The sequence below is a fragment of the Rhinatrema bivittatum genome, chromosome 3 (genome assembly GCF_901001135.1).
Source record: "Rhinatrema bivittatum chromosome 3, aRhiBiv1.1, whole genome shotgun sequence".
In the NCBI taxonomy this organism is placed as follows: Eukaryota; Metazoa; Chordata; class Amphibia; order Gymnophiona; family Rhinatrematidae; genus Rhinatrema; species Rhinatrema bivittatum.
This window is the reverse complement of record NC_042617.1, coordinates 195,395,102-196,399,486: the sequence shown is the minus strand read 5'-3', so window position 1 is coordinate 196,399,486 and position 1,004,385 is coordinate 195,395,102. Positions and strand designations below refer to the sequence as shown.

General features: G+C 43.7%; 1 protein-coding gene and 3 long non-coding RNA genes across 4 annotated transcripts; 2 read left to right on the top strand and 2 right to left on the bottom strand.

Moving 5' to 3' along the window:
* Window positions 1–81,239: 81,239 nt before the first annotated feature.
* Window positions 81,240–83,743, bottom strand: LOC115087195. Its single transcript, XR_003855457.1, has 2 exons — window positions 83,209–83,743; window positions 81,240–83,050 (listed from the first exon to the last, which is right to left on the bottom strand). It is a non-coding gene; the product is annotated as an uncharacterized LOC115087195 (long non-coding RNA).
* A 186,790-nt stretch (window positions 83,744–270,533) lies between these two features.
* Window positions 270,534–271,450, top strand: LOC115088720. Its single transcript, XR_003855836.1, has 3 exons — window positions 270,534–270,578; window positions 270,762–270,863; window positions 271,393–271,450. It is a non-coding gene; the product is annotated as an uncharacterized LOC115088720 (long non-coding RNA).
* A 117,383-nt stretch (window positions 271,451–388,833) lies between these two features.
* Window positions 388,834–1,004,170, bottom strand: UST (uronyl 2-sulfotransferase). Its single transcript, XM_029594058.1, has 8 exons — window positions 1,003,671–1,004,170; window positions 760,641–760,684; window positions 637,718–637,873; window positions 616,983–617,062; window positions 572,679–572,832; window positions 447,885–447,982; window positions 427,405–427,562; window positions 388,834–390,664 (listed from the first exon to the last, which is right to left on the bottom strand). The coding sequence occupies exons 1-8, from the start codon at window positions 1,003,864–1,003,866 to the stop codon at window positions 390,381–390,383; spliced, it is 1,170 nt and encodes a 389-aa protein (XP_029449918.1). The 5' UTR covers window positions 1,003,867–1,004,170; the 3' UTR covers window positions 388,834–390,380.
* On the top strand, window positions 565,040–566,932 carry LOC115087194. Its single transcript, XR_003855456.1, has 3 exons — window positions 565,040–565,120; window positions 565,404–565,481; window positions 566,186–566,932. It is a non-coding gene; the product is annotated as an uncharacterized LOC115087194 (long non-coding RNA).
* Window positions 1,004,171–1,004,385: the final 215 nt, after the last annotated feature.

The following is a 1,004,385-nucleotide window of genomic DNA, read 5'->3' as shown; positions in this document are numbered from 1 at the left end:
GGTCTAACATCATCTTCAGTTTAATTTAGTTTACCAACCTCTCTAGGTAGCCTCCTTCTTGCAGAGGAAAGAAGAAAGGTAAATATATGGCTTGCTTGCCTTAATATACATTCTCTTCACTAATATATGACTATATATAAATAAGTACGTATCACTATGTAAAAACCCCTACACCAAAAAAACCAAACACATTTTGGGGGGGCATGAGCAGCGGGTAAGAGGTTACTGAGCCTGCTTCAAGACATTGCATTTCCAAAGGTTCTGTCTTCCTCTTATTCCATTAGAACCTTCTATAGACTCTAAGATTTTTATTTTTATAACAAGCTACTGAAACTTCTAAAAACCAGAACCTGGCTAGGAGGTGGAGTAAGAAAGGGCACTGGAACTTGGATCCCACAACCAGGTTCCAGGATGATAATCTGCAGCTCTGCATCTGAATCTAGGCCAGGGGGTTACTAGAGTTCCAGAGAGGTAATATGCCAACCGCAGTCAGCTGCAAGCTTCCTCATTAGCACTTCTGCAACTCCTAAGGGGCCTTGCCCGACTATTGGTAAACCCTCTCAAAGGAATTTCTCACAGCTGAGAACTTGTTACTCCAAGTACTGAGCATAGTTATCTTTACCTGAAGGTGGCTAAATGAGTACAACAGCCTAGGTAAAACATAACATTCACTGATTCAAGCAGGCATTTCCTGCTTGAATCAGTCTTACCTCAGTCTTACCTCAGGTGTCTCTTTTTTTTATTCCTGCTCATACCAGGGACAAATCAGGCCCTATGCCTGCTGTCCCCTGAGCTCAATCAACAAGGGAAATCAGGCCCTATATGCCTGCCGTCCTGGGAATCAGTGATTTCCAAGACATTCAGGCCCTTTGCCAGTTACCTGGGAACGCACTTCCACCAGGACCCTTTTCCTGGGCTTCTGCTTCTAGCAGGATATATGGAAACCTTCGCCAGTATTCAGGGCTCTTTAACTGTTTTCCTGGGCTTTTTGCTTCTAACAGGACATTTCAGGGCTCTTGCCTGTTTACTTTGAAGCCCAAATTGCAGCTCCTGTTACTGAAAGCACCACAGGAACAAGTTACTAAGAATTCATCTATCTGTTACAACACCAGTCTAAATGTCTGCATACCTGCTGAGGTAGAGACATACAGAGGAGCTGAGACAGCACCAAGCCTTTTATAGGGAATGAAGTAAGCTATTGAATTTTTGTCTCTGCCTCCATCTCCTGGCCGGAGGGTGCATCCTACCTGTATAGAATAGTCTGCAGGAATAAAAGGAATTGACAATTTCGGGGAAAAAACATGTATGATTCAAGCAGTGCACCTCTGTCAGACATTTCTAATCACCCAGATAAAAATGATTATGTTTGACATTTTAAGTACCTCTCTATTAAAAAGCATGCGTCACATAGATAGGATTTTAGACATTGCTGGGGAGGAGCCAGCTGTCGTGGTACATGTGGGCCCCTACAACACAGGAAAATGTGGATGGGAGCTTCTAGAAGCCAAATTTAGTCTTAGGTAAAAAACTGAAATCCAGAACCTCCAGGGTAGCATTCTTTGAAATGCTTCTTGTTCCACATGCAGGTCCCCAGAGGCAGGCAGAACTCTGGAGTCTCGATGCGTGGATGAGACAATGGTGCAAGGAAAAGGGATTCAGTTGTGTAATAAACTAGGGAACCTTCTGGGGAAGGGGGAGTCTTTACTGAATGGATGGGCTCCACCTTAACCAGGGTGGAAACAGGCTGCTGGTGCTAACCTTTAAAAAAGATATAGAGCAGCTTTTAAACTAAATCAAAAGGGAAAGCTTAAAGTCATTCAGCAACGCATGGTTCGGAGGGAGGTATCTTCGAAGGATACTAATGAAGCATTTGAGTTAGGGCAGAGAGGTTCTAATAAGAAAAGTAGTCCATGTGCCTATAATTAAAAACTCACGTGAGCTAAAAGATTCCAATTTATCCCTGTCAACCGAAAAGCAGAACGTTAATACAAACAAAAACCACATTTTAAAATGTTTGTATGCTAATGCCAGAAGTCTAAGAAGAAAGATGGGAGCGTTAGCATATATAGCAGTGAATGTTAACAGACTTAACTGGCATCTCAGAGACATGGTGGAAAGAGGATAACCAATGGGATAGTGCTATACTGGGGTACAAATTATAACGCAATGATAGAGAGGAGCAACTTGGTGGCGGTGTGGTACTTTATGTCCGGGATGGCATTGAGTCCAACAGGATAAAGATCCTGAGAGACTAAATGCACAAAAGAATCTTTATGGGTAGAAATCCCTGTGTTCTGGGGAAGAGTATAGCAACTGCAACATCCTACTGTCCATCTGGCCAAAATGTTGAGATAGACATTGAAATGCTAAGAGAAATTAGGGAAGCTAATCAAATTGGTAGTGTAATGGGATATTTCAATTACCCCAATATGGATTGTGTAAGTAACATCAGGACATGCTAGAGAGATAATGTTCCTAGATAGAATAAATAGTTTTATGGCGCAATTGGTTCGGAAGTCAAAACGAAAGGGAGCAATCACCCTTAATATAAAACCCATAGTGAGTCAATTTCTTTTGGAAAAAAGATGTCCTCTGGTTTGATGCCTCCATTTTATCAAACACTAAAAATTGAATGAGGTTTTATGAAAATTATGTAAGTAGTTGTTTCTCTTCAATGTGATGATTCTATTTAGAGAATAAGGTTTTCTCCTGCTTTGTGGTAGCAGTCTGACTCGTGCCAGTGTAAAGCCAAGCTTGCAAAAGGATTCGTAACAGTTTTAGAAGAATTATTTTGCTTGAATTTCAATATGTGAATGAACTCTGAAAAACATCTGGAACTGGCTACTTGCCAGACTCTTGGACTGTCTTTAAGGGTCTGCAAGACTACTAAAGAGTTTATGCTTGGAGGATCCTATTTGCTTTGTTTTCATTTTGAATTCTTGCCCGGCACTGGGTATATGGAATGCTCCAACATAAACTATGAATTATAACTATTTGCCAATCTCATTCTGAAATAGGAACTTTTGAGAGCTGTGTTGAACTAAAGAGCTAGAGACCCAAGTAGATGTCCAGTTTATTCCTGGAAGAGCTAATCTATGAATTATTATCATCCTGCAGTTGACTTAGACATCGTCTTTTGGCAACATATATTATGCTTTGCCTTCAAAATCATGGTATCCATTTGTCTACCTGCACTATTCCGGCTCTGACCATAAAATGGTGCTCTTGACTGTAGAATGCATAAACTCTGCAGAAAAGGGCAAATACTGTGCAAAGTCACGGGTTTAGGAGGTAGCGGCAGGACAGGGGGTCAGGAAAAAGGAGATGCCAGCAGCTGGATAGATAGGAGAATGAAAAGCGGAGGCATGCTGGCCATATATCCTCAACTGAATTTTCAACAGAATGCATCTAACAGATATATCAATACATAATATCTACACAGACACACACACACACACAGGCTATAAAAATTGGAAGTCTACAACTCCTTGAATATTTTTGTCATTTTACTGCAATTAAGTCTGATGCACTGACATTGATTTATTTAAAAGTGTTTATATACCGCTTTTATCACATTCGTTGGTCAAAATGGTTTACAGGCGAAAATAACATACATAATTAAAATAAAAATGTTAAGAGCTTGAGGACTTATAAATAACAAAACAGCAGTAATAAAATTACATATAATCACTGTGCTTTTAGGTCTGAGGATTATTTCAGCGGATAAGAGTGGTGCTTTTTAAGCGCTAAGGGAATGCATAGATCATGATATTATGAAGTAGTGAGTGATTTAAAGGTTACAGAAAATAGGTACGTTTTAAGGGTTTTTTTTTTAATTCCTTGTGAGAAGAAAACTGCCTTAAGTCACCAGGGATGGAATTCCAAATAGTTGGGCCAGCGACTGAGAATGCATGCCTTCCAGTAACATCAAGCCTGGCCAAGTGAACAGTCGGGATTTGCAGTAGGTTTTTGTGGAGAGATCGCAAGTTCCTGCTACGTTGGTAAATACGAAATTGAGTGCATAACCATGTGGATGAGTCGTTACATATTAAACTATGTATAATGGAGAGAGTTTTGATTCGAATTCTGTAATGAATTAGGAGCCAATGTAAGGAGCATAAAATTGGGGAAATATGTTCTTTTCGAGAGGCTCTGGTTAAAATACAAGCTGCAGAGTTCTGAATTAACTGTAGGGGTGAAGAGCGTTGTCATGTAGACTGACTAAGAGCGCATTACAATAGTCAAGCCTGATAAAATTTAGGGATTGTAATATAGTCTGAAAATCATTTGGAAAAAGTAACTGACTAAGGCGTTTCAGCATGTGAAGTTTATAAAAGGAATTTTTTTCTATTGTGGAAATGTGCTAAGAAATGGATAGACTAGAGTCTAGTATTACTCCAAGGTTGTGAGCTTTAGACACTATCGGGATCAAAGGTTGAGATGTGTTGGCAGACTGCAAGCAGACTGTGGAAAGATGGAGAATTTCAGTTTTAGATGTGTTAAGTTTAAGGCGATTATGGAATAGCCAGGTGTCGATGGTTTTAATATATTGGCATACAGTGGACCATAATGAGAAGTAGGGTATAAAAAATTGGATATCAACCGCGTAGATCTTAAATTGAATGCCTAAACTATTAAGCAAGTGGCACAGGGGTATCAGGTAAATATTAAAAAGAGTAGCTGAAAAGGAAGATCCTTGGGGTATGCCCGAGGAAACTGTTTACCATTTAGAGGAGTGAAGTCCAATATTTATTTGAAAGGAACGGTTGGTTAGAAAAGAGTGAAACCAGTTTAAGACCGTATCTGTTAAGCCTATAGACTGAAGTCATCAGAGAAGAATTTGATGGACTAATGTGTCAAAAGCAGCTGAGATGTCTAATAATACTAACATGTAGTCAGTATTAGCATCAAAACTTCTAATTATAGTGTCAAAGGAAAACAGAAGGTTCAGTGCTATTGTCTTTACGAAATCCATGTTGATTGGAACAGAGGAGATTGTTGTCATTTAAGTAATTTGTGAGTTGACATAGGACCACTGATTCCGTTAATTTTCCTAGTGTCATTAAAGAAGCTATTGGACGTAAGTTGTTAAAGTTTGCAATGTCTTTGTTTTCTTTCTTCGGGATTGGTAAGAGATGTTTGTTTAAAGAGTTCGGGACAAATCCTGGAAGTGAGTGATTGGTTTACAAGTTGTGAAAGAAAGCCACTGATATGATCAGTTGAAGCTCTTAAATAATGAGCAGGACAAGGGTTAAATGGTGATGAGGACAATTTGATTTTATGTAAAACATGGGTGATAGTAGCTGCATCAACTTGTGAAAAAGCAGATTAATTGCAATCCACTAAAAGGGAGTGGGTTCGGCATGGGGTAAATTTGGGAAACTGTTAGAGATATTATGGATTTTATCCTGAAAATGTGTTGCAATGTGATTACACAAGGTGTTATCAACTTTGAAATTTGAAGTTCCACGGATTGTTGTTAGAGTTCTTACAATACTAAATAAAACAGAGGGGTTTCCATTTCTGGCATTGATTTTATCTGAGAAAAACCTTTTTTTCGCATTGGCAATGATGATTTTTTTTCACCACTCAATATACCATATGCTAAATCTTTCCGGGCCAAATATGTTTTAATAGGAAATAAAACATATACGTATCCAAAAACAAACTGAAATCTAACAATTGGATACATCTCCACCCCCCCCGAGTCAATACTTGGTGGAAGGAACTTTGGCAACAATTACATCTGTGAGTCTGTGGGGCTAGGCCTCTACCAATTTTGCACACTTAGATTTGACAATATTAGACCACTTATTCTTTATAAAACTGTTTAACCTCTGTCAAATTCCATGGGGAGCATTGATGGACAAGTCATGTCACAGATTTTCGATTGTTCTATGGTCAGAGCTGTGACTAGGCCACTCTAGGACCTTTACCTTTTTGTTCCTTAGCCACTCCATTGTAGCTTTGGCTGCATGCTTCAGGTTATTGTTACACAACAAGTTTTGGCAGCTTCCTAAGTTTTCTACAAATTTGTCTACTCTTGCTGTCCCAATGTTAAAGGATTATGAACTATACATACTAAGCAGTTTTCATGTAGATGCAGAATGGGAAAAACCCTTTAGTACATTTGGCCCAATGGTTGAAGAAAAAAAACCCCCCAAATCTTAAATTCAGTTGCAATAATATATAGACTTCTTCTTAATAGTAATTTAAACAGGGTTTCCAACCTGAGCTCTGGAAGACCTCTAGGTGGCTTCTGACATGAAGTCCCAGGACTGATAGCTCAACTAGAAATATCAGATTTAAAAACCAGGCACACAATAAAGCAGTATGAAAAGAATTTTAAACACATGGAATAACATCTACAGCTGTGCAAATACTGCATTCTGATTTTGGTGTCATTTTATTTTGTGGCAACTCCTGTGTTTTGTTACAGCTGCAAAGAGAGTCGCTGATGGAAAATATCTGGAAACCACAGATTAAAAGAAATGTAAGAAAAGCTACAATAAAATAATTTTGCATATGTGTAGTCTTGTGTTTTGTAATGATGTTGCTTTTACCAATGGCTGCAGTGAGCTGAGCTGTATTGCAAGTACTCTGTGTGAACTTTTCTATTTAGTCATTGTTGGGATGCTGTGAAGCAAAAAAAGGGAGGGGATTCTTTTTTTTTTTTAAATATTAGAGTCTGCTTTAAGAAAAGGCAGGAAATTCAGAAACAAATATATCAAAACTAAAAATAGCATGTTAAAGAAGGTGAATTATGAACATGTTCCTGGTACCTCATTATTATGTAAAAAATATATTTTCTTTTCACTAATTAAATGAAATTAATGTAAAGCCAATACAGTATTCTAAGCCCTGAGCGAGTAGCTCAATTTTTCCTTGGAGCATCCAAAACTGAAAAATTAAACAGCCACATCAAAAGACCAAACCCCCACCTCCATTTTTTTCTCTTTTGAGAGCTGACCTAATTGAATCATGTTTGGGCTTTGACAGCTTAAGCCCTACATGCTGGAAGTTCAGCCCAGTCTTCTGTCTTCCTCATTTGAGAGTATTTGTTCCTGTTCTTGCTGCTAAAGTCCCAGCATCCACAGCACTATATTAAAAATGCCAGTACAATCTGTTCCCTTATTTCTCTAATTTCAGACAATGTGAAAGTGTTTCATTGCACATTAGGTGAATAAAGAATAACCAGTTAGAACAAAAGACTTGCCATACTGGATTAGACCAAAAGCTCAGTATCCTGTTTCCAACAGTGGCCAAGCCAGGTCACAAGTACCTGGCAGGATCCCAAGGGGTAGATAGATTCCAAGCTGCTTATCCTAAGAATAAGCAGTGGATTTCTGCAACTCTAACTTAATAATGGTTAATGGACTTTTCCTCCAGAAACTTGTCCAAATGCTTTTGGCAAATGCTTATTTACTGTATGAACTGCAATGCAATTAAATCAAAAGTTGCTTCCCTGTAATAGGTATTCTTAGAGAACAGCAAGATAACTAGTCACAAACAACATGGATGCATCATCTGATTGTACAAACACGGAGCATCTCTCAGTGCTTTGTGGGTAAGTCTGTAAAGGCTTTTCTGGAAATGTAGGGTAAATTCTTGTACATGTTCGTAAGACCATTCCCTAAGTGCAGTCAAAGGTGAGAGAGAGTGAGGACGTGCCCTAGATGGTGACTTTATTATTCCTTGTCCCTGTGTTCCTGGGCAGGCCCTGAAATGGTCTAGCAGGACGCGAGGAAAGAAAATTGTTAGGTAAGAACACATTTCTCCTTCCTTTTCTTCCTGCTAGTCCAGTCCTTACATATGGGAGTTACCTAAGCTAGGGAGGGAGGAAGACGGGGCTGTTTTAAGAATCCCAACCACAAAGGCAGTGTCTGCCTTGGCTTGTATATCCAGTCTATAATATTTTGCATAAGAGTAAGAACAACTAAGTGGCTGCCTTCGGATTTTCTCCAAGAAGAGTGAAAATGCCTCTGCCCATGATGATGCTTACATTCTTGTGGAGTGATCACGAAAGACAGTCAGTGCCTGCTTGCCTGAAAGTAAGCCGAGGTCATTGCCGTCCCTGATCCATCTAGCTATGGTAGCTTTGGAGGCTACCTCCCGTTTTCAGGGTCTGCCAAACAATACAAACAACTTGTCTTTCTTCCTAAAGGTTTTTGTCATTTTTAGATACCTCAGACATATTCAATGTACATCCAACACATGTAGACATCTTTTCCCTGATACTTACTGCTACTGAATGTTTTGGAAGTGATACTGATTGATTTACATGAAATAAAGATATCACTTGGGTAAGAAGGGACAGCACCAGTCAAAAGGTCACTGCATCTGGGGGTAAAAAACAAATAAGGGACCCTACATGACAGGGCCTTTAGTTCTGAGATGCACCTAGTGGATTAGATCTTTAATAAAAAGGTAGTTTTCAGGGATAGATCCTTTAATGATGCTTGCTTCACTGGCTCAAAGGAGGACTTCACCAAGGCCCTTAAGATCGAATCAGATCCTACTGTGGGAATATTGGTCTGAAGAGTGGCCGAATATGCTTTACCCTCTTAGGAATCATATTTTATCCAGGTGAGCTGCTACTTGGGCCCCCTTAATTCAGCCCTATCACCTATACCTTCAGGGAAGTGAGAGCTAATCTCTTGTCCAGGCCCTCTGCAGAAAGCTCAAAAATCTATGGTATGTCAGATCTCTAAGAGGTGACTTTGTGGACATGGCAGAACCCTCTGAAAACATGCTAGATCCTGATATATGCTAATGATGTAGAGGCCTTATGTGCTTTTAGTATGGTTGATATTATTGCTAGGGATATTGCTTTTGTGCTTTTTAGTAATACTTATAGCTGAACACAAGATTATGATTATGCAAATTATATTTATAAAATAAATGATTATAACTAACTTGTAATATGAAAATTATTGATTTTGCTGAGCTAAGCTCCTTTAAGGAAGGGGTACCGTCCGAGAGAAAACAAGAGAAGACATCATTGTAAGTATTTTCTGTGTGTATGAGTGTCTGTCTTTTCATTTTGTAAATAAATTGTTTATAGGGGATTTGTACTACATCTAAAAGTGTATATATACAAAGTAAATTGGTAAGTAGTGCACATAGGGGAAGTTATAGCAGAATGACAATACCTTTAAAAATAATATGTGATAAGAATCTGCTGCTGTGGGAGGAGGTGATTCAGTTTTCTGAAAAATGGTATAAGATGGGTAAAAAGAATCCTTTCCTTACGTGGCCACAGGAAGGAAGTTGTTACCACGGTGAATCAGGCTTACTCTGCAAAACACTGGAGCAGCACGAAGCAGCAGTGACATCATGGTCGCATGGCACTGGCCGACCCATGCAGCACCTTGGCTCCGTCCCCACGGGAAACGGGCTATTTAAGTCCAGCTTCCAGACACAAACTTTGCCTCGGCTACAGGCTTGCTTGTACTGGTGCTGTCCCTCTGCTGGAGTTACCTATGCCTACGACCTGGATTGCCTTGGATTCCTCTTGCCTGCTGCCTGCCTTTGACTTGGACAGGACTTTGGATCTCTCTTGCTTGCCACCTGCCTACTACCTGGTTTGTCTGGGAGTCTCTTGTTTGCTGCTTGCCCACGACCCGGGCTGGATCGGCATCTTTACCCTTCTCTTCAGCATCTGACCTTGGCTGGGGCTCAGGTAAAGCTGTCTTTCTATCATTGGGTTCACAGAAACATAATAAAAGTCTTATATCTTCTGATTTGTTTAATTTGTTGAAAATTTTGCAGGAAAATAAGAAAGGGGATAAACTTACTAAACAACAGATGCTCGAACAGGGACTTGAAAACAGGAGACAGATGAGTTACCTAAGTAGCAGCCAATTCCCCATTTAGTAAAACAGAGAAAAGCAGCTGATGTAGTACATACAAGAGGAGCACCCTCTTCCATGCAGGAGAGCCCTTTTATGGGCCAAGCCGTAATTGAGAATGGAGATGGGTCTCTCTTTGGGACTGGCCCTTGCCACAACAGGCCGCGCTTCCAGGGTAAGAACAGCAGAGCTCCATTCAGCAACCTTATTAGGTCTGTGTATCAAGGACTCCTTGGCTAGTCCAGATCCACCAGGATGACCATGAAAAGATGGACCTCGATCTTCTTTCTCGGACTGCCTACGAGGGGTCATAGTAGGAAGATATGCAGCAGGATGCGTCTCGGTCATGGATACAAAAGGACATTATCCTGCTGGAGGCCTCTGCCCAATGGCTGAAGAACATGCCAGATTTTGTGTTTGTATACATTGCCATAAAGTCTGTGCCCTGGACACCGCACCGATACTTTATTCTCTAGAAGTCTTCCCAGCTCAGTTCCCATTCCCCTGGATGTAGTCTGTTTCTGCTGAGGAAGTCAGCCTGGAAATTCTCCTTCCCTATTATGTAGGATGCTGAAAGAAGGAGCAGATTTTCTTCTACCCATTCGCATAACTGGCCTGTTTTCATGTGCCAGTGTAGGGCTGCAAGTACTTTTTGTTTGTTTACATATGCCACTGACGTAGTGTGTCTGACAAGACCCTGACTGCTTTCCCTTTTATCAGATGGAGAAAATAGTACAGGGCAAGTCTGATGGTCTTTGCCTCTAGCCTGTTTACTGACCATGCTTCTTTCCTTCTCCAGTGCCCTGGATTAAAATGTTCCTTGCATTGGGCTCTCCATCCCCATAAGTTTGCAACCATAGTGACTATAATACAGCTAGGAGCTTATAAGTTTACTCCCTTCTGTAGTTTGGAAGGTTTTAGCCACTAAGTCAATCTGCCTTATCATGGAGGGTATCTCGAGCCAGAGCTGGCAGTCCTGCAAGCGAGAGACCAGCATGAAAATAAGGACCATTGCAAAGGGTGCATGTGTGCTCTAGCCCATGGGACCAGGTCCAGTGATGCTGATATGAGCCCCAGTAGTTGGGGGCAGTCCCATATTTTGAGAGTGGAAAGATAATACCTGATCAGTCAGTTTGGAGACAGGCTAACTCACCCTTCTATTGTATCGAACAGGGTGACTAGAAACTCCAGAGTCTGGGAAGATTCTAGTTGCTCTTTACATATTTTATTATCCAGCCTAGCAGCTGCAGGAGGTGGACCACGGCCTCTGAGGCCTGATGGTTCTCCTGAACTGATTTTGCCCTTATGAGCCAATCATCCATATAAGGGTGAACCATTATGCCCCTCCTGCGAAGGGTCACCACAACTACTACTACTACTACTACTACTACTATGACCTTGGTAAAGATCCTGGCAGTTCTCGCCAGCCTGAAGGGTAATTGCCTGGAAGTGAAAATGTTGGCCTAGCACAAAGAAACACAATAGGTTCTGATGGGATACACAAATGGGAATATGGAAATATGTCTCTATTAGGTTCAGTGAGGTAAGGTACTCTTCTTTTCTTAGTGCTGCCATGACTGAGCATAGTATTTCCATTCGGAAGTGGGGTTCATGAAGGCATTTGTTGATACCTTTTAAATACAAGACAGGATAGAAGGAATCGTCCCTTCTTTGGTTCTACAAAACAGACTGAATAGGTACCTTGCCTTTTTTTCTATGGAGGCACTGTAATTATAACCTGGAGCCGCTGTAACTTCAACAGAGCTTATCTTACCACTTCTCTCTTGAACTAGGACGTGCAAAGGCCTTTGAGACTGGCCTTGCCCATTCTTGGGCATATCTCCTTTGTGCGATGTCCAGAGCCCATAGTCAGTCATGATCTGGATCTACTTTAAGCAGTACTGTTAAGAGGTGGCCACCTATTGGTGCTATTGTTAGAGGGACCTGCTGCTTAACATTGAGCAAAGCTGCTACCTTTAGCTGCTGCAAGGAGTTCCACCTTAGCCTTTCTGGCCACTCGAAAAGAAGGGGGCCTTACCTCGAGCCGTACCAAGAGGAGATTGCCTGGCTGGCTTTTATGTATGAATATTCTGTAGCCGTTAGAGCCTGGGTCCTCGCGGCCCCAGACAGGTCCTATTTTCTGGAAGTCTTTGGGATTTTGATTCCCCAAAGGCTACCAGTTTCTCCAGCTGCTCTCCACACAGTAAACCCCCTTTAAAGAGTAAATTACTCAAGCAAGCTTTGCATGCTGAGTCTGCCACCCAATTGCAGAACCAAAGGAATCTTCTGGTTGCCACTCCAATGAGGACATCTTTCCAAAGCTGTACATAACATCTGCCAGGAATTCTATGCCAAACTCTAGCTGGGCTGTTTCTGTGCTCTCTAGGAGCTGCTGGATCCCGCATAAGGCTGCTTGGGCTGCATATCCCAATGAAGGCATAAAACACCATCATATTTACACAGAAGGTCTGTTTTAAAATGGATTTTGTGTTACTGTCCTGAGCATACTTTAATGTTGTTCCTCCCTTTACAGGGATTGTTTTCTTATATATTACTGCCGACATCAAGGCATCTACTTGGGGTATTCTGAGAAGACTGTTTCTCTATTCCAGGGGTAGAGGGAATATTTTACTCATAGCCCTATCCTCTTTAAGCTTCTTTTGTGGGTCATTCCATTCGATAATCACCATTTGCCTTAAGAAGCTGTATAATGGGAATGCCTTTAGAGGTCTCCTTATTCCTTGTAGAATGGGGTCCCCTTCTGCCAAGTCTTTTGGGCTGGATTCCAATATCTTTAGAGCAGATAAGATGCTAGAAATAAAGGTTAGGAGCTCCTCCTTTTGGAATGACCGTACTATTGTTGTTGAAAACTCTTATTCCTGTTTTATGTTTCATTTTTATGAATGGGTTATTTGTAAGCCTCTGTGGACTATAGATCTACAGGGGGGTCTAAAAGTTATCATCCCAGGAGCACAGGGGTCCACCAGGCCAGGTACTAACCTAAGCTCTGGGACCTTGTACGAGAGTCCTTCCTTATCCATATTTACTGGAGACAGAGACTACTGGCAACTGCCTAGGGGGGCCATACCTCCCTTAGAGCCCAGAAAGATGTCATAAAGATAGGTGTCCTGTCTCCATCAGCTGATAAAAGGAGAAATCCAATGTGTAAGGACTAGTCTAGTGTTGGGGGGGGGGGGGGTGTGGAGAGAATAAGGTCTGTGCAGCAAGAGGTACTGGAGGATAAATACACAGAAGACCTATTCCCAAATGAAGGAAAAAGGTATCTGATGCTAATCTGCCTTCTGATTTTCTCTTGGAAAATATCAGGGGTTTTCTGCCACTGAGCTGCCATGCTGATCCAAGAAATAATTTTTAGAATAATTTGTTCAAGTCATCCAAATCCCTTTTTGTTACTCTAATTTAATTTCTGAGGCAGAACTAGTATTAAAAGTTTTTAAAATACCCTACTTAGGATGGTTTTCTGCTGATCCTTAACACAGCTATATGCATTCACCATACTGATACATTTAAAGCATCAATATTGCACAAACAACTTTGGTACCCCAAAAAGGTGGAGGGAGTGCTTACAGTTCAGTTGGATTCACAACTGTCAATGTAAAGCCAGATATCTGCGATTGTCTGCAGTACATTTCTTCAAGAACAAAGACTTGGCTTTGATCATTCACTTGTTGGTTACAAATCAAACAGATTATTTTAACTCACTTTATCAGTGCCTTCCACTTTTTGTAATTTAAATGTTTACAACTCCTTCAGAATAAAGCAGCCAGGCTTTTGACAGGGGCCAAGAGTGGCTATCAAATTACCCATATTCTGAGGGAGCTACATTGGTTGCCAGTGGAATTTTGGTAAAAAGTTAAGGTTATTTCAATTATCTTTAAATGCTTGTGTATTGTGATTTCAACATATCTGGCAGACTTAGTCATATTATCTTCCTGGGAGGAGCCACAGGTCTTCTTACTCTGGCACTGGCAAAACTGACTGACATGATGGTATGCATTTACTTGTTTTGCCCTATGTTTGTGGAAGTATCCACTGGGAATTGAAGTAAAAAATAAATTGTTGTTTTGGGAAAAACTAAAGGACTTCCTATATGGCGAGACATTTGGCCAGTAATTTCCAAGGGGCTGGAATCACAACTGTAATGTACAGGTTAAATAACTTGTGGTTTGTTTTTTTTTTATTTGTGTATGGTGTTTTATGTCTTATGTACAACTGAACATTTTTAATATGCAGCAGATTTTAATGTTTTTTACTTTAACATACTGTCATACACTTGGACAAGGCAAGACATTAAATCAAGAAAAGAGATAAAACAAAACAGTATGTGATTACAATAAATCACACACACTTTCATTCCAAACTAAATGTGAAAATGTGCAAAAGCAAGTAAAACCTAGGAATACAATAAAAAAGTTAAGAAACAAAGAACAGAAACAGGCAAATTAATATTTGGAAGAATTGAGCTGATGCTGCTGCTTTAATAAGTCATCTCTTTTTCAAAAGGGTCAATGGTTGGGGGATACTAACTTTTAAAAACATTTCAATCTCTGACGTTTTACTAAGAAAAATATCTACCACCAGAAATCAATGTACCTTCCTAGATGATCATAAATAGAATACTGTGCATTGCTTTCTCTTTAGAACAAATACATTTAGAAAAGAAAGATGCTCCAAAAAATCTAGTCTTAAACAAGAAAACTGATCCCTCTATCCTGATTTACAAAACACCTGTATCCTCTATACTGGACTAGTTGGACAAGGTAAAATTGTTCTTACCTGAGTCCTGCTAGACTAGTCCTTACATTTGGGATTTCCCTACTCCCCAGCTGCCAGAGACAGAGGTCACACCCCCTTCATGACTTCATTCTCAGACATATAGGGGAAGTGGCCATAGGCCCTTGCCAGTAGCATACTGTCAAAGCAACAGGTCAAGGATCCCTTTCTTCCTTCAATATATATATTTTTTCATCTCTCAAGGTTATTCCCCCTTTTTGGGGAGGGCTAAGAGGAGAGAGAAAAGAGTGAAAGAGCCAAATTACCTTGGGCATCTCAGCCTGTGGCTCCAGTGTTCCCAGGTGGGGCCTGGAATGGTCTAGTTGGACTGAAGGAAAGAAAATGATCAGATAAAAACACTGGAAAAGGCTGAGGAGATAATACAACCAGGAAAGCTAGCTATGGTAGAAGAGCCAGAGAACCTACTGGAAGGGGTCCAGGCCAAGCAGAGAGGTGAATGGCTACGGCTGGTGGCTGAGATACAAGAGATTGCAGCAGAAATGGCTAAAGTGGAGAGTGAGGTGATGGAACTCGCCAGAGAGGTCACCACACTAAAGAAATTACAAGAATCACTAGTACATTTCTTAAATGAGAAAGAAAAGGAAGGTGCTGATGCTGATGTAAGCAACTTTGAACCGAAGTATCCAATGGGCGGAGAAGGAGCCTCAGCCAGGAGAAGAGATGAACCCCAAACACAAGGGAGTAAGTGACTAGTCGAGAAAGAAGAAAATGTGTACCCTGAGGATCCAGAAGGCCCAGAGAAGTGGGCATGGGATCCAGACCTACAGGAATTTGGTCAGGAAGCACAATGGCAATTCCCCACCATGGCTAACCAGCTAAGAGCGGGACAATTGACAGAATTCAAAGAAGTCTCCCCGGGTAAAGGTCCAGAAGCTATGCACCTGGGAGAAAATGAGTTAGCCCTCGAGAAAAGCAGTCAGCTATACAGAAAATTGGATTGGAACTCAGAACCTCTGTGGGAGTTATGTGAAACAGCATTAGACAGGCTGTTATGTTGCTGAACACTAGGAACAAAGTTCAATGTTTAAATAAAATGATGCATGCCAGATTGTCTGATGGCACAGAACAAATGGTACAATGGGCATTCTAGGAACCCTTTACTGTTTCCCTAGAAAAAGTGGGAGAGAGTAAACCTGGAGAAATTAAGAGAGAAGGATTTGGCAGTAGATCCCTAAGGTTCTGTTGAAAACATATAAAGATAAAATACTTTCTGGCTCAGGGGCTCTTGTCTCGTCCCTGCCCATCATTGGGAGAATATTGTCTGCCCCAGGGCAGGGTGAGAAAATAAAATGGAAACGTGATTCACGTAATTTACTTCTTCGGGAGGGTATCAAACTGAGGGGGAGGTTATGTGAAGGAGTGCAGACTAGGCCGTTCTTAACAGAGCAGGACCAGGGATTCCTTCTGGTCCACCTTAGGAGAGCTCAGAAGGGAAGTGAGATCTTCTCAGGCAGGTCCTTTGAGAACAAGGTTAAAATTGTGCATCCAGGGGGGAACAGGAAGGCCTCAGGAATTCCAGAGGCAGCTCCTCTAACATAGCTATCCTACCATGAGTATAAGGGAAAGGCAGTTCCTTTAAAATAACTGTCCTACTTCTGTGTAATGAAGAATGCTGTCAATAAACACACTTATTTTATTTATCAGGTTTTATATACCGTCGTTTAGAAAACATTCCATCACAACGGTTTACAATGTACTTAAAATAATAAAATAATAGTAATAAAAAGAGTAAAATAATCACATATTATTGGTAACAATCATTCATAAAAGTCATAAAAATAATAGAAGCTTCTAATATAAAAAATGAAAAATCATAAAATAGTCAAAACTACAATAAGGAACTTAATAAAATGAATAAAACAGAAACAAATTAAAGTTAGTTGGATGCCTGGCTAAGTGTTCTGGTCTCACTGATTTTGTTCATGCTCATTATATGCCCTGTGAAAGAGCCATGTTTTGAGGTCCCTTTTAAATTCTTTCATATTTTGTTGAAGTCTTAGCTGTTCTGGTAGCTCGTTCCAAATTTTAGGTTCAGCTATAGAAATTGCTCTTTTTCTCACTTGCGTTAAGTGTGCTATTTGCACTGTTGGAATGGTAAGCAAGCCCTTGTTACTTGATCACAAATGTCTTTGTGGTGTATGAAGTCTAATAGTGGCATTAAGCCATTCTGTTGCTTCTCTGGATAAAATTTTATGAATGATGCAAAGAGTTTTATACTCTATGCGTTGGTGTATAGGTAACCAGTGTAACGTATTTAAAATGGGTGTAATATGATCGTATTCTTTTGTGTTTGAAAGGACCCTTGCTGCCACATTTTGGAAGACTTGCAGGGGGCGAATAGTGGTTTGAGGAAGACCTAAGAGTAAAGATTTGCAATAATCGATATTAGAAAAAAATAACAATTGGAGTACCATTCTGAAATTATATTCGTCCAGCTGAGGTTTTAATCGCTTTAGCGTGTGCAATTTGTTGTATCCATCTTTCAGTTTATTAGCAATATGATTCTTTAATGTCAGCTCAGAGTCAATGATAACTCCTAAATTCCACACAATATTATTTACTTAAAAGCTGCAGACTGCTCATACTCTCTTACAGCCATGTCATCCTTAACCTGTACGTCCAGCCTATAGTTTTAGAAAACAAGTGTAGTGATGACCAGGTAGTGGCTCTTCAATTTTCGCCTGGGGAGAATAACACTGGTCTACATCAATTTTGCTGGCTACAAGATAACATGTGATCTCTATGTATTTTAGTGTGTGCTGAATCCAAAAATCACATCAGTTTCCTCCAGTCACGTCCGGTTTTCTGCAAAATGCTGTCTACTCAAACTCTTATAGCAATAACGTAACATTATTTTTTTAGATATGTTGAATACGCAAAAAGACAATGTGCAGAAAGACATGCTGAATTTCCAAATTTCCTGCTCTTTCACATGAGAAGTTGAAAGCTGGAATATTTGTTGGCCCACAAATTAGGCTTCTAATCAAAGACAGAGAATTCCTCAATACCATGAAAACCGTAGAAAATGTTTGGTCTGCTTTTTCTGACGTGATTACAGACTTTCTTGGCAACTTCAGGGCCAAAAACGATAACCTTTTAGTTCAAAATTTGTTGATTGCTTTTCAAAGTCCAGGAGCAAACATGAGTGTCAAATTGCATTTCCTTGATAGCCACCTGAACTACTTCCCCTCAAATCTTGGAGCTATGAGTGAAGAACAAGGTGAACGCTTCCACCAAGACATCAAGCCCATAGAACATAGATCTCAAGGCAGATGGAACACAAACATGATGGCAGACTACTGCTGTTTACAGCGTGACAACCCTGATCATAACTATTCCAGAGCATCCAAAAAGAGAAAATTTCTCCCTAACAATTAAAATTTACACAACATTTGCTCTCTTATGATAGACTCGTTTTTTGCGTGGAACAAATATATTATGTGCTATCGCATCTTCAGAATGTATTACCCTTGATATTCGACTTTATAATCTTTAATCAAACATTTCTCATTTGTAAAAAATATTGACGTATTGCATATTTTTTTACTTCATATTTGGAATCGGCACCTTTCATTTGGGTAAAATCAGCAAAAATAATTAAGTGAGCAGAAAACCTTTTTTCAAATGTAGACCAGTGTAATGCTTCTGCCCAGGATGAACACTGTACCCTCATAAAATGTGCATGGTACACTACTGGCGCTTGCTTCCCATTGAGTATTGAGGTGAGGTGATTGTTTCTTTGATTCATCTAGCTAATGTGTCCTTGGAGGTTGCCTCTCCCTTTCATGATCCACCAAACAGAATAAATAACCCGTCCGCTTTTCTAAAGGGATTTGTTACCTTTAGGTACCTTAACAGAACACAACACATCCAGAAGGTGCAGTCTTTTGTCCTTACCCCTATATTCCTTTTTTCTAAAGGCTGACAGAGGCACCATCTGATTCAGATGGAAGGGAGACATCACATTTGGCAGGAATGAGGGCACCAGTCAGAAGGTGACTGAATGCGGAGAAATTAATAAGTAGAGTTCTCTAGATGACAGTGCCTGTAATTCTGACATGCATCTGGTACCAAAAAGTGAGCTTTTAATGACAGATCCTTAATGGAAGCTTGCTTCAGGGGTTCAAAGGGTGCTCGTACTAGTGCTCGAAACAAGTTAAGATCCCCCTGAGGAAATATTGGTCTGAAGGGTAATTGTATAGTCTTTACCACTTTTAAAAAATGCACATCTGGGTGTGTGGCTACCTGGGTACCTTTGATACAGCTCCCCTCCTCTCTCCCCCCCCCCCCCCCCCCCCCCCATTTTATTTTTTTTTTGATAGGGTTAGGTACTCTTGAATCCCCTAATACCTAGGGTCCCCACTAGAAGAGATCCTCAGTTCCATAGGGAAGCAGGGTTACACCTCCTAAGATACCTTCTACCAGGCTCTTTCCTGGGAAGCAGCTCCACTTGCGAGAGACAGCGACTACTGGCAAGGACCTACAGCCTCTCCCCCTTTATGGCTGAGAAGCTGAGTCCGGAAGCTGAGAAGCAGAGAAATCCCAAATGTAAGGACTGGTCTAGCAGGAGGAAAAGGAAACAGTAATATAATGTATAGGGTCCTTCAATTTCATCCTAATTTTAGGATGATAAAAAAGCTGCTCCAGACTTGAAGATACAGCATTTCAAGGCCTCTAGCCACTGCTGGAAGCCGTGTGGGCCAAAGCATATGCCATGTTTCAAGTCCTACCTCCTCATGTCCTAAACAGCCAAAGTGCCTGCTATCTGGTGCCATGAATGCATTTCAAGCAGGCCCTGTCCACCAGAAGCATTTCCCAGTAAGCTCCCTGGCCTTGCATAAAAACAGAAGTGTAGTGCTGCAGAGTGCAGGAACCTCAGTAAGAATGCTGCTGAAGAAGAGAGGAAAAGTCTAGAGTCACTACCAGGAAGGATAAATGCTGTTGCAGTGTCTGTGGGAGGGAGAAACGAGTTGGGGAAAGAGAGAGATTCTTGGTGCGGTGGGAGAAGAGAGAGAGAGAGGCATGCTAGACAGGGAATAAAGATAGGGATTTTGTTGAGTGGGTGGGTGGGAGAATCTGTTATGATTGTTTCATTGCTCTGTCTTCTGTCCACCAAAATAAACTCCAATATTAACCTGGAAAAATAATGTGCCATTTTTTTTCAAATGATTTTTGCTCTTGTCATAATAAACCTTGATAAATTCCCAGGAAAAATAAAGAACAATAAAAAACGAAAATGAAGGTCCCTAATAATGTATAAACATTATACTGCTACTTTTTTTTTTTTTTTTTTACAATTTCTGACTTCTCCAAGGACAATCAGGTCAGTAACAGTGGAAAACCTATTGGTCTACTATCTAAAGCCTTATCCTTAAATCCAATAAGGAAAAGAAAGTCTGTTTAAAAGTAAGTTTGTATAAATGTTCTATTAGTCATTCAGCTTCAAAATAGTATCAAATGTTAGTATCTCTATAATCCACATAAGAGGAAAAAATTCCAGAAAAGCAGATCACATTTCAGAAGCAGTGCAAACTTTCTAAATTTATCATGTGATCCCTACCTGATTAATCACAATATTCAACTTTCCTTGACATTAAAAAATTTAAATACCCAGTAGGGATAAGAAAGAGGAATTATGTCTGGAAAATACAGGAGGAAAAACAGAGGTAATAGAAACATTGTATTTACTTATTAAATAACTTTAAGGAACTTTTTTTTTTTTTTTACAAGTATCCATATAAAAATGGTGACAATTTCAGTTCCTTCTAGATATTTCTTAATTTACAAACAATTATGGCTATAGGAGGATTCAATTAGAATCTGCCCATTTTCTCCCCTACTAGCATGCAAAGTACGTCAAAGGATCATCCAGCAATGGAAATTATTCAAGCATGTCTCCTGTACAGACTGCTACACATAATTATTAGCAGAGTCACTGGAAAAATATCACAACCTGGAGACCACTGCAATCTACTACTAAAGCAACATATGAAACAAAAATTCTATGTGTCACTTTCCACAACAAAGATAAACTGTTACATCTAAAAATATGTTTTTTTAGCACTTTAAAATATGCTACAGTAGAAATAACTACTTTGATCAAGCAATTGATGTATAACAATACCATTCTAAATAACTGTAAATGACATATCCAATCCTCCTGTCTTAAACAGAACATATAGTCTTAAGTATGACATTATTTGGTATATCTTATACTAGACAACTACTGCTTTGGTTATGCAAGATTTTAACCATATCGCCTTTAAAAACAGCTCCTTGATACCACACTGCTGGCTGGACAGTTTTCCATGCTGCTCTGTGATGGTTCACAAAAGCTGACCACAAATCCTTCTTTCCTACAACATCTCCAAAATATGAAGGATTTTTTTGGCAACATAGATAGAATCACTGAGAAAACTGTATGCTAATTAAGAAAATGTGCTTTAAAAACCCTGCTATTTTCAGAAACTTGAATTTTATAGAAAAACTGAAGTATAAAAGACTTGTTGAATAAAGTCATATGTTAACAGGTATCTTTTTCTTAAAGCATACTAGAGCGTAGCCGAAAGAGGAGATTCATGAAACTGAAAATTGGTAAGAGATTTAGTTCAACGTGGTATAGTGAAATTGAAAGGTGAAAAGGATCAATGTGTAGACAGTGACGAAGAAATGGCAGAAATATTAAACAAATACTTCAGTTCGGTGTTCACTAAAGAGGACCCAGGATAAGGACCGTCACTAGTTAGCAAGAAACTGGAGGGGACTGGAGTAGATGTAACTCAGTTTACAGTGGAGAATGTGTGGGAAGAGCTGGGGAAACTGAAAGTGGACAAAGCCATGGGGCCCGATGAGGTTCATCCCAGGATACTGAGGGAGCTCAGAGATGTGCTGACGGGTCCGCTGTGTGACCTGTTCAATAGATCCCTAGAAACAGGAGTGGTGCCGAGTGATTGGAGAAGAGCGGTGGTGGTCCCGCTTCACAAGAGTGGGAGCAGAGAGGAGGCTGGTAACTATAGGTCGGTTAGCTTCACCTCAGTGGTGGGAAAAGTGATGGGAGATGCTGCTGAAAGAAAGAATAGTGAACTATTTACAGTGGGGAGAATTGCTGGACCAGAGGCAGCATGGATTCACCAGGGGAAGATCCTGTCAGACAAATCTGATTGACTTTTTTGACTTGGTGACTAGGGAGTAGGATCAAAGACGAGCACTCGACGTCATCTACTTGGATTTCAGCAAGGCTTTTGATACGGTCCCGCACAGGAGGCTGGTGAATAAAATGAGAAGCTTAGAGTGAGTGCCAAGGTGGTGGCCTGGATTGCAAACTGGTTGACGGACAGAAGACAATGTGTGATAAATGGAACTTACTCTGAAGAGAAAGCGGTGTTAAGCGGAGTGCCACAAGGATCGGTGTTGGGACCGGTCCTGTTCAATATCTATGTGAGCGACATAGAGGACGGGATAGAAGGTAAGGTTTGTCTGTTTGCGGGTGACACTAAGATCTGCAACAGAGTGGACATGCCGGAAGGAGTGGAGAGAATGAGACAAGATTTAAAGAAGCTGGAAGAGTGGTCGATGATATGTTAGCTGAGATTCAATGCCAAGAAGTGCAGAGTCATGCATATGGGGTCTGGAAATCCGAAAGAACTGTATTAGATGGGGGTGAAGGGCTGATGTGCACGGAGCAGGAGAGAGATCTTGGGGTGATAGTGTCTAACAATCTGAAGTCGGCTAAACAATGTGACAAGGCGATAGCTAAAGCCAGAAGAATGCTGGGCTGCATAAAGAGAGGAATATCGAGTAAGAAAAGTGAAATGATGATCCCCTTGTCAGGTCCTTGGTTAGGCCTCACCTGGAGTACTGCGCTCAGTTCTGGAGACTATATCTCCGAAGAGACAGAGACAGTATGGAGACGGTCCAGAGAAGGGCAACCAAAATGGTGGATGGTCTTCATCGAATGACTTATGAGAGATTGAAGAATCTAAATATGTACACCCTGGAGGAAAGGAGGAGCAGAGGTGATATGATACAGACTTTCAGATACTTGAAAGGTTTTAATGATCCAAAGATAACGACAAACCTTTTCCGTTGGAAAAAAATCAGCAGAACCAGGGGGTCACGATTTAAAACTCCAGGGAGGAAGACTCAGAACCAAAGTCAGGAAGTATTTCTTCACGGAGAGGGTGGTGGATGGCTGGAATGACCTTCCGGAGGAAGTGGTAAAGACCAAAACTGTAAAGGACTTCAAAGGGGTGTGGGATAAACACTGTGGATCCATAAAGTCTAGAGGATGTGAATGGAGTGGGTGGCTCACAGGAATGACTGCTACTACCTGGTGATAATACCCTTATTCAATAAACATACACATGGTTAATGTGACTCCAACATTGCTCTAAGCTTCAGCGGCAATGAGGAAATGTGGAAAAAGGATTTGCATTCACAAAAAAGTGGGCAGTAGCTTGCTTGTTACTGCGGTTACTACCCCAAACCAAATAAACCTGATACTTCACTTTCAATGCAAAGCCAGCATAGCTCTCTGCTTCATCGGCAGGGGAGCAAGACTGATACTTCACTTTCAATGCATAGCCAGCATGGCTTTCTGCTTCAACGGCAGGGGGGAATGAAGAAACGTGGATCTATAGTCAGGCAACAACCAACAAGGACTGAATTACATAGTCTGGATAAACAGATAAGCATGGGTGTAGCTTGTTTATTGCGGTGGTTAATACCCCTAACTAATTAAGCTATTTCACTTAGATGCAGTTCCAACACTGCTCTCTACATTAATGGTGGAGGTGGAAGGGAAATAGAATAAAAAAGGTTACTAAGAGCCAAGAGTAACAGATAAGTATGAGAGAAAAAAAAAGTGTGAAAGCTTGCTAGGCAGACTGGATGGGCCGTTTGGTCTTCTTCTGCCATCATTTCTAGGTTTCTATGTAGACAAAGAACGCAAAGTTATAGCTTTTATCAAAAATAAATACTAATGCTAACCTTTTATTTCCAAAGCAAGAGTATTATTTTCAATTCCACACAATCCTTAATTATACCCACTGTTGTGGGTATAATTAAAGACCACATTTTGACCAGTTTTGGTCTGAAATCACATTGTGCCTGAATCATATGCATCATAAACTAGAACACTGACGCTGGTTGCCGCATCTCAAAAAATACAGTAAAACTAGAAAAGGTATAGAGAAGGGCAACAAAAATGATAAATGGGATGGATTAGTTCACTTATGAAGAAAGTCTATTTAATTACATTTTTATTTATATTCTGCCTTTCATGATTAAGGCTAAACGCTGGGCTAATCGCAAAAGTCCCAAGACCAGCCACACTCCGCACTCATCCCCAGATTGCCACAGGATTCTGTCACAACTAGGACACCGCCATCATTATCATCGTGGTGTTGCCTCCTCAGGCAACACACTGTTCACCTCATTAAGTAGCCCAATGGCAGGAACTCGGCATGTGGCATGCTGGGATGATGTCAGCATGGCAGGGTATTTAAACCTGTATCATACCCCCAGCTGACACCTCAGCAACAGGTGCTCCTGTCATGCTTGTTGCTCGCAGTTCATGTTGCTTTCCTTCTCTGGGTTCTTCCTTGTTCCTGTCCCTGCTCCTGTTTCTCATACTGTCTTGTTTTCTGTCCAGCTTCTAGTCTTTCTTGCTCTGCTCCTAATCTCATCCCAGCTTGTATTTCCTGTTCGTTTCCTTGTTGCTCTGTCTTATTTCAATGTTTGATTCTTGGTTCTGACCTTGGCCGGGATTCTGACGCTGCTTGACCATCGCCTAAGTCCTACTGGCCCCCAGAATCCAAGGGCTCAACCTGCGGGGAGGGTAGGTACAGGTGAAGCCCAGTCCTTGTCTCCACTTGAGCATGTCCACCTGCTATCTGTGTGGGCCTAGCCAGTTCTTCTGTTGGGCTGCGTCAACCACACCAAAGTCAAAGGGCTCACTTCCTGTGACATTCAGTTTGGAGATGTCAGAAGGTATATGAAAAAGGTTTATTAAATATTTAGTGCTATAATATATGTTAATAGGGAACTAGTCTTTCAAATGGTATTAGGACTACGGGACACAGAATGAAACTAGTAAGATTTCAAATACAAATTTTAAGGTTTGTTTTCCCCAGTCAAAACACAAATTATGGAATTTGTTACCAGACAATACGGTCAAGTCTAATAGTATAGTGATCAAAAAATGGTTTGGGCAAGTTTCTGGAGGGTAGATTCACTTGTGGATCACGATAGGGAATTCATCACACCATCTGAATCTACTGGGTGCTTCCAAGAGACCTGAATTAGATACTGCCAGAGACAAGATATTCAACTTGATGGGTCACTGGTCTGACTTAGCACAGCTCCTCTTACACAATTCAAAAACTGAAAGAAGGATCCATCTAAAGAAAATAGGAAAAAGCGTAAGCATGGTCAAGTTAAGTGTAAAACATTGATAAGACAGGCTAAGAAAGAATCTGAAATAAAGTTGGCCGTAAAGGCAAAAACTCATAATAAAAACTTTTAAAAATATATCCGAATCAAGAAACCTGTGAGGGAGTCGGTTGGGTTGTTAGATGACCAAGGGGTTAAAAGGGCTCTTAGGAAAGATAAGGCCATTGCAGAAAGACTAAATGAATTCTTTGCTTCTTTGTTTACTAAAGAGGATGTTAGGGAGATACTGATTCCGGCGATGATTTTCAAGGTTGATGAGTCAGATGAACTGAACCAAATCACTGTGACGTAGTAGGCCAGACTGACAAACTAAAGAGTAGCAAATCACCTGGACAAGATGGTATGCATCCCAGGGTTCTGAAGTAACTCAAAAATTAATTTCAGATCTATTAGTTAAAATTTGTAATCTATCACTAAAATCATCCATTGTACCTGAAGGCTGGAAGGTGGCCAATGTAACCCCAATATTTAAAAAGGGCTCCAGGGGCGATCCGGGAAACTATAGACCAGTGAGCCTGACTTCAGTGCCAGAAAAAATAGCAGAAACTATTCTAAAGATCAAAATTACAGAGCATATAGAAAGACATGGTTTAATGATTAACAGTCAACATGGATTTTCCCAAGAGAAGTCTTGCCTCACAAATCTTCTTTTTTTTTTTTTTTTTTTTTTTTTTAAGGGGTTAATAAATATTTTGATATAGTGTATTTGGATTTTCAGAAGGCATTTGACAAAGTCCCTCATGAGAGGCCTCTAAGAAAACTAAAAAGTCATAAGATAGGAGGCAATGTCCTTTCCTGGATTACAAACTGGTTAAAAAACAGGAAACAGAGAGTAGGATTAAATGGTCAATTTACTCAGTGGAAAAGGGTAAACAGGAGTGCCTCATGGATCTGTACTTGGACCAGTGATTTTTAATATATTTATAAATGATCCAGCTTCTCACCCTTTGGGGAATGCATCAGTAGATAAAGTCACTTGATGTGGTGGGGTCTAGAATAATTTCATATCTCCAAATTTGATCACCTCACTCATTGCTCCCGTTTCCAAAAGGAAATGCATTTGACTGAGGTCCACAGATATAAAAGGACTGAGGCAGCCCTGCGTGGAAGTAGCAAAGTCCTACCAAGCCAAGAAAATCTTTCTAGATTTTTCTATTGTTCCTCAAATTAATGCTCCACATCAGAGCTGTTACAGGAGGTTGCCCCTTTTGTAACTAATTCTTCGCATCTATGGCGAAACACCAACATTTGCACTGAAAGTCAAAACAAACTATATAAACATTAAGTACAGTGTACTATCAAAACAAAGCTCTGAATATCAAGTTCTTATGCATGAAGCTGGGAAAATCCTGGGTTTCAGGCAACTAAGCACTTAAAATTCAGTACTCGCTTCCAAGCCCAGAGTGGAAGAGACATCACTGTAACCAGACCTGGACACAGAATGGAGCAACCATCAACAGGGCTGCCTGTACCACAAGGCCACAGAAGAGGAGAGGCCAGAGGGGGATGGAAGGAGGAAGAGAAGCTGAGGAGAGGAAACAAGCAGAGGGACAGGGAAAAGAAAGGCTGGAGGTGACTGAAAGAGGTTAGGAAGGAGGGAACAAAGATAAAACAAGAAGCAAAGTCACACAAATTAACAAAACAAAAAACAAAAAAATAAAAATTTTTGTGTCCACTAGTACCATAAATATTTTGGCTGGCACTGTTTTCTAAAATTTGCCACTCCTACTCACAGAAAGTAAAAGACCTATTTAAAAAATAAATGAAAGCTTGAGGCAGGTCAAAAGGATAAGTAACAAATACATTTGTAATTTTTTTTTAAATACCATCCAAGAAAGATTATGACCTTGTTCTAGACCCATAAGATCTACATCTGACCAACTTTTGGAAAAGTATGCAGGTAATCTTATGCAAATAAAGTGGAAAAATATTTATAGCTACTGCTTTAACCAAATATTGTACTTTTTAATGTACATTCTGCCTTTTGTGGCTAGTCAGCCACTTCAAAGTGAATTACATTCAGGTACTGGAGTTATTTTCCTATCCCCAGAGGGCTTACAATCTAAGCTACACATGGAATGTGGCTGCATCTAGAGATGATTGAAAAGTGAGGTGTACAAGAGTGTATTTCTAGGTTGAAGATAAATTGGCGACCGACACATATGTGATAAAGAAAGACAAAAAAGAATTAAGTAGAGAAGATGGAAAAGACAAAAGAATAAGACAAACAAAGGAAAGAGGGAGAATAGGCTGTAGGATTAGTCAAAAGCAATATTTGAAAAGTTATATTGCTGCTTTTGATCTCATGTTCTTAGGTTCTGTGTACTGTATTATTCTTGGTCTGTTAGCTGTATAAGTATTGGATTAGTGGCCATGTAGAATTTTGTCCCCTTTTTTTTCCTTTTAAGATTTTCTTTGCTGGCTGCATTTTTAAATTGGCTCTGGGCGTAACTGACAATTTAAAACTTTGCAGGGAAAGCATTAGAGAACTGAAACAGGTCAGAGTTTGAATTGGACTCTGTTATTAGTCTCTTACTCCAACAAGCAGTAAAAAAAAAAAATAGTCTTACTGCTACCTTATTCCCAGAGATAAATAATCTTTCCTCCCACCTTAATCAAGCAATCTCTCTGCAGCACTTTCCCCCCCCTCAAATCACTATCAAAAGCAATTCATCTCTGCTTTATGCATCTCCCCACACATTCGGTTAGAGCTGGGAGATTGTGATGGCTGCCCCATTGGTGAGAAAGGAAATGTTTCCTTCCACATGGCCTGGCAGGGACAATTTTTCTGGGCTCTATTTGGGTAAAGAAGTGACTTCTCTCCTGAGCCTACTCTGCACGCTTCAGTATTTCTGAGCCTCAGGCTAGAAAGGAGATGCCTTAGTACGCAATCCGCAGAACAAATGCACATTTCCTGGGTCTCCAACCTACCCAATATTGCAGGACCAGAAAGAAATCCAAGCACAAGGCTGCCTAAAATTTGGCATCCAGTGCATGCCACTAGGCCTTGTGCGAAAGGAAGGATTTGGGCTAGGGCCTGGGCACAGGGACCTAGGTTAAGGAGTTGCCACTAGGCTGCAAAAGAAAGGCTGCAGATGAAAAGAGGGGAGTGGGGAGGAGAGGAAAGAGAAAAAACTGGAGAGGGGAAAGGATGGGAAGAAAAGGGGAGAACAAAAATGTAAAAAGAAAAATAAGCCAAAAAATTTAGAAAAACAAAAATAAGGGGGAGGGGGGAAAAAAAGTAACACATTTTTTCCTCCTAAAAATTTTAGAAGGTGCCTAGGCATTAACATTGAAATTCCCAGGAAAAATAAAATCTAATCTGAAAACAAAGATCTATATATTTATGGAAATCTTGAAGTAAGACATTTTACAATCAATTACGAATTTCACATCCAACAAGGGCCCAGATTTGGATGGTCTTACAGCTGAATTTTATAAAACTATTCCTATAGTTTTCATTCCTTTACTTCTCATCTCTCTATCTGCCTTTGTTCTCCTCTCTTCCCCATCCCCACATTGTTAATTGTTATTGCCAGTTATTTATTTACTATCATTATTATAAATATTGTTTTATCGTTACAATGTATTTTCCACCTGAGTTCATTGTAAACCGGCATGATGTGCTGCACGAATGTCGGTAAATAAAAGTTAATAAATAAATAAATAAATAAATAAACATATGCTGGTATTTTAGCATGACCTGTAGCTAAATTAGCCAATAAGGAGAGTGACGTGGAGGATTTTCCACTACCTATGTTATAGAAGCCTGGATCACGGTAATCCCTAAAGAGGGAAAATAAGATACTCAAAGTAGCTCCTACAATTTTATTTGAATTCTAAATATTGACAATAAGAGTTCTGGGAAAAGTATTTGCCATCAGACTGTCATAGATGTTACTCAACTTAATGCACAATTATCAAGACAGGCTTATAGAAAAAGCCAAGAGGTCTCCAACAATATTTGAAAAGTAGTTAACTTGACATATACTGCCAGGAAACAATATACCCCAGTCAAACTTCAGACAAAGGATAGGCTGCATTGGGTTATCTATAGCACTTGCTGTAGGGCTTTACAAAATATTTAGAAACTGGATGATAAATTATGTAAAAAAAAAAATGCAAATATGAAAATTAATAGAGATTTCCCTTCTTTTACTGATATCTGCAAGAGGAACACGCTAGAGGTGTCATTTCTCACCACTATTTTTTATGCTAGTCATGGAATTCCTGGTGCAAAACAAATAAAATCCAAATATTCAGAAGTATATCAGTGGACAAAAATCTCTATTTGCAGATTACATTTTGTTGTCTCTCACTAGTACACACACTACTTTTCATCATCTATTACATGAAAAAAAAAAAGATAGATAGATATTAAGGATGTGCATTCATGTTTCATTCGTTTCGCATTACATACCTATCTCTTGAACAAGAACATGCACGTGTACTAGAGACAGGTGCGAAACACGAAACGAATGACCAACGAATGCACATCCCTAATATTTATTCAGCAGCTGAAAATATAACTCTTGGTTGTACACATATTGTAGGGCACGTTGTAGTATAAGTTTACCTTTATTTTGTCTTAATTCTTTAATCTAGTTGCAAATGGTGAGCATGTTCTAGAACAGTGATTCCCAACCTGGAATCTGTGGATTTCCAGGGTTCGTGAGACTATCCCAGGGGGCCTTCCAGAAGGGATGCAAGAAACTTTATCTAGGGAGAAAATTAGCAGGCTGTTGCTACCTGTGATTACTTAGTTGAGTTGCTGCCACAGGCCAGGACAGTGAGAATGGAGCCTATGATGGTCCTGAAAACTTTACCCCTCACTGCTACAAACCAGGAGGAGAAGGGACAAAGAGGCTGTTTGCACCCATTAGAAGCCTCAAACATGTTTAACAGAGGTGGGGAAGACAGGGTTCGCGGCCCTTAAGAATCATAAACCCCAATGCTGCATGGGGAAGAGAGGGTCCGTATGCAGCTGTCAAAGTTTGCAGTTTCTACTGCACACCAAAGAAAGCAGAGGAAAGTTGGTTATCACAGCGGTGAGAAATATTTCCCACTACTGCCATTGCTCTACCACTGGCCTGACAGAGAGAAAGGAGAGGAGAGCTAACCCAAAAGGTGAGTAGAATGGCTCAAAGGAAGATTGACAGTATGAGGGGAAATACAGAGGGGTGAAGAAATGAGACAGGAATTAAAGAAGAACTGGAAGCTATAAAGGGAGACAGGAATCCATGACTGACCTGGTTAAGGGGAATGAGAGTCACTGGCAGACTAACAGGTGAGAGAAGGAGAGGACCCCCAAGATTCATGAGGTACAGAGGGAGGGATAGAGGACCATCATGGTCCAAAAGGGAAGAAGGGAAAGATGACCACCAAGGATCAAGGAAGAAGGAGGACAAGACAACAGCCAGGTGTGAATTTATTAAACACAAAAGTTATTTAGGGGGACACACACACAGACATGAAGATCTCATTAGCCTGCTTCCCACTGAAAAGCAAATGTTGCTTACCTGTAACAGGTGTTCTCACAGGACAGCAGGATTTTAGTCCTCACATATGGGTGACATCACAAGATGGAGCCCAATCACGGAACACTTCTGTCAAAGTTTCCAGAACTTTGACTGGCCCCTACTGGGCATGCCCAGCATAGCACTAACCCTGCAGCCAGCAGGGGTCCCCCTTCAGTCTTGTTAAAAAGCTATAGGTAGTGCCGAAAAATAAAATAAGAAAATGTTACGAACCCAACACCGCGGTGCGGCGGGCGGGTTTTGTGAGGACTAACATCCTGCTGTCCTGTGAGAACACCTGTTACAGGTAAGCAACATTTGCTTTCTCACAGGACAAGCAGGATGGTAGTCCTCAGATATGGATGAGTACCGAGCTGAGGATGTCCAAGCATGCACCAAATGTATGCAGGTGTGCAAGGCACTAGGCCTGGGATGAAATTTGGCCGAGGGCATCCTGAACCCTACAAGGCAGGCGGAAGGGTGTTGGTACGTCACGTTGTAAATAGGTTGCACAAGACAGACTAGCCAAAGATGGAATCCTGTCTTCCGGCTTTGTCTAAGCAATAATGGGCTGTAAAGGTATGGAGAGAACTCCAGGTGGCAGCCCTGCAAATGTCAGGAAGCGGCACAGAGCGTTGGTGCGCTACTGAAGTCGCCATGGCCCTCACAGTGTGCGCTTTAACACGGTCTTGAAGTGGAATGCCCACTTGCTGATAGCAAAAGGATATGAGGTCCGCCAACCAGGAAGAGAGAGTCTGCTAACCACAGGCTGCCCCAATTTGATGGAATGGAAAGAGACAAACGAGTGCTTTTCCTGTGGGCTGCTGTATGGTCTAGGTAGATTGCTAGAGCCCATATGCAGTCAAGGGTATGCAGAGCCTGCTCTCCTGGATTGTAATGGGGCCTGGGAGAAAAGTAGTATAATGGATTGATTGAGATGAAACTCTGATACTACCTTAGGTAAGAACTTAGGGTGAATGCGGAGTACTGCCTGATCCTGCAGAAGTTTAGTGTACGGCGGGTAGGTAACTAGAGCCTGTAACTCACTAACTCTGCGAGACGAAGTGATTGCCAAAAGGAAAATCACTTTCCATGTGAGATAGCGAAGGTCACAGGATTGAAGAGGCTCGAATGGTGGTTTCATGAGCTGACCCAAAACTAGGTTGAGGTCCCAAGAAGGGGCCGGAGGACGAAGAGGAGGCTTGAGGTGAAGCAAGCCCTTCAAAAAACGTGTTACAAGGGGTTGTACTGATATGGGAACATCCCCGACACCTTTATGGAAGGTGGCTACCGCACTGACATGCATTCTGGACTATCTCTGACAAATGCCAGAGATAGTCCAGAAACTTGGTGATTGGACAGGTAAAGGGGTCAAATGATTGAGAAGAGCACCATGACATGAACCTGGTCCATTTGTAAGAATATGATTTCCTCGGGGAAGGCTTCCGTAAAGCAATCAGGACACGGGAAACTGGCTGAGAAAGGTTAAGTGGTTGACGGATTAACCTTTCAACATCCATGCCATCAGGGACAAGGCCTGAAGATTGGGGTGGCGTAGGCACCCGTCGTCTTGAGTGATTAGAAGCAGGTCCTTTCCCAAGGGAATGTGCCTGCGAATGGAGAGATCCTGAAGTATTGGAAACCACACTTGGCGTGGCTATCAGGATCATGGTTCCCTTGTCCTAACATAACTTCACGAGAGTCTTCGAGAGAAGTGGAAGTGGAGGGAATGCATATAGGAGACCAGTTGCACATGATAGGGAGAATGCATCTCTTGGCTGATAGTGTTGGCTGCGAGTGAGAGAGCAGAAGTTGTCTACTTTGCGATTTTGAGGTGATGCAAAAAGGTCTATTTGAGGATAACCCCATTGATGGAAGATCGAGTTCGCTACTGAGGGGTTGAGAGACAACTCGTGCGGTTGAAAGGTGCGACTTGGCTTGTCTGCCAACACATTGTCCACTCCCGGCAAGTAGGTGGCCCTGAGGTACACTGAGTGGGCGAGGACTTCCGGACACAGAAGGTAGGAGCCCGTCCCTCCCTGTTTGTTGATGTACCACATGGCCACCTGGTTGTCCATCTGGATTAGGATGACTTGGTTAGAGAGGCGAGCCTGAAATACCCTGAGAGCATATCTGATTGCTCGAAGCTCCAGGAAATTTATTTGGTGTTTGGCTTCCTCTGGAGACCAAGATCCTTGTGTCTGCAGATTGGCCACGTGGGCTCCCCAGCCGAGGTTGGAAGCATCAGTGGTGAGAGTTATTTGAGGGTCTGGAGCCTGGAAGGGCAAGCCCTGGAGGAGATTGACCTGAATTCTCCACCAGTCGAGGGACTAAGTGAGTCGGTTACGTGGACAATGGTTGACAGGGGCTGAATGGATTGAGTCCATTGTGACCTTAGAGTCCACTGCATGACTCTCATGGCCAAGCGGGCCATTGGGGTGACCTGAACTGAGGACGCCATGTGTCCCAGGAGGATGAGAAAGTGGTGTGCAGTCGTGGAGTGCTGAGACTGCAGCTGGTGTGCAAGAGACACGAGCGTGAGAGCTCGCTGTCTAGGCAGAAAAGCCTTTGCCTGCAAGGTGTCCAAGTCTGCCCCAATGAACGATAAGGTTTGAGATGGAACTAAGTAGGATTTGTCATAGTTGACGAAAAATCTGAGCAAAATTAGAGTGTGTAAGGTAAGATGTAGGGACGACAGAGCAGCTTGCTAAGTGGGAGCGCTGATTAACAAATCATCTACATAGGGGTAGACGTGGACACCTTGAGTCCTGAGGAAGGCTGCAACTATGACGAGGCATTTTGTGAAAGCTCGTGGTGCAGACGCGAGGCCGAATGGAAGCACTTGGTATTGGTAGTGCGTGGGACCTACTAGAAACCTCAGGTATTTGTGATGAGATGGAATTATCATGATATGAGTGTATGCATCCTGGAGGTCTAGAGAGCAGAGCCAGTCTCCTCTTTGTAGAAGAGGAAGAAGAGACCCCAAGTTTACCATTTTGAACTTCTCTCGCTCGAGGTACTTGTTGAGGGCACGTAGATCCAGAATTGGACGAATGCCTCCCGATTTTTTGGGGGATTAGAAAGTACCGGGAATAGAACCCTAGGCCTTGTTGAGAGTATGGCACTGGTTCTATTGTTCTGGATTGGAGGAGGAGGGAGACCTCCTGCTCCAGGAGTAGCAAGTGGTCGGATGTTCTCCACGTCGATAGAGGTGGGTAGCCGGTGGAATGGAGAGAAAGTTCAGACGATAACCTTGAGCAATTATCGCTAGGACCCACTGGTCTGAGGTGATTGCGTGCCACCTGTTGTTGAAATGGCACAATCGACCTCCCACTGGTATGTCAGGCAATGGAAGCTGGCTGCTGCTCTCTATGCAGGAGTCAAAAACCGGAAACAGGGCACAGCTGAGGAGCTGCTTGAGGTTTTTGTTTTCGTGTCTGACAAGACTGAGCTTTTTGAAACGGTCTCGTAGATCGGGTTCTGGATGGTGGCGGGTAGGACTTCTTCGGGCAGAAGAATGACTTCTTAGAGTCCTTCCGAAAAGGCTGTTTTGAAGAGTACTCAGAAGGCATCAGAGAGAGCTGTCTCAGGGTCTCATGATGGTCCTTGAGATCCGCCACCGTCCGTTGAATCTGCTCACCAAACAGATTGTCTCCTACACAGGGCAGGTCGGACAATCTGTCCTGAACTTCAGGGCGAAGGTCAGAAGACTTGAGCCAGGCCCATCATCTTGCTGAAATAGCAGCTGCAGATATCCTGGTAGCAGTGTCAAAGATATCATAAGATGATCTGATCTCATGCTTGCCTGCCTCAAACCCCAGCGGTGCCAACGCTGCTGGAATCGGGTCAATGGTCGGTTCCACAATCGGTACCGATGTCGGAGGAACCTGAAGTCGATGCTTCGCCTTGGCCTCCTGAACCATCTGGTCCAGTTCTTCTCGGAGACCTGGAGCAAGCAGCCCCGGCTCCTGAACAGAAGAAGGAGGCAGAAGTATAACCCGAGGGACCACTGTTAAAGGCGGAGTCGCGGCTCCTGATACCCTGTCGGGTGAGGGCTGCCTCGGTGACCCAGTCGCCGAAAAGGTCAGTGCCTTTTCGGGATGGTGTTTATTCGACGGCGGCTCGGACGGCGGCGAGGTCGATGATTTCGCTCTCTCGATGGTCCGAGACTTTCGATGCCGGTGGCGATGTTTATCTATTCAATCCTCTCGGTCCTGAGGGGGAGTAGAGGGTGACAAAGGCCGAGAAGTCGTCGATGCCAGACGGTCACCGGCTGGAGGTCAATGCTGGCGCGAAGTTGATGGTGCCGGTTCTGATGATATCGATGCAATGGACAACGTCGGGGTTTGAGCGCAGAAGAGAAGTTCCATCTTCTCCATTCTAGCCATGCGACCTTTTGGTGTCATAAGGGCACATTTGGTGCAGGTTAGGACATCGTGCTCACTTCCGAGACACATTACACAGACTTTGTGAGGGTCTGTTGTGGACATGGTGCGATTACAGTCCGGGCACCGGAGGAACCCCGACGCCATGGCCATGAAAAAATTGAGCCGTGGTATGGTCGACAGCCAGTAGGCTGCGAGGGCCAAACTCGACGGTAATAGACGGAAAACGGGTAAAAAACTTACTGGAGTACCGCGGCTTGAAAAAGTTGAAGGAGAGACCCCTGTGGGGTAAATTAAATTTTAGTAATTCCGTGAGGAAAATTCCTGTCAGGAATCTCTGCAGAGTTCCTTATCCGCGTGGCTACTGCTGTGCGGAAAAAAGAAGACTGAAGGGGAACCCCTGCTGGCTGCAGGGTTAGTGCCATGTTGGGCATGCCCAGTAGGGGCCAGTCAAAGTTCTGGAAACTTTGACAGAAGTGTTCCGTGATTGGGCTCCATCCTGTGATGTCACCCATAGGTGAGGACTACCATCCTGCTTGTCCTGTGAGAAAGCAGGCTATTGTTTTGTTCTCTCTAAATTTTCTGTATGTGTTTGTAAGAATCATAAAAGAAAATAATAAAGTATAAAAGTAATGCAGACTAAAGGGAGGGTACATTTCAAAACTTTTTATATGGATGAATGCTTGTTTACCCTTGTAAAAGGCCCTTTTGAAAATTACTATTCCCCACTACTGAGAGTAAAAGTACCTAATGCTGTGAATAGCATACCTAATTTTACCTGTGGGGAAAAAGAGCAGGGCTTAGCTGGAAGAGGGAAAGTACATGCAAAGCCTTAATTTTGAAAAACTCATGCATACTTTCACATATTTATTTTGTACCTGCTTCAAAAGCAGATGAAAAGTACTAGCTTTCCCCCCCACCGGCCCAAGTTTTCAAAAGGAAAATCCGTGGGCAGTTTCCTTTTCCAGATTAGACTGCAAGTCTGCCGGTATCAGTGCTGATTTTCTGCCTGGTTTACCAAGTTGCCAACCTGGAACCTTTTTGAACTTGCTTCTTTTTCCCCATTGCAGATGGACTGGAAGGTGGAACGGCCTCAGCCTTCAATTATGAGGGCAATTTTTAAGTAGTTTTGGAAATTGCCCTCTCTCCGTATTCAGTTAAGATTAAAGTTTTCTATGAATGATTCACGAATGCATATCAATTTTTTTGTTATAACAATCAAAAATTAATGTGTGGGTGTGGGTGAAACTGTTTGAAGCTGAAAAGGGGTACTGAAAGGTTGGGAATCCCTGTCCTATAATATAATCTGAATCTTAGGTTTTGATTAAGCATTACTTTGAAATAATACTTTACCCCTTTTTTTTATCAATGTAAAAAAACTAAGTTACATTTTGAATAGATCTAGATTTCAAATTTCCTGGACACTTTTTCTGTTTCCCTAGAAATTCATAGGACACACTGTATCTAAGTGATGCTTAATGATATAAACAGAGCCAACTGGCCAGAATTAACCTTGTAAAAAAAAAAAGACCAGCACATCAATCCAGACTGTAGCTTCTACATTCCACAGTCACCGACAAATTCTACAATCCAGTGTATGCTTCTACACTGAAGAATCACTGAAAACAATGCAGAACTTTTCTTTTTCCCATCTGTCAGGCCGATACTGTAAAATACACTCAGCTCAGTGCACCATTTAACACGCGGTTGGACATACATGTTTGACGTGCATCCACTACCCCTTATACTGTAAGGGGTTTAGCGCGTCGAAAACGGGCGTCCAACCCCCCCCCCCCCCCAAAAAAAAAACAAAACAAAAAACTAATAGCGCTCATCACATGCTAATGCATGTTGATGAGGCTATTAGTTATGTACCTGGGATACTGAAAATAAATGATGGCCAAGCTGCACATTTGGGCAGGTGTTAATTTCTGAACAGCCTGAAAAGTGTACAGAAAAGCAGAACATGCTGCTTTTCTGTACACCCTGCTACTTAAAATCCTAGCAATATTAAGTTGGAGGAACCAAAAATGTTTAAAAAAATTTTTTTTTAAATGTTTTAAAAAGTGCCAGCCAGGTTAGGCTAACGGATGCTCAATTTTACAGGCGTCCATTTTCCTAACTCAAGGCTGTCAGCGGGTTCGGAAAACCCATGCTCGTAAAATTGAGCGTCGCTTTCCTGAACCCGCTACTAGCCACTTCTCCTGGGTTTCCGCTAATAAGGAAGCTCTAGGGACCTGCTATTGTCCCTAGCACCTTCTTTTTAGTGCAATCCCTCATTTAAATACAGGTTTGCGTGCCCAGGAGAGGTGGCTGGGCACACGATGGGAGAGCGGGCTGAGCGCCCATTTTCCCCACACTCTTATTATATCGACCTGAATGAGTTTGAAAACTTCTTGCCACTACAAATGAGTGCCTAAAGGCTCAACTTGACTCTTCATATTGAAAAAGTTACAATAGTTTACATTTGGGAATCCTAAGGAAAATAGAAAAGAATGCCTGTTTGTTTTTCTTTGACACATTTGTGCTTTTCTTATCTTCTATATAAATAAAAATGTTAAATAGTTTGTACCAAATCACTAATCTCAGCAACCACTTAACCGATTGTGTTCAAATTTGGACACAAGTTTCACCTGACATACGGCAAGGATCTTCTACACTTACGTTACATATATGTCACACCGGGGGCTGGTAAAAAAGTTTTAAAATTTGGTTCCACAAAACAGCGACATCTGGTGGATGTAAGCGGAAGCTCTTACACCTTGCACAAACGCTCACACCCCACACACACGTGACCAATGTTTGCGATTCACACACCCTCCGAGCAGACACAAATCCACCCTCCTCACACCCGCCAATTGTACTTATTTCACACACCCTCAAAAAACCCACTAAATACCAGCATGCTACACCGGTAGGCCACTCACATGCCACATTTTTGCAATTCCCACACCCTACGAACTCAAACAAACACCCTCCTCACCTCCATCACGCACATGACTTTTCTACTTACTGCCCTCAACCTCCGAACGCACGGAAAACTGCAGAATAGTTCGGGCTGCTCCAGCGGGGGGGGGGGCAACACCGCTCCGGGACACATCGCATACACTACGGCTGTCGGCTGCCAGCAATCAAAATGGCGCCGAAGGCTCTTTCCCTTACTAGGACACTCGGGAACGCCAATAGCGGCAGTAGCCCATGTGACATAGTAAGGGCGAGGGCCCGTTGACGCCATTTTCTGAACTGGCAACCGGCGCACCTTCGCCCTTACTATCTGAGCGAGACGACCGCTCCCATTGCTCCACCTCGAGGGCCCGGCGCCAATACTTCCATGCCGGAACGAACTACCATTTTTGAAAGGTATCGTCGGGCCTGCAGGGGGGGGGCATGGGGATGTTCTTGTGTCCATGTTCGATGGGGGGGGGGGCGGGGGCAGTTCCGAGATTCTGCAACTCTTGTGGGTTAGTCTATTTCGCCGGCCTGGGGAAGGGAAGGGAGGCTTATATAAACACAACGTTTCTGTGGGGATTACTTTGGGGTGCAAAGGGGGAGGGCACACACAAACACATACACAAAATCTCCGAAAGGTTACAAAACAGCCCTCACCAGGTGGGGAGTCACTGAGGTGACAGTGAGGGGAGGGAGAATGAGGAGGGAGGTAACTGTCAGGGGAGGAAGAATGAGAGGAGAGGGGAGTGTGAGGGGACAGAGTTGGAGTGGGGACAGGGGAGGGAAGGGGGGGGAGTGACCAAGGGGGAAGAGGATGAGTGACTGAGCTAAGTGAGCAAGGGGAAGAGGCAGGGAGGGCAAAGAATCTGACTCAGCCACTGCAACGCGTGGCAGGGGTCCGCTAGTTGATTATAAAGACAATAGCTGCAATGACAATTTAAAAAAAGGTGAATACAGAGGGGACAAAAAAGCACATTAGTTTAAAAAATGTCCCCGAGTCTTAAACATTTTTGGTTAGAAGCTAAGTTTATATATTTGTACATATTTATCACCATTTTATAGAAGGGAACCTAATTTCTGTCCAACCTTTAGTTGTCAGGTTTATATGGGCCTGGCTTGAATGTAAGCCTATTATTCATAAAAGCATCCCAATCAACTATATTTGTAAAATCCTTTCATGCATATGTCTATAATTTCACAAGCGTATGGCAAAATATTATAAGGCCGTTAATGAGACCCTCATAACACCTGTGCACTGATCAATATTACTTCAACCAATAATGCTTTACGGGCCATTTATACATCAGTCTCAAACAGTTGCACATAGCTAAACATGCATAATCATTTCTTCCAATATTCTTTTTTTTTTTTATCTTGCATTTAAACTAGAAATGAAGTCTCATAGCAAAAACTGACAAATCACTTCCCTTAACAGGGTTCAGATGAGTTCCTTGATTCATCTGAACCCTGTTAAGGGAAGTGATTTGCAGCACCGCTGCATCAGGATCAATCTCTTATTCTATGCCCCTCAGGCTGATCCCCCTCTCTCATTTCCTTTTCAATGTCCCTCTCCCCACCAGTTTCCCTTTTAAATTTCACCCTCTCTATGCAACAATCAGAGCAATCAGGAGGAGGAAAGGGGGGGGGGGGGGGTACTTTGAGCCATCTCCTCCTCCCTGGCATCTAGCATTGATGGTAACTGCAGCCATGAGGAATACAGCAGGACCCCCATATTTGTGAGCCAGGCTGGTGGCAGTGGTGATCATGGTTGCAGGGGAGACAGCAGGATGCAGCATTGCTTGCCTGGGCTAGAGGCAGCAGTGATCACAGTGGCGGCAAAGGATGTGCAGACGGTGATCTCTTCTGGGGGTAGGGGAGTGGGAGACAGCAGAACCACAACATTTATAGCTTGGGCTAGCAGTGGCAGTGATTGCTGGGGCGAGACCAAAACAGGAACATGGAACTGAGATTGGCACTTCAAGTAACTGGCTCCCTGCTCTGCACTCTTTCATCAGGCATATGTGGCTATTATAGAAAGCTCAGGCTTACTGTCTATTTCAACATTTGATGACACTTCCCAGTTCCCGATGACACACTGCCTGAGAACCAGTTATCTAAACTAACAGTCAGTGCTTCTGCTTTATTGAAGTTCACTTTAAACCCTGATACTTTGCTGTAAAACCTATACAGCACATACATACATAACGTTACATTTGTAACTGGGCTTTTCAAAAACTGCCTACCCTCTATATGGGTAAAATGATGTGTTTTACACTGCGCATACTTTTAGCCATTTATGACAGAGACACTTCTGAGAGTGGCAATAAGTTGGGGGAAGACAACAATCCGTGTAATTTTGACCAGAAAAAATACCTGTCAAAAAAAAAAACAACAGGTGTAAACCTCTGCAAGTGCTTTTTCCAGGGGTATAATCAAAACAGAACTACGCCAGTAATTTTTGATTACTGGTGCCAATCCCACAGGTGAAAACTACCTGCAGAGTTTGTACCAATGTAGACAGTTTATTACCCCTAAATATGAACTGATTAACCAATTACTCAATAGGCTGTTTTAAGTTTTGGTCTTAGCTGTATAAAATATGGGGTTCTGCAGAAATGTCTTTAAAAATTGCCCTCTTTGCAGACAAAAGATAACATCAAACTTCCTGAATCATAAAGCAGACTGCTATTGGAGGAAAAGTACTAGCCACCTGAGAAGGAAGAGATCTCCAGATACAATATTAGCCTCAGATAAATATTCCAATTTTGGTTACTACACCAATCTTTTTCATTACTGAACTCATTGACAGCACATATAACATTCACTTATGTATACACAATTATAAATGCATATTGCACATACACACACTTTACACATTTGTAGTGGACACCAAGAACAACATAGAAACATAGAAACATAGAAATGACGGCAGAAGAAGACCAAACGGCCCATCCAGTCTGCCCAGCAAGCTTCACACATTTTTTCTCTCATACTTATCTGTTTCTTTTAGCTCTTGGTTCTATTTCCCTTCCTCCCCCACCATTAATGTAGAGAGCAGTGATGGAGCTGCATCCAAGTGAAATATCTAGCTTGATTAGTTAGGGGGTAGTAGGGGTAGTAACCGCCGCAATAAGCAAGCTACACCCATGCTTATTTGTTTTAACCCAGACTATGTTATACAGCCCTTATTGGTTGTTTTTCTTCTCCCCTGCCGTTGAAGCAGAGAGCTATGCTGGATATGCATCTAAAGTGAAGTATCAGGCACATTTGGTTTGGGGTAGTAACTGCCGTAACAAGCCAGCTACTCCCCGCTTTGTGAGTGTGAATCCTTTTATCTTCTCCCCTGTCGTTGAAGCTATGCTGGGTATGCGTGAAGTATCAGTTTTTCTTCTCCCCTGCCGTTGGAGCAGAGAGCTATGCTGGATGTGCATCGAAAGTGAAGTATCAGGCACATTGGTTTGGGGTAGTAACCGCCGTAACAAGCCAGCTACTCCCGGCTTTGTGAGTGCAAATCCTTTTTTCCACATTTCCTCTTGCTGTTGAAGCTTAGAGTGATGTTGGAGTCACAGTAACCATGTGTATGTTTATTGAATAAGGGTATTGTGTCCAGGCAGTAGCCATCATTCTGGCGAGTCACCCACTCTTCATTGGCGGCCTCTTGACTTTATGGATCCACAGTGTTTATCCCACGCCCCTTTGAAGTCCTTCACAGTTCTGGTCTTCACCACTTCCTCCGGAAGGGCATTCCAGGCATCCACCACCCTCTCCGTGAAGAAATACTTCCTGACATTGGTTCTGAATCTTCCTCCCTGGAGCTTCAAATCGTGACCCCTGGTTCTGCTGATTTTTTTCTTATGGTAAAGGTTTGTCGTTGCCTTTGGATCATTAAAACCTTTCAAGTATCTGAAAGTCTGTATCATATCTCCTCTGCTCCTCCTTTCCTCCAGGGTGTACATATTTAGATTCTTCAATCTCTCCTCGTACGTCATCCGATGAAGATCCTCCACCTTCCTGGTCGCCCTTCTCTGTACTGCTTCCATCTTGTCTTTGTCTTTTTGTAGATACGGTCTCCAGAACTGAACACAGTACTCCAGGTGAGGCCTCACCAAGGACCTGTACAAGGGAATAATCACTTCCCTTTTCTTACTTGATATTCCTCTCTCTATGCAGCCCAGCATTCTTCTGGCTTTTGCTATCGCCTTGTCGCATTGTTTCGCAGACTTCATATCATTAGACACTATCACCCCAAGGTCCCTCTCCTGCTCCGTGCACATCAGCCTTTCCCCCCCCATCGAATACAGTTCATTCGGATTTCCACTCCCCATATGCATGACTTTGCACTTCTTGGCATTGAATCTCAGCTGCCATATCTTCGACCACTCTTCCAGTTTCCTTAGATCCCGTCTCATTCTCTCCACTCCTTCCGGCGTGTCCACTCTGTTGCAGATCTTAGTGTCATCCGCAAAAAGACAAACCTTACCTTCTATCCCGTCCGCAACTTATACCTAAGTTTAACAAGTTTAGACTGTAGTCATAGGAAAGGAGATTGATTTATTTTTTACATTTAAAAATTACCCCTCCAACCAGGGCTCTGGGCAAATACAAAATAAACAATAGCAAATACAATAAAAGAAAAACACACTATAATCAAATAATATGAGCTAAAATAAAAACAAAGCATTGCATTAAACTAAAATAAAATACTTTAAAAAGCAACAGTATGAAAACAAAGAAAAACAGATAACCCACTCTTCTTAAGGCATTCAACTAAATGCACTAGCAAATACCAAGTAACTGGTCTTCCTGTCCTTACAGTGCATGGGTGGAAGAAAGCTGAGATGAACTGCCTGTCAAGTCTTTGACTTGATGGAACTGACCAATCACCCCCTTAAAATGTTGCTGCATATTCATAAATAATTCCTGCTCTTACAGATCAGGACACTGCAGGATAACTTGAGGAGTAGGCACTGACGACCCTGCATCCTGGACAGTAAAATGATGTAAAGGGGGTTGACTGGTAGAGCCAACCCTGCAGCAGCATAATCCTTCAGTGTTTGTGAACCGAAATTCAGCAAGTGAGGGTATGGTCACCCTATTGGTATTTGAGAAATTAGCTGGCATATTTGTTTAAATTTAGTGATTGAATTGGTGTATGTAATTGACCTATGCTGCGGCCATTTACATTTATTAAATATTTTCTCTCTCAAATAGTGCTGTGATATAGAGCTCTTCTGCAGGTCTAGCTGGAAAAAAAAGGGCACCGGGGTGGGCAATGGCTGGGGGAGGATGCAGCAAATTGCATCTGTCATGGCTGAACATCGCTTTAAACTAAATGTGAAAATAAAATTATTTAAAAAGTAACATAGCAGTACGAAAAAAAAAAAAAAAAGGAAAACAGATCACCCACTTTTCTTAAGGCATTCAACTAAAATACACTAGCACAGTAGTTCCCAAATCTGTGTCCTGGAGGACCCCAAGCCAGTCAGGTTTTCAGGATATCCACAATGAATATGCATGATATATATTTGCATACCATGGAGACTCAGTATATCCAAGGCGTGGATTTTCACCACACTGCACTCGGCTATATCAGAAAGGAATCAGGTTTTCTCTTCAATTTCCAGCTCACCTAAACTGCTTTTATCAGTTCAAGAAGCCAAGGATTACCTGGACCAGCTCCCGGCTTAACATGATCCACTCATGCTTTTCCTCTGGACACTTGTATCATAAATTTTAGCAAGGCAAAGAGCGTTATCACATCTTTGCGCCGTCTCCACCATAGCCATTGGGCTGCATGACACTGGGACAGTTTCCTTTTTTCTTTTTTATGTTATCTCTGATTCATTGATTCTCTACTCTGGACACTCGGATCCTGAATTTTAGCATGGCCAACGATGTTGTCACATCTATGCGCCATTTTCAATCCAGCCGTTGGGCTGCATGTCATTGGGTCCGCTTGTTTTTGTATTGTTGTCACTTTTTTTTTTCCTTCTCTTATCAGTTTTCTCCAGGTACCCAGTGCATTGTTGGGATGTGGTGGTAGGGGACCTTGTCAGGCCCAGGAGACCTCTGCCAGGTGTGAGTGTCCCCTGCCGGTAAAGGAGGAAGTGATCACTCCATCAGCATAGTAGGGGAGTGCCCCCACCTGGATTGGAGTTCGAGAGTTTTTCATGTTAGGGTCTCATTGGTATGGTAAGTGTTTGTGTATGAATGAGTGTATTTGGGTAAGTATAAATGTGGACCTAGTCGAGTACAGCACCATTGTTCTTCATAAGTGCCTACGCTGAAAGGAGGGAGGCGTGGATCTAGGCTGGGATATCCCTCCTTCCAGGTTCTATCATCTATTGTCTTGGTTGTATGTCATTGCTGATTTCTCTGTCTAACCTTATATTTCTTCCATTAATATTGCTGGGCTTAACTCTCCGATCAAAAGGAAAAAGCTCCTTACTGATCTTCCCAAGAGTGGAACACATGTGGCATTTCTTCAGGACACACATCTAGATGATGTAAAACACAAGAAATTACAGCGTGAGTGGGTCGGACATTGTTTTTTCTCCTCCTTCTCATCATGACAGAGAGGTGTGGCGATTCTAATCCACAAATCATAAGAGCATAAGAAATTGCCATGCTGGGTCAGACCAAGGATCCATCAACCCAGCATCCTGTTTCCAACAGAGGCCAATCCAGGCCACAAGAACCTGGTAATTACCCAAACACTAAGAAGATCCCATGCTACTGATGCAATCAATAGCAGTGGCTATTCCCTAAGTAAACTTGATTAATAGCCATTAATGGACTTCTCCTCCAAGAACTTATCCAAATCTTTTTTGAACCCAGCTACACTAACTGTACTAACCACATACTCTGGCAACAAATTCCAGAGCTTTATTGTGTATTGAGTGAAAAAGAATTTTCTCTGATTAGTCTTAAATGTGCTATTTGCTAACTTCATGGAATGCCCCCTAGTCCTTCTAATATTCAAAAGTGTAAATAACCAATTCACATCTACTCGTTCAAGACCTCTCATGATCTTAAAGACCTCTATCATATCCCCCCCTCAGCCGTCTCTTCTCCAAGCTGAATAGCCCTAACCTCTTCAGCCGTTCCTCATAGGGGAGCTTTTCCATCCCCTTTATCATTTTGGTTGCCCTTCTCTGTACCTTCTCCATCGCAACTATATCTTTTTTGAGAAGCAGCGACCAGAATTGTACACAGTATTCAAGGTGCGGTCTCACCATGGAGTGATAAAGAGGCATTATGATATTTTCCGTTTTATTAACCATTCCCTTTCTAATAATTCCTAACATTCTGCTTGCTTTTTTTGACTGCTGCAGCACACTGAGCCAACGATTTTAAAATATTATCCACTATGATGTCTAGATCTTTTTCCTGGGTGGTAGTTCCTAATATGGAACCTAACATCGTGCAACTACTGCAAGGGTTATTTTTCCCTATGTGCAACACCTTGCACTTGTCCACATTAAATTTCATCTGCCATTTGGATGCCCAATCTTCCAGTCTTGCAAGATCCTCCTGTAATGCATCACAATCCGCTTGTGATTTAACTACTACTAATCTATTTCCTTCCAGAAAGAAAAATGCTTTTCTGGCCCCCAATGGTCGTTTTGTTATTATGGTGGGGGTACTTCAAGGGATCAAAATAGTTTTGGTAAATCTTTATGCTCCTTAATGTATACTCTCATAGTTTTTTTTCCTAATCTTCTAGCTAAACTCACGGCCTGGGATGGTTATCACCTGACAGTGAGCTGGGATTTTAATGTTATTGATAAACCAGCTAAAACCCCCAAGAAAAATCAAACAGATTTGGGGGTGGGCTTCCTATCCCAGGAACTGTGTCTCATTGATACGTGGCACATGTTACACCTAGAGGATCGGGAGTACACCTTTTATTCTCATGTACATAATGTGTATTCTCGCTTGGATTATATTCTCATCTCTGAAATTATTTTTAAGTTAGTAGCTAGTGAGATTCACGATGTTCCCTTTTCAGATCATGCTATGGTCCTTGTCATGTTTGAATTGGCCTCCACTTCCCCTGCCCCAATGCGTTGGTCTATGCCCCCTTATCTCTACCAGGATAAGCACTTTGCTGTTTATCTGCAGGACAAATGGAAGGAATATGAAGGATTTAACAACCCCTGGAATCAATCCCATCCTTTTTTGGAATGTGGCTAAAGCAGTCATGAGGTGCATATCATAGCATATCATACACACCTCAAGCGCAATAGGAATTGTTATTTTAACTCTGATGAAAAAAATTGTGGCACTGCACCAGGCTCACACGAAAGATCTTGATCATGTGAGTAAGGCTCAATTGGAAGAAGCCCGGAGAGAACTTAACTCTCTTCTAGACTCTAAAGCCCACCAGAATATACAATTCTCTTAAGTACAAGTTATACCAATGGGGCAGCAAATCTTGGAAATTGCTAGCTAAATTGGTGACATCCACTGGTCACCCCAAAAGGCTTATTTCCCATATACAGACTGAATCTCTGAATCTCATTTCTACCTCAGCTTTATCAGATGTTTTTGTTCGCTTCTACAAATCACTTTACACGGCCGAGACTGTGAATGAGCAAGCGAACCCAGTTTGGTCCTATACTACAATTTGCTGAATGACAGAATTATCAAAGGAAGGCTTTCCAATTCTAATATTTTAAAATCCCTGTTGGCAGCCCTTTTTCCTAACACTGCAGATAGTAATTCCTTTTCAGTCTAGACAATGAAAGGCTTTTGATCATGTGGAATGGCCCTATCTGTGTCAGATTTTAGAGGGTTTTAATTTCGGGGCTTCTTTTTTTTTTTATCTTGGGTTAAACTGTTGTATAACCAGCCACAAGTGCAGCTCTTAATTATTGGGACCCTTTCAGAGATCTTTGTCCTAGGTCGGGGTATGTGACAGGGGTGCCCTCTGTCTCCTTTGTTATTTGTCCTCACCCTAGAGCCTCTGGCCCTTAAATTGCAAGCTCTCCATTCTTTTTTCCAGCATCAAGTTTAACAGAAAATGGGTTAAATTGAGTCTGGACGATATGCTGCTATATTTAGGAAACCCTGAAGGGTACTTAGCGGATATTATCGCCACCAATCAGTTTGGGTCCTTTTCTGGTCTCTCGATCAATTACGAGAAGACAGTGGCATTCCCTATATCCCCCCTCCTTGCCAGACAATTAGATTGGTCCCTTTCCGCTAGTCTGGGCTGGCTCCTGTTTTCGTTACATGGGGATTCAAGTTGCGCGATAAGCTGAGGAATTCTATGTTTTAAATATCGATTCTGCCTTGAATAATATAAAGGCTTTATTACAAACGTGGAAAGCTCTCCCTCTCTCTGTTTTAGGTCGCTATGCTTTAGTCAAAATGGTCATTCTTCCCAAATTTTTATACTCACCACAAATGTTGCTGCTCTGGCTCAAACCCTCAACTATATACGCTTTTAGATCTATGATGGGGTCCTTTATATGGCGCAACGTGAACTACGATATTCTCCTGTTGACAGGACAGTGAAGTGGGGTTGCCCTCCCTGACTTATGGGTTTATAATGTAGCGTGCCTGCTCTGCTATATACAACAGTGAGTATCGCATCAACCAAAGTTCGATCCGGAGAACCTAATGGCTGATTGGACTGTACCCTATTCTCTGATCAATTTGGTTCATCTCAGCTCCGGCAGAATGTGCTCCCTTAGGGTTTCTGGGTTCTGACTCACTGCAATGTGTAAAGCTTGGAGGTGGTGGAGGGGGCTGATGGGCCAGAGTGTAGCTGTCTCACCCTTTTTGCATCTTGGGGTAATTCAGATTTTTTACCTGGTTTGAATTCCTCTGTATTCCTGTTTGGCTAATTTGACTGACCCGGAATCTATCTGCCTTTATTCCTTCGAACAATTACGGGAGGAATGGGAGATTCCAAGGTACCATTTCTTTGCTTACCTCCAGGCTCACCACTATTGTCTTGCTGTTAACCAAAATGACATCTCCCTTGTCACTCCCACAGATTCTGAGGACGATTTTTTGGATATCTCACCCAAGTTTAATAAAATCGCTGACTGGGGTAGACAGCTCCTTTCTGATCTGCCTGCTCCACACTTGCCCCACCTCGCTGCTAAATGGAGTACGGATCTGGCCACTGAGATCTCACCGCAATTACTGTTGTGTGCTTTTAAATGTATATAATCAGCACTATCTTGCAGCTTCCATGTGGGAAATTCAGTTTAAATTATTACATAGAACCTGTATCACCAGGGTTCAAAGCGTCCTAATGAAACTGTGAAATTCAGATACCTGTTTAAAATGTAAAATAGCTCCAGGGGATCTTTGTCATGTGTTTACTGGTTGTTCTAAACTACAACCCTTTTGGCGCCATATTATGTTACCACTTATATGGACAGATTGCTTGGTTGTCACATCACTTGGTCGGAGAAGTCCTTTTTCTTATGTTTGTGGGATAAGTAGGACCTCATTATGTAGGGGGGTAGAAAATTTCTTGCAGTAGCTATCTTTTTGGCAAGAAAGGATATCTTAGCTAACTGGAAGGCGGATGAGGCACCCTCTTTCGCACAATGGAAAGTACTGATGTCCCATACCACTCGCTTGGAATCTTTTCGGAGAAGGAAGCTGGCATCTTATAAGGCATTTAGAACCTTGAAAGGCTATTTTCTCTGTTGGCACAAAGTGCTTCAGGATCCTATATAATTTCCTAATTGCCTTTTTTTTCCTTTTTACTCTGTCTAGTTTGGCTGCTGCTGTCTGCTGTCCTCCATGGGTGTGTGAATATGTGGGAATGAAGGCGTGAATGAGATGTGAACATCTGTGTTTCCATAGGTTGATGCCTATGTTTTGGGAGGGTTATTTTGAAAAATTTGGGTCACTGTATTTTTACTTTAACCAATGTTCTGGCATTTTTCTTGCATTCACCTCATAGATGTTACAAATTCACTCTCATATCTGTTTTGTTTCTTTGACCCAATAAAGATGAATAGAAAAACAAAAAACAAAACTTTGAATTGTACTCTATAGACAAATAGTAATCAGTGAAGTGAATGTAGAGTAGATGACATGATCAAAGCACTTAAGTTTACATAATATTCTTTCAGCCATATTTTGAATGAGTTGTAAGTAATGTACAGAGGAACTTCAAGTACAGTATAGAGCAAATTACAATTACCAAGATCAGTCGGCATTAACTCATGGATAACCATACTCAGATTTTCTCTTGTGAGATAAGCATACAACTCACAAATAATTCTAAGATGACTAAAGCAAGATTTTGAAAAGTATAAGAATTTTGATCTCAGTCTGTAGGGAGGGCAAAACACTCCAACAAGTCTTTTCTAGGTAATATGGTTCCCTCAGTAATGAAATGTGGTACAGTAAGGGAAACTGAAGGCTTCATAAACCACAATACCTCAATTTTTAGTGGGTTAAACTGTCTTTACCAAGGTCTCTGGAATGCAGCATGCTCCAAGGGTCAGTATTATCAGCAATTTTATTCAGCATCTTTACCAACCCCTGGGAAAGCTTATTAGATCTTTTGCATTAAAATTCTTGTCATATGCTGATGATTTGCAACTCTTCTGTGAGTTAGGGTGCAGCAAGATCACATGCAATTGATCAAATTTATTCATGCTTGAAAAAGACATTTGATTGGCTTACAACTAACAAATTGAAAATTATCTCCCATTTCCGCCCATATAGGACGATCTGGTAAGAGAGTGGAAAACCAAGACAGCATTTTACCAAAGATACTGAGGTGCGAAGGTTACAAATCTCACATATCACCTAGCTAGAATTTTAGAGAGTGCTGGGGAGAAGCCGGCTGTCGTGATCCATGTATAAATGACATAGGAAGATGCAGGAAGGAGGTTCTGGAGGTAAAATGTAGGCTTCTAGATAGTAAACTAAAATACAGAACTTCCAGGGTTGCATTCTTTGAAATGCAACCAGTTCCATATGCAGGACCCATGGCAGGCAGAGCTCTGGAGTTGCAATGTGTGGATGAGACAATGGTGCAGTGAAGAGGGATTTAAATTGATTAGGAATTGGGGAACTGTTTAAAAAAGCAAGAGCCTGTTCCAGCAGGATGCACTTCACTTAACCAAAGTGGAACCTGGCTGCCAGCACTAACAATTAAAAAGAAAAAAAGAAGAAAAACAAGCACCCACAAGCATGGTTAAATGGTGCTGTAAAAGAAGCCAAAGACAAAAGAAAATCATTTAAAAAATAGAAAGACAAACATAAGAACATAAGAAAATGCCATACTGGGTCAGACCAAGGGTCCATCAAGCCCAGCATCCTGTTTCCAACAGTGGCCAATCCAGGCCATAAGAACCTGGCAAGTACCCAAAAACTAAGTCTATTCCATGTTACCATTGCTAATGGCAGTGGCTATTCTCTAAGTGAACTTATTAGCAGGTAATGGACTTCTCCAAGAACTTATCCAATCCTTTTTTTAAACACAGCTATACTAACTGCACTAACCACATCCTCTGGCAACAAATTCCAGAGTTTAATTGTGCGTTGAGTAAAAAAGAACTTTCTCCGATTAGTTTTAAATGTGGCCCATGCTAACTTCATGGAGTGCCCCCTAGTCTTTCTACTATCCGAAAGAGTAAATAACCGATTCACATCTACCCGTTCTAGACCTCTCATGATTTTAAACACCTCTATCATATCCCCCCTCAGTCGTCTCTTCTCCAAGCTGAAAAGTCCTAACCTCTTTAGTCTTTCCTCATAGAGGAGTTGTTCCATTCCCCTTATCATTTTGGTAGCCCTTCTCTGTACCTTCTCCATCGCAATTATATCTTTTTTGAGATGCGGCGACCAGAATTGTACACAGTATTCAAGGTGCGGTCTCACCATGGAGCGATACAGAGGCATTATGACATTTTCCGTTTTATTCACCATTCCCTTTCTAATAATTCCCAACATTCTGTTTGCTTTCTTGACTGCCGCAGCACACTGTACAGACGATTTCAATGTGTTATCCACTATGACACCTAGATCTTGGGTTGTAGTACCTAATATGGAACCCAACATTGTGTAATTATAGCATGGGTTATTTTTCCCTATATGCATCACCTTGCACTTATCCAACCCTAATAAAGCAGATCAAGAGAGAATTTGAGGCAAGACTTTCCAAACAGGAAAAAAAAACTAATAAAAACAACCTTTTTATTTATTTATTCATTCATTTTTATATACCTTCATTCGGTTCAGCCATCATAACGGTTTACAAAGTCAAACAAAAAACAGATAAATTATACATAGTTACAAAAAAGTAACAATGGGGGGGGGGGGTGTGGAATGGAAGGAAGGGGAAGATGGTGGGGTGAAAAAGGGAGGAAAAGGGAAAAAAGGGAAGTAACAGTAATAGTATTAATTTATCATAAAGGAGGGATTCTATCATTACTTCTTATAAGTTCCGAATTGTAATGAATATGGTTGATGCTAGTTGTAGATACTTTTTCTTTCGTGCCTGGGTTTGGTTGGATGAGTTGATTGTAGATGGATTGTTGATATAGATGATCATTAATGTAGACTGTATGAAAAAGGAAAGTTTTTAGATCTTTCTTGAACTTTTTGATATTGGTTTGAGTTCTCAAATAAAGTGGTATAGAGGTCCATTTTTTTGGACAAACAATGGAGAAAGCTCTATTTCTAGTGGATGATAGTCGAGCATCTTTGATGGGAGGAATATTTAGACAAGAAGTGTTATTAGATTGAAGATTTTTTTTGGTAATTTGTGGAGTGACTTTTAAACCAGTATGTTTATGGTGATCAGCATTCACTAATTTGTGAATGATGGTCAGGATCTTATAATCAATTCGAGATTTAATTGGAAGCCAGTGAAGCGACACTAGTATTGGGGTGATGTGATCATATTTTTTTGTTCCAGCTAAAATTCTAGCTGCTGCATTCTGAAGAATCTGCAGAGGTTTGATGCTTATGAATGGAAGACCAATCAGAAGGGAATTACAATAGTCTATTGTTGAGAAAATTAAGAGTTGTAAGACAGTTCTGAAATCCAGTGAATTTAGGAAAGGTTTTAAACGTCTGAGAACTAGGAGCTTGTGATATCCTTCTTTGATCTTAGTAGTAATGTGCATATTGTAGGAAAGGTTTTTATCCAAGATATCTCCAAGGTTTCTGGTGTGATTGACAGGGGATATAAAATGGATTGGATTGTTAGCAATGAATTGAGGTGGTGGAATTAAGTTGGATTTTTTGTTCATGATAATTATTTCTGTTTTATCAATATTGATTATTAGTTTTAAATTTGATAGTTGTTTTATTAAGAAGTTTTAAGTACATTAGAAACAAAAAAGCCTGTGAGGAAATCAGTTGGGCCATTAGATGACAGGGGATAAATTGAGTGCTTAGGGAGGATAAGGACACAGTAGAAAAATTAAATTAATTCTTCACTTCAGTCTTTACAGAGGAGGATGGGGAGATGCCCATACCTAAATTATTTTTTCTAGGTGATGACTCAAAGGAATTGGCTCAAATCAGTATGAATCTGGAAGAAGTGCTAGAGCAAACTGGCAAATTAAATATTAGCAAATTACCAGGACTGTTGGTATTCACCACAGAGTTCTAAACGAAATGTTAATGGTAATTTATTTTTGTTATACTAAATTTTAAATTACAAAATTTTCAAAATGGTTTACAGTGATAATAAGCACACGGTCAAATTACAATCTTACAATTAATAAAAATAAAACATTAAAATATAAAATCAAAATCTTACAATTAAGATAAAATGAAATACAATTAATAGAAATCAATAATATAAAATAAAACATATATATATATATATATAGATATATATAGATAGATACTGAGAGAGAACCTAACTATTGGCACAGCTCTGCTTATGACCCCTGGTCTGATCTAGCAGGAATCAAGGAAAGAAGTTATCAAGTAAGAAAAATTTAGCCTTTTTTGCCTGTTAGACCTGTCCATTACTCTTGGAAGATACAAAAGCTAACCGCCAGGTAGGGCAGCAGGAAGATAGGGTTTTCCTAAGTACCCCAGGCCCCAAAGGCCATCTTCTTCTTCGCCTGAAAGTACAGCCTATAGTACTTGTAAAATGGCCCTGCAGATTTCCCCTGGGGACACTGATGAAGCTTCTGTCCAGGAAGATATCTGTGTTCTTGTAGTGTGTACATGCAATGACATTGGAATCTGCACCTGCCTTGAATACATATGCCAAGGAAATGGCTTATTTGATCCATTTTGCTATTATGGATATAGAGACTTGACTCTCCCTTTCTTGTTCCACTGAACAATAAGAACAGCCAGGTTTTTTTGTTTGTTTGTTTTTTAAGGGATTTGTCAAAAGACTTCAGACATGTGTAATCTTCTCCAAATATTTATTACCATACATCTAACTGGTCGCGCAACTTCAAAATCCGGTAATAAATATTCGCAGAAGATTACACATGTCTGAAGTCTTTTGATGACATTTATTTGAAAGCAAGCATTCATGGTGTTGAAACATTTGTTATGGATGTATAGACTCGGTAGAAGTTCTCCCTGAGGAAGCCCGCTAGACGGGTGAAACGAAGATCTTCATTGGGGAACAGCCGTGAGTGTGGCGGGGGACAGCCGTGTGAACGGCTGAAAAGGATTTGAATGAACGACATTGTGGCAGCAGTTAACAGCCGTGTATACAACGAAAAATTTGGAAGAATGTTAGTTTGACAGTGTCCTGCTCGAACATCTTTTAATTGATAAAAAGTAGGATGAGCAGCATATATTTGGTGATCTGTAAACATTTGATTTAAACTTGTTTGAAAAGTGTATTCTTTGGAAAACGTTTGTGTTTAACTGCCTACATGATGTTCATTGATTGATGTTTTTAATGAATGAATGGGATTGAATGATGAATGGTTAGTTAGTATTGTGTGTCTAGTTAGGATGTATTATTCTTAACATTTTTTATGTTTATATATAAGTTTGTTTGATGTGATGACATTTTGGTTCTCATTGTTTGTGGGGTTAATATTATTGGATATTAGAGAACCTATTTATATCATTGCCCTCTGTGTTTGTATTGCCTATATGGGAAAGTGGCAAGAAGTCACTGATGAAGAAAAACCTAATGATGTGCTGCACAGCATTTACAAAGAAACATTTAAGGGACACTGCACACATGCAGGGGAGTGTTTTTATGGTGTGATGAGACAGAAGTGGAACTGTTTGGTCTCAATGTGTGTGGCACAAAACAAATACAGCACATCAGCCTGCTAACACCACCCCTACAATAAAGCATAGTGATGGCAGCAATTTGTGTAGGGATGCTTTGTAGCAGTGGGGACAATGAGGCTTGGGAAAGACGAATGGTGCAAAGCACAGTTAAATCTTGGAGGAAAACTTGTTCCAGTCTTTTATAGACCTGGGACTGGGGAGAAGATTCACCTTTCAAGCACGACAATAATCTGAAGCACAAAGCAAAAGCATCAATGGAGTGATTCAGCAAGAAGAAAATGAATGTCCTCACTTGACCCAGTCAAAGGTCAAATCTGAATTCAATAGAAAATCTGTGGCAAGACTTGAAGAAACTCCTCCACAATCTCCAGACAACCTGAAATAGCTTGAGCTAGTCTGCCAAGAATGGGCAAAAGCTGCAGCATCCTGCTGTGCAAAGTTGGTAGACACTTATCTTAAAGTGCTCATGGATGTTACTGCTGCAAAAAGGACTTCCAGCAAGTATTGATTCAAAGGGTAAAGACTTATGTAATCAAGACTTTTTGGTTTTCTATTCTTAAGTACTTGTGAAATACAGTTATAACTGGGGGAATTCTGCACTACTGCAAAATTCTGCGCAGAAAAGAGCAGAGACCCCGGATTGTCGTGAACGGAGCACGTCCTGCATGTGCTGCAGGACGCGCTCCGTTCGCGACGAAAATGAAGGCCCCCATGTGCTGCGAACAGAGTGTGCTCTGCTCACGGCGAAGATGGAAGGCCCCGGTGAGAGAGAATGTGTGTCTGTGTGAGAGAGGAGAGGGGGAGGGGAGGGTGAGAGTGAGAAGGGTGTGAGAGAGAGCATGGGAGGTAAGAGAGCGGGGAGGGGGGATGCTTGAGTGTGGGTTTCAGAGAGAGGGAGCTTTTATATGAGGAGATTGTGAAGGAGTGTGTATGTGTGTGAGAGATTGGGAGCTTTTGTGTATGAAAAAGGGATCGTGTGTATGTATATACAGAGGGTACTAGCCTGTGTGACGAGAATGTGTATGTGTGAGACAGAGCCTGTCTCACACATACTACATTCTCACACAGGCTACAGAGGTAGCCTGTGTGAGAATGTGTGTGAGAGAGAGAAAGGGAGCTTGTGTGGGTGTGTATGCAAGAGAGAGGGGAAGCCTGTATGAGCGTATGTGTATTAGCGAGAGGGATCATGTGTGTGAGAGTGGGAGGGACACAGGGAGCCTGTGTGAGGGGCAGTACTGAGAACGGGGTCAAACTCTGGGACTGGCAATAGAGTGGAAGGAGTTGAGCCTAGAGGTGGAGGGGAGAACACTGGCAGGTGAAGGAGTTGAGACCGGAGAGGGCAAAGTGGCCAGGGGAGTAGGGAGAGCAAGTAGAAGGGACACTCTTACAGTGAATTTCTAGGGAAATTCTGCTCAAAATATTTAAAATTCTGCATCTTTAAGTAATAACTTTTTTCTGTATTAATTTAAAATGTAATTACTTAAAGACTTTCATGTAAATTGTATTATTTTGACCAATATAAAGTTTGCAGAATTTTAAAGTTTTTGTGTGCAGAATTCCCCCAGGAGTAAATGCAATAGTGATCCAACTGTTTCTCTACGATTATCCACTGGGATAAGGTGGACTATCCATGGTGGATTCTCTTCCCAACTCCTCTAAGTATGGCATATCTTGATTTCTGTTTTTTAGGGGTGAACTGGGCTGGGTCTACACACACTATTATTGATGCCTTTCACATGTACAACTATAATGCGAGTCTTAACTCTAGATTTATTGTTTTTAATTATATTTGATTGTATTTTGATCCATGTTAGTTTTTGCTTAGACTATTTTTTTTTTTTAGTCAGGCAAGTGATACACGCAACAAAGAGGAAAATACATTTTGAGTGAGAATACAGATATAGAAAAATGAGAATTTTGATACACATGTCTAAAATTATTTGTGCTTAAATATCAAAATGCACAAACTATATTGTGCGATAGGTTCACCTCACAGAAACAGCTTTAAGCATGAGCAACATAAGGATTTCCATGAGATCAATATTTGAAGCGCATTCAGTGCTGTTTACCTGCATAAGTGTAACTTATGTGGCTAAGTGGTGGACCGCTGACTATGCGCTTACATTCAGTGGCGCCACTTAAGCTGCATAAGTCATTTATAAGGCTAACTTTTTAACTGCATAAGTTGTGGAAATGCCGTGGGCAGATCAGGTGGAGCTACTTAGCAATATAATTTATGCAGCTAGCTAGCAATATTCAGCCTCAGCCACATAAGTTAACCCGCTAAGTTAGACTTGCCATAAAGCAGGTCTAATTTAGTTGGTTTTAACTTATGTGGCCAAGCGCAAATATATATATGCATCTATTCAACAACTTGCTATGCCGCTGAATATCGTATCTAAGTTAGCCTGATAGACATGTGGCTAACTTTTGAATATCTACCCCCATGTATTTAACAATTACAACTATATATTGTCATAGCTTATGAACCACTTTACATAAGTATATTTTATTACATATTCATTTTTGTAATATATTAATATTGTATAACCCTATTAACAGTACTAAAAAGATCTGCTAACAATTCTAGATATTACTCTATCTTTAACTTTTAGTTTATTTATTTATTTATTTTTCTATACCGGTGTTCGATTTTACATATCACATCAGTTTACATTCAACCAAAAATTGCAGGAAATCGGGCGTTTTCTTTGTCTAATACATTGAACTGTAACATGGAAGTGGTTAACAAGGGATATGAAAGGAACATGGAAATGGTTAACGAGAGAGAGGAACATTAATGGAGGTCAAAGTGAAAGGAACTCCTATCATATTGTAGTCAGGCGTAGGATTTACATCTTACAGTTAGGACAAGGTGGAAGAGCTTCTATTTTACAGTGGTCAGCCCAGAAATAATATCTTACATTGGAGTCTCAGTGGTTGGTGAGAGGTTAATAGAATAGTAAGGGTGTTTGGTTTCACTAAGCAAGTTTCATTTTTTAAGTAAGTTTCATTAAGTAAGTAAGCTTGGTTTCATTAAGTAAGTTTGGTTTCATTAAGTAAGTTTGGTTTCATTAAGTAAGTTTGGTTTCATTAAGTAAGTTTGGTTTCATTAAGGTTACAATTTGTTAATTATAAATAACATGCCATTTAAAAAATTCTAGTAAACACCCTGTCTTTTGGGAGAAAAAAAATGTAGAGGAATGTAGATCAGCTGTACACAGCTGAGTTAGCAAAGTCTATCACAGTGTAAAAAATGGTCAGGTATATGCATATTTGGTAATAGTACTGTATCATTTTCAGAACGAGAATCACCTTTCTGTGGTAATTTATTGAGCATGTCTGATCTTTGTGATTTCACAGAATATTTTATTAGTTTTATAATTCAGGTGTTAGCAGCATTTTCTAATTGTCCCCAACATTATTTTTAATAAACAGAGTCAAAATAATTTGATGGATCAATGAAAAGGCTTAGATCAGTCATTGCTGCATTTTGAGAAAAATGTTATGCACAATTTCTTATAACACAGAAAATTTGTAGCTCTTCTATTTTGATCACAGCTTGGAATCAAATTTTACTTGTTTTAAGGATGAGCACTTTCATACTTGCTTGAGAGCCTGGAGGCATTGGGCAGAATTTAATCTCTTACTGTGTAAGTGCAATGGAAAGTAGTTTTAGTACAACAATAACATTTGTTCTTTAATTGCTAAGTTTATAAATGCCTTCATTTCAAGATCAAGGAACAACTGACAGTACTATAAAATCTATGTGAGAAAAATATTTAACTCATTTATCAACAGATGGCAAGTGAGTTTTAAATTGCAATCACTTCACTTCACAATATTCTGAATTACAGATGTACACAATGGATTTGTAAACTATATTCTAAGAATTGTTTCCACACTTTATACGTCATGATGATACAAAAAATGGAAACAAAAATGCAGAAAATGTCATACAATGGGATAACAAGTTTAAAGATCCAAGCTTCAATCGTAACTTTAGAAACTTTTTTTCTACAAGAAATTTTGAATCTTTGGAAATGTTCTGCTATTGTATTTCTTTTCTTTTTTTATAATTTTCTTTTTGTTGAATTTTCAAATATAAACAAAGGGCCTCATTTTCCACCCGGATCGCACGTGATACCAAAATGGGGGCGGAGTCGGCCCCGGAAGAGGAGGAGTCGGGGCATCACCAGGGCCGACTCCGCAAAGACGCCGCGGACGACAAAAAGGTAAGGCCCTTTCCGAGTTCGTGCCCAATAGCTACACCTTCTATGGTGGCGCTATTGGGTGTGAAACTGGCAGCGATCGCACCGCGACGGTGCGATCGCTGCTGGCTAGTGCAGGCCCGCCCCCCGTTTCAGCCCCCCGCCCCTCATTCCCTAAAGTATTGCAGGCCTGCGATACTTTAGAAAATGAGGCCCAAAATCTTGTTCAGAAAAGTTAGATACATTATAGCAAGCATAAAATTAAATCCCAAAATAAATTACTTCCAAAAGTAAACCGTATCTCAATTATTAAGTATTATTTAGTACAATCAGAAGCTTTATGACTGAACAAAATGGAGATTTTAGAGAACGCAATGAGAAGACCTAATTTAAGAGTTCTGAATTTTCCTATCTTGAAACTGGTGCAATCAAGAGACTTATTTAAGAATTACCTGCCGAAAATCTTAAAATTTCCAGACGAAGCAATACCAGCTATTACTAGGATATACTATCTTCCTGCATCTAAAGAAGTGAAGTCAGCTTTACAATCTCAAGAGCAAATACATACTACTTTGAATATTTCAGAGGTTTTGGAATTAACACAAGAAACGGATATTCAAACAAGAGGTACACTCTTGGTTACTTTCGCATTCACTTCAGAAAGGGATTTCGTACTGAGATTATATTTTTGAAACCAGTCTCAACACTTCTATGGTCAGAAAATATGGATATTTCTGGATATTACAAGAAATATCCAGGAACAAAGAAGGAAATTCCTAACGATGAAGGATGAAGCAACCTCGCAGGGGGCTAGGTTTAATTTGCGTTACCCGTGTTAATGCTTGTTAATATATCAGAATACTAAATATTTGTTCTCGGAACCAACTCAGCACCGAACTTATTTGGATTCGCACTCCTAAAGTTATGTACATGGGGGGCACAGCAACTGAATATGTATGGGATTTCTAGGCAGTAAATATGGGTTTAACTTTTCTTGTTGTGATCGCTCTAATGTAACTTGCTCTCCCTTCTATTGTATTTTTTGTTAAAGCAAAAGACAGTAACAGCATACAGCAAGTTATTGCAATAACAATGGTCAGTATGACCAATTTGTAAATTCTAAATTTTATTTATCCTCATCAGTATATATATTTTGATGCTATACATGAAAATAATAAATTATATAAAAACACAATTTTTATAGGTTTAAATTAAAATCTCAATGTAACAGAACTGTAAACAAATTATTCACTTTTTTCTTTAATTCAGAAGCAATCCTACATTTTTTTTTGAAGGGATGTATAAACCTGTGGACAAAGGTGAACCAGTAGATGTGGTGTATTTGGATTTTCAGAAGGCGTTCGACAGAGGCTTCTAAAAAACCTAAAAAGTCATGAGATAGGAAGTGATGTCCTTTTGTAGATTGCAAGCTAGTTAAAAGAAAGGTAACAGAGTAGGATTAAATGGTCAGTTTTCACAGTGGAAAAAGGTAAACAGTGGAGTGCCTCAGGGATCTGTACTTGGACCGGTGCTTTTTAATATATTTATAAATGATCTAGATATTTATAAATGATCTGGAAAGGGGTACAATGAGTGTGAGGTGATCAAATTTGCAGATGACACAAAATTATGCAGAGTAGTTAAATCTCAAGCGAATTGTGTTGAATTTCAGGAGGACCTTGCGAGACTGGAAGATAGGGCTTCCAAATGGCAGATGAATTTAACGTGGACAAGTGCAAAGTGATGCGTATAGGGAAAAATAACCCTTGCTGTAGTTACACAATGCATGGGGATTACTACCCTCAACCAATGATCTTTGATACTTTTTATGAAAGTGCTCTCTGCTCTGATGGCATGGGGGAAAAGGGGAATTGGATTCAGAGGACAACCAACACGTGCCCCGAATTTTAGTCTTGGGGTACTGATATGCAGACATAAGGGAAAAAAACAGGACAACTACTATAGCCAAGTTCAAAAGCAAAGCACATCAAGCAGCATTCTCTCAATTTTCAAGACAGCTCCTCACCCAGTAAAATTGTTACTTTGTTAATATATAAGGCTTGGGAGTAAACTACACACATCAGCAGTTAGTATCCTTAACAGAAACATGGGGTTAACTTGCATGGAGTGGCAGTTGTTACCATAGGAAACTTGCTGGGCAGACTGGATGGACCATTTGGTCTTTTTCTTCCATCAATACTATGTTACTATGGATTTCCTTACATATTCTCTTGCACTATCTTGTTTGCTATAAATGTTGTAATTTTGGTTACTTTTTATGTATTTTCAACTCTATATCTCCATCTTATAAAAATAAAATGTTGTCTGAAAAAGTTGGAGGTGAAAGAGGAGAGAGAAGAATTGTTGATGGAAGAGAGGGACAAAATCAGAGGAAGGAATTCCAATTTAGGAACAAGAAAAAAAGTAAAATGATAGAAAATAGTAAAATGACAAGGTCAAGAGTTGAAGAGAATGAAAGGACAACAAAATTCATAGATAAAGAGATTTGGGAATAAAGACAGAAAAAAATGCCAGCCATTGAAAGGTTAGAAAAATTATTCAGTCATTCTCTTGCTTGTAAACTTTGCTACACAATTTTGAATTCATTGCTACACAAAATTCTTCTTGTGTTTGCCATAAGATAGTCCTTGTCTACATATAAACAAGGCATTTCTTCCCCTGCCTGCAGTGCAGCTGCAACAGATCAGAGCATGATCAAGAAAAGGGAAGCCAGCAGCCTTTAAAAACCTGTCTGACAGGAATATAGGCAGGAGGTTTTGCAGTAAAAGTGTTTGGTTTGTTGGTAAAGCATAGTTGGTCTGTGCCGAGGCCTGTCAGAGGGGACATTTTGTGGCTAACTGACCCAGATTAATGTTAAATTGATGAGAATCCAACTGGAGTTAGGATTTTCTTTTTTTTTTCCTGGTTTTCTATGTTTAAACAACTTTTTTAACTTTGTATACTACCGTATATAAAAATGGCTGCTGCACCACTTTGTAAATAGTAGGATTAAAACTGAACTCTTGTTTGAGAACCCAAATTTTGTGTATGGAGTTTTTTCCTTGGTCATCTCAGACTGCCTCCAATAAACCAAAAAAGTGAGAGATGCAGATTATGGGAAGGTGCCCTGTCACAATATGTATCTGAGAAAAGCTCCAAGTTTTATTACCACACCAAGCCCACCATAGCTTAAAAATGATCCTACCTCTAAATACCAACATACATTCACATACACAATGATACATTCACCACACACATGTCCCAATCATCAACACACACACACAAACAGGCAAATTCAATCACTTCTAAAACTGAGAAACCCAGTAACCAGCATACAGAATTATGCTCACAATAGTTATCAATATATACAAACACACAGTCACCAGCACATATCAACTACTCATTATCAGTTAACAATGCATACACATATAAACAGTCATCAGTGCACATAAACTCACTCAACCCTGGTCACTAACACACATGTACTCACTAATAACCCCGGCTAGCTGGTAATGACAGTTGAAAAAAAAAAAAAAAAAAGATGCTCAAGTGTGATTCCCCAATCTTCAACCAATATGTCAAAAATGGACCTTGCGGGAGATGAGCCCCCCTGGCCCACCAAACCCTTGCACTTTAAAAAAATATATCTGGTAGTGGTCCACTGGGTGACACCCCCCCCCCCTTCCCTGCCCTTTCCTCAGTTCAGCAAATTGTGCAAGTAATTCCTCCCTCCTCCTACCTCAATCCTAAACGCCTCACCCACCCGATACCTTCAGATACTCCTTTCTTCTCCTGGGATTGCGGTACACTCATAGTATGATCCTGGTGGGCTTTCAGTGATGCTGTAACAAGTTTTCTGATACACCACCATCTTCAGCAGTCGTCCTACACCCGTGCTCTCATAGACACTCTCACTCTCACGTCCTCTCACTCTTGCCCACACACTTTCTCATATACTTAATGATCACTGCTGTCACATTCACTTCTCTCATTCTTGGCCATGCTCATTCTCATACACACACATATTCTAACAGACTAAAAGGAAGAGAAGCAAGAGGGAGCAGGGACAAAGAAGAGAAGAAGCAAGAGGGTCAGGGATGTGAAGGCAGGGGAGAGAGAAAGAGAGAGAGAGAGAGAGAGAGACCAGTGAGGGCAAGGGGACAGGGGGAGGGGGGTAGAGCTTGGATGGCTTGGCTTCCCAATCAAAAAAGGTGATCCACTGACCTGGGAATGCACTGCTGGAGACTCTGGCAATATGTGAATGAGAGGAGAGCTCAGTCTCCAAATAAAGACCCAAATTCCTGTTTCCAGTTTGTGAGGAGGCTTAAAGATATGGAAATCAGCCCTTGATGCATGTCCCCGGTGTAGCTTTGGCAAGTGGTTTCACTCTGCAAGGAGTTTACTTCCTTCCTTTAAACATTAGCCATGTCCGATCCTCTCTACCACAGTTAAATCGCAAGTGCCCAGACCAAGTCCTGTTCCTATTCCCAATAATACCTGCAGTAGTTTAGCAATAGTGGCAGGGTTTTGCAACAATTGAAAGTTCTCCTGTAACCAGCATCCAAGGTTGGGCAGCTCTCTCCTCCACAACAGAGTTCAAATAAACCAATGTTTTTATTAGCAGTGCTTTCTCTCACTCCTGGCCCGGTGCTACCAGGTGTGAAAACTGTGCAATTGTACAGAGCAGCACACCTGGGAGGGCGGCGGATGGCCCATCAAAGGGAGCAGCGAGAAGCCCGTGCTGCCACTGGTGGATCCCATCCCACTAGCGGTGGAAAAAGAGAAAGGCCCTTGCTGCCGCCAGTGGACCCCATCCCACCAACGGCAGAAGAAGAGAGAGCCGCACTCTGGCTGAAGAAGAGGAAGCTCAGTTTGCAGCTCCTCCTTGTGTGGCAGCCAGCCCCACAGTAAACACTTGCGGTGCTAGCATTTCCTGTATGCTCACCTCACGCATCGCGAGATGAGCATATAGGAAGTGCTACCACCATGAGAGTGAAGTACTGTGGGGCCGGCCGGCACACAAGGAGGAGTGGAAACATGCCTTGGGGGTGAGATGTCAAAAAAGTTTATGCCACCCCCACCAATCCTTGACAAGCTCAGGATGACTGGAAATCAAAAGTTTTTAGGTATGAGAAGCGTGGGATTTTTCCCTTCTTGTTTTAATTATTGGGTGTTTGATGTGTGTTCTATATTGAAATATTTTATTGCTGTTTGAAAATTTGTACAACTTTTTATACGAGTTCTTAATTAGTAGATGTTATTCTATTTGTCTTCCGTTTGGCAATATTCTTATTAGTATGGTTTTTTATGATTTTGTTTGATTTTAGAGGACTAGTGTGTGCGTATTTGTTTTTCCATTGCTTCATTGCAAGCAGATTCTGGCTTTGTTGCAGATTGCAGTTCAGTTTTTATCTACTCATTTCTATTTATACTTTATGGTCTCTTTATTCTGTATTTGGTGAGGGTCTGTCAAGTTCTTCAAAGGCAAGGGAGGTGAGGTATTCTGCATCAGGTATTTTTTCTCTGTAGGAATTTAGAGCTACAGACCACTCACAATGCCACAGTCCTAAATTAAGTGCCTAACAGGCCGATATAGTACAGTGCGCTCCAACAGACGGAGCGCACTGTTAGCCTGCACTTGGATGCGTGTTTTCCCTTACCTCTTATTCAGTAAGGGGAGGAAAACGCGCGTCCAACCCGTGGCACCTAATAGCGCCCTCAACATACAAATGCATGTTAATGGCCCTATTAGGTAGGCGCTAATTTCTTCCGGCACCGGGAAAGTGCACAGAAAAGCAGTAAAAACTACTTTTCTGTGCACCCTCTGACTTAATATCATGGCGATATTAAGTCGGAGGTCCCGAAGAGTAAAAAAGTTAAAAAAAATAAATAAATAAATTTGAATTCGGCCTGCGGCTGTCAGGCCAAAAACCGGACGCTCAATTTTGCCGGCGTCCGGTTTCCGAGCCCATGGCAGTCAGCAGGCTCGAGGACCAATGCCAGCACAATTGAGTGTCGGCTGTCAAACCCGCCGACAGCTGCCGCTCCAGGCTAAAAGGAGGCGCTACGAATGCACTAGTGTCCCTAGCGCCTCCTTTTGCCCGATTCTACCGCACCACCTCATTTGCATACTGTATCTCGCGCCGAGTGGCCGGTGCGCGCGCCGGGAGAGCGGGCGTTCGTTCGCTCTTCCGCATTTTTACTGAATCGACCTGTAAGTTAGGAACCTACATTCAGACAAACTTAGGTGACTAAGATTTCAGCTGAAAGTTCACATAAATTTAGTAGCCTAAAAGTTAGGCCCGCTGTTCATTTGCCTAGATTTAGACTCCTGTATTAGTGCCTAGTTCTGAAAATCAGTGCTAAGCTCCTAATTTTGTGTCTCCATCCCCATAGCCATCCACATTTTAGGATCCTAAATTTAGGAACTCAGCCCTAGTAAATTTTCAAGAGAGAATTGTGAAATCTAACTCCAAAAGTTAGGAACCTAAACTCTTTGAAAATTACCCTCCTAAGAGCCTAATTAGGAGGCTTAGGAAATGCCTGCCCAAATAACCAGGTTTTTACCATTTTCCCGCATCTCAAATACTGTGGTTCTAGCGGGATATCTAATAGGACTATATTTCAAATTTCTAGGTCTACTTAAGCAAATGCTTTTCTGTGAGTAGTTTTTTACTTGTGTAGGTGCAGGAACTACCAGCATAGCTTGTTGCAAGGAGCATAATGATTATGGGAAGTGTATGATAAGTTAGCAGCTCTTGAAGGTAGTGTGGCCCCATTTGGTGAAAGCACTTTTTAAATTCTATTTTATTTATTTAACATAATTTATTGTTCGTTCTATCCATAGTTCTAGGCAGATAACAAAATAACGCTCATAAAATCAACATAAAGACATAGAAATCCAAAGGACATGTTGATTATTAACATTTCAATTGTCACACAATGAAAAAAACAATAAATGAGAATTAAAAAACATGTAAAGATGTTCAAATATCTAAAATAAAATAATCTGAAAAATCAGTCTGAAGAATTTTAAATTTAATCCAGCAGATAGTAGGCAACTAGTGCATCTCTTCCAGAACTGACATAACATGGTCTCTTGCCTTATACCAACCAATATTCTCACTGCCATATTTTGGAGAAACTGCAAATGATTTACCACTCCTAATGATAATTCCTGTTAGAGGGAGTTACAGTAGTCCAATCTGCATCTCTCCAGTGCGTAGACCACTGCAGTCAACTCTTTCTTTTTTTTTTAAGTAAAGTATGATTGTAACTGTCTAATTTTTTGTAAACACCCATATATATTGACCTTATCACAGACCAAATCTGCATACCTGGGAACTCACAGGATTTCACCCTGAGACTCAGAAAACAACACGGAAGCCAATCCAATGTAGCAGCAATGCAACCAGAACAAAATTAGCTCAGGGTCAGGAAATACTATAATTAAAGGTAAAAACCAATGCTCAACACTTCCAGTATGCTGAGACACCAGCTTGTGCATTTGTGCTGTTTTGTACTGTAAAATTAAAGCTAATGACTATAGCTATACTACTAGTTACTGTGAAGGAATTATTTGAATGGTCATCTTCTTTTTCACGATGCTCTTATAGATATAGCCCCTGAAGCAGCCCACATTGTATGGGTGAAACTCGGCCCGAGTCAGGCATTGGTTTTTACATTTAATTAAAGTATTTCCTGACACTGATCTAATTTTGTTCTGGTTGCAACCTGAGACTCAGGGGAACCCAGGTTGCAAACTGGGGTCTCAGGGGAACCCTAGAAATCTCAGAGCCTCTCTGTTCACAGCCCAGCCACTCCCCTTCCTTAGTAAGCTTGCAGAGAACAGGAGAAGTGGAGCGAGCCTGGAGTAGACACTGCAAGCAGCATGTGGGGAGAAATTGGAGAGGGGCTGCAACACACACAAACCTCAGTCTGCAGCTGTGATTCCAGGACTTGGGACTCACTCAGCTAAGGGTAGAATGAGGATGCATAAGACATGGAACGGTAACTGATAGGGGGTGAGAACAAAGAGTGCTGGAAGAGGAAGGGAAAGTACTGTGGGATTGTCTCTGGAGGGGGACAGGTAATGGTTGTGGGTGGAAGAAAGAGAGAGAAACTGCAGGGGTGGGGATGTGGAAGAGAGAGAACTGGGGTGGGGAGAGAGGAAGAGAGATAGCTAATCAACAGCAATCTCAGGGTGACCACAACTCAGGAGTCCCCAGGTATGCACATCTGATGCTCCAGAGTCAACTGTGTATTCATTAGCCCTCCCAGGTTATATAATCACATCTTTTGGTTTTCACTCCGCACCCTCAGTAGTTGGAAAAACTGTCAATGTTCTATCTTGCTCGCTGATCCAAAATAATTCTGTCTTTGTCAAATTTAAACCATATTGCCACTTCTGATAGGCAAGCAGTCATTCCATACTCCCATAGGATTGAACGTCATATGCATAACAATGGCAGAAGATCTTGTAACACCCACTAATAGTGTCATATAAATATTAAATAGAAGGGGGTAATATAAAACCCTGTAGCATATGCAAAGCAGATGTAAACCCCCCCTCCCCACATTCATTTTATAGACTGAATAAAGAGAACAGACAGTTTCCAGGGCTAGCTCTTTAAAGTCCCAGACCTCTAATTCTTTCTGCCATTTCACAAGTGTAGCCACTAGAATGCTGGGGGTCTCCTGGCAGGGAGGAGCTATAAACCTCTGGGGCCCTTAGTGCAATGGGGGGATTCAAAACTTAATTGATCACTCTCAAACATCCTTTAAATCTCAGTTCAGAGGGAACGCAGATAGGGACGATTTCTTAATGCGTTGAATCACTCGAAGAACCACAGCCAGTGGTCCAATGAGGGTGTTCAACAAAAATAGGTTTACTTCAACTTAAAGAACAGAATTCAGGCCAAAATGGAATAAATCATTAACAATAAAAGCAGAATCACAAAAATCCCACCTGTCCACAAAAACTCTCCAATTGGTGAGCCATGAAGCCTACCAGGAACTCCACCTCCAAAGAAACACCTTTCTCAGCTCCACACACTAACTCTTTCACCAAGATCTCTCCACATTCAGGCCAAAATGGAAAAAATCATTAACAATAAAAGCAGAATGACGACTCCTAAGGCCTCAGTTTTTTAGTCCATAGTGCTTCTCCTCTGATCTGACTCAATGCTCTCCCCTTGAAGGGTGTGAAAATTAAAAATCATAAGCAAGAGGTTAAAAAAAACAAACAAAAAAACTTCCAAACTTCAAAACTGGATACCAAAACTTCTTCTAAGCCAGTAGTCTCACTGTTAAAAGGTCGCAGGGGTGAGAGGTAACTGGAAATCCAGTCCTTTCAGCAAGGGTGCATTGACCCTTCTTGTTGGTAACTGGTCAGAATCACAAAAATCCCATCTGTCCACAAAAATTCTCTTATTGGTGAGCCATGAAGCCTACCAGGAACTCCACCGCCAAAGAAACACCTTTCTCAGCTCCACACACTCCAACTCTTTCACCAAGATCACCCCTACTAAGCACCCAGTATATAAAGGACAAGATACATCCAAAAAGGGGATAGTCCAAAGATAGGGAGGATCCCAAAAATGCAAAAATCCCCAAAACAGTTGTAGCAAGAGAAAGGTTTAATGAGGGTTACAATGTTACTGTCATACAGAGTTAATACCACTCCAACATATATAACTTGTAGGGATGCACAGGTCCAAAATTTGTGTTTGTTCATTTGGTTTTTTAAAAATAAATATTTTGGTTTGTTTAATTTTTTTTTTGTTTAGTTCATTTCCTGAACTGAAAAAAAACAAACCCAAAAAAATACCTCTCCCCAAAAAAACAAAAAACAAATTAGGCCTCCCTGAGGCCATCCAACCCACCTCCCACCCTGCAAAACCAAGCTTAGTTTCTGAGCCTATCCAGCAGGGCTGAGCCAGGCCCAAGTGGGGCCTTCCTGGGCACCTCCGACCTCCACTTTTGCTCTGTACAAAATATCCAGGGTAGAAGTGGGTGGGCAGTGGCCATTTTTTTTTACTTTTACTACTACTTCTACACTACTTTAGTGCTATTGGATGTACACAGCACTGCACAAAACCATATAAGACAGTCCTCTGTAAAGCTTACAGTCTAATCAAGACAAACATACAGGGCAAAAGAGACTTTGGTAGTTTGTTTTAATAAAATTATGAGTCTGTAAGCGGGACAATCAGGGGTTAAGCTTTAAAAGCAGCCTCAAAAAGGTGGGTTTTTAGATGGGATTTAAATAAGTCAAGAGAAGGAGCATGATGCGCTCAGGAAGTTTATTCTCTGCTTATGGTGCAGCCAGGTGGAATGTTCGGAGTTGGGAATTGGCGATAGAGGAGAAGGATAAAAATAGGAGTGACTTGTCTGATGAGCGAAGTGCATGAGGAGGGGTGTAGGGAGACATAAGAGAGGAGAGGTACTGAGGAGCTGCAGAGGGAAGGCTCTTGTACATAAGTAAGAGAAGCCTGAACTCTATGAGGGGATGGATAGGGAGCCAATATTGTGACTTGAGATACATAGAAACATGGAAAAGAACCAAATGGTCCATCCAGTCTGCCCAGTAAGCTTATGGTAGTATCTGCCGCGCTGTGCAGGATACCCCCATGCTTATCAGTTTCCAAAGCGGTCAAAGTTAGGGCCCTTGTTGGTTACTGTCTGAATCCAATTCCTTGTTACCCCTTGCTGTTGAAGCAGAGAGCAGTGATAGAGTTGCGTTAACAGTATGTAGGTTTATTGGTTAAGGGTAGTAACCGCTGCACCAGCAAGCTACCTCCAAGTTTATGTTTCCCCAGACCATAAAAGTCCCTCATTGGTTGCTGTCTGAATCCCATTGCCCTTTTCCCCTGCCGTTGAAGCAGAGAGAACTGATGGAGATGCATTAACAGTATGTAGGCTTGTTGGTTAAGGGTAGTAACTGCCGCAACAGCAAGTTATCCCCATGCACTCTTTTCTTCATTTCCATCCTCTAGTTTTTTTTTTTAGGTAGCCACAGGGTTTATCCCATGCTTTTTTCAATTTCTTCATAGTTTTCATCTGTACTACCTCCTCTGGAAGGGCACTCCAGGCATCCACCATCCTCTCCATGAAGAAATATTTCCTGACATTGGTTCTGAGGCATCCTCCCTGAAGTTTCATTTTGTGACCTCTAGATCTATTGATTTCTTGTGCATCCTTAAAACCTTTCAGGTATCTGAAGGTCTGTATCATATCTCCCCCTGCACCTCCTCTCTTCCAGGGTATACATATTCAGATCCTTCAGCCTCTCCTCATAGGTCTTCTGATACAAGATCCCACATCATTTTGGTCGCTTTTCTCTGGACTGCCTCCAACCTCTCTTTATTCCTCTTCAAATACAGACTCTAGAACTGAACACAGTACTCCAAATGAGGCCTCACCAAGGACCTGTACAAGGGCATTATCACCTCCTTTTTCTTACTGGTTATTCCTCTCTCTATGCAGCCCAGTATTCTTCTGGCTTCAGCTATCGCCTTGTCATATTGTTTCACTGTCTTCAGATCTCCAGACACTATTACTGCAAGATCTCTCTCCTGGTCTGTGCACATTAGTCTTTCACCTCCCATCACATACAGCTGTTTTGGATTGCTGCAGCCCAGATACATGACTCTATAATTCTTGGCACTGAATCCCAGCTGCCAAATCTTTGACCACTCTTCCAGCTTTCTTAAATCACTTTTCATTCTCTCTAATTCTTCAGGCATGCCTACTCTATTGCAGATATTAGTATCATCTGCAAACAGGCAAATTTTACCTTCTATCCTTCCACAATGTCACTCACAAAGATATTGAACAGAACGGGTCCCGACACCGATCCCTCTGGCACTCCACTTAAGCACAGTTCTCTCTTCAGAGTAGGTTCCATTTACTATCACACTCTGTCCTCTCCATCACCTTGGCACTCGCTCCCAAACTTCTCATTTTATTTACAAGCCTCCTATACAGGACCGTATCAAAAGCTTTGCTGAAATTCAAGTAGATCACATCTAGCACTCTTCCTTGATCCAATTCTCTAGTCACCCAAAGAAATTTTTATTTTATTTTTATTTAAAAACTCTTCTACACCATCGTTGAGTTAGATAACCATCACAACAGTTTACAAAAAGGCATGTTAACGAAAAATATGAGTGGTATAGATTACAAATTAACTATGAGCCATCATAGAACGGTAACAATTTAGTGTCAACAACTGTGTGTGTAAGTTAATCAATCAGATTTGTCTGACAAGACCTTCCTCTGGTGAATCCATGCTACCTAGGGTCCAGCAACCCACCCAATTGTAGGTAGTTCACTATCCTTTCCTTCAGCAGTCTCCCCATTAATTTTCTCACCACATAGGTGAGGCTAACTGGCCTATAGTTTCTGGCTTCCTTTCTGCTACCACTCTTGTGAAGCGGGACCACCACCGCTCTTTTCTAATCCCGCGGCACCATTCCCGTTTCCAGGGATCTATTCAACAGATCATTTAACAGACTCGCCAGCACATCTCTGAGTTCTCTCAGTATCCTGGGATGTATTCTCATCTGGCCCCATGGTCTTGTCCACTTTCAGCTTGCCTAGCTTCTCACATACATTATCTTCTGAAAACAGAGTTTCATCTACTCCATCCCCATCTACAGTCTTGTTATTCAGCAAAGGGCCTTTTCCAGGGTCTTCTTTAGTGAATACTGAACTGAAGTATTTGTTTAATATTTCTTCCATTTCTTCGTTCTTCTCCAAACATTGGTCCTTGTCACTTTTCAATTTCACTATACCACTTCTGGCCTCCCTTCTTTTACTGATATATCTAAAAATATTTTGTCTCCTCACTATCTCTTTGGCCATCCTTTCTTCCATTTGACCTTTTGTTTTCTTTAATTTTTTTGTCTCCCTCAGTTTTAACAGATATTGTTCTCTGTATTCCTTTTTTTTGGGATCCTTTATGCTTCCCGAATGCTGTTCATTTTGCCTTTACTTTTTCAGCCACTTCCTTAGAGAACCAGATCGGTTTCTTATTCCTCTTATTCTTGTTTACTTTTCTAACATATATGAACATAAGAACGTAAGAATTGCCATACTGGGTCAGACCAAGGATTCATCAAGCCCAGTATCCTGTTTCCAACAGTGGCCAATCCAAGTCACAAGTACCTGGCAAGTACCCAAACATTACATAGATCGCTATTGCTTAATAATTACCATCACAGCAGTTTATGGATTTATGCTCTAGGAACTTGTCCAAACCTTTTTTAAACCCAGCTCCACTAACTGCTGTAACCACATTCTCTGGCAATGTATTCCAGAGCTTAACTATGCACTGAGTGAAAAAGAATGTTCTTCAATTGTTTTAAATGAGCTACTTTCTAACTTCATGGAATGCCTTTGTAATAGTTCCTTTTAACTTGGCCCATTGTTTATTCCACCTCACCCAATTTCTCTTTCTAGTTCTTCCTCTAAATAAGATATCATACATAAAACTCTACACAACCAAAACATGCACTGGTTAAATGATTCTATATAGTTCCACTCTTCTAACAGACCAACCAGATCATCCCATAAAGGCACTCTTTACATCCCTTCACCTAAGCTCTCCCACCTCAATACCACAAAAGAATGTGCCCTTTCCACTGCAGGTCCCTCTTTCTGGAATGCCATGCCTCCTGATATCCGTCTAGAACAATGCACCCAGAAATTTAAAAAAAAGCTCAAAACCTGGCTGTTCAAACAAGCCTACCCTTAACCCTTACAACCTCACCCTCAATCCCCCCTCAGGTCCACTCCTGTATTTACACTCGTATTTATTTCTCTCTTCCCATTATTCTTAGCCTGATCCACTTTTCTGCAACATAGCTTTGGAATTACTCTCTCGATATCCTCCCTTGGTATATTAATGCATTTACCATAGTTTCGTTAAAGTCTCTAAGTTACTCATTTCTCTTGTTACCATTATTATAGTTTCATATAATCTTTCGTACTGTTAATATTATTCTATGTAAACCAGCATGATGTATCTACAAATGTCAGTAAATAAAAAAATGTAAATAAATAATAAATATGCCCCCATTTCAATTGCCCTAACCACATCCTCTGGAAATTCAAAACTTGGGTCTTCATGTGTCTTCTCTGTTTCTTATTAGGAAAATCGAACCATACCGTCTGATAATAACTGATGCTCAAGTAAGCTCCTACCTGAACATTAGAAACATTATCACTATTAGCAAGTACTAGATCAACTGTCACACCCTCTCTCTCGTGGGTTCCATTACCATTTGTTTGAGCAGAATCCCTTGAAGGGCATCCACTATCTCTCTACTTCTCATAGATTTTGCAGAAGGGATACTCCAATCCACATCCAGCAGATTAAAATCTCCAATGAGCAGCACTTCGCACTTCTTTCCCACCTTTTGGATGTCTTCTAGGAGTTCTCTGTCCAGTTCTTCCGTTTAAGTTGGTGGCCTGTACATCACACCAGTAAAAATGGAAGTACCATCATCTTTTTTTTTAAGACACCAACAAAGCTTCTTCTCTACCCCATGTCCCTTGCAATTCAGTTGCTTGGATATTGTTTTTTTATAAAGAGCTCCTCCTCCTCCTCTGTCCTTTCTTAGCAAGGATGGCCATATCCCAATCATGAGAATCAGTGAACCATGTCTCAGTAACTGCAACAATGTCCAAGCCTGCCTCCACCATTAGGGCCTGCAGGTTTGGGATTTTGTTACCCAGACTAGTAGCATTTGTGGTCATAACTTTACAGCTGCTTTTCGTAGCAACTTTTCTGCATTTTTGAACTGACTGATTTTGTTACTTTCTCTTCCCTCTTCCTATTTTGCATGGAGTGCATTGCCAAGTTCCCTGGCCACTTCCTGTTATCCCCGTTCCTTAGTTTAAATGCCTGATAATGTATAATCTGAATTTTTCACTTAGTATCCTCTTTCCTGCCATTGACAAATGCAGGCCATCATCAATCTTTCATACATGGTCCCAGTCACCAATGTATCCAAATCCATTTTCCTTACACCATGAACTGGTAGTACTACTGAAAAGTCTTTGCCTGTGCCTAATCTTCTCCCCTAGATTTTGGAAATCTTCCTGTACCTTGTGGACAATGTTTATAGTGAGGTCATTGGTTCCCAGATGGATTATAACATAGATAACAGATTTCTTACTTTCTTCTATAATTGCGTTGAGCACCTGATTTGCATTTCTGTTAGCTGAGGATACAGGAAGGCATTTAACTATTATGTTTCCATCATAATGAGTTCCCAAGTTGATTCCTTTGATGACTGAATCTCCCAGCAGGAACAGAACAGGAGAATTCAGCAATGTATATTGGAAAACAATAATCCTGCCCACCACAAGAACAGGTACACTGTGCTAGAATATTACGTGTAACTGGCCTTAGAAGTGCTTAGCTTGATTAACACTTGCTAAGCAGCTGATTATACCACACCTAGAAAGTCTGGTGGGTAAGAACATAAGAAATTGCCATGCTGGGTCACCAAGGGTCCATCAAGCCCAGCATCCTGTTTCCAACAGAGGCCAAACCAGGCCACAAGAACCTGGCAATTACCCAAACACTAAGAAAATCCCATGCTACTGATGCAATTAATAGCAGTGGCTATTCCCTAAGTCAGCTTGATTAATAGCAGTTAATGGACTTCTCCTCCAAGAACTTATCCAAACCTTTTTTGAACCCAGCTACACTAATTGCACTAACCACATCCTCTGGCAACAAATTCCAGAGCTTTATTGTGCATTGCGTGAAAAAGAATTTTCTCCAATTAGTCTTATATGTGCTACTTGCTAACTTCATGGAATGCCCCCTAGTCCTTCTATTATTCGAAAGTGTAAATAATCGAGTCACATCTACTCATTCAAGACCTCTCATGATCTTAAAGACCTCTATCATATCCCCCCTCAGCCGTCTCTTCTCCAAGCTGAACAGCCCTAATTCTCTTCAGCCTTTCCTCATAGGGGAGCTGTTCCATCCCCTTTATCATTTTGGTTGCCCTTCTCTGTACCTTCTCCATAGCAACTATATCTTTTTTTTTAGATGTGGTGACCAGAATTGTACACAGTATTCAAGGTGCGGTCTCACCATGGAGCGATATAGAGACATTATGGCATTTTCTGTTTTATTAACTATTCCCTTCCTAATAATTCCTAACATTCTGTTTGCTTTTTTTGACTGCTGCAGCACACTGAGCCGACGATTTTAAAGTATTATCCACTATGATGCCCAGATCGTTTTCCTGGGTGGTAGCTCCTAATATGGAACCCAACATCGTGTAACTACAGCAAGGGTTATTTTTCCCTATATGCAACACCTTGCACTTGTCCACATTAAATTTCATCTGCCATTTGGATGCCCAATCTTCCAGTCTTGCAAGGTCCTCCTGTAATGTATCACAGTCTGCTTGTGATTTAACTACTCTGAATAATTTTGTATCATCCGCAAATTTGATAACCTCACTCATCGTATTCTTTCCAGATCATTTATATATATATTGAAAAGCACCGGTCCAAGTACAGATCCCTGAAGCACTCCACTGTTTACCCTTTTCCACTGAGAAAATTGACCATTTAATCCTACTCTCTGTTTCCTATCTTTTAACCAGTTTGTAATCCACGAAAGGACATCACCTCCTATCCCATGACTTTTTAGTTGTCTTAGAAGCCTCTCATGAGGGACTTTGTCAAACGCCTTCTGAAAATCCAAATACACTACATCTACCTGTTCACCTTTATCCACATGTTTATTAACCCCTTCAAAAAAATGAAGCAGATTTGTTAGGCAAGACTTCCCTTGAGTAAATCCATGCTGACTGTGTTCCATTTTGATCTTGAGAATAGTTTCCACTATTTTTCCCGGCACTGAAGTCAGTCTCACTGGTCTATAGTTACCCGGATCGCCCTGGAACTAGTTACTCTGAGAAGAGGGGTTATATGGGTGTAAGTGACTTAGGTGACAAATTGCGCAGCTGAATTTTGGTTAGATGTAGTGGGGGGAGATTATATCACTTTGGCACCATCCTGAGAGCCGCCAGCACTATTTTAAAGTACAGAGCTTGAAGGCAGGAATGAGTAGGCATCACTCCTGCCCTTTGGACATTGCGGACACTATGGATAGGGTAAGTGGGGTCCAGAGAGGTCCCCGGCCCTGGCTGGGCCCAGCTCAGCTTGGCTAGGTAGGCCTGGGCTTGTTGCTTGATTTTATGGGACAGGAAGGAGTCAGAGGGGCCCTTGGAGGCCCCAACTGGATCCAGCTCAGCCCAGCTTGGTAGCCCTGGGTCTCAGGCACCAGGCTCGATTTTACAGGATGGAGAGTTATTGGAGGGCCTCAGGAAGTCCCCTTTTTTTTTTAACTACAAAACTAAAATACCCAAAAATGTTGGGTATTTTCATGAAGGCCATTTTTGGGTTTGTTCAATTTTACACATTTGTTTGAAATGAATGTACTTCCCTAACAACTTTTCCTATCAGTAAGAGAAGACTTAAATGAGTGCAAAATGGTTCCCACTATTCCAATGCTTTTCGGCTCATGATTAACATGGAACGCTGCTGAACGATCTAAAATGACAAAAAGAGTATCTCTGCCTGTATTACACTGCATCTGAACATCCTTGACCAGTGATAGCATTACTGATTTGATCCTGTGACCTTGCCAAAGCCCAGATTGGCGTGGCTGAAGCACTGGTCTGTCAACCAGGAAGCGCCTCATTTGCCAAAACAAAGCAATTTCCACTACCTTGCTCAAAAAGACAAATATGACACTGTTTGGTAACTCTCCAGTAAGCTTGCATCAAGACTGTGCTTCTTAACACTTGGTCAGATTAATGATTGATTAAATAAAAGGTGAAGTCACCCTTCCTGAAAATATGTGTTCAGTATAGTCGCCAGCCAAGACTCTTTCTTCCATCACTAATTTCAATGCCACTGAAAGACATGATGAAAAAACCTTTTGCTACTTTCATTCCTGTAGTTCTCCTAATAACTGACAGGGTACAGAATCAAGCTCTCCTCTGATACTCATTCCCCACAATCGGAATGCCAATAATTTGGTCTCTTCATAATTTTGATGCCGTGCCTGATCAGAAAGAGCTTGCTGTAATTTCTGGCCCCTTTCATGTGAATACTGCAGCAATTGCTGCTGTAACTGCTGGTCGCTATTAAGTAAATCAGATAGGAATTCATTATGAATTTCCACAATCTTTTGTATAAAAAATGTTGAAAAGTCACAACTGGACAAGCTTCTTTGAGAGCCCTGTGATTTCTCTGTTTGAGTATCCACTAAGGTGTTCACACTAGAACAATAATTTCTTTCAATGATTCTGAGCCAAAGCAAGTTGTTCACAAAAGAGATTTTTTTTTTTTTTTTTTTGCATGCTTCACCTCATTTCTATGCCTCATATGCTTTACAGCTTGTATCTAGAAGTTTATTATGTCTCTGGACTTGCAGTTCAGCAAAATTCAGCTACAGTCAGGCGTGTAGATGATTTTTTCCCTGAAATCTTTTGGATATTAGTGCTTTACTGGATATTTCTTGTGAAGATATTTCAACATTGTGACTTTTCCTTTAGAGCTCAAAGACCTTGTTTTGTAAACCTTTTCAAGTATAAAAGTCCTTGTTTTTTTGTCAAGAGTTTCTGGATTTCTCTAGGAATGCCCAGGTCAGGAGCAACAGCTTTCCAACATTTTGTCAACAGTTTTTAGTGACTGGTCCTAATTGTTCCTTAAATAACCATGTAAGTGTATTATAAAGAATTCAAGTATTTATATCTTCCAGGAACAAGAACACTTTGCTCTATTTATGAATGATAAAGCTCAAGTCACCTCTTTTGTAATACCAGGGGAGCAGATTACTGTTAGGAAATGAGATGGTGATGAATCTTTATAAGTGACTGAATGGCAGTTCTGAAAGGAAAAAGATATAAAAGAATTTAGATGGCAGGTTAAGGCCACATTATTCAGAGAAGCATATGGCAGCACTGATGAGTGATTTTTAATTACTGTTTTACTATTTAATGTATTTTATTGATTTTATGTTTTAACTGTTATGCTTTTAAAAATTATGCATGTAAAACTGGTAATCTGCACTGAACAGAGTAATTTTGAAGAAGCAGAATAAGAGACTTAAAAATAAATAAATAAATGGCAGTCGCACTAGTGCGAATCAGGGCTCTTGTTTTTTTCAATATTTCCTTATTTGCTTTAGGAACTCGGCTTCCCCCTTTAACTGACTTGTTATGCAGATTTGCAATATCTTTTCTGTCTTCTGGGAATATGTTTAATTTTGACTGTTTCCTTACTTTGTAATATTTTTCTTTTCAAATTAGTTAAACAACTTTAAAATATAAATTAAAAAATAGCATCAAGGTGCTGAAGAAAATAGGAAAAAGCATTAGCATTGTCAAGTTAAGTGTAAAACATTGATAAGGCAGGCTAAGAGGGAATCTGAAATGAAATTGGCCGTAGAGGCAAAAACTCATAATAAAAACTTTTTAAAATATATCCGAAGCAAGAAACCTGTGAGGGAGTCGGTTGAACTGTTAGATGACTGAGGGGTTAAAAGGGCTCTTAGGGAAGATAAGGCCATTGCAGAAAGACTAAATTAATTCTTTGCTTCTATGTTTACTAATGAGGATGTAGGTGAGATACCGGTTCCGGAGATGGTTTTCAGGGGTGATGAGTCAGATGAACTGAACCAAATCACTGTGAACCTGGAAGAGGTAGTAGGCCAGACTGACAAACTAAAGAGTAGCACATCACCTGGACCAGATGGTATGCACCCCAAGGTTCTGAAGGAACTCAAAAATGAAATGTCAGATCTTTTAGTTAAAATTTGTATACTATCATTAAAATCATCCATTGTACCTGAAGACTGATGAGTGGCCAATGTAACCCCAATATTTAAAAAAGGCTCCAGGGGCGATCTGGGAAACTATAGACCAGTGAACCTGACTTCAGTGCTGGGAAAATAGTGGAAACTATTCTAAAGATCAAAATCACAGAGCATATAGAAAGACATGGTTTAATGGAACACAGTCAACATGGATTACCCAAGGGAAGTCTTGTCTCACAAATCTGCTTCATTTTTTTTCAAGGGGTTAACAAACGCGTGTATAAAAAAAAATAGATGTAGTTGGAATTTCAGAAGGTGTTTGATAAAGTCCCTCATAAGAAGTTTCTAAGAATACTAAAAAGTCATGGGATAGGAGGCAATATCCTTTCATGGATTACAAACTGGTTAAAAGACAGGGAACAGAGTAGCATTAAATGGTCAATGTTCTCAGTGAAAAAGGGTAAACAGTGGAGTGCCTCAGGGATCAGTACTTGGACTGGTGTTTTTCAATATATTTATAAATGATTTGGAAAAGAATATGACAAGTGAGAATCAAATTTGCAGATGATACAAAATTATTCAGAGTAGTTAAATCTCAAGCAGATTGTGATAAATTGCAGGAGGACCTTGTGAGACTGGAAGATTGGGCAATCAAATGACAGATGAAATTTAATGTGGACAAATGCAAGGTGATCCATATAGGGAAAAATAATCTATGCTTTGGTTACACAATGTTAGGTTCCATATTAGGAGCTACCACCCAGGAAAAATATCTAGGCATCATAGTGGATAATACATTGAACTTGTCGGCTCAGTGTGCAAACAGAATGTTGGGAATTATTAGGATAGGAATGGTGAATAAAACGGAAAATGTCAATGCCTCTGTATTGCTCCATGGTGAGACCACACCTTGAGTATTGTGTTCAATTCTGGTCGCCGCAACTCAAAAAAAGATATAGTTGCACTGGAGAAGGGCGACCAAAATGATAAAGGGGCTGGAACAGCTCCCCTATGAGGAAAGGCTAAAGAGATTAGGGCTGTTCAGCTTGGAGAAGAGATGGCTGAGGGGGGATATGACAGAGGTCTTTTAAAATCATGAGAGGTCTAGAACGCATAAATGTGAATCTGTTATTTACTCTTTCAGATAATAGAAGGATTAAGGGGCACTCCATGAAGTTAGCAAGTAGCACATTTAAAACTAATCTGAGAAAATTCGTTTTCACTCAATGCACAATTAAACTCTGGAATTTGTTGCCAGAGGATGTAGTTAGTACAGTTAGTGTAGCTGAGTTTAAAAAAGGTGTGGATAAGTTCTTGGGGGAGATGTCCATTAACTGCTATTAATCAAGTTGACTTAGGGACTAGACTCTGCTATTACTGGCATCAGTAGCATGGGATCTACTTAGTGTTTGGGTACTTGCCAGGTACTTGGGTACTTTGTCAAAGTTTCCCTTTTGAAAGTTTAGCGCTAGAGCCGTGGATTTACATACTTTCCGTTTTCTAGTCATTAATTCAAATTTGATCATATTATGATCACTATTGCCATGCGGCCCCACCACCGTTACCTCTATCACCAAATCCTGCGCTTCACTGAGAATTAGATCTAAAATTGCTCCCTCTCGTCGGCTCCTGAACCAATTGCTTCATAAAACTGTCTTTTCATTCCATCCAGGAACTTTACCACTCTAGTATGCCCTGATATTTCACTTACCAAGTCATTAATGGGATAATTGAAATCTCCCATTATTACTGCACTACCAGTTTGGTTAGCTTCCCCAATTTCTCTTAGTATTTCACTGTCCGTATCCCCATTTTGGCCAGGTGGACGGTAGTATTCTCCTATCACTATTCTCTTCCCCAACACACAATGGCTAGCATATTTCATTGGGGTTGCACACCACCATATACAGCTGGGCCCTGCTACACCTAATTAAGCAAACTATCAACTCTCATGTACAGATGGTAAGATCATCCTTAACTAATAGGTATGTACAGATCTACAACCCAGGCCAGTACAGGGGTGGGAGCCAGTCTGTTGAAGTCTGCCTGGTCCCAAGCAACAACAGGCTTCATCACTGTCTGCTCTTGGGCAGTGAGGAATCTCTATCCTACACAATTCCCCGACTCCTCCTTAGTGGTCACACAGCAGCTGACATTTTATTAGAGAAGGCTGCAATTAGCTGACTTATTAGTTGAAGTGTCAGACCTTATAAAAGCTTAGGTTCTGAATGCTTTTTAAGTGGAGTGAGGACACAAGTTAAGGGCTCAAAGTAAAATCTTGTGGGGTGATTAGTGTCACTTCACCTAACGCCACACAAGATTTACATACACTATGTACTCTCTGGGTCTGAAACCTGCAGCTGCACATTTTGGCTCCCTAGAGATGAACAACAACTAGGGTTCTTCCTACTTTTCAAGTAGGCTTCTGACTCAAGACTTATGTGATGACAGCATTTGGTGCTAGACCAGAGAGAAGGCCCATTACTTGGTCAGAGGTGATATATCTTCACCAAGGAAGAGGCCAATGATTGTTATAGCTGCACTATGACATTCAAATAGCTATATGACCTATTGGTTAACAGAGTGAAGACATAGCAACAGCATCTCTAGCCAAGCATTTCTACAGCTATTCTATCAGACAGCATACTAAGGTGAACACTAGCTATATAGTGGCCATCTCACATACATGCTCATGTACCCAAGATTTAACTAAGAGTATGTGGTCTGGAGAAGGCTACAGGATCAACTTGGGAAGCTCCACATTAATGAGTTTCCTGTTTAGCTCTTGCTGTCTTCCTTGGGAGCATACACTGAGTTTTCAGTTTCATGACTTAGGCCATATGGTCTTGTATGTGAGAAGTGTACCTAGTTAGAATGGACAATGGCACCCTAGCATGCAAGGTCATGTTGGACCCAAACCTTTTACCTAATGATCCCTTAAGACAAAAACCACACAAGGAAAAGATACAACTAGAGAATGAAGTTTCAAATCATGTGACCACTTTATTAAACAATTGTAGTCAACAGCATCAAAGAAAGTCAACATCTTTGGTAATCACAAGAGATCAAATAGCACATGACATTGTAACTGAAATGACCTGCACATTTAGTGTAGACCTGTATATACATACTTACACTATATGTCATGTTTCCATTTGTATTAGGATCTTATCCTTTAGAAAAATCATGATTATAGCAAAGAATATAGAAAGTGGAAGTGGCAACCCAATAGCCACAGTACAGCTGTAATGTTAGAGCTGATATCAGCACATCTATGTGATGGCAAGAGAAGGCCCAGTCAGTCCATGTTGAAATAGTGCACTCAGGGCCAAGACAGCAAAGTTCAAGTAGCAGTCAGAAGGACCAGGACTGGAGAGCGCAGCTTGAAGGTAGCAGGACCAGGACTGGAGAGCGCAGCATGGAGGAGGCAGCCCCAGGAGATGAGCCAGCAGCACCTGGAGATAAGAGTGCAGCATAGAGGTAGCAGCAGGATGAGATGAGACACCAGCAGCAGGACCAGGAGATGAAACATGTGAAGAGACAGCAGCAGGACCATGACTGGAGATCACATCAAGGAGGTAGTACTACAGGCAGAGCAGCAGGGTGACACAGGCAGATAGTTACCATCCCCATCAGCAAGTCAGCACAAGAACTCTGTAGTCAGGATGGGCCCAACAGTCTTCTTACATCTAGACAGTACAAGAACACTATAGTCAGGATGGGCCCAGGAGTCTTCTTCCATCTGGATGTCAAAGGAACTCTGGAGTGAGTCTCAGCCTGGCTTGTTTGGACAACTCAACTTTGAGTTAAATTGGTTACCCTTGAAACCATTTAGTAATTGGGGGCGCACCTCATGGCCCTTTTCCTCGCCTGAGCTTTTGGCTGGTTGGGGGTGGAATTGTTTTGGAGGGCCCACCCCTGGGCTGTCCTGATAGCTAGGTAATGCCTCATGGAGTTGACTCATGGGAGGATGGGAATGGCACATGTGGAGGCTCAGGCAGTCTTTGAATTAGTCGCGTGATGGCAGATGTCAGGTTGTTGATTGTGGTGGAAATAGTGGTGAGGCTCTCGTAAGACAGCTGAGTGCGCCTGCACAGCATTGGTGTTCCTGATGTACACCCTCCTCAACCACGTCAACTCTGCCCGTATATTGTGCAGTTGGAGGTCATGCTTCCCCTTGATGTTGTCAATAGTTTCATGGACATGATGCTGGTGCTGCAGGTGGAGGCACTGTCTGTGAAACCAAAACTGGCAAGTCAGGGCTGATAGGCTGATCAGGCTGGGAGTCTATGGTCTCCTGCTGGTGACATGGAATGCTGGAGACAGGTGGGGATGGCTAAGCTTGCAGCCATGGCAGAGATGACTCCTCCATGAAGCTGGAGATATTTAGGCTCATGTTGAATGGTGTAGCTGGGTTTAAGAAAAGTTTGGATAAGTTCTTGGAGGAGAAGTCCATTACCTATTAATCAAGTTGATCCTATTACTAGCATCAGTATCATGGGATATACTTAGTTTTTGGGTTCTTGCCAGGTACTTGTAGCCTGGATTGGCCACTGTTGGAAACAGGATGCTGGGCTTGATGGACCCTTGGTCTGACCCAGTATGGCAATTTCTTATGTTCTTATGTGCCAGTTTCTGGAGCTGTTGGTCTTCATACTCTTCCTCACTCCACTATGTTCATCCATTTGGAAAGTAGCTGGCATCAGTGGAGCTGAGCTGCTGGTCCCTGGGGCTGAGCTGCTGCTTCCTGGTGCTTCACAGCTGGGACCGGCAATTTCCTAGTTGAGAGCTGTGGAAACAAAGAACAACACTTAAGTATGAATGCTAAGAAGTACATGTACTGTTTGGTATAAGATGCACACTTTGCTGGAATCAATGTGAGCATATTATGCCAAAATCTGTGGACATCTGTAGCACACTTCTCATATACAGATGAGGTGAACTTACCAGCCCTGGCTGGGGTTGGTGTCCAGGCCTTTGTTCATCCCCTTCAACACGTTCAATCCCAGCTGATGAATGATGCTATCCTCCATGGGAGTCATCACGATGGAGCAAAGGCTTCTCTTCTAGTCTGGCGCAGATATTTATTCTGGTTAGCCACCTTGTTCTTCAGTTAGGCCTTTATGTCCTGGTAGCAGTGAGCCACTTGCTCTGCAGTCCTTCGTATTCCACTGTGCTGGGATATGGCCTGGGCAATAGTGTGCCATATCTGTCCCTTGACTGCCCTGGATATCTTCACCGCACAGTTCTCAAAGAACAGACTGTAGTTCTTGAGGACCCTGGCGATTGTCATGTCATTGTCCTCCATGCTGAACTTTAAGGCCTGACGATGAGTCCGTTCTGCTGCCTGGCTGAAAAATGAATGAGGTGTCACTTCCACTTCCGGAGAGGTGTCACTATCCTCGCTCTTGCTCTCAATCCCTGTTCTCCTCCCTCACTCCCTCCTGCACTTGCTCTGCTAAATCCCTGCCCCTGCCCTCTCTGTCTATCCCTAGACAGTCGTCATCCTCCTGTCATACTCACCTGCCTATCCCCTCCCCCTTTCTTCTCCCCATCCCTTCCATCCTCCCTATCTCTACTCCTATCCCTACTCCTACCACTCATGCCCTTTTTCCTCCTCTCTCTCCATGTGTCTTTCATGCTGCAACCTCTCCAGCTCACCCACGACCATTCCTCCACCACCACTTCTCACATCCATCGCCACTCCAGCACCACCGCCACTCCTCCAGCAGCACACAAACAGATAAGACAAACTTGAAAAACTAACAAAAACGTTCACACACAAAAAACAAACAAGCTACCAAGGTAAAGGGAAACATGACAACAGAAGACAAGACAACTCACTCAGATTTCACTATAGATCTCCTCTAAACTCATACGAAAAAACTTATCTCCTTTCTCTCCTTTTGCTTTATAAAGAAAGAAAATAATGCGTGATGTGTAAAATGACACGCAACCGCTAATGTATCATGCATTGTGTAACATATCTACGTGATGCGGTACATCTGAAATTTCCTAAACATGCCATATATCTGCTTTATTTATAGAGTTTGATGAATCTAGGCCTAAGTTTTATACTTGAGGCAATGATAAAAAAAATGTAGAGCCTCCATGATAATTTTTTTATAGTGTGATCTTTAGTGACTTAGCTAGTATATGTGGCATACAAAAAAATTACATAAACAATAAGTCAACCAACCCAGCACAAAAATACAAAGCATAAGAAGTTGCACAAGTTCTAAAATGCATATACAATGATATACTGTATATTAAAGGGTCCTTTTTCATGTTGAAAATTTGATCATTCCCTTGGGAGCTTTTCTTTATGTATATCCTCTCTTCATATATCTGTCATTGCCCTTGCTTGGCTATTTCCTGCCATCCCTTTCTCTATCCTTCACAATACAAACCCTCTTCTATATTTCTCTGCCCCACAATTCTTTTCTCTATCATCCCTCCCCAAACTTTTCCTCACATTATTTTCCCAACATTCTCATTCAGTCTCTGCATCATGCTCATTGCCACACCCTCTGTAGAATTCTCTCATCCCGTTCACTTCTCACTCCACAGGTCTTTCCCTCTCCATCCACCTGTTTCTCTATAACCTTCTCTTTTCCTCTTCAACCTCCATCTCTCCCTCCTGCTGCCTCTCCATATCTTTCTTTCATTCTGTTCACCCCTGTCTCTATAATCTCTCCTCTCCTTGTCTACTTCTTCCTCCACCTGCAGATTTCTTTCTTGCTAGTCAGCCTTCCTTTCCACCTCCCCCCACAACCTTTTCTCTTCCAATCCACCTCTCTCTTCAAAACAGTTTCCCCATCTGCCCCCTTCCCTTCCTAGGCTTCTCTCCATGTCCACCTATCCCTTCTTCCTGAGCTCTTTCCTCTCATTCTTCCCCTTCCTCTGATCCTTTTCATCCTTTTCATCCTTTCCATACTTTTTCTCTCCCCATCCCCCACTGGAACTAGGAGACACAGGACAGGTTTTCAGAATATCCTTAATGAATATGCATGAGATAGACCAGTGTGCAGTCCTCGAGGACTGGGACTGAATACCATTGCTTTAAACAATACCAGAATACTAAGTGTTGCATGTAACATCTTTGTATGTTTTAACCATTGACATAAAATAATAAAACCAAAATTTTGTTTCAAGGAAACATGTAATACAAGATACACTCTGAACTCTGGACCAAAGAATTGGTTCACTATCAGGCCAATGCAATACCCTGCGCTCAGGCTTATGCACAGGTTAACCCATGGATGGATGTGCATTTTGGATGCGCATCCATAATCCCTTATGCAATAAGGGGGTTAGCACATCTAAAACACACATCCAAACCAGTGTGTAGCTAATAGCACTCATCACGTGTAAATGCCATGTTGATGAGGCTATTAGCTATTCTTCCCTTATGTAAAAAATATATGTGCGCCCGATACGCATATTAAGTATGAGGAAATGAAAAAAAAGGAGTAACAAAAAAAGAATTTAAAAAAAAGTCTTGTTGGCAGTCAGGTTAGGAAAACGGGTGCTCAACTAACGAGCATTCATTTTCCTAACCCATGGTTGTGCACAAGTTAGGAAAATGGTCGCTTGTAAAATTGAGTGTCCGCTTTCCTAACCCATGTACAGTACTTCTCCTGAACACCCAATGCCGAGGAGGTGCTAGGTACACACAACTTCCTCTAGCACCTTCTTTTTAACGCAATGGCTCATTTGAACATAAGAACATGCCATACTAGGTCAGACCAAGGGTCCATCAAGTCCAGCATCCTGTTTCCAACAGTGGCCAATCCAAGCTATAAGTACCTGGCAAATACCCAAAAACTAAGTCTATCCCATGCTACTGACGCTAGTAATAGCAGTGGCTATTACTAGCTAAGTTAACTTGATTAATAGTAGGTAATAGACTTCTCCAAGAACTTATCCAAACCTTTTTTAAACCCAGCTACACTAACTGCACTAACCACATCACCTGGCAACAAATTCCAGAGTTTACTTCTGTGTTGAGTGAAAAAGAACTTTCTTCGATTAGTTTTAAATGTGCCACATGCTAATTTCATGGAGTGCCCCCTAGTCCTTCTATTATCCAAAAGAGCAAGTAACCGATTCACATTTACCCATTTTAGACCTCTCATGATTTTAAACACCCCTATGATATCCCCCCTCAATCGTCTCTTCTCCAAGCTGAACAGCCCTAACCTCTTTAGTCTTTCCTCATAGGGGAGCTGTTCCATTCCCTTTATCATTTTGGTAGCCCTTCTCTGTACCTTCTCCATCCAACTATATCTTTTTTGAGATGTGGCAACCAGAATTGTACACAGTATTCAAGGTGTGGTCTCACCATGGAGCAATACAGAGGGCATTATGATATTTTCCGTTTTATTCACCATTCCCTTCCTGATAATTCCTAACATTCTGTTTGCTTTTTTGACTGCCGCAGCACACTGAGCTGACGATTTCAATGTATTATCCACTATGACGCCTAGATCTCTTCCTTGGGTTGTAGCTCCTAATATGGAACCTAACATTGAGTAAATATAGCATGGGTTATTTTTCCCTACATGCATCACTTTGCAGTTATCAACATTAAATTCATCTGCCATTTGGATGCCCAACTTTCCAGTCTCATAAGGTCCTCCTGCAATTTATCACAATCCACTTGTGATTTAACTACTCTGAAAAATTTTGTATCTGCAAATTTGATTACCTCATTCGTCATATTCCTTTCCAGATCATTTATAAATATACTAGCCGTTAAGCCCGTTAAAACGGGCAAGATTCCATCGGTCAGACCGGCACAGTTAGAGCCACTCTGTTCTCCACAACTTCCCTTTTCCTTCCATCCCCTCTCATCTTTCCTTTCCTTCCCCTCTCACCTCATCTACAACCCCTTTCCCTCTCCCAGCCCTCCTCCACTCTTTTTTCTCTTCTCCAGAACTTCTTACCCTTCCCACTTGTTCAGTCATATCCTCTTCCCTTTTCCTTCCCCTTCTCCCCTCTCCCTCAGCTCTCCTCCACTCCCTCTTTTTCTCTACTCCACTTTACCCTTCCCACTTACATCCTCTTCCTTCCATCCCTTCTCATTTTCCCTTTCCTTCCCCTCCCACCTCCTCAACCCCGTCCCTCTCCCTCAGCCCTCCTCCACTCCCTTTTTCTGTACTCTACAACTTTACCCTCCCCACTTACATCCTCTTCCTTCCCCTCCCACCTCCCCCTCAACCCCTTCCCTCTCCCTCAGCCCTCCTCTTATCCAGAACGCGCGCCTGACGCTTAGATACTGCCGCTGCTCCATGGGAGGTCTCCAGGGGTCTCTCTCTTGCGCGTGCCTCTCCACCGGGCTCGTTGCTGGCCCGCCTGACGCTCAGTGATGAGGCGCGCACGTGCGAGAGAGACCCCTGGAGACCTCCCATTTCTATGTCTGTGCCGCAGCTTCTCCCCGCGCGAGAGACACAGACCCCCCCCCCCAGTGACCTTCTCCGCCGCCGTTGCTCCTCCCCAATGCTTTATTCCTTCTGGCCGCTTCATTACTTCCCAGCACCATGTTGCTGCCCTCTGACCGAAGTGCTCTTGCGAATGCGCAGTAGAGCTGCTCTCTACTGCGCATTTGTGGCATGTCGGTCCAAGCCCATTTATATGGTAGATTGAAAAGCACAGGTCCCAGTACATATCCCTGAGGCACTCTACTGCCACCCCCCTCCACTGAGAAAATTATCCATTTAATCCTACTGTTTCCTGTCTTTTAACCAGTTTGTAATCCACAAAAGGGCATTGCACCTATCCCATGACTTTTTACTTTTCCTAGAATCCTCTCATGAGGAACTTTGTCAATTGCCTTCTGAAAATCCAAATACACTACATCTACCGGTTCACCTTTATCTACATGTTTATTAACCCCTTCAAAAAAGTGAAGCAGATTTGTGAGGCAAGACTTGTCTTGGATAAAGCCATGCTGACTTTAATGGAACAAACATGCCTTTCTATATTGTTCTATAATTTTGATCTTTAGAACACTTTTCATTATTTTTCCTGGCACTGAAGTCAAGCTAACTGGTCTGTAGTTTCCCAGATCGCACCTGGAACCCTTTTTAAATATTGGGGGTTACATTAACCACCCTCCAGTCTTCAGGTACAATGGATGATTTTAATGATAGGTTACAAATTTTTTACTAATAGATCTGAAATTTATTTTTTAGTTCCTTCAGGACCCTGGGGTGTATACCATCTGGTCCAGGTGACTTACTACTCTTCAGTTTGTCAGTCAGGCCTACCACATCTTCTAGATTTACCGTGATTTGATTCAGTCCATCTGAATCATTACCCATGAAAACCTCCTCCAGAACGGGTACCTCCCCAACATCCTCTTCAGTAAACACCGAAGCAAAGAAATAGTTTAATCTTCTGTGATGGCCTTATCTTCTCTAAGTTCCCTTTTAACCCCTCGACCATCTAACGGTCCAACTTACTCCCTCGCAGGCTTTCTGCTTCAGATATATTTTTAAAGTTTTTACTGTGAGTTTTTGCCTCTAAGGCCAACTTCTTTTCAAATTCTCTCTTAGCCCAGTAGAGGAGGATAGGTGTGCATTAGAAAAGCGGACGCTCAAAAATGAACACCAATTTTTCACACACCAACATTGCATTGCCTGTCTTGGTTAAATAGACTTAACGTTCAACAAACAAGTTGTAGATGACACCTTTGTATTGGACTAATACAATACAACTGAAGAGATTTTCATCAGGTCAGTGAAAAAACAGCACAATAACACTGGGTTTAAATAGAGAGTCAGCTAGGCCTTAGGCTGCTTGCATGTGTCATTATAGCTCAGTAAAGGGAAGGGGGAGGAGAAGAATGTCAGATGTGATATGACAGTTAAACTTTGCAGCTGAAAGGGCTTGTATCTGATAATGGATGAGAAAATCAATGTCCTTATTTAGTCCTTTTATGTTTGCTTCAAAGTATTTAGTTATCTTAATTTTAAATGTTTTCCATTCTTGTGTACACCTAAAGTTCCTTTTAAGTATACTGCTTATGAGTTGTTAAGGTGATGATCTTCCTTTGAGAAGTGCTCACCTACAGAGCCGTCATTCTATGTTTCTTTGTAATGTTTTAGGTCTATGAAGATTGAGTCTTTTCCTTAATTTTTGGCTTGTTTCACCAATTTAGCGTTCTTTACATTTTTTTGTATTGGATTGACTGATTCTGCAGGCCATGGGATAACCAGATTGATACAAGCAGGATAAAAGTAGCCTCATTAGTATTGGTAGTTTGGATTTCAGAGTTTGGTTGTCAGACATGGAGGGGGGGGGGGGGGGGGACACGACTGTATGTTGGATTAAATATGGGATTTTATATGCTCATCTATCCAGGATAGTAAAGGACAAAGGAAGAAGACAACAAAAACTGACTTGGACAAGGAGTGATATTCTACAAGCATTAAAGATTTTATGTCTGGCAGCTGGAATATATCCTTACAGTCTAGACAAGAATAACTAGTTTTTTAGATAGGTGGGCTCTGCATTTATAAATAAATACATAAAAACAAATAAACTTGGCAAAGTGGATGGGCCAAGTGGTCTTTTTCAGCTGCCACCTACTATATTTTTAAATAATTTACATGTTATTCTTCAGTTTAGAAATTTAGGCCAGATCATCGCATCTACAATACTAATAACATTGATAATATCATTATTCTTTTGATATGCAATTCATATATCCTCTGGCTATAAGTAAATTACTTGGGTTAACGCCTTTGCAGAAGTCAAAATAAAAAAAATGCGTTAAAGCAGATCCCATTTTGATTACTTTTGATTCAGAAAAGGCCTTTGATAGGGTCGAGTGGGAATCTTTTCACCTTGTTAGGAAAAATGGGTTTCTCAGGATTTTTTCTTCAAGCAGTCCAGCTTCTCAGTCAAAGACCACAAGCCCATATTAGTATAAATAACTCAAAATCAGATTTTTTTAGGCTTTACCGGGGTACGAGGCAATGCTGCTCTTTGACCCCACTATTGTACATTTTATCCTTAGAGCCACAGATTCAAAAACTGAATCAAGACGAAGACATTAGGGGGATTTCTATAGGAACTCAAGTTTTAAATTTGATGCTATTTGCTGATGATATGTTATTGGTGATAACATATGCTAAACAATCCCTTCCTAAAGTACTAACACATATGGCCACTTCAGCAGTTTCTCGGGATTAAAAATAAACTTACAACTGGTCTCAATTCCCATTAAGTTTGGCTAAAGACACTATTAAATATTTAGGTGTTCAAATTCACAACCACCCAAACCAATGGCACTCTGTCAATATCGTAACTAATACATTCTATAAAAAGTAAGCTGTCCAGCTGGTCATCCTTTCCTTTATCTCTACTAGGCAGAATAGCCCTAACTAAGATGATTAGTAAAATGACCCCTCTGCGGCTTACCACTAAGGATATAAAAATTTACACAAGATGTTTGCGTCCTTTTTTTTGGAATGGCCATAAACTGAGGCAAAGATTTACAACTCATCTAATCCCCAGAGAGGAGGGTGGTTTAGGATTCGCAGACCTAAGGAAATATAATGTGGCATATTTATTACTGATTCTAAAAGACTGGCTAGGTCCGATGTTACCTGGCTCTATGGTATACCTAGAGAATGCACACGTGCACCCTCTTAATTTCCTGTATCCACTTCACACACCTCAAGGACATCTGACTCCAGCGCTGCTAAATTCTTTGTTATGCCAGTCCATGAGACGCGCAAGGAAAGTGTTGCATAGCCAACTGAGTTTGAGATGGCAAATTTCACCATGTATGCCTTTAGTGGGGAACTTGAAATTTTCACCTGGATGGGAGGGAGGTCTAGCGTCTCGAGGGCTAACCATAATATTGCCATTGGTGGATATCCAGCTGAAAGCCATACATTCACTCTCATATTGCTTGGACAAATTTCAGTTTAATCAGAAAAATGTTCTGTTTTATTTGCAAATACGTAGCTATATCAATCAGTTGCTGCACACTAACTGGAGCAAGATTGTTAATGGTCCCTTTCAATGCTTCATGGGCTTAAGTTTCGGCTCCAAGAGTTTTATTATCCTCGTTATATAGATATTTACACTCCATTACCACTCACCAAGTTTTTTAAATACTGGCTGCAAAATGGAGAATCGATTTAGGAGTTACCATTACTGCAAAATTACTGGCAGTTCATACTGCACGTGTTCGTAAATAGTGTTAAATTTTGGGAAATTTATTTTAAAATAGTACACAGATTAATATTTTGGCCTAACAAAGCATATCTTGCAAATATAACTACGTCTAACAGATGTATGAAGTGCAATTGTCCCTCAGCCTTTTTAATACATTGTTTATGGGATTGCCCAGTCATTCAAGGTTTTTGGATTTCCATATACCAATTTTTTACTGTGTTAAATGTATCAAAGCAATATTGGTCTCCAATTTTCTGCGTTCTAGGAATTTTTACTTTCAGTAAAGAAATGCCAATAGACAGTTTATTGTTACTAACTAAAGGGTGTTTGATTGCTCTTTGCTCAGTCCTTCAACATTGGTTGCTGTCCTCGGCCCTTCAATAGACTCCTGGAAACTCGCTTTACTAGATCTATATTTGCTGGAGGAAAGATCTGCTACAATAAACTCGACGAAACATCTAGCTCGTTTTACTTGCATATGGAAACTGATTACTCCTCTTCTTAAGCCCGTGGACTAATATATGATGGTTGGGCTGCTAATTGGACGCTAAATATCATTTGAAGACGAGGTCAAATTCCGGAGTGACCGTAGGAGGAGGGAAGGGGTTGGAGAGGAGGGAATCGTTACCTTGTATATCTAATGGATGTTCATCACTGTTGGCATATATTTCATTTGTGAAATGTTGTAACTTTAAGAATGCTCAATAAACAAATTTCAAACAAAAAAAATGCATTAAACTGGAAAATACTAGTTGTATCACATTTTAGTACTGTAATACCTGAAACAGGTCCAGATACTATGGACTTAACTTTACTCAACCAAGTCATCCAAATTAATATTCTGGGAAAATATTTACACTGGAAGGAAATGTCTGAACAATGCCAAAATATTTCAATGAGACATTTGAAATAATGCTTTGGTAAGTAGTTTAAAAAGTCAGAATGGCTGTGTATTGTATTATTCTATAGCATGAATAACTCAGTGAAAGTGAATCAGTGGAAATTAGATTAGAAATCATTGATTCAACAGAAAGAAAACAGAGTATACAGATTGTCATGGTGTTTGTGATGCTCTGTGTTAGGCACAATGGGATATATACAGATTATTTTGATGTGAATATGTTATTTTGTTTAAATTAGTGGGAAAAGGATTTCAGAGACAAGAGTTTTCCATTTAAGCAGCACAAGATTTAGTAAAGCAGCTTGCTACCAAGATCTGATGGCTTGAAAAAGACACATGGTAATGGAGGAAAAAATAGAAGATTTAGAAAAACAAAGTAACCAAGATAATTTACATACTAGATAGAAATATAAAAGATAGGAACACGATGGCAGAAAAAGACCACATGTCCCATCCATTCTGCCCATCCGTCCAATTAATTTAGCATTATAATCCTCATCACTTCTTTAGAGATCCCTTGTGTTATGGCCGGTCGCTGCCACTCTCTCTTCTCCAGGAGAACTTGTGGCTATGGCTAGCCACTCCTGACGCATCTCACCCTGTTCCCAGAGAACCTCATGGCGGCCGGACGCCAACTTCCATGCCTCTCCCAGGCCTTCCTAGGCGCGCGCATGCCACTCCACCCTCCTTTAAAGACACTAAGGCGGGAACCTCTGGGGCGTCTCTCCTTGATGACATCACTAAGCCTGAACTCTTAAGCACCACCCGGATCCTGCACTAATCGACTTGACAACGAGTTCCTTCACTGCTGGTTCCTGCTGCAGTCTCCTCGGACCGTGGTTCCTGTGTGCTGTACTTCCTGGCGTGGACGCTCTCACGAGTACCCGCTCCTCAGGGGCTCATTTGTGTCCTGGCTACCCCGCTCCTCTGGGAGACTTGCGCCCTCTGAAGCCCTGCCTGCCGGCTTCCCCACTCCGTGGGGTAGCTGCTGGAACTACTCTACTACTTGAGAGACTTAGCCTTTGTGTACCTCGCTTCGCAGGCCATTACCATTCTACTTCAGTGACTGAGTTTACACTTCCCTGCTCCTGGGGTTAGTGTCTTGCGCTGTGTCAGAGAATCCATCGGGCTTCCCTGCTCCTCGGGTAAGCCTATAGTCATAGCCTTGATATACCCCGCTCCACGGGCCATTGCCATTCTACTTCAGTGACTGTGCCGCGCTTCCCTGCTCCTCGGGGCTGCACCTTATTCTACTTCAGTGCCTGTGTTTACACTTCCCCTCGGGGTAGTGTCTTGCGCTTTGCCAGAGTTTCCTTCGGGCTTCCACACTCCTCTGGTAAGCCTACTTAATTTCTTCAATGTGTGCCGCGTCATGCGTGGGGAGACCCGCCGAGGAACCGGAGAGTCCGCTGAGGACCCGGGCATGGCAGAGAAAGCTCGGGTGTGCAGGCGGCTGCCTACTGCCGCGAGGGAGGTCAAACTGGGAGCAGGAGCTGGAAGCCGAGGGTAAGTGGAACCAAACGTGGGCCTGCCACAGGCGGCACACGCAACATCTAGAAGATACTGCAGTTGAAATGTCCCAATCAATATCTGAAAGATTGAAATCCCTTAGCAGCAGCATCTCCCCTTTCATAGTAATCCTGTGAATATGTTCCATTAAATCTCTATCCATCTCCTTCTGTGAAAGGGGAGGTGCTGCTAGGGGATTTCAATCTTCCAGATGCTGATTGGGACATTCCGACTGCAGTATCTTCTAGAAGCAGGGAGATCCTGGATTCTGTGCAAGGAGAACTGTTGTCAACTGGTAATGGAACCCATAAGGGAGGGGACAATACTGAACCTGGTGCTTACCAACAAGTAAGCTGTCCTTTTGAACTACTAAATCCAAAGACAGATAAAAAAAAAAGACACTAGAGCAAGACAACCCCTTCCCTTCTACTCTTTCTTACTAAAGCTAAGTAGAAAAAAAAATGTCTAAGAAACAACAAAAGCAATGCAAAGAATCACTTTTTCAAAAAATAAAAGAATAAAAATTAATAAAAATATCCCCCTTCAAAGTAAGGTCTCCGCAATTGAATTCAGCCAGAAAATTTACCTGTTGTTGTTCACCTCCTCCAATAAAGATACAATACTGGAACATAAACTGGTGGGGGTATTTGAACTTTGACTTGCTAAAACTTTGGATCTTGGAGGCGAAGAAGAAAATATGTACTTTGAGCATGTGCATAGACCGGACTAAAAATCACCTTACCTGCCTCTAGTCAATTATGATTTCAATCCCCAAAGTATCTCAAGAAAGGAAAGAGATGTTTTGGAGTGTTCTGCTCTTTTCAAGAAAAAATGTAAAAGTCACACTACAGTACCCTATATTGCATAAGAACTATGCATTATGAAATGGACTGGGAAGACTTTTGGAGGAAAGAGGTTTATTTTCTCTTGACTGTTTCATTTTTTGGAATTTGTCTTGAACCTGCTTTTGGTAACTGCTGGATATGACTATTTTTGCTGGCGACTGTACTGCACTCTGATTAATTTTTTCTCTGTTTGAAGTACAATATTGGTGTGGACATTGCTTTATTTTTTTTTTAGATAATCTCTGCCTAGTTTGGCTTTGCAGGTGACACTGTCCCCATTCCATGGGACCCAGAGAATTTATTCCCCCACCCCAGGTGAGTGATCCAATCCTCCCTGGGGCTGGGAAGATGAATCCCCCCAGCTGAAAGGGGGGGGGGGGGTTATACCAATTTTGCATTTAAAGATCTTTTTCTCTGTATCAGCTGATGCTGGTACTGATTATCAATTGTGAAACCTAATTCCTCTTGGATATCACTTGGATCTGAAGATCTATACATTTGTACTTTTAATCATTTGATACTGCAGAAACTGCAGATGTTGGAACAAAGACATTAGAAGTAATGGCATGTCCAATTCTGAAATTTGGTCTATTCAGCAATTAACTCTGGATTCACAATATGTTGTAAAACCTGCTAACAAAGGCGGTGTGAGTGTGCTGATGATTAGACAACAATGTCAGCAACATATTTAGACAACTGTCTAACATGTTTTGCAGAAATTTGCTAATCTTACTTCATTCAAGCAGAGATTGGGAAGCTTATGGACAAAGATAGGGATAAGGACTGTTTGAGGTATAGAACCAACTCTCCCACCTAAGGCCTGTTGTTTGGTTCAGGCCGTCTCCCCTCTGTTACCAAAAACACTGGTGTTGTGCCCGTTGGCACCTGGTTGGGTATCTCTTGGTCCCCTTTTGAGTTATGGAGCAGCCTGTAGCTAGGGATTCACCAATGTGTGAGGACTACCATCCTGCTTGTCCTCTGAGAAAGCACAGTTGCTTACCTGTAACAGGTGTTCTCCAAGGCAACAGAATGTTAGTCCTCATGAAACCTGCCCGCCACTCCGCGGAATGGTTTTCTCTTATTTTAATTATAATTATATGTTAGAAGTCTGGAGAGGGACCCTGCATGGATGCGTGATATAGGGCATGCTGGGCCTGCACAGTGTGCCAGCCAAAGTTCTAGAAACTTTGACATGTTTTCTGCATCAGGGCTCCATCTGATGGTATCACCCATGTATGAGGACTAACATCCCACTGCCCTCAGAGAACACCTGTTACAGGTAAGCAACTCTGCTTTCTTCCTTGAGCTGGAACAGGGAAACCAACCCTTCGAGTCTCCACTCTGTAAACCCTTCCCCTCTCCATCTCTATGATGGATATTGGAAGTCAATAAGAGCCACACCAAGCTATCTTAAAACAATTAAACTTTTTTATCCAGCATACACAAAATATTTATAAGATAGTAGATGATGGTAAAAATTACTGAGCTAATCAGAGTTCACAGGCTTTCACAGATAAGATGAAACAGTTGTCAACCAGTTGTACAAAATTCAAGAGAATTATTCCAATCTCTCAAGAACCACTACAGAACTCTTCATTCTTATTAATGTAGAAATATGTTGCTCATATTTCTTTAGTACTTCACTATGGCACATCCCCACCATAAGTTACGGTAACTCTGCATCCTCACAATCTCCAACATTAGCTTCAGGTACATGAGGTACTCATTCAAGGACAACAGGGTGCCACCTCTCCTTAGGTGCAGTAACTCTATATCCCCCAGCAGTGTTCAAGGACTTACCAGAATTCTCATTACACTTTTTTTTTCCCCAAGTACCTCTTCTTCCCTTGGTTCTCCACTGACTGTGAGGTCAAATTATTCTTCATTTCCTCCTCTTTAGACCCAGGTCAAGTCCCCTGGTTGTTTCTTCATGAAAGGAAGCACCTCTTAAGCCTTGAGTCTTTCCCCTTGAAGGGGGGGGGGGGGAACCTTGCATAGCCTAGTTTCCTAAACAAGGGGTCTCTGGGCTCACCAGCCTTGCTGGCAACTACCTCTAGTCTCCTAATCCATTTTGTAGTCTTCTCCTGCCAAACTTTGAACCAACATTATATATCTTATAAACACTCCACCTAGAGGACCTTCTTCCCAACCCTCTTAAAGGAACCACATCATTATAAACCCCAAGAGTAACTTTATCTAGAAGCTTCTCTATTAAACATAAAAAAGATTGAAATTCTCTTTTCAGTATGTGGCAGTGGTCAAAAAGGCAAATAGAATGTTAGGAATGATCTTAAAAAGAATAGAGAATATAATGGAAAATATTTTGCCTTTGTATGGAGCCATAGTACGATACCTTGAGTGTTGTGTGCAGTTCTGGTCGACCCATCTCAAGAAAGACATAGCAGAATTAGAAAAAGTGCAGAGGAGGGCAATAAAATGATAAAGGAAATGGAATATTTCTCCAATAATGAGAGGCTATGTAGGTTAGGGGTCTTCAGATTGGAAAAGAGATAGCTGAGAGGGGACATAATAGAATTTTATAAAATCATAAGTGGGGTGGAATGAGTACATAAAGAATGATTATTTATGCTTTCAAATAATACTAAAAGAAGACATGTCATGAAACTAACCAGCAGATTCAAAACAAATCATAGAAAATACGTTTTCACTCACGCACTATCAAGCTGTGGGATCTCTTGCCAGAGAAAGAGATCAAGGCGACTAGCATAGCGGAGTTTAAAAGAGATTTGGACAAGTTCCTAGAGAAAGGTCCAAATTACATTAAGCAGGCAGACTAAAGAAAGCTATAGTTATCCCTGGAAGTGAGTGATAGGAATTAGATCTACTTTATGGGATCTGCCAAGTACTTGTGACCTGGATTGGCCACTGTTGGAGAAAGGATGCTGGGTTCCATGGCCCTTGGTCTGACCCAGCAATCCTTATATTCTTAATTTTAATCATTTCTTCCCAATGAACAAAATCCCCAAAACACTATCAAAAAACACTGGCACCAACAATTTTTATTTATATTATTAATTTTTTATCCTAGCAAGCATGATCAATAGTACTGCAAAAACCCTCTTCAACCTAAAACACAAAACATTTTGACTGAAATAAAGCAAAAATCGAAAGGGAAAACTTGTGATAGCTCTCGCCTACCAGGATCAATTTTAGAGCTATATTATTGCCATCATAGGGAAAACACTCTTTTCATATATAGCAATTGCTTAATAAATGCTTTAGTAATTCTGTACACAAAAGGACTCATACTTTACTTATCAAGAGCACCAAAATGAATTTCAGTACTTATTTCAAACCATTTCCTATTCCATCTAGTAGTGCTTTGCTGGTACTGTACATACTGGATTTTTTTATCTTCAAAATTACCCCCCCCCCCCAAAAGGTCCTGGGGGTTCCCCCCTTCCCATGCCATATTCCAAGATGGTAGACCCAATTTAGGGACCCCCTTGCATCACATTTTATAAATGGTAGTCCTCCATGATTGATGGAAGATGGTCATGTGATTGAAAGACTGACACTATTTGAATCTGTGTCCTGCTGCAATCTGGGAATTATTCTGTAAAGAAACTGATAGCAGCATATGATGAGCTGAGCCACCAAAGCAGGCATAACTGATGCCGAAATGCAGCTGTGTTGAGTGATGTGATGAAATATCTCTCTTTTTTGGATTTTGGACTGCACTGTATGAACAGATAAATGTAATTTTCTTGTTTTTCCAGTTTTTTTTTGCATTATATTCATAAGGGAAATGTTTCAAAAAAGGAAATTATTTCATTTGAAGTTGATTATTTTCTTGAATTTATGGGCAATTAATATATATTTTTAATAGATTTGGATATTTAGGGACACATTGTTCTGATGTTTTGTGAGCACTTATATTATCAATCCCCATTTAGAAGCCACAGTGTATTATTGACCCATGGTGTATAGAATAATGATTCACTGCCTATAAACACTTACATTACTAGAGAATCCATATAATGATGTAGCAGCACCTCATGTATTTAGCTCCATAACAAAGCAGATGGAGCTTTTCAAAGCTTCAAGCCAACTCTGAGGAATTCAGTGAAGTTTAGACAGCAAAACAGGAAAATATTAAGCAGGTGAAATGCATCTAGCACCTTAAGGAATTTGGCAAATAATGATTTGACAGTTAAAATTTGAATCAGTACAAGAGAAGTATCACTACTTGAGACATGTACTTCTGAAATATTACATAGTTTACAGAGAGTGCAGCTTTCATTGACTCGCACATGTGAGGTTAACATGGAAAATTAATAAACATGAATGCGTTTCTTTCTTTGATATACTGCTGTTAGTATTGGCTCTCTGAAGCTGATTTTGGCAGCTGCTGCACTACAATAGCACGTTTTCCCAATGGGCAGATTACTGCACTGCTGTCAAAGCCTATCTAAATAATCCTTCTTTTGTCCACTGTTACTGTAAGAACCAATCCATTTAATATAAAATCCAGTAACGACAGTATAAGTAGCAACACCTCAGCTTTGGAATGAAGGCCTCCACTTAATCCAAACCACTTTTGGAACTTTGAATGCTCATTTAGTAGCCAAAATAACAGATTACATAGATAGTGGCTGCATGTGAGGACAATAGCAGCCTGCTCTATTGCCCTTGGATATTACAAAGCTACCATTGCTGCAATCAGAATCCAAAGAACCAAAGGCAAGGGCACCTCTTCCGAAGGTAGGTGACCTTTGAACTTCTAAGCTGAACGTGTGTACCCACTGTGTTCTCGGGAAGCAGCAGCAGTCAGTTTATCTTTGCCTTTTTGAAACCCTGCTCCAATTTTTCCTACATAGCATGCAGTGTGATCACGCCAACATAATTAACCATCATTCCCAACCATTTTAGTAGGTACAATTTAGCAATATAATACTGACTGACAAAAAGCTTGTCATTAATGGCATGTGGAGATTTCCATATCATCTTTTCTAACTTGATTTTAACCAGTCATTTATGAAACTATTCCTGTTATATATATATAACAGGAATAGTTATATATAACAGGAATAGTCTCCTCCCCTTCCCATCCACAAGCTACTTCACAGCAACGTAAACTGCCCTATAATTCCTTAATGCCTAACTGCATAGCAATTCTGTATTTATATTTATATATTATTTATGTTATATTGATTGTTATATTGATTACTATCACCTATCTTACATATGTTTAAATCCTAAGGTTTCCTTATGCCTAACTACATAACATCTCTCTATTTATATTTATATATCATTTATGTTATATTATTTACTATCACCTCCTTTCTTACAAATGTTTAAATCCTATTAATGTTAAAATAGATACCCTTCACATTGGTTTTTTTTTTGACTAGTTACCATGTTACAATGTAAAAATAGGGCGGACCTCGCCCTATTCTCTCAGTTATCTGTAAACCGATATATCTCGATCGAATGTTGGTATATAAAAGAAAATAAATAAATAAATAAATATAGTACACTAGTACAGTGCCTTTTATCTGAAGATCCATTATCTGAAAACTCCTATTATCCAGAAAACATCATGGTCCCTAGGCTGTATTCCCATATCCATTATTTGGCACCTGATTTTGCCTTCATGCTTCTAAGCTCCTTAGTGTTCCCTGGCCTCAGCTTATCTCTTTCTCCTCCTTCCCCCTCTATGGCCCAACTTGACTGCCCCTCCACTGACCCCCTTGCCCCTGCATCCCTAACAGCACTCTTCCCCCCAGTCGCTTCTCAAACCCACTTCTCCAGTGCCTCTCTCTTCTGTTTGAACCAGCAGTGCATCATAGATCATAGTAACATAGTAGGTGATAGCAGAAAAGACCATCTGAACATCCAGTCTAACCAATTTATCTGTCCACATATTCCAGCTGTCTGCTACAGTATGTGACCACCTGTAATATTTCACCTTATCCATGTCTATCTTTTTTTATCTTCCTCCTTTGTACACCATCTTAGATAGCAGAACATACAAGAACCTCGGTATCCATCTTTCCCTTGCCTAACAGCAAAGCCCTATAATAATCTAAGCAGCCAGCAATAACAGTGTGCCATTGCCTGAACATCAGGTCTCCTAGCTCCCCTGGTTAGCCTGCCAAACAGACCCGGCTACATGAATGCCTGCATTTCCTCTAGGACTTCTAGTTCTTACAGAATTTGCAGTCTGACAAACAGACTGCAAAGAGCCACCAATTTGATCCTATCATCACAACCAGATTTAACAGCCACTGTTATTAATGAGCCTCCTAGGTCCATTGCGTAGCCTGCCAGACAGTCCTGGCTATATGAGTGACTGAATTTCTGCTAGGACATATAGCAGAACTTGAAGTTTATCAGACAGACCCAGCTGTTAGATGATTCTACCATCTTAGCCTGCCAGACAAACCAAGCCAGGCAGTTGCCTGTGTTTCTGCTAGGACCTCTAGTATTTCATATTAACAATATTGCCATTTGCTCTGGCAGCTCCAACGCTCATCTTTGAATCAGGCAAATACAATGCTATGAATACTCGCACGTGTGTCTCCAGGTCATGCTATTTGGGTTCTCTCCACTTTTATCAACTAAGGATCTTCTGTATTTATCCAATGCCCTCTCAAATTATATTACTCTTTTATCCACTACAAACCATCCCACCATCCTTTCCGTGAAAAAAAAAATATTTCTTGACATTTCTCCTCAGTCTACCTCCATGGAGTCTCATATCATGACCTCCCTTGTTCTAGAGCTTCTTTTTTCCTTGAAACAAATTTGCTTCTTGTGCACTATTAATACCTTTTATGGATTTGAATGACTCCATCCTATATCCCCTATCTGACCTCTCCTCTAGGGTGTACCTGTTTACATTTCTAAGTCATCTAATAGGGCTTATGATGCAGACCTCACACCATTTTGTAGGCCATCATCATTATTGTTTGTTTATATTTCAATTTTCCAACCAGATAGATCAAGGCATGTTACAATAAATTTGGTTTACAAAAGTTAACAGTAAGTTTGGATTAAAGAGAAGGCATCTACAAAGTTAGGCTGCAGTTTGGTTTACAAATTTCAGCAGGATTTTGTTACAATGCATGTATTGTAAGGTAAGAGGCCTAATGAGGTTCTGAGTTCAGGACCGGTTGTTTGAGCCTTGTGATGCTAGGTGTTGCTATTGCTATAACTGCTATAAGCACATGGGTGGACGGAGGATCTTGCCTCACTCATGATTTGTCTTCAGCAGTTGGTGGGAGGAAATCCTACAAATGTAGCCTATGGCCCTCCTCTCAAGAACACTTTTTATCCAGGATGGCTGGGGCCAAGGCCATTCCGGATGATAGATTTTTCCAGATAATGAGAGTTCTACCCTGTGGCTCAACCAGAACCTCTGCATCCTAAACTGACCTTCTCCTTCAGCCTGATCATTTCCTTCTTTCCTCCCTTCACCCCCCCCCCCCCAATGGGCTGATGCAATATCATGTGTTGAGCCTAGGGCACAGGTTAATGGGCACTTGGATTCATGTTTTGGTCGTGCGTCCATAACCCCCAATGCAATAAGGGGATCATCGCGTCCGAAACACACATCCAAACTCACATGTAGCTAACAGTGCTCATCAAATGTAAATTCCATGTAGATGAGGCTATTAGCTATTACTCCGCAACGCAAAAAATCCTGATGCGCCCGAGGTGCACTTTTTAACCCATCAAAGTTTAGCGTAAAGTCTTCCTGTGCATCAAGGGCTCAACTTAAAAACAAAAAACTGCTTTTCTGTGGTTCCTCCTACTTAATATCATTGTGATACTAAATAGGAAGAACCAAAGAAAATAGCACCATGCAAAAAAATGTCTTGACATTACAAAAAAAAAATTTGGGGGTGCACGATATACACCCACAATTTACATGCTCCAGGCCGAATATACTGTATGTGCATATTGTGCCAGTAAATTGATAAAATGGATGCTCATAAATTGAGCATTTATTTTGGTAACCTGCACACACAGGGCACTTTTTTCACTGCTTCACTTACTGCTGATTGATCCATTCACTGTCACATGACAGTGAAAGGACCAATCACCTTTCAGAAGGCTGTCCTGAAAGGGGAATCGGTCCTTTTCACTAACACTTGTCAGTGAAAAGCACTAATTGGGAACAGCCCTGCCGGGGATGGGAAGGGAGCTCTGGCCAGGCTGTTGTGGATGCACAGACACTTCTCCCGGGTGCTAGAAATGCACAGATTATCCATTGCGCATCCTTTTTAGCGCGGCAGTTCATTTGTGTGTTGCATCAAGTGCCCAGGAGAGGTGGATGTGCGCCCCTTCATTGGCCCCCATGGTGTGCATCCTTAATCCCCTTGACTGCTCTGTTTCCTTAACACATCTTTTTTTAAGCAGGAAACACAGATCGGAAAGAGGGTAAAGAAAAGGAGCAGTCATGGGGAAAGATGGTCTCTCTAGGCTTTTGCTTTGTTCCCAAGTGACCATCTAGCTTCCTGCTGTTTTGAATACGTGAGTACTTTCTCTGAAAATTAGTTGCAAGATGTGGCATATCCCACCCTTACTGACTACTGATGTCTGTGTGATTCAGGGTTCAGTCTCTTTAGATGAGGTAATTGGTAAGAACATAAGAAAATGCCATACTGGGTCAGACCAAGGGTCCATCAAGCCCAGCATCCTGTTTCCAACAGTGGCCAATCCAGGCCATAAGAACCTGGCAAGTACCCAAAAACTAAGTCTATTCCATGTGGTAAATTCATTAACTCTTAATTCACTAAAAGGAAATTTCCCTTCTATTTGCTCTGCCAATTAGCAAGTAACAATTATTTCATTTACTTACAGCATATGCTCATGTAACCCCTTATTATGATTTCCCTACACATATATTATTAAAAGATCTCAGTTCTCTTTAAGAATTCAATAAAGTTTGCAATAGCTTCTAAAAAAAATTAGTCAGTTGGAGCTAAGAGACTAGAGATGTTGCAGCATATCATCAAGCTGAGGAGCAGAGACACTGATCTTATTTGTATTAGTTGAAAAAGAGACTGCAGCAGTGAGCTTGGAAATATGGGGGGGGGAAGATCTGCAAGAAGTAGCTACCCCTCCCCAACCCCCATCCAGAGCTTCAGTGGCTGTAGAAAATCTTCACAAAGAATGCACAGTATGATCTACCACTGGTAAAGCTGTTTGCATCAGGCCCATCATGACAGGGTGTGCATACTGTGTATTTGCATGGGGCAGCACACCCGGGGAGGGCAGCAGTAGGAGAGGCTGCCAGCAGAGCCTAACCCACTGGCAGCCGAAGGAAAGAGGCCACCAGCTGAAAATGAGAGGCCCGGTGTAACACTGGTGGTGTTCCCTTTTATTTATGTGTACACCTGTGCACATTTCCTGCTAGCGTACATGGCTTCTGCTCACGTCTCCCAAGCAGGAAGACCAGTGGACTGTGGTCGGGCTCCTCCCACCACAGCCCAAAGACAACAGGAGGCTTGAGAGGGCTGGATTGGCCTAGCGGGGCTTCGGGCTTGCCCCAGTGGGCCGATCTGACCAATCATATGATTGGTCTTGGTTGCAACAACCCCCATGCCTGCGGAGCTGCTGCAACATTGTTTCCCCAAGGATCTCCTTGATTGCACACGGCAGCAGTAAGGAGACTCTATAGGCCTGCTCTCTTTCTGTCCTCCCAAGGCTCTGCTTGCTTTCTAGGCATCACGCAGCAACAGCAGTGGTAATGTGGTTCCAAGGGTCTCCATTCGCTACTCCTTCCTACCTTCACCACATCCATGGTAACAACCTTGGATGTGGTGAAGGACGGACTGGACTCTCCTCTTTTGCTGGTGTCAGGAACAGAGCACTTCCCGCTGCCCTCAGGCACAACTGTCCTCATGTTGGCCCGCTACAGAGATAAAAATTATCTGCTGCCCACCCCTACCCAGCAGCCGGGCCTTCTGAGGATCACTACATGCTGGAACAGCAACAGTGAGCCTTATTCATACCCTATTATTTTGGAACTCTTCCTGAATACTCTTAATGTGAGTACTTTTTAAATTTTTCTTACTCTGAGACAGAGGGGGGAAAAGATTGGGCGTGAGTCACTGAGTATGTATGAGAGCGTGAGCCTGTGTGAATCTAAGGATGTGTGAGAGTGTGTGTGCCAGTGAATATAAATGAGTGTATGTATGTGTTTCAGTAACCATGTATGTCAGAGCATGTGTCAGTGAGCATGTTTGTGAGGGTACATATGAGAATAAATATGTATATAAGAGAGAAAAGAGTCTGTGTGCGCACGTCTACTCCTGACTGATCCACGACAATCTGTGTGATAGGAATCAAAAGTTCCCAGGTATAAAGAGCATGGGATTTTTTTATCCTTATTAGTTTAAACTATTAGGTGTTATTAGATGTGTCTGCTGTTTTAAAATATTTTCTTCATATATTGGAAATTTTTACAAATTGTTTTTAATTATTGGATGTTCCATTTATCAGCTGTGTAATATTCATTCTTTTTATTAGTATGGTTTTACTGTTATGATTGAAATTTTTTTTTTATTTCATATTTTGTGAGGAATGATTATGATTCTGTTTTCCATTGTTGCTCTGCATATAGAGGCTGGCTTGCTGAGGATTCCAGTTCAGCATATTTCTGTTCATACTTTCTGCTCTTTATATATTTGGTCAGTGTTCTGCATATGTGACTGAGGTGAGGTATTTTGCTGTCATGTAATTCCTGTATAGGGATCCATAGCAGCCTGGTTTCCTAATAAGAGTTTTATTAGTGTTCTAGGACCTGATGTAATATATGCAGTACTGCCTTTTCATAGATAAGATTCTTAGGGTTGCTTTGGAATGGGATATTTACTATATTATAATGGTAATTCTGTTTATTCATGGCTTTCTGAGGGGCAAGCTCACACCCAACACACATTATAAAACATTTAATTCCATAGGAGCTGGAAGTGTCTTTTCTTTGCAGAGTTTTCTGGTTGGCATCACAGCAGTGCATGTAAATATAATATGCATATTGTAAGTGATATTTTGCTTCAGAAGACTGTACGTTTGAATGTTCTTTTTCATGTAAAATTTGTTATAAATGCATAATTTAATTGTGTGTATCTGTAAAGGGTGTGGGAGTGTGTGTGTGGGGGAGAGGGGGGCATGTATGCAAGGCTGTAAGGTTTGCCTAGGGTACCTCATACCCTTCCCTATCCATGAGTTCGGGGGGGGGGGGGGGGGGGGGTGTCAGTTTAAAAAAATATAGATTGCTGGAGGGAGTTGGGCTTTATTTGATGGTCCCGGGACAGAGGCTGAATGAATGGGGGGGGGACGGAAAGTACAGTAATTGTTCGCACAAGGCAGCATAAAAGCTAGCACCGTCCCTGGTTTGCATTAAACTGCACTGACTGAAACATGATGCTGATGGACATTAGAAGGTTGAGAAATTTTTTGGCATTATTTTCAGCTCAATCACTCAGTTAAGTGAATTGTATATAACTGCTTTGATTATTACTAGAAAGGCGGTAAATTAAAATATTACAAACAACTTCAAGTTTAGTTTATGTATGAGTTTTTTTCCTGCTGGTTTGTGGAAATTAAATTTGTCTGTGCATCTAAATTGTTCATACAGGAGCAACAGAATTCAAGGCATGTTTGAAGTCTGAACTTAACCAAACAAACCCTTTTGAATATAGACCTCATTGTGATGCAGCTATATTTAAGCAAGTATTATCCTTGACACACTTTTGTCCTGATTGTTTTCTTTCCTCTAACCCCACTTCTTGTAAAACCTGTAAGATTGGGGGCACACAATATTAGGGCTTAGTCGCAACTGAGTCTTTCAAACCCCAAATCCTGATGTGGATTCTTCAACAGGTCAAAGATTTCTTTTAGGGCCCAAGGTGTTTAGAAGGTAGAGCACCAAGGAGACAGTGCACACAAGATTTTGGTGATCCAAAATAAAAAAGTCTTTAATAAACAGTTATGATTTGAAAATTTAAATGTGTACAGTCTTTAAGCAGGCAAAATCCTCCAACGAATACTGAGATTTCACAAGGGGGTTTCTATCCTTGCTGTCACAGCTTCCTGGGATCCTTCACTCTTTTACATGGGGTTTAAGGCACTATTTGATTAATGTTGTGCTCCCTGACTCCCAAGGACCCCTTTTGGTACCTGATTCTCCACTGCTTGAATTTTTCTCCTGCACACCTTCCTCCTTACATATTTATTTAAAAAATGTATAGGCTGCTAATCCCAGGTTCTTAACTGTTTCCAATTTAAAAACATGCATAAAAAGCATAAAAAGACAAGAAATAAACATAATACACATAGAAGCAACCATAATTTCCATCATAATCAAGAAATAGGCCATGATAATTGATTAGGTCAAATAAAATGTCTTATTTATGTATTTATTTATTAGAATTTATATGCCACTGATACAGAAGCCTGTAGCAGCTCACAAAGTTACTCTTAATTACTGTGGAGATATTGAGAGCTGCGGCAACTGATCAGTAATTTTCTTAACTTGAAAGTATCTGCGCAAGAGTTAGAAAAATGTTTTTGTGAGCCGTGAATGTTTGTGAATCCCATACTGCAGGACAGCTATTGCAGTTGAATGCTACTACACAATTAATATTTTTAGGAATTGAAATTAAGGCTATGAAGTTAGCCTGGAGAGTTTCTTAACAAGTGGCTGCCAGCTCTGCTTTTAAAGTTTTTAAAGATAGCAGGGTGGCTGGTGGACATGAGGACCACCTGGTAACTTGCCTGCCTGGTGCGAAGGTGGCAGACCTCACGCATCACCTAGATAGGATTAAAGACAGTGCTGGGGAGGAGCCAGCTGTCGTGGAGCATGTGGGCACCAACGACATAGGAAAATGTGGAAGGGAGGTTCTGGAAGCCAAATTTGGGATTTTAGTTAGAAAGCTGAAATCCAGAACCTCCAGGGTAGCATTCTCTGAAATGCTCCCTGTTCCACGTGCAGGTCCCCAGAGGCAGGCAGAGCTCCAGAGTCTCAATGCGAGGATGAGACGATGGTGCAAGGGAGAGGGATTCAGCTTTGTAAGGAACTGGGAAAACTTTTGGGGAAGGGGGAGACTTTTCCAAAAGGCTGGGCTCCAACGTAACCAGAATGGAACCAAGCTGCTGGCACTAACTTTCAAAAAGAAAGAGCAGCTTTCAAACTAGAACAAGGGGGAAAGCTGACAGTCACTCAGCAGTGCATGGTTCGGAGAAATGTATCTTTGAAGGATACAATGAAATAGGAGAGTTAGGGCATCCCAACAGAGAGGTTCCATTAAAAGCAAACGTAGTCCACGTGCCTATATGTAAAAAATCACCAAAGCTAATGATTTCCAAATTATCCCTAACAACTGAAAAGCAGGTTGTTAATACAAACAAAAAACACATTTTGAAATGTCTGTATGCCAATGCCAGAAATCTAAGAAGTAAGATGGGAGAGTTAGAGTGTATAGCAGTAAATGATGAGATTGACATAAATGGCATCACAGACGTGATGGAAGGAGGATAACCAATTGGACAGTGCTATATTAGGGTACAAATTATATCGCAATGATAGGGAGGATAAATTTGGTGGGGGTGTGGCACTTTGTCCCGGAGGGTAGAGTCCAACAGAATAAAGATCATACAAGAGACTAAATGCTCAGTAGAACCTATATGGGTAGAAATCCCATGTGTGTTGGATAATAATGATAGGAATATACTACCGTCCACCTGGACAAAACGGTCAGATGATGAAATGCTAAGAGAAATCAGGGAAGCTAACCAATTTGGCAGGGCAATAATAATGGAAGATTTCAATTACCCCAATATTGACTGGGTAAATGTAACATCAGGACTTGCTACAGACAAAGTTCCTGGATGTCATAAATGACTGCTTCTTGGAGCAATTGGTTAAGGAACCAACAAGCGAGGGAGCTATTTTAGATTTAATTCTTAGTGGAATGCAGGATTTGGTGAGAGAGGTAACGGTGGAGAGGCCACTTGGCAATAGTGATCATAACATGATCAAATTTAAACTAAGGGGGGCAGTAAGCCAATCTACAGCTCTAACACTAAACTTTCAAAAGGGAAACTTTGATAAAATGAGGATAAAAGAAAAAAACTGAAAGGTGCAGCTGCAAAGGTTAAAAGTGTTCAAAAGCCATGGACATTGTTTAAAAATACAATCCTGTAGGCACAGTCCAGATTATTCCATGCATTAAGAAAGGTGGAAGGAAGGCAAAGCGATTAACATCATGGTTAAAAGGTGAGGTAAAAGAGGCTATTTTAGCCAAAACAAATCCTTCAAAAATTGAAAGAAGGATCCATCTGAAGAAAATAGGATAAAGCAAGCATTGTCACGTTAAGTTAAAACACTGATAAGACAGGCAAAGAGAGAATTTGAAATGAAGTTGGCCATAGAGGAAAAACTCATAAAAATTTTTTTAAAACATATCCGAAGCAAGAAACCTGTGAGGGAATCGGTTGGACCATTAGATGACGGAAGGGGTTAAAGGGGCTCTTAGGGAAGATAAGGCCATTGCAGAAAGACTAAATGAATTCTTTGCTTCCATGTTTACTAATGAGGATGTTGGGGAGATACCAGTTCCGGAGATGGTTTAAAGGGTGATGAGTCAGAAGAAATGAATCAAATCACTGTGAACCTGGAAGATGTAGTAGGCCAGATTGACAAATGAAAGAGTAGGAAATCACCTGGACCAGATGGTATGCATCCTAAGGTACTGAAGGGACTCAAAAATGAAATTTCTGATCTATTAGTTAAAATTTGTAACCAATCATTTGGATTTTCAGAAGGCATTTGACAAAGTCCCTTAAGAGAGGCTTCTAAGAAAACTAAAAAGTCATGGGATGGGAGGACATGTCCTTTCGTGGATTACAAACTGGTTAAAAGACAGGAAACAGAGTAGGATTAAATAGTCAATTTCTCAGTGGAAAAGGGTAAACAATGGAGTGCCTCAGGGATCTGTACTTGGATCGGTGCTTTTCAATATATTTTTAAATGATCTGGAAAGGAATACAACGAGTAAGGTTATCATATTTGCGGATGATACGAAATTATTCAGAGTAGTTAAATCACAAGCGGATTGTGATACATTACAGGAGGACCTTGCGAGACTGGAAGATTGGGCATCCAAATGGCAGATGAAATTTAATGTGGACAAGTGCAAGGTGTTGCATATAGGGAAAAATAACCCTTGCTGTTGTTACACAATGTTAGGTTCCATATTAGGACCTACCACCCAGGAAAAAGGTCTAGGCATCATACTGGATAATACTTTAAAATTGTCAGCTCAGTGTACTGCAGCAGTCAAAAAAGCAAACAATGTTAGGAATTATTAGGAAGGGAATGGTTAATAAAACTGAAAATGTCATAATGCCTCTGTATCGCTCCATGGTGAGACCGCACTTTGAATACTGTGTACAATTCTGGTCGCCGCATCTAAAAAAAGATATAGTTGCGATGGAGAAGGTACAGAGAAGGGCAATCAAAATGATAAACAGCTTCCCTATGAGGAAAGGCTGAAGAGGTTAGGGCTGTTCAGTTTGGAGAAGAGATGGCTGAGGGGGGATATGATAGAGTTCTTGAAATATTAAATGTGAATTGGTTATTTACACTTTCGGATAATAAAAGGACTAGGGGGCATTCCATGAAGTTAGCAAGTAGCACATTTAAGACTAATCAGAGAAAATTATTTCACTCCACGCATAATTAAGCTCTGGAATTTGTTGCCAGAGGATGTGGTTAGTGCAGTTAGTGTAGTTGGGTTCAAAAAAGGTTTGGATAAGTTCTTGGAGGAGAAGTCCATTAAATGCTATTAATCAAGTTTACTTAGGGAACAGCCACTGCTTTAATTGCATCAGTAGCATGGGATCTTCTTGGGGTTTGGATAATTGCCAGGTTCTTGTGGCCTGGTTTGGCCTCTGTTGGAAACAGGATGCTGGGCTTGATGGACCCTTGGTCTGACCCAGCATGGCAATTTCTTATGTTCTTATGAAGCAGATCTTCAACTCATCAAATAACACTTATGGTTTTCTAAGTGATCTTTTTGGAAAGTGTCACAGAATTGGGTTATTTTTAATTTTTTTTAATTTCTCCCCCATAAAAGCATGCTTCAGTTAATCTTTGCAATTCATCTCATTGCAGCTGCTTGTATATTGTCAGGCTCTAATTTTAGAGACCACAATAGCCCAGTTCTGAAAAATTTACACTGGCTTCTAATTGGTTTTCATGCCCAATTTAAGATGTTTTCTTTAGTTTTTAAAGCAGTACATAATTTGATCCTTTTGCATATTTAAAAGTCCTGATTATTCTGCTCACAGCCTTATTGATTTTAACCATTTTCTTTTGTAGTAAATGAAACTCCCAATGTATCTTTTGCCTTGTATGTCTGTCTTGATTAGATTATAAGCTCTACAGAGAAGGGACTCTCTCATGTGCTTTTTTACAGTGCAGTGTAGATCAAGTAGCACTACAAAAGAAATATTAGTTGTAATTCTATTTGTTGGTTGTGTTATCTACATCTATGATACATACTTGCAATCTATATCATATCTTTAGGTCAGAGAACATTCAATCTTCCTTAAGTTATAGAGGTTATACTATGAGGCTAACAAGTATTGCAGGATGCTATTTTATTAAGGCTATAGAGGACATACTATTAGGCTAATAAGTAATGTAGTAATTCCACACTCCCCCTGCTTCAGCGGCAGGGGGAGTGTGGAAGGGAGGATCAGGGTGTGGACGGCAACCAACAGGGTCTGGATCGTATAGTCTGGGTGGACAGGGGCGGGGGTGTGGCCTGCTTGTTGCGGAGATTGCTACCCCTAATTGAGCTGGATGTTCACATGGATGCAGATCCGGCGATGCTCTCTGCATTGGTGGTGGGGTGGAGGGGAAATAGGGCTGGAGGGTACTGGAAGCCAAGAGCAACAGGTGTGAGAGAGAAAAAGTGCGTAGCTTGCTGGGCAGACTGGATGGGCCGTTTGGTCTTCTTCTGCCGTCATTTCTATGTAGGATTTTTTTTTGTTACTGCTTGGTATGTGTTATTTTGGTCTGGTACATTGAGTCCATGTTGATTTTCTTTTACTTGTTTTAATCTTGTGTATTATTTATTTTATGTTTTTATGAATTATGTATGTAATATGTAAGCCGCTTCAATTGATAATACTGCATATAAATGTTATAAATAAGTAAATAAAATATGTATAGTTGCATCACCTACATGCTCATGTTCTTATTTTTTTAATGTAATCCACCCTATAACTAACATTTTTTACAATTCCTATGTGCTCATGCTTCTATCTTAAATGTAATCAACCATATCAAATGCTTATAAATAAATACATAAAACAGCTAATAGTTCAGTACACTCACTACTCTGACAACCTCAATATGTCCTCTAATGGGAAAAGCATAGTCTTTAGTGAAAGAACTCTCCCCCAATTAACTGGAAAAATTTGGAAAGTTACAAATTTGACACATTATACATTAATCAATTTGTAAATAGGTAGGTGCCATTTGGTGTGTAAATGTACATCATTTTGCATTCTACTACTGAGATAGTTCACTCTCATTGGTGTATGTGTCCAGTATAAAAGACAACATGCATCTTACAGTAAAATCACAATCATAATACACATTTATGCAGCATTTCAGACATTAATGAATTATCATGTCATATCTCCCTAGGTAAAAGAAATGGACAGAAATTACTTCACAGCAAAATTTAAAAAAAAAAAGATAGGAATCCTGATCATCAGGAGCCACTTCCTGGACATTTATAATTATCCATTCCATTTCAGAAGACAGTTTTGGGTTAGACAAGCACAAATGACACAACTTGCAAGCACATCTGTGTGATGAGAGATGTAAAAAAAACTATTCCAGAGATCTTCACACGGTGTCATGAGCTCAAAAGACAAACCCACACTGCAAAACATAGAAATGAGCCTATGGATAGTAGGGATGTAAATCATTTTTCTGATGATTGAAAATATCGAAAGATATTTTCACTCGTCAAAATTCGGGAGGCCCCCGAACCAGATAGGAAAACCCCATGAAATTTTTCGTGTGGTTCTCTTATTGTTTGGGCGGGAAGAAAGGGCACTTAAAAATAAACCCCAAACCCACCCCGACCCTTTAAATTTAATCCTTTAGCATCCCCCACCATCCCGGCCCGCGCCATCCTGTGCTCCTACCATGTGACAGGAGCCGGCCAATGGCACGGATACCCGGTCACATACTAAGGGCAAAGGGCCATCGGCGCCATTTTGATTAGTGGCAGCTGACAGCCCGAGCACGGGAGATCGCTCCCGGGACCCCTGCTGGACCACCAGGTACTTTAAAAATTGGGGGGGGGTTCTTTTTTTCAGCACGACACAGCCGATTAAAACAGGTAAGAATCACAGGAATGAAGATTTCCCGCGGTGTTTACCCGAAATCGATACCGGAAACGAGTCCGGTACTGATTCACATCCCTAATGGATAGTAACCTCACTGACTGCAGAGCTTCTCTCTCTCAGACCAGCATGTCATTCAGATGGAAAAATACACCCAAAATACACCACTACATCAGTGGCGCGTGGTCAGCGCCTTTAAGGGATTCAGTAAATCTCCAGCCAATAGGTGACAAGTGCCACCCCAATTAAATACATCATATCGAGCAAGGATAAACCAAACCTCTGCCCGATCTGATCAGTGGCATCACACATACCCTGGCCTACACTACTCCCCCACGGACAGCAGGAGTCGCATTTATCCAAACGTCATCTCTTGCAGCTGCAGGGCCAATCTTGCAGCTCTTACCACAAGATCAGTCCCACAGCAACAATTAGCTGGAAGGTGTTGGTCACTATTTGGAGAGACCACAACCTAAATATAAAAGTAATTAGCTTTATATTAAAAGTAAAACCAAGGAACACACTTACAGGTAAATTTTAAAAGGAGCGGGTGTGCACCCATAAATGTGTATATTGGGCATGCAAACAAAAATCCGCTTAATTTTATAGCATGCGTGTAATTACATGCGTATCATTTAAAAAACACCCTACTGCACATATGTGTGGAGCCTTTACACGCGTACTCACGAGAGAGAGAGAGAGACAGACAGACAATCTGATACTCTATATATCTCCTACTGATTGAGGGGCACTTTTAACTTTATTTTTTTTGGGAGGGGGCAGTGTTACAAGGGTCTACAGACCCTTGTGACCAATGTAACACCGCCCCTCCAAAACCAACCCTGAACTGAAAGTGCCCCTCTTACAGAGGGAGATATATAGAGTGTCAGATAGTCTCTCTCTCTCTCTATGGAAATATTCTCTATTTGTCTAAACTCCTGCACCAACAAATTGATTGCAGGGGTCACTTTTCAGGATGTCACTCTCTCTGGCTTGCCAATATACAGCAGTGACCCAGTCTTCTGCTTCTCTAATCCACGCTGAGATGATCCTTTGGGTGATACAGTACTCCTAGCTGATCACTCCTTACCAGAATAGCATCTTCCCCTTTCTCAAGAGAGTTTAAAGAGCCTTAGATCTCACACCAACAGACAACCCTCACATAGTCTGTCTCCTGTGGGGTATTTTTGTCAACACTGGGACTGATTCAGGGTCAGCTGGAGCAGGCATCTCAAGTAACTCACTCTTCAGTGGGAATGCACTGATCCTTACTTCCTGCTTTAATGGCAATACTATGACTATTCTCAAATGATCCTTCTAGAGATGAGGTGCCAATTGCTTCACTTATACCCTCAGGTCTCCAAGGCACTGGACAAGCAGGGTCCCAGTGAAGAAAAAGCAGTTAGTGGCCCCATCAGGTAAAGTGCTAGGACATCTGGTTTCTGCTACAGCCATTATAAAGCTCAGCAATGAATACATTTGGTGGCTCTGGTAATTCGTTCCCAGCCAGGTACAAATAAACCTTACCCCATAAATGATGAACATGTTGAAGCTCTCTGGGTCCCATAGCATCTCTGGTTCCCTGCATTAGGAACATGCTTCCAGTGGTAACTGCACCCATTACTGAAAAGGGGGGCTGAGGCCTGGCAGCCCTCGGGGTACAATGTTGGACTGTCATCTCCCACTCCAGACTGGACAGATTTGGACAATTTTGCCTATAGGTGAATGTCTGCTCTGGATATGGAAACTAGTGCTTGCCTCCTTAGTGACTTCCTCAGCTGGCTGTTTCAGTTGTATTCTCCATGAAAACAAAGATAGGCTTTGACACACGCAACCTAGCAGCAGACAGCATGGGCACATTGCAGATCCAGCATCTTGCAGACCCAAACGTAATCACTGTTCTCTGTATTTCAAGGTTAATGATTTATAGTACTCTCTTGACGTGACAACTGATGTCACAAACATGTGCAGAACACCCATCTTCACCAAGTTTTCATGTGATTTCTCCATCTTCCCTACCTAACAGTGAAAAGGTAGCCAATTTAATGGTATATTTTACATTTTTTCTTCAATTTTTAACAATTTCTGGGAGTTCTAAATATGGTAGTTAAACACCCCATTTCAGGCCTTCTATGCTCTCAGGCCCTATGTTGGGTGCCAAAGATGTATAATCTCTGTTCTACGTCCTCAGAACTCCTTACTATAAATTTAATCTGATTTGATACAAAAGGTATTAAATTCAAAACAAGAGTCTATAAAGTGGGTAAGTAAATAGCTATACATAGATTAATTGTAGAGTTTCGAGGGTTACTGATAGACAAATATAAAATAAATCAATAGACTAAAAGTACTTTAGATTAGCTTTACATCTCTACTCTCTTACGGTAGAAATTTTAACTCAATAACAAATCAACAAAATAACGATACAGATAGTAGTCCAGCAGTGGGAGGGAGGCTATCACGTCTTTTGCACTGACTAACACGCGTATGAATATCTCCTGGTTGGTCAAAGGTTGTATGTGTGCACTAGGTACAAAATGCTCCTAGCCCTCAGAGAATGAGTCCAATCTCTGGAGTCTAGAGTGGAAGACCTGGAGGAGCTAAGGGAGACAGAGAGATATATATATATAGATGAGACCTTCAGGGACATAGTAGAGCAGTCCCACCTCCAATCTAGCAACGCCTGTGCTGCCTTAAAGGAGAAAATTCACCAGGAAGGACAGCATCATCTTGGTGAAGCAGGAAGCAATCCTCAAGTTGATGTAGTATTATCTCGCACTGAGGATATGTCTCCAGAATGAAGGTTTAGGACAGCTACTGTAGTTGGTGATTCAGTTATTAGGAATGTAGATAGCTGGATGGCTAGTGGATGAAAGGATCACTTAGCAACTTGTCTGGCAGATGTGAAGGTCCTTGTGCATCATACAGATAGGATTTTGGATACTGCTGTGGAGGACCTGGCTATTTTGGTACTTGTGGGTACCAATGACTTAGGAAAGTGCAGCAGGGAGGTTCTGAAAGCTAAGTTTAGGATTTTAAGTAGAAAGTTCAAATACAGAAATGCTCCCCATTCCACATGCAGGATCCCAGAGGCAGACAGAAATCCAATGTGTGGATGAGATGATGGTGCAGGGAAGAGGGTTTTAAGTTTACTAGGAACTGAGCATCATTTTGGGGAAGTGGGGGAGGCTTTTATGAAAGGATGGGCACCATCTTAACCAGAGTGGAACCAGGCTGCTGGCACTAACCTTTAAAGATAGCACAGCTTTAAAACTAGATGATAGGGGAAAGCCAGCAATCATTTAGAAACTCATGGTTTAGAATGATGTATCTTTGAAGGATATTAACAGAACAGGGAAGTTAGAACATCCCCGAAGAGAGGTTGCAGTAAATGGTGAAGTGGTCCAGGTGCCTTTAAATAAAGAGCAAACAGAGCAGAAAAATTCCAAATTAGCCTTGTCAACTGATAAGCAGGTTGTTAATACAAACAAAGAACATATTTTGAAATGGCTGAATACAAATTCTAGAAATCTAAAAAAATAAGATGGGAGAGTTAGCGTGTATAGCACTGGATGAAGAAATAGATATAACTGGCATCTCAGAGACTTGGTGAAAAGAGGATAACCAATGGTACACTGTGATATAGGGTATAAATTATAACAAAATGATAGATTGGATCAAATTGGTGGAGGATTGGCACTAAATATTAAAGAGGGCATTGAGTTAAACAGTATAAAAGTTCTACAGGAAACAAAATCAATACTGAATCTTTAGGGATAGAAATTCCAGGTGAAAAGGGGACTAAAATAGCAGTGGGGGTATTTACCATTCACCTGGCCAGAATGAACAAACAGACAATAAAATATTGGAAGAAATTAGGGAAGATAACAAAATAAGCAACACACTAACAATGGGTGATTTCAATTATCCCAGTATTGACTGGGTGAATGTTACATCAGGGCATTCCAGAGAAGTAAAGTTCCTAGATGAAATAAATGTCTGCTTCAAGGAGCAGCTTGTAGATAAATTAACAAGAGGAGAAACTATTTTAAACCTAGTCTTTAGTGTAACACAGGATTTGGTGTGAGTGGTAACAGTCTTGTAGCCACTTGGCAATAGTGATCATAATATAATCAAATTTGACTTAATAACTGGAAGGAGGACACTAAAGAAATCTACTGCAACAGCATTTAACTTTCAAAAGGCAAATGATGATAAAATGAGGAAAATGGGTAGGAAAAAACTTAAAGGAATAGTTTCAAAGTTTAAGAGTTTAGATCAGGCATGGACGTTGTTTAAAAATACCATTGTGGAAGCCCAAACCAGATGAATTCCACACAATAGTAAAGGTAGATGGAAGACTAAATGATTACCGGCATGGTTAAAAGGTGAGGTAAGACAGGCTATAATATCTAAAAGAACATCTTTCAAGAAATGGAAAGGAGAAGGTTTTCATGGGTGATGATTCAGATCAACTGAACCAAATCATGGTGAACCTGGAAGATGTGGTAGGCCTGATTGACAAACTGAAGAGTAGTAAATCACCTGGACTGAATGGTCTAGACCCCAGGGTTCTGCAAGAACTAAAAAATGAAATTTCAGACCTATTAGTAAAAATTTGTAACCTATCATTAAAATCATCCAATGTACCTGAAGATTAGAAGATGGCCAGTGTAACCCCTATATTTAAAAAGGGATCCAGAGTAATCTGGGAAACTATAGACCAATGAGCCTGACTTCAGTGCTGGGAAAAATCATGGAAACTGTTATAAAGAATAAAATCACAAAACATTTAGATAGACATGGTTTGATGGGACACAGCCAGCATGGATTTACCCAAGGGAAGTCTTGCCTCACAAATCTACATTATTGAAGAGGTGAATAAACATGTGGATAAAGGTGAACCAGTAGATGAGGTATATTTAGATTTTCAGAAGGCATTTGACAAAGTCCCACATGAGAGGCTTCTAAGAAAACTAAAAACTCATGGGATAGGAGGTGATGTCCTATTGTGGACTGCAAGTTGGTTAAAAAGGCAGGAAACAGAGAGTAGGATTACATGGTCAGTTTTCACAGTGGAAAAGGGTAAACAGGGATCTGTACTTGGACTGGTGCTTTTTAATATATTTATAAATTATCTGGAAAGGGATACGAGTGAGGTGATCAAATCTGTAGATGACACAAAATTATGCAGAATAGTTAAACCTCAAGTGGATTGTGAGGAATTGCAGGAGGATCTTGCGAGACTGGAAGATTGGGCTTCCAAATGGCAGATGAAATTTAATGTGGACAAGTGCAAAGTGATGAATATAGGGAAAAATAATCATTTCTGTAGTTACACAATGTTAGACCATCTTAGGAGTTACCATCCCGGAAAGAGATCCTAGTGGATAATACATTGAAATCGTCGCCCAGTGTGCTGTGGCAATCAAAAAAGCAAACTGAATGCTAGAAATTATTAAGAAGGAAATGGAAAATAAAATAGAGGATGTCATAATGCCTCTGTATCGCTCCATGGTGAGACCACACCTCGAACTGGTCACCACATCTCACAAAGGACGTAGCTGCACTGGAGAAAGTGCAGAGAAGGGTGACCAAAATAAGGGGCATGGAACGGCTGCCCTATGAGGAAAGGCTAAAGAAGTTAGGGCTGTTCAGTTTGGAGAAGAGATGACTGAGGAGGATATGACAGAAGTCTTTAAAATCATGAAAGGACTTTAACAAGTTAGCATGTAGCACATTTAAAACTAATCAGAAAAAGTTCTTTTTCACTCAACGCACAATTAAACTCTGGAATTTGTTGCCAGGAGGTATGGTTAGTGCAGTTAGTGTAGCTGGGTTTAAAAAAGGTTTGGATAAGTTCTTAGAGGATACATCCATAAACTGCTGTGACAGTAATTAATAAGCAATAGTAACTTGTGATCTTATCTAGTCTTTGGGTACTTGCCAGATACTTGTGATTTGGAATGGCCACTGTTGGAAAAAGGAAACTGAGCTTAATGGACCCTTGGTCTGACCCAGTATGGCATATCTTATGTTCTTATGGGAATCCAAATGAAGAAAACAGGAACAGCGTAAGCACTTGCAAGTTAGATATAAAATATTGATAAGGAAGGCAAATAGAAAATTTGAAAAGAATCTTGCCATGGCAACAAAAACTCATAATTAAACATTTTCAGGTACATTTGACGTAAACAGCCTGTGAGAGAGAGTCAGTTGGACCATTAGATGATAATCAAGGAGTAAAAGGGGCACTTAGAGATGACAAGGCCATAGCAAAGAGACTAAACAAATTCCTTGCATCAGGCTTCACTGAGGAAAATGTAAGAGATATACCCATGTACTGAAACTCTATTAATCTCTCAATTTAGGCTGCCAAATCCCACCGTACAATCATACAACCAATAACCAACATAGACTAGGAACTTCAAAATTATTTATATTATAACAATGTTTCTTTTTATAATAACAAGAGAATTAGTCTCTACCATTTCCACTGGGAAGCTATTCCACCCATACACTAGCCTCTCCATAAAGAAATATTTCTTAAGATTTTTCCTGAGTCTATCCTCTTTTCAACCTCATCTCATGACCTCTCACCTTCTGTGTATGGCACACTGAGATATTTGAGTGTCTATATCATATTTCCCCTATCTCGCCTTTCCTCTAGGGTATACATGTTTAGATCTTTAAGTCTATCCCCATATGTTTTAGAATAAAGATCACTGACCATTTTAGTAGCCAGTCCACCCTCTGAATTGACTCTATCTGATTTATATCCTTTTGAAGGTGTGATCTCCAGAATTGTACACAGTATTCCAAGTGAGGTCTCACTAGGGAGCTATAGAGGGGCAATATCACCTCCCTTTTTTTGCTATTCCTCTTCCTATGCAACCAAGCATCTTTCTGGCTTTTACTGTCACTTTATTCACATGTATGGCCACCTTAAGATCATCAGAAACAACTACCCCCAGATTCTGCTCTTCCTTTGTGCTTAGAAAAATGTAATCTCCAATACTGTACTTTTCCCTTGTGTTTTGCAACCTAAATGCATTACTCTATATTTTTTTAGCATTATATCTTAGCTGCCAGACCTTCGACCATTGAGCTTTGCTAGATCACTCCTCATGTTTTCCACTCTTTCCTGGCTGCCCACCCTGATACAGATTTTGGTGTCATCAGCAAAAAAAGACAGCCCTTTCCTGACAAACCTTCTGTTATGATTGTCATAAAAATGTTGATAAGAACCGGACCAAGGACTGATCCCTGAGCAACCCCCTCCCTCAGACAAAACTTGGTTTACCACTACCCTTTGTTCCCTCCCTCTCAGCCAGTTTCTAACCCAGTCAGTCACTCTAGCATCCATACCAAGGGCGTACAATTTATTTATAAGTCTTCTGTGTGGAACCATGTAAAAGGCTTTACTGAAATCCACTACTTCTAGCACTCTCCCTTGATCCAACTCTCTGGTCACCCAATCAAAGAAATTGATCACATTTGTCTGATAAGATTTACCTCTGGTAAAACCATGCTGCCTCAGATCTTGCAATCCAATGGATTCCAACAATTGCACTATCCTCTGATTTTAGCAGCAATTACATTTGTTTGCTCACCACAGAGGTCAGATTAACTGATCTGTAGTTCCCAGTCTCCTCCTTACTTCCACTTTTATGAAGAGGAACATATGCATCCTTTTTCCAGTCCTCTGGAACTACTCCAGACTTGAAAAGGTCAGCCAGCGGAGCTGTCAGGACTCTAGGATGTATCCCATCCGGCCCTATTACCTTATCTACTTTAGGTTTAGTTAGCTCCTCACGAACACATTATTCTGATAATCGATTGATGTTTACCTTACTTCCAATCATATTTGTGTTTGTTTTATGTGGTCCTGCTCCAGGCCACATACAATGAACAGAAATATTTGTTAAGCAATTTTGCTTTTTCCTCATCAGCCTCTACATATTTCTTCCCTTTACCTTAAGTCTCAAAATGCCACTTTTGTACTTCATTCTGTCACTATATCTAGAAAAGTCTTGTCCCCCAGTTTTATCATATTTGCTATTTTTTCTTCCATTTGAATTTTCACATTGCTGACTACTTTCCCAGCTTCCCTTAATTTTTCCAGATATTGTCGCCTATTTTCCTCTTTCTGCGATCACTTGTAGTTTATGAATGCTAACCTTTTCTCCCTTACCTTTTCAGGTTTTAGAAAACCATAACGGTCTCTTTTTCCTCTTCCTTTTATTTCTTTCCTAACAAAAAGATTAGTTGCCCTTATGATATCTCCTTTCGCCCACTGCCTATTTCCCCTAGATTTTCCCATCCAGCTAATGACTCCTTGAGGTACTCCCCCATTTCAAGAAAGTTAGTTTTCCTCACTTTAGAATGAATCTTCTTCCCTTGCATATTGATGTTGAACCACACCATCGGGTGGTCACTGGTTCCCAGATCCACTACAACATCAGAAATGCTGTACCTGCTGGTAAGCACCAGGTTCAGTCTCATTCCCTCCCTTTGTGAGTTGACAGAATAGTTCTCCTTGCAGAAAATCCAAAATATCCCTGCTTCTAGAAGATTCTGCAGCTAGATGTCCCAAACAATATCTGGAAGATTAAAATCCCCTAGCAACATCACCTCCCCTTTCTTGGCAATCCTGTGAATATCCTCTATTAAATCTCTATCCATTTCCTCTGTCTGTGAAGGAGATTTGTATATTATATCACTATAAATAGATGTTCCATTTCCTCTTTCCATATTAACCCACAGTGCCTCCCTCCTTACCTCGTAAACCCAGGAGTGCTTTTGCTTTAATACTGTTCTTTAAATATAATGCCATGCCTCCTCTTTTCCTTCTTACCTGGTCCTTCCTGAATAGATTGTTGTCGGATATAACTAAATGCCAGTCATGGTTTTCCATGTACCAGGTCTTTGTAACAGTTACTATACCTAAATCTTTATCTAGAACTATTGTGGATTGGGAACAGGTTAAAAGATAGAAAACAAAGAGTAGAGCTAAATGGTAAATGTTCTCAATGGAGAAATGTGAGTCCCAAGGATCTTTCTGGGACTATTGCGTTTTAACATATTTATAAATGACCTAGAAATGGGAACAATGAATGAGGTGAGCAAGTCTGCAAATGATGCAAACATTCACAAGAGGATTAAATCATAAAAGAATTATGAGTAATTGCAAGAGGACCTTGCAAAACTGGGAGACTGGGCATGCAAATGGCAAATGAAATTTAATGTGGACAAGTGCAAAGTGATGCACTTAGAGAACAGTAACCCAAATTATAGATACACAATGCAAGGTTCCACATTAGGAGTCACCATTCAGAAAAAGGATCTAGGCATCATTGTTGATAATACATTGAAACTTTCTGCTCAGTATACAGCAACAGCCAAGAAAGCAAATATAATGCTAGAAATATTTAGGAAAGGAATGGAGAATAAAACAGAGAATATCATAATGCTTCTATATGGCTCTATGGTGCGACCTCATCTTGAGTATTTTGTGTAGTTCTGGTCACCGCATCTCAGAAAAGATATAGCAGAATTTAAAAAGTTACAGAGAAGGGTGACCAAAATGTTAAAGGAATGGAACAAGTCCCCTATTAGGAGAGGCAAAAGAGGTTAGGACTCTTCAGCTTGGAAAAGAGATGGCTGAGGGGAGATATGATATAGGTCTATAAAATAATGAGTGGAGTGGAAGGAATAAATGTGAATTCGTTGTTTACTCTTTCTAAAAGTACAAAGACTAGGGGACACAAAGAAATTACTAAGTTGCATATTTAAAACTAATAAGAGAATATATTTTTTTATTCAATGCATAATTAAGCTCTGGAATTCGTTGCCAGAGAATGTAATGAAAGTTGTTAGTGTATCTAGGCTTAAAAAAAGGTTTGGACAAGTTCCTGGAGGAAAAGCCCATAAAATGCTAAGTTGTACCCAGTTCCAATATACAGATATCTGAATTACTATATTACTCAGAATTATTAATTTTCAGATTTGCATTGGACTGTCATAGACCAAGTGGTATTGTCAATATAGGGTAGAGATATTGAGTCCATTTTACACCATTGGGAACAACAATGGATTTATAGATTAGGGTTAATGACTCCAGATGGTTTAAACTAGGAGATTGATTGGCCATTGTTATTATTATAACGTCACTTGTTATTGGCTGAAGATCTTCTGTGCTCTTTTAAATAGACCTGCATGCAGAAATAATGTTGGACGCTAAGATGAAAAATGGCTTATGTCCGTGTTGGAAAGGATATCTCATGGTGATACAACTTTCCCCTGATGCAGATATTTAGACTAACATTGAAACACAGTTTGTATTGGGTACAACTTAGCACTGATTTGTTGGGGCACAACATTGGAACACAGTGGTGAAGATATCTATATACTGGAATTTAAATCGCACTGAATATGTGATACATTTATAAGATAAGTATGATGTTAACATTGATTTTAAATGTATAGTAAAAAGTTTAAATTAAAAAAATAGAGACTAAAAAGGAATGATTAAAAAAAAGCAAGCATATTATGGATTGACCAATGATCTTAATATTGTGTGATAATCTTGACAATTCCAGTGTCATCACACAGTTCTGAAATCAAATATAATTTAAAAAATGTGTACACAGTTAAGGTGGACTTAGTATTTTTTTCATCAAAAGTAATATCACCTTTTTTGAAATTGTATTACTTTAGATTTATCGGAAAAGTCCATAAACCATAATTAAGATGGAATTCAGAAATCCACTGCATATCCCTTGGATAGACAGCATGGAATCTATTTACCCTTTCGATTCCTGCCAGATACCTGTGCCCTGGATTGGCCTCTGTTAGAAACAGGAAACTGGGCTTGATGGACCTTTGGTCTGACCCAATATGGCAAATATTATGTCTTAAGTTAAAGGAGCACATTTGGGGTGCTGCTGGGCAGAACTGTAGCCGAGCAATTTGGCACCTATGGCCAAGTGAGGAGAAAATGTGCCCTCACTCTATACACAACACCACAAACTGGGAGACCTCTGTTAAATGTTGGTGTGTATGTGTTCATTTAAAATACAATGCTATTATTATTTATAACCTTTAAGTAGACACAAGTATGACACTGGACCTTAACTATGACCCTTAGGTTACATTCTCTTTTTTTTTATCTGATGTTTTTTAGTTCCATACTTAGAGGTAGATCTTCAAAAGTACGCTGGATTTTATAAGATACGCGCGTAGCCGCGCGTATCTTATAAAATCCGGGGTCGGCGCACGCAAGGCTGCGCAAAATCGGCAGCCTGCGCGCGCCGAGCCGCGCAGCCTGCCTCCGTTCCCTCTGAGACCTCTCCGATTTCAGAGCAGCCTCGGAGGGAACTTTCCTTCGCCCTCCCCCCACCTTCCCCTACCTAACCCCCCCCCCCCCCCGGCCCTATCTAAACCCCCCCTTACCTTTGTCGGCAAAGTTACGCCCCCGGGCCCGCCCCCGAAACGCCACGGCGTTTCGGGAACACCCCGGACACGCCCCCTCCTGCCCCTTTTCGAAAGCCCCGGGACTTACGCGCGTCGGCCTTTTAAAATCCGCCCCTTAATGTTTTTGAACTGTTTTACTGTATTATATGTCCTCAATAGTATTTGATGACAATTTGGTTCAATGTAAACCGAAGTGATATTTTGAATTGAATGTCAGTATAAAAAAACAAATAAATAACTGATTGGTAATCTCTACTTTCTTAAACAGTAGGAGTTAAATAGGGAATATGTGCCTTTACGCATGATAATATCAAACTTTTTTGCTTCTATTGAATTATATAATTTATTTTCTTATATTAACATAGTAATAATGGCAGATAAAGACAAAATGGTCCATTCAGTCTGCCAAGCAAGCTGCTTATGGTTATAATTGCCACTCTGTGTAGGTTACTCCCAAGTTTTGTGTTACAGGTAGCAACTGCAGCTCCATGCAGGTTACCCCCTGCTTTCAGTTAAGGGCAGTAATTGCCGCTCTGTTTGGGTTGCCCCCATACCTTCAGTTAAGGGCAGTAACCCCCATGTCTGCTGTTAAGGGTAGTAACTGCCACTCCGTGCAGGTTATTCCCATGGTTCTTGATCTTATTAAGAGCAGAGTATAAGAACATAAGAAACACCATGCTGGATTAGACCAAGGTCCATTGTCAGTAACCATTCTGGGTCGCAAGCAATCAGTAGGTCCCATGACGTAGATCTATTCCCTGTTATTCACTCCCAGGAATAGAAATAGCTTTCTTTGGTTTACCCCAGTTATAATGTGTTATGGACTTTTCCTACAGGAACTTGCTCAAATTTATTTTAAACCCTGCTATGCTAGTTGCCTTGCCCATGTCCTCTGGCAATAGATGCCTCAGCTTGATTATGTGCTGAGTGATAGTGTTTCTACGATTTGTTTTAAATTTGATGGTTATTAGTTTCATAGAGTGTCCCCTTGTTATAGTATTATTTGACAGGGCAATTAACTGTCCTTTTATCTATCTGTTCCACCTCACTCTTGATTTTATAAACTTCTATCATGCTTATTCATTTCAAAAACTTATATCCCACCAATCAAAACTCCTAGAAGGCTTACAATAAAACTTTTAACCATCTCTTTTCCAAGCTGAAAAGCCCTAACCTGTTCAGCCTCGCATTGCATTGGATAAAGTAGAATGAAGAGATGTAACTGTATCCCATAAAAAAGTTAGCAATGTCTTCACAATCAATTTTTGGGGAGATATTTCAGAAACATAGAAATGACAACAGAAAAGGTCCAATGGTCCATCCAGTCTTCCCAGCAAGCTTCCCGTGGCAATATCTGCCGCTCCGTGCAGGTTACCCCTATGTATCAGTCAGTTTTGCTTGATGTGCTTTGCTTATGGGCTTGGTCATAGAAGTGGTCCTGTGTTTTATCCTTAATGTCTGAGCAACAGTGTCCTAGACTGTAAAAACGTCATGGCTTATTTGGTTGTCCCTGAATCCAAATTTCTCTTTCCTTTCAGCCCCCATCTCCCTCCTTCAAAGCAGAAAGCAATGTTGCAGCTGCATCCAAAGCATCAAAGCTTATTGGTTAAGGGTAATAATCCCATACTTCTATTAAGGGTAGTAACCACTGTACTGTGCTGGTTACTCCCCCCGCCCCCATGCTCATCAGTTCCGCAGATCATAAAAAGTCAGGGTCCTCCACAGTTGCTGTCTAAATCCAATTCCCCTTTTCTCTTGCCATTGAAGCAGAGAGCAGCGTTTGAGTTGCATCAAAAGTATCAAGGTTTATTTGGTTATGGGTAGTAACCGCTCCACCAGCAAGTTACCCCCAGGCAAAATTTGTTTCCTTTAGAACTTGGCCATAGAAGCAGTTTTGTGCTTTTTCCCTTATGGCCATGTAACAGTATCCCAAACCATGAAAGTCAGGGCCCTCGGTTGTCTGAATCAAATTCTTCTTATCCCCCTGCCATTCAAGCAGGTAGCAATGTTGCAATTGCATTAAAAGCATGAAAGCATATTGGTTAAAGGTAGTAATCTACATGCCTTCTTCTAAGTGTAGTAACTGCCATACCAGCAAGTTACCCCCTGCACACTTCTCATTTCCATCCTCTATCCTTGAGAGATCCACAGTGCTCATCCCATGCCCCTTTGAATTGTTTTCTTCTTCACCACCTCCTATGGAAAGGCATTCCAGGCCTCCACCACCCTCTCCGTGAATAAACATTTCCTTATATTGGTTCTGAGTCGCTCCTCCTCGAGTTATATTTTGTCATCCCTTGTTCTATTGTTTTCTTTCCAATGGAAATGCTTCAAAGTCCATACATCATTGAAACCTTTTAGGTATCTGAAGGTCTGTATCAAATCTCCCCTGCACCTCCTCTCTTCCAGGGTATACATATATTCAGATCCTTCAGCCTTTCCTCATAGGTCTTCCAATACAGACCCCACACCATTTTTTTCGCCCTTCTCTGGACTGCCTCCATCCTGTCTGTATCCTTTTTGAGATATGGACTCCAGAGCTGGACACAATACTCCAGGTAAGGCCTCACCAAGGACAGCATCACCTTTTTCTTTTTGTTTATTCCTCTCTCTATGCAGCCCTAATATTGCCTTGTCACATTGCTTCACCATCTTCAGATTCCCAGACACTATCACCCCACGATCCCTCTCTTGGTCAGTGCACAGCAGTCTTTCACCCATCACATACAGCTTTTAGATTACTGCATCCCAGATGCATGACTCTGCACTTCTTAGCATTGAATCCCAACTGCCAAATCTTCAACCACTCTTCTATCTTTCTTAAATCACTTTTCATTCTCTCTACTCCTTCAGGTGTGTCCACACTATTGCAGATCTTAGTATCACCTGCAAATTGATATACTTTACCTTCCATCCCTTCCACAATGTCACTCAAAGATATTGAACAGAACTGGTCCCAACACCGATCCCTGTGGCACTCCACTTATTACGGCTCTCTCTTCAGAGTAGGTTCCATTTACATTACATGCTGTCTCCTATTGGTCAACCAGTTTGTAATCCATGCAACCACCCTGGCGCTCACTCCCAAGCTTCTCATTTTATTCACAAGTCTCCTATGTGGGACTGAATCAAAAGCTTTGCTGAAATCCAAGTAGATCACATCAAGCACTCTTCCTCGATCCAATTCTCTAGTCACCCAATCAAAAAATCAGATATGTCTGACAGGACCTTCCACTGGTGAATCCATGCTGCCTCAGGTCCAGCAACCCACCAGATTGTAGATAGTTCATTATCCTTTCCTTCAGTAGCATCTCCATTAATCTTCCCACCACCCATGTGAGTCTAACCAGCCTGCAGTTTCCAGGCTCTCTCTGCTACCATTCTTGTGAAGCGGAACCACCACCTCTGTTCTCCAATCCCACAGCACCACTCCCATTTCCAGAGATCTATTGAACAGGTCTTTCGGCAGACCTCCACCACATCTCTGAGCTCCCCGAGTATCCTGGGATGTACCTCACCCGGTCCCATGACCTTGTTCACTTTCAGTTTGCCTAGCTCTTCCCATACATTCTGTTCCATAAACGAAGTTTCATCTACCCCACAACCATCTACAATCTTGTCTACGTGTAACGGTCCTTCTCCAGGGTCTTCTTTAGTGAACACTGAAGTATTTAATATTTCTGCCATTTCTTTTGTCTCTCGCCACACATTGTTCCTTGTCGCCTTTCAATTTCACTATACCACTATGAGCTTCCTTTTCCTCTGATATACCTGAAAAATGTTTTGTCACCTCGCTTTACCTCCCGAACAGCCTCTTATAACAGGCCCTTGGTAAACTGGAACAACTCCAGATCTATTGCTGCAGCTGCTTCCTACCTCCTGGGTCCTGATCTGCCACTTCAGTCCCCACCATATCCTTCTCCCTCCCTCCCTCCCATGTCCTGATTTATTGCTGTAGAGACTTTTTGAGAATGTTATGTGTTTAAATATATTGATCAGATGTGAACAACAAAAGCCAACAATCATCCAACATCATATGTATCATGCCCATATATATTGTCTTCTAAAAAGCATGCATCCCCTTTCTAAGCTGAAATTTTCTTGTATTTTCCTATGATAAAAGTATGGTTTCACAAAAGAAGAGATATTTCATAGTCTTCTCCCAAAATCTCACAGTACTGCAGAAAAGAGATGACCTCTGCAGGAGTATTCTTCGCATAATTCACCATTTTGATTATTTTTTGCAAAACATTATTGAATTCCACATGCCTTACTTTGGTTTTCAGAGCTTCTTTATGAACTACTCAGTGTATCCAAACACAATTCAGCGCAACAATTTTTGTAATTACATAAATATCTCTATTTTATCCTGATATGACTGAGGCTCCATCTATGCAGGGACCAGTAGAATTAAAGGGCAAAGATAGTGCATGTGGTTTAAATTTGGGGATACTGCTTTGTGGCATGGTGTTTAGTACCAGTCAAAAAATTCCTGCATGCATTTTACTAATTTATCTGTAGTTTGAATAATGATTACTGAAATCACATGGATGTTCCTATGAATACTGTATCATATACAGTATTCATAGGAACCCTACCATAGTAATAGGTCAGTCGATTTTTTGATAAATGTAATGACATTTTCTTATGTTATACTTTCAAGTTTCAAATCCTTTTATAGCTATAACTTTGGTGCCATAAGTGAGATATTCAACTGTACCTAAAGAGGTGGCAGGAGGAAGTGGCGCTAGCAGAAATGGATATCTCATTTCCATGAGTAGGACCTGATTTTACCACATTTCTTTTTTGACACTTTCTGCAAAGGAAAAGGGCTTTTAAATAAAAACAAAAAAAAACAAAACACTTTTCATTTTACTTTTTGTAGCTTAAAAGTATATGAAAATTTCTCCCCATCCCAAATCTGACGCTACAACCACCACTTCCTGCTCCTTCCCTCCTAACCCTCAATCTACTCCTGCAATTGCTTCCTACTACCTGGACCCCAATCTGCCATTACAACCCCACCACATTTTCTGCCTCCCTCCTCAATCCTGATTTATTGCCGTCACCCTTTTTTTTCCTCCCCCTCAACCCAATATGCCAATACAGCCTCTTTCTTCTCCTCCCTCCCTCCCTGGCCCCAGTCTGCAGCAGCAGTAGCAAAGAATGTTACATTCTCTTGGCAGATGCTGGCAGTTTTGCATATATTCTTGATTTATTGAGCTTGTGATAAAATCGTGTCTATACCCATGGGTGAGAGGCAGGCAGAATTGGGTTTGTATGTGTTCCGAGGGAATCTGGCTAATAATTGTTATGGAAATTCATACCTCTTTAAAACCCCATTATGCTAGATACGTTAACCACATCATCTGGCAACAAACTCCACAACTTAATTGTGAGGTGAATGAAAAAGCACTTTCTATGATTTGTTTTAAGTTTGCTGATCGCTAGTTTTATGGAATGTCCCCATGTTTTAGTATTTTTTGAAAAGGTAAATAGCCATCCTTTATTTAACCGTTCCATTCCACTCATGATTTTATAATCTTCTATCATGTCCCCTCTCAGCTGTCTCTTTTCCAAGCTTAAGAGCTCTAGCCTGCCTTGACTTTCATCATAGGGGAGATGTTCCATCCCCTTTATCATTTTTTTTCGCCTTCCTCTGCACTTTTTCTAGTTCTGCTATGCCTTTTTTGAGATGGAGCGACCAGAACTGCACAAAATACTCAAGGTGTGATCGCACCATGGCTTGATACAAAGGCAATATGATATCTGGGTTTTTTTTGTCCATTCCTTTTCGGATCATTCTTAACATTCTATTTGCTTTTTTGACCACCACAACTACACACTGAGCTAAGGATTTCAACATATTGTCCACAAGGACTGCAAGGTCCTTTTACTGGGTGTTGACTCCCAGTACAAAACCCTGCATTATATGTACCAGTATTTGGGATTATTTTTCCTTATGTGCATCACTTTGCATGTTTCCATATTACATTTCTGCTGCCATTCAGTTGCCCAGTCTTCTAGTCTCACATGGTTCCTCTGCAGTACCTCACAGTCTGCTGTTTTAACAATTTTGAATAATTTTGTGTCATTTGATGACTTCCCTTGTACGGAAGTTAGATGATTTTGTGTGCATTGAGAGGTGACAGTCTTTGTCTGTGCACATTGGGGAAGAAAGGCAGAGGGTTTTGTTTGTATGTTTGTTGGGGGAAAATAAGCCTGAATAGGTTGGGAGATGGGGTGGTTTGTGTTTGTGCTGGGGGGGCGGTGGTGAGAAGTAGGTGGCTATGCATGCAAGGGAGGGTTAGGAACGACATGCTGTGGATTGGAGATTATAGATGGTAAAATGGAGACTGGGGTACTGTATATAGGGGATTAGGAATTGTGTTTCAACCAAATGGTGACAGTAAGGCCCCTTTTTTTTCTGATGCATGTAAATATTTATTTAGGTATTTATTTCTAACTTTTATATACCATACACTCAGCACAAAGCTGACCGGAATGGTGCATAACACAATCAAATAAACAATAATAAAAATACAATAAAAACATCACTTTATTAAAATGTAATAAAAATTAAATGGTCACCTTAGTAAAGTGTATGTTGTTCCATAACACATTTTTTCCCATGCTGCTGTTCTAGCTGGTGAGTAATGTTTTGTTTGTTGACTGTTTCTTGGATGATATTTTTAAGATTTTCTTATGTTCTTGACCAAAGCTGTGGCCTTTATTTCCAAAACTAACTAATAAAATCTGCTCTCAATATTAAGAAAAGTAGGAGAAAGGGTGATGGGCTCTGAAGACATCATAAAAAGGAGTTAAGGTGGTAGGGCAATCCCAGGTTATGAAGCCAAAAAACAAGGAAGTCCATATTTTCAGGAGTCTAGCTAGCGCTGCTGCATTAAAAAGATTTGGCAAGAGAAAAAGGAGATGGCTTAACCTTTTTACAGTATGCATTTGATTCAAGGAAGATTTGGAATGGACACAGTGGAAAAATAGTAACAGCTTTAGCCAAAAAAAGGGAGTCTCCCTCCTGAAGGAGGACGATTGGCAGTTCTGCATGTTGGTTCAACACAGCTGTGCTAGTCACAGATCAGCCTCAGGATGGGCAAACAAAATCACTCACCCTATCTCTAGCTTTACATATGCTAGAAACTGTGCAAGCTGTGATAGTGTTTGGTGGATCAACATAAAAATTATCCCAAAATGTTGTACGTGAGCTTTCAAAACCAGAGTACTCATCTTCAGAAATGAACAAGTCGGAAAGGCTCATCTGTTGTTTATGTTCCTGTGCAGAGCACTGCAGCAACCAGCAATGACAGAGACTGGAAACTGCAGGCATATCTTGAACTACTAGGACCCACAGGCATAGTATGAGAAGTAGACATGTTGATTAAGAAAACACAAGCAACTATTGCTAGCATAAATATTATAATTCATTATCATAAAATATATTATGTGACTTTTTGGAACATGAAGAGCCCTATGAATGTATGTTCTTTTTAACATATATATATGCTTTTAAGTTTCCAGAATACTGACCCAGATTATCTCTTCCTCCCTTTCAGATTCCCAGTTTCCTTAGAATGATTTGAATGGCAGACTGCTTCCTTATGACATCTCTGTGTGTCTGACTTCTGCTCCATGCTCTGTGACAGGATCTTGCCAACAACTAGTTAGGTCAGATCAATAGCTACGGACCAATAAATATACTATAACTGTCATCAAGAGGTCAACAGCTGAGCAGCCTGTCTGGGAGTGCCGGGATCTGATTCATGCTCTGGATTATAACAGTGATCATTTTAGACTGGAAACTACTGTACACCAGCTGGATTAGTTTAACATCACTGTCTACTTGTCTAGCGGTGTGCAGGGGCTCCACTACTGCAGTAGTCAGACATGCATACGTTATAATTCTTACATGCATCTCATAGCTATAATTATCTGCAATTTTGTGCATTCACAATGTTATTAATATATGTCTTGGTATTTGGTTGTTTTCCATCTTACAATTGACTTTTTTTTTCTTTTCCGGTTTTGTTGTTAGAAGAGTTGTAATTTGTTTTTCTGCCTAATGGAAATCCTAGGAAAATGTACTATGGAAAAAAGACATGATCGCACCCAGAAGTCTTAGAAAGAAAATGCATATTTGAGTTGGTTGCAGGACCAGCTACTGTATATTTGTCCTTTTATTTCTTTTCTCAGTTCACAAGCAATATGATTCTAACATGACATATTGTATATATAACAAAATTTATGGGGAGAGGATACATAGGATGAAAAGGAAGAAAGAGGAGGTGAGCCTATAGTGAGACAGTGGGGTAAGAAAATTGAGAGAAAAGAAGCAGCAAGATGCTAGAGAGAAGAAAGCAATAATTAAAAAAAATATATATATATCATGCAGACACAAGAAAAGGTAGGACAACTTTTATTTTTTAGAGCGCAAATCTCAAACCCACTGCATAGCAGTATAATCTGCGTGCAAATGCAAATTCAGTTGGAAGATCCTTGAGTAATTGGGCGAAGATTGATCTGAAACTCCAGGGGGGAAGACTCAGAACCAAATATCAGGAAATAACACTAAAGGTTAAAGAAGGGTTTGCTAAACTCATGATACTCAGAAAACTTAAGCCATTACTCTCGCTACCAAACTTTCGCACAGTGCTCCAATCACTGATATTTGCAAGCACAGATTACTGTAATGCTTTACTACTTGGTTTACCCTATACTACGATAAGACCACTGCAAATATTACAAAACTCCGCAGCTAGAATTCTCACTGGAAAAAGTAGAAAAGATCACATCACAGATACACTAGCCGAACTACATTGGCTACCCATAGAACAAAGAGTGAAGTTCAAAGCTCTTTGCACAATACATAAACTAATCCATGATGAAAAAGCAGAATGGCTGAACACAGCACTTTGAGTATACGTTCCACATAGAAATTTAAGATCGGCAAAAAAAGCCCTATTAACCATTCCTTCTGTGAAAAAAGCAAGACTAACCCAGGTTAGGGAACGCGCACTGTCCCTGGCAGGTCCCATATTATGGAACACAATGCCCCTTGATCTAAGACTTCAGAGATATCATAAACTTTTCAAAACACTTCAAAACCTGGCTTTTCACACAAGCCTTCAAGAAAGAGAATGATGCAAGCAAATAAATAAGGATAAGCGGACTTATAGCACACAGCCCACAACTTCCAGATTCTGCCTGGAAATTATTTTATCCCTCATATAACTGTAGTCAAACCGATAAGGTTAAATAACAATAAAACTTACAATCCCCCATGGGAATTTCATCAATGAAAATTCCACATCATAAACCATACTTTACTTAATGTCGTATTGTTACCGAATAATAATGGCACCCTATATTTAAAATATGATCTATATTTTCCTTGATATATGTGCCCTACTGTAAACCGTTATGATGGTAAATAACTTAATGACGGTATATAAAAACTTTTACATAAATAAAAATATTTCTTCACAGAGAGAGTGGTGGACGCCTGAAATGCCCTTCCAAAGGAGGTTGTGAATACAAAGACAGTCAAAGATTTCAAAAGGGCATGAGATAAACATTGTAGATCCCTAAAGGCTGAAGGACGAAAATAAAGAAAAGAGTGCACGGGGGTAACCTGCTTGGTGGTGGTTACTACCCTTAAACAACATGCATGGGGATTACTACCCTTAACCAATAAGCCTTTTGATGCAACTGCTCTCTACTTTGACATCAGTCTCTGCTTTGACAGTGAGGGGAAAAGGGGAATTGGATTCAGAGGGCAACCAACATGGGCCCTGACTTTTACAGCCTGGGGTACTGATACCCAGACATAAGAGGAAAAGAACAGGCCAAGTCCCAAAGCAAAGCACGTCAAGCAGCATTGTCTGAATTTTCAAGAACACTCCTTATCCAGAAAAAAGTTGCTTTGTTAATATATAAGGCTTTGGGTTAACCTGCACGGAGCAGCAGTTACTAGCCGTAACAGAAATATAGGGGTAACCTGTACGGAGTGGCAGTTGCTACCACAGGAAACTTGCTGGGCTGACTAGATGGACAATTTGGTCTTTTTCTGCCATCAGTACTATCAGGCCGATTCAGTACTGTGCGCGCAAGGCTGAGAGTACCGTTAGCCCCCGTTTGGACATGTGTTTTTGACGCGCTATTATTACCCCTTAGAGTGTAAGGGGTAATAGCACGTGGAAAACGCGCGTCCAACCCCCCCAAAACTAATAGCGCCCTCAACATGCAAAGCTTATTAGTTAGTCCTGTACGATACAGAAAGTAAAATGTGCAGCCAAGCCGCACATTTTACTCTCAGAAATTAACGCCTGCCCAAAAGGTAGGCATTAATTTCAGCCAGCACCGGAAAAGTGTACAGAAAAGCAGAAAAAAATGCTTTTCTGTACACCCTCCGATTTAATATCGTAACGATATTAAGTTGGAGGCCCCAAAAATAAAAAAATCTGCCCACGGCCCATGGGTTGGAAAACGGACGCTCAATTTTGCCGGCATCCGTTTTCTGAACCCATGGCCGTCAGCGGGTTCGACGACCAACGTCAGTAAAATTGAGCATTGGCTGTCAAACCTGCTGACACCCACCGCTTCTGCTAATAAGGAGGCGCTAGGGAATTGCACGCCCAGGAGAGTAGCCTGGGCGCGCGTTGGGAGAACAGGTGCTTGCCTCGGAGCGCCGGCTCTCCCGCACATTTTACTGAATCGGCCAGTATGTTACTATGAGTGCACACAGTCACTTGCATAAATTTACATCTCTTCAGAGGGCGTAACTTGTGTGTGTACACATACATGCTTTAAATAAAAACATGTGAGCACAAGTGCCAATTCCGCCCCAGCTCCATACCCAGAATGCCTCTCAGGGGGTGAATCTGGGTTGTGTGCATACTTTTATAGGCACTCAGCCCCAGGTATTTTTAATTATTTATTCTTGGCTTCCCTCGAGATTATAGCTCCTTCTCTACTTTTCCCCTTATGGTTCTTCCCTCTTATAAACAAATTCCCAATAGGAGTCAAATTGTTTTGTGTGTGCTAGAAGAATCCTCTAGTTACCCACGGTTCCAGTGTCCTCAACAGACTGAACATCTTTGCAGGGGAACTCATCTTCCAGGGAGTTTACAGCTTCACCGGGAACATGGCATTCTTCCTTCAGACATGCCTTCCGCAAACCATCTGTCTCTCATTTCCTCTCAATGCCACTACTTACATATGCAATTTCAGTCTGACCCACTCCCTTCTAGACTAGGGCATGCTCATGTTACTTCTCTGAGACATTACTGCTAGGGAACCAAATAACAGGGTTCACACTTTTCTGAGGCATTCCATGTGACACTGATTCTGCAGCAGTATTCTCAGGAGCATGATTAAGACAGGGGAAAAATTTAGCTGGTACGAACTTGTATCTTTAACGCTACTTAGCTAAGTTTATCTTGCTATGCCTGAGCAAGAGGCATAATTTTAGAACTGGCTAAGTTTAGGTTGTGCCTGAAAATTTGTTTAAATCTAAGTCAGGTTGTTGAAAATTCACCCCTTAGTGAATCAGGTCCTAAATGTATGAAAATATCCCATGGACATTTCTTGTGGATATTTGAAACCAGACCCATATGGAGGCCACAAAAGATAGGTGTTAAGAATTTCTACTTAATGGAGGCAATTTATTTTCAAAACCATTTACATATATAAAGCCCTATTTAATGCCCATAAATGGTTGTTTGTACTTTTCAATGAGAGGATAATCTGTGAAGCATAAGAAAATCACATGGCTCTCTCAGTAGCAGTAGTGAAGCCTAAGTCCCAGTGTTCTTGGATAGCTGTGCTGAACACTGAACTGTGTACACTCAAATGTGCCCACATAGTAGAGTGTAAATTGTTTACTCTGAATGCTTTCACCCGTAGTCCACTACACCAACTGATTGACCACAAGTTTAAAGATCCCCAAGACCGTTCAGGACTCTCCCCCTGAAGTCTGGCTACACCTACTTTTAAAGCAACTAAATATAGCCGACTAGAACTAACAGGCAGCTATCTTTCAGCCTCTTTGTGGGGGGAAGTTTTCAGCCAGTTGGGTCAAGCCACTTAATTCCATAGTTAAATGGCTAGATCCTTTTGAAACCTGACCCCGAAGGTTTACGCCAGGATAGATTATATATTATTGTCAGATATATTCTTTGACCAGCTTTAATTTAGTGATATGGTGGACATGGCATTTACAGATTATGCAATGGTAATTATTCACCTTTCATTGGGAGGGGAAGACCACTAAATACGTCCTGTTGAATGTCACCATAGTTGTATGTTGACAATTTGAATTTCAAGGAGACAGCTATAAGTACAGATTCTTGGGGAGAGCTAAGGAAAAAGCTTAAATTAGCTAGCCAAATCTGGGGGAGGATCTGTTCAAAATCAGTAGCAGATAGTGTCCAGTGAACAGCCCTGGCCAAGTGTTAATTGTTTAACTCCCTCCCATCCTGACCCTCTACCCACACCCCTAGGTTTGTTTTTCTGATATAGTCTGCCTAAATACATAATTGGCAACAAGATAAATTGTAAATTTGGTAATTCCTTAGATGTTTATCCATCAAATAAATTTACCAAAATGAGGACTATCCAATGTAACTATTGTGGAGCCTTTATTCTGAGGGAAATCATCTGGAAACTTAGGGATTGCCCCATTTGTTCAGAAATCTCTTCCTTGAAAAAGGAGCTGGCTAAATTTAAAGCTGAATTATCTGCAATAAAGAAAGTTTCACCCACTTTACAGTATTCAGCAGTTAATTCCCCATTACCACAGAAAAACCTAAAGTCAAGGGAAAAGGTGTTTACAGTGGGCTCAGGTAGGATAAGACCTGTGACCCACAGACACCCGTTCTTCACAACTGTGCAGCAGCCCACAAGTCTACCCCCCCCCCCCCCCCCCACACACACACACACTCACTCACACAGGGCGTTAAGGAACCCAAAAAACAATGGGATTACAGTGTACTCTGGTAGAATTAGACCTGTGATGCGGAGACACACGCTGTTTCAAGTGACAAGTACAAAACACCTTCTCTGTATTAGGTAATGAAGAAGCTCTTGTGAAAGAGACTGAAGTGTTATCTGAAAAGAAAGAAGAAACCCAATGCATACAGAAATTCCATAATACAATCAGTAACCAAAGGAAAAAGCTCATTGTGCTGGGTGACTGCCATCAGAGGTACTAATCTTGGAACTCTTATCGAGGGAAACACTACAGTTAAAAGCCTCCCAGGATCATCTGCCAGCAGAAATACTATTCAAATAGTCAAAGTGTTCAAAGAAGAAAGCAAAGACTCTAAAGTTGATATCATCATCCATCTGGGAACCAACGACTTTGCTAGAAACAGCATCCAAGCGGTACAGAGATATCCAGTCTCTAGCAAAGCAGATTAGTCACATGGCGACAACTATTGCCTTTTCAGAAGTGTTACCTGTTCATGGAAAGGGGAAGGAGAGGCTAAGCCATATTAATAACTTCAATGTATGGCTCAAATCCAGGTGTAAGGAACAAAGTTTTGGATATATTGGGGGCTGGGGCTGTGTATGGAACAGTAAAAAGCTCTTTATCAAACATGGCTTACATCTGTCTGTGGCATGAAAAAGGATCTTAAGAAATAAATTCAAATCCTATGTCATAAGGCATTTGAACTAGATGCCGGGGGTGGCAGAAGGAAATTAGATTGTCACCCCCCATATACAAATGCAATAGAAAAGGGTGAAGTGGATAACAAAACAACTAAATAAGTCACAAAAGGAGTCCAAGAAAAGCAGTAACCTGAATGAAAAAGCTGGAAAGCTATGAGCAGAAATGCTCATAGTTTGGGCAATAAAATCCCAGATCTGCAAGCCCTAACAGTGGAGGCGGACTTGGACATTGTTGCTGTCATTGAGACGTGGTTCACAGAATCTCATGATTGGGATACAGCCATACCGGGCTATAGCTTGTTAAGGAAGGACAGAGAGGACAGAAAAGGGGAGGAGTGGCTCTTATGTCAGAAACAATATCCAAGCATCTGAGCTGCAAGGAAGATGGGGCAAAGAAGAAGCACTATGGGCCGACCTAAAAAAAAAAAAAAAAGATGATGGGGCATCCATTTTTATTGGAGTGGTTTACAGGCCTCCAAATCAAATGGAAGAACTTGACAGAGAACTGGCTGAAGTCATCCAAAAGATGGGAAAGAAGGGAGAAGTGGTGATTGTTGGAAATTTGAATCTGCCAAATGTAGACTGAAGAATCCCTTCTGCAGAATCTAACAGTAGTAGAGAGATAGTGGATGCCCTGCAAGGGGCTCTGTTCAAACAAATGGTAATGGAACCCACAAGGGAGGGAGCTATAATCAATTTAGTGCTCACTAATGGAGATAGTGTCTCTAATGTCCAGGTGGATGCCCACCTTAGCACCAGTGATCATCAAATAGTATGGTTTCATATCACAAATAGAATATGGAGAAGTAGCACAAAGACCTGAGTTTTGCAGTTCAAAAACACGGACTTTGATGAAATGGGGAAGTACCTGGAGGAAGAACTAGAAGGCTGGGAGAACAAGAGAAATGTGGAACAACAGTGGACCTAATTAAAAGGAGCAATTACCAAGGCAGCTAATGTATATTTTAGAAAAGTAAAGAAAAGCAAGAGAAAAATGAAACCTATCTGGTTCTCAAAGGAAGTGGCTGATAAAAGCTAAAAAACAGCATTTAAGAAATATAAAGGATCCCAAAGGAAGGAATACAAGGAAGAATATCTGGTGGAACTGAGGGAGACGAAGAAAGTAATCAAGACAGCAAAAAGTCAAGCGGAAAAAAGGATTGCCAAAGAAGTAAAGCGAGGTGACAAAACATTTTTCAGATACATCAGAGAAAGGAGAAAAGTCCAAAGTGGTATAGTGAAATTGAAAGGTGAAAAGATCAGTGTGGAGAGAGATGAAGAAATGGCAGAAATATGAAATGAATACTTCAGTTCGGTGTTCACTAAAGAGGACCCTGGAGAAGGAACGTCGCTAGTTAACAAGAAACTGGAGGGGAGTGGAGTAGATGTAACTCCATTTACAAAAGAGAATGTATGGGAAGAGCTAGGAAAGTGGACAAAGCCATGAGGCCTGATGAGGTTCATCCCAGGATACTGAGGGAGCTCAGAGATGTGCTGGCGAGTCTGCTGCGTGACCTGTTCAATAGATCCCTAGAAACGGGAGTGGTGCCGAGTGACTGGAGAAGAGCGATGGTGGTCCCGCTTCACAAGAGTAGGAGCAGAGAGGAGGCTGGAAACTACAGGCCGGTTAGCCTCACCTCGGTGGTGGGAAAAGTAATGGAGTCGCTGTGAAAGAAAGAATTATGAACTATCTACAGACAGAAGAATTGCTGGACCAGAGGCAGCATGGATTCACCAGGGGAAGGTCCTGTCAGACAAATCTGATTGACTTTTTTTATTGGGTGTCTAGGGAATTGGATGTCATCTACTTGTAATTCAGCAAAGCTTTTGATACCGTCAGGCACAGGAGGCTTGTGAATAACTAGAGAAGCTTAGGAGTGAGTGCTGAAGTGGTGGCCTGGATTGCAAACTAGTTGACGGACAGAAGACAATGTGTGATGGTAAATGGAACTTACTCTGAAGAGAGAGCAATGTTAAGTGCAGTGCCACAAGGATCGGTGATGGGATCGGTCCTGTTCAATATCTTTGTGAGCGACATTGCGGACGGGATAGAAGGTAAGGTTTGTCTTTTCGCGGATGATACTAAGATCTGCAACAGAGTGGACATGCTGGAAGGAGTGGAGAAAATGAGATGGGATTTAAGGAAGCTGGAAGAGTGGTCGAAGATATGGCAGCTGAGATTCAATGCCAAGAAGTGCAGAGTCATGCATATGGGGTGTGAAAATCCGAAAGAACTGTATTTGATGGGGGTGAAGGGCTGATGTGCACGGAGCAGGAGAGAGATCTTGGGGTGATAGTGTCTAACAATCTGAAGTCGGCGAAACAATGTGACAAGGCGATAGCTAAAGCCAGAAGAATGCTGGGCTGCATAGAGAGAGGCATATCTAGTAAGAGAAAGGAAATGATGATCCCCTTGTACAGGGCCTTGGTGAGGCCTCACCTGGAGTACCGTGTTCAGTTCTGGAGACCGTATCTCCAAACGGATGGAGACGGTTCAGAGAAGGGCGACCAAAAAGGTGGATTGTCTTCATAAAATGACTTACCATATTTTGCGCTCCATAGGACACCCCTGACCATAAGACGCACCTAGGATTTAGAGGAGGAAAATAAGAAAAAAAAAAAGATTCTGTCCCCATGACGGGCTCTGTATGGAGTTCCCCCTGCAGCTAATGTAGCTTCTTCCCCTCTCGTGCGCCGTTCCCCTCCTCCTCCTCCCAACTCAGCCCAATCAGTATAGTGGCGCAGGTCAAATGCATGAAACATCTAATATATTTATTTATTTTATTTAACTCTTTTCTATACCGACCTTCATGGTGAAAACCATATCAGATCGGTTTACACAGAACGGAGGGTAAACTTTAACAATAAACAATCATTTAACAAAAGGAGCACAGTTACAAGCAACAAGGTGGATAAACTTGGAAGCTTAAGTATATCTAAACAAATGAAAAGGAAATGGCCTGTACTAAATCTGATGCCATGTATTGTATTCTGCTGGAAGAGCTTCAGCTCCCTGCCGGTCTGCCGTTCCCGGGGTGCATCTTACTACGAAGCTCGGCATGGCACAGGTCAAACACCAGCTGTTTAAACCGCGTGTGCTACGGAGGACCCTCCAGTTCAAGCAGCTCCCTGCCAGTCAGCTTTCCCGGGGTGCCGTGGGGTGCATCTTATGGCAAAGGTTGGCGGCACCCCAGGAACAGCAGACCGGCAGGGAGGTGTTTGAACTGGAGGGGCCTCCATAGCGCACGTGATTCAAACAGCTGATGTTTGACCTGCGCCATACTGATTGGGCTGAGTTGGGAGGAGGAGAAGGGGGACGGCGCGTGAGAGGGAGAGACACTACATTCGCTCCATAAGATGCATAAGAGCGAAAAATACGGTATGAGGAAAGATTGAATAATCTAAATACGTATAGCCTGGAGGAGGAGGAGGAGCAGGGGTGATATGATACAGACTTTCAGATACTTGAAATATTTTAATGAGCCATGGTCAACAACAAACATTTTCCATTGGAAAAAAAAAAAACCAGTAAAACTAGGGGCCATGATTTGAAACTCCAGGGAGGAAGCCTCAGAACCAATGTCAGAAAGTATTTCTTCAAAGAGAGGGTGGTGGATGCCTGGAATGACCTTCTGGAGGAAGTGGTGAAGACTAAAACTGTGAAGGATTTCAAAGAGGCATGGGATAAACACTGTGGATCCATAAAGGCTAGAGGATGGGAATGAAGAGAAGAGCAATGGGGGTAGCTTGCTGGAATGGAGGCTACTACCTGGTGATTACTACCCTTATTCAATAAGCCTTCACACGGTTAATGCAACTCCAACATTGCTCTCTGCTTCGACAGCAAGGGGAAATGTGGAAAAGAGGATTTGCATTCAGACAACAACCAACAAGGACTGAACTACACAGTCTGGGTAAACAAATAAGCATGGGGGTAGCTTGCTTATTGCAGCAGTTACTACCCTAAACCAATTAAGCCTGATACATCACTTTGAATACATACAGTGCTGCTCTCTGCTTCAACGGCAGGGAGAAATGTGGAAAAGAGGATTTACATTCAGACAACATCCAACAAGGCGTTGATCTGTGCAGTCTGGGTAAACAAGCATCGTGGTAACTTGCTTGATGCGGCGGTTACTACCCTTAATCATTAAGTCTTATGCTCACCTTTGATGCAACTCCAACAATACTCTCTGCATCAATGGCAGAGGGTGGCAGGAAATTTGAATCAAACAGTTACCAACAAGGGCCCTGAACTTGGTGGTCGGTGAAACAGCTAATTATGGGAAATAAATGTGGGAGCTTGCTGGGCAGACTGGATGGGCCGATTGGTCTTTTTCTGCTGTCATTTCTATGTTTCTATGTTCAGTTTTTTAAAAGAACGATGTAGTTTTATAGATAAAAAAACTCTGTGGGGAAATAAATTGGAGAAATTGTTGGCTAGTTTGGTTGGGAATGTAAAGGTAAACTTAATTTATGAAACATATTAACAATATTTATCTTGATTACTCTGAAAATTGTATTGTTTGGGGACCATGAGGATTGGATTAGAGAAGCAATGATTAAGGAAGGTAATTTTATAACTGTGTGTGGTGAAACAAAGTCTGCACATACCTTTTAAATGCAGGCTTTATCGTAAATTTGTGAACTTATGTGTATAAGTTCACTTTGAAAATGAATGTGTAAATATGCGAGTCCATGCAGAAACCTACCTACAAAAGGTTATACTTTCTGTACTGAGGGCGTAATTTATAGGATTTAACTTATAGGCATACTTTTTAAAAATAAAACAATATAAGGAGAATTTTAAAAGTGGTACATATGGCAAAACCAGGAGATGCACTCGCATGTATTTTTGAAGTGCGTCTGGTCGATTTTACAAAGCTGCCACATATATGCACAAGTACTGATGCGTATCAGTGAAAAAAAAGGGATGGAATGTGGGTGTAGCATGGGCATTCATTCTGGGGTGTGGTCAAGAGATATGCATGTATGTAGCTATTTGCCTGGGTGTGCGTCTAGGTCCATTTCACTACAAAGTTACTTCTGCTATTGATGAGTTGCAAATCTGAATAAAACAATTTCTAGCCCTATATGAACTGCCTTAGGGGTCTGGTTCATCTGGGAGGATTGCAGGCTAAATAATGGCAGGGGAAAAGGGGAATGGGATTCAGACAGCAACCAACAAGGGCCCTGACCTTTATGGTCTAGGGCAGAGCTTTCCAAACTGTGTGTCGGGACACGTTAGTGTGTCGCCTGCAGTGTGCAGGTGTGTCGCGCAAGCCCGGTCAACTCTGATGCGAGTTTGGGCTTTTTTTTTTTCTAGAGATTCACTTTTTTTTTTTCAGTTTATGGGTTGCTTATTATTGGGTGATTTTTGCTGTCAATCGCGTTTTTTTTGGGGGGCTTGGTGGGTGGAACGAGCCCAGCCATCCTTGCATTGGCTGCTGCTGCTGCCGATGAGGCCTGGCCATGAGGAGTACTGACTGCAAGCAGCAGTGTCTGGTGATCATGGAAGGGAGTGAAGCACTTAACTGGCACCAATCAAAAAGACGAGGTACATGAGTGTGGGGGCCAGACATGTGCTGGGGGGAGAAAGATGAGTGAGTGGGGGGCAAACGTGCTGGGGGGACACACATGTGCTTGAGGGGGAGAGATATGAGTGTGTGGGGGCCAGACATGTGCTGGGGGGAGGAGAGAGATGAGTGTGTGGGGGACAGACAATTTGTTTTATTATTGTTTCTCATAAACATGAATCTTGGAATATATATTTTTAATATAAATTTAAGGTTTTCATGAGATAGGTTGTGTCGTGAAACATTTTATTTATGTATAAATTTAAGGAAACATACATAAATTGTCGAAATATGTTTCGTTCGTTTAACCTTTAACCTCTGGTTTACTAGTAGACTGAATTACCGTGTCGTGAAATTATGTTTGTCTAAAAAGTGTGTCACCAACATGAAAAGTTTGGAAAGCTCTGGTCTAGGGAAACAAATAAACATGGGGGTAACTTGCTGGTGCGGTGGTTACTACCCTTAACCAATAAGCCTAAATACTGTCAATGCAGCTCCATCACTGCTCTCTGCTTCAACAGCAAGGAGTTGCAGGGAATTGGATTCAGACAGTAACCAGCGAAGGCCCTCACTTTTACGGTTTGGGGAAACTGGGGGTAACCTGCACGGCATGGCAGATACCACCATAAGCTTGCTGGGCAGACTAGTTGGACCATTTGGTCCTTTTCTGCTATCACTTCTATGTTTCTATGGGTCTTAAAGACACAGATATAGACTAGGCGAACTGGTTAAACTGGTCATTTTCTGGATGTGTGCATGTTAAAAAAATTCCCTCCCTTGTGTGTCTCAGTGCTGACATTTCCCTGTTGTGCACGCATGTACACACTTAAAATTATGAGCACGTGTACACATGCCATGCCTATAACATGAGCGCGTACGTGCACACGGGATATAAAATTTCAGTGCATCTTGCCACATATCTATACACGTATTTATGGGCTCCTGCACACTTGTTTTAAAGTTACTGTCCCTGCATTTAAGTCTGAATTCCACCCAGATTCCTCTCCATGGAACACCTCTTGCCAGTTTGCATAAAAGTATGGTAAAATCGGATAATATGCATACATTTATGCAAACTGAGCCCTGGGCTATTTTAGTACTGCCATTTCTACCCATGAAACTCAACTTTATGAGCATAAATGGTTTTGAAAATTTAACTATTCCTCTGTAAACCCAAAGGAGACAATTCACAAATTTTGTGCCTGTAAAGGAGACTGAGGTAAACAGCTATTTGGACAGGGTGATTAATAAAAATATTTGGCTCTTTAAAGCTAGAGCAGAGGCTGCATGGGAGGGCAAATAGAACAAAAATGTATATTGCATGGAACATTTCGGGTCTGCCCTGCTTCAATTCATGGAATGCATTAGTTGCTTGATTTTCCTATCATATCCGTTATAGGACATGCAAGGCATTCAGGTGACTTTGGACCTCTATGGAAAAAAAGGCTGTGGTGACAGCAAAATCCAAAGGCAAGGAATCTAAAATATCTGTCCATATGATTTGTGTATTCTCTGAAACAATTACTTCCCTAGCTCCATAGGAATCAATGGGGAAATCCCACATGTGCAAAAAAGATATGAGAAAACAAACCTCCAATGCCTTAGCAAAATACAGGACATGAAGAACTGCTGGCATGCAAGGGAAGTGTATCCAAATGAAAATAAAATGACACATTCCTATCTTTATGCTGCATCTTTTACTCATAGCCATTCTCGTCATAAAGGAACAACATTGACAGAACACTAGCTACTTTTCTTTACACATAATATGCAATCTTTGACCCTTGCATTGTTATCATAGCCCCACAATTTTATAATCCCCTTCCACACAAATCAACCAGGCTAGGGGCAAAGGCCACTGAAGTCTAATCTGTCACACGCAAGAGCTCCATCACTGCATCACCTACCCTGCATTCCTGGAACTCATATCACAATAGAAGGAGTTCTTCCATCAATCATCCCACTTCTGCAAGCAACCTGCCACCTTCTACAAAACAATCATCATATATATCGAATGATTTATTGCCTTCCAGGCTAGATTGCCCTGCACACCTCCTTCTCTTGCTGCTCTTTTTTTTATTATTATTATTTGAACCACACAGCCAACACAACAACAGTGTAAGGTAAAATCCAACCAAGCTTTAGCAAGAAAATACTGCTTATATACTCTATGAGTTTTCTTTTATACAAACATGTTTTCCTCGGCCATGCATACTCCCATTCATACCTCCTTCATCCATTCGCCACTGTGCCATGTAAAGTATCTTTCACCAACTCAAACACAAAGAAAAGGAATTCAATAGTAGCACATTATCTTCACTCAACTTTAAAAATAGCAGTTATAATGAATTATATACTCAAAGCCATAATTGATAATAACCCCTTATCTTGCTGCTTTTTGTGGGCTGGCTATCTCTTTTTTTCCGTTGTAGTTCATACAAAGCAGTTTGTTGCATCAACCCCATCCAGGAATTAAATTGAGGAATATCAGGGCGGGGTGTGCATACATTTTTTTCGTTGGGGGTTTCGTTTTCGGGTCCGGGGTGGGCCATTTCGGTCCACTCCCTGGACCGGAAAACTTTTTTCGTCCAATTTCGGAAACACAAAAAAAAACCCCACCCCAACCCTTCAAATGTAATTAAGTACAATCCCCAACCCTCCCGACCCCCCCAAAACTTGCCGAAAGTCCCTGGTGGTCCAGCGGGGGTCCCGGGAGCGAACTCCCGCTCTCGGGCCGTCGGCTACCAGTAATCAAAATGGCGCCGGTGGCCCTTTGCCCTTACCATGTGACAGAGGCTATCGGTGCCATTGGTCGGCCCCTGTCACATGATAAGAACAGTGGATGGCCCGCGCCATTTTTTAAGATGGCGCCGGCCGTCCATTGTTCCTACCATGTGACCGACGCCGGCCAATGGCTCCGATAGCCCCTGTCACATGGTAAGGGCAAAGGGCTACCGGCGCCATTTTGATTACTGGCAGCCGACGGCCCGGAGCGGGAGATTGTTCCCAGGACCCCCGCTGGACCACCAGGGACTTTCGGCAAGGTTTTTTTTGGGAGGGGGCGAGAGCGGTTTGTAGTTAATTAAACTTGAAGGGTTAGAGTGGGCTTGGGGTTTTTTTTTCTTAATAAATGTGCCCTTTCTCTCCCCCCCCCCAAAAAAAAAAAAACCAATCGTGGGTTTCCTATCGTTTTGTTAGCTTCCTGAAATGCAGCGAAATAGGAAATATAGTCTTTATTTCCTATTTCGTTGCAAGCCAATGCACACTACATTATCAGCCCCTTCCAACACAGCAGAATAGTTTTCTTAGCTAACAAAACTTTGCCCCTCCACTTTGCAATCTCGCATTTTTATCATATAAATGTAGATATAAAATTGTACCCAACCACGCCGAAGTTCAATCCAGTATCTTTTCTAGAAATGCACAAACTGGTCTCCAAAACTCCTGCAGCTTATGGCAGCCAGTGAACATATGACAAAATGTACCACTGTGAGTATCTCATTTCAAGCAGGTATCTACGCTCCAAAGTGTCATTTTTACCCCACCTCTCTAGTCCTATAACTCCTACGTATGAATCAGCTTATATTGAATTTCTTGTAATTTAGCCTCCAGCAAATGTCTGTAAATTTGGGAAAATGTTTGAGAAATATCCACATCCTCTATCTGCACACCCAGATCAGCACTCTATGTAGCAGCCAGCATAGTCAAATTAGTGTGTCTTTAGACATTTTTTAATATCACAGACCCATATTTTGTTACAATATTGCAATTTTGTTATATCTAGGGACAGTATCAAAAAAAGTTGCCTCCTCTTCAGAAAACATCAGATGTTCGAACCTTTCTCTACCCAAACTCAGACAATAATGCTGAGCCTGTAATCAAAACAGAGATGGTTTGGGATAGACCACTCCTCTTGCATACTTTCTGAAGACAATATTGATTTAGTATCTACCTCAAATAATTGACCAACACTATATAATCCTCTACCCGACCAAACAAAAAAAAAATAGAACTGGGACCCACAGGAAAATCACTGTTACCCATGAAAAAAAAAAAAGGTGATCTAGGTAGTGTCTTGCTCTTCACTCACATCACCACTGCCAGGCCCTTTTAATTGCCCCATGCCAAAGTGGAATTCTAAACTTGCTGGCTGCAACACTTTTAGACATATGCGATGCATTAATAGGACTATATGGCAAAAAGGTCTCCTTCAACAAATCCTCCACGTCATGTTTGTTACAAAGGGACAGCCAGTCCTGAATATATCAAAGGAGAGATGCCACATTGTATATTCTTAAATCTGGTAATGCCAGTCTCCCCTTTTTCTAAGCATAATTTTTCAAAACTAATTCTCGCTCTTTTACCATTCCATATAAAAGATGTAATGATGGATTAAAACTTGCAAATATCTTTTTGTTTAATCCATATGGACTTATCTATCCCTCCCCCTTTCTCTTCCTTTCCTCCTCTGCTATATCCCTATTTTTGCTTTATAACCCTTACGAGCCCAAATGCCCTCAAAGTGTACAGTCCGTGAAGTTTCTGTTTCTGTATCTTTGTGAAATTTGTTATTGTATTTAAGGAACTTGTTTTTCTGTGAATCATTGTATTTTGTGATTGTGCCAGCATAGTATATTGGGAATTTGGTTATATAATCCTCCTCTTATGATCTCCAGTTGTCCTCAGAGTGTATTTTCAGTGAAGGTTTTATGTCTTATCATTGTTAAATTGCTATTATTGTACTTATAATGCGGCCCTTTTTGTTTACTTAGTTATCCCCTACTGTTCCCTTCCCCTTCTTTCACCCCAAGTACATCCTATATTGTTGTTATTGTACTCCTGTTAAGCTCTGCTATTGATTATATAATAAGATCATTACCTGTACCTCCTCTGAGGTACTTGTTCCTATCTCGTTTCTTCCCACTGTTCTACTTTCTCTGCTGTTGCTTCTCTCCTGCTCCCCTTCCCCCTCCCTGTTTTTTTTTGTATTTTCCATTCTGTCAGTTATTATGTAAACCGGCGTGATGTTCTCACAAATGTCGGTATAAATAAAAATAAATAAATAACATCTGTATATAATAGACATGTGGTTCGTTTATCACCAGAATTTGAAAATCACAACGAAATTTCCTATTTCGTTGTGGTTTCGGAGACCCCGAAACCTGAAAAGAATTTTCCCCGAATTTCGGGGAAATTTCGTTTTTCGGATTTGCATGGGGAGAGGGACACTTTTTTTTTTTTTTTAAATTAAAAACCACCCCAAACCACCCCAAACATTTAAATAAGCTATAATACAACACCCCCCCCCCCGATCCCGATCCCTCCCCAAGACTTACTAAGTACATCCCTGGTGGTCCAGCGCGGTCCCCGGGTTCCATTTGCCGTGCCGTGCCCGTGATAATTCAAGCCGTGCTCTGTAAAATGGTGCCGAATAGCCTCTGAACTACCATGTCACAGGGGCTACCGGCGCCATTGGTCAGCCCCTGTCACATGGCCATCGGCGCCATCTTGTGCTCCTGTCATGTGACTGGAGCTGACCAATGGCGCCGAAAGCCTCTGTGACATAGTATGGGCAAAGGCTATCGGCGCCATTTTGATTACTGGCAGCCGACAGCGAATCGCTTTTGGACCCCTGCTGGACCCCCAGGGATTATTGGCAAGCCTTGGGGGGGTCAGGAGGGGGCTCTTGACCCCCCCCAAGGCTTGCCAATAATCCCTGTCAGTTCGATCCCTGTGCTAAGTTCGATCCCTGTGCTAAGAGGTTATGCGTGACCTAATGCTGTCATGGTTCTGGGACATATGTACTCTGCAGTAAGTTCTATGTAGCTTACCTTTCAAAAACACATGTGTAACAAGGCAGGCCAGCAACATGCATAGTTGAATGATAGTGGTACAAGGGTCTGATGAGGATCATAAACCTCTGGATCTTAGTTACTGTTATGACCGGTCGCAGACGGCTGCAACCGCGTCTACTCACATCATGCACTGTTCTGCTTCCCTCTCCGGGCTTGCTCACAGCACTGGCTAGTCTGCAGCCGCATTCACCATGGCTCCTCTTGGCGGTCGAGATGCCATCGCCATCCACACCGTCTTTGGGCCTACCTAGGTGCGTGCGCGTGCCACTGGGCCTTCCTTTGAAGCCTCTTCGGCGGGAACCTCAGGGGCGTCCATGATTGATGATGTCATGAGATCAGGGTTCTTAAGCTCCACCTTTGCCCTCAGCTAGCCGACTTGGCAACGAGGCCAATGGTCAAGCAGAACGGACCAATCGGACTCTGAAAACATACTTGAGGGCCTACATCAATGAGCACCAAAATGACTGGGTGGCTCTTTTCCCATGTGCCGTTTTACCATGTACCGTTATCTGTGCCCTCACCAGCAGCCCAATTAACTGTGCAAAAACTCCAGAATCTCTGGATTCACACCGAGGCAATGCTAAAAAGAAACCTGCACAAAGGGCAAAGAAAGCAGCCGACACACATCCAATGACCAGCACCTCAATTCAAAACCTTGGGACAAGGTATTTATTATTTATTTTATTTATTTAGAGTCTTTTTTTTTTTTTTTTAAATTTATAATTTATTGAAAATACAGTACATGTACAAAATGTAACCAAATGACAATACCATGGAAAAAAACAAACAAGAGTATAACATGTACAGAACAATACGTTCCAAACATTTGGTGACGTATACTCATGTGCAAGCCGAGAACAAATCAAAGGCCAACATATGTACCGTCAAAGCCATATCCCAATCCCCTTTCCCCCCCCCCTCCCCCAATCCAGGTTACCACGTGAAACACATTGCTCTAAAAGATGTCTGTCTTGGTACCAATAAACCTTGCTAATATACAATCGATCCCTGTGTCCGTGTGTTATCTATGAACCCTTACACCACCTGTCCGAATCATAGAGAGGCATGCGTGTGTATGTGTGTATGTGCCCAAGAAGCTAATTAGCTAAGTATGCATCCCCTATGGAATTGGGTTATGAGCCTTTAGCCATTGCTTCAGCGGCCTCCAGATTATCTGAAAGGATTTCATCTTGTCATGTTTGACAGCGGTAAGATGGGATAGGTGGTACTGTCTGTGTAACCTATGAAGCACAACTGCCCTGGTCGGTGTGTCTGGTAGTTTCCATGCAGCGGCCAATTCAGTCCTGGCAGCTATGTATACTTGACTAAGAAATGTGTTGGTATATTTCGGGTATTCGTCAGAGGGAACATGCAACAATACGTTTAAAACGCTCGGGACTCTGAAGCCCGGTACTACTGACTCTAGCCACGCAAAAAGCTCGTGCCAAAAGGAGGTAACCTTCGGGCAGTGCCACCACACATGAATATAGGTAGCAATGTGTCCACATCCTCGCCAACACAAATTAGAGATGATAGTTATCATTCTATGCAGTTTATCGGGGGTCAAATGCCATCTATACAGCACCTTATAGCAATGCTCTTGTATGGAGGCCGCAATAGACACCTTGGACAATTGTAGAAAAATGAGATCCCAATCATCTTTAGAGAGGACTTCCCCGAGGTCCCTATGCCAGGCTTGAATGTGGGTCGCCTTGTAAGGAGACTGATTATTCAATAGTTTGTATATTTTTTATAGAATGCCCTTCATTTATCGGAATGCTCACAAAACGACTCAAAGAGCGTTTTAGATGGATGAATCTGGTTGGTCGAGATCAGTGAGCGTATAAAATGGCGAACCTGCGCATATGCTAGTACTTGCCCGGAGTCAATGGGCCCTGGGAGAGATAGGGCTGATATAGTGCGCAAGGTACCTCCCATCAAAACCTGCCCAAAGGTAGTGAGCCCATGCTGTTCCCAGTCAGCTAGGCGAGTATTATTCCTGCTGTCTTGGAAAAGATTATTATGGAAGAGGCGTGAGGATTGGAAGTATGCCTTATTGCCCACAAGCTTAGATTTCCAGGCCGTCCAAACCCTTAAAGTAGTATGTAATGCTGGGGGCACATGGGTTAAGGGAAGCCAAGTGGATCTAGGTTGCCAGGCTAACGCCTGAATTGGCATAGACCCGACCTGTCTCTGTTCCAGTTGGACCCATTGTTTGACATCCACTATATTGTAAAAATCTACCAAAAATCGAAGCTGTGCTGCAGCATAATACCAAAGGAGATTCGGAGCCCCCAATCCCCCTGCTCGTTTGGGTAAGAATAAAACTGAGCGAGCCACCCAAGGCGGTCGTTTCCGCCAGATGAAGCCATAAATTTTGGCCTGCCACTTCTTTAATAGAAGTGAGGGTATAAAAATAGGGATAGTGGAGAAAAAATAGAGCAGGCGTGGAAGGATAACCATTTTAACTATAGCCAACCTACCCAGCCATGAATGGGAATCCCTGTACCAAGTCAGCATATCCCTATCAATCTTTTTCCAGAGAGAAGTATAATTGAGAGAGTGTAATTGGGACGTATAGGGGCCAATCTGAACTCCCAAGTATTTAAGGGAGACGCTTGCCCATCTGAAGGGGAATTGTTTTTGATATCCACTACTTCCTGTTGGGATAAAGTGAGATTCAACAGTTCTGATTTCTCTAGGTTTACCGTGAAGCCCGACACCCTATGGAACTGTTCCAGAGCGTCCGAAACCCCCTTCAAAGAAATTGCAGGGTTAGTTAAGGTAAAGAGGATGTCGTCCGCAAAAAGGGACAGCTTGAAATGTAAATCATCCATTTGGACTCCCATAATCAAGGCGGACTTCTGTACTGTCAAAGCAAAGGTTCCAAAAAAAGAGCAAAAAGCATAGGTGACAGTGGGCATCCCTGCCTAGTCCCTCTCTGTATATCAAGGACCGGGCCATAACCCCCATTAACTTTAAACCCTTGCTTGAGGCTTCTCATACAATTTCTTTATCCACAGTTGGAAATACGCGCCAAAATGCATGGTGTCCAAAACCCGAAAGAGAAGGGCCAATGAACTAAGTCAAAGGCTTTTTCTGCATCGATAGCCAATAAAGCAGCCGGTAACTTATGATGGTGTACCCAATCTATTAAATCTATGACCTTTTCGAATATTATCACTTGCCATACGAGAGGGAACAAATCCTACTTGGTCATTATGTACGAGGGAGGGAAGAATGCCCTTAAGCCGTTCTGCTAGTATCCGGGCTAAAATTTTTAAATCTAAGTTTATCAGTGAGATTGGGCGATACGACCCACAATGGATAGGATCCCTTCCCGGCTTGGCCAGAACCGTAATACCGGCGACATTAGCATTAGTCGCTATCGATGCAGTAGTGCGCAAAGAATTAAACATCTCCAAAAGGGGTTCCGCCACTACAGAAGAAAGTTTTTTATAATAACTGCCCGTCAGCCCGTCTAGACCCGGGGCCTTTCCCGGCTTTAGGGCTTTAATCGCCCGTTGAACTTCCTCAAGTAATATGGGTGCATCTAGATATTCCTGTTGTGAGTCCGTGAGAGTGGGTAAAGACAAATCCTGTAAGTACGTATCTATGTCCGAATCTACTATGGACTTATCTGCGCTATAGAGTTGACCATAGAAATCAGTAAAGCATTTTCGGATTCCTTCCGAGGACGTAATGAAGGGACCCCCCCCCCTTATCCTTTATTTTAATGATGTTATTTTGGAGGAAGACTGCCTTTAATCGGCGGGCTAAAAGACGTCCCGCCTTGTTGCCCCTCTCAAAATATTGCTGCTTAACCACATCCAATTGAAAAGCAAGTTTATCTGCATCAAGCGCCTTAATGGCATCACGAATGCCAGTCATTTTTTTAAGAGTCAGCGGGCACTGCGTTTGCATATGTCGCTGAGATAAATGAGCTAACTCAGCAGACAGGATTTGTCTTTGTTTCTCCTTCTCTTTTTTGCAAAAGGACGCACGGGAGACAAGGAGACCCCGCACCACCGCCTTGGAACAGTCCCATATCGTTGGCGTGGGTGTACTATCAGCCTGATGTTGAAAAAATGCAGTAAGCTGCTCACCTAGATGGGTCACAAAGGTGGGACCCTTAAGAAGACCTTCATTTAATCGCCAGAATTTCAACCCCGGGTCTCTATTATGGAGGTGGAGCCGTATCCAAACCGGAGCGTGGTCAGACCACACAATGGGCTCAAGGCCAGCATCGGTCACCCAATTTTGCGTTTGCCTATCCACCAGGAAATAATCCAGTCTGGAGTAAAGGTGGTGAGCTGGTGAGAAATAACTATAACACCTAGAATGGGGATTTCTCTGCCGCCAGGCGTCACCCAGTTGCCAATGGGATATCAAAGAGGATAATTGTGTCCGCACCTTTTTGGGAACTGTGGAGGTGCGTGTGGAGTTATCTAAAGAAGGGCTGTGAGTCACATTGAAATCCCCCCCCCCCAGGATTATTGCCCCTTCCGCATATTTAGTCAGCACCTCATCTATTTCCTTGAAAAAAAGATCCTGTCCCATATTAGGGGCGTAAATGCTAAGTAAGGTGATCACCTGCTGGCCCACTCGTAGTTTAAGCAGCACGTAGCATCCCCCAGGATCCCTAGCAACCTGTAAAACTTCATGAACAAGATCCCGAGCAATTAGGATACCCACTCCCTTATATTTAGAACCTTTTGTGCTAGCTGCAAGGTATTGATGAGGATAAAAGGAAGATGACAATACTCTTTAATGTCGTTTTTTCAAATGGGTCTCCTGGATTAGTGCAATAGAAACATGATGGGTACGTAAATCCTGATACAATAAAAACCTTTTGCGATAATGATTAAGGCCTTTTACGTTAAGGGACATAACACACTCTCCCAGATCCATTCCCCTAGATGATGTAGCCATAAGGGACAGGATAGTAGGTACGCTTCAACACAACAGGAATCAAGCCACACCAGACAATGCGAACTCTTGAGTCCCCTGTATAAAAGAAACCCCCAGCCCCCCCGAACCACAACATCACCCACTGTTTCCCGTGAGTGAAAAAACACCACTCCGGGGAGTCACTCTCCACCAGCATGGCCCGCAATCTCCTGCCCCCCTCCCTTTACTGAAAAAAACACAACAAAGAACCCCGTACATCACCCCTCTCAAAAATGTACCAAAAAAACAGTCTCACAGCATGATGAAGTCCCAGTAGGCTCCCGCGGACCACAGATAGAGCCCACGGTGTACTTCTGCAGTAGAGAAGCATTGGAATATAGAAGAAGAAAGTAGCGCTTGTGCATTTGGTCCCCTGCTCCTGTCGACGATCCCGCCGCTCATTACAGGAAAATCAGCCTTGGTCAGATAACGCAGCACGTGAATCCTCAGAATGGCGGCGCAGTCTACTTCCTCCTTTCCCGACTCTGCGCCATTTTGGATGATCATCCAGTTTCGTATGTCGAGTAGGCTTCTTCGGTGCCTCAATACTAGGTTGGTAGCCAGCCTTATTAAGTGCCCCCAGGGCATCCGCAGGTGTTTTAACCCGAGATGTCACACCGTTGAGCGTAAATTGGAGCCCAAACGGGAAGGTCCACCGGTATCGAATGTTCTCAGCCCGTAAATACGTGGTAATTTCCTTCAGTTCAAATCATTTGCGCAAAGTCGAGGGTGCCAGATCTTGAAAGAGTGACAGAGAGTGGCCTTCCCAAGACCATGAATTCCGCTTGCTCGCAATCTCTATGATTTTAGATTTTAGCAAAAAGCTATGACAGCAGATAACAATATCTCTCGGCCTGGTGTCTGTGCGGGGGCCAAGAGCCCTATGCGCTATCTCTAACCTGACAGGTTCGGTTAGAAGTCCCTCCGGCTGACCTTCAGAATCCAGGCGGTGGGTAAGAATATAAGCGCAGATAGCGCTGGCTGTTTTCATAGGATCCCCATACTCAGGCGCTTCTGGGACCCCCCGAATTCTAATATTGCAGCGCCTGGAGCGATTTTCTAAGTCCTCCAATTTTTCCTGAATGGAGCCAATATCAGCTTCCATAGCATTCTGCTGTGTAATGATTGTATTCATGGAGGTCCCGTGGGCATCCACGCGGGTCTCGAGCTCATCTACTCTAATGCCCAGGCCTGCTATATCCTCGCGGATGTCCGCCATGGAGGCCATAAGCTCTTGTTTATGAGTCTTTAAGTCGGCCCTAAATTCAATAAACCACCCTCTGATATCATTTTTAAGTTGGGCTGTCGTCTCGTCGGGGAGTTGGGTACCTGCGTCAGTACTGTGCTCGCGATGTCCGCAGCCTGCGCCGGCCCTGCCTCGTGGTCATCGCCGAGATCCGGGGGGAGCTTGCTAAACTGAAAATGCTTGAGATCTACAGCTTTTTTCTTCGCTGCCATAGCTGCCTGCGTCGGGAGACTTTCAGCTGCCGTATCGCACTCATTTGAGGGGTGTAGCGTGAGGTAAGCAGGGGTTCGCCGCTAAGCTTGCCACATCGGGAGTGGAGCAAGGTCGTTACGCGGCCATCTTGTTCACCGGCGGAAGAGCGCCCCCCCTATTTAGAGTCTTTTTTATACCGAAGTATAGCTGAGTGCCTTCACCCAAGTTTACAGAGAAAAAACAACATCATACATGAAACATATTGTAATGCAAGTACAACTAAGTGGTAGTTAACATCTTGGCAAAGGCAGAGTATAACATATTTGCAGAAAAGAATTTACAAGTCATTTTAGTTGATTCTTAGTAAGGAAGGTATGGCTGAGCACCCAGCACATTCAACTCCGTATGCCCTCCATGAGACTTGCACCTCACTATATTTGACTGTTTCCGGTTACATGACAGGTAGGACCAGTGACCTACCAGCTACGCCTACCCACCTCCCTGGGCATCCATGACATTTTCCACGTATCCCTCCTCAAACCATAAGTCCTCACGTGGCCATCTTGAAGGGTGCCTAAACCTCCATACATCTCAGCTAAAGATCAAGTGAACAAGGTACTGGATATGTGACGGAGGAACAAAAGATGGGAATACCTGCTTTCCTGGGAGGGGTTTGGCCTAGAAGAGAACACATGGGAACCCACCTCAAATATCCTAGACAAAAATCTCCTACGAGCATTCCATGCATTGCACCCAAAGATGCCTAAGATGGTACTGTTGCGTTTGGCCAGCCACGGTCTCACCCCATGGCTGGCCACCCTTACCTTGCCTCCCGGGTCACGGTAGCATTCCGGCAAGGAAGAACATGGTCGGACGCCTCGAAGGCCTACCGCGCCAGGGCCGTCGCTCTGCTGAGTGCCCCTAGGCGCACACGCACGTGTGACTGGGGTTCTCTTAAAGGACCCACAGTGGAAAATTGCCCATGGTGCCCTGTCATGACATCCCAGGTCTGTTCCTATTTAAGCCCTGCTTCCCTTATTGCTGATGTCTTGGCAATAGGTCCTGGCTCATGAGCTACTGTTTGCCTCAATGTGCTGTTTTACTGTCCTGCCTGTGTAGCTGTGCTTGTTCTGCTTCCTTGGGGTTCCTGTGGTTGCCTGGTGGTTTCCTATCTTCCTTCTCCAGTTGTTCTTCCAGCCTTCCTTCCTCGGGATTGACTCTCTGGTGCTGAACCTTAACTCGCCTCCTGATTTTGTGTTCGTGTTGATTTCTGGCTGATCTCAGACCTCTTCTTGACCTTGCTGATTGCCGCCTGCCCTGACCTTCGACCTCCTCCTCACCTTTGCTGATTGCCACCTGCCATGACCTTGGACTTCCTCTTTGACTTTGCTGATTGTTGCCTGCCCCGACCTTGGCCAGTCTTTGTCTCTGCTGTCTGTCGCCAGCCCAACTCAGGTCTGTACAGATTGTCTTCTCCTGGCTAGTCTCCCTTCTCTGACCTGTTCAGTAGATCCCTAGAAATGGGAGTGGTGCCAACTGGTTGGAGAAGAAGCGGGTGGTGGTCCCACTTCACAAGAGTGGGAGCAGAGAGGAGGTTGGAAACTACAGACCGGTTAGCCTCACCTCGGTGGTGGGAAAAGTGATGGAGTTGCTGCTGAAAGAAAGAATAGTGAACTATCTACAGTCAGAAGACTTGCTGGACCAGAGGCAGCAGGGATTCACCAGGGGAAGGTCCTGTCAGACAAATCTTTTTTGACTGGGTGACTAGGGAATTGGATAGAGGAAGAGCGCTCAATGTCATTCACTTGGATTTCAGCAGAGCTTTTGATTCGGTACCGCACAGGAGGCTTGTGAATAAAATGAGCTTAGGAGTGAGTGCCAAGGTGATGGCCTGGATTGCAAACTGGTTGACGGACAGAAGACAATGTGTGATGGTAAATGCAACTTACTCTGAAGAGAGAGCGGTGTTAAGCGGAGTGCCGCAAGGATTGGTGTTGCGACCAGTCCTGTTCAATATCTTTGTGAGCAACATTGCGGACGGGATAGAAGGTAAGGTTTGTCTTTTTTGCGGATGACGCTAAGATCTGCAACAGAGTGGACACGCTGGAAGGAGTGGAGAGAATGAGATGGGATTTAAGGAAGCTGGAAAAGTGGTCGAAGATATGGCAGCTGAGATTCAATGTCAAGAAGTGCAGAGTCATGCATATGGGGTGTGGAAATCTGAAAGAACTGTATTCAATGGGGTGGTGAAGGGCTGATGTGCACAGAGCAGGAGAGAGATCTTGGGGTGATAGTGTCTAACGATCTGAAGTCGGCGAAACAATGTGACGAGGCAATAGCTAAAGCCAGAAGAATGCTGGGCTGCATAGAGAGAGGAATATCAAGTAAGAAAAGGGAAGTGATTATCCCCCTTGGTGAGGCTTCACCTGGATTACTGTGCTCAGTTCTGGAGACCGTATCTCCGAAGGGACAGAGACAGGATGGAGGCGGTCCAGAGAAGAGTGACAAAAAAGGTGGATGGTCTTCATCGAATGACTTATGAGGAGAGATTGAAGAATCTAAATATGTACACCCTGGAGGAAAGGAGGAGCAGGGGTGATATGATACAGACTTTCAGATACTTGAAAAGTTTTAATGATCCAAAGTCAACGACAAACCTTTTCCATTGGAAAAAAATCAGCAGAACCAGGGTTCATGATTTAAAACTCCAGGGAGGAAGACTTAGAACCAATGTCAGGAAGTATTTCTTCATGGAGAGGATGGTGGATGCCTGGAACGCCCTTCCGGAGGAAGTGGTGAAGACCAAAACTGTGAAGGATTTCAAAGGGGCATGGGATAAATACTGTGGATCCATAAAGTCTAGAGGATGTGAATGAAGAGAAGAGCTATGGTGGTGGCTTGCGGGAATGACAGCTACTACTTGGTGATTCATACCCTTATTCAATAAACATACACACGGTTAATGCGATTCCAACATTGCTCTATGCTTCAATGGCAAGAGGAAATGTGGAAAACAGGATTTGCATACACAAAAAAGCGGGGGAGTAGCTTGCTTGTTGCGGCGATTACTACCCCAAACCAAATAAGCCTGATACTTCACTTTCAATGCATATCCAGCGTAGCTCTCTGCTTCAACGGAAGGGGGTAATGAAGAAAAGAGGATTTATATTCAGACAACAACCAACTAGGGCTGAATTGCACAGGCTGGGTAAACAAATAAGCATGGGAATAGCTTGCTTATTACGGCAGTTACAACCCCTAACCAATTAAGCTTGATACTTCACTTAGATGCAGCTCCAGCACTGCTTTCTACATCAATAGCGGGGGGTGGAAGGTAACTAGAACTAAAAAGTTACTAATAAGGTCCAAGAGTAATAGATAAATATGAGAAAAAAATAAGTGTGAAAGCTTGCTGGGCAGACTGGATGGGCCGTCTGGTCTTCTTCTGCTGTCATTTCTATGTTTCATTTCTATGTTTCTCTACGTCGGATTCTTCATCACCCAGAGCCCGCCAGCCCCAGCACCCAAGGGCTCAACCTGCGGGGAACATGGGCTGGTAGTGGTGAAACTCCAGTTGGACTTTTGCACCGAGCAGCTCCGCCTGCTGACGGTGAGGACCTGTGGGGCTCCTCCCTTTGGGTAGTGCTAACCTCACCTCGGCACAAGAATCCACAAATTGCAACAAGCATAAAGACGGGGAGGGGATGGCACATCACCGTTTTACTTATTTATTAATTAAAAAAAAAAAATATATATATATACCACTTATCTAAAATTCTAAGTGGTTTACAAACATCAGGGGTAATTTGGAATCTTTTAATTTGGGTGTTTCTTTGCTTATAGGCACAGTTTGTGATTTTATTGTTGTGGTCGTGGATCCCTGGGCCGAGGGGGAATTGGCACCACCTATGGGGAGGAGCCCCACAGGTTCCCACTGTAGGCTGGCAAGGCTGGAGAGTGACTGAGACCCCGAGAGAGCTTCACCACTACCAGCCCTTGGGATCCGGGGCCGGCTGGACTTGTGTGTGGTCTCCGGTACATGGTCCTAGAGTAGCGAGGATCGTGCCAGGCAGCGTATCTCATGGTCCAGTCATGCAGGAGTCAGGGCCGGTGGCATATCTCGAAGTCCAAGGCCAGGCAAGGGTCAGGGCAGACGACGTATCTCGTGGTCCGAAGTCATGCAAGGGTCAGGGCAGGCGGCATATCTCGTGGTCTGAATTCAGGCAAGGGTCAAAGCTAGGTCCAGGAAATCAGGAACGGAGGACGAAGGTCCAGAATCTCCAATACAGGAACAAGAGCCAGAGGAAGCCAAGGCAAGGTCTGGAGGCAGGCCTTGCCTTGAAATAGGCCAGGACCAGACGTGAAGAGCTGGGGCATCACCCGTCGCTGTCCCTTTAAATCAGGAGGAGGGATGAGTACGTGTGCCTAGGGCAGCCGGGAGAAGGAAGAATTGGCCGACTAAGTCAGAAGGGCCGCGCCGGCGGCGGCTGGATGGTGCAGATACCACACGAGGGAGCACGTCCAGCGTGGCTCCCCACCGCCAAGAGGATCCCTGGGGCAGAGAGGATGCTGGTGTATTGATGGTAGGAGGAGGGGGCCGGCTGCGGGCCTCTGCGGCTGGTGCCTGTAACATTGCCCCCTTCTTGAGGGTTGAGGTTTGTTGGGATGGTCTGCAAGAAATTGTGCAATCAGGCCCTTGTCGAGGATATTGGCCAAGGGCTCCTAGGAGTTTTCCTTCAGACCGAATCTTTCCCATTTTCGGCCTCTTCTTCTCACGTTAAGAATCTCTCGGACTTGATAAATAGTCTCCCCTTCCGCAGAGACCAAGGGAGTCTTGTGGGGTCTCCGAGAGCGCCAGGAGAGTACCAGTGGCTTTAATAGTGAAGCATGGAAGGAGTTGTGTATTTTCAAAGAGGTGGGCAGGCAGAGCTGGTAGGTTACCGGTCCTAGCCACCGGAGGATGGGAAAAGGCCAGATGAAGCGTGGAGCTAGTCTCATGGACGGGACCCTCAGGCAAAGATGGCGAGTGCTGAGCCATCCCTTCTCTCTTGGGTGGAATTATGGTGTGGGTAAATTTCTTGGCTGAGTGGGCCGTCTCTTGAATCATCTGTTGTGAGGGGCCCCAAAGTTCCTTCAACTTATCAGCTGTCATTTGGGCGGCCGGTGAGGGAACGGCTAGAGTAATGGACAGAGGCAGAAGAGGTTGTTTCCCGTAAACTATTTGGAAGGGCGAAGCCCCGGTTGCGGGACAGGGGTGCAGGTTGTGGGAAAATTCGGCCCATAGGAATAGTAAAGCCCAATCATCTTGGTGGGTGTTGACGTACATTCTCAGGAACTGTTTTAGGGCCCGATTAGTGCGCTCTGCTTTGCCGTTCGCCTGAGGATGGTAGGCGGTGGTGTAGTCTAGAGTGACGTGGAACTTTTTGCAGAAATTCTGCCAATATTTCTCGGTGAACTGCTATTAATTGCATCAGTAGCATGGGATCTTCTTGGTGTTTGGGTAATTGGCAGGTTCTTGTGGCTTGGTTTGGCCTCTGTTGGAAACAGGATGCTGGGCTTAATGGACCCTTGGTCTGACCCAGCATGGCAATTTATGTTCTTATGTGTAAAAAACAGGGCCCTGCTGGCCTGACATGGGTTGTGTCGCTGGGCTTGATGTAGGTGCTCAAGATTCTTATGGTCTGTGTATACTGTGATCCGATGCTGTGTACTCTCCAGCCACTGGTGTCATTCCTCAAAGGCTAATTTTATCGCTAGGAGCTCCTTATCTCTGAGGGCGTAGTTGTTTTGAGCTTGATTACATTTCCAAGAGAAAAAGGAGCAGGGGTACAGGGTTCCAGATGGGTCATGTTGGCTGAGTACTGCTCCTACTCCTTCGGAGGAGGCGTCCACCTCGACGATGAACGGGACTCTGAGGTCCAGATGTCAGAAGCAGGGCTCGTGTAAAAAGGCCTTTTTAAGTGCCCAGAAGGCCTCCTGTGCCTTGACTGCCCAGACATTGACTCCCTTACAAGTTAGGGCTGTGAGGGGCATGGCCAACTGTGAGTAGTTCTTAATGAAGCTGCAATAGTAGTTTGCGAAGCCCAAGAAGTGCTGAAGGACTCGCAAGCTGCTGGGACGTGGCCATTCCTGGATACTCCTGAGTTTGGCCAGGACCATCTGGAAACCCCGGCTGGATACTATGTATCCTAGAAAGGGAAGGGAGTCCTTCTCAAACAGGCATTTCTCTGGCTTAACATAGAGGTGGTTCTCTCTGAGTCGCTATAGAACCCGAGTCATGTCCCGGCGGTGAGCGTCTAAAGTCTTGGAGTAGATCAGAATGTCGTCTAGGTATACGACGACACAGTGGTAGTGGAGGTTGCGGAAGATATCATTCATAAAATTTTGGAAGACAGCAAGCGCATTACTGAGGCCAAATGGCATCACCAGGTATTCGTAATGGCCATCTCGAGTGTTGAACACTGCCTTCCATTCATCTCCCTCTTTAATCCAGACTAGATTGTAGGCCCCCCGGAGGTCCAATTTGGAGAAAATCTTAGCTCCTTGGAGTCGATCGAAGAGTTCTGATATCAGCAGGAGTGGGCATCGATCTTTCACTGTGATGGCATTCAGACCGGAGATTGCCATCCTTTTTGCTCACAAAGAAGAAGCCGGCCCTGGCCGGAGACTTGGAGGGACGGATGAACCCTTTCTGCAGATTCTCTCGGATATATTCCGACATGGTGCGGGTCTCTGGCAGGGACAGGGGATTCACTCTTCCCCGAGGTGGCTTTGAACCAGGCAGTAGGTTGATGGCGCAGTCTAACTCCCAGTGAGGAGGCAAGGTTTCTGCAGCTTTCAGAGAGAAGACGTCGGCAAAGCAAGCAAAGTGAGAAGGCACTCCTTTAGGGAGCGAGAAGGTAGTGCAGCAGACGGAATCTGTGGGCTGGATCATGCAGGTTCGGAGACAAGAGGGGCCCCACCGGTCGAGCCTTAACGAGGTCCAGTTAAATTGAGGGTTGTGGAGTTGCAACCATGGCCATGCCAAGGACCACAGAATGAATGGCCCTTTGAATCACATAGAATGAGAGACACTTGTGGTGATCAGGCTCGACACGGCATAGCAAGGGCATGGTTACCCCCGGGAGGGGGTAGCCATGAATGGAGGAGAGCGTGAGTGGAACGAGGCAGGATTGCGAAGAGATCAATAGCTGGTCAACTATCTCTTGTAAGAGGAAGTTTCCACCTGCCCCGGAATCCAGAAGGGCAAGAGTAGGGAAATCATGACCTCCTATGGAGAAAGTTACTGCTAGGGTTAGAGGGTAATCTGGTGCAGTCAAGGGTCACTCCCCCAGGGAGACCTAGGCCCAGGGGTTTACCGCCAGACTGAGCATTGGGCGATGAGTTGTCCTGTGACCCCGCAGTAGAGATGGGGGCCGCCCCACCAACATCTTTGGCTCTCCTCCGGAGACAGAGGCCCATGACCCACTTGCATGGGCTCATTGGAGGGGCCCTCCGTATGAGGGGGCAGTTGTAAACTAGGCAAGACCTGCTGGGGGCGTCCAGGTGTAGCCGTGTGTCACTTGGAGATGGAGAACTCCAGTGCTTTCTCCTGGAGGCGGCGGTCGATCCAGCCTGCTAGGTCGATTAGTGCGTCCAGAGATGGAGGAAGGTCACAGGCGGCCAGCTTGTCCTTAATCCTAGGGGAGAGTCCATCCAGGAAGATGGCTGTCAGGCAGGGCTCTTCCCGATGATGTTTGGTCACCAGGGTCCAGAACCTGATGGTATAGTCCAGCAAGGGGCGTCCACCTTGACGGACTTGCAGGAGTTTGGTGCTGGCCGTGGCCCATTATCCAGGGTCCTCGAATACGGAGCGGAACAGGTGCAGGAAGCCGGGGAGGTCCAGCAGGATGGGATCCAACCGCTCCCACAGGGGAGAGGCCCAGGCAAGAGCCTTACTCTTGAGCAGGAACAAGATGTAGGTTGTCTTGGTGAGGTTGTCCGGAAATAGTGCCGCCTGAAGACAAAAGTGCATGTTGCACTGGTTGAGGAACCCGCGACACTACTGGGGGTCACCTGCATATCGAGGAGGAGCCGGCAGGGAAATGACTGGACGGGGTGGTGAGGCCATCCCCAAGGCACTTGGGGCGGGTGAAGGTATGGAACCTGCAGATGTAGGTGAGTCCAGGCGGGCATTAAGGCGCTCCATGGATGCGGCAAGTGACTCTAGGACCTTCTGCTGTTCTAGTATTTTTTGCGCCAGTCCAAGTATGGCCTGCAGAGCTGAAGCTTCCGCCGAATCCATGGCCTTGTCTTGCTGTTGCGGTTGTGGATCCTTGGGCCAAGGGGTAATTGGTGCCACCTATGGGGAGGACCCCCACAGGTTCCCACTGTTGGCTTGCGAGGCTGGAGACCGACTGAGTCCCCGAGGGAGCTTCACCATCATCAGCCCTTGTTCCTCGCAGGTTGAGCCCTTGGGTTCTGGGGCCGGCTGGACTTACATTGGATCTCAGATACGGGAAGTCTCGTGGTCCTAGAGTAGCGAGTGTTGTGGCAGGCAGCATATCTTGTGGTCCAGTCAGGCAGGAGTCAGGGCCGGTGGCGTATCTCGAAGTCCAAGGCCAGGCAAGGGTCAGAGCAGGCGACATATCTCGTGGTCCAAAATCAGGCAAGGGTCAGGGCAGGCGGCGTATCTCTTGGTCCAAAGTCAGGCAAGGGTCAAAGCTAGGTCCAGGAAGTCAGGAATGCAGGTCGAAGGTCCAGAATCTCCAATACAGGAACAAGAGCCAGAGGAAGCCAAGGCAAGGTCTGGAGGAAGGCCTTGCCTTGATATAGGCTGGGACTGGAAGTGAGGAGCTGAGGCATTGCCCTTCGCCGTCCGTTTAAATCAGGAGGAAGGACATGTGCACGTGCCTAGGGCAGCCAGGAGAAGGAGGAATCGGATGGACGGTCGCGGCTGACGGGCTGCGGCGGCTGGATGGCGCTAGACGCCGCACGAGGGAGTGTGTCTAGCGCGGCTCCCCGCCGCCACAAGGATCCCTTGGGCAGAGAGGACCCTGGTGTGTTGCCAGTAGGTGGAGGGGGCCAGCCGCGGGCCTCCACTGGTGCCCGTAACAGTACTCCCTCCTCTAGGCCTCCTTCTTGAGGGTCGACATTTATAAGCACACAAGACCAAAAGGCAACTTTCTTGAAAATATGGCTGCTCCCAGGGCCTCAGGAAAAATTACAGAAAGGGAGTTAAAATAATTTTAGTTTTTCAGTTTTTATTTATTTAGATTTATATTCCACTTTTTGCACTTTTTTCAGCACTTCAAAGTGGGTTACATTCAGGTACTGTAGGTATTTCCCTATCCCCAGAGGCCTTACAATCTAAGTTTGTACCTGAAAACATTTGGCCTTAATACTAATATTTTGAATTGATACATCGACCATGACTTTTTTTTAAATTAATGTTTAATTAATTGATTTTATATTTTGCTTTTCAGATACTTCAAGGCAGATTGCATTCAGATATTGTAGGTACTTGTTATGTATACTTCTTAAATACCAGAAAGTGCAAAAAAGGTATGATGTTCTTTAAAGGTTTATCATAACAGAAAAATATTCTCTTTAATAAAGTTGTGATATACTATCTTGCATCATGTCTGAAGATTTTATAAAAAATATATAGATATTTTTCTGAGGTGATCGCTCAAAACTGAATAGTTTAAGGGCTCTCAATTTCACTCCTCAAACATCACAAATAGTTCTGGTTTTCAGAGTAATGGAAATATGGAGAATACACGGTATTTGAACTGAGCAGATGCAAATTTATCTGCTGAATATTGATTGTGGTCATCCAGAAAAGCAGGTATGATGGTGGCTCTTGAAGAAGAAAGTTGAAATCCTTGCTTCAGAGCAGATAATTCCAGGTCCAGAAGGGCAGTCTCAGCTAGTTCTGCATACAGATGTCCTTCTGCTTTCCCTCAGGCAATGGGATAAAAGCAGGGGTATGTAATTACATATTTTTATTTTATTTTTTTTTCCTTTTCATTATTTTTCATTTTGTTTGTGGTTTATTTCATTTTGTGTATTTCAAATAAGCCAAACAAAACGGAAAACAGAAAGCAAAAAGCAAGGCCGGAGCCCCTCTTCCCTTGACAAAAACAAACAAACCAGTGTTGATACCCTGAAATAAAAAACTTGAAGCCACCCCTGGGCCTTCCCTCCTTACCCTGGAGCCCCTTTGTCATCTGAGGGTCTGTGGAAATCCCAATAGGACAGGAGCGCGATTCCCAAGCACTCCTGTTCCACTGAATCCCTTCTTAAAAATGGCACTAGCTTCAGAGAGCTACAGCAAACTGGTGCCAGCCCAGGGCTGGCCAGTGTCATTATTAAGAAGAGACCTGGCAGGACAGGCGCACCTGAGGATCACTCCTACTCCATCTGGATTTTTACAGACTCATGGACTGGATAAGGGAGTTCTGGGGAGGTAGGGGAAGAAGGCAAGGTTCAGCAGGAGGAAGGGGCAAGGGACTTCAAATTTGTTAGTTTTGCAACATTGGCAATGATGAGAGGGGATGGGGATAGGACTATGACTTCTTGAAAACAAAACAATGAATCTGGAAATTTCATTAACATTTCCTGTTTCATTTCAACAAACGCTACAGTTGTCAGTTCACCCCAGGTGGACTGAACAGGCTGATCCAGGACTGGGTTTGCCCCACTGCATGCATGGAGTGATCATTCTGATTGTCCCATTGATGTCCCTTATTTATTTATTTATAAAATTTACAGCCACCAATCCCCAGATCTCTGTGGGTTACAATAAACATACATATTATTAAAAGAAACATAACTCAATATGATACTGAGATGTTACATTTAAATAGACAGATTAAAAACATACATACTAGGTATGGTGGCTTATTCTCAACCATATCTATCACAGTGGCCAAGCATGGAAGTGACCAAAAGGGTAAATTAGATTAGAAATGCAGAAGAAAACAGATGAGATTTCAGAAGTTTTCTTTTTAATTGATATCTTTTATTGGCATATAACAGAAGTACAAATTCGCAATTAACTCAATAAAAGTAATACTGAACTTGAACAGAGATTGCAGTTGCTCAACATAATTGAGAGCCATTATGTAGAGATATATACCCCCTGTAATCCCCCCTCCCCCCTAGAGGTAGCATAAAAAAGAAACTGGTAGTGTACCTGGTAAGTAACGTTCAAGATATGAGATAACTAATAACAGAGAAACATGCCTGCCATATGTGCCCAAGTGATTACAGGGCCCTCAAAGTTTTCTGAAGTGCAATAGGTCATTTTCTGCCTTAAGAACATATGTGGGAGTTTTTCCATAGTTGATAGCCTGCAACACTAAACCTACAGTCATGACACTGGGCTAATTGGATCTGTTTTAAAATCAGGAACAACCAGCAGACCTTTAATGTAGGGCAGTAATTGACAGGTTTGGGGAAAACCACTAGGTGCAAGGCCTATAATAAATTTAATGTCAGGATTTTAAATCTAATGCACCAGCTTATGAGCAACTAGTGAAGCTCTGCTGGAGTCAGAGAGATGTGTGCATATCAAGGAGTCCCAGAGACCAAATGGGCTGCAGAGTTCTGGATGGCCTGCAGTGTAGACTGAGGTAATCCTAGGTAGAGAGAATTGCAGTAACTAGAGATGATAAAATTAAAACCGATTTGACAAGAAATAAATAAGAGGTGTTTAAGAAAGCTGTAATAGTATGAAGCATTTGGAGTTTAAAGAAACAGCTACGAACCAGTGACTGTATTTGTTGGTGCAGAGAGAGAGTAGAATCTAGGAGGACACCTAAATCTTGAGCTTCAGATTTGATTTTAATGTTAACATCTTTAAAGACCAGTGGGTGGGGATGGAATCGATCTCAATCCATGAAAGAAAAAATATCTCAGTTTTACTAAGATTTAATACAAGGCTGTTACAATATAACCAATCACTGATCTGTGAAAAATAAAGCAAATGTTTGTCAAATGGAGCAGAAAATGTAGAAGTGATAGGGAAAAATATTGTATGTCATGGGCATACAGTTTGAAGGAGATATCAAGTTGATAGAGAATTCGGCAAATAGGGAGCAAGTAAATATTGACTAGTATAGGAGAAAGTGAGGAGCCTTGAGGGACTTCTGTGATAAGAGGTACAGCAGAGGAGGATGGAGATGCCTGTAAAACACTCGGTAAGACCAGTCTGTTAGAAAAGATGAAAACCTGTGAAGGACTTTAGAAACAATACCCAGTGATTCAAGATGGCCCAAAAGAATATGGTGATTTATGGTATCAAAGGCTGCAGATAGATCAATAAGTATCAAGAAATATTTAAAACCCTTGTCAAATCCCTCCCTGATCATACAAAATTATAGAGAAGCTGTTGCAAGCGCGGAGACGCGGTCATTTACTCAAGGGAGATGTGAGCCCTTGGGCCATGGCGCAGCTCAGGGAGGAGCCCCAAGGCACACACCGTGGGAGGTGAGAGCGTTCAAGCACGGGATGGAGCAGGAACAAGGCTGGATCGGATCAAGATGGAGAGCATCAGGAACTGGAACAAGGCAGGCTCAGCCCTCCACTGGACCTGCATGCATCAGTGAGACCCAGCAACACAATGCTAGTCTCAAGAGTAGTCCTCTGGCCACTCGGTAGCCCTTCCAGACCCACCGCTTGGGAACGACGAGTGCATGAGGCCAGACGGAGGCTGAGGGCAGGAACAAGATGAGACATGGAACTCAGGACTTGGAAGACTCAGACGAGGAATCAAGGGACTTGGAAGACTCACACAAGGTTTCAGGATACTTGGAAGACTCAGACAAAGACTCTTGGAACTTGGGAGACTCAGACAAGGTTTCAGGATACTTGGAAGACTCGGACAAGGTTTCAGGATTCAGGCACTAGTACAGTTTGAGTACTGCACCGCAGCGCGCCCTACATAGCCGCCCATGGCTGGTCGCGGACCTCGTCGAAAGCGAAGTAGACTCCAGGCGAGACAGTGGAAACTTGGAACTGGAAACATGTTGAAGATTCAGGATAGGCCTGCACCAAGGCGCGCCCTACACAGCCACCCGTGGCTGGTCGTGGACCACGCTGAAGCGGAGCAGGTTCTGGCTTGAGTCTTGGGCATGAACGGAAGCAGGCACAAGGTACACTGAAGACCGGGAACAGGATTCAAGCCTTGGAACTCGGCATTAAAAACAGGGGCCTTCTGGAGGCTTGCGCTGCAGACGTGAAGACAGGCCTTGTGCCACGAAGTGCCCTACACAGCACCCTATGGGCTGGACACAGCCCACAACGGTGGCACGCCAGGAAAGGTGGACAAGCAGAGAACCTGGAAGCAGAAAGCCTGGAGTCAGACTAGTTTATGCTGCCAGGCCTGTGGGAATCTCCACTTGTTCCCACACTACCTTGCAAACGCTTTGGTGAAGAGAACTGTTTTTTAAAGTTTTTCTGAAATATTTCAAGTCTGGGGTGAGATTGCAAAGAAAGGGACAGGAGCAATGCCTATTCATTCCTGCCTCCAATGAATCCTTTTAAAAATGGTGCTGGTCACCTGGAGGATGGCACTGAAGTTTCTGCTAATGAAGTACAATTGAATACAGCATCGTAAGCCTTTGAAATTTCAGAGGTTGTTGGATTGTTTTATGGCTCACATGGGAAATATGCAAATAAGGACTTTTGCTTTACTTAAAAGATGCTAGTTAAACTTTTTAGTTTATAAAATACACACTAGCTGAGTAAACTATGGATGCAGTTTTTCAATTGTGTTGTATAATTGTGTTTGTTGTATATTTTAACTTTATGATAATCACTTTTTGTGATCTCTATAAAGTTTAGTAAAGAGCTACAGTCCCCAGATGTGATGACATGCTCACTTTTTGTGATCTCTATAAAGTTCAGTGAAGAGCTGCAGTCCCCGGATGTGATGACATGCTGAGACAGTGAAGCTTTATTAGATCATGAACAGCACATAGAACATGTGCGAAATAGGTTTAAAAAAAAAAGGGGGGGTAGAGCTTGGTTTAAATAACATTATAATATAGTGAAATTTAATTGGTTAAAGGGATGTTTATAATATGTTCAATACGTATGTAATATGCAAATGAGGGACGATTCCCCGGGTCGAAAGACACTAGTAAAATTTGTGAATGTTTGAGAAAATCCATCTGTTGAAGAAATTCGTGGGAGTGAGCCATGTTGAAGCTCTGTAAGTGAGATCTTGATAATCACAGTAAGTTTTGGAGTGTGTGGTTATTCATTTCTATCTGAGAATGTTAGATTAGTGAGAGCTTTGTAGCATGAATAATGGAGAATTATTTATTCGCAGATGGTTGAAATGTATTGAACACAACATGTGATATTTTTGTGACTACAGTTTCAAAATACGCCAGTAAAGATTGGGAAAATTGCACAAAGTTATTTGCCATTAAACCGGTCAGAGACAGTGTTAGATGCAGCAAGTGTTGGAAAGTGAGTGTTTTCAGTGCAAATTTCTTCTTTAGAAAGCAATACGTTTGTAATATACCTTGTGCCTTGTTGTGTCACTGGAGGTGCTGCATAAAAATAATTATATTTAGTAAAAGATATTAATATAGTGCAACATGGTTAAGTTAAAGCAAGGATGTGGATTAAAATGATAATAGGATGATTAAATTTGATATATTTGGTTATTCTTACACTGTGTGGAATTACATTAATTGTAATTGTATTTTTGAACAATTAACAAAGTTGTAAAAACAGAGATTTAAATTATTCAGAATAGCTATGATTATATTGTCTATTATATTTTAGATATGCGAAATGATACACAAGTTATGCAGTGGACCAAGTTTATAGGAACACAGGTACTAGACCTTGTGAGCTAAGCTACAAATGAGAAACCTTTAATCTATGATGTCCCTGAAGAAGCCCTAGATTTAAGGTGAAATGAGGTTCTCATTGGATGAATACTTTTGGAACAAAATGGACAATACATCAGGCTTTCAGCAGTATAAATGGTTGGAGGAAAGGAAGAGCAGAGGTGATATGATACAGACTTTCAGATACTTGAAAGGTTTTAATGATCCAAAGACAATGACAAACCTTTTCCTTTGCAAAAAAATCAGCAGAACCAGGGGTCACGATTTAAAACTCCAGGGAGGAAGACTTAGAACCAATGTCAAGAAGTATTTCTTCACGGAGAGGGTGGTGGATGCCTGGAACGCCCTTCCGGAGGAAGTGGTGAAGGATTTGAAAGGGGCGTGGGATAAATACTGTGGATCAATAAAGTCTAGAGGATGTGAATGAAGAGAAGAGGCATGGGAGTGGCTTGCGGGAATGACGGCTACTTCCTGGAGATGAATATCCTTATTCAAAAAACATACACACGGTTAATGCGTCTCCAACATTGCTCTATGCTTCAATGGCAAGAGGAAATGTGGAAAAAAGGATTTGCATCCACATAAAAGCAGGGGAGTAGCTTGCTTGTTATGGCGGTTACTACCCCTAACCAAAATGCCTGATACTTCACTTTCAATGCATATCCAGCATAGCTGTCTGCTTCAACGGCAGGGGGAATGAAGAAAATATGTTTTATATTCAGACATCTACCAACAAGGACTGAATTACATAGTCTGGGTAAAACAAATAAGCATGGGTGTAGCTTGCTTGTTACGGCGGTTACTACCCTAAATCAAGCCTGATACTTCACTTAGGATACATATCCAGCACTGCTCACTGCTTCAACGGCAGGGGGAATGAAAGGAGGATTTATATTCAAACAACCAACCAAGACTGAATTCACAGGCTGGATAAACAAGCGTGGGAGTAACTGGCTTATTACAGCAGTTACTACCCCAAACCAATTAGCTGGATACTTCACTCAGATGCAGCTCCAGCACTGCTATCTAAGATGGTGGGGGTGGAAGGGAAATAGAACCAAAAAAGTTATTTAAAGGGACAAGAGTAACAGAAATGTATGAAAAAAAAAAGTGTGAAAGCTTGCTGGGCAGACTGGATGGACCATTTGGTCTTCTTCTGCCATCATTTCTATGTTTCTATGAGAATCCGGGCAGCGCAGGAACAGGATCCAGCCGGAACGGGGCTCCAATGACCGGGAACAGGAACCGGGTCAATACAGATTTACCCTTAGGAATCAGGCAGGTGAGGCTAGACAGGGATACCCAGAGCCAGGAACTGGAGAAACCAGGACATGACACAGGAACTGGAGTACTTGAACATCGGGAATAAGGAACACCAGGAACTTCAAGTATGCGGAACATCAGGAACAGATGATGAGGGAGCTCCGATGAAGAACAGGACCAGGAACATCAGAAGAAGGAGATCAGGAACATGGAACGAAGAGCCATCTAGACAAGCGAAGACAACGGAGGAACTTGACCGGACGGAGAAGCATGGACGACCAAGAGGATCCAGTTCGAAGGCCCTGAGGAGTGAATGCTGAGCCCTTTTATAGGGCTGGGCTAGGGCAAGGACTGATGACATCATCATTGGCGGCTGTGGGGCTTTTCCTGCCGCTGGCCCTTTAAACATTGAGCAGAGGCGCGCGCGCGCAGCAGGGCCTTGGGGACAGGAGGCAGTCGGGAGGCCACGTTGGCGTTCCTGCTGGAAAGATGGAGCAAGGCCTCGGAGTTGGCAGCATCCCAGGCCGTGGGGAGCAGCAATGGTGGCGACACCAGGGCTGCAAGAGACATCCTGGCAGTAGCTCCTGCTGTAAGGAAGAGGAGTGGTAGCGGTCTGGGTGGCCTAGGCCGCGAGGAGAGGACATCCTGCAGCATCGGGCCAGAGTAAGTGAGAGGCTGCTCACTGGATGGACTCCGCGAGCAGCATCATAACAGAAGCAAGATCTCCGTATTATGACGCGGAAGGAATCCGAACTGAAATATGTTATTGTCAGTTAGGAAGTCCTTGTAGCTGATTGAAAACTACTTTTTCAACAATTTTGGATAACAGGGAAAGAGGAACTTGGCCTGTAGTTCACTAATTCAAGAGAATTGGCATTTGTTTTCTTCAGGATAGGGCAAACTGTTGTCTCTTTTAAATTGGTAGGCATTTTTCTCACAGGACAAGCAGGATAGTAGTCCTCACATATGGGTGACATCATCAGGATGGAGCCCAATCACGGAACACTTTTGTCAAAGTTTTTAGAAATTTGACTGGCACCTACTGGGCATGCCCAGCATAGCACCTTCCCCGCATCCAGCAGGGGTCCCCCTTCAGTCTTCTTTTTTCCGTGCAGCAGTAGCCATGCGGCTTCAGATTCCTGACAGGAATTTTCCTCATAGAACTTCTCTCAAATTTTTCAAAAAATTTTACCCCATAGGGGTCCCCCTATCGATATCTATACTCCACGGTCGAAAGGTAAGGCCTTACCCTAGTTGCGGTCGATTCCCGTCGAGTTATTCCTTCGGGGCCTATCGGCCATCGACCGCACCGCGGCTAAATTTTTGTCGAAGCCATGGCGTCGGGTTTTCGTCGGTGCCCCAACTGTTCTCGGACAATGTCCCTGACTGACCCGCATAGGGTCTGTGTTTTGTGTTTGGGGTCCGACCATGATGTCCAAACTTGCATCAAATGTGCCCAAATGACACTGAAGGGCCGCAAGGCTCATTTAGAGAAAATGGACTTTCTCTTTCAGTCAAAAAACCTGGCTCCATCAATAGCTTCGACCTTTTCTGAGCCGATTCCATCGACCTCTCGTCAGCACCAGGACACCGCTGCTGCCCGACCGGCGTTGACGATTCCAAGGGTGTCAATTGCCTCCTTGCCTCCTCAAGAAAAGGACAGAGGAGATCATCATGAAAAGCGTCGACACCGTCATCGTAAGGCTCAGTCTGCCGATGCAGGCAAGCCCTCATTATTGACGTTGACAGAGCCACCAACAAAGAAGCCCCATCCAGAAAAGGCCCCATCCTCTTCTGTGACCGGGTCACCGATGCGTTCCCCACCTTCAGTGGTGCAGGGATCCGCGATTCCACCTTCATCGGTAGACCCTCCCAGCTACGCCAGTGCTGCCTCCTACTCAGGAACCGGGGTTACTTGCCCCAGGTCTCCAAGAGGAATTGGATTGGATGATCCAAGAGGCCATTAGAAAAACACTTCAGGGCTTCCAACCTCCATCGACGCCAGTGCCGGCTCCCGAGCCGGTCACCGATCCGATTCCCATAGCGCTTTCACCGCTACTGGGTAGACTGGATGCATTGATTGGAGCCCTTCCACCGCTGGAACTGAGAGCACCGGTGGATCCAGTACCTTCAACTCCGATTCCATTATCATTGGATGAAGAGGAAACACCGATACCCATTCCACCGTCTGGGATCTTACCACCAACTCGTCCATCGATGTCACTGGTTCCTTCCGTGCCTCCATCGATGCCATCGATTACTCCATCGATGCCGGTGCCCCCATCGATGCCCTTGGTTCCACTTCCGATGCCATCGATGCCTAGGCCTGGTCCTTCGGGATTATCATCATTCCTCCCTTCTGGAGATCCTATGGGAGATGGTGACCAGCCTTATGATCCTTGGATTGATGATACTTCCCAGGATACCGATGATCTGCCTTCAGAGCCCTCTCCTCCAGATGAATGATGACGTTCTCCACCAGAAGATCTTTCTTTCATTAATTTCATCAAGGAAATGTCTGAAACCATTCCATTTCAACTTCAGACAGAAGAGGACTCTAGGCACAAGATGCTGGAAGTCCTCCAGTTTCTTGATGCTCCTAAGGAGATAATGTCTATACCTATTCATGAAATCCTGTTTGACCTCCTCAAGAGAAACTGGGAACATCCAGGTTCAGTCCCACCTGTCAACCGTAAGACAGATGCAACTTACCTCGTACAGTCAGCTCCAGGATTTCAAAAGTCACAGCTGGATCATCACTCTGTTGTTGTTGAATCAGCCCAGAAAAAGGCACGATGTTCAAAACCTCATACCTCCAGGGAAGGAACAAAAATCCCTGGATGCTTTTGGTAGACGTGTCTTCCATGGCTCAATGCTCATATCTCGCATTGCCTCTTACCAGTTATACATGACTTAGTATAACAGAGACCTTTTTAAGAGGATCCAGGATTTTTCTGAATCTTTACCAAAGTCAGCTTTATGTCCTGGCTCAAAAAGGTCTGGATGCTGGAAAACACGAGGTACGCACCGCATATGATATTTTTGACACTGCCTCTAGAGTGTCTGCAACGGGTATTAGTGCAAGAAGATGGCCCTGGCTCAAATCCTCAGACTTAAGACCAGAAGTGCAAGACAGGTTAGCTGATCTACCCTGTTTAGGCGATAATCTCTTCGGTGAAAAAATCCGAGAGGCTGTGGCGCAGCTGAAGGACCATCATGAAACGCTGTGCCAGCTTTCTTCTGTGCCGTCTGAGTTTCCATCCACCCCAAAGAGAACTTTCAGACGTGACTCTAAAAGGCCAGCCTACAAGCCAAGAAAATTCTATCCTCCGGCTTCTAGAGGTCGTCCTTCCAGACCTTACCAAAAAGGTCAATCCAGACAGTCTAGGCCTCAAAAGTCTCAGCCAGCCTCTCAGCTTGGGCCAGCGTCAGGGTTTTGACTCCTTCCTAAAAAGTGTAAGCCAAATTCTTCTTCCATCCATCCATACCGGTCGGTGGTCAGCTCTGCCGCTTCAACAACATTTGGCATACAGTCACCACAGACCACTGGGTGCTTGCGCTAGTCACTCAGGGTTACCATCTAAATTTCCTGACTGTTCCACCGGACTCCCCACCTCGGCTGACGTGGGGGACTTCCGACCACTCTCTCTTGCTCCAACAGGAGGTCTCAATCCTCCTCAGAATCTGAGCAATAGAGCCAGTGCCCCTCTCCCAACAGGGGCAAGGGTTCTACTCCCGGTATTTTCTGATACAAAAAAAGTCAGGTGGTGTACGTCTGATACTGGACCTACGCGACCTAAACAAATTTTTACAGAAAGAAAATTCAAAATGGTAACCTTGGGCTCTCTACTTCCTCTTCTACAAAGAGGAGATTGGCTATGCTCTCTAGATCTCCAAGACGCTTACACTCACATTTCCATAACTCCTTCTCATCGCAAATTCCTGCGATTCCTGGTCGGCCCTCGTCACTTCCAGAACTGTGTACTACCACTCGGCCTAGCGTCCGCTCCACAAGTATTCACCGAGTGCCTGGTGGTGGTTGCAGCCTTTCTCAGGAATCAGGGAGTGCATGTCTAACCTTATCTCGATGATTAGTTGATAAGGGCTCCAACTCAGCAGGATGCATTAGCCTCCCTGCGACTCACTATCCATACCCTGATCTCCTTAGGGTTTCTAATCAACTATCCCAAATCCAAGATAGTTCCATCCCAAACCCTTTCCTTTATAGGGGCCGACCTAAACATACTACAGGCGAAAGCCTTCCTCCCCCAGGATCGCGCTTTCATCATAACCTCTCTTGCGCATCACATGCAAACTCGAGCATCTTCAACTGCTCGTCATTTCCTCATACTGCTGGGTCGTATGGCGTCCTTGGTGCATGTCACTCCAGTGGCTCGCCTTGCCATGAGGGTCATGCAGTGGACCCTAAAATCCCAGTGGATTCAAGCTTGTCAGCCAATGTCCAGCATTGTCCAGGTTACCAAACAGCTCCATCTGTCTCTAGCTTGGTGGATGCACCACTCCAATCTCATTCAAGGCCTTCCATTTCCGGCTCCAGATCCTCAAATTGTCTTAACAACAGACGCATCCAACCTAGGGTGGGGTGCACATGTGGACAACCTGCAGACTCAAGGAACCTGGTCTCCAGAGGAAGCCAGATAAATTTCCTGGAGCTATAGGCAATCAGATATGCCCTCAAGGCCTTTCAGGACTGCCTTTCAAACAAAGCCATCCTGATTCAAACCGACAATCAGATTGTGATGTGGTACATCAACAAACAAGGGGGAACGGGCTCCTACCTCCTGTGTCAGGAAGCTGCACAGATATGGGCATGGGCCCTTTCCCACTCGATGTGCCTCAAAGCAACCTACTTGCCGGGAGTGGACAATCTCTTGGCGGACAAGCTGAATCACACTTTCCATCCACACGAGTGGTCTCTCAATCCCACGGTAGCGGACTTGATATTCCAATGTTGGGGCTACCCTCGTATAGACCTCTTTGCGTCGGTCCACAACCACAAAGTAGACAACTTCTGGTCTCTCATTCGCAGTCACCCCTCACAACCAAGAGATGCCTTTGCCCTCTCCTGGGCCAGCGGTTTCCTTTATGCGTACCCTCCACTTCCTCTCATTTCAAAGACTCTCATGAAGCTCCGGCAGGACATGGGCTTAATGATTCTGATAGCTCCCCACTGGCCACGCCAGGTGTGGCTTCCAGTCCTCCAGGACCTATCAATACACTGGCACATTCCCCTGGGGAAGGATCCCCTTCTGATAACTCAGAATGATGGATACCTGCGCCACCCTAACCTCCAGGCTCTGTCTCTGATGGCCTGGATGTTGAAATGTTAATACTCCAACCTCTTAACCTTTCAGAGTCGGTATCCCGAGTCCTGGTGGCTTCACGAAAGCCTTCAGAATTTCACATTAATCAATCCATTATCCTACCTACCTTTTTTCCCAGGCCCCATTCCAATCCAGGAGAACAGGCTCTGCATTCCTTAGACTGCAAGCGTGCTCTAGCCTTTTATCTGGACCGCACTTCAGCCCACAGAAAATCCACTCAATTGTTTGTTTCATTTGATACAATCAAACTTGGAAATCCTGTGGAAAGCAGACCCTCTTCTCCTGGCTGGTGGACTGTATCTCTTTTTGCTACCAGCAAGCAGGCATTCCACTCCAAGACGTATGAAAACACACTCTATAAGGGCCATGGCGACATCAGTAGCGCACCTTCGTTCGGTGCCGCTTCCTGACATATGCAAGGCTGCTACCTGGAGTTCTCTCCATACATTCGCAGCCCATTATTGCTTAGATAAGGCTGGCAGACAAGATTCCATCTTTAGCCAGTCTGTTCTACACAACTTATTTTCAGTTTACTTATCAACATCCTTCCACTGACCCGTTAGGTTTCAGGATGCCCTCTTAACCAAATTCCATCCCTGTTGTTGTGCCTGTTGCACGTCTTTGGGTGCATTTGGTGCATTGCTTGGGCATCCTCGGCTCGGTACTCACCCATATGTGAGGACTACCATCCTGCTTGTCCTGTGAGAAAGCAGAGTTGCTTACCTGTAACAGGTGTTTTCACAGGACAGCAGGATGTTAGTCCTCACGAAACCCACCTGTCACCCCACGGAGTTGGGTTCATTACGTTTTCTTATTTTATTTTTGCACGTACTTTTGCTATATTACGAGACTGAAGGAGGACCCCTGCTAGATGCAGTGTTGGTGCTATGCTGGGCATGCCCAGTAGGTGCCAGTCAAAGTTCTAGAAACTTTGACAAAAGTGTTCTGTGATTGGGCTCCATCCTGATGATGTCACCCATATGTGAGGACTAACATCCTGCTGTCCTTTGAGAACACCTGTTACAGGTAAGCAACTCTGCTTTCCCTGCGCAAGGGAGGTGTGAACAATAGCCTTGACAAAATTGCACAGATGTAACCTTGATTAATGCACTGGAGCACGAGTTAAATGGACATACCTATCCTTAAATGAAGCTAGTATTGAACAGATTTCAACTGTTAAAGGAAGATCGAAGGCAGACCAAGAAACAGGAGAAGAGGAGGAGATGAGGGGGGAGGAGGGATGCTGTTTGTAGAACCTGCCAAATCCTTCGTGAGCTTGATAATTTTCCTGTTAAAGACAGTGAAGGTGGAATGGAGGGCCCATTTTGAGGTGTTTTTCTCAGAGTAGCTATGTAAAATAATTCCCTGAGATAGTCAGACCTACAACTCCATACATGCAATGGGGCAAAACCAGGCCTGGAGCAGCATGTTTGGTCCACCTGGGATGAGCTGACAACACTAACAAAAGCATAGCCCGCGATAAGACCAGGACTAGATCAGTATGTCCCCTCCAGACATGAAGTTATATCATCCCCCTAACTTTAGATTATCTTCATAGACTTAAATGTCAATTAGCACAGTTATAATCCTTTTTTTTTTTTTTTAATGCCCTACAATTATTCTTGTCAAAATTCTTTTACAGTAATACCATTTTTTAAATTGGCAACAGCAGTCATGTGACACCATGGTTGATAGAAAAAACAAATATTTTCATCCTGGCCATGTGACAGCTAACCCCATCTTACACTCTATGTGCTGTGTACATTAAGAGAGTGGCAGAAGGTGCTAAGCATATTTGATGCTCACAACATTAGAGCACATCCATTATGCAACACTGGCTAAATTTATGACATTACTTCCCAATATCATGAGATGTGCCCATACAGTATTATGTAACCCCATCTCCTTTCATTGCTCAAGGTCCCTTATAAATTCTCTGTCTTCATTAAAGGTCAGATGGTACTAGCCCAGAAAGCAATGAGTTATATTTAATCCCGGGGATCATGTCAACATCTTTCTTTGAAAGACAGCCATATTGTTTTTCCTGCTTTCTGGTTCTGAGAAGGCTAGGGTTTAGCCACGGGTTACTTGTCATGTTTGGCTGCAAATAGGCTTCTAGGAGGCCAAGCAGCACAGTATCTTGCCTAACTTCAGCAATCACCTAAGTGAAATTATTTATAATGCTGTTCTTGTTCATTTTATGTTTTTCTTTTTCTTGTAAGTGGATACTGCTAAATAGGATGAATGCTATTATAACAATTTTAGTAGAACAATTAACGCTATCCAGCTAAGACACTGTTCTAAGTGTCCTATGAATGTGATGCTCAGAAATGAGGAAATGTGTCACTTTTAACTGCAAAAAATACATGTCTCTGAGTGTGAGCTGTCTCAGGGTTTCAGATCAATCTGCTGAATCAGATTGATCTGCTGTTTTTCTAACAACTTAGCAACCCGGATCAGGCATCCATTCACCATCATATTCAGGGGCCTTGATTTACTGCAGTTTTAGCTGGAACAACTCCTTTTCCTCAGCATGCAGTTCTTAATTTGAATTGAAACTTATTTTCTTTGGGATGCTGGGGGTGGGGAAGGAGGAACTTGCATGAGTCCTAGAGCAAGGGCCAGCTGAAAGGTACTGAAAACCAGCAGTTCTAACGTCTTATGAAGAGGTAACTCATTCTGAAATGTACTTTTTGAAATGTTTACAAGATCTGGCTGCCCTGGATAGCACGAATATATAATCTGGAATCTAGGGTACGGGAAAATGCAAGCCAAGAGAAGTACTTAATTTCATATATACTACAACTGCCAACGAAAACTTCAGCAAGAAAAAAAAAAACCCAGGAGCTTAGCCAGTGTTCCAATCGGCACATTAGAGAAAGCAAGCTACCTTGTTCCTCCCTTCTGCTCCCGAAAGCTGCTGTGTAAGAGAAAGCCACATTCTTTCCATTATTTATAAGGACGGCCATTCTGGTTTATTACACTCATGTTGCTGTGTTTTATGCCAAGTCTGAGGTGCTCATTCTATGAGAGAATTTTAACATAAACCAAATAATTAAATAAATACAAGCCTGGCCACATTAGGTGAGGAAATGAAACCTTGGTGATTGCAGGGAATTCCTGCAAAGTGTGTGTGTGAAGGGGTGGGGGATTCTTCTTTGGAGCAATTGCTCTGGCACAGAAGATATAACGACAAAGGCAGGGAGTTTAATCTCTGCATGACCTCTAACTAGTGACCTGAGAAGGAAATCACCAGATCACTGCTATCTTCGGTAATGCCGAGACTCCTGAAAACCGAACGAAAGTCATTTCGAACCATAAACTGTGCATTTGGGAGTGAAGGAGGCTAAGATATTTAACAAGTAATGCTTAAAACACTTAGTTATCCCAATTAAGCAGGAACGGAGTGGCAGCATGTGTGTTGCCATCCTAGCTGCAAGGGTGACATAATACGCAGGGACTTGGGTTCCCGAAGGATTTTGAGCTTGTCACGGACTTGGTGTGCTGCATTCCCTGGAGGAAGACATTGTTGGCTAATGGCTACCTTTCTTGCTTCTGTGCCTCTGCCAATCAAAGCTAGGATAATCGCCAAGGCAGGGAGCATGCATGAATGAGAGACAGAGGAAAGAAACAATGGGGAGAAAACAAGATTTCACTGACAAAATGAAAATAAACATATTGGGGAAAAAATTGCAGTCTACAAGATTAGCAGTAGACTGTTTATTTCATTTTGCATTAATGACAAGAGCCTTTTTCCCTCCGAAGAACGCACTTATTGCTACATGCTTTCTTCACTATGAATTGCTCAACCTTTTCCTGTTTTTCAGACTATTAAACACATAGTCACAGCAGTATAACTAGGGCTTTTGAACTAAGGAGTTTATAAATTTCAAATTTAGGAGTTCATTTTTCAGGTAATTAGGTGTGTTTGGCGGGTACTAGAAATAAGCATTTATCATAGTTTTCATGGTGCAAATCAAAATGTGTTTGGTGCATTTTTAGATGGATTCAATTTAATAAATCAATTTATCTTCAGATTTTTACAAGCTGTGCCATCAACTATGCAACAGCTCATTCCATTATGGTAGCTCTGTAGCTTTATATTGTTTAACTAACAAATTGAGCTACAGGGCTATTATAATGGAATAAGTTGTTGCATGGTTGATGGCACCCAACTTTGTTTTTCTGCATATTCTTTCATTTGCTCAACCAATTATGGTATCAGCTATGCAACAGTTTCCTGGAGTTAGCTGGTACAATATATAAAATTACAATATTATTTTAAAATTATATAGGAGGCCTGTATCAAAAAATGTATTTTGAGAAAAAGAAAACGAGTTATCCTTCAGTGTATACAACATGGGTATATTAAATGTGGTCAATTATCGGATAAAGAGTTCCTATATGAGTAAGAGGTCCTGAAAATGTCCCTTACTAGTGAGGATTATGTCAGGCCAGACACAGAGCCATGGTGTCAGAGAGGAGGTGTAGTGCATTTTTTGACTCTGCACATTGAGAGATGTCTGAGGCTGAGGAGGATCAATATAGTGATGGAGCCCAGATGATTCTGGGTTCTTTTTCCTTAAACTGGAGTCCCTGGAACTACTGGAGAGAGAGGCAAGTGCTTGGAGCAGCTGCGAGCAGGAATCTTGCTAAGATTCCATCTGAGGAGAAACTTATCCCAGGGTTCTTGTTTTCAGGAATCTTCCAGAGTTGTGGTTTTTGTGGAAAGCTGGTATGTGTTCTGCAGTAGAAGAGGTTCTGCACCCTGAAGAGAAGTGGCAGGATATTCTTTTTGAGACTATGTGAAGAAGAGGAGAGACACCTGAATAAGGGAGGATTTCAATCAATTATTTTTTATTTTTTTTTATTTATTAACTTTTATTTACCGACATTCGTGGAACATATCATGCCGGTTTACAAAAAACTCAAAGGAGGAAAATTACAATATAACAATAAAACAGTAAAACAGATAAATAAATAAAACAAAGAACAATAGAGCAATAATACAGGGGAGGGAAGTGGGGAGGGGGGTTACAGGAAGGGTGGGAGAGGGGGGGCTAAGGGGATGGGCAAAGGCTGGACTGATAGGAGTGAAAGAACACAAAATCCACAGAGCCTGGGGATTTTGCCAGTACAGAACGTCCTCGACTGAAGACATTTCAATAATAAAGTCCTTGATTTAAGAAATTTCAATGATAAAATGATTCAGATTTATGGTTCTAAATTGACACCTATTATCCAACTTACAACACTTGTTTCAACTTTTAAGACACCCAAGTGTTTCCCAACAGGCACACATTGGTGTGCTGATTACCATGAGATTTAGTGAGGCGATGTCAGTAAGAAGTGTACCAGGAACTTGCCCTCTTCAAAACAATGTCAGTGCAATGTCTATAGCAGAGGTGCTCAAACTGGTCCTCAAGCCCCTCCCCCCAGGCAGATGGGTTTTCAGGATATCCCTAATGAATATACATGAGATATATTTGCATACATACAAATAAATATCATGCATATTCATTAGGGATATCCTGAAAGCCTGACTGGCTGGGGGTGGGACGATCAATTTTGATTTACTTTTCAATTTAAGACACAGTTTTCAGGAACCAAATGTGTCTTTAGTCTGATAATTTCATATAATTAATGAAGAGGGACTCCTTTGCCCAGTTTTTTGATAAGGTGAGGCAGATTGAATGGACTTTTCTGTGCGGTCTGCCACTCTTTGTAAGAGATGTCCTGCAATATGATCTCTTGGGCAATTATCATCAAGATATTGTGATTCAATCGGTTCCTGGATCAGCAAGGACTGACAGAGGATGAGATAAATACAGAAACTGTATCATGTGACTCCATGAGTGACTTTACTAAGTGTACAATGATTTCTCAAGTTTATTTAAGTAAACTTTTGATGTTGGTGAATCCAACTTTGAGCCAGCTAGACTCATTACCATCCAGGTTGATTAAAAAGGATGGAGTGCCTCAGTTGGGTTTGATTTGTGAATGCCAATTTGCAGAACGGAAGTTTACTTAAGTTGCTCAAGTTGGTAGCTGTCCACCTGGTTTAAAAAAAAAGACACAAGGCCTAGACCGAAAGAGGTTTCTCATGATCAACTAGTATCTGCCATAATTTTTCTAAAGTTATTGGGGTAGAGGTGATTTCACAGCTCTAGGCTTATCTGTATAGGCTTTTCATCTGTGACACGGCATGTTTCAGAAGGGTCATGAGATAGAGCAACCTTACTAAGTATTGTGTATGGGATATAGTTACCAGCTGATAAGGTATTTGATTCCTTTGTCATCATGTTGGATATAAAAGTTGCCTTTGATACTGTTATTCATGATAACCCTTGCTCCAGAGCTGGGGGGGGGGGGGATTAAAAAAAGAAAAAAAACAAAAAGGCATGAAAATGTAATAATCTTAACATTTTTTAACTGATATTAATGGATATGCCTTGCCCCTCCATAGATGTGCACACTATAAAAGCTCCACAGTGGAGCTCATGGGCGATGTTACCAGCTTCACTGCTTAAAGCCCATCTGCATTGTTCCCCCTTACCTCAGCAACAGGTCTTCCTGTGTCCAGCAGTGCATGGTGCTCCAGCATTCCTGATCCTGCATTGTTCCAGCGGGACTGATTTTGCCTTGTTCCAACATTTCTGATCCTGCCTTGCCTCATCCAGCCTTTCTTGCCATGTCTAGCCTGCCTTACCTCGTCCAGTCTATGCCTTCAGCCTTCCATCCTCCCAGCTTCTTGCTATGGACCCAGACTACTCTCTTGTCTGCCGCTTGCCACTGATCTCTGCTAAGGACCTCATATATGCTTTGCTTGCCACCTGCTATTATGACTCACAGACGGCTGCGACCATCCTTACTTTCATCATGTGCGGTCTCTCTCTCCTCGTTGGGTGAACTCGCGGTTGTGGCTAGCCGCTCCCAACACATGTCGCCCTGTTCCCACAACATGGCAGTAGGGATGCCGCCAACCTCCATTCCTCCTTCGGGCCTTCTTAGGTGTGCGCGCACGCTACTCGGCCCACCTATAAGGACACTAAAGTGCGAACCTCGAGGGCGTCTCCCTCTGATGACATCACCAGCCCTGGACTCTTAAGCACCACCCAGGCCGTCTCTAACCGACTTGGCAAGGGGTTCCCTCATTGCCAATTCCTGCTGCTGTCTCTTTGGACCATGGTTCCCGTGTGCTGTACTTCCTGGCATAAGACTCTTCCAGGTACCTGCTCCTCAGGGGCTCGCTCCTGTTTCTGGCTACCCCGCTCCTCGGGAAGGTCCTGTGCCTCTGTGGTCCTGCCTGCCGGTGTCCTTGCTCCTTGGGGTTGCCTTTGGAACCATTCAGCTAATTGGGAGACTCAGCGTTGCTGTACCCCACTCCCTGGGCCATTGCTTTCTACCTTTGTGACTGTGCCATGCTTCCCCGCTCCTCAGGGCAGCACCTTGATTCCATCAGTGACTGTGCCGTGCCTCCCCTCTCCTCGGGGCAGCGCCCTGATTTACTGTTGTGACTGTACTCGCACTTCCCCGCTCCTCGGGGTAGTGTCAGAGTGCATTGCCAGAGACTCCATCTGGCTTCGCCGCTCCTCGGGTGAGTCTACGTCATTCCCCTGTGCTGACTCACCACGAGGCTCCGCTCCTCGGGGTCGTTCCCACGGTACTCCTCTTGAACTCTGTCTCGCACTCCCCGGGGTCTGCTCTACTATAGTAAGTTCCTGCCCTGGCACTTGCACCTTCGTCCCAGCCTATCTCTCTTTGTACTCTCTCTTGGCTATGTCATCTGCTGCTACAGACCTCGCCTCCCGACGGTGAGACCCCATGGGGCTCCTTCCCATGGGCAGTACCATCTCTCACCTCGGTCCACGGGTCCACTAACCCACGGATCCTAACACCTGCCCTGACCTTGACCCAACCCTGGACTCTTTTATCCTGTACACCCCATGGGACTCTTGTCTATGTCATGCCAGCCCCTGGAGCCCAAGGGCTCAACCTGCAGAGCTGGTATAGGTGAAGGTCCAGCCTTGTCCCAGCTCAGGGTGCGTTAACCAGCTGTCAGTATGGACCTAGTAGGTTTGCCTACTATGCTGTGTCAACCATGCCACAGCACAAGGGTCCATTATCCTTACAATATGCCTAATACCATATAGATTCCAAGTGTCTTTTTTGCAGGGTTTAATGTATAATCTTTTATAAATGCACAACTTGTAATTGTGTGGGCACAAGACTGTAAAGTTCACCTAGGTTACCTAATATCCTTGCACCGACCTGAAGAGAGTCTGCCACACAGAGATCCCCCCATCATTCACCCATCTCCCATTTCTCCATGGGACAAATGGTGGGAAAACATGGGAGGCAGGTCATAGAGCTCCTGGGAGTGTGGCAGGGTTGCCAGCTTCCTAGAAATATTATCTCTGACATACTGTCTGCCTCTCCCATGGGAACTCTGACTCCTGCTTTCCTTCTTCTTCAGCATTTCAGATCATGAAAGGATCAGACTCCAAGACCACTACCAGCACACCCTTGGCCCTGTTGATTTCACCTATGCCATGCTGGGGGAGGGGGGAGAAAGAACCATTTCATCGCTCGCCTCAGGCAGTATGTTGCCTTGAGCCGCCCCTGGCTATGGCATAATGAATAGGTCTGGGAAAGTGAAATCTTTTAAACAATTAACTGGCACAGAAACTACATTTGTATGACATTAATTGCATAGTGAAACAACTAAAACATTACTAAATAAAGATTTGTTTCCATGTTTTGGACCATCGTTAAACTGCTTTTTTCTACTATCCTCCTGTTCTTTGCATACTCAAGGATAGGTAGCAGTTTATCAAAATGATTTTCTCAAAATTTGCATAACCCAGTCTTGTTCTAAGCTCAGTGATTAGGTATCTACTGTAGAAAAGAATCTCACTTTCTACAGATGTTGCTGGCACAAAAAAGAAACAATGAGACAGTTGTGCCAGTAAACGCAGTGAAACTTTGCATGTTGCAGGACTCAATAGACTCCCTCTTTCTTTGCAGCATCCACATTTTTCAGCTTGTTGTGCAAAGGAGACGAGAACCCTTCTGTACTGTCATCTTCAGGGCTGCTATCAGAGAGGACATAGATACTTGTAGATGTCCATGCTGTTGTGGAGCGCTAGGAGAGCGATCCCACTCCTGGGAGATGTGTGTGCCCTTGGGCCGCGGCTCGACGCCAGAGAGGTCTGAAGAGGCGCCGCGGGAGGCGTGGCATGCCCGAGCATGGGCTGGACGGAAGCAAGCTGGAGTGAAGACTGGCTGACAGGCCCTCCTCCGGACTTGCATGCTTCGGAAGACCCAACAACGCAATGTTGGTCTTGTGAACAGTCCTCCGACCGTTCCCAGCCCTTTCGGACCTGCCGCAGGGTACGGCACGAAGCAGCAGGCCAGATGGAGGCCAGGGCAGCGAAGACTGGAACATGGATTCAGACGAGACTCAGGAACGACGTAGACTCAGGCATAGACGTGGACTCAGGAATGAAGTGCAGGATGCATAGACGTGGACTCAGGCAAAGACGTGGACTCGGGAATGAGGTGCAGGATGCGTAGACGTGGACTCAGGCAAAGACGTGGACTCAGGACGAGGTACTGGATGCACAGAGGTGGAGTCAGGAATGAGGGCTGAAGGAAGACATGGGTACTGTTCCTCAGGGCGCCCTACTCAGACCACCCGCGGGACTGAGTCACGGACCACCCTGCCTCATGCGCGCCCTACTCAGCCCTGGAAGGCTGGTCGCGGACCACGCTGAGAGCGGGAGAGCACAGGAAAGAGGAAGCAGGTTGCTGCACTCCTGGCAGCTCAAGGCAAGGATACGCTGCACTCCTGGCAGCTCAAGGCAGGTTAAAGCATCAGGATCAGGAACAAGGATAAGACAGACCTCAGGGCTGGAACAAGGACATCTGGAACAGCAGGAACATCAGGACTGGAACAGGAGACACACCTCAGGGCTGGAACATGGACATCTGGAACAGCAGGAACATCAGGACTGGAACACAAGTACTGGACGAAGAGACAGACCTTGGGACTGGAACGGCAGGCAGGCAGGCAGACATCAGGACTGGACGAGGAGCTCCGACAGGTAACAAGAAACACAGGACCTTGCAGAAGTGCTGGAACACGGCCGACTTCCTGGAGCGAAGGATCTCAGGAGTGACCAACTCCTTGCGAAGGCAAAGACAAACTGAACGCTGAGCCCTTTAGTAGAGCTGAGGTGGACAACGCCCAGGGAGGGGTCAGCAGGGGGCCACACCTGGCTGGCCCTTGAAGAGGAGCAGAGAGGAGCGCGCCCGCGCCCTAGGGAGCTGGAGAGAAGAGCTGGAAGCTGGTGGCATCCTCAGCCACGTGGAGGACCCAAGGAAGCAGTGGAGCAGCCCTGGGCTGGAGCTGGGTGAAGGCAGGCCAGTGGAGCAGCTCCCAGCTGCAAGGACAGAAGCAGGAAGAAGCAGAGAGAGGTAAGGCTGGCTGCAGACACTGGCAGAGAAAACAGAGAGCTGCAAGGACTGAAGCAGGAGAAGGGCTGACTGCAGGAACGGCTCCATGCCGTGAAGACAGCCCCAGGAGGAGAGGTAAGACTGCAGGCAGAGTAGAGAGCTGTAGCAGGCTGCAGGCACTGGTAGGGACAGCTTCCCAGCCAGGCAAGGACCCGGGCTGTAGCAGGCACCAGCAGAGACGGCCTGCTGACTGAAGGGCCCGGGATTGCAGCAGCACGTCGGGGAAAGGCAGGAACAGAGGAGCCGACTGCATGGCAACAGCTGTGGGGACAGCCCCAGCCGATTCAGGGAGAAAGAAGCAGCAGCGTCAGCAGCCCGACTGGCTGTGAGAAGGTAAGAGCCTGCCCACGCTCCTTGCGGGCAGGATCACAACACATGCTGTCTTGGCTGGAACTGGCATTTTCACCAGGTGCCCCAAGAGCAACAGACAAACCTTATATCACAGCTTTCTTATGCTCTGTGTCAAAAAGACTATGTTTAAAATGCGGATCTAGAAAGACATATTTTACAATCCATATCAAAAACTTGATAACCTTGTTGAGATTTGACTCAAAAGGCAGTCTTTCATTTTAGGCTAGATTTAGATTTAGTGCCATGTTTTCCATGAGCTTTGCAAATTCCTTCTACTCTAAGGACAAAGAGAAATGCAGTTGGATACTTTGCACCAGGTGACATTTCACATCTTATTAGTCATGGGTTTTTTTTTTTATTCTTTATTTATAAAGTTTTTACAAACAAACATAACATTAATTTGTATAGAAATTCGTGGAAGATCACAATTATTACAAATATGTAAATTAGATTTAAATAAAATAGCAAATAGCAATTCCACTTACTAAACAGAAATACAATAGATGGGGGAGAAAAAAGGAAAATAAAGGGAGCTAGAAAGGCACAATTATAAACTAAGGTTTAATGGCTTAACATAGACTTCCAGCATTACTAATTTTAATTATGAAGGCATTGGGGACGAAGTAAGACGTTTCCAGGACTCTACAAACAGTTTTAACTGTTCGGTGTAAAAAAAACCCAAACACTTCTTTTTTTATAATATATTTGCATGGGAAACACAATAAAAAGGAAAATCCTAGCGCAACAGCTTCTTGACGAATAGCTAGAAATCCTTTTCGCCGAATTTGAGTTATCGAAGCTAAATCAGGAAATATTTTTACAGATGAAGCATAAAAAGTAATTGGGTATTTCCTGAAATAATTTTTCATTACAGCATTTACATCCAAAGAGGAAATAAAAGAAACTAACAATGTTCCTCTATCAATGACCTCAATAGAGGAATTTTCAAGGAAATTAATTAAATCATTCTGAAATGGCATATCAGCTGCTGTTCTAGGAGTTTTAGACTTTGGTAAAAAGAGGCAAGTGTTTATTGATGGTAAAGAGTCCAATGAAAAACCCAAGACCTCTTGAAAAATTTTTTTCAAAGTAGTAAATGGGATCGCTCCAGCTGGCGCAGGTTAAGGTGCCTGATGTTATTTTCCAGGTATTCTATCTGTCTGGCCAAGACCTCTTGATCTTTCACAGTTGCTGCGTTGAAATCTTGAACTTTCTTAATATTTACTTCTGATTCAGATATTCTGGAAAACATCAAATTAACCTGACTTTCTGTATCTTGAAAGTTTTTTTGAAATTTAGTAGTGTAATGATCTATTTTGATATTCAAGGCCTTTAGGTTAGTCCTGAATCCAGCCATGAGGTCCCACAGGGCCTCCAAAGTTACCACCTCAGGCTGAGAAGGGATTTTAAATAACTCACCCGCTGCCACTGTTATCAGCTTGGATAGTAATTCCTCCTATGGCACCGTCCAAACCAATCTCCCCGACATCCAAAAGCAGGCCGTCAGTGTTGGGTTTGTGGCATATTGTGGACTCTTGGTCGAAGTGGCGATTTTTATTTTTTTTTATTTTATTTTTATATACCGGCAACCGTTTGCACATCGTGCCGGTTTACAAGTAACTTATAACAAGGAATATATAGGCGAGGCCTTTACAAAGAACAATATGTAACACAGTAACAAAGCAGATAACTAAATAACTTGGGGAAGGAGGGATAGATACAACAAGGGGGGTGGGGGAGGGAGAGAACAGATACATAAGGATAAGATATATACATGGATTTGAGGAGCAGATGGTATGTACACTGGTTATATATGGAATTATATAAGTGCAGATAAAAACAGACACATTATTTTAAAGTAAGGGTTGAATGAAGTGTTTGAAGTTCTTAGAGGGAAAGGGGGTTAAGTGTAGGGTGTGGATCCTGGAGGGGATTAAAGGATTTTAGGGGGGTATTGGTGAGAGATGAAGGTTGGGTGAGAGTGTTAGTAGGTGGTGAAAAGGATTGGGGGTATGCTTGGAGGAAGAGCCAGGTTTTGAGATTCTTTTTGAAAGTGGGAGTGGAGGTTTCTGTGCGTAGGTGAAGAGGCATTGAATTCCAAAGGGAGGGGCCTGCAAGGGAAAGGGCTCTATTGGTGGTGGAAATGAGTCTTGTGGATTTTATGGAAGGAGGAATAAGGGTTGCTTGGAGTGATGAACGGGTAGGTCTAGTGGAGGTACGAGGAAGGAAAGGTGGGTTTAGCCAGTTGTAATGCTCGTTGGTGATACTTTTGTGGATGAGGGTAAGCGTCTTGTAAATAATTCGTGAGTGAATGGGAAGCCAGTGGAGATCAATGAGGGTGGGGGTAATGTGGTCTTTTTTTTTTACATTAGTGAGGATACGAGCGGTAGCGTTTTGAAGGAGTTGGAGAGGTTTGATGTGGGTGGCAGGGAGTCCAAGAAGGAGAGAGTTACAGTAGTCAATTTTAGAGAAAATTAAGGATTGGAGTACAGTACGGAAGTCAGAGAAGTAGAGAAGGGGTTTGAGTTTTTTGAGGGTTTGAAGTTTGAAATAGCAACTGCTAAGGATGGATTTGATGTATGGTTTGAAGGTAAGTTGGTTATCGAGTATGATACCAAGGTTTCTTGTGTTAGAAAGCAAATTGGGGGAATGGAGAGTGGAGGGAATGGGTATGGATGCATGTTTAGAGGAGATGAGGAGGAGTTCGGTTTTTTGTGGGTTGAGGGCTAGGTGCATGTCAGTGAGGAGCTGGTTTATGGAGGTGAGAATAGTGTTCCATTTTTGGATTGCGATGAGTACAGAGTTTGTGAAGGGGATGAGGATTTGCACATCATCCGCGTAGATGAAGTGTGTAATACCAAGGTTGGAGAGGAGGTTTGTAAGGGGGAGCATGTAAATGTTAAATAAGGTGGAGGAAAGGGAGGAACCTTGAGGAACGCCACAGTCGAGATTGACAGGGGGGGATGACTCCTCCCATGGGGAGGGGCCCCGTGGGGAACCACAGCGATAGGCTAGACTCTAGTAAGCAGACACTGAGGGAAAAAATATTTATTGTACTGCTGATGTAAGTTGAATCTTGCTTCAAGGAAAGGATAGTACTGTAGGCCAGCGATATCATAGTAAGCTCAGACAGTCTCTATAGATGATGGTCTCACCCGGATGTAGCAAGGTTGGGTAGTGTTCTGCAGCGCAGGATAAGCCGAACCTGAAGGGTGGAATAAGGAGAGCTGGAGCATAGTGATACAGAGTGGCAGTGCTGGTAACTTCCTTGGTAGAAGAATGGAGAGAGGGACCCGAGGTGCAGGATACGCTAAGCAGGCTAGGCCCTCGAGGAGCGAGTACCTAGGAGCGCCGAAGGATCCTGGAAGAAAGTAGATAGAACCCCCGAGGAGCGGGTGTCATAGGTTAGGTAGTTGAAACCCGAAGGGCAGATAGAAGCAAGAGGCCCCCGAGGAGCGGGTACCCAGAGCTTCCATAGGAGTGAGTTACCCCGGAGGGTAGAGAGGAATCCAAGAGGGCAGCTTAGAAGCGGTCAGAGTAGCAAAACCAAAGTCTTTGCTAACTTGTTGGCTATAGCAGAGCGGAGGTTTAAATACCCGGAGATACTGACATCATGCGGTGGGGACGCCCCAGAGGTTTCCGCATTGACGTATTCAAAAGCGTAGGTGGCGTGCGAGTGCGCGCCTAGAGGCCTCAGGAAGAAGCATGGTGGACGGGGACGTCCATGCTGTGTCGGAGACGCTGAGGGTTTTGGCAGTCAGCACCGGAGGCAGCCATCCTTCCCAGGGAGGAGGAAAAGGGTAGAAGAGAAGTGAGGCAGAGTGGTCGCAGCCGTCTACAACCGACGGACGCAACAATCAGAGCCTGTTCCGCTCTCACCAACTCGAGGAGATGCCAACAAAGTGCACAATTCCAGCAGCGAGGTCAGAGGAGCAGCTCCCTCTACTTCAGACCGGAAGTGACATCATCCCCCAGAGCCCCAGAGGGGTTCTCGTCGTCTCTTCTCTGCACCAGTGGTTGTCTAAGGTCCGGACTCAGGGATGCCTCCTCTGCCGGCACAGGTGACACTCCCAAGTCGCCCCGTACTCCAGGCTCCTCAGCCCCTGGACAAAATGCTAGTGAGGACATAAAGCAGGTAATCTCTAGTTGTTGTATAGGAGAGGGGAAAGCAACCGAGGGGTAAACGTGGATCTTCCCCTTTCATTTCGGAGGCATATTGTTAAGGAAATATAGATTTTAGCAAACAAAATCAGACAGCTCCTCTGCTCATCCTCGCTATGCTGCCATCTTGACTCCTCCCCTTCCTCAACATATCTTCAGTAGTCATGATTAGTGCTGGTGTCTTTAATTTCATAGCTGCCATTTTCAGTTATGTATATTGGCAAGCTTAAATTCCATTTTGTAACACAGTCTCTTTGAATTTTATTTGGTTCAGATTCAGTTTTAGCTTGGTATACTTTATACCCTTCTTAAAAAGGGTAGCTATTGGCTTGGCATTTTCTCATCGCCACAGATATTACTTTCACAAAAGGACCCTGCTTTCCTTGTGCAGAAAAAACTATTTGCTGTTGGTAGAAGTGTAAGCTAAGTGCCAAATAAGGGTGCCTTTTCACATTCAAGATACTGCAGGCACATACACATTGGCTCCACTGTTAGTGACTGCACAGACCACTTTTTTATGCTGATGGAGTCCAGTACATTTTGCACAGAAGTTGCAATGTTCTTTCCAGTATGGGACTCATCAGCAGGCATGCAATCAATGTTCTTTACATTCAGCTTCCATTCATGATCAATAAAATTGCATGTCAGCATGGAAAAACTGCTTTTGATTGTTTGTACAGGTCCGTAGAACAAAAGTAAAGTAAAAATGGGATACAGACATTAGTTCTTCTTTCAAAATCCCCAGGAGTCCTGAGTTTGCTTTGCTCAGTAGTGTTTCTTAAACTGTTTTTCTTGATGGTACTTGGTGTGCTGGACAAAGTATGGGCAGGACTTTTCTGAAAGAATACATTTTTTTTTTAACAATATCAGTCAAGATTCAAAGCTAAACTTGGAAATTTGCTCATCTTTTGACTCTTAATTTATTGAAATGTTAATAGATATAGAAATATACTGAAATATTTATTTATTTAAACATTTTTATATACCGACATCCATTTGCACATCGTATCAGTTTACAGATAACTTGAAACTTGGACAGAGGAACTGTCAACTAGTCATAGCCTTTACAAAGAACCAGGGTAAATAGGAGATACATGATAGATGTTAAAGAAGATAGTTGGATAAATAGGTTAACTGAGAGGTATATTTATAACCAATAATCAATGTACAATATATACAGTGGGATTGGAAGAACATTGGAAAGATAGGTTAACTGAAATGTTGCATCATATACAATTACAAAATAAAATATAGTATAATTCAAGTCCCAATGGAGAGGAAACAATGATACTTAACTAGAACTTAGCAGATACATGAAAAAAAAAATACAATAGGCTATTCTACACAGCTAGTTTATCAATATGAAATCTTTTTAACTGAAATATTTCACAAATAGTAAACATATTCTATTTTTAAAAAATATATTAAGGTGAATTTTAAGACCTGCACATGGGAGCGCATTTATGCGTGTTTGCCAGCTCATGCACATGGGTACGGTGATTTTATAACATTGTTGCGACCGTTGCTGCCTGACATCTCCACTCTGCCCACCTTACCGCATTGGCGACTCCCTCCGGGATTGATGGAAGGCTGGCTGCCGCGGCGTCTTTCGGCCGTCCTCATCCGGCATTCCCGGACCAGCCCACCGCTGCAATCCGCCATGTTGACCTGATGCCTAGGGGCGCGCGGCACGGCCCCGCCTCAAGTACCAGAAGTGGCGCGAACCTCAGGGGCGTCCCCCTGAAATGACGTCATCCGCTTCAGATATTTAAAGGTCTCTGAATTGCTAACAACTCGAGTTAGCAAGGATAAGGATTTGTTTTATCTATGCTACTCTGCCTCCTCGGACTAACCAGGGGTATCCGCTCCTCAGGGGCCTCGTTCTCTGTTACTTTGTAGGTTGCAGTCTGGAACCGGTACTCGCTCCTCGAGGGCCCTCGTTCCCGGCCTTTTTCAGAATTCACTTCTGCCTGGAAGTCATCGCTGCCTACAACATCTGTGAGTTACCATCGCTCTCTCAGAGCTTTCCCTGGAACCAGGTACCTGCTCCTGGAGGGCCTACTTCATTCCAGCTCCTGGGCTTCTATGAGACATTATGTGAGTGTTACCATCAGGTTCTGTCCATGAACTCTGCATACCCTGCCTACTCACTATATTTCAGTTTTTCTACAGCTCAGCCTCCAGGGATCGCTGTTCCAGTATCTGAGGGACTACAGTCCAGCCGGGCATTCCAGCTCACTACTCCCACCTCTGGTGGTTCAGTATACTGTCTAATAAAAGAACTAGAGTGTGTCTGTCTCCTAACTCTGAGCCTGACCGGTGGTCCCTCTCGGGATCTTCCCCTGGGCATGTGGTCATCTGCCACCGGCCCAAGGATCCACCCACAACTCTCCTAAATAATAACAAACATATGCGCATGGTATAAAATCAGCTATATGTGCATACATGTGCGCATAATTTTACATTGATATGCATAACTGCATGCAAATGCCCCCTTAATTGCTTAAGTGGGGGGATTTTAGTAGATATGCGTGCTGATGCAATTACCTGTTTTTCCAGTTTGTTCCCAGTTCACCCCAGTAAAAGAGAGGACTTTGTAAATCCCCTGGCTAACTTGCCTCCCTTTTACTCTATTATCTCCGACCCTTAAAATCCCACTGACTAACGTAGTTTTTTTGTTTCATGACTTGCACGGCATCCATAGCAGAAGTAAAGTTATGTTTTAGAGGTATGCATAAATATTTATTTTTTTTTACTGGTTTCATTTATTTTTCCTGGGATGCCCATTCCCTGCCCCTTTTATGAACATTTTTTTTACTAGAGTACCTAAGATATACACATACCCGGGCACCTCTTAAAATCAGTGTGGCACGTGCTGAGCTGATATGTGCGCATATCTCCTGATTTTGGTGCGCATAGGGCTTTTAAAATTCACCTGATTTATTTTAGTAAATTCAACATGCACAAGCAAAACATAATGCTGTGATCTTCAATTCACATTAAGATCAGTATTAGCAGATGGCCATTTACACATCACATGACAAGACATCCATGGCCACTGCACACATCCTTCCACATTAGGCACTAGTTACAATTCCCTCCCTCATATTAGCCCAGATTTGCATCTGATAGGTACAAAATCACAAAACATGTCCCATGCATCTACATAATGATTAAAAAATGGTTTCTTAACAATTTTTGCATTTAATATTTTAGTAACATCCAATCAAGCATCTGTACATGCCACAGTTGAAAAGTGTCATGGTTGTGAGCCCTTGGGCTGTGGCGTGCTTGATGCAGCCTAGCAGGTGAACCTACTAGTCCCAAACCAACAGCTGGTGGATCTGCTTTTAATAAGACCTGTGCTGGGGCTTTACCTGTAACATCCCTGTTCCCCACAGATTGAGCCCTTGGGTTCCAGGGGCTGGCAGTGCTTAGGCTAGAGTCCTGTAAAGAGTAATCAGAGGAGGTCAAGTAGTAGACAGAGGTCAGGGCAGGCAGTGAGCAAATGGTGATGAGGTTTAGGCCAAGGACACGTCATGCAGTATCGAGGTCCAGGCTGAGGCTGGGGTAAGCGGTGGTCAGGCAGTATCGAGGTCCAGGCTAAGGTCAGGGCAGGTGGCAATCCAGAATAGCCAGGGTTCGAGGCCAGGGTCAAAACCAGGAATTAGAGACAGACAGTCAAGACAAGGACAAGACACTGGGGGGACCAAGGCACTGCAGGGACCAGCAGAGCAAGACAGGTTAATGTAACAGCAAGGCAAAACAGCAAGGAGGCAAGATAAGACAAAAGACAAGTAGCAACACACACTGCAATGCAGGAGGACCGCTGCGTGACATCATCAACTGGAGCCAGCAGGCCAGTTTCCCGCCATGGAGCCCTCAAGAGCTGGCATGCCGCGCACACCCATATGGGGAACTAAGAGAGAGGCAATATGGTGGTGTTCTGGAGTGAAGGCAGCCGGTCAGGAACATCCCATGGCCAGTCAAAACATTACAGTACCCTCCCTGCTAAGCGCCCTCCCCAATGTTCTAGGCTTAGGCTTGCATGGGAAGCAGTGGTGGAGTTTTTGATTAAGATGAGGGGTTTGGATATCAGATGCTGGTACCCAAGAATACTCTTCAGGCCCATATCCCTACCAAGCGATGAGGTACTGGAGTTTGTTCTGGATGTGCTTGGAGTCAAGGATTTCCTGAATCTCTTACTCCGTGTCATCCTCTGAGGTCATCTCTGGTTTAGGAGTGAGTCATGAGGGCAAAGATAGATGTAGAGTCTTGAGTAGAGGCAAATGGAACACATTATGGACCTTGAGGGTAGGTGTTAGCTTCAATTGATATGCCACTGATCCAATCTGTCAGATGATGGGAAATGGGTCAAAATAACGGGGTGAAAATTTGGTAGATGGACTGCAGGTACTAAGCCACACCAAATCTCTGGGTCTGAGAGAAAGTGCTGGCTAGTTTTTTTGTCAGCTTATTTTTGGCTCAGAACATCGGCTGCAGGACAAAGGACTGTAACAGGTATAGGAAGTAATACCCATGGGTGTCTGCTATGTAGAATCTGGAATAGGGATGCCCCTGTGGAGTCTCCATTGTGATTGTTATGGCAGAATTCCACCCAGGGAAGGAGAGATGCTCAAGCATCCTGCTGCTTGTTTACACAGGCCCTTAGGAATCCCTTGATGGCTTGGTTAGTTCTTTCTGTCTGACCATTACTTTGTGGATGGAAATACAGCAAAATTCCAAACTTCTTGCACAGAATCTTGTTCTAAATGGTACTATATCAGAAAATATGTTCAGGCAACTCATGGAGGCAAAAGTTATGCTGGAAAAAGAGACAAGCCAATTCTGGAGCTGAAGGAAGTCTGGAGAGTGGTATAAAGTGAGCCATTTTTGAGTACCAGTCAACCACGACCCCAGATGGAACTACAGCCATTAGAGGAGGGAAGGTCGGTGACAGTCCATGGGCCATGAGGATCCAGGGCTTTTTGGGGGCTGGCAATGACTGTAACAGCCCCCAAGGGCAAGCTTGAGAGCTCTTATTAACTGCACAATTGGGACAGGACTTTATGTAGCACCACACATCATGCTTTACTTGAGGCCACCAATAGTGGCGAAGGAGAAGTACAATTGTTTTGGTGATGCTATTATGCCCATCGGTCACAGGCAGCTGTGACCGCATGTACTTACTTCCTGCACCTCTCTCCTGCCCTCCTCAGGCCTGCTCACAACACAGGCCAGTCTCGACCGCCAAGTTCACTGGGACTCCTCATGACGGCCTGGACGCCGCCGCTACACATGTCTAGTTTGGGCCTTCCTAAGCGCGCGCACTGCTGGCCCTTCCTTTGAAGCCGCTTCGGCGGGAACCTCGGGGGCATACCTGTTTGATAATGTCATCAGACCTGTGTATTTAAGCTCCTCTTTCGCCCTCGACTAGCCGACTTGGCAACAAGTTCCGTACGTCTCTACAACTCCTGCCTGGTGTTCCCGAGGCTTCTCTGTTGGACTTTGGATCTGGACCCTGTCTGGTATCCGCTCCACGGGGGCCAGTGTGTGCTTCGTAGGGGACTTGCTCCTCGGGCTAGCCTTGTGCCTCCTGGGTCCTGCTCTGCCAAGGCTCCCGCTCCTCGGGACTCCCCCTGGAACATCTCTGCAACAGTAAGTTCTACCTCAGGCTTCCCCACTCCTTGGGGTTGGGCCTGTGTTCACTTCAAAGCTGTCTTGCGCATCACTTGCTCCTTGGGGCTGCGCCTCCGTGTACTAAAGGGACTGTTAGAGCATCCCCGCTCCTCGGGGCAGTGCTTGTATAATTCATTGCTACTGTCAGCACCTCCCCACTCCTCGGGGTTGCGTCAGCGTCCTAGACTGAGACTGCCAGCACTTCCCTGCTCCTCGGGCCTGTGCACATGTCACTCGTAGAGACCTGGCTCGGGCTTTCCTGCTCTGCGGGTTGGCCTATGTCATTACTGCAACACCCTCTACGCTGCGAAGCTCCGCCCCCCCGGGGCTGCCAGGCCCAGGTATTGTTTCCAGCCTGCTTCTCTACTGGGGTACTCTCCTGGTTCCTCGGGGTCTCTCCATAGCTTCGCCCAGAGCTCCCTGCTGTGCCTGCCTCGCCTCTTGACGGTGCGGATTTGTGGGCCTCCTCCCCACAGGTAGTGAGAACTCGCATCTTGAGCCAAGGGTCCACATACCCACAAATCACAACAGATTGCCAAGTCCATGACTCTGCAGAGGTCTCGGCCCCCCAAGCCATTCCTGGCCTGGCACAAAGGATCAGTGAACAACAGAAATTCTTGGAGTCTCTGGCCGTTGCCATAGACAACCTGAGCTCTTGTCTAGACACTACAGTGACTGCCACTACCACGTCTATCAAACTCAATACCTCTACCTCTACACTAGCTCCTCGGCTGACTTTGCCTTGCCGGTGCTTCCACGCTTCTCAGGGAACCCTCTCTTGTGCAGAGGTTTCCTGAATCAGTGCAATATGCACTTCTGCTTGCAACCCGCTTACTTCCCAGACATGATCACCAAGACCATATACATCCTGGCCCTTCTGGAAGGCAAGGCCTTGATGTGGGCATCACCTCTCTGGGAGTGAGCAGACACGGTCTTCCGAGACCTTCCAGGGTTCCTGGCCCTGTCGGTCCGTGTTTGAAGACCCTGGTCGACGAGTCATTTCTGGGTCATTTCTTCTTCATCTCCTGCAAGGCTCTTGCCCTTTAACGGACTACGTCATAGAATTCAGAACTCTCGCTTTGGAATTACATTAGGACTCAGACTGTCTACGTTCCATCTTCCTTGAAGGGTTGAGTCCTCGTGAATTGCCCTCCTCTTTGGATTCTTTGATTGACCTTACTGGGCGTATCGACCGTCGACTATAAGAACACACTCTTGAGTCCCGAGCATCCCGGAAGCCTATACCAGGGCCAACCCGAGCTCGATGTTCATCATCTCCTAGACTGAACCCACCTTTGCACCCAACAGAGGAGGAACCCATGCAAATGGGTAGAAGTAGACTCTCTCCCAAAGAAAGTCGGCCTCTGCTTGTATTGCGGCCAGCCCGAGCATGCAATAGTCTTGTGTCCAGTCTGTCTGGGAAACTCTTGAGCCTAGGTTCAGCTGGAGGACTACTCCTAGGCCTGACTTCACCAGCTCCTCCACTGAAGGTTCCTGTATCCATCAAAATGGATAATCAGGAGTTCCACCCCTTGGCTTTGGTAGACTCCGGGCTGGTGAGAACTTCATTTTGAAGTAGCTCACAGAACATCTGTGGATTCCCACCATTCACTCTCCAGTTCCCTTGTTATTCTCATCAATTCATGGGGAACCTCTTTCTGATGAGGTTATCCACACAACAGCTCCCATCCAGCTATGCACCGGAACCTTGCATCTTGCATTCTACGTTTTAGACAAGGCCATCCATCCGGTAGTTTTGGGACTACCCTGGCTTCAGCAGCACACTCCACAGTTCGACTGGACCACTCTACAGCTCTCTCGTTGGGGCCCTGTGTGTTATAAGTTCTGTCTGGAACCTGTCTCGCCATCGCCTTGTATGACTACAGTGCCCTCTCTTCCTGGCCTTCCGCCGCAATATGCATCCTTCTTCAATGTGTTCTCTAAGAAGGCCGCAGATACCTTACCTCTTCATCGCTCCTACGACTGTGCGATAAATCTACTGCCCCCATGGGGTAAGAACATAAGAACATAAGAAAATGCCATACTGGGTCAGACCAAGGGTCCATCAAGCCCAGCATCCTGTTTCCAACAGTGGCCAATCCAGGCCATAAGAACCTGGCAAGTACCCAAAAACTAAGTCTATTCCATGTAACCATTGCTAATGGCAGTGGCTATTCTCTAAGTGAACTTAATAGCAGGTAATGGACTTCTCCTCCAAGAACTTATCCAATCCTTTTTTAAACACAGCTATACTAACTGCACGAACCACATTCTCTGGCAACAAATTCCAGAGTTTAATTGTGCGTTGAGTAAAAAAGAACTTTCTCCGATTAGTTTTAAATGTGCCCCATGCTAACTTCATGGAGTGTCCCCTAGTCTTTCTACTATCCGAAAGAGTAAATAACCGATTCACATCTACCCGTTCTAGACCTCTCATGATTTTAAACACCTCTATCATATCCCCCCTCAGTCGTCTCTTCTCCAAGCTGAAAAGTCCTAACCTCTTTAGTCTTTCCTCATAGGGGAGTTGTTCCATTCCCCTTATCATTTTGGTAGCCCTTCTCTGTACCTTCTCCATCGCAATTATATCTTTTTTGAGATGCGGCGACCAGAATTGTACACAGTATTCAAGGTGCGGTCTCACCATGGAGCGATACAGAGGCATTATGACATTTTCCGTTTTATTCATCATTCCTTTTCTAATAATTCCCAACATTCTGTTTGCTTTTTTGACTGCCGCAGCACACTGAACTGACGATTTCAATGTGTTATCCACTATGACACCTAGATCTCTTTCTTGGGTTATAGCACCTAATATGGAACCCAACATCGTGTAATTATAGCATGGGTTATTTTTCCCTATATGCATCACCTTGCACTTATCCACATTAAATTTCATCTGCCATTTGGATGCCCAATTTTCCAGTCTCACAAGGTCTTCCTGCAATTTATCACAATCTGCTTGTGATTTAACTACTCTGAACAATTTTGTGTCATCTGCAAATTTGATTATCTCACTCGTCGTATTTCTTTCCAGATCATTTATAAATATATTGAACAGTAAGGGTCCCAATACAGATCCCTGAGGCACTCCACTGTCCACTCCCTTCCACTGAGAAAATTGCCCATTTAATCCTACTCTCTGTTTCCTGTCTTTTAGCCAGTTTGCAATCCACGAAAGGACATCGCCACCTATCCCATGACTTTTTACTTTTCCTACAAGCCTCTCATGAGGAACTTTGTCAAACGCCTTCTGAAAATCCAAGTATACTATATCTACCGGTTCACCTTTATCCACATGTTTATTAACTCCTTCAAAAAAGTGAAGCAGATTTGTGATTTATCCTCTCTTGCAGATGGAGTAAAACCTGGCCAAAAGGTTCCTCCAGCCCTCCAAGTCTCCAGCAGGAGCAGGGTTCTTCTTCGTAGGGAAAAAAGATGGCTCCTTGCGCCCCTACATTGACTACCGAGGTCTAAACAAAATTACCCTCAAGGATCGTTACCCACTGCCACTCATTTCTGAGCTTTTCGACAGGCTCCAAGGAGCTAAGATTTTTTCAAAGTTAGGCCTCTGCGGAGCCTATAATCTGGTCCAGATCCGCGAAGGCGATGATTGGAAAACCGCCTTTAATCCCCGCAACGGCCACTTTGAATACCTCATAATGCCGTTCGGTTTGTGCAACGCACTCGCGGTATTTCAAAACCTGACGAACGAGGTTTTCAGAGATATGCTGTACCAATGCGTAGTCTTATATCTTGATGATATTTCCTAGCATGTAGCCAGATGGACTCAGGACCAGTGGGTTATGTGCTCTTCTGCTAGCAGATGGGAGACGGAATCAGATTTCAAAGCTGACGTCACCCTGCAGTAACCTCAGCTCGTCAGTATCTCTCCATCTCCTAGCAGATGCGGACACTATCCCACACACTAGAATAGTGTTAACAAATACAGCAAAGAAGAAAGAAAAAGAAAATTTACCTTAAAGTAGATCGAACCTCACTCTCCTGCGGTGAAACCTAAGGGTCCCTCCCCAGTTGAGAATTCCTGAGGTGTTTTCTAATATCCCTCAGAGCTGTGCCTTGGTTTGGGAGCAGGTTCCTGGCATGTACTTAGCCCCCAGAGTGGCTGAAAGGCAGCAGGTGCAAAAGCGAGTGCGATGGTGAAGGTAAAGACCTCTCCCCCCACAGCTGGAGACTGTCCCGGCACTTGATCGGTAAGCGCCGAGACCAAGTAAGCAGAAAATAAGTCAGGTCTCCGATCTCCGAGGCTCGGATTGCCGTACCAATTTGAATTACTTCCCGGTGAAGTAAAAGGGAGCACCGATCAGGTTGAGCAGCCCTGGTTGGGCTAGGCCCCGATCTGGTGTAGGGGTCCACATGGAGACCCTCGCGGGCACCATCATACGCGCGGGGGGCATCGGCGCCATCTTCCCTTCTCGACCGGCAGTATGCGCAGGGCAGGCCGGGCAGCCGATGCGCTTAACTTGCACGCGACCAGTGCAGACGCATGCACAGTGACACGCATAACTGGGGCGCGCACACAACCGAGCGCATACCAAGTGCATAACTGAGTGCATCCCACGCGCACAACTACATGCACAGCCACGTTTACAGCTACACACGTGCATTGAAGCTAGAGGCAATGGCACCAACACCCAAGAAGGCCAGAAGGCACTTTCTTGCACAGCCTGCCACATAAGAGCCACACAGCCTGAACTGGAGTCCTGCCTGTGCTAGCTGTGAGGAAGCCCAAGGGGAACCAAGGCCTGGTCCCTCACTGTCAGGGGGTGGGTCCGGAACTACTACAGATGATAGTTCCCCGGATCTATGCATCTCTGAGATGGCCTCTCCACAAGAGGCTCCTAAGCCGACTCCCCCTGGGATTAACATGGATCCAGGGACCTTCTCCTGGTTAGAATTTTTCCAAAGGCTGCAAGCCTTCATTCAGGTGCAATCAGCCCTGGCTGCGCCCCGGGCTCAACCCTTGCCGGAAGCACAAGATCCTCCCGGCCCTACTCGGATGCCACGAGACATGCCTCGCCTAACCAAGAACCTCCCGGACAGGGACCCAGACACCTCAGATGATTATGGCGACTCCCTGGAAGAAGGAGAAATTCCTCCAGGCCTGGAACCATACCGAACCATGCTTCACTTCTTCCACAAGGATGAACTACCAGCCCTTGTTTCCCAGACTCTGAACACTCTGGGTATTCCAGGCACGGACCTGATGGCGGAACCAAAGAAGAGCCCCATCCTGGTGTCCCTTCGTAAAGCCTTATGCTACTTTCCAATGATGGAAGCCATCCAGAAACTGATTGACCTGGAGTGGGATGCCCCGGAGGCCAGTTTCAAATGGGGTTGGGCCTTGGAAGCCCTATACCCCCTAGAACCAGTGACCAAGGAACACTTGCGTTTCCCAAAAGTGAACGCCATGGTCTGTGCCGTCTCAAAGCGAACAACCATTCCCATTGAGGGAGGGGCTGCATTGAAGGATACTCAGGATGGACGACTGGAATCCATCCTTAAGCAGGCCTTCGACGCAACAGCAATGACACTGCAGATTGCTTCCTGCTGCGCACTGGTGGCACGTTCCTGCTTGCTCCTCTCAAGAGAGGCAAATAACTCCAGAACGTATACCGGTGAGATGATGGAACCCGCAGCAGCCTTCCTGATGGATGCAAGCTCAGACCTGGTGCGTACCTCAGCCAGAGGCGTAGCCTTGGTAGTGACAGCCAGAAGACAACTATGGCTACGGAATTGGTCTGCAGACGTGACATCTAAAGTGAATCTCACAAGAATTCCCTTTAAAGGATATCTCTTGTTTGGAAGCGAATTGGAGAAGTTAGCCAGTAAATGGGGTGAATCCCCAGTGCCTCGGCTACTGGAAGATAAGAGTAAAAGATCTCAGCATCTCTCCCCCAGAAGAACCAAGGGCAGAGGCTCGCAGCACTTTAGACCCTACAGGAACTCACAGTTCCAGGCAGCTCGTCCCTCCGGAAGATCCCAGCCCTTTTGGAACCGACAGACCAAGAGAGGAGCAGGCCCGGGGGCAGGCTCCAGCTATGCTCCACAATGAGAATGGGCCGACCCATCCACAGGAAGAGGAGATAGGGGGTCGACTTGCCCTCTTCTACCAAAGATGGGTCGAGATAACGTCGGACAAATGGGTACTAAACATCATTCGAGGAGTTCTGCAGCATCCCTCGAGACAAATTTATGATGTCACCCTGCCACTCCCACACCAAGAGACTGGCAGTTGAAACCACTCTAACAAGACTACTCAGTCTGAAGGCAATAATTCCGGTTCCCACATCCAACAAAATATGGGGCGCTATTCCATCTATTTTATCATTCCAAGAAGGAAGGATCATTCCAGCCCATCTTGGATCTCAAGAACGTCAACCGGCTTCTGTGGATACTACACTTCCGCATGGAAACTCTTCGATCCGTCATAATGGCAGTACAACCAGGAGAGTTTCTAACCTTCCTGGACCTCTCCAAAGCCTACCTTCACATTCCATTCCATCAGGACCACCAGTGTTTTCTATGCTTTGCGATACTGGGTCACCATTACCAGTTCTGAGCGCTTCCTTTCAGCCTAGCAACCGCCCTCAGAACATTCTCCAAAATTATGGTGGTCCTGGCGGCAACACTGAGGAAGGAAGGGATCTTGGTACACCCTTATCTGGACTGATCAGGGCAGTGTCTTCAGAAGAGAGCCGTCAGGTGACCAGCAGAGTCAAGAGCCTACTGCAGGAACTTGGTTGGGTCGTGAACACAGGCAAGAGCAGCCTGCAGCCCTCTCAATCTCTAGAGTACCTGGGGGCCCGTTTTGACACCAGACAGAACAAAGTCTTCCTCCCTCCCCTGAGGAGAAGGAAACTGATGGAACAATTATGACGATTGATGACCAATGCACGCCCTAAGTTATGGGACTATCTTCAAGTCCTCAGCCTCATGGCATCAACTCTGGAGGTCGTCCCGTGGACAAGGACCTATAATCGCAAAACTAATTGAAAAAACTATACAAAAGCAACTAGCGAAACACTTAGATAATAATAACATCTTGTATCCATCACAGCATGGCTTTAGAAAACACTATAGCACTGAAACACTCCTGCTAGCACTAACAGACAACATCATGAGAGGATTCGACAACGGCAATCAAGGCAGCCTACATAGAGGCAGGAAAGCCCTTACCACTACAAGTTAAGGCTCATTCTATGAGGGCCCAGGCAGTCTCTTGGGCAGAAACCAAGCTGCTGTCGCCCACCGAGATCTGTCGAGTGGTGACGTGGTCCTCCATGCACACCTTCTCCAGGTTCTACCGCCTGGATGTTCAGGACCGAGAAGATGCAGCCTTCGCAAGGGCAGTATTAAGTGGGCCACGGGCAGCCTCCCGCCCTGTCTGGGAGTAGCTTTTGTACATCCCACTGGTCCTGAGTCCATCTGGCAATACGCTAGGAAATGGAGAAATTACTTACCTGATAATTTTGTTTTCTTTAGTGTAGGCAAAGGGACTCAGCATCCCGCCCATGGCTGCTCCCAGAGAAGGAGAATCTCGGAAAGCGAACCTCGGAAAGCAAACCTCAAGAATAAGCAAATACGGGTAAGCTGCTGCCTACCTTTAGTTCAAGACACCCATAGTTTGTCCGATGTCGGCGTTAATCGGTTGAGTGCATTGGTGGTCTCCAGTTTTGAAATCAGTTGAATCATTTCAATCCAGTTCAATCAAGTTTAATCAAGTTAATTAAGCAAAGATATATCCACATTGGCTTTTCAAAGAGAATACTGAAGAACTGAGGTTACTGCAGGGGTATATCTAGAGTGAGTCAGCTTTGAAATCTGACTCAGTCTCCCATCTGCTAGCAGAAGAGCACATAACCCACTGGTCCTGAGTCCATCTGTCTACACTAAGGAAAATGAAATCATTAGGTAAGTAATTTCTCCATTCTTGTTTTCTTGCAAGATCTCAAGAGCCATCGCCGCGACGTCTCTCGAGTTCTTCAGCGGCTGCGAGATAATCAACTTTTCGCCAAGCTCGAGAAGTGCTCTTTCGAACAAGAGACCAACCCTTTCCTGGGCTATGTGGTATCTAGCCAAGGGTTTAGGATAGACCCTCAGATATTGAAGAGCATCTGTGATTGGCCTCAACCCACGGGCCTCAAGGCTCTCCAAAGATTTCTCAGCTTCGCCAATTACTACTGCTCTTTTATTCACCATTATTCTATGCTGACTGCACCACTCACAGCCATGACTCACAAGGGCGCCAACCCCTCTCAGTGGTCACCTGAAGCCATGACTGCCTTTCAGGATCTCAGGTCGGCCTTTCTTAAGGAACCATGTCTCTGTCATCTGGATCCTACATGCCTGTTTGTGGTAGAGGTTGACACCTCGGACGTCGGAGTTGGGGCAGTACTGAGTCAATTCTCTACTATGCATATGCTCCACCCCTGCTCATTCTTTTCCCGACGTTTTTCACCTGCGGAATACAATTACGGTATTGGGGACAAAGAACTGTTGGCCATCAAGTTGGCTTTTGAAGAATGGCGACCCTGGCTCGAAGGGGCACAACACCTTTCCTGATAAGCAGCTCTTATGCCCTATAAGTCTCTGCAAATCTCAGCACTGTTCCCAAAAGAAGTATAGAGTCTCTATTGATCTTCTGCACAGTGCTCACAACTCAGAAGCTGTTCCACAAGAATCTTCCCCTTGGACAGATGCTCCAGGTCTCAGTTTTCTCTTCCTTTCTAGTAACACTCCCAAGGACTGGAGAGGCAGGCCAGTAACCCTTTTACTTCCTTTATCCCAGCAACTTACACCTCACACAGCTTCTATCTCTTGCATGCAATACTCATCCTTACTGTGTGGGAGGCAGTTTTATATTCCCAGAAAATGTCCCAAGGAACCACCCTGTCACTTCACTACACCACAGACTCCTTGAACTCACTCTGAACATCCTGGTACTAGAAAATTCCCAATAGTACACCTAGAAACACTCCAGAACACTGTTCGGCTCTCTCAGAACCTTTCTTTGTTAAAACATAGACACACTCTAGTACGCCACTAGTGGCAAAGCAGGGGCCACAGTAATATTTCTTATAAAAAGCTATATTTCAATTTCTATCATTTTACCTGTGGTCATAGTTGATAGAGACATTAAAATAAATGTAAGAAATAAATGCAGAGGAGGTAGGCCTCTTTCAGCAGAATGGAGGTTCTGCAGCGAGGGGGTCATGGGATGTGGGTGAAAGGTAGCAGGTTCTGGAGTAATCTAAGGAAATGCTTCTTTGCAGAAAGGGTAGTGAACACGTGGAACAGCCTCCCTGTGGAGGTGATGGAGACCAGAATAGTATCAAAGTTCAAGAAAGCATGGGACAAGCACAGAGGATTTTGAGGGAAAAGAAGGGACTATAAAGCTAAATGTGTTGTGAGCCTGCCCGCAACAGGCATGGGCAGTCCCCCTAGCTTCCTTCTGGCCTTGAACGTGGCGGGCCGCCATCGATGCCATCCTCCACGGCCCAGAGGCCACGGCTGCCTCCTGCTCTGTGCGGCAGGATTGAGCCGTCCGACTCTTCCTCCTCATTGCTGGAGCCGCTGCCGGGGTCCTTGAGCGGCAGGAAAGCCGTATCTTCCAGTGACTGCCTCTTCCTCTGTCTTCGCGGCAGGGAGCCGCTTCTCCTCAGGCTCTCCACGCGGCAGAGACACCGCCGACCTGTCTGCCACTTCCTCCTTCATTTTAGGTGCGAACGCGCGCCTCCCTTCGAAATTTAAAGGGCCAGTGGCGAGAAAATCCCCGCGGCCCTTTGGAGTGATGTCATCAATCTGTTCCACTTCAGCCCTATAAAAGGGCCTTGCTGCCATTCCTCAGTGCCTTCGGATCGGGTTTGCACAGTGTCTTTGATCCTCCTTCTGATCCAGGTCTTCCGTGGTCTCCTTTGCCTTGATGGATCTTCGTTCCATGTTCTTCGTGTTCCTGAACTTCGTCTCCTTGATGTTCCTGGTCTTGTCCCTCGTCAGAGCTCCCTCGTCGCCTGTCTTCTGTTCCTGATGTCCCAGATGTTCCGTGTCCAGATGTCCTGATGTCCCAAGTCCTGAGATGCCATGTTCCATGTTCCCGAGGTCCGATGTTCCTGTCTTGACTCCGTCCGTCTCATCTTCAGCTCTTCGTCCAGTTCCCAGGTCCCTCGTCAGCCCACCTCTTTTGGCATGCCATGTTGTAGTCCAGCGCTCAGCCTCCGTCTGGCCTCACGCACTCGTCATTCCCTAGCTACTCTCGAGACCAGCATTGCGCTACTGGGTCTCATTGGTGTGTGTAGTTCCAGTGGAGGTCTGAGCCTGCCTTGTTCCTGTCCCGAATAATCGTCGCCTTGTCTTCAGTCTAGCCTTGCTCCTGCTCCACCCGTGCTCGTAATAGCTCACCTCTCACAGTGTGTTTTGGGGCTCCTCCCTGAGCCATGCCCTGAACCCAAGGGCTCACATTCTACCTTAGATGGGACTGCGCCTCCGCGCTCCTAACCAGGCCTGAGGGTGCGCCCCGCAACAAATGGGAGATGTGGATGGGCAGATAGGATGGGCTGTATGGTCTTTATCTGACATTATGTTCTAAGTTTCTCTGTTTCTATATTTACTTACCATGTTACAAAGCATACAAGATTCTTAAAGGAAGCTGCCATGACAGTCTCACTGCAATGGTGGGCTGTCTTTCTCATAAGAACTTAAGAAATTGCCATACTGGGTCAAACCAAGGGTTCATCAAGCTCAGCATCCTGTTTCCAACAGTGGCCAATCCAGGCTACAAGAACCTGGCAAGTACCCAAACACTAAGAAGATCCCATGATACTGATGCCAGTAATAAGCAGAGGCCATTCCCTAAGTCAACTTGATTAATAGCAGTTAATGGACTTCTCCTCCAAGAACTTATCCAAACCTTTTTTAAACCCAGATACACTAACTGCACTATTTATTTATTTATTTATTTAAGGGTTTTTTATATACCGGGGCACGTTAAAAACATCACCTCGGTTCACAATGTAACATAACATAGCAACGGGCTTTACAATAATTTATAGTAGGAGGAAACATTGAGGCAACTAATTCAACTTGAAAGGTGGTTACATGTTCACATATTTTAAGTATATTCACATTAACTATATTCACAATAACTATATTTACATTTTAATTATTCACATGGTGCCAGGGAATATATGCGGTTAGATCAGGTGGTAGGATGGTGGGGAGGGTGAGGGTGGAGGGTTGGATGGTGAGAGGGGAGGAGGATGAGGGAGGGTTGGAGGAATGGGAATGGGGGTTGGAGGAATGGGAATGGGAATGGATGAGGATCATGGTTGTTAAGTTCAATAGGGCGTGTCAGTCAGGGGGGGGGCGTGAGGGTGGGGTGTGTATCTATGGGAGTAGACGGTTAGTCAGGGTATGCTAGTTTGAAGAGCCAGGTTTTAAGATTCTGTTTGAATTTTTTATGGCAGGGTTCCTGGCGTAGGTGGGGTGGCATATTGTTCCAATGGGAAGTGCCTGCTATAATGAATGATCTATCTCTGATCGTGGCATGTTTGATGACTTTGGGGGAAGGAGTCAGGAGTTTGGCTTGGTGCTGTTTTCTAGTTGGTCTGGTTGTGTTGTGGAGATGGAGATGTTCAGGGAACCAGTGCATGTCTTGGTTGTGAATGGCTTTGTGTATGAGGGTGAGGGATTTATAGATTATCCTGGAGGTTACTGGGAGCCAGTGCAGGGATTGAAGAACTGGGGTGATGTGGTCATGACGGTGAGTGTTTGTGAGAATGCGGGCGGCAGCATTCTGTAGGAGCTGCAACGGTTGAAGGGTATTTTTTGGGAGGCCTAGGAGGATAGCGTTGCAGTAGTCCAGTTTGGATAGGATCATGGCCTGCAGTACTGTTCGGAAGTCAGAAGTGTGTAGTAGTGGTTTAATTCTCTTCAAGGTGTGGAGCTTGAAGAATCCGCTCTTAATAGTGTTAGAAATGAATTTTTTGAGGTTAAAATGGTTGTCTATCCATATGCCAAGGCTGCGGACAAATTGGGTGGGTGGGCAGCCTGGTGGTGAGAGGGAAGAAAGGCTTAGTGTGGGAATGTTGGGGGGAGAGAGGATGAGTAGTTCGGTTTTGTTGGTGTTGAGTGCCAGAAAGTTGTCACTGAGTAATTTGTTTATAACTAACTACCCTTCACATAAAATCAACTTTTCTTTCCTAATTTTGTATCACTTGCTGAGACCTGTGTTTGGGTAATGCCCCTCTGTTTTTACTCACTGGCATGTTCATGGGCAAACTTTTACCTCATATGCCAGTTTAGATCTCTTGAAGTCTGAAGCAGAGATATGGACTAGAACATGCTAATTGCAATTTACAGGGGAAGGGGCAGGGAGTGTTTAACAGTTAATAATTGAAAAACAGTGCAGTTCTGGAACATGGAGAAAAAGTAAAGTTCACTAACTCTGTTCTTTAAATTTAAAAAATGAATTTTAAGGTTTAGCTCCTCTTTAACAATATTGACACTCAGGAATCTGCTTCCACATGAATGGATTAAGGTACATTGGGGTGGTCTCTTTGGTGAAAAACATTTCTTGCAATGAACATTGCAACATAATGCAGCACTAGCCTACTTAATTGCATAAATATTAAAAGTATTGTCTAGTCTATGGACATAAATGTAGAAGCGTAACAATAGTCTACTTCACAACATTTCAAATGGCCAAAAAGGACACTTAAGATTACTGTTAATGAGGGCATCCAGGACATCACTCACTCGCATCCGTCCTTTCACATTTCAAAATAATACAACAGACAACAGGTTTTGGGTTAACAGGGCCGCAACTTTAATAACAACCTGGAGGCCCTCGCCCCTCAATTAACATTACAATTTCAATCAACAAACCTCCCTAACCATCCGCCGCTTCTCCAGCAAGACAGTCAGCACCAGCCACACGGCTCGTCCTTCAGCCTCCACACAGAGTTCAGACCCCTACCACCTGCCAGCAAGGAACCAACCTGGTGGACCCCCGCCGCCAACCAGCAAGAAGCCAGGCCAGGTGACCCCCGCTGCCTGCCAGCAAGGAGCCCACAACTGACAACTACCCCAGTTGTCAACCATTCTCAAATTGCCACAGAAATCCATCTTAACAGATAACCAATGTATAAGCTGTAACGGCTCGGGCCATCCACTATAGACAAGGGCATAACATGCCCAGTGACCCCCAAAGATGCGGCCCTAACTACAGAGGAAACAGTTCCTCCAAGGCCTCCTGAATCGAATTGAGGAACAGATCCATCCCAATGAATGAGAGGTGAATCCCGTCCTTATCAAAAAGCCCCGTGACGTTCCCCCACGACCACTCATATCGAATGTGCCGGCCCCCAAGAGAACCAACCATGAGCCGAACTGCTGGTTGGCCTTGGCCCTACTTCTGCGCCAGATCACCTTCTCCGATTCAGCAGGCCTTACTATTATATCCGACCAACACAAAACAGTAGTCGGCAACAGCATGGATGCCATCATCAGGTCCTTCCGTACCATGCTGATGAACTGCCGGCCGGACAATTTTCCCCAATCATTGCCCCCCAAATGGATCACCAACACCCGCAGAGAACCAAGTCCCTCGTGTCCCTGTCGCACGCAAGGAATCAATTCGTCCCACACCATTCCCCAACACCCCAGCCAATGCACCCGAACCCCCCTTTTCTGTAAGTCCAGGTGGGGCCCATAAGGTCGTCCGCAGGCATACCTGTGAGCCCAGTAGGTGTAAGAGTGCCCAATAATCCAAACGGGCTTTCTGGAAGGTGCCGCACCTAAAAAGAAACAAGCATTAGACACCGCTCAAAATTGCCCCAGACCGGGACAAACATATCCCTTGAACGCGTTGGACTGCCACCGACCTATCCTACGGATCACTCCCCCTGGTAACCTGGCAAATGCCGCCGCAGTCGTTGCCCCGATCTGAAAGGAATGGGTCCCGAAACAGCGAATGTCCAAGCCCTCGGATGACAGGGCCAACCGCAGAACCATCTCAAATTGGTACTTCGTCAATGGACGAAGGTCCCCGTGAACCAGGAACTGAGCCGGCCCTGGCACTTGACACTGACAATACTGCACCGCGTTACCCACTGGGCAAGAACGCAGGCCCGGCACAGCTTGTAGCACGACAGACAGTCCCTTACTCTGCTGGTCATTCTTAGACCGGGGAAAACATATGACTACCGACCGGCTGGTAACCACCACATCCCATGCCAGAAGCCCCGGAAAATCCATGCTTGAAGCGGACCGAGCTACCAGTTCGCTAACCCTGAAGGCCCCGAAGAAGGCGAAGACGAACGCCACCCGAAAAAGAACTGTTTCATACGGTGAGGAGCAAATACCCGGCAGAATGTCCCACAGCCGCAACAAAATATCATGTGTGATTGGAAGACGCCTGCCCAGGCTCCGCCCCACCTCCCTGGCCCAGCCTACCAACACCCGCCGAACGATGAACCGACCCGACGGGAAACCCCACCCATGAGCCCGCATGAAGAAAGAGAACCCGGCCAGCTGCCTACCCACCACCGCCTTCGAGCGACCTTCTACCCTGGCATGCTCAAGAAAACGCAAAAGAGAGACATCCGAGATGGGACCCCCGACCATCCCTCCGAAGACAGAAACGCCACCACTTTACGGGCACCACTAACGTAACTTGACTACGTGGAAGGGGCTAATGAAGCCCGCAGCAGGTTCCAGGCTTCAGGGAACCAAATCTCCAAAGGGAAGACGGCACCAAAGCTCCGCAGGGATCCGCCTCTGGGACAAGCTCTCGAAACAACTCCCACTTGAAACGAGAGAGAGAGTCAGCCACACCATTAGCAACGCCCGGCACATGACGGGCCCATATAGTCACATTCAGCGACATACAGCGCAATATCAGTTCCCGCAACAGTTCAGAGACCAAGAGGCACTTAGCTGCCCTCTTATTGATGATCTCCACCACGCCCATATTGTCACACCAGAACACGACCCTCCTGCACCGCAAACGCGGGCCCCAAATGTGAAGTGCCACCACTATCGGAAACAATTCCAGGAACGTGATATTTTTTGTGATGCCAGATGCCACCCACTCCTCCGGTCAACCCGCCACGCACCAGGATCCCTGAAAATAAGCTCCAAAGCCGGCTGACCCAGCCGCGTCCGTAAATAAGTCCAAATCATGATTGGAGAGGGGATGCGATTGCCAAAACGCTGACCCATTGAAGGCAACTAAAAATTGCTCCCAGATGCGCAAATCCTCCCGCAGCAGGGCAGTAACGCGCACCCGATGATGACGCTTCCGAACCCCGGCCATAGCACTCACCAACCGCCGCAAAAATACCCTACCCATAGGAATCGCCCGGCATGCAAAATTGAGATTGCCCACCAAGGATTGCAACTCAAGGAGGGACAACTTGGTCCGATACAATGCCATTCGCACCAAGCCACGCAACCATTCGACCTTGTCCAACGGTAAACGCGACACCATCGCAACAGAATCAACCTCGATTCCCAGAAAGACCAGCTTTGTACTCGGGCCTTCCGTCTTGCCAGCCGCCAGAGGGATCCCGAACTCGCCAGAGACCTCCTGAAAACAACGCAACAGGGTCATGCAATCACAGGAACCCGCCTTACCGACAAACAAAAAATCATCCAGGTAATGGACAATGTTCCGCGACCCAGACCGCCTCCCCACCACCCAGTGAAGGAAGGAACTGAATGCCTCAAAATAGGCGCATGCTATGGAGCAACCCATCGGCATGCATTTATCAAAATAAAAGGCCTGCTGTAAACGAAAACCCAACAAGTGAAAGCTCCCCGGGTGCACTGGCAGCAGCCGGAAGGCGGCCTCAATATCAGCCTTAGCCATCAAGGCACCCGGGCTGCATTTCATAACCGTTCGCACTGCTGAGTCAAATGAGGCATACTGAACCATACACAACTCCCTGGAAATGCAGTCATTCATGGAGCCCCCTTCCGGGAACGAAAAGTTATGTATCAACCGGTACTTCCCCGGTTCCCTTTTTGGTACCACAGCCAACGGGGACAGTACCAAATCCGAAAACGTAGGATTCGCAAAAGGACCGGCAATCCGACCTAAAGCAATCTCAACCCTCAGCTTGTCCCTCACCACCGGAATCAAACGTTTAACCGATGGACAATTCACCCCACCCCCCACCGGGCCCCGCTTTGCGCACGGAATCCGGAAACCATCAGTAAAGCCCTGGGTCAATAGCGCTGCCACCCCTCCCATCGGGTAATGCTGCAACCACGGAAGCATCGCTGCTATCCAGATAGGAGTGGCCGCCCTACCAAACAACTCACATACCTGGACCCTTGGCACCAGGAGCAGGAGCGAGTCCGTCTCCCTGTCGCTTGACACACCGAGATGTGGGGTGACCCGCTCCACAAGTAAATTCCGGCAGCGCAAGCGTGCCGGAATTTACATTCAGGGAACATGCACCTGGAACAGTTAAAACCGCCAACAGACATCACTAATACCTGATCCTGACTTGCCCGCGCTACCCGCGGGGAACCCCTGCCGAAAGGGCCGATTGGAACCGGCACCCAAAGACGCTCCAGACCCCTAACTCCCCGCGGAGGCCTTGGAGGCCATCTGCGTCAGCCACAATCCCACGTTCTGGGTGTCCCAGGACATAGATTTGTTTCCCTCTATGCGGTCCCGAAAACGCTCATCATAGTTCAACCACGACCACCCTTCGTATGTCTTGCTCGCTGCCAAGATTGCATCCGCGTACGACAACAAGGGGCCATATTGCGTCGGGTCCCGATGTCCGATCACACTTGCTAACCGCAGAAAGGACCACATCCAATTATGAATGTTCCGCGCCACCTTCACCTGGGCACCAGGAAATCGCTCACTTTTCCCCGCTTCCTTCTTCCCTTCCGCTTCCCACGACGCCCCTCCAACAGTTGAAAAATGTTAATGAATTTTCGGCGTCAAATCTTCTTCCAAACTGATCTTGGCACTTCCTCCCATAGCTCAGTAAGGGCAACCAACACCGGGGTGCCCCTTGCCGCCTCCCCCACCTTGGAGCCAATTCTCACCGACACCACGGAGTCTGACGAGGTGGAGGAAGAGGATGATGACGATAAGGACGAAGACCCAGAAGAACTAGACCGCGCCCTCCTTTTCCTGGACTTGGATTTTTTAGCTGCCGTCAGTCTAGTCTTGCCCCCTGCCACCCCCGTGTCGCCCCCCCTCCCCGAGCCCCTGCTTATGCCCCTCCCTGTTTCAGCACCTCCCTGGTCAAGAAGCAAACCGATCGCCCCCGACTCCTCCCCGGCACCTTCCCTAGGAAAAAGGACCAACTCATCCTGCGGGGACCTCTCCATAGCAGCCAAGCCTGGAGCAACTGCGCGCTCCACCTGTGCCCTCCGCTCCGCCGTGGCAGCCGCATTTCTCCAATCCTCATGTTTCGAAGAGCTCGGCTCCTCCCAACCCTCTCCTGGCACAACAACCTGCGGAGAAACAAAGGCAGGCGCAGGAGAAGGAACCACCGCAGACACGAAGCCCCGCTCCCTCTCCATCCCCGTATTAGGGACTGTAGCCGAATCACCAGCCCAACCGTCCTCCTCAGGCCCACACCAAACCCCCACCACCGATCCCCCGCTCTCAGGGCCACTAAGTCCCCTAGCGAACGCACCCAGAGGAAGGCCCCTATTCGCAGACAGAGACCCTACAGACAGCGTGAGGGCCAGACCATCCCTAGCAGCCCGTGAAGGCTGCGATGCCTCCTGCCACCCACGCCCCCCCCAGATGACCCCCCACGCCCCGAAGCAAAGGCCTCGCGTGTCGCGGCTTGCCTCTCTTCCCGCCAAGCTGACTGTGACCAGCTTGGCGCGCCTGACCATTCAATCCACTGCCCCCCATCACCGGACCACCCCAGATCTCCGGGGCCCCACATCGGAACCTCCCCAGGCCACCCCGGCTGGAGAACCTGACTAGTAGGCCCCCGCGGCGAAACCCCATGGCAAGACAACTCTGACACCGGTCGCACCCCAGCGCCCGCTTCAGCAAAACTAGGAAGCCCTACCGGACCCCCCCGGGGATCACTGCAGCGCTCCCTACTCTCCACCTGTCCACCTCAGCCCCATGCGCAATAGCCCCACGCCCTGCTTCCCTGCCTGGACACTGCTCCGCTCCAGTTAACACAGCCCCCCTTCCTCCCCCCCCACCATGAGCATGCGAGCGGGAAGCCCGCAAGACCCTCCCCCTACCGGCACCGTGGACCGGCACAGCAGGACCCGGTGCATTCAACACTTCAGGCCTCCCACCCTCTCCCCCACACCTGTCCGCCCCCACACCTGCCGCGGACCGCCCACTACCCACACCGTTACCAACCTCCAGGCTGCTCAACCGCTCCATCTCTGACGCGATTCTACCCCGCTCCAGATCCAGCAACGCTCCGACCTCCTCTGGATCTCCGGGCACGAAGGCAGCCTCCTCCGATTCCATCATGAGCAGACCCCCAGCTCCGATGATCTGCCGACAGCTGGCCCATCTCCCCCCCCTCCCCCGCCGCAGCCGCGACCCACACTTCGAGATCCCACAGAGCAACGTCAGCCAGCACAGCCACCCAGGCCAAAAACCTCCCACCGCCCTTTTCTCCTCCTTTTATTTTTATTTTTTTTTTTTTTGTAACCGAGAAAGCGGCCGGCTGGCTCCCGGGGCAGATGCGACGAAGTGCAAAGCCAACGTCACGCTGCCCCGAAACTCCTTCCACTAGGTGCAGTCAAATGCTGGCCGACCTATCCTGGCCGGCCAGCATGGCTGCAGCTTCCCTATCTCCCCCAATCACAGTCCACCTCGTGCAGAGTCTATGCTCCTCCTGAACCGCGCCCCCTCCCCTTCTCCTGACCCTTACCTGAGCTGGCTACCCTCTAACTCACCCCCTCTCCCTCATGGCACTGCCACAGACCTGGGTAAGCTCTCAGAGCATGCCTGGGCCCACATTACCTTGGCCAACCGGATACTAAGTCCGGTCGACCTCCCAAAACAGTTGCACTTTTGTCTACAGTCCAACTATATACATATGTTGTGAGCGGGACAGGCCCTCATGAGTGTAAGCCCCTGTGCCGCAATGCAACCAACACAACCCTGGAGCTGGCCTTGGTCCATGCTGCTGGGCAGGCAAGTGCATCTGGGCATGGGCTGGCTGAAACAGGAACATTCGTGACTGGGAACAGGAACACTTGGACGTTCAACACAAACCAGAAACTGAGAACCAGCAACCCATGCTGGTCTCTGGAGTAGTCCTCTGGCCACTCCGAAAGTCCTTTGGGACTGCTGCTTGGAAGCCATTTGCATGAGAACAGATGGAGGCAGAGGACTCTGAAGGTGACTCTGAAGACATGGATAAGATACTGGAGACTTGGATGTAATGCTGAAGACTTGGATGTGATGAAAGCTGAAGCAGAGCTTGAATAATGAAGCATGGCTTGAAACAGGAATGAGGGCTCAGGGCTTGGAACAGACTAAAGACTCTGAAGATATATGACAAGACAAAGGCTCTGGACTTGGAACAATATGAAAGGGCTTGGAACAGGCGGATGGCTGGAACAAGAACTCAGGAGACCAGGGACATTACCCAGGAACTTGGACTCAGACTCAGGAACTCGGAAGTCAGACTCAGGAACTGAGAAGAGACTCCGAAGACTTGAACCAGTGGCAAAGACTTGGACAGGACTCTGAAGACTTGGACTAAAGACTTGGATGTGTGGGAAATATGCGCTTGCCAGCAAGCCATGTCAGGGTTTTACACTATCTTCCCTTCTCCCTGGCCTTGCACTGAATAAAAGCATCACCTGTGCTTAAGCCTCTCTGCCTAGGAAAGGATACCTGACTGTCATGTATTTCTCTAGCTTATAATTAATCCTGATTGCCTGAAAGAAGGGCTGGGTGTTCCCTAGTCAGAGGCAGGACAAAGACAGGAGGTATAGGATTCAGCAGCCAATGAAATGATCCGTACACACCCCCCTGAGCCAAGCCAATAGTGTGGTGATACGTCTGTTGCTATGTGGAAAGGAACCAATCATGTGATGACACATCATCTGCCTTTGTATGAATGTACAATAAAAAGAGGACCCTTGGGACTGCTCAGTCCTTTTTTTGCCTCCTCTTCCTGCCTGCCATGAAAGCTGTCTGATGCGTCTTCATTGCCTCTATATTCTACATCTGGTGATCCCGCGACGTGATAAATTCCATGCTTATTTCGGCTGGTCATAGCTTAGGTGCGCACCGTACAGCAGATTTGCAATCGTAAGTATTTTTAAAGTACTTTTTAGTATTTTTTAAGTATTTGTCAGCAAGTTTGTTCCCCACATTCGTGAGCATGGGAAGTGATTTGTCTGTACAGCAAAGGCTACATGCTAGAGAGCTGCAGAAAATCATCAAGAATCATTATTTCATCACCAGAAGGAAAAAAGCACAAGTCAGCCTGGGGGACTTAGAAAAATTAATAAGTGAAATAGCTTGCCGTTGCCCCTGGTTTTCAGAGGCAGGAACTCTGAATATCCAGGACTGGATTTTAATAGGCAATAGTCTTCATATGGCCCCCAGGGCTCCCATAAAGCAATTATTAATTTGGCAAAAATGTACAGAGGCCATAGAACACATAGGAAAAAAATGTTTCAAGGCAGCATTTTCAAACCATGTGCTCTTAGAAGCAGACAGCATCAGTACACTCAATCAACATACCCTTCCCCCATCTTATCCTCAAACTCCCTCAGAGACAGCAAATTCTTTGTGTCTCTCCATACCCACACCCAAGCCCATTCACACTTCTCCGCCTTCTATAGAAAAACAATCCTTGAGCACAATTAAGCCACAACTTGGCCTGTGCACAGAATTTCAGCAGAAACAGCAAAAAGAAAACCTTACAGAAAAAGATTTATTAGAAAGACTTCAAGCCTTTCCCATCACAGAAAAGACCCATGAACTAGGGGGGACAGAATATGAAATAGAGCATCTGGGGACACACACTCACAAGGCACCGTCCCCTACCATGGCTCCTGTGGCTTCCTCTGCGTCTACCTCAGAGAGAAGGCCCCTGGAGACTGGGGACGCTGAAATCAGAGAAGCTAGCCTCCCTCCATCTTGCCTGCAAGCCCTTCCCCCACCAACCACCAACTCCCTGTACCCCCATTTGTCATTGCCTGAGACAGTCATTGACTCTGCATCACCAATTTGTCCAGGTAAATTACCATCTCAAACCACTGCTCCCGGTAACAATTTATGTGCCGCGGTCAGCATGGGATTTCACCTAGAACATGGAAATCTCACAAAGGAGGAATTATTGGAAGGGATTCAAGCCTCTCCCATTATAAAAGGGATTAAAGAACTAGGTGTGGCAGCAATAGAGTTGAGTGCAGCCCGGAGTGCCATGGGCAGTGGCTATGCCCCCAGGTCTTCAAAGAAATCAGCGTATAAGACCTTGGGTCAGGCAGCTGCACTCCTGCGTTACAAGCAAAGAAAATATCAATATGAAAGAAATGATTTAATGAGACAGTACAATGACCTGTTACAAACCAGACTACACCTAGTGCTGGAGCAGACAGGGCAGACTAAGGAGTGGTTTCTCTTAGTCTTTGATATTCAGTTACAAAAAATCTGCATACTTTGAGAGTATTTCCCCCACAGAAAGTGTATGCAGAGCCTTATGTTATAACTGTACTGAAATTTGAACAATATACTGTGTAAATTTCATGTGAAAATTTCTCTTTGGCAAAATTAATTTGGCTCACATTTAAAATGACTCCATTTCTCTGAGATTTAAGTTTATAGCTTGAATTGCCAGTGCACAGAACTTGTATTCTTATTGTAATTTTCCCTATAGGAGAAAAATAGTATCTGTCTGCAAGAAATCAGCAAGTCCACAAGAAATTAGCAAGTCCTTGCCAGTCATTGTTTCTGATTGATTGTTATCTATTGTTAAACAATGCTGTTTTTCAGTTCCTATTGACTGAAGGATTAATTCGTTGGGTGGAGTTCTCTGCTCTGTTTCTTTTCTTTTGAGAAACACTACTCCTCCCCCTCTTACTAACTCTTGATTGCCACTCATGGAGGGGGGTTGGGGGAGAACTTTTGAAAAGGAAAAACTGGACTTAGTACTGCAGTTTCTCTCACTAGTTTATAACTTTGATACATTTCTTTAAAACTGTGCTTGCAGCTTTCAAAGGGGGGCACGAGACAGATCAGATCTCCTGCTGATCCAAATCTTTTCCCTCAACCTTCAATGCATTACTACCCTAGCCCTTCCTCTCACTCTGTTGTTAATCTTTTTAATACTTTCAAACTTTTTTAATACTGAACTGAGATTACTGAACAGCGTGTTTAATTTCCTATTCTAATAATTATATGAAGAAATTGTATTCTGATATTCCACATTGAAAGTAAGCTCAGAGTATTATTGATTGCAACCTGGAACAATAATTGCAATCTATAAAGTAATGATGGTGTCTCCACTAGGAGGCGCTATGCTATTCTACCAGTTATATTATATTATTGTTTTAATAATTCTGTTGTATACTAGTTTTTATTTTTCAGGCCTACAGTCCTCCTAACTTAAGGAAACTTCAGTTTTATTTTCTTTTTCACAAATTTTTACAGAATTCTGAACTTTAAAATTTTTACTGACAGAGGTTGCTACATCAAAAGCAATCCCTCCCAAGCCTTTTCTTGCATATCCAAATTGATTTTATTAAATTGAATGATGGAATTGATTTATCCAAGGTTAAAAAAGTAAAAACTTCACTTTAATCTTTACCTTAGTAAATTTTTTGCTGTATGCCAGTTTTTAATTAATATTTTCCAGATTGACAGCCTTCCTGCCATGAGAGATGTGAAGATGAACACTTTGCAGTTTATTTTAACATTTTTCAAACATTTTTCTAACACCTTTTGACTTTTGATCCTTGATCTAATTTTGTTTTTGATACCTTTTTGATAAGATTTTTATCTCAAATTATGTGTTATCTGTTGTCTGTCTTGATGCCAAGAAAACTATGAATGAACATTTGCAGGATGAATGAAAATGAATGTGTCAGTCTTGTGTAACATATGTTTAATGTATTATCTAATATACTTGTCATTTGTGATTCAGCTTACTGCAAATGACTTTTCCTTTAAATGATTAATTTACATGTATGCTATTTTACTGAATGAAAATTGATTACTGCATAAAAACTTTCTTGATAATGGGACTACCCTCTGTTCTGAATAATGGCTCTACTTACTGCAGCCGTTCCTTTGCATGAATTTTGTCAATAATTGAACATTAAATACGTATTTGGCATCCCCTACAACACCACAGGGCAAGCCATTGTGGAGAGAGCCAATCATACCCTTAAGAGCTCTTGACAAAACAAAAACAAAAAGGAGGGAATGCCCCTGGACTTCCCCCTAAACAGGACTGGCTGAACAAAGTATTGTTTACTTTAAATCATCTAAACATATCAAAAATAAGACCACAGCCATGGATAATCATTATGGGACTAGGGTTAGTCACCCACAGCCATCAGTTTTGTATAGAATATTTAATGTCTGGTATGGTCCCGTTCCCTTAAAATGGGGAACGAGGATATGTTTCTCTGCTTGCTCCCACAGATCCACTTTGGGTTTCAAGCCATTATATCAAGCTGTGGAAAGATGGAAAGGTGTCTAGGTCTACAGGACCCGATCCCAAACTTCTCCCTGAGCCTCCACAGCCCTCAGAAGGACAGAGACCAGACTCCTCGCAAAAAGCAGCACCACATGACCTGGGGACAGATCAAGGCCCTATCCAACCAATCTGCACAACTCTTAGAACAGCAAGGCCTTGAGAAAACTCCAGAGAACTTATTAGCCGCCTTTTCTTGCCTGAATGCCAACTCATTAACAATTGTGTTCTGCATCCTCCTCCTTTGCCTTATTTCTCCAGCTATGGCGATTTCAGAACAAGGACTCTGACAGGACAACATGTACATCCTCGATGCACAGAACTTTTCACACCTGTTGAATCGAACAGACAGTTGGATCTGCACACACATGCCAACCCATGCCTGCGGAGAACTACTGATGCATGCTGTACCATTTAACCTTACAGTATGGACTAATTATCCTTTACAGAGAGGTGTTTTAATTAACTCTCCAGTTAATAATACCATACTACCCATCAGTAGCCGTATTCAAGAGACTGCCGCTCTTTGTTGGGACTATGATACAGGGGATGGAAAGGGACTTCAGGTGGGAAATATCCATATTGTAACCGAACCTTCGTATTAATCACTGAACACTTACATAAGTATACCACAAATATATGTGCAATTGGCAGATTTCAGGATGTGCAGTGGGAGACCCAAGCAGGTGCAGAGAGTATAGAGGGGACGAGGGATTTACCCTTTGTAGTTATATAACCCAAATGATATGAATTACAGAGACTTACACATCCTAGCTAACTGGACTGCCCTATTTAATCAGACAGTCCATGCATTAAAACTACTCACAACAGAAGTCTCTCAGATTTGAGAAGTAGCATTACAGAACAGCTATACCTTAGACACTATTTTAGCCTTAAAGGGTGGTGTTTGTGCATTAATTGGATCTCATTGCTGTGTGTACATATCAGTTTATAAAGCAAACCTCACACATACCATAGAGCAGATAGAAACCATGGTTGCTAATGCACCACTTTCAGGCAGAATACCAACTTCTCCATGGGATTGGCTATGGTCTTGGCTCCCTGATATTTCTGGTCTCAAAAGGGTGATTTCTATTATAATTACTGTAATTGTCTTAATTATTTGCCTGTGCTGCTGTATTCAGTGCATACCCAACCTCATATCCATATTGAAACCTTGCTCTCAGCCCGGATACAAAGATGTCTTGTATGCTGCTTAATAGGGAATCCTGAGCCCTGCAGCGGTTGGCACACCACGCTGCACCAGCTCTGGGTGATGTGGAGATTCAGGAGCTCAGAGGCTGCTGGCACACCACGCTGACTCAGCTTTTTTCTCTCCATATCCCCCTTTCCCTATTTCCAGCCCATACCTAGACATAACAGATTTCTGTAGGGGTCTAAAGCTTTATTGAGCTGCCTAAATAAAAACAGAAAGGGTGAGATGTGGGAAATATGCGCTTGCCAGCAAGCCATGTCAGGGTTTTACACTATCTTCCCTTCTCCCTGGCCTTGCACTGAATAAAAGCATCACCTGTGCTTAAGCCTCTCTGCCTAGGAAAGGATACCTGACTGTCATGTATTTCTCTAGCTTATAATTAATCCTGATTGCCTGAAAGAAGGGCTGGGTGTTCCCTAGTCAGAGGCAGGACAAAGACAGGAGGTATAGGATTCAGCAGCCAATGAAATGATCCGTACACACCCCCCTGAGCCAAGCCAATAGTGTGGTGATACGTCTGTTGCTATGTGGAAAGGAACCAATCATGTGATGACACATCATCTGCCTTTGTATGAATGTACAATAAAAAGAGGACCCTTGGGACTGCTCAGTCCTTTTTTTGCCGCCTCTTCCTGCCTGCCATGAAAGCTGTCTGATGCGTCTTCATTGCCTCTATATTCTACAGGATGCAAGAACGAAGACGGACTGAAATCTTGGACGCAAGGAACGAAGATTTGGACTGGAGACTTGGAAACAGACCAGGAACAGGAACCAAATGAAAGAGGAGACCTTGAAGGACTGGCAACCTTGCGAAGGCCAAACTGAGCAGACTGAAGAGCTCTTATATAAGGCTGGTTGGAGATGATATCATTGGGAGATGCTGTGGCATTTCCTGCCGTGAGCTATTTAAATTCTGTGCTATGGCACACGCACGCCTAAGGAGAACACCTGCCTGGGAGGAGCAGGGATGAAGTCGGTGGCACTCAGACAGCAAAGACCAGGACAGAGTCGGGTGGCATCAGTGGCGGCTCACCGCCACAAAGAAGATCACAGGTCGCAGTGGCGATGTTCAAGAAAGCAGCCGCAGCATTTGATCCATCAGGAGCGTCTCTCCCTGCCGCAGCTCACAGCAACGGTGTTGAAGGTAAGCAGCGAGAAAGGCAGAGGTGACGTCTGCTGGCATTGAGAATCGGTGGTGTCAAAGCCGCAAGGGAACCAGAGGGGGCAATCGGGGTGTGGCGAGTGAGGCCACTCCTGAGGCCTTCCCGCAAGCGGTATCGCAACAACATAGCCACACACACACCTTAGCAGACTTCCAGACACAAATTCACTTAAAACATAGTTTACTATACAAAGCCTCAAAGTATTAAACTCACACTAATACACAGGATGTATGCCATTATGTTGAATTTAGGAACCAGACAGAGGATTTTGGGAGCCTTTGAAAAAGTGTATCCATCAAGATCTATGTAAGAGACCTAGAAGAGGGGACAGTAGGAAAGAAAAGGACAGGGGGATTTGGATCCAAAAAGGGATTGTCCCTCTCAAACAGAAGTAGTTGAGAGCTATTCAATAGCGTAGACTGAGCAATTGATCTTTCTGTAGAGTAAATAGAAAAAATTTAAAACTACTAATTGAGACATGTCACATAATAATGTATTTTATTTATATCCTACCTTTCAAATGCTTCAAACTGCTTTAAACATTCAGATGCTGTAAGCATTCTCCTATCCCCAGAGGGCTGACAATCTAAGTGATGCATCAAGCCACGATAGTACTCTAAAGCGTGTTAAACAGCGTATATTGCTCTATAGAGCACTATGGTGGCAATATCACGTGATATATGTGATATCAACTTGTTGTTAAGATTTTATGTGGCCAACTGTGAAAGTGGTCAGCAACAATAAGAAGCCTAGTGTGACAGTAGGAGCAGCTGGGGAGATGTTGGAGAGGCCTCAGAGTAAAATTCTGCCTGTCACCCTTTTGGAATCTGGTCATCCCAGGAAGAGGTTATTACTCTAGGAAGAGGGACACTACTCATATGGTGGTGAGTAGTGTCCCTGAAATGAAAAGCATATTGTGGGGCTTACACCCAAGAAGGATGAAACATAGCTAAGTAGAGGTGAAAGAACATCTTAAAGCCCATCATCTTTGAATGGTGAATATCTATATCCCTGAATCATGATTTTGTCCTAGACCCAGCCAGACTACCCTATATGTGATAGAGTCTTCTTCGCTATCCATCATAGGAGAAGGGAGGACCTCACTGGAAGAGCCATTGGGGGTGGTCCCAGTGATTAGGGAACTGGAGAGATTGGCAAGGCCTAGAGAGCCAAAGGACAGTTTTTATCTGTTCAGTTTCTGTTTATCAACAGTGAACAGGACAGTGGGAAGACTTCCCTGAAGAGGACTCTATAAATGCAAATAATCACAGCGATGGAAGATAAGAACAGGGCATTAAAGCTGGGTTCTGTAAAGAGTTCCTTCCTGACATATGGGATGAGATTCAATAGATTATGTCTGAACAATTAACCAGTGGCAAGCTCATTACTAAGATCAGTAAGGCAGAAAGAATAGTCAGAAAAAGGGTCAGACCAGAATGGAATGAGAAATACCCATGTGTCACAACTTGGTTAATGAAAATAGTGGAAAGAGACCATGATGACTTGATCAAAGAGGAGGCCTTGAAAATTTTGAAGAAGGACATTAGGTATTTTGATCTGGCACCAGAAGATCCTGTTTTGCACCATTTCATTGAAGGAATCTCAGGATGCATTTTATAGCATACAATCATCCCCCTAGAGGAAGAAAAACCTAATCTGTGACATGCAGATATGTAGCATTGGATGATTTGGCTCAGAAACCAGATCCAGATCATTATGATTGAGTATTCAGCAAAAAAAAAAAAAAAAGTCATCTGTATTTGTCAAGTTAAGTCAACCTGCCTGAAATCTAGTATGGTATAATTTTTAGAGATGTGAATCGTGTCCTCGATCGTCTTAACGATCGATTTCGGCTGGGAGGGGGAGGGAATCGTATTGTTGCCGTTTGGGTGTGTAAACTATCGTGAAAAATCGTTAAAATCGTGAGCCGGCACACTAAACCCCCCTAAAACCCACCCCGACCCTTTAAATTAAATCCCCCACCCTCCCGAACCCCCCCCCAATGCTTTAAATTACCTGGGGATCCGGCGGTGGTCCAGAACGGCGGCGGTCCGGAACGGTCCCTTCAATAGAATCGTGTTGTCTTCAGCCGGCGCCATTTTTCAAAATGGCCGCCGCAAAATGGCGGTGGCCATAGACAAAACCGATTCGACGGAGGAGGTCGTTCCGGACCCCCGCTGGACTTTTGGCAAGTCTTGTGGGGGTCAGGAGGCCCCCCCAAGCTGGCCAAAAGTTTCCTGGGAGTCCAGCGGGGTTCCGGGAGCGATTTCTTGCCGCAAATCGTTTTCGTACGGAAAATGGCGCCGGCAGGAGATGGACTGCAGGAGGTCGTACAGCGGGGGTTCCGGACCGCCGCTGAACGACCTCCTGCACTCTATCTCCTGCCGGCGCCATTTTCCGTACGAAAACGATTCGCGGCAAGAAATCGCTCCCGGAACCCCGCTGGACTCCCAGGAAACTTTTGGCCAGCTTGGGGGGGCCTCCTGACCCCCACAAGACTTGCCAAAAGTCCAGCGGGGGTCCGGAACGACCTCCTCCGTCGAATCGTTTTTGTCTATGGCCGCCGCCATTTTGCGGCGGCCATTTTGAAAAATGGCGCCGGCTGAAGACAACACGATTCTATTGAGGGGGCTGTTCCGGACCGCCGCCGTTCTGGACCACCGCCGGATCCCCAGGTAATTTAAAGCATTGGGGGGGGGGGATTCGGGAGGGTGGGGGATTTAATTTAAAGGGTCGGGGGTGGGTTTTAGGGGGTTTTAGTGTGCCGGTTTTCCTGCCCTCCCCCTTCCCCCGATTTACGATTTTTTAACGATAAATCGGGGGAATTGGTATTGTATCGTGGCCCTAACGATTTTTTGACGATTTAAAATATATCGGACGATATTTTAAATCGTCAAAAAACGATTCACATCCCTAATAATTTTTTGCTCCTGTTGGAGACCCTAAGCACTATCTGTCTGATGCAATATCGGCTCGTATAAAAAGGGTACTCATGATTGAGCACCCACTCTCCTAACGCACACCCAGCCACCTCTCCTGGACACACGATGCATTATTTAAATGAGGGGGTCATGCTAAAAAAGACATGCTAGGGACAAATTGTGCATCCTTAGTGTGCCCAGGAGAAGTAGCTGGGCTCCAGTTGGGAAAACGGTCACTCAATTAATGAGTGTCTGTTTTCCTAATCCACTCACAGCCATAAGTTAGGAAAACAGATGCTCAATTAATGGGCGTCCGTTTCCCTAACCTGAATACCGGCAAGATTCTTTTTTCCACGCTGCTTCCTGTGGTTCCTCCTGCTTAGTATCAAGATATTAAGCAGGAGGAACCACAGAAAAGCAGTATTTTGGGCTTTTTTTGTGGCTTTGTGGGAGGGTTTTCAGATGGCTCGGAGTGCGTAAAAGTTTAGGGCTGGCATTGTTTTCCATGTTAAAATTGTGCATCGGGTACACGGTGATTTTTTTGCATCAGGGTAATAGTTAATAACCCCATCTACATGCAATTACATGTGATGAGCGCTGTTAGCTGTTGGACACACTAATCCCCTGATTGCATCAGGTGTTAACCTAGCACGTCCAAAACATGTGACTGAGAACTCGTTAGCCTATTCACTAGGCTCAATGCACAATATAGCATTGGTCTGTGAGTGTTTCGTGGTACCTGATGGATTTTATTTGAGTGATTCCAGGCATATCAGCTGGGTTCTGTTGCTTCCGTGAGACTCAGACGGCTTCGTCCTACTTGCCTCACCTCAATAGTCGCTTTCTCCACCAGCCTCGGAAAAATGGCGACCGCCCTAAAGGAGGGGGTACTGTAGCACTCACCGCCCGCAAAACCCCCATGCCGGCTCCTTCTACCCGGCTATGCCTCTGGGCCCTGCCTTTCTGATTCCTTTTAGGTCACACATGCTTACGCTGGGGCCTCCTCCGCCTCGCTAGTGCTTGAGATGCCACCAGCTTCCAGCCCCGCTCGGGGTTCCCCTTAGGTGCGCGCACGGCACCGGCAGCTATTTAAAGAGCTTTTGGTGGGAAACCTAGGACCGCCCCGGAGGATGACGCCATCAGCATGGGACTATATAAGGCTCCCTTGGGCCGTACCCAGACACCTTGACAACGAGTCTCCTGCGTTGCTTCTCTCGGGATCCTGTGCTTCACCTTGAAGGACTTCTGTTCCAGTACCTGATTCCTGTTCCAGTACCTGACTCCAGCTCCAGAACCAGGCTTTGCGCCCTTCTTCCTGGAGTTCCTTCGGATGGATCTACTGGCTCTGAACCTTGGACTAGACCTCACTTTGCTCATCTGCCGCATGCCTCTGAACCTTGGACTGGACCTAACTCTGCTCGACTGTCGCCTATCTCTGAACCTTGAACTGGATCTCACTCTGCTCGTCTGCCACCTGCTTCTGAACCTTGGATTAGATCTCACTCTGCTCATCTACCCTCCGGCAGAAGCATAGCCCCTGGCCATCCCTGGTCAGCCTGCCATCAGCCTTCCGACTCTAGGCAGGTGCCTGCCTCATTCTCCTGCTGCTGGCATCTGAACTGTGCCTGTCTAGCCTTACCTGCCAGCCATCTGACTCCTATCTCGTTCCTGCTTCAGCTCTGGACCCAACACCAATAGTATGCCTCAGGGGTCCACCTAAGTCCAGCCGGTCCCAAGGGCTCAACCCATGGGGAACGTGGACTGGTATTGGCGAAGTTCCAGCTGGCCCCTATCTTCATCCAGCCTCGTCTCCTGGCGTTGGGGACCTGTGGGGGTTTACCCTCTCAGGTAGCATCAACCCCAACTCAGGCTAGGGGTCTACACTGTGACACTTGCAGACTCGTGGGATACAAACTATTTTTCTACCTATTGGCTTGCAAGCCAATTTTCAAAGTGAAAAAACTCTCCATGGAATTTCCCTTTGAAAATCCCATGGTGGACTGGTGCCACAGGGATTTTTTTGCAGGTGTTAAGTAGATGAACTTAAACAACACAACGGATTTCAAATTGAAATCCCAATGGGTTATTGATCCGCCCGGCCCTAATGCCACCCCTAGTGCTACTCCCTTTTCTCCCGCATGCTGGAGGAGGAGAAAATTTTCAAAGTATTTTTTTTCCACAGGTAAACACCCATTTACCATTGTGATTAGAGAAACAGGCTGTGGCCCAGAGAAACCAGGGTTCAAATGCCGCTGATTTACTAAGTTGTTTTCCCATAGACACAGAATGGGAGAAAAGCCAGGGAGGAAACCTTTTAAACAACTGCATGTAGCAGAATATACACATGTATATGTCTGCATGTAGATTTACGATAGGGTCATTCCGTAAAGTTGACTAGGGGTCAACACTCAACCTCCTCCAAATCGAACACAATTTTGCACAGATGTTCTCTAGGTTCTCAAACAAAACCAGACTAAATTTTTCACCTAGATCTCCATTGTTTGGAGAGCTAGAGGCAGTTGAACGGAGGCCACCTCTGCGAGCCATACTCTGCGCAACCTAAAATGGCCATTTTCTCCAGGTGCTGCAGCCTGACAACCCCTCTCAGGGGCCGGAAATTTCGTAGATTAGTAAAATCCTTGGTGGTAAGTCCCAGTGCAAAGTTTGGAACATAAAGTGAGCTTGCCTTCCTTATAATGGGCCAGCAAAGCATAGGAAAAATTTTACAAAAAAGAAATATAAGGCCTATTTTGACTCCTCATTGCTCCTGACCTATATTTTGATTCAGGTCATGACTGGACTAGTAGTCATGGCCCTTGGCAATTACATATAAGATTTGCACTAAGAGGCTTTACAGGTAACTGGAAGCAAAGATATAATTACCTAAAGACATCACTTTTTAATGCAAATTTTGCCAAATTTCAGGTGCAAATATCTCTACTGTGTAGTCTTTAAATCTTTTCTTTATGTGATTTCAAAGAGCATCTTTTTTTCTACAAAAGTCACCATGTTTCATTTTGGACCTGATCTTGCTTTGATCGGAATTAAGGCCCCAATGATATGCATCATTTGCATGCATGGGTGCTATGTAAAAAAAGGCATCTTTGGCGCCCTGCTGCATAACAAGCAAATAAGCAAATAGAGATGTAAAATTTTACAGTGCGGTGAAGCTTGTTGTGCTTACCATGCTTGTAGCTTATGACACATCTTGCTTCGACATACTTTTATAAATGATCCCTCAAAATGGTCATTTTATTGTGCTGTGTTATTTACTGCATTCAAGCCTGAACATGCAAAAGTATCACCTTCTGGAAGAACTATGGTAATATCATGTTAGCGGTGTGTTGTGGCAGAGATTTTGGGAACAAGCCCTGGCCTGTGACAACATTGTGCTCTTTATGGTATCACATTTTCCTTTGTCCCAAAGGAGGACATTGAAGCAATCAGACCTGTTCAGGATGAGAGCTTTAACAAAGGCCATACAGTTGCTGCCACAAGGGAAAATCATCAATTCAAGCCCATTGATGCAACTAAAATTTGCATTAGCAAAATTTCAAATGATGTCACCTCATTCACTGCAAGTGTTCTAGAACATATACGTGAATATTTTCATGCCCTTTAAGTATCCAGCTTCCAATCTGTTCAGAATTTAGCTTGCATCTATGATAAATCCTTGTGGAATGGCCATATATGCTGTCTCAACTGAGGAATGTAATGTCTTGGTCAATTTCTTGCACCCCCCAAGGTCCTGCCAGGTCATTTTACTGGCCGCACCATAGAGACACCTGTTGGGTTCCAGAAGAGCACATTATTGCTACCCTTGATGCAGCCATAACAACTTCATCAGGCAGGCAGTACATTTATTCACAAGCCACTTTGTCACGCGTTGATGGGACATTCAAAAGCAGGTACAAAGCAGGAAAAAAGACTAAGGGATCAATTTTAAAAGCAGCGAGCGGGTGTCCAATTGCATGCGTTTCCTGGCACACGCATATGTGTGCCCGATTATATATCGGGTCGCACATGTGCGCACGGATGCTGACTTGCCGCGCAAGGGGGGAGATTTTTTAATAAATGTGCGCCGAGGCAACCAGGCCTTTCCCTAACCTCCTAGCTTCCCTACCTCCTTTTTCCCCTCTCTGACCCAACCCCTAAACCCACCCTAACTAACCTAAATTTTTTTTTTTTTTTTTTAACTTTCCTGCTATTCTGGGACAGCGCCTAATAGCATTGTCTCAGCTGGTCCCTGCCCTGCACATATATTTTACATGGAAAAAGAGAGTACGATTTATGCACGTAAATCGGTATATTTTAAAACATGCGTGCATAATTGTCATTACCAGTTTTACCAATTACTCTGCCAGTTCACCCAGACCTTCTCCAGGTCATCACAAAATAAACATATTTAATATCACTTATTTATATATTTACATTAATGTTTGTACCAACCATTTCCAGAACCTGTTCTGGGCGGTTTATGGCATATTGACAATAAACATCCTAAACATAACATGGTAAACAATAAAAACAATTTCTACACTTCACACAAGATAATTAACAGGGATAAAATTATGCAAATAAGTTGACAAATCGGTGTGCGTCAGTGTCTTTCAAACTAGCAACATACACATGAATGTTGGCCCTGCCTCAGAATGCACCTAGACTGCCCCTCCTATATTTGATGTTTATAAAATAGCATGTACTTGAGTAGATGCTCTTTACACAGATATATGCTAATTTTTATGAGCGTAACCCTTAATAAACAGATCCCTTAGGAAGTAATTTTCAAAGGAGTTACGTGTGTAAATGTAATATACTATCATAGCAATTTTCAAAAGCCCACTTAAACGGGTAATGTGCATTTACACATGTAAAACCCAGTTTTAAGCGTGCATATCCTTTTGTAAATTACCCCCACAGATTGTAAGCCCTCAGGGGATAATGAAATACCTACAGTACCTGAATATAATTCACTTTGAAGTATCACAAAAGGTGGCACATCAATGAAAAATTATTATTATAATAACATGTCCTAGATAATTGTCCTATAACAATTTCCATAAAAATGAAGACTGAAAAAAAAAAAATTCTTAAAATAACCGGCGTGATGAGTTGCCAGATTCTCAGTTCGTTCTTCTTGTATTATAAAGCAAACATTTTTGTGGTACGATGTGTATAGTTATTGTGCTCCAGGAAAAATACATACAGCAGTATAGAATTACACAGATCTGTCCTAAAATAACCATTTCAAAAGGGGTAAAAAACATTCCACATGCTTTCAGTACCAATGTTGAAACTAATTTTCAGTGAGGAAGGGGCAATGAGGTTAGAAATGGAAATATGTCTTTTGAAAATGTAACATTATTTATGAATAGTGGAATTATACCCTGTGCTGGGCTGCCCCTCAAAAAAACTCCATTAGTAAGGTGACATCATGCACCATCATGTATCATTTTTGGATTGGCAAGTTCAGGGATGGAATAAGTAGCTGCAAAGTGTGAAGTTTCACATATTATAAAAATAACAATGGCGGGAATTAAGAGAAGGCAGAAAGCTGTGCATAATGCTGGACCTTGGGCATGCTCTCTCACTTTGACTTGCAACAACCAGCATTTCCTGTGTCGTTCCCCCCCTATATTTGTCTCTGGAAATAGTTGCAGGCCACTCTGTGCTCATTGTCTTTCCTCAGGACTACTTGGGTTTTTGTGGCTCAATGCTGTGTGACGGGCAATGGATAAGAGTCCCTGCTCCCAACTTGAGCTTGGGAGCTCCAGGCAGATTAGAAACTATACAAATTCTGGTTGCTTATGGCTCAAGTGGACTATTTTGTTTTTGTTACATGAGCTGCAGGGATAGGGCATCATTCCAGTCAACAGTGAATGGTCAGGAGACAGCATTGGTAGAACCTCCCAGTGCAGAAATTTGACTCCAGAATACAGGAGCAAGCACTGACAGAACATTCTTTAGCATAACCTCTTTTTGGATACTCAATTACATTTCCAGAAAGTCCTCAAAACGAGTTTGTAAGTACAAGGCAGAAATCAAAGTTATTAAATCTCTTCAATAAACTTCAATTAAGGATTTATCATATAAAAACAGAAAGATATCTAGGCGTCATAGTGGATAATACATTGAAATCATTGCCCCAGTGTCCTGCGGTGATCAAAAAAGCAAACAGAATGTTAGGAATTATTAGGAAGGGAATGGAAAACAAAACAGAGGATGTCATAATGCCTCTGTATCGCTCCATGGTGAAACCGCACCTTGAATACTGTGTGCAATTCTGGTCACCGCATCTCAAAAAGGATATAGTTGCACTGGAGAAAGTGTATAGAAGGGCAACCAAATTGATATGGGGTATGAAGCGGCTGCCGTATGAGGAAAGACTAAAGAAGTTAGGGCTGTTCAGTTTGGAGAAGAGATGACTAAGGTGGGATATGATAGAAGTCTATAAAATCGTGAAAGGACTTGAACAAGTTAATGTTAATCAGTTATTTATTCTCTCAGATAATAGAAGGTCCAGGGGGCACTCCATGAAGTTAGCAACATTTTTTTTTTCACTCAGCGCATAGTTTAACTCTGGAATTCATTGCCAGGGGATGTGCTTTCAGCAGTTAGTGTTACTGTGTTTAAAAAAGGTTTGAATAAGTTGCTAGAGGTTAAATCCAGAAACTGCTATTACGGTGTTAGGGTTTGTGAGTATGTGGGCCCTGGGCTGAGGTGAGAGATGGTACCAGCCACGGTGTCCCTCACCGTTGGGAAGCGAGGTCTCAGCTAGGGTGTGCACAGAGCAACAGGTGCTGGAGAGAGAGTGAAGAGGAGAAGGCAGAAGAGCTAGAGATGGTGACCCCAGGGGGTGGAGCCACGGAGCGTTAGCATGGGAAGCTGACGTCAGTTCTAGCTAGAATGTCTTTGAGTCTTTATTAAAGAAGCAGAGTGACACTGCCCACGGAGCGGGGAGTGAAACAGAAAGTCACACACTGAGGTGCCACAGGTCTGTGCAGTGGGGTATACCCACAAAAGAGTCCTCTGTAGAGATGAACGGCAATGGTCCACAGAGAGGGATACACTCAATGAGGGGTCCTCAGTAGCATGTACACTGAAAGATGTGATGCTTTTGTCCCAGTTTGTTTGATTTCATTTTGCTTTTTCTAGCAGCAGAAGAGTGTGGCATGAGTATTTCATGGAAATTGTGAAGCTTCAGTCCAAAGAACTGAACCAGGAAAATCTGGTGGTTTGGTCAACTAAGGATTTAGGACAAGGTTGTTAAAAATATAAGAAGTGTCCTGCTGGTTTAGACCAAGGTCCATCAAGCCCAGCATTCTGTCTCCAACAGTAGCCAGTCTGGGTCACAAGTACCCATTGGATTCCCAATAGTCAATCTATTTCTTGTATCTCACTCCCAAGGATAAGTGCTAGCTTTTCCAAGTCTACCTGGCTAATAACAGTTTATGGATTTTTTTTTTTCAGGAACTTGTCCAAAGTTCTTTTGAACCTCACTATGTTAGTTGCTTTGATCCCATCTTTTGGCAATAGATTCCATAGATTCATTGTGTGCTGAGTGAAAAAATACTTCCTACAATTTTGTTTTAAATCTACTCATTGCTAGTTTCATGGCTCATCCCCTAATCCTAATGTTTGAAATGATAAATACACGTATACTACTCAGTGAAGCTTGTGTATCACCTATTGGAACCTAGGTCCCGCTGCAAACACCGTCAATCATAAAGGGACTCTCGTTCCTATTTCCCCCACCATTATTTGACGTAACATCATTTAGACCGTCATAATAGGCATCATGGTATGGTATAATTATACCAATGTTACTCAGCCTTATGTTTAATCATTGGTCTGTGCGTACATTATATTTTTTTCTTTTTTCTTATGCGTGATCAATTGTGAAAATATTAAAAATGTCCAAGTGATATACTTTCATAATAAAGTTAAAGATGAACTTATCTATGTATCGCTGTTACGATGACTCTTATTTTCTTTAGTCAATCTCGCAAGCTCAGATGCCCTTAAATTTGTCAGCAGTATGTTCGTTCTGGATACTGCTGAATTTTGCTGAAAGCAGACGTAAATTTGCGCGTGCCAGCGGGCTGCTGGCGTGCCATCACCTGACCCGGGGGCTGGTCCGGTGGCCTCGACCACGCCCCCGGGCCGGTGCCACGCCCCCAGGCCCGCCCCAAAACGCCGCATCACGCCCCCGAAACACCGCGTCATTTTCGGAACGCCCCTGACATGCCCCTTTTACGAAGCCCCGGGACTTACGCGCGTCCCGGGGCTCTGTGCGCGCCGGCGGCCTATGCAAAATAGGTGCGCCGGCGCGCAGGGCATTTAAAATCCGGCCCTATATCAACTGGCTCACCTTTGTCCACATGCTTATTTATGCCCTCAAAGAAATTGAGTAAATTGTTAAGATAAGACTTCCCTTTGCAAAAACTATGTTGACTTCCCCCATTAAACCATATCTGTTTATGTGGTCAGTAATTTTGTTTTTAAGTATATCTTTGACCATTTTGACAACCACAGATAGGCTCACTGGCCTAAAGTTTTCCAGATCACCCTTGGAGCTCTTTTTAAAAACTGTCTCATTGTCCACCATCTAGTCTTCTGGTACCATGGCTATTTTAAATGACAGGTTGCAAATCACAAGAAACAAGTCTGAAATTTCATTTTTTAATTCCTATAGAACTCTGGGCTGAATACCATCTGGTCCCGGTGATTTGTCATTCTTCATCAATCTGAGTTATTGCATCCTCTAGGTTCATAGTGATTCCATCTAGTCACTCAGTCATCACTATCAAAAAATGTTTCTAGTGTGGGTATGACCTTGACATTCTCCTCAGTAAAGACAGAATCAAAGAATTAATTTAGTTTTTCTGCTATTCGTCTTTCCTGACCACTCCTTTAACCCCTCAGTTATCCAGTGGCCCAACTGTTTCCCTCACAGGCTTTTTGCTTTGAATATATTTGAAAAAGTTTTTATTACTTATTTTTGTCTTTATGGCAACCTTCTTTCCAAATTCACTCTTAGCTTGCTTAATTACTTATTTTACATCTAATTTGCCAGTGCTTCTACTCTAACCTATTTTTCTCACTTGGATCTGCTTTCCATTTTTGAGTGTAGCCCTTATGGCTTTAATTGCCTTTTTCACCTCAATATTTAACCATGCTGGCAGTTGTTTGGTTTTCCTTCAACCTTTTCTATTGCATGGAATACATTTTGTCTGGGCCTCAAGGATAAAAATTTTAAACCATATCCATGCCTCTTGCAAGTTTTTAACCTTGTGGATTGCTCGTTTCTGTTTTTTCTACCAAATTTCCTCATTTTATCATAGTCTCCCTTTTCATAGATAAATGCCACTGCAGTAGTTTTCATTAGTATTTGCCCTCTAGTGATTATTTCAAATTTAATTACATTATGATCATTGTGAAGCAGATCCATCACCTTTATTTCTTGTATCAGGTCCTGAGTTCCACTGACAACTAAATCTAATAAAGTTCCCCTTCCCATTGGTTCCACGTCCATCTGCCATATGAAGCAGTCCTGATGACATAGGAACTTTACCTCTCTTGCATATCTTGATGTGAAATTTTATCCAATCAATATTCAAGTAATGGAATTCCCCATTAGTATTGTGTTGCCCATTTTACTAGCCAATCTAATCTCTATTAGCATTTTGCAGTTTCCTTCCTCGTCCTGGCCAAGTGGGTGGTACTATATCCCCATTACTATACACTTCCCTTTTACCCTTGGAATTTTTATCCATAAGAATTCCAGAGTGCAGTTTGTTTTCCTGCAAAACATTTATCCTGCTTGACTCTATACTATTCTTAACATAGTGCCACCCCTCCACCAATTTTATTTGCCCTCTTCCTCCCTGTTCCCACTAGCCTCTCCCCCCTACCCCCTTACCTGCTTCCCTGCCCCTAGCCCTTAGCCCCCTCTCCCTTCTCCATGCCACCCCTTTCCCTTCCCCATGCCACCCCTCCCCCTACCTCCCTTACCCCTCTACCTCGCTATCTGTATCTGTAAATATGTTTATAATTACTACCTCACTCCCTACAACTGTACATATGTTTCAATGTTTCCCCCCACTTGTACACCATTATTTATGTCGACCCTATATTCCATGTTTAAATGTAAAGCCTGTTGTTGCATTACGTTCTCTGTAAACCGATAAGATGTTCAAAACGATTGTCGGTATATAAAAAAAATGTTAAATAAATAAATAAATAATTTGGTATCTTCTTCCATCAGATCTCCAAGATGCCTATTATATCTATATCTTCCTTTAGTGCCATACATTATGACTCCAGTCTTATTTTTCAGACTTCTGGCATGTGCATATAAACATTTTACATAGTAATGACAGCAGAAAAAGACCAAATGGTCCACCCAGGCTGCCCAGCAAGTTTCCTGCCAAGGCCTAGACATTGAGATCTGGACTCCGGGCCTGGCATGCCATTTTCAAACCATAAACAATGAGGGCCTGTCACTTACAGCTACAACATGCCATGTTCCATCCATTACCACTGAGGCCTGTCATTTACAGGTACAGTATGCCATTTTCAAACCTTAATTACTGAGGCCTGACACTTCCAAATACAACATCCCAAGTTTCCCCATATCCAGTCAGGTCTGATGTATCCTACATAAGCCTATCTTGTTGCAGGCATAACCTTATGGCCTGATACTTCCAGTTGCAGATGCAGAATTCCATGCTCCACCATATCCACTCAAGCCTGAAGTATCCTGCATGAGCCTGTCTTGCTTCAGCCATCACCTCCATGGTTTGACACTTCCAGCTGCTGAATCCCATGATCAACTCAGGCCTGACGTATCCTGTATAAACCTGTCTTGCTCCAAACATGAGCACCGTGGTCTGACACTTCCAGCTTCAGCATCCAATGCTCCATCATATCCATTCAGTCATAACATATCCTACTTAAGCTGTTTTTCCTCTAACCACAAACCCTGGGAGCTGACAGTTCCAGCTTCAGCATGTTATCATCCAACCATATCAAAAGTATTAGCAAAGCTCAGGATCCTTAATAATTTCCATTAAACTTTGCAGTCCCTAGGAATGCTACATTTTCTACCTAAAATGTATGTATCAAATGCTACATGGACCTAAAACTGACAACACAGCGTTGGGGCTGTTACCTCTGCACTCCTTGCTGTGTTGCTCTGCTACTACCATTCCAATTTTTTACAATTGTTAACCAATACCATTTCTGCTACCACTGCTCCAAGCCATTCTGCTGCTCTGTGCACGCAGAAGAACTGGCAAATGCCTTTGGGGGTATTATACGGATAAACTTCTCACTGCATTGCTCTGCCATTACATTCAGATTCTTAAGATATATCAGCACCACTGCTGCCGCTGACATTCCAAGCCAGTCTTGGTAACCGAGGGTGTTTCCTTCCTACTATTCCAGCTGTGTTCAAGGTTCTTGCCAAATCCCCTTCCCCTACAGTACCTTCCAACTTATCATGATGCCCTAGCTATACATTGCTTTGCAAACTTACTGAAACACTCCTCAAGATTTTAATACCATTCTTAATCTATGATACTTACCTTCTTGCCATCTGTTGCTCTTCCCATGGCTATCCATTCTTTTCCACACTTCATAAGTCATAACTGATTTCATGGCCCCCTAGCAATTCCACTGAACTGCACACTTGGGCACCCTTTCTACTACCTACCTATGATGTGCATGGCTTACTCCATGGCACAGACATATCCTACTGGACTGGTGGATCAGCCAGATGCAGCTATACTTTGACAGGAAGAGGCATCCCCTTCTATGGTTGTCTGTATGCTCCAACAGAATGACTGGTATCTCCCATGCCACTTGCCTTTATGCTATGCCCCTCATCCTATACCTTTATCTGCTGCTCAGCCTTGCTGTCATGTGCAGATTTTACTAGGGATGTGAATCGTTTTAGGACGATTAAAATTATCGTCCGATAATTTTAATATCGTCTTAAACCGTTATGGAACACAATACAATAGAGATTCTAACGATTTATCGTTATAAATCGTTAGAATCGTGAGCCGGCACACTAAAACCCCCTAAAACCCACCCCCGACCCTTTAAATTAAATCCCCCACCCTCCCGAACCCCCCCCAAATGACTTAAATAACCTGCGGGTCCAGCGGCAGTCCGGAACGGCAGCGGTCCGGAACGGGCTCCTGCTCCTGAATCTTGTTGTCTTCAGCCGGCGCCATTTTCCAAAATGGCGCCGAAAAATGGCGGCGGCCATAGACGAACACGATTGGACGGCAGGAGGTCCTTCCGGACCCCCGCTGGACTTTTGGCAAGTCTCGTGGGGGTCAGGAGGCCCCCCACAAGCTGGCCAAAAGTTCCTGGAGGTCCAGCGGGGGTCAGGGAGCGATTTCCCGCCGCGAATCGTTTTCGTACGGAAAATGGCGCCGGCAGGAGATCGACTGCAGGAGGTTGTTCAGCGAGGCGCCGGAACCCTCGCTGAACGACCTCCTGCAGTCGATCTCCTGCCGGCGCCATTTTCCGTACGAAAACGATTCGCGGCGGGAAATCGCTCCCTGACCCCCGCTGGACCTCCAGGAACTTTTGGCCAGCTTGTGGGGGGCCTCCTGACCCCCACGAGACTTGCCAAAAGTCCAGCGGGGGTCCGGAAGGACCTCCTGCCATCCAATCGTGTTCGTCTATGGCCGCCGCCATTTTTCGGCGCCATTTTGGAAAATGGCGCCGGCTGAAGACAACAAGATTCAGGAGCAGGAGCCCGTTCCGGACCGCTGCCGTTCCGGACCGCCGCTGGACCCGCAGGTTATTTAAGTCTTTTGGGGGGGGGGAGGGGTTCGGGAGGGTGGGGGATTTAATTTAAAGGGTCGGGGGTGGGTTTTAGGGGGTTTTAATGTGCCGGTTTTGCGATTTTTCGATTTTTCGATTTTTCACGATTTTTCACGATTTTTCACGATTTTTCACGATATTTTACCCCCCCAAACGGCAACAATACGATTCCCTCCCCCTCCCAGCCGAAATCGATCGTTAAGACGATCGAGGACACGATTCACATCCCTAGATTTTACACCCTGATGTTCTTAACTTCTTTCTGTCACTGTACCTTCCTGGCATACTCCAGCTCTTACACTTTGAGGTCTTCTTGCCAATATGGGGTGCTGCTGTGCACCTCTCCCATGCTTTTAAAATCTTGATACCATGCTTTCTGATTCTTGGTCCTTTTATCTGTACCTTGGGATTTTTTTCTGCCACATTTTGTGTTTCCTTCCTCCTTCATGGTGCCTTAGGGTCCTGATGCCACTTTTGGTGTCACTTTGCCTCTTGTGATGCCATTAACTGTTCATGACACTATTGCTGGGCTGCCATCCTCTTTCTAAACCTTGAGGTGTTCTCCCTCCTCTTACTGCTTCTTTGTTTCACTTATGTTGCATTAGAGAACTCCTGCCAATCCCATAAGCCTGGTACCCCTTTGCGGAGCCTTAGGTTACTTTATACTACTATTTTGATGCCACTTTGCCAAATTCAAAAGTACCATGTGGCTCTTTCTCCCTTATCATATGGTAGGAGCACAAGATGGCGCCAGCCATGCATTGCTCCTACCATGTGACAGGGGCTGACCAATGGCACCGGTAGCCCCTGTGACATAGAAGGTCAAAGGCTATCGGCTCCATTTTGAAACTGGCAGCCGAGGGTGTGAGTGCAGGAGATGGCTCCCGGACCTCTCACTGGACCACCAGGGAGTTTTGGTAAGTCTTGGGGGGGTCAGGAGGGGGGGGGGGTTTGTAGTTAATTTAATTTTAGCCGGGACGAGTAAGAATTAACATATAAACGTATCGGGGGCCCCCCTTGCCGAATGCAATGTATCTGCTCCCCGAAGAATACGAATCCCGAATGCAACGTATGGCATCCCTCTGCACATCCCTATTAGTTAGGGATATAATCTCTAACCACAACCCATAAATATTTAGCACCATTTCCTTGGATCACCCTAAATATCATTATCATAAGCTTAAACTAACTACTTTTCTTTATTGGTAGTCAATGCAGACGGATAAACAAAGGACTTGCACTTACACTATGAGGATAAGACAAAAATCTACCTCACCAATATTCTGTAGAACCTTTAATCATTGTAAACTCTTTCCAGCTAAAACCACCAAACCAGGATTACAGTAATCAAATATGGGAGAAACTAATGACTAAACCACAGTTTGAAATACAGGGAGGTTCAATAAACCCCTTACCTTCCCTATCTGGCGTCTGTATTGACTTTTCACCATGAATTACCTTAATCGTGCTGCAACAATCCAGAGTTTTGCTATGGAATTATTTATTCTTAGAGTTAAAACTAATAGAGTTTCGTCATAATTGTTTAGGCCATGATGTGTATCTTAAATTGGTACAATTTGATATTGCTGTTACTCAAAGCTGTTTTCACCTTTGTAATGTGAAGCTACAAATGATTTCTTTGTAAGGAAAATTTGCAATATATTGTAACCTACTTTGAATGAATCTCGTATTCAAAAAGACGGGATATAAATCCAACTAACAAATAAACAAGATTTGCAAACTGTGTGAAACCAAACTTGAGTGGATTATGTTTGAGCCTGGTTATTTGGGAATACATTAGAAAGTGGCATGCAGTAGTGTAGAACATGTCATTTTCAAATTCAGGATGAAGAAGGAATGTAGGGATCCATGACCATTCTTTTCTGGGCAACAAAGAACTGCAGCTAGAATTCATGGAGAACACTTTGGCCTAGTGCAGAAGGGAGGTAGAGTCCTCTAGCTAAGCAGTAGAGGGGTGAGATAGAGCCAACAGATAATTTATTTATTTTATTTAAACAGTTTTATATACCGACAACCGTTTGCACCTCGTGTCGGTTTACAGATAACTTAAAACCAGGGTATATATAGGCATTGCCTTTACAGGGAACAAAGAACAGATAAAAACTAGATAAATAGGAAGAGGGATTCAAATGGGGGAAACATAAGTTGGGAGAGGGGTATGAACAACAATATAATGGAGGGTATGAACAACAATATAATGGAAAGGGATATGTACAGGGGTTCAACGGTACGTACGTTGATGTTTCAGTTTCTTGTTCGGGGGAAAGAAGCGGGGAAACAAAGGGGGCAGGTAAAAGGCATAGGTTAGAGGTGGTTCACAGAGGGAGAGGGGTTAGCGAGCGAGGGTGAAGAGGGGTAAGCTTGAAGGAAAAGCCATGTTTTGAGTTTCTTTTTGAATTTGGGTGTGGAGGTTTCAGTGCGTAGGTCAAAAGGCATAGAGTTCCAGAGGGAGGGGCTGGCAAGAGAAAGGGCTCTGTTTGTGGTGGAGATAAGTCTAGTTGATTTTAGAGAGGGAGCACATAGGGTTCCAAGTAGGGAGGTCCGGGTAGGTCTTGAGGAGGTACGAGGGAGGAATGGAGGATTTAGCCAGTTGAAATGTTCATTGGTGTTGCTTTTGTGAATGAGGGTAAGAGTTTTGTATATGATGCGTGATTGTATCAGGAGCCAGTGGAGATCAATGAGGGTGGGAGTGATGTGGTCTTTCTTGCTGATATTTGAGAGATAATAGCTCTGCTCAACACTTGATAAGTCACTTCCCTATCAGAAATAATACTAATGGCAATAACTTGGACTAGATGAGGTCATAGAGCTGATTATTAAGATACAAAGGATTTTATTCTGCTGAAATTCTTCTTTAGCACTGTCTTTCTCATTTGGCCTGATGTCATCCTGTGCAGAGTTTGGTAGGAGGTACATAACCACAAAGCCATGGATCAAAACAGAAGGCAAGTAAACAGGGAAATTAACTAATTTTTTAGCAGATATCATGGCGTGGCAGTATGGTATGATCTCATCACATAGCACTATGGTGAGCTCTATTCGTTGGTCCTCTGCTTGAATATTCTATTGAGCACATTCCAGTATGCTCTAGAAGTGGGTGTGGTGCATTTGGTAGCCAGAGAGTTAGTAGGTATGAATGAGAACAAATGATGTTTTGTTATCCTTGATTCTGATACAGAAAAATTTGTGACCTCCTGGTAGTCTTGGTAACAAAGAAAGAGCTTCAGTCTGAATTGAATCAGTCAAAAGTGCTCTTACCTCCTGGAGCAGTACCATGAGTGATGATTAAAGGCATGGCTAAATTCATGCAGCAAGTCACCATCTTCTCAAGAAGCTTTGCAGACTGCAAAGATTTTACTTTCAATAGTACAGTGCAGTCCCGTTTATTTTGAGGAGATGAAAGGAAATGGAGAGACAGATTAGGGAAGTGATAGATTAGCTAGATGGGCTGTAAGTACCCATGTAATGCATATTCATTGTAGATATCTCAAAACTAGATCTATCTATAGCCTTCACTGTCCTAGGCTAGGGTTATGTGACCATTCTTTTTTTTTTTCCCAAAACATTTTTATTGATTTTTGAAACAATGAGTCATATTACATTCTGTAGCATTAAATAACAAGCATGAATCAGAGTATCCACCAAATAGAGATACAGCAAAGTAAAATAAAACCATACAAAACAACTCATAGCTTCCTCTTATCCCCCCATCCCACCTTTGCCCCTTGAGAGAATTTTCCCATACCTAGTTTCGGCTTGGATCTCCTGTCCATTCCTAAACCTTATCCATTAACATCAGTATACATCAATGTAGTCCCTCTAAAGCACCACCCCACCCTTTTTCTCTTAGTCACTCTTCTCTTCTTGCTCAATTCTTCTTGGTAATCTTATAGAATCTTACACGTTCAGTATCATATTTCTCACTGTCCGGGAGAGCACAGATAAGTAGACTTACCATATCTGTTGCGGTCTCTACCGCTTCCCCCTTGCTAGCCGTGTGCAGGACTCACCTCCGGGGCCGGGAACGCTGCCTCCGCGGCTCTGCTGAGCAGTCAGGGCGTCCGCCATTGCTGGGCCGTCTCGCTGCCGCCCCGCGTGCACGCGGGGACGCGCGTTATGGACGTACGCTCACCAGAAGCCTGACCCCGCCTGAGCTGACCACGCCACGCCCCAAGCCCGATATAACCGGCGTCTCTCCGTTCTCTCATTGCCTTGCAACGAGGGTCGCTACAGTGTGTAGTTCTTAGTTGCACTTCCATTGTTCTGCTTCAGCTACCGACCTCTGCTTGTTCCTGACTCTGCTTCTGCCTGCCGCCAGCCACCGACCTCTGCTCGTTCCTGACTCTGCTTCTGTCTGCCGCCAGCCACCGACCTCTGCTCGTTCCTGACTCTGCTTCTGCCTGCCGCCAGCCACCGACCTCTGCTCATTCCTGATTCTGCTTCTGCCTGCCGCCAGCCACCGACCTCTGCTCGTTCCTGACTCGACCGCTGCCTGCCACCTGCCTCAAGCCCACGGCTTCTCTGCCGCAGCTGCTACAGTCCTGTCCTCCGGGCATTGCCTCCTGCAGGCCTGGGCTGGAACCACTACCAGACTGTCTTGGGTCCCGAGACCTTCTACTTCCTGCCAGGCTCTGGCCTACTCGCTGCTGGCTCCCAGCTTGCACCCTGCAAGTTCCAGTCAAGACATTACTGACTCTGATCCTGCTTCCGCTTGCTCTGTGCTCCCTGGCCTATTGTCTCTTGCTACTGGACTCTGTGCTTACTCATTGCCCGGGCTTCCTAGAGAGACTACACTGTGCAGAAGTCCCAAGGGACTAGGACCCTAGGGGCTCCTCCTGGGGGGTCCTGGTTCCCGGGTGAAGAGCTTAGCTGCACTCCCAAGTCCCAGGGTTCTGGGACCCTACGGGCTCCTCCTGGGGGGTTCCCAGTTCCCGGGTGAAGACCCCTACGTGTGTCTCCTACGTCCCAAGGCTCCAGGACCCTACGGGCTCCTCCTGGGGGGTTCCTGGTTCCCGGGTGAAGACCTGTGCCTGTGGCTCCGCCTCCCGAGCTACTCTACCCAGGGTGGTTCGGCTCAAGGGTCCACTCTCGAACCGCGGCTCCCAGGCCGCAACAATATCTGAATCATACTATCAAAACATTTCTCTGAAAGCATATTGGTAGTTAAATATTCAAATATTAAAAGTTTAGTAATCCTTGATATCCATTGAGTAATAGATGGACTTTCATTCCCTACCCACGTGAATTTAATAACTTTCTTTGCTACCAATGAGGCTTTGTCTAGAAATAATTATTTATTTAGCTCCAAATTCTGTGCATTATCTTTGTATCTACCAAAAAGCCAAAATGTGGATTCTAGTGATAAATGTGTCTTAAGGAAAGATTCTGTGTATACTTGTAGCTCCTTCCAAAAGCTCTGAATCTTCGGGCAGCTTCAGAGCTCATGTATATAATCACCAACTGCAGTGGAACATTTCTGGCTGATGGCAGACTTGCAAATTTTAACTTGGTACACTTTTTCTTGCGATAAGTAGACCTGGCAAAGAAACTTAAATTGCGTTTCCCTTAAGAGTACATTTTCTATAGTTCTGTCAATGTTCTTAAAACATTGTTTAAATTCCTGCAGCGTCAAAGTAAAGTTCGATCATTTATTCCATTTGTCAAAAGACCTTATAAGGGCATCTCCCACTTGAATAGTTAATAAAACTGCGGTATATTAAATTTAGCACAGGAAGTCTTTTCCCTTTCTGTTTCCTACCATCACCTCTTTCAAAATTCCATGTTAACCTATCCCTTGATTATTTTTTGATTAGGTGGGTGCATAGTTCCTTACTTGTAAAAATGCATAAAAATCCTTATGTGGCAAATGAAATTTATCTTGCAGTTCCTGAAAACTATGTAGTCACAAGAATCCCAAATAAAAAGCTGATGAATCTGCATGAGTTCTTTTGTACTCCATACCTTAAATACTGGATTATCTAGGTCAGGATCAAATGGTGGATTTCCCTGAATGAAAATAAAAGAGGAAACTCCGCCTGGTTGTTGCAATAATTTGCATAATAACGCCCATGCTTTCCGACATGAAGTAACTATTAAATGCTCCTTTAGTTCTCCTGGAATATCCTTCACTGCTACCCGAACTAAAGAATTCAGTCGAAAAGGGCTCAGTCAACTCTCTAACAATTGATATGGTGAATATCTAGAAGTTGCAAATAACCAATCTATGTGTCACAACATGCATGCCAGATTGTACATCTGCATATTTGGGCATTTTAAACATCCTCTTTCCTTAGGTCTCATTAATAACTCCAGTGGAACTCTTGGTTTCTTCCTTTTCCATAAGAAAAATCTGATATTTCAATTTATTTCTCTGTGGTCTTTCCTGCTTATCCATATAGGGAGTATTTACATAACATATAACCATTTAGGAATCTCCATTATTTTAATTAAGTGAATCCTGCCTATCAGAGAAAGTGATATCTCCCTCCATTTTAATAGAGTTTGCCATAATTTTCAATAAAGGTTTCATATTAATCTCATACATGCTACTAATATCAGTTGGGATTTTTATCCCTATATATCTCATTTCTTTTCTTACTCAGCATAGTGGAAAATCTCCATCTCACGCTCCTTTCAGCTTTCCTTGAACATCTAGAACTTCTTACTTGGCCTGATTAATTTTTAACACAGCAAATTCCCCGAACTTACTCTGATAATTTAAAACTTTCATGATATCCCTCTTAGGCTCCATGAGAAAAGCTAGGACATCATCTGCAAAGTCTGCTACCTTAAAAGATTGATCTCCCTTCTTGAATCCCTGAATTGCCCAGTCATTATCAATTTTTCTTAATAAAGGATCTATTGACAAAATGTATAACAGGAAGGATAGCAGACAGTCTTTGCTCACTCCCCTTGTATATAAAAATCCTTGTACTTATGACCATTAGCAATAATATTTGAAATTGGTGATCTTTATAGAAATGATATATATACTTTAGGATGTCTCCAGCAAATACATACTTCCCCAGAACTAAAAGGCCAGGAAACCCTATCAAAGGCCTTTTCAGAGGCAAAGCTACTGCATGTTTATTTTTGGCTTTACAAATGGACATTGCGGTTACTAATTTCACTATATGTGAGCATGCTGCTCTCCTTTTAACAAACCTAACCTGGTTGTTGGGGGAAAAAAGGGCTGGCATTATCAAGCTCAACCTGTCAAGTAGACTTTTGGTGAAGATCTTTTAAATCGCAGTTTAACAAAGATATAGGCCTGTATGAAGCCGGAGAGCGGGTCTTTCCCTGATTTAGCTAAAACTGTTATGTATACCTTATTAAAGCCCAGAGGGAAAGCCTCTTTTTGGACAGCCTCCAGGAATAAGTTACTCATAGGGCCCACAACTTGCTGGCTTAGAATCTTATAGTAATCATAAGAAAATCCATCAGGATCAGGGGTCTTGCTAGATTTAATAACCCAAAGAATCTCATAGGATTGCAAAAGTCCATTTAAAAATTCAAATTGTTCGAGGAAGTTGTTCATCTTGAAAAAAATTATCCTCTTACAATTGCACCCTCCCCCCCCCCCGATCTAGCATCATAAAACTTCCTCAAAATTTCACAAATACCTTTACTTTTGGAGGCCAAGCACCCTTGTTTATTTTTAAGCTGTTTGATAAAAGTTTTCCATCTCCATACCTTTACTGAATTGGCTAGAAATTTTCCGGCCTTATTTTCAAAATGGAAGAAATTATGCTCTGAACACTGCAACATTTTCTGTGCTCTTTGATGAAGGGTCGCTTTTAAGTTCTCTAAAATATTTTTATATTCTTCATGGGTTCTGGTCCCTTTCAACAATAAATGTTCCTTTGCTATTTTCAATTTCTCCTCTAGTTGGAAGATTGAATAAGTCAATCTAATACTCTACCTACCAGATATGAGATTAATTCTCCCCAAAAAAAGATGCAGGGTCTCTTTTTGTTGATAGTTATTAACGTCAAACTCCTTCCATTTCCTGCAAAGAAATGATTGAAAATCCACATCCAAAGTCAATCCTTTATTCCCTCTTCCAGTAATTTGAAATCTACTCAAATTAGGGAATGATCCAAAATGACTGGAAGACCCTTCTCAGCTTTGATAATATTTGAGAAGAGATTGTGAGAGGTTAGGATGTAATTAATCCTGGATAGGGAATTGTGACCCTCGAGACATGTATAAAATCTTTAACTTCAGGATTCAGTACTCGCCAAGCATCTATTAGTTGTAATTCTTTGCATAAGTATGAAATCCCCTTCCCTTTTGTTGTTTTACCGCTCTTAGTACCCAGTGATCTATCAATCGTGGGAGCACTAACACAAAGTCTCCTACTAGGAAAAGGGATCGCTTCATTTTCACTATAAGTAGGTTTACCAAGTTAGTTAAAAAAAAGTGATTATATTCATTGAGGGCATATATATTGCAAATCATAATGTCCTTCCCATTAATTTTCCCAATGAGAACTATGAATCTCCCTTCTGGATCTTGGATTACTTTTTCTTCTCAAATTTGACCACTCTTATTCATGTTTGCAGTACTTTTTTCCTCTTAATCGGAGTCCCCATCCGATTAACATTCCAAGAGATAAGCCTCAGGGTTTCATTCATTTTGAAGGTGTATCTTCAAATAGAATGATATTACCTGCAATAGTAAGTTCAGGGCACCCATCCTTGCCACTCCCCTTTGAGAAATCAATAAGGTAATTAATACCTGATCATTTATAGAACATACCTTAGCCGATACTAATTTACTAAAGAATTTCTTGAGAATTGCCCCACTGAGGACTCTTCCCCCCTCCCCCCCAATTTTACAAATTTCTCCTGTCACTTCTCCCTCTTTCTTTTCCTCCCCCCCCCCATCCTCTCTCCTCCCTCTTTACTCATTCCCTTTTACACCCTTCCATGTCGAATTGCTCCCTTTAGCAAGCATGAGATATATCTGTCAGTGAATGGATGCCATCCCCCATTTATTTATTTTATTTATTTATTTATACAACTTTATATACCGACTTTCAAATATATGTCAAGCCGGTTAACAATCATTGAATTTGCAGTACCAAATTCAAAAAAACATTCTTCATAAAAACTAATCTAAGTTTACATACTTTTCTTAAAAAATGCATAAGTAAGAACAATAAAAACACTAATTTAAAACTAGCACATTTAAAAAAATAAATGAAAAATACATAAACCATCAACCCATTTGCCTGGAAAACATAAAAAACACAGTCCAGTAATATCCCTCCCACCCACCTATCATTCCTGAAGCTGTTAAATTTATAAACCATATAACACAATGCCGGTGATATGTTCCCCCATCACATGTCTCTTAATGGAAAACATTTAGTAATAGGCAAAAATTGAGCTTAACATATGCTTTGCCCCTGTTGCGAATCTGCCAAGATTTGGAGAATGTGGACTCTTGGGCCGAAGTGGGGTTGATACTACCAGAGGGGTTGAGCCCCATGGTCCCTACCGTCGGCAGGCAGAGCCAGGTGAAACAAAGATCGAAGGCAGGCGGCTGGCAATGGTGTGGTCAGGCGAAGCAAAAGTCGAAGGCAGGCGGCTGGCAATGGCATGGTCAGGCGAAGCAGGCAGTCAGGAACAATTAACACCCCAGGTAGGAGAGCAGTTGCCAAGACGAGTCCTGCCAGTCAGGGCTCATCTTATATATTGCTGCAACGGTGACGCCAGAAGGAGGGTCCAAGAGGCATAGCGTGCTGCGGGCCCTTTAAGAAGGGCAGAGAGGCGCACACGCGTATCTAGGAGGCAAGAAGAGGAAAGCTGACAGCAGCGGCATCCCCCCCCCCCCCGCGTACAGAGACCTCCCAGCAGCCGACCAGGCCACGCCAACGGGGACGATGCCAGACGTGCTCTCCCTGTCCTGCTGTGACGGGGAAGAGGGTAAGGCAGGCTGGTCGCGGGGGCCACAGCTGGTGGACGTAACAGTACCCCCTCCTCAAGGTCCCCCCTCCGAGGGTCTGAGAGGACAGGACACCGGTTTGTCGCTGGCTCTTGTGGACTCGTAAATTGAGGGTCCTGGGAACTCTGGGGAAGACCTCTTCCAGGTTTATCTGGAGGAACCGGTAAGAACCTTGATGGTGTCAAGGCATCCACAGGGGAGTGCCCTTTTCTTTTCTCAAACTGCAAAAGGTCGTGCAGAGTCCGGATTTCATCCTCCTTGTAAGTCAGAAGGGACATAAAACCTTTTATGGCTCGAGTGTGCCTATTTGCAAGGGCTTCAGTCTCAGCTGTTTTTTGCGGCAGCTGTTCTTTCAACTTGGTAAAATCCGCTCCTAGGATGTTCCTTCTAAGGAAGCAAGGCCTGGTCTGTGTTTCCTGGGACTTCTTGCACGGAGGGACGGAATTAGGAAGGGTGACAGCCATGGTTAGGGAGCAGAGAGGTTCCATCGATTCCAGACAAGACTCTGAGCACCGCGGACCCCACTTTATCAAGTCAGTGGTGACCCAGTCAAAGTGTGGCTGGTGCTTTTGTAGCTAAGGCAGGCCCAAAATTACCGGACTCACGGTGGTGGGAAGGATGTAAAACGAGAAGTTCAGGGTGATCCAGACCAATCTTCAAGGTAAGAGGTGATGTAGCCTTTGTCATGATCCTGGGGAGGAAGTTCCCATGAACCGATGAAAGAGTCACTGGAGGAGTCACAGAACACGTGGGAATTCGATATTGATCCATGAGATCCTGTTGGATAAAGTTCCCTCCCGCACCAGAGTCCACTAGTGCCTGAGTGGAGAGGCAAGTGGAAGTGAATTTCAAAGCGGCAGGTAATAGGAACAGTGGTGAGGTGGTCATGAGGCCAAGGGTCATGGTCTCCGATGTCTCCTGATATGGGGTTTGATCCCTCCTTTCTGGACAGTGGGACATCAAGTGTGTGGAATTTCCGCAATATAAGCAGAGCCCAAGTTGACGGCGGCGAGACTTCTCAGCAACATGAGGTGGCTACGGCCAAGTTGCATTGGTTCTTCAGGAGGCAACCCAGGGTCTTCGTCAAGAAGGAGTGGTTCCTTGAGGCGAGACTGTTGAGTGGAATGATTCTCCCAGGACCGCTCCTGGAGTTGTCGATCGATCTTTCCTTTAATATCAATAAGTCCTTCAAGGGAATTAGGGAGTACTCGAACTGTGAGTTCATCCTTAATTCGAGGTGCGAGTCCATCTAGAAATGTGACGTGCAGGCTGGCCCCCTGCCAATTTAGCTCCATGGCCAGGGTACGGAATTCAATAGCGTAGTCACTTAAAGAACATGAATCTTGTCGTAGGTGCAGGAGATCGGTACCCAGGGCAGGAAGTCTCCCTGGATCTTCAAAGATCTGTTTGAAAGTGGAAACAAACTGGGGGAGGTTTGTAAGCAAGGGAGAGGCCCATGCCAATGCCTTGCCATCCAACAAGGATAGAATGTAGGTCGTCTTGACCAAATCATTCGGAAAGAGTCCGAACTGGAGGGTGAAGTGCATGTGGCAGAGGTTCAAGAACCCCCTACACAACTTAGTGTCCCCCGAGTACTGAGGCGGAGCTGGCAAAGCAATGGTCATCCGACTGGAGCTCGGCACTTCGGCACATATCGGGAGATTCGTGTGTGGCTGGGCACACAACCTGGCCATGCGCATATCCCCCAGTTTTTACGCTCACCGGGCTTTGAAAATTCTTTAGCTTCCTTCAGCTTATCAAACAGATGTGTCGATTCCACATGCAAAATGTGAAATCATGCTAGGAACTGCAGTGCGAAGTTAACTTGTTATTGCAGTAACACCGCACATAATGGATTAAATTATTTTCGCTGCATGGATACATTTAACGAGTAATCCTGAAAGATGCAGATTGGTTTTTCTTGGCACTTATGGTAAGATTGCATGATCTGTTGCTTATGGTGCCAATTAAGAATTTTTGCAATTATGATGCAGAGTCAAACTTCACCATTGTGCTTATTGCCCAATCTGTGCGCTCTTTCAATTTATAGCTCCCCCAGAAAGTCCGAAAAATTTAGGGCCTCAGGCAACCAATTTGCAAAAAAACCTGCCAGATTCCAATCTTCTGTTCCTTCCATTATCTCCACCAATCTGATGTTACTCCTTTGAGACTGATTTTCAACTGAATTTTGACTTTCTTTTCTAATGCCGCCACCTTACTAGTAAGGGCATTTGAATCGTCTTCCAGGAGGCAAACTCTCCCTTCAACTGTATCCATTCTCGCGGCTTTGATTTCTGTAAATTGTTCTGAAATAGTATTACATTGGCTGTCCAAAGCAGCTACCACCACTGCAGTAAGATCGGCAATTGCTTCACTATTTAAAGAGGGCTCACTATTTTTCTCTGTTTCAGCTACCGTTTTTTCGCCAAGCACTCATGGTTTTTCCTGATCTTTTTTTCCCCCTTTCAAGGGCATGCTAGTTGAGGATTTCTGCATATATTTGTCTTTAGACATAAGCAAATCTCATCAAGCTTGAAAACAGCCATCTGAGTCACCGGATGCAGCAGATTTCACACAATTTCTGTGGGTTGGCACCTGGAGCCCAAACAAACTCATCTGCCTAGGCTCACCACATCTCTTGATGCCCCCATTCTTGGTTTTACTCCCCTAACAGTGTTTTGAAATAGAGTATATTTGAAAATGCTTAAATGATAATAAACTATTGCAGGGGTGGCCAACTCCAGTTCTCAAGAGCCACAAACAGGCCATATTTTCAGGATATCTACAATAAATATGCATGAGATAGATCTGCATGCACTGTTTCCTTTGTATGCAAATCTGTCTCATGCATATTCATTTTGGATATCCTGAAAACCTGGCCTGTTTGTGGCTTTCAAGGACCAGAGTTGGCCACCCCTGAAGTAGTGCATAAAGAAAAAAATTAAGGTCCTTTAAATTATTGAAGCCTTTGTTCAGGCAAGAACAATCTCTCTCTCTCCTTGAGGGATACTAACATGGCTTGTTTTCAAGGTAACCAAGATATGCAAATTTATCTGGTCTTTGAAAATATTTATGCTAAATTGTAATCTGCTTAGAATGACAATGGTTGAGATAGAAGGAATATAAGACATTTATATAAATGCAGATATGTTTAATGAATATTCATTATAGATATCCTGAAAACTAGACCAGTTTTCAGTCCACCCTGTGACCCCCGGCACTAAATTTATCTCTGTTAGCTTTGATCTCACACACTGCATTAACCAATCAGACACAAGCATATGCAATATAATTTGACACACTCACCAATATAACTGTTCTCAGTTAAAAAATAAAGGGGATCATCTAAACTAACAAGATACTGTAAAAATAAGATTTTGAACAGAGGTTGGGTCTTTTGAAACCCTACAGAGGGATGATAGCTAGTTGTTGGGTTTTTTTTTAGTTAGAAGCATGATCATTTGTGCAGTAATATGCTACTAGTCTCTTATCAAGGGGATTTTGCTAGCTCTGCTGCAAGCAATAATACACTGTTTTCAAAAAATAAATTTAAGGTCAAGATGTTGGAGAGCTGGAAACATGCCTAGCAGCAGAAGCTCTGTGACAGACCCAAAACCAACAAAAATAATTTATACTTAAGTGGAAAAACAAAACAAGGGAAAAGGCAATTTTTGAAGGAACATTAGACAGGATAAACATTTTTTTCTTAAATGGTGAACTTGACAGACAGCCACTCTTTAGTCAAAGAGAGTTTATTGTAGAGTTTGTCATTTCTACATGCTGTTTGTACCCAAAATTGCTAAAAGGATAACCGAGAAATCTTTTAGGGTCAGATTGATTTTTTCCCATGTTGACACCACTTATCAGCTGATCCTTCTCTCCCTATCCACATGCAACTTCAGCTCTCTTGTTGCGTTTGGCGGGTCGCAGGTCTGTCCCACAACTGGCCTCTCTTACCTCCGGTCCCACGGCTGGTGAAGACATGGCCGAAACACCACGCAGGCCGACGCGATGCACTAGGGATGCCACTCAGCTGAATGGAAGTTCCTAGGCCTATGTCGCGTGGTTTGAGCTCCTTTTAGAGGGCCTGCAATGGGAAAACCACCGCGGTGCCTCTGGATGACATCACAGGCCTTCTGCTATTTAAGGCCTGCTCTGCCCTGCCTCAGATGCCTCGGCATCGGCAATAGGTTGAACTCGTCGGTGTAGCTGGTTGCCACGCTGTTCCTGTTCCTAACTTTGTTCTGGTGCCTTGTCTTCATGTTCCTGCTGCCTCTCCATGTCTTCAGAGTTCCTGTGTTCTTGTCCTGTGGTCTTCGTTTGTCTTCTGTGTCTTCCTGCTGTTCTGTCTTACCTCCTGTTCCTGGATTGACTCCTTGGCTTGACCTCGGCTCAGACCCTCAACTCGTCTTCATTTGGATTCCTGGCTTGACCTTGGTTTGCTTCTTGACCACGTTGTTTGTTGCCTGCCCTGATCTCATCCAGCTTTCATCTCTGCTGCCTGCCCTGACTTCTGCGTGGACTGGCTTTTTCTTCTTCCTGCTGGACTTCAACCTCTTCAGCGATGGATTCTTCTCTCCACAGAGGCCCGTGCCCAAGTCCAGCCAGCCTCGGCACCCAAGGGCTCAACATAAGGGGAATGAGGGCTGGTATTGGTGATGTTCCTGTTGGGCCTCTGCTCCTGCCAGCTCCGCCTATCGATGGTGAGGACCTGCAGGACTACACCTTGTGGGTAGTGCCAACCTCACCTAGGTCCAAGGGTCCACTTCCATACCAGATTGCTAAGGCCATGGATCTATCGGACCTCTCAGGCCTCCAGGCCATTCCTGGCATGGCACACAAGATCCAGTAGCAGCAACATTTCCTCGAGCTCTTGACGGGCTCCATGGAGCTGTCTTAGCACCCACCTCAACGCCACTGCAGCCTCCACAGTCTCTCTGCTTCCTGAAGTACTGGCAGCAACCATGGCTGCACCCATAGTACATCTTCCTGGTTCCTCCTTGGTATGCAGGAGACCCGAAGCAGTGCCACAGATTTTTTTTTTTTTGTAATATTTATTTATTGGCTGTTTAACAATGGAAATATAGAACGTTTGGTAACAATCATAATACACAAAACCATGCCAAATTGTCCAAACAATAGAAACAACAGAATGTCTTATACATACTTAGTGAACTGAGTTTGTAACGCACTCTCGTGTCTTGACGGGAAACCATGTCGGGTTTTAATTTAGGTGCGTAGACAAGCAATCCTATGACTGTATATACAAATATAACAGGAAATAATATTGTCCATCGTATTAATGTCCTAGAGTACGTTTCATTTTCTTCCCCTTTACCCCCTTCCCCCCCCCCCCCCCTGCATCCCTTCCCCCTCCCACCCTCCCCTAAGGCTGGATTACATGCTGGAAGCTATTCCGTTCTTTGGTCATTTAGGCTGGTATACAGTGCAACTAAACCAAGACATAAAATACCTAAAGATTTAAGAGCGTGAGGACATAGCAGTATAAGGGCACGAGGACAGGCATGTGTCAATTACAGATCAGGCATATAAACAAGTAGAAATGCAGTTGTATCCGTGACCTGCCTGAGATCTTGAACAACGGTTTAGGTAGACTTGTGCATGTGTTACATATACCACCCCAAGAAGGATGTGTGCAAAAGCCCGCACCTGTATTGTATGCGTTCTATAGGTATGACACTGAAATTTGCAGTTTCTAAGACATACTTCTAGTGAGTGGTAGGCGATAGGTGGTCCATTAATGGTTGCCAGGTTCTATATATCAATTCTCTTCTTTTCCTTGAAGCATCCTGACAAATGATATACTCCATTGTGAATAATTTTACTAGTAATTTGAACCATTGTTCAAAACATGGACCTTCATCAGATACCCAACAAGCTAATATCGATTTTTTCCCCGTCATGCTTATCTTGTGTATAAATTTGAGATCGTGAGTGTCAAGCCCACCCATGGTCTGTCCAGCAATCCCAAACAACCACAACATGGGATCCGTAGGTAAGTTGGCCGAGAGCAATTGTCTGCACAAAAATATTATTTTGTCCAAAAGCTCTGAATGACCCCACAGGACCAAAAGGTATGTATATAGGATCCCACATCTCTCTTACATTTCTGGCACATTGGGGTAAGAGTTATGCCAGCCTTGTGCGCCCAATCTGGTGTCATATAGAACCGTCTTAGAAATTTAAATTGCAGTTCCCTAAATAAAACGTTATCAGACCACTCTCGGATTTCCACAAAGCATTGTCTAAATACCTTGTCCTCCATCTGAAAATCCGGCCACTGCTGCCACTTCAAGTAAACATTAGCTATAACATCTTTTGCAAGATAGCTGCGCAAAGCCTTGCTGTAAGCAGCAATACTCGGCCTGTTCCTGTGTGCAGGCAGCACGATGCCATGTAATGTCCAAAAATGTGGGCTTAGGGATAGTGAGTGTCTCTGCTTTTGTAGAAAATGCTGTAATTGGATGTATGCAAAGTAGTCAGTAAGTGGGAGAGAATATTTCGTCTGTAAATCAGAAAAGGTATAAGCTCTCCCTGTTAGGGATGTGAATCGTGTCCTCGATCGTCTTAACGATCGATTTCGGCTGGGAGGGGGAGGGAATCGTATTGTTGCCGTTTGGGGGGGTAAAATATCGTGAAAAATCGTGAAAAATCGTGAAAAATCTAAAAATCTAAAAATCGCAAAACCGGCACATTAAAACCCCCTAAAACCCACCCCCGACCCTTTAAATTAAATCCCCCACCCTCCCGAACCCCCCCCAAATGAGTTAAATAACCTGCGGGTCCGGAACGGCAGCGGTCCGGAACGGGCTCCTGCACCTGAATCTTGTTGTCTTCAGCCGGCGCCATTTCCAAAATGGCGCCGAAAAATGGCGGCGGCCATAGACGAACACGATTGGACGGCAGGAGGTCCTTCCGGACCCCCGCTGGACTTTTGGCAAGTCTCGTGGGGGTCAGGAGGCCCCCCACAAGCTGGCCAAAAGTTCCTGGAGGTCCAGCGGGGGTCAGGGAGCGATTTCCCGCCGCGAATCGTTTTCGTACGGAAAATGGCGCCGGCAGGAGATCGACTACAGGAGGTCGTTCAGCGAGGGTTCCGGCGCCTCACTGAACGACCTCCTGCAGTCGATCTCCTGCCGGCGCCATTTTCCGTACGAAAACGATTCGCGGTGGGAAATCGCTCCCTGACCCCCGCTGGACCTCCAGGAACTTTTGGCCAGCTTGTGGGGGGCCTCCTGACCCCCACGAGACTTGCCAAAAGTCCAGCGGGGGTCCGGAAGGACCTCCTGCCGTCCAATCGTGTTCGTCTATGGCCGCCGCCATTTTTCGGCGCCATTTTGGAAAATGGCGCCGGCTGAAGACAACAAGATTCAGGAGCAGGAGCCCGTTCCGGACCGCTGCCGTTCCGGACCGCCGCTGGACCCGCAGGTTATTTAACTCATTTGGGGGGGGTTCGGGAGGGTGGGGGATTTAATTTAAAGGGTCGGGGGTGGGTTTTAGGGGGTTTTAGTGTGCCGGCTCACGATTCTAATGATTTATAACGATAAATCGTTAGAATCTCTATTGTATTGTGTTCCATAACGGTTTAAGACGATATTAAAATTATCGGACGATAATTTTAATCGTCCTAAAACGATTCACATCCCTACTCCCTGTGTCCTTCGAGAAACATTGAAATATCCATATCAATCCCTTAGCCTTCCATCTGTGAAACACTGACATGGTAGCAGCTGGGGGGAATAGAGCATGGTCACAGATAGTGAGAAGCGGTGTAGTCTGAGTTGGAATCTGCACCTGAGAACAAAGAAAGGCCCACGCCTTCCTACAAGCTTGGATGAGGGGGTGTGCTCCCATTGTTACCGGAAGCATAGTTCTAGGAACCTGTAGCAAAGGATTCATAGAGTTCAGACCCCACCACGCTTTTAAATACCTCTGTGGAGTGTAATAAGACGCATCTCTAAGTATATCTGTAATATGGCGCAATAAACAAGCCAAATTATACCATCTAATGTTGGGACAACCTAGACCCCCTTTTTCCGTTGGTTGCATCAGCACCTGTAGAGAAATACGGGCCCGACGTCCCTTCCAGAGAAATTTCCTAAACAAGGAATGTGCAGCCCTGCAGTCTCGTCTCGTAACCCATAACGAGGACATTTGCATAATATATAGCCATCTTGGCAATATCAGCATCTTCAGTATCTGTATGCGTCCTGTTACCGAGAGGGGTAAACCCTGCCATTTCTGAAGCTTATACGCTGTATCCTGCAACAGAGGGTCTATATTTATTCTGTAAAAGTCAGCAATGTCAGGATGAATTTTTACACCCAAATATTTCATTGCTGTGTTGACCCACTTTAGAGGAAACGCACCTTGCCACGTTGGTTTAACTCTTCCTCCTACATTTAGAGCTTCCGATTTATCTTTGTTTATGCGCAGACCCGCAAAGGCCCCATATTCCTCTTGAAGAGCTAAGAGAGGGCCTAGAGATTGCTGGGGATTTGTCAGATAAATTAAGATGTCATCTGCGAACGCTGCAATTTTGAAGGTATGAGGTTCTTCCCCCTGTCCTTTGATAACACTAGAACTGGCTATTTTCCTCAGAAGGGGCTCTATCGCTAATATATATAGCAGGGGGGAGAGGGGACAGCCTTGTCTCACTCCCCTGTTGATAAGAAAACCTTCTGACTTAAAGCCATTTGCGACAATATGGGAGGTAGGGAGCTTATTAAGCATGTGTATGAAACTCAAGAAGCTCCCCCCAACCCATAATGCTTTAATACTGAGAAGAGGTAGGGCCAGGAAACCCTATCGAACGCCTTCTCAGAGTCAAATCCGATCGCCAAGGCACTCGTTTTCCCCAATGATGATATTGACATAGCAGAGAGATGCTTTATAATATTGGCACATGCCGGTCTGTTTCTGACAAACCCCACCTGATGCTCAGAGATGAGTTGTGGCAGCAAAGTGCTAAGGCGGTCTGCTAAGATTTTTGCTAGGATTTTCAAATCACAGTTTAGTAATGAAATAGGTCGGTAAGAAGCCGGAAGTAAAGGGTCTTTTCCGGGTTTGGGAAGTACTGTAATGTACGCTGAGTTAAAGTGGGCTGGAAGTGTCTGCTTCTGGACCGCTTCATTAAAGAAAATAGTTAGGGTAGGGGCTACTTGATGTTGCAGAATTTTATAGAAGTCAAATGAAAACCCATCGGGGCCAGGGGCCTTCCCCTCTTGCTAGTAGAGATAGCTGCCAGTACCTCCAACAGGATTATAGGTCTATTCAAAAAGGAGAGTTGAGTGGTGGAAAGGGTTGTTGAAGAAAGGGTTGTTGAAGAAAGCTTCCTCCTCTTCCTCTCCACCTGTAACATCATCCGTATACAATGTCTCATAAAAGAGATGAAATACCTCACTTATGTCCCTTCGCGTAGTGACTATTTGCCCCTTTCCGTTTCTCATTGATGAAATATAGGTCTTCCCTTTTTGGACACGTACTAGGTTAGCCATGTGTTTCCCCGCTTTACTCCCAAATTTAAAGAAGTTCCTCTCGGCTACCTGAAATGCTTTCTGGGCTCTCTGGTGTAAAACACAGGTAAGATCCTTTAAGGTCCTAAAATACTCCTTTTGAATTTGTGGAGTAGGGTGCTTAGCCAACTCTTTTTTAAGCTTTCCAAGTGCATCTTCTTTAAGTAATATCTGTGAATTTAGCCGCTTCTTTCAGGCGGCTACGTAAGATATAACTTCGCCTCTTAACACTGCCTTAGCTGCCTCCCAATAAAGCTGTGAATCTGAAATGTGCTGGGCGTTGTTTTGATCATATTCCTCCCATTTTTTGACAAGATGAGTTTGAAACTCTCTGTCCATGCTAAGGAAATTTGGGAACCGCCAAAACCTTTCTTCCGGTTCCCATTTCTGAAACTGCAGCTCCACCCAGATAACTGCATGGTCAGAAATGCTTTGAGAGCCGATCACAGCCTTTGTGAGCATGTGAAACCCATCTTTTGGAATTAGAATGTAGTCTATCCTAGATAGAGAGACATGTGCCCTTGACACGTGTGTAAAATCTTTTTCTGTAGGGTGCAAAGTGCGCCAGGAATCAAGCAATGAAAATTCAGAGCAAAGAAATGGGACACCCTTCCCCTCCCATTTGCTAGCGTAGGGACCAGGAGGGGCCTTGTCCACACTAGGATCTGCCGGTAAATTGAAGTCTCCTGCTACTAATACAAAACCTTTAGCATGAGCCACCAATTGAGACAGAATGTATGTATAGAATACATGCGAATAAGCGTTAGGTCCATAAAGACAGCATATAGTGATTTCCCTGTCATTAAGTGTACCTACTACCATCACCATTCTGCCATCCTGATCATGTAAGAGATTAGTTAAAGAAAAAGAGGCGCTCCTGTGTACCAATATGGCCACCCCCCCCTTTTTTCCCCTTTGCCGGTGTATAGTGGCAGGCTCCCACCCAGTCGCGCTTCAGTTTTTGGCTTTCGAGCGCTGTGAGGTGTGTCTCCTGAAGGCACGCAATCGTGGGGTGACATGACCTAAGGTGTTTTAGAACTTGATAGCGCTTTACTGGGGACCCCAAACCATTTACGTTCCACGAGGTGATTCTAATATTTCCCGCCATCTATAGGCACCAAAACTCATCCCCCAGATGCCTGTGAAAAAAATAATGCATGCCCCTTGAAATGTTGTACCAACTCTCCCATATCTCACCTACCACCTCCTCCGTCTCTAGAGATTCAGTGTTTACCATGGCTTTAATCCAGTCCTCCCCCCCAAGCCTTTGTGTCCCTTGTATAGTGCCTTTGTTAGAATACCCCAGATACCTGTGTAGAGAGACCCTTGTCACCCGTACCCAGCCTATCCTCGTGTCCCCTGATACTTCCCGTCCCCATATACTCTTCTTTTCGATATCCCTCTGGTGTTCCCTTCCCCCCTCCCCCAAATCCCCTTCCCCTCCCTCCCTCCTCCCGTTATCCCGAGAGGATTACTAACCACCATCATTCTCATTACCCCGTTTAGGGGTAGAGAGCACGTTATGATGTGATCGGGTGCTTCGCTCCCCTTTATTTTACATAGATTCAAAATAAACATCTAACTCTTGTCGATTTGACCGCTCTCCTCCAAACAAAAAAATATGCTGTAACATCCAGAGATTAAAAAAAAAACAAAAAATCGCAAACCCCATTGTTCTCAATACAGTAGACAGGCAGTGGAAGAATAAACAGAAAAAAAAACGTTCACCAAATAATGGCTCAGAGTACCAGTGTCCCTGCCGCTAGTCACAGCCACGCCGCCTGGATCGAATGAGCCGTTGTTCCGCACCAGCCGGGCCTCTGCCTTCAGGTTCCCTTCTTAATCGAGTACTGCTAGTCAAATAGTACAGCAAAAACCTTACCGACCAAGGCAACATTGAAGAATTAAAAGCCGGGATGTCTACAGCTGGGTGGTCTGGGTTGTCTCTGTTCTCTTGCCTCTTACTCCATAGATGAAATTTTGCTGCAATCTACTGCGTCAAACAGTCGCTCTGTAGACAAAATGGCCGCCAGCCAGCTTTCATTTTACCCCAGCTTCGTGTCTACGAATTTTCGCGCCTCTTCTGGCTCTTCAAAGGTAGAAACTTGATTATCGTGCCATATTTTTAGCTTCGCTGGAAATTGGAGGGTGAAGCGCACCTGTTTTTCATAAAGCCTAGAGCAAATGGGGGAAAAACTGCGCCTTAAGCCAGAAACTTTCACTGAATAATCCTGAAAGATTTTGATTTTTTTCCCCTCATATGCAAGATCCGGAATTTTCCTGTAGGCTTGCATCAGCATTTGTTTGTGAGCAAAGTTTAGTAGCTTCGCAATTACCAGCCGTGGCCGGCTTTCTCCCTCCTTATGCTGCCCTAAACGATGAGCCCTCTCCACTTTGAAACTAGGGGCTATATCGGGCACATGAAGCGCATCTGGCAGCCAGCTTTCAAGGAAGTTCCCCAGATTGCTTTCTAGCAGTGTCTCAGGTAACCCCATCAAACGTATATTTGACCTTCTCGCTCTATTTTCCAAGTCATCAATTTTGGTAGACTGGGATTCTACCTGCTTTTCAAGCGCTAACATTTTGCTTGTGAGGGAGAGGTTATCGTCTTCCAGGAGGCCAACTCTCCCCTCCAGTCGCTCGAATCATGGATTTATCTCGTCTAGCACCATGCGAACTTCGGAAATTTGCGTCGAGATGGTGGTTAGTTTTAAGTCGAGCGCTTCCATTAATATGGCTTTGATGTTTTCTGCCGCCATTGGTGTTAAAGCCAACTGTTCAGCCGGTGTCTCAGGCGATGCCATTTTGGGGTCAGCCGTTTTTGATTTCTCTCTTTCTTTCTTTCCCGTTCGTATGGGCATTCCGGGTGAGGAGCGATTCATATAGTAGGTGATGGACATGTACCTTTGCTTCCCCGAATTTGCCGAGGGTATTGTTGCCGGTAAAATATCGGGGTTCAGGCGAGGTTAGAGCGAAGCACCCGGAGGTCTCCTAAACACAACCACCCTCGCTCATCACATCACGTGATCCCCCGCCACAGATTTTTTAATCAATGTTTTATGCCTTTTTCACTTCAGCCAGCACAATTTCCCAGCGACTCTGTCAAGGCTACCTTCATACTCTCCCTTCTGGATGGGAAGGTCTTTCTTCTGTAGGAGTGTGGGGATGCATTGCTACATGATTTGCAGCAATTCATCAAAGCCTTCAACCTAGTGTTTGACAAACCCAGCCAGTGGGATACTGTGAGTTTGGACCTTCTTCATTTCTGGCAGGAAATCATCCCTTAATGGACTATGCCATCGAGTTCTGGACCATGGCCACCGAGCTGAACTGGAGGGAGGACAGTCTCTGGAGTATCATTTTGGAAGGGTGTTGTCCCAGGTGAAGGACAAGCTAGCCACCGGGAACTGCCCGAGTCCCTGGATACGCTCATTGACCTAGCTGGCAGAATTGACTGCCATTTCCAGCAGCAGACCAGGGAGCTGCGGCCTCCTTGTATGCAAATGATGCTGGCCCCATTCTTTTTTCGCCCTCTGTCTGCAGTGCTGGTGATGGCTCCTACCACCTCCTGGGCCAAAGAACCCATGCAGCTTGACCAGGGACATCTCTCTCTGGAGAAGAAGCTCCACCGCTGCAACCTGGGGCTTTGCTACTAATGTGCTGGGTCCGGGCATCAGCTGGCACACTGCCCCCAGAAGCCGAGAAACTAGCAAGCCTAGGAGCTAGTGAGGAGATAATCCTAGGCTTTACCACTCCTGGTCCCCAACTCACCCTCCCAGTGTCTTTCTACGGACAGTCATGAGTTTTCCACTTTAGCGCTGGTTGACTTGGGCACCAAGGGAAACTTTATAATGAAGACTCTCATGTACCATTTAAAGCTTCTGGTGGTTCCTTGGAAGATGCCACTAGTCATATCTTCCATACACAGAGAGCCACTTCCTGGATGGATCACCACCTCTTCAGCCCCCTTGTGTCTCTGCACTGGCATCCTGCATGTGGAGAGTATCATCTTCCACATCATTGACAAGGCGGTACATCCCATTGTATTGGGACTACCTTGGCTGCAACTTCACTCTCCTCACTTTGACTGGGGCTCGCTTCAGTTGGAGAGCTGGGGGGCCTAATGCCACAATTCCTGCCTTCAACGAATTGAACCTCCACCGATGCTGCCCCTGGCCATGACCTTGTCGGGATTGCCTCCCCAGTACACTGAATATGCTGATGTGTACTCCAAGAGAAAGGCAGAGATGCTGCCTTCACACCGTACATTCAACTGTGCCATTAATTTACTTGCACTGATCCACCATCCATAAGCCAATGGCCAGTCAGAACTAATCGGACCTTGAAGGGCTTCCTGGGGGCTTATGCAAATGAATCCCAAGACAATTTGGTCACTCTTCTCCAATGGGCAGATTTCTCCCATAACTTCCATATTAAATCTGCCATGGGAGCATCGCCATTCCAGATTGTGTATGAAAAGACAGCCTTCTCCTCCATTACTGGTTCCATTGACCGTACTATCCCCAGCAGCTCAGCTAACTGCTCAAAAGCTCCAGGAACTCTGTGTTTTCACTGAGGAGATGCTTCAGAAAGCAACTTGAAGAGCCAAGAAGGCAAAGGATCCTCATCTGTGGCCAACCCTGCAGTTTAAGCCAGGGGACAAGGTCTGGCTGAGTACCCGTCATATCTGGCTCAGGATGCCCTCCATGAGGTTCGCCCCCCATTACATCAGGCTCTTCCCTGTTTCCTGTCAGGAAGGGCCCATTACTTATCAACTACCTGCCTCCTTGGGAATACATAATGTCTTCCATGTCTCCCTCCTCAAGCCCTTAGTCCTCACCTGGCTGTCCTGGAAAGTTCCAAGACCCCAGGAGGTGTCCACCATAGAGAAGCAAGTCTACCAAGTAAAGATCTTGGACATTTGGTCATCTGAACAAGAGGTGAGAGTACCTAATCTCCTGGGAGGGATATGGTCCAAGGGAGAATACACAGGAGCCTGCTTCAAACATCCTGGACCAAAGTCTCCTGAGAGCATTTCATGCTTTGCACTCCAAGAAGCCTAAGCCCTTGGGGAGGGGGGTTTAGAGGAGGGGGTACTGTTATGTTTGGCCGGTTGCGGGTCCATCCCGGGCTCAGGTTCTTTTAAAGGGCCTCTGGATGACATCACAAGCCTTCTGCTATTTAAGGCCTGCTTTCCCCTGCCTCAGATGCCTCAGCAATTAGTTAAACTCTATGGAGTAGCTGGTTGTTATGCTGTTCCTGGTTCTAGTGGCTTGTCTTTAGGGATGTGAATCGTGTCCTCGATCGTCTTAACGATCGATTTCGGCTGGGAGGGGGAGGGAATCGTATTGTTGCCGTTTGGGGGGGTAAAATATCGTGAAAAATCGTTAAAAATCGAAAAATCGAAAAATCGAAAAACCGGCACATTAAAACCCCCTAAAACCCACCCCCGACCCTTTAAATTAAATCCCCCACCCTCCCGAACCCCATCCCTCGCCGGAACATCGTTAAAAATCGAAAAATCGAAAAATCGAAAAACCGGCACACTAAAACCCCCTAAAACCCACCCCCGACCCTTTAAATTAAATCCCCCACCCTCCCGAACCCCCCCCCAAATAACTTAAATAACCTGCGGGTCCAGCGGCGGTCCGGAACGGGCTCCTGCTCCTCAATCTTGTCGTCTTCAGCCGGCGCCATTTTCCAAAATGGCGCCGAAAAATGGCGGCGGCCATAGACGAAAAAGATTGGACGGCAGGAGGTCCTTCCGGACCCCCGCTGGACTTTTGGCAAGTCTCGTGGGGGTCAGGAGGCCCCCCACAAGCTGGCCAAAAGTTCCTGGAGGTCCAGCGGGGGTCAGGGAGCGATTTCCCGCCGCGAATCGTTTTCGTACGGAAAATGGCGCCGGCAGGAGATCGACTGCAGGAGGTCGTTCAGCGAGGCGCCGGAACCCTCGGTGAACGACCTCCTGCAGTCGATCTCCTGCCGGCGCCATTTTCCGTACGAAAACGATTCGCGGCGGGAAATCGCTCCCTGACCCCCGCTGGACCTCCAGGAACTTTTGGCCAGCTTGTGGGGGGGCCTCCTGACCCCCACGAGACTTGCCAAAAGTCCAGCGGGGGTCCGGAAGGACCTCCTGCCGTCCAATCTTTTTCGTCTATGGCCGCCGCCATTTTTCGGCGCCATTTTGGAAAATGGCGCCGGCTGAAGACGACAAGATTCAGGAGCAGGAGCCCGTTCCGGACCGCTGCCGTTCCGGACCGCCGCTGGACCCGCAGGTTATTTAAGTTATTTGGGGGGGGGGTTCGGGAGGGTGGGGGATTTAATTTAAAGGGTCGGGGGTGGGTTTTAGGGGGTTTTAGTGTGCCGGCTCACGATTCTAACGATTTATAACGATAAATCGTTAGAATCTGTATTGTATTGTGTTCCATAACGGTTTAAGACGATATTAAAATTATCGGACGATAATTTTAATCGTCCTAAAACGATTCACATCCCTACTTGTCTTTGTCTTCCTGCTGCCTCCCCATATCTTCGTAGTTCCTGTGTTCTTGTCCTGTGATTTTCGTTTGTTTTCTATGTCTTCCTGATGCCTTACCTCCTGTTCTTGGATTGACTCCTCGGCTTGACATTGACTTGGACCAAAAGTTCCTGGGGGTCCAGCGGGGGTCCGGGAGCGATCTCCTGCGCCGGCGCTACCTTTGCCCTGTCACATGATAAGGGCAAAGGGCCACCGGCGCCATTTCTCTTAACGCAGCCGTGGCCAGAGAGCGGGAGATCGCGCCGGGACACCCCCCCCCCCACTGGACCCCAGGTAATTTAAAACATTTTGGGGGGGTTCGGGAGGGTGGGGGATTTGTTTTAAAGGGTCGGGGTGGGTTTTAGGGTTGTTTTGGTGTGCCGGTTTTCCCGCCCTCCCCCCTCCCCCGATTTACGATTTTTTGATGATAAATCAGGGGAATTGTTATTGTATCGCGGCTCTAACGATTTTTGACGATTTAAAATATATCTGACGATTGTTTTAAATCGTCAAAAAACGATTCACATCCCTAGAAAATATACCTCCTGTACACTATAATTAGGGACCGTCGTTTTCAGTTGTATGCTGATTTCTGCATTTCCCGCTCACCCCACCCCCCCCTTTATTTTTAAGAACAAAAGAGAAAACTCCAGCGGAGAGAGAGTAACTAGGGTGCCGGCGCAGGAGTCTGTCTTCTCTCCGACAACCTAAATTTCAAGGCTTTTCTAACCTTGTTTTTAAACTTTTTTATATCCATAGGTTTTTTTTTTGTCTGCATGCATAATTAAAAAATGTTTTTGCAATTCTTTAGTTTTGGGCTAGATTTTGTCATTTATTGTGCTATAAAAATTTTTGGCATCTGGCAACACTGGGGATTAGTACTGTTTTAGAAAGTATTGTACCTTCACAAGTAAAAGTGAAGCAGAGGAGAAAACACCTTGGTTTAATAAAGAGTTATTAGAGATGAAAGAAGAGATGAATTGAAAGATGGAAGAAATCAGGAGAGCCAGTATTCAAAGGTTTATGGTATGCTATGGGCAGAACTTATGTATACTAGTAAAGCAACTCCTTTAGAGAACTATATCATGTGATTAATGGGTTAGTGAATACCCCACAACGTCTTTTAGGATATTGTGAACTGGCACTTAATTATGAAGAGATCAGGGTTTATTTTGAGGAAAAAATAAAGACTATCCAATGGGATTTGAGAAAGCATATTATAAAATCTGAGAAGAAGGATGGGGGTAAGATGAATGGCAAGATATAATAGATTCCTTAGAATTAATATCATTAATGGAGTTACAAATTTATCTAAATAAATTTAGGCCAGCATTTTGTCACTTAGATCCCTGTCATATGAGTCTGGTTAAATGGATATAATTTGTGATTGCTTATTGAATTTTTAAGAAATATTATTGTCTTGTTTTACTGTAATCTGAAATATTGTCGTAAACTTGCCTTGATCATTGTTGTAATGAAAGGGCTGTTTTAAATAAAAGCTGCTGCTGTTGATGATGATGATGATGATGTAAAGATTCTCCTTTGAGGAGGATTTCTAGGTGTACATATCTTAGAATACATTATTAATTTGTATTCGCGATATAAATACAATGACAATAAACAATAGTATATGATATTTTGTAAACCTTGAGAGAACACATTTGTGGTTTATACATAAATATTAACATGTAAAAAAAGGGGTGGTTTAAGGGTGTTCTGGGGAAGGATTCGCAAATACGCACACAAGTCTCCATTTTGTAAGTGGTATTCATGCATACATTACCTAATTTGTCTGTACATTTTTACACCTGCTAACGACTCACCTAATTGAAATTGCACTTGTCTTTTGTCTGTCCTTTTTGGGTGGGAGGTCTAAGTGAACTGGAAGGGGGATAAAGGTAAAGTGCTGGAGAGTCAAGAACTGGTGGAGGGTATTGGCAAACTGGTGAGTCTCAAGCATGAGCCCAAATATATTCCTGAGCAGAGTACTTGCATATTTTATAAAATGCCTGCCTCTGCGTTTAATTCTGGGTTATTATGTGGACATAAAATATATGTAAAATGGCTAGAAAATGTGTTCATTTTCCTGAGTTGATAATCTATTAGAGATGTGCTTCGGTTTTAGATATCGGGTCGGGCTTCAGTCGGCTGCTTCGTGCAAAAATTTAGTCTTTTCACGGGTCGGTTTTTTTTTTTCGACGAACAGAGTTAGTGCGCACTAACAGGTGTACTGCGCACTATCTCGGCGTTAGTGCGCACTAACAAAAAGTGCAACTTAAAAGTTAAAATGTATCAATTTATGAGGAGTTCGTTAGCTAGAGCTATGGTTCTGGGTTCCCACTGGTTCGCTCCACCTTGAAGACAGCCAATGGGAATGTAGAACCATTACTTTAACTCATCCGGAGGTAGTGCGCACTAACGCCGGTTAGTGCACACAAAGGTAGACTGTGTGCGCACTAACTAAAGTTAGTGCGCACTAGTTTTGAGCATGCTCTGTGGGGTCCCCAGGGGCCATTTTGCTTCTAATACATGCACTAACAATTTAACAAATCTACAGACAGCAGAAGCGCAGTGCATGCATAGTGCAAGGCAGCAGACTCAGACTGACTGTCTTGAATTTGATCTTGACTCATTTTTCTACCACTGTAAGTACTAAGTAGTAGTACTAGTATATAAGGTTTTGTTTTAGTTTTTCTACAGTATTATATATAGTTATACTTTACTAGTTACTTAGTTTAGTTATATAGTAGTTATAGTTATTTTAATTCATGCACTTTTCTTTCGGTAAAGTAGCATAAAATAAAAATAATATAAAAATAATATTAAATGAAGTTACATTAGGGGAAATTAAAAGTTTAACCCACAAAGTACTTCATTTTATTTTATGCTAGTTTAGTGAAAAAAAAAAAAAGTTTAACACTGTGTCACCAGTGCGGGGGGGGGGGGGGGGGGAGATGGTGAAGGGTGAGACAGCTCCCTCCCTGCATTACTAGTACTGAGAGGCTGGCTTCACAGATGGGGGGGGGGGGGGGGGGGGAGCTGCCTGACCCTCACTCCTCCCCTCCCCATGTCCCAGCCAGTGAATGGTGTGTGGGTGAGGGGGGGAGGATGGTGAAGGGTGAGACAGTGCCCTCCCTGCATTACTAGTGAAAGGCTGGCTTCACAGATGGGGGGAGCTGCCTGACCCTCACTCCTCCCCTCCCCCATGTCCCAGCCAGTGAATGGTGTGTGGGTGAGGGGGGGAGGATGGTGAAGGGTAAGACAGCTCCCTCCCTGCATTACTAGTGAGAGGCTGGCTTCACAGATGGGGGGAGCTGCCTGACCCTAACTCCTCCACTCCCTCATGTCCCAGCCAGTGAATGGTGTGTGGGTGAGGGGGGGGGGGAGGATGGTGAAGGGTGAGACAGCTCCCTCCCTGCATTACTAGTAGTGATACTGAGAGGCTGGCTTCACAGATGGGGGGGGGGGATCTGCCTAGCCCCTCCCTGCATTAGTGTGTGAGCTTCTGAACAAACAGCTGTCCTATAGCACATACTTTTTTTCATCTTCTTTTTTATTTTCTCATGGTAGGATGGACCGTGAAAGGGAGTCTGGCGAGGACAGGGAGAGGGAGTCTGACTCCTCCCCACCGTCCTCCTCCAAGGTGGCAGCTGCCAAAAAAGACAGATCCAGGAATCCCCGCTTTATCCGGGCTGACGTGGACATCCTGGCTCGGCTCATCCTCCTGGATGAGAGGAACCTCTACACCCCCCCAGGCAGCAGGCCTAACCTGGAAAGGGAGACTGCTGCCTGGGCCTCTCTCCAGGAGGAGTTTTACCGGTGGGCCTCCTACCCTCGTGAGGTTGAAGACCTCAAGGAGAAAGGTGAGAAATAATAATGTTGGTCATATTATTTAATTATAATTATGTATATTATTTTGTTATTGAAAATTGAATAGAGTATGATAGCAATACTAGCTACAGTAGCTAGTAGCATAGAGTGAGTTATATAATTATAAAGTAATAACTACTAAAAGTAATAACAGTTATAATTTTAAGTAATTATATTTTAAAAGAACAGAAATACTAGTAGCTAGCTAGCTACTAGTGTACCACCCTTACCCTATACTATACTATTATTAATACTTAATAACTAGACTACAAAGGAAATAAAATTATCTGTGGTATATTATTGATATTTATATTTATCGTTTTGAAATGGTGGTATTTGGGATTTTGAATGCCACATTGAAATATAAATTAAATAGTATGTTGTTATTACTAACTTTTCTATGTTGCATAAAAAATAATCTAGTAGATCAAGGCAAAACATGGGCATGTTGTAATAATTAATCAATGTTATTCTTTTTCCTGTATATTCCTCTAATTCTCAGGTCGCCATTTGTGACTGCACGAGGGTAGGTGGCTCGAGGAGATCCGCAGAACCTTGACCTGTCCCTTGCCTGGTAGGTTGTTTTCAGAATACTACACAAGAACACATTACACAAATATTATTCAATTAATTGTAATGGAATTTGTGTTTAATTATGTTTGTTTACTATAACAGTGAATGAATCCTTGTGTCTGATCTCATTCTTGTTTTTAAAATTTTAACTGTTGTTCTCTGAATTTTGATCTGTCTTGTACAGAACCACACCCAGGCAGGGATGAGGAGGGGCTTCCTGGGCCTAGCAGGAGGCAGAGCTGCCACCAGAGGAGGACGGAGGTACCAGCGAGGGCTAATGGTCTAGGTAATAATATATCTTGGCCAGTACAGTAGTATATTATCTGAGGCTGAAAAACAAAATCATTTTTTTTATATCAGTCAGTTATAGTGGCTGGGGAATGTGGGGATGTGTGTATTTATTTACTTATTTGTATATATTAAATGACACTGAGTGGCTATGAGAGTAAACTAAGGAATGGAAGGAGAAAGAAAAGAAGAGATTTGTTTGTAGTGTACCTCCTACCATCATATTCTGTCTAACCTGAGAGTGACTCCATTATTTCTCCTTCCAATCCTTCAAATTATGTATTATCTCTAATCTATGTAGATTGATTTGATATCCCTCCACTCTCCCCCTCCCTCCTTCTCCCTTGCGATGGACTCCTCATTTTTCTATAACCCTCAAGGTTAATAAACTAAGTAAGGGGTAGATTATTTTATAAACTTGCTCGCACGCATCCAGTATTTGCTTATTTATTTGCCATATATGACTATGTATGTAATGTATTGTTCTGTGTCTCATGTTGAATTTTTTTTTTTACATTTCTTTACAGGACAAAAGGAACATCTGGCAGCAGCAGCCAAGCACCAGCACCAGCACCAGTACTGCCGTACTTCCTCTAGGATCTCCTCCTAGCTGTAAATGCTGTGCACAGTTTTCAAAGCTGGAGGAGATCCTGCAGGAAGTACAGCAGTTCAAGGCGAAATATGATGCCGACTTCATGATGTTGCAGCAGAAGGTCACAGAAGTGCAGGAGAGTGTCAGCAATGTGGAGAGGCAGTTGTCAGCCCTGGAGGAGGCCCCTCAGGAGCAGAAGGAGATGGCTTCTCCTCCTCACGAGATGCCTCTTGAGGAGGAGATGCCAGTTCCCTCTGCTCCAGAGCAGGCTCCTCCGGGGTCGGCACCCTCCTCGCCACATGAGTCTGACCCTGCTGCAACATCATGAAGTCAAGGCATCATATTTCGCCTTGGCCTGGGCTCCTCCACTCATTTTTTTTTTTTATAGAAAATAAAAAAATATATATATTTTTAATTTTAGTTAAATTTGTTAAAATAAATTATATACTTTATTGAAAATGTTTGTTTGTTCTTTTATACATATTATTTCTGAGTTATTTATTTATTTATTTACTATTTTTCTATACCGGCTTTCAAGACAGGAGTCACATCAAACCGGTTTACATTTAACAGGGTGTGCAATATACAGAGAACTCAAGCAACTATAACTGGTGCATGATTAAAGGAATTGCAGTTACAATAAAACAGGGAAGTACACAACTGGGAGCAGAAGAAGAAGAAGAAAAGAAAGATTAACTGACAGCAAATTATTTACAGCGATTATTTACAGAGATGCAAAATTAATTCCAATGTGGTAGAAATGAAATCGTGAATAAGGTTGATGACAGAGTGTTGGTGTTGGTGAATGGTTACTATTTAAACCCATTGATAACAATGTGTTTGTGATGACGGTAGCAGGGATCAGTATGTCTGGATTGGCTTTTTTAAAAAGCCAGGTTTTCAGCCTTTTCCTGAAAGTCAGTAGGCACGGTTCCTGACGCAGTTCAGCTGGGATAGAGTTCCATAAAAGTGGTCCTGCTGTTGAGAGTGCTCTGTCTTTGAGGGATTTGTGTTGAAAGGTTTTTGCGTGTGGAACATGTAGTGATTCTTTATAACACTCCCTAATGGGTCTGGCGGAGGTGTGTTTTTTGAAAGGAATTTGTAAGTTTAGCGGGGCGTGTTGATGGATGACTTTGTAAATGGTGGTGATGGACTTGTACATAATTCTGTAGTGGATAGGTAACCAATGAAGTGGTTCTGTAGTGGATAGGTAACCAATTTAACTAATAATAATTAATTATTCCAAAATTAAATAGTATGGCACTACTAAAGTACAGAGAGCAGACATGTACGGATGTACGTCTATTATAATCCAACAAATTTCAGTGTTTTTGTACTAGTAACTAAGTATGGCACTCAGTCAGTCATACACTTCCATAAAACATTCAGTCTGGTTGAATTAGCACAAGTTGTATACTTGTGAGCAATAGCGCCAACGTCAAGGCTTCAACCATGGCTACTGACCATTCACGCATCTTTCAACCTGGCCAATGCAATATTGTGCAGTGTGCAGCACTCAAGCTACTGCAATGACTTGACTCACACGTCGATGCCAAAAATTGCTGCATGACCAAGACAGCCATTTGAAGCAGAAAATGTAATGCTTGTGATACTAAAGTAGGAGTAAGAAGCAGTGGCGTAGCCAGAATTGATTTTTTGGGTGGGCACAAGGTTAACATGGGTGGGCTGTAGGCATGCAGGTCTACTAGTTGTTTTTTTACTGATAAATAATGCCAAATTATGCAGCATAGCATTCACATCTACGCCTAAGTATGAGGTTTACTTAATGATACAAACATAATTCACGGTGATTTGTGGTACTTTAGCCTTCTTATTATTACGATTTTATACACGGCTCCTACCTGTCCATAAATTTTGAGAGAGCGGTTGTGTTGCTTATATTTAAATTGCTAACATCTCAAAATATAGATATATATATTTTTACCTTTGTTGTCTGATCTTTGTATTTTTCTAATCAGTTGGTCCTGGTCTCTTTTTCCCATTTTTTCCCTTATAGCTCATTTCCTAATTCCTTTTCAGTGTCTTTCTTCTATTACTGTCTTCTTCCCTTCCACACACACACACACACACATACACGCTTTCTCTCACAGACTCCCTCTCACACACTCAAGCTGTCACTCTCATATGCTCTCCCCCCCCCCCCCCCCCACAAGCTCACATTCAAGTTCTCACTTTCTCACCCCTCCCCAGGCTTATATTCTTATGCACACACAGACGCACATCCAGGCACCCATTCTCACCCACACACATAAACCCAGACTCCCATTCTCACCCACAAACCCATGCTCCCAGTCTCACCCACACATATTCAAGCTCCCATTCTCATCCATACATATACACATTTAAGGTACTATTCTCACCCACACATACACACATTCAAGCACCCATTCTTATCCACATATTCAAGCTTCCATTCTCACCCACCCACACAAACCCAGGCTCTCATTCTCACCCATATATACACACATTCAAGCTCCCATTCTCACCCACCCACAAACCCAGGCTCCCATTCTCAACCACACATACACACATTCGAGCTCCCATTCACCCACATATTCAAGCTTCCATTCTCACCCACATACACACCCAGGCTCCAGTTTTCACCCACACACACTCCCATTCTCATCCACACATACACATTCAAGCACGTGCACAGCTTCCGCTTTCTCCCCCAGAGCAGGAAGATCAGCTGCCTCTCCTGCTGCCACCGGCCTCCTGCTATCTTCGGGTGTCGGGCCGTACTGCCCGCCGAACTTCCTGTCGGGGGGGGGAGCGGAAGCGCAGCGCACAACGTCCGCTTCCTCCCTCCCCCCCCCCCCAAGCAGGAAGATCGGCGGACCATACGGCCCGACGCCCGAAGAAGATAGCAGGAGGCCGGTGGCAGCAGGAGAGGCAGCTGATCTTCCTGCTCTGGGGGAGAAAGCGGAAGCTGTGCGCAGCGCTTCCGCTCCCCCAAACAGGAAGTTCGGCGGGCCGTTTGACCCGAAGATAGCAGGAGAACGGGTGGCAGCAGGAGAGGCAGCTGATCTTCCTGCATTGGGGGGGAGGAAGCGGAAGCTGCGTGCGGCGCTTCCACTCCCCCCCCCCCGAACAGGAAGACCGGTTGGCCATACGGCCGCAGCAGCGCTTCCCCACGTGTGCCGTGATGGCGCGCGAGGCGTGGGTTCTCTTGTTCGCTGTCGCGGGGATGGGATCCCGCGACAGCCTTGCAGTTCCGGTGCTAGTTGGGTGGGCCTGGGTCTAAGTTGGGTGGGCACCTGCCCACCCAGGCCCACCCGTGGCTACGCCACTGGTAAGAAGAAAGCAGAATCATGAAAAAAAAAATCCTTCAGAAATGTACAACTGCTGGGTGCTCAGTTTTCTCTTTTTATTAGGATTTCTTAAGGTCTTTTGTTTGTTCCACATGATTCTGATTTCTTAGTACTAGTAGTAGTTAGTTAGTTACTATAATCTGATAGTACTTTACTATTACTTAGTATTGCTATGAACAACAATACTGGGACTGGCAGAATTACAGGCATTAAAATACATTCTCTGCTTTAAATTGGTTCCTAGGACATATGGAAAATTTTGGTATCAAAGTGTATCTATTCTATTCTGCAATCTCTGCATACATTACCAGTACACAGCTACACACACATTCAAGGGTGTTTGTATATATTTTTTTAATCAATGTATTGTTACAGTAGTGGGATATAACAGTAACAGGTATAGCTAGCTACTACTAGTAGTAGCTATTAATAATAATATCAAATTAGTAGCCAGCCACTAGCTACTTAGCTAGCAACCTCTCTGTGCACTGTAAGTGCAATTTAATATTGCATTGGCCTGAAATTCTTTCATACTTCATTCACACAATCATGCCATTGGAGATGGACGCTGAGGCAGAGGAACCCAGCGAGGACTTACCTGCCTCAGAGGTGGACACTGGGGGGAAAGGAGCCTGGGAGTGAGAAGCCTGTGTCGGGGATGCAGCAGGATGGAGTGTTCATGTCTTGTGACTCCTGGACTGGCTTCTCCTGGGGGCCACAAGAGGCAGCAGTGGCAGTGTAGTGGAGGCGGCACTGCCGGGTGCCCCAGTGAGTGATGCAGGGAGAACAGCTGCATAGAGCCAAGCCTCTCTTCCAGCCCTTGACCTTGGATCTCGGGCCTTGACAAGAGGCTCACTCCTCCCAGTCATAGGGAAAGTCCGGATAGCCAAGCAGTAGAAAGTTCGTTTTGATGAAAACCAATTGATCTACTAAGTCTGGAGACAAATGTGCATGGTGTGGACTCACTATGTTCCCTGTCATTGAAAATACTCTTTCACTTTGCACACTGGTTGGCGGGAAGGAAAGAAAGTGCGGTACTAGTATTGCAAGATCAGGCCACATTGAAGCTTTCTGTGCCCAATATCTCAAGGGATCTGAGTCCATGCTCTGAATTGGCTCAGACAGAAAACTCTTAACATGCACTTCTGAAACATTCTCCTGCAGGTTGGACTCAGTAGTCACTCTTCTGCCAACAGCTGATGCGATTGCTTGTGACATGGCAGCCAGTTCATTAAACTTGGAATGACTAATAATTTGATGTCAAAATAAGCTATGATCCCAAATAATTCACAAAATTAATAGTGTAAGTACACAACAGTGATTGAAGGCAGACCTCATACCAGGGCATACATATTCACTGCTGCTTAGCAACTAGTATACCGGCAGTATAATCATAGGTCTCATGTTAAATTTTACTTTTTTGATTTTTTGCTTTTTAGTACCTACGGTATCATAGAAACATAGAAATGACGGCAGAAGAAGACCAAATGGCCCATCCAGTCTGCCCAGCAAGCTTCACACATTTTTTCTCTCATACTTATCTTTTTCTCTTAGCTCTTGGTTCTATTTCCCTTCCACCCCCACCTTTAATGTAGAGAGCAGTGATGGAGCTGCATCAAAGTGAAATATCTAGCTTGATTAGTTAGGGGTAGTAGCCGCCGCAATAAGCAAGCTACACCCATGCTTATTTGTTTTACCCAGACTGTGTTATACAGCCCTTATTGGTTGTTTTTCTTCTCCCCTGCCGTTGAAGCAGGGAGCTATGCTGGATATGCGTGAAGTATCAGTCTTCTCCCATGCTGTTGAAGCAGAGAGCCATGCTGGATGTGCATCGAAAGTGAAGTATCAGGCACATTTGGTTTGGGGTAGTAACCGCCGTAACAAGCCAGCTACTCCCCGCTTTGTGAGTGCGAACCCTCTTTTCTTCTCCCCTGCCATTGAAGCAGAGAGCTCTGCTGGATGTGTGAAGTATCAGTTTTTCTTCTCCCCTGCCGTTGAATCAGAGAACTATGCTGTATATGCATTGAAAGTGAAGTATCAGGCTTATTTGATTTGGGGTAGTAACCGCCGTAACAAGCCAGCTACTCCCCTCTTTGTGAGTGTGAATCCTTTTTTCCACATTTCCTCTTGCTGTTGAAGCTTAGAGCGATGTTGGAGTCACAGTAAGCATGTGTATGTTTATTTAATAAGGGTATTGACTCCAGGCAGTAGCCATCATTCTGGCGAGTCACCCACTCTTCATTGGCAGCCTCTTGATTTTATGGATCCACAGTGTTTATCCCACGCCCCTTTGAAGTCCTTCACAGTTCTGGTCTTCACCACATCCTCCGGAAGGGCATTCCAGGCATCCACCACCCTCTCCGTGAAGAAATACTTCCTGACATTGGTTCTGAATCTAATGATTGCGGTATCTAATGATTGCGGTATCTAATAATGCGGTATCGTTATATATGCAATGACTACTTCTGATAATTTGTTACTAATCAACTTTTTGAATTCATGGATACTATTAGCCCTTGATGAAGGCTGCTGATGCCAAAACGCGGTCCGGGTCGGGCTTGCCTCTTTACAAGATCTCACGACCATGTCTCTGGCGGTTCTCAAAAAATGTTAAGTGCAACTTTAAAAAAAATTTTCTCACGAATGGACTATGCACTATATCTTCACTTGAGCAAAAAAGCAAAAAATCAAAAAAGTCAAATTTAACGAGACCTATGATTATACTGCCGATATACTAGTTGCTAAGCAGCAGTGAATATGTATGCCCTGGTATGAGGTCTGCCTTCAATCACTATTGTGCACTTACACTATTAATTTTGTGAATTATTTGGGATCATAGCTTATTTTGACTTTGGCTACTCATTGCTATTCCCTGCTTGTTATTATGTGCCAAAGGATACACGATTTCATAATAATTTGATGTGTCATGGAAGGGGTAGGGGAGCAGCTGATCATACTAGTACTTGAGCAGGATAGAGTTGGAGACTGAGAGGATGATCCTAATTCTTTTTCATCATTACCAGTGGCACAGACCCTTTTTGACATTATGTTTTCAACCATTGTAATCAACTTTTTTTTCCAATGTATAAGAGCATTATTCTTGAGAGCAATACTGCCTTTCACACGTGGGTCACACATCGTGGCTAACATATAGCAATCCCTTTGCATGTGAGGTTTCAATCTTTTTTCAACTTGCTCTTTTAAGCATTTAACAAGCAGTAACACTTCCTTAGAGAAATCTGACTGATGCAGAAACTCCTCTAATACCTCCTCCAGATAGTTTATTACAGGGATGACACCACCCAAAGTGTCCGTAGGTGAACTCAATGCATCAGTATATACTTTGAAAGGCTTGAGGACAATGTTTGTCCAGGCCTGACATCCAAGAGGATTTTCCAATCCAATTTCAGTTGCCATTGCCAAATCATGAAGAGGTGTCTGCTGTTCAGACAACCTCTCCAACATAAGATAGGTGGAATTCCATCTGGTAGGCACATGCTGAAGAAGGTTGTGCAAAGGTGCGCCAACTGCTATTTGCCTCTTTCTGAGTTGCTTCCCACTTTTCACACTGCGGTTGAAATGCCCAGCTATTTTGCGACACTTTTCAATCAACTGCTTCAGGAGTTGACTACTACAACTAGTACCACCTTCCTTGCCACTAAGCCCCAAAGCATCCCTCACTATCAGATGCAGGGTATGTGCAAAGCATCGGATGCCCTTGAATCCACCATCAGCCAGAGCCTTAATAATATTGGAACCATTGTCAGTAATGAAATATCCATTTAAGCATTCCATATCACTGCTTCTAAGGAGCCCATTCCATCTTTCCATCATCCCCTGAATTGCGTGAAAGATATTTTCTGAAGTGTGGCTCTTGTCTAGCACTTGAGCATGCAGTAAAGCCCAATGGTATCCTGGCAAAACCTTTTTGGAGCTGCTGGTGCTACTGCTGCCACTGCCAATGCTGCTTACAGGTATTAATGCCTCATCCAGCTGCCACCAATGTGCTGTTAGAGACAAATATGCATGCATTGCATTCATACTAGTCCAAACATCAGTGGTGAGATGGATGCTCCTCCCCTTTGCCCTTGCCATCATAATCTGCATTTCAGCACGACATTTTCTGTATAGGGAAGGAAGCACCTGACGGCTAAACGTACTTCTTGAAGGAAGTTTGTAGTAAGGGGCGAAATAATGGAGCATCCGCTTAAATCCCTCATTTTCTACAATCTGCAGTGGCTGATCATCCAAAGCAATCATTAGAGCAATATGTCGTGTACCCACTTTAGACATTGCCTGCTTCCTGCTCTGTGTCATTGCAGAAGAACACCACCCCATCTGCTCAATGGTAGCTTGCTGCTGCTGCTGGGGATGAGGAGGAGGAGGCTGCTGCTTCTGCAGATGCACACAATCTGTATCTTCTTTAGTATTACTTTCCCTCTGTGGCTGTTTCCCTGTTGCTTTACTTGAAGCCTGGGCAAGCATGGTGGGACCAGCTTCTTCTGCAAGCAACAGTGCTCTATGTTCTCTTTCAAGGTGATATTTCATGTTGCTGTTAGTAAGATGTCCAATAATTCTTCCACGGCTCACCATCTTTTTACAATGGAGACATTGTCCAAATCTCTGGTCAGCCACAACATGATAATGATTCCAAATTTTTGATGTCCTTGTACTGTACCTTACTCTAGGCTGGATACTTGTTGTCATTTTCATACTAGTAGTAGAAATAGTAGTAGTAGTAGTAGAAGTTTTAGTCATGTGTGGATGTTCAAATGGTGTAGGGGACAGGATACCATCAATACTGCTGGCACTGGCAGTAGTTGTTTGTTTTGCAATCTGATTAGTAGCAGTACTAGTCATTCTCATTGGTGTTTTTGCAATCTGACTAACATTGTCATTGCTAGTGTTCTCCTCCTCCTTCTCAGAATGTTTACTAGCCAAGAACTCCTGATCCTCCTCCTCCTCCTCCTCAATATCTGATTCATCACTATCATCCAAGACTTTCTGTAGCACCATTCTTTCATCTAAGATTTTCACCTTTTCCTCAAATTTTGCTCGTTCCTTCCCTTGCAACAAGTTTCCTTGCACTTCTACATCCTCTTTCTTCTCAAAAAAATCACAGTTTTTTCCTAGGGACTGGCAGACAGCTCTTTCCGGTAGCACTGGTACTAGCACTACTTTTTTTTCCAGAGGGTACTGGTAGTGGCATGATGATCCTGTGGTTAAAGAAGGATATAATAAATCTAGTAGATTAAACAAGTTAATAAATTAGTTTGGTATTTATTTTTAAAACTTTATTGAGCTAATAGCATTAGCTATTGCTAATTTGCTATAGGCTACCCCCAGACCACAGGACAAAGAAGGATATAGTGATTATTTATTAATAGTGAGTGACACTGACAATTGATGATTTGATATAGTATATATATAATATTGCAATTGCAGTATTATATTATTTATACCATGCATTGGCCAGAGCATCAAACTGCAGCAGACTGAAACTAGGCTGCAGTAACTCACTCATTACATTAACCTCCTGGCAGTGGCTAGGCTACTGGCTTTTCTGTTAATGCTACATGCAAGCCAAGCATTGAGGTTATAGCAGTTGTGGCACTGCAATCCTATTCCTATTTTTTCCTATCCTTTTCAGGCCTATTCTGTTCTTTGGACTAAAATAACTTCTCCCTCCCACTTCAAGTCTTACCCCCAAATCTCACACACAGGAGCAGAAGCCTCAAGCCAAGCACAAGCATCAAAGGGATGGTTGGTATCCAGGGAAAGTCTGCAACTTCCAGCCTCATATTTCTTTAAGAACTTACATTACATGAATCCCTGAAAAAAGCAAGAGTCCCTGAAGACTTGTCTTCTGCAATAGTGGGAAAAATTACTGAACTGGGACATGCCACCCCCAGGAATGGAAACCGGATGATACACCTGAGAGCATTCAGAGCAGAGACATGAGCTGGAATCAGACTCACAGGACAGGAAGGATACTAACATATATATATATAAAAAAAGAGCCAGCTCCTAGAACATGACAAGATGAAAGTATTTTTAGATATATAGCCCAAGACCACAGAGCAGATACATAATATAGGATATTGGATAGACTATTGGCCAATTATAGGTTTAGTAGTAGAATTGATATACTATACTAGTAGTGGCTCACTGGCTTTAATAGCTAGCCACTAGCCAGTGACACTAGGCTAATAGCCAAGCTAGCTATAATAAATCTAGTAGATTAAACAAATTAATACATCTATATAATATTAATAAATATAATATTATATAATATGATATAATATAAATCTACTAAAACTCTACTGCTGCAATGCACAGAAAGCACCTACCTTGACCTTTATAAGTACTGCTGCTGGAGTCTGGTGCCTAGGCTAGGAATGCTGCGAACGAAGAGCTCACTCAATTAGAAACAGAAAAAAGTAGCACTAGGTAGGCAGTACTAGCTAGCAAGCTCACTGGTAGTGGCTATGGCTACTTTGGCTAGTGGCCACTGGCTACTACTGGTACTGGCTGCTAGCTATATAGGCTACTGTGGCTAATGGCTGGCTAGTATCAGCTAGCTAAGCTAGCTAAGCCAGCTACCCCTTAACAATAAAGACTGTATAATATTAACTATCAATCAACAGCTGCAGCTAATGACTGACTGAATAAAGAGCTGATGTTTTCTCCTCAAACCCACAAAACAAAAGCAACACACAAGCAGAGCACCCCTTATTATATAGCTATTATAGCTAGTAACTAAAAGAAGGAGGGAAAATAAACCTATTAATTTAATTGGCCAATTAAAAAATGATGCATATGAATATTATGCATAAATAATGCAACAACAACCCCCTTTCTAAACTGCAGCACAGGGATTGGCAAATTCAAAACATTTCATCTGCCAGTGCCTGATAACAGAAGAATAAACAAACAAATTCTAGTCACATGACTGATGACATAATCACAATAATCACAGACACGCTACAGTAGGATTAGAACTTTTGTCAAGCAAATAGCTCTATCCCCCATTCCCCATCCCCCCATATAAAACAATCTGTAAAAAACAGCACCTCGTCTGTTGGTAACCTTGGTAACGAATAAATAACAAGAAGACAACCAATAGGAATACATATTCATCCCTAAATAGACAAAAAAGTGTCAATTTAGTATCAATTTATATTACCACGCACTAACATATATCAATGCGCACTGTCATACACGTAGTGCGCACTGATACAGAGTTACTGCGCAGTATGGTGTGGCGGCATTTACTGCACCCTAAGTCCAGGGACTGTGCACTAACGGATATTCCATGCGCACTAACATCCGTTAGTGCGCAGTAATTCAAAAACTGACTTTAACCTGAAAATTCGTGGAATTTTGATTCTTTTTTTGTGATTGCTGAACAATGACGAATGCACATATCTATAATCTATGTATGCACTAAAACTACGCTTGTAATTCTGGGGCACAAATATGAGGTATCTGATGAACTGTGTGGCTCCCACCACTCAATTTCATAAATAAAATACTAGCAGAAATCTTCAAGGGCCCACTTACACATGAATCTGTTGTCTCTCACCGCCTTTTGAAAGTCGGGCTCAAAAATAAAATAAAAGGGCCTGATTTTCAAAAGCATTTGCACACTTAACATTGTTTTTTTACATATGTAAATGCACTTTACCCGTGTAAGTGGGCTTTTGAAAATTGCTACAATATATGCCATTGAATTGTCCATAGGATTTGCCTGTGTAAGTGTACATTATGTGGGTAAATGGCTTTTGAAAATTACTATGATAGGATATTGCATTTATGTGCTTAACTCCTTTGAAAATTCACCTATACATACATACATACATACATACATACATATATATATATATATATATATATATATATATGTGTGTGTGTGTGTGTGTGTGTGTATGTGTGTTTTACTGTCTGGGTGCTTTTAGTACAACAATTTTGAAGCATGCATGCCATGTGCAGCATATTTGTAAGGCATGGGCCTATACCACATTAAGAGCATTTTTCCTGTATTTCAAATGAAAAAAGTTGCCAGCTGATATGCTGTGGCTTTTTCCTTGATCTTGAGTCACTTGAAGTTTGCCCAGAAAATGTGGAGGAAGGTGGTATTGATCATAAACTCAGCTAGATGTATGCAGAGTTGTATGAGATATGGTGAGCCGGACTGCTTTAACTACTTATGAGGTCCTCGGCAAACTTGGTGTTTTTCCCAGATTCATCCCACCCCCATGTAAGGAATAGAGAAACATTATACTGTTACACAATTTATTTTAAAGCAATGCTTCACATGCATGAATGATTACTTACAAAAGATTATTAATGCATAACTTGCTGCATTTTGTGATTTTTCTGCTGTCAAACTGAGCACTTCCAGTCTATGCAAGACATGAAATACAGGGTGGACATATCCCTCAAACCTTATGTCCCCACTTTCTCCTCAGTTCAGTTCCCACTATGCACATCCAATAACGGGTGCAAAGCAGAACCAGGATATTTCTCCTTACAACTCACCATCCATTCAAATTATGCTTTCACCTCCACTGCTAGACACTAAGGGCCCGATTTTAAAAGCCTGGCGCATGCAAATCTCGGGAGGTACGTGCGTGGCTGGGCCGTCCATGTGCTGAGCACATTTTAAAAACGACAGAAGTGCTGAGCTTTGTCAAAGAGGCGGGCTGGAGGTGGGGTCTGGGGAGAGCAGAGGTGGGACGGGGAGGGAGCTGACTGGGACAGTGTCCATTAGGCCTTGTCCCAGGAAAGCATGCGCTGGCAGCTGGCTGGCACATGGAACTTACTACTGCTCCGAAGGAGCAGGTAAGTTCTGTAACAAAAAAGAATGAGGGTAGTTAGGTAGGGATTAGGGGTCAGGGAGGAGAGGGGAAAAGGGAGGAAGGTCAGGTAGGTGGTGTTATGGTTTCAAGGTGTTGGAGTGGATTCTTGGGTAATGCAGAGATGGCCACTCCCATGGGGAGGAGCCCCATGAGGAACCGCAGTACTAGGCTAGACTCTATACACGTAGACACAGAGAATTCGTGTTTATTATACAGTTTGGTGGTACTGCCCAGGGGTGGCAGCAATGAGGTAACCCAGTAGAGTAGTCCATGGGTCCTCGGCAGAGGAGAACCGTCCCACACTCCAATGATGGTAGGCTGTGCTGGGTAGAAGAGAGAGTCCCGGGTGTAGACTCGCAGCAATGAAGCTGGAGGTGAGACGAGCTGACAAGGTTAGTTTACTCACTGAATAGATAGCTGTACTAGTTGAAGATCCTGGCAGGCAGAAGTAGTTGGTTTGCAGGCACCAAGGCAGGGAGAGCAGGCCCTCGAGGAGCGAATACCCGGTATCCCAGATAGGCACCTGAAAGAAAGCATAGGGCCCCCAAGGAGCAGGTACCCAATTTAGAGAGGAAAGACCCTGGAGGGTAGAGAGAACTTCCAGCGGCAGAGTAGCTTAGACTGGAGGCATTCCAATCCTTGCTAACTCAGGCCTGGATTTATCAAAATGCAATAAGTATCACATGTGATAGCAAAAGAGGTGTGGTTTATGCTAATAGACAGTTTTTTGCAATAATTACCTATGCAAGGAGCTAAGTTAGCACAAATTGTGATAAGTAGCAGACCTATATACAATCACTGGGAGGGAGGGGGAGGGAGACTAACCATAATGGCTTCTCCCTAGATAGGTATTTGTATCCCTATGGGAGGCCCACCTAGTAACTCGAGGTGAGGTTTAGGTATTAGTGTAGGGGGTTAGGGGCCACTTTGACATTCAATGTGAGACGTATGAACAGAACAGTGGTCTCTTGTGAAGATTTGATGACCTATGGAGAGAGGAAACTCACCCAAAGATGAGATTTGTGCAATGTTCTCTCCACCTAGCTTGATGTTACCCAGGTAAAGTGTCCATCAAGCTAGGTGGAGAGAACCTTGCACAAATCTCATCTTGGAGTGAGTTTCCTCTCTCTGTTGGTCATCAAATCTTCACAAGAGACCACTATTCTGTTCGTATGCTCACATTGAATGTCAAAGTGGTCCCTAACCCCCTACACTAATACCTAAACCTCACCTCGAGTTACTAGATGGGCCTCTCATAGGGATACAAATACCTATGTAGGGAGAAGACATTATGGCTAGTCTCAGTCTCTCTCTCAAGCTATCACACTACTGAAAAAGGTATAGTTAAGTCTGTACAATAGCACTTCACAGGCTGGCAAACCCAGCCCACCCCTCCTCTTTTTCAGATTTGCATCGCACCATATGATATGGTGCTATCGCATGAGATAGGCCCTTAACGCCTTAGCGCATTTTGATAAATGACCCCCTTCAGTTTGTTAGCAAACGAAGGGCAGGCTAAATACCTGGATGGCTTGACAACACTCTGAGGGGCCGCCCCCGAGGTTCCCACCATGACGTGGGTGGCGTGCGCACGCACACCCTAGGAGGCCCTCAGGAGAAACATGGCAAATGCCGTAGCCATTCCAGGGATGTCAGAGAGAGAGCGGCACGATGACGCAGCAGCAGCCATCTTCCCAAGGTTTGTGGGGAGAGAAGGAAGAAAGGTGAGGCACAGAGGTCGAAGCAGTCTGAGACCGATGGACGCAACAGGTGGTTAGGGAAGTTCCCTCCCGGTCTGCTCCTTTATTTATGTCCACACATGCACTGGATTTTATAACATGTGCGCAGGCACTCTGTCATATACATAGTCACACAAGAAGGCAGTCATTCTCGCACACACACACACACACACACACACACACACACACACACACACACCCAAGCAGGTACTCTCTCTCTCTCTCACACACACACACACACACATGCATATGTACAGGAACTCTCTCACGTACCCTAACATACTGGCACTCTCTCACTCACACACAGGCAGACTCTTACACATACATTCTGGATCTCTCCCTCTTCTGTGGCCGCTGGCTGCAGGGGAAATGCCAGTAGCCTGGCAATGCCTCTTCTGCCGCAGGTCTTCCTATTGCTAGCAGGAAGTGGAAACCCTACCAGCACGTCCTCCTGCGACATCGTGGGTTTTCCTGCCAGCTACCTATGGGCACCTTGTTATGCTGGGCCCAGGGCAACTGTCCCTTTTGCTCCTAGGTAAAACTGGCTCTGATGGTGGGGCCCAGGGAAGAAACTAAGGAATGGAGCCCAGCCAGTGCTAGGTAAACTGAAGCTCAGTGTTTCAGTGACACTGTCCAGCTTTACTAAAAGGACCGCTGGTGGTGCTTGGGCCCCAGGCAGTTGCCCTGCTTGCCCTTCCCTAAAACTGGCCGTGGGCATGTGCCAGCTGTTGTGTGAGGGGTGAATGGAGAGTTTCTGTGGTCTGAGGCGGCATCGCTCACACACACACACACACACACACACACACACACACACACACACACACACACAGAGCTTTCAGAGTTTAACATACCAACCTGATATCTGATCTAATAAACAGTTTAAAAAGGTCACTGCTCAGCAGTGTGAAGTGCTGTGAGTGATTAAATAAAAAGAGGACTTTGAACTGATTATGCTATGTAGGCTATTCTGATCTAACTGCTGGTAATTAAAGACATGCATAGCTCCACCATCAGACATTGATTGTGATGGACTGAGCTTTATTTCAGTGGAAGCAGACAATTGCATTCCAGGCTCAGTGCCACCAATGTGTTTTGTTGTGAAGCCCCTGGATCACACACAAACAGCTCCATTGTGAGTGGGCTCAGTGTACAATACTCCATGGTCCCCTTGCCAGGAGCAGAGGGGATTGGCTTGCTGACCAAGAGGAACACTTTCAGCAAGTCACTTGGAACTCTCTGCGGTGGCAGAGCAATCGAAAAGGAGCTGGTTTGAATTTCATTTAATGGCAAGTTAGCAACTTTTAGGTCAAGGGTGCCAATTGGAATAATGCAAACCATTTCACATGCAGCAAAAACAGGACTGCAGAACAAATGAGAAATGCAGCTTGCTGTTACAATAAGGTTGGACAAGCCCGGTCATGCTCAAAGAGAAATAAGGCAAAGAATCTGTTCCGTATAGGTGACTGCCGTGATCTTCCCAGGAACTAGTGTGAGCGTGGCCTGAATGATCTGCCACCCCTTCAACTCCTGACGGTTTGCAGCTTCCAGCTGATTTGACGGTAACACTGAGGGTGGCAGAACAGCCTCAACAGGGCTACGGTCAACTTATCTATTTATTTATTTATTTAACTTCTGCTGGGACATTGTTGTTCACTTCCAAACATTTCAACACATACGAGGGCAGAATCAACCAAAGTAAAGAAACTTGCTAGTACATATTCAAAAGGCTCCAAAGGTTAGCAGCTTAAACCCTTTTAAAATTCACCCCAGAATGTTTTATGAAATACCCAGGATTATTTAAGAAATCCAAACTGCTCTATATGGTGATCATTTTCAAAGGGCCTGCTGCATGTAAAACAATGTTATATGCACAGAAGTAACCTTTTTATAAAATTGCCTATCCAATATGTGGGTAAACTTATGCACCTAGGTCATGTTCGTTCATAAATTCAACCAGACTGAGCAAAGGAATCCCTGAGGATGGAGTTGGAGTGAGGTTTGAATTTATTTGGATACCTTGTAAAATTTGACCGTATGTATATAAATGTTCATGCACATTTTGTGTGCACCAAATAGCTTATGTAACCTTTTAGGATTAATTTGGTGGCCTAGATTTCAGTACAGACTTATGTACATAAATCCACTTGGAAAATTGGTGTACCTTGTGTGCATATTTACAACATAAGTTAACATGTATGTGAGATGTTTGAACATTACTTCATAATATCTCTGAGTTCACCTATCCCTAATTCCATGCTTTCATATTCTGAGTATCTATAAACAATTAGATAAAGAATCTACTATTTATAAGCAGTGTGTGAGAGCCAATGATTTGGGTTCTTAAGAGAAGGATTTAGGAGAACAGAGTGTAAGTTCTGATGCAAAAACAGTGTCAACGCCATTCAATTGAAGTGCCACTGTGTTGTTAATATGGGAACATCTTCATTATTCATGTCACCACTGTCTCATACTGAACCGTCCTACTAGCCTAATAATAGTGATGCCTCAGAGGAGATTAAAGTTCAGTCCCCAGGTATGAACTCATGCTCATCAGACTTACAGAGTCCACAGACCCCAGAGAAAAAGGGTGCCTGGCAGTTTCTCTACAGGGACATCTACTGGCTTACAAGCCAGTGGATGTTACTGTTCTGCAGGGGGCCATGATCTAGGCCTAACGGGTGCTCTTGCCCTGGTCAGGCAAGAGGAGGGGAAAAGAGTGGATTAAATTAGAGGGTGAAGGACCTGTGACCGAAGGCTCATGGTGCCCGAGAGGGCTGTCAGAGCTGGATGCCCATATTGAGAAGGAGGAAAGTGCTGGGCAATAAACAGAATGTATGAAATTTATTTTGGGCTGTAGGACTTCAGTTGTTTAGAAGCGAACGTTTGCTTCCTACCAGTACTTCTACTACTTTAAATTATTAATTTCTCTGCTTCCTGACTATTCCTCCCCCTCCCCCCTCTCTCTCTTGCTCTCATTCCTATGTCTTTTCATTTGAAATAGTATTTAGCACTTATATTTAGATGTTTTAAAGAATTTAAAGGCATTCCATTTCTATTATGAGCACTCTCTCCCCACATTGTCTCAAATCTCTTCCCCTTAGGTCATTTCTCAGCTATTTATGCTGTATTAATACTTTAGATCAGGGGTCAGGAACCTTTTTGGCTGAGAGAGCCATAAACGCCACATATTTTAAAATGTAATTCCATGAGAGCCATACAATATGTTTAAAACTAAATACAAGTAAATGTGTGCATTTTATGTAAGATCACACTTTTAAAGTACAATAAGTCTCTGAAAATATTACACCAGGCCTTAAGACACCAATACATCTCCTATTAGGAAAACGGACCAAGTCAGGCTGCTATAGAGTCCTACACAGAAAATACACGCCAGCAGAATCACCTGAATCACGTGCTGACCCTCACCTAACATAGAATAAAGAGACCAAAACGCATAACTAAAGAATGCAGAAAAAACTGAATTGGAAACTGCAACAAGCCAGAGTCTCTGTATGCAGTGTAACAAAGGAAAAAAGAAACATCACCCATCCTTATAAAAAAAATCAAGAAATATAAAATCACCAGCAGTAAAACTGTACTAACAAAAAGAACATATTTCGAAACAGCTGATGAGTGAAATATCCAATAATTAAAAACTCATATAAAACATTTCCAGATACCAACAAAATATTTCAAAATAGCAGACACAAAGACCCAGTAATGAAAAATAATAAGGATACAAAAATTTTTTTGCTCTGCATACCTGGGAACATTTGATATCCAGTTGTCCTGAGATTGTTCTGAATTAGCAGGAGGAGGGGTGGTTTGCTTGGAACTTTCTCCTCTCGCAGTTACATACCAGCGCTCTCTCTCACACTGGCTCTCAATGACACACCTATACACACATGCTCTCAGTACTCACATATACACATGTTTTTTCTCTCTCACTTATATAGGCTCTTAATTACACATTTACACACATGCTGTCTATCTTTTCACGCTTACACACACACACAGGCTTTCAATCACATAAATACATGCTGTCTTTTTCTCTCACACACAGACTCTCATTCACATGCTTACAAACATGTCCTCTCTTTCTCTCATTTACACACAGGCTCTCAATCACATACTCACATGCTCCCTCACCTAAATCAGCTCTCAATCACACACAGACACACATGATCTCTCTCTTACTTATACACACAGGCTCTTAATCATACATACACATGATTTCTCTCACACACAAAGGATCTCAATCATACACACATACTCTTTCACACAAACAGGTTTTCAATCACAAATTTACACATACAGGTTCCCAATGGTAAACTTACATTCATGCTCTCTCTCTCACAGGCAGGCTCTCAATCACAGACATACTCTCTTTCACATATACAGGCTCTCAATCACAGACATACATGCAATCTCTCACTCACACACAGGATCTCAAACACAAATGCTTGCTCGCTCATTCACTCTCTCTCTCCCCCACCCCCACCCCGGGAACTCGCAGCAGCAGCAGCAGCCTCTTCCCAACGCTAACCTCCTTCATTTTCAGCCCTCGCGGAGGCGGAGTCCCATCGGCCGCGGTTGAAGCTCTTCATTTTCCTCCGAGCCGTACTGCAGTCTTCTTTTCGTCGGACACTAGAGTGGCCTCTTCTTGCCGCACACGCACCCGATGCTCTCCACTTCCTCTTCTGGGCCGCAAGGGGGGGGGCGGGAAGAAGAGACCACACTAGCGTGGTCTCTTCTTCCCGCGCACGCACCCGATGCTCACCACTTCCTCTTCCAGGCCGCGGGAGGGGGGGGGAGCGGGAAGAAGAGAGCACGCCGGTGCCGCTGACTCCAGCTGTCCTTTCGCATTCCGCCCGGGCTGACAGCATTTTAAGCCCGGGCGGAGGAGGACCGGGGAGCAGCTGGGTCAGCGGGGGACTGGAAAGTGTGGCGACACTTGTCTGCGAGCCAGATGCAGCCCTCAAAAGAGCCATATCTGGCTCGCGAGCCATGGGTTCCCGTCCCCTGGCCTAGAGTCTGGCAGTTAGGAGTTAATGCCAAAAAATGTAGAGTAATGCATTGGGCTGCAAAAACCCAAAGGAGCGATACATCATTGGGAATGGAATCTGGAGGTGATCACATCTGATGATCTCAAGGTAGACAAGCAAGTGGTTAAAGCAATAGCAAAAGCCAGAAGGATGCTTGGGTGGAGGGAGAAAAATGGTCAGTATAAAAAAGGAGGCAATGTTGCCCTTGTATAAGTCCTCGGTGAGACTTCATTTGGAATGCTGTGTAGAATTCTGGAGACTGCACCTTCAAGAAGATTTAAACAGTATATAGCCAGTCCAGAGGATAGCTACTAAAAGAGTCAGTAGTCTTCATCATAAAGCAAATGGGGACAGATTTAAATATCTAATCATGGATATTCTAGAGGAAAAGTAGAATATGGGAGATAGGATAGATAGTTCAAATACCTTCAAGCTATTAATGCACAGGAGGCTTCTCTTCCAACAGAAAAGAGACTTTGGAATGAGAGTTCATGGAATGAATATTTTGCATTGGCTTCCGGTGGTGGAAAGAGCTAAATTTAAATTACTTATATTCACATTTTACTGCTTATGAATGAATGATCCTCGGAATTTGACAGCGAAGTTAGTGGCATAATCCCAATCAATCTATTCATTCTTCTCAGATTGCTCAATTATAGTTATCCCATGGGTTCAGTTTTAGATCTAAGTGGGCATTTATATTTATTGCTTCACAAATGTAGAACAGTTTTCCTGTACTGATTCAAAATGAGACTAATTATTTAAAATTTCAGAAGATTGTAAAAACTCATTTGGTTCCTTCTATAGAGAGTTATGTCTAGAGGGTAAGATAAGGGGGAGAGATGGAGCTGGGAGTAGCAGGTGAATTTTAATGGGGATGGAGAAACAGGTACTGTTTTGTATTTTTAAGTATTGTTTTTATGATTGGAATAGATGTTTCTGTTTTATTTTTATGTTTTATTATTTATTAATTTATATTGTGATATGTTGTTTTTATGTAATTATGTACATAATTTACTGTAACCCACTTTTATTGTCTTAACAGATTATGCAGTATACAAGTTGTTTAAATAAATAAATGAGGAGGTAGACTCAGGAGTAATCTAAGAAAGTACTTCTTTACAAAGAGAATGGTGGATGCGTGGAACAGCCTTCCGCTGGAGGTGGTGGAGACATGGGCAGTATCTGAATTCAAGAAATAATGAGATAAGCTCAGGGGTTTTCTGAGGGAGCAGTAGGGATTGTAGACCTGAGCAGTTATATGTCTGGGCAAACAAGATAGGTCTTTTACTGCTGTCATGTTTCTAGGCTTCTAATCCCCACCCCTTTCTGCAATGGCCAAACATGTGCATTGTCCTCAACATGAACTGCTTGTAAATATGTGAAAAAGCCCTATTTTTATTTTTGTACTCTTGAAAGTCCTGCAATTTAAAGTTTTTGAAAAGACCACAAATTATTTAAGACCTTTGGATGTCCAAGACCGAAATCTCTCTAAGCCTTGACTTCATGAAAACATAAGGGTGTTCTTTTTATCTTCAACCATCTGATTGTGGTGGTGAAGTACCAACAGGCAGTGATATTCTGAGTTCAGCAGACAGGCCAGCAGGAAGGTTTTGTGATCCTACCTGCTGGGGAAGAAAGAGGAGAGACCTCTGGAATAGTCCAATTGGATCTACGGACTGGTAATTCTGATTTCTCTAAGGGAACAAAAAAAGGATTATGTATCCGTGGATGCTATGGGATAAAAGCAAACCTGAATCAGCCTGTTGGGAAAGAATGGAGTAAGCTGGCAACCTTATGCAAAGAAAATTGCATGAAGAAGAACCGTTGACATTGCTATTAAACAGCACGGCTCTCTGCACCAGTTGGATTGGCAGCAAAATTATGAAAAAGACAATAATTTCAATGTGACTGAACAGTTGCATTGTTCTCTTGGCTTACACTACTAGTTGCAAGCAAAGTCAGTTCTCCTTAAACACGTCTCACTATCAGTCTTGAAATCAAATAAACAGGTCATGTTAAATAGGCTATAAATAGCCAGCCATTGATTATGCATGCATCTTAGATTCATCTACAATCTTTTAATGATTTGCTGTATTTTATTCATTTTATTATGGATTATTGTGATCATCCATTTTCAAGAAATAAACTGCAGCAGAATGAGAACACATGGGAGATTCCTTTTCTTCTAAAAATGCACATTTGACTGTGAGGGATATGGAACTGATTAATTTGCTTTTGTGAAGTTCTATCTTGAATGGTGTTGAAAGGGACACCTGTTAGTATTTGGTTGCTGAGGAAACTTTGATTTTCTGCCAGTGGGTTGTGACACTGACTCACACGGGAAAGGAAAATATCCGTCCAGGCTAGTGACCAAGGAAGCAAAAGGAATTCTTGCCTCATCCACTGCACTCTCAACCCTGCCATCTCTAGGGATGCAGGTTACTACCATATGCTATGTAACTACATTTCATATGAATTTTTGAATATAAATATTAGCTCATGCTGCTTTATCACACGGCAAAAGCGGTTTTATAACCGTGCGTGACTGGATAAAATCTGCCCCTGCCTTTTACATGCAGACTTTATTCCCCAATTTTCAAAGGGAATTTGTGTGCATTAATTTATTTGCTTTGAAAATTTGCAGGTTAATTGTAAATTTTAATTGTAAATTAAATTGTAAATTGTTAATTTAATTGTAAATTAAATTGTAAATTGTGTGCCTTCCCACATTTAGGAAAAGACTCAAAACGTGGCTATTCATGAAAGCCTTTCCAGAACTAAACTGAACCTTTTCCATTATTAACTAATCGCTCAGACTTTGCCTTAATCTTGGTAATTAACTTCTCTACCACATAAGGGCAATTCATTAATGCTACAATTACATAGACTGGCATATATGTTCTCTCTATTAAAACCCCAGCTTCTTTTCTCTGCTCCAAGTGGTATTACTCCCTTGTTTTAATGTAACTGCAATCCTTAGCCTGCACTTGTTTAATCTTTACTACCATTATTACTATTATTATTATTAGGATCAATGTTATTTATTGCCTTTTTTGTTCCCTATCCACTTGTTAATTGTAAACCGACATGATGCGATATTTATTGCGAATGCCGGTATAGAAAAACTTAAAATAAATAAAAAATAAAAAAAATAATTGGCCTGGCACACCCACAGATTAATTTGCACAAAGTTACGCCCGCTCTTCAGAGGACGTAACTTGTGCAGGCTAACTTGCGTGCATGCATTTTTAAAATGAAAAAGGGTGTGTGTAACTTCCAGCTCGGCCCCCAAGTCTGACCCTGCAACACCTATACCTAGTTTACATAAAAGTACACATGTAACTGTGCATGTACTTTTACATGCTCCGAGCCTTGATATATTTTCTAGCAGTCATTTACATGCATAAAACAATGTTTTATGTACAGGGGCAGATTGGCCTATTGGGGCTTCGGGCATGCCCCCGTGGACCGGCCATCCCAGCCACGTGATTGGTGTTGATCACAGAGGTCCCATGCCTGCAGAGCTGCTGCCTAACACCAACCCGCAGCAGCCCTTCTCCTCTCAAGCCTGCCTTTCAATGTGCAGTGTGGTGCCTTGTGGATCATGGGGCATACTCTCCCTCTCTCTTTAAGCAACACGGTGGTAGCATGGGCCTCACCCCTGCTCCCCACTCTCCTCACGTGCCCCTCCCCTATGAGGCACCGTGACGGTGGGAAACACGCAGGCTGCCTCCCCTCGCATTCTGTCTCTTTCCCCTGCCGGTGGGGCTGAAGAAAATAGATGAGGGCTGCCAGAAGAGCTGAAAAAAAAATGGAGCTGCTTAGCTGCAGGCTGCCAGCGAAGCCAAAAAAAGGAGTGGCTCAGCTGTGGGCTGCTGCAGAGAGACCAGCAGGGCTGAAGACAGGAGCAACAGGCTGCTGCTGGAGCCCGGACCGACAGGGCCAAGGAAAATACCTGTGGGCTGCCGGCAGAGCCAAAAATAAGGAGCTGCTCCAGCTGCGGGCTGCTGCTGGAGCCAAGGACAGGAGCTGCAGGCTGCTGTGGGAGCCCAGGCCGGCAGGCTGCATGGTGAAGAAAAAGAGGCTTAATTGTAAGAGGAAATTATTTCTGTCTGTGTTTGTGTGTGAAAGAGAGAGGGTATAAGCTTTTGCTGCTGTTTATGTGTGTATGAGAGAGAGGGTGCATGCTTCTGTGTGTGTGTATGTGAAAGAGAGAGGGTGCATTCTTCTGCTGTCTATGTGTGTATGAGAGAGAGAGTGCATGCTTCTGTGTGTATGTGAGAGAGAGAGGTAGCATTCTTCTGCTGTCTGTGTGTGTATGAGAGAGAGGGAGCCTACTTCGGTGTGTGTGTGTGTATGTGTGAGAGAGAGGATGTGCGCTTCTGCTACTGTCTGTGTATATATGAGATCGAGGGAGAGTGCTTCTGCTGCTGTCTGTGTGTGAGAGAAAGGAAGGTGCTTTTGTGTGTCCATGTGAAGGAGGGAGAGTGCTTCTTCCTGCATGTGAGAGAAAAGGAGGAGCTTCTGTGTGTCTGTGTGTGAGGGAGGGAGTATGCTTCTGTCTGTATGTGAGAGAAAGGGAGGTGCTTCTGTCTGTGTGTGCATAAGAGAGAGAAGGAGAAGAATGTTTGTGTATCCACCTCTCTTCTGCTAATCCACAATAATTTTTGGTTGATTGGATATCCAGGATCTTGTGAGACTGGAAGACTGGGCATCCATATGGCAGATGAAATATAATGTGAACAAGTGCAAGGTGATGCATAAAGGGAAAAATAAACCATGCTGTAGTTACACAATGTTAGGTTCCATATTAGGAGCTACCACCCAGGAAAAAGATCTGGGCATCTTAGTTGATATTACATTGAAATCATCGGCTCAGTGTGCTATGGTGGTCAAAAAAGCAAACAGAATATAGGAATTATTAGGAAGGGATATCATAATGCTTCTGTATCATTCCATGTTAGAATACACCTTGAATGCTGTGTGCAATTCTGGTCACCGCATCTCAAAAAAGATATAGTTGCACTGGGAGAAAATACAGAGAAAGGTCATCAAAATGATAAAGGGGATGGAACAGCTCCCCTATGAGGACAGGCTAAAGAGGTTAGGGCTGTTCAGCTTGGAGAACAGTGTCGTGCCTTGTGGATCATGGGGCATACTCTCCCTCTCTCCTCATGCAACACGGTGGTAGCATGGGCCTCACCCCTGCTCCCCACTCTCCTCACATTCCCCTCCTCTATGCAGCACTGCGATGGTGGGAAACACCATCACGGTGCTGAGGGGGATATGATAGTCTACAAAATCATGAAAAGACTTGAATGGGTAAATGTGAAACTGTTATTTATTGTTTCGGATAATACAAGGACTAGGGGCAGTCCATGAAGTTAGCAAGCAACACATTTAAAACGAATCAGAGAAAATTCTTTTTCACTCAATGCAAAATTAAGCTCTGGAATTCGTTGTCAGAGGATTTGGTTAAGATAGTGTAGCCAGATTTTAAAAAGGTTTGGATAATTTCCTGGAGGAGAAGTCCATAAACTGCTATTAATCAATAGGGAATAACCACTGCTTGTTGCCAGCATTAATAGCATGGGATCTATTTAATGTCTGGGTACTTGCCAGGTACTTGTGCCTTGGATTGGCCACTGTTGGAGAGAGGATACTGGGCTTGATGGAACCATGGTCTGACCCAGTATGGCATTTCTTATGTTCTTATGAATGTACTGAGGAATGGAGTGTTGCAGTTCTGGCCGCAAGCACTGCGGCCAGGCCCTTACCGCCTGGCTCCCGGACCTGCTCCCGCTTCCAGAGGCCTGGTTTGCGGCCTGTTTGGCAGCGTCCCCGCTGGGGCTGCGCCGCTGTGAGGTCTCTCACAGATGCCTGGCTCCTAGGCGCGCGTGCCACTTGGGCACTTTTCTATGCCGTTTCCCACCAGTGGTGATTCCGCCCAACTCCTGACATCAGACGCCGCGGCCTTGATAAGCCGGCCGCGGACATCCAGTCTTTGTCTTGCAATGGGTTAGCCTCCCTGTTTCCTGTTGCGCTGTGCCCTGGAGTGACTTGCTTTGCTTCGTCGCTCTGTTCCTGCTACAGTACCTGCCTGGTTCCTGCTTGCCCACTATAGTTCCTGCTTGGTTCCAGCCTTCCTGCTCAGTACGTTCCTGCTTGCCTGCTATAGTACCTGCTTGGTTCCAGCCTGCCTGCTACAGTTCCTGCCTGGTTCCAGTACCCGGATCCTGCCACAGTTCTTGCCTGGTTCCAGTACCCGAGTCTTGCTACAGTTCCTGCCTGGTTCCAGAACCCGAGCCCACTTACAGTATCACTACTGTCCTAGTCTGGTTCCAGTTACCTGTCCTGATCCACAACCTGCCTAAGTCCCAGCGGCCGGGCCCCTACGGGCTCCTCCCAGGGGGGCTTCGGCTTCCAAAGGTGACGCCACCTAAGTCCCAGCGGTTGGGCTCCTATGGGCTCCTCCCGGGGGAGTACCAGCTTCCAGGGTGAAGAGCATCTACGTCCTGCCTGTACATCTGCCTCCCGGCCTGCAGCGTACCAGAGACATTGACCACCTTTCCCAGTCTCCAGCAGGTCGGCCCAAGGGTCCACTAAACAGAGACTCCCATAACATAGAGAGCATGAGATTTCTTTTATCCTTATTTTTAATTCTTAGGTGGTATTTGATAAATCTCCCAATCATCAAAAATTTATTTCAAAACAGTAAATTAAAAAAAAAGTTTTAAAAAATTGGATGTTCATATTAGTCAACTGTTTTGAAATATGTTTTCATTTTTTAAATATGGCTTTACTATTATATATTATACAAGCCGTTAAGCCCGTTAAAACGGGCTACATCCCTCTGTCTCTCACCTCCCCCTCTTTCTCTCTCCCCTCACTCTTCACCACCCCCTCCCTCACCCACTCCTCACCACCCTCCCTCTCCTATCACTCAGTCCCTCCCTCCCACTCAGTCTCACTCACTCCCTCCCCCCTCCCTCTCACTCAGTCCCACTCACTCTCACTCAGTCCCCACTCCCTCCGTCCTCTCCCTCAGTCCCACTCCCTCCCTCAGTCCCTCCCCTCACTCAATCCCTCCCTCCCACTCAGTCACTCCCTCCCCCCTCCCTCTCACTCACTCAGTCCCACTCACTCTCCCTCAGTCCCACTCCCTCCCTCTCTCTCCCAGTCCCACTCCCTCCCTCAGTCCCCCCTCTCCCTCTCACTCTCACTCAGTCCCACTCCCTCCCTCTCACTCAGTCCCTCCCCCTCACTCAATCCCTCCCCCTCACTCAATCCCTCCCTCTCACTCAGTCACTCCCTCCCACTCTCTCTCTCCGTCCCTCCCTCCCACTCAGTCCGTCCCTCCCTCTCTCTCTCTTCTCCCTCCCTCGCTACCGCCCGCTACCGCCGTCGCTGCCCGCTACCGCCGTCGCCACCGCCGCCGCTCGCTACCGCTACCGCCGTCGCCGCCCGCTGCCGGTACCGCCGCTGCTGCCACTGGACGCCGCCATTTTTTTTTCTTTCTGAAGCTGCCTCAGAGCGACGTGCTCGCCCGCACATGCGCGGTAGAGCTGGTCTCTACCGCGCATTTGCGGGCCGTCGGTCACAGGCCATTTATAAGGTAGATTTCTTGGTTTCTTTATTTGATATTTTGAGAGGAATGGTAATGTTTCTGTTTTTCATATACAGTGTCTAAATTGTTGCAGTTTCCTGTTCAGTTTTTGTCTGCACATTTCTATTTATATTTTATGGTGACTAGAATCAGAAGTTCCCAGGTGTTGAAAAATGTTATCCTTATTAGTTATTTGATGTGTCTTCTGTTTTCAAATATTTTATTGGTATTTGAGAAATATTTTAAAAATGAGCTTTTTTTATTGGCTGTTCTATTCATCAGCTGTCATGAAATATTTGTTCATTTGTTTTGAAAAAAATCTCCTACGCTGATATTTTCCTGCAGTCTGCCCCTTTTAGGCATGTAAATGACTTTGAAAATTCAGCCTGAAAGAACCCAAAACACTTCAAAGCAGAATACATGTATATACATGAAAAGATCAGGATCTGAAGAAAAGAAGAGAATTACACATTAAACTCTGTACTGCACAGCAAGTATAGAAACAATATGCTGTCGCTTACGATGAACCATGCATTGCACTCCACTTCATGAATGAAGGATAAATATGAGTTATGACAATTGACCTTGTCATGTAGCTTCAATTCCCTAGGGATATAGGCTGATGGACTGTAAACCCGCTGGGGGGGTGGGGGTGGTGGTGAGCATGGGGAAATGTGTAAGCGCACATGCCGCTGTAGGTCCCTCTCACTGCTTGGCTCACGGTGGCACAGTGGAGTTTCTGGTGGAATGTTCTGTGGACTCTGTTACCTTTCCCACAGACCCTGCAATTCCACTTCTTTACCATCTCTATTTAATGACAGATAAACCCACACCATCTGTAGTGCTCCCAGAAGCTTGAAGAAGAAGCTGTGACATAAGGAAATATGCTGCTGCAGGTAGGTTGGAGAATATATGATGGAACCAGACTGTTCTCTAAAAAAAACCAGACAGTTTAAAAAAATGTTATTTGACTCTTCTGCTGAACGGTACAAGATGTTCAATGCAGGAAATTGACTCTCACGCAGGCAAATAGGTAAATCAAGACAAATTATAGCATATATTCCAACATTAACATAGAAACAAATGCTAACACTTTTCGTCGTCTCTTTTTCTTTATACAGGTTTACCTTCTTGAACAGAAAAAAATGTTTCTTTACAGAAAAGTTTTTCTCTGTAATCCTTTCACTTTTTTCAAGTCTGGGTTAGTTGTATGCGCTCTAACTTATTGTATTTCTTTCATAGAGGTTCAAACACTTACAGCTAAATCACTCAATCTCATGCAAGTATAATTCAATGTGTTTCTCCAACTTATCTGGAATGTTAAAAAGCAGTAAATCAAGTTTAATGAATTTAAACTAAACCAATGTAAAGTCTTTCTTAATTAAAATGAACAGATCAGAATAATTCTGTAATCTTGTATGTTTTGCAAATGTGCGTGAACACGTGAGCTCATGATTACTGTCCACTGGGGGTCCTTCAGCAGGATGGTCTTCTGGTCCTCTGCAGACTGGTCCCACTGTTTAGGCTTTCTCAGTCCCTTTTGACCCTGTCACTCAGGTTTATGCTGGGCACACCTGTGCTCCCTCTGCTTAAAAAAAGAACAACCTTAAAAAGAGAAACTCTCTCCCATGCACTGTTTAATCTGCCGCAGTCTGGTAGGTGCGTTTTTGTCATTTGTCAGGATACCTATATGACTGACAATCTTTCTATTTGAAAATAAAATAAAATCACGTGTCCCTCCCTTGTGCTGATTTCTTACTGCAGCGGGCCTCACTGTAAAGCGCTGTATTCTCTCTACCACACTCTCTGCACTTTGAAATTTCTTATCATATGCACAATACTTTTTCATATTTCCAATCTTAGATAAATCTGGTTTCTCCTTACAGCAGCCAATCCTTTATTTGAAATAGTCAGATAACCACAGTACAATTGCTCTTAGGAGTTTCAAACAAAGGCTTTATGTTCTTTTGCGCTGCTTAGGAGCAATATTTCCCACAGCATTGAATTCTTTTGGGTCTAAGGTTTTATGCCTCACAGACCTCCTTTCATCTCCTTTGTCTCAGGAAATTGTATTATTGGAAGTATTCAGGAAATGTTATTCTTCGAAACACTCTTCTCTCAAGATCTTTCTGTTTTAAAACTGCTTATCCCTGTGATTTCCCTCTTCAAGAGCCAGTCTCACACACTTTCACAGGCTTGGCAGTATCAACTTTAATTCTGCACTATCATAGCCTGTTTACCATGGTTTATGCTTGCAGACCTCTTTATTTTTTATAGATCTCATTCAGGGCACATGTTACTGTTGTGCCCGTCGGTCGCAGATGGCTGCGACCTCTCATGCTCGCCTCTTTTTTTTCGCTGCACCATCAAATCTGGGACGAGTGGCAGCCTCCGCCAGTCACCGCCGACCTCCCTGGCGTTCCCGGGACGGCATAGACGCTGCTGACCGCCGTCTTGCTTCTGGTGTCACATAGGCACGCGCACGGGCCAGCTATGTACACATCATGGCGAGAACCTTGGGGGCATCCCCTTCGGATGACGTAGTCTCGCTACCTGTACTTAAGCAGACCGGCCCTATGCATTGACAAGTTAGCAAGGAGTTTCCTCGTTGCTGAATCCATTTCTCTTGGACTACCGGTTCCAGTTCCAGGCTTGCTGTGTGAACGCTCTGAGTACCCGCTCCTCGGGGGCTCTTCCGCATTCCTAGGCTATCCGCTCCTCGGAGGGCCTTCCTGCCTTTGAACTCGTGTTTGTTCTACTTCTTAGGTCTTCCCTTGGAACCACGTCTCGTGAGTACTTTCTTCGTACTTCAGCTCTACCAAGCCTTGCTGGAATTCCCTGCGGTGTACCCCGTGCCACGGGCCACTACCGCGTCCTCCTCAGCAGGATTCACTTCACCTTACCCTGTGCTGCAGATTGCTGCCTTAACCTCTTCAGGAACCTTCTGAGCTTCTGTACCTCTGACTACCTCAGTATCACCATCATTGTACAGTCATCCTCGGCAAACTCCGTCCTGCGGGCCTCTACCGGATCTGTACACCTGCTTCACCACTGAGAAGGCTGTCTGGCATACCCCGCGCTGTGGGCCACTACCGGACCTGCACACCTGAGGTAATTGCTTCACTACTGAGAAGGCTGCCTGGCATACCCTGCTCCACGGGTCACTACCATAGATTCACATCTGAGGTACCACCCTGGGCATACCCTTTGCTCGAGAACTGGAAACGCTCCATGGATTCTGCTCAAGAACTAACTGCAGTTCCCTGCTCCACGGGTTCTGCTCTTTCTCCTCTATAATAAAGTCTCTCTGTGTCCTAAAGCCTCTGAGACCACACCTACTGATGGTGAGGCCCACAGGTCTCCTCCCTGTGGGCGGAGTCATCTTTCACCTCGGCCCAGGGTTCACATCCATACCATCTAGACCTCTCTCATGCATTAACTTGATTCTTTGTCTCCTGCACATAAACATTCTCAGCATTTCTCTGTATTTCTCAGATTTCTTTTTACAACTGGACTAAAACTCTCATATGAGCTGTTGCTACTACTGTCTTATGTCTCCTGACCCCAGACTCTCTGCACACCTCAAAATGCCACATGTTTTTTCTTTTTTTGGCTGATCATGTCTCTGTTTTTTTCCACAAGAAGCATTTGAATATGCTTCCTGTGGAAATTCTATATTGCTGCTCTCCTCAGAACCCCATGTGTTATGCAAAGTAAAATTTAGTTTCAGTTCCCCATAAGGACCAATTTTTCTGTGAATTTAGTTGGCAGTTGCTGACACCTCTCTGCAGCCTTCTTGAAAAAAAAAAAGCTACACTTGCTGAATCACTGCTTGCTATTGCTATTTCTTTCAGTGTTTTTCTTAAAGTGACAGTACACACTCTTCCATATAAGGGTACAAACAGAAATGTTTTTTTTCTCTTTTTAAATTATAGCAGTTTAACCACCTGATTACAATATTGATTACCTAATTGCCCATATTCTTTGTTATTCTAATTTGACTATTATCAGAAAAAAAAAGGCAGTCTTCACTCAAAGCCTTGTAGACATGGATGTTAAGGAATTTTTATGCTTGGTCATTAAGAGCAGAATTTTCAATATATTGATCAGCATAAATCTAGCCAGCTATCTCATTCTCCTCCCACCCAACCTCTTAATTGTCATTCACAACTAATCCAAGTATATCCCTTTCTTTCATATCTTCTACCTGGTACTCCCATCAACTGTTACAATGCTATCATAGAATTTAATTCTGCCAGCAGGCTGTTCCAGGCATCAATCATCTTCTCAGTAAAGAAATATATTCTCATGTTTTCTCTACATCTTCTTCCTGCAACCTCACATAATGAACTCCTTAATCCCTTCAATTTTCTCTTCTATGGAAGATTTTACCCAGAATACTTTCAAGCCTGTCAGATATGTTGTGTCCATTGGTGGCAGACAGATGCAACCACTCTGCCTTACCTCTTTTCTTGCCTTTTCTCCCTCCTTGGGCAAGATGGCTGCCTCTGGTGCCGAGGGTCTCGGCGTCTCCAACCTAGCATGGGCATTTCAGTCCGCCATGCTTACTCCTGTGGCCTCCTAGGGCGCGCGCGCGCACATCTCCTATGCTCAAATACACGTCATGGCAGGAACCTTGGGAGCGTCCCCACCTCATGACGTCAATATCTCCGTATATTTCAAGCTTCCACTTTGCTACTACCTTTGAGTTAGTAAGGACTTCAGTTTAGCTACTCTGACCGCTCTAAGCTGCAAGCTTAGACACCGCTATCACTCCAAGGGCCTCGCTCCTCTAAGAAGCTCTAGACACCCGCTCCTCGGGGGTCTCTCGCTTCCAACTACCTTCGGGCCTCTACTAACTAAGACAATGCTCCTCGGGTGTCTTTCTCTCTCTTCTTCATTTCAGGTACTCACTCCTCGAGGGCCTACCGGTCTATGTATCCTGTACCACGGATCTTCAGTCCCACCATCTCATTATCAGGAAGATGCCTATACTCTTGTGAGTACCTCTATTATCTGGTGCTCCAACTCCACCCACCAGGAACGGCATTGCCTGCATCGCGGGTTCCCACCTATCTTGAACATCTGGGTGAGATTCTACATCCGAGCCTGTTGAACGTATTGGCACCTCGCGGATTTCAGTGCCTTACTTCCTGCCTTACAACATCTATCTACAGCAGTACAATAAAGCCTACCAACAGTTCTGTTTCTACTATCTGAGTTCAGCCTATCGCTGTGGTTCCCCACGGGGCCCCTCCCCGTGGGCGGCGTCATCTCCACAGCGACCAAGGGTCCACAATACCACAAACACAACAGATTGCTAACTCCATGGACTCGGCTCAGCTCTCGGCCCTGCAGGCCATACCTGGCCTAGCCCAGTGGATCATAGAACAAGTCTTTGGAGAGCCTAGCTACTGCTTTTAATCAGTTGCTTGCCCAACTGAATTCTTCAGCCACTCCTGTGAAGGAACCGCTGACTCCAGTGGTAAACCTTAAGACCACTGTACCTTTATCTACACCTACTCGCTTTACGGGTGAAGCCAAGATGTGCAGAGGGTTTGTTAATCAATGCAGCATACATTTTTCATTACAGTCTACCCTCTTTCCCACTGAAGCTTCAAACACTACCTACATCCTATCGTTCCTAGAAGGACGAGCCCTAGCCTGGGCTTCACCGTTATGGGAACATGAAGATCCTATCCTGAATGACCTATCAGGATTTCTAAAACTCTTTAAGTCTGTGTTTGATGACCCGGCTTGCCTGACTGTCGCTGGATCTGCTTTGCTCAATCTTCAGCAAGGTAACAAGCCGCTTACAGACTTTGCTATTGAATTTAAGGCTCTAGCATTCGAACTACATTGGGACACTGGATGCTTACGTGCCATATTCATGGAGGGCCTCAACTCTTGCTTAAATGACGAATTAGTGGCATGTGAATTGCCTGATACCCTTGAGTCCCTGATGGAACTGGCTGGGAGAATTGACCGCCGTATCCGCGACCGAACTCAGGAGGCTAAGAGTCCACGAAAGTCTATGGTGGGGGCTAACCATCCTAAACCTGTGCCTTTTGCTTCCAGCCTGCCATCAGCACCCTTGGAGGAGGAAGAGCCTATGCAACTGGGCCGAAGCCATTTAACTTCCAAGGAGAGGAGCTTTCGCAAACGCATGGGATTATGCATGTATTGTGGCCAATTGGGCCACGCAGTCCAGACCTGTCTGGGAAACTGATGGGCCTACGATCTGTAGGAGGACTTCTCCTGGACCTCACCTCTCCTACTCCTCCATTATCCTTACCAGTATCTCTGCTCTGCGGAGATCTTGAATTTCAGACTCTCGCTCTCATTGACTCTGGTGCCTGAGGTAATTTTATTCTGAAGTGCTTAATTGAACATCTACAGATTCCTACCACACCAATAGCTAAGCCTCTGCTATTGTCCTCTATCCATGGAGAACCACTTCCTGGAGAAGTTTCATTGATCACCCAGGCCATTGGCCTGCGCACTGGAGCTCTACATTCAGAATCCATTTCATTTCTAGTATTGGAAAAAGCCATGCATCCGGTGGTATTGGGGCTGCCTTGGCTTCAAGACTATATGCCACAATTCAATTGGGCCACTTTGGAACTGTCCCGGTGGGAGCCAGACTGTCATGGTCGGTGTCTTGCGGAAGTTTCACCCCCCATTTCCATGCCCATTACCCCATCATTACCTGGCTTCCCTCCACAATATGCCTCCTTCCAGGATGTTTTCTCAAAGCAAGCAGCTGATGTTCTTCCGCCACATAGAGTGTTTGACTGTGCCATAAATCTGAAGCCTAATTCTGAACCTCCCAAAGGAAGAGTTTACCCTCTTTCAGTAGCTGAGACTAAAGCTATGTCTACCTACATACAAGAAAATCTACAAAAGGGATTCATCAGACCTTCCAAATCTCCTGCTGGTGCAGGCTTCTTTTTCGTAGGAAAGAAGGATGGCACCTTATGCCCCTGCATCGACTACAGGGGTCTGAATGAGATTAACATCAAGGATAGATACCCCCTGCCCTTAATTTCTGAACTGTTCAATAGGCTGCAAGGAGCCAAAATATTCTCCAAATTAGACCTTAAGGGAGCTTACAACTTGGTGCGTATTCGAGAAGGAGACAAATGGAAGACTGCTTTTAACACCCGTGATGGACACTTTGAATATCTCGTCATGCCCTTCGGTTTAAGTAACGCACCTGCAGTCTTTCAAAATATGATGAACGACATCTTACGGGACTTACTCTATCAATGCGTAGTAGTATATCTCGATGATATATTGATCTTTTCCCAAGATCTACAAACTCATCAGGAGGATGTTAAGAAATTCCTAAGACACCTGCATGAGTACCACCTATACACAAAGCTTGAAAAGTGCGAAGCTGTACCCTTCCTGGGATACATTATTTCTAAGAACGGTTTTCAAATGGACCCCAAGAAACTTGAGAGTATCCAGGACTGGCCTCAACCCACAAGCCTGAAGGCACTGCGTCGCTTCTTGGGCTTCACCAATTGCTACCGATCCTTTATTAAAAACTACTCATCATTGACAGTCCCTCTAACTGCTATAACCAAGAAGGGAGCCAACCCTGCCAATTGGTCTCCAGAAGCCATCTCAGCCTTTCTGAAGCTCAAACAGACTTTTCAAAAGAAGCCGTGTCTCCGCCACCCTGACCCACACCGTCCTTTCATCGTGGAGGTCGCATCAGACATTGGTGTGGGGGGCGGTTCTTAGTCAGTATAGCGAATCCAATGTGCTCCATCCTTGCTCCTTCTTCTCAAGGCAATTCTCGCCTGCCGAGAAAAATTATGGGATTGGAGACAAGGAGCTACTCGCAATCAAGCTGGCTTTTGAAGAGTGGCATCCTTGGCTAGAAGGCGCACAGCATCAAATAGTAGTGTACACCAATCACAAAAATCTGGAGTACCTTTGACATGCTCAATGACACAACCACCATCAAGCAAGATAGTCTCTGTTTTTCAACAGATTTGACTTCCTTCTGAAGTATCGTCTGGGAGAGAAGAACCCTCCGGACAATGCCCTATCATGATTCTTCTCTCCTTAGGATGTGCCAGATGAACCCCGTCATATCATTGATCCCGAAAGAGTGGTTCTTGCAGCCACTCTCACGGTACCCACCGGGAAGACGGTGGTGGCCAGAAACTTAAGGAAGAAGCTGTTGAAGTGGGCACACGATTCCCATCTGGCAAGCCATCCAGGACAGAGTCATACCCTAGCTAATTTACAGAGATACTATTGGTGGCCAACCATGAAGAAGGACGTACATGCTTATGTGAGATCCTGCGCTGTCTGTGCGAAATAAAAACCACCACCGGGGGATCCTTGGGGCCTATTACAGCCTCTACCATCGCCGGATGAACCATGGACACATATAGCTACTGGGTCACGGTTGACCGTTTCTCCAAAATGGCACATTTTGTAGTGCTGCCAGGATTACCCTCTGCTACAGAGTTAGCAAAACTCTTTATTAAACACATCTTTCTTCTTCATGGGATGCCTAAGCATATCCTATCTGACATGGGAGTGCAATTTACTGCAAAGTTTTGGAGAGCATTATGTCAAAAATTTGACATCGCCTTGGACTTAACCTCTGCCTACCATCCTCAGTCTAACGGTCAGACTGAGAGGATGAATAGAACGCTGAAACAATTTCTGTGATCCTATGTGAACTCTAGACAGAATGACTGGGCTGAATTACTGCCTTGGGCAAAGTTTGCCATTAATTCGCATCATGCTACCTCGACGGGGTCTTCCCCCTTCCAGCTTGTCTACGGAAGACAACCATTACCTCCTCTGCCAATTCCATTGTCAGTGGCCTCTCCTGCTGCCCAGGCTACTGAAGCAGACTTATCCCAACTATGGAGACAGATGAAGGAGCTTCTCCTCAAAGCAGGACAAAAGGCAAAAAGAACCTCTGATGCTCATCATCAAAAGGCACCACAGTTTCAGCTTGGAGACAAGGTCTGATTAAGCACCAAGTACCTTCAACTTAAGTTTCCTTCAGCAAGATTTGTACCTCGCTATGTGGGACCCTTTGCCATCCTTCTGCGATTAGGAAACCTGACGTACAGTCTAAAACTGCCTCCATCAATGAAGATGCACACTGCATTTCACGTATCTTTATTGAAGCCAGTGATGCTCTCCGAATTCTCCAGGAAAGACCCAGAACCTACTAGTCTGGACACTGAAGATGACATCGAATATGCCGTGGACGACATCCTTGATGTACGTAAAAGAGGCAAGACATGGGAATATTTCATCTCATGGGAGAACTATGGCCCAGAAGAGAACGCCTGGGAAACACTGGCCAACATTACAGATAAAGAGATGGTACATTGATTCCAGCTGGCACACCCTCGCAAGCCCAGACCACCTGGAAGAAGTCTTGGAGGGGGCCCTTTGAAGGGGGGTACTGTTGTGTCCATTGGTTGCAGATGGCTGCGACCGCTCTGCCTTACCTCTTTTCTTCCCTTTTCTTCCTCCTTGGGCAAGATGGCTGCCTCCGGTGCTGAGTGCCGAGGGTCTTGGCGTCTCCATCCTAGCATGGGCATTCCAGTCCGCTATGGTTACTCCCGTGGCCTCCTAGGGTGCACGCACATCTCCTATGCTCAAATACACGTCATGGTGGGAACCTCAGGGGCGTCCCCACCGCATGGCATCAATACCTCCGGGTATTTCAAGCATCCACTTTGCTACCACGTTTGAGTTAGCAAGGACTTTGGTTTAGCTACTCTGACTGCTCTAAGCTGCATGCTTAGATGTCGCTATCACTCCAAGGGCCTCGCTCCTCTATGAAGCTCTAGACATCCGCTCCTCTGGGGTCTCTCGCTTCCAACTATCTTCGGGCCTCTACTAACCAAGACAACCGCTCCTCGGGTGTTTTTCTCTCTCTTCTTCATTTCAGGATCTCTGAACCACCAGGTACTCGCTCCTCGAGGGCCTACCAGTCCTTGTATCCTGTACCACGGACCTTTGGTCCCACCATCTCATTACCAGGAAGACGCCTACACTCTTGTGATTACCTCTACGATCCGGTGCTCCAACTCCACCCACCAGGCACAGCGTTGCTCGCATCGCGGGTTCCCACCTATCTTGAACATCTGGGTTAGATTCTATATCCGAGCCTGTTGAATGTATTGGCACCTCGTGGATTTCAGTGCCTTACCTTCCTGCCTTTACATTATCTACAGCAGTACAATAAAGTCTTCCATCAGTTCTGTGTCTGCTATCTGAGTTCAGCCTATCGCTGTGGTTCCCCACGGGGCCCCTCCCTGTGGGTGGAGTCATCGCCACAGCGACCAAGGGTCCACAATACCACAAACACAACAAAATACCTTGTCCTCCCAAAATACCTTGTCCTCCCATCCCTTCTTATCTCCAGTAAGTACATTTTAAGTGTCTTAAGCTTTTCTTTGTAGCATTTGTGTTACAGAATTGGTATCATTTTAGTAGGAACTTTCTGATCTGCCTCCATCCTCTCAATTTCCCCAAGAAGGTATGGCCTTGAAAATGGAACACAGTAATCAAGATGTCTGACAAATGACCTATAGAGGCAAAATTACCTTCTTTTATGCTAATACCTCTAATTATGCAAAAAAGCATACTGTTACATAACCTCAAATTAATCTGTGAATGTTATAAAGCAACTGGGTATGCTGAGAAGATTATTTCTAGAACTTTCCAGTTTGACAATTTCCAGTTAAGAACATAATATATGCCATACTGGGTCAGGCCAAAGGTCCATCAAGCCCAGTATCCTGTTTTCAACAGTGGCCAATCCAAGCAGTGGCCTGGCAAGTACCCACACATTAAATAGATCTCAACCTACTATCCCTTATTGATTAATAGCAGTTTATGGATTTTTCCTCTAGGAACTTATCCAAACCTTTTCTAAACCCAGTTATACTAACTGCTATAACCACATCCTCTGGCAATGAATTCCAGCGCTTAACTATGCATTGAGTGAAAAAATAATTTTCTTTGATTTGTTTTAAATGAGCTACTTGCTAACTTTATGGAATTCCCCCTAGTCCTTCTATTATCTGAGAGAGTAAATAACCGATTTACATTAACCTGTTCAAGTCCTTTGATGATTTTGTAGACCTCTATCATATATTAGAGATGTGAATCGTGTCCTCGATCGTCTTAACGATCGATTTCGGCTGGGAGGGGGAGGGAATCGTATTGTTGCCGTTTGGGTTTTAAAAATATCGTGAAAAATCATTAAAATTGTGAGCCAACCCCCTAAAACCCACCCCGACCCTTTAAATTAAATCCCCCACCCTCCTGAACCCCCCCCCAATGCTTTAAATTACCTGGTGGTCCAGAACGGCGGCGGTCCGGAACGGCCCCCTCAATTGAATCCTTTTGTCTTCAGCCGGCGCCATTTTGCAAAATGGCCGCCGCAAAATGGCGGCGGCCATAGACAAAAACGATTCGACGCAGGAGGTCGTTCCGGACCCCCGCTGGACTTTTGGCAAGTCTTGTGGGGGTCAGGAGGCCCCCCCAAGCTGGCCAAAAGTTTCCGGAACCCCCGCTGAACGACCTCCTGCAGTCGATCTCCTGCCGGCGCCATTTTCCGTATGGAAAACGATTCGCGGCAAGAAATCGCTTCCTGAACCCCGCTGGACTCCCAGAAACTTTTGGCCAGCTTGGGGGGGCCTCCTGACCCCCACAAGACTTGCCAAAAGTCCAGCGGGGGTCCGGAACGACCTCCTGCGTTGAATCGTTTTTGTCTATGGCCGCCGCCATTTTGCGGCGGCCATTTTGCAAAATGGCGCCGGCTGAAGACAAAAGGATTCAATTGAGGGGGCCGTTCCGGACCGCCGCCGTTCTGGACCACCGCTGGATCCCCAGGTAATTTAAAGCATTTGGGGGGGGGGTTCAGGAGGGTGGGGGATTTAATTTAAAGGGTCGGGGGTGGGTTTTAGGAGGTTTTAGTGTGCCGGTTTTCCTGCCCTCCCCCTTCCCCCGATTTACGATTTTTTAACGATAAATCGGGGGAATTGGTATTGTATCGTGGCCCTAACGATTTTTGACGATTTAAAATATATCGGACAATATTTTAAATCGTCAAAAAACGATTCACATCCCTATCATATATCCCCCTCAGACACCTCTTCTCCAAACTGAACAGCCCTAACCTCTTTCCTCATATGACAACCTGATTTTGGTTGTCCTCCTCTGAACTTTCTCCAGTGCAACTATATCTTTTTTGAGATGTGGCAACCAGAATTGCACACAGTATTCAAGGTGCGGTCTCATTATGGAGTGATACAGAGGCATTATGACATCCACAGTTTTATTTGCATTCCCTTCCTAATAATTCTTAGCCTTCTGTTTGCTTTTTTGAGTGCCATAACACACTAAGGGGCGGATTTTCAGAGCCCTGCTCGCGTAAATCCGCCCAAAACCGGGCGGATTTACGCGAGCAGGGCCCTGCGCGCCGGGAAGCCTATTTTACATAGGCCTCCCGGCGCGCGCAGAGCCCCGGGACTCGCGTAAGTCCCGGGGTTCTCGGAGGGGGGGCGTGTCGGGGGCGTGTCGGGGGGCGGGCCCGGTCGTCGCGGCGTTCCGGGGGCGTGTCGGCAGCGTTTGGGGGGCGGGTACGGGGCGTGGCTACGGCCCGGGGGCGTGGCCGCGCCCTCCGTACCCGCCCCCAGGTCGCGGCCCGGCACGCAGCAGGCCCGCTGGCGCGCGGGGATTTACGTCTCCCTCCGGGAGGCGTAAATCCCCCGACAAAGGTAAGGGGGGGGTGTAGACAGGGCCGGGTGGGTGGGTTAGGTAGGGGAAGGGAGGGTAAGGTGAGGGGAGGGCAAAGGAAAGTTCCCTCCGAGGCCGCTCCGATTTCGGAGCGGCCTTGGAGGGAACGGGGGGAGGCAGCGCGGCTCGGCGCGCGCAGGCTATACAAAATCGATAGCCTTGCGCGCGCCGATCCAGGATTTTAGCCGATACGCGCGACTACGCGCGTATCTACTAAAATCCAGCGTACTTTTGTTTGCGCCTGGAGCGCAAACAAAAGTAGGCTGTTCGCGCTTGTCTGAAAATCTACCCCTAAGCCAATAATTTCAATGTATTATCCATTATGATGCCTAGATCTCTTTCGTGGCTGGTATAACTCCTAAAATAGACCTTATATAATGTAACTACAGCAAGGATTATTTTTCCCTATATGCTTCACCTTGCACTTGTCCACATTAAATTTCATCTACCATTTGGAAGCCCAATCTTCCAGTTTCACAAAGACCTCCTGCAATTTATCACAATCTGCTTGAGATCATTTATAAATACATTAAAAAGCACCAGTCAAAGTACAGATCCCTGAGGCAGTCCACCGTTTACTTTTTTCCACTGTGAAAACAGACCACTTAATCCTATTCTGTTTCCGAACTATCTAATGAAACAGAAATTATTTAGAGGAGACTGGTCTTAGTGATATTGCATTTATGTCAGAGTGTAATAATGTCCTAAAAATGTTCTTCCATAATAGGCAACTTTTGTTTTATGGTCAAAAGATCTGGGTTTACCCAGACCTGACCAGACCTACACAGATAAAATGAAAAAGCTTCCTTGGGTTAAGATCTGATGTATTAAAATTAGGAGCGAAATTCGTTCTACGATATCCATGCAAGTGTGCTGTATATTACAATAATGTTAACTATGTTTTCTTTGAAATAAATCAGTTGAGAGCATTTCTGGAAGCCCATACCCAGAGATAGTACACATGTGAGTCCGTAAATATAGTTGGTTATGTCAATTACCTGGTGACCTGAGTTAAGCTAAAACATATGTTTCCTTAATTTCGCTCCTATATTACCAGTCCTCCCTATATTTCCTTTATTTTATAGTACAAAGAGTAAATTGTATAGTTTATTTCTTATTTTTGGATTTACATTTAAAATTGTACTGTATTTCCATAGCAAGTTTATGCTTGTTATATCATGTTAAAAATTTGGAAAATTAAACATTAAAAAAAAAAAAAAATCCTATTCTGTTTCCTGTCTTTTAACCAGTTTGCAATCCACAAAAGGATATCGCCTTTTTAGTTTTTTGTTTGTTTTTTTTAGTTCTTAACCTTCTAATTGATATATTTTTGCATCCAAAATGCATAATTTCACACTTTTTCACACTGTAGTTAATTTGCCAAACCCTGGACCATTCTCCCAGTTTTTTCATGTCCCCTTTCATTTTTGTGTCTCTTCTGGTTTGCCCATTTTGATGTAGAATTTAGTATCAATTGCAGACATGCATATCTTCCCCTCGAGTTCCCCTGCAACTCACTAATAAAGTTATTGAAAAGAAGTGGTCCTAATACCGAGTTCTGGGGAACCCCACTGTACAATTTGCCTTTAGAAAAGTGGACTGCATTAGCTACCAAATTCTGAGCCCTGCTGATCAACCAGTTCCTCATCAAATTTCAATCCATTGGTCTATTCCTATGCCATCCAGCTTGCTAATGCGTATTTTATTCAGAATTATGATAAAAGCCTTACAGAAGTCCAGATAGGCTACACCTATTGCACCTTTCTGATCCACAACTTTTGTCACTTCATTAAATAACTCAAATTTGACAAAATGTTCCTCTTAGGAAACCATGTTTTTTGTGTGTCCTGCATTCTACTCATTTCAAGATGCTGTACTATAGTTTTCTGTAATAGTGTTTCTATAGTTTTGCCCACTAGACTAACTGATCTGTAGTTGCCAATCACCTCCTTGTTCCCTATGGGGTGGATTTTAAAAGGCCTGCGCACGTAAATCCTTCCGGATTTACGCGCGCAGGGCCCTCGCGCGCCGGCGCACCTATTTTGCATAGGCCGCCGGCACGTGTAAAGCCCCGGGACACGCATAAGTCCCGGGGCTTTCGAAAAGGGGTGGGAGGGGGCATGTCCGGGGCGTTCCCGAAACGACGCGGCGTTTCGGGGGCGGGTCCGGGGGCATGGCGCCGGCCCGGGGGCGTGGTCGAGGCCTCCAGACCAGCCCCTGGGACCGGAGGACGGAGCGGGGCTGCCGGCCGACGCACGCAAAGTTACGCCTGCTTTCAGCAGGCGTAACTTTGCCGACAAAGGTAAGGGGGGGGGTTTAGATAGGGCCCCGGGGGGGGGGGGGGGGGTGGGTTAGGTAGGGGAAGGTGGGGGAGGGCGAAGGAAAGTTCCCTCCGAGGCCGCTCCAATTTCGGAGCGGCCTCGGAGGGAACGGAGGCAGGCATGATTGAAAAATTCAAATATTTAACAGGATTCAATTAATGTATGGGAAGGTGAAATTTTCAATAAAATGGGAAATTCAAAAACAAGGAATCATGATATGAAGATGCAGGGAGGACAATTAAAAAAAAAAGAGAAAATATTTCTTTACTGAGTGGTGTCACGGCTCACCGTCCTTGGGGCCTCAGGTATCGCCCTTCCACCTTCCGTCCCAGCGAACGAGGCCTCGAGAGTTGGACGACTCACGCAAATCCCTGGATCCGTGCTTCTGCTGGCCCTGGTTTGGCGGGGCTCCGAGGCTCCCTTCAAGCAGGGTTGGGGGTAGGTGAACCCCTTCCCCAATCCCCAAAGACAACACAGAGAGCTCGCTAGTTCCTTTCAAGCACTTTATAACATAACACAAACCTGTACATGAGGCTTCCTCCCATCCCCTTCCAGCCTTCCGGTTTTCTTACCAGCAGGCCTCTTAGGGAGTAACCATTTGTTTCTTATGCCCGGCGCTTATTACCAGATCTAACATAACAGGCCCCTCTAGAGCCCTCCTCCCTGGCCTTCCCTTTAGCCTCCGGAGTGTACTTCCCCTCCCCCAACTTACTCAGTATCCATATACGAACTGGAGGACTCTTCTCCCCCTGAACCTACCTCCATCTCTTCCTCCTCTGACTCCCAAGAGTTGGGCTTTTGTGGCCATTCCCACCAAGTGGGCACACCCTCTTCCTCCACTTCCATGAACTCATCAGTGTCTAGCTCATCATGGTCTATGTCTAACACCTGTTCACCTTCAGGCTCTCCTCCCAAGTCAGGTGGTGTTTCAGGAAACCTGGGATTCGTAGTTCTTCTCATCTTTCCCTGCGCCCCCTGCTGTCTGGGTTTGGTACTCGCGTTGCTTTTAAGGTGGCTTGGCAGCTCCTGCCTGCGGCCGGGCTGCACCACATCACAGTGGGTATAGATGACTGAAATAACCTACAGGCAGAGGTAGTGACAACCAAAACCATGACAGAAATTAAACATGTATAGGACAGATACAGACTGCAGTAGTAAGAGCGAGTTGGGGGGGGGGGGGGGGGGAGGCACTAATAGGTAGAAGGAGGGGACTTTAGTTTTTGCGTTTTTCATATGAAACTGTAGAACACCAAAGAGGAAAAAATACAAGCCAATAAGCAGAGGGTGATGATATGACTTCTGGGCATACTGAGGTACAGCAGTATTGGCCTTCTAAGAAGACAGAAGAAACATGTCTTGAGTGACCATGGTTAAAATCCAAACAATGAGTATGAGGAGAGTAAATATTTCGGACAAATACCTCAGATTTTGATCACTGTGTGAATTGATGCAGGATGTGGTAATACGATATGGAGGAAGCCCTTGGCATTGGATTTTGTGTTGGTCTTGTGGAAATCAAAGAGGAAGATGGCAAGGCCTGGGATGGCTTACTGCAAGATCTAGTGATGGTACGAATAGTGTCAGGTTATGGATATACTTGGGATAGAAGTTGGGACTGATGGTGGTGTTGGGAGGATTGAGTGGATATTGTGTGCAAAAATTATATTTGGGTATAAGAATCTGTGTGCTTGTCTTCTGAGGATGCTAGAGAACCAGAGACAAAGAATATCATTTGGCCAGAAAGGCTAGGCTAAGTGCAAGGTGATGCATTTACTCTCAATAACTGTTGGGACTAGATTGTAAACCCATAGGGTTTACAATCTAGTCCCAACAGTTATACATCACATGTATATTTTTTTACCCACCGTGAGAAGTTGAACATGTGCATCTGATGTAAAGAGCTCCTGTCTCTCAGAGAACGAGTCCAATCTCTCTTGAGGCTAGAGTGGCAGACCTGGAGGAGCTGAGGCAGACAGAGAAGTACATAGATGAGACCTTCAGGGACATAGTAGCCAAGTCCCAACTCCAGTCTGGCAGCCCTGGTGCTGCCTTGGAGAAAGAAGGTCTCATGATCAGATAGCATCAACCTGGTGCAGCAGGAAAGGATCCTGTAGCAAGGACCTGCTCTCCAGGTAGTGCATATTCCTCTCACACAGAGGATGTGTCTCCCAGGGCTACTGCCCAGGAGGGAAGGGTTAGGTCGGCCGTCATATTGATGATTCAATTATTAGGAATGTAGACAGCTGGGTGGCTGGGGGGTGTGAGGATCGCCTGATAACATGCCTACCTGGTGCGAAAGTGGTGGCCCTCATGTGTCATCTAGATAGGATTTTAGACAGTGCTGGGGAGGAGCTGGCTGTTGTGGTATATATGGGCACCTATGACATAGGAAAATGTGGGAGGGAGGTTCTGGAAGCCAAATTTAGGGTCTTAGGTAGAAAGTTGAAATCCAGAACCTCCAGGGTAGCATCCGCTGAAATGTTCTCTGTTCCATGCGCAGGTCCCCAGAGGCAGGCAGAGCTCCGGATTCTCAATGCGTGGATGAGACGATGGTGCAAGGAAGAGAGATTCAGTTTTGTAAGGAACTGGGGAACCTTTTGGGGAAGGGGAGTCTTTTCCGAAGGGATGGGCTCCACCTTAACCAAGGTGAAACCAGACTGCTGGCGTTAACCTTTAAAAAAGAGATTGTTCTAGTTTAAAAGCTGCTCTAAGGGGAAAGCCGATAGTCGCTCAGTAGTGCATGGTTCAGAAGGAGGTATCTTCAAAAGATACTAATGATGCATTAGAATTAGTGCATCCCGACAATGAAGTTCCAATAATAAGAAAAGTAGTCCAAGTGCCTGTAATTAAAAATTCACCTGAGGTAAAAGATTCCAATTTATCCCTATCAATTAAAAACAGAATGAAAATACAAACAAAAAACACACTTTGAAATGTTTGTATGCTAAGCCAGAAGTCTAAGTAAGATGGGAGAATTAGAATGTATAGCAGTTAATGATGACATAGACTTAATTGGCATCTCAGAGACATGGTGGAAGGAGGATACCCAATAGGACAGTGCTATACCAGGGTACAAATTATATCGCAATGACAGAGAAGAGCATCTGGGAGGCGGAGTGGCGCTTTGTTTGGGATGGCATAGAGTCCAACACGATAAAGATCCTGCATGAGACTAAATGCACAATCGAATCTTTATGGGTAGAAATCCCTTATGTGTTGAGGACAAGTATAGTGATAGGAGTATCCACCTGACCTGATAGGAGTGTCCACCTGACCAAGTTGGTGAGACAGACAATGAAATGCTAAGAGAAATTAGGGAAGCTAACCAAATTGGTAGTGCAGTAATAATGGGAGATTTCAATTACCCCCAATACTGACTGGGTAAATGTATCATTGGAACATGCTAGAGAGATAAAGTTCCTGGATGGAATAAATGATGGTTTATGGAGCAATTGGTTCAGGAACTGACGAGAGTGGAAGTAATTTTAGATCTAATTCTCAGTGGAGCACAAGATTTGGTAAGAATGGTAATGGTGGTAGGGCCGCTTGGCAATAGTGATCATAATATGATCAAATTTGAATTAATGACTGGAAGGGGGACAGTAAACAAATCCACAGCTCTAGTCATAAACATTCGAAAGGTAAACTTTGATAAAATGAGAAAGTTAGAAAAAAGCTGAAAGGAGCAGCTACAAACGTAAAAAGTGTGCAAGAGGCATTGACATTGTTAAAAAAAAACAAAAAACCCATCCTAGAAGCACTGTCTAGATGTATTCCACAAATTAAGAAAGGTGGAGGGAAGGCAAAACGATTACCGGCATGGTTAAAAGGTGAGGTGAAAGAAGCTATTTTAGCCAAAAGATCTTCATTCAAAAATTGGACGAAGGATCCAACAGAAGAAAATAAGATAAGCATAAGCATTGGCAAGTTAAATGGAAGACATTGATAAGACAGACTAAAAGAGTATTTGAAAAGAAGTTGGCTGTAGAGGCAAAAACTCACAGTAAACACTTTAAAAAATATATCCAAAGTAGAAAGCCTGTGAGAGAGTCATTTGAACTGTTAGATGATCGAGGGGTTAGAGGAGCACTTAGAGAAGATAAGGCCATCGCGGAAAGATTAAACAATTTCTTTGCTTCAGTGTTTACTGAAGAGGATGTTGGGGAGATACTCGCTCTGAAGAAGGTTTTCATAGGTAATGATTCAGATGGACTGAACCAAATCACGGTAAACCTAGAAGATGTGGTAGGCCTGATTGACAAAATGAAGAGTAGTAAATCGACTGGACCAGATGGTATACATCCCAGGGTTCTGAAGGAACTCAAAAATGAAAATTTCAGATCTATTAGTTAAAATGTGTAAACTATCATTAAAATCATCTATTGTACCTGAAGACTGGAGGGTGGCTAATGTAACCCCAATATTTATAAAGGGCTCCAGAGGCGATCCTGGAAACTACAGACCAGTTAGCCTGACTTCAGTGCCAGGAAAAATAGTGGAAAGTGTTCTAAAGATCAAAATCACAGAATATATAGAAAGACATGGTTTAATGGAACAAAGTTAGATGGCTATACCCAAGGCAAGTCTTGCCTCACAAATCTGCTTCACTTTTTTGAAGGGGTTAATACAACATGTAGATATAGTATATTTGGATTTTTAGAAGGCATTTGACAAAGCTCCTCATGAGTGGCTTCTAAGAAAAGTAAAAAGTCATGGGATAGGTGGAGATATCCGTTTCATGGATTACAAACTTTTTAGAAGACAGGAAACAGAGAGTAGGATTAAATAGACAATTTTCTCAGTGGAGTGGGGTGGGCAGTGGAGTGCCTCAAAGATCTGTACTGGGACCCGTGCTTTTCAATATATTTATAAATGATCTGTAAAAGGAATACGATGAGAGAGGTAATCAAATTTTTAGATGATACAAAATTATTCTGAGTAGTTAAATCACAACCAGATTGTGATAAATTGCAGGAGGCCCTTGTGAGACTGGAAAATTGGGCATCCAAATGACAGATGAAATTTAATGTGTGCAAGGTGATGCATTTACTCTCAATTAACAGGAGTACCTCAAGGCTCCTCATTGTCACCAATATTATTCAATATATATCTTCTACCGCTGTATCATATTCTATCTTCTTTAAATGTGCAATACAAAATTTATGCAGATGATATCCAGCTTTTTATACCTTATAAATCATCTTGGTCAGAAACTTTCTCTATGATTCAGTTATATATCAATACCATTGAACACTGGATGGCCCATAATCGATTAAAACTTAACAAAAAACCCCAGAAATTCTATTTCTTAGCTTTATATCAAACTCTGGTAATGCTCCTCCTGTCAACATTATGCTGGGAAAAGATACAATTCAAATCTCAAAAATTGTTCAGAACTGTTGTGTTCCGCGGCCGTGGCGCCCCACGACCACGGTCCCCTACCTTGGCCACGGTGTCCCTTCGCCGCAGGAGCCCCAGGGGAGGGCTCCAATTCGGGCCGTCGCTCTCGCGCGGCCTCCGGTGCTGCTCGCTGCAGCGGGAGCCGTCCTGCTCCCCCCTCGCGGCGTCCAGCGGCATCTTTCCTCCGCGGGACAAAATCCAAGATGGCCGCTGCCATCCTTAGGCACCAGGCCACGCCTCCTCTACAAATTTAAAGTGACCTAATCTCTTTAAATGGCTTCACCTGTTCTCTATCAGCTAGAGCAGGGGAAGTATAAAAGGCGGCTTCCTCTGCTCATCCAGTGACTTGACAATGTTCTCCAGCGCTATCTAGTCTGCTTGCTTCGGTGAGTTCTTTGAGGTTTAGATCTTGTTCCTGTTTCGTCTTGATGTTCCCGGTTCCTGACTTTGGATTGGCCTACGACGATTCTCTGGTGTACGACTTCGGATTGGCAATCGGTGATTCTCTGGTACGTGACTTCGGACTGGCAAGTGGTGATCCTTCGGTGTGTGACCTCGGACTGGTGAGCGACGACCCTCTGGCACTCGACCTAGGACTCCTTCTAGACTACCGTCTCCAAGGGCCCGCCTAAGTCCCAGAGGCCCGGGTCCCTACAGGCTTCTCCCGGGGGGACCACGGGCTTCCAGGGCAAAGCTCCAGTCAGCCCTTGCACCGACACCCTGACCTCTCAAAGGTCCGCCTAAGTCCCAGCGGTCTGGGTCCCTATGGGCTCCTCCTGGGGGGACCTCAGACTTCCAGTGGTGAAGACGCAGCTCCTCTTCTCGTCTCTCCATCTGCCTCCGCAGTCGCCTCAGTCTCCAGTGCCCAGGGTCAGCCGGTCCCGTCTTCTGCTCTGCCTCGCCACCTGACGAGAGAACCTACGGACCCTCCGAAAGGTATACCATCCTCCCGTTGGCCAAGGGTTCACAAGCCTGAGCATAACAGGAACTTAGGAATTTGGATTGATTCCAATCTATCCTTATCGCAGCACATCGCTAAAGTAGTAAAAAATTCATTCTTTAAACTTCATCTGTTAAAGCGACTATGGCCTTTATTATTTTCCCACAATTATAGATCAGTTTTGCAAGCTTTGATCTTCTCAGGAATAGATTATTGCAATGGATTATACTTAGGTCTACCTGAATCGACCATTCCCTGTTAAACAATACCGATTCTATTTGGCTATGTTCTACACTGAGAATTTACAAACCCACAAGAGATCTCAGATCAGCTGGAAAAAACTTATTAGAAGTTCCCACAGTGAAAATGGCTGCTTTAAATGTAACAAGACAGAGAGCCTTTTCAGTTGCTGGACCTATCTTGTGGAATGCTTTACCGGACCCCCTGAGACAAATACATAATAGAAAGAAATTCAAAAAAGCTTTAAAAACTCATCTTTTTAAGGAAGCATTTGGGAATCTAGAATTAGCTCAACAGTAGGTTATTTCAGGGAAATTGGGATAGCTATATGCAGCATTTATGATTAGGGTTCTTAATAATCTTACTTTTGTGTGTTTTTTCTTCCTTTTGTTTTTTATAATATAACAGTTTCTCACTCATAGTATTTTCAGTTTTATTGATCATAATGTTGATTGTATTTTTATTCTATCTTTATGTTATTTTATTTATTGTTATTGGTATTTTATAGTTTTTATTTTACATTTATTGTAAACCACTTTGTTCAATTTTGTAATTGGTAAAACGGTATATAAATATATTAAATAAATAAATAAAAATAACTCATGCTGTAGTTACATGATATTAAGTTCCATATTAGGACCACCCAGGAAAGTGATCTAGGCATCATAGTGGATAATACATTGAAATCATTGGCTCAGTGTGCTGCAGCAGTCAAAAAAGCAAACAGAATGTTAGGAATTATTAGAAAGGGAATGGTGAATAAAATGGAAAATGTCAAAATGCCTCTGTATCACTCCATGGTGAGACCGCACCTTCAATACTGTGTACAATTCTAGTTGCTGCATGTCAAAAAAGATATAGTTGCAATGGAGAAGGTACAGAGAAGGGTGACCAACATGATAAAGGGGATGGAACAGCTCCCCTATGAGGAAAGACTAAAGAGGTTAGGGCTGTTCAGCTTGGAGAAGAGACAGCTGAGGGGGGATATGATAGAGGTGTTTAAAATCATGAGAGATCTTGAGCAGGTAAATGTGAATCGGTTATTTGCTCTTTCGGATAATAGAAGGACTAGGGGGCACTCCATGAAGTTAGCCTGTAGCACATTTAAAACTAATCGGAGAAAATTCTTTTTCACTCAAAGAAAAATTAAACTCTGGAATTTATTACCAGGGGATGTGGTTAGTGCAGTTAGTGTAGCTGGGTTTAAAAAAGGATTGGATAAGTTATTGGAGGAGAAGTCCATTACCTGCTATTAATCAAGTTGACTTAGAAAATAGCCACTGCTATTACTGGCATCAGTAGCATGGGATATACTTTTGGGTACTTGCTAGGTACTTGTAGCCTGGATTGGCCACTGTTGGAAACAGGATGCTGTGCTTGATGGATCCTTGGTCTGACCCAGTATGGCAATTTCTTATATTCTTTTTTTTTTTTGAAACATATTTTATTGAGGGTTGCGAAAAACATAACTGTACAGGTAATATACGCAGCCAAGATACAATCCTCAAAGTAGTTTTTTTTTGTGATTTTACCCGCCTTATAACAGCAAAACATGCTAGAACAATATGTATAAAAGGTAGAAACAAACAACTATATCAGAACATAATATTTACTCCCTCTACCACCCCCCACCCCACCTACAGAGAGTCTCAGTATAGAAAAAAAAAAAAAAGAATAAAACAATAACAAATAAAAAAGAAAAAAGAAAATACACCATATTTCTGGTAATAGTCACTAGTCTTTGAACGTATATCCAATAGGAGCCTATCGAATAGAAACATAGAAACATAGAAACATAGAAATGACGGCAGAAGAAGACCAAACGGCCCATCCAGTCTGCCCAGCAAGCTTCACACATTTTTTCTCTCATACTTATCTGTTTCTTTTAGCTCTTGGTTCTATTTCCCTTCCTCCCCCACCATTAATGTAGAGAGCAGTGATGGAGCTGCATCCAAGTGAAATATCTAGCTTGATTAGTTAGGGGGTAGTAGGGGTAGTAACCGCCGCAATAAGCAAGCTACACCCATGCTTATTTGTTTTAACCCAGACTATGTTATACAGCCCTTATTGGTTGTTTTTCTTCTCCCCTGCCGTTGAAGCAGAGAGCTATGCTGGATATGCATCTAAAGTGAAGTATCAGGCACATTTGGTTTGGGGTAGTAACCGCCGTAACAAGCCAGCTACTCCCCGCTTTGTGAGTGTGAATCCTTTTTTCTTCTCCCCTGCCGTTGAAGCTATGCTGGGTATGCGTGAAGTATCAGTTTTTCTTCTCCCCTGCCGTTGGAGCAGAGAGCTATGCTGGATGTGCATCGAAAGTGAAGTATCAGGCACATTTGGTTTGGGGTAGTAACCGCCGTAACAAGCCAGCTACTCCCGGCTTTGTGAGTGCAAATCCTTTTTTCCACATTTCCTCTTGCTGTTGAAGCTTAGAGTGATGTTGGAGTCACAGTAACCATGTGTATGTTTATTGAATAAGGGTATTGTGTCCAGGCAGTAGCCATCATTCTGGCGAGTCACCCACTCTTCATTGGCGGCCTCTTGACTTTATGGATCCACAGTGTTTATCCCACGCCCCTTTGAAGTCCTTCACAGTTCTGGTCTTCACCACTTCCTCCGGAAGGGCATTCCAGGCATCCACCACCCTCTCCGTGAAGAAATACTTCCTGACATTGGTTCTGAATCTTCCTCCCTGGAGCTTCAAATCGTGACCCCTGGTTCTGCTGATTTTTTTCTTATGGTAAAGGTTTGTCGTTGCCTTTGGATCATTAAAACCTTTCAAGTATCTGAAAGTCTGTATCATATCTCCTCTGCTCCTCCTTTCCTCCAGGGTGTACATATTTAGATTCTTCAATCTCTCCTCGTACGTCATCCGATGAAGATCCTCCACCTTCCTGGTCGCCCTTCTCTGTACCGCTTCCATCTTGTCTTTGTCTTTTTGTAGATACGGTCTCCAGAACTGAACACAGTACTCCAGGTGAGGCCTCACCAAGGACCTGTACAAGGGAATAATCACTTCCCTTTTCTTACTCGATATTCCTCTCTCTATGCAGCCCAGCATTCTTCTGGCTTTTGCTATCGCCTTGTCGCATTGTTTCGCAGACTTCATATCATTAGACACTATCACCCCAAGGTCCCTCTCCTGCTCCGTGCACATCAGCCTTTCCCCCCCCATCGAATACAGTTCATTCGGATTTCCACTCCCCATATGCATGACTTTGCACTTCTTGGCATTGAATCTCAGCTGCCATATCTTCGACCACTCTTCCAGTTTCCTTAGATCCCGTCTCATTCTCTCCACTCCTTCCGGCGTGTCCACTCTGTTGCAGATCTTAGTGTCATCCGCAAAAAGACAAACCTTACCTTCTATCCCGTCCGCAATGTCGCTCACAAAGATATTGAACAGGACCGGTCCCAACACCGATCCTTGCGGTACACCACTTAAAACCGCTCTCTCTTCAGAGAAGGTTCCATTTACCATCACAGATTGTCTTCTGTCCGTCAACCAATTTGCAATCCAGGTCACCACCTCGGCACTCACTCCCAAGCTTCTCGTTTTATTGACCAGTCTCCTGTGCGGAACCGTATCAAAAGCTTTGCTGAAATCCAAGTATATGATATCGAGTGCTCTTCCTCGATCCAATTCCTTGGTTACCCAGTCAAAAAAGTCAATCAGATTTGTTTGACAGGATCTTCCCCTGGTGAATCCATGTTGCCTCTGGTCCATCAATTCTCCAGACTGTAGATAGTTCACTATTCTCTCTTTCAGCAGTGACTCCATTACTTTTCCCACCACCGAAGTGAGGCTAACCGGTCTGTAGTTGCCAGCCTCCTCCCTGTTCCTACTCTTGTGAAGCGGGACCACCACCGCTCTTCTCCAATCACTCGGCACCACTCCCGTTTCAAGGGATCTATTGAACAGGTCACACAGCGGACCCGCCAGAACATCTCTGAGCTCCCTCAATATCCTTGGATGAATCCCATCAGGCCCCATGGCTTTGTCCACTTTCAGGTTCTTTAGCTCTTCCCACACATTTTCTACTGTAAAAGGATTTTCATCTATTCCATTTCCTTCCAGTTTCTTGTTGTGTAGAGATGGTCCTTCTCCAGGGTCTTCTTTAGTGAACACAGAGCTGAAGTATTCGTTTAATATTTCTGCCATTTCTTCGTCTCTCTCCACACATTGATCATTATCACCTTTCAATTTCACTATACCACTTTGGACCTTTCTCTTTTCGCTGATGTATCTGAAAATGTTTTGTCACCATTTTTTATCTCCTTGGCAATCCAACTTCATACGGCCATTTAGGATAAGTCTTTGGAAAACTTAGGTGTTGAATAATGGTGATATCTCTTGGATAGCTTTTGGCAATGATTTATAGTACTGTCCCCAAATAACTTGAAAGTAGCGTTTCTTCTTTGGACTGAAGCGCTGAAACATCGAGCCATATTCCAGTTGAAAAAGATCAGTCATTAAATTGCTCCATTGCGATTTAGTTGGAGGGTTGGGGTCTATCCAATGTAAAAGAATACACTTTTTTGCAATAAGACAGGCCTTAGATACAAATAAAACATTGTCAACATTAATACTTGAGTCTCCATTGTCGAGGTTTAAGAGACAGAAAGAACAAGACCAGTGAATTGCAGTGCTTTCCACAGTAGAGACGGACACTCGGATACTCTCCCAGAAATCTTGAATCACTGAGCACTCCCACAAACAATGGATCAGACTAGCAGGTGAAAAGGAGCATTTAAGACACGCATCAGATGTTATCAGGCCTAGTTTTTTTGCTCTAGCCGGTGAGATAATGGTTCTGTGGAATACACGTTGTTGCAGCTCCCGGAGAGAAACATTGCACGTCACTCTGAAGATAAAGGAATGGGCGTGCTGAAGCATCCGGACATCCAACGCCTCGAGACAGTCATGGGACCATTTTGGGAGTAAGGAGGGAAATACATTAAAAGAATGAACTTGATTAAGAAAACCATACATATTAGAAAGACTTCCCATCTTAGCCTTGAAACAAGTAAATAGTTTTTTACACAACTCGGAGTCAATAGGACCATTGGAGCCCCGGGAGAGTGCTAAATATTTCTCTCTAAGATACCCATACAGGAGAAAATGTTTGGGCTGCATCCCTAACAATTCCTGACATTGAGTGAAAGTATAGAAAATGTTGGAGTCAGCATTAAGCATCTCCCCAAGTGGCCAATTTGGGGATATTGTCAGTGAATGCCGATAGGGTAAGTGTGAATAATCCGTGGGGTTACCCCGCATAGGATAATGGGGTGAAATATGTATGGGTAGCCGCATCATGCGTCTTATGTATGTCCATACCTTCCGAACTGTTCGTACCATCCCAAATTTTAACGGTGACCCCAGCAGGTCCCAGTATTAGAATGAAGCACATATGCAGGTGCATAAGGAGCACTTAAATTCTGAATTAGTTGGTTATCAGTTTGAGTTGAGGTACCCAAGACCCAATCCCCCAGAAAACGGAGATTGGCCGCTCTAGAGTAGCGCTGGAAGTCCGGGAGCCCAAACCCACCCTGTTGACGGGGAGTACACAAGGTAGCGTATGCCAAACGGGGCTTTTTACCCCTCCACAGAAACTGCCGAATATGTTTCCGTATCAGGCGGTTGTCTATGGCTAACAATAAGCACGGGAGCATGGACAGCAGGTAAAGAAGCTTTGGAGCTATCACCATCTTCACCACGGCCACCCTCCCCTGGAGCGACAGTGATAACATTTGCCAGCTTTGCAGTGTTTTTGAAATCTGGGTAATAAGTGGTGGAATATTCAGAGTATACCATTTCTTTGGATCTGTATGGATCTTAACACCCAAATATTTAATTGTAGAGCCAGCCCATTTTACTGGAAAAGAGTCCCAATCATTGTGTAGCCTGCCCGTTAAATCCAAGGCCTCGGTCTTATCGAGGTTTAATTTAAATCCTGAAAGACCTTGGTAAATGGCAAAGATGTGTAAAGCAGCTGAAAGGGCAGTACGGGCATGTGATAGGAGGAGCAGAATATCATCTGCAAATAATAGAGTTGTGTATGTAGAAGACCCCCACCTGGATGCCCGTTACCCCTCCACACGCATGTAAGTGGGAAATGACAGGCTCCACTGTCATTATGAATAATAAGGGTGACAACGGACAACCTTGTCTAGTACCTCTTCCCAGATGAAATTCCGCGGAAAGCAAGCCATTGACCAGAACTCTGGCTGTCGGGTTGGAGTACAATAAAGTAATGTAGTCATAAATCCGGCCTAAGAATCCCATACGCTGAAGCGTCATTTTCAAAAAGGGCCATGCCACTCTGTCAAAGGCCTTTTCCGCATCGCAGGTGACCAACAAGGGATCTTTTAGAGAAAGGAGAGCCGCGTTTTCCAGAGCAGCCTGAACCTTATGCAAATTTACCGTGGACCGTCTGCCAGCCATAAAACCCACCTGGTCAGGAGATATCAACAAGGGCATTATGGGCTGCAGACGCATGGCTATGATCTTTGCATATAATTTGATATCTAAATTAAGCAAAGATATGGGTCGGTATGATGATGGATGAAGAGGGTCCCTACCCGGTTTTGGCAGGACAACAATAGTCGCTGAACGCAGAGTAGTTGGCATCTCACCTTTAGTAACCATAGATTCAAACAAGGACTGCATGGTTGGGGCCACTTCCTGTTCAAGGGATTTATAAAAAAGCGCTGTCATACCATCCGGGCCCGGGGCTTTGCCATCATGTAAAGAGCGGATGGCTACTAATATTTCAGTAAGTTCTATAGGGCGATTTAAGCGTGATCTATGTTGATCTGATATAGTAGGTAGGTGTATTGATTGTAAAAAAGACTCTATAGCTACCTCATCCACCGGCTCAGCTGAATAGAGTCTGTGATAGTACTCAGAAAAAATTTGTGCTATATCCTGTGAGGAGGTCCTAATTTCTCCCCCGGGCGATTGTATATTTGCAATAAATTTTGAGGGGTCCTGAGATTTCAATAGCCGGGCTAACACTCGTCCTGCCTTGTTGCCATATTGAAAAAAGGTATATTGACGGTGTTTTAATACCCGAGTAGCCCGAGTGTGGAGAAGATCATTAACGGCCCTCTGCAATATTCTGTACTGAGGGAGAAGCGCCTCCTCACCCAACACATTAATTTTCCGCCTAACATCCCTCATTTGTTTTTCCAACCGTAGTATTTCGGCATCCAGTTTCTTTTTTTTGTGACAAACATAACTGATAATATCTCCTCTGAGAACTGATTTTGCCGTTTCCCAAAGGAGAATAGGATCAATCTCAGGGCTAGCATTGAACTGTAAAAATTCCTTCCATTTTTTTTGCAGATATAGGGGAAAGGCAGGATCGGTTTGTAAGTGATGAGGGAGTCTCCATTGAGACGTCTGCGGGAGAGAGGTGAGGCTAAATAATCCTGCCACTGGGCAATGGTCGGAAATCACTAAGTTTTCTATAGTGGAAGTTTGGAATCTAGAAAAAAGGGACTCAGAGACCAAAAGGTAGTCAATACGGGATCTGAACGGGTGTGCTCGAGCGATATGAGTAAATGCAACTTCCCCCGGGTGTAGAGATCGCTATAGATCCACTAATTGTAAATGATTACACAAAAAATGTGTGCCCTTCTTAGTGCTAGTGCGGCTTCCATTCCCCGGGGGTTGCCTATCTAGAAGGGGATCGGCCACAAAGTTTAAATCTCCTCTGATAATTATAGGACAATCACCCATTTTAGAAAAGAGGGCAGTGAGTTTAGTATAAAATGAGGGGTCATAAGCATTGGGGGCATACAGAGAAGCTAGCAGGATAGGAACTCCCATTAAAAGCCCTTTTACAAGGATATATCTTCCTTCAGGGTCCCTAACCGTCTCCTGAGCCGTAAAGGAGATTGACTTATGGATAAGAATTGCCACGCCCCTGCTGTGGGTGGTACCGGTTGCAAAAAAGACCTGGGAGACCCATTTTTTCCTTAGTTTGAGACTCTCGGATTCCAATAAATGTTTCTCTTGAATGAAACCCACTTTAGTCTGGAGTTTGTTTAGATGGGCCAATACCTTTTCACGCTTCACAGGAGTTCCCATCCCAGCCACATTCCACGTAACAATGTTTAATGCCATGAGAACTCTAGGAAAGGTTTACATTGCCGGCCCAGTACCCTTAACTCAAAGTACAAACAATATTTCGTCTCCCCATCAAAACCATAAGTGAAAATAGGATATACACAATTCAGACATAAAATTATAACATACTTTTTTTGAGACTCTCTGTAGACAACCCCCACCCTCCCATACCCAAGATTCCTCTTACCCTTAGAATACAGGGAAAAGGAAAATCCCCCAACAACCATTATATTGGTATAATATCCCTTAATCAGGGATGGAGATCACTCGACAAGAAATTAGAGATGTATTCAGCCACCGTCAGCTCCATCACCCCCGCCCATCAATATTGCAGAGTCCTCCATATAAAAAAAACTGAAACAACAAGACATGCCCCTTGACCAAAATATTTCAATACAAAAATTGTCGCTATAACAAAAATCTTCATATGGTAAAGAGGAAATGAGAGGCAGACTCATGCCCCGCGGACATAATCCTGGAGAGATCCGGACAATTCCTGGTTCTCGCAAAAAATCTTAGGAAACAGTAATGCCCTTCAACAAGAATAACATAGCTAGGTAGTTAGATGCCAGGCCCTTGCATCTCATGTAGAGCTTGGAATGGAGAGGACAAATGATCGCGCCTCCGCCGCTGAGGTAAAAGTTTTTGTAGATCCATTGTAAGAAACCCGAAGCTGCGCCGGGTAGGCAAGCGTGAATCTAACTTTTTTGGTGACCAACTCGGAACAAACACTTGTGAATTCCTTGCGTTTCGCTGACACTCGAGGAGAGAAATCCTGAAAGATTAGGATTTTCGTATTTTCGTGCAGACACTCTGTTTGCTTCCGATATTGTTGCATGACCAGAGTTTTATGTGCAAAATGAAGGAAGCGGGCTATAACCACACGCGGGCGGTGATTCGCTTCCCCATCCATTTTTCTGCCCACCCGATGAGCATGTTCTAATAAACCACCTGGTGGGGCTATGAGTGAAGGGACTAGGCCCAGCAGCCAGGTCTCTAGATGGCGAGGAAGGTCTGCATCAACGATAGATTCAGAAAAACCGACAAACCTCAAATTATTCCGTCTGGAACGGTTTTCTAAGTCGTCCAGTTTCTCCTCGCTGTTTTTCGCCGCTTGCTCCAGAGCAGAGACCTTCCTCTCCAGGGCGGTGGTGTCGTCCTCCACCAAGGCCACGCGACCCTCAACCCATTCGATGCGGGAGTCAAATTCGCTGATAGACGAACGGACCTCAGCAATTTGCTCAGATATTTGGTGGAGTCTCATATCCAGCGCTGTGATCACCGCATGTGAGATTTTATCTTCTAGCGATTCTTCCTCCATTTGTTCGTCTTCGGGAGGCGCGTCGGCCATCTTGGCTCTCGCGGTTTTCACTTTTTCTCTCTCTTTCCGCGTTGCACGGGTCGCCATAAAAAGCAGAATCGCCCAGGTGGCAGAGGCTAAAGTGGTCTTATATTCGGGCAGTACAGAAAAAACGAAGCCCGCTGGTCCGAAAGCACAAAGACGGAGGCCCTGGGGCTGATGGTGGCCGGAGCTATGTCTCGTGCGTGCGACCAAGTTCACCACATCACGTGATCCCAAATTTCTTATGTTCTTATTCCTGAATGTAATCTGTTTTGAGGTGCTGAAAGGTGGAATATAAATAAAATAAGTAAAGAAATAGCCATTGTGAGGTAGATATTCAACACCTAGCCAGCTAGGAATTTAGCTAGATAAACTCATCCAGTTAACTTAGCCAGGATATTCAGTGGCACAGCTATGCTGCTAAATATGCCCAGATAACTTGTGAGTTAACCAGATAAATTTATCTGGCTAACATTAGCCCAGCTCAATAACAGGTCTAACTTATCCAGTTAACTTAGCTGGATAAGTCTAAATATCACTACTTCTCTGACTAATGTGGTCATTTTCTAACGGGATCGCACGTGAAAAGGGACTTTTCGCATGCGATAGCTTACTAGGGGTGGAGTCCGCACCGTAAGAGGAGGAGTCGGGGCAGCGTTGGGGTGGACTCCGTGACTACTTCGCTGACGGCGATAAGGTAGGCCACGTTATCACCGCTGGTGGCGCTATTGGGTGCGAAAGCTGGCAGCGATAACACCGCGGTGGTGCGATCGCTGCCGGCTTTTGCAGGACCTCCCCCCGCTTCGCCCCCCCCCCCCGCCCCCCGTTACCGCCGGATTCTCTAAGGTCTGTGACCTTAGAAAATCCCGGCCTAAGTTAGCCAGATAAGTAGCTCCTGCCAGTTACGACTCCATCCCACCCACCACTTCGCCAGCTAAACACTTACCGTAGCTAAATAAGTAGTTATCCAGCTAAGTGACAGCAGCTGAATGTAGCCGGATATTCAAACACCACCATTTAGCAGATAAGTCAAAACTTATCTGGCTAAGTGGCGCTGAATATCGACCTCTGTTTATTGAATACATTCACTTAATATCTTAATGGGTTTTTCCAATCTTTTGGGGTTTCTTAAATTGATATGATGTATCTGAACTATAGGAGACTGCCTGATACTGCAGTGTAACTCCAGTTTTATAAGACATAAGATCCTATGCTTAGGCTTTTTCTTGTCTTTATTTTTTCTGCTCTAAAGCAGTGCACCTCTTTTTAGTTGACATGTTTTAGGTTAACATGCTTTTTAAAAGATGTTTCCACTGGAAGCACATCAGACACAGCCTCATGCCCTGATCTCCTAATGGTGTAATCTCATAACACACATTTCCTTGGCTCTAATTTCTCAAGCATTCTGTACTTCCTTTTGGCAGGCTTGTTGAAACCCAGATGTCTCACCCTTGCAAGAGTTGCCAAGATATATCTAGTTATAGGAGTGAGCAGGTTCATCATTGGCTCTGCGCTTCAGAATATTTGATTTATGATTGATTCCTTGACAGATAAATTACTAAAGGATTTTTATCTTTCACAGTCAGGTCCCTTGGCCTTGGCTCAGACTTTTCCTGCAGAAATGCCAAGCGATAAGACACTAATTCTTACTAATATTCTGAAGTTCTCTTTTAGGGATATAGTACATTTGTAAACTAGCTACTCTCTAAATATTCTCTAAGTTGGAACATTTTTTAAGAAAAAACATAAGAGGACATGAACTCTGAAGGAAGCTATTATACTGCAAAGAACACAATCCTGGCTGTAGGTGTCCCATCAAAGTTCAATAGCTGGTAATTCCTGCCTTGTCTGCTGCCATTTCTCTCGACCTATAGTCCTGCCTCCCCACCTACTACCATGTATGCATTTATGAGAGAGACCACAAAACTGTGATCTATGATTGCTAGTGTAAAGAAAGGGCTTGATAGGATTCCTCTGATTAAGCAAAGCTCTCTGTCCTGTGGGATTATATAAAGAACTTGGGATAACTTTATTTTTAAGAAGGAGGATCAAGCCCCAGTTGTTGAGGAAGGGAAGCAGAGGCCCAACTGGAGCTTCACCAGTACCAGACCATGTTCCCCTTAGGTTGAGCTCTTGGGTGCGGGGCTGGCTGGACTTAGGCATAGGCCTTGTAGTGGTGAGGATCCATCAAAGATGGAGATGCAGGCCAGAGTCTAGTGCAGGAGGAAAGTAGGCGGAGTTCACACAAAGTCTGGATTCAGACAGTGGTCAGTGGCAGGCAGAGTTCAAGCAAAGTCAAGGTCAAAACCAGAGAGATCCATATGAGGGCAGGCAGGCAGGGGGGCAAGGCGAGGCAAGAGGGCAGGACGGAAGACAGGAGAACAGAGACCTGAACACAAGGAAGGCAGGAACTGAAGACTGACCATGGAGAAGACAAGAACTGCAGAGAAGACCTGGAACACTGGAATAAGGAGCTGGAACACAGGAATGCAAAGGTAATGCACACTTCAGTGAAGACAACCTATTGCCGAGGCATTGGTTGCAGAGAGCTAGGCACTTTTAAGGGCTGCTGGCAGTGACATCAGATTCAGGCGCCACAGGGGATTTCCCGCCACGGGTCCTTTAAATCGTAGTCAGACATGCACGTGTGCGTCTAGGGGAGGCACAGGATGGAGTCAGTGATATCCTGTTGCAGAGGTCTGTAGGTACACGATGGTCAGCTGCATCACGGCTTGGACGGCCTTTCTTGGGAATGGGGCTGGAGGTAAGCGCAGCGGTCTGCGGCCCCGTTCCACAGACTGCTGAGCGCAACAGTAACCTCCCTCTTAAATCCCCTTCCTGAGGGTCTTGACGTCTTGGGGTGTGCAGCATAAAACTCCTTTTAGAGATTCACATCCAGAATATTGGAGGAGGGCTCCAACGTATTCTCCTCAAGACTGTACCCCTTCCAAGAGATGAGGTTCTCCCATTTTTTGCCCTGACATCTGGAATCCAGGATTTCATTTACTTCTAATAATGTGCTATCCTCCATGATTACTTCTTGAGGCTCAGGTGGTCGTCTTGAGGGCAGGGAGGACTAAGGTTTTCAACGGTGACACGTGAAACACATTATGAATGGCCAATGTAGGAGGTAGCCACAGTTGGTAGGTTACGGACCCGAGCTGACGTGTGACAGTGAATGGTCCAATGTACTGAGGGGCAAGTCACAAAGAAGGCATTTGCAGTAGGATGTGACATGTACTTAACCAAACCTTCTCACCTGGTGTGAACTGTGGCACTGGTCTACAATGGATGTTCATGGATCTTTAGGCCTTTTCAGCTGCTTTAAGGAGCATCTCATTGGTACAGGTGCAGAGGTCCTGGAGTTCCTGGGTGGACAGCTGAGCCACAGGCAACCACTAAAGGAAATGGCAGAAGAGGCAAGGGTTGCTTCCTGGGACTATCTAGAAAAGCAAGGAGCACATGGCTGTACAGACTTGGAAGTTGTGCAAGAACTCTGCCCAAGGCAGAAGAGAGGCCCAGTTGTCCTGGTGTTCATGAGTGTAGGCTCTGAGGAAGGACTTGAGGGTGCAATTAGTCCATTCAGATTGGTCTTTTCCTTGCGAATGTATGCTGTCATGAAATCCAGAGTACTGCCAAATTTCTTACACAATGAACACGAGTACCTGGCTGTGAATTGGGCACAATGGTCTGATACACTGTGGTTAGGTAGCTCATACAGCCAGAATATGGGGTAGATTTTATAAAAGTACGCCGGATTTTAATAGATATGCGCATAGCTGCGTGTATCTTTTAAAATCTGGGGTCGGTGCGCGCAAGGCTGCGCAAAATCGGCAGCCTGCATGGGCCAAGCTGCGCAGCCTGCCTCTGTTCCCTCCACCCCCCCTGCACCTTCCCCTAACTAACCTGCCCCCCAGCCCTAACTAATTCCCCCCTACCTTTATCACGAAAGTTACGCCTGCCCGATGCAGGCGTAACTTGCGCGCGCTGGGCCGGCTGCCGGTGCGCCATGGTCTAGTCCAGAGGCCGTGGCCACGCCCCTGGAACACCCCTGATGATGCGCCAGCCGCGACACGCTCCCGACACGCCCCCGGGAAAGCCCCGGGACTTACGCGCGTTCCGGGGCTTTGCGCGCACCAGCAGCCTATGCAACATAGGCTCGGCGCGCGCAGGGGGAGCTTGGGGCAGGTTTTCAGGGGGTACGCGCGTACCCCTTTGAAAATCTGCCCCTATGTGTTATGTGAAGAGATGAGCCAACTCTGGAGCTGAAGGAAGGCTAGGGATTGGAACAAAATGAGCCATTTTAGAGAAATGGTCAACTACAACCCAAATGATAGTGAAGCCATTAGAGAGAGGGAGATCCACTATAAAGTCAGTGGACAAATGTGTCCATGGTTCCCTGGGGGCAGGCAATGTCTGTAACAGCCCCCAAGGTCATCCCGACAGAGGGTTCTGCTGTTCACAGGTGGGGCACGAGTCTATGTAAGCCCAGACATCTCATTGCATCTGTAGCCATCAATAATACTGTTGAAGTAGGGCGAGAGTCCGAGCTCGACCAGGGTGACCTGCAACACGGGAATCATGGGACCATTTCATTACCTTTTCTTTGAGTTTGCATGGAATGTCAGTCTTCCCTGGAGGGACAGTCATGGTGGGGGTTAGGAGGATAATAGCCGGATCAATGATGTGCCTGGGGGTTCCAGAATGTCCTCTGCCTGAAAGGAGCGTGAGAGTGCATCTGCCTGGGTATTTTTGAATACTGGTCAATATCTGAACTCAAAATCAAAACATGCAAAAAAATATGGACCAGCAGGCCTGCCGGGCATTTAAGCACTGAGCATGATGGAGGTGCTCAAGATTTTTGTGATCAGTAAAAATGGTTATGCGGAGATTCTAGCTAGTGGTGCCACTCCTTCAGAGCTAACTTGATCGCCAAGAGCTCTCTATCGCCGATCCCATAGTTACGTTCAGCCGGGGAGAATTTCCTTGAAAAAAAGGAGCATGGGTGCAGAAAGCTGAAGGAGGAGTGCTAGCTTAAGATAGCCCCTACTCCCATGGAGGAGGCATGTACTTCAATGATGAAAAAGCATATCTCCAAAGGGAAAGAGACAGGATGGAGGTGGTCCAGAGAAGGGAGACCAAAAAAGTGGATGGTCTTCATTGAATGACTTATGAGGAGAGATTGAAGAATCTAAATATGTATACCCTGGAGGAAAGGAGGAGCAGGGGTGATATGATACAGACATTCAGATACTTGAAAGGTTTTAATGATCCAAAGTCAACAACAAACCTTTTCCATTGGAAAAAAATCAGAAGAACCAGGGGTCACGATTTAAAACTCCAGGGAGGAAGACTCAGAACCAATGTCAGGAAGTATTTCTTCACGGAGAGTGTGGTGGATGCCTGGAACGCCCTTCCAGAGGAAGTGGTGAAGACCAAAACTGTGAAGGATTTCAAAGGGGAGTGGGATAAACAATGTGGATCCATATAGCCTAGAGGATCATAAAGCCTAGAGGATGGGAATGAAGAGAAGAGGCATGGGGGTGGCTTGCGGGAATGATGGCTACAACCTGGTGATTAATACCCTTATTCAATAAACGTTCACATGGTTAATGCGACTCCAACATTGCTTTATGCTTCAACGGCAAGAAGAAATGTGGAAAAGAGGACTTGCATGTAGGCAACAACAAACAAGGCTGCACAGTCTGGGTAAACAAATAAGCATGGGTGTAGCTTGCTTATTTCGGCGGTTACTACCCCTATCAATTAAGCCTGATACTTCACTTTGAATGCATATCAGAGCAGCTCACTGTTTCCATGGCAGGGCGGAATGAAGAAATAGGATTTACATTCAGACAACAACCAACACAGACTGAATTGCACAGTCTGGTTAAACAAATAAACGTGGGAGTAGCATGCTGTTGCAGCAGTTACTACCCCAAACCAATTAAGCCAGATGCTTCAATTTGAATGCATATCCAGGGTAGCTCACTGCTTCAATGGCAGGGGGAAATGAAGAAAGGAGGATTTATATTCAGACAACAACCAACAAGGACTGAATTGCACAGTCTGGGTAAACAAATAAGTGGGAGTAGCTTGCTTATTGCAGCGGTTACTACCCCTATCAATTAAACCAGATATTTCACTTTGAATGCATATCCAGCGCAGCTCACTGTTTCAACTGCAGGGGGAAATGAAGAAATAGGATTTACATTCAGACAACAACCAACACAGACTGAATTGCACAGTCTGGTTAAACAAATAAACGTGGGAGTAGCTTGCTTGTTGAGGTGGTTACTATCCTAAACCAATCAAGCCTGATACTTCACCTTGAATGCATATCCAGCATGGCTCTCTGCTTCAGCGGCAGGAGGGGAATGAGGAAAAGAGGATTTATATCCAGACAACATCTAACAAGGCATTGATCTGAGCAGTATGAGTATACCTCTTGTTACGAAGGTAACTACCCTCAAACATTAAACCTTATACTTCACTTTGATGCAGCTCCAACACTGCTCTCTGCATCAATGGCGGGGGTGGAAGGAAATTGGAATAAAAAAGTTACCAATAAGGGCCCTGAACTCAGCGGTCGGGGTAACAGAAAGGTATGGGAAAATAAGTATGAGAGCTTGCTGGGCAGACTGGATGGGCCTGTTGGTCTTCTTCTGCCATCATTTCTATATTTCTATGTAGGGTCTGGGTGATGAAGACATGCTTTTCTCAGAAAGGCATCTTTCAGTTCTTGGAAGGCAACCACGGCTTTGGGTGGCCACACTTTAGTATTAGCCCTTTTTCATGTGAGGGCAGTGAGAGGAGCGGCGATCTTGGAGTCGTTAGCGATGAAGTGCCTATAATAGTTGATGAAGCCCAAGAACCTTTGTAACCTGCTAAGCTGGGGCCAATCCTGGATTCTTTTAAGTTTGTCCAGATTCTTGCTGAACCCTTTACTGGTGACTATATACCCTAGGAAGGGAAGGTTCTCTTTTTCAAACAGACATTTCTCAAGTTTTTCATACAACTGATTGTCACAGAGACACTGAAGTACCTGGCAAACATTCTCGATGTGAGTCGAGATCTTTGGAAAAGATGAGAATGTCATCAAGGCAGGAAGGCCCAGCAGACATATAGGAGGTCCCCGAAGATCTTGTACATCATCTTTTGGAACTCAGCTGGGGCATTACACAGCCCAAAGGGCATTACTAGATACTTGTATTGCCCATGCTACATATTGAACGCTGTCTTCCATTCCATTCCACTCACCGGAGTGGATTCAGATTAAATTGTAGGCTCCCCGGAAAGTCAAGCTTTCTAAAGATCCTCATCCCTTGCAGGCAATCAAATAGCAATGAGATCAAGGGCAGTGGGTAGCGGTCCTCTTTGGTAATCGTGTTTAACTCCTGAGAGTCGATGCAGGGGCAGAGAGAACCATCCTTCTTAGAAATTAAGAAGAAACCAGCATCAGCTGAAGACGTGGAGTGGCAGATGAATCCCCTGTCAAGTTTCTCGTGGATGTATTCAGACATTGCCTCCATCTCCAGAATCGATAATCGGTATACCCTGTCCTGAGGAAGTTTGGAGCCAGGTAGCAGCTAGATCCCTGCTGTGTCCGTTGCTGTCCGATGTCTCTGCTCCGTCCACCTTACCTCGTTGGCGACTCCCTTCGGGGTTGATGGAAGGCTAGCTGCTGTGGCGTCTCCATACCATCTTCCTCCGGCATTCCCAGACCGGCTCGACGCTGCAAGTCGCTATGTTGACCAGATGCCTAAGGGTGCGCGCTTGCGAGTGGCCCGACTGATGTACCAGCATTGGCGCGAACCTCAGGGGCGTTCCCCCTGAGATGACGTCACCAGCTCCAGATATTTAAGGTCTCAGTTTTCACTAACAAGACGAATTAGCAAGGGTTCACTTCCTCCTGGTCACTGCGGATGGGATTCACTCTCCACAAACCCAGCTACTCTGCCTCCTCGGACTTCACTAGAGGTACCCGCTCCTCGGGGGCCTCGCTCTCTCTTTTTCTTTGCAGGTCGCAGTCCAGAACCGGTACTCGCTCCTCAAGGGCCCACGACCCGGACTTGCGCCTGAATACCACTTCTGCTAAGAAGTGAGTTTCCATCTATTTCTCAGAGCTTTCCCTGGGATCAGGTACTCATTCCTTGAGGGCCTAATGCATACCATCTCCTGGACTGCCTTAAGAGACTATTGTGTGAGTGTTACCATCAAGGACTTGCTCCAGGACTCTGCATATACTGCCTACTCACTTTCTTAGTTTCTCTACAGCTCAGCCACCCTGGGATCGCTGTTCCAGTACCTGAGGGACTACAGCCCAGCCAGGTGCTTCCAGCTCACTACTGCCACCTCTGGTGGTTTACTATATTGTCTAATAAAAGAACTAGTGTGTGTCTGTCTCCTTCACTAAGCATGACCAGTGGTCCCTCCTGGGATTTTCCCCAAGGGCGTGGTCACCTGTCACTGGTCCAAGGATCCACCCACAACTATTTTAAATAACTACAGATTGCTAAATACCAGCTTTAACAACAGAGCTTTCTGACAATCCCTCAGTTGTACTCCCTGTGAGGAGGTAGAGATTTGGCTTTTTTCTTAGAGAACACATCAGAGAAATCGCTGTACTGCAGAAGAATTCCTGTCAAGATAAATGCCAAGGGGAGGCAGTGTGGAACCTCCACTTTTTCTAAGAATGAAACATGGAAGCTGGGGCCCCACTTGGATAGCTGCAATGAAGTCCAGTCAAACTGAGGTGAGTGCTGTTGAAGTCAGGGTAGCCCCAGTACCATGGGATGGATAGCTTTGTCAATGACATATAAAGTGATGCATTCCACATGAAGGTTACCAGTTTGTAATGACATTGGTACTGTGGTGAAGATGATCACCATGGATAGATGAAATGATTAAGAGACCTCTCCTGGGGCCAGTCAATATTTGAAGGTGATCCACCAAGGCCTTCATTAGGAAGTTCTCTCCAGCTCTAGAGTCCATCAGAGCCAAGGTGGAGAAGTTCTGATCACCTATGGAAATTGCCACAGGCAGGGTCAGTTGGGGAACTGGAGTTGTGAAGCTTAAGACCAGCTCCCCGCTGGACTCTAGGCTCTGAAATTTCCAAATCTGGGCTCTGGGCTATATGGTGCCTTGAACCAGTGTAGAACAGGCATAGTCCAGACTGGTGCTGCCTTAGGCATTCCTCAGGAGAAAGATGTCCCAGCCCAAGTTGCATGGGTTCCTCGGTTCATGCCACTGGAGAGGAGTGTGAGACAGCGATGATAGCGGATGCTGAAAGCTGGGAGCCAGAGAAATGGCCCGGAGCTGCATGTGGAGTTCCTTGGCCCATTGTTGAAGGCCACGATCAGTGCAACCTGTAAGGATGAGTCCCTCCTGGGAAGCTTGTGGGCTGAGAGCTCATCTTTTTATCCTGGAGGATAAAACCTCCAACAATAAGGTACAAAGGCAATCTTCTCTCTAATTGAGTTCGGAGACCAGGGTCCGTAATTCTATGGCATTGTCCATTAGGGTCCAGGTGCCCTGGTGCAAATGGAGGAAATTTGAACCAGAGGTTGCCAGTTGTCCAGGCTCATCAAAGGCTGTTTTGAAGGCTGTGATGAGCTGCTGCAGGTCCTGGAGTAGCAGATCAGAGCAGTCCCATAGCGAGGAGGCCCAGGCGAGGGCCTTGCCATCAAGGAGAGAGAGGATGAAACTCATTTTGACTGAATCCTCAGTGAACAATGCTGGTTGCAGGGAGAAATGCATATAGCACTGATTGATGAACCCATGTCACTGCTTCGGATCTCCGGTGTATTGGGGTGGAGCTAGCAGATGCAGCATGGGATGGCTCGAAGGCATCGGCGCTGGGAAGGCAGTCGCCGGGGGAGTCAGAGCAGCTGGGGCTGCAGAGTGTCCAAGCAGGTGTTAAGGGATTCCATGGAGGCTGCCAGGACTTCAAGGAATCGCTGTTGCTCCTGGAGCTTGTGGGCTAGATCTGGGATAGCCTGAAGAACAATATCATCTGCCGAGTCCATGACCTCGGCAATCTGTTGCGGAAGTGTACCTTTGGACTGAGGTGGAGTTGGTGCAATCTGCAGGGAGGAGCTCTGTAGGTCCCCACCATCAGCTGGCAGAAGCAGAGGCCCAAATGGAGCTTCACCAATACCAGCCCACATTCCCCCTTAGGTTGAGCCCTTGGGTTTCAGGGCCAGCTGGAATTAGGTGTGGGCCTCTGTGGCGGTGAGGATCCATCGAAGATGGAAATGCAGGCCAGGGTCTAGCACAGGAGGAAATCAGGTGAAGTTCAAACAAAGTCGGTATTCAGGTGGTGGTCAGTGGCAGGTGGAGTTCAAGCAGTGTCTAGGCAGTGGTCAGTGGCAGGCAGAGTCAGAATCAGGCCAAGGTCAAAACCAGAGAGATCTGTCCGAGGGTAGGCTGACAGGGAGGCAAGGGAGACAGGTAGGAAGGATGGAACACAGGAAAACAGAGACCTGGACATGAGGAAGACAGGAACTGAAGACTGACCATGTAGGAGAAAAAAGGAACTGAAGACAAGACCAGGAACTCAGGAACAAGGACTGGAACACCAGAATGAGGCGCTGGAACACAGGAACGTGGAGGCAATGCACACTTCAGCTAAGTTGACCTATTGCTGAGGCATTGGTTGTAGGGAGATAGTCTCTTTTAAGGACTGCAGGTAGTGACATCACATTTGGGTGCCGTGGGGTATTTCCCGCCACAAGTCCTTTAAATCGCAGCCAGACTCGCGCGTACGCCTAGGGGAGGTGCAGGATGGAGTCGATAGCATCCTGTTGCGGGCCATGTCAGGCCTAAAGGCACACGATGGTCTATCGCAGCTTGGGTGGCCTTCCTCAGGAGTGGGGCTGAACTAAGGTAAGACTGGTGGTCTGTGGCCCCACGCCATGGACCCCCGAGCGTGACACCAGTTTTGTCAAAGGCTAGAGTGACAACATTTCCACATGATCTTTGTTCTTCTACACTGGTAAAGCAAGGAAAAGCAGTTTTACTGGATATGCTTAAATCTCTTGTGAACATGTTTGCTGATAACACACTATTTGCAGAAACAAAAAAACAAAAAGGTTTCAGGCTCTTTGGAAGCACTAGGTATTTGTTTAGATTGAAATGAACTGAACCAAAAATGGGCTTTTTCAGTTTGGATTGCACATTCATTTGACATGAATGCGGAGCCCTATTCCATACTGTTGTTTATGCCAGCAAGGTCCTCTTGCCAACTAGAAAGAACGCACAGAGTGAAAGAGAAGCATTTGCTGTAACTTGGAGGCATTTTCATTTATACCTATATAGATGTCTTTTTATAAGTTTAACAGATCAGTCTCTGAAACCCATGTTTAACAATCCTTCTTTTCATCTATAAGCTTACACTGAGCGTTGGATACTTAAACTGCAAGGCTATGACCAGTGCTTTTTGTACACGAAAATGCGCCAGTACCGAGATGCAGGGCCTTTGCGGTGGGAGGGAGAAATATGGCAAGTTTTGATAACCCCACCCTTTGCAACTGCCTACAGAACCTTTGACAGGGCAGCACTCCAAATTAGACTGTAGAATATTTCCTACTTGAAAATCAAAATAAGCTAGACTGTTATGGATCTCTACACAGAAACTACACACTAGCAGAATTCCTCTTCTGGGTCACACACAGAGATTTACAGTGTAGAGGGCGTAGTCTGATCTCCAGATGGTGTCCTGAATAAATCTGCTAATGTTATAGGATCTTAGGTTTTCTCAAAACACTGCAAAACCCGGCTTGAGGATTGCGGCTTATAGTCACCTTCGTAAAATTTCTAATACTGATAAGCAAATTCTGCAGGAACCTGTCTCTGCTTGATGAAGCTTCATGAACTGTAACATATAACACTGGGTAACAATGAAAGTGTTACTGACCTAAAAAGGTCCTACTCTGTAGTATCTTGATGTGCTGAACACGAATATGACCATGAAAAGTTTTTATTGGCTCTCGTTTTGAAGATATTTAATATAGTTCACTTTCTATGTTTAGTCATGTAAATTTATCCAGTAGGACTGTAAATAAGCCTAGAATGATGTAATATTGCATCATATTGCATAATACCATCATGCACACATCATCCAGAGTTTATTACATCATTTTCTGATGCAATGCAGTTCTACTGCCATGCTGCTGCTGAGTAAGCTGACGTCAGCAGTGTACTATATGAAGCCCAGTCAGAAAGGCTGAGCATTTGAAATATTCATGCTGGCTGACTACTGCTGGACACTCCGCAGAGATGCTCCCGAACAGGTGTACAAGAGACAAGCAAAGAAATCTAAGACGTAGTCTATGACTTCGTTTTTCAAACGGTATTAACCGTAGGTCTCCTACTATTGGCACACAATTCAAGATGTAATTATATTATTGCATAGTACAAAAAAACTAGAGCCAATTTTGCATTTTCACAGTCACATTCGTGTTTAGCACATGGAAATGTATAAGAATTGACTAATTTCATTTCCATAACGACTTTTGTGAAAATTTGTTGCCCAGTGAAATTTAAACAAAATAAGGCATCAGGGTCTATAGCTTCAGTATTTTACTGTATCCTTGTAGTTCTTCTTCTACCACTATTCCTCTGTTGGTTGGTGTGCCCCAAGACCCTTGGGGCCATCCATAAATGTCACGCTCCGACGGGGGGGGTTACCACTTTTGTGAAGAAGGGGAATTCTAAGTTGAAAGGGGGTTTGGGGATTTGTGACTAAGTGTGACGAAAGGGGTGGGGGTTGATTTCATGCTAAAATAGTGTGATGTCATTCATGGATGGCCCCCTGTCCTGTGTCCTCTTCTCTTTTCTATCTATACCTCTTCCCTCAGTGCTCCTCCCATGGCTTTCAGTATCACTTTTATGCTGATTATTCCCAGAGCTACCTCTCTACACCAGAAATATCACCACAAATCCAGTCCCAAATTTCAGCCTGCTTGTCTAACATTGCCATCTGGATGTCCTGCCGACATCTTAAATAAAAATTCTTGTTTTCCTCCCAAAACCCCATCTTCTCTCATTTTCTGATTCTATAGATGGCACTCTCATTCTCCCTGTTTCTCATCCATAAACTTGATGTCATCTTCAATGACTCTTTTTCTCTATACACAACCAAAGCACTGCTAAAGTGTCAGTTTTTCATCTGTAACATGACTAAACTCTATTCTTTCCTTTTGAGCTTACAACCAAAACACTCAGCCACTCTTATCACCTCCCGCTTAGATCATTGTAACTGGCTCTTGCTGGACCTCTCACTGAAATGTCTTTCTCTACTACAATCTTTTCAATATTCAACTGCATGGCTTATCTTCAAGATCACTATCACTATGTATTCCAGCAAGTAGCTACATTGGCTCCCTGTTCACATCAGCATACAGTTAAAGTTCAAGCATGGGATAAACACAGAGGATCCCTAGTGACTAGAGGTCAGAAATGAAGAACAAAGGTAACCAATGGTAATGTTTGGTGTAACATTTCTGCATGGGGGGGGGGGGGGGTAACCTGCACAGAGTGGCAGGTACGACCTTAAACATAACATTAAAAATGCCATTCTGGGTCAGACCACAGGCATAATTCTGCCTGCTAGGCAGCTTCCTTTCCAGCAGAGGTCCTCATTGATCCACGCTGTCACACGCTCTAACCACTTTCTTGTTGATCCCATGACTCAGCAAGACCAGCCCAATTTAGCCCAGCCTCTCTCTGCACTCTCTTCTTTTTGAATCACCTTGGCTCCTTGCATTGACCCACCTTACTTTCCTTGCCACTGCATGGCCCCTGTGGCCTTCTTGTTCCTGCCCTGTCCCGCGGCCGCCTCAGTCACCCTGCCCTGTCCTTGCTTTGCCTTGTGGCCTGCTTTGGACTCCTTGTCTGTTCTTCTATCTTGTTTTTGTCTTAGGATATTTGCTGTACCTTAGTTCCCTATTACATGTGTTTATATTCCTTGCTCAGTTTCCATGTTCCAAACCTAGTCTTGTCCAGTCCTTGTTGCCCAGGCCTTATCTCCAGTAATAGCCCCGTTTTCAGTCCTAGACCTGCCTTGCCTCCATTCCAGTGGAGCCTGCCTGCCATCAGTACTCACTGTTTCCTGCTCCAGGCTTTGCCTCCAGTTCCAGCCCTTGTATCCAGTTCCTGCCTGTCTTCAGCCCTGCCTGTCTCCAGTATTTGCTGTGCCTCCAGCTTCAGGCTGTGCCTCCAATATCATCTGTATTTCCAGTTCCAGTCCTAGTCTCCTGTTCCAGTTAAGTCCTGCTGGCCACCAGAACCTGAGGGTTCAACCTCAGGGGGGAGGTAGCTGGCCAGGTGAAGATCCAGTCTGGCCTTGCCCCAGAGACTGGCCCTGCTCCTGCTGGGGGAATTCCCAGACTCAGCCTGCCTGACCTTGATACCACAGGTCCATCTTTGACAGTGGCCAATCCAGGTTAAATGTATCTGGCAAGATTTGAAAGAATAGATCCAATCTTTCTTACTCATAACCAGGGGGAAGCATTGGCGTTCCCAAGTCTACATAGCTAAAAATGGTTTATGGACTCTTCCTCCAGGAACTTGTCCTAACCCTGCTATACTAACTACTTTCACCACATCTTCTGTCAACAAATTCCACAGTTTAATTGTGTGCGGAGTGAAAAAAAAAACTTTCTCCAATTTGTTTTAAATGTGCTACCTATTAGCACATGGGTTGGGCAGAATAAATGAACCATTTTGGTCTTTATCTGCCTTCATTTACCATGTTACTTAGTACTCACTCAAATTCATTGACTCTGTGGCTCATTACATATCTTTTCTTCTCTTTCCTTACACCCTTCCTCACGAATTTCATTAGTTGGACAAGTTGCTCTTTTGAACATTAGAAGATAAGAAGTGCTATGCTGGGATAGACTCGGGTCCATTGAGCTCCACATCCTGTCTCCAACAGTGCTAAGTCCAGTTCACAATTACCCGTCAGATCCCCAATAGTTGATCTATTGCTTGTATAACAATACCAAGGATAAGTGTTGGCTTTCCCAAGTCTATCTAGTTAATAACTGTTTATGGACTTTCCTTCAGGAACTCAACCAACCCTCTTTTGAACTGCAATATCTTAGTTGCCTTCACCCAGGGCCGGTGCTGGGTTTTTTCTGCCCCTCATCGTTTATTCAATCTGATCTCTGTCCCAGGCCCACCAAAAAAAAAAAAAGCCCAACTCCTTTCTGTGATACAAACTGTTAAAACTGCCACCCCCTCCCCTTCCTAACCCATGGCTGGTGCAAAGGCAAACCTTATACCCTAGCACAATGCGCCCCCCCCCCCACACCCCATTCCACACACACAGTTAAGAGTTATGCATTTATATTTTACATGAAAAATAGCAAAGTACAGTGGGCCTGATTTTAAAAAGTATTTACTCACTTAAAACTGGATTTTACTCGAGTAAATGCACTTTACTCGTGTAAGTGGGTTTTTGAAAATTGCTACAATATATGCCATGAATTGTCCATAGGATTTGCTCGCGTAAGTGTCCTTTACTCAAGTAAATGGCTTTTGAAAATTGCTACAATAGCAGTTACATTTACACGTGTAAATCCTTATGAAAATTACCCCCAGTATTTTGAGGTAAAAATTTCACTTGCATTATATTTTACATGTTAATTTTGACTAGGTTTTTAACTTTATTGTCTTTTAAATCTATAGTTTTACAATCTGATTACTAGGTAGCAATGTTAGTGAATGACCAACAACAGAATGAAAATTATTCAGTCAATAAAATCAGGGTTAATTGAATGTTATTCTAAATCCCTAATTGACCCTTATTTTGAAGATGTTCCTCCTATTTATTTTTATTTATTTGTTTATTTAACGTTTTGTATACTGTCTTTCGGTTTGGCCATCATAACAGTTCACAATAGTTACATTAGTTAAACAAACGTTGATTCGCCATCATAACGGTTCAGAATAATTACATTAGATAAACAAACGTTGAGTTGTCTTAGAGAACATTGTTACATCATATTTTTAATGATAGAATTTACATCATGATTATTATATAGTTTAGGTAGTTATGCTAGCATATTGGATGTGGCTATGTGGAGTGTCTTGTAAATTCTTGGGTTGTCTTAGATGCTTTATGTTTCTCTGAGGCTGTGGAATTTTCTTGGTATTTTCTTAGTGGTTTCTTGCATTGTCTTAGAAGTTTTTTATGTTTCTTTGAGGGTGTGGACTTTTCTTGGTGTAGGTTTGTGTGGAGTTCATGTTGTGTTGATAGATGAGATCATTTGCGTAGGCTCTTGTGAACATCCAGGTTTTCAAATCTTTTTTAAAAGTTTTGATATCAGGTTGTGTTCTTAATTCACTTGGTAATGCGTTCCAAAGGGCGGGGCTGGCGAGGGAAATAGCTATCTCACGAGTTGTCTTCAGATGAATGGATCTTACATGAGGTATTTTGAGGAGGCCTTTGTTCGTTGATCGAAGGTTCCTTTTTAGTGCATGGGGTATGATGTGTTTGTTCAGCCATAGATTTTGTTGTCCTGTGATTATTTTGTGAAGGATTGTTAGAACCTTGTATTCTATTCTGTATTTTATTGGGAGCCAGTGAAGAGAGATATGGGTTGATGTGATATGCTCGTGTTTCTTTGTTCCTGTAAGAATTCTGGCTGCTGTGTTCTGTAGTATTTGGAGCGGACGGATGGTAGTAAGAGGTAGGCCGAGAAGTAAGGCATTGCAGTAGTCGAGGTTGGAGAATATAAGTAGTTGTAGTACTGTTCTGAAGTCTTCTTGTGTGAGAAAAGGTTTAAGGAGTCTGAGTGTGAGCAATTTGTGGTATCCTTCTTTGATTTTATTTGTTATGTGGGTTTTGTAAGATAGATCTTTGTCTATGGTTATTCCTAGGTTTCGAGCGTAGCTGACAGGAGAGATCAGTGTTTTATGGTCATCCATTTTGAGCGCTGCATTGGAGCTTCACTGACTTTTTGTCTAGGATTATTAATTCAGTTTTTTCAATGTTCATTATGAGTTTTGTGGAGGATAGGCACTGTTTGATTTCTGCGCGATAGCTGGTTATTCTCTTATAAGTTTCTTCAATTGTATTCTGAATTGGGATCAAAATTTGGATGTCATCAGCATAAAGGAAATGGGTTAGGCCTAGGTGATCCAGTGTGTGGCAGATCGGTAGCAGATAGGGTTGAAAAGTGTTGCAGACAGGGCAGATCCTTGTGGGACTCCTGTACTTAGCTTTACCTTGTTTGATAGTTTATTGTTGAAGATTACTTGGAAACTTCTGTTTGACAAATAGGAGGTGAACCATTTTAGTGTGGTTCCCGTTGCTCCGATTTCAGATAGTCTATTAAGATAGAGTGGTTAACTGTGTCAAATGCAGCAGATAGTTCCAGGAGGATTAATATGTAACTTTTTCCTTTATTGAATCCTCTTACTGTGTCATTTAATGACAAAAGTAGTGATTCGGTGCTTAAATTTTTTCTAAATCCAAATTGCGAGGGGTGAAATATGTTATTCATTTCTATGTGGTCAGATAGCTGTGAGTGAATGATTTTTTCGATGATTTTTGCAAAGATGGGTAGGTTTGATATGGGTCTATAGTTTTGAATATTCTCTGGGTCTAGGTTGTTCTTTTTTAGTAAAGGTTTGATGATTGCTGATTTTAGGCAATCAGGGTATATCCCTTCTGTGAGTGATAGGTTAACTATTTCGGTTATTGTTTTATTGAGTTTTAGATCAATTTGATGGTTTGTGTGGGGATGTTGTCAATGGGATGGCTTGCTGGATTCATTTTTTTTTATAATTTTTTGGATTTCCAGTGTGGATGCGTAGTCAAAGTTATGCCAATTTGCAGTTCTTTTCAGAGAAGAAGATGGGGTTTGAGTGTTAGTGATGGAGTTATTGCTAGAGTTGTTTATTAGTTTTTTGATTTTGTCAGTGAAATATTCTGCAAAGTTTTTGCTTTTGTTTGTGCTTGAACGTGAAGGTGTTCTCATTTCGTTTGGGGATTTGGTGAGGTTTTGTACGATGGTAAACAGCATTCTGGGATTCTGTTGGTATATATTTATTTTTGTAGTGTAGAAGTTTTTCTTTGCATTGTGGATGAGTTTTATATAATTTGCTAATTGGGCTCGGAAAGAATTGAGTAGAGTGTCTGTTTTATTTTTGCGCCAGAGTCTCTCTGTCTTTCTGAGTTCCCTTTTGGCTGCTCTTATATTTTCATTATACCATTGATTGCGGTGTTTAGGATTTTTAATGGATTTTAAAATGATTGGGTTTATTTTGTCAGCTACGGCTTTGGTGATGTTAAGCCAAGAGGTTGTGGCTGTTTCTGTGTTTGTGGATAATAAGCCATATATCAAATGTAACTGAGGGGGGTGGGCAGGTGGTTCCTGGTTACTTGCCCTGGAATCAGTAATCCAACCTTCTCAGGTCAATTAAGTGACTTTTGCAAACTCAGAGTTCTAACACTGGCAAATACTGACCTTTATTAAGTCACAGAATTAATCAAAGTCTATTTTCCAAGAACAATTCTAACACTGGTAACCAAATACTAACCTTAAAACTATCACACAATATAAACAGCTAGTAACAGTTTAACCCTCCAAGGATGTTTTTTTCTCAGGTTTTAAGTAGTCTTTCCTAGCAAATCCAACTTGCCACCAGCAAATGCAGCATTCCTTCTAGAGTTCCCATCTCCTCCACTGCCAGCTCCCAACCCTACACTTTCCACCTTGCTATGAGGTATGCCTGGAATAGATTTCCTGAGTTAGTGTATTATGCTCCCTCTTGGTCCATATTCAAATCCAGTCTAAAAACTCATCTTTTGAAAACTGCTTCCTAAGTACTTATCTACAATAAATACACTTCCTATAGACTGGCTTGTCTTGTGTGTTTGCTTTATGAAATACCCCAAGTCTCTTGTCCTGTATGCTTGTCTTGACTAGTTTGCAAGCTCCATGGAACAAGTTCTGTCTCTTATTACTACCACTTAACATTTTTATAGTGCTCTGACACATGCAGCATTGTACAAACATAAAAAAAAGACAGTCCCTACTCAGAGCTTGCAATCTAATAAGACAAACATATAGGACAAGATACTTAGGGTATTTCATAAAGCAAGATAACAGTTAAAAAAAAAAGTTAGTTAATGAGGCTAAAAGCAGACAATCAGGCCTAAGATTTAAAAGAAGCTTCAAAAAGGTGGATCTTTAGATGGGATTTAAACTCAACAAGAGGGAGCGTGATGTACTAGTTCAGGAAGACTATTCTAAGCACATGGTGCAGCCAGGTGAGAAGCACGGAGCTGGGAATTGGTGGTAGAGGAGAAAGACATAGATAGGAGTGACTGACAAGTAGAGTGCACAAGGAGGGGTGTAGAGACTGAGAGATAGAGAGGAGAGATAGTGAGGTGCTGTAGAGTGAAGGCATTTGTAGGTGAGAACGAGGAGCTTGAACTGTATGTGGGAGTGGATAGGGAACCAATGCAGTGACTTCAGAAGAGGGGTTTTGTGTGCATAGTGACTGGTGAAAGATGAGTTGCGCAGCTGAATTTAGGACATTGCAGTGGAGAGATTGCTTGCTGGAAGACCTGTGAGGAGCAGGTTGCAATAGTCTAAGTGGGCTGTATATGTCTAGTAGCTCTTTAAAAATGATTAATAACTGTAGTGGTAATATTCATTTTTAAAGACACCTTGTCCACATTCCTTGGAAGAACTGCAGCAAGGATGTTTTATTTTTACCTCTTTAACAGAATGCATGTAATATGCTGTTACAGTTCTGATCCATATTCACCTCTTTCATAGGCTCATTTCTCTCCTAAATTCAGACATACCCATTTTTACTAAAACAGTAGTAGCTAGCCTGGAGTCATTTGTAACCTGATGCATAGAAATCAAGTGTCTCTCTGTCAGGGGGACATTGTGACAGTCTGAACAGAGTTCTGAAGATAGTTACTTTCAGTTTAGGATGCGAGACGGTCTATCAAATCCAACCTTCTTCTGAAACTTAGAGACAATAGAGTGGTTTGTTTTATTGTTTATTTGCTTTATTTATTTAATATAGCACCTATATTCAATCAGTCGAACAGAGCTCTTGGCAGAGAACAACATATAAAAATAGAATACAAAATATGACAATAAAATATTAAATAACAGTAATACAAGAAAAGAAACGTCTCTTCACAAAAACTTGTTCAAACAATGAGGTTTTGAATTTTAGCATTGGTTCTGAAGTGTTAACTATTTTATTCTAGTAATGAGATAATTGTCTGACTTTTTTGATGAGCACTGTTCTGGATCAATACCATTTTGGGTTCCAAAAGCATTTTAGTACTGAAACCTTTTTACTAAGACATATGCAGACATGGTTTTGATTCAGGCACAGACTATATATTGATTTTGTTAGCTATCTTTGCTGCACTGGATATGTTGAACCATGAAATCTTACTCTCTTGCTTAGTTGAAATTGGAATGGCTGGTTAGAGATGTGAATCGTGTCCTCGATCGTCTTAACGATCGATTTCGGCTGGGAGGGGGAGGGAATCGTATTGTTGCCGTTTGGGGGGGTAAAATATCGTGAAAAATCGTGAAAAATCGTTAAAAAATCGAAAAAAACGTAAAATCGCAAAACCGGCACATTAAAACCCCCTAAAACCCACCCCCGACCCTTTAAATTAAATCCCCCACCCTCCCGAACCCCCCCCAAATGACTTAAATAACCTGCGGGTCCAGCGGCGGTCCGGAACGGCAGCGGTCCGGAACGGGCTCCTGCTACTGAATCTTGTTGTCTTCGGCCGGCGCCATTTTCCAAAATGGCGCCGAAAAATGGCGGCGGCCATAGACGAACACGATTGGACGGCAGGAGGTCCTTCCGGACCCCCGCTGGACTTTTGGCAAGTCTTGTGGGGGTCAGGAGGCCCCCCCCAAGCTGGCCAAAAGTTCCTGGAGGTCCAGCGGGGGTCAGGGAGCGATTTCCCGCCGCGAATCGTTTTCGTACGGAAAATGGCGCCGGCAGGAGATCGACTGCAGGAGGTTGTTCAGCGAGGGTTCCGGCGCCTCGCTGAACGACCTCCTGCAGTCGATCTCCTGCCGGCACCATTTTCCGTACGAAAACGATTCGCGGCGGGAAATCGCTCCCTGACCCCCGCTGGACCTCCAGGAACTTTTGGCCAGCTTGTGGGGGGCCTCCTGACCCCCACAAGACTTGCCAAAAGTCCAGCGGGGGTCCGGAAGGACCTCCTGCCGTCCAATCGTGTTCGTCTATGGCCGCCGCCATTTTTCGGCGCCATTTTTGAAAATGGCGCCGGCCGAAGACAACAAGATTCAGTAGCAGGAGCCCGTTCCGGACCGCTGCCGTTCCGGACCGCCGCTGGACCCGCAGGTTATTTAAGTCATTTGGGGGGGGGGTTCGGGAGGGTGGGGGATTTAATTTAAAGGGTCGGGGGTGGGTTTTAGGGGGTTTTAGTGTGCCGGCTCACGATTCTAACGATTTATAACGATAAATCGTTAGAATCTCTATTGTATTGTGTTCCATAACGGTTTAAGACGATATTAAAATTATCGGACGATAATTTTAATCGTCCTAAAACGATTCACATCCCTATGGCTGGTACAATATTTTCTTGGTTTAAATCCTGCCTTTATAATCATACCCAACAGATTAGAATAGCTGCAGAGACTTCCTCTTGGCATTCAGTTTCAACAGATGTTCCTCAGGGCTCTACCTTGTCAACAACTTTGTTTAATTTCTACCTCACCTTGTTATGGAAACTGCTAGATGGGCTTGGCATAAATTACAAATGCTATGCTGATGACATTCAGATTTTCCTTACTACAATGTCATCTTGATCTACTACATTTCAGTTCGCATCAGTTTGGCAGCAATTAAGCATTGGTTACATCATAACAAACTTTCTCTTAACATCGATAAAACAGAGATAATTATATTAAGCCAGGTTCCATCTCATGACATCCCGCCTGTCTTTGTCTTTGAAAGATATAATATTCACATCTAGCAGAAAGATCACAATTTAGGAGTAATTTTGGATCCTAAACCATCAATGATCCTCACATAAAATGAGTGATGCAAAAACATCATTTGCCAAGCTGCATCTTTTGCATGATCTTAAGCCTCTATTAGAAGCCAATGATTTTCAAACAGCTTTACCATCTTTAGTACTCACAGATTTGGATTACTGTAAGCATTATATTCCAGCCTTCCAACCAACTCATTGAAATCACTTCAAAATGTACAGAATGCGGCGGCCTATGTTTTGACAGGAGTTAGTATCTGGGATCACTTCATACCAGTCCTTCATTCCCTCCACTGGCTTCCCATACAATGGCAGGTACAGTACAAAATGACAGTAATTGATCAAATAACACCATTTTGCCATGGGCGAATTTGGTTCTTTGAATTTGTCCACCTAGTCGAGTTCACTGATCGTCTAGCTAGGGCCTTTTGGATGTTCCCTCCTGGCAGGTTGCCCATCTAGCAGAGACAAGGGAGCAGGCATTCTCAATTCCCAGTCCCATTCTCTAGAACTCTTTGCCCATTAGATTGCATAATATCATAGATACTCAGGAATTCAAAAAAAACATTAAAACCTTATTATTTAGAAAAGCATTTGAACCATCTGATTGAAATTTTAGCACTAAATCTTCCCCCAAGGTGCTAAATTATCTTTGTTGAATAATTGGAGGTCTTGTTTGTTTTTTATTTGCATCTCATTTATTGATGTCATGTTTCAATGTCTGTATTTTTATCTTGTTTTGTTATCTGATTATTTATATATAAATTTTATGTATGTACACTTTGTATCCTGCCCCAAACTTTATGTTGAACTCTGGTGGTTTAGTGTGCCCATGGGCCTCAGCCCGACACAGACCTTCCAGACCGAGCCAAGGGTTGACGGTGGCCCCGCATGACTGATGGTCTACTCTCCGCCAGGCCGGCAAGCTCCCATGGCCAAACATCCGAAGATGTTGGAAGGTGAATGGTCCTCCGACCATTCCGGGCCCTTTCGGACCTGCTGCGAGCAGCATGGAGCAGCAGGCCTGGCCTGAGGTTGAGGGCAGATGGGCCTTGACATGAAGACATGACTGTGGATTGATGCAACAGAATCCAGACGAAGACACATGACTGATGCAACGGCATCCAGGGACGAAGACACATGACTGATGCGACGGCATCACGAGGCATGAAGACTAGGGGTTGATGCAACAGCATCCATGGCGAGGACACAAGGCTGATGCAACGGCATCCATGACGTAGACACTTAGGATCGATGCGGACGGCATCCAGACGAGACTCTTGACATCCACAAAGGCAACACGAGGCATGGACATTGGTACTGTCTCTCAGGGCGCCCTACTCAGGCCACCCACGGGACTGAGTCGTGGACCACCCTGTCAGTTAAGCTCCCTACACAGCCCTTGCAGACTGGTCACGGACCACGATGGGAGCGGGACAGCACAGGAACACACATCAGGACTAGATGGCTCAGGAGCACAGGACAACCATCCACCGGCAGGCAGTCCACCCAGGAGTACTGCATCTGAGGGACCCCCGGCCTAACGGTACCAGAAGACTCGAGAGCGAAGACGAGGTGAGGCGTAGGAAGGAACATCAAGGAAGGCAGGAACACCAGAACGTAGAGGATGAAGACACCTGGACGAGGACCTCAGGCACGAAGACATGACATGGAAGAACAAGAAGACATCATGATGAGGAGCTCCACGAGAAGAAGACCTTACAAGGACTCTGGCAGGCAGGAGCCTCCAGAGTGAAGAGACGACGATGACGACGATGCAAGGCACTGGAGAACTGACGGAGCAGCCCTTTATAGGGCTGATACAGGAAATAGTCCCAAGGTGGGGCCCAGACACTTCCTGTGTCTGGCCCTTTAAATGCAGAAAGAAGACGCGGCCGCGCGCCTAGGGAAAGAGCAGAAGCTGTGCAGGACCGCAGACAGCGGCCTGCACTGACGTAGTCGCGTAGGAGTGTGAATAGAGGCAGAGCTGAGCTTGGGCGCAGGCTCCAACGTTGGCAGCGGCTCCAGCCGCTGCAGGAGGCCCCAGGGGCGGCTCCTGCCGCTATTCGAGCCCGGGGCTGCGGCCTGAACGCCGCGAAGAGGCAGATGACGTCGGGGGCACTCCCAGCTCCGAAGAAGGCCGCGGCTCCGACCGCGGAGCGGAGGAGAAATGCAGGCGGCCTCCGGGCCGCGTGGGCAGGTCGACGGCGGATCGTGCTGCGTCGGCGAAAACAGCTGCGGTGAGTCAGTGAGCCTGCTCGTGGGGGACACCCGTGGGCAGCATTCATTCATAACAGTACCCCTCCTCAAAGCCCCCCTTCCTCAAGCCTCCTGTCAGCAGCTCAAGGATAAGGGTAACAGTTCATACTGGATGGAGGTATTCGAGGGTCCAAAAAATGGAAGCTGGTAACTCCGGGGACAGCATGAACAAAACAAGGCAAAGCAGCAGAAACATAGAAGACATTCCACAGAAAACCAGACAAAAACAAGACAAAACAGAACACACCACACAGACACAAGAGACACGACGAGAGACCAAGGACACGAGACAGAGAGGCAGACGAGACCGCGGGAACATGGGACGAAGCGAACACGGGACCGAGGGAGCAGCGTCCGAGCGAATGGAGACCGCGCGAGCAGCATCCGAGCGAACGGAGACCGCGCGAGCAGCGACCGAGCGAACGGTGACCGCGCGACCGACAACACAAAACACAAAAGAGGGAGCAAGGGAACGGAGAGCGAGGGAGCGGAGAGCAAGGGAACAGAGAGCGAGGGAGCAGTGAGCAAGGGAACAGATACCGAGGGAGCAGAGAGCGAAGGAGCAGAGAGCAAAGGAGCAGAGAGCGAAGGAGTAGAGAGCAAGGGAGCGGAGAGCGAAGGAGTAGAGAGCAAGGAAGCGGAGAGCGAAGGAGCAGAGAGCAAGGGAGCAGAGAGCGAAGGAGCTCAGGAGCGAAAGAGCCAAGAGCGAGAGAGCGGAAAGCAAAGGAGCGAAGGGCGAAAGAGCGAAAAGCGAGGAGGGGAAACGAGGGAACGGGAACGCGGGAAGCGAGGACGGGGAACACACAAGCGGAACCCAACAAGCAGGAAAGAATCCAAGAGGAAAAGAAACAAACAAACAAGCAACCAACCACACAGCATGGACAATACAAAACAGACGAACGAGCAACAAACAAGACCCAGACAAGAAGCACCAAGAGACACCAAGAAGACCTGGGGGAGGGAACCCAGGGCGGGCAAAAGAAAACCAGCATAACCAGTAGGGGTGCAGGCGCCTCCTGCAGGTTGTAAAACCCCAACCTGGCAACAAGATGACAAAAAAAAGTCTGGAGCAGGCGCCTCCTGCAGGTCGTTAAAAAAGAATCCAGACAGCTGGCGCCTCCAGCAGGTCGTGACTATGGCAAAACTGGCGCCTCCAGTAGGTCGTACACATAAGGTAGAATATAAATAAAATAAAAATAAAAACAGAGCCCCAAAGTGGGATGGGTTTAAGATTATAGAATGCTAACATTTGCCGACATTGGAGATATATGATCTAAAAAAGCAGATCAGATCCTGAGCATATTGGCTCTTTTCTTAGGAGAACTAGTTCAGGCAGAAAGATATTCATGTGAGCATAGATTTATCATGTTTCTAAACCAATGCTCATTATCAGGCCCTTGAGGCCCCACCCAACCTGCAAGGATCACTTTCTTACCCACCAATCCGACTTTCATAATAAATGCCAGAATCTCAACTCCCAAGCCAATGTTCGCTGAGATCGAAGAGCCAAAGGCTAGGCTCATATGGTAAGTTTTTTTCTTTAAGACAATTGTGCACTGTCGGCTAATGCCTTCCCAAAATCTATTTATTTATTTATTTATTTATTATTTTTATATACCGACATTCGATCTCAATCGAGATATCACACCGGTTTACATTCAGGTACTGTAGGTATTTCTCTATCCCCAGAGGGCTTACAATCTAAGTTTTTGTATCTGAGGCCAAAATGCTGAAATTACTGGGCAGTCCCAAAAGCAGTGATAGTATGTACCTACAGCTCCTCGGCATTTTGAACACAACATAGTCGTGCTCATCTTAGCTTGAAATGCTCTCAAGGGGGGTGATATATCTCTGCCACAAAAATTTATATCAGGTTTCTCACAAGAACACATTATCCGCAATATCATTTATGCTAATAAAAGCATTCTTGAAATCAGAGAAAGACGAAATGCAGGCCAATCCGTCCATTTCCCGTATGGACTTGAAAGAGAATCTGCCCCTTCCACAGATATCAAATCTTAGAAAAAAGGGCTACTGAGCGATGTTACTTTTTCCCTAGTTATATCAAGTCCCGAATCTTTTTGGAAGAAGTGGTCTCTCGGAAGCCCCTAGGGAAATGCCCACCCTGGCTCACCACATCGCGTGACTCCCCATGGGACAGCTCTTGACCAGAAGGATAGACATCATGCAGGGAGTGGTGGGAGTTCCCTTATAGCCACAGGGCCCTAGGCAGTTGCCATGTTTGCCTTTCCCCTACACTGGCAGCGCTGATGAGAGGATACAGGGAAAGGTGGAGCCAAGCCTGCATGTTTACATATGGAAATGGGAGGCAATCTGAGCAGGCAACTGTCGGAGAAAGTGCTGCTATTAAGTATTGGCATGTACTGCCAGAAAAAAAAAAAAGACCTAGCTATGATTACAAAACTGTCTATCAACTAGGTAAACATAATACAGCCGACTAGTTTTCCAGGCATTCCTTTTTTGATTCTGCTACTGATCACAGACTCATCGGAAAGGCAAAGCTGCACATGAGTTACCCTCCAGCGCAAGCTGTTCCCAAGGCACATTCTTTGCAGCATATCAACACTAAAAGGTTCTGACTCCTGCATCTAGATGATCACCAATATGGCCAACAGTAACAGCTTTTGAATGATTTGAACCATCTTACCCTTAAAGGGCAAGATATGTTTTCAGTCATTTGCGCACATAAAGTGGAGGTCTTTGTCCCGGGGTACGATCACCTTCTCTGTGACACAAGACTTGTCATTTTATATTCTCTATAGAATCATACCATAGATCTGACTAATGAATGTCACCAGACTAATGAATATCATCAAAAACAATTCCTTGCTTAGGGAAAAAGTTCCCTTGGGCTGACCAGTTCACAGAACTGCTCAAAAGCATGTAAAACAATACAAATATGCATAGCATTAAAATATACAATAAAAATGGCAATACATATTAAATTACATAAATATACAAATTCTACACCTCCAAAAAAAAAAAAAAATCCAACCGCATAAACAGACAGCCATCCAGTCCACTCGATGACATTCTAGGACCCTGCTATACTGTAAAAGGTATCAACCCTTAAGAACATAAGAACATAAGAAATTGCCATGCTGGGTCAGACCAAGGGTCCATCAAGCCCAGCATCCTGTTTCCATCAGAGGCCAAACCAGGCCACAAGAACCTGGCAATTACCCAAACACCTAGAAGATCCCATGCTACTGATGCAATTAATAGCAGTGGCTATTCCCTAAGTAAACTTGATTAATAGCAGTTAATGGACTTCTCTTCCAAGAACTTATCCAAACCTTTTTTGAACCCAGCTACACTAACTGCACCAACCACATCCTCTGGCAACAAATTCCAGAGCTTTATTGTGCGTTGAGTGAAAAAGAATTTTCTCCGATTAGTCTTAAATGTGCTACTTGCTAACTTCATGGAATGCCCCCTAGTCCTTCTATTATTCGAAAGTGTAAATAACCGAGTCACATCTACTCGTTCAAGACCTCTCATGATCTTAAAGACCTCTATCATATCCCCCCTCAGCTGTCTCTTCTCCAAGCTGAAAAGCCCTAACCTCTTCAGCCTTTCCTCATAGGGGAGCTGTTCCATCCCCTTTATCATTTTGGTTGCCCTTCTCTGTACCTTCTCCATTGCAACTATATCTTTTTTGAGATACGGCGACTAGAATTGTACACAGTATTCCAGGTGCGGTCTCACCATGGAGCGAGACAGAGACATTATGACATTTTCCGTTTTATTAACCATTCCCTTCCTAATAATTCCCAACATTCTATTTGCTTTTTTGACTGCTGCAGCACACTGAGCCGACGATTTCAATGTATTATCTACTATGACACCTAGATCTCTCCAGAACCCACTCCAATAACAATAAACCTTACCAAAAATGAACACAGATTAAAAACAAAACAAAAACCCAGCCCTTCCCAAGACTATCTAAATCTAAGCATCAAAGCCAGCCCACCTAGAGACTGCCAAAAAATTTTTTTTTTAAGAAATAAATGCGTTTACTTTCTTTTTGAAAGCCAGATAATTCAACTCTGATAGGATGTGCAGAAAGAAAAAAAATTGTTTTGTTTTTGTTCATTTGATTTCTTTGGGATCCATATTCGTTTCATTGATTTCAATACAAAAAATATTTTGATTCATTAGAGTTATTTGTGTGCTATTAAACCTATGGGGGAAGTATTAGTCTATTCTGGGCTCTAGAATTAATTTTTTTTATCAATTCCAATGAAACATGTGAGAAGAAATCATAAGAAGGGGGAAAGAACTGCAAGGTATTTAGTGTGGCAAAGTGGCATCAAAAGCACAGGACAGCACACCCAGTGGGGTGGCTTTGGGAACAGGAAGAAGCCTGTGTTGCCACTGGTGAACCCAATCCCACCGGCGGTGGAAGAAGAAGAGGCCCTTGGTGCTGCCGGTGGATGATCCCACTGGCGGCAGAAGAAGAGGCCTGTGGTGCTACCGGTGGACTCATCCCCACCAGCGGCAGAAGGCCATAGAGGAGGAAACTCGTTTAAGAAGCCTCCTCCAGTGCTGGCCCCACGGTATTCGATATTCGCTGTGCTAGAACTTCCAGTATTCTCGCGAGATGAGAATACAGGAAGAAGAGCTGCAGAACGGCTGCTCTCCACATAGAATGAACAGGTTGGCAGCAGCAGCGGAGGAGGAATAACCCATGGATCCTGACTTCCTGGTCTGCATGTGTGTGTGAGTGAATGGGAGGCTGCCTGGAATGAGTGGGTGTGTGAATGGGAGACTGCCTGTGATGGGTGTGTGTGTGTGTGTGTGTGTGTGTGTGTATGGGAGGCTGCCTGGGATGGGTGTGTGTGTGTGTGTGTATGGGAGGCTGCCTGGGATGGGTGTGTGTGTGAGAATGGGAGCCTGCCTGGGGTGTGTGGGTATAAATGGGAGCTTGTCTGGAGCGTGCATGTGGGTGTGTGAGAGAGAGAGAGGGAATGGACTGCAGGTGGATCTCAACCTGCCAGCAACTGAAATGACGATGAGGGCCTGGGGCTGCTGGTAGATCCCAACCAAAGAAGAGCTGAAGATGCCTGCAGGTTTGTCTGAGAGAGAGTACGTGTGTATGTGTGTGTGTTTGTTTGTGTGTGAGAATATAAGAAAGAGAGAAGAAAGTTTGTGCATCCCACTCCCACTACTCCACAACAATCCCAGGATAACCGTAAATTAAAAGTTCCCAGGTATGGAGAGCTTGAATTTTTAAAATCCTCTTTAGTTTTATTTTACAGGTGTTATTTGCTGTGTCTGCTGTTTTGAAATATTTTATTGGTGTTTGGGACATTTATAAAAACTTGTGAATTTTTAATTATTTGATCTTTTATTCATCAGCTTTTTAAAATAATATTAGTGTTTTTAGTTTTATGATTATGTACTTATTTTATTTCTTGATTTTATTGTTTGATGTTTGAGGAATGGTGATGGTTCTGTTTTTTTCATTGTTGCACTACATAGGGTGCCTGGCTTATTGTGGTTTCCAGTTCAGTTTTTGTTGGCACGTTTGTATTTCTACTTTATGGTGACTGAGGTGAGGCATTTTCCTAATAGGAAGTGTATTAATGTATTCAGGCTTTCAGAGGGTCAAGCCCACACCCGACACACATCATAATAGGCCTAATTCCTTATGGGTTCCAAATGTCTCTTTGCAGGGATTTCTGGTTGGCATCACAGCAGTGCATGTAAATATAATGCAAGTAATATTTTTATCTCAAAATACTGTACTTTGATATTTTTCATGTAAAATATAAATGCATAACTCTTAACTGTGTGTGTGGAATGGGGTGGTGGGGGGGGGGGGTGCATTGTGCAAGGTTGTAAGGTTCACCCTTGCACCAGTCATGGTTTCGGGGGGGGGGGAGGGGTTGTCAGTTTTTAAAGTTTATATCACTGAAGGGCGCTGGGCTTTTTTTGGGTGGGCCCAGGACCTAGCACTGGCCCTGATCAAAAGTGGCTTAAATAGTAGTCTAAGGATACATCACACATCAGGCCTGAGTGGATATCCTTATGTTTCTTAGAACATGGGATGCTGCAGCTGGAAGCATCAGGCTGAGGTGCTAAAGGCTGGAGCAAGACAGGCTTAGGCAGGATAGTGTCAGGCCTGATTGGATATGGTAGAGCATGGGATGCTGCGGCTGGAAGTGTCAAGCCATGGTGCTCATGGTTGGAGCAAGACAAACTTATGCAGGATACGTCAGGCCTCCCTCATGGTGTTTGGAGCAAAGGAGGCAGAGGATCTCAGTGGAGTCATGACCAGTAGTGGTGATTGTGGCAAAGGAGGCAGAAGAAGTCAGTGGAGACATTACCCAGTGGTTGTGTTTGTGAAATGCCACCTCTGAGGCATGACTCCACAGACTTCCTCTTCCTGCTTTGCCAGAAAAATTGACTCCACTGCTGAGGCATGACTCCACCGAATTCCCTTGTCAGCTTCGCCCCAAACAGTTGTTGAGAAAAAGCAGGCAGGAGAAATCAGTAGATTCATGCCTGAGTGGTGGTATTTGGGAAATGCCACCACAGAGGCCTGACTCCACCAACGTTTCCCTGCTTGCCTCACCTCAGCAAATAAGAAAATAAGAACATAAGAACATGCCATACTGGGTCAGACCAAGGGTCCATCAAGCCCAGCATCCTGTTTCCAACAGTGGCCAATCCAGGCCATAAGAACCTGGCAAGTACCCAAAAACTAAGTCTAGTCCATGTTACCGTTGCTAGTAATAGCGGTGGTTATTATGTGTCAACTTAATTAATAGCAGGTAATGGACTTCTCCTCCAAGAAGTTATCCAATCCTTTTTTAAACACAGCTATACTAACTGCACTAACCACATCCTCTGGCAACAAATTCCAGAGTTTAATTGTGCGTTGAGTAAAAAAGAACTTTCTCCGATTAGTTTTAAATGTGCCCCATGCTAACTTCATGGAGTGCCCCCTAGTCTTTCTACTATCCGAAAGAGTAAATAACAGATTCACATCTACCCGTTCTAGACCTCTCATGATTTTAAACACCTCTATCATACCCCCCCTCAGTCGTCTCTTCTCCAAGCTGAAAAGTCCTAACCTCTTTAGTCTTTCCTCACAGGGGAGTTGTTCCATTCCCCTTATCATTTTGGTAGCCCTTCTCTGTACCTTCTCCATCGCAATTATATCTTTTTTGAGATGCGGCGACCAGAATTGTACACAGTATTCAAGGTGCGGTCTCACCATGGAGCGATACAGAGGCATTATGACAATTTCCGTTTTATTCACCATTCCCTTTCTAATAATTCCCAACATTCTGTTTGCTTTTTTGACTGCTGCAGCACACTGTACCGACGATTTCAATGTGTTATCCACTATGACACCTAGATCTCTTTCTTGGGTTGTAGCACCTAATATGGAACCCAACATTGTGTAATTATAGCATGGGTTATTTTTCCCTAATGCATCACCTTGCACTTATCCACATTAAATTTCATCTGCCATTTGGATGCCCAATTTTCCAGTCTCACAAGGTCTTCCTGCAATTTATCACAATCTGCTTGTGATTTAACTACTCTGAACAATTTTGTGTCATCTGCAAATTTGATTATCTCACTCGTATTTCTTTCCAGATCATTTATAAATATATTGAAAAGTAAGGGTCCCAATACAGATCCAGGACCTTTTATACTCATTTGTCATGGTATATCTGGACGATATACTAATATTCTCCAAAGACCTGAACTCCCATCATTCCCATGTTCGAACAGTCTTCCAATGCCTCAGGGACAATCACCTCTATGCAAAATTAGAAAAATGTATTTTTGAACAACCCCATCATCCATTCCTGGGTTACATCATTCCCAATCATGGCTTCACCATGGACCCCCACAAACTCCAATGTATTTGAGATTGGCCCCAACCAGTAGGCTTCCGCCCTTTACAAAGATTCCTTGGATTTACAAACTATTATAGAAACTTCATCGCTAATTACTCCACACTAGTTGCTCCACTTACTGCCATGACTAGGAAGGGAAGTGACCTTCGAGTTTGGAGTCCCAAGTACCAAACTGCATTCCACGCCTTTAAAAAGGCCTTCTTGTTGCGTTCATCGCTGCTCGACGCCCTCACTCCGCCCTCTTTACCTCTGTGGCGATTCCCTCCGGGTCTGATGGACGGTTAGCAGCCACGGCGTCTTCTTGCCGTCTCCCTCCGGCGTCCCTGGACCATCTCGACGCTACGGATCCGCCATGTTCCTGATGACGTAGGGCGCGTGCGCGCGCTCCGATTGATGTACCAGCAAGGGCGGGAACCTTGGGGGCGTCCCCCTGAGATGACATCATCCACTTCCAATATATAAGGTCTCAGTATTCGCTAACGAATCGAGTTAGCAAGGATTCGCTAAGGACTCGCTTTGGCTATCCAAACTACTCTGCCTCCTTGGACTTACCAGGGGTACCCACTCCTCGGGGACCTCGCTCTCTTTTCTTTATTTCAGATTGCTGATAGGAACCGGTATTCGCTCCTCGAGGGCCCATGTTCCTGAATACTCTGAAGATTCTCTACTGCCTGGAAGCTAACACAGATACAGACATTTGTGAGTTACCATTGCTCTCTCAGAGCTTTCCCTGGAACCAGGTACTCGCTCCTCGAGGGCCTAACCTTTTCCAGCTACTGAGCTTCCTAAAGACCTTATGTGAGTGTCGTCATCTAGTTCTGGCTATGAACACAGCATACCCTGTCTACTCACTATCTATAGTTTCTCTACAGCTCAGCAACCCTGGGATTGCTGTTCCAGAACCTGAGGGACTTCAGCCCTGCCGGGCATATCAGCTCACTACTGCCACCTCTGGTGGTTCTACTAATGTGTCTAATAAAAGATTTATCTGTGTCTGTCTCCGTACTCAAGCCTAGCCAGTGGTCCCTCTCAGAATATCCTCCTGGGGGTGCAGTCATCTGCCATCGGCCCAAGGATCCACCTATCTACATTCCTCTACAGCCGAGTGCCCTCTCCAAGCACTCCGCTGGTAACAGATTGCTACTCCCTCTCCATCAGGAGTCTTCAGCAACAGATTCATTACAGATTGCTACTCCGCAATCTAAACCCTAACAGATTGTTTACTACTCCCTCTACAGGAGCTGAGCATATCGGATTGCTACTCCTCCTTCCACAGGAGCAGATTCATTACAGATTTCTAACTCCTCCCTTCTTGAGGAGTAGATCATACAGTTTGCTAACTCCTCCCTCCACAGGAGTCGAAGCACAACAAGATTGCTAACTCCTCCTCCCTCAGGAGTCGAAGCATAATAAGATTGCTAACTCCTCCTCCCTCAAGAGTCGAAGCACAACACTTCTACACCGATCCATGCTTATGTCATCCAGATCCTAATCGTCCCTTCATCATCGAAGTCGACGCATCCACCATTGGAGCAGGGGCAGTTTTGAGCCAATATTCTCCCAAAGGAACCTTAGTACCATGCTCCTTCTACTCACACAAATTCTCTGTCATGGAGCAAAACTATACCATTGGGGACCCTGAACTCTTAGCAGTGAAATTAGCCCTTCAAGAATGGCGCCCCTGGCTAGAAGAGGCACAGCATAAGTTTACAATATTTACTGACCACAAGAATCTCGAACACTTAAAAGAGACCCAACTACTCAATCCCAGACAGGCCCGCTGGGCGCCGTTCTTTGAATGCTTCAACTTCGAACTCCGGCAGCAAAAAATCTCCCTGCTGATGTGCTCTCTCGCTCCGTCTAGTCAGAAGATACACCCGAGATTCCTAGACACATCATCGATCCAGCTTGCATTTCGATTGCAGTTACCAACACGGTACCAGCTGGGAAGACGGTGGTCCCCTGTCTCCTTGAGCGCATGCTCCGTTTGGCTCACGACTCTAAGTTGGCCGGCCAACCCAGTCAGGCCCGGACTCTCGAGATGCTTAGAAGACACTATTGGTGGCCTAGGATGATAAAAGACTCCCGTGAATATGTGGACTCCTGTCCTGTTTGCGTGCAGCAAAAACCCCTGACTGGCTGCCCATGGGGGCTCCTCCAACCTCTTCCGGCACCCACTGAACCCTGGTCAAGCATCTCCACTGATTTTATTGTTAATCTACCTCCCTTGAAGGGAAACACAGTAATCTGGGTCATCATTGACCCCTTCTCAAAAATGGCCCATTTTGTTCCATTACCAAGTCTTCCCTTGGCTCCAGAATTAGCAAATGTATTCCAGTTGCATGGATTACCAAGAGAGATCGTCTCTTGGTAATCCAATTTACTGCGAGATATTGGAGATCTCTTTGTAAAAAGTTTGATATTTCACTAAATCTGACTTCGGCCTATCATCCACAAGCAAATGGCCAAGCCGAGAGGACAAATCACTCCTTGAAAACATTCCTACAGTCTTACGTCAATGACCAACAGGACAACTGGGCTGATCTCCTGCCATGGGCAGAATTGTCCCACAATACCCACATCGCCTCTGCCATTGATGTCTCGCCCTTTTCAGTAGTCTTTGGCTGCCAGCCACGCCTGCCTCTACTGGTTCCTCTCTTCGTACCCTCGCCTGCAGCCCAGTCTACAGCACAAATGATATGCAGGCTCTGGAACCAAGTCAAGGAAAGACTAAGCCAGGCAGCTGAGCAGGCCCAACGTTTCACTGACGTTCATTGTTGGGCTGCACCCCTCTTCCAGCCTGCGCTGTTCCGCTCTCCTCGTGGTCCGTGACCAGCCTGCAAGGGCTGTGTAGGGCACGCAGTGGGACAGGGCGGTCCACAACTCAGTCCCGCGGGTGGCCTGAGTAGGGCGCCATGAGAGACAGTGCCAATGTCCATGCCTTATGTGTGCTTGTTTGGATGTCAAGTTCCTCGTCCATGATGCCGATGCATCAACCCTGCTGTTGTCAAGTTCCTCATCCGTGATGCCGTTGTATCAACCCTGCTGTTGTCAAGTTCCTCATCCGTGATGCCGTTGCATCAACCCTGCTGTTGTCAAGTGTCTTGTCTGCGATGCCGCCGCATCGACTATAGTCCTGTCTTTGTGTCAAGGCCTCCGTCTGCCCTCGACCTCAGGCCAGGCCTGCTGCTCCATGCTGTTCGCAGCAGGTCCGAAAGGGCTCGGAATGGTCGGAGGACCATTCAACTTCCAACATCCTTGGATGTTGGCCTTGGGAGCTTGCAGGCCTGGCAGAGGGTAAGACTGTGTTCAGCCATGCAGAGCCACCGTCAACCCTCGGCTCAGCCCTGAAGGTCTGGGTCCGGGCTGAGGCCCAAGGGAACACTAAACACCCCCATTCTTAACAGTACCTGAAATGTATGTGCATAAAACTGTTTATGCACAAATCAAGTTTTCTTAACATACTGCATGCTTTCTGCACAGAGAAAATGCTTTGTGTACCAGCTTGTGAATGCACATAAATTGTGTGTTGTGCACATAAATCATGCTTTATGAAAAGAGGAAACTGTGTACACAAAATATTTTCTGCATAGAAAACATGGTTTATGTACATAAATCATTTTTTGCATGCTGAGCATGTTTATTTGCGCACAATTTTACGTTAGCGTGTTTTAACTCCTGGGCATTAACATACCTTTAGCTTACTGCACTGTGAGTTAATTTTTTTTTTGTGCATGCATTAAGAAATTGTGTGTTGAATTTCAGTGTACCATTTGAACGCTTGGCTTAATATATCAGCCTCTGGGTGAGGGGAGGTACAAAATTCCTTCACTATCATGCTCAACCAATATGCAAAGTTTCCTTTATTTACAAATGCCAAAAAACAGCACGCTTCCTTTATCATGACCAGCAATGAAATATTGCAGGTCTCATTTATTCTCATAATGTGAATAAATGTCTAATGCTCACTGACTAGAGGACTTTATTACATCCTAGATGTCCTTTATTAGTACACAAACAGACCGATGCAATAAACTCTGCATTGAAGCATTGCACTGAATAATGCACAGGTTAAAAAAAAATTAACTCCTGATGCAGTAAACTAATGCTATGTTAAAGCAGTGAGAGTTAAAATGTGTGAATACCCAGCTAAACGGAGAATTAAGCACAAGATGAACGCACATTTTAACTTGGAGGAGGAAGGGGAAGGCTACAAACAGACTTTCATACAGCTCCAGTGAAAGTTTGCAGCTCCCACGGTCCGGGCTCTGTGAGTTCTCCTGAACTTATCTCCTGCCAGGGGGGGACTGGAGCATTGGAAGGGAATAGCTAATACCCTCATTCACACAGGATTTCCATGCAAGGGTGCTAAGACAAACGCACTGTTTTACTTGCACATTTTATGCATATAAAACCCCTTGCTGCATCAGCAGTAAGGTTTACACTCAGAAAATGTGCTTTGAAATGCACGTAAAACTGTGTTTTTGACTGAATTCACCTTTCTGCATTAGCCTGAAAGACTGGTCTCCTTTGTTCACCAAAAGGAGAAAAAAAAAATCTCTTGTTTTCACATAGGCTCATACCGAGCAGCAGGAAGAGTGGGGCTCCTTTCTTCTCTCCTTACGTCTCATGCAAAACAGAACAGATCTCCTTTGTTCTCAGACTCTGAAACTGAGCTGCTCTGACATTAACCAATGGGTGATGCAGATCTCACACAAACTAAACATTGGTCAGCAGAAGAGGCAGGTCTCCTTCATTCATACACACAAATAAAATAAGTAAAAAAAAAAAAGCCTGCCACTCAGTCTCCATAGGGAACCCCCTCCGGGGCAAAAATAAAAAATCCAGCACTACTCCCCTTATGGGTAGGGAAAAGAAACAAAAATCAAACCACTCTTTCAACTAGTTACACTGCCTTAAATCAAAGTCTGTCATGTTAAATAGTACGAGCAATCTTCAAAAAGTATTTCTTTCTATTCTGTACCTATGGAAAACAAACTGTTATTGGAAAAGACCCAATGACCCTGAAGGGCTTGAATGAAGTTTATAGAAATCTGGTGCAGATTAGATGAATGTGCAGTTCGATAAGCGACTTCTTCCTCTTGGAATGCCACATTCCAGCTTCCTAATCAGCCTTGTACAAGGCATTCCGCTCTACTTTTGTTCTTTGGAACATTCTCTCTGCAGAGGCTGCTGTAATGTTCCTCCGTCCCGGGATTTGCTCCCGTTTGTTCTTCCACCACAACTTAGCAAAATGCTGGATGTTCGCATGTCGTCCCAACGAAGCCGTTCTAGCAAAAGCAAACTTTATTTTGGAGAAATTAGTTTGTAGATGCTAGGAACAAAAAAAACAAACCCACAAAAACCATTAAGAGCCTCCCTGTTTTACTTCATTCCCAAGGCGATATTGGTATTTCACATTTTTCAAAGCTCTTCTTACTTAGTCACTTCCTCCAGTAAATTGTGGTGCTGATGTGCTGATTCTTATCGAAACCCCATACAGATACCACGTGGATAACATATCAAGCCCAAACACTGCACAAAAACAGCTGATGTAAGGTCCCAAGAAAGCAGATTTTCTAAAAATCTGGGTGGTCATAATAAAAAGATTTATTCAGCTTTATTCCCCACAAGAATAAGAAATAGATAGAAATACAATCTCTTAAGAATGAAAAAGAGGCGACCTAGAAACAAACAGTTCTGAGGCATCTTGCTAGCATTGCTGCTATTGTGTAGTCTCTTCTCTTTTCTTTCATTGCTTACATAACTCTTGGTTTTCATGTTAATGTTGTTTCTATTGTAATAGTCACTGAAACTACGCATGCCCTTGCTCCTTTGCATATTCCACGTAAAGGCATGAAGTCCACACTTGTGACATCATGATTACGGTCACAGGGGCTGCGATGTCATGGTCAGAGGATGTTCACCAACAAATAATGCGCCTTTTTTTTTGGAAAAGCTATTAGGAAAATATGAAGAGGGAAAAAGAAATACCAAAAACCCCAACCCCATATTTTATAAAGCATCATCTAGAGACAAGAGAAGGGAGATAAGATACACAAAGTATATATAATCATACAAGTGTAACCCCCACCCCTTTGCAGGAGGCCACATTTGGGCACTGCAGAAGTGGGAAAAACACCAGACTGAAGCCCCAGGATCAGGATTCAACAAGTGGGGAATAGAAAAAGCTATAAGGCTCAAAAGGAGTTGCACACTAAAAAATGAAAAAACAGTCCACACCAAGGTTGTATTCCAAATCAAGGAACAAGAATTTATTTAGAGTCCATGAATAAGAGTCCAATAATGATAGAAAAAAATAAGCAAACAGTCCAACATGTACAAAGAGAGTAGTTATAGCTTCGTAATCAGTTCACCTGAATTCTCTCATGCAGCTTGCGCCACCTGTTAGCAAACTTTTCCAAGAATTCGCCTCAGGACCTCAAGCCTTCCTCTGGCCTCAGAAAGACAGTGAATCCTCTTCCTCTTTTCCAATCCTGTCACAGACCTCTCCAGAACAGGGGATGACGTCCCAGGACTCAGACAATTCTCTCCAAATGATCTGCGCACTGTGCCAGAGAGAGTTGAAACAGTAGGTTTCTCTAGCAGATCGGTCAAACTCTAGGGACAAGCAACACATTCAGGATGCCCTTTCTGAGCTCCACCAAGACATTTTTACACTCATACAAATCTTCACAAACATCCAAAACTCCTCCCCAGTGGAAGCTCAGTAAATACCTTCTCTCAAAATCCATCCACTCTGGGGGAAAGAACTCCCATCGCTCATAATACAAGCTGGCACTCCTTGAACCTCCATTGCCGGAAAATTTTCATTTTAGTGACCTCACATGGGTCACAAAACAAACAATAAAATTTGCATGTATCCATTTAGAGTTGTACCTTGCTTAACATTTTCCCTGCAAAACAAAGGTACTTTTTTCTATTAGCGCAATCTCATAAAGATGTTTTTTTTTTTTCACTGTGACCTACATTAGGGCACTGTGTCCAGTCTATGTCTATAGTAAATCAGGCTGCAAATAGCATATGAGTTATTAATGTTTTCTTATTGCAGGAGCAATCACATTATCCCACCCATCCAAGAGACTCATCTCAGGTGCAAGGCAAAAAAAAACAAAACACCATAAAGATAATGAAATCTCCCTTTCAAGGAGAACCCCTGGACTTTACAGCAGATACGTTACATGCGAATATGGGCATCAATATGTCCACAATCGCAGTCACACCAATATAGCAAAATGGAAGAAGAAAATATCTTTGCAATATCTTTACGATATCTATATATATACTGTAACAATTGTTTTACTAATTCAAGTCTTTTACAACCAAATGGAATTTTGGTCATTTGCTCTTGGGCCGATAAAGTAAAAAATCACGGGAGAGCGGGCACAGGACACTCTACTGTGCGCGCGATACAGTAAAATTATTTAAATTAGGGTCCGCGGCAAAAAGAGGCACTAGGCACACTAGGGTGTGCCTAGCGCCTCTTTTTGGACAGGAGCGGCGGCTGTCAGCGGGTTTGACAGCCAACGCTCAATTTTTCCGGCGTCGGTTCTCGAGCCCGCTGACAGCCACGGGTTCGGAAACCGGACGCAGGCAAAATTGAGCGTCTGGTTTTCAACCCGCGGGCTGCGGGCCCATTTAAAATTTTTATTTTTTTTATTTTTTACTTTTTTTAACTTTTGGGGCCTCTGACTTAATATCGCCATGATATTAAGTCGGAGGGTGCACAGAAAAGCAGTTTTACTGCTTTTCTGTGCACTTCCCCGATGCCGGCAGAAATTAACGCCTACCTTTGGGTAGGCGCTAATTTCTTAAAGTAAAATGTGCGGCTTGGCTGCACATTTTACTTACTGTATCGCGCGGGAATACCTAATAGGGCTATCAACATGCATTTGCATGTTGCGGGCGCTATTAGGTTCGGGGGGGGGGGGTTGGACGCGCATTTTTGACGCACTATTACCCCTTACTGAATAAGGGGTAAAGCTAGCGCGTCAAAAACGCGCGTCCAATCGCGGGTTAACAGTGCGCTCCGGCCTGAAAATGAGAAACCACTCATCTAAATTCAGCTGCAAGTGCAATTCCTCATGTCATTTTTGTATCACAAGGGGTGGTATCTTGTAACTGAATTTCACTCCCATGATTCCCAGGTAACAAAGCTGTAATTTTACAGCTAAGACCCCCTTTGGTTTCCAATACATTAGGTCTCCTGAGGGTCCTTCTCCTGTCTTTATTGCCCTTTCAAGTCAATTGTTTGTGTAAATGAGACCAGGTTCCTTAGGAAACACTAAAAGCCCAAGAGATTCTTTTATGTATTGTAATTACATAGGCATAGTTTTGAAAACAAAATCACACCCTCAGTGCCTCAGTTGTCCATAGTTCCAGGAACATTGAGTAGATAAGTTACAATGCCCAGTGATAGCTAACATATAGGGGAGCGCATAGAACAAGTATGAAATGAGAAAAGACATAGCAGTCTTCCTTAGACAATAAACAGCAAGCAAGCCAAACTAGATTCTAGTTAATTCTCTGTACTTTGGTACTGAGGGAGGCTCACTGTCCAAACACAGATTTGCCCTCTAGCTGCTCAGTTTCTTTGCCCTGTTTGCGACTGGGGTTTCAGGCAGGATGGAGTCATCTAGCAGAGATACATGCATTAAAGCACTCTTGTTACAGCTATTTGCGAGTAGTGTGTAGTCAAAAGAAATAAGGGAGGCGAAAGCCTCAAATTTTTCTTGTCTTTTTAATCTAAAATGCACTGCAACATTTTTACCAGAACAGCATTTCAAAAATCTTAAAAACTGCTGCTGTTTTTCTCTTTGAAAAGGTATACGGTATTCTGCGATTTAAACATATATATTAATATCTTTGGACCAAAGATCCATATATTCTCTATAACACCCCCTGAAAACACATGAACAGGTGCAGCTGTCAAAGCCTTTACTGATGCCCCTCATGCCGTAGGAAAACTCATGAACTGATTAGTGTGGGCAGAGCTCCCTCTAGTGGAAGTCTCTGCAAACTGCTCTTTCCCTCCCAAAGGATTGGATACCTGCTTCAGAGCAGCTTGAAACCAAGCCGTAAAGAAAGAGAGAACCTTCAAAATAACTTTTTTTCCTCTTCCTGAAACCCATTACCTTGTCCTTTGTTTCTTTTCTTAGCTTTGGTTGTTTAAGCACTCAGAAGTAATTTTCAAACTGTCTGCATTGGTCCAAAGTCTGACTTTGCCCCATTTCAAAGCAAAAGTACAATTGTGCTTTTCCTTTGAAACTTGCCTCAGGTGCAAGGCACACATGGGCAGTTGCACATGCTTTTCCTCTGCACAGAGTTTTGCTGGGGAAAGTACATGCTAAAATTTGAAAATGGCTTCGCCTCTCAATGTGGCTAAACTTACAGCATGCGGACAATTAGCCACATTGAGGAAGCACAGAATTATTAATGTAGCTATGAATGTGAATATATATATATATATATATATATATATACATAATATTTTGAGAGTCCTACTAGGTTTTTGTTAAAATGAATATACGAGGATACCCCACATTAAATGTTCTATTCTCCAGCAATGTCTGGACAGTGGCAGTCTCAAGGTACCAATCGGTACTTATGTTATTTGTTGGCCAGTTTAGTAGGTATCAGAGGTTAGTTAATACAAGACTTTATTTCCTTGGTTGATTTTAGAAGAGTCCCAGTTCTAAGCTCTGGTAGGATACTCATTAGAATGCCCTACACTTATGTTATGAGTTATGAGGGCAAATCCAATCATTTCCCATACTCTTAGGGTCTGGCATTTAGTCACTAAACTGTTATGACGGGAAACTTCTCTACTCACTCCTTTATCTCTGACAAGTAATCCACCTTTGAAAAGTGCGATTATATCATTAGATGCAAAGGTTTGGAGGGCCAAGGAGTTAAAATATCTGGGTCAGATACATTAAATGTTAAACTCTTTTGAGGATATTAGACAAAAGTTTGATATCCCAGTGCATACTCATTTTCTTTACTTACAACTACCTCAGAATATCTTTTGATTAAGGGAACAGAATGATTTACTAAGAGACACGGACAGATCTGAAAAGATTTTATTACAGCCTTCTTTTAAAAAATGTATTCCATAATGTACAACTATATAGCTGACATGACAATTTCTGATGAAACGAGGAATTCCCCGATTGCTGCAGAGAATACAGACCTCTCTTTACAATTAACCACTGAAGGCTGGCGGGATATATGGTAACTTTCCATCTGTAATAAATATCGCAAATTAATGTATAAAAATGTTACGTCACACATATTGATATTCCATTTCTCACAGGACAAGCAGGATGGTAGTCTTCACATATGGGTGACATCACAGGATGGAGCCCAATCACGGAACACTTTTGTCAAAGTTTCTAGAACTTTGACTAGTACCTACTGGGCATGCCCAGCATGGCACTAAACCTGCAGCCAGCAGGGGTCCCCCTTCAGTCTTCTTTTTTCCGCGCAGCAGTAGCCACACGGGTTAAGGAGCTCTTAGATATTCCTGACAGGAATTTTCCTCACAGAATTACTGCAAACTTTCATACCCCACAGTCCAGGTGATTTACTACTCTTCAGTTTGTCAATCAGGCCTATGTAATTCAGTCCTTGTTGGTTGTCTGTATATAGATCCACTTTTCTTCATTCCCCCTGCCATTGAAGCAGAGAGCTATGCTGGATATGCATGAAGTATCAGTCTTTCTCCCCTGCCATTGAAGCAGACAGCTATGCTGGATATGCATTGAAAGTGAAGTATCAGGCTTATTTGGTTTGGGGTAGTAACTGCCGTAAAAAGCAAGCTACTCCCTGCTTTTTTGTGAATGTAAATCTTTTTTCCACATTCAATCACGTCCTCTAGACTTTATGGATCCACAGTGTTTATCCCACGCCCCTTTGAAATCTTTCACACTTCTGGTCTTCACCACTTCCTCCGGAAGGGCATTCCAGGCATCTACCACCCTCTCCGTGAAGAAATACTTCCTGACGTTGGTTCTGAGTCTTCCTCCCTGGAGCTTCAAATCGTGACCCTTGGTTCTGCTGAGTTTTTTCCGAAGGAAAAGGTTTGTCGTTGTCTTTGGATCATTAAAACCTTTCAAGTATCTGAAAGTCTGTATCATATCACCTCTGCTCCTCCTTTCCTCCAGGGTGTACATATTTAGATTCTTCAATCTCTCCTCATAAGTCATTCGATGAAGACCTTCCACCTTTTTGGTTGCCCTTCTCTGGACTGCCTTCATCTTGTCTCTGTCTCTTCGGAGATACGGTCTCCAGAACTGAACACAGTACTCCAGGTGAAGCCTCACCAAGGACCTGTACAAGGGGATAATCACTTCCCTTTTCTTACTCGATATTCCTCTCTCTATGCCGCCCAGCATTCTTCTGGCTTTAGCTATCACCTTGTTACATTGTTTCACCGACTTCAGATCATTAGACACTATCACCCCAAGGTCTCTCTCCTGCTCCGTGCACATCAGCCCTTCTCCCCCCATCAAATACAGTTCATTCGGATTTCCACTCCCCATATGCATGACTCTGCACTTCTTGGCATTGAATCTCAGCTGCCATATCTTCGACCACTCTTCCAGCTTCCTTAAATCCCGTCTCATTCTCTCCACTCCTTCCGGCGTGTCTACTCTGTTGCAGATCTTAGTGTGATCCGCAAAAAGACAAACCTTACCTTCTATCCTGTCCGCAATGTCGCTCACAAAGATATTGAACAGGACCGGTCCCAACACCGATCCTTGCGGTACACCGCTTAAAACCGCTCTCTCTTCAGAAAGAGTTCCATTTACCATCACACATTGTCTTCTGTCCGTCAACCAGTTTGCAATCCAGGCCACCACCTCAGCACTCACTCCTAAGCTTCTCATTTTATTCACCAGTCTCCTGTGCGGGACCATATCAAAAGCTTTGCTGAAATCCAAGTAGATGACATCGAGTGCTCTTCCTTGATCCAATTCCTTGGTTACCCAGTCAAAAAAGTCAATCAGATTTGTCTGACAGGATCTTCCCCTGGTGAATCCATGCTGCCTCTGGTCCATCAATTCTCCCGACTGTAGATACATAAGAACATAAGAAATTGCCGTACTGGGTCAGACCAAGGGTCCATCAAGCCCAGCATCCTGTTTCCATCAGTGGCCAATCCAGGCTACAAGTACCTGGCAAGTATCCAAACACAAAGTCTATCCCATGCTACTGAAGCAATTAATAGCAGTGGCTATTCCCTAAGTAAATGTGATTAATAGCAGTTAATGGATTTCTCCTCCATGAACTTATCCAAATCTTTTTTAATGATCCAATGACAACGACAAACCTTTTCCGTCGGAAAAAAATCAGCAGAACCAAGGGTCACGATTTGAAGCTCCAGGGAGGAAGACTCAGAACCAACGTCAGGAAGTATTTCTTCACGGAGAGGGTGGTGGATGCCTGGAATACCCTTCCGGAGGAAGTGGTGAAGACCAGAAGTGTGAAAGATTTCAAAGGGGCGTGGGATAAACACTGTGGATCCATAAAGTCTAGAGGACGTGATTGAATGTGGAAAAAAGATTTACATTCACAAAAAAGCAGGGAGTAGCTTGCTTTTTACGGCAGTTACTACCCCAAACCAAATAAGCCTGATACTTCACTTTCAATGCATATCCAGCATAGCTGTCTGCTTCAACGGCAGGGGAGAAAGACTGATACTTCATGCATATCCAGCATAGCTGTCTGCTTCAACGGCAGGGGAGAAAGACTGATACTTCATGCATATCCAGCATAGCTCTCTGCTTCAATGGCAGGGGAGAAAGACTGATAGTTCACTATTCTCTCTTTCAACAGTGACTCCATTACTTTTCCCACCACCGAAGTGAGGCTAACCGGTCTGTAGTTACCAGCCTCTTCTCTGTTCCCACTCTTGTGAAGCGCGACCACCACCGCTCTTCTCCAATCACTTGGCACCACTCCCGTTTCTAGGGATATATCGAACAGGTCACACAGCGGACCCGCCAGCACATCTCTGAGCTCCCTCAGTATCCTGGGTTGAACCTCATCAGGCCTCATGGCTTTGTTCACTTTCCTAGCTCTTCCCATACATTCTCTTTTGTAAATGGAGTTACATCTACTCCACTCCCCTCCAGTTTCTTGTTAACTAGGGACGGTCCTTCTCCAGGGTCCTCCTTAGTGAACACAGAACAGAAGTATTCATTTAATATTTCTGCCATTTCTTCATCTCTCTCCACACATTGATCCTTTCCACCTTTCAATTTCACTATACCACTTTGAACTTTTCTCTTTATCTGTTTATTAGTGCATCTACTATGCCTTTACCCATGGGCTAGATTTTACTTAAATGGGTCTCATTCTCCACTTTAATTTAATGTAATTTGAGAATTTATTTAGAGAACAATTTAATGTTACAGTAATTCATTAGGCATATGCACCCCCCCAAAACTGATGTTTCTTTTTGTTTTTTGGAGAGGAGTGTTCCGTATTTCGTTTTTTTCAATAGTTATTTCAGTTGGTTCTTTTGCTAAACTGAAATAAACATAACTGTGCCCCCCCCCCCACACAAAAAAAAAACAGGGCCTCCCCATTTCCCTTCTACCCCCCTCTTGCCTCCCACTGAAATGTTGCCAGGACTGGGGACTTCCCCTGCCCCATATACTCCTTTCTGTGGAGGTCCTAGATCATAAAAGGGGCAGGAGAGACGACCCTTCACCTCCTGCCCCTCTGGTATTGTAGGAGAATGGTGGCAGCTGGCTCCAAGACCAGCACCATGGTGATGTCAAAATGGCACTGGTCTCAGAGCCACCCGGCACTGTTTTGTTGTATGGCTTTAAAAACATAGTCCTGCAACAAAATGGTGCCAGCTGGCCCTGAGACTGACACCATTTCGACATGACTATGATGCTGGTCTCAGGGCCAGTCAGCACCATTTTTAGAGATGCTGAAGGGGGCAGGATACAAGTGAGTATTCCTCCTGCCCCCTTTAGAATCCAGGACCCATATGGAAAGGGGAAGGTAGGGACTAAGAAGGACTCTGGCCCCGGCAAATTTTTTGGGATGGGGATCAGAGGGCCTGGGGGTTGGGAGGAGTTGGAGGGGCTTCTGCAATGTTTTTGTGGGGGAAGGATGAGGAGGGGCAGAGAATCCCAGCAACTATTTTGTTGGGAGGACCCAGACCAGCAATAATTGAACAAGTTCTACTAGTATAACCAAGTTTGCACCCTGAGATCATAGAGTGATGTTGCTCATGGTTCCTCCCTATCAAAGGTCTAGATTGGTCGAATAATATTCCCAAGGATATTAGTCTTGCAAAGGAGCTTCTTTCCTTTTGAAAGATGCTAAAATATTGGTCAGGGATTTCCAGTTTCAGAAGTGCAGAGAGTGCATTGAAGGAAAACACTAGTGACTTCCTGGGCTCAATCTAGAGCAATCTCTCCAGAGGATATTTACAAGATAGCCACTAGATTATCCTTGCATTTCTTTGCTAAACACTACTGCTTGGACATCTGGGCTAGGAAGGCTTTGGCTTTTGGGGCAGGGGTCTTGAAATGAGTCTAGACCTTCTCCCACCCAGTATGAGGGAAGCTTGGGTACATCCCATTCATCTGGATTGGTATGGAGGGATAATAAAGATAAATGTAATCTTACTTGATAATACCTTTCCTTAAATTCTGCCTTATCACTCCAGAACCTCCCAGGTTAGTCTAGCCTGACAAACGTACAGAAATTACAGCAGTTTATTTATTGGGAGAATAGAAGGAAGCAGGATATGTTAGTCTCTTCCCTTCTTTAAGCCATCCTTTCTCAAAGGGGAGGAGGATAACAGAAAAAGCCTTGGAGTAATCCATATGTCTAAAAAGTATTATTTGCTATTCTGATGATCATTGTTGATTAGCTTGGACAAAGATAGATTGATAAGGTTTACTGCTACACTAGTTCCTGCATTGTAAGTGATGTCACGGAAAACATTTAGCTCTCTGGCAGGGAGGCATAACCCACTTGACTGGACTGGTATGGCAAGATGACAATGGCGTTTACAATGCATAACTTCTTAAAAGGAATGGAAATGACTAGGGCTTTCGGAATGTTCTAAAAAAAACAAACAGCTGAAACCAAAACAAACCAAAATAATTTTGGCTACTTACCCCTACTATTAGAGGGAGATGCTGGCTGATTCTTCTGCCAGAGTTCACCTTTGCAGAGGATAGCTCTATCAAATTATTTTCCCTCACATGAAAAATGAGAGAAAAATAAAATAAAATCTGCTTTCACAGGAGGTCAGTTACACTTTAAACTTAGAAGTTGAAAACTTCCATGTATCTATTTTTGAAAGTTAAAATAATGTGGACCCCCAAAGTTTTTAGAGGCCATATAAGTCCATCTTTTAATTTTTACAACATTTCTTTAACCAATGTTTGGATATTTCCAGAAGAATGTGTACTGAAACCCTGCCAGTATCTCTGTGTAACCACAATTCATTGGATGGGCTGAATCTTGCTGGGGGCCATAAAATCTTGGGGCTGTGTCCTAATGCTACAGTCACTAGTTCTTTCACCCCAGGATGTGGGTTCTTAATCTCTTGGGAGGAAGTTATCCTTCAAGGCCCAGGCTCTTTGGGGATAAAATAGGCTGGACTCACTGGATGGGTGTTCAAAATAGATTGCAAAAGAATTAAATTGAATAAATAAGAAGTATCCAGTCACACCCAGATTCTTCAGCCATATGGGAGTACAGATTTAAAGTGGCTCTACCTCAATGGAGGTGGACCTTAGTACAGGGGCCTGGGGCTTGCTTATATTCCAAGGGGTGGAAAGATAATTGTCCTAGGTTGGCTGGAATATCCTAGATCTGGATGAATCCCTTCCCCACAGTTCCTGAGGTCCACGGATATCCCCAGTTTCCAGCCTGCAGTATCCTGCACACCCCCCCCCCCCCCATGGAGACTCTTTGGGGGTCTCTCCAGATGTCCATCTCCTCTTCTTTCCCTTGAATTCCTCTTCAAATCATATTTATTTATTTATTTATTTGTGGTTTTTATATACCGACATTCGTTTAGTAACATCACATCGGTTCACATTAAACAATAATTCACAACAGCGCTATATAAATATAGATATTAGCAGCAGTGTTTTACATAAAACATTTAAACTTAATAAAACAATGACAAATCCATATAAATGCAAGGGGAAAACAATGCGGAAGGTAACTTTATACAAGAAAGCTATATACAAGAAATCTGCCAACCAAAAGGCAGTGATGTATTAACCAGCGTAAAAATTCTTATGAGATTGCATTAATGGACTAATATCTCTAGGTACATCTCTAGGGGAATTGATAATTGTACATCAAGAGGGCATAAGACAAGGACTGCGGTACTCAGAACTTGAAAACCTGTTATCTGCGAATTGAGGAGAGGGGTACCTCAGGAAGAGTGGAATAATTAAACTAATATGTATAATTGCTTGCAAGAATATATCCCTGTCTAAGGGGTGAAATTCATGGGACGAGCCTATAGGAAGAAAAAAATTCATGGGAAGAGCCTATCATATGGATGCAGACCTTCCTGGAGGGAAGGCCTCTACTGGAAAGTAGTGCTTAAAGCTTTCCAGCTCTGGGGTAAAGAAGGGTGGAAGAAAAAAATAAGACTTCCTTCCCTCTCAAATGCATAAAACACTGGCTTAGGCAAAAACCCTTCTCTCTTCACCTTGATGGTTGCTGCAACCCCCTCTTGGACAGGGTGAAGAGGTATAAAAGCTCCCTCATGGGCAGGGGATACAATCTCCCAGAAAGGCACAGGTCTTAAGGAAAAAGACTCAAAAAAAAAACAAAAACCCCAGAAAAAAAGGGTAAAAACTCTTTCTCCCTCATCTTCCTTGCCAGGCCCGTACAAGGATTTTACAAGTCAGTGCCTCTCCCTTTCCTGCTCTAGGGTGGGGCCTAAAATTGGGAGAGCACAGAAAACTCTCCTTACTCTCTCAAAAATAACTCCTCTGTTCTAGCCCCCCCCCCCCCCCCGGTGAGCCAGGGTCTATCCACCTCAGCAGTCCTCTGGGGGAGGTGCTGTTGGGAATGGTGTACTCTACCACTGACTAAAGCAGGAGCTGGGAGCTAGGGTCATCTTCTGAAGACCTTGGGGTCTCTACACTCTCCCTTCCCCTCAAAAAATATGGGGACAGGAGACATCCATAGAAATTTTTCAGAGACATAATATATACAGCAATAACAATTGATGTTATCTCTATCTGGTCTAACCACCTTTGGGTACACTAACCCAAGGGTGCTTACAACTGGTGTAGACTTTAGACAAATTTACACAATATAATCACAATCATAAGACAACATTTCAGAATACATTTACCACATACCACCTTGCTGGTTCCCCTTGAGGAAGAACCAAAGACCTTTTGGATGGCAGGGACCATCCATTAACAGTTGAATAGCACTGTATGGCAGCAGGGACTACCAAAAATTCTCAAAAACATACTTTATATCAAAATATCTCAACCTGGTCTCCTTGGAGAAGACCTCACCAAAAAACAGACACCTTTGACCTCTTCCACCCAAAGAAGTGGAGAACAGTGGGCTTATATGCTCCTTTCACTGACTAAATAAAGGGAGCACTAAGGATTAAGGAGAGCTCAGACCCACACTTGGTAACACCCAATACCAATCAGCAGGGAACAATTACATTCTCATTCCTCCCTAGGCACCAGCCTAGGGAGGAATGGCAAAAAAAACCCATCACAACTCCTCAGAACCTTAAACAACCTATACCAATATACACTCCTCTAGACTAAAGATCTCCCCTCCTCCATGTTCTCTGATCGTCTATATAGCCTGTGAAAGGAAAAGTTAATTCTAAGAATAGACACAGGATAGGAGCACAGGTGGCTCCAGAAACCTAGAAAGAAAAATAAATTAGCAGCACTGGTCAGGATTCCCATTAAGAAGCCTTTCACCTGAATGGAAAAATAAATAATTAATTGATTGGCAAAAGGAATCAAAGACCACCACTTTCTTTTTTTTCATTTTATATTTTTTCTAGAAGGGATTTTTTTTCTTGACATAAAGCCATTTTATCATTTCAACACTATATAACACCCTCCTCGTAAGGGAAATAACCAAAGTCCATCAGATTCTGTTCTTCTGATCTTCGAAGCTTCTTTATTGCTTGATCATCTTGTTGAAAAATTTCTCTTGGAACAGTCATTCCTTCCAAGAAGGGACATCTAATAGTTCTTTTAAACCTTAGATCTCATTGGCCTCCCAGGCCCAACTGGAAAATTTAATCTATAAAACAAGAAAAATAAGAAAATACAGCACGCAGCACAACTCCAGCTGCTGGATCACAGGAACTCTTTTTAAAAATTGGCTTAGTCACTCTTGTGCCTGTTCTCCCTCCTCCTCAGCGATGGGAGCTTGATGCAGGGGCTCATGTTTCCATCAACATTTTACACAGTTCTCGGTGGATCTTAGGCTCTCTCACCAGTAGGTTCACCAATGGGTCACCATGGAGAACTGCTTCTGGGGCTCCTTGGGGCTCAGGGCTATTCCACATTCTCACTCTGGCTGGTCATCACCTTCCCCAACCTCCCTGAGGATCAGCAACTGCTGTACCATTCATCTGACGAATGGCACCTTCTCACGGTCTTCCTTTCATCCTCTGTGGATGTTTGCTCCATAGACCAACACCACTGGTTGGCATGAGGCCAAGCCACCTTCAGAGGCCTATGCAGCAGGGTCCCATTCTTTTTCCAGACTTCTTACCCCATTGCATGCATCATTGGACCCCATGATCTCTAAATACATGTGCCTCCATTGATGGGTGCCATTTTATGTAGCCCCAATTCAATGGATGGCTGAATCTTATTGGGAATAATAACCAACATTCATACAACGCAACTTGCAGGGTGAAGTTTGACCATCATATTAGGCATCATCGTATAGTAGGGATGTGAATCGGGCTTCTGATGATTGAAAATATTGTACGATATTTTCAAAATCATCAGAAATCGGGGGCTTCCTGAAACCGATAGGAAAACCCCACGAAATTGTTCGTGGGGGTTCTCATCGTTTTGGGGGAGGGCGGGAAAAACGACACACAAAAATAACCCCTAAACCCACCCCGACCCTTTAAAACTAATCCCTTAGCTTCCCCCACCCTCCCAACCCCCCCCCAAAAAAACTTTTTACATGTACCTGGTGGTCCAGTGGGGGTCCCGGGAGTGATCTCCTGCTCCCAGGCCCTCGGCTGCCACTAATCAAAATGGCGCTGATGGCCCTTTGCCCTTACCATGTGACAGGGTATCAGTGCCATTGGCCGGCCCCTGTCACATGGTAGGAACACTGGATGGCCCGTGCCATTTTTAAAGATGGTATATTTTGTACTAGACTGGCAAACAGAAAAAAAAAAAAAAAAGATCAGTTCTACCTGTCAGAGATTTCACTTACGATTTACAGCTGTACCTGGAGATGATAGTTCTAATATCTTCCGGCAGTGACATTATAAAAGGTGTCCATGTTTTGGAGAATCATCGTAAGTATGCTGTCTTCATCTGTAGAGATTGTGATTCTAAACATAATAATTCAACTAACATTTTGTGCTATAGGTTATCTGTGGGAGAGACCGGTTTCAGCCATTGAAAAGAATACACTGCTTCCCCACTAGGCAACATTTATAAAGGAACATATTTCCTTCCTTACTCAACTTCACATTGTCAGACTCCATACCCAACAGGCAAATTTCAGCCAAACGTTTTAACGAGGTTCTCCATCATTGACTAACATTGAAAAATACCTTCCCAAAACAGATGAATTTGGTGCACTCCCATAACCTGTGACTCAAGGTAGCATCTTTGAGTTCTCACGTAAGACAATTACCATGATCTGCTATGCCAGCTTTAAAAGCACAAAAAGATGAATAAATTATTGTATGCAAAATTCTAAATTGTAATTGTATAAGCATTACACAGTCAAATTTCCTACATATTTTACTGAACCAGGCTAGAACAATTCAAAAAATCTTGAAATATAAGCACTTTTTGGTTCTTATACTGTAAATTATTTTTTTGATAGAATGCATGCAGGATCATACCTTTGTAAGCATAGTGGGAGAATTTTGCGATCACAATCCTGGGTCTTGTTCTCCCTGCCATCTTGGGCCCTAAGTGGTATACCCACTCACAAATCAGTTTACATCACAGATCTTGTAGGCCAAGGCCTAATAGTAGCAATCCTCCAGATTAATATCCGGTTCTTCCTCCACAATGCCAGCGAAATGTAAATTGTCCTCTGTGCACTGTTTTCCAGGTTGTCAATCTTGTCATCTTTTTCTGCCATCACCTTTTCAAGTGCATACACATGCTTTTATAGTTGCAGCACATCGTCTTCAATTCTTGAAATCCGTCCTTCTGCATGGTCAAGACGAGGTCCTATTTCTGTGAGGGATGATTTTAATTCCTCAGTTTGTGCAGAAATGTGGGAAAACTTGTTGTCCAAGGCCGTCACTACTTCATCAGTTAGTTTTGCTATGAGGGCTGCATCAAAATCCTCCACTGTAGCAGATCCCGCCGGTCGGCCATTTTGGGAGATGCTGATTTGGCCTTGTCTTTATCCCTTTTCATAGTTCATACCGGCATTTCCGCACCAGTGAGCTCTGAAAACAATTCTTTTAGTGTCTCTACATTAAATTACAGCAGGATCAGGTAGCCGATAAAAATACCTCGGGATATTTCTTTAAAACATTAAAAAATGGAGGAGGCGGCACCCGGAGCTCTGCGCTGAGTGTTCTATCAAGCCCATCGCAACACGTGACCCCCTTAGCTCTTTTTTTCCTGCTGGTTATGCCTCTCTCTAAGCAGCCAAACATTTCTCCTTGTCACATTGCTTCACTACTTTCATATCACCAGATGCTATCACCCCAAAGTCTCTCTCCCAGTCTGTGCACATTACTCTTTTGCCCCCCCCCCCCCCCGATTATGTACAGCTCCTTTGGATTATTGCACCCCAAATTCATGGCAGTGTGTGTGTGTGTGTGTGTGTGTGTGTGGGGGGGGGGCAAAAAGGTGTGCGCACATTTGAAAATCAAATGAACCTACTTCCGGGAACGCTTTGTTTTAAACCAACTGAAAGGACATGTACTTCCAGACATGGTAAATGTTTATAGCCAGGCACAGGAGGCCAATGTTCAGTCAACCAATTTACCGGGATAAAATGTGACCAATTTTGGCAATCAGTGCATCTGATGCTGCTACTGTGAGTGGTTTTCTCTTTATTCAGGAATTTTACTTTTAACTTGTTGCTGTCAATTATAATAACTTTTCATTGATGCAAGATTTAAAGGCCATAAATGACAATGAAATGACAAAATGCATAATTGAAATATCTCCCTACTAAATTATATAATATGGAAATATTAACCTATTAACCACAATATTAACTGCAATAGCAGCAAACTATTACTTTTCCTCAGGCTGCATTATAGTATTCACAGGAAGTTTCTAGCCTTGGGACAGGACTTGATTTGAATCTGGTCTGATTTGTTTTGTTAGCTCTTAAAATTTTGGGTTTAAGGAACCTTGCTGCGCCGTCATTCTCCTTGAATTCTGCCTCACTCCCACCAATAGTCTTACATTCGGTCTCCTTCCTGATCTTGACACTGACCCTTTTCTCCCTGGTCATCCTATATGCGTTTCTGTTTGTCTGCCAGAGCCCGGGTTTATCTTCCATAGGTTTTTCGCTGCCTGATCATCTTCTTAACTTTTCGACTAGTTCCCTATTATCCACAGCTGCACTAGGCAGATTGGCAGTAAGAGCAGGGAGTAAACGAAACCTGCATAGTGATGCTGGAACTGGTACATTTCTCTCGTTCCATCTGCTGTTATTGGCTTGCCCCATTTAAAGGGGAAAAATAGCAAGTACTGTCTTAGGTTATGAAAAATACATCTGAAGCTTTTTCACAAAAATTCCCAAAGCTTTATTGTAATAAAAATATGTGAAATATACAGCATGTGGTACAATTGGCATAAAGAGTAAACTATTAGCTCAGACAGGGCACACCACACTGTTACCTGGGCTGCAGGGTTTTAGAAATTTTATTCTTTATACAAAAACTGACCATGACACCAACATAAAATCATTTTAATGAAGTTTAAACAAAGCAACACAAAACTTGAAATGTGCTGTAAAGGCATAATAAATAAGGCAGTCACAGATTACCCAATTTGACATGTATGTATATATATATATATATATATATAATTATATATCTTTTTAATTAAAATCCAAAAATGTACAATATATTTCATGATACAGCCAGAGTATTAGATGGCCAGTACAAGCTTATGTGCCAAATAAGTGTGTAAAGTACCTTCCAGAAAGTAGGCATAACACTGACTGCTCAATGAAAACCATCAAGGCCTAGAAAGGAAAATCCTTTGAGCAACTTTTTTTTGAATGTCGCAAGGAACTCACTACAGTAGGGCTTTCCCAAACATACTGGGGATACTCGTTCCCTCCATTTTTTGGTGGGCTGTGCACGGGAGAAAGCTCTCATGTGCAACATAGTGTACAAATGTGAGCGCAGTGTTCATTGAAACACCATTCTATTTTTGTTTCTTGCACGTTCTACGTTTCCTTGTGTGCACGCACACGGGGGGGGACATGACAACTTCACAGCCAATGGTGTTTCCATGATATCCATAATAAATATGCACAAGATAAATTTGCATATATGGAGTCTTGCACGCATGCAAATTTATCTCGTGCATTTTCACTGTGGATATCTGGAACACCAGACCAGCTGTGGGGTCCCCTGCACTAAAGTAAGTTTAAAAAAATGCAGATGGTGGGGAGAGGGTAATGAAAATGCTAAAGGCCCATTTTGAGAAAGCCTGCATACTTTGCAATGTACATGGGCATTTTCTTCGTGTGTGCATTGCGGCTATTGTTCAAAGGGAAACCATTCCACATTGTTTGCATTTGAACATCAACAGCCACAAAGTATAAATGCTAAAATTGCCTACGTCCTTTGCACCCTCCCATTTGTGAGGGTGGCCAAGTGGTGGTGGTGGTTGAGGTGCGACATAATAGTGTGGGCGCTTTTGAAAATCAAATGCACATGTGCTGTTTTACTCCTCGCCTCAGCTAAACCTGTGCCCTGGGTACGCTTTGTTTTAAGCCACTTTGAGAGCAAATGCGCACTTCTGACTGGGCACAGGAAGATAATGTTGAGCCAAAGCAATTTACCGGGATAAATGACTTTGGAAACCAACCTCCCCCTAACTAAATATGCTGCAAAGGACAGTGCTAAAAGGGATTTTAAACAATTGGACGAGTGGCAAGTGTTCTAATTTATGTATAAAAAGTAGTACCAAAAAATACGTATTTTTAAAAAAAATGGCAAATCACAAATTTTAAATCAACAAAGCTAAATAGGAAAATAAAAATATAAAGCAGCTCTAAAAAAAAAAATAAATTTCAAATATTTGGCTGCACACTAAGTACATTTCCGTGCACTAGAACAATATAATCATACCAGCCATCCAAGCCCTACCTCAGCCATGTTTCAGCATGTAGATTCTAGCCTCGGGAAATAAAAATACTCGTCACTATGGATGAGATAAGAAAGCACAATTCCTGCTCAGTGTTTTTCTCCACTTGTACGATTGTTGTACCAGACCAGTGTGTTCCTTTTAACATTTTTTCCTGGCAAGATTTAAAGTTTTTAAGATAAGCATTTGGAGCATATTGCTATCCACCAAGGCAGGCATAGACATGCCGAAACATGTCAGAGGCCAAGATCTGGAGACTAATAAATGAGTTTTTGTTTTTCAGAGGGTAATTGTCATACTGCCAGCGGTGGTTGCAGCCCCCGTGGGCACAACGTATGGACACGGTGATTTACAGAAGGAAATGTCCTGCTGGCAGGGGAATGCAAATACTTTTGTGTCTGCTGTACATTGCACCTGCTTTGGATTTTAAAATGAAATCCCTGTATGTGCTTTCCCTCCCATGACCTTAATTCACTCACTTATTACTGCAGCTAGAAGCACATGCAGACCATGAAACAGTGCACATGTGGGGTGGGGTGGCAATATTCAAACCAAATGTTTACATAGTTAAAAAAAAAAAACTTTTGAAGATTGAATCTTATAGGGTTGTTTGCTGTGTATACAAATATGTTTATTTTGAGAGGGCTTGATGATGGGCAATTTTGGGGAGCCCATGTTAATTACAAAGCAGTGGGGTCCTTTTTCTGTGAGTGTGTGTGCGCATTTTGTAGCAGATTTTCAAAGCAAAATTTTGCAAGTGCAGGCTTCTCTGAAAATGAGGTAGTATAAGGTGTGCACTGCAGCTGCTCTTTGTGTCAGCAGCGGCAGGGACAGCAGAGGGTGGGGGTACTGTAGCGAGTGCACATTTGGAAATACCATGAGTTGTTTTACTCCTTCCCCCAAACACCTAAATAAGCATACCTGGGAACTCTCAGGATGTTACCCTGAGGATTTGCATCAATTGCAGGGTCTCAGGGGAAACAATGGAAATCTCAGGGCCTCTCTGTATACAATTCAGCCACTCCCCTTCCTCAATAACACCCTGTAGAGAACAGAAGTTGGGTGAGCCTGGAGTAGACACTGCAAATAGCATGTGGGAAGTCATTGAAGAGGGGCTATAATATACAAAAAACTCTTCAGCTGTGATTCCAGGACTTGGGACTCATTCAGCTAAGGGTAGAGTGAGGATGCATAAGTCATGGAGCTGTGACTTATAGGGGGTGGGAGCAAAGAGAGTGCTGGGGTCAGGGAGAGACTTAAGTACGCTGGGTCATCTCGGGAGGGGAAACAGATGATGGTGATAGGTTGCAGAAAAAGAATGTGGATCAGTTGAGTTGGGGGGGGGGGGGGAGTGTGTGACCACAACTCAAAAGTTCCCAGGTATGTAAAGAAGCCCAAAGGAAGGCTTCTTTTTAATGTGGCTAAAAGTACAGGCATTGTAAATCCCTCAGGCACTTTTGAGCTCCTCCAAGGACAATTTTCAGACAGGCCAATTTACTAGAGGAAATGGCTAGGAAAATTGACTTCCACATGTGCACTAGTAGTGCACTGAAATGCACTTTAGTGTGCAACCGAATATACTGAATGATATCTTTTATTTTTGAGCTACATCATATACAGTTTTCTATATGGTTTTATTAATGTATAGTCTGTCATTTGCTGTTTTTTATATATATATCTATCTATGGATATAGATATAGATATATATATATATATATATCTTTTTGATATTCTGCTACTATCTTATATATTTACTGCTTGATGTGGTTTTTTTTTTTTATTTCTTTTTTAGGTAACCCTTAGATTTCTAGCAATGAAGGAAATATTTTTTCTTTTACCACAGTACAATTCCGCACTATCTGAAAGTAATTGTGCTATATTTTCATAATTTGTATAATGCATAATTTCCTTTGATGCAATGTAACTCAGTTTCTAGGTGGGAGGTTCTGAGGGACACTTTTTAATTTTTATTTCCGTGCTTTACGATATTTTAGGTCCTGTGTCTTCCATTTGCAGTCAGCCCTGCAGTTGCCAGGGCTGCTCAAAACTCTCCCCTCCAACTTTTCGATCCCACCCCATTCCCTGAACTTCATAAACACCACGGCTAGGGTGCAAGGCATTGAATTTGTAATTCCAGATTAATTATATTTAACAGTGTTTCAACTTAACCCCAGGCTTTTAGGCACCTTTTTGGCCAGACCTGTGTTTCTCTTTGAAAGCATTCTGGGATTTGTGGTGCTGCTTATGTCAATTCAGAAATACAGACCTATAAACTCCAGCATGCTTACAGAGGGGAATTAACAAAAGAAGACTAGTTCAAAGTTTTTCTTATAGAAACACAGATAATGAGAAAAGATAAAGGCCGCATAGCTCATCTGGTCTATCTATTTTCCCTTCTCGTTGCAATGCTGTAGTCCAGGGGTACCCTGGTTTTGTCTGATTTTAAGGATATTCACAATGAATATGCATGAGATAAATATCTACATATGATGGAGGCAGTGCATGCAACTATGACAGGGATCAATCTGTGGAGAGAGACAAAGAAAAGGTCAAAATATTACATAATTGCTTCAGTTATCTGTTCAATACCCTGGAGAGGTACCGTCACTACTTAACATTGGAGGGGAGTGGAGTAGACGAAACTCCGTTTTCAGAAGAGAATGTATGGGGACAGCTAGGAAATCTGAAAGTGGGCAAAGCCATGGGGGCCTGATGAGATTTATCCCAGGATACTGAGGAAGTTCAAAGATGTGCTAGCGAGTCCGCTGCAAGACCTGTTCAATAGATCCCTGGAAATGGGAATGGTGCCGCAAGATTGCAGAAGAGCGGTGGTCATCCCACTTCACAAGAGTGGGAGAAGAGAGGAGGCTGGAAACTACAGGCCGGTTAGCCTCATCTCAGTGGTGGGAAAATTAATGGAGACTCTGCTGAAGGAAAGGATAGTGAACTATCTACAATCCAGTGGGTTGCTCAACCCGAGGCAGCATGGATTCACCAGGGAAAGATCCTGGCAGACAAATCTGATTGATTTTTTTGATTGGGTGACTAAAGAATTAGATCAAGGAAGAGCACTTTATGTGATCTATTTGGATATCAACAAAGCTTTTGATACAGTCCCGCACAGGAGGCTTGTGAATAAAATGAGAAGCTTGGGAGTAAGCGCAAAGGTGTTGGAGTGGATTAAAAACTGGTTGACGGATAGAAGGCAGCATGTGATGGTAAATGGAACCTACTCTGAAGACAGAATGGTGTCAAGTGGAGTGCCACAAGGATCGATGTTGGGACTGGTTCTGTTCAATATCTTTGTGAGTAACATTGCGGAAGGGATAGAAGGTAAAGTTTGTCTATTTGCAGATGATACTAAGATCTGCAACAGAGTGGACACACCGGAAAGAATAGAGAGAATGAGAAGTGATTTAAGGAAGCTGGAACAGTGGTCAAAGACATTGCCCTGGGATTCAATGCCAAGAAGTGCAGAGTTATGCATCTGGGGTGTGGTAATCCAAATGAATTATATGTGATGGTGGATGAAGGGCTGTTGTGCAAGGAGCAAGAGAGGGACCTTGGAGCGAAAGTGTCTAATGATCTGAAGATGGCAAAGAAATGTAACAAGGTGATAGCTAAAGCGAGAAGAATGCTGGGCTGCATAGAGAGAGAGGATTAACCAGTAAGAAAAAGGAGATGATATTGCCCTTGTACAAGTCATTGGTGAGGCCTCACCTGGAGTATTGTGTTCAATTTGAAGACCATATCTCAAAAGGGACAGAGACAGGATGGAGTGTTCCAGAGAAGGGCAACAAAAATTGTGGGGTGTCTCCATCAAATGACTTATGAGGAGAGGCTGAAGGACCTAAATATGTATACCCTGGAGGAGAGGAGGTACAGAGGAGATATGATACAGACCTTCAGATACCTGAAAGGTCTAAATGATGCACACTCAACAAACCTTCTCCACTGGAAAGAAATTAGTTGAACTAGGTGTCACAAAATGAACCTCCCGGGAGGGAGACTCAGAACCAACATCAGGAAATATTTCTTCATAGAGAGGGTGGTGGATGCCTGGAATGCCCTTCCAGAAGAGGTGGTGAAGACAAAAACAGTGAAAGATTTCAAAAGGGCATGGGATAAACACTGTGTATTCCTAGGGACTAAAGAATGGAAATGAAGAGGGAAGTACATGGGGGTCACTTGCTGTGAAGTGGTTGCTACCCTTGGCCGGTAGGCCTTCATGCTGTTGGTGCAGCTCTAATATTGCTGTTAGATTTAACAGTAGGGGAAAAATAGGGGGTAGGGGGAATCAGACTCAGAAAGCAGCCAACTAGGACACTGGATTTTTGGGTCTGGGAAACAAATAGGAGTTGGGGTAACTTGTTGATGTGGCTGTTGATGCCTTTGACCAATAAGCCTGATACTTTTGATGTTACCACGAGCTTGCTGGGCATACTGAATGGACTGTTTGGTCCTTTTCTGCCATCATTTCTATGTTTTTATGCATATTCATAGTGGATGTCCTGATAATAAGACCTGTTTGTGGCATTTCAGGACCAGAGTTGCCTACCCATGCTGTAATCCTTATTGATCTCGGCCTTTATTGTCATTTCTTCACAAGTTGGCAGCTCTTTAGGAAGTTTTACTTATTCTGATCAAAGTCAACTGCAATGGGTCAAGCAAGTCTTGGCTTTGCTCCATTATACAGATAATATCTTCACAAAACAGTACTACAAATCCATAGATACAATTGACAAAACCAGGACTGGATCAGCTTGTCAAGGGTTGACCCTGGATTACTATATTTATGCTACTGCTTCCTCTTTGTAATATCATCATATTAGTGCACTTGTATCAAACAAAGGAATGTCAACATAGCTAAGGATGCTCATGAGATATATTTCCTGTAGTGTTTTAGAATACATAAACATTTTTGTTTGCTCTCACATTGTTGTGAGTGTTCTGTAATTAGAATCTAAAAATGTCTTCAGCATTCAGTACAGGATCAGGACAGGATTATGCATGACATTACGTTGTGTCTTGTCCACTCAATCAGTTCAGGCTTGATTTTGCGAGCTGCATATTTGCTTCTGTACAGATATGTGTATGTAGAAAATATTCCATCCTAGGACAAATGTAAGAATCCTAAATACAGCATGCTTTCTTTTCTCTCTGAACTGTCCCACTGAAGTCTGTCCAATTCTAGAAAGGCTAAATTCAGAGCCATACAAAAAGTCAAATAAAACCCGCAAAACCGGGTATTTCCCAATCACCCCAACATGTGGGAACATTTCTTAATGCTACGCTGCATTAACAAGTCACTTAAGGACTTTTTTTTAATTAGAGGAAAAAAAAAGTACTTAAGAAAAAAGGGAGAAAAGCTTATCAGAATGTAGTGCCCGCAATCACCTTTTATAGATATCCTCTAGCCACTTTTCATCATTTTGCTCTTTGCTGTCCTCAATTGGTTCTTCTGTTTCTAAGGGAGTAGGGATCAAGAACTCTGGCCTTGGAAGTGGCTTGACACTGGACTTTAACCCGAACTTGCGCTTCAGCAGGTGGAATTGCTCCTTGATGTAATAGTAGAACTCATATTCGTATTTCATACGCTGGTAGAGCACCTGGATGGCATCTGGGGACGGGACTGCCTTCTTCACTGTCGCAGTCAAGTTTCCAAGCTTCCTGTGTTCTGAAACCAACAAATAATTGTCAAAGCCCCTTACTTTCAACAGCGAGCAAAATGAACACTAAAGCAACTGGCTGAGCCCGTGCAAATGTCCAGGCCCTCAATATGCCATTCGGTAAGTTAGGGAAATTTCTAAATTCAAAACAAGCATGAATGAAAAGATAGACTCAACAAAACAGCACAAAAGTATTTTCAAAGGGCCTTGTGTGGGTAAAACAGTGTTTCATGTGCAGAAAAGGCCTTTTACTAAATTGTCCGTACATCACATTCCCATGTAAGTTTACCAGGGGGGCAGTGCTGGAGAGGGATTTGGACTTATGCACATACTTCGGGTTTTAAATGAACGCGTGTAAATGTTCCTGAAAAATTCTGCACATTTTTTTAGCAGGTGTAAGTGCATACAGGTAGATTTGGAAGGATAATTTTCAAAGCGGATTTATAGGGGTTACATGCTTGGCCGGGCCTTGCGCGCGCCGCGCACATTTTAGAACGAGCCTTGCCACGCGTGTAACCCTCACTACGCGCAGAAATGCTAAGCCCTGTAAAAGGGGTGGGTTGGGGGCAGGGTGGGGACAGCGCCATTAGCCGCTGTCCTGCATGCGGAGATTACTTCTGATCCCGAGGAGCAGTAAGTAATCGAACAAAAATCCATGAGTAGCTAGGAAGGGCATAGGGGTCGGGAAGGCGAGGGGAAAGGGTAGGAAGGTTAGATAGGAGTATAGGGAAGTTCCCTTCCAGTCCGCTCCTTAATGCATGTATGTTATAAAGTATCTGCGTCCATATACACGCGTGCGGGTCTTACAATCGACCCCATATTTGTCAGCTAATTTATACACGATTTTATAAAATGATCCCCCTAAATGCGCAAATGGCTAGGATAAATGCATGAATCATCAACTATTTCAGTATTCTCTATTCTGAAATGAGTCCTGCATCTGATCAATTTTTTGCAATTCATATGTTTGATCAATCAAAAGATTTATAGACACGCTTTGACAGTCAAAGGCGTTATTTCAAAATAGCAGGCAATACAATTAAGAACAAATCTAAACAACCAAAATTCCTTAGATTTGAAAATTAGACCACCATCATGACGGAGGAGTTATAAAGGAAGCAAAATAATGAGAAACAAATTTAAGAAAATTTTAGTAATTGTGATATCTACCTTATTAGAGGTCTTAATGGCTATTACAAGATTGTTCCTTATATTAGGGAAATATGATTAGGAGGTGTACCTACAACAATCTTCCCAGACAAGAAATCAGACTGTTGAGATGGATCAAAGAAAACATAGCACCTGGAAATCTAATAAAACATTTAAATGGATATTACAGTACAAAAGTAGCACCCATCTGTAACAGCTTAGGCCTAAATATCAGAAACTGCCTCTTCTTTGTCATGGGGTATGAGCCCCTTAAGCTGTAGAATGGTTGACGCAGCCTCACAGGCAAACCTGTTAGGCCCTAACTGACAGTAGAAGAACATACATAGGCAAGGACAAGGATGAGCCTCACCTATACCAACCCTGTTCTCCGCAGCTTGAGCCCTTGGGTTTGAGGGCTGGCAGGACATAGGCGAAATCAAGAGGCAGGCAAAGGTCAGGGCAGGTTGCAGGCAGGCACGATCGATCAAGAACCAGCCTATGGTCAGGGCTGGCAGGAGGCAGGAACAGTCAAAGTCCAGGCTATGGTCAGGGCACGGAGATCAGTCCAGGGCAGAATGGAGCAAAGAGAAGCAGGAGCACGGCAAGGACAGGGCAGAAGCGAGGCAAGGATGGAAGAACGAGACTGAGCAAGCTGGACAAGGCACAGCAAGCAAGACAAATAGCAGCAAACACTGCATGGCAAGGCAGAAAACCTGTTGTTGCTGAGGTGCCAGAGAAGTGCTGAGCCAGGATTTAAATATCAGGTGCCTGTGATGTCATCTGGAGGCGCCACACTGGCTTTCCCACCGTGGGGCCTTTAAGAGGCCACGGGATGCATGCGCATGTGCCTGGGGAGGCTGGGGCAGCATAGCGGTGTTGGTGGTGTTCTGGAGCAAATGTTGGTGGCATCCCAGGATGAGTGCAGGCGGGCTGTGGCGTAGCGTCTGCAGTCAGCACAACATTACACTCTTTTTTTGTGTTCAATGAGCAACATCAGGAAGCATCCAAATCTTACACCCTCTAAACAAAACATCATGATTCTTAAAGAAATTCTCCATCTGAGTCCAGTGCCAACTGAACTAACAAAGTTGCAGTTGCAGATGGCTCAGAATCTGAAGTTTCCAAAATCTGAGAAATTCTGAGCACCTTTTAAACTAAGTAACTCAAAAGAAAACAAATTTGTTGTGTATTCTGTCAGTGTGTGCCCAGGGTATATTTTTCATTTCATTTTGTAGGTGCAGGGGCAGAGGAAGTTTATTTCAGCTATTTTTTCTGTTTAATTTTGTTTTCAGTGCTTGCTATTTTACAATAGTATGCACTAAACTATTTTAGCATGCATTATTTGCCACTAAAACCAACACCTACATTACCTGACAAAGAAAGACTCCCTGTATTTTCTCTCTAACCTCCCCCCCCTCCCAATCTCCTCCCCCCCCTCCTCTCACAGCTTATTGGCAAAGTCTGTGATCCAAAGAGAGACAGAAGCAATCCCCAGTGCCGCTGTCATACTTCAAAATGGCTCCAGCCTCGGCTCATTTTTTAATGAGGAAGATTGTAATTTTTAAAATGGTGGCACATTTCATTCGCTCGAGGGGGAGGGAGTGATAAAGAAACAAGATCAAAAATATTTGGTTTATTTTTTTCATTTCTAAAACAAAACAAAGTAGGAAATGTCATGGACATATATTCTGTATCAAACAAAAAGCACATCCTGTTGCGCGTCCCGTCCGCGCTAGGCCTGCGCCCGGGCCTGCTCACCTTGCTCCTGCACTAGCGGGTCCCGGGCCGTCCGCTCCCACTGCCAGCACCGCCCGTCCACGAAGTTCTGCGATGGCGTCTCCTAGACCCTCCACATCGGACCTAGTTCCACGCCGGGGTGCGGCATCCTCTCCAGTGCTGGCCCCACCCCTAGGCGCACGTGCGCGCAAACCACCCGGCCCTTTAAAGGGCCAAGGGCGGGAACCAGCTCTGTGGTGCAGCCCGATGACGTCACCTAACTTTAGTATAAAAGCGAGGCCCTGTCCCTCAGGATCTCGCCTTGGCAATTGGGTTGACATCTTGGTGTGTTAGTTTGCCTACTCCGTGTTCCGGTGTTTCTTTGTTCCAGGGTCTCCTTGTTCCAGCGTCTCTGTGTGTTCTTTCCTGTATCCTTACTCAGGTAGTACCTTCTTGGACTGATCTCTGGTACTGACCTCTGCCTGCCTGCTAATGTAACCCCAAAATTTAAAAAGGGCTCCAGGGGTGATCCGGGAAACTACAGACCAGCTAGCCTGACTTCAGTGCCAGGAAAAATAGTGGAAAGTGTTCTAAGCATCAAAATCACAGAATATATAGAAAGACATGGTTTAATGGAACAAAGTCAGCTTGGCTTTACCCAAGGCAAGTCTTGCCTCACAAATCTGCTTCACTTTTTTGAAGGAGTTAATAAACATGTGGATAAAGGTGAACTGGTAGATGTAGTGTACTTGGATTTTCAGAAGGCGTTTGATAAAGTTCCTCATGAGAGGCTTCTAGGAAAAGTAAAAAGTCATGGGATAGGAGGCGATGTCCTTTCATGGATTGCAAACTGGCTAAAAGACAGGAAACAGAGAGTAGGATTAAATGGACAATTTTCTCAGTGGAAGGGAGTGGGCAGTGGAGGGCCTCAGGGATCTGTATTGGGACTTGTACTTTTCAATATATTTATAAATGATCTGAAAAGAAATACAACGAGTGAGGTAATCAGATTTGCAGATGATACAAAATTGTTCAGAGTAGTTAAATCACAAGCAGATTTATTTATTTATTTAGAGAATTTTTTTTTTATATACTGCGGCACGTTAAGAACTTCACCTTGGATAAATTGAGATAAATTGCAGGAAGACCTTGTGAGACTGGAAAATTGGGCATTGAAATGGCAGATAAAATTTAATATGGATCAGGGCAAGGTGATGCATATAGGGAAAAATAACCCATACTATAGTTACACAATGTTAGGTTCCATATTTGATGCTACCACCCAAGAAAGAGATCTAGGCATCATACTGGATAACACATTGAAATCGTTGGTTCAGTGTGCTGCAGCAGTCAAAAAAGTAAACAGAATGTTGGGAATTATTAGGAAGGGAATGGTGAATAAAACGGAAAATGTCATAATGCCTCTTTATCGCTCCATGGTGAGACCCCACCTTGAATACTATGTACAATTCTGGTCGCCGCATCTAAAAAAAGATATAATTGCGATGGAGAAGGTACAGAGAAGGGCAACCAAAATGATAAGGGGAATGGAACAGCTCCCCTATGAGGAAAGACTAAAGAGGTTAGGACTTTTCAGCTTGGAGAAGAGATGGATGAGGGGGGGATATGATAGAGGTGTTTAAAATCATGAGAGGTCTAGAACGGGTAGATGTGAATCGGTTATTTAGTCTTTCAGATAATAGAAAGACTAGGGGGCACTCCATGAAGTTAACATGTGGCACATTTAAAACTAATTGGAGAAAGTTCTTTTTCACTCAACGCACAATTAAACTCTGGAATTTGTTGCCAGAAGATGTGGTTAGTGCAGTTAGTATAGCTGTGTTTAAAAAAGGACTGGATGAGTTCTTGGAGAAGTCCATTACCTGATATTAATTAAGTTGACTTAGAAAATAGCCACTGCTATTACTAGCAACGGTAACATGAAATAGACTTAGTTTTTGGGTACTTGCCAGATTCTTATGGCCTGCATTGGCCACTGTTCTTGGAGGAGAAGTCCATTACCTGCTATTAAGTTCACTTAGAGAACAGCCACTGTCATTAGCAACGGTAACATGGAATAGATTTAGTTTTTGGGTACTTGCCAGGTTCTTATGGCCTGGATTGGCCACTGTTGGAGATAGGATGCTGGGCTTGATGGACCCTTGGTCTGACCAGTATGGCATGTTCTTATGTTCTGTTGAAAACAGGATGCTGGGCTTGATGGACCCTTAGTCTGACCCAGTATGGCATGCTCTTATGTACTCTCTTCGTCTTTTGCGTGGAACTGACCTCTGCCTGCCTGACTACTCTTTTCGTCTGCTGCCTGCGCTGCTTCCCAAATCATTGCCTTCAAGGTGGATGATAAGGAGATTTGACAGTGCAGGTCCTGCTGCTCCTGACTGCAACAGGGGCCAAAGTTGATGCCAACACATGCCTCCTTGACCCAACCACTTGATGGTCCAGCCTTTTCCTGATAACCCGAGATCATGCCCAAATATCCTACTCGTGGCTCTTTTAAGGGCATGAGTGATGAATGAGTGGTTGATAGACGGCAGTTGCAAGTGAGAGAAAACAAGTTTTGGTAAGTACCCTACCTGGCGCCAGCGCAGGGGAATCATCATCATGCCTAATGTATGATGCAAAAGCTTTGGACCTCCATTGTCCCATCTGCTGTATGATAGCCTGTGGGAGGCTGGCAGTGATAGCACAGGAAGCGGCTCTGATGCGCAATGAGTGCCAAACATTCACTCTGCAGCCTGGCTTTCACCAAAGTCTTCTTGAAGACTGCCGAAAATTGGTACCTGCTTAATGGGGATTTATCCCAATGAAGCAAGAACAAACAGATCCCTTATGGACATAAGGTTAAGTATAGAGTCACGGACATGACCGGACATGTCACTAACCGCTGTCGATGTGATAACCTGACCACATGCCCCCTGATCAGTCTTAGACTGTCATTCAAGATGCTGATGTCCTCCTGCAATGTCCCGTAGTTGCGATGTGTTCCACGTTGGTGCCATAAATTTGCTAACGCATAAGGCTCCAAAGAATGCTAGTGTGAAGGCCATCTGGAAAAATGTGGTCTCGAACTTGTCAGCTGCTACTAAGGGCAGAACGCGCTAAAGCAGCAACAGAAGGTCATTGGTCAGTGGTCTCAGAGTGTCATGTCATGGCACAGTCTCCCTGGCCCAGCCCAGCATTTTTTACAGTGAAATACTGTTCTGCGCGGCCTATTTCCAGCTTCATGAAGACTGCTAGGGCTGCTAGGTGTGAATGAACCATGTTCCTGGACAATCCCTGCTGTTTAGCATGTACTACATAGCTAATCAAGAGATCCTCTGGCACCCAGTGCCCAGACCAGCTGTTCGCAACAAGGAACGCCTTCACTTTGTTGTAGTTGCAGATATAGGCATTCCATGTGGATGGAGCGAGTGATCTTCGCAGCATCTCATACTCTGTCCAGTTCTGAAGCACCAAGGCTGTTCTGGGATCTCTCTGGTGACCAATTCTGCTTGCGGTGGCAGGTTCCTAAACAGGGACCACTTGCATGGAGAGAGAGAATCCGCTATCTCATTGCACATACCAGCAACATGCTTCGCCCACCCCAAAATGTTCATACGCAAGCAGCATAAAACAAACTCCCTCAGCAACTCTGACACCAGGAGGCACTTAGAAGTCTGCTTATTTATTGATTGGATTACTGCTGCGTTGTCACACCATAGTACCACCTGCTGACAACTGAGCGCCTCGCCCCAGATGTGCACGACAACAACAAAGGGAAAAAGCTTGAGAAATATGATGTTCTTAGTTAGGCCGTCCACTGAGCACCAAGATACCCCAGAATAGACTCCTGAAATGTCAGAGTATAGCTGGAGGTCGTCGCTGCTGACCGGCCTGGGAAGCCACGCTGAGACACCATTAGTCTTTGAGAAACTTCAACCACAATGCTAACTCTTCTCTAAGTGGCCTGCTTATGTGCAAGTAGTGATGATCCAAATCAAACTGACAGTGGACCAAATTAAACGGTGCAAGAATTTCCTGCCCATAAGAATAACTCACACAGCAAAGGCCAGGCTACCTTCGAAGGATCTTGTGTTTCAGCGTGACTTTTCTGCTGCACATGGTGATTGATACCAAATTGGTCAGTTTCGCTAGCTTGTCGGTTAGAAGTCTGGATTCCATTTGCATGGAATCAAGCTCGATCCCCAAGAAAGTAAGAATGGTTGTCGGACCTTGAGACTTGTCCTCTGTCAAAGGGATGCCAAACTTGTGTGTCAACTCGTGAAAAGCATCAAACAACTTAACGCATTCAGATGTACTCCCCCTTCCTATGAACAGGAAATCATCTAAATAATGAACTAGTGATCCTAATCCAGATGCCTCCTCTGTTGTCCAATGTAGGAAGGTACTAAATGTTTCAAAGTAGGTGCACAAAATAGTCTATCTCAATGGCAGACATTTGTCATAATACAAAGCCTCCTCAGAATGAAATCCAAGAAGTGGAAAATTGCCCAGATGGTGAAAAATGGACTCTGTCCTCTTTTGCCATGAGAGCACCATGGCCACAGCACTATCGAAGAACACATACTTGTATCAAGCAGTATTCAGAGGGAATATGGTCATTAATGGAAGATCCAATTGGGTGAGAAAGGTTATGTATGAGCCTTTATTTTCCAGGCTCCTTTTTTGGGACGACTGCTAGTGGGTTCAAAACGAGATGCTCCAGTAGGGGCTCAGCAAAAGGGCCTGCAATCCACCCCAGCTGAGCCTCCTTTTTGAGTTTTTCCCTGACGATGTTGGCCAGCTTGCGTAACGAAGGGGTATTGACCAATGGATTGCAGCTGACCCGAGTGCGGGATAACAAACCATCTTCGAAATCACTCAGTACATTTTTCACCCCCTCCCCATCAGGGTAACACTCTAATCAGGGAAACTTCGCCTGCCAATTTACCGGGGGTGGGGTGTTAACCTGGCCACACCCCTTACTTATCCTTTCGTGAACATTTGTTACCTGGGTGAGGTGCTGCATACAGATTACAGACATGCTTATATCTGCAATTGGCAGCTGAGCACGCTCCTCGGTTGTATCTCCAGCAAACATTGCTTGGGACATGTGTGCCTTGGGCCCTCCATGCACCTGTTCATTGCGAAAGAACCATGAGTTTGCTTTGGAATCAAATGCCTGCGAGGTCATTTTTGTGAGCCAAAGGGTGACATCCTACCTTCCCCAAGACATAGCAGATTTACTGGCCATCCTCTCGCAAAAGGCCTCCTCATAATTAAGCCATGCAACCCCACTATGTTCTTTATAAGCACCCAAGATAGTGTCCATGTACGTAAACAAGGGCTAAACGGAAACAGTCTTTGCTCCAACAATAACAGAGGCCATTCGTGTGAATGCGCGCACCCAGTTAATAATCTCTCTCTGTGTAGGCTTAGATGCAACCAATCCCCTCTTTCTTTCCCATTTAGTCTGGCCCCACTTCCTATGCCCCTCTAGCAACCGGAATAAATCAATATAATGCCTGTATCTGATGCAATGTCTGAGGGCCTTGGTCACTGATTCCCATGGTTCATGCAGCGCTCCAGACAGCTCTGAGGGCGGTCTAATCTGCTTGCCAAAGAGGAGGCACACAAACTTTTGGAAGAGGAGGAAGAAGACCCAGATGACCAGCTGCGTGAGGAAGACAAAGACTGCCTGTGGCTTGCAAGCTTGCACTTACCTTTTCCTTCACTCCCTTATCAACACTCTGAGAAGGAGACTTACCGGTACTGGTATGGGAGTCCCTATTCTTGGTGCCAGTGCTTGGGGTCTGTTGCCAGCGTCATTGAGATGGGGCTTGACTGAGCACGCAGATGATGTATACCAATGCCGATTGTGTGTTTATTCCCACACGGCTCGATGTGGGTTACTTGGTGCTGCTGAAAAGGCATCCCCGTGGCCACTGTGCCTGCACTTCAGGTACTATGGAGAGTAGTAACTGCTCTCTCCAAAGTCCCTACCACTATTGAGATACGGTGAGTACTCCCAGTAGTGGTGACGAGGAGATTTGAATACTGATGGGGAATAATGAGGCATTTTTTCCCACGTGGACCGGGAATCAAAGTTGGAAGCACTAGCCTTCCAGTAATGCCTAAAACCATACGCATCTCTTGAGGAATAACCGCTGTCATTTGGCTTCTGGTAGAGTCTATACAGTGAGCTAGGACTTCCATGAGAACGTTCAGAACATGAACAGAAAGCCGGCCAAAATGGGGATCTGAACCACAGTTCTTCTCTTGGGCTGCATGTACTCTTAACGCTAGGCTCGCAAGAAGGTGCCAGGACATGTTCCTCGCAGCTGGCAGAGGTTTGTGCACCTTTTTATGCACCTGGGGTAGGATTGAATAGCGGAACAATTTCGGGCAGGAGCACCACTTCATCCTTGGTCATGTCAGCTGGGAGCTGTGGCATCTCGGTATTAAGCACACCAGAATTGCCGTTGCATCTCCCTCACGCTTTTCCTCCTTGGCCCCCTCACTCAGTTGAATCAGCCGAATTCTGTTTCTCTTTTGGAAGTTTACTGCCCACTTCCCTACCTTTTTCCAGACCTTTTTGCATCAGCTTTTGCTCCACGAGGTGACCCAGATGCCCTACCTCCTCCCCATCGGCTTCCAGCTCCCCTCTGATCAGAAACGCCAGCGGGAGGATCAGAACCAAAAGGTTCTGGCCCAATGGGCACCTCATTGACGGAGGAATCTAAAACCTCTGTAGCGGATTAAGCTGGGGCCTGCTGAGCCACAGCCAAGGAGTTGGACCTCAGGGACATCTGTTTCAAATGTTGGCAGCACCTCCATTTAGAATAGGCGTTAACCTGTTTTGAAATGGCCAAATTGTAGTAATGGTGGGGAAATCACTTCCCACCCTTTTCTTTTTCTTTTTTGAGCATAGAAAAGAGAAGGCTAGGGAGATCTGGGAAATCCTGGGGAAGGCCTTAGGCAAACAGGGCGAATTCAAAACTGGGCAAAGGCTTGGTCCTCAGCAGTGGGCAGCAGAATTAAATTGGGTTGGCTGGCCAGCAATCAAAGCCAGGGGCTGGCGAGCTGAGTAAAATTACAGAGAAGAGAAAAAAATCATTTTTTTTTTAAATTTAGAGCAGGTAAAGTTGTTACTCTCTGGCAAGACTCACCATTTCAATGAAATAATCCAAGCAGTGCTCGAACATGTGATGCGATCACGTGGATTAAGTTCCCTGAACAGCGCTGAATCGCACTGCATCGGGCCCAGGAGGAAGAGGCCGGACAACGAAGCCGGAGGGTTTTAAATTCCCCATCAGCCTGCCCACCCAGCAACGTCATTGCTGCACTCCTCTGGTCCAATCAAGTGGTTCGGTGTCGGGGTATGTTATGATGTTACTGCGCCCAATGCCGGTCCAACCAGGAGGAGCGGTGTCAATGAGCAGTACAGCCCCATCGAAGAAGGCACCCCCCCCCTCCGGAGCGCACGATCGCACGATGCCAGTGCCATCATGGGGGGCGGACGGGGCCCGTGCCCTGACCACCCAAATGGGTGCATCGGGCACCCGGTTATTAGTGGCATCCGCCTATCCGTGCTTGGGGGGGGACGGGGGACGCTCATTAGCATGAGAACTGTGAGTAAATACATTTTGGAAAGCACTCACAATAACATTGTAGCTATGCTCCTGTGAGGGCATTAAACCTCTCTTGTAAAAGAGGAGGCCTACTTCTAAACAATTCTGGCGTCCAACTAATGTGGTTGAAAATATGTGAATTCTTTTGTCACAAACAGGGAACCCCCTCCCTGTTGGTCTTGATGCAGATTGCAACTCAGTGAAAAATACTCCAGTGAACAGTATGCCCTGAAAAATAGAGGAGTAAAAAAATATTGTTTGAGGCAAATGATTTTGAATTTATATAGACTCTGTTCTGTTGCCATTTGCTACAAAATAGTGAAAATGACTACAATTCATGTGGAGTGAGATTTCTGGTAGTGGTAATGATATTACACTGTTTGTGTGAGCATGGTAGACCTTGAATGCACCTGAAGAAACCTGGCTACAATCGGTTTTAATTCAGGCTTTCACAAGGCACCTTCAAAATATGAGTGCCTCTTCTTTTGCATTAAAACCTTCACTGCAGAGAAACCTTTCTTATTGATTATATGGCAGTAGAGTATGTTAGGCTGTTGGCTCTTGTGGTTAAACTTCTATACTTTGGAAACTTGCTAAGAACTGCCTCATGAGCCCAAGCACTTGTGGGGTGCATGATTTGCTCACACAAAGCTCCAGCAATAAAGTTTTGCTTGCTCTAGAATCATGCCTATTGTGGCTGTGCCATTTTAATGCTATGACTGCAACTGGAAAATGCTGATGTTAAACTGATTCTTTTACAGATTCATTTCTCTTTGCAAGAATGTCTTCATTTAAAAATCTTTTGGTACCATAAAATGTTGCTGTATGGCCGCACCTTGAGTACTGTGTACATCTCAAAAAAGATATAGTTCCGATGGAGAAGGTACAGAGAAGGGCGACCAAAATGATAAATGGGATGGAACAGCTCCCCTGTGAGGAAAGACTAAAGAGGTTAGGGCTGTTCAGCTTGGAGAAGAGACGGCTGAGGGGGGATATGATAGAGGGGTTTAAAATCATGAGAGGTCTAGAACGGGTAAATGTAAATCGGTTATTTATTCTTTCGGATAATAGAAGGACTAGGGGACACTCCATGAACTTAGCAAATAGCACATTTAAAACTAATCAGAGAAAATTCTTTTTCACTCAACGCACAATAAAGCTCTGAAATATGTTGCCAGAGGATGTGGTTAGTGCAATTAGTGTAGCTGGGTTTAAAAAAGGTTTGGATAAGTTCAGGGAGGAGAAGTCCATTAACAGCTATTAATCAAGCTGTCTTAGAGAATAGCCACTGCTATTACTAGCATCAGTAGCATGGGATCTATTCAGTGTTTGGGTAATTGCCAGGCACTTGTAGCCTGGATTGGCCACTATTGGAAATAGGATGCTGGGCTTGATGGACCCTTGGTCTGACCCAATATGGAAATATCTTATGTTCTTATGGCTTATGAGAGTCATGTTTTCAGTACAGTGCTTTCTGTTAAGTTTGGAGGAATATGTCTATTTTTGTAGCTAATGCCTCTCAGACACTAAAATGCACCTAGCTGAACTCTATAAGAGAAAAAGTAGGAAAGCTTACTATATTGTGTAACACAGAGACACATACTTTTTCTGCCCCTGCCACTTTTTCCTTAATAAGGAAACGATGGGTACACCTGTATATAGCCACTAAAAGGTAAACATGAAGCTCTTCACAAGATACATATAGCACAGAAACACATTGGGGTAGATTTTAAAAAATACGCACGGGGTGCACATGTTCGCGCACAATGCGGTACGCGCAAGGGGGTGCACAAATGTGCACCCGGTGCGCGCCGACGCTCGTGGGCTTCCGCCGTTCCCTTCCCCCTAAACTAACCTTCTCACCCCTTCCCCTAACCTTTCCCCCCCCATTCCCTACTCTAACCCCCCCAAATTTTTATTATACCTTTTGCGCCTGCCTCCAGGCACCTGCTGGCACGTGATCCTCCAGCACAGCGGCAAATGGCTGCTGTGCTGGAGGCCTTTGGCCCCGCCCTTTATAAATCCCACCCCTTTTATAAAGCCCCACCCCTTTTATAAAGCAGGACTTAGACGTGTCCCGGGGCTTTACGCGCATCACTGGGCCTTTATAAAATAGGCCCGAAGCGCGTAATTCACTCTACGTGCGTAAAACTTTTAAAATCCGGCCCATTTCTTCTATATGACAGCATAATTTTGAACATGTAATTCATGCAGAAATATTCTTTATCACACAGCGGTGTCTGTGCTTTAGAATGGTGGACGCTGTTCCCCAATTAAACCATTCCTCAGCCAAGCACTACTGTGGCTCCTTAAGATGCCTTTTTCCTGCATAGACCTTGGACCCCCAAGTTTATGAAGCTTTCTCCAGCTTTTTATAGTAATGACAGTTAGCCAGAATTATGCTGCATTTGCTTTTGCAATCATGATTGCAGTGTAGGAGTCTGAGAGAAGGTGAGACAGGCGGCCTTGTCGTTTTTGCTTCTTTTCTGTCTTGGACATTTTGCAGAAATCAACTTCACTTGTTTTGTTCTTTTTCATTTCCAGTGTGCCTAGGCAAATTTATGATCCAAAGCTGTATTAAAATAGTACTTGTATGTACTGTAAATAAGGAAGAAAGCACAAAACTCAAAAGCCATGCTTACCACTTCTCGTCATCTGTAAAACAGGCAGAATGGAAAAATGAGGTAGATTTGGGACCACGCCAGTGTAAAGAATGTGGAAAGGCTATGTCAACCCAGCTGTTCCACAGCAAGACTACTTCTTTTTATTTCTCCACTTTAAGATAGTTAAGGAACACCGATAAGATTTGTAAGCAGAAGCCTCTAGATGATTACCATTGCTTCTGTTCCATTCTTACATAGGAACAGAGCAGTTACCTTGGCTCCTGCATGTTAAGATCCTGCTTAATCTGTGTGATCCCTTATCCTTCACACGTCTTTCTATGTTTTCCCCAAGCAAGCTTGAATCTTTCACTTCTTTTGGTCCTTCTGCTGCTGCGAACAGCTACAACCTTCTCACTAAAGTTATTTCCTCTGAGGAGTTTCCCTCCTTCCAAATTCATATCATGATCCCTTGTCCCTTTTTTTCCTCTGAAATATGCTACCTTCAGTACCTAATTGAAGTCTGCAAGGTATTTGCATATATGTCTGTCATATCTTCCCTTCATTTTTTTTTATGCTTTCAAATGTATGGAATGTTGGAAAGAGTTATATAAAAGCAGTCAAGCGTGTGTCTGTCTAGGGACAAAATATCTTTCCAAGGAAGGAATGCAGTCTCCAAGTTTGCTGCCCGATTCACTAAGGGCTGGGTTTTCAAACATGGACGTGACGATTTTCTAACATGTGCGTGTTGGCGCGCGCATGTTAGAAAATCTGTGGGCTGTGTGCACATGTGCGCATGTATGTGCGAGCAGCGTGCACGGGGGGGATGGGGGGGGGGGACTTTTGTAATTTCCACGCGCCGACACATTCGGGCCTTCCCCAGTTCCCTTCCCCCTACCTAAATTCCCTCCCTCTTCCCCTCTCCTCCCCACCCCCTAAACCCTACTTTTTGGCGGGTTTTTTTCTTTGTTTTACAATTTACTTCAGCTCCTGAGCTGAGGTAAGTTGCACACCAGCTGGCTGCCAGCATGCGAGTCTTCAGGATACCGATCAATGGCGCTGCCCCGGCCCGCCCCTTCGAAGAGGCCCGGCACTTATGCGCGTACTGGGGTTTACGCACGTGGCCGGGCCTCTTCGAAAATTCGCTCGGCGCACGCAAGACCCATACGGCCTTTTAAAATCTATCCCTATGGCTTTTATCCCATTCTCTGTCTATGAGAAAATATCTTGATGAAAATATCTTGGCCTGCTGGGAAAAAAACCCTGTTCTATTATAGAACAGTTCAAAAACCAGAAACATCGGATCAGTATTTTCGGAGAATGAACCCTCCTACAAAATATTTCCTATTACTTTAGAATGGCAGGCAGTTAAGAAAGTGTTGACAAAACTGCTGGAGGGGCAATACGGAAGCAGCTGGCAACGAAAGGAATTTTTTATGCCACTTCACTGTCCAAACCCCCTCCTACACATACCACTTCCCTCCCATCCACACATAAACGCACCCCATCCCCATATGGATTCAATAGCTACATATTGTGGGCAATATTCAGCCCCACCTAGCCAAAAAATTTAGATTTATCCAGTTAAGTGGCAGTGGCTGAATATTCAGCCACACTGAGTAGCCAGCACTTAACTGGATACCTACTTATCTGGCTAAGTAGTTTATCCCGTTAAATGGTAGGAGAGGAACGGTTGTAATAGGGAGGAGTTGAGTTAGCTGGATAAGTTATCCAGCTTATTCTGGGTGGCTCGTAAACATTGTCCTAAAGTTAGCTGGATAAACTTATGCAGCTAGCATTATGATAGCTGGCTATATTCAGCAGTGCGGCTGTGCCACTGAATATACAGGCAAATTTAGCTGAGCTGCCCAGTGGTTGAATACGGACCTTCACAATTTTATCTAGGTACATGCCCCAACAAATCTCTTTTTGTATTGGCCTTCCTTCTGAATGATGTACCTTCAGATTCAAAGGTTCTTGTTGTCCATCTTTTAATTAATTGGAGAGATTGGAGAGATTGAAGAATCTCAATATGTGCTCCCTGGAGGAAAGGAGGAGCAGGGGTGATATGATTCAGACTTTCAGATACTTGAAAAACTTTAATGATCCAAAGACAACGACAAACCTTTTCTGTCAGAAAAAAATCAGCAGAACCAGAGGTCACGAGCTGAGGCTCCAGGGAGGAAGACTAAGAACCAATGTCAGGAAGTATTTCTTCACGGAAAGGGTGGTGGATGCTTGGAATGCCCTTCCGGAGGAAGTGGTGAAGTCTAAAACTGTGAAGGACTTCAAAGGGGTGTGGGATAAACACTGTGGATCCATCAAGTCTAGAGGGCGTGAATAAAGAGGAGGCAGCAAAACACTGCACGGAGCGGCAGTAGCCACAGAGGCATTCACGGAGCGGGATGCCAGTGGTTGGTGTTCCACCTTCACGGAGCGGAAGGATGGAGGGCTGCCATCTCCAAAAAAACAAAAACAAAAAAACCAAACAAACAAAAATAAAAAAAACAGGGGTGGGTAAGAGTATGGGGCAGGGGTGTGGCCTGCTTGTTACAGCGGTTGCTACCCCTAATTGAGCAGGATGTTCACTTGGATGCAGATACGGCGCTGCTCTCTACATTGGTGGTGGGGTGGAGGGGAATTAGGGCTGGAGGGTACTGGAAGCCAATAGTAACAGGTGGGAGAGAGAAAAAGGGGAAAAAAATGGATAAAGTGCGTAGCTTGCTGGGCAGACTGGATGGGCCGTTTAGTCTTCTTCTGCCGTCATTTCTATGTTTCTATGTTAATTGAAGCAACCTTGATTATCTCAGAACCATCCAAAAAGAATGTCACCATCTTCATTTCTCTTGTGGAACACATTCAAACAGGAAATTGGCTATAATGGCAGATGCTGCTTTGCCAAAGCAAGTGTTGAATAGCAGCAAAAGTTCAATGTTATCAAGACGACAATTTTTAGCATCAGCTAGCAGTGGATTTTTGAAGGGAATCTCCCCCCTGGAGTCTCTGTTTAAAAGTTTTCCAGCCCAATGGTGCCATGGAAAGGTTTTTCCCCGCATATTTTGTAGGCATGAAAAAAGGTATGCAGGGAAAACAGAACGAAACAGGCACGAGGATTTCAAAATGAAATGCCTATGTATACTTCTGCTGGCCTGCCCTGTTCCCGCTCCAAAGTGCCACCCATTCTCCCCACTGAGTTATCCGGAAGGCAGCTCACCCTTGCTAGCAGTAACTTTGAGTTTGACAGTTGTTTCGTTTTGATTTTTAATATTACTACCCTTAACATAATGCTTGGGGGTAACCTGCATGGAGCGGCAATTACTACCATGAGAAACTTGCTGGGCAGATTGGATTGACCATTTGGTCTTTTTCTGCTGTCATTATTATATCACTATGATCTTGGAGTCCTTGTGGACAATACGTTGAAATCCTCTGCTCAGTGCATGGCGGCAGTCAAAAAACTAACTAGAAGGTTAGGAATGATCTGTAAAGTAATGTAGAATAAAATGGAAAATATCATACTGCTCTGTACTGAACAATGGTGAAACCGAATCTTGAGTATTGTGTGCAGTTCTGATCACCTCATTTCAAGAAAGACATAGCAGAATTAGAAAAAGTGCAGAGGAGGGCAATACAATGATAAAGGGGATGGAACATCTCTCCTATGAGAAGCTGCACAGGCTAGGGCTCTTCAGCTTGGAAAAGAGATGGCTGAGAGGGGGCATGATAGAAATTTACAAAATCATGAATGAGGTGGAATGGGTAAATAAAGGGCAGTTATTTACCCTTTGAAATAATACTAAAAGACTATCAAGCTGCTGAATCTATCGCCAGAGGACATGATCAAGGCAACTTGCATAGTGGAGTTTAAAGGAGGTTGAACAATTTGACAGAGGGAAAAGTCCATAACACATTTTTAGCCAAGCAGACTAGAGAAAGCTATTGCTATCCCTCAGCGCATAGCATGAATTAGATCTGCTGAACGCTCAGCACCCACTTTCAGCGCAACTTTTTTGCATCGGCCCCTTACTGTCTCCATTTCCTCTGTTAATCGTCCACTGCACTGCCCTTCTCTGACATCAACCCAGCCAGCTTACATAGAAACCTAACTAGCAGGGCAGAGAGCTTTTCCTGACTTCTAGCAGCACAGCAGCAAAAAAAAAAAAAAAAATTATTGATGATAAAAAAAAAAAATAGCCCCCATCTTGTCTTCTGTTCTTCTGCTTCTGTAAGCCTGTCATAAGGTGATAAAGTTGCAGCTGCTTTTTTTTTTTTTTTTTGCTGGCTGTGATTTGTTCTCCTTCCAGCAGAGAGAGCTTGTCTTGATAACATCTAGTTTATCTAGGGTGAGGACTGGAGACTGAAGGGTGGGGTGGGGGAAGAGACTGAACCAGCAGTGCCTGTTTTGAGGAGGGAGGGAGCAAGACCAGCAAGCATGGCACTCTAGTCAGACATCTCACTCTCTTGCACTTTCCTGCAGCACTCTAGCCCGGGGTCCCACTCTTGTATTCTCCTGCAGCACTCTAGTCAGAGGTCTCACTCTCTTGCACTCTCCAGCAGCACTCTAGCCAAAGAAGATTGCATTGTCCTTCAGCACTCTAGCCAGCAGAGTTCTTATTCTCTTGCATGTTTTAGTTTCCAGATATGCTAGGTAAGTAGGGAGTCAGATGGAAATTTAGAAGGGAGCGGTTGTTGGCCAATGACAGCTTGAATTTTGGGGAGACCATGGCCCCTTTGGCCCTGCCCTCCCCTTTCACTACCTATGATGTTACTTGGCACTGAAGTCATGCTCACCAGTCTATGGTTTCTCGGATCACCCCTGGAGCCCTTTTTAAAAATCAGTATTACATTGGCTACCTTCCAGCATTCAGGAATCATTGGTATTTTAAATGAAAGTTACCAGTAACAGGTTAGCAATTTCATGTTTTAGTACTTTTACAGCTTTGGGGTGGATGTCATTCAATAAAACTACTACAGTAGCATATAACTTGAAAAAAGAGACTATGATAGAATGATGAAATTAAAAAAAAACTAAAAGGAGTGGTTGCAAAGGTTAAAATATGCATGAGGCGTGGACATTGTTTAAAAATACCATTTTGGAAGCCCAGATAAAATGTATTCCATGTATTAAAAAAAATCAAAGGAAGATCAAACGACTGCCAACATAGTTTAATTGTAAGGTAAAAGAGGCATTGTTCAAAAAATGGAAAGCAAACTCAAATGCTGAAAGTAGACAATAGCAAAAGCACTCATAAGTTAGATGTAAAACAGTAGTTAGGCCAAGAGATAATTTGATAAAAAGTTTGCCAGTATGGCAAAAATTAATAATAAAAACATTTTCAAGTACATTTGAAGTAAAAAGCCTGTGAGAGAATCAGCTGGGCAACTAGATGATTGAGGGGCAAAAGGGGTAATCAGAGAGTAGCACCCCTTTTGCCCCTCAATAGTAGTAAAACTGAATTAAATCTTTGCCTTGGTCTTTACTGAGGAGGATGTTGGGAACATACACATATCTGAACTATTATTTAATGGTGGAGATTCTGAGCAACTAAAACAAGTATCTGTGGCAATGGAGGATGTAATAGATCTAATTAGGTACTATCAACCTAGGGCAAGAGTACATTGTAGAAATCTCATCTTTGCATACCTTTCCTCATTCTATATCACATCAAATGTTCATTGATGATGTACTGTGCTGTTCGTACTTCTCACCTTGAATGTAAAACTGGCCTCAAAACCCTACACCACCAAAACCTCACCTCAAGTTACTAGTTGACCCTCCTACAGTGGTATAAATAGTAGACTATTATGTGTGCTCTCTCTCTCTTCCTCTCTCCCTTTCTCTCACATAAACCCTGCCCAAACTCCCCCTTTGACTACAATTTTAAAATTTGCATACTCAATAAAGAACACCTGTGTTATGGCAATAATCCCCACACACATGTTGATGAATGACCCTGTAATTTTGTACCTGAGGGTAAAGTGAGTTGCCCAAGATCATAAGGAGCAACAGTGAGATTTGAATGCTGGTTTCCCTGGTTATAGCCCACTGCTCTAACTACTAGGCTACTCCTCCACTCCATGTGGTAGAGGTATGCAAGTGGGCCTTTTCTATAACGCACAATTAAACTCTGGAATTTGTTGCCAGAGGATGTGATTAGTGCAGTTAGTATAGCTGTGTTTAAAAAAGGATTGGATAAGTTTTTGGAGGAGAAGTCCATTACCTGCTATTATCGGTAATTAAGTTGACTTAGAAATTAGCCACTGCTATTACTAGCAACGGTAACATGGAATAGACTTAGTTTTTGGGTACTTGCCAGGTTCTTATGGCCTGGATTGGCCACTGTTGGAAACAAGATGCTGGGCTTGATGGACCCTTGGTCTGACCCAGTATGGCATATTCTTACGTTCTTATGGAATGCTCTCTCAGAAACACTGCATCTCTCCTCTGACACATCTGTTTGCAAAGATGTTAAAACCTCATTTTGTTCTGTGAAGTATTTGATTCCAGGGGCTAAGACATTTTTGGTTTACAGAGACTTCAAGTCATTCATGTAATTCTTTAAATGTCTGTTAGCCGTTTCTGTGATTGTATTTTATGCATGTTTTTAGTGTAATTCGCTTTGGTCTGTTTTTAAAGATAGTGAAGAATAAATTAATAAACTAAAAAATCTGAAACTATGGCTGAAGTCACAAAATGCACTTGGATTTCAGCTCTTAGCACTATGTTATAGAATTAGGGCTCTCTATCTTTATTTTATTTTTTTTTATCTATATTAAATTATCTTTGATTTAAGAGATGATTTAGTAGTCTGGCATAGTCACGTGTTCATTTTTCACTGAAATTATTCCATTTGTGTTTCTCTTTACATTTCTTGTTTTTCTATTTTTGGCCACTACTCACATCATTCTTTTGCCTGCATAGAATATTGGCAAACAAACTGGCCAGTGTGGAAGCCGAACTTAAAGTGGTGATAGGTGGAGTCCAACCTGATGAAGGTAAAATGATTAGTGAAGTGCCTCAAGGCTCAGTGCTGGGGCAAGTACTTTCAACATATTCATTACTAACCTTGGAAAAAGATTTAAGGAAAAATATTCCTATTTGCAGATGACACAAAAATCTGCAAAACAGCAGACACACCAGGAGGGATGGGGGAAAAAAATGAAAGATGACTTGTATGGCCAAGAGTTTGGAAGCTGTGACTCAGAGCAAAAATTGTAAAATCATACAATTGGCACTTTGCCCGTTTCCTAGGTATTCTGATTTTCAGACTTTTTTTTTTCTACACTCCTTTTTTGACATTAGCTGGAAAATATTTGGTTCCAGTTTGGATTATGCATTAACACCTCCCTCCCCAGAAACACCCTATTTTCCCCATATATGCAAATTGGCTGTGGTACACATTCAGACCTCTACTGGGGACAAGAAATGTGCTGGATGGCAGGGAATCACACCCTGCACTCTGCATTAGGAAGTACGGGGTGTGCTAGGCTTAAACCTGTTCCTAAAGCCTTATCAGTGTTTTTTAACCCTTGCAACTACAATCTCACAGGTTCACAGAATCAGAAATTGGCTGTGAGCTTGGACAATCCCAGTGAGCTGTAACCTCTTTTATAATTACCAATTGCCTGTTAAAAACCCAGGGTTCAATATTTAGCTGCTGAGTGACTACGTAAGTTAGATGGATACACTGATCCGGGATATTCAGCAGTGCGACACTTCCGCTGAATATACCCAGCTATCTTAAAAGTTAGCTGCATAAGTATATCTGGCTATATTTAAACCAGCCCCATGGCATGGCCAGAGTTAGCCGGATAGATTAACCAGCTAACTCTGCTTCTCCCTGGAATGCCTTTTACCAAACCCCTGGTATGCTCCCAATTTATCCGGCTATGTTTAATATTGTGGTTTGGCCTCTTACGCAGATAAAATTTCAGTTACCCGTCTAAATGGCTTTTGAATATCGCCCCCCCCCCCCCCCCCCCATTCCTCCAAGGATTTGTACCATGTCTGGGTATCCAGAAGGCTACTTGACATGGGCAATGGTGGGTGCCCGAACTTAAGAACATAAGAACTTGCCATGCTGGGTCAGACCAAGAGTCCATCAAGCCCAGCATCCTGTTTCCAACAGAGGCCAAACCAGGCCACAAGAACCTGGCAACTACCCAAATACCAAGAAGATCCTATGCTACTGATGCAATTAATAGCATTGGCTATTCCCTAAGTAAACTTCATTAATAGCCGTTAATGGACTTCTCCTCCAAGAACTCATCCAAACCTTTTTTGAACCCAGCTACACTAACTGCACTAACCACATCCTCTGGCAACAAAATTCCATAGCTTTATTGTGCGCTGAGTGAAAAAGAATTTTCTCCAATTAGTCTTAAATGTGCTACTTGCTAACTTCATGGAATGCCCCCTAGTCCTTCTATTATTCAAAAGTGTAAATAAATGTTTCACATTCAAAACCACTGATGATCTTAAAGACCTCTATCATATCCCCCCTCAGCCATCTCTTCTCCAAGCTAAACAGCCCTAACCTCTTCAGCCTTTCCTCATAGGGGAGCTGTTCCATCCCCTTTATCATTTTGGTTGCCCTTCTCCGTACCTTCTCCATCGCAACTATATCTTTTTTGAGATGCGGCGACCAGAATTGTACACAGTATTCAAGGTGTGGTCTCACCATGGAGCGCTATAGAGGCATTATGACATTTTCCGTTTTATTAACCATTCCCTTCCTAATAATTCCTAACATTCTGTTTGCTTTTTTGACTGCCGACGATTTTAAAGTATTATCCACTATGATGCCTAGATCTTTTTCCTGGGTGGTAGCTCCTAATATGGAACCTAACATCATGTAACTACAGCAAGGGTTATTTTTCCCTATATGCAACACCTTGCTCTTGTCCACATTAAATTTCATCTGCCATTTGGATGCCCAATCTTCCAGTCTTGCAAGGTCCTCCTGTAATGTATCACAATCCGCTTGTGATTTAACTACTCTGAATAATTTTGTATCATCCGCAAATATGATAACCTCACTCGTCGTATTCCTTTCCAGATCATTTATATATATATATATTGAAAAGCACCGGTCCAAGTACAGATCCCTGAGGCACTCCACTGTTTACCCTTTTCCACTGAGAAAATTGACCATTTAATCCTACTCTCTGGTTCCTGTCTTTTAACCAGTTTGTAATCCAGGAAAGACATCGCCTCCTATCCCATGACTTTTTAGTTTTCTTAGAAGCCTCTCATGAGGGACTATGTCAAATGCTTCTGAAAATCCAAATACAGTACATCTACCGGTTCACCTTTATCCACATGTTTATTAACCCCTTCAAAAAAATGAAGCAGATTTGTTAGGCAAGACTTCCCTTGGGTAAATCCATGTTGACTGTGTTCCATTAAACCATGTCTATCTATATGCTCTACGATTTTGATCCTGAGAATACTTTCCACTATTTTTCCCGTCACTGAAGTCAGGCTCACTGGTCTATAATTACCCGGTTCACCCCCGGAGCCTTTTTTAAATATTGGGGTTACATTGGCCACCCTCCAGTCTTCAGGTACAATGGATGATTTTAATGATAGGTTACAAATTTTAACTAATAGATCAGAAATTTCATTTTTTAGTTCCTTCAGTACCCTAGGATGCATACCATCCAGTCCAGGTGATTTGCTACTCTTTAGTTTGTCAATCTGGCCTACTACATCTTCCAGATTCACAGAGATTTTGTTCAGTTCATCTGACTCATCACCCCTGAAAACCGTTTCCGGAACTGGTATCTCCCCAACATCCTCATTAGTAAACATGGAAGCAAAGAATTCATTTAGTCTGTCTGCATAGGCCTTATCATCCCTAAGAGCCCCTTTAACCCCTTGGTCATCTAATGGTCTAACCGACTTCCTCACAGGTTTCTTGCTTCAGATATATTTTTAAAAGTTTTTATTATGAGTTTTTGCCTCTATGGCCTACTTGCTAGAGATATAAAGTTCCTGGATGTAATAAATGATTGTTTCATGGAGCAATTGGTTCAGAAACCAACAAGAGAGGGAGCTATTTTAGATTTAATTCTTAGTGGAACACAGGATTTGGTGAGAGAGGTAACGGTGGTGGGGCCACTTGGCAACAATGATCATAACATGATCAAATTTAAACTAATAACTGGTAGGGGGACAATAAGTAAATCTGCAGCTCTAACACTAAACTTTCAAAAGGGAAACTTTGATAAAATGAGGAAAATAGTCAGAAAAAAACTGAAAGGTGCAGCTGCAAAGGTTAAAAGTGTTCAACAGGCTTGGACATTGTTTAAAAATACAATCCTAGAGGCGCAGTCCATATGTATTCCACGCATTAAGAAAGGTGGAAGGAAGGCAAAACGATTACCGTCATGGTTAAAAGGTGAGGTGAAAGAGGCTATTTTAGCCAAAAAATCATCCTTCAAAAATTGGAAGAAAGATCCATCTGAAGAAAATAGGATAAAACATAAGCATTGTCAAGTTAAGTGTAAAACATTGATAAAACAAGCGAAGAGAGAATTTGAAATGAAGTTGGCCATAGAGGCAAAAACTCATAATAAAAACTTTTTTAAATATATCCAAAGCAAGAAACCTGTGAGGGAGTCGGTTGGACCATTAGATGACCGAGGGGTTAAAGGGGCTCTTAGGGAAGATAAGGCCATTGCAGAAAGACTAAATGAATTCTTTGCTTCCGTGTTTACTAGTGAGGATGTTGGGGAGATACCAGTTCCGGAGTTGGTTTTCAGGGGTGATGAGTCAGACGAACTGAACGAAATCACTGTCAACCTGGAAGATGTAGTAGGCCAGATTGACAAACTAAAGAGTAGCAAGTCACCTGGACCGGATGGTATGCATCCCAGAGTACTAAAGGAACTCAAAAATGAAATTTCTGACCTATTAGTTAAAATTTGTAACCTATCATTAAAATCATCCATTGTACCTGAAGACTGGAGGGTGGCCAATGTAACCCCAATATTTAAAAAAGGCTCCAGGGGTGATCCGGGTAACTATAGACCAGTGAGCCTAACTTCAGTGCCGGGAAAAATAGTGGAAACTATCCTCAAGATCAAAATTGTAGAGCATATAGAAAGACATGATTTAATGGGACACAGTCAACATGGATTTACCCAAGGGAAGTCTTGCCTAACAAACCTGCTTCATTTTTTTGAAGGGGTTAATAAACATGTGGATAAAGGTGAACCGGTAGATGTAGTGTATTTGGATTTTCAGAAGGCGTTTGACAAAGTCCCTCATGAGAGGCTTCTACGAAAACTAAAAAGTCATGGGATAGGAGGCGATGTCCTTTCGTGGATTACAAACTGGTTAAAAGACAGGAAACAGAGAGTAGGACTAAGTGGTCAATTTTCTCAGTGGAAAAGGGTAAACAGTGGAGTGCCTCAGGGATCTGTACTTGGACCGGTGCTTTTCAATATATATATCAATGATCTGGAAAGGAATACGATGAGTGACGTTATCAAATTTGCGGATGATACAAAATTATTCAGAGTAGTTAAATCACAAGCAGACTGTGATACATTACAGGAGGACCTTGCAAGACTGGAAGATTGGGCATCCAAATGGCAGATGAAATTTAATGTGGACAAGTGCAAGGTGTTGCATATAGGGAAAAATAACCCTAGCTGTAGTTACACGATGTTAGGTTCCATATTAGGAGCTACCACCCAAGAAAGAGATCTAGGCGTCATAGTAGATAATACATTGAAATCGTCAGCTCAGTGTGCTGCAGCAGTCAAAAAAGCAAATAAAATGTTAGGAATTATTAGGAAGGGAATGGTTAATAAAACGGAAAATGTCATAATGCCTCTATATCGCTCCATGGTGAGACCACACCTTGATTACTGTGTACAATTCTGGTCGCCGTATCTCAAAAAAGATATAGTTGCAATGGAGAAGGTACAGAGAAGGGCAACCAAAATGATAAAGGGGATGGAACAGCTCCCCTATGAGGAAAGGCTGAAGAGGTTAGGGCTGTTCAGCTTGGAGAAGAGACGGCTGAGGGGGGATATCATAGAGGTCTTTAAGATCATGAGAGGTCTTGAACGAGTAGATGTGACTCGGTTATTTACACTTTCGAATAATAGAAGGACTAGGGGGCATTCCATGAAGTTAGCAAGTAGCACATTTAAGACTAATCGGAGAAAATTCTTTTTCACTCAACGCACAATAAATCTCTGGAATTTGTTGCCAGAGGATGTGGTTAGTGCAGTTAGTGTAGCTGGGTTCAAAAAAGGTTTGGATAAGTTCTTGGAAGAGAAGTCCATTAACTGCTATTAATCAAGTTTACTTAGGGAATAGTCACTGCTATTAATTGCATCAGTAGCATGGGATCTTCTAGGTGTTTGGGTAATTGCCAGGTTCTTGTGGCCTGGTTTGGCCTCTGTTGGAAACAGGATGCTGGGCTTGATGGACCCTTGGTCTGACCCAGCATGGCAATTTCTTATGTTCTTATGTTCTTATGTTCATTTCAAATTCTCTCTTCGCCTGTCTTATCAATGTTTTACTCTTAACATGACAATGCTTATGTTTTATCCTATTTTCTTCAGATGGATCCTTCTTCCAATTTTTGAAGAATGTTTTCTTGGCTAAAATAGCCTCTTCACCTCACCTTTTAACCATGACGGTAATCGTTTTGCTTTCCTTCCACCTTTCTTAATGTGTGGAATACATATGGATGCGCCTCTAGGATTGTATTTTTAAACAGTCCATGCCTATTGAACACTTTTAACCTTTGCAGCTGCACTTTTCAGTTTTTTTCTAACAATTTTCCTCATTTCATCAAAGTTTCCCTTTTGAAAGTTTAGTGTTAGAGCTGCAGATTTACTTATTGTCCCCCTTCCAGGAACTAAGAAAAAAACAATCTGATGAATATTTGAACTTTCATTTTGTCTGGGAGATTTCAAACTTGTGATTGCCCTTGTACAAGATAGCAGAATAAATATTTGAATTGTTTTGTCCTTTTACATGGGAGCTGTTCCTGAGGCAAGGTCGCTCTGACAAATTATTTGGCTTTCATTGTATGTCACGACATCTGTGGACCATGTTACAGGGATAACGGCTAATTGTTTTGAAAACCGTGCTCCCAGTATTTTGAGGTCATGCTGCTTTAGTAACTATACCCTCAACTTTATGATATTCAGAGGTCTGCAAATATTATGCACAGAGCTAAATATAAAAAAATGGAGATCTACAGCATGCTAAAAACATTTGGGGTTAATGGTGCATTCCAAAGAAACCAAAGTGCATGCAACAATTAGTACTCTACATAAAACAATGTTGTGGAGGATATTTTCATTGTAAAACATATAAAAAAGTTTACTCAGACTAGAATATGAAGGCAGCCCCAATGGGTTTTGCTTCTCCCATTCAAGTCTATAAATGATACTTTAAATTAGGTCTTTCTAAAAAAAATTTTTTTTAAATTGAATATTCTCCACAGTATTATTTTGAGGGCAGTTCGTCTTACTGTTTTATAGAGCTAAATATCCATCCTCAAGTGTCCCAAAAATCATTTGCAGCATGATAAGCATTCCTGCAGGTGGAATATTTTCAGATATTCAGCAATTTTGCAGAGTAGAGGTTTGTGAGAAGGAGGAAACTTACATAGAAATATAAAATGTGACCACCAATATGGACAGCAATCCATCAAATCTGCCCAGTTAACCATAGACTTCAGTTGATCTCTGACTTTTCTTTCAGTTCTCTGCAACTAAGAATCATCTGTGCTTATCCTAGGTTTCCCTGAATTCTGTTTCTGTTTGTGTCTCTACCACCCTTTCTGTAAAAACAAATATTCTAATATTACTCCCCAGTCTATCCCTTTGAGCAAGCCTCTCAGACTGCTTTTCCACTGACAAATGTTTGTTTCTGACAAATGCTATCTAGGGACATGCTTTTCCTTGAAATGACATTGTCTGTATTGATTGGTTTCATGTAATTTTTTTTAAACGAATAAAAAAAACCTATGAAATTTAGGGGTTTTTTTCGATCTTAGTGTGCAGTAATTCAAATTAGTATGTACTATTTGAATTAATGCGCACTACAAAACAAAACAATTTTAAAAATGAAATACGAATATACACTAAAAACGAAATGAAAATTAAACAATGTTTGCCATGCACACCTCTAATGTGTGCATGGCAAATTATCTATACGATAATTCCTATAATAATCGTATAGATAATTATTATAAATAATTATCTATAAGATAATTCCAATTCATGCCCCCTCTCCAGTAATATGACTCAAGCCTCCACCCTTGTCATGTCTGAATAACCGTTCTCATTCATAATAACTGTTTCTTTCGTTAACCTGATGTTTTTTGGAATGTAAACTTTTGTTACAGTTATCTTTGGATTTTAATGTATACTGTTATTATAGCTGTCTCCTATTTTGAATGTACATTGTTGTTACAAATGTAAACCGGCGTGAAGGCCAACACCAATACTTCGGTATATAAAAACTCACAAATAAATAAATAAATAAAATAAAATAATGGTCTCAGCTATTGGCATAAAGAACAAGACTAGAATAGCATGGTAACTTAAAAGGCCCTGCATGTGTATGTTATTTGTTTCATGTGTGTGTGTGTATATCAGTTCTTGCATTTCGTGTGTATCTTGCAGTTGCTCTGGAGGGGGGAGGGTCTAAGTGTGTGTGGGATTGTTGTGAAGGTGTGTGGGGGTGTATGTGGGAAGTATTTCAGGATGGGGGGGGAGGGAAATGGGAGTGTGTGTTTGGTATGGCTGAAACTGAGAGGGAGGGAGAGGGTGAGGATGATGGAGTAGTGGAGGCTCTGCCAGCGGCAGCTCCTCCTCCTCATCTTCAGCTAGCTGGGCCCAGAAACCCTGCAAGCCTTGCTGCTTCCACAGCCTGGCAGGTCCTTCTCATCTTCAACTGCCAGGGCCCTAGGAAATCCTACCAATTCCACTGCTTTGGTCCGTAGACCATCCTAGCAAAAGTGTGTATTACTGAGACCTCACGCTGCTAGACTTTCACTGCTAGACCTCACGCTGCTAGACTTTCCCCATCACTCACGCTGCTAGACTTTCCCCATCACTCATATTTTTGGTTCATCCACCTGCCAAACAATACTCCCCACCTGGGATATCGGTGTCATAAAAGATTGAACAAACTGAAAACATAAATACTTTGTATTTCACAAAAGGCTAAAAATGATTTCTGATGAACCAATAAAAAGCTTTTGCGTGGAGCAAGAGAAAGTAGACAAAACCTGTGCAGCTCCAATAAGAGCACAGTCTTTGGGGGGGTGCAGGGGAGGAATAATACCATGCCATCATCTCACCCATTTGACCAGATCCCTCCCAAACTACTGCTGCTAATACCAGATACCATCTCCAAAACCCTAACTGACATTATCAATTGTTCCTTAGCCCAAGGAATTTATTCAGACGACCTGAAAGTTGCTTCTATCAAACCCCTATTAAAAAAACCGAACCTTAATCCTAAAGATCCATCCAACTTCCGCCCAATATCCAACCTTCCTTTTATAGCCAAGGTTACAGAAAAATTAGTCAACACCAGATTATCAGAATACCTCGAAGACAACAACATATTATTCCCCACTCAATACGGCTTCCGAAAATCTTTAAGTACAGAATCACTTCTCATATCTCTGACAGATTACCTCATCATGGGCCTCGATAAAGGTCACGCCTACTTGCTGATACTCCTCGACCTATCGGCGGCCTTTGACACCGTGAATCACTCCCTTCTCCTAAATCAACTAGCGAACATCGGAATTACAGGCTCTGCTCTTGCCTGGTTCAAATCATTCTTGGGAAACAGAGGATATAAAGTCAAAATACATAACAAAGAATCACAGTTTTACCCTTCTTCGCTAGGTGTTCCACAGGGCTCCTCTCTCTCCCCCACGCTCTTTAACATTTACCTCCTACCCCTATGTCAACTATTAACCAATCTTAACCTCAAATACTTTCTATACGCAGATGACATCCAGATTGTCATCCCTATCAAAGAATCCCTTACAAAAACTATCAAAATCTGGGAAAACTGTCTTCAAAATATTGACAACCTCCTCTCCAGCCTAAATCTAATCTTAAATTCCGCTAAAACCGAAGTCCTCATAATTTCCCCTGAAAACAGTAACCTCACCTCAAATCCTCCAACCGGCTTTCAAACTTCACATGTAAGAGACCTAGGAGCCATTATCGACAATCGGCTAAATCTAAAATCTTTTATTAATCAAACCACGAAGGACTGCTTTTATAAATTACACGTCTTAAAAAGAATCAAACCACTTTTCCATTTCCACGATTACAGAACAGTTTTGCAATCAATAATCTTCTCTAAGTTAGATTATTGCAATTCTATTCTATTAGGTCTCCCGTCTTCTCATACTAAACCTCTTCAGATGGTTCAGAACACGGCGGCCAGAATTTTGACAAACACAAGAAGAAGAGACCACATATCTCCGATTCTCAAAGACTTACATTGGCTGCCAGTGCACTATAGAATCTTATATAAATCCATTACTACCATCTACAAAGCATTCCATCAACTCTCTCCGCTTAACCTCCAAATCCCATTTAAAAAACATACCTCCATCAGACCTATCAGAGAGTCCTACAGAGACTCATTACAGGTGCCTCCTGCAAAAACCTTTAACCATAGGACTCTCAGAGACAGGGCTTTCTCTACAGCAGGACCTACCTTGTGGAATTCTATCCCACCAGAACTGAGACAGGAACCTTGCCTCCCCACTTTCAGAAAAAGACTTAAAACCTGGCTATTCTTGAAAGCCTTTCCAGACACCAACTGAACCCACTCTCAACTCAAGCAACTAAGAACTCCCGTCAGGGTAATCAACAACCTTTGACAACTCAATAATGTTCTCTCTTTTTTTTTTTTTAATGAGGCAGGTTTATTTACCTTGGTTTTATTTACCTTGGTCATTCTTTTGTTATCTCAGTGTTAATCTCTCTTTTGCCTTCTCTTCATTCCAAGTTGCATTTTATCCCTGTTTTATTGTAACTGCTACCTTATTCTTCTATCACATGTTAATGTTTTTAAGTTATTAAGTATTTATTCTGTTGTCACACCTTGTTATTTGTAAACCGGCATGATGCGACTCCCATCGCGAATGCCGGTATATAAGAAATTTAAATAAATAAATAAATAAATGCCAAATTATTTGGAAGAATCAACACTGATATGGAGAATAAGCGGTTGTTATCTGCATGCTACTGTCAAAGAGGAAAGAAACCTCAGGAAATGCAGGTGGATTGTCTAGGCAGGTTACACAGCAGTGGAGCTCTGTCTGGAGTACAGAAGAACGAAACTGAAAGAATCGGCAGCGCTCCATTTCTACTTCCAGCAGACCAGTCCTTTATGTGCCCTGTACGAAGCAGCTGTGTGCTTCAATGAGGGGGGGAAACCAGCATCTTTTCATCTGCTGCTCTCATTTACGTTAGCCAAGACACTGCATGAGGCCCTTGGAGAGGGGCCAGTGAGTGCTGGGAAAATAAGGGTTGCACAAAAAGACCATTGTTGGACAATATACTTAAATCTTCATAAGAAACGACGTAAACCTGGGTCTTAGGACACATGCAGTGCTGGGATTCCCTCCAGAAGCTGGTAAGCAATGGTGATACCTTAACAACAGTTACGTCTTGCCAGAGTACTATACATGTGCATAAAATGCAAGGTGGTTTACTGTCCCACTAAGGAAAGAGGCCCGTCTGGCTAGACAACAAGGTTTGTCCCTAAGCTGGTACTGAAAAAGCACTAAATATAAGGTTGTAGTGAATCCCCATTACATGCCAGCAGCAGCAGCACAGCTGCTAGTGTTGTAAAACTGTCTCTTATTTACCCAGAACGGGGTAGGACATACCACTGATTTGCTGCTGGCATTCCCAGAAACAGAAGGAAGCTCTCTTCACGCTGAGTTACCGCGACTGACAAGCCTCGGTCTAAAACTCAGGGGTAGATTTTCAAAGAAGCGTGCGCACGCATCCATGTGCGTTTGCTACCCGGCACACACACATGGACGCCCGATTTTATAACGTGTGCGCATATGTTATAAAATTGGGGGTCGGCGCGCGCAAGGGGGTGCACATTAGTGCAACTTGTGCGTGCCGACGCCCATGGTCTTCCCCGGTTCTCTTCCAGTCCGCTCCAATTTAGGAGCGGCCTGGGAGGGAACTTCCCTACCCCCTAGTCTGATCTTACTACCCCTTCCCCTAACCTTCCTGCCCCCTAGCCCTATCCTAACCCCCTCCAAACCCTTGTCCTACCTTTTGTGCCTGCCTCGGGGCAGGCGCAAGTAGCGCATGCCGGCACACAATCCCCCGGCACAGCGGCAAATGGCCCCTTTTCTTCAGCCCCGGGACTTATGTACGTGACCGGGCCTTTGAAAATTGGCCCGGCGCGCATAAGGCCCAGTCACGCGTGTAAACCTTTTAAAATCCGGGCCTTATTGTTCAAGCGGACTGCTATATTCTCTTGACTACAACTTAAACCAGTTTGAATTCCAAGTGAAAGAAAACTCCTCTGAAATCAGCATGCTGACTTTGGCTCCATTCCAGAACTCATACTCATAGGTTAATATAGCTCTATATAGTGAGCTACCAGATTATATTGCATCAAAAGTTGATGCTGAAGTGAATTGAAGGCATAGTGAATGTGTAAGAATAAATGGTTTAGGGCAGGGGTGCACAAACGGGGGGCAGCAGGAACGCGAAAACTTCCTGGGGGCCACCAGCAGCTGGGACGAAAAGACTCGGGCCTAGTGGAGTGTCGTACCGTGGAGGAAGGGGCATGCGGTTGCCGGTAGACCCGATCCCACCGGCAGCCGAAAAACAGAGAGAGAGAGGCCATGCAGCCGCCAATGGACCTCACTCCACCCACCAGCGGTTGAAGAGAGAAGGACCCCCTTCCCGCATGTGCAAATGGGGGGTGGGGATGTCCCTCATCTGCACACCTGCCCTGAACCATTTATTCTTTCACATTCATTATGCCTTCAACTCAATTTAGCATCAGCTTTTGATGCAATATAATATTAGAACTTGCGAAAGTAGCACTTTCTCCATGCTGATCTCATCATGCACGAGGAAATGCTAGTTCCGCCAATTTTTAATATCATGGGATCTTCACAGAGGAGGCAGCAGAACGGGCTTCAGTGCCAGAAGAAGTAATGAGCGATCAGCTCCTCAACAGCCACGTGTCGGTGGTGACTGCGGCAGCAGGAATGAGAGAGGCTCCGAGGCTGCTGGCAAAACAAAGAGAGGGGGCCTGTTTTCAGTGTGTGTATGAATGGGAGCTTGTGTGTGTGTGTGTTTGTGTATGTGTGAGAGAACGGGAATCTGTCTGGGGTCTGTCTCTGTGTGTGAAAGAATGTGTGCTTGCCTGGGTGACTATGTGTGTGAGCCTGAGTGCCTGCCTGGGAGTCTGTGTGTGTGTGTGTGTGAGAGAGAGAGAGAGAATGGGTGCCTGCTTGGGGGTTTGTGTGTGTGCATGTGTGTGAGAGAGAAAAAGAGAATTAGTGCCTGCCTGAGGGTCTGTCTCAGTGTTTGGGAGAGAATGAATGCCTGCCTGGTGGTTGGTCTGTGTGTATGAGAGAACAGGTGCCTGCCTGGGTGTTGCTCACATACATATATATACATATATATATATATAGAGAGAGAGAGAGAGAGAGAGAGAGAGAGAGAAAGAGAGAGAATGAATGCCTGGGGGTTGATCTATGTGTGTGCGTGTGAGAGAGAATGGGTGCCTGCCCGGGGGTTGGTCTGTGTGTGTGCGTGTGAGAGAGAATGAATGGGTGCCTGCCTGGGGGTTTGTGTGGATGAGAGCCTGTGTGTGTATAAGGGAATCTGGGAGAATAAGATCTTTTGTGTGCATGGTAGGGGGAAGAGCCTGTGTATGAGAATGTGTAAGTATGAGACAGAATGTGTAAGTATGTGACAGAATTGTGTGTGTGAATAAGTTTGGGTGTCCCCCTAGCCCCTTAATCCTCAACAATCTCAGGGTGACTGGAAATCAAGCTCCCAGGTATAGATAGTAGGGGATTTTTTTTATCCTCAGTTTTAATTTTTGGATGTTATTTGATATGTATGTTGTTTTGAAATATTTTTTTGGTGCTTGGGAAATTTTTTAAAAAATGTATATGACTTAGAGCATCTATTAATTTGTCAGCAGTTTTGAAATATTCTTTTACGAGTATGATTCTACTAATAAAATTGATGCTTTATGTTTCTTGATTTTATTGCTTTATAAGGATTGGTGGTTCTGTTTTTCCATTGATACACTGTAGACAGAGTCTGGCTTCTTAGAGTTTCCATTTCAGTTTTTGTCTGCATATTGCTGGTTCTAATTTGAGATCTATATTTGGTGAGGATCTGTCTCTGCTCTGTGCGTGTGATCAAGGTGAGAGATTTTGCTAGTGTGTAGTGTCTGTGTAGGGATCTATAGAAATCAGGTTTGTTTTGTTTCCTCAGTAGGTGCTGTATTGGTATTCTGGGACTCAGTGTAATATTTACCTGTGCTGCTTTGTCACAGGTAGGGTTCTTGTTTGAGTTCTTGGTGTTACTCCTGTTACGTAATAAGTCTGCAGTATAGATTTTGAGTGTCTTTTTTGTAGGGTATTGTGGAATGAGTTTGTGCTGCTGTTACTGTGGATGTGGTGTGGTATCTGCCTCCCTTTCTGTGTATGTGTATATGTAATTGCTCCTATCAGCAACCTGAAGAGAATCAAAACTGGAATGCTGAGCTTCTAGCTGGCAGCGGGATTGCCTGCTATTTGGCAAACGGTTCAACAACTAATTGGTTGGTGAGAAACTTTGACACACTCATAAATATATTCTATATACGATGTAACCCAACTTTGATGGGTGCGGGGCCCAGTAAATTGTATGGATGGAAGGAGGGGCCAAGGCTCAAAATGTTTGCTCGCTCCTGGTACCTCTGCACTGTGCCACATCTCCAAATAACATACGCCAATGCATTTTGCTTTTTCAAAACAACTGCTTTTAATTCATTTTTAAATTACTTAAGCTGCATCCGTAATCCTCTAAACTTTCAGAGGTATTTATGCTAGTTTCATAAACTACCTCCTATTCACTGGATTCATTATGGTCATATTGGCTAGGACCAATGACATCAAAGTATCATATGGACCGATCAGAACCATTTACATTTCATTATCTCCCATTTCCCCCCCCCCCCCCCATGTTTTACACCCCCCCCAACTCAGATAGCAAGCCTAGGTAACACGCGTTTGCCTTTCCTAGCCAGAAAGGTTGGCGGGAACGTTCCGAGGTTCATCCCTCGGTGCTACTCATTTGACTGGAAGGGGTCACCTCAATATAGACAGCAGTCTTCCTTCCTTCTCTGGGCTAAACATCTCACTTCCATGGCACAGTTGATTCCAGCTGGCCCTGTCAAACAGGAGATTTGAACTGTGCTTCTGCACACAAGAATCCTTTTCATTTGGGGTAATGTGTGATGCTGCTTGGAGAGCGGATCTTTAAAAATGGTGCCGGCCGCATGGAGCGTGGTACCGAACTGACGTCACTTTTGTCTCCAGTGCCATTATGTTGTATGACCCGGGGAGACCCAGGCCTCAGGCTCCACTTGCTTTCAGCAGGGGGAGTTGGGGGTCAGTGGGGCCCGGAGAATATGAAAATACCCAAACCATTTTCACAGGATTTCATTTTTGGTTTGTTCCTTTCAGAACAAACAAAGAAATGGCATAATTTGTTGCATTTTCCAAATTTATTTTTAATGAATGAACATCCCTAGTGACTGTTCTGGGTCAAACTTAAATGGGGCAGGATTTCAAAAGGCTAGAATTTAAGAAAGGCCCTTTTCTTCTCTACTCCTGGGGGAATTCTGTGCAAAAAAACTTAAAATTCTGCAAACTTTATATTGGTCAAAATAACACAATTTAAATGACAGTCTTTAAGTAATTACATTTTAAATGAATACAGAAAAAGTTATTACTTAAAGACGCACAATTTTAAATATTTTTAGCAGAATTTCCCTAGAAATTCACTGTAAGAGTGTCCCTTCCACTCGCTCTCCCTACTCCCCTGGCCACTTTGACCTCTTAGACCCCCAACTCCTCCACCTGCCAGTATCTCTCATCTCCATCTCTAGGCTCAACCCCTTCCACTCTATCGCTACTCCCAGAGTTTGACCTTGTTCTCAGTACTGCCCCTCACACAGGTTCCCTCTGTCCCTCCCTCTCTCACACACATGCTCCCTCTCTCTAGGACACATACACACCCCCTCATACAGGGTCCCTCTCTCTTGCATACACTCTCTCACAAGCTCCCTTACTCTCTCACGCATATACCCTCACACAGGCTCCCTATGACTCTCTCTCACGCACCCCTTCACACAGGCTCCCTTTCACACATACACAATTCCTTCACATAGGCTAGCACCCTCACATATATGTGATCCCTTTTTCATACATACCAGCTCCCAATCTCTCACACACATACACACTCCTTCACAATCTCCTCATATAGGCTCCCTCTCTCTGGCACCCACACTCAAGAACCCCCCTCTCTCTCACCTCCCCTGTTCTCTCTCACACCCTCTGCCTGCTGTCTCTCTCTCACACCCCCTCCCCTTCCTCACACACACACACACACACACACACACATAACCCTCTCTACACATATTCACTCTCACTGGGGCCTTCATCTTTGCCGCAAGTGGAGCGGGTCCCAAGGCATGCGGGGGCCTCATCTTCAGCGCGAATGGCGCGCGCCGTTCGTGGCATGCCGGGGTCTCCTGTGACATTTTCTGCGCAGAATTTGGCAAATTGTGCGCTCCACAGTAGCGCAGAATTCCCCCAGGACTACTTCTCATCCCAAGTGTTTACATGAAACTATAAAATGCTGTTCTTAGCCCATGACTCCTCATATGACCAGTTGATTAATTTCAGTAGCGATGCTATCATCTTTATACAAACAGCAGAAAATCACAATGTAAACCTAAGATAAAACCCTTAATGGGTACAGGCAATGGAGAGAGTGAGAAAGAGAAAATGCAATTGCTTTTCTTTGCCGTACACTAAAAACTGCCGGAAAAAAATTATGCATTTCAGCAAAAAGTGAGCACAAATATTTTAGCCTCAAAATAATGATACAACACCCCATCAGCTGTCCTTTTGGGAAAGCAGACAGGTCCATCCTCCTTCCTACTCTACGGTTACCGAATGCAAAACAAAGGCAATGGTTAATTTTTTTCTTTTTCAGAAATTGTTACTATAAATATTGCAAACAGATGCAGTTATCATAACTAATGATTTTTTTCCCTGTGCCCCAGCAGAGCCATATTTATCAGAACAGTTGACACTAGGCAGGAAGCATCAGCTAGAACTCTGTGTTTTCTCATCTCCAGCCTGGTCAAAGGCATCAATCCCCCTAGCATTGGATGCTGCCAAGAACAGAAGAACATCCTTTTCCTCCGAACAAGCTGGTGGCCAAACGGATAAAAATAAAAGGCAGAGATCTCTTCCACCGGCGCAATCAAACAACAAAACACATAAGACCGAACAGGCTCTGGGCTTTCATGAGCAGTCTTCTTACCGAAAATGCTTTAAAAATCCAATGAAAAGATACCTGGGTTTTTGTAGATACTGAGCACATCCTTAAAATAGTGAGGTAAAAACCTTTCCAGTAACAGCAGCACGTCCTCCAGCTCTTCCAGGATGCCGACAAGCAGGAAATTCTCATTCACGTTCTGCTTGGCTCTTTCAAGAGCCCATTCACCAGGATCCCTGTGCATAGATACAGAGGATGCATATGATACAAACGCAGCCATTTCTGGAAACAGATGCAGTACAGTTTGTCTGGAAAAATCATATTTTTTTTCAAAACAACATATTTTCCTCTAAATCATCAGAACGGCCCTCTATTCTATTTATAGTTAGATTTCAAATTTTACCAGTGCTCATTTTATTTAGTAATTTTCTGGTAACAATGTTTTTTCTTTTACTATTGTGACTTTATAATAATGCTTTATTCAACTTTCCACACACAGGAATTTCTCCAATTTCTCTTCAACTTTCTTCAGGCAAAGGACTGAAAACTGGACAGGGCACGCCAACAGATCATGTCAGTGTGAACTGGCAAATTACTACAGTTATCTTTCAGGCAATTCTTAGCCGAGAAGATTATAAATCCTGTGCTGGAAATGAAGCCATGTTAGAGGGATTAGCATCCCCCTTCTTGTGAAAGGCAAAACACATGAGCTTTAGCACACCCATAGATTAGATAATACCTTGGCTTAATGACTCATTCAAAAGACAGCATTCTTAGCAGCATAATTGCCCTGTCATAGTCCTGGAGCATTGCCTTAGAGGGCAGTGTCCCTTACCAAGTCTATAACTCCACTTCCTGCTGCATGCACCCAGTGCTCTGGAGTTCTCCCTTGCAAGTATTGGCCAGAGACTCTGCTTTTGCTTGGGAAGTTTCGACATCCAGGGTAGGGTGACTCTTGTTGTTGTTTTCCTGAATGTTTACTTTTCATTTTCTAGGTGGTCTGCTGCAGAATGGTTGTGGCAGATCACGTAGGAAGTGTAAGCAGAAACAAATATACTCATGTTGGTAAAATGCATTTTGAGTGATGTGGAAGTGTAGTCAATGTTTCAAAAGTTCCTGCAAATGAATTTAGTCATGGACCTGTGAAAGCACATTCAGTTTTATAATTTGATTCTGGCTAAAGTCTGTTTTTTAATGGGCCATCACCAGCAATGGAGGAACAGATATACACTATTTTGTGTAAAAAATAGTGTTAGCGACAAACTACGTGGTTATAAATGACATGGTTTTTATAATATTGTGATTATGGGCTTCTACTTCCAATTTCTCCACAGAAGACAAATGGTTCCATCACAGCCTCATCAAATGGTGATTACTTGGATGGTGGTAAGAATGTGAAAGTGTAGGGGCGTAAGGCTACAGATAAACAAACATGGGTTTGGGAAAGATGGCTCCTAATCTCTCCCGTACACACACTATTATGAAGCACACGTCCATCCTATTTCGGTCAAACAGTTAAGATGTCACCTCACACAACCTTTCATTCATATAATGCTAGTTGATTTTCAAATCCCATATCCCAGGGATAGGCAACTCCGGTCCTAGAGTGCCACAAATCGGTCTGGTTTTCAGGATACCCACCATGAATATCCATTAGGTATATTTGCATGCACTGCCTAGGATTGCCAAATGACTCTGGGTCATTGGAACTGGTTGATCCAGTTCTGGTTTTGCCCCATTGCATGAAGTGATAGTTCTGATTGCCCCCTTGATTTCTCTATGAAAATCAGAACTCAATTATATGCATGCAATGGGGCAAAACCAGGACTGGATCAACCTGTTTGATCGACCTGGGATCAGTTGGCACCCCTAGACAGTACATGCAAATATGCCTCATACATTATCATTGTCAGTATCCTGGAAAACCAGACCTGTTTGTGGCACTCTAGGACCAGAGTTGCCTACCCCTGACATATCCCATCATGTTGCTCCTATGGTAACATCAGCAGATCTCATGCCTTGCAACTTATATGATTTCAGCACTGCCTGACTGAAATGCAAAATAGAAGCAGCAGGAGCACACAAGGACGTAGCTGGCTGAATGTATAGCCAGCTACGTTTTGGAGCCCTGTGGTTGACCGGAGCAGCACTTAATAGTGCATCAACTTCCTCTGCTGTAATCTCATGGCTCATACCGTGAGACTGGCCTAACGTGGCAGAGGAAGCTGACCGCTGATGTACTATAACGTGGTGCTCCTCTTGCCAGATGCATGCCAGACCCAGTCCACCAGCCTGGATATCTACGATTACCACTACTGCCTTTGCCACAGGCTGACCAACCGAATAGGTGATGTAGGCAGTACCTGAGGTACCCCTGATTTCACGGCACCCCAAATGATCACCCAGCTTGCCCTATCCAAAGGCTGGCCCTGTTTGGGAAATGAATAAAAGATATTAGTCCTGGGGGAATTCTGTGCTACTGCGGAACGCAGAATTTGCACAGAATTCCCCCCTGCGCAGAATTGCCAAATTCTCTGCAGAAAATGGCAGAGGAGACCCTGGCATGCCGCGAACAGAGTGCGTGAAGATGAAGGCCCCGGTGCACCATTCGCGGCGAAGATGAAGGCCCCCGTGTGCCATGGGACATGCTCCACTCATGGCGAAGATGAAGGCCCGCGTGTGCTGCAGGACACGCTCCGCTCATGGCGAAGATGAAGGCCCCTGTGTGCCATTGGACACGCTCCGCTCGTGGTGAAGATCAAGGCCCTGGTGAGGGTGAATGTGTGTGTGTGTGTGAGAGGAGAGGGAGAGGGTGTGAGAGAGGGGAGGGGAGGATGAGAGAGCAGGGGGAGGGGTGTGAGGGAGAGGATGGGGGAGGGGGAGGGGGGAGGGGAATGAGAGAGCAGAGGGGAGGGTGTGAGAGAGAGAGAGAGAGAGAGAGAGCAGGGGGGTGAGCAGGAGGGTGTAAGAGAGAGCATGGGAGGTAAGAGAGCAGGGGGGTGCTTGAGTGTGGGTGCCAGAGAGAGGGAGCCTATACGAGGAGATTGTGAAGGAGTGTGTATGTGTGAGAGAGATTGAAAGCTCGTGTGTATGAAAAAGGGATCGTATGTATGTGAGGGTACTAGCCTGTGTGAAGTGATTATGTATGTGGGGAAACAAAGCCTATGTGAAGGGGTGCATGAGAGAAAGTCATAGGTAGCCTATGTGTGAGGGTGTATGCATGAGAGAGAAAGGGAGCTTGTGTGGGTGTATATGTAAGAGAAAGGGACCCTGTATGAGGGGATGTGTATGTGTACTAGAGGGAGCATGTGTGTGAGACAAGGTCAGAGGGAGCCTGTGTGAGGGGCAGTACTGAGAACGGGGTCAAACTCTGGGACTGGTGATAGAGTGGAAGGGGTTGAGCCTAGAGGTGGAGGAGTTGGGGCCTGAGAGGGCAAAGTGGCCAGGGGAGTAGGGAGAACGAGTGGACGGGACACTCTTACACTAAATTTCTAGGGAAATTCTGCTCAAAATATTTAAAAATTCTGCATCTCTAAGTAATAACCTTTTTCTGTATTAATTTAAAATGTAATTACTAAAGACTGTCATGCAAATTGTGTTATTTTGACCAATTTAAAGTTTGCAGAATTTTAAGTTTTTGTGCGCGGAATTTTAAATTTTTTTGCGTAGAATTCCCCCAGGAGCAAGATATGTAGGTATGGATGAATAAGCTTTTGTGGCCAGTCCATGGACAGAGCATTAGATGTTAATTAATTAATTTCTGATGGCTCCACCTCCTGGGCACACACAAGATCATTCTTAGAGCTGTATAGGATATCTCTTAGAGCACCACAAATGTGTTCCGAATATCCCCTTTAATGACCATTACTATACAGCAAAACCCAAACGGCCTGAGGTATTTGCTCATGATGGTCAAGAATTTTCATCTTGTACTGTGGTTCAATAAAATTTCAAACATTTCAAAAAGGCACTTTAACTATATGTTTGGGGAAATTTTGCAGTTTTCATGTTCATATACATAGGGAGGGTAATTTTCAAACACCCTACATAGTGGTAAAGCCTACATGTACATGGTACACATAGAATTTACCAAGTATTTTCAAAGCAAACTTGTGTGCATAATTTCAACCTCTAGCGCAACAAAGTCATACCCTAACTCATACATTAACAGCAAACAAAGCCGCCACCTACTTCTGAGAACAAAATCAAGAATCTCTGAATTCAAAACAATTCCCATAGGGAGACAAAGATAAGCTCAATGTCTGCAAATACATTAAGGGGTAGGATTTTGAAACCAGCGCGCGTGGGGTACGTTTGTGCGCGCTACCCGGCGCGCACAAATGTACACCCGATTTTATAACATGTGCTCGCTGCCGCGCGCGTGTTATAAAATCCGGGGTCGGCGCGCGCAAGGGGGTGCACACTTGTGCACCCCCTTGCGCGCGCCGAGCCCTAGGGGAGCCCCGATTGCTTTCCCCTTTCCCTCCAAGGCCGCTCCAAAATTGGGAACTTTTCTTCCGCTCCCCCCCCCCCCACCTTCCCCTCCCTTCTCCTATCTAACCCACCCCTCAGCCCTACCTAAATCCCTCCTACCTTATTTCAAGTATTTATGCCTGCCTCTGGCAGGCGTATCTTGCGCGCGGCTGCCGGCGCGCCATCCCCTGGCACAGCTGCTGTGCTGGAGGTCTCGGTCCTGCCCCCGGACCTCCCCCGGACCTGCGCCACGCCCATGCCCCTTCCCGCCCCTTTTTCAAAGCTCCGGGATATACGCGCATCTTGGGGCATGCGCGCGCCGCCGAGCCTATGCAAAATAGGCTCGGCGGCGCGCAGGAGGGTTTTTATAGGGTTACGTGCGTATATTACGCGCGTAACCCTTTGAAAATCTACCCCTAAATGTTTGGGACTCATTCATCCCAAACACTGAAGAAGGCCTCGCGATGATTCAAGTTGCCCTATCTCCAACAACCTACACCCATGATCCATGTCCATTCAAGTGAGTAGTAAAGCATCCAAAATTATAAACTCCTCCCTCCTTCCTATAAAGCTAAAAAAAAAGCTGTGGTGCAGACACTAACGAAAAAGACAAACCTGGATTCAGACAAACCTGAAAACTATCACCCAGTATCAAATATCCCCTTCCAAGAGAAACACATGTAGCGTCAGGTAATTCAGAGAAAGCCTGCTGCCAAGTGTGCTGTAACAGAAGACCCACTTGCACCTGTAGGAGAGGAGCAAGATGGGGATGTGGGCCCTTTGACTGGCACTGGGAGGGAGTCAAATGGCCCCTAAATCCACAGCCCTCCCGTATCACACACCTTTCCTAGGGACAAGGTGCAGCAATCAGAATCACCACGTAAGGGGATAACACTGCATAATGTTTACTGGCAATGCATAAATAAACAGTAAATTCAACTGGATAACAGAGGTTGAAAACAGTAGTAGGCATTTGATAATGGAAGAGACACAATAAGATGGAGAAAAGGCTGGCAGATTCTACATTAACTGAGCATTGCATGGAAACCAATGAAAACCGAACTGACTGGCACTGCAGCTAGCTTCTAGCAGCATTTACGTGGGTTACACAGTGCCAAAGAACACACAGACAAACCCAGGAAAAACTTTGCATCTGAGTACATTCCTGAAATCCCCCTAAGTCCTGGCTAGGGTGTGTACACAACGATGGGGCCCAACTGATGTGAATGAAGAAAGAAGGTAAACATTCCCAGGCCCGATGCTGAAGTTTAACTATGTTTAACTTCCTGGGTGGGGTAAACCAATCCCAAGCCTTGGTGCTTTTTGTCCAGTGTTAAGGGACAGGGACAGCTCAAACTTCCTTCAGCTGAAAGCTGGTCACAGAGGCTACGCCATGCCACCGAAAGAAGTGGTCCCGTCTGCTGTCCGCTCAGGCCAGAGTTTATGTTCGGTATGAAGAGGGCAGACCCAACAGTAAAAGAGAAAGAGACACGTATCTTTCCCTCTAAATAGCTCTTTGAAATTGTGGTTTACTTAGCTCTGTCTCTCTGCAGCAACAGTCTCTGGGATCCAGGGCTAGGAGATCCCTGGTGATTTGTCTTCCAGAGGCATCCCCGTCTCTCTGTTCTGCAGCTGGTGGATCTCAGCAACCGCCTTGATCCTACCCAGATTCAGCCTTGGTTCTCTCTTCTCCTGTCTCCAGTTCATTCCAGTGCTGTCTCTCCAGCTGCTGCTTGTCACAGCCCTGTTCTTCCAGCTTCTCCTGGTCTCTTACAACAGGCCAGCTTCTTTCTCCTCAGTCAGATCTCTCTGGCTGGCTCTCAGCCACTCTCTCTTACACCCAGCCAGGGAGAGATACAAATCGCACCTTTTTTTGTTTCTTATTTAGTGTAGTTCCCCATCAGCCATTGTGCTTCCTGATATTAAGGAGCTCCTCATAGACTGTTGAAAGTTAGGCAACCTCCTATGTCAGTTCAGCTAGGTCATCATGAGGGGGGAGGTTTCTCTCCCCTCCTGGTTAACCCTGCAGTTGCTGGTTTATGCAGCAGCAGAAATCCCCGGCTGGGTTTTATAACGAAACAGCATTCTTCTGACAAATCTCTACTCATGGCGGGGAAAGGAAATATCACCCAGAGGATCCCCTGCTGGCATCTGGAGTGCAGTTGTTACCAGTCCAGCTTTTATCCAATATCCCCAGGTTAACTATATAGTCCCAGCATAAAGGTAAATTCATTTGGGCAGGGACCCAAGTTAGGGAATCTGGCACATATAGAACAATCAGTGAGAGCTCAGCAAAACAAATGGCTATGGGAGAAAAATAACTGGCTGGGTCCATATCAATCTGGATTCAGAAAAGGCCATGCAATACAGACAGTCCTCATCACCCTATTGGATGGTCCTCCTGCAGAGGCTCTAGTGTTACTGGACTTCTCAGCAGCTTTTGATACTGTAGATCTTAATGTCACGACTAGCAGAGGCTGACCTAAGCGGCGAGGCTTTAAACATGGTTCAGTTCCTTTCTGTCATACAGGTAACAATCAGTAAGTTTTACTGACACAATGTCAGCATCCTGGATCTCAAATCTTGAGATCCCTCAAGGCTCTATACTTTCAGCAGTACTCTTCAAGATATACCTCAAACCACTGATATGAACGTTTGATATAAAGATCTACATCTATGTGGATGTAGTTCAATTCATACTACCAATAGATGCAGATTCATGAACAACAATAATTAAACTAAGCACAGGTCTGAGGGGGGATATGATAGAGGTCTTTAAGATCATGAGAGGTCTTGAACGAGTAGATGTGAATCGGTTATTTACACTTTCGAATAATAGAAGGACTAGGGGGCATTCCATGAAGTTAGCAAGTAGCACATTTAAGACTAATCAGAGAAAATTCTTTTTCAGTCAACGCACAATAAAGCTATGAAATTTGTTGCCAGACGATGTGGTTAGTGCAGTTAGTGTAGCTGGGTTCAAAAAAGGTTTGGATAAATTCTTGGAGGAGAAGCCCATTAATCAAGTTTACTTAGGGAATAGCCACTGCTATTAATTGCATCAGTAGCATGGGATCTTCTTAGTATTTGGGTAATTGCCAGGTTCTTGTGGCCTGGTTTGGCCTCTGTTGGAAACAGGATGCTGGGCTTGATGGACCCTTGGTCTGACTCAGCATGGCAATTTCTTATGTTCTTATGTTATGTTCTTAATGCAGAGGTCTGGGTCTGGAGAGAGGCAACGGAGTAGTTAGGCAATGCAGAGGTCCAGGTCTGGAGAGAGAGAAAACAGCATGGTCAGGCAAAGCAGAGGTCTGGGTGGAGAAAGTCAACAACGTGGTCAGGCAAAGCAGAGTCAAAGTCCGTGTAGCAATCCAAGGAAGAGTTGAAGAGCAGGAAGGCAGGAACGAGACAAATCTCTCAGGAGGCAACGAGTACTCGACCAGCGAGACGACCTGTTGTAAAGGCAAAGCTAGGGAGCAGAGCCTGGGCTTAAATACCAGTGTTCCTCTGATGTCATCATCCGGGGCCACGGCTCGGTTCCCGCCGCGTGCCCTACTTAAGGTTCAGTGATGTGCGCGCACCTAGGGAGCAGCGTCTCTCCATGGGCCATGCGGAGAGGTCCGACATGGAGCCGTAGAAGTGGTAGCTGGACTGAAGACTCCAGGGTCTGTAGCTGAGCCGGAGGCACCAGGGGTGGCTCGAGGACGGAGCTGGTAGCCTATCGTCGCCAGAGATGAGGGACAAGGCGTTGGAGTTACTGAAGAGAGGTGATGGGCCCGTGCCGTGGGTCTGCCGTGGATGGCATGCGTAACATATATAAGGCCATTAATTGATAGTATTCTACATAACTATCATCCCAAACCCCCTACATGGGCAGAATTCTATATACCAAGTTTGAATGAGAGCTTATTTTGCAAAGTACTAGTTTGCTCCTATTATGTAAATTTTCTTCTTACCTCCTAATTGGGCAATTAGTATGAATTTGAGATAGGGGTGTGTGGGAAGTTGGGGTGGGGTAGGTGGGAAAAAGCAAAGTCAAAACACAGATCTGTAACACCCTTGACCAGAAAGAATGCATTTCAAGAATGCATTTCAAAACATAATCAATAACCTAACTTCCAAGCAGAAAGAAATAAACTACAAGAAGAAGGAAATAAGCTACAAAAAGCACAATCAGGTAAGTTTCTCTAGCAGAGAGAATTATACTTCAAAAGATAGAAATCAATCAGGCAAACAAAAGTACACATTTCAAAAGGCCCAAAACAAGTAACCTTCCCGGCAGAAAGAAATATTTAAGCCTAGCAAGCCGCATAGACATCAGCCAACTAGCCAGTGCCTGATCCCAGGCTCTTCAGCCCCTGCTTCAACACCCAACACCCCCACCCCAACCAAAGTGTGATCTGTTCTCAACAAAGCCTTTGAAATGAAGTATTTCCGTCCTGATCTTCTTAAGACAGTCCTAGACGTTTACCAAAACCACCTCCTGTTATAGTGACAGTGCTCCTGATGCTCTTTTCCACACTGAGGATTTTCCCCTCCATAGGTTTGTTGGAGTTCCTGGAACTCTTCCCAGAAAGTTGCTCGTGTATTTTTTTTAGTAGCTAGGAAGCTGACTGTGGGAGTGGTGCTATAAACATAAATATGTAGGGAGAATCATACATTGCTTCTGATCCTGCTGCAGTTAGCCAAGTTTTAGAAAAAGATGGTGATTGTTGCAGGATAAGTGTCGGTGTATGACTCTTTCTATATATATTTTTATTTTAGCACCCCTCCTCAAGTCAGATTATACTAAAAAAATGTGCTTTTCCCCAATCCCCCATATCACAGACTATTGACATTCCTTGCACGTGTCTATTTCTTATTGCTAATGAAATTTAAAAACCCACAGCTAGCATTTCATTACCTCTTTTACCAGTCCCGGCATAAGATGAATGGCATTATTTCTATTTCTTTAAGCTAATTGAATTATGCGTGTACAGTAGCTAAGGCTGAAGCCTTGATGATTGGCCCGGCTGCTCACATAAGGTTTCATATCTTTTTCTTCACATATGTAATGCCTCTTCTCCTCAAGACTCATAAAAAGGTTTCAAAAGAGAATTTTCAGTATTTAAATATAGCAGCGGCTGTCACTCTTATAAATCTCCAGCTTTCCTCTGCAGAAGAGTGTCAAAGTACAGTTTTGAAGGATTGAAAACTGAATAGAAACATATTTTTTTTGCAACCACCCTGAACTCTGTCTGATAGATCCACATTCCAATACAGTCACCCTACTAACAAAGCTAAGTTTTATATTTAGCAGAGATGTGTTTTCTTCATAGGATTAAATCACCATTTGGCTTGTTTTTTTAACATATGTCACATCCTGACTACAGGGCCTCACGGCTGAAATGCATAACTTCTAGTATGAAGAATTGCCCTCTAAAACATTCAGCGTGCGTTGGAGGCATTTGTTAATAGCCTGCCTTGCTGTAAGGTGCATACATACCTTCTGACTAATCTTCAGCTGGGAGGCTGCCTGGGTAGTTGTGCTTGAAAAATGGACAAGATGGCATTATAATACAAAGTTGAGGATTTTGAAAAACATAACAATGAGAACGAATTTACACTTTGTGAGTTTTCCAAGATCTACGATTATTGCTTCACTCGATTTGGAGGAAAAAAAATGCTTGCTAGAAAATTTTCAATTTCAGCCCTCTCTCTTCCCCACCTCTGAGGCAATGCCAGCTGCCACCAGGGTATTATATGCTCCCCTTGAAGCAGAAGGCCGTTAGGTTTTTGAATTTGACTTGGTGGCAGTTGGCCACCGGGTGCCAGTTGGCTCCCGGCGCACCAAGACTACAGGGAGTGGGCGGGGTTTAAGCTGCGAGATGCCAGGCTATTATAATTTGGCTGGCATCTCTGCTGCTGCCACGGTCGCTTCCCTCCCACCCACCCTTATTTTGGTTTCCTTGTTATGGGGGGTTTGTTCTGTCACAGCTGGGGGTGTTTTAAGGCAGGTGGCCCGAGCCGATTGGGTTCAGATTTACTTAATGTGCTGCTAAGTTTGGCTCCTGTTATAACTCGACTTATGAGGACAACTGGGTGCAGTTGTCTATTATAGGCTCCTTGCAGGGTGGTGGCAGGGGTCACAATACTGAGAAAGGCTCTCGCTGATCATCTTGCTGGGTGGTGGCAGATGGTTACTGGAAGTTAACTAATGTAGTGTACCTGGGCTCGGGCACCTACTGTGTTATGTATTTTCCTCCCTCTGTTATGTATTTTCCTCCCTCTGTACTCCTGGAACATTAATAGATCCCTCTCCCTCCCCTTATCACTTTCTCCTCCTAGTCTTCCTCTACCCCCCCCCCCCCCCACCACCTGTTTTTCACCTCTTGTCCCTGACCCACTTGTATATATTGTACATAGAAGTTTGGTTATAATTTTATAGTTAATCCACTCTCCCCAGACAATACTCTCGCACCTCCCTGTTATCCTACCCCTGTATTTATTTATTTATTTATTTATAGATTCTTATATACCGCGGTACGTATAATCATACATCACCTCGGTTCACAGTGAAACAATAAATTAGCAATTAAAGTCCTGTATTAAAGTCCTGTTTCCCTATATTTTAACTTGGTTCCTTGTAAAGGCAATGCCTAACTGACAGTTCCCTGTTCAGAGTTCAAGTTTTGTGTAAACCGATACGATGTGCAAACGGTTGTCGGTATATTAAAAAAAAAAAGCAAAGCAAAATAAATAAATGTAATAAAGCTGCGGCCCTGTTGATTCTAACTTGTTGTCTGGATGCGATTGTGTGTATGTCCTGGCTACCTATATTATTCACCTACTGTTTCTTCTGGTGGCCGATTCCGTAGTAAGGGGTGGGGGGACAGCAAAACAGCACCTGGATTGCGTCTTTCTCACCAGGCTAAAACCATGCACATTGTGACAGCCGTATAGACTTTTAGCTGCTCTGAGGGGGAGACACCTTAGAAAATTGTTCTTATCGGGGGTAATTTTCAAAAGCCATTACTATGCGTAAAATTGGGTTTTCTATAGGTAAATGGCTGCGTTATTTATGTATTTATTTATTTTAAAATTTAGATACCGCACCATAAGCAAAACTATCAGAGAGGTTTACAATAAAAACATCCATAAAAATAAAAAAACAATCACCCTCTTCACTGCTAAACCCTTTACCCTTGCAACCCTTCCCACTCAAGCCTTAGGGAACAGGAAAGCCTTAACTTGTTTCCAGTATTTGTGATAGATCTGTTCCGACTTCATTGAGCATATTCCATAGTTCTGGAGCTTTGCTCATAAAAGCTATTTTATGAAAATGCTGCAACCGAAATCCATATGCCACTGAAGTTGACAATTGGAAACCCTGCGAAGACCTCAAGGCCCGGGGCTGAGCGATTATACAAGTAAATGCAGAACCTGGATTTGCATGTAATTGCGATGGAGAAGGTATAGAGAAGGGCTACCAAAATGATAAGGGAATGGAACAGCTCCCCTGTGAGGAAAGACTAAAGAGGTTAGGACTTTTCAGCTTGGAGAAGAGACGGCTGAGGGGGGATATGATAAAGGTCTTTAAGATCATGAGAGGTCTTGAATGAGTAGATGTGAATCGGTTATTTACTCTTTCGGATAGTAGAAAGACTAGGGGGCATTCCATGAAGTTAGCATGTGTCATGTTTAAAACTAATCAGAGAAAGTTCTTTTTTATTCAACGCACAATTAAACTCTGGAATTTGTTGCCAGAGGATGTGGTTAGTGCAGTTAGTATAGCTGTGTTTAAAAAAGGATTGGATAAGTTCTTGGAGGAGAAGTCCATTACGTGCTATTAAGTTCACTTAGAGAATAGCCACTGCCATTAGCAATGGTAACATGGAATAGACTTATTTGGGTACTTGCCAGGTTCTTATGGCCTGGATTGGCCACTGTTGGAAACAGGATGCTGGGCTTGATGGACCCTTGGTCTGACCCAGTATGGCATTTTCTTATGTTCTTACAAGCCATTAAGCCCGTTAAAACGGGCTACATTAACATTTTTTTGGGATCATTTCCTTCCCCCTCATTCTCCCTCCCACCTCCCCCCACTCTCTCCTCTCTCCCTCAGTCACTCCTCTCTCTCCACCCCTCCCTCCTCCCCTCAGTCACTCCTCCCTCCCCCCTCCCCTCAGTCACTTCCCCCTCCTCCACTCAGTCACTCCTCTCTCCCCCTCCCTCCTCCCCTGAGTCACTCTCTCTCCCCCCTCCCCTGAGTCACTCCTCCCCCCCCCCTCCCTCCTCCCCTCAGTCGATCTCCGGGGTGTTCCTTCCATCCGTCCTTCCCTCGCGCGCATGCCGCCGCTGTTCCTGCTCTTTGGGCCGCCGCCGCCGCTCCTGCCGCCTCTCTTCGGGCCGCCGCCGCCGCTCCTGCTGCTCCGGGTCTTCGGGCCGGTGCCGCCGCCGTTCCGGGTCTTTGGGCCGGTGTCGCCGCCGCTCCTGCTCTTCGGGCCACCGCCGCCGCTCCCGCCGCTCCGGGTCTTCGGGCCGCCGCCGCCGCCGCCGCTCCGGGTCTTCGGGCCGCCGCTCTGGGTCTTCGGGCCGCCGCTCCTGCCGCTCCGGGTCTTCGGGCCGCCGCTCCTGGTCTGCCGCCGCTCCAGCTCTTCGGGCCGGTGCCACCGCCGCTCCTACAGCGCCATTTTTATTTTTAAGAGGCACACTGTGACCGACGTGCTCGCATGCGCGGTAGAGCTGCTCTCTACTGCGCATTTGCGGCACGTCGGTCAACCTTCATTTATTAGGTTGATGTTCTTATGTTTTCCATGGACTGAGAAGAGGCATTGTGAGGGGATGGAGTTAGCACATGCTTGTACACTTTTCAATTTTAAAAAGCCTGCACTTAAGTTTACCAGCATAAGTTCACCATCCAAAGGGTGAATGTGTGCGCATACCACTGCCTATCACAAATCCTTAGTGGGTAACAGTACATACATAAAATTAAATTAAATACAACATAAAAACAACCAAAACCAAACAAATGACATATACCATAAAATAAGATATCATAAAATAAACAATATAAAACAGACAGTAGTACAAATTGTTGCAGCCAGTCCTTATAGTCAGTGGGTACCCTACATAAATCTTACCCAGTCTTTGAACTAGAACCAAAATCACAGGTTTCACCAAATATTATAGAAAATATCCATACTGCTGGAGCTTTCCAATTATCCGAGTATTTGCAAAGCAAATATTTTTTTATTACTTGTATTTATACCCTGCCATTTTGAATGCAAGATTCACTGGAAACAGGTTATAGCATAATAGAAATTTAGCTTGCAAACAGATCGTTTGTAGCTTTATAATACAAAGGTGTAAACACTTGTGAGTAATGGTAATATCACAATATAATTTGACAGTCTTAAGGTGTGCTTCACGGCCTAACTAAATAGATTAATAATCCTAAAATCTAACAGCTTTAATTCTAAGAATACATAGTACCATAGCAAAACCCTCGATTGAAGCAGCATGTTTAAAGCAGTATGAGGTGAAGTGCCATACAGTTTCCCCATAGTCAATATAGCAGTTTTAGGCTCCCCGTTTTGCATTAAAGGCTTGATAGAAAAACCAGGCTTTTATTTGCTTCCTGAAATAAGATTAGTCACGGTATTTGTCTGAGTTCTTCTGGGAGGGAGTTTCAAAGGGCAGGTGCTAATCCTGTTCTGGGATAGGCAGACATCCGAGTCTGCCATCCAGGCATCTAAACTTTCTTTCCAATCAGTCCTCAAGACAAAGATTCTTTAAGTTTGAAATTATTTATTGTACAGGTAAATTCTACTTACAATTGTTGTATCTCAAATGTAAGCCCCAAGGCAAAGATCTTTGGTAACTGGCGACAGGGTAGCAGGAGGGAGAAGAAGGTCTCTTATGTTGCAGGAGTTGGTTTATGGTAGAGGTAGGAAGCTTGAGGGATATGAGGCTGATTTAGTCTTCAGAAGAAGGCAGTAAGAAAGAAGGTAAAAAACCTGATCGTTTCAGGGAGTTTTACAGAGCGCTGCTGGCTCAGAAGCAAGGATGGGCAAGACTGAGCTCTCGTCGAGAGCTGCTAAAGGAAATGCCTCCACAAGCTGGGTGGGGGAGGGCAAGGTCCAATGGCAGCGAGCCTAAGAACCATGTAACACAGGGGGAGCATGAAGGGCAGTTCCTTGAGCCTATAAGGCACCTAGGAAGACTCAAGTTAGATTGAGGGGCATTCAAGCTCTTCCGATAGTGAGAGAAGGTGGAGGGGAGAGGGAGCTTCTCTTAAGGGCAAAGGCTCCTCTTAAAGGCAAAGGCTCACAGATTTTTATCATGGGTTACAAAAAGTGTTTCAGTATCAAGAATCCTCAGAAGGGAGGACTGCATTAAACACAGTTAAACTACAATATGTACAGAGCAAACATGTACCCACTGCTGGGGACAGAACACTCCCCATCTGGTATTGCAAGATACCACTATATCAGTTCTTATATCATTATGCAACAGTGCAAAGTTCATTATAACTGGATCTTTCGACGTTCAGGGAGGTTCACGATCATCTCGGTCTCTCAGTGCAGGCGATGTCTTCTTCAGAGGGTTTCACCAAGCTGAAACAAGAGACAGACAACACAAAGAGAGAAAAGAGTCTCTGGGGTGGACAACGGTCCACGGAGTTCAAGTCTCTTCATGTGGCATGAGGAGCACCACCTTACTGATGGGCCTGTAGAAGATCTTGGCTGTCCCTTGGTTCACAGTCTTTACTTCAGTCTTGTGAACACGTCTGTCGTTTCCAGGATAAGTCTTGACGACGAGTCCCAGAGGCCAGCTGTTGCGTTGGGCTTGGCTGTTTCTGAGAAGGATGAGGTCACCTTCTCGGATGTTGGGCTTGTTGGATTGCCACTTGCTTCGATACTGGAGAGTCTGCAAGTACTCTTTCTTCCAATGACTCCAAAAGGAGTTGGCAAGCTGTTGGACTTGTTTCCATTGACGCTTGTAGAGCTCTTTGCCATCAGGCACAGGAATGTTAATAGTCTTTTGTGTTAAAAGCATGGCTGGAGTTAGGATCAGTGGCGACTCAGGGTCAGATGACACTGGAACTAGTGGTCTTGCGTTTATGATGGCTACCACTTCTGCCAGAAAGGTGGTTAAGACTTCATGGGTGAGTCAAGTTGGTTTGGTTTCTGTTAGCATGGCGTCAAGAATTCGGCATGCCATGCCGATCATGCTCTCCCATGATCCTCCCATGTGTGAAGAATGGGGTGGATTGAATATCCACATGCATTTCTAATCATGAAGGTACCTTTTAACAGTAAGATAGTCAATCTTGACAGATGCAATGTTCAACTCTTTGCAGGTTCCTACGAAGTTGCTTCCACAGTCGGAGCGGGTCTGAGTGACTGAACCCCAGAGTTGAGCATATACATGGAACCTTCTTGTCTGGTTGTAGATGTAGCCCAGTACTACTTTGCTGTCCATGTAAAGATGGATAGCATCAATTTGCATGTCCATTTCGGCTGTTATTGACTCCACTATTTCTACTGCTAGCACCGCTCCACATAATTCTATGTGGTATGGTGTGGTTAGGACGTGGTGCTAACTTGGCTTCGCCGAAGATGAAACCCACATGCACTATTCCTTCTGCGTCTGTCAGTCTCAAAAGGGCTATCGCAGCTGTGGCCTTCACAGATGCGTCAGAGAAAATGCAGATCTCTTTGCGGCTCGCTGTATTAAGTGGTATTGGCACATAAGTGCGTGGTATGTGGAACTGTTCAAGCACTTTTAGGGAGCTCTTCCATTTTTCCCATTCTGGCTTCATTGCTTGAGGTAGTGGGGTGTCCCACTTGGTAGTACTTGATGAGAGTTATACAATTAGAAACCTCTTATGGTCAATCTATCTAATCCACTACCCCTATTTGAGGCCACTTTCCCCCCACCCCCCACCCCTTGCACCAAAGGGAAATCTTGCAGTCCATTAGTTCATCAAAATATATGTTTATATAAAAACACCATGAAATCGAAATATCAAACATCAATTCGATTAAGAAAAAGACTTTGCGAGTCATGTGGCAAAGTTTGTATGAATGGAAGCCAGATTGCATTTATAGCTCTCCTGGTTCGGATTGGCAGATGATTACTGGCTAATGTTTCCAAAGTAAGTAGATCAATAATAGACGAAAGCCAGTATTCAAGGGAAGGACTTTCTGATTTCCTCCAGGCAACCAGTATAGCCTTATAAGCTAGCAAGTAAACTTTAGTAATCCAGAGTGCTTGACTTTTTTTCCCCTTGAAGGTCCTTGGGAAAATACCAAAAAGAGCCACCAGTGGTGAAAATGGGATTTTAAAGCCCACAACATCACTAGTAGATCGGAAATTTTTTTTCCAGAAAACGTGAATTACAGGACAGCATCAGAGGGCATGACCTAAATGCGCCTCAACCTTATTGCATTTAACACACAGATCGGACACAGAAAACCCAGCTCTGAACGCTTGATGTTGAGAAATGTACATTCTGTAGATGATTTTGTATCTGGTTTCCCGAAGTATTGAGTTGCTTGTAATTTTCTTTGTCATAATGAAGGCAGTCTTTAACGATGTAACCGGAATTGGATATCTAAGTTCTCTCTGCCATGTGATCTGAACCTCTTCTAAAGACCATTTGTTATATATATCTTCTAACTGTTTATATAAATAAGAAATAGATCTTTTCTGTGGGTTGTCCAAGTCAAACCATGTTTTTAGTAATTGCCATTTAGCATCCAAAATGGTGGGAGAGCCCAGAGAATGCAAATAATGTCTGGCTTGGAGATGTTGGAAATAGTCTGTAGCTGCAAGGCCGTAAGAAGACTGTATTTCCGAGAAGGTAAGTAATGTCCCATCCAAATGGATCAATTGCCCAATACAATATAGTCGAGATCTATCCCAGAGGTGGAATCGTGAAGAGTCTGATCCCGCAGGAAATGTTGGATTACCGCAGAATGGAAGGAATGGCGATATCTTGTCTGGTAGGGAGAGCTTTTGTAATAGCCACCTCCAGGTCCATCGTAATGGTCTTAAAAGCAAATCCGAGTATATTATATTAGAAATAGAAGCATGAGGGACATGCAAAGCATAGCGTGGCGATATGGGAGCAAGTAGTTGCGCTTCAAATGAAGTATCAGAAAAAAATTGCGTGCCTAGTAACCAATCACCAATATGTCTCAGATTTATTGCATGGTTATAAAGTTTTAAATCTGGAAGACCCAATCCCCCCATAGAGAATGGCTTCATCAATACAGATAATTTAATCCTCGGCCTTTTACCTCCCCATATGAATTTTGTTACTACTCTCTGATATCTAGCTACAGTAGCTTGTGTAAGAAGGAGAGGGAGAACACCAAGCACGTATAGCCAACGTGGTAGAATTGTCATTTTGAGTAAATGAATACGTCCAATGAGAGAAAGTGGGAGTGAAAGCCATGCATGTAGAGAGAGTTCTGTTTTTTGTTGCAAAGTGGATACATTCATTTCATACAAGTGAGCAAGTGATTTAGGGTCCCAAATCCCCAAATATTTAATGCGATCACCTGCCCATTTCAAAGGAAATTCCACATTCCATGAAATAGAGTTTGCCAACCCTATCACCATAGCCTCTGACTTATCTAGGTTCAGGCGTAATCCAGCATAAAGCCCATATTCTGCTATTAACTCAAGAGCAACCGGAAGTCTTGCCAAGTCATGTTCATGCCTGATGTCCCCGTCCAAGTGTCCTGGTGTCTCGTCTTGGTCTTCTGCTTCCAGATGTCCCAGGTTCCTTGATGTTCTGCCCTTTGCTGTTTTGTCAACGCTCCTGAGCCTTTTGGACCTGTAGGCTGGTAGTCCCTCGGATGTCATCTTTCCCGAGTGGGGACTAGCCTGCAGGTGGACTGGTGTCCTGTGCTCCTGAGCCGTCATGTCTTGCCAGCCGTTGGTGGAGCTTCGGACGACATCGGCTCCGTCGTTGGAGTTCTGCTTCGACTGGATCCTTCCCTGCAATTGTCCCGCTCCCAGCGTGGTCCGTGACCTGCCTTCTCGGGCTGTGTAGGGTGCACAGTAGGACAGGGTGGTCCGCGACTCAGTCCTGCGCGTGGGCTGAGTAGGGTGCCCTGAGAGACAGTGCCAATGTCCTTCTGCCCAGCTTCTCGTCAGTTCCTCGGCTCGTCCTGGATGCCGTTGCATCACTCTTGGTATCATGTCTTGTTCCTGATGTCGTTGCATCGACCCTGGTCTGGGATGCCATCGCATTGACCATTGGTCCGTGATTGTCTTCGCATCAGCGTTGGTGTCAAGTCTTCGTCCGCGATACCGTTGCATCTATCCTGGTGTCATGTCTTCGTCCGTAATGCCGTTGCATCGCTCCTGCTGTCATGTCTTCGTGTCAAGGCCCGTCTGCCCTCAACCTCAGGCCAGGCCTGCTGCTCCATGCTGTTCCATGCAGCAGGTCCGAAAGAGCTTGGAATGGTCGGAGGACCATTCACATTCCAACATCATCATGATGTTGGCCATGGGAGCTTGCCGGCCTGGCAGAGGGTAAGACCGTCAGCCATGGTGGAACACGCCGTCAACCCTCGGTCCGGTCCTGGATCCGCCTGGGGTCGGGTTGAGGCCCATGGGCACACTAAACACCCCGTGTAAGAATGACTCCTAATACAGAACCCAGCATCATGAACTGATAGTTGGGATTATTTTTTTCCCTACATGCATTACTTTGCATTTGCCCACATTAAACTGCATCTGCCTTATGAACATAAGAACATTTAAAATCCCTGTCTCCTAGTCTCACAATGACATTCTGCAGTTCTTCACAATCAGCTGCTGTTTTAACGACTCAAAACAAGTTTGTGACATCTGCAAATTTGGACATCTCATTTGCTGTTCATTTCTCCAGATCATTTATGAATATGCTAAATAGCATTGGTTCCAATACAGACTCCTGAAGCACTCCATTAACTATCTTTCTCCATTTGGAAAACTGACCATTTAGTCTTACTCATCTTTTATCCAGTAACCAATTTACAATAAGACACTGCCACCGATCCCATGAGCTCTCTATTTCCCGAGGAGTCTGTCATGAAGAACTTTGTTAAATGCCTTCTGAAAATCCAAATATACTATATCAACTGACTCACCATTATCCAAATGTTTATTTACACTTTCAGAATAATCTAGTAAAAACCATAATGACTGTTCCTCAGTAAACCATGTCTATTTATGTAGTCATTAGTTTTGTTTTTAAAAATAGCTTCAACCATTTTGACTGGCACAGATGTCAGGTTCACCAGTCAATAGTTTTCTGGATCATCCCTGGAGCCTCTTTCTAAAAATTGGTATCACGTTAGCCACCTGGTATCATGGCTATTTTAAATGATAGGTTGCAAATCACCAGAAACAGGTTTTCGATTTCATTTTTTAGTTCCCCCAGAAGTCTGGGGTGAATACCCATCTGGTCCTGTTGATTTTTTTATTCTTTAGTCTGTCAAAATTATCAAACTTTAAGTTATTCCTTTAGTTACTAGAGATTTGCATAGCCAAAAATTTCATTTCGTTTTACTTTTTTTAAAGCTTTTTTCATTTTAGTTTCATTGTACATCATTTTTCATTTTTAAAAATGTAGGTATCATTTTAATGCACACCAGTTCAAATTAGTACACACTAACGCAAATAGTGCACACTATTTGAGATAGTATGCACTAATTTGAATTTGTGCACACTAATTTGATTTAATGTGCACTATTTCAAGTTAGTGTATACTAATTTAATTTAGTTTGCACTAAAAAATACACAAAATGTTTTTTTTTTATTGTTTCATTTAAAAAATCAAAGAAACAAATAGGCTCTAACCCCTTTTCCTCAATTTGTTTAAAAAATAACATGAAACCATGAACAAAAGCACAAAAGCAAAACTCTACAATCTCTTATATAACATTCTAAGTTTTTTCTTTTTCTTTTCTATGCTTAGTGTGAATGTAAATGACAATGTATAGTAATTCTGCTATAAATTGGATTGCAATCTGCCTTGATACCAGCTTGGTAGACTATCAAATGTGCATGAATAAATAAATATATAAATAAATATTCACCTGCATTTAGGATGCTGTCCACAGAAATATGGTATGATGTAAAATAACCTGGGATTGGAACATTCTGGGTAGTTTTCAAGAATGCACTCACTAATATCCTACAAAAAAACAAATACAAGACCATCCTGGTTAGAAATGTCTCAGAATTTCTTCAGTACATATTTCATTTTCTCTTCTGTAGGGCTTTGAAGGTCTTTGCTAGAACACTCAAGCCTGTTTGTATTCCAAAAAGATTTTTAAAAACATTTTTTGGCCTCTTATAAAGTCAAGCATGGGTTGAATAGAAGGCCTAGATTCATCAAAATGCTATAAATTTTGCCCGTGATAAGGAAAAGGAGCATGGCTATGATAATTTTAGAGTTACCACACTGTGTGCTATTTTTGTGCTTCACTTAGGTATTTTATTTCAATGAATGTTAAATTTATCATGCCCCACAATATTTTTATTTTGCGGTGAAGTGCCCAGATAGGCATTTTGAGAGAGAGAGAAAGAGAGAGAGAGAGAGATACTTTTTATAAGGTTCTTGTATTAGTCAACTATTTATACCACTGCAGGAGAGTCATCTAGTAACTCGAGGTACTCTTGACCTAACTTGATAGCATCTAGGTAGAGAGTGCATCAAACCTGGTTGACAGTACAATGTACAAATCTCATCTTTGTGTACCTATCATCACTCCAAATCACATCAAATCTGCACTGATGTGTACCCTGCTGTTCGTAACTCTGACTGCATATATAAAACTGCCCCCGAAACCCTAGACCACCACCAAAACCTCACCTCAAGTTACTAGTTGACCCTCTTACTGTACATGTAGTGAAACCACTTAAAAAGCAACTCACTATAAAGAATTATTAATTTATTTTTCTGTTTCATTTAAGTTTCTTTCAAAAGCAAACAAGGCTTCAAGCTCCAAAAATGATTTTCAAGAGAATACATTTGCTTGAAAGCTATCCCTTCCATTATTCCTAAAGTGTTCCAGGAGGCTTCTGCAAAATTAGCTCTGTGTGTGCTATTGATAGTATTAACTTATAAAAATAAGTGGGGGACAATCAAAAATAAAAAAAATATTTTTTATTAATATAAAAGAAAGCCAACCTAAACTTATTTTTTAAAAATGTGTTTAGAAAAATTTGTTGGCATTGTACGTGGATATTGGGCAGACATTGCTGACTTTGCATCAATATAATCACAAATTTCAATCAATTGCTAGACACAACTTTTTTCTACATTAAACAAGTTTTTCTTGATCAACCACTAGGGGTTAGGTGGTCAACATTGGTTTATGAACTCATTCACAGCATTCTACAGCTCTGCCTGGTTATTGTTTAAAACAATTATGGAGTTAATAATGTATAATCCTCATAAAAATATAAAGCAATAATAAAATCCACTAAATCCACTGTAGCTAAAATATCTTTCGTTACACTTTTTCTATTCTTTTCTATTACATACCCTGACTCTGAGGTCATTAAGGGAATGATCTTGTTTTGAGAAGTGCTCATCTACTGAGCTGCATTAAATTAGTCTAATAAGAGGTATTGCCTACAACTTGTCTGTTGACCCGTATTGCCACATTTTTAAAGGAACAAATTTTAGAATACAATCACTTTTGACCTCTTATTTTCGGCAGTTCTGAAGAAGTAAAGAATAATTCAGAACTGAGGTTGGCTCTCTGCTCCCTACCATCTCAAACCGCAGTCACAGTGATAGGGAGGGGGTGTGAGACAATATACTGCAAACCATTCTTTGAACCCAAACCACAGGCTTCAATCAAATGCTGCTGGTTTCCCCTTCCTTCAGTGTCCTAGTCCTGCCCTGTGCTATAAAATAAAAGGGTTGCTGCTTACTAACAATGTGGTCAGACTAACAAGTTGAAAAATACAAGACTGGCATTATAACTAAATCATGTAATGATGGGTTCCATATGCTAAGGGTAGGAAGAGGTTCTGAATCAGAAGCCTAAATACACAGTGCATTTCCAGTATACAGTGTGTTTTGTAGATGGATGGCCTATATATACAAACAATATCTGTTGATGAATTTGCTATTTTAGCTTTTTCATTGTTTGTATGGGATTTTGGTTTTTATTTCACATTTTTTTTTACTGTTATATATTTTATTGTTGTCGATGCCTCTATCTCTATTTTATTGTATTATTTTATTGCTTGTAACGTCATTTTCTCTTCTATCTACTATATCCGGCATGATGGGGTTCCTAATCTCGAATGCCGGTATAGAAAAATCTATAAATAAATAAATAAATAATAAATCCCGCTTTGAGCGCTTGAAAAGGCAGATTATAAATTTTCTTACATAAAATGTTACGAATACTTTTGCTTTGCAGCGTTATTCAGTTACCCATTCCTAGACTATTAGTTTTTTCTCAGTCAAGGCCTCCCTCTTAACTTAAAGCCTTTTATTTGTTTTTTTAATGTATGTTTTGTTGGTTTTGACTAGATTACAAGCTCCATGGAGCAGGGACTGTCCCCTATGTGTCTTTGTACAGTGCTGTGTATACCTGGTAGTGCTATACAAATGAATGCTATTATTTTTCCTATTTTAATTTTTATTAACCAGTATTACAATAAAAATAATCTTTAGAAGTACACCAAAATATAAATGGAAATAGTAATACATTTCCACCCATCTCCCACAATCCCCCAGCATTTTTTCTGTTTTTAATGTAGTACTGAAATATTAGAAATTTGGGTTTTATATTTACGGTAAATCTTTTTTTTTTATTACATTTTTAAATTCAACACAGATAATAGAATAAGAGTGGGTACATTGAAGTACATTACCCATACCCGTATTTGTGACAAAAAAAACAGCAATGTCCTCCCTGTTATAAACCCTCCCCCTCCCCTCACACTCCTGCTGAAACAAAGTTCTCACAGTTTAATAAGGTCCACTGTCCTGATCAAGCTCTAACACAAGCAAACCAATCCTTTTAACAGTCATTGAGCACTTGACTTATAGTACATAAGAACATAAGAAATTGCCATGCTGGATCAGACCAAGGGTCCATCAAGCCCAGCATCCTGTTTCTAACAGAGGCCAAACCAGGCCACAAGAACCTGGCAATTACCCAAACACTAAGAAGATCCCATGCTACTGATGCAATTAATAACAGTGGCTATTCCTTAAGTAAACTTGATCAATAGTAGTTAATAGACTTCTCCTCCAAGTACATATCCAAACCTTTTTTGAACCCAGCTACATTAACTGCACTAACCACATCCTCTGGCAACAAATTCCAGAGCTTTATTGTGCGTTGAGTGAAAAAGAATTTTCTCCGATTAGTCTTAAATGTACTACTTGCTAACTTCATGGAATGCCCCCTAGTCCTTCTATTATTTGATAGTGTAAATAACCGATTCACATCTACTCGTTCAAGACCTCTCATGATCTTAAAGACCTCTATCATATCTCCTCTCAGCCGTCTCTTCTCCAAGCTGAACAGTCCTAACCTCTTCAGTCTTCACTCATACGGGAGCTGTTCCATCCACTTTATCATTTTGGTTGCCTATCTCTGTACCTTCTCCATTGCAACTATATCTTTTTTGAGATGAGGCAACCAGAATTTTACAGAGTATTCAAGATGCGGTCTCACCATGGAGCGATATAGAGACATTATGACATTTTCCGTTTTATTCACCATTCCCTTTCTAATAATTCCCATCATTCTGTTTGTATTTTTGACTGCCGCAGGATACTGATCCGATGATTTCAATGTGTTATCCACTATGTCGCCTAGATCTCTTTCTTGGGTGGTAGCTCCTAATATGGAACCTAACATTGTGTAACTATAGCAAGGGTTATTTTTCCCTACATGCATCACCTTGCACTTGTCCACATTAAATTTCATCTGCCATTTGGATACCCAATCTTCCAGTCTTGCAAGGTCCTCCTGTAATGTATCACAATCCGCTTGTGATTTAACTACTCTGAATAATTTTGTATCATCCGCAAATTTGATAACTTCACTCGTCATATTCCTTTCCAGATCATTTTTATATATATATATTGAAAAGCACCGGTCCAAGTACAGATCCCACAGATTCCACTGAGAAAATTGTCCATTTCATCTTACTCTCTGTTTCCTGTCTTTTAACCAGTTTGTAATCCAAGAAAGGACATCACCTCCCATCCCATGTCTCTTTAGTTTTCTTAGAAGCCTCTCATGAGGGACTTTGTCAAACGCTTTCTGAAAATCCAAATACACTACATCTACCGGTTCACCTTTATCCACATGTTTATTAACCCCTTCAAAAAAATGAAGCAAATTTGTTAGGCAAAACTTCCCTTGGGTAAATCCATGTTGATTGTGTTCCATTAAACCATGTCTTTCTTTATGCTCTACGATTTTGATCTTGAGAATAGTTTCCACTATTTTTCCCGGCACTGAAGTCAGGCTCACTGGTCTATAGTTTCCCGGATCGCCCCTGGAGCCCTTTTTTTTTTTAGTTGTCTCTTTATTAGAGTTTTTAATATAATGCACAGCAAACAGTAGAAAACAAAGCACAGTGGCATATTACAACATCGCTACTGATCCTGTGCACCCCCCCAGAACCCCGCAGGTAAAGCCCCCCCTCCCTACCGGAAGATGTCTCTTTGAGTGCAGTCTTAAGCCGTCATTCGAGACGAGGGTTGGTACTCCGTCTGGGTAATTTGTTTGATAGAGTCTCTCGTGGAACTCGGGAGTTGCTACCAATATCCCTTCCAAATGGCCTCACAGGGTTGAAGGCCTTCCGTGACTTGGCTACTGCAGTCATATATTCAAATTGCATAGACATGGTCAAGCGATTTCTCCAATGCAATAGCTGCGGACTGTCCTTAGAAATCCAATTAGACATATTGGTTTGTATTCCAGTTAATAACGCTTTACCTAGAAACAGTTCCTGCGGTTCCGAAAGGGAGATCACGAGACTGCTGAAAAGGCGGAATAAGCATATTTTGGGATCTCGAGGTATGTGACTCTCCAGTATCTTATCCACCTTCCGCAATATGGCTGTCCAAAAACCAGCAATCACAGCACATTCCCATATACAGTGGAAAATGGTTCCCTTCTCCTGATCACATTTCAAACATAAATCAGAATCACAAAGTTTTGCAGCAAACATCCTGGTACACGACATATACATGCATTGTAGTACCTTATACCCCACTTCCCGCTGGCCTGTATTTTCTGAAAATACATCACATCCCTTTATGATCCGACCAATGTCTTCTATAGATAGAACAAGATTAGCCTGACGCTAGTACGGTAATGTGAGCTTTTGTAACCCCTACTGGGAATTGACGCTGCTGTTGAGCGTCCTGAACAAAGTTTAACAAGGTCCCTGACGCCTGATGTAATAATATTTTGTAATATTCTGCACTCATCCCATCAGGGCCGGGAGCCTTATTTCTCTTACTCCCCTTTATGGTTCCAATTATCTCTTCTAATGTGATAGGTGCATTCAACCGCTCCAACTGTTCAGGTGTAACTTGGGGGAGTTGGAGGTCCTGATAGAACTCATTTTCCTCTCTGCTTCCACCTACTCTATCTTCCCTGTACAGAGCCTCATAGAAGGTCCTAAATTTCTCACATACCTCAGAGCTGGAGGTGATGGGGTTACCCTTTTCATCTTTAAGTTTATCAATGTATGTTTTTCCCCCTTTGCATACACAATAAATTTGCCAATAACCCCCCTGTTTTATTTCCAAACCGAAAACATTTATGGGAGCCTTTATTGAGCAATTTTTGCGCTCGTGTGCAATAACGTATTTAAGGTACTCAAAAGAGCATTATACTCCTTCTGAGTCTCACTATCCTTATGTTGTGCCAGTTTTTGTTTTGCCATGCCTATTCGTTGTTCAAGGAGAAGAATATTTTTTAGGCAGGGCCTTGGACTTTGCTATTAGGTAAGACGTAATTTCCCCCCTCAGAACCGCCTTACTGGCTTCCCAAAATAAACTTGGCTCTCCTGAGTGCCCCTGATTATTGGTTGCATATTCGTGCCATTTTCTCCGTAGATACTCCTGAAAGTTCCTATCTTACGCTAACTGTGATGGAAACCGCCACATGCTAGTTGTCTCAGTCCTGCCCTCCGATAGGTCTAGCATGATCGGATATCGCTATGTTACCAATTTGCGCTTGTTGAGCCTTAGGGAAAAGGGTATCTGAGATTAGAATGTAATCTATACGAGACATACTGACGTGTGCCCTTGATACATGTGTATAATCACGTTCTGTGGGGTGTAAAGTGCGCCATGTTTATTTATTTATTTATTTAAAATCTTTTCTATACTGTCGTTTAGTAGAATACCATCACAACGGTTTACATATAGGCACATATACTAAATTGTACATGCAAACTGTTCCAATTATTAGTAATGGAGGTGCCTGATGATCTCGGTAACATTGTTTCATAGTAATGGCTAAGAGTTTAGTGATGATTAATCTGACCTGTGACTTAAGATAAAGACTGTTAAATTATACATTTAATTTAAAAGTTGCAATAGACAAAACCATGACATACATACATAAAGTGTGCTAGTGCTGTATGAAGATTGTATGTGTACAGCTATCAGTGTTTTTTTCTCTCTCTCGCTCTCTTTGTGGAAAGGCTTCTCTAAAGAGCCATGTCTTTAAGCTCTTTTGAAAGTCTTGAAATCTCTCTGTAGTCTTATCTCTATGGGCATGGTGTTCCATAGTAACGGTCCGGCCAATGATAGTGCTCTTTCTCTGACTTGAGTTAGTTTTGCAGTTTTTACTGAGGGGATGGTTAGGAGGGCTTTGTTGGCGGATCTCAGGTTTCTGTTAGGGACGTGGACGCGGAGTGCTGTGTTTAGCCATTCAGCTTTTTCGTCATGGATTAGTTTATGTATAGTGCAAAGGGTTTTATATTTTACCCTGTATTCAATTGGCAGCCAGTGTAGTTCAGCTAGTGTTTCAGTTATATGATCTCTTTTCCTTTTTCCTGTCAAAACTCTTGCGGCTGAGTTTTGGAGTATTTGGAGTGGCCTTAATGTCGTGTACGGTAATCCTAATAGTAAGGCATTAAGTAATCAGTGCTGGCAAATATTAAAGCTTGTAGGACAGTTCAGAAGTTAGTTTGATTTAGTAACGGTTTAAGTTTCCTGAGGACCATTAATTTGGCATATCCTTCTTTGACTTTTAATGATATGTGTTGTTTAAGGCTAAGTTCTGTGTCTATTATTACACCGAGGTTCCGTACTTTCTCGGCTAAGAGGTGCAGCTCTGTACACAAATACACTATCCCCTTGTCCAGGAAGGCCCTACTATTAGGTCGTGCTTGAGATCTGTCTAGGCTCTGCTCATGTACACAATTAAAATCTCTCATAAGTATAAGCGGGCCTTTTTGAATGGGAAGCAATTTACCAACCAGACTTTGGAAAAACTGATGTGAATACGCATTTGGTGCGTATGTAGAGCATATGGTCACCTCACTACCTTGCAGCTTTCCTGTTATTATAAGGATACGGCCTGTGTCATCAGTAACTTGCTGTGAGAGCTCAAAGCGAACATTTTTGTGAATCAATATAGCTATACCGGCTTTACGGCCCATTGTGGGTACATAAAAACAACACCTTACCCATCCACGTTTTAGTTTTTTACCTTCATGTTCAGAGAGATGTGTTTCCTGTAACGCTACAATATCTGCCTTTTGTCGATTAAGTGCACTAAGCACCTTCTGCCTTTTTATAGGCGTGTTTAGCCCCCTCACATTCCACGTACAATATCGCAGCTTACCCATCCCCTGATGGTCAATTAGCTTCTCCTCTAAGAGTTTATGCAATAGCGGGGCTGGAGGCCTCCCAGCCATGACCCCCAGCTTTCCCACGTCTCGAACCTTACTTCTACACAGAGGAATCTTCCGTGGCTCTGTAGCTCCATTTTCTACGTATCTAATATGTCCCCCACCAGAATATCCTGGCCCTACCATCTCCTCCACTTCATCTCCCCCCGTCCCCATATCCTCTTTTCCCCAGCACCCCATTAATCCACATTAACAGGTATAGAAAAACGGCCCCTCTTAGTCGGGGCATCAGGTCCGTGTCTATGCAATCGGGTGTTGCCCCCCAAAGCCCTTTCAGCTTACAAAAATGCCCCGCAAACCAAACCACTAATCTCTTAGCTCTTATAATGAATCAGTACTATTAAGAACAGATAAACTAGTCAAACCATTTAGTCCTGGGCTGCTGCTTCATACGCTCAGCAGCCAGCAAAACAGAGCTGAGTCCACAGTTACTTTGCATGGAAGCTTGGGAATTAATACACTCAGTTGTCCTTCCAGGCTTGCTAACCATTCAGCAGCTTTATCCGGGTCCTTAAAGGTGAACACTTTCCCTTCTCTCTAGATTTTCAGGGTGGCCGGGAACAAGAGAGAGAAACGTATGTTCTTATTGAATAGGTCATTACATGTAGATGAAAATAATTTTCTTTTGGCAGCCACTGCTGCTGAGAAGTCCTGGAAAAGAATAATTTTCTGATCCTGATATTTCAGCTCTTTTTGTTTCCGAAACGCCGTCAGGATTAGAGTCTTATGAGTCCAATCCAGAAATCTTGCAATCACTAGCAGCGGTCTTCGTTCTGATTCCCGCCTCGGTCCTAACCGGTGTGCCCTCTCAACAATCAACTTTCCTGCCAGATCCGGGAGTTGGAGAGCTTTCAGTAACCAGCCTTCCAGCATCACTTTCAATTCTCCCTAACTAATCGCTTCGGGGAGCCCGAGAAATTTTAAATTGTTCCTTCGGGCCCGATTCTCCAGATCCTCTAATTTGATCGCTGCCGCTTCAATTTCAGTTTCAAGTGTGGCCACACGCGCGGTGAGAGCTTGGGCGTCCTCCTCAACCACCGATATCCGCCTCTCTGCAATGTCGATTCTTTTCCCAATGTCTCCCATAGATTCTTTGAGCACTTGAAAATTGTCCGAAATACCTTCAAATTTTGGCTCTAGGCCCTTAAGCATCGCGTCCGTGAGCCGGGAAATCGCCAGGTTGTCTAGGCCTGTTCCTTCTGTTCCGCCTCGTGTGTCAGCCATTTTGGGCTCCTGCTCTCCGCTTTTATTTTTATCTTTTTTGACCGGTTTCGTCGCCATCTCTGGGTTCGCAAACGATCCGCCTAGATGCAGTAAACTTTCTCAGCCGGATCACACTCACTTGCTTCCTCCGAGCAGCAGATATTAAGGCTTTATTTGCAAGTTCAGCGGGGACAACACCCGGAGCAGTAACAAGACCAGCCCGTCCAGCTCACCGCATCACGTGACCTCTCCCTGGAGCCTTTTTAAATATTGAAGTTACATTGGCCACCCTCCAGTCTTCAGGTACAATGGATGATTTTAATGATAGGTTACAAATTTTAACTAATAGATCTGAAATGTCATTTTTTAGTTCCTTCAGAACTCTGGGATGCATACCATCCGGTCCAGGTGCAAAGTCTGTAAATATGGTTCCCAGATATGCAGAAAAGTCCTTTTCTTCTTTGTCAGATCCATCCGGTCAGCATACTTTTCATAAATACAAACATGATGTAGCAAATTTCAAAATTGCGTCAGAGTCGGGATGTCATCTCCTACCCAAAATTGTAAAATAACCTTTTTTGACACCAAGAGGGCCTTATGTATCCATAACCTAATATATTTCTGTGCAGGAGCTATCCCCTGTGTATGAATCAAACAGCAACACATTAACGCTGAATGGTAGCAGCACATTTGTCACTCGCTGAATATATTGGGTAATCTACTTCGAAAACACCTGTATTTTAGGACAGTCCTAAAATTGATGGCCCAAAGTACATGCTATTAATTAACATTTAACACAAATGTCAAATGCTGCTATTTTCATTACATATGCAACCTTTTGAGAATAATATCTCATCAGAAATTTGTACTGTACTGGCCATTTTAAAAGAAGGGATATCCAATAGGCCCCTCTTTACTTTTCTGTCAAACAAACACTTATTTCTTAAACTTTTCTGTATGCCTCTGAGCTATGATAAAACTAGTAGCTAGCAGACAGTGAGATTTAACTTACTATGCTCCAGTTCTATGGAGCTCAATGGCAGTTGAATTACTCCAAGAATTATATTATCTCACCTTTCACAAAAGGGACACAGCTTAGCTATATTCACAGATTTTTAGTTAATTTGTTTCCTTTCAGTAAGTTCATTGTTTTATCATTCAAGTAATGAAGATATGTTGGAAGGTGATCAACTGGAAGAATAAGAAGGAATTTAATGTTGTCTTCATTAGCTTGAAGATGCAAGGCTTAGAGGTCTTTTATGTGATATTAAAGAGAGGAGATCTCCATGAAGTGTTATGGGTATTTAGGGTTTTACATAATATGAAATTGCAACAACATAGCCAACAACTTATTCCCTCTCATCACCCACAAGCAACATACTACATCCCCACACAACAAACCATGGTACACCACAGAACTGCACCATATGAAAAACAACCTTAGACTTAAAGAGAGAGCCTGGCATAAAGACCCAACCCAACAACACTCCACCGCCTACAAATCATTCTTGCACACATACCGCCTTGCCATTCAAAAAAACCAAACATGACTACTACGCTGCCAAAATACATCAATATATTTATAACCCCAAAGCCCTCTTCTCATATGTCACCGCCCTCACCAAAGCCCCCGCCCCTCTCATCGCCAACGAAGAAGCCAGCACAAAATGTGAAGAACTCACTCAATTCTTCCATAACAAAATAACAAACATACTCCTCAGGTTCTCTCCCTCTTCCACAACCACTCCCATGCCCAGCAAGCACCACACCTCCCCCAAGAACTCACTCAACACCATTGACCTTACCTCCTTCAAGGAAATTGAGTCCATTCTCAAAAAAATCAAGCCCATATCCCACCCATCCAATACCATCCCCACCAAAACCCTCCTATCCATCCCCAACATCATTGCCAAACCCCTAGCAGACATCATTAACAGCTCCCTATCTACTGGCTCAGTTCCCAATTCCCTAAAACACTCAGTCGTCAAACCCCTGATCAAAAAACCATCTCTTGACCCTAAAGACCTGGCCAACTACACTCCCATCTCAAATCTCCCCCCATCGCCAAAATCATGGAAAAGGTGGTGAACACCCAGCTTATGGACTATCTTGAAGACAACAACATTCTTCACTCCTCACAATTTGGCTTCCATAAGAACCTGAGCATAGAAACCCTTCTACTATCCCTCACCGATGCCCTCCTCACTGGCCTTGACCACGGTCATAGCTTTCTCATTGCCTTCCTTGACATCTCTGCAGCCTTTGATACGATTAGCCACAACCTCCTCATTTCCCGCTTGGCTGACATCGGTATCTCTGGCATAGCCCTACTCTGGTTCAAATCCTACCTGGCTAACAGACATTTCTCTGTTAAACTTGGCAACTCAGAATCCACACACTTCGCCCTCACCCAAGGAGTGCCCCAAGGCTCCTCCCTATCATCCACCCTTTTCAACATCTACCTCCTGCCCCTCTGCCATATCTATCTGACCTTGGCCTCAATTTCTACATCTATGCAGATGATGTACAAATCATCATCCCTATCCGTGAATCATTATCTACAACACTAATTTTCTGGGAGAAATGCCTTGTATCCATAAACTCACTACTCACCTCCCTACAACTTGCCCTCAATTCCCCAAAAACTGAGCTTCTCCTCATCTACAACCACCAAACCCTTAAGCTCTCTCCTCCCAACGACCCCACAGCCACCTCCCTCACTTCACAGCCTCTTGTATGAAACCTTGGCGTTCTAAACCTAAAAATCCACATTAACTCCATCCTAAAAGAAGGCTTTTACAAGCTCAATGTTATAAAAAAGCTCAAGCCTCTCCTCCACACACACGATCTCAGAACCGTCATCCAATCCACCCTATCATCCAAGCTGGATTACTGCAATTCCTTGTACCTTGGCCTTCCCTACTCCACTATCAAACCCCTCCAAATACTACAGAATGTCACTGCAAGGATAATCATGAACGCATGCAAATCAGACCACATAACCCCCATCCTCAAAGACCTCCACTGGCTCCCCATCCCATCACGCATCCTATTCAAAACTCTCACTATCATACACAAATCCATCCACATAAATAATTCCTCTTGGCTCAGCGAACCGCTCCGATCCACACAATCCACCCGCCCCACTAGAGCAAATCTCAAAGGCACCCTACAAGTCCCACCCCTTAAAAAGGCCCGACTCACAGCAACAAGGGACCGTGCTCTCTCAATTGCTGGCCCAACTCACTGGAATGCCCTACCCACAAACCTCTGCCTGGAGCCTTGCCATACTAAATTCAGGAAAATGCTAAAGACCTGGCTCTTCCAAAAGGCATTTCCAGGCTAACTCCACATACCTCTCTCACCCTCTTCTCCTGCTTCTCTGTTATCTTTGACTCGCTCCAAGTAATTTGCATCATGTAAATATGTAAATATGTTATCTCTCGAGTTATTGTTACTTCTCTAGTTCAATTTTCAGGCTCCCCCTGGAGCCTCCTGCCCTCGAGTTTCTACTGTTGTCCCTCTCCCACCCCTGCTCATTGTATTTTCCACCTACTGTTGAGATGTAAACCGATATGATGTGCATTCTAATGTCGGTATAGAAAAGCTGTTAAATAAATAAATAAATAAATAAATAAATAAATAAATAAATAAAATTATATTCTATTTTGTTTAATGTGTAAGAATGTTAACACTATTGAGTACATTTTCAAAGGGGTTATTCCTATATTTGCGAATATGCTATTTTATAAACATCAAAAGTATGCATATATTTTCGGGTATGCACGCACATTTACCTGTGCAAAAAAGGAGCAGTCTAGGGGCGTTCCAGGGTGGAGTCAAGAGGTACCAATGGAAGTTGCTATTTTAAAGGAGATGTACTTGAATACACAACCAACGTATTCACAGTTTTACACCTGTTAATTGATTTCAGCATATGAAACAGGATTTGTCTGTTGACTGCAGTTTTTGGGTGGGAGGTCTGTGTTAACTGGAGGAGTTCAGGGTGAAGAACTAGAGGATCTAAGTGAATGGGGGACTGATTTGGTGAGCTGGTGGAGGTATTAACAAATTGGTGATTTCAGTTACGCATGCATATTTTAAAATATACCTGCCTCCACTTATAAATCAGGGTTTTATGTGTACATGTTTTATTTGTTTACGTGTGTAAAATATACAAATATATGTTTATAAAACAGTAGAGAAAGTATGCACTTTCATCACATTTCAAATATTTGTGTGTACTGAAACATACGGGTATATTCACAGCTGAACGACGTGGTATTTTATAAACTGTGCAATAACCCAAGACAGAGCTTATAAAAATACTAGGATAAATCTCTACGAGGCCAATGTTCAGCGCTACTTTGCTGGCTAAGTAGTGATTTATCCAGCTAAGTAGCGGTGGCCGAATAATTCGTCCTGTTCAGTGGCTGCCACTTAGCCGGATAGTTAGATCTATTCTAACTAGTGGCTGCCACTTAGCCACTTAGTTAGATCTATTCAATAGCAGGTCTAACTTATCCGTCTAACTAGCAATTTCATCGGGGATATTTAGCGGCATAGCCAGATATGTCTTATCAAAGTTCATCTTTGAATATCTACTCCTTTGTGTCCACTTATGAATGCAAATCCAGTAACACAAATAAGTTTGAAAGTTATCCTCCCTTGTTGTAAAGATTATAAAGATTACTTGTAACTCATCCTGGGCTGAAAGATAGGGCATGCAATAAAATTAAACTAGCTAAATAAATAAATATCGCATATCCTTTTTCATAAAACCTCCTCCTCTAGAGGTCGCCACAGTTTTATGCTTTATATGGATCATTTAGGTGCTTTCTGACAAATAGTATGGCAGTGCTCTTAGACCGATTATGGGATACAGTAGCATGGACTTTAAGAAACATCTAACATTTACCTTGCAACTTTAGAGAAATCAGAAAGAAAAATAAATAGACTGGTGTGATTTTTGTGCTAGCTGCTAGACAATTATTTTTACAGGATTCATACACATTCAGCACAAGCAATGGCAAAACTGCAGATTAACTGTTTAAATGTACGGGCAGTGCACATGTGACCCTGCAGTCTATGCGTGGCTCCACACAAAGCAATACATTTTCCTGTGGGGGCCAGCAGCCTGCCTTCCCAATCTGTGGCATTTTAGCTCCCTGTGCAGCAGTGTATACAAATTGCTTCCTGCTGCTCTACTTTAAAGTGACAGTTAGCCCGGGAACTGGTAGTTTAATAAAAGTGATCAAAATGATTACTCTACACAGTGAGTTGGGAACTCAAATACCACTGGGTAGTTTCCTTATCTCTGAACAGGCCTCCTACATTTCCTGCTATGATCTGAGTAATGCTAATTACAACATATCAAGAAAAATAGTCTAGCATCAACAAGCATTCCTGCAGTGGAATGTAATAAAAAGAATAAATAGCCTGGCTTAATATTCTTTGGGCCTGATTTACAGGAAGGATAAATGCATGCGAGTCCAAAAATTCAAGTATATGGGTCCATGTGCTTTTACGCTTGCATTATATAATCTGCACGTGAACACATGTGCAGATTATAAAATATGCGTATGTTGTATAGAAAACATGTGTGTACATGAACTAAATGTGCAAATGTTCATGTGTGTATGTGAACTCATATGCTTGCACATAATCACCAACATACAAATATATGTTTTCCTACGCAGACATGAACTTCTGTTTCTTCCAGGGCAGGCTCATTCCAATATGGCTCCCCTGCACGCCAGCCCAATTTCATTACTAGGGATGCCTACAGACTAGCATTCCTGATAGGCATAAAGCACTGCTTTTCCCCAGGAGGGGGTCCATAGGCATACTAGAATGATAAGGGCCTGGAGGGAGTTCCAGACTCTATACAATTGAGGAGCCAACTACCCAGATGGGTAAGTTCATAGTGGAAAGTAAGACTCTGGGTGGGGGTAGAGGGTGAGGATGGGGATGAGGGATGAGAATAGGGGGAGCCTTTGGGGAGGCCAATAGGATGGGGGTGGGTTGGGAGTATTGGAGGTGGGGGGCTAGGGAGGTGTTGGAGCAAATGGGGAGTTGGGATGGAGTTGTGGGATTGGGGTGTTTGAGATAATTGGGGTTAGGGAAATGGTGTGTGGTAGCGGGAGTTGGGGCAATTGGGTGGGTTGGTGTTGGGACAATAAGGTTCAGTGGGGGTTGGATTGGGATGGCAATGGGGGAATTTGAGGGTGGGGTTGTGGGTGGGAGGGAATAATGGGGGGGCAATATTAGACTAATTGCTTTGTACGCCTATTTTTCTGTATAGACTAAGGACCTGGAGAAGAAGGTCTGGGAGCTTTGAAAGAAGGAACGGGAGTGGCTGGATCAGGTGTGTGTGCCTGGGAGGACAGGTACAGAGGTAAGTTCATTGCATTATCATCAGGAAGATATTTACAACTGTTTTTAAATTCATGCTTACATCACTGGTCCCACTATTGGTACTCTATAGGACCGTCTCTGCCTACTGCTTTTAGCAACCTTCATGCATACCAATTTCATTTCTAACTGTTCTCTAGGTCATGAGGAGCACTGTCATGAAGCAGCACTTGTAATGCACTTACAGGCCTTGCACTGAAATCCAGAGAATGTTAGTTACTACTCCTTCTACACTTACCAGATTGCCTACCATTCTATTACCCATAGAGTAATGGCAGCATCCTGGCCCTTGACTTCTTAGTATCTAAGGCACATCCCAATATAAACTACCTAGATACTGAGCCTAGCTGTGAGTCCCAACAACAACATTACCTAGCCATCATGTATTACAATTTATAGGACATGGATGAACCACTGCTAGAAGCACTTATTATCGCCTTCAATTCTCCCACTATTGCAATGCCCTCTATCATGCACATCATACCCTAAAGCATATGAGATGTATTGATGCACAGTTTTAGCTCTCTTCACAGATAATACCAGCTTGTCTGAAGAGGAGGAGGAGGAGCAAAAGGACAATCCTCAAGACTCTCCTCCAGCTGAAAACGCCTCTGGCCAGTACAGGGCAGCAACAACCACCACCACCACCACCAGAACCACCAGCAGTGGTGGTGGACACTGTGGCAGCACACTAGCCATCCCCTTCCTACTGAAGGCCCTGTACCTTTGCCTGAATCCATCCTTCTCCCCTTCTCTGTAGGGCTTCCTCTCCCTTTGGCCCTGGGCCCCAGGCCAACCATTGCTTGCCAAAAATGGTGTGCAGGTCCATGAAGACCCCTCTCCCTGCTCCTGTGCAGCACCCCTTGGCAACAGAGGCCATTACTGGCACAGGATTCCCTGCTCCTGGCCAAGGGTGGACTCTAAATGCCATAGAAGGAGCTGTGGAAAGGATAGGGAAGGAATTCCTTGGCCTGTGGGCCAACTTCAGGAGGAAGGTGGAGGTCCTGAATCGACTCACCAACACTCAAGCAGACTTCACAGTAGCTCTCATGGTGGCTCTTGAACTGATGGCAATGAGGCGACCTCCACAGCATTCAGCCCCCTGGGCTTCTCAGGATGGAGCCTCCTGTGGTTCTTGGGTCTATTTTTTCCAACTCCTTTCCTCATTCTTATTTTCAAATTGTAAATAGTTTTAAAAGTTTAATTCCATTCTTATATATATATATATATATATATATATATATATATATATACACACAAAGGTTTTTTTAGTTTTTCATTAATGTCTTATTTGCTACATTCTTTGGTCCCTTTCTACCCCCAAGTAAATGCCCTTACACGATAGATAATTCCAATCACTCTGTCACCCATAAGCTGCCATGCATGCTGCTAGCCATTCAATTCTGTATAGTAATCTCTAGCCTCCTATCTTCTATCCTTAAAGCTGTCTATCTGTAACTTTTGGCTATTATGGAGTGCAGTGTATATTTATCTTCCCTGAAAGACCATCCTTTTATGGCACAACACAACAAATAGTTTAATCACCATTTACCTCTGAGCTCATGGCTTCCCAAATTGTGAGTAGGTACCCTAAATGAAGTAATAAAACCTTCATGCGAGGGAGGAGTGGTCACAAGTGGCTGAAATGGCAGAAGTCTTTAGGCACCAGAAATTAGAGATGTGAATCGTGTCCTCGATCGTCTTAACGATCGATTTCGGCTGGGAGGGGGAGGGAATCGTATTGTTGCCGTTTGGGTGTGTAAACTATCGTGAAAAATCGTTAAAATCGTGAGCCGGCACACTAAACCCCCCTAAAACCCACCCCGACCCTTTAAATTAAATCCCCCACCCTCCCGAACCCCCTCCCAAATGCTTTAAATTACCTGGGGATCCGGCGGTGGTCCAGAACGGCGGCGGTCCGGAACGGCCCCCTCAATAGAATCGTGTTGTCTTCAGCCGGCGCCATTTTTCAAAATGGCCGCCGCAAAATGGCGGCGGCCATAGACAAAAACGATTCGACGGAGGAGGTCGTTCCGGACCCCCGCTGGACTTTTGGCAAGTCTTGTGGGGGTCAGGAGGCCCCCCCACGCTGGCCAAAAGTTTCCTGGGAGTCCAGCGGGGTTCCGGGAGCGATTTCTCGCCGCGAATCGTTTTCGTACGGAAAATGGCGCCGGTCCGGAACCCCCGCTGAACGACCTCCTGCAGTCGATCTCCTGCCGGCGCCATTTTCCGTACGAAAACGATTCACGGCGAGAAATCGCTCCCGGAACCCCGCTGGACTCCCAGGAAACTTTTGGCCAGCTTGGGGGGGCCTCCTGACCCCCACAAGACTTGCCAAAAGTCCAGCGGGGGTCCGGAACGACCTCCTCCGTCGAATCGTTTTTGTCTATGGCCGCCGCCATTTTGCGGCGGCCATTTTGAAAAATGGCGCCGGCTGAAGACAACACGATTCTATTGAGGGGGCCGTTCCGGACCGCCGCCGTTCTGGACCACTGCTGGATCCCCAGGTAATTTAAAGCATTGGGGGGGGGGTTCGGGAGGGTGGGGGATTTAATTTAAAGGGTCGGGGGTGGGTTTTAGGGGGTTTTAGTGTGCCGGTTTTCCTGCCCTCCCCCTTCCCCCGATTTACGATTTTTTAACGATAAATCGGGGGAATTGGTATTGTATCGTGGCCCTAACGATTTTTTGACGATTTAAAATATATCGGACGATATTTTAAATCGTCAAAAAACGATTCACATCCCTACCAGAAATATTAGTAGTCAAAATCAGTATGTGATCTGTGAGCTTGTACATATTCACAGGACCTGCAATGACACTGCCCTTGCATGAGTTTCTGTGGTAACAGGAAACCCTGCATGAGGAGGGATTGGAGTTATGTCGGAGTCTATGAGCTTGCAATGACTCATAGTTCTGGTGCTGATTTCAATTACCAATGCTCTTGCTACTTGCAGCTCACTGTCAGGCTTATGACCAGTCATAAAGAGAGGGGAAGGCTGAGTGTACATGTTCTGCTGGAGATTACATGGCTCCTCTCTCCTCACTCACTAGTGAAATTGCCCAATAAAAAAATGTCAATCCTATTTTCAGCCTGCCATCTCTTCTAACCAGGTGTTATCCATATTTGGCTTGGGGCCCAAAGAAAATTGCCACCACTGATGCTGGAGGGGGAGATGTTTAGAGAAAGGGCTGTTTTAAAGGAGGCATCATACACTGGAGGGGATTGAAGGACATGTTAACTGTGGAGGGTGAGAGATGAGGCATGAAAGAATGACTGGAGATGTGAGAGGAGGTAAGGGGTTGAGTGGGAACCATCTGGTGGAGTTTGAGGTTAGAGAGGAGGAAGAAGGGATAAGAATGATGAAGGAATGGTGGAGGGGATGACAGAGATTATAAGAAGGGCTTCTTGTCATTTGGATCCGCTGTGATATGTAAAAAAGGCTGAAGGTGCGAGAGAGAGAAAGTGAGCTGGGTAAGTGAGAAGAGCAGTGGGATGTTTGAAGGCATCTTCCTGATGGTAGAATGGTGGGACTGAAGGTCCGTGGTGCAGGATATGAAGTAGATAGGCCCTCGAGGAGCGAGTACCCAATGGCCAGAGGGTAAGAGAGCAGGTATGCTGGAGGGGTGGATTGACTAGAGAGGACAGATCAGCTGGATAACAGTGAGGGTGAGAGTGGAGTGATTATTGGGGAGGGATTTCATCCTTGCTATTTAGCATTTCTTCTTATGTGATTTATAAAATGCTAAAAAAAAAAGGTGACATTGGCTACATGTATGGGGAGATATATCTTAGATCTTCAAAGGGCCATAGAAAGAGTGCAGTCTTGCCACAAGCACTGATAGTCTATAGAGCGAAAAGTATTTTATGCTTCCACATTACTAAAATCACTGCACAGGAGACAAGAAGCACATATGCCGTGGCCCTTTCCACTACAGTATATCTTACTACAGAGATGAGGTGTCACACAGATGTGTTGGTAGGAGCTCCATTCACCTGAAGCTGGCTGCTGCAAGTTTGACTAAACCTCTGCAAGGTCCCAAAACCTGCAGATGCCAAGAGAAATAAAAACTGCCTTTCTTACCCCACAGAAATGATAGCTTACCTGGATGACTACAAGTGTCTGATATATTTAAAACTACAATCCTAACCTTTTCCCTGCTCATGCTAGCTATCCTCCTTTGTAGAGCCCAGCTTACCTCTACAAGGCCCCCTGCTTCCATTTGCAAATCTATCAACCTGCCAACAAGGTGTGTCTGTGTGTTACATTACATGTAGGATTATGTCCTATTTGAGGGCTCTCACACAAATGCTCCCAGCTATAAGCTATCAAGGACTTCTTGCAGTTTCCATAATATCACCCTTTCACCCACCTCCACTATCTCTAATGTATAAGGACCCTCATATAATAAGCCTTCAGCATTAGGCTATCACCTGAAGCAGGGTCAGAACTGTAATTTTTTCCCTCAGCTGCTTCCCATCCCTATAATAATTACACCAAAATAAGTTTTTATTTATTTATTTGAAACTTTTATATACCGGCATTAGTATGCCAACATCATACCGGTTCACACTGTAACTAATAGGCTGAAAGTACAATCAACAGGGAGGGGAAACAGGGAGGGGTATACATAGAGCAGAAGTCATTGAGAATTAAAGCATTAAAAACTGTAACAGGCTATTTACAAGGTCTATATATAAAGGCTTAGGTGTAACAGGCTAATTACAAGAGACTATATACAAATGGGTTCAATTTAGGTGGGGGCTGTTAAAGGAGAGGAGGGGGGAAAATTAATCTGGGTAGGCTTGTCGGAAGAGCCACGTTTTAAGTTTTTTCCTGAACTTGGAGTAGCATGGCTCAAGTCTGAGTGTGGTCGGGAGGGCGTTCCATTGTTTAGGGCCTGCAATGGAGAGTGCGCGATCCCTTGTAGTGGAGAGGTGGGCTTTTTTTAAAGGGGGAATAGAGAGGGTGCCTTTGTTGACAGATCGAATGGGTCGTTCAGAGCGTATGGGACAAAAGGGTTCATCAAGCCAGTTAGAGTTGTAGGAGTGGATGGATTTGTGTACTATGGTTAAGATTTTAAAGAGAATACGGGATGCGATGGGGAGCCAGTGGAGGTCTTTGAGTATGGGGGTGATGTGATCAGCTTTCCGTGAGTTGGTGATAACCCTGGCGATTGCATTTTGGAACATTTGTAAGGGTTTGGTAGTGGAGGAGGGTAGACCGAGGAGGAGAGCATTACAGTAGTCAAGCTTTGAGGAAAGGGTAGCTTGGACGACAGTACGGAAATCATGATAGTGGAGGAGGGGTCTGAGTTTCTTCAGAATACTGAGCTTGAAGAAACCTTCTTTGAGGATGAAGTTGATCTGTTTTTTTAGATTGAGTTGTTGATCTAGAATTACCCCGAGGTCTCTTACAGTAGGTTGGGACGTTATGGTGCTGAAAGCTGGGTCGTTGGAGATCAGGGGTTTAGGAGGGAGGTGTGGAGAGATAAGGAGCAGCTCTGTTTTGGAGGAGTTTAGAGCGAGGTGGAAGGAAGTCATTTATGGTGGCAAGATATGTGTTCCAGAAAGCAAGGGCATCTGAGAGAGAGTTGTGAATGGGAATGATGATTTGCACATCGTCTGCATAGAGGTAGAATTTGAGGCCAAGGTCTGTGAGGAGCTGACATAGTGGTGTGAGGTAAATATTGAAGAGGGTAGAGGAGAGGGAGGAGCCTTGGGGGACACCTTGAGACAGGGGGTAGAGTGTGGATTTGGCGTTTCCTATTTTGACGGAGAACTTTCTATTGGATAAATAGGATTTAAACCATAGCAGGGCTAGGCCTGAGATACCTATTTCGGTTAAACGGTTGATGAGGTGGTTGTGATTGATAGTATCAAAGGCAGCTGAGATGTCGAGGAGGGCGAGGAGGTAACAGTTGCCCTGGTCCATGCCTATGAGCAAGTGGTCCGTGAGAGAGAGCAGGAGAGTTTCAGTATTGAGGTACAGTATTGAGGGCTCTCACACAAATGCTCCCAGCTATAAGCTATCAAGGACTTCTTGCAGTTTTGAGGTGGATGATGCAGAGGATACTATATGTCTTAAATAGAGTAATATACAGGTCACATAAAAAATCCTGAGAGAGTTTTAGAGAATTAAGGTTCTATTTTTTATGATGAAAAACCAGGTTTAAAGCTTTAAAAACACAGCCAAAATAGATATCATTCAGGTTTCTGAGGATGAGGTGATCATCATCCACATGCCTTGCAGTCCTCATATCCAAATATCACATTGAATTCAATCTCAAAATCTCGTTCCCTTTGAACATCAGTGGCAGATTAACGTAACTGCAACATCACTGTAGTTCCAACAACAGAAACTATGTCACATTGATATTTTCAATTCCAAACACACATATCCAAACTCTTGAGACTGTAGAAAAACGAAAACCACTAGTCACTCACACCTTCAGCAGGATATTGAATCTACAAATCCTCTCACAGCCTTCATGGTATCAAAAACATGCATTTTGTCTCTGTGCCACACTCTTAAACGGGCAAGAAACTGCAGATGGGGACAAATGCTTTCCTCTGGATGAAAACTAAAAAAATAAGCCTGGAAAATGTCTTTATTGGTGTTCTGATATTGCAGATTCAGTTTCTTACAAAGCCCCAGCCTAAGCCAAGGCCCAGGCATCAGGACTCAGCCTCTGGGTCGGGTTATGGCATCGGGCCTGGATCTGGGCCTCGGCCTCGGCATCGCAACCTGGTCTCTGGGTCGGGTCATGGTGTCAACCCTGGATCCAGGTCAAGGCTTCGACATTTGGACCTGACATCTTGACCAGGTCACGGCATCAGGCCTGGACTCGGGCCCTGACATAGGCTGAGGCCCAGACATAGGGACCTAGCCTCCGGATCAGGTCCTGGCTTCGGGCCTGGGCCTGGGCTGAAGACCAGACATCGGGCCTGGGCCTGAATCATCATGCTGGATCCCTGGAGCAGGTAAGAGTTTTATATTTTTGGGGGGTTTCAGTCAAGGCCCCAGTGTTAGGTTTGAGCCTCGATTGAGACCCTGGCATCATGCTCTGGCCTAGGTCATGGTTCGTGTGTCAGATCATGGCCTATGCCTAAGCAAGGCCCCGGCTTTGGGCTTAGGTCTAGGCATCATGCTTTGGGTCTCGGCCTATTCCATAGGCGAGGCTTCAGACCTAGGCCCAAGCCTAAAGGATCAATTTTGTTTTCACAACAAATCATGAAAACCAACAAAATTTCATTGGACTTTCAATCATTTCACTTTGATAATGAAATGAAACAAAATAGGAAATATTGTCTAATGAGATATTACTACTTATCTGATAATTTCCTTTTCTTAAGGACAGTCAGATGAATCCAGAATAAGTGGGTTATGTACCTCTACTAGCAGATAAGATGGAGCAAACTGAGTTCACAGTATATACACTCCTGCAGCGACATCAACCTGCCAGTATTCTCTTCAAAAGCAACTGTAGACAGACTAGCAAAACTTGATTAAACAGATAACCATTTCAATACTCAGCCAACAGGCAACACTGAGCTCAGACAAAAATGTATTAACACTAGTCTAGGGACTGGACTAACACTTTCCATTAATCCCTGTAACACATAGCCACTGAGGAGGACCATAATACAACCATTTGGCAGCCAAGAGCGGGAAGCTAGATTCATCTGACTGTCCTAAAGAAAAGGAAATAATCAGGTAAGTAGCAATTTCTCATTTCTTAGCGTGCAGTCAAATGAATTCAGAACAAGTGGGATGTACTCAAGCTACTCCTGAATAGGGCAGGAGGCTGCCTGCGGTTCAGTCAAAACCGCACGTGAAAAGGCTGCGTTCTCCCAGATCTGGAAAAAGTGTGTAATGAGGACCCTGTTGCAGCTCAGCAAATGCCAATGGGAGACAACACTTTTACTTCCACCCATGACACTGCCTGAGCCCTAGTGGAATGAGCCCTGAGCTGACTAGGTAATGGCTTCCCAGCATCAACCTATGCAGCAATGACTATCTGCTTAATTCAGCGAGCTATGGTAGCCTGTGAGGCCTGCTCTGCCTAGAATCGCCATGAAGGAGAAACAGGTCATCTGTCTTCTGTAAAGACTTAGTAACTTCCAGATACCTGACAATATGTCTCTTGACATCCAAGGGTCGTAACAGGCGATACTCCTCTACATCTCTCTCTCTGTCCAGAGACGGCAGGGAGATGGACAGGACCAAAGAGATCAGAAATCCCTGCCTGCACGACCTTTATCACCGAGCGCAAGGTCTCCATGCAAAACGTGTCACCTGCAGATAATGGTTGACACCTTTAAGATCCAGGATGGGACGAAAAGATCCCTCTTTCTTGGGCAAAACAAAATAAATTGAATATCGCCCCGTATTTCTTGAGACGTGAGCACTGGAATCACAGCCCTCAAACTGAGAAGCCTTGCCAGTGTATCCTCTACTGCCTGCTTCTTTTGCGGAGAGTGGCAGGGAAAGACCATGAACACATCCCAAGGAACACAGTGAAACTCCAGCGCATATCTTTCTTGTATCACCTCCAGGACCCACTGATCTGATATGATCTCGACCCACCTCCAATAGAAGAGAGAGTGGCATCCCCCTATCTCCTGTTCCGGGGGGTGGGTCAGCAAACCTTCATTGGGAGACTCGGGAGGTTCCACTACATGTGCCCGTGCCCCTTCTGGTCTGTCTGTGACTAAAGGACTGAGACCTACCAAAAGGCTTGAGTCTTCTGAAAGGTTGCTCCTCTATAGGGTTGAAAATGCTTGAATCCGATAGTATGACCTCTCATGCTAAAGAAGAGTGGTGTCTGCTTTTTATCCTCTGGTAATTGAGGGACCGGTGATTCACCCCACTTACTGGCCAGTTTCTCCAACTCACTCCCAAACATGAGTGAGCCTTTAAAGGGCAATTTCGTGAGGTTAGCTTTGGAGGTTGCATCAGCTGACCAATTTCTCAGCCATAGCTGATGCATGGTCACTATTACCAAAGCCACTCCTCTGGCTGAGGTGCAGACCAAATCACAGCCTGCATCTGCTAAGCAGGTGGCCACTGGCTCCATAACTGCCCTGGAATTCACCCCAACCTGCGACTTTGCCCTGGTGCTGGAGGCTGATGTCACTGCAGGGGTATACATATACCGTGACATCAATTTGCTCCGTCTCCGTCTGCTGGTAGAGGTGCATAACCCACTTATTCTGGATTCATCTGACTGGATGCTAAGAAATTTCCTATTTTATTTCTCCCAAATGCCCATCCTTAATGATTATCCATTACAGTCATTTTGAAAATGGAATCTACATCATTGACTCCCCCCCTAGTCTGGCCCAGTCTGTCCTAGTTACCTTCAGTATTACCCTGTTGCTTCCTAGATACACACACTCCCACCCCTTTCTATAGCCCAGTCACCGTCCCCCAGTATGGGGAAGTCCATCCCAGGTAACTCACTCACACCCCACTCTATGGCCCAGTTACCTCCCAGATGGCCCATTTACCCTCCCATGTATAGCCCAGTCTGTCCCAGGGACACTCATTTCCACCCTCTAGCCTACTGATGTGTCCACTCACCCAGAGAATTCAGACTGCCAAACACAAGGTCGCAAATCATCATGAAAGTTTGAACTTGTGTGCACCAATGAGCAGTAGTAAATCTACTCATGCGGTGTTAATGGCATTCGTGTTTAAGTAGCTTTTAAGATGGCTCCATATGCGCGTGAATGCAAACCATGCCCTGACACGCCCCTAATACACCCACCTTTTTCATGCATATTTTTAATTCATGAAAGTGCATATACTCGCGAACGTAGCACATTTATAGAATGTGGATTATGCACAATTACTTCACATTCACACACTACTTTTCACATGTAACCTTTTCAGAATTCACCCCTAAGGTTTTCTTCCCATCCTGTGTCTATGAAAAATAAACTCATTTTTACATAAATCAGGCCTCATTTATCTTCTTTAAATGTTTGCAACTTTTAATGCTAAATTGGCTTGTTCTACTGGGTGCCATTCCTTTTCCCTTAACACATGTACATGTAGAAACTCTCAACTGATAAAAAAAAATTGGCTTTATATCATTTCCCAGTCTTGCTGTTCAAATTTCAAAATTTCACAGGAGCTAGTATTAATGAGGAATTAATCTGTATCAAACCTCTCATCTCCCAGAAAGCATAAGCAAAGCTAAGAACAATATCCTCACCCTTCAGTATCACCCATTGTTTTTGCTTTAAATAAGTATATAAGTTTACCAGGTACTTTGGGGAATAATCAACCCTACAATAAAAAAGCCACTGAATGCAAGGGGAGCAGAAGACACAAATGAATATGATAAGGTTGGTTGCTCTTCCAGCAAAGAACAAATTTCCCACTCAGTGTAGTAAATGATAGATTTATAACAGCAGCATCTGCTAGATTCTTCAAAATACCAATTTGTAATGGTTTTTTTGCTCGTACTGCATCTTAATTTAGTCTTATTCCCTAGTCTCCTTTATTTCTTGTATAAACATGTTTTATTGTACTATTTTCACACTTTTCTAAAATAAAAGGATTATGTAAATATTTTAGGGTCCACCCCATATCTGTTTTTTTATTATCTCCTTTCCAAACACCACACTTTAGTTATTTTATCAATATCATACTTTTCCTTCTTCTTGGCAGTTTTTTCCTGCTCCTTTGGTCTTCCAGCTCAATCAGAACTGTCTCTGTTGGACTATGAGAGCAAAAGTCTTTCTTTGCAGCTACCTAGGGATTTTTCCTCTGATTATATCCCCTTCCTATTCATTCAGCCCAGACATTGAAATCAAATTCTTCAGGCATGAGCCACGCACCATGGCTTTATTCAGAACCCTGAAATCAAGGGCCCACAATTCAGCAACTAGGTGTTATCATTGCATGATAACTGGGACTGGCTCCAGCCAACCTACATGTGTCATAATTTTTAAGCATCACTACAAGGTTTCCTTCAAGTTTCAGTAAGCATCATCAAAGCAGTGCTTTAGTTTATTAAGGGTTTGATTCACCCAACTTTGAGACTTGGAAAAATTTACAGCTAAAGATAAAGGGAAATAAAAAATAATCACATCCTCTGTTAAAAAAATGCCACCCGTTCAAGATGGCCGACAGCTGGTGGCAACTTCTGCTGCTGTTCTATTAGAAACTTATTTCTTTTCCTGTTCTGTTACAATCCTCTACAATGCTTCAAAATGGTGAAGCAAAAGGAAAAACCCTGTGCTTACCCCTCTGAGCCCAAGCACTTTCCTCCAACTGGACCAATGGACTTGTTTGTCAGTCATGCAGCAGCCGGGATTTCCTCTGTCTCTGGAGCAGACATCTCACTCATCCTGGAGCTTCAGCTTCCATCGATGGTCCTGGCCACACAGGGCCCCTTCAAGACTGCTTGTGAACTGGCTTGTTCTAATGATATTTGGACAACCCCAATGACTGGAGTTCTAGCCACTGCAGGAACAACTCCACAAGTAGTGGCTGCATTGGAAGAGGAAGCTGTAAGTGGAGACACATCAGAGGTCTCCTTGTGTCAGAATCTATTGGATGTGCTAGAGTTTCTTCTATGAGATTGCATACATAAACCATGTCCTCGAGTACTCTCAAGCCAGCCTGGTTTTCAGGATATCCACAATTAATATGCATATGCTATATTTGCCTACAATGGAGGCAGTGCATGCAAACCTATCTCATGTATATTCATTGTGGATATCCTGAAGCCCAGACTGGCTGGGAGATACTTGAGGATAGAGCTGAAAACATAATGCTGGAGTGAGAGGAACTACTGTTACAATGACAACCTCTAAAGTATCTTCTAGATTTAGGGGGTTATTTTCTAAGGCTATTGCATGCGAAAAGGGACTTTTCGCGTGCAATAGCTTGCCGGGGGCGGAGTCGGGAGGAGTTGGGGCGGCGAGGAGGTGGACGCGGTGCTATCTTCTCTGGCAGCGATGGTAAGACACGTTATCGCTGCCAGTAGCCCACCCAATAGCACCACCTTTCACGGTGGCGCTATTGGGTGCGAAAGCTGGCAGCGATAACACCGCAGTGGTGTGATCACTGCCGGCTGTCGCAGGCCCCTCCCCCCAGCCCCTGTTACTGCCGGGATTCACCATTTTCTGTGAGAATGGAAAATCCAGGCCTTAGTTTGTTAAAACCTCAACCTTTAATCAAGAGATTTGGAATGCAGCTCTGTGACTTAAGACAATTGTCTGGGCAAATTAGTCAGTTTTCTGGTTAGCTGCAAGAAATTTATAGAAATGTGGTTGCTCAGGGGACTGAGACACTGAATCATAAAAACAGATTAAAGAAATTAGAAGCTGCTTTTGTGAAAATGGGACATTAAAGAGTTCCTTGTTAAAAGACATAACATTTCTTGCAAATAAGTTGGAAAGCCTCGGGAATGCTGTGAGGTGCAGTAATTTGCATTTCATGAGATCAAAAACTATTCAACCCCAGGCATGCTTAAAAAATATTTGCTAGCAGTATTAAATATTCTGACAGACTCTCTTCCAATGTGCAGGCTTTTCTATTTTCTGCCTCTGAAGAAAGGAACAGAAAAAGCCTAGGCAGAGGCGCCTCCACTATCATTTGATAGTTTGGAGCCGACTGCATTTACTCTGAAGAACTTCAAGTTTCACCTATACCACTTACAAGTTAGTTTTGTTGTAGAACCCGACTGGGTTTTGAAATTATTCTACAAAAATTGTGAGGTGGGTTTTGTTTGATTTGAAAGTAAGAGTGTTCTCCGAGGTGGCTCTAACCACTCAGAGGGAAAGAAGGTTGTTCCTTAGCTGAAGCCAAAAGTAATACAGCTTGGGACCACACACTTGTCAAAATGTTCTTGCAAACGTTGTGCAAGACATCATGCAGTTAATTTTATATTTTACGAAACTTTACAGTTGGCAGCGTTTCTAAATGATTAACAAGCCCCCAGGGATAAATCCTGTTCATCTTGATGAATCTTTAGATCCTTCCTAATCTGTTTGACACAGTACTGAACTCCTGCACATTTAGACCCTCCTCTGCCTCCTGCTACTTTCACCTTTTTCTTCTGTATAAAGGTTAGAGCTGAAGGCTTTTGCTTTTTTCCTTCCCCTTTGTTTGTCTTGGATCCCTCTAGTGATTGAGGACTATTCATTTTGCATTCTAATATTGCTATTTTTCAGTTTAATATTACTGGTTTATTTTATGGTTTCTCTTCTGAACACATTTTGTTTTCTTTACAAGATTAAATTGCTTGGTTGCATGCTTTAAAACTCCAATAAATATAAAAGAAAAAGATGCCACCCAGAGACTTTGCCTGTGTTGGGAAAGTTACATAAACTCCATGGGAGTAAATTTTCAAAGGGGCTGCACATGTAAAAATAGCAAACGTATGTCATGTACTTGTAGATGTGCTCGTTTATCAATATCGAAAGTATGTACATGGTTTCCGTTCCTTGCTGACATTTTACCGGCAGAAGAAAGGGGCAGGCTAGGGTTGTTCCAGGATGGGGGTCAACAGTTCATGTGGTAGTTGCTATTTTGTAAGACTATACGTGTATACTATTTTCAAACTTCTTCGTACACTTTTACACCTGCTAACTGATTGGTGCATGTGAAATCAGACTTGTCTGCTGGTTGCAGTTTTTGGGTGGGAGGTCTGGGTGAAATGGTAGAGGGTCAGGGAAAAGTGCTAGAGGGTGAACTGAAGATGGACTGGTGAACTGGCCGAGTTAATTGGCAAACCGACGATGTCAAGTATACATGCAAATATTTTCAAAATGGTATAAACGCATGCTTTATAAATTACCTGCCTCTGCTTATAAATCAGGGTTATTACGCATACATGTTATTTTTTTATGCACTATCAGATACATTTTAAAAGGAGTGCATGAGTATTAGGCACTCATGCAAAGATACACTTAATTTTATATTGTAGGTGCTTATTATTTAAAATATCAAGAGAATGAGAGAGCGATAGAAAGAGAGCGAGAGCCTCTGTTAGAGACAATCTGACACTCTATATATCTCCCACTATAAGAGAAGGCACTTTAACTCAGGTTGGATTTGGGGGGGGGGGTGTTACAAGGCAGACCAATGTAACACCGCACCCCCCAAAACCCACCCTGAGTTGAAAGTGCCCCTCTTATAGTGGGAGATGTATAGAGTGTCAGATTCTCTCTCTCTCTCAGTGCTCAGGATCCTTCTGGCTCAAAATCTGCAAACTTGCGCCTCATCAGGACCAGTAGTAAAGTTACACAGGTAACACGGTGTGTTTTGCCATGTTCATCCTTTGCAAAATTCAGGGTTATGAGTGTAAGTCTAGGCCCCACCCCAGAATGCCCATGCCCCGCCCCTTTCCTGCCTCCTTATTCTTGATGCACGCACAGGTATGAATGTGCGTACTTCCCGGCTTCTTAAAATTTGTACTGCTCACGCACGACCCACATCCATGTGAATGGAGTCATTCTTGCACGAACAACGCTTTGAAAATCTAACTGTTATAATATACGCACGTATGTTTACAAAATAGGAAGAGAAAGTATGTGTTTTCTTGCATTAGAAATATTTGTGTCTACTGAAACTTTTGAACAGCCTTGCGGGCGTACATGTGTAAATGGCAGCTCGCACGAATGGACACAGCCATTTTTACAGCATGCACGCATATATGCACATATGATATAAAATCAGCTGTGCATTCGTGCGTGCGTACTTGTGGGTGCAATTTTGAATGGACACATGCTTGTACACGCAAATGCCAATTCTACCCCATAAGTGGGGGGATTTTATTTGATATGCATACCATCACAATTACCAGTTTACCCAGGTAAAGGCTTCCAACTTCCTAACCCCCCCCCCAATTCCTTCCTAACCCCCCCTTCCTCCCTTATTACTCTATTAGCCCGATCCTTCAAGCCCCACTGACTAGCCCTGAGGTTTTTATTTTAAAACTTACATGACATCCATAGCAAAAGTAAAGTTACACTGTAGGTGACCCCGGCATGCTTAAATACTTATATGGTAGGTGACCCAAGGCATGCTTAAATACTTACACGCATATTTAAGTCACCTTCCCAGAATGCCCATGTCCTGTCTATCTCCGCCTCTTTTTTTTTTTACTTTTTGATTTGTGCACATACCGGGAGATATGCATATATTCCGGCATTTCTTTAAACCTGCGTGGCACACGCTGATCCGAGAAACGCACATGTCTCCCGGCTTTGACGCGAGTAGGGCTTTTTAAAATTCACCTTTATTTGCATACTTTCATAGCCAAACTACATGGAATTTTATAAACTGTGCAGTCCCATTGCTCAGTTTATAAATTGCTAGAATAAATCGTTGTGCATGCACTTACATGAAAACAACGTTGTACCATTTGAAAGTTAGGTTCCCTATGCCCCCTTTCAGACTACCCCTATTCAGAATCATATAATTGTTCCCTTCACAAGGTCTATGCTACGGAGGACATATTGAGAGTAGCAGAGAAGTTGCTTTGGACTAAACCATTTGCTACTGCACTCCCCTTTAGAAGTGGCCACAAGGGGTTACAGCAGCCCAAGGATTTCTGTTCAGAAGGTTACGTATAAGGGGACAGAGGAAGCATTTGTTTCTAGAAATGTTAGTAGCTGAGAGACAGAGGAGTCCAATCTTTTTTCTCTCTGTAGTAGTGTGGAACTTGGGAAGGAGTGAAACCTGCCTTTGTTCCTGTTGCTCCATAGTTTGTAGTGAGTATAGCAGGCCACAAAGCCAGTTCCTATGGTGGTGCACCATCCTGCACTATATGTAATTGCTCCAGTTGGTTCTAGCAGTGGAGTGGAGACAGTATCTCCGCTTTGAGAGACTAAGCCTCATATCTTGGGCTGCCTTTCTATGGGGGAAAGGAGACTCTATCCAGGTTCATGTATGGATGAAGATCTATATAGGAACAGTGACAAGGGTATGTCAGGTGGCTGTCTGAAGGTAACCATTCAGTGTGGAAGAGAAGATGTGCTCTATTCCAATGATCCACGAATCCAAAGGAGCCAAGGAAGGAAGATGACAAAAGGTCTGCAGGAGAGATTCAAGGGTCAATAGGAATCAGGGGCAGCGATGTAAGGTGACAGCTGAAGTTGGAGGTGCACCAGAAACTTTGCTGCTGCCAGGTGCCCTAGAACACAGTCCACCCTCCTACATTACTTGTGAGAACTACTGTCTTTGATGCAGAAAGCCTATCAATTTTTATGCTCACAGAAACCCAATCCTTAGAAGGAAAATTAGCTAACTCCACTGCTTAAAATAATCACCTAATCTACTAACAGCAGTTACAATAAAATATGTGAATGAAAAAAATATTTTCTGCAAGAATATTCTGCATGCAAATTAAATTAATAAAGAGCAAACTTCTGTTTAAAATAGAAATATGGAAGAGAGAGCCATAATGCCATAAAAGCCAATGATAAGTACCATCATTTTCACAGCAAGAATTCAAGTTACACAAGAACTGGCCTTTAAAATACAGAGAATCCCTCAAATACAAAACAGAAATGTAGCAACAACAACTGTACTAGAAATCAAAAGCCCGACTGTATTATTATTCCTCGCAAAACATTTATTTATTTATTTATTTACTGGTTTTATATACTGTTATTCGGTGTAGTCATCATAACGGTTTACAACAGTAAAATACAATAAGATAGATACAGTAAAACCAAAATACATAAAATTACATTCGCTTAGAAACATCATAATAAAATAATAATTAGAATCAAATCAAATTAATAGCAGTTAAGAACAATATAATAAAACAGTGTAAGACTAAAATAAAAAGGTAACAATTAAAAAGACGTGTTAAAAAATCATAAAATAATAAAACATAGGGGGTTCATGAGAATGGATAGGTTAGTTAGATTCACTGTAAGCCTTCGTCAAAAGCCAAGTTTTTATTTCTTTCTTAAATGAACTAACCAAGTCCTCTGGCAACAAATTCCAGAGTTTAATTGTGCGTTGAATGAAGAAGAACTTTCTCCGATTAGTTTTAAATGTGCCACATGCTAACTTCATGGAGCGCCCCCTAGTCTTTCTATTATCTGAAAGACTAAATAACCAATTCACATCTACCCATTCTAGACCTCTCATGATTTTAAACACCTCTATCATATCCCCCCTCAGCTGTCTCTTCTCCAAGCTGAAAAGTCCTAACCTCTTTAGTCTTTCCTCATAGGGGAGCTGTTCCATTCCCCTTATCATTTTGGTCGCCCTTCTCTGTACCTTCTCCATTGCAATTATATCTTTCTTGAGATGCGGCGACCAGAATTGTACACAGTATTCAAGGTGGGGGTCTCACCATGGAGTGATACAGAGGCATTATGACATTTTCCATTTTATTCACCATTCCCTTCCTAATAATTCCCAACATTCTGTTTGATTTTTTGACTGCCGCAGCACACTGAACCGATAATGTCACTATGATGCCTAGATCTCTTTCTTGGGTGGTAGCACCTAATATGGAACCTAACATTGTGTAACTATAGCATGGGTTATTTTTCCCTATATGCATCACCTTGCACTTATCCACATTAAATTTCATCTGCCATTTCGATGCCCAATTTTCCAGTCTCACAAGGTCTTCCTGCAATTTATCACAATCTGCTTGTGATTTAACTAATCTGAACAATTTTGTATCATCTGCAAATTTCATTACCTCACTCGTCGTATTTCTTTCCAGATCATTTATAAATATATTAAAAAGTAAAGGTCCCAATACAGATCCCTGAGGCACTCCACTGCCCACTCCCTTCCACTGAGAAAATTGTCCATTTAATCCTACTCTCTGTTTCCTGTCCTTTAGGCAGTTTGTAATCCACGAAAGGACATCGCCACCTATACCATGACTTTTTACTTTTCCTAGAAGCCTCTCATGAGGAACTTTATTAAACGCCTGCTGAAAATCCAAGTGCACTACATCTACCGGTTCACCTTTATCCACATGTTTATTAACTCCTTCAAAAAAGTGAAGCAGATTTCTGAGGCAAGACTTGCCTTGGGTAAAGGCATGCTGACTTTGTTCCATTAAACCATGTCTTTCTATATGTTCTGTGATTCTGATGCTTAGAACACTTCCCACTATTTTTCCTGGCACTGACTTCAGGCTAACCGGTCTGTAGTTTCCGAGATCACCCCTGGAGCCCTTTTTAAATATTGGGGTTACATTAGCTATCCTCCAGTCTTCAGGTACAATGGATGATTTTAATGATAGGTTACAAATTTTTACTAATAGGTCTGAAATTTCATTTTTTAGTTCCTTCAGCACCCTGGGGTGTATACCATCCAGTCCAGGTGATTTACTACTTTTCAGTTTATCAATTAGGCCTACCACATCTTCTAGGTTCACCGTGATTTGGTTCAGTCCATCTGAATCATTACCCATGAAAACCTTCTCCGGAATGGGTATCTCCCCAACGTACTCTTTAGTAAACACCGAAGCAAAGAAATTATGTAATCTTTTCGCGATGGCCTTATCTTCTCTAGGTGCCCCTTTAACCCCTCGATCATCTAACGGTCCAACTGACTCCCTCACAGGCTTTCTGCTTCAGATATATTTTAAAAAGTTTTTACTGTGAGTTTTTGCATCTACGGCCAACTTTTCAAATTCTCTCTTAGCCTGTCTTATCAATGTCTTACATTTAACTTGCCAAAGCTTATGCATTATCCTATTTTCTTCTGTTGGATCCTCCTTCCAATTTTTGAATGAAGATCTTTTGGCTAAAATAGCTTCTTTCACCTCCCCTTTTAACCATGCTGGTAATCGCTTTGCCTTCTTTCCACCTTTTTTAATGTGTGGAATACATATGGACTGTGCTTCTAGGATGGCATTTTTTAAAAATGACCAACGCCTCTTGCACACTTTTTACCTTTGTAGCTGCTCCTTTCAGTTTTTTTCTTATCATTTTTCTCATTTTATCAAAGTTTCCCTTTTGAAAGTTTAGCACGAGAGCCGTGGATTTGCTTACTGTCCCCATTCCAGTCATTAATTCAAATTTGATCATATTATGCTCACTATTGCCAAGCGGCCCCACCACCGTTACCTCTCTCACCAAATCCTGTCCTCCACTGAGAATTAGATCTAAAATTGCTCCCTCTCTTGTCGGTTCCTGGACCAATTGCTCCATAAAAATGTCATTTATTCCATCCAGGAACTTTATATCTCTAGCATGTACGATGAATCATTTACCCAGTCAATATTGGGGTAATTGAAGTCTCCCATTATTACCGCACTGCCAATTTGGTTAGCTTCCCTAATTTCTCTTACCATTTCACTATCAGTCTCACCATCTTGACCAGGTGGACAGTAGTATACTCCTATCACTATAGTCTTCCCCGATACACAAGGGATTTCTACCCATAAAGATTCAATTGTGCATTTAGTCTCATGCAGGATGTTTATCCTGTTGGACTCTATGCCATCCCGGTCATAAAGCACCACACCGCCTCCCGGGTGCTCTTCTCTGTCATTGCGATATAGTTTGTATCCCAGTATAGCACTGTCCCATTGGTTGTCCTCCTTCCACCATGTCTCTGAGATGCCAATTAAGTCTATGTCATCATTCACTGCTATACATTCTAATTCTCCCATCTTACTTCTTAGCAGTGGCGTAGCCACGGGTGGGCCTGGGTGGGCAGGTGCCCACCCAACTTAGACCCAGGCCCACCCAACTGGCACCGGAACTGCAAGGCTGTCGCGGGATCCCATCCCCGCGACAGCGAACAAGAGAACCCATGCCTCGCGCGCCATCACGGCACACATGGGGAAGCGCTGCTGCGGCCGTATGCCAACTGGTCTTCCTGTTCGGGGGGAGCGGAAGCGCCGCGTGCAGCTTCTGCTTCCTCCCCCCAATGCAGGAAGATCAGCTGCCTCTCCTGCTGCCACCCGTTCTCCTGCTATCGTCGGACCAAACGGCCCGCCGAACTTCCTGTTTGGGGGAGCGGAAGCGCCGCCCACAGCTTCCGCTTTCTCCCCCAAAGCAGGAAGATCAGCTGCCTCTCCTGCTGCCACCGGCCTCCTGCTATCTTCGGGCGTCGGGCCGTACTGCCCGCCGATCTTCCTGCTTGGGGGGGGGGAGGGAGGAAGCGGACGTTGTGCGCAGCGCTTCCGCTCCCCCCCCCGACAGGAAGTTCAGCGGGCCATAGGGCCCGACGCCCGAAGATAGCAGGAGGCCGGTGGCAGCAGGAAAGGCAGCTGATCTTCCTGCTTTGGGGGGAGGAAGCGGAAGCTGTGCATGTGCTTGAATGTGTATGTGTGGATGAGAATGGGAGTGTGTGTGGGTGAAAACTGGAGCCTGGGTGTGTATGTGGGTGAAAATGGAAGCTTGAATATGTGGGTGAATGGGAGCTCGAATGTGTGTATGTGTGGTTGAGAATGGGAGCCTGGGTTTGTGGGTGGGTGAGAATGGGAGCTTGAATGTGTGGATAAGAATGGGTGCTTGAATGTGTGTATGTGTGGGTGAGAATAGTACCTTAAATGTGTATATGTATGGATGAGAATGGGAGCTTGAATATGTGTGGGTGAGACTGGGAGCATGGGTTTGTGGGTGAGAATGGGAGTCTGGGTTTATGTGTGTGGGTGAGAATGGGTGCCTGGATGTGCGTCTGTGTGTGCATAAGAATATAAGCCTGGGGAGGGGTGAGAAAGTGAGAACTTGAATGTGAGCTTGGGGGGGGGGGGGGAGAGCATATGAGAGTGACAGCTTGAGTGTGTGAGAGGGAGTCTGTGAGAGAAAGCGTGTATGTGTGTGTGTGTGTGTGTGTGTGTGGAAGGGAAGAAGACAGTAATAGAAGAAAGACACTGAAAAGGAATTAGGAAATGAGCTATAAGGGAAAAAATGGGAAAAAGAGACCAGGACCAACTGATTAGAAAAATACAAAGATCAGACAACAAAGGTAAAAATATATATCTATATTTTGAGATGTTAGCAATTTAAATATAAGCAACACAACCGCTCTCTCAAAATTTATGGACAGGTAGGAGCCGTGTATAAAATCGTAATAATAAGAAGGCTAAAGTACCACAAATCACCGTGAATTATGTTTGTATCATTAAGTAAACCTCATACTTAGGCGTAGATGTGAATGCTATGCTGCATAATTTGGCATTATTTATCAGTAAAAAAACAACTAGTAGACCTGCATGCCTACAGCCCACCCATGTTAACCTTGTGCCCACCCAAAAAATCAATTCTGGCTACGCCACTGCTTCTTAGACTTCTGGCATTAGCAATGCAAACATTTCAAAGTTTGTTTTTTGTTTGTATTTTCATTCTGCTTTTAAATTGATAGGGATAAGTTAGAATTTTTTAGCTCAGGTGAGTTTTTAGTTACAGGCACTTGGACTACTTTTCTTATTATTGGAACCTCACTGTCAGGATGCCCTAATTCTAATGCATCATTAGTATCCTTTGAAGATACCTCTCTCCAAACCATGCACTGCTGAGCGACTGTCAGCTTTCCCCTTTGTTCTAGTTTAAAAGCTGCTCTATCTCCTTTTTAAAAGTTAGCGCCAGCAATCTGGTTCCACCCTGGTTAAGGTGGAGCCCATCCCTTCGGAAGAGATTCCCCCTTCCCCAAAAGGTTCCCCAGTTCCTAACAAAACTGAATCCCTCTTCTTTCCACCATCGTCTCATCCATGCATTGAGATTCCGGAGCTCTGCCTGCCTCTAGGGACCTGTGCGTGGAACAGGGAAAATTTCAGAGAATGCTACCCTGGAGGTTCTGGATTTAAGCTTTCTACCTAAGAGCCTAAATTTGGCTTCCAGAACCTCCCTCCCACATTTTCCTATGTCGTTGGTGCCCACATGTACCACAACAGCCGGCTCCTCACCAGGACTGTCTAAAATCTTATCTAGGTGACGCGTGAGGTCCGCCACCTTCGCACCAGGTAGGCATGTTACCAGGCGATCCTCATGCCCACCAGCCACCCAGCTGTCTACATTCCTAATAATCGAATCACCAACTATGACGGCCGACCTAACCCTTCCCTCCTGGGCAGTAGGCCTTGGGGAGATATCCGTGGTGCGAAAGGACAATGCATCACCTGGAGAGCAGGTCCTTGCTACAGGATCCTTTCCTGCTGCAACAGGTTTATGCTCTCCAATCATGAGACTTTCTTCCTCCAAGGTAGCACCAGGGCTGCCAGTCTGAAGTTGGGAGTTGGCTACTATGTCCCTGAAGGTCTCATCTATATACCTCTTTGTCTGCCTCAGCTCCTCCAGGTCTGCCACTCTAGCCTCCAGAGATCAGACTCGTTCTCTGAGAGCCAGGAGCTCTTTTCATCGCAGGCACATGTACAATTTCTCACCGGCAAGTAAAAAATCATACATGTGACACTCGATGCAAAAGACTGGGAAGCCCCCCTCTTGCTGCTGGACTGCTGCCTTCATCTCAAATTTGTTCAGTTCCTACTTAAGTTTTAAGTTGCTATGAGGATTGGAATGTGTCTAATTAATGTCATTTAAATGTATTAGTGAATTCACTATATGTCTGGTAGTGGCCTACACGGGAATGATCAAACTCTCAATAAGGGGTTGTTTTTTTTTAAAGTGGCACCTGCCTATAAATTAAAGGATGAGCTAGGGGTGAGTGGGCAAGGGGTGGGAGGGTTGGGAAATACAAACAGTCTAACTTCAGTTAGTTAGCCAGAGTGACTCACTGCTCTCTTGATTAACAAATGTTGGTACCTAAACAAACCAAATCACACTACTTCAACACTTTTCGAGGTGAGTAACTGAACTGAATTTTTCAACCTTTTTACTTAGGTATACACTGCTCCTAGCTTATTTCTAGCTTCTGGCTACTTTTTTTTTTAATATACAAACACACTAACTACTGCTTACTAGCTGCCTTACTGACTAACTATTTAAAAATACAGTCTAACGTCTGTTTATTTGCTGCCTTACTGACTATTAAAAGCACAAACACACTGAATAATATTACCAAATAGTTAACTTTGCCCCAATACTTTTAAAAAAGACAATGTCCCAAGCAAAAACTTACTGATTCCTTTCAGCCACCAGCAAGGTGATCCTCTCCTCTCAGTGCTTACAAATGCTATTTATTGTTTATTACTATTACTACCATATAGTTTACTACAATCACAAATGTTATTTAATTGTTTATTACTATTACCACCATTGTTTAATCATGTTACAGTTACTCCTCACTTACTGCTTCTAGTGTTCTCTGTAACAAACAAAAGGAAATGCTTGACTTCCTGCACTTTGTAAATTATATGTAAACTGATGTGATATGCAAATCGAACACCGGTATATTAAAAATAAATAAATAAATAAATGTACTTGGGTATGTGTGCAGTCATAACATTTATAAAGGAACTGACATCTCTCTGGAAATGCAGAACTGACTGATGCCAGCTGCATCTCCTCATCCTCTAGAAGGAGTCACTTGCTGTCTATTTTAAAGAAGCTCTTCCATTTTGAGCCTGGGATGGAAGCTCCATTTCTTCTACAGTAGTGATAAAACAGAAAGAACATATATAGAGCCACCCACATATACAGTAAATGCAAATCCATTTTATGCAGACCGTGGGTAGTGAGATCCCACCTCTTGGGCTTCCAATACAGAGAAAATATTCAGACAGGATGAACTACCAGCAATCAACTGAATATCTGCTACGGTATTATTTATGGAAAATGATACAGTTTAATGAATAAACATTTTTTTCTTAAAGAAATAGAATATATTTTGAAACAGACAAAACAGACAGTTGTAGCTGATCTATGCAGATGAGAGAACTTCTAACAACAAGGGTACCTGCTAGACAAGAAAAAATGCTGGAAAGATTCATATATGGTATATACTATGAATCTGAAGAAAAGGAAGTTTACTTACCATAAACAGAGTTCTCCATTGACAGCAGGATGAATTAGCCATGGCACGTGGGTGATGTCATCCGATGGTGTTGAACAAACCCTTATCTTTAGCTTGGTAAAATTTTACTACTGAGTATATGTGAGATTTCCTGCATGCGCACTACCTTATGAGCTCCTCATTTAATTGTACAGTTTAGCTTTAGCTAGTAGTCAACTCTTCAGAAAAGTGAGTGCAGTCTACGGAGAACCCTGTTTATGGCAGGCAAACTTGCTTTCTCCATTGACAAGCAGGGCTGAATTAGCCATGACACGTTGGGAGCCTAAGCTGAGGGCTACATAGCAAAGCACTTACTGAATAAGCAACCCAGACCCTTGTGGAGAGTGGATTACTGGGTGAATAGGCTGTGCAAAACTGTTTGCCCAAAGTTACTGTCTGTTCTTGAGAGATTGTCCAGATACTAATAGGATGTGAAGGTGTAAAGTGACAATCATGTTGCAACTTTGCAAATGTCGTCAATTGAGACAGCTCTTAGGTGAGTCACTGAGGTTGCCATGCTTCTTACTTGATGAGCCTTGACAGAACCTGTGATTTGAAGGCCAGCTAGTGTGTAGCAATGCACAATATAGTCCACTATTCAGTTTGACAAAGTGTATTTGGCAACAGCCATGCTGCCCAGTCTGTTAGAACATGAATAGTTAAGAAGCCATGATGTAGTTGAGTCTTCCTCAGGTAAAAGGCCAAGGCCCTTTTACAGTCCAGTGAATGGAGGACCTTTTCTCCCTTATGGGTACAAGGTCTTGGAAAGAACATGGGCAAAGCAATAGCTTGATTCAAATGAAACACAGAAACTACTTTAAGCAAAGGATGAGTGTGGAGCACCAACCTATGGTGAAAAAACTCTAGGTACCGAGAGTATGAAACCAATGCTTGTAGTTCACTGAATCTTCTAACCAAAGTGATAACAACTAGGAATACCACTTTCCATGTCAGAAATTTCAAGGAAGCTGATTCCAGTGGCTCATAGAGTATTTTTATGAGTTGTGTTAGGACAACATTGAGATTCCATGGCACTGGTAGTTTTTCAACTAGAGGCTTCATATGCCACAAGCCCTTCATGAACCTTCATACCAGAGGATCGATGGAGATTGGTTTCTCATCCAGTTGAGGGTGATAAGTGATAATGGCCCTGAAGTGCAGTTTGACTGATGATGTACTGAGATCTGATGAGGAGAGGGAGAACAAGCACTGTAACAGATCTTTTGCAGCACAAGTGAATGGGTTCAAGGAGCTTGCTTGATACCAAGATGAGAAAAACTTTCATGTAATGCTGAATGTTCTTCAGGTAGATGGGTTCCTGGCTGAGATCACAATGTCCTCAAACTCCTTAAAATGTGACAATAAGGGGACTATCAAATGATTAACATACATGCCATAACGTTGAGGGAGGACAAGCTCAAATGACATAGACGCAGAGGGATTAGTGAACAGACTGACAATTTGATGAAGTAACACTTGTCTCACATTTACCTGGGCCAAACTGGAGCAAAGAGGAAAGGACATACCCAATCTTTGAGTTCTTGTTGATCTTCCATTCTTCAAAGAACAGGTGATTCCTCCCCCCACCAGAAGAGTAAAAGCCCACGGGTCGGGTCTTATCAAAAACTAGGCCCAGGCTTAGGCTGGAACTGCTATAATGTCTCAGGCTGACATCTCTCATGCGGCAGCACACGTGAAGCGTGATTTATTTATTTACTTATGCAAAGGCAATACCACTGAAATTGGCCGAAGGGGTCTCTCTGGAAGAATGAGTGCTTATAAGCAAACTAAGAACATCTAGAGAAGGAAGGCTGATCAGCTCCTGCCAACAAAGACTGAATGGTAGCATACTATTCCTTAATCTGGGCAATGGTTTCTCTGACCTTATCCTGAAAGAGATTGTCCATGAAAATGGGACATCAGCCAGCTTTTCATGAATATCCTCATGCAGTCTGCTGGCTCTAAACCAGGCCATCTGGAATGCTCCAATGGCTACTACAGAGGATCATGCCATGGTGTCAAAGGACTCATACACTGACTGGATGAGGTATTGCTCACATTCTTCCACATCCAGAAGAGCCTGTTGAGAGTTATCCTTTTCCCTGACCAGAGACTCAACCAGAGGCTTCAACTTGTTAATGCCATTGTTCATGCCAGAGTTGATGAGCCGCAATGCAGGCATTGCACATTGAGCGCTGGAAGACATTCTTCCCAAAGCTGTACAGCAACCTGGGGTCCTTACCCAGAGGCGTGTTGGAAAAATTCTGGTCTTTTTATCCTGCTTCAATTCTGACTCCACTACTCAGATTGGTGTGGCAGTTGGACCAGGCCAAAACCAGGAGCTTGTTGAGCTCTGTATTTAAGATCCAATTTTCTGGCCACTGGGGGCCAGGAGGTCAGATTATCCCACATTCTCATTTTATATCCCACAGAATTGGATGGATGGGATAGCTGCAGGTTTGGCAGGGATTTCCAGAATCCAAAATAGTCCAAAGACCTTGGTACAAGGACCCTTGCCCTCTGGAGTTTGACTCCAATTGACTTACCGAGCTTGTCCAAGAACCTGGAATATGAAAGGTCTTCTCGTGGAGATTAATTCTCTGGCAGGTCAAGTAAAAGGCCTGAAGGGATCCCTGTAGACCCTTCCTCTGAACTGAGTGATGAAGGGATGCTAATCCATGATCCCAATGAAAATTATGGCGATCAAAGCAGAGATGTCTGTTGTCTCAGAGGGGAAAATTCACTGTGCATGTCCCAATCAGTGGTGCCCCAAATTCCATCCTCAGAAAGCTGTCTTGCCTCCATAAAGAGGGAAGGCCTGCCTGACTGAGATGGGCTTGTTTCCACCACTCGGATTTCTGATGGGAATTCCTGTGGTGTAGAAGCTGGAGGAATTCCCCCTTGAAGGAACAAATCTGACATCGTAGACAGGAGAGGGTGAAGGGTGCACTCCTTGTTACTAGCTGCCAACAAGATAAAGAACATCTTCACCAATTCAGCTACATGGTCCATGGACTGTTGTATCTTCTGGTCCAGACTTAAAGAAGAGACATACTCCTCTGAAAACAATATAGGGTCATCCTCTTGAGAAGCAAATACTGGACTCCAGGACGAGGCTCCCTCTTAAGATACCTGTGCTGAGGATTGCATGGAGACCAAAGATACAATGGAGCAGATAGGATCTGAAGTCTCCAAATGTAGTGGGAGGGACTCCAGTAGATTGCTTCAGGCAGGCAACCTTGAAGCAGCCTGGAAAGAGGATGGAGAAAAGGGTGCCAACACGGAGGGCAGCTGTGAGCTATTCCTCTGGGGCACCCTGGTGCCTGAATCACAACCTGTATTAATTTTGATTGTGTTTCCCCACTTCTGTGCCAAATGTGTCAATGGCACTTGAGACCAGTGCATAAATGGTGCTGAGGACCAATGTATTGACAATGCCACAGGTCAATGCATCAACAAGGTTGAGGACCAATGTCTCAACAGTATTAGTACTTCAGCAGCGCCAATGGTACTTACACTGCTGGCTTCATCTGAGCTTCTTCAGTGCCGATGAGCACTATTTAAAGGGGGAAAAGCCCAGGAATGCACCATGGGGCACACTGGCTCCTGCACTTGATGCTTCTCTGTCTTGCTTGACTCCTGGATTGTGGTGGATTCAAAGTTCAGAGCCACAGTTGGGGAAGCCCTGCCTGAACAGCTTCTGCTCAGCTCAGCATGAAGAGAGCCTGATGAGATCCTGCTCTGAGAAAATAAATGGCTCCATTTCTTTACTAACTTGCAGAGCTCCATCTTCCAGGCCCAGTTCTGCTAAGATCCAGGTAACATTCAATCTCAGTCATAGCATTTAGCTGAGTCACGATCAAGCACTTGTAGCAGATATCATGGCCATCGGTTATGGACATTTTATGACCAAATACACAGTTCTTGAAGTCACTGGTTGTGGTCTTCTTGGAACCAGAGATATTGATGACGTTTTTTTTCTTTAGCACTGAAATGTGCTGTTGAGTAGCTGTTGAGGTAATGGAGCAACTCAAAATGTGATTGAAGGAAAAGAATGTAGAAGCAGAAAATTTAGAAAAAATAAGTAGAAAGAGAGAGAGACAGACCGACAGACAGACAGAGAGGGTACATATTAGGCATGTGCATTTGTTGCTCCATTCATTTGATTTGTTTCTGCGGTATATGCGTATCTGACGAATGGAGAGTGTGCATGCAGAAATGAATGGTGTAAGTACTTGGCACATATATACACACACAAACCATTTGTTTTTGTGTGTCCATTATCCATTTGTCACATATATGCATACTGATGAAACAAATCAAATGAATGGAGCAATGAATGCACATTCCTACACATCTGTGTAGAAGCTTGGAGTAAAACAGACTGAGGGGCTCATAGAAACTCCTGAGGATGCTCAGAGATAAAACTAGAAAAAGCTAGAGAGAGGGGTCCATTCGGTGCTTTCAGATGACCCCTATGTCATGGCTAATTCAGCCCTTGTCGACGGAGAACCTTGCACAACATAAGCAAAATCTTGAAAGTATTTATAAGTAGCTAAGTGGAGTTTGCCTTTCATTTTATTCTCAGGTTTGATTGTGCAAAAGCCCTAGTAAAGATCTGATCAAAACAAAAATTAGATTACGAGAGTGATTTTCATAATGTCTGCGGTACTTGCAGGCAATATGTGTACTTTTATCCATGGGTGTGCAAGCAGAGTTGAAAAGAAACTCCCCAGTGAGTTTCCCCGGTAGAGAATCTTTAACCCATGTACTCTGGTACAAGTACAAACTATGAAGGGCAAAGTGGTGGAAAGGAGAGTTGGGAACTTCAAAATGAAATTCACAGGCTTACTTTCTCTGGTCTGCTCTGATCTCACTCCCAGCTCTGCCCCTTTTCTCTGCAGGAAAAAGTATGCATGATGATTTTTCCTTGTAGATAGCCAAGGACATTTTGCAAAGGGATCTTCTCCATGAGTAAACACACACATTTGACTGAGGACTTTCCTATAAAAAAAAATCGCACCCATTACTGCAGAGGTTCTGTTGGCAGTTTCACTAATTTACGGGCCAATAGCGCCTCTTTTTGGACAGGAGCGGCGGCTGTCAGCGGGTTTGACAGCCGACACTCAATTTTCCCGGCGTCGGTTCTCAAACCCGCTGACAGCCACGGATTCGGAAACCGGACACCGGCAAAATTGAGCATCCGGTTTTCAACCTGCAAGCCGCGGGCTGATTTCAATTTTTTTTTTTAAACTTTTTTTTAACTTTCGGGACCTCCGACTTAATATCGCCATGATATTAAGTCAGAGGGTGCACAGAAAAGCAGTTTTTACTGTTTTTCTGTGCACTTTCCCAGTGCCCAGAGAAATTAACGCCTACCTTTGGGTAGGTGCTAATTTCTGAAAGTAAAATGTGCGGCTTGGCTGCACATTTTACTTACTGTATCGCGCGGGAATACCTAATAGGGCCATCAACATGCATTTGCATGTTGCGGACACTATTAGGTTCGGTGGGGTTGGATGCACATTTTCGACACGCTATTACCCCTTACTGAATAAGGGGTAAAGCTAGCGCGTCAAAAACGCGCATCCAATCGCGGGTTAACTGCGCTCCGCCGGAGCGCACTGTACTGTATCGGCTTCTTAGAACCTGATTTACTAAGGCGGATTTCTCATTCTGTGTATATGGGAAAGGAGCTTAGTAAATGAGGCCCTTAGTAGGGGAGGGCATTACAGAGGGCAAAAAAGACCAGTCTAGGTTTCAAAACATTGATGAAACAAAAATGAATGCTGAGCACAGAGAGAACTGGCACACCATTCTTGCTAACCTTTGAAATGAAGACAGCAAAGCTGGTAATGATTCTTAAGTCAAATTTACTGTAAAATTTAATAACCAAGTGAGAGCTAATCAACTAAAAGCCATTTAAATACGTATAAAGATGGATTTCAACAATGAGTTCTTTATTTGGAAAGGGACATTGTATGAGCCTGTGCTTTTACTAAAGGATCTTGGCTTCAATGTTACATGCTTAATTCTAGGATAATTAAGATATATATTAGATACAACTGTCCCTCTTAGATAGGATGTTGTTCTACTTTACAAGCTAATTAATCATTTTCTTTACATAATACGGTGATAGGATACTTATTGTCATTCAGTAGGTATCTTGTTTTTCCAATTAGAAATAAAGTGCCTGGGTATTTGTAGAAAACAGTTGTGGTATGCATGGATACACTGTCAGAGCCAGCTTTTGGGGTGTGCCACCTCTGGGTGTATATACCGCTTTTACAACTAAAAAGTCAGGCAAAACAATTTACAAATAAATATACCGTACGTAATAAATGTCACGTAAAAACAAACAACAAAACAGGTATCAATAAACAAACATAGAAAGGTGGGGGGTAAGGAGAGAAGGAAAAAATAAAAGCGAAGGCTCCAGAAATAGTAATTTGATACTAATTGTCAGCTTATAGTGGTGTCAGGGGGTGTTAAAGGCCAAAGCAAAGAGGAATGTTTTTAGATTTTTTTTTAAATTCTGTGCAAGATGGTATTTGTCTTAGGTGGTCCTGGAGGGTATTCCAGAGCGTGGGTCCGGTGTCCGAAAAGGCATAGCGTCTCATGATATCCAGTCTGGCTAGCCTTACTGACAGTGTCTCCAGGAGATTTTTGTGTAATGAACGAAGTTGTCTGCTGGGCTGGTAAATTCAGAGTAGAGTGAATAACCAAGCTGAAGAGTCATTGTGAATTAGATTATGGACAATAGATAAAATTTTGTACTGTATTCTGAATTTTTACTGGGAGCCAATGTAGTGAAGATAGTATTGAAGATATGTGTTCTTTGCAGGAGGTGCGGGTCAAAATGCGTACAGCTGTGTTTTGTATTAACTGTAAAGGACAGAGAGCGTTGTCTGGGAGGCTACGGTAAAGGGCGTTGCAGTAATCAATAGAGATGTGAATCGGAACCGGAATCGGTTCGGATTCCGGTTCCGATTCACATGTGGGTTTTTTTTCATCGGGCCGATCGCGGTTTTGTTTATTGGCTGCGCCCGAGCCGATAAACAAAAAACCCACCCCGACCCTTTAAAACTAATCCCTTTGCTTCCCCCACCCTCCCGACCCCCCCAAAAACATTTTACAGGTACGTAGTGGTCCAGTGGGGGTCCCGGGAGCGATCTCCCGCTCTCGGGCCGTCGGCTGCCACTAATAAAAATGGCGCCGATGGCCTTTGCCCTTACCATGTGACAGGGTATCCGTGCCATTGGCCGGCCCCTGTCACATGGAGGGAGCACTGGATGGCAGGCGCCATCTTTAAAAATGGCACGGGCCATCCAGTGCACCACAAATTGGAGATACTTCCTATGACCAGGGAAGATCTCGATATGAGTGTATGTGTCTTTTAGGTCGAGGAAGCATAGCCAGTCCCCTTTTTGCAAACAGGGGATTAAAGAGCCTGGGGAAACCATCTTGAACTTTTTTTAGAAACTTGTTCAAGGCCCTCAGGTCTCGGATGGGATGGAGTCTTCCTGTTTTTTTTGGAATCAGGAAGTACCTGAAGTAGAATCCCTGTCCTCTTTGCCCTGGTGGTATGTACTCAACTACTTTGGCCGTTAAAAGGGAGGAGAGCTCCATTTGTAGTACCTCCTGATTCGCTACTGGCCCCCAAAACGGGCACAAAGGGAAATTTGGTGGGACACCCAATAGGTTTAATTGGTAGCCCTGGCGGACAAAGGATAAAACCCACTGCTCCGAGGTTACAATGGGCCACCAGTTCGCAAAGAATCGCAGCCTGCCCTCGACCGGTGGGTCCATCATTCTGGTTACGGGCAACTGGCTTATGCTCCCTATGGCCTAGAAAAAACCCCATCCCCAGAGTTGACTGAGGAGTTGGCTGGGGCTTGGAAGCTCTCTGCTACCTGGAATGGCTGGGGAGCTTTAATGGTGAGTAGGGGATCGAGAAGGTGGAGGATAGTACTTTCTTTGATGAAAGAAAGACTTCCTGGGCCCCTGCCTCGATGGCCACCTGGATGAGAAAGATGGTCTGAAGTGCTAGTGGAGAGTTGTTGGAGGGTTTCATGATGGCCCCGGAGTTGGGCCACAGCATCCTTCATTCTATCTCTGAAGAGATTCTCTCCAGTGTGCAGCATGTCAGCGAGTCATTCCTCTACCTCTGGTGTGAGATTCGAGGCCCGCAGCCATGCCAGTCTGTGGGTACAGATTCCCAATACAGAGACCGTCGATGCCATTTTAAAAACATCATAAGTCGCACGGACCTCATGTTTTCCACACTCCAAACCCTTGTTCACCAGCGACATGAGGAAGTCTTGCTGCTGTTGAGACAACTGTTCAGCTACCTTCTACACCTGCTTCCAGATGTCTCACGAGTATTGGCTCATGTAGAGCTGGTAGGTAGTGATATGGACAACAAGCAAGGCACCTTGGAACACCTTCCTCTCAAGCGTGGCCTATGCTCTGTGGTCTTTCCTCGGGGGAGCCGAGGAGTGCATCTGAGAGTGTTTGGCTCTCTTGAGGGCAGATTCAACCACCACCGATTGGTGCTGTCGCTTATTGAATCCAGCAGCCTTTTGGATGAGGTAAACCCTGTCCACCTTCTTACTCATGGGAGGTACTGTGAGGGGGTGTTCCCAGATCCGCAGCAGCAACTCCGTAAGGATCTCGTGTACCGGGACCACTATGATCTCCTTAGGAGGCTCCATGAACTGAAGAACCTCAAGCATTTTGTGCCTGGCGTCTTCTTCAGTCAAAAGCTGGAATGGGATGGCCTCCATCATCACCCTGACAAATCCTGCAAAGGTCAAATCCTCAGATGAGGGCTTCCTTCACTCCTCTGGAGGAGAAGGGTCTGAAGGGAGACCATCTGAATCCATGGAGAAGGATTCCATCTTATCATCCCCTCAGGGGTTGTAGGGACCCTCATTCTCACTGTATACCACAGGAGATGGGTCCCTGGGTGCTCAGCTGGCGTCCGGTTGTGCAGGCACCGATGGAACTGGATCTGGGACTACTGACCTTGGTGTCTCTGCTGACCTCGACAGAGCTTCCTCCTCGGAGGCACCGGCAATGAGGGGAAGCCTCGGTGCCCTACTGGGCACTGGTGCTGTCCCAGGAACTGACACCAGTTGGGCTGGTAAAGCACAGATGTGCACATCGGGCTTCTGCAGAAGCAGTATGAGCATGGGCAGCATGGGCTCCAGTGCTGTCTGTGCCATGGGACTGAAGCCCTGTAGCGCCCACTCCACCACCAGCTGGACTTGACACTCCAGTTCCTACTCAAATGTTATCGATGCTAATACGTACTGGGAAGAAGGAGGGGTGGCCAGATCTTCCTTAGACCTGCGAGGGGGGATCAACAACTGGCACCAGGACTGGTAGAGACTGTCGTGGACCCCGGGCATCAATGGAAGTTTGGCGCTCCACATCATGGGGCCACTTAGGGGGCATGGTGGCAAAAGCCAGTGCATTCCCTTAACCGGCGCCGTGAATTGACTGTGACCGATGCCAATGCTTCTTGGTCTTCCCACAATGCTCAGCCCGGCCCTTCCCCAGTGCCGAGCTCAAGGACGATGAGCCCGACGTCCTCAGCCCAGAGGAGATTGACAACAATCAGTCTCCAGCACCCCTATCCACCGGCGACCTTGACAAAACTGACAGTCCTGCTAATGTCGATGGCATGGTATCCATCGGTGCAGCTCTGAGGTTCTCTGATGCCGATGGCTCAGACTTCTTGTCGAGTTGAAACTGACATCTCTTTGGGGTCATCTGGGTGTACAAGCAGCAACCCCAGACATCATGCGATGCCCCCTGGCACAGGATGCTAACCCAATGCGGATCAGTGAGCAACATGATCCTTGGGTACTAGGTGCATTGGCGGAAGCCACACATGGCCATGATGAGGTGAAACAAATGGGAAAAATATGGAACGATGGCAGCTGATGTCATTGGAAGATGGGCACCAAGGCACCGCCACCATGGGGGGAACCAACCGCGAAAGGAAACTTACTTGAATGCCGTAAATCCTGACTGGGGCCACTATGGGGAGGCACCAAGAGGGACCCACCAAGGGACTTTTGAAGAGAATCAGCAGAAAACCTCAAAAAGAAGTTTTTCATGAGGCAAAAAGCCAAAAGTTTTAGAGCTCAATCCAACTGCGATGCTGACAGCTCCACGGAAAATAAGAGATCGAAGAGGGATCCAACTAGGATGCATAGTATGGGGCATGCTGGGTATGCTCAGTGTGCCTAGTCAAAGTTTCTCGAAACTTTGTCATAAGTTTTCCGCATCAGGCTCCTTCTGATGATGTCACCCATGTGTGAGGACTACCATCCTGCTTGTCTACGGAGAAATCCTTTGGGATCCTCAATATATGGCCCTAGTTCTTAAACCCTTTTTAAGTTAGGAGCAGGTATAGGTAGTGGAAGGAGGAGAGCACCATTTCAGAACAGCTCCTCCACTGAGGTTGCTGGAATGGCCAGCCCCCTTGCTAGTATAAAAGCAACTTGCATCATAGCAGGATGTGGCATTTTTGGTTAGTAGTTGAAGGTGAAAGAGCATTTCCTGAGTTGATGTTTGTTTCCCCTAATCTGGTGTACTAGGCCTCATGGCTTAAAGCCTACATTGAGTAGGAAGGAGGCAAGTGCTCTAATGGTGTTTCAGGAATTTTTGGAGGTTTGGTTTTTTTTGAGTTTTTTTCTTCAGAGGATTTTCAGAGAATCCCTGGCTAGGTTAAATCAGGAAGTAGGGGAGAGTCCACTGTTCTCCATCTCACACAGAATGAATGGATCAGGGAAGACTCGCTACAGAAAAGTTCTGGATTTTTTGCCATTTTTATGAAAATTTTTGTCTTGTGTTTTGGGGGAAGTTTGCTGCCACCCTTCCTAGCCTTAAGTATGAGAACCAGAGGAACTGCTTGATCTTTGCTGCTTAGCCTTTTCCATCTAGAAGATCCTGTGAATCATCTGGAGTCAGAAACCTGAAAGATCTTATATTATACTTGGAGGGCTCCCATCCAGAGTCTTCACCCTGGGATGAAGAGGTACATCGTGGGAGTTTGTTCAGAGACTTAACTTGCTAATTTTGCCCATTAGTATTTTCAGGAGAGGATTCTTACCGCCCAACTAGGATACCCCCTATCAATCTGGGAAGCCTTGCTTTTCCAAGCCCCGGAGGGTGAGATTTTTCCCTAGCCCAATTATTGAGAGACACTTGCACAGATATAAAATTGGAGAACTGTGATTTTAAACCATTTATGCCAAGTTCTGATGTGTAAGGTGCCATTTTTGCTATCCAAAAACTTTTACAGTATAACTAGAGGCTCAACTCGAGTATTTATTTCCACTCATATACCTTAGTGGTGTAAGCGAACTGATACCATCCCCAGGACAGCGTTATTGACAGCCCCACTAACACTTTGGGCCTTGGAGGATTGATTCCTTCCCACCATTGGAAAGAACCCTACCCTGGGACCTATGGGATAGTGAGAAAGGTAAGGAAGTGGCCCCAGGATCCCATATGCCATGGCCTTCTAGGCACCAAAATCAGAAAGAAGGTTGTAATTGCAATTACATTAAATGCTGCTTAGTCAAGGGCAACAGATTATGGCTTCCTCCAGAATGTGGCAATGTGAGTCTTGACCCTAGGTGTTGCCATTGACTGACAACTGAGGTTCCCTCTCTTCCTCCAGGGGCTGTGAATGCTGCCTTTGCAGGAGCTGGCTTGTGGAACAAGGATCCTGGCCTGGGACTTGAACCCAAGTCCTCTGCATACGAGAGCACAGCTCTGCCACCAAGTCATTGGGCTGGCCCCATAGTTGCACTGAGTTTGTTAAAAGCCATTCCTGTGTCGGTAAAGGGTTAACCACCCCCCCCCCCCCCCAGCCTCCTTCCATGCTTTCTGAGCTATTTCTGTCTGCAGTTTGAACCACTGGAATGAGCTGGATACAAGAAAACTAAACCATTAAGATAAAGACATCCTGATTAGTTTGGGAGTTTTCTCTGGTGGCGAGGCATGACCCAAACATTTACAAACCTTACCAAGTCTATCTGTCCATCTATCATAGTTCACGCAGCTCTTTTTCTTGATGAGTTAGTGCATTATGACTGTATTCAAACTGAGAGCACGTTCTTTCTTTATAAATATATTTGAAAAATATTGGTTAGTTAAAAAAAACCCTGCATTTTATTTACAGTGTCATCTACTATGAAGAGAGAAACACAGACACAAGATGGGAATGTTAGGGAAAACGTGTGGCGTCTCGAGCTGTGGTTTTTCTTCTTCTTGTTACCAGATGGCAGTATACACAGGATCCTACCCTAATGCATGATCAGAGAAAGCTGGAGCGGAAATAATCAGAGCTGTCAGATACCTAAACATCCATCAGAGCTATCTGAATAATTTTTAGATATGACTGTCAGTTTTGAACATAAAAAAAAAAGAGAAAATCAATCTCATTAAATATCTGGATGAACAAGTATGTTTTTAATAATAGTGAACCTTAATTGGCATTCTGGAGTCAGAATATTTTTTTTCTGATTATCTATCATTGCCTATAAACTAAAAGCTGTCAGCATGTGTGAAAGCTTGCCCTTGGCATTTATCTACATGGAATCAATGAATCCTGGCCCTACTGAGTGATTGAGGAGAACTGAGCATGCTAAGCAGCATTGGTGCAGCTAACTCTCTTCTCCCTTTAAGAAGCAAAAAACCTAACACAAGCCCCCTCCCCCCCGCATAAGCAAACACACATCACAAGAGGAGTTCCTATTCCTACACCTCTCCAGCCACTCAGCTTCCCACATGTGAGCTTTCTGTGACTTTCTGAGATGTAGAAGGTAGTTGCAATTGAAGCCTATGACACAGGCCGATACAGTACAGTGCACTCCGGCGGAGTGCACTGTTAACCCGCGATTGGACGTGCGTTTTGGACGCGCTAGCTTTACCCCTTACTCAGTAAGGGGTAATGCGCGTCCAAAACGCGCGTCCAACCCCCCCCGAACCTAATAGTGCCCGCAACATGCAAATGCATGTTGATGGCCCTATTAAGTATTCCCATGCGATACAGTAAGTAAAATGTGCAGCCAAGCCGCACATTTTACTTTAAGAAATTAGCGCCTACCCAAAGGTAGGCATTAATTTCTACTGGCACTGGGGAAGAGCACAGAAAAGCAGTAAAAACTGTTTTTCTGTGCACCCTCCGACTTAATATAATGGCGATATTAAGTCAGAGGTCCCAAAAGTTAAAAAAAGTAAAAAAAAAAAAAAATTGAAATAGGCCCGTGGCTCGCGGGTTGAAAACCGGACGCTCAATTTTGCCGGCGTCTGGTTTCCGAACCCGTGGCTGTCAGCGGGCTCAAGAACCGACGCCGGCAAAATTGAGCGTCGGCTGTCAAACCCGCTGACAGCCGCCACTCCTGTCAAAAAAGAGGCGCTAGGGACGCGCTAGTGTCCCTAGCGCCTCTTTTTACCGCCGGCCCTAATTTTAATAAATTAAAATACTGTATCGCGCGCACAAGAGAGTGGCCTGTGTGCACGCCGGGAGAGCAGGCGCTCTCCCGCAATTTTACTGTATTGGCCCGAAAGTAAGTAACGTGGAAGGAATATTGAAAAGGAGGAAAATGAAGCATTTTGGATTTTTTTTGCCACAGTGGCAATTAGGTCATACCGTGCCAAACATATGGTTAAAATATGTAAGGTCAGTATCGAGTGGCAAAGTTCATTGGGTACATTTACCTGGCTAACTTTAGACGGATACTCAGCAGAACAGACACGTGTTCTGCAAAATATATCTGGATCAAGTAATCTGGGTAACTTTAGGACAGGTATTTTTCCAAGCAGGCTTATCTGCATAGCTTTGTCCGGGTAGCGCTGATGAATATCACTGGACGAAGGGGAAACCACGCCCTGAAAACTCTCCCATGTCCCACCACTTTGTAACTGGTTACAGCTTGTGCAGGTAATGAGTCGCCTGGACAAACTTTAGCCAGGGGACGGGGAAAATATTCAAATCTCAGTGTTGGTTCAGGCCACTCCAAATAAAACCCGTACTAGCTCTTGGAATATTGACCTCTATGTTTAAAACAGGTAACACAGAATTAAAAGGCCTGTGGTTGGTAGAGATATTTAAGAGAGTGGTGCCATCGACATCTGTGGAGATAAATACGGTGGATCAGAGATTTTAGACAGGGTGATGCAGATGAGTTGAGTATCTAACTGGCTAACTTTAGGACAGCCCTAAAGCCCAAATAGAGTTAGCTGCATATAGGGGCGGCTCAAGCAGGTGAAATCACCGAGGGCCAGGGCAGGGGGAAGGCAATGGAAGGTGAAGTGACTTGCCCAAAGTCACAAGGAATGGCAATAGGATTTGAATCCTGGCTTCCCTTGTTTGCAGCCCACTGCTCTAACCACTCAGTTTTTGGACCTGTTATTATTTTGTTCTCAGTCTTTGGCGTCCATACTAGGGGGTGCCGGAGAAATGTTTATTGGGGCAGGGCGACCTTTGGCCACCTCACCTCTGAATTTAGAAATTGGACTCCTCCATTCTATTGTCTGCCTCCCACCCTTCTCCAGGATCTGCTCCCTGGGGGTGTGAGAGGTTGGTGAATGGTGGGAGTCTGTGTGTGTGAGACACTCTCTCTTAGGGCTGATACAAGGGTATTAGATGCCATAGACAAACCATACAGATTTCATTCCCCCTTCCCTCCCCTCCTGATATAATTAAAATGTGTGCATTCTTTTCCATTTTAAAATGTATTAACTTTCCCAACCTAAAAAGGCAGATTGCATATGGAAAATACAATCAAAGTACAATCTTCTGAAGTAAAAATATCACTTACAATGTATATATTATATAGGCGTACACTGCAAAAAAACACACTTTCTATAATAATAGTTTAATAGAATTAATAAACTACCTTTCTCATAGTAATCAAGGTGGTTTACTGGATCCCATATGGTATTAGGCCTATGGTAAAGTGTGCTGGGTGTGGACTTCGCCCACAGAAAGGGGCGGATTTTAAAAGGAGCGCGAATAGGCCTACTTTTGTTTGCGCTCAGGCGCAAACAAAAGTACGCTGGATTTTAGTAGATACGCGCGGAGCCGCGCGTATCTACTAAAAAACCTGGATCGGTGCGCGCAAGGCTATGGATTTTGTATAGCCGGCGCGCGCCGAGCCGCGCAGCCTACCCCCGTTCCCTCCGAGGCCGCTCCGAAATCGGAGCGGCCTCGGAGGGAATCCTCTAACACCCTCCCCTCACCTTCCCCTCCCTTCCTCTACCTAACCCACCCGCCCGGCCCTGTCTATACCCCCCCCTTACCTTTGTTGGGGGATTTACGCCTCCCGGAGGGAGGCGTAAATCCCCGCGCGCCAGCGGGCCTCCTGCGCGCCGGGCCGCGACCTGGGGGCGGGTACGGAGGGCGCGGCCATGCCCCCGGACCGCCCTGGGCTGTAGCCACGCCCCCGTACCTGCCCCCAAAACGCTGCCGACACGCCCCGAAAACGCCGTGACGACGGGGACCGCCCCCGACACGCCCCCTCGAAGAACCCCGGGACGCAAGTCCCGGGGCTCTGCGCGCGCCGGTAGGCCTATGTAAAATAGGCCTACCGGCGAGCAGGGCTCTGAAAATCCGCCCCAAAGCCAGGAATAAACTGAACTACAATTCCAATACAGTAAGCCTTCCATATCATAACTGTCAGCTCTCATCCTATGGAAAAGCCATACTGCAAATATTATATCAGGCCCTAAACACCAATACACCTTCTATTAGGAAAACAGATTAAGCCAGTTTGTTGTAAATCCCTACACAGAAACTACATGCTAGCAGAATACCTAAAGCCTCAGTCACACAAGCAGAACACAGATAGACTCTCACCAAATACAGAATAGAGATCATAAAATATAAATTGAAGCGTGCAGACAAAACTGAACTGGAAATTATAAGAAGCCAAACTCTGTAAGTAATGCAAACACAATCAAGAAATATAAAACCTTAAACACACCAATAAAAAGAATGTCAAATCTGCTGATAAATTCAGTCAATATCACTAAACACTAATAAAATATTTCAAAACAGCAGATAAATCACATCCAATAATTAAAACTAACAAGGATAAAAAAAAAAATCTCCCATTCTCCATACCTGGGAACTTTAGATTTCCAGTCCTTCTGAGATTGTTGTAGATTGGAGGAGGGTGCACAGACTTTAACCTCTCTCACACACATGGAAATATTTATGTGCACAAGCGAGCACAGAGGTCCCTATCCCGTAACTTTAATTCTGCTATTGATGGCTAAACCTCTAAAGAGGTTAACGGGGTAAAAGGTAGGCTAGTTAGCTATTGGGGGGGGGGGGGGTTAGGAAGTCCTACCCTTTACCTGGGCTAACTGGGAACAAACTTGGGAAACTGGTAATTGCAAGCGCGCACACGTCTACTGAAATCCACCCGCTTGCGCGGTAGAAGCGCGTCTATATAAAATTGGCACACATATACCGTATACAGCCTATTTTACACCATGCGTGCATATACGCGCATAAGTTATAAAATGGTCACTTCCATTGGCGCTAGCCGGCATATGTGTGTACATGGGCGCTCACACGGCTGTTTAAACGTTACTGTCCCCATGTGAAAAATCCTTTAGACCATCTTCAGCAATGGCAGACAAAAAAAAATAAATAGTGTCATCGCTTCTGTGGAAAAATTTGTAAAAAAACATCTCATTTTGCAATTTTTTTCGCCACACAATTTAAAGGGAAGAGTTTTGATAAAGCTGTTAAGATTTGCTTTTCTTCTTGTATCCACAGCACACTACTGTCTTTGTTTTTTAAACAGTGGAAAACTGAAAAACTGGTGAATTCTGCTGTTTGCTGTTTTTAATCAGAGATTCTCATATTTTAGAGTCTATGGCAAATAATTTCAGGCACAAAGAAATTTTGAAAAACATTTGCAAAACTAAAATCTACTTTCTGCATGTGTCATCTTGAGCAGTAGGTCAAGAGTGAACTGCATTAGATTTGGAACTCAGTCTTAATATAAGCTCATGAGTCTTTTGACCTGGGTTTCATTAAGCTTCATGAGATCCTATTCGAATTTTATGGACCATTGTGTGGCCTTGCCTATACCATTCTCCTCTCCTCCCCTTCCACCACCACCGCACACACACATGTACACATACGCACTTAACACTAGTTATGTCAGCAGTCAGCCAGGAAGTGAAGAAGTCATTTGAACTTTTACTTTTTTTTTTTGCATACATTTTTAAAACAGCTCATGGTAAGGCGGTGGAACTGGTTGAAAGGGAACTGATCCTGGGACAGTAACTTTGAGACAGTTGCGCGGGCGCACGTGTTCGCATTTGTCAGCTCGTATCCAGGGATGAGGCCATATGCGCATATATGTATATAGGCTGGACATGCGCACACGTGCACACTATTTTACATGGATGTGCGCCTAGGCGGGCAAATGCCGCCTCTACCGCGCAAGTGGGGGAATTTTATAAGGGACACACACGCTGCCATAGGTAGCTTCCCAGCTTGTTCCCAGTTCGCCCAGTTAAGGGATAGGACTTCCAGCTCCCCACCCCCTGTTTATTAACCTCCCTTTCCCCCGTTAGCCCCAAATCTTAAAACCCTGCTGACTAGCATAGATTTTTTTGTTACTTACATGCCATCTATAGCAGTAGTAAAGTTTTGTGGCAGGGGACCCAGGCACGCGCTTGTGCGCATAAATACTTACGTGCAGATTTCAGGTTAAAGTCCCGCAACGCCCCACCTCTTTTTTTGGACTTTTTCATTTGAGCGCCTAGCGGGAGATATGCACGTACCCGAGTGGCTTTTAAAAACCGCTCAGCACGCGCCAGCCCAACATACTCACGAATCTCCTGGTTTTGGCGCACGCCGGGCTTTTTTAAAATTCACCTTTAATTGGTTTTGGTTGGTTCATATCTTGCCAGGAAGAGGTAACATCGCTGGGCAGCCCAGAAAAGTTAGCCTGGCATAAAAGAGATGCTGACTGACCTGTGAGGAATTTCTCCACTGTATTATCAGATTAAAGTCAGGTCTGCCTGCTGGAGGAAATCATCATACCTGGGAATGTTTGAGTTGCTGTCACCCTGTGACTGCTGTTGATTGCAGGGGAGGGGAGGGAAGGTAGGAGGAGGAAGGAATAATGCACGTCATAAAAATGCAACTATCCACTTTGCCCATCCATGCCAACAGCTCAGCTTTACAATCCCTACCAATCCCTCAAAGATCCTCTGTGCTTACCCCATGCTTTCTTGAATTTAGATACTGTTCTTGTTTCTATCATCTCCACTGGGAGGCTGTTCTATGCATCCTCCACCCTCTCTGTAAAGAAATAATTTCTAAGATTACTCCTGTCCATTCCTTTTCATCCTCATCTGATCAGCTTTCTCCCTCTTCCCTAATAATCCACCACCACCACATTTTCTCCCCTCCAGGATGATCTCAGCATTCTTTCCCTTCCTCCCTTCCTCCCTCCCTGACCCCCAGCACACTCTTTACTCCTACCTCCCCCTTAAGTGACAGCTCACAAAAATTGTGCAGCCTTACTCTGCCTTCACTTGAGGCCCAAGGCCTGGAATCACAGCTATAGTTTCTCACCAGGTGTGCAGGGTACATGCTCAAGGCTTACCCCTCCCTCCTGAAGGGGAGTGGCTGGAGCAGTAAACAGAGAGGCCTGGAGCTTTTTAGTGTTTCACCAAGACCTGCCAATTGATGCAAATTTCCTGAGTCTCCAGGGGAAATTCAGTGAGTTGCCAGGTATGGAAATCATCACAGGGGAAGAAGGAAGGGGGGAGGTGGGGGAATGGTGTTTAGAAAGTGTTAGGACTCACTGCTGGTAGGTTTTGAATCAGGGTCTGACCAACCAGTAGGGTGATGCTTTGCCTCCTGAGCCACAGGAGGGCACTGATGAAAAGAAAGTTGAGATAAATGAGGCTACATACTGAATCTGCTGGCAGAACCAGAGACCTCACCCCTGAGGAACCAGATTGATTTCAGGAACTGTTATGTTATTGCGTCATGGCTTGCATGTTTCTTTGTTTCTGCACTTGAGTGCTTAGTGCAGTCTGTAAGGTGACGTTTAACAAATGACTGACTTGCATACATAAAGTAATTCATCAAACCATTCATTCATTTATCCAATCAATAATAGAAGAGGTATGTACCGGGCCACCATTTGAGATCCGATGATTTTCTGCTTGTTACTCCCCTGGTAAAAATATGCAGACTTGCACCTTTCCTTGTGAAGCCCCAGACCTCTGGAACTCCCTCACTAAAACCCTTCATTTGGAAAGGAATTGCCTAGGATTGAGAAAGCTTTTGGAGACCCATCTTTTTGAGTTAGCTTTCACTTAACTTGGCTAGCTCTAGTCTGTGAATGGGCTGATTGTTGATTTATTTTCATTTTTATTTGCTGGGTTTGTTTGAGGAGGATGGGATTGAGTTGTGTTACATATAAAATGCATAATTTTTCTGTAATATTGTTGCTATAAATTTGTATTAGATGATTTACTCGCCTAACTCTATTTGGCTACCTTTAGGTGGATAACTTTAAACCTAACTGGCTATCAGGCTGATTCAGTAAAAAATGTGGGAGAGTGGGCGCTCCATGTTGAGCGCCCGCTCTCCCGACGCGTGCCCAGGCACCTCTCCTGGGCGCACGATTCTGTATTTAAATGAGGTGGTGCGCTAATAAGGAGGCGCTAGGGACAATAGCGCATCCCTAATGCCTCCTTATTAGTGGTAAAGGTGGCCTTCAGCAGATCTGACAACCGACGCTCTATTTTACCCGTGTCGGTTTTCGAACCTGCTGACAGCCACGGGTTAGGAAAACGGATGCCGGTAAAATTGAGTGTCCATTTGCTAACCACTGACCAGCGGGCAGATTTTTTTTTTTTTAAGTTTTGGTTCCTCCAACTTAATATTGCTAGGATATTAAGTCGGAGGGTGTACAGAAAAGCAGTATTTTCTGCTTTTCTGTACACTTTACCGGGTTGCTCAGAAATTAACGCCTGCCCTTGGCTTGGCTGCACAATTTACTTTCAGTATCCTGGGGACTAACTAATAGCCTCATCAACGTGCATTTGCATTAGTTTTCAGTGGGGTTGGCTGTGCATTTTCGACGCGCTAAACCTCTTACTGTATCGGCTTGTATGTTTGAATATAACTGGTTAGGTTTAAAGTTATTTGGTTACATAAACCTGGATAACGTTAACCTTAACCAGCTATATTCATCATTTACCCAGTTAAGTGGCTGAAAAATTTAACAATAAAGTTTGCGGGTTTTCAGGCTCGATCCCACAAACCCCAACTGCAAAACACAAGTACCTGAACCTCTCCTCATCGCCTAACCACCAAATAAAAAAAACAAAAACAGCTGATAGCACAGGGGGATCTAGGGGGTGCAGTAGAGGTTGTGGATGGATGGTGGTGGAGTGGGGGGCATGAGGGGGCTCAGTGATTTTTCCAAAATATCATGGAAGGAGAGGGGCGTTACAGACATTTTTAAAAAAAAATATTAGATGAGTTGGGGATTGGGGGAATTGGTCGCTAGCCCACATTTATTTTGAAGTGTTTTGTGGGTGGGGAAGGGGCTCTCTGGGATCAGGCCTGAAGGCCCACAAATATATATATTTTTTAAAATTCTGCAGCTATTTAACTGGCTGTATGTTGAATATAGCCAATTAAGACTAAAGTTATGCGGGTATGCTGGAAAACTTTAGGCCTGATCTGGGCATAACTAGACTTAAAACAGCTAAACGTAGCCGGACAGCACTGATAGCCAAGCACTACCTGGCTAAGTTTAGGCCCTGCTTTCAGAATGCCTCTTTTTTTTACCCAGTTAAACTTAGCTGGTTAGTGGGGGAAAATATTGAAACCTCAGATTGTTCTGGCTAAGTTACGGGGTCATTTACGAGGCTGAGATATTTTATGGTGGGAGAGGCAAAATATCACCGGGGTGGGAGTATTCCTGCAATATTTAGCCCCTCCCTGGGAAAATATCAACTTATTATCCCCCGCAATATTTTTTCTCGTGGAAAAAAATCACTAAGATAGGGGAAATATTGTGCGATGGCGACCCCCTTTGCCTGAGGCCATCATGGGCTTAAAAGGCTAGCAGCGGCCCAAAATGCCCCCACCAACCATGTAAAATACTCTCACGGGGGTCTTGGAAAACCCCTGCCGCCTGTCAAGGTGGCTTAAAAGAAAAAAAATATAAAAAATTTGCTCTAAGTTTTATGTGGCGGTGCCCTACACCTGTGTCCAAACCCTCCTCATTGAAGAAAATATCCCCCTCTGGATTCAAAACACTCTGGGTTCTTCCCCCACCAAAGCATTCTACCCCTGCCCCTCCTTCCAACCCCTGCATCCCCCCACATATTACAAGAACTCTCTGATATCTAGTGAGGCCCCTCTGGATCCCTACCCCCACACCTTTCAAGAAATCCCTGTGGCTGGAGTGCCCCCTAGGGTCCGGGCTGGTCAATGCCATCTTTCAAAATGGTGCTAGCTAGCCTTTGATCCATCATGTGACAAGGGCCAAGGCTGGTTGACGCCATTTTGGAAAATGGTGTTGACTAGCCGTAGCCTATGGGCCCTCTGGGTCCCACTAGACCCCAGAGATTTCTTCAAAGATATGGGGAGTGGGAGCCTGCGGGTGGGGGAGGCTCCGATGGAGCCCCACTAGACATTAGGGATTTTTTTAACCTAAGGGGGGACTCGGAAGGTAGGGGACCACTAGACACCAGGGTGTTCCTCTAAAGTATAGGGGAATCTGGAGGTAAGGGGTAACATTTTCTTCAAATGTCTCCCATTTGGCTTGGTCAGGGGTAGGGTGTAGCTATCTGACAATTATTTTTACATTTTTTTACTATGGGAGGCCTCAACAGGCAGCAGGTGGGTGAGTGGTGTCTGCCCAGACTCCCGGCAACATTTTTTGCACATTGGAAGGGAGAGGATTTACTGGTCGCATGGCCCTTTAATTTGATGTACGGAGGCATCGGGATGCACGTTAACATTTTGATGCCTCGGTGGAAAAGTTAGCTACAACTCCCAAAAGGTTAGTTGGTGCTAACCTTTTGGGACATAACATGGTTTTGGCCAGCCACACTATTTTATTTGCATAGGATTACCTATACCTTAGCTGCTTTGCATGCAAATGCATGGAAAGCAGCTAATTTCAATAGGAGGCAGTTTTTTTTAGATCAAATATCATACAGTATCACCATGATATGCAATTATCACACGATAAACAGCATTTTATGCCTGATAAATGCTGTTTTTTGCACATTAATCACTTATCTTGGCTTAGTAAATGTACCCCTTAGCCAGACAAAACACATTTATTTAATACATTCAGCGTGACCTCTGACTGTATTAAATAAATAAACAAACAGAGAAGATATTGCTGGATAACTGGGAAGTTATTGCTAGCAAATTGATGGCTGCTGAACACCTTGCCTACACCTGGAACCTGACCTGACTGATTAGAACCGGCTTATGTATACATGGACGTGAACGTGGATATTCTGACCGACTGGATCTGCTTGCAAGTACTTTGAACTGAATTTGCTTGTGTCCATTTAGAACTGAAATCCATCATCCGTTGTGAGTCCTTTGAAGTAACCTTGAACTATCCCCATTCCATGTCCTCTGAGAGTTAGCATTTAATTTCCTTTAATTTGGCATTTATATTCCCCTTTTACAGGAAAAGTCAGATTGAAAACACAAGTCAAGCAGATTGAAAACACAAGTCAAGACAGCACCCATCTCTCTTAGAATTTTGAATCCCTTGTGGTGAAGAAAACCACCTGTGTATCTATTTCTGTTAACCCTGTTTGAAATAAATCCTTGCTTGGAGACTGAAAAAAAAAAAGGTTTCTGGTCTCCAGGATTTGTTTCCAGCCCTGCTTTACTAATTCAACCTAGCTCTGCTAATCCTATAATCACAATTTTGCTTTGGTAACCTGCACCGAGTCTGTGTTCACAGGCGGTTGCAAAAGATTTTTGTGTGTAACTTTGTTTTCAAAGCAAGCCTCTGTTCTTGGGCCATGGCTAGTTTTCTTTTTCTTCTAAAAGCTCCGTCTTCAGATTTTGTCCTGACAACTTTTTCCATGTCTTGTGCCACACCTAGTTTTAGTCTCTGGAATTTCTATTGGCAAATCTTGCTCTGCAAATTCTACTTGCCTAATTGTTTTTTTTCAAGGATGCAAGTTTTAAGCCTTGACTAAATCCAGCTTTTCAGAATTTAAGCCCAGGCGTAGAGGTTTGGAAGCCTGGCAGTACTCTGCTGCTAGTCTACCATTCCCAGAGCCATTTGTTGACAGCCAAGGGCATCTTCAGAAGTTTATTCAACTAAGTCATCTCTAAACGGAGAAGGGCAACCTATGCCTACCCAAATGGCAAGACCAAAATGTGATTGGTGTTCACTTTACTTAGAAGAGAGACCCAGAAATGGACTGGTCTCTTGCCGAGGTACAGCAGCTCAAGCTGGACTGACTTTGAAGTCTTTGTTGATACTTTGAATGAAGCTTTTGGAAAACTAGAGACAGCACCTATGCCTGTGGCAAGCATTCCCACTATAACCAGACCAGAAGTTATGCCTGTAGAGTACACTTCTGTTGTAACAATGCTGGAGGCCACAGGGCAAACTAACCTGCATAAGACTCTATGTATAGGGCCAGCTCCTGGTTTCTTTGACTGCATATCATCTGTTGCAACCTGCACCCATATAGAAAATGTGAGATCCTGTTCCTGTGATTTTGACAACGTGCCAGAATCTGGGCCCATAAAAGGCATCCACCTGGACATGCCATCAGTATAAGAACCAGCTCCTCTCTTCTTGACACCAGATAACCTGCCTGAATCTGCTTCCATAGAGGGGTGCTCTCCACCGTAGTCAGAGACAGTGCTTGTTCTGTGTGACAGCCTAGATACCATGCCTCTTGTAGAATAGAGTATTAACCACCAAAAGTCACTAAGGACTCCGCATATAATGGAAAATACTTCTTGATGGTTGAAACTGGATCCTAGGAGTCACTACAATGCTTAGAAGGGAAACAGTATTAGAACTAGTGGGTCTCATACTGGGAGCCTAATTAGCTAGAAGGCAGATGCTTTGTCCTATGAGTCACTGGTGAAATCAAGCCTGCCACAAATGTGGAGATCTTATACAGAGTCTGAATTCACTCCTGAGGGATGTCCTCGATAGGCCCCAGGGACAAGAAAGAGGTTCTAACCGAGTACAGGGTATTTCTTCCCAGCAACCTGCAGCTGTTGAGCACCATGCCTCATCTGTGAACTATTCCTGCTCCATGCCCTGTGGAGCTTGTATCTGAATCCCTGTGGTGAAAAGAATCCTGCTGTTTGGGAAAAAAACCAAACTCCCGCTTGGAACCTGAAAGAAATTGTGATTTCAGTGCACCCAGGCTCAGAACTCCGAGTGTCTTCTTTATTTAAACTGCATGTGAAAGGGGGAGGTTGTGGGAAGGGGTGTTCCGTCCACCAAATCTCTCTCCTGCCAAATAATGTCCTGTCAGGTTCCTGCTGCTTACTGCTCATGTCCCGGTCTTGGTGTTGCTATTGCTCCCCCCTTTCCTCTGATGTCATCCTCATCACATGGCCATGTCAAAATTTGAGGAAACTACAGCATTGGAGGTAGAAAATCTGATAAAAACTCAGAATCCAGCAAACCATCCACTAGATTCCATTCCCATCGCAGCTCTGAAACCCAAAGCACAGATAATTACCCCGAGCATCACATGCATCATCAATAAATCACTAGGCATCATAGTGGATAATACTTTAAAATCGTTGGCTCAGTGTGCTGCAGCAGTCAAAAAAGCAAACAGAATTTTAGGAATTATTAGGAAGGGAATGGTTAATAAAACGGAAAATGTCATAATGCCTATGTAACACTCCATGGTGAGACTGCACCTTGAATACTGTGTACAATTCTGGTCGCCGCATCTCAAAAAAGATATAGTTGCGATGGAGAAGGTACAGAGAAGGGCAACCAAAATGACAAAGGGGATGGAACAGCTGCCCTATGAGGAAAGGCTGAAGAGGTTAGGGCTGTTCAGCTTGGAGAAGAGTCGGCTGAGGGGGGAATATGATAGAGGACTTTAAGATCATGAGAGGTCTTGAACGAGTAGATGTGAATCGGTTATTTACACTTTTGGATAATAGAAGGACTAGGGGGCATTCCATGAAGTTAGCAAGTAGCACATTTAAGACTAATCGGAGAAAATTCTTTTTCACTCAACGCACAATTAAGCTCTGGAATTTGTTGCCAGAGGTTGTAGTTAGTGCAGTTAGTGTAGCTGGGTTCAAAAAAGATTTGGGTAAGTTCTTGGAGTAGAAGTCCATTAACTGCTATTTATCAAGTTTACTTAGGGAATAGCCACTGCTATTAATTGCATCAGTAGCATGGGATCTTCTTGGTGTTTGGGTAATTGCCAGGTTCTTGTGGCCTGGTTTGGCCTCTGTTGGAAACAGGATGCTGGGCTTGATGGACCCTTGGTCTGACCCAGCATGGCAATTTCTTATGATCATCTCCCAGATATATTAAAAGGTGCTATTATTAGACCTATCTTGAAACAAAAAAGGTTGGATCCATCTGTGCTAAACAATTACAGACCAATATTGAACCTAGCCTTTCTTTCTAAATAATCGAAAAAATAGTACAAAAACAGCTAACAGACCATATTGATGCAAATGACATACTTTACCCATCTCAGTTTGGCTTCAGGTGACATTTCAGTACGGAAACATTGTTACTTTCATTGTCAGACAAAGTATTAAGAGGAATAGACAGTGGCCAAACATACCTATTAATTTTATTAGATCTCTCGGCAGCCTTCGACACCGTTAACCATAATATATTGCTTCAAAGGCTATCGGAAAGAGGTTTAACTGAGAACACACTACAATGGTTCACCTCTTACTTAAACAACTGATCTTATCAAGTACAAATCAACAACACTATCTGATAAAATACGCCTTAACACGAGTTCCACAGGGATCGGCCCTCTCAGCATCATTATTTAATATATATATGTTGCCCTTATGTCACCTATTAGCTGGATTAGGCCTAACTCACTTTATGTTGACAATATTCAGATAATACTACCAATAGATGACACAATTGAAAAATCGTATGACCTCACAGTGATGTACCTGAAAACCATTAAGCAACTGCTCACGCAAATGAAGCTGGTTCTAAACATTGACAAAACAGAAATCATTTTCTTCGAGAGAAAAACCTCACTTAGGAGTCCAAGATCGATAACACTACAAGATAATATCACATTTACATTAGTTGAATACGTATGTGACCTAGGAGTCATCGTCAATCTTGAACTATGTTTTAAGAAACATATAACAAGTAAAGTACGCGAAGGCTATGCAAAACTAATGATGTTGAAATGACTAAAACCTTTATTATTTCATAACGACTTTAGAACAGTCCTGCAATCACTAATTTTCGTGAGTACGGACTATTGTAACTCCTTACTCCTAGGTCTACTGGCCTCCTCTATTCGACTGTTACAGGTCCTGCAGAATGCAGTGGCAAAAATCTTAACTGGCCGTAGAAAAAGGGATCATATCACTCCTATTCTGATAACTTTACATTGGTTACCTATTGAATCCTATATCCACTTTAAAACACTATGCACCCTACATAAACTAATATACAGCAAACAAGTAGATTGGCTAAACGTTGCCATTAGGCTCCATGTGCCCCCAAAAAATTTAAGGTCCACCAACAAAGGCTTACTATCAATACCTGCTGTACACTGTACAGAGAAAGAGCTCTGTCGTTTGCAGGGCCTATGGAATACGCTACTGATGAATGTGAGACTACAAACTGATTTTAAGAAATTCAAACGGGATTTTAAAACTTGGCTGTTCGAAAAGGCGTAAACGGCTGGAAAATGAGATAGTGTCTAATTTTAACTGTCTACTTCTTAACCTTTTACTTATTTTTTTTTTTTTTTATCTTTTTATTTATTTTATTCTTTTATCTTTTATATTTATTCATGGTTTATTCTTATTGCTATTATTAGTTTAAATGCCTACTGTTTATTAACATTGTATGTTTTATCCTATGTATTTTACAATTTGTAAACCATTGTGATGGCTCGTCTTAATGATGGTATAGAAAAACTTGATAAATAAATAAATGTCATTTTACCCTAGTGAAAGTACGGGATGGGATCATTCAGTATTAAGGATCTTTAATTATTTCTGTATTGCTATACTATGTTTTTGGATGTATTGTACTATTTTATAATATAAACTCTTTGGGCTTTTTTGGGGGGTAAAAAGGTACTATAGAAATAGAGAATAGGAAAAATGTTGAAATGCAATTACAATATACTGGGACGCACATGAACCAGGACCTAATTATCATGCAGCTCTGAAAATGTTAAAAAAATGTTTGATACTTTGAGTGTTTAAAAGTAGAGTTGAAAAGCTTAACACACTTCACTGGCCAGAAACAATAAAATATTTTTCTGTATGGGGTGAATTTTCAAAACGTTAAACAACAATATTATTTTTCTGCATTGTCTACCTGTCTGTCACAGTAGGTGTCTAGATTATGGTGCAGCACAGCAGTGTAGTGCAGTTTAGTAACCCCCCTAGTTTACTTGTTATTTCTGTTTTTATTTAAATTCTAAATCAGTTCAGAAAACTTTCCTGGAAAAGATTTTGACAGGATCAAAAATTGTAGGCAGTGAAATAACATATTGTTCTTTGGGCATCACTGAATGTTCTCTGTAAAAGTGCTGACATCTGCAGATGTGAATGGGTTTTCAGTCCACTCATTGCATTGACTTACTAATATATTACAAATGTATTTTACGAGCACGTATTCATGAATGCAATTCCAGATTGATTTATGTAATAGCTCTGTTTAATTTACTTGAACAATTGCCCAGTAGGAGGATCAGGTACCAGTAAATCTGTGAAATAAGCTTCAATCAGGTTTAATTCCTGCTCCCTGAATACATCACTCATTCCCTGACTGACTAAGCTGTAGTCAGTCATTCAAATAATTGGCTACGCTGTGTTCAATAAGAGGACAGGTAGCAGCCAGCAGCTTGAGAACCTATTAAAAGCACATGGATATGTGCATTTTAAACTTACGCGATTTACTCTTAAAAATTGTATTTCTTTAGTGCAACTAGACACACTCAGCACTGCACAAGATAGCCCCTGTTCCATGGAATTTACAATCTATTCAAGATAGACAAACAGGACAAGTATTATAGAAAATACTTAATACCAACAAGGACACGATCAGGGGATCAAAAAAGGTGGGTTTTTAGCTAGATTTGAATAAAACCAGAGAAGGAGCATGACAACCCTAACTCAGGGAGTTTATTCCAAGCCTATGGCACTACAAAGTAGAAAGCACAGAATCTGGAGCTGGAATAGATGAGTGGCCTGTTCTGGAGCTGGAATAGATAAGAGTGGCCTGCTCGATGAGCAGAATTCACGAGGAGAGGTGCAGAGAGAGAGATAAGAGAAGAGAGGTAATAAGAACATAAGAATGGTCAAGCTGTGTCAGTTCAAAGGTCCATCTAGCCTAGCATCCTGTCTGACAGCTATTAGTAACACCCAACAGACCTAAACCAGAGCTCATCTATATGCTACCTGTAGATATGTAGTTATATTGACTCAGACCCCCTCCCACTCTCTAATATTTGTTACATCCTTGTCTTTTAGGAACACATACTTAAATCTTGCTATGCTATTTGCTGTGATTACATCCCATGGGAGCATATTCCACAATTTAGCTACCTGCTGACTATTATTTATTTATTTATAGGCATTTGATATTTCCCCCTTTTCTAAAAATGGCCTCAAGCCAGATTACAATAGATTTTAAATCAGTTACAGTGCATTGGTTGAAGATTGCTTACAATCACAATTGCATCAATGGCATTGAGAACCCAGGGGTATATATTTTAAAGATCATACTTGAAAGGTCAGATAGTTAAGTCAGAAGGATTGAGAGTCTCTAAGGGAGGGCCTGGCTGAAAAGCCATGCCTTAGCTTTTTTCCTGAAAGTGAGGTAATACGGCTCAAGGCATAGGGGTAATCATACTGTGTTACAAATGTTGGTGCATAACAGTTGAAAGCACAACGTTTTATACAACATAATCTGGCAGAAGTCAGAGAAGGGGAAGAAAGAAGACCATTTGGGAGAATAGGGTTGCCAAGTGGCTCCAGATTTTCAGGACAGGTTGATCCAGTCCTGGTTTTATTCCATTGCATGCTGGGACGTATTCTGATTCCCCTATTGCATTCCCTAAGAAAAGCAAGACTCTAAGTACCTGCATGCAGGGGAGTAAAACAAGGTCTGCATCAACCTGAAAATCCAGAGCCAGTTGGCAACCCTATGGGAGAATCAGATTTCTCTTGTTGGGGGGGGGGGGGGGGTGAAGGAAGCAAGAGGTTGGAAGAGATATTTAGGAGCCTGAAGATGAAGTAGAAGGTTTTGAATTTTATGCTGCTTTCGACTGGGAGCCAGTGCAGCTGATGCAGTATTGATCACATGTGGTCAGTTGTTCTGGCCCCAACCAGAATTCTAGAGGCTGTACTCTGTAGGAGCTGGAGGCGCTTCATACAGTATTGTGAGATGCCGTTAAACAGAGAACTGCAATGGTCGATTCTGTTGGTGATTAATGCATGTATCATGGTAGCAAGGTTGTGTTTATCAAGATAATTGCACAGTTGGAGAATCTGGTACAGAGATGTGAACATAAGAATTGCCATATTAGATCAGACTGAGGGTCCATCAAGCCCAGTATCCTGTTTCCAACAATGGCCAGTCCAGGTCACAAGTACCTGGCAAGATCCCAAACAGTAAAGTGATAAGCAGTGACTATTCCCTAAAGTCTGGATTTTAAAAGGCCCACGCATATAAAAACCAGGGTTTATGCACGTGGCCGGGCCTTGTGCGTGCTGCGCACATTTTAAAACAGGCCCGGCCACGCACGAAAACCCCGGTTTGCGCACAAGTGACGGGCCTCTCCAAAGGGGCGGGGCGGACAGGACAGCGCCATTCTGTGTCGTCCTGGGGAAGTGCACGCCGGCAGCCAGCCGGCGCTTGTAACTTGCTTCTGCTCCAGAGGAGCAGTAAGTAATAAAACAAAAACAAAATTATTAGATAAGAAGGGTTTAGGGGGTGGGGAGGAGAGGAGAGGGGAAGAGGGAGGAAGTTTAGGTAGGGGTAGGGAAGTTCCCTTCCAGTCCAGTCTTTACGGACTGGGAGGGAATTGGGGGAGGCCTGATTGTGTCGCCGCAAGTAATTTATTAAAATTCAACCCCATGCGCGTGCCACCTGCACATGTGTGCGCGGATTTTAAAATCCAGCGGGCATGTGCATGTGGCCATGAATTTTATAACTTGCATGCGCTGGCGCGCACATGTTATAAAATCGGCGTGTCCTTGCGCACATGCCGGGAACCACGCATGCACTCCTTTTAAAATCTACCCTTAAGTCTACTTGATTAAAAACAATTTAAGGACTTCTCTAGATATTTGTCCCAAACATTTTAAAACTCAGCTATGCTAGCGGCCTTAATCATATCCTCCAGTAATGAAATCCAGAGCTTAATTGTGCATTGAGTGACAATTTTCTCTGATTTGTTTTGAATGTGCTCTTTACTAATTTCATGGAATGTCCCCTAGTCTTTATATTTTTTGAAAGAGTAAATAACCGATTTACATTTACCTGTTTTATACCACTCATGATTTTATAGACCTCTATGATATTCTCCCCCCACCCCCCAGCTATCTTTTCTCCAAACTGAACAGCCCTAAACTCTAGCCTTTCCTCATAGGGGAGCCAATCCATCCCCTTTATCATTTTAGTTGCCCTTCTCCATACCATTTCCAATGCAACTGTATCTTTTTTGAGATGCGGGAACTAGAACTACACAACAGTACTCCAGGTGTGGCCTCACCATGGAGCGATACAGAGGTATGACATTCTCCATTTCTTTCCTAATAATTCCTAACATTGTTTGCTTTTTTAACCACCACCGCATACTGAGCTGAGGATTTGAAAATATTGTTCACTATAACACCCATATCCTTTTCCTGGATGGTAATTCCTAATATATAGAAACATAAATATAGAAATGACAGCAGAAAAGGATCAAATGGCCCATCCAGTTTGCCCAGCAAGCTTCTTAAGATAATAACTGCCTGACTCCAATTCCCCTTTTCCCCCTGTTGTCAAAGTGGGGAATAATATTGCAGATGCATTAAAAGCATCAAAGCTTATTGGTTAAGGTTAGTAATCTCCATGCCTTGTGCTAAGAGTAGTAACTGCCACACTAGAAAGTTACTCCCATGCACGCTTTCTTCATTTCCTTTAGGACTTGGCCATAAAAGCAGTCCTTTGCTTTTTCCCTTAAGTCTGCGTATGAGTACCCCAGACCATAGAAGTCTGGGGTACGGATACACAGTACTGATATGCAGCATGGAACCTAACATCGTGTAACTTCAATGTGGGTTACTTTTTTCTACGTGTATCACTTTGCACTTGTCCACATTTAATTTCATCTGCCATTTCAATGTTCAGTCTTCAGGTCTTGCAAAGTTCTCCTGCAATTTTTTCACAATCTGCTTGTGATGTAACAACTTGGAATAATTGTGTGTTATCTGCAGATTTGATCATCTCACTTGTTACTCTTTCCATATCATTTATAAATATATTAAAAAGCACCGGTTCCAGTACAGATCTCTGAGGCACTTCATTGTTTACCCATCTCCACTAAGAAAACTGACCATTTAGTCCTATTCTCTATTTCCTATCTTTAACCAGTTTCCAATCCCACAACTTTTACATTTTCTTAGGAGTCTTTCATGGAGCATTTTGTCAAATGCCTTCTGAAAATCCAAATGCACTATATCCACCAGCTCACTATCATCTATATGTATATTAACCCCTTCAAAAAAATGTAGCAGATTGGTGAGGAAAGATTTCCCTTAAGCTGACTGTATCCCCTTAAATCATATCTTTCTATATCTTCTGTAATTTTGGGGCTGTGCTGAGCTCACCATGGGTTTTTACTCTGGTTTTTGTGTAAGTTTTTCAGTGCTAACCTTATTCAAGCATGTAATATGGATTATATCACTGAAAAACCCACCATATGCTTAGCATGGGTATATGCAAATTGCATGTAAAAGAGGATATTAGCTATAAAAGGGCAAAGGAAAATTGGTTCTTACCTGCTAATTTTCGTTCCTGTAATACCACAGATCAGTCTAGACCAGTGGGTTATGCACTCCCACCAGCAGATGGCGTCAGAGAGCAAAGCTTCGAGGCACTGGTATCCCAAGTGTGCCACCTGCAACTCATCACTATTTATTGAAACCCAAACAAAGTATAATTGACAAAAAAACAAAATATTATAGAATCATTCTGATAGATTCCCTGTGTGCAGCAGCTAACCATTAGGTAAATAATTCTTTCGGCAATAGTCCCTGGGCGGGATCCTGGACTGCTCTGTGGTATTACAGGAATGAAAATTAGCAGGTAAGAACCAGTTTTCCTTTCCTGTACATATCAGATCAGTCCAGACCAGTGGGATGTACCAAAGCCACATTACACTGGGTGGGAACCCGAAAGACCCGCTTGCAAGACGCTCTCCCCAAAAAGCGCTTGGTCCGGATCTCTAATATCTAGATGATAATGCCTTGTGAAGGCATGCAGGGAAGACCAGACTGCGGGTCTACAAATCTCCTCAGATGACAACTGACACTCCGCCCAAGAAGCTGCTTGCGCTCTCGTCGAGTGAGCTTTCAAACCAGTCAGGACAGGGCAACCCTTCCCGATGTAGGCCAAGCAAATTGTTTCCTTCGGCCAGCAAGCCAAGGATGCCTTAGATGCCTTTTCACCCATTTTCAGACCTCCAAAGAGCACAAAAAGGTGATCCAATTTTCGAAAATAGTTAGTGTCCTTCAAATACCTAAGGAGAACCCGACGGACATCTAACAGATGAAGATCTCTTCCCTTAGTGGGGTCACAAGCCCAATCAGGGAATCCGGGTAACTCCACGGACTGATTAACATGAAAGGAAGACACCACTACTGACAAAATGGAAGGGACCATGTGCAGGGACACCCTATCAGCCGAGATGCGAAGGAAGGGATCCCTTCAGGAAAGAGCCTGCAATTCTGAAATACGCCTCACGGAACAGATGGCCACCAAGAACACCATCTTCAAGGTGAGGTCCTTTAAGGAAGCGTGTCCCAGAGGCTCAAAAGGGGGATCACGAAACGCTCTCAACACCAGATTGAGATTACACTCCGGACATAACTTACAAAGAGGAGGACGAAGGTGCTTCACCCCGTTCAGGAAACGGACAATGTCTGAGTGGCTGGCTAGAGGCCTGCCACCTACCTGCCTAGGAGACATCCCAGGGCCGAAGCCTGAACATGCAGGGAACTATAAGCTAAACCTTTAGATAAACCCTGCTGCGAAAACCCCAAGACCTGAGGAAAGGTCACCGACAATGGCACTACACCCTGCTGGTCACACCAGACTTCAAACACCTTCCACACTCGAGCATATGCCATAGATGTCGAGGTCCACCTGGACTGAAGCAGGGTTGAAATAACTTGTTCCGAATAACCTTTCATCCATAACCGCCGTCTCTCAAACACCAGGCTGCGAGAGAGAAGTGATCCTCCCAATCCGAAAAAATGGGCCCTTGTCGCAGGAGGTTCGGCAGATGAGCTAGGCGTAGCGGACCTTCTGTCGCCAACCGTACCAGGTCCGCAAACCACGGCCGCCACGGCCACTCCGGTGTCACCAGAATTACAGAACCAGGATAGTCCTCTATGCGCCAGAGAACACGCCCGATCAGGGGCCATGGAGGAAAGGCATACAGAAGGATTCCAGTTGGCCACTTGCAGACTAGGACGTCTACTCCTATCACCCCGATTTCCTTCTTTCGGATGAAGAACCGGTCCATCTTGGTGCTGACACAGGTCACCATGAGGTCCAGTTGGGGAACTCCCCATCGGACACAAATGTGATTCCAATCCTCCCAGGATAGTTCCCACTCCCCGGGATCCAGCTGTTGATGACTGAGGAAGTCTGCCTGCACGTTGTCCACGCCTGCCATGTGAGAGGCTGAAATGCCTTCCAGATGAAGCTCGGCCCAAGCGAAGAGGAGGTATACTTCCTTTGCTACAGCCAGATTCCTGGTTCCTCCCTGGCGATTAAGATATGCCACCATGGTGGCGTTGTCCAAGAAGACTCTAACCATTCTCCCCTGCACCAGGGACTGGAATGCCAACAACACTTTGCAAACTGCCCTTGTCTCTCTGGAGTCAGAGAAATACTGATGAGCTGCAGGTGGCACTCTTGGGATACCAATGCCTCGAAGCTTTGCTCTCTGATTCCATCTGCTGGTGGGAGTGCATAACCCACTGGTCTGGACTGATCTGGGTATGTACAGGAATGCCTGATAACCTCTGATCATAATGGTTTCCATGGATTCATCAAATTTTGTATACATTTTCAAAATGCAATGAAGTATTACATCTAGATGCATATCCAATGCCACAAATTCACAAGATGAAATAAGCTTGAAAAGGCTAAATACCTGTTTACCCTGGACCTGCCAGGGGTTATTAACAGGTTGCCCAGACCCAGACTCCCAAGAAGATCCAATCCAATCTAGTCCAAGTTTATTTATAATCTGCTCTTCCAATTTTCTCAAAGTGTTAACAGCATTTGACAATAAAACAAAATATTATAAACACTTTCATACATACATAAAATTTAAATAGATATATATAAAACATAAATTACTCCAAAGGCTTGTTCCAATTTATTATCCTCCTTTTTGGGCTGCATGAGATCTCAGTCACTTTCCAGTGGCTCATGGACCATTTGCTTCATGCTCAGTGAAACCAAGTACCTGTATACCTGGATGAAAGTTATTTATAGTGAAAACTGGTGCTCCCATATGGAGAACTTACAAGGTGTACTGATGATGGTCTAAGATGTTTTCCTCATGGCAAACCCATGAAAGTGTTTGCTAGGAGCCCAGAATGCTTGATACCTGAGACACATCCATGGAAGAGGACAGATACAGTCACTGACAGAAAAAATAGAAGCTGTAAAGAAAATATAAGTGCCAAGGACCAACTGGGAACTATCTTACATTCCTCCCAAACTTCATAATAGAAGCATAATCTCTAACTGCCTTCCTTATGAAACAAGCACTGGAATAAGTACACGCAACAGAAAGAGAAGAAAAGCATTTCAAACCCTAAAGTAACAAATTTGCTCTGATCTCATATTGACTGGTACCAATTTCATAAAGCCATTCACGAGGTAAACACATGCACAATACATAAGATTAGGATCTTAACACAGGAAGAAACTGACAGTGAACGACCAGTTGGATTCATCAGCCACAAGTGTTAACTCATAGGCACTGAATATTCTGCTATAGAAAAAAAAAAAGGTCCGGTTATCAAGTGGACCCTAGAATTCCTAAACTACTTCTTTCTGGGGCGCCCATTCACCTTGGTCAATAACCACAAGCCCCTCATGGAACCCAGTAAAAAATAAGGAGTATAATGCGCATCATCATAAAGTGGCTCTTCAACTTCAGGCTTTTTGTCTTTCAATTATAGCACAGACCTGAGAATGTGAATGCTAACGTCTTCTCCCATGAAGCACCATAAAATGGGGTAGGTACCCCCCTGCCAAGAAATGGAGCTGAGGGGAAGATATGTATACAACAAGGTGGAAGAAAAGTGATATCACCTTATAAAATCAATCAGGGAATCCAGCCACCCTACCTTAAAAATAAAGTGAAAGTAGCAAACTTAGAGGGAGGAGGGTTTTTCTTTTTAGAATAAAAAGTCTCATAATAGAAGGAAGCTAGAGATGGGAGAGAGAAAGAAGGAGTATCCAAACACTGACCAGAATTTTGGATTGACTGCCAAGTGCAAGTATGAGAGGGACTGGGACATGGAGAGACTTGAGATAAAAGAGACACTATAAAGAACAGCACATTTTGCCAGCAGGGCTGAAGAAATCCATACTGGTATTACGTTAAAAGTTTTATGTGAGCATGAGACAATAATTAGGAAAAACAGATGTGGAACTATTGATTAAGAACATAAGAAATTGCCATGCTGGGTCAGACCAAGGGTCCATCAAGCCCAGCATCCTGTTTCCAACAGAGGCCAATCCAGGCCACAAGAACCTGGCAATTACCCAAACACCAAGAAGATCCCATGCTACTGATGCAATTAATCGCAGTGGCTATTCCCTAAGTAAACTTGATTAATAGCACTTAATAGACTTCTCCTCCAAGAACTTATCCAAACCTTTTTTGAACCCAGCTACACTAACTGCACTAACCACATCCTCTGGCAACAAATTCCAGAGCTTAATTGTGCATTGAGTGAAAAAGAATTTTCTCCGATTAGTCTTAAATGTGCTACTTGCTAACTTCATGGAATGCCCCCTAGTCCTTCTATTATCCAAAATTGTAAATAACCGATTCACATCTACTCATTCAAGACCTCTCATGATCTTAAAGACCTCTATCGTATCCCCCCTCAGCCGTCTCTTCTCCAAGCTGAACAGCCCTATCCTCTTCAGCCTTTCCTCAAAGGGGAGCTGTTCCATCCCCTTTATCATTTTGGTTGCCCTTCTCTGTACCTTCTCCATCGCAACTATATCTTTTTTGAGATGTGGCGACTAGAATTGTACACAGTATTCAAGGTGCGGTTTCACCATGGAGCGATACAGAGGCATTATGACATTTTCTGTTTTATTCACCATTCCCTTCCTAATAATTCCTAACATTCTGTTTGCTTTTTTGACTGCTGCAGCACACTGAGCCGACAATTTTAAAGTATTATCCACTATGATGCCTAGATCTTTTTCCTGGGTGGTAGCTGCTAATATGGAACCTAACATCGTGTAACTACAGCAAGGGTTAAATTTCCCTATATGCACCACCTTGCACTTGTCCACATTAAATTTCATCTGCCATTTGGATGCCCAATCTTCCAGTCTTGCAAGGTCCTCCTGTAATGTATCACAATCCGCTTGGGATTTAACTTCCCAGTTAACTGTTGTGCTAAACTGGTTCCCTGTTCTGAAGAAGGCAGCCACTCTACTTCATAATACCCTAAAATTGGGTGTATTTATTTTTATTTGAATGCATTTGGTTCACCTTATGGTCTATAGAATCTGCTAGTGTTATATCAACACGGGTTAGATTTGTTTTCCATGAGAAATCATATTTAAAAATGGTCATTACAGCCATCTGGAGCACCTGCAACTTGCTATTCAGTTTCCTGAAATACTGCAGTTTGCCTTTAGTACAGGAGACATGCTGGCTCAATTTCTCTTATTAACTATCCTTTAATCAGTGTCTGCAGTTTCACATAGAGAAAAACATTCCACTATCTGATGTGGTAAGAAGCTTATGGGTTTTAATTATGAAACAGTTTACTGCTTATATATACTCCTTTATTTTGCTCCAATTTCCTGTAGTCCTCCCCACAGAGTAAACAACGATATTTCCTGATGAAAAGTATAGCCTATGATTGTTAACTGTGCATACAGATTCTTAATTGAGGGCAGATGGAATCACTTGAATCTACATAAATCTGCTGTTTCTTCTTTTATTCTGCCTTCACACAAAAGCCCTTAAACTCCTGCATTTTACCACAGAATTCATTTCTGGATTAGTTAATCTGGTTTAACTACCTTTTCCTATACACTCTGGAAAATTTCTGCAGGATTAAGGAGCTGAGAGGTCACATTCAGAAACATTTAGCCAGATAGTTTATAAGTTATATGGCTAAATGCTTCTGAATATGAATCTCTGGCTCCTTTAACTTGGAGTAATTTTCCAAAGTGCATAGGAAATAAAAAAAGTATGCGCGGAAGTGTTGATTCCACCACAGAACCTCTGGTCAGATCAGGTAAAGATATGCACAAAATCAGGCTATACATATACTTTTATGCCAACAGATCCCCAGATGATTTTGTGACATCCTTTACTTGCAGAAAGCCAGCTTTTCTGTGTGTAAATGGCTTTGAAAAAATTACCCCTTTAAGTAGTAATTTTGTAACAGAGCACATAGATTTTAAGGCACTTATCTGCATACTTTATATTCATTTTCAAAGGGAAAATACACACATACTACTTGCACGCTTTTATACCTGCTAATGCGTGTGCATAGTTTTTCAGGAAAATGTATATGGGGAGCACCTCTGCTCACTGTGGGAAGCTTACATGCACATAGGCCATACATGATTAGGAATAACTGCGTATCAGATGAGCAATTTTGTAAAAGGCCATTTCCATGGGTACAGCACAATTTTACTCATGGATATAGCTTTAAAATTATCCTCTCAACATACGCTAAAAGGCATTCAAGTGAATTTTCAAAGGAGGTATGCATGTAAATGTAATATAGTATCGTAGCAATTTTTAAAAGCCATTCATCTGTTCTAAGTGCACTGAAAGCATGTAAAACCTAATGACAATTCAATGGCATATATTATATTGTAGGATTCAAAAGTCCACTTAAATGGGTATTGTGCATTTACATCCGTAGTATCAACAACACCTAAAGTACTTAATTCAGGTTTGAAATATGAAAATATTTCCCAAGATGGAACCTCTACTCCACCCTATCTACCTCTCTCTAGTCCCTGCCCCCTAAACCCCAGCCAGAAGCATGGTACATCTTCAAAGGCAGGCTTAAGTTTTTCTGTATTCTATAATATCTGCCATTGCAAACAGAGATCTACAGATTACCAGGAAGAGTAAGTTTTCAATCATTAGCTTGATATTACAGAATGAGCTGCCTAATGAGCCAATTGATATTATTTGATTGTGTTTTAGGCAACTTTTAATATTTATCTATTTATTTATTTATCGAGTTTTATATACCGTCATTCGGTTTCGTCATCACAACAGTTTACAAAGTTTCGATGTTTAACATAGTTTCCAAAAGGTTCATTTGATTGTTAACATAGATATTGTCGGTTTTATAAACGTAGTTCGTAGGTCAAGCTATACAGGTTTCAGTTATTTGCTATGTTTCTTTCTTGCATTGTTTCCACATGTTTGCATAGTGTCATTAGGAGGGAAGTGGTGTTTTAGAGTCATTGGGTGAGTTGGTAGGCTTTGGTAAACATCCAGGTTTTTAGATCTTTTTTGAAAGTTTTTAAGTTTTGTTGTATTCTGAGTTCGATTGGGAGGGTATTCCAGAGTTTCGGGCTTCCTAGTGAAATTGCTCTCTTTTGAGTTGAAATGAGTTGTTTGGAGCGAGCAGGTGGAATCTTTAATACTCCATTATTAGCTGATCTGAGGTTTCTGTTTGGAGAGTGCAATTTTATGGATGTACTTAGCCAGTCTGTTTGTTTTTCGTATATTATTTTGTGTAGTATAGATAGTATTTTGTATTCTATCCTAAATTTTATTGGGAGCCAGTGTAGTGATATAAATGTAGGAATAATGTGATCAAGTTTTTTAGATCCAGTGAGTATTCTTGCAGCTGCGTTTTGGAGGATTTGGAGTAGTCAGATGGTGTTAAGAGGTAAGTTGAATAGCAGGGAGTTACAGTAGTCCAGGTTGGAGAAGATGAGTAGTTGAAGGACTGTTCTGAAGTCGTTGGGGGAGAGGAAAGGTTTTAAATGATGTAGGGTTAGGAGTTTGTGATATTCGTCTTTGATTTTAGTTGTGATGTGGTTCTTGAAGGAAAGTTCCTTGTCAGTTATGACTTCAAGGTTGCGGGCATGATTGACCAGTGAGATTGCCGCTTTTTGGTTTATTAGGTTGAATGGTGGTAGTTGAGGAGCATTGTTCTTTCTATCCAGTATGATTATTTCAGTCTTATTGAAGTTTTGGATGAGCTTTATGTTGGTTAGTAGTTGCTTTATTTTGTTGAGGCAAGTGGCTGTTTTTTTGTAGGTTTCTTCCAGAGAGTTGTGTATTGGGATTAATATTTGTATATCATCTGCATATATGAAGTGGGTCAGTTTAAGGTTTGAGAGGAAGTGGCATATCGGAAGCAGATAAATGTTGAAGAGTGTCACCGATAGAGCGGAGCCTTGGGGAACTCCGGTGTCTAGGTTTATTTTTTTTGAGAGGGTGTCGTTGATCAACACCTGGTAGGTTCTTTGTGATAGATAGGATGTGAACCATTGTAGGGTTTTTTCTTTTGTACCAATTTTGGATAGACAGTCAATCATGATAGAATGGTTTACCGTGTCAAAGGCTGCTGATAGGTCAAGTAGGACTAAAAGTTAGCTGTGGCCATTTTCGAAACCTTTGAGCACGGTGTCGTTTAATGATAGGAGTAGTGTCTCCGTGTTCAGTTGTTTCCTGAAGCCAAATTGCATGGGTAGTAGGATGTTGTTTTCTTCAAGGTGGTCGCTGAGTCTGGAGTGGACGATTTTCTTGATGATTTTGGCAATGAAGGGTAGGTTTGATATGGGTCGGTAGTTCAGTGGGTTTTCTGGATCAAGGTTGGTCTTTTTCAGTATGGGTTTGATAATTGCTGATTTTAGGCATTCTGGGTAATTTCCTTCAGTGAGGGATAGGTTTATGATGTCGGTTAGTGTTTGGTTATAGATGGGTTCGATGGCTTTGATCGTCATTATGGGTATGCAGACAATAGGGTGTTTAGCTGGGTTAATTTTTTTTATGATCTTTTGGATTTCCAGTGACGATGCTATATCAAAGTTGGGCCAACTTGATGTTTGAATGTTCTGTATTTTCTGGTCCTGCGAGTTGTTGTTGAGGTTGTTATTTATGAGGATCTTGATGTTTTCGTTAAAGAAATCTGCAAAATCATTACTTATGATCTTGGATGTTGATGATAACCGGTCAGCATTGGAGGATTTGGTTAGGCTTTTTATGATATTGAAAAGCATCCTTGGGTTATGTTGGTATTTGTTTATTTTGTTTGAGTAGAAGTCTTTTTTTGCTTTGTGGATACGTTTTTTGTATTTCGCTAGGTGTGTTCGGTATGCGTTGAGTAGTGTGGTTGTTTTGTTGTTCCTCTATGTTTTCTCTTTTTTTCTGAGTTCATGTTTGGCTGATCTGATGCTGTCGTTGTACCATTGGTTCTGGTGTTTTAGGTTTTTTATAGTTTTCTTTATCATGGGGTTTATCTTGTCTGCTAATGTTTTAGTGATGGTGAGCCAGAGCGAAGTTGTGTTCTCTGCATTAGATAGGTCTATGTTAGTTCTGTTTGTAAATTTTAGGGATGTGCAGAGGGACCGCATACGTTACATTCAGTATTCGTGGGGGGCAGATAAGTTGCATTCGGCAAGGGGGAGCCCCGATCCGTTCATGTGCTCCATTCTTATTCGTTTCCTGGCTAAAATTTAATTAACTACAAACCCCCCCACCCTCCTGACCTCCCCAAGACTTGCCAAAACTCCCTGGTGGTCCAGCGGGGGTCCGGGAGCCATCTACTGCACTCACGCCGTCGGCTGCCGGTATTCAAACTGGCGCCAATATCCTTTGAACTTACTATGTCACAGGGGCTACCGGTGCCATTGGTCAGCCCCTGTCACATGATAGGAGCAATGGACGGCCGGCGCCATCTTGTGTTCCTACCATGTGAGTCCCCCCCCCAAGACTTGCCAAAAGTCCCTGGTGGTCCAGCGGGGGTCCTGGAGCCATCTCCTGACTCGGGCCGTCGGCTGCCGGTATTCAAAATGGCGCCGATAGCCTTTGCTCTTACTATGTCACAGGGGCTATCGGCGCCATTTTGAATACCGGCAGCCAACGGCGTGAGTGCAGTAGATGGTTCCCGGACCCCCGCTGGACCACCAGGGAGTTTTGGTAAGTCTTGGGGGGGGGGGGGGGGTCAGGAGGGTGGGGGTTTTGTTTAAATTCGCTCCTTTAGACAGCCGAATAATTCGGTGAAGATCCATTGTATTCGTGGGAATCGCGATACGTTTCGCTTCCCCATGAATACAGCGAATATGCCCTATACGTTGCGGATTGCCAATATGTTGCAAACGAATGCACACCCCTAGTAAATTTTCTTGAAGTGTTTCAATGCAAAAGGGTGGTTGGTATGAGAAGGATTTAGGTGGGTTTTTTATTGTAGTAAATCTACAGTTTGAATTTAGATTGGAGTGTATTATAGAGTGGTCTGACCAGGGTATATTCGTAATCCTTGTTTGGTGGTTAGCCCATATGTCAGTATTGATGAAGATGAGGTCTAGTGTGTGACCTGCTTTGTGTGTTGGGCCATTGATGATTTGACTAAGGCCTAAGGATGAGAGAGCGTCAATAATTGAGGTACATGTGGGGGAGTGGGGGATGGTGTCTATGTGTATGTTGAAGTCACTTAAGATGATTATGGGTTTGTTGATAGTTATTTTGGTCAAGAAGAATTCTATAAGTGGTGAGCAGTTCCGATCCAGAGAATTAGGGGGGCAGTATACAAGACAGATTTGTAGTTTTGGTGAGTCGAATAGTGCAATTTCCAGTGGAGTATGGGCGTTAGTTGGAAATAATTTCATCTGTAGGTTTTTTTTGATGATTAGCATTAGGCCTCCACCTTTCTTTTTTGGTCTGTGGATTGAAAATGTTCTGTAGATAGGGTTGTTGATTTGGTTGATTAATACTGTATCTGTGTTTATCCATGTTTCCGTGATTGCTATGAAATCCGGCTTGTAATCGTCGAGTAGGTAGGTGATGATGGGTATTTTCTTTATTATGGATTGTGCGTTAAATAGCAGGAATGATAGTGTTATGTAGCTGCTGTAGGTCTTAGTATTGATGTGAGTGAATTTAGTGTGTTGGTAATTGCGTTTTTTCTTTGTTTTTCTGCTTGTTTCGTTCGGAGGGTTATCCAAGTTTAGATCCTTTCTGTGGTTAGGGTGTTGAGAGTTTGCCATTTCTTGCGGAGTTTAGAAAGAAGGTTTTTTAAAGTTTGGTGTAAGAATTAAGGCTAGCACTAAGGGGTGCACAAAGGGGAGTGCCCCTTTGTCGTACACCTTTGGAGCGCGACGCCTGGGGAGCGCGCCTCCTCTTCTAGTTGCCGGGGCGCCTCCTGATGAGGTCACCTGGGGTGTACCTCACCTCCTTGGAGGCCCCGGTGGCTGCTGGGGTACTGCGGCAGCGACCCCCTCCTCCGTTCAGGCTCTGGGCGCCCACCAGGGTCCTCGGCGCTAGCCGGAGCCGCCGTCGCGTCCCGTTGTCAGGTGGGTGCCTGGGTAGCGCCTCCTCTTCTAGTTGCCGAGGCACCTCCTGATGAGGTTACCTGGGGTGGGCCTCAACTCCTTGGAGGCCCCAGTGGCTGCTGGGGCACTGCGACGGTGACCCCCTCCTCCATTCAGGCTCAGGCCACCCGCCAGGGTCCTCGGCACTCGCCGGAGCCATCGGCGCGTCCCATTGTCGGGTGGGCACCTGGGGAGCACGCCTCCTCTTCTAGTTGCCAGGGCACCTACTGGCATCAGTAGCATGGGATCGTCTTGGTATTTGGGTACTTGTCAGGTTATTGTGGCCTGGTTTGGCCTCTATTGGAAACAGGATGCTGGGCTTGATGGACCCTTGGTCTGATCCAGCATGGCAATTTCTTATGTTTTTATGTTCTTAAGGTCATGTCTTATTTTCTTTCAGTTTTGAGCCTGTACTCCATTTAGCATGAGGTTCTCCATTTAACATGAGGGACTCCATTTAGCATGAGGGACTCCATTTAGCATGAGGTTCTCTTTACAAGCAGTCTATAAATGATTATAAATAAATTATAAAACAGTTTGGTACATGTTAAGAAAGAAGACCATAATGCAATTCTTAACTAGCTCTACTCCTAAACATCTTTCCAAATTCCCTTACCATCCCATAAAACTGTTGCACATTATGGGTCTGATTTTCAAAGCTATTTATTTATTTTCTGTACAAAGGGAATTTTCTGGTTTTGAAATAGAGTCTGGCTGGGTCAGGGTCAGGGTTTTGCTCACTGGTCAGGCAGAGCTATTTCCACTATAGATAGCCTACTGTATGGCCTCGCCCCTGAGGATCCAGATTGCTCCTCAGGGAACTCAAAAGGACTACTGGGACATCTCACAGATGTTCCCAACATTTAGACGGCACAATGGCCATTACAAGGTGTGAGATCCTGGAGGAGACCTGTGACTTACCAACTAAGGCCTGGATTCACCATTCTATCACAGAATGGTGAATCCAGCAAACAAGGGGGGTGAAGGTGCGAAGGGGGGGGGGGGGGGGTTGGCCTGCGAAAGCCAGCAGCCTTTGCACCACCGCGGTGTTTTCACTGCCGGCTTTCACAACCCAATAGCACCACTGTGAAAGGTTATTAACTTTATCACCGCCAGCAAAGACATTGCCAAGTCCGCCCCCTCGCTGCCCTGACTCCTCCCCTTGCCGCCCTGACTCTGCCCCCAGCATGCTATCACAGGTAAAAAGGGACTTTTCACGTGCGATAAAGGCTTATCGCGTGAATGACCCCCTAAGTGTGTACTTATGTGATATGTATTGAACTGTGTTGTAAAGTCTTGTCATTGGGAAGAAGTAACAGTGAAGAGACCTGGACCAGGGGTGGCTCAATGCAATCTGCTGCCTGGGGCGAGGGATAAGATGGTACCCCACCCTAAAGGCAAAGCATGGGTCAAATCATCAAGAGGATCATGGGGGGGGGGGGGGGGGGGGGGAGAGAGTCCCCTTGGAGTCTGGCCTGTCCGGTGATTGGAAATATTACAGAATGGGGAAAGGAAGGGTCAGAATTTCCAAAGAAATGGCAGACAGGGTATCACTGATTATATTCCTTGGAAGCTGGCAACCCTGCTACACTCTCAGGAACACTACAACCTGCCTCCCACATTTCCGCAGTATTTTCCCCCTGGAGAAGTGGTAAATGGGTGAATAGTGGGGGGGGGGGGGGGGGTAGGGAAGGGCAGTGTGTGGCACACTGTCTCCAGGTCGGTGCAAGGATATCAGGCACACTAGGTGAACTTTACACACTAGCCCTCACCACACACAATTAAAATCTGTGCATTTATAAAAGGGCTCAGCCTTCAGTTCTTTGTTGCCTTCGCAAGGAGTCAGTCATGGAGCTCTTCTTTCCAGGAGACTCCGATGTCCACCTCTGCTTCTTCAAGGCATTCTGTTGTTCGTGGAAATTCCCTTGTCTTCATCTGTGGTTCCTGATCCTTCGTCTGCATCTTTGCTCCGTGTTCTGGTCTCTCATCGGATCCCATGTCCTTGTCTTCAGATGTCTTCGTCGTGTGACCTTCCTGATGTCCTCACCTTCAGATCTTCCTGAAGCCCTCACCTTCTGATGTCCTGTTGCTCCTGAAATCCGTAGTCCAGGTGTTCTGCCTCTCGGTGCCTCCTCAATGTTCTTGGTTGAGTGACCTGAGGTCCGAAGTCCAGATGTCCTGACGTTCCAGATGTCTTTGTGCCCAGATGTCCTTGTCTTCAGATTCTTCTGACATCCTTGTCTTCAGATCCTTCGCTTTCAAGCGTTCAGATCTTTTGGCTCCTTCTTCAGGATAGCCTTCTTCTCAGATGTCCAAGTTCTGGATTTACCTCCTAGTATGCTGCCATCCTCCATTCAACTTCGGGATGACCATCTGGTGCGTCTTCCACGCAGGGTCTGAAGCCTTTACTTCTTCGGGTTGGCCTGCATCAATCACGCTGGGTCACTGAAGCTCTGTCCAGGTCAGTTGCTGCTACGAGCCATGGCCGGATTCCTATTCATGCTGAGTTTTAACTCTTCTGTTATCTTTCCACTCATCAAGTGTCTTCATCAATGTTCCTGATGTTCTTCTCTTCAGCCTTGCCTCACCCTTGTCAAGTACCTTTGTCTGACCCTGTCTTCAAGTATCTTCTGATCATGTCTTCGAGCATCGTCTGATCGTGTCTTCGGTCTTCTAGTCTTGTCCAAGTCTTTGAGTTCCTGTCTTGTTCCAGTACCATCGCCTGTCCTCAACCTCTGTCCGTCCTGAAGCATTTGCCGTTCCTGAACGGCAGGTCCGAAAGGGCTATCGAGTGGCCGGAGGGCTACCCCAGAGACCAGCATTGCTTTGTTGGGTCTCTTCTGATGCATCAGGTTCGGCGGAGGTCAGAGTTCCTGGTCTTCAGCCCATCCGCCTGTGCTTGGACACGTCTCACCTGCCTCAGCGCTTCTACGGAGCTCTCTGCAGTCAAGCCATGGTCTAAGGGCACACAACTCTCCCCGGAATCGGGACTGCTCCCTGTTGCGCCCGTCGGTCGCAGACGGCTGCGACCTCTGCTACTCACCTCTCTTTTCCCTGCACCAGCGATTCTCAGAGCCACGGCGGCCTCAGCCTGCAAATGTCGCCTTCCTCAGTGTCCCCAGGACGGCGTGGGCAATCCCGTCCGCCATCTTGAATCAGGGATTACCTAGAGCACGCGCACGCAGGGCCCTCTCTTATTCATGTCATGGTGGGAACCTCGGGGGCGTCCCCTCCGCATGACATCACCCGCCAGTGTATTTAATCCATCCAGCCTATGCTTCCTACGAGTTAGCAAGGACTTCCTTCCTGCTTATTCCACTCCTCTTGGAGTACGCTTCGCTTCGCTACTCTGAACTCGTTCAGAGTAGCGTTCAGAGTAGCCTTAGGTACCCGCTCCTCGGGGGCCTTGGCACGTTCTGGCTATCTGCTCCTTGGAGGGCCTTCCTACCTGGAGAATCCATCTATCCTTGTTCGGGATCCTGTCTAGTTCAGCCTTGTGAGTATGCTTCTCGTTTCTAGCATCTTGCTGACGGAACCGCCAGTGTACCCCGTGCCTCGGGCCACTACCGTGCTCATCCCAGCTACCTCCATCTACACTTTGGCATGACTACCATCATCTACTTGCTCTGCTGACCTCCTGCACCTTCTGAACTACTGCTTCCTGATTCTCGGTGTACCCTGCGCTGCGGGCCACTACTAGATCTACCCTGAGAAGTGTGTCATCAGGAGAGGAGTTCCTGGCGTACCCCGCTCTGTGGGCCACTACCAGGGATATCATCATTGAGCAACCTTACTACTCTGGACTGTGTCTTTATTCCACTCGGTGGGTATTACCCACTTTATTAGACGTTCCAGTCTAATAAAGGGGCGGATTTTCAGAGCCCTGCTCGCCGGTGAGCCTATTTTACATAGGCCTACTGGCGCGCACAGAGCCCCGGGACTCGCGTAAGTCCCGGGGTTCTCCGAGGGGGGCGTGTCGGGGGCGGGCCCGGTCATCGCGGCGTTTCGGGGGCGTGTCGGCAGTATTTTGGGGGCGGGTACGGGGGCGTGGCTACGGCCCGAGGTGGTCCGGGGGCGTGGCCGCGCCCTCCGTACCCACCCCCAGGTTGCGGCCCAGCGCGCAGGAGGCCCGCTGGCGCGCGGGGATTTACTTCTTCCTCCGGGAGGCGTAAATCCCCGGAGAAAGGTAAGGGGGGGGGGTGTAGACAGGGCCGGGCGGGTGGGTTAGATAGAGGAAGGGAGGGGAAGATGAGGGGAGGGCATTAGAGGATTCCCTCCAAGGCCGCTCCGATTTCGGAGCGGCCTTGGAGGGAACGGGGGTAGGCAGCGTGGCTCGGCGCGCGCCGGCTATACAGAATTCATAGCCTTGCGCGCGCTGATCCAGGATTTTAGTGGATACACGCAGCTCCGCGCGTATCTACTAAAATCCAGCGTACTTTTGCTGGCGCCTGATGCGCCAGCAAAAGTACGCCTATTCGCGTTTTTTGAAAATCTACCCCAAAGTGTCTTACTTCTGTGCCTGTCTCAGCTGAGGCCACGCCTATCATAGTGAGTCCCCACAGGGCTCCTCCCTGTGGGTGGAGTCAGCTCTCACTACGATCCAGGGTCCACAACCACACCAGATTATAACACTCCCTAGCGCTCCCGCAACACATGACTTCATGCGGGTGGGTTTGTGCTTGTAATAGGACACTTACAAGGGACTTTTCAAAGTGAACTTGGCACATAAGTTTGTTTTGAAAATGTGAGATAAATTTACATGTAAAGGATAGGCTTAGACTTTGCTCCAACCCGCACAGATATAAAATGATCTCAGAATGAGAGCCAAGTCTTAGTAAATGAGGCCCTTATTCTCAGTCTGGAAAAGACACAAATCAGTCAGAAGTTGTTCATCCCATAAAGATTTGTGCATGTTACAAGAGTATATTGGCACGCACAGGATTATAGGGAGAATTTCAGGAGGAAACTAAACTATCTTTAAAAGAAGAATTAGGAAGGAATCAATATTTTAATGGAAATGCAAACATAAATATGCAGACTAGATAACAAATATTACAATGAGAAGTAGTTGCATTTTTTTCCCTTAAAACTGACCTTCACTGGACAAGATGTAAATAAAAAACCACTAACTGTATGTTCATAGTGAGCCTGCCTGTGGTACTCTTCAATGGTTCATTAAGCAACAAAGAAGTTTTATTAATGTTACTGAGACTCTGCCAGGTAATTACACTGTCTAATGGTCCAATAAACCCAGCTGTGAGTCGCACTTCCTATCTATTACAGGCTGCAGCTCTGGTTACTGAAAGCGCAGGGAAGTCTGGGACCCCTTACCTAACTGATCAAAATAACACCAACTATTTTTGTTTGAAAGAATACAGTGACATTAACCAAGGAGAAGGACTGCTTCAGTGGAATTGTTCTGTCTTTAACATAGCAAACCATGTGGCACAAAAAAAACTGTCGAAACTCAGAACATTTTATTTATTGCACTTTGAAGAAAAGGAGTCCAGTATCAAGCTTATGACAGTCGACTGAGGTAGAGACATTGTTTTGCAATAATTAAATCTGTTAGGGAGACCTTGCTTTTACACTATCATTTACAGTACACAGAAACAAAGAAATTGAGAAAATGTAAAACAAGCTTGTGACAACAGATAAAGATGATGAGGCCCAATCAACCTGACCATCTTCCCTATTTACGGTGATATCACAGACCAAATGATGCTCTTTATCCTCATTCAAAAACGCGAAGGAGTGATATAGTATAGAGGTGAAATTCTTCAAAGCACAAAACAAAAGCAAGATCTGAGGGTGATCATATCTGATGATCTTAATGCGGCTAAACAGGTGGCTAAAGTGACATCAAAATCCAGAAAGATGCTTCATTGCATGAAGAGAATAATGGTCTACAGAAAAAAAAGATATTGCCCCTATATAAATCCTTGGCGAGACCTCAATTCAAATACTGAATACAATTCTAAAGCCTACACTTTCAAAGGATATAAACTGGAAGGAGCTGGTCCAGAGATGAACTACTAAAACGATCAATGGTCTTCATTCTAAAGCATATGTAAACAGACAAAGATCTAAACACGTATACCCTAGGGGATAGAGGAGATATGATAGAGATTTAAATATCTCCAAGGTATCAATGCACAGGAGGAGGGCCTCTCTCAGTAGCAAGGAGGTTCTAAAACAAGGGGGTCATAGGATGAGGGTGAAAGGAAGAAATAATTAAGGAAATATTTATCTTTCAGAGAGGGTGGTGAATGCATGGAACAGCCTTCCAGTGAAGATGGTATCTGAATGCAAGAAAGAATGAGATAAGCACAGGGCATTGCTTAAGGAGTGGTAAACTCGATGGGCTGTTTAGTTGTTTTTTTGTCATCAATATTTTCCCATCACCAAGGAACCACTACCTGGATCATCATACGAACATGTATCCGCCCCTGGGGCGACAGTTCAGTTCTCTGTAAACCGGTGCAATATGTATTCTATACCGGAACATTGGTATATAAAAATAATAAATAAATAAATAAATAAATAAATAAATAAATAAATAAGAATATCCCTCAAATAATGAATCACTACTATTATCTGTGAAAAATAGTTTGTTCAGACAAGTAACTCCATTTTCTTGACTCTGGATTGTATAAGAAAAATAACATCATGGTACAATGCAATATAAGAAACATTTCCAACATTATTCCCTTCAACCCATGACAGAAAAGCAATCAAGTAATTACTCCCAATTCAGAGTCCATTGTGTTTTAGAGCTGCTCTGTTCTGTATTGATTCCTCCTCCTTTCTTGCTTCTTCCTTGCATATATTAATGGGGCAAAGAAACCCATACTTGTATGCAAGAGGAAAAAATGCATGTGAGTTTTTTGAGAGGTCATAGAGGTGATGACTTGGCTTCCTAGAATCAGGAAAGTCAGATTGAGGCTATTTTGATATCTTCCAAGGGGGCCGGTGCAATAAAGTTGCGCAGAAAGCGGGTGCTGAACAGTCAGCGCCTGCTCTCTTAATGCGCCCCAGGGGCCCCCATGGGGAGCAACATGCAATATTTAAATTAGGGGGTCACATTAACTTGCGCGACCCTAGCGCATCCTTGCTAATGCGAACCCAATCGGTTTTCGTGACTGCCATCCACCGGTCACAAAAAATGACAGCCCGTTTATCGGCATCGGTTTTCCTTACCGGAGGACAGCCACGAAAACCGATGCCGATAAACCCAGCACCAATTTACTTAATACTGGTATCACAATGATATTAAGTAGGAGGCAATACAAAAAAGCAGTTTTTTCTGCTTTTCTGTACTTTTTTTTGATGCGCTCAGCTATTAAAGCCTGCTCCAGTTAATGTGCATCTGAGACGCACATTTTTTTTTCATCGGGAGTGAATGCCTAATAGCCTCATTCACATGCATTTGCATGTGATGAGCGCTATTAGATTCACTCCACATTGGATGCGCGTTGAATATGCGCTAATCCCCTTATTGCATTAGGGGATTGATTAGCGCCTATTCTACCCGCGTCTGACTGCAGATTAACAGTGCGCTCGGCTGAGCACACTGTATTACATCGGCCCCAAGGTGTTTAAACAATCAAGGAGAGGTGTAATGAAAATTTCTGAGGGCAGAGGTGAAACAGAGCTCAGATGAAAATGTGCCTTCTCAGTGACGGGCTACTTATTATGGAACTCACTTCCTGATTTCCTCAGACTACTATCAAATATAAAAGAGTTCAAAAAAGCGCTAAAAACACATTTATGTTCCTCCGTTTTTAACAAAATTTACACAAACATATGACTTCTACATACAACATTTTATCATTTCCTATATTTTTTTAAATTTATTTATTTTACTATTTTAATGACTTCTTACACTTGTATTTTTGGTTTTTACCCTATTTTGTTTCCTTTGTATTTTATTCCTTTCTAGATTGTTTCTATTTTCTCTAACTCGCTGATCATTGTATTTTCTTATTTTATTGTAAACCGCTTAGATCTTATAGGTGGTCTATAAATGATTTTAAATAAATAGAAAAAAAAAATTATAGCTGATCAGTGACAAAAAAAGCAAGATTTTGTTTCCTTCTAAGCACAGCATAACAAAACTAGGATGATGGTGAACTTTAATCCCTAGGTGCCCCCCCCCACCCTGAAAAAAAATTATGCTGAATTATCTCTAGAGCCAAGCATATGTTTGATTAGAATACTGGGAGTTTTGCAAATTAACTCCTTATGGGAAAACCCATTTAGGTGAGGGTACAGCTGAATCCCTGCCTGTCAGTTTTTCAAGTGCAAAGGCCAAACCATTTGTAATAAATTAAATGAGATTTGGCAGTGGTATGTAATTGGGAGACAGTAACAAATACCTAAAGGGACAACATTTTAGACATAAAACCATTCAGTTTATTCACATTTTGGGCCTCTGTGGGGTCTGAATGTACTCTATGGATTAAAAAGCCACTTAATAAGCTATGCAAAAATATTTAGCTTGTTCATAAGAACATAAGTACTGCCATGCTGGGTCAGAGCAAAGGTCCATTAAGTCCAGCATCCTATTTCCAATAGTGGCCAATCCAGATCACAAGTATCTGGCAAGATCTCAAAAGGTTGATTTCATGCTGCTTATCCCAGGGATAAGCAGCATGAAATCTTCCAGGAACTTGTCCAAATCTTTTTTAAACCTAGTTATATTAATAGCTTTTACCACATCCTCCAGCAACAAATTCCAGAATTAATTATTCATTGAGTAAAAAAGTATTTTCTCCTATCTGTCTTAAATGTATCACCTAGTAATTTCATTGCATGTCTCCTTTGAATTTTTTGAAAGCGTAAACAACTGATTCACGTTTACCCATTCCAATCCACTCATTATTTCATAGACTTCTATCATATTTCCCCTCAGTCCTCTCTTCTCCAAGCTGAAGAGTCCTAACCTCTTTAGCCTTTCCTCATAAGGAATCATTCCATCACCGTAATCATTTTGGGTGCCCTTCTCTGTACCTTTTTTAATTCCTCTATAACATTTTTGAGATGCGGTGATCAGAACTGCACACAATACTCAAGGTACGGTCACACCATGGAGAGATACAGAGGCATTATGACATTCTCTGCTTTATTCTCCATTCCTTTCCTAATAATTCCTAGGCATTCTGTTCACTTTCTTGGCTGCAGCTGCACATTGGGCAGAGGATTAACATATTAGCCACGATGATGCCTAGATCTTTTTCCTGGATGGTGACTGCCAATGTGGAACTTTGCATCATGTAGCTGTAATTTAGGTTCCTCTTTCCTATGAGCATCACTTTGGACTTATCCACATTAAATGCTGTCTGTGATGTGGATGCCTAGTCTCCCAGTCTTGCAAGGTTTCTATTGCAATTTCTCACAGTCCTCTTATAATTTAACAACTTTGAATAATTTTGTATAATCAGCAAATTTGATCGCCTCACTTGTTCCCAGCTCTGGGGCATTTATAGATATGTTAAACAGCAGCAGATCCCTGGGGCACTCCACTATTCATCTTTCTCCATTGAGAAAATTGACCACTTAGCCCTAATCTCTGTTTTCTATCTTTTAACCAGTTCTCAATCAACAATAGACCATTGTCTCCTATCACATGACTTTTTAATTTCCTCAGGAGTTTCTCATGTCAAACACTTTCTGAAAATCCAGAAGTTGTTGTTCCAAAAATAAAGTTTAGTGATATATGACTTGTTGGATAGAGACAAGTTGACAGAAAGCACTATTTTGTAGAGATGTGAATCGGAACCGGAATCGGTTCGGTTCCGGTTCCGATTCAAATCGAGCATTTTTTTTCGTCCGGCCCGATCGTTTTTTGTTTTTTTTTAATCGGCTGCGCCCGATCCGATAAACAAAAAACCCACCCCGACCCTTTAAAACCGCTCCCTTAGCCTCCACCACCCTCCCGACCCCCCCAAAAACGTTTTAAAATTACCTGGTGGTCCAGCGGGGGTCCCGGGAGCGTTCTCTCACGCTCGGGCTGTCGGCCGATAAACAAAAAACCCACCCCGACCCTTTAAAACCCCTCCCTTAGCCTCCACCACCCTCCCGACTCCCCCAAAAAAGTTTTAAAATTACCTGGTGGTCCAGGTAATTTTACTGGTGGTCCAGTGCTCCTACCATGTGACAGGGGCTGGCCAATGGCACGGTTACCCTGTACATGGTAAGGGCAAAGGGCCATTGGCGCCATTTTTATTAGTGGCAACCGACAGCCCGAGAGCGGGAGATCGCTCCCGGGGCCCACTGGACCACCAGGTAATTTTAAAACGTTTTTGGGGGGGTCAGGAGGGTGGTGGAGGCTAAGGGAACAGTTTTAAAGTGTCGGGATGGGTTTTTTGTTTATCGGCCGACAGCCCGAGCGCGAGAGAATGCTCCCGGGACCCCCGCTGGACCACCAAGTAATTTTAAAACGTTTTGGGGGGGGTCGGGAGGGTGGTGGAGGCTAAGGGAGCGGTTTTAAAGGGTCGGGGTGGGTTTTTAGGTTGTGTCCTAACTCCCGTTAGTGTGCACTAACCCGATTAACGATTTTTTTCACGATAAATCGGTGGAATTTCTATTGTATCGCACTCTTTAATGATTAATGACGATTTAAAAAATATCGGACGATATTTTAAATCGTCAAAAAATGATTCACATCCCTACTCTTTTGATAACATTCAAAGAACACAAGTCACTTCCACATGCAGGGGCCTCCTTTGACTCAAGGTAACCCCTTCAGGATCTCTCCTAGAATCCTTTGGATTCTTCTCTCTCCCTGAATCTTCCTTTTTCCTTCTCTGCTGAGATGCTGAACCACTCACATACATATAGGTCACCCTGGATGAAAAGATTACTCTCTATACGATTTTCCTTTTGCTCCAAACTTCGACTGGGAAAAAAAGGTTATGCTGTACGTCTCCACTTGATAACAGTTTTTTTTACAGTTTCAGACACCTTGGAGTGGAGTGGAAGAGTAGCCTAGTGGTTAGATATCAGCAGGCTACAATCCAGGAAAACCAACCTTGGACAAGTCACTTTACCCTCTGTTGCCTCAGGTACAAATTTAGATTGTGAGCCCTCTGGGGACAGAGAAATACCCACAGTCCCTGAATATAATCTGCTTTTAAGTGCTGAAAAGCAGAAAATAAATAAACTAGACACATTATGGTCACTTATGTCCTTTCAGATTCCCTGGAAAAGAAATCCCCGCACAGCAAGAAGCTTCTTACATCTCTCTCTCCAAGAATCCCTTCTACATTCCCCCTGGGCACACTAGGTCATAAGTTTTGAGGCTGTCCTAAAGTCCAGAACATCTGGCATGCAGTGATAGCTTACATTTTCCACGTGACTAAGATACAGATACCGGCTCAGACACACGCACTTCTCTTTGACCACCTGCGTGGGATAGCACCTGTCATTAAAATCATCCATTGTACCTACAGACTGGAGGATAGCTAATGTAACCCCCATATTTAAAAGGGCTCCAGGGGCGATCCGGGAAACTACAGACCGATTAGCCTGACTTCAGTGCCAGGAAAAATAGTGGAAAGTATTCTAAACATCAAAATCACAGAACATATAGAAAGACATGGTTTAATGGAACAAAGTCAGCATGGCTTTACCCAAGGCAAGTCTTGCCTCACAAATCTGCTTCACTTTTTTGAAGGAGTTAATAAACATGTGGATAAAGGTGAACCTGTAGATGTAGTGTACTTGGATTTTCAGAAGGCATTTGACAAAGTTCCTCATGAGAGGCTTCTAGGAAAAATAAAAAGTCATGGGATAGGTGGTGATGTCCTTTCGAGGATTCCAAACTGGCTAAAAGCCAGGAAACAGAGAGTAGGATTAAATGGACAATTTTCTCAGTGGAAGGGTGTGGGCAGTGGAGTGCCTCAGGGATCTGTATTGGGACCCTTACTTTTCAATATCTTTATAAATGATCTGGAAAGAAATACGACAAGTGAGGTAATCAAATTTGCAGATGATACAAATTTGTTCAGAGTAGTTAAATCACAAGCAGATTGTGATAAATTGCAGGAAGACCTTGTGAGGCTGGAAAACTGGGCATCAAAATGGCAGATGAAATTTGATGTGGACAAGTGCAAGGTGATGCAAAAAGGGAAAAATAACCCATGCTATAGTTACACAGTTAGGTTCCATATTAGGTGCTACTACCCAAGAAAGAGATCTAGGCACCATAATGGATAACACATTGAAATCGTCGGTTCAGTGTGCTGCGGCAGTCAAAAAAGCAAAGAGAATGTTGGGAATTATTAGAAAGGGAATGGTGAATAAAACAGAAAATGTCATAATGCCTCTGTATTGCTCCATGGTGAGACCGCACTTTGAATACTGTGTACAATTTTGGTTGCCGCATCTCAAAAAAGATATAATTGCGATGAAGAAAGTACAGAGAAGGGCGACCAAAATGATAAATGGAATGGAACAGCTCCCCTATGAGGAAAGACTAAAGAGGTTAGGACTTTTCAGCTTGGAGACAAGAATGCTGAGGGGGGATATTATAGAGGTGTTTAAAATAATGAGAGGTCTAGAATGGGTAGATGTGAATCGGTTTTTTACTCTTTCGGATAATAGAAAAACTAGGGGGCACTCCATGAAGTTAGCATGTGGTACATTTAAAACTAATCGGAGAAAGTTCTTTTTCACTCAACGCACAATTAAACTCTGGAATTTATTGCAGGAAGATGTGGCTAGTGCTGTTAGTATAGCTGGGTTTAAATTAGGATTGGATAAGTTCTTGGAGGAGAAGTCCATTACCTGCTATTAATTAAGTTGACTTAGAAAATAACCACCGCTATTACTAGCAACGGTAACATGGAATAGACTTGCCAGGTTCTTATGGCCTGGTTTTGGCCTCTGTTGGAAACAGGAAGCTGGGCTTGATGGACCCTTGGTCTGACCCAGTATGGCATGTTCTTATGTTCTTATGTGTAGAAGTCCTATCCCTTGCCTGGATGAAATGGGAATAAACTGGTTAAACTGAGAATGGCATGGACGCGCGCCCCTTTTAAAATCCCCCCACTTATGTGGTGGAAGGGGATTTGTGCGCAGTTGTGTGCACCCATATATAATTGTGCACACATGTGCATGCCTAGTTAAAAATTGTAAGCACATGTGCACGCACTTGGCCTATTTTATAACACGGGTGCGAGCCAGCAAACGTGCACACATGTGCGCCTGCATGCCTGCTTAAAAGTTGCCATCTTAGTCTGTCCTTGTTGAGTCTAACTTCTGCCCACTGTGCCCAGCTTGGTGGTGTTATCCTCAAAATCTGGGGTGAGGTATAAATAAAACAGAACTAGTAGAAAGGCAAAATGGCCAGAACTACTGGAAAATGTCTCAAGAACATTACATTTATGTTCACACTATGCCCTGAGGTATTTACTAAATACTTCTTTATGATTTTTTTTTGCCATTTTTGGTTTGGAGTGGGGTGGTATGAACACATTTTTTATTTTCCTCCCAGCCCTCCCCATCTCACACCACCCATTTCCGTTAAGTTCACAATCCAAAGTTAGGCTACCTGTAACAAGAGTGCCTAGATCACCCCAATTTTCCCAGGGCCAAGAACCTTGACAGGTCTGGAGGTGCCAAACTTCCCACTGCCGTCAAAATGGTAGCAGAAAAGCACCACTTTATTTATATTTTATTTACTGACATTCTATCTGAGATATCACATTGGTTTACATTCAGGTACTGTAGGTATTTCTCTATCCCCAGAGGGCTTACAATCTAAGTTTGTACCTGAGGTACAATAGAGGGTAAAGTGGAGCGACAGCTAGACTCAAACCATGATCTCCAGGGTCATAGCCCACTGCTCTAACCACTAGGCTATTCCTCCTCCCATGTGGTGAAAGTGTGAGGTGTTGCTTAGCTAGCACCATTTTGACAGCAAGGCAGCAGGAGGCAAGCACCTCTTCTGCAGCCTACGGCGGAGTACAGGGTATAAGAGAGGCCTTGATGGGTGAAGAGGGCTTCGTGGGTTCTGGACAGCCTTCTTGTTATATTAGGGGAGTGGCAGGGATTGCATCTCAGCAAGTCTTTATGTTGTGGCAGCAGGGGTGGACATATCAGGGTCTGGGCATCCTTGTTTTGGGAAGAGCAGAGGGGTTTGTCAAACAGGCTAACATACTGATCCTTTAAAGCAGGATCAATGGAGTAGCCTTTTTGGTCATCCTTTTCTGCCTTTTTCACAATGTTGTTAGTTTTCACATAATGGCATGGTTGGGAGTCAATTAACACACTTCTGTGTATAGGGGGATATGAGCTTAGAAGATCATTATCCCCTTCATTTAAATAATTAGCATGCGTTAAAGTTGTTTTTTGTACCCCATGGCAACAGCAAATCTTCTGGTGCACTACCAGCTAAAGCAGTCACCCTATGGAAAACCACAGTTATCAAAAATAATGAGGCTTTTGTACTAGTCATAACATGGTAGAAAATATAAATACAAAAGTATGGATCATACAGGAAAGGGAAACAAAAATGATAAATTATAGCCTACTCGGAATACATAGATGCGTGCCTCAATCCATGAGAATGGACCAAAGGTGGATCCTCCTTTTCCTAAGAGTGCTGGGAAGCTGGATACTATGTTTAGCATACTAAAGCCACAGATCTGTAATTTATTGTACAAGCCACATAGAACTATAAATTATTATAAACACAGCTGTCAGATTTTGAAATCATTTATGAAATCACATTGAGCCAGAGATTTTACATATATTTTTAGACCCACATAGCAAGATTCCGGAACAAACGATGTAGAACCTAAAATAAATACAAACTGAATCATAACTCGAATCGAGAAATATAATTATTTAGAAAAGAAAAAAAAGCACATCATGCAAAACATATATATTCCAAATAATCATAACAGAGGCTGTATGGGAATTGATAAGAGCTTAGGAATCTAAAAAAATATCTAAACACTAGTACAGTAAAGCAATGCAAATAGTTTTTATGTAAAATGGGTACAAATTGTTGCTAGAAACTTTAAAGATGTTGTAGAAACACTCCCAGACAAAATCCCTTCTAGTGATTTATGCATGTCAATTGAGCACCGGAAAATGTTCCTTCCTGAATTTCGCACAAACCACGCCTATCGTTCCACGGTGCACGGAATTTTAAGCTGCGATCCGGCGGGCAGCTTTAGAGTGGGAGAAGACATTAATGCGCAGAGATTGCCTTTTCACACCCGCCCATGCTATTTTCCCATGAAAATGCATCCACGGAAAAAGCAGGTGCCGATGTCCACAGGTTACGTTGCGCACGTTGGAAAGTTTCAAAGTGAAGACACTCATATAAGACTCAAGGAGAAGCAAGTTGAAAGAAACAACCTTAAAAGACGATGGAAATAACTATGAAAAGGGCAACACAAACATGCTCCCGCACTGGCCAAAAGATGATATGGCCTCAAGTATAAGATGCCAAACAGAAATCTAAACCAGGGGAAAACTATTTTTCATTTTATCTTATTTTTTCCTTGCCTTTATGAGGCTAAACAACAAAAAAAATGTTTACAATGTCTTAAAATGCCAAACTTTCACAGCAGTTAAATCTATAATTTCTTTTCTGCTATCCATAGCTCTCTGTCTTCTTGCATAGTGCTGCACCTCTTCCTCTGTAACTGATTTTTCTAGCATTTTCTTTCATTTTACTGTCCAAAAGTACAACAATATTTTCTTTTACTAAATCTTATTAGTCTTTCTTCTTGCTACAACAGATCTGTATCCTCTATCCAGCACCCTTTCTCCGCTATTCTATCCCCTCCCCCTCCTCATACACTAACAGGGAGAATGTCTCTAATATCCGGGTGGGTGCCCACCTCAGCACCAGTGATCATCAAACGGTATGGTTTGACATCGCAAATAAGACACGGCAACAAATCAATATGTTAGAAAAGTAAACAAAAGTAAGAGAAATAAGAAACCAACCTGGTTCTCAAGGGAGGAGGCTAACATAAAAGCAAAAAGAATAGCATTCAAGAAATATAAAGGATCCCAAAAGTGGAGCACATGAAAGAATATCTGGTGAAACTGAGGGAGATAAAGAAAGTAATCAAGAAAGCAAAAAGTCAGGTGGAAGAAAGGATTTCCAAAGAGGTAAAGCGAGGTGACGAAACATTTTTCAGATACATCAGAGAAAGGAGAAAGGTCCGAAGTGGTATAGTGAAATTGAAAAGTGACAAAGATCAATGTGTGGAGAGAGTTGAAGAAATGGAGGAAATATTAAACAAATACTTTAGTTCGGTGTTCACTAAAGAAGACCTGAGAGAAGGACCATCGCTAGTTAATAAGACTGTGGATGGGGGTGGAGTAGATGAAACTCCATTTGCAGAAGAAAATGTATGGGAAGAGCTAGGAAAACTAAAAGTGGACAAAGCCATGGGGCCTGATGAGGTTCATCCCAGGAAACTGAGGGAGCTCTTAGATGTGCTGGTGGGTCCGCTGCGTGACCTGTTCAACAGATCCCTGGAAACGGGAGTGGTGCCGAGCAATTGGAGAAGAGTGGTGGTGGTCCCGCTTCCAAGGGTGGGAGCAAAGAGGAGGCTGGAAACTACAGGCCAGTTAGCCTCACCTTGGTGGTGGGAAAATTAATGGAGACTCTGCTGAAGGAAAGGATAGTGAACTATCCTCGGGTCAGGAGGATTGCTGGACCCGAGCAACCATGGATTCACCAAGGGAAGGTCCTGTAGGACAAATCTGATTGATTTTTTTGATTGGGTGCCTAAAACTTTGGATCGAGGAAGAGCGCTTGATGTGATCTACTTGGATTTCAGCAAAGCTTTTGATATGGTCCCACATAGGAGGCTTGTGAATAAAATGAGAAGCTTGGGAGTGAGCACCAAGGTGATGGCATGGATTATAAACTGGTTGATGGATAGAAGGCAGCATATGATAGAATGGAACCTACTCTGAAGAGAGATTGGTGTTAAGCGGAGTGCCGCAAGGATCAGTGTTGGGACCAATCCTGTTCAATATCTTTTTGAGCGATATTGCGGAAGGGATTGAAGGTAAAATTTGTCTATTTATGGATGATACAAAGATCTGCAACAGAGTGGACATGCCGGAAGGAGCAGAGAGAATGAGACACGATTTAAGGAGGTTTGAATGATGGGCGAAAATATGTCAGCTGGGATTCAATGCCAAGAAGTGCAGAGTCATGTATCTGGGGTGCAGTAATCCAAAAGAGCTGTATGAGATGGGGAATGAAGGGTTGTTTGCACAGAGCAAGAGAGAGACCTTGGGGTGATAGTGGCTAGCGATCTGAAGACAGCAAAGCAATTTGACAAGACAATAGCTAAAGCCAGAACAATGCTGGGCTGCATAGAGAGAGAGGAATAACCAGTAAGAAAAAGATGATAATCCCCTTGTACTGGGGTCCTTGGTGAGGCCTCACCCGGAGTATTTCTTCAGCTCTGGAGACCATATCTCAAAAGGGACAGACAGGATGGAGGCGGTCCAGAGAAGGGAGACAAAAACAGTGGGGGGGGGGGGGGTCTCCATCAATTGACTTATAAGGAGAGTCTGAAGATCTTAAATATGTATACCCTAGAAGAGAGGAGGTGCAGGAGGGATATGATACAGACCTTCAGATACCTGAAAGGTTTTAATGATGCACAATCGACAAACCTTTTCTATTGGAAAGAAATCAATAGACCTAGGGAGCATGTAATGAAACTCCAGGGAGGACAACTTAGAACCAACGTCAGGAAATTTTTCTTCAAGGAGAGGGTGGTAGATGCCTGGAATGCCCTTCTGGAGGAGGTGGTGAAGACTAAATCAGTGAAAGATTTCAAAGGAGCATGGGATAAACACTGTGGATCCCTAAAGGTTAGAGGATGGAAATGAAGAAAAGAGTGCATAGGGGTAGCTTGCTAGTGTGGCGGTTACTACCCTTAACCAATAAACCTGATACTTCTAATGCAACTCCAACATTGCTCTCTGCTTCAACGGCAAGGAGAAAAGAGGAAAAGGGGAATTAGAGAGAAGATGGAAATGAAGAAATGAGTGCATGGGGGTAACTTGCTGGTATGGCGGTTATTACCCTTAACCAATAAGCCTTCATACTGTTGATGCAACTCCATCATTGCTCTCTGCTTCAATGGCAAGAGGTGATGGGGAATTGGACTCAAACAGCAACCAACAAGGCCCCTGGCTTGATGGTCTGGGAAGCTGATAAGTATAGGGGTGAATTGTATGGTGCGCCAGATACTACAATAAGCTTGTGAGGCAGACTGGCTGGACCATTTGTCTTTTTCTGCCATCATATCTATGTTTCTATGTTTCTATATTTCTGCCACTTTTCCTCCTTCTCTCTACTTCCCAGGTTTTCCATTTTTTTTCTCTCTCCTTTTCAGGGACAAAGTTCTGGAACACTGATTCTACCGTGTTGGCCCTTGTGTTTTCCTTCCTCAGTCAGACAAAAAGGATGCTTTAAACAAAAAGGACATACATTCTGACTCCTCTCTCTGCTAGGCCCAACAGAGCACCACTACCTTCTTTTCCTGCCAGGCCCAGCAGCGCACCATTGCCTCCTCTGCCTGCTAGAGTGCTGCTGCTGCTGCATTCCCTTCCTGCCAGGATAGGGCTGCCCCCATAGAAGCTGGAAATCTTTGGGCTGCTAGGACAAGGAAGTCTTCCGGGTTTGAAGGAGTTTGGCAGTGGCCAGCATCTTTGGTGCAGGGGTTGGAACAGGATCAGTGCTGTCTTTGGGTTAGTGCTGTTTGTTAGGAGGTCTGCGTCTTTAGTGGGGGAAAAGCTCAGGAGCGCTGTTTTCTTCAGTAGAGCAGGCTTGAGAGTGGTACATGCTTTGGCCATGATTATAAGACAAACTGGGGGTTTTTTTTAACTGCGATTCTACTTATCCATTTAGATACCACTTGGTCTCCACTAGATAGCCCTAGTTCCCTGCCCTGAGAGAACAGTTAGAGGGACAGACCATTCCTTTCAGCACCTCCCTCTGAAATTCTCTATGATGGTTTGATCTCTGTCCAGAAGTGGGGGTCAGGCCCTTAGTGTTTTCTAATTTAGCTTTGAAGAGTGAGGATCTAATTTTTGTTGTTCCAGTCTGAGTTAGGGCCAACCCACCTAACTTGGGGTTTGTTAAGGGGAGATTCCTTTCTGTACACTCCCTGCCTCTTTTGGAAAAGAGACTTTTGTTAGAAGTTGAGGCTTTTATTGGAATTTTCCTGCGGTGAGACTTTGGCCCACTATGTAGAGGGATAAGCGCCAATCCCAAGGCTACGGGTGAGAAGATCTGTTTACTCTTCTCCTATCCAGCAAAGGGGCTGCTGTGACTCCTCAACTTAGAGGAAATCCTTTTTATTTGGACTTTGAAAGTGTTTCACCTTTTTGTTGATAAGTAGATTTTGTACAACCCCTCCTCACATGGGAGATGGGATGGGTTCTCTTCCCATACCCGACCTTTCCTCAAGAGATGTCACATCAGGAGGAGTTGTGGAGTATTCGGGACAAGAGAGAAGAAGAAAGACCTTTGGAGATCCATCCCTGGGATCTCTACCTGGTGGGGACACAGGACATAAGCTGGAGAAAAGAAGACAGGAGTTTTGGACCTCAGATAGGATTTTTCCAGGACTAAGGGGAATCCCCTCACTTTTAGGACTTCCCTGCTAAGCTGGGATGGTTTATCTAGTCAGTTCAACAGCTATAATCCTCCTCCTATGTACCTTAGCACATACTCAGTGAGAAACAGCAAGGATGTTCCATAAAAGAAAGCAGTTTAAATCCAGATTAAATTGGACCATTTATCTGGTTGCTTTGCCATTTATTTGTTTTGAAGAATCACAGTAAACCTTTGTTTTGAACACCCAATGCTGTGTCCTGTCTGGGGCGTTCAGCACCATCACAGACAGTAGATGGCAGCACACAAAGGAAAGTCACCCTTCCCCCCGTAGAAAGGACCAACACCTTGGGACAGGCAAAGAGGGGATCACACGTCCAAGGAGAGAGCCCCTTTGGGACACAGTACCCCCAACAGAAAATGGTCACATCCAAAATCCCTTATATCTGCACATTTCCTCTTATACTTGGTAAGTTTAGCTGTAGCCAGGTAATGGAATGAAGCCCTGGCTTACTCTTTAACATGAGATAGGTGCAGGGGTTTGTTTTTTTTTGTCTGTTTGAGAGGGTGGTGAGAGGCAGAGAATAATATGCAGGGATCTCCACTCATGAAACACACTTTTTTTTTTTTTTTAATATATTTCTTTATTGATTTTCCAACCAAATATCAGTGACCAACCTGGTAACCTAACAATGAATACTACCAACCTTGTTTTCATTTTTAAAAATTAGAATATTGCCGCTGCCATTAAAGAAACAAACAAAACTTCCCCATCATCTCCTAGATCCCCCCCCCCCCCCCACCCCAGTCTTTACCATCCACAGATGGAAAAAAGGATCTGCAGTTGCTCCGGCCCCACCCCTGCCGTTTTCCAAAATGGCACTGGCTGATATGTTAGAGTTTTTGTTTTGCTGGTTTGTAGTGCAGGCTGCCAATAGTACACATTAAAATTCTCCCGAGAAAAGCCCCAAAATGAAATGGAAAAATAAAACCCTATCAATGATAAAAAAAAAAAAGAAAAACAGAAGCCTGCATACCTCAAGCGTGCATGGCAGGGTCTGAAGCCTCAGACATGCTGATAGTGAGGCCCACTGTTATCCTCTCCTTCACTGTACTCGAGCTAGAGCTCTTCTCCTGAGAAAGATCAGACCAGAACTGGAATTTTCCCTACAGGAGCCACTGCACAGCCTGTACTAGCAGAAACCACTTACTGTTCACCCAATATAGGGAATGTGCAGGAATGTACCACTCTCTGCTAAAGAATGTATTTACCCTTTAGTAAGGACAAAGCTAAGGCTTTTACAGAAGAATAGGGCTTTCTATCAAATAATACGTTGTAGGACAGTCATCTTATTCTCTTGCCTTCGTTGTATGTGCTCAGTAAAAGGTTTTTACGCCTTTACAGTTTACACTGAGTCCTGCACAGCCCTGCTCACTCATGTCCCTTCCCACATACTGCTACAGTCTGCCCTCCCTGAGGTGAGAATATTTATATGGCTGGGCAGGAGGGCAGAGGTGCCGGTCTCCTCTCGACAGGGGCAGAGAAAGCAGGACTGTCTGGGAGAAAGGAGGACACGTGAGCATCCCAACTTGCAGTAGGCATTACAGGTAGTGGAGATGGATCAGATAAAGCAATTACACATATGCTTTTGATATATAACAGGTATAACTTCCTGTGTGCAGGTCCATGCATGTTCTAGTACAACCTGGAATTTTCAAAGTGGACTAAAACAATTAACGCACAATAATGATTTAGTGCACATTAAATCATTTTAGTGTGTATTAAATGGGTTTCAGCACAAAAGCAAAAAAATAAAATGAAAACCAAAACGACACAAAAACGTATTTTGGCTGTACTCTCTCTTAATGTGAATGAATCCAACAGCAAAAGAGAAGTATCCACCCTGTATCAACTCTGTTATAGTCTCAGCTGTGGACTGATCACTGACATGGAAAGCGATTTGGTGGTTCTCTCGCAATGCTGGGATATGCGACAGTTCAGGTCAACTGGGGAGTATGAATTGAGATGTGGCCAGAGATTATTCTGGTCTTCCTTTGTAGTGAAGAAATTTCCAGAAGCATCAGGGCAACTAAATGCAATGGCACTTACCATCTCAGTACTTCCTTGAATACTTCAGAGCGTGTTTCCCAACTATACTTATGAACCAGATAGTGAGATGTCAGTCTATCTGCTATCATGAAATGAGAATTTAACCTTGGATCCTAGAGCATAGACATATGCTAGAATTTTATGTTTTTAAGATTTCAATGTTTTCCTGTATTCTTTGGGTCCAATATTCAAAATAAGCTGAGCTCCTAAATTTCAGAACCTAAGTTAGGTGCTTACCTTTCGCTGTCAGCGCAGTCTTCGCGGGGTCAGCCCCGGTGCCGCCCCCGACTCCTCCTCTTCTGGGGTGACGCCACCCTGACTCCGCCCCCATCTTGGTATCGCGTGCGATCCGCTTGGAAAATGACCCCCTATGCTTCTAAATTTAGGAACTCAGCCCTAGTACCAAAGGCCAATTTAGGGGCCTAACTCTATAAGTTAGGAATCTAAGCCCTTCGAAAATTGGCCCTTTTATATTTTGACCTGTCATCCTTGCCCCAATCAGAACATTTGGCATATGAGTGTTCATTTTTTTTGTTAAGACAGCCATTTTCTAACTTACATCTAAATGAAACTTCATACAAGCTACTATTCTTTTGTAGATATTTACTTTGCATTGTAAATATTTTGAGGTTTGAGAGGTTGTGTTCACGTGACTAATAGTAGACTAACTTAATGGGAAATTATTAATGAGACTATGAGTTTGCAATCTGAATGATTAACAGCCACTTTAATTACTCTGGCTGAGTGCTGTGCCTTATTTTTCTCCATGTATTCAGTCTAGCATGTAAATGTTAGTGCCATGTGGCAGCCAACTGTATTCTAGCTGAGAGCACACTGTATCTGGCTTTAGGCCTAATTAAACAAATTTTCCCCATTCTGTGCCTATGGAAAAAGCCTTTATTGAATAAGATCTTATAGCTGCATCTGCTGCAAGAAACAACTCTGTACTCCCTGTGTTTATCTGTGTAAGCAGCATGTGCAACCCTTAGCTCCTGCATAAACCTGTGTGTTAGGATTAGGGATGTGGGTGGGAAAAATATCCAGTTTGGTTCGATATTTCAGTTCGTTTGCTATTTTAGGGGTTCATTTACAAAGCCATGATATTTTATCACGGGAGAGGACAAATACCACAAATGAGGATGTTCCCGCAGTATTTTCCTCTTCTCATGATAAAATATTGGGGTAGCTCTCTGTGATATTTTTTTCTTAAGGAAAAACTACACTAGAAAAAGTATCGAGGGGGAAATGTGAAAAATGAGGAATGGCTGCCCTCTCTGCCTGAGGCCGCCATCGACATTCCCCCCTCCCCCCCCCCCCAATCATGTAAAATACCCCCGGGGATCTGTGTGGGCATATGCCCAACTCCCTGTCACCTGCAGAGTTAGTTTAAAAGTAAAATAATTTTTAAAATTATTTTACACCCCACCCCCTACCAAACCTCTCCCCTTTCAAATGCAACTCGCCCCCGGGTTCCAAACTCCCCCAGTTAATCCTCCTATAGGAGCCATCCTACAATCACGCCCCCACCTTCATTAGAAGTCCCTGATAGTCTAGTACCTCCCCATTCCGTACCCCTCTCAAACCTTAGATAACATCCCTGGAAGTCTAGTGGGCATCCCTGGGGTCTAGTGGGACCCGGAGTGCCTCCTAGGCTCTGGTCAACATCATCTTTCAAAATGGCACTGGTCAGCCTTTGCCCCATCTTGAGATGCAGCTAACTTTTTGGCAAATAATGCAGCTTGCATTTTTTGCAAACCATGTAATTAGATTTGCATGAAATTTGTTATGCATGAGCTGCTTTGCATGCGTTTGAAAATTGTATGCACGCAAAGTGCATACAAAGCAGCTTATAACAATAAGGGTGGATATTTTGGGGAAAATATCACGTGATATCACCACAATATGGGTAACTTGTGCAATAACCAGCAGTTTTTGCAAGTTAAACCCTGTTTTTCATGTGTTATACCCTTATCACAGTTTAGTAAATATAACCCTTATTTGCTTTGTTCATTTTGGTTCCCAAGTTAATTTATTTTCGGGCCGATACAGTAAAGTCTGCAGAAGAGCGGGCGAACGCCCGCTCTCCTGTGCGCGCGATTCACTATTCAAATTAGACCCGGCGGTAAAAACAGGCAAAAGGAGGCGCTAGGGACACTAGTGCATCCCTAGCGCCTCCTTTTGGACTGGAGCGGCGGATGTCAGCGGGTTTGACAACCGACGCTCAATTTTGCTGGTGTCGGTTCTCGAGCCCGCTGACAGCCACAGGCTCGGAAACTGCTTTTCTGTGCACTTTCCCAGTGCCCGAAGAAATTAGCGCCTACCTTTGAGGGGAAAAGCAGCAGCAGCAGTGGCATGAACACCCCAAGCCACTGTAAGAGGGGCAAAGCAGCCGAAACAGAGGCATGAACATCACAATGCCGAACACATTGACTGGCTTACGCAATGTTACGTATCCATACCCCACAACATAATTTACGTTCTGCCAATAAAGGTCTCCTTGTTGTTCCCTCTGTGGCAAGTGCCAAACTTACATCGGTCAGGGAAAGAACTGTTTCGTTACCGGGCCCAAAATTATGGAACACCATGCCTCCCGAATTGAGACTTCAAAAAGATCTGAAACTGTTTAAGAAGGCGTTAAAAACATGGCTTTTTAACCAAGCATATAGTATTGACTCAAGCCAGTGATTTAGATTTATATATACCGTATATATTTTTTTTTTATTTAGCTTAATGTTTTTTTAATAGCTTTAAGTTTTTCAGTGAGCTATTTTTATTTGTATTTTATTAAGTATTTAATTGTAATTTTTATAGTTTATAAGTCAATTTTATTTAAATTATGTTGTCTGTATGCTGTACTACATGTTCTTTTATTTTTATACAATTGTAAACCGTTGTGACGGTCCAAAAAAACCGAACAGCGGTACATAAAACTGACTAAAAATAAATAAATAAAAATAAAGATACCAACAATAGTGGCATTAACAGCCCAAAGCAGCAAGAGGAACAAAGGGCACCAATAACAGTAGCATGAACACCATGACAAGGGCAAAGCATGACAAATGATAGCCTGAAGCCACAGGAAACTCTGGCAAAGGTCCGCAGCAGTCCTGACGTGCTAATCGGGCATTGGGTCTGGCTGAGATAACTATGACTGCTCAGGGTGAAGCCAGAGGAAATCTCTGGAAGAGGGTCCACTGCGGTCCTAATGTGGTTCCCCCTACAGCATCAGTTGGGGAAGGTTTGGAGAGCGACCTCCCCCTTTGCTCTGCTTTTGCCGATGACGATTCCTACCATGGAGGACGGGGACCCCTGCACGCCTGTCTCCCCTGAAAGCCATGAGTAAAAAGCAAGGCAGTGTAAGGGGATTTGAAAAGAACTTTGAATACATTGGGGTCTGTGAAATTTCAAAATTGGCTGTAAAAGATTCTTAATGTATGGGGGCAGTTGACTTGAGTATCACCACAACTGCAATAAATTGTCACGTGTATTTAAGCCAATACAAATGGAATAAAACATTTTAAGGGAACTTTAGAAAAATACTGAAGAGAGCGACAGAACAACCTTGATTTTTCTCTATACCTTCCAGTGCTTCAGCAGGAGAAAATGAGAAATAAGGCAACCAATGACGACCGTGAGAAGAGTATTTTAAAGGATGAAACTGAACCGTATTGATAGTAGCATGACCATAAGCTGGCTAAATTACTTCCTCACATCAATGATCTCAGTCTGTCTCACACACGGGTCGATACAGTAAAGTCCGCGGGAGAGTGGGTGAACGCCTGCTCTCCCGGCGCGCACATAGGCCACTCTCCTGTGCGCGCAATTCACTATTCAAATTAGGCCCGGCAGTAAAAATAGGCAGCGGCGGTTGTCAGCGGGTTTGACAGCCGACGCTCAATTTTGCCGGCGTCGGTTCTTGAGCCCGCTGTCAGCCACGGGCTCGGAAACCGGACGCCGGCAAAATTGAGCGTCCGGATTTCGACCCGACAGCCGCGGGCCGACTTCAAATTCTTTTTTTTTTTTACTTTTGGAAACTTTCGGGACTTCCGACAATATCGCCATGATATTAAGTCGGAGGGTGCACAGAAAAGCACTTTCCCGGTGCCCGAAGAAATTAGCGCCTACTTTGGCGGCTTGGCTGCACATTTTGTTTTCTGAATCGCGCGGGAATAACTAATAGGGCCATCAACATGCATTTGCATGTTGCGGGCACTATTAGGTTTGGGGGATTGGACACGCGTTTTCGGCCCCTTACTGAATAAGGGATAACGCTAGCGCGTCGAAAACGCGCGTCCAATAGAGGGTTAACAGTGCGCTCTGTTGGAGCGCACTGTACTGTATCGGCCCAACAGTGAGCCATAAGTAGCCTGACAAAGAGCCACTTTCTGATGTTATTATCCTTTTTTACACATTTAAGAATTCATTCTATTTTGTGCTTGGAAAAGATCAGTCATTCAGTTTCATTAAAGAGTCACATGAAGGGCCTCCCTCCTGTGCCAAAACTGAAGATTCAGTTTCAAAGACCTGCTGAGTGGACAAGAGAACTGGCTAATTTTAGCCAGTTATCTTTAGGGAATGTTCAGCTGACCCTAACTGCTAGGTTCTCAGCTGAAACTTTTCCTAAATCTAGCTGGTAAAAATTTGACCAGCCAGATATAGTGTGACTGGGATTGACAGCTAAACTTAACTGGTTATTGCTGAAAATCAGACACTAACCTGCTAAGTCTCTTAAAAAGATAAAAACAGTCCGATGATACCTCATTCCTGCACCCAATCGCAAAATTAAAAAGCCACCCCTCTCAAGTGCCAAGCCCTCTTCAATCAATATTAAATATCAACACTGTCCGGGAACGATATCCCCTTCTGCCATCCTTCCATCCCTCCCACCTGATGGCAAAATTAAAAGCTTCTCCCCTGGAGTGCCTACCCCATTCCCTCCCATTCATTGGCCTAATTAAAAAGTCCTCCCCATGTCCCCATCCCTTCCTGTCTGCCCAATGGCCAAATTAAAAAGCACTCTCCCCCCCCCCCTCCAATCAAATGCCTACCCCTTCCCTCTCTCTCTCTCCCCACTGACTTTTATTACATGCAAGACATTCTCTGTTTCACTTGTGATCCGCTCAGAACAACTATAGTTGCACTAGGCAGAATATAAATATTTTAATACAGTAAATAAGATAATACACAAAGTAACACCAGCTGTTCGCCTCCCTTCCTCCAGTTCCTGATGGCCATGAGGGAGGGAAGAAACCCCAGCAGCACTCTCCTTATTTTGTGCAGCAGGGAATGGAAGCCGGAAAGGAAGCAGCCGAAGTTTGTCCAGCTAACTCCCACTGACACCCCACATGGTGAACTTTGGTCTGCTCTGGAAGTAACCTCTTTGTAATTGAGAGGCGAGAAACAGTTCAGGGGAAGACTACTAAAATAGCACAGGGCCTACAACGAAATCCTTACTCAGAGAGGCAAAATGATTTTCAGTTAGCATAGAAAAAAAATGGCACCAACAGACAAATGCAGATTCTACAGCACTGATCTGGAAAGAGTGACGCATCTCATCTCTGGGTGTGACATGCTGAAGTCAGAGGTCCTGAATACCAAAAGGTACAATAAGTTATAAACACTATAATGTTGCTGTACCAGAAAAACACCGAGATCACAACCCTGACAGAATTCCAGAGAATGAAGAGGTTGTGATCACCTGGGACATTCTCATTCCAACCAGGAAAAAGCTTGATGCTTGAAAACCAGATGGAGTGGTAAAGGAGATGAACACAAGAACGGCATTGCCAATAGAAAATGTCTGTACCAAGCAACTAATATGTACTAGGTATAGAGAGACAGAAGACTTTCAGGTACCAAGGGAGGCAATCAGAGACCTAGAAAATGTGGCAGATAAGACACAGAAATTGTCTCAACTGCACAGGGCGCCACCAGCTTGATTAAAAAGAGCTTCCAAGTGCGTCTTGATGCATTGCATACATATATTATATCCTATGAACTCCAGAAGGGTGCGCTCTCTTTGACACAACGCAAATATTCAGAAGAGCACTAACAGTACATTTGAGAGATACAGATTATACCCAACAAACCTTGGCTTATGAGTGAAATTCATTCATGTCACGGTATGAACAAAACAAACCCTTTTGAGTCACTATCCCAAGAGACTTAGGAAACTCAAAATGTACTCTCTGGGATAACGAATTTAATAATAACATCCAAGCTTCTATAAGTACAAGAAGGTAGTCATTTCCAAAGATGCAGCAGCCAGGGGCGGATTGACCTATTGGGGGATCGGGCTTTCCCCGGTGGGCCGGTCTAGCTGGTCACGTGGTCTCGACCGCGTGCAGCCTGCACTCAGCCCAGTGACCTCCATCAATTCAAGGTAGGTGGTGAATTGGTCATTGCAGCCTCGCAGGCCCAGTCAGCCCCCGCTAGAGACCAAGCAGCGGGGGCCGAAGAAATAAAAATCGTGGCCGGCGGCGGCCGAAGAAAAGAAGATGGGCCGGCCCGGCGCCTCCCAGACAGCCCCCGCGGGAGACCACGCCCGCGAGGGCCGAAAAAATGAAGATGGGCGCCGCCCAGTCAGCCCCCGCTAGAGACCAAGCAGCGGGGGCCGAAGAAATAAAAATCGTGGCCGGCGGCAGCCGAAGAAAAGAAGATGGGCCGGCGCCTCCCAGACAGCCCCCGCGGGAGACCAAGCCCGCAAGGGCCGAAAAATTGAAGATGGGCGCCGCCCAGCAACCCCCCCTAGAGACTAGCGGGGGCCGAAGAAATTAAAATCATGGCCGGCGGCGGCGAAAAAATGAACACCGGTGCTGCTAACCCCCGCCGGAGACCAGCTGTTCAGCTGGGGGCCTTAGATCGGCAGAGTGCTTCTGTGTGTGTGTGTATGTGTGAAAGGAATGGCGCTTCTGGGTGTGTGTGTGTGTGAGAAAGGAATGGTGCTTCAGTGTGCTTCTGTGTGTGTGAGAAAGGAATGGTGCTTCTGTGTGTGTTTGTGTGTGTGAGAAAGGAATGGTGCTTCTGTGTGTGTGTGTGAGGAAGGAGTGGTGCTTCTGTGTGTGTGAGAAAGGAATGGTGCTTGTGTGTGTGTTTGTGTGTGTGTGTGTGAGAAAGGAATGGTGCTTCTGTGTGTGTGTGTGCCTGAGAAAGGAATGGTGCTTCTGTGTGTGTGGGAAAGGAATTGTGCTTGTGTGTGTGTGTGTGTGTGTGTGAGAAAGGAATGGTGCTTCTGTGTGTGTGTGTGTGCCTGAGAAAGGAATGGTGCTTCTGTGTGTGTGGGAAAGGAATTGTGCTTGTGTGTGTGTGTGTGTGTGTGAGAAAGGAATGGTGCTTCTGTGTGTGTGTGTGTGCCTGAGAAAGGAATGGTGCTTCTGTGTGTGTGGTGTATATGTGAGTCAGGGAGGGTGCTTGTGTGAGTCAATGCGTGTGTACGAGAGAGAGATGGAGCATGTTTTTGGCTGGCTTGTGGCTGTGAGAGGAGGGCATGTGTGTGATTGAAATCCTGTGTATAAGTAAGGGGAGCGAGAGCATTGTGTGATTGAAATCCTGCGTGTAAGTAAGGGGAGCGAGAGCATTGTGTGATTGAAATCCTGTGTGTAAGTAAGGGGAGCGAGAGCATTGTGTGATTGAGAGAGACTGGCCAGAGAGGCGACGTATGTGTGAAACTGAACAGGGAGATGACTGGTGGTATGTGTGTGCTTGTGTGTGAGAGAGAGATACTGGTTGGGGAGATGATTGGTGTGTGAGAGACAGAAACTGGTCTTAAGGGTGTGACTGGTGTGTGTGTGTGTGTGTGTGTGTGTGTGTGAGAGAGAGAGAAGATACTGGTTGTGGTCCCTAAGGAAGAGGACCATGAGGACAGCTTCAGCAGCTACTGCTGCTTCTGGTGTGGCCTGCAAGGGAAAGAAGTAGGAGAACTGCTGGAGAGGGTAAGTAAAGGTGACTTTTTAAATTCATTTTTCTTGACTGACTACCATTTTAATTATTGGGTAGTGTGTGATGTCTTCTATTTGAAATATTTTATTGGTGTTTTGATAAAGGTTTCAAAATTTGCTTGAGTCTTTAATTATTGGATATTCTATTCATCAGCTGTTTTGAAATTATTTTATTAGTATGATATTATGATTCATGATTTATATATCTTCATTTTATTGATTGTTTCATGAGGAATGGTGACATTTTTGTTTTTCCATTGTTGCACTGTATGGAGTATGGCATGATACGTTTTAGTTTAGTTTTTGTCTGCACATTTCTGTTTATACTTTATGTGGCTTTATTCTGTATTTGGTGAGAGTTTGTGTTCTGCATGCAAAGACTGAGATGAAGCATTCTTTTAGCATGTGGTTTCTCTGTAGGGATCTGTAGTAGCTTGGCCTGTTCTGTTTTCCTGATAGGAGGTGTATTGATATTTTAGATTCTGGTGTAATATTTGTGGTATTCTTTTTCATAGGTGGGGTTGTTATTCTTTGAGTTTTGGCAAATAGTACTGTGTTGATACGGGAGGACCATGCCGAAATATAGGGGTGTGTACATATATATGTAAATTATATATGTAAATGTAATTGGGTACCCATGGGCCAGTATGGAGAAAAATCCCCTGGGCCACTATTTTCCCTCAATCCGCCCCTGGCAGCAGCTCAAGGACAAGGGGTCATGATATGAAGTTAGGTGGGAGGCTCACAAGAAATGTGAAACTATGCTTTTTTACTGAGAGAGCCATGAACGCTTGCAATCACCTCAGGAAATAGTAACCTAAACAGAGAAAGTTTTCCAGCATATTTAGGACAGATACGCAGAGCAGTGGTAAGGACAAGGCAGAGAGAAGACTGAAGATCATACAGTGGCAATGGTTACTTAGTGGACAATGGAAGCTGGGCAGACTGGGTAGACCAACCACTAGGCTAACTATGTGACTTCTTGGTCTCAGGTTGCACATTACTGATAGACTTGTACAATATTTGTGGCACAGCTACTAGAGCAGCAAGTTGGTGTTAGCCTTCTTTTAGGGAATTGTATTCAACCGTGGCTCACCAATAATAAATTTCAGGGTGGTTCATTTACAGTACAGAATTTCAAAAGCAGTTCAGAGCACAATGAGGCTAGAACTTTGGTTCTGGGGTTAATAGAAGATAACATTTCACACATGGCTGTCTACAAAAGTAATCTGTTTTGGCTCATTGGATGGCCATGCCTTAGAAATACAATGCATATATTCTGAATATCGTTAGTTAAACCAACCTGCTACTACTATAACATCGGGTAGCAAGAATCGGTTTAGCCCTTTTCTCATTCCCTGTAGCTTTCCCACGAGTGATGTAGACTTTGGTACAGTGAGGTATACACATACGCCAAACAGACTATTTCACTAATCAAATGATAAAGGGGAAAGCTGACATCTTCTGAAGCATATATTTTAACAAGAAGTTCCACCCCAAAATAAAGGATCCTACTTTCCAGAAGTGTGTGCATGTGTGTGTTGCCCCTGCCTCGATCTGGACCCAGGCACAGGGGCTCACTGGAAGGCTCAAAGATCAAGGCTGGTCCCATGACCTCTTCAGGGTTCCTGCATGGGGGGGATTCTTCTTTTCAAGATCCTTAGGGTTTCTCCATTCTGGGGCTCTTCTGCTCATCATCCCAGTCAAGGTAAAAATCACCTCACTGTATGCCAAAACTGTTGTTCAAAATAAAAGTCTTTATTGGCACTGAAGGCAGGAACAAAAACAATCCAAATAACGCTACACCAGTTGATAGTGCACCAAACAGCAAACAGCCCAAAATCAAATCTCAGTCTCCTTCAGCAGCACTCTTCTGCACTCACAGGCAAGTTACCTCCATGGGGCTGGAATCCTCTTCCCTCGGGTCTCCCCAGGTATCTTTTTCAGTAGAACAGCTCTTCCTACATCTTTCTGTACTTCCTCTCACTCTGGCAAGCTATTGGCTGACTCTTCTGACAATCAGGAACTTCTTTGGGACATCTCTTCTTGCAAAGTCTCACCAAAAACAAATCCTCTCTGGCACACCCTTTTTGAAGACCCCTCTCAGAAACAAGATAAGGTATATTCCTTGCCATCTCCCAAGACTTCTTCCTTTCAGTCAAACTGGCCCCAGCCACCTTTCCCTGACAAGATCCCTTCTTCATCCTCGTCTCTTGAAAGCCAGAGCACCCTGGTCTTGGGCCGCAGGCACTCCCTCAAAAGAGGAATCATTCAAATCTTCAGCATGTTTCCTTTTCGGGAGAAAGCATTCCCTTGGACTTTTCCTGTGGAGGGACCACTCCCCCAGTTGTACTCCTCTGTGAAGAGATGGGCACTCTCAGGCTGCAGGCTGCAGATCGAGTTCTTCCGATTCCAATCTATCAGGAATCCGGCTGCTTACTCTCTCAGACTACTGCATCACATGGGTGCAGGAATTTTGTTAACACCCCTCCCACTGGGGAGTTTCACAACCCTTAAACACTCCCACCTACACTCACCTCACTAGCGGGGGCAGGGTCTGTTGAAACCACTGATCATACACTATAAAACTCATGCACTAGTAAGGGGCAGAATTGGGGACCCCCTTACATGTGTATTCATGATCTGTACATATGCACGGATTTAAAAATCTATCACCCATGCTAAGTCCTCATGCGCCCCCCCCCCCCCCCGGCTTGTCCTGAAAATTTGGTTTAGAAAGGACAACAAACATAAAATTTATTAGGGACATATACACACACACACTCCCCAATCTTGTATACCTTCTTTTCCTTCAGAAAGAAGACTTTTAAAAAGTTCCTTATCTATTGTACACAAGAGCATCAGAATTATTTTGTGTTTTCTAAGACAGTCAAGGGAATTGCATCATTGGTTCATTGCAAGCACTTGGGTTGCTGGCCACCACTTGGCATTTGACAGAGCATCCACAAGGACAGAATCCTTGTCATCTCTTATTGCTTAAATATGTAATGACTGCAGTGTTTCCAAGTAAGGATGTTTCTTAAAGTTTGCGTCGTCCTTCTGTCACTGAAGACTCCTTCAGTGTGTGGCACAGAAAGCCACACCCGCTAATTGCAACAGGGCTTAAATCTGTAGCAAACTGAATATAAATTAAGCATTTTATGATCAGCAGCTTGAAAGTGACAGCGGATAATTTATCTGCATGTTCTCGAAGCAGATGTGCTGTTTTGTGGAAAGAATTTTAAAGCCTGCTACAGGCAAAATGTGAGGGACAAGTTCAAATGCTTAAACGAGAAACCAGATGCTGCTTAATTTATACGAAAGAACACAAATAATTTCTGAAGGATTTTGATGCCCTTATAGAATAGATAACACACTTCAAAGGGCACAGAAGGGTCTGATGTAGGGGTCAAGTTTTTCCCAGTTAATCTACGTTTAATGCCTTCCCAGGTGTAATTGTTTGTAGTATATACAGCAGTTTCTCTCAGGTTAATTGCACAGAGCACTATCAATGCTTCATAGTCCCATTTGGACCTCTTACCTTCCCCCAACCACTAACACAGTGTTGCCTTCCCTCAGTCCTCACCTGACTGCCAACAATCTTGTGTTTCTCCGACAAGGGGCGGTACAGTATAAGGGATAAAGTTCTGTGCACAAAACAAGAGCAGTTTATGGGGGTGATCATATTTGATGATCTTAAGATGGCCAAACAGGTAGATAAGGTGATGGCAAAAGCCAGAAAGGTGTTTGAGTGCACAGAGAGATGAATAGCCAGAAAGAAAAAGGAGGTGATAGTGCCTCTGAATAATCTCTGGTGATACATTATTTGGCGCATTGTATGCAATTCTGGAGATGGCTCCTTCAAAAAGTTGGTGGAATCTGTCCAGAGGGCATTTACTAAAATGGTCAGTGTTCTTCATTATAAGGCGAATTTTAAAAGCCTGATGCATGCACTAATTATGGGATGCACAAATATGCTAGGCTCACACACGCCCAGTGGATTTTAAAAGCCATCGAGATGCACGCATATCTCCCGCAGCGTGCACATCTCAGGGGTTTACAAAAAGGGGCGGGGCATGGGCGTTTCGGGGCGTGAAGCTGAGATGTGAGCATAAACACTGACGCGATCTGGCACACGCCAAGGCCCCCTGCTGCAAAACTTTACTTCTGCTATGGATGACATGTAAGTTAAAAAATAAAGAAAAATAAGAAGAGCTGAGGGGTTTTAAGGGTCAGGGCTAACTGGGGGGGGGGGTGAAGTTGGAGCACCTATCTCTTAACTGGGCGAACTGGGAATGAACTGGTAAAACTGGGAATAATGTTGGTGAGCTCCCCTTTTAAAATCCGCCAGTTTATGCAGTAGACATGGCATTTGCATACAAATGTGCGCGCCCACTTCAAATTTGGCACACGTGTGCATGGCCAAGCTATTTTATATCATGCGCGCATATGCTATAAAATGACTGAGGCCCTGGTGTATGTGCGCAAATATGCACATGCACCTGGTTTGAAAGCTGCCTGTAGATAGGGGCAGAGTTAAAGATTTAAAACTGTGTGTCCTTGAAGAAAGGAGAAAAAGGGAAGATATGACAGAGACATTTAAATAGCTCCAAGGATTACATGTACAGGAGACAGGTCTCTTCCAACAGAGAGGATGGGCTCTGGTGTAAGGGATGTTCCGATCCCTTACCAGTGTTTTTCCCCTTTTGATCAACACTAGGGACTTGCAGTTTTTTGACCATCCCTAGAAGCGTCCTTCTCCCAAGGCTTGGATTGGTCAGCTTGGCTCTATATTTTGGGGCTGAGTATGTGCAGAAAGCAGAGGGTGCTTGGAACTGGATTGGTGCTGTGAGGAGAGGTTTTTGGTGGAGGGGCTCTGGCTAGGCCCCTCTGGCCTGGAGAAGAGAGGGACGGAGGTACTGGAGACTGATTTTGGAAAAAAAAGCAGCTTTTCTGTTTTTCTTTACTTGATCCCAGTTTCAGGAGGGGACACCCCCTCCCCCCCCCCCCCTTCATCTGTATGCGTTGCCTGCCCTACACCCAGCTGAAGTGGGGTGGCTCTTGCATCTGCTTGAAAGAAGAGAAGTTTTTGAGAGAAGCAGTTCTATGATATTTTTAGACGTTATGGGACTCTGACATCCAAGGTCCAGAACTGAGGACAATCAGAATGATTGAGACCTGGCCTTTTTTTTTTGCCAGGAGCCCACTTTCAGTTACCCAGGAGTGTGGATCTTTCAAAAGTCCCTACCCAATAGGGATTACTGGCACAGAGAACAGGTACTGTGATTTTTTTTTTGTGTGTGTTACTTTCTGGAGGATGCATGGACTTTGTTTTTTTCTGAATTGGACTGTAAAGTTTATTTTTGTTACAGTTAATTTATTTGAACACCACTTCCAGTGTCCTGCCTGTTTCTATCATGAAGGAAGGTACAATAATCCCTGTCAGCCATAGTACAGGGAGTACTAACCGTGAGAGAGTGAAGAGACCGAAAGTGGGTCTCCCTTGCCCCTGCAGGTCTTGGGTCCAGGAGCTTAAGCCTCACGCCCAGGGTTGAAAGGACTGGTGCCCGAGAACTGGGACTTAGCCCCGGGACTGAATGTGTCCCCTGCACCAATTGGACCCTAACTCCGAAGTAAGGGGCTACATTAGAATGAGGTGTCATGGGATGAGGGTGAACAGGGGTAAAATCAGGAATAATCTAAGGAAATATCTCTTTATGGAAAGGCTGATGGATACATGGAATGACCTCCCAGTGGAGATGGTGGAGACAGGAAGTGTGTCAGAGCCCAAGAAAGCACGGGATAAGCACAAAAGATCTCTGAGGGAGAGGGAGAGATTGTAAAAGTCCCACCTACCAGCAGCAGTGGCGCCAGCTGTAGATAGCATTTGTGTTCAGCGAATGCTATCTACAGCTCTTCAGATTAGTCAGTTTTTTGTATGTTTTATAGGGCATCTTTAACAATTTTTTTTTTTATTTCAGTGAGAACACTACAGGGGACTTTGGCTGAATGACTGATGCTCCTGAAGAAGCTGTATCAACGAAACATGTTGGGCTAATGGTGTTCATTATATAATTTATATGCACTCTATCTGCGCCCGATTGTGAGATCTTTCAAGCTGTCTTTTTCACCTTATATGAGCAAATATAAATGAATAACTACCCAGTAAGTTGAAGATCGTTATGTGGTTGTGGGAGCTGTGAGAACAGTTTTGTTGATGTAATTTTGGTTGTTATGGATGCAATTGATGTCTTCTGGTAAGGTACACTTTCTAAATACCATCAACATTTAGGATTGACTTTTCTAAATCACTACTGGGAAAGTTGCTCCTTGTTTGAAAACATCAATTGAGAAAAGAAGAGACTTTTTTTTCACGTTCCTGGCAGTGACTCTGTCCTCAAGAGATTAGAAAAGAACCTTTTTAGAGCCATTTCTGGGTTTTTCTTGAAGACGGAAGAACAAAATCTGAAAGTTTATTATGATGATTTGTGAAGTGAGACGCATGATTTTTGATTTCTGTAAGTTGGGATTGCATATTTAGCTTTAAAAAAAAAAAAAAAAAGAATGGTATGGGTGTATGATTGTGGTATGTATTCATGGGCCCTTTATAGTGTGACTGATTATATAGCTGTATATATTTTGTTGTTCTGACTGTGATAATTTAGGTGGCTACAATTTACATGGTAAAAAAATGTGGTTGATTTTTGTATTTATTATAGATTGTGGTAAATGAATAATATTGGGGGTTTTTTTAAATAAAAATTGATATTTTATATTAATTTGTAAAATATAATTTTGCACTATACATTTTGATTTTGGGGTGTTATGTAACTTTTTCTGTGTAACAAATGCAACATGTCCTAGGATATCCTATTTAAGTTTCAGGCCAAAAAAAATATGAGGAAAACCTACTTGTCTGCATGCACAGTTTTGAAACAGTGCATCTTTTATACCTTCAGAAAGGGAAAGAATCAGAAAAAAACTGCAATTAACATCTTCTGCACAAAGTGCTACGGGACTTTTGTCCAAAGTACAGACTTTAAGAACTGAGCAAACGTTCCATAGCACTATCTACAGCAGCTTATAACTGAAAGATTGTTTTTTAGTGTTTTCTCATCCAGAACTTGCATGAACTCCTTGGGCAAAAGACATGTAATTTCAAAATTGTGCAAACAAACCTGCTTGCATGTTTGCTTATTGCACTATTTTGCCCTGCAGATTATATTGTTGGAGCACATATAACTTTTATCAGAAAAATACGCTTATAGACAGCAAAGTCCCTGAAGCATATGAGTGTCCCCAGTAATTTCCAAACCTTCAACAAGCTTCATGGCCCAGGTTTTCTCCCAGCCTTCTCAAATGTTCCCATATCCACTAGGCCCTCACCCCAGCCAAAAGCTCCTTCACCTGTGTAGCACTTTGTCCTGCTTCAATTACTCCAGCAGTTCCTTAGCACTTACCTTCTACTCCTCCTCCCCTCCCTCTCTTCCTGTTGCTTATGAAACATCCGAGGCACTTGTATTAAGTCTTGTAGTTCTTTCCTGGTCTCCTTTCAGCTCCTCTTCTGGGGTCCAGTAACTCTCCTACCTATCCTGCTTAGCACTGACAACCAGCACTATCTGCTAAGCTTACTTTTATACAGTTTTGAAGCAAAGAGGTACAGCCATGAGGAAAAGAGAACTGAGCATGCTCATAGGTAGCCTGCATGGAGAGGTAGTTACTGCTCTTAACAGAATGCATGGGGATTACGTGCACAGAACAGTAATTACTACCCTTAACAGAAACATGGTGGTAACCTGAATAGAGCTGCAGTTATTACCCTTAACAGAAACATGGGAGTAACCTGCATGGAGCGGCAGTTCTACCCGTAGCAACGCATGGGGGTAACGTGCATTGAGCGGCAGTACCATAAGCAAATTGTTGGGCAGACTAGATGGAGCATTTGGTCTTTATCTGCCGTCATTACTAAGTGTTAGGGAGGTGGACCCTTGAGCCGAGACGAGGTTGGTGCTACCTACAGGAGGAAGCCCCTTGTAGGTCCTTGTTGTCAGGAGGCAGTACTTGGGGAAGAGAAGACCCAACAGGACCTTCACCTATACCAGCCCACGTTTCCCGGAGGTTGAGCCCTTGAGTACCGGGGCCAGCAGGACTTAGGTGTGGGTCTCTCGATGAAGACAATCCCAAGAGGGCAGGAGGCAGAAGTGATGTCAGACGTACCAGAGGTCGGGGCCAGCAGCAGACAAGAAGAACCAGTGAACAAGCAGATGGTCAGGACAGGCGGTGGACAAGGCAGAATCCAGAGATGAACCAGGGTCAGAGCCAGAAGAGCAATCAGAGGAGATGAGGAGCAGAAACAGGAATCAGGAACAGGGCCACGGAATCAGGAGCTGAAGCTGGAGCAGAAACAGGAACAAGAACCAGGAGCAGGATCAAAGGAATCAGGAACCGAAGCAGGAGCAAGACCTGTTGCTGAGGCGAGGAGGGAAAGGTAAGGCAGGGTATTTATACCTGCCTTGCCTGATGTCATCTTCCCAGGCCACAGGGAACTTTCCTGCCTCTGGCCCTTTAAATAAACAGGAAGTGACATGCGCGCATGCCTAAGGGGTCCTCAGGAAGCAGCGGCGTCAGGAGACGCCATGAGGGCTGAGGCATGCCGTGGTGGCAGGGGCCAGCGCTGGAGACAGGGACCAGTGAAGGACGGGGCAGGAGAGCGCCTTCTGCCCCTCACGGTGAGGGGCCCCAGCTGTGCGGGCCCATGGCCGGGGCGCCTAAGTTACTATCCACTAGATTCATCAAAATGCAATACATTTTACATGAATAGAAAAATTTACTGTGATGTGTGTTAAATTGTTAGAGAGAAAGAGAGAGCAAGAACAAAAGCCTCTTTATAAGGCTCTCATATTAGTCATCTATTTATATCACTACTGGAGGGTCATCTAGTAACTCAAGGTGAGGTTTTGGTGGTGGTCTAAGGTTTGGGGGGCAGTTTTACATGCACAGTCAGAGGTACAGACAGCACAGTACACATCAGTGAAGATTTGATGTGATTTGGAGTGAGGAAAGGTACACAAAGATGAGATTTCTACAATGTACTCTCACCCTAGCTTGATGCACTCTCTACCTGGGTGCTATCAAGCTAGGGTGAGAGAACACTGTAGAAACATTGTTAGTGTATGGGGCTAAAGTGCTATGTTGGTTGGAAACTATTAAAGCTAACATGAGCTGCTCCTGCTTCTAGCACTGATTCCTTAGTCATGGGATTTCTTCGTTAGGTTTTCTAGCTAGCGGTGGGAAGATATTACCCTTTTTGAAGAGTAACGTAGCCATCTACCTGACTAAGAATTTGATTCTGACCTGAAGCAGTAGATCAGCATTACTTTATAATAATTATTTGTGGATGATCCTTTATGTTTTGGGAAGGACAAGTCTTGCTTTCACTGGGTTTCTTCACATGGCCTCTTTTGAATTCAAGTTCCAAAGCAAGAACTTTAAGCACCGCAGAAGCTGTACATGAACTGAATGCTACAGAGCCAACTTTAAGGACCGATAAGTGATCTGCTAGGGAAGTTTCCAAGATTTTGGCTCGCTGGTAACGGGAGACATCCACTTTGCTGTAAAACACGGCTGTGAGGAACCACCCAAAGTGACCTGGAAGTCTGATCTCAGTTTGCACAGAATCCTATCTCACACAAGAAACTAAGAGCATATATTGTAAACCATTATGGGCATCATGAATCTGTAATTGAGCCACTAAATGTATCAATCTTTAGTTTAGGTTGACTGAGAATTTGGCAGGGCAGTGTGCTGACATCTCCAACACACATGGATTCATGTAGATTAATTATTTGAGTTTCCTCCCCTTGACTTACGAACAAATTTGACAAACATGGGCATTTACCAAAACACTAATAGATTGCATACACATTTTTAATATGTCTGGAAAAGAGTCAATCGCTGAAGCTTTATGTGTAATCAGATCTCAACTTGTCTATCTTACAGGTGGATTTTAAAAGCCCTAATTGCGGCAAAGTCGGAAGATTCATGGAGAACTTGGGCTGGCGCAAGCCATGCAGATTTTAAAAAGCACATGCATATGTGCGGATGTCCTGGCACGCGCGCAAATATTTTTTGCCAAAAAAGGGGCGGGTGTGTTCTGGGCAGGGCATGGGCATTCCAGGATTCCTCAATGAATCCAGTGCATAAATAATTATGCTTACAAGCACGTGCCGGGGTCTCCTACCACGTAACTTTACTTCTGCTATGGATGGTGTATAAGTCAGAAAACAAAAACCAAAACAAAACGTGAGGTTTTAAGGGTCAGAGCTAACAGGAGGAAAGAGAGGCTAATTTACAGGGGGAGGTTAGGAAGTCCTATCCCTTAACGGAGCGAACTGGGAATGAACTGGTTTATATGGGTAATTATATCAGTGGCATATCTACTGAAATCCCCCCACATACGCGGTAGAGGCAGCATTTGCTCACACATGTACGTGCTTACAGCCTATTTTATACTATGCGCTGATATATGTGAATGTGTTATGAAATGGCCATGTCCTCTGGCACGGGTCGGCATATGCACGTAGATGTGCGCCTACTTGCCAGTATCAAAGTAACCATCCCAGAGTGCAAATTTCCACATATCAACATTTCTGTTATGGAAAAACAGAAAGATCATGGAGTTTCTAAGTTCAAGGTACATTCAAGTTTTAGTAATCCTCTCTCTTTTTTAATGGGCATTGCAAAAAATATATTCTTGACTACGTTTACCTGGATGGTGCTTTTCTCTTTATTTCATACCTCTAGCCATCCTCAAACCACCCAAATCTAACAGTCCTGAATCCTATTTTAACCCAGGCTTTGCTTATTTTTCCCTAAAGATTTTAGGGCCTGGCATGGTTACTCTTTATTGCGCAATGGAATGCAATATATACTGTAAACAGACAAGAAATCTGTAGTCATAACAGTATAAAAACTGATCTTAAACCAGGGGCATGAGATGTCAAGATCTCGATGAATACAAACACAATACCATATGCATGAAAGACTGCTTTGCCAGTATACTGTCAAATATGTTATATGAGTGAAGCTAAAGCTTTTTGGCTTTTGTATATTGTTGTGACAGGGAGGAGCAGCATGGTCAGCTTACAACTGTCTGAGGAACAACCTCCGCTCCTATCAGTCCTGTCAATTTGACTCCCTCTACATATTTACATTTGTCATTGTATCAGTGGCATTCATTCATTTTGTAAAACAATAATAGCAATGTACATATCCTGGCTTGGAGAGCAAGCCTAATTAAGTGGATTTTAGCACTGTATGCTGCCTGTTCAGAGAACTTTTGATCCACTGAGACTTCCTTTTCTTCCTTCTTGCATTATAACCACCACAATGCTAATCCTTTTTTCCCCCCCTAAATTTCATTTATACTGTATGAAGCTTCAGGATATGTGCATCTAGTCACTCCAGGAAATACTCAAAGATATCACATTTGTTATATAGCTGAACTCCTCCAGCCTGAGATATGAGAGTTAGAAGGATGCCTGGCGTCACCCCTGCTGTGCAATACGCAGTGTTGCTAACTAATGATGTACTAAAAGTAGGCACAATAGAACATCAAGGGTTTATATTCTCCTGTTTGAAAGGAATACACGATAAAAGCATAAACGCACAGCGAACAGAAAAAAGACAAAGCTATTAAACCGGAAAACTAAACTATGTAATTAAACCCAGGCCTCTATGGTGGTGACTGACTACTAGGTTCTGTGCTGCTGCTGCCAGCAGCTTGTTCAGTAATTGTCAGAAGAGCTGTGATGTGCAAACCAGTCAGCCGTGTGATATGAGGGGGGACAGCCGTATGATATGAGGGGGGACAGTCTGCAGCAGAGCAATTTCAAGCTTAGGACAAAATAAGCCACAATTTATAACAACATTTAAAATAAACAGAAAGCTTGATTCTGAGTTCCCTGTACCATTTCCAGAGTAGGTGAGCCACTTTAGGAGCACGATTCTCAACTGCAACATCTTTCCGCTTTGCTTTGACCGGATGAAGACGGTGTAGCTCTCAAAAACCAGTCAGAAGCAAATGGATTTGTCTGCTAAGAAAGTATCGCCTGCAGTTTTATTTCTATATATATCCAAGTGGTCTAACCTGGCAACCACTACTTCATCCCGCTGCAAAGAGTTAGGAATCCATTTGTTACCATTCAATAGCAAACCACGTGCTCCCTCTAGGTGCACTCAATGAAGATGAGTGGGATGCTGGGACTGCACTATCCATTGCAGACAGCTTTTTTTTTTTTTTTTAGATGCATCCTAAAAATAAATTACGCTGACCCAAAAAGAAATATTGTTTAACTATCAAGCTGATGTGAAAAGCTCAAAAAAGGCCTAACTGCACACGACAAATGTTTCTGCTAAAAGAAAAGAGACGGTATTATGTTCTGTGTTTTCTGGTCCACAGACAAAAGAACTTACTAGGTATCTTTCCTCTTCTTTCATGCCTGGGGTGCGGATCATGTGATTCTGCTCACCTCTCCAGTCTCCAAATCGGCGGAAGAAATAGTTTGATAAGAATCTGTTTACTGGATCTCTGATGATGTTGATGTATACTGGCTGCTCCACTCCAAACCTGGCAGGGAGAAAAGCATCCAGATGTTTGCCAGAGAACATTTGAAGCTCAAAATGCACTAGAGAAGCAAACTTCCTCTCTTGAAATTCAAAGCCACATTAAGATCACCTGGGTTCTTGATTATGGCATTAAAAAGAGAGCACAGGAATTATCTAGGATGTCGGCACATGTGACTGGGCAGTAGTTCAGCAGAAAGGTCAATGGAACGAATAGTCATCATTTCATTCCCGGTTAAATCACTTTATCTTCTCTTCTCCCCAAGGTAGTATTATGGATTTTTCATCTTTCTCTAACCCTTCTTTTTATAGGAAGCAACTTTTTAAAACGATACGAGTGCAAACTCAGTACAAATTACCCCTCCCTGAACATAGTGAAGGAGTTTGCTCAAGCACTCACTGCACCCACAGAGCTGACACTTACGCTCCGTTTCCAAACCTTCCCCAATCTGCACACCTTTGCATTGAAAAAAAAGTATATTTAAACGCTGCAGGACTTCCCTCAAGACTAGAATAATTCCCAACCTATATACAAAATAAGCACTGAATTCAGAAATGTTGTCCTATAGTGGGGAAAGGCAGGTGAGGTCGGGGTGAGTTGGAATGGAACAAATTAGAATAAAGGGGGTATAACAAAGTTACCCCTAGATGCATCAAGCGCGTTAGGGCATTATGGCGCATTAAACGGGGTCTATTGTGTTCTAAAGTGGTACTAATGTGCGATGCTTATGGCAACAACATTAGTATTTAAATATGATAATGAGCATGCAAAAATCAAGAAAATTATGCAAATGAGGGACTCCTACTGCATTGGGCGATAAAACATTGCATCAGATTTAACATGAGAAATAACAGAACCTTTTTTTTATTAGCGGTAGGGTAACAAAAACATTTGTATCGCGCCACAGCAGCCATTATCACGGAATACCAGCAATTATCACGTGCGACAAAATGAGGCCTTCTCTCTGACACACCTACACAGCCCTGGTGAGCCAATAAAAACACCTTTACTTACCTGCTTTGTCTCCTAAAGCTACAATGTTAGGGGGAAGGGTACTAGCAGTGGGACACTGGATGCTTCAGGCTGCTCAACAACAACAGGGCAGGGAGGGTCAAACGCCTCCAAGGGAAAGTACCTGCACCAGAGCCAGAGCTGCAAGCCCCGCTGGTGGAGCAGGATGGCCCACGTCAGGGCTTGCCAAGCAGGAGGGCACACAGGCGGAACAGGGAGCGCATCTTTCATCCCTGCACCACATTGCTGGGGATGCCTGAGGGCCACCTGAGCTCTCAGGCTATCACAGATTTATATCAAGAACTCAGATGGGAGCTGGATCCAGTCAAAGAAAGGTCCTTTGCATTTTATACCTTAACAAACGTTTGTCTGCCCTGCATTTTATGGCTCGTTACAAACAATTGGGAGCATGTCTCAAACCTCTTTTTCCCACTGTCTGGGCCAGGTCATAAGAGCTGTATGCAGCCACGATCTTCATTAGATACCATTCCCTCGCGAAAAGCAGGACTTGCTGGACCTGAAGAGAGGATTTCATGCCCTAGCAAACTTTCCACATGTTCTGGGAGCTACTGACTGCGCTCACGTAGCCCTCATCCCCACCCCGTGGGAGGGAGGAGATGTACCGCGACCAGAAGCTCTTCCACTCCATCAATGTGCAAATGGTCTGTGACGCTCGATTGTGCATCCTTGATGTAGTGGCCAGGTTCCCCGGGATCTGCACAATTCTTTTATACTTAGCTAATCTGGTCTGCTGGAACAATTTGACGACGGCCTCTATGCTGGTGACTGGCTACTAGGTAAGCGCTGTGCTTCTTGCTGTCATCCCTCTTGAATTATGTGTTAACAGCAAGTGGCTGTCACATGGGGGGCCTGTTAGGTATCTGAATGCCTCAGTTATATCAGAACTGTCTTTCTCATGTATTTAAAGAAGCAAGGGTGGCAGGGTCCACATTTTCCTCTCCATGCTGTACTAGCCTGCTAAGGTATCCTGTGCATAGAATACAGAGTCCAGTAAGGAGACTGTGTCCCAAGCACTACAGTATTTCTCTCTATCTGAAAGCCTATAAAAACAAATGACTGTAAAAATCCTCTGTTATAATATAGAACTAAAAAATATTGCTCCTCTCTCCTGTAGCCGTTGAAATGTCACTTGTGAACCAAAACCTATTAGGATTCACAGTGCGGGGACTCACTGGTCAGGGAGTACAAATGTACTTGCTCACTTTGCATCCCTGCGGGCTACTGAAATTAGACAGAGAGACACATTTTAAGTACAGCAACAACAACAAAAAAAACAACCCAAATGAAAGTGCTCTCAACATTATGCCATATTTAAAAGGATGGATTTTATTTTCAAAGCAGAAGAATTTACAATAATCACCTAATCTTGCATGAATGATGACAGCAAAAGCAACAATGAGCCAAAAAGGTCAGAAACTAAAAAACTGCATGCTTTCCAGCCGCTTCATGCTACAGAACAGGCCAGCCAGATTGCAAGGATCAGTAAACAAAAGCCACAGAGGCAAACCAAGCAGCTTGAAAGTCAGCTGAGTCAGACACAATACGATGATTTTTTTTTTTTAAATTCTTATTTTGTTTTATAGCGGGATGAGCGGCACTTGTCCCCTTTCCACTGTTTGCGTGTTTTTTGCGCAGTTCCCTATCCTCTCTTGGCTCTCTTGGATCCTCTCCCCCACCTTCAGCCACCTCTCCTCTGCGGCTCTACATCTCAGCACCACGGAGGCGAGGCGGCTGAAGATGGGAGAGAGGATCCAAGAGAGGTGCGAGCCCTGGCAAAACAAAAAACCCCCCACTAAACTAGAGTAGTGAGGCTTGCAGCCTGCGATTCCCACAGCAAGAGGCACAATTTCCCGTAGCAACAGGCAGCCCACAGAGACACTGTTATCCCAGGGCTTTGCCTGGACGCCCCTAACCACCGATAAGTGAGTATAAAGTCTTTTTGATTATTCACAGTAGCTGCTGCAGCTTTTAAACTCTGGAGGAGGGAGAAGAGAGAGTGTGCGAATTACTGGGCATTTGTGTCAGCAGTCAGAGTTTGTGTAAGTGTGTATGTGTGACTGATCGTGTGTATCAGCATGTAGGTGTGATAGTGTATGTGTGTCAGCATCTGAGAGTATATGAACATAAGAACATAAGAAATTGCCATGCTGGATCAGACCAAGAGTCCATCAAGCCCAGCATCCTTTTTCCAACAGAGGCCAAACCAGGCCACAAGAACCTGGCAAGTACCCAAACACCAAGAAGATCCCATGCTACTGATGCAATTAATAGCAGTGGCTATTCCCTAAGTAAACTTGATAAATAGCAGTTAATGGACTTCTCTTCCAAGAACTTACCCAAACCTTTTTTGAACCCAGCTACACTAACTGCACTAACCACATCCTCTGGCAACAAATTCCAGAGCTTAATTGTGCATTGAGTGAAAAAGAATTTTCTCTGATTAGTCTTAAATGTGCTACTTGCTAACTTCATGGAATGCCCCCTAGTCCTTCTACTATCCGAAAGTGTAAATAACCGATTCACATCTACTCGTTCAAGACCTCTCGTGATCTTAAAGACCTCTATCATATTCCCCCATCAGCCAACTCTTCTCGAAGCTGAACAGCCCTAACCTCTTCAGCCTTTCCTCATAGGGGAGCTGTTCCATCCCCTTTGTCATTTTGGTTGCCCTTCTCTGTACCTTCTCCATCGCAACTATATATTTTTTGAGATGCGGCGACCAGAATTGTACACTGTATTCAAGGTGAGGTCTCACCATGGAGCGATACAGAGGCATTATGACATTTTCTGTTTTATTAACCATTCTCTTCCTAATAATTCCTAACATTCTGTTTGCGTTTTTGACTGTGTGATCATGTGAGTGTATGAGTGATTGCGTGTTTGGGAATGTATGTATCAGTGAGCATGTGAGACTGTATGTATGACTGATCATGTGTGTCAGTATGTATGTGTGATTGTGTGTGTGACTGAATATATGTGGGTCAGCATCTGAGAATATATATGTGATCGTGTGTGTGTCAGCATTTGAGTGTATGTGTTACTGATTGTGAGTGTGTCAGTGTGTGGTAATCTTTAGCAGGCCCATACAGTAAACTGCGCGGGAGAGCCGGTGCTCCGAGGTGAGCGCCCGCTCTCCCAACGCGCACCCAGACACCTCTCATGGGCACGCGATTCAGTATTTAAATTAGGGCCCGCTCTAATAAGGAGGAGCTAAGGACACTAGCGCGTCCCTAGCGCCTACTTATTGGCGAAAGTGGTGGCTGAATAAGGGGTAATAATAGCGAGTCAAAAATTCCCTGAGTGGCTTGCTGGACTTGGGCTAACTAGGTGTTAAAAAACAATAATTAAACTTCCATATACTTGCTATAGCACAGAGGAATAAATGAAGTAAATTTGTGTGTGTGTGTGTGTGTGTGTGTGTGTGTGTGTGTGAGAGTGCACTCTCTCACACTCAGTCTCTTTCTCTCAATCACACTTGATATTCTCTGCGTCTATGTCCTTTAATTATTGTGTAGTGTTGGAGCTTGCGTCAGTCTTGAGCTCGGGACACTCAAGGCTTGGCAATTCTGTTACGGTGATGATGGGACAGAGTGCAACCAGGAGCTCTCCAGCATGGGACAAGGAGAGGGTGTGCCCTTGCGATGTGAACAGTCCAAGTCTGGGAGTCAGGAGCCTCGAATCCTCCACCGACCTGCACTCCCATGAGACCACCAATGCAATGGTGGTCTCTGAGTGGTCCTCCGACTACTCCAAGCCCTTTTGGACCTGTCACAGGGTGCAGCAGAGGCAGCAGGCTGGACAGAGGTCACAGTGGAAGGAGGCCAAAGGCACTGGAGCTTTGAACGAAGACACTGGAGCTTGGAATGAAGACTCTGATGTGAAGCTAAGACGAAGACAAGAAACAAGGAGAGATGAGCAAGGCCCTCAGGCGCCCTCCACAGCACGTGGGGCTGGTCGCGGACCGCACTGTCCCCTTCGCGCCCTACATAGCTGGATGGCTGGTCGCGGAGCACGAGGAAGAGTTGTTCAGGCTCAGGAAGTCTCTTAGAGCAGGATTGCAGTAACCCCTTGGATCCTCCAGAGTCGAGACTTGGAAAGACAAAGATAAAACTTGGAACTTGGAAGCTCGGATTAAAAGCAGGGAGTCTTCAGAGGCACGGGTCCTACAGGACCTGGAGCATTAGGACCAGAAACATTACGGAACTTGGGAAATCATGCCACATCGAGGAGGTGAAGAGGGGCTTCCTGCCGCAGGAACAAGGGCCTCTCCCCCGGAGGGGGCAAGGAACGCTGGGGGCCTCCTGCCACAAAGGGAAAGACCCGGCACGGCTCCTGCCATACTGGCAAGATAGCGGCCAGGCTGCGAGTACCCATGGCGGCGGCAGCCCGGACTGCAGAGGTGGGCTGGTTGGCGGCGTCCTGCCGCAGGAGAGCCCGGGGATACGGCCTCCAGGCCGCGAGGCAAGATGGCGGCGTCGGGGGAGTCAGGCCAGCCAGCTAAGGAGCTGCTTGCGGCTAGGCCCGCGAGCAGAACCGCAACATGTAGTAACTGCAAGGATGTTCTTTAGTAGATGAACTTTAGAATTAATAATGACTTTTCTTCAGGCACCCTATGGTTCTCACAGACTCTGCCATACTGAGTTTGCATTCCTCTTTAACTGTCTCATTAAGTGTATGACTTAAAAATATATATTCTATCAAAAGCTGTATTACCTTTTGCCAGTTATTGTCAATATTGAGCCCTCATTAGATTTGGCATTCAGCTTTATAACAGCAAACAGTTTTTTCCTTAAATACTTGATGATAAAAATTCTTGGTATATAATTCAGATTTGAATCCAAAATATTTAAAATTGTTAGAACTGGAGTGAAATTATAATGCTCTTTATTGTTAATGTCCTTCTCTGTTATTTCTTTTCATTTTTTTTCCAAATAGTATATAAAACAGAGTTCCACCTTATGTGAAAAAATCTTTTCAATGAATATATCACTTATGCCTCCTCGACTGCCAGTCACTCTTCTTTTCTACAAATCACTTTCACACACACTTCACACTCACACTATATTATAAGCCTGCTCTCTCTGTGCTTTAACTTAGTTTTTGGCAAATGAGAAGTCTCATTATAGAGACAAGGAGTGAACCTTCTGCTCTCTCTCTTTGCCAACTGTCGCTCCACCAGATTCTGTGACTGACAGGTTCTTCTGTTACAGTGATATTAGCTCCAAGCTAAAATGTACTATTAAAGTCCAGTACCCCCTTCTAAAATACTGCGGAGTTGTATTACTTTTTGGGCTACTTAAAGTTGTATCTACTTCAATTAAGCTAATCATATTATATCTTTATAGTATTCTTTTTTTTTTTATTATTTTTTATTTATCAGCTTTTTCATGCGTTTTACAAAGAACATCTTTGCAGTGTAACTAAGAATCATTCTCGCTTTTATAATCATATCAAACAACTCCTAATTTTATCCTTGGTCTCACAATTCCAAATCATTAAATATTTGAACATGCTACACCAATACCTCTTAATCCAGATGTAACCTTAGTTTTTGAAGTCTTCACTCCTATAGAAATAACCGCCAGTTCTTATTTACTTAACCCTATTCTGTAGACGTAAACTTTTCATGAAGACTGTAATCTGTAAACACCTGTATTTATTATAAGAACTTGTATTTACTATTTATATTTATTATTTAGCTATTAACATTGTTCTATTACCACTTGGTACTATTTCTCTCCTTCACCTCTAACTCTAAGTTCCTACTAAGTTAGCCATGTTATTTATACCCAATTGTTGGATGTAATTGTATATTTGTTTAATTGTTCAATCTGTTTGATGTAATTTTCTGTTCCTTGTTCCGTGTAAACCGAAGTGGTATGCACTAGTGCATGAACTCCGGTATATAAAAGCCTTTAAATAAATAAATAAATAAATAATAAACTAAGAGAAGAAATCTCTAATAAATAATACATATTATACATAGTACAAATCTATTAATCATGGAAACATAATTACCTCTTATATTTTCAAAAGTAACAAAGGGGGGAGAAAAGGAAATCAGAGGAGACTTATGAGAAATCAAATAAACAATACTGCTTGATACCCCATCAAACTATTAATAGATCCCTTCCAAAATTGCAGACCCTATGCCCTCCCATTCAGGAACAACCGCAACTGCTCCGGAGAGAAAAATATTTCCAGAATATTAAATTATGCATTTGCACAGATAACGTAGGAGGAAACTTGCTCGTAAAGCCAGAGCCTCGGGCCACATTAACAGAAACAGCTTCCTATGCTGCTGTGGAGCTCTTGAGAGGTCTGGATATATATACGTATCAGACCTCCCAAAAAGAAAACATTTACATTTTAAAAATAACTTTTCATTCACAGACTCATATCGTACTCAGAAAAGAAGGAAACAAAGAGTACTGCACGCTCCGTGACCTCTAAATTAGAATTTTCAAGATATTCAGTAAGATTAGCAAAATCACCCCGGTCATTACCAACTAAAGACAGGGCAGGGCTCCTTCTTTGTGGCAGAAACAACATTTTCTTTACAGCTGGAGTTGATTCCAAAGGTATTTTAAGAGTCTCTAGCATAAATCTTTTAAAGGTCACCAAGGGCAGTTCACCCAGAACTTTTGGGAAATTTAACAATCTCACATTTAAATGTCTCAAATAATTCTCCATAGACTCTAATCTTCTCGAAGAGGATATTCGATCACTCATGATGGCTCTATTAGAGTTTTATAGACTTTTAATATCGCTAGTTAATACTTGTATGGAATTACAATGTCCTTGTAATAACAATAAATGCTCCTTTTCGACTGTGTCATTTCTTTTCTCTGATTTCTCCAGGCGTCGGGCCTGCTCTCTGAACGTCCGGGTCATATCTGCCATTAAGCCCCATAAGGACTAAAGTGATCTCTGCCGGTTTAATAATCTCCAAGGGATACAAGTTGTTCACTCCTTCTTTCTCCAATCGTGCACCATCCTCTGATATCTCTGAGGAGCTGGCTCCCGCACTCAACCTTCCTCCCTCCGGAGCCCCCAGGTTGCGTAGTTTGGAAAGGAGAGGGCGTCCCAGCTGCGCTAGCTTTCGGCAAGTCCACCCTGCTGAGCAAACCCCGCAAATTGAACATCTGAGAGCACAGCCCCGTCGGCTTCGCGCAGGGGAGAAGATTGCAGCGGTTCTCGGGGATCAGGTGGGCTCAGCGTCACTTCCCCTGGTGAAAACGGGGCTCCTCTCCCAGTCTCGCCTTCGGGAATTGAAGCCCTTAATCCAGAGGTAGAAATCGCATACTCCGATATTAATCGTTGCCCTGCGGGGCTAGCTGTATCTGGTGGAAAGACACAAACTTTCCCTTTCTTTTGTGTGGCATATTGCCTATTCAGATAGGGAAAACAGTCCTTTTTAGGAAACGAGGAGGCAGAGCAGCATGAGTAGCGTCCTCTCAAGCAGCCATCTTGGATTTCTCCCTTTTTATAGTATTCTTATGCCAGCCTTACTACTTTGATTATTTTCTACCAGACTCTCATGAGATGCTTCTATTGCCTAGGAAACAGCTCATTTACATTTTGTAACAGTTTGAAATTCTCTTGAGACTGAAATCCCTGACTGGAGTAGGGAAATTTCAGTGAATCGGAGTTAAACTTGTCATTAATTTTGATTTTTATAATAATTTTTCCCTCAGAAATTGTTTTATGGGTGTTTTTAAGATATTAAGAAAGTTACCCTTAATTTAATACCATGTATCCTCCAGTAATGTTGCAAGCTAGCAAACTTATTTTTCACTAAGGTGAAATTTCTCTTCAAATGCATCATTAATCATATTTTCTTTACTGTAAATCACTGATATTTTTATTCAGCAGAAATGTAAATACCTTTTTAATCCCAAAAATAAGGTAATTTTGCCAAATGTCAAATTGGCCATTTTTAACATTTTTAGAAACATTTAAAAAACTGATGTTAGGATTTACCACTTCTGTATTACTGTTCCCTATAGTTATTTTAATGAGGCTTGCCCATTTCAATTACTTTAAGGCACTTTTGTGACTTGTGTAAAATGTTTTCATTTTAAACATTATTTTCCCTTAAGAATATAAGACTTGCCATACTAGCTCAAACCAAAGGTCCATCAAGCCCTGTATCCTGTTTCCAACAGTGGCCAAGCCAGGTCACAAGTAGGTACCCGGCAGAATCCCAAGGGCAGGGGCGGATTGGCCTGTCGGGGCTTCGGGCATGTCCCGTGGGCTGGTCAGCCCAATCACGTGGTTGCTGTTGGTCACAGCAGTCCCATGCCCATGGAGTCGCTGGGCCCAATACCACCCCCGCAGCAGCTTTTCTCTCTGCTCAAGGCTATCTTTGAATGTTCAGCAGAGAGGCAGCATGGGCCTGGAACCTGCTCCCTGCATTCCTCCCCCACAATGCACTGTGGCGGCGGGAACGCTGTAGCTGCTTCCTCTATCTTTCATGCCGTTGCAGCCATGCTTTGCTGTGGACTGGTGGGACCGAAGACAGTTGCTGTGGGCCATGGCAGGAATGGGGCCGAAGTCGGGAGCTTCTCAACTGGAGGCTGCCACCAGGCCCCACAGCAGTTTTATGTATTTTTTTTTTTTTTAAGCTCCCCGAAGACAGCGGTAAGGCAGCTCCATGGTCTGCTCTCTCTCTTCTCCTTTCTGCCCCTACCACCATCGCGGCAACAGGAAGTACTCCCACTGCCTCCCTTACACCTGCTTTGCCCTGCCTTGTCGCTGCAGAGTCTCCTCTGCCAGCGACATGAATGCATGAATCTCCTGGGGATACCTCTCCACTGGCTAAACACTTCCCATGGCTCCCGGTGCAACAGCTACAAAAAAAACCAAAACTACCCTTAGGGATCATCACTACCTATTGGAGCAGAAACAGGGCACCTATCCACACCCTAGCCTTTTGGGGCCCTGCTTAAATACCCCCTGACCACCAATGCAAAAGTAAAAGATTTTTCTTATTAAGAAGCAGAGGTGAGAATGACTCATTGAGCACCTATTTAAGCTTGTATGAATTTTGAGCATGTATGAGTGCCTGTGTATGTGAGGCATATGTGAGAGTGCATGTATAAGAGCATGATAGTGCGTTTGTGAATCAGTGAGTGTGAGAGAGCATGTTTGTGAGGATGCACACGACAGAGTATTTATGAGAATGGGTATGTATGTTAGAGAGTGTGTGTGCACTTCTATGCCTGCCTGATCCACGACAATCTCAGAGTGATAGGAGTGTGGGATTTTTAATTCTTATTAGTTTAAATAATTAGATGTTATTAAATGTGTCTACTGTTTTAAAATATTTTACTGATGTTCTATTTGTCAGCTGCATTGAAATATATATTCTTTTTTTTAGTACAGTTTTACTATTATGGTTGATGTTTTATATTTTTTTATTTTATTGTTTGATATTTTATGATGATTCTGTTTTTTTATTGTTGCACTGGCTTTTGCAGTTTCCATTTCAGTTTTTGTTTCTACCTTATGGTCTTTTTATTCTATGTTTGAAGGTCTAGTTGTGTTCTGCATGTGTAACAGAGTTAAAGTATTCTGCTAGCATGTATTTCTGTTTAGAGATCTATTAACAGTCTGACTTGTTTCCTTTTCCCAACAGGAGGTGTACTGGTGTTTTAGAGTCTGGTGTAATATTTACCATGTTGCCTTTTTAAAGATAGCTTTGCATGCTGGTAGTTAGTACTGTTTTGGTATAGAGGTTTACTGTTTTCATTCAGTTGTCATTCAGTTTACACAAGTTTTTCTGAGGTCCAACCCACACCCAACATTCGACCAAAGGTCCTTCAAGCCCAGTAACTTGCTCCAACAGTATCCAGTCCCTAAAAGTAGATTCAACTTTTTGCTACTACTTCCTTGTGACAAATGGTGGGTCTTCCTGAGTCACCTGATTAATAATTACAGACTTTTCTTCCATGAACTTGTCCAAACTCTTTAAATTCAGTTATGCTAGCTGTCTTGATCCCATCCTTAGGCAGTGTTAGCCAGTGAACTCCATAACTTGATTGTGCATTAAGTGAAAAAAAGAGACAATTGAGGCAGGATATGATTGAGGTCTACAAAATTGTGAGTGGAGTATAACAGGTAAATAAGGAACAGCTATTTACCCTTTCAAATAACACTAGGACTAGGGAATTCTCACTGAAATAACAGGTAGCAGATTTAAAACAAATTGGAAAAAGTATCCTCCAAGCTGAAGAGTCCTAACCTGTTGAGCCTTTCTCAATAAGGGAGCTGTTCCAACCCCTTAATTATTGTTATCACCCTTCTCTATACCTTTTCTAATGCCACTATACCAGAACGACCAGAATTGCACACTCAAGATGCTGCCACAACAATGATCTATACAGAGGTATTATGATGATCTTGCTTTTATTCTCCATTCCTTTTTGAATTATTCCTAGCATTCTCTTTGTTTTTCTGACTACCATCCAACTCTGAGCTGAGGATTTGAATGTACTGTCCGCACAGTGGCTTCTAGACCTTTTTCCTGGGTGGTTTTTCGTAATGTATAATCCATCATTGTGTATCTAAAATCAGGGTTATTTTTCCCTATGTCCACTGCTTTGCATTTGTCCATATTAAATTTCATCTGCCATTTAGATGCCCAATTCTCCAGTCTTGCAAAGTCCTTCTGTAGTTCCTTACAAGCTGCCTGTGATTTAATTATCTTGAATATTTGTGTGTAATCTGCAAATTTGTTCACTACCCTCATCGCTCCCCTTTCTAGGTCATTAATGAACAAGTCGAACAGCACTGGTCCCAAGACAGATCTTTGGACACTCCACAATTCACTTTTCTCCACTAGGAGAACTGACCATCTAGTCCTATTCTGTTTTCTGTCTTTAACCAATTACCAATCTACATCAAGACAACACTTCCTATCCCATGGCTTTTTAGTTTATTGAGAAGAAATATGGGTTCTATATATATGTTTTGGCAGGGTTTTCAGGTTGGCATTATAACATCACATAAGCATGTGATATATTTACCTCTGAAGACTGTACTTTGGCTGTCCTCCTTCATATAAAATTATTCATAAGTGCATAAATATTAATTGGGTACGGGAAGAGTGTGGCTGGAGGGGGTGTAAGACTGTAAAGTTCATCTGTGATGCCTAACAATTGTTAGGATAAGTAAGTGAGTGGGTCCTTTGGCCGAGTTGAGAGGTGTAACCGCCCAGGGGGAGGAGCCCCGCTGGGCCTCACCGTTGGGAGGTGGAGCATCGGTTGCGGGATGGGATACAGCAGGCGTAGAGGTGGAGCAGGAAAGGGTGACCCCCTGGAGGTGGACCACTTTATGACAGCAGAGATGCTGGTGTCAGACTCAGCTTGAGAGACGAGAGTCTAGGGGAGAAGCGGCACTAACCGAGGAGCGGGGAATGCCGAGAAAGTACAGTCACTGAAATACACTGAATCTGTAGTGAAGTATGCAGGAGGGTTCCTCGATGGGAGAACACAGTAGTAGTCCATAGAGCAGGGTACACCGGCGAGGGTTCCTCTGATGGTATCACGGCACAGGTCCGCAGAGCAGGCAGGAACCTGGGAGTGAGTCCTTGCGATAATAGTCTGCAGAGCAGGGTACCACCGGTGAGGGTTTCTCTGATGGTGACACAGTGCGGGTCCTGCGGAGCAGGGGGAAACCCATAAGTGACTCCTCACGGCAAGGGTCCGCAGAGTGGGGTACACCGGAGAGGATTCCCACGTAGAAATCACCACAAGGATCCAGAGGAAGGTACTCACAGCGACTGGAAGCAAATGAAGTCCCAAGGTAGGCCTCAGGGATGAGGCAGGCTGAAGTCCGGGTGAAAGGCCCTCCAAGGAGCAGATAGCCAAGAGACGTGGGAGGCCCCCGAGGAGCGGGTACCTGATAGTCTCACACCACGGAAGCAGAAACCGGAACAAGCTGAAGGGAAGCTATGGAATGCAGCAAGTGAACTTGATGCCAAGTCGCCGGCTGTCTGGGCTGGCGAGTATAAGTATCAGAGTGGAGTGACATTATCTGCTAGGGACGCCCCCGAGGTTCCCGCCATGATGTGTTTAAAGCTGGTCGGAGAGCGTGTGCCTAGGGAACCCCACGGTTAAGATGCCGGTCGGCAGCGTCCATGCTGCTGGAAGGCCAGCGGTGGTTGGCCGAAGCCGCGAGTTCGTCCAATGGAGCCAAAGTTGTAAAAAGAGAGGTGAGCAATGGCGGCTGCAGCCATCTTTGGCCACGGAGTGTAACAACAATCTTATACCAGCCCTGGCTGCACTGGCACAACGTGGGAAAGCAAGATTCCATCTTGAGCTGTGCTGCTTTGGATCAATGGCTCTCCCCATGCACACTCATACTTTGTGTCAGAGTGTGTGTGTGGGTGTAAGTCTTTCTGACACAGACACACACACTCTCTCTTGCTCAAACACAGACACACTCACATACTGAGAGCAACAGAATGTGCATGTGTCTTTGTTTCAGAGCGTGAGAGAGAGAGAGAGAGGTGGTGTGTGTGTGTGTGTCTGATGCTGGCTGGCAGTGTGGTTGTGTCATTTGGCAACTGATTCAAGAGCTGATTGGTTGGCAAGTGACTAACACCAGACCAGGAATGAAAGATGTATGAGAGATGTAACCAAACTTATGGGGAACCCAAATTGATTGCATGGATTGCTCTTTGTACTCGCCTAGTCTAGAGTGTGCACTACTTCTTAGTTATTTAGGAAAAAAGTGAAATCTATGTTAGAAATTTTTTGGCTCAATTCTGCCAGATTCTAGGTCACATGATGTACCTCTCAAGAGGCAAGCTTTTGGGAGCTCCTGAAACATGTGCTGTAGGGACAGTGCATGAGGAAGTCAGGTACCCAGTGGGCTGGTTCTGAAAAAAATACCCCGGGGCTGCTGTTTTCCTGTAATCCGCCCCTGCCCAAGTGGTGGATTGATTCCAAGTTGCTTATTCTAAGAATAAGCAATGGATTTCTGCAACTCTACCTTAATAATGGTTAATGGACTTTTCCTCCAGAAACTTGTCCAAACCTTTTTTAAATACAGCTACACTAATAGCTTTCACAACATCCCCTGGCAATTAATTCCAGTGCTTAATTATGCGTTGAATAAAAATATATTTTCTCTTATTAGTTTTAAATGTATTACCTAGTAACTTCATTGTGTGTCCCCTGGTATTTATACTTTTCAAAAGAGTAAACAACTAATTAACATTTACTCATTCCATTCCACTCATTATTTTATAGACCTCTATCATAGCTGAAGATTCCTATCCTCTTTAGCCTTTCTTCATAGGGGAATTGTTCCATCTCCTTTATCATTTTAGTTGCCCTTCTCTGGACTTTTTCTAATTCTGCTATATTCTCTTGCAATTTCTCACAATCCTCTTGTGATTTAACAATTTTGAATAATTTTGTGTCATCTGCAAATTTGACCACCTTACTTGTTGTTTAGGATCGCTGGCTAACGATCACCTCGGACCGGTGGGTCCTCTCCATCATTCGCCAAAATGATTCAGAGGAACTGAAATAAATCTCAGTGAATCTGGAAGATGTACTAGGACAGATTGACAAACTAGAGTAGTAAATCACCTGGACCATATGGTATACATCCCAGAGTGCTGAAAGAAATGAGAAATGAAATTGCGGACCTACTATTGGAAACTCGTAAACTATCAGTAACATCATCTCTGGTACTTGAAGACTGGAGGGTTGCTAATGTAAAGCCAATTTTTTAAAAGGGATCAAGGGGTGATCCAGGAAACTACAGACCAGTGAGTCTGACATCTGTGCCAGGCAAAATGGTAGAAACTAACATAAAGAACAAAGTTGCTGAACATATAGATAGCCATAGTTTAATGGGACAAAGCCAACATGGATTTAGCCAAGGGAAGTCTTGCCTCACAAATCTGCTACCTTTGTGGATAAAGGTGAGCCAGTTGATATAGTGCATCTGTATTTCCAGAAAGCTTTTAGCAGAGTCCCTAATGAGAGACTTCTTAGAAAATTAAAAGTTAAAAACGTCATGGGATAGGAGGCCGAGTCCTATTGTGGATTACCAACTGGTTAAAAGATAGAAAATAGAAATTAGAGCTAAATGATACATTTTCCCAATGAAAAAAGTGAATAGTGGAGTGCCCCAGGGATCTGTTTTGGGACCACTGCTTTTTAATATATTTATGAACGACCTTGTGCCAAGGTTTCTTTTGTTTTGAGGTATTCCAATCATTTTGGAACATTTTTGTCTGTACTGGGTTTAGGTTATCAGCAATATCATTGATGATAATGCTGTCTCTCATTCTCACAAGCTCAGTCTCTCACAGAAACACACACACAAGCTTTCACTTACATGCTCAGTCTCACACAGACACACACACTGTCTCATTTTCACATGCTCGGTCTCATTCACACACACACAGGTACTCGCACTCATATGCTCAGTTTCATACAGATACACACACACGCAAGCTGTCTCTCACACTCATATGCTCAGTCTCACAGAAATACACACAAAGGCAGGCTTTCACATTCACATGCTCAGTCTCACACAGACACATTCAAGCAGGCTATCTCTCATTTTCACATGCTCACTCTCATACAGACACACCCACACAAATGGGCAGACTCTCACTCTTACATGCTCAGTCTCACTCAGAGACACATACACACACAGGCTGTCTCTCTCCTCCCGGAAGCAAAAGTGGGCAGAAACAGCCTCAGCCTTTCCTCCTCCAGCCCTTGTGGGCCGATAAGACTCTTAATATTTCTTGGGGCTGCAGGGGCTGATGCTGATCCTCTTTGAAATTCCAGCCTGCAGTGCTCCTCCTCTTCAATCGGTCCTGATGCAGGCCTAGAGCCCATGCTGCTCCTCTTTCTCTGACTCAGCAATGTGGCCTCTCTTTCCCATGTGGGCCCATTCCACTTCCTCTTCCAATCTGTACAGATAAGAAGCCATTCCCCTCCTTGCCCCCCCCCCCCCTATGGTGTTCTGTAGGTGAGGTACCTTCTGCCCAACTTGAAAATGCTGACAGCCCAGGCGGAGGAGGAGGAGATCACTACATTCCGCAGGGGCAGAGGAGCGGGACCAGGGAGCACTGTATGTTACAAGCTGGCATACAACAAAGTTTTAAATTAGCACTTCATTAGGGATAGATAGATCCAGAGTAGAGATGTGAATCGTGTGATCGATCGTCTTAACGATCGATTTCGGCTGGGGGGGGGGAGGGAATCTTATCGTCGCGATTTTGTTTTTTAAAATATCGTGTAAATCGTAAGTCGGGGGAGGGCGGGAAAACCGGCACACTAAAACATCCCTAAAACTCACCCCGACCCTTTAAAATAAATCCCCCACCCTCCCAAACCCCCCCAAAATGCCTTAAATTACCTGGGGTCCAGAGGGAGGGTCCCGGTGTGATCTTTTACTCTCGGACCTCCGGTGCATTGTAGAAATGGCGCCGGCGCTACCTTTGCCCTGTCATATGACAGCAGGGCAAAGGTAGCGCCGGCGCCATTTTGTTTTTTTGTCCCCCGACGTCAGGAGCGTAGGAGATCGCTCCCGGACCCCCGCTGGACCCCCAGGGACTTTTGGCGTACAGCAAAATGGCGCCGACCATGCCATACGGTCGGCGCCATTTTGCTGTACGGCAAAACGATTCGAGTTTAGGAGGTCGTTCCTGGACCCCCGCTGGACTTTTGGCAAGTCTTGTGGGGGTCAGGAGGTCCCCCCAAGCTGGCCAAAAGTTCCTGGGGGTCCAGTGGGGGTCCGGCAGCGATCTCCTGGACGTGTGACGTAGGGAGCTAGGAATCAAAATGGCGCCGGCGCTACCTTTGCCCTGTCACATGATAAGGGCAAAGGGCCACCGGCGCCATTTCTCTTCACAGCAGCCGTGGGCAGAGAGCGGGACATCGCGCCGGGATCATCGCGCCGGGACCCCAGGTCATTTAAAACATTTTGGGGGGGTTCGGGAGGGTGGGGGTTTGTTTTAAAGGTTCGGGGTGGGTGTTAGGGTTTTTTTGGTGTGCCGGTTTTCCCACCCCCTATTTAACGATACAATACAAATGCTCCTGATGATAAATCGTGGGCATTTGTATTGTATCGTGCACTCTAACGATTTTGGACGATTTTAAAATTATCTGACGATAATTTTAATCGTTCAAAAACGATTCACATCCCTAATCCAGAGTGAATTATGCCGATATGATGATATGAGCACTTAGAGACAATTAGATAGTACTATCCATGCACCGGAGGTAAAAAAAAAAAAGGAAGAATACCGTGTTAGACTATCAAAAGTTACATTCATTAAAAGAAACCCAATAAAACAACTGGGTAGAAGTTAAACCTGTATAAGGCCAATGAATGTCTAATTGTGGAAGCTTTCAGAGCTACTATAATCTCTTGATTTCCTCTTTGTTTAAAAAGTTAAGTATCTCCAAAATGCCTGGGCTTCCTCTAACTTTGGTGCTCTTGACAGACTCCTGCTGGGGCCTAGCAGGATCATCTGATAACATTGTGGTGAATAATTGGCTCCATGCTATCTGGGCAGACAGAGCCATTCCTGGTTTTTGCTTTATGTGCCTATGAATCTGCAGTTCTTTTTGAAATACTGAAACCACAAGTCCAGCACTTGATCTGCCAGGCCAGTTCATAATTTTGCAAAGTGACCAAGGGACAAGGAGGGAAATCACAGTTTCTGCTGTGGACTAGTGCTAGTAATTGAGAGGAAAATAATTTTTTAAATATTTTTACTGAACTTTCAGCAGACTTACACCAGTCAAAAACGCATTTCAGCATTACTGGCAAATAGTTTGACTATATTACAGTGCTTCTGTAAAGAGGAATGCTAACCTAAATGTTGGAGATGTTGAAATATGGCATATAATGGTCTCTTTCAAAAGACAAAATCATCTTGTAAACTGAAAGTTATTTTCTCTTTGATTTGGAGCTTGGTGTGTGCTAAAGGGACCCAGCATGAGGTTAGAGGGCAACCAGGTGCATAGCACCTGGAAGGAAGCCTAGAGTCTGCATGGAAAATTACCCTCAATTTAATTTCATATATCCTCCAGTAATGTTGCAAGATAGCCAACTTATTTTTCACTAAGGTGAAATTTATCTTCAAATGCATCAATCACCATATTTTCTATGTTTATGTTTTTATTCAGCAAAAATTTGGCTTCAACAAATAGGTAAAGCTAAGTTGAATGAAAGATCAGCTAAATTCAGGGTGCAATTTTCATCACAGACCACTCGAGTACAAAGTCTTCGGGTACTTTGCACCTGCAAATTTAGTGCAAGTCTTCATAGGAAAAATGTGTGTGTAACTTCCTTTTGAAAAATGGCCACAGGTAGAACTGGCCCATGGACTTGATCCTGCTTTCTGTGTGGCCTAAATTTGCCATGGAAATAGTATGTATACATTTGAAAATGCAATGTATGTGCGCTTTCTACTAATCTCTCCCAAAACACTTCCCCTTAATCTGGCCACAAGCGTGCACTCTGTGGAGCCCTGTGCTCCCTTTTAACTGGGTTAAGGGTGGGCAATACTCAGGCAGTCCATTTTTAGCAGACAATCAATATTTACTCATGTAGATGCTGCTTGAAAATTATCCTTAAAAGCTTTTTCTTCTACAGTAATATTTATTTTTTAAAAATTTAGGATGCATTATCCTTGGTCCTAAGCAACTTACAAAAAAAAACATTCATATAACATAATACATAGAAAAACAATACAACAAATATGTTACGAATCCGGAGGTGGACCCCTGTTCCGAGGTAAAGTTAGCGCTGCCAAAGAGAGAATCAACCCTCACTGGTCCCTGACTTCCTACTGTCGGAAGGCAAGGCTTGAAGGTTCAGCAGTTGAATGAAGACTTCACCCTGGAAGCTCGTGGTTCCCCCAGGAGGAGCCCGTAGGAACCCGACCACTGGGACTTAGGAGACTTCCTGAAGATTGAAGATTGGTCTGGATGCAGGCGCCTCCTGCTGGTCATGGATTCCAGATGGCTGGCGCCTCCAGCAGGTCGAGTCAGTCCAGGAGTAGAAGCCGAAGAGTGGTCAGGAGCCGTTCCGAGGGTCGAAGCCAGGAGAAGAGTCGAATCCGATCCAGAAGCAATTCAGGAGAATGGTCTGAAGCCAGTCCAGGAGCAAGCCAGGAGAAGGGTTCGCCGCCGGTCCAAGGACAAGCCAATAGAAGAACAACAGCCGGTCCAAGGGTCAGAAGCCAAGAATCAATCCAACGAAGAAGGAGAACAGTAGCGGGACGAAGACCAGGAACGAGACCAGGAACACCAGCACTGAATCCAAATAACCAGAAGCCTCAATACCAAGGCAAGGTCTGAGGAGCAGACCTTGCCTTAAATACCCAAATAGCAGGAAGAAGTCCAAGAGGGAACTACGACAACTTCCTGTCGTGGTTCCTTTAAATTCAGTCTGCAGCCGCACGCACGGCCCTAATCAGACCCCGAGAGGGGCGGAGTCAACCCGGCATGGAGGAAGCCATGTGGCCGGATGCCGTCAGTGGCAACGGCCCAGAGAAGTGCAGGAGAGGGCCGCCTGTGCTTGCCGGAGTCTAGAAGACCGTCTAACCCCACGGGTAGGCTTTTGCCCCGGTCGCAGTCTGCCACGACTGGCGGCCATGACAGTTGTTCCCGGCCGCGGACTGCTGCGGCCGGCGACCATAACAAAATATGTGTACACACCAGGCATTTCTTAAAAGTATATATATACTACAACTTATAAAGTCAAATATTTCTTGTGCACCTATGTGCCAAAAATCAATGGCTGCCATTATTGCTTAACATGTAAATATTGTATTGCCTGCCCATATTCAATAATTACAGTTTGATCAACACTTAGCTTGATGGTATTAAGAGATCTGCATTTAACTGAAGACTGAGAAAAAGTGTCAACTAGGCTATGAAGGCAAAATGCTTGCTTAAATAAATAAGTCTTCAGATGTTTCTTAAATGTCTTAATACAGCTATGTTTACATAATACAACAGGAAGTCGGTTCCATAATGCTGGTCTTGCAACCGAGAAAAGCTTTTCATACATATCTGTTAATCTGATGGACCGAGAGCTAGGCACATGAAGAAGTCATTGTCTTTTTGATGTCAGGCTTCTGGTTGGATTGGTAAATTTTTAGCAGGACGCTAATTCAAAGAGGGGCATCATCATTCAAAGCACCATGTATCATGGTGAGAATTGTGTATTGAATGTGTTGCTCAACTGGTAGCTAGTGTAAGGAACTTAATACTGGGGTGATGTGATCAAATTTAGATGTCACGAACCTGGCAGCTGAATTTTTAAATATCTGCATAGTTTTCACAATATATTGAGGCAAACCCAAATAAAGAGAGTTACAGTAGTCAAGGCTAGATATAATTAATGCCTGTAATACAGAACAGAAACAAGCTGTTTCAAGATACAGCTTGAGCCTGCGTAAGGCGTGCAACTTCCAGAAAGATATTTGAACCAAAATTTTTACATGTGCTTTAAAAGATAAGTCTGAGTCAATTAAGCCCAGATTTCTTGCTTGTTTTACTGTAAGAATGATATGTCCCTAAAAAGTAAATGAGGAAAGAAATGATAAATCTGTGGATCTGCTCAGAAAAACAATTTCAGTTTTTGTCAGATTTAGCGACAGTGTGTAAGCCAACTTTTTATGAAAATTAGATACAGTAATCCAAAAGTAGTATGAATAGTAGCAGCAGAAGCAGGCAAAAAAACCCTGTATATTGTCTGCAGAAATGCATTAATGTAGACCTAAACCAGACAGCAGTTTGCACACTGAGAGCAAGAAAGTATTGAATAACATGGCTGATAGAAATGACCCTTGCAGAATTGTTTTCTTACATGTGCTTTGCAGATTTGGCCTTCTCCTACTTTGATTATCTTTGTGTAAAAACTGTAGACATTATTACATTGATGCCAAGTTGCATGGTTTTTCCACCTATGAACCAGCTTCCTAAATTATCCGGATAAATCCAGCTAACTTGGCTGAGATACTCAGTTGTGCAGCCGCACCACTGAATATACTCGGCTATCGTTAAAGTTAGCTAGATAAGTTTTTCTGGCCTAAATTTCAGACAACTGATTAACAATCCTAAACTTATCTGGCTAACTAATCCCGATATGGCTGAAAATCAGTATTTCTATGGCAAAGTTAGCCAAATAAGTCGATCTCATCTGGTTGACCCCTAGATTCATCAAAATGCTATAAATTTTGCATGAATAACACCCATGATAAGGAAAAGGGATGTGGTTAGGGTTATTTTTCAAGTTACCACAGCAAGCACTATTTTAGCACTTTGCATAGGTATTTTACTGCAATGCACCCTGTGAAATTTTGAGATCGTGAAAGAGAGGTTTCTACAATGTACTCTCACCCTAGCTTGATTGCACCCAGGTAGACAGTGCATCAAGAAAGGGAGAAAATAGATTGTAGAAATATCATCTTTGTGTATCTCTTCATTCCAAATCACGTCAAATCTTCCCTGATGTGTACTGTGCTATTTATACGTCTGCCTGTGCATGTAAAACTGGACCCAAAACCCTACACCTCCACCAAAACCTCACCTCGAGTTACTAGATGACTCTCCTATAGTGATATAGTTGACTAATACGAGAGCCTTAAAAAGAATCAGTTTTTCTCTTTCTCTCTAGCCCACAGGGCCCTTTGCAGGGTGTGACCCTTAGCACAGGCATTATTCATGAAAAATGTATAGCATTTTGATGAAACTAGGGGTCAGTCCCTCAGTGCAGCCAAATATTCATACAGCGCCACTTGACTGACAGGGTCATTTATCAAATTGCGTTATGGTATTTTTGCATGCGTTAAGGCATTTTCGCTTGCGAAAATGCCTTAACGCACATGATAAGCACCATAACGCATGGTGCAATGCAATTTTTTAAAAGGGAAGGGATTGGGATTTCCGAAAAAGTGGGCTGGCTTCGTGAAGTCATAATGCACAATATTACACACTTTTAACACCGAAAATAACTACACCTTTTTCAATTGCATTAAGCTGTGCGATGTCGTATGTTATGCCCATATCGCAATTTGCAATTTTCACACTGGGGGAGGGTGTGAGAGAGAGATAGAGAGAAACTCTGGGGGTGGCACCCTAGTAAGCAGCTATTTATGCTACTATAGGAGGCCCACTTAATAACTCAAAGTGAGGTTTAGGTAGTAGTGTAGAGGTTAGGGGCCACTTTTACATGCATAATGTTACCCAGGTAGAGAGTCCATCAAGCTAGGTTGAGAGAACACTGTATAAATCTCATCTTTGTGTGAGTTTCCTCACTCCAAAAGACATCAAATCTTCACAAGAGTGTTCTGTTCTGTTTGTACATCTCACTCTACATGTAAAAGTGGCCCCTAACCCCTACACTACTCCCTAAACCTCACCTCGAGTACTAGGTGGGCCTCCTATAGAGATATAAAATAGCTAAAGAGCCTTGTAGATAGTCTCTCAGTCTCTCTCTCTCTCTCCCCCCAAAATGTAGGTAATAGTGTGAAAAGTTAACATCCTTTGCGGTAATACTTATGCAAAGTGCACATTGCGATAATTAGGAAATTACCATAAAACACACCCCTTTTTCTACCTTCTTCTTATATATATATATATTTCTGTCAGAGAACACTAAAAAAGGGTAAGTAATGCATAGCATTTGGACTGCAAGAAGGCATTGAAGTTTGCTCCAGATACAGCTCCAGCAAAAAGACAAGTAAAGGCTTCCAACATGCTAACAAGACATTGAAAATCCACAAAGGATTATGCTGCATTTAGCAAGCTGCTAATTATCAACAGTTGAAGTCTTGAGACACTGAATTGGCAAAATCAACAAATAAAGAATCAACAAGAGATCATTTTCTCTTCACTAAATACAGTCCATGGTATCGTCGCAAGAATAGTTATGAACCATATTTTCCCCTGAAGAAGCTGTTTCCATGGCAAAACAGGCTTTTGTAGGGACAGAAAGAACACAGGATAAAGCAGAAGTATTAACAGAGACCACACACAATACAGAATCATCATTGGGACAACACTCCTGTGAAACAATTACAAAGTATCCTTTCTTGTGGACTGTGGTTCGACTATATCCCCTTTTAAAGAAGGAGTCATCCATGTGACTCATTTCCAATTCATTGTCCAGCTCTATTGCAAGTGATTTATTGTTTCATTACTAGCACTCTGTACATATTTTGACAATGTTTTATGTAGATATATATATACAGTATATATGCATAACACTATAGAGAATTTAGAAGTGGTATGAATGAAGAGAGATTGACTAGGACAGGTGATAAATATATGTATATTTGTTATTGTGCTTATTTTATCTTTTGAATAGTTCTGATATTCTTTGCCATTGTATAATAAAGCTTGCTACATTAAGTATCTTTCAAACCTTTTAAAATATTAGTGGTGTTACCCTTTTTTAGGGTTCTCTGATGGATATACTATTTAGGTACACTCATATCATTTTCATTTAAAGCCTAGATCCAATATACTGTATATTTAGTGGAGTGGAGGTGTAGCCGAGTGGTTAGAGCAGGGGGCTATGAACCAGGAGACCAGGATTCAAGTCCTGCTGTCACTCCTTGTGACCTTGGGCAAGTCACTTTACCCTCCATTGCCTCAGGTACATACTTAGGGGGTCATTTTCAAAGGCTTATCGCATGCTGGGGGCGGAATCGAGGAGGCGGTTAGTAACGTTATCGTTGCCAGTAACGCGCCCAACAGCACCACCTTTCACGGTGGTGCTATTTTGGTGCGAAAGCCGGCAGCGAAGACACCTCGGTGGTGCGAAGGCTGCCGGCTTTCGCAGGCGCCCCCCCCCCCCCCCCCCCCATTTTTGCTGGATTCAGCATTCTGCGATAGAATGGTGAATCCAGGCCTTAGATTGTAAGCCCTCTGGGGATAGGGTAATAGCTACTGTACCTGAATGTAATCCACTTTGAAGCGCTAAAAAAAAGTGCAAAAAGCAGAATATAAATATAAATAAATAAAATATTTACTTATTTATATTCCGCTTTTCAGCTCCTCAAAGTGGATTACATATATATATGAGAGAGAGAGTGATATATGAGTGGATTACATATATATATGAGAGAGAGAGAGAGAGAAAGATATAAAACCATCCAGTGAAGGAAGTGATGATGGGTCAAGATTATACATGAGATAAATTTACAAATATTTTCAGGTCCTGCTTCCAATATTTCTCATGCATATTTATTTGAGATATTCTGAAAATCTGGTTGGATCTGGGAAGGCCTGAGAACCAATTTGAGCACCACTAGCCATTACGTAACAGCAACACTATCTGGTAGACTCTTGTAGTGAATAAATTCCACAGCAACCTATAGTCTGTGGCTTTGCCCTCCTCTCCCTCTCCCAGTTGGATCCCATTTTTCCCTTCCCTCCAAAAGGCAAGAGGAGAGCTTCACTTCATAACACATCTGTCTCCTGAGCCAGCCAGGTTCGCTCTGTACACGCATGACTCCATAATTTTGTGGGCTCTGCCGATCATGTGTTCAAATTCCCAGAGTGAATTCAGGTGGCAGAGGAAGTAGATATGGCATAAAGCACTGCTCTTCTCCTGCTGGCTGGTGCAGTGGCGTAGCCAGAACTGATGTTTTGGGTGGGCACAAGGTTAACACGGGTGGGCTTAGGCATGCAGGTCTGAGACCTACTAGTTGTATTCTTATTGATAAATGCCATATACTGTACCCTACAATGGCCTTCTAAGTAGTTTGCAACAGCCATTATGCATCATGCATGAAACTTTAAAATATTTGATCTCAATTATTTCAATCATTTACCAGCATTAAAAATTCCTTATTAATCAGTATTTATTTTATATGTATTGAGTTTATACATTTTCAAGTATATCAATTAAAAAGCAAAGAAAACAAAAAATCAGATCTGATCAATCATGTACTAAATTAATGTATTCTTTCATGAATCCTCTTTGCAGAAAGCCAGAAATCATCATAACTACAATAAAATATCATTAATCATCAGAACTGGTGCAGAGCAGAGCTAAGACAATTCACATTACAACTAACATGAAAACAATATATTCAAATTCTGGTGTCACCTCAGCAAAAATTATCCCACTACTGCTATTTTGTAAAGTAACACAAACTCCTGCAAAGAGACATCTAGAGTGTTGCCATACCAAACAGTCACAGCACTGACTCTCAGGACTCAAATAACAGTAACCTTATGAAAAAGCAGTAATGCAAATACTACACCAGGCCATAGAACATTAATACATCACCTACTGGAGTAACAGAACAAGTTGGACTGTTATAGAGAAACTATACGCTAGCAGAAATACTGCACTTCAGTCAAACACAGGCAAAACAGAGACTGATCCTTACCCAATATAGAAATAAGAGACTACAAATGGCAGATGAAATGGCAGATGAAATTTAATGCAAGGTGTTGCATGTAGGGAAAAATAATCCTTGCTGTAGTTACACGATGTTAAGTTCCATATTAGGAGCTACCACCCAGGAAAAAGATGCATCATAGTGGATAATGTTATGGGAGTCTCTGTTTAGTGGACCCTTGGGCCGACGTGAAGGAGACTGGGAAAGGTGGTCACTGTCTCTAATGAATAGCAGGCCGAGAGGCAGATGTTCAGGCAGGACATAGATGCTCTTCACCTTGGAAGCTGGTACTCCCCCGGGAGGAGCCCGTAGGAGCCCAACCGCTGGGACTTAGGTGGCTTCACCCTTGGAAGCCGAAGCCCTCTGGGAGGAGCCCGTAGGGGCCCGGCCGCTGGGACTTAGGCCGGTTGTGGATCAGGACAGGTAACTGGAACCAGACTAGGACAGTAGCAATACTGTAACTGGGTTCGGGTTCTGGAACCAGGCAGGAACTACAGCAGGACTCGGGTACTGGAACCAGGCAGGAACTGTAGCAAGACTCAGGTACTGGAACCAGGCAGGAACTGACGCGGGTACTGGAACCAGGCAGGAACTGTAGCGAGACGCGGGTACTGGAACCAGGCAGGAACTGTAGCACGCAGGCAAGAACCAAGCAGGTACTGTAGCAGGAACAGAGCGACAAAGCCAAGCGAGTCACTCCGGGGCACAGCGCAACAGAAAACCGGGAAGCTAATCCGTTGCAAGGCGAAGACTGGATGGCCGCGGCCAGCTTATCAAGGCCGCGGCGTCTGATGTCAGGAACTGGGCGGAGTCACTACTGGCAGGAAATGGGCTAGAAAGGCGCCCAAGTGGCGCGCACGCGCGCCTAGCAGCAGGGCATGCTCAGGCACCTTCGCGGCGCCGCAACCCCAGCGGGGACGCTGCCAAACAGGCCGCAAGCCAGGGCTCCGGAGGCGGGAGCAGGTCCGGGAACAAGAAGGTTAGGGCCTGGCCGCTGTGCTCGTGGCCAGGACTGCAACAGGATAATACTTTAAAATCATCGGCTCAGTGTGCTGCAGCAGTCAAAAAAGCAAACAGAATGTTAGGAATTATTAGGAAGGGAATGGTTAATAAAATGAAAAATGTCATAATGCTTCTGTATCGTTCCATGGTGAGACCGCACCTCGAATTCTGTGTACAATTCTGGTCGCCACATCTCAAAAAAGTTATAGCTACGATGGAGAAGGTACAGAGAAGGACAACCAAAATGATAAAGGGGATGGAACAGCTCCCCTATGAGGAAAGGCAGAAGAGGTTAGGGCTAGGGATGTGCAGAGCAAAATTTTATGTTCATATTTTTTATGTCCGAAAGGGGGTCCCACTTGCGGCCAATATGGACATAAAAAAAATCCAATGAGTTGGGTATATGTACATATGTGCAAAAAAAAAAATTTAAACCCCCTCACCCTCCTTAATCCCCCCCCCAGACTTACCACAACTCCCTGGTGATCGAGCGAGGAGTGAGGACGTCATTTCTGCAATCCTTGGCGAGAAGCATGTGACGTCGGTGGCACGTCGAGTGACGCGGCGTCACGTGATTCCCGGCTCGTTTGCGCCGGACGGCTCGTTTGGCCCAAAAAGAACTTTTGGCCAGCTTGGGGGGGCCTCCTGACCCCCCCAAGCTGGCCAAAAGTTCTTTTTGGGCCGAACGAGCCGTCCGGCGCGAACTTGCCGGGAATCACGTGACGTCGCGTCTGAGTGACGCGGCGCCACGTGATTCCCGGCTCGTTCGCGCCGGACGGCTCGTTCGGCCCAAAAATAACTTTTGGCCAGCTTGGGGGGGCCTCCTGACCCCCTCAAGCTGGCCAAAAGTTCTTTTTGGGCCGAACGAGCCGTCCGGCGCGAACTTGCCGGGAATCACGTGACGTCGCGTCTGAGTGACGCGGCGCCACGTGATTCCCGGCTCGTTCGCGCCGGATGGCTTCGTTCGGCCCAAAAAGAACTTTTGGCCAGCTTGGGGGGGTCAGGAGGCCCCCCCAAGCTGGCCAAAAGTTCTTTTTGGGCCGAACGAGCCGTCCGGCGCGAACGAGCCGGGAATCACGTGACGCCGGCGTCACTCGACGTGCCGCCGACGTCACATGCTTCTCGCCAAGGATTGCAGAAATGGCGTCCTCACTCCTCGCTCCATCACCAGGGAGTTGTGGTAAGTCGGGGGGGGGGGGGGGATTAAGGAGGGGGAGGGGGGTTATATTTTTATTTTGGCTCAACAATCGCGATTTTCCCACATATCGAACATTTCTATGTTCGATATGTGGGAAATCCGATCGTTTATGTCGAATCAATTTTTTAAGTAAAAAAAAAATATGAGTTGCGTTTTACTAATGCGGTCAATCCGAATGCACACCCCTAGTTAGGGCTGTTCAGCTTGGAGAAGAGACAGCTGAGGAGGGATATGATAGAGGTCTTTAAGATCATGAGAGGTCTTGAACGAATAGATGTGAATCAGTTATTTACACTTTCGAATAATAGAAGGACTAGGGGGCATTCCATGAAGTTAGCAAGTAGCACATTTAAGACTAATTCGAGAAAATTCTTTTTCACTCAACGCACAATAAAGCTCTGGAATTTGTTGCCAGAGGATGTGGTTAGTGCAGTTAGTGTAGCTGGGTTCAAAAAAGGTTTGAATAAGTTCTTGGAGGAGAAGTCCATTAACGGCTATTAATCAAGTTTATTTAGGGAATAGCCACTGCTATTAATTGCATCAGTAGCATGGGATCGTCTTAGTGCTTGGGTAATTGCCAGGTTCTTGTGGCCTGGTTTGGCCTCTGTTGGAAACAGGATGCTGAGCTTGATGGACCCTTGGTCTGACCCAGTGTAGGATAAACATGTTCTTGTTAAACAGGTTGTGCAGCTCAGCTTTCTGGTTCCCTGTCAGGAATAAGGCGGTCTAATCAACCCCTACATGCCAAGGACAGGATGAGTCCGAGTGGGCAGTAGCAACTGTTGACACATAACATGGAGGGATAGTGATCAATCATTTCTCTCTCGCACCCACACTTGTTTACGGCATGGTATAAAAGAGCTGGACTTTCCAGTGTCCAGCGGGAGTAGGAGATATTGCCTCTATAGACTTATAGAGTGCTGGACACTGAAAACCCCCTTCTCGCCTTTGCTGACCTGACGACTCCTCGATACAAGGCTGATGACACGAAGGGTGCTGGATGGCATATGCAATCATGTGGTATGTAAATAACTTTCTGTAAATAACGTCTATTACCATGATGTCACATTAATAAATGATGTCATAGATATTGTGTCAGAATACCTTACTCTCTCATTCCCAACACCCAGCATGGCAATTTCTTATGTTCTTAAATTAGAAACAGAAACTTCCAGACAAAACCAAAATAGAAAGCTTGAAAAACTAGACTCTAAACAATGGAATACTGAAGAAAGAGCAAAATGCAAAAATACAAGAAATGCACATTCCCAAAGATGGCATGTTCAAATTGCTAAAATCTAAAAAAAAAAAATTTTTTTGTTGTTGTCTGATCTTTGTATTTTTCTAATCAGTTAGTCCTGGTCTCTTTTTCCCTTTTTTCCCTTATAGCTCATTTCCTAATTCATTTTCAGTGTTCTCTCTTCTCCTACTGTCTTCTTCCCTTCCTCCCTCACACACACACATGCTTTGTCTCACAGACTCCCTCACACACACAAACTCTCACTCTCATATGCTCTCCTCCCCCCTCCCCCACAAGCTCACATTCTCTACACACAGTTTTGTGAATCCAAAAATCATCAAAAAATCTTTACTGATGATTAATTAGGTGACTGAAGAATAAAGCTATAACAGGTTCCAATTAGACTGGAAACCAGGAAACAGAGGAGGATAACCAATCAAAAAGATACCTAAAAAAACAAAAATAAATCCTGAGAACAAGAAAAGGGGAGAGCAAAAATTTTCAAAAGAAAAATATAAAGACAAAAAATATTGGATAACAAACAATAGTAAAATGAGAAAAAAAAAAGAAAGTTAAGAATTTGTTTCTCCACATTCTTAGAATTTTAGAGTAGTGCATATGTTTTCTAAATCCCTACAGCAAGGTTGTTCATTTCTTATATTATACTCCTTTAAAAGTGTACAAATCTCATTTATATCAATGACTTAGATGTTTGAAAGATTTAAGTACATTAAGTCATAGAGGGGCCTATTTACAAAAGAGTATTAGTGCACATTAATGACAGAATTTGGCATGTAACACACACATACTGTATAAATGTTACCAATAACAAAAAAACCCATATTAGTATGAGCAAAATATTAATGAGCTGTGTCAAATGCAAGTTCATGCAAAGCAGTTCATTAAAATCATTTAGTGCAAATTATGTTAAAAGCCATGTGAAAAAAAACGAGTTAAAGAGAATGATGTGTGTTACACTAAGAAAAAAATACTAAAATAATATTATCCTATCTTAATTAAGGTTATTTATGGTAAAGAAAATGTTAAAGGTACAGGTTAAGACAGTGAATAATTTAATTCAATTTTAAAGCAAATTACTGTGGAAAATGAATGCAGTGGGATAATGGATTAATGTTCATGAGATGGAAGGTATTTCCTGCTGTTTTAACGTCTTGATGTGTTTGTTTTTAGCTTTAATAATAACAGATTTTATGAATGTATTATTATTCACTGCTTAGAAATTATGATTTGCGGTATATACATTTTAATTAAATAAACAAATAAATAAATAGATAGATAAATAAAGAGGTGCTCCTAACTTTTTTTTAAAGCATTCGCAAGCGAACGCCTCCCTCCCTCGACATACGAAATCCATTGATAAAGATAATGATGTATAGAATGTATAAAGTTCCTGTCTCTGCCCTTTCTACCTTTTTGCTGCTGTCAAATCTGACATATACTACCTCATAGGATGTACATAGTTTCTCCTTATATTTACTTCGATATGGTATTATTGTTTATTGTATTTTCTTCCTTTCAGTTCAATGTAAGCCGGCATGATGTGCCTTACGAATGTCGGCAAAAAAAGCCTATAAATAAATAAATAAATAATGCACCAGCCAATGTTTTATCCCTGATTCACAACTTTCCTTAAAGGGCCATTGGGGTGGCTCAAAGCAAACTCTCCATTCTGAAGCAGCCCTCCTTTGGAACATGAACCCCTCTGCTGGAGCGGCCTCCCCCTTTTTTGCACAACTATCAACATTTTTCCTTCCCCCTTTTCCTTCTTTTCTCCATCCCTGTATAATCATCAAAGCCTTCCTTCCCCATGAAGTTGCCCCCACCAGAGCAGAGCTCATCCTGCCGCCTGATCAGCCCTCCCACTGGAGGCTCCCAACCCCTCTCAAGAACCCTCACTTCCCCCATAAGTCCCATCACCCTAAAGAACCCACTTACCGATTCTGAAGAGGTCCTTGGATATTTGTCGCAGCAGCAACCCCAATCATTTCTGTCCCATGGCCTCCACAATGTCAAATAATGCTAGCTGATGTCATGCTCTCCTTTACCCTGAATGTGTGGATATCAGGGGTCTTGTTCCAGGGAAAAAAGGAGGAAGTTTGACAATCAGGCAGTGGGGCAGCTCCAGGGAAGACAATTGTTGATCATACTAGAGGGTACTTCAAGTCACTGATGGCCTTTTAAGGAATGAGGAGAGGATGGCCAGCATGATTACAGATGTATTCCCACTATCAGTAATGTCTGCACATTACTAGCCATGGTAAGTGCTTAACACAGTATTTACCATGCTAAAAACTGCATTAACATCAGCACACTAACACGCATTAAAAACATGCTTTAGTAAACTGGGGCCATAGTATAGGAATGTCAAAGTTTATAAGAAATTTGGAATAAATGAAAGGAACCTCTGGTTTCCTTACCAGAAGGAATGTACTATCTAGCTGGGGAGGTTCAGAGAGATATTTAGTAAACAATGGACTGGATTTTCCTACCCCATGTAGGAGACTGAGATTTTGTAGTCTTAGGCTTTTTGTCCACCAGGCACCATCTCAGATCTTGGAATTTGAGTTAGATTTCCTGAAGGCAGGAGCTCCCTGTTTTCTTTTCAGTCCGTTTAATTTGCTTATTTAATGAAAAGGGTTTTCTTTTTTTTTTCCTGTTTTTGCCCTTTGAAGTCAGCTTGTCAGCCTGACTTATTTTTGCATGTGTTTACTCTTTTTGATCCATTTTGAAGACTTTCCCCTCTGAGAGCCTTGGTACCCTATCACAGAGGATTGAGGCATACCTGCGTAAGATTAGATCAAGGGATAGGAAAGATTCTGGCAGTGTTCTATCACTCCTCCACGGGATAGACCTGTCCGTGACCCGATGCAGAGGAGTTTCATCACTGAGTAGTCTTTCTTCAGTAACTATCTCCTTATTTTTGAGGCAAGGAAGTTTTCTCCACTCTTCCTCTCTCTTGTTTGTTTTCTCCCTTTTTTAGTCAAAGACTATTTTTGTTCCACATGGAACTGAGTGCCCTTGGTACCAGGGAATCAGTTTCCATTCATAGAAACATAGAAATGACGGCAGAAAAAGACCAATCGGCCCATCTAGTATGCCCAGCAAGCTCCCACATTTGTTTTTCCATACTTATCTGTTTCATCAACCACCAAGTTCAAGGCCTTTGTTGGTAACTGTTTGATTCAAATTTCCTGCCATCCCCTGTCATTGATGCAGAGAGTAATGCTGAGTTGCATCAAAGGTGAGCATAAGGCTTCAAATTCCATTGGGAAGAAGTGTCTTCCACCTAGGGAGAGCCTGAGGAGAGAAAATTTCATCAGAGAAGGGGAAACCTATCCTTTGTCAAAGGAAAGGAACATTGGAAAACTGTGTTTGCTGTTGACTCAGGTGTGCTGCACTTGAGAGGAGAGTGCCCACCAGTACTGTCATAAGGAGATTTAAAATAGAAAGAAGACCATTCTACAGTGGGGAGAAGATTGGTGATAAGTTTAGGATTTGGAAGAAGGATTAAGCTTTCTTCAAATCTGAATAACTGAAAGGAAAAGGAAATCAAGGGCTAAAGAACTGGCTTCCGAAAAATTCAAAGACTTTACTAGAAGACTGAGGTCACAAATGTATTTATCTTATCTTCTGCTTATTTATTCATTGACACTATTTAAAATTTGAGTTGAGTGCTGTAAATATTCTTCAGTCACCTATAATCATCAGTAAAGATTTTTTGATGATTTTTGGATTCACAAGACTGTGACTATTATCAGTGCTGTTTACCATGAGGGGAAAAGGTTTCTTTTTTTTTTTTTTTATAATCACTCTTTATTAATTTTTACTTAAAGTAAGCATACATCTTACTCCATACGGAAAAAAGAAAATGTAACATCAATAATAAGCTCACTAATACAATCTGAGGTAAATAAAAAGTTACATCACTTTTCTTAAAGGTATATTTATAAGAAAAAGGGGCCTAGTAATACAAAGGGAGTATTAAAAGGAAAAGTACATATCAGAAAAACAAGCTTAGCAGATACAGTGAATAAACAAATGATTGATTATCTTAGGGGGTTATTTTCTAAAGCGTTATCGCGTGCGTTAGGGCCCTAACGCACGTGATAAAGCCATATTGCATGCGAAAAGGGCCTTTTCGCATGCGATATCATGCAAATTAGGGGGAGGGGAGGAGTCTGGTCGAGGAGGGCGGAATTAGCGGTGGTGCGAAGGTTGCGGGCTTTCGCAGGCCCCGCCCCCCATTTTCGCAAGATTCATCATTCTGCGAAGAATGATGAATCCTGGCCTTAGGGATGTTTCCCCAGGATTGGTGCTCACACTCCTGGCGTTTATAAAGGATTTCAATTGTTCCGGCAGTGTAAAAATAAAACAATCATCTTTACCTCGGATAATACATCTGCAAGGATATTTCAAAACAAACGTATAACCCAGAAATAATACTTGAGATCTCATAATAAGAAAATCCCTCCTCCTTATTTGGATTGCCCTTGAAAAATCAGGAAATATTCTAACAGCTTGATCATAAAAAGTAAGAGAGATATTTTTAAAGTACCTTTTCATTACTTCATTCAGGTCATATTCTGCCACAAAGGACACAAGAAGTGTTGTTCTATCAATGATCTCTGCTGTAGAATTATCCAAGAATTGAGTCAAATTAGTAAGAGCTTCTATTTGACTTGTTTTAAAACTTTTACTGGTGTTAGGTATAAAGAGCGCTTTATTTACCATTGGAATCTTTTCAGCCTCAAATTTTAGATTTTCTTGAAAAACTTTTTAAGGGTACTATAAGTATCCTCTCCCAGCACACGAGGAAAATTTAAGAACCGCAGATTTAAATGTCTGACATGATTTTCCAGGTATTCTAATCTTCTAGACTGATTTCCATAGTCCTTTATCAATTTTAAATTACAAGCCTGAGTTTGTGATGTCATTTGCTCCACCGATTCGACTCGTTTCTTTAAATCCTTAATCTGACCTCCCAATTTCGAGTTTAGGGATTGTACATCTAGTGCCAAGTTCTCATATTTATTTTGACAATCTTTTACTAGTCCTCCAAGACTAGCTACCAGATCCCATAATGCTTCCAGGGTTACCACAGCCGGTTTAGGGGGAGGCTGAAAAAACTCACCCTCATTTCCGACAGAAGCTGCTCCAGAAGGACCCACCGCTTGCACAACCAAGATCTTTTCTTCTTCCTCCAAAGGTTCCACCGGTGACACTGGTAGTTCGAACTCTGCAGCCTCATTCAGCGTTGCTTGAGGAAAACTGCGGCAACAGCGTTGACCCTCCACTTCGGCTTCCCCCTCCCGTCATGGGTAAGATGGCATCTCTCTGTGCTGATCCTTGTGGTGAGAGAAGCAACGCTGGTAGCGGTGGGGCCCGATAATCGGGGAGACTTAAGGTGGTTTCCCCATACAACACCAGAGCTCCCTCTCCGGGCATCGAAGCAGGGACTAATTCACCCCTTACATCCACCGCTGAAGTCGCAAAGGAGACTATCGTTCTCTGCCCTAAATCTAAGACTGGATCTGGGGGATAGACACGAACCTTTCTCTTTCTTTTAGGAGGCATCTTCAGAAGGAAATCTGAAATGCAGGAGCGACTTTCCTTGCGTCTATTCACGCCGCCATCTTGGGCCCCCAGGGAAAAAGGTTCTTGTACTGTGTTTAATGCAAAAGGGCCTTGAAACTCCACTTCCCCCCACAGGGAGCCCTGGAACTCAGATGAGTGAAGCTATCCGTGGAGAATCTGAGGATAGGGTCCATCTCTCTTTCTTTGTGCCCCTGAGTTCAGCCAATGGACAAAGCCAGGAACACTTTTTGGGTTTTTTTGCTATTTGGACTAGAAAAATGAAAAGCCACAAGAGAATCATATATTTCAAAGGGAACACTTTGCATAAATATTATGATATTTGGCAATCTTTTTTTTGGAATGATTGCAAGAACATCCAGAGAGTACTAAATTGGAAGGAAGGCCTGGCAGTGCGGGATTTATTATCATCTTGTTTGTTTGCTCAATGGATAGAGTTGGGAGGAGGGTGGATGCTCTTGAATTTGCTTATAAACAGAATTTGAGGTATTAATATGCTTTTTAACAGGCTTGTGAACAGGAACTTGTACAACCATGGTGCATTATCATTTCTTATATGATGTAGGATCAGAACCCCAATAAAAAATATGCTAGAAAAACCTTCAGTTGTGAACTGGGATTCTTCAAAGGAATAAATGTGAAATACAGGAACAATTTTCAGTCTCTCCAGGTGGCTGGCAGGCCCCTCAGATACTTGGTTCTTCTGGACCTGAAACCTCATTTTCACCTTTGGATATTCCCTTTGAGAACATTCCGGGGCATGCACCCACAAATACAAAACTATCAGCAAGCTTTGCACCTTGCACCACACCAGGGGAGAAGCGTGCACCAGAAAGCACAGGCTTTCTCTGCCCCAAGCTTATTCGCCTCCTGTTCCCTGCATTTCAAAGTATGCATGTTGTGAAACAGGGGAGCAAGTTTCAAAATACAGGTGTTTACCTTTACCCTCGTAGGGGACAATGTGCACGCGGATGCCGGCGTGCGCACTTGGACGCAGTGATCTTATAACATGCGTGAAAGCGTGCATGTTATAAAATCCGCTGCCCGGGCATGTGATTTTATATCGATGCACACATATGCACGCGAGTGCCCAACTGCACACATAAGGGGAGGGGGGGGATTTCAATAAATGCGTGCGGCGACGCGATAGGCCGTATTTCCCATTCCCTACCAGTCCGCTCCGGTAAAGGAGCGGACTGGGAGGGAACTTCCTAACCCCCCTCCCTAACCTGGCTCCCTTTTCCTCTACTAGCTCCGACCCCTAAAACCCCGCTAACTATCCTTCTTTTTTTTTTTTTTTTTTATTTACAACTTATCTTCTCTCTGGAGGAGCAGCAGGTTGCGCGGACCGGAGGGATCCCTGTGCACGCTTCAGCGGGACAGTGCCTAATGGCACTGTCCTGGCCCGCCCATGCTCCTCCCAAGACCCTGCCCCAGCCCGCCCTTTTATCAGGTTAACCCTTCCAATGCGCATACCGTAAGATACACGCGTGGCTGCAGGCCTGTGAAAATCCGCGCTGTGCCTCCACACACACATATCTCTCCGATTCTGTGCTTTTAAATTTCAGCCTTAAATGCTTATTACTTAGTGCCACCAATTAAGTAGAGGGGAATCAACATGATCTGTTTGGTGGCTCCTCAATTTCCTTTTAAGGGCTAGGGCAGTAGTCCCCAAGCCTATCCTAGAGGACCCCCAGCCAGTCAGGTTTTCAGGATATCCACAATGAATATGCATGAGATAAATCTGCATGCACTGCCTCCAGAGCATGCAGATTTTATCTCATGCATATTCATTGTGAATGTCCTGAAAACCTGACTGGCTGGGGGACCTCCAGTACAGATTTGGGAACCTCTGGGCTAGAGGAAAGGTGAAGTACTTTAGAGGGTAGAAGAAGATGAAAAAGATGGCGGTGATTTTTTTTTTTTAAACAGTAATCACTGAAGTGATGCACAGCATTACTGAGAAGAGCTGTGGTTCTTCATGTGATTATGGGTAAAATAAAACTGTGATTTCATCATTTTGTGTAAGAAAGTTAAATCATTGTTTTTAAAAGGAAAAGGGAAGCTAGATCCCAGACAGAAACCCAGTTAGCAGTTGACTAATTTCTAACTGCTTGGTGATTCCCTCTTCCGTTTTTGTCATCTTTTCTTGCTAACGCAAGTTGTATTTTCTGAAAGGAGGCAAAAAAGGCTTTAGGGGATTAGTAAGAATTCTTTCCTCTGTGAAATGATTTTCTGCATAATTTTCTTTGAGTTGAAACATTATTATTATTATTATTATTATTATTATTAAAAATCACTTTAGTTCCACACATTTGTTCCAGTTCAAGAGGGATTATGGAGGACAAAATATGACACAGAAACTGGATTTGTTGTTTATATGATACAAAAAAAGTGTCAAAAATATCTCTGCCTCCAAGCTCCACGATTAAACGTTCCTGGTGTACGGTAGAAAAAAGTGGACAATTCTTGAGCAACAGGGACTGAGATTTCAATATTGCTAGTACTTATATGGCCAATTTTTAGCCAGATAAATCATTATTTGCCTAAAAATTAGCTAAATAGGTAATGGCTGTTTCAGGGGCGTTCCAGGACGGAGAGGAGTTAGCTGGGAAACTCATCCAGCTAGGTCTAGCTCTTATACTACCAGCACTGCTGTCGAGGCAACGAGCGATGCACTAATACCGCAGCCCCCTGTGGACACTGGCACATGGATGTGCTGCCCGCAGAGATCCGGTTGGGTTTGGCGTGAGGAGACGGGAATGGGAGTGAGGAGGAGAAGGGGGGCTTCCTAATGTTTTATGAGTTGAATCCCCAATAGCAGGGGAGGGCTAGCCCGCCTCCTCGGACCTTTCTGGCTGCAACTTAATGTCTTCATTTCAGGGAGCTTGAAAGGGTGGGGGCATGGGCCACCCACCAACAAATTTCAGTACCGTTTGGTGGCGGGGGGGGGGCGGGGGGGGAGCAGAAGAAAAGCCCTGGCTGCCGGCCTGTGCTTCTAGTTGTTTTTCAATTTTCTTGAAACTCAGCGGGCTATATTCCTTTAAATATTGCCAGGCAAGCCTGAAGTTATTCAGGTGCACATATCTGTGATATCCAAAGGTAGCCGGTAAGGTTTGAAGTTATCCAGGTAAAGGTAGCCAGAATTTTATTTAGTGATATTCAGCAGGATGTTTAGTCTCACTGTAGTCTCTCGAGTAATTTGGAGGACCTGTGCAGAGGGCACACAGTCTGCTGTGTAAGACCAGAAAAAGTAGTCACTGAGACTTTTTATGACATAATGTGCTATTTATATGAAACAATCATAAAATATCCCCCCCTCCAATAAAAGATCCACACGCAGTATCTAAGCAGTAAATCGTTGTGGAAGCAAAGACAATAATACACATCATAAAAATGTTAGCTGAATACAGTGAGGATGTTTATCCTGCTGAATATCCCTGATAAAATAGTCTACAAAAAAAAAAGTTAACAGGTAAGAGGACAAAAAAAGGAAACAATCCAACTTTAGGACAGCAGTAATATCCCCTCCCACCCCCACTATCCCTGATAACTTATCCATCTAACTTTAGCAGGATAAGTCCTCTATTAAATGCTCTTTTTCAGGGAAAAGTGCTTGCAGGAAAAGCAGGAGCAAACCTCTGCAGGAACTTTTTACCTAGACAATTTTAAAAAAGGCTGGTGAAAAGTCCCCGCAAATTTTGCAATGGTCTGAATAGTTTTGAAACGTGCCCACTTTCTGTTTGATTTCAAAAAGGCTTTGCACGTGCCCAAACCAGGAGATAGGCGCACGTCTCGGACGTACACGCGCGCACCCTACGGATTTTAAAAGGCCCGCGACAATGCGCGCATTTCCCTTTACACGCACAAAACATTTTTCAGGAGAAAGGGTCGGAATGTGAGAGTCGCCTGGGAGGGGCACGGGCCGGCTGGGGCTGAGGCACGATTTCTGAGCGTACATATTTACGTGCACAAGCGCTAGGATTCCCTACCATGTAACTGTACTTCTGCTATGGACAGTGTGTAAGTCATAAAATTAAGAAAAAAAACAGGTTACTTAACAAGGTTTAAGGGTCCGGCCTAGCAGGGTAAAAGGTAGGCAAAGTAACGGGGGGGGGGGGGGGGGGGGGGGTGAGTCAGGAAGGCCAATTGGTTAACTGGGTAAATTGGGAATGAACTGGGAAAATGGTTTCTAGCATCACCACGTGTCTAGTAAAATCCCTCCCCCCCCCCCCCCCACTTACATGAGCAAGGCTGCTATGAAATCGGGCGCACGTGTACGCGCAAATAGCCGATTTTAAAGCGTGCGCTTATATGCATGGATGTTTTAAAATTGTTGCGTCCATGTGCACGCGCCCGTGCACGGCTCTTAAAATTAAAGATGTGCTTAGTTTTTATCTGCCGGGTCGTTTTTTTTTTTTCTGGCAATTTTTGCCGAAAAAAGACGGAAACACCCCCCCCCCCCACCCCTTCAAATGTATTTAAATACAAATCCCCCCACCATCCCGATCCCCCCCCCCCAAGACTTACTAAAAGCCCTGGTGGTCCAGCGGGGTCCCGGGAGCGATCTCTCCCTCTCTGGCTGTCTGCTGCCAGTAAACAAAATGGCGCCGGTGGCCCTTTGCCCTTACCATGTGACAGGGGCTACATGTGCCATTGGTCGGCCCCTGTCACATGGAAGGAGCAATGGATGCCCCGCGCCATTTTCTAAGATGGTGCCCGTCGTCCATTGCTCCTACCATGTGACAGGGGCTGACCAATGGCACCGGTAGCCCCTGTCACATGGTAAGGTCAAAGGGCCACCGGTGCCATTTTGTTTACTGGCAGCCGATGGCCCGAGAGCAGGAGATCGCTCCCGAGACCCTCGCTAGACCACCAGGGACTTTAGGCAAGTTTTGGGGGACTATAATTAAGTAAATTTGAAGGGTTGGGGTTTTTGTTTTTTTTTTTTTAATAAATGTGCCCCTCCCTCCACGCTAATCCGAAAAACAATTTTTCCCCGAAATTTCGGGGAAAACCTGATCGTTTTTCAGATCCTCCGACCCATGCCAAATAGGATAATTTTTTTGAAATTTTCCAATTCGGCAAAAACGAATGCACATCTCTACTTAAAATCTACTTCTTATTCGGGCTGATACAGTAAAGTGCGCTCCAGTGGAGCGCAATGTTAGCCCGGGTTTGGACGTGCGGTCAACCCCCCCCCCCCCCCCCCCCAAAACTAATAGCGCCCGCAACATGCAAATGCATGTTGATGGGCCTATTAGACATTCCCGCACAATACAGAAAGCAAAATGTGCAGCGAAGCTGCACATTTTGCTTTCAAAAATTAACACCTGCCCAAAGGCAGGTGCTAATTTCGGCCAGCACCAGGGAAGTGTACAGAAAAGCAGAAAAAACTGCTTTTCTATACACCCTCCGACTTAATATTATAACGATATTAAGTCGGAGGCCCCAAAAATTAAAAAAAAAATTTTAAATTAAAAAAAAAAAATTAAAAATGTGCCCGTGGCCCGTGGGTTGGAAGACAGACGATCAATTATGCCAGCGTCCTTTTTTCCGAACCCGTGGCTGTCACCGGGCTCGAGAACCGACACCGGAAAAATTGAACATCGGCTGTCAATCCCGCTGACAGCCGCCGCTTCTCTCAAAAAGGAGGCGCTAGGGACGCGCTAGTGTCCCTAGCACCTCCTTTTACTGCGGGCCCTCATTTAAATACTTGATCGCGCGCCCAGGAGAGTGGCCTGGGCGCGAGTTCGGAGAGCAGGTGCTCACCTTGGAGCGTCGGCACTCCCGCGGGTTTTAGTGTATCGGCCCGATTGTGCTGAAACTGAGCTGTGTTGGGACTCTCCCAGAAGGATCTGCCTTTATTTTTCCCTTTGCTCCATCATGTCTGTTAATGTTGTTTACCTCAAGAGACCTGATGGGGTTTTCATTTAGCCACTATACATTTGCACACTAACCCAAAATACATTTAAATATCCTAAAAAGGTGCTATCATTACAATGATTACAGTCCCTGAGTCTTCTTTACCCTATCATATACATAGGAGCGGCCTGGGAGGGAACGGGGGAAAGCAGTGCGGCTCGGCGCGCGCAAGGTGCATAATTGTGCACCCCCTTGCGCGCACCGACCCAGGAGTTTATAACATGCGCATGCCTGCGCACGCATGTTATAAAATCGGGCATACATGTGCCCGCGCCGGGTAGCGCGCGCACATGTAGGCCGCGCGCGCTTCTTTTAAAATCTACCCCTGTGTGTGGATCTTTATTCTTTTTTTTGAGAGGAGGATTTTTTAGAATTGTTTCATATAAATAGCACATTGTGTCATAAAAAGCCTCAATGACTACTTTTTCCGGAGTATGGTCTTACACAGCAGATTATGTGTCCTCTGCACAGGTACTCCAAATTACTCGAGACTACAGTGAGAAATGCGAAGGGGAGCTAACATGGAGAGGAGGGAGTAGCTTCAACCTTTCCCTTGCTGGGAATATACTGACTAGCTCAAGTATGGGTGCTAGTATGGGCCTCCCTCAGGCCAGATGTTAGTAAGGATTTTACCAACAGTCTCCCACTTCTGCCACTGCTTATTATGGCCTTCCCACAGTGGCGCTGACAATTTAAAAATCACCGCTGTGTGCCCTTCACTCAATGGGAGGCTCGGAGCTGGCAGCAGCAGCCAAATCAGCTGCTCGTTCCAGCCTCGCCTCACTCGCCTCCCCGCAAAGTGCCACCGGGAGCTCCCTGCTAACTTGCATTGCTGCTGGCAGCTGCTTATATTATTACTGGCTCCCTCCTGCCCCGAAGCAGCGTGGGGAGCCCCAACTCGGCTCCTGCGGCTCGACCACAACACCAGGTCCAAGCACACCAACCAAGGTCCAATTTACCAGCAGGCCCCATATCAGCCCAGCAGTCCAGGACCCCAGTACACCAATGGGCAGGTAAATAAAATATTAATTTTTGAACTTCATTTTTTTTTTAACACCTGTACACACACTTGTTGATCTGAAGACAAGGCCTGTGAGATCTTGACTGCTCATGTATTACATCATCCTTTAAAAGGTAACACGATCTACAAAGATTTCAGTTTTCTTTGACACTAAAATGTCTGCTGATATTCTACAGTCCTTTAATGAAATGTCATCTTCGTGGATAGATCTGCCAGCTCAGTTAGAGATTCTGCCTCTGTGCATTCTGGGATTTGTAGTGCTATAGTTTGAACTGACACATGCAGGACTATAAACTCCAAAATAAGTAGAGCTAGGAGATTTGACTGGCTCAGTGTCCCAGCTGTCTTTCAGACAGTTGACTGGTCTTCAAAATTAGACTATAGGTATTACATATATTCATAAAGGTTTAATTAGACTTCTAGTTAAAATTTAAGGATCTCAGACCTGGGGCAACATTTGTTGTTCTTCTTATTCCGTGCAGGATATATTCCAAGATATTTGCTGTCGTAAAACCCATTTCAATCCAATACAGCACAAAATTAGATACTTTCCAGTTTCCAATATACACCATACCAATAACAAAACACCATGGATATTCTCATGGTAAGGTCACAGAGAGGAAAGAAATGAGACTTAAAAGGATAGGTGACTCCTAGTAACAATGATAACTTTTTTTTTTTTTTAGAAATACTGAGGTTTGCAAGAAAGGAGAAACTTGCTACTCAAACAGAGTAGAGATTAAGCAGAATATAAGGGTAGCAGCAGAGAAAAACATAACTTCTGTTTCAATAAGAATGGTCAATAATTATTTTGCTAACAAAAATAAACTCATCGTGGTAGCAATATTATCAATTAGTTTTCCAACCATAAACATCAATCTTTCTCTACTGCCATTGGGCTTCTAGCTCAGTTTGACCTAGAAACTACTGAGCTATAGTGCCATGCACTTTCATTCACAGTTAAGTCTTTTTCCCTCTATAATCCAGCCACTGCAGTGACAGTCCACAGACTGCATCTCCCTGTACCCTGAAACCTACCTATAAGTGCCACTGTTGCACAACAGCTGAAACCTCCTCCACAGTATCACCAGTCCCAATCAGCCCAACATGGCATATAATATAGTGGATGAGACAGTGGCATGTTCATTTATAATGCAGGTGTTGCGCCAGAGGTGGACCCTTGGGCTGAGGTGAGGTTGATGCAACCCATAGGCAGGGACCTAAGGGTCCCCACAGTCAGCAGGAGGAGTGGACTGAAGCTAGAGACCGCTGAAGCTTCACCTATACCAGCCCTCGTTCCCCTAGGGTTCAGCCTTTGGGTGCCAGGGCTGGCAGGACTTAGGCGGACCTAAGAGTTAACTAAGGATGGAAGGCAGTTCAGCCCAGAGACAGCAGCCGGTAGATGACATAGTCCTATCCTGGACATGATTCGGTACAGGAACTTGGGAGCCAAAGGAACAATAGGTAGCTGGAGGCACTCAAGCAAAGGAAGGCCTAAGCCTTGTAAGTCCACATCCAGAGAGTAGGCAAGGAGAGGCATCACTGACTGGCTAGGATCAGAGCTGGCAGCAAGTAGAAGTTGTGACAAGCGATGTAGACTCTGGACACAGGAGAGTCTGTAGCGTAGTCATTTGAAGCAAGGGTCAGGGCACAGAGAAGGCAGACATGGTCAGGCGTAGCAGAGATCCGGGGTGGAGAGAAGCTGAACAGTAGTCAGGTGTAGCAGTGGTCAAATCCAATAATCAGTCCAACACATAGACGAACAGGAACAAGAAGAACAGGAACCGGGAACCACAGGAAACAGGAACACCATGAAGACACAATTCGGGAATCAGCAATGAGTACTCTAGAATATGAGGAGACCTGTTGCAAATGCAAAGCTACTGAGTGAGGCCTGAGCCTTTATACGCTGAAAAGTCTGACGTCAGCATCCTGGTCTGTGGCCAGGTTCCCACCGCAGGCCCTTTAAAAGAACAAGAGATGCGCGCGCGCTCCTAGGAGGGGGCGCGACGCTGATGGCGGCGTCTCTCCACGGGCCATGCGGAGAGGCCCAATGAGCAGGGACATCTTGGCTGGCAACACTGGGTAGCGATGCAGGACCGGAGGCACTGGAGGGAACCCGAGGTTGGAGCTGGCGGCCCCTTGCCGAGAGCAGCTTTAACATGCTATGTTCTCCTTCCTGATGTGCATGCAATAAAAAATGAGCTCCAGTACAAAGTGATGTCTGAAGAAATAGCAGTTTGGTTAGAGTTAAGACCACAATGGTTCACAAGAAAGTGAGAAATGAATGCTTTATACTGAACCTTAAATAACTCCAAATAACCTGTCTCATAATGCAAATGTTTTATTGTAACTTTTCTCCTTTTCAGTTCATTGTAAACTGGCATGATGTGTTTTACGAATGTCGGTAAAGAAAAGCTCATACATACATACATACATACATAAATAAATAAATAAATAAATAAATGTTTCAAACAGTGTCACCAATTGTAATAGCTTCCATGGTCAAAGCCAAAGAAGAGCATGCAGGCTATTTAAAGCAAAGCATGCATGAATGAAACAGTGCAGAATTCTTAGCCTTCCTGTCAATTGGCAATTCTGCAGAAAATCTTTTTCTTGGAGCAATGTCATTACTTTGAAAGTGATAAAAACCCAAAGATCCTTTATACAGAAAGTGTGCTACCATAAGAAACCAGAAGTAACTTACCTTGTGAAATTAAGAAAATGAACATGTCGCGTGAATAAATATGGCTGCTCAGCAGTACTTATATTTCTAATCAATTCCACCTAAAAAAAAAAATTAAAATGAAAAAAAAGTTGATTAGAGTTCCATAAAAAGAAGCACAATTTTTCAATTTAAATCCATTTGGTCTTCCAAAAGATATAAATAATGCCTCAAAAAAGCCATATCCTCTGTGTAATGCGAAGTTAACAGAACGGGAGAAGTGATGTGTGGTAATATGTAAAATTTTAAAGACGTATAGATTATAATTAAATGTCTTTCAGCAACTCTACAGCAATTCCCTAAAGCGCTGTGGAAGAAGCTATTTTGACCAGAGTCACAAATTACTTCATAGTCACAATGGATGTGACTGGTCCATGTTGGTTATGATATAACAAATCACACTGCACACATTAACAAAACACTAAGGGGTAGATTTTAAAAGAAGCGCGATCAGCCTACTTTTGCTTGCGCATCAGACTCAAGCAAAAGTACGCTGGATTTTAGTAGATACGCGCGGAGCCGCGCGTATCCACTAAAATCCTGGATCGGCGCGCGCAAGGCTATAGATTTTGTATAGCCTGCGCGCGCCGAGCCGCGCTGCCTCCCCCCGTTCCCTCCAAGGCCGCTCCGAAATCGGAGCGGCCTCGGAGGGAACTTTCCTTTGCCCTCCCCTCACCTTACCCTCCCTTCCCCTACCTAACCCACCCGCCCGGCCCTGTCTACACCCCCCCCTTACCTTTGTCGGGGGATTTACGCCTCCCGGAGGGAGACGTAAATCCCCGCGCGCCAGCGGGCCTGCTGCGCGCCGGGCCGCGACCCGGGGGCGGGTACGGAGGGCGCGGCCACGCCCCCGGGCCGTAGCCACGCCCCCGTACCCGCCCCCAAACCGCTGCCGACACGCCCCCGGAACGCCGCGACGACCGGGCCCGCCCCCCTCCGAGAACCCCGGGACTTACGCGAGTCCCGGGGCTCTGCGCGCGCCGGGAGGCCTATGTAAAATAGGCTTCCCGGCGCGCAGGGCCCTGCTCGCGTAAATCCGCCCGGTTTTGGGCGGATTTACGCGAGCAGGGCTCTGAAAATCCGCCCCTAAGAGGTCAATATTAAAAAAAAGCATTAAAAAACAGATCGCTTATCTTGCTATAATTAGCCAGAGACGTTTTTAGTGATATTTAGTGGGATTAACGTCCCACTGAATATCCTCAAATAGAGTCATCTGGGTAGATCTACTTGGATAACTTTGAAACTTAAGTAACCATGTTTGAATATGACCAGTATTGTTAATTTAGAATGCAGTGGATTACCATCCCCCCCCCCCCCCCAGTGTGGCAGAAAAAATAGTCCTCATACCTCTTGTCCCACCTTTCCCAGAGTGACGCTTGAAGCTGCCCGGATTGCGGTACAAGGTGCACCGTGATCCCAGGGCTGCACAGGGTTTTGGTGGGGGCAGGAGGGTTAAGTTTAAGTTGGGGAGCGGAGGGAGAAGAGGAGGAGACCAGAGATCATAGTTTTTGCTATCTATTCAAAATGCAGATAGAATAGTAAAATAAGGGACTAAAGTGTGGGTTTAGCAAAGAAGCGGCATTCCACAGGCTCCGGCAGCAGATTCACTCCAGTGGCTAGGTCTCTACAGCCAGGCCTCTCCTCTGTGCTTTCAGGGAAAAGTACCTGCAGGAAAAGCAGGAGCAAATCTCTGCAGGTACGTTTTATCTAGACAGTTTTAAAAAGGCTGGTGCTTCAGACATACAGTCAAATCCAGGAGCGAAGTGCAGGCTCCAGTTCCACTAAGGCGCTATGAATTCTCAGACAGAATTCAACTGATGCAGGCCATCTGAATTCTGTCAGCTTTCTTCCTTGCAGCAAGTTAATTATCTTTTACGTTGTTATCAGTGCTACAGACTCATAAACAGTGCATCAGGGCAGAACCTAAGCCACTGACAGGAGTTTCTTATCTCCAGATTCCACAGAGGCTGTTGGGGGGTGTGGGGGGGGGTGTGGGGGGGGGGGGGAGCAGATCTAAAGTTATCTAGCCCTGTGTGGCCAGATAACTTGCTGCTTAACCAGATTATCTTCAAAAGATATCCAGGGAAGTGGCACTATAAAAAGAAAAAAAGGGCAATAGACACCCCCCCCCCCCATCCCCTTCTAAATCTATGTACAGTGTTGAGGAGGCTGACCCCGACCCCCCCCCCCCCATCCCATCACCACCACCACCCTTCCCCGTCTGAAATCATAACTTGAAATCTGGCTTCCCCCAAGATCTTTCCCCCCCTGCAGATTCCCATTTTGATCAGCTGGTGAAACCAAGGCAAAAAGTCGCCTAGAAGTTACATACTCATTTGATGTCTACCAGCTGTACAAGTACTGCCAAAGGATGCAAATTAGGTAGTAGGACTACTTTGACCACAATACATCTTTTAGATACTCCTGTCCACTGTCACTGATTAGTGTGCTGGCCAAAGATATTTCAGTAATTTAACCAGTCAATAAAAAAAATTTATAATAGACAGTTCAGACACATATATAGCATGTGAACTCAATAGTCAGCAATACATTAAAAAAAATAAATCAGTAAGCAATTATTACAATTTCTAAAAGCAATAATACATTTCTTGTTCATATTAATGTTCTTTATTGCTTTCCAGAACTGTAAATCTTTCATTGAGATTGATACATAATCCATTTAGCCACCCAACAGCAAAAGATACTACAAAGTTGACTGAAGAGTTCACTTTCACAGTAGCTATCACAAATCCATTTGCACAGTTACAGTCATACCAAAACTAGAAAAAAAAAGCAAAAACATTACCTGTTGGGCAAGGGGCTCTTGATCATGATCCCAGATTAAAAAGAAAAAAATGACAAGTCTCTTAGGGGTCAATATTCAATGTGTTTGTCTAGCTAAGTTCGGGACTTAGCCGGACAAACATTTGGATTTCAAATCTCCCATATGCTGAATGCCTTCGGGCCATCTGGCTAAGTAGTTGGCCAAATAAAACTTAACTGGATAGCCTGGAAGCATTCTGGGGACAGTCTGGGGTGGAGTTATCTAGATAAAGGCCTCATTTACTAAGCATTTTTCCCACAGACACAGAATGGGAGAAAAGCCTTAATAAATCTGAACCTAAGTTTAGCTGAATAACTTTAAGATGGAAACAGTCCTAAACATCCCATTAGCCAGGTGGAGTGGAGGAGTAGCCAAGTGGTTAGAGCAGGCTTCAAATCCTGCTACCGCTACTAGTGACCTTGGGCCAAGTCACTTCAATCTCCATTACCTCAGGTACAAATTTAAAGCGAGAATTACTAAGTTAAATTATCGCGGGTTAAGCAGCATATAATGCAAGCTGCATTACATTTTGCGGCACTGTCACGCGATATTGCACAATAGATTTGAAGATTTCCTCCCCCTAAGGAAATAAGCTGCTTGGCATGCATAAAATTGCCCAATACATGCAAAGCAGTTTATGTATAGGCAATCCTATGGTAATAAAATAAAGTGGCTGACTCAGAAAAAAGTCGGCCCCTTTATTTTAGCATGCTTCAGGAAGGTGTTCATAATTTCCTCCTGTCGTCCCCCCCCCCCCCCCGACCACCAGAATCATTTTTTTGGGTTGGGGGATAGGGGGGACCACTAGATCTCAGGGATATTACATCATTTGGAGGGGGAGTGGGGAAGGCATGGGGATATTTTGGGGCTGAGGGCCAAAAGTCAAAGGGACACTTTTGTTGAATAAGGGGGAGGGGTGGAGGTCAGGACTAGGCCATCGCCAAATGGTTCCCCACATTTTGTTTTTGTTTCTTGGGGGCCAGGGCTACCTCAGAAGGCAGTAGGGAGGAGTGGGCAGGGGGGTTGCCATTGACCCCCATGTGGTTTTTGAATAATTGTGTGGGGAGACAATTTTAGGGCCTCCAACCATTTAAGTGATGGTTGCAGCAGCTTAGGTGGGCTGCCATTGCGTGGGAAGGCCCCGTACCATGGCATGGTTTTTTTGTCATTCAATTTTGCCATGATAAAAAAAAAATCACACCGTGGTACAGCTATAATAGTTTCTTAGGGATGCCCCCCACAATATTTGGCTCCTTCTGTGACAAACTATCGCAGCTTAGCAAATCTCTCTGGGGATAGGGAAATACCTAAAGTATCTGAATGTAAACTATTATGAAGTACCTGAAAAAGCAGAATATAAATCATAATAAATAAATGTATTCTGGTATAAGTTAGCCCAATAAGTTTATCCAGCTATTTTACCCACTGTCCACCTGGCTAAATATCAGCCTCATAGTTATTTTACAAAATCTCAGATTATATTGGGGACGAACCTATCAATATTCTGTATCTTTGTTGCTAACTGTGACGTCTTAAGCAAAGAGACTGTTCTTTAGTTATGTGGTAATGGACTGTACTACAGCAACATAATGCAAACTATATATTGTTTACAGGGACTGAGTTCAGAAATACCAGGTAGTCTAGTACCTATCACAGATGCAGAGCCTGTAATAAGAACATAAGAACATGCCATACTGGGTCAGACCAAGGGTCCATCAAGCCCAGCATCCTGTTTCCAACAGTGGCCAATCCAGGCCATAAGAACCTGGCAAGTACCCAAAAACTAAGTCTATTCCATGTTACTATTGCTAGTAATAGCAGTGGCTATTTTCTAAGTCAACTTAATTAATAGCAGGTAATGGACTTCTCCTCTAAGAACTTATCCAATCCTTGTTTAAACAGAGCTACACTAACTGCATTAACCACATCCTCTGGCAACAAATTCCAGAGTTTAATTGTGCGTTGAGTGAAAAAGAACTTTCTCCAATTAGTTTTAAATTTGCACATGCTAACTTCATGTAATGATTAGTACACACCCATATAATTAATTTATTGCTTTCTCAACTCTTTAATGTGTATGAATGCAAGGTGTATTTGCATATCATAAGTATATCATATTATGTCTTTTCTAAAACAACAGAGTTTTGTGCATGTAAGGACCCCTTTTCCCTAATGTAGAATAATTTGAATTAAGAATAATTACATTCTCTGGAATAGAGAATATTCTAGAACTGAAGGGAAGGTATTATGGGTGTTCTTCCAGTAGGTCAGAGAGCACTTGTAAGAAAGCAGTCATTTCTAAGCTTCAGATATAACTGAGGAGAGGTGGCAGTTTTTCTACCATGGACTGTAGTTTGATTTGGCCATATTTCCCAGGAAAAAACAATGAGCATGAGCAATATCCTGTCATTGGTCAAGCTTGCATGGTTGATAGCTAGAAGATATCCTTAATGCAGCAAGTTTGGCAAAAGAGAGAGTATGAGTAGGAAAGGGTCACAGCTAGAATGGTGAAGGCAGCATGTACAGCTAACAGCTGAAAGATATCCTCAGCTAAAGCACAGCAGGCAGGGACAACTGGACAGATTGAGTAGGCCTAAGTCTTTATCTGCCAGAATCTACAATGTTTCCATCTATAGTGAGGAAGAGATGACAGATTTCCCACCATGGGAAGCAGGGTGACTTGGCTACACTTCCCAGACAAGGGCAAGGATAGGTAGCAACCTGCATGCAGTCAAGCTTGTATACTTGATAGCTGGGAAATAAGCTTAGGACAAGGGGTGAGGCAGGGGTAGGTGTAAGGGTAAGGGTAAGGAAGGATGATGTCCAAAGCATAAAAAATTCAGACAATCATACTTATGTGGTTGAAAACTGGGAAGGTAGGGTAGACAATATACTGTAGCTGGGGATAAGTGGTCATATAAAAACATAAGAACTTGCCATGCTGGGTCAGACAAAGGGTCCATCAAGCCCAGCATCCTGTTTCCAACAGAGGCCAAAACCAGGCCACAAGAACCTGGCAATTACCCAAACACTAAGAAGATCTCATGCTACTGATGCAATTAATAGCAGTGTCTATTCCCTAAGTAAATTTGATTAATAGCAGTTAATGGACTTCTCCAAGAACTTATCCAAACCTTTTTTGAACCCAGCTACACTAACTGCACTAACCACATCCTCTGGCAACAAATTCCAGAGCTTTATTGTGCGTTGAGTGAAAAAGAATTTTCTCCGATTAGTCTTAAATGTGCTACTTGCTAACTTCTAGTTCATATTGGGTGGGCAACATGGTCTTACCTGCTGACATATATTATGTCATTATTAAGCCATTTACAAAAGCCCTAATGTTAACATTTATTTATTTATGTAGGCATTTTATATACCGTCATTCCAAATGAAGATCACAATGGTTTACATCATCATTCATATTCTTGGTCAATAATTACATATTAGGGCGGATTTTAAATGCCCTGCGGATGTACGCGCAGGGCCCTCGCGTGCCGGTGCGCCTATTTTGCATAGGCCGCCGGCGCGCACAGAGCCCCGGGACGCGTGTAAGTCCCGGGGTTATTTAAATGAGGCGGGAGGGGGTGTGTCGGGGGCGTGGCAGAATGACGCGGCGTTTTGGGGGCGTGACACGGCGTTTTGGGGGTGGCGACGCGGCGTTTTGGGAGTGGCGACGTGCGCGTGGTTTTGGCCCGGGGGCGTTCCGGCCGTGGCCTCTGGACCAGCCCCCGGAACACGGAGCAGGGCAGCCGGCCGGCGCGCGCAGATTTACGTCTGCTTTTCGCAGGCATAAATCGTGGAATAAAGGTAAGGGGAGGTTTAGATAGGGCCGGGGGGGGGGGTGGGGTAGATAGGGGAAGGGAGGGGAAGGTGGGGGGAGGGAACAGGCAGCGCACGCTGGGCTCGGCGCGCACCAGTTGCACAAATGTGCACCCCATTGCGCGCGCCGATCCCAGATTTTATAAGATTCGCGCGGCTACGCGCGTATCTTATAAAATCCAGCGTACTTTTGTTTGCGCCTGGTGCGCGAACAAAAGTACGCGATTGCGCAGTTTTTTAAAATCTACCCTATTGTGTGTTAACATTCACATCCAAGGTTAACACCATAATATATACTTGTTCTAGTTCATATTCATACATATTCTAGGAAATCATGATCGTAAGAAGTTAATCTAGTTCATATTTGTCCATTTTTGGTCAACTTTATGGTAAATACAGGTTCTAGTTCTACTAACAATACATTTTATATTGTTAATTATTATTTGCACTCTCCACTAACATTATTTCTGGTACTGACATTGAAATTATCAGCATATTGGTATTTTACATTAAATTGTACACTTTTCTAAAGAGCCACGCTTGAAACTCTTTCTTTCCGTTATCTGACATAATGACCCTGGAAGAGAGTTCCACAACTTGGGGCCTGCTATGGAAAACATTCGGTCTCTTATTTGCGTTAAGTGTGTTTTCCGATTAGAAGGCACTATTAGAAGTCCTTTGTTTTGTGATCTTAGGGCTCTCTGTGGTGTGTAAAGTTGAAGTGTCACTCCTAATAAACATGGATTAATATTGTTGATGATGTTGTAAATTAGGGTTAATACTTTATAATGGATTCTGAACTGTACAGGAAGCCAGCATAGTGCTATCATTTAGAGTGTGATGCATTCCAATTTCCTTGTCCCTAGCATGAGCCTAACAGATGCATTTTGAAGTAACTGCAGTTAGAAGTCCTGAGAGTAGGCATAGTAATAGGGAGTTGCAGTAGTCCAAGTTTGAGAATTTTAGTGTTTGTAAGACAGTGCGGAAGTCCTGTATTGTTAGCAGTGGTTTCAACCGATGTAATACTCTCAGCTTGGCATATCCTGTTTTGATTAGTTTGCTTATATGCTTTTCATGGTGACATTCTCATCGTTCTGAATTCCTAGGTCTCGTACTTGATCTGAAGGAGTAATGTTAATAATTCCTAGGTCCAAAGTTGGCGATTTGATTATCGTGTTCTCTCTTTAACCACACAATTTTGGGTTTTTTTGGGTTTTGAGTTAGTTTTAATTGAGAAAGTTTTTGTTGTATGGCCTTCATGTATGTTGACAGAGATGCAGTTTTTTCAAATGTTTTGTCGAAAGGGATGAATTGTATGTCATCTGAATATAGGAAGAAGTTGAGTCCTAGATTTGCTAGTCATGCACATACAGAGAGCAAGTAGATGTTGAAAAGTGTGGCCGAGAGTGCTGAACCTTGGGGGACACCTGTATCGATTGGGAAGGTGTCAGAAATATGATTACCCAGTTTGACTTGAATGTCCTATCTTTTAGGAAGGAAGAGAACCATTTGTTGACATTTCCATCTATTCCAATTTCTCTTAGCTGGCGGCATAGCAGGGAATGGCCAACTGTATCAAATGCTGCTGTTAGATCAAACCCTTATAGTACAGGGCCAGCTAAGGAAATGAGAAGGGTTTCTGTTGAGTGATTTTTTTCTGAATCTGAATTGGTTTGGGTATAGTATAGTATATTGTTGTCTTCTAGGTGGTTCTCTAATTGTGATAACACTGCTTTTTCTAGGACTTTAGCAATGAATGGCAGGTTGGATACTGGTCAGTAATTGTCCCAGTCATCGATTCTGCCATTTTTATTTTTTAGGATTGGTTTAATCACTGCTTGTTTTGCCTTATCAGGGACTAATCCCTCAGGTAGCGAATGGTTTATTATGGTTTTGAATATCGGAGTGTAATACACTGTTTACTGTTTTTAGGGTACTTGCCGGGATAGGGTCTAGTGGGTAGGTTACAGGCTTCGGTTTTGTGATGATTTGGTTTATTTCAAATTTAGATACTGGTAACATGAGTAACATGTACTTTATTTACAGGCCGATACAGTAAAGTGCGCTCCGGCAGACCCAAACCGCACATTTTACTTTCAGAAATTAACGCCTGCCAAAGGCTGGCATTAATTTCAGCCGCCACTGGGAAAGTGTACAGAAAAGCTGAAAGAACTGCTTTTCTGTACACCCTCCAACTTAATATCATAGCGATATTAAGTCGGAGGCCCCAAAATAAAAAAAAAAAAATCAAAAATTAAAAAAAAAAAAAAATTAAAGATCTGCCCATGGTCCGCGGGTTGGAAGACGGACGCTCAATTTAGCCGGCGTCCATTTTCCAAACCCGTGGCTGTCAGCGGGTTCGAGAACTGATGCTGGTAAAATTGAGCATCGGCTGTCAAACCCACTGACAGCCATAGCTTCTGTCAAAAAGGAGGCGTTGGGTCTCGGTAGTGTCCCTAGCGCCTCCTTTTACTGCGAGCCCTAATTTACATACCTGGGCTTTCTGAATCGCGCGCCCAGAAGAGTGGCCTGTGCACGCGTCTGGAGAGCGGGCACTCGCTGGCTCTCCCGCGCGTTTTTCTGTATCGGCCTGATAGTGATTCAGTTCCAATGGAAATAATGGGGCCCATAGCAATTAATGTGCATGCTAATCTGCATTAACATTATTGTGGGTTACTGCGCTTTAGTGAATCTCTGTTTTTAACATAATCTTCCACAGGCTAGAATGGGAGTTATGCAGAGGCAGCAACTCATTTTCTGGAGATTTTTCAGCCCCATACATATTTGAGTTTGAGGGATTCCAGAGATAAATAAAAAGAAAGTATGGGTGAATAACCCTTGGTTGGTTGGTCCAGAGGCAGAGTGGAGGGCATTGATGGAGGGTCTCGGGTAGCACTATTTTTTTTTTAATTCATGCCAAATATCTTGCCCACTCATATCATCTCCTGCATATCCCTTTTATGCTAGGTGGGAAAACCCAACTATCTTGAGATATTGGCCCAGAACCAATACAACCTGGGACTGAATTAGGCATATTTGGTTGTTAGTTAGCTACAGCTGATTAGCACCTTCACAGGAGAAGCAGAAGATCTTTCCAATATGCTGGGTCAGCAGAGAAAAAGTTTTTTTTTTTAAATGTAATCTTTTTTTTAGTTTTTTTTTACATCTTCATCAGGTGATCTTAGAGAGAAAATGCTCTGTTTGGGAAGAAAGATATTTTTGAAGACATAAAATGCACAGAGAAATTTTTGTATGCCAGCAGTAGGTACTATAGTTCCCTTCTGCCTTCACTTTATGCCTGACCATTTAACCTTATATAGCAAATATGAAGTGTGGAGATTTTAGAATTAAAAACAGCTCTACAAATTCTAATCTGGTTATCCACATGTTTGATAGGACCATGTCATCATATCATAATCGGCAACCAGCATTAGGAGCTGCTAGCAGGACCTATGGGTAAGTAAAAGCTTTGAAAAGTGGGGAATTTTCTGTGCTTTCTAGGGGTGCTGCCTTCAGTACTATTCTTTAGGGATGTGAATCGGGCTTCGGACGATTAAAAATATCGTCGATATTTTCAAAATCGTCAGAAATCGGGGGCTCCCCCGAAACGATAGGAAAATCCAGACCCTTTAAAACTAATCCCTTTGCTTCCCCCACCCTCCCGACCCCCCCAAAAACATTTTACAGGTACCTGGTGGTTCAGTGGGGGTCCCGGGAGCGATCTCCCGCTCCCGGGCCGTCGGCTGCCACTAATCAAAATGGTGCCGAAGGCCCTTTGCACTTACCATGTGACAGGGTATCCGTGCCATTGGCTGGCCCTGTCACATGGTAGGAGCACTGGATGGCCCGCGCCATTTTTAAAGATGGCGCCGGCCATCCAGTGCTCCCTCTCTAATACCATATGGGTTCCAGGTGTCTTTTTCTTGCAAGATTTTCTGGTTGGCACCACAGCAGTGCATGTAAATATAATATACATTTGTTTTAGGTGATATTTTTACCTCAGAAGACTGTGCTTTTTAGGTAAAATCTGTGGGGAGGGGGGCACAATGTTGTAAGCTGCACCTAGAGCTCCTAATAAACTTGCACTAACTCAGAATGCAAACACACAGTCCCTCACCATTCACTCATCTCCCACTTACCAAGGGAAAAGAGGGTTTCTGGGAGCATGGCAGAGTTGCCAGCTTCCTATAGATATTAGCAATGACGCTTTATCTACCACATCTCTGGGAACCCTGACCCCCTGCCTCCCCCCTCCCGCAGTATTTAATTACCAAAAGGCATAGATTTCAAGGGACTGTTGCTCAGTAAAACTCCAAGGGGGATTTCTCTCTTCCCCCCACCAGCAAAACTACAGGGGGACCCCTCCCCCATCCCATCTCTTGGCCCACTTGGTGATTTGACCTGTGCCATGTCTCATCCCTTGCCTCAGGGGAAGCAGATTGCCTTGAGCTGCCCCTGTGTATGCCTGACACCGGCTGACAGTGTGGCTGTCTCATTACTTGGCAACTGGTTCAACAACTGATTGGTTGGCAAGAGAACTTCAACACCAGAGCAAGATAGATAAAGAGAGATGTAACTAAACTTGTTGAGGGCCGAAAGCATGGCTGGAAGGGGGACTGCAGCTCTGTGTTTACTGTACTTGCCCCTGGTCTATGGTGCGTTCTATTACTTAGTTATTAAGGGAAAATGTGAAATTTATGTTGGCAAATTTTTGGTTCAATTCTTCCAGGCTTCAGCTCTCGTGATGCGCCTGTCAAGGATCAGCTTGGCGTGCTTCTGGGAGCTATCAAAGCACGTGTTGCAGGGAAAGCCCACGAGAGAATCAGACAGGTATTGCGTGGACTGGTTCTGAAAAAAATTCCCTCGGAGCTGATATTTTCCTGCAATCTGCCCCTGTGCGCCCGCTGGATGAAGTTTAGTCCCATGCCCAGAATATCTCTATTCTTGCCCCATTTTTTGCTTGGGGGGCTAAATATTGAAAGTTTGTTTTTTTGAGCTTGTAACATTATCGCCATAAATGCCTTCTCTGTAAAAGTACCATGTATTCCTGTTATTGGCTCTCTGTCTGCCCTCTAACAATTTTCTAATAGGTCGCATCAAAACCATTAACATTTACTTATTTGTGTATTTGTACTTGTTGATCAAATTGTAGCTCAAAGCAATTCGCAGTATTATATAATAAAAAGCCAAATGAAGGGTCCAGTGATTTTATTCTGACAGAAATAAAATGGTTCAGTTTAGCAAATGCAAGAAAATAGGTTATGGATTGTTTGGTAGACTCCACTAGAAAAATGTGTTCACGTCCAACAAATGACGCCAGACAGGATAATAGAATCACCATGAAGGTCCGCACAGAAACTTCTCTGTCTTCCAGGTTCAGTGAAGGACATTACATCCACGAGGGTTATAACTAAGTAGCTGCATGTAAACTCAGCCATCTGAATGCAATTTGCTTTTAATTGAGTAACCGTGTGCTCAAAACAATGGTCCAATTCTGTTCTGAAGATTATCTTTCAAAGAAATTGAACTTATGGCCTGTGAGCTTGTGCAACGGTTTAAGTTTCACTTCACCAACAAGTTTGCAAATACAGTTATGACAGAAATTCATCAGGGCCTCTTATTTTATAAAAGTAAGAGGTGTGTAAAAATGTATGCACAGGAGTAAATCTCCGGGGAATAAAGTCAGATAAGAATCATTTCTTGCAGTGTAAGAGGAATGTCCTGATATTCAGCAACTGATGCACAAGAAAAACTGATGCAGTGATAATGTTTAGCTCTTTGCAAGTATTCACAAAATATCAGCCACATCATCCAGACGCTTTTACTAACAGAAACTGTGTGCAATAATTTAAGGATAGGTTGGGTTTTTTTTTGATAAAGCAGAATTCTTAAACACTTCATAATGTATGGGATTAATTCACCAAAATTCGGAGCTTGGAAAGTGCCCCAGCAGAAAGTTATTTACTGACAGTGACGAATAAAATAGATTTACATTCTATGTTAAAAAACAAAACAAAACATGTTACTCAGTGGTGTGCTGTACCTTAGAAAAGCTGCATGCATGCAACATACCTTTTTAGATCAGCTCAAACTCAGAACTGTGCAATACTTTGTCAACTCCATTATAACATGCCTGACCCTCATTATCTCTTTGTCTGAAATGTATCGTCACTCTCCCAGTGTCACCAATCCTTGGAACTGGGGAGTGGAAGCATATTGAGCATGCTCTCACAGTGATGTCAGCTCAGACAAAGGTCAAGAGGCCAAAACCACTAGCCCACACATCAGTGGTCACTCTGCCTCCTATCAGTATCCTCCAAATTAGCTTTTAAACTTGTTCTTAGAGGAAAGCCAACAGTTGCTCAGGTTTAGAAGAGGGTACACACAAAGGATACCATCAGAAAGTAGAAATCAGAGTGGCATGGCAGTGCAGATGTGGAAAAGGCTGATACTGAACCATCTGAATCAACTGATAGTAAACAGGTTATAAAAAAAAAAAAAAAAGATACATTTAGGTGTCTGTACGCAAATGCTAGAAGTCTGAAAAATAAGATGGGTGAGTTAGAGTGTATAGTATTAGATGAAAAAATAGATATAATAGGCATTGCAGATACTTGGTGAAAAAGGACAACCGATGGGACATTGTGATTCCAGGTACAAAATATATTGAAATGACAAAGCAGATCAAACTAGTGGTGGGGTGGTATTATATGTTAAGGAATCCATAGAATCAAATAGGTACAAATCAAACTATTCTCTGGAATCTCTATGCATGGAAACTAAATGTGTGATGGGGAAGGAGTATAGTAGTGGGAGTTAAATACCATCCACCCAACCAGAATAGGAAAACAGATTGTGAAATGCTAATAGAGATTAGATGGGCTGCCAAAGGTGAAAACATAAATTAGCCGGATACACATATCCATGCCTCAGTTCCAAACATGGATATGCAGCAGCGTCATCCGGGATTGAGCAGCCCCTATAAGCAATTGCGGCGCCACAGTCCCCAGGGCTGCCATCACGTGTGGTCAGGGTCCTCATGGGAAAATACTGTTGAATTTACCATGCAGCCACAGGTTCATTTACTGTAGCTTGGTGAATCCCTCAGTATTTTTCCCTCTGGGATAAATATCACAGCTTAGTGAATGATGCTGTAAGTTTGTTGGGAATTCAGAAGGCTAGATTGGGAACAATAACTCAAGTAGTTATCCATGTTATAGAAGTTATTGTAATGGTGCTTGCAGGAACAATTTAAATGATATTACAATAAAATGACTAGTCAATTTTATAAAATAACCTATATAGAAAAAATAAGAACCTCTGAGATATTGTGGTTAATAAATTGGACCATTGCTCACCACACTTCATCTTATTTTTTACTTCTGGATTCAATACTTCAGCTCCTATATCACAATTTACCCAATCTTACTAATGACTCATTGTAAGAACATAAGAACATGCCATACTGGGTCAGACCAAGGGTCCATCAAGCCCAGCATCCTGTTTCCAACAGTGGCCAATCCAGGCCATAGGAACCTGGCAAGTACCCAAAAACTAAGTCTATCCCATGTTACTGTTGCTTAATTAATAGCAGGAAATGGTCTTCTCCTCCAAGAACTTATCCAATCCTTTTTTAAAAACAGCTACACTAACTGCTCTAACCACATCCTCTGGCAGCAAATTCCAGAGTTTAATTGTGCGTTGAGTAAAAAAGAACTTTCTCCGATTAGTTTTAAATGTGCCACATGCTAACTTCATGGAATGCCCCCTAGTCTTTCTATTATCTGAAAGAGTAAATAACCGATTCACATCTACCCGTTCTAGACCTCTCATGATTTTAAACACCTCTATCATATCCCCCCTCATCCTTCTCTTCTCCAAGCTGAAAAGTCCTAACCTCATAGGGGAGCTGTTCCATTCCCTTTATCATTTTGGTCGCTCTTCTCTGTACCTTCTCCATCGCAACTACATCTTTTCTGAGATGCAGTGACCAGAATTGTACACAGTATTCAAGGTGTGGTGTCACCATGGAGCGATACAGAGGCATTATGACATTTTCCATTTTATTCACCATTCCCTTTCTAATAATTCCCAACATTCTGTTTGCTTTTTTGACTGCTGCAGCACACTGAACCGATGATTTAAATGCGTTATCCACGATGATGCCTAGATCTCTTTCTTGTGTGGTAGCATGGGTTATTTTTCCCTATATGCATCACTTTGCACTTATCCACATTAAATTTCATCTGCAATTTCAATGCCCAATTTTCCAGTCTCACAAGGTCTTCCTGCAATTTATCACAATCTGCTTGTGATTTAACTACTCTGAACAATTTTGTATCATCTGCAAATTTGATTACCTCACTCATATTTCTTTCCAGATCATTTATAAATATATTGAAAAGTATGGGTCCCAATACAGATCCCTGAGGCACTCCACTGCCCACTCCCTTCCACTGAGAAAATTTTCCATTTAATCCTACTCTGTTTCCTGTCTTTTAAAAAGTTTGTAATCCACAAAAGGACATTGCCACCTATCCCATGACTTTTTACTTTTCCTAGAAGCCTCTCATGAGGAACTTTGTCAAATGCATTCTGAAAATCCAAATACACTACCGGTTCACATTTATCTACATGTTTATTAACTCCTTAAAAAAAGTGAAGCAAATTTGTGAGGCAAGATTTGCCTTGGATAAAGCCATGCTGACTTTGTTCCATTAAACCATGTCTTTCTATATGTTCTGTGATTTTGATGTTTAGAACACTTTCCACTATTTTTCCTGGCACTGAAATCAGGCTAACTGGTCAGTAGTTTCCCAGATCGCCGCTAGAGCCCTTTTTAAATATTGGGATTACATTAGCCACCCTCCAGTCTTCAGATACAATGGATGATTTTAATGATAGGTTACAAATTTTTACTAATAGGTCTGAAATTTCATTTTTTAGTTCCTTCAGAACCCTGGGGTGTAAACCATCTGGTCCAGGTGATTTGCTACTCTTCAGTTTGTCAATCAGGCCTACCACATCTTCTAGGTTCATTGTGATTTGGTTCAGTCCATCTGAATCATTACCCATGAAAACCTTCTCTGGTATGGGTACCTCCCCAACATCCTCTTCAGTAAACACTGAAGGAAAGAAATCATTTAATCTTTCCGCGATGGCCTTATCTTCTCTAAGGGGTAGATTTTAAAAGAAGCGCGATCAGCCTACTTTTGCTTGCGCATCAGACTCAAGCAAAAGTACGCTGGATTTTAGTAGATACGTGCGGAGCCGCGCGTATCCACTAAAATCCTGGATCGGCGCGCGCAAGGCTATCGATTTTGTATAGCCTGCGCGCGCCGAGCCGCGCTGCCTCCCCCCGTTCCCTCCGAGGCCGCTCCGAAATCGGAGCGGCCTCGGAGGGAACTTTCCTTTGCCCTCCCCTCACCTTACCCTCCCTTCCCCTACCTAACCCACCCACCCGGCCCTGTCTACACCCCCCCCCTTACCTTTGTCGGGGGATTTACGCCTCCCGGAGGGAGACGTAAATCCCCGCGCGCCAGCGGGCCTGCTGCGCGCCGGGCCGCGACCTGGGGGCGGGTACGGAGGGCGCGGCCACGCCCCCGGGCCGTAGCCACGCCCCGTACCCGCCCCAAAACGCTGTCGACACGCCCCCGCAACGCCGCGCGCTCCGGCCCCGCCCCCGACACGCCCCCCTCCGAGAACCCCGGGACGTACGCGAGTCCCGGGGCTCTGCGCGCGCCGGGAGGCCTATGTAAAATAGGCTTCCCGGCGCGCAGGGCCCTGCTCGCGTAAATCCGCCCGGTTTTGGGCGGATTTACGCGAGCAGGGCTCTGAAAATCCGCCCCAAAGTGCCCCTTTAACCCCTCGATCATCTAACGGTCCAACTGACTCGCTCACAGGCTTTCTGCTTCGAATATATTTTAAAAATATTTTACTGTGAGTTTTTGCCTCTACGGCCAACTTCTTTTCAAATTCTTTCTTAGCCTGTTTTATCAATGTCTTACATTTAACTTGTCAATGCTTATGCATTATCCGATTTTCTTCTGTTGGATATGTCTTCCAATTTTTTAATGAAGATCTTTTGGCTAAAATAGCTTCTTTCACCTCTTTTAACCATGCCGGTAATCGTTTTGCCTTCTTTCCACCTTTCTTAATGTGTGGAATACATCTGGACCATGTTTCTAGGATGGTATTTTTTAAAAATGACCACGCCTCTTGCACACGTTTTACCTTTGTAGCTGCTCCTTTCAGTTTTTTTCTAACTATTTTTCTCATTTTATCACAGTTTCCCTTTTGAAAGTTTAGCACGAGAGCCGTGGATTTGCTTACTGTCCCCCTTCCAGTCATTAATTCAAATTTGATCATATTATGATCACTATTGACAAGCAGCCCCACCACCGTTACCTCACTCACCAAATCCTGTGCTCCACTGAGAGGTAGATCTTAAATTGCTCCCTTTCTTGTCGGTTCCTGAACCAATTGCTCCATAAAACTGTCATTTATTCCATCCAGGAACTTTATCTCTCTAGCATGTCCCGATGATACATTTACCCAGTCAATATTGGGGTAATTGAAATCTCCCATTATTACCGCACTACCAATTTGGTTAGCTTCCCTAATTTTTCTTGGCATTTCACTGTCCATCTCACCATCTTGACCAGGTGGTCGGTAGTATACTCCTATCACTATAGTCTTCCCCAACACACAATGGATTTCTACCTATAAAGATTCGATTGTGCATTGTGTCTTTTATTCACTCAAATCACACTCATCTGAAAGTCGTAACAACTTGCCACCATCAGCAACTGCAGCGGAAATCCATGGAGAAACAAAGCCCCAACACTGCAATGTTTCGCAAGGTATTGTTTTGGCGGTTTAGCCACCTCATTGAGACACTGAGAGAAGATGGTGTTCCTGTGAAAGGTAATGGAATGATGCATATTTTTAAATGATAGAAAGCTGTTAGTCATGATGGATTTTCACATTCTAACTGCCTACCACTGCGGAGAGAGGAAGGCCTGGATGCTGTTGGCATGGAGAGAGGAAGGAGTCCTGGAATTACCCGCTACCACAGAAATAGGAAAGCCCTGAGGGATGCAGTGCTGCCGCTGCAGAGAGAGAAAGGCCCCGAGTGTTGCTGAACTGCTGCTGCAGAGATAGGGCCCAGAACTGCCCACTGACAAGGAAGGAGGGAGGCCCAGGAGTGCTGCTGTGCCACCAATTGGGGTGGGGGGCAAATTGCTGGTAGATACTGGGTTGGAGAATTGATGTTGCTGAGGGGAGAGGAAGGGGAGATGGTGCTAGGGACATGGTGATAGGGCTGGAGGGAGCTGGGACTGGGGAAGGAATGAGAAGGGGGTCATGGTAATGTGCCGGGGGGAGAGAGGAAAAGGAGATGGTGATGGGGCTGGGGAGAAAGGATGGGTTTGGGGCTAGAGAAGGAAAGATGGGGATAGGGATGTGGCTGGGAGAAAGTGATGGAGCTAGAGAAAGGGAGATGGTGATGGGGCTGGAGAGGGAGGGGGACTACTGGTGCAGCTGCACTTTACATTTCAGCATTTGTTTGAAATATTGGTAAAACACAACAAAAAAACAATGCACCGCTCAAGACTGTATCCATACAAATCCAAAAAGACAAAAAAGACAGTCTCCAACAATAGCTCACAAAATAAATCTTATTTATTTATTCATCTATTTGTCAATAATCCAGAATTAGAATCTAGAATCTACTTATGTTAAAATGTCAGTATGGATTAATTCATTAAATGAACCAGATTCTAATTCTGGATTAGTGACAAATAGATGAATTAATAAATAAATAATGTAGTTAAGATTTCATTTGTGAGCTATTGTTGGAGATTGGGGTTTTTTGTGTTTTTGAAATATTGGCAAACCAGTTTATAACCAGTAAATGATTTTATAAGCATTACATTCTAAGGCCTGGATTCATCATTCTTTGCAGAATGATGAATCCTGCGAAAACGGGTGGCGAGGGGGCGAAGGGGGGGGGGGGGCAGGGCTGCAAAAGCCGACAGCCTTCGCACCACGGCGGTACACCGGCTGCCGGCTTTCGCACCAAATAGCGCCACCGTGAAAGGTGGTTCTATTTGGTGCGCTACTGCCGACGATAATGTTAGTAACGTTATCGCCGGCAGCAAAGCCACAGCCGACTCCGCCCCTCCCTACCCCATCTCCTCCCCTCCTCCTAATTTGCATTATATCGCATGCAAAAAGGCCCTAACGCACGCAATAAAGCTTTAGAAAATAACCCCCTAAATTAGTTAAAATTATATTTGTCCATGTGAGAAAAGGCAGATCTCTTTTTCATTCATTTACCAATCAGTGAGTAAACAACCAAAAGGGCTGAATTAGCAGAAGTTTAAAACTTGTGAGCAGTAGTTCCAATGATTAAGGTCTCTACCCTGGCTACTGCCATTCACACATCTTTCATAAACAAACACTCATACTTTTCATATTAAAAAAAAATGTAAAATTAAAAATGAATTCACCTCACTCACTATGTTTGGATCAAAAAGACTGGGTGCACTGGCTTGGATTTTCTAAAGATCGCTGTTAGGAAATTTAAATAGCAATGGAGAGAAGAGGCCTGCAGGGAAATGTGGAAGAACATTTTTTTTTAATTTATAAAATGGGAAACGCTTGGGGAATTAAGCTGAAATTACAAAAATATTGTAAGTGTCCTACATTGCCATTGCTATGATCCCCATTCTATATATTTCTAACCTTGTCAAAATTATATTATAGGCTTTTTCAATTGTTCAATTTAGTGAAAAGTACATTTCGAGGCATTTTCACAGTCACATGACCAGGCAATGAATATATGACACTGTAAAATTTGGTTTCTTGTACCACGAGGATCAAGCAATGTTGAAAGCGTGCCCTGATATAAAAAAAAGGTTGAGAGTCTCTGCTGTAGAGGAGCTACTGGAAACCAGAAAATAGATGGTGTCACTCTTGAGCAAAAGCATGCTGAAAGATAGTTTGAAGGGAGTCTGGCCTGGGGAGCCAGGTGGAAGTAATGAGAAAAATGAGTAAGGAATAGAGAAGTGCAGACAGCTGATAAGGAGGCAGGCAGAGAGAGGCAGAAGCCAAGAAGCTGCATATAGACAATGATGTGGAAGCAGCCAGTGAGGCTTGAACAGGACCAGAAGATCACTAGACCTATCATACTGGTAGGGAATTTTCATTGGAGAAGCCTGAGGTAGCCCGCTGCTAGAGGGTGCAAACTGGTCCTTGGGTCCAACAGCGAAAAGAGAAGCAGGCTCAGAGGGAAAGACCCAAGTCTTGTCTTTCATTTCATCATGAGGTAAATGTTTTATATATATATATATTTATAATTTTGCTGTCTGTACCAACAGTACTGAGCCAGAGCAACTGGCGGTCACAAGATATCTTGGATCCCTCTGTCTTTTGTTCTTTTAAGTGCAGCTTCTTTCCTGCCTTTAAAATATGTTGAACATGGGAAATGTTCCTTATTGTAAATTGCACATTAAGTAAATGAAAATGATAGCACAAATATTTAGAAGAAATGTAAGAAGACAATTTTTAGAAGCAATTTACTTGAGTAAATAGAACTTTACCTGGGGAAAAGGACTGTCTGAAAATTGCCCGCCCTTAACCCAGCTGAAAGTACACATGCCTGGGGGTTTCATGGTGCATGTACTTTTAACCATGTTAAGAGGCAGCGTCCCTGGGGGCATATTTTGAGCAGGACTGGAAATAGTATGTGTGCACTGTGATTTCACATGTACACGTGGTTTTGTCCCAGCCAAATTTAGCTGTCACAAAAAAATAAGCAGGTGGAGAGTCTGCTAGCCGGATATACCTGTGGAGTTTTCAAAGAGGAAAGTATGCAGGGACTTTGCCTCTGGGTGGGATGTTTAGAAAATTTCCCGCTAGATAAATGTGAACAACAACGCAGAACATGTCTGCCACCATCTCCCCTTACTTAAGATATGAATTTCGCAAGCATTGTTTTAAAACCCAACCAGCTAGCATTATACGGTCCTTCAATACAGAAACGTTCAGCACAGGAACTCAAGCTTACCTGTTCGGTTTTGTTCAGTCTGGTCTTGTTGTGAATGTCGGATGTAACTAGGTTGAACCCATGTCTTTCTGACAAGATTCTCAGCAGCAAGAAGACGGTTCGACTTCCACACTTTCCAACTCTGTTGTATACTACTTGGCTAGGAAAAGGGAGTATCTGGACAAAGATTGAAAGATAAGAACTATAAGCACACTGTATTCCAGTTCTCTTGTGTAAGAGGCAATTTCGAAACTGCTCACGACGATGCAAAGTCTGCGATTACTTTTCACTCATGGATTTTGCTCTGAATTTCAAAGGGTGAAGTAAAGATGTAATTTTCCCACGGGTGCAAAGCACTCATGGACTCTTACATGTGCTTTATTGTGCGCATAGAATTTTATGCAAAATAATCCTAGTGGATTTGAAAACATAATCTACACATATTTTTTTTCATCCCACTGATAACACACATCCCTTTCCTCCAAATGTGGATATAAGTAGGCACATTGTGGATTAACGTATGTGCTTTTAGCAGGATTGAGGGAAGGCAGTTTTCAGATAGCCAGTTTACCTTAGAAAAGTGATATTTATTTATCCACATAAATGGCTTTGAAAATTTCCCTCCCCAGGGTAAAAATATTATCTGAAAGAAGCATTCTTATTCTTGAGGCAGATTTATATTTTACAGGCAATGAATATATATCCCAGATCTATGGGTGAGCTCCAAAGTTTAGACACCAGAATGCATCTCCCACACACCCCCCACCCCAACCCATGGATATTCACCAGCCCTCTGATGCCCAGTAAACTATCCCTAAATCACCCTCATGCACTCATTTATCCTGACCCTTCCTGATGCATTCTCTCAACTCCCAAGGCACAGCCATCCCCAACCACCAATGCACTCACTCGCTGCTAACACATTCCAGATGCATGCAGGCCCTCAACTCCCAACTACTCCATTCACAAAGTCCATGAGTACTTTCAACCCTGGACTATAGAAATTTTCACAGGGAAGAGTTTGTGTGGGCTTTCCCTTCAAAAATCATCCAGGGGGGCAACTGGCCTGTGGACTTTATACCTGCACTTTATGCAGGCTAAATTTGACGGAGAAATAGCATGCACTTTTTTTTTTTTTTTTTTTATTACAAACCCTGCCCAAAACACATCCCTGGGAAGAAGTGAGAAAACTGCTCTCCCTGTATGTGGGTAAATATACGTGCACTTGCAATTTTACCTGCTTTGCGAAGAGGCATTCCCAGGGCTGGAGTTGGGGGATAGGATTGCACTTACATCCCTTGCAGTTTAGCAGATATGGTTTTCCTGGACTAATTTTCAAAGTGAAAGTAGGCCCATGCTTTCACTTTGAGAAACAGTAAACATTCGTGAGTAACTTGTAGAGATGTTAACTGACCCGCTAAATACACAATTAACTGAAGTAGGATTATATTTATTTAAAACTATGCATATATGCAAAGAAGTGGGATTTTCAGATGAGGAATAAATCTGCAAGTTCCAAACAGGACACCATTAGAATTGATCTGCTTTGAAAATACAACGTAAGCAATTAAATTTGGATGAATGTAGACAATAAGGCTGCTAAAAGGACAGAGTCTGTTTGTGATATCAAAGAATATAAGATTAAAGGTTGCATACTGTGAAGTTACACGATGCCTCTGATTGCATTGTTGCCCATAGTCCAGGTTAAGGGGGTCAACTCTGTTTCTCAAGAGCTACAAACAGGCCTGGTTTTCAGGATATCCACAATGAATATGCATAAGATAGATTTGCATACAAAGCTTCCATTCAATGCAAATCTATCTCATGCATATTCATTATGGGTATCCTGAAAGCTAGGCTTGTTTATAGCTCTTAAGGACTGGAGTTGGCCACCCCTGCCATAGTTCATCTTTTATTGTTTTCAAATAATGATTTTTAATCATTTTAAATAATGTCCTCTTCCTTTTTTCAAGCCTTTCTCCTGCCTCCATCGTGCTGCCTTGTTATTACCTCTTCTAATACAAGACCCTTTTACCTTCTATCCTGTTCATGGAACAAACTCCTCTGCTTGTCAGGGAAAAGATTTTGAGCCGGTCTTGAACCAGCAAGACTAGGACTAGGGGACATTTCATAAAGCTAATAGGTAGCACTTTTAAAACAAATCAGAGAAAGTATTTTTTCACTCAGCACACAATTAAACTTGGAATATTTTGCCAGAGGATGTGGTGAAAACAGCATAGCTGGGTTTAAAAAGGTTTTAGACAAGTTCCTGGAGGAAGGCATTCAGGGCAAGGAAATTTGATTATATCACCTCCTTGCTGACAGCTCTGTACTGGCTGCCAGTACAATCCAGAAAACATTTTAAAGTACTAATTTTTAACATCATCAACAACAAAAACAGCTGCTTAATAGGTGTGAATCTCCAAACACAGCAAACACTAAGATTGAAAAATAAAGGACTATTAATTGTGCCTACAATAAGACACCGAAAGTTTTCCATAAAGGGATCCAAGCTGTGGACTTCTCTATCAGAGATGTTATGCCTGTTAACTGAAAGAAAGAGATTCAAATGTGAACTGAAAACCTGGCTCTTCAAAAATGCATACGATTTAACATAACAGATGCAGAGAACTACAATATTAAAAAACATAGTCAATGTTAGAAGAATTAATGAGAAATAATGGGTGATATAAAATGTCCTAAGACAACGCTAATGTTTTAAGTGTTTTGTTGACCTATAATATGAATGCCACTTTTGTAAACCATTGTGATCTTCTTTTCGAACAACGGTATATAAAATGCTTAAATAAAATTAAAAAATATTTAGCCACGTAGACTTGGGAAAGTGACTGCTTATCCCTGGTTATGAGCAAGCAGTATTAGACCTATTCTTTGGGATCCTACTGGGCATTTGTGACCTGGATTGGCCACTGTTGCAAACAGGATACTGGGCTTGATGGACTTTTGGTCTGACCCAATATGGCATATCTTATGTTTTTAAGTCTCCCCCCCCCCCCCCCCCCACTCCTGGAAATGTAAAGACCCAATAGCCTCAGGCCTCTGCTTACTTTGCAAATGGACCTCCTGGAATTTTCACAAGGAAAAAGGATCCAGTTTTCCTTCTGCTGGCTGTAAAATTTAAAATAATGACACAGACACACTGAACTGGATGCCAAAGCATTTGGGGAGGTCCATTGGCACACATTAATGGGGGGACCACCAGTAGGAAAAGTATACCTCTTGAGGTTTAGTCAACGCAGGCCACTTAATGCATGAAAATTAACATGGTAGATTTTGGCAGAAAAAAAACACAGCCCATCCAGTCTACCCACTTATTTCTGTCAACATTGTTAAGGATATATCTCAGCTGCCAGCCATACAATGTGACCACTTGTAGGATATCTGTCCTTATCCAAGACAGTTTAGGTCATCTTCCTCATTTATACCCTCCTTCCCAGGTAAAGGATCAAGTAAGATCCCTTCTTTAGTTGACCCCAATACTCCTCTCTTCCCATATTAAACTTCTTAGGTATTAAAACTGTATGCAGGATCTACTGTTAAAAAGTGTAACACAATAAATTTTTTGTTTTAATGGACTCATTTGAATGTGCTGTAAGCGTAAGGCATACGCAAACAAAGCAGCTGAACAGGGGCATTAGCTGACACTTGTTATGCGAGCCATCCTCGGCAGACCCGCAGCACGGCCCCCTCACCTTCCTACAGTGACTCCAGCTCCTAGTCCCTCCTCGCTGGCGGTGGTGGGCCGTCAGCTCCATCCTCGGGCCTCCCCCGGTGCTTCCGGCTCTGCCACAGTCCCCGGCGTTCCCGATCTTGCTTCCACTTCTCTTCGGTCCTCTCCACGTGGCCCGCGGAGAGATGCTACTACTCGTGCCGTACCCCTCCCTAGGCGCGCGCGCACCATTGATTCTTAAGTAGGGACCACGGCAGGAACCTAGCCGCGGCCCCGCATGATGACATCAACCTAACTACAGTATTTAAGCTCAGGCTCTGCTCCCTAGCATTGCCTTTGCAACAGGTTTCCTCACTGGTCGAGTACTCGTTGCTTCCTAGAGATTCATCTCATCCCTGCGTTCCTGTTCCTCATGTTCCTGGTTCCTGTCTCTTCGTTCCTACCCTGCTTATGCATCGGACTGACTACACGGACTTTGACTTTGCTTTGCCTGACTTTGCCTTTGATCATCTCCAGACCCAGACCGACTCTTCGTCTGACTACGCATTGCCTATCTCCAGACCCAGACCTCTGCTTCATCCGACTACGCATTGCCTATCTCCAGACCCAGACCTCTGCTTCGTCCGACTACGAATTGCCTATCTCCAGACCCAGACCTCTGCTTCGTCCGACTACGCCTTTGGCCATCTCTGTGATCAGACCTCAGCCTTGCTTGCCACTGCCTTCGGATTGCCGCCAGCCCAGACTCTAGCCTACCTTTCGACGCCTCTTCAACTTACTCCCCGGACGTGGTTTCTTCAGGTTTCGGCCTGCTTTTGCTCGAGCGCGCTCTGTCTGTCTTTGTTCCATTGGCGACCGAGTTTCCAGGACATTATCCAGTCCGGGGAAAGATGGTTACCATCTCTCACCTGCTGTCTCTGGGCTGAACCAACTCCTACTGCAACTACATACAGAAGCCGACATAAGTCCTTCCAGCCCTGGCACCCAAAGGCTCAACCCGCGGGGAACAAGGGCTGGTATAGGTGAAGCTCCAATGGCCTCTGTCTTTCAGCCCACTCTGCCTGCTGACGATGAGGACCCGTAGGTCCTTATCTACAGGTTGTGTCAACCCCACCTTGGCCCAAGGGTCCACCTCCGATGCAACTACACTCTCATTAACACATGTTAAGCACATACATTAACATTAATTCTTTTTAGTAAATAGACTCCTTGGTGTGCTACTGAGGTTTCTGATTATCGATGCACAGCATACTGTCATGACCATCGGCCATGGCCACCCGCGGTCGACCCAACTCATGTCATGTTGTGCCTGGCCCTCCACTCCGGGTGAACTCGCAGCTGTGGCCAGCTGCTACCGCCGCATTCCTTCTGGATGCCGCCAACCAACGCTCTGACTCTGGGCTTCCTTAGGCGCATACACGCGTGCCATCCATCCTCCCTTTAAAGGTCCAATGGCAGGAATTCCAGGGGTGTCCCCTGCTGATGACATCACAAGCCTGAGATACTTAAGCACCTCCTTTGGCCTATGCTAACCAACTTGGCAACGAGTTCCCTGAGCTCCTCTGGTGCTTGTTACTGCTCTTTGGACCTGTGGTTCCTGCCTTGGATTTCTACTCTCTGATGGTGGACTCTGGCTCTGGGTACCTGCTCCTCGGGGGCCCGCTCTGCACTTCCATTACTGGAACTCTGTCTCCGCGCTTCTCCACTCCTCAGGGTAGCCGCTGCACTACCTTGCCAGAGGTCCTGCCTCTATGCTTCCCTGCTCCTCGGGGTAGCCTCAGCGCTACCTTGCCAGAGATCCTGTCTCTACACTTCCCCGCTGCTCAGGGGAGCCTCAGCATTACTACACCAGAGATCCTGGCTCTATGCTTCCCCACTCCTCGGGGTAGTCTCAGTGTCACTACACCAGAGATCCTGTCTCTACGCTTCCCTGCTCCTCGGGGTAGTCTCAGTGCCTTTAAACCAGTGACCCTGTCTCCACGCTTCTCCGCTCCTCGGGGCAGCCTCAGGGTTACCACCTCAGGGGTCCTGTCTCCCGCACTCCCTGTTCCTTGTGGCCTGCCCTGTGTGCTTCTGCATTGAAGATCCTTCCTCTGGGATATCCTTTCTCCAGACCTGCCCAGCACTGTGATATCATTGAACTCTCAGTCCCCGCTCCTCGGGGCACCCCGAGGTACTGCTGCTGTGCAGGCGCCTGCAATCACATGGCTGTGATGCAGATAGTTCTTCTACACCTCCTCTCTCCGGAGCCACAGCCGAGGTCCTGTTGCCTGTGTTTCCAGTCAACCTCACCTCCTGACGGTGGAAACCTGTGGGGGCCCAACCTCTCAGATAGCATCAACTCCCACCTCGGGCCAAGAGTCCACAAAACCGACAAAACCTAACACATACTTAACCCGAGCTCTAGTCTTCCTCCATAAACATAGCCATGACTTCAAATGCTTTGCAGTAATAAAATTAAAAAGTTGATCAAGACTGCAAAGTTGAGCAGGAGGAGTGGATTGGCAAGACTGGATGAGCCATATGGTCTTTATCTGCATATGTATCAAGAGCCAGATGAATGTATTTTCGTTTCTTTTGGATATTTTTCTCTTTATTTTTTTCTATGCAGCTTTTCCTTTCTTTCTCTATTACTTTTCTCTGCTCTTCTCCTCACTCCAGGATCACCCCCACCCTTCTTCTAGGAATGCTCACCTACTGCCATCTCCCTCCCAGTATTCTCCTACTTTGTGACCCAACAACAGACCCCCTCCCAAGCAGCAGCCACCATGACTTTCTCTTCCCAGCTATAATTTCCTCTTGCTGGCCCTGCCAGCAGCATTCACTGCAACTTCCTCTCTCTGGCTCAGGCCCTACCTGCATCTCTTCCATCAGGTGGCAGGTAGCATATTTAGGGGCCTGGGGTTTTTCCAGTCATCAATAAATACACACATGAATACCCACTCAATCCCTCTACAAGGTCACTCCTGCTATTACATTTTAGTCAGAAGAAAGATTTAGTTGAATTATCAGCCATATCAATGGTCATTTGCAGGGTTTTCACTGTCATAAAAATACTAGCCTGCTTTCTGAAAGAAGCATTAGAATTGTTTTCTTAGTAAATGGAATTTTCTGCTAATTGCTGGAAAATTGTTCCATTCCTAGAGACCCATGAACTATTGCAGCTGTTCAAGAGAAGAAAGAAGTCATACATCACCTGGCAGAGTAGCAAAATGGCTTTTACTTTTGTCAACAAGAAAATTAAATGAAATAACATTGGCATAACACTGGCTATTAGACTGTAAATCTTTTAAGTAACAAATATCCGGCTGTAATTTATAACGTCTTTTCATTGTCAAGCCCTTATGCTCATTAATCATCCTGGTACAACAGTGGTAAGAAAAAGGCCAGGGAGAAGGATGGCCGATGAGTCCAACACACACAGATCAGAAATGAATAGTCAAAGCAAGCTGGCATTCTCAGTACATGAGAAATATCCAAATAGTTCCAGGCCAAAGCAAAAAAAAATACCATTCGGAGCTAGAACAAGGTCAGCTGGGGAAAATCAGTCCAAAAGAATCAATAGGAAGGCTGGAAGGCAAGGACTGAGCAGGAACAAACAGGTATGAGCTGGAAAGAAGCCATTAAAACAAGAACAGAACTGCTGACCTGGAAGTCATGCTAACTTGAACAATCAGAGCTGATTTTTAAAGAACAGATTAATATGGTAGTAGGAGCAGCTCTAAAGCAGGTTCAGAATGTCATAATGACTAGACAGCTCATTCAGGATGCCTATGAGCTGGGCGTCAACGAGTAGATGGTTCAAATCAGATTATTCCTAAGCAGCAGTAATAACAAAAGCTCAAAGTCTAATAATGTCCTGTCCTTTCCTATATACCCATTGTCCCTTCACTGCATTCCCTCTTTGGCTATACCACTTCACACCATGACGCACACAGATTCCAAACCTGAAAGGGCAAACAGGGAACTAGTTCTATCCATTTTTCTCAGGAAGAGAGAGGCATTTAAGGTAAGGCATAAGCTGGAGGAGATACCCTGGACTGAGGAAGAAGATATTTATAGATGGTGTGGGAGTGGTGGAGCAGCCTACTGGTTAGAGCAGCAGGCTAAGAATCAGGAAAGCCACGGTTCAAATCCTCCTTCTCTGATAAATGCTACTTTGAGACTTCAGGCAAGTCACTTCACCCTACCTTTCCTCAGGGACAGCTTAGGTGAGTATCCCACAAGCCAGACCCAGCTCATTTGGCCAATTTTTCCTTGATTCAGCTCACAGAGGTTTTTTTTTTTGTTTGTTTTTTTAAATTAACCTACAGCTATCGGGGACAATAGGCACCAGGACCGTGTCATTGATTGATGCAGCCAGCAGGAAGGGCAGGCCCCATCAACAGCAGAAGAGGAGCCAAGACCTGCACCATTTTCACAGGCCACAAGCAGGAAGTATAGTCCCCACCAGTGGCAGAAGAAGTACTGGAACCCGTACCACTGAGGCAGGCTGCTGGTGAAGAGACCAGGCCGTGCCAGCAGCAGAAGAGGAGCCGGGGCCCGCGCCACTGTTGGGGGGGGCCACCAGCAGGGAGGCCAGGACCCGGCAGCAGCATTAGACTCCTGGACTGAACAAAAGCACTGGCAGGGAGGCCAAGCCCCACCAGTGTGAAAGAGAGTAGGTGTGTGAAGGAAAGGATGGGAGGGAAAAAAGTTGATAGTATTGTTATTTTTTTGGTTTGTTTTACAAATTTTAAAGCCTATGCAGCTTGAATACTTTAAGATTGATATTTAAAGACTGGCTAAATTTTGAAGTTACCGGATAAAAGCTAAGATCTGACTATTCCCCCTGCCAAACAGATAAATTTTGTGCATATAACTCATTGTGTATACACAGTTTGGGGATGGAGGCATTCGGGGCAGGGTTACATTTTAGCCAGTGCATACAGATTTGAGTGTTATCCGGCTAAATTTATGCACATAAGTTTGGTCAGAAAAACACTTGTTCTAAAGTTATCCAGATATATATACAGTGGCTGATTTATCTGGGTAAGTCCTGCTGATTATCTAGATAAAGTTACAATCATAACATAACCTGCATGGGGGATTCAAGACAGCAGCACGGCAGTGAGTCACCGAGTCTCCCCGGTGAGCCTGGATGGTAGAGCATCCCCTGGCCTAAAAGGAGTGCATTAGCCCTCTGCAACTGGTCCTGAACCTTCCAATAGCAATCTGTGCCACCACCCTGTCTGATGATGCAGACTGAAAAACGCCAATGGGAGGAAGGCAGAAGAGTGGAAGCGCTAAACCTGGTGAGGAATGGCAAGTTATGGCAGTGGGAAATGTTGGCATTGGAATGGCTGCTGACCCGCAGACTAAGCTGGAGGCTGAAATTAGTGGAAATTGGATAGTGTTCTATGCCTATGGTAAAAAGGTTTAGCAGTATTAGAATACGTGGGGTACTCCAGAAGCAGCTTCCTCCCTCCCAGCCTGGAACATACATGTGTGGGCTGTGCTGCCTGGCTCAGGCTGTGTTGAGTGGGCACCTGATTGACTCAGCTGGGACTAGGAGAATTTAATTTAGTTTATTAAAAATGTGTATACCGCATACATCTTAGAAATTTTGGAGCAGTTCACAATAAGAACATGCATAAAATAATCCTGACAAATAAATTAAAATGCAGTGGGCAGACAAACTATAATCACAGCTAATTAAGGCCTGGATTTTCTAAAATCGCAGGGCTTTGTGAATCGCGCGGTAATGGGGGGTGGGGGGGGGGCGAATCGGGGGGGAGGGCAGGCCTGCGAATGCCGGCAGCGATCGCACCACCGCGGTGTTATTGCTGCCAGCTTTCGCACCCAATAGCGCCATCGTGAAAGGTGGTGCTATTCGGCGCTCTACTTGCAGTGATAAGGGGGTCTTACCTTATCGCCGCCAGCGAAGTTTCCGCAGCGTCAGCCCCGACTCCTCCTCTTCTGGTGCCGACGCCGACCTGATTCCGCCCCGATCTAGCTATAGCACACGAAAAGCCCCTTTTTGCGTGCGATAGGGTTAGAAAATAACCCCCTAAATGTCATACGTTAAAAGCCTTCTTGTATAGATGGGTTTTTAGTACCTTTTTAAAAGATTGTATGCAAGGCTCAGTTCTGACTTCATCAGAACTGAGCCTTGCGTAGGAGGTAGGAAATTCCAAAATATGGGTCCTGCTGCAGAGAAAGCCTGATCCCAGAAGATATTCAGATGAGCCAGTCTTACTGATGGAGTTTTAAGTAGGTTCTTTTTGAGCAGATTGTAAGGACCTGTGAGAGCGATAAAATCTTAAGGTAGAGCTCACCCAGCTAAGATAGTCTAAATTTAGCAGACTGAAAGTAATCACAGGATACGCTGTTTAATGGGGAGCCAATAAAGACTAGCCAGTAGGCGAGTGATATGATTTCTCCTTCTCAGCCAGAGAGAATTAGTGCTTCTGAGTTCTGGGCTAATTATAATGGGCATATAGCAGTGTAAAGAAAGCCTGATGCAAAGGGCATAACAATAATCCAGGCTCTTGAGTACCAAGGGCTGTAGGAGTGTACGAAAATCATAAGGGTCCAGTAGAGGTCGAAGTTTCATAACCAGCTAGAGTTTAAAAAAAGGAGGCCTTGACAACTGTAGTACGAGGGAGCGTTCATGGTCAAGGGTCACCCCAAGATTCCCAACCTATCGGTTAACAGGGATTTTGTGATTATTGAAATGAAAATGTGAGGGTAAATTATTATTCAATGAGAACTTACTAATAATGAACATTTCAGTTTTGTTAGTTTGTTATGCAACAACCATTTATTTATTTATTTATTGATCATTTTAGTATACCGACCTTCCTCACAAGATATCAGATCGGTTAACAGCACAACAAATAGTTATCGATACCTACAATTATAATACAATACAGTAAAATACTCTTAAAATTATGAATAAAATATAAAAGAATAAACAAATAAAATTAATCCTAAAATTAATAGCTCAATCCACATTACTCCTTTCTATGTATTGTTTCATCACCTAATTCTATCATTACATATCATTATTTCCACCCATATACCCAACTCTCAAAATGTACCCTATTTTTTTTTTCATACCCCCATAATTAATGTCTTACAGCCCGATACTGTAAAACCGCGGGAGAGCGGACGAACGCCCGCTCTCCCGGCGCACGCACCGGCCCTTCGCCGGTGCGAGCTATCCAGTATGCTCCAGCATGCAAATTAGGCGACGCGGTGCAAACGAGGGAAAGGAGGCGCTAGAGACACTAGCGCGTCCCTAGCGCCTCTTTTTGGCCTGGAGCGGCGGCTGTCAGCGGGTTTGACAGCCGACGCTCAATTTTGCCGGCGTCGGTTCTCGAGCCCGCTGACAGCCACGGGCTCGGAAACCGGACGCCGGCAAAATTGAGCGTCCGGTTTTCGGCCCGACAGCTGCGGGCCGAATTCAAATTTTTATTTTTTTTTTATTTACTTTTTTTTACTTTTGGGGACCTCCGACTTAATATCGCTATGATATTAAGTCGGAGGGTGCACAGAAAAGCAGTTTTTACTGTGCTTTTCTGTGCACTTTCCTGGCGCCGGAAGAAATTAGCGCCGACCTTGGCTTGGCTGCACATTTTACTTACTGGATCCCGCGCGCATACCTAATAGTTCTAGTACCTTGTTATTTGTAACTGCTTCCTCCTCACTAATAGGTTACTCATTTGTTCTTTGTACACCCCTGTTCTATGTAAACCGGCATGATGTGATTGTATCATGAATGCCGGTATATAAAAATTTTAAATAAATAAATAAATAGGGCCATCAACATGCATTTGCATGTTGAGGGCGCTATTAGGTGCCGCGGGTGGGCCGCGTGTTTTCCTCCCCTTACTGAATAAGGGGTAAGGGAAAACACGCCTCCAGAGCAGGCTGACAGTGCGCTCCGACAGAGCACACTTTACTGTATCGACCTGTTAGAGCCTCTCTCTAGTGTAGCTAATACTGAAATGAAATAGGCGTCTTAATGATCTATACTCATAATTAACTGCTAACTTCCTTTATTTCATTAAACGCCTGTTCAAATAACCATGTCTTTATGAGTTTTTTAAACTTCTGGATGCAAGGTTCTGATCTAATATCCAACGGTAGTGCATTTATCTACGTATTGCAAACAGAGGAAGACATGACTGAATGTTTCAGTCCACAACTGCGAGGAGGGGATGCATAGATTCTATAATTAATGCCAAGCGTACTAAGAAGGCAGGGGAAGCCCATGGTTAACAGTTCTTCATTGACCCCCTCCAGGTATGTGACAATTGCAACTGCCTGGACCCCGATGACAGTGTCTCTGGTGGTGCATGGCACAACTTTTTTTTTTTTTTTAAATTCATTGGTGCACGTGCACCTCTGGGTACTACGGATGCTATGCATATTCCTGGAGGCTGTTGGAGAAGGACTAGCCAAGCTAATGAGCAGTCCTGCTTTTTGATCCCTACAGATTTTCCATTCAGCTGCGTCTGTCTACAAATACTATGCACTTTAAACTTCAAAAGTCTAAAAATCTTTCTAGTCTGGCAGAACAGAAAACTTAACTCCACAATTACCAAGGACATAATCTTCTGGCTCGGTCAACTGAGCAGCTAAGAGAAATTATACATTCTGGAAACCAAAGTGCTCACTAGTCACTACAGAAATTCCTTCTCCTGAGACTACAAAAGATAGATCTCAATGAAAATGCACTTACAATTAAATTCTACATATTTTCCAAAAGATTACAAAAAAAAACCCCAATATACTAAATGAGGAAAAAAATTGCATTGGCATCCATATATGCTCCAAATCAAGATTAAGAAGGTTTTTTTTTTATTTTATTTTTTTTAGCATGGTCTTGCCTATATTAGCTGATACTGCAGAGTAACATTTAGCAGGAGATTGTAAGTACAGTGATCCACCCATATGTGGACTTTTTAAAACAGGAGTAAATCATATAAGGGTGCAATAATGGCACTTAAAGAATTAGACCTAATCGATTCAGGAAAGGTTAGTAATCCTAAAGCTACTCATTTTTCCTTTAACTCAAATCCACACAATATATACTCACATACAACTTTTATTTGGATCCAGGGGGAAGACAGAGGAAAATAGGTTAATGTGCATGGTGAATCAGATCATTCATGTGCCACTGTGGCCAGAGCTCAGAGGGTTCCAAGAAACTGAATGTTAAAAAAGAAGTTAGTCCCTAATATTGACAGTCTGAAATCCTCATATCTTTGCCCAACCTTCTTAGAAAATTGGAGCTCTATGGTAAGATGCTAGAAATTAAAAATAAATTGTTATAAGTCAGAAGCACTAAACATTCAATTACCCAAGCAGCAATCAAGATCTATTAAATTAAAATCTTTCCCTTTTGATGAGGTGACAGATACTTAAAATATTTGTGGATTTAACATTCTTAATAGCCTTAATTTGTATAATGTCAGTTACCCTGAACTATTGGGTTCTCTCTTTCTTAAAGGCCGATGCAGAAAGGTGTATTCAGCCGAACGCACCTTTCTGCGAGTACTTCAATGCGCAAGGAGTTCTGCACGCAGAAAACATGGGTTTCCAAATAGGCAATACTGACACCCCCACCCCGAGGCAATGGACTGTATCTGGCCAGTGCGCCTTTTTAAATGCTGGAAAGTTAAACCCTGGTTAGAGCTGGAGTTAAATTTCCAGTTCTATGAAAAAAAGATTTTAAAAGTTTTAAAAACTCTAGGTAAGTGCCAGCTGCTGCCACCACTTACCTGAAAACATCTGACTTATCCAGGTAAATGGTGGTGACCCGTAGCAGATAGCGGTACAAGTAATGGTTTATGTGTCTATCTGGTGGCTGCTTCCTACTGCCAGATAGACGGATAACTCCGAATTTATGCGGGAAGTGGCAGCGGCGGCTGCAGCCACTCATCTGGATAGCCTGTCAGGGATGCCTCCACTCCATTCCCTAGTTAAAATGTGTGTTTGACCTGTGCTGAGCGCACAATTTACAGATTTTATGCGTTTTTTTAACTCGCGATTGGGAGTTAAAAAAATAATAATCTTGGCATTTTATTAGCATCAAGATTAGTGCATTGGCCTGTGTACATAGGTGTCCCACAACAACCCCTCTATTTCCCATAATTAGTGCAGAACACTGCCGCCCAGATGCTATCTGGGTGCAACTACAGAAAGCACGTTAGCCCAATCCTCTGGGATCTCCACTGGCTTTCAATCCCCTATCTAGACCGATCCAAAGCCTTCAAATCACAGAACAAACTAGGCCCTACCTATCTAAACGACTGCCTGTCCCCCACAAACCCACCCGTAGGCTGAGATTCAAAATAGAGGCTCTTCTACAACTCCCTGCTCCTAAAGACTCCAGGCTTGTTTTTCTCCCCAGGCTCTGAATTCTCTCAGACATGCAACTAACATACTGTCATTCTGCCACATGGTTAAAACCTGTCTTTTTAACCCAAGCCTACTCTCACAATCCCTACTGTCAGCATCACTGACCCTAATGCACTGCATATGTACTCGCGTGCTACATAACTGTTGACAGTATAACCTGCATCACACTGTACTGTATAGTATACTGTATCATGTATAACTGTACTGTGTTTCATGCAAATGTAAACCACCTGATAACCCTGTACCAAGTTGCCGCGACCGGGACCTTACCTTCTGTGTCGGGCTCCGGTTCGGGGGGCGCCGTGGTGGGCACCGGGTTCCGGTCTTGATTCCGGGCGGCTGCTGCGTGGCGCTGGCGGGCCGGCAGGATACATCTTCGGCGGCATCTCCACGACGGAGACGCAGTCACCTCGCTGAATTAGCCCTGCCTCCCTTTCTGAAGTCAGATGCCGGCAAATACTTAAGGCTGTGTCTGCCTCAGCTTACTGCCTTGCAACAAGTTTGCTTATCGTTATAGTGTGCCTCTGGAGTTCCTGCTTGTAATTGTTCCAGTTGCCTGCTTCAGTTCCAGCCTTGATCCCGGTTCCTGTTCCAGTTGCCTGCTTCAGTTCCAGTCCTGGTTCGTGTCCGCCTTCGGTGCCAGCCTTGGTCCTGTTCCAGACTTGCCTGCCTTGACCTCGGATCTTCTCATCGGATTCTCCTCTCGCCTAAGTCCCAGCAGCCCGGCTCCTACAGGCTCCTCCTGGGGGAGCACGGGCTTCCAGGGTGAAGATCCTTCTCTTCAATCCATCCAGTATCTGCCTCCTGGCCTGTTCCGCTAGTCCGGAGACTATTTCCATCTTCTCCGTCAGGCCGGCCTAAGAGTCCACTAAACCGCTTTAACACCAAGTAGAATGTTAGGGTAATTAAATCCTTGTAATGAAGAAACAATTTATCAACCTTTTAGTTAAGGGTAGTTTGTGATTGATACCAGCCAGTCTAGTCAGAGAATATGGATACAGTTGGAACATGCATGCTTTTCTGCACAGAGAAGATAGTAGTGTTTGAATGCCTACAGTAAGGAAATAAGAGCTATTAAGAAAGGGTTGAACCTATTTGTAGATTTAATTTTTAAGGTGTTGGACGCCATATCATCTGGTCGTGATTTTAAAGAGGTATCATCTCCATTATTACCCAGAGTAAATAATCCCCTTTTCCTACCAGGGATGGACTCCATAACTTCAAAAGGTGGTAGGACAAAGGGACTTTAAAAATTGGGAATGTTTATAAGGACAATGCTCTTTAAAATGTCTGATTTATTAGTTAGGGAATATAGTTTAGATGAGGGAAACAGATTTGCCTACTTACAGATCAAAGCAGCATAACACATAGTGATATGTTTGACAATATTTTATGGCAGCAGAAAAAAGTCAAAAGTTTAATTTCTGGCATATATCCAGTCCTCTTAGATATTGTTTTTGGAAGTCCCTATTACTGCAAGAAGTGAAAAACAGATTGTAATACACTACTGTTAGAAGAGGTCTGGTGTAATATATCGGCCAAAGCTAAGAAAGCCGTTACAGCGACAATTATAAATGAAGAGGGTTATAAAATGACATTGAAGAGCTGACTGGCAAGAATCCAGAAAGGTGGGGTCCAATTTGTCTAGAGGAAACTATGGACAGACAGGAAGCTACATTTACGTGGTCTGAATATCCTGAAACACTTGAGAAAATAATTAGAGACAACATTAAACAAATAACATTTGTGGAACTGTTAATAACTCTGGAGGTTTTTCTGCTAGAAATGCTGGTTAAAGGGCTTTACATGTTAGGTAATAAAACTGTTGACATTTATTTTGGCTGTAGCCACACTTGTAATTTCAGCTAAGTGGAAAAATGAATTGATAGTGTTGAAGACTGGTATGTAAAATTATGGGACACTCCTTCAGAGAAGTTAACATGAGCTACAACTGATAAAAGTTATACATATTATTGGGATATGTGGAAATCCTTTTTGGATTATATAAAAGGGCAGAGAAGAAGTTAAAAGGACTAAGAGCTCACTATTCAAAGGGTTCATCCTGTTAACTTTTGGAGGTAGCCAGAGAAACCCCAAAGTTTGAACATCCTCCCCCCTCCCCTTGGCAAATCATTGCCTGCACAAAATGTACCCGGTTACAGAGGCGGTGCTGGAGGCATTACCGGTGCACGGTTTCAGTTCAGCCGGGTACATACCCATTATCTGGATAACTTACCTGCGCAGAGAGGCTTGGAATCTGATTTTGATAGATTTTGAAGGAACATTACCCAAATGCAGAGCCGCCATGAGGAAGCAATTTTTAAGTGGGAGATATTCAGCCCATGGCACCACACACACACACACACACCACAACTCTTTCCCCACCTCTTCCTCTACGTCCAATAAAATTTCCTTTTTTGTCCTGGTGACCACAGGGCTGAGGAGGACAACAGATACTGACTGCTGCCTCACCCTAGACACAACCCAGCTCGCACAGAAATCTTCACCAAACTTAAAATATACAGGTAGCCTAACCTTTGTGTCTTTTCTCTCTTTGCCTGCACTTGTTCTTCTCTTAGCTTCCTCTCTGCCTCTTCATTTTTTTCTCTCATCTCATTTCTTTGGTGTTCCTGTTCTCTTTTTTCCATGTTTGTACCTCTTTCTGGCCAGTTTGCCCCCTTTTCTTACATCCTCCTAGTATCACACTCTGCAGCCTCTTCGTTCCCCCTCTCTCCTCATCCTTCATGCCTCCTCCCTTCTCATTGCCCCCTCTCCACTCACAATCCTTAGCTTACCTCACGTATTAGATGTCCTCTTCTCTCATCCCATTTAAATTCTTTTTGTCCTTCCCTAGCCTCTCCCCCACTTCACAGTATGTCCTCCTCTCCCTGCCCATGTTCCCACTCTCAGCTCCTCTTCCCCTCCATCCATTCATGGACCCTCTCTTTCTGCTCATGTCTGCTCTCTAAGCTCCTCTCTGACCCATGGGCCCTCACTCAGCTCCACCCCCCTTCACAGCTTGCCTCCCATCCCCCATCACCTCTGTCTGCTCCTTCTTTCCCAGCCCTTGTCCCCTTCTCTCAGCGTCTTTACTCTTCTCATAGATCATGTCATCTCTCTCTGCCCTCTTCCTCTCTTGAGTGTGTGTCCTCCTCTTCAAGCCCCCTCAGCTCCTCTCCCAGCCTGTGCCTACTCTCCCAGCGCTTTTCCCCATCATCCATCCCTTTCACAGCTCCTCTCCTAGGCAGTAACCCTTCTTTATTGGACTTTATCCCTTCCCCTCCCACAGCCAGCATCCCCTCTTCCAGCTAATATCCTCTTGCAGAAGAGCCTCTCTGTCTCTCTCACCCTCCCTAATAACCACTTTCTCCCCCTGTCAAGCTCCTCTATCAGCTCCTCTCACTCTCTCCACTGGCAGCAAAGGGCAGACAAAAGGCAAGAAGGTGTGTCTCCTGTACTGCTGCTGCTCCCTCCTCCTCCTGACCCCTTGGTCAGATGTTCCATTACAAGCCAATAGGCTGCAGGGAAGGAAGGAAGGAAGGAACACTAGCAGAGAAGACACAAACATTTCCTGCCTGCTCCCCTTCCCCTCCACCCCGTGGCCATGTGGCATAAATCTCTCACGTCCAACCAGCGGGAGTTTGATCTCTGCTGACAGGAGTGCAAAAGAAAACATCTGGAAGCTGGTGTCTCCCGCCCAATGCAGACGACTTGGCAGGTCTGCAAATGAGACTGTTACATTGTTAAGTTTGAAAATAATGAATAGTTAAATATTACCTTGACTGAACAATTTGATTTGATTGTCCTCTTATAGTCATTCTGAACTGATCTGTGCCATATTCCAATTATTGCATTGCTTAATGATGCTTGCCTTGTACTGTTACATAAAATTGCAGTAAAGACAAATTATAATAAACAAATGTTCTCCTGTGAACTGGAACTGAGCTAGTTGGACATCAGTTCGAAACCCTGGCCTGTGTTAGGATAAGGGTATTTAAAGAGGTATGTTGAGTTACATATACACATAGATAATACATTACTGTATGTCAGATGATGATCCACCATATGATGATAATTATTTTTCTTCATCTTCACCTCACCCAATGATATGTTATGCCACATGCTTGGACTATTATTAGTGCATTAAAAAATGTCAAAAAATATACGAGTACAGGTCAAGTGTCGTAAGTAATGGTGTGTACTCAGAATACGATGGTCCTTAAAAATATAGGAGGTAGATGTTCAAAGCTGGCCGTGTAAGTAACTTAGACCTGGATTTATCAAAATGCACTAAATATAACATGTGATAGGAAAAGGGGTGTATTTTATGGTAATAGGCAGTTTATTGCAATAATACCTATGTGAAGCACTAACTTTTTCACACTTTGCGATAAGTGCCAGAATTGTTGTATTTCCAACCACTGGGGGACCATGTTGAGAGAGAGAGAGAGAGAGAGAGGAGAGAGAGAGAGAGAGGAGAGAGAGAGAGGAGAGAGAGGAGAGAGAGAGAGAGAGAGAGAGAGAGAGGAGAGAGGAGAGAGAGAGAGACTAGCTGTAATACCCTCACACTAGATAGGTATTTATATCTCTATGGGAGGCTCACCTAGTTACTCGAGGTGAGGTTTAAGTATTAGTGTAGGGGTTAGGGGCCACTTTGACATTCAAAGTGAGACATATGAACAGAACAGTGCTCTCTTGTGAAAATCTGATGACCTTTGGAGTGAGGAAACTCACCCAATAATGAGATTTGTGCAATGTTCTCTCAACCTAGCTTGATGGACTCTCTACCTGGGTAACTAATAAGTTGTAAAAATAAGTTACCTGTTAAGTATTCTAAGTCACTCTGTAAAAATAAGTTAAGTACTCTAAGTTATTAAGCTTTCCAAGTTACTCTGTATCTCCTAAGTTGTTACGTTCTCCATGTTATCCTCTAAAAATAAGCAGCCCATGTCTTATTTGCCTTCTCAGTTTCATGTGAACCGATGTGATATCTCAATCTAATGTCTGTATATAAAAACAAACAAACAAACAAACAAACAAATAAATAAATAAATAAATTGCGCTGAATGTGCTTTGAATATCAGGCCCATATTATTTTGAAATTGTATTCATAACAGTTTTTTAATCTTCTTACTGAACTAGTTGGTTCATGTGTACCAAACCAGTTATACCACTGAACCTTTACTGGCCTGAACTGGAACCAAACTGGAACAGCCAGTTGCATCCAAACATAAATTGGAACCAAACAAAAAAAATCCACCCCCTACTGGTTGTGCAGTAGCCATCACCCCTCCTCATTCCTGCAATCAGGCCATATGTCATCAAATGGCTATCAAATCTTTGTGCCCTGGCAATGCATATAAGCATGTGATGCCTGCATGTTTATGCTGTGTCCAACACCACCGCTAGGTTGCCAAATTACCATCATTCAAGAAGATGATTATTTATGCTGTCTAGGGTCCAACTGACAGGCATCCTAAGATCATAAACAAAGAAAGGGGCAAGAAGAATGAATGGTAACAGTCACTCTTTGGCCTCCAGTTGTATCCATTTGTATGTACATGGCATGGCTACCATCATGGGTACTGGCATGCTTGCTTACCGCTCAGAGCAGTGACAGCAGGAGATGTGCAGTATAGCCTAGAAAGTATAGTGCCATCCAGAATGCCTGATGGAAGTGTTGTAGAAGGTGGCAGGGCACTTGCAGGAACGGGACACCCCCCCCCCCCCCCCCCCCCCCCCCGCAATAATGATCTGAGCACTAGAGTAGGTGATGCAGAAATGAAACCCTTGTGTGTGACAGATGAATAGAAACCTTCATTTTGAGTTTTGAATTTGATTTTTCCTGCATATTCATGAGTGTTTATTACAAGAAGAACAAAAAGAGATCAGTGGGAAACAGTGACTCATCATTCTTTCTGGGTAAATAGCATTTTTGTTCTTGTTACGATAAACACTGATAAATTCCCAAGAAAAATAAAATAAAAACTGAAATTGAAGGTCTCTGCAGATGAAGCACCACTGGCAATGCTCCTAAACTTGCTAGCCTGTGTGGAAGGAGGTTACAAAACTCTGATGCCATGACAACAATACAAGGGTTGAGGATTGCATGGACTATGTAAGGGAAAGATATGTGCCTAGTGTCCCGTAAATGCTGTCTCTTCATACAGAGTGACGGATAAAAAAAAAACATTTTTTCCGTTTATCCAAAGGAGGGTGTTTTTGATTTGTTGCTGGGTTTCTGTGCCAGCAGTTCCTCATCATTAGCAATCCTTACAATCAAGGATAATTGTCGTCCATGATTGTCAGATCTGTGGATCCAAAGATAGCTAAAGAGGCTGGTCTGAGATTCAGAGACATGGATGCAACTTGAGTATGTATTTCTAAGCAGGACAGGTGGCCTTGGGTTGTTGATTTGGTCCTTGGCACATTGTTTCTGCCTGCCGATCCTGTTTTTTCACCTCCTGTTGCCATCATAGCATTTTGAAAGGATGAGATCACTGTAGTAGAATATTTCTCCACCTGGGGTGGTCCTTGGAAATATTCTCCCACAATTTGGTGTGAACAATTTTTTGCATGCGTAAAAGTAATGGTAGTTCTCCTCACTGATTCCCAAAGAGTGAGAACAAATATATGTTCCAGAATATATGCAAATGATGCGGCATGGTGATTGAACTGGGGTAGACATTATTGACTTCTCACCCTTCATTTGTATTGACATCTGAGCCCGCACATGATCAGTACAGTTTGCCTTTTAATACAGAAAACAGTGTCACCTGACCAATTTTTGCATGTCAAAGAAATGATAATCAGGCAGCAGGATGGCAGGCCTGCAATGCTTAAATATGCTAATTATCACCCAGTTAACCACTATTTTGACCTCCTGCACAGCCTCTGCTTTAGCTTTGAATGGTGCTTTTTTTGGTGACTCTTCCAAAACAGCTATTTGCCATGGCCACCTTTCCAGCCTGAAATGGGGTAAATCAAGTCTGAGTTCTCATGGATCATATTCAAATAAGAAATCATTTCCAACAAGATCCAGTTTAAGACATAAACAAGCAGTAATTTATATTTTGCTCCAGTGGGCCCCCTTGCATAATAGGACATTATGAAGCAAAAGCTATTCTTCACAGCTAGTAGTTGAATGCAAACTAAGGGGGAGACATATATTAAGCTGCATTAGATGTTTGCCATGGCCTAATGCAGCAATAATGCACAGTTATATCCCCCGGCATCGTGAGTATGGTAATGAGCTGATTAGCATGGAAATACACGCTAATCAGCTCATTACTAGCTAAAAGCATGTAAATGAAATAACACAGCTTGCCTTAAAAATTGCAAGCTGCGCTATGTGATTCAAAGTTACAACCCTTGAGTTGTAGCTAACTTTGCCCAGGAGCATGGGAATGCTAACGCCTGTCCCGATGTCCCCAGGACCAGGCCTTTAAAGGGGCCATTTGATTCAAAGTAATCCTGCCCCCAAGAGTTGCAAAACTCTCTCAAAACTCCCTGTCCTACTTTCCCCCACTGCCCATGAGGCATCCAAAATGAAAAAATAACATTAATTCACAAAAGTTGCCTTGGTCTCAGGTTCCCAAACTCCTACCCTTTTTCAAAAAGTACCCCCCCCCCGACTCCCCATCCTAACCTACCCTTCCAACCCCCTCCTCTGGCCTTGCCAAAGTTGCAGGTTGCCCTGGTAGTCTAGTGGGGACTCAGAGCGCCCCCTAGGCTTCAGACCCGGTGTGACCATTTTCCCAAACGGTGTCAGAACAATTATGGAAAAAGGCCATGCCAGGGCCAGAGCCTAGGGCACGCTCGGGGCCCCCACCAGACTACCAGGAAAATTATAGTACAGCCCAGGGGGTCATAAGTGTGGGGAAGCCGGGCTGAGGGGTGGGGGTATTATTTGACAAAAAAGGGAGGAGTTTGAAAGGGTTGCGGTGGGGCATGCTCCTCAACTTCTGTGACCTACAATGCTTTTTTTTTTTTCACTTTGACTGCCTCAAGGAGCAGCAGGGATGGGTGGTACAGGCAGTCCTGGATTTTTCAGTAGGCACTCATTATATCTGTGCCTAGGGTGGCAAACATTTAGGGATCGCAGGCTCGTTAAGATTTTACCACCATCCAGCTCTGCTGCACCTCGTTCAGCCCTCTGCTACCCTGTAACCGGGGGGGGGGGGGGGGGGGGCAGGTGAAAGCACCAAAAGTGTCTAGGGGGCAGCAAAATCCTAAATCCGTCCCTGAGGACAAGGGGCCTTGAGACCCCTGGGGGTTTTGCCACACTTTGGGGAGATTATTTCAGGTTGCTCAGCCCCTTTAACTGATGGCAGCCCCACCACCCAGGTCACCATCACACAATTTTGGCAGGGCTATGCTAAGCCAAGGTATTTTGCCCCCGTGATATTGTACCACCGGGGCAAATACTACAGCTCAGTACACAGTTTCCTAATTTAGATATTTAGGGAGGTTCGATGCCTGGTAAACCTTTGAGGCCCTGAAGCCTGCTTCCACCCAGATTCGTTTCTGCTGCTTTTTGAAAGTAGGCTGGCATGGACTGCTCATTTGAGAAGCTTCAATCATGTGTCAAGCAGATGTGAGAATAGAAATCTCAATAATAAATCATAAGAGCAGCAGATTATTAAACATCTATGATTATTATTACTAACGTAACATATAAATAAGTTAATTTGACCTCGGTGGGAGACACTATGGAACCCTTAGCAGGAATAAATACAATGGAATTTACAGTGAAACACAGAGCCTGACTAGTTTTTTCTAACATTGTCAGAGTGAGGGACTTTTGCAGGTAAAAAGTCCCTCACTCTGTGATTTTACACAAAGAAATGGCCTGTTACAAAATTGCCCACCCGATATGCAGGCAAACGTACGCACACATGTCATGGCTGCACGTATGTTTACCCGGACTGAGCGGAGGGGGCATTCTTGGGATAGTGTTGGGGAGGGGTTTGGGCTTACGCGCATACTTTTGGATTTTAAAAAGCATGCATGATCTTCAGGAAAGGTCTGTGTGACCGATTTACCTGGTTTAACTTGTGCAGGGTACATTTTGGTGGATTAATTTTCAAAGGGGACTCGTGCGCCTAGCTTCCCTTTGAAAACTGCTGTAACGTACACGTGTATTTGCGAAACACTTTTATGAGTGGTTGCAAAATGACCCCCTTCGTGATCTATATCGGTGGAAAACTCTTCAATAAATTAGGTTCATAGCAATGACCCATTCTAAGACCAAGCTGCCAGTTTAGCATTGTCCCCACTGATATATATACACACACAACTAAGAAAGTGCTCTGATGGTAAACTACATGTGCCAACACCCACGCCGTCTCTAACCAGACCTTTCCCACTCCCCCACGACCACATGCAAACAAGATCACCACACCACGAAATCTCCTGCACTGGGGGAAGTACAGTATATGTTAACTTTATGATACAGCTGTGAATTATGTTGCTTTTTTAGATTTCTAATTAAAGGGTGGACTAAATGGTGAAGGTTTAATTTTAAGCGATGTTTCCATTTAATGTGGCAACTTTTTTTTTTTTTTTTTGCTCTGTGTTCAGTTATGAGAAGAAAGCACAGCTTTCTTTGCAGAGTCAGAGCATCTTTTCCTTAGTTGAAATACACTGGAAGCAAATGGGATAGAGAAAGATAGAAGATGACAGCCGATAAGGACCACTTGGTCCACCCAGCCTGTCCATTTGTGCCTGCCTACTGTGCTGTCACAGGTCTTACTCAATCTCCCTCTCCCTCCTCTGACTGTCAGACTCCCTGTTTGCCCTGTGCCAGTGTTTTAGCTCCAACCAGCTTCACTAGAAGTCTGTTGCAGGTGGTTCACCATGCTCTCAGTGAAACAGTCATTTTTCACATTCCTTTTTTGAGCCTCCCTCCATTTAACTTCATCTAATGACCCCCTTGTCCTTGAGCTATTTATTCTATGAAAATGTTACCTTCTGGCAACTTATTAAAGAACACGAGATATATCAGTGTATGTATAAAATCTACCCTTCTTTCTTTCTTTCTTTCTTTCTTCTAAAGAATATATCTTTAGCTCTTTCAGTTGCTCTACATATGGTTTATACTGCAGACCATGCATCATTTTGATGGACCTCCTTTGAATTGCGTCCACATTGTTTGTTAGGAAGCGCTCGGAGAGCGGTTCCACTTTCCAGGGGTTTGTGTGTCCTTGGACCACGGCTTGACCCCAGAGGAACTCCGAAGACGTGCTGAGGCAGGCGAGGCATGCCCAAGCATGGGCTGGTATGGAGCAAAGCTGGAGTGAAGACAGACGATGGAATCCGGAGCAGGAACAAGACTGATACGAAGACAATGATTATCAAAGATACTGACCCTCCACCGGACCTGCACGCTTCGGAAAGACCAACAACGCAATGCTGGTCTTTTGAACAGTCCTCTGACTGTTCCAAGCTCTTTTGGACCTGCCTCTGGGTAATGGCAAGAAGCGGCAGGCCGGACCGAGGTCAGGGGCAAACGAAGTCCTTGGACGAAGACTTAGGTGAAGACACTTGGATGAAGACAAAGGAGTGAGGTTCCCTAGACAAGGAGTCAGGAGCGAGGTTCAAGAGCTGGGTTGAGGCTGCGACGCAGCGTGCCCTACACAGCCCACCATAGGGCAGAACCACGGGACTGGTCGCGGACCACGCTTTAGTGCGAGGAAGATTCCAGACTAATACATGGAAGATGAAGCTAAAACATGACGAAGATTCAATAGAAGCCTGCACCAAGACACGCCCTACACAGCTGCCCATGGCTGGTCATGGACCACGCTGAAATAGAACAGGTTCAGTCAGAGTCTTAGGCATGGACGGAGCAGCCTCAAGAACATCTGAGGGCCAGAAGTTGGGACAGAGGACCAAGGCGAGACTTGGCTTCAAGCAAGGATTCGGGACCAAGACACGACTTGGCTTCAAGCAAGGATTTCCCTCCGGAGGCTTGAGCTGCAGTAGTGAAGGCGGCATTGTAGCACGAAGCGCCCTACTCAGCCCACCTGTGGGACTGGTCGCGGACCACGACATGGCATGCCAGGAAAGGTGGCGACGAGGAACCAGGGGTACAGGACATCAGGGCTGGATCACAGACATCAGGAACAGAAGATGGACATCAGGGCTGGATCACGGACATCAGGAACAGGAAACGGACATCAGGAAAGGATCACGGACTTCAGGACGAGACATGGAGCTCCAACAGAAAACAAAGAGCACAGGACCTTAAAGAAGAGCTGGAACAGAGAAGACTCCTGGAGCAAAGGACAGGAACATCCAGGAGCAACTAACTCCTTGCGAAGGCAAAGCTGGAATGAACGCTGGACCCTTTTGTAGGGCTGAAGAGGACTACGCCCAGGGAGGAGCTAGCAGGGGGCCACACCTGGCTGGCCCTTGAAATACCGAAGAGAGGCGCGGGCCCGTGCCTAAGGAAATCCAGGAAGCAGAGCAGGATCATAGGTGGCGTCCTCAGCCATGTGGAAGGCCCGAGGAGAACAAGGCAGGCAGCGGGAGCAGCCCTGCTGTGGAGCTGGAGGAAGGCAGGCTGAAGGAGTGGCTTCCTGCCGCGAAGATTGGCGAAGACAGCAGCAGGCACCGGCAGGGACAGCTTCCCTGCTGGTAGGGACCCCGGCATCAGCAAGGACGGCCTCCTTGCCTCCAAGGACCCCAGGAAGAAGCAGAAGCAGCTCCAGCCGTGTCGGAGCACACAGGAGCGGAAGCGGCAGTCCCACCCGCGAGGGAGGACTCCCAGCGGCTCAGCCCTGCTGCGCAGGGCAGAAGAGGAATGCAGCCTCCATGCCACAGAGGAACAGCAGCAGCGGCCCAACTGGCCATGGAGGGGAGAGCAGAAGGCAGTGTCAGCGACTCGACTGGCCGCGGGAAGGTAGGGGGCCTGCCCGCGAGGAGCGCGGACAGGTTCACAACATTGTTCTTTTGCAGATGTGGTTTCCAGAACTGAACACAGTTCTGAAGGTGGAGTCTCACCAGAGGCCTGTAAAAAGGTATTATGTTCCTCCTTCTACTGCTGATATTTCTCTTTGTCGAGTATATTATTAGATTGTGCAGCAGTACTGCAACTGCTCTGTCGGGACAAGGTTAGGAGGGCTAGAGACAGCACCTGTTTTAATATTCTGGGATGTCCCATAGCCTTGTTTTACTTTCACTTGTGCCAGGACCTTGAATACTGCTTCCTTGGTAAATGGTAATATGTTTACTCAAGACTGTTTAATCCTTGACTTAGGCCTATCACTCTCTCCTTCAATTATGAATATCAAGCAAATATATTTAAGATATCTGCTTTCCTCATTCCTTCTTTTTCACTCAGCCTATTCTCCCCTTTAATTCTTATAATTCCATGTTTGGTTTTCCTCTTTTGGAAATACATATCTAAAGAAGTGATATTTCCCCCAAACCTTTACTCATTCAGCCTTTGCCTTGCTATTTGCCCATCCTGACTCCCTTTGTTTCTCCTGGTAATTGTTCCCATCCTCCCTCTGCTGTGTTTGTGCGCATTTCCCATATGCCAGGTTTTTGCTCACACCTTTTTGCTTACAGCTTTCATAAACCATCATGGTCTTGTTGTTCTTTATCCCACGTCAGCAGGTCTGATACAATAATTTGCTGCCATTTTCTTTCATTGCTGTCCATAGCTCATCTGAGCCTCTTAGATCCCCTGCTCCAGACAGGGCTTTCTTTACACCTTTTCTAAAAGTCAGTCCTTCTGACAGGTTTTTCTGCATTTGCCCAAAGTCCTCCTGTCACTGGGTAGCTTTCTGCAGAGTTTGCAGCTTCTCTCCAGCTCTTGCCAATACAGTCTCCTCAAATGGTAATCCTTTCCATTCTTAAATAACTCAGGCCCCCATATCTCAAATCTACTGGCCACCCTACTAGCCCCATGGACCTAGGTGATTATCCTCTCATCGGACAAAGAGATAAATCTCTTCTCTTGGCATTCCAGAATAGATCTCGTTCCATTAGCCCTGATAAAGAAACTCACACAGTTGCTCTTCTTCCTGCTGCTCCACTCTGCTCCTCCCCGTTCTACAATTCTGTCTCATTTTGTCTCCTAGGTAGGGCAGGGCTTAGAGTTCTGAGGACTCTACTCCATGAAATCTCTTCATGACTTTGGAATGAGGCCTCTTACATAAGAACAAAAGAAGTGCCCTGCTGGGTCAAACCAAGGTCCACTGAGCCAAGCCTCCTGTCTCTGCCAGTCCAGGTCACACGTACCCAGCAGATCCCTTAAAGTGGATCTTATTTCCTGTTACTCACTCCCAGGGATAGCAATAGCTTTCCTTAGTCTACCTGGCTAATGTTTTATGCACGTTTCCTCCAAGAACTTGTCCAAACCTCTTTTAAATCCTATGCCGGTCGCCTTGACCATGTCCTCTGGCAACAGATTCAACAGCTTGATTGTGCACCGAGTGAAAAAGTACTTTCTATGATATGTTTTAAATCTGCTGGTTCTTAGTTTCATGGACTGTTCTTTTTTAATTTTATCTGAAAGTGTAAGTAACCGTTCCACCCGACTCTTTATAAACTTCTATCATGTTCCCTCTTAGCTGTCGTTTTCTTTCCAAGCTGAAAATCCCTAGCCTGTATAGCCTCTCATCAGAGAGGAGCTGTTCTATGCTCTATCATTTTTGTCACTCTCCTCTGCATCTTTTCTAGATTGGGAGGTCAACCGGACCTTGTGTCCGGTCGACCAAATTAATGTGGTGCCAGGTCAACTCGGGGAGCAGCCCCGGGACCCGTGGCCTCGCAGGGGGAGGTCAGTTGGTGGGCAATCCGACCCCTCGGGGGTTAACTCTCAGGAAGGCAGGAGGGTGGGGGGGAGGAAGGAGCTGGAGTTGGCGGGGCGCGGGCGGTGAAGCCCGCGATTCACCAGCTCCAGCAATTCAAAATGTGCTGGCGGGTCCTCATTGGTTCCCCTGTGACATCACGCTGCTGGTGGGGCTTCTGCTGGCTGTGCACTGCAGTGTCTGGCGTCGCAGCAGCCGTTTTGGGTTGCTTCCCTCCCACCCGCCCTTCTTTGTTACTGTTGTAAAAGGGGTTGTTTGTCGCAGCGGGGGGGGGATGGTTATTGAGGCGGACAGCCCGAGCCGATACAGTTCATATTTTCTATGTCCAAGCTTCATTCCTGTTACATTTTGGATTGGCAGACAACTGGGTGCCGTTGTCTAGTACGGGCTCCTTGCTGGGTGGTGGCGGGGGTTGGAACTCTGTCAAGGCTTGGAAATACTAGCCGGGCGGCTGGTGCTGACCGTCTTGCTGGGAGGTGGCGGATGGTTGCTGGACGTTGCATAATGTTAATTACTGGGCACGGGCATCCCATGTGTTTGTATGAAAGCTGCGGCCCTGTTAAACCCAACATGTTGTCTGTGTCTTACTTGAATTGTAAAAGGGCGGATGTGAGCGAGTGGAGTCCTGGCTGCCTATATTACTGCTATGTCTTTTTTGAGATGGGGCATCTTTTTTTGATATTCTCTCTTGAGCCTGGAATCAAAAATTCTCCAGAGTTTCTTTGTTTAGGACTGCATCTCATTACCTCATGAGTGGAACACATGAACTTTGACTCAACACAGTAAAATAAGAAAATAGCTTCAGGAAAAAACAGAGGACATGAATCACTAATGTTATGAATTTGAAATACGATATGAGTCAGCAAAATTCATACAATGTTTACTGACTTTTCTGCTAATAAGTTGCTAGAAAAATGTATTTGTTCAGAGTATAAACAAAATGCTAGTTTTTTTTTTAAAAAGCCAATGGTTTTTGTTAGAGTTAATAATAATATTAATAAGGTTCTGCCGGTGTTCAGATAATTCACATGGATCCAGTGTCCCTGCTCAAAAGACTTTACAACATAGTCAAGCACATGGTTGGTAAGTGACTCTGACATTTCATATTCTACCAAAAAAACAAAAATGGAAAATCAGCTGCACAAGTTTTGCCCCCAAATTTTCTTAGTGATCAAACATGCACAAACCAGCTGGGAAATCTGAGTTGATAATTAATAAATTCATTACTTGGCTAATTCATTAATTGCATTTTAATGTATATTGTTATACTATTTTATGTAATTTTTGTTTCATCATTCTATACTTGATATTTATGTCTTTCGTTATTCTCTTAGGATGATAGTTTCGAGTTAAGCAGAATACAAGAATCTTGTCACTGCTATCATAAAAAAATAAATAAAACAAAGGGAAACGGTTTTTTTTTGTTTGTTTGTGTTTTCTGTTATTTAGGGCACTAGTCTTTCCTAGAGATTATTAAGGCAAACAGAGCTTACAGTTCTTTTACTAGAGTGGTTCATAATTTAGCTGATGGTTGAGGGTGCAGATCCCTGGCCTCTTTGCTTCATCAAATTTCTGCAAGGGTTGTTTTCACTTTAAGCTTGAAAAGAAAACATTAACCATAAAAATAAAACTGGAAAACATTTCAAGTTGAAATGTATTTATATATTCTCGCCATAAAAACCTCTAGGTTTCCTGTTTGTTCAGATTATACCAGTTGAAGAAAAACACAGCTGGCTCCCAAACATTGTCTCTGATCACTTTTACTTCGGGTTTCTTACACTGCTTCTTGCCAAAAAAGTAGCCCTGAATCTGCAATGCTTAGTAATGGGTACAACTGAACAAATCAAAATGCTAAATACTGAAACCTTACCACACCTCTTCAATATATGGATATACCCAATCAGAAAGCCAGTTTTGATGACTTGCTCTCCTGATGTTATATACTGTATAATCCCTTTTAAGAAAAGTTATTTTCTTTCAAATTCTGAGGGAAGCACTGTTGCGCTTCCTGGTCGCGTATGCTCCGCGGCTGGGCCTGCTCACCTCTCCCGACCGTCCACGAGCTCAGGTCTCTCGTTCTCTGCCAGTCCCAGCCGTCCCAGTCACTCTCCTCGGCCCGCTCCAGCAATGTCACAGGCCTCACAGCAGAGCCGTTGGGGCTCCGTATCCAGCGTCTCCTCGGCCCCGCCTCCTAGGCGCGCACACAGCCAACCTCCTTCAATTTAAAGGGCCAAGCGCGGGAAACCCGGCTGGGTCGCTCAGTGATGACATCATCACTGCCTAGTATATAAGCGAGGCCATGTCTCCCAGGACCTTGCCTTGGCAATCGGGTCGATCACTTTGTGATAGCAAGTTTGCCTTCCTGTGTTTCCTGTTCCAGTTTCTTTGTTCCAGCGTCTCCTGTGACTCCATTCCCAGCGTCTCCTGCTCCTTCGTCTCTCCATCCCTGGTAGTTCCCTTCGGACTGATCTCATGGTACTGACCTCTGCTTGTTCTTGACTACTCCTTGATCGCTGCCTGACCTGACCTGTGCCTGGAATACAGTCTACTCTTGTCTGCCAACTGGACTCCGACCTCCTGCTTGACTTGACCAGGTCTGATCTGACCTTTACTACCGACCCTGCCTGGCTGACCACTCTACTTCAAGACTCTGGCCTTGATTCTCGCTATACACTTGGACACTCTGTTATGGCCTCCTGCGACCTCTGCACTTCCTTGTCTGAACACCGACCGCGCACCCTTGTTCATGGTGGGCACTCCCTTGAACTTTCTCTCTAGGAGACCCTGTGAAGCCCACCTAAGGCCAGGCGCCCGGGTAACCAAGGGCTCAACCTGAGGGATCCCCGGGTTGCTATTGGTGAAGCTCCAGCTAGCCTCTGTCTCCTCCTGTGCTTCGCCTCCTGGTGGCAGGCGCTCTCCGGGTCCGACCGGAGGGCCGTACCAATCCTGCACCAGGCCAAGGGTCCACTCCCAGCGCAACAAGCACATTAGGACCTCTGAAGTCTTCAATGCCCTAATTTTATTGTAAGGCACCTTGCATGGAAAAACAACTTCAATCAAAAATCATACTGTTTCCAGCACAACACTATTAAATCAAAATACAATCAATGGCAATGGTGTTCAATCTGCAAACTTTCAAAACATTAATATAGCTAGGGATGCACACAAATACAGATCTCCATGAGATGTCCCCACTGTTCCATTTGTTTTAATCATTTGTCCCTAGAGAAAAATCAATTGTTACCAATTTTTATGAATTTTTGTCTATATTTAAAAAGCAAGCCTCTGGATATATTTATTCACTTCACAAATACCAAAACTGCATTGTTATAAAAAAAAAAGTAATTGTTATAATCTGAGGGGCGGATTTTAAAAGCCCTGCTGGCGTAAATCTGCCCGGATTTATGTGAGCAGGGCCTTGCGCGCCGGTGGCCTATTTTCGATAGGCCACCGGCGCGCGCAGATCCCCAGGACTCGCATAAGTCCCGGGGTTTTCAGTCAGGGGTGTGTCGGGGGCGTGTCGTGGGCGGGGCCGATTGGCGTGACGTTTTGGGGGCGGGACGCGCCGTTTCGGGGGCGGGCCCGGGGGCGTGGTTTCGGGGGCATGGCCGCGCCCTCCGGAACCGCCCCCGGATTGCGTCTCGGAGCGCCAGCAGACCGCTGGCGCGCCGAGACACACCCGCCACGGATTTAAGCCTCCCTCTGGGAGGCGTAAATCCGTGGAGAAAGGTAGGGGGGGGTTTAGATAGGACCGGGGGGGTGGGTTAGGTAGAGGAAGGGAGGGGAAGGTGAGGGGAGGGCGAAAGCGAGTTCCCTCCGAGGCTGCTCCGATTTCGGAGCGGCCTCGGAGGGAATGGAGGCAGGCTGCGCGGCTCGGCGCGTGCCAGCTGCCCAAAATCGGCAGCCTTGCGCGTGCTGATCCTGGATTTTAGCAGATACGCGTGGCTACGCGCGTATCTACTATGATCCAGCGTACTTTTGTTCGCGCCTGGAGCGCGAACAAAAGTACGCGAACGCACCGTTTTTAAAAATCTGCCCCTATGTAATCTAAGGAAGTCTTTTCATTTGTTCTTCAACATTAATACGAGTAGTGAGTTGTAGCACAGGTTACTTTTCTATCTTGTACCATGAAACATCTTGAAAGGAAATAATAGATTCTTCATCTGTATCTATCACTTAGATGTCCCTCTTTCTTCCATCTAGGTAATATAAGAACATGCCATACTGGGTCAGACCAAGGATCCATCAAGCCCAGCATCCTGTTTCCAACAGTGGCCAATCCAGGCCATAAGAACCTGGCAAGTACCCAAAAACTAAATCTATTCCATGTTACCGTTGCTAGTAATAGCAGTGGCTATTTTCTAAGTCAACTTAATTAATAGCAGGTAATGGACTTCTCCTCCAAGAACTTATCCAATCCTTTTTTAAACACAGCTATACTAACTGCACTAACCACATCCCCTGGCAACAAATTCCAGAGTTTAATTGTGCGTTGAGTAAAAAAGAACTTTCTCCGATTAGTTTTGAATGTGCCATATGCTAACTTCATGGAGTGCCCCCTAGTCTTTCTATTATCCGAAAGAGTAAATAACCAATTCACATCTACCCGTTCTAGACCTCTCATGATTTTAAACACCTCTATCATATCCCTCCTCAGCCGTCTCTTCTCCAAGCTGAAAAGTCCTATGTCCCTGTTCCATTCCCCTTATCATTTTGGTAGCCCTTCTCTGTACCTTCTCCATCGCAATTATATATATTAGTCCCCTTCCCCCCCCTTTTTTTTCTGGTTTCAAATGCAAGTTTACTAATAGCCTGTTTAAGGAAGAAATTTTGATCAATCCAGCATTTATAAGCCAGATTTCAATTATGTGCTATTTTTGGTAACATTTTTCTGGCAGCCTCCATCTAAGATATTAGTTCTAATATATTAGTTCTAATTTTAATCTAGTATTTTTATTTTTGAGCTTTTCATTTGGTAGTATATTTTTTTCTATTGGTGATTGATATAGTGTTTTTCTTTCCATTTATTCTATTGCAGAAACAACTGACCACTAGACCTTTTATGCAATTATTTTAAGTATAATTTGGTACTCATTTTGCTCATCTATATACACAGGTAAAATATTTGTTTTGGCACTGTCTTTCTCTGCTTCATTTTTCATTTTACTTTTGTCTGCATCAGTTTAAGTGTTCTTTATGATTCTTTATGATTTTTGTACCTGTTTTACACATATTAATGTTTTTAATTATTATTTTTTTAACTTATTTTTTAATTATGTATGTCCTGTAATATGAACATTATTTGTATTTATTCATTCCAGCCCCTGAGGCAGCCCCGGTGTGGGGCGAAACTCGGCCTGAGTCGGGCACACACACAGACCATTTGTCTCCATTCTAATAAAGTTTAACTTGGACATTTCTTTGGCGTCTAACCTACATATTTGCCTCATCATGGAGCAATACAGAGGCATTATGACATTTTCCGTTTTATTCACCATTCCCTTTCTAATAATTCCCAACATTCTGTTTGCTTTTTTGACTGCCGCAGCACACTGAACCGACGATTTCAATGTGTTATCCACTATGACGCCTAGATCTCTTTCTTGGGTTGTAGCACCTAATATGGAACCTAACATTGTGTAACTATAGCATGGGTTATTTTTCCCTATATGCATCACCTTGCACTTATCCACATTAAATTTCATCTGACATTTTGATGCCCAATTTTCCAGTCTCACAAGGTCTTCATGCAATTTATCACAATCTGCTTGTGATTTAACTACTCTGAACAATTTTGTATCATCTGCAAATTTGATTATCTCACTCGTCGTATTTCTTTCCAGATCATTTATAAATATATTGAAAAGTAAGGGTCCCAATACAAATCCCTGAGGCACTCCACTGCCCACTCCCTTTCACTGAGAAAATTGTCCATTTAATCCTACTCTCTGTTTCCTGTCTTTTAGCCAGTTTGCAATCCACGAAAGGACATCGCCACCTATCCCATGACTTTTTACTTTTCCTAGAAGCCTCTCATGAGAAACTTTGTCAAACGCCTTCTGAAAATCCAAGTATACTATATCTACCGGTTCACCTTTATCCACATGTTTATTAACTCCTTCAAAAAAGTGAAGCAGATTTGTGAGGCAAGACTTGCCTTGGGTAAAGCCATGCTGACTCTGTCAATTGTGTCTCATGTATGGTTGTAATATTCCACTGATCTACTGGGGTATCCTCATCTAGCCAATGTCGGGGAAAACAAGTAATTTCTGCCATTGTATCATAATGTCCCAAAGCTGAAGGGTTTCCAAATTTACAAATAAGCTTTTTCATGTCACTAACAGACTTTTCTGGTGTAGTTTAAATTTTCTGGACCTTTGCAGTAGATTTGGGACCAGTACTTCCCTTTGTACCTGTCTTCGGACCTATCTTCGGGGATGGTTTTGTTTGATTTGGACCAGTAGAAAAGGGCTGTTAAAGTCTGGTTTGGGTTCCTGGGGGATGATTAACTGAATATCGCCTGTACGATGGAGGTTGGTACCCAGGATCAGCTCCGTATCGTTGAGGGGCATACACCCTAGCACGAAGGTCATACTTTGGTGAGAGTCATTTCAGATGTAACCCCTCCTTGTGGTTTAATCTCCTGGGGCCAGTCTCTAGGCTCCCTGGGCTGTCAGTCATACAACACCTCTAGCTTCATTCCTTGCCACTAATCTTGCCTTCTAGGTTGATTATTATGTCCCCTAGATCCAGGTTCCTCCCCAGGACCTTTGCCATGGGAAAAACCCAAAGGATCAAGGCCAAAAATGCAAAATATTTCTGACAGTATCTTTTCTATGTGTCCCACTTTTTCTGCATCTGTGGCATACTCCTCGATTCTCCTGTTCATTTCTGCCACCAGATGCAGAGAAGCTATTATACTTCTCAGTATATCCCAAACCATCTCAAAACTTCCTTGGGTAAATATTAGGTCCATCTTAAAGGCTAAGCCTAGCCCATTCTTCTGATATATTGTTCTTAGGGTTTCCTCAAGCCTGGAAATAGGGACTACACCCAATGCCTTTGTATATAGAGCTGAAACAAGTGTTTCCACATAGCTGTTTCTAACAGAGTCAGTGCACACGAGCTGGGAACCAGTGCATTAATTATTCTCCTTCTGGTTTCAGGATTATTACCACACCTTCAAATCCAGCAAGCCTAATGTCTAGCCATACCGCAATAACCCTAATATTAGTGGGTGTTGATCCAATAATGGCCCTTATCTAAGTGATAGGTAATGTAGCAATTGCAGCCAGTGCACCAGCGAGTCTTACAGTGGTTGCTCCTACTACAGACCTCATCATATCTCCTATAATACCGCTGATTAGCATTAGCCATCTCAACTGCTGTAGCTGGGGAATACCCTTCTGAAACAGGATCTCCTGGAGTCCAAGGTTCACCAGCAACCGGTCCATGCCTGTTAACTGAGGCAGGAAAATCTAATGCTCCTCCTATCCAGCCTGATACAGTTAGTGCTGTGGCAATGATAATTATCCAATCATGTCTATTTATTTCTCTATCTACTATTCTCCACGTAGGTATTTGTAATTGGACAGGAGACTGTTGAGCAGTATCTTGGATACGTATTTCAGTAGTTAAATACCATTCACCTGCACCCCATCCCCCTTGCTGAATTCTAAAATTAACATTTTCTTGATCACCTAAAACTGGATAGCCTTGTGCAGTGACTTCCAATTGAAATGTCGGCCAACCCCTAAATAGTTGAGCCATTATGTAGGGCTTAACACTACCCTTTCTAGGTACCTAGGTTTTTTAAGAAAAAGAGCTCCCTTAAAATTTTAACTTTGTCTGAGTATTGAGTGGTCCCATCTAGGGTGCCAAGCTGTCTGTTCTGCTCTAATAGGTAATTCTAAGTAAGACAGACATTAGTAAGGGATTCCCTTAAAGGTTACTTTCTTTACCTTAGAATACCGTGTCACATAAGTTTAACACAGCAATGCTCCATAGAGTTGATACATTATTTTGAGCTCAGTTAATTATTATTAGATCAGAGCCACACAATAACTCAGTCAGAGATATAATTCTTAAAAAAGAATATGATTTTTATTTTACATGAGGAAAGTATTTAATTGATCAAGTCGTATTATAGATACAGAAAAATAAAAATCAAAATGGTTCTTACCTATGAATTAAATCTGCCAGGATCTCTGGCATGCCATACTCTGGATAGTACAGCAGCCCCGAGCTTTTGGACTTCATGGTATATATATATACTTTTTTTCTTTCTGATCATTCATGGGTTTATGGCCCAAGAAGTTAAATATTAATTTTTTATTTCAATATAAGTGAAGTTAAATTATCTCAGAGACACCTGGCCTCATGTATTATAATTACTAAACAATTAAATATTTAAGTCAGGTTACATGGCCAGGAGAATTTAGTTATAACATTTATTTGATCTTTACATCAGATGTGCTTTGTCAAGCCACCTGGGTACTTTGATCTTGCTTCCATCAATCTTTTTAATTGACAGAAAAGCACCTGATTACATATTACTAACTTCAATAATAAGTAAAGAAATGTCAAAATAACATAGGCATTGAAAATCTAAAATTCCTAATGACTAAAATACTACTTGCAATAGGCACATGTCTATACTAATTGGAAAAGACAAAAGGCATCATCATTTATCTAGAGTTTGGTGCTAATTAAGACAAACTCTGGGAGCTTTGCCAAGTTAGAATACATCAATAACAAAGGTCATTCTCTGTTGCTTATCTTAACAAAGCACTGGCTATCTTCACAGTTCTGATAGCTGAAAGTGGTCCATGGGAAAAATAAGAAAAGAAGAGAAAAAAAATTAAAATGGAACTAGAAACAGCAGTATAGCACAGGTCATTTCAGAGATTCAAAATGACTCAAAGGCTACTGGTTGTCATACGTCTGTGTTTTTGAGGTACAGGAGACCTAGACACCATATCAATTGGCTGAACCATGCCAAAGGTACCACATAAAACCTGTAAATAAAATAAAAATCAATTTCATTAAGTAAGCAAGATAAGATCATAAGTGATCACTCGATGAATATAAGAAATAATATACAGCAGAATAAATTATAGTGAAAGAAATGTTGCTCTGTGGCTAACTCAGGAGGAAAGCACCATAGAGACATCAATCCAACACATCCTTCAAGCAAACAGTGACATTTTGAAGAGGCTTGCTAGGATGCAGGCAGCTAAGTTCAGAAGTACCTAAAGAGGGCGAATGGTAGTTTTAGGTAGACCTATGTATAAGCTGTTACAGTAATCAAGAATGGGAGAGATTGACACTTGAAGCACTGTGCGGAACTCAGGAGGATGAAGCAATTTTTTAAGACCAGATAGCACTCGTAATCTATAGAAGCTAGGCCGCCAAGGGTGTGAGTGCAGAAGATGGCTTCCAGACCCCCCGCTGGACCACCAGGGAGTTTTGGTAAGTCTTGGGGGGGGGGGGGTCAGGAGGATGGGGGTTTGTAGTTAATTCAATTTTAGCCGGGAAACGAATAAGAATTAACGCATGAACGTATTGGAGGGCCCCCTTGCCGAATGCAACATATCTGCCCCCCCCCCCCGACGAATACGAATCCTGAATGCAACGTATGGCGTCCCTCTGCACATCCCTAGAAAAGACCTCACAACAAAGTATGCATATGCTATGAAGCAATTTGGAGCATACATGCATTTAATCATAGGTAAAAAACCTCCAAATGTATCCATTTTTTTATTAAACAAAACTCATAATATTTTGCTCTCATTTTTTAAATATTATGATAAAAAATGTATCTTGAGAATATATCTTCTTAATGATCTTCTCACTGTATCAAACTGTGCGCCAAACAAAAAACGCTTTCAAAAATTATAGGCATGAAATCAGCTATACTGACTTAGCCCAAAAGATGAAAACCAATGGTTTGCCTATGTTGGCCAGCTTTCGCATATCAGCCTTGTCAAAGCAAAAAACAACTTGATGAAATCAGCATAAACTCTAAAGCAGAGCATGTACTCTCAACCGATGAAACCAGTTGTGGAGAGTGTAAAATTTTCAGTGTTGCCTTTTCATTGGTGGGGTTGTTACTATTTCAGTACTAGAAATTAGTGCTATATTCGTATGGGAGATTTACTAAATTGCAACTATAATTACTCAAGGCTTTCTGAGGACCAAGCCCACACCCAACATGGGTTACAATAGGCCTAGTACCATATGGGTTCCAAATGTTTGTGTTTTGTTTTGTTTTTTTGCAGGGATGTCTGGTTGGCACCACAGCAGTGCATGTAAATATAACATACATGTTGTTGTAAATGATATTTTTACCTCAGCAGACTGTATTTTGATTGTCCATTTTCATGTAAAATCTGTTATTATATAAATGCATAATTTTTTAACTGTAGATGTGTGTTTGTGTGTGGGGAGGGTGGGGAGGGTGGGGGATGCAAGGCTGTAAGGTGTACATAGGGTGCCTAATACATTTGCAGTGGTCCTGGCTGCACTTGCTCCATGTGGGAAAGCAGGATTCCATCTGGAGCTGTGCTGTTTTGGGTCAGTGGCTCACCCTTGTCTTGGCTGCAGCAGGAATGCGTGCAATTTTGGCTAAAGCTAAATTTTCTCTCTTTTTAAGCCCAGAGGATGCAGGTAGCATGGATCACTTCTGGTCCCCCTCCCCAACAGGAGATAGGCAAAGCATTTCATTTATTAAAAAATGTATTAATTGCTTAACACTTGCGGCCTAAGCGATGTACAGTAAAAAAAAACCCATTCATAACCATAACATAATAAACAATACATAACATTTTATAAAGAACCATCACAATCAATCAAATGGAAGGCATATAAAACTTAACACATGCTAGCTCATAATAGTCAAATACTTTGAAAGAGGCTAGCCTGCCTGAATTACTTTGTACAGTCTGATTAATTAGCCAAAAGCCTGCTTCAGGAGAAAGATTTGGAAAGAAGATCTGAACATCTTAATGCAGTGACTTAACCTTAACTCCACAGAAAGAGCCATGGAACAGGCAGATTCTCTGACAGCTGAGCACTGAGAAGATCTCACAGATGGCACATCAAGCATGCCCCATTGAGCTGACTGCAACTGACGAGAAGGCTGGTAAACGTTTAGCAGTGCACTGGCCCAAGGACACATATCCAAATTCAATAGAGCAGAGCCTGGAGAACCACAACCATAAAACCAGCAGATTCTGTATACCACACAGTCAATGGGAATGTGCTGGAGTGTGTGTGTATGTGGGGGGGGGGGGGGGGGGGGGGGTGGGAGTGAAAGTGGCTGGAGAAGTGGAGGCAAACAACAGTCAGAGTTAGGGAAAGGGTGAGTCAGGAGGAAGTGCCTATGCAGTGTTAGTGAGGCTTCTGAGTGGCTGGGCTAATCTTTGAGAAGGGCAGCTGGTTGTAGAACCAGTGAGTCTCCTGGAGAGTGTGTGGGGGGGGGGGGGGGGGGGTGATGAGAAGGGCTGGGAATGGGAAGAGGTGCTGCAGGCTGGGGATAGGCTGGCAGCAATTTAGAACTTTACATAATGTGCACACAAGCAACAGCAGAATGTGTGTCTGTGCCTGAGAGAGAGAGAGGGTGAGAGTGTGTGTCTATCCCGGGGCCAGTGCAAGTGTAATAGGTGCCCTAAGTGAACCTTCAACCTTTAACCCCCTCCCCGCATTCCACCGGACTTCTCCACACATTAAAAATTATGCATTCAAAATAAAAGATTCTACATGAAAAAGGATATTCTGAGATAAAAGTATCACTTACAATATCTAAATATTGTGCTGTTCAATTTCTCCCCTTCCATCCCAAGTTTATTTTCCTTGTTTTTTGTAACTTTCCCTCTCCCTTTTTCTGATTCACTGTATTTAAAGTTCAAGGTTCTTATTGAAAATATTGTTTTTTACGTTACGTTATGCTTTACACTCCTTGTTATTTGTAAACCGGGTTGATGTGATGCCTATCATGAAACTCGGTATAACAAAAACAATAAATAAATAAATAAATAAATAAATAAATCTATATTATATTTACATGCACTACTGTGGTGCCAACCAACAAACCCTGCATAAAAGACACATAGACCCCATATAATATTAGGTCTACTATAACATGTGTTATATATGGGCTTGGCCCTCAGGAAGCCACAAATAAACTGAATTACAATATAGTAAACCTCCCATACCAAAACAACACTAACTGCTATCACTGAAATAGTAACAACCCTACCTATTAAAAGGCAACCCTATAAATATTACACCGGCCTTAAAACACGAATACATCTTTTGTTAAGAAAATAGAACAAGCCAGTCTGCTGTAGTTTTCTACACAGAAACTACATGCTAGCAGAATGCCTCACTTCAGTCACACATACAGTGCGCAGACAGACTTTCAACAAATAGAGAATAAAGAGACCATAAAGTATAAATAGAAATGTGCAGTTAAAAATGAACTGGAAACCATAAGTCAGTCTCTATATGCAGTGCAACAATGGAAAAACAAAAACAGTGCTATTCCTCAGAAAACGTAAAATAATAAACAAGAAATATAAAAAGTCATAAAAGTGAAACTATACTAATAAAATGGAATATTTCTTAAATTTATTTATTTATTATTTATTTAAAGTCTCTTCTATACCGATAGCCGTTCGCACATCGTATCGGTTTACATCAAACAAAAAACTTTTGGGCAGGGCCCTTACAAGTAACAGTCGAAGAAAGTTAACTAATGACAAGCTGATGAATTAAATAACTGATGAATTAAATAACTTAAATTAAATTAAATAACTTAAAACTCATATATGAATTTTTAAAATTTCCCAATCACTAAAATTATGTCAAGACAACAGGCACATAAAACATCCAATAATTAAAGCTAATAAAGAAAAAATAATTCCCTTGCTGTCTATATCTGGGAACATTTGATTTTCAGTCCCTCTGAGATTAATGGGTTGGAGTTGTACGCTCAGACTTTCTGCACTATTGCTCACCTATAAACACACACTTTCTTCCCACAAACATGCATATGCTCTCTCCTACATATACACGTTCCTCCTCACACACTGTCTACACATACACACACATATGCGCACTCTCACTCACAGGATCTCTCTTATGCACACACATCCACTCTCCCACAAACATAAGTGCTTTTCCTCACATGCTCTTTCATACACAGAGAAATGTTCTCACACACATTTCCACAAGCTCTCACACACTAGATGCTATCTCTCTCTCCCATGCTCTTTTAAACAGACATATTCTTTCTCTTTCTCTGTCTGGGTAGCTGCAGTCTCTTCCTTGGGCCCATGCAACATCAGATGCCTCTTCCAGAGCCATAGCTAGTCTATGGACAATATGGCCTTGGCCAAAGGTGCCATCCACCAGGGAGTGCCATTGCTCCCTCACAATGTGGACAAAAAAAGCCACTTGCCTTCTTCCCAATACAAAGCTCTTGGTCCTCAAAACTAGAGTTGTGCCTGCCAGGGAAAGAAGAACTGCTGTACCTGCTCCTAGTATTGCCCCCTCCCCTCAGGGCCGTCCTTAAAGTGGGGAGCAAATGAGGACAACAGTGGTGCTAAGCTCAAAGGCAGCCCATGCAGATGGTTCTCGCCGCCCCCACCACAGTAAACAGCAGGACAGCGTGCAGGGCCACAAGAAATTAAATTGGCCTTCCTTTTCTCTAGTCGGTAACAGAAGAGCAGCGTGGAACACAGGCCAGAAAAAGAAGCACTGGTTTCCTTCCTCTCCTCTGGCAGTTAGGAGCAGGAGGAGCAGTGTGGCCCATGAAGCCACAAGTAGTATCAGCCCCACCACCATTCCAGTTGGGAGTAGGAAAAGCAGTGTGGGGCGTGGGCCAGAACAAGAAGCATCTGCAACCCCCGACGTCGGGAGCAAGAAGTGCAGCCCACTAGCAGGAAGAAGCACCATCGGCCTTCCCTCCCCACAGTCAGGAGAAGGTACAGGTGGGGTGGAAGCTAGAAGAAAAGACTGATAGGCCAAAGGGAACGCTTCTGCTGCTGCTCCTTGTGCTTCCAGAGAGGGGAAACAAGTGAAAAAGCATTTGTGGTGTGTAAGACTGAGTATGTGTGTGTGAGAGAGAGAGAGTGTGTGTATGTGTATATGACTAAGCACATAAGAGACAGCAAGTGTGTGTGTGTGTGGTGGGGGGGAGGGGGGCTCACAGGCAGGAAAATGCACTATTTGCCTTCCCTCCCCACAGTTAGGAGCAGGAGCAGTGGAGAGGAGGCTAGAATAAAAATCTGATGGACTGAAGAAGGCTTCTGTTACTGCTCCTTTTGCTTCCAGAGGGGGGAAACAAGAAAGCATTTGTATGTGTCTGACTGGAAATGTGAAAGAGCATATGTGTGTGAGTAAGACTGAGCATGTGAGACAGCGAGCGTTTGTGTGAGTGTGACTGATCTTGTGTGAGAGTAAAGCATGCGTGAGTGTCCACCTGGCTAAATGATGAGCAGACAGTGAAATGCTAAGAGAAATTAGGGAAGCTAACCAAATTGGTAGTGCAGTAAAAATGGGAGATTTCGGGAGAGCGGTGACGTCACCCGCCAAGATGGCCGTCTGAGATCTCAGCTACCCCCTCCTCCGACGGTAATCACCCTCCGTCGCGGCGACAACCGGATAAAAAATCTTAAACTATAGCGATCCCGGGTCAGGAGACCTTTGCGATGAACACTCCGCGGAAAAAAAAACCTAAACAGGTTTTCCTTTGCGGCGGCGGCAGCCTCGGCCCTGGCTATCAGGGAAGGAGACAAGATGGCGCCGGCCCGCGAAAACGCTGAGGACCCGGAGGCAGCAATGGAGATCGGCGACTCAGAGGTACCCACTAGGCTTGAATTTCAGACTTGGTTTCAAGAGCTGAGGGGCGACATGGCGCGATACCGGAAGGAATTGGGAGCCATTTTGAGGACATTAAAACGGAGGTCTGGGAGATCGAAAAACGGGTCGATGAAACTGAAACTGGATTACAGGAAACGCAGACGGAGCTTGAGAGAGTGCAGGATGAGCAGGGAAAACTTAGGGACTCGCAGGAGGAGCTCCTGAGGCTTGTGGAGGTCTTAGAAAATAGAGCAAGGAGGGTGAACCTCAGATTCCGCGGAGTGCCAGAAGGAGAAGAATTTAGAGATCGCGCACAAGTGGTGCAAAGCATCTGTGCTCAACTGTTGGATCCGGAGGGCAAGGTGGAGAGGCCTCGGGAGGTAGTTTTGGAGCGAGCCCATAGAACCTTCGGGAACCCGCGGAACAACCAGGCTCGGGACATTGAAGCCTGCTTTCATAGCTTTTTAGTTAAGGAGAAAGTAGCGCAAGCGGCCAGAACCCTGGGAATCATAATGTGGAAGGGACACAAGATTGAGGTGTTCCAGGACTTAGCAATATCCACTATTAAGAAAAGGAGAGAATTTCGAGACGTTATTACCATTCTACGCTCTCAAAACATCAGATACAGATGGCTTTTTCCATTCGTTCTACAGTTTACCATCAGTGGGGGTCACATCCCGAGTCCACCAGGTCATGGAAGCGGAGGATATCCTACGAGCAGCAGGTTTACCAGGGCTGGGCTCAGTGAGCCTCAAGGATGTGGCTCCAGACAGCAACAATCGGAGAGGGAACAGACCCAGGTAGAAAAGAGTAGACAACGGTGGAGGGCGCTTGTGCCAGAGATCGGGAGGCAAATCAGAACTCGAAGAACCAGGATAAGACTCTTAATGGATTGGATTTCGGATTCCTATCACTTTGGCCAGGATCTTTCTGCCGAAGAGTTTGCCCTGTTGCGTTAAGTGGAGCAGGACCCAAAGTTATCAGCTGTTCATCTAGTTGTTACATGTAAAGGTTGAAGGGGGAATTGTTTCTTTCCTCAGTTTGCATGCGGAGGTGATATAATGTTTATCTGTTATAGCTAGGAGGAGGGGGGTGCACTTTCAAGGTCAGCGGAAGACGTCAGCTCTCTCATGGAGATGAACCACTATGTGGAGAGTGGTTGGAGGATGGGGGGATCAGGGGGGGGGGGGCTGGGGGGGAAGGGGAGTAGAAGCTGTTTGCTTGGGTCAGGATCACTACAGCAGTTTGCATGGTGTATGGTACCTGATTACGGAAGGGATAGGTATTGAGACAGTGGAGGCTACATGTGGGAAAGCAGCTAAGAAACTATTGAAGTGGTTATGGGAACCTTAAATATTACATCTATTAATGTGAAGGGTCTAAATACATACCATAAGCGTCAGCTATTTTTACAGGACATGGCCCACTTGAAGATGGATATAATTTTTAGCCAAGAAACTCATATTAGGAAAAGATATGAGAGGTTACTGTCCTCTAAAGAGTACCCACAAGTATTTCACGCTGCAGCCACGGTTCAACATAAATATACCGGGATAGGGATTTTCCTGGCAAGTTCCTTGGTAGCTGATATTCTCTCGGTAGTCACAGTCAGAGATGTGGAGGGAAGATATATTCTAGTGAAAGCTAAAATTAATGAAGGGATATACACCTTAATGAATATTTATGCCCCTAATACAGAACGGACCTCATTCTTTAACAAAATTTCCACAATAATTAGTGAATGGAAGGAAGGACATCTCATAGTGGGCGGTGATTTTAATATCACTCGCTATCCCTACTTAGATAATACTCATAGTGGAGGTGTTGGGAGCAGAACTACCAGGCAGGCACTCAAACACTTAATTGCAGATCGAGGGCTTATTGATGTGTGGAGGTTATGCAATCCCACGTCACGGAATTACACTTTTTTTTCCCACCCGCATCAGTCCTACTCCCGGATTGACTACTTCTTAATATACAAGGACATAGTTGGTTTGATCCGGGACGCGGATATAGGTACTATAACCTGGTCAGACCATGCTCCTATCTGGATCAAGCTCATCACGGGAGGTTAAACGATAGATTGCTAGATGACAAGACTTATGTGGAGACTATAAAGGAAAAGATAGTCCACTACCTGGAACATAATGATAATGGGGAAGTTTCACCAGGGGTATTATAGGATTGTTTGAAAGCCTATGTGAGGGGTCTCTTCATAGCAAGGGCCGTGCATGTAAAGAAGGAGAGGGAACGGGAACGACTCTCCCTAATGGAAACTATATCCCGGCTGGAGTTGAGGCATGAGTGCACTCTCGACCTCGGCATTCTAAAGAGACTTAAGGAAGCCCGAGGGGCTTTACAGGCTTTGGAGTGGAGTGGAGGCAGCAAAACACTGCACGGAGCGGCAGTAGCCACCGCAGCATTCAAACACTGCACGGAGTGGCAGTAGCCACAGAGGCATTCACGGAGCGGGATGCCAGTGGCCAGTAGTTGGTGTTCCACCTTCACGGAGCGGAAGGATGGAGGGCTGCTATCTCCAAAAAAATAAAAATAAAAAAACAAACAAAAAAATAAAAACAGGGGTGGGCAAGGGGGTGGCCTGCTTGTTACAGCGGTTGCTACCCCTATTGAGCTGGATGTCACTTGGATGCAGATACGGAGCTGCTCTCTAAATTGGTGGTAGGGTGGAGGGGAATTAGGGCTGGAGGGCACTGGAAGCCAATAGTAACAGGTGGGAGAGAAAAAGGGAAAAAAAATGGATAAAGTGCGTAGCTTGCTGGGTAGACTTGATGGGCCGTTTGGTCTTCTTCTGCCGTCATTTCTATGTTTCTATGTTTCTATGGACATGGACACGATAGTGTATCAGTTGCAGAGGCTGAAACAACAGCATTTTGAATGGGATAATAAAGCTGGATGGCAACTGGCTAGGAAGTTAAAAGAACGAGAATTACAATCACAAATTACTAAGATTAAGGGGTCTCAGGGCCAATTCGTGTATTCCCAGAAAGAAATCGGGCACTGCTTTAATCAATTTTACTGCCTATTATATGATTCAGAGCAGCTGAGTTCCCCACAGGAGACTGACCATTATCTACAGGGCATACAGCTTCCGGCTTTATCCCTAGAACCCAGAACCCAGCTTAATGCGGAACTATGAGAAGGGGAGGTTTCCCTCATTATCAAAGATCTTAAATTGGGGAAAGCCCCGGGATTGGATGGGTTCACGGGGAAATTTTATAAAACCTTTAGCACAGAGCTGATAACTCCATTGGTGTCCATGTACAATGCATTACGGACAGACGGCATGCTCTCCACGGAGGCAAACACTGCGGGGATCACGATTTTGGCTAAGCCGGGTAGGGATCATACACTTTGCGGCTCATACAGGCCGATTTCTCTGATTAACATCGATCTAAAAATATTAGCGAGAGCACTGGCCATTCTCCTTGGGAGGGTGGCCCCTGGGCTGGTTAACAGTGATCAGTCAGGATTTATTCCAGGTAGATTGGCGTCTGACAATGTCCGAAGGGTGGTCGAATTGATGTGGTGAGCACAAACCAAGCGTATACCAGCAGTGGATGCCGAAAGGGCGTTCAACCGTGTACACTGGCCCTATTTATTTAAGGTTCTGGAGGTTATGGGGAATTCTTTATAACCTGGATTAAAAAATTGTATGGAAATCCGCACGCTAGGATTAAAATTAATGGGGCTTACTCGGAACCTTTTGCAGTAAAACGTGGCACGCGACAGGGCTGCCCATTGTCGCCATTACTGTTTGCTCTTTCCTTAGAGCCATTCGCGGAGAGAGTCCGTTGCCATCATGGTATCCAGGGTATTCAAGTTAATGAAGTGCCATATAAGATCACACTTTTTGCAGACGACCTACTATTTACTGTTACCAAACCAGAGGCCTCTCTAACTTTGTTACTAGGGGAACTGCAAAAGTTTGAAAGAATGTCAGGCTTTAAGATTACTGCCGACAAATCTGAATTGTTAAATGTCTCTATGTCAACTGGCCAGTATATGGCGATGGGGAGTAACTTACCTTTTTGCCTTGCTAGGGACTCTATAAAATACTTGGGAGTTAAACTTGGGACTCAACTGGATGACCTCTATCGTCTAAATTATGATGCTTTGTTGTCTCATATCCAACAAGACCTAGATAGGTGGGATAGGTCTGACCTATCTTGGTTTGGCAGAGTGACAGCTGACAAAATGAACATCTTACCCAGATTTTGCTATTTGTTCCAAACCCTGCCCGTGGTCGTCCCGGAAGGGGCCATGAGAACCTGGCAAAGGAAGCTCTTTCATTTTATATGGAAGCGGAAGCCTCCTAGGGTATCTCGCAATATTTTATATAAGGACAAGTCACGAGGGGGCCTTAATATTCCTAATCTAAGCTGGTACTATACAGCCATTAATCTTGGCGTAGTTATCAGCTGGCAGTTTAAAGGAGGGTTTAAACCCTGGGTTGCTATAGAGCAGGCGGTTTCCGGGTCCTTCCCGTTAGCATCCAGGGTATGGAGTAAAGACGTGCGTAAGGTCATTCCCCAATCACTTACGCCGTTTACCCAATCTGTCCTATGGTTATGGGCAAAATGGAGGGGTTGCTTGGTAGGGGATAAGAGTATTTATCACCTAATCTCCTTCCTAATGCACCCTGGGTTTCCCCCGGGGCAGGATATAGCCTTTGTTCATCGGTGGCAGCAACTGCAGATCACTACCACTGGACAATTTTACAGGGGTTCCCAGTTGATTCCAGTCATGGAATTGTATGCCTATTTGCAAATTATACACTTCCTACGTTCTGAAGGGGCACCCGGAGAACTCTAAGGCAAGTCTCTATTTGAATCGTTTTGTGAACAGACTGGGCTTATATCAAAACCTATATCTCGGTTATATATGCTCATTAATAGTGGCCCTAAAGTCAAGATGTCTTATCAGAGCCGGTGGGAAACTGATATTGGGCAGGTACTCATGGACTCTGAATGGGACCATTGCCATATGATCCTGGGAAGGAGTTCTATCTCTGCCAATATTAAAGAGAATGGGTACAAATTATTATGTAGATGGTACATGGCACCTGAAAGATTACACCGTATAAATTCTCAGTTCAGCGAACTTTGCTGGCGCAAGTGTGGAGAGAAAGGAACATTTTACCATATGTGGTGGACTTGTACCCAGGTGCAAGGCCTGTGGGACAGAGTGACCCGGTTTGCCTCTGAGGTTCTGGGAGCCATTATACCATTAGACCCTAAGGGTTGTCTATTGGGTTTGATTGGGGGGTTATGCAGTGACAAACAACGGTGGCTGTCAGTGCAAATCTTTATAGCCACTCGGAGCGAAATAGCGTACCGATGGAAGGCTGATACAGCTCCCACTTTCTTAAATGTTCTCTCTAGATTAGACAGAGTTTACCAGATGGGATACCTCACCGCGGTCCAGCATGATCGAGTCTGTAAATTTTTGGACATATGGGAACCTTATCGTAAGTGGAAAAATAAGCAGTGTTGAGACTGACCCAGTACTAGAGTGTGATGTATATTAGGCTGAAATGGAGGGGGGTAAGGGGAGGGGGGAGTGAGACGGGGTGGTAGGGTATAAAAGGGGGGAAAAAATTCTCGCACTAAATAGTAAGAATTGTTCAAAGGAAGACAGAACCCATGATATTGTATGTATCGTTTATTTTTCATACTGTGAGATTGTATGCACACCAAAGAGATTGTTTTGTGGAAGTGTTTTATCATTGCTGTTTAAAGGGTTACGTATGCTATGTATACGATACTGGTTGTACTTAGCTTGTCTGTTTACTCTGTATTCTGTTCTTGTATACGAGTAAATAAAAATTTACAAAAAAAAAAAATGGGAGATTTCAGTTACCCAATCTGGCCAGTGTTTCGCAGCACAGCTTCTTCAGGGGCATGCGAACATCATTAAACTTAAGAGTCTTAACCATCTCAAAATGGACAATGGTTAAGACTCTGTTTAATGATGTTCGCATGCTCCTGAAGAAGCTGTGCTGCGAAACACCGGCTGTGTTGGGCTGTTTTGTCTATAATATTAAAGAGTCTACTATTCATATGCTCTGAGGATTGAGGACAATTTTATGAAAACTTACAAAAAATGAAAAAATAATTTTTGAATTAAAAAGATTTTTTTAAGGTGAATGATTAAAAGACCGGTTGGTTTCTTTGAAGTTACACAACATCAGGCTTGCTGACACCTTCTTTTAGGCTGTATATAAAGATTTTTTTGGTTTCCACTTTTTGTTGTGATTTAAATTGGTGTGTGTAACTCCTTGTGCTTAAGCTAGATTTCAATTACCCCAATATTGACTCGGTAAATGTAATATCAGGACATGCTAGAGAGATAAAGTTCATGGATGGAATAAATGACAGTTTTATGGAGCAATTGGTTCAGGAACCAATAGGACAAAGAACAATTTTAGATCTAAATCTCAGTGGAGACCAGGATCTTGTCAGAGAGGTAACGGTGGTGGGGCCGCTTGGCAATAGTGATCATAACATGATCAAATTTGAATTAATGACAGGAAGGGGGATAGTAAGTAAATCCATGGCTCTGGCACTAAACTTTCAAAAGGGAAACTTTGACAAAATGAGGAAAATAGTTAAAAGAAACTGAAAGGTGCAGCTACAAAAGTAAAGAGTATGCAACAGGCATGGACATTGTTTAAAAATACCATCTTAGAAGCGCAGTCCAGATGTATTCCACTCATTAAGAAAGGTGGAAGGAAGGCCAAACGATTGCCGACATGCTTGAAAAGTGAGGTGAAAGAATTTAGCATAAGCATTTAGCATAAGCATTGGAAAGTTAAATATAAGACATTGATAATACAGGCTAAGAGAGAATTTGAAAAGAAGTTGGCTGTAGAGGCAAAAGCTCATAAAAACTTTTTCAAATATATTCGAAGCAGAAAGCCTGTGGGAGTAGGTTGAACCGTTAAATGATCGAGGGGTTAAAGGGGCACTTAGGGAAAGACTAAATAAATTTTTGCTTCAGTGTTTACTGAAGAGGATATTGAGGAGATACCTGTTACAGAGATGGTTTTCAAGGGTGATGATTCAGATGAACTGAACCAAATTATGGTGAACCAGGAAGATGTAGTAGACCAGATTGACAAACTGAAGAGTAGTAAATCACCTGGACTGAATGGTATACACCCCAGGGTTCTGAAAGAACTAAAAAATGAAATTTCAGACCTATTAGTAAAAATTTGCATCCTATCATTAAAATCATCCATTGTACCCAAAGACTGGAGAGTGTCCAATGTAACCCCAATATTTAAAAAGGGCTCCAGGGGAGATCTGGGAAACTATAGACAGGTGAGTCTGACTTCAGTGCTGGGAAAAATAATGGAAACTGTTATAAAGAATAAAATCACAGAACATTTAGATAGACATGATTTAATGGGACACAGCCAGCATGGATTTACCAAAGGGAAGTCTTACCTCACAAATCTACATTTTTAGAAAGCGGTGAATAAATATGTGGACAAAGGTGAAATGGCAGATGTGGTGTATTTGGATTTTCAGAAGGCATTCAACAAAATCCCTCATGAGAGGCTTCTAAGAAAACTAAAAAGCCATGGGAGAGGAAGGAATATCCTTTTGTGGATTACAAACTGGTTAAAAGACAGGAAAAATAATCCTTGTTGTAGTTACACAATGTTAGGTTCTACCTTAGGAGGTGCCACCCAGGAAATAGATCTAGGTGTCATAGTGGATTGTTGCAGGGAGCGCCCTCAAGCCCTGTTAGGAGTGCGGAGGCGCAGTCCCATCTAAGGTAGGATGTGAGCCCTTGGGTTGCAGCACGGCGCAGGGAGGAGCCCCAAGACACACCGCGAGAGGTGAGCCAGTACGAGCATGGGTGGAGCAGGAGCAAGGCTGGACTGAAGACTAGGCAAGGATTATCCGGAACAGGAACAAGGCAGGTTCAGCGCACCAGTGAGACCCAGCAACACAATGTTGGTCTCGAAAGTAGCCCTCCGGCCACTCGATAGCCCTTCCGGGCCCGCTGCTTGGGAACAACGAGTGCATGAGGCCAGATGGAGGCTGAGACCAGGAACATGAAGATACTCGAAGGATTCAGACGTAGACTTGGATACTCAGGAGACCTGGACGAAGACTTGGATACTCTGACTAGGACACAGGATACTCGGAGGACTCAGACAAGGATTCAGGAAACTCAGAAGATTCGGACAAGGATTCAGGTTGCTTGGAAGTTTCAGACAAGGATTCAGGAGTCAGGCGAAAGTACTGGGTGGAACTGCATCGCAGCACGCCCTACACAGCTGCCCATGGCTGGTTGCGGATCACGCTGAACGCAAAGCATATTCCAGGCGAAGAAGTGGAACTTGAGACTGGAACAAGACGAAGGTTCAGTAGAGGCCTACATCAGGGCACACCCTACACAACTGCCTGTGGCTGGTCGCGGACCACTCTGAAACAGAGCAGGTTCTGGCAGAGTCTTAGACATGCACAGATGCCGGCACAAGGGACTCCGAAGAATGGGACAGGATTCTCAGAAGTAAGGCATTAAAACAGAAGTCTTCCGGAGGCTTGCACTGCAGACGAGAAAGCGGCCTTGTACCACGAGGCACCCTACACAGCCCCCCATGGGCTCATCACTGACCACGACATGCCACGCCAAGAGAGGTGGACAGACGAGGGACCTGGGAACTGGATGAAAAGCTAAAGATGAGACGGACGAAGTCAAAACAGGAACATCGGACATCAGGAACATGGAACATGGCATCTCAGGACATGGGACATCAAGACATCTGGACATGGAACATCTGGAACATCAGGAACAGAAGACAAGCAACGAGGGAACTCCGACGAGGGATGAGACCAGGAACATCAAGGCACAGGAAGACCAAGGAGGACCTGGACCAGGAAGAAGACCACAGATGCTATGAAGACCTGATCCAAAGGTCCTGAGGAACAGCAGCAAGGCCCTTTTATAGGGCTTATGCAAACGAGGATGGATGACATCATCAGCGAGGGCCGTGGGGCTTTTCCCACCACTGGCCCTTCAAGAGCAGGAGAGAGGTGCGCACCCGCGCCTATGGTGAGGCAGGAAGATGCAGACACGTTGGCAGCGTCCCTGCCGCGTGGAGAGCAGAACAGGTGGCTCCTTGGTGTGAAACGGAACGGGACAAGCAGTGGCAGCGACGGCTTCATGCCGCAACTAAGAAGAACCCCGGCGGTGGCTCTAGGACCGCGGGGAAGCCCTGGAACACCGTGGCATGGCCTGCTGCGAGGAACGGCGTCAGCAGCAGCCTGGCTGGCTCCGGAAGGTAGGGGGACTGCCCGCGGCTATTGCAGGCAGGATCCCAACATGGATAATAAATTAAAATTGTTGGCCCAATGTGCTGTGGCGGTCAAAAAAGCAAACAGAATGGCAGTTAGTTAGTTTAAAAATGTTTTGGATGAAGATGGCTGACGGGGAGGAGTCAAGATGGCTGACTAGACAGGTTGCCGGTGAGAGCTGTTCCTCGGCGTTTTTATCTTGTGGTGAGCTATGCCACATTCAGCGCAGAAGCGCCGGGCAAGGGAGCGCAAAATTCCTGCTGCGCCCCAAGCCGTTTCCATTACCGGCCCGATGGACTCTCACCTGATTTGGAGAGGAGAAGATTCGGGTGAAGGAGGTTCACAGCAAGGTTGTCGGGAGGAAGATGAAACCGGGGCCTTGCAAGAACTACAGACATCGCTATCCCCGATATTGCATATAGCCCCGGAAAATTCAGCAGAAGTAAGGCTGGTAGAACTTCTCCGAGAGGAAGAGCGAGGGGCAGGAAGTGAGACCGCCGTTCTGGGGGACCATGAGCCGGAGCCCTCACCGGGAAGAGATGGGACACTGTCTACACTACCTCCATGCCCGGGAGAGGCAACAAGCAACGGAAAAGTTCCCCCAAGACGTGCTGAGCTACTAGCCCTGGTAAGTCCCGAGTGAATTACCCTGGGAGAAATTTGGCAGGCGATTCAGACTCTGAATGAGAACTTACAGGTGAAAATAAATCCTGTGATAGAAGCTCAAAAGGCATTGGAACTGCGTGTGGATAAATTAGAAAAGAATATGGCTGAGAAATTTAAAAATATAGTGAATCTGAAAAAGGATATCCAGGAAAGTAAAAATTTTCAGATGAATCTGGTTAGAGAAAATAGAGATTTAATGAATAAAGTGGAAAAGCTGGAAAATTTAATAAGGGGGAAAAATTTGCAGATACTATATTTCCCTAAAGAACCTTTTTATATCTGCCAAGGATGCTATAAAAAAATATATGCTTCAAACTCTTAAAATCTCAGAGCAGACCCTACCGATAATATCTAAGGCATATTTTATACCACCATTTAAAAAAGGCCCCTTAAATCAAGAGGGCCTTCAAGAGCTTTCACCAGCCTCCCCACCGATGAATATATCTGGAAAATTAGAGTCAACGAATGAGGATTTGTTAGTACCATCTACAATGGTTGTTACCTTTCTTATACAATCAGATAAAGAATGGATCATGAGACTTTACTTTCGCCATCGACAAGAATTGTTTATGGGACATAAAATAAGTATATTTCCTGATGTGTCAAGCGCTACACAGGCGAAGAGAAAAGAATTTCTAAATCTTAAAAATAGAGTCATAGAATTAGGAGCTTTCTACTTAATAAAATATCCTTGTAAGTGTATCCTGAAGTATCAGGGGAACACCTATATATTTTGCACTCCAGAACAGGTTTTGAATTTCTTGGCAAATAAAACATCTGGGGTAGTAAGCTCTGCATAACTGGGAGAACACCGTAAGAATAGCTTGTTGTTATATACGTAAAAGTATGAAACCTCTCTGTACAACAGTTTAGTTAGTCTTTCTTTTAATGATTTTGATAATTCTAATCAGGTAGAGAATACCTCCCCTTCTGCATAATGTGGACTAGGAAGAAGTAGATTAAAATTAAATGTTTGCTTAAGGAAGAAATATCTTCAATATTTGGTTACTGAAAATCCTCCTTTTCTGTATATGCATTTTGATAATTATGAATGTATAATTGATCATTATAAAAATTAAATTAAAAAAAACGTTTTGGATAAGTTCCTAGGGCAGACGTCCATAAACAGCTATTTAAAAAAAAAAAAAAAAAAGGATTAGTAGCTTGGGATCTATTCATTTAATGTTTGGGTACTTGCCAGGTACTTGTGACTGTTGGACACAGAATACTGGGTTTGATGGACCCTTGGTCTGTCCCAATATGGCATATCTTATGTTCTTATTTTCTTCTGAGAGTGAACGTGCATATGAGTGTATGACAACATGTGAGAGAACGAGTGCATGTGACTGAGCGTATGAGAGTGCACATGTGAATGTGACAGTATATGTGAGAGAGCGGGCATACAAGTCTAAGTGTTTGCACAACAATTCCCTTCTCTCCCCCTGCTAATCCACAACAATCGGGGCATCTGGAAATCAAAAGTTGGAAAGCTGGAGATTTTTATAATTGTTATTAGTTTTAATTATTGGATACTATTTGATGTTTCTGCTGTTTTGAAATATTCTATTTGTGTTTTGAAAAATGTTGAGTTTTTAATTATTGCATGTTTTATTCATTGGTTGGTAATATTTATTATTTGTATCAGTATGGCTTTAATATTATGATTGATGTGATATATTTCTTGATTTTATTGTTTGATGTTTTATGAGGAATGATGATGTATCTGTTTTTCCATTCTTACACTGCATACAGCAATTGGCTTTTTGTGGTTTCCATTTCCCTTTTTTTCTGCATGTTTCTATTTATTCTTTTTGGTCTCTTTATTCTATATTTGGTAAGGGTCTGTCTGTGTTCTGCATGTGTAACTGATATTGTGTAGTTTCTGTGTAGGGATCTATAGTAGCCTGGCCTGTTTTGTTTTCCTAATAGGAAGTGTATTGGTGTTTTAGGTCCTGTTGTAATACAGTGTTGTCTTTTCATAGGTAGGGTTGTTACTGTTTGAGTGCTGCCAGTTACTGATAGTTTAGTATTGGTGGTTTACTATATTTGCAATTGTATTTCAGTTTACTCATGGCTTTAAAGGCCAAGCCTCTACCCAACACACCATAGGCCAAATACGATATGGGTATTTAATTTTTTTGCTTTTCTGCAAAGTTTCTGGTTGGCACCACAATAGCACATGTAAATATAATATACATGTTGAAAGTAGTATTTTACCTCAGAAGACTGTACTTTGAATGTTCTTTTCATATAAAATATTTTTATAAATGTATGTGGGGAGGGGGGCACAAAGTTTGTAAGGGGGAGAGTGGAGCCAGCAAGCAACATGCTGGGATTTCATTTTGAAATTCTTGTGTGTGCTTTATGATGTTGACTTTGTATCTGCTGCAAAGCAGGAGCAAAGCCTGTGGGAATATAAGTACCCATGATTCTGACTGGCCCCCAGATTTTCAAAGAAAACTTTGCAGGCAGTTTCCCAACATCTTACATCGGATATGTCTGATGATAGTGAATCTTCTGATCAATCTATAAGATACAGCTAAACTATTCTCCATGCTCATTATTCCAGCATTAGAAACCTAACTGTTATCGCAACAGTTAGGTTTCTGCCTGTAGCTCCGGCTCGCAGCCGGAGCTACAGGCAGCCTCTTACCTTCGAGGCCTGGAGGCCTCTACCGTCCCCAGACCTCCTAGAGCGGCAGAAGCTGCCGCCGACATTTTCCCGCGGCCCAGAATCCACCATCATGCCGGTGCGGCAGGAGCCGCGCCGGGGTTCTCTCCTGTGGCATGGAGCTGCTGACGTCATAGTCCTCAGGCTCATCTGCGGCATGGAGCCGCTCCTCTGCCTGCCTCTCGTGGCTTGTGAGCCGCTGACAACGCTGGGCCTGTTCCTTAGCCTGCCCTGCTCCTCAGCGGCAGCATGGCCGCTGTTCAGGGTCCTGCGCACTACTTCCTGTTTCCTGCTTCCTCCTTAGGCGCAGGGCTGTGTCTCTCTGCAAGATTTAAAGGGCCAGTAGGGAGTGTTCCCTCTGGCTCCACCTGGAACTCCTCCCTGGGCGTCTTCCTTCTTCAGACCTATAAAAGGACTCAGTTACCAGTCATGCGTTGCCTTCGCAAGGAGCTAGCCCTCTTCCAGGACTCCTCGTCTCTTACTCCAGCCAGGCCTCCTGTATCTTCGTGGGATCCTTCGTCATTGTTCCTGGTCTCTGTACTTCATGTTCCTGTGTCCTGATGTTCCGTTGTTCCTGTCATCCTGATGTGTCCTGATGTCTTCGTCCATGTTCCCGAAGTTCTTCCTCCAGAGGTTCCTGAGGCTCCATCATCCCGTCCCTCGTGGTCCACGACCAGCCCGGCTGGGTTGGTAGGGATGCGCAGTGACCCAGTGGTCCGTGACCACCTCCGCTGGGGTGTTTAGGGCACAGGAGGGATTCCTCCATCCCAAGGGGGCCGAAGATCCTCCTCGTCCGTCATGTCCTGATGTCCTCATCTTGTTCCGGGTTACGGACTGAACCCTAATGGCCGTCTTCAGCCTAACCTCAGCATTCCCTCTGTTGCATTTTCCACGCCGGGTCAGAGGTTTCACCCTTCATCTACTAACCTGTCAGGTGCATCGATCACGCTGGGTCCGAGGCTCCTTCCAGTATGTCGCTGCTGGGAGTTGTCCGGATTCCTTCTGTCCAGATATCCGTCTGCTGTTCCCAGATTCCTTGGGGGCCGTCGTCTGTCTTGTGCTTGTTGCTGCTCTTCAGTGAGTGTCTGCCAGCGGCGGGAGGCCCTCTGCTCTCTCGGAGCTCTGGACTTTTATCTTGACTGATTTTAACTAGTCTTCATCATCGTCACTCCCTGTGTCTTCGTCAGCTCCACTGGCTTTAGCATCCACGTTCAAGTCCTCATCCACCTCTGCCTCATATCTGGCCTGCCGCCTCTGCCGATACCGAGGGGCATGTCCGAAAGGGCTTGGAGTGTTCGGAGGACTACTCAGAGGCCAGCCTTGCGTGGTTGGTCTCACTGAGGCGTGCAGGTCGGCAGGGGTTTGGTCTTCGCTCCATTCCCAGACGAGGACCCGTCTTACCACAAGGACATGAACTCCTCGTTCCACAATGGGGAGCGCCCCCTAGCGCTGATTTCTGGGCAGGTATGTCACTCGTAGCGATATCTCCTGTGATAGGGCCCAGGCCCACACCTGTACCACCTCGTGACAGAGGAGGAACAAGCCCGTGCCTCCCTGTTTGTTGATATACCACATAGCCACCTGGTTGTCTGTCTGGATCAGGACTGCCCTGTGTGACAACTGATCTCTGAATGCCCATAAGGCATACTGGATCACCCAAAGCACCAGAAAGTTTATTTGACAGTGAGCTTCGTGAGTGGTCCAGAGACTCTTCATGTGGATGCCGTCCACATGGGCTCCCGAGCCCAAGGGAGAAGCATCGGTGGTAAGGATCACTTAAGGCAGGGCAGTTTAGAAGGGAATCCCCTTCTCCAAATTGGAGAGGTTTTCCCATCAGGACAGAGACGTATGCAGAGGTGCTGTGACTGCTACGTGAGTCTCAAGGTTCATTAAGCCCTCCACATGTACAGATGGGCAAGAGGGGTGACGTGGACCGAAGCCACCATGTGGTCCAACAGATGGAAGAGAAGGCAGGCAGTCACCTGCCGGCTGCTGCGGATAAAGGCTGCCAGCGAGGTGAGGGCAAGAGCCTGATCCCGGGGCAGAAACGCTTTTGCCTGCACCGTGTCTAGTCTGGCTCCTATGAAGTCCAGCTGAGGAGACAGGCAGAGAGGAGACTTGGGGGTAGTTGATGACAAACCCCCAAGGCTTGTAGCGTCTGCATCGTCAGGGCTAAAGCACTCAAGGCCCCTGCGCGGGAATCCTCTTGACCAACCAGCCATCTAGGTACGGGAAAACATGCACCTTCTGATGCCTGAGATAGGCTGCCACCACCGCTAGGCATTTGGTGAAAACGTGGGGAGCTGAGGCCAACCCAAAAGGCAGCACCCTGTACTGGTACTGAGCCTTCCCCACCACAAAGCGGTGGTATTTTCTGTGGTTGGGGAAAATGGCTATGTGAACGTAAACCTCCTTGAGATCGAGGGAGCAGAGCCAGTTTCCTCTTTTGAGGAGGGGTATCAGAGTGCTCAGAGAGACCATCTTGAACTTTTCTCTTGCAAGAAATTTGTTCAACGCCCTGAGGTCAAGGATGGGGCGCAAACTGCTGTTCCCTTTTGGAATGAGGAAGTACCTCGAGTAGAATCCTCGGCCCTGCTGGGGGCGAGGGACTGGTTCTACTGCACCTGCTGATAGAAGCACAGAGAGTTCCGCTTGAAGTATGACCTGCTGGGAGGACAAACCCCACGATGGTCATGGGGAGAGGTCTCTGGTAGCCGGCTGAAGTTGAGACAGTACCCCTAACAGATGACGGTAAGGACCCAGCGGTGCGAAATGATCTCCTTCCAAGCCGAGAAGCCTATCTCCCACTGGGAGATCCGGCGTCAGGGGTGCGCTCGACTGAATCATGCTCCCTCGCCGCTAGTCAAACCCGTAGTCGAAGCTTGCTGGGGCGCTGGCTGGGACCTAGCCACTCGTGCTAGTGGGGGCAAACCCCTAGAGTTAGTGCATGGCGTCCGAGCTCGGGAGGCTGGAGGATAATACTTCCTCTGCCTATAAAAAGGCTTCCAGGATCCTGGCCTGGAGGATTTCCTGGCTAAGACAGGGCATCGGAAGCGCTAGCGGAGAGCTGCTGAAGGGTATCATGGTGGTCCTTCAATTGCGCTACCGCATCTCGGACCTTATCCCCAAAGAGGTTGTCACCTGTACAGGGGAGGTCGGCTAGCTTCTCCTGTACCTCTGAACGGAGGTCGGAAGCTCTGAGCCAGGCCATTCTCTGGGCACCAATGCCAACTGTGGCTATGCAGGCCGCTGTCTCAAATAATCGTAGGTGGAACGCACCTCATGCCTGCCAGCTTCTATACCCAGCAGGATGATGGCCGAGTGCGCCTCCTGTGTGGTTGAGGCAAGCCCTCTCGAGGTCCTGAACCCATTTCCAGAGGTTCCAGTTGTATTGAGTCATATAAAACTGGTAGGCGGCAATACGGCCGACTAGCATAGCACCCTGGAAGACCTTCCTGCCCAAGGCATCAAGCTCCCTATGCTCTCTCCCCGAGGGGCAGAAGTATGCATGCAGGAGCGCCTGTCTTTTTTCAAGGCAGACTCCACGACCACCAACTGGTGGGGGAGGTGTCGCTTCTCAAATCCCATGGCTTGTTGCCCCAAATTGGTGGCATCAGCCTTTCTATTGACAGGGGAAATAGAGATTGGGTGTTCTCACATTCGGATGAGGAGGTCCTTGAAGATGTCATGGATGGGAACCGCCACAATCTCCTTAGGAGCATTGACGAATTGGAGTACTTCCAACATCTTATGTCACGCATCCTCCTCCATGAGCAAATGGAAGGGGATGGCCTCTGCCATGGCCCTGACAAACACCAAGAAGGTCAAGTCCTCGGGGGCAACCAGCGCCATTCCTCAGGGGGTCATCCGAGTATTCGGAGGACAACTCAGTGGAATCATCTCCCCAGAGTTCATAAGACCCTTCCTCCTCACTGGGGCCAGAATGACGTGGACAAGGCCCGTGAGGAACATCAGTCCTGGTCTCTCAGGGCTTCAGTGGTCTCAAGGGTACTGCAGGAATCAACAGTTCCCCCAGCATAGAGGGGACCAGAGGCAATGGGAGGCTGGAAGGACCTGGTAAGGGCTCAGGAACTGAGGCCTCGGGAACACAGTGCCGGCCGTATATTCCTCCTCGGAGGACCCGATGATCAGGATTGCTCTGGTGGAGGGCACAAATGATTACTGGGGAACCGAAGGCCCCTCGGGCTCCGGTTGCCTCGGTAGGGTGCCTAAAAGGACATCCAGACGCTCCAGCAGAGGTGCAAGAATCAACAGTGGAGGCTCGGGCATGGATAGCTCAACATTCTGGAGCACCATGAGCACCGCGGACTGCATCCTGCGGTGCTCATGCATCGATATCGCCGGGGACGCCTGGGACTCTCGGGAACATCAAAGGATGGGGCCTCCAATGGCCGGTGTTGTTTTGGTGTGTATGGCCGCCAATGATGCCGCGCCAGAACCCTAACCATGCGCTGACCATGACCGGTGGCAATGCTTACGGGATCTCCCCCATTGCTCAGCCCAGTCTTTCCCCGGTGCCGAATGAGACGGAGGACCTCGATGTCCAGGATAGCGGTGAAATCACCGAGGATCTGTTGCTATCCCCACAATCCTTTGAGGAAATAGCGATAGGAACAGCAAGAGGTAGTGTATCAAGAGGCTCCTTGTGACTCCTTGTGGCATTGAAGGCTCCGATGCAGGAGTGGAAGGAGCAGACTTTGAAGAACAAAAAAGTTTCTCCATGTCATTGAGATGTGCCTGATGGCCTTTTGGGGTCATCTGGTCACACAGACGACACCCACGGATGTTGTGCGAGGCCCCTAGGCAGAGGATGCAAACCTCATGCGGATCCGTGTTGGACATGGTGCACAGGCACTGGGGGCACTGACGAAAACCGGACAACGCCATGCAAAAACATCCGGCGTGCGGTTGATGACTGGTGGTCACCATGAGGCAGGAAGTCGGAAATCGACCGCAACAAAAGACAAAAGGAAGTAAAAAAAACCTACTGCACCAAGAAAGCATCAATTGCAAAGGGGGATCCGACAAGGAAGAAGGGAAAAACCCTGATACTTTCGAGAAAATAAGAAAAGAAAGGAGCTCCACGAACCGTGAGGCAACTGCACCGCAGAAAAGAAGAGACTGAAGGGGGACCTCAAGTGGATGTGTGGATAGTGGCATGCTCAGTGTGCTGGTCAAAGCTTCTAGAAACTTTGACAAAAGTTTCCATGCCGGGCTCCATCGGATGATGTCACCCCCACTTGTGAGGACTACCATCCTGCTTGTCCTAGGAAAAACTGCTGGGTCAAAATAAAAAATAAAAGCCTCACTAAATTTAATAAAGGTTCTGTTAGGCTTACCGCCCTCAGATGCGGCCCGTCTTGGCTGTCCCCATCAGTTGCCCGGCATGCCAGCTCTCTCCCGGTGCGGGCCGTGCCTCCCAGGTCCTGCCAACATGGACAGCTGATCCTGCACTCCGCCGGGGCTGTCTCAGCCTCCCTGCCGCAGGACGCTGCTAACTCAGGTCCTCCCAGCCTTCATCCTAGGCACGCACGCGCGCCACCCAGGGCTTCTTAAGGGGACTGCGGTGGGAAATTGCAGTCAGCCCCTCCTGATGACATCATTGCTGCAGGTATTTAAACCTCTCCAACCCCTGCAGCAGGTGACTTGGCTACAAGTCTTCCTTCCTTCTGCATTCCAGTATTGGATCTCCTCTTCCAGTGTTCTGCGTTCCTGTGTTCCACTCCTGTTCCAGCCTTCCGCCCCAACCTTCCTGCTCCTGCCTCCCTGCTCCGGATCATGCCTGCCTGTTCCTTCTTCCTGGCTTCCTACCCTTGGATGGATCTTCTGGTTTCCTGACTTCGGACCGCTATCTTCATCTCCTTCTCACCTTCCATCATCCCAGGGGTCCACCTAAGTCCAGCCGGTGCCGGCACCCAAAGGCTCAACCTGCGGGGAATGGGATTGGTATTGGTGTAGCTCTAGCCGGCCCCTGTCCTCAGTCATCCTCGCCTCCTGTATTTGGGAACCTGCGGCAGGCCTGCCTCCCAGGTAGTGTCAATCTCAACACAGGCCAAGGGTCCACATTTCCATCAGAGTTATAACAGGTTCCCAGCTTGTGGTGTTGTATGCTGTGGTCAGGGTGAGGGTATACTTTTTCACTTGGCTATAGGTGCCATATGGCCTGGCTACATCTCTGGCCTCTTCTCTCTCCTGTTTGTGGAGCAGATGCTTCCTTCTCCTTTCTTCAGCCATGCAGGCCCAGCAGACACTGCTCCACCTCTTGATGCCTGGTCTTTCTTTTACCAAACATGGCCAATGTGCTTCTTCCGACCACAGCAATTAGGCCTCCTTCTCCTGCCCGTACAGGTCCACAGGACAGCACTTCCTCCTCTTTCAGGCTGCAGAGGCAGGAAGAAAGAGGTGCAATCACTGCGGTCCGTCCGAAAGAGTCTTGAGTCTTGCTCTCAGAAGAGCTGGTGGAAGTACTAGGCGTCTGCTCTCAAACCTGTGGTGCTCTAGGTGGCCGCCTAGTCCACCCAGTGCTTCCACTGGCCCTGTCTATGTTTGAGCCACTGGCTGGCAGTATGGTTGCCTCATTGCTTGCCAAATAGTTTAAGAGCTGATTGGCTGAAAAGAGACTTTAACACCGGGCCAGGAAAACAGGATATATATATATATATATATCTGAGAGATTTAACCAAGCTTGGGGAAGGGGAATTGAATGGATAGAAAGACAGACTGCAGCTCAATGTGCTCATCTCTTGTCTAGGGTGTGTTGCACTTCTTAGATATTTAGGAAAAAATATGAAATTTATATTAGATATTTTGGCTCTAGATCACATGATGTACCTTTCAAGGGTTGGATTGGCATGTTTTTGGGAGCTGTCGAAGCACGTGCTGCAGGAAAACGCGCAATGGAGTCAAACATATAATCCATGGGCTGGTTTTGAAAAAATCCCCCGGGCTGATATTTTCCTACAATCCAATCCTAAATCAGGGAAGATTTATGTTACTGCTGTACCTAATAACAAACCAACACTGAGATACCAATCACAGCATGGTTTGTACTGCAGGGGGCTTCCAACCTGACATTCTGTTACTGTACTACTGTTGTGGCTCTTTCCTGAGTTGCATGTTCTCACCTCCAAATCAGGAGCTTGCCTTGGCTTCAGAGTTAGTTTCACAGTTAAGTATATGCTAACTTTCCTCAACTGTTCTGGTCAATTTAGAAAGGCTTTTTTGTCAGCCAAAATGTCTTGTTACATTTGTAACCCTGCAATAAAGTGAATGTAAAGCAAACACAATGAAACCACTGTTATCACTGGCACAGTGTGTATGCATCTCAGACAGTGATGCTGTCCAGTTTGAAAACTCTTTGGTTAGGATCTGATTTGTGAGGAGATTTTGTGGGGGAAGGGGGGGGGGGGGGGTTCTGCACCTCTGTAGCAGACACAGTAGCTCATGTCAGCTTTGGGCATTCCTTTAATATAGAGTAAGATTCTGCTTGTCTGGCAACCACGGTATTGCTGCACCAGAAATATTATTCAGTGTATAAAGGGGAGCTCTTGAACTGGCCTGGACGCTCACCGGCTGGGGCTGCCATCTGCAATACACAAAACCTTGGTTTGATTCCAGAGTCAGTTTTTGCTCCCTGGCCAGCCAGGGATGCCACTGAGGCAGCCTTCACTAGAGATGTGAATTGGAACCGGAATCGGTTCTGATTCCGGTTCCGATTCACATCGTGGGGTTTTTTTTCGTCCGGCCCGATCGTGGTTTTGTTTGTCGGCTGCGCCCGAGCCGATAAACAAAAAACCCACCCCGACCCTTTAAAACTAATCCCTTAGCTTCCCCCACCCTCCCGACCCCCCCAAAAAACTTTTTACAGGTACCTGGTGGTCCAGTGGGGGTCCCGGGAGCGATCTCCCGCTCTCGGGCCGTCGGCTGCCACTAATCAAAATGGCGCCGATGGCCTTTGCCCTTACCATGTGACAGGGTATCCGTGCCATTGGAATCAAAAACTTTATGTTTCACATGGTGCTTGAGTGAAAAGCAAAAGGTTTCGATCTTTGCAACATGGTATTGTTCAAGTAGGTGTGGAATTCATCTTAAAGTTGTGGGAAAAATGTTTGGTGGCATATAGAGAAACTAGATACAGCTTATTTGACCCCAATCAGCTTTCAGCATTTCTGGGGGGAAAAAAGTCAATGAATATAGTATGGGGAAAGGGGCATCCTCACTGAGCATTTCCACACATTTTCCCTTACTGAATATTATGGTGATTTTCTACTATATGCTCTCTTGGGCCTGGATTTATCAAAATGCACTAAATATCCATGTGATAGGAAAAGGGGTGTGTTTTATGGTAATAGGCAGTTTATCACAATTTGTGCTAATACCTATGTGAAGTGCTTTCTTAGTGCAAATTGAATTCTTGTATTTCCTACATCCAACCACTGGGGGTATTAGGGATGTGAATCGTGTCCTCGATCGTCTTAACGATCGATTTCGGCTGGGAGGGGGAGGGAATCGTATTGTTGCCGTTTGGGGGGGTAAAATATCGTGAAAAATCGTGAAAAATCGTGAAAAATCAAAAAAACATAAAATCGCAAAACCGGCACATTAAAACCCCCTAAAACCCACCCCCGACCCTTTAAATTAAATCCCCCACCCTCCCGAACCCCCCCCCCAATGACTTAAATAACCTGCGGGTCCAGCGGCGGTCCGGAACGGCAGCGGTCCGGAACGGGCTCCTGCTACTGAATCTTGTTGTCTTCAGCCGGCGCCATTTTCCAAAATGGCGCCGAAAAATGGCGGCGGCCATAGACGAACACGATTGGATGGCAGGAGGTCCTTCCGGACCCCCGCTGGACTTTTGGCAAGTCTTGTGGGGGTCAGGAGGCCCCCCCCAAGCTGGCCAAAAGTTCCTGGAGGTCCAGCGGGGGTCAGGGAGCGATTTCCCGCCGCGAATCGTTTTCGTACGGAAAATGGCGCCGGCAGGAGATCGACTGCAGGAGGTCGTTCAGCGAGGGTTCCGGCGCCTCGCTGAACGACCTCCTGCAGTCGATCTCCTGCCGGCGCCATTTTCCGTACGAAAACGATTCGCGGCGGGAAATCGCTCCCTGACCCCTGCTGGACCTCCAGGAACTTTTGGCCAGCTTGGGGGGGGCCTCCTGACCCCCACAAGACTTGCCAAAAGTCCAGCGGGGGTCCGGAAGGATCTCCTGCCGTCCAATCGTGTTCGTCTATGGCCGCCGCCATTTTTCGGCGCCATTTTGGAAAATGGCGCCGGCTGAAGACAACAAGATTCAGTAGCAGGAGCCCGTTCCGGACCGCTGCCGTTCCGGACCGCCGCTGGACCCGCAGGTTATTTAAGTCATTGGGGGGGGTTCGGGAGGGTGGGGGATTTAATTTAAAGGGTCGGGGGGTGGGTTTTAGGGGGTTTTAATGTGCCGGCTCACGATTCTAACGATTTATAACGATAAATCGTTAGAATCTCTATTGTATTGTGTTCCATAACGGTTTAAGACGATATTAAAATTATCGGACGATAATTTTAATCGTCCTAAAACGATTCACATCCCTAGGGGGTATCATGTTTAGTCCTGGAGAGCCAGCCTAGCTATCAGGGAAGGAGTGAGAGGGAGAGAAAGAGAGACACTAGTCATAATGCCTTCACACTAGATAGGTATTTATATCTCTATGGGAGGCCCACCTAGTAATTCAAGGTGAAGTTTAGTTATTAGTGTAGGGGATAGGGGCCACTTTGACATTCAAAGTGAGACACATGAACAGAACAGTGCTCTCTTGTGAAGATTTGATGACCTACTGTTGTGTCCATCGCTGCTCGACGCCCTCACTCCGCCCTCTTTACCTCTGTGGCGACTCCCTCCGGGTCTGATGGACGGCTGGCTGCAGCGGCGTCTCCATGCCGTTTACCTCCGGCATCCCCGGACCGCCTCGATGTTGCAGATCCGCCATGTTGCCTGATGACCTAGGGCGCACGCACGCTCTGACTGAAGTACCAGCAAGGGCGAGAACCTCAGGGGCGTCCCCCTGAGATGACGTCATCCGCTTCCAATATTTAAAGGTCTCTAATTCACTATCTAACTGAGTTAGCAAGGAGAGGATTCGGATACGGATTCGGCTACGTTTCCTCCAAGTTACTATGCCTCCTCGGACTTAACGGAGGTACCCGCTTCTCGGGGGCCTCACTCTTTTTTCTTTACTTTCAGATTACAGATAGGAACCAGTACTCGCTCCTCGAGGGCCCATGTTCCTGGACACTCTGAAGATTCTCTACTGCTTGGAAGCTATCGCTGCTACAAACAATTGTGAGTTACTATCGCTCTCTCAGAGCTTTCCCTGGAACCAGGTACTCGCTCCTCGAGGGCCTAAACCTTTCCAGCTCCTGAGCTTCCTTGAGACCTTATGTGAGTTTTATCATCTAGTTCTGTTCATGAACCTTGTCTACTCTACCTACTCACTTTCTACCGTTTCTCAACAGCTCAGCCATCCTGGATCACGGTTCCAGTGCCTGAGGGACTACAGCCCTGCTGGGCATATCAGCTCACTACTGCCACCTCTGGTGGTTTCCAAAACCTGTTTAATAAAAGAACTAATGTGTGTCTGTCTCCATACTCAAGCCTAGCCAGTGATCCCTCTCGGGATATCCTCCCGGGGGCGTGGTCATCTGCCACCGGCCCAGGGATTCACCACTACTATCTCTATGGGGCATCCTCACTGTAGTGATGTAGGCCAACCCGCGGAGCAGGGAAGCCCAAGTCAGGTCTTGAAACCCGAGGAGCGGAGAGCACCGACAGTCTCAGTATGCTAGAGAAGCACAGCCCCGAGGAGTGGGGAAATGGTGGCAGTCTTAGTAGCAGACATAGTCCAAGGCCCAACGGAGTTCAATAACATAGCCACAGGAACACGGCACAGGAGCTAATAGAGACGTACAGAACTTGTTGCCATGTTGGCTAGCTGAGGGCGAAGGTGAAGCTTAAATATCTTGATCCACTGACATCATCAAACAGGGATGTCACCCAGAAATTCAAGAAAAAACTAAAGACCTGGCTCTTTAAGCAGGCCTTCCCTGAATAGCCTCCATCTCTTTAACACTCAACACTACCCTACTTTCAAACAGATACCTCATCCCCCTTGCCTCTTCTGTCTTCTTGTAACCTTCACTAGCATACTTGATCCTTGTATTGTACAATACATACTTTTTGCCTTATATCAACCTCCCCTTCTATTCTATTTTGTTCTCTTACCATTATCATAACTACCCCTTCCCCCTAAATCGGATCCTCTTCCCTTCTACCATTGTATATCTGTAGTGCTGTAAAATATGGTACATTGTATATAGTATAGTATATACCATTTAGTATAGTATATAGTATAATATATAGTACTTAGTATGGAGTATGTGGTATATTGTATATAGTACTACCATTATCCCTTATCATATCCTTATGTTATGCTTTTTCCTAGTTACTACTCCCTACGTTCCTTGTATTAAGTTAAGTTCCCTGTAAACCGATATGATGTTACTACGAATACCGGTATATAAAAGCTTCTAAATAAATAAATAAATGCCCCCCGAGGTTCCCGCCGAAGAGGCTTCAAAGGAGGGCCCGATGGCGCGTTCGCGTGCCTGGGAAGGCCCAGTGACGATGTGGGTGGTGGTGGCGTCTCGGTCGCCATGAGGAGCCACGGGGAACGCAGCGGCGGAGACTGGCCTGTGCCGCGAGCAGAACCGGGGAGGGCTGGAGAACGGTGCAGGATTGTAAGTAAGCGCGGTCGCAGCCATCTGCGACTGACGGGCATAACACTATGGTGTACTCCTCATTCCTTGGCTGTACAGGATGAAAATCTGAGACCAGTTGCAACACTTCTGTCTGCATTTTCACAACTCTTCCATCACCTCCTGCCAAGTCCTTTACCCCTGTCTCCTTTGCTCCCTGCCCCCACCCTTGTGCTTGAGTATGCTAGGACAAGCTCACTGCTGTCCCCCCTCACAGCAGCCAAATGTGTGCACCAGCTTTCTCAGATACAAACTGAATTAAAAAGGAAGTGAACTCTTGAAGGAATAGGGGAATGTTTAATCCAGGAGAGGAAAACAACAAGCATGGATTTGATTTTCAAAATGATGCACTTTGTCCTGCCCCCAGTTTGCACTGGCAGAAACAACAGGCGAAAAGTGCATGGGCTTTTTGTATGCACGGACCTTGAAGGCAATTTTCAGAGGGAAACGTTAGCTCCAAGGTCTGCAGGTACTATCATACCTGTTCATTTTGTAATTATGTGGGCTATTGACAATTGCTTCTGTAATGTACGGGTATGTGCAAATATATATAAAGGTATGGATATGCATCATAGAATGGCCACAGGGTATTGCATAATTCGCCCTGAGTTGTTGCAGAAAGACAGGGACCTTGGCTACAGGCAACTGCAGCCTTTACCTTTTAGCTTAGACTAAGTTAAGCAAAAGCTCTTTCACTGAACTGAACTCTCAGTTAAATTTTGATTATACTGGAATTAGGATTAGTATCTCCAAAATAATTTGAGGGTTGCTTTCATGCACAACTGGTCACAAACTAAAACAGATTTTATGGGAAAGAAACCAATCCAGCACTAACCACTTAAAATGTTACTGGGCCTAGCAATACACAGCTATGTTAAATCTGGCATAGAGAATCAACTTAATTTTCCATTGATTTTTTTTCCAACCAAAAAAGAAAATGTTAATTTTATCTTGTATCTTCCACTGCCAGTTTTTTCAGACTGCCCATCCTTTTTGCTAATATGCTTCTACCTTCCAAAAACATTTCAGCTTTTATTCTACAAGGTGTAAAGCAGCTTAAATTGAAACTGTATTTTGTAGAACAGTGATTCCAAACTTTTGGTGTCATCTGCTATAGCAGTAGGTCTCAACCCTGTGCCTGGGAGCAAGTGAGACAATTTATTTTTCCAAATATTCACAATGAATTTGCATGAGATATAGTTACATGCAGTGTGTCCCCAGTGTGACCAATATGTATCTGATAGATTTGCATACATTGAGGACACACTGCATGCAACTATATCTCATGCAAATTCATTGTGGATATCTGGAAAAATAAATTGCCTCACCTGTTCTCAAGCATAGGGTTGAGATCCACTGCTATAACAGATAATACTAATTAACTTCTTACTATACTCATTTTACAGTGTACAACAAATTACAGGTTCCTACAAGAGAATGACTGAACACCACCATACAGAATGACAAATGTTTTTACACTGAAAGTCAGATGCACTTGAGAAACTTATTGGCCATCAGTTCAGAGGTATAGTTTTTCACAGGGATTCCCAACTACAGTCCTTGTGGGCCTCAAACAGGTTTGATTTACAGGACATCAATCATGAATATGCAACCGATGTATTTAAATGAATTTGGTCTAAGCACAAGGTTAATTTAGCTTAGCTACTCCTAAAAGTAGACCTGTTTGCAGAGTGCAGAACCCCTGGTTTATCAAAGAATATAAAGTCCTCATTCTAAGTCAGGGTATTGAAAGGCAATTATATTAAGATAGAAAAGGATACAGCACAGAACTGTACAGTATGGTCACAGTGAATATTCATTATGGATGGCCAGGGAACAAGAACTAGTGGTGGTCCTTAAAGATCCAGGATGTACATCCTATTTTTCCTTTAAACATTGTTTTCCAAAATGGAGAACAATGCAGCTTCCAAAAAAAAAAACATCAAAAGAGGAAATCGATCTTTTAATTTGTCATTATCAACAGCAGCTCTTTCAAGGAAGAGCCTATCTTTTGGGATTCACATTTCAACATATGTACTATATGCTGCATTGATCAGTAAAGGCAGAGTGTACTAACCAACTGCTAACAGCTCAGTAAGATACAGAAAAATATTTGCTTGCATTTATTACTCTGTCCAAGGTGGAGAGTACATAACACAAAACATGAAAATGTATTTGTACAAAGCATAAAATAACAAAGATAAAATCAAGCCATACATTTTTAAAGACCAGGGGTATCCTCAGCCTTTCAAAAAGAAAATCAACAAACGTCATCAATCACAATCTATAATATGAAAAACATATATCCAAATCATTCATTACCAGTCATAACCAAAATATAATTCTTGAATTACTGGCTCTAAATATTTCAGTGAGGGCAGAAACAATGATTCAAAGTACTTTACAAATACTATGACTGGGTAGTCCAATGGCCTTGCTGTGGAAAAACTGATCCCCATTGTAATGGGGTAGAATCTGCCCTGAAGGAATTTTACTCCCCACCGCAGGTTGTAAAGCAAACCGGCCAGGGCAAAAGCCTGGGAAATTACTAAAAGTTCCTTTTGATGAAGGATAGAGCCCACGCTGAAAGGCAGAACATTAGGACCCTGGAGAGGTCACCAAAGGCAGAACCAGCACTACTCTGTCTCAGTCCAATGGTAACAGAAGTAGAGTGGCTAATTACTGAGGCCTGACAAATAGCTTCAAAAATGAATGGTGGAGGTGTGGAATAGTGGCAGAATTTAAGAGGGCATGGAAAAGGCACAGAAGATACTTGATTGCTAAAAGTGAAGACATCAGAAAGGATGAATGGTGGAGGTGTGGAATAGTGGCAGAATTTAAGAGGGCATGGAAAAAGCACAGAAGATACTTGATTGCTAAAAGTGAAGACATCAGAAAGGATGACATAGTGTACTTCATAGTGTAACCCTGAACTCGGGGAATAATTTAAGACACATAGGGTCAGTCACAAAAGATATTGGGGCTGTGTCACATATACAATCACAGTCTTCATTTGGGTGAGTAGGGATGGGGCCGAGGGCAGGATATCCCAAGGCATTAAGTGTGTCAATCACCAACAGCCTTTAAAAGAACCAGAGGGACACCCGACTGGTTTTCCAACATAAACTGCCAGATCTTAAAAGATACGCACGGGCATAGATTTGTTCGCACAACCCAGCGCGAACAAATCTACGCCCGATTTTATAACATGCGCACGCTGCTGCGCGCATGTTATAAAATCCAGTCTCGGCGTGCGCGAGGGGGGTGCACCTTGCGCGTGCCGAGCCCGAGGGGAGCCCTGATGGCTTTCCCCGTTCCCTCCAAGGCTGCGCCAAAATCAGGGAACTTTTTTTCCGGCCCCCCACCTTCCCTTCCCTTATCTAACCCACCCCCCATCCCTAACTAAATCCCCCCCTACCTTTGCTCCAAACGTTACGCCTGCCCAAGGCAGGTGTAACTCGCGCGCGCCGGCCACGTGATGGAGCACTCAACCCCGCCCCCGGACCACCCCCGGACCACCGCCATGCCCCCGGCCACACCCGGACTGCCCCCACACCCCTGGCCACGCCCCCAGACAGCCCTTTTTGGAAAGCCCCAGGACATACGTGCGTCCCGGGGCTTGCGCACACCACCGAGCCTATGCAAAATAGGCTCGGCGCGCGCAGGGGTAGTTTTCAGGGGTTACACGCATAACCCTGTGAAAAAACAGGAATCTGGTAAAGGGCATGCTTTTCTTTTGATAATTCCACAATCCAGTAATAAATTCTTCAATCATCAACTGTGTGATCCCTCCTTTCTATTAGCAGGGTCCTTCTTATTCCTTTCTGAAATGTAGGTTCTCCACCAGCTATTCCAACTGGAATTTAGGGACTATCAGGAGGACTATGCACAACGGATGCGCCTTCCAATTTAGAGCTCCTTCTAAATGGCACTTGAGCAATGCTGTAGCTCTGCTTGGACCATTTTCTTTACTTCCACTCCTCTGTTTCTCTTTTGTACTGAGTAGGTAGCTCCTTGACTCTCTCTCTAGTGTACACCAGGTGAATATATGCTTTAAATAAGCACTTTGTCCATGCCACTACTTCTCCTCTCTCTCCTGCTTCCTCTGGATAGTGGATGAGTATCCTCATATTCTCCAAAATGTTTGCTGTGTGGGCACTGACAGGAACCAGACAGGAAATAAACAAGCTCCTAAGCCAAAAGATGAAAGGAAGGTTGAAAAATGTATTTTCAACTGAAAGATCTGAAATAAAGAATCTTCTCTACACTCAAAGGGTAAAATGAATTGGAAAGTCTCTTAAATCTCCACAAATGCTTATTCAACTGAATCGGGCCTAGGATTTCTCAAAAAAAGGGAAATGAAAAAAAATGCTCCTCTCCCTTAGATCTTCAACACACATCTACAGACACGGGAAACAACCATTGCAGCAGTCTCCAATAGGGCTGTTGCAGCATTTATTGTATATTCCTCTCTCTTTCTCTGAATGCATAGCCTTCTTACGAGGCCACTGCTTTGTACGGAAACCAATGGGGTCCTACAGTAATGCGGTACTCATTTGATTCAGCAACAGGTGTTAGAGCTACCAGAATGTATAGCAAAGAGGTTGATATGGAGGATAGCCAATAGTTACTCACAAGTGCATGGTTTAGAGGGAAATCTTCCAAGGATACTTGCAAAGCAGAGAAGTTAGACTATCGCAGTAGAGGTGTTGTGATGAAGGCTGATGTAGCCCACATGGATGTGGATTAAAAAACCATATGAATTACTCTACACTTGCATTTGAATAGAAATAGAAATGAAAGTACAAATATATATAAAAACATTTTAAAATATTTCTATGTGAATGCCAGAAGTCTGAATAATATGATTGGAGAGTTAGAATGTATGGCATTATTTATTTATTTATAAGATTTATGAATTGCCTTCCAAAACTTACAATGTCATTCCAAAGCAATGTTCAGCAAAAGTAAACAAATTAAAAAATGCAATAAAATAAAAACATCAATTGATTAAAAACAATATTAGATTAGGCAAAGTTTAGCTTAAAATTCTTAAAAGCTCTAGGTTGTGCTCAGAGCTCGGACGTCATCAGCTAGGACTTTAATTTACAGTGAAAACGCATTAAGCAAGCTTCTTCCCTGATCGATAAGGGGAGATTATTCCAGGCATCAGGAACTGAAGTAAGAGAATGATCTTTTATGCAATTTTACATGACGAATGGTTCTCGGAGATGAGACATTATCAGAGTTTTAGAGACATGCTGGAAGGAAGATAACCACTGGGACACAGCGATACCGGGGCTTAAATTATACCAATGTGAGAGGGTACAGCTAATTTGTGGAGGGGTGGCACTAGATGTAAAGGATGATAACAATTCTGTAGGAAACAAAATGCACTGTGGAGTCCATGTGTGATAGGTAAGAATATAGCAGTGGATGTATACTGCTGTCCATCTAGCCAAAATGAAGAAACACACTGTGAAATGCTAACTGAAATTAGAAACACAACTTGGCAAACACAATAATAATGGGAGATTTCAATTACCCCAGTATTGATTGGGTCAATATTTCATCAGGACATGCTAAAAAGGTTACATTTTTAGATACCATAAATGACTCACTTCATGGAGCAGTTGGTCCTAGAACAGACAAGAAGGGTAGCTGCTTTATATCTAGTCCTCAGTGTAACACACAACCTGGTACTAGGGTTACTCTGGTGGAGCTACTAAGCAATAGTGATCATAAGGCAATCAGATTTGGCATAATCACTGGAGGGAGTACATTAAGTGAAACTGATGCAGCTGCATATAACTTTAAAAAAAGAGACTATGATAGAGTGAGAAAATTATTTAGAAATAAACTAAAAGGAGCACTTGCAAAAGTTAAAAAAGTTTGCATGAGGCACGGACATTGTTTACAAATGCCATCTTAGAAATCCAAATAAAATATATCCCAGGCATTAAAAAGGTCAAAGGAACAACAAACAACCTAATGGTGAGGTGAAAGAGGCAGTTAAAGCCAAAAGGGCATCATTCAAAAAATGGAAAGCAGATCGAAATGTAGAAAATACGCAACAGCAGAAGTACTGGCAATTCAAAAGAATTTGAGAAGAAGCTTGCCAAAACAGACAAAAACTAATAATAAAATCTTTTCCCAAGTACATTTGAAGCAAAACACCTGTGAGGGAGTCCGCTGGGCCACTTAGATGGCATAGGGGCAAAAGGGGCATTCAGGGGAGGACAAAGAAAAGTTAGAAAAACTGAATGAAATCTTTACTGAAACATTCTTTGATGGTGCTGATTCTGAGCAACTTCAAACAAATCTCTGGGATAATGGAGGATGTGATAGATCAAACTGACTAATTCAAGAGTAACAAATCACAAGCATCCCAAAGTCCTGAAAGACCTCAAAAATACATAGATAAACATGGCTTAAGGGGGGAAATGTCAACATGGTTTTAGAAAAGGAAAGTCTCTACTGGATATTTTTTGTAACTCTCGGACTGGTGGTCCCAGATATTAAGGTCCCAGAGGCCATATCTCAAATATAGTGTTGACTCCATATTTCCGCGTAGCATTGAAAGGATCTGAGTGATCAAGATTCTCTGAGCATGAGAAAAGATAACTTTCAAGACTCTTTAGCATTGTAAACACTTAAGAGTCAGTTCAAAGTTCTTCTTTACCCTGGTGACTTTCTTTACTCCTCATTCCTCTCTCAGTATCTATTCTGAAATGTTCCCATTAGCAATACCCACCACCATCCCAACTAACTTACGAGCCATGTGACTGTCTGTTTACCACTGCTGAGCTGCACAATTGTGCAGGATTACTGCCAGGCTCAGGCATTTCACAGCTAAAAGACAGAAAAGCCAGACTGAGGGCAGTGGTTGGAGGGCACAGAGTGAGAGCCGTGTCAGAAAAGGGTAAAGAAGAGCACTAAAGGTAGGAAGCAACAGCAATGCGAGAGGGTGGAGTAACCGCAGAGGAGTGTGTGAGGTGAGACCAGTGTCTAAGGTCTTCGGTTTTCCATGATTTCTAGGAAAACCAAGGGTCCTGGGGGTTTGTTTCTTGGGCAGGCAACTTCCTTCAGCTCCCACTGAACTGACCCATATTGAGCTGTGGTGCCATGAGCCTTCATTCCCAACTATTTAGGGAGGGGTTTCCTCTACTTTATGTGGCAAACCCTCCTGGTCTGGCCACTAGAGTCCACTATCCCTGACCCCAGAACACACTTAGTAGGAGCCATCCATCCCTCCAGGCTCTCCCTCCAGAAGGCTTTGGATTGGGTGACTCAGTGTTATTTAGCTCAGCCATTTTAACATTTCAGGGGTTCAGTTAGAGAGAGCACTTGCAGAGTAAAGATGCATTTTTTCCACATTCTAGTAGGGCCACCCGGCCTTGCCCTAAGGAGTTTTCTTTCAGAGGGGATACCTCATCGTGCACTCCCTACCAGAGTCAACCTTCTTAACTTAATTACAGAGAAATGGATTGTTGAGCCTGATACCCTTTAGGGGCAACAGGGCTCTCACCAGGGCACCAAAGACCTGAGAGCCTGCTCTAACCCCTAGGCCGGCAAGCACCAGTGATGGATCCTGCTGCGAGAGAGAGTGAAGGCTAGAGGAGTCCTATTTTTGGAAGGAACTGAGTTCACCCTGCTTATTTGGGGAAAGTCATCCTCGTTGACATACTCAAAGGACAGAGACTGAAGACCAGTGAGCCCCTTCACACCCTGGATGTGGCGAGCACCTGTGACCAGTTTAGGAAGATGTATGAAGTATTTTTAGACTTTGAGTTAGTGGGGGAGGTTTGTGGATCCCCCCTTCCCACTGGGATTGCAGTGCAGGATTAATAGCCTGATCCCACAGAGAAATCTCAGAAGAAACAGCGAAAGGATAAAGGAACAGCTGCACCCATGGAAGGAAGTATCAGAGAAGGAAACCGCCCCATCCGAATCTCTGCACAACAAGGAACCAGGATAGGCTGAGTGTCTGAGGGAGAGAAGATTTCTAAAGGTAGGATTTTTGCAAAGCAAAGGGAACCCCTCCACTAGGATTCCCTCAGCACAGCCGCTGGGAGAGTAAGCGCCTTTAAAATCACCATGGGCTGTACCCAGAGGTCTGTGATAAGGACACCTAACTATACAGAAAAACCGGTAATAACAGTCAGATGTACTCTCATCATTTTGGACAAATCGGTAAACTTTATTTTAGCACCCAGTTCAGTTCCTGTCTGAATTCTTATAGCCTCTCACCTCATGGGAAGCACCTAAAGCACAGCACACACACTGGTGACCTTCTTTCATCATCTGGGCCATAAGCAAGAGCTCCCCCACCCCCCGTAAAAAGAGCTCTCCCGCCCCAGGGATTAAGAGTCAGCGTGGGATGAAATGGTTAGCCAGAGCAGCCCCGAAGATATAATTTAGATTGGGTGCCCCACGAAGGGTTAGATGCATAATCTTTCCCCATTCAACTGAGCTGTTGCAGCGACAGTCCACGGCTACAGGCCACAGACTGTGGCTCATTCTGCAGTCTGCTATGCAGGAATTGTAAGTCTGGACAGCGATGACTGGGATCCCCCCAGGGCTGTGAACACTACGGCCACAGCAGCAACAGTCCTGGTCAGCCTGGGGTGTAGACGCTGGGCCTGGGAATGGAACCTGGGTCTTCTGCACGGCAGTCTGTGTCCAAACCTCTGCACCAAGGAAACATTTGTGTTGTATACTGAATTAACATGACTTATGATGAGGATTTGTTTTTGTTTTTGTTTTTTTTTTTTTGCTGTCTTTTCTTTTTTCTGGGAAACTGATTTATCCTGTCTAAGATAATGAGGAGTTTCTCCACTGTTTCAGTTAAGAGTGTGCTAAGAGCATGGATTTTCTTTCAGTTTTTTTTTCCTTTTCTTGCAAAACAAATGAGGATAATAAACCTTTCAAAAACTGTTCAAGCTTCATAAATATTTGAAAGGCTTGCTGTTTAAAGAAGGGGGTTTGCAAATATTTTCATGGCAGGCCTCCAAGGAAGGAACCCCCAAGTGTCTGAGCTTAATTAATCTGGCCCCTTAGCAACTCCATACAGCCCCTGCTGTGCTATCCTGTCTTTATTTTTTTTTTTTTGCTCTGGAATATTCAACCTTCTCTGGAAAAAAATTCAGGTTTAGATGCTCAGGCAGGCTGCTTTGTTCCCAGATGCTGGCTACAGAGTCACACATGTTCTTCTGCCAGACTTCACCACAGGGATACAGGGATTGCAGGATACAATAAACGGGCAACTGTAATAGACCACGTTGAAAAATATTGTACATACTTCAGGGATGGTTCTATAATGAGGCAGGGTGAGGCGGCCGCTTCAGACGGCAAGATTTTGAGGCAGCAAAATTGCCCCCTGAAAACTTCCTGCTACAGCCGCCTCACCCTGACTTTATTATGCCTTTTTTAAAATTTACTTCCAGGCCAAAGAGAAGAAGAGGGCCTGCTGGCGCTGTGGCCCGAAGATAAATCTGCCGGAAGACAGGCCTGCAAAGCCACGGCAGAGCCCATCCTGCCGCAGCTGGAAAAAAGCCATGCAGGGCCACGGCAGACCCCATCCTGGCCAGCGGCGGCTGAAGAAATGGCAGAAGGAGCTGTGGGCAGACGCAGGAGCCCAAGCCGGCAGCAGCCGAAGACAGAGCTGTAGTGTGCCTATGGCCAATTTGGCCACGGCCACAGGTGCCACCGATTGCAGTGCAGCCAGCTGCCGGCGGGTCCTCAGCAAAAGTAAAGCAACTCTGCCCCATTGAAAGTGACGAAGTGGTAAGCATGGCCCTGCTGACAATGCTGCTGATACTGCAGGGCCGTGCTGCTTTTCTATTTACTAATGCAGTGCTTAGCACGCTGACAATTTTGGTGGGGCTGTACTGCTTCGGAGAAGGAGGAGCGCCCCTGCCAGAAGTAGTCCAATATTGGCACGGCCCCGTGGTCGGAAGTTGTTCCCTTCACCACGGGGGCTAAAGAAGGAGATTGCTGCTGCCTGCTAGGTCAAGGAGGAAGTGAGTGAAAGAGAGCATTGTGTGCTTGTGCATGGTAAAGTGAGAGAGAGCATGTGTGTGGGGAAAGTGAGAAAGCATGTGTGCTTAGGTGTGGGAGAGTGAGAGCATGTGTGCATGTGTGTGGGAGAGTGGGAAAGCATATATGTGGGAGAGAGAGAGAGCATGTGTGTGGGTCAGTGAGAGCATGAGTGTGTGTGTTTGGGAGAGTGAGAGAGCATTTTGGTGGATCCTTGGATGCTGTGGAGATGACCGCGCCCATGGGGAGGAGCCCCATGAGGAGCCACAGCACTGGGCTAGACTCATACTACACAAAATACAAAGTAGCTCTTTATTAGACAGCTTGAAGAGCACCACCAGAGGTGGCAGTAGTGAGGCAGTCTGTGGTTGCAGTCTCAGGGACCTCGGCAGAGGGAGCCCTTCTCTCCTAGATGACGTCAGGAGGTTCTGCAGCAGGTCTCCCAGCGAGGAGATACTGTGGATGATATAGATTGAGAATTAGAGTACTCACTAGGTGTTTGCTGTTGGTATGTGATTCCACCAGGTCTGTTGTAGAAGGTACAGGCACCGAGGCAGGGAGAGCAGGCCCTCGAGGACTGAGTACCTGTTCCCTGTAAGGCACCTGAAATAAAGCAGAGGGCCCCCGAGGAGCGGGTACCCAGGTTAGCAGTTACCCCAAAGGGCAGAGAGAGAGCTTCCTGTGGCAGCACGGAAGCGGCAGAGTAGCGTAGACAGGAACGGATTCAAGTCCTTGCTAACTCAATGAGCTAGCAAACTAGTGAAGGTAATATACCCGGATGGCGTGACGTGAGCATGAGGGAACACCCTCGAGGTTCGCGCCAAGGGTGGTACAAAGACGTGGGTTGCTCGCGCGTGCACCCTAGTAAATACCTGGGAGGAGCAATGGCGGGAGGGGACGCCAGAGAGGTCGGCTTGTAGTCGCGGCGGTAGCCATCTTTCCCAGGTAAGCGGGAGGAGCCGAGAATAAGGTGAGGCAAACGGGGCGAAGCCGTCTAGGACCGATGGACGCAACACCAGTTAAGAGTTAGGTCCTCCAAACCTCCCTTATTGAATAGCTTACACTCCATTCAGTTACTCCAGACCCTTAAAACCCCTCAGCTATGGCTAGTTTTTGGGTTGGGGTTTTTTTTTTTTTGTTTTGTTTTTTTTTAACTTACCTCCTCCCTATCAGAAGTAAACTTACGCGGCACTAGCGCGCGCCCAGGCACGTAAGTCTGTATGCGCACATCCCTTGGCCACACCCATACCATGCCCCAAAATGCCCACTCCCTACCCAAACGACACCCACACAACACCCCTTTTTGAATCAGAGTGAGCTGTGCACGCAAGGGAGATATGCGCACACTTGGGCAGCTTTTAAAATATGGTGGGCACACACCAGACCGACCTGTGCGTGCAGCTCCCAATTTCGGCACACGCTGGGCTTTTAAAATTCACCCTTTAAATTTCACTCTTGCGGGTAAATCCTATAGACAATTTAATAGCATATATTAGAGCAATTTTCAAAAGTCCACTTACACCCGTAAAGTGCATTTACACATTTAAAACTCAGTTTTATGTGTGTAAATCCTTTTGAAAATCAGGCTCTTAAAACTGAGTTTTCCACATGTAAGTGCACTTTAGTTGAGTAAATGGCTTTTGAAAATTGCTATGATAGTATGTTACATTTACACGCATAATTCCTTTGAAAATTACCTCCTTTGGGCCAGATTTTCAAAATCATTTACATGCTTAAAACTGGTATAAATATATATATATATATATATGGCAGGTCATTCCCTCTTCTAAATATTCCAACTTTGATATGCTGTATTAGCAGCAGGCAGAACTTTGTCTAAGCTGTCTTAGGAAGCCAGAACCTTATTGTTGATTCAAACCGCTGAGTACATCTGTGTAAAAAACTAAAGGGCCAAGAGGCCAGAAAGTGTTTTGTTTTGTTGACGCCAGGGGCCTAAATAGCATCAAGAGACAGCACAATAAATCTTCTTTTCCTTGTGACAGTACATCATTTGCATTTATGAAATAATAATTTGACCACTCTAATGTGCATTATAAGGTCTCCCTGCAAAGCATGATATTTTTAGTGTGCACAAGAGGGCCCTCAATGTGCACATTAAATGTTATTGCATTAGGCCCCCCAAGTTGGACAGAGAGGCTGAATGTTGACCTGTGATGAAAGTTGTAAAATAGCTAATGAAATTCCACTTTGTTGCCTTGAAGGAATTCTACATTCCTGCCTGATGCAGGAAATAATAATTGCAAGGAAGTGGTACAGAACACATTCTAATTAAATCAAAGTGTTATGAATGGAATACACATTTCTCAATTTTCACTAGCAATCAGCAAAACAGAGTGCTGAGGTCTGGCCTGGGGAGGGAGACAGGGAGAGTGAGAGAGTGTTGGGGTCCGGCCTAATGAGGAATAGGGAAAGGGGAGAATGCTGAGATCAGGCCTGGGAAGGAGGGGTCAAGGGGGGGGGTGAGTGCTGGAGCCAGGCTAGGGAGGAGAGAACATTGGAGTTAGGCCTGGGAAGGGGAAGGGGGAGAGCGTTGGGGTCATCACTAAAGGGGGCAGTTTGGGGGGACAGAGCAGGGAAGAAGCAGTTGTAAGAGAGAACGTTAACACAACGCAAATATACCCCATTCACTAATCCACACTAATCTCAGGGTAACCAGAACTCAGAACATCCCAGTTATACCCATACAACATAAAGCTGAAAAAACAGCTCTGGTGTATTTTTTGCTTGCTTCTATGCTATCCCCCACGCTAATGAACATTATTATATTTTCATCTTTGCATTTTGCCGGAGTCCATTTGCTATCTTTATTTCATCATGTTATATAGTGCATATTCCTCCCTGGGCCATAAAACTGTCCATTCATGATCTAATGTTTTCTCACAGTGCTCTTGAAAATGTCTGTAGGTGGGGAATAAAAAACGAGTGTACCTCTGAGATTGCAGCTTACATTAGCCAAGTGTTTCTCCTCTGGAAGATGACAAATTTACATCAATGGTGATCAATTTTCTAACAACTAAGGGGTCCATTTTAAAAGCACTGCTCACGCTAAAATGCCTGGTGTTGGGGGTAGGGCATGGGCATTCCGCAGGGGGGCCAACAGTTACACGTGGAACGCCAGATTTGAAAACCCGGAGGCCGCAGTGCGCATTGGCTTGTTAGCCGTGTAACTTTACTGGTGTTCCTGAATAGAAGCAAATCTGCAGATCTCGCGTTTTAGGCTTACACGACAGGGTGAGGGGTCTGGGTCAACTGAGGGCATGCAGGATAAAGAACCAGAGGGATCTGGATGACCTCGAGATTGACAGGGCAAACTGATGGACTAACTGGAAAAAACTGGGAACGTCAATCACGCAAACATATTTTAAAATCCGCTTACATACACGCGTTAAAGCCAACAAACTCCTATGGGAGATACATGAAGTACGTTTGCTCGAGTAACCTTTTAAAATTAGGAGCATGGAAGTGCACACATGATTTAAAATTCAAGCGTTTCTCCTCTCATGCGCCAATACGTGCATGTATAGGTGCATGGGCACTCGTTTTAAAATGAGCCTGTAAATGTTCCAAAAATAAATCAGAAGCAAAGGACAGGTAATTTGCACCTCCAACTGGCATGCCTGGGAACTTTCGTGTTATGGTCACCCAATAATAATTCTAAGCTCTTGGGGATAGGAACCCACATGAAAGTTTATATCTGAGGGTCTAGGGTTCAACTAATATAGAAACATAGAAATGACGGCAGAAGAAGACCAAACGACCCATCCAGTCTGCCCAGCAAGCTTTCACACTTTTTTTCCCCCTCATAATTATCTGTTACTCTTGGCCCTTAGTAACCTTTTGGTTCTATTTCCCTTCCACCTCCTCCATTAATGTAGAGAGCAGTGCTGGAACTGCATCTAAGTGAAGTATCTAGCTTAATTGGTTAGGGGAAGTAACCGCCGCAATAAGCAAGCTACTCCCACGCTTATTTGTTTACCCAGCCTGTGCAATTCAGTCCTTGTTAGTTGTCTGAATATAAATCCACTTTTCTTCATCCTCCCCTGCCGTTGAAGCAGAGAGCTACGCTGGATATGCATTGAAAGTGAAGTATCAGGCTTAATTGATTCAGGGTAGTAACTGCCGTAACAAGCAAGCTACACCCATGCTTATTTGTTTACCCAGACTATGTAATTCAGTCCTTGTTGTTGTTGTCTCAATATAAATCATCTTTTCTTCATCCTTCTGTTTCTTAAACTGTGGATTTCTGCTACTGCCACATGTCTTTAACTTTGTGAAGAAGTGTGGAACCCCTGAAATGTTTGTGCCTTTCTTTATCTGACCTGTAAATAATCAGATCGCTGTTGGATCTTTGCATCTGGTCTCCGCAAAGTAGAGAAGATATTGTGGGGTCATAGATTCTGGAAGGGTTCTGAGAGTGACCAGTGAAGAAGAGGGTTTCCCAAAATCCTTGCCTGCTTCAGGGGCTGAAATTCTCCTTTTGCAGTAAATAGGACTGCAAGCAGAGATGGATTTAGGGGTTTGCCACCCTTAGGCACTGTTCCTGTGTGGGAAATATGCGCTTGCCAGCAAGCCATTTCATCAGGTTTAAACACTAACTTCCCTTCTCCCTGACATTTGCCTGAATAAAAGCATCACTTGTGCTTAAGTCTCTGCCTGGGAAAGGATACCTGTTGGCCCTGAATTCCTGGGGGAGGGGCTGGGTGTTCCCTAGTCAGAGGCAGGACAAAGTCAGGAGGTATAGATTTCAGCAGCCAATGATATGATCCGTGCACACCCCCTGAGCCAAAGCCAATGGTGTAATGACTCTTCTGTTGCTATGGGAAAGTAGCCAATCATGTAATGACACATCATCTGCCTTTGTATGAATGTACAATAAAAGGAAGAGGCTCGGGAGGACAAACCCTTTTTGGCTCTTTGCCTTCTCTCTTCCTGCCTGCCATGAAAACTGTCTGAGGCCTCTTCATTACTCCTATATCTGGTGACCCGCGACAGTGATGATAAACTCCATGCTTATTTCGGCTGGTCATAGCTTAAAGGTACGTACCGTTCAACAGATCTGCTAATCGTAAGTATATTAAAGTACTTTTTAGTATATTTAAGTATTTTTTAGCAAGTTTGTTCCCCACACTCGTAAGCATGGGCAATGATTTGACTATACAGCAGAGGCTACATGCCAGGGAGCTGCAGCAAATCATCAATAATCATTATTTCATCACCAGAAGAAAAATAGCGCAAGTCAGCCTGGGGGACTTAGAAAAATTAATAAGTGAAATAGCTTGCCGTTGCCCTTGGTATTCGATGGAGGCTGGAACTCTAAATACTCTGAATACCCAGGAATGGATCTCAATCGGCAATTATCTTCATACGGCTCCCAGAGCTCCCATAAAGCTAAGATTAATCTGGCAAAAATGTACAGAAGCCATCGAACACATGGAAGAAAAAAAAGGTTTAAAAACAGCAGTTTCAAACCATGTGCTTTTAGAATCAGGCAGACATACCCTTCCCCCATCTTCTCAGTCTTCCTCAGAGACAGCAAATTCTTTGTATCAGCTACCCACACCCAACCCAATTCACACCTTCCCCATTTCTTCAGAAAAGCAGTCCTTGAGAACAATAGAGCTACAACCTGGCCTGGGTGGGGCGATTAGCATTGAATTTCAGCAGAAACTGCAGAAAGAAAACCTTACAGAAACAGAATTATTAGAAGGACTTCAAGCCTTCCCCATCACAGAAAAGAACCATGAACAAAGGGGGACAGAAAATGAAATAGAACATCTGGGGACACACAATCACATGGCTCCTGTGGCTTCCTCTGCATCCACCTCAGAGAAAAGACCCCAGGAAATAGAAAACACTGAGGTCAGAAAAACTAGCCTTCCTCCATCTTGCCTGCAACCCCCTTCCCCCACTAACCACTCCCTGAACATTCATTTGCCATTGCCTGAGACAATCATTAATTCTGCATCATCAATTTGTGCAGGTAAATTACTATCTCAAACCACTGCTCCCGGTAACAATTTATGTGCAGCGGTCAGCATGAGATTCCACCTAGAACATGGAAATCTCACAAGGGAGGAATTATTGAAAGGGATTCAAGCCTTTCCCATTACAGAAAGAAACAAAGAACTAGGTGTGGCAGCAATAGAGTTGAGTGCAGCCCGGAGTGCCATGTGCAGTGACTATGCCCCCAGGTCTTCAAAGAAATCAGCGTGTAAGACCTTGGGCCAGGCAGCTGCACTCCTGTGTTACAAGCAAAGAAAATATCAATATGAAAAAAAGGATTTAATTAGACTCATGCGTTACAAGCAAAGAAAATATCACTATGAAAAAATTGATTTAATTATACACTTCAATGACCTCTTGCAGACCAGATTAGGCAAAGTAACTGTGCAGACAGTACAAATTTGGAAAAAATGGTTTCTCCTGGTCTTCGATGTTCAGTTGCAGAGGGACTGCATGCTTAAGGAGTAGTTTCTATTTGAAATTCAGTTACAAAAAATCTGCATACTTTGAGAGTATTTTCCCCCACAAAGTGAATGCATAGCCTTATGTTAAAAACTGTACTGAGATTTGAACAATATACTGTGTAAATTACATGTGAAAATTTCCCTTTTGCAAAGTTTATTTGGCTCACATTTAAAATGACTCCATTTCTCTGAGATTTAAGTTTATAAGCAATTGCTTGAATTGCCAGCGCACAGATTTTTAAAAAAATAGTATCTGCCTGCAAGGAATCAGCAAGTCCCTGCCAAGCCATTGTCTATGGTTGAGTTTAATTTGTTAAACAATGCTATCTTCAAGTTCCTATTGACTGAAGGATTAACTCCTTGGGTGCAGTTCTTTTCTTTTGAGAAACACTGCTCCTCCCCCCCCTTTTCTGTAACTCTTGCTAGCCACTCATGGGGGAGGGAGGGAGAACTTTTGAAGAGAAAAAAAACTGGACTTAGTACTGCAGTTTCTCTCTCTAGTTTATATATGTTATAACTCAGACAGATTAATAGTAGTTACAGTCACTTTAGCATGCAGCAGACAGAGCTGAGCAAACAGCGTGTTTAATTTCCTATTCTAATAATTATAAGAAGAAATTCTATTCTGATATTCCACATTGAAAATAAGCTCAGAGTATTATTGATTGCAACCTGGAACAGTAGTTGCAATCTATAAAGTAATGATGGGGTCTCCACTAGGAGGCGCTATGTTATTCTACAAGTTATATTATATTATTGTTTTAATAATTCTGTTGTATAATAGTTTTTATTTTTCAGGCCTACAGACCTTCTGTATTAAGGACACTTCAGTTTTATTTTCTTTTTCACAAAATTTATACAGAATTCTGAACCTTAAAATTTTTACTGACAGAGGTTGCTACATATAAAGCAATCCCTCCCAAACCTTTTCTCGCAACTCCAAATTGATTTTATTAAATTGAATAATAGAATTGATTTCTTCAAGGTTAAAAAAGTAAGAATTTCACTTTAATCCTTACCTTAGTAATTTTTTGCTGTATGCCAGTTTTTAATATTTTCCAGATTGACCCTGCCATGAAGAGATGTGAAGATGGACACTTTGCAGTTTATTTTAACATTTTTCTAACACCTTTTGACTTTTGATTTTTGATCCTTGATCTAATTTTGTTTTTGATAACTTTTTGATAAGATTTTTAGCTCAAATTATGTGTTATCTGTTGTCTGTCTTGATGCAAGAAATATTTGCAGGATGGATGAATATGTGTCAGTTTTGTGTAAATTAATATTCGCAAGATGAATGAATATATGTCAGTCTTGTGTAACATATGTTTAATGTAATGTCTAATATACTTGTCATTTGATTCTGCTTACTGCAAATGACTTTTCCTTTAAACGATTAATTTACATTTATTGCTATTTTACTGAATGAAAATTGATCACTGCATAAAAACTTTCTTGATAATGGGGTTACGTTCTGAAAACTAAAAATGGCTCTGCTTATTGCAGCCATTCCTTTGCATGAATTTTGTTAATTGAACATTAAATACTTATTTGGCATCCCCTACAACACCACAGGGCAAGCCATTGTGGAGAGAGCAAATCATACCCTTAAGAGCTCTGGACCAAACAAAAAGAAAAAAGGGGGATTGCCCCTGGATTTTCCCCCTGAACAAAGTATTGTTTACTTTAAATCATCTAAACATATCAAATTTAAGAACACAGCCATGAGTAATCATTATGGGACTAGGGTTAGTCACCCACAGCCATCAGTTTTGTATAGAATATTTAATGTCTGGTACGGTCCCGTCCCCTTATCATAGGGACGAGGATATGTTTCTCTGCTTGCTTCCACAGGTATCAAGCCGTGGAGAGATGGAAAGGTGTTCAGGTCTACAGGACCCGATCCCAAACTTCTCCATGAGCCTCCACAGCCCTCAGAAGGACAGAGACCAGGTCTACAGGACCCGATCCCAAACTTCTCCATGAGCCTCCACAGCCCTCAGAAGGACAGAGACCGGACTCCTTGCAAAAAGCAGCACCACATGACCTGGGGACAGATCAAGGCCCTATCCAACCAATCTGCACAACTCTTAGAACAGCAAGGCCTTGAGAAAACTCCAGAGAACTTGTTAGCCGTCTTTTCTTGCCTGAATGCCAACTCATTAACAATTGTGTTCTGCATCCTCATCTTTTGCCTTATTTCTCCAGCTATGGCGATTTCAGAACAAGGACTCTGACAGGACAACATGTACATCCTCGAATCAGAACTTTTCACACCTGTTGAATCGAACAGACTGTTGGATCTGCACACACATGCCAACCCAAGCCTGCGGAGAACTACTGATGCATGCTGTACCATTTAACCTTACAGTATGGACTAATTATCCTTTACAGAGAGGTTTTCATTAACTCTCCAGTTAATAATACCATATTACACATTGGTAGCCGTATTCAAGAGACTGCCGCTCTTTGTTGGGACTATGATACAGGGGATGGGAAGGGAATTCAGGTGGGAAATATCCATATTGTAACTGAACCTTTGTATTAATCACTGAACACTTGCATAGTTATACCACATATGTATGCAATTGGCAGATTTCAGGATGTGCAGTGGGAAACCCAAGCAGGTACAGAAAGTATAGAGGGGATGAAGGATTTACCTTTTGTAGTTATATAGCCCAAATGATAACCAATGACATGTCCACTAATCTGTTAGGAAACATATGGATGTTATGTGGGCGTAGAGCATATATGTACATTTCCCCAAGATGGAGAGACAGATGCACTTTAGGCTACATCCTCCCCTCATACTATGCAGTCAAAAATTTACCCAAAGCAAGGCACCGTAACAAAAGGGAGGCGATAAATAATCCCATAGAAAAGTTTACAGAAACTCAGGTAGCTAGAAGCCTGTTTCCTCCAATGGGGACAGATATGAATTACAGAGACTTACACATCCTAGCTAACTGGACGACTGCCCTATTTAATCAGACAGTCCATGCATTAAAACTACTCACAACAGAAGTTTCTCAGATTAGAGAAGTAGCATTACAGAACAGCTTTAACCTTAGACAACATTTTAGCCTTAAAGGGTGGTGTTTGTGCATTAATTGGATCTCATTGCTGTGTATACATATCAGACTATAAAGCAAACCTCACACATACCATAGAGCAGATAGAAACCATGATTGCTGATGCACCACTTTCAGACAGAATACCAACTTCTCCATGGGACTGGCTATGGTCCTGACTCCCTGATATTTCTGGTCTCAAAAGGGTGATTTCTATTATAATTACTGTAATTATCTTAATTATTTGCCTGTGATGCTGTATTCAGTGCATACCCAAACCTCATATCCATATTGAAACCTTGCTCTCAGCTCGAATACAAAGATGTCTTGTAAGATGCCTAATAGGGAATCATGAGCCCTGCAGAGTTGGCACACCACCTGCACCAGCTCTGGGTGATATGGAGATTCAGAAGCTCATCGACAGCTGGCACACCACGTCGAATTATAGCTTTCTTCTCTCCATAATCCCCCTTCCCCTATTTCCAGCCCATACCAAGACATAACAGATTTCAGTAAGGGTCTAAAGCTTTACTGAGCTGCCCTAAACAAAAACAGAAAGGGTGAGATGTGGGAAATATGCGCTTGCCAGCAAGCCATTTCATCAGGTTTAAACACTAACTTCCCTTCTCCCTGACATTTGCCTGAATAAAAGCATCACTTGTGCTTAAGTCTCTGCCTGGGAAAGGATACCTGTTGGCCCTGAATTCCTGGGGGAGGGGCTGGGTGTTCCCTAGTCAGAGGCAGGACAAAGTCAGGAGGTATAGATTTCAGCAGCCAATGATATGATCCGTGCACACCCCCTGAGCCAAAGCCAATGGTGTAATGACTCTTCTGTTGCTATGGGAAAGTAGCCAATCATGTAATGACACATCATCTGCCTTTGTATGAATGTACAATAAAAGGAAGAGGCTCGGGAGGACAAACCCTTTTTGGCTCTTTGCCTTCTCTCTTCCTGCCTGCCATGAAAGCTGTCTGATGCCTATTCATTACTCCTATATTCCTGCTGTTGTGCTCCTCCCCAGGTAAGGTCAGACAACAGTGAGCAGGAGGTGCAAGGCATAGTCCTACTGTTTGCTGCAGCAGCTCAGGCATAGATTGTATGGCAAAAACTGGAAAAATCTGAAGCACATTGACAAACATTTCCATTTTTCATATTATAAAAATTTAATAGTTTTCAAAACTTGTTTGTGTCTGTATAATTGTATTTTTTTAATTGGGTCAGGAAAAGAGATCTTAAGTATTAGTAGAGGAAGGAGATCTCAGGGATGGGCAAAAGAGGAGAGGATGAGAGGACCAGGAATGGAGAGAGGAAAGGACGGAGGAGGACTAGCAATGGAGTGAGGAGAAGCTGAAAGGATTAGGGATAGGAGGGAGGAGTATGAGAAGCAAAGAGGACTGGGAATGGGGGGAGGAGTATGAGAAGGAGAGAGGACTGGGGATGGGGAGGAGTATTGGGGTCTCCTGCTCTTATTCTTCCTTCTTTAGTCGCTCTTTATCCTTTTTTTACTGATGTTTCTGGGAGACCTCTCTTGGAGAAAATTGTAGGGTATCAGGTTGGTTCTCACTTCTCAGCACTGCAATCCCAGTGGAGAAGGGGGATCCAAAAAACCTTCCCACTCTGCTAAAGTACCAAAAATATTTTAAAAATGTAATTGGATATATCGTCTGCCCTCATTGTCCCTCGCAGCAGGATCCATCACTGGTGCTTGCCCACCTAGGGTTTAGAGTAGGCTCACAGGTCCTTAGTCCCCTGGTGAGAGCCCTTTTGCCCCCAAAGGGTATCTGGCGTAAAAGTCTCTCTCTCTGTAACTTAATAGGAGTAGGACCCTGTGGCAGGGAGTGCACGATGAGGTGTCTCTTCTAACAGAGATGGGAGGCCTCACCAGAGTCTAAAAATCAGATATCCTTACTCTTCAACTGCTTCCTCAAACTGAACCCACGGTGTCTTAAAATGGCTGGGGCTAAACAGGCATCCAATGCAGACTTTCCAGGGGCGAGGGACTGAGGGGTATGGATGGCTTCTTACTAGCGTGTTACAGTACAGGGATAGTGACATCTGGTGGCCAGACCAGGAGGGTCTGCTACATTCCCCTTACAACTCCTCTCTAGCCTCTCAATCTGGCACGCACATACCACCATCAATCCCATCTCTGTAACACAAACACACACACACACACACACACACACACACACATCTGATCCATTCTCATTCCTCCTCCTCTGCTCTCACCCCCAATGATACCCATTCAGCCCCTCCTAATCTTATCAAAATGATCCCCCTTTGCTCTCTATGCTCCAGGTTCATTCTCCTCTCAATTTGTTCCCTGCGTGCTGCCTGCTGAGTAAAATTCAGCACTGCTGGAAGGCAGTAAATCTTCAGTTAGGCTGCTGCTGCCCCCCCCCCCGATTTTTGCCACCCTAGCACAGGCCTAGTGTGGCTATTGACAAATCCAGGCCCGACTACAAGCATTTTGCCAAAATGCCTGCACTTACCTAGGAGAGCCCTGATAAGATGGAGTATAGGTTGCGCCCTCTTGAGACAAGGTGTTTTTTGGGTCCCACTAAGTTATGTGATTTCCACCTGACATCTGTTGATGTTATTGTTCAGGAGCAAATACCTGGAGAGATTTTTGTTGAAAATATGTATTGTTAATGGAATCTGCATAGTAAATCATTAGAGTGTGGTGCTAATATGAGAGTCAAAACCATCTTGAACATAGGTTCCTTATCACATAGATAGCACAATTTTATGATACTATGATTATATGAATAACACATGCTAGAGGAACCTAGCCCCACTTTGTGAAGTTATGTGCATGGAAGGTCACTGGAGTTTAAATCAAGCCTCATTTTTTCTTGTACATTTGGCATTGTATGTTTCCCTTCCTTTAATATGAAAAGCAAAACACCCATCCAGAATCGGACTATACTTTGAAAGCTGAAAATGAGGCAGGCAAGGTGAGCTGCCAGCAGACATCTGATGCAAGAAGTAATGATTCAGGAGGAGGAAAAACTAACTGTTTGACCCTGTATTAGCAGCAGATTACGTTCTGGCATCAACAGTAGCAAGGTTCATAGATAGAGTTAGAAAAGAGATTAGCTCAAGTCATAGAATGATTCAGAGAAAAAGTCAAAAAGGTCCAGAGAAGGTAAACCTCCTGGAGACCTCAGAATATGGAGGAAATAAATATACAGCGCAATCATGAGCTGCCTGGGACCATATGAATTCTGGTCACACCTGAGATTGATGTGGATTACTAGAGAAGAGGGGGGGGATGCAATTAATTTTCTCTCTTCAGCCCCCACCCTGGTCACAAATACTGTCTCACATAAAGGGCTGGTGCAAGGGTATTGGGCACTGCCCACCCCCCCCCCCCAGTCGCGCCCCCTCCCCGGTTGTGGGGCCCCCCCCTCCCACCTATTTCGGCACACAGTCTCTATTTCTCTTTGCTGCGAGCGGGATAGGTCACGCTTGCGGCACCACGTTGCTACTCTTCGGCGTCCCCCTACGGCTCGGCCCCCTAGGCGACCACCGAAGTTCTCCTAATGGATGCACCGGCCCTGCTCACATACACTCTCCTCCCTCCAGGGACGACCTTAACACTCTACCCCTTCCCTTCCTCTCTCTCTTCCTTAGACCCAACCTCAGCTCTTTATCCCTGCCCCCATCCCCCAAGCCTGTTTTCCAGCGCTCTTCTCCCTCCCTACCTCTGAAGCCCCTGCCCTGGACCATTTCTGCTACTGCTTCTTCTTGCTCTCTGCATCTTCTTCCGGCTGCATGGGCCACTGCCTCTGACCCCCTTCCAGCCCATATTGCAGATTCAGCTAGAGGCGCCTCCCTCCAGCCCAGTGTGGGGGTGGGAGGTGAGGGGGGCAGCACAACACCCAGAGATTTCCCAGGTGTCTCTGGAGTCCCAGCAATGGAAACAACATTTCAGAGAGTTTGCAGGTATGACAGCCACCAGTGTGAAGCTAATTAGTGTTTAACAGCAGGTAAGATTCAATTTCAGTTTTTACAAGTCAAAACAACTTGTGCATCAAAACATTCTCATATTACTTTGAAGCCGGGTTATAATAATGTTCATCTGCTAGTTTTTCAGGAAAAAGAGCCACAGTTGGAGGTCATTTAATTCCGCTTTCCTGTTTTCTTCTGAGGCTGAAATGTATTGGGGGTACGGTACCTTTTGCCAGTCATGTGGGAAAAAATCAAGCAGAAGTGTGTGCATGGTAGATGCCAGTTATAGCAGTGAAAAGAACTCTCTGTAAGCAAGAATGGACAAGCAGAATATTACAAATGTTTGACACTTGAAGAGGAGAGAAGATTCCAAGCTTTGACAAGACCACACAATCATTAAGAGCTAAAATCACTCTCAAAACCCACAAGGCTTTAGCTTCTTTTGTAAGCTTGTTTGGTCTGCATCAACTTGTACGGAAGAAAGGTAGACAGTGAAAATTCAGAATAGGTACTGGTGGCACTATTTTGTAACATTAACCTGCCACACGTCAAGCAGAAGAAAGCATGGGAAACTGGGAAGTCAGTGGAATACCCTTGTATTATTACTTTTTTTTTTGAAGAGCACAAAAAATAAAATAAAATGAGTGTCCCTTACTATCGACACCAGTCTTAACAGATGCTGGGTTTGTGAAGTCAGAGAGCGTTAGAGGAGATAATATTCCTTGACCCTCCCAGTGGGAGGTGTCTTACTATCTTGGCCAGGAGTGCAATTCTATAAAGCTCATGAGACCATATTGGCTCACGTTCTCTCGTCCAGTCTTCCATCCTGGGAAGTAGACTGAGGCTCAGGGTCGGAGCCCTCAGGCCTTCCTGGAGAAAGGAGATTTCTTGGTGTCCCTGAAGAACCTGAGATTAAGAGAACCGAAATAGGTGAAGAATAGTGAAAGGGGAGTTACTATCAAACTTCTTGTATTTCATGGACGATTTGCCTGAAGGTTTGAAGGATGGATTTCTGGTTGGAACCAGATTAAGGGCGGCCTGACCGGGAGATCTACTTTCAGAGCTGCTGCTTAGAAGGAGCTCAGTTCATATTTTTCAGACAGTGTTTCAGTTCTGTGATTGGACTACAGAGAGCTGCACACTGGAAAACAGGTATAAAAAAAGAAGACAGCCCAGAGAAGGTCCCATACCCAAAGAGTGCCTTCTTGCCACTGTTTGGTTAAAAAGAAAACCCTAGTGTTTGAAATGTGTGCTCTGACTGGTTTTGTTTCTGGATTTCTGCACTTTATTTTCTATACGGATGCCACCAGATCCAAGTGTATTCACTGCAAGATAATTAGTCTGCATCAAATACCCCAGTAAAGGTTTATTTTTATGGGCAACAGCTGCCTAACAACCTAAGACTTCCTAGCAACTTAAGGGCCTTGAAAGATTAACTTTCCACGCCAACAAGAAAAACCCAGGAGCACAGTGGAGGATCACAACTTGGCCCCAGAACTCCCAAAGGAACCCCTGCACTCGATGAGAGGATGGGGCACGGTTTACCTGAATAACAATCATATCAGCAAAAAGTAACAATCGGGTCAGCACTTCCTCAACACTCCATGAATATTCAAAGAAATAATTAAGCCTAAAAGAAAACGAAAAACTTTCTTTAGTGATGAGTTACTGTGTAAAAAAATGAGACCTGTAAGGTTACCTCAGCATGCTTCACTTATACTGCATGTGTGACAAGGGCCACAGTCTCGTCATCAGTAAGACCTGGGTGAACCCTTGTTTTTAGCTAGAATGAGATCAGAGTAGAGGGAGGTTCCATTCAAATAAGCACCTCCCTTTCAGGGGTCTGGAATGGCCGTCCCCCTAAGAGTCCCTTTAGGCTTGCAAAGAGTTCAGCGCCAGAGAGGAATTTTGTCTTTTGTTGTTTTGCAGGCCCAGTCAGTAAAAGCAGGCTAACCTAGGCTGTGGATCCTGAGCAGGGTCGGGAGAGGCTTCTTTTTCTAGTCCACAACCTGGCTGGGTAGGATTTTCCCTCTGGGTCTATTTTTAGGGATTTTGAGATTTTATTATAAAAAAGCCTCACTGGACACCTGGGCCTTCCCTTGCACACAGGGATTGGGGAACCCTGTATGTAGGACGTCCAGGGATAGGGAAGACCTGCCCTGAAGTGGTGGAGACCTGTTGTGAGGAGGACTTCTGTGTTTAAATTCAGATTTGGGGGGGGGGAAAAGACTTGTTTTGTTAGAAGATCCAGGAGGAAGTTTTGGCTGCCCCCCTTCCTTACTGGCAGAAGCAAGAGAATTGCTTGTTTCAAAGAGAATCCTTCCCATCTGGGATCCAGAGAGAAGAGTACTAAAGAGCCTGGGTGAGATAAAGAAGATCCAGAAGATCTCCTAACCATGAGTAAAGAAAAGCGACATCATTGGGGACACCCTAGGGAGAAGAAAGAGAGGATTTACTCTCTGTGCCATTGACATTTTACCAGTTTTGTCGGTTTGGAAGGGGTTTTGCCCATCTTAAAAGACCCTATCCTTTGCCCTGACACAAGTGAGCCCTGCACAGATAGAGGAGAGAGACTAATAAATTGAGGAGAGAATTCTGTGGGGCTGCAGTTCACGTTTATGCCATTCATCACCAGTTTTAACAATAAAGACTTTGATTTTGGGCTCTACCAAAGTGACTCCTGAGTATTTCTTTTGCACTCACTGCACCCACATTAAGAATAACATCTTCCCAGGGGAAACCCAAAGTAAATGTGTAAAAAAATCACCTCTGTCACATCGGACCCTGGAAGTTTACCTTTCCCCCACCTACAAAGGGTCCGGCCCTGGGAGAAAGAGTACATGTGAGAAAATTAGCCAGTGAAAGGTTCCAGCTCCAAAGAGTAACACAATCTTTGATGTCCTCACCCGTGCAGGACCGACACACTGGGGTAGGGTTACACATGCAATCACTAATAACATAGGTCTAATAGCAGGAGCGTTCGTGCAGCACTACAACTGTAAAATTTGGATCTAATTTAAACTCATGACCATTCCTTATATACATAATCCAAGTATGACACAATCTTTATGGGCCACAAACTGACATTCCATGACAGAAGTCTCATCAGTCATCTTGGAAAGTGAACTGTGACTATAATAACTGCGCCAACAACTTTCATTTTTCCATGTTTTTCAAAATATTTCCACTGCATGCACAGGCTTTTGCAGGTTTGATATTTCTGAGGAACCCTTTTAACTACACCAAGCTGACAATGTGATATCTCAAGAACCGTGTCACACAAACTTATATCTCTGGAATACTCCTGTAACATATATGTCAAAGTGAAGAAAAAGAAAAAAAAATAATGTAAAAGATTGTTTCAGGTCAAACATTATATGCACTGAGACAAACACCATATACTGCAGCTGCTTTTTTCCTACATGAATCAGAAGCCAGAGATACAGTATCTGTCTGTCCCCTGTGAAAGTATCTTAGAAACCCTGTTTCTGGTACACACAGCATCATCTGAAAGTGAGATACAGGAACCATCTTTTCAAACTTTGAATAGTAGTTGAGGGAGGTAGGAGAAGGGAGTGGAGCATTGGGAGCAGGTACCCTGGAATCCAGGTCAGGCATAATAGTCGTATACCTCAACAGGTAGACCTCACAACTTCACAGGAAAAAACAAATATCTGAGTGACAAAACTATTTTGGTTATATTCAGCCGTATTATAGCATGTCTGATGAAAACTGAACAAGACAAACATTGAAGCACTATATAAGTCCATTTATTAGATTAATATGGTGTACCTAGTTTTGTTATTCTGCTTACTTCCTAAATCCCTGGACAAAAACAAGTCTATTAGCTGGTTAGAGAACAATGAGCCATTGGCTTCAACTCTCTGGAAATTACCAGTCCATAATGTCTGTGGATCTGATCCTTTCTTTAATAATATATTGAAAGAATAATAGTAAAACATGAGAAGAACAAATCAAGTCAGTGAAAGATAGTATGGAAAAACTGTTTTTGATTTAAAAATCACCTAAATAAAACTATTTTTTTTCCAGATGCCATTATCATATGTTTGAAGATGCAAGCCTAGAGTAAATAACATCAAAAAATAAGAATGGTCAGACTTCTGCAGTGAATGGAGGCAGCCATTTCTCTGGAAAAGAGGCAGAAGTTAACTGGTTTGACAAGACCATGTTTGAAAAGGTCTCAGGAGGAATGGCATAAAGACTCAAAGAATGGCTAAGAGAATATGCAATAAAGGCTCTTCACGTAAAAAGAAGGCATATAGATTCCAATAGGAAAGTCTTTATACTGAACAGCAGAAGTTGTGTAAGAAAATCTGAGGAATTTCCTGTATTTTGGAAAAAAACAAACCATGAAAGTAAGTTCTTTTCATCTACAAAAGGATATTCAATCCAATGGTTTAGCACAAGACAGTGCAGCTTAACATTTTTTTCTTATTCTGAGTAATGGATTCAAGTATCTAAATCCAAAACAAGGTAAAGCTCATCTGTTTCCTTTTGGATTACATAGTACCTGGAACAGAAATTCCTGCCTGAAGTGGATGAAACCTCTTTCCAAACCAATTACTCTTCACTTAAAAATTGCCAAGATAATAGCAGATGCTATCATTCTTCCAATAACTAGGATCAAAAATAACAGTCAAGAGCAGCACTCAACTCAACCCTAGACTTGATTCCTGGTGATAGGATTCAGCCTTAGCTGGGCTCTGGTGTTGGGCCTAGGCCTTGGCCTGCTACTTGGTGATGAGCCCCAGCCTCAGCCAGGCACTGGTGAATTGGGACAAGGCCTTGTGCCAGGCCCCAGCGTTGGCCCAGGTCCAGACCTCAGAATCATGACCCAGAGTCGGCCAGGCCCAGGTGTCAAACCCAGGCCTGGCCTCAGGCTGGGGTCTGACATTGGGCGTAAGAGTAGGGAATGGCCTTGGCATCAGACCCAGGCATAAGCTTTGGGCCTAGGCCAGGTCTTGGCATTGTGACCAGATCTCGGGCCAGGCCCATGGGTCAGACCTAGGACTAAGCACCAGATCTGGGCCTTGGGCTTAGGCCTGGACCTTGATGACCAGTACCTGGGCTTGGGCCAGGTCCCAGTATCAGATTATGGCCTAGGCCCGAGTCCAAGCTCTAGCATCGGGACCTAGCCTTGGCTGGGCCCCAACATTGGACCCAGGCCTTTTGCCTAGGCTTGGGTTTCAGTGATGGGACCTGGCCTCAGGTCTGGGCCTCAGTCCATTTTTCCTTTATAGTGAAGTCAATGGTGCCTCCCCCCACTGACTCCAATATAAAACAAATGTAACATATGAACACATATTTTTTTTCAATCTATAAATAATGAAACAAATTTAGGTACCCATGAAACAAATCATTAACTAATTTTTTTCCCTTTGCACATCCCTATAATTCGTTTCAAATTTGCTACCTGGTAGTTTCAGGGACTGTTCCTTAGTCCATGTACTAGTGTGAGATAAACACAGAGAATCCCATATTGGCATTAAGATAGAAACAAAACATTGGGGATAACCTATATGGAGCAGTAGTTCAACCCAAAACTGCACTGAAAAAAATCACTCTATTTGGCTTCCAAGAAAAACATGAGGGTGCACAGAAGGGCAGTTACAACCCTAAATAAACCCTAAACTTCACTTTCAATGCATATCCAAGCAGTTCTCTGCTTCAATGGCAGAGGGAATGAAGAAAATAGGATTTATATTCAAACAACCAACAAGGACTAAATTGCATAGGCTGGGCAAACAAATAAGCATGGGAGCAGCTTGCTTATTGCGGCATTTACTACCCCTAACCAATTAGGCTTGATACTTCACATTGATGCAGCTCCAGCACTACTCTCTATATCAATTGGCGGGGGTGGAAGGAAATTAGTACCAAAACGTTACCAATAAGGGCCCTGACCTCAGCGGTCAGAGTAACAGATAAGTATGAGAAAAATAAATATGAAAGCTTGCTGGGCAGGCTGGATGGGCCATTTGGTCTTCTTCTGCTGTCATTTCTATGTTTCCATAAATAGAAAGTACAAGATCAAAATTGTTGAGCATATAGAAAGATATGGTTTAATGGAACACAGTCCACATGGGTTTACCCAAGGGAAGTCTTGCCTAACAAATCTGCTTCATTTTTTTTTAAATGGTTAATAAACATGTGGATAAAGGTGAACCAGTAGATGTAGTGTATTTGGATTTTCAGAAGGCATTTGACAAAGTCCCTCATGAGAGGCTTCTATGGAAACTAAAAAGTCATGGGATAGGAGGCAATGTCCTTTTGTGGATTACAAACTGGTTAAAAGACAGGAAACAGAGTAGGATTAAATGGTCAATTTTCTCAGTGGAAAAAGGTAAACAGTGGAGTGCCTCAGGGATCTGTACTTGGACCTGTGCTTTTCAATATATTTATAAATGATCTAGAAAAGAATACGACGAGTGAGGTAATCAAATTTGCGGATGATACAAAATTATTCAGAGTAGTTAAATCACAAGCGGATTGTACTACATTACAGGAGGACCTTACAAGACTGGAAGATTGGGCATCCAAATGGCAGATGAAATTTAATGTGGACAAGTGCAAGGTGTTGCATATAGGAAAAAATAACCCTTGCTGTAGTTACAAGATGTTAGGTTCCATATTAGGAGCTACCACCCAGGAAAAAGATCTAGGCATCATAATGGATAATACTTTGAAATCGTCAGCTCAGTGTGCTGCAGCAGTCAATAAAGCAATCAGAATAGTAGGAATTATTAGGAAGAGAATGGTTAATAAAACAGAAAATGTCATAATGCCTCTGTACTGCTCCATGGTGAGACTGCACCTTGAATACTGTGTACAATTCTGGTCGCTGCATCTCAAAAAAGATATAGTTGCGATGGAGAAAGTACAGAGAAGGGCAACCAAAATGATAAAGGGAATGGAACAGCTCCCCTATGAGGAAAGGCTGAAGAGGTTAGGGCTGTTCAGCTTGGAGAAGAGATGGCTGAGGTGGGGATATGATAGAGGTCTTTAAGATCATGAGAGGTCTTGAATAAGTAGATGTGAATTGGTTATTTACACTTTTGGATAATAGAAGGACTAGGGGGCATTCCATGAAGTTAGCAAGAAGCACATTTAAGACTAATCTGAGAAAATTCTTTTTCACTCACACACAATTAAGCTCTGGAATTTGTTGCCAGAGGATGTGGTTAGTGCAGTTAGTGTAGCTGGGTTAAAAAAAGGTTTGGGTAAATTCTTGAAGGAGAAGTCCATTAACTGCTATTAATGAAGTTTACTTAGGGAATAGGCACTGCTATTAACTGCATCAGTATCATGGGATCTTCTTGATGTTCGGGTACTTGCCAGGTTCTTGTGGCCTCGTTTTGGCCTCTGTTGGAAACAGGATGCTGGGCTTGATGGACCCTTGGTCTGGCCCGGCATGGCAATTTCTTATGTTCTTAAGGGGAACTTGCATGTCCAGCAGTTGCAACCGTAAACAGAAGGCATGGGGGTAATCTCCACAGAGGAGCATTTTCAACCCTAAAAGCTTTGCAAGCAGACTGGATGTGTCATTTCAGTCTATTTCTGCTGTTAATTACTATGTTACTATCTAAAAGTGTATATAATTGTTTCCTATTTATCTGTTCTATCCAACTCATTATTTATAATATACCCTCTCAGTTGCCTCTTCTGCAAACTGAAGTGCCCTATTTAATCTTTTGTGATAAAAGAGATATTCCAGCCCCTTTATCAGTTTTGTTGCACTTCTCTGTATCTTTTCTAGTTCTCATGGGATGAGCAGAATTGCACACAATACTCAAAGTGAAATCGCACCATGGATCGAAACAGATGTGTTTTTTTCGATATTCTCTATTTTATTTTCCATTCCTTTCCAAATAATCCTAACATTCTATTTGTTTTTTGACTGCTGCCACACCAGAGCATGCAGTCAGGGCCTTCAAGGGATTCAGTGAATCCCCAGACAATAGGTGTCACTACAGAGGGGCAAGCGCCACCTCAATTAAATACATCATGTCGAGCAGGGTTAAACCAGACCCTTGCCTGATTCGATCAGTGGCATCACACATACCCCGACCGACACCAGCCCCCATGGGTAGCAGAAGTTGCATTTATCCAAATGTCATCTCCTGCTGTCGTGGGTCCAATCTCGCAGCTCTTACCACAAAATCAGCCCCTCGGCAGCAGGAGATGACATTAGGATAAATAAGACTCCTGCTGCCGCCGGCCCGACAACTCAGCAGGTGACTGTGGAGCCTGCCCCGGGGTGGAGGATGAGAGAGAGAAAGGGTGCGACGGCCACCTGAGGACCCCATCCCGCTGGCGGCAGAAGGGAGAAGGATGATGCGGTGGCCACCAGTGGACTCATCCCACTGGCAGGTGAAGAGAGAAGGACGACACGATGGCCGCCAGCAGACCCTATTCTATTGATGTCGGAAGGGAGAAGGAGAACATAGTGTTGCTAACAGACCCCCATCCTACTGGCGGCTAAAGAAGAGTCCCAGGCCTTGTGTTTGTGTGCAGCTGGCGTACAGCCTGTGTGTGTGTATGTGTGTGTGTGACTGCCAGTGTGTATGGCTGAGTGTGTGGATATGGGTTTTTGAGAAGAAAGGTATGGGTGTGGGTGGGTGACTGCCTGTGTATATGTGGCTGAGAGGCTGTGTGAATGTGGGGGATAAGAGTGTGTGGGTGTGTTCCTGGGTAAGATGCCGCATGTGGGGGTGGGGGGGGTGTATGTGTAATTGCTTGTGTGTCAGTGTGGTGGGTGACTGTTGGGGAGGGTAAGAGCCTGTGGGTGGGAGAGAGTCTGTGTGTGTGGGAGGGTGAGAGCTTGGGGGGGGGGGGGGGGGGCTGAGAGCCTGAGTGTGTGAATGGCAGGGTGAGAGCCTGTATGGGGGGGATGTGTGTGTGTATGTGTGACTAGTGTGTGGGTATGGATGGATGACTACCTATGTGTGGGTGGGTTGGTGTATGAGGGAGGAATAAAAGCCAGTATAAGTGGAAGGGGGAGAGCTGTGAGTGTGTGTGAGAGAGCCTATGTTTGTGTGAGTGTGTGTGTTTAAAAAAGGTTTGGATAAGTTCTTGTAGGTCCATTAACCCCTAAGTAAACTTGATTAATAGCAGTTAATGGACTTCTCCTCCAAGAACTTATCCAAACCTTTTTTAAACAAACACACACACACACCGCACCACTAACTCCCAGGATTCAAACAGCAACAACCCTACCCAGGAAAGAGCAACACTGCAAATATTAATTCAGGCCTTAGAAGACCAATGCATCTCCTATTGAAAACAGGACAAGATGGACTGCTATAGGCCCCCTACACAGAAACTATACACAGCCAAATCCCTCACCTCAATCACACATACAGAACAGAACAGATAGACCCTTACCAAAGGCAAAATAAGAGACCAATAAGCAACAAAATAAAAAAATATAAAACATCAATCAGAAAAGTAAAACCATGACCATCAGGATCCAAGATGGCGTCTTGAGGAGAGGACGCGTTGAAAGGAGCTCCTCGACTTGGATTGTTTTTTCTCCTTACCTCAAGAAATAGAATGCCTCATACAAAGCGAAAGGGGCGGGTGAGGCAGGAGTCCGCAGCCGCCGCTTCGCCAGACCCCCTTCAGCCGAAAATCGAGGGCTTTCTCAACGCGCCTAAAACGTCTACCCCAGAGAGGAGGTCTGCGGCGCCGGGTGAGGAGCACGCCCAGGCGCCATTGGACCTGTCAACATCTCTGAGTCCTGGGGCGCCCGATACTCCCTCTCCCCCTGGCCACGACGGGAACCTGGAACAGGCCTGGGCTCGGCGACCGGAGGGGCCAGCAGGAGCGCAGGCGGCAGCGGCTGTTTCCGGGTCAAGACCTGTCGGAGGGAGGGCGTGTGTTGACGCTCGTGAGGAGCGGGGAGAACAGCAGAGATCCACCGAGCAGAATTTGGTGGACGAAAACATGCCTAGGAGTGTTATCAAAGGGGGAGAGGAACTGGCAGATGAAATGCAGAAAATCTCGGAGGTCTGCCGGGTTAAAGAAGTAAGCCCAGATCTCAGCTTTAAATTAACAAAACCTCAAGAAATAACTTTGGACGTGGTTTGGAACGCATTAGTAGCCTTGGAGAAGGCTATCTCCACTTTGACTGTGGCAGTGACTAATATTCAACAAAAGGATAAGGAATTTAAACCTGTGATGGAAGTTCATGAAAAGAAAATTAAAGAGATTGAATTAGATGTGATTAAAATTAAAGAAACTCAAGTGAAAATGATACAAAACGAAGGAAATATATCTAACAAGTTGGAATTTCTGGAAAACTCTCAAAAATACTTAAATTTGAGGATATTAAATTTTCCCTCGGTAAAATTAGTATCACTACGTGACCAATTTAAGAAATACATCTTGGAAGTTTTACAAATTCCAAATGAAGCAGTACCACCTGTTTCCAAGATATATTTTGTATCAAGAGTAACAGAAAGTATTCAAGCAGAACAAAATGCTCCCTTTGAGTTAGGGGCAGATTTGACTGCTTTTTTGGAAACATCCACATCAGAACAAATAGAATATCGGGGAACAGTACTGTGCACTTTTGTTTTTCCATCAGACCGAGACTCAGTGTTGAAATGTTTCCTACGTAATAGAGAAAAGCTTTTCTATGGTGAAAAAATAAGAATATATCCTGATCTTTCAAGAAGTACTCAACTGCGCAGAAAACACATGTTGGAGATGTGCCAAGAAGCAAGGCAGCTGGGCGCAAAAATCACTATTAGATATCCCTGCAAATGTTTAATGTTTATAAATAATAATAAGTATATATATTATGACCCAATACATTTACGTTCCTTTTTGGATAATTACCAAGCTGAGACAGTGGCAACTTAGTAGTTTGGGCAAGTTAAAATAATTTTCTCTCCTAAAAAAAAAATTTCTTGAAAATCTTTTGTAACTATATGATTAATGCTCCCATTAATATCTTGGATCTCCTTATATTCCTGAGTTGTATTATACTTATAATTGTAAGAGTCCAGATTAGGATGTATTTATTTTTGTAATAGATATAGTGTTGGGATATTGCCTATGTATGAACAGAGGATTGGATATATTATGTAATGTTGAAATATCGTGACTCACTGTCAATTATTTGAAAATGCATAAATAAAAAAAAAAAGAAAAGTAAAACCATACTAATAAAAAGAACAAACATGTAAAAACTGATAAACTAAAATTAATAGCCACTGCTATTAATTGCGTCAGTAGCATGGGATCTTCTTAGTGTTTGGGTAATTGCCAGGCTCTTGTGGCCTGGTTTGGTCTCTGTTTGAAACAGGATGCTGGGCTTGATGGACCTTTGGTCTGACCCAGCATGGCAATTTCTTATATTCTTATGTGAGAGAGAGGATAAAGTTTGTACAACTACTCCCTCCAATCCACAACAATCTCAGTGTGGCTGGAAATCAAAACATCTCAGGTATGAAGAATGGAGATTTTTAAAATCTTTATTAGTTTTATTATTGGACATTGTGTGCTGTGTCTGCTGCTTTGAAATCTTATATTGGTATTTTGGGAAATTGTATAAACATTCTTTATGAGGTTTTAGTTCATCAGTTTTTACATGTTTATTCTTTTTATTAGTATGGTTTTACTTTTCTGATCGATGTTTTATATTTTTTTATTTTGTTGCTTATTGGTCTCTTATTTTGCCTTTGGTAAGGGTCTATCTGTTCTGTTCTGTATGTGTGATTGAGGTGAGGGATTTGGCTGTGTATAGTTTCTGTGTAGGGGGCCTATAGCAGTCCATCTTGTCCTGTTTTCGATAGGAGATGCATTGGTCTTCTAAGGCCTGATGTAATATTTGCAGTGCTGCTCTTTCCTGGGTAGGGTTGTTGCTGAATGAATCCTGGGAGTTAGTGGTGTTTTGATATGACAGATTTCTCTCTTGGAATAACTGTATTTTTGGCAAGCAGTAATAGCTTTTATTGGAACTATGTAAGTATTACCCAAAAATACTGTACTTGAGTTATTAAGACAATATAGGACCCGTCTTTAGAAGGAAATGTCTCTGATCTGACATCTGAAGACGGGACATGTAGTTTTAAATGTTTTTGTAGAATACTTTTAGGTACATGTATTTTTTTTTTATTTTACAGGTATTTTAGGCAGCCTGGCTTATTTTGTTTTCTAAATAGGAAGTATATTGGTGTTTTAGAGCCTGATGTATTATTTTGCAGTGCTGCCTTTTCGTTGGTAGGGTTGTACTTTGAGTGCTGGCATTCTTGGTATGGGAGATATACTGTATTGTAATTGTTTATTCATGGTTTTCTGAGGGCCAAGCCCATACCCATTACATGTTACAGCAGACCTAATGCCATATGGGTTCAACGTATCTTTTGTGTCTAGGGGAAAGGGGGTGAGGGAGCGAGACTGCTGTAGACCGTGGAGGAAGGGCAGGCAGCGAGTGTGGGAGTGAAGAGGGCCCTGAGGGAATGGGACTCAATCCCCTGCTATAAATGTCACCGCATGCCACTGTGCCACACACTGATCAAAGGACTTCGATGTATTGTCATAATGACTCCAAAATCTTTATTCTGGGTAGGATACTGAACCCAGCAGTATACTTAGGATTGTTTTTTTTCCCCCGTGTGCATCACTTCGTATTTGTCCATGTTAAATTTTATCTGCCATTTAAATGCCCAGTCTACTGGTTTTGCAAGGTCCTTCTGTAGCTCCTTGCAATCCACTTATGTTTTCCGAGTATTACACGTCTGCACTAAAAATATAAAAAATAATCTTAAACTCCAATGCTGTTGCCAAAATCATAGCCTCATTAGTGAATGCAACCTGAATTTTCTGGAATAAGCCACGGTGTCTTGGATGGCACCGCTAGATTTTCTCCAAAAACACACCAAAATCAGCAAACTACTTTCCAACTTCACAGTTACCATGGAAATCAATGTCTAATACCCAAATATCCCCCCCTATGTCTAGGGGACAAGTTGAACCAGTCCCGGGTTTAAAACCCTTAAATGAATGGCGATATAGTTCTGATTTCCCTATTGAGTTCCCTAAGAAAAGCAGGATTGCATCTTCAGACGTGCAAGGGGCTAAAAACAGGGCTGGCTCAGGGCATTCTCTGGACATTGAGCTATAGAATCATCCTGTACATAAGGCTGGCATCACTGCCTGGCAAAGTTCCTATAGGACAGGATACATACACGTATTCCTGATATTTACAGTTGCTAAATTTATGGAATTCATTCTCTCACACAGCTACTTTTACTTCATCCACAATGGGAACACATCTGGAGTTAACCACTGTATGCCATATTTATGACTAACTCAGATGAGAACATTCTCAGAACAGCAACTCTACAAACCTCTGTTACACAGATCACATGTTTCTCATCCAGATAGATGCTGAACACCCTCTGAAATAAACTCACAAGGACTTCAACAACTTTCATCAACTCCATAAATTCCACCTTGAAACACTCCACCAAGAACGCAATAATACTAATTAGAACAGGGTTGCCCAACGTACAGCCCGTGGGCCAGAATGCGGCCTTCCAAGCCTTTCTATCCGGCTCACTGATCGGGTGCGAGGGAGGGGTGCGGGGACTATCGGGTAGAGGATCGGGTGCGAGGGAAAATTCCCTTCCAAATGGGGTCACAGAATTCTCATTTGGGGTCATGGCTGCCTTCTGATAGGGGGGGGGAACCCCTCCAATTTGAAAAAAAAAACCCCACTTCCATGAAAACAAGCCCGCGCATTCTGATCCACATGCTGAAACAGGGGCACACAGACCACTTGGGCAACTTCTCGTCCTCCCATGTCCCACACTACCCTCTCACCTCCCGGCCGCTGGGTCCCGGGTCGAACTCCGGCAAAGGCGATTAATGGTTTCCTTCGCCTTCCTCTGCTGGTTTCAGGGCCTTTCTGCTACATTGCATCCTGCCCCCCCCCCCCCCTCTGATGCAACTTCCTTTTGTCGCATGGGCAGGACGCTTTGTAGCAGAAAAGGCCCCAACGCTGGCAGAGAAAGGCAAAGGAAACCTTTAATCACCTTTGCCGCTGGCACCGATCAACCCAGGACCCATCAGGCAGGAGGTGAGGGGGTAGAATCGGGGATAGGATAGCGTGTATGTGTGAGTGAGCTGTAGATGTGCTGGACCTAAGGGGGGGTTGTGTGAGAGAGCTTGAGATGTGCTGGACTTGAGAAGCAGCAGCATAAGGTGGGGAACATAGAGAGAGAGCAGAAGGTGCTTGAAAAGGGAATCAGAAAGAAAAGATGGGGTATGATCAGGTGAACAGTGAGAGACAGACAGAGAGAGAAACTGCTGCAAAGGGGAAAGAAAGAGAAGACGGAGGAGGGGTAGAGAGAGAAAGAGAGAGAGAAGCGGCCTGAGGAGAGAGAGAGACACACACACATGCAGCAGCTGCATAAGGAGGGGGGGCAGAGAGAGAGAGAAAACAGAAATCGCTTGAGGAGGGAATCAGATGCTGCATGATCAGATGAAAAGTGAGAGAGAGAGCGAGAAACTGCTGCAAAAGGGAGAGAAAGAAGATAGAGGAGGGGGAGAGAGAGAGAGAGAAGAAGCTGCCTGAGGAGGGAGGGAGGGAGGGAGAGGCACGCACGCACACACACACACAAGCTGCTGCAAGGGGGAAGGAGGGAGAGAGAGAGAAAGAAGCTAGAGGAGGGGAACAGTTAGAAAGAGAGAGAGAGAATCTAGAGGATAAAATAAAGACATTCATGGCCAACAAAGGGAAGGACATAAGTTTCCTAGATAATAATTCGTGGGTGAGTGACTTGGCGTTTCTGGTTGATATGACCAAATATATGGCAGACTTGAACTTGAAACTTCAAGGAAAGAATCAACTGGCGCACAAATTGTACAAATATGTCATTACATTTATTGAGAAACTGGAGCTTATTCAATCACAGTTGATTCTGAAGAAAGTTGTACACTTGACAGTCCTTTCCACGAGACCTACTGACACAGTGCAACATGAGAAGTACTCAGAATTGTCATACTGATTGATGACTTCAAACAAAGGTTCGAAGATTTCAGAAAACATACTGACGTCATGAAGCTACTGAGTAATCCATTTCAAACTGATCCGAAAGACTGTGCTGATAAATACCAGATGGAACTCATTGACATTGAGAATGACAATGACTAGAAGAAAGCTTTTATTTACCATGATCTTTTGAGATTCTACAGTTCTTATGTTTCACCGCACAGGTTCCCCAATTTATCACAAGATGCCAAGAAGTTCATTGCTTTGTTTGGTAGCACCTACTGCTGCGAACAGTTGCTTTCAAGAACGAAAAATGCAAAAACAAAGTCTCAGTCTCTGCTTACAAATGAACATTTAAACAGCATCATTGCACATTGCAAGCTCTACAGTTGGAGCTGACAGACTACTTGTGTAAACAAAAGCAGTGTCAGATTTCCCACTGAACGTGATTAGCTTATGACGTTGTGTACTTATGACATGAGAGACTTTAGTCAACTTGAATCTAAATTTTAGAGTAGACTGTTGGACTTCACTGATCTAAAAAACGTTCTCAAGTTGTAATTTGGTGTTTTTAATAATAGTGATATTGTTAATCAGGCCCGCGAGCTGTTCAACAATTGTTCATGTGGTCCCCCGCACCAAAAGATTGGACAACACTGAATTAGAACATAACATTTAACATGCTGGGTTAGACTAAAAGTCCGTCAGGTCAGGCATCCTGTCTCTGACAGTGGCCATTACAGATTATTTGCATATACCAAGTAGATTCTGAAGAGGAGATCACTCCCAGAGATGATGATCCCTGAAGATTACTATCTGGCTAATGTCCTCCAGAAACCTTTCCAAACCTTTTTTACATTCAGCTGTAATACTAACCTTTCACACAGCTTCTGACAACAAATTCCATATCTTAATTGTGTGTTGGGTGAAGAAATGCTTTCGTAAATTTGATTTAAATCTGCTACCAGTTAATTTCATCATGTGTTCTGTCGTATACCTCTCAAGATTTTAACAGAGTAACATAGTAAATGATTGCAGATAAAGACCAAAATGGTCCATCTAATTTGTACACTTTGGGCAAATGCGCATATGAGTTTCCACATACAGCTAAACAGCATCTCCTCCTCCCCATATCTTTTACCTGGTTTCTCAATCCTTTCTCTATCCCTGCCTTCCAAATCTGTCCCAAGCTTTCCCAAAATCTGTGATGGTGATGGCCCCCACCACCCTTGCAGGTCTTGCCATCTTTAACTTTGCTTCTTATAAAACAATACTTAAGCCAACACTGAGGCCTCCATCCATGTTAATATCTGGCCTCCCTATGCTCATTTAACTTTGGCTTTTAACCATGGCTCCTCCATTCAAGTTCTCTATGCTCAATGCAAATATACCACTGCTGACATATCCCCACATCTGCCACCTCCTCTCCAAGCTGGAGAGCCCTCTCTTTATATGTGAGCAATTCCTTTTTGTTGTTCTTCTCTGCACTTTGTTTTTAGTTCTACTATATCTTTTGAGATGGCGCGACCATGGATTCATTCAATGGCATTATGATATTTGCAGTTTTGTTTTCTACACCTTTCTGAATAATTCCCAACTTTCTATTTGCTTTTTTTTAACTGCTGCTGTACATTGAGCTAAGGATTTCAATAACAACCAGAATGGCTTCAAGGTCCCTTTTCCCTAAACCGTAACTTCAAATGTGGAACCCAGTGTTGTCTACGTAAGGGAGCAATTTTCAAGCTGCCTGCATTAAGGCAAAGATCATGCGTTCTCTTACCTGTGGGTATTGAAAGCCATTTTGAATACAAAAATGTGTGCGTACTTTTGTTTAGAAACTTGCCATGACTACCACGTATGCATGGTCATTTGTACTTGCATGCCGCAGGGAAATATTTTGCTTAAAGGAACACATGAAGATTTGAAAACGCCATTGATGTACGTACTTTTCCTCCTGCAACTGAAACGCACACCTGGAAATGTCTTCTCTCTGTGCAGCTAAGAGTACATGAGTCTTAGAACAGAGCACAGTCTTCTAGTCACATTGAGGAAGAATACTTTTCAGACAGCTGATTAACATGGAAAAAACATTTTTTTACCTAACTGTAAATTGCTTTCAAAATTGTCCTCCCAGTTGGGTTTATTTTTCCCTACATGCCTCATTTTGCACAGTTACATTATTATTTCATCTGCCATTTAAATGCCCAGGTGCTCCTGAAATTCCTCACAATCTACTTGTGATTTAACTACTTTGAATAATTGTGTGTCATCCGCAGATTTGATCACCTCGCTCATTGCTTTCTTTTCCAGATCAGTAATTAACATTTTAAACTGTCAGCATGGAACAGGCAGGTGGGGATAGGTAGGTGGGTACTTTTGCAACTCAAAAGGAGGCAGGCAGTTATAGTATCAGCAATGAGGGTGTCAGGTCTTGGAGAGGGAAGAGGTAGAGTGAGTGGAGGGGGGCCAAGCCTTGCAGAGTGGGGTAGAGAAAGCAGAAGGGATCAGACTTGTCCATTACCAAACAAAGAAGAGCAGTAAGGTCTCTGTATTATAAGCCACTCTAAAACCAGGGATGGTAACTTTCAAACCGGTGCACATTTGCGCATGTACATCGGCTTGCTCCCAGGAACATGGCCAGCATGTTACAAAATAATTTGGCCGCGTGCACGTGTGCCAAATTTGAAATTGGCATACGCTTCTACTGCCTAAGTCAGAGGATTTTAAAAGTGGAGCGCGCCGACGCCATTGCCAGTTAAACCAGTTCGTCCCAGATTACCCAGTTAAGGGGTAGGTTCTCCAAATCCCCCCAGTTAGCACTGACCCTTAAAACCCTGCAAATGTGCCTAGTTTTCTTTATTTTATAACTTACACCTCCTCCAGAGCAGAAGTAAACTTACGGGGCAGGGGGATCTGGGAGCACGCCCAGGCGCAGAAGTATTTACATGCACATCTCTGGTTCACGCCCCAAAACGCCCATGCCCTGCCCAGACTAAGCCCATACCCAGCCCCTTTTTAAAAACTTTGGAGTTGTGTGCACTGCGGGAGATACTCACATATCTGGGCGGCTTTTAAAATCTGCTCGGTATACGAGAGCCTGACTTATTCACACATCCCCTAATTGATGCGTGCGCCAGGCTTTTGAAATCCACCTTACATTGTTGACCGTCCAATACAGAATTCCTTAATGAAAGAATGTAATTGTTTCAGAACTGCTTTTTCTAAACTTCTGATAAAAAAGGTAGGTTTGAAATAGGACGGTAGCTACTATAATTGCAGCAATCAAGATCTTGGGGTTTTTTTTTTAAAGTGGGTCAAACTACGGCAGCTTTCAAGGATACAAGGACACATCCTTCCTTTAGAGTAGAATTTATAAAGAGACTAAGCATTGCGGCAAGTAGACCTTGGGCCGAGGAGGAGTTGGTGCAACCTGCAGGGAGGAGCCCTGCAGGACCCCACCGTTGGCAAGCGGAGATGGCTGACGCAAAGGCCCAGCTGGAGCTTAACTGATACCAGCCCTTGTTCTCCTTAGGTTGAATCCTCAGGTGCTAGAGCCGGCTGGACTTAGGCGTGGGCCTCTGTGGAGGTGAAGATCTGTCGCGAAGAAGATGGTGCGGGCCAACACAGTAGGAGAAGGCAGAGTCTGGACGAGCAATAGTCAAGGCAGGCAGCAGACAAACAAAGTCAGAATCAGGCTGTGGTCTGAGGTGGACATAGTTCACTCAGTAATGGGGAGCAGGCAGTGGTCAGAGGCAGGCAGAAGACAAGCAATGTCAAGGTCCAGTTCGAGGTCAAGCCAGAAGTCCAATTCAAAGCCAGAAGTCTAATCCGATGAGATGAGGAACGAAGAAAAGGAAGGGGGACCACGGGAGCAAGTCGAGACACTGAAGACAGACGAAGGGAAAACTGACCACAAAGACACAAACTCAGAAGAGAAAACCAGACAGCCAGGAACTGGACACAAGAACTCAGGAGCAACACACAGAGGAACCAGGAACGCAGAGGCAAAACACTTTTCCAACAGAGTTGAACTATTGCCAAGGCTAGGAGAGGCAAGAGAAGTGGACTTAAGTAGTCCCTATCCTGTGATGTCATCATCTTGTGCCTTCAGGCTTTTCCCATCACGGGCCCTTTAAAGGGAGCTCAATTGGGCATGTGCCTGCCTATGGGAGGTTCAGGGAGCAGTGTTGGAAGAAGGCTGCATGTAAGGCCTACTGCCTGCATCTTCCAAGGCTGTCGGTGTCGGCAGGGGCGACTGCGAAGCTGGCAGCGCCTGACGGGCCACAATTTCCTGGAGCAGAGACCTGCCTCAGCGTCACGACGCATCATGCCAGGCTTGGGGCTGGAGGTAAGAGTGACAGTCCATAGGATGGACACTCAAACCGCCGATTGCAAAACTGAGGACATAGCTAAATACTCTCTCTGGACATTCATTTGTGCATTGGAACAATCATTCAGAGGGCAATAGTTATTTTTCATCATAGCATCAATATCAATGATTTCATTAACCAAGACCCCCTTAAAGGAATCCTGTAAGACTGTCAGTATTAGGTTAGCATCAGGGGTAATAACTACAGGGCTACAGACATTGTTAGATAACTTTTGAATTTTATCCAGAAAATATTGTCCAATCAATTCCACATTGAGATCAGATGCCTCTTTGGCTCTGTCTACAGGCGAAGTGGTCACAGTGTGAAATAATTCTCTAAATCAATTAGGGACAGACTGAATTTGGGATGAAAAATATGTACGTTTCAGGTTATCATCTTTTGTCTGAAATTCAGTAATTCCTTAAAAAAAGCTTCTTGAGCAGAGAAATATTTAGTCTTAAGCCACTGACATTCAAGATGTCTCTACTGTTGCTTAGCTAAAATTAGCTCAGAATTAAACTTTGGGGGTTTAGACCATGTGTTAATAACCTTGCATTTCTTTGGAGCAACTAGATCTAAAGCTAACTGTAAAGGTTGTTTCCAACAACTAATCACTTCCTCAGCACAGGTCACAAAAGCATCATTCAACTATGGCACCCATAACTCACAGAGCTCATTAACTTCATAACAGCCACAACTTTAGAAGTATTAATGGGTGAAGATGGATTAGTTACAAAAACACAGAATTCTATCAGGAAATGGTCAGACCAGCATACCTTAGGACATGCAAAAGTGATATCTCTAAATCTGGTAGAACGTGATTTGATGAAGATAAGATCTAAAATTACAAAATGTGTAAGTCACTTGGTTAATAATTTGTGACCATTCCATAGCTGCATGGTATTTAAAACTAATTCACAGCTGTCAGAGGGAGAACATCTATATAACATACATAAGATTTGCCATGCTGATTCAGAATAAAGGTCCATCAAGCACAGTATCCTGTTTTCAACAGTGGATAATCCAGATCACAAGTACCTGGCAAGATCCCAAGGGATAGATAGATTCCATGCTGCTTAACCCAGGGATAAGAAGTGAATTTCTGCAACTCCATTCTAATAATGGTTTATGGACTTTTACTCAAGGAACTTGTTCAAAACTTTTTTTTATGTTTAAACAATTTTTATTGAGCAAAAAAAACCCACAAGAACAATAACTATACTAACAGCTTTAATCACATCCTCTAGCAACAAATTCCACAGCTTAATTATGCGTTGAATAAAAAAAAATGTTCTCTTGTTAGTTTTAAGTGTATCACTTAGTAACTTCATTGTGTGTACCCTAGTCTTTAAAAGAATATACAACCGATTAATATTTATTTGTTCCACTCCACACATTATTTTATAGACCTCTATCATATCTCCCCTCAGCTGTCTCTTCTCCAGGCTGGAGAGTCCTAACCTCTTTAGCCTTTCCTCATAAGAGAATTGTTCATCCCCTTTATCATTTTAGTCGCCCTTTTCTGTACCTTTTCTAATTCTACTATATCTTTTCTGAAATGTAATGACCAGAACTGACAATACTCAAGCAGAGGTCACATCATGGAGCAATACAGCAGCATTATGATAGTCTGTGTTTTATTCTCCATTCCTTTCCTAATAATTCCTAGCATTCCATTTGCTTTCTTGGCTGCTGCTGTACACTGAGCAGAAGATTTCAATGTATTATCAACGATGACACTTAGATTCTTTTCCTGAGTGGTGACTCCTCATGTGAAATCTTGCATTTTGTAGCAATAATTTGGGTTACTCTTCCCTAAGTGCATCATTTAGCACTTGTCCACATTAACTTTAATTTGCCAAGTGCATGCCCAGTCTCCCAGTTTTGCAAGGTCCTCTTACAATTTTTCACAATCCTCTTGTGATTTAACAACTTTGAATAATTTTATGTCATCAGCAAATTTGATCACCTCATGTCTTGTTCCCATTTCCAGGTCGTTTATAAATATATTAAAATGCAGTAGTTTCAGATCAGATCCCTGGGGCACTCCACTATTCACCTTTTTCCATTTGGAAAATTTACCATTTAGACCTTTGTGTTTTCTATCTTTTAACCAGTTCCCACTTCACAATAGAACACTGCCCCCTATCCCATGACTTTTTAATTTCCTAAGAAGTTGCTCATGAGGTACTCTGTTAAATGATTTCTGGAAATCCAGGTATACTATATCAATTGGCTCACCTTTATCTACATGCTTATTTATGCCCTCAAAAAATGTAGCAGATTGGTGAGGCAAGACTTCCCTTGGTGAAATCCATGTTGGCTTTGTCCCATTAAACTATGCTTATCTGTATGTTCAGCAATTTTGTTCTTTATGATAGTTTCTACTATTTTGCATGGCACAGACAGACTCACTGGTCTGTAGTTTCCTGGATCACTCCTTGATCCCTTTTTAAAATTGATGTTACATTGGCAACCCTCTAGTCTTCAGGTACCATAGACCGTTTTAATGATAGTTTACAAATTACTAATAGCAGATTCACAATTTCATTTTTCAGTTCTTTCAGCACTCTGGGATGAATACCATCTGGCCAAGTTGATTTGCTACTCTTTAGTTTGTCAATTTGCCCTACTATATCTTCCAGGTACACTGAGATTTGTTTCAGTTCTGCTGAATCATCACCTTCACACATCATGTCTAGCATGTGTATCTCTCTTACATCTTCCTCAGCGAAGACCGAAGAAAAGAATTAATTTAGTCTCTCTGCTATGACTTTGTCATCCTTAAGTGCCCCTTTTACCCCTTGGTCATCTAATGGTCTAGCTGACTCCCTCACAGGCTTTTTATTTCAAATATACATTTGTGTTCATAAGTTTAATACCCCTGGTAGAATTTGTAAGATGTGTAGCATTTTAAGGAAACATGAGTGATCAGACAAAACACATGCCTGTTGTTAGCCCTTTTCTAAACAATAGAAAATCATCTAGCTAGTGAAATTCAAACAGTAACTTGTCCCACTGGTTTGGCACTACACAACTGAAAGCCCTCTATGTAACATTCTGAAGGGCCCCTTGTGAGGAACATAAGGACTAGCTAGGATAGCATGAATTCAAACACTTTCTAAGACATCTAGTACTTTAAAGGCTAAATATAAAAACTTGAAACAATTGGCAACCAGTGAAGCCTCTCTAAAATAGAAGTCATTCTAAAGCTCTCACCCCTGCATCATCTTCTCATCCATGTGTTGAGGCTCCAGAGCTCAGTCTGCTCTGGAACTGGGAGCACTTCAGAGAATGCTACCCTGGATTTCAGTCTCCTAACTAGAAGACCTTTGCAGTCTTTAAGGCTTTTTCTTGGTCCTTTAAAAGGTATCTACCCAGAAAGGCATTGCTTTTCTCCAGGACCAATAACAATAAGTAACAAGCAATGAAAAGAATAAAGCATGCTGGGACAACTCACTGATAATATACGAATACCACTGAAATAGAACTTAACTATTACACTCTGCTGTCCTAGTCTGTTAGTTATTATGTAAGAGTAAATCTAAGTAGATGTAGATTTCTATAAATCTTGATATGTTCTCCTTTAATATGTATGTTACTATTGTAAACTGCTGTGATCTTCATTTAAAATGACGCTATATAAAATGTATAAATACATAAACTTATAACATAGTAAAATTGTAAATTATGGCAGAAAAATCCCAAGTTGTCCATCCAGTCTGAGCAGCAAGTTATTTTTTTTTTTAGGGTAGTAATTGCTGCTCCTTAAAGGTTACCCCCAAGTCTTCTGTTAAGAAGAGTAATTGCCTCTCCGTGCAGGTTATCCCCATGCTTTCTTTAAGGGTAGTAATTGCCATGCCATGCAAATTACCCCAATTTACACAGTTTTACCCATTTATCTTCATTTCCATAATAACTGCCGCTCTATGCAGCTTACCCCAGTTAACACAAGTTACCCCTTTTTTCATTTCTATCTTTTAGCCACTAGGGATCTTCTGTGTTTATCCCACGCCCTTTTGAATTCCATTACAGTTCTTGTCTTCAATACAACTCTCCCTTGCAAAATAATAAAATACGAATTATGACACAATAAATTGTTTCTTATTGATTAACAATAGGGTACTGGCTGCTGCTTCTAAAATGTTTGACTTGGACAGAAATGAGGTGAATGAATTGGAGGGTCTATAACAGAATGGCATACTCACTGGAACATCAATGTATAGCAACTGCCTGAAATGTATGCTGTTCATATTAAGGAAGTTAACTCAGTAAATGGGTACCACAGGAGATTAATCTTTATGCTAAATGCTTTACCAAGAACAAAATCACCAGTGCTGAAATACATTAGAGGGGAAAGAAGCAATTTTCTGTGTGAAAATGGAAAATTGATCTCCAATACAGAGAGTATCATTTAGAAACACCTGAAGCTCCGTGAAATGAAGTTACAAACTACATGAAGTAAAACTGGTTCTTGAGAAGCCAGGGGGAATAAAAATTAAATTTTATTTTGCTGAAGTCCCAAATATAAATAGAACCAACTGACCAAGACCAGATATCTCTGTACAACTCTCAGCAGGGATGGTTCTATAATGAGGCAGGGTGAGGCGGCCACTTCAGGTGGCAAGATTTTGAGGTGGCAAAATTGCCCCTGAAAACTTCCTGCCACAGCCGCCTCACCCTGAATTTATTATGCCTTTTTTTTTAATACTTCCTGGTTGAAGAAGAGGGGCTGCTGGCGCTGCGGCCCGAAGAGAAATCTGCAGAAAAAAGGCCTGCAAGCCCGCAGCAGAGCCCATGCTGCCGTCCTGGAAGAAAGCCGTGTGGGGCCATGGCAGAGCCCATCCTGGACGGTGGCAGCTGAAGAAATGGCAGAAGGAGCCATGGGCCGCTGCCGGAGCCCAAGCCGCCTGTGGCTGAAGACAGAGCCATAATGTGCCTATGACCAATAGGGCCACGGCCATAGGCACCGCTTCAAAAAGGTGCTACTGAGAGCAGCGCAGTTGGCCGCCAGTGGGTCCTCAGCAAATAAAAGCAGCGCTGCCCCGTCAAAAGTGATGGTGTAGTAAGTGCGGCCCCGCTGGCAACGCAGCACTTACCACACTGTCAATTTCGGCAGGGCCATGCTGCTTCAGAGAAGGAGGAGTTCCCCTGCAGGCCGCGTAGCTGGAAGTCATTCCCTTAGCCACGGGGGCTGAAGAAGGAGATTGCTGCTGCCTGTTGTCAAGGAGGAAGTGAGTTCCAGACAGCTTGTGTGCGGGAAAGTGAGAGAGAGCGTGTGTGTATGTGTGTGGGAAAGTGAGAGAGCATGTGTGCAGGAGAGTGAGAGATCGTGTGTGCAGGAAATTGAGAGAAAGCATCTGTGCTTGTGTGTGGGACAGTGAGTGCATGTATGCATGTGTGTGGGAGAGTGAGAAAGTATGTGTGTGGGAAAGTGAAAGATAGCATTTGTGCATGTGTGGGAGAGTGAGAGGCGCATGTGTGTATGTATGTGGGAGAGAGAGAGCACGTATATGGGAGAGTGAAAGAGAGCATATGTGCATGTATATGAGAGAGAGCATATGTTTGTGTGTGGGAGAGAGAGAACATGTATGTATGTATGTGGGGGAGTGACAGACAGCATGTGTATGCACAGCTACCCCAGTTACACTCTGCCTGCTAATCCATGACAATTTCAGGGCATCTGGAAATCAAAAGTTCCAAGGTATGGATAAAGGGGATTTTTAAAAAATCCTTATTTTAATTGTTGGGTGTTATTTGATGTGTGTTTTGAAATATTTTATTGATGTTTGGAAGATTTTTATATGAGCTTTTAATTATTGAATGTTATTCTATTAATTAATTGTTTTGAATGATTCTTTTTATTGGTGTGGATTTACTAATTTTGTTTTATTAGGAATGGTAATGTTTCTGTTTTTTACATTGTTGCAGTGCATACAGAATTTGGCTTGTTGTGGTTTCTAGTTCAGTTTTTGTCTGTACATTTCTATTTATAATGTACAGTTTCTTAATTCTGTATTTGAGGGTCTATCTGTGTTTTGCATGTGTGACTGAAGTGAGTTATTCCATTAGTGTATAGTTTCTATGTAGGGATCTATGGCAGCTTGGCTTGTTCCGTTTTCCTAATAAGGGGTGTATTACTATTTTAGGCCTGGTGTAATATTTGTAGTATTAACTTTCATAGGTAGGGTTGTTGCTGTTTGACTGCTGGCAGTTAGTGCTATTTTTATATAGAAATTATTTTTTCTCGTGGTCTAAGGGTCATGCCCATGCCCAAGACGCATTGCAGTAGGCCTAACACCATATAGATTCCAAGCATCTCTTGCTTTTTTGCAGGGCTTTCTGGCTAGCACCTCAGCAGTGCATGTGAGAACATAAGACCATGCCATACTGGGTCAGACCAATATACATATTGTAAGTGATAATTTTTACCTCAGAAGACTGTGCTTTGAATGTTCTTTTTCATGTAAAATCCGTATTATAAATGCATAATTTTTAATTGTGTGTGAGGAGGCTATTACTGGCATCAGTAGCACGGGATATACTTAATGTTTGGGTACTTGCCAGGTTCTTATGGCCTGGATTGGCCATTGTTGGAAACAGGATGCTGGGCTTGATGGGCCCTTTGTCTGACCCAGTATGGCATGTTCTTATGTGCGAATGAGGGTGTGATGGGGTGGAGGGTCCAAGGCTATACATTTTTCCTAGGGCCGCTAATACCTGTGCACTGGCCATGGGCATTGCTGTACAAGCATTTAACAGAATCTCCAACTTGAGGTGTCATATCTTGTGTAAAGGGGAGGGTGCAGATTTTCACTAGGCCATAGATACCAAATTGGATAGCTATAGCTCTGGCTGAAGAAATGGAAGAGAGAAGTCCAAGTGTCACCGCCAGAACCCAGGAGAGTGATGGCCAAGAGGAAAAATAGAGGCTGCGAGCCGCTGCCGTAGCCAAGCAGGTGGTGGTCAAAGGCCACGTGCCGCCGCCAGAGCCCAGGTCCGTGGCGGCAGAAGAATGGGAAAAGGCACAATTTGTGTGTGTGTGTGTGTGAGGCAGCCTGCTTGTTTGTGTATGTATATATGTGTGTGTCTTTGAGGGAGAGTGCCTGCGCACATGTGCATGCGTGTGTGAGAGTACCTGTATATATGTGTGAGAGAGGTTAAAGTTTGTGCACCCTCCTCCAATCTACGACAATCTCAGGAGGACTGGAAATCTAAAGTTCCCAGGTAAGGAGAATGGGAGATTTTTTTTTTTTTTAATCCTTGTTAGTTTTAATTATTGGATGTGATGTATCTGCAGTTTTTAAATATTTTTACTGTTTGGTAATATTTGAAACATTTTTATACATGTTTTTAATTGGCTGAATTTATCAGCAGATTTGACATTCTTTTTATTGGTATGTTTAATGTTTTATATTTCTTGATTGTGTTTGCATTGCTTAAAGAGAGTTTGGCTTCTTGTGATTTCCAGTTCAATTTTTGTCTGCATGCTTCAATTTGGGGTGGATTTTAAAAGGCCTGCGCGCGCCGGCGCGCCTATTTTGCATAGGCCGCCGGCGCGCGTAAAGCCCTGGGACGCGCGTAAGTCCCGGGGCTTTCGAAAAGGGGCGGGAGGAGGCATGTCCGGGGGCGTTCCCGAAACGACACGGCGTTTTGGGGGCGTGCCCCGGCGTTTCGGGGGCGTGGTCGAGGCCTCCGGACCAGCCCCTGGGACCGGAGGACGGAGCAGGGCTGCCGGCGATGCGCGCAAAGTTACGCCTGCTTTCAGCAGGCGTAACTTTGCCGACAAAGATAAGGGGGGGGTTTAGATAGGGCCCGGGGGGGTGGGTTAGGTAGGGGGAAGGGAGGGCGAAGAAAAGTTCCCTCCGAGGCCGCTCCGAAATCGGAGCGGCCTCGGAGGGAACATGCAGCTCGCGCTGGGCTCGGCGTGCGCAGGTTGCACAAATGTGCACCCCCTTGCGCACGCCGACCCCGGATTTTATAAGATACGCGCGGCTACGCACGTTTCTTATAAAATCCAGCGTACTTTTGTTTGTGCCTGGTGCGCGAACAAAAGTACACGCTCGCGTATTTTTTTAAAATCTGCCCCTTTATATTTTGTGATCTCTTTATTCTGTATTTATTTGGTGAGAGTCTATCTGTGTTCTGCTTGTGTGACTGAGGCTTTATTCTGTTAGCATGTAGTTTCTGTGTAGGGATTTAATCTGTTTTCCTAATAGGAGGTGTATTGGTGTTTAGGGCAGTAAGGCTTTTTCATAGGTTGAGTGCTGGCAGTTATGATATGGAAGGCTTAAAATATTGGAATTGTAGTTCAGTTTATTCCTGGCTTTCCGTGGGCCAAGACCACACCCAGTGCACTTTACCATAGGCCTAATATCATATGGGATCCAGTAAACCTCCTTGATTATTATGAGAAAAGTAGTTTATTAAATCTATTAAACTATTATTATAGAAAGTGTGTTTTTTTGCAGTGTATGCCTATATAATACATATGTTGTAAGTGATATTTTTACTTCAGAAGATTGTACTTTGAATGTCTATTTTCCATTAACAATCTGCCTTTTTAGGTTGGGAAAATTAATACATTTTAAAATAGAAAAGAATGCATAAGTTAAATTATGTGGGGAGGGAAGGGTGAATAAAAGGCTGTAAGGTTTCTCTAGGGCATCTAATACCCTTCTATCAGCCTTAAGAGAGAATGTGTCTCACACACACAGACTCCCACCATTCACCAACCTCTCACACCCCCTGGGGGCAGATGCTAGAGAAGGGTGGGAGGCAGGCATTAGGGAATGGAGGAGTCCAATTTCTAGATCCAGGAGGTGGGGCGGCCTTTGGCCACCCCGCCCCATTAAACATTTCTCCGGTGCCCCCTAGTGCGGATGCCAAAACCTGAGAAAAAAAAAAAATAACAGGCCCAAAATCTGAGTGGTTAGAGCAGTGGGCTGCAAACAAGAGAAGCCAGAGCTCAAATCTTATTGCCATTCCTTGTGACCTTGGGCAAGTCACTTCACCTTCCATTGCCTTCCCCCTGCCCTGGCCCTCAGTGATTTAACCTGCACCGGGCCATGGGGGGGGGAGGGGGGCATTTCATCCTTCGCCTCAGGCAGCAGATTGCCTTGAGCTTCCCCTGATTAAAATAGTACATTTAAAAAAAAAATAAACCGTTTTATAAATGGTTGTGTAAAAACAAATTATTCACAGGTATAAAGTTCCATGGACCAAGTCAGCTATTCCCCAAAATGGCTTACGTATCTTTCTTGTACCCATTAAAAAACTGTCATGTCATAGAGGTCTTTAAGATCATGAGAGGTCTTGAAAGAGTAGATGTGATTCAGTTATTTACACTTTCGAATAATAGAAGGACTAGGGGGCATTCCATGAAGTTAGCAAGTAGCACATTTAAGACTAATTGGAGAAAATTCTTTTTCACTCAACTCACAATAAAGCTCTGGAATTTGTTGCCAGAGGATGTGGTTAGTGCAATTAGTGTAGCTGGGTTGAAAAAAGGATTGGATAAGTTCTTGGAGAAGTCCATTAACTGCTATTAATCAAGTTGACTTAGGGAATAGCCACTGCTATTAATTGTATCAGTAGCATGGGATCTTCTTAGTGTTTGGGTAATTGCCAGGTTCTTGTGGCCTGATTTGGCCTCTGTTGGAAACAGAATGCTGGGCTTGATGGACCCTTGGTCTGACCCAGCATGGCAATTTCTTATGTTCTTATGTTTAAAATCATGAGAAGTCTAGAACGGGTAGATGTGAATCCGTTATTTACTCTTTCAGATAACAGAAAGACTAGGGGGCACTCCATGAAGTTACCATGTGGCATATTTAAAACTAATCGTAGAAAGTTCTTTTTCACTCAACGCACAATTAAACTCTGGAATTTGTTGCCAGAGGATGTGGTTAGTGCAGTTAGTATAGCTGTGTTTAAAAAAGGATTGGATAAGTTCTTTGAGGAGAAGTCCATTACCTGCTACTAATTAAGTTGACTTAGAAAATAGCCACTGCTATTACTAGCAACAGTAACATGGAATAGATTTAGTTTTTGGGTACTTGCCAGGTTCTTATGGCCTGGCTTGGCCACTGTTGGAAACAGGATGCTGGGCTTGATGTCTGACCCAGTATGGCATGTTCTTATGTTCTACAGTATCCCACCCACTCACTGTGTAATAAATATTTTATATGGGATGAGATAGGTTTCATACATAATCTGTTGCCTGCCTCCACAGCTTTGCTCACAGAAATTATTTTAATGTAATCATGAACCTACCACCTTCCCAACCGCAATTGAAAATTGTTATTAAATCTTTTTCTATTTTTACTCTGTTAAAAAGTATAATCTCTTATAAGAGCTTTTTTTGTATATATTTCTGGCGCCAACTAAACCAGCTTTTCGCACAACTCCACTTTAATTTCTTATACTTTTTAAATGTCCCAAACACTTAGCTTTTTTTCAACTGTAATAATTACCATGCAGAAGTAGCAGTCATCAACATGGTTTTGGGGCTCTCGCCACACCACTGGAACTCCGAAGCTGAGACTTTTTCTCTGACCTTTAGTCCACTGACTCAGGTTTTCAACTCATGTCCTGCACACTTTGGGACTGGATTTACGTGCGTAGGCAGGCACAACTTGCATAACAAAGGTATGGGGGTTTTTAGGTAGGGCTGGGGGGCGGAAGGAAAGTTCCCTCCGAGACCGCTCCGATTTCGGAGCGGCCTCAGAGGGAACAGGGAAAGCCATCGGGGCTCCCCTAGGGCTTGGCACATGCAAGGTGCACAAGTGTGCACCCTCTTGCACGTGCCGACCCCGGATTTTATAACATGCGCGTGGCTGCGTGCACAAATCTACACCCGCGCGTAGGTACTAAAATCTAGCCCTTTATGTGGTGTCCAAGGTTTGTCCTGGTCACCCAGTTTAACCCTAAAATATGCATGATAAGCTTTTCGTACAAAGTCAGATATATTTGTCCTTTGTTTGGGTGTTGTAACACAAACACAAATGTAGCAGAATATATCAGGATCAATCCGGCACCGTCCACGAGCTATTCATCCCATCACTCTCTTGCCCTTTCTCCTTTCCCACTGTGGTAACTGGTGACAGAGTCAGTAGGGTCAAGGAAGGGTCAGGGAAGCCAGCACAATAAGCAGTAGTGGGTCAGTAAATCAAAACACCAGTAGTGGCAGAAGCAATGGGGCTGACAAGGAATTCACTCCATGGGACCAATGCAATATGATGCGTGGTAAAACGGGCACTCGTATTGAGCGCCCGTTTTCCTAATGCGAGCACAAACACCTCTCCTGGGCACCTGATGTAATATTATAGGGGTAGATTTTTAAACATTAACGCGCGCATGTTATAAAATCCAGGGCGGCGCGCGCATGGGGAGTTGAATAATGCAATTTTCACGCAGCAATACATCACAGCCTTCCCCAGTTCCCTCCCAGTCTGCTCCAATTAAGGAGCGGACTGGGAGGGAACTTCCTTACCCCCCCCCTGCCCATACTTCCTCCCTCTTTTCCTGCCCTCCCCGACCCCTTAAAAGGCCCCATCCTTTTTATTTTTATTTTGTTTTAGAACTTAAAATATACATCATAAATCTACAAATACTGCCCTCCCCCAACCCAAACAGCTGTGAGCCTCCACTTGCTGAATATGGTTTGCTGAATAGTTTTTTCCTCCTGCTGGGCTCTTTGCTTATTACTCTATCATATTTGATTCGTATGGAATATGGAAAAAATTAAGTACCAAGACAGATATCTAAGAATGGTCTGTTTTGGGATCATTTTTAGGTGTCTTTAAAGAGACGGTGCTACTCTCTCCACAGGAGAAAGCAGCTGCAATTATTCTAACCACGCTGCCAATACAGCTAGCACTGAGAACATCCCTGACTATAGCATAAAACAAGACCCTGGGAAACAGAGGGAAAAACCGTTATACTGTTTTAATTGTAAATGTGCTGTCAGGAAGAGACAAGGAGTATCACTGAGGACCTTAATTATTTTTCAGAATTGTATAAACACAAAATCATTTCTCCATTATGATGTTATTATAGCAAACTTTAGAAGCTTTGGTCCTCATTCTTCTCAGTGTAGGCATTTTCTCCAGCATATGGTACATGTAAACAGTGGCATTAGCTGTCTCAGGTAAAGGGGAAAAAAAGACGAGTGTGAAAGAGACAGGGAGAAGGATAAAGTCAGAAAATCTGTAATAGCAATGGTGACACCTAGTGGCTGGATATAGGGCCCATGATTGCATGGCCCCCAGCAGTCAAGGACTATTACTGCGATGACTGGGCTAGGAGTGCTGGCAAGGAACGTACAATAGGGGGGAAAAGTACCCGGGCAGCTGCATAGAAAGGTTGATGGTGCCGGATCTCAGCCCCAGTTCCCCTTGAGAAGCCCAAAGAAAGAAAGTGCTGGCCGCAAAAAAATAAATAAATAGAATTCTGTAGTTCTTACCTGGCTAAGAATTTCACTTTGCTTTCTAAAGTGCGTTCTACTAAAATGTAACAGAAGCAATACACTTGGAAAATCCTTAAGTGTTCTTGCTTAAAATAGAGTGCTAGAGTAGCAAAGCATGATGTTGGGGGAAAATGCATATTTCTAAACCACCCAAAAAGAAGAGAGTTAAAATTGTCCTGCTTTTTCTAAGTCCCTATTTTCTGTAGCCCAAATGTATATTTTTATGTTTTGACACCTGAGAAAAATAGAGGAACAATGTCTTACCTTAGGAGGTGGGGGCCCATGATCATCCAGAAAAGTGGAATTTCCTAGAAAGAGAATGCAGATATTAAGATTTCATTTTTATGTAAAGTGCTTAGAATGTACTACTACAGATAAATCAAGGCAATGCTGTCTGAAGACATCGAGGGCCCTGTTTTTTAACGGAGTTTTTACCTTGTTGTTAATGCCACACGAGGGCTAAACACTTGTATACTGTTCTCATTCTTGCATGCCTTTGATTATTACAACATTTTGATTCCTTAAATGGGCTTTGTCCTTCTAAGCAGATGAAAAATATAATTTGACGACAGGGCCCTTGAATGCAGCTTGAGAGTCAAATGTGGTTCATCAGGGTCAGTGGTTTTTAAAACATTATAGCACAAAATTAAAAAAAGAAAAAAAACCCCAAACACTTAGATGATGAAACAAACAAGTTCACTCAGATTCCCCAGCATCATTCTGATCTTGCACTCCTGAAGTGAGATTTGTGTTTTTATTGTAGTGACTGGTCCACTTCTCTTCACAGCTTTGAATGGCCTATGACCATGAAAGTGGTATACAAAAGTATTTAATAACTGAATACATAAATTATGTTTACAGTTTTTGAAAGATCCTCCATCTTAACACTTCCCTCATCAAGAATCCAAGTAAATCATAACTGCAAGAGTCACAGTGGTACATGTAATGTATAAACATTGCAACCCTAAGAAACAGATTTTTATTTTTAAATAGATTTATGGCCATTATAAAAAGGTCCATCAAAACAGTGTTTAAACACATGAAATAAAACTTAACCCAGACAAGAGAAAGGAGACCTATGAATAAGATTAAACAAGATGCACTCGAGCACATGGAAACCGATATTATGAGGAATCAGTAATAACTTGTTCTGTTTGTTTTAAAATTCAGGGTTCCACACCATTCTTGATTTTGTAAACTTCTATGACATCCCCTCTTCAGTAGTCTCTTCTCCAAGTCTGAGAGCCCTAACTTGCGTATTAACCTTTCCTCATAAGCTTGTTAATGCTGCAGGCGTGATCCCTGCTGAAAGAAGAGAGGTGCTGAGTAGTTCATTTTTGAGGAAAACATCCTATCCAGCCACTGGCCAGCAAAGAAACCTGAGGCACAATGGGGTCAACCATCTAAAGATGGGAATATAAAGATGGAGAAAATCTTTTTTTTCTAAAAATTTCTGACTGTGACTCTGACTCCATTTGCTGGGAAAGCAGCCCAGTGAGAGAGAAGGATGTGGTACCATTGCATTATGGAAACTCAATGAAAGAGATGAAATGTGCTTCCTGGATGCTTAACTTTTCTTCATATTTTATTATACAAAAGCTGTATAATAACAGTGGATTGCATAGGGAGAGGAAATAGGTCTGATTCAAATTAAAATGATAGCTAATGAAAAAATAAATCTGAGCAAGCATATCCTCATGATCCTGCAAATATATTATCCCTCATCTTTTCCAGAACTATACACTATATCTAGAATTACAAATGAGAACCCAGCCCTTTCTGATAAACCAATTAACTTAGTAAGAGTATTCGTTACCAACCTTCAAATGCAAATTTATTTAACCGTATCACTTGAATCATAGGCAACTGCTGTAAACCAGTGATAGGAAACATTTGTGAGCTCAGGTATCATAAAGTACAAAGCATCTATAACTAGGTTGATGGATGCCAACATGAATGAAATTTTCTTCCAAAATCCTCTCTAATGCTTCTTTAAAACACCTTTTGAAACCTGTTGAAAGGATTGTAACTGAGCCCTCTACAAACAATAGGGTGAAGTCAGTAAATGAGACATTATTGGTTTTTATAAATCAAAGAACTCTTCTAGAAGTTCCCATGACTGCTATAAGCTTGATAAGATAAGTTGCACATAACTGAAAAGATAGACTCTTGCTTGAAGAGTAGAACAACATCAGGCTAATGATGCCATCAGTGAGTGTTGGCAGGGTATGCAAGTCAATGGGCTGTGCGATTATACAGAATGCCCTGCAATGAGTTTGCATCATAAATTGCAATAGTACAGAAATGCCTTCAGTTTTGTTCAGGCTGAGTGAGACATGCACGGGGATCATCTATCTTTGTGGTTGAGTAATGCAACCAATTCTTTCACCCACGTGTTTTCTGGATCCATGGAAAATACATTTGGAAGATCCAATTTAAAAACTGGCAGCAAGCACAGTTCTCAGGTGATATCAACGTCTGTAGCCATGCCTCTCCTTCTGCATTAGAGAAAGACTAAACAGCCAGGATGAGGAGAGAGATTTATATGGATAATGTAGATATACTGGGCAAAACGAGACATGGTAGCCACAGACCATAACAACATGGAGCAGGAAAAGAAAAACAGTCTAAAATTAAAAATGGAAGAAGAAAATTAAGGACAGACCTAAAGGCTTTCAAATAATAAAGGACTACATTCCCACAAGTTTTTTTTGCATGAGACTCCAAGAGGCATGGCTGTTGTAAACCTATAGAAAAGAGTAATAATCCCTAAAATGCTTACCAAATGAACTCAGATGAATGCTTTTATTTGTTTTACAGTGGATGGAATGCTCCAGTATTCAAATACACTAAAAACTTGCAGTTATTTACTGGATATAATAAATATCAGATCACCATTAGCAAATCACATTCATTCATTTCTGCCTAGATTTTTTAGTCTTAACATTTATTTAATAGAAACACAGAAGGAGTGGGCAGAAAAGGACCATTTACTGCAACCAGTCTGGCCATTTGAACCTGCCTACTTTGCTGATACAAGGTCTTTCGTGATCCTGTGGTCTCCCTACCCGCCCGCCCGCCTCCCCGTCTGCCACTAAGGTTCCTTGGTGCCTGACCCATGAATGCTTAAATCCTGCCACTGTTTCGGCTCCTCTAACCTCCACTAGAAGTCTGTTCCAGATGTCCACCAACCTCTCAGAGAAAAAAATATTTTTCTCACCTTCCTTTCTGAGCCTCCTTCCTTTCAACTTTATTTTGGGGGTGTGCATTTGTTTTGAAACAAAATGAAAATTAATGAATTAATCTTCCCTCTCCCCAACATTACTTTCTCCATTTACGAGGTTCTGACAGTCAAAATGGGGCACGAGAAATCCACAAATTGCTCCTACTCCGCTGAATCCCATTGGCACTGGCTGGTTCTAAGGTCTTGACTGGAGCCATTTTCAAGGTCGGTGCCAGAAGAGGGCAGTAAATATTGATCACGTCTGCCCTATACTGAAAGCCCACATATGGATCAAACTATATTGGGAGGGGATAGGTCGGGAGGGGGAGGGGAGGGAGATTCTGTTTTTTTCTAATTTCTGCATGCTTGGGGGGGTGGCAGTGGGAACTGGAGTTTAATTTCTGTGCTGGGGGGGGGTTGGTGGGGGAGGGGGACCCTGTTATGTTTTCCTGGTTTCCTGTTCCTTTGTTAATTTTCCATTTGAAAAAAAAAACCAAACCCAAAAAAACCGAAGCAATCCAAAATACGCAAATGAAATGAAACCGGAATAATAGCGAAAATACAAGCAAACATTTCTTTTCCATGCACATCCTTATTTCACATGATGACCCCTTGTCCTTGAACTTTTCACTCTATGAGAAATGTTTCCTTCTGGTGCTCTCTATATACATCACTTGTTAAAAAGTAACTCAAAAAGTCACCTTTTAATAATCACTTGAAAGTCAGGCAATCTTTTTCCAGTCTTATTCTCAGTGGTAGTGAATTCCACAATTTGGAGGCTACACACCAAAAAGACAGCTTCCTCACCTGACAAAGAAATCTGTGCAAATAAACTGGACCCACTGAATCCTGAACTTTAAAAGCCAGTACTAAGAGCTTAAACAATAAACAGAGCACAGTACTCGCAGTCAGTGAAACTCATGAAGGACCAGGATAATCCTATCCCTCTGATTTTTATTATTAACTAATTTGGCATCAGTGTTATTTGCATGAATTGAAAAAAAAAATTTTTTTTAATTTATATTCTGCCTTTCATGACTGGTCAGCCACTTCAAAGCCCTAGAGGGCTTACAAGCTAAGGACACGATTTACTAGGACCTTTCTTCCATTCTGTGTGTATTGGGAGGGGAGCTTAGAAATTAAGTCCTGAAGCTTGTACTTGAGGCAATGGAGGTGAAGTGATTTGTCCAAGGTCACAAGGAGCGGCAGTGGAATTTGAATCCTGGCTTCCCTGAGCTTACAGTCTGCTGCTATAACCACCAGGCTACTCCTCCGCTAATGTTTGCATCTAATTTGCCTGCAAACCTACACAGAATGCATTACAAAAATCAATTTGTGAAAGTACTAGGGCATGAAGAATAGTTCTTAATTTATCTTTGGATAAGAAAGGCTTAATCTCTCCAACGAAGTGAAGCTTTGCGAAACAGCCACTGCCTGAATTTGAGCAGGAACATCGAATGAAAAATCTAGGGCTATTTTCCAGCTAAAAACATGCTCCTTCCAAATGAGTGAGACACCATCAATTCAAATCCTAGACAGATCGGTTTCTTACTAATTCAAAGTGTTTCAGATTTCACAGGATTCCCAAACAACTTATTAGATTTAACATCAGTCTGTAAACAGCAATTTAAATATTTCATAGTGAATCTACTTCACCTGGGGTAAATAGCCACATGCAGGGGCATTCTATAATGAGGTAGGATGTGGCGGAGCGGCAACAATTGCCCTCCCCGCCCCCCCCCCAAAAAAAAACCACCCCCCCCTGCAGCAGATACCTCACTGTCAGGCCGATACAGTAAAGCGCGGCCGCGGTTACCCTGTTTCTAACCCGCTTTCTACCCACAATTTGGCTGCTTAATTCTAACCCGCGATTCACTATCCGTTTTTACCAATCTTTACCGCTTCTTTAAATCGGCGCGTATCCCTTTCCGCCTGCGGCATGTATATGATATGTAAACGATCGGATTAGCTATTCCCTCCCATACAGTAACGTGCAGCCCGGTTATCACCTTTTTAACCAACTGTTTTGCCGCGTCTTTAACCCGCTAATATACCGCCTACCCTGACCCTGGCGTTAGAGGGATGTGACAGCAATAGGCAGGCTCCGGTCAAATAAGTGGGTGGGTTGGAGCAAGCGTGTAACATGGTGTGGCCTGGTTCTCCTACGCTCGGGCATCGGGGATTGCCAGTCCTCCCACCCCCCCTCCTGAAGCAAGGCGCAGGGCGAAAATCGACTTGACATGTTATTAAAGCAAATAGAAATTGTAACTAAAGTAAACTTACTGCATGCTTCCAGCAGCCCCAGTCCTCTCTCCCCTCCTCCCGAGGAGCCCACTGCGGCTTCCCTGCCTCCCGGGGGCAGCCGGCGGCGAAAGCGGCTTCCAGCAGCCCCGCCGGTGAAGGTGCATGAACACACGTCCAATTTGGGCGCTCAAGGGACGCCACGGAGGATTTCCCACCATGGACCCTTTAAGATATGGACTTGTGCACATGCATGCACCTTAGGACATCTGGGGCAGGAGTTGCCTGGAGGCATGTGGAGCCACGTTCAGAAATACAGAGGAGACAGTCGCGTCCACACCACGGGACGGTGCAGACAGCGTCCTGAGCCATGTTGGGTGACGTCTGGGTGAGTACCACGGCTTGCGGGGCCTTCTCACAAGCCACATTCCTAACACCACCTTTTTGAAAGTAAGCTTATGGTCACTTTATACTATATTTGGTGAGGGCCTGCCTGTGTGACTGAGGAGAGTCTGCTAGCATGAATTTTCTGTGTAGAAATCTTTAGCAGCTTAGCTTGTTCTGTTTTCCTAATAGGAGGTTTATTAGTAATTTAGGGCCTGCTGTAATAGTTGCAGTGTTGCCTTTTCATAGGTAGGGTTGTTAGTATTTGAGTGCTGGCACTTACTGTTATTTTGGAAAGGGAGTTTACTATATTTATAATTCAGTTTATTCATGGTGTTCTGAGGGCCAAGGCCACACCCAATATGCTTTACAATAGGCCTAATATATGTGTCAAGTGTTTTTTTTCAGGGTTTTCTGGATAACACCACAGCTAATGCATGTAAATATAATATACATGTTGTAAGTGATGTTTTTATTTCATAAGACTATATTTTGAATGTCCTTTTTCATGTAAAATCTCCTTTTCTAGGCCAGGGAAAGAGTTAATATGAAATTGTGAAACAAATGCATAATATTTATATGTGAGAAGGGTCGGTTGGGATGGGGGAATTGGCTGAAGACTTTAAGGTTCACCCTGGGCACCTATTGCCCTTGCACTGGCTTGAGAGAGTACTCTGCACACAGAACCCCACCATTCACCCATCTCCCACATCCCGGGGCAGAAGCTGGAGAAGTATGGGAGGCAGGTGGCAGGGTTGTCAGCTTCATAGGAATTTTATCACTGACGATCTATCTGCCACTTCTCTGGGACCCCTGACCTCTGTGCACCCCCTTCCTAGTATTTCCAATCACCGAAAGAGCCAGACTTCAAGTCGGAACCCTCCACCCTGCCTTGGCCCCCTCAGTGACTGGACCTGCCTGTGCCTTTGGGGGAGGGTGCCTCAGGGTGCCTCAGGCAGTAGATTGCCTTGAGCCGCCCCTGGCGGTATGTCATCAACCCATATGCAATACTGAATCCCAAAGTGTCTAAGAATATATCCCAAGGGTCTTAAATAGATATTAAAAGCAGTGGTGACACAATGGCTCCATGGAGAACTCCTACAATAATTCCTGAAATGTAGAACACTATCAACCCACTTCACTTGCATAAACCAGTTAGGTAACCAAAAAAAAGAATTGTAGTCACATGAGAATCATCCAATAAAACCCTTAGATTTCAGTCTCTCTAACAATATAACTTGATCCAGTGTATCAGACGCTGAAAAGAGGTCTATCGAGACCTGCTTCTATTAATCATGCTGTACAAATCGTCTACCAAAGATACAAGAGCAGCATCAAAGACTCAACTGAAATTCAGATAGGCCACATCTACTACTCTGGTCACTTCATCAAATAAACAAAATCAAATTAGTATGGTGAGATTTTCTCCTTGTGAAACCATGTTGCCTATGATTCTGTAACCATCGAGCTTCGAGGTATTGCACTATTCTGTTCTTCAGTAGTGCTTCCATTTCCTTGCCCACCATTGATGGTAAACTAATAGCTCTGTAGTTTTCCACTTCCTCCTTGTTCTCACTCTCGTGCAACAGTATTACACCTGCTGTCCTCCAGTCTCCTGGAAGCTCTCCGGTTGCAGGTTATATCATATGCTGAACAGAGCTGTAAGAGGTACAGTCAGCACCTGCTTTAGTATTCTGAGATGTGCCCCATGAACTCCCAGAGCCTTGGTTTGCTATCAATTATGCAACAAATAATATCTAGGGGAATCCTGTGCCACTGCGCAATGCAGAATTGGCACCGACTTCCCATCCAGCACAAAAGTCACTGCGCCACTCCCAGGCACTTGAAGCAGGAGGAGGAGCCACTTTGCATGAAGCCAGCAGGTGGGAGCCGGAGCGACTGCTATGCTGAATGGCAGCAGGAAGAGCCGGCTCACATGAGTGCGGCCATCGGAAGGCGCTGCTGCTGCTTGTGCAAGAAGAGGCAGGAGCAGGATCTCCTCCAAAGGAGGGCAGGCCACAAATTTTGGGTTCGTTTGGGTTAGTTGGGAGGGTGGGAATCCAGCCAAATTTAATTCAGTTGGGGTGAGCTTTTTTCATTTTGGGGGGGGGGGGGGGGTTCTTTGTTATGGGAAATAGTGTACACTATTTCTGAATAATGCTGGCAATAACGCTACTGGCAATTAACCTATGCTATTTGGAAATAGCGGGCACTATTTAGAACAGCGGTTCCCAACCCTGTACCTGGGGACCCCCCAGCCAGTCGGGTTTTCAGGCTATCCACAATGAATATGCATGAGAGAAAAACATGCAAATTTTATCTCTGAATGTTTGCAGTGCCACAGTGTTAATTTATCAGAAGTGAGAATCAAAAGTGCAAGGGTTTCTTTTTCTTTTCATTTACTCCTCATTCCCATCTGAAATGCTTATATTAGAAAACATCTTGAATATTTACCTATCATCTCTCTCTCACTCTCATCCCCGCCAGCTTCTCTCCTACTTCCAGCCTTTCTCTTCTAACCTCGCAGCTGCTCTCTCTTTCTCTGATTCCCACAACTTCTTAACCAGCCTCCTTCCAGCCTCTCTCTCTGGCTCTCCTAATGTCCTTTTCCACTCTTTCTTCCTTAATCCCAAAACTCATTCCATTCTCTCTTTCTCTCTCCCCCTTCCAAATTCCTTCCAGCCTTTTTTGCTCTCTCAATCGTCCCCTCCTAGGCTTTCTCTCTTGAGTGTACTCTTAAAAAAAGTGGTGCTACCTGTGCAAATACAAAGTGTTTCTGCTAGCTCTTTCTGCACAGCCACTCTTCTTTCTGTTCTTGTGGGTTCGCAGAGCCAGATCTTCAGATGACTGCAGGGATGATTGAGAGAGCAAAAAAGGCTGGAAGGAATTTGGAAGGGGGAGAGAGAAAGAGAAAGAGAGAATGGAATGAGTTTTGGGATTAAGGAAGAAAGAGTGGAAAAGGACGTTAGGAGAGCCAGAGAGAGAGGCTGGAAGGAGGCTGGTTAAGAAGTTGTGGGAATCAGAGAAAGAGAGAGCAGCTGCGAGGTTAGAAGAGAAAGGCTGGAAGTAGGAGAGAAGCTGGTGGGGATGAGAGTGAGAGAGAGATGATAGGTAAATATTCAAGATGTTTTCTAATATAAGCATTTCAGATGGGAATGAGGAGTAAATGAAAAGAAAAAGAAACCCTTGCACTTTTGATTCTCACTTCTGATAAATTAACACTGTGGCACTGCAAACATTCAGAGATAAAGAGCATTGCATGATTATTCTACCACACAAGTCCACTGAGGAGTGCAAGATCGGGTCGAATATGATTTTGTCTTTTATCATTCACAAAAGGTTTCTCATTACAAGGTGAAACAAATTGGGGTGGGAGGGTCTCGCTTTCTTTTGATGCAGCAAAATTACGTGCAGCCTTAGTGAATAAGTGGGATGGAACTGAAGAGCCAGGAGACCAGGGAGAACTTTTCCGCACGGGGGTAATCTGCACGAGGCAGCAGTTTCCTGGGCAGACTGGATGGGCCATTTCAGTTTTTCCTCTGCTGTCATTTACTATGTTACTATGTCTCTCTTTTTTTTTCTTTTAATTTGCGCATCTTGCCATTGAAATCGCTCTCTGCAGCAGGGCTATGGATCAATGGCAATTTAAAAAATGTCTGCATTGCCTAACAAAAACTTTTATATACATCTATAATACTACCACATTTCGCTCTCCCACTTAAATGTTGTTATACAATACATGATCTCCAGCAACCAGGTAAATGGAAAATGACAAACTACATTGCATGTTAGCTACCCAGTGTTAACAATGGACTCAGTGTGCTGCGGCAGTCAAAAAAGCAAACAGAATGTTAGGAATTATTAGGAAGGGAATGGTGAATAAAACGGAAAATGTCATAATGCCTCTGTATCGCTCCATGGTGAGACCGCACCTTGAATACTCTGTACAATTCTGGTCGCCGAATCTCAAAAAAGATATAATTGCGATGGAGAAGGTACAGAGAAGGGCTACCAAAATGATAAAGGGGATGAAACAGTTCCCCTATGAGGAAAGACTAAAGAGGTTAGGGCTGTTCAGCTTGGAGAAGAGATGGCTGAGGGGGGATATGATAGAGGTCTTTAAGATCATGAGAGGTCTTGAACGAGTAGATGTGAATCAGTTATTTACACTTTCGGATAATAGAAGGACTAGGGGACATTCCATTAAGTTAGCAAGCAGCACATTTAAGACTAATCGGAAAAAATTCTTTTTCACTCAATGCACAATAAAGCTCTGGAATTTGTTGCCAGAGGATGTGGTTAGTGCAGTTAGTGTAGCTGGGTTCAAAAAAGGTTTGGATAAGTTCTTGGAGGAGAAGTCCATTAACTGCTATTAATCAAGTTTATTTAGGGAATAGCCACTGCTATTAATTGCATCAGTAGCATGGGATCTTCTTGGTGTTTGGGTACTTGCCAGGTTCTTGTGGCCTGGATTTGCCACTGTTGGAACAGGATGCTGGGCTTGATGGACCCTTGGTCTGACCCAGGATGGCAATTTCTTATGTTCTTATGTTCTCCATTTATTTCTGAAAACTCCCTTGCCCCCTAAACACACGCACACATGCCCCACTCAATCAGTGGGAAAGGTAGGTGGAGGGAGAATGTCCTCCAGAGCTCTGTTCATCACTGCCTCTCCAGCACGCAGGTCAGTGAGCAAGAGTTGGGTCCGACGGCACCACAGAGCTCTCTGCCCGGAGGACCACAAACTCAATATTGTTAAACTGCATTTCTTCTTTGTCACAGTGGAAAATGCTGCTGATTGCCTACAAGGTAGCCAGGCCAACACATGTATAAATATTTCTTTGGATTTCCATGTACCAGGACTTCAAATATTAGTAAGTCACATTATAAGTACAGTGTTCAAAAATATGTCACTAAACTCGCTATTTAACTTTTGACCTGGATTTTTTTTTTTTTTTACCCGACAGCTTCCTTTAGGTTCTTTGGCGTTTTCAACTCAAACAGGATCCAGCCATATCTGGGTCTATGGCATCTCCATTCACAATTATCTAAGGCTTGCAGTATAGTGAAGACCGAAAGGACACAGAGGATAAGTACATGCAATGCAGCTCATGAAATTTATTTTGTGCATTGGGCCTGCTTTTCTTCTGTCTAACAGCAAGGCTCCGTGAGTGTTGCCAAAATTACTATTTTAATGCACATTAATGGGCTGATTTTAAACCCCCCCAGTGCGTAAAAAACGGGGGGTTATGCGTGTGGCCGGGCCTTGCGCAAGCTGTGCGCATTTTAGAAGAGGCCTGGCCGCGTGCATAACCCCTGTTACGTGCACAAGAGCCAGGCCTCTATGAAGGGGCAGTCCTGGGGTCGGGGAAGGGCGGTCCAGGGGTTGGACAGAGCGGGCTGGGGGATGGGCCAGGACAGCGCCATTCATCGCTGTCCCAGAGCCTCGAATGCTTGCCGGTTGCCAGCGTGTGCAAGTTACTTCAGGTCGAAGAAAAGGTAAAACAAAAAAAAAAGCCGATTTAGAGAGTGGGGAGGAGAGGGGAAGGGGAAGGGAGGTTAGGGTGGGGGTAGGAAAGTTCCCTCCCAGTCCGCTCCTAAATTGGAGTGGACTGGGAGGGGACTGGGGAAGTCCCGATCTCGTCGCTGTACAAATTTGCATATTTTTACACCCCCCCCCCTTGAGCACGCCGCCCGCACATACGCGCACGGATTATAAAATCCATGCGTGTATGTGTGCGCAGCCCACGTATTTTATAACATGTGCGCCCCAGCGCATGTTATAAAATCGGCACATGGACGCGCTCGTGCACGTTTTAAAATCTACCCTTAAATGCGCATTGCTGCCTCTTAGACTTTAGAAGTGGAGACCCTTGCTCACTATGGAGTGAATTTTCAAAGGTGTTTCGCACGTACAAACTGCATATATATGTGTGTGTAAATAGCATGTATGTGCACGCATGCTATTTTATAAATGTTGAGAGTTATGCGCATATGTTCAGTTTTATGTGTACATTTTATTGGGGGAGAAAGGGACGGTCTAGGGGTGTTCCGAGGAAGGTTAGGAACTTGAAGTACGTGCAGAAGTTGCTATTTTGTAAGAGATATTCCCAAATTCATTCCCAAACTCGTTCATAAACCTTGACACCCGCTGACTGACCGTCACACATGAAGTCAGCCTTGTCTGTTTCTTGCCAGTGTTTGGTTGGGAGGCATGGGTGAAGTGATGGGGATTCAGAGTGAAGTGCTAGAGGGCCTAGGTGAATGGGAGAAGGACTGGGAGAACTGGTGGAAGTATCAGCAAACTTGTTGTTCCAAGCACTCACGCATACTTAAAAATATACATGCCTCTGCGTTTAATTCTGGCTGTTCATTCGTGCATTGTCACGATTATTTCGCCTGTACAATTTACGTACGTGTGCTTATAAATTGGGTAGTGAAAGTATGCTTTTTCTTGCATGAAATATTTGTGCATGGTGAAACAAACGTGCATCCTTTCAGAGTAGCGCTATGCAGAATTGTATAAACTGTGCAGCTCCCACCGCACAGTTTATAAAATACTAGCATTTTTTTTTTTCGAGGCTTTTTTATACCGAAGCATTAATACCGAAGCATTTATACCGAAGCATTAATCTTCCCTCACCTACTTACGCACACAAATGCTGCATTGTGGATAGGTTTGAAGGTTAGGATCTAACTTAGCCCCTGCCCTCAATATCCTGTCAGTTTTGACTATACGGTAAGCCCCAAAGAGCAGGGATTGTCTCTTCTATGTGTCTCTATGCTGCTGCATGTACCTTGTAGTGCTATATAAATATATAAAAGGAACAATAGTAGTGCAAAACACTGCTGCTAGCCCCAGTAGGTCTCTATTGGACACCAAAAAACAATCCACTAGCAATGAAACACAAGTGTGTTTTTAAGTTAATTTAATTTCAAAGACAAATCATACCTATAAGGGAGCCCGGACCAACGTGCCGCAAATGCGCAGTAGAGAGCAGCTCTACTGCGCATGTGCGGGCAAACATACGTGGAAAAAAAAAAAACATGGCAGCGTCGAATGGCAGCAGCGGCGGGCGGCAGCGAACGGCGGCGGGCGGCAGCGGCGAGCGGCAGCGGCGAGCGGCGACAACGAGGAGCGGCGGCCAGTAGCGAGGGACGGACTGAGTGAGAGGGAGGGATGGACTGAGTGAGAGGGAGGGAGGGACTGAGTGAGAGGGAGGGACTGAGTGGGAAGGAGGGACTGAGGGAGGGGGAGGGAGGGACTGAGTGAGAGGGAGGGACTGAGTGAGAGGGACTGAGGGAGGGGGAGGGAGGGACTGAGGGCGGGACTGAGTGGGAAGGAGGGACTGAGTGAGAGGGAGGGAGGGGGTGGGGAAGAGGGAGGGGAGAGGGAGAGGGAGGGGAGAGGGAGAATGAGGGAGAGGTGAGAGACAGGGATGTGAGTAAGTGGAAGGGTAAGAAGTTGTGGAGCAGAGAAAATGGGAGTGGAGGAGGGCTGAGGGAGAGGGGGTGGGGAGTGACTGAGGGAAGGGGAGAGAGGTGGGAGTGACTGAGGGAAGGGGAGGGAAGTGAGAGTGAGGGGAAGGAGGCAGTGGGAGACAGAGGGTGAGTAAGACTGAGTGGAGGGAAGGGGAGGAGTGAACGAGGGGAAGGGGGAGTGAGGGAGAAAAAGTGTAGAAGGGTGCTGTGTTCGAAAATGGACTGAAAAAAAAAAGTAATGTAGCCCGTTGTTACGGGCTTAAAGGCTAGTAATGATATATTTCTGTCTTATTCTATTCCAAGAGCAATTCCTTTCCTATGTGTGTTTCAAGTACAATACTAGTGCCTGTTTTCAATTTGTGACCAAAGATTAATTCAAAAGATATATGATTTTGAACAGCTGGTTAAGGAATTAGCTCATTACGAATTACAATTTCCATATAAACCCTTATTCTGGACATGCAGATTCAAAATTTTCATAAATTAAAACCCAAAAGAGGAACACAAATTATAGTGTCAGTGAATCGGAAACAGGTTGTTCCATTCTGATAGCATAAACGTTCTGCACTGCTTTTGCACTTACACTTAAATTAAGACTATATCCAGTTATTGCTGCCATGCTGCTGGATCAAAAATGAAAAAGTCAGGAATCAAGCAATTATGTTTGCAGTATTAGTAGAAAAAGTGACAGCAGGAAAATTCCTTGTTGTGGAGGTGTTGGCCATATCTCATTAACTTCTTAACACACTATTCAAAAGAGCGGGTGAATGAACTGTTTTCTTGCTTTCACCAAACTTTTCTTTAAGCTGATTTGCTATCTAATTGTTCACTGAGTAACAATTTATGAAATATCAATATCTGCACTAATTAGATCCTAATCCAGTTGCCAATGGATTTTATGAACTGAGGTTTCTTTTTTGTAATAATGCATTTATTAATATATTTTTTGACTTGGCAGTTTCCTCCTGCTCCTTTGGAACTTCCAACTCTATTAAGTGTGCAATACTAACTGTATAAATGAGAAATTGTTGGAGGGGGGAGGGGAGTGGGCGTGGCTAGTTGGTAGCAGAAAAGGCATTTTTCCAAGTAAAACAAGAAGATGGGTAAAAATGTCATTGTGCCTTATTGTCTTCTTTGCTACTGAAATTTGCATATGATTATGACTACTAACCAATTGCAGGACAGCTTTCAAAATGCTTGATGACATCACAGTATGATCTGACCCTCTTGAGATTTCACTGAACTGGCCTGTTTATAGAAAAGAAAAAGAAATAAGGAGGTCCATATTCAGAAGCATTTAGTTGGAGAACGCAGAAATTATCCAGCTAAATGAATATTTAGGTTGTTATCCAACTAAATTCTAACCGGCTAACTTATTATCCTGCTAAAATCTGGCCAGATAAATTAGGAGCGTTTCGGGGGCTTAAATAAGAGGAGCTGAGCTAACAAGATAAGTTATCCAGCTAACTCTGCTTGCCCTGTAGACCTGTCCTAAAGTAAGCGGATAAACTTATCCGGCTAATTTTAGAATAGCCAGATATAAATTAGCAGCACGACTGCAACACTGAGCATATAGCTAAATTAGCCAGATAACTATCAGCCTAGCTTGCTGAGCCACACAGTGGCTGAATATGGACCTCAAGGATTCTATGTGTTGGCATCAGCACATGAAAAACGTGAGCTAGGATCACTGGGTGCTCTACATTCTTGTTTTTTATTTATTTATTTACTTTGGTATTTCCATTTTAACCTGCCTTTCAAGATTCAAGGCAAGGAACAACATAGCCATAAAATATGTGGCAGAAATTTGATTGAAACTGAATAAACAGTTCAAAAGCTATTAGCAGGGAAGGGACGGACAGACAGACATGCAAACCAACATGATGATTTTATAAGGCCAGTTTCCCTGTGAAGCTTAGATAAAAAAAAAAAAAAAGTTAAAATAGAAAAAACATATCAAAGTTCAGATTATAAAAAGATCAAACTGTTTACTAAAAATTCAAATTAAAAGGTTTTAAAAAGAATAATTGACTTTGGCTATTTGGGTTCTCCAGAGTGACGGACCCTTTACTTATTGGCCATAAAAAATGGTTTTTCCGGAAGATCATTCTCATAGCCCGGGATGCGATTTTGACACAATGGATACAACCAATACCAGCGTACCATCAGGTGTGGAGGGCCAAATTTCATAAACTTATGCACATGGAACTGCTGATGGCGAAATCTATTTCTCCAGCAAAATTTACAAAGGTGCGCCTTTTATGGCAAGCATATATTGTTCTCCTGCCCTCAGAAGATTCAGGACTACTACCATGTTAGGATTGTGTACTCTTTTGCTACCCTATGGCCAGCGCTTCATATACTTAATTTTGTACTTACTAGATATGGGTGACGTGTCTTTTTATCATATGTGTGCATATGACTTTATCTGTTAATCGCAGATACCAGTGGAATTAGAGTGGGGTGGGGGGGGGGGGAGGGGGGTAGTGACAGGGTAACAGAAAAATAAAAACGGGAGACAGTCCGCTGTACGGAACACTCTGTATTTTGCTGTCTTGAAAACGTGGAGATTCTGATTGCCTATGTATCGAGTATGTACTCTGGTGATTTTTCTCCATTACTAGTTACCATGTGTTTCTTATTGTTCTTGTTCTTGTTACTGATCTTATGACTGTTCCAATAAAAATATTTAACAAAAAAAAAAAAAAGAATAATTGATGTCAACCTGATAGCCTAATGACCAACACTGTCCTACAGGACAGAGGGGTTTGATTCCTGGACCTGGCATCTACCATCTACACATATAGCTGCAGGAGCCTGGGACCCTGCGGACACAATTATAGCCGTGAGAAGAAAAGGAATCTTGCCCATCACACACTACCACCACTTAAGATCAGGGTACCAGGCAGGGACAGCCTTTAGGAGGGTGAGCTCGGTGGTTGCTTGGGGCACCATAAGATAAAAGATGCTTTGGGCACTGCTAGCAGCTCCCATAAGAACATGCCATACTGGGTCAGACCAAGGGTCCATCAAGCCCAGCATCCTGTTTCCAACAGTGGCCAATCTAGGCCATACGAACCTGGCAAGTACCCAAAAACTAAGTCTATTCCATGTTACCGTTGCTAGTAATAGCGGTGGTTATTATCTAAGTCAACTTAATTAATAGCAGGTAATGGACTTCTCCTCCAAGAACTTATCCAATCCTTTTTTAAACACAGCTACACTAACTGCACTAACCACATCTTCTGGCAACAAATTCCAGAGTTTAATTGTGCGTTGAGTGAAAAAGAACTTTCTCCGATTAGTTTTAAATGTGCCCCATGCTAACTTCATGGAGTGCCCCCTAGTCTTTCTATTATCCGAAAGAGTAAATAACCGATTCACATCTACCCGTTCTAGACCTCTCATGATTTTAAACACTTCCCATTGAGCTTATCAATCTGCAGGCCAAGCAGCAGCAGTGATCATAGGCACTCAGTATATGACAGTTTTTTTTCTCGTTTATTGTTTGAATTTAGTGTTGGCTGACTGAGTAAATTGACATTGGCTTTAGATTTTTTAAATCAAAACTTATTCACTGGGTGCCATAAAAACTGGTTCCATCTAGTTAATTGGGGGAGGGGTATACAGCTACCTGTATTGGAGTCAGGTTCTCTAAGCACATGTTGTCCTGGATACAAGACTGATCAGAGACTTTTTAAAAGAGCTCAGCAGCAGATAAGCGAGTTATTTTTTTAATTTCCAAGTCTATTATTGAACTGAGGAACTCAGAATATTGGTTCTACTAAAAATTAGGGATGCTGTTGAAAGTAACTTGAAACCAAAGCATCCACTGTTTAATTTCCCTTCCACTCTACCCCACTACCCACCCACCCCTAAGCTTGTTCTTCTAATATAGTCCACCTGGATAAAGAATTAGAAACAATATATTTTAGAAATTTAGCAATTTCTTAGGTTTTCCATCACATCAATTGAACAAAATGAGGACTATCCAATGTAACAATTGTGGAGCCTTTATTTTGCAGCAAACCATCTGGAAACGTAGAGCTTGCCCCATTTGTTCAGAACTCTCTTCCATGAAAGAGGAATTGGCTCACTTTAAAGCTGAATTAGCTGCAATAAAGAGTATATCAGAAAACAACAAGGAATCCACACCCACTCTACAGTATAATTCAGGAACTGTTTCACCATTACCAAGGAGAACTCAAAAGCCTATGAAAAAGTGGTTTACAGTGGGCACAGGTAGGACAAGACACGTGACCCATAGACACTCATCCTTCACAAGTCTGAAGCCAATATGCTCCCCCCCCCCCCCTACAAGTAGTGTACAGCAACCCAGGCACAAAAGATTACTGTGGGCTCTGGTAGAATAAGACCTGCGATGAGGAAACACATGCCCTCTCAAGTGACACAAATACAAAACGCCTTCTCTGTACTACATAATGAAGAAGCTAAAATGAGGGAGATTGAAGAGGCATTTGACAAGAAGGAAGAAACCCAGTACATGCAAAAATTCCAAAATACAAACACTAACCATCAGACCAAGCTCATTGTGCTAGGAGAATCAATTATCAGAGGCACCAATTTGGGAATTCTTTTCGAGGGGAACACTATAGTCAAAAGCTTTCTGGGATTTTTGGCCGGTAAAACGCTATTCAAATAGTCAATGCAATCAAAGAAAAAGGCAAGGACTTTGAAGTTGATATTATCATCCATTTGGGAACCAATGACCTTCCTAGAATCAACATCCAAGTGATACAGAAAGACTTCCAGTCTCTGGCGAAGCAGATTAGTCACATGGCAAAGACTATTGCTTTTTCAGAAGTCTCATCTGTTCATGGAAAGGGGAATATGCCATAAGGCATTTAAACTAAACAACGGGGGTGGCGGGAGGAGAGTGGAGCATTACGCCCAAACAACAAAAACAAATTCAATAACAAAGAAGGATGAAGGGGATAACAAAGGTCAGCTGAATAAGGCAAAAACCAAGCCTAAAAAAAAGCACTAATCAGATTGATCAAAACTGGATGGCTATGAGCAATAATGCTTGCAGTCTGAGCAATAAAATCCCAGACCTGCAAGCCTTAATGGTGGAGGTGGACTTGGATGTTGTTGCAGTTACGGAGACATGGTTCACATAAGCTCATGATTAGGATACGGCCATACCAACTTGTTAAGAAAGGACAGAGAGGAGTAGCTCTTTATGTCAAAAACAATATCCAAGCAACTGAACTGCAAGGATTTGGGGGTAGAGAAGAAGAATTATGGGCTCTCCTAAAAAAAGAGGATGGTGCATCCATTTTTACCAAAGTGATTTACAGGCCTCCGACTCAAACAGAAGAACTAGACAGAGAGCTGTTCGAAGACAGCTCTCTGGGAAGGAAGGGAGATGTATTGATTGTTGGATATTTTAATCTGCTGGACGTGGACTGGAGAATCCCTTCTGCGGAATCTAACAGAAGTAGAGAGATAGTGGATACCCTGCAAGGGACGCTGTTCAAACAAATAGTAATGGAACCCACAAGTGAGGGAGCTATACTTGATTTAGTGCTCACTAATGGAGATAATGTCTCTAATGTCCGGGTGGGAGCCCACCTCAGCACCAGTGACCATCAAATGGTATGGTTTGATATCGCAACTAGGTTACGGAGAAGTCATACGAAGACCCGAGTTTTGCAGTTCAAAAATGCAGACTTTGCTGAAATGGGAAAGTTCCTGGAGGTGGAACTTGAAGACTGGGAGAAAATGGGAGAGGTGGAACAACAGTGGGCCAAGCTAAAAGGTGCAATTACAAAAGCAACAAATCTATATGTTAGAAAAATAAACAAAAGTAAGAGAGATAAGAAACCAATCTGGTTCACAAAGGAGGCGGCTGATATAATAAAAGCAAAAGAAACAGCTTTTAAGAAATATAAAGGATCCCAAAAAGTAGAACACAGGGAGGATTATCTGATGAAACTGAGGGAGACGAAAAAAGTAATCAAGAAAGCAAAAGGTCAGGCAGAGGAAAGGACTGCCAAGGAGACAAAGTGAGGTGACAAATCATTTTTCAGATACATCAGAGATAGGAGAAAGGTCCATAGTGGTATAGTGAAATTGAAAGGTGTTAAGGATCAATGGGTGGAGTGAAATGAAGAAATGGCAGAAATACTAAACAAATACTTCAGTTCAGTAATCACTAAGAAAGACCCTGGAGAAGGACCGTCACTTGTTAACATAACTGTAAAAGGAGATGGAGTAGACAAAACTCCATTTACGGAAGAGAATGTATGGGAAGAGCTAGGAAAACTGAAAGTGGACAAAGCCATGAGGCCTGAGGTTCATCCCAGAATACTGAGGGAACTCAGAGATGTGCTAGTGGATCTGCTGTGTGACCTGTTCAGTAAATCCCTGGATAAGGGCGTGTTTCCTAGTGACTGGAGAAGAGCGGTGGTGGTCCCACTACACAAGAGTGGGAACAGAGAAAAGGCTGGAAACTACAGGCTGGCTAGCATCACCTTGGTGGTGGGAAAATTAATCGAGACTCTGCTGAAGGAAAGGATAGTGAATTATCTACAGTCAGGAGGATTGCTGGACCTGAGGCAGCATGGTTTCACCAGGGGAAGGTCCTGTCAGACAAATCTGATTGATTTCGGTGTCTAGAGAGCTGGATCAGGGAAAAGCGCTTGATGTAATTTACTTGGATTTTAGTCATGCTTTTGATACGATCCCACATAGAAGACTCATCAACAAAATGAGAAGCTTGGGGGTGAGCTCCAAGGTGGTGGCATGGATTACAAACTGGTTGACAGATAGGAGACAAAGTGTAATGATAAATGGAACCTACTCTGAAGAAAGAATGGTGTTATGTAGAGTGCCGCAGGGATCGATGTTGGGATTGGATCTGTCCAACATCTTTGTGAGCGACACTGCAGAAGGGATAGAAGGTAAAGTTTGTCTATTTGCGGATGATACTAAGATCTGCAATAGAGTGGACATGCTGGAAAGAGTAGAGCGAATGAGATGGGATTTAAGGAAGCTGGAAGAGTGGTTGACGATATGGCAATTGAGATTCAATGCCAAGAAGTGCAGAGTCATGCATCTATGGTGTGGTAATCCAAAAGAACTGTATGTTGGTGGGTGAAGGGCTGATGTGCACAGAACAGGAGAGAGACCTTGGGGTGATAATGTTTAACGACCTGAAGTCAGCGAAGCAATGCGAAAGGGTGATAGCTAAAGCCAGAAGAATGCTGGGTTGTATAGAGAGAGGAATATCTAGTAAGAAAAGGGAAGTGATAATTCCTTTGTACAGGTCCTTGGCGAGGCCTCTCCTGGAGTATTGTGTTCAGTTCTGGAGACTGAATCTCAAAAGGGACAGAGACAGGATGAAGGCGGTCCAGAGAGAAGTGATCAAAATGGTATGTGGTCTCCATCGAATGCCTTATGAGGAAAGGTTGAAAAACCTGAATATGTATACCCTGGAGGAGAGAAGGGGCGGGGTGATATGATACAGACCTTCAGATACTTGAAAGGTTTTAATGATCCATGGTCAACAACATTCCTTTTCCATAGGAAACAATTTAGCAGAACTAGGGGTCACGATTTGAAACTTCAGGGAGGAAGACTTAGATCCGATGCCAGAAAATATTTCTTCATGGAGAGTGTGGTGGATGCCTGGAATAACCTTCTGGAGGAAGTGGTGAAGACTAAAACCTTGAAGGATTTCAAAGGGGCATGGGATAAATACTGTGGATCACTAAAGGTTAGAGGATGGGAAAGAATGAAAAAAGTATGGGGTTAGTGGGCCTGGGGGTAACCTGCATGGCAGAATAATGGGGACAACCTGCATGGAGCAGCATTTACTGCTGTGGGAAGCCTGCTGGGCAGACTGGATGGACCATTTGGTCTTTTCCTGCCATCCTTACTATGTTACTTCCCAAAAATCTAGTGGGTAAAGTATTCCTCTATGCTCCACTTTTCATGCATGTGGTAGGCAGGATGAGGAATGCTTAACAGCACATCAGCTTCCTTTCCCATGCTGAACCAGTCTCATGGTATGAGCCACTAAATTATGGGTTAAAACTGTGAGACTGGCCCAATGTGAAAGAGGAAGCTGATTAAGTGCCACCCTGCTGGCCTTGGGGGACCAAAAGAAGAACTGGGAATAAAGCTGCAGGAGTTGAGGGGGGTAAAGGGTGGTGAGGTTAAAAATACTGGGAGTCAGGGGCACAGAGCTGAACATCTACATCGTATGGGATAATGGGGGGGGGGGCACGAGGGAGACTGTACATGGGGTGATGGGAGCAAGGGGAGAGAAAGGCAGTATTTGTAGCGGTTAGGGGAACAAGGAGACCTACATGGGATAGTGGTGGGGAGAATATGGGGAGAGGATAAGAGAGGAGAGGGAGAGGAAGACTATACATGGTAGGTAGGGGGTCAAGGTGAGAAAGCAAGGATGGGGTCATGAAGTGGAAGAGAGGATTTAGGATAGGACCCAGAATAGGGAGGGCGGGAGGGAGGGGAAAGGAGCGATAAAGAACCTCAAATAGAGGGAGAGAGAACTAGAGAGTAGAAAGGATTGGGATGGGTGGAATGGAGGAAGAGAGTCCCATATGTGGGTGAAGATCGAGCATGTACAGGAGTGGGGCAGATGAAATCTGGGAAGGAAGGAGGGCAGAGAGAAGACATGGTGATGGAGGTTGCTGAAGAGGGTATTAGGGAGAGAGGACCTGAGATGGCAGAAGAAATGGATTAGAACCAGAGGAGTGACTGAGCAACAGGGGAGGAGCTTGAGCTGGTGAAGGGATGAGAGGCAGAAGAAAGTAGATGAGAGATGGGATGGGTTGAGTACTGACAGTGGAAAGAGGGGACTATGGTGAAAGACAGAGGAGGAAACAGGAGACTGGGGAAGAAGCAAGAATAGGAAAAAATGGGAAGAAAGTGAGAGTAGGGAGAAGATGGGTTAGGAAAAGGTGAAATTGGGAGACAGAAAGCTAGTAAGTAGGCGAGAGATGAAAATAAGGAGATTGTGAAGACTGAGAAGGCCAAGAGGCTAAGAGAGAAAGAAAGGGGTGCAAAAGTATACAAGATGTGAGCAATGGCAAGGAGAGAGTGGTAAAGAGATGGGTATAGGAGAGTTGAAAGGGGAATAATTGGAGAGAGTCAGCTTGGGGATGGTGGAGAATGAGAGAATCAGAAAGGAGTAGTTGGGAGATAATGACAAAGGAGCTGTTACGCATGCCGTCCGCAGCAGACCAGCGGCGCGGCCCCCTTCTCACACAGACTCCAGCTCCTGGTTCCTCCTCGCTGGCAGCGGTGGACCGCCGGCTCCGGCCGCTCCCGGTGCCTCCGGCTCTGCCTTGGTCCCCAGTACTGCAGCTCAAGATGCCATTGCTCGTCGGGCCTCTCCGCGTGGTCCACAGAGAGACACCACTACCTGCGCCGCACCCCTCCCTAGGCACACGCGCACATCTCTGATACTTATGAAGGGCCCACGGCAAGAACCTGGCCGCAGCCCCGGATGATGATGTCAAAATTTTCAGTGTATTTAAGCTCAGGCCTCGCTCCATAGCGTTGCCTTTGCAACAGGTCTCTTCACTATTCGAGTACTCATTGCTGCTAGAGAATCCTCTCTACTCTTCGTTCCGGACCTCCATTGTTCCTGGTTCCTGCCTTCTTTGTTCCAGTCCTGTCTATGTGTTGGACTGACTGTACGGATATCGATTTCGCTATGCCTGACTATGCTACAGCCAATCTCCAGCCCCAACCTCTGCTACGCCTGACTAACGCTATTGACTTCTCCGTGATCAGACTATTGCTTTGATTGACTACCCCTATTGATTTCTCTGTGATCAGACCATTGCCTTGATTGACTACCCCTATTGATTTCTCCGTGATCAGACCATTGCCCCGACCTCCGCTTTGCCGCGGCCCTGATCCAAGCCTGTCATTGACGCCTCCTCTAGCTTACTCCCTGGACGTGGACTTATTAGGCTCCAGCCTACCTTTGCTCGAGTGCCCCCAGCTAATCCCCATTCCATTGGCGCCCGAGTTCCAGTACCGAACCCAGTCCAGGATAGGACTACGCCACCTATCGTCTGCTGTCTCTCGGCTGAACCAACCTTTCTTGTTAACCAACCTCGAGGCCCACCTAAGCCCTGCCAGCCCCGGTACCCAAAAGCTCAACCTGTGGGGAACGAGGGCTGGTATAGGTGAAGCTCCAGTGGCCTCTACCTTTAGCCCACTCCACCGGCCGATGGTGGGAACCCGTAGGTCCTCACCTATGGGTTGCGTCAACCCCTCCTCGGCCCAAGGGTCCAACACAACAGGAGCCAGATATATGGAGATTGGTGAGAGGGAGAATGACACCATGAGTGGTCTTAGAGTAACTAGAGGAGAGATTCAGGCTGAACACTGGCAAAAGTTTTTCATAAACTTCTTTAATAGTGACAAGAAACAAACAAAATCTGGTCTTCTATGCTTCGCAATTCAACACAACAAACACAACATACAGTTCAGCAGTATTATCTTTCTCTAGGTTTCCTTCTCTCCTCTGGGCCTCCTGTTCCCTCCTGGACCTAGCTAGTTAGACACCTTCCCAGGGAGCTCCACCCAGATTCCCTGCTGTTTTAGGCTTAAGGTAGACTGGGTCAGATCTCTAGATATGGTCCTTTAAGGGGTTATGGGGTTTTCTCCTATATGCTCCTTCACAGGGAGATGGAAAGCTAAAAGGGGCAATCAGAGAGAGAGAGAGTTGGAGAGGTGAAAAGCTTGGGCAATGAGAACTGGAGGGGGAGAAGAAAGGGTAAAATCTAGCTTTGAGTGAACAGAAAGTCAGAAAAATGAGATGAAAGGAAAATTACAAGGCACAAAAGCAATTGACATATTTCTTGCTGTACCTAAACAGATCTCTTTTTAAATAATATTCTTTTTAGATAAGGACCATCACACCACCCAAGCTGAGGTTACTTATATCTTTTCACCTTTCAGCATAACTGGGTCATAAGTAATCATTGTGAGTTTTTGTGAGGTTTTTTTCAATTGCATTTAAAAAGTGAACACTAGATAATATTTAAAGAATACAAACACTTCCCTTTTGTTACTTGAAGGAAAAGATCAGTGCCAGAGACATATGAAGGGGGAGGAGTGAAGCAAACAGGAGAGAGATGAAACAGTAAATGGAAAGGATACCCTAGAAAAGAAAAACAGATAAGAGGAAGTCACTGAGAGAACAAAAAAAAAAAAAAACCAGGACCAAACTGATTATAAAAATAAAATGATCAGAAAACAAAGGTAGAAAACATTGTATTATAAGCTTAGTGACTGAAATATGTCAGCTTTGGGAAATGTGCATCTCTGATATCTTTCTATTTGGCATAGTACAGGAGGAAGTGCATTTCTGCTTCTTTTTCACCAGCATTGTGCTGCATGTAGAGACTGGCTTCGTGGGGTTTCCTGTTCAGTTTTTTGTCTACATATGTTTATTTCTGTGTGCTCCCTCATTTTGTATTAGATGAGGGTCTGTTTGTGCTCTGTGTGTGACAAAGGTGAGGCATTTTACTAGTAGTGTTTAGTTTTTCTATAGGGATCTGTAACAGTATGACTTATTCTATTTTCCCAGTAGGGAATGTATTGGTATTCTAGGGTCCAGTGTAATATTTGCAGTGCTGTCTTTCAAATGCAGGATTTTTGTTTTTTGAGTCCTGGGAGTTAGTGCTATTTTTGCATGGCACCATTCCAAACCTATATTTCCTATATAGGTTTGTATATTATGTACATTAAGAGAATTCCTTGGGGGGGGGGGGGGGGCTGAGGAGAGAATGCATGGAGACAGTGAGGGAGTAGTGTGTGTATAGTGGGGAGGAATGCCTGGAAGGAAGGGTAAAAAGAGGGAGGAAATATTTGCATGGAGAGAGGAGAGAATGCCTGGTGGTATAGACCAGGGGAAGGATATAATGCCTGGAGAGAGGGGTAGAAGGGGAGAGAATGCCTAGTGGAAGGGGAGGTGGGGAAGAGGAAAAATGGAGGGAGGGAGAGACTGGATGGATGAATGGAGAATGGGGAGGGGATAATGAAGAGATTATCTAGAGGACAGAGAGAATGCTGGGAGGGAGGAGAGAATGACTGAAAGGAGAAAGAGAAGAAAAAAGGATATAAGAAGGGAGATGGAGAATGCCTGGAGAGAGGTGGGAAAAAAGGAGAGAATGCCTAGTAGGAGGTAGAGAGGGAATAGAATGGAAGAAGGGACAGAGAAAGGAGGAAATGAAGGGAGAAGAGGGGGGCATCATTGACATTTTTCACCCGGGATGCCATTTGCCCTAGATTCAGCCTTGGAACCAGGTTCCCCTAGGAAACTAACTTCTATATTGTACAGAAATGATTTATTTATTTATTTATTTAGCATTTTTCTATACCGACTTTCCAATAACAAAATTATTGATCAATTCGGTTTACATTTTAAACAATAACAACAATGACAAGTAAATGTCTTACAATGAACAGGTCGAATTAACTTGGATTAAGATATAAGGGGGTAATAACATAATTAACATGAGCGGTGCCTAATATAGGCTAGAGGCTGGGTTTTAATGATAGACTGCCGAAGATAAGAGACTGCCAAAGATCATGTGATTTCTAGAGAAGATCTATATAGTTCTCTAGCGTGTTACCACTGAGGGGATATTGGCAGGGATATGATGATGATGGAATTATCCTCTCACCCAAAAATTGTTCCTTTCTAAAACAAGGTTGAGGCACAGTGTGGAAAAGGCCAGGTCTAGATTTCCCACTAGGCAAGGTAGGCAGCTGCCTAGGGTCACCAGGCTGAAAGAGGTTCTGCTTCCTCCACCCTGGCACTAAGTATACCTCTTAGTGTGGCGGTCCAAGTAGTTTTCACATAAAACATTGGTTTTGATTGCCGGTAATCGGGGGGGGGGGGGGGGGGGTAGTATGCTTTTTGGCGTTTTTGATTAAAAACAGATATAAGAGATAAATTTTTAACAAAACTTTTTTGAAATTTAATAAAAGATTGACTGAATTTATAGATGGTTGGCTGGGTGTTTATGATTATAGCTAAACGCCAAGGATTACCTGGTTGGAACCAATGATTGGATGAATATGAAACCCCCACCTCCCACTTTCAAAATATTTTATTCAAGCAGTTGATTTTGATAAAATTATATTAAAAAATTTGTGGGGGGGGGGGGGGGAATGCTGTTTTGTTTGGTGTGATTTGTTTACATTTCTTTTTGTGGATTTTGTTTTTTGGTTTAGCACGTTCTTCTAAGCATTGCTCTACATGAGGATCCCCCTCCTTAAAGGTGCAGGAGCAGGCCAGAAGCATTTGGAATCATGGAGAATACACCCCTGCGCCTTTTTAATGCAGCTTCAATGGGATGCTGCTGCTCAGGCTAAGAGTCACTTGAGAGAGAGAGAGAGGATTGTCTCATAGAGAAGGTTTCTCTTTTACTGCTGTTATTTCTCAGAGTTGGGGGTAAATCTGTCCATAGGAAAGCCTGAACTGCCACTGCCCATCTCTGTGCTTGGGTCTGTGGATAAAAGAAGGAATTAAATTTCCCGTAAAGTTCAGTACCAATTGGCTGCTTTTCTCATGCACTAAAAATATTTTAAAAATAATGTTTGGCTGCAAATTACTCAAAGTCTCAGATGTGGGAGAATAGAGCACTCGGTGAGCCAACGCCTCGAATGCAATTAAAAGAATCACTTTGGGGTTGTTTTGTTTTTTTTTTTTAGAACTATTAAACACTTGAATTGTAGAAAACAACTATGAATAAAATGCTCAACATTTTCACCCATCTCTGGCGTGGAAGAGGTGCACCAACATATTCCCACTAGTCTTGCTTATGTTAATGTCTTTCCCTCGACAAAAGAAAAAGAATGAAACTGCCATAATGCAAAGAATTTTCCCCATTTGCAATTTTTACCTCACTGATGTCTCACTGCTATATTTATTGAAAGAGGGTTTAGGTGCCCAGACCCCACCCAACCACTATGCTACAAATATTCAGTGCTGCCATTAATTACCTAGGCGTGGCGTTTTTTTTCTTTTTTTAATGTCTTGGCCTGTTTTTATTTAGCCCACAGAACCACATCCATATATGTCATCATCGACTTTGTCAGGTAAGTTCAGTCAACCACTAAGTGCTGCCCACTATATCTCAGCCACAAGTCACGCCTCTAACCAGAAACCCCACAAAATAGCTAGCATGTGTCTCTGCTATGCAGATTGCCACCACATGCGAACATCGCATCATCTTTTGGTTTCTGCTCTGAAACTGGATGCCAACATCGTGTAAGGTGTGCTCAAGCCAATGGAACAAAGAGAACCTCCAGACACAAAAATATGAACAAAAAAATCACACATTTTTGTAATAGCGTTCTGTCTGCCAAAGACAGATTTCTTTTTTCATTCTTGGGTTGTTTTTTTTTTACGTTATACATGCTCTCTAGAGCTTTTATAGGGTGCTGCCCCTAAAACAATTTTTTAAAAGATATGAAATGCAGTAAAAGAAACAACAAAAAGGTCACAGCTGTATAAAAGACAAGCTAGGCCGGGACTTGTCCAGTTTGGCGGCAAGGCATGGCACGGCAAGTCCATTTCCTGTTTCCACCTCCTGGGTAGTGCAGTAGGAACAATTGAGCGATATGGGACCAAATGTTTATCATCTACTGAAAACAATGATGGTTATTGTATAACTCATGTCTGATTACTGTTTTCAAAGAAGGAGCAACCATCTAAGGAAGTTGGGGAATGTCTCTCTGTGAAGGATAATATTTTTTTTATGTGCATATCCCCTAGTATCTGGATTTATCAACCGCTTTCGACTTTCTAGAGATAAAATTTGGACCAAGTGCCAAGTGCTTCCAGGGCAGAAGTTTACAAATACAGAAAAAAATGATTTGAAGCCATTTCTTCAAGTGAAGGACTCCTTGACACACTCCTCTGATTCCAATATAGGATGTTAAATTCTTCAAAGTAAAAGATAAATAAATAATTGTGGGAGACATTTACTAAGCCCTGATATTTCCTCCCAAAGGAGGAAAATATTATGAGATTTACTGAGTTATTTTCCCCTGTGATAAATTCCATGGGGAAAAATACCAGGGGTTAGTAGGCCCCCAAAGCTGCACTAGGGCGGCTCCTTTTCCTGGGGTTGCCATCTTGCTAAAGGGCCAGACCAATCTAAACGACCCACCCCTAATACATATAACCCCCCTGGAGCTATGCGACACTCTCATCCCACACACACACCCCCCATCCCTAGAGACAGCCTCAGTGCCCAATTAAAAAAAAAAATATATATATATGCAGTGAGGCCCCTCCCCTTCTATCCCAACCCCACCCCTTTGCAAATAATGATCTCCCCCATAGACATTAGAACCCCCACACCCTAGCCCAACCCCTCCGGGTCATACCTTAATATATTTGTTGTTCCAGTGGGGTCATCTGCCTCCTACTCTCCGAGCCCTGCACCATCTGATTTGAAATGATGCTGACAAGCTGCATTTCATCTTATGAACTAGCATAAGTTGAAATGTGGCCAACCGGTGCTATTTTAACAGATGATGCAGGGCCCGGAACCTAGGGGGTGCTGTGGGTACCACTATGCCAACAGGGTTAGTAAGGTATGATCAGGAGGGTCAGGTTAGGGTGAGGGAAGGTCTGGTTGTCTATTGGGAGGGGATCAGAGGTCAGGGAAGAGTAAGGGTTGGGAAGGAAGAGGAGGGGCCTTCTCTGAGTGTATAATCTTTTTTGAAATTTGGCACTAGGATCGCCTCTAGGGACAGTAGGGCGGGTGTTGGGGAAATTCACAAAATCCCCAGGGAGGTTTCCACCATTGCGGGGGGGGGGTTGTTCAGACCATTCTGGCCCTTTAACTGACAGTCACAGGATCATCAGGACCCATATTAGCGTTCCAATGCTCCCAAGGAAAGTTAGCTACAAATCCTGAGTTGTGGCTAACATTCATTAAAATAACATGCTTGTGATTTTTCAAGGAAGCTGTGTTATTTTATTTACCTGAAATTGCCTATTAATGATCTGCTTTACATGCATTCACATTCAAAGCATTATCAGGTGTAAAATAGCGTGCAGTTTTTAAAATACTGCGTGTTATCTCTACAGCAAGGTGTTTACTGCACTGAAAACGTCTAATGCAGCTTGGTGAATGACCCCCTTTGGTGGGTTAAGAAGATGAACTGCCAACTCTGGTAACCAGCACCGAAAGTTATTCCAAGTTTTTGGCCGAAGAGATTGGTGCTCTTCATTACTAAGCTGGTCTAGAACATGGGCCCATTGGTCTAACCAAATGGCGTGCAAGCATACAGCAACAGGGGAAATAAAAGTGATATGAATTTTAAAAAATGTGAAAGCAAAATAGGATCTCTTTTTATGAAAAAATTCCATAATGGCATATGAAAGACCCCAGGACAGGGTGTCCACTGTGCTACCTTGTATGAATAGCAGTAAGTGCCTTAACTATGTCAAAATACATCAGTAGCAAAAACATTCCTGTCTGACTTTATTTTATTTATTTATTTGTTTGTTTATTTATTTAATATTGTTTGTATGCCGCTTTTCCCATTGCAGATTGGTCAAAGAGTTTACAGATAAAACATACATAACAGCATAAAAATATAAAGTAAGAACAAGCGGTATAATAAAACATAAGTAATAAAAGTAAACATAAGTGAGTCATATATCTGGAGGTGGCTGGGTAAAAGAGCTTATTGTGAAAGGCGAAAACTGAAGGCTTTGGAGAACAGATGGGTTTTTTAAACTTTTTTTGAAGTCTTTACAAATTTTGATCTGGCGTAACAAATAAAGTATGGAGTTCCAAAGTAAAGGACCAGCGACAGAGAAGGCACATTTCCTGGTTATGTCAAGTCTGGCTAGGCATATGGAGGGAATTTCAAGAACATATTTGTTTTGAGAACGCAATTGTCTATTAGGTTGGTATATACGGAGGGAAGAGCATAGCCAGACAGAAGAGGGATTGTGTATAAGAGAATGAATAATGGATAAATCGTATATTAGATCCTGAAGCTGATTGGGAGCCAATGTAAGGAATATAGTATAGGAGTTATATGGTTTTTCCTGGAAGTACCTGTAAGGACACAAGCAGCAGAGTTTTGAATTAGTTGTTGGGGCCGGAGAGAGGTGTCAGGAAGGCTAAGGTAGAGATCATTCCGTAATCTAGTCTAGAAAATATCAAGGATTGTAAAACAGTACAGAAATCAGGAGGGTAGAGGAGTGGGCGGCGCAGACGTTTAAGCATATGTAATTTGTAAAAAGAGTTCTTCACTACGCAAGATATATAGGAGGTCACGGATAGGTCAGAGTCGCGGGATACTCCAAGATTTCAGGCTTTTGATAATATTGGAATAGAGAGGCCATTGAAGGTTAGGTGAGAGGGGGGACTGCTAGCCGACTGGGGGATTGTGGATAGATGTAAGATTTCTGTTTTTGAGATACTAAGTTTAAGACGGTTATGAGATAACCATGTGTTGATTGTGGTAATATAAAGACTTACAATAGATAGAGTGTTAGACCAGGAAGTAGTATAAGGAACAAAGAATTGGGTATCACTGGCATAAATTTTGAATTGTATGCCGATACTGGCAATCATTACATTGGTTACCAGTGAAATACAGAATACAGTTTAAAATTTTAACCATCATACACTCCCTTATTCATACCTCTAATTCTACTACCTTATGTTCCATCCTCCGTATATACAAACCCTCTAGATATCTAAGGTCAATGAATACAAATTTACTAGATATTCCATCACCTTGACAGGCCCGTCTTGAAATTACAAGAAAAAGAGCCTTCTCAGTTACTGGTCCGATCCTTTGGAATGCATTACCAGACTCACTAAGATCCATACCCAATTTGAATCATTTCAAAAAATCCTTAAAAACATATTTATTTCAAATTGCATTCAAAATGACACCTACTAAATAACAGAACCAAACTGATTTTTCACATTTACTTACATGGCACTGTATATCTTATATTTTATATTATACATTACTTATTTTTATTAGAACTATGTTAGCTGATTTTTATTTTTAATAGTTTATTTTTATACTTTTTGTAATATTATGATTTTCTTTTTTTCTTTCATTTTGAATTTAATTTTAAGATACTTATCTAAACCTTTTTGATTAAACATTGGGGGTCATTTTCCAAGGAGTTACCGCAAGAGATAATTCCGCAAATCGCGCTAACAGCCATTAACGCGATTTGCGAATGCAAATTTTTAATTTTGTATTCAGGGGGCGGAGTATATGTAAAGTAGGAAAGAGTTATCGTGTGCCACGAAACAGCCGCAGTGTTAGCGCGGCTCCTAACGCGGCCAATAGCTACACCTCTTTCATTTGCGGTACGTTGTGCGCTAGAGGCCGGTAAAGGTTTATCGCGGTTCACGATGTTTCCGGACAGCCTGTTTCAATATGCTGCAGGCTGAGAGAGAGAGAGAGACTTGCTATAGTTCTCTCAACCTAGCTTGATGGACACTCTACCTGGGCAACAACAAGCTAGGTGGAGAGAACATTGTCCAAATCTCATCTTGGAGTGAGTTTCCTTACTCCGAAGGCCATCAAATCTTCACAAGAGACCACTGTTCTGTTCGTACGTCTCATGTTGAATGTGAAAGCGGCCCCCCAACCCCCTACACTCATACCTAATCCCCACCTCGAGTTACTAGGTGAGCCTCTCATAGGGATACAAACACCTGTCTAGGGAAGAGACACTATAGCAAGTCAGTCTCTCTCTCTCTCTCTCTCTCGCTCACTCCCTCCCTCCTGGCCTGCAGCATACTGAAACAGGCTGTCCGGAAACATCGTGAACCGCGATATATACTCGCAATGTAGCCCAAATTGGGTTAATAGCGCAACTTGTGCTAAGAGCGTGTGGCATAGTTGTTATCCCAATTTGCGATACACATGCTTATTAGCATAAGGTAACACCCCTTTTGCGATACCATGCGATATTGGAAAATGAGGCCCATTGTTTGTAAAAGCGGTATACAAACACTTTTAAATAAATAAATAAATAAAGTAAGTGGCAGAGAGGGAGCAGTAAATATTGAATAAAATAGCAGATAGAGAATAACCTTGAGGGACACCAGAGGAAAGGTAACACCAGTTGAAAGAGTTGGAGCCTATATTGACTTGCTGAGGACGGTTGAAAAGACAAGATTTAAACCATTTAAGTACGGTTTCTGAGAGTCCTATGGATTAAAGCCCAGAGAGGCTTATGAGAATATGTTATTTTGCTATGCTTATTCCCTTGGTTATATTTTAAAACTTGCATCTTGGATATAACCACATTAAAGACATTTTGTTTTAAGCAAGCTCTGGGTCGCAAAAAGCATCTACTTATTTTGCATAATTTAAATTTAAGTGGTTGGCACTGGTGACTGCAGCTAATTACTTTCATAAAGCAACTGTTACCACCCTGCCTACACATTCTTCTGTTTCCTTGATTTTCCTATTCATATATTTATTTTTTGTCCATGCATGAATGTGCCATGACGAAATCTGTTATCACTTTATTCCACTGAAAAAAAGCTTCTCAAAGTACAAAAAACAAACTACTTTGCAAGTAATTTATCATTTCATATTAATATATGGCTATACTTCCAAAAAGAAAAGTTAGATCTTCCATGTACACACATACAGTGGCCTCACTGCCTGCCTTCCTGTTAGGTTGAAAGTAAAAATCTTGTGTTTGTACAATACAAAATTGCTAAGATAAATTATCTTAAGTATGCATTGTAAAAATTGGTGCTAATTATTAAAACCAAATTCTTTCAGCCATATAAAAGCCTACAGTTCCTGAGCTCAAAAGGAGATACAACTTCAGATTTATTACAGGATAAAAAGAATGCTAGTTAAAGCCAAGTTTCCTTGCCAACATACAAGCAATGTACACAGAAGCACCCTCTGCCACACTACAATCTTCAAATTATTCCCTTCAGTCATAGAAGCATTAGTAAAAAGTTCAGGACTCTATATTCAGCATGCACTGCTAAGTCAGCAGAAGAGTCTACAACCCAGGCTAAGGGAGAAAATTGTATAGATGGCTAAAGAAAAGAAACAGTAGTCGATTAGTGAAAGTCTTCCCATCAGTTTTAATTCTTCAGAGAATTATGCAGTTCCAGCTTCTTAATTCAATTCCGAGTTCATTCTGCATTTTCCTGTCCTACAGTAGTTCTCTGAAATTAAGGAAAATCACCAGTCACACACTTGGGTGACATCAAATGATGCCAACATGAAATGCATTTGCAGAGCTTTCTAGCCAAAGCTTGAAGGTCCCTTTGTACATGCATCCAAGCCCCCACAATTTCTAGGCTATTGTAAATTCAAAATCTTTATATAGCTATATAGAGATAGCCCCCATTAAGGTCTTTAAATGCTTTCTGGTGAACATTACATGGGAGATGCTGAAAGAGATATGAAAGATGAGCAAGGACAACCATTTTAACCAAATAAGCTCTATCCAAAATTGATAAAGGAAAATCAGTCCATCAACGTAAATCTGCTTGCAATTTTAGGAATACCCCTGGATAATTTAGTTTATATAACTCCCCAAGACTTTTAGGAAACTCGATCCCCAGATATTTAATACTTTTCTCTGCCATCAAGAATTTCCCCCATATCGACTGGTGAAAACCCACAGGAATAGTATATCCAGACGACACCATAGTCCTTCAAGTAGGGATATAATGGCTGTAACTGATCTTTCAGATCATGTAATATAAAGTAAAATATTGTCCACCTATACTGATATTTTATGGGACATGGTCCCAAACTGGAATCCTTCTATGTTCCTGGATTCTATAATTTTGTGTGCCAACGGCTCAAGGGCTAATTTGAACAAAGAGGGGGAGAGAGAGCATCCCTGCCTAGTTCCCCTAGAAATAAAAAATGAATCAGAAAGAAGTCCATTAACTAATATCCAAGCTTTGGGCTGTTTATATAACGCCAATATCCAATTTATAAATTGCACAGGGAAATCAAAATGTCACAGAACCATGAACAGATATTGCCAGGAGATCTGATCAAATGCCTTGTCAGTTTCTAGAGACAGAACCGTTCCAGGAATTTTCAATTTCCCTGCTAAATAAACCTTATTAAGCAACCTCTTAGTATTTGCAACAGAAATTCTGCCTTTTACGAAGCCAGACTGATCAGGCTCAATCAATACTGGCAATAAATGCTCTATCCAGAACTGCAGCATCTTAGCTAAGATTTTAATATTGGAATTTATGAAGGAGATTGGCATATATGAACCAAGGGATCTTTACCCGGTTTAGAAATCAAGGTAATATGTGCATACAATAAAGTCCCTGAAGAAAAGGTAGGGGTACCCATAAAGTTGAAGAGTTCCTGTAAAAGGGGAACTAGCACCCCCCGAAAGCAGCAATAGTATTGCTGTGGGAACCCACAGCTCTTCCCTGCTGCCAAAGATTGTAAAGCTTGCTCAATTTCAAAAGATGTATTTGGTCCTTCCAGCTTGCCTTTGGACTCGTTAGGAATTCGACAGTTGTACAGAATTTAGGAAGTTTACAATATCTTCAGTTGTGGATACTTCAGATTCTCTGTACAACTGCTGATAAAAAAAACTTTAAATTCCTTTGCTATTTGCAGGTGCAAGAAAATACCTGAAGTTCCCCGTAAGGCACTAATGGCAGAGTTGGAGCCTTTAGGATTAACCTCATCAATAAATAGCTCGGCTTTTTACCCTGCTCATAGTACTCTTGGTGAATAAAAAATCTCTTTCTATTAAGGATGTCTGAATTTTAAGGAGCTCATCCCTGGCAAGCTGCAAATCTTAGATGAACAGTCTAATTTATGCTGACGATCTAGATTGTTAATCAACTGGGTCAGTTCCCTTTGGTTAGCTAAGTATTGCTTTTGTTTGTGGCTAGCAAAGGATATAATGTGTCCCCTCACTACCGCTTTTAGTGTTTCCCAGTGTAAACTAGGATCTCAGGTGTCCACTGGATGATGAAATTGAAAATCTGATATGGCCTTTTTTAACACGTCAACGAACTCGCAATTCTGGAGAAGTGATAGATTCAAGCACTACCAGCTCCAGGAACCAGATTCCTTAACAAAATCTACAGACAGCATAACAGAATGATGATTGGATAAGTAAGATGGCAAAATATCACTGTCAGTTAAAAAAGGCAGGATTGACTAGCTACAAAGAAAAACGTCTATCCTACTGTAGGCATGTCTGGGAGAATAAAAAGTATAGTCTCGGCTGCTGGGAAAACGTGCTCTCCAAACATCACTATGATTATAAAACTGTATAATATTTTGCAAAACGGCTGAGATTAGTAAGGAAGAATTGTTAGAGTGAGATCTATGTAATTTAGCAGGCATAGATTCCAGTCCTCCCCATAATGACTTACTCTGCAGGATAAGCTTTGAGAACATCAAATAACCGCCCCCCTGTTTCCCCCCCCGCCCCCTGTGACCACCAGATTTTCCCAGCCTATAGTTTCCTATGGACTCCCACCCAATTCCACCGTAAGAATAATTGAGAAGTAAGAAGAGTCATGCTATTAGCGATCGGCTTTTGCAGTAGAGTCAGTGTTGAGATATACATCTACTTCCTCTGAGGACTGAAAAGTTTTAGACTGCCCGAACCGACAAGCTGAAATTTAGTGGGATATTGCATAGCATATTGTATCCCTTTATCTTGCAGCTTGCGTTTCATCTCATTAAAGTTCTGGTGATGTTTTTGAACTGTTGCAGAGAAATCAGGGAAAATAAAGATTCTCTTTTCTTGGAAGAAAAGGTCTTTCTTTATTCTCAGACCGAATTCAGAATGGATACAGATAAGTTAAAGGACATCACTGACTGGCCCCAGCCAGTAGGTCTCAAGGCGCTGCATCGATTCCTCGGGTTCCTCAATTACTACCAGTATTTTGTCATTGGATACTCCGTTCTGGCCACACCTCTCACAGAGCTTAGAAAGAAGGGTACCGATACTCAGAACTGGGCCAAGGAGGCCATTCAGTCATTTACCAGACTCAAGCAGGAATTCATTCGGGACCCATCTGCATTATCCGGATACCACAAAACCATTTGCACTGGAGGTAAATGCCTCCACCCTTGAAGTCGGGGCTGTCTTCTTACAGCACAATGAGTGGAGAACACTGATAACCTGCTCCTTCTTCTCTAAGAAATTCTCACCAACATGTGTGATCATGAACTGCTGGCAGTCAAGTTGGCCCTCGAAGAGCGCCGTCATCTGCTGGAGGGGGCCAGACACCCCATGACCATCTGCATGGATCATAAGAACCTAGAGTACCTGTCCCAAACCCAACAGATGAACCTTCAGCAAGCTTGCTGGTCCCTGTTTTTTAACAAATTCAATTTCAAGTTATGTTACTGCCCAGCAGAAAAGAAGGGATGATGCCCCGTCCTTCTCTTTCGACACCAAGGATTGCCCAGAGCCACTCTCACGCATCATTGAAGACAGTGGTCCCGCAATGATTTCAAGAGGGAGTGCTACATTGGGCTCATGACTCCTTCTTGGCAGAGTACCCTGGAGTTGCCCGGTCCTTGGAGCTTGCCTTCCGCCACTATTGGTGGCCTCAGATTAAGAGGGATGTGAAACGGTACTTGGACTCCTACCCAGTGTGTGCCGCAACCAAGAGCTCTCGAGCCCAACTCTGGGGTCTACTACAGCTCCCAAGGAATCCTGGACCCATCTAATCACAGACTTCATCATGGATCTGCCATCTGGGTGGTCGTGGGTCACTTTTCTAAAATGGCACGTTTCGTACCTCTTTCAGGATTTCCCTCGGCACCATAACTGGCTAAACCTTTTATTCAACATGTTTTTCGTCTGCATGGACTTCCTACTCGTATCCTTTTGGACCATGGGGTGCAGTTCACAGTGTGCTACTGGAGGAGCTTGTGCAAAAAGTTCAATATCATACTGGATTTCACCTCAGCTTATCACCCTCAAAGCAATGGAAAACCGAGCAGGTTAATCAGGACCTCAAGATCTTTCTCAGGTTCTACATCAATCAACATCAGGATAAGTGGGCCTCCCCTCCTGCCTGGGGAGGCCCAGTTCTGCAATGGAATCCTCCCCATTTTACATCATCTTCGGCCATCACTCCCATATATCCCTGCCAGTACCTACCTCTGTAGCCTGTCCAGCTACCAACTATATCTTTAAAGCGCCACAAACTTTTTTGTGGTGCGTTAAAGATATAGGTCAATTAGTTTTCAACTAATTCATTTTAATCAATTTTTAATAAATTGGGTTCAGACCTGATAAACATTTAAGTACAACTGTGATGAACGGCACACGATTTATCACTAGCCCCTAGTTTATATTAAGCCTATTTAATCTGTGTTTACTACTTATTAACTAATACATATTCAGTATCAGAGACATTTTTTTCATGTTTTTTCAGGTGTCTTTAATAAACACGACTCAATTTGATACCCCAATTTTTACGTATTCAGGTATTGTTTTTGAACTCAAGCCAATACTGTTACTGCCATTGAGTATTTGTGCTTGGAGATTGATGTTTCAAGATCACTAATGCTCATAATCCACTTTTAAATGTTAATATTTTATATGTTGGTGTGTCAATTTAGTCTTAAGTCACATTTTTAATGTTATATATGATTGTTTACATGTTTTAATTATGTTTAAAATAATTTTTAATTTTTATCTATCGTAGCCCCTGAGGCAGCCACTCACAAGGTGGTGAAATTCAGCCAGAATCGGGCAATTTTAATACGTCTCCACTAAAATAAAGCATTTCAAAGGATATCTGGCATCTATTTTATTTTGTTTTATTCTCACAGTATTACAGAGCCTTTCACCTTTAGTCCACCAGTTCAAATCCTATCTGAGGTAGCCCATATGAAATGAGATGGTGGTCTCGGTCCAGTTCTCAAGAAGCATTCACATCTTGCTTCCATTCAGATTCCTCTGAATTCTACTGCATATCTTACTAACTTGTGACAATGACAAGATGAAAGAAAGAAAACAAGAGTGTTACGATTTTGCCTGCTGCGCAGCTTCCCCTCCACCAAGGGTCCTCAGCAAGCACCACCACCAGGTGTGCAAGTTACCTCCTTGCTGGTCACCTGATGCCTCAGCCCCTGCCCTACTTATCACTACATGTACAGTCCCTCAGAGCCTCTTCAATGAGTCACCTCGGCTCTCTGATCTGGCCAGCCTTACCTTGATATTCTGTCTTGCCCTGTAACCTACCTAGACCTTCTGTCTTGTAGCCTACCCAGACCTCCTATCTTGCCTTGCAGCGTACCCAGGCCTCTTAGAACATAAGAACATGCCATACTGGGTCAGACCAAGGGTCCATCAAGCCCAGTATCCTGTTTCCAACAGTGGCCAATCCAGGCCATAAGAACCTGGCAAGTAGCCAAAAACTAAGTCTATTCCATGTTACCGTTGCTAGTAATAGCGGAGGTTATTATCTAAGTCAACTTAATTAATAGCAGGTAATGGACAACTCCTCCAAGAACTTATCTAATCCTTTTTTCAACACAGCTATACTAACTGCACTAACCACATCCTCTAGCAACAAATTCCAGAGTATAATTGTGTGTTGAGTGAAAAAGAACTTTCTCCGATTAGTTTTAAATGTGCCACATGCTAACTTCATGGAGTGCCCCTTAGTCTTCTATTATCCAAAAGAGTAAAAAACCAATTCACATCTACCCGTTCTAGACTTCTCATGATTTTAAACACCTCTATCATATCCCCCCTCAGCCGTCTCTTCAAGCTGAAAAGTCCTAACCTCTTTAGTCTTTCCTCATAGGAGAGCTGTTCCATTCCCCTTATCATTTTGGTAGCCCTTTCTCTGTACCTTCTCCATCGCAATTATATCTTTTTTGAGATGCAGCGACCAGAATTGTACACAGTATTCAAGGTGCGGTCTCACCATGAAGCGATACAGAGGCATTATGACATTTTCCATTTTATTCACCATTCCCTTTCTAATAATTCCCACTATGACGCCTAGATCTCTTTCTTGGGAAGTAGCACCTAATATGGAACCTAACATTGTGTAACTATGGCATGGGTTATTTTTCCCTATATGCATCACCTTACACTTGTCCACATTAAATTTCATCTGCCATTTGGATGCCCAATTTTCCAGTCTCACAAGGTCTTCTTGCAATTTATCACAATCTGCTTGTGATTTAACTACTCTGAACAATTTTGTATCATCTACAAATTTGATTACCTCACTTGTCATATTTCTTTCCAGATCATTTATAAATATATTGAAAAGTAAGGGTCCCAATACAGATCCCTGAGGCACTCCACTGCCCACTCCCTTCCACTGAGAAAATTGTCCATTTAATCCTATCTGTTTCCTGTCTTTTAGCCAATTTGTAATTCACGAAAGGACATTGCCATCTATCCCATGACTTTTTATTTTTTCTAGAAGCCTCTCATGAGGAACTTTGTCAAATGCCTTCTGAAAATCCAAGTACACTATATCTACCGGTTCACCTTTATCCACATGTTTATTAACTCCTTCAAAAAAGTGAAGCAGATTTGTGAGGCAAGATTTACCTTGGGTAAAGCCATGCTGACTTTGTTCCATTAAACCATGTCTTTCTTTATGTTCTGTGATTTTGATGTTTAGAACAATTTCCACTATTTTTCCTGGCACTTAAGTCTGGCTAACCAGTCTGTAGTTTCCCAGATCGCCCCTGGAGCCCTTTTTAAATATGGGGGTTACATTAGCTATCTTCCAGTCTTCAGGTACAATGGATGATTTTAATGATAGGTTACAAATTTTTACTAATAGGTCTGAAATTTCATTTTTTAGTTCCTTCAGAACTCTGAGGTGTATACCATCCGGTCCAGGTAATTTACTACTCTTAAGTTTGTCAATCAGGTCTACCACATCTTCTAGGTTCACCGTGATTTGCTTCGGTCCATCTGAATCATTACCCATGAAAACCTTATCCAGTACGGGTACCTCCCCAACATCCTCTTCAGTAAACACCGAAGAAAAGAAATCATTTAATCTTTCCACGATGGCCTTATCTTCTCTAAGTGCCCCTTTAACCCCTCGATCATCTAACGGTCCAACTGACTCCCTCACAGGCTTTCTGCTTTGGATAGATTTTTTTAAGTTTTTACTGTGAGTTTTTGCCTCTACGGCCAACTTCTTTTCAAATTCTCTCTTAGCCTGTCTTATCAATGTCTTACATTTAACTTGCCAACGTTTATGCATTATCCTATTTTCTTCTGTTGGATCCTTCTTCCAATGTTTGAATGAAGATCTTTTGGCTAAAATAGCTTCTTTCACCTCCCCTTTTAACCATGCCGGTAATCATTTTGCCTTCTTTCCACCTTTCTTAATGTGTGGAATACATCTGGACTGTGCCTCTAGGATGGTATTTTTTAACAATGACCACGCCTCTTGCACACTTTTTACTTTTGTAGCTGCTGGCCTGGGGCTATGCTTCGGTGTCAGACCAGCCCTAGAGCTAGGCCCTAGGGCTCAGCTTATGGCATATTTTTGGCCCAGGAAGGCCAGGCAGGGCTGGTAGAGACCTGATTTTTTTAAGAAGGTTTTTTTTTTTTTGTTTGTTTTGGGATTTTTTTTTTCATTTTCAATGTTCTTTTCATTTGGCAAACAAAAATAAAAAACATTAAACAAACAGATAACCCTTGAAATAAAAAAATGAACAGAACTGAAATTTTTGGGCTGCACATCTGTAGACCTGACCAATTCTTCAACCCCTTGAAACACCTTCAGCATACATGATTTGTTTGCTCTATTAGCATCCCAAAGCTTCCTGCTGTCCTCCACTTCTACCTGTACATTGACAATGCTACAAAACTCTCACTTAGCCTGTTTGCAAATTTTCAAACGGGTAGAATATAGTCAACAAGCAATCAAACATTTCATTATCATTTCCTATAGCTGAAGACATTCTACATATGCTGTTAATTACTGGCACACATAATTTACAAAACTGATATAAAACTACACAGAGAACTCAGTCCTGTTCTCAAGTTTTTTTTAATTATTTTTTTAAATTCCTTCTGCAGAAAGTTAAGGACCAGACAACAATAAAATAGTTTTTTTTTCACTTATTATGAATATGGATTTCATTATTTTATTTGGTCTTCTATTCAACACTTAACTAGCTATACATATATACTTCACAAAATAAAAACATATGTAGTGCATGAGGTGTTCTTAGACTTAGCTACAGTGAAACAGAAGTAAAGGAGAGAGAGAAAAAACTGTATTGATTATTTTATTGGTAGAGATCTTGTTTAGAATGCAATCATTTTGAAAGGCAAGAGGCTGGACAGCCAGTGACTGTTACAGGGTGAAAATTTGTAATCCATGATCTCTGAACCATAAGTGTAATGACTTCTTTAGACAAGCTGTCACCCAGTGAAGCTTCCCCAGAGGAGATAAGGGTCTCAGTCATGCTTTCCCCATCATCCACATCCTGCCCATTGTATGGGCCTCCATCCAGTCTTTGAGGCTTGTCTGCCAACCACGCAGGGCTTCCTTCTAGCCTGTGCAGCCACAGTAAGCATCACGTAAGCATGCATGTCAGAGGACAGGTGAATGCGCCTGTGTGCCTCCATTGGCTCCCAACATAGAGATGCCACTGGCATAGATAGATTCTTTTCAGTCTGCCCCTGTGCCATTAGCCAATTATAATTTGTGGAATGAACAGAAAAATATCGGGAGGGAGGGCATATTTTAAGACAGCCTTTTCCTTCTCCTTTAACAAAGAGAGCTAAATCTATACTTTTGTACATAATGAAATAAACATTGTCGCACAGGTAAAAAACTAAAATAAGGATTAAAGTTCAACTCTCCCTGCATGCACTGTTTAAAGAAACCGTGTTTGACCAAAAAAAAAATCAAATGATTGATTTATTTGAATTCATAAAAAGTTGAAATTGGTGCTCTCCAACATTTCGGTCCACCGACATTTAATTCCTCCAGTTGATGGGCTGGATGTCTCAGTGTTTTTCATCCTATGCAGCACAGGGGAGGTAGGAATTCCGAGAGGTCCAACAACCCAGTGGCAATATCACTTCCAGCTGGATAGGATATGTTGTTGCCCCCATGGGCCAGAATCCAACTGACCTTTATAGGCTGGATCAAAAGGCTCCTGTGGCTTGAATGCAGCCAGTTGGCCATCGCTTTCCCAGTTCTTTTTTCTATGATAAATATATTGGTAAATCAGATCCCAAAAATTTGTCACAGAATTGAGGTGATACAAGAAGAACAAGTGGCACCTACTATCATAACTGCAAGTGAAGCATTACAGAACAGGATAAAGTAGACCATGAATGTTAGGTTGCGGGATCCTATAGTATAAATCTCACTTAGTAGTAGTAGTATCTTGATAATAGTTTATTTATAGGAAGGCAGGAACACAAATTGGACTTGACTTACACACTGCATGGGTGTAGAATATACGACTCAGGTTTCAGTTACAGATACTCAACAAGGCTCACTCCAGTCCATCAATTTAGTCCATGGTCTAGTGTCACGATTACACCATCACCGCAGCTCCCCTCGGCCGCTCGTCCTGGTTCTCGGGTACCTCTTCGGCCGGGCGCCCCTTTCTGTCCACCCGTCGACTCACAAGTTCCTTTAGTCCGAGTGCCAGGCCCAGCCCCGGCACTCACAAACAGTATAACAGAGTTTTTATCAAAGCAAGGTTTAATGCAACTCCTACAACCTTGCCCGCTAGTGTCCATATGGTAATACTGGGCTGTTCTCGAAAGCACAAGTCTCAAGCATTTAGGCTATCCTTAGCCAGCCACTACCGCTCCCAGTTAGGGAAACACACAACTCGCCCCTGACTCCCCTCGTTGTGTGCGGTTAGGGCCTTCCTCTGCCAAGCTGTTAGTGCCTGAGGAGTGCTGCCCTTCTAGTAAAACATTCCCTTTCACCACACTTCAACTTAACAGGTTTTAAAAGCTCTTAAACCAGACATTGCTTTTGTCACACATTTCATCAAAAACATGCCTTTTTAAAATACCATTCTTTTACCTTCCCCCAACCTCACTGTTATTCCATCTCCGTAGCAGAGCTGGTGGATCTTTCCCCTTCCGATCCTACCTCCATCTCCCCCTCTGATTCTGGGGAGCTATGCTTTTGTGGCCAACGCCACCAAACCGGCACGCCCTCTTCCTCCAGCTCCATAGACTCAGCTGAGTCAGAATCATTACTTTTCACTTCCCACACCTGCTCCTGCTCTTCCTCACCCCAGGAGTCAGGTGACGGCTCTGGGAACCTGGGAGCTGTAGTTCTTGCTGCTTTCCTGAGCGCCCTCTGGTGTATGTTTTTAGTACTGCCTGCCTCTGTTTTTCTATATCTAGGCTGCTTCCGCCCCTGGCTATGTTGTACTGCATCACATCTAGGTACTCAGGAGTCTCCTTTGGGTCCACACAGTTTGGCTTCTGAGCCGATGCATTGTTGAGAACAATGGAAAGTCCCCAGGATTCATTTTTAAAGCTCAGAGTACCGATCAGACTCCTCAGTGTCAGGATCACTAGAGTAAACCAAGCTCTTAAGCAAGGCTGCATAATCCTGTACCTTCATCAGCCTTCATCTGAGTCACTTATAGCTTGGCATGCAGTACATCAACCTTGTATTGAGCAGACTCCACTTCAAGGCTGGCCAGGGCATTTTTTTTGCCCTAATAATAAATCAAGCAGTTTCCTAATCACCAGCAAATGCCATGACATGAGCAGCAGCATCAATGCTACTGTTAATCACACTGACATCAGGGCTTGAACTGATCAGTCTTAGTTCTGCTGAATTATACATTGCATCTAATGCATGAGGCAAGGTTCCAAGTACAATTCTACAGGCAGAAGGTAATACTTTTGCTAACATCTGTGACAACTCATTGCTAACTTCTGTGGACCAAATTCGAACATTTAAAAATGCTGATGCTAATGAAAAAGCCAATATCAATATACTTGCTGAAACTACAGTCTACAGGTTTTGTGTGCATACAGGTTTGTAAACCCACTCTCCTGGTACTCTCCTGTTTTGCCAAAACAACAGGAGACATGTTTGCTGGTGAAGACACAATCACAACTTCTAAGTGGAAAATTTGAGTGATTCTATCCAGAGTGCATTCAATGTGACTCATGATTGACAAGGATGACCTCACTCATGACGGTCATGCTGCCAAAAAGATATAAGAAATGAAACAAGACATTCATCATTATGAAGCAAGTTCAAATGCAGACTGATCATATTACTCCCCCTTGTCCATCTGATCCAGAAGCAGCAGTTTTGGCCAAAATGCCAGAGTACTTCTACCGTATTATTCTTGTGAAGATAATTTAACAGAAACTTACTGTCTGTTTACAAATTCTTTCTGAGATCCCAGGTTCATGCAAATATCTAGATTGCTGTATAATATACACCATAATTGGATTTGCATTGTAATTGCAATTATAATAAAATAATGGGTGATTTGGGTGATTTTCTAGTCTCAGAATTATTTGGCTTTATTATTCCTTATTTTCGGCATTCATCACTAATTTCTCTAACAAGTTGGGATCAAAACTGTGGAGAACGTGGACAAGAGGAGTATTGTTTACATAAAGAAATGTTAAATAGTACTAATATCGGGGGAGATTTTAAAACCTACATGCTGACTTACATGTATGCTACCCGGTGCTCGCACATGGATGCCCGATTTTATAACATGCGCGCATGTTATAAAATCGGGGGTCGGCGCGCACAAGGGGGGTGCACATTAGTGCAACCTGCACATGCCGACGCACGCGGCCTTCCCCTGTTCCCTCCCAGGCCGCTCCAATATAGGACCGCCTGGGAGGGAACTTCCCTACCTCCTAATCTAGCATTCCTACCCCTTCCCCTAACCTACCCACGCCCTAGCCCTATCCCAACCCTCCCCCCCAAAAAAGTTATCTTACCTTTTCGCCTGCTTAAAGCAGGCGCAGGTTGCGCGCACCGGCACCCTGCCAGCACGTGATCCCTCGGCACAGTGGCAAATGGCCGCTGTGCTGGGGACCTCTAGCTCGGCCCCGCCCTGCCCCCAGACCACCCCACCCCGCCCCTTTCCCAAGCCCTGGGACTTAGACGCGTCCCGGGTCTTTACGCATGTCGCCGGGCCTTTTTAAAATAGGCCCGACGCGCGTAGGGCTTTGAAAATCCGGCCCATTAGGAATAGTGCACTTCCGACCAGGAACAGTTTTGCTTTTGTTTTTGGGGGAAGGGAGTTTGAGCTCATTGTTTTGAGCTTCGTTGGTGGCTTTTTTTCGTGCTTATATTGATTGCTAAGGATCCAGATTCAATTGTTTTAAGAAATTCGGGTTCAGTATTCTCAGATGTTCTATAAACTGGCCAGTTTAAATATTTTGGTATGTTGGGTGGAATACTGACGGGGTTGAACTAACTGGTTAATAATAACCTTTCTTTCTCACTGGATGATGTGTCACTTTGGATATGATATGCATAGTTTTCAAAACTCTTATGTGACTGAATGTTTGGATAGAGTGACAGTTTCTGCAGCAAAATGTTGTTGTTTTTTTTTACATATTGTCTGCTTTTTTATAATATTGTATTTTATGTTATATACTTTAGTGCGCTATTGTAAACCACGTCAGATGTGACTTTTAAATCGGGGAGGCAGTATAGAAGTTTTGTAACATAAATAAATAAAGCCTAGTTTGATTTGCACATTTGCACAATGGTTACTGCAGTGCTCTCAGTTATTCTAATCTCATCTCCAGCCCTGACCCAGCAGAATGGCACTGGGCAAATATCTCCGTACTGCAAAAACCATGCCTTGTTAATACAATGGTGGAAGGCACAGCTGGGTGACCAGTTCTACATTACAGTACTGGTAACAATGGTTTATGGATGTAGAACATGCAATGTTCTCTTAAAGAAAAATGTTCAATATTAAGTGTTCAGCGCTGATTTAAAAGCTCTAGAGTATTCAAAACAGGAATAAGTTCAGCAGGTTAGAGTGGTCTCACTATGCCAGCACCTTTTTTCCCCTCAAGTAAACTTCCAGTTGGTGCAACGTAAAAAATCTGGAGGGTACTCTTAAAAAGAAAAAATTAGACTCTGCCCCTATTTATCTTTGCTCAGCATTCAGGGGGTTTTCTGGAAAGTTTTTAACTCCTCAAAAAGGGAAGAACTGTACAAGCAGTTTGTTTTTTTCTGAATGCAAATATCCCAATTGGTATCCAGAAAAATTAAGCTTTGATGCTCATTTGTCACTTTCTGTACTTAATAAGCTGAAAAACCTATTCCAGATTTTCTCCTCTGCCATTCTGTTTTTTGCTTGTTTTCCCTTCTCTCTCTCTTCTTTCCCTTCTCTTATTTCTTCTCTTCACCTTCTCTTATCTCTTCTCTTCACCTTCTCTTCACCAATTTTTTTCACTAGTCTATATCTACAGCCCAAACTCTCTCTCTCTCTTTTTGTTAAAGAGAGAGCTACCAACGCATGAAAATCAAGTAACCAATAAGCATGTGCCCAGAGGTTAAAGCACAATCACATCTCAGAATGTTAGGCCAGGAATGTATGTTGATAAGGTCCACATGCTGCTTGAAACAAAGTCAGAGAGAGGATGTGCACTTTGCCCAAGCATAGAACATCAAGGTAGATCAGCACAAAATTCAGATCTGAAAGAGCAGATATGGTCCCTCGATCAGACATTTAAAAGATCAGGTGAGATGTCTCTGCTAGTGAGATTTCTTCTGAAGGAAAAGGAAGGTACTAGCATAAATGTAACAATTACATTGCTCAAAGAAAAAGCATCATGTCTATTGTGTTTAAGTTTGAGAAGAAAATAACATTTGCTGGCTTTAGGCCATGCCATCATACTTCAGATATGTCTGCATTTTTCTTTTGCTTACTGAAGTACAAATGAACTATTTTAAAGAAGAAAATAAGCGTCTAATTTTGTTATCACTGCGCATTGATTCAGAAAGAGTATTTATATCGCATGTAAATGTTTGAAGAAATCTAAGAGGCCGAAATTCAGCACTACTTAGCTGGATAAGTGGCGGCAAATAAATAATCAAATATCAGGCTGCGACCAGTGGTCACCACTTAGCCAGATAAGTAGTTAGCAGATAAGTGGTAGGCAGGATATGGGTGAATCATGGAGGAGCTACTTAGCCGGTTGACTTAACTGGATAAGTGCTGATATTCAGACCTATCCTGTTAACTTGCAACTTTTATGAGGATATTCAATAGCAAAACTGTGCTCCTGAATATCCCTTGTAATTTAGCCGGATATGTCTTATCCGGCTAACTTATTTATCCAGATAAGTTTGAATATGTACCCCTAATGATATAGAAAAATTTTGAGATGAACCACCACCTCTGGTGTGCATTGGCAATTTGATATAAAGACAATTTTGGGGTCTAAATTAAATAATTGTTGCGTCGGTGGTGGACCCTTGGGCCGAGGTGGGGTTGACTTTTCAGCGCCCGCTTTCCGCGCTTTTTATTGCATCGGCCCCCAAAGGACGCCTGGCACCCCAGCGGCTTATGTGATTTTCCTTTGAAAGAGAAAGATAGGGCCTGGGGACTGTGTAGCACCCTGGATTCAGCCCCCCCAGCAAACCGGGGGTGTCCCGCCACACAAAGTTGTGGACAGACCAGCCATCTGGTAAGATTTACAGAAAAGAAATATTAAACTGTACATTTTACTTTGTTCTTGATTCTGAGATAGCAGAAGTAAGAGTGGAGGAGAGCATACTAGAGCAGCAAGCTGCAAACCATGAAAACCAGGGTTCAAATCCCACTGCTGCTCCTTGTGACCTTGTGCAAGTCACTTTACCCTCCATTGCCTCAGGTACAAAAGCATTTACGTGCTTAAAACTGGGTTTTAAACATGTAAACGCACTTTACTCATGTAAGTGGGCTTTTGAAAATTGCTACAATATATGCCATTGAATTGTCAATAGGTTTTACCTATGACAAGTGCACTTAATGCAGGTAAATGGCTTTTGAAAATTGTTACAGTTTTATGAGCATACCAAAAGGTAAAAAAAAAAAAAAATCCTGATTTTCTGTACACAGAATTCCTCATACAATTTAAATGTCACTTTTATCTTAGTGTGGTATAAATATAAACTTTTTCATCCTACCTTCACAAACATTAAACATCATATGTTCTGATGCATAACAGGGTAGATTTTCAAAGACGCACGGGTGCGTCCATGTACTCGCGGTTCCTGGCGCATGCGTTTGGACACCCTCATTTTATAACATTTGTTATCCTTGATTTCCAAGAATAAATAAATGCAGAGGCTATGTACTAAGAAAATAAACTGTGTGGGGTTTAAAACACAGTTCATTCTTAAAGTACCATGGTTGCTGCGTTAGTTTACTTGAATGCATGGAAATAAAGGGTCAATAAACAAAAAAGATAAGGTGAGACCTATTGATTGGGATTAAGTTAATGCATTTCTTGACAAGCTTTAGGAACATTTTGTTTTAACCTGATGAAGGGAATATAGCTGCCAAAAGCTAGAAATAAATCTATTAATTTAGCTCACATTGTTGTTGTTTTTTTTGTTTATTAAACCTTGTTCATTGTTAGAAATGTCAAATCTTAACGCTTACAGTTAAATTTCTCATCTTATTTTCTTACCACTCTCAGAGCAATCCTACAACAAACTATCACTATTACTACATTAATTCTGAAGCAAAAAAAAAAAGTTTTTTGCATTCTAAAATGCAATGAAACAAGGCACTGTTATAATTCTTGTGAGTAATTTGCTCATTTTTTAAGCAAATTGTGTCCTTGGCATTATGCAAAGTGCTTGCATATTTTACTCCCAGTCACCATACTATAGAAATGAGCACTGGTAAAGATGCTTTGGCATGAACTCAGGAGACCATAAGCAGAAAGAATGCTGAATATTGGATGTTCACCAAATTGCACTTAACAACACACTGCATTTATAGCTGGAAAAGAATTGAAACCTTTCTGAGAGTAATTCCCAAGGATATTTTAATCCTCAATGCAAGAAAATTCAAAGGGAGGGAGTAAATTTAGGATCAGTATTAGGCACATGCAACCACATACAAATAGCAAATTCACAGATTAAGATCAAAGCAATGCCAATGGGCATTCTTTTAGCAATAAAGTCATCATAATAGCTCAAAGTTGGACTTTTCTGTTGCTTGAATTGTTTTGATGAAACTGCTATTTAATGAATCTATTCATTGAATTATGCAATGAAGCATTCCATTTGTGAATTGTGGCTTGGTGAACTAAGAATTGGTTTATTTTACAACTGGCAAGTGCAGAGCAGTTTTAAGGAGCACTGAGAGTTCGGCTACATCAGCTTACAGATACATTTGCCTCATCTCTTCAACCAACAGAAAAATTCTAGTTGTGGTCCCTATAGTCTGCTCTTGTACTTATAGACCATAACTCTCTATCCCTTAAAAATAAGACAAAAGCTTTACTGGTAAACTCAGAAGATACCCTGCAGAACATCACACTCTTCCATGTATGGCAGTACACATGTCAGGTACCAGATACAATCACGTAATCCCCGATGTCTGAATTTAAGCACTATGGCAGATACTAATGCAACAAACAGAGTGCCAACAGTGCCCACAATATATGAAAGACGCTTTCATTTATCAAAATTGACCAGTCATAATAGGCTTCATCGTAGGAGCAGAATCGCTTTATGACTCAGCCTTATTTATAATCATCGATCAGGTGAACATATATTTTTTTGATTTTTAAATATTGCTTAGTGAATATAACATCTCAAAAATCACCGCTGCTTATTAAATAGCTCTGAAGCCTTGGTTCTTAACACGCCCGACATGGGTCCATGTTTCAAACGTAGCTGTTCTTTTTCAAGGGCTTAATCATAGCGTTGTATTTTTAGTCTTTTTTTTTTAATTTATACTTTATTGAATTTCTTGTCATTTTAACAATGCACATGAAAAAAGAAAAAGATTGGTTTATACTATATAATTCAAAAGAAAAAATACTTTTACCTTAATAACATTCATATATAAACCTAACATAACCAGCCCACTTTATGGGGAGCTATTCAAAGTAAACATCATAGGAAATAAACTCAAAACAATGAGTACATTAAGGAGAAGAGATTTACATTTTTATACCAGTCAATCATTCCCAATTTCGGAGGTTGTAACATTGTCCTGACCTTTATCTATAAGAAAACTCTCAAGATGACTTGGTTCCTGAAAAACAAACTTATTATTCTGATATGAGACTAGGCACTTGCAGGGAAATTTAAGATAGAAGGATGCCCCTAGGGCCAATATCTTCTGTCTTAGTAAAAGGAACTGCTTCCGTCTTACTTGTATTTTTAGTCTTTTAAATCCTGAACATGGCGTTTCCGCATTCTTAAAAGACTACAAATACAACGCTGTGATTAAGCCCTTGAAAAAGAACGGCTACGTTCGAAACATAGACCCATGTCGGGCGTGTTAAGAACCAAGGCTTCAGAGCTATTTAATAAGCAGCGGTGATTTTTGAGATAAGTTATATTCACTAAGCAATATTTAAAAATCAAAAAAATATATGTTCACCTGACCGATGATTATAAATAAGGCTGAGTCATAAAGCGATTCTGCTCCTACGATGAAGCCTATTATGATTGGTCAGTTTTGATAAATGAAAGGTACCAGGTACAAACACCAACGAGAAGTACTACCCAGAACTAAGGGAGCCTATTTTCCATTCAGTACATTCATCCAAGAGTCTGTGGGTATGCATGTCACAGTCCTTGGGTCCCCCTTGACATGTCCTGAAAATCTGGTATGGATATGATGCCAGCCAGAAAAGTTATTATGGGGACACAGACACACAAATACACAGACTCAACAATCTTGGAATTGACTTTATGTTTGGAATGTTGCGGCTCATCTTCAAATGCACAACTTTCAGCATTTTCCTATGGTCCCCATTTCCCTTTGTATATTTCGACTAAGTATTGTACCAACCTCCTGTAGCTGAGAAAGAAGGATACACGACCCTTTCCTTGTGAGCTACTTTAACCTCTCCTATTTGGTTGGCCAACAGGTGTCGTTGGAAGAGCAATGCTTTTTTTCTTCTCCTCCCCAGATATTCCCTTCCCAAATACCCTGAACAGCTAGAGTTCAAGCCAGGTATTGAACCCAGTTCTTCTGCTGGACACCACTGAGCAGCCCATCAGACCGACAATTGATTTTTAAGACAAACACAACAAATTGATTTCCAAATAAATGCAATCGTAATCCTTTTCTAAATGTATCCATTAGAATGCCCAGTAAGACTGGCTTACTGCAGACTCTTCTACCCAAAAAATGCAATGGTCTGGGGGTTATAATTCATAAATGAAAGTTTTATCCTCACAGTATAAACATTTCAATCATTTGGAATGCTGTCACATGCAAAAATGATTTTTAAAAAATCACTCTGAAACCAAACCCATACAAATTCAAGTTAGCCCAAGCTTTCCCTGCTAAGGAACACAGCGTGAAAAGCAATTACTAGAAGTGACCAATACTGACAAAGAGCAATTGATATACGCAAAATGCTTGCAGAAGGAACTTAACTGTATAATTCAGAAACAGTGAACAAGAGTGCACTACATGAATCATTGTTTTCATTCTTTCAGGGCCCTTGTAACAAAGAGACGTTTATTAGATTCCTTTCTCCTTTCTCAAATGTAATAGAAGAACTTTGGGACTTTCAGTCCTTGTGAAACATCGAAATAAAGATCACACGACAAAAGTCTATAAGATGAGACCTTTTCATTGGACTAATAATACATTTCTTGATTAGCTTCAAGGAGCTAAAACTCCCATCATCAGATCCAAAGTGAGAGATTAATAGCACTGGTAGGTGTGAAGACCACTGCAAATTCCAGCAAAAACAAAAAACCCCATCCTGAATTGCAGCACCAACGTTAACTTGCTCACATGTAGCGACAACAGCCAATCACACTGAACAGCCATAAACTGGTTTTATCACCGTGACAAATGCTAGCGACAGATTTTACTACACTTCAGCTGCACTTACTTTGATTATATATCACACTGATCTGCCACAGCTTTTAAAATTATCACTATAAATGAACAGTGCAATCATAAAAATAAAGATGCAGGCAGATACAGATCACTTTCCAATTTAGGAGCTTATTCACTGCCATTAAAGATCACTGGATTATAGCAAGGTACGACTCGTTCCACCCAGTCTGCCCATTTGTAGCCCTGCCTACTCTGCTATCACAGGTCTCACCGATCTGTGGTCTTCCCCTCCCTCCAGCACTAGAGCTGCTTTGAGTTTGTCCCATGTATACATGAATTCTGCCACTGTTTTAGCTCCCACTGCCTCCGTTTGACTCTGTTCCAGGTGTCATCCCCTCTCACTAAAAAAAGTATTTTCTTGCAATTATTTTAAGCCCACCCCCCCCCCTTCCTTCAGCTTCATATGATGACCCCCCTTGTCCTTGAGCTCTGGTGGTTTTTATGGAAACAGCACCTGTTTTAAATAGTAATCCTTTGTTTTAAATGCATGTAGTGACACCAGAAGCACTTTTCTCACCAACACTAACGAGTTTCTGGCAATACTGAATGCATCCAATGGAGCCGATGTAATTATGTGTGCTGAAAGCGGGCGCTGACTTTTCAGCGCCCGCTTTTTTAATGCATGCATGGTGCCCGCAAGGGGGGCGCCATGCAATATGGAAATTAGGGGGTTGTGCTGGGAAGGAGGCGCTAGGGTCGCTTGCGCGACCTTAGCGCCTCCTTCCTAATGCGACCCGCCCCAGCTGCCGGTTATTTATTTATTTATTTTTACTTTAAAAAAGAAGTACAGAAAAGCAGTTTTTTCTGCTTTTCTGTACTTCTTTTCAATGTGCGCAGCTATTAACGCCCGCTCCAGGCAGGCGTTAATATCCGAGCGATAAATGTGCATCTGAGACGCACATTTATCTTTTTGCATTCGGAGTGAATGAGTAATAGCCTCATTCACATGCATTTGCATGTGATGAGCGCTCTCTCATTCACTGCGCGTCGGACGCGTGTTAAATATGTGCTAATCCCCCTATTGCATTAGGGGGTGGATTAGCGCCTATTTAACCCGCGTCCGACAGCGGGTTAAACAGTGCGCTCAGCTGAGCAAACTGTATTGCATCAGCCCCAATGACTGTAGTAAAGAAGTGTCACATTAAAAAATATACAGAAGAAGAGTTAAATGTTTTAAAACACGAGGTCAATCATTACTGTGCTCATATACAATAATGTTCTTTAAAAAAAAGGTGTGGCCATTTGCCTTTAGTCTTGCAGGCAAACAAAATAAATGGTATTAGTAGAATAATGCTAAAAATTGTATTAGCAGAAATAGTGTTGAAAATTAAAATACAGTCCTTACAGTTTGGTCATCTCAGCAGTTAAAATGCTGACATACCAGCTTTTCCATTTTACTTGTGAAGAGGGTAATTTTATAATAACTCATGTAACTTAACGCCTTGCTAAAACGTATAAGTTACACCAAGTTTCAAAGTGAACTGATACGCATGAGTTTGCTTTGAAAATTCTCCAAAATAATATACACAAACTCACCCACACAAAGTTACTACCGGCTCTTTGCAGCACATAACATGCAGATCAATTTGCAAGCATGTTTTTTTAAATCAAAAGTATGCATGCAAATCCCAGCTCTGCCTCCAGAGTGTTTATTTTTTAAGCTCATGCTTCGAAATCAGGTTATATGCCTACTTTTATACATGCAAACCCCACAACATTTTATAAGAAGTCATTTTCGCATATAAACTCATGCTTTATGCACGTAAATGACTTTGAAAATTCACCCCTGAAGTATTCAATTATGAGTCTCGTATGTAAAGAGTTGACAGACCAATGTACTCATGATGTATAACTAAGCAAATTTTCCACAAAGCACAATTCTTAGTCATATAAGGGATCATCCTCTTAGCTCCTTTATTAACATCTCTCCTCTTTGGAAAGTATCACTATACTTATTAGGACAGATTTCGAATTAATAAGCAATTTTACTTAAGGGAACGTCGGTTGACGGGTTCATTTATTATAGAATTATTTCTAAATGCATTAGTTTTTAAAGTGTTTTTATTGTTTTAACTTTAATATAATTTTAAATTAATGTTATTGAAAGAATGTAAAATTTAGATAAGTTGTTTATTTTTATTTTTATTTTTTTTCATTTTATTTTGAATTTGCTACCGCAAATTCTATGTTTGTAAACCGCCTTGACATGTATTTGAAAGCCGGTATATAAAGTTGAATAAATAAATAAATAAATAAATAAATAAATAAATTAGATTTCTTAAGCCATACATTGTCTTATTTGACATAAAGTTACTGCACTACATGGCTGCAGATTATCAAGGACCAGCTGAATCATTTTTAACCTACTGTACTGGTTGTTCTATTTAGGGGGTAATTTAGGTATGGGCTTCGTTTTTATCTGCAGGGTCAGGCGACACGTGGAAAACTTTGTTTTCCAATGGGTCGTTTGTTTTTTTTCTCAGCAATTTTTGCTGAAAAAAAACTGAACACCCCCCCCCCCACCCCAACCCTTCAAATTTAGTTAATTACAACCCCTCCACCCTACTGACCCCCCCAAAACTTGCCTAAAGTCCCTAGTGGTCCAGCAGGGGTCCCGGGAGCGATCTCCCGCTCTCGGGCTGTCGGCTGCCAGTAAACAAAATGGCGCCGGTGGCCCTTTGCCCTTACCATGTGACGGGGGCTACCGGTGCCATTGGTCGTCCCCTGTCACATGGAAGCAGCATTGGATGGCCCGCGCCATTTTCTAAGATGGCGCTGGCCGTCCATTGCTCCTACCATGTGACAGGGGACGACCAATGGCATCAGTAGCCCCTGTCACATGGTAAGGGCAAAGGGCCACCGGCGCCATTTTGTTTACTGGCAGCCGACAGCCCGAGAGCGGGAGATCGCTCCCGGGACCCCTGCTGGACCACCAGGGACTTTAGGCAAGTTTTGGGGAGGTCAGTAGGGTGGAGGGGTTGTAATTAACTAAATTTGAAGGGTCGAGGTGGGGTTTTTTTTGTTGTTTTTTTTTTTTAATAAATGCACCCCCCCCCCCCCCCCCGCACTAACCCGAACAACGAATTTTCCCCGAAGTTCAGGGAAAATCCGTCTAGGGATTTGGGACCTCCGACCCATGCCGAATTGGACAATTTCTTTGAAATTTTCCGATTCGGCAAAAACGAACGCACATCCCTATAATGTAGTACGTTTTTTCCCATTGACATGGAATGGAAGATAACTTTTAGTAAATAGGCCTCTTAGGTCAATCAGATCTGGCAAAGCAATAGGACCAAAGAAAGAGATCCTGAGCTGGAATAAATGAGCCATCAGGGGCGGCTCAAGGCAATCTGCTGCCTGAGGTGAAAGATGAAATGCAGGTGAAATCATCGAGGGCCAGGGCAGGGGGAAGGCAATGGAGGGTGAAGTGACTTGCCCAAGGTCACAAGGAATGGCAATAGGATTTCAACCCTGGCTTCCCTTGTTTGCAGCCCATTGCTCTAATCACTCAGTTTTTTGAGCCTATTTTTTTGTTCTCACTCTTCAGCATCCACACCAGGGGGCATTGGAGAAATGTTTAATGGGGTGGGGCGGCTTTTCGCCGCCTCACCTCTGAGTTTAGATATTGAATTCCTCCATTCCCTATTGCCTGCCTCCCACCCTTCTCCAGGATCTGCCCCTGAAGGTGTGAGAGGTTGGTGAATGGTGGGAGTCTGTGTGCGTGACACACTCTCTCTTAGGGCTGATACGATGGTATTAGATGCCCTGGAGAAACCTTACAGCCTTTCATTCCCCCTCCCCTCCCCATAGAATTAAAACATATGCATTCTTTTCTATTTTAAAATGTATTAACTTTCCCAACCTAAAAAGGCAGATTGCATATGGAAAACAGATATTGAAAGCACAATCTTCTGAAGTAAAAATATCACTTACAACAACATATGTATTATATAGGCATACACTGCAAAAAAACACACTTTCAATAATAGTTTAATAGAATTAATAGACTTCCTTTCTCATAGTAATCAAGGAGGTTTACTGGATCCCATATGGTATTAGGCCTATGGTAAAATGCACTGGGTGTGGACTTGGCCCACAGAAAGCCAAGAATAAACTGAACTACAATTCCAATACGGTAAGCCTTCCATATCATAACTGTCAGCTCTCATCCTTTGGAAAAGTCATTCTGTAAATATTACATCAGGCCCTAAACACCAATACACCTTCTGTTAGGAAAACAGATTAAAGCCAGGTTGTTGTAAATCCCTACACAGAAACTACTTGCTGGCAGAATATCTAACCTCAGTCACATAAGCAGAACACAGATAGACTCTCACCAAATACAGAATAAAGAGATCACAAAATATAAATTGAAGCGTGCAGATAAAAACTGAACTGGAAATCACAAGAAGCCAAATTCTGTAAGCAATGCAAACCCAATCACGAAATATAAAACATTAAACATGCCAATAAAAAGAATGTCAAATCTGCTGATAAATTCAGCCAATTAAAAACACGTATAAAAATGTTTCAAATATTAACAAACAGTAATAAAATATTTCAAAACAGCAGATACATCACATCCAATAAAACTAACAAGGATTAAAAAAAAAAATCTCCCATTCTCCATACCTGGGAACTTTAGATTTCCAGTCCTTCTGAGATTGTTGTAGATTGGAGGAGGGTGCACAAACTTTAACCTCTCTCACACATATATACAGGAACTGTCACGCACGCATGCACACACTTACACATATACACCCACAAAAACCCTCTTATACACACACACACACACACACACCACCCTCTCATACACACACCACCCTCTCATACACATACACACACACTAACCCCACCACTCTCTCATACAAACACACACACACACACTACCCCCACCACCCTCTCATACACACTCACCACCCCCACACTCTCTCATACAGACACACATCACCACCCCACCACCCTTTCATATATACACACACACACACACCATCACCCTGTCACATACACACACCACCCCACCATCAACCTGTCACATACACACCCCACCCCACCACCCTCTCATACACACCCCCCCCCCACCCTCTCATACACATACACACCACCCCTACCACCCTCTCATATACACACATACACCCACCACCCTCTGGCTCCTGCATCATAATATGAACTCCTAGGACACGGATATATATCTTACTTTTTCTGGAGAGAGGAGAGTGAAGGGGAAAGAAGGGCTGAGGTGACACTAGGGTGGGAGGCAACAGAGGGGAGAGCTAGAGTGTGAAGAAGGTGTTACGGCTGCTGGCCGCGGCAGTCCGCAATTGGGGCCGGTCACCTACCCGCGGCGTCGAGTTCTGCCGGGGACACCCGCAGGAGCCAGCAGCCACCACTAAAAATCTCTTCGCGGCTGTGTCGCGTCCATGATGGCCACCGTCCTGATGACTCCGCCCCCGCCGGGCCTCCTAGAGCTGCACGCGCGGCTGAAGATAGGATTTAAAGGGGCCATGACAGGAAGTGCCGTGGCTCCCTCATGAGACTCCTCCTTCAGGTTTAGGTATTTAAGGCAAGGTCTGCTCCTCAGACCTTGCCTTGGTATTGAGGCTTGTGCTTGGTTTCCTGTTCCTGGTCTCGCTTGGTTCTTCGCCCCGCTTCTGCTCCTCCTTCCTTGCTGGATTGACTCTTTGGTTCCTGACCTTCGGACCGGCTGTGGTGAGTGCTTGGCATTGACTTCGAATTGGCTTTGGACCCTTCTCCTGTGTTGTTCCTGGACTGGCTTCGGACCTCTCTCCCGTCTGTTCCTGGACTGGCTTCGGACCTCTCTCTCGTCTGTTCCTGGACTGGCGTTGGACTGCTCTCTGGACTTTGACCCCTGGACTGGCTTTGGATTCTCCTTCGACTTCTACTCCCAGACTACCTACAACCAGCTGGAGGCGCCAACCGTCTGGAATCCACGACCTGCAGGAGGCACCTGCGTCCAGACCTTCAGTAGTCTTCAGGGAGTTCCGTAAGTCCCTGCGGCCGGATCCCTACAGGCTCCTCCTGGGGGGATCACGAGCTTCCAGGGTGAAGTCTTCTTTCAACACTCATCTCATTGAGCCTTGCCCTCCGATGGTAGAAACCTAACGGGTTCTCTGTCTGTTTGGGTAGCACCAACTTTACCTCGGAACAGGGGTCCACCTTCTGAATTCGTAACAGAAGGGATTGGGGGGAAATTGAGAGGAAAAGTGAAGCGGATGGGTGAGAAAGCAGCTGGAGTAGTGAAGCTCTTGGGGTGTACATTTAAGTGGCATCCTTAAGGTACTAGAATCAAGAGTATTCAGTCCTTCAGAATATGTGACAGGCACACTCTTTTCCATACAAGCAGATGCCTCTAAGAACAACTAGCTGGATCTTCTACAGTACTCCTAAAAATGATGCTCTTCACAGAAGCTGTAAGAGACCAAATGTCATGTTCATGAAAAGTAATTGCTGGCAGTTTAATAAGTTAACAAATTCTGCTGGGTGTTGTCTCATATTATGACACAGAGAAACTGTGAACCACTTTCAAAAGTTTTATATCGGTAAACGTATTTTACTTGCGCAAGAGCACCATTTGAAAACTGCCCCCTTCGCCATCCCTTCCATGAATGCCGAATGACAGTGCAAGTATTTTCAGCTGCACTAAAAGAGGGGGGTGGGGCTGGGGGGAGGCAGGGTAGGGTTGGAACCCCTAAGCGTACTATCAAGCAAGGATTTGCACCTGCTTCAACGCAGGTACAGGGTTAGAAGTATGAGCGCCAAGTGAATTTTCAAAGAGAAACTCTGTGGGGAATTTCCCCTTCAAAATGAATTTGCAGGCCGATGGGTTCAAAAGTATCCATGGACCTATAGGACTTCCATTGAGTTTGAATATTGCCCCTATTCTTATATGCTGGTTTGCCTTCACAGTATATTTGAAAATATGTATATATGTTTCCTTGTTATGCGGTCACTATATCATCTTATTGATATTGCACAGTTTGGGTTCTTTACCTGTTATAAAGCTCTCTCTCCTGACTAGTTATCTTTTGAATGATTCTGAGTTCCTTATTGGATCTTTCCTGTTTTTGCTTTATTTTTCTGTCTGTTTTCTCTTGCCTGCTCTCATTGGTCCCTTGCCGCTAGGCATGCTTGGGACAGTTTGCTTCCTGCAATTTCCTTCAGTGGGCTCTCTGCAGGTTAGCAGCTCCTCCTAACTCCTGTTTCAAGCTAAGCAGAAGCATTACTTTTCACCATTCACATTCTATAGCTTCTATCTCAGTTCCTATTGCCTCCTTTGGTCTACTGAGCTTCCAGACAAAACTTATCACAACTGTGACAGTCTCTCCTTTCTGTGCAGCTACTCTTGATGTCTTCTCATTCCATGAGTGTTGAACTGTTGATCATTCTAATAAATACTGTTTGGTATTCAAGGACTAAGTTTTCTCTGGTATTTGAAGCTGAGAACGAGGTTTAACTGACTGTCTAGGCACTCAAGCTAACAGGTCGAGAGCTGAGGGCAGTAAAGGAAAGTTAAATTGAAGAACTCTTTCTGCTCCTAAGTACGGCCCAAAAAGCTGCATTATGCTATAAAGATATATCACTCCCAATAACTACTAAATCACGTCTAAAAATGTCAAATTCTACATCTTCTAAAAAAGGTTTTTAGCTCAAAAACAAAAATAATATAAAAAATAAAGGGAAGGGACCTAATCCAACTGTCTTTTTCTGTTGGTATACAGGATGCATCAGTCAATTCAGAGATTTATTTAACTCATACAAAGGAATAGTACCATCTAAAATTCATGTCCTTTTCTGCTCTGCAGCAAAACAGAGCTATGTACACATGAAACACCAATTTCTCTAAATGTAAATCTGAGAAAAGCCATAAATTCCTAAGGGCCCAGTAGCTTCTGCAAAGGAAAAACCAAAGATATTTCTAAATATATGTGCTTGTGTTTCTAAAACCTGGATATCCTCATGAATGTAGGGGTGTAGATTTATTTTAAGATACTTTAATCCAGACGTGACAATTGCAGCTGGAAACATCAGATCTAGTTTGAAAAAAATGGGATTGGTAAAGTAACATGGGCACTGAACAAAAGTCTGGCATTGAGCTTTGAATTTGCCCTGGCTGTCTAAAGCTGAAGAAGGTGAAGTATAATTATAAGCTTAGTGGTTAAAGCAAAAAAAACAAAACAAAAAAACAAACAAACCAAACCAAAAATGAAATTTTTAACCAAACCAAACGTATATTTATGCTCTTCTTGCTTTTCTTTGCAACTTATTTTCTAGCATGAGTCAAAGCAGCTGAATTAACAGTGCCAAAATTACTCCTGCACCAATATGTGCCAATACACCACTATATCACAAGCTATTTATGGCTAGCTATGCAGCACCTGTTATTTTGCATGTGTTTGAGATGGTTGATCTACACCAAATGGGCCAAATTTTCAAAGAGCTGCAGTTGAATACCAAAATCTAATGCTAAAACACATAGCAGGAATTTCAAAGTCCACTAAATGGATATAGCTGCACTGGAGAAGGGACAGAGAATGGGCTTCCAGAATGATAAAGAGGTTGGAGCAGCTCCCCTGTGAGGAAAGACTAAAGAGGTTAGGGCTGTTCAGCTTGGAGAAGAGACGGCTGAGGGGGGATATGATAGAGGTCTTTAAAATCATGAGAGGTCTAGAATGGGTAAATGTGAATCGGTAATTTACTCTTTCGCAGAATAGAAGGACTAGGCGGCAATCCATGAAGTTAGCAAGTAGCACATTTAAAACTAATCAGAAAAAAAAATTTCACAACATACAATTAAGCTCTGGAATTTGTTGCCAGAGGATGTGGTTAGTGCAGTTAGTATAGCTGGGATTAAAAAAGGTTTGGATCAGTTCATGGAGGAGTGTTTGGGTACTTGCCAGGTACTTGTAGCCTGGATTGGCCACTGTTGGAAACAGGATGCTGGGCTTAATGGACCCTTGGTCTGACTCAGTATGGCAATTTCTTATGTTTTTAATTTTTTAACCACATAACTTTTAAAGCAATTAACCGTATACTTTGCACCAATTTATAAAGGGAAAGTACATGCATGCTGTAATGTGTTCTCAGCTTTTTAGATGGGAAAAGCATGGAACAAATGATGATGATGATATCAGTAATAATGACAATTAAATAATCAGAAAAATCTTTATCTTGCAGCATACTTCAGTCTAGGATTCCCCTAAATGCAAGTCAAAAAATTAATTAAGACACACCAAATGCTAAAATTAAATATATTCAAATAATAAAATGTTTGAATAAGCACAAGTTTGAACATCAGAAGCAATATTGCCTTGCCAAGACTTCAACTGCTCACAAGGAGGATAGCTTTGTACACGCATATGCCAGCTTGCGCTAATGGACGTGGCTATTTTACAACATAACACGCATCTATGCACGCATGGTATAAAACAGGCTGTACGCGCGTGCGTATGCAGACAATTTTTATGGACACTGTGTGCGGAAATGCCTCCTCTACTGCGTGAGGGATTTTGGTAGATACGCGCGTCGATGCAATTACCAGTTTACCCAGTCCATTCCCAGTTCCCCCACTTAAAGGATAGAACGATTTAAACCCCCTCCCCCCAGTTAATAGGCCTCCTTTTTAGCCCCAATCCTTAAAACTCCACAGACTAGCTTCGGATTTTTTGTTTTATTAGTTACACGCTATCCACAGGAGAAGTAAAGTTACGCAGATAGGGACCCCTGCGCACAGATATATGTAAATACTAACGTGCTAGTTTCATTCTTATTTCCTGACATGCCTGTGCCCCGCCCAGACCCCGCCCATGCCCCACACCTTTTTAGTAAAAAAAAAAATGTGTGCGCCTACCAGGAGATATGCGCGTTCTCGCACAATTTTTAAAATCCACGCAGCGTTCGCTGGCCTGACTTCTGCGCATATCTCCCGGCTTCAGCGCGTGTAGGGCTTGTAAAATTTGCCTTAAATAGTATCCATTTACTACATCATAGTTTCACCACAGAAAATAAAGAAACTATAAGTCATGCGTCTACAGTCACCAAACACAACATAATAGCCTGGTCTATAAGGGGAAATATCAAGGCAATATATCTCAAAGTCACTTGTCAAGGATCTTGCCTGCAAGCCAATGTCTGATGGAAACTTGCACTCTTGGAAGTACAAAGGGACTGCATTTAAACTTACTAGTAATTCGTGTTTTATCACGGAAATCATCCCAAGCTAGTCCTAGTACAAAGTAAAAATTACACCAGTCCAATAAGATTTCAGATGAAAATCATCTTCTAACCATAGGGGTTATTTACTAAAGGTTTTCTCCCATTCTATGTCTATAGGAAAAATAGAGCCCCCATGTTAGTGATAGCTAATATCCATTGTTTGAAAGTGAATTCTTTTTCTCTAGGCCCTAGAGCTCAACTCTTCAATTCCAGTTCTCAAGGGCTTTAGTGCTTTAGTCTTTCTCTTTGAGAAACGTTGTAATGAGGCAGAAAATACCCTCATTTGCCAGCTTTCATCAAACTGCAGCAAATATGATTAGTATTCCCAAGCTTACTGTACACTCTTTCCATATCCTATGTAATTTCACAGCAAAACAAAACAAACAAAACTAAAATGTTTTCACTACCCCAAAGTCTAGGCTGCCTATTACAGAGTCTGGTTCATTAGATTGCCTAAAGATGTACACAGAAACTGGAACTTCAAATGCAGGTCTTCAATACTCTTTTACTCCTGCAGACTGGAATCTGGTTCACTTTGGTTATTCACAAGCCAGGCTTCTCCATGCACCTTGCAAATGTTGCCTAGTGTCTGAGCCAAGTGCATCATATCTGTACACTTCAGAGGCTGGACGTTTCTCTTCTGTCCTGAACTTGGCTTACGACAACTGCTTTGCTGAATGTTACCACTCCTTCTGAAAGGATCTTACGATACACAATTGTAGAATCAATACACAAACATTCTTGCCTTCAGATGTAAGCCTTCTCCCTCCCTTTCTTAATGTGTTTTCTTCCCTTGCTTCATTTGTCTTTGCTCTCCTCCCTTATCTTTCCATCCTCCTCCTGCTCCTCCATGCCTTTTCTCTGTCTCTTACCCCTTCATCTACTTCCAGCCTCATCCTGTGCACAAGCTGGAGATAGTTTCAGCGCATGGACAATTAGAAAAAGTAGGGTTCACCAATACAACAAGCAGCCTCTCCTCTTCAAGAAAGAAGTGTACCCTCCATAAAAGAGAAGAGGAGGCAGGTTCTGGAGCAGTGAGTCATGTTTTTTTCTTCCTGTGTCACTGCTAACATTAGCCTGATTCTTCAGCAGGAAGAGCCTACAGATGGGGCAGAAGCTGGCAGGAAGAACAAGAAACGGGGCTGGCATATGGCCAGTTCTGTTCAAAACATCACTATATTTCTGATAAATCCTTTTTTCAACAAAAGTTTGTTTTCGGCAGGTTAATTTTGGAGGCAAAGCTTATTTTAATTCTTCATGACTGGTGCACAGAGTCAAATTTATTGGAGAACAAATCAATATGTTCTTCATCTTGAGCTTAGCAAATTGTGGAGACCAGAGAGACAAAGGCTGAGGCGGCAGCAGAATGAGCCACTTGAAAACTCTGGCATTGCAGGTAAAATTTACCATTGGACTTACTATTTTTGCTTGTGCATTTAAATTTAGTAAAAAAATTACAGTAATTTAGCATGCACTATCACACATGAGGCCCAGTAGGACTTTAAGAAAGGAAATGGCTTACCACCCTTCCCAGTTAATCTTAAATGTAAACCAACTAATGCATATTCCCAGAAATATTTGCTCACCACCTTCTTCTGATGCAGAAAGAATAGAGGCCGGGACCCATAGAAGTGTTTGCACACATTCTCTGCCCACTGAAAACATCCTGTAGGAGTCTGAACCAAAAATGCCTTTAAAGGAGCTATGCCTCCAAATTGCAAATGAACTAAGCATTTTCTCCAGAAATGCAAAGGAGAAAAATACATTCGTACACTTGCTCCTACAGGATCTGAGTCATGGGGTCTGGTTTTAAGAAAACAATCCATTTCCGGAAAACAAAAAGCAAAGTTCCAGCCAAATTAATTAACTGGGGGCCGGGATCCTAACTGGTAGCCTTCAACCTTGCTGCCCCTTCTTCTCTTTACTTGCAATGGCCCTGACCACTAATTGAGTGCCATTTCAGTAGTAAGATCAGCAAATGGCAATCGAAAGACTGAAACTATTTTACTACCTGAACTTAGACAAAAACAGGAAATAAAGCGACAGAAAGTACAGAAAAAAAAGAGAACGTCTTCAACAGAAGAGCCAAGGACAACACATCAAGCAAGAACAAAGCAAGCAGTAAAATAAACAGGGCAAACATGGGGCCGCAAGAATACAAAACTGGAATCCAAACCATTCAAATTATGTACTAAAATAGTAAAACAAACAAAAAAAAAAGTGTAATCACTCCAATATAACCAGAGGCCCCGAAAATACCAAAGCAGAGAACATCGTCCCTCACAAATCCTGAACACCAGCAAAGAGAAACCAGTGTACTTCACATATTATGATTTTTAATCATAACTCCTACAAAGAAAGATCATGCACGACTAAAGAAAAGTATATGTATGCCATGAGGTCAATATTCAAAGGGTTTGTCCAGGGAACTCCTGGGGTTACCTGGACAAACCTACTGCTTTTGATTGTCATACAGTTATGTAAATATAATATGTAATATAGTTGCTATCTCTATAAAGTTGTTTAAGTTTGCTGTATCCTTCCTGCTATTACTCTCACTTGGTCTCTTAGACCGTTCCTCATTCTCACCCCGTTCCTTACAAATCCCTGTTAATTGTAACTTTATCCTTCCTTTCTCCCAACTAGTTTTTTGGCTCCCCAGTTGTATGTGAACCGATGTGATATTCATTTGAATGTCGGTATATAAAAGTTATAAATAAATATAAATAAATAAATAAATTTCCCTCCACTTAATTTTGTCTGGGCACAAAATTTATCTTGTGGTAGAGGTGGAGGAACTCCAGTGGAGGACAGAGCTTGTAAAAGGGTCGGGTCTGATATGATCCAGTTGCCTAGGTAGGGAAATGTGTACATAGTCCTGAAGTTCAAAGGCAGGCTAATATTTAATTATCTATATATGGCGTAAGCCAAGGAATGAAAGTTATCTGTGTAATACATGGGGTGCATTTTCAGTAGGAAGCCCAACTGCAGAGTTATGCTCATAATTTCAAACATGCACAAAACCAACCCGATTTTAAAACATAAAAAACACACAGCATGACTCTGAAGCCTGGGTTGCTGTTGCGTTGGAGGTGGACCCTTGGGCTGAGGTGGTGTTCTTGCAACCCGTAGGCAGGGACCTATGGGTCCCCACCATCAGCAGGTGGAGTGGGCTGAAGCCAGAGGCCGCTGGAGCTTCACCTATACCAGCCCTTGTTCCCCTCGGGTTGAGCCTTTGGGAGCCGGGGCCAGCAGGACTTAGGTGGGCCTCGAGGTTAGCTAGAGATGAAAGGTGATGCAGCCCAGAGACAGCAGCCGGTAGATGGCATAGTCCAACCAACATTTCTGGCTTGCCTCACCTGACATCAGAGGCTCTCTCTGCTTTTGGACGCTTCCAGCCCAACAGACTCAGCTGCCCCGGACCACCAAAACCATGCTGTTCCCCTCGCGAGGTGTCCCGCCCCCTGACGTCATCCACGGGTGACGGGGGGGGTCATAAGCGCGGCAGCTGGGACGCGAAACGTGATCACATCGAACTGCACTCTGTTATCAGCTTTAAGGAAGGCAGAACCGCATTCTGCTACCAGCTTCAAGGAAAGTACTCTGAATTTACCTTTGTCTCAAACGAAATCACTATTAAAGTGAAATGATTAAAGGAATTTAACGCTATGCTTTGGATAAATATCAAATAATTTTAGTAAAATTAAAAAATACAAAAAAGAATTTGTCACCAGTGGTGGTAAGACCGATGATTAAAGATGATCCCATAAGCGGTTGAAGCACGGAGCAGATAAGCCCCAAGCACCGCGGGATGTTATGAAGGTCTATAATACAACCACACCTGGCATATTTAGCGATAGAATTCTGTATTGAATAATGGCAACTTTGAAAAACGTAATAACTTTTGATATTAAAACAGATATTAAATCTACGGACATTAAATCATTTACCTTTCGTCCTCTGTTTAATATAGATGAACTTCAGCAAGACTTAAAAAATCAATTAGTTAATATTAATACAGTAAATTGTACAAATGCAATTTTATCTTGGAACAAGATTACCACTGAAACTGCAAATAAAATTAACCCTGTAAAAACCAAATATATTTCAAAAATAAAAAAATCAAATCCATGTTTCAACAAGGAAATCAAAGATGCTAAATTTAGCCTTCCCAGAAAAAAAAGAGCCTGTGGAAAACATAAAACACAAGAATTACTAATATCCTATAGGAAACACTTAAGCTTTTTATAAAAAATTGATTAATAAAACAAAAAAGGACTATTATAGCAACAAGATTATTAGTTATGCTCACAACCCAAAAACATTTTTTCAGATTGTTAAACAGTTAACTAATGATCCTTCCTCGACAAACAATGGGAGCGATAAAGAACTTAGTCAAAAATTGGCTTTATTTTTTAAAAACAAAATTGAAAAATTAATGACAGAGCTTGATAACATGCCAAGTCAAGAAATTAAATGAATATTAAAAGGCATAGTTTGGTCTAATTTTGATGAAGTATCAACAAATGAGGTTGAAATTCTAATTAACAAATTAAACCCTGCTAATCATCCTAATGACTCAATTCTTATAATGGTTTTAAAACAAATTACTACACTGATAGATCTTTTCATAACTGATATAATTAACAAATCCTTATATGAAGGTATTCTCCCAGATCAGCTAAAATAAGCTATTATCAAACCAATTCTTAAAAAAAAGACTCTTGACCCAACAGTGTTAAATAATTATTGTCCAATTTCCAACCTTTCATTTATTTCTAAGTTAATAGAGAAAGTTGTTCTTAAACAATTTATGGACACAATTGAAAACAATGACATTTTATACCCGATGCAATTCAGGTTTCGTAAACATTTCAGCACTGAAACACTATTCCATTATTACATTACGGAGTAAAGTGCGGGTTCTAGGAAATTGGCTTGATCTGGAACTCAGTCTTAAAAAACACATTTTCATAAAAATACAGGAAGGGTATTACAAATTGCTAATACTCCTATGCCTAAAACCTCTTTTGAATCATAACAAGTTTAGAACAGTTCTTCAGTCCTTAATATTCACCAATATAGGTTACTGCAATTCCTTATATCTCAGTCTTCCACAAACATCAATTCGTCCCCTTCAAATACTGCAGAATTCTGCTAGAATCCTTATAGGAGTTAACAAAAAAGATCACATAACTCCTGCCCTAATTGCCCTTCACTGGTTGCCGGTTGAGTATAGAATTAAATACAAAACATTAATACATAAAGCAATCTATGCTGATCATGTCAATTGGATGAACGCAGTTATACGTATTCATTCACCTCGACGAAACTTGCGTTCAACTAATAAAGGTTTCCTTACAATTCCATCTGTTGCATCTGCTAAATTTACTTCTGTCAGAGAAAGAGTTGTTTCATTAGCTGGACCAAAATTGTGGAATACCTTACCTGTCGAGCTAAGACTCCAGAAAGATCTGAATTTTTTTTTTAAAGTATTGAAAACTTGGCTTTTTGAACAAGCGTACAGAACAGATGTTAGCTAGTAATTAATTTTCTTATTAACACACTATCGCACTAAATATTATATAAACCAATGTGATACCCCTGAATGAATGTCGGTATATAAAAACAAATAAATAAACATAAATAAATAACTAAATAAAATATTGGATTCATTAATTAATTTTCAATTATCTCATTTATTTTATTATTTTTGTTAATTTTAATGCTTATCTATACACTTTTATAGTCTTAATTTATCAAACTTTTTAATTATTAATATTATGGTTGTATTTTCTTTTACTTTATTGATTATATAAAGAAAATGTGAACCGTTGTGAAGGTAAATACCAAACATTCAGGCCGATACAGTAAGGTCGCGTAAGAAAGAGTGCGGTAGTGCCGGGCGCACCCTCGTTTGCCACGTGCATATTTTGGTTCACATACCGCTCGATTCAGTATTCAAATTAGACGCAAATCCAAGTGGTGTCCATCAATGAAGCGGTAGGCGTACGCAATCCATCTTACTGTATACAGAGGTATACAGTGTCTAGACAGTATCCAGGGTGCGCTGGTACCTGTCATTTCAAATGTCATTTGAAATGTCATTCCACCAGGTAAGTTCTTTTCTACAGACCCTGCAGCCTTGAGTACCCGGCTGGACGTCCAAGCCGTGACCTTGGACATCTGGCTTGGACGTCCAGCCGGGCGCTCAAGGCAGCGGGAAGGTCCATGAACGGACGCCACGACTCTCGTGGAATAACATCGTTCCTCTATGTATTGCTGATGTCCTTTACCAAACTGCCACTTCCTCTGAAATCTCTCCAGACAGTGAATCTACAGCTCTGCAGAGGAGGCGAATGCAGACCCCTGGCTTTCCTTTCCTATTAGCTCTTATTTGTTAACTCTTCCTCATGTGTGTGTGTGAGTGAGAGAGAGAGAGAGACTCTCTACTTACGAGCTCGGGCTCTGCCTTCAGTCTCTCGCAGGTCGGGACCCATCTCCAGGCGGGGAGGACGGGAGAAGGAGATCCCAGATCCCAAAGGAGAGCGTGACCCGAGTGCCTCCCAGGCAGTGATTCCCTCCCCATCGGACGCCCTCCTTTTGGAAGCCCCAAGACCTCCATGGCCCACGCCCACCCCCGCCGCCACACATGGCCACGGAAATGCCACCCTGCCGGCTCCTTGGACACCGCGACCTCCCGCTGCCTTGAGCGCCCGGCTGGACACCCAAGCCGGATGTCCAAGGTCGCAGCTTGGGCATCCAGCCGGGCGCTCAAGGCAGCGGGAAGGTCCATGAACGGATGCTGTGACCTCCCTGCTAAACTGCTCTGCCACGCTCGGGGAGGAGAAGAAGGGAAGGCTTTTGGGATCTTCAGCTCCCCTCTCCTCGCAGGGTGAACTTTCCGGAAAGCTGGCGCAGCGGGGGGTTGTCGCCTGCCTCTTTAAGGCGTCCCCGCGGAGAGGAAAGGGTTAACCCCCCTCCCTGACTTCCCCGGCTGCAGGGCACCGTGAATTAGAACTCTGATTCTATGCCTGCGGTGGCAGGGCAAGCGAGCCCAGATCGGGCCTTCCCAGCTGCCCGGCCCTAGAGTGAAAGGAACATGTTTTAAATGACTTTTGTGCAGAGAAGGTTGAAGGAGGGAGATCCAGAGGGGGCGAAGATACAGCTCAAGGCAGTGGGAAGCTGACTGAACACCACACTAATGCCAGGGTCAGGGTAGGCGGTAAATTTGCAGGTTAAAGACGTGGCAAAATAGCTGGTTAAAAAGGCGATAATCTGGGCGCACGTTACTGTATCGGAGGGAATAGCTAAATTCATCATTAACATATCATATACATGCGGCGGGCGGAGACGGATACGCGTCCATTTCAGTAAGCGGTAAGGACGCATAAAACCGGATACTGAATCGCGGGTTAGCCGGCCACACTTTACTGTATCGGCCTGATAGTATATAAAACTGACTAAATAAATAAATAAATAGATAAATGTCCTGGACTGGATTCAGTACTAGAACTCAGGTGCCAAAGGAACAGTGAGTAACTGGAGGCGCTTAAGCAAAGGAAGGCCTAAGCCTTGTAAGTCCACATCCAGAGGATAGGCAAGAGGAGGCATCACTGACAGGCTGGGATCAGAGCCAGCGGCGAGTGGAAGTGGTGGCAAACAATGTAGAACTCTGGACACAGGAGAGTCTGTAGAGTAGTCGTTCAAAGCAAGGGTCAGGGCTTTTGGATGAGGAGACCTGTTGCAAAGGCAACGCTATGGCGTGAGACCTGAGCATTTATACGCTGAAGAGTCTGACATCAGCATTCGGGTCCAAGGCTAGGTTCCCAACACGGGCCCTTTAAAGGAATCATTGATGCCTGCGCGCCTAAGAAAGGGCACGGCGCTGATGGCAGCATCTCTCCATGGGCCACGCTGAGAGACCTGACGAACAGGGACATCTTGGCTGGCAATACTGGGTAATGTGGCAGGGCCGGAGGCACTGGAGGGAACCCGAGGTTGGAGCTGGCAGCCCACCACCGCCAGTGAAGAGGAGCCAGGAGCTGGAGTCTGTCTGAAAAGGTGAGAGGGCCACACCACGGGGCTGCCGCGGGTGGCACACGTAACAGTTGGCAAGCGGCTACATATACAAGTAACTTTTCCCATAGTATGCTGTTTGCTTGCAGAACTTTTGAAAAATCAGATCATGTGTGTAAATCTTTCCTACATCCTCCACAAAGCCCCACATACATAAACCCTCAGATACATATTTATGGCATGCCAGGGAGTACAGAATGCCCACCATTCATCATAACAATGTCTCCAAATCTTCTCAAACTGTGTTACTTTATTTCTGACTAGGGCGGATAAACGCTCCATCTCAAAAATTTGTCACACTTCAATATGTCAATCAGATAGATGAGGGGAATCAATATATTTCCACCTGAAGGAAATCATGAATCTGGCTGCTAATAATAAAAAGCTGACAAAGTTGCTCTTATTGGCTTGCCCAATAATACTCAGGGTAATCCATGAAGCTGTGGTATTTTTCCCTGAGGGAAAAGCCACAGTAATGACCCTAGAGCTTTGTAAATCCCACAATATTCTTCTCTGTAGGGAAAAATACTGCAGCTTTGTGAATGACCCCCAACCTATGGGAGATGATGGCCCCGGGATTATGGAGCTGCCATCAGTTAAAGGGGCCGATAAGACCTGAGAAAGCTGGGTGGCAGCCATTTTGGAAAATGGCCACCATGGGCCAGAAGCCTAGGGAGTGCTCCAGGCCCCCACTGTACTAGCAATGATTTTTTTCCAGGTTAGAGGTGGCATCTAGGAGGTGGTGGAGTCCACTAAGGACACCAAAGAGAGTTTTAGGAGTGAGGAGGGTCCAGGGGTGAGGCTCTATTTAAAAAAAAAAAAAAAAAAAGGGGGGGGGGGGGGAGTCTCCTAAAGAGTTATCAGAATCGTACTTGGGATTAAAGAGGAAAGAAAAAGGTTTATAAAAGTGATAACTAATTCCAATAAGGTCCAGCTTGAATTGTGCCAAAATACTAGGAAAATGTAGCTTATATAGATCTTTCAACTATGTGAGATAGTAACACCCCAATATGGTATGAAGTAATAATTCCACCGAAAAGAGAAATGTACTCAGATATTTTCTTTCATTTCAGGTGATGAGTTATAGATTTAGATTCATTCCGCTTGTATCCAGAAGTAGAATTAAATTCCCTGCACTTTTCTATAAAATTAGGGTTTCTTGAGCAGCAGACAAGGTACTGGGGAGATTACAGTGCATCTGCCTCAGTGGTCGATTCTGGAAGTCATCACAACCCACCTTGGAACTGGGCTGCTGCTGCTACCACTTCATGTTCCTGGAGCAGCTGGCCAGGTACTGAGGTTGCAGTATATCTGCAGACTTCTTGCAGTTGCCTCAATGGTTGATTTCAGAAGTCACCTCAACTCACCTTGGGCCTGGACTGCTGCCACCCTGTGCTACTTACGTTGCTGTCCAGGAACTGGGGAGGTTGCAGTACATTTGCATACTTTTCCCAGCTGCCTCAAGAGACACCCTAACCCACATGAATTTCCACCAGTTGATCTGGAGGTGCAGTACATCTGGTCAGTAGATTTTTCCCTCTCTTTATTTTTTATGGCTTCACTACATCTGCTCTTCCTGATGCAAATTCTCCCCAGTCTTCTTCCTTGCTACAAAAAGCACTACTGACATCATCAGTTGCCTCCATTCTCTCCATTCGTCACCTCACCTGCTGTTGTCTTCTACCCTTGAGCTTCAAAGTTTTCTTCCTCTTATCCAGTCATTTCCACTCTCCCTGAGAGCATCTCATTCTTGTTGCTGACATCACATCTCTACCTCTCCCTCTCCATATTCGCCTGCTCCTCCTCCTTCTTTCAGTTGGTGATATAAATCCCAATTCTGGCCCTACAAGGCAACTTTCACCGCATCTGTGCACATCAAACCTTTACCCCTTCAATCTTATCCCTATCCCCCTCCTCCCTCAATCTTCCTTTCTCGTGCTCCCTGTGGAATGCTGTATTTCCAACAAGCTTGCCTCTATTCATGATCTCATCATTATTATCATCATTTATTTATGACATGCTTTTCCAGGCAGGGAGAGCTAAGCTTTTTACCTCATATTCTTCATCTCCTCACCTTGACTGAGACTTGGCTTTCCCTAAGGACTCTGAGTTGCTGCTCTTTGTTATGGAGGTTAACGTTTCTCTCATACACAAGACAGTGTTAAACTGCTGCTCTCCTCCTCCTTGCAACTCCTTCTTCCTCCTCAGTCCCACTTATTTTCTTCCTTTAAGGCCCACTCTCTCCATCGATTCACTCTCCTATCTCTATGGAGAGATGACTTTTATTGACCCCCTGATAAATCCCTGACCTCCTTTCTCACCAATTTTGATTCCTGGCTCTCCTTCCTTGAACCATCTTCCATTTTCCTTACTCTTGGGGGTCTTTGATCTCCATGCCGATGAACTGACTCTTATGCCTCAGAACTCCTTGCCTTAACTTCCTCATTTGACCTCCAACTCTGCTTTACTGCCTCTACTCACCAGCATGGCTACTGCCTTGACCTAGTCCTTTATTCCAACTGCTGTATCCAAATACCCACTGGTGGATGAAAAGAGAGCGAGGCCTGCAAACTGCTGTGGAGCCTATCCGGTGGCAGCCAAGGAATATCTACCTGGCAGGCCTCCACGGAGCCCATCTAGTAGTGGCTGAAAAAGCAGCAACCCCGTGCCTGCCAGCATAGTCCATCCCTTAGCAGCTGATGGAGCAGAGGACCTGGCAGCAACTGAAGAAAAGCCTGTATGAGTGAGTGTGTGAGAGCATGTGTACGCTAGGGAGAGACAGGGGCTGTGTTTGTGTGAGGGTGAAGAGCCTGCCTGTGAGAGAGAGCCTGTGTGTTTGTGTATGTGTGTGAGAGAGCGAACTTATATGTGGGAGAAAGAGAAGGTGCATATGAGAGAGAGGGAGTGTGACAAGAATGAACATGTTTAAGTGTCTTTGTGTGAGACAGAGATTGTGTGTGTGTGTGTGTGTGTGAGAGAGAGAGAGCCTGTGTGCATTTGCAAGTGTGAGCCTACATGGCACACATGCACACTGAGAGAAGGTTATGTGAGAGCCTGTGTGTATGCATGTGTGTGTGAGGGAGAGAGAGCATGTACATGTGAGAGGAAGTATGTGAGAAAAATGAACGTGTGTGTGTGTGAGGAGGGGGGGTACACCATTAACAATTTTCATCTGTGCCATTTTCCCTAGAGCTGGCCCCGTGTATGGTGTGTTTTTGTCAGTGGTGATTGGGGGGTGGGGCGCGCTAATTTCAGGGTTTGCATAGAGCACTGGTTAACCTAGAGCCAATTCTGATTTTTTTCTCATCTAGTCTCACCCCCTCCTGCCATTTCCATCTTTCTCCTTACCTTTGTTTGCCTTTTATCTCCACCATGATCCCTTCTCATAAACATTCTCTTCATTTACCTCCTCTATCAGCCCCCCTCCTCTCTATCTACACAGTTCCTTTCCAAGTCCTCTCTTACTCTTGTTCCCTTCACCTAACCACTCACCTCTGCTCCTCTTCTTATCACAGGCTATGTCATCTCTTCCAGTTTGTATCCCCTGTTCCCTTCTCTCATTTGCTTTCCCATCTCATGCACATACGCACCACTTCATATAGGCTTCCTCTCTCTCTCATGCATACACTCTCATACAGGCTACCTATCTTTCTCATGCATACACCCTCTCACAGGCTACCTATCTCTCTCTCTTTCATACACACAGACCCCTGCACATTGGCTCCCTCTCTCTCTTCTCACACACACATATAGGCTCCCTCTCATACAGGCTCCCTCTCTCTTTCTCTCTCTTGCATACACACACACCCTCACCCAGGGTCCCTTTCTCTCTTTCTCATGCATACACCCTCACACAGGCTACCTATCTCTCTCATGCATACACCCTCACACAGGCTACCTATCTCTCTCTTTCATACACACACCCCTGCACATTGGCTCCCTCTCTCTCTCGTCTCACACACACACATATAGGCTCCCTCTCATACAGGCTCCCTTTCTCTTTCTCTCTCTTGCATACACACACACACCCTCACCCAGGCTCCCTTTCTCTCTCTCTCTCTCTCTCATGCATATACCCTCACACAGGCTACCTATCTCTCTCTCTCACACACACACACATATCCTTTCACACAGGCTCCTTCTCTCATGAACACCCTCATTCCCTCACATACACACACTCCCTTTTTCAAGCACACCAACTCCCAATCTCTCACACACATACACAGTCCTTCACAATCACTTCACAAAGACTCCCTCTCTCTGGCACACACATACACCCCTCATTCATGCTCTCCCATACACACACACACACACACACACACACACACCGGCTTGCAGTCTTAAACACATACCTCTACACACAGCTTCTCAGTCTCTCCCACAACCACACCACATAGAATAACCGGGGCCTGCTCCGCTCACGGAATGCAGAGACATGCACCTCTGTCTTTGCCACCGTGCGGCACACCAGGGCCTCCTTCCTCTTTACCGCAGTGCAACACATCAGGGCCTCCTTCCTCTTTGCCGCCATGCAGCAAGCTGGGGCCTCCTTTCTCTTCTCTGCGACACGGCACGCCGGGATCTCCTTTCTCTTCACCGTGACGCAGTACGCCGGGGCCTTCCTCTTCGCCTCAAACGAAACGGGGTCCTCTTGTGGCACGGTGGTGTCTGCTCCTAATTCTGCGCAGAAACTGGAATTTCTGCACAGGTGGGGAATTCTGCGCTCCATAGCCAGAAACTGCTAGAGTATAATATATAAGTTCGAATTTCGATCTGTGGTACACAGCTGTGCTGTAGCTCAGTCACAACCTCAGAACTTATACAAACATGCACCTGTTTCACTGTGAAGAGTTGGCAGCTGTGGCAGGAAGGTTTCAGGGGGCAATCTGGCACCTCAAAATCTTGCCTCCTGAAGCGGTCGCCTCACCTTGCCTCATTATAGAACAGCCCTTGTACAGAGCTTTTCTCTACTGTGCTCTGCTTGCTTAGAGATTCACTGATCTTAGATGTGCCTGCTACAGGCACTTGTGACTCAGCTGACAGCAGAGGACGGCATCACCCTGATCTCCAGTCAGGGAACAATGATCTGTGGGAAAGGAAATGAAGGGGGGGGGGGGAGTAAGGGGTGAATGCTTGAGGGAGGGCAATCCAAAAGGTGAAGAAAGTTGGTGGAGGTGAGGAGGAAATATGAATGCTTGGAGGTGGAGGCACAGATTGCTGACGTGATATTATGTATTGCTGCTCTTACCTGCTGGAATGGGGAGGAATTTAGCAGAAGCTGGGCTACTTCAGAAGAGGGGGGGGGGAACTAGAGAGGGAGCTAGGACTGAGTATGAGTGAAAAGGGTGGAAAAACTAGGAGGGGAGCAGGAAAAATAAATAGAGAGAGAGAGAGAGAGAGGACAAGCGACAGAGGGAATGATACACAAACATAAGGGAAAAAGCACAGGACTGCTTCTACGGCCAAGTCCAAAAACATTCAAGTAGCATTGTCTGAATGATCAAGGCAACTCCTGACCCAGTAAAAATGTTGCTAGTAGTAATTTGTTATGGGTTTGACAGTTGCTTGGTTTTGATTGTAAATATTACTAAACTTAACAGAAGACGGGGGTAATTGGCATGGAGCGGCAGTTACTACCATAAAATGCTTGCTGGGCAAACCATTTGGATGGATCATTTGGTCTTTTTCTGCCATTTTTACTATCGGGCCACACTCCTGGGCGCGCGATTTTGTATTCAAATGAAGGCCTGTGATAAGGAGCGGCGGCTGTCAGCGGGTTCGACAGTTGACACTTAATTTTACCGGCTTCATTTGTTGAACCCGCTGACAGCCACGGGTTCGGAAAACGGACGCCGGCAAAATTGAGCAAGCCGATTTTTTTTTTTTTAATGATTTTTTTTTATTTCTGGGGCCTCCGACTTAATATCACTATGATATTAAGTCGGCGGGTATACAGAAAAGCAGCTTTTTGTGCTTTTCTGTACACTTTCCCGGTGCTGGCCAAAATTAACTCCTGCCTTTGGGCAGGCGTTAATTTCTGAGAGTAAAAATGTGCGGCATAGACAATTTCTAGCCCTGAAAAATAAAGCCCTAGAGATTGGGGCAACTTTTTATTTGAAGTTTACTTCAAAGTGTCATATACGTTTTCAGGGAAAAATTTTATATTCTCTGACTCTATGCATTTGGAAAGATTTTTAGCTGATAAAATTGAGACTAGAAAGTCTGATAACAACTAATAAAAAGGCCAAATTAAAGATAGAAACATACTCCTCTCCTTAGCAATATTATTGAGTAAGTCTATGTAATATTATGGTCCCCCACAATTATTATTTTCTTGTACTCCATAGAAAATTATTGGAAATTTCCCTAATTGTTATGGATGTTGTGTTACAAGATTGCTTAAAAATTTTTTCTTTTCTGATTATGTATGTTTAAAATTTTGAAAATCTTCAATAGAGAAAATTAAAAAAAAAATGTGCGGCTTGGCTGCACATTTTACTTTCTGTATGGCGCGGGAATAACTAATAGGCTCATCAACATGCAATTGCATGTTGCGGGCGCTATTAGGTTTTGGGGGGTTGGACACGTTTTCCTCGCGCTATTACCCCTTACTGTATAAGGGGTAATAATAGTGCGTCGAAAACGCGTGTCCAGACGGGGGCTAATGGTGCACTTGGCCTGAGCGCACTGTACTGAATCGGCCTGTATGTTAGGACCCTGGATAAGGGGCAGACATGTAGAGGGAAAGGACCCATGATAGAGAATGAGGGAGAGGTAGTGGGAATGGAGGTAGAAAATGGGACCTGGAATAGGGGAAGAGGATGGAGAGGCAGGGAGAAGGAGAAATAACACTGGATGGTAAGAAGGAGAGGTGATCCAGGATGAAGAGAGAGGGCAAGAGGACCAGGTTTTGGATTCAGAGGGAGAAAGGAACAGTGATGCGGAGAGAAAGAAAGAGGAATGGAAAAAAGAGAGCTGGGGATGGGCGGTGAGAGAGAAGACCTTGGATTTGTGGGAGGGGTAGTCCTGGGAGATAATGGAGGAAAGAGAGGAAGAGAAAGAAGGTGAGGAATGAGGAAAGGAGAGCATAGTGGAAAGAGTAAAAATATTGAAGAAAGAGAAAGTATTAAAATATCCACTCTGAAGAGAAGAAACAGAAAAGGAAAAGAAGACACCAAAGAGAAAAGGAGAAGCAAAAGAGGAACATTGAGAAGAACAGTGAAGGAGAAAAAAATGACAGTGAGTCAGCATCTCAAGCCACAGACCACAAAGACTGAAAACTTACTGCTGTTTAGAGAATATTATTAATGCATAAGTATGAAATATCCTGGGACACAATTCAAAGTCCCTGACTTGGAAGTGTCTTTCATATGAGAATAGCTGGATTTTTTTTTTTTTTTTGGCTAATTTTGACTTTTTCTGACACGTAATTAATTCTATTGTATGTAGGACATACCCACCAACATGGAGGCTCAAGCTTCTGTATGGGGCTCAGAAATATTTTGTGATAACGAACTTGAAGAATGTGCTTGAGAGCAGATTAGTATAATTTTCCATGGGTACCACACCACCAACAGTGCCTAGGGCTGACAAAAACCTAAATCCGTCCTTGGATAGAAGTGCAATGTCTGTCCTCTCCTGCAGCCCATTGGTTAGACAATCCACAGCCCAGTCAATAGGCTGCTCTATTTCAAAGCACTGTTCCAGCGGTGGGGACGGCCAAAGGCCCCTTTTTGATGTTTCAAAACTTTTCTCTTTTGAGGTTTCAAAATTTTGATGTATCAAAACGTTTCTCTGGAGCCCAGGGCAGAAGAGAGCAGTAACAGGGAGACAGAAGCACTTTTTATTTTTGTGCTCTTCCCAATGCCACAGTCCAGCAGCCTGCAGCTCTCAGCTCCCAATTCCCAGGAGTGCAGGAGATAATATGAGGGGTGCTCCAGCACTCACAGAGCAGACTCCTATAGCTAGAGCAAGGGAGGTTTTACAAAACATCTCCCTGAGGATTTTATCAACAAAGATCTCCAAAGCCCCAGTATCCAATCCTTCCAGAACACCCACTATTTTAAATTTGTTTCTTTTAGAACGATTTTTTTCCAAATCATCTATTCTTGAAGCAATGCTTTTAAACAAGGAACAATGACCTTGATGATCTTTTTTTTAGGCAAAGTGAGGTCATTATCAGAGATAAGCTTTTCAGCTTTTTCTATCCTGCTGACTGTATCTTTTGAGCTCAGCCCTGATAGCCCCAAGCTTGATCTGTATCAGCCCCGGCGGCTACTTACTTAGGACTCGTTCCCTGAGTGAACTTCAGCTATTACGGCTGCAAAGTTAGGTACCTGTTGTTCCTCCGGCCTTGGAGATTTATTGCAGGTTGAGCATGGTGAAGGAGGGGCTGAAGCTGCATCAGCGCACTTGGCCACAGTCTGCTGACGAGCTGATTTAGTTTGTTTTGCTGCAGAAGCTGGGATCCTTGCCACCTATGTTTTTTTCTTCAGGGCGGGAAGCCATCAGGTTGCTGCACCGAGTAGGAGCAATCACTAACCTGATCAAGCAAACTTGTTCACTGATAAGAAGAATTTTAGGCCAGAGCTGCAGAAGGATGCATCTGAGCTGTTAGATGTTCCTCCCATAATCCTGTAGTGTTATTCTAATGAATAGCTGATCTGAAAAGAAGCTGGGGGGTGGGGGGGGGAGATGTTTTGGGGGGGTTTTGGATTTGGCAGCCTCACCCTGCTTCTTGGTCCGAACCAGCGCTGGGATCCAGTACCATCAGCCTGCATTCACAAATACCTGGGAATGTGTTCCCTATTCTGGGCTATTTACATGCGCAAAACCGGGTTTTATGCGCAAAAAAAGGCTGAACTAAAATAGCCCCAGGATGAGCAGTGTATAAGGTTTTCCTTTCCAGAAGGAATGTACTAATTTGCTGGGGAGGTTCAGGTTGCGGTTTTGACTCCCCCCCCCTGTGGGAGCAGCAGATGGTATACTCTAGCATTATATAAACATGTGCCGTCATCTTAAGCTGTGGATTCTTAGTTTCAGTTTTGTAACCCTTTTATTTGAAGGGGTATTATCCTTCAGGGCACACAAAAATAATTTATTTATCTAGGGACTGTCTTAAATGCCACTTGTCCCCTCCTGCTCATTGTACCCCAGGGGTGAGTCCTTTCTGTGGGGGGAAGCAACTGCTTGTGGTCCAAGTGGTGAGTGATTTCCTTTATCTGTATATATGTTTGAACTGGGGTTGTAGTGATGCTTGTCGGAGACAAAAATGGAGCAGGACACATAAGAACATAAGCACATAAGGTATGCCATACTGGGTCAAACCAAGGGTCCATCAAGCCCAGCATCCTGTTTCAACAGTGGCCAAGCCAAGTTACAACTACCTAGCATGAACCCAAACATTAAAGAGATCTCAAGATACTATTCCTTACTAATTAATAGCAGTTTACTAATTTTTCCTCTAGGAACTTATACCATAACCACATCCTTTGGCAATGAATTCCAGAGCTTAATTATGTGCTGAGTGAAAAAGAATTTCCTTCGATTTGTTTTAAATGAGCTACTTGCTAATTTCATTGCATGCCCTCTAGTCCTTTTATTATCTGAGAGAATAAATAACTGATTTATATTAATCTGTTCAAGTGCTTTCAGGATTTTGTAGACCTCTATCATATTCCCCTCAGTCATCTTTTCTCCAAACTGAACAGCCCTAACCTCTTTAGCCTTTCCTCATAGGGGAGCCAATCCATCCCCTTTATCAATTTGGTTGCCCTTCTATACACTTTCTCCAGTGCAACTATATCTTTTTTGAGGTGTGGTGACCAGAATTGCATACAGTATTCAAGGTGCGGTCTCACCATGGAGCGATACAAAGGCATTATGACATCCGCTGTTTCATTTGCCATTCCCTTCCTAATAATTCCTAACATTCTGTTTGCTTTTTTGACCACCACAGCACACTAAACTGACAATTTCATGTATTACCCACTATAACGCCTAGATCTCTTTCATGAGTGGTAACTCCCAAGATAGAACCTAACATCGTGTAACAACAGCAAGGGTTATTTTTCCCTATATGCATCAATTTGCACTTGTCCACAATACATTTCACCTGCCATTTGGAAGCCCAATCTTCCAGTCTCACAAGGTCCTCCTGCAATTTATCACAATCCACTTGAAATTTAACTACCCTGCATAATTTTTTGTCATCTGCAAATCTGATCACCTCACTTGTCATACCCCTTTCCAGATCATTTATAAATATAATAAAAAGCACTGGTGCAAGTACTGATCCCTGAGGCACTCCACTGTTTACATTTTGTGACTCTGAAAACAGACCATTTAATCCTACACTCTGTTTGTATTTTAACCAGTTTGCAATCCACAAAAGGACTCTTATCCCAGGAATTTTCAGTTTTCTTAGAAGCCTCTCATGAGGGTCTTTGCCAAATGCCTTCTGAAAATCCAAATACACCACATCTACTAGTTCACCTTTGTCCACATGTTTGTTCATTCCTTCAGAACAATGTAGGAGATTTGTGAGGCAAGACTTCCCTTGGGTAAATCCATGCTGGCTGTGTCCCATTAAACCATGTCTATCTAAATGTTTTGTGATTTCCATGATTTTTCCCAGTACTGAATTCTGGCTCACCAGTCTATAGATTTCCGTATCACCCCTGGAGTGCTTTTTAAATATCAGGGGTTACATTGGCCACCTTCCAGTCTTCAGGTAAATGGATGATTTTAAAGATAGGTTACAAATTAATTGAAGTAGGCCTGAAATTTCATTTTTTAGTTCTTTCAGAACCCTGGAGTGTATACCATCCAGTCCAGGTGACCTACTACTCTTCAGTTTGTCAGTCGGACCTACCACATCTTCCAGGTTCACTGTGATTTGGTTCATTTCATCAGAACCATCAGAACCATCACCCTTGAAAACAGTTCCCGGAATGGGTATCTCCCTAATTTCACTTTCAGTAAACACCGAAGCAAAGAATTTGTTTAGTTTTTCCGTGATGGCCTTATAAATGCCCCTTTAACCCCCTGATCATCTAACAGTGCAACAGACTCCCTCGCAGGTTTTCTGCTTTGGATATATTTTTTAAAGTTTTTATTATGAGTTTTTGCCTCTATGGCAAACTTCTTTTCACATTCTCTCTAAGCCTTTTGTATCAATGTCTTACATTTAACTTGCCAATGCCAATACTTTATCCTATTTTCTTTAGATGGATCCTTCTTCCAATTTTTGATTGAAGATCTTTTGGCTAAAATAGCCTTTCATCTCACTTTTTAGCCATGCCAGTAAACATTTGACCTTCCTTCCACCTCTCTTAATGTGGGGAATACATCTGGATTGCGCTTCTAAGATGGTATTTTTTAACAATGTCCATGCCTGTTGCACACTCTTAACTGTTAAAACCTTTCAGTTTTTTTAAACTATGTTTCTCATTTTATCAGTTTCCCTTTTGAAAGTTTAGTGTTAGAGCCGTGGATTTACTTACTGTCCCCTTTCCAGTCATTAATTCAAATATGGTCACATTATGATCACTATTGCCAAGTGGCCCTACCACCGTTTCTTCTCTCTCCAAATCCTACACTCCACTGAGAATTTGATCTAAAATTGCTCCCTCTCTTGTCAGTTCCTGAACCAATTGCTCCATAAAACTGTCATTAACTGTCATTAATTCCATCCAGGAATTTTATCTGTCTAGCATGTCCAGATGTTACATATAGCCAGTCAATATTGGAGTAATGGAAATCTCCCATTATTACTTCACTATCAATTTGGTTAGCTTCCCTAATTTCTCTTAGAATTTCGCTCTCCATCTCTTCATTTTGGCCAGGTGGATGGTAGTATAATCCTATCGCTATACTCTTCCCCAATATGTAAGTGATTTCTACCTGTAAAGATTTAGTGTCTTGCAGGATCTTTATCCTATTGGACTTTATGCCATCCCAGACATAAAGCACCACCCTGCCACCAAGTTGCTGCTCTCTATCATTGCAATATAATTTGTACCTCGAGATAGCACTGTCCCATTGGTATCCTCTTTCCACCATGTCTCTGAGATTCCAATTAAGTCTATGTCATCACTCACTGCTATACACTCTAACTCTCCTAACTTACACAGAGCTGGGTGTTCAAGATAAAAGAGTTTACTCATTCTTTCCAAAATGTAATCAATGTCCAACTGAAAGTATCTACCTTATAAATGGGCTCTGACTGACGGCCCGCAAATGCGCAGTAGAGAGCAGCTCTACCGCGCATGTGCGGGCGAGCACGTCGGTCAGAGAGGAGCGTCAGCTCTTAAAAAACATGGCGGTGGCGAAGCGAAGTATTGGTGGCGGCAGCGGCGGTGAGGCGAAGTATTGGCGGCGGCAGCGGCAAAGTATTGGCGGCGGCGGCGGCAGCAGCGAAGTATCGGCGGAGGCGAGAAGAAGTATCGGCGACGAGGGAGGGAGTAGGAGGGGGGAGGTGAGAGAGAGTGGGGGGAGGGGGGAGGGGGTGAGAGTGAGTGGGGGGAGGAGGTGAGAGTGAGTGGGGGGAGGGAAGGAGGAGGTGAGAGTGAGTGGGGGAGGGAAGGAAAGAGGTGAGAGAGAGTGGGGGAGGTGAGAGAGAGTGGGGGAAGGGAGGAGGTGAGAGAGTGGGGGAGGAAAGGGAATGGAGAGGGAAGGGGGGAGAATGAGGGGGAGGGGAGAGATAGAGGGATGTGAGTAAGTGGAAAGGGTAAGAAGTTGTGGAGGAGGGCTGAGGGAGAGGGAAGGGGTTGTGGATGAGCTGAGAGGGGATTGGAGGGGATGAGAGTGAGGGATGGGATTGAAAGAGGGTGGGGAGTGACTGAGAGTGAGGGGAAGGAGGCAGTGGGAGGCAGAGGGTGAGTAAGACTGAGGGGTGGGAAGGGGGTGAGTGACTGAGGGGAAGGGGGAATGAGGGAGAAAAAGTGTAGGAGGGTGCTGTGTTCGAAAATGGACCGAAAACAAAAATGTAATGTAGCCCGTTGTGACGGGCTTAACGGCTTGTAGCTGAATATATCATTGCTCTGTGCACATCCACTGACTCAGGTTCCGACGAAAATTCCTAACACTCCTGCACTAAATGTATAACAGCCCCAGTCTCTGTGAAATCCTTTCTGAGTTCTTAGCAGAGTTCTGCTACCCAGCCTGCACTTGTGTCCCAGGGGGAAGATCCTGTGGAGGGTCTTCAATTCTGTTCTGCTTTCTCCTTTCTTCCACCTTGCTTCTTTTCTTGGAAGGAAATGTCTAGGCTGACAAAGATCAGGAACACTACCCATTCTCTAAAAGAGATGAGGGGTGACAAAATTCCTACTCTCAACAAAAAGAGAATTCTTTCACTAAAATGTCCAAAATCTTCTGGGCTGCAGTGCTCTTCTCTTTTCTAGAAGGGTACTGATAGACTTTCCTGGTCTCCTGATCTGGGGGATATGTATCTCCAAGAATACAATGCTGCAACCAGCAAAAACAACTCTCAAAGTAGCTAAAAATCCTAACAAAGTCTTTTGCTTTCACTTGAGGTGTATCTAACCTGGCAGAGAGTTTGCAGGAAGGAGTATCCTCCAAGATATTCTAAGTGAGGAATGTAGGTCTCACTAAATGGAAACTGTAACAGAGCTCTTCTCTCTATAAAACTTAAACACAAATGTCCACCCATTCAGGCAGCCTCTGGAGGAGTTGCTGAACTGTGGAATCCCCTCTAGCTGCTTTGTGGGATACTAAGGACATGTAGTGGCTAACCCAGAGAGGTGCCACACTTTCTTGAGTTGCCCTGCTGTGGGACAACCCTGCATGTGCAGTTGCTCTTTTTGTTTGTTTTATGGGAAAATAAATCTGAAGGTCTTCTTCATATAGACCTGGGTAAATTGATTTGGAAACAGAGTGTCTTGGCCCTGTTTTTGGTCCAAAGTTTTGGAGACTTTTTGTTGCTTGAGAGGGAAGATTTTTTCCACCCTTCCTTTCTCTCATTTAAGTGTCCCCTTTTTGTAAGGTTTTTGTTTGTGTCTTTATTGACTGAGAATCAGAGGGCCCAGAATCTCATTATTATTTTGGATCCAGAAAGACCCTTAGGAGTACCTATATTATCAAGGAGGAATGGATTCTCATCCATTGCTAGTGAGATCATTTTTTCAAAGACTTTTCAATGTGGTCCCAGATCTATTTATTTATTTATCAAGTTTTGTATACTGTCATTCGGTTTCGCCATCACAACGGTTTACAGAGGATCGAGTTCTAGAAATTATACAATTGTTCTCACGGGTTATTTAATTATTCTAATAGCTATTCTTTCTATAAGTCAGATTTGGTATGGACTGGAAAATTCGGGTATATTCGTTTTCTTTGTGTCATGTCGGATTTTGGTAGGCTTTTGTAAACATCCAAGTTTTTAGATCTTTTTTGAAAGTTTTTAAGTTTTGTTGTGTTCTCAGTTCCATTGGGAGGGAGTTCCAAAGTTCGGGGCTTCCTAGGATTATGGCTCTCTTCCGAGTAGTGATGAGTTTGTGTCGGGTTGGTGGTATTTTTAGTAGGCCTTTGTTCGCCGATCGAAGGTTTCTGTTTGGTGAGTGGAGTTTTATGGCTGCGCTGAGCCAATTTGTTTGGTTGTCATAAATTATTTTATGAATTATGGTTAATATCTTGTCGTCAATCCTGTATTTTATTGGATGAGACATATTTGGAAAGAAAGGAGTAAGATCAGTACCTACCTGAAACTGACCAAAGGGAAGGAGATCCTTGAAGACTTACTGAATAAGTATGAGATAATTGGGATCATTTTCTAACCAGTACAATATGGGAAGAAGTTATTCAGAACTTTGAGAACTGTGGGAGAGGGTCTACACTTTCTTTGATCTGATAAATTGGAAGGAATAGGCTATTACAAATTCTGAAGACTTGTTACTGGAAGAATAAGGTCATAAATTTATTAATTGTTTTCCCAAAACGTACATTAATTGAATTTAACATCAAAGGGCTGTAAACAACATTTTCATCCATTTCATCAACTAACAATATGAAGTTCAAAACCACTCATCTTCTGGTGGGTTTATGTCAGTCATAGCCTTTAGAGATTATGTCAAGGGACCTAATGGCCCATCTATTTCTGATACATGCAAAAGGGCCTTATAACTAAACTTCTCCCTACAGGGAGCCCTAGACCACTCAGCAGCATAAGCTATCCTGAAGAACAGTTGCAGGTAAGGTCAAATCTCTTGATTGTGTGCCTCTGGGTCCAGTATCTGGGTTTTATTCCACTCAGGAGCTACACAGTACATGCAAAAACATGTGTACTATTATGTAAACTACAGAGGCATTCTAGGGGTGGTGGTGCTGGGGCAAAGTTGCAATTTATACATGTACTTTTCTATTTTAAAAGGAATGTGCTTACATTGTGTCACATAAATTACACCTTCCAAACAGCAGGTATAACTTTGTGCGATGTGGTATGTGCACAAACTTGACCCAGTTACCAAATATATTGAAAGCGAGCTTATGCACATAAGTTGACTTTGAAAACACTCAGTAATGTCTGCGTGCACAATGTATACACACACACACACACACACACACACAGACTTTACTGCTAAATAAATAAATATTCTGGCTGTTTGAAAATGACCCTGCCTATATTTTCCTCTCTTTACCTCCCAACATACTTACTCCCTTATTTTCCAAAGCTGCATTAAGTATTATCACTCCAAAACACACACTATTACTGAATAGGCCCCACTGAAAATAATGGGGCCTGTGGTACATAAAGCACAGTTTGTCACACTAACACTCAATGCAGCTTTGTGAATAGGAGTTCTAGTCTGCTCATTGCAGCAACAGACCGGGACCATGGGCCACACACCAAGGCTCCGGAATCCGGCCACTAGTTTTCATCCTTAAGTAGTGACCATGGCTCCCTACCCTGCCCCCCCCCCCCCCCTCCCCACCCAACAGCTGTGTGAGCGCTGCTTCTCCAGCATCCCCAGCTGGCCCAGGGAGCGTGGAAACCCAACCCAGGCATTGAGCCGGCCACTGGACCAACCCATAAGAAGCTACGATTTGACAGTTTATTTACAACCCAGTTGCAGTAATATATCCCAGAGCCTATAAACTGTAATTACTATAGAATAAGAATAAAACAAGGTAGCCATTTTCTGTGCTCTTAAACAAGCTATTCCTGAGTCATGCACAAATCACTTTTTAAATATGTACCACTGAGACTACACACCAGAGTCTTACTTATTATTTTTATTTCTACACCTATTTTTATTTCTACACCTTTGCAGTAGAAGAGGACAGGAAGGCTCATTTGCATACTGCTCCCAGCATCCCCCGGGAGAGGACTCTAGAGATCACAGCGAGCGATCCAGGTTTTAAACTCCACAGCCCAACTTCCAGAGGTTCCGCATCCATTGCAGTAGAAGAGGACCAGAAGTATGCGCCTAATGGAGCGCAAATCTCAAACTTCTCAATCCTTTGAGTGAAGATCAACTTAATAGTGGTTGAAGAGGTTTGGGAAATCTTTGGGAAATCTTAGAACTTAAAAAAGGGTGGAGAGAGGTGAAATAGTGGGATAAATTATTTAGAGTTTGTGTGTGTCTGAGATAATAAACAAGCCAGAGAGAGTTAATTCTAGTGTCTGTCTTTCACACCCACCTACCACTAGCTCAACCCTTGATTTTTAGGCAAAAGACACTTTCTCATTAAAAATCAATCAGGCTGTTATCTAAATCATACTATTGTACCAGCCCTTATTGAGAGTTTAATAATACCCGTGTAGAACACTAGCAGATTAATTAGTAAATACACCTGTAAATTTAAAGTACTCTAATTCCAACTGTCTTAGTAACCTAAAGTTAACCAGGAATTCAATAAAATTAAGATGAAAGCAGCAGTCCAGCAGCAAGAGGGGGGCTTTCCAGTCTTTTGCATTGAGTGTCACATGTTTGATTTTTTTCCCGCCGATGAGAGATTGTTTGTGTGACCCAATGCAAAGAGTTCCTGGCTCTCAGGGAACAAATCCAATCTCTGGAGGCTAGTGTGGCAGACCTGGAGGAGCTAAGGCAGACAGAGAGGTACATTAGTAGCCAAGTCCCAAATCCAGTCTGGCAGCCCCAGTGCTGCCTTGGATCAGAAAGGTTTCCCAATTGGAGAACATCACCCGGGTGTAGCAGGAAGTGATCCTGTAGCAAGAACCTGCTCTACAGGTGATGTGTTGTCCTCTCACACTGAAGAAAAGTCTCCCAGGGCTACTGCCCAAGAGGGAAGGGTTAGGTCGGTCATCATAGTTGATGATTTGATTAGAAATGTAGATAGCTGGGTGGCTGGTGAACGTGAGGACCACCTGGTAACTTACCTGCCTGGTGCTTAGGTGGCGGACCTCACGTGTTACCTAGATAGGATTATAGACAGTGCTGGGAATGAGCCAGTTGTCTTGATACATGTGGGCACCAACAATGTAGGAACATATGGGAGAGAGGTTCTGGAAGCCAAATTTAGGATTTAAGGTAGAAAGCTGAAATCCAGAACCTCCAGGTGGCATTCTCTGAAATGCTTCCTGTTCCACATGCAGGTCCACAGAGGCAGGCAGAGCTCCAGAGTTTCAATGCATGAATGAGACAATGGTGCAGGGAAGAGGGATTCAGTTTTGTAAGGAAGTGGACAACCTTTTGGGGAAGGGGGAGACATTCCAAAAGGACGGGCACCACCTTAACCAGAGTGGAACCAGGCTGCTGGCGCTAACTTTTAAAAAGGAGATACAGCAGCTTTTAAACTAGAACAAGGGGGAAAGCTGACAGTCACTCAGCAGTGCATGGTTCAGAGGAATGTATCTTTGAAGGATACTAATGAAACAGGAGAGTTAGGGCATCTCAACAGAGAGGTTCCAATAAAAGCAAACTTAGTCCATGTGCCTATAAGTAAAGAATCACCTGAGCTAAAGAATTCCAAATTATCTCTATCAACTGAAAAGCAAGTTGTTAATACAAACAAAAAAAATGCACTTTGAAATGTCTGTATGCCAATGCCAGAAGTCTAAGAAGTAAGACGGGAGATTTGGAATGTTAGCAGTAAATGATGAGATTGACATAACTGGCATCTCAGAGACCTGGTGGAAGGAGGGTACAAGTTATATCGCAATGATAGGGAGGATCAACTTGGTGGGGGTGGGGCACTTTATGTCCGGGAGGGTATAGAGTCCAACAGGATAAAGATCATACAAGAGACTAAATGCTCGGTAGAATCTGTATCGGTAGAAATCCCATGTGTGTTGGGTAAGAGAATAGTGATAAGAGTATACTACTGACCACCTGGTCAAAATGGTCAGACAGATGATGAAATGCTATGAGAAATCTGGGAAGCTAACCAATTTGGCAGTGCAATAATAATGGGAGATTTCAATTACACCAATATTGACTGGGTAAATGTAACATCAGGACATGCTAGAGACAAAGTTCCTGGATGGAATAAACAACTGCTTCATGGAGCAATTGGTTCAGAAACCAATGAGAGAGAGAGAGCTATTTTAGATTTAATTCTTAGTGGAATGCAGGATTTGGTTAGAGAGGTAACAGTGGTGGGGCCACTTGGCAATAGTGATCACAACATGATCAAATCTGAACTAATAACTGGAAGAGGGACAATATGTAAATCTACAGCTCTAACACAAAATGTTCAAAAGGGAAACGTTGATAAAATGAGGAAAATAGTTAGAAAAAAACTGAATGGTGCAGCTGCAAAGGTTAAAAGTGTTCAACAGGTGTGGACATTGTTTAAAAATACAATCTTAGAAGCGCAGTCCAGATTATTCCACCCATTAAGAAAGGTGGAAGGAAGGCAAAACGATTACAGACATGGTTATAAGAGGAGGTGAATGAGGCGATTTTAGCCAAAAAAAATCCTTCAAAAACTGGAAAAAGGATCCATCTGAATAAAATAGGAAACAGCATAAGCATTGTCAAGTTAAGTGTAAAACATTGATAAGGCAGGCTAAAAGAGAATTTGAGATAAAGTTGGCAGTAGAGGCAAAAACTCATAATAAAAACTTTTTAAAATATATCTGAATCAACAAACTTGTGAGGGAGTCGTTTGGACCATTGGATGACCAAGGGGTTAAAGGGTCTCTCAGGGAAAATAAGGCCATTGCAAAAAGATTAAATGAATTATTTGCTTCTGTGTTTACTAATGAGGATGTTGGGGAGCTACCAGTTCCGGAGATGGTTTTCAAGAGTGATGAAGCAGATGAACCTGGAAGATGTAGTAGGCCAGATTGAGAAACTAAAGAATAGCAAATCACCTGGACTGGATGGTATGCATCCTTGGGTTCTGAAGGAACTAAAAAATAAAATTTCAGATCTATTAGTTAAAATTTGTAACCTATCATTAAAATCATCCATTGTACCTGACACTCAATATATGTAAAATTCTTTTTTACTCAACGCACAATTAAGCTCTGGAATTTGTTGCCAGAGGATGTGGTTAGTGCAGTTAGTGTAACTGGGTTTAAAAAAGGTTTGGAGAAGTTCTTGGAGAAGTCCATTACGTGCTATTAAGTTGACTTAGAAAATAGCCACTGCTATCACTGGCATCAGTAGCATGGGATCTTCTTGGTGTTTGGGTACTTGCCAGGTACTTGTGGCCTGGTTTGGCCTCTGTTGGAAACAGGATGCTGGGCTTGATGGACCTTGGTCTGACCCAGCATGGCAATTTCTTATGTTCTTATGTTCTTACCTAAGATGGGAGGGTGGCCAATGTAACCCCAATAATTAAAAAGGGCTCCAGGGGCGATTCGGGAAACTATAGACCAGTGAGCCTGACTTCAGTACTGGGAAAAATAGTGAAAACTATTCTAAAGATCAAAATCAAAGAGCATACAGAAAGACATGTGTTAATGGAACACTGCCAGCATGGATTTACCCAAGGCAAGTCTTGCCTCACAAATCTGCTCCATTTCTTTGAAGGAGTTAATAAACATGTGGATAAAGGTGAATGAGTAGATGTAGTATATTTAGATTTTCAGAAGGTTTTTGACAAAGTCCCTCATAAGAGGCTTCTAAGAAAACTAAAAAGTATGGGATAGGAGGCAATGTCCTTTTCTGGATTACAAACTGGTGAAAAGACAGGAAACAGAGAGTAGGATTAAATGGTCAATTTTCTCAGTGGAAAAGGGTAAACAGTGGAGTGCCTCAGGGATCTGTACTTGGACTGGTGCTTTTCAATATATTTTTATTTAGAATTCTGCTTTTTGCACTTTTTTCAGCACATCAAAGTAGATTACATTCAGGTACTGTAGATATTTTCCTATCCCCAGAGAGCTTACAATCTAAGGGGTGGATTTATCAAAATGCGGTAAGTACCGCATGCGATAGCAAAAGGGGCATGTTTTATGCTAGTATAGCATTTATCACAATTTGCACTAATTACCTGTGCGAAGAGCTAAGTTAGCGCAAATCGCAATACCATTTTCTGGTCCTAGACACATGGAGGGGGGGGAGAGAGAGAGAGAGAGAGAGAGAGAGAGAGAGAGAGAGAGAGAGAGAGAGAGAGAGAGAGAGAGAGAGAGAGAGAGAGACTGGCTATAATGTCATGGTCCATAGGTAGGTATTTGTATCCCTATGGTAGGCCCACCTAGTAACTCGAGGTGGGGTTTAGGTAAGAGTATAGGGGGTTAGGGGCCACTTTGACATTCTACATGACACCTACGAACAGAACAGTGATCTCTTGTGAAGATTTGCTGGTCTTCGGAGTGAGGAAACTCACTCCAAGATGAGATTTGGGCAATGTTCTCTCAACCTAGCTTGATGTTACCCAGGTAAGGGTAACATCGCATGCGATAAGCCCTTAACACATGTGAAAATGCCTTATCGCATTTTGATAAATGACCCCCTAAGTTTGTACTGAGGCAATGGAGGGTAAAGTGACTTGTCCAAGGTCATAATAAGTGACAGCAGGACTTCAACCCTGGTCTCCTGGTTCATACCCCACTGCTCTAGCCATTAGGCTACTCCTCCACTTAAATGATCTGGAAAGGAATAGGTAATGAATGAGGTAATCAAATTTGCAGATGATACAAAATTATTCAGAGTAGTTAAATCACAAGCAGATTGTGGTAAATTGCAGGAGGACCTTGTGGGACTGGAAGATTGTGCATCCAAATGGTAGATGAAATTTAATGTGGACAAGTGAAAGGTATTGAATATAGGGAAACATAACCCATGCTGTAGTTATAACATGTGAGGTTCCATATTAGGAGTTACCACCCAGGAAAAAGATCTAGGCATCATAGCGGATAATTTAAATCGTTGGCTCAGTGTGCTGCGGCAGTCAAAAAAGCAAACAGAATGTTAGGAATTATTAGAAAAGGAATGATGAATAAAAAGGAAAATGTCATAATACCTCTGTATTGCACCATGGTGAAACCGCATCTTGAGTACTGTGTACCATGCTATAATTACACAATGTTGGGTTCCATATTAGGTGCTACCACCTAAGAAAGAGATCTAGGTGTCATAGTGGATAACACATTGAAATCGTCGGTTCAGTGTGCTGCGGCAGTCAAAAAAGCAAACAGAATGTTGGGAATTATTAGAAAGGGAATGGTGAATAAAACAGAAAATGTCATAATGCCTCTGTATCGCTCCATGGTGAGACCGCACCTTGAATACTGTGTACAATTCTGGTTGCCGCATCTCAAAAAGATATAATTGCAATGGAGAAGGTACAGAGAAGGGCTACCAAAATAATAAGGGGAATGGAACAGCTCCCCTATGAGGAAAGACTAAAGAGGTTAGGACTTTTCAGCTTGGAGAAGAGATGGCTGAGGGGGGGATATGATAGAGATGTTTAAAATTATGAGAGGTCTAGAACTGGTAGATGTGAATCGGTTATTTACTCTTTCGGATAGTAGAAAGGCTAGGGGGCACTCCATGAAATTAGCATGGGGCACATTTAAAACTAATCGGAGAAAGTTCTTTTTTACTCAACGCACAATTAAACTCTGGAATTTGTTGCCAGAGGATGTGGTTAGTGCAGTTAGTATAGCTGTGTTTAAAAAAGGATAGGATAAGTTCTTGGAGGAGAAGTCCATTACCTGCTATTAATTTCACTTAGAGAATAGCCACTGCCATTAGCAATGGTAACATGGAATAGACTTAGTTTTTGGGTACTTGCCAGGTTCTTATGGCCTGGATTGGCCACTGTTAGAAACAGGATGCTGGGCTTGATGGACCCTTGGTCTGACCCAGTATGGCATTTTCTTATGTTCTTATGTACAATTCTGGTCACTGCATCTCAAAAAAGATATAGTTGCCCTGGAGAAGGTACAGAGAAGGGCAACCAAAATGATAAAGGGGATGGAACTGCTCCCCTATGAGGAAAGACTAAAGAGGTTAGTACTGTTCAGCTTGGAGAAGAGATGGCTGAGGGTGGATATGCTAGAGATCTTTAAAATCATGAGAGGTCTAGAATGGGTATATTTAAATTGGTTATTTACTCTTTCGGTTAATAGAAGGACTAGGGGGCACTCCATGAAGTTAGCAAGTAGCACATTTAAAACTAATTGGAGAAAAAATATTTTCACTCAACACACAATTAAGCTCTGGAATTTGTTGCCAGAGGATGTGGTTAATGCAGTTAGTGTAACTGGGTTTAAAAAAGGTTTGTATAAGTTCTTGGAGGAGAAGTTCATTAACTGCTATTAATCAAAGAGGCATAGGGAGTAGCCACTGCTATTACTGCATCAGTAGCATGGGATACACTTAGTTTTTGGGTACTTGCCAGGTGCTTGTAGGCTGGATTGGCCACTGTTGGAAACAGGATACTGGGCTTGATGAACCCTTGGTCTGACCCAGTATGGCAATTTCTTATGTTCTTATGTTCCAAAAAGGACTTCTTTTGTACTGAAAAAAGTAAAATCCTTTTGAAAGTAGGTCTCTTGATCTGCATTTGTTAGCCTTTTTAGTTCATGTTTTAGGGGCCAGTTGTACTACTGTGTTACCTAGGCCATGGCTGGAAAAATATTTTGTGCATCTGGTCAGAGGTGTTAACATTATTCAAATACAAGAGCACTTTAAAGCACCCTCTGCAGCCAGTAGTCTTATTAGCTCTATAAATAACAGCTTGCCCTTAGAATGTAGAACCCGTACAGACCTGTATCAAAACTTGCCCTTCTCTCTTGATTGAGTAATCCTTAAAACTGCATTATAAAATAAACTGGCAGCAAATCAGAGATGGGCTACCTCTAAAATGCATTATCATTCTCCTGGTCCGCGCAGGACATGACTGCAAAGTGCAGCAAGGAGTCTGTGAGACTGCAAACAGTCTAATAAGATATAAACAACCTTCACTTAAATTATAGTCTCCATATCATCACTGCAAAGCACTCAGCTATGTGAAAGCAGTTCTTGAGTGGATTAAGAACCCATTTGTTACAAGTCAGAAAAGACAACTCAAGTGTTTGGCTTTCAGCAGAGAAAGTCCCTTTGTCATTCCCAGGGTTATTCTAAAGGCATTTGACGTGATCAGTCACTTATAATGACTTTTATGTTAACCAACATTTGTATCTCATAAAAAGGAAGACTAGAGAAGAAAAGAGTTGATGCCTTCCTATGCCACCAAACTACAATAAACAAGCTTGCAGAAGAAAAATGAGAAAAGTCAAGATTTGGCTAAATAAGGGGCCATCTTCCCAGGCTGCTCTGTAACCTCTGAACAATATCCGACTAATTCATTTGTTTCCTTGAATTATATGGACAGCCAGGTTTACCGCAGAGCTAGAATTATGATTATGGTGCCCATGGGTGGGATCAGAGAGCGGGAATGGGGTCCCTCTTCAAGACGAGGAAGGAGGAGGGGGAGTCTCACAGTTTTTGAATGCTTTCAAAATTTTGGATCCTAGTCACATGCCTATATTGCCTTTCCTAAATCCAGCCTTGGCTCACTGTTCTGGTCATTACTGTTATTTATACCAGGGCCAGGAAATAGACAGATAAGCTGACATGGGAACATATTAAAATGCATGAATCGCTTACACAGGTACTAAGCGATGTACAGATAAAACAATCATAGAGCGTAGAACTCACAAAACAACTAAAATATACAGAAAACCTAGTCATTACATCCTATGTGCTGTGCTGAACTCGCCCTCTAAGAGCTGCCAAAAGAAGTTAGTAGTAAGCCTGTTTAAACAGGGAAGTTTTAAGCAAGGTCTTAAATGACTTCAAGCTGTCAACTAGATGCAAAGCTTCAGGGAGGGAATTCCAGAAAACAGGAGCAGCAACTGAGAAGGTGCAGTTTCTTGTAGTCACGAGCCGAGCATGTTGCATGAATGCTATGCCCAAAAGTCCTCTTCATTGGCATGAGGGACAGTAGACATGTAGCAGTACAGTACTTAACCAAATAAATTGGCTGCCTACCCTTTACCTGGCTAAAGGTACATGCGAGAATCAACAACACCTGTACTTTTAGCTGCAGTAGCAGTAGATTTTCCTGGGACCATGTCTAGGTCAAGGAAGGTAAATAACATGCATAGAGGGTAACTTTCAGTCAACCCTGCACGGCCCTATATATGCATGCATATGGCTGAGCAGAAATCTACAACAGTATTTTATAACCTGCGCACATGAGGTATGCTCTTTTTGAGCTAGGAATCAGAGTTATGCAGTGGAAGGAGGGGTGCACCTTTTCAGAACAGCTCCCCCACAAAAGCTGCTGAAATGGCTAGCCCCCCTGCTGGTAAAAAAAAAAAGAAAGCAGCTTCCATCATAGCTAGGTGTTGCCTTTTTGGTTAGAAGTTAGAGGTGAAGGAGTTATTTTGAATTTATTCTGTGTACTAGGCCTTCAGGCTTGAAACCCTACACCAAGTAGAAAGGGGGTAAGTACATTTCTGGTTGTAATCCCAGGGGTTGCTTAATGGATTTTGGACTTATCATTTGAGGACTTTTCCTGCGACAGCCCTGGTACAGCTGGCTTAGAGGACTTTTAGGGATCCCTGACTAACAGGCCGATACAGTAAAGTCTGCGGTAAAAACGGGCAAAAGGAGCGGCAGCTGTCAGCGGGTTTGACAGCCGACGCTCAATTTTGCCGGCGTTGGTTCTCGAGCCCGCTGTTAGCCACGGGCTCGGAAACCGGACGCCGGCAAAATTGAGAGTGCGGTTTTCAGCCCGACAGCTGTGGGCCGAATTCAAAATTTTTTTTTTAACTTTTTTTACGCTTCGGGACCTCCGACTTAATATCGCCATGATATTAAGTCGGAGGGTGCACAGAAAAGCAGTAAAAACTGCTTTTCTGTGCACTTTCCTGGTGCCGTAAGAAATTAGCGCCTACCTTTGGGTAGGCACTAATTTCTGAAAGTAAAATGTGCGGCTTGGCTGCACATTTTACTTTCTGAATCGCGCACGAATTCCTAATAGGGCCATCATGCATTTGCATGTTGAGGGCGCTTTTAGGTTCGGCGGGTTGCACGCGCGTTTTCCGCCCTTTACTGAATAAGGGGTAAGGGAAAATGCGTGTCCAACGACAGGCTAACTGCGCTCCGTCGGAGCGCACTGTAACTGTATCGGCCTGTAGGTTAGATTAGGAGGTAGTAAAGATCCTGCTGCACTCCATCTCACACAGAGTGGATGGAGCAGAGATGACTCGCTGCAGGAGGGTTCCACATTTTTGCCTTTTTTTGGGAGGGGGGTTTGCTATTTTGTTCCATGCTGCCTGGACTTTTTGTAAGAGAGACCCAGTGTGTCATCTGAAGAAGAGAACTACGAGTAAGGCTTTTTATTATACTTGGTGGCCCCATCCAGAATCTTCATCCTGGGGAGTTTATGTAGAGATTGAGACCATGTAAGTTTTGTCCATCAGTATTTTTGGAAGGGGAATTTTCTCACCCAACTAGGCTATCCTGGTCCACCTGGGAAGCCTTGCATTTCCAAGCCCTGGAGAGTGAGAGTTTTCCCTGGCCCAACTACTGAGAAACACTTGCATAGATAGAAAATTGGAGAACTGTGCTTTCAAACTATTAATGCCAAGACCTAAGGTGTAAAGTGCCAATTCTGTCATTTAATGTAAAGATTTATTTTGGATACTCAACTCAAGCCTTCAGAGTATTTTCTTGGCACTTGTGAACTGATACCTCCCCAGGACAGTGTTACTGAGAGTTGCCCTAACACCTTGGGCCTTGGAGTATTTATTCCTCTCTCACTGGAAACTAACCTACCCTAAGGCCCGAGGGACTGTGAGAGAGGGTAAAGAAGTGGCCTGGGACCCCATGTACCCCTGCTGTCTAGGTTCCTGTTACGTGTGCCATCCACAGCAGACCCATGGCACGGCCCCCTCACCTTTCTACAGTGACTCTAGACTCTGGTTCCTCCTCGCTGGCGGCGGTGGGCCATCAGCTCCATCCTTGGGCCTCTCCCCCAGTGCCTCCGGCTCTGCCACAGTTCCCGGCATTCCCAGTCCTGCTTCCACTTCTCGTCGGACCTCTCCGCATGGCTCGCGGAGAGAAGCTGCTACCCAGGCTGCACCCCTCATTGATTCTTAAGTAGGGATGGCGGCAGGAACCTAGCCGCTGCCCCGGATGATGACGTCAACCTAACTACAGTATTTAAGCTCAGGCTCCACTCTCTAGCGTTGCCTTTGCAACAGGTCTCCTCGCTGGTTGAGTACTCATTGCTTCCTAGAGATTCGTCTCATCCCTGTGTTCCTGTTCCTCGTTGGTCCTGGTTCCTGTCTCTTCGATCCTACCCTGCCTTATGCTTCGGATTGACTACATGGACTTTGACTTTGCTTTGCCTGACTTTGACATTGATCATCTCCAGACCCAGACCTCTGCTTCGCCTGACTAAATTACTGCCTATCTCCAGACCCAGACCTCTGCTTCGCCTGACTATGCTACTGCCTATCTCCAGACCCAGACCTCTGCTTCGCCTGACTATGCTACTGCCTATCTCCAGACCCAGACCTCTGCTTCGCCTGACTATGCTACTGCCTATCTCCAGAACCAGACCTCTGCTTTGCCTGACTACGCTACTGACTAGCTCCAGACCCAGACCTCTGCTTCGTCAGACTACGCATTGCCTATCTCCAGACCCAGACCTCTGCTTCGTCCGACTATACATTGACTATCTCCAGACCCAGAATTCCGCTTTGTCTGACTACGCTTTTGACCATCTCCGTGATCAGACCTCTGCCTTGCTTGCCACTGCTTTCAGATTGCAGCCAGCCCTGACTCAAGCCTACCATTGGACGCCTCTTCAGTTAACTCCCTGGACGTGGTTTCTTCAGGCTTCGGCCTGCTTTTGCTCGAGTGCCCCCTGTCTGCCTTCATTCCATTGGCGCCCGAGTTTCCAGGACATTACCCAGTCCGGAGTAAGACTGTACCATCTCTCATCTGCTGTTTCTGGGTTGAACTAACTCCTACTGCAACTATATACAGAGGCCCACCTAAGTCCTGTTGGCCCCGGCACCCAAAGGCTCAACCCATGGGGAACTAGGGCTGGTATAGGTGAAGTTCCAGAGGCCTCTGTCTATCAGCCCACTCGGCCTGCCGATGGTGGGGACCCGTAGGTCCTCATCTATGGGTTGTGTCAACCCTACCTCAGCCCAAGGGTCCACCTCCGACGCAAAATTTCCAAAACCAAAACAGGAGTTACACGTGATTTTTTTCCACTTAAAATATATGTGCACACATATTTATAAAATAGGTAGAGAAAATATGCGTTTTCCTCACATTGGAAATCTTCGCATACATACGTACTTTCAGAGCAGAACTATGCTGTATTTTTTAAAACTGTACAGCTTCCACTGCACAGTTTATAAAATACTAGGGTAAATCTTCACCTGCCCACTTATACTAATCAATGCTCTACCATGAATAGTTTTGAAAGTTATCTTCCTTTTATGGATTTTTCTTTTTCAAACCCAGCTGTGCTAGTTGCCTTGGCCACATCCTGTGGCAGTTAATTCCACAGCTTGGTTATGTGTTAAATGAAAAAAATACTTTCTCCAATTTGTATCTGCTACTTGTTAGCTTAAAGGAATGTCCCCTAATCCTAGTGTTATTTGAAAGGGTAAAGATCTATTCCCTATTTATTTATTTAACAAATCTCTAGCCCACACAATCCTACGATCTTGGTGGATTGCAATAAACATGCAAACTCATACATAAAATAAAACAAATCATACTTACTTAGTGTGCCCCTTTGTGCTGCCCCCAGATCTAAAGAGGAATACCGAGGGAAGGCTCATCTAAAGACCACACTGCACCGGCCTTCTCTTCAGGCAAGCCAATCCTACTTACCATCCCTGCCCACTCCTCCGAAGCTCCACGTGACTGGCATAGACCCATTGGGGTTAGCAGCCGCCATCGCGACGCTGCAACCAACCCCCAACGACACACCTGCGATCAACTAACGCCACTACCCCATGAACGACGACCCGACCACCCCTTAAACCCAGCCATCCTCCCTCCTGTGCCGACTGCCGAACACCTACTCTGCGCTGCCAGCACAGACCCGCCCGGGTCCTGAGCCAACAGCTATGACCAACGCGGCGCCCCAGCCATCCAAGAGGCTCTCCGAAGCTAGCCCATCCGCCACGCCGAGATGATTTTCAAAGGACACCCTCACCTCAAAACCTCCACATGCCAACACCCCCCCCCCTCCCAGCCACACCATGTATACCCATGTCAAACTGCCTCCACCAAACTAAACACAACCTTCCCCGTCACCCACAAACCTCACAAGTATCCCCACCAACCCTGACACCCACATGGCAACTCTCTCAATCTTAACACTTTTTCTCATAAACGCTCAATCCATCTCCAAGAAAATCCCCATCCTTCAAGACCTCCTAATTGACAACCGCCCAGACATCCTCTGCGTCACCGAATCCTGGCTTAAAAAATCAGACACAGCATTAATCAACCAACTTCCTCATTCAACATACAATATCTTCTCTTTACGCAGACCAAAAAAAAAAAAAAAGGAGGCGGCCTACTACTCTTGGCCCTTAAAAAATTCAACCTCACATGCCACCCCATCAACACATCACCCCCACTGGAAATAGGCCTCTTTAAATCAAGAAACCTCCAGATAATCCTGCTATACGCCCCGCCAAAATGCCTGGATCTAAATCTATCTATCCTCATAGAAACCATCTCATCCCAAATCAACATGGACCTACCTGAAATTATCTTAGGAGACTTCAACCTCCACATCGATGCCACTCCCCTCCCTCCATCATGCAAACTCCTCCTAGAAACCATGACGGCAATGGGCTTCAATCAAATCATCGACTCTCCAACCCAGAAATCAGGCCACACCCTCAACCTCATATTCATCAATGACAAAATATCTTCCACCAACAGCCCACCCACGACCACCAGCATTCCGTGGACAGACCACAAACTCATCCAGACCACTCTCCGACTGAAATCCAACCACACAGAATCCAATACCTCCACTAAACACATCGAATTCCACAAACCATGCTCCAGTGAAGACCTAACAGAAGCTCTCCCCAACGCCTTAAAAACCTTAGACCTCAACAATGCAAACACGGCCATCAACTCCTGGATCAACATTAACACCAAAATTGCAAAATCCAAATGCCCAGTCATCACCAAAGTAATCAACACCGATAATCCCCACAAAACGCTGTGGTACAACCCAGATCTGAAAAACACCAAACGTTTACTCAGACAAGCAGAGAAAACATTCCACCCCACCCCACCTCAACAGATACAGAACACTACTCTACATCTACAAAACCGACACCAACAAAGCCAAACGAGAATTCTATGCTAAGAAAATCCACCAACACCAATACAACCCCAGAGCCCTATTCGACTTTGTATCCAAACTGACGCAACCAAACAACAACCCACCCACAACAGGAAGCTCCACAAAGACATGCGAAGAAATCGCCCAATTCTTCACTGACAAAATCACAAAGCTAATAGCATCCATCCCCCTTACAAGCAAGGAAATGCCAACCTCACTAAAAACAACACCTCCCACCTGGTCCAATTTCGAACCTACTGCCACGACCGAAGTCAAAAAGATCATTAAAAAAATAACCCAGCTGCCCACCCCCTCGACTCCATCCCCAAATTCATCGCCAAACCTATCGCTGACATAATAAATACATCCCTTGAGCAAGGCATCTTCCCTGAAGCACTTAAATGTGCCGTAATCAAACCCATTCTCAAAAACCCACAACAAGACCCCACTGACCCAGCCTACTACAGACCCATCTCAAATCTTTCCTTCATATCAAAGATCCTGGAAAAACATGTAAACCTCCAACTCTCAGAACACCTGAAAAACCAGAACATCCTATACCCCACCCAACATGGATTCAGGAAGTCCCTTAGCACCGAGACTCTCCTTCTATCCCTCACAGATACTGTCCTAAGAGGCATCGACGCCGGCCACTCCTACCTCCTGATACTACTGGACATTTCCGCTGCCTTCGATACCATCAATCACGATACATTACTAACCCGGCTAAAGGAAATTGGACTAGCGGAAAACACCATAAAATGTTTTGGCTCCTACCTATCCAACAGATCCTACAAGGTGCATCAAAACAACAGTGAATCAAAGCAATTCCCACTCCCCCATGGCATACCACAAGGATCCTCACTCTCCTCCTCCCTATTCAATATATATATGATTCCCCTCTGCAGCCTAGACCTCCCCTACTACATCTACGCAGATGACGCCCCCAAAGAAAACATACAAAATACCTTATCTCTATAGGAACCCCTCTCAGCCCAAATAAAAAACCTACTCATGCAGATATGCCTCACACTCAACCACAAAAAAAACAGAAATACTATTCATTTCCAACCATCACCCAAGACCTCTCGTCCACGCAACCAAACAGCCAATACATAATCGAAGTAAAAGACCTTGGCATCACACTGGACTCTGAATTTAACTTAAAAAAGCATATTAATGCTACAAAGAGGGCTATTTCAAACTACAAGTCCTCAAAAAGCTCAAGCCCCTCCTCTTCTATCATGACTACCAGACAGTACTCCAGGTCCTTTTATTTTCCAGGCTGGACTACTGCAACTCCCTCCTCCTTGGACTCCCAGCATCCTCCCTCAAACCCTTCCAACTTCTACAAAATGCAGCAGCCAGATCTCTCACAAACAGCCATCGATCCACACACATCACACCCATCCTGAAAGACCTTCACTGGCTCCCCGTAACCTTCAGAACTCAATACAAAACCCTAACACTTCTGCACACGTCCATCAACAATGAAAAGATTGAATGGCTAAAAGACACCCTCCACCATTATGACTCCCAAAGAAATCTTCAATCCAAGAACACCGGCCTGTTATCTATCCCCTCCACAAAACTAGCCCACCTCATCACAACCAGAGAGCACGCCATATCAATAGCAGGCCCCTACCTATGGAACAAACTTCCCGCTCAACTCAGACTAGAACCCTCTATCCAGTCATTCAAAAAGTACCTGAAAACCTGGTTATTCCAAAAAGTCTACCAACCAGTATCTTAATGCTCCACGCACTAAGCTCCAATCAGCTCCACCCCCTTCTTCCAGGGGGTGGAGCTGATTGGAGCCATGAACCAACCTCTCTTCCTCTCGACCCAATCACCTCCTCCAAAGTTCCAATCTCACTCTGTAAATCTTCAATTTAATTCTTCCCATCACATAAAATCCCTAATCAGACACAAAATCCACCTTGTTCCTAAGCTTCTGGATACAAGTTACTACCAAGATATTACGACACCACAGTGGATATTCTCCAATCAGCCTAAAGTTCTCTAAGTCCCCTTGTCACACCCAATAACCACTTGTTTCCAAGTTCCTGGATACAGGTCACAACTAAGACGTTACGACGCCACACTGGATGCCCTCCACCCAGCCTAAGGTTCTCCAACTAAGTTACTCTATTTCCCTACTATAATGTTGTAAATTTCTCTGAGTTACTCTAAAGTTCTCTAACTAAGTTAGCCTTTCTTCCTGCTTTAATGTTGTAATGTTATAATGTTTTAATGTAACAATAATAAGACCTCTTAGTCATATTATTCTCAAATTATAATGTAAACCGATGTGATATACCCCAATGAATGTCGGTATATAAAAACAAATAAATAAATCAGACTAAAAACTAATGATGTACTAAAATGAAATTAAAAACAAAAATACAATTAAAAATAAAATAAAAAATAAAAAAATAAAAAGTTCAAATAAGGTTACTCATCACAGAATAGGGAGTATAAGATGTTACATTACATGCCTGTTTTCTAAATATAGAATAGCATTAAACTGAATGCATTTCATCAGGTATGCTATTTCACAGTGTAGGGTCTGCAATAAAAAATGTTCTCTATTTTCATCTAGATAGGCCTGTCGGACAGATGAAATCTCTAGCAAAGTTCGACCAGCAGATATTAATAAACACTAACAGGTGAATTTTAAAAGCCCTACGGTGCACCAAAGCCGGGAGATACATGCAGAAGTTGAGCCAGCGCGCACTGCGCGGATTTTAATAAGTGTGAGCATACACATGTATCTTCCGGTATGAGCACAAAAACGTTTTGACAAAAAAGGGGAATGGAGTGGGCACGTATGTATTTATGCCCACAAGCATGCGTTGGAGTTCCCTACTGCATAACTTGACTTCTGCTATGGATAGTGTGTAAGACATAAAACAAAAAAAAAATGCTATGGATAGTGTGTAAGACATAAAACAAAAAAAGGGTCAGTGCTAATAGGGTAAAAGGGAGCCTATTTAACTAGGGGGTTAAGAAGTCCTATTCTTTACCTGAACGAACTGGGGAAACTGGTAATTGTGTCGGTGTGTGTGTCTCTTAAAATCCCCCACACATAGTGGGGCAGCATTTGCACACTCATACGCATGCCCATATAAAATTGTGCACACATATACGCGAGTACAGCCTATTTCATACCACATGCGCATATACACGTGTATGTTATAAAATAGCCGCACCCTTTGATGCAAGTTAACATATGCGCTTACAGGTGCACCTGCACACCATTTTGAAAATTATCATCTCAGGTTTATGAAATGTAAGAAGCACGCAGACACATGGCAGTGTACTCTTGCTTAGTGCTCGGTGGACTAATGTAAAAATTTTGACTTTTATCTTCCACTATATGGGGAGCCAGTGAGGTGAGTGTAACACTGAAGTAATATCAGATATTTGTTGTGTTCGTGCCTGTTCTCGCCCTCGCTCCACCCTCTCTACCTTTGTGGCGACTCCCTTCGGGTCTGACGGACAGATGCTCCCGCGGCTTCTCCCTGCCTCTTCGCCCTGGAATCCCCGGGCTGGCTTAACGCTGCAGATCTGCCATGTTCCTCATGACGTAAGGGTGCGCGCGCACTGCCTATAGGAACCAGTACTCGCCTACGGCTCCTGTTCCTAAATATACTGAAGACTCTCTGTTGCATAAGAGGCCATTACAGATATCTACAATTGTGAGTGTATCATCTACTACTGGTTATGTATCCAGCATAACCTGTCTAGAGATGTGCAAGGCTTGCCAATAATCCCTGGGGGTCCAGCGGGGGTCCGGGAGCGATTTCGTTGTCGGCTGCCAGAAATCAAAATGGCGCCGATAGCCTTTGCCAATACTATGTCACAGGGGCTTTCGGCGCCATTGGTCGGTTCTCCTACCATGTGACAGGGGCTGACCAATGGCGCCGGTAGCCCCTGTGACATAGTAGTTCAGAGGCTGTTCGGGACCATTTTGAGGAGCAAGGCTGACAATGGCGCACATGTGCACGGAGGAACAAATGGCACCTGGGACCCCGCTGGACCACCAGGGATGTTCATAAGTCTTGGGGAGGGATCAGGATGGGTGGGGGGGAGTTTGTATGTATGCACGAAAATGCTTTTAAATGCTTGGGGTGGGGTTTTTTTTAGCTTCGTTTCCCGCTTCGTTTTTTGGCCCGGTTTCGGGTTTCCTCGTTTCGTTTTTCAAAAAAACTAAACGAGAAAACCCGAATTTTACCACGAAGTATCCGAGTCAAAAAACGACCCGGTAGAAAAAAACGAAGCACATCTCTAAACCTGTCTACTCACTACCTATAGTCTCTCTCTATAGCTCAGCAACCCAGAGATCGCAATTCCAGTATCTGAGGGACTTCAGCCCTGCCGGGCATATCAGCTCACTACTGACACCTCTGGTGGTTCTACTTCCAGTCTAATAAAGAACTATATACTCCAGCCTAGCCGGTGGTCCCTCTCAGGATATCCTCTTGGGGGCGCTTTTATCTACCATCGGCCCAAGGATTCACCAATTTCCATAAGTGTTTATTCCTTACACTACTAGAGCGGTATCATACAGATTGCCACTCCGTGGGAGCCAACCCACATCAGATCATTAACTCCACCTACGGAGTATTACACATCGCTAGCTCCGCTCCTTGGGGAAACAGCATTCAACAGAAGGCTAACTCCGCTTCCCTGGCGGTCACATCACTAATAGATTGTTAACCCCTCTCTTCTCGAGGAGCGATCCATAACAGATTGCTGGCTCCTCCCCTCTGGGGGAGCTGAGCGCTAACAGATTGCTAACTCCGCCCCTCGGGGGGGGGAACTGAGCGACAATAGTAACTAACCTAGTGGCTGAATTTTGGGTTGTCTGAAGACATTTTAACACATAAGCCTACAATCCTACTTACAGTGCAAGATAGTAAAAAATCTGCATCTGTTAAAAAAGGTTTAATTGTGCACTACGGGATAATTTTCAAAAGGATATACACATGTAAATGTACTATTCTATCTATTTTCAAATGCCATTTACCCACGTATAGTGCACTTACATGGATTAATCCTATGGAAAATTCAATACCATATAATGTTGCAATTTTCAAAAGCCCACTTACATATGTAAATGCACTTTACTTGTGTAACACCCATTTTTAAGTATGTAGATGCTTTTGAAAATCAGGCCCAATGCAGGTAGATTACTAAAAGTACTCATTGCAACAGTTTGCATCTGCTCTTTCAGAGACAAATCAAATTCCAGCTGTATCTCCAAGTTTCTCACTACAAAGGAAATTCAGAGATCAGTCTTCAAACTTAGAAGTAGGAAAATCATCAAATGGGAATCTAGTAAGAACTATTCAATTTATTTTGCTAATGTTAATTGATAATTTGTTAACATGCATCCAATCATCTAGTGTAGGCAAAGGCCATCATAACTAAGAGCACCGGTGATTGAAAAAGTGACCAGGGCAAAAAAATGTAATATCTTATGCATAAAGGGGAGGATTTTGAAAGAGTTGCGCGCGTAACCATTTAAAACCCCTCCTGCACACGCTGAGCCTATTTTGCATAGGCCCGGCGATGCGCGCAAGCCCCGGGACGCGCGTGTATTTCCAGGGGCTTGAAAAAGGGGGCGGGGAGGGGCTGGAGCCTCCAGGCACAGCAGCCATTTGCCATTGTGCCCGGGATCGTGGGCTGGCCATTGACCGGCTCGCACAACCTACACCTGCCCAGAGGCAGGCGCAACTTCTAAGTTAAAGGTAAGGGGGGTTTAGGTAGGGCTGGGGGGCAGGGCGGAAGGAAAGTTCCCTCTGAGGCTGCTCCGATTTCAGAGCGGCCTCGAAGGGAACGGAGGAAGGCTGCGTGGCTTGGCGCGCGCATGGTGCACAAGTGTGTACCCCCTTGTACGTGCTGACCCCAGATTTTATAACATGCGTGCGGCTGCACACGCATGATATTTTATTTTTTTTTATTTTTTTTATTTTTTTATATACCGACATTCGATCTCAATCAAGATATCACACCGGTTTACATTCAGGTACTGTAGGTTATAAATGTTGCATCCGTCGGTGCTCGACGGCTTCACCCCGTTTGCCTCACCTTATTCACGGCTCCTCCCGCTCACCTAGGAAAGATGGCTACTGCCGCGTCTACAAGCCGACCTCTCCGGCATCCCCGGAACGGCTAAGGTGCAGCCACCAGCCATTGCTCCTCCCAGGTACCTACTAGGGTGCGCGCGCGCGCAACCCACGTCTATATGCTAACCTTGGCGCGAACCTTGAGGGCGTTCCCCCATGCTGACATCACGCCATCCAGGTATTTAAGGTTTACTATGTTGCTAGCTCACTGAGTTAGCAAGGACTCAAATCCGTTCCTGTCTACACTACTCTGCCACTTCCGTGTTGCCGCTGGAAGCTCCTTACCTGCCCTTCGGGGTAACTGCTAACCTGGGTACCCGCTCCTCGAGGGCCCTCTGCTTTATTTCAGGTGCCTTACATGGGAACAGGTACTCTGTCCTCGAGGGCCTGCTCTCCCTGCCTCGGTGCCTGTACTTCTTCAACCAATCCTGGTGGAATCACACATCAACAGCTGACATCTAGAACGTATTCTAACTCTCCAGTCTATCTCATCCACAGTACCATCCTCGCTGGGAGACCTACTGCGGAAATCTCCTTCGCCAACAAGGAGAGAAGTGCTCCCTCTGCCGAGGTCCCTGAGACTGCAACATCAGACTGCCTCACTACTGCCACCTCTGGTGGTCCTCTCCAAGCTGTCTAATAAAGAGTTCTGTGTTTGTGTCTCAAGAGTCTAGCCCAGTGCTGTGGTTCCTCACGGGGCTCCTCCCCGTGGGCGTTGTCACCCTGCACTGCCTATTTTGCATAGGCCCGGCGACGTGCGCAAGCCCCAGGACGCGCGTATTTCCAGGGGCTTGAAAAAGGGGGCGGGGAGGGCCTGGAGCCTCCAGGCACAGCAGCCATTTGCCATTGTGCCCGGGATCCACCAAACCATAACAATAAAATCGGGCATAGCTTTGTGCGTGCCGGGTTGCATGCCCAAATCTACACCTGCGCATAAATCTTAAAATCCAGCCCAAAGTCTGTAGCCTTAGCCTACTCTCAAACTGGTGAGTAGACTACAGACAGGTCGAAGGTATATGTTGAATAAAAGGGTAGAAAGGGTAGATGCTTGGAGAACACCAATGATAACAGGATACAACTGGGAAGTCTGATGCCCAACTTTTACTTGGAAACAATGGTTGGTGAGAAAGGATTCAAAATACAATCTGCAATACCAATGTTCCGGTTCTACTCCTCTCCTGATTTTGTAGACCCTAATCATTTCCCCTCTCAATCATCTCTTCTCCAAGCTGTTTAGCCTTTTATCAATGGAGCTTTTCCAACATCTTAACATTTTTTTTCCCTTCTCCTTACCTTTTCTTACTCTGTTGCATCCTTCTTGTGAAGGAGTGACCAGAATTGTACACAACTCTCATAGTGCAGTCGTACCATTGATTTATACATAGAAAAATACCTACAGAAAAAGGAGGTGCAAATGTCTGCAGTTACATTTATGTAGTTAAAATCAGTTTTTAAGCATGTAAATCTTTTGAATATATATATATATATATATATATATATATATACACATACATATATAGAAAGAGAGAGAGAGTGACAGAGAAAGATACACATCTCACACACACACACATATTTGCTAAGGGAAAGTTATCATAAATCTATTCTAATCACGGTATTTATTTCTGATTTTAAGGTTCCTTATATATAACTTGCCCTTTTCATTAAAGCCATGACACAAAGTCTTCTATGAATTTCCCTCCACCCTGGTGCTACTTCTAAATTTAACAGCAAAACAGACCACCCATTTGCGTCATTTTTGTCAGTTTTGATACAAAAGGCTTTGACACAGTTTGCAGTCTCCTCTGTTAATATCAAGTGATCTCACAGGTGCTTTGTTTACTTGTGTAGACAGCACATTATTATTTATTGCTAAACATATTGCAACAGACAGTAAAAAAAAAACGAGGTCAACAATTAATAACCTGGTCCATCAACCACTGTACTGCCCCACAGGTAATTGAGTGCCGTCTAAGAACGCATCCAGATGGACATCTGGAAAGAAAAATGATTTTTGCAGCCAACTAACTATTCAACGTCAGTAATATATCTCATATATATATATAAAATGGTGCAAAATCAGAACTGGCTCAGCCTGCTCCTAATCACTTGGAGTCATCTGGTAACCTTGACCGATGTTTAATTAAAAATATCTTCTACTGTATTGATTTTAACAGTCTTTTTCCTGCCAATGAATACCGATCATCCTTGAAAATAAACAGAGTCTCTCTCCATGATTAAGGTAAATACAGTACAGTTGTATAAAATAAAAATGTATCAAAAGTAAACTGAAACTCATCAAGGTTAATTTTAAATTCAGAGGAACCTTTTTTTGTTGTTGTTTACAGGCCAGCCAAGAGAACCATCAGAGGTAGCATCTACCAGTCAATATCATCTATATGAAAGAACATAAAGGGGTAGATTTTCAAAGGGTTACGCGCGTAACCCCCGAAAACCTACCCCTGCGCGCGCCAAGCCTATTTTGCATGGGCTCGGCGGTGTGCGCAAGCCCTGGGACGCGCGGATGTCCCCGGGGCTTCGAAAAAGGGGCAGACCGGGGGCAGGGCCGGGGAAGTGGGGGCGGTCCAGGGGCGGGGCTGAGTGCTACGGCACAGTGGCTGTGCCGGGGCATGGTGCGCCGGCAGCCGGCCGGCGTGCGCAAGTTACGACTGCCTCAGGCAGGCGTAACTTTTGGAACAAAGGTGGAGGGGGGATTTAGTTAAGACTGGGGGGGTGGGTTAGATAGGGGAAGGTGGTGGGGGGGGGCCGAAAAAAAAGTTCCCTCCAAGGCTGCTCCGATTTCATAGCGGCCTTGGAGGGAACGGGGAAAGCCAACGGGGCTCCCCTCGGGCTCGGCACACGCAAGGTGCACATGTGTGCACCCCCTTGTGCGTGCCGACCCTGGATTTTATAACATGCGCGCGGCAGCGCACGTAGGTTATAAAATCGAGTGTACATTTGTGTGCGCCGAGTAGCGCGCACAAATGTACCCCGCGCGCGTAACTTTAAAAATCTGCCCCAAAATGTCCCAAGAGCTGAAAAGTAATATTCTAATCAGGACTACCCAATTAGCCTGGAGATGGTGGAGGGAGAATGGAAAAAAATCAGCATTTATTGGATTAGTTGGTAATGACGATTTTCCAGAAGGGTTACAGAGATCTCATTCTCATAAATAGTACTAGTGGGGAACTCATAATTTGGGATGCTTAATTGGCAAAACAAGTGGCGAGAGTTTGTTCTTCAAAACTATAAAACAGAAATGGAGAGTTACCAAACTCTCATTTTCTAGCTTTTTTACTAGCTAGGCAATGTTTAGCTAATCAAATTTAGAAAACATTAAGGAGGTACTTTTGTAACATTGTGCATAAGTTAGCCAGCGATTATACACATACCAGTCATCCAAGCACACTTACCTGTATAAGTCCACTGTGAGAATTATCCAATTAAAACCACACACACACACACAGAGTTACACTTGCTATTTGGTACATCAATTTTTCATTGAGAATTCGCACGCATACTTTTCAAAATGAAAAAGAATGCATGTTAAGTCCAAATCCCATCCAGCCTCCGCCCTCCTGAACACTTCTCCCCATGCACATAAAAGTACATGCATACAGCGTATGTGCATGCAATGTTGCATTCATACTTAATAATATTTATATCTTGCCTATTGTGAAACAATCATACTAGGTGGGCTACAACATCATAAAATCAAGCAATCACAAAATACAACAAACGATTAAAATACAGAAAATAAAAATCTACAACAAACCTTGTTTTATGTTAGCTAATAATGAGAACTCACTATGAGTTGAAAGCCTGCTTAAATAAATAAATATGGGTAAAGCACTATTTTTTCTGTAGAAGTCTGTCTGAAAATTACTCTCTTTAAGAGGGATAGATGAAATAATTTGGGATATTACAGAGACAAACAACTGAATCTCCAACTGATATTTAATAAGAAGAGATAAGTATGAAGAAACTCATCTGGATAGACTTGTGACACAATGAACCGAAGAAGTGGGAATAGAAATAGACACAGAAAATATATTAAGAATGTTTGCACTTCCATACAAAATTAATATACCGTAAATGCACATTTAAGAAAAATACAATTAAAGATATTGGGGTAGATTTTCAAATGTACGCACGGGCGTACATGTGCGCGCGCTACCCGGTGCGCACACGTTTGCCCGATTTTATAATATGCGCGCGCATGTTATAAAATCGGAGGTCGTCGTATGCAAAGGGGTGCACAATTGTGCACCCTGTGCGCACCGACGCCCGCAGGCTTCCCCCGTTCCCTCCCCCTAAACTAACCTTCCCACCCCTTCCCCTAACCTTTCCCCCCTAGCCCTATTCTAACCCCACCAAAATTTTTATTATACCTTTTGCACCTGCCTGGAGGCAGGTGCTGGTTGCGTGCACCGGCAGCCTGCCGGCACGCGAATCTCCAACACAGCGGCAAATGGCTGCTGTGCCGGAGGCCTCTGGCCCCGCTCCCATCCCGCCCCCGGACTGTCCCGCCCCTTTTGTAAAGCCCCGGGACTTAGACGCGTCCCGGGACTTTACGCGCATCGCCGGGCCTTTATAAAATAGGCCCGGCACGCGTAAGCTGATTTACACACGTAGTGCTTTTAAAATTTGGCCCATTATATAGAACATATTTAGCAAACGTGAAAAGTATGGGAGGATGGTTTATGTAACAAGTGAAAAATTAAAACATGCACATTAAGACGCTTAGGGGTAGATTTAAAAAAAACTGCACCCGTGCGTACTTTTGTTCGCACGACCGGCGCAAACAAAAGTATGCCGGATTTTACGCGCATAGCCACGCATATCTTTTAAAATCTGAGGTTGGCGCGCACAAGGCTGGGCAAAATCGGCAGCCTGCACGCGCCAAGCCGCGCAGCCTGCCTCCGTTCCATCCCCCTGCACCTTCTCTGCACCATGCAGTCAAATTTGAGATCACCGCTAAAGGAAGAAGAATAAATAAAGCTACTGCCATAACATGTAACTTTAAAAAGGGAGACTGTGATAAAAATGAGGAAATTAGTTAGAAGGAAACTAAAATGAAGAGTTACAAGGGATAAGGTATGAAGCATGGGGATTGTTTAAAAGTACCTTCTTGGAAGTCCAAATAAAGTGGATTCCATTAATTTAAAAAGGTTGAAAGAACAACAAGCGTTTTCCATAATGGCTAAATGATGTTGTAAAAGAGGCTATTAAGGTTAAAAAGGTGTCCTTTAAAAAATGGAAAGCAGGATTTAACAAGGAAAATATGAAGAAGTGTAAGCCACTGCCAGAGGATATGGTTGGTGCAGTTAGTGTAGCTGGGTTCAAAAACGGTTTGGATATGTTCTTGGAGGAGAAGTCCATTAACGGCTATTAATCAAGTTTACTTAGGGAATAGCCACTGCTATTAATTGCATCAGTAGCATGGGATCTTCTTAGTGTTTGGGTAATTGCCAGGTTCTTATGGCCTGGTTTGGCCTCTGTTGGAAACAGGATGCTGGGCTTGATGGACCCTTGGTCTGACCCAGCATGGCAATTTCTTATGTTCTTAAGTTAGATGTAAAACACTAATAAAGCAGGCCCAGAGAGAATTTGAGGAGAGATTTGCCATGGGGGCAAAAAATAATAGCAAATGCTTTTCAAGGACATGAAAAACAGGAAAGCTGCAAGGGAATCAGTTGGGACATTAGGTGACCAGGGAGTAGAAGGGGAACTGAAGGAAGGTAAAGTAATAGCAGAAAAATAGGAACGGTAGCTTTCAAACCGGTGCACAAGTGCACATTTGCACACGTCTATCAGCCCGGGCCCAGGGATGAGGCCATGTTATAACATACACTCACATATGTGTGCATGTTATAAAATAGTCTGGCCGTGAGCGTATGTGCGCGAAAATTTAAGTGGGCATGCCCAAATCTCGCTTTTACTGCATAGGTCGATGGATTTTAAAAAAGAGGCGTGTGCTGATGCCATTGCCACTTAAATCAGTTCATCCCCAGTTTGCCCAGTTAAGGGCTAGGTCCTCCAAACCCCCCTAGTTTAATAGCCTTCACTCCCCCAGTTAGCCCCAACTCTTAAAACCCTGCAGATCTGGCTATTTTCTTTATTTTATGATTAAATCTTTTTTATTACATTTTTACAAGTAACAAATATAACCAAGCCAAAAAGTACAACTCAGGAACACTGATGAACTCTGACCAATGCCCCAGTTCCATATAAATGTCTCCCCCAGCATTTTCTTTATTTTATAATTTACACCTCCTCCATAGCAGAAGTAAACTTACATGGCAGGGGATCTTGACACGCACCCAGGTGCGTAAATATTTAAGCACACATCTCTGGTTCATGCCCTGAAACTCCCATGCCCCACCTAGACCACTCCCATGCCCTGCCCCTTTTTGAAAACTTTGGAGATGTGGGCGCTGTAGAGTTAAAAAAAAAATGTACAGGGGCCAGCAGTCCGATTCCCTCCCTCCCTATCCTCCCAAATTTTATATATGGCCCTACCGGGCCATGCAATGCTCAACACCCATCCCCCAAACCATCCTAAATGTTAAAATAATGTCCACAGTCCTACCGCCTTTCCCGGTTCTATTTAAATATTAAAATCAGACTGACCCCCCACCCACCCACAGTGCCTATGTCCTGGGCTCTCTCCTCCCCCCCCCCCCCCCCAACACTAAAACCCTTGCTGGCGCGAGATATGCCCTTACCCACTCTTGGCACTTCCATCGCTTGTGTTCCTCCTTTGTTTTACATTTTCTTTGTAAGTGTATTGTTATGTTTCAGGGGGTACATTATATCTTTTTTGATCCATCTCAACTAGTGGCATTTTTGACCAACAAAATAAGTGTCTCTGTGTCATAATCTCAGCTTCCTGAAGGGCCCACCACTGAGCGAACGTAGACATGAAGCCTCTAAAACACCGTATAGTCTTCAACTTTTCCTATGTTATGTCCTTTTCCTCTTCTTTAAATGGACTTGCCCCCATCTTGGTGGACTGATGAATAAGGTTTTGTAACACTAATAATTGCCTTTATATGATTTTGCTTTGTTATTGTAAGATGTTTTTGAACTGTTTTTTGCTTTGGTTAATATTTTTAAGTTATAAATGAGGATTATAAAAACAAAAAAAGATAAAGACTATATAGATGTGAAGGAGTGTTTTGCCTTCTCAGATCATGAAAAGTGAGCCACAAGCTATGAGAAGGAGACAGACATGTGGCAGACCCCAGGAGAGGAAATGTTGTAGGGAAGACTGGTTTGATTGCAACACTGGCACAGAAAAACAAGTGTTGCAGGGCAGGACCGATTTTTGCATAACACGAGTACATATTCCTGGGGGGGGCAGAATCCCCAGGAGTGGGTGGACTTGAACCTAAGGGCTCCAGCCTCCAAAGTTCTGTACTCGTGTTGCATTTAAATGTGTCCTCCCCTGTAATACTCACTTCTCTGTGCTGGGATCACGCTCAGCTGGTTGCTACTCATTTATCTCTTGCTCACAGCAAGCTTCTCACTATTCCTGACCCTGAAAAGTTAATACACTCTGTCACAATAGAACTATGGAATACATTTGGTCATGTCAAAATGTAGCCATGTTACATTGTAATGGGTCAAAAGTTAATGTGCTACTGTGAGGTGCGGAAGGAAAAATGAGGGTTTGGACGAATATGAATATAGTTGAATATGAAGTAGAGTGAGAAATTAGGGCAGTTAAGATTTTAAAAAAAGAGTTTGAACTAGTAATTATTGAAATGATTGTAATTTATTATGATTTGAAAATATCTGAATACACATTTTGCACTACAAATTGTTTAAACTGTGTATTGTATTGATATTGGAATTATATTCGATTAATAAAAATATTTGTATAATCCTCTATAAAATGCATGAGTGTTGCCTACAGGGCTACTGGCAATGCTCAAATAATATATTATGTATGAAAAAAAAAAGTGTCATCAACCCATCTCCAAATGTCATCAACTCATCTCCAAATGTCATCAACTCATCTCCAATTTTCACTGCAAAGCCCTCTTTTGGTCCTTCTACATACTACCCAAAATCTACAAACCTGGGAACCCTGGCAGACCAATTAAAATTAATATCTGGTATTGGCACACTCACAGAGGAAATAGAGGGGATCCTCAGACCTCTAGTGAAAAGCAAACATTTTCTTACAAGACAACAGACTTTCTAAACAGGTTCAACAACATCAAGAAGCTACTGCCTGACACCCTTTTTGTCACAATGGATGTGAAATCATACAGCAACATCCCCGATCTGCATGTTTCAAACTCCTAAGAACAACTACCCTGGACCACCAACTCTCAGCAGAGCTTGCTGCTAAACTGATTGAATTCATCCTGACCCATAACTACTTCAGCTTTAATAGTGACATCCATTTGCAGATTATGGCAACTGCTATAGGCACCAAAATGGCACCACAGTACGCCAACCTTTTTATGTCAAAACTGGAAGAGATGTTCCTAAGTGGAAAGAAAAGATAACCTTAAGCAGGTTTTACAACTCCTTCAATAAATTCCATCAGACAATCACATTCAAGATTGACTACTCCATGGAGAGTTAACTTTCTACACACTACATCTCAATAAATAATGGGTGCTTCCAAACATCTGTATACAGAAAGCCAACAGACAGAGATAGCTACCTTCAAAATTCCAGCTTCCATCCTTCACACACAAAAAGTTCCATTATACACAGTCAAGCTACATGATACCCCCCCCATATGCATTCTGACCCAAAGGATGGGAATTACATCTCAAAGCACTAACTAAATCCTTCTTGCAAAAGAGCTATCACCCCAAAAGTATCTCGAAGAAAATTGCATTCTCATTCAAAATATCCAGGGGAAAACGTACTATAATACAAGGAAAGGAAAACCATGGAGTGGGTACCACTTGTGGTAAAATACAAATTGGAACTAGAAAACTTAAGGGAAATTATAAAAGATCTACAACCAGTATAATAGAGGATGAATTGCTGAAAGAAATATTCCCTGCTGCCCCAGGTCTAGCCTTCTGGCAATCACCTAACCTGAAACACAAACTTCTAAGTGCCAAACAGAAACCGAAATAGAAGAAAATGGCACAAAACCCTACAAGACACCACAAATCACAGGATCATAAAGCTACCATTATGGGGAAAATCTTCAAAATAAGAGGTTCACATTCCTGCTCCTCTATTGACTACTGTGTACATGAAACAGTGCAAAAATGAGTCAAAAATATTACATTGGTGAAACAAGCCAAATATTACAGACAAGAATCAATCTTCATAGACATAAAATAAAACATTATGGGCTGATTTTAAAAAGGTTACGCACGCCAGGCCTATTTTAAAAAGACCCGGCGACGCACGTAAAGCCTTGGGACGCCTGTAAGTCCCAGGGCTTTACTAAAGGTGCAGTCCGGGAGCGGGGTGGGGGCAGGGCGGGGTGATCCGGGGCAGGGCCAGAGGCCTCCGACACAGTGGCCATTGCTGATGTGTCGAAGAATCGCGTGCCGCCAGCCTGCCGGCGCGTGCAACTTGCGCCTGCCCAGAGGCAGGCACAAAAGGTAAAATAAAAATTTGGGGGGTTAGAGTAGGGCTAGGGGGAGGAAAGGTTAGGGAAAGGGGTGGGAAGGTCAGGTTAAGGGGAAGGGAATTTCCCTTCCAGGCCGCTCCAATTTTGGAGCGGCCTGGGAAGGAACAGGGGAAGGCAGTGCAGCTTGGCACGTGCAAGGTGCACAATTGTGCACCCCCTTGGCGCGGCGACCCCTGATTTTATAATTTGCGCTCGCGCAGGAAAGAAAATAAAACCCGCGAAGCGGGAGGTGTAGTAAAGTACAGTTCTGAGATGAGGGGAAGGCCCCAATGTGAAGCTCTGGTAATGGCCCGTGGAACGGGGTACGCCAGAGAGTCTCTTCAGAAGTGCAGTAGTACCTCAGACATGCAGATCTGGTAGTGGCCCACAGAGCAGGGTACGCCGTGAATGTTGATTCTGTGGAGATGATGAGGTGCAGGAACCCGGAATGGAATCCTGTAGAATGGTGTGGTAATAATCTGCAGCGTAGGGTTTCCCGGAGTGGCTCCTATTGGAGAGAATACGGTAGTGGCCCATGGTACGGGGTACACCGTAGCAAATCCCACAATAGTTCTGTATCGTTGAAGTCCGTAGTCGTGTACGCACAAAAGGTAGTTCCAGATGATGATCCCGAGAAGCAGGACAGGAAGCAAACCAAGGCAGAAAGGCCCTCCGAGGAGTGGATAGCCAAGGACGCGGAAAGGCCCTCAAGGAGCGAGTACCCAGAGTGTCTCACGCCAAGTAGCAGAGAGAAGTACCCTAGTAAGTCCAAGGATAGAGCGGAATTCAGCAACGAGGGAACTCCTTGCTAACTCGAAGTGTAGGGTCAGGCAGCTTAAACACAACAAGGCGGTGACGTCATGCGGAGGGGACGCCCCCAAGGTTCCCGCCATGACGTGTACAAAAGGTGGCCCGTGCACGCGCATTTAGTTAACTCCAGGATCAAGATGGTGGTCGGCATTGCCCACGCCGTCCCAGAGACGCCAGGGAGGTTGGCGGAGGCCGCCATTCTTCAGAGGATTGATGAAGCAGCAAGAAAAGAGGTGAGCACTGGTGTAACAGTACCCCCCTTCTTAGGGCCCCCTCCCAGGGGGTTTTGGCTTCCTAGGATGGAAAATGTGGAACTGTCGGATCAAGTCCATGTCGAGGATGTGGCTTGCAGTCTCCCAACTGTTCTCTTCAGGACCAAATCCATCCCAGGAGATGAGGTACTCCCAGTGTCTTCTGCGTTTCCTCACATCAAGTATGTCCTCGACCTGATAAGTGATGTCCTCTTCTGCTGTAAGAGGTTGAAGTTTTAGGGACTTCTTCGAGAACTCTGACAAGATGAGCGGTTTTAGAAGCGAGATGTGGAAGACGTTGTGAATATGAAGTGAAGAGGGTAGTTGCAAGCTGTACGTGACTGGACCCAGATGACAGAGTACTGTGAAAGGCCCAATGTATCTGGGTGCAAATCATGCAGAAGGCAGCTTTAGGCAGATGAAGCGGGTACTGAGCCATATCTTATTTCCGGGTTGTAATTGCGGAGCTGCTCTGTGATGAGCATCATAAAACTTCTTGGCTTTTTGCCCAACCTTTAGGAGAAGTTGTTTGGTGTGCTCCCAGAGTTGGTATAGTTCTTGTGCCGAGACCTGTGTTGCGGGTGATGATACCGTCAAAGGTACTGGTAAAGGAGGCAGAGGTTGACGTCCATAGACAATTTGAAAGGGTGACGAACCAGTTGAAGCTGACTGGTGAGAATTTAATGCAAATTCGGCCCAGGGGAGCAGCTCGGACCAGTCACTTTGTCTGGAGTTGACGTAAACCCGAAGAAACTGTTTTAGCATGCGGTTCGTCCTCTCAGTCTGTCTGTTGGCCTGCAGATGGTAGGCTGATGTGAGATCCAATGATATGTCAAGTTTCTTGCATAGAGATCTCCAGAATTTCGCCATAAAATGGACCCCTCAGTCGAAGAGGATGTGTCTTGGTGGCCATGAAGAAGTAGTTTCGCTATTTCTGGAGCTGAAGGTAGTCCAAGTAGTGCCACGAAATGGGCCATTTTAGAAAAGCAGTCTACAGTGGCCCAGATGGTATTATTGCTGTTGGACACTGGTAAGTAGACAATAAAATCCATGGCTATGTGTGTCCACGGTTCACTTGAGGCTGGAGTAGTCCACTAGTGGCTGGAGAAGTCCACAGGGACGACCAGCTGGTGGTTTCTGTCGAGCGCATGTAGGGCACGACGCTACATAGGCCTTGACATCTTTTTTCATAGAGGGCCACCAGTAAAATCTTTGCAGTGTGGCAAGTGTTCTGGATTGACCAGGATGGCCTGCAAGTAAAGAGTCATGTGCCCATTTGAGGATCTTTTTCCTGAGTGTTTGAGGGACCACCGTCTTCCCGGCTGGAACCATGTGGTTAGCAGAGAGAAGTACCCTAGTAAGGTCAATGATATGACGTGGAGTGTCAGGGACATCTTCCGTTGTGAAGGAATGGGAGAGTGCGTCAGCATGGGTATTCTTGTCTGCTGGGCGGTACTTCAAGAGGAAATCAAAGTGGTTGAAAAATAATGACCAGCGGGCTTGTCTGTGATTCAGGTGTTGTGCATGATGTAAGTATTCAAGATTCTTGTGGTCTGTGTAAACCGTGATTTGATGTTGTGCACCTTTGAGCCATGGGCGCCATTCTTCGAACACCAACTTAATTGCTAATAGCTCCTTGTCTCCAATCCCGTAGTTTCGCTCGGCAGGTGAGAACGGTGAGAAAAAAAGAGCAGGGATGTAGCGTGTGGTTGGCTGCATGTTGACTAAGCACAGCACCAACCCCGACGTCAGAAGCATCCACCTCGACAATGAAGGGTCGTTGGGAATCTGGATGGCGTAGGCACGGCTCTTTAAGAAATGCCTTCTTGAGTTTCTGGAAGGCGGTCACGGTTTCCGGAGGCCATTGAGAGGGATTGGCTCCCTTTCGCTCATGGCTGTAAGAGGCGTGGTTAAGGTGGAATAGTGATGAATGAAGGATCTGTAGTAGTTAGTGAACTTGAGGAATCTTCCCAGAGCTTTAAGACCAGTAAGTTGGGGCCAGTCCTGAATACTCTTGGTTTTTTGTGGATCCATCTGGAATCCCTGGTTGGATACCACATAGCCTAAAAAGGGGACTGATTCCTGGTGAAAGGAGCATTTTTCCAATTTGGCGTATATGTGGTTTTCTCTTAGTCTCTGCAGAACATTAGCGACGTCCAGTTGATGGCTCTGGAGGTCTTGGGAAAGGACCAGTATGTCATCTAGATATACTACTGCGCAGCTGTAAAGCATGTCCCTGAAGATTTCATTCATCATGTTTTGAAATATGGCCAGGGCATTGCAAAGGCCAAAGGGCATGACTAAATATTCAAAATGGCCGTCGAGGGTATTAAATGCTGTCTTCCATTCATCACCCTGGCGTATACGGACCAAGTTGTATGCCCCTCTGAGGACCAATTTAGTAAATATTTTAGCTCCTTGGAGCCTATCGAAGAGTTCTGAGATCAATGGCAATGGGTAGCAGTCCTTCATAGTGATCAGCTTGGAGAAGAGATGGCTGAGGGGGGATATGATTAGAGGTATTTAAGATCATGAGAGGTCTTGAACGAGTAGATGTGACTCTGTTATTTACACTTTCGAATAATAGAAGGACTAGGGGGCATTCCATGAAGTTAGCAAGTAGTACATTTAAGACTAATCGGAGAAAATTCTTTTTCACTCAACGCACAATTAAGCTCTGGAATTTGTTGCCAGAGGATGTGGTTAGTGCAGTTAGTGTAGCTGGGTTCAAAAAAGGTTTGGATAAGTTCTTGGAGGAGAAGTCCATTAACGGCTATTAATCAAGCTTACTTAGGGAATAGCCACTGCTATTAATTGCATCAGTAGCATGGGATCTTCTTAGTGTTTGGGTAATTGCCAGGTTCTTGAGGCCTGGTTTGGCCTCTGTTGGAAACAGGATGCTGGGCTTGATGGACCCATGGTCTGACCCAGCATGGCAATTTCTTATGTTCTTATGTTCTCATTCAAGCCGCGGTAGTCTATACATGAGCGAAGGGAACCGACCTTCTTACCCACAAAGAAAAACCCGGTCCCAGCAGGAGATTTAGAAGGTCGAATAAAGCCCTTTGCTAAGTTCTCTTGAATATAGGTGGACATAGCCTTGGTGTCCGACAAAGAAAGTGGGTACACCCTTCCTCTGGGAGGCTCGGTATTGGGTAATAGGTTGATGGCGCAGTCAAAAGATCGATGAGGTGGTAGCATGTCTGCTGCCTTTTTAGAGAATACATCTTGATAGGATGAGTACTGCAGAGGTAGACCTGGAAGGGAAGTAGTAGTGGTCATTCAAGGCATAGGAGTCACCATCTCTAGGCACTTTCCATGGCAGGACTTACCCCATTGGGACAATTGCAGGGTGCTCCAATCGAATTGGGGTGTGTGCATCTGTAACCATGGCAGACAGAGTACCACCGGGTATATCGCCTTATCTAAAACCAAAAAAGAAATGGTCTCTATGTGCAGAGATCCAGTACAAAGTTGTATTGGTTGAGTGGAGTAATTGACCTCACCAGGTAATGGCTCGCCATGAATGAATGACAATAGAAGTGAGTGGTGTGGGTGTCCGAACAGTGGGAATTCGTAGGTGCTCTACGAGATGTCTGAGTACAAAGTTCCCACCAGCCCCGGAGTCCACTAGGGCTAAAGTGTGAAATTCAAGGGCGTCTGAGTTGATGGAGACCAGAAGTGTCAGTGGAGGAGATGGAGAAGTTAGATCTAGGAGTCGTCCTCCGGCAGATCCTAGGTCTGAAAGTTTCCCAGACAGACAAGACAGGAGGGCACAGCATAGCCAGGTTGTCCGCAGTACATGCAGAGGCCTAATCTTTTGTGGTGTCGCCTCTCTTTAGCTGATAGGTGGCTGTGGCCTAATTGCATGGGCTCTTCCTCCTCGAGAGAGGGTACGGGAGTAGTCTGGGTGATAGGCGCTGGACGGGAGTGTGGAACCCTGATGGCATCTTCTTAGGATCCTTAATCTCTTGGGACCGCTCACTCAGGCGACTATCAACATGCCCAGCCAGGTCAATGAGAGAGTCCAGTGTTTCAGGGAGCTCACGTGCAGCTAATTCATCTTTGATGAGGGTGGCCTTCCAGGAAAATGGCCCGCAGACAACCCAGGTCCCAATGCAATTCAGAAGACAAGGGTTTAAACTCAATGGATAAAAATGCCCACATGCTTTCACGTCAGACATACTTTTGACAGGATTGAAAAGAGGCATTGCCAAGGGGGCGTGGTTAGGTTGAGAAAGGAAACAACGCCCACATTTTGAATTTTCAAATCTATGCATGTTGCTTTGGCCCCATTTTATCTCTCACAGAACAGCAGGTGCAGAGTACACTGGTAGGCAAAGTTCAGAGGACAGTTATAAGGCTAGTTTCCCTTTGATAATTAGCTCCAATGTCCCAGAGCTGCATTCTCAGTATCCTTATCATTTAAATATACCACTAGCTGCTCTACCTATCAAGCAAGGGTGAAAGTACATTGTACAAACCTCATCTTTGTGTACCTTTCCTCATTCCAAATCACATCAAATGTTCACTGATATGTACTGTGCAATTCGTACCTCTGACTGTGCATGTCCCCTAAACCCTAGACCACCACCAAAACCTCACCTCAAGTTACTAGTTGACCCTTCTACAGTGGTATAAATCATTGCCTAATGTGTGCTACCCCAGAGGCACTCTCTCTCTATCTTTCTCCACTCCTCTCCCCCTCCCTCTCCCCTCTCCTGCCCGAAACAGGATTTGCGATATTTATTGCAAATCCCATTTCGGGCATATCGCACAGCTTAACACCAGGAAAAAAGGTGTACTTATTTCCGGCATTAAAACGTGTGATAACGTGTGTTACGCTATCGCACGCCACGTTAACCACCCCTCATTTTCATAAACCCCGCCCAAACTCCTCCTCTTTGAATACATTTTTAAAATTTGCATTCGCAGCACGAGAAGCAAAAAATAACACATGCGTTATGGCATTATCGCGGGCGTTAGGGCCCTAACACCAGTGATGATGCCCTAACACAATTTGAAAAATGACCCTGTAAAATCTGTATTAACCAAGCCTGCAATTCCGGAATATGTTTTGTCACTATGGCTCATTTTGCAATGCTTCAGTGGCACATAATGCAGTTTTGCATGACACAGATTTACACGAGTTGGATATCTGCTACCCCAATACGAGCTACAGGACAAGGACCTTTTCAAGCATCCAAACCTCTCCTCCTAATGATGCTACTGAAACTACAGACCATTAGCCAGGTCAACCTCATGAATTTGTTTACAAATAAGCCTGCAGAGTGCTTGGCTTCGCTGCAGTTTCTTTCTAATGACAATCCAACTTGACTTAATTAGCCAAGAAAAAAAAACAAACTAAGTGGTTTTTGGAGCCAAAGACACATCACTCTTAAAATATTTGCACTTCTGCTGAACCAATATCACACATGACAAGCAACACCAGAAGAACATGTAAATTTTGAAGACAGAGCAAAATAAGGACTTTTATTCTCCTCAACCCCTACCTTCACCCACCGGTCAAATTACTGTGCCTTCATTCAGAAATGCAAAAAAATAAATGTGCAGCCAAAACCTACTGTTGACCTTTCCCTGCACTTTCTATCCTGTTATTATATGTATAGCCACAGGATGACCAGAATATTGTGGTTGTTTTTTTTAAGAACATCTCCCCCCACCAAACAACAGCTCCCTGAACGTATTGCCAGAAGCCAAAAGAAACCAAACAACTAAAACCAACCAATGATCTCCACCAGGGGTAGACAACTCCGGTCCTGGAGTGCCACAAACAAATTTGGATTTCAGGACATCCACGATAAATATGCATAAGATATACTTGTATATAATGGAGGTAGTGCATGCAAATATATCTCATGCATATTCATCGTGAATGTCCTGAAAACCGGACTGCTTATGGCACTCCAACATCAGAGTTGCCTATGCCTGTGCTGGGTAATTCTATACAAGTGGTAAGACAAAAAAATGATATCATGCATTCTCCTTTTTACTATCTTTCCCATCCCTGCATCTCCATACCTGGGAATTTTTTTTTATTTCCACTCACTCTGAGACTGTCATAGTGGGGGGGGGGGGGGGCAAGGGAGAGCTGTGCACAAACTTTATTGGTTTTTATATATACCGTTGTTTGGAGCAAGCCTTCACAACAGTTTACAGACGTGACAACTTATTACATATAACAGAGCTAAAAATTGAGAATTGAAAAATTGAAAACATAATAACAAGTAGGTTACAGACGTAATAGCTTATTACAAGTAACAGAGCGCAGAATTGAAGTGCGTTATAATAAATAGTATGGGGGGAGGGACTTTTTCATAACTGTTAACTGGAATTATAACTGATTACTGATTACATAAGATAGAAAAAAGCAAAAACACAACAGGGAAAATTATAGCGAGAAATATTGGGGAAATGATGTAGAGGGAATTTGGTTGATATATAAGATAGATATCAAACTATAAGGGGGGGAATGGCAGAGGAGTTATTATTCTGAGGGAAGTGGGGGGGGAGGAGATGGGAGGGTATGGAAACGAGGATAGTAGGGGATGGTACTTTATATGTTGAGAGAGTCTTAGTTAATATAGTTATTGATTAGTTCATTGCTAAGGACTAGTGCTTTCTCCGGTCTCCTACATAAAATCACATGATCTCTGTCACACCAACTCTTCTCAAGCTCCCTTACACACTCACTCTTACTAACATTCTGTCACTACCACTTTCTCATACATACACACATACCCGCACACATATCTGCACACTCACTCTCGCTATCATTCTGTCACTACCACTTTCTCATACACACACACATACCCGCACACATATCTGCACACTCACTCTCCCTAACATACATACAATACATACACTCTTTCTTTACAACATACTTATTTACCCCACCCACTATTCCCAAGAACTGACCAGCAGTCTGTGTTGGGTTTAAATCAGGTTTAAATCAATATTTGTACGTGGAGTTCATTTGAAGTGGCAGAATCATCACATTTAATGTCAACATCTTGTTACACCAAAAAGACTTGACAGATAAGCTGTATGGATATTTTTTCCATGTTTAATTCACTGTGTGCCAGTTTAAATAAGATATAGGTTATATTATAAGATATTTTAAGAACTGATACATGAGGGAGATTTGGTGTGCTGTTTACTGATTCTCCTTACAGCTCATTACATGGTAAGAGCCAGTCAAATGAAACATAAGCACAATCCTACTCTGATGCCAAGTTCTTGATAGGTATGTTGCTCTGAAATTGTTGTAAACATTTATTTTATTGTACGTTATTTCTTTTGTGTGGTTCACAACCTTTGGCCATCATGGCCAATTTTAATGAAGAGAGGACAATTGCCAGCAGAGCCTTTAAATCAGCAATATTAGAGCTGTATTCTGCCAACCACTGGCCTCTGCAGCTGCGGCAAGACCCAGTTCTGCAGGATGTGGTCCAAATGAGCTGAAGCTACGGCACCAGTCACTCCAGGCTGAAGTTCAGCCTACCTGCCAGCATAGTCAGCATTCGTAGACGCTGGCTCAGACACGTTAATGTGACACACAGCAGCTGGTTTCCATTACTGAGAGGAAAGAAGCACAGAGAAATAACAAAAAAATAAAAAATAACATTCCTTCTTATCTTGCAATAAATAATACCCTATCAGAAACCGTGGCCGGCAACATACATTGCAACAAGGCTTTAATGAATTATTAGAATAAGTACCACACAAAAAAAGTTAAAGATTTGGTTGCTATTTTTTTTTTTATTTTTTTAAATACAAACAAAAATTAGAAAGGAGCTAAAGCTCTAGCTCTAAATCTTTATAACAAATTGTGCTTATAAGGAATCTGTATTATCAAAAAGTCATTTAAAGAAAACTTAAAAGCTACTTCAGCTGGAAGTCACATGCTATGAGATTAAGAATAAATGTCTGATTTTAGCAGCAAGGTCATTTAGACAACCAATGCAAATTTAAGGATTTATTTTAGTTGGCAGGGAGACACATAGCTGATATTTATACTTGTGAGTTTAAATGCCTTCATTACAAAATGCAAAAGCAATACATCAGTTTATATCTTTTGAATGCATGACATTTCCCAGACCAGAGCCTTCAAAGTGCCTGAGCTTATGCATCATGATTCCCTCAAGGTCTCCCAAAAGTCATTTGCCTCCCTGTGCCACATCGCCTCTGTTCCTCCAGAAAGCTTTATTCTCACTCAGGCATTTTCTTGGAAGCCCACAGTGGGCCCCCCCCCCCCCATTCCATTCCAATCATCCACATATGTGGCAACAATCTCTTAATGCTGGAATAACATGGCAAATTGTAAACCAGAGCTTTGTTTCTTCCTTCTGAAAAAATCTGCAAAGAGAAACTACACAAAACCACTGTGCATTATATCCAAGCAAAGACTGGACATACCTTTGCACCACAGAGAGCCTTTACAATGCATGCCTACAGTTAGAAACATTTCACCAGCTGAGTCAGCCTTGCATTAGGAGGGGGGACTTGTCAACAAGGCTGCACTGCTTGCAGGCCCATGGGTATTTTGCATCCTCCCTCACAGAGCTTCCCTTGTACAATCCCACAGACTGCAGTGCCACCAGTTGTTTTTTTTTCTAATCTGCATTCTTCATAATTTACTCTTCCCGCACAGCTTGACAGAAGCTGCGCTGGACCTCGCTGGGAGAAGATAAGTGCAGAGCCTGCTCCTGGCGGGGATTTTTAGGCATCAGGAAGTGGGTGGAGGGTCCAGGGAGGGGGGAGGAATGCGGAGAGATGATACTTTATATTGTTGGAGAGGGAGGGGGGGGGGGGCCTGGCCTCCAGTTATTTACTGAAGTAGTTTGTCGGGAGGAGGGGTTGGAGGGATGGGATGGCTGCTGCAGTCCTACCACATTTTTGGTTTTATGTGCTGTGGGGTGGGGGGATGCAGGGCCCGATTGGGCATCTTTATTCTTAGATGGGGAGAGAAAGGAAATCAGCCATGGACCGCTTGAAATCTTCTTTTTAGAAAAAGTGCTACTTACCTGAGCTGAAGTAAGGAAAACTAAGGAAAAAAAAAAAGGTAGGGGGAAAGGGCGGGGGAGGTAGGGAAGTTCCCTCCGAGGCCGCTCTGATTTCGGAGCGGCCTGGGAGGGAACGGGGGAAGGCAGCGCAGCTCGGAGCGGGCTCGGCACAAGGCACATGTTATAAAATCGGGCTTACATGTGCGCGCGCCAGATAGCGCGTGCACATGTACGCCCACACGCAACCTTTTAAAATCTACCCCTAAACCACCACTAATGCCTCACCTTGACCTATTATACCTCCTATAGAGATATAAATAGGTGTACACAGTGAGGCCCTCCACAGAGCCCCTCTCTGTCTACTCTCTACTCCTCCCCTCTCCCTCCTCAAGCCCAGAAATGGCCATATTATTTATTTAATTTATTTATTATTATATTTATATACCAACATTTGATCTGAGATATCACATCGGTTTACATTCAGGTACTGTAGTTATTTCCCTATCCCCTGAGGGCTTACAATCTAAGTTTGTACCTGAAGTAATGGAGGGTAAAGTGACTTGCCCAGGGTCACAAGGAGCAACAACAGGACTTGAACCCTGGTCTCCTGGTTTGTATCCCACTGCTCTAACCACTAGGCTATTCCTCCTCCAAATTCCAAAAATTTATCATGAATTGCATTATGGCCATTTCGGGCATATCACAGGAAAAAAGGAGTAGTTATTTCTGGCATTAAAACCATGTGATAGCATGCATTATTCTATCACACAGTGTGATTATTGCCCCTAATTTAACAAAATCCTGCCCAAACTCCTCCCTGATCCTGCCCCCCCCCCCCCGAAAAAAAAATTTGCATTCACGTTAAGCGTTACCATACTTTACGCATGCATTAACATATTATCAATGCCATAACTAATTTTGATGAATGATGGGGTAGGTTACTAACGCTAAAAGTTAGGATCCTAAAACTTTAAAAAATCTGCCTCTTAGGGCTTCATTTTCAGTTGTTTGCGTGCATAGGACCCAGGTTCATGCACATTAATGGCTGTACTAAAATAGCCTGAGGCTCAGTTTGTGTAAAAGTACAGATGCACTTTTATGCAAACCGGCAAGAGATGTTCCAGGAGACAGATATAACCAAAGGGGTATGTTCTTTGTCATCCTGCTCTCATTTTATATAGTCTGGGTGATCAGAGGAAGTGGAAAAACTAAGCAGAAATTGGGTTCTGGCTGTATATGTTTTGCTAGGTCTCAACAGTTATTGAAAGGCGTTCTGTTTAATACTATCAAAATGTTGCTGATCATGCTACCTGCATTATTTCCTTAGTTGAGCTCTGCCAGCTCCTAAGGAGGATTATGCTGACACTTGCAGATTTCTTGCTCCATTGGGAGGACCAGCTCTAAACAACCAGGAATGAATATCATTATGGCTGAAATGGTAAATGAGCTTTTAAGAATTACTGCATGGGAAGATCAGATGCCAAGGGAGTGAGGCATAACTGCATAAACTCATGCTGACTGGTTCAGAAAAACTGTCCACTTTGTACATCAACCAACTGCTCCATGTCCGACTAACTTTCATAAATGTTTTGTTGCAACAATAAAAGAGTGTTTGAACATCATTCAAGAGTATGCTGCTGCTACTGAAATCGTGTTGCACATGATGATCATAGCAAGGCACAACTGAAGGAGATTCCTCGATTTAGTAGGTGTGACTTTGTGTGGATCGGTTTGTACGTGTGTGCGCGCACTCAGGCACTTATGCATGAATCTGGAACAACGAATGTGAATAAAAAGGTCCACGCAGACTTTATGCAACCACGCACAGTTATAAAATTAACCTCCAAGGAGGTAATTTTGTAACACTGCACATAAGTTACTCACCAAATACTTGCAATTTTCAAAGTGAACTTACACGCATACTTTCTCTTTATTTCCTATTGGGGCCAAACTATCACCAGTGTGAGATTGGCTAGTATTATTATTATTATTTTTTTTAAGTGCCAGTCTCCGCTAGATCCATGCGATCAGTCGCCAAGCTCCTTGGTTTGGCTCCCCCCCCCTTGCTTGTATTGAATCTTTCAGAGGCCACTAATGCTACTTTGGCAGGCTAGCCCCATAACCAGGAATACAGAGGCGGGGTGAGATTGGAGGGGCTATACATGCCCTAATACTGAAAGAAGTAAGACAAAGGACCAGCTGCAGATTTCCTATCAATCAGTCACTCATTGTCTCTCGCCGTAACCAGTGTTTTGCTGTATTGCACTAGCAAACACCCCAAATGGTGGCTGCCACAGGCATGGTGCTAATTGCTCTTTCATTGCTCTTCTGACACAAGCCATCTTGTTCCTTTTTTTCTCAAGCTGCATATATTAGATATGACAGGGGGCCGGTTTCTGTTTTACTAAACTTATATAATCCTTATCAACATGAGTTTCCATAGAATTTCATTTTCCATCATGATAAAATCATTCACACAATAAATAGAGCCTAGCACCACACTGTCACTTATCTGCACCCGAAAAAAAAAAAGAAATAAATTCAAAGAGTCTTCATATCCCACAGAGCAAGAATAAAAGCAATCCCTTTATTCAAGAGAAGGCAGCCAAAGCATTCAACATAAAGTTTTAGAATACATAGGTTTCCCGACTCGTAAGTGTTTTGCTAAGGAGCTGAATCAGGATAGAGAAATCTCTAAAATAGAAAATAAATGAACAACACCAAAATGTATCCCAACAAAGGATCAAACAAACCCAATCTACCCATACCCACACAACATATGTGTTGGGGAACTTATGGCTTTATAAACTTTATAATGAATTCTTTACCTGCCTTCTACTGAATAAAGGAACTGTTTTTAACTCTCAGCCTGTGGGATATGAAGACTCTTAGAATTTATTACCTCTTCACCCATTATTTTTATGTTTTCTGGCTTCTTATTTGGTTTTTAGACTATCTTGTACTTTGCTTTTGGGTTATTAGTTTTAAGATCATAAATCCTATGAGACATGAAATGTAGCTATATTTATTTATTTATTTATTGTTTAATACTTTTTTATACCGACATTCATGAATAGATTCATATCAAATCGGTTTACACAGAACATGGGGATTAACTTAATAAACCATTTAACAAGGAGGCAAAGTTACATAGAACAAGGAAATAGAACTTGTGGGCTAGGGTAGCCAGAAACAAAGGACAGCGGAACTAAATAAAAAACATAGCGCCAAAATTAGGCGGGGCGTCTGGTCAGGTAAGCGGAGTCTGAATAGGTAGTATATTGAAGGTTTAGAGAGTTAAGGGAAGGCTTGAAGGAAAAGCCAAGTCTTATGTTTTTTTCGAAAGGTTAGAGGGCAGGGTTCCAGTCTGAGGTCTGTGGGCATGTTGTTCCAAATGGCAGGACCCGCTGTAGAGAATGCTCGTTCTTTGGTAGTTGCTAGACGCGTGGCTTTAGTTGGGGGGACTTGAAGGGTTCCTTTATACGCTTCTCTGATGGGTCTTGAGGATGAGTATAGTTTGAGTGGGATTTGAAGGTCTAGTTGTAGCTGATTGTGGATGGCTTTGTGGATTATGGTGAGGGACTTGTGCAAGATTCTGTATTTTATTGGCAACCAATGCAGGTTCCGGAGGATAGGAGTGATATGTGTGCTCCCCGGTTGGTGTTGGTTAAGATTCTAGCCGCTGCGTTCTGGAGCATCTGTAGAGGTTTGGTGGAGGAGATGGGGAGCCCAAGGAGGAGAGCGTTGCAGTAGTCTGTCTTGGAGAAGAGCGTGGATTGGAGGACAGTCCTAAAATCCTGGAAATGGAGGAGGGGTTTGAGCCTTTTCAGAACTTGTAGTTTATAAAAACAATCCTTAGTTGTGTTGTTATTGGATTTCTTTAGATTCAGATGGTTGTCAAGGATTACTCCTAGGTCTCTTACTTGCGTGATCTGGGTGTTGGGGGGTGTCTGGTGAAGTTTCTGTTGTTGAGGAAGGAGAACCATCTGTGGACCGATCCTGATAATCCGATGTCTGAGAGGCGATTTAGTAGGATGGCGTGGTTCACGGTGTTGAAGGCAGCAGTGATGTCTAGAAGGACTAGAAGGAATGAGAGCGCTTTGTCTAGGCCCATGAGGATGTGGTCTGAGAGGGAGATAAGGAGGGTTTCCGTGCTGAATGATTTATGGAAACCATATTGGGATGGGTAGAGGATTTTGTGTTCCTCCAGGTAGTCTGAGAGTTGTGTATTTACCAATTTCTCTGTGAGTTTAGCAAGAAAAGGGAGATTAGAGATGGGGCAGAAATTGGAGAGTTCTCTTGTGTCCAGGTTGGGTTTCTTCAGAAGGGGTTTGAGGGAAGCAGTTTTTAGCCTGTCAGGTTAAATTCCTTCGGATAGGGAGCAGTTTATGATGTTGGCCAAAGGTCTGGAGATAGTGTCTGGAATGAGAAGCAGTAGTTTTGTTGGAATGTGGTCTGACAGGTGGCTGGATGGTTTCAACCTCTTGAGTAGGGACTTGATCTCCATGGGGGTTGTGGGTTCAAAGGTGTCAAGGTTGGCTCCAGAGTGAGATAGGGTGTTGGAATATAGGGGGGGAGGGGTTGTGTTGGTGGGGAGGAGTGCTAGTGTGTTTGCAATTTTTTTTTTTTAAAGAAGAGTACTAGTTCATTTGCTTTGGATTGAGCCTGGTCGTCTGGGATAGCAGGGGCAGAGGATTTTGTGAGTTGGGATTTGTGAGGGCTATTTGTGTTGCGCTGGAGGTGGACCCTTGGCCTGGTACAGGATTGGTATGGCCCTCTTGTCAGACCCAGAGAGCGCCTGCCTCCAGGAGGCAGAGCGCATTTGGATACAGAGGCTAGCTGGAGCTTCGTCAATAACAGTCCGGGGTTTCCACAGCTTTTCAAACATCCTTTGGCAACAAATTCCAGGCGTTAAAGATGCTTGGAATAAAAAAATTATTTTTTCATATTTCTCATATTTATTTTAAATGCATTACCCAATAACTTCAGTACATGTCCCCTAATATTTATACTTTTTGAAAAAGTAAACAAGCGATTTTCATTTACCTGTACCACTTTACGCATTATTTTATAAACCTCTGTCATATCACCCCTCAGCCATCTCTTCTCCATGCTGAACAGCCCTAACCTCTTTAGCCTTTCCCCATAAGGGAATCGTTCCATCCTTTTATTCATTTTGATCATCCTCTGTATTTTTTCTAATTCTGTTGTATCATTTTTGAGATGAGGTGACCAGAATTGCACACAATACTCAAGGTACAGTCGCATCATGGAGCGATACAGAGGCATTATGATACTCTCTGTTTTATTCTCCATTCCTTTCCTAATAATTCCAAGCATTCTATTTTCTTTCTTAGCCACCATCGCACACTGAGCAGAGGACTTCAACATATTATCAATGAAGATGCTTAGATCTTTTTCCTGGGTGGTACTCCCAATGTGGAACCTTGCATTGTGTAGCTATAATTTGGGTTGCTTTTCCTTACATGCCTCACTTTGCACGTGCACATTAAATATCATCTGCCATTTGGACGCCCAGTCTGCCAGTTTTGCAAGGTCCTCTTGCAATTTCTCACAATCCTCTTGTGATTTAACAATTTTGAAATCAGCAAATTTGATCACTCCACTCACTTTTACCATTACTAGGTCATTTATAAATATGTTAACAAGCAGTGGTCTCAGTACAGATCCCCAGGGAACTCCACTATTCACCTTTCTCCATTAAGAAAATTGACCATTTAGCTCTACTCCTAACCAGTTTTCAATCCACAATAGAACATTACCTCAGCCCCTTCCTCAGCCCCTTCCTCAGCCCCTTCCTCAGCCTACAACCATCTATATATTCAGTAATTTTGTTCTTTATAAGTTTCAACCATTTTGTTCGGCACTCACATAAAGCTCACAGGTATGTAAGCTTCATGGATCACCCTGGAAGCCCCTTTTTAAAAACTGGCATTACATTGACCACCCTCCAATCGTCAGGTACCGTAGCTAATTTTAATGATAGTTTTAATGATAATTTATAAATTACTAATTGTACATCTGCAATTTCATTTTTCAATTCTTTCAGCATTCTGGGAGGTATATTATCTGGTGCAAGTTATTTACCCATTCCTGATTCTGGCTGCTCAACTGATACTCCCCCTTTTTCCTGCATGCATGGGCCTAGTGACTTTCTCTTTCAAGGCCCACATGGGCCAACACTATACCCAACTCTTTTTTTCTGTCCATTATCCAAAAGCTCCTCCTTTTTCCTACAGGTTCAAGCCCATGCAAGATCTTGTTTTGGAGTCCAAGTTGCCACGGGCCCACTTTAGCAATTGCACGTGGAGTTTTCCAGTGCTGGCCTGGAGACCAGGCAATTCTTTTAGAATTCTGGAGTCTTCAGCTCAAATCTGGAGCGTTTCCAGGTATGAGCACAGAAGCACCAGATGTTAGAAAGACTCACCATGAAATGACAAATACTTGGTGGAACCTTCACCCAAGGTAAGAAGCAGACTAGCCCGACGTTTCAGTGACAATCCTATGTGCTACCCTACAGAGGATCCCTGGTTTTTCATTTCAGCTAGGGATCCTGTGGATACAGTATTCACAGCCCCTGAGGGGCAGGGAGTGAGTCACGATCATCGGTGAAGGGTAAGATACTGACAGGAGCTCAGGTGCATGGGCCCTGACTGAGGACTATCACTGCAATGACTAGACTATATATTTTGGGAAAGGCTTATAAAAACAGGGGGGAAATGCCCTTGATAGCTGCAAATGAAGGCTCATGGCACTAGGATCCTAGGCCTGGTTCTGACTGAGCTGGAAGCCCAAAAGAGCAGAAAAATAACCTGTCAAGTCAAAAAATAAAAAAGAAGGCATGATGCACTGAATGGTAAAATGTTACTTGTTTCAAATACAATTGCTTTAGCTGGGGAGGAAAACCAGGAGAGATTATGAAAGCTATTTTTACAAGACTCACATTGGAAAAACTGGCTGTAGAATTAACAGAATACAAGAGAAGATTTCAGAACCATTTAATAACATAATGTTAGAAGCAAAGTAAAGTGACTTGAGAATGGTGTATGTTCAGTACAGCACCTTATATCTGAAGTTCCATTATCTGAAAACTTCCATAATCATGAAAAATGTCTAATTATTGATAAGTTGGCACTGAGTCACATCCAAGCCCCTCAATTTCATTTTAGCTGGCTTAAAAGTCATTCGTTTTACAGACACAGCACATGGCGGATCAGCGGTTTTCCTCTACTTCTGTTTTCAGGGACTCTGGCAATGGTCATTCTGGCAGAACAAAAGATCTTGTGATATTAGGGCAAATGTTGTGGTGCACCTGCTAGTCAAGAACATGCATACTTCAGAGATTATGTGCTGGCAAACCAAGTCCATCACGGAAAAGGAAGAGGTGCACGCCATCTATTCAGCAGAAAGATCAGGGGTGTCATTAGTTATGGGCACTTGGGGGCCGATGCCCAGAGTCGGTTCCAATGTCCTGAATCTGGACTGTTCTTTTCCAGAGCTTTATAGTTAACACTGGCCTGTTTCTTTCTCCCCCTCATCTGCCACCGCCATGCTCTGGGCCTTGTAACATAGATGCTTTTATTACCGTGATGTCAGCTCCTCTGCACTTCCTATCGTGCCCTGCATGGTCTGACGTATGAACCAAAATCATTTGAGATAAATATTTAAGGTCATCTGGTCTGCTCAACCAAAAAAAAAAAAAAGTCAGATTTATCAATATTTAATTTAAGCATATTCAAGCTCATGAATCCTGTAATAGCACTGTTCAGAGTGATAACAGAAGCACTAGGGTTTCTCTCAAAGGAAAACAGATTTGAATGTCATCAGCATATATTTGAAAACTAAAACCAAGGGAGCGTATGATGCTGACTAATGGATGAAGGTAAATATTAAAAAGGAATGGAGCCAAAATTAAACCCTGAGGAACTCCCCATTAAGTCTCTTGGGTTCTGAGAGAGTTTCCATTTCGTCCTCTGATAACAATTTGACAGAAAAGAAGCAAACTACTGAGCAGCTAATGCTGCAAGCTTCCACAGGAGAGTAAGATCTCTACTGTATTAAAGGCTGCAGAGAAGTCTAGGAGGACCAGCAACAAAGTGCCCTCCATGTAAAATTTCACACATTTTATCAATCAGGGAAACTAATGCTGTTTCAGCCCTAAACCCTGCCCAAAATCCAGATTGACAGAGATTCAGTGCTCTAATTTCATTTAGCTAAACTGTTGGAGAACGACCAACCACTTTGCTTAAAAAGCAAAGATTGGACACTAGACTGAAGTTACATAGTAAACCAGAATTTAGAAATGCCTTCTTTAATACAGGTGATAGCCTCTTTAAGTACCACGGGAAACAAGCTTTCACAAAAGAATACATTAATAGCTGCACTAAGCATCTCACATAGTTTTTCACTACATTCTTTGATCACGTGAGGTGAAGGAAAGCAAGGAGAGGCTAAGTGACTGAACAGTTTGAATTGCAGCCGGCACACACACCCATCCAAACTGTTTGTCAATGGCAAAAGTGCTCATCCCCAAGCATTGAAGAATCTGAACGTGCTCCCAGTTATCTACCAGTGGACATGGATCATATCCATATCCCAGTTTAGCAGGCCGATAGAGTATCAGGAGGTGGACAACAGCTTGCCACACTCCTGCTGGGCCATTGTCCTCCTCCAAAATGGAGGTCTTAGCCCCTTATACTTTAACCAGCAAGTCTTCCGTTGAAGGCTAGTCAGAAATATATTAAATAAGGAGAGGCTGTGTTGCAAAGCAGCAAGCACACATAAAGTGCAAACTGCTCGTCACTGGTAAAAGCGCCTGACCACAAGCATTCAAGAATGTGAACGTGTAACGAGAGTGAAAAGGAGGAAGTTAGACAAGATCCACAAGAGAAAATGACAATGGATAAGGCTATATCCACCATGAGCCGATGGATAAACTTCCCGGAGGAGAAATCTTTCATTACCCAGCAGGCAGATGTATAGGCTATGGGGAAAGCTTAGAAAAGAGAAGCCCAATTGTATGAAGCAGATGACACTGACGGAGTTACTCAGGAAAGCATTTAGTAAATGTGTGCAGCGGTCTACTGTAACGCTTCTCCCTATCAGTCCTCTGATGCAGCAGCTTCTACTGCGCCAGATAATGCCTAAACCAGCTGGATGGCACCTGAATATGTAACAGACTGTTACCATCGTATTGTGTTTTATATGCAAGTTTAACCATTGTTTATTTTATAGTACTCAAAAAAACAGTTGTGTTTTGTACAGTTCTTGCTTCTTGGGCGTGGAGGGGAAGATTTAACATATGGAGCTAATTCCCAATATTTGTAAATATCCAGTCTCCAGAACAACCCCTTTCAGATACAAGGTGCTGTTTTGTATCTACTTGCCTACAAGCAGAAAGGTCAAAGGGCTGTACCTGACATCCAAAGCCAGTTGTCTACATGGTCAGGCAACAAGATTTCGCTAACTCATTCCTGAGTCATAGAGAAGGGATTTCATCATATACCTGGTGTGAACTTGTTTTAAAACTCTCGGAGAAAGAAACCAACTTCAAACCTGTGCAGAGAAATCACCAATCTATACATACTTTACTGACATAAATATGCATGTTTATAGCTCATTCCAGGAGGTAATTATATAAAATCAGTCTTCCAAGAGTAAATTCCCTCCTGCTTAAATTGTCCATAAAATGAAGTGAAATTAGTCAGAAGTGAAACTATGAGAAGGTTCCACCTGCTTTGAGACTGCTCGGCAGTACTGTCAGTGGTGCCACAGGAAAGGAATACTCCTCTTCAGGCTATTTTACAAAATATAACTCTTAGTGAGCCATCACACTGAAAGTGAAATCAAACACTGGAATCAACTATTGCATACATGGCGCCATTTCTGCTGCATCTATACAATCACATTTTTCGATTATGTGCACTGATCACTTCTGGCAGTTCCATAAAGAAGTTAAATTGCACAGTCCAAAGGCATCTCCCCAAATGAGTTCTTATAAGTATCTGTTCCAGTCATCAAATTCTGATATAACACATCCTCCGTAGAAGAGGCTGCAGTAAAGTTGTTGGCTCTCAGATGTTTTCTTATAAAGGAGGGGGAACATGGTACTTACCATGCAAAGCACTACACAGTACAAGGTACACTGCAACTACTTAGGTCCTGACAGCAAAGCAAATTTACTTTAGAATCCTAAAAGAAATGAATGATTTATAAACCCAAAAGAAATTAATAATTCAACAGTTAATCTTATTCAAAGGATAGAGAGCAAGCGAGAGAATCATTATGGCCAGACTACAGTATCAACAAAAAATGTGAAAGGTCTGTTTCCAAAGCAAAAAAAAAAAAAAAATCTCACTGGCTTCACTTCATTTTATGGCTCTAGAAGGCCTAATTATCCCCAACGCTATCATGTTTTTATTGCATTATCTTGGGAAGCATGGTGTAAGTGGAAAACAATCCTGCTCTGGAGTTTAATTTGAAAAAAAAAAAAGCAAAGAAACAACTGAATGTGAGCAAGATTGATCCGACTAATTTCAAAGACAGAAAATGAAGCCACATTGCCAGAACAACATGGCAGACGGAGCAAGGAAACTTTTGCCTCATAGTTTTTGGATAACAATAACTGACAGACAGAGTGCATCTTCTGTAAGGTTCACTAAGAAATGTACAGTGTTCCCACATCTTTATTTCACCACCTCTCACATATATTTTTTGTTTAAATACTGAAAACCTGCAGAAATCATTCCCTCTGAGATTCGATACTTTCTAGAAACAAAATTCTGTCCAAAACTACAAATTCTGCAAAGTAGAATTCTGCAACCTATATGGGGCACTGCGGTTTAAACTCAGAAAGCGTGCAGCAAAAAAGAAGAAAAAAAGACGGCTAATTTAGGGGTGGCCAACTCTGCTCCTAAAGAATCACAAACAGGCCTAGTTTTTAGGATATCCATAATGAATATGCATAGATTTGCATATAATGCCAGCAGTGCATGCAAATATATATAGCCACTGCCATTAGCAATGGTTACATGGAATAGACTTAGTTTTTGGGTACTTGCCAGGTTCTTATGGCCAGGATTGGCCACTGTTGGAAACAGGATGCTGGGCTTGATGGACCCTTGGTCTGACCCAGTATGGCATTTTCTTATATATCTGACAGGCTGGTGCTGTAAAAAGTGCTCCTTGTCCGATGCCGACTCTGGCCCCATCCCATCAGTGACATCAGTGAGCTCCCGGATTTCAAGCCTGTTCTGATGCCAGAGAGCTATTGCTACTCTGCTCACTTGCTTGATGCTGCCTGATGCTGTATTAGTCCAGGCTGTCCAGCTAAGTTGCTGGACCTTGTCTCTTTTGTATATACTGGGTCAGACGAAGAGCCCATCAAGCCCAGCTTCCTGTTTCCAACAGTGGCCAATCCAGGCTACAAGTACCTGGCAAGTACCATGCTACTGATGCCAATAATAGCAGAGCTATTCTCTAAAACAACTTGATTAATAGCAGTTAATGGACTTCTCCCCCAAAAACGTATCCAAACCTTTTTTCAATCTAGCTACACTAACTGCTGTTGCCTGTCCCAGTCACTTTGGCACCGCGGCCGGCCCTGCTCACCACGCACTTCCATCAACCAGCTCCGGGCACCCCTCCCTTGCGAACGCAGCCAGTTCATGGTGTCCTCGGGCTCGCAATTCGCCATCCTCCTCACAGGCCTCACGGCGGAGCTCCTGTTGGGGCTCCGCAACGTCGGCATCCTCGGCCACGCCCATAGGTGCACACTCGGCCGACTTGCAGCCCTTTAAAGGGCCCAAGGCGGGAAAACCCACAGGGGCACCTCCCGATGACATCACTTAGATGCACTATTTAAGGCGAGGTCCTTTCCCCAGGACCTCGCCTTGGCAATGGGGTCGACACCGTTGGTGTAGTAAGTTTGCCTTCGTGTTCCAGTGTCTCCTGTTCCAGCATCTCCATGTTCCTGTGTCCTCCGTTCCCAGTGGCTCCATGTGTTCCTGTATCCTTCCCAGGTAGTACCTCTCCAGATTGACCTTTGGTATTGACCTCTGCCTGCCTGACCATTCTCTTGCCTGCCATCCGGGCCCGACCACTGCCTGCCTGACCATTCTCTTGCCTGCCACCTGGAACCGACCCTTGCCTGCCACCTGGAACCGACCCTCGCTTGCCTTGACTACACCCGGACTGATTCTGGTATTGATCCCTGCTTTGGCTGACTTCTCCTGGACTGATAATCTGGCTGTGACCCTTGCGCTTCACTCGGACCCTCTCTTCTGGCCTCTTGTTACCATTGGGCCAACCTGCTTGGAAACTAACCGCGGCTTCCACTTGGCTAGACCTACAGGCGCTGCATGTCTTGCCCAGAGGACCTCCCAGAACTGTTGCCTCCCTGAGGTCTTCGGAGCTTCCAGTTCAAGTCTAGCTCATTCACTCTGCATCAGCCGCACACCCTTGCTCGTGGTGGGCACACCTCTCCGCTACCTCTCCGGGAGGCAACCAGAGGCCCACCTAAATCCAGGCGGTCTGGGTACCCAAGGGCTCAACCTGCAGAAACCCCAGACTGTTATTGGTGAAACTTCAGCTAGCCTCTGTCTCCTTGTGTGCTCCACCTCCTGGTGGCAGGCGCTGTCTGGGTCCGACCGGAGGGCCGTACCAATCCTACACCAGGCCAAGGGTCCACCTCCAGCGCAACAACTGCATTAACCACGTCCTCTGGCAACAAATAACAGAGCTTAATTGTGCATTGAGTGAAAAAGAATTTTCTCCAGTTAGTTTTAAATGTGCTACTTGCTTACTTCATGGAGTGCTCCCTAGTCCTTCTATTCTCCGAAAGAGTAAATAACTGATTCACATTTACCCGTTCTAGACCTCGCATGATTTTAAACACCTCAATCATATCCTCTCTCAGCCGCCTCTTCTCCAAGCTGAACAGTCCTAACCTCTTCAGCCTTTCCTCATAGGGAGATGTTCCAACCCCTTTATCATTTTGGTTGCCCTTCTCTGTACCTTCTCCATCGCAACTATATCTTTTTTGAGCTGCAGCGACCAGAACTGTACACATTACTCAAGGTGCAGTCTCACCATGGAGCAATAAAGAAGCATTATGACAATTTCTGTTTTATTCACCATTCCCATCCTAATAATTCCTAACATTCTGTTTGCTTTTTTGACTGTCATAGCAATTGAGCCAACAATTTCAATGCATTATCTACTATGATGCCTTACCAGGGTTAATAGCCATGTTTTCAATGGGTATGCTCTATCACCTGTGAGGTGGGGGCAACGTGAAAGGGCATAATGATTAGCTGCATCTAGAATGATAGGTGGACAGCATGGCAACAAGTAAAGAATCATTAATGTTTGGTCCAAGTGCCATGTGCCAGTGCCAATGCCAGTGTATTGTAGACTATGTGTATCTTTTGTGTATCTTCCAAGTTGGTGCTGTGTAAAGTTCTCCTTGCCAGAGGCTGGCTCCTCCGATTCAAGCCAGCTTTGATGCCAGAGAGCCATTGCTACTCTGCTCACTTGCCTGACACTGCCTGATCCTGTATGAGTCCCAACTGCCCCGCCAAGCTGCTGGACAATATCTGCTTTGTGTATCTTCCAGGTTGGTGCTGTGTAAAGTGCTCCTTGCCCAGTGCCAGCTCTGACCCCACCCCCATAAGTGACATCAGTGAACTTCCCCGATTTCAAGTTGACACCGGAGGCACCGTGCACTGGATGTGTGCACCCCAGTCACACGCACAATGAAGCGTGACTAAGAAGCATGCTCCTTTCTGCGCTCTTTCGTGGTGCACGAGTGCTATGAGTGCCCTAAGAATTTGTAACTTGGCTAGCTATGTTTACAGGGCGGGTACCTGTTCTTTTGGCTTAGTAATGGCAAGTTTATAAATCAAAACAAATAAGAATATCACCTCTTAATAAGAGAATTTTTTTTTAGAATGTTTGAAAGATTTCACCAAAATTGTTTCAGATCTACCTGAGATATCAATGATTTTGTCTATATGTTAACCAGCTCTTTTTCAAAAAGACAATATCTAAAAAAAAATTTTTTAGGATAGTAGGAACGTTTCATATATTGTGTTTGAGCAACATCATCCAGGTGTTATTCAATGATTTTAATCATTAATGTTCCTTCCTCCATCCATTTTATTTTTGAGCGTGAATAAGTGAAGTTGTGTATTAATCTCGTTGCAAAAACGTTTTTTTTTAAACTTTCAATGTCCAAAACACATAATAAACTTCTCAATAGACATTTGTCAGTGATCACATACTATGGGCCTGATTTTAAAAAGCATTTACTCGAGTAAAAACCAGGTTTACTGGAGTAAATTCACTTTACTTGAGTAAGTGGGTTTTTGAAAATTGCTACAATATATGCCATTGACTTGTCTATAGGATTTACTCACATAAGTGCACTTTACTTGAGTAAATGGCTTTTGAAAATTGCTACAATAGTAGCTACATTTACACATGTAACTCCTTTTGAAAATTACTCCCTATGTTTGTGAGGAAACAAAGTCTCAACTTTTTTCATTAGAAGCAATGTTAAACGTTATCGCAATTTTCTATGTAAAAGATCTCCCAGGTAAACAAACTCCCAACTTATCTGCTTTGTGTTGGATAGCCCGACGAGGCTTCGTTTTAAACCCCAAAGGATTTTTTCTCAAGGGACGTTGTATATATTATCGATAGGTCGGTATATTTACCAAAATGGAATCAAGCTGTATAAAATTCAAAATATCATCATCATTAACTGTCTCTGTTCATTAGATTATTTATACAATAACCACTGCGTCTTATTGTCCCAGTGTTATATATGATGTATATTATTTATTTGCATTCTCAAACTTTCTGGTGAAAAACCTCCTAACATTAATTATGAATATATATACCTGAACTACTCCATAGAGTTTTCACTCTTCTCTTTCAAGCCGACTGTCCAAGTCTTGTGCCACACTGTAATAGCCGATCTTCAGCTTTTTAAGCGAGGAACTCTCTGCTGTAGCCTTCACAAAACGTGGATCTTAATCCTATTGCTGAATGCTGAATGTCAACTGACAGTTTTAAGCATATGTTTGAATCGTGGAGTCTCCAATCGGTAACTGCGATCACGTTTCTTGAGATTTCAATGTAAAGATCCAATAAGCTTCTCGTCGATTTAACAATTTTAAGCGATTGCCTCCTCTTGATGATAACCTAACTTGATCTATAACAGTCCACTTCTAATTCGTGAAGCTATGATTGTGCTGTATACAATGAATTACCGGCGGAGCATCTATCAGGACTTCAACACTGGGATTCAATATTTATTAGTTCTGCAGTGTATATTATTAGCTTTTGACACTGTAAATCATAACATTCTGCTGAACTGGTTGAAAACTTTGGGAATTATGCAACTGTACTCTCCTAGTTTTCTTCTTTCTTGACAAATCTTGTTTATAGAGTGCAATTGGGTGGTGCCTTTTTCAATCCATATCTGCCAACTACCGGGGTTCCTCAAGGTTCTTCCCTCTTACCCATATGTTTTAACATCTATCTTATTCCTCTCTGCTCCCTTCTTTCTACTCTGGGTGTCACTTTTAAATTGTATGCAGATGACATTCAGTTCTTTTTCCCAATCACATCAGCTATTTACCAGGTGAGGGATAAAGTCTCTGCATGTCTGTCTAAGATCAAAGAGTGGCTACATGATAACAAGCTGCTACTAAACATAGAAATCATGCTGTTAGCCCATTTGGAGGTGGACATTACTCTCTTCAACTTAACATTTGAGGGAATTTCCATACCGATTAAAGGCCAAACCCAGAATTTATGGGTCTAGATAGACTCCTCATTAGCTCTGTGTCCACATTTTAACAAACTTGTACAGTCCTGTTATCATAAATTACATCTTCTTCGCTCTTTAAAGCCCTTCCTAGACTATTCAGATTTTCGGTTGGTGATGCAGTCATTAATCTTATCTACTCTGGATTACTGTAATGCTCTCTTCCTGGGACTCCCTAACTCTTACCTAAAATCCTTCCAACACATACAAAATTTGACCGCTCATTTAATCCAGAGTTCTGAGTGGCAAGATCATATCTCCCTGCTGCTGCTCACATTGCAATGGCTCCCATTCTCATGAAGGATTACATTTAAAGCCCTCGTATTAATTTTCAAGGCTCAAGATAATCTGGTTCCAACATGCTTCTCAACAACGGTCCATAAATAACAGCCACGAAGACTATTTTGTTCATCCACACAAAATGTCCTGGAAATTCTCTCAATAAAGGTTAACAGAATCTAGAAATCGCATATTTAGAGTCACTGGGCTGACCATGTGGAACAATTTACCAGAAGAGATCAGGGCAGAAAAAGATTACTTGCAACTTAGGAAATCCTTTAAAACATTTTTTTCCTCTAGGGCTTTTAATAGTAAATTGCCCTAGATAAATGGGGAAATGTCTGGATTTGCAGAAGGAAGGTGAACATTGTGGACAATGTTTTTTGCTGTATGTATTATGTTAAATATGGTAAGTTCTGTTGGATTTAATTTAATTTTATTGAATTGTGTGTTCTAATTGTGTATTTACCATTGTAATCCACCAAGATCTGTGGATTGGTGGAATTTAAATGTTTTAAATAAATATCTCATGCATAATCACTGTGGATATTATGAAAATCAGTCTGGCTAGGTGTGTCCCAAGGACTGGGCTGAGAATCCCTGAGCTATGGCATAGTGGGATATTCTCTGTTCATTAAAGGCCTTCAGGTACTAATTGCTGAAAAACCTTGGCCCTCTCAGGAAGTTGAACATGTTATGTATTATAGGGTCAACTTACCCATTGAGGGGGAAATTTTCAAATCGCATTTGCGGCATGATTCCATGGTTGGAACATTACACATAGTTTAAGCTGCAGTGAAGGAAGGCAATTTCCAGAAAGCAAATTTACACGTGTAAATGGTTTTGAAAGCCATCCTCTTGAGATTGGAAAGGAAGCCATACAGATTAGCTATTTGGGACAGTTAAGAGAATTGTGATTTTGAGTTTCAGGAGAGAAGACATGGGAGGAATAATAGCAGCAAATTGGCTGATAAGCCTTTTGGGTTGGGTTGGCTCAGAGATGCAGAATTTATTTTTATTTAGCTTATTACTTTTCATTGGTAGCTCAAGGCAATTTACATTCTGGTATTTCCCTGTCCCCTAGAGGGTTTATAATCTAAATTGGTACCTGAGGTGAAGTAACTTGCTCAAGGTCACAAAGAGCATCAGCAGGATTTAAAACCTGGTTTCCCTGGTTCACAGCTTGCTGCTCTAACCACTAGGCTACTCCTCCTCTGTTGGGTTCATTACAATATGCATGAACCCTATTACGCCTTTTTGGATATGTCAATTTGGAGGACACATAGCAAGCATGAGTGACAGGTTGAAGTAATAAGGGGATAAATATAAACAACTTGACTGAAGTAGAGAAGGTTCTCCTGCTAGCTCAATTAGGGGAACTGTTTCTTAACCTCAGCAGCAGAGTTCTTGGTTGGTAGACAAAAGGCTGCAAGTTCAAATTCTGAGATCCCCACTTTTAAAAATAGGCAGCAGCACTACGAAGAACATAGCAAGTGTCAAAACTTAACAGGTGTAGGTGTCACTTCAATTACAAGCCTGTCTCATTTACATACTCTCCATCATTAGTTCAGTCCAGCTCAATATTTATTGATTATTGAATCAATGAGGAAAGCCCTAGCACTCACACTCAAACATACCAAAATGTTTATTATAGTGAGAAAAACATGCAAGTTAATTAGCAAAACTGCAATGTATAAGAAACTGATTGTATGCAGGACCAGCATGTGAAAAAATGTACGGAACAAAGATTCCCCCCTCCCCCATCTATACATTCTTTATTCTCCATCATTTGCTCATAGTTGTCCTGTCTACGAAGGGCCAGCGCTGACAGGAATCTGCTAAGCTCACCTTTCCCATACTTAACACACCATGTAATCCTCAATCCCTGCATTACTGTCATGGAAACTTCTTCAACACGTCAACATAGGACAGCAAATTTAATGTGGACAAATGTAAATTGATGCACATAGGGAAAAATAATCCCAACTGTAGATATACAATGCTGAGTGTCATATTAGGTGTCATGAGATAGATATTCAGAGCCACCTATCCAGATAAGTTCCAATTTATCCAGCTAAGTGGCAGTGTTTAAATATCTGGCCACATTCAGTGGATGCTACTTAGCTGGATAACTACTTATCTGGCTAAGTAATTAACTGGTTAAGTGATGGATGGAATGAGAGCATAACTGGGAGAAGCTACTTATCCAGCTTAGTAGAGATATTGAGACTTATCCTGATAAGTTAGTTGCAGGGCTGGTGCTTTCATTAGGCAAACAAGGTGATGTTGCGATGCTGCTCGCAGGCCTAGCCATGAGCAATCTCTCACCTCTTTGCCAGCCTGCCGTCCTGACGCTGTCTGTTGCGGCTTGGAGATTGCCGTCTGTCTTTCACGGCAGTCGGAGCCACCGCCACCAGCCTTGCGGCCCGGAGGCCGCTCATTCAGTTTTCCTGCGGCGGGCTGCTGCACTTCCACGCAGCCTGGAAGCCGTTGATGTTGTCTTCTTCCCTGCGCGGGCAGGGCCATCGCCTCTAGCGTCCTCTTCGCGGCCTGGTGGAGCCACTGTTCTGCTTTCCTCCTGCGGCGGAGGCCGCCGCCACTACCTCTGACCTGATTTGCGGCTGGTGCCGCTCCGGTGTCCTCTTCACAGCATAGCCACCGCTGTCCCTGGTCCTGTCTTTCTTAGGCATGTGGCCGCGCCTCTTCTCCTTTCTTAAAGGGCCCACGGTGGAAGTAGGCCCGCAGCCCCATTTGATGATGTGATCGGGGTGTCTTCACTTCAGCCCTATAAAAGGGCCCTTCGCCAGTCTTCCAGAGCCTTCGCAAGGAGCCAGCCTGCTCCTGGACTTCTCTTCGCCTCCAGCTTCTTCAAGGCACTCCATTCTTGATGGGAATTCCCTCGTCGTCTTCGTCCATGGTTCCTGGTCCTACATCCTGTCTTTGTCTATGATTTCTGGTCTCTCGTCGGATCCCGTGTCTTTGTCTTCAGATGTCCCTGATGTCTTTGTCTCTAGATGTTCCAGATGATCCTGCCTTCAGATGTCCTCGTCTTCAGATGATCCTGATGTATTTGTCTTCAGATGTTCCGCCTCCAGGCGTCCACTTCTCCCAGCTCCTCTCCTTGGAAGCCTTGCCCTCGGATGTCCTGGTTCCGGATTCGACTCCTAGCTTCCTGCCGTCCTCTGTTCAGCTTCGAGATGACCTTCTGGTTCATTTTCCACGATGGGTCTGAAGTTTCGTCTTCTTCTGGTTGACCTGTCAGGTGCGTCGATCATGCCGGGTCACTGAAGCCTTTGTCCAGGTCGGAGGACACTTTGAGTGTCACCCAGATTCCTCTTCCTGTTGAGTTTTAACCCTGCTGTCATCCATCCATTCATCAAGTGTCCTTGTTGTTGTTCCTCGCCTCAGCCTTGCCTTCTTGCCTAGTGTTCTTGCCCGACCATCTCTCCAAATACCTTCGCTTGACCATGTCTCCAAGTGTCTTCGTCTTGTTCCTGTACCAACGCCTGTCCTCGACCTCTGTCCATTCTGTCGCATCTGCCGTTTCCAGGTGGCAGGTCTGCAAGGGCTATCGAGTGGCCGGAGGGCTACCCCAGAGACCAGCATTGTGTTGTTGGGTCTCTTCCAGTGTGTTCATGTTCAGCAGAGGTCAGAGCTCCTGGTCTTCAGCCTGTCCGCTCAAGGTTGGACACATCTTGCATGCCTCGGCGCTTCCTCGGAGCTTCTCTGCAGTCACGCCGTAGTCCAAGGGCATACTAACCTCCCCGGAATTGGGACCACTCCCTAGCTCTCCAGCAACAGGTGGTTGCCTAGAGCACCAAAATGTTGGGTGTGGCAAAATCCCATCAGCACAAGGTCTAGAAAGAGAAAGCCAATATTGCCAAAGAAAGTACTATGCTGTAGGTGCCAACAGTAGATAAGTTGGGGGCAGGCAAGTGCATGACTGAAAGTTCATTTAGGGCACCAAATACTCTTACATCAGCCATGGTTAGATGGATAACTTCAATATATTCAATGGTGTGGGTGTGTCACTGAACAGCCCTGCTAAGTTAGCCAGACAAAATTATCCGGCTAACTTCCCTAGCCAGCTAGCATTTGAATATCTACCTCAGAGATTATTCAGAAAGGAATGCAGAACAAAACTGAGAATATCATAATTCCTTTGTATAGATCTATGGTACAACTACACCTTGAGTATTGTGTGCAGTTCTGGTCATCCTATCGAAGCTAGAAAATGTACAGAAAAGGGCAACAAGAATGATAAAGAGATGGAATTGCACCCTTATGAAGAACGGCTAAATAGGTTGGGCTCTTCATTTTGAAGAAGAGGCAACAAAGAGGATATGATAGAGGTTTATAAAATCTTGAGTGGGATGGCATAGGTAAATAGAGAATTGTTATTCTCTTTCAGATAGTACAGAATTAGAGGACATTCCATGAAACTAACAAGTATTAGCTGAAAGGGATATAAACATTAGGAAAAAGGTAAAGTCCATGTATTTTAGTGATGCGTGTTTGTGAAATTCTATTACTTTAGATTAGTTGCATTATATTATGTCTGTTTCTATATGTTATATATGATTTTATGTTTTTTTAAATTATGAATGTATATTATTTAATCTGCACTGGACATTCATCAGATGCAAAATATCAAAGTTTTCAAATAAAATAAATAAAGTAGCAGATTTGAAATAACTTGGAGAAAGTATTTTTATACTCAGCACGCAACCAAGCTATGGAATTTGTTGTCAGAGGATGTGATCAAGGCAAATAGCATAGTTGACTTTAAAAAGATTTGGACAAGATACTGAAAGAAAAATCCATAAATAATTACTAGCCAAGTAGACTGTGGGAAAGCTACTGCTTATACCAGAGAGTGGAAACAAGAAATAGATCTGCTCTTTGGGGTCTGTCAGGTACTTCCTAGAAGTCCAGACTGGCCACTGTCAGAGAGAGGATGCTAGCTTCTATGGACCCTTGTTCTTACCCATCATGACACTTCTTATGTTTTTAAGAGCTTTGAAGACCACAAAGGTCCCTTCTTCACATGAAATGCCCCGAAAAGACCCGCACTCCAATGTTTGCTCTTCTATAGTGAGGGCTGGCTAACAGGGGCAGAATATGCTGCCAGCATCTGTTTTAAGGGTAATGATTACAGCACTTCCTGGTTTCCTCTTCCTGTTATTACTGCAAAGTCGTGAATCAGATAGCAATCGATGACAATAATAAATCACATTGAGAAAGACACAAACATGTAAAGGCTTTATAAGACTCCATGTGAACTGCTGCCTGCTCCATACAGATGAGAGGGCAATCAATTGTTAATTACAAAAAAAAAAAAAAAGCTGAATCAAGGGTTCTGGTGTTAGTTTGGTGGTTAATGGTTTTGTTTGACTGTTGGCTTCTGATTTACTATGTGACATGAATTGGAAAAACTTGATATATGGGATACATAAGATTGGAATTAGCACTGCATATTGCTATATATTCAATATGTACTTGAGAATTTCCAGCCAATATGTTTGGCAGCTGTTAGAATTATTGTTAAGCTTGTACGCTAGCTGGTTCTCTCACCTCTGTAAACAAAATTAGACAAGGTGTTTAAAAAATAATGGCTTCTTGGGATATGTGCAGTATAGTTTTCAGATTGCGGCCATGCATACTATCGACTGTGAACAAGTGATGTACAAAGGACCTTATTTTTAAAGCCCATCCAGTCACAAAATGAAAATACTACTGTTTGGAAAAATAAATAAATAAATAAGTTAAATTATCGCCGCCATAAAGTAACACAAAGATTTGGTCATAAAACCATTACAGTTTATGTGACACATATGTAACATAAATCAGTGACAGTTAACCTGAGATTGGTGATCCACATGAGACTTAATTCAGAGAAGCAATGGTCTGGGGTGGAGATGGACTCGTTGCACTGGTAAGCTGACAAGGTTTCTCTTCATCCACCTGAAGACTGGGCACCCAGTTAGCACTTTAAAATGGCACCCTAAGACAGGCTAAAGAGTGCCATACAGTATAGATATTTAGAAAGCCATATTCTGCTGTATAGACCACAGAAGGTCCCAAAGAATACAGAGTCTTTCAAAAATGCTGCCCAACATGTTTTACATTGCCTGTAGGAAGCACAGCAAAATAATAATCATAAATGTTAGGAAAAGAGAAAAACAAAAGATGAGGCACTGTGGAGTTGACCAAAAGCTAAAATACACTGCACAAAGATTCACTTAGATAAATGTAGATATATCAAAGACAAAGGAGAAAAGATAAGCTTCAAAAGGCACAAAGTCAGCCTTATTTCAGCAAAGGAAAGGACAACAATGCAAGTATAGAGGCTGTAGTAAGCAGTTTTGTAAATACATGAAGTCTACATGGAAAAAGATAGTTCAGGGTCAAAAAAAAATCAAGGTTATGAACAGAGACAGCAAACATGAGATCAGATTCAAGGTGTGCATTGGACATGGCAATGTTTTTAAAGATCTTTCTAAAGAATAGGAAAATTTCTATCCTTGGAGACATCCAGCTGCAAGAAATTAAAGGTGCAACTAGGAACTGACATGGCTGAGGAAGAAAAAAGCTGGCAAAAATTCCCAAGTATATTCAAAGTAAGAAACTTGTGAGGGAGTTGGTTGGACCACTAAGTGACCAAGAGGTAAAAGGGACACGCAGGGAAGTCAAGCCCATAGCAGAAAAACTAATTTAATTCGTTGCTATGGGCTTTACTCAAGAGGGTCTGGGGGAGATACCTACACCAGAAACATTCTTTGAGGGTGATGATTTAGAGGAACTGAATCAAATCACAGTAAATTGGGAAGATGTAATAGAGCAAACACACAAACTAAAGAGAGACAAATCACCAGGACCAGGTGGTGTACACCCCAGAGTTCTGAAAGAAAGACTATAAAAAATGAAACTGCAGACTTATTACTAGTAATCTCATTCAATTCAAGATTGGAGGATGCCCAACAAAATGCCCATATTTAAAAAGGTCATTGAATAACTATAGACTGGTGAGCCTGAAGTTTCTGCCAGACAAAATGGTAGAAGCTATTCTGAAGATTCTGTGGATTGGTAATAACTGGCTAAAGGATAGGAAACAGAGAGTAGGACTGAATGGTCATTTCTCTCAGTGGAGAAAGTTAAACAGTGGAGTACCCCAGGGATCTTTACTAGGATTGGTGCTTTTTAATATATTTATAAATGATCTAGAAAAGGGAGTGATGAGTGAGGTGACCAAATTCACAGATGACACAAAATTATTCAAAGTTGTTAGATTACATGCCAATTCTGAGGAATTGCAAGAAGACCTTGCATGATTGGGGGATTGGGCATCTAAGTGACAGATGAAATGTAATATGGACAAGTACAAAGTGATGCATAAAAGGAAAAATAATACAATGCTAATGGAATGATGCTGGGTTCCATATTAGGTGTCACCACCCAGGCAAAGGATCTTGGAATCACTGTGGACAATACTTTGAAATTCTTGGCCCAGTGCCAAGAATAAAATGAATGGAAAATAAAACAGAAGATAACATAATGCCTCTGTATCAATCCATGGTTTGCCTCCCACCTTAAGTATCAAGTGTAGTTATGGTCATCCCATCTCAAAAAAGATACAGTGGAACTAGAAAATGTAGCTGGTCCCCCATGAGGGTAGTTAACCTCAACAAGGGATGCTACGGGTCTGGGTCCAAGTCGGGGGGAGGGAAGCTATCTTCCTGAGCCAATAGTACAGTCAATCACAAAAGTCAAAGGCTCACACTCTAGCTCGATGATCACTACCAGGTGCAAGAACTGTCCAGTATAAGAACTAGAAAGCCAAAAGTATTACAAGGGGTAAAAATGAAAGCTCACACCAGTGTCCATCCATTCAACCTGTGCACTGGATAATCAAGGAAAAAGACCAAGCAAAGTCAAAAAGTGGTGTTCAAAATAAAGTCTTTTCTGTAACTTAAATAGCAGTATCCAAGCCAAAATTGTAAAAATAAAAAAGAGCATCACAATTATCAATACAATGAAAACGGTGACCTCTTTGCTCATCTTAAATCTTCTCAACTCTCTCCTTTCCCTTGCACCTTCATCCATAGCCAGAATACCCTTCCTATGTAGGGTAGGAGAACTACAGTGCAGCTCTAGCATAGATTGGTCAAGATGTAAAAATATCCCTACAAGCACAAAAGGTAAAAGAAAATACAAAACTTGGGTCTAAACTCTTAACTGGTAATCCAAAAACCAAGCAAAATATGCAGATGTCTCCAGTACAAGAGTCCACCCTTTCTTCTTAGATGTCTCTAGTATAAGAGTCCACTTGCAATTCTCTTCATCTTTCTGGATCAAGTCCTTCAGTATAGAGAGGGAACTCCCTTCCATCCAGGCAACCAATCTGCATACAAAATTCTCTTCTCTCTAGTTCCAAAAAATTCAACAAGCCCCAACTGTAGATCCAACCCTTTAGGGCCGAAGAATTTATACCCTACAGCCAAACTCCTCTCCTTCTCTCCAACTACTGCTTAAGATCCAGGGATGATCTTTAGTTTCTCCTTCTCTCTCCTACTCAACTCTCCAGTGACCTTCCCGCTAAAGAATGAACATGCTCCAAGGGATTATTTACCCCTATAAGCCCTTCCCCCAAAAGGTGGTTTCGCTTATGGGAAGATTCAAATTTTTCAAAACCCTTCCCCACTACCCACAGCTGGAAAAATGTATATGGGAGCATTTCTGGTGACTGGTAAAGCCCCGTCACAAAAAGGTACAGAGAAGGGCGACCAAAATGATAAAGGGGATGGAATGGCTCCCCTTTGATGAAAGTTTAAACAGGTTAGAGCTGTTTAGCCTGGAGAAGAGATGGTTGAGAGGAGAGATGGTAGAGTGGGCTGGAATGGGTAAACAGGTAACAGTTATTTAATAGGGATGTGCAGCTGGAAAATATTCATTTTTATTTTCATTTTATTTTAATTATTTGGTTTGGGGGGGGTTTCAGCTAATTTTCATGTTAGTGCACACAACCGTATTAGTATGTGTTAATTTGATTCTGTGACTACTAAAACAATTATTGTGCACTAAAAATGAGAAGAAAAAAATCACATCCCTATTATTTACTCTTTCAAATAGTACTAGGACTGGGGAATACTCCATGAAGTTAATAGCACATTTTAAACAAATCAAAGAACTCAGCACACAATCAAACTGGATTTTGTGATGAAAAATAGCTGGTTTTAAAAAAGGTTTAGACAAGTTCCTGGAAGAAAAGTTCATAAATCATTATTCACCATGTAGACTTGAGAAAACCACTGCTTATTCTTGGTTATGACTTGGATTGGTCACTGTCAGGATTCTGGACCTGATTGACCTTTAGTCTGACCCAGTATGGCATTTCTTATGTTATGATTCTTATGTTGGAGAAAGGCCACTGAAAGAATGAAAGGAGAAATATATGTGTTGTCTTTATAGAAATGGTAAGGGAGGTTAATTTTGGGAAAAAAAAGTGTCCAAGGGGAAAAGATAAAAAGCAGAGAGCAAAAAAATAGAAAATCTGGAGAGGCCAAAAGAGAAGAAGTGTTGTTCTAAAAGGAGAATCAACAAACTGAAGCAGTGAAGCAGCAGTTAGGAGCAGAATCAGGATAAGAAAATCTCAGAAACGGTATGGAATTCATAAATCAAACTAAGAGAATGCTGTAGATGGTGATGTAAAAAGCAATACTTAAAAAAAAAAAAAAAGGAGGATAAGTAAGAAGGAAACTTGAAAAAGACCAGAAGATCAATATTTATCCTATGGACGAGAATGCTTTCTGTACTATGGCCAGAACAAACTCCAGACTGCAATTCACCCAGGCAGCTGTGGCAGGAAGGCTCATTAGGGAGGTAAGAAATGTCTGTTAGTAAAGCAAAACTAAATGTCAGAATTCATGTTGATAGGAGGGAACCTATTGATCAGGAAGTTACATACCCACTGCATATGCAGAGTCTGTAATTGTCCTATTTAATATAATTCCCCCTGTACACCAACTAACAATTCAGAGTGCTAAGGTATTTTTCCTCCCTGTAAAAATTATTCTGCCCACCAGGATTGTGAAGTAGGTAAGAGCACACAGAAAACATATAAATAAGAGCCAAGGTGTGTGTCCAGAGTATATAGTTGTTCCCAATAAGATCAAGTATTGTTCCAAATCTTCATATAGGGGTAGATTTTATAAATTTGCGCGAGCGCGAACAAAAGTACGCTGGATTTTATAAGGTACACGCGTAGTCGCTCGTATCTTATAAAATCCGGGGTCGGCGCGCGCAAGGGGGTGCACATTTGTGCAACCTGCGCGCGCCGAGCCCGGCGCGCGCTGCCTATTCCCTCCCCCCCCCCCCCCCGCACCTTCCCCTCCCTTCCCCTACCTAACCCACCCCCCCAGCCCTATCTAAACCACCCCCTACCTTTGTTGGCAGATTTACGCCTGCTGAAAGCAGGCGTAAATCTGCGCGTGCCAGCAGGCTGCTGGCGTGCCATCACCTGACCCGGGGGCTGGTCCGGAGACCTCGACCATGTCCCCGGGCTGGCGCCACGCCCCCCAGTCCCGCCCCCTGACCCCGGACACACCCCCGGACATGCCCCTCCCCGCCCCTTTTACGAAGCCCCGGGACTTGCGCGCGCCGGCGGCCTATGCAAAATAGGTGCGCCGGCGCGCGAGTGCCCTGCGCACGTAAATCCGGCCGGATTTACACGCGCAGGGCTTTTAAAATCCGGCCCATAGAGTTTTTATTATGTCTCAATATCAAGCTTACACACAGCTTGGTTTTTCTACGTGGCTGAACTCCGGCTTCTACATTCTCCTTTCCTTTAGTAAGAACAATTTATAAATATGTTTTGACAGCCCTCTGTGTCCTGCACGCCACTCAGTTACCTCGATGCTCCAGTCTAAATACTTGTGCTATGATCTGCAACCTGATGTAAACCTGCTCCTTTGAGTCCCTTCCGACGCAATCCCAAAGGCAAAACATGGCTATGCCGAGGGATTTTAGCTAAGTGTAAGCTTGATATTGAGACATGATAAGTTTATATGAAGATTCAGAACTATATTTGTCTTATTGGGGACAGCTATATACTCTGGACAAACACCTTGCCCTTATTTTAAAATATTCTGCCATCATTTGAATGTACATTTACCATGCAAAACTCTTCTACAATGAGCTTGCTGTCTTATCCCCTGTTTAGTCCTTTTGGGGGTAATTTTCAAATAGGGTTTGTGTGTTTAAATCAGTTTTTAAAAATTATACCGGGGGGGGGGGGGGGGGGGGGGGGGGTGGGTTGTGTGGTACATGTAACTTGATTACACTGATACTTTTCCCTGCTTTCATGGAAGGCATTTCAATGGTGGAGTCAGGGCAAGGAAAAAAGATTTACGCACATACTTCCGATTTTTGAATACACACAGAAAGTTACACCTGCTCCGGAGCAGGTGTAACTTCCTGCACGTATGTGTACGCTCATACTGGGACAACCTGCAAATTTTCAATGTAGACTCGTATGCATATGTCCGCTTTGAAAATCTGGGATAAAACCTGCAAACTTGCCCCTCTGAATTCAGCCCTGTGTGGGCCAAATGAAAAATTACTCCCCAGTTAAGCCACAATGCTTTTTTTTTTTTTTCTTTTTCACGAGCAAAATCATGGTGCACTGCAAACAGGGTCCACAAAAGTTAACCCTTTCACAACCAAAGGTTTTACATAGTAGCAAAGTATTGATGGCAGAAAAGGACCAAATGATCGATCCAGTCTGCCCAGCAAGCTTCTTATGGTAGTATCTGCTGCGCTGTGCAGGTTACACCATGATTCTCTAAGGGTAGCAACTGCAGCTCCGTACAGTTATTCCTAAGCATTATGATAACCCATAAAAAATGTACTGCAAGCAACATTTTTACTAGGTGATGAGCCTTCTTGAAGATTCAGATGGTGCTGCTTGACGTGCTTGGACTTGGCCGTAGAAGCCCTCCTGTTCTTTTTCCCTTATGTCTGCATATCAGGACCTCAGACCATAAAAGTCAGGACCAGTGTTGGATGTCATCTGAATCCAATTTCTCTCCTCCTCCTCCTCCCCCCCCCCCCCCCCCCACACCATCAAAAGCAATGTTGCAGTTGCATCAAAAGCATCAGGGCTTATTGGTTAAGGGTGGTAACTACTGTTCCATGCAGGTTACCCCTATGCTTACTTATCAGTTCCCCAGTCCTCATTGGTTGTTGTCTAAATCCAGTTCCCTTTTTCCCCCTGCCATTGCCGTGGAGAGCAATGTTGCAGTTGCATTAAAAGTATCAAGGTTTATCAGTTAAGTGCAGCCACCACCATGCTAGCAAGTTGTCCTCATGCACTCTTTTCTTTATTTTTATCCTCTAGCCTTTAGGGATCTGCAATGTTTATCCCATGTCCCCTTTGAATTCTTTGACTGTTTTCGTCTTCACCACCTCCTTTGGAAAAGCATTCCACCAGGCATCCACCACCCTCTCCGTGAAGAAATATTTCCTAACATTGGTTCTGAATCATCCCCCTTGGAGTTTCATTCCGTGACCCCTAGTTCTTCTCTTTCCTTTCCATCGGAAAACGTTCAAAATGCATACATCATTAAAACCTTTCAGGTATCTGAAGGTTTGCATCAACTCCCCTGCACCTCCTCTCTTCTAGGCTATACATCTTTAGATCCTTCAGTCTCTCCTCATAAGTCTTCCAATTCTGACCCCTCACCATTTTGGACGCCCTTCTCTGGACCACGTCTATCCTGTCTCTATCCTTTTTTAGATACGGGTTCCAGAACTGAACACAGTACTCCAGGAGAGGCCTCACCATTACAAGGGCATTAGCACCTTCTTTTTTTTTGCTGGTTATTCCTTCTTCTATGCAGCTCAGCATTCTTCTGTCTTTAGTTATTGCCTTGTCACATTGCTTCACCACCTTCAGATCGCCAGTCACTATTACCCCAAGATCCCTCCCTTGGTCCGTACACATCAGTCTTTCACCCCCCCCCCCCCCATCACATACAGCTCTTTTGGATTACCGCATCCCAGGTGCATGACTTCTTGGCAGAGCGGGGTACACCGGAGAGGTCCTCAGTAGAGAAGGTAATGGTCCGCAGAGCGGAGTACTCACGGCTGGAGTAGCAATGGTTCCAGGGAAGCCCCGGGGAACAGGGTAGGCAGAAGTCCAAGGCGTTAGGCCCTCATAGGAGCGGATAGCCAGAGACGAAGGAGAGGCCCCCCGAGGAGCGGGTACCCAGTACTGTATAGTCTCACGCCACGGAAGTAGATGCTGGAACGAAGTGTCCTTCAGAGAGCGAAGCGGAATTAGCAAGAGGGAACTCGTTGCCCAGGTCGAAGGTAGGCAGGGCCAGCCAGCTTAAATGTGGGCTGGTACTGGTGAAGTTCCTGTTGGCCTCTGCTTCCTGGCCAGCCTCACCTCCCAACGGTGGGGACCTGTGGGGTTCAACCCCGACAGGTGGCGCCAACCCCACCTCAGGCCAAGGGTCCACAATTCCTAATAACCATCCTCTTTTAATAGGACAGTCCATAATATTTCTTTCCTATTCCACATCCTTTGCATTTCAATTGCTTGGATATTGTTTTTTAACATAAAGAGCTACTCCTCCCCGTTTTCTGTTATCTCTGACCTTTCTTATCAAGTTATAGCCAGGGATGGCCGAATCCCAATCATGGGTCTCAGTGAACCAGGTCCAACAACTATGTCCAAGTCCGCTTCCACTATTAAGGCCTGCCTGTCTGGGATTTTATTGCCCAGACTACGAGCATTTGTGGTCACAGCTTTCCAACTTTTCTCCCTTGTTTTGCTTAGTCTTAGTCACCTTTTTTTTTTTTTTTTGCAACATCCAGACTATATACATGGACAAAGGCCAAGAGGAATTTTGTGGGGATTTTCTTGCAACAGAATGTTTAAACCACAATAATTCTTTCAGCATTTTTAGCCACAATGTTCCTGTTCATGGGGGATTACAGGTAGCATAACATTTCAGAAGAAAAAAAAACTGGCAATCTTCCTAAAACCCTGATTTTGTCCAATTCCAGAAAGTATAATTTGTGACAGGATGCCTTATTGTTCAAACTGATTTCAGAGAAGGAATAGTCAGCCTTGATGCAACCTCTTACCCACTATATCTCTTTTCTGTCAATTCAGTCCCTGAACAATAGGCATCCGCGTATAACCTAGATTTTCCTAAAATACACAAAATATGGATTTAAAAACAAATGAAACATTTTCCTCAACAATACTGGGTCGTCGTCTCTTCAAAGCCCCTCTCAAGTGGGAACACACAGCATTTTTCGGTTACGCTGCTCCAGTTCAAGAGGGGTCCCAGTTAAAAACAAGAGAAAAAAAAACCAACAAAAACCAACAATGAAGGGGGAAGAGCTGTCATTGCTTCCTGAAATTTCATTTTGTCCAGTTTCAGGAGGCATAACTGCTGGCAGGATGCCTTACTATGCCAATATTGTTTTCACAGAGAAAAGAAAGGCTGGCTCTAACGGCTCTTTCTACAGGCTCTGGAAACCACTACTGACTGACTGGGACCCACCACCCTCTCTTCCTTGTCGTATTTCTAACCATTAACACATTCTATCATGCTTGTATTTTCTGAACCTACAGAAGATTCTGATTTGAGAAATGCTGGCAATGTCTTGTCTTCCCAAAGCTTTCTTACCCGCAAACTGTCTTCAGCTGCAGAAAAGATGTGGAAGGATGGGACTTTTCAGTAATAATGCTCCACTTCAAGAGGAATTGTAGGTAAAAAAAAAAAAAAAAAAAAATCAAATTTGCTGAGAAGAAACTGTGCCTTCTGTTCCTAAAATACTAATTTTGTTTAACTGACCTTAGCAGGTTATGAGGCTCAGGGTGAATCAAAGTTAGAGGGACCCAAGCAATTATAATGTTGGGGATGGGGCTACTATAGAGGTATACGGGCTCTCCCCCCCAAAAGTGCAAGGCCCAGAGTAGTCGCCCCCTATTCAACCCTCCAAAGGACCACCCTGCTTGTGGCAGACACTTCTTCCAGGAAGAAAAGAAAAACTAGGGGTCTACAGCTGTTTCTACGTCAGAATTTCTCAATGCCTGCCCTCGAGGGCCGAAAAGGAAATCTGGTTCTCAGAGTAGCCGAGATCAGCCTTGTTTTGAGACCATATGTATCCAATTTCAGCTCAGGATTATTCATTTCGGATATCCCGAAGACTAGACCAGCCTTGCGACTCTCGCTCAGACTTATTCTACAAGCGCTGCAACCACTGCTGGCTGTTTCATGCTCCTCTCTTTTCTCAAAAATGTTACAGTATCTCTGAACGATTAAAACTTTTTTTGCCAGAAGCCCTATTTTCTGAAACTACAGAGAATGAGGTTATCAGAGGATGGGGAAATACTTTGCATCCAAAAATTGTCTCAGCCATAACCCCTTTTAAATCAGAGCAAGAATCTGGAATGACACCACGTTCCAGTTTATATGGGTTATGGGTACAATTGCGTGTAGCACAGGGGCCAGGCATCACTCATGACACTCTGAAAAAGCACAAAAATCCACCTTAGGTTTATTGACATCCTTCCCAGTTCTCACTATTATAGGTCTGCATAAGCAGCATTTCTGGTGGACAGGCAACACATGTACACTTCCAGTTTTCTAAGGGTCGCATTAAAACTGTTTTCCCCCCACCTCTTTCTCCCACACATCGCTGAATAAAATGTTTCCTTGTCACACAAGTGGCTTACACTTTCCCAAAGTGAACAGCAAGCTTTTTGATGAAATGCCTTTGTGGCCACCCTGTCTACATCTGCCACACAAACGTATTTTTAAAGGGAAAACATATGATGAGTGACCATCTGATGTAAAGGAAATCATGGTGTGCCAAACCGACAGTCACCATGGCAAGCCTTCCAAAACTACTTCTGAACATTTAGAGGAACAATATTTCATTTATATTTATTTGAGCAATTATGACTTAATAGTATTCATTTCATTAGTTACTTGCTAGATCAAGGAAAACTCTCCCAGCTGGACAGTGCTGGTTGAAAAGACCCTACCCATAGTCACTAATACTTATGTAATTACTTGGAAGCATTTTGACGACACTATAAATCAAGCCAAGTCATTTCTCATGTAAGCAACCAAACACGAGGGAGCAATGGGTTGTTATGAAATTATCCCGGCCCGGAAATGGGGGCAGATAGGCACAACTGAATGCTAACCACCTTCTAAACTGTGCAGAATTTAAATACCAACATGCAATGCCCACCCAGTATATCAACACAAATGTATAAATATTACTTTTATTTTAAATGGCAAAGTTATTTTTACTGTTCTAAAGGGTTGGAGGTGGTATATATCCAGTTTATTATACAGTACAGTATCTCTTTCAAGCTGCTCCAAATGGGAATAATTCTTACTGGCAGTTCCTGCTTTATTAACCCTTATAGAAATCAGGATCTGTGGGCTCTGCTCCTTGGGGAGTGTAACTGAGATCAGCAGCTTCAAACTGAATGCTGCGTCATATATATCACTTCCTGTCCCTCCCCCTCTTCTTCTTCAGGCAATTTCGCCTGGATCTTCTGGGAGACGCCCAGGTTATCTTCCTTCCCTCCTGCCTCCCTGGTCCTGTCTCCTGGTTATATGAGGCTTGGGCTGATGTTTGGCAGCAGCTAGTGGACTATAGTTGGGACGATTAAAGCTGTCCCTGTGTCCTCTCTTCTTCCTTCTCACCCCATGGAGCTCCCCGTGCTGTAACACAAAAGTATGGCGAGAGGGAGAGGGGCCACCGTATAGCTCTCTCTGCAGGCAGCACCAGCCCTCTTGGAGCCACCTCATCCCTTTCTGTGAGGTGAAAACCGCTGCCAGCAGCCCAAGCTGGTGCTTCCCTTTCTGCAGCCCTGCACCTCAGATTACTGGTGATCACAGAAGACGAGGCTTGTGCACTTTTTCCACTCAGCCCACTATAAAGCTGTGGAATCTGTTACCAGAGGGTGTGATTAAGGCAATTAGTCTAGCGAGGTTTAAAAGGTGCACTAACGGAGCACAAGGCCATAGCAGAGAGATTAAATGATTTCTTTGCTTCATTTTTTTTTTTTTTACTGAGGAGAATGTAAGACAATTACCCATGCCAAAAGTGATACTTAAAGTGATGATTCAGAGAAAATGAAATAAATCTCAGTGAACCTGGAAGATGTAATAAGGCAAATTGACAAATTGAAGAATAGTATGTCACTTGAAATGTATGGTATACATCCCAGAGTACTGAAAAAAAAACAACCCAGAAAAATGAAACTGCAGACCTATTACTGTTAATCTGTAATCTATCATTAAAATCAGCTATGGTACCTGAAGATTGGAGGGCGGCCAATGTACTGACAGTTTTTAAAAAGGGTTCCGGAGGTAATCCACTACAGACCTGTGAGCCTGACATCACTGCTGGGAAAAAGGACTGAAGCTATTATAATGAACAAAATTGCTGAGCATATAGAGATAGTCATAGTTTAGTGGGACAAGCCCGACATGGGTTTCGTCTTGCTTCACTAATCTGTTACAATCTTTTGAAGGCCTGAATAAACATGTGGATAAATGTGAGATAGCTGATATATTGTATCTGGCTGTCAGAAAGCGTTTCCAAAACATCTCACGAGAGTCTCTTGAAGAAATTAAAAAGTCATGGAATCGGAGACAATGTTCTATGTGAATTGAGAGCTGGTTAAAAAATAGAAAACAGAAAGTAAGGCTAAATGGTCAATTTTCTCATTGGAGAAAGATGACTAGTGGAGTGCATTAGGGATGTGTACTGGACCGCTGCTGTTGTTTAACATATTTATAAATGACCTAGAGATGAAAATAACGAGTGAGATGATCAAATTTTCTGAAGATACAAAATTATTCAAAGTAGTTAAATCACAAGAGGACTGTGAGAAATCGTAAGAGGACTTTGCGAGACTGGGCATCCAAATGGAAGACGGCATTTAATGCGGACAAGTGCAAAGTGATGCACATAGGGAAGAGAAACCCAAATTATTGTTACACGTTGCAAGGTTCCACATTGGCAATCACTACCCAGGAAAAAGATCTAGGTGTCATTGTGGATAATATGTTGAAATCCTCTGCTCAGTGCGTGGCAGCAGCCAAGAAAGGAAACAGAATGCTAGGTAATATTAGGAAAGGAATGGAGAATAAAACAGAGAATACTGTAATGCCGCTGTATCACTCCAAGGTGTGACTGCACCTTGAATACTCTGTACAGTTCTGGTCACTGCATTTAAACAAAATAATTATAGTGGAATTAGGAAAGGTACAGAGAATGGTGACCAAAATGATAAAGGAGATGGAATGATTTCCCTGTGAGGAAAGGCTAAAGAGGTTAGGACTCTTCAGCTTGAAGAACAGACAATTGAAGGGGAAATATGATAGAGGGCTATAAAATAATGAGTGGATTGGCACGGATAAATGAAAATCGATTGTTTATGCTTTCAAAAAGTACAAAGACTAGGGGACATGCAATGAAGTTAGGTGATACATTTAAGACAAACAGGAGAAAATCATTTTTTACTCAATGGATAATTAAGCTCTGAAATTCATTGCCAGAGGATATGGTAAAAGCTGTTACAGTAGCTGGGTTTAAAAAAGGTTTAGACAATTGTGAGGGAGATCACTTGACACTATGGGCAAGGCAAGATGTAGAGGAGGTTTGCTCTGGTGCTTTCTATACCATCTGGCCTCTAAACATCTTGATAAGAGCTTGAAATGTATGATTAGCTTGAGGAACTTACTTTCTTTGATTATTTGCGGTTCAATGAGCTAAGAGCACTAGGGAGGCTAAAAAGGTCAGAGAAAGAAAAAGTCTTCCCTCCAGGATCCCAAGATAGCAACCGGGATATTAAAGCTGGAGGCTCCTGCTGTGAATCATGTTATGGCCAAGATGCTCCAGACGGTGATGCATACATTAGAGCCAGGGCCGGTGCTAGCTTTTTTGCTGCCCTGTGCGAACAATTACTGTGCTGCTCCCCCATCGCCCCCACATCATTCAATCTCTGTCCCATGCCCATCAAAAAAAGCCCAGCTCCCTCCAGCAATCTATATTTTTAAAAACTGACACCCCCCCAAATGGAACCCATGGTCAAGGGATTAGGTACCCTAAGCAAACTTTACAGCCTTGCACAAATATACACCCTCTATAGACCCACACATACAATTCAATTGTGCATTTATAACAGATTTTACCTAAAAAAGAACATTCAAAAGTTCAGTCTTCTGAAGCAAAAATATCACTAACAAATGTATATTATATTGCCACGGCCAGAATCCTGACCAGCACCAACCGGAGAGATCATATTACCCCCATCCTCTGAAACCTACACTGGTTACCAGTCAACCACAGAGTCCTACACAAATCTTTAACTTTAATACACAAATCCATCCACAATCTCCTTTATCTCGACCTTGAAATCCCCTTAAAACTCCATACATCTAACAGACCAATGAGAGAAATATTCAAAGGAACGCTACAAGCCCCCCCAACCAAAGCTACGCGACTCATCGCATCCAGGGACCGAGCATTTTCAATAGCAGGCCCAGCCATCTGGAACAACCTCCCTGCAGAACTCAGGCTGGAACCTTGCCTGCTAACTTTTAAGAAAAAACTCAAAACATGGCTGTTCCGCCAAGCCTTCCCAGAACCCTGGGACACACATTAGGCGTTATCTACTCACGATCAATGGATCCTCCCTCCCCTGATTACCTGGAAGGCATGGATACCTCTTCTAACATGTGGACTAACTCTAGTCTGGAATTTGTTATGTCTCCCTTTAACTTAATCTTAGTTGATGCCCTCTTTGGGCCTTTTCTTCCAGCTACCTAAGCTTCCAAGTTCACGGTCCTCGTTTAATGTAACTTTTTGCTTTCCCTTTATCTCAGTTATTTACCCTTGTTCGATGTAAACCGACCTGATATGGTATTTAACCAGGAAGGTCGGTATAGAAAAATGTTAAATAAATAAATAAATATATTTGCATGCACTGCTGTGGTGCCAACAAGAAAATCATGCAAAAAAGACACTTGGAACTGCTATGGAATTACATTTTTTGTAATGTGGGCTGGGTGTGGGCTTGACCCTCAGAAAGTCATGATTAAACGGAATTACAATATAGTAAACCTCCCATACCAAAACAACCCTAACTGCCAGCACTCAAACAGTAACAACCTTATCTATGAAAAGGGCCTAGAATACCAATACACTTCCTATTAGGAAAACAGAACAACAGAACAAATCAGACCCTGACCAAATACAAAATAAAGAGCCCAGAAAGTATAAATAGAAACATGCTGAGAAGAACTGAACTGTAACCCACAACAAGCCAGCCTCTATAAGCAGAGCAACAATAGAAAAACAGAAGCATTACCATTCTTCATAAAATGTTAAAAAATAAAATCAAGAAATATAAACCATAAATCATAATAATAAAATCATAGTCATAAAAAGAATAAATATTTCAAACCAGTTAACAAATAGAATGTCCAAAATTTCCCGAACACCAATAAAATATTTCAAAATATCTGCGGAATAAAAATACCCCAAAATTAAAATATGTTCTAATATTTCCCAAAAAAAACAATAAAATATTTCAAAACAGTAGAAACATTAAATTACACCCAATAATTAAAACTAATAAGGATTAATATATCTCCTGATCCCATATGTGGGATCTTTTGCTTTCCATTAACCTTGAGATTGTTGAGGATTGGGGAGATAGGCCACACAAACTTTATCTTTACACACACACACAAAAGCATCCATCCATACATACACACACACATATATTCATTCTCTCACACATTCCATCTCATATACATGCCTATGCTCTCACCCATACTTGCTCTCTCTCCCTCACAGACACATTATGTGTGTGTGAGCATGCCTGTGAGAACCTAAATGTGACATGTAGGCTCTCGCAGGCATATACACAGACACACACACATACACACAGGCTCTCACACATCGACACACACACACACACAAACACAAGCTCTGACACTGACATACACTCAAGATCTCACTCAGACACAACACATACACATGCACTCAAGCTCTCACATAGACACACAAACATACACATGCACACAAGCTCTGACACACACAAAGCTCTCATAAGAACATAAGAAATTGCCATGCTGGGTCAGACCAAGGGTCCATCAAGCCCAGCATCCTGTTTCCAACAGAGCCCAAACCAGGCCACAAGAACCTGACAATTACCAAACACCAAGAAGATCCCATGCTACTGATGCAATTAATAGCAGTGGCTATTCCCTAAGGGGCAGATTTTAAAACCTGCGTGCGGGTGCAGATTTGTTCGCGCAACCCGGCGCGAACAAATCTACACCCGATTTTATAACATGCGCACGCAGCCGCGCGCATGTTATAAAATCCAGGATCGATGCACGCAAGGGGGTACACAATTGTGCAACTTGCGCGCGCCGCGCCACGCAGCTTGCCTCCGTTCTCTCCGAGGCCTCTCCGAAATTGGAGTGTCCTCGAAGGGAACTTTCCTTCTGCCCCCCCCCAGCACCTTCCCCTCCCTAACCTGCCCCCCCCAGCCCTATCTAGAGCCCCCCCCTTACCTTTGTTGAAGAAGTTACCAAATCCTGTTTCCGACGGCCGGCCTGCAATCCCGGGCACAGCGGTAAATGGCCGTTGTGCCTGGAGGCTCAGACCATGCCCCGCCCCCCCCCCCCCCCCCCCCCCCCGGACCGCCCATGCCCCGCATTGCAAGCCCCGGGACATACGCGCGTCCCGGGGCTTGTGCGCACCGCCGAGCCTATGCAAGATAGGCTTGGCGCACGCAGGGGCAGCTTTTCAGGGGTTACATGCGTATCTTACACCCAGTTGCAGAACGATGGAAAAGAGTCCAATGTAGCGAGGTGCAAGTCGCATAGAAGGTACCCGTAACTGGATAAACTGAGTGCTGAGCCAAACCTTTTGGCCAGGACGATATTGAGGTCTGGCACAGCGATGGTGATCCGTGAATTTCTTGGTAGAACTACCAGCTTTGAGGAGCATCTTACATACCTGTGACCACAGGTTCTTCAGGTTTTCTGCTGTCATCTGGGCAGCTGGCGAAGGTACAGAAAGCAGTAGTGGAATAGGGGAAGCGGCTGCTTTCCATAGACTATATCTGGAATGGGGAAGCCCCCGTGGCAGTGCAGAGAGGGGAATTGTGCGAGAATTCAGCCCATGGGAGTAGTTCAGCCCAATCGTCTTGGCGGGCATTGATGTACATTCGCAGAAATTGTTTAAGGGAGCGATTTGTCCTTTCCGCCTGGCCATTCGCTTGTGGGTGATAGGCTGAAGTAAGATCCAGAGTGACGTGGAACTTCTTACAGAGACTTTGCCAGTACTTGGCGATGAATTGTGGGCTACGGTCTGAGGAAATGTGCTGAGGTAGGCTGTGGAGTCGAAAGACGTGCTGGGTAAAAAGTTGTGCTAGGCGTGGAGCTGAAGGAAGAGAGGGAAGAGCCACAAAGTGGGTCATCTTAGAAAATCGATCCATGATGACCCAGATAACAGTGTTCCCTCTGGAGGGAGGTAGGTCCACCAGAAAGTCTGTTGAAAGTTGTGTCCAGGGTACACTAGGTGGAGGCAGAGGCTGGAGCAGGCCCCAGGGTTTGCCCGTGGATGCTTTTTGTTGGGCGCAGGTTGGGCAAGAGGCCACATAGGCGTGAAGATCCGAATGCATACTGGGCCACCAGAAGTAGTGTAGTAGACGTGCCAGTGTTCTCGCCCGTCCAGGATGTCCAGCAGAAGGAGAGTCATGACCCCAAGCCAAGACTCGGCTCTGAAGCCTGCATGGTATCACAGTCTTCCCTGCAGGGACCGTCTGGGTGGCTGCAAGGATCACATATGCAGGGTCAATGATGTGGCTCACACTATCGGGTGCCTCTTCTGGGGAGAAGGACCGTAAAAGGGCATCTGCTCACTGGTTCTTGGAGGCAGGACGATAACAGCTCAAAATCAAAGCATGTGAAGAAAAAAGCCCAACGGGCCTGGCGAGGGTTGTGGCACTGCGCTTGGTGAAGATGCTCTAAATTCTTGTTATACGAAGCTGGGCTCTCTCAAGCCACTGGCGCCACTCTTCGAAGGCCATTTTGACTGCCAAGAGTTCTTGATCACCTATCGTATAATTCTGTTGAACTGGAGTGAACTTCTTGTAGAAGAAGGTGTTGGGACGTAACGTTCCAGCTGAATTGAGTTGACTTAAGATGGCCCCGACTCCTTCAGAGGTGGCATCCACTTCCAGGATGAAGGGCAGTCGGGGATCCGGATGACGGAGGCAGGAGTGATGCAGAAAGGCCTGTTTTAAGGCCTGGAAGACGTCCTCGGCTGGCCGAGGAGCTCCTTTTCGGGTTAAACTGGTCAGAGGTGACGCCAGGGGGGAGTAATTCTTGATGAAGCTTCGGTAGTAGTTGGCGAAGCCTAAGAAGCATTGAAGACTGCGTAGGCCTGTCGGTCGGGGCCAATTCAGAATACGTTTCCTCTTGGCTGGGTCCATTTTGAACCCCCTGGTTGGACATTATATAGCCCAGGAAGGGCAGCGAGGTCTTCTCAAAGACACATTTCTCAAATGTAGCATAGAGACTGCTCTCTCTCAAGAGCTTCAGGACTTGACATACGTGCTAGCGATGGGTTTGCAGGTTCTTGGAATATATCAAAATGTCGTCCAGATAAACGGCTACGCAGACGTATAGGAGGTCGTGGAGGATCTCATTCATCAAGTTCTGGAAGTCGGCGGGCGCATTACAGAGCCCGAACGGCATGACTTGATACTCGTAATGGCTGTTTCTTGTGTTAAATGCCATCTTCCATTTGTCACCCTCCTTGATTCAGAGATTATATGCACCTTGCAGATCTAATTTCGAAAAGACCTGGGCCCCCTGTAGGCGGTCAAAAAGCTCCGATATCAGTGGCAAGGGGTAGCGGTCCTTGACAGTAATCGTGTTCAAGCCACGATAGTTAATGCAGGGCCGGAGAGACCAGTCTTTTTTCCCCACAAAAAAGAAGCCGGCTCCAGCCGGTGAGTTGGAACGGCAGATGAACCCATTCTGGAGGTTTTCCCAGCTGTAGTTTGTCATGGCTTGGGTCTCCAGTTCCAAGAGCGGGTATACTCTGCCACGAGGAGGTGTGGAGCCCGGGATCAAGTTGATAGCACAGTCCGATTGCCGATGGGGCGGCAAGGTGCTAGCTGCTTTCTTTGAAAATACATCTGCGAATTGAGCATATTGAGGAGGCAGCCCCGCCAGTACTTCGGGGCTGGGTTCAGGAGAAAGCAAACCGGAAGCCAGGAAACATTTAGGGTAGCAGGAGGAACCCCAGTGGTTGACTCGGAGAGATGTCCAGTCGATCTGAGGATTATGCTGCTGCAACCATGGGATACCCAGGACCACTGGGTGAATGGCCCTCTGTATGACGTAGAAGGAGATGTGCTCACGATGCCAGATTCTGCAAGGCACTCCAGTGGAATGGTTGTATGGGTGATTCGACCTGCAAGGGCTCTCTGTGGACTGATGAGAGAACCAGTGGAACAGGACAAGGCTGAGTGGGAATCGATAACTGGTCTACGATCTCTTGCATGAGAAAATTCCCACCGACCCCTGAATCCACCAAAGCAAAGGTAGGAAGGCTGCAGTCTTGGAAGGTCAAAGTCACCGGGAAGGTGAGTGGAGGGACAGGAGCAGTTAGGCCTAGGGTCACCCCCCAGAGAATCCTAGGTCTTGGAGTTTACCGGCCGCACTGGACCTTGGACCAGGAGGTGTCTAGAACCCCCGCAATAAAGGCAGAGACCCGAACAGCGCTTCCTTTGGCGTTCCTCTGGCGACAAGGGGCTTCGGCCCAGTTGCATGGGCTCCTCCGGAGAGACTTCAGAGGAGGACTGCGAGGAGACACTCGGAGAGATGGAACGAAGTCAAGGAGATCCAGTAGTGCGTCATTTAGACCCTGCAAGCTTGAAGTATCTCTCCTGGAGGCGGCAGTCAATTCTCCCGGCCAGGTCAATTATCGTGTCAAGCGTTCCTGGAAGGTCGCAGGCTGCAAGCTCATCTTTGATCTTAGGGGAAAGACCATCTAAGTATATAGCTCGCAGACATGGCTCCTCCCAATAGAGCTCAGTAGATAGGGTGCGAAACTCCAAGGTGTAGCCCATCTGGAAACGACTACCCTGTTTGAGATGAAGGAATTCCATGGTGATTTGCATCTGCTGCCCGGGAGTTTCGAAGACAGCTCGAAAATGTGCCAAGAAACTCGAAAGGTCCAGCAGCAGTGGATCTGAACATTCCTATAAGGGTGAGGCCCAGGCCAGGGCCTTCCCTTCCAGCAGAGACAGCATATACGTTGTCTTGGTCAAAGCGTCTGGGAACAGTGCAGCCTGTAGGCAAAAGTGCATACTGCACTGTTTAAGGAACCCACGACAGTGCTGAGGATCCCCTGCATAGTGAGGTGGAGCTGGTAAGGGAATTACCGGTCGGAGAGGTGCTGCCAACGAGCCGGAAGGAGGAAGAGCGGCCTGGACAGAGGTGGCGGCCACAGAATCCAAGTGGTCGTTGAGACGCTCCATAGAAGCTGCCAGCGATTCCAGGACATTGTGTTGTTCCAGGATTCTGTGCCAGCCCAGGAATTGCCTGCAAAGCAGGAGCCTCAGCCAGATCCATGGTCTTGGCTAGCTATTACGGGAGTGGATCCTTGGGCTGGTGGAGTAGGGAACCAATGGGGAGGAGCCCCAGAGCACCCTTCTGACGGCAGGCGAAGCTGTAGGAGACCTGAGACCCCGCAGGACCTTCACCACTACCAGCCCTCGCTCCCTGCAAGTTGAGCCCTTGGGTACCTGGGCCGGCTGGACTTACGTGGGGTCTCAGGCTGGTGGTGGCACTTGTCCACAGGCAAGGATGTAGGCAGATGGCGTAACTCGTAGTCAGGCAGGCAAGGGTCTTGGTAGGCAGCGTATCTCGTAGTCAGGCAGGCAAGGGTCTTGGCACAGAGAAACAGAAGACAGGAAACAGACGATGGAGGATCCAAACAGGAACTGGATCCATTCTCCTGGCTTGGGAGGATAGCTAATGTTAAAATGTCAATATTGCCAAGATTACTGTATCTATTTGCCTCCCTTCCAATTTTTATCACATCCGCCATACTTAAAAGTTGGCAGAAGAAGATATTTGATTTTATCTGGAAAAAACGGCCTCCAAGAGTGGCAAAGAGAGTGATTGTTCAGCCAAAAATGGCAGGATGGCTCGGGTGCCTGAATTTAGCATGCAGCTTCCCAGCTCTGAGCGTTACTCGTTCTGGGACGCAAATCCAGTATAAAGCAGTGGGTCCTACTGGAACAGGCAATAGTTGGGAATGTGCCCTTAAGAGGCATGCCTTGGCAGCCTAGATCGACCTGGCTCTCCACCCGCAGCATACCTTGGACCCTCCACACTACTCTTAAGGACTGGGACCATTGGAAAAAACAATTGATAGGAAACTCTCTTTATTTTTATCAATCAGCGTTATTCTCCAACATAAAGTTCCCCGAACATAGCTCCCTCTTGTTCAACTCCTGGAAAACAGCTGGGATCCTTTTGATAGGGCATATTATTATTATTATTATTGTAGATTTTTATATACTGTCGTTCGGATTAAATTAGAAAGGGTACTATCAAAGGATGAGATGGAGCAATCTTATACTATAGGGCCAATCAATTTTCTGGCCTATGCACAAGTCCAGAATTTTGTACTATCCCTGAAGAGAGCCTAAACCCTATGTGAAGGAAGGTCTCCATTTGAAAATTATTTTTTGAATAGCGACTCCCTAAAGGATATTATTTCTAAGATCTATAGTCTCCTCCTTTCATCCCCGTTTGGCCCCACCATCACATATAACTGGCTGGGAAAGAGACTTGGGTCACACTTTAGGGCCCAAAGTTTGGATGAGGCGCCACCTACTGGCTGGTAAATGCTCTATATCTATTCACCTCCAAGAACAGTGTTATAAGATGCTTTATCGATGGTATCTCACACCTGAGAGACTCCACAAAAATCTATCCACGTCTTCTGCAATCTTGCTGGCGACAATATGGAGCGTCAGGATCTTTTCTACATATTTCGTGGCAATGCGACAAGATAACTATCTTTTGGAAACTGGTGTTTGAATGGTTGGGGAAACGTTTTGACACCCCCTGCCAACCTACCGTTGCTTCAGCATTGATTAACTACCCCCTACCAGGGTTAACTAGATTCCAGAGAAAGCTTAGTGTGCGGGTTTTCATTGCGGCTAGGCTGGACGTGGCTGCCCATTCGAAACACGAACAGACGCCATATTTCTCCCAGGTCCTAGACAATATGCATCGACTATATCGATTATCCTCGCTAACTGCTGCTAAAAATGACTGTGTATCTTCATTCAATGCGATTTGGTCAGCCTATGTTAGGTATCTTTCCTGAGGGCTATAGTATTGTATAAATTCTTCTTATGATGGATAGTGATCATTGCTCATCTGTTTGAATATTTTATGGGGATGCTAACTTTGAGGAACAGAATAGCTATCTGTAATGTGAGCCCACAGTTGCTGCATAAGAATGCACAATTATTTTCTTTCTTTTTTTTTAAGAGTTATGTATTTTCAGATCCTGAGAAGATGGGAGGGGGGAGGAAGGGTGGGGACAAAAGAAAAGAAATATTGTGTATCTTTTTGGATGTGTTGTGCACTTGGAAAATTAAGATATGTTATTGTTATGACTGATGCCTTTTCAGATTAGAGAGCTTGTTTGCACCATGTTTGTACATTTCTACAACTGCAATAAAGTCTTAATAACAAAAATAAATTACTGCTAGCAACATTTTTACAGGGTGAACAGCCCTCCTGATAATTCATACAATGCTGCTGTTTGAACATGCTTTGCTTTTGGACTTGGCCATAGAAGCAGTCCTGTGTGTTTTCCTTAATCTCTGCATATCAGTACCCTGGACCATAAAAGTCAAGGCCTAGTGTTGGTTGTCATCCGAATCCAATCCCCTTTTCCCCCTCCACTATCTAAGTAGAGAGCAATGCTATATTTGTCAAAATCATGAAAGCTAATTGGTTAAGGGTAGTAATCCCCATGCCTTCTGTTAGGGGTAGTAGTTGCCACTCCATGATGATTACCTCCCATGCACCCTTGTCTTTATTTCTATCCTCTAGGCTTTAGGGATCCACAGTGTTTATCCCATGACTTTTTTAATTTGTTTACTGTATTTGTCTTCACTACCTCCTCTGGAAGGGCATTCAATATTTCCTGACGTTGGTTCTAAATCGTCCCCCCTGAAGTTTCATGCTGTGTCCCCTAGTTCTAATGTTTGCTTTCTTCTGGAAAAGGTTCAAGGAACATGCCTCATTAAAATCATTCAAGTAGCTGAAGGTTTGCATCATATCTCCCCTGCACCTCCTCTATTCCAGGGCATACATATTCAGATCCTTCAGCCTCTCCTCATAATTCTTCTGATACAGATCCCACACCATTTTGATCGCTTTTCTCTGGAACACCTCCATCCTGTCTCTATCCTTTTTGAGATACAGACTCTAGAACTTGGCTAAAATCATACAGAAGAGGCAAAAACGAGCTACTTCACTGCACAAACTGTTTAATTCATTAATTCATCAGAGAATGAAAAAAAAACTATATTTTACTTTAAACTCAAGTTGCATCAATATGGGAAATTAAAGAAGCTCTTTCCTTTTGGGTATGGAAGAATGCCTTGCATAATTTAATGTTAATGGAAAAAACAATGACGGGTCTGTTGGTTAAAGCAGATGAGCCTTCTTGGAGATTTGGAATGCATATCTTCAGGTATTTCCTATTAAAATTTGCAATGCTGTGTTAAATTATCTATATTTATGAAGAGTCATTGGGAACCGAGCTATGTTCTCTACAGCAGTGGCTCCCAACTTTTTTGGTTTCATGGCACACCTGGCACTTTGTTGTGGCACACCACCCACTTTCCCATCATCACTTTCTCTTCTCTTGCCTCTCTCCCCCTTGGCATCATCACCTTCTCCCTTCCCTCTTCCCCCAGCATCATAACCATGCCTGTTGCCTGGCATCATCTTCTTCACTATTTCCCATCCCCCCCTGGCATCATCATCACCATCACCACCTTCCCTTTCCCACGATCTCTTCCCCCTCCCTCGTATTATCATCTTCTTCCCCTTCCCTCACTCCTTGGCTTCAACATCAACTTCTCTCTCTCTATCTCCTCACCCCTGGCATCATCATTACCACCTCCCCTTTCCTTCTACCCCTTCTCCCACTCCCTGCCATCACCACCTTCCCTATCCCACCACCATCATCATCACCTTCCCTCTCCTTCCACCTTTTCCCCCTACCCTTGCATCATCATCACCTTCCCTCTCCTTCCACCACTCTCCTGCACCCCCTGGCTTCATCAGCTTTTCTCTCCACCTCCTCACCCCTGGCATCATCATCATAATCACTACATTCCCTTTCTTTCTTTCTACCTCTCTCCCCTACCCCCGGCATCATCATCACCTTCCCTCTCCCTCATCCCCATTATCATCTCCTTCCCTCTCCCTCATCCCCAGGCATCATCATCACCTTCCACCACCTCTTTCCTACCCCCTCGCATCATCATCACTTTCCCTCTCCCTTCACCCCCCATTATCATCTCCTTCCCTCTCCCTCACCCCCTGGCATCATCAATTTCCCTCTCTCTTTATCCCCTGGCATCATTGATTTCTCTTCCCTCTCCCTCCACTCCCCATGCCAATCACTTTCTGTTCCCTTTCCCTTCAACCCTGGCATCACTTGCCCTCTCTCTCACTTCCTGGCATCATTGTCGTCATCATCATCTTCTTCTCTCTCTCTCACACCTCCTGGTATCATCACCTTCCCCCTCTCTCTCTCTCCACTCCTCTCCCCCACTGACATCATCATCAATCTTCCATTTCCCCCACACTGTGAAATCACCTTCCCTATCATCATTATCTTCCATCTCCTTCCACCCTTTGGGGTGGAAGGAGATGGAAGATAATGATGATAATTCAATTTCCCTCCTTGTGCCAGGAGAAGAGGGCACAAGTTCCCTGGCCCCCTTCTCCTGGCATCATCACATTCTCTTTCCTCCCCCTCCCCCCCTCCACACACTCTGTGGCACATTCATCTGTCCCTTTACCCACTCCACCCCCAATCCCTGAACAGCAAAAGTCTGGGAGCAGGCTTACCAAGTACTGGTTAAGAACATAAGAACATAAGAAATTGCCATGCTGCGTCAGACCAAGGGTCCATCAAACCCAGCATCCTGTTTCCAACAGTGGCCAATCCAGGCCACAAGAACCTGGCAAGTACCCAAACACTAAGAAGATCCCATGCTACTGATGTAATTAATAGCAGTGGCTATTCCCTAAGTAATCTTAATTAATAGCCGTTAATGGACTTCTCCTCCAAGAACTTATCCAAACCTTTTTTGAACCCAGCTACACTAACTGCACTAACCACATCCTCTGGCAACAAATTCCAGAGCTTAATTGTGCATTGAGTGAAAAAGAATTTTCTCCGATTAGTCTTAAAAATGCTACTTGCTAACTTCATGGAATGCCCCCTAGTCCTTCTATTATCTGAAAATGTAAATAACCAATTCACATCTACTCGTTCAAGACCTCTCATGATCTTAAAGACTTCTATCATACCCCCACTCAGCCATCTCTTCTCCAAGCTGAACTGCCCCAACTTCTTCAGCCTTTCCTCGTAGGGGAGCTGTTCCATTCCCCTTATCATTTTGGTAGCCCTTCTCTGTACCTTCTCCATCGCAACTATATCTTTTTTGAGATGCGGCGACCAGAATTGTACACAGTATTCAAGGTGTGGTCTCACCATGGAGCGATACAGAGGCATTATGACATTTTCCGTTTTATTAACCATTCCCTTCCTAATAATTCCTAATATTCTGTTTGCTATTCTGTTTGCTATTTTGACTGCTGCAGCACATGAGCCGACGATTTCAAAGTATTATCCACTATGATGCCTAGATCTTTTTCCTGAGTGGTAGCTCCTAATATGGAACCCAACATTGTGTAACTACAGCAAGGGTTATTTTTCCCTATATGCAACACCTTGCACTTGTCCACATTAAATTTCATCTACTTCTTCCTCCTTTGCCAGCCTCCCTCTGCAATCTGAACTGCATGGGGCCAGCAGGTCTCACAAGCCTTCAGAGCCCCCTGCAGTTTCTGTTGCACGGGAGAGCAAGCAGAGGGGAAGCAGGAACAGCTGCCAATAAGTGCTGCTCTCCAACACCTCCAGCTGGCAAGAGGACATTCTGGAGGCCTGGAGGGAAACAGGAAATGAGACTGCAGCTGCGGCACATCTGCACTTCAGTCGCGGCACAGTAGTGTGCCACAGCACACTGGTTGGGAAACACAGCTGTAGAGGATATATGTTTGTACAATATGATAACCTTTTTCTGATATGTTCTGTTTTTGCTCCAAACATGTCATCTCCTCGCCTCTGTGATGGTTTAGTGGTTGAGTTTGGGAGGGTTTGGAAAGGAGGATGGAGGGAGGGGGTGTTATTATGTGGTGTATTTTTTAACTATTAGAAAAAATGTTTAAATATTTATATACTGTTTTATATCCTGTGTGGCCTACTTAAGGGTTACTACATGCTGCATATTGATCTTTTTTTGTACTATTAATTCTTTTTAATAAACAGGTTTGGACAAATTCCTGGAAGAAAAAGTCCACAACATTATTAAGGTGGACTTGGGAAAATCCTCTACTTGTCCCTGGGATAAGCAGAATAGAATCTATTGAACATAGGAATTCTGCCAGGAACTTGAGACCTGGATTGGCCACGGTTGGAAACATGATACTGGACTTGATGTACCTTTGGTCTGACCCAGTATGTTTTTATGTTCTTATGAAGCAGTCATTTATGGCATCTAGAAACTTAAGCTCTCTAGCATGACCTGATGAGACACTGACCCAGTCAATACTGGGGTAATTGAAATCTTGCATTATTATTGTCTTGCCAAATGCATTTGCTGTTTTAATTTAAGCTAGCATTGTTATGCGTGCCATCTGCGGAAGACCCGCAGCGCAGCCCCCTCACCTCTCTCCAGTGACTGGTCCCTCGTCTCTGGCGGAGGTAGGCCACCAGCTCCGTCCTCAAGCTACCTCTGGTGCCTCCGGCTTAGCTACAGACCCTGGTGTCTCCAGTCCAGTTACTGCTCCTGCTGCTCCACGTTGGGCCTCTCCGCATGGCCCATGGAGAGACGCTGCTATTTGGCGCTGTGCACATCACTGAAACTTAAGTAGGTCCCGCGGTGGGAACCGAGCCACGGCCCCAGATGATGACGTTAGCAGAGCACTGGTATATAAGCCCAGGCTCCACTCCCTAGCTTTGCTGGTTGAGTACTCATTGCCTCCTGAGAGATCCTCCTCGTTCCTGTATTCATGATCCTCGCTGACTCCTGTTCCTGGTTTTCTCGTTCCTGTGTTCCTGTTCTCCAACCTACCCTCGGATTACCTTTTTGGATCTCGACCTCTGCTTTGCCTGACCACACCATTGACTCTCTCCATGCCCGGACCTCTGCTTTGCCTGACCACGCCATTGACTCTCTCCAAGCCTGGACCTCCGCTTCACCTGTCTACTCTGTTGCCCCTCTCCAGACCCAGACCTCTGCATCGCCTGACTACTCCGCTGCCTCTCTCCAGACCCAGACCTCTGCATCGCCTGACTACTCCGCTGCCTCTCTCCAGACCCAGACCTCTGCTTTGCCTGACTACAACCAGACCTCAGCCTTGCTTGCCACCACTTCCAGATTGCCACCAGCCCTGACTCAAGCTTGCTCTACGACGCCTCTTCAGCCTATGTCCTGGACTTGGCCTATTCAGGTTTTGGCCTGTTCTTGCTTGGGCGCCCCCTGCCTGACTTTGTTCCTTTGGTGCCTGCCGGGACTCTACCTCGTCCAGTACAAGACTGTATCATACCTCTGCTGCTGTCTCTGGGCTGACCTTGATCCCTCCATCGATGATGACATACGGAGGCCCACCTAGGTCCAGCTGGCCCCGGCACCCAAAGGCTCAACCCGCGGGGAACGAGGGCTGGTATTGGTGAAGCGCCAGCTGGCCTCCGTCCATCAGCCCACTTCGCCTGCCGATGGTGGGGACCCGTAGGACCCTTCCTACAGGTTGCATCAACCCCACTTCAGCCCAAGGGTCCACTTCTGGCGCAACAAGCACTTCACAGTCTGTTTTTCATTTTGGCCATGTGGCCGGTAGTATATACCTACTGCTATACCCATACCCATTATACATTTCTATCCATAAGGATTCCACAGAGAATTTTGTTTCCTGCAGGATTTTTATCATGCTTCACTCTATGCCATTTTTACATGCCACCCTCTACCAATTTGATCTGCACTATAACATCAATATAATATATACCCTGGTATTACAGTGTCTTATTGGATATCCTCCTTCCACTACATATCTGAAATGCCTATAATGTCTATATCCTCGTGTACATCCAGATATTGGGACAGAGTTACACACATATAAACACACAGACATAAATCTATTATATATATATATACTTTAATGTTTTTCTTCGCATAAACAAGTTTTTGGAGATGAGGCTTTGTTTTGGGGGTTTGTTGTTTATTTTTTAAATAGTTCCTTAGTGAGGAAAAATCCACTCTTTTCAAGTTGTAGACCCATACAACTGGAAACAGCAAAGCTAGCAGGTTTATAATGATGAATAACCTCAGACTTATCCATGGTGATGTTGCCAAGTGCTGCTATAACTCAAAACATTTGATTGAATTAGCAGATAATCATTATGTTCAGTTTGATGTGCAGATGAAGATTACTGTAATCAGGGATGCAGACAGATGAAGCCATTAGGTTGGAATCCTTGCCACACAAAGTCCAAGTACAAAATTGTTTATATGTTAAGTTAAAAAAAAAAAAGCCAAAAACAAAAAAAAAAAAATTATTTAAACCCTCCCCCAACATAGTTTAGATTCCATTAATGTCAGTATTTACCATTTGACTTGGGAAGCTGTATGAAATGTTCTGTCTCAGAGAGCCAAAGTTAATTTAAAACAGTAAAAATGTTCAAATCTCCTGCCAGGGCTAACAAGCTATTTGCCAAGATTTAAAAGGAGCCCTCTTGTACTGTTGATGGTTCATTTTCTTATTACTCTATTTAACCTATCTCTGGAGCTTTGTTCTTTTTCTTTTGCTTTGTGAAAACACAGACTTTTTAATGAAAGAAATTGCAGCATTCCTCACCAACAAGTAACAGTTATGCTTTAATAGTAGCCATTAACCTACAAACATTTTTTTCCTGTCTGTGAAACAGGTAACTAAGGGAGAACATAGAAACAGAGAGGATAATTTCAAACAACTACACACATTGGCATACCGTATGTGTGCATATATGGCCACACACGTAGATTTCTAACAGTATTTTATAACCTGCATGTATCACAAATACACATATTATAAAACATGCCTACTGTTACGCTGCAACATAAACGCATATGTATGAAACATAGAAACATAGAAATGACGGCAGAAGAAGACCAATCGGTCCATCCAGTCTGCTAAGCAAGCTTCACACTTCTTTTTTCTCATACTTATCTGTTTCTCTTGGCTCTTAGTAACCTTAGGTTCTATTTCCCTTTCACCCCCACTATTAATGTAGAGAGCAGTGATGGAGCTGCTTCCAAGTGAAATGTTAAGTTTGATTAGTTGGGTAAGCAGCAGCATAGCTCTCTGCCTTGAAGCAGAGATATACGTGAAGTATTAGTATTTCTTCTCCCCTGCCGTTGAAGCAGAGAGCTATGCTGGATATGCATTGAAAGTGAATTATGCCTTGAAAGTCACATTAACTATCAAATATTGAAAAGCCTAATAATTGGTAATTGAATAAGCCTAATAATTGGTAATACCTATAGCCCATGAACCCATCCCTGGTTTTTTTTTTTTTGTTTGGTTTTTTTTTCTTTTTTTAATTGGGAAATGGCAGCCCTCCATCCTTCCGCTCCGTGAAGGTGGAACACCAACCACTGGCCACTGGCATCCCGCTCCGTGAATGCCTCTGTGGCTACTGCCGCTCCGTGCAGTGTTTTGCTGCCTGCTCTTTATACGCGTCCTCTAGACCTGATGGATCCACAGTGTTTATCCCACGCCCCTTTGAAGTGCTTCACAGTTTTGGACTTCACCACTTCCTCCGGAAGGGCATTCCAGGCATCCACCACTCTCTCCGTGAAGAAATACTTCCTGACATTGGTTCTTAGTCTTCCTCCTTGGAGCCTCAGCTCGTGACCTCTGGTTCTGCTGATTATGCTTATGGATGAACATATGTAATACTTTGAAAGCAATTATTTCAATGCATTGAACACACATACTTTTCCTACATATTTCAACAATGTTTGTGCATTCCGGGGTAGATTTTAAAAGGTGCACGCGCGCGTCCATGCCAGCCGACTGCCGGCGCGCGCTTCCCTGGCACAGCAGCAAATGGCCGCTGTACCGACCGCCTCCAGCCCCGCCCCTCTCCACCCCCCCCCGGATCATTCCTTTCTCTGGGCCTGGCACTTCTGCGCGTAACTGGGGTTATGCGCGTGGCCAAGCCTTGCGCACGCCACAAGTGTTTTCAAAGGGGCCTGGCCACGCGCATAACCCCTGTTTTCTACGAGCGTGACCGTTTTAAAATTTGGCCGATATTTTGCAAGTGAGAATAAAGTAGGAATTACGTAAATCCTGATTTACCTGTGCAAGCCGGAATATTTTAAAACATGCATGTGTAATGAAAATGACCAGTTTTACCACATACACCAGCAGTTTGCTCAGTCCTCCAGGTCAGAGACCCTCCTAGCTCTTCAGCCCGAAATCCCCTCAATTCCCAGGGACCTCTCAGCCCACCAACAGCACTTATGCAAGATAATTAGCAGGTGTTAAATTATGCAAGTAAGTTGGCAAATCTATGTGCGTGTCTTTTAAAATTGCAACTTAAATGTGTAAATGCTGGCCCTGTCACAAAACAACCCTTGACTGCCTCCTTTTTATGCGCATATATGTGCTGCGAAAGAATAAATATGCCTGTATGTCTGATGTTTATAAAATAGCATGTACATGAATACATGTTACTTAAGCCTGAATATATTAATGATTACGCACCTAACTCTTTGATAATTTACCCCATGGTGGACGATTTTCAAACTGGCAATTCCGTTACAAAGTTTATGCGTCCTTTCCCTTCGAAACTACAAAGCGCCCGCGCATTTCTGCAACTGCTTTGTGTGAGGGTAGATTTTTCGTGGGAAGTAACGTTCACAGACTTGAATATCCAGTCTGTACATGTTATTTTCCAATCCCATCCGAAAAACCCCTCCCCACCCTTGCCTCCAAATGTGGTTAAAAGCAGAAGTGTTATAGAACAGCACCCGTATTTTTAGGACTGAGGGAAGTCATTTTACAGCCAGCCTGTTTACATGGGTAAATCACTATATATACCCAGGCAAAAGGCTTTGAAAAATGCCCTTAAACGTTATTGGAAAATAAGGCACACTAGGGATACAAATCAAGTAGAAAGTGATGAAACACTCATCATTAAGACACTTACAGGTGAATTATCAAAGGCATTATGCATGCAAATATAACATACTATCACAGCAATTTTCAAAAGCCATGTATCTGTGTTAAGGGCACTTGGGTAAAACATATGGACAATTCGATGGCACATATTTTAGCAATTTTCAAAAGCCCAAGTAAAGTGCATTTACATGTGTAAAACCCATTTTTAAGCGTGTAAATGCATTTGAAAATCAGGCCCAGAGATTCTAAATACTTTAAAAAAAAAAAAAACTTTTTCAAAAAATATATTCAAAATGGGCCTGATTTTTAAAAGCATTTATACACTTAAAACTGGGTTTTACATGTGTAAATTCACCATGTAGGTGGGCTTTTTAAAATTGCTAAGATAGTATGTTACATTTACACGCGTAACTCCTTTGAAAATTCACCTGTAAGTGTATGAAAAATCGGGTATTCTTAACTAGAAGGTCCTAATTTTTTTTAAGAATACAATATCCGTTCATAAAATACGCCTACATTTTAATCATTAGTCCATTTCACAAAGATATAATCACAGACAAAAAAGTGAATATCAATATCCATTTATAATCCAAAAATCATCACTTTTATAAGCGCAAAATCATCACAACTTTTTGAAATGGAAAGCAGCTCAGCGAGTCAAATTCCACATTCAATGTCCATTGTACTTCATTTCTCACAGCAGTTTTCAAAAAGCACATCACTGATGTAGAAAGAAAAGGCCCAACTTAGCCTTTTTTTCAAGTAGCAAGAGAACTTATAACTCACACCATTACTACTACTACTATTTATCATTTCTATAGCGCTACATAACATACACAGTACTGTTCAAACACACAAAAAAAGATGGTCCCTGCTCAATAGACCTTACAATCTAATAAGAAACATACAAGACAAGAGACTAGGGGCATTTTATAAGGTAAGAAAAATGGTTAAAGCAAGTTAGTGAGGCTAAAAGCAATCAGGCCTAGGATTTAAAATCAGCTTCCTAAAGGTGGGTCTTTAGATAGAATTTAAACATGGCGAGAGAGAGAGCATGACATATGAGTTCAGGAAATCTATTCCAAGCACAGGGTGCAGCATGGAGTCGGGATCTGGCAATAGAGGAGAAGGAACAGATAGGAGTGACTTGTTTGATGAGCGGCGTGCACGAGGAGGGGTGTAGAAAGCAATAAGAAAGGAGAGAGATAGGGAGATGCTGCAGAGTGAAGGCATTTGTAGGTGAGAGAGGGGCTTGAACTGTTTGCGGGAACAGATAGGGGAGCCAATGCAGTGGCTTCAGAAGAGGGGTTATGCGAGTGTGGTGACTTTGGAAAAAGATAAATAGTGCAGCTGAATTTAGGACAGATTGAAGTGGAGAGAGACGGCTTGCCAGGAGACCTGTAAGGAACAGGTTGCAATAGTCTAAACGGGAGGAGAAGAGAGAATGGGTAAGGGCTCTGGTAGTGAATTCAGAAAGGAAGGGACCCTTAACACCATGCAGTTGCATAGGGTCTCTTGTGATTTTTTAAGTGTCCAGTGAGGAATTTTGTTTGGGAAGGAAGTCTTCATCCACCCTTCCTGCCGCCATCTAAAGAGAAGGAACAGGATTTCCTAGGGCAGAGCTTCCCAAACCTGTCCTGGGGACCCCAAGGCCAGTCGGGTTGTCAGGATATCCACTATGAATATGCATGAGATACATTTCTATATCATGTAGACTCAGTATATACCCCATATATTATCTAGGAAAACACCCTTCCCCCCCATACAAGTCAAGGATAAAGAAAAGAACCTGAAGAATATATAAAGGACCCATAGGATCACAGATTAACAGATTTGACCATGTGAATTGGTTTTTGGAAGAGAGAAATAGGAAGATTTATGCTGCGTGCTACCGTACGTTGGAACTAATTTATCAGTAAAGTTGTGTTTGGAACACCAACTTTATTATTGGTAGTAAAGAGGTTCTTAAAGATTTAATGCCTAGGGCCCAGGAAATTATCTCCCAACCCTACAGGTAAATCCTGTGGAAATGGAGCGTAAGAGACAAGAGTGGCTGGAGGATTTAGCCTTGTGTATCTTGGTTTTTATGATTATAGCCATATGACTATGAACTAGGCCAACTCCTTCAAACTTAGCTGTTGGGTTTTGCATACAAGGTGGACAGAGCGCTGTTAGCCATTTCATTCCACTCCTTGAAACACTGACAAGACTACTTTTGCAGTTACAAATGCCACTCACTGCCAGCATTTTCTCTTGCAACCCCTTGCTTCTGATGCAAGCCTGTGCATGCAATGGGCAGGAACACAGGCAAACACACCCTCAGATTCAAATGTAATAAAACTGTTATGATATATCCTAATGATACCTGATGCATGCCCAAAATATGGAATTGTTCAGACTGTTTCCGTAATGATACTACACCCACATATATGTACTCCATTAATCAAACTCATTACTAACAATACAACCCCCATCCATAACTATAGTATAAGATCCGGCCTCTATCCCTTACTATGCAAAGGTGGCTTAAAAATAATATGGGTAAGTAGTGGGGTTTTTTGTGTTATTTTTGTTTTGTGTCTTTTTTTTTTTTTTTCTGCTCATTTCATTTTTAAAATGGTTCTTTTTTTGTTCTTTCCCTAATTTCATGGTTAGTGCGCACTATCTGTGATCATGCACAGCATCATGGATGCTGTTTTCAGGCTGGTTTTTCAATGAAAACTGAACAGCAGGCTTGAACACTGTCTCTGCCACCAGCAGCAGCCTGCCCCCAGCCTACACTGATACCTGTGTAAAGAAGGCTTAACCCCTTACTAGATGTTTTTTCTTTTCTTTCCATCTGCTGGGAGAGGTTCTAGCATTTTTAGATCCTCCCCAGTTGGTTGGCCATTCTCCTTTGTTTGGGGATTGGCTGAGCTCCCCTTTAATAAGCTGGGTAGAGCGCGAGGAATGTGTGGTTGGATGTAGTGTTTTGCTGGAAGTGGAAACTGATTTTCTGTGTGGGTCCCAGTAGGACCCCCAGTCTGCACCAGGAGAACTCTGAGGAGAAGATTTTGACTTTTAGAGAGTTGGCTTGTTTTTGACCTGCTCCCAGTTTAGAAAGGAACTCCCTGCTGCCAGTCAAGGTGGGGTCTACAGTTGCCCAAAGTGCTACTTTGCCCTGTGTCCAGCAATAGTGGGGACTGTAGTGACCTAGAATGAGAAGGTGACTTTGGTTTTTGCAGAAGTTTCTTTGTCATCTTTTGAAGGAAGGAGTTTGTTTTCCCACCACCAATTCCCTGCTTCACTTTTGAAGAGGAGTTTTTTTTTTCTTTCCCATCACTGAGGAGAGATTTGGACACTGATTCAGAAGCTGAGCCTGTAGGGAGAGGCTTTGGTGCTTGGAGCTACCGTCATGTTTTTTGTTTGATGCTTTTTCCTTTTTTGCCTGGAATCCATTTTTATAAGTTGAAGTAAATTATTTTTTGGTGAACACCACTCCCGAGTCTCCGCTTGCTTTTGTCCTCAAGAACCAGCCTGCTGAACTGAGAAATCCACCTACATGAGTACAAGTGGGAGAAAGACTGTTTGGTTGTGAGAGACCATAAAGATACCTATCCCCCAGGAGCTGAGGGCCCTGGAGGCTTGTCCTCCTCCCTGCCGGTTGAACCCCAGGCCCCTTGGTGGCTTACAGCAGTTGTGGACAGTACAAGAGAAAGATAAGAACAATTGATGAGACAGTGACCCCAGGGACTTCTGCTGTGTCCCCTAAACCAAGAGGGGGTTATATCTGTAAGCAGTGCATCACTATCTGTCTCCCTTCAGGATTTTTTTTTTACTTGAGTAAGTTGTCTTAGTCAGCCCCCAAACCAATCTCTTTCTTTCTCAGCAGTCACCCCCACTCCAATCTCTCAGCAGTCAACCCCCAACCAGCCTCTCTCACTCGTCACCCCTCACGCCAGTCTCTCATTCTCTCACCAATCACCCCCCCCCCCACCCCACCCCACCCTACCCAGGGCCAGCGGAACCACTAGGAAAACTAGGCCTGGGCCTAGGGCACTGACACTGGGGGTGGCGGAGTGACCAGGGGGAATGGCTGCGCAACCTGGGGAGGAGGCACCGTGACTGGGGGGGGCACGAGGCAGAAGGTGCCTAGGGTGCCTAACACCCTTGCACCGGCCCTGCCCCCACCAGTCCCTCTTTCTCACCAATCGCCCCCAAAGATAGTGTGATACTCCCTCCAATAATCAGACAGCGAATCATACACCAAGAAAATTTAATTTTCAGTGCTAACTGCTTGCCCGCCCAATGTCACAGGTGCGCACCTCTGATGCATCATCTGGTGTACGTAGGAGTGCTGCACTTAAATTTATAATTTAGAAATGAGAACTGGCACTGTACAGTGTGTGGCTTTATACACCCATCACTAGATATTAATATAAACTGGAGCACTCACTGAGGTCAGTGGCTACAGGCCAGAGGACAGAGGCCAGGCCACAAGACAAAGGACAAACAGAAACCTAGAATATTAAGATCTCACACTAAGAGCAAAATAAGACTGTCACATTACGACAAAGCACTGCAGCAGTCAGAATAAGACCACACTGGTACTATGTTGCGTAGTACAGAGCCTATGCCCTACTTGCAGGCCTAGTGCCCCCCTCTCCCAGACTGACACTAAATCAAATCAGTCACCAATTATTATTATATTGATTAATTTGAAATTTAAAAAAAAAAATATTAACTATCTTTCTTAAAAGAACAAAGGCTATGCTGTTGTCTCCTCAATTCACCCAAAGAAAAGCAACAGACAACCAGAGCTCCCCTTAATATATCTGCGCTCGAGTCAACAACATAATTGGCAAAATCAAAATACATTTTTACCATTTACAATTGGTAAAATGAAGCAGCGTTGGTTGATTCAAAGTGTGCACTAAACAAAATTTCTGCTTTTTCTTTTGTGGTACTGACAAAATGAAATGAATACACATCCCTAAAAAATAAACAGAGGAAGATGAAAATCTTCAATGGATTTGTAAATTACTTCCCCCGGTTTTATTTTCTGGAAAACAGAGAGGGGAACAAATGGATGAACAGAGCGAACAGAACTGGCAGTGTAGCCTTGAAATTCATAACACCCTAATTCCTCCATTTCCCAGTGCTTAATTGGTCCCCACTTCCACTTGGACAGCAACAACCTTCCTACCTGCCCATGTCACAACACAGGTCATCTTGCTGAAAAACTCACGGGATTCCATAATTTTGCGATAGCCCTGTTTCCCCAATTAAGTGCAGCTGGACTAGAGCTGCCTTATGCAATAGCTGTAGAATTAAACTACTAAGGGGATAGAGAGTTTACAAACAGAAATACGTTCCCTAGCCAGTGGTCTGACAAAACCCATATCCTTTTTGTGGACTAGTACAGGGGACCTATCCACTTCCCAAAACCACTTATGTTAATTCAAACTGCATACTTCTTTGAACCTAAATAATTCACTTTCAATGCATATCCAGCATAGTTCTCTGCTTCAACAGCAGGGGAAAAGAAAAACTGTTACTTCACACATCCAGCAGAGCTCTCTGCTTAAACGGCAGGGGAGAAGAAAAAAGGGTTCGCACTCACAAAGCGGGGAGTAGCTGGCTTGTTACGGCGGTTACTACCCCAAACCAAATGTACCTGATACTTCACTCTCGACGCATATCCAGCATGGCTCTCTACTTCAACGGCATCGGAGAAAGACTGATACATCACGAATTTCCAGCATAGCTCTCTGCTTCAACAGCAGGGGAAAAGAAAAACTGATACTTCACGCATATCCAGCATAACTTCAACGGCAGGGGAGAAGAAAAAAGGATTCACACTCACAAAGCGGGGAGTAGCTGGCTTGTCACGGCGGTTACTACCCCAAACCAAATGTGCCTGATACTTCACTTTCGATGCATATCCAGCATAGCTCTCTGCTTCAACGGCAGGGGAGAAGAAAAAAAACTGATACCTCACGCATATCCAGCATAGCTCCCTGCTTCAACGGCAGGGGAGAAGATAAACAACCAATAAGGGCTGTATAACATAATCTGGGTAAAAACAAATAAGCATGGGTGTAGCTTGCTTATTGCGGCGGTTACTACTCCTACTACCTCTAACTAATCAAGCTAGATATTTCACTTGGATGCAGCTCCTCCACCGCTCTCTACATTAATGGCGGGGGTGGAAGGGAATTAGAACCAAGAGCTAAGAGAAACAGATAAGTATGGGAGAAGAAATGAGGGAAGCTTGCTGGGCAGACTGGATGGGCCATTTGGTCTTCTTCTGCCGTCATTTCTATGTTTCTATGTTTCTATGTTTCTATAATTGCATGCAATGTGGATAAAAGACAATTGACCATTTCCTGCCCCCCGACCCCGTAGAGGGTACCATTCTGAATTCAGAACTACAGATGATTCTTAGGGGGTCATTCACTAAAGCTTTATCGCGTACGATAGGGCCCTAACGCACGCGATAAGGCCATATCGCATGCAAAAAGGGCCTTTTTGCATGCGATATAATGCAAATTAGGGAGAAGGGAGGAGTCGGCGGTGTCTTTGCTGCCGGCGATAACGTTACCGTTGGCAGTAGCACGCCGAATAGCGCCACCTTTCACGGTGGTGCTATTCGGCGCGCGAAAACCGGCAGCAAAGACACCGCGGTGGTGCGAAGGCTGCAGGCTTTCGCAGGCCCTTCGCCCCCCGCCTCCGTTTTCGCTAGATTCATCATTCAGCGATGAATGATGAATCCAGGCCTTAGTGTCAATATTTCCTATTGCAACTCCCCATATTAAGTGCTGACATACAATATATAAGTGTAAGGCAAAGGAGCAAGCCTGCCTGCAATAAGCCTATCACTTTGTATTCTAATGATCTAAGGCTTGGAAGTGCTTTGACTGTCTTAGTCTTATTATATTTGCCATTTGATTCAAATCCAATAAATTGCAGCCTATTCAATAAAACAGGATGTCCTAGATATTGGCACCCAAACTGTTTAGGAAAGAAACGGATGTGCATAATTGTTATTACTGCAGTTACATTAATTTTCTTTATTGTCTTGTGCCTTGGCTATGAATATATGATAATTCCCTACCATAAGTCCATCACCAGTTTATGACTTCTGCAATAGTAAGACCCCTACTTCCTGTTGCTACTGAACTTTCTGATCTCCACTCAAAAAAGAAACTATTAGAATGTTCTTATCCTCCTCTTATTCTTCCTCCAGAGTAAAAATAGGAATTCCAAATATTACAGATCAACCTCAGCTAACATGAGACTAACCCAGAGCCTCCACCCCTACGGGCGGGTAAGAGTTGTTTGCTAACCAATTGCTCCATGGGATGGGCCTGCATAGAATCAACCTAAGACACAGAAGGAGGCCAGCAGTATTGGAGCTTGGAACATATATTGTCATTCTAAATATAACAAAGGGAGGAATGTAAGGGTTCTTTGAGAAGGTTTTCTACGAAGCCAGACTAGTTTAGTGGTGATGAAGAAACAAAGATAATTACAGCATTATAGGATTGCACTGATAAGACTTGTAGAAACAGCCAAGGATGTTGAAATGCTAAAAAGTAAGCTAAAGGTTAACCAGTATATTAAAGATCAGCATTATGTTTCATTTCTGCCTTCTGGGTTCAATTTACAAGAAATCATATGACTTACAAGAATCCATTCTTATTAGCATATATGAGATAAATTATAATGCCAACCAGTTGGAAAATTTATACAAACAAATTAACTAACCCACTGATGTGTAAGTTTAGAGGTGGTGATTTATTTAACTGAGCATAACAGCTCAGAACAGTTGAGTTGGCATATACTCTACATTTCTTGGTAAGCACTGCTCCTTATAAGATATAAGGATTTTTCCCTCATTAGCTGGTTAGTATTAAGCATTTCTTTCAGCTTACAAACAGGCCAATACAGTAAAGTTTGCTCTGGTGGAGTGCACTGTTAGCCCACGTTTGGCGGCGTGTTTGACGTGCTATTTTTACCCCTTATACAGTAAGGGGTAATAGTGCATCAAAAACGCACGGCCAACCCCCACCCCGAAACTAATAGCGCCCGCAATATGCAAATCCATGTTGATGGGCCTATTAATTATTCCTGCCAAGCCGCACATTTTACTTTCAGAAATTAACACCTGCCAAAGGCTGGCGTTAATTTCGGCCGGCACTGGGAAAGTATACAGAAAAGCAGAAAAAACTGCTTTTCTGTACACCCTCCGACTTAATATCATAGCGATATTAAGTCGGAGGACCCAAAATTAAAAAAAAAAAAAAAAAAAAAAAAGTAAAATAAATAAATAAATAAATAAAAATCTGCCCGTGTCCCGCAGGTTGGAAGACGGAAGCTCAATTTAGCCGGTGTCTGTTTTCCGAACCCGTGGCTATCAAAAGGTTCGAGAACTGACGCTGGTAAAATTGAGCGTCGGCTGTCAAACCTGCTGACAGCCGCCGCTTCTGTCAAAAAGGAGGCGCTAGGGATGCGCTAGTGTCCTTAGCGCCTCCTTTTACCGCGGGCCCTAATTTACATACCTGGGCTTTCTGAATCGCGCGCCCAGAAGAGTGGCCTGTGCGTGTGTCGGGAGAGCGGGCACTCGCCGGCTCTCCCGCGCGTTTTTCTGTATCGGCCTGAATATCAGCCGCACTGCTTTTAGTGTAGTAAAACATTTAGAACAGAGGTTTTCAACCCAGTATTCAGGACACACCCAGCCAGTCTGGTTTTCAGGACATCCACAACTAATATGCCTGAGATAGATTTCCACGCACTGTTTCCTCTGTCATGCACATTCATTATGGATGTCCTGAAAACCAGATTGGCTGGGTGTGTCCTAAGGACTGTGTTGAGAAACCTGATCTAAAACTTCCTGATATATGCCAACGGTGTACGGCTATGAGAGGGCAAACAATTTTTTGGCTCATATTGCCTTAGTTCATAAAACCAACAGTTATGATGCATGCTTGTAGGGCTAAATTTGAAAGTACTTGATTCATTGACCCAAAAATATGACAGTCTTCTCCCAAATTTCTGAGCGCTCCAGCAATCTCATTAAGATTAGAAGCTCAAAGCTGCAACATATGCTATGCTCACCATTGAAAAGCATATCTTAATAGAGTAAAAAAGTAAATTATAACTTGGTGAATTAAATAATTCTAAAATAAATGCGAATAGCGCAGCATGAATAAATAAAGCACCTTTTTTTTTTTTTTTTTTAAGAGTCATAAGGATTCAAACTAAAGAAGCCCATGTCCTCAATCCTGAAAGAGAGAGCTCTGGCTGTTAAACAAACCGCAAGGAAACACATCCCATACACATTTATGATGGAGTCTTCTGAACCACATTTTTCTTATAATCTAACACATGTTATAGACATATTTATCCCAAACTAATGAAAGGAAAAGTGAAAAGGATGTACAAACAGGCGATAAGTCTAACACTGGGGTCAATTCAACAAATAGTTTAAAAGGTGTCAGCAAGCCAGATGGAGTGCTAGACCTCTAAAAGAAAGAGTTTGCTAGGTCCTCTTAATCATTCACTTATCGCCTGCTTCTATATCCTTTTTCACTGTTCATTAGTTTGGGCTTCCGCTGATAAGGACAGTTGTTGGGCTCTGTTTTGTAAACATATTTAGTACAGACAAAAAAATAAAACCATACAGCTTGTGAGCTGCTATAGGCATAAAAATCATCTCACAATTACATTCATGATTTAAATTTTAAAAAATGGTCTAAGGAACTAAAAGGAACAAATAAAATGAAACAGAACAAAGAAAGCATTAGAAAAGAACAAGAAATGCCTCTGTTCCTGCTGTTGCTCTGTTCTGCTGCCCAAATGAAATTCAGGCTTATTCTTCACAGCTGAACACAGTTCAAACACGTGACTGGAAGCAGTACGTGCTCAGTCCTGACACTGATCTCCAGATGACAAACAAGGCAAATGCCAAGACACAAGTTGAAACAGAGATGGTTTCCTTCCAGAGTCACAAACCAAACAGCAGAAGATCTGTCAATGGTCCAACATCTGGTAGACTTGCTCTGCAGCCATCCGAGCATGGCCCCACGTTTCACTGGTAGCCCGCTGCCACGTCTGGGCAACCTAACATGATCACTCTAAAGCACACAGGTGACTTTCTGTAGAAAGGCACCTTAAATGAGCATTGACATCTGCTCCTGTCGCTCTTAAGGCCCAGTTATTCATTCTTTCCTGCATCTGCAGACATCCAAGGCAACCAGGTACCCAGAAACGTATGGCAGCCTAAAGGTAAAAGTATTATAACAACACTTTAGGGAATGCAGGTAATTGAAATGTTCATTTTGTGATGCTGGGCATGATGGTGGGGTAAAAATAGATAACGCTACCTAATGCCGGGCCTCATGCCATCACACTTCAATTGTTCTCTAAAGCGATTTCCGTTTACCCACACCATCCCTCCTGTAGTGTGAAGATTGAAGTCACAAAGAGATTTGACTCTGACTGACTCCCACATACAGGCCGATACAGTAAAAATCACAGGAGAGCGGGCAAGTGCCCGCTCTTCTGTGCGCACGATTCAGAAAAAAAAATTATTCAAATTTGGGCCCGTGGTAAAAAGAGGCGCTAGGGACACTAGCGCGTCCCTAGCGCCTCTTTTTGAACAGGAGCGGCGGCTGTCAGCGGGTTTGACAGCCAACGTTCAATTTTGCCGATGTCAGTTTTCAAACCCGCTGAAAGCCATGGATTCGGAAACTGGACACCGGCAAAATTGAGCATCTGGTTTTCAATCCGCGAGCTGCAGGCCAATTTTATTTTATTTTTTTTAATTTTTGATTATTTTTAACTTTTGGGACCTCTGACTTCATATCGCTATGATATTAAGTCGGAGGGTGTACAGAAAAGCAGTTTTTACTGCTTTTCTGTACACTTTCCCGGTGCCGAGAGAAATTAACTCCTACCTTTGGGTAGGCACTAATTTCTGAAAGTAAAATGTGCGGCTTGACTGCACATTTTACTTACTGAATCGCGCGGGAATAACTAATAGGGCCATCAACATGCACGTCCAAACGCGGCGCGCTCTGTACTGTATCGGCCTGCATGTCATAAAAGCTGCCTGTTCTCTGAGTCTTTTGATTCCAGTCTCTCTCTGACTTGGGCCTTAGGCCCAAACCTGTTTTAGGTGTCCAAACAAAACATTTTATAGCCAAGTGGAAACCCCCAAAAAAAGAAAAATTGTTGACATGACTGTAAAATTGAATCCGCATTTGTTCTCTTTGACCCATGCTCGCGTTATCCCTGCTTCCAAAAGCCAAGGAGGGCATCTTCGATCCCATGCTCACTATCTCTAATTTTCTGTTATTCAAGGAGTGGATCCCATGGCCATACACTCACTTCTCTGAATACCCAGACCCGGGCTCACTGTTTCTTTCCTCTTATGGCCCAGAGAGGGGATCCCTTGCCCCATACTCATTTTGTGCTCCCCCAAAATGTGAATCCCATCCCCATGCTCACTGTCTGTCCTCCTGGATCCCAGCAAGAGGATCTTGAACTCAGTTTCTCTCTACCTCCCAAGAGAGGATCTACAGTCCCACACTGACCAAATGCTAGAGGACCTGAGTGCATTGCATATCTGCCATTTTTGCAATGGACACTGTATCAGCCAGCACACATGCTTTAGTTTTGTTTCTTTTCCATCCATGTGTCATATTTTAGTAAGAACTCTATAGTTTTGGCTAATGTGCATCTTTTACTCTTTCCAAAGATACCTTAAATATGCGTAGGCAAGCGCATATTGCTATTACCCTGGGTGGAAACGTTTTCTGATAACTTGAGCACCAGCCAATTAACAGCCATTAATCAAGTTGATTTAGAGGTAGATCTTTAAAAAATACGCGATCGCGTACTTTTGTTCGCGCACCAGGCACGAACAAAAGTATACTGGATTTTATAAGATACGCGCGTAGCCGCGCGTATCTTATAAAATCCAGGGTCGGCGCGCGCAAGGGGGTGCACATTTGTGCAACCTGTGCGCGCTGCCTGTTTCCTCCGAGGCCGCTCCGATTTCGGAGCGGCCTTGGAGGGAACTTTCCTTCGCCCTCCCCCCACCTTTCCCTCCCTTCCCCTCCCTAACCCCCCTCTACTTTTGTTGGCAAAGTTACGCCCGCTGAAAGCAGGCGTAACTTTGCCCGCGCCGGTGGCAGCCCCGCTCCGTCCTCCGATCCCGGGGGCTGGTCCGGAGGCATCGGCCACACCCCCTGGGCCCGCCCCCAAAACGTCACAGCACGCCCCCGAAACGCCCCGGACATGCCCCCGAAACGCCCCTTTTCGAAAGCCCCAGGACTTACGTGCGTCCTGGGGCTTTACGCGCGCCGGCGCGCGAGGGCCCTGTGCGCGTAAATCCGAAAGGATTTATGCGCGCGGGCCTTTTAAAATCCGCCCCACAGGGAATAGTCACTGCTATTAATTGCATCAGTAGCATGGGATCTTCTTAGAGTTTGGGTAATAACCAGGTTCTTGGGCCTGGTTTGGCCTCTGTTGGAAACAGGATGCTGGGCTTGATGGGCCCTTGGTCTGACCCAGCATGGCAATTTCTTAGGTTCTTATGCTTTAGAAACTAAATTATTAAAACATTTCCTAATTTTTTCTTTTTGATTTTTCTCTTTTTTTGTCTCACTTTTTTACTTATTTTGCTTGTTTATGCTTACATTTTCATTTTCCTCATTTTTTATTTTATGTTTTATTATTGTTATTATTATTTGCCTTGTTCTCTCCATCCTCCTCAGCTCTTTACTGGGCCGTCCACAAAAAAAGAGCATCATTATCTCTGCTTCACACCCAGACATACAGTAGTGTCTCTCCCTGGCCTAGGCCAGCACCAGCAGAAGCAGCAAGGATTCTTCCTTGCTCAAACTGGCAGCAGGAGGAGTAGCAGCGGTTTTCTCCAACCCAGGCTCGCAGCGTGATGTTTTCTACCGACCCAAGCCTGCAGCATCTCATCTCTGCCTGCGATAGCGGTAGTAAGAGTGATGGCATCCCTTCCCAGCATGGCTTGGAGGCAGCAGCTACTGTCGAACTTGGGCTGGCATCAGGCCCCAAATTTTAGGCATCCAAGCGACCTGGCACCTGGGTTTCTCCAGCCCTATTACCCTATAGATAAGTGGAAACCCCTGAAAAGTCACTGAAGTAATATCTGTTTAATTTACCTTTGCCTCATCTTAACTGTTCTTTCCTCCCGGAACCTGGAAACAGGATATCCTGGTCTTTGAGACCTTGGTCTCCAGTGGAAAATGGAAAGGGATCCTCAAGGCTCCACTAATTTCTCTCTCCTTCTGAGATCCGGGGGATCAATCCATGCTGATTCTCTCTCTTCTCCAGGGGCCCGAGGAGGAGATCCTCAGCAACTACAGATTCACTTTCCACTCCAGGGGAAACCAGGGAGGGGATCACAGCCTCAAGCTGACTTACGCAAGGAAGAAGCCTGTTATTTATTTATTTGCTTGTTTTATATTCTGCTTTTCGGCACTTCAGTGCGGATTACATTCAGGTACTGTGGGTGTGCAGCACTCCTTGGCCATTTTCACAGCAGCTGAGCAAAGAGCCACAGTACTGGATTTTATTTTGTCCTTTTCCTAATGCATCGCTTTTTTCTTAAAAATACGAAATCAACAAAACTATGAAATTTTACTGTTTACAAAGCAACCTCAAGCAGCTGGCCTTTGTCTGCTGTCATTACTATGTTAAATGTAAGTTGTACTGTTTTATAAAAATAAAAACTGCAATGATATTGTCATTGTACATTGGGTTAAAAACAGCAGCAGCAGCAGCAAAAAAAAAAAAAAAGACAGACTAAAACGTAGCACAGATGAAGGAAAGAAAATAATTTTTAAAACATTGATGCCATAAAACATCTTGGTTAAAATATTAATTTTGATCACTTAAAACTGGGGAACAAAATCTATATTGGTCAGGTATTGCAAATGGAAGTACCCACTCACGTATTTTTGGAAAGGAGAAGCCTAAAGCCCCTGTTTTAAAAGTAAAAAACAGCAAACTGTGGTAGTGAATTACTCCCAGCATCTGATTGTTGGACATTGGAAGGACAAAGTTGCCTTGAGCTGAAGAGCCTGCTGGTGCATGCTCGGCACAGCATTTTCTCAGGGCAGGGCATGTGATGAGGCATGCAGAACCATTAGAGCAGAGCTTTCCAAACTTTTCATGTTGGTGACACACTTTTTAGACAAACATAATTTAACGACACGGTAATTCAGTCTACTAGTAAACATATTTCGACAATTTATGAATGTTTCCTTAAATATATACATAAATAAAATGTTTCACGACACAACCTATCTCATGAAAACCTTAAATTTATATTAAAAATATATATTCCAAGATTCATGTTATTGTTATAATTTATGAGAAACAATAATAAAACAAATTGTCTGTCCCCCACACACTCATCTCTCTCCTCCCCCCAGCACATGTCTGGCCCCCACACACTCATATCTCTCCCCCTCAAGCACATGTCTGTCCCCCCAGCACGTTTGCCCCCCACTCACTCATCTCTCTCCCCCCAGCACATGTCTGGCCCCCACACTCATGTACCTCGTCTTTTTGATTGTTGCCAGTTAAGTGCTTCACTCCCTTCCATGATCACCAGACACTGCTGCTTGCAGTCAGTACTCCTCATGGCCAGGCCTCATCGGCAGCAGCAGCCAATGCAAGGATGGCTGGGCTCGTTCCACCCACCAAGCCCCCCCAAAAAACGCGATTGACAGCAAAAATCACCCAATAATAAGCAACCCATAAACTGAAAAAAAAAAGTGAATCTCTAGAAAAAAAAAAGCCCAAACTCGCATCAGAGTTGACCGGGCTTGCGCGACACACCTGCACACTGCAGGCGACACACTAACGTGTCCCGACACACAGTTTGGAAAGCTCTGCATTAGAGGGAACGATGCAAAACACTCAGGGCCCCAGGAAGCACCACAGCTTGCAGGAGGGTGGAGAACGCATTCAGGGTCCCTGGGGAAGGGTTCTGGAGACTGGGCGGGCCAGAGCTCCTGCAACCCTTGGAGAGTCAAGTGCAAAATAAAGAAAGCCTTTTCCCCAGGCTTAGTAGGGGTGGAATTTGGGTGAAGCAAAAGATTCCCAAGTGCATTCGCTTTCAGTTCTATATTTTCTTCTTGACCTTTGTCAGCTACTAAAATCTGGAAGACAGGCTGTTATTTAATAAAACCAGAAGATTGTCCAGCAAAGCCTTGATTTGATTGATTTGTATTCTGCCTTTCAGGCAGTTCAAATCAGGTTACATTCAGGTACTCTCGGTATTTCCATGTCCTCAGGGGGCTTACATTTACATTTATTAAAATTTGTGAATTGCCTAACACAAAAAGGCCTAGGCGATGAACATAAGGAAACATACATAATCATAATACAGTGAACTGACATAATCAATAAAACAAGAGACAAAAAAAAAAAATCTAAGGGGCTCATTTACAAAGCTTTTGTCTTTTTCTTTCTAGGGAAAATACCATAAGGTTTATGAAACTGCAGTATTCAGTACCACAGTTTAGTAAATCCCATGGTGATAAAATACTGCCGGGAAAAATAACACAACGTTGTTGCCTCCAAAAATAACGCACAAAGGCGGCCCCTTTGCCCAGGGCTGCCATCGTGTTAAAGGATGGCAGCCAAGCGGCCCAAAAGAAGACACCCCCAACTGTCGCATAACCCTGGGAGACTTGTGTGAACCCCTGTTCCACCCACCCCCAACCCTGCTGCCTCTAGAGGTGGCTACAAAAATGAAAAAATAAAATCAAAGTCACACAGTGAGGGCCCCCTCCTCAACCCCACAACTTAAAAAAAAATGAGATACCCCTGTTCTCCTAAGCCCTTCCTCCTCCTCACAACCAATCCCCCCACCACCCGACCCCTCCCCCTCCAGCCACACCTTCAATCCCTTATGGCGAGTGAGGCCTGGAGCACCCCCCTGGGAGCCAGGCTGTGCGCCGGCTGAAGCAAAATGGCGCCGGCCGGTTTCTAGGGCATAGGTAGAACAGCAGCCGGCTCTGATTTGCTTCAGACAGCACTGCCAGGTATCACGTTTCCAACACACGAGAATACTTCTTCCACAGAATACATAATACAGTTGTGAATCTCACTGCTACAGAATGATGATACAAACAGAACACGTTTGTTCAAAAAGGTTTGGTTAATGGGACTAGGAGCGTTCCTGGTGGCTAGTGGGATGCTCCAACTCCCACCAGCCAACAGGGCTTGCAGGTACGGCTGGGGGGGGGGGGGGGGCTCTAATTTTTCAAAATGGTAGGGTTGGGAAGAGAAAGGGTCCCCCCCCCCCTACACTTTGGATGAGTTTTATTTTTCTGGAGGTGGTGGTGCTTGGGGTGGATGGAGGTCTCACAAGATCTCCAGGATTATAGGACTCATTGTGGGGGGGAGGGAGGTTTTTCCCTCGGGCCACTTGGGCCCTTTGGCTAGCAGCCTGGGAGCACTGGGATGCGCAATAGCGTCCCGATGCTCCCGGGGAATATTAGCTACTACTTCTGAGTTGTAGCTAACTTTCAGGAAAATAACACAACTTGCAATTTTTCAGGCAAGCAGTGTTATTTTTATTACCATAAGATGCACCAGTAATGAGCTGCTTTGGGTTACTGTGGGTAAAATAACATGTGGTATTTAAAATGCTATCTATTATCATGTTTACTGCATGGTGAACACCTAACACAGCTTAGTAAATATACCCTAATGCCCTGATATTCAGAAAATGTGCACACTTAAAACTGGGGTTTACACATTTAAATACACTTTACCCAATGTGTAGGGTCTTTCAATTTCAGTTTTTATTGTTCTTTATTTTTCCTGGGAATTTATCAGGGTTTATTATAACAAAAACAAAAACATGAGAAAATAAGTTGGGAAAAAAAAAAAAAAAGACTCCCTATTTTTCCAGGTAAATATCAAGAGTTTATTTTGGTGGACAGAAGTCAGGACAATAACATTATTAAGCAGATTCTCCCACCCAGCCACTCAGTAACCAACGGCATCCCCAGCTCCTGCCTAGCATGTCCCTCTCTTCTCCCCCCCACCTGCTGCTAAGAATCTCCTTCTTATCCCCAATCCCATTATTGCATCAGCATTTATCCTTAGTGATGGTGGCGCCGGGCCTCTCTCTCCTCTTCAGCAGCCCGGGCTCTGCAGCACCGCACTCCTGCTTCTGTGCAGGGCCAGGGAGCCCGCTGGAAGCGCTTCTGGTGGACAGGGCCTGCTTCAAAGCGCATTCGTGGCACTGGACAGCAGGCACTTTGGCTGCTTAGGGGAATGAGGAGGTGGAGCTTGAAACGTAGCATGGGCAGCACCAGAGGATTAGCGTTTTCATTGCAACTTGAAACATAGCACGTGCTTTGGGCCGCACTGGTTTCCAGAAGTGGCTGGAGTCCTTGGAGATGCTGCCCCTGCAGGAACTTTTTAATCATCCTAAATCGGTTTAAACCGATTGTCACCTTTGGGAAAAATCCAGAAATGTATGGGTGAAAATCAGTTCAAACTGAAAACAAAGGATCCTACCCATGGGTAAATAGCTTTTGAAAATTCTTATGACAGCAGACTACATGCATACATTCCTTTCAAAATTCACCTGTTAGCTTGTACTTGAAGTAATGAAGGGTGAAGTGACTTGCCCATGTCACAAGGAGCAGCAGTGGAATTTGAGCGGTGGCTTGTAGACTACTGCTCTAACCACTAGGCTACTCCTCCACGTGAAAGCTCTGTAAAGGGTATTCTGATTACTCAGGTCTATCCCAAGACAATAAAGGAGAATGTGCAATTCTATTCCCCATAGACACAAAATGGAGAAAGCCCTTTCATATGTCAGACACTAATATAGTTATATACAAATCTGCTCAAGGAATAATTTGCTGCAGATAACACAGCAACCACTAGATATCAATCATTTATGCAGGTTTGAAGCTGAGAATCTAGAAATCCAGTCCCTTTACTGACCATTAAGCTATAGGATTCAGAATAAATTGCTGCAATTCATATTTTCTGTTATTTTGCTGAATCGATGTCAGTGTTGTCCTTAGTCTAGCTAATGAGCTTATTTCAGTCAGAATTATCCTGTTAGGAGGAAGGGGAAAGGCAAGATGACCCCATTCTAGTATCTGTAACTGGGCAATTTCCCAAGCTGTGAATGGATGTAGGATTAGAAGCAAAAAAAGGCTTTTTGTGCTAGGGGGTTGGCATAACATTATCTTTACTGCCAAAAACCACTAAGCAAAAGAGCAGTATAAATGAAGGAAGACAAGACCAAAAAATACAGCTCTGCCTGTTAAGACAAGGGATGAAGCAACAGAAATGCATCACTTTCAAGATAAACATAGCCAGTGTCAGCTTATGAGGACCACTCGGTCCACCCAGTCTGCCCATTTGTTCCTGCCTCCTGTGCTGACATAGGTCTTCTCCTTTCCCTCCATCACTGGTTCCTATGTGTCCCTCCTACACAGGCCTGGATTTGCCGATAGCACAACAGGCCTGTACCTAGGGTGGCAAACATTTGGGGGGAGGCACAACAGGCCATTTGAGGATGTGCTACCTACCACCTGTGCTTAATCTCACTCAGCAGAGAACAGTCTGTTTCCTGCTCTAGCCCCTCCCCTCCAAGTGCAGAGAGCAGGAGGGGAGGGATGAGGCTGGAAAGGACAGAGCAAAGAAAAAAAAAAACTGCTTTACTCTGTTCCAGCCCTGTCTCTCCCCCTCCTGTCCTGTGCAGGGAACAAAAGGAGGGGGTGACACCAGAGCACAGAAATGTCACTCTGCTCCCTTATCCAGCCCCGGTCCTTCTGTCATTCAGGGACTTGAGGAGAGGAGAGGAGGTGAGCCTGGAGGAAAGAAGGCTATGCCTTAGATCTTCTGCTCTTTTGACCCTTGTCCGGGGGGGGGGGGGGGGGGTGGGGGCACAGCTACACCAAAGGTACCTGGGGGTAGCACCATCCTAAATCGGTCACTGCTCACATCCATGCTTGAATTCTGCCAGTTTTGGCTCCTACCACTTCCATTAAAGTGGTAGGAGCCACTTTAATGGAAGAACTCTCCCCTGAGAAACTGATTCCTTGTCTGATCAGAAATGAGAGGCAGTCGTGCAATATCTCTATTCATTTTTGTGGTACTATGATAATTTTCTGCCTCAAACTGCTATACCACTTTAATATGTACATTTTGTATAGAAGAATCTACAGTTAGAAATAGGTGGTCTCCTAGTGAATGGATTTTCTAGTATACTGTAATGTAATGTAATATTTTGTCCTAGGGGTTTATTTCCTTAATAAATCTATAATCTTTTATAGTTTTTAATTATTTTATTTATAAGATTTCCATTAATTACATCATAAATCCAAGAAAAGGAGCAAGGTGTGAGCAAACAGAATCAAATGTCCACCAAATGTGGTGGAGGTGAAATGCTTTATTGCAGAACCAAGTAGGTCCTCAGAATAATGCTGCTAAGATATTGCCCGTTGCCATGGGAAACGTTAAAACCCAACCCTGACACAAGCTGTTTACTTATGCTACCTTGCGTGACTTGACTTTGACGCATATTGTTGCCTCCCTTTGAAAAAGCATTATTGCAAAACACAGCTCCAGGCTGGGTTTTAACGTTTCCCATGGCAACAGGCAATATCTTAAAACCCAGCCTGGAGCTGTGTTTTGCAATAATGCTTTTTCAAAGGGAGGCAACAATATGTGTCAAAGTCACGTCACGCAAGGTAGCATAAGTAAACAGCTTGTGTCAGGGTTGGGTTTTAACGTTTCCCATGGCAACGGGCAATATCTTAGCAGCATTATTCTGAGGACCTACATGGTTCCGCAATAAAGCATTTTGCCTCTATCCCATTTTGTGGACATTTTAATCTAATTGCTCACACCTTGTGCCTTTTCTTGGATTTATGATTTGCTGGTGTGTTTCTTGTTCCTTCTTTTTTTGGCATCAATTACATCAAGCATCAAAATGTTTACAAGAGATATAACCAATGGGTTAACAGAACCAAATAAGGAAATAAAACAAAATATAACCCAAGCACTTGAGTATATACAACCCCAACTAGCAATCAAGATTATGTCCTAGGAAATGAGTCTCTCTGCTCCACAGATTTCCTCAGCTGATCAGGATCAAAAACGGAGAACCAATTGCCCCTTAACTGAGTAACACATTTAGCAGAAAACTTAAAAAAATAATAATCTGTACCCAGGACACCAGGCGCTGCCCAAAACTCAAAAAGGATCGATGTTTTGCTTGAGTCTCTTTGTTCAAGTCAGAATAAACTCTGACCTGATCATCATAGAACATGCAATCCTTATTATTCAAAAAGAAAGTTCCTCAGCACCCAGTCTCTATCTGGTACTAAGGTAAATGCAACAAGCAAAATACCTTGAGGTAACTTCTCAGGAGGAGTCCAACACTGCTGTTAATTCCAAATGATCCATTGTAAGATCACTATGTGATCCCCTGTCAATGGTGCACTTCCTGTTATATGAAAGCATGAAACAGAACCTTGTGTGATGGCTCACCATCCGTGAGGCCTCGGGTGCCGCTCTTCCGTCTTCAGTCCTGAGCCGCCACCAGTTGCCAAGGTCCCTGGAGTTAGACAGGCTCACATAACTCCCTGGGTCCGTGCCTCCTCTGGCCCTAGTTTTGCCAGGCTGCTAGGTTCCCTTCAGGCAGGGTTGGGGGTAAGCAGCCCCCCCAATCCCCAAAGACAACACAGAGAGAGAGCTAGTTCCTTCAAAGCAGTTTATAAAGTAATAACTGGATACATTACATGGGGGCTACCCCTCCCCGTCCAGCACTCAGGTTCTCTTACAAGCGGCGCTATTACAGAGTAACCTTTTACCTTTTCTGCTCAGTACTATTACCAGACCCAACAAAACTGGCCCCGTTAGAGCCCTCCTCCCGGGCTTCCCCTTTAGGATAAGGATTATACTTCACCCCACATAGATTACTCCATATCCATATACGAACTGGAGGACTCCTCTCCCTCTGAACCTACCTCCATCTCTTCCCCCTCTGACTCCGAAGAGCTGGGCTTTTGTGGCCAGTTCCACCAAGGGGGCACGCCCTCTTCCTCCACTTCCATGGACTCACCGGTGTCTACCTCATTACCCTCTATGTCTGCCACCTGTTTGCCTTCAGGTTCTCCTCCCAGGTCTGGTGGTGTTTCAGGGAACCTGGGATTCGTAGTTCTTCTCCTCTTCCCCTGCGCCCCCTGCTGTCTGGCTCTGGTATTCCCGTTGCTCTTATGGTAGCCTGTCAGCTCCTGCCTGCGGCCGGGCTGTGCTACATCACACTTGAGACTGATGAAAATGCTTCTACAAGGTATTTAAAAAAATATGTATTTGATTTATTCAAAGTTAATACACTAGATGACATAGGAAAATTGGTGAAATGCAAGTTCTTTTTCCTTATAGCATTCTCCAAAATTTCCATTTTGTTTCAAAGTGCCATATTGTCTCTAAGGAAGGCCACATTGATAGCTTGTAAAATTGAAATTTCCTTCTCTCAAGTAACCAAACATTCAACCTATTTCCTGAAAACTAAATCATGCGAGGATAATTTGCTTGTAGATCCCAGTATAAAATTGCACAATCGAAGCATACACCCAATCTGAAGGCAGCAAAGCAATGTGACAAAGTGATAGCTAAAGCCAGAAGGATGCTGGGCTGCAAAGAGAGGAATAACCAGTAAGAAAAAGGAGGTGATATTGATAATGTCTTTGAACAGGTCTTTGGTATTGCCTCACTTGGAATACTATATTCATTTCTGGAAACCGTATCTCAAAAAGAAAAGAGACAAGACAGAGCCGGTCCAGAGAAGGGCAACCAAAATGGTCTGGGGCCTGTATCAGAAGACTTAGGAAGAGAGTCAAAATATCAAAACAGAGAGTAGGATTAAATGGACAATTTTCTCAGTGGAAAGGAGTGGGCAGTAGAGTGCCTCAGGGATCTGTATTGGGACTCTTACTTTTTAATATATTTATAAATGATCTGGAAAGAAATACGTCGAGTGAGATAATCAAATTTGCAGATGATACAAAATTATTCTGAGTAGTTAAATCACAAGCAGATTGTGATAAATTGCAAGAAGACCTTGAGAGACTGGAAAATTGGGCATCTAAATGGCAGATGAAATTTAATGTGGACAAGTGCAAGATGATGCATATAGGGAAAAATAACCCATGCTATAGTTACACAATGTTAGGTTCCTTATTAGGTGCTACTACCAAAGAAAGAGATCTAGGCGTCATAATGGATAACACATTGAAATCGTCGGTACAGTGTGCTGTGGCAGTCAAAAAAGCAAACAGAATGTTGGGAATTATTAGAAAGGGAATGGTGAATAAAACAGAAAATGTCATAATGCCTCTGTATCGCTCCATGGTGAGTCCACACCTTGAATACTGTGTACAATTCTGGTCGCCGCATCTCAAAAAAGATATAATTGTGATTGAGAAGGTACAGAGAAGGGCGACCAAAATGATAAAGGGAATGGAACAGCTCCCCTATGAGGAATAAAGAGGTTAGGACTTTTCAGCTTGGAGAAGAGACGACTGAGGGGGGATATGATAGAGGTGTTTAAAATCATGAGAGGTCTAGAACGGGTAGATGTGAATCGGTTATTTACTCTTTCGGATAATAGAAAGACTAGGGGGTACTCCATGAAGTTAGCATGTGGCACATTTAAAACTAATCGGAGAAAGTTCTTTTTCACTCAACGCACAATTAAACTCTGGAATTTGTTGCCAGAGGATGTGGTTAGTGCAGTTAGTGTAGCTGGGTTTAAAAAAGGATTGGATATGTTCTTGGAGGAGAAGTCCATTACCTGCAATTAATTAAGTTGACTTAGATAATAACCACTGCTTTACTAGCAACGGCAACATGGAATAGACTTAGTTTTTGGGTACTTGCCAGGTTCTTATGGCCTGGATTGACCACTGTTGGAAACAGGATACTGGGCTTGATGGACCCTTGGTCTGACCCAGTATGGCATGTTGTTAAGAAAAATCCCATCGGCCTATACAACCGGAATAAGGAGCAGCTGTAGCATCAGCTGTGCAGGCGAGAAGGGGAAACCCAGGTAGCGTTGGCATGCATTGCTGAAGAAAAAGGAGGAAGAGTCCTGTCTGCCATAGTGGGGAAAGAGGAAGCTGTTGCTGATGGAGAGACCTTGGCAGGAGAGAGAGAATGTTGAATGGACATGTGAGTGGCCATGTGTGTGAGAGAGACTGAGTGAGCATGTCAGTGTGACTCTGTGTGTGAGAGAGAGAAAATGAGAGAAGTGAGTGTTTGAGTGTGCGTGTGTGGGGGGGGCAGAATGAGAGTGAGTGTGCGAGTGTACATGTGTGTTGGGGAGTAAGTCTGTGAGAGTGAATATGTGACTGTGTTAAGAGTGAGTGTGTATGAGAGAGTGTATATTGCCTGATACCCGTGCCCCCTTTCTGCTAATTGATGACCATCTCAGGGTGTTTCCACATCAAAAGTTCCCAGGTATGACCAAGAATCTCTATAATCCAAGAGACTAAAGGCAGCAGCAAAACAGTGGAAAACCATTAAATCTCCTACCTATGATGAGAAGGTGTAAACCACAGGGCGATGCTTACAGATCTTTTCCCCCTGGGGTCTATGAGCAGCGGCGGATTCCCGATGAAGACCGGCCCGGGGATTCGCCGCCCAGGCCGGCCCAGGAGATACCACTGGTCTGCCGAGCGCGGCTCTGTCACGGCCTCGCTTGGCAGACCACGTGACTAGCGAGACTGACCCACCGGAGGATGCCTGATCCCCCGATAGGCCAATCCGCCCCTGTCCATGAGCTCTGCTTTTACAGTGCTTCAAGCTCCAGGAACAGATTCAGGTCCCAAACTTGATCATCCTACTTTGAGGCACAGGGTTAGCTCCTCAACAGCAGGGCATCTCAGAGGACTTAAGTCCTGTATTCTATTATGTGTATGTGACCTGGTTTTGCCTGTCACTAACTAACAGGCCAATACAGAAAACCCTGCGGGATAGCTGGCGAGCGTCTTCTCTCCCGATGCGCGCCCAGGCCACTCTCCTGGGCGTGCGATTCAGGAAAAAAAAAATATTCAAATGAGGGCCCGCGGTAAAAGGAGGTTGGGTATTGGTCACCTTTAATATTTCTTTTTTCATGTTATCCTTGAATGTCTCTTGCTCCTTAGAGTTTCTATCCATCCCCCCAATATTACAACATATGAATGGTTATTGTTGATTATTGCTTCATGGATGGGTTTTCTTTAAAAAAAATTTTTTTAATATGTAACCACTAATTTCAATCACAATGGTTTATTTGTGTAAATGGTGAAAACGCAATAAATAAAAAATTAAAAAAAAAAAAAAAAAGGAGGCACTAGGGACACTAGTGCGTCCCTAGCACCTCCTTTTTGACAGAAGCAGCAGCTGTCAGCGGGTTTGACAGCCGACGCTGAATTTTACTGGCATCGGTTCTCGAACCTGCTGACAGCCACAGATTCGGAAAACGGACGCCAGCAAAATTGAGCGTCCATCTTCCAACCCGCGGGCACATTTTACATTTTTAATTTTTTTTATTTTTAATTTTTTTTTACTTTTGAGGCCTCCGACTTAATATTGCTATGATATTAAGTCGGAGGGTGTACAGAAAAGCAGTTTTTTCTGCTTTTCTGTACACTTTCCCGGTGCTGGCTGAAATTAACGCCTGCCTTTGGCAGGCGTTAATTTCTGAAAGTAAAATGTGCGGCTTGGCTGCACATTTTACTTTCTGTATCGCGCGGGAATAACTAATAGGCCCATTAACATGTATTTGCATGTTGCGGGTGCTATTAGATTCGGGGAGGTTGGATGCGTGTTTTCCACGCACTATTACCCCTTACTGTATAAGGGGTAAAAATAGCGCGTCGAAAACGTGCGTCCAACCGGGGACTAACACTGCGCTCCGCTGGAGCGCACTTTACTGTATCGGCCTAGGGGGTTTTCATTTTTGGAGTCCTTCACTTACTCTTTTTGTGGGATGTTTCTGGGAAATAAAAATGTCCCCTGGAGCACGTGATATGGGTCATTGTGTCATCAAGAGGACTGAACAAGAGAGGAGTTTTGCTTTTTTTTTTTTTTTTTTAGAGTAGAAGATTTGCAGAGTTTTTTGTACTTTGGAGTTGAACCAATTTCTGAAGGAAGGGAATACTCTGGAAGGGCTGGGTTTTATACTTTTGCCTGTGCTACAGGCAGGGCCAGCGCGACTTGTTAGGCGGAACTTGGCGGTAGCCTAGGGTGGCATCAGTGGGCGGGACGCCACTGGGGTACGTGAGGGCGCCATTTTAAAAAATGTGAAAGATGGGGGTGACAGCAGTCACGGAGCACAAGAGAGGAAGAACTGTAAAAGAGTGACCGTAATTCTATATATCTACCACTGTCAGAGGTCACATTCAACTCAGGAGTGTGAGGGGGGGGGGGGGGGGGGGGGGGTAGTGTTACACTGGTCTGCCTAGGGTGCTATAAACCCTTGCACTGGCCCTGGCTACTAGTTGAGCATGGGTGGAAGAGTGTGAAGAGTTTTGGATATATCTTGACTACTGTTGAGAGAGTCTATTCAGAGTCATCTATGAGAGGATTATATTTTTGAAAAAGGGGTTTTCTCACCTTCTTCCGGCCCTTGTTTATGTTGAAATTCCAAAGAGACTAACGTACCCTCCACAAGGAAGGGCTCATGGAAGTGGAGGCTGGTGCAGAGACAATGGTTTTTCTAACTTTGATTTTTCTGATACTGTTTCTCATTTTCTATATAGTGGCATGGATTTTGATTTTCAAACTCAAGTAAACTTTTATGTTGAAAACCATTGACTGTGATTTGTTCATTATGAACAAGAGCGTGGGTGGAGAGCTTTTTTTTTTTTTTTTTTATCTTTTTGTCTCTTCTCCCCTCCTGGAGGACTTTCTCCCCCCCCCCCCCCCCCCCCCCCCATTTGCTCAGTAACTAAAAGTAGTGAATTGAGACGTAATCGGGATAACCATATCCCATGACTGCACTCAGGGCCCAGGAGGTTATCCCCCCAGCTAGATGAACCTCAGCATTGTAAATCCCCTGTTCCAGCCAGCCAACTGGTGTCCCACCACATGTGCCTCTGACCCACTGTTTCTCCTTGCAGGTACATTTTTGCATTCCAACTACGTTCTAGCTACATTAACTGCGATCAGGTCACCTGTTCACTGAAACCTGCTTAAATAGAATTGCTTTGCTTTCAGAACAATTCATCTTTACCAAATCGGGTGGTTGTGAAGCACACACTTGGCGCCAACGACAAGAGCTCATTAAAGACTTGGAAATGAAATCAATGTATTAAATTGTTCATCCAAGGCTGAGCGTTCAGGCCTACGTGGCTGACTCAGCAGCAGCTCGTCCCAGGAAGTTACACTACATCTAACAATTGCTTTCTATTTCCTCACTGTTTTCCACGTCTTGCTAATTTTGCCATAAGCATTACACTCTCGTGGCACGCTCTGCGGAAGGTGACAGCATTTCTTTTTAAGGCTCCTGCTGTTTTCCATTTCCTCAGTAAAAAAAAAAAAAAAAAAACAAGGCAACTTTTGCTTTCCTTTCGGAATTGGATTAGAAAGGAATCTGATTCCTGAAAACGCCTTGCATACAAATTGCAATATCAAAGTGCTTTTTCAAACACAGAAGATGCTGCCCTACTTGTAGCAGAACCGAGCATGCCGAACACTGCCCCACCATGATGGATGGACACGGGGGGGGGGGGGGGGGGGGGGGCAGGCGAAACACACAGGAGGCATTCCAGTTTCTCAGTATTTGGAAACAAGGTCAGAGGGAAATGAATGTCACTTTGCTGTTCTGTGTAGTTTGTCTATAATGTTAGGGATCACAATTGCTCAGTTTAGGAGCTACACATTTCATACTTTGCCTATTCCAGCTATTGCAGAATGAGTCTGGAAAGCAAAGCTCAGGCTCCATTCTTTCTGTAGCTCATATTAGACAATTGACCATTGTCATTAAATAAAAGATAGCCTTTTCTCTGACAGCGCATGAGAACAAATACATCTTGAATTTAAATATTGTGTATGCTCTGTGCAGTAACTGGACATGAACAAAGCTTTTCTTTTTTTTTTTAAAGAGCTGGAGTTCCATGCGCAGTCACACACAGAGGTGAACTGCAGCTCTCAAGTCACTCCAAGGGCATTCTCAAAAGCCCATTTACCTCTGAACACGGCTATTTATCCGGGTAAAAGGCCTTTATGAAAAATTGCCCACCATGAACGCGGCTATAAGTATTAGGGATGTGAATCGTTTTTTGATCGTAAAGATGGCGCCAGCCATCCAGTGCTCCTACCATGTGACAGGGGCCTGCCAATGGCACGGATACCCTGTCACATGGTAAGGGCAAAGGGCCATCGGCGCCATCTTTATGAGTGGCAGCCGACGGCCCGAGAAAGGGAGATCGCTCCCGGGACCACCACTAGACCACCAGGTAATTTTAAAATGTTTTGGGGGGGGGATCGGGAGGGTGGGAGAAGCTAAAGGGTCATCTTTAAAAGGTCGGGTGGGTTTTTTTTTTAATCGGGCCATCGGCGCCATTTTTGAGTGGCAGTCAAAATGGCGCCGATGGCCCGAGAGCGGGAGATCGGTCCCCACGCCCCCACTGGACCACCAGATACTCGTAAAAAGTTTTGGGGGGGTTCAGGAAGGTAAGGGGTCAATTTTAAAGGGTCGGGCCTCACTAAAAAAAAATTAATGATGTGAATCGGAACCAATTCCGATTCATATCTCCAGTGATCAGATTTTTTTCTCCCTCCAGCCAAACCCGATCGTTAAGACGATCGGGCACACGATTCACATCTTTAATAAGTATACCTGTTTATCCACAATATGCGTGCTTTTAACTGCATTTTTAGAGTGGGATTAGGCCGAGGAAGGTAACAGCGCACATAGTATGGATTTTCCAAGCTACCTGCATTGTTCTGGCCCAGAAAAACAAAAGTACCCACAGAAAAAAAAGCAGGCTCATATCTCTGTGAGCACTTTGTCTTAGGGAAGGTCCCAAAATATGCCGATACGTTCTCTGGTGCAAAACCCGTGGTTAAGAGCACCCCGGGGAATTTGCGCCTGCCCACACAGTTTTGAAAATCGCCCCCCATGTTTGTGTCTTAAGCCGAGACACGGAGAACAGAATGGCAGATGGCGAGTGGCTCATGCTCCCCTTCCCCGCTGCTAACGGATCCCCTGTGCTTGACCCGTGCTTTCCCGATTTCCATAACCACTTCCCTTCCACCGCCCTTTCTCTCGGTGAAGCTGGTATTTGAAATTTGAGCTGCGGATATTGCCACCTTGCTAGTGCTAACCCCTAAGCTTACCCTATCAGCTGTAAACAAGCCTCTTGTACATTCGAATATACTTTTACGTAACTGACAAAGTTTGGATGATTCCAGAGATTTTCATGGACTTTGTTCAACCATATTTTTTTTTCTTTTTACAAAGCTCAGCTTCCAGAAACAGTTATGCTATGAAAGCATCTGCCTTCCCTACTTCTGCCCCTTATTTTTTTTTTACTGTTCACATTTTTTGCCCCCTCCCAAAAAAATAGCTAACCTTGTACAATGAGGTAAGCCCAGAAAAATGCAAAGAATCTTTCTGCAGCACTGTTCGCTTTTGAAAGCCAACACACAAAAATGTACTGCCACTTCACCACAAGAAGACATACATACACAAATAGCCCTCTTTAACCGAGAAACATTTTCATGTTTAGCGGAACAATTTAGCCCTCGCAAAGAGCCAGGAAGCGGAACGTTCCAGAGCAGCAGCCCTGAATCTAGAGGTTTCCCCACGGAGTTTTACCGTCCGATATGAGATGTCGTTCGGTCAGTGCTAGCAATTTTAAAACTCTTGGCAAGAGAGTCACGTGATGTGGTGAGCGGGATCGGACGCTTCTGAGCTCGCTCCGGCTGCCCAGGCTCCTCTTCTCCTCCTTCTGCCGGTCAAAGAAGTCTTTAAACCGCCACATTGCTCGGACACCCTCCGCTTATGTCGATTACCTCCTTCATGTCCAAATCGCCATCGCCCATGCCTCCCAAGTTGGCGAAACGCGAGAAGGACAAAAGTAAGGGGCCGGATCCTAAGATGGCGCCGGCAGCAGTGGAAAAGGTAACGGACGGGCACCCACCGATTTCTGCAACGCCATCACTCACTGTCACCGAAATTAAAGACGCGGTTTTAGCGGCCTTGGACTGCAAACTCACGGGCATATCGGATCAAATAGGGGCCCTCAGAGAAGTTCTCACCGATTTTACTCCGCGGCTCAACCACGTGGAGGAGCGGACGTCCGTGTTGGAGGATGACCTTACAGCATTGCAAGGGAAAGTGAGTACCCTCGATCAATTGCTCCAGGAACAAATTGCAAAAACGGATGATCTCGAGAACCGAGCTCGTAGATCTAATATTAGATGCCTGGGTATACCTGAAACGGTAGAAGACACTTCCCTTCGGACCTCCCTGCTAAAATGGCTGCCAGAAGCTCTAGGCTTACCTGAGTTGGCAGGGGTGCTGGATATCGAGCGGGCACACCGCGTGGGAGTAAGGAGCTCAGATTCATCAAGACCCAGAGTGGTTATTATGAAAATCTTTAACTTTCACCACAAGCACTTGATAATGCAGGCTGCGAGGAAGTGCCGCACGCTACAATTCCAAGACGCAGATGTTCGTTTAGCACCGGATTATTCAGCAAAAGTGGCTGCACTACGTAGAGCGTTTGCTCCAGTGTGTAGTAAGCTCATCGAGAAAAATCTACGCTTTTCAATGCAGTTCCCAGCCAGGCTGCGTATAAACTACGAAGGGAAATGGCATACATGTGCTACTGTCGAGGATGCAACGAAATTTCTTGCTTCTTTAAACACTACTTCCTGAGCAACAAGTTTATATAGCGGTATATCTATCTTATGGAGGGGGAGGAGGAGTCCTGGGACGCCGAGCACTCACGTTTGACTCCATTACCCTGACCTATGTGTCTGGGTGGGAATTTTGCTGTTGGGGATATGGGGGAGGGGGAGGGGGGTAGGGCACTGGTATCATTTGCTATGTGTATGTGTGTGAGGAATTATTTTCCTTTTTCTCTCTGTTTTGTTGGTGTACGGGCCTGCCTATTTAGGCGAGTTATCAGACAGGTTTGGAGGGGTGAGCTAGGCTGGGAGCTTGCCCTTCTGCGTATTCGCATGATGTTCTGGTTTATGGCTCATGCTGGTAAGGATGGGTAGTAAATGCAGGATAATTTCCTGGAACGTAGATGGCTTGGGTACTCCTATTAAGAGAAAGAAAGTTTTCCAGCATTTGAAGCGGTTGAAGGTGGGGATAGCATGTCTTCAGGAAACACACCTAAATGGGGCAGAAAGTAAAAAGCTCTGTAGGGAGTGGGCCGCTGCCTGCTATTTCTCTGAAGCGAAAGGGAAGAAGGGTGGTGTGGCATTACTAATAAATAAAAATGTGCCCTTTACCTTGATCAAGGAATTGAAAGACCCCGATGGTCGGTTCATTATTGTTACAGGCACCTTAGCAGGTAAAATGGTAACCATTGGTACTCTGTATGCCCCGAACGTACCAGATCCCCTATTTGTTACCAAGGTGGTCAACCTGTTATTAACCAACGCACAGGGGGATATTTTTCTTACTGGAGACTTTAACAGTGTTTATCAGGCTGAACTGGACAAATCCAATCTTCCTAAGAGTTTTACACAAACAGCGGACTCAGGGGTTCGTCAGTTTTCCCTGCGCTTAGGCCTCTTAGATGTGTGGCGTTTACTCCATCCGGGGGAAAGAGAGTACACTCACGTCTCCAGGGCGCACGCTACACTGTCCAGAATAGATTACATACTGATCCCTAGAGCTGTATTTGATAGGGTGGACAAAGCACATATTGAATCTATTGTGATAGCAGATCATGCCCCAGTGTGGGTTGACCTCTGGCTCTCTACTATTCAGGGGGGACGAAAGCCATGGCGTTTCCCTGGGTCTTTGCATACAGATAAGGAGTTTCACACTTACTTGCACAAAAAGTGGGAGGAGTTTGCACAGGCAAATGAGCAACATCAGAGTAACCCTGCGTTGTTTTGGGAAACAAGTAAGGCGGTCCTCCGGGGGGAAGTGATAGCCTATTCTATTGCGCAACGGAAAAAGTTAAATGCCCATATTTTGCAATTGGATTCGCAACTCCAGGCTGCACGGCGCTTATTAGCGCATTCCCCTTCACAGTCCCATAAAGAGGCCTATAAGGCTTGTTTGCTTGCCCTAAACTCACATCTTCATCTCCGAGCACAGAAAGCGTTAAAGGCCACTGACCAATTTTTCTTTCACTATGGGAATAAATCTGGTAAACTACTGGCTCGGATGGTGGCTATAAAACGGAGGAAAACTTTTATAGGGAGTCTCAAAAATCATTTGGGCCATTCTGTCACGTCCAGTATGGATATTTGTACTGTCTTGTGTAAGTTTTATGAAAATTTATACACGGAGGACAGGAAGGGGGGCAAGACTGAGGAAGAGGCGTTTTTCCAAGGTCTCCAGATACCTCAGGTACCGGAGGACAAATGGGATTTTCTTAGCAGGCCCATTACTGCCGGAGAGGTCCGAGGGGTTATTCAGACAGGGAAGAACCATAAATCCCCGGGTCCTGATGGGTTCACAATAGAATATTACAAAATTCTTAGCTCCTCCCTGGTGGACCCACTAGCGGCTTTCTACAATCAGGCACGCGAATTGAATAGTTTTCCCCCGTATTTCAACACGGCGTACATTACTGTCCTACCTAAACCTGGGAAAGACGATACTTTAGCATCCTCCTACCGCCCTATCTCTCTCTTAAATTGCGACTTGAAATTGTATGCCAGGATTTTAGCTGTGAGAATTAATTCTGTCTTGCCATCCATCATCTCCACCTATCAAGCGGGTTTTGTGAGAGGCAGAAGTGCGGGAGGTCATGTCATCAGGCTGCTCTCTGCTATAGAAATGTCGCACTATTATAACATTGACTCCCTGGCAGTGGGGTTTGACTCAGAAAAGGCCTTTGACAGGGTCTCATGGGACTATATGTTTTCAGTCCTTGGGCGTTTTGGGTTTCCTGTCCAGCTGATTCGGGCGATTTCAATTTTATATCAGCGGCCTCTCTCTCACATTGTAGCGAACGATACCATCTCAGAAGCGTTTTGCGTTGCCCGTGGGGTGAGGCAGGGGTGCCCATTATCCCCTATATTATACATTTTGGCCTTAGACCCTTTGTTAAGGAAACTGGCAGAATCCCCCTTTATTCAAGGGCTTCATTACCAACATGGGGTGTTTAAGGTGGCAGCTTTCGCTGATGACATGTTAGTTTTCCTATGCAATCCTGCTGTCTCGCTTCCCCATGTGTTAGACTTCCAAGCTATGTTTGGGAAATTTGCTGGGTTAAAAATTAACGTGGAAAAATCTGAAGCTTTGGATATACGAGGGACTTTAAAATCCACCTGGTCTGGTACTTTTCCATTGAAGTGGGTAACTACCTCCTTAAAGTATTTGGGCATCTATATACCTGCTTCTCCCAGTAAACTGTATGGGTTAAATGTAACTCCCCTGAAACAGAAAATGCTTAAACACCTTTTGGACTGGAGGGATTTGCCTTTGTCTCTCTCAGGGAAACTCCTCTTGGTAAAAATGATGGAAATTTCGAAATGGTTGTACCTTTTTCATATGCTTCCGGTTTGGCTCCGGAAACAGGACGTTAAAGAAATCAATAAGGGGTTACAACACTTCCTTTGGAATGGAAAGAAAGCCCGTATACCTCTAAAAATACTAATGTTGCCAAAAGGTCAGGGGGGTCTCAATTGTCCGGACATAGAACGCTATAACTACGCATGTTTGGTGCGCCACCTCCGAGATTGGGTATGTCATACGACTCTGTACTCTCCGATGGATCATTACATAGCTTGGATGGCACCTCATGCTCCAGGGGCTATTCTGCACCTTCCAGATTCTTTAATCCCAAAATTAATCAGTGGCAGTGCAGTGGTCCGACCTCTACGTCAGATGTGGCGATGGTTATGTCAGCAGCTCCAAGTGTCTCAGAGTTCGTCCTCTTGTCTACCTATCAGAGGATATAAATTATTCTTACCTGGCATGACGCAACCGATATTTCGGGCGTGGATTTCAAAAGGATTGCATAGTATGCTGCAATTACTTACTCAAGGGACAGATCAACATCAGATTTGTAGTTTCCAGGAGTTAATGGATGCGTTTGCTGTTCCAAAAACGGATTTTTACGGCTATTTACAGCTTCGACAATTTCTGTTGGCTGAATTGAAGGCTAATCCGGCCTTTGCGCACGGATACAAAGTGCGGGATTTTCTAATGGGGGAAGATGGGAAACGCCAGTCAGCCTCCCAATATTACCTAGCTCTGACGAAGCTGCTTCCTATGCAACATTTGGACAGGGTAGTAGCGAAATGGAATAAGAGCTTACCCCAAGCTATATTTCCAAGTGATTTGCAGGATTGTTTTCTCTCTATACCTAGATCAGTGGCTAATGTTACGCTTCGTGATCAGGCATATAAGTTTTTGCATCAAGCCTTTTACTCTCAGTGTCAAGCTTATTGTATGGGACTTACTACAGATAGGCAATGTACTAGATGTACTACTGAGCGCCCAGATTTCTATCACTGTTTTTGGACCTGTCCCAAGGTGCAGATTTTCTGGACAACTTTACAGAACTTGGTTTGTTCTATGTGGGGAGTTCCTCTTCCCTTGGACCCAATCATTTGGCTGTTTGGATGTTCCAGGATGACAGATTCATTATTAACAGGCAGCCAAAACTGCATTTTCCAGAAGATCATCCTAATTGCTCGGGCTGCGATTTTGGCGCAATGGATACAACCAGTGCCGGTTTACAATCAGGTGTGGAAGACCAAATTTCATAAATTACTGCATATGGAGCTGCTGATGGCGAAATCTGTTTCTCAAGCAAAATATACGAAAGTCCGCTTTCTGTGGCAGTCATATATTGTTCTTCTACCAGCAGAGGACTCTGGAGTGCTACCTTGATAAGGCCCAACATCATCTTGTTCATATTAGGTTTGAGCTTTACATATTTGGCCTTATAACGAACTGATATGGCAGCCTTGTACCACCAATGACATTATTCTTCACTGCTCATTAATTATGACTTTTTCCTTACTCATTTTCCTTTACATTTCTATTCTTATATATTTTTATATTTATATTTGATGCTGGTGCAGAGTGGGAGGGAGGGAGGGAGGGAGGGGGGGGGAAATAAGGGGTTAAGGTTCTTCAAGGTTCTTTAGTGTGTTAAAAATAAAATGGTTGACAGTTGGATATAACGTGAAAAATGTACTATGAGAGTTCGATAGTGCTGAGCTTACGATTGTGCTACCTATTTGGACTTCTTATGTGGTACTCAGTCTCAACTGATGTTTCCCTGTGTGGTTAGTCCTGTTTATTCTCTGACTGTTCCAATAAAGATATTTACACAAAAAAAAAACTCTTGGCAAGCTAGGGCATCCCACAGCAAACCACAGATTAGTTCCAGGGAAATAGGTGTACGTGCATGCCAAAGGCCAGTGCCTCATCAACTGAACTCTCACACCAGTTCACGACAAGGGCAGTCTGGGTGGTTATGAGCATCAAGCATTCGTTTGCAAAGGCAGCGTGCGTCGGTTAGAAAAGTATTCTGCTCTTCTGCCTGTAAATGGGGACTTATTACATGCCAATGGTCTGTTTACGTTCCTATCAAAGCATATGATTTTCAACAAACTTAAGGCCTTAGTTGCTACATACCACTGCTGGATCTTGAGGAGAAGCACTAGTGAAAATCAAGTGCAAACTGCGGGAGAGTCAGAGCGCTCATGGCTAATATTTTTGAAACCAGTTGTTTTCATATCAACCCTCCAGATGCCTTCAAAGAAGTCTCATTTTCAGGATATCCACAATCAGCGCTCATGAGATACAGCTTGGTCTATAATTTTGCCTATTTTGTCTGAATACCTCTGAAATCCAGCACAGTTTTTTTTTTCTTTGGCGGGTGGGAGGGAGGGACCCACTCTCGTTTGGATTTGAGATTTCAATTTAAATCTGTCCGTTGTGCTCTATTATTCTCTGCACCTTCAGGGAATTGCAGTTTTACCCCTTTTGCAACATTCACACTACTGGGGGTGAAAAACAGCCACCTGGGACAATTTTGCTAAGTGATGGGGTCTGTAATGTTATGAAAAATCTGAAGTGAGGCCACAGTCAGTAAGTGGTAAATAAATGCTACAGGACCAGAATGTTTTCCACTTCCACAGGTAGAAATGGCAAGACATCCTTTTAGGGGGGATTGGGGGGGAGGGGGCTAGAAAGAAAGCCAAAGAATTGTTCTGATCTGATCTAACAGCCAATAAATACCCAAAGACGCTCACCCACTCTCTAAATTTGTCATGAAGCCTCACTTGGCTGTAAACCTAAAACAAATGGGCTAGGCACAAATCAGCTTCCAAAACAAATTTTTCAGTTCAAAGAATCCCTGCCAAAGTCAGGAACAACCCTTGCTACTGTGATATTAAAAGGAACATGAATTAGGGTTTTCATTCAGAAAGCGGATCGTTCTAGCCCTCTTGCCCACCTATGCACATAAAAAGCCAACACGAGCAATAATGACTCAAACTTTTGATGAAAGCCCTTGGCATACCCAGCCCTAGACTCAAGATGTCTTGCTCTTCCCTGTACGATAAATAAGCATTTTCTACACTTAGGGGGTAATTTTCAAAGGGGTTATACATATAAATGTAACAATCTATCATAGCAATTTTCAAAATCCCCCTTATTCGAGTAAAGGGCATTTACACATATAAAATCCAGTTTTATTCAAGTAAATGCTTTTGAAAATCAGGCCCTTAATGAGATGAGATGGGAAATTAGTTTACTAGGAATTACACCCAGTATTTTGGTACCATGAGATGTCTCTGTTGCGCGCAGAGCTTTCTGGGAAGCTGTCAGTGATGGAGCACAAGCAATAGAACACAGCCACAAAAATGTCAGGACCTGGAGGTCTTGGCCCACCGAAGTAAAAAAGAGAGCTGCTCAGCTGTATCTATCTAGGCCCACTTTTTTATTGCCTTTAAGGGCAAGTGTTTTCCGAGACTGACAGGATATCTTGACTCTGAGGAAAGAGTATTGTCAAATCCACGTGTTTTTCTACCAGCTGACTGGATAATGGTCAGCTTTCTTCTCCGAATGTAAAAACAGAGGCACCTTATATAGATTAACAAATATATTGACTCCTAAGCTTTCAAGGACAAGAGCTTACGCCTCACTAAATCTGTTAATCTAGAAGGTGCCACCAGCTTCTCTATTTTCACATTCAGGGGCCAATGTAATAAAATGTGCCCAGCCTAGCACACAGGTCAATGAGTGGTTGGATGCGCGTTTTGGACGCGCTAGACTAACCCCCGATGCAATAAGGGGATCAGCACGTCCAAAACACGCGTCCAAAGGCATAGCTAATGGTGCTCATCACATGTAAATGCCATGTTGATGAGGCTATTAACTATTCCCGGCCCCCCCCCCGATGCAAAAATTTGTCATGCCATGCCATGCCACCCAATGCACACTTTTTAACCCGTGACAAGGGCTCAACTAAAAGAACGAAAATACTGCTTTTCTGTGGTTCCTCCTACTTAGTATCATCACGATACTAAGTAGGAGGAACCACAGAAAGCAGCATCATGAAAAACTAAAAAGGCAAGACAGGGAAAAAAAAAAAATTTTGAGGTGCACGATATACACCCACAATATACACGCTCCAGTCTGTGTATATTGTGCATGTGTATTATGCCGGTAAATTAGCTGCCACAGGATAAAACGGACGCTTGTATTCAGAATCTGTTTTTTGTAGCCAACACACAGCACATGTCTCCTGGGCACCCAATACCAAGGACGCACTAGGGCCACACAATTTATCTCTAGAATGTCCTTTTTAGTGCAGCAGCTCCTTTGATTATTGCATTGGCACCCAGGAGAGGTGGATATGCACGCGTTGAAAAAACAGGTACCAAGTTTGGACATACATATTTTTGCACATGATATTGCATCGGCCCCCTCAGAGAAGAACTTTCTCTTGTTTTTTCTAGGCTTAGGCTAATTTGTTTTGCACAACGGCTGGCGGCATTCCCCCACCTCGCCCAGCTCCCAAGGCTGCCCAACACCGGGCAGGCCCTACACTCAGGCTGCAGTAGGCTATCTTCAGCCTGCTACCACCATGGACTTGGACCCGAGTCTAGCCTCCACACCACTGGCACTGCATGCCACAGCCTCCAGTTGCACCTGACATCACCTGGCTCCTGCACCTCCCTGGGTGTGTGTGCGCCCATCTCGGGCCTTCTTAAAGGGCCAGTGGCGGGAAGGCGCCCTATGATGACATAATCCATCTGGCTCTATTTAAGGCTGCTTGGCAATAGGTCATCTACCCTTCCTGGTAGTACTAGTTGCTTTCCATGGTCCTGTGTTCCAGCTCCTGCTCCCGTGTTCCAGTCTTCTACTCCTATGTTCCTGCTCCCTTCCTGTTGTCTGTCGGTGGCCCTCTCCTCCTGTGTCCTGGTTTGACCCTCAGCTTGGACCTGACACTGCTGTCTTCCACCTGCCTTCTGACCACTGCTTGAACACCGACACTGATCCTTCACTTGGAGCATCTCTGCCTGATTGGACCACCAACATCCGTCATCATCTGCTACACCTTCGCTGCATCAGAGGCCCGCACCTAAGACTAGTCTGCTCCGGCACCTGAGGCTCAACCTAAGGGGAATGTGGGCTGGTATTGGCAAAGCTTCAGTTTGGCCTCTGCCTCAGTTAAGTCTTCCTGCCGATGGCAGGGACTTGCGGGGAGGAGCCCCGCAGGTAGCACCAACTCCCCCTCGACTCAAAGGTCCACTTCGCCAACATAATTTTATATATTTTGGATCATATATTTGCTGAGTTTTACAGTGCCATATAACTTTTATTTTAATGTTAAGTTATTGTGAATTGGATACTATGGAAGAGGGTTTTTTTTACCTTTTTCTTTTTCAAGGCTAACGTGATGCATAAGGGGAACAGAGTTGAATTTGTTGAAATTTGTGTGTGTTTTTCTGCCTATTTGATTGTAGTGTTTGTCTTATTTTGTATATTGTGTTTTTGATATTGATTGATGATTTTAAAGTATAAACTGGTGTGATTTGACAAGAATGAAGGTATATCGAATTATTAACATCGTAACACAGTAAATAATGGCAGATAAAGACCAAAATAATCCATTCAATCTGACCAGCAAGGTGTTTTAAGTTGTAATTGCTGCTCTGTGAAGGATATTCTAAGGGTAAGGAGACCCATCCGAGCTGTAGAAGCAGGTGATGGCCAGACCTCCTCTCCCTATGTATTCCTTCCTTCTTGCAATGCACAGATGGCCTGCCCCAGCTGAAGAAGCACAAGAGCAGATTGTCCCTGCCCTACTGCCATCATATACCCGCATGGATCCTTTCAATGTAGTACTGGTTGGTTGTAATTGCTGCTCCTTGTAGATTACCGCGATGCCTTCCATTTAGGTTGTAACTGCCGCTCTGTAAAGTTTACCGCCATGTAGAAATGTTATACCAAAAGTTACTATAAGTTACTCCAGTTCTTCATTTCAATCCTCTAGCTGCTAGGGAATTCTCTTTGTTTATTCCACTCCCTTTTGAATTCTGCTACAATTACTTTTTTACCTCCTCATCACAGAGGGCATTCCAGGCATACACCACCCTTTCTCTGAAAAAAATCTCTCTTGACATTGTCCCTAATTCTACCCCCTGGAGATTCATATCATGATCCATAGTTCTACAGCTTCCTTTCCATTGGAAAAGGCTTGATTCATGTACATTATTAATATATTTCAGGTATTTTTAAAAGTCTGTCTCATATGCCTCCTGTCTCTCCTCTCTAGAGTTTACATATTTAGGTTCTTTAGTCTCATCTCATTACCCTGCCCATTTTGCTTGTCTTTCTCTGGACCATTTCTGCGCTCTCCCTCTATCCTTTTTGAAATACGATCTCCAGAACTGAATACAGGGTTCCAGGTGATGCCTTACCAATGACCTGTACAGGGGCATGACTGCTTCCTTTTTTCTGCCTCTCTCTAAGCATCCCAGCAATCTTCTAGCTCTAGCTACCACCTTGTCACCCTGTCTCACAACCTTAAGATCATCAGATAATACCACTTTCAGGTCTCTCTCCTGGTAGAGGAACATCAGCTTCTCACCCACCTTCTCATACTGCTCCGTCAGAGATTTACACTACAAATGCATGAATCTGCAATTATTTGGACTGAACCTGAAATCAGTGTTTGCCAACCCTCTCCTGGAGGCACACCTGACCAGTCAGGTTTTCAGGATATCCGTCATGAATGTACATGAGATAGATTTGCATACCTTGAGACCTCTTCTATGCACATCTATCTCATGTACATTCATGACGGATATCCTGAAAACTTGACTGGTCAGGTGTGCCTCCAGGAGAGGATTGGCAAACACTGCCTTAAATGCCAAGCATTTGACCACTCAGCTTTTCTTAGATCTCATCTCATTTTGCCTATTCTACCAGGTGTGCCCACTTTATTGCAGAGCTTAGCATCATCACTAAAAGACAAACACAAATATTGAGTACCAGGATTGATCCCTGAGGCACTCCATTAAACATGCCCTATCTACAAATGTTAATGGTAATCTGAGGAGTCACACACAAATACAGAAAACAGAAAATAATTGCATAACCCATCTAGTTTTCCCATTCCTAATGCAATATCACAGAGTCTACCTAATCTTAGGCTTTACCCTTGCTTCTTAGAATCATCTGTGCATTTCCCATGCTTTCAGGTTTGGCAAACTCCAGTCCTCAGGAGCCACAAACAGGCCAGGTTTTCAGGATATCCACAATGTATATAAATCTATCTCATGCATACCCATTGTAGATACACTGAAAACCCGGCCTATTTGTGGCTCTTGAGGCCTGGAGTTGGAAAAGCCTGCGTGTTTTTTATTCTTTTGGCTTTCTCCACCTCTTCTGGGAGGCTTCTTCCTTTCTGTGAAGAAATATTTCTTTATGGCAAACCCCCTTTATGAAACAGAGACCTCCTGTTCTTGCTGACTCGGAATTTAGGTGGTGTGGATGTGGTGATACTCTGTTGGCCTACCTTTCCCTACAATCCCTTCCCTCAAAAATGTACTTAAAGGAGATGGGCAAACTCTTGCCGCTGGTTTGGATGTTGGAAGAAAGGATAGAGAAACAAAGATGGTTGCCCACAATACACAGTTCATATAGAAAAAATGGTTCAACCTCTACAACTGCTCTTATAATAATAATTCAATACAGTTTCCAATATTAAAGACCAGATATCCTTCACTAAAGAATTTTATCATCACAGTTGCAGCTTTAGAAACTTAAACCGGTAAGTATTAAACAGTGACTTAATTGCTCTATTATCTCTTTGCATTCTTTAATAGGGGCTAATAGACTGATTTCCTAAAATTCTGAGGTACATAGTAATTTCAAATCAACTTTCTTTGCTACTCTTATTTTCTGTCCCTCTTTTAATCTCACAGTTGCTCTATTTTATTTTACAGGTAGATACAGATAGATATGAGATAGCTCTCAGGTAAGTGACCCTTATACATTGGATATCTTAGCCGTCTTATCTAATAAATATGCTTTCATGCTAACATTTATTTTACCTTTGCAGAATAAACAGACGGACTGCTGACCTCCTGTGTGTAAATGAAATTACCCTCTGTGTTTCTTGTCTATGCACCATTTGGTACTTCGAATGTTTATTGGATTCTGTAATTATTAACAGGTGCAGCTTTTACCAAGTGCCCTATACACAGGTAAATATTATCATATACATACTGATAGCAAATGTATTCTACCTTAACCCCTGACAACCATGTTTCTTCTGGCCAGAATGATAGTGGAGATTTGATTAGGTGTCTTGGTGCAAAGTCTGACAGTTGTCAGGAAGTCATCCTGTGTTCACTTCTATCCTATCTCTATCCTTTTTGAGATATGGTCTCCAGAACTGAACACAGTACTCTGGGTAAGGGCCTCACCAAGGAGCTGTACAGCGGCATTATCACCTCCTTTTTACTGCTGGGTATGGCTCTCTCTATGCAGCCCAGCCTCCCTCTGCTCTAGCCACTGCCTTGTCACATTGCGCCTCTGCCTTCAGATCATCAGATGGTATCACCCCAAGGTCTCACTCCCAGTCCATGCACATCTGCCTTTTGCCCACCATCATGTATAGCTCCTTTGCATTTCTGCATCCCAAATGCAAGACTCTGCGCTTGTTTGCACTGAATCCAAGCTGCAAAGCCTTCAACCACTCCTCAATCCTCCTTAATTCACTTCTCATTTTCTCTACTCCTTCAGGGGTATCCATTCTGTTGCAGATCTTGGTTTATTGGATTCTACAAAATAAAAAATACAAAATCCACAATATCGTTCACAAAAGGTATTGAACCGAAACTGTGCCTGAATTTGATCCCCTGAGGCTCTCCCCTGATCACCCTTCTGTCTTTATTGCGACTTCCATTTACCACTACCTGCCGTTGTCTTTCAGTCAGCCAATTTGTAATCCTTTCCGCCACCTTGGGACCCACTCCCAGGCTTCCCATTTTATTTATGAGTCTCCTATGAGGGACTGTACTTAAACTTCCCTAGGAGATGAAAGTTGAAATTGATGAAAGTAAAACATCACTGCTGAAAAATATTTAGTTTAGGAAAACCTTGTGCTGCCTTGTAACCGGTTATCCACTGTATCCACAATCCTTTAGAAGTAGCATACTGCTGGGATACAACAGTATAGGGTAATTTCTGAAACAGGCACCTGCATTTGTCACTGCAGGTATAAATATGTGATCACTGTTAATAAAATATTATCACAAGCAATCTGAAATTATCACGCTGAACATCCATACATAGGGTTAGCTTATTCAGAGAAAAGAAACCCCCAACAGGAACACTATTTGATACTGAAGGGAATTAAAGCAGCACCTGTTCTCTTCAAACTTTACTCATCTTGTGTGGATTCCTCCAATAATTGGGTTTTATGAGCAGCATTACGCAGAAGCATATTAAGGGGGGGGGGGGGCGAGGCCCCGGGTGGCAAGAGGGGGAGGGGTGCCATTGCCGCCGGCGGGAAGGTCCTGCGGTGGCGTGGAACAGTAACGTGGCGGGGGAAATCCCGCCAGCAAAACCAAGGACCTGCAATAGTGGCAGGAGCCAGCGGCAAAGAGCAGGCCCAGCGTTAGCCGCCAGCGCTCCTGGAGCTAGAGGCCGAAGAAGAGGCCCTGTGGTGCCGCCGGTGGCCCAAGAAGGGAGAGACTGGCCCTGTGAGTGGGCCCGGCGCCACCACATGTGCAGACTGTGCAATAGCACAGTGAAGCACACCCGGAGGGCGGCATTGGGAACAGGGAGAGGCCCGCAAGGCTGCCGGTGGACCCCATCTGACCGGTGGCTGAAGAAAGAAGAAGAAGCCCGTTGTCCTACTCCTTCTCAGTGCCAGCGTTTGCTTTCCAAAACCCGTGCAGCTAGCACGTTTTCTATGCTGATTTCGCATAGAAATCGGTGAGTGTACAGAAGACTGAGTGTGTGTGCCTGTGTGTACATTTGAGAGGGTGCCTGTAGGCGTGTATGAGAGGGTGCCTGTGTGCAGGGGTGGGTGTGGGAGTGAGAGAGAAGAAGCATGTGTGTGTGTGTGTGTATATATGGGTGAGACAGGAATCATGTGTAAGAGATACAGAGGAAGGATTTGTGTGGATGAGACAGGTATTGTGTGAGATAGATACAGAGGAAGTGTGTATATGTGTGAGAGAGAGATGGAGGAAACAGTGTGTCTGTTTCTTTCACACAAACAGGCTCAAGCTCCCTCTGTCTCTCACCAAGCATGTATGTGTGTGAGAGACAGAAGCAGCATATTTTGTTTGTGTCTATATGTGTGTATGTGTATGTGCCCCAGTTCACTAGAATCTCAGGGTGACAGGTATGGAGAATGGGGGATTTTTAAAATCCTTATTAGTTTTAATTACTGGGTGTTATTTTCTATCTACTGTTTTCAAATATTTTATCAATGTTTAGGAAATTTTTAAAACATTGTACAGGAGCTTCTAATTATTGAATATTCTATTCATCAGCTGTTTGGAAATGTATATTTTTTAGAATGGTTTTACTATTTTGATTGATTTATATTTCTTGATTGTATTGTTTTGAGGAATAGTGATTTTCTGCTTTTCCATTGTTGCACTGCATTCAGAATCTGGCTTGTGGTTTCCAGTTCAGTTTTTGTCTGCATGTGTGTGTGTATGTGTGAGAGACAGAGAGGAAGCGTGTGTGTATGTGTTAGCGTGTGAGAGAGACATAGGGGAAGTGTGTGTGTGTGTGTGTTAGTGTGTGAGAGAGATGAAGCATGTCTGTGTGAGAGAGACACAGAGGAAGTGTGTAAGTGTGTAAGTGTGTGTGTGTGTGTGTGTGTGTGTGAGAAAGAGGTACAATCCTGAGATTGTTGTATACTGGGGGCACGCATGCACACCCACACACACCCACACCCAATATGCTCCCTCTCTCTCATACATATAAATACGTGCTTGTGAGAAACAGAGGGAGCATGTGTGTATGTGTGTGTGTGAGAGACACACACTCACACACACACTTTCTCTATGTTTCTCTCACACGCTAACAAACACACAGATGCGCTTCCTCTTATCTCTGTCTCTCTCTCATGTGCACACATGCAGACAAAAACTGAACTGGAAACCACAAGCCAGATTCTGTATGCAGTGCAACAATGGAAAAAGCAGAAAATCACTATTCCTCAAAACAATAGAGCGGGAGAGTTTTAAAATCCTTATTAGTTTTAATTATTGTTTGATGTGTCTGCTTTTCTGAAATATTTTAATGATGTTTAGGAAATTTTAAAAGTATATATTTGGGGAGGGGGGTGCCAAAGAAGTATTCGCCCCAAATGCCAAATATTCTAGGTACGCCCCTTGCATTATACTTTTAAAACTTTGGTAATTTTGATCACAAGCCAGTTGCGAAACATAGCATCTTCATTCACTGCTGGCTGTATTTGAAATTAAAAGTTAACCAATCAGCCAGCAGCTGTTGTCGACAGCATGGGGCTACAATTCAGTGCCTGCCTGACCTACAGCTTCCTGGTTATCATTATTGCTCAGCTCACTATGGAGAAGAAAGGAATAAAAAAAAAAGTGAGAAGTTTGTATTCTGTTATTTATTAAGTTTAGCGTTTGATCTTTTAAAAAAAGTGCATGATGCTCTTATTATGTTTTAGTTTATTTGATTTGATGGATTGCCTCTCTTTAAAGCAAATCAGGAGGGAGGTCAGAAGGAGGAGTTCTATCAAGCTGTATCCCAAATGAATGCCAGCTGGTGGGGGCCATCTACAGACACCTAGCAAGAGCAAGAAATGTAAGACATAATTTGCATGAAACAAAAATGAGAAGTATAAAAAAAACCCCAACCTTATACTCCAAATCCAAAATCAATACAAAGAAGTGGGTGAAGCAAACAAACAATAACTGTGTATCTAATGCATCAGGCAGCCTAAAGCAATACAAACTAGCCAACCTTATTCAATTTTTCTTATATTACTTTAACCACAAGCTGTAATAGAAAAACATCCAATATTGGTATACATTTTGTGCTGGTATGCTATGTCACTTTCCAGTGCATGAGTACTCAGTATAATTATTTACCACGAATGTCCATATTTACTTCAAAATGCCGCTTTAAAGATATTGTAAAAGAGGAAAACAATTGCACTGGAAAGTGCATGAACCCAACACCAGCAGTGTTGCAGCACTCACATGCTTACCTCAGGCATGTTTATATCCAAATCTCTTCACAACCAGCTGCCACTGCAACTCCAAACAAATTATTCAAGATCCAAGGTTTTTACTGGTTGCCTGATGCAATCCTGGGAATTTAATTATCCTGTACATATAATAGCAATCCTCCAATCACAAGTTTCACAATAAGTCTCCTTGCAGAATGCAATTGGTTAAAAGAACCAGCCATCAGCCAACGGAAAGACACTTTTCACCCATTCAAAAATTCAGATGTATATCCTCACACTACAGTGAATGTGAATATAAGATTAAATGAAGCAAAACCTCAACTCAAAAAATAAAGGAAACCAAATGAACCAGCCTCCCCCCATGTAACTCATCAGGAATCACAGTGTGTAATGCATTTCTGTTCACCTTGCAGTGAGACCTGATGACAATTCTCACCTTGCACCAGAAGATGGCCAAAGTCTACAACAGTAAACAATTGCTCAAAATGATGTTTGTATCCAAAACAACAATGGGACATAAAGGGGGCTTTCACCCTTTTGCACTGCAAGCGGGTTTGATGTCCAAACAGATGCATCTTGAGCAAGCACTCGCATAATTTTCCCCAATATCCACTGCATTACATGGGCACAAAATAGCATACACCATGCCAGAAAATTCACATTCACTACAACAATTCCACACAAAAATCCCTACAGCCCGGTATAGAAAAATGTAGTCTCAAAGGATGGAGGACAAACTGAATATTTATTCGCCACACAGTATTTAGATACTGTTTGTACCCCCCACCCCACATAGAAACCTACAGGCAGGACTGATTTCCCTATCTGAAGGCAAAAATCAGTAAGCCTTTGAAAACTTTTGAGTAACTATAATACTTCTCAACGTAAGGATGCACTGTTCTTCACAAGAGGAGTGCTGGAGGAATAAAGGGAGCCCACAAACCAACTGGTGCTCCCTGGTTCTTTTTCGGAGGGGTTAAAGCGTAACATCTCTGTTGACCTGCACAGCTCGCTTATAGGCCCCGTCTAATATTCCAAAAAGGGGTAACCCGGCTCAGGGAACTGGGAGGCCACACTGTGAGCTTGGACCATCAAACACAAACAAACAATGTAGCCAAACAAACTGCCCCACTGGCAATTTTGTTTGAGATGCTGTGTGATAACTGTAGCCTTCTGGAACATTACAAACGTTAAAAATGCTCCCAACTCAGGAGCGTTGCTATGGGGTCGCAAGTCACGCCCCCCCAAATAAATACATAGGATTTGTCACCCTGCTTCTGCATGCACCTCTAAACCTGGTCTGGATCTGGCTGCAGCTGCTGCCATCACAAGATAGAAAAGAACATGTTTTATTTTCAGGTTTTAGGGCATGGAATGTGTCATCTTCGGGAATGTGCATTTTTTACATCTTTGTAATTTTGCTTAGTACAGGAAGAAATGCATCTGTTTCTCTTTCTCTGGTGTTATGCTGCACGAGAGTCTGGTTTCTTGGGGTTTCCATTTCATTTTTTTCTGTCTGCATGTTTCTGTTTCCCATTTGTACTCCCTTACTGTATTTTGTATTATGTAAGGGTCGGTCTACGTTCTGTGCGTGTGCCCGGGTGAGGAATTCTCCTAGTGTTACTGTCTGTATAGCGTTCTATAGCAGTCCGTTTATCCAGTAGGATTTTCTAAGGACTATAGTAATCATTAAAGTACTGCCCCTTCCCAAGTAGCAGGCCTGGAAGTGGGTTCCAGGATCTGGGGAGAAGGGAGAGGTAAAAAGGAAGGGACGTTCCAGGATCTGGGGGACAGAATCCAAGGTCAAAAGGAAAGAAGATCTGAAATGTGGTGGGTGGGAGTAGGGGGGCAGGAGGTAGCTGGAAGAGGCAGATGTTCCTATTGTGCTCCTATACTACTCACCGTTGCATCCATTCTCTTACCTTCCACGCATTCTGGCAAAACACGCAAACACACACACACACACACACACTCACCCCGGAACCAATCTTTTCTCTCTCCCACATCCAAATACCGCCCCATCCCCATTCTCCTCTCACAGCCAATCCCCTCATCCCCCAGCCTCTCTCCTCACCCCCTAATGATCCGCCTCCTAACCTCCCCAAAATGAACCCCCTTTGCTCAGTCTGCTCCAGGATCATACCTTCCCCTCCTGTCCCTGAATGGCAGAAGGGGGAAGGGCTGGATTATGGAACAGAGTAGCTCTTCTTTGCTCTGCTATGTCTGCTCCAGGCTTACCCTCTCCTCTCCTGTTCCTTATAGGCTGCCTGGGAGGGGAGGGGAGGAGCTGGATCAAGAAGCAGAAGGCTGCTCTGTGCTGCCTGATATGCAGCACAGCTGGAAGGCAGCAGCCTGCTGCCTTCAGATTTTTGCCGCCCTAGGCACAGGACTAGTGTGCCTACTGACAAATACAGGCCCGTCAACTCACCTTAGGACAACTGTCCTTCAACAGGAGAGCCAAATGTCAGAATATTTTCCCAAAAGGGCCACTAAGCTGTAAAAAAAAGGGAAGACAAGGGCTTGCATATGCTACAAGATTATAAACGGAGGTTATTTACCTTAGGAAAATAAGACAATTGAGAGAGAATTTAACTGCACTGTCCCAATACAGCAGTGGCCACAACAGGGATCCTCCAAGTGATCTTTATGTAGCCTCTCTTCTGGTATTATCTGGGAAAGCAGGGATCAAAATCAGTCCCCATATAGTCTCAACAGCTTCAGGGCATGGATTATTCGAAAAGGGGGTGGGGGAGAATAGATCTCCAGGGCCTAAGCTGTAGTAAGTAACTTGCTGTGGGTGCTGTATCAGAGGGAACAAGATGTAGAAGTGTGGGTATGCAGAATAAACAGGCTGAATGCTCTGGATAAGTGTTCCAACATTAAAATTCTGCAGATGCAATTAACTGGCACCATACACATTTCTTCCTTCACATCCGTGTCCAGACTCGGATTTCCAGAACTTCTCAGTATTTGGAGTCCCAGGAGTATCTCACCCTGCAGGGCATGGAAAAGTAAGAATCCCAGTTGACGTGGGCGGAATTGCTTTTCCCAAAACAACACACTACTCTTCTCCAGACCTTCCAACACCTTCAACTTCTCTTTTCCTGGTGTGACGACTCCAGTAGGGGTCTCCAGAGGGGAAAAAAAAAAAAAACAACTCTTACTCACAGTTCCCTTTTTTCAGATGGACGAAGGGCCCCTAGAAGAATGGCAGGGAAAAACCCTCTTCTTTTCCACCCTCTTGGGAAGGAACAGATAAAACTTACTCACAAAGCAACAAGGCAAAAAACTCTTTAAAAAAATACTCAGCCCCTCAAACATAATCACCACTGCCTGTCCACTGGTGGAGTGAGTGGGAACAGCAGATACCTCCACAACACAGTCACCACTGTCCGCACATTGGATGTGAGATGGCACAGCAGGTCTTCTCACTTCCTTACACCCCTGGGATAGCCCAGGGGTGTAAGATCTAGCTCACCAGGGATAGGAAAAACAGCTCCTTCTCCTCCGATGGCCAACTAAAAATGCCACACAGAACTCTGATGCCGCCTCCTCTTGAGCAGCTTGGAGCCTATCACTGCAGCCACCACCCAGGGGCGCTGTGGCAAATGGTTTGCTCCATTGTTAGGGCCATCTAGTGGAGAACCCAAAGGGCCTCTACATTTATATCCCAAAAGTGAAAACAGAACAAGGGTACATCTTCTTGGACTAAGGGGAAATTTATCTCTCCACCCATTCTTATGTTCTTACATACAAAAAACGATTCTTTTACCCAAAGAGGGGTGACATTACAAAACAGGCTTTTACGGTATTTAGGATATTTATAACTGTCTTTTATTTTCCTATCATGCTCTTATGGTGATCGCCTATACCTTTTAAGTATTTTTATACTTTGTGTTTTTTTTTACTTTTAACTATTTAATTGGTATATGTAATCATTTTTAAATTGAATGATTGCATTTTCTCTCTTCCGCCTTGATTGTAAACCGTTGTGAAGGTCCTGACTAAGACAACGGTATGTAAAAATCAATAAACAAACGTAGCATGTCCTTAACTGAAGCTGTCAAGGCTACAATAGCAAATAACTTTAAAAGATGACTGGAGTAGAGTTTAGAGGAAAAGAGAACTAACTAACTGGTGGGAATGATGAAGCAAATGCACTTTATGCAAAAAAAGTGCCGATCTGAGGATTAAAGCTGCTCGCCAGATGTGGAGGCAGGAAGGAATTCTTTTCAGCATCTTTTCAGGCCTGTCCACAGAAGTACAGAGTGAGAGCTTTTTTCCCCCCCCCCCCCCCCATCTTCCTCTGAATTACCAGGTAATTCTGGCAATTAGTAGAATGTTGAGGACTTAATGAGTCTTCTTTCAACCTATACTTGCTAAAATGGGTACAAAAATAACACGGTGATAATGGATGTCAAAAAGGCAAAAAAAAAAAAAAATAATAATAATAATGTTTCACATGCTAAATAATCAGTCACCTTAAAGGCTTGGTTAAAAGACATCAGCCAATGTTTCAGCAGTGGAAGATTAGCAACAAATTTTATGGGCATGTGGGCTAGATAAATAAACTACCCATAGTCTAGCAGAGTCCATGGGCAGCTTTTTTCCCATGCGGTTTTGCTTCAGTTGTTGCACCCTGAAAAGTACCTGCATAAGTCTGGGCCTGCTATTTGTACCGGCACTTATTTTGAAGATAAAACAGCATGCATAACTGCCTCCCCCGCCCTAATCCTGTCCAAGGAACGCCTATAAGATAGGTTGTTGACATATGGGCCGGCTTTTATCCACCTAGAGAGTGTGGGCAATTATCAAACAGTGCTTTACCCACAGAAATGTCTTTTTCACTGCCCTCCCCAAATGCGTCCAGCATATCATATGTTCTACTAATTGAACCAACTATTTAATTAAGTCCTGGATTTAAAAAAAAACCAGACAAGTTCCAAAAGCACAGGACAAGAGATTAAATGTGAAGGCGAGTGGAGCCATTACTGAGGGGTGGCAGCGCTCCCAGGTACAAGGGAGAGTCTGTAATAGGATTCCACATTGACTGTGGGAAAGTCTGGGAGGCAAGACAGGCCCAAGGGACACCTGGAACTGCTTACTGCTATCTGCTGCTCTGTTTTGTATAGTTTTGAGAGACTGTATTTCTGGAAGAGGATTTTCTCTCCTACGTTTTTTTATATATTTTGCTTCAGGAAGCTTTTCTCTAGGGTCTGGAACAACCAATCTGTATGTGCAGAGTATTCGAGCGAGTGTGAATCTGATCCCTTTGGGTCTACAAGCAAGTTGCTTCTCCCCTACCCGGGAGAACCACCGGGACTGCACCGAGTCTGCCAGGTCTCTGCAGTGCCTGAAGGTCTGCCCCTTTTCCTAAAGGAAGACCCTTACAGGGGGTGGGGAGGGGGGGAGGTCTGTGTCTGCATGGATTACGTACGTCCTCAGAATGGATGTCTGACGTGCCTTGTAACAGAAAAGCAAAATTACATTTGGACATCAGAGATGGCCTTCACGTGGAAAGATCCATATATCCTTAAGTAAAAATGATGTGAGAGAGTGCAGGGCTCAAGCTTTCCGGCACTCATGTTTTCCAAACTGTTTTCCTTGATGAGAAGAACTGTCAGTCTGCCAGCGATGACACCAACCCTCTAGGTTCAACCTGTTCCTAAAGGGCCATTAGAAAGCAGCATGCTAGGCAGAAAAATAGTCCCCAGGCACACACAAACTGTCTGACATTGCAGAGAATTCTCTGAAACACTCCATTCCTGAACATCTCATTCCTCCTGGGTCATTATCCTTTCCTCTGCACTTCCTATAGTAAAACAGCAGAGCTTTCTAGATTATTCATAGTATATGTTTGCCTTTTTTTAGGGGTTAGGGGGAGGCTCCATTGCTTGCTCTATGGGTTTAATTGCCAGGTCTCCTTGATTTTTTCCCTCATGATAAATTAATTTTCTTCCTTTTTTGGCATAAGGGAGCATATGCACTAAAAAGCTTAGCATGCACTCTATGCCATTTGGTTTGCACTTGGAATAGCAAGCTATGCACTAAGGCTCCAGAGTGCACACAAATCAGTTCCAGAAGTCATTAGCACACAAGTGAACTACAGAACATTAGATGCAAACTAGGTATTAGTCAGTGCAGGAAATAGAGTGGCATGCTCTCTTCAACACACTACATTAGTGTGCTCCTGCAAAGGCCTACAAATGTAATATCTGCCTCCAATCAGGTGCTAAGCTTTTTAACGCACATGTTATTTCAAAGGCTCAGCTAATAGGATGCATCCTGGGTTTCAAGATGCAGGAGCTGGGGCTGCCAGAGAAGTTGATGGTCAGTGGAACAGAGGACAGATGGAGGAGGAAAGAGTGAGAAGAAGGTCAGTGAGAGAGAGAAACAGAGGAAGGAGGAGGTGGGGGGGGGGGGGAGAGAAAGAGAGAGGAGGCAGAAGGGGGAAAGGAGAGAAGTCTGCATTTAACAATTTCATAGGTGCATGCTAAAAAGTTTTTGGTGCAAGTTTCAGGGCATCGGCCCCAAAATGTCCCCTTTTTTATTTTGACTATATCCCCTACTTTTAAAAAATACAAGAAAATATAGTTTTGAACAGCATCTTTAATACGCATGTAAAGTCCTACTGGAACACTGCTAAGACAAGCATTTCATCTGTGTAGCTAGAAGAGAAGTATCCCTAGTGATTTACGGCTCCCTCACGGTGGGCTGCTGTATTGGTAGTGTCCTGGTTCTAAAGAAATCAGAGACATCATCTTAGGTTGTGGATTTTTAGGAGGTAGGATAATGCTGTCCCTACTCTTGTTTTGACCCTCTTATTTTTGGAAAAAGACGACCTTTGGGCCTTATTGTTTATGGACTGGGTTAGAAAGGTGCCTTCTTCCCATTTTGGGGAAAAATGATTTCCTTTTCCTGGAATTTATGTTGAAGGTGGAATGAGCTCTGCCACAGCCTGCCATGCCTCTAGCGCCACTTTGTGGTCAGGTTCCTTCTGGTGGGGTATGGGCACCTCGCTGCCTTCTCATTAAATCTTAGTGGATGGCTTGCATGCATACTCAATATCATGCACGTAAAAAAACATGCATCCAAAGTGGACGCACATTTTTTGAACTCATGCACGCACATCTATATCTCCTGGGCACTCGATGCAATTCACAAATGAGCTGCTGCGCTAAGAGAGACGCGCAATGGATAATTTGTGCATCCCTAGCGCGCTCTCCATCGGGCACCCAGGAGAAGTGGCTGTGCGCCCACAACAGTCTGACCAGTGCTCCCTCCCCCACCCCCAGCAGGGGAGAAAATACCAAGACCCTTTCAAGATAGCCTTCTGAAAAGGGAATGGTCCTTTCACTGACATGTGACAGTGAATGGACCAATCAGCAGTAAATGAAGCAGTAAATAAATTAATATTAAGTGCCTTGTGTGTGCAGGATATCCAGCTAGAATTTATCTGGATAAGTGCCCAAATTTTCATTTAGCCAGAGTTGTCTGGTTAAATGCTACTGAATGGTGACTTCTTGAGCTGGGTCTTTGAGGAAAGTTATTACTAACTTGGTTTTATTTGCTTATTCTATTATCATTTATGTTTATGTTTTTCAAATGTCATCATTATCATACCTGGGAACTTTTGATTTACAGTCACCCTGAGATTTTCAGCGATTAGCAGGGGATGGGGCTTGAGGACACAGGTCAGGCAGCATGCGTACAAGCTTTCTATTTTTTCATACATGCACACTAACACACTCATATGTTCATTCTCATGCTCTCTCTCACACACATACATGCTCATTTTTACACACTCCTCTCATTCTCACCTACTCACCCACACAGACAAATACACATTCCCCTCACATACATTCTCTCCCCCACATTCACTAACTTTCTTTCCCCATCCCAAATCCACCAATGGCAGCAAAGACATTAGGGCCCCCACCACCAATGGAGACTCCTTCTTCTTCCAGCCATGCCATACCTTGCTCCTACTATAAGCCGATGGGACAACCCCCTTCTTCCTGCCTTGCCTTCTCTTAATCCTGCTATGGGCCGATGGGATTCCCCCTTATTTCTACCCCTATGGGCCAGTGGCCTCCTCCATGCCTCCTGCCAGCACAGGCTAATCAGAAAGACAGGAAGAAGGGAGGAGGCCTCCGACTGGCCTGTGGGGCAGGAGAAAGGAAGGAGGCCTCCAATAGGCCTGTGCAGGCCAATCAGATGTCTTCCAGTCTGTGCAGCTGCACAGGATGCTTCACTAGCAGCAGAAAAAGGGCAGCCAGATGTTTTAGGTGTTGGCCCGGAAACCCAGCAATTCCATTTCAGGTCAAATCCAGAGAGTTCCCAGATATGATTCATTATGTATCAGTTTTTCTTCTTTTTTATTTCTATGTGATTGCTTTCAGTGTTGTAACTTGCCTTGGACACTTAGAATAGAAAGAATGAGCTGAACAAAGCTTTGTTATTGCTATTGTTGCAAGCTTATATAAACATTAGGTACAAGGACCTGGCAAAAAACGTTTAGAAAGCCAGTACAAAAATGGTTGAAATTATGGATAGAAATGGATAGCTATAGGTGCCTCCAGTGATAGAAAATAGTCTACAAAGCTAGGAAATATTGTGATATTGTACAGGATATTTGTACTGGTATTTTTCTAGCCAAAGTTCATATTGCCAAGAGAATCTAGTCCAGTCTTGGTTTTCTATCTTGCAGCCAATTGCTGAGGGACTAATTTGGGAATTCAACGAGGGGAGCACAATAGTGAAATGCCTTCCAGGATCCTCAACTGGTAGAAATGCAAACCCGATAACTAATGCAACTAAAGAGAGATTTCCTGAATCTGGGGAAGACTATTGCCTTTCAGAAGTGTTACCTGTTCATGGAAAGGGGAAGAAAAGGCTACGTCATATAGACCAGTGGTCCCCAAACCTGTCCTGGGGGCCCACCAGCCAGTCGGGTTTTCAGGATATCCGCAATGAATATGCATGAGAGAAAATTTGCATGTTATGGAGGCAGTGCATGCAAATTTTCTCTCATGCATATTCATTGTAGATATCTTGAAAACCCGACTGGCTGGGGGGGTCCCCAGGACAGGGTTGGGGACCACTGATATAGACAGTGTCAAGACATGGCTCAAACCCTGGCCCAAGTGATCATCAGAGTATGGTCTGATATAACAGCCAAGAGGGAGGGAAATCACATGAAGATCAAAGCCCTGGGTTTAAAAAACACAGACTTTGGTAAAATAGCAACATACTTTGAGGAGAATCTAGAAGGCTGGGAGGAGATGGCTGAAGTGGATCAACAGTGGGCCAAATTAAAAGGCAACAAACCTGTATGTATGAATGGTAAATAAAATAAGATAAAAAGGAAACCGATCTGGTTCTCCAAGGAGGTGGCTGAGAAAATAAAGATCAGCTTTCAAAAAGTACAAATGAACTAAAAAAGAGGAACACAGGAAAGAATACCCGATGAAGCTGAAGGAAACGCGGAAAGAAATCGGGATAGCAAAGATTCAGGTGGAAGAAAAAAATGCCAAAGAGGTAAAGAGTGGTGCAAAACATTTTTTAGATATAATCAGAGAAAGGAGGCAGGCCAGAGGTTGCACTGAAAGTTTGAAAGGAGTCAAGGACCAAGGTTTGGAAAAAGAAGAAATATTAAACAAAACTTCAGTTCGGTTTTCATTAAGGAAGACGTTGGAGAAGGACCATTGCTGGTTCCAAGAATACAGATGAGAATGGGGTAGGTTCATCCCCATTTACAGAACAGAATGTTTCAGTGGAACTAGCAAAATTGAAAGTGGAAAGGTCATGGGGGTCAGATGAAATATATTATTATTATTTATTGGTTTTATATACCGCCATTCGGTAGAACCATCATAATGGTTTACAACTGAATATAGCAGTACAGTAATAACAGTGAATAATTCAGTAAGTTCAAAAGAAAAATAATAAATTTAAAAAACTTTGTAAAAGCAAGGCATGAAATAAATATAAAAAAGAGAGTTATCCTTTACAAAGCATCTATTCATAAGCTAGTTCGATTTCTTGAATGCTTTGGCGAATAGCCAGGTTTTCAAGCTTGATCGAAATAATTTCAGATTGGATTGTGTAAGTTATAGAGGAGGTAAAGAGTTCCAGATCTTGGGGCCTGCTAGGGAAATGGCTCTGGCTCAAACGTCACTAAGGTGGGCCATTCTTATGGAAAGGATAGTTAATAACCCCTTACCGGCTGATCTGAGGTTTCTTTCTGGAACATGTAGTCAAATCGCTGTATTTAGCCAATCTATTTGCTTGCCATAAATGATTTTATGTAATAGGCATAAGACTTTAAATTCAATTCGCTGTTTTATCAGGAGCCAATGAAGGGAAACCAATACAGGAGTGATATGATCAAATTTATTGTTTTTCCTGTCAGTATTCTTGCTGCTGAATTTTGTAGCACTTGCAGAGGACGCAGTGTTGAGGTCGGAAAGCCGAGTAACCTAGAATTACAGTAGTCAGTGTTGAAAAAGATGAGTAATTGTAGTACTGTTCTGAAATCATTCACAGATAGTAGAGACAAATGATTTCAGAACAGTACTACAATTACTGCCATCATTTAGTATCTCAGGATACTAAGGGAGCTCCAAGAAATGCTGGTGGATCAACTGAAGAACCTGTTCAATAGATCCTCAGAGACTGGATTAGTGCTGCAGAATTGGAGAAGGGTGGTTGTGGTCCCGCTTCACAGAAGTGGTAGCAGGGAAACCACAGGCCATTTAGTCTTATCTCAGTGATGGGAAAATTAATGAAGAAACTGCTAAAGGAAAGAATAATGAACTATCTACAATACAATGGGTTACAGGATTTAAGAGAACATGGTTTTCCCAGAGTAAGGTCATATCAAACAAATCTGATTGATTTTTTTTGATTGGGTGGCTAAAGAATTGGATCAAGGAAGAGCACTCCATGTGATTTACTTGGATTTCAGCAAGGCTTTTGATATGGTCCCGCACAGGAGGCTCATGAATAAAATGAGAAGCCTGGGAGTGGGTCCCAAGATGATGGAATGAATTACAAATTGGCTAACTGACAGATGTCAGCGAGTGGTGGTAAATACAACCTACTCTCAAGAAAGACGAGTGAAAAGTGGAGTTCCTTAAGAATATGTTCTGGGATCGGTTCTGTTCAATATTTTTGTGAGTGATATTGCAGAGGTATTAGAAGGTAAAGTTTGTCTTTTTGCAGATGACACTAAGATCTGCAACAAACTGGACAAACCTGAATGGGTAGACAGAAGGAGAAGTGACCTAGGAAAGCTTGAAGAGTGGTCGAAGGTTTGGCAGTTGGGATTTAATGGCAAGAAGTACAGAGTCATGCATTTGGGATACGACAATCCAAAGGAGTTGTATTTGTCATAGGGTGAGAGACTGATGTGCACGGAATACGAGAGATACCTTGGGGTGATAATGTCTGATGATCTGAAGGCAGTGAAGCAATGTGACAAGGCAGTGGCTACGGCCAGAGGGATGCAGGGCTACATAGAGAGAGGAATAACCCGCAGGAAAAAGGAAGTGATAATGCACCTGTAGAAGTCCTTGGTGAGGTTCAGTTCTGGAGATCACATCTCAAAAAGGATAGGGACAGAATGGAAACAGTCCAGAAAAAGGCAACCAAAATAGTGTGGGGTCTGCAGGGAAAGACTTATGAGATGAGACTTAAAGACCTAAACATGTATACCCTGGAAGAGAGGAAAGACAGGGGAGATATGATACAGACTTTCAAACGCCTGAAAGGAATTAATGAGGCACAAAAATCAAATCTTTCCCGAAGGAAAGGAAGTTATAAAACTAGGGGTTTTATGAAGTTCTAAGGGCGAAGACTCAAGAACATTGCTAGGAAATATTTCTTCATGGAAAGGGTGATGGACACATGGAATGCCCTCTCGGAAGAGGTGGTGAAGACAAGAATGGTAATGGAATTCAAAAGGGTGTGGGACAAACACAAAGGATCCCTACATGCTGGAGAATATTACAACTAAAATTTACATTTCTGCATGGGGCAAACTGCATGGAGCGGCTATTTCTACCCTAAAAAAAAAAAAACTTGCTGAGAAGACAAGATGGATCATTTTAGTCTTTATCTGCCACCATTTACTATGTTATTATGAGGGTTAAAGTAGCGCGGTTGCTGTGTTAGAGCACTTGAATGCACAGAAAATTTAACAAAATGGGTGTTAGAAAATCAGGACTGGATCATACTAACCTCATGGTGACATAGGGTTCAGTCATCAATGCTGCAAATTTCTCCAGCATTGTGAACCTGTCAGAGTCAATTACCAGCCATGCCCTAGGGGGCAACAGCAGCTTGCTGCTAAGCAGGATCAAAGCCTGCTTTCAGGAGATGATGAAAGTAGCTCAAAAGAGAAGAAAAATGGAGGGGGTGGGAAACGCCAGAATAAAATAGAGATCCGTTTCACTTATGGTGCTGAAAACAGATTTTAATATCATCACCATAACTGAAGAAGAGATATCAGCTACAAAAGGACAAAAATAAAAATTCTGTAGTTTAAATCTCTGACATTTTTACTGTAACTGCTTTGAGCTAAAAATGGAAAAGTGGGCTAGAAATGTAATAAATACTATCTGACACCTGTGGAATTTACCCAGAGGCTCTTAGGACTCGCCCTCCATGACAGCCCAATCACAGCCTGCCCTCCCTCCTCCCTGCAGCCCCAGGGGCATTACAGCCTGCCTTTCTCCACCTCCCTTAGCCCAGACTACCCCTTCCAGCCCCAGTCTATCACAGCCAACCATTGATATTCCACGGAGCCTTCAATGAGGAGCCTTCGCCTACATCCAGCCCCAGCACAGCCTGCCCAGCCCTTATAACCTGCCTTTCCCCCTCCAGCCCTAGCATAACCTGCTCCCACCCCTGCAGTCCCAGGCCCAACTTAGCCTGCCCTCACCCTCCAGCAGCACAGCCTGCACTCCCCCTCAGCCCCAGCACAGCTAGCCCCCCCCCCCAGGTCAAAGCCCTCCCCCTGGCCCAGCACATATCCCCCCCCCCCCAAGGCTGACCCCTTCCCTCAACCACAGCACAGCCTGTCCCCCCACCACCAGCCTGAGCCCCCAGTCACTCTAGTCTCTAGATACTGGACTTGTTTTCTGAGGGCTAGGAGCTCTTTGCATCGAGAGCTCACATTCAACCTCTCAGCAACTAGTAAAAGACTGGATAGCCCCCATCTCACTGCTGGACTACTGTCTGCATCTTAATTTTGTTCAGTTGTTAGCAATTTAAAATTTCTACGGAAGTAGGAATGTTCAAACTAATCTAACACACTTTTAATCTACTAGTTTATTTTATATTAGTCTTTTAGTGATCCTCTACCAACTACAATTAAATCTATTTATAACTACCCAGTTACGCACTGTATCAACCCTTTTTGTGAACTAATTCCCTTTATTGTGGCAGTTAGACGGTGGGAACTGAAGCCTAGCATCCTCTACTGGGGCTGCTGGGAAAAATATGCCGATGAGCTTTTTGGGTCTCTGCTACTAGAAAGAATGCAGGGGCTGTAAAAGCTGAAACCTAGATGGCTCACAGTGTACCCTGCTGGGAAAAGTATGAAAGTGAACCTTCAGGTCCTCCGCAGCTAAAAAGAGTGCAGAGTTTGTGAAAGCTAACGCCGATGTGGCTCACGGTGTCCTCTGGAGTCCACCTCTGAGGCTACTGGGAGAAGTACGCAGATGAACCTTCTGAACAGACAGACAGACACCACTTCCTCCTAAGTGCATTAGATATATATAGAGAGAGATAGATAATCAGAAGTTTGACTTATCAGAGGTATCATTTGATAAAATCTGCTTAGCCATGGCTGGCTTGTTTTAAGCAGAAAATAATATGTTTTAAATAAATTAATTTTTTTAATAAAATAATCCGCATTTAAAAAGCCATGAAATAGTGACTAGGCATGTGCATTTGCTGTTCCATTCATTTCAGCAGTACGCACATATCTGATAAATGGCGTGCACGCTATCCATTCATCAGATATGCGTGCACCGCCAAAACAAATCAAACAAATGGAGCAATGAATGCAAATGCCTAATCGTGACAGGAAGTCAACCATCACAGCTTCTCACTGCACCAATACCCTTGAGGCACTGCAGGGGATGACAGGGTGGAAGAGGACTGCTTGAAAGGAAAAAAGAAACATGAAAGTTTAAAGGTGGGAGACAGCGGGGATATAGTCTGCTGTGGGGAAGTGATGACTTTCCCTGCTCCGTGCTGGCATCATTAAGAGAAGGAGGAGGATCATCTGCAGTTCAGCGGTGCGCGTCCCACTGGCCACCTAACAAATCCTGCTCTTCCATCTCACCCACCCCCGCCACTGCTGATCTGAATTTCCACAGCAGCAGATGGAGGAAAGGAACCCAACGTTTTCAAAACGTTATGGAAAAAGAACTTGACAAGGCAGTGGAGGACAGAGAGAAACCTGAAAAGGAAAGGAAGAGGAGAAAGTAACCAGGAAGGTGACTATGGGGAGTGAAGAACCTGGAAGGGAAAGGTGGATAGGAGAAAAGAACAAGGAAGAGGGATAAAGCAAAGTGAAGGAAGTGGGCTGGCTTTGGAGGAAAGGGGTGACAGGAAGGGGATTGCCTGGGTGCCACCAAGGTCGCTCTGGGTGAAGCTGAGTGATGTCACAGAGGTAGAGCTCAGGGTTCCTGGCACTGGCTGGGTCCATTCTCTGATTTCTGCAGTGGGCTCTAATGTGTCTAATGCCGTCCCTCGGAGGCAGAGATGTGGAATTTGAAGGGGTACTGGGAGGGATAAACCTAATGGGAAGAGAAGAGAAGGGGAAAAAGAAAGGTAGAGAAAAAGAGATGAGGAACAGACAAAGAAGGAGAGAGAAATGGAGATGAAAGGTTTAAGGAGCTGGAGAGAGCAATGCACTATGGATGATGTCACACTGCATCCACAACATGAGGTTAAAAGCTGAGGTGTCATCCTTGTCTCTGCTCTGTCCATAGATAGCCAAGTATTGGCAGTAATGAAGAAAGCATTCTGGTGCCTCTGATGGGTGAAGCAATTGCATGTGCCTCCCTGCAGCCAACCAACCTCAAAACCGTCATGCAATCATCAGTTCTCGCATGTTTGGACTATTGGAATGCCATCAATGTGGGACTTCCTAAAGAGACAACAAACTACAGGCCCTCCAAAATGCTTTCGCCAGAAAAATCATGGGTAAAAGAAAATGAGAGCATGCCTCCTCACTCTTAATCTCCCTGCACCGGAAACTTTAAACATTGTATCCCTCATGTTCAAAGCAACAGGAGACATTGGCCCAACTTACCTGACCAAGAAGCTAAAAGGATATCATCCCCAGAAAAAGTCTATGAGCAAGCCAAAAATAAGGCCTGGCCACCCCATCCTTAAAAATGCACAATTTATAGTTTAGAGACGAGCTAGGTTGCTATATAATTTGGTCAGTTTATGTCTATATTGTTAATAAGCAGGAACATTGTTGTTCAAATCATCATATTTTTAATGAACGGTCTACCTCTTGATCATATATCCTCTGAGTCTCATAGTTAAGAGATTGGGCAGCCTCTTAATTATATGATCCCCTAAATACAGAATCATATATTACAGTGTATTTTCAGTTGGCACAGGTCAGCTAGCCGAAGAGCCATATTTTTAGTTGGCGTCAAAAGTCCAAGTAGTCATTAATGTTTTGCAGATAGGGAAGGGGAGCAAGTTCTATAGATCTGGTGCCTCACCTTTGAAGGCTGTAGACCAGTGGTTCCCAACCCTGTCCTGGGGACCTCCCAGCCAGTCAGGTTTTCAGGATATCCACAATGAATATTCATGAGAGAAAATTTGCATGCACTGACTGGCTGGGTGGAGTCCCCAGGACAGGGTTGGGAACCACTGCTGTGCTATAGACCTTGATTTTCTTAAATTGAATTTAATTCTCATCAGCTGAGTTAACCACACTGTGATCCACTTTGAAGTGACTAACCAGGATTAGAAATCTAAAATTAAAGTGAGAGAGAATGTGGGAAGGAAGGAGGAGAGTGCTACATAAACATGAAGTTGAACTGAATCGAGATGTGGAGACAGTGACGGGGAGAGGAGATGGAGAAAGCAAAAGGTGGAGATGGATATGGGGAGAGAAGGGATAGGAGGAAAGATGGTTGGAGCTATGAGTAGGGGACAGATAAGGAGGAAGGCCAGAAATGATGGGGGTACTCACTCACTTTATGTATCTACTTGAAAACGCTTATATTCCACCGATCCTAATCACTTACTTCTGGCCCTGAGTAATACTAATTGTTTTGATTTAGTACTGAATCAAAGCCTTGAAAATGAATGACTGCAGCTGCCTGTTGAGAAATGAAATAGCCTGAAGAGTTGAGAAACACTGAGCTATTGTACACCACGCCTCCACCAATGTTACCAATCAAATGTCTGGTCATCTAGAGGAACCAGCTAGTTTACTAATTCCCATCCCAATACCAGCAGATGTTGTTAATAATCTTTTAGCTCTAGTTAAAAATAATACAAAGTTTAGTCACACCTTCACCTGCTCTGCGAAAAGCTCTTGGTAGATCAGACCCTATTCCTCTTTTCTTGTATTTCATCATAGTCTGCTCATAGCTTTTCCTTGAGGCTATGAAAACATTTCTCCTGCTGCCCAACCTGAATGAGAGGCTGACAAGCATTTCTTGTTGTAAGCAAAGCCGCTTGCGCATTTGCCTGGCAGCGCTGCTTTCTAACAACAGATCTCTCGGAGAACCCACAGGAAAAGCTGCCCCCATTCCTCCAACAACCCCCCTCTCTCAAAACCAAACAACAACAACACAGGGCCAAGAACTGAAGTCAGCACGGCTGGGGTTCGGAGAAAACATGGAAGGGCATGCTTCAATTTAATAGCAAGTTGTCGCGCCAAAAAAAAGAAGAAAAAAAAGTTTCGGGAATCCCTAAATATGTTTAGAAGTATAAAATGTCTGCGTGCAAGGCATTCCAAGCAGCGCTTCTGAGCCCCGAGAGGACGCGCGCGGCACTTGAATTTCAGGAGGCGTAAAGCCTACATTGCCCTTTGCTTTCCAATCGCGCACCACAGTCTCCGCTTTCCCCGGTTTGTAAACCATGCCCCGCATTCATGCCGCCGAACAGCATCCCTTTCTGAAAGGGGAATAAAACTTTGCTAGGTCCGACGTAAACTGCACGACCCAGGTGCAACAGGGGGGGGGGGGGGGGGGGGGGGGAGTTTTCCTTCTGCATTTCCACTTTCGAAACGCACGGAACGGGGTACTTTTCCCCAATTGTGTGTTCAGAAACACGGCTTTCTGTGCAATTTTGTCAAAGGCTTGACAGAAAAAAAAAAAAAGAAAGAAACCAATATAGGGCCTTCGGAGGTATGAATTACTCCCAAAACATGAGCGTACGCCAACGGGGCCCTTCTCCTGTCACCTCTCCTATATCATCAGTCTGTTCTAGGCAGCAGTGACTTTTACTCACTCCCAATATGTTCCTGTGATACTCCTCCGAGTCCGGCCATAGGAGAGAGCTCCTGCCACACATTTACGCTCAGCCTTCCTGTTAACCACGGCAGTAGGCATATGCCCAGGGGCACTGTGGCTTAACAGTGGGTAAATAAGCGTATTTTAAAATAAACCAACTCGAGATGATAATAAATGGAAATCTGTGGAAAGTTTCAACATCCCAAACTTTAACATCAGGTTGATGCGATCCTCTCCTCTCCCCCCCCCCCTCCCCCCTCGACAGAATCCTCTCCCTCCTCCCTCCCAAGAGCAGGGCAGCCGTGCCTCAGGGCCAGATTTAAAATTACCGTACCCACAGACAGAGAACTGGGGGGGGGGGAGGGGGTTTGCCCTGGAAATTGGAGAATAGCGGGGTGGGGGAGTCCCCGTGTGTTGGGCGCCTTCAGAATTTAGAGCCCTAGTCATGTGCCTTTGCCTAAATCCGGCCCTGCTCTGACTGCCTCTGTCTCTGCCCACTTCACGATGCAGTCAGAAGTGTGCCGGAGCCCGGAGTCTAGTGCTACCTGCCGGCACGGCACGTTCAGACTGAAGGTGACAGAGGAGGAGGCAGATGCAGGTAAGAAGCACTGCTCTCCTCCTGCCGGCGGAAGGGAGGAGCATCCATTTTTTTTTCTCATGGAAAGCAGGACGATCGGATGTAGGCGGGTGGGAAACGGGGAGCCTGAAGATGCTGCACCCACTGGCACCTGAGATGTCAGTCCAGCTTACATTCACTAAGCCTGCAGTTTTGCCTGTTTTCACTTTGGCGAGGGGTTGAGGGGGTACCCCTACTATTTCACAGATGTTCTCTTTCCTCTGGGTTGACGTCTCAATAGCAAAATGTGTCTGCTTTCTGTTTCACTTCTCTTCTGACCCCCACAAGCTGCCTTGCATTCGGGGAGGGGAGCCCATATTCTTAAGATCAAGACAAAAACACCACATTTAGCGCATATCTCCTGAAGACCGCCTTGCACAATATAATACCTGGGGGCATCCGAATTTAATGCTGTCTCTAGGCTACAGGATAATTTTTCATTCAGATCACATTGATACATTGTGACTCATTCTCTCAACAGTTCTCATTTCAGACAACAACAAAAAAAAAAAAAAAACCAAAACACTTCCCGTTGGCGCTCTCACAACATTTGAAAAAGACCAGCAGCCGGGATGTGATCCTGGAGACCTGTCACTCCAGGGGCCATCCCGGGACCAGGGGAGAATCATCTTAAAAGGGCTGCGATCCGGGGATGGAGGGAGAGCCCACACGCGAAGTCCACGGCAGAAAGCGACAGCCTGTTGGAAGTGACCACAGGGTCAAACTCGCTGAGTAAAGAAAGTTGATGGAAGCACCCCCACGCCTCAAGTGCTCTTTTTTTTCTCCTTTTAAACTTTTTCTTAACATAAAAATGCCAAAAAACATGATAGAACACTATCACAGAGTACGACAATCTGGCGTGTAATTTCGCAAGTACTCAGTCGGAAGCGTAAAACTGGAACGTGTACGGGTGCTAACCTCACGTGTTCTTTAAATCTCCCTACAGGCAGAGAGGGAAGGGAAGGAGCCACGGCCGTTCCCTGCGAGCTGGGGGTCTATGGGTCTAGCCCCCCCTCCCGGTCTCCGAAGACAAGGCAGAAATAAACCGCCACAAGTTTCAGCACGCCTGCAGGGCAAGCTGGAGAGAGCCGGGTTCACACACACAGACAGACAGACAGACAGACATAGAGCCCCCTTACCCAGGTAGCGGCGCAGCTCCAGCAGTAGGCGCGGGGGGCCCCCGTTCACCTGGTAGCAGAGGGAGCCCAGGCAGAAGAGCAGCAGGGTGGCCAGGCAGGCGCCGTAATCCCGCAGGGAGCAGCGCACGAGCCCCGGGGGGCAGCCCCGCGCCCCCTCCCCCGCCGCATCGCCGCCGCCGCCGCCCTTCTTCTTCATCCTTTATCCCCTCCTGGCCCGGAGCGGCAGGGAGAGGACATCCGTCCGCCCGGCAAGGCAGAGTTGCTGTGGCTCTGCTCAGGGGAGAAGCGGGGGCCCGGGAGCCTTGCCTCCTCCTCTCGGCATTGCCGGGGGTGGGGGTGATCTCTTTTTTTTTTTGTGTCCTCGCAGCCTCACCCCTGACCCTGCGGAGCCGGCAGGAACCTCTCAGCCCGCTCTCTCGGCAGCTCTGCCGCCGCGCACCACCATCCTCCTCAGATTTAACTCTGGTGTCAGATTACGTCTTTCCTACTCTGGGTTTGGGGCTTCGGTGTTTTTTTTTTTTTTTTTCCTGTGCAAGTAGGAGGAAAGTTGTTTTCTCGCTCTCTTTTTTTTCTTCTCCCCCTTCCCCAGTTTGGGGCTCTTTATTTCCACGCTAGCGACCTCTTGGGGTATAAACTGGGTATTATTTTGTTTTCTTTTGCGTCTTCTCAGTTACAGGAACAATCTGCTGATTTCCCCACTGGTTTTTCTCTCAAA

Coding starts and splice junctions, on each gene's coding strand:
- UST (XM_029594058.1), bottom strand. CDS start 1,003,866: ATGAAGAAGAAGGGCGGCGGCGGCGGCGATGCGGCGGGGGAGGGGGCG. Junction 617,063..637,717: donor GACTGAACAAAACCGAACAG/GTAAGCTTGAGT, acceptor TTTTTTTTTTAG/GTGGAATTGATTAGAAATAT. Junction 572,833..616,982: donor CATTTTCTTAATTTCACAAG/GTAAGTTACTTC, acceptor TCTCCCTGCCAG/GTTTGGAGTGGAGCAGCCAG.